Source organism: Microtus oregoni, unplaced genomic scaffold (genome assembly GCF_018167655.1).
Source record: "Microtus oregoni isolate MIOR12 unplaced genomic scaffold, Mior012 000020F_ref0000438, whole genome shotgun sequence".
Classification (NCBI taxonomy): Eukaryota; Metazoa; Chordata; class Mammalia; order Rodentia; family Cricetidae; genus Microtus; species Microtus oregoni.
The window spans coordinates 31,944,243-33,047,500 of NW_024543079.1; the positions used below are offsets into that span (position 1 = coordinate 31,944,243).

Below are 1,103,258 nucleotides of genomic sequence, written 5' to 3' on the forward strand. Positions count from 1 at the left end.
TTGTGATTCATGCTGACCAAGATGAAAACCAACTTATTTTTACAACTTTGCTTCTACTGTGGCTAGAGAAGTGGCTAGAGAGGACTCTATGATCCAATCATTCCAAGTCACAAGTCAAAATTGATCATTCAGTCTGGTCAACACTGGCCAGTTCAGAGAGGCTGTGCTACCTGCCCTGGCAGCCTGCCTAGCCAAGGCCTTTCGGGTCAGAAGTTATAAGCTTGGCTGTTCAACAAATTAAAAACAAACAAACAAAAAAAAAACAGAAGACAAGACCAATGGAATAGCAACACAATTCTATATAGCCTATAATATTTTCTTCTGTGTGTAGCCCGGGCTGTCCTGCTTATTCTGTAGACCAGAATGACCTAAAACTCACAGAAATTTGTCTGCCTCTGCCTCCTGAGTGCTGAGATTAAAAGCGGGTACCACCATACCCTGCTGGTCTATAATTTTTAAACTCATGATTTAAAAGAATCTTGCTTGTAGGTTATGCCTCCTTAAGTACACTTTCCTACTATTTTAAGATGGGTGGACACAATCTCTAACTTTTAACTAAGGAAGAAGCTACAGAGCTTCTGAGATTTACCCATGTGGTGATATTTTGTTTGTGTTCTAACAAAGTGAGCTTGGAGATCAGAGGGCACATCTAGCCACAAGTTAACCCTAGAGGTCTGGAGGACTATACAGACAGACAAGAAGTGATAGGACTGGGTGGAGAGAGGAATATAAGGCAGGAGGGGACAGAAGCTCAGCCCGTTTTTCAGCTGTGGAGTTAGCAAGTTCAGAGTTGACTGTGACTTGCTCACTTGTCGCTCTGATCTTTACCCTGTATCTGGCTCCACGTTTTGTCAGTTAGAATGCTTGCAACACACCTGAGGTTCTAAGACGCAGGATGCCATGTTAGTGGGACAAGTGTCTCACTGTACAAGAGACACCAAAGAAATGGAGCAAATGTTGTCTGAGATGCTTCCTTACTAAGCCTTGGGCCAAGCCAACTGCAAAGAAGGCTTACATCTTTCCAATTCTTAGAAAATCATAGAGGAAGGAACTTTGTAGAAACTGGGTACAGCCATCATTTTCCCCTCAGATATTTTCCCTTCTTTGAAGTCACTAGGTAGACAAGTAATAAGCAACAAGAGGCCTGTGCAATGTTTGTGCTTTCGCTCTTCTCTCTAATGTCAAGGGACTGGCAAGATGGCTGAGGGGTTAAGAGCACTGCCGCTCTTGCAGAGGATCTGGATTTTGTTTCCAGGATCCACACGGTAGCTTGTGACCAGTTTCAGGGGATCATTGCTCTCTTCTGGCCCCTGCAAGCCCCACACATGCTGGCATTGCACTTACATACATGCAGGCTCCGACACATAAAATAAATGTAAAAATAAATAGGTCTTTTAAAAATGCAGATGATAAAATCAGAAATGAGAGTCTCCATTGACTGCTTCATAAAGGGCCTCCTTTCTGCTGAACTTCTAACAACGGCAGAGATGCCAGAGACAGTACCAAAGGCAGAAGCCCATTCCCGCCTTGGCTTGCATGTACCTACACCATGTTTCCCAAAGAAAGTTGGTGATTTGGGTTCAGGGTTTAAGTGTAGGCCAAAGTAAAAATGATAGTATTTCATTTTATTAATTTTACATATATGATTTCCCATCATGAGTAGAAACTGATGAGATAAACCCTCTCTCTAGAACAGTCGGGATCATCATTGCCCTCTACCATACCACAGTATTAGAGTGTGTCTTCTCAAGGGCAGGGGACATTGCTTACGTACTTGGAATTTCCAAGTTCTGCATAGCACCGGGGGTAGAGTGAGGGCATAAGAAATGTTTACTGAACAAACGAAAGAAAGAAAGAGAGAGGAGAGAGAGAGAGAGAGAGAGAGAGAGAGAAAGAAAGAAAGAAAATACTGGTTTTGAAATCTTCTGAGTGGCTGGCTGAGAACCATCAAGGCTTTTTTTGTTTGTTTGCTTTTGTTTTTGTTTTTCAAGACAGGGTTTTTCTGTAGCTTTGGAGCCTGTCCTGGGACTAGCTCTTGTAGACCAGGCTGGCCTCGAACTCACAGAGATCCTCCTGCCTCCGCCTCCTGAGTGCTGGGATTAAAGGCGTGTGCCACCATCGCCCGGCCCAGCAAGTCACCTTTAACTTCTGCAGCCACACATTATACCCTGAGTCAGTCATTAAGTAGTATTGATTGCACTGTTTCTTAAATACCCCTTAATTCATCCTGGCCATTCAGAACATAGCTTCTCCAGCCCTTTAAGGTGGAAGTAAGCCTCTGATGTTTCCTTACAGCCCGAGCACATTCTTGCTTTATAGCACTTGCCTCATGGTTTAACAGGTACCCATTTGTCTGTCTCACCTCAAAAGAGTGTAAAACTTGGCCCTGCAAAATCGGGATCTTAGTTGTTGGGTTTTTTTTTTCTTTTTTGCAGCAAAAGAAAATAACAGCCTATATTTTAAAGTTGATAAGTTGTGGTAAAGATACAAATTTTAAAGGACTGTTCCCCACCAAGCATTCATATACTACAAGAAAATTAATATGTGCCGGTGTCTTAGTTAGCCTGCCTGTGAGTCTGTTCCAATGAATGCAGACAAACTCACACATTGATACTCTCTTTTCTTCCTTCCTTTTTCATTACACTTTGGCTATGAAATGCCCTCCACAGGCACATGTACTAAAGGTCCCCAACTGATGGCACTATTTCGGGATGTGGTGAAGCTTTTTGGAGATGAGGCCTCCCTGGAAGAAGTCGGTCTCCAGAGGAACACCTCTGATGGTTTTACTTGTTGCTGGTACCTTGTCCTTTCTGTCCTTCTGTTTGCCATGAGGTGAACTGCTATCTTCCATTCTCTCCGGTCACCATGATACTCCAATGATCACAGACAAAACCTTCTGAAACCAGGAAACAAAGTGAATTCTGTAGCCTTGAAGTTATTCTCTAAGAGACTCTGGTCACAGTTATGCAAAAGCAACGAATGCACCCCCTTTAAAGTTGATCTATTTTGGTCTTTTATTTTTCAAGACACTGTCTCTCCGTAGCTTTGGAGCCTGTCCTGGAACTCACTATGTAGATCAGGCTAGCTTCGAACTCACAGAGATCCGCCTGCCTCTGCCTCCCTAGTGCTGGGATTAAAGATGTGTGCCATCACTGCCAAGCGGAATCTGATCTATTTTCAAGCTATATCTATGCATATAGACCAGCCCTAATCCTTTCTACTGCATGAATGTGAAATTATTAATGACTTAATAATGGGGCTGGAAAGAAGGGTCTTTGGTACAGTGCTGGCTGTAGGATCATGAAGACCTAGTTCAACCTCAGGACTCAAGTAAAAAGAAAAAAAGGGAGGTGTGGCATTGTGTCAGTTCATACATGCAATGCCAGTGCCAGGGAGACAGAGACAGGGTCTTGTTGGCCAGCTGGGTGAATTAAAGCTATTTTTTAAAAAAAGTGAGGAGTAATCCACAAAAACATCCAGTATCAACCTGACACACACACACACACACACACACACACACACACAAATGTATACACGTATACATCCACAAAAATTGACTTTTAACATTTTTTGGATATATTTTATTTTATGTATATGGGTGTTTTGCCTGTATGCATATATGGATACCACATGCCTGCCTGGTGCCCTCAGAGGTCAGAAGAAAGCATGAGACCCCTTGGAACTGGAGTTGGTGGTGGTTGTGAACCACAGTATTCACAGAATGGGTATCAGGAAACAAGCCCAGATCCTTGCAAGAACAAGTGCTCTTAGCCACTGAGCCATCTCTCCAAGTCACAAAACGTATCTTTTGAGAGGACATTGCTGTGATGCCCAGCCTAGTCCTGCACTTGTGGGCTCAGATGAGTCTCTTTCCTTAGCCTCTTAAGTGGCTAGACCTAGGGACATAGAAAATTCTTCTGGATTTTAGATTCCTATCATTTCCTATGTTTATCTGAATATTCTTCATTAAATATGGTCATGATAATGTTACAAAGTGATTTCATTTCTTTCACACTTCCCTTCCTCTCCTTCACCATACAATATTCTAGTCACTCATATCATTATTTTCAGCATCAACCTTTGACATTTTAGATACCTCTCCAATTTTTTGACTTGCCCTCCTGGGTTTATAAATACTGTCTTTAACATTGCTCCGTGGCATAAAACCTACTGTGTATCTGTACTGTTTCCTGCAACCTCCTCTTTTCCCCAATGCTATTTCTATTATTCCTTCGTGTTGCAACTTTGATTGGCATTTGAATTAATCTAAGCCTTACAGTTAAATGGTTTCAGCAATGGCCCATTTATTGTATTTTCTCCATTCATATCTTGGTTTGTTGACATCTGCCTCTAGAATAATTTCTTTTTAAAGGGATGATGAGATCCATATCCCTTAAAGATTTTATGTCAAGAAGTCTGTATGTTTACTATATGTATAGATGATTGTTTAGCTTTCTGTAAGCTTGTTTTTACTTCCCTTTATTGCTTAGGGTCATTTTATGCATTGCTGCCAGCATGTCATACTGCTAGAAGAAGTCTGAAGTTGCTCTGATAGGTTTTACCTAAAAGACAATTTAATTTTTTAAATCAATATTTTCACAGGATTACCTTTGAGGTAACCTCTATAGAAATATTTAACAGCAAGGGTAATTTTGTTTGTTTGTTTTAAAAGATTTTATTTTTATTTTCTCTTTAATTGTGTATTTATATTTATTTGAGTGTTTGTATCTATGAATATAGTATCTGTAGGATTCAGGAGAAGTCAAATCTTCTAGAGCTGGATTTACAGGTGGTTGTAAGCCACCTCACCTGGCTGCTGGGAACCAAACTCTGGTGCTTTCTAAGAGCAGTACGTACTTTTAACAACCGAGCCATCTCTCCAGCCTCTGTCTTGCATTTTTAGTCAGAATCCCATTCTGTATTCCAGACTGGCTTTAAACTGATGGAAATTTACCTGCCTCGGATTCTGAAGTGCTAGGATTATGGTCATAATCCTCTACGCCTTGCTTCCAGGGTTTCTATTTTAAATTTCATATTTACAGTAGATCTAACAGTATTTACTATCAACCAGTATGCCTAGGAAATGTTTAACAAATATTTCCTGAAGGGATTCTGGCCAACTCAAGCATGGTGAGCATGACCCTAGGCAGGCCTTGCCCTTCTCTCCCATACTCTCTGCCATGCTAAAAACCGTTAGATTACATTCCTGTAGCTAGCCACCAAGGTCTATTCCCTTCCTGAGGCCACTTTTTCCCCCTGAGGCTGACTACCAAGGTCCAGCTATCCAAGTATTGAAATCCAGCAATTAAAAGCCTCCTTTGGGATCTGGAGAGATGGTTCAGTGGTTAAGAACATGTATTGTTCTTGAAGAGGACCAGAGTTCAGTTTCCAGCAGGAAGTTTATAACTGCTTATAACTCTACCTACAGAGAATATCCCTAACCTCAAGCACATGTATGCAACACACACATAAACAAACAAACGAACAAAAAGCATGCAAATAAGGCCCCTTTGACTCACCTAATTAACCTGTCCAATTAAAATTAAACACCTCATATTAACACAGGGTTTCTTCCTTTACCTTCATAAACTGCCATTTTCTTATGTGCTGATGTGGTATTCCCTTCTGTATGCTATGAATATGTTTTATTATCATTGGTTAATAAAGAAGCTGCTTTGGCCTATGGCAGGGCAGAATATAGCTAGGAGAGAAAACTAAACTGAATGCAAGGAGAAAGAAGGTAGAGTCCCTGTAGCTGCCCAAGAAGTAAAATGTAAAGTAATAAACCATGGGCCTCATGGTAAAATATGAAATAATAGAAATGGGTTCATTTAAGATGTAAGAGCTAGCTAGGAATATACCTAAGCCATTGGCCAAACAGTGATGTAATTAATATAGTTTCTGTGTGATTATTCTGGTCTGGCTGGAAAACAAAAGCAGTCTCCATTTACATAATGGTGCCCAATGTTTAATAATGTACATCCACATAAAACTTAAAACAGCTTTTTTAAAAAGGGGGCTTCTAGACACACAAAAACGGGAGTCATTGAAGCTTCTTGGTAGCTGCACTTTTTCAGATAGTGAAAAAGAGTGGCCACAAGCAGAGATGCGGCTTCTTTAAGAGACAGCATCCTGGTTCATACTTGTGGCACAAGCGGCTCTGAATCTTTCAAGAGATCCTGCTACAGAGCAATTAAATGGGGTTTGTGGGCATTATACTTTAGCGATATCTTAATTTTAAAATGGAATTCAGAAAATGTATATCATTGGAGAAGAGGTTATTGTGATGATTGTTCTGTCTCTTTAAGAGACAAGTCTTACCCACTCCCTCCCCCATCTGCTGAGACAGGCTGATCTTTAGCTTCCAGCCTGAATTCTCTCTCTTTTCTGGCTCCCTCTTGGAGATGCAGCTTCTGTCTCTCCCTTCTCTCTCCTCTCTCTCTTCTCTCCTTCTCTCTCCCCTTCTCCCCTCCCTTCCATAACCACCAAGTAAATATCCAACCTCACTCTGCATGGTGTGCCTATCCGTCTGTCTCTTGCTCGCCACCACATGGCTCACCACCAGGACCAGCCACCTTCAGAGACCTTCTGTGTGATCTCATGCGCAGTCCCTGCTCTTGGGACTGACTGCCTTCTGCCTGCCACCACATGACTTGCTGCCTGCCACCACTAGGGAGAACTGCAGCATTTCTGCCACTGCAGCTACTCAGGGATCCACAGCATTTTTTAAAAATCCATTACAGTTATGGTTTTGTTTCCACAGGAAATGAAAGGCTGTGGTTTTCTTCAAAATTAATAGAGACCAGATTTAATTAGAGGAGATCCCCTGAAAATCTTGGCTACAGACATAAAAAAAATAAGCCTAGGAAAACTACAAGACAAGTGATATATACTGATCCCTCTGATTGGGAACAGCTCTAAGACTATATAAATCTTGAGACATGATAAATCTTGTTAGTTACAGAATCTTCATGACTTATTATTCATGCCATCTTTTCATACAGCATGGATAAAGGTTTGGTCATACAGTGCAAACAAACTTATAAAGTTGGGGGATAACTTTTACCTGCTCAGACTTAAAATAAAAAAATCATCTTTGGTTGGCTTGTGTACAGTGCACAGTTCATATTTGTGCTAATGCAGGTATGCATTGTTACCTTTGAAAATTTGTGTGCTTTCAGCACAAGGGAACCAGACACTAATGAAAATGGGTGGCCCAGGTGATCCAGTCTTTCAGGGTGCTTCTGTTGCAGTTTCCTCAGAGTTCTACATTGAGAACAACTTCAGGATTGCTAGCTGAGATGGTACAGCCTCACAGACTATTCTATCCAGAACTTCAGATAAGTCTTATACTTTCCCATTATAGAGAGCCTGGAAACAAATATTACAGCTAGTTTTTTTAGGACTTGACCATTATCTCAATTTTCTAAGGGTTCCCTGGGCATGCCATTGCCCCAGACAATAAGAAACAGTCTAGAGGAATACAATGCCCATATTCTCAAGAGGATGGGCAGGTGGTTTTTAGTCATTTGGTGGGTTATGGGTGTTTGTTATCATTTAGTGGGGATATAAAAATGTAGGATATAAGACAACTATTCATCTCAAATATTTTACAATGATATAGATCTTTGTATTTTGATACAAATTTAAGATTATTTTTTTACCATATATTTGTTGCTATTCTTTTTTAAGGTATTGTACCTATGCTGATTATTTTAAATTGCAATGTATAATTAAAAAATAGAGGTTAGTATTTAGTTATCTATAATAAACAAACTTGTAGTTATGTTAGGTATATTTTCAATGTTAAACAGAGATATATTTTATATAGGTGATTTTCAAACCCTTCAGAGACCTAAGAATATCACATTTAAGATGGTTGATAACCTAAGGCTTTTCATATCACTGGGACATATCTTCTCCTGGAAGCACAATTATACTTCATAAAAGAAAAATGGGCATTGAGGAACCTCCATGTGGAATTTGCTTTCATTTTGGTAAACCTAGACTGTATACTGTAGCAGGACACAAAGGAAAAGGAATGCCAAATTTTGCCAAAAAAAGGCGGGATAGTCCTTCAAAATTTCTGCTTCACAGAAAAGTCTGTCAGATATTCTAGGCCCACAGCCCAAAGGTGCAGAGGAATCTTGAGTGACCTTCCTGGCAGTCAGTTGCTTTTGTCATTTCTATAGTTTTGAAAGTTGCTTGCTCTGCACTTCCTGTTTATTCAGGCAATATTATATCCTTCTTGTGTTTCTGATAAAGTTGAAGGCAAGAGAGTTATAGCTATAGTCTTCTTTATTACCAAATTCAGAAAAGAAACTTACAAAAGAGATATAAGATGTATAAGATTGAGAGACATAAAAGCTCAGTTGTGAATCTTAGAAAGTATTTTGAGGTCTAAAAAGATAATTTTGGGTTGGTAATACAAGTTAGGGTAGAAAGTAAATTAGGTACACAACTTTGAACTTTCAAAGATAGGATAGATAATGGCATATTTTTCTCTGATTTTGTCAAATTCAAGTGAACTGCATATTGTAAATGTAATTCTTACTTGATAATTGCTTTTATTGTATATAGTCTTACTATGTTAAAGCTAAACCTTTCTATTATTTAGACAAAATGGGGAAATGTTGGGAATCTTATTTAACAATGCAAAGATGTATTGCATTTGTTTGACTATGTAAAAATATGTTACTGTTTTACCTTGCCTGGCTAAGGCACATAATTAGTATAACAAAATGTTGAGCAGTCAATAGCAAGACAGAAGGTATAGGCGGAACTTCTAGGGCAGTGGGAGTAAGGAGGAGGAGGAATTTAGGTTCAAGGAAGAAAGAAAAGGAGATGCCAGGGAGACCTGAGGGGCTAGCCAGCCAGATTTAGAGGAAGCAGGAAAGTAGGACATTGAGAATAAAAGAAAAAATAAAATCCCCGAGGCAAAACATAGATGAATGGAAACAGGTTAAATTAAGTTAAAAGAGCAAGTGGAACAAGTCTAAGCTAAGGCCATGCATTCATAATTAATGATAAGTCTTCGTGTCTTTATTTTGTAGCTGGTTGGCAGCCCAAAGTAAATGCCAACTACACCATGTGCCTAAAACCCAGCACTGGGAATTGGAGAATCCCAGCCACTCTCTGACCAGTAGTCTAATAAGCTGGCGAAATTCAGGTTCAGTGAGAAGCTGTGTGTGAAAAAATAAGATGAGAGAAAGAAAGACACCGGGAGTCAACCTCTGGACACACCCACACCGAGAGAGAGAGACAGAGAGACAGAGAGACAGAGAGACAGAGAGAGAGAGACAGAACAGAAATAAAGTGATTGCAACTGGTACTGACCCTGCGACACCTTGAAGAGATGTGTTCATCATTTTTGAAGCAAGAAGCAACTGTGCAACTGTGGTTCTGGTCATTACCATGCAGACCACTGAGGATCTCAAGGCAAACTGTTTCTTTGCTGCTGCTAATAGTGTGCAGAAATGGTTTTCTTTTTAACTTCTCTTTAGTCTCATTCAGAATATAGTAGCCTCTGTGATGTTTCTTTATGGTGGTTGTAGGGGCCAGCCCGCAGCCCAGCAATAGAGCACTTCCCTGCTGTGTGAAAGGTACTGGGTTCCAACCAGGCACTGCAGAAGCTCAGCCATTTTCTTGTCCTGAGGCATCTCATGCAGATGCTATCATGGCAGCTAGTACCTGGGATCTCACTATCTTCTAACTCTGCCCTGGTGCTTTCCAAGGAAGCATGATGTTAGCTTCATCAGATTTCTGGCTTTGACCACGTTTTTCTTCTACCGACTTTAATGTCATTTTCATGAGGGCGCAGCAGTACTTTCTCAGTGATGCAGGCCCAGCTGATTATGGGCATTATGGCTGGTTGACTCAGCCTCCCGGCTAAATTTAGAAAACTAAATAGAAGCAGAAAGGAGGTAAGTGAAATTAGATGCAGGGGCAGATGAGGCCTCACTACTTCAACAGTGCTTTCCAGGTGCGGGTCTGGTAATCTAGGTGAGAACCCCCATGTGGTTTCTTTCGACTTCAGTTTCCTCATAGTTTGGTTAAGAAAAATTCAATCCTTTATTAGATACTTGTCCTTTTTTAGATGCTCAAAACAATGCTGAGCTCCACAGGAGCTGTAGGGAAGAGACCCCAACAAGATATTATCTTCAAGAGAAACTTTTAAAATATACATACATACATACATACATACATACATACATACATATATGTTTTCCTGGGTTTTTCTTCTTGTAATTCTAATGCAGAAGTGACTCTTCCACTCACACAAGTAAGCACCGTGATGAGGTTTGTAGGACCACAGGAACGGCATTAACCTAGAATTCTTGAATACTTCGGTTAGGATTCCACCTTTACACTGACCCCCTGGCAGCCACAGCTTTCAAGCTAACACCTACCAGGGTCCCTGCAACCATACCTTATGTCTAGTGTTGTGAGTAAGCTCTGCCTCCTTCTGGTCCCCATCTCCCGCCCCCCTTTCCCTTTTAAGTAAGTTCTGCCCCCTTGCTCTGAAGGGACAAGTGGGACTTTTCCTGCTTCTTCTCTTTTCTCTCTCTTTGTTTCTCTTTCTCTCTCTTATCCTCCCCTCTCTCCCTTCCTTTCCCCATTCCTTACCTTCCCCCAATACAACTCGTAACATAAGCTCTGCCCGCCTGTTCATCCTTTTTCCCCCATGTTCCTTTTGGTCAACCACACTTCCTTCCCTTTACCCCAGTCCTTTTTTCTTCCCTTTACCCCAACCCTTTCCTTCCCTTTACCCCAGTCCTTTCCTAATACATTCTTGCGTGGGTTTGTTGAGATCTGTGGTTCATTCCTCAACACCATTGCTCCTGCCCACCAACAACACCTTGGCCACGCCTTCCCATTCCTTTTAATAGTCTTTCAGGGGACTTCTCCCCACTTCACAGACTTCAAATCTTTCTTTTGTTTTTTATATAACAAGGGTCTACTGGGCAGGAAGTTCACTTGAGATCTTTCTATCCAAGTGACCTGAATCTCAAGATACTCACGTATAAATGTGAATAGACCAATCACTGTCTTAGCTGGTAGTTTGAGGATTAAGTGAGGGGAATGTTATATTTGTCAGGGGGCTCCAGGAAAACATGACAAGAGACAGAGGGGTAAATTACAAGGAATTCTCTCATGTGATTATGGAGGTGAGGAGCCCCGGGATCTGCAGTCAGCAACTGGAGGTGCAGATAAACAAAAGGAATTTTTCAGTCCAAACGAGACCCTGCGCACAAGAAGAGTGGCTGACGAAACTTCCAGTCTCAAAGTTGGTCTTTTAGAGATCCACCAAGAGTCATTGTTCTTGTTAAAGTTTGTCAGTCCCAATGTTAATTTCACCCAGAAACACCCACAATAATAAATGTTTGACTGACTCTCTGGACATCAATGGCCACATCAAATTGACATATAAAGTAAACAGTTACATCTTTGCCTCGGCCCCAGCTGTCCTAATGAATGCTTTTCCGACCACCTCCAGTTCTCATTAATTTTATTCTCTTTTGGACTTCTGTGGTGTTTTAGTGGTGGCACCAAAACAAAGTGAATTTTTATGACTCTGTGGCATCAAAACAAGTTTTATTGATTGTTTAGGACCACTTTATTTTCCCATAGGGTCATAAGAAGTCCAAAAGCAAGGAAACCACAGTCATCTTGCTGAATTAGTCAAGACAGCCATGGTTTTTTCTGCCTGCTTGTTAGAGAAAGGAGGTGACTGCTTGTCTCATCCCATAACCACGAAAGGAAGTTGCTCTGAGCAAAACTCTTCCTGGAGACAAGGGCTTGTTTGGCAGAGAAAGACTGGTGTCTCATTAGGCATCTAGTTTAGAGACAACTGGGTGCCATAACTTGTCAGTCTAATTTGTGCCGCTGCAGTGAACTGGTGGCCAAGGAGGACATTCTTGGGAAAGATTGAGAAGCAGCCCCAGTGTTAGGGAACATTAATGAATGTTCAGTGTGATCTGATTCTTATATGGAGATAGATACTGTTGACAAGAACTTGGGATGGAGGGTGAACAAATAGGCAACCACTCAGGGAAGGGTGTAATGGCACCATAGCCAGGTCAGGAGATGGTGTCAGCCTTCTCCATAGCCTGCTCTGTGAGACCTTGGAGTATCCCGGTCTCACAAATGGGGGTCCCTGATAAACCTGAAGGAGAGGAATGGAAGGGCAAGAGACACGAGAAATGACAGCATGACAGGATTTCTGATCAAGCCATGCTTTATTACTTCTCAGAAGCTGTTATATAGCAAACCGGGCAAGGGAGAGGGGAGAGTGTCAGGTCTGCTGGAATTCAGGTCTAGAGACAGGCCTAGCTGATATGGAAATACTGAGGGTCTATGATTGTTGACTAACAAATGAAATGGTAATTGTTTCTAAAAGCTTGGGGCCTGCAGGTCTCACTAGGAGATAAGATACCAGGTTGATTTCCTAGGCCTGGAATTTACCCTGCAGAGGGGATAGAGGTGAATATTTTACTTAACTTGTGAGCTTAAGATGGCTGTAAACAAAATACAGATTTTTTTTTTTTTGGTGCATTGGAGGGTACCAAAAAATGATGCAGCATTCACATGCTTGAGGAAGCATAAAGGGTACAGAAAGAAACAAACCAAATGACTTCTTCTGGCATTCAGTTGCCACCCCATAGAATGAACTAGAGACCAGAAGAGACTACAGCTTTCCAAAGCATCCTCTGGACCAGGATCTTAGAAACAACAAACCACCAACCAAATGAAGGATGACTGGAGGAGGTCTCACACCAGGGGACAGTGGGACCCATCCTACAGCTGCCAGGCAGACATTTGTATTTCCATTTCGTCCATTCTTCATCACCTCTGAAAGACAAAGGATTCAGAACCAGAAGGAGACAAAGAAAACATTCCTCACAAAGACCATAGACTTCTCTTCCTTTCCAGAAGAAACAACCAAAAAGCTTTTCTGTTGCCTTAACAAACACCTGATGAAAAGCCACCTGCAAGGAGGAATTATTCATTTTGGTTCATAGTTTAGAGATTTTACTCTGTAGTCTTTGGCTCTGTGTCTATGGAAAGACACAGCACTATGATTCTGGGAGCATGAATCAGATGCTACATGCTTTATGACAGCCAGAAAATACAAGGGGCGGGACTGGGGGCAAGATACAAGCCCAAGGACACACCCCCATTGACTTACTCCCTTTAGCTAGACCTATGTACTGAGCCTTCCAGATCCTACCAAACTAGTACCGCCAGTGACTCTCACTGTCAACACAGGAACCTGAGTAGACATCTCATATTTAAGCCATCGCAGTCTTTCCTCCAAGTCTCTAAGGCAGGAAGCAAGGCCTGTTCTAAGCTAGGTTTAAATTAGAACATACTGGAGCTGCAAACTGGATAGCTCTGAACTCTTTTAAATAATGATTTTAGAGATACTACTAGTAATACACATATCAAATTCTCTCTTTACTGTGCTAGGAAGCAAACGAAGAACCCTGGATCTTGTAGCTGAGCAGAGCTGTGTGTTCATTTGGGTTAGTGAACCCGGAACAAAAATTAGAAGTTTCATTTTTGTGCTAAGAAAGTAAAATCTTTGGAGACTCTCCAGTGTTTATCCCCCCTGTTGTGGCCCTGTAAAAGATGTATATTAGATTCAACAGTGTCATGAAATACAAGCAGATGGGGCTCTGAGTCATCTCTTGGAAGAGGGATGCCTTGGAATTCATTTTGGCCCATGTCAGGTTTTCCATGAGTAAGAAACCTCATCATTGAAATTCCTGATTATTTTATAACCAAAAGGGTAATCTAACTGATTTTGACTAATGTAGAAATTGATCTTGGAAGAGGGAGGTCACCTCAAATCCTAAACTGTTTTGCCAAAGTTTATTACTCATAGGATGGATGAACACATTCAAGTCTGGAAAGACAATAGTCCATACACAAAGGAGAAGCATGCCTGTTAAAACAGTTGTCTGAGAAAATACAGTATTTGCATGAAATGTCTGCTATCGCTGTAATGAAAAACCACAGGCCTGGGCAATGCAAATTTGATACTTTAAAGTTGTAGTGGGTAAAAGTCTGATTTGTGTTTTATCTCCTTAAAATTAAGCTACCTGCAGCCTGATTTTCCTTCAGCAAACTCCAGATATCTGGAGAGAATGCATTTTCTTGCTCATGGTTGAGTTGGAGGCAAAGCCTAGCTCCCAGCAGTTGTAGAACCGAAGTACCCATCTCTTTGCTGGTTGTTATCTGAGAACTGTCCTCAGCTTCAGAGGCCACCACTATCCAAAAGTATATAGATGGAGAAAGACAAGAAAAGAAGAGACAGGTAACTTCCTTGCTGCTTCTAAATGTGCCCAAGCATCCAGGAACCTTCCCACATTCAGCTAAATGAAAGTTCTCCAAACCATGCTCTCTTGAGATTTGTGGTCACTTCATTGTATAGGCATGATTGAAGGACACACAATCAAGTCAGAGTGTGGTCAGAGAGAAATGGGTTCTCTATTGCTAAGTGCTGAGTAGGGAAACCAACAAGGTCTGTGCCCTCAGCTGTTTCTTGACCTTTGAATGACACCCTTCTCTAGCATAAAAGACTAGGATAAAGAGGTTCTTTTGACCACTACAAGACAAAGGTAGGCTGGAGAATTTCTTTTAGCCCTATTCCAAGACAGAAAAATGGGAAGATTTGGTGTGGGAGAATGGTCTGTATTTTGTCAATTATATTTTAAATAAATGCTGATTGGCCAGTAGCCACGCAGGAAGTATAAGCGGGACAACCAAACAGGAAGTAGAGGCAGGTCAATGAGAACAGGAGAATTCTGGGAAGGAAGAAGCCTATTCCTCTGCAGTTCTGGCCCTGCCACAGAAGAAGCAAGATGTGACTGCCTCACTGAAAAAGGTTCTGAGCCACATGACTAACACAGACAAGAATAATGGCTAATAATGGGCTATATAAGTTATAAGAGTTAATAAGAAGCCTGAGCTAATGGGCCAATCAGTTTATAGTTAATGTAGGCCTCTGCACGATTTCTTTGGGACTTAACTATTGTGGGAACCAGGCAGAACAGAAACCTCAGTCAATAAGCCATCACTTCTGCTTTCTTTCCTGCTTTTAAATAACCCAGTGAGTCCAATTTATATTGCCTATGCATTAATGTTCAGGGGCGGGGGCATTCCCTGGAGCATAGTTGACTTTCCAAGGGCCACACCATTAAAGTAGAAGGTCCTCAGCTAGGGTTGTGGGTCTCATGAGTCCCTTCCCCCGTCATGTTAGAATGTTGATTGGCTTGATCTTGCTCAGGCCTTATGCAGGTAACCAGAGCTGCTGAAGGTCTTGAGTGTGATGGTACTGATATGTCTCTGAAGCAAGGTTTCACACCTAGAGCCCATTAACCTCCCTCCAGAGCTCAAAGTCTTTACACCTCCTCTTCCATGATGGTCACTAAACTTTAGAGGAAGAGAGTATTATTTGGAAGTCCCATTTGTGGCCACCGCATTCTTGAGTCGTCACTTGAACACATGCAGCCCCAGAGAGCTATTAGTCACTCCATAAACTTGGTGAAGCATACGCCTTTGATACACTTAGCCACTGAGGTGTTAATGCTTGGTACTTTAGACTAACTTAACCTATCCTGACTAACCTGGAAGTAGTTAATAAGCTTTAGAATCTATCTAGGATGACAGTAACAATAGGAGGAGCAAATGGGTTCAGAAATATAGAAATTGAGACTGGAAAAATGAAAATAATTTATTATTGATACTTCTACTTGAAAGGATCTAAAGACATGTTTTATTTATGTATGTACTTACATGATCTATAAATACATTCTTAGAATTACTTTAGAGCCTTAACTTAAGTCCATGTCAAAGCCAGAAGCACAGCAGCCATTTCCCATTTTCCTTCTTCCTCACATAAGTAACTTCCTCCATTGTTAACTTGCCTCAGCAGAGTCATGCACTGGATACAATTAACCTATACACCACATGATCACAAAGCATCAAGGGTCACTCTTGGTGTTGTATGTTCAAGGGGTTTAGAAAATGGTATGAACTACAACAGTATAGTGCTATAGCATATTTTAACTGCCTGTGAAATTCTTTATGCTCCTGCTGTGAAATATTACTTTAACTAGATAAGAATGCCTTACATTTGTTTATGCTGCATTTGTTTAATTATGTAAAGGTGTGTTACATTTGTTTATGCTACATTTAATTATGTAAAGGTGTGTTACATTTGTTTATGTTGTGTTTGTTTCATTATGTAAAGGTGTGTTACATTTGTTTATGTTGTGTTTGTTTCATTATGTAAAGGTGTGTTACATTTGTTTATGTTGTGTTTGTTTCATTATGTAAAGGTGTGTTACATTTGTTTGTCCTGCATTTGTTTAATTATGTAAAGGTGTGCTACATTTGTTTATGCTGCATTTAATTATGTAAAGGTGTGTTACATTTGTTTATGTTGTGTTTGTTTCATTATGTAAAGGTGTGTTACATTTGTTTATGTTGTGTTTGTTTAATTATGTAAAGGTGTGTTACATTTGTTTGTCCTGCATTTGTTTAACATGTAAAGGTGTGTTGCTTTACTTGCCTAAGGCAACTGATTGGCTTAATAAAAAGCTGAAAGGCCAATAGCGAGGCAGTAGAGGGATAGGTGAGGCTGGTGGGAAGAGAGAGTAAGTGGGAGGAGGAATGAGAGAGAGAGACAGACAGAAAGGGGGGGGCGAGAGAGAGGAGGGAGGGAGAGAGAGAGAGAGACAGAGAGACAGAGAGACAGAAAGAGAGGGGTGAGAGAGAGAGAGAGAGAGAGAGAGAGAGAGGAGAAGAGAGAACAAAGGGGAAAGAGGGGGAGATGCCCAGGGTCAGGCAGCTGCCAGACAGACAGACAAGGACTAGGGCATACAGAACGAAAGAAAGGTAAAAAGTCCTGAGGCAAAATACAGATGAAGAGAAGCAGGTTAAATTAAGTTATAAGAGCTAAGGGGACAAGCATAAGATAAGACCGGGCATTCATAACTAATAAGTCTTTATGTCCTGAATTGACAGCTGGTTAGTGGCCAAAAGAAAACCTGCTACAAGCCCCACCTACATAGTCCCATTCTGACTTCTGGGTATCAACCTCCGACTTTCGTACTCCATCATGCTCCATTTCCCAGACAGCTGGATACATGCATGTTATCGTAATTTAAGATTGACATTTTTGCTTAAGCTTTCTTCATATCCTTCAATGCCCCAAATAACTTGGACTAATTCTCCATTATTTTGGCATGCCACAGGCTTCTCTATTCATGCACCAAAGGGCATCTGGGTTACTTCCAAGGTTTGCTGATTATAAATAGAGCTGCTATAAGCATCAATATGAATACTTTTATGTAGACAGTTTTTAGACACCAAGAAGCCAAGGAATACTATTTGGGCTCATGTGCTAAGAGAATGCTAGTTTTATAGGAAACTGCCAAACTTCCAAAATGGCTAAACTGGACTCCTTTCTTGCAGTGAATGAGGGGTTCTGCTACTCAATGTCTATATTTTTTAAAAGACACAGAGGAATAACTTAATAAAAAGAATATTGGGACCTGTTATACAATGTTTAAAGAATACAACAACATAAGAAATACAAGGAAATAAGGATATGCAAATAGAAAATTTGGACCATGAGAATTCTAAAATATAGATTCCTTGTGCATACTTTGGTGAGGTAATGACAAATACAAGCTGCTTAGACATTAAATTTCCCGTCTTCCTTTCCCTCTCTCACAACATTCGTACGCTGATGTAACCCAGTATTACTTCATGGCGAGATGTTTGAGAAGCTAAGTGATGAAGGCTGATTTTCCGTTTCTCATTGCCTTTTCCTCTCTACGTAATTACCACTGGAGTCACTAATTAGCAGCGAAGTCTCAGGGTGAAGTTCACCCTTATCATCACCACAGAAGCCAAGTCTGCAGGTGCTTCTCATGTCATTCAGGGACGTCTTCCTGGAGCGGTATATGGAAGGCTGTCACTGTCACACCGAATTTATCCCAGTTTCATTCATACTTTAAACTCGTACGTTTCTTTGTCCCTACCTTTGTCTGCCAAGGAGTTCAGCATCTAAATGAGCTGTAAAAAAACTGTAGAAAGGTTTGTCTTCATTCATTATGTGGTAGGATCAACCACCTCTGCTGATTTTTTAAGTCCTTTTACTCATGATTTAGTTTTGAGTTGTATCCATTCAAGCTTTATTTGTTTATTCATTCATTCATTTTTTTATTAAAGATTTCTGCCTCCTCCCCGCCACCATCTCCCATTTCTCTCCCTCATCAGCCCAAAGAGCAGTCAGGGTTCCCTGCCCTGTGGGAAGTCCAAGGACCTCCCACCTCTTTCCAGGTCTAGTAAGGTGAGCATCCAAACTGCATAGGCTCCCACAAAGCCAGTACGTGCAGTAGGATCAAAACCCCGTGCCATTGTTCTTGATTTCTCAGCAGTCCTCATTGTCCGCTATGTTCAGCGAGTCCGGTTTTATCCCATGTTTTTTCAGACCCTGTCCAGCTGGCCTTGGTGAGTTCCCGATAGAACATCCCCATTGTCTCAGTGTGTGGGTACACCCCTCGCGGTCCTGAGTTCCTTGCTCGTGCTTGTCTCCCTCTGCTCCTGATTTGGACCTTGGGGTTGTAGTCTGGTGCTCCAATGTGGGACTCTGTCTCTGTCTCCTTTCTTTGGGTTCACCTTCTTATTTAGCTTCTCTAGGATAACGAATTTTAGGCTCAATGTCCTTTATTTATGGCTAGAAACCAATTATGAGTGAGTACATCCCATGTTCCTCTTTTTGGGTCTGGCTTACCTCACTCAGGATAGTGTTTTCTATTTCTGTCCATTTGCATGCAAAATTCAAGAAGTCATTGTTTTTTACTGCTGAGTAGTACTCTAATATGTATATATTCCATACTTTCTTCATCCATTCTACCATTGAAGGGCATCTAGGTTGTTTCCAGGTTCTGGCTATTACAAACAATGCTGCTATGAATATAGTTGAGCATATACTTTTGTTGTATGATAGGGCATCTCTTGAGTATATTCCCAAGAGTGGTATTGCTGGGTCCAGGGGTAGGTTGATCCCGAATTTCCTGAGAAACCGCCACACTGCTTTCCAAAGTGGTTGCACAAGTTTGCATTCCCACCAGCATCCATTCAAACTTTTTCAGAAGTTTTTAGGGCTCAGTAGAGCATATGTTTAGTATACTCAAATCTTAGCTTCTAAGTTTCCCAAAGAGTGAAATAAAATAAAGTAAAACTTTATTTCCTAGGATCCCCAATAAAAAACTTTATTGCTCCTAAACATATGAGCAGCAACCCTTGGAATTCCCCAAAGAGATCCTTTTTCAAAGGCTATGCGTTTGAATCTCTCTCTCTCTCTTTCTCTCTCTCTCTGTCGGTGTATGGGCACATACGTGTCCTCTTTCTACCTCTGTCAGAGCAGAAGGTTTATGGGCTTGTGCCACAATGCCAATCTTTGGGGCTGACTTCAATTGAACAAACATTTCTACCAGTTTGGAGCCTCTGAATTTCTGTAACCCAGGAGATCTCTGAATGTGGAGAAATACAGTCTCAAAATAGGAGATGACAGCAACTGATAGGAGCAAAAACAGAGACCCACAGCCAATCATTAGACAGAGCTCCAGGAATCCTGAAGAAGAGGGGAAGGAAGGACTGTAGGAGCCAGAGGACATGACCCACAGAACAACTATCCAGAGCTCATAATGGCGTGGCAATCACGGAGCCTGCATGGGACTGACCTAGGCCCTCTGCATATATGATTGTGTAGCCTGGTGTTCTTGTGGGACTTCTAACAGTGGGAGCGGGGAATGTCTCTGACTCTTGCCTGCTCTTTTGGGACCTTGTAACCTATGCCATGTTTGGTTGATATCCCTGGGAGACCTGCTCTTTGCTGGAATGAAGCAGAGGAGAGTAGGAGGAGTAGATCTGGGGGAGAGGGGAGGAAAGGGGAGAGACAGGGAGGAGAGGATGGGAGCTGTGGGGTGGGGAAACTGCAGCCAGAATTTAGTATATGATAGGAAGAATAAATAAATAAATAAATGTAAAACAAAACAAAAAAAAAAAAACAACAGGATATTCGACCCTAAACACACACGGACAAAAACAACAGACAATGAACTCAGGAAGTTGCATTTATAAATTCGTATGTATACATGTAACAAAAATAAAGAATAAGAGGCAAAGAATTTAAGGAGGGTTGGTATGGCAGGACGTGGAGGGAGGAGAGAAGAGAAATGATGTAAGTATAGTGCTCACATATAAAATTCTGAAAAATAAATATTAGAAAGCAAGAGAAGCAACCCTTTATACGGAGATGGGAATAGACAATCCAACTGAATAAATAAATGGAAAATACCTCTCAATCTTCTCACTTTTGGTATGGGGAATCAAATTAATAGTTATACATATGTCAGGAAAGTATTTATCAGTGTTCTACATTCTCAGGTCAGTTTTTAGTCTTTAAATCAGCCTAAATGTCCACACCAAAAGAAACAAAAGAGAGGGGCTGAAGCAATGACTCAGCGGTTAAGAGTACTGGCTGCTCTTCCAAAGGACCCAGGTTCAATTCCCAGCACCCACATGGCAGCTCACAACTGTCTATCACTCCAGTTCCAGGGGATCTTACTTCCTCACACAGACAAACATGCAGATGAGACACCAATGCAATTGAAAAAATAAATCTTTTTTACAAAGGAAAGGAGGAAGGAAGAAACAAAGGAGATACTCTCTAACCTGGTACTTGTGAACTCTGTCACTTGCACACCCATGCCACTTCATAATAGTCTCTTCAAAATACAACTTCCAGACAGTAATTTATATTCTAGAATATTCATTTCAATAAATAATAAGTCCTGGAAACCAAGAAATCAAATCAATAAAAATGCCCAAACAATAGAAACATTGTATTAGCTGTGTTAGCAACCAACCCAAATTATCAGAGAAAAATTGAGATTTCACTGTGCCTCACCTAGATTCACATTTCAGCTTAAAAACCAACCAACCAAACAACAAACAAACAAACAAACATCTTAGGGCAAAATACTTACTCTGAGTATAAGTGGTTCCATCCTCCAAATAGGCACAATTATATCTAAGGCTTCTGGTGGTTTATATAAAAGAACTGTTACAATGTCTCTCTCCACCTCCCTTGTTCTCTGATCAGAAATATCTTTTACTTCCTAGCATTCGATGCCCAACCGTTACTTTTAAAAGGCCAGGAATAACTGTTTAATTAGTCACACCAACGGTGCTGCAAGCACTCAGTGGCCAAATATGGATCCTCGCTGCTGTGGGAGACAGTATAGACAGCAAACTTCCATCACTTAAGAAAATTCTTTTTACTTTGTTCCTCCAGAACCATATTGTACTCACAGTAGACATGTCCTGGAAATAGCAAAACAAGTGAAATAATAAATAAATAACAAATGACAAGAATATTTTTTTAAGGATGCATTTATGTATATGAGTGTTCTGTCTTCATGCTTACCAGAAGAAGGAATCTGATCCCATTACAGAAGGTTGTGAGCCACCATGTGGTTACTGGGAATTGAACTTAGCACCTCTGGAAGAGCGGCAGTGCTCTTAACCACTGAGCCATCTCTCCAGCCCCAAATATTTCTACTATCATGAAAATGTCAGCTTTCAACACACATCTTATTTTAAGTTAATTTTTATTTTAATGAACAAAACATGTATTGTGACAACGTAGTCCAATTTCTCAGTGTTATCCTAATGTTTAGTTAAAGGAAAATAGATTTAATTACAAAAAAATGATCACATTAGAAACAGTCATACACATAACTGAAATGTTCATTTTCTTGGCTGGATTTCCTTGTTAGCCTTACATTTCATTGGACCTCGATCACCACTTGATTTTTGCCTACTTTACCTAATTCTTTGAGAAATAATTGACGAATTAAAGTACTAATGGTTTAAAATGTTATTATAAGTCCTTATTGGATGTATTATCCTGCCTGAAAAATACTATAAATTTATTTTCTCTTATTGGTATAGAACTTTTGCATCAGTGCAGTGTATAATATGGCATGATGGATGGCTTGGAAGCCTCTTTCTTGTGACTGACACATTCCATGATTTTCTTTTCTACTTGTGAAGAATCTTCTGACTTCTCCAGTCTCTAAACTATCTGGAGACAAAAAAAGAATACAATAATAGCTGGACGGTGGTGGCATACATCTTTAATCCTGGTACTTGGGAGGAAGAGGCAGGCAGATCTCTGTGAGTTTGAGGCCAGTCTGGTCCACAATGTGAGTTCCAGGGCAGGTGTAGCCGGAGCTACACCGAGAAACCCTGTATTTTAAAACCAAAAGCCAAATAAAAAACACATTAATAACTGAATTCTTGATTGATTATTCTATTTCACAAATTTTATACTTTTAAAAATCATACTTTACAAACTTCAACATAAAGTTTGTTTTACAATTTTCAGCATGACAATTTTTAATTTGATAAAAACCTCAACACTTTGAAGTCAGAGACTATAGAGTCATCTGTAGAGAGTCCTAAATTGTCCTCATTCTCAATTGTTTCAAGAATGTAAGGTGTGACCAGCACGGTATGGCACAGAAAACTGTTTCTCAGTCTACTAAGTCTGCACAATAAACTCAGCCCTAAGGTATGAACTGATTTCTTGACTGGGGTTTACTACTGATACACACAATGGGTTTTCCTCCCATCACTTTGTGGGCTCATATCTTACTCATTCTTCCACATCCAGATCTAACTCTGGCTCTTTTGTGTATAGAGATTAGCTAGTTTTATTGGCATGGAGTTGGAATGGGTCTCTTTCTAGCCCCATTGCCTGGAATAAAGCTTCCATTGTCTATAGTAGCTGCTCTTGCTAATTTGTAATGGAAGCGTTTGTTGATGAGTTGTTCTGAGCGTTAAATAAGAAATAATGTGTTCAGCATAGTTTCATGGCACCTAAAAGCTTAGTGGTAGCCCTGGGGATAAGCCTTTTCACTCGTTTCCAAAAGGCTGTCATCCTGATACTGCTGGGGACCCTCAGTGATCCCTTTACTAGCAGTCAGATGTGCCGCAGTAGAACTTACAATGTGCTGTTGTTATGTGGATGTGAAGTATCCTCCAGAGCTTCCAGTGATTGAACACTTGGTCTGTAGCTAGTAGTGATGTTCTGGAATGTTGTGGAGCCTTACTGGAAGGCATGGGTCATTGAGAGTGGGTCCTGAGGCTTCATAGCCAAGCCTTGTAATCTGTCCATTCTCTCCTTCCTGTCTATGTGATCGATTGCTTTACTATCCTGCTGCCATGAATGATCAACTTTATCCCTTCTTAAGCCATGACCCAAAATAAACACTTCCTTAAATTGCATTGGTTAGAGAATGGGAAAAATCAATGGACACTACCTTTATACTGTGGTGAGCTTGACAACTAAGCATCAGTCCTGTAAGGCTGATCTTTTTATAGACTACCAAAACTGAATTCTGAAATATACACTTAGGACTGACCCCAAATTTGAATAACAAAACATGACATTTGATAATCTATCACAACAGAAGGATAAACCTCTGTTGTAGATTATTATTTTAAGATGTGTTACATTTGTTTATGCTCTGGATATTTGTTTGACAATATAAAGATGTGTTGCTTTTGTTTATGCTGCATTTGTTTAACTCTATGAAGTTGTGATTCTTTGCCTGTTTAAAACACCTGATGGTCCAATAAAGAGCTGAACAGCCAATAGCAAGGCAGGAGAAAGGACAGGCGAGGCTGGCACGCAGAGAGAATAAACAGCAGGAGAACTCTGGAAAAGGGAATGAAGGAACAAGAAAGAACAAGGAGAGGAGGACATGAGGGGCCAGTCATCCAGCCACCCAGCCAGCCATGGATTAAGAGTGAACATAAGATAAACAGAAGAGAAGGAAAAAGCCCAGGGGCAAAAGTAGTTGGAATAATTTAAGTTTAGAAAAGCTGGTAAGAAATAAGCCAAGCTAAGTACGGCTGGGCATTTATAAATAAGAAAAGGCTTCTATGTGTAATTTATTTGAGAGCTGGGTGGGGGTGAGAGCTGGGTGGGGGTGAGAGCTGGGTGGGGACGAGAGCTAGGTGGGGGCGAGAGCTGGGTGGTAGCCCCCCCCAAAAGAACAGAGTAATAAGAGTAAGAAACAACCAACAACATTTGCCCCCCCCCCTGGAGAAGCCATCTCTTGAGTTGCTTTAGTTGTGGATGATATAGCAACCACACAGTTTGGTGACTCATGTATATCTCCCATCCCTCTGTTCAGTGTCTTCCATGTGCTAGTCGATATTCACTGTAAAGATGCATCCATATTTACCTTTGCTATTGTTTGAGTATGTAGCTTCTAAACCTTGTTGTGCAGTTCAATTGTCATAGTAACAGTGCTGAGACGCAGGACCTGTCAGAAGCAATTCAATCAGGAGGGCTCTGACCTCGTGAATGGAAATGGATGGCTGATGTTATGACAGAATTGAAAACCTGACAACAAGAATAATTTCTGCTCTCTTGCCTCCTCTATCCTCCCATTCCTCCACGTGACCACTTCCATCATGTTGGACACAGCAAGAAGGTCCGTGTTAGATGTCCCTGAATCTTGGACTTCCAGTCTCCAGAACTGTGAAACAAATAAGTTGTAGTCCGTAATTTACCCAGCTTGTATTCTGTTATAACAGCAGAAAATGAGTAAGTACTAGTAATCCTGTTGCTTTTTACAAGGCTTTATGGCACTACATTGCCGAAGTAACACAATTCAATTCCAAATCAACAAAAGCAAAATGTGTACCCTTTAAGGTTAAAAAAAAAATATGTAGACCCGTTATCCACAGTAAATATCTCACACAACGTCATGCATCAAAATTTCTTTTCTCATTCCCTTTTCCTGTCTTTATAACCACCTTCTTGACCCTCTTACATCACCGTCTGGCGATCACTCTTCTACCTTTCCCCTCCTACTACCAAGGATTGCTTTAAGCAGGGGAGGGATCCAATAACCTCATTCACATTAAAATGCAAATTAGTAACTCACTGCAAGGCTTAATAGGGTCTCTCCCATGGGGAATTTATATTTTAATGTGAACCAAAGGACCACATCTATAAAAGTCTAATTTCAAGGATCAGAAATTTAAGTAGAAAAGGTCACTCAAGGAGGCTGTAGGCCCTTCTTGGCCTTGTATGTGTCATAGCGTGGGCAATGGCATACATAAGGCCTGTGAAGGGGAAGCTAGGTACTAGGGGACAGAGTGGTACCATGGCTACTCCTAGCTGACTCCGGGGGACAGATGAGTTGGAACATGCATGGAGAGGGCCCTATGCAGGGGGAAGCCAGGGGTTCATCTCCTCCAGAAGTCAACAAAGGGAAAGACTAGCGAAGAGAAGCTAATAAGAATTTCTTCAGGCGTGAGATGGAACTGGCAGCAGGCAATTGTAGACATCCAAACAAAAAGAAAACAACTCTAGGAAATGTACATTCTCTTGGGGTGGAAGGGCATGTTTAATGCAGAAGGAGAAATTCTGAAGCTTTGTCTTGAAGTACAATGGTTGATGTTTACCCCAAACAGGAAATATCCCGGCCAAATGAAAAGGGGAGAACAAATTTGATCTTGTCAAACTTTGCCTGTCTATAGCCTATTCCTTATGACCAACTGTCACTTAATCGATTCTTTGCAGTGTGTCACTTGGAAACATCTTGATGGCCACTAGCATGGTCTGTGGGCTCTCAATCTTTGGCTCCTTTTCCTTCTTCCCCGTTTTTCATCAATTGGCTCTTCCTTCTGTTCTCCACACTTGACTCTAGTTCTAGCTTCAAAGATTCATCTCCCTTGGAGTGATTTGTATTTCAGGCAGAGTAGCAAATGCCTCTGACAGTGTCCAAGTCATTTCCTTCCTCTGAAGTCAACGTTAGCTAATGCTTCCTCAGGGGTTTTTATTGGGAGCCCTGAAGAAACTTGCTACAGAAAGAACCTGGTCATACATGTCAGTCACTGTGTGTGATAAGCTTTGTGCAAAATCCTGAGCTTTGTGCAAAATCCTCTCTTAGAAGGGCAGCATCTACAAACATTGGAACAGACATTTGACCGTCTACTCAGCTTCTGCTCATGCAGACAAACAGCTGCATGTAGGTTGCAGTAGCTCTGTACAGAGAACATTGATTTTGATCTCTTGATGGAACAGTGAACTCAGAGTGGAAGGAAGAGGACTACTTGGGACATATTGTTTCACATCAAATGACAGTAATATGAGAAAATGGTAAGAACTGTGTGAGCATATTCAAAACAGTTGGGCATACAGGTTGTAGGAGTGTGAACCACGACATAGCCCAGATCATTGAAGTATTTTTTAAAACATCAACACAACCTACCACATTGGCCTACATTTGTAATAAAGATAAAATAATCAGAGGGAAAAAGAGGTGAAGTTACACATTTTGGTTGGTTTCTTCAGGATCAGCAGGAGACTAGGCATCCTACACTCATTATCTCCAACATAGATTAACAACTCAGGCAAACAGTTTCTCTTACTCACTACTTCGTAGATGAAGACACATAGGAACAGTAAGCAGGTAACAAGAGTGACTAAATAGAGTTCATAGCTATTGAATATTATATCAACTTCAGGGCTTTTCTATTACAAATAATAGAAAATAGAGCTAAGGTTGTTTTAACAGCGGCATTGACTCTTTGATGTGCTAAAGGTCTTAGTGCAGGGGATTTGAGGTTTGGTTTCTGCTGAGTCATCATCATTCCTAAGATCCAAGTCTCCCTTGTTTCAATCCTACCATGCTCGGTCTTCTAATGCTACTACTTCACAGCACTAAAATGCACAGACTGCAACGACGGTCCTCTGCACACGCCCTCTATTGCATCCTTATCCAGCATTGCATTAGTAAAGTCTACACATAACACTAATCTTGAATTCTTATTGACTAGAATTACATCATACAGTTATGTCTAAACCAATCATTTGACAGGAGGAAAACCACTCAGACCGATTTAGACAAAATTCTGACTCATCCCCTACACCTTAGATGTCTGAAATTTCTGGTCTTCTAAACAAATAGGATTTCTGGAACAGTGAAATAAAACTGGTGTGGTGCTAATAAGGAAGAAAGAGACAAGTCTGGCTAGACAGTTGATGGCTTTGTCCACTTTTTTATTTGTGTTTGCGTTATATTGCATTTATCAATTTATCAAAGATGCCCATGATTTTGCAATATGAAAAATTAATACTAGACTTAAATTTTAGGTTTCATTCTGGAAATTGAAGTAAAATGTCTAATATCATTCAAATAATAAATTTGAACCCTTACTAAAAATTAGTTTTTCAAACCAGTGTTCTTACTAAAGCTTAAATATTATAGCTTCTATTGGCTTAAGATAGATAGATAGATAGATAGATAGATAGATAGATAGATGTGTGTGTGTGTTTGTGTGTATGTATCTCTGAAATCAGAATTCAATTAAACTAATAATCTTTTAAAGTCTTACCACCAACATTTCATTCCTAAATGTTACTAAAATAGTGTTATAATGTTTCTTACAATCAGAGGAATAACTGGGAAGAATATGAGCTCCAAGTTAAGATAAGGTTTTAACATGTGGTAGCAAATTGTCTAGTCTTATGTATTCAAAATACCAGTGTCCTGATTAATTACTACTGTGAATATTTGGCTTGTCTCTTGCTCCTGGTCAAAGAGTCATAGAAAGTCCACACAGCATGTCACAATTACTTACATACACTAGTCTTCCTCTTTTGAGATCAAACCCAGATTGACACCCACTCATGGAAGGTTGTGTCACTGCTTGAAATAAATCCACTTTCTTTAGTAAAATGAGTATGCAAATACCTAACTACAGTGACCAGAGATTACTATAAGGGTCAAAGCAGGGTGCTTTAGAAGCCTGGGTTGCTTGCAGACAGAGAGCGGGTGGGATGGCAATGAAACACATATTCCTAGCTACACACAGAATTTTGATTTATTGAATCTTAGCTGAGAATCGACATTTCCAACAGCTTTCTGCATGATGCAGATGCTGTTGTCCTGGGAAACAAATTCTGAGAACCATTGTCCCAGGGAATGGAAGCTGGAAAAGTCAGCCTGCCTGCGTGCTAGCAACTGCCCATAGCTTTTAGCAAGATGTTAGCTTTAGAAGGTCACAACAGGCTTAGAGAAAACTCAGCTGGTTTTAGAGTAAATATCACAGGAAATCAGAGGAATCTCAGTACAGGATTGGACCTTTACATAGCAATAGTTAAAACTGAAAACATTTTGATTGACAAGTTCCAGGAAGGCTCCATATTAGAACAGAATGATTTAGCCCAAGACAAAGGTCAGATAAACCTGATCCTGTTCTCATAGATGTTCTTAAAGGAACTGCCATCGTTCAACAGAAAGATGTGGAGACCAGGCATAAGCTAGCAACAACCAATCAAACAGAAAACCCCCAGGATCTGAGAGTTCTGTTTAGGATCAGAACTATGCAATGATGTAATCATATGAAATCTTCTAGCATGTGATTGCAACTGTGAGTCTGGGCTGAAGTTGTTTTCTACTTTAATTTTTTTTTTACTTCTATTTATTTATTTATTTATTAAAGATTTCTGTCTCTTCCCCACCACCGTCTCCCATTTCCCTTCCCCTCCCCCAATCAAGTCCCCCTCCCTCGTCAACAGTTCGTCAGCCCGAACTGTTGTGGGAGCCTAGGCAGTTTGGATGCTCACCTTACTAGACTTGGATGGAGGTGGGTGGTCCTTGGACTTCCCACGGGGCAGGGAACCCTGTTTTCTACTTTAAAACAAGCAGCAGTCAGTCTCCTTCGCTAAATAGAAGATACCCGAGAAAAAGGACTCTGTTCTCAACCACTAGACGCAACGACCAGTACAGATTCTTAGACAGAACACACGCTTGACAAATATGAGAAAAATGGAAAAGGACCCCACAAGACTCTTCAGAAATCTAGAATCTGCTGGGAAAACCTGACTGTGAAAGCTGAGTGACGTTCACGGAAGATATAGTTTCCTCTGTGCTCCCCAGACGTGGAGGTATATGGACACTAGCAAACTTCATTGAGGGCAGAAATAAGAAGGCGGGGTCAAAGGGCAAGGAAGTTTCCTCAGAGGGCAGAATCATGATCTATCAAGAAAGTCCTCTGCTTTCTGGGAGATATTAAAGATAAATACGCATAGTGTGCCCACTGGGATTTTGTAATCACGCGTCTCTCTCTCTCTCTCCTTCTAGAGTAGGAAGTTGGTTTGCTTTCTGCAAGATTAGTCTTCGTTATATGTTATAGGGGTTTTCTGTTCATTTACATTTTTGGATAGAGGTCAGATAGAGTTTGTTTGCCATCACCCGTGAGCTCAGGGTTGAGCTGGGTGTGTGGGCACATAAAGCTGGTTGTGGCTATGACATGCCAGTCTTCAAGGCTAGCATCTTCAAATCCCTCTGTTCTCTTCACAGTGTTTTCTCTGTGAGAGGGAATATCCCAGGGTTCCCTCCTGCAAGGATAACTCAGCAGAGTCACCCAGTCTCAAAATCTTAACATGTTTATATCGTGTATGTTGTCTATAACAAGCACTCTCCCTACTTAGTTTAAGGTTATAGAGGTTAAACATGCAGATAGTCACAAGTCCTTAGAACTGCATGAAACCTTTTCGGAAGGCAAGTTGCTTCTCACTAATGCTTTTTTCCCTCCTCCCAGCATGAGACTCCCAGGAAAACTCCCATTTCTTTTGGGGTCTATAATTCCAATAGTCTGATAGATTGAGAGACACAAGTATCTCTTTAGAAAAATCTTCATTTCTGCTAGGCCAGTTATATAATGACACCCGGGAAGACTAGCCCTCTCCAGTGGCTAAGCTAAGATGCAAGAATACATGTAAACCACTGTGCAAACCCTAGGTGTGTTTTCATCATAGAGTTTGGTGTATGGCATTAAAGAATCTTCCATATGAATTTCATCAGATTCTATTTCTATCATTCAGTAGAAATATTTTTAATATCCTGTATGATTTCTTGAGTGTATTATTTAGTAGAAAATTTTCAAATATTTTGATTATTTAGGATATATTATTAATCTATTTTCATCAAAGGTAAAGAACACCCTCTGTAGAATTTGAATCCCTTGAAATTTGTTGAGGATTTATCCATACCCTAACATTTAATCTATCTTTGGAAACCTACTGCTTGTACTTGAAAAGAATACATTTTGCAGTTATTGGGTAAGATGGTCTATAAATATCAATTGGGTCAAGGTGGTTGATACAGACTCTTCAGATTTAGAAAAAAATTAAATACCTAATCATTTGGGGAATAGAAATTAAGTATGGTAAATTTATATACAAAGCTATTTTATTACTGAATACTCTGACCAATTTTACTCTGTTGACTCTCTCTCATTAGCTTCCCACATTTCCCTTTTGGAAACATGTCCTAAGTGGATGAGAATGATTAGCCATCATTAGTGAGGCCTTATATTGTACAGATCACAAAGAAGCATCTGTCAGAACTCTTCAAGAATCATAGCCATTAAGTCCCGGCTTTCCAAGTGTTAGCTGAAGAGCTGTTCAAAACTTGAGCGACCTATGGATTTTAAAATATTTACCTTTGCTCATCTTAATTATTGAAAGGAGTTAATCCCCGTAAACAAACAATAGGTTCAAGTCCATCTTAGATTACTGGTGTTCACCTATGTGCTACATTTTTCTCATAAGTCAGAGTGATGATGGTCCAATAGTCAAAGATCAGTACAACAAATCACCAGAAAACTTCCATTCCAAACTAAAGGAGAGCAGAACAGGCTACCCAGTGCTGCTTTGGCATCCTGATTAATTTGAGAGCAATTAAGAAAGAGAAGATACAAGAAAGCTTCTTTACCTTCTTGATTTTTTAAAAAAGCAGGTAACAGTTTGGAAAGGTTTTCTCCTCCTGTCTTCTTGCAGGAGTATAGACTCTAACGCTAGATCCTTATGAGCCCAGACATGACATTAGAGGGACATACAAAACGAATCTGCCAAAACTAGCTCTTTTTATTCCATTTCAACTAAAAGTATTTTTATTTTTTTTTACAATTTTGTACATATGTAAAATGTATCTTAATCATATTTATCCCCAGCTCCTCCTTCTCAGTCCCTTCTCCCCAGTACACTTCCCCTCTTTCTTTGATGACCTTTCCCCCTTTTATCTATCTATCTATCTATCTATCTATCTATCTATCTATCTATCTAATCATCTAACCAATGAGTGCAATTAGTGCTTCCATTTGGGCGTGTGCACACCACCCAAAGATCATAACACTAAGAAAATGACTGCCTTTGGAACTGGTCTGCCTGGCAGGAATGAATGTATTTTGAATAGTCACTGCTTCATAAATTTTTGGCTCTAAGACTACTGAAACAATAGACTCCAAGAGTTAGAATTCTACCAGTTATCTCCTGCTGGAGAAAGAAAAGTTTGAATCCTGGTGGTATAGGGGGCAGCCAGAGTAGAAACTTGTGTCTAAAAGAAAAATATATGAGCTGTCTGCTGACCTTGCAGGAGAGATTGTAGCTCAGACAACAGTAGGTGGAGGACCACATCTTTGCTGAACCATTAGTTATTCAAATCTCTTAGGTTCTATTTGAACCTTACTCTCCTGTTCGAATGTAAAGATGAAGGTGGGAAATATCTTTCTGGATCTCTTTGCCCCTCTTCTTAATGTTGCTGTATTGAACAGATCTCCTCTTTCTGCTTTTAACTTTTAATTTGACTCTTTTAGTTAGTTGAGGATGGGGGCCAAGCTGGGCTGGTTGGAGGAACAGGTGGTGACCCTAAATACATACTGTAATCTCTCTCAGTAGTCTTCAATTGCCAATAAGCCCTCAGCTAGAGATGGACCCTCATGAGTCCCTTCCCAGTCCTTGCCAGAGCTACGGATTGGCATGTTCTTGTGCAGGTATTACACAGGTAACTCCTGTAAGCCCCTGTGTACTAAAGCCATTTACTGCCAGTGCTCCTTAGCCTGTGGTGTGGCATCCCAAGCCCATCCTCTTCCATTTTTTTTTAAATGTCTTCTGCATTCCAACTCAGCTCTCATGAGTTCATGAACATAACGGCCCTGTCATGTGCAGAGGACACCATTTTGCAGCATCCTTCTACAGCCTCTGCCTTTTATAGTCTTTCTGCATCTTTTTTTGCGATGAACCCTGAGCCACGTGGGAAAATGTGTAATACAAATGTTGCATTTGTGGCTGAGCACTTCAGGGTCACTTATTCTTTGCCCTTTAACCATTTGTGAGTCTTTGACTTAATTACTGACATTGAAGAAAAAAAAGCTTCACCTGGTGAGGACTACTACCTGCACAACTTTACATTGTGAGTGGCTGCAACACTCACAAGAGCACAAGAGCAAGCCCTCAGGGCAGGAAACATGCTTGGTTTTTGTTCGAATAAAGGAGATGACTATGCCTTTTCCCCAGTGACTGGGTTCCAACTTCATAGTTTTTCTTTATTGGCAAGGAGTATTTTTTTAAATGGAATAAAGAAAATGAGGAAAGAGAAAAGGGATCAATGCTCCAGGTCATCAAGTACTGGGAATACTCAAGTCTTTCTTATAAACAAAAGTTTGACCAGTTTAGGGTGGGGATTAAGACGTTTACATAAATGTTTTACAAGGTGGGGGAGATGGAGATTTGAATTTCTTATCATCAACAAAAGTTTTATAGTGTTTGACAGAAAAGACTGTTATTTAATGTTTCTTATAATACTTTTCCCAACAGGCACATGGATCAATAGAAAAGAGCAAAAGACCCAGATATGCTCCCATGAACGTGATATTTGACAAAAATACCTATTAAAGAAAAGATGGTATCTTCAATAAATGGTGCTGCAAAAACTGAATGGCAACATACAGAAAAATAAAGCTCATTCCTAATCTCTGACATCCCCATGCAAACCCTACACAAAATTCAACGTCAAAAGCATCAAGGACCTCAACATAAAACATGATACTCTGAATCTTCTAGAGGAAAATGCGTGTTTGCTTTAACTTATAGATGTAGTCAAGGACTTTCTGAGTAAGATTTCTAAAGAACAAAGAGAAAACAACCAACAATCAACAAATGGGAATTCATAAAACTAAAAAGCTTTGCAGCAAAGGAAACCATCAATCAAAAGAGCATACTACACAATGGAAAAAAAAAATTTCCCCAGCTATACACCGAACAGAGGATTGGTATGTAGAATATTTAAAAAGCTGGAAAACAAACAAACAAACAATCTGGACACAAAGAAAACAAACAACACAACTAAAAATTGGCTAAGAAACTGAATTTCTTAAAAGAGTAAGTACAAAGAGCTAAGACATATTTTTTAAAAACTATTCACCATCTTAGCCATTAGGGAAATGCAAATCAACACTCCTTTTCTATTACTCCAGCCAGAATGGTGAAGATCAAGAACACAGATGCTGGTGAGGATGTGGAGAAGGGAAAACATTTATTCCCTGTTGATGGAATAATAAACTGGTGTATTAATTATGGGAATCAGTGTGAGGTTTCTCTCGAATGCTAGAAATAGATCTGACACATGGTCAGGCTATACCACCCCTTGCCATATACCTGAAGGACTCTAGGTCCCCTACAGAGACACTTGTTCATCCAAGTTCATTGCTGCGCTGCATTTTCAAGAGAGAGGCAATGGAGCTAGAGTAAACATCATCAGCTGATGCAAGGAAGTGTAATGAAAATGTGGTACATACACACAATGGAATATTCTGTCAGCTCTAAAGAAAACTGAAATTGACCAATTTGTAGGTAAATGGGTAGAACTGGAAACAAAATTGTACTGAGTGAGGTGGTTCACCTCAAAAAGAAAAATGTCACATGTTTTCTCTCATATATAGATTTGTGTTTAAATTGGAAATGTGTAGAATCCAGAAGACTAGGTAGGAGAGTCTGGGGAATGATTTTAAAGGAGAGGAGATAATAGAACGGGGAGAGGCAGGCAGATCTCAGTGAGTTTGAGGCTAGGCTGGTCTACATAGTGAGTTCCAGGAAAGACTCCAAAACTACACAGAGAAAACCTGTCTCAGAAAACAAAACAAAACAAACAAAAAAATCAAATTTATCTTAATATGACTAGTACATTCATTCTATCAGGAAGGAATTTTCGTTGCAAGCAATTGAAATGAACTCTGGATTATTTGAATAGAAAAAAATAATCTAGGAATAGGAGTAGTCCATTCAGATGGTAAAGAAAGATGACTGAAATTTTAAAATGGTTACGAAGCTAAGCATAAGCTGGGCAGTGGTGGCACATGCCTTTAATCCCAGCACTTGGTAGGCAGGTGGATCTCTGTGAGTTTGAGGCCAGTCTGGTCTGCAAGAGCTAGTTCCAGGACAGGCACCAAAGCTACAGAGAAACCCTGTCAGAAGAAGAAGAAGAAGAAGAAGAAGAAGAAGAAGAAGAAGAAGAAGAAGAAGAAGAAGAAGAAGGAAGAGGAGGAGGAGGAGGAGGAAGAAGAAGAAGAAGAAGAAGAAGAAGAAGAAGAAGAAGAAAAGAAGGAAGAAGGAGGAGGAGGAGGAGGAGGAGGAGGAGGAGGAAGAAGAAGAAGAAGAAGAAGAAGAAGAAGAAGAAAGAAGGAAGGAAGAAGAAAGAAGAAGTTAAGCATAGTAGCGTATGCTCATAACATTGGTAGGGCAGGGACTCGTGGGAGGATTGGAATCCAGGGAATATCTAGTAGGACCCTGACTCCAAACAAACAAACAAGTAATGAAACAAAACAAAGTAGGAAACAAGGTGAGTCTCATTGCTGTCCCATTCTTGCTGGGGCTGTTCCACCCCCGGCTCTGTCTCTAAAGTTCCCATTGATGATTTATTGGATTAATCAAGGCTGCTCATAAACCCATGTCCCAGCTGCAAGATAAAGGAGGAAAGATAGTCATCTTATTTTTTTTCAGCTTCTAAGAAGGAATTAAGTTCCACATTTCACCAAACCTCACACAACAGGAAATAGGTGCCCAAAGGAAAAGAATTTCAGACAGAAGGCTGGAGAAAAAAAGATAGATACTTATCGCATTGGGGCTTCACGCTGTCTTTGTAATTGACTGTATTCACACAGGAATGTTTTGATGTTTTGGCTGCTTGTTTTCTATGCTGATCTGTTGTAAGGAAATTCATGTCATGTCCACATCCTGTTAATCCACAACAATCTGTGGAATCAGAGGAATTGGATTCAATACTGAATTTGTTATTGCCTAGCTGTGTGAACTTCAAGTCACTGTTAAGGGAAAGGTGAGCCCCAGTGTTCTCCGAAGGAAATAGGGGTAGATAAAGCCTACAGTAATTATCAGGGACAAAAATCTCTACCATTGGAATTAGCTTCGATGACGGAAACATCTCACTAGACAACCATAACCAGTGAGACCATTGTACACTTGCAATAGGACTGACAGCGTAGAAAAACAGATTCTAGCATTCTACTTAATTTAGTGAATTTTAATTGGAAAGGTATCTAGTGACTAGTGACAATTGTATTGGATAGTGTAACTCTGGATCCTAAAACCTGTAAAAATAGGATTCTTGTCTGTTGTGGAATATTATTTTAAGATGTGTTACATTTGTTTATGCTGTGGAACATTTGCTTTAATGATGCAAAGATGTGCTGCATTCTTTTATGTTGCATTTGTTTAACTCTGTGAAGCTTTGTTACTTTGCCTGTCTATAACTTCTGATTGGTCTAATAAAGAGCTGAACGGTCAATAGCTTGGCAGGAAAGAAAGGCAGAGTTGACAGGCTGTTGCGGGAGGTCCTCCCACTCCTCCAGCCTATCACCGCTGAGGTACCAGCCCACTGGGGCGTGGTTTCTCTCCCTTTAAAAAAGCGGCCACTTCCCTCTCCTCTCTCTCTTCACTTCCTGCTCCGCCTGCGACTAGACTCTTTTCCTGGTTGCATAGAGGGCTGTTGCCTGGGACAGTGATCTGTAAGTTTTTTCCCCTTTAAATAAATACCACCCTAATAATCATAACCCCGAATTGGTGTGGCATTGTTTGTGACTTACGCCTTCATTTTGGCGCCCAACGTTTGGTTTTAGAACCTCTCCTTTCCCCACTCGCAGCCGCGAGTTTGGCTTGGCGGCCCCAAGTTCGGCTTGGCGGCTGCGGGCTTGGCGGGCGCAAGTTCAGCTTGGCGGCCGCGGGCTTGGCGGGCTCTAGTTCGGCTTGGCGGGAGCCCCTCCTTCCTCAGCCACCAGAGGCCTTGGACTCCCCACGTGGATTTAAACTCCACAGGCCCGCGCAGTCTCTGGCCGCCTGGTTTGCTCTTTTCTGAGTCATTTTTAAATCTCCCTTGCAAGTACAGCTCTTAAGTGGCACAAACCAGAGCACGTGGTTGCTGAAAGCTGCAACCCCTCAGGGTGACTTGTTCCGTCTCAGGAATTGATTTAATTAGATTTATTTTGTTGAGAAACTTGCATTTTCCAGTTTTTGCCTACTTATAATAATTCTCAGCCTAATAGGAGATATCAGTGGACTGTCCTCCCACAGGATATGCTCAATAGTCCTACACTGTGCCAATATTTTGTAAGTAAGCCATTGGAAATAATTCGTAAACAATTCCCCAAGTCCATCATTTATCATTACATGGATGACATCTTATTATCTGATTCAAATAAAGATACTTTAGAAAGGATGTTTGAAGAAGTAAAGAAAGTCTTGCCTAGGTGGGGATTACAAATTGCCCCTGAAAAGATTCAAAGAGGAAATTCTATTAATTACCTAGGTTACAGAATAGGGTTAGAGAAAATTAAAACGCAAAAGACACAAATTAGGAGAGACCGGTTAAAGACTCTTAATGACTTCCAAAGATTGTTAGGAGACATTTCCAGTCTTCGACCAGCTGTTGGGATAACACCTGATCTAATAGTTCATTTAAACAAAACCTTAGATGGTGATAAAGATTTGAATAGTCCAAGAGAACTGACAGCTGAAGCAGAAAAGGAACTGACAATGATTGAGGAAAAATTACAGGAGGCACATGTGAATAGGGTGAACCCAAATCTTAGCTGCATCCTAGTCATATTGCCTTCCAGAATTTCTCCTACAGGGATTCTAATGCAGAGGGAAGATATTATTTTAGAATGGATATTTATACCTAATAAACCAAGTAAAAAATTAAAAACTTATGTGAAAAAGGTCTCTAAATTAATTATAAAAGGTAAGCTGAGACTTCGTCAACTAGCAGGTATAGACCCAGCAGAAATTATAGTGCCTTTTACTACTGAAGAAATAAAAAAGTTATGGGAAGACAATGAACCGTGGCAAAGAGCTTGTGCTAACTTTTTGGGAGAAATTAATAGCAACTATCCCAAAAATGATAGACTTAATCTCATAAAAAGAACTTCTTGGATTCTTCCTAGAATTGTACGTGATGCTCCAATAACTGGAGCCCGTACGTTCTATACTGATGCAAATAAATCAGGGAAAGCAGGTTACAAGTCAGATGAATTGAGTAAGGTGGAACAAAGCCCTTATAATTCTGTCCAGAAGGCAGAATTATATGCCATTCTTATGGTGCTAAGGGATTTTAAAGAACCTCTTAATATAGTTACAGATTCACAATATGCAAAAAGAGTTATCTTGCATATTGAAACCGCTGAATTTATACCAGATGACACAGAGTTGACTTCATTGTTTATCCAGGTACAAGACATAATCAGGAACAGGCTTTGTCCGATGTACATAACACACATCCGGTCCCATACAGGTCTGCCTGGTCCTCTAGCCCAAGGCAATGCTGAGATTGATCAATTATTGATTGGAAGTGTGTTGCAGGCCTCGGAATTTCATAAAAAGCATCATGTCAATAGTAAAGGCCTAAAGAAAGAATTTTCCATTACTTGACAACAAGCTAAGGACATTATAAAGAGATGCCCTACTTGTTCTTTCTATAATCAAACACCGTTGCCTGCAGGGAGTAACCCAAAGGGTACTAAGAGAAATAAAATCTGGCAGATGGATGTGTTCCACTTTATAGAATTTGGTAAATTAAAATATGTACACCACACCATAGACACGTATTCAGGTTTTCAATGGGCTACTGCCCTGAGCTCAGAAAGGGCTGATTCAGTAATCACACATTTATTGGAAGTTATGGCCATCATGGGTATACCTGCGCAAATAAAGACAGATAATGGTCCAGCATATGTATCTAAGAAAATGAAACGCTTTTTTGATTATTATAATATAAAACACATTACAGGTATACCAAATAATCCTACAGGTCAGACAGTTATAGAAAGATCAAATCGTACTATAAAGGATATGCTGAACAAACAGAAAGGGACTAAAAATACCCCCAGAAATAGATTACATAATGCTTTATTAACCTTGAATTTTCTTAACGCTAATGAAAAAGGAACGACAGCAGCAGAAAGACATTGGATAATGGAAAAGTCTGCTGAACTAAATCAACCGATTTATTTCAAAGATGTGCTGACCTCTCAATGGAAGCCAGGAGATGTGCTACGTTGGGGAAGGGGTTTTGCTCTTGTTTCCACAGGAGAAGAAAAATTGTGGATACCATCAAAATTAATAAAGTTTCGATTTAAAGAGGAGAAACCTCTTGGAAGGGAGAAATGACAACTCATCCACAACGATGATATTCATACAGGTGGTAAGAAAAACATATAGGATGGGGGCAGGGTTCTGTTCTTATCTCCACAGGAAAACACTCATCTTTGAGAAATTCAAGGGACCCTGGATGTTTGGATACTGACAGATGGAAAAATACCTGCCCAATAGAAAATATCAAGACAACTAAATGGGTTGTGTAAGTAATATTAAACCATATTTCTAAATTTATAAAGCTGGTTTTGAAATTGGACTCTGGCTCAGTCCCTCTCCAATTCCAAGCCTGTTAGTAAGAGAAAAACCCAGAGTTTCTGGAGTTTCTGTCTCATGTCAAGAGCCATGATATGGGACAAAAAGAAATATGAATTTAGAAAACATCTTTGCTTTTCTTCATATCTATCATACTTTTCATTAAATATATCTATCATGTCTTTCATTAAATATATATATATGTTTATATATGTCTATATGATTAATGTTTAAGTTTTTCATAATGAACAATGAGTTTTTCCTGAAGTGACATTTGAAGTTTCCAGGAAGAAGATGGGGCCCCATAACAGCAACTCCACCTGGTTGATATGACGTCATGATACTGATAGCGCTACTACAAGACCTGCTTTTGGTACCAGCTGCACAAGACAGTTCCAACTTGGTTAGCTGAAATGGTGCACATCTTATACAACATTTTGGCCAGACCTGCACAAAATACTCAGAGACTATTGGCAATTTTAAAAGACATTGATCTTAAAATTTAACCATCATTTCACTTTCACAGGATCCCCCAGAAAGAACGTCGCCCCCATGACAACTGAAAGTAATTCTAGAGGACGACGTCCCCTTTCCCAATAAAACTTGCCCTTGGGTTTAGGGACATCATTTAGTGGTCGATTATAATTAGTATACGATTGAGGGTTGGGGGAGGAATTTTATACGCTCAGGGATCATTTTGAAAAAAAAAAAAAAGAGGGATGATGGGATAATAGATTTGTAATTGTGAGTTACTGTTTTTAGACAAATACATTGGTATAGATTCTTGTATATTGATACAAAGTTAAATTATATTGACTATTGTACGCATGCATGTTTCTACCTCTGTTTAAAACATTTTTTTTATGTATTGACATATATTGTATTGATATATATATATATATTTACCATATTGCAGTGTACATTGCTACCTCTGATTAAGATACTTATATAATGATTGTGTATTGATATATATTTACCTACTGCAATGTATATTTGTACATTGTTTATATTTGGAGGTCATTGTCCTCATTTGTTTCACAGTCGTTTATTGTCTTAGTCTTTAAGTTAGATAGATATTGAGAATTATATAGACTAATAGTCATCTAAGTTTGTCATTTATAATAGACTAATCAGGTTCTTTAGATATATAGAGATTATACTCAGTATAGATAGATAATCTTCAACTTCTTCAAAGAGCTGTAGAAAATGGCCTTTAATCTAACTCAGAGTTTTGTGGTAGTGAGACACAATTGCTCCTGGCAACACCACTCTATTCCCGAGAGAATGTTGAGCACCAAAGACACTCCACCTGGAGCCTTTCTTTTTGGCAGAACTGGCGTTTGGGTAAAGAAATGCCCATACCTCAACAACTGACAAAGATACAGAGCATGCATCAATGGATAAAACAGGACTGTCATATCCTGCCAAGACAGGGTAAGATAGTTTTGAAAAGTTGCTTGCCTTAAAAAATGGTATGTCAGTTATGTTAGGCCTTAGCCAAAGTTGGTTGCTTCAACGCTGCTAATGTGACTTTGGGTGATTGCCCAGGTAGCTAGTTGTCTCTGTAATTTGTTGCATGTTTTGGAAGTTGTTTTACTGAACTTCCTAATTACCCAGGTAACATTATTTCCCTTCTCAGATCTTCGATGGAGTTGAAGACTATATAAATGTAGTTACTTTCTCTCATGACTTGGCCAAGTTATTTATTATACAAGACCTAAGCTAGTTAGAATAGGATATTTGTACTTATTGTATATAATTTCATAGTAGGTTTAGAACTCTCTTATTTAAACAAAAGGGGGAGGTGTTGCGGGAGGTCCTCCCACTCCTCCAGCCTATCACCGCTGAGGTACCAGCCCACTGGGGCGTGGTTTCTCTCCCTTTAAAAAAGCGGCCACTTCCCTCTCCTCTCTCTCTTCACTTCCTGCTCCGCCTGCGACTAGACTCTTTTCCTGGTTGCGTAGAGGGCTGTTGCCTGGGACAGTGATCTGTAAGTTTTTTCCCCTTTAAATAAATACCACCCTAATAATCATAACCCCGAATTGGTGTGGCATTGTTTGTGACTTATGCCTTCAACAGGCTGAGAGAATAAATAGAAGGAGAAAAAAAGGAAAAGAGAGGGAGCAAGAAAAGAAGAGAGGACATGAGGGGCCAGTCATTCAGCTACATAACAGCCATGGAGTAAGAAGTAAAGAAAGGTATATAGAATAGAAAAATATAAAATCCCAGAGGCAAAAGGTAAATGGGATAATTTAAGAAAAACTGGCTAGAAACAAGCCACGCTAAGGCCGGGCTTTTGTAAGAAAGAATAAGTTTCTGTGTGATTTATTTGGGAGCTGAGTGATGGCCCTTCTCAAAGAGCTAAAGAGTAAAAAGCAACAAAACAACACTTGTTTGCATTGCTAATTGTCTGTTCTTCCGGTTTCATGGACCAGTGTCAAGTTATCAGGTTGCAAGTTTCCTGTAAATCTAAGTCTGGTCACTAGTGAGTCAGACACTGTGCTGGGCACTGGGTACCACCCTGTGAACATACTGGGTACAAAACATTGTTCTTGTGGCACTCAGGTTCTTCAGGGAAAAACACCATAGACAAGTAATTTTTTAGTATGATAATTGAGGAGGACCAAGGCAGGGGCTTGATGCTCATATACAGAGACCACACAACAGGAAGGCAACTTAAATGAAGACTTATCTGAAGCATAGGTGGGAGTCAGTCCTGCTGTGAGGGAACAGAAAGTAAGACCATGCCTGCAGTTTCTAGAAACACTGAGTTGGGAGTGAGGGGATGGCCAGTAAGGCAAATAAAAGGGCAATGGAGTTTATGTGTGGGGGCCAGGGCGGTGTTTTATTAGCAACCTCTTTAGTTTCACTCTAAGTTAGGTGGAAGTCATTGAAGAGTTTCCACCAAAGGTCTGTGACACATCTCATTTGTAGATTTCGAGAGGATCACTCTTGCTGTACTGCTAAGAGTCCCGTGAACCAAGGACTGTGTACATGGAAGGACCTCTAAGGGAGACCTTCCAGCTCTCCAGGCAAGACATGGTGATGACTTGAACCACTGGTGCAGTGGACATGATATCATAGTCTATTTTCTTTATTTTAATTTTATTTTTGTAGTGCTGAGAATCTCCCCAAAGACTTCACATAATCTAAGCCAGCAATCACTGTACACTGAATCATATCTCCCAGCCCCTTTACTTCTGTTACTTTGACAGAATACAACAGATTGGATATTTAGGCCTCATGAAAGTTTATTTATTCACAGTTCTGGATGTAGAAATACTAAGGCATTAGAGGTTGCCAACTTTTAGTGAAGGCCTTCTTCATGGCATGACATGGTAGAGACTGTCACATGTTGAGACAGCAAATATTCCAGAAGGACACATTCATAACAAAGCCACCCCCCAAATCACTAAACACCCCCTTAATGGATTAAGTAAGCCACCCATGAACCACAAAGAAATACTTGCCTATCAATGGTCCAACCTCTAAATATTAGTAACACATTAGCCCGAGGTTGTCTTTAGCAAATGAGTTCTCAGGCACAGATGCTGAAACTGTGTTGATTACAGGAATGGTCAAGCTCAGGGTTTGAAGGTGACATTAGCAGCATTGGTTAACGGCCTGGCCATGGTCTGTGAGGAAGAGATGCGATGAAGTCAAAGGCAAAACCGGAAACATGGAGTTAGAATTGGCTAGGGTGAGCGGAACTGTGGGCGAGCCGTTTTGCAGGGCAGGCAAGGAGCTTTGGTTGACATCTGCTGAATCTGAATCCAAAAGCGAAGAACGGAATGCTCCCGGAACCTCTCAGTTGCAGTGATCCGGGGGCTGTTTGTAGCAGAGTGTACCAGCTATCTACCTAGAGGAGCAAGCAAGAGTGTTATGGAGCTTGCCCTTCTGCTCTCAGGAGCTGGGAAGTCCCCAGTCACCTCCTGTGCTCCCAGAGCTCCCAGCTCTCTATCACCGCCCATTGCTCAAAGGGCAAGCCATCCAGCTGTGCCAGTCACCACGTGTTCTGCCTGGAGGAAGCTGTCTAGACAGGGTCTTTCACTACCTTGCTAATACACTTTTGCTTTTAAAAAAAATCAGTTTAATTCAAAGTGATGAATAGAGTGTTTTGTGCGTGCTTCCATAGGTACTTGCCTTCTACAATTAAAAAGCATTGCACAATTTCAGTACAAAAGAGATTGCAGAATTCCCCCCTCCCCCCACCTGAGACAAATTATTAACTCTTAGTGAGAACCTTTGAAGATAACTTTATCTTTGCTTTATGGAAGTTTCTTTAGAACCAGAAAGTGATGATATGGGAAATAAATGTAATTAACTTTGAAGTGCTAAAGAGTGAGTGAAAACACCCACCTCCTCTTGAGCCTTGGCAAGGATTTTTCTAGGTTTTGGATTCGTTCATTTACGAAGTCTGGGAGTCTGGCATTTGCTTGTTGTTGAGTTGGTGCCAAGAAAATGAGATGTTTGTCATCTGATAGAACAGAAGGCCTCTTTGATTTCCTGGGAGAGTACAAACTTGGAGAATGTGCAGCCTGCAGAAAAGGGAAGGAAAACCCGTAGGATTAGCCCTGGACTGCCAAGCTTTCTCTTGAAGGTTTTGTAGGACAGAAACCATGTTGGAAGGCTATTTAGCTGTCTAGGTCTTCCACCTATTGCTCCTTGCTGAGTTCCTACCTGGAGCCTATTCAGGAGCTAGGGATTTGTGTCTGAGTTCTAACTATGTCCATGTTTCTCCTGCCTGACCTCAGGCCAGCAGTTGACTTCTCTGCCGGTGTTTCTACATGTGCGTACCTTTATTCTTTGTCCCTCTTAAGTAACCTGGATGGAGGAAGGGTTTGTGTGTCCACCAGGAAAAGATGTCTCCACTTCAAGCAACGCATGCACACTGATGTGTCTCTTCCCAGGAGGCAATAACGTTTTCCTGCTCATACCCCATTGACTAATCTCTATCCTCGTCCATTCAGTTGCAGTAAAATCTGTTGTTGATGGTATGCCTTTCCCTAGAACATTGCCCTTGGCTAAGTGAAGCCACCTGGCCCAGAGATGCCTGACATGCTTTCTGTACCTTAGACCTACAGTCACTGACTAATAAATGGGAGGCACAAGCGTATGCCTAATCTTTGCCCCAAGGTTAGACAAACTCATAGTGTGTTATTCCCAGTCAGTGGGGGCCCCAAAAGACCACCAGGGAAACTGACTCACCAAAATGCAAAAGTAAGGTTTATTGTGTGTGTACATTACAAGTTGGCAGGGACCTCGTTAGTACAGCAGCTCTAAGGTGAGGCACCCTGCCCTTCTACAGGGCATTATTCAAAGGCAAAACCCAGAAAAGTTACATTAGCAGAGTGTGGGGTGACTTTTCCCAAATTTTATTTTTGAACCTCACCTTTTGTTTGTTGACTGACCTTTGGATGGCGACATTCTGAGGTTATCTGTACTCTCCAGGTGGCTACCCTGTTACTTTTGCCCCTGGTCATTTCTGAGGACTGGAATAGCTTACACAAGACATAAAACACAAGATGGAGGAGGAGGACAAAATGGAGGAACTTTGGTTCTTCAAGTGCAACTGGTACTTCACAGCCCCAAGGACCAGGTTAAGGCTATGGGATTAAGGCATTGTCTTGAGACTATATCTTTGCCTGTCTCCCGCGTCTCTACCCAGCTTTACTCCTTCAGTCTTCTGTAGGTCTTCTGGCAGCATACCATAACTGTATGTGCATCCAACCTTAGTTTGTATATTGTTTGTAGACAACTTGATAGCAGGTTCCTACTTCCAGGACTGGGGGCATATCTTACCTTTGGAGCCAGAAAATACCTGACTAATTTGGGTTCAGGCAAATGGATTCACTCATAGCTACAACAGTGACATGCAGTGAGCCTGTAGAAGTTCCTTAGTGAGTGGCTGCTTTCCCTCAAAGAGATCCTTTTCGGATGTTTAACACTTACTCAAAGGTCACAGAGTGCTATGAGGTTGAATTTGTGGGTGAGTGGCACCTAATAACCACAACATAAAAAAATGTAAACTATGGTGTCATCACAAAGATTTCACAAAGAGGTCAGAGTCTAGGCTGACCTTACACTTATGGCCCTTACGCTTCAGCCTCCTGAATGCTGAGATTATAGGCATATACAAGCATATGAATAAAAAAAGATTTTAATCTACAAACTTTTTCAAAGTTTCTTAGGTGTTTTCATAGTGCCTAGTCAAGATTTTCCAAAGAGGGCATATTAACCTATTTTTTTTTTCTTCATAAAATGTGATCCATGGACCAGTTTTCATCAGAGAACTTTCATTTTGCAATGGTAGCAGTTAATGCAGAGACTCATAACTGGTCAAAGTATCAAGAATAAGCAAGTGTTGAGTGCCATGCCCTAAGCAGGACTTCTCTATCACCCCTGCCAGGGCTCAGGGAACACTGCAGAAAGAGTGTGAAAGGTAGTTAGAGATGTGGGACAATGCTACAACGTGATGTCTTTAAACGTGTCACGGCAATTGATCTCCCTAACTCACTGCAGCCATTTAATAAGTGCAAAATCTGCAGTGTTGGACCCATTAGCAACCCCTCGTGGATGAGAGGGGGCTTAGGAGATGCCGCCCCACCCCCAAGAGACTATTAATAGTTAATGATTTCTTGGAGTGTGTGCTGTTTTCTTTGGTGGTGCAGCCACCGATAAATTATCTATGCTCCATTAAATAATCCACACCCATGCTCATGTAAGCGACTTAATTAAACTCAGTGGGATACACACAGAGACATGAAATGAGAAAGGGGACTTGTTAGAAAGAAGTGATTCAGCAGGAGAGGGAACACAGGGGTTGAAAATGACAAAAATTCAATAAATACATGGATTAAGCTGTCAACTAAACAAAAAGACTGAATGACAAAACTAATAACGAAGATGGAAAGGAAGAAAAAGAAGGACAATGAGGAGCGGTAATTGCTTAGTCATCTAGACACCATTTATTCTATAACTTATAACCATTGACAACAGACCCAAGAATTGGCGAGAAACAAATTATTTCTGAGGAACCAAAACAAATGCTAAGGGATTCACAAATCAAAATTATCTTACAGTAAAAAGAAAACCCTCAGACCATCTCATCTGGTGCTTGTTTTCAGCTGTGTGTTCCAGGGTAATCAGACTATTTCCCTGGTTTTGAAGTCTTAGGGAATTCTGAGAGTCATCGCAAGGAGAAAGTGGCTTCCTGGCCTTGAAGTCACACCTATCCTTGGGTTTGTACTGTGTGTGCATGATGGCTGGCGGACTCTCAGTGGGCCTTGACTTGATAAAGGGAGAGAACAGGAATTATTTCAATGAGATGGACCAGTCTAAGTAAAGACTGGAGTGACAAAACACCTATTTGCTAGGCTGGGGCAAAGATCTTCAAGTTCAGCAGATAAGATGCTTAAAGACAAGGAGTCATTACAGACCTTTCAAAGAGCTCAGCTTTCGTTTTTCTCGGTGCTGCTGGGCCATTTAACTGCAAGTAGAGAAACATGGCAAAGAAAGAAAGAAAGAAAGAGAGAGAGAGAGAGAGAGAGAGAGAGAGAGAAAGAAAGAAAGAAAGGTGAAAGGGAGAGGATTCTGTTTTCTGAAGGTTTAATTTGCCCAGGGTGTTGAATAAAGAAGACACTGTTATAGTCAATTTGGTGGGGGAATAATGACAGGTAGATCTGCCCTGAAATCTCAGCTCCCAGCCACTGCTGTAACAGGATCCAGTCTAGTGAGATGTTATTTTGTGATGGGAATCTTTGTGGAAAATGAGAGCGGCTGAATTTACACTCCAGGGCCTGGTGCAGGGTTGAGTTTTGCCCTTCTCTGTCTTGAAAACCCTTTTAACTCTAACAATATTCAAGCATTATAAAATTCATTTTACCATTTTTTTTTACACTTCTGTGTCTCTTATATACTTTCAAGCCACAGTTGGCCTCTAATTGAGTGAGACTAAGTTTTAAGTAGATATTAATACTTACTCAAGAATACAAAACTGCAATCTTCACCTTCACTAAACTCCCGTGGAGTTTCCCCCTCTGGGATCCCTGGATGGCTGACTGACCATGATTTTTTCATACCATATTAGATGTGTCCTGTTTGTTTTGATGAATTTGATAGAGTGGCATTAAATTACATGTGTTATTCTCCTAGGCATGGAGCTGGGTACTGGTATTAGAATAAACTGTCAAAAATATCCTTTAGAGTAGGGGCCTGCAGGCATAATGCTGTGAGCATTTTTCAGTAGCTAGACTGCTTGGTCCTTTACATTTAAATTATTGAGGAGTTATAAAAAGAATGTCAGTTGATGTGGCTTCAGGGAGCGAATGTCTTTAACCACTGACATCAAAGGGAATAACATTCCTTTAAGGTGGCTGTGTTAATTTAGAGCAAAATTCTTCCCTGATAAAGGGACACTCGGCCTGCTCAGAGGTAGGGAGCCTGTGCTTCTGTACTTATGAAACACAGATCATTAGGTATCTGTGTTTCTGACCTAGCACAGGGGAAGATGTGAGCTCTAGCAATGACTACAGGCTAAGGGACACTCACTCTCACTGTTCAGATCTTCTTGCCACAGAAAAGGAAGACGCAGGTTGCATTTGAAGGGCCTTGCTAGTATTTCCACAATCATTCTTAAGCATTCAGAAGGGCTCTTTACAGTTTTACTATCAATGCTGGTCTTATATAACCGAAACAAACGAAGAGGGTATCACCAGAATGTTTTGTTTACTGGCTCTTATGTAATCTTTCAAAATTAAAGTGTGCTTTGTATACGCATTTACATGGACATGATGGATGTTCCCTTCAGAATGTACCAAGGCGATGCTTATCTGAGTGATGGCGCGCTGTCCGTGCTGTAATTTTTACATTAATAACATAATACAGTGACTAATAACATAATTGAAAATACTTCAACTGTTCAGTTCTGTAATATATACATTTGTTTTCTCGACTGCTCTCCCTAAACTGGGATGTGGAAATACAGACTGCCATGGCCAATCTTGATTGCCAACTCGCTTGGACAGAGAACTGTCTGGGAGTGTGCTCCAGAGAGGAGTACATCAGGAGGGTTCTGATCTAGTCAGTGGATTAACCCTTTCATGTCTCTTAAGATGACCGCATCATTGGGAGGTGAAGAACAATAAAAGGGGGGCCTATAGAGGAAGGAGGTCTTCCCAGTATGTCTTTAGTGGCTATGTCTTGTTCTGAATCTTTCAGTTTGCCTAGTCTCTGCTTCCTGGCTACGATAGTGGAGTTTCTCTGTTCTGTCATGGGCTGCCTGCCTGGTGGAATGATCTCTGACATAGTGAATTTAAGAAAATCATTTTCTTCTTTGTGTCCCCCAGGTATTTGGCCATAGCTACCCAAAAGTAACTAACATATAGGCTATAGATTACATTTATTGTTATGTATATATGTTCTGTCTTCTAAACCTATCTTTCCTTCATTTCCTTCAACCATAAAAGCTAGTCCCTCTTCTCCCATCCTCTTGGCATGGGCAAGGATCTTACAATGCCTGCTGCCATTTTCTTGGAACACTGGAGGCTTTTGTGGAAGAGGGCATCCTATGTATCAACTCCTCAAACCAAATGTGTTTGTGCTCTGAGTCCAATATGTTGAGGGCAAGGGCTGTCACTAAGCTGTTAGACAAAGGATGCAATGCAACAGTACGACTTGATGGGTACCATTGTTAGAAATGCTGCTTCTCTGTACACTTTTTGACTTGATATGCTCACAAAGAGGTCTGGGATGGTTCAGCAATGAAAAGTTTTTATTTAAAGAATGCCTCTGTATAGTCTTATCCTTAAACACTTAGAGACTGTGGGGTTGGGGGGATGCCCCAGTGGCTTTGAAAGAATGAGAACCTAAGTTTGAATTTCTAGAACCCACATAAAGCTGGCCAAGTGATATATATTTCAAACCTAGTGATTCTGCAATCAGGTGGGAGCTCAAAGCAGCTGAACCCCTGGAAGCTGGAAGATCAGTTAGATTGGTGTATGTACCACACAAACAAAAACAACAATAAAAAGCTGCCTCAAATGACCATCATCAAAGCCAGAGATTGTCCTGCTCTCAATGATCACACATTTGCACGTTCTCAGACACCAAAGCACAAACATCACATACCATGCTGTAATTGCCCCCCTCCGACCTTACTTAGTAGGCCCCCAGACATTAGCACAACTGATGCCATGACAGAAGTACCGGTGAGGCCGTGGAACTCAGCACACACCCGCCAAAATTAGAACAAAGACCTAATCCATCAAAATTCATAGATTTGGGGGCTGCGGAGATGGCTTGGTAGTTATGAGCAATGACTGCTCTTCCAAAGGACTGGGGTTCAATTCCCAGCACCCACAAGGCAGCTCACAACTGTCTGTAATTCCAGTTCCAAGGGATCTGACACCCTCACACAAACATATATGCAGGCAGAACACCAATGTACATAAAATAAAAATAAATCATTTTATAAAAGAGTTCATAAATCAGGGAAAGTCCCTAAATGTGCTAATCATGCTTTTTGGCTTCTGTGATTCTACTTCTTGCTGAATATTCTTTTTTTTTTTTTTTTTTTTTTTTTTTTGGTTTTTCGAGACAGGGTTTCTCTGTAGCTATGGTGCCTGTCCCGGAATTAGCTCTTGTAGACCAAGCTGGCCTCGAACTCCCAGAGATCCGCCTGCCTCTGCCTCCTGAGTGCTGGGATTAAAGGCATGTGTCACCACCACCGGGCCCTGGCTGACTCTTCTTGAAAACCACGTCAACAGAATGCATTTTGTGATTAAAAACTCACCCTGAGAAAGACTTGGGACTGCAGTTGGGTCCCATCACCCAGTGTATTTTCCAGCTGGCTAATAAAAACTTTCTATTAGCTTGAACCTGTGCTAGAGTGGTCTTCCCTGGTGCATATATCACAAAACACAAACCGTTAGAAACTGGTAACTTTGAATTTGGGCTTTTACTATGCCCACTTTCTCTATATCAACTCACGACAAACAGAAAAACAAAATAACTGCTCTCCTCCTATTTGCTATCACAGAAAAGACACAAATCCTATAGTAAGGAAGGTGGCACATGAACCACCACATGTACACAAAATGAGGGCAGAAACAGGTGCTTTCTAAAGCTTTCAGTCCAGGGTACCGCCACTTATCCATTCATGACAAGGCTCTATTCATATGTTAAGAAGGAAGGAGACAGGAAAACAGGAAGCAGGGGCTATGTTTTAAATTCACAAACACAGGAGGAAGCAGTCACTGGGAGTAAGTTCTGCATGGCTTCCTTTGCTAAGTAACCTCATTGTTGTCTATGCTACCATTTCTTAACGGCCTTTTTCAGTATAAGGAAAAGTCTTTGGCCAAAAATGAAAAGCAACCCTTTGACACTGAAAAAAAAAAATCATCTAAAGTCTGATCTCATAAAGGCATATGAAACACTTTCTGAAAAGTTTCTGCCCCCCCCCCCCCATAAGCCTCTCTGCCAACACAACGATTCAAATCAGATCAAATCAAACCGAATTAGAAAAAGCCTGGGTTTAATGGAGAGAAATGCTCCTGGAAGGAGACACGAAAGTCAGACTGGGAAACCACTGCTGTGTTCAGGTGGGCCAATTTAAATATCCTGTGGGAGTGGTCTTGAGCATCTCTCAAGGAGGGGTCATCATTTGTTTTCTGAGATGCAACAGGGTTTAGAGAGAGATGGGGGAGGGGCTTAGGGTGGAGCTTCCACCCAAACACTCCAGACTCTTTGGATATATGGATGCCAGAGGCTGGAGTAGAGCCTCCACCTGAACACTTTCAGCCTGGGGATTTTGGCAGTCTGTTTTGCAACCCCTGCATCATGGCCTCTGGAGGACTTAGTAGAATCTTGGGGATCATCCTGACCCTGCTTTGCTGGATCAGTGCTCTGGTGTTCTGTGCTTTGTCCATGTGAATGGTGACATCCTTCATCACCAACAGCATCGTTGTGGCCCAGATGGTGTGGGAAGGGTTGTGAATATTTTGTGTAGTCTGGAGCACTGGTTAGATGCAATACAAGGTGTATGACTTACTATTGGCACTGCCACAGGAACACAAACCACAAGAGCCCTCTTGTATCATCATCACCCTCCTCATTGGCCTGCTAGGCCTGCTGGTCTACCTCGCTGGTGCCAAGTGCACTACCTATGTGGAAGACAAGAATTCTAAATCTTCACTGGTGTTCATCTCTGGGATCATCTTTGTCATCTCTGGGGTCCTGACCCTAATTCCTGTCTGCTGGACTGTCCACTCCATCATTCAGGACTTTTATTAACCCTTTGGTGGTTGATGAACAAAAGTGGAATCTGGGGGGTCTCTCTGAGTTGGGCAGTTTCAGGCCTTTTGCTGCTATGCTGTGCCTGCACCTCTGGAGAGCCCCAGGGACCTGGTCATTACATGGCCTGCTCTTCCACATCTGCCCCATAATTAGGCTCTCAGGGACCCTCCTCGGGCCCCACCTAGAATTATGTCTGATGCTCACTGGGGAGTGAGGCTCTATTGGCCAAGGAACTTTAGGACCCTGAGCTGAATCATCAAGAAATGATGCCTAGTAGTTCTGGTGCTTCTCTTCTTGTTTTTCATTTCCAGTACTGGGTATTGAACCTGGGGCCCAACATGTTTGATAGGCAAGCACTCTACTAGAGATCTATATAATACCCTGCCCCAGGATTGGTTCTAATTGTTGAAACAGGGTATCATTATGGAGGTCTGACTGCCCTTCACCTCTAGTTTTCCTGCCTCAACCTAAGCACGGACTCTGCCCAGCTCTGCTGTTGTCATTTCCCATTTCTAGACAGTGCGTCAGGAGGGGTGACACTTTTAGTCTGCATCGTTATTCACTCTGGGCATCTTCTGTTTTGAGACCACTTGTGAATCCGGCCTTTATGGTCCTCAAGATGACCTGTCCGAAGGGTTCCTGCTGCTCTTGCTGGAGGAAACTCACAGGACAGACATTTCCCTGTCCACACAATATTTTATTAAATAAAACACGAATTCTAGAATGTGCACTAAAACAGACATGCAGAGAAAGACCTTATCTGAGTATAGATAGCCACAGGCTTAGAATATCTAGAATATCGCATCAGTGTTCAGGGTTTGCACCATTACTGCATCCTCTCTTTTCCTCCAACAGATAGGGGAATTAAGGAACATTACAATCAAGAGCCTATGAAATGCTATAACATCACTCAAGTAAACAGAGCTTGTTAAGTCTGTTTACAAGACAGGATCTTAAAAATGAATGTTCCCATGCTCTGAGTTCACTAATTCTTGTGAAGGAATTTCACTAGGGGCATGTATTTTGTTCCCAGAATAGGAAAATTTTGATATAGTTCTCAAAGAGGTTATGCAGCGCAGGAAGAAAATTTAATGCCAAAAGAAGGTGGCCGAAAGCAATTTCCAGCTTGAGCTACTGTGATTTTATCTAATAACATTTGTAATGAAAACATGCTATACACCATCAATTATTACCTCAGGATAATTCAGGCATCACTGGATAGCACTTTCGGCCTATTTTATCAAGCTTATACCTTATCTTTTGACTGCTGTCTCTGCCTCAGATGCAGCCCAACTCCAGGGGCTCCTTCATGTACACATCACCTGGCCTAGAAATTCATGGCTGTTTGGTTCTGTGGCCTGCATTTGCTTGGTGCAGATACCCAATACAACCACAGCACATACTCATCAGACACTGGTTTCACTGCAATGAACTAAATTCATGTGAACTCTCCCACTCTCAGGCTTACTGCAAATTAATTCTCAAAGCTCCCCCTGTTTTAAAAGACAGACCACTATAGTTGGCAAATATGTCCAAGGTTCTAGACTTAAAACCAACAATAGTCCCAAAAGCAAATGATCTGACTCAAAAACCAGCCTTAACCCCTGGACTGTATTGTTTTCACGTCTTAATGTAAATCAATATGTGTGCTATGAAGTCAATTCTGGTTCACTTAAAATAAGTAAGGCTAACAAACAGCATAAAGTATTTTGGAGTAACTCTTAGAAAACAAGTGAAAGACTTGTATGACAAGAACTTTAAACCTTTGAAAAAAAATTGAAGAAGACATCAGAAAGTGGAAAGATCTCCCATGCTCTTGGGTAGGTAAAATTAACATAACAAAAATGGCAATCTTACCAAAAGCAATCTACAGATTCAATGCAATGCCCATCAAAATCCCAGCAAAATTCTCCACAGACCTTGAAAGAATATAAAGCAAAGAAAATCAGCCTACAAATCACAATCCCAGAGAACCTAGACAACAATGAGGCTGCTCAGAGAGACATATATATATTATATATATATATATAATCTACAAGGGAAGTATAAAAAGACAAGAGTTCCTGAGTATATTGGGAGCATGGGGAACCTAGGAGAGGGTTGAAGGGGAGGAGAAAGAAAGGGAGGGGAGCAGAGAAGAATGTATAGATCAATAAAATCAATAAAAAAAATAAGTAAGGCTAATCACAAAATAAAGTTGATCCTAAAGTATTTTTTGCTTGTTTGTTGCATATCTAATTGATATAGTTATCTAAATTATTCTATTTTCAATAAAATGTTGGGAGTCAGATATTGGAGTAAATACCTGGTAGACCAAGAAAGTGCAGAGGAATGACCAGCTGACCCTCTCTCCACATTTCCCAGATCAAAAAGGCCTGAAAAATATTTCCAAGCTCCTCTCTACTCCTTCCTGAGCTTCTCTATCATATCCAGGGTCCTCCAAAAGTCTCTATGACTAATTCAGTTCAGTTAGTTACTGTCTCTGCTCCCTGATTCAAGGTTAACTTTATTAACAGTCTCAAAGTGTCACAGTGCAATCAAATATCCTGCAACATGTGGTGTGTGCTGTGTTATAACAGCGCAGTTGTGGTTTGCATCTGTTAGGATTTCCAGCAATTGATCCCCTACTATGAACGGTCAGTATTCTGATTATGAGGAAATTCGGAATCAAAACAGCTTGACCTTAATGTCAGAAAACAATAACCTCTGCTGGTCCTGAGGGTGATATGGGCCCACCCAGGTGGATCACTGGGAAGTGGAAAAAGGGAATCCATTGCCCCCTAGTTTATTGCTGTCTTCTACTCGAGTGTTTGGGTTTTTGTGGTGCTCTGTGAATACTCACCCAGTGAATGAAGGGATAGGTAGGTAAGTGAGTGAATGACTCAAGAGAGGAAAAAAAAAATAAAGATCCATATTGAAACATTGTAAGGCCTTATATTAAAATACAAAGCCTAGCCAAGCTGAGGAGTCAAGGAATATTTTCATTTTATGTGAAACATATGTTAATTTTTTAAACATATGTTAATTTTAAAAGTCATTCAGTGTTAACCCAAATACTGTATTTTCAATAAGTAGCCATTTAATACTGTTATAAATATTCAATCATGGCAGAACTTGTCATTTGTCTCTGTGAGAATAGATATAGCTCAGCTAATAAAACTAAATATTCCAAGGTCTTAAACTATGCATAATTTCCAAGCCGGTGTGGTTCACGGAGCCCTACCACTGACACACAGAACACAAAGTGATGGGAAAACTCAGAAGTAGTTAAAACGTGCCCTGCCCCTGTTCCTAGCTTCCATCAACAGAGGCTTCACGCCTGCAAAAGTTCATGAAACTTCTTTGCAAATCAAGCAACAACTTGAGTAAAATCTAAGATGACTCAGTAAAATCTAAGGGCCTCAGGACCAAAATATAAGCAGACTGGATATATGACTCTGTGAAGCCCCAGAAGCATAATTGAAAAATTACTGGGTTAATTTGCTTTTCTATAGCAAATGGGCCCTGAAAATGATGTTATAATTTATCACCCAGCCATGAGGATGAAAAGTTCTTGGTGGATAGTCAGGCCTTGTCTAATTAGTTAAACCCCAGTATCATGATTGTTTCATTTATCCTTGGTGAGCTTATAGATGCCCATGTTTTCGTCTTTCTTTTCCAGTTCTAGCAATCTATTTTTTTATTTAATAAAAGCAAACATTAGCATCAATAGCACCCAGCAATAAAATCTATCTAGACACAGAAAAGATTAGTATTTCTACTAGCTCACCGTTATAATCAGGACTATTTTTGTTTTTGTTTTTTTAAATCTTTTCCAGCCATCTTAGAAGATGACCATTGTCATGGTCTTTCCCACCCCAGCTTTGCCTCTTAGCAGGAAAATTCACAACAGCTTTCTGAATCTTTCTTCCCAAGACAGCTGCTGTGAGTCCTGATGGTAATATTGAGAATATATTTTGGGGTCCAGTGAATTTTTCCAGATACTTCTCTATGCACACATGCACACACACACACACACACACACACACACACACACACACCACACACACACACAGTTTCCCTCTCCTCCCTCTTCCTCTCTTTCTTTTTCTCTCCCTCTCCCTCTTCTGACAGAGTCTTACTATACAGCCCCAGTTGATTATATAGTGGAACTCACTTTATAAACCAGAACTCACTATATAGACCAGAATTTACAGAGGTCCTCCTGCCTCTGCTTTCCAAGTGTTGGGATCCAGGCTTGTGCCAGTATGCCTGGCTCCCACTCATATTTTCCAATACAATAGACTACATACCTGAGATCCGTTATCGTCTCTCTTTCTAGGGGAAGAAATGTTTAGTTATGTGACCACTTTATAATTAGTTTATTCCCCTGTAAAGTGAGAGTGATAATCCTTAGCTTGCAGGGCTGCTCTGAGGGAGAGTTGGTGGGTTAAGTTAATACAAACGGAGCTGTTGTTTATGTCAGTGTTGAGGATTGAGCACAGGGCACTGTGCCCAGCAGGCAAGTGCTCTACTACTGAAGCACACCACCCTCCCTCACATAGGGCTCTTAAACTTATACCTCATGCCTGTTGATAAATGGCCTAGACTCTTAACTATTTGTGACTGCTATGTACCACTGAGTCTGCTAAGTTACAAGCATACAAAGAAGAAAAGCATTTTGCCTGCATGTATGCCTGTGGACTACATGTGTACAGTGCCTCAGGATGCCAGAAGAGGGCATCAGATTTCCTGGAACTGGAGTTACAGACACATGTGGACTGCTCTGTGGGGTGCTGGGAATCAAGCCCAAGTTCCCTGGAAGAGCAGTACATGTACTTCACCATTGAGTCACTTCTCCAGTTACCTCCACCCTTCTGCAAACATATTTGAGGCAACAGTAAGCTCTCTGGGCTGGCCTTGAATTTGCAGCTCTCCTGTCTCTGCCTCCCAAGTGGGATAGAGCTGGTACCAGATAGACAGCATCGTGACCAGCTTGTTTGGATACTGACTCATCAAAGAAAGTTAGAAAGACTGTGGGAAAGTCAAAGCTGTCAGCATGTTGGGTGTGTTAACTATTGCCACGTTTAAATGTGATAGATTGGGGAATATTCTTCATATTCTAGAAATGCAGATGGATTTACTTATGAATAAAGTAATATAATAAAAATAATGTCTTATGCCTCCAGCATTGACTTCAAAATAATTTGCCAAGTTTCAGACAAGGACCACAAATGAAAGCAGATTTGTCATGAGTTGAACATTGTTGACGTGGAGGGAGGGGATGGTGCTCTATTGCCTATTTTCTTAGCGCATGTTTAGTATTTAACATTTTTAATAATAAAGAAGTTCTGGGCCGGGCGGTGGTGGCGCACGCCTTTAATCCCAGCACTTGGGAGGCAGAGGCAGGCAGATCTCTGTGAGTTCGAGACCAGCCTGGTCTACAAGAGCTAGTTCCAGGACAGGCTCCAAAACCACAGAGAAACCCTGTCTCGAAAAAAAAAAAAAAAAAAAAAAAGAAGTTCTGTGGGAAATGCACATAGATAAGATATTGGTTGGAGCTAGCAATCTCTAACATTTACTTTTTTTGTTCTTTGTGTGTGTTTGTTTGTTTTTGGCTAATTTTGGTCTTTCTGAAGACAGGGTTTCTTTGTGCAATAGCCCTGGCTATCCTGGGACTCACTTTGTAGACCAAGGTGGCCTTGAACTCATAGAGATCTGCCTACTTCTTCCTCCAGAGTGCGGGATTAAAGGCCTGTGCCACCGTGCCCTGCCTAACACTTTCAATGTAACCATTTGAATAGACGATGAAAAATATTTTGACTTGGAAAAGAGTAGTGGATGGGAGAACTCGACAGGAGACAGAATGGACTAGGTAGGGAAGGGGAGGAGGATGGCAAGAGAATGATGTTATGCTATTGAGATAGAAAGAGTTTGGAAAGGAAGACACTCAAAAAAGTATTTAAAAAAAATCAATGAGGCTTTTAGCTAGAGCTTACTTCTAAAGCTCATGACCACCAAGACTTACTTGATTGAGTCAAACAAAGTGAGGTCTACTTGGTTTGTTTCCACAAAGTATAGATTCCCCCTCCCAAGTTCTTCTTAAGGTTTTTTTTAGGGGCTTCCTATGGGATTTGGGTTATCTTGGGTAATGTCTGTTTAGGCTGTTATAACAAAATACGATAGACTGGATGGCTTACCAACAATAAAATGTATTGTTCCTATTGTGGAGATAGGGTAGTTCAAGACACATACCAAAAGACGTAATATCTGTTAGCAGCTATTCCTAATAGTCGGTTCCTTCTGGTTATGTGTTCACATGACAGCAAATAAACTTCCCAGAGCTGCTTTTTATAAAGAAATTAATTTCAGGATCCTCTCAGAAGACTCAGCTTCTTAATACTATCAGCTCAGAGGTTAGGATTCAGTATGTAAGCAGTGTTGGACACACAATTCTAAAGGCCAGCTCTGTGTTAGATGTTGACCAGCACCTGGATTATCGGAGATTAGTTCTTCCCTACGAGGCGGGCAGGTTAACTGCTGGTGAAGAATTGGCCGTGTCATTGCCCAGAAGAGGGCTGTGGTTGGTCAGCTGCTGCCAGGGCCGAGTGGTCTTGTGTGTCTCCTGTTTGGATACAGTGTGAGTTTTGCTTAGTGGAGGATGCCTTGGTCTGTTTGCCAAGAGATCCATTTTTTCACTTGCTGGGTACATACCTAGGGAGCAAAGACACTGGCTCCTAAAGACATTAGAGCTAGCTTGGGCTCTAATCATTGGCAATCAGATGACATTTTGGGAAGACTTCATACTTCAGGCAAACCTTAGTTTTAGTTGTGTTCTGTACAAAGAGCAAATGTATACACATCTGAAATGGCAAGGACTGGTGGGAAAAAATGGTTTCTGATTACCGTGAGCAAGTATCAGTCTCACAGTTGTGAGTGAGAATAGCATAACCAATTATATAGCAAGCTCTACATAGAACAGACATCTCATTAAAATAAAAAATGGAAAGGGGTCTCGCTAATGGGTCCAGCAGTCCTGCAGATTGTTTTAGACACTATGGACAGAAATCTGGGTTGTATTTCTCTAATGCACTTCACACTATTAACTTCACACAAAGAGCAACACCATCAAGAAATTAATGGGATCAGCTCAACTGGCAGCAAGAACAGGATTTCTCAGGGAAAATCACCACTTAAGAAGCGAAATCCTCGCTGCCTTTCCATTTCCCATTTGTGTTTCTTATTGGCCACAGCAAACAAGCCCAGCTAAAAGGAGAAGGACAATGTAATTAAAACATTGTTCACATTGTAGTGAACAGGTAAAACTGCTCGCCATTTTTATCTTTCTAGGCTGAAATGTTTTTCCAAATGACTTTTTGTTCTGTTCCACAACTGGAATTCTGCTTTCGCTCATGGATGTTGCTGTACTTGGAATCTTTAAGTGTCAGAGGCCCGTGTGGTACCAATTTGTGCTCCAGAATGGAATTATTGGAAAATGGTGGGCACAGGGGCTCCCGGGAGATCTTTTGGCTGCTACAGATACGGTTGGGAGGTTAGTTGGATTCTGACCTCTTCTTTCCCAGTCATGAGGTGAGGGGTTTAAGTCTTCCATGGTGTCGCTTCTTCACTACAGGTCTAAAAGCAATAGGCTACTAAATCACGAAGTAGATCTTCTGAAACCATGAGCCAACTCCTCTTTTCTCTTTAAAGTTGATTACTTTAGACATTTGCTAATAATTACAGAAAGCTGACAGACACAACTGAAAAACAGCTTATTCGACCCACATCCAGAAAACAGAGTGTGTTTCTTATATGGTCTAAATGGAAATTTAAGGGTTAAAACAAAACAAAGCAAACACTCTCAAGGACATGGTATTAATAAACATCGGGTACTTTGGAGGTGAGGATCTTCTCTCAGGGACAAGGCTAGTCCCCATATAAAAGAGAGCTCCCTGCCTCTTTTTATCTTGTGAGGTCAGTGCCAAAGCTCCACTGCAAACTAAAGCCCAGCTCTTACCAGCCACAGAATGTGCTGGTGCCATGATCTCAGACTTCCCAATTTTCCAAGACACAGGGAACTAATTTTTGTAGTTTATAAATTGTCCAGTTTAAGGCACTGTGAGGGATCCTCTCTCTCAAAGAGTCACAGTGGCTGAACACTATGGGGAATTCCAGGGCTGGGATAGGGAAGGTAGGAGCTTGTTCTAACTCATACAGAAACAATGCCTTTCCAGGGAGTAGGGATTGAGCTCAGAGGTCTTTGACGTGAGAGTCTCTGGAACAGAGACAGGAGAAAAAGGAGAAAGTTGGCGAGAATCTAAATGTTGGATACAGGAAGGGGAAAGAAGAAAATTGGCCAGAAGAAAAGCAAGAGGGACAGATATACAGAAAGAAACTTCTGTGGCTTTTGTGCACTGTAGACTTGGTAACCCCTTGATGTTCACAAAGTCCTCTGAATTACATGCTACTGGTCAGCATTTAGAGCAGTGGTTCTCAACCCGTGGGTCACGACCCCCATTGGGGGTTAAACAACCCTTTCACAAGGGTCACATATCAGATATCCTGCATATCAGATACTTATATTAGGATGTATCAATATTACAGTTATGAAGTAGCAGTAGAAACTTTAAGGTTGGGGGTCATCCCAACATGAGGAACTCTATTAAAGTGTGGCAGGAAGATTGAGAACCACTGGCTTAGAGGAAACAGAAAACTGGAAAATGTGGCTACTTCCTCGGGAATACTGTTGGGACTGTAGGAACACTGATCGGTGAGGAGAAATGTTTGAATCGATCTTAGTAACGGCCAGGGACACAAAATCATTGCTAAAACGAAACAAGCAGGTAATGCAAAAGAGATGTTTGTGCTGAAATTTGGCCAACAAAATTCATCCCACTAAAAAAAAAGCCATTACGTTTTGTGCTCAATTTGCAAAACCTTCATCGATGCCAGCAGGGAGAACTTCAGTTTAAACCCTAGGATTCACACCAATTGTGTCCATGGTGCTTTCTATTACATATTCTACTGCCTGTCCATCCCTAACCTGGCCTCCTGTGATGTCCCTTTTCCATCTTCTATTGTCTCTCTGTCCACAACCTGGCTGCCTGCGATGGCTTTCTCCTTTGCTCTCATCACCAAGTTTCTCTTTATTAGAAAAGTTTCCTTATTTCCTCTAATCCTTATTCTAACTCAGAATGACTGGGTCCTTGAAACACTGAGAAACATACTATTCTCATCAGTGGTCAGCACCAGATTCATGGCCAATACTTCTTTCATGACAGTCTCTCACACTGTTTCCTTTTCTCTTGTTTCCTCTAATGTTTCTGCTTTCTATTTTCATTTTTTCTCTGAAAATAACTGTTGTCTTTTCATTTATGGGGCAACTTGCAAAATGGAACTATTACTGATATGTTTATCACCCCAATCGCCTATCATCACTGACTATTTTTCTTTGTGATGTACATTCCCTTTAGATATATAGATTTCATTTGCCAGAGCTTTTGCCTTTTTCATCTTTTTTTCTTTTGAGACAGGATTTCTCTGTGTAATACCTGTGACTGTCCTGGAACTCACTCTGTAGACAAGGCTAGGCTTGAACTCACAGAAATCCACCTGTTTCTGTCTCCTGAGCGCTGGGATGACAGGTGTACGCCACCACACCCGGGTAGTATTCTTTATCCCAATTACCACAGAGTCCCTCAACACACAAGCCCCTTACGCCTGCATAATTTGATTGCAAGACCTAAAACGTAGCCAAAGAGGAAGGAATACAGTACTTTCACTGGGGTGCAAAACACATAATAAATTTGCTGCTTTTATTTGTTTTAATGCACTCTCTTATAGCAAAGGAAGCCTACAAGACCATTCCTAAATTATGATATAAAACAGACTTGTCCTTCACAACTTTTTGGAATAACTTGGACTTTCATGGAGAGAAAGTCTCAGCCTGGCTGATGTCTTCTTTTCTTTTTTTTCTGATGTGAGTGTCAGTACCATGCCTGGAAGCACAGCAGCCATCTTTTACCCATGATAATGCTGGTGATTAAAGGCTGCCAGTTATAAATGACAGACGCTGAATCCGTCAGACAGAAGAGCCAAAGTGCCTATCTATAATTCGCATTCAGCAAAGCCACCAATTGCCCACTTCCAGCTTCCTCCTGAAAGGTAGAAAATAAATCTGTATTTACGGAGGACCTGCTGGGCAAATGCTTTCCTAACATGCCACATGCAATGATGGATAAGACAGCATTCCTATTATGAAACCTCCCTCCGTCTGGAGTCCCATCGATTTAGTTGAAAAGCATTGAGATAAAAGAAAAGACGAGAAGGGTAAAAATAGTAAATGGGAGCACTAGCTTAGTTATATCGTTTTGCAGAAAAGTTAACTCCAAAAAAAAAAAAAAACCCTGAAAATAAAGACCTAAGTTCAGGATTAAAGGAACTGGCAGGGTGAGTTGGAAGTAGGAAAAGAGGATCATCAAACGAGGGTGCAGAGATAAATAAACAGGAGTCAAGTCAACCCTGTCCTGACCTGTGACACCAGCTCGGTAGTCTGGTACCCATCTTAGTTTCCTGCCCATCTTAGGCTGAGCAGCTCATTCAATGTCACCATGCATTATGGACAAAACACTAGGGTCAATTTATTATTAGCTCTTGCTGGTATCATTTTGTCAAGAAATACATCCCCTTAGACATATTGAAATTTGTTTGCCATGATTTAATATAAAAATCTCATAAAATCTTTTTAATACCTGAATGGGATTATCTAGGAAATAAACTTGGTTTCAGTTGCATAACATCAAACATGCTATTTAATAGTCCCCTCTGAGAAAAGCTGAAAATAGAAAGCAGATTGGGTATGTCTTTTCTGAAGGCCTCTAGTCTCATTATGAGCAGATGGTCTAGTTCTCTTATGACCTTTGGTGATGGTTGTGTGGATTACCAGATTCATGAAATATATTGACACCAGGGAATTGTGCCTAAAAGAAGAGTAGGTGGAGGTTCAATCAGAGTCACCTGTGAGTGATATGACCCATTATTGAGATGTGGGCCTAGAATGTCCTTGGCTTGATGATGATCTTCTAGGAGTCATCATTTCATTGACAGTAAGCCTTAAAAGCCTCCCCACAAATTGACTGGCTTGACACGGTCACCGTCTTAGTTCATTTTAAGCAAGTCAGTTCTTGATTCTTGTTTGGTTTATCTTGGCAGCCTGGGACTAGTTGCATTTTTTCACAAATTAATAAATTATTCAAATTTCACATATAGCCAGGCAGTGTTGGCCTACACCTTTAATCCCAGCACTTGGGAGGCAGAAACAGTCATACCTCTAAGAGTTCGAGGCCAGCCTGGTCTGCGGAGCTAGTACTAGGAAAGCCAGAGTTATACAGCGAGATGTTATCTCAAAAAAATCATATATATACACTGTATTTACATAATTTCTCCCTCTTCTACCTTTAATCCCTTCCACATGCCCCTCAAATTCATGGCATATATATACACCACTACATACATAAATACAACCTGATGGCTTTGTTTAGTGTTGCTTGTATGTATATGTTTTTATGATTGACCATTTGGTTTTGGATAAGCAGTTAGGGGGCTCTTCCCTGGAGAATGCTCTTTCTCCCTTTATCATTCACTGCCTGTAGCTCTTCTTCTAGGAGTGGCATTCTGAGATTTCCCCTATCTACACTGGCATGTCAACTGGTGGTGTGATTATTCAGATTTTGTTTGGGCAGCTACCTTGTTGAGATTTCACGAGTGTAGCATTCCCATCACATATAGAAAATACAACCTCATAGCAGACTTCCTGGTCCTCTGGTTCTTTCAATCTTTCCATTTCCTCTTCCCTGATATTCTCAGACCCCTAGGTGTAGGAAATGTAGTAGATGCATCAACTGGACAATCTATAATCAGTTCCTCTGAGTTTTGTTACCATTTGACTTATTGTGGTTTTCTGTAATGATTTGTGTGTGCTCCAAAAAGAAGCTCCATGGATGAGGAGTGAGAACTACATTTATCTGTGGGTATAAGGGTAAGAATTTAGAATGCAGATAGTAATTAGATAGGTTTAAAAAAGTGGCAGCTGTAGGTTCTCCTCTAGGAACTGTGACATCATTGGCTATGGGTAGCTGGCTGGGTTTGCAGTACCAGGGATGCTTTCCTTCCTGTTGAGAGAATCTTAAGTTCAATTAGACGGCTGTTGGTTACCCTCAAGATATTGCACCTTTAGGAATAATTTGCTGTGCTGGTCATTGTTTTTCATAGGCAGCCCAGCTGGCAAACAATGCTAATTGCCTTCTTCCCTTGGCAGCTTGCGTAGCACCTTCCAGTGCTCGGAAGGCTAGTCCTCCAGTAGGAGGTTTTTAGATCACATCCAATTCAGTGCATGATGTCATGAGCAATAGGGACTTACCTTCAGCTCCTGGAAGGCAACCAAGGGCAACAGCAATAGCCTATATTGTTTTGGGAGTTACTTAGACTCTCCTGACCGACAGCTTGAAAGGAAGTTCCTCATGCCTAGTACTCAGGGTTTTGCTAAACAGGCTATGGCCCTTGGAAGGAACATTATCACTCCAAATGATGTAACTTCATTTTATAGATGATCCCCCCAACCTCTTTCTCCCTTACATATACATTATATAAAAGGGAAAATACAAAATAACATGATACCCTATGTCCTTTTCAAATATCCTCAGTGTTATTTATTCTTCCTTCCTTCTCCTTTTGTATTGTTGTTCTTCCTCCCTCCTTAGCTGAAGCCCACCCTGTTCCCCATTTGTCCCTTCATGTCACCAGTATCCTGCTATTCCCTTCTCAAGAACAAACAGTGTCTTTCCCACTCCATGGTCCATTTTTACTACTTTTTCCACTATGGTAACTCCAAGTTACATACTTACATCTGAAAATTAGGGACTGGGAATCACAAATGAAATAAAAATATTTTTTGCCAGGGAGATTACAGAGAGGCCATCTGAGGCCTTATCCTCACGGTTTCTCCTCCTCTAGTCTAGTCTGTAGACATGCTCATTTCGAAAAGCAACAAATTAACAAATTCCAAAAATCTGTGCTTTCTAAGTCTCTACTTATGTCATGCTTGATACCACCCCATTAATGGAAACAAGTCACATGACCACCATCAACCTTGTATTCATGGAAGCAGAGAAACCAGCGATGGAGAGGTGGCTCTGCTGGCCAGGCGATTGCCCTGCAAGTGTGAGGGCCTCAGTTAGCATCCTCAGCACCTACATAAGAAGCTGGGCATGACAGAGGGCACCTGTAATCCCAGTGCCGAGGATGCAGAAGTGGGGGGGGGTCCCCAAGGTTTTACTGGCTAGCTAGTCTAGCTGAATGGGTAAGGTCTAGGCTCAGTAACAGTCTCTGTCTCCCCACCAAAATAAGGTGGTGAGTTATCAAGGAAGACACGTATCAAACTCTAGCCTACATCTGGACATGCAGCATATGCATGTGTACATGCTCACACACACGCCCATACACAGATAGATAGATAGAGACAGATAGAACAGATGCTGAGAAATAAACGTAGAGCCTTGCATGTGCTAAGCAAGCAGTTTACCACTGATCTATACACCTGGCCCCTAAGACTCTTCTTTTTTTTTTTAAATTTTATTTATTATGTATACAGTATTCTGTCTGTATGTATGCCTGCAGGTCAGAAGAGGGCACCAGGTCCCATCACAGATGGTTGTGAGCCACCATGTGGTTGCTGGGAATTGAACTCAGGACCTTTGGAAGAGCAGGCAATGCTCCTAACCACTGAGCCATCTCTCCAGCCCCCCTAAGACTCTTCTTAATAGATAAAATTATGAAAACATTACAAAAATTCTGCATAATTTGTGGCCATTTTTGGGAATCAGTCAAGCACAGATGCGTGTTGAAGTTCATGGGGATTATGCCTAATACTTAGGCAGCACACTAAACCAATTACATCCATTGCAGGAAAATGAATTTTCAGGGCTTTTTATCAGCATGTATAGATGCACACATCCATCTATGATGCATGCTAATGGCCCAGAAGATGAGAGTAAGGCCCTCTGAGGAATTCACTTTCCAGTTTCAAACTTTTGAACAATAGATCAAGGCTCGACGCAAACACTGTTTTAGTACAGCTAAACTTGCCAGTCAATTTAGAGGCGAGATGGATTGCTATTCAGAGTGCCCAGCAACACCTGGAGGATATATTTAAGCAGATTTCTAGACTTCACCCAGATATTCTGATGGGGTTGACCTAGGATGAGGCAGGAGAATTTCTGATAAGTTCTTAGAGGGGGCTTCTCATGTGATCGGATGTCAACACCACCTCCATTGAGTAGAGTAAATAACCAGCCCGGAGTCGTTGCTGTGTAGAAGAGCCTTGACCACTCCTAGCTCAAACTTAGCATTCATTCTCTATGATTTTATCCCTCAGGCATTTCAATAGAGCTAGGCGGTAAGTATCCCCCATTGCAGAGGATCCTCTACTGGGACACACAGTTGTTCCAGCTGCTCATTTCTGCAGGGTTTCCACTCAACTGAGTCCCTACCTCTTTCCCTTCAGTTTCCTATTAAATGAACAGAAAGGATGACAATATGGAGCAGCTGCAGGAACCAAACCGGAAGTCTTCAGTACCCGACAACAAAAGCGAGTTGTGATAGTGAGCTCACTTTTCAGTTAGTAGCCTCGATAGGAACACACAAAAGATTGACAATGAGTCCCAGGGAGTCTGAGCCTGACCTCTGCTAATCAGGAAGAATAGAGACGAATCACTTGCTTGCTCTTTAGTAAAAAGAGCAAATGCTTTTCAAGTGCCGTATTTGCAGTTCCTGCTTGGTCAGAAGAAAATGAGCACTCTACTGTGTCCTGATAATTGCAATTGAGACGGGGGCTCTTATCGGCACCAGGCAGAAAATCATTGTCTATTCTTTACTGTAATCAGTGGTCTATTTAGAAAATACACCCTCTATCTGGGCACTTCTACTTTCTAGGTAACAGGGTGCCATAGTTGTCTAGACAATTAGCTCTTTCTCTTTGGAGTTTCCAAAGAAGAGAAGAATGGTTTTTGCTACACGTGTGCCGCTGCCTGACACCACTCTTCTGCTAGTAGCGATATGGCAGAGCGCAGAGCTCTAGCCTTAGACTCCCCAGCCATCATGCAGTTGGACCTACTATCACAGCCCTCCAGGAAACCTTGGTTTTCCTTCTTCACATGTCCCTCAATATACAGTGTTTGCTTGTACTTGGCCAGTTAGCAAAGCTTTTCTCCCTGCTTGAGGGTAAAGGCCTACAGCTGTGATGTTTGGGCTGCGGTTAGTATAGTTATATCAGGGTTACCATATAGGATTGCTGTTCAGATTCACAAAGGGATGTCTCAGGGCACCTTGGGACATATCCCAAGGAGTGGCTATAGCCTCATTATATGGCAGACTGGCTTTTAGCTTCTGAGGAATTTGCCACCCTGATTTCCATAGTGGTTCCTCAGTTTTCTGTCCTACTCATAGTGAATGAGAGGTCTTCTTTCCCTACATCTTCACCAGCATTTGTGGGAATCATAGATCCAAGAGGAGAACATGCCACTACGGCCACTTTGTTTAATCAGGATAATTTCTAACAGCATTCAAAATACTATTCTTACACCCATAGATATGTATAGCTCTCATGCTTTATCAAAGAATCTCTTTGCAGCGGATAGTGACTATCACATAATCCATAACTTATCCAAGTGTGCATATCAAGTGACTGTGGATTCCAACCCAAACTGATACACCTACAATACAACCCCTATGCCTAAGGCTTAGGGAAGAACCATGACACTTGCTGTCTTAGTTATTGTTACATTGCTGTGAAGAGACATAACCAGGGCAAACTCTCATGAAAGAAAGTATTTAATTTAATTGAGGGCACTTGCTCACAGTTTTAAAGGAATAGCCCATAATCATCATAGCAGGAAATAGATGGCATAGCACAGGAACAATAGCTCAGAGCTTTACATACTGATCTGCAGGCAGAAAGAGAGAGAGAGAGAGAGAGAGAGAGAGAGAGAGAGAGTCTGTGTGGTGGTCTGAATAAGTCCACCCCCATAGATTCATGTGTTTGAATGCTTGTCCTATTGGGAGTTGTACTATTAGGAGGCAGAGGTAAAAATGGTGTAAAAACAGAAATCATGTATGAAATGATAAAAATTGAATTAAGACACTAAACAAATTTATTTCTTATTGCACATTTATTAATATAATGATTTACTGTTTTTATTTCTAATCATTATATATTCTGGAAGTTTCTCACCTTGTTTTAATTAATTAATTTTTTACAGTTATTTCTGTGTGTGTGTGTGTGTGTGTGTGTGTGTGTGTGTGTGTGTGTGTGCAGGGGGGCATGTGCCATGGCTGTTGTGTGGAAGTTTGAGGACAAATGACCAGAGTTCACAGTCATTTTACCATGATGGTTCCAGGGATTTTAATTCAGCTGGTTAGTCTTGATGGCCCGTGTCTTTGCCGGGTGAACCACAGTTGTTTTGTCCCTTGCTTGCTTGCTAAATCCAGCAGCATAGATTCTGCTCCCTTGCACTAAATCAAAGGCATGATTCCAAGATACTTATCTAGCTGATTAACCTTATCTGTCTCCATTACAGACAGTGGGAGTGTCTTTCCAGACAGAGCCTGTCAAACGTCCCTGCCATACAGACCCAGAAAGCACACGGCTGCCATAATTATGTTGAAGAGTGAAGATGTAGGTTGGCGCAGCGTGATTAGGTGGTTAACAAGAAAAATAGGGGGTGTTTCTGCTCCAGAAGCACAGTCACTTAGCCCAGCTGTGGAATAATGCCCATCAAAGGCGATTATTTCCTCCCCTGGACAAAGCATCTCTTTAGGGAGCAGCAAATGAGCACTGTGGGCAGCAGGAAAAACCCCGTCTGAAAGAAGTGTATGAGAAGCAGGGTTGCTTTCTGCACCCCAGTCCCTCACTGCCCTACCTCACCTGCAGCTTGATGGACAGCTTCCCTGATCTCTGCTCTGGCCTCCAACCACCATGGGAAGCTCTCTGTTATCTTCCAGATCTTTGCTATGTCCTTCCTTTGCAGCTCTGAGAGTCACCCTTTCAACCTTCTAGAGCAGAGATGGTTCTCAAGCTGTGGGGACCCGAAATCTAGTTGTGATCCTCCACCTTGTGTCTTTGGGTTTTTCTTTATGAACTTCTAATACGCCATAAAAATTGGTTGGTAGTTGAAGTGAGGAGAAGGCAATGTTCTTGAGTTAGCCACAGATTTTTGTTTAGTTTTTATTTAACATGGAAAAGTGTATTTTTTTGGCATTTATATTTTTGACAAGCCCATGGTAATTCTTCACAATCTGATGACATCACACAGGAACTTAGTTAGAAATGAGTGAGTATACTTAAAATCTATAGACATGATTATTTTCTCTAGATTGCTACAGCTTGTGGCTTACATTTTGTAAAACTGATTCTTCTGTCTTCACTGTATTCTTTGACATAAAAGTATATATATGCATATATATATATATATATATATATATATATATATATATATATATACAGCTCAATTAGAAGAGAATAAATGAACTCAGGGCTTTGAGACAGTCTGTAGTAATTGGGGTCAATCCTATGATGTGGTTGGCAATCAATGCTCTATTACAAAACACAGATCCCAGACTCCAATTGGCAGGCAATCACCACTCAATCTATCACTCCTAAGAAGAAACACACCTAGAAATAAAACTCAGGGCAAACTACAAAGTTAAAATTATATCAGCAAAGTGATTTTATCGTCTAAAAATTTTTTAAGGTGGTTGTACCCTTTGAGAATAAAATTGCTGATTCTATACAGTAACCTAATTTTTATGAGATTTCTCCTTAGAGCTAAAATCCCAGTTATAATGTAGAAAAAGGATATTACTTATTAAAAATGCTCCGATATCAAAAGCACAGAAAGTGAGCTCTGTTTATGTACAGCATGTCTGTATCTACAGCTGTAACTACATCTCCCTGCACCTTGCCACTGAGTATGCTCCTGTCGGACTGAAGTGCCTCTGCTCTCACATCACTGGAGTAAGGGTTTCCCCTTAATGATTTTGCTGTTGAAACAGAATCAAAGACAATCAAGAAAACAAGAGGGTCAGGAGCAAAGGCAGCTGTGGCAAATGCTCATCCTCGGGACTCCCACAGGTTAACAGAACTGGAAACAGAAACTGCAATGTTGAGAATTGAATGTAAGTTATCTTTATATTTTTATAGTATCACCATATTATACTATGAGCCTTGAGACGTAATTTTCTTATATGTATATAATGTAATTAGAACTGGGGAGCTATTCCTATCCCGACAGTATTGGATGGTGAAGGGTTTCCCATGTCTTCAGGTGTAGGTGCTATTGTGATGTTTTAAGCATTTCTACTTTCTTTAGCCCATTGTGCTATCTTAATGATGCTAATAAGTGGGTTATAGTTCTGTCCAGTTTCAGAAAGTTGCTGTCTGATGTGAGAGCAAACTGATTATAAGTAATCAGTACACCGTGTTGCTGCAGCTGCTGGTACTAATGCCAGAAACTCAATGATCAAAGTGTCTGTCAGATTAAGAGGACTGGAAGGTCTCTCAATAATTTGTGCAGAATCCCAGATCAAAAGAGCGGAGGGCATTGCCACCCACAGCCATCACCCAGAGAGCATTATGATTCATTTGGGACCCGGACTTCAAGGAGATGCTCCACACAGCACACGCTTGTAGAATGTGTAATTTAACAGGCTACAGTGAGATGAAAAGGAAATTACAGAGTTGTACTGTAGCCCCAGGTAATCTTATTAATCTTTTTGACCTTTCCTTTTGCTATTGAATTGGTTATTTCTAATATGAAGATAGCATTATCATTCTTTATTGAAGGAGGAAGTAGGGAAAACCCAGAGAGCAATGGAATGGCTTTTAACATGTGACATGTTCTTATGGAGACAGTATACTTGTACACAAGTAAATAATTCATTTGTTTACCTCATTCCTGCCCTTCGCTTTCTTATTGCAACAGAATTCTAGATCCTAACACAGGACTCTTATCTAGCAAATTTAGTGGTTTGGAGAAAAAATATTAAGTCATCAGTAATGTATTTTTAGTTTGTCTGAAAGGAAAAAACTAAAAATTCCCTTTTCCCTAACAGATTAGATGGGATGCAAAATCCTTGAAGGGCTTCAGATACTTTACAGAGGGGTCCATGACAGAAACCCCACATCTCCTTTAGGTTCCCCTCAGATGTTCTATCTTTTGGGCATCACTGGTCTTCCTGTCAGAGAAGTAGCATGTAACAGATTTCCCATCGTGTCTGACAACTGAAGCTTTATGAAGGTGTTCAAGGTAGCAAAGCTCCAAAAAGCTGCTTTCTGGGAAGGATGTGTGATTTATGGATTAGGAATAGGAAAAGGGACTAGAAGGAAACAACTGATTTTATTAAGTGTTTTTAAGTCTTTGTTAGGTTGGAAATTTCTTTGGTAATATTTTTAAATGTATCTTTTACCTTTATTCTTCTCATTCTTTTCTCTCTTCCCCACCTGCTACATGATGCCACACTGGGCACCAGCAGTGAGAGTGAGCTTAAGTCCACACATAGTTTACAGGGATGGGGCTGAAGGTCACTGTATGGTGCCTGCTGTGCCTGGGGCCAGCACAGGAAAATGACATGGGTGAATGAGATTAAGAACCTGTCTAATCACCTGTTGCCTATAGGTGAGGAGATGGCTCCATATAGATTTGGGTGGATTTTCCCCACAATAAATTATCAGAACATAGCCACGTCCATTTCTTTATATATTGCCTAGGGCTGCTTAGACTTCAAAGAGAAAGCTGAGCAGTGTGATAAATATTATATGGTTCCAGATGCCTAAAATTTCTTAATTTTTAGCTCATTTTTAATTGGCATAAAACTTTTAACAGGACATTTAAACTGCAAGGTGATGTAAATGCTTCATCAGTATTGTCCATAATTATAACATTGTATAGTAGACCATAATAAAAATATCCCTTTTCCTTATTATGGCATGACCAGCTAACATGTGATCTACTAGGCTTTTAAACAGAAAGACAGTGCCTCTTGCCTTCAATCCCAACACAGGCAAATGGATCTCTGTGCATTCAAGGACAGCCTCATGTATAAAGTGAGTTCCAGGAAAGCCAAGACTCCACAGAGAAACCCTGTCTTGAAAAACAAACAAATGAACTAAAATAAAAGACAAGAAAAGGTTTTTAAAGTGTATTTTTTTTTTATTGTTGACGTGAGTTCAATGCTGCATGGCTGGTCTTTAGACATCATTCATTCTGCTTAGCTGGCCCCTCCCTTCCTCCTGCAGCAAACATTCTACTTCTTGATTCTATGAACCTGACTACTTTATATATTTCATGTAAGTGGGATCATGTAGTACAGTTGATTTTCTGTGACTGGCATATTTCAAATTATCTACATTATTTCTAATTGCAGGGTTTTCTTTCCAAGGCTGAATGATATCTCATGTTCTGTCATACTGCATTTTCTCGATCTCCTGATGGAGACTTAAAGTCATTTTCACACCTTGTTTATGGTGAATAGTGCCACAATAGATGGAAAACACAATGTGATATTTCTTCATACCTGTCAGGAGGGCAATTATTAAAAAACAAAAGTCAACAAGTGTTGACAAAGATATAGAGCAGCTGGAGTGCCTGTCTTCTGTTGTGGCCATGCACAAATGGTACAGCTGCCATGGACAATAGTGTGACAATCCTTCAAAAAATAAAAACGTAGAACTACCATACAATCACTAACTCTCTAGTGTTTATCCAAAAGAATTTGAGAGTAATAGTTATTCAAAAGTAGACTCAACAATGCATCCTTTAACCTGTCATTTCTATACTATATCCCCCCTGTTTCTCTTCAGAAAGAGATCCCTGAATCTAATATCCTTTGTTTAGCTTTCTCCCTGACCATGACTAGTGACAGTTTGTAACCAATTCCCCAAATGATGACAAACACCCATGACTAGATCCCTAGCTGCTTTTTAGTTCAAAATAGATTAGTAATCTGCCCTTTTACCCCATCATTCCCAAATCCCCCCTTTTTCTTTTCAGAAAGAGATTCTTGAATCCAACCTTCCTTGCTTAGTTTACTTTCTTGCCATGACCAATAACAACTTGTAACCAAACCCCCTAAACAATGACAAGCATTCATAATTCACTGAATGACCAAAAACCACCCACTCCAACTCTTCGGAATGTGGGTGCTGTGTTCTCTAGGCTAGCTCATGTTGTCTGAGGGTAATGGCATCTTTGGGGGGATCATGAGAATACTAGGATAATGGTTAAGTCCTGGGAGAGGTAGTTATAACATTTGTTGTTCAATCTCTGTGCAATGGGAAAGTGCAAGGTTTATCTATAGTCATGGCTAGCATAGTCTGTGAGGCTGGACCATCCCAGCCAGCAGCCTTGATGCTCTTCTGGCTGCAGAAGTCTGAGGTAACTGTAACAGAGGCACTCAGAGGCTGGATCACTTGGACCACCCATTTTCATTGGTATTTATCTGGTTTCCTTGTTCTGAAAACACACAAACTTTCAAAGGCAACATACATATCTACATTAACACAAGTATGGACTGTGCTTTGTAGATAAGCCAGCCAAAAATGATTTTTTGCTTTATGTTTGAGCAGGTAAAATATACCTCACCTGTCTTGTAGTTTTTCTAGGTTTATTTCCTTAAGTCTCTGTTTAATGTCATTCAAAAAATTAAAAATTAACAAAGTACTATATAAGGTCCAAACTCCCGGTGATATAATACTTTCTATCCTTACACGGTTACTTTTTAAATATTACTTTAGTCTCTTTTTAAAGACTTTATTACTTTTAAACTATTTTTTCTATGCCTATTTACACCCATTTTTTTCTTTCCGAAGCATCTAAGGTCATTTTTTAAAGCATACTGTAACTTTTCAGAGGTTTTCTGTGTCTGGACCTGGCTTTACGAAGCATCTGCAGTGTTTTCTGACCTTGTGAGACAACTCTTAAACTGCCATGTCAGCCACTGTCTCATAGATCAACTTAGCATATGGCACTGGCATCTGGCTCCAATCTGCTGGCAGCAGCCAGTAGCCACACCTCTGTATGCCAAACACCAGCCCATATGAGAAACCGTAGGACTAGAAAGTCATATACAGCTCCTTGCTCAGAACATAGTTTTTTAGCTTTCTCAGGCCCTTTGTTTGGTCCCAGCATTGACTATCATATGTAGTCTGATTTTTCTTTGGGCTGCCCACTCACAAAAAAACAACAGGAAACTTGTTATTAATTATGAAAACGTGGCCTATAGATTAGGTTAGTTTCTAGCTAGTTCTTATAACTTTTATTAACCTATTTATATTAATCTACATGCTGCACATGGCTCATGGCTGCTACCTCTCCTCTTGCGTGTCTTGCTTGTTCCCCATTTCCTGGTGTCTTTCCTGCACCCAGATTCCTCTCCCCTTCTTCTCTCTCTGCCCAGAAGTTCCACCTAATCACTTCCTGCCTAGTTATTGGCCATGTAGCTCTTTACTAAAGCAACCAGAAGGCACCTTGTCTAAGACACACCTTCACAGAGTACAAAAAGATTGTGTTACAGCACATTCGCCCTCAGGTTGCATCATTTCTTGTTGAAGAGTGTTGTGGTCACTGTGATTGGTAGTTTTCTGGGTGTGTCATGTTGTGAGTGATGTGATTTTTTTAAACCCCAGCTATTTGAAAAATAGGAGAAGATGTGTTTCTGGATAGATGAATATAACTCTCTTTTCTGGACAACTGCTATTGGGATATCTTGGTTAAACATGTTATTGTTTGTGGATACAATTATCCCCAATCAAATTATTCTTCCTTAAGTGATATGTCAAAAATGTGCCAAGCTTTGAAATGGACTTTGGAGTCAGTAATTCTCTTTGTCTTAGACAGACAAACAGACGACAGACAGACAGATAGATGTCTATATCTTTGTCTTTGTATTTACTCATGTTTTCTCCAAAATGCAAAGAAAGATTTTCTGATGGAGTCTCTTTTGTGCTGCTGTGGAAAGAAGGAAGGTTGAGGTTGTGCAGTTTACTATTTATCCAAACATTTCATGGCATTTTCAATTTCACTCTTGCTTTTTCAGATACAAGTTAAGTCATTGATGGGATTCTATTATGATGCTCCTATGCAATTATGCTTGTTCCAGGCTATTACAGGAACTTGGGAACACTGTTTGAGAGGACTGAAGGACTGTAGAACACATTTATGCATTTTTAAAATGCTGGGGATGGGGGCATATCTCTGCTGGTAGAGTGCTTTATATGAAAGCTCAAGGACTTGGATTTGGTCCTTGGCAGCCATGTAAACAGCCAGGTATGGCGACGCTCATTTGTAATGCCAACACTAAGAAAGCAGACAGGGGAATCCTGGGGCTCATTTGCTAGCTAGCCTTGCCTAGAGAGTAAACTCTAGGTTTAGTGAGAGATCTTGTCTTAAAAAATAATGTGGAGGACAATAATGGAAGACACCTGAATTCAACTTCCAATCCATATATACATGCACACACATGTGCACAAGCACCTTTACACAGGTGTGCTCAGGTACACACATACGCACACACAAAGAATACAAAGAAGTTTTTAATCTTAAAGTCTGAGTTTACTAGATAGTACATATTGCACCGTACATACAGTTCTTAGCTAGATGGCTGTAGTATGCTTAATAGTTTACGTGTATCAGTATTGCCATTATAGCATAAAATACAATATCCAGCAGCTTTAGTATTTTTGTATGTGTATGAATAGATAAGCTATGTATGCTTATAGGTGCATGAAGTCTTGTGCATATTGCACAGTACGTGACAAAGCAATAAATCCACACTGAACTGTTAAGACCTTGAAGTGGGAAGTTGCTCGTCAAGGTTGTTTCCTGATCTGGGTGGAACAGACTGTGTTGTCTTTGAATGCAGCTTATGAAAGCTGATTGTCCAAAACAAAAAATTAGAGACAGATTTCTTTCTATTTTTGCCTTTCATTCTCAATTTTTCCTTTGTACTACCTCTTTAAAGTTCATTAATACAAATTCCTTCTAACTGTTTTTATTGGTGTCTCCTTCAAAGGTGGCCTTGGAGCAGTCTAACAAATGCTCATGGTTCAGGAGACAAGTAGCTGGGATTCCTCACAAATACAATGTCCTTTGGGGTTAAGTCTTTATTTCTACCTGAACATTTCTCAGTAAGTTACAGTCAGCCTGTCCTTAGCAACAGGGAAGGCAGAAAGCCAACAAGTGAAAGGAAAACAATAGCCAGCCGGTCCAAACCAGAGGCCTATAGAAGAGTAACTGGAACAGGAGCCAAATGGTGATGCCGTCTTTGTTTCTGATATTGTTACATCAACTTAGCCTCTTCCCCTTGTTTACCACGTTCCTCTCCCACTCCCACACTGTAAGGGAAACTATGCATTGATTATCTTTATATTCCTCAAGAGAGAATCTACAGATGCAGACATAATGAGTATTTGTTGAATGGAAAATAATTAAGATGGCTTTGAAACACGTTATCTGACAAAGAGAGCATAAACAATGGATTCGGCTCTGTTTCAGTTTAACCGATGCTATCATGGATGGAAAACCACCACACAGCTTCAATAGGACTCCAAACCCCCACATAGCTTGCTGCTTGTTATGTCTGTTTTGGAGAGCATACTTCCATCCCTTTGAGGGGCTAGAATCTCATTGGACCCAATATGTATGAATTGGGATTGAATTGCTCCTTAGACCCTCAGAAATGTTATATCAAACCTCATAAGATACCCAATAAGAGAGCTGCTTACTTTAGCTACTAGACTTCAGAAATATACCTGAACTTGAGTTTGCCTGACACTTGATGAGCTTGATCAGTGGCAGATGCTCCTGACAAGACCAGGAAAATATGGTATAATGTATTGCACTAGACACTTTTCTGAGTATTGAGAGTTCAGTTTGAGTCAGGGTACCACCCTCATGGCTGGAGGGACCTATGAGTCATCACAGATGTCCCCAAAAGCAGTGTTTTAAGTAGACATCAAACTTAGACTATTTTCTACAGAACTCTAACCAACTAGCTGGACTTGAATAAACTTAGGTTAACATGGTATATTCCTTGTGAGGTTTTTCACAGTATTCTTTCTCTAATCATTCTGAACCCAAGAACCAATCTGTTCGCATGACAATGGATGACATGATTCATGGAATCATATTTTGATCATCTTTTTATTTCTACCATATTCATATGTAAAGGACCAGAGGACCTTCAGATCTGAAGAGGAACTAGACATCCAGTCCACATCTCAGGGAAAGGGAGGACTGACACAGGCTTTTATAGGCTGTCAATCAATCATATGCCAGCACATGCTTCACACACATCTAATCTTCATGGTAGCTTAGCATTTTTTTCCTGTACACTTAGTATTTGCTTTGAGAATTAAAAGTATAGTGTGAGAAGTCGTGGCATAGCGGGTTTCAAGAGCTTCAGTCACCTTTCTCCCTCCCTCTCACCCTTCCCAGGAAGCTCCTGTCTTAGTCAGTTTGGGTTGCTAGCACACAATCACAGGCTTGGGGTCTTAGCAACACCAGCATTTATTTCTCACTGTTATAGAGTCTGGGATCCTGGGGTTAGGGTGCCAACGTCCTGGGGTACAGGTGACAGCACCCTTCTGTACTGTAGTCTTTAGACCTTTCCTTCTATCCTCACACAGTCGGTGGAGTGTGTCTCTCACAAGGCACTGCCTCACAATCCTGAGCATCTCTTAATGTTATATTGTCAGCTTTTCAACTTACTAATTTGAAAAGGTGATAAGAGATACAAACATTCGGTCAGCAATAACCCCACAGTACTAAAATCTTGCCAGATAGAAACATGAAATAATGCGATATCCTCCTACCCATTTACAGGTGACACAGAGAGAGTACAAGGCAAGCTATCACGAGGAAGCCATAGGCTGTACCTAGAATTGAGGAAATCCTGTACAGTAAATACTCCTGTTTGTGCAGCTCATAAATAACATGAAAATGAATGGGGGCTATTATGTAGGGAGACTTGAGAGACACATTAACCAGGTGCAGCCCACGGACCTTGGATCCTGACTCATGAGCCAACTGCAAAAGAGAGAAGGAAAGAGGAAAGTGAGAACACCGGAACCTGCGGAGAAAGTGCCATCAGGGGCTGCGCTGGGTCATTTCAGTGTGAAGCTGTGACTTTGGCTCTGTTTAAAATACTTAGGTGTCGGAAATATGTGCTTAGTCATGAGTTAAAGAAAACATGGGGCGCTTACACTAAAGGGATTTGTTTGCCTACTCTGTGTAATTGTGAGTTTTGTTTGTTTGTTGTTTTGTTTAAGAGTTTTAGTAGCCAGATTCCACTTCTCAGTTCTGTTCTGGAGCCTGACGTAGTAACAAAATTATCCATCTACATTTAATATGAGTCTATGTGAAAGCAACATCACATTCCTTTGAAAGCAAAGATATAATATACCCTTGAGCTCAGGTGTGCTTGAAGCATTTTCCTCCCTTCCTGAGACCTAACTGCTGTTAGCAGTCCCCTGCTCTGTGTCAAGTTCCAAGGTCACCTGACATGTCTCCTTCCGAGGCATCCCTTTAAAGCAAAGCAAGGGCCCCTCTGTTCTAAAGTGAGGTCAGGAGCTCAAGGGTGCAGAACCCATCACTAAACTGTTTTCAGAGTTTTGAAGGAGCTTCCTCTAGTATGTGCAGGATAAATGTAGGAATTCCTGGTTCATTTACCTAGAGGCTGCCTGCAGATCCTGGGGAACCTCATTTCCTTCTCAACACAGGGAACCTCATTTCCTTCTCAACACCGCTTTGGAAAAGAGCCTGGAGAGAGACAGGAAAGAAACGGCTCATATCCTGCTGTCTGTTTCTTAGGGAAGGCCTGCCGGCAGGCCAGCTCCTTTGTGAAATTCAAAGGGCAATCAGAGTCCAGGGCAGTTAGACAAAGCTTCCAAAGGCTGCCACATTTTAAGCAGAAAACATAACTTCTTTTTTCTTGTCAATGTGAAGAAAGGGAGCATCCAGTTCATATACTAAAGCAAACTTCAGGTTCTCATAAGGTTGCCGTTTCTCAGTCTTGAGTGTGCACACAAGTATTTTTAGAATGCTAATAATAATGCACAAATAATTTTAAAATGCATATGGCCGGACTGGAGAGAAGGCTCAACAGAGAAGAGGCACTTGCTGCCAAACCTGAGGGCTTGAGCTGGATCCCTGGGACCCACGTGACTGAAGGAGAGAAATGCACCATGACCTGTGAACACACACACACACACACACACACACACACACACACACTAAAAGATTAAAAATGTATATTATGACACAACGGGTCTGGGATGAGGCCAGGAATTCTGTTCTTCTAACAGACTTGTGGAAGGTACCCTGTGGCCAGCCCACAGTTCATACTTTGAGTTTAAGATCACATGGTTGGTCACATTTAGATGTGGAATCAAATTTCTCTTCCTGGTCCCCTCTTTAGGGCTAGGACGTTTGTATTTATATCATTTGCGGAAAACGCATCTCTTAATCTTCATGAGTGTAATATGAGAAGAAATCTAACGATGATACCTGATAAATGAATGACTACTGTTCAGAACCACATGGTGAGACAGCAGAGGGGACTGGAGGAGGAAGGGCAGCCAGGGATTGCAAAAGAACACTTACTAAACCCTGGGCTGTTTCTCATGTTTCCACGTGGAGCCTTTCAAGTGTTGGCAGGTGAGGGCTATTGTCTCTGTATAAGAAAGACCTAGAAGCACCAGCTTAGAGCCATCCAAAGAAAAATGGGAAACTGCAGAAAACATGACCCAGTTTCTTCAAAAATAAATGCCAGAGAGGAAATGAGGGAGGGGCAGGGACTCTCACAGATGAAGAGATCTAAGGGCCATAAGAAACAATGCTGTGTGGGCTAAACAGATATTCTGGGAAGCACTTGGTGGCCTGGAGCATTGGTATTAAATAACTGTTGCCAATTGTGCTCTCATGGTATTGCAGGCAGGTGACAGAGCCATTATCTGTAGAGATCAAACAGTAAAATTATGTCCTGTTTTCATTTACCTGAAAACACACACACATACACACACACACACACACACACACACACACACACTGATGAAAGGGGAGAAGGAGCAGAAGGCTAATACACATCATTCCTAAGCCTCCATGTTTTAAAGCTTAAATTTTAGAATTAAAAACTTCATATAATATTTTATTCTGGCATCAAAGGTCCCAATGCATGTTGCATAGTTTCTCCTAATGTAAGATTCTATGTCACTGAGACACAAAGATCAACACCTGGAAATTAGCAATAATATAACATGATTAAGTGAATCAGAAATTCTATTCTAATTACACCTACTCCCTCAACGAATGTCATTCCCCCCACCCCAGGAACCAAATAAGGGGCTCATCTTGAATTTGTTTTCATATCTTTGTATGCCCCTCTGGTCTATGATTATTACCAGGGGCCCCCACCCCATTTCTCATGCTCCTGACACATGCTCATTTGTTATAGTATAGAAAGTTCTTCAGTTTGGGTTTGTCCTTGGTTTGGTCACAATTTGAACTCAGGTGTGTTTATATTTTCAATATGCTGTTCCCTCTCTGGGTATGCTTGAAATTTTCCACAGTAGAAGTAAGAACAACTTTGAAGTTCAGGCATGAATGAGGTTACATGACTTTCTTAAATTGAATAATTCTTGAATGAGAAGAGTTGATATAAGAATTCAGACTCCTCCGAGTAAAGAGAAGTCAGTCAGCATCCTTTATATTACAAAAAGTGTGATGTAAAACAATCTTTAGATGGGAGACTGGTCACATGGAGAAGCAGAGCCCTGTAGACATTTCACTGCTCTGAACACAACTGATAATCTATTCCCAGTTTATGGGTGCTTTCCAGTAATGAGTATATTCAGTCAAAGCTGAATTTTGTCTTGCATGGTCCCTTAGTTAGGAATGATCTACTTTGAATACTCACACAAAATTCACACAGCTAAGCAAAAATAAATATTGAGTGTCTGGTGACAGAGAAGGTCACAGAATTTCGAGTTACAATGGCAGGCTTCTCTTGGGAAATAAATTGAGAAAAATAAAACCATTGGTATTCCTTCCTCTATACATTTATCCTTAGGTCTCTTTCTCTGGCTGGAGACACAAGAAACAGAGATTCTTCTCAAATTATTTTGGTGTGTGTGTGTGTGCTTCACCCTATGTGCCCTAAGGAACAATCATCAATATATATAGCAGGCTTTCTTTTGGACCACAAACCAGCTCTCAAATCATGACATAACTAATCATTATTATGCTTGGCCTTAACTTATAACCTAAATTAACCTGATTCTCTTCATTTACATTTTGCCTCAGGGCTTTTTACCTTTCTTTTATTCTGGATGTCTTACTCCATGTCTGACTATCTGGTGGCTGCCTGGCTGCCTGGCCCCGGGAGTCTCCCTCACTTTCTCCCTCATTCTCTCCTTTCTCTCTCCGCCTCCTACTTACTCTCTCTGCCAACCAGCCCAGCTTTTCCCTCCTCTGCCTAGCTATTGGCCATTTAACTTTCTATTAGACCAATCAGGTACCTTAGGCAGGCAAAGCAACACATCTTTAAATTGTTAAACAAATGCAGTATAAACAAATGTAACACATCTTTACATTGTTAACAAGTGCAGCATAAAAAATGTATACAAGTTGGTTGGTGGTGGTGCACACCTTTAATCCCAGCTCTCGGGAGGCAGAGGCAGGTGGATCTCTGTGAGTTCGAGGCCAGCCTGGTCTACAAGAGCTAGTTCCAGGACAGGCTCTAAAGCTACAGAGAAACCCTGTCTTGAAACAACAATAACAACAAAAATGTAACACAATTTTACATACTTAAAATAATATTCCACAACATAAACAAATGTATCACATTTTTAAATAGTTAAAGAAATATTCTATTCTACAATATATCTGCCTGACCTTTAGGGATATAACCTCAAGTATAGGAATAGCTAAGTAATTTCAACTTCTGGTCATCTTCTCCCACACTATGTATTATGCAAACTAATTTTGTGAATCTCGTGAGTGAAATAGTCATTCTAGTCAAATAAGCTACGGCTATGGGGAAGTAGAACATATTGTTTCCATAGTACTGGCTGTCTACTTCCGCAGTTGTAGCTCTGGGGAGGTGGTTGGCTCGGACTTAGCTGAAAAGCTGACAAGCAATCTCCTGCATCACTCATAATCAGCAGTTGTTGGCAGGTTCTATACCTACTTTGTTGATTATGAATCTCCAGGACCTGTCCTGATACATGATTCAAGGTTTTCACATACCAATGACAAGAACAGCAAAGTTAAAACAATTAGGCAAGTCTGGAGAAAAGAACGCAACATCAAAGTCTTCAAAAAAAAAAAAGGTCATATCTGGAACTTGAAGGTCATGTTTAAAGGTGCAACTCTTTGTAGGTCAGGTCCTACTGTGTAAGTGGAAGGCTCCATAGTTCATTTCCATCTGAGCTCTCTAGATGAAGTTGTGAGTCTTATGACTTGGTTAACCCATGATCAAAGTATTTCAAAATCAATCTCACTGGCTATGACTTTTTTTAACTTCATAAAAATACTAATTTTGTTCATTTACCAGATACTCTTGGATGATAACCCTGTATTGTCCAGTTTACAGGTGCTACATTGTAGGCTTTCGCCCTGAGGACCTGTCCCCTATCTTCTCTACACCTTCCATGGGCAGTGCCCTTTCCTACCCCATTGATGTCAGGCTTGCTCCTGTGACTTGCTTTGGTCATTGGAACATAAGCAGGTGTGGCGTTCTTACCATTGAGAACGAGTTTGCAAGATCACTGGGGAGATGGACAGCATCTTTACCCACCTATGTTTACACTGTGAGCTGTAAAAGTTCTTCTATAATCAAGTGTTTTGTTCTGTTTCTTAAATCAATCTTCCCGGTCCTAGAGAAGCAGAAACAGGGAAAGTCATGCAAAGGAAAAGAGAAAATGTGTCTGTGTTCGTCATTGTAGGAGTCAAGAGTGTTTGCTGTGATTCTTTCACTGTATTGCACAGAATTCAGTTTAACCACTAAGTTGTTGAATTTCTGGGTGGAGAGTCACTTGGTGGATTATCTGGAGGGCTGGGTGGAGGGGGATGTGTGTCTATAGACACTGAGTGCTCCCATTGCCAACCTAAGCACACCCGGGAGCCTCAGTGTTGAAATAAGCAACAGGAGAGAAGCACAGCTTGACGTATCCTAGAACAATGCAGTGACCACACCTTTCTTCCGATGCCATACACACAGGACACCAGCAAAGGCCTGAACAAGTGAGATCATAGTTTAAACTGGGCTTGCCTTTGTACTAGCCACTGGCCATCTGGAGCACACAATAAAGGGAAATCCACTAGAAGGAAACATCAGAGATGTCCAAACACTGTGACTTGGGGTTGGAAAGTTGAAAGGAGGACAGCAGAACCAGTTCCTACTTGGAGTGGACTTTGTTTACTCTGCTTGTTTGAAACCAGAGCCAATGACCCTAATGGTTTGGACTGGTACTAAGGGCTCTTTTGTTTTTGTCCTATGGGGCACTTGATCTTCTGCAAATGAGTTTTTACAGGTAGAGCAGGCAGGACTTTCTTCTTGAGTTTTAAGAACCTTCAGGATTAATGGGGAGTCATTTCTGAAATGATAGCTTCCCTCCACACTGCCTAGGGCAGAAGGGAGGAAAGACATTAATTTAAAGCTACTTCCAGAGTCCCGGAGGCTAGGAAGTTAGAATGATTATCATACCTTGGCATAGGGGAGAGGTGTGAGTTAAGGCATGTGGGTAAATAAACAATAAAAGCAATGACATATTTTAACATAAAGCTGTGCTTTACTCAGGGAGGAAGATACATACTCCAGTTGCAACAATTTTATTTCAATAACGACATTATCAGCAGGAGTGATGTCCTTGTACACCTCCCCCCAGACACAGAGTGGCACTGAGTGCCTTCCGCAGTCTGAGCGCTGTCCACCTCAGGTGGAGAGCCCTCTTCAAGATTTTATCCTTCATTGTGGTTGGCGCCTAGAGAGCCTGAGGACTCAGGATGCTGTCACTCTCCTACTTGTGATGAGAGGATGCTGACGATATCCTGAGTGTCTGTACTTGCAAATAGAGCTGGGATTAGGATCTCATCTTGGCATGGCTATGGAGCCCAAGCCCCAGTCCTTGTTCAGATTCTTCACGGGCAAACCAAGAGTGGAATCAGTGAGACAATGGAGCATTTCTTCAGATATTCCTCAAGCTTGAGGCAGAGAGCACTGCTGTGGTTGAAACCAGTGTGGGAGCCAGGGTTCTGAGCTCTTTGTCACCCCAAGGAGACCTGTACTGTCTTGTATTACAATCCTGCAAACGACCATCTTCCCTAACAATTCACACCCTCTCCAGGATGGAGGCAGCGTCTCAGCTCCTATAGCCAAGGACAGCAGCTTTTCAAAGAGTGAGCTCAGCAGTGAGGAAAGATGGTCGTATTTGTTCATTTAGAGGCAGCTTCACTTCAGCAAAGGTAGACATGGTTCAGCCAGGCTTCAATGCCAAAGGTTTCTGTTAGCCTCCCTCTGTGGACTAAATTTTCTACAGTGTGCTCTAGAAACTAGGCCCTGATTGACATCTGAACAGGCCAGGAAAAGATCTCTGTATTTTCTAGAACTATTTACTGAGTACCTTCTGGACAGAGTGCTTAGTTCCACAATATCTTCATGAATGCAACCAGCACCAGCAGGGCCGTAGCCAAGTGGACCAAAGATAGTTGAGCTTAAAATCTGCAGAATTAATTTTATAATGCGTTATCATCGAAACAACAGAGAGAGGCACAGTCAAAGATCCTCTGACCTCAGTGGTTCTATGTGGGTCACGATACTACACCCCTCACCTAGAGATGCCTCTTCTAACAGCCTCTTCAAACTTGTAGAAACATAGACACAGATAAAGGAGTAAGCGTAGCCTTTCCATTATCACTTGAATAAGGATGCTGCACTTAATATTCAAGCAGTGCTAGTGTGTGTTTCTCCACGAAATTAGTCTCTGGGCATACATTTGGCTTCTCGCGATTCCTTTGCTGACTTTTCCTGCCTCGAGCACGCTGCTCATCCTTGGAAACACTGTTCAGAGGAAACCCAGTTGGTCTAAGAGCCGCAGCAGCTCAGCACAGTAAACAGGCTGATTTTTTTTTATTTATTTTTTATTTTATTTTTTTAAATTTATTTATTTATTAAAGATTTCTGTCTCTTCCCCGCCACCGCCTCCCATTTCCCTCCCCCTCCCCCAATTAAGTCCCCCCCCCAGCCCGAAAAGCAATCAGGGTTCCCTGTCCTGTGGGAAGGCCAAGGAACCCCCACCTACATCCAGGTCTAGCAAGTTGAGCATCCAAACTGCCTAGGCTCCCACAAAGCCAGTGCGTGCATTAGGATCAGAAACCCATTGCCATTGTTCTTGAGTTCTCAGTAGTCCTCATTGTCCGCTGTGTTCAGGGAGTCCGGTTTTATCCCAGGCTTTTCCAGACCCAGGCCAGCTGGCCTTGGTGAGTTCCCGATAGAACATCCCCATTGTCTCAGTGTGTGGGTGCACCCCTTGCGGTCCTGAGTTCCTTGCTCGTGCTCTCTCTCCTTCTGCTCCTGATTTGGACCTTGAGATTTATGTCCGGTGCTCCAATGTGGGTCTCTGTCTCTGTCTCCTTTCATCGCCTGCTGAAGGTTAATATTCAGGAGGATGAACAGGCTGATTTTTTTATGAGGTCACCTGTAGCTGCCCACACACGTCTCACACCACAAACAAACCGCGCCCTTCTTTAGAAAAAGATCAGGCCACAGTGGACATGACAATCAGAAAAATTAATTGAACACTTACCTTAGGCGCATATAGCTCCAACAGTTTCACCCTGACTAATTACAACTTCCAGAATAATCCTTATCTAGTTTTGCAAACAAAGCATAAGAAATCAAGATGTCTGGCCAGACAGATTTCTGACTTCACAGAGTATGGCTTCCAACTCTAGCCCTTAATCTTGCCAGGGATTTCTCGCAAAGCATCCATCAGGGTTGTTTTGTTTTGGTAATATATATTTTTTTGTTTTGTGCATATAAACCACGATTCTTCCACAACATGGATTAAGCTCAAATATCACTTTAAAGGAAAGAACCGTGTCACAAAGGACCGTGATATTTATACCACTTTTTTGATGAAGCTTCCAGAACAAGCGAATCTATAGAAATTAGTGTCTGCCAATGCCTGGGAGAGGAGAAGTTTCCCTGTGGAGGAAGTGGGGATAGGGAGGATCCGGGCTGAAGACTATGTTCTCCAGCTGGATTCTCGTGGTCTAGTCTGCAGATGGACTAAAGACCTTCAAATTGTGCACTTTGGGTGAGACTGGTAACAATAAAGTTACCTAAAATACGGCTGTTCAAAGCAAGCACCACGATATTCTGGAGCAGTCAGAGCTTCACAGACACACAGAAGCCATACCTAGAGCTGTACCCAATAAATACCTGGAAAAGTTCTATTAAAAACTCTAAAAGCGCTTGGCTTGGGAATATATGCCTTTAATCACAACACAGAGGCAGGTGAATCTCTGAATTGGAGGCCAGTCTGGTCTACATAGAATCTAGGCCAGCCAGGGTTACACAGTAAGATCCTGTCTTATATATATATGTGTGTGTGTGTGTGTGTGTGTACATATATGTATATACATATGATACATATTAAGTAACTACTCTCGCCAGTTTAAGTGAAATTCTATCATGAATTAAGTGATACAATGAAACTGATAGAAAGGGAAATAAATAATAAGGAAAATTTCCTGAAATCCATCAAGAAAAAGAAACAACACAGCAATAGCCTGGACTCTGGTTCCTGCTCCTCATTCTGGCATAACAGTTCTTCTCACAGGTCCCATGAAGCTGCTGCTCCTTAGGATATTCAAGAGCAGCAAATAGGGACCAGCTTTCTGTTTAGGGCTCATCTAGACCACAAGATGCGTCAGTGCTGAGTCAGGGCAAGATAATCCTTCTCCATCTCCTTCTGGAACCTCCACCTTTGCCAGCAAAGAGGGTTTTTTGTTTTTTTTTTTTTGTGTGTGTGTGTGTGTGTGTGTGTTTGTTCTGTTTTTTTTTTTTTGTTTATTTGTTTGTCTTGTGGAAGGTTAGTGGTCCACCTTGAAAGAGAAAGATATTTTCTTGCTGGCTTTCTACCACATAAAAGCTCATGGGAAGTCCTCCCTGCCTTTCTCCATACCCTGCAACTCCAGAAAGACTTAATCCAAAGACAGACTCAGTCTTCCAGGAAATGAATGACAACGACAGCAGCCTGTCCTCCTGTAGCCCACCATGGCGCCCTTCAGGTCAGCTTTACTGGATACTTGGTGCCCAGACCATGGTGGTCATTGGCCACTTCGGGGAAGTTTCTATATATACTGACAGTTTCCTATCTCATGCACCTGCTACTGTATTGGGTAGAGGGCTTCCTGGTACAAAGGAGGGCAGCTGGCCCTTGATGAACGTGGGATTTAATGAGCCTGGGTACAATTTACGACCAGTAAATATTTGGACTTGGACTGGGAACCTGTTTTCCTCACCTGTGGACCATTTCGGCTGTGTTCCCAGGGGACTGAGCATCAAGCAGCCAGGCAGTAGTGTGCTCATTAACTGTCTGTCACCTTCCCTCCATGCCTTGACTCAGCACACGCCCCCTCACTTATGCTTGCTCAGATCACCTCCAAAACAAACGCTTTCAGATACAAATTCCTGTCTCTGGGCTTGAGCTAGAGAAACCTCAATTTAAGTAAGTATGCATGAGCCATGTGTACCTAGACCCAAGGAAAACAGATCTTTAAGTTTGGGGTATAACAGAGTTCCAATCAAGTAACAAGCTCCCATTACAACTGGGATGTAGGCTCCATAATCCATTAATTCTGCCACTCTCCAAACATTTGGGAGACACCTGTTTGTTAACTATGAATGTACATTGAGATCTCTAGAAACATCACAGTTTCAGTTGGTGAGCATTCAATACATAATTTTAAATTGCCAAACATTAGTTCAGGCCAAGTCTAAAACATGGGGCTGATAACAGGCAGGTAATAAAACTCTTCTTTTCTCTTGCAAATCAAAAGCAGCTCAAAGGGTAATAAATAGTTACCAAACCTTGGTCACACCACGGTCTGGTTGGTTATTGGCTTAGTCTTTGTTCTGTAAGGTAGCTCCAGAGAAGTTGTCCTCACTGCCAATACTGGCAAGGGCAGTTTAGTAGCCACAAGAGGGTTGTTGCTGCGTGGGTGCCTCACCCAGCGTGGCTCCAGAGACAGACCTATGTTATGCCCAGTCCATGAAGACCCCAAAGACAACCAAGGAGACCAACTCACTGAAATGTAAAAGCAAGGTTTATTGTGTACATGTTTTCAAGCCGGCAGGAACCTCGTCAGCACAGCAGCGAGAGGAGGTACCCACCCTTCTAGAGGGCATTATTTAAAGGCAAAAATCAGAAAAGTTACATTAGCAGAGTGTGGAGTGACAGGTTCAATCCTGATTGGCTCATGTCTAGGGATTTTTCACAAATTTTATTTTTTGAACCTCGCCTGTTGCTTGTCAAGTTTTCTTATCAGCTGACCTTCAGGTGGGGACGTTCTGCAGTTACCTGTACTTTCCAGATGGCTACCCCTAGCCATTTCTGAGGACTGGCATGTTTTACCGGAACTGTCTTACACAAGACACAAGATGGAGGCAGAGGACAAAATGGAGGAACTTTGGTTCTTCACTGAAAGGGGCAGGAGGTAATGAAGAAATGACACAGACACAGGAGCACAGACAGAAAATCTGGGATCCGGGGGACTGAGCTCTTTGATGGAGCAGCCACAGTATCGCAGACACTCGGTGTGTTTATTCTACAGAGTTGAACATGGAGGTGGGCTTATGATATATAACTGAATCAAGGAGTCAGCTTCACCTAGCCTCAGTAGGAGCAGTCTCTAGAAGAATGATCTTTAGGTCATAAACAGCCGGGAGGAGAAGGCTATGGTGGATATTCCTGTGAATACTGCTATCAAATGCTATTGACTCAGACCTCCAAGGAGAAAGGCTTTGTTATCCCTAGGAGCATCACCTGGGGAAGGTTTTGCCATTCAGGGGGCTGAGGCAGTGGAGTCCTTGACATTGCCATGCCCATGTCAACAGCACACCTTCACTAGGAACTTCATTCCCATTTGGGGTGGAGCGGGGGAAGGGCCTTCAGTTCTCCATGGTGGAGTAGTTGCTCCTACTTAGGAGGTTTTCTCAGCATCCAGTGGCCCGGCTCCCAGGCTGCACTGCTCCTATAAGGCAGGGTGACCACAGGTTTAGGACAAGAACTGGAGACTTCCAGGTGCCTCTCTGGGTATCTGAAACAGGATGTCGTAAAGCACCATACCCTAGTGAGCCTTAGCCTAGTGCCTTCCATCCTAAAGAGATGAGGTAGGCTAGCTGAACTTAAGGCTGGGCAGTTGTGTATCACCAGCTTTGAGACGGGCACTCCTTATGGGATTAACAGGCTTGCATGCAGAGTTATACAGGAATCAGCCTTAAAGTTTTTGGACAAAAAAAAAAAAAGATAGCCAAAAAATGAGGTCAAGGATGCCACGCTTCTGTTCTGCTTTTAGCTATTCAAGGGGAGTCTCCAGGTCCAAGTGAAGAGACAGTAGAAGCAGATTCTAAGTCTTTGTCACATAAATGTCTTAATGGGACAGGCTTCCTGAGAATACTGGCTGAAGATCACTTTTGCTCACAAGGGACTTCAGAGAACTGACCTTTGTGTTTGCTCAGCGGGGCCTTTTTTTTTGATGCACATTCTTCCTTTAGGCCCCCTTAGGACAGACACAGAGAGAGAGGTGGGACTGCACCAATGTCCCTGCCATCCACTCAACTGGAAGCTCCTAAGATTCAGTGCCAGAGGACAACTGCGCCTCCTTTTCTGAATCCAGTGTAAGAGGCTGAGAAAATCTGTATTTTGGAGACTGATGGGAGCTCAGGCAGGGAGTCCAACTCCACAGCTTTGCTCTTATGGGAGTAATCTGGGAATAGCAACTAGGATCTTCCTGGGAAGCTTGTTAGGAAAGCAGGAAATTGGATCTTGCCCAGCCCTGCTGAGTAGGGACTTGGACTTGGGAGGATGTCAAGGCTTCCTTTCAGAAGCTCTGCTTGGGAAGCGACCCCTTAGGGCCTCTGACTCCTCTGTTGCCACAGTGTGGGCTTGTGTCCCTCTCCCTTGCAGATCTTTTACTGCCAGGATTTGGAAAGAACACATCTTGGTTTTTTTTTGTTTGTGTGTGTGTGTGTGTGTGTGTGTGTGTGTGTGTGTGTATAACTCCAAGGCTATCCCCCCAAAGAACCCAAAGCAGTTCAGATAAAGCCCAGGACTTCTTCAGTCTTGTTTTATCTTAGCAGCTCATATAAATTTTATATTTAATTCCATAAGAGACTGACATTTACCTTAAACTGAAACTATTTGCTTTCACCTCTAAAACCTTTGAAACAAACGGACTCTTTAAGGAGATACAGCAGGTGTCCACCCTTCCTGCCCATGCCTTCCACTTTGGCTTGGATAAGGGTCCTCTGAAGCACATGTGTTTAAAGGCTTGATCACCAGCCTATCATGCGGTGGAACCTTTAAGAGATTTAGATCACTGGGATGTTTCCTTCAAGGAGGCATCGGGACCCCACCTTCTCCTGCTTCACTTCCTGGCAATGATTAGGTGAACAGCTTATTCCATAATACTCTCGCCACTGTTTTATCTTGTCAAGCTCTCAAGCAGCAAGGCCAGTAAACCATGGATTGAAACCACCAAAACACAGAGCTAAGGCAAACCTCTCCCTTTTAAAGTTAACTATCTCATGTATGTTGTTATAGTCCTAGAACCCTGATCCTGATAAGTGCCCATTTTCTAGCATTTCATGCACACACTACAGCAGATGTAAAATGAGTTGACCAGCTAATAATTTAACAGGGAAATGACTGGAAATTGCAGGCTCCAGTTATTAGGGAAAACACAGGTATTCACAAATTGGATTAGAATAGGAGAGCTTTCTTTGGATGTTTAATACTAGCTATCTGTCATAAATTAGAACAAAAACTTATGGGAGGTACTCTCCAGAAACAGGAGAGATTTACATTAGCTCCATAAATTTCTTTCTCTGAAGTCAGTAACACTCTTATATTTGTTTCCCTATAGGCAGAGCCCTGAAGCAAGTATTTGAGTATGTTTGTCTTATGATTTTTGGTGTTTTTTTTTGGGGGGGGGGTGTCTTGAAAGAAAGCACAATGGGGCCGTGAGTTGGGCAAGAATACATGGCTTCAGTAATGTCTGTCTGTAGCTTGAATCCCAGAGCATACTGAAGCATGACTCACACCACTGAGCTGCCTCACTTGAGGTAAGAGCCCAGGCTGTGTCTCTACACAGTCCAGTCCCTGACTGAGCTGCTTGCCGAGGGGAGGGTGAGGCCAGTCAAGGTCTGATTATGGGAGCAGCGGTCTAGGGGAAGGGATTTTTTTTCCTTGCTGTCATAGATCTCCACAGCAACTTAGCAAGGGAAACTTGTGGGAGAGGGGGTGGGGGAAGGAAATGGTAATAATAGTGTCCACCTGGACTTCCATGATGGCATGGAACTAACTTTACATTTCTGCTTTGCTCCTGTGTGGCTCACAGGTCGGTCATGTCCTTCTTGCTCCGTCCCTTCAGTTCACGTTACCCACTGTGGAGTGATTGCGCCATGTTTAAGAAAATGAGTGCTTGGCTGATTTTGCCATTGTGTTTCCATCCTAGAGTATACAGGGTATACTTATAGAAGCTAAGGTGGCTGCAGGAACACTGGGCACTAAAACCTCCTGGGTTCGCAGCAGCTCAAGCAACTGGTCCCTGAGACATCATTGTGTACCACATGGTGACATGTTAGCAGCAACATCTTTTTGTCTTTGTACTGTTGGTAATTGCCACCAAGCTAGATAACATCCAGGTGACATTCCTAAAGTGGCTCCCTTCCTTCCCATTTTGGCTTTCCATTGCGAACTTGCCCTGGACACACCCATCAGGTCAGGCTGCTTTTTCCTGAACACCAAGTCCCAAGAAAATAACGAGGGCAGCCCCAGCCTTACCGTTCTCCTTGATTACCGAAGCAGCTGCCAGAATGCTGAAGCTGCCTTGGCCGGCATCCATAGAGAGGAGGTGGGTACACCGAGCCCTCACCGTGAAACCACTGCCATTACCAGGCGGGGAGACATCCTTAAGCTTCAAGTGGCTTTCAGACGTGGAGATTATGATTCTTTTTGTAATCACCTTAAATGACCTGGTACTGGGAAGGTGGCCTGCTTTGAGTGAGTCTGCACAAAGCCTGGAAACGCTTTTACCACTGCACAAATTAATCAGGATGCTTAAGTCAGAGTGAACAGGAGGCAGCATGCTGTTTTTTTTTTTAACTCCTTTTTTCTTCTTCTTCAACTTTCCTATTGTCTGTTTTCTTCCCTTGCCAGGCTAGCATTGCAGAATGACTTTCCACCTTGTGTGAATAGAAGGCAGGGGCAAAATCCTTTGAGCGGGTTCTGAAACTAAGCCCGAGAATTTACAGCGCATGACTCTCCATGCAGCTCTTTTATGTTATCGTCTCAATTCATACTGCCGTCACTCTGGAGATCACACACGAAGAGCATCCTTTAAAAATAAGAGCCCCGACCACTCCCCATCCTCTGCAGTGTTGACTAGTACCATGAGCCTGCCGGAGTTCTGGGAAGTTTTTTTGACTTTTCATGGGCATCCCTGGGTCCCAAGTTGCTTCTCTGAGAGCAAATGATTGCTATGCTTGAGTTGTCTGTCAGGTTGTTCCTGAATGGAAAAACAGAAAGACAGGAAGAAGGTTTGCTGTAGAGATGAGGGAGGGCATGTCCAGAGATATAGATGGAGGAATCTAGGAAAGTTCGCAGTGGACGTGGCTAGACTCAGCTGGGCCATGAGAACAGACAGGGGGAGGAGGGAAGCAAGAGAACAGAGGCTGACTCAGAGAGGTGGCCTGGGCCAAAAGACTGACCAAGAGGCAAAATGGCCAAAATGACTAGATTATATATATATATAGAAAAGCAGCTGTGGGAAAGGCAGCCTAGGACCTGGGCAGGAGAGTTCAGGGTAGAGGGCTGGGTACGCCAGCCAGGAGGATCTTGTAACAGGTAAGGACTGAGGGATGCCAGCAGAACCTGGCAGCCAGAGTCTGCTTTGATATGTTAGTAGGCATCTCAGCCATTTGTCCTGGGTTTAAGCCCTATCAGTCCCATCGTAATTACAATATGCAGCAATAATGTGGTATGTGGAGTGTTGGTTGTTTTTTTACTTTTATTCTTTTTACTCTTTGGGGCTCTTTACTCTTTGTTCTTTTGTTCTTTGGAGGGCCCACCAACCAGATCCCAAATAAATCACAGGGAGGCTTAAATTTTCTTATAAATGCCCAGCTTTAGCTTGGCTTGTTTCTTGCTAGTTTTTCTTAAATTATCCTGACTACCCTTTTCCTCTGGGCTCTTTCCTTTTCTTCTGTAATCTTACTTTCACTCTTCCTCAGTGGCTTGCTGTGTAGCTGGGTGGCTGACCCCTCTCCCGACATCCTCCTCTCTTTGTTCTCTTGCTCCTTCTCTTTCAGATTTCTTCTATTTACACTCTCTGCCTGACATCTCTGCCTATCCTTTTCCCTGCCTCGCTATTGGCCATTCAGCTCTGTATTAGACGATCAGGTGTTTTAGACAAGCAAAGTAACACAGCTTCACAGAGTTAAACACATGCAGCATAAACAAAAGCAGAACACCTTAAAATAATATTCTGCAACAGGGGAGGGTTGTCTATGTTGCTGTCTTCAAAGGTGGTATTGTTTTTCCCTATCCTAACAGATGTCTATCCTTATTTACAGTAGTCTAAAGTACTCTTTTTATTGGTATCAAGATCCAGATGGACAAGTCAATTATTTAATTTCTCTAAAGGGAGTTGAGGGGTCTGGGGATTTAACTCAGAGTGGAGTCCTTGCCTAACATTCACAAAGCCCCTGGTTCCACCCCCAGCATCACAAAAACTGGCCATGAGAGCATACACTAATCCCAGCACCCAGAAGTAGAGGCCAGAGGAAGTTTGAAGAACATTCTTGGCTGCATAGTGAATTTGAGGCCAACCTGAGATCAACACACACACACACACAGAGACACACACACACACACAGAGACAGAAAGACAGAGACAGACACAGAGAGACATATGAAAGAGACAGAGAACACACTGAAGGAGATAAACAGTCCACTTTAACTCAGTGTTTTAGAAAGATCACCTCACTGTGTCCTCTGGCCTGAGGAAATATCACTTTCCCAAGTGTCCTCAGGGAAGCCCTTTTGTACCTCATTTCCTGAAGGGAACAGTGTGTCTAAGGGGGTTTCCTTCCCCCTTTGTTGGAGCAGTGATGACAGTAACCTCGGTAACCTGGGCACAGAGTCAGCAGGAACCTGCCCAAAGAGCCAGCTGGCCTGGGCCTGATGTGGCCAAGAAAAGCCCATGTCTATGTAGTAAGCTGTCCTCAGGTTTCACGGTGACACACGCCTTCTACAGAGATAAGGAGAGAGGGAGTTCCTGTGGTAGGTTGCAGACTTCACAGGATCCTGTTCTTCTGGCCCACCTGCCTCTTTGGCCTCTCTTTAACCCAGAGCGCTTTCCCTTCAGGCAGGATGATCCTGTCTACGTTGGAACCCGGCCTCTGACCCTGTTGCTGCTTGGCTGACTTTCTAGCCTCATGGAACACATTGTGCTTGACAATGAATCGTCACATCTAGATGCTCATTTCATGGGACAAGTACACAGGAAATGTGCCATGGGCGTGACTCAGCAGTATAGCCTGGACTAACCTAACCTTTATTTTCTTCCCGCCCCCACCCACTTCTTTTATCATTCCCATCCTCTTTTGTACACAGGATCCAGGAGAACTCCAGGAGGAATTTAAAAGTACAGTTGGCCTGTGTGAGACTCTCAGAATTCCCCTCACCTCACATTCTCGTGACCACTTAGTCACTTGTATCCCCTCGAGCTCTCAGAGGAGCCCCCTGTGCTGATTGTGTCACAATGAATTAGTTCTCCCCGTTTCTGAATTTCATAGAAGTGTCTGGCTTCTTTCACTTGATAAAGTATTTTGTTTTGTTGTGTTTTGTTTTTCGTTTGTGCTATTTTCAAGACAGGTTTTCTCTGTACGACAACCCTAGCTGTCCTGGAGCTAGCTCTGTAGACCATGCTGGCTTCCAACTCACAGAAATCCGCCTGCCTCTGCCATCCAAGTGAGTGCTGGGATTAAAAGCGTTTGTGACCACCTCTGGCTTGGTATAACAGTTTTGGAACTCAGAGGATACACTTGAAATGACTGACGTGAGCAGCCTTGACTTTCTGGACATTTCTTTATTGTTAGTTTTCTGGTGGATATCGGGAAAGAAAGGGAGGCCTAAGGGAAGGAGTCTGCTGGGGCCTCCCCTTGTTCTCACCAAAGTGGATACCTTGTCTGAGTGTGCACAATGATTGGAAGCTGAGATGTGGCTTCCCTACAATTCCTCGACAAAGGATCAGCCCAGGCCAGGGCCACAATGTTTGGAGAAAGCCTCCTAGGTGTCCTTGCAGCTGTCTCCTGGAAGTTCTGCCCCTCTTCCCCTCCAAAGGCTGGCCTTGGCTCATAGCAGGTCTTCACTTCCTGCCCGGCCAAGGGGAATCTCCTTCCTAGTTGGCTCCTTCCCATCACCCCCCCCCCCCCCCCCCAGCCACAGGAAGATCTCCGTTCCCTCCCTTCTCCTTATCAAAGTCTTAGAATGGGGTTGTTTTCTTCCAGCAGCTTCCTGTTGGCCTTGCCAGCCCTGGACCTGAGACAAAAGAACACAATGAGTAGCCTTCTCCACCGACCACTCCAATGCCCTTGTGGTTTGTGGAGCCTCTTAGAGGTGTCTCTTTTACCTTTTTAGTCTTATCTGCTTCCCTTCTGTTTTACTCCCTATATGCCAAGCCTAGTGGCCTTGTTGCTGGAGTTATTCGGGCAAGAGCCTGTGCCCTGATAGCCCTAATGTGACAGACTTGGCTGCCTGTCCGCAATAAGTCAATTAAACAAACAAGCAATAGTGAAAATTAGAAAAAGGAAATTTTGTCTTGGGAAGCATGACAAAGCCATCAAGTGACCCCCTCAAGATCTATCTTTTGAGGTCCCTGTTAGGTCTCAAACTCGGGACAAATGACTGAGATGCCCATTTAACATATCAAAACAGAAGCTGGCCGCAAAGCCCTCAAGCATCTATCAGTTCCTTTCAGAGTCATCCTGGCTGGCACACTTCACCCCCTACCCTACATGCTCCAGCCCAGGGTCTGGGCTTCCCTTCACTCAGCTACTCTGACTCTGACATAACCTCAGCCATCTTGGGCATGAGATGCTTTTTTGGTGTTCTTGACCTCTTGGCCACTTGGTCCACGACTCCTCCCTCTCTTCTCTTTGTCTCTCACCCTTCCCCACCCATGACCCAGTTCAGTCTGAATTCTTCCAGATGAATCTGCCTCCGTTTTGCTCTCCCTCATATATACAATAAACCTTGAGAACCATCCCTAGGAGCAATCATCTCCTCGTGGTTCTTTTTCTCAGTCCCCACACGAGGTTTAAGGGTGGACAGAGTTGTGCGTGCCTAAGCGGTGCTGGTCAAGGCATTTTTCTGTCTATTATTCACAAACTGTTGTCACAACTCTAGTTTCTCCAGAAATTTGTTCTGCCACTTTGTTAGAATTGTACAAAATTTTTATTTGACTAGCCTGGCAACCAAAAGGAAGGGTATGGGGATAAAACTACACCGCTTCCGTTCCGCACTCTACTGGCTACATGCTACAGGAACTAGGCTGAAAATTTAAAAACATACAAACACAGAGACAGAGATAGACAGACAGATAGGGACGAGGGGACATCCTTGAGACAAGAATGCCAAGAATGCCCACTTTATTGTGCTCGGGGCAGCTTCTATAGGGCTCTGGCCACACCCCAGCTCTTGGGATCTTTCAGTTGCAGACTCATCAGAACCCACTCCCTGCCATCAGGGTCTCGTGCTCAGAGCAGCTGCAGGCTACTCAGAGCAGAGGAAAACAAGTTGTTTACAAGGAATTCAGGGTCTGGTGGTTCGCAGTCCCCAACAGTATGGCTATCTATTCAACATATCTTCATTCCTGCCACATTAGCTACCATCTGTTGCCTGAACAGCCAAAATCCCGTCCTTTCTTTAGGGTCTTCCCTGTAGCTCCTATTGTGTATGTCACTCTTTTCCTGCATCCTTGCATTCATCATGACCAAAATGTCATCCCTCCATAGTATAAAAGAGCCATTGTTCACAAAGTCTTAAACCTACTTCCCCTTCAAATGTCAAAGATGGTTTTGCAATGTTTCACCCATAGCTGCTTTTTTCTAATTCATTTCTTTTGTTTGTTTATTTGCTTGTTTTTGAGGTAGAATTTCTCTGCGCAGTCCTGGCTGTCCTAGAACTTGATCTGTAGACCAGTCTGGTCTTGAACTCAAGAGTGCTGAAATCAAAGGGTTGTGCTATCACTACTGCTGAGCTAACATTTATTTCTTTGTTTGTTCATTCATCTAGTATCTTACTACCACCTTAGACTATGAGCCTGGGAGAATGGAAGCCTTGTTTGTCACACCTACCATGTTTGCTGGTTATCTATTGCCACAAGGATGCTGTGTAATAAGTGAAAAACAAATCAGACCTCAGTGCCACAAACAGACATGTTTTTATCATGCCATTTTATGTCAGCAGCTTAGACTGTACAGTGGTGCAGTTCTGGTGTGATTTAACTATTGCATCTGGTCTTGGGATGCTGGGAGGGTGTTATCAGGTGGTTTTTTTTTTTTTTTTTTTTTTACCTAGGTGAGGGATACACTAGTGAGAAGCCTCAGTGAATGAGTAATTTACAAGACCTTGTCACGGCGCAGCTGTGAATATCTACTGACCAAAGAAGTCACAAAGAATTCAAAGAAGTTTGCTCGAAGAATCCAGTGGAGAAAATAAACTTCCAAATGAATAGCAAGAGAATGCAAACATCTGAATGAAATATGGAAATCAATACAAGACATAAAAGAGGTGTTCGGCATAGACATAGGAGTACTTGAGAGAAACCAAGCTGAAATACTAGACGCGAAATCCACAACAAGTCAAATAAAGCATTGTAGAAAACTTCACCATAGATCCCAGACTAGCTCAACTAAAATAAATAAAGAAATAGATAGATAGATAGATAGATAGATAGATAGATAGATAGGCAAGAACCTACATGGTCACCTAGGAAATAATGAACCTGGTTTCACATGCTTAGGCTCCCTCACCTCTGAAATTCCTGCACCAGGAGCCCAGCCCACTCAGTTCCCAAAACCCTCCCTCCCTTGTTTAGGCCTTCCTTTACTTCCCAGGAATGTCTCTCTAGGATCCAACTACCAGCCTCCTGCCACAAGCTGGCCTACAATTACCAGGAATGTTGTTCCAGGAGCCAAGTCCCCACAGCCTTATGCAACAGCAGCAGCAGCAGCTACCTTATATTTGACAAAGATGTCATCAATGCTCTTTGTAGAAAAGATATGCTCTTTAGCAAGTGATGCTGGGAAAACTGGACCTCTTCATGTAGATCCTTATCACTTATCCTGTACAGAAACTAATGCCAAATAGATCAAACACCCCTATGAAAGTACTGAAACAGTTAGGGGATAAAGTAGGAAAAATACTTTGAGGTATAGGCTCAGGTAGAACTCTAGACACTCAGTAAACAAGGTCAAAAATTGATAAATGGAACTTTATGAAATTAAAAAGCTTCTGTGTAATAAAGTGACTAGTTCATTGAGAAAAGAGACTGCCTACAGACTCAGATTTGGAAAAAAAACTTGTCAGCTATTCATCTGCCAGAGGAATAATATCTAGAATATATGAAGAACTCAAATAGCCAAACAACAGGAAAACAAATGCCACAGTCTATAAATGATCTCTGGAACTGAGCAAAGAGCTCTCAAGAGAAGAAAAGTAAACAGCCAATAAATATTTTAAAATGTGTTCAGCATCCTCAGCCATTAGGGAAATATGAACTAAATCTACTGTGAGATTTTTATCTCATTCCAATCAGATGGGCATCATCAAGAAAACAAATGACAACAAATACCGGCACAGATGTGGGGAGAGAGGGACCTTTATTCACTCTGGGTGGGAGTGTAGCTGAGGCAACCACTATGGAAATCAGTATGGAGGTGTCCCCAACAGCTAAATACAGAACTACCTACCACATGACCCAGCTACACCACCCCCTGGCTGTGCACTCAAAGGACTCCTTCGTACCCTGAAGATACTTCATGTCCAGGCTGACTGCTATCATATTGACAAAAGCCTAGATGTCTACCAACTGGCAAAAAGATAAGGCAAACGTGGTGATGTGCACGGTGGAATTTTAATTCAGCTATAAGGAAGAGTGAAATTTGCAGGAAAATGTTTTGTGAAGTTATATAATCCAGGCTCAAAAAAGACAAGCAACACATAATCTCCCCCATTTTTGAATCCTACCTTCTAGTGTGTGTGTGTGTGTGTGTGTGTGTGTGTGTGTGTTTATGTGGGAGTGAGTGTGTGTGAGGCACAAGAAATTAGAAAGGAGCCCAGCAGAGAGGGAAAAGAGGCTTAAAGCAGAGGATTAGGGAGGGTGATGGAATGCCTGTCATACGAATGTGGGAAGTGGGTACTGCGGGTAGAAGGGTTTAAGCAGGTGCCGGGGACAGGGAAATAGGGGAACATGGGGGAGGGTCAGCAAAAGCTAAACATGCATGAAACTGACATAAGAAAATATGTAACCTTGCAAGCTAGTAATAAAAAAATGAGAAGGAAAAACAGAGATAACCCTAGAACACACACACACACACACACACACACACACACACACTCACTCACTCACTCCACCCTGCACACAATTTAGGGCTGCTGTGGGATAATCACTCTAAACCTTCTTAGATTACTGTAAGCATCTGATGGCCTAAAGTGTCTTATCTGTAATTCTAACATGGATTGCTGCACTCTGCTAGAGTATCGACTCAAAGAGTGATCTGGAATCAGGGAAGAAAGGACTGGATTTATCTTCTAAGTGTCCTTTTCGAGGGAGGAATAAACAGTACAGAAAACATTGACAGACAGTCCCGGGGAAAGGCCTCTTCTTTGTTCCTTTCTCCAGACTTACAGGTCATTACCAGCAGCAGTCCCCGGGACTGTCTTCAGTGGGAACGCTTTGTCTGATACTTTATGAGACAATTTTTCTAAGTGACAGAACGTAATTAAAAGATATCACAGAAAATCAATCTGCCCAGGTAATCTTGCCACTTCCAAACTCAGGAAGAACCTCCTGACGACTTGCTTCTAAGCCCCACCATCAGATATCAGAAACAGAGTTTTACATTTAGACACCAAGTGTGGGTAGAATTCCTTCTGGAAAGTAGTACAGTAAATATTTTTATCCTGCTGGGACAAGTATTCTCCAAGGCAGCTACTGAGCTCCATCTTTGCCGCCTAGAGCAGGGCTAGCTGAAATGCTAATTACTGGGCAAAGATGGACTTGGAAAAACTTCAGCAGCCTATGGCATTGGCTGTGGTTTCCAACCCTTATTTTCGAGTCCTCCGAGGAACAAGACATTCTTGGGGAAGTCTTTAGGGAAAGAGTTTCAGAACGACTCATTTGAGACATAAAAAAATCCCCATCAGAACAAAGAACAGTAAAAGTCTCTTTCACCCCTCCAAAAAAACAGCTTAACACATTCAGAAGACAAAACACTTTAACTTAACAAAGAGGAGTTTTTCAAACTTACTTTTTTATGTCAAGGGAACATACAGATTTCTCTCAAGAGAAGGTTGATTGGCTATCTCAGTGTGGAAAGGAGATTACAAAAGAGCTGCTGTATTTGGAAGGAAGAAATCTTCTCTTTCTCCCTCTCAATAGTTCCTCCGCATCTCTCAAAAATGACAAGGTCTTTTGAGCAATTTATGATGATCCACTGTTTCCGTATAATAAAAAATGCACCTTGCTCTCTGGGTATTTGATTTGGCAAGCGAAATTCATGATTCTCAGTAACATTTTAATTTGAGATCAATGAATATTAGTCAAAGTATGTCCTTTGCAATTCCTAGAGCATAAATATCAAAAAATTCCACTCTCCGTTATCTGGATTTTGTATGCAGATGGGCAGCCTGTGTTTCACTATCTACCTTACGTGGACCATTTTAGCATATCCATGCCTCAGTTTGTTCATCTGCAAAATGTGAGAAATGATACCTGTGTTATAGGAATGTGGTTAGCTATCATGAGATTAATATAACTGTAACTTAAAACACATTGATGAGACCCTAACACAACGAGTATGGAGGATGACCTTATTAACCATCGCCAGCTATTTTATTATCCGATTGGTATTAGCAGTACATATCAATGATGATGTAATTGTTAAGACTGGATTGTGTCGCCCTCCAACTTTGTAAGTTGAATTCTAATTTTCCAGTGTGACTCTGAAGGTGTAATTAAGGTGAAATAAAGTCGACATACTACTTATATCCTTACAGGAAGATTGCTAGGATCCTGGCATGCATAAGCAGAGGAAAGACACAATGCACACACTGTGAGTGAACACAGAGACCTCAAGGAAAACCTACCAAAGCCTATAGTGTAACTGTGAACAGCCACAACTCTGAGAACATAAACTTCTGTTGTTCAGGTCACTCTTAGGAATTTCCTTATGTCAGACTTAGCCCTTAATATGGTAATCAAACAGACAATTTATCATTACCTTTCATGGGCTAACCAGAAACTACAATGTTGTTTTAGGTATGGGTTAAAATGGTACCCTGATAATGTCTTGGTCTGATGATTCTTTGTTTTAGTTTTAGTTTTCTTCAATGTTTGCACCTCAGTGTAAACTTACTCTTTATTTTTATTTTGAAATCATAGGATTTTTCCACCTATGAAAGCAAAGAGCTTTGGCCCCAAGCAAAGTCTAACCCACAGGCGGAGCAACATTGGTTAGCATCTTAAGTTCTCTATGCTGGAAATTTCTTCTCTTTTTCTTCTTCCTCCTCTTCTTTCACCACTGAGACTAATGAATTAGAATAGGAGTGGGTGTTGAGTTCTATTATTTTGTGGCATTCATTACTCTAGCTAGACGGGAAGCTAAATAGCAACCTCTTCAATATTCAGAGTCAGTGTCTATGTGCAGCATGTGGAGTTGACTGACTCTGTGTGGATAAATATGTGCTGGTGTCCATTTCACATCGTGTTGATGTGCCTGGAAATAGTTTTTATTGTTTTGTAAACACTTTGAGTTCTTAACAATCTTCCATTTCCTGTAAAAGTATAGTTATTTTTAACTTTCCATAAAAGACCCTCATAAGACATGGGATCTGCTTCAAAATAATGTGGCTGTAGGAAGTAAGATTTATAGGGAGGTGATGGCTGCAGCTGTTTGATGGGCACATTGGGGCTTATTGTAACTTTCTGCTACTTTAAAGTATGTTTACAAACTTCTATGTTATGGTAGGTGACCAACTCTTCACTCCCCCTAAATAACAGAATTCACAGCACACAGAGGGGAATCCCACATCAAGAGCAGCCCTCATATTGGCAGTTTGCATGCAGGCACACTTTGCATATATAATTTGCATATTAATATTGAAAAATGAAACGTGTTTATTTATGGGATACACATAATGCTTAAAATATATACACATATGCCCATATACACCATGAAATGGTTAAATCTAGCCAGTCAAGACAGACATTTAAATTTGCATGCATGGTTATATTTAGATACTTGTTTTCTGTTTTCTACTATAAGAAGAACATTGGATAGCAATTGTTTCTTTATTCTCTTTCCTGGAACAAAAGACAAGAACCATATCCAAACTCAACTCACAATTTGAGGGCTGGCTCAGTCCAGGTCAGTTGGAAAATGGCCAAACCTCTGCCTACCTATAGGCTATGATAGTGCCATAAATGTTTGTGTTTTCAAACCATTGGGATCTTAGAATTGTTACAGACCATTATTTGGAGAATAGCTAACACAGAAGCATGAATTCTTCTTCTTCTTTTTTTTTTTTTTTTTTTTTTGGTTTTTCGAGACAGGATCCGCCTGCCTCTGCCTCCCGAGTGCTAGGATTAAAGGCGTGCGCCACCACCGCCCGGCTTAGAAGCATGAATTCTTATAGCATTTTTTTTAGACTGATTGATTGATTGATTGATTGATTGATTTAATGTGTTTGGAAGTTTTGCTTGACTATATCTGTGACCCATATTCATGGAATGCAGAAGGAGGCTAGAAGAGGGGATGAGACCCCCTTGAAGCTGGAGTTAAAGACAGTTGTGAGCCACCATGTAAGTACTGGGAATTGAACCCAGGTCCTTCAGAAGAGCAATCAGTGCTCTTAATCCATGAGCTATCACTCCAGTCCCAGAAATACAATGTCTTAAGTAAAAAAAAGTCCTTAAAAATTTGCTCAGCATTGACATTTTCATGCCACATAAAATTAACCTTAATCTAAACTTTAGATTAGACAAATGCCTTAGAATCTAAAGTCTTTAGATTCTTGTTGGAAGCCCAGCTATACCTAGTTAACAAATTTGAGAGCTGGCAATTGATTCCACCCCTGCTTCTTAGGGTCCTGCCCTATTCATTGTGATAAAGAAAGTGACTTGGGGTCTTTCTGATCTTTTAATGAAAGACTAAAGATCCATTAATGGTTGGTTTAGCAGGAGAAAGAATGGGATGTGGATTTTTGACAGAATCCAGAAGCAGAAACCATGGACCCCCAGATATTCAGGGAAACAGATGTTAGAACCGATGCCAGAGCACAAGCAAAGTTATCACTAACGGTTGTCACGTGCTGAGGACCCGAGGTCAGTCTTTCATAGTTTAGATACTTCAGCTTCTCTATTTGTAGTGACAAATGTCCGCGAATGACACAATATCTTATTGTCTTACAGCATGAAGTGTTTTTGTGACACGATTAATAAAAACCCAGAGACAGATATTGGGGTTCAACCTGAAGACCAGAAAAGCAAAGCAGCCAGCCACTGACTCTTACCTCTACCACAGTCCAAAACTGGCGATCCTGCCTCCAGGAATCTCAGAATGAGACTGTGACTGAGAGCTGTCTCCTCCTATTTTATATTCCTATCTAATGCTGGGATTAAAGGTGTGTACCACTACTGCCCGGTTTCAATGGCAAACTAGTGTGGCTATTGGGATTACAGATGCGTGCCACCACTGCCTGGGCTGTATGACGGTGCAGCTGTTTTACTCTCTGATCTTCAGGCAAGCTTTATTTATTAAAATACAAATGAAATATCATTACAAGTTTCAGAGCACAAGAAGCAAATGTCTAGAGGGGTGGGGCTTTTAGCTTTTGTTTATCTGCTCATGGCGTTGTCACACCAATTCCTCTCCTGTGCACATCTATCTGTCTTTCTCAAGACATTCAGAATGGTTTTCTCTCTCCTCAATTTCAATGTGGGCTTAGTGTCTTAGAACAAAGCTGATGAATTTGACAGGAAAATTCCATTTTTCCATTTAGCTTTTGCATCGTGAAAGGCAGATGGAGGAGAAGGCTTAGGCATGCGCAGCTTAGCTGGGAGATGATTCTTTTTTTTTTTTCCATTTTTTTATTGAGAAAAGGAGAAAAAAAAACAAGTTTCCACCTCCTCCCAGCCTCCCATTTCCCTCCCCCTCCTCCCACCTTTCTCCCCCTCCTCCCACCCTTCTCCCCCTCCCCCACTCCTCTCCCCCTCCTTCTCCAGTCCAAAGAGCAGTCAGGGTTCCCTGCCCTGTGGTAAGTCCTAGGTCCTCCCCTCTCCGTCCATTTCTAGGAAGGTGAACATCCAAACTGGCTAGGCTCCCACAAAGCCAGCACATTACGTAGGTTCAAAACCCCATGCCATTGTCCTTGGCTTCTCATCAGCCCTCATTGTTCGCCATGCTCAGAGAGTCCAGTTTTATCCCATGCTTTTTCAGTCACAGTCCAGCTGGCCTTGGTGAGCTCCCAATAGATCAGCTCCACTGTCTCACTATCCTGAGTGAGGTAACCCAGACTCAAAAAGATGAATATGGGATGTACTCACTCATAATTGGTTTCTAGCCATAAACAGGGTCACGGAGTCTACAATTGGGAGATGATTCTTAAGACGTGAGGGAAGAGAAGCCAGGCAAGGGTGAGCTAGCTCTTACTGGGGCACTGGGGTCACCTTACCAGAAACTCTCTGTTGTATATTACAGAAAACACATATTGTTTTCTATTTCCTCAGTTTTTGAATGAACTTTAGAGAGGGCCACAGAGGACTTTCCAAGCTGTCTCCTGTTTCTCAGTTCTTGGGGGTTGCTTCTCCTATGGAGATTATATCACCAGCTTCCCGGCTGCGTTGCAAGTGGGCTGAGCACATTCCCCCGGGCTCAGAGAAAGTCCCAGAGCTGTGACAAATGAGAAGCCACTTCTTTGGGTAGGGAGCTGACGGGGATATCAGGAAGAGTCCCTGCACAGGTGACTCAGGATTCCACCGAGGAAATATGAATGGCGCATCCAAGACAGCGGAGAATAGTTCTTTCACTCTTCACTCAGAATAGGGGTACAGAGTGCCTGTGCTCACAATATGTCTGTCTTCTCTCTGCTGAAATGTTGAAATCACCCCGACAAGTACATGGTATTGCACCAGACTTTTGAGAAGTGATTAAGTCATGATGACAGTCCTCATGAATGGGATGTGTCCTTAGCGCAGAGGTCACAGAGCATCCGTGGCCCTGATGCCAGGTGACACTGTTGTTCTTAATTTCTGTTTGTCCTATGGGGCAAAGACGATTACGCAGCAGACACGACAGCAAAAGGACAGTGTCTGTGAATCAGGGAGCAGATCTACCCTTCTAGCCCTCAAAACTGTGAAAAATAAATTTCTGTCCGGAAGTCATCCAGCTGACTGTCATTTTTTATAGCAGTCCAGATGGAAGAGGCCAGAACCTTGTAGCCAAGGAGTTCCTTCTTGCACTTAGCAGCTGATATTCCTCAAGCCCCAAACAAGGAAGAACTAAAGGCCACAGCACAAAGTGAGAGTGTTCCAACCACTCACCCTGTTCCTCTCCTTAGGGTCTCCTCCTCAGTGGGAGCAAAGAAAATCCCGCAGGTGGAGGCGGGAAGAATCGTGGCCGGGAGCATCTCCTACCTCCAGCCTGTACTCTCTCTTTTACAACATTTGGACTAAGTTTACATGATTTTACAATTAAGTCTCTGTCATTTTTATCGTCTTCTACTTCAGTTTTATTGCTCTTGGCATCTGTCAGGCTGCCCAGACTTCATCTGGAAACAAAGAGCATCCTGTATATGTTAATGTTCCCTAAAACAGCATTCAAAATCATTCCCACACAAGGTAATGTAGCTAAGTTGCCTGGGATATTTGGGGAGAAGATTGAAGGAAGGCAATTTTGATTGCATAAGTTTGTATATTTGTGTGTGTGTTTTTGTTTTTCTGTTTTCTTATAAACTTGATGCAAGCTAGAGTCACTTGGTAAAAGGGAACACCAATTGAGCAAACCTCCCTGCCAGATTGGCTCATGGGAAAGCCTGTGCGCATTTTCCTGATGAATTATTGATGCGCATGGGTCCAGTCTACTGTGCGTGGTGCCACCCATGAGCAGGTTTGCCGCAGTTACTCCAGGTTTTGAAGCTTGTAGCCTCTGATGGGAGAGCATATAGAGTTTGTCTTTCAGGTTCTAGATCGCCTCACTCAATATATATTTGAAAGAGAGCAAGGTAGGGGTACATGGATTTTGAAGGGGAAAGGGAATTATAATGATGGAAATGCTTTTAAAAATTTATTCAGAAAGAGGAAAAAAGAAAAGAGAAGGAGAGAGAGAGAGAGAGAGAGAGAGAGAGAGAGAGAGAGAGAGAGAGAAGAAAGTCCTGCAGAGCAAGCAAGTGATAAGCAATCCTCCATGGCTTCTGCTTTGGTTTATGCCTCAGGGTTCCTGCCTTGCTTGAGTTCCTGCCCTGACTTCCTCAGTGATAGAAGGTCACCTGAGGGTTGTAAGATTAAAAAAAGACCTTGTCCTCCCCAAACTGATTTTTGTGGTGGTTTATTTATTTATTTATTTATTTCTGAGACTGGGTTTCTTTGTAACTTTGGAGCCTGTCTTGGAACTAGCTCTTGTAGACCAGACTGGCCTTGAACTCACAAAGATCCGCCTGCCTCTGCCTCCTAAGTGCTGGGATTAAAGTTGTGCACCACATGGCCCGGCTTGCGGTGGTGTTTTATCACAGCAATAGGAAACCTAACTAAGACAGAAATTGGTACCAGGACAAAGGGTATCCTTGTGACAGACCTGAATGTGTGTGTTCGTGAGGACTGTGGCAGCATACGAACTTGGATTGAAAAAGACCACTGAGTGTGCAGAGTTCAGTGGGCTGTTCTGTGGGAACCTGGGAGGTAAGAATGTTGAGAGCAATGAGATGATGGGGTTTCAGAGAGAAGTTTGAGAGTCCTTTAAGACTCTGTTGGGGTCATCCAGTATTTGGAAATGAGAGTCAGTGGTTGTGGCAGCCAAAGACTGTTGTGGTAAATAAGAGATTAGAAAACACTACAGTGAAATCTTTACGGGGACCAAGCAGATCGGATGATCTGAAGAATCAGTGGTGATTAAGAAGACACCAGCATCACTGAAGAAGATCTTTGGGAGTATTTCCTCAGGGTCAGCACACAGAAGCTGTGGCAGCAGGAAAAGGATGCACCTTGTGCTAACAGCCAAACTCCATAACTGTAAGAATCACCCATGTGATGCTGGATGTGAAGGCATGAAGGGGGTCATGGAGAAAAGCCAAGACTTGGTGTCTTAGTTAGGGCTTCTATTGCTGTGAAGAGACACCATGACCATGATATCTCTTATAAAGGAAAACATTTAATTGTGGTGATTTGCTTACAGTTCAGAGGTTTAGTTCATTATCATCATGGTGGGGAGCAAGGCAACATGCAGGCAGGCATGGTGTTGGAGCTGAGAGTTCTTACAATGCGATACAAAGGCAACAGGAAGTGAACTTTCTCAATGGGTGTGACTTGCGTATATATGAGACCTCAAACCCTGCCTATTGGTGACACAACAAGACCACACCTACTCCAACAAGACCACGCCTACTCTGACAAAGCCAAACCTCCTAATTGTGCCACTCCCTTTGAGAACCATTTTCTTTCAAACCACCACACTAGGTACCATATGGTAGGGTCAGAGTCACTGAAGATATCCCTATGGGTGAAGATGTAGCCCAATTGTAGTACGTATATCCCAGCATTTTGGAGATTCTAGTACCATGGAATGACCACTAAGGTCAGCAGCAGCTGTGGAATGATGCTAGTCTGAATCTATTAGATGTACTATGTGTCCTGTGGATGGCAGAGAAGCGGAGCCATCTAGATCCTTTGGAGTCCAGGACCTAGGGTTGTGAGTGAATCCAGATGCCTAACACTGAGTCTTTGACACTGCTCGATTTCACTTTTGCTTTGATCTAATTATGACACTGTCCCGACTCTTCCTTTTTGAATAAAAACTAACTTTTTTTTTAAAAAAAAAAAGTTTCTAGGATCCTGTAGTTAAGAAATGTTGGAGATTTTAGAGAGACTTTTGATATTTTATGGAAGCTTTGAACTTCGAAAGAGGCTTTGGATGTTTTAAAGAGACTGAACTTTCAAAGTATTTGAATTGAATAATTAAATAAGTTAAAGACTGTGATACTTTTAAAAGTTGGAAAGTATTTCATATTGAGATATTGATATTGATATAGTATCTTGGGAGGGTGGCAAACAAGAAAGTAAAAGTTGGAGTTCAATAGTATTGTAGCAGCTATTGACAAATTGACAAGGAGTCAATTGTACTGATTTGTTGTTGTTGTTGTCAACTTGAGACAAGCTAGAGTGATTTGGAAGATGGACCCTCAACTGAGAAAATGTGCCCACCAGACTGGCCCATAAGCAAGCCTGTGGAATTTTTAATGATTGCTTTCGGGTGGCCCAGTTCAAGGATTGTGTAGCATCACTCCTAAGAAGGTGGTCCTGAGTTGTGTAAGAAAGCAGGCTGAGCAAGTCATGGGGAAACAATCCGGGAAGAAGTGCTCCTCTCAGAGAAACCCTGTCTCAAACAAAAAAACAAACAAGCAAAAACAAGACAAAAAAAATAAGAAGCACCCTTGCATGACTCCTGCTTCAGTTCCCATGTATAGGTTCTTGTTTGAGCCCTTGCCTTTACTTCCCCCAGTGATAGACCATGATGTGGAAGTGTAAGCCAAATAAACCCTTTCCTCCACCATTGAGAAAAATTGCCATAGCTGTATTCTAGTATCTGAGTCCATGTACCATTGAAATGTGAGTTTCAATCTCAGCATCTTCCTTGCTCCTCTGTATCCTTATCCCTGTGTTTACAGATTCAGATTCCCAAGAAGTGAGCCTCACTAGTCTACTCTACACTACAAGGTTGGCCACTGAGGCTGATTTTAGTAAAGATAGGCACAGTATGATGTGGAATTCCCCTGTGTATGCTGTGAATACCATTGGTTAATAAAGAAACTGGCTTGGCCTGATAGGGTAGAACAGAGTTAGGTGGGGAAAACTAAACTGAATGCTGGGAGGAAGAAGGTAGAGTCAGAGAGAAGTCATGGAATCTCCACTAGAGACAGACACTCTGAAACTTTGCTGGTAGGCCACAACCTTGTGGTGATACACAGATTAATGGGGTTGGGTTAAATTAATATGTAAGAGTTAGCCAATAAGAAATAGAGCTAATGGGCCAAGCAGTGATTTAAATAATATAGTTTCTGTGTGATTATTTTGGGGCTGAGCAGACAGGAACTAACAAGGGGCTTCCCTCCAACAACAGTAAGTTGCAATCTGTGGGGAACAGGATAACAGAGAGCTCTGCTTGCCAGTAAGGATGCGTCTCCAAAAAGTTAAATACTGTGAGCCTCATATAGGAAGTTGATTTTCCCCAAAAGATAGTCTAGAAAACTGATTTGTGAAGGCAGAATTCTATTGAGTGCTCCGACTTCTCTGAACTTCTCTTGGGAGATCAAAAAGCAGGATCTAAAACCTGTGGAGTAAGGAAAGGGATGGCATTGTGGCCAAGCTGTTTGTTTCTTGTCAACTCATGTTGTTTTTGAGCCTCCAGTCCTTCCTATGCTCATCCATCATTAAGAGATCAATTTCTTCAACTCCTGATTCTGGCATGATGTTTATTACTGGTGGTCAGGGTCTGGATCAGGTGTTTCTAGATTCTTGGCTTCTTATTCAAAGAACTGGAGATAATGGCTCATAAAGACTGGCAAAATGAAACAAGAAATCTGAATTCAGAGCAAAGTGATAGTGTAGATTATGAAGGCATACTCTCATAAGATTGACAGGTGGCCACAAGAGTGAGATCACTCAAGGGCCATGACTATTGTTTGGCACTTCATTTTTTGGGGTTCCAAAGAAAGAAGAGATTGGATACTATTTTGAAGGTCCTTGATTTTGATTGCTAGAGTATGCCATATGTTCTCTTTTCCTATTGTGCATACTCCTTCCCATAATGCACATGATTTTAACTATACATACACCCAATATACATAGATATAAGAAAATAAATAGGAGACTTTCCCTAAAAGTCAACCAGGGAACATAATTTTCCTGAGCTTCCCGAACTTGCATTCCAAACCAATTCAGTCCTTATATTCCTCATAAAAGGATAAGTTGAGAATATACTTAAATAGAAACCATCTATACTTGCTTATTATTAGAGCTGGGGAAATTTATACTATTGCTCAGAGATAGAAGTACCTGCAGCCTGATTCAGGTTAGAGGGCTGAGGGAGTTCTGAGGTTGCTTGCCCATTGTTTGGAGACAGGTGTCTGAGACATACATGGTGAAGGAAATGGGCTGCCAAGTGCATTGTTACAAGAGGGGTCTTGGTGTATGTGAGCCCCACACCAAGATACTAAACTATGTATGATAACCTTTCTCTCTTTCTGGTTTCTCTGGTCTTTTGGATGCAGTGGAAATTGCATGGTCATTCTGCAAAGGTTCAGCAATCTCAGATGCTCATTTTCTTGTATATTGTGCTACATGCAAAAAAAGAGAGGACATATTACTAGAAGATGAGAAACATCTCATATCTCACTATAGTGAGCCAACCATAAAATATATGACTGAGACCACCTTAGTCTAGCCTCATCCCCACAGATGGGACCTGCCAGCTGATCAGCCCCAAACTGTGGAAACCTAAGTCAATTTAGCAGAGATCAGTAGAATCACCCAGCTGAGCCAACAAAGTTGTTAAATTATAGATTGTGAGCCAACATAGCTGCCATTTTTTTAGCCCATTACATTTTGAGATGGTTTGTCCACCATAGTAGGTCGCATACAGATTAAATCAAGAAATAAATAAATAAGTTTTCAAGAAATAAAAGTTTTCAGAGCTGTGTTCTCTTCTTTTTATGGTGTTTTCATTGTGAAGACCACCACCCCTTGCCATCAGAAGAATTCTCTGAGAGCTTTCTTGTTCACTGGTAAAGAGAACAGTGGGATAAATCTGGGTTAGAATAGGGTGGAAAATTTTCCTTGGTATGCCATTGCTGGTTTTGGCTGGGCATTAGGGCAATGGGAAAGCAGGCACAGACAGAGAAAAATGGGAGTTGTAGTATTAGCAGTGGAAGTTATTTACCAGGCCAGGCCCAGCAAAAATGGAAGCCAGGTGCCATAGATCCAAACACAAGCCTAACAGCTGATGCTGCCCAAGCAAGTCTTTGTAGCACACTTGCACGCTGGCTCCTGCAGCTCTGCCACATTATTTCAAGAATCTATGTGTGCTTGGCAAGAATTCTTTGTAATTCTTTCTTCTGAGATCACTGATTTCTGCTTTGTGCATAGATTAAATGTTTTGAAAGTGAGGATGTATCCACCTGTGCTGCTGGGAACCTTCCAGGAAACTCCCCGATCAAAACGTTCAGTCAAGCCTGTCCATGAAGTCTGTCTACACAGTGGCACCATCAGCGGGTGGCACAAGTTGCGGTCTCCCACCGACAAGACCATGAACGCAGACATCTGCTGCCAACTTCCTGGGGGAAAGTTGCACTTGCAGCATTTCTGGGAGAGCACATGGACGCTGCCTCAGAGGGGTATTCTTAAGACCCCACACATACGGCAGGGTCTTGGCTCTGTTTTTAAATCTAAGAATAATTTGCTAAATTGCTCAGAATATACCATACACAGGGATGAAGTTATTTTTCCAGGGCTCTCTGGTAGATTCTACTTGCAACTTGCAACTCTTAACCTTAACTGAAGACACTGGGGCTTCCCCATTGTGCTCATTGTGCTCTTCTTTCTCTCTCTCTCTCTCTCTCTCTCTCTCTCTCTCTCCCTCTTTCTCTCCCTCTCTCTCTCCCTCTCTCCCTTCCCTTCAATTAGGAAAGAATTTCTTCTGTGAAATAAGCCTGTACTCTATGAGATGCATATCTTGGAATACCTTACCCAAGTTTCTAAAGAAGGTTTTCTTCAAGTCATGATGGCAAAGCCTTAGCTTCCTCACATGGAAAGACAATGGTTACCAGGAAAATCTTACCTAGATCCAGCAATCATTAGAGAATTAAGTAGGTCAAAGAATGAGAAAGCAGAAAAGGGTGAATGACTGTGTGGTAATGAGACTCTATGGGAATTGCTTCCCAGAGGATTTCTCTGGAGAATGTGACATTTTCCTGATGTTCCACTAAGATTTCCAGAGTCTGGAAACAGGACAGTCTGAGCAGTTCTGAAGATTGGGCCACATGTGATTTTAGAAATGTTTTGATTAACATATTTACTGAGCATGTAATGGGATTCATTATATGAATTTTGATACATTCATATAGGGTCAAGTGATCCAATTCAACCCCTCTTCCTCCAGGCTCCACCTCCTTCCCAATCTCTGTTAAGCACTATTCTGCATTTGGGCCAAAATTTATTTTTTGACTTCTTTATATGAGATATAACACATAGCACATGTCTTCTGTGTTTGGCTTTAGGGTTATTTCACTTAACATGGTACCCCCTACTTTGATTTGTCTTGGTTTAAATGGTAAGATTTCATTCTTCTTTATGGTTGAGTAATATCATATATATATATATATATATACACACATATATACATATATATATATATATCATATGTGTCTGTGTCCTTTTTTTATCTTTTTTTATTATTTGAGAATCTTATATCATGGGTCCCAATCGTACTCATCTCCCAAACTTCCTATGTCCACCTTCTTCCTCTGTGACCTCTCCCTGCCAAAAAACCAAGTTCATTTTATGTTGTCCATATACTCACTGGGGCCATATACTAATGGCCAGCCCCTCAAGGGAGGATGAGTCTTTCTCTGCCTGCATTTGCCCCAGAAGCCATCAGGTAAGGAGCTCCGTGCAGTGGTCAGAGCCCAGCAGGGTTAGTTCTTCTGCCCCTTGTCACCACCTGCACCACAGAGCTGTGGACTGGTGAGGGGTGTGAGGAGTGGGGCTACTACTCAAGTTCTCAAGACACAGCACTGCTGGGGTGGTGGGAAGAGGGCAGTTCCCCCGAGAGGGGTGGGACCAACTCTCCTGTGAGAGCCTGGGCTGACTCTCCCCCAAGGGCTGGGGCCAGCTCTCCTATAAAAGTGTGGTACCCCCTTTACTGTGCCCACAGCACCACTGGCACTATCAACCCCCCTGTGCTGGAGGGGCAGGAGAATATATATATATATATATATATATATATATATATATATATATACATTTTCTTTATTAACTCATTGGTTGACTCTTACGTTGGTTCTGTATCTTTTTTGACTATTGTTTATAAGCCATAATGAACCTAGCTGCAGGTCTCTCTTGGGTCGTCTCAGTGTACCTGCTCCACCTGTGCTTTCATTGTGTCTGGCCCCCTCTTGGCTTGGTTAACTCATGACAAGCCTTGTTTGTGCTGTTATGGTCTGTTCCACAAAAGTTGCAACTTAAGTTGAACAAGCATTTATTAAGCATACAATGGACTAGTTACTGCCTTAGAGATTTTTGGCCTTAGAAATTGGGGGTGTTTCTCAATTTCTCTTCTGTTTGGTGTCAATATAGGCTTCTACCAAGTCTATTGTAATAAAACATGCCAGTAAGGATGAAAAGAAAGAAAAAAGATGAAGGTGAAGTGGGTATAAGCATGAGCACGGTGTAAGAAGAGTCGTGTGTGTGTGTGTGTGTGTGTGTGTGTGTGTGTGTGTCTGTGTGTGTACACTGTTCTACCCCTGAACTCTATTGCTAGCCCCTGTCCTTGTCTGAGACCAGCCATTATTTCACTGTCCCCTTTACCAGTTCTTCAGAGTCTCTTTGTCATTAGCATGTCACAAACTTGGCTCACTGCTTCTGACAACTAGAGAAATAGGAATTGATTTTCTGAGGTTTTTCCTAAAATAGTTATTTCTCCAACAACCCACAGGAGTCCGTTCTCTTAATAGATACCCATTTATACTTATAGCTACCTAAGAAACATAAGGAAGTGCTTCTTGTCCATTCTCTTACTGGATGCCTTTTTATACTAATAGCTATAAAGTAGAAATGCAAGGAAGTATGCATTACCCTTTCACTGACACCTAGAAACCATGCTACCATAAACAAGGACCACCTAGCCATCCAGTCCCACACATCTTGGAAGGAATCAATCAGATGACCCTGATGGCATATCCTGGGCAAGGTGGCCCAGGGCAGGGGTGGCCAGGAGGCACTGGGTCAGGCCGAAAGCTTGGTCCCACCCCCTTTCTGTTTCATCACCTCGCATTCTTTCCCCATCAGACCCCTCACCACAAATGCAACCCCAGTTAGTTGCCATCCTTCTTCCCACTTGCTTTCATTGCTTCTGCTGCTATTTTTTTTTTAAATTGTTTTTGTTCTTGTTCTGTGGCAAAATGGGGCATGCAGAGGAGGGAAGCTACAGCAAGGGAATTACATAATTCAGAGGCTTCCGGAAGAGTTGATGGAGTTACATAGCTCTCTCTTAATTATTTCCCTCTTGGGCTCCAATTACATGTTAGAAACTTTTGGGCACTCCACCAATTCAGCATCTTCAAATTCCCATGGATTATGAAAATCAAAGGGCCTGAACCCAAAGCTTAACATTGTTCTAGTGCCAGCAGAAGGTTTAACGGATTAGATCCTGGGAGGCAGGAGGGGATAGTTTCTGTCTTAAGAAGGCAAACAACAGCCTCAAATTTGGCTGGTATGACCCTGCTGGGAAATCTCCCTTTGCTCATCACTGTCAAAGGACAAATAGAATTATTATTTCTTATGAGGGCATCAGGGGCTTGTCACATAAGGCAAAGGTCATTGCTGAACAAAATTATTATTTCTATTTGAATGACCACTTTGTGTTAAGTTTTTTATGGTGCTAATTTTCTTATTCTCTGTATTTCCTCCTCCACTCCACTCTCTGTACTGACAATTCTATTCAAGGTCTCATGCACTTTCAGCAAGGGCTCTATCACTGAGCTACATCCCCAGTATTTATCCTCTTTTGATGTGTTCCTAGAGGGCTTGAGAGAAGTTAGACTATCATCTCCTAAAATGAAGGTTATGGACACACTTTATATAATATAGAACAACTCCAGAACTGTACCTCACACAGGAATATCAGATTCTGGGTCCTGAGTTTTTGCCAAGGCGTTGCCTCACGTTCCAGTGCTCTGGTCAGAACCCTGATGGAAAATGCATGACACAGTCTAAGATAGTAGTTGATGGGTGTTTAGCAATACACCAGTGATATGGCTATGCCTCAAAATTCCAAGAGCTTTTCCCTTTCACTAATTGCCAGCCAGGAGAATGGGTGACTTTCAAAGTTAGTGGATGCTCAATGAGGCAGCCACCATGCAGAGAACTTTGCAGTTGTGGAGAAATGGTCTTCTAGTCTTCTTGATGTTTCCCCGCTGGACAAAGTCACATAGAAACCAGAAGGAAGTGAGCCATAGGGGAACTAGCCAGTAGAGATCAGTTTTCTGATCTCAGCTGAGGCTAGATCTCATATTTGCTTTAATGTGATGACTGTTTTGCAGAGAAACAGAGAGGTTTCATAATGGCCCAGGGTCACATGCATAGAGAACATGAGAAGTGGAATTTGAACCTGGCAAGACTCTAGTGCTGGGGCTCACAGTTCCTTGGTAGTCTATTGTTGGTGCCTCTAGGCATAGACTACGACAAGCATCTCCGAGTACCTCTACATAAGTGTTTACCTCATCAGTGGTGCGTTGGAACGTTCATGTGCCAAGAGGCTAAGATGGTTTTGCTTGCTTCATTCAGGATAAATTCCATCCTGCAGAGTGGAGTGGGCACCTCCTTTTTTTTTTTTAATGATGGATGAATCTACAGAGAAGCCACAGTGTATCAGCTTGTGCCTTGCCTCATTAGGGTGCATTTTCAGTAACCCACAGCTATTGTGATGGCCCAGCAATCGCCATTGCTTCAAGCTCGGGTTCTCATTTCTCGAGCCTGAAAGGAGTTTGGAGCTCCAGGCCTCAGTCATGAGTGGGTGGAATAAAGGGACCCAGGAGTCAGAGTCCTGATTTTCCCACTTCTACTGCCTTGCCTGTGCTCGCCAGATCCCCACGTTGCCTCTTTCTCTGGAGTCTGAACTCTTTCGGTGAAGTTCCTCCAGTTGCCTCTCCTAAGTAGGAAAGGCTAGGGGTTTCCATGGCCTTTGTTTTCTACCATCTTCTTTCTGGTTTCCAATCTGTGCTGCCTCGCTTTGTCCCCAGCTGAGGTCAGGGCAGACCAGACCTGCAGATGTCCTTATTTGTTGACCCAAGCTAGATAAAGCCCAGCCTACCCAGCAACAGGATCCAGTTAACAAAGGACCCACAAAGGGATGATTGGACATGTGGAAGGAGCCCAGTTAGGTGGCAGGATATTCAGAGGCTAACTTAATGACCACAGAAGGACATGGAGGTAGAAAATACCAAAGAGCACGTTGTCATTGGCATGCTGTTTGGAAAGTGAGGATTTGGAAAGTGAAAATGCTGAGGTAAGCAAGGAATTGGGGAATGGGGAGTGGGGAGTGGGGGTAGATTCTCAAACAGACAGCTTGAAGCTTTTAAACACAGTTGGCAAGCTCTCCTCAAACTGCTTGTCCCTGCTCCAATAAAAATGAACCAGAGGAACAGCTTGTGGCCTTAAACTGGTCACAAAGCTAAAGGGTAAAGTGATGACAACAAAAACAATTGTTGTGCCTTCCTGACTAAAGTTAACGAAGGCTAAAGGATAAACTGGTGTTGATAAAGATGTTTGGCTATCCCCTTCCTCAAACACCTCCAGCAGGCCGTTCATCTGCTGCAAAGTTGCACCAACAGAACAGGGTGCAGCTAATTATTTCTTCCTATGATTCCCAAGCGGGCAGAGGTGTGGTTCTTTGACCCAGGCGCATACTATCCTGGGCAAAACACACTCCAGTAAGAGCCTTAGTAGATGGGTTCTGTGCAACCCAGCCTTTGCTTCTTCCCAGTTTGCTCCTTTGACCTTTGGACAAGGCCACTCTCTTCCTCTGCATTCTGGTTTTGTTCCAATGTTAGTATATGTGCTGCCGAAGCAAGCATGTGTTCTTCATCAAAACTCTCTACTCACTCTCCCAGTTTCCCATGGCTCTTTGGGAAGATACTAGAGGAGAGGAACCTTTCACCTTGGGCTGTTTTACCTGAGGAACAAGGTGATTTTCCAACTCTCCAGTGCCAGGGCTATGCTCAGACTTTGCTCTCCATGTCTGTCCAACTAGGGCTAAGGAAATAATAATTATCTCAATTATTATGAACTATTTGTAGTTTTCCAAATATTTAATGAAGTCATACTTTATTTAGAGAGAATATCTTCAGTTTCCAGTACAGAACAACAAATCTGTATCTACTTTTCAGGGACAAGGAGTCTTAAAACATTACTTGGAGGACTGGTGGAGATGGTTCACTGGTTAAAGAGTGCTTGCTGCTCTTCCAGAAGACCCTGGGTCACTTGGTTCCTAGCACCCACATAGGGTGGCTCAGAACTTTACAGTCACCTGTAGCTTCAGCTCTAGTTACAGGACCAGGCACCCTCTTCTGCCTTTTGAGTGCACCTGCATACATGTGGCACCCCTACCTCACACACATACTACACACATACACATAACACACACATACTACATACCATGCATACATACACATACATACCACACACACATATACCATACACACATACACTACACGCACACACCCCACACACACCCCACACATATATGCTACATACACACAAACATACACTACACACACACACACACACACCCATACCACACCACACACACACACACACACACACACACACACCACACCTACACACACACACACAATCTTTAAAATATGGCATTTGGTTCATTTCTCTGTCTTTGGTACAGTCCACCATACAAAAGGGGCATCTCTTTTATTTCAAAAGAATAAAACATTCTAATGTTTTTGTTGAATGAGCATGATTTCCTAGCTTTATAGAACCTTTATCTAAATAAATTCATACATTTAAATCCAACTACTAAAAATAATCTTATTTTTTTCTTATGAAAATTTTAGCAAAAAGAGAAGTGCCATAAGCTCCCATCTAGCCATCACCCAGACTCAATAATTTACCAGAACACTGCCAAGCCTGACTTATCTATTTCTATCAGAATACATGTCCCCTTAGCATCTGTGTTACTAGGACTTGGTTATTTAAGTCTCCTGCCATGGTGACATCAGCGCCTTTGCAGGGGTGAGGTTTTCATATACTTCTTGAATCTACTTATTCCATGGTGCTCACTTATCTTATTTAAATCTCAGCATATTATTAACTTTATGGTGAGATTATGCTGAAGTAAATGCCAGGCATCGTGTCATAATAAGGCCACACACTGTGATATGTATCTATAAACATTTCAGTGTTGGTTTTGGCTTCCACAGTGTAACATCAATAAATATTTTTTTAACATAATAGCCATCACATGGTTAAATAATTACACCACAGGATCTTTGTATATTGTTTCAGTTGAGCATGTTTATGAGGAGAGAGAGAAGGTCTTTAGAGTTAGCTCTTGTGTGTGAAGATCTCTTTGAAGCATGGCTGAGAGATAGCCAGGTTATACCTTTAGAATACAACTGGGAAACAGTGCAACATCAGTGGTTTCCCCAGGCTGCCAGGTTGTTTCCCTGACAAATTTGACAGATTCGTAGAGAGGGTCATCTCAGGCCCAATCCCTGCACTCTTCTTACGCGGCCCTACCTACATGCTGTGTCTTCACTGTTGGGAGATGAGCCCAGATACCGGATGCATGCTCAAGGGATTGCTGTCAGTCTGAGGCAGATGCCCAGGATGGTTCTGGCAACAAAACACCTGTCACCCACCAGATGCTGACATCCCTAAACTTGGATTTTATGCAATGGGGACCAATCATCGCTGTGTGATGCTTTTCTTTTCCCTAGTCTGTTTCTCTGAAGCTAGAAGATTCCAAGTAAAGCGGCTGTGGCGTGGAGCAAATGCATAGAACAAATAGATGGAACTTTCACACCTTGTTTCTATTGCTGATCCTGAAGGGATGAGGATCCCTGGGGGACTGAAAAGTGTCAACAGCTGGGAGCCACTTCCAAAGTGAATTTGGATAATGGGCAACACTTATGACCTTAGACTGAACTGAAAACAGTGGCTGCTGTGCAGACCAGACTCATCAGGGAACCCATCTCAACAGAGGCTATTTATTATTCTTATATTAATGTCTCCTGGTGTCTTCATTCTGCTCTATCTGAAAACAAGTTTGTCTGTTTGGTTTTTCTCTTTGTTGTAATAGAAAGAAGAGTGTACATTCAGTGTACATATCTCAACTGGACCAACTAGAGCTTCTATTTCATGCTCAGATATCTCCTTTAATCCCAGCTCTTGGGAGGCAGAGGCAGGTGGATCTCTGTGAGTTCTAGGTCAGTTCCAGGAGTGAGTTCCAGGACAGGCTCCAAACCTACACAGAGAAACCCTGTCTCAAAAAAACAAAAACAAAAAGCAAAACAAAACAAAACAAAATTTCCAGGGTGAGACCCAGTTGCCCTGGGATAAGCTTTACACCAGTTGTCTATGCTTTGTCCAGTTAATTACAGACAGAGACAAGAAGGTAGGAAAGGACCCTAGAGAAAGTGATTGGAATTGGAGAATAGTTCTACCAACACCCATAGCAGATAACTTATATACCATTTTACTAAAAGATTAGTTGAGGCTCAGAGATCTATTTTGACTACATTGACACATCTGGATGTCAAAACCTGGGTTTTGTTGTTCCTGTTTTAAGGTGCAATATGTTCATGAGTTCTTTGAGAATTTCATGCATTCATAGATAACATTTTTATCATATCTACTCCAACTTCTCCTCTCGCTCCTCCCAGATCCACCCTCCCTCCTGTCCCACTGTGTGTACTCTCTTTGTTTGAAAAAAATGAACATACCAAGACCAAATTTATGCTGCCTGCATACTCACGGTTGCTGGGCCTTACACTGGAATGGCAACTTGCCAGGGAACACTCTTAAGGGAAAGTGACTCTCCCAGACAGTCCCCACCAACTGTCCTTAGCTCCTTGATATGGTGGGAGCCTTGCGGCCCCCTCAGCCCCACATGTTGGAATGTTGACTGGCTTGTTCTCGTGCAGGTCTTATGTGGCAATCTCAGCTGCTGTGAATTCCCGACTACAGTGGTCATGTGGTAACAAGAAGACACTGTTCAGGTCCTGTCCTCTTTGATCCCTAGATCTTACCATACATTAAACCTTACTACCACCATGGCCCCGGAGCCTGGGGAGAAAGAGGTGGTATATAGATGTCTGGTTCGCGGGAAATGGGCACTCCACCAGCACACTTCCTCTTGGAAGTTTGATGAGTTTGGGTCTCTACATTAACCAGGTCCAATGCACAAAGCAACCTCTGTGATAACAGACCCTAGATTTAAAGGCAGTGCTGTATAAATCCTAAGCTCACAGTCTTGCCAAGCTTAGCCTACATTCTTACCACCTTGATACTAACACATCCATTCAGTAGCTGCCTCATTATGGGGACCTGAAAAGTTTCTATTTTTATAGCATTTATCCTTATAGAAAACAGAGGATAGTGATTTTCATGTTTCCATGTGTAGAGAAACAAACCATTTCAACCACTGGGTTTCAGCCAAAAGTTTAGGAAAATGCTCTCTTAGAGTCTAAAGTTGATAGAGGCCATGTCGCCTATATCTGTGGCCAGCACACTGTTTCTGTAATTAATAATAATATGATAAATATAATAATATAAATATTTTAAGCTTTGTAACACACATGACCCTCTTCTCAACTGCATACTTAATGTTGTTGCTCTGGTCTGAAAGCAGGTGTCCCAATAAAATTTTCTATATGAAGACCAAAATTGCAGTTTTAGGGAATTTCCACTTTATGAACACCATTTTTGGTTTGAGACTTTTCAAACAAATAATGCCATCCTCAGGCCACAGGTCAAATTTGTGTATTGGACAATACACACATGCATATGCTGGAAACAGTGCCATCCCTTACTATCATGGAACTGGCCATCAGGAGTTAGAGACAACAAATTACATTGTTGCACCAGAATTTACAAGACCACAGCAGTGATAATGGCTAAGAAAGAGAAAAATCAAACAGCCCTGGGTATGTACTGCAAGGGGAGTGGATCAAGTCTGACAGTCAGATTAGAGAAATCCTCCTCTGGAATCTTTTAGTCCAGTGAGCTTCACCTCTTAAAATCGATATTACCGACTCCCAGCTGGCACAGGGTACCCACGGCTGTGTCAAGTCAGCCTGTCTCTAGAGCCAGGTGAGTTTACATAGACAAGAGCCATCTGACGTTTGTTGCCTGAGCTTTTATCACATTTCTAACAAGCTGTCTTTCTAATGTACACAGGATCTTATTGAGTTTCAGTCTGGTCCCTTGAAGCCCTCAACTCCATCTAGCTGCTTTAGCTTGCTGTTCTAATCCTTATTAATTCTTACTTAGTTCTTTCATCCAGACAACAGATAAAGATGATTGTCTCCAGAGTAAGATTTCCTTCCCTTACCCAGGAGCCCAGCTCTGTTTCAGTTCTAAAGATTGTTCTTTCTCTTTTCATTAATCAGAAGAGCAGTAAGTTGTTTTACATCAGCATGCACCAGGATTGGTTCCTAGACCCCTACGGATACTCAAATCTCTAGATAATCAAGTTCTTTACATAAAATGGTGTATTTGCAGAGAGTTTTCATATAGCCTCCGATGTATGTTAAATAATCTCTAGATTTTTTTACAATACCTAATAAAACATAGATGCTGTGTAAGTAGTTGCTCCAGTCCATTATTTAAGGAATAGTGATTTTTAAAAGTCTGAGTGTGCTCAGCACACACACACACACACACACACACACACACACACACACATTTTTTTCTGAACAATTTAAATTTTCAGATAACTGAACCTGAAGGCACAGAACCTTCACATATGGTCCCATTCTTTTGTTCCTGAAGTAATGCTCAGTCCAAACCTCTGGGTCAGAATATCCTAGGACAGTGGTAGGATGCCAGAGGTACTCTTCAAGCACCCAAAACATTTGTTACAGATGTCTCTGAAATGACTGGAACTCTTTGAAAGTCCAAACTCTCAGAGGTACGTTTGTAAATATTGGACATGGCACAGAAAAAATAAGCTCAAAATTTGTCCTGAAAGTTCAGAGATGGGGGCTTATGAATATTCTAGGATTCCATGACTTTCAGTATAGCAGGGGGATAACAAGGCCTCTGGTACATATGTAGAGGAACAAGGTCCATAAGAACTTTGACTATTAAATCGGAGCATCTGTGACTTTTTTGATAACAAACAAAGTGGTATAATTTGATTAGCTCATTTGTGTGTCCACCAACACACATAAGATTCTAGGTACAGACCCAGAAAATATAAGGAAGACCATCGATTAAATGTATTTGGATTATTGTAATTGTCTCACGGAGTGGCAATTTTTAAAAGGACCAGATGTTCTTTGAGAGCTTTCCCATCAAGAGGTGGGGTCCAATCCTTTCTCCTCCAGTTTTGCTTGTAACCAAAAGAATGTCACCAGAGCAATACCATGTTCCTTCTATGTCAAAGTCAGTTCCTCTCCTTGAGCTCTCATTGAATTGTCGACTTTGGGTAAGGTGGTGGGTAGGTACCACGTAAGAAATCCAACTACCTCTGCTCAATGTGCCGCACAGTCCCAGGCAGGGACTCCAGAAGTGAGCCCCAGCTAAGCTCATCCCATAGCCTTGACCACCTACTGTTAGCCATCAGTGTGAAGCACCCCAGATACTCAGCCCAAGCAAACCTTCAGATGATTACAGTCCAGCTAACATCTGATTGCAATCACACAGAGATCCTCAGAGATAACTTTTAGGTTCCAGTATTGGTAGACTCCCAAACCACAGAACCAAAGGCAAAATAAGATCATCAAATCTAAGTCTGGGGAACAATTAGTTGACACCACCTAAACACTGGGAACGTACGCAGACCTATACACATGACAGCCTATGGGTATGGTTCTAACCACACCAAGGTGGAGGAACCCATGGTAAAACAATAGTTTACAATGCTAAATGCACGCATGTTGATTGTGGCTTATTAGTGTCACCATAAGAAGAAGCACAATGGGAATAGTGAGCTGAGGTACAAGCGTTGAGATTGTGGTGTCAACTGTAAAGTACTATGCTTCCCTTTTGAGCATGTAATAGCCTCAACTGATTATTAGCATCAGGCAAGGCCTGTCTTACTCCTCTATGGATACATGAAAAACCCAAGTGAGTTTCCTAGCTGCCATTCTCACACAGTCCCTTCAGTATAGAATATTTACTTCTGGTTGCCACAGTATGTGGTAGTTTCTTCCCAGCAGAAACTGATTACCTCTGCTCTGGGAGCCCAATGGGGGTCATGAAACTCAGTTCAATTATTGTACTTTCTACCCAAAAGACTGTCCAGTTTCTTGGACTGAGAACTCAGTCCCACAAGGCTGCCTCTGGATCTGGACACAAATTACAACTGGACAGAAATAATATCCTTTACTGCAGATAAACGTTACAAGCCTAATCATCACTGCCCCTTCCTTACATTCGGTTAATTTGCTAGAGAACCCACAGAAACAGCTAGCATTTATCCATTTATTGCTAAAGAATATAACAAAAGACATAGATGATCTGCTCGAGAGAAGGCATGGTTGGTGCGAAGTATTTTGGAAGGAGCTCAGCATTCTCGTGTCTTCTCTAGCCACTACCCCTCTGGCACCCTAACTTGTTCAGCTGTCCAGAAGTTTCCCAAGCACAGTCCCTGGAGTTTTATGTAGGCCTCATCCCTTAGGCATGATTGACTAGGCGATTTGTCATTATTGGTGAGCTCCACTGTCAGCCCTTCCCCACACCCTAGAGGTTGGGTGCTCCTAAGCTTCTAATCATGTCCTGGTATTTCTGTGACAAGCCCTCATCCTGAAGCTACATAGAGATTCCCCAACTCCTGCTTATCTCATGAGCATACAAAAGAAGTCACTAGATTCCAGAATGTGCTTAGAACTGTATGCCAGAAAACAGGACGGAAGACTAAATAATATTCTACCCTCTCACCACTTCCAGATGTTATTTCCAGAGAGTGACTCAATCCTGAATGGTAGCAACCACTTTATAATGTAGAGTCTGCCATGATAACAAAAAACAGAAAGAGGTCAGCCAGGCAAAAGATACATCTTGTCACACATATACCCATTAAAATCCCATTTGTGCAAGAAGTGTTTTGACCTGATTGACTAATTAGCAACCCAGAAGTAAATCAAGATGGTTATTTTTCCAAAAAAATGTTTGAGATATAATTCATTAGTTGAGGTCCATGAACTCTGAGGGATCCATCACTGAGGAACATTTAATTTTATTAATGTATTGTATGCAATTATATTTTACCAAAATATATTACATATAGCATATTATAAAATATATGCTATATCTAAAATAAATGATGACTATACCGTATTTAATACATACACTGTGTTTAGTGAATTTCTTTGTAAACACTAAGAGAAGGGCAACCAAATTTAAAACATTCCAGTTCTCCTAGACTTTTAAAGATAACCATCATACTGATTTCCAACATAACAGGTCAATTTAACTTTTTAAGAGACAGGATCTTACTGCATAGTCCAGACTTACTGCATAGTCTTTCCTCATTGTAATCAACTTTGAATTTATGGTTAGGAAGAAACATAAAAGGGAAGGAGATAGAGCTCCTAGAATATTCTAGAAGTTCAGAAGGCCAGTATCTCACTATTCTATGAACAAAAAGTCAATCTCTGTTAGTAATTAACCAGAAATTGTTACTTGTTGATCATTAGTCAAATTCATGAGACGAATGTTCCCTGCTTATAAACTGGCCCTCTATGAGGACCACTGACAGTTTTAGTGCTAGGCCCAGTGGTTACTGGCCAGAAGATTTAGTGACTTGACGAAGGTCTTAACATGGTAGAAGAAAAGCCACCGCTGCATTTTAGGACCAACACTTTTTTCTTTTTTCAGAAAAAGTAGCTGCCAATCAACCAGATTCTCCACCATGAGAGGTCAGGATTACAGTGAACCCATATTCCAACCTAAAGCATAGCACAAGCTCAAGATTCCTAACAGAATGGGTTCTGGTCTATACTTCAATTCCTCGTTAAGTCGGATGATACACCGTCAAACAGTTCATGTTAATAGTAGAGAGAGCAGCGAGGTTTGGTTCGTTGGCATAATTGAATGCTATGTGGCAATGAAAATGTATAAACTTCAGTTAGATCTGGTGACATGTTTTAATTTCCCAGACATAGTAAATGGACAAATAAAACCATGCAATGTCTGTGTCTCTTTCTAAAAGGCTCTAGAACAGGCGGCATGATGGGTGTGCCTGTACTCCTCTTTGCGCAAAAGGAGAGTAGACTATGCCTGGCAGGGTTTTAAGACCAGCCTGAGCAACACAGAAAGACTCTGCCTCTTGCAAGAACAACAGAGCCAAGCAAGAGAGATGAAAATCATTTATAAACTTAGATGGTCAGATGGCTGCTTTCGAAGGTTAAGTCTGATCTGACGAACTGGGTGACTTGGATTCTGCTTCCTTCAGTGTTGATCTTGCATGAAAACCTCACCAAGCTTTACACTAATTTTTGGTGTGCATATACTATATATGTCATACTCATGTCACATATATGAGCATATATATGTATGTACATATGTCAGTGAAGTCTTCAGTTTTTTAAAAAAAATCAGTAAGCTTTTAAAAAGACTTCTTGAAAGACCCTCAGAATTTATAGATTTTTCAACACATGAATTATATATCTTTGAAAAAATCCATCTTGGGTATTGGCATACGTTGTCATTTCTATAACCAGTTTTTAATGGTTGGACACAGGCCCAAGGAGTCAAACTTTTCATTCAGACACTTGTCCTTTAGAAACATTAAACAGAGCTATCCTTTCGGTTTCTGTCTGGGCCACACCACCTACTTTTCATTTTCCTAAAGACACTTCCTCTCAATTCACATTTCAACAAGTTTAGGAGTCCTTGTGCAACTCATTCTTTCTAGAACTTAACATCGTAAAAGCTGTTCTGGCAGTAAAGATGTTAGGGAAAGTGAAATCCCATTCTCGAATTGGATTTGCTCCCTGAAATATGGATGTAATTTTTTTTTAAGGATGGCAAGACTCACAGATGCCTTTAAGAAGGCCACTGTTTGGAAGTGGAAGCCAAGGAGGCCCATAAAGAAACAGATACATGCAAGACAATGCTGCACAGAATAGGTTTTTGTTGTTTTTGAATGAGGGACAATAGTGGGGAAAGGCTATACTGACTCCAAGAGGCTGCCGGACAGTTCCTAGTGGTGGCAGTCCCTCATTGTTTCTCTACTGCAACACACATAACATGAATGAATCTTTCTAAAGTATTAGGATTGAATTTCAAGGTGGAAATTTATTTCTTCCTGGAGGATGTGGAAAAGGGACTGTGGTCCTGATCCCTCAGCCAAGGGAGAAAAGTTCCCCAGAACTAGTTCGTGGGGTGAAAAGCGGCCTCACTTTCTACCGTTTGCCATCACATAGATGGACCTTCTGAGGAGGTAAAGGCAACGGGGAAGGAGCAGCTTCCACCTCTGTCTTCCGTTTCTTAGATTCTGTATGAGTCAAGTTGATAATGGTGGCCATACTTCATCATTCCCCTCCTCCAACCAAAGTGGAGGCAAAGAGACTATAGAAGCAGGAGGCTCTGGAATACTCTTGAGAGCAGGGACAGGAGTTTAGATGAGTTCACATTAGAGTAGAGAGTGCCATGCTATGTCACCAAGCCCTTGCAAGAATCACTGTAGGAACTATAAGCACCTCACTGGGAAGTAAATGCATTGGCACAAACAGGAAAATAATACCACATCAGGAAAGACGGCCTCCCTATCAGACTTCGTTCCCTAAATGCCATCCCTGGGTGATCACTGGCTGTTTTCCTGTCATCCTAATGACCTTAGTGTATTTCTGCATCATGTTCAGTGTTGTGGATGGAGACATTGCTCTTCACAATGTAGATTATCCTAGAGTTTAGTTCCTGGGATGAGCTTGCTGGAAAGTAAGACTGGAGTCACATTCTGAGGTGTTTTCTTATCACTCATAACTCCCAGCAGCCCCAGGACCACGCTCTTTCACAACAGGGACCAAGAGTTCATCTTGTGCTTCTGGAAATATTTTTCTTTATTCTTGTAAGTGCTCTAAGAGCTTCTAAATGTGCTATCTGAAACTTTGCTTCATTTGTAAATTCATTGGAATCTCCTTGTAAAGATGGATTGAAATGTGTGTGTGTGTGTGTGTGTGTGTGTGTGTGTGCATGCATGCGTATGAGTTCCCCAACATAGCTTGTAACAGTAATATAGAAGTACTGTGGCCCTTAAACCTGGACAAAGGGGAATCTGTTGAAAAAAATAAGCAATTAGCATTTTTTTAAAAAAAATTAAAAATTGAAAAAAATTAAAATAGAAAAGTAGGCAATTAGCAATTAGCTTAAAACAGAAGGTAAGTATAACTCAGAGTGGTGGAATTGGCAAGCTAGTACTGTTCTTACTCTTTATCTTGCATGAATATAAAGTTCTGTGTGTTAAGATCTCACCCCTTCCTCCCTGTGTGGTAGTGTTGGGGGGCTAACCCTTAAAATTATGAAGTCCAGTGCAAGAGAAAGGTGCTGAGACCCCAGCATGGCCATAGTTCATGCTGGCCTCATCACATGAGGTAGCTCTTGAAGGAATGCTTTTTTAGGAAGCTAGTCCACCCTTTGTACACACGAGTACCTCTCCCCTTTCTCCAATAGCTTTCAATGCAACCAGAGGGCTCTCAAGAGGACACAAGTACCATGAGTCAAACAACACTCTTTATGGAATAGCCAGCCTCAGGAGCTCTGCCATAGCGTTGCCAAATAGACTAGGACAAGCTCACACATTTTCTTTTGTGGATGTCTCTGTAGTTAGGAAAAAAAAAGCAATAATGAATGCACTTGATCTTACTTTAACCAGGAAACTTCACCTGAAACAAATCAAGGAGCATTGGAAGACTTGCATTTATAAGATTTTTATAACTACTGGCAATTTTTTGTGACCATGACAAAGGGTATGCATGGTTTTCAAATTTTGTACAGGCACTGCTCACTTACAGACTTACTTGGTACCTTCTATGAGTTGTACACTGGGTATAGGAAGGGATGGCACAGAAACAGCTTTGTCCTCAGCATTCGCAGCCTGGTAGAGCCGTTTGCCTGCAGTTAAAATGGTTGTTCCCATTGGTGTTTCCTCATTGATCACAATAACCTTGGATTGCCTCAATGGTCCTGAAACACATTATCATAAAATGTATCAGTTTAGATAACCACTTATTTCTGCTCGCTGTTTTATGGGTCAGAATCTGAGGTGGGCCATCTTGTATTCGCTCATATGGCTAAAGTCCGACTTGGGCGGGGCCATAGTTGTGCAACTTTGGACATCCCAAATAGTTCCTGTAGTGGGGATACAATGCAGATTATCAACCTGGGCTCATGTGGCTGAGGGGTACACTTTCAAATGCCCTCTAGCACCATGCTTCTGATAGAAGTGGCTCCCCAAGAATAATCATTTTATGAGAAACAGTGGAAGTAGCTCAACCTTTCTGGAGCCACATTTGAGTCCCCAGCATGCCTTCTGCTGCATGCTCTGGATTGTATGTAAACCAGCAAGGTTGCGCTAGGTTCAAGTGGTAAGGGGAGCATCGAACTCCTCTGTTAATGGGAGCTGTATCCCAAAGATCGAGCACACAACATCTGGTATAACAAGATTTAGGGAACCCCCTGAGGACCTATGAGAGTTAAGCCAGAAGCTATGTTTGAATGTGACTGTGGGATTTGGGTCTCTACCAACAATGCTTCCTTCAGTGTATTTCTTGGGATACTTGTGGAAAACCTATCAGAATCTATCCTTCTCTGTGTAGCCCATTCCTTATCGGGCTTCTTCACAGGGGCTGTGAGGGCAAACCCTGCACTGTCCAGCCAGTACTCACTTTATTTAATCCTTGCGATCTATTGGAAAAAGGGAAATTTTGTTCTAAACAAAGATTTCTTTGTTCAGATCTACCAATGAAGAACCAAAAGTTAGTGTATTTTACAGTTTTAGTAGCAGGAGCTTTACGGTTATTAAAGGGTTACATATGTGTCACCCTCTAGGACCCAGTTCTCAAGCCTATTTGCCAAGTTCCCAATCCATGCCTATCTGTAGCTTTTTTCAGTTGATGCGTAGACTTCTCTGTCCTTGGCTACTTCCATTAGAAATACCCTCTGGCACAGGTTTCCTCAGTTAAGCCTGGAGGCCACCACTGACCTAGCTGGAGGCGGTGCTAGTATCATCTCACCTTTGCCCTGCTGAGCAGGCCACCTCCTCAGGATGCTTCCTCTGCCTTGTCCGCATTCTAGTGGGTTCTGCTCCCTAGCTCAGCTCAGAGGAGCCAGCTCTATTTCTTATCACCAGACAGAAAAGGACCCTCCAGAGTCCTTCCTCCACTGACAGCTTTTAATGCATATCAATCACTGACCACTGACAGTTTCCCATGGTCCCATGAAGACTAACTGGCTCCTGTATAGGAGTCTGGTCTGAATGTCTTTGGGTTGGCCCTATGGATGAGTGGCTTTCAATCTTGATCAAGACTCTCAGAAAAATACAGTTTATGGGATGATTCCCAGATAAATGTGCAACTAAAAACTTCATGAAATAATGTTTAGCTTTACTTTTTTTGCAAGGAGTTGGGATACTTTTAAATATTATTTGTGTGTGCATGTGTGTGTGTGTGTGTGTTTTGTGGTGATTATGAACTAACAAGTCAATATTTTCTTCTAGGCTGTTCCATTGGGACTCTAAAAACAACCTGTCTTAAAGCAGCAGGTCTATTATGTATCCAGCAACCTTAGGTCTCTTCCTTCTCTCCGTGAGGTCCAGAGGAGGATGTAGCCCCTTTCTATAGTCTGGTGTGTTTTGTAAGTTCCCAGGCCTGATTTCCTGATAGGATTTGAACACGTCCATGTGTCCATTTGATTCCAATAAACTATAATACATTTAAAGGGTAGCACTCTTTCTTCTTGTAGGAATAAGTTATTGATGGTGGTCTGGGGCAGGTGGTAGTGTTTATGAGTCCACAAAGGTGCACAGTCATCCTTCGTTTGCACTTATACTCAAAATTGAGTCAAAGGTGCTTATAAAACAGTTTCTTTGAGACAGGCAGAGCCTAGAAAAGCAATTGTTTTGAAGAATATCAAGTTACTTAGAGTAGGGCAGAGCCTGATCTTAATATCTAGAAATAATACTTCATAATCTTTAACAGAATATTATAGTACAGTCTGGATGAAGATCCTAGTTTAAAAATCAGTTGAAAATAAAAATCAAATAAGTAGAGTTTTATAAAGAGTAATGAAGTACTCAAGGGATCATAGGAATCATAAAGACACTTTCAAAAAAATGATGAGAAGGATGTTGAGAGAGGTGAAAAGACTAGAGGCCAGTGGGAAAGTAGACATGAGTAGAGGAGTGTCAACCAGCCGGTCACACCTAGGTGGGTTCAGAGAGCCAAGGGCAGAAAGCATCATCAGCCAGCTAAAGCATCCACCAACCACTTAGGAGAAGCTAGACCAGTGGAGGCTGCAGAGTCAGTGAGAGAGGAGAAGGCACAGAGAACTGAGAAGCTTACCTAGGGTCAGGAGAGAACAAGGGACAGGAAGGATTCTGGAATTGAAAGAGCTTTGCTGTAAAGATTGTAAAAACAATGTAAAGACAATGACACAGTGAGGAGGGTTCTAGGAAAGAAGGGATGGGAAGTAAAATCAACCCAGGGACAAAGGGTCCCAAAGAACTAAAGCGGGAACTCACCTTGGTCTTAAAAACAGGATGCATTTCACCTTTGGCCTCAAAAGAAGTGAAGGAAATCAGATACGAGGGACCACATATATCATATAAGTAGAATTCATACAAAGTCTTACAGCATAGGCAACTCCAAAGAGTGAGGAGGTAGGTTGATAATTGCCAGGGGCTCAGTGGGAGGGAAGAGCGGGAGTGACAGCTGTGGTTCAGGCTTGTGCTTATGCTTTTTGGAATCAGGTAGTGATGATGCTTAACTCTGTGACCATGCTACACCAAAAAATGGATAAAGTATATATACTACACAAAATAGTCTAACGGTTTCTAAAAGCTAGAAAGAAACAATTTGCCTTGAGAACAGTGAAAAGTCTTAATCTCTGGGGTAGGAATACCACATTTCTATGCTAAGAGGCTACTCTGGCTGTGTGATTTGCACAGACATTGCACAGCGTCAATATGAAGCCCTTGGTCACAATTATTAATAAGTTTAAGACAACATAAAACTGAACATGGGGATTTTCTAATTATGGGCTCCTTGCGGGAGGGAACCTCTTCTGAGCTTTGGGCTTCAATGAGGGTGATTCCTGGAAGGACTGCGCAGGCTCCGAGAGACACATCTCATCGAGGAGCATCTCACTGGATGGGTTCAATGCTAGAACCAGGAAGTACAGGGAGGGACTGAGATGAGAGAAGGAATAGAAATCTGGAATTATTCTTGGAGGGAATTGGAGATAGAACTTGACTCTGGCAAGCGAAAAGAATCAAAAGAGAACCAAGATGTTCAGTTATTGTTCGAAAGCATCAAGTTATAGTAATATGGTTATGATTTCTTTTCAACACTAGATCTCCAAAAACTAAATAGATGTGTAGAGATGTCTTAGTTAGTGTCCCGGTGCTGTGAAGAGACACCATGACCATGGCAACTCTTTACAAAGGAAAACATTTAACTGGGCCTTACTTACAGTTTTGCAGGTTTAGTCCATTTTCAGCCTGATGGGAAGTGTGGTGCTGGAGAAGGAGCTGAGAGTTCTACATCCGGATCCTCTGACAGCAGGAAGGCCAAGCCACTGTGCCTGGCTTAACTATTGAAACCTCAAAGCCCATCCACAGTTCTTCCAAGGCCCCAGCTCCTGATCCTTCTCAAGTAGTTCACTCCCTGATGACTAGGCATTAAATATATGCGCCGATGGGGCCATTCTTATTCAAACCACCACAAGAGATAAGCCCTTTCTGGGTAGATGTGGTTGAAGATCAAGCAAATAGAGTTCAAAGCTAACAATGAGGCTAATTGGAGTTACTATATTACTGCAGATGGGTTAGGGAGATCACCTCTCTAGCAGGTGTTTCTATGATATCAGAAAGTAGCAGAATTCAGGGGCTAAAGTCTGACTCCTCTTCCGGGCGAGAAGAGCCAGAGTGGAGCTGGTGGACTTTGATGGAGCTCTGTGTATCTGAGTTTTCAGGTGGCCAGCCATTCCTGGCTTTAAAAAGTCAAGGATCCAGCGCTGCCTCTATTGAGTCTACCAGATACAATGACCCAACTCGCAGAACGTCAAGGCTGAAGCAGCTGTCGTCTTAGGAGAAGTTCTTCTCCACCCGCAAAGAAATGTCCTCCACTGCATACAGCAAATGAGCGTTGATAGATGCTGCATATGGCATGGCAGATGGAGGAAGTCAGGGAACACACTTTCCTCTGTCACAGCCGTGCTTCCTCTCGAGGTTTTGCTCCTTTGTGTGGTAGCTGCTCTTCTTACAGTTCTCACCTCCTCTCCTGTCGCTAGCCAGAAAGGGCAAACCAGGCTGAGGGAGACCAGAAAGCTGGCCAGTGTGTGGTTATCCAAAGGATCTCAAATTCATGTCTTCTTCAATTTCTTTAAATATACTTTCTGTCGAAGCTCAATAAGCATATGTTTATAGACCCTTGGGTGCATAGAGAAAACTTGCACGCCTCCTTCCAGTAAAGACGCTCCCATGATGCGAGAATGAGCCCTGTTTCCTGCAGTGAAACTTAGTTTCTCCTCTTTTGTACTTTGTAACTGGGACTATAAAATGTGTTCTCATTAATTTGTTTGTGCGTGTGAACTTTTCTATGTTCGTTGCACCAGCGTTGCTGTATCTTTCTGATGGTTGTGCAATCCGTTATCCTTAGGGGACCAGTTCCAAGGTTTCCAGTGATACTGAGAATCACTTACTGATGCTCAAGTAATTTTTATAAGTAGGCTTAGGATCTGCAGCTAACCTGTGCTTGTATTCCCATGTGCTTTAAATCATCTCCCGAATGTTTATAATACCGAATGCAATGTAAACAGATACACCTTATTGTTTAGGGAAAATGACAAGGAGGAAATAACTGTGCAGCTCAGTACCAATGTCATAGCTTTTCAAATAATTTTGAACCATAGTGGTCAAATCTGTGGATATAGAGAGCCAACTTTATTGCACTGATATTCTATGTATCTACCTATCCTCTCAATTATTTCCTTTTTTGTTGGAAAATTGGGTTGTGTCTAGTTTGGGACTACTCATAATATTTTTATCACATCTCTCTTCTGTTGAAAATATATTGTATTCCTATTGTATATATGCCCATGAACTTCTGGGTCCTAGCGTATTAGTATATATTAAACTTTCCTAGATATAATGAAAGACATTCCCAAAATGACAGTGTTACTTTTTATTGTCATTTGCCCTGCAAGAGCATCTCAGTTGCTCTGTACTTTGCCAACATTGGTATTGCCTGTATTTAAAGAGTTTTTCCATCCTTTAAGGTTGTTTAGTATTACATTCTATTTGAATTTAACACACATTTTTGAGGTAACTCATTGTGGATTTAGCACTGTTCTAGATTCTGAAGAATATTCCTAAGTCATATGTTTGAGCTAGGCTGGCATGGAACAAAAGGGATTTATTATCTATGAAACTGAGCTGTAGGGAGGAAGCTGAAACAGAGACTTGGCACTAGCTGGACATTCTTTTTCTTTCACCTGTTCTCTATGGGTGCTGACTTTATTCCTTCCTGCCCTAGACAGTTTCTTCACATGGATGGGTCTAAGGTCAATAGCAAGGGTCTACATCTAAGAACAAAGAAGACAAGTTGTTCTCTGATGGGCTCAAATAGTAAATACTCTGAGACATATTTTTATTAGAATGGTAGGGGTTGCATGTTTATCTCTGAACTGGTTTTGCAGTTCATCAGAGGCCTTGGAAGGGAAGATGGCAGATAAGTCAGCACCGCTGACACAGTTTACAGAGATGCTCAATAAAGAGTTCATTACTTTGTCACAGGAGATACCAATAATGGAAGAGGGTTCAAATTCTGTTCCACTGATGTGGCTCAGATAGGAAAAAAAAAATAATGCCTCAGGATAAGAAGGGCGAAGACACGCAGTTACTTGAAAAATTCTGAGGAGTCAGGCTAATGTTTTGTTGTTGTTGTTTTGAATTTTAGTGGATTATTTGTAAAAATAGCTGAAGCATTCTTCTTTTGGTATTCTTTCAAGAGCTTGAGCAGCCCAGTCTCCCCAGCTCTGCCATCTGCAGCTTATATACCTCTCTTTTTGGCCAGCCATGTTCTCCATCTGAAGCAAATGTCCATGATCTGGCATCTGCAATATCCTGGGATCTCCATTGCAACTGAGGCTGTTCTTTCACAAGTGACCTATCTGTCATCTGCGGGGACTCCAATCTTAGCATATGGGACCTGGCCTCAGCTGTTCTTCATGATCCCTGAAATCCTGTATCGTTCATGCTTCTTAAGAAACCAACCCAGCCTTATAACCTCAGACTAAAGTCTGCCCTGCCTATGGGATGTGCTGGGTTGTGCCTAGCCCAGTTGTCATGAGAGAGGCTTCATCCAGCAACTGATGGAAACAGGTGCAGACCCACAGCCGAACATTAGACAAAGTTCAGGAAATCCTATAGAAGAGGAGAAGAAAGGATTGTAGGATCCAGAGGGGTCAAGGACAGCACAAGAAAACTCACAGAATCTACTAATATGGGATAATAGGGGCTCACAGAAGCTGCACTGACAACCATGCAGCCTGCACGGGACTGACCTAGGCACTCTGCCTATATGTTACAGTTGTGTAGCTTGGTCTTCTTGTGGGACTTTTAACAGTGGGAATAGAGGCTGTCTCAATTATTTTAATGGCTTCTGAGATCCTGCTCCTCATACCGGATCGCCTTGCCCAGCCTTTTTTTTTTTAATTGATTGATTTTTATTGAGATCTACATTTTTCTCTGTTCTCCTCCTTGTCCCTCCCCTCCCCTTCAGCCCTCTCCCAAGGTCCCTCTGCTTCCAATTTACTCAGGAGATCTTGTCTTTTTCTATTTCCCATGTAGATTAGATCTATGTATGTCTCTCTTAGGGTCTTCATGGTTGTCTAGGTTCTCTGGGATTGCGATTTGTCTTAATACATGGGGAGGTACTTAGTCTTACAGCCACTTGCTATGCCATGTTTTGTTGATACTTATGGGAGACCGGCCCTATTCTAAGCAGAAACAGAGTGTCTTGGGGGTGGGAGCAGGGGTGGGAGATGGAGAGGTGGGGAGAGAGACTGGGAAAAAAAAAGAAAGAGACCGTGACTGGGATGTAAAACAAACAAACAAGTAAAATTAAAAAGTGGAATTGCAGCTAATAACAGAGGGAAAACGAAACAAAACCCAATACCCATGCATGACCCTTACATACAAATTCCAAGTTCTGCTGCCAGCTTAAGATGTAGCCGAGCTGTCCTGGACCACAGCGGCTATGCGCTAATCCTGAGAAACATACTGCCATTGTCCCAGTGAAGGTCTCAGCTTCCACAGTAGTGGTGCTGACTTCTTATTAACCACCGTTGCGTTTTCAACCACAGACTAATCAGCGCCCAATGTCCCTCCCAATCAAGCACCAAAGGCTTCACTTCCGTGATGTGGCTCTCCTGGCAGCTATCGCGATTTTTCTGCCCGTTCTGGCCAGCACACACAGAGTCTAAGCCAGAATGCCACACAAGCAGCCTGTATCTGATTTCCACCCAAGTCTTCCTGTCCTGAATATAATCTTTCACTGCGTGGGTTAGTCTCAGCATTCCTGTCTTCAGAGGTCCCATAAGAGAGGCCCATGAAGCTCTGCTCACAGGACTCAGCCTCTTTTCCAGCCCAGAATTCCAAAGTCCTTCAGATTCTTTCCCAAAGCAACATGGTCATGTTTATCAGAGGAGGTGACCCCACTTTGCACGTACCAATTTCTATTCTAGGTTCGTTTCTGTTATGTGATAAACAAGAGAAACTCTTACAAAAAGCAACATGGGGGAAGAAAGGGTTTATTTGTCTTAAAATTCTGGGTCACAATCTATTATTTGGGGGAAGTCATAGCATCAGGAGCTTGAGACAGCTTCTTTTTTTTTCACATTATAATGCACAACTTTAATGAACTAAGAGCAATAATCCATCTACTTGGATGGAAATATGCCTGCTACAGAAAACACCGCACTTGATAGCAGTGACATGGCTCTGACCTCGCCTCCTCTCTCTGTCCTCCAGCACAGCTGACTTAGAGAAAGGCCTTCACCCTGGATGACTCTGCTTCGGCGGTCAGTTGAAAATATTGTCTTACTATTGCGAGGTACCCCAGTAAAGCCACATGTGTAAAGTTCTCAAGCATCACATCCTTGTACACGGCCTTTTGGTCAAGTGTCAAGCTGGCCAGTTCCTGCTCTGTGAAATACACAGCCATGTCTTCAAAAATCTTAGGCTCTGGTTGTACAGAGATATTTTCCATCCTAAATTCTTTTAGTCCTGTAGTTAATACAGGCTCAAAAATTTCAGGACTGAGGTTCAAGCCGAGGTTCAGGCCACCAACCCGGAGCACGTGGACGACACCACACAGACTGACCCTCCCCAGCCGCACCCTCAGGTTTTAAAGATCATGCCCTTGAGACAGCTTCTTACTACACCCACAATCAAGCACAGAAAAGAGCACACAAGCCATCTGCTGCTTGCTTGCAGTAAGCCGGTTTCTTCTTCCCTTCTTACCCAATCCAGGGCCCCCTACCCATTTAAAGATGCCCTTGAGCAAAGGAGAGTGTGGGGTACAGAAGAGATAACAAAAGCTGTTCTTAATGGTTGGAGAAACAATTCACGATCAGGTGCAGAGATGAGCAGAAGAGATGGGAATGTCTGCACGGAGCCGGTGAATTAGCAGTAAGCCAAGGATTGTAAAAGAAAAGTCAGCCGGGTGAGCCAAGGTGGAAGAAGAAAATACAAGTGATCAAATTAGGAACACAGTTCTGATCCTCTTTTTAGGTGAATATTTTTACTTTTTGAGAAAAACTGTCCTCAAACTTGATATGCAGCTGTGGTTGCCCTTGAACTTGTGACATGTATGCCCAAGGGCAAGGATTACAGGTTCTGCCAATATATCTGACTTAGATGAACAGTTGGACTTTTTTTTTTTAAATGACAGAATATAAAAATGGTTTTATTCTTTTTATGTTTACATCTACAATACAATGTTTTGCTACCTCCTATCTATAAATGTGATTTCCTCACTGCATGAAACCATCTTGCGGTTTATTTTGGAGAATAGAATCAAAAGGAAATAATAGTGTGTCAATTTGAAGCTAGGCTTCAAAAAAATCTTGTATGTCTCCATTGATTCTTGGAAGGCTTCCTTCACCATGTAAACAAGTCCAGACTAGCCTCCTGGTGGATAAGAGATAATATAAAGCAAGCATGAATCCTTAGAGCTGTCTCTTTCTTAGAGCAACTGCCTCTCCCTGGTCCATCCAATAAAATGACAAACTGCAGGTCCAACTAGAAGCTAAGCCAAAATTAAAAAAAAAAATACCCAGTCATGGGTATTTGGCTAGGTTTACATTAACAGATATAAATTGCCTCCTAACTAGTAGGCCTTAGACCTAATTAGGTAACTGTCGGTTACTCACAAAACCTAAGGGCCACTATTGCACCACCCAGGGTATACTGATGAGTCGGTCGTTGTTGGGGTTCATCGGCTTTACAGATAGGTAGGACTGTTGATTGCTCTTCTACCTTGGCAGCTAGCATCATACCTTTTGGTAATATGAGAGCTAGTCTTCGAGAAAGAGGCTTCCCTGCCAGTTCCAGCTCCACGCCTCCCAGTCCTGTGTCCAATGTGTGTGGTGTATTCAGCAATAGGTGTGAGTGTGTGTGTGTAGTGTCTATATGTATATTTTAAGTAACATCAAATAATGTTTCCATTTGGAGTTTTCAAACATTCCTGGTGTTATTTATTTCTTCTTTCTCCCCCTCTCTCTCTGTATTGCCCTCTCCCTCCCCTCAAGAGTTCAAGCCCTCTCCCATTCTCCCGGTTTCCTCCTAAATAGCACCGTGCCTACTATCTATCCCCAACTTTAGAGCTCCCATTCATTTTCCCCACAGTCTTTTTCTACTTTTCTGGTTTCTGCTGGTCATTAAGATCATGGACTTGCATCTAAAGTTCTGGACCTAAGATACACGAATAGGAGAAAACCTGTGTTGTTTTTTTCTTCCTGGGTCTGGGTTACTTTACTCAGCATAGCATGCTCCAGTTCCATTAATTTGCGTTTGAATTTCATTTGTTTTTACGTATAAATTCCACTGTGTTAATTTTAAAAAGTATCCCAATGTGAATAAGTATCATATATTCATTATCCATTCATTAACAGAAGGACATATGGTTGTTCCCATTTTCTAGCTGTTGGGAAGGAAGTAGTAAGGAACATGGCTGAGTAGGTATCTCTGGAGTAGAGACCTTTGGGCATATGCCAAGGAGCGGTAGAGTTGGGTCATATGGTAGATTTGCTTTTATCTCTTTGAGAGTTCTTCACATGGGTTTCCATAGTGGCTGCATCTGTTTGCAATGCCACCAACAGGGAATGAGTGCTCCTTTGTCCTTGCATCCTCAACAGCATTGTTGAAGTCATAGTCATTTTCCCAAGCCCAATAGGTAGGGACTCTATGAGCAGGTAAGGAAACTAAAATCATATTAGAAAAACTAGAGAACTCACTGGACAAACTAGACTTGGGAGAAGGGGACAGCTCTTATAAAGAGGAAGGGACAGTTCTTAAAAAGAGGAACCCTGAGATGGTGTCCATGCCTAGCCGTCTGTCATCTTACCTATATTCAGTAGATAAACAACTCCCAACTCTCCAGTGAACTTCAACTCAGCTTAGTCCCCGTTATTTATGGGGCCTGTTTGAATTGTCACCTGTTCATAGCTTGCTTATATGTCTGGACTTGCTTCTACACTCTTCCCCTATATATTTCATTGTCCTGTACCTCACCTTGACTAGCAATTTGACTCAATATTGAGACGAGGCTCGAACCTGTGGCCCTGCAGCTTGGCTCTGTGGTGGCCTTCAGTGGAGTTATTTATTTAACTCCTCTACATGCTGCTCAGACTTTTTTTCCATCCCTCATCCTCCTGCTTCTGCCTTCAATAGGCCTCATGGAGTACCTTGAATTCTCCTATGGCCTCCTTCTCTTTTTTATAGCTATTCTGTGGCATAGACGGACAGACAGATAGGTGGTAGACAGACAAAGATGTTATAGATATAATTACTGAGTGGTGTGTATGGTGTGAAATGTACCATGTGATCTGAGTTAATATTAGTAGTTAAGACTGGAATAAAACAATACGTGTTTGCTAACTGAAACCTAACAACAAAAATTGAAAACACTTGGAGAATTGCAGCCAATACAGTGACTTAGCTTGTGAATTCATTATGAAACACATTGGGGCATCGAGGAAAAATACATGTGTGCCCATCTATGTTTCTGACATAACACACTCACGACAAATGACACAGCAAATACAATTTTAAAGAAGGTTATTCTAATAGCAGATCTTAAGACTAGAAATGTGGAGGAAGAAGGAAAAGAAGCTAACAGTTACTAGAGAAATCCTGACCCAGGGAATTCAGAAGGCACTGTAAATACGGAGTTTTAGAAGATCTAAATGAAGATTATCTCAAAGTGGTTAGAAAATTGATGTCACATGCAACATCGGGGAAGTTGGACAGAGGAACTAATTTTTTTGGGTAGAATAATGTCTGGCTTATGAGCTAACTCCAACAGCCCTCTTAAGTGGAAGCTATTACTTCATGGCATAAAACCAACAGCATCAATTCAAATGGTAAGTCAGTAGTTCAAGGAAGAATATTTAGTTAGCTTTTCAGAACCACAGGCCTTCTGCCCTAGTTAACACTAGGCATTAGGTATTTTTATCTGCTGATGGAAGTTTTAAAATAATCAAAAGCATTTTCTGATTGCTTTTCAGAGTTCTGAGGCTTAACTGCGTCTGTGTGGTAGGGTGTTTTATGGCTTGACGGACTTCAAGACATGCTGACATCATGTGGAGTACATAGACACATGGAGCTCTTTACCTTTGTTTGTTTTGTTTTGTTTTTCAAAACAGGGTTTCTCTGTGTAACAGCCCTAACTGTCTTGGAACTAGCTCTTGTAGACCAGGCTGGCCTTGAACTCACAGAGATCTGCTTGCCTCTGCCTCCTGAATACTGGGATTAAAGACATACACCACTACCGCTGGCTGGAGCTTTTAAATTAAACAAAAGCAATTTTGAGAAAATCATGTACAGGAAGATCAGTCTGAGCTTCCTCCATCCTATTCCCTTAAGGTATGTTGTAAGACCCTGATGCAAGAGTCTTATTAACTGGAGGAAAAGAGTATCTTTGTCTTTCAGACAAGGATGCTGAGAGGCACCTGAACACATTTTGATAAAGTTTCTCCAGGCTACCCTTGGCTCAGAATGCTGTATGGTGTTATTTCATTCTTTATCAGATCTTAAGCTAGTCTGAATGAGAAATGTTCTCCATAGGTTCATGTGTCTTAATACTTGGTTCCTGGTTAGCAGTTCCTTTTTGAGATGATTATGAAGGAAGTACATTACTGAGGGCAGGATTTAGAGTTTATATCCTGGTCCCACTTCCTGTTTACTTTCTCTGCTTCCTGCATACATAGGAAATTGACATGTGTTCAGCCAGCTTCCCACTTCTGCCATGCAGTCTCTGTCATTACAGACTCTTAGCCCTTAGAAGCCTCAAGCCAATATAACCAACATAAGCCTACTTCTTTAAATTGCCTCTGGTCACAGTGTTTGATTACAGCAACAGAAACACAACTAAAATAAACCCACTGTTAAAGAACACAAATAGCCAGGTGGCAGTGGTGATGCTTTTAATCCTAGCACTTGGGAGGCAGAGGCGGGCAGGTTTCAGTGAGTTCTAGGCCAGCCTGGTCCACAAAGAGAGTTCTAGGCCAGCCTGGTCCACAAAGAGAGTTCTAGGACAGTCAGGACTGGTAAAAACACGGAGAAACCCCAAAACATAAAGTAGCTACTTTATGAGCGTTGTTTCCTAATGAAAGGCCCAGTGTTGGTGGTCATATTTACACTCAATACGTTTAGACCCTTTATTCATCTTTATCTTTGTTATAGGGATCTCAGACAATGAGCCTAAAAATTACAAAAGGAATGGTATTTCTTCCCCATGGCCTACAGTTGACTATGGCTGAGGCATGAAAGCTTGCTGAAGTGGTGCTCACTGGCTATTGGCCAGGAATTTAGTTGGTGTTGTTGGCTGGAACACCTGTGTCTCTCCACATACCTTAGACATCCTCATAGTATGGTGGTTAAGTCTAAAGCCAGTGTCCCAAGAAACCAAAGCAAGAGTGTCATTTTTATGATCCAATCTTAAAAAATCTTATCGTATCACTTTGTCTTCATTTACCTGTAAAGGCAATCACAGAGATCTGCCTAGATTCAAGGGCATAGTTCACAGGACCCACTGTTTGGTGGGAGAAGTGTCACCAGCGCGTTATTAGAAGACAATTCAGAATGGTGGTTCTTTGTTTAGCTTTAGGAAACCTGCCACACGCATATTTGAGTGAATATAAATCCTGATACCTTTTTTATTTTGAAGAGTTTCTAAGGACTTGTAAGACCACAAGCCTCAGTGTGGCAAAGGAAATTGAAAGTAGAAGGCTGGACATCTGGGTTTGATATCATCGCGACTGAACTTGCCAGGTTTGTAATTCCGAACTGAAATAAATTCCCACCCAGGAATGAAAATGTAAACTCAAATTTGTAGAATTGCTGAAATGGAATTCTTCACTAGAAAGCATCTAGCACATTACTTCAACTCCAGACAATCCGACTTTAACACATTCCAGCGAGATTTTTTTTTTTTTTAACCACCCTTTCTAGAATGTGGCCATACAAGGAGATTCTTCTATGGTCTTTCTTAATTGTGTACTCCAGCTTCTTCAAATAATTCCGGATCTGCAATTTGTAAGTGCTATCAGTAGGGACATTCTCATTGTCATAACATTTTAGGTATTTCCAAAGCCTAGGTCTGAATCTGAAACATGCAAAGAATTTGTACCGGCCTCCAAGAACCTAAAACAGGCTGCAAGCCAATCTTATCAATCTCTTCAATACTGCTCTTAAGAAACTTAATCCTAGCTATTCCAGGATTCTTAATTATAGGCTCACATTAATCTATACCGTTGAAACATGAAAATATTATATTGAAAAAAACTGTTAAAAATTTTGTCTTTCCTATGTAAAAGCAGGTCAAAGTAAGAGTGCTCAGACTTCTGCTGGGTATCCCAAATTTTGTATCATCTTCCACTCCACTCAGCTGCCTCCCCCATGTGCCTCTGTGTTAAGTCAGGGCTGGGCTGGGATCTGTCACACCGCTCTCCCTACCTCTGTGCTAAGTCAGACCTGTGCTCTGATCTGACACTTCACACGACTGCCTTCCCCATGCGAGTCTGTGTTAAGTCAGGGCTGGGCTCTGCAGTTCCTGGCTTGCAAACACAGTTGCTTAGAATTCTGTGCGGATTGATGAGAATTATTCTGAGGAGACATTTAAAGCTCTCTCGGCATATCATTACCACCCTGTCATCATCATTATGCCTATCATCTTCATAAAATACTAAAACCAAGTACTTATAAGCACTCCGTGCATGGTCGGGCTGAGAGCCACTTCGTTACAACAAGGGGAACCCAGGTAGGCAAGACACAGAAAACAAAACACAAAAGCCCAAGGAGATGGCTCAAGGGAGAGAGAGTTTGCTATGCAAACATGAGGACCTGAGATCAAATCCCCAGCACCCAAGAGAAAGTCAGGCATGGCTGCACATGTCTATTATTCTAATGTTGAAGAGCAGAGGCTTTTTCTCTGCTCCCGGGCCCTCACTGGCTGGACAGCCCAGTTAATATCTTGTCTCTTAGATTCAATTAGCATCAAGGGAATAAGTGGAGAGCAATAGAGAAAGAACGCTGACATCCTTCTCTAACCTCTGCTTGTGTGTACAAGGGCACACATACACACACTAAGACAGAAAGAAAACACAAGGCAACATCATATTACAATTCATAAAAGGCTAATATTTTTTTGAACTCTTTTTTTTGTCATTTTTAATGTGCTATACATTTTTCTCCACTCTCCTTTCTTCCTCCCCTCTCCTGTGATCCCCACACTCACAATTTACTCAGATGATCTTGTCTTTTTCTCCTTCTAAATAAAAAGGCTTTTATTCTTAAGGAGCTCTTCTACCCAAATTACTTAGTGCCTCAGACAACCTTTTTTTTTTTTTTTTTTTTTTTTTTTAGAAAGGAATAGACGTAGGGACATCTGGCCTCTAACCTATAACCTATTATGAATCCACAGAGGAAGACGAACCTGAGAAGGGCTATTGGAGACTTGGGTGTCTTGGGCATTGGCTGCTTTTTCAGGTAGAGTTGAGTAGTGCCTCACAGAAGCCTGTGAACTTGGGTCTGACTGTGGTCTTCCTTTGTTCAAAACTGAAGACTCTGATTCTGAAGGTTCCAAACAAGCCCGAAAATGGAGTTCCTGGCCACACTTTAAGAGAAGTGTCTAGGGAAGTATTCATGCTGCATTAGGAAGGACACAGTGATGACCAAATGAACAGGAAAAATACTTGGAAACACTTGATATTCAATGAGTAGCAGTACATTCTATCTCCTTATCTATTCCTAGCAAGGGATAGATATAGCTATTTATTATTTATAAACACACTGACTATATTATATCTTATTATACATGATAATTTTGCCTTAAAGAAATTTATATTTAAGACATAAATTTCACAGAGGTTTGGAAAGAAAAACAGTTTATTGGTATGACTTTATTTTATTCATTTACCAAGCTAATAAGAATTTATTGAGGATACACTCTATTTCAGGCATTGGGGGAAAGAAAATCAAGTACTCCGCACACTCTGAGCACGGGATGAGAAGTCAGGGTCAAGTACAAGAGACACAGCTCTTTCTAACACACATGGCAAGTTTTATAAGCTATTGCTGCTGAATTCCTTTCCATATGGAAGGAAGACAGATGACTCACTTTTAAGGATGAGAAGACATCACGGTTTACAAACACATTATTGAAACTGTCAACAGTATAGGTCCGAAGTGTGAAAGAATTCTTGTCCTGGTGAGCACATGACTCTAACAGATGGCTGTTGTCTAATAATGGAGAATGTCTAATAGTGGGGGGGGGGGAACAGAACTTCTTTTTAAATAGCTCAACTGAGTAAATGAAATTACCAAATCTTTACAAACTATCTTCTCTTCCATTAACAGTAACGATTTTCACTGGTTTTCAAGAATGCATCATTCTTTCTCTTTCCAAGGCCCTTTAATCATGTGTACATTGGCCATGTGAACAATAACAAGCATTTTTCCCCCTTGGGTGGTAGAGGCTTCTGTGAAAAGTCTTCAAGACAGTTGTGGATACTGGCCACATGGTAGCATCTTTAAACTAAAATGCTTAGCAGAATAAGTTTTCTCAGTTCCACAAGTAGCAGGTTATGAAACTCCCCAGAACTCCAGACAGTACATATAGAACTTCTGGAACTCTCCTGATAGGCTGTGCGATGCCTGCACTGTTCAATCCTAGACAATTCAATCCTGGACAGTTTGATTCTAAAGAGTTCAGTGAACTTTAGAAAGAAGGTGGCTGCCAACATGTAGCCTGGGATTATGGCTCAGGCCTCATTTCATCCTCCACTGCTCCCTCTGTGAATGCTGCTGACTGCCCCAGCTCTGCAGGGTCCTGAAGACCCCTTCTTGTGTTTGGCACCCTGTTAGAGAATGATGATTTAATAGGCAATTCAGACAGCTTGGTGAACGCATCAGGGGACCAGACATTTAGGGCCCTGTTTAGACAGTTAATGAAAGTAGACAGGAACAAGTTGAAGTTCAATTAAGTTCGCAAAGATCATCGATAGGGAAAACCTATGAAACAAGCTATGAGGTGGATTGTGTGGACCAGAGAGCAGGCACCTAGCTGTTTTCCATTTTGCCTGGGAGCAGATGATTGGAGGTATTCTATCTTGTCTTCCAGCTTTTAAATTGCTTGTTCTCACTGGAAAGAAATCTCTAACGCTCAATGTCCAGCCTATAGAAATTATATTTTTCAAGGACACCTTAGTGGATTAGCACTCTGTGCTCAGGTTTCTGGGATGAAAAGACCAGGGAAGGATGACTTAAGAGCAGACAAAGTTCCCACCAGGCCTCAGAGCAAGGTGCCAGCTGATTTGCTGGATGATAATAGCCATCTTCTTAGCATGCAGATGGATGCTTTAATATTTAGTGTATATTCATTTTTCACAGTAGTTTTCATTATGACATTTTCATGTATGTATACACACATATTATGTGTTTTGTTCATATTTGTTTCCATGACCTATTCTCAAATATCTTCCTTTTCTGGTAGTCCTTTTGTACCAAAAATAGGGTAATTTCTTCTACTTTTTACATAAAAACATACATATATACATACAGTTAGATTCTGTTTATGAGAGACTGTTGTAGGAGGTTGCCTGTTTGTTTCCAGATGCTCAACCTTGAAATAACCACACAGAAACGGTATTAATTAAATCGCTGTTTGGCTTGTTAGCTCTAGCTTCTTAATAGCTAGCTCTTACATCTTAATTTAACCCATTTCTATTAATCTGTTTATCACCAAGTGGGTGTGGCTTACTGGCAAGATTCTGTCCCGCATCTGTCTCTGGAGGGGCTACATAGTTTCTCACTGACTCTTAGTCTAGCACTGAAGGTTTGAAATGCTTCTTTTTCCCAGCATTCAGCTTAGTTTTCCATGCATAGCTCTATTCTGCCCTGTGTAGGCTCCAAACAGTTTCTTTATTAACCAATGGAATTTACAGCATACAGAGGGGAATCCCACACCAATTGACAATGTGATTTTTGCATGAGTCTGCTTATTACAGTTGACATCACAGTCTTCAGGTCTACCCTTTCCACCAAATACTATATAATTTCCTTTTTCACTATGAATGAGAAGCAGCACCATTGCTTATACATGTTTACATATGCATATTTTTGTTCATTCTTCTGTTTATGGGCATCTAGGCTGGTTCCATATCTTATCTATTATGAACAGTGCAGCAATAAGCATAGATATTTAAATATCTCTGTGGTATACTGGCTTGATTTCCATTGGGCATATATCCATTGTTTTGAGGAATCCCTATACTGATTTGTGTAGTGGCTGTTCTAATTTGCATGCCCACCAGCAGTGCATAAAGGTTCCCTTTTCCATGCACCTCTACCAGAATTGGTTGATGTCTGTCTTTCTCTTTCTTTCTTTCTTTCTTTCTTTCTTTCTTTCTTTCTCTTTCCTTCCTCCTTCCTTCCTTCCTTCCTTCCTTCCTTCCTTCCTTCTTTCCTTTCTTCTTTGGTTTTTTAAGGCAGAGTTTGTCTGTAGCTTCGGAACCTGTCCTGCAACTAGCTCAAGTAGACCAGGCTGGCCTCAAACTCACAGAGATCTGCTTATCTCTGCTTCCCGAGTGCTGTCTATTTTCTTAATGATAGCTGAGATGCTTGTCTTGCTCATTCACACAGCCAATCAAGCTTCACTCTTGCCTTCTCTTAAAAGGGCATCTGTTAATCTTATCATGAGTGCTGTACCCTCATAACCCAGTTACCTCCCATGTTAGTCAGGGCTTGCTAGAGGAACAGATAGTATACAATAAAAGACTTGTTGCATTCGCTTACATAATAGGGGGACTAAGTAGTTCAACAACAGGTGGCTGGCTGTGCTGCTGGAGAGGGGACCAGGTAATTGCTCGATTCAAGAAGCTGGTTGCCTCAGCAGTCTTGGTCTAGCACTGAAGGTTTGAAAGACTCCTGAAAAGTCATTTGTAGGAGTTCACTTGGAAGAGTCAAGGAAGAGAGCACCTTATGCTAGCAGATGATGGTAGGGCTGACCAAAACACTCATTCAAAAGGAAAACAATGTCTTCCAGGGTCCATATGTCCAAGCCTCTGGAGGTTGTCATGCAGATTTCGTGCAGATCTTTCTCTCAAGTCACTGTCCTATAAGCCAATGTCCCCACGAACTCACAGGTATGTTTTACCTGCCCTAGACAGTGAAGTGAGAAACCAAGATAATCAATCATACCCCCCAAAGGTCCCACATCTAAATTCCATCCCATGAGGAGCAGGGCTTTTGCATTTGGCTTTAGAAGAGAAGGGATGCAATATTTAGCCCACAGTAGCCAAGAAGCCTTTATATCTTCTTATGGGACAGAATAGAAACGAAGAAATGTGTTTTGAAAAGTGGCTTACATAGGAAACTTTGGCCTTTCTAACTCAACTCTCTTTAAGAATTGACACAGGCTTGAGTGGTACTCAAATTTTCAATTTCAACATGGTAATAATATTTTAAAGTAGGGTTCATTATCCATAAACATTTCATGGAAAATGCTTCCATAAACACAAAGTTGCTCATCCAAATTTAAAAAGGTAATTAAATAATGGGACTGTAATCTGAACCAAGCTTCATCCTCATTTTTTTTTCTTAAGCTCAGAACATTGATTTCACAGGATGCACGACAAGAGGAACTCTGGACCCAGAGAATGAGTAAAAGATGCCAATGAGGACATTATTTAGAAGCATCAACACAGCACACATTCTCCTGGTGCATACTTACATTCTAATCCACAGAGAGTCTTCTGCCTGTTTGACCAGATTCCAGATATTTTAAATACATCTTTGAAAAACAGATGGGAAACACCGGAATGAATCAGTTTGCTTAAATAACCCCCATAGTTGAGAAGATAAGTAAGTGGTTATGATTTTTGGTGATGATGATAATAATAGTAATAATTCCTACCTTTGATATTTTTTTGAGTCTTATGTAGTTTGACAAGGAACTTGTGTTCCCTTGGAATGTGATCGTGTACCAAGATTGAGCTGATGTAATCAATTGTCTATCAGTTAGGCAGTTAACAGGGACTCTTAGAGTCCATACTGTCTGCCAGTGCACTTCTGGCTGACACAAATATAAGGAAACTTGAATCTACTACAAAATGTCGGGTCATATCCATGTGCTTGTTCCCTCTTTCCCCCAGATTCAGTCTTGAATTCTAAATAAGATTATCCTGTTCCACGTTTCATTTTTTAAAAAATTAACAGGAGTCTGAGAACAGAGAACCCAATAGACACCTTCTCTCTTTGAGGACCTTAATAAAATACTGTGACAAAGGTTGACATTTCTCTCCTTTGGAGGACGCAAAGAGCAAACAAAGGGATGTTCACAGAAAGAAGCACTCAGAGGCACCATCGACTTGCAGATTTCTCATTTTCGGCTGCCGTTTGTCTCCGTGCCTGACTTGTTTGGCTAGACATGTTCCCCCTGCAGCTCCGGCTTTCACAGAGCCGTCTTCCCAGAAGCAGAGCAGTGAGCTGGGATGGAAAACATCATGGCCACGGCTGCTGGCTAACCTAATTACTTCAACGTCTTAAATGAGGCATTTCAAATGTCTTCAGCAAGGCCATCAGCCATGGATGGAGCAAAGGCTTATTTTTAATGTTGTGACGTGGGCCATGGAATTCTGTTACTAATTTAGAATGCTTGTCCTGTGAGTTCAAATCTTCGGCATCTGCTGCCACCCACCATGAGCTTTGTTCAAGCCAAAATCTACTTGGGGCGAAATCTAAAAGCTGAGCAGCTCCACAGGGAGCCAGCAAGGCCTGGGAGAGAGGTTGTTGTTCAGGGGTTTGTTTAGATAGGGCTCCAGCTTTGAAAATCACATGTCTCGGATATGAGAATTGGAAATCATTTCAGTGAATATTCACCCAGTTTCCTTCCTGTTGAGGGTACAATGGGCTTTCTAGCCTTTTGAATTTGGGATTGACTGTGAACTGTTAGCACGTAAATAACTTGGCCTGTTAGGCTTTGCTCTTGCACACTGTGATCAGAAAAACGAAATGGTTTTTGGTCTCATGCTATTCCTCCTTGAATTTCAGTCAAAATATAAAAGGAGAAGAAACAGACTTAACACTGATCACCAGAGCCATTAGTTGACATCCAGATCTGTGGCCATAATATTAACACTTATTGCAATGTTATTTGGATATTTGATATATAGCATAACCTCAACAACCGACTTACATATGAATAAATTGAATGAGCTATGTTTTTTATCAGTTGGTTGTATATGTATGTAAACTAACCTGATAATCTGATAATTTAAACTCCTTCATACAAGAGAGATTTAGTTAACATCAATCTGAAAAAAATGAGTGGCTTAGGACACAGTAGATACCAGCTTTCTTCCAAACAGAGCAAAGGTAAGAACAAGGGTTAGTAGACATCCAAGGGTGGTTGGTAGTGAGGTGTTTAAATTAATTACTTGCTTCCTCTGCATCTGACTGGTCACTGTGTCTCTGCCTTTCCTCTTCCCAGAATTCTCTTAGTCTGTTCACCCAGCAGGGAAGTGGTCTTCAATCCTAGTTCTAGTGACCAGTGTAAATGGTGTCTTCAGCAACTGAGTCTTGTGATCTAGGTCTGGTAGGCAAAAGCTTGTAGTGTCTGGGGGAGGGGGTCTTCCAAGCTACGTGACTTACTTCAGGGTGGCAGCCTATAACTGGTACTTAGATTTAAAACATGATTGTTTTCTGGGAACAGTTTTATGCATCCATGCATTTAAACTGTTGATTTTTTTTCTTATCCATTATCAGGTTTCTCTCTGTTTTTTTCATAAATCCTTATTTTTAGTTGATACTTTCTTCGCCCTCATCTCCTTGTCCCTACCCCTGTCTTAAGCTTTTCCCTTCCCCCAGGATTCTTTCTTCCATTTTCACATCAAATATGTTCTACTATCACACGGCCACCTAGTTTTCTCCCCTCTCGTGGACTTTATTCTGGTTTCCAGGCTTCTATAAACATTCTCATCTAAACACACATGTGTGAAAATTAGAAGCCAGGATCCACGTATGAGTGAGAACATGCACTGTTTCTCACTTTGGCCTGGGGTTATATTACATTGAACTATTTTCCAGGTACAGTTATTTTGTGCAAAGTTTGTAATTTCTTTTTTCCTTACAGCTGAATGAAATTCCATTGTATATACACACTATATTTTGATGATCCATCCCTACCGATCTCTAATAGTTCTTGGTTGCTTTGCTTGTTTGTTTTGTTTTCTTTGAGTCCTTCTGGAAATACATTTTCACTAGGAAGCGAATTTCCCTCCCTGTTTAGTGGGAGGATGAAGTTGTCTCCCTCTCTCACGTAATTATCCGCAGTCCTGGTCTAGCCTTTGACACTACACTTGCCAGGTGAGGCTCAGAGACTGGTACAGGGCTCTGGTTGGAGAAAGTACGGTTTCGAGATTATTTAGAGTAAAGTGTGTCAGAGCTGAAGTTTGCAACGGAAGCAAGGGGAGAGGGAGAGAAGAGTAGCTGAGGTGTGGAGATCATGGCGTATGAGCTGCAGGTGTGAGCATGGTAGGAAGACTATCAGAGATGCAGAAGAAAGGGTTTCTGTTACTTTAGAAAAGGAAGGGACAGTCATGAGGGTCTGTTATGATGTGACAGGAACTCAAACACTGAGGCTTAATACTTAATGTACAAAGTTATAAGTAATTATATATGTTGTAAGTAATTATATAAACAATGCCAAGCAGTGGTGGCACATGCCTTTAATGCCACCACTTTGGAGGCAGAGGCAGATTTCTGAGTTCAAGGCCAGCCTGGTCTACAGAGTGAGTTTAAGAACAGCTAGAGCTACACAGAGAAACCCTGTCTAGAAAAACAAAAGCAAACAAACAGGCAAATCAAAACAAAACAAAAAACAATAAGGAGAAATTAAACAACTAAAACACTAGGGAAAAAAAACAATGAAACAAGAGAAAAGGAACAAAAACAACAAAAAAAGCATACAACTGAAATAAGTTTGCAACCCAGCTAACAACACATGCTAACAACACACACACACACACACACACACACACACACACACACACACGGGTGGGGGTGGGGAGCAGAGATGGAGACAGGCAAACTTAGAGCAGTAGTAACCTAAGATGGAAGATACTGGTCCAGTTATTTCTCTCTCAGCGGGATGCCGTGATTCCTCCCACTCCTAAGCCTGTCCTTTGCAGCAGTTCAGGCACAGAGGGCAAGGAGTCATCTTAAGCTTTTGTGCTTTCATAGGGCATAGGTTTCTTCCTACTAGACTTCTCTGAGCTGCACGCCGGTATCCTGTTCACCAGACAGGAACGCGCCATCTGTGAACGAGAGAGGGAACCTCCCATAGCAGGACTCTGAAGGATGTGGCCAGTGTGCCCACCCGAGCACGGAAGCCACATCCCTGTACTCCCTCGTGTGTGGCTTTCCCTGGTTGGCAGACTCAGGGGTCTCTTAGTCAGTTCTGTAGCTCTGTTTTTGGTGCTTACCTTGTTTGTTCTTTCAATGGTGGAGGCTTCACTGTGTGGCTCCGAGAGCTGAAACCATGAGGTTCACATGGGAGACAATTGATGGCGATGCTTGGGGAGGGGCGCAAGTCCTAGGCATTGTTGCTAGGCATTGTTGCCCATGAGAACACCGTTGAGATAGAAACAGACCTGTGGTATTCTTGTTTACTTCCACTATACCAGGGATTTGAGCTCAGGGCCTCACACACGCTAGGGAAGCATTGTACCACCGAGCTAAAGTCCCAGCGCTGATGCACTTTTAGTAGGCCTTCGAGGAAGCCTCAGAGTGCCCGTGGCCATTAGGGCACGACCCAGGCAGCAGCTGTGTGAATGCTGAGTCCCGTTCTGGAGGAAAATTTCTGGTGGGCAAGTGTTTGCCCGTGTGCTGTATCAACAGTGACTGGATGCATGGGCAGCAGCTGTGGTCCTTCTGCTTGGCGTACTGCCAATGTATATCAGCACCTGCTCGGATGCGGCTTCTGCTCTGCCCCCTTACCTGGTCGTCCAGGATGCTGATTCTGTAGATTGTGTTTGTCTGACTTGCGCTTTCAGTCAAAAATTGCAAAACTATCTAAAAATACACCTTCAGAGACTCTTAACAGTTGTATTTCATTTGTTTGTTTATTTTTTACAGGAAAATCCCAGTTCTTCCTCCCTCCTCTCCTCCCACTCCCCCACTTTCCCCCTACCACAGCCCCCATCCCCTCCTCAGAATGGGTAAGGCCTCCCCTGCAAAGTCAACTAAGTCTGGCCCACCACCTTGTTGAGACAGGACCTAGTCCCCCGTCCCCCTGCCTGCCCCTACTGCCCACTGCCCGTGCCTAGGCTGGAACAAAGTTTCTCTCCATTGAGAATGGGCAGAGTGGAGAAATAGCACATCAACTCAACTTTTTAGAATATTTCCATACTTGATATACAAACATGTATCTTAGAAAAATCAGCAAATGTTCAATTATGCAAAAGAATCAACCTTTCTTTATCATCGGAGGTTTTAGAAATGTATGTATAGATGCTAGAATAGAATACAACCCACAAGAGCAAAACTTAGAAGACTCTCACATCTAAGGTGCCGTGAGGGGACAGTCGGCTCAGGACCGACAAGCTCATGGCAGAGGGTTAGTTTGAAATGAGGGCGTCTAATTTCCCACATGGAGTCCCCATTTCTAAACCCCTTTCAGGTAGCTTATAATAAAAAAAAAAATTCCTACCAGTTAGTGCCTTCTGTATTACAAATCACCCCAGAGCTTAGTGGCTACAACCCACAGTCCTTTGCAAATACTGACACGGTTAGAGCAACTGTTCTGGTGTTTTGAGCCAGCCTGGCTGCCATAGCTGAGGGCAGTGACCTCTAGGGGTCAGCTGCTGGTCAGTTAGCTAGATGATTTAGCTAATCTTCGTCGGTTTTATTCCGCATTTGATGTTTTTAGCTTGGAGAATGAGGTCAGCTCAGCTTGAAAGTATTTGTCAGCCATCCGCAGGTTAAGGCTAGGCTATCTCCATGGCAGTGCCATGGTTTCCTTGTGGGCCAATGAGAATGGAATTATCTCATTGATTAGCCAAAGCCCAACTTAAGGCCAGCCCGGGTACAAGGGCAGGAAAAAAACAGGAAGAGTCATTTCCTCTTGATTACACAATCTATCAATCAAAGCATACCACGGAGGCCATTTTTGCAATCAATCAACTACAGGTTAATTAATTTAACCTTTCTTGCCATCCGTTGTGCCTGGCCTAGTGCCACTGGAGTCCCTGTAGATGAAGAATAATTGATCTTGGACCTCTTAGTGAAAATTATGTGATGAAAACACTTGTTTCTTTAGGACATTTTGTGTGTGTGTGTGTGGGGGGGGAATGAATCAGGGTCAGAGTTTTCTATCGCTGTTGTCCAGAAAAGCATTCTCCTTAAAGGAGATATTCCATCTTCTATTAAAAAGTCACACAGAAATTCAGAGGCAATGTAGGGTGCATAAATTAAAATTGACTTTGGTGAGAATAATTGACTTCTCAGAGGCACGGCCAACAGGGAACTGTCAGGATAGATGAGTTTTTACACGTCTCTGAGAGAAACTGGGGCTCTCTGTGCTAAATATAACCTACAAGGATATCATATATACATTTGACAACTTGAAGGTCTTCAGCGTATAGGAATTTTTGCCGTCTCTGTCTGATATTTTTCCTAATTGCTACTTCAGCTGAGGTTTGTGAGCGGGGCTGCGGAATATCCCCTAATAACACACCAGGCCACTTCATTTTTAGACTTTGATTAGCTACTTTCCCCAGGAGGTTGCCAGCACAGACAGTAAGTTATCCAGCTGCTGTGTTTGGCGTGGATAGCCACAAAGGTGTTCTTGGGGGAAAATGGTTTAAATGTTTCAAATAAAAACTGAGTAACCTAGAGACAACTGCTAATTTGCTCCATAAAAGAGAAAGGGAAGAAACAACACAATACTGAGTGGCCTAAGGTGGAGTGTTGGCAAGGATGTAAGCAAAGAACAGAGTCCGATTTGTTCTGTGATTATTTACCTGTACGGGTATTCCATAACATTGATTTTGAAGGATTCACAAGATAAATAAAAACGAAAGTCTAAGAGACCACTTACATTGGAGATTCTAACAACCACTAAGCTCTCTCCCGCTCCACAGGTTCAAAGTTAGGACACAGGAAAGCAGAAGTAATTCCAGCTAGCATCACTAGCTATACGGACTATCTTTGTTATAGGCTATATAGAGAGCTTTCCTAGTCTGGGGCCTTACGCATGCTAAGCGAGCAATACATCACTGAACTGTGCCCCGGTCCTTATTTTAGTTTTCAGTTTTGAGACATTGTCTCCCGAAGTTGCCCAGGCAGGCCTTGACCTTATGATTGCCTTATCTCACCCTCCTGATTTTTTTCAATTATAGGTTTACATTACCAGGTTGAGTGGGGAAAAGGGCGTATACATTTGAGAATCAAGTAAGGCATTATGACCAACATTTTAAAGAGGAAAGTCAGTGGTCAGTAAAGAGACATTAGGGAGTTTTTTCTTCATGATATATTCTCCCTGGAAAACACCTTTTATTTGGAATGTCTTAGAAGTGTTAAGGATAACACTGTAATACTTGATTTTTTAAAGCTATAAAGTTTCTTACACTGGAAGAACTCCTGTTCTGGTTTTCGGTGTGGGCCCTTAGGTTAGGCAGTGGGAATTTAGGCCCATTCTCTGAAGATCTCAGTCCTTCTTTTTCTGGCTGTGTTTCCATCCCTCACAGAGAAGTATCTTCTCAGCACGTAGGAAGATAAATGATTATATCCAATAGTTTGGAAGTCTTTGACAGGATGGAAATTAATTTTATAAAAATAAACTTGCTTCATTTTTGAATGTTAATCTACTAAAAGAAAAAAAAAGAAAAAAAAACAGAACCCCTCAGTAGATCATTTTCAGTTCTAGGAGGCTTAAGTAGTGTGAAGATACAGTACTAAGAGGGCATTCTGATATTTTTTTTTTTAGGATGTACTTATTCATGCATTTTATGTATACGAGTGCTCTATATGCATGTGTGCCTGCCTGATAGAAGAAGGCATCAGAGAGATGAGGACATCAAACACCATCATAGATGGTTGTGAGCCACCATGTGGTTGCAGGGAACTGAATTCAGAACCTCTGGAAGAGCAGTCAGTGCTCTTAACTGCTGAACCACGTCTCCATTCCTGCATTCTGGTCTTCAATGTCATTTTTTCATGCAGGTCTCCATTGCCCTGGCTCATCACTGCCTTGGTCCATTTAGTGCAGTAGTTCCTTCTGCTTTTTTTGTCTTAGTCTTAGGAACACTTTTTTTTCTGTTGTTTTCAGGCCACCCCGAGACATGGAAATTTTGTGACCCTATCTCAATTTGCTGATGTTGAGCGTACCCTCCCTGGGGTTATGCTATTTTTTTGATACTTTACAGTAATAGAGGTAAAATTCCTTTCTGACCCTTGCAATTTTAATATTCTTTACATACTAAATTTAAACAATCCTCTCAGAAAGTGGCTAGTGTCACTTCACTTCATTTAAACCTTGTGCCCATTGTTTGAGTCCTTTGCATCCCTCTGAGCATACATCCTTGTTGTTGAAAAAGCTTGGGAAGCAGCCTCCATATCTCTAGCCCTCCACCTTGCTGCTTCAATCCCCGAGGAGTGAACACAGAAAGGCACAGCATTTTAAATTAATAAAAGTTCAGGTAGATAAAATATTTGGGGGAAAAGCAGTTTGAGATTTTAAAGCTGTCAAGCTTCTTATATGTTGTTAAGTATTGTCCTGGATTTAGGTGTGGGGGTGCTTACCTTGGGTCCATGTTTTGAAGACCCCATTCTAAAATTCCTCAACAGAGAAGTGTCTTCTAAACCTAAGATATGTGCTGAACAGGAGGCCATGGACCCTTCTTCCATCAGCTTACTGGTTTAGAAAGGTTTTTACAAATATTCCAAGTCCCAGTCCAGGTACCCTTGGCTCAGGGTCTATCCCCTGAAAGTGAACCAAGCTGAATTCATCCTCAGTGAGAGTCTCATAACTGGGCAAAGGTCAGCTGTTGGTTTAACAGTTGATGATTTATTATGCCGACTTCCCTACTGTCTAGGTAGTTTTAGAAACCATGAGACCTGCTACATATAGACGTATTGGAGCTTTTATTGATATGTTGAACGTTAGGGTGAAAAAACTCCCTGATAAAATGTTCCCTCAATTTATGAGGGACCTCCCTTCTCTGGGGAAGTTGGCCAAGGTATACAATAGATCGGAAGTGCTGGAGCAAACACGCTGGCAGATACCCACAACCAGTGACCAGATTCTCCAAGTCTTGGGAGTTAAGAGTGAGAGATGCTCTGTAAGTCGTTTAAAGGAGGAGTGGAGCCAAGCCCTGTTGCCCATCAAGATAACTTGCTTAAAAGAATATCTTCCTTCAGTTTTCCTCACATTAAGAAACTAGAACAAAGGAAAAAAGCAGAATCAGTAGACTGGGAATTGGGAAAGAGTTTAAGGTCATATGTTTTCAATTTCATAAAGTAAGGGGGAAAGAAAGGAAGAGTAGTTTTAAGATACTTGATAGTGAGTCAATACAGCTTGTCTTTATTTGACAGAGTTTGTAAAATCTTGCCTCTTCAATCAGCAGCTTGGACTCATAAACCATGTTTTGGTGGGACCTGGTGCCCATTCTAAGTTAAAAAGCTTGAGGGATGCCCTTTGCTGTATGCAAGGAGGGAGCAACCAGGGAAGCAACTCTAGCAAGATAGAGAGATAAGCTATGTGTAAGTGGGTGCTGCAGAACCTTGTCCAATGGTGCTGGAGATGGGGTTTTCTGTTGGTTTTCAATAAATACATTTACAGTCTCAGGGTGTCACAAGCAGGTGATTCAGAAAAGGAGAAGGAAATTATGTTGTTTGCCTGAATCTTAAAAAACATGTATATATCTTTTCTGAAGCAGGATGCTCTCTCATATTTGACAAGGAATCATAGTTTAATCGTCAAGATTCTTTTTCTTTGCTATTAGGATATTTCTTATTGCCAGCTTGGATTTCTTGACAGTATAAATTGGATGATGTGTTATGTAATGCACTTTAACTTTTAAAGGCCATTCGATCAATATTTCCATTCACTCGTCTGTGAAAAACTTCCTCCCATAGGAAACATGAAATCATAGCGAATTTAACAAGTGGTACACACCTTGTTCTGACAAGAAAAAGGAAGATCTTGGCAACAAACTTTTGATGTTTATTTTAAAAATACACCCACGATGACTTTGTAAATCCACAGCCTTACACTGTTTTCAACTTCTCAGCCTGATCAGAGAAATTCCATTTTGCAGTGGGCAGAGTTTAATGCAGAGACTGCCCAGTTTGCTAGGAGAAAGGGGTTGGAAGTGCTCAACCATAGATGGGGCGTCTGTATCCAGCAAAGCCCTTTAAGGCTCGGGAGCATCATGGAAGGGGAGGAGCATTGTTAAATGCTGCCCTTTGATATGACAGGGCTGCTGCACACACCAGCTCACAGCAGCCATGTTTACCTGCACAGGACCGTCACATGATCAAGTCGGTTGAAAATCAAAGCACAGAGTAGGAGCCTGAGCCCCCACTCTTTCCTGAGGAGCTGTTGGCATTTGATGGCGGCTAGGAGATGGAGAGTCACTTTTCTTTGGGAGGGTGGCCCCTGGTAATCAGCCTATGCCTTAGTAGCTTAGTCCACATCATGGGCAGCACTAATTGGAATCAGTGGGTTATTTTTTTTAAGGGTATGTTTGCTACATGCTCTGGGAGGTGATACAAGTCAGGGGCAGAGAGAGTTGGAAGGAGGGAGTAAGAGTAGATATAATTAAGATACATTGTATTAATGTATGACTTTCAAAGAATAGAAAAAAGGAAAATTATCAGAACTATTTCTTTAAGAATCTACATCTTTTTTTTTTTTCAACCCAAAGAAGGATGTCTACTGGGAGAGCTTTTTCCCAGATAAGATTTTGGGATGGGCAAACACAACTGAGACTTGGGTTAAATATCAAGAAAGGGGACCCAGATTTTAAAATAAATATCAACACGATTACAAATGACAGAAGACTTCACTAGATATTTCTCCAAAAAAAGATGTTTAAGCAATCATAATTTACTATGTCAGTCACTTTGGTGCAAATCAAAGCCACTGTGAGATAGTTCTTGTCAAGCTCATACTCTCCCAAAGACAGAAAACAAGAAGGGAAAGCAAGCATGGCCTCATCCTCTTTGGAAGAGAGTTTGGTAGATCCTAAAATGTGAAAAAAGAGTTATTACATTGACTTGGCATTTCCACTACTCGGTAAACACACAAGACAACAGGAAATGCATTTCTTTCCAGCAGCAAAATTCATGGTAACTCAAAGGTAAATCAGAACACCTATCGGCCAAGTGTGAATGAAGAAAATGTAAACCCAAGGAGTGGAGCGATGGCTCTGTAGATAAGAGCACTTCGTGATCTTCCTGAGGGCTAGGGTTAGGTTCTTAGCACCCGTACCTCTGATGGAGGCTAACTACCTCCTGGAACTCCAGCTCCATGGGATCTGATGCACCTGCACTCATGTGGCGAACGTTCACACATGCACACAAGTAGGAAAAAACCCAAAAAACTTTAATATGCATTCCTTATAAAATATTATTCAACTGTTAAAGTAATGAAGCCTTAGATACCTTAAATGGAGAGAAACTCAAAGCAATTCCACTAAAATCAGAGATAAGATAAGGCTGTCCACTCTCTATTATTCAATATAGTACTTGACATCTTAGCCATAGCAATATGAGAACTGAAGGAAATCTGGGGGATACAAATTGGAAACGCAAATGACCAAGGAACACTTAAAGAAATGTTCAACATCGTTATTCAATAGGGAAATGCAAATCAAAACTTCTTTGAGATTTCATATTACACCCATCAGAATTGGTCTGATCAATTAAACAAGCTACAATTCATTCAGGTGAGGATGGAGAGTAGGGGCAACACTCATCCATTGCTGGTGCAAGTGCAAACTTTTACAGCCACTATGAAAATCAGTGTGACAGTTCCTCAGGAAGATGGGAACTGATCTACCACAAGATTCAGCTATACCACTTTTGGGCATATACCCAAATGATGTTTTACCCTACAACAAAGACACTTACTTGCTCAATGATATTCATTACTGCTGTATTCAGAACAGCCAGAAATTGGTAACAACTTGGATGTTCCTCAACAGAAGAATGGATGGAGAGAGTGGTACATTTCCACAATTCAATATTAGTCAGCAGAGCTCAGAAAAGGGACATCATGAAATTTGCAGGCAAATGATTAAAACTAGAAAAAATTACCCTCAGTGAGATATCTCAGGCCCAAAAAGACAAATATGGTTTCTATTTGGTTATATGTGGTTATTAGTTGTTAGGTTAATGAAACTAAGTTCCAATCCACAGAAGCACAGAGGGTAAGTATAGAGTAAGGGACTTCAGGGTGCAGACAGACCTTACTAGGAGAGGGAAATAGAATAGACAATTATGGGTGGATGGTGTGGATAAGACTGGGAGAGGAAGAAGGAGTGGGGAGAAGTGTGGGGGAGGGGGTTGAGGGAGGGAACACAGGGAGACATAACTAAAATTAAGGGTCATTTGAGGGATCATATGGAAACCTAATAGTGTAGAAACTTCCTAAAGTATATGCATTTATGAAGACAATCTAAATAAAATTACCAAATAATAGGGTGAACAAAGTCCCAACTGGCCATCTCTTGTCACCAAATGAAGCTTCTACTACCGGGGTTGGGTTATATCTAATTGAGTTGTTTGCCAATGGGGTACCTAAACAATTCAGGCTGTTGCAAAGACAACAGATTGCTCTCTACAAACTGACAGCAAGAATTCATTGCTGAAGATAACATGTATGCAACTCCTTGAAAATGAAGGTGTGTAGCTGGTGATGGCATCGAGCCTTAACCCCTAAGTTCTAGTGCGTTTGGTACAGGAAGCTACACACAAGCTACCAAAAGTGAACTGTAAACACCAAGACAGCCACAGACACTGATCTACAGTGGTGTCCTGCTTGCAAGATTTGCTAAGGTAATCGTGGCACAAAGCTTGTGAGAGTAACCAACCAATATCTGATTTGACTTCAGGCTCACTCCGTGAGATAGAACCCATTCCAGTGCTGTTTGGGTGACCAAAAATCAGAGACTAGATATCCCAGGGCCTAGAGAAAAATGGAATACCACTGGCTTTTTAAAGAAAAGAAATCAGAGATAAAAATGACTCTTCACCAGAGAGACTTCCTCCTGCAACAGATGGAACAAATACAGAGACCCACAGCCAGGCATTGTGCAGGGAGAGAGAGAGAAATAGAAATAGAGATACACACAGAGGGACAGACAGACAGACAGACACACACACACACACACACACACACACACATACACACACACACAGAGAGAGAGAGAGAGAGAGAGAGAGAGAGAGAGAGAGAGAGAGAGAGAGATTGGAACACTCAGCCCTAAACGGAATATATCCATCAAATCTCTTCTCTCACAGCTTGCCTGCAGAAGGGTGTTGAGTATAGGAGACAGAGGGACAGAGGGAATGGGGGACGCCAAGAAAACACGGCCCTCTAAATCAAATTGAACAAAGTTGATATGGACTCACAGAGACTGAAGCAGCATTCACAGAACACGCACAGATCAGCACCGGGTCCTCTTCATATCTATTATGGCTTCCATCTTAGTGGTTTTTTTAATGGGATTTTTGAGTGTGTGAACAAGTGAGTCCCTAATTCTTGTGCCTTATCTTGGGCTTTTTTCTTTCTGTTCCTTTGGTTGATCTTGCCCAACTTTGATGTGATAGTTTTTTTTATTTTATTATGCTTTATTTTGTTACATTTTATTATTATCATCTCTTAGAAGTTTGTTCTTTTATAGTAAGAGACAGAATGGCAGTGGATATGGGTGGAAAGGTAGTTGGAGAAGAACTGGGAGGATGACAGGAAGGAAAAACCATAGTCAGGATATATGAAGTGGGAAAATTATTTTCTTTTTGTGTGTGTGTCTTTTATTTTATTTTATTGATATTTATTGAGCTTTACATTTTTCTCTGCTCCCCTCTTTGCCTTTCTCCTCCCCCCTTCAACCCTCCCCCAAGGTCCCCATGCTCCCAATTTACTCAGGAGATCTTGTCTTTTTCTACTTTCTACTTCCCATGTAGATTATATCTACATACGTCTCTCTTAGTGTCCACATTATTGTCTAAGTTCTCTGGGATTGTGGTTTGTAGGCTGGCTTTCTTTGCTTTATGTTTAAAACCCACCTATGAGTGAGTACATGTGATAATTGTCTTTCTGTGCCTGGGTTTCCTCACTCAAAAATGATATTTTTTAGGTCATCCATTTTCCTGCAAAATTCAAGCTGTCGTTATTTTTTTCTGCTGTGTAGTGAAAACTCTATTTTCAATAACAAAGAGAAAAGGTGGTAGTAGGGATCCTGAGATTTTTTTCTTGAGACAAAGAGGCTGATCATCACCCTTGAAATCCAAAATGAGCATCATGTTATTCCACCAGCGTCTCAGAACCTAACAATCAGAGACTGACCTCCTTTCATATTCTGTGTTTGGGGATTGCTTTTTTTGACTCAAAGACACCAAGGCGTTGACAGTGGTTTTGCTCTCTGACAAGAAACTAAAGCAGGGACACAACTGTGACACAAACCTCAGTCTCTGTTGTTGGCTGTATTTTCATACGTTGCTAATCAGGAAGTGCCTAACCGCTGAGGTTTGAGGGGATGGCACTTCTTATTTAGAGTTGCATTAGCGTTGCTTGCTTTTCTTCCATCTTTTAGATAAAGGTAGAAAAACTAATGAATTTACTCACCACAAATAAAATATCCATCCGCTGAGCACTTTGTAGTGAGTGGAGGGATTGACTTGCGAGGCATGGCACTTGCTTGGAAGAGGCATTTAAGGGAAAAAGAATGGAGTAGTCTAGAATCAAGGGAAGAACATTGGGAGCCCACGGAGTGAGGTAGTGAATGAGGTGAGAGAGAGCGGCATAGGGCATTGCACTAACTAGGGATAACAGGTGGGATCAACTTGTGTAAGATCTCAGACACTTACTGAGGGACTAGTCTTTACGCTGGGGACAGCTAGGATCATTTAAAAGATTTCCATCTTTTATGGACTTTGACATTGCTAGTCTAGCTACAGCATACGGAGAGGGTTACATGACTGATGAGGAACTATGAGAATTTGGGCAGGTGGAAGGTGATGGTGGCTCCACCCAAGTACGGACACAATGATAGAAAGCAAACAAATGCGAGTTATCGTGGGGTCAAAACTGACTGACCTGAGTTGGAAATTTATTGAAGAAAGGGATAAGGGAGAAGGTACTATCAAAAATAATGTTGTGATGTGGAAATGTAGCTCAGTTGGTAGTGCTTGCTTAGCACACACAAACCCTTGGGCTTGATCCCTTGCACTACGTATACATGATATGGCGACAGGCTCCTATAATCCTAGTATTTGGGAGGAGGCAGGCTGATGAGACAGTCAAGGCTATCTTCCCTTACATGGTGAGCTTGAGACCATCCTGGAATACTTGAGATCTTCTCCCCCAAAACAAAACAACAACAACAACAACAACACAACAACAGCAAAAACAAACCATCAATGTCAATGTTCTATCTTAGGCAACTGGAGTAATGTTTTTTTTTCCCCCCCACTGAGGAAGAAAACAAAGGAGTTAGAATGACCATAAGGGTGGTAGGAATTCTGCTGGGTGCACACTGCACATGCAGACTGTGATGGTTAAAGACAGTTGTATATTTATAGTTATTTTTTTTTTAAAAATAACTCTTAATGTTCTTCAATAACTAAAACTCTGCCACCCAGTGAGATATGTCTGCATTGGTTACTCACTATGAGTCTGAGAAAGAGCTTGTGCCAGTACCAGTGAACACTGTATGCACAAATACATGTGACTTTAATGTTTGACCATAATAATATTTACTATTCCTTCTGCTGATGTCTCAGAAGGCTTGCCTTTGGGAGTCCAGCTACCTCATTGTGAGAAATTCCCGGCTACAGTAAGGGCACTATGGTGTTCTAGCCCAGAGCTCCAGAGAGTCTTCCAGCTGCTGAATTCATACATGGGTGTCTAGAGTAAAGTCCCAAAGCATCCATTCTTCCCCAGGCACTGCAGAGAGACAGAGGCGGGCCATTCTCAACTCTGCCCTATTTGAGTTCCTGACTCAGCCCCCTAAATCTATGACAGACAAGAGATCATTTGGAGTCACTCACAACACATCCATGGATAACTGGTATGCTACATTTGGGGGGCCTTTGTGACATGGACAGAGAAGTCACATGTACATTTTTCTTCTCACCATGGCTACAAATTACATGTTTCGTCAAAAAACATGCAAGGGCAATGTCTGTTTTCCTCATTTCTGCTATTGGTCAGGAACATTTGCTTTGCCTTTCTTAGGTTATGAAGAAAGGAAGAAAGAAAGGGATAGTCAGAGGGAGGCTGAAGGAACTCCATCATGGGGGGAGCGGCAAGGACAGTGCTACTCCTGGAAGGTGGTGGTGGGACAACCACAGTGACAGCTGTGTCCTCTGCACAGCACCACAGATCTAGGCTACCTGGGCACAGGTGTGCCGTGCAGGGTGGGCATTATACTCGAATGACTGGCATTATGTCTGTTCTCTCTGTCCTCCCTATAAAGTGGGCTCGGACTCTAAGAAGGCCCAGCTGGACTGTGTTAAGAAAGTTTTATTGTTTCCTTTGGAGTTGGGATGAAAGCACATAAAATTACAAGTGGAAGGAACACCATGCCACAAAATTGCATAGAATGATTACAAAAAGTTAATTACGCATTTTAAATAATTTGAGATAGAAGAACCCAAAATATGTACATTTGAAGAGCATCGAATACTTTGCCCCCTCTCTCGTTTTCTTCTCAAAAGGCAAAGGTCACAACGATCAGTCCATCACAACAGTATTAACACAGTGTACAAGGGCAGCATTAAAGTCAAAGGAGAGCAAGCAATGACCCTTTCTTTCAGAACTTAATTAATGACTGCTTATCTATTACAGGAGTATTAATTAATGCATGGTGGCACTGAAATGTTAAAAACCAATGGCATGTCATTAGAACTTTGAACACTGATTTATACGACCCAACCACGTTATTCTCAGTAGTTTAAAGGTGTCAGGGACAGACACTGTCTAATTTAATGCATGACTCTACCCTCTATTATAGGAAAAACCACAGTACAGAATTTCACACATTAGACAAAGAACAAGGCAAATACATAAAGGCACAAAACTGCACATCATAGAGACCCCTTTTCTTTACCTTTGACTATGTTCAAGTAATATTAATATTATTAATGGATAGTATCACGGTAGTAGTTTCAGTGATGCAAGATGCACAGTGTTACACACTATCCCACAACTGCAAAAAAGTGTCACTGTACAGATAGAAAAATGTGGTTACAGTAAATGACCGAATACAAAACAATGTAAAATGACCAGAATCACCAAGATCATCAAGTCCGACTACCAAAACAGGGTTTGAAAGTCAAGGTTATCCAACCTTAGTCACTATATGGACAATGATGAAATCCAATGTTCTGCAATAATCACCCCTGTTTGGTTATGGATGCTGTTACGGATTCATTCTTCTCCAATTTTGACAGTCTAGAATTGTGTTTGTAAAATGCAGCATTCCATCTGGACCACTCCCGCTTCTTTCTGAGTCATGCCTTTCCTTCAAAGTGCAAAAGGAGGACGGTTTACAAAAGCTGTCTCTTCGGTGGAAGGTGACTTTTAGCAAGTGTCTAATTAACACTCTTCATTCTTCAGATAAAATATAATCATCTCTAAAGGAGATGTGATTTTCCCCTTGTGTCTCACTAGATGCTTTTTTTTATTATCAAACACTGTCACGGTGTTCGAAGCAAGCCTTCATTTTTGATTAAAACTTAATTATGATCCTAGTTATTGCTTAAAGTTAAATAAAATCATTTCCATAAAAATATTAAATTCTTGAAACACAAATTTCAGGACACAACTGTTTTTTTTTTGCACTGTAAAATGCTTTGCTAAATTATAACCAGAGAGATTCTCTTTAAAATAAAATGAAGCCAGGAACATATCATTATTGGGTTTTAATGTTCTTTGTCTCACTCTCTAAACCATATTTTTCTACATAATGATTATTTCTTAAGCCCTCTTAATAATGTTTTTATTAACTTTAACATGATATAATTTGTTCCTCTCATTCCCCTTAAAATAAAATAAGAACTCAAAAAGACATGACTAAGTGCAGTAAGTATACAAACTAAAATATAACCAAAGCTTTATTACTATCAGAATAAAATGGAAATTAGTCAGTTTAAATTTATTGAAGATCAGAGTAATACATTTGTACTCTTATTTCCTAAGTATTTTGCATATTCTGACCATTAAAACAACCTCAAAATCTGATACTTAAAATCCAATTTGATCCTACAAAATTTTTTAGCAAATTTACATTCTAAATTCTAAGTCTACCTCAAGTTGCATCAAGGACTCCATAAACTGACTCTTAGCATTTCCATATAATTTAATATCCATGTAACATATATATTTGACCCATTTCTTCTGTCCATGTATCCCTGAACTTGCTTTTAAATCTTATGGAAGAGATTTGGGTCACTGCCAATTAATAAACACACATGTACACTCATGCGTATGTATGTGTGTGTGTGTGCACTTATACAGCTGGGTGCATACATGTAATATATACATGGAGATAATGTGTATCATTATACATGTGCATTTAGATAAGTATTCTATCTTCCTTTCTACAGTAAAAATAAATGAACCACAAAAAAAATATCTGACAACAAAACAACCCACTGAAACCTGTTCAGTCTAGCTGAAATTCTGATTATTACACATCAGTTCAACTCTTCCTCAACGGAACAGACCCATTGTAGCTTTTTCATCATTTTGGGACAACAACCAATAGATACCCAAAGGTGTACAGCAAAATATACAATTCATATTGATAATAGTGAAATGGCTTCACTGGACAATGATATAGTCAAGTGATTTTTTTTTATAAAAGAAACTATAGAAGAGTCACTATGGTATCTAATAAAGCCATGTCAATAGCAACTACAGATGCTTTTGTGATAAATAAATTAGCAAACTGCAAGCCACCAGTGCTTGCAAAGCAAAAGATGAAACAATTTAATATACATGTTAACTTGAAAACATGGAACAAAACAAGGAATTGCGGGGCCATTAGGGAAACAATGGTCAAAATTGGATGTTCCATAGTGTTAAATGGTGCTATGCACTTCTCAAACTATGTCTATTACTTTGAAATACTTTACACTGGGACTTGAAATGAAGACATGACCTCAAGTTTTCTTCAAAGAAGACATTGTTCTTCATTACATGTTTCATGGAGTCTGGGAGCTGCCTGGTTTTAATTTACTATTGGAAAGAAAAGAAAAATCCTGCATACATGCACCCTTCTCTCTAGACTGCAATAGTTTCCACATGACACATGGAACGGGGGTATGGGACCTCCACACAGATCCTTCTGGAACTCTCACTTTGGTGTGGATTTCAGGCTAAGGGATGCTTCTCAGGAAGATGGCCCTGGGCAGTGATCTTTGTCATTAGAGTCCGATGGAGTTCAAGCAGTCGTGCATATCTGGAAGGCCTGGCAGGAACATCACAGAGGAGTATCAAACTCTTTTCCTGGGTTCTCAACCTCCACTTCCTCACTGGAGGGAGACCTGTGGTTCACCTTTCCAGGGTCTGAGGCCAGGGAGGGAGGGGCGGACCCGTGATTGCTGTCTTCGCTGATCTTCCCTTTCATGGCCTCCTGTACAAACTCCAGAATCTCCAGGGGCAGTCTTTTGAACTTGTCTTGGTATTCTTGCTCCAGCTCCATCTGCAGCTGAGAGACATCAAGAGAAAACACGGTTTGAGGTCGTGTACGTTTCTCACCTCATGCATACAGAAACTCTTTCACGTGTGGCAGACAAAGAGAATACAAGGACTTAGAATGCTATTCACTGGTCCTCTGAAGTGAAGGTGAAAACAGTTTAATAGGACATGCCGTTTGTTCCCAGCTGAAAGTCAAGTCCTGGTCACGTATGGTGTAATAAGCCCGAGGACTTGGACTAAGACAAACACAACTGTGAACACACATACATTTGGGAGAGTTTACAGAAGCAGTGTATAAGGATTACAGTCCTTACACATAGGGATTGAGTAATGTCAACAACAGGAATTGTCCGGGTCATCTGTGAACGGAACTAAGGGGCTGAGGTGACCACTGTGGAAAGATGGAAAGAGATCAAGTGAATTTCAAGGGTGGGGCTTCAGTTTAAGCCTGGGAAGCTAAGACTAAGTTGTTTTTAGTCTTTTTCTCTTCCTTCCTTCCTTCCTGCCTTCCTTCCTTCCTTCCTTTTTTTTTTTTCCGCAGGACCTCATACATGCTAAGCAAACCCTCTCCCACTGATCTATAACTCAAGCCCATTAGAGTCTTTAAAGAGAAGCCTGGTGAAGATTTTTCAAATGAACACCACCCATATACAACATTAACATTTGCTATGATGTCCTTTTTTATCGCTTCCTTATTTCCTCTTTCACTGCAATTTTTATTTGTCTTTTAAATGGTTACAGTTGCCTTTTAAATGTCTTCTGTCTTATCTGTTTTATGCCTTGGAAAACTGGAAGACCTTTTTAATGTCAAGGAAGTCTTTCTGCACATACAGACTCATGGAGCTGCCTTTGTGGGAAAGAGGTTGTAAAAGCTTGTTACTTATACAGAAGTGAAGTGAGGTTGCTTATAGCAGGGAAGGCTGCTTGCTAGGAAGTTTCTGCTGTCTGTGTCCAAAAAAACTTCAGATTTAAAACATCGTGCAATCTCCTGAAGGCAATGCCCCTTTCCAGCCCTTATTAGCCTTGAGGTAATGCTTTTTAATGGCACCTGGGGGGGATGAGGCAGGAGAATCACCACAGGTACGAGACTAGTGTGAGCTACATGGTTAGTTTAAAAAAGCAAAAAAATTCAAATAAAACCCAGAAGGCCCTTAAAACTCTGAAACCGATTCTGGTGCTTTTCAGCCTTTTAATGTGCACAGATCACGTGGGGGCCTGACCTTGGTTCTCATTTTGGAGCGATGGGTGGGCCTAGTTTCTGCACGCTTTGCTGTTCTGTATGATGCTGATACAGCTGTCTCACATTGGTTAACTGATTATTATCTCTCCCAAGCCCCCATTCTACGTTTGCCACATTCTGGCTGTGTATCGTCCATCGGCAGCAACCAGTGAAGCCGCGTGAGCTTGGCCTTGACTCTTAGACCTTCCACGGTGAAGTCAGTCCTCAGCACAGCTGTCCTTGTGGGTTTCTATCTCTTTTATGGACATTGCCAGCCACTTTACAGCATCCACTGTCTCAGCTCTTTCATTATTGCTTTTAGGCCCAAGATATTTTGTCACGCCTTAGCCATTTAATCTATGTCTCTGTGTGCAACCATCTCTGCAACGCTACACTTCCCCAAATGCTGAAATACAGAAAATTTTGGTAAATTTGTGATAGTCATCAAGATTGACAGCTCCAGGGCTATCTGTGGTCTTTTTGTGGTCTCCTTCTTGTGCTAGGCCCTATGTAGTTCATTGAAGAAATGTTAACTTGTGTGATTAAAGTACGGAACAGGCCTTTCTGGAGTGCAACACCCATGGTCTACACTGCATTGCCTTTCCAAATGAAAACCGTTATGATTTCTAGAAAGCAATGATCTGGAAGGATGGCAGATAATGGATTCTGGATCTTCGTTGATGACCCACTCCAACACATACATGAAATAGAATCTGAAAAAGAGATGGCTTAGACTGAGTATTCAAAATCAACTTTCTCCTCGCTCAAAGAAAATATAAGATAATTATGCATGTATATATACATATATGTGTATATATGTATGTATGAGGAGAGAGAGACAGAAAGGGAGAATGCCATTTGACCAGTGAAGAGGAATGCTCACAGCCCACAAATGTACAGGATTATGGTGAAGTAAGGATACCATAAACACAGATCCACATTCTTTGTCTGGTTCACAGAAACCACTGCAGGATTGGAGACAAGAAGACAACTGTCTTTTTGTCCCCCACTCTTCCAACAATTCGGGAGGGTTTGGGTAGCAGATCCGTTGTTGGCAGGAATGGTGCCCCACCCTGAAGACTGGACCAGTGGACCAGTCATCTCCATCAGTTCACAACCTTCAACTCAACACACGTGGGATTTGTTTCATTTCCTAGCAAACTAAGGAAAGGAAGAACAGCAGAGGATCCTGTTTTGTGGGCATGGAAAATGGTAGTTTTTATTTAGGGTTGATGGGTGGGTCTTCAATTACAGGTGTGTTGGACCTGACCTAGCAGACAGTCTCTCTGAAGATGTTGGTATAAGACAACATGATATTTCAGAAATCACACATCATCATAATCGTCGTTAGCATCATTTAAAAGAAAAAAAAATATGAGGAAATGTCAAACAATCAGTCAACACTCTTTAAAAGATGTTGGTAATTTGATTCCTGTCAAGACTTAATTTTGTTAATTTAATTTTAATAATGATGGTGATCATTTGTAATTGTTGACCCAACTGTGGCTAAGTCATAACCATCCTGGACTTTTCCTCTCATCACAAGGTAGAAGCAGATTTTTTTTTTTTTGCACTGTAAACTAGGTTACTGCCTCACAGTTTTGATGAAATGTCATATAAGCTATTCTTTAGGAAAGTCATTCAATTATTAATAAGCTAATTTCAAAATAGTATTTACTATTAGATGTGAAGTAAGACACTTTCCCTTTTCTTTTCTTATAAACTAATGATTTGTTCATTGGGAAAAAAGCATAAAAAGTATACAGGCGAATTTCTGGAGGCATTCCTAGAAGGCCCCATCCAATGGGAGCTAGTGCAACTCAAGGACCATTGGTTACAGGGGCCAAGAAAATCAAGGGAGTGAGGGGAAGCAGGCTGTGTAAGAGAAAGTAGGAGGGGTGGGATTGGAGCTAGAGACTGGAGTCAACTAAAGGTCGTGCCAGTAACTTGGTTCTAGTGGAGGTTTCTCAGATTCTGGTTTTTCAGGAGAAAACAGAAATTGAAAATTTCCTGCAAGCGTTTCTGAATTTTTTATTGTCAGTAATCAAATAATATAATATTTGTCAGTGCAACGACATTTTTCAATTCTGTAATGTAGTAATCTGGTGTTATTCGTAGGAAGGAAAACAGATCTGTCCACCCCGGGTTGAGTGTGCTACTCTTAGGATCCCCCTTCACAGGCTGGCCTCCTGGCTGCAGGGGCCTGGTCTTCATAGGTAGGGTCCAAGCACAGTGATGGGTTTTGAAGACAGCTAGCTACTCGTGTGTCACATCTGAAGACAGAGTGAGCTCTGAAGCCCTCACCAGGGCAGTTTCCCTTCAGATCCTGCATTAACCTGAGGACTAAATGCCTGGGATCAGGGCTTTCCTCAAATATGACAGAGATGGGAGGCAAGCCTAGGTGACAGTTCTACCATCATCTTCATCTTCATTCCACATCAAGTGAAGAACAAGCCCTTTCTCCTGCTTCCTGTGGTTGCTGTGCAACAAATGACCTCTAAGTGAAGCAGATCCTAAGAAAACGGCTTTTCCTGTATTCTGCGTGAGAAGCTGTTGACTTATTAGGCTCCAAGTGGTCTGAATCCAGCATGTTTATGTGCCGGGCAGACAGCAGAAACTGTGTGTGGAGGCAGAAGCTGATGCCGGAGTCTCAGCTGCTCTCAGACATGAGCCAGAGGCTCACCAGCAGAAGTTCAAGATCAGTCTGGATAAAGTACTAATAAGGCCCCATTGTCCAAGGTTGTCCATGTTTCCCCAGGAGACAACATTTACTTAGGCTTTCTTTATGTTACGAGTACCCATTTGTACTTATAAAAAGATTCCAAGAAGTATTTTAAGACAAAAACAAGCTGACAAAAACAAAACAAAACAAAGTAAAGAAAGAAAAGGACAACATACATTGCCTTGGATTGGGTAAATCTACCTTTTGGGAACGGGGCTCCCAGGACCCAGAGTAGGGGTTTAAAGCATTATGATGTTGATTGCTTATACAGGAAAAATAAATGAACAATGGTGACAACAAAAATACACCCCAATGTCAACCTTTGGTGATAATATTAACTTTATCTTTCTTAATAAATATGCATTTTCTACTATCTTTGTCTATAATATCTGCGGAATCATTTGAAATTGTTCTAGACATCATGACCACTGTATCACACATCACCTGACAATAGGACATTTTCTTACCTAATGACAGTATCTTAACCACTTTCAGGAAAATAATAATTATTGTTATTCAATTTTTTCAAATGTTATCTCTTCCCAAACCTTTCTAGTTTCCTTTTAGACCAGACTCTAGAATTCATGTGTCACATCTGTCTGTTACATCCTTCTCCTTTCCCTCACTTCAGGTATTTATTACTGTCTCAGGTTTTAGGAGTCTCGTCTAATTTTCTTACCAAACACCCAAATTCCGAATTTGTGTGGTTAGTTGCTTGTGTCGCCACTAAAGTTGGTTCTTCGAAACTAGGAGTTAATGAGATTCCATTAAATGGAATCTATAAATATTTGATTTGGCAAGAATATTCTACAGGTATTTATTTCTATTTCCTATTACTGCCTGTTTGTGGGTACCGAGGTCAGCTGGCTCTATTATCAATGTTGTTACTTAATATCTAGATAACTTGGTAATTGCTATGCCTTGATTTTCCCAAGACCTGTTTTTGTCTTTTTGGATTGCAGTTTGGCTGTGAGGTCAAATTCTAGATCTATTTTAGACGTATCCTCCATATATATGGTAATTCTTTGCTATTCATTAGATGGCAATTTCTAACTGTGTCATCTTTAGTTGGTATTCCTCTGTAACAAACATCTAGACCCTGTCTCAAAAAGCAAAATAATCACCAGTGTGAACCAATGACTTTCCACCTGTGCTAAAGTTCTCCTCCAAAGGCAAGACAATGGTTAAAGATTTCATTTTTGTTTTTCCTTTAATTACACATTTTTCTGAAAATGGGAAGTTGGGAGTATAATAATTTTTTAAAGTTAAGCAATTTTTATTCATTTTCTTATTATCCCCATCTCTGTTTCTCTTTTCTCTTGTTGGAGGAGGCCACTTTTTTGTTTCCTGACTGCCCAGAAACTGAAATAATTACATAGAAATCATATCAATTAAATCACTGCTTGGCTCATTAACACTAGCTTCTTATTGGCTGACTCTTACATATTAGTTTAACTCATTTCTTTTTAACCTTGTATTGCCACGTGGCAGTGGCTCACCGGCAAAGTTTCAGCATGTCTGTCTCCACAGGACTACATGGCTTCTCTCTTGACTCTGCCTTCTTCCTCCTAGCATTCAGTTTAGTTTTCTTCCCCTACCTCTATTTTCCTATAGCTCTGCTATAGGCTGAAAGCAGTTTCTTTATTAACCAATGATATTCACAGCATACAGAAAGGAATCCCCCCCCCTCTTTTCCTTGCATTTAAATTACTCTTTTAGTCTTAACAATTTTATGCTCCCTTTTGGTTTATATCAAAGCTAAGATGTAAGATGTCTGGTCTGTGACAGTTGGAGGAGGGTAGCTTTCAGGATGGCTCTGAGATTTGTTAGAATGTCCCTTTTGATTTTTGTATATTTAATTGATGTGTGTGTGTGTGTGTGTGTGTGTATGTGTGTGTGTTAGATTCCCAGACACTTTTGCATGTTCCCTGCACCAAAATTGGAAGCAGTGGCTTTCAAAGGAAACTGTAGTTCTCCCTCTGAAAGCTTTGCTAAAGCCAGCCCTGGATCCTACAAGTACAGGCACCCTTTACTAGTTGGTTAAGAAATGCATTGTGAAAAATCATTGGTGCATACTGGTATTTCAAATGTCTTTGCTTGCTTTTGTTTTTGAGATAGAGCCATGCTATGCAGTCCAGGCAAGCTTAGAGCTCACTGTGTCTACCTAACTGGATTTGAACCCATGTCCTTTCTGCTGTTTCAGCTTCCTAAGTGCTGACATTGCAAGTGTACACCACCATGTCTAGCTTCAGTTTTAAAATAAGATTATAGCTTCTTCCTAATGTATTTATTTTTTTTTTACTTATAGTAAAAATTTTGCCTTCTGGTAGTATTATTGTGTTTACCTCTATGCTTTATGTCAGCTCTGCAGAAAGTTTCAATATTGTGATTTATTAAAATAACAAAAAATAACAAAGTAACATTCAAATTTTTTTTGATCAGTGTTTAATTTATTGTTATTTCCTCAGTATTTCTTTTTTTTATTTTTTATTTTTTTTTAACATTCAAATTTTTTGAGATTCTTTTTATTTCCAGAATATAGTCAACTAAGAATAGTTCCCCGTTAAAATGTGCTTAAAATAATCATATTCCTCCTGTGTTTGTATTGCCTTTGACAGATACAGGTGGTTTGTTCTCATTAGATCTTTTAAGCTATTTTATTCTTTTTTCTACCAGTAGTAGCTACCATAGATATTTAAAGTGCAATTCTTGATAATCTTTTAATCCTCTTAAATTATATCTTTTTGCCTTTGAGAGATCTGAATATATATTACTTTAATTATCTTATACAAAATATTTTGAAATTTATTGCTAAAGATAAGGAAAAATAGTAAAACAAATTTGTAAAGAAACTAAAAATCAACAAAACAGAAGTGTTTCCGGGAAAAGGTTCTACTTAACAAAATATGATATAGCCAATAAGTTTAAATTTGATAAGTAGATCTGAAAACAGAGATATATGAACGCTGCTATTTGACAACTGCAAAATCCACCTAGATTTGTATACACCGACTGTGAATATGAAAGAAATTAACAAATATAGAACTAATTTTTGGAAAGAAACACAAGAACATAAACTATGTGGGGATCATGAATATTTTTATTTTTTTTCTATTTTCTACATACAGGGTAATGCAATTATTTTATTTTTGGCATCAAATGTTTTTCAAAAATGAAAACCAAATCTACTATCTGTTTTAAAAGATACACAGGAGAAAGAGGCAGAACTCTGGACATGTGGAACACTCAGAGATTGCTGCAGGGACGAGAATGCTCTAGCTTCAACTTCACCAACTGGATAAATGGATACTTAAAACAACATGAAGAACCTTCCCAAAATACATTAATAGAATGCATAGTTTCAGATCTAGCCTGAGCAGCCTTGAAAGGCTGTGTCTTATTTTTAGAAGAAGCTCATGAATTTTTAGAAAAGTACAGAGCGAGGAAGTCAGGGTACCTGAGGATCATTCAAGAGGACCAAGTCGGAACAGCAGACTTTATCATGCATCCTAACCACTCTAGATTTCCGTTTGTTTTCCTAGAATATGTTTCTATGAGACTTGGACTCAATATGGCTGAGTCCATGAGAAATTCCTTTTGTATCTAACCACTGAGAAACACTAAATAAAATACAACAATGGCCAGGTGGGATGTGTCTTTAATCCCAGTACTCAGGAGGAAAAGGTAGGAGGATCCCTGTGAGTTCAAGGCCAACCTGGTCTGCAGAGCAGGTTCCAAGACAGGCCCCAAAAGGTACAGAGAAAACCTGTCTAGAAACACACACACACACAAAAAACAAAACAAAACAAAAAAAAAAAACAAAAAACTCCTCCACAGTAAGCACAGTAAGATGCTCCTTGGGTAGCAGAGTCATAGGATGGGTAACAAGCCCTGTGGAAAATCAGAGGTCTCTACTCTTGAGACAAGAATTAATAAAAGGGGCATAGACAAAGAAATGAAAATGATTTGGGGGCCTATGGGGGAAGGATATTTGTCAAGGGAATTGCAAGTCAGAATGAACAATCAAAAATGAGTACAGCTTTCAAATTCAAATTACTGATGTGAACCCAGTGCCAGTAAATTTAGACAGAAACTAACTGTTCAGCAACTGTTGTATCCTGTGAAGTTTCAACAGAAAACCCTTATCATCATCAAATTTGGACACTCTGGATTCCCTCACAACCCAGGAGGAAGCCACCTACACAAGCAGGTGCCAGTGACTACGGGATGAGGTTCAGGGTCATAGACATCCCTAGTGCAATTCAGCTAATGTTGGACCTTGTAATTCAAGGTTGCCATTGGCAACAGAAATCTAAAGAAGGAACAATATGATGTTCGGTACATTCTAGGTCAAAGTGGGAAATACTTAAGACATGACATAAATAAATTAGAAGAAGAAAAGACGTTTGGGCTTAAAAAGAAAGGAAGAGAAACAAAATTGGGCATCTCCTGCCAAGGTGGAAGAAAGCAGTGAATTCAAAAGATACATTTAAGCTTATCAGGGGCATGAGCACAGGATACATTTTTGCCAAAATTTTCCAAATAACTACATTCTGTGCAAGCAGTAAAGTTAATTAACTTTCATCTTATAAGCAAACATCAATTAGCAATAGGGCTTATTGTAGAGGGCCTACAAGGAAACCAAACATTACATTGTTGACAAAGAATCATACAAAGAAGATAACTCACCAGCTAGATAAGATTCTTCCTCCAAACTGACATCAAATGTGTACATTAAACAAAATTGACCTTGGGAAGCTCATTTTATCTACTGGAGTTTCAATTGTCTTATACATAAATTTAATCTTATTGTGTGTGTGTGTGTGTGTGTGTGTGTGTGTGTTTGTGTGTGATAGTATATGTGGGTTCAGACTTTCAGGAGTCTGTTATCTCTTCCTCTCTGGGTTCTGGGGATTGAACTGAGGTCATCAAGTTTGTTCAACGAATGCTTTTACCCACATAGCTATCTCACTGGCCCTTCAATTATCTCAAATATAAAAGTAAGATTTACTGTACTGATAGCCTCTGGCTACTGTTAAAAGGTTTAAACAAGACCATGTTTTGCATATTGTGATTGCTTAGTAATGGATAGTGCTAAATCTTATTTTTAAAAGAAGATGAAGAACAGGATTTGTACACAAACACACCTGGCACCTTCCTGCTAAGTGGCCCCATCCCTTCTAGTTATATTCTTTGAGTGGCTTACCTGGCCAATGCAACGTGGTCATGATTTTTCTTGGATCTCTTTATGAACTGGATTCTGGTTTATGTTGAATTTGATACATTTATCAGTAAGTAATGTTTTTGAGTGATTTGATGACATAGGCGAGGAAGAACAAAGAAATATTTTTAAGATAAGAAAGGATTTGTGGGGAGAAAAGATGTTAGCTGAGGGGATACCACAGACCAGGATACAGTGTATGGATTCGCAATGAAGCCTGCATTGTGACCTTAAAGTGATACTAGAAGTATTCTTTTGAAGAGTTTAGAGCTAAAAGTTGGGTCTCATTGGATCTATAAATACCCTTATCATCATCACATCTGGGAGCGGAAGCCCTCGGTGTGCTCCCTTTTCTGTAGAACAGATGATAAATGACATTCCCCATGCAGACAGTTCTTTAGCCTAAATTCCCTTTTTGGTGCTCTAACTAAAGGTGTGCTGTGTATATAAATAGTTGATTCTTAGGCCTTGAATCTGCTCTGATATCTATAAAAGTACAACCCTTGGTCTATTTCTTTCATACAGGACCAGCTATAGATCACAAGTGAGCCCCACATACTCTGTAGTTGAGACACATTTTTAAAAAATGTTGCTGTATAAAAAGAGGCACCGTCAGCGAGCTTTAGTGAGTCTCTAAAGTTAATGTACAAACAAAGGAACTAGGGTTTGTTAAGGTTCGGGCTCAGAGCCCAGCATTAGATCTGGGACAGGCGGTGAATTGCTGTGTTTCTGGCAGCTGCCAGAACATGCAGATGTTGTTCTGATCATATTTTGAAGAACACCAGCTTAGCCAATGGTCTTCAGATGGTATTATTCTGTTGAACATCCTCTCCCTCCTCCACATTACTTCAGGAATACACACACACACACACACACACACACACACACACACACACGCGCACATACACATGCACACGCACGTACACACACACACACACATACACACGCACATACACATGCACACGCACGTACACACACACACACGCACATACACATACACACACACATACACATGCACACGCACGTACACACACACGCACATACACATGCACACGCACGTACACACACACACACACGCACATACACATACACACACACATACACATGCACACGCACGTACACACACACGCACATACACATGCACACGCACGTACACACACACACACACCTCTGAAGCCTTCTTTCTGGTACCTCTCTCATTATAGACCTCTGGAGTTTGGAATACTTAGGGTTAGGGTTGGTTTCAGAGTGCTCACTGGAGCACCGAGGGGAGGGGCAGCATGACAGATGCTAAAGGCACAGGGAGGAGAGGGAAAGAGCCAAGGACAAGATAGGCAAAACCATAAGTTGATTCAGATCTTGAGTCAATAAAAAGAGAGAAAACAGTAATTAGATACCATGAGATTTTTCCAGCACAGCCCCTAACACACCTTTGCAATCTGACATAGCTCTTATATGCACACTCCTCTTTACATCACAGAAGAAATTTGGGGCTGGAGAGATGGCTCAGTGGTCAAGAGCACTGCTTCCTTTTCCAAAGGTCCTGAATTCAATTCCCAGCAACTACATGGTGGTTCACAATCATCTGTAATGAGATCTGGTGTCTCTTGAGGAAGAGACCTGATCAGTCATCCTCATCAACTTAGACCATGAAGCCCAATATGGACAAGTTCAACAGAACCATCATATGCGGGCTGTCCATGCATGCTTTAGCACTGCCAGGGCATACATTTCAAGTTTCATTTCTGATGAATAGCACCAGGAACTTCTGATGTCTTTCCACATAGCTCCACCTCCATCCCATCTTCCCTCTCGCTTTCTGGATGCACCCCTCCTCAGACATTATGATTTCTTAACACAGCCCATACTTTAGACTTCTGAGCTTTGAGATGCCTTCCAAATTTTCTTTTGCAATTACCTCCCAGGCACCTAGAGATTACGGCGGAGACCTTGGAGAGGAATGTTAGCAATTATATAGTCAAATCCTACAAGATTTCAAAGTCTTGGAAAGGGACTTTTGCAATTATATAGTCAAACCCTTTCCTTTCACTAAGTGCAAACCTGTGGCCTGAAGTAGTTAGTGGTTTCTAAGAATATCGGGCTCACTGGTGGCAAGGCTAGCACCTGATCTCGTCAGCTCTCTTCTGGGGCAGCCTGGCTGGATGACTGGCTATGATATTTCACTCGTCTCTGCATTTATAACCTTGGCTTAGAAGGAAGTTCCTCTCTTTAAAAGTGTAGTATGTATTGTGTGTGCGTGTGTGCGTGTGTGTGCGTGTGTGCGTGTGTGTGTGCGTGTGTGCGTGTGTGTGTGTGCATGTGTGCGTGTGTGTGTGTGTGTGCGTGTGTGTGTGCGTGTGTGCATGTGTGTGTGTGTCTTTCAATGTGTAGAGGTTATGTCATTTGTCTTAACCAGTCGTATGTTATCAGTTATGGCCTAAGCAGAAGCATCTGGAAAGAATCAGTTAGCTTTTCTTACAGCTTTTCTGCCTTACCCTGGGGTGTTTTATAGCATTTCCCAATGACTTCCATGACTTTTCACAAAAGTTCTATAGTCGTGGTGTAGAAAGGGTTATTTACCATGAATGTGTGTGTGTGTGCACGTGTGCATGTGTGCACACATGTATAAAGTTATATATGTAATCATATCCTTGTCATTCAACATCTAAGAAGCAGCTCATATTACAAGTTAAGGCAGTGATGGCTTCCTTAGCAAACCACTTGGGTCAGCTGTGGGCCTCTTCCAGGCCTCCAGAGTTTCCTTCTGGCTCTAGGACACCATTCTCATACAGGACCCTGCTTTTGAGGCCCAGGAGTTTTCTTTTTTCAGTGGGTACTGTCTTTCGACTCAGCTCACCTATTAGAGCTAAGAATCAACATGACTATGAATGTGGAAAACAATTTTGATTTTGCTAAACACTCCAGAGGTACCTTATCAATGGGATAGTGTGATTGTTCTCAGAATGCCTAAGTGCAAGTCCACATCTTTGAAGGCTCGTGCTTTGGTCGAAGGCAGGTTAAGGGAATGATTTTGTAATCAGGAGAGAATACATTTTCAGCACATTATTCAAGAACTCCCATCATTCATCAAATGAAGGAACAGAAGCTTACCACCAAAGTGACTTCGAAAAGAATCACAATTTGAACCTAAATTCTTGCCTCCTAATGTTTTATTCCAAACAAAGCCCTTTCTGTGGAAAGACAAAATGTTCAAGACCCTGGTGATGGTATGTGCCAAGGAAAGACTAGCAAACTCTTCCAATTTGTTTTCCTCAATTTCAAAGTTGTTTTCCTAGGATAAGTGGGGAGTCTTTCACTGAATCATGACCCCAGAGAAGGACCCCATGGAACAGTCTTCCCGATGCACTGTCCTTGTAACAAGAGTAGGATTTTGTGGAAAATTATAGGGATTCCCAAGCATTGCCATTAGCCCAGTCTATTTCTAACCCTTCGCCGGGAGTTTCTCTCTCTCTATGATCTGTTTGGAAGATGCTGGCTTTCCACTCTCCCTGCCTAATTCTTCAGTTTGTAGCGCCTGTTTATTTGCTCAGCTGGTTGTTCCTCTGTTTGCCATTAGGAGTCTAATTTAATTTAACTATTCTTGTAAAAAGCCAGAGGCTAAAAAAAAAAACGACAAGCAAATGGAAAAGCGGAATAAGTGCAAAAAAAGTCATAGTTGAAAAAAGAAAAGTTATTTCAAATTGTAAACAATCTGGCAAATTGCTAAAAAACAAGGAAACACCCGGAAAAAAAGTTAGAGTAACATAATGGCAGCAATAATTGCAAGGGCTTGTTGCTCTTAGATGAACTTTTCATGCAGAATGATACTAACTTTAGAGTGTCTGAACTGAGGGATTTCTGGAGTTTGAGAAATAACATGAACTCGTGGATTAGACTTGGGATGAAGCCACAGAGATAGAAGCATCATTGTCTGTGGAGACAGGGTGTTGTGTTTCCTGCGTAAGACATTAAACTTGCAAATTTTGACATATATCAAAGTCACATAAAAGACTCAGCTGACTTTGCCAGTTGTCACTAGTTTATAACACCTTAATGACCTTAGCGTGAAGAGCAAGGACATATCTGTCAATGGTGATTGATGCCCTCTAGAGAGACAGGAAAAAATAAAACAGAGGAATCCCACTCTTCAGCCACATAAACCCGAAGATGATTAGTAGGAAGTCTTAAGGACTAAAGGATTATTCAAAGGCCAATTCTAGATTCAGCAGCTATTTCGTTAGAAATATTTCCCGAGAGCAAGGGTTACATTCACTCTCTGGATTTATCTCTTGCAGGAATCGACATCTAAAGCGAGTCCATGCTGCAGTGGTGAAGGCGGCTAGCTCGGGTAAAGCTCTTCTCAGTGGAACACCATCTCTAAGTCTTGGGTTCTCTGAAGGCTTTTCACAAAGAAAGGAGCTGTCTTTGTGTGGATCTCAGCTCAAGTAAGTCTCATGGTCTGCGCATGCTGGCTCCTTCTAAGACCTAGGAAGTATGGGAGGAGCCCAGCCTCAGACCTAGCACGGACCACTGTCTTGACTCAGCCTGTGCATTGCCTTTAGAAAACACCCAGCAGCCTCTGTCACATGTCCTAGAATGAACTCAGACATGTCCCTGGAGAGTGCCCTTCTCTCGATCACCTAAAATTAGTTTAGGTTTTTCTTTTTTTTTTTTTAAGTGTGTATTTCAAGAGTGGTAAGCCGTCCTAGGGTTTTATCAGGGTGCTTAGGGAGTGAGTGTGTCCTAATTACATACTCACTCCTAAACACATGCTTCTGTCTCCTGTTTAAATTGCTGTGGTTTAGGGTTGACCATTTGCAGCTCAATTGGAAATGGAATTGGATACTCTTTCCCTGGTTTCATGGGCATCAAAAGGATTCTGATTGCCAGGGGCCTAAATTCTCCACCCAAGGTGAAATTTAAATGAGCATAGGATTTCTTAAGGACAGCAGACTGAAACTGAGCCAAGTAGGAGGTATATGAATGAGGCAGACTGAGTGGTAATTGTGGTGAACACAGAAACCATGCTTGGGTTGCAAATGGCGGTCACCCACTCTTCCTGATTAGATTGCTAATCTACATGCCCAAGTATGTCTTATCTGACTTTTCTTTAAAAAAAAAGACAGAAATATGGATTTTGCATTAAATTTGATTTTTCAGCCTTGGCCTCTAAAATCAGAAATCCACAAAACGTGAGACAGGTCAATATACAACGTCTAGAGAATCTGGGTAATATACTACTGTATTGCTGCCTTTGAAGCTGAAAGATTGCTACCTCACTTAGCCAGGTTCTCTCCATGCAGGGACTGGTCTCCATCAAAATCCCCACCACTCTCCTTTAGCATCTGCTACACCTAACTGGAGGTGCCTAGCATGTTGACAGTTCTAACTAGCAGGTTCGTTGAGATGTACAGAGTTGGGTGGGATCTGGCTAATCTCACGGCTTAATGTTTTTCTTAAATTCATTTGCAAATTCTTTATAATGAAGTTTACTGACTGTAGCAACTCAGACCCAGAAAGATAAATACTCTAGGTTCACTCTTATTTGTGGTTCCTCTCCCAGATCTTCAGATGAGTGCATAACTTGAAGTAGCTGTAGAAATTAGAAAAATAGAAAGGGATGGTGGGAGGTGGAGGGAGACAGAAAGAGCTCAGGAGAGGAATAGCAGGTTAGGGGGCCTATGAAGTGGAGTGGAAACAATGGGAGGGTTCAGCTTAAGAAAAAGAAAGGATAACAGTACAGTGAAAGGTGGAGGAATAAGGAATAAACATCACTGAGAATGTTTGAAAAGGCCTTAAGGAAACATTTTATGTTTACTTAAAGTTACACACCATATGTTTTTGTGTGTGTGAATATGCTAATAATGTTATGTTACTAGGGTGTTAATCCACACCTTTCGATCACAAGCATCAGGGTCTTTGTACTAAAAATTCCAGTACCAGACAAGAGAAATATCCTCTTGAGATTTGGTCAGGGAAGCCTAAGACAGTCCCTCACCAACCAATATAGACAACTATTGCCATTGTTTCTTGGTTACTTCTCAGACGTTGAAGTTAAATCCCTATTGCTGAAGACACCATACACATTGAATATAGGACTTACAGAATATGAGCTGGATCTGACTGAAAAGCCTCCTTGCTATAGTCTGGATCTCATAGTACAAGAAGGTGCCTTGTAAGCTGCCAAGGAAGAAAAAACAGCCAACATCTATACCCAGCTGTGATGTCTACAAAACACAAACAATAGCCAGTATGGCAAGATACTCCTAAAGGTGCAGTAGGGGCACTTATATCTTGGGAATAACCAATTACTCTCTGATGGAATTAAAACCTGTTCACCAGGAGAGAATTCATACCTGGTAATGTAAATTTAGCCGTCTACCTATGACTGATGATGCCGAGGAGTCTAGAGGAGAACCTCCGGCTTATCACGTTCTTAAGCTAACTACACCCTAAATGCTTATCCTTATACAGCAGAGATTCAGCGGAGCTCTCACCCCGCATCAAAGAGATAGAGACCGACACAGAAAGCCACAAATGGTCAACATGTGGAGAATAACTGGTTCTGGGCTGCCAAGCCTGATTACTACATCTACAACACAAGCCCTGCACCTAGGGCTCGGGAAACACTGTAAAAGAGGAGGTGGAAGAACAGGGCATGGGCTGAGAGGCTGTGTCTTCAATAGAAGACAGGGAAGCTGTATCTATGAAGATGTCAATATTAGTTGACATGCCCAAACGGTGAAGGATAGTCTCACAGAGCCCTGCCTTTAAATGAAGAGTAATGTTATAGACAATTAATTATTGCTGAGAGAGGGAGAGTCAGTTTTCTCTGGGGGTGAGACTCGGTTACCCAATACCGAGTAGCCTACCCTAAATATATATGAGAAACACTAAATGGACTCAGCAGGTTTTTTATACATTTATATGTATGTATACATATAACTATAATAACTAAAGTAAAATGAAATCAAGAGAGAATATACATGAAGGCAGAAGGAAGGCTTGCAGGCAGAGGAAGGGGAGCAGAGAAAGTAGGAAGCCAGATATGGGGATGGGTGACTTAAGATGATCAAAGTATATTATAAAGAAAAAACTTTAACAAAAATAATATGCACACAGGGGCACCACTGTGTTCAATCCCTTTGACAATGTGGCTGCAGTGTGACGCATGTTAAGGAAGGAACCTGATATTCTGAATTATAATGTGGAGATAAGCTGGAAACACTCTTGCATGATTGCTCTATTTTCTGAAGTCATTTCTGACTCTGTTTGTCACAACAGCTAGTATTATACAGATAAATTCCGACAAACATAATTTATGTTATATAATTTACATTGACATTCATGAAATGATGAATATACACTATTATAATATACACTAATATATTACTATAGATATTGTAAGTTTGATTACTATAGATATTGTAAGATATTGAATTTCTCCTATTTGTGATTCACCTTTATTAGCCAGTTTTTGTACTATAAGGATGGACTCTTAAAGTTGCTATAAGCTTTTTTGCTTATTCTGTATTTAAAGTAAAAACTAGAGAATAATGCCAACTATAAATCTTGAATATTTTAAAGCTATTCCATGGTTATAAGAAAGAGGTGGTGTTATGAAACCCAGAGGCATTATTACTTCTCATCAATCATTATCATTTTTTTCTTTTAAAGGAAACTATAGAAATGTCTTCCAACAGGGTTAAAATATACAGTATCTATGGTTTATGACTGTGAAACTAATTTCACAACCCCAGGGTCAGGTGACTTCAGTTCTATCGTAAATCATTTTAAGACACTACTCCCTTTTTCTTTGCTTGGGTAAGAAGGTAGAGATAACAAGCAAAAGCTGACCTTTTGCACTTCCCTTAGTAGGTGTTCATATGCTGGCAGGGCTTTAAAAAATTGGAAGTGGGAGACGTGCCTCTAAATTGCTCAATGCAGAGGATTAAAATCCTTTCTGATAACTCCTGGATTGATGCATGGTAAACAGCACAAGAAAGCTGTGATCCACCTTATTGGTGACAGGAAAGTCAACTGGGTTCCACTAACCCTGTCCTGTTCCCAGATAGCCACACCAGTGAGGGAGCCAACCTAGACTCACATTACATATGAGGTGTGCTTGGAAGTGGACAGTGGGCCCTGACCTGTGACTCAGTTTCTGCTTACACCTAGGTCTTCTCTGCCTTCACTACTTAATACATTTCCTCATGACCTCATATAGCCAGATTTGAAAGGCGCATTTCTCTGTACCTGGCACTGTGACACAAGATAGTCATAGAGACAGGAATAAGACACAAACTATTTTTACAGTCTCCAGATTCATGGGAAAATATCATATCTAAAACCATGTGTGAGAAGCTGGCAAGTACCATGTTAAGATTCCACCCAACAGGCAAGGAGGAAACAGTCACCCGTCCTTGACATCAAAGGGCAGGAATTACTGAAGACTAGAGGTGTCAGACATCATCAAGTGCTGGTTTTATTTAATATACTTCCAGATGACAGCCACTGAAGTTCAATAAGAACTCAATGTGTCACTTCCATTTTCATCTAGTCACATTCTAAGGTGACTATAAGAGGAAAAGTGGAAGAGTTGGGTGAAGCATAGTAATGCATTCCTGTAATCCCAGGAACTTAGGAAGGGGAGGCAGGAGGGTCATCAAGAGGATGAGGCCAGTCCAGACCAGCAAGGGATATGCACTTAGACCTCTTGTCTCAAGTAAACAAACAACAAAAATTAAAGAATACTAGACAGGTTTTTAAAAACCTGAATATGTTGTCTAGTTTCATGACCACTAATATAAAACACCCTAGCAAATATCTCATGATAAAGCATAGACTAATAGCCTAATCAATCATAAAATCATAAAATTATTATGTGTAATTTGTTATGTGATATATAAATGCCACTCTGAAGATGTAACAACATAATTCCTATAAATGTACTCCTCCTTATGAATTACTGTTTCAACACATGCTAATGAAAAATGAGCATAAATATGAGACATTTTATTGGTGGCACAGGCCTGCCGTGTCAGTTACTCAAGAGGCTGAGACCAGAGAATCAAAAGTTCACAAGCCTGTCTCAAAATAAAAAAGTAAAAAAGGGTTGAGCATGTACTTGTAGGAGAAAACTTATCTAGTATGCACGAAGCCCTGGTTTCAATCCCTTGTGTGGCTGAAAAGAAGATAAATATGACAGACTCAGTTGCCATTAAAAGATTTCAATCTTGAGTTGTCTACCTTCTTGAGATATGAGAAAGCTCCGCTGTTTAATTTTTCTAGTAAGAAGTGGTTTGAAAATGTGTCAGGGCCTCTCCAGTTTCACAAATCCACAAGACAATGTGCTTCTGGTAACACAATAATGACTCAGCAAAGAAGTGCCCAGCACAGGTCAGGCAAAGCATGTTGGTCCCACAGACTCAGAGTCTCCAGAACTATCAATGCCACCAGGAATCTTGTTAGAAATGCAAATTCTCATGTTGACCCTAAACTTAGGAAAGCCTAAAGATGGGATCCCACTTATCTGAATCTTATTAGTTGGTATTGATGATGCCAAAGTCTAAGAAGTCTGGTTAGGGCTTGGAGAGAACCTGCACAAGATCCTCAGTTAGATGAAGCAATGGCAGTCACTCATGTATTTAGTGATGGTGTCTTCAAAAATGTAATTCTAGATGTCAATGTGTTTTCTTGCCCCTGTACACCTGGTAATTGTCAAATATAAAGATGCTATGCCTAATACTCCCAAAATTTGCATGGCTGTAGTGGTAGCATTATTATTAATTTCTTTGGTGGCCTTATCAGCCACTTGTCAATGCATAGCTCGTAACACTTTGGCCCAGCTACTGCAGCAAAGTCTATCTCTTTCCAGCTGCATGCATCTCTAGTAGAGTTGTAACTGTCTCAAATTGCTATGAAACCATTAACTTCGGGCAAGAAATACTCATAGGTACATATTCTGTAGAATCTCCCAAAATGCTTAGGGGACTGAAAACAAGTTGTTCATAGTTGTAATTTGCTGGCCCAAACCACGCCTTTGAATAACTTCCTTCCTCACCAGATTGTTTTCATGGTTTTACTATAGTGATGCCAGAAACACTAATCTAATTTAAAACAATGTTTATATCGGGGTCTATTTCCAGAGAACCCAAATTAAGTCACTTACTGAGCTTTTAGTTTGAACATGTATTGGCTAGCACATACACGTTCAAACTAAAAGCTCAGTTAGTGGAAATTAGCAGATTTCCTTTCTTTTGGGTCTGGTGAATGCTATCTCCTAATGCATGTTGCGATTATCTGACTTTCTTAAAAATACAATCAAGAGATCTTTTATTCATTGTCCAATGTCTTCATCTAATTTGACAAAAAATACTCCACCAAAACTCATAATACACAGATCCATATATGTTTGAAATGGGTTAAGTCAAACAGCACCCAAATAAATTTGAGTTTGTGTATATCTTGTCTCTAACCTTCTGCAGAGACCCTAAGCTCAAAGTCACACATAAAACATAACAGAGCTCTAAGCTGGTGAGAACTAATTTCCATCGAGAAGAGAAGTGAATACACAAGAGAACTGACGAGCTGTGGCCAGAACATGGCAGTACCTGGCAGCACAAACCTTTTCCTTTCCCTCTAGCAATACATGGAATAGACATAGAGAGGAAAATTTCAATTGGTCCAAGTGCTGTTATTACATAACATTTCAAGTAAAAGCAAAGAAACTTCCAAGAAAGGTTATGTTCCACTTTTAAATAAATAAAGCATGTGTGATGTGTGAGCATGTTCAAGGTCAGTGTATCCCACCACAACAAGACACAAAGTATTTAACAGGTAATCTGTTATTGCACTATGTTTAATAGCTTAGGCTATTCACAAAAATAGACTTTATACTCAACAACAGTCAAACACTAATGTTGGAGATACAATGTATATAAAGAAGCATCTTTCAGTGTTTTCCATCTCCAACAAATTAAACATTCATTGGATTTTTCTTCTTAGCAAATATTTTGTCTCAGACACAAGGACCTAATTCACAGACAAATGATTTAGACTTTGTTCCTTATTTTTAAAAGCTTAAGCATATTATTCTCTGCTAGCATCTTCTCTTCCTTTTTCACAAGCCATTCACACAAATGCATGCGTTACGCTTGTTTGCCTCCTATACGTATGTTTTCATTTCATTCTTATGAGCAAATATTACTAACATTTTAAGTCAAAATGCTACTAAGAAAAATATAAGGCCCAAGTTAAAATATAGACCTTTGATTTAAATGTAGTCATAAAAAGAACCAATTTGCTGATCTCTCCCCTTTACTAGTGAAATCTACTTTATGTAGTTAAGAGTGCCATGAAAGCAAGATGGATATAGATTACGTTGTAGGAAAGGCATTAGAAAGGGGTCCATCTGCATGTCCTTCCTTCTCTTGTTCCCAGTCTTCCCAGTGTTACACATTCTAGCAGGCAATTACTCAGTTGCATTACCTGCCACCCATGAAGATGATTAACTTGCTCTAAGGGATTCTGATAGAGGCTACACTGGGAAAAAAGAAATGTCTTCACCAAGAAATCCCCAAACAGCATCTCACAGTTGGGAAGATAGGTTTTTAAATATCCCATACTAAACCATCAGGAAATTCACATACATATGAAAAATTCAGATACATGACTTTGAACAGAATTGTTACTGCTTTATTAACATGGACATGAAGGGTTAAATAGAGAGAATACTTTTGTTACTCCTTTCTGTTTGTGAACACAGTTATTTGTGCAGGTTTTCAGGCATCTGTCTCTGTCTCTCTCTTTCTATGAATTAGAACTCAACAACAAGCAAGTTCACTCTCCTAAGTACTGGCCTTAGTGTTAGGTGAACTGACTAAAACATACCTGTGGTTGTTTGAAAGAAAACTGCCCCCAAAGAGAGTGGCACTATTAGAAGCTGTGGCATGTCACCGTGGTGGTAGGCTTTCAGGTCTCATATATGCTCAAGATACCATCCAGTATCTCAGACTACTTCCTGTTGCCCATGAGTCAAGATGTAAGAACTCTCAGCTCCTTCTCTAGGACTATGTCTGTCTGCATGCCGTTTTGCTTCCTGCCACGACAGTAATGAACTAAACCTCTGAACTGTAGGTGAATTACCACAATGGAATGATTTCCTTTTTAAGAGTTACCATGGTCATGGTGTCTCTTCATAGCAATAGAAACCCTAATACAATGCTCTTCCTTTCCAGTAGAAACTGGGGGCAAGGTGAACTAATAAATAAGGAGCAGGATGCCATCTTTCACTATTTAGGTGCAAGTGCTTTATCTAGTTGTCTCACCTGGGCAACAATTGGAGACACTTTTTTTTTTTGTTTTTGTCTCAGAAAGGAAGCATAACAGCCTAATAAAGAGGAACTATTAACCATGTTTCTGCTGCCTTTTTTTTTTTTTTTGGACACCCCTGTTGTCAAACCATATTACCTTGAAACCAGGAATTGGGAAAAAGTGAGTGGGCTTTTTTGCTTACTGAAGTCCCCTTTAAAATAAAGTCTTATTTTAAAAAACCTACTATCCATTAGGGTATGTTTATTTATTACTTGTTAGGTAAATCCACCCCCCTAAACACACTGAAAGATACACAAGCTGCTTTTACTACTGAAATAGTTAAGCTATGCTATTATAAGAAACCCCACAAAGTCCACCCTAAAAGCCCATAGCACTTCATTGGGAAGGTATTATAGTGGACCACATGACCCTAGACATCTCTGCCACAGACAGCCTAAATTATTCAAAGGAACTAGGGCTCTCAGTGGGACTAGTACAGCCTTCTACCATCCAGCCTAGTGTGGTCTGTGTTGTTCTACCAAGGACCATCTGTGACCTCTCACTTTCATTTAAAAGATTCCATTTCTATACAACATCACAGTTTGATGCCAAAGATAAACATTCTTTCCAATTATTCCTGTGACTTATCAGATCAATTAGACCCTGAGTCTTAAATAATTAGACACTATTACCAAGTACAAGTGCATACAAAAATATTTCATAATGAACACAGGAAAACATTGCTAGGATTACTTGTATACAAGAGCAGGCCATGAGTATGTGCATATGTTTATTGGTGAGATTATGAAGTGAAATATGACTACACTGAATTTATAAAAGGGCTCAAAATACTGTTCAATAATAGGAAGTATAAAAATGATGCCTTAAAAACACTTTTGAGAAAGCATGTTACTAAGGACTTAAGACTTTTCTTACAGGGAAGAAAAAACTAAAAAAATTCCTATGAATAAAGAGCCAAAATTTCTCTTGAAAGAGCTGTGTTAAGGACTGGTCCCTACCATGATGCCACTGGGAAGCTCTGGAAACCTTAAGAGGTCATTGGAGGCCTCAGGTCACTGGGGAGATACTCTGGAAAATCCTAGGTTACAGTGGGTCCCCACTTCTCTCTTGTAGGTCACAGTGAGAACCCACTTCTTCCTTACATTCTCTTAGGTCAGAGTGGGACTACGCTCTTTCCTTATTCTCTCTTTCTTCCACAAGGCTACCATGAGGTAAAGAGATACCCTTGTCCGACATTTTGACTGTCATATACTGTGCCATCACAAGTTCGGAGCAATTATGTCAATGGGTCATTGCCAAAAAAATGTAAAACTATGAGCCAACATAATCTTTAAGAAGCAATGTCTCAGGTATTTGATGAAGTAACAGAAAGCCAAGTAGCAATAGTCAAGGCAATGCCAAAGAAGAACAGTGGAACCTGCCTGCTGGGTTGTGTTGTTGAGTTAAGATAGTCAAGAGATGGATAGAAATAGAAATACAGATGACTTAACCAAAGGATCACAGAGGTCTACACATGATTGGTGAAACTCTCTCATATGATCATGATGCCATGGCTATAAAAATAGACTGTACTTTAGAGACACTTTCAAAGGTGATTATCTTGGGGATAAATCAGACATCGTGTCCTCATTATGCACCACGCATATCTTTAGACACTTTAAAGCCTTAAAAGTGAGAACCAAAATTTGGATATTTTAAGTGATATAAATTAGTACATTCAGTCGCTGAATAGTTAAAGATTTCATTGAGATGCCTCAAGTACAATTAAACTAGAGAAGTCTTTCAATTAAATGCAAATCTAATCTTCAATAAAGTGAGAAACTGTGTAAACAGGACGAAGATGTTAGCAAAGAACATGTGTGACAGAAATGGCTTTGAGCTCTATAAAGAATTATCATAAACAACAAGGCTTTAGAAGGCAAGCAAAGCAAACACATGCATTTGCATAAGAAGGAATACATTTTGCTAGAACCAAAACAACAATAAATAGAAAAAGGATCATTGTCTTCATTGATCAGAAAAAGGTGAATCAAGACCACAAAGAGATCCATCTTCGTGGGAGAAATAGGAAGCCTCATTTAAAAATCAATCATGGAAAGTGCCTAGATCAGCAGGCTTCCCCACACACTTGTCAGGGAAACAGCATGTGTTACAGGTATTTTGGAAGATTGTTTAGCTTCATCTTTCAACCTGGAGACCCACACCCTAGAAGGTACTTGTTGTGGGATATTTGTATACTGTGTGAAGATGTATTGCTATGATTGGTGCAAAAAAAGCTGAACAGCTAGAAGATAGGCAGGAGATTTAGGCTAGACTTCTGGGCAGAGAGAGAACTCTGGGAAGAAGAAAGGTGGAGTAGCCAGCCAGATATTGAGAGCTAAGAGGAGGTGCAAGAGAGGTAATGCCATGTGGCAGAACGTAGGTTAATATAGATGGGCTAATTTAAGTTAGAAGAGCTAGTTGAGACAAGCCTAAGCTATAGGCCAAGCTTTCATAATCAATAAAGAGTTTCCATGTTATTATTTGGGAGTTGGCTGCTGGGACAGAGAAAGACTCATTACAGGCACTGCAATGATGTCCTTGAAAACCAAGTACAACTCAAACAGAACATACATCTTAGGAGGCAATGTACATGGATATTAATGCCAGGTCTGTTCATGACAGCAATCTCTCAGAAATCATTCAAATCACCCACCTGCAGAAGAAAGGATAAATAACTCTATATGTCCATGGCACAGAAGGCTGTACAGATATCAAAGCAACTACAACACTCAATGGGTATAGATAGACTGACTCTGCATAGATAATAATTCATCTTATTAAAACTTTTGTACTAATATACATAAAAAGGTGTGTTTATCCTGAGTAGGATAGATTGATGTTTAAAACACCACCGGTCATCACTCCTTACTTGTGATGGTTTGGGTAGGACGTGAGTGTCATTGCTCAGTCTGAGGACTACTGTTCAAAAGGCCTCATGTTCTCCCCCATTCTCTTGGCTCTATGACATCAGCAAGTGACTAAGCCTAGGCTTGCTTAACATTGGTAAAAAAAACTATTCAAACAAATTAACCTGTTGTGAAGAAGGCCGTTTTGTACCCCTGCACAGTCTGCTTACCCCTAACCATGAAGGAGGGGACAGCCAATATCATCAGGAAAGCTATGCTTCTGACTCTCAACTGACTGTGAATGCACCAACAAGAATCCCCAAGACCAGATTTCCTTGTATCTCCAACCCATGAACAATAGTGCACATTTCTTATTTTACAGCCTTGTTTGAATTGGTATTTGTTATTCAGCAAGAACTAAATGATGCATCAACTTCATGGATTCATGATTGTTTTTTGACATCGGAGCATATCCATTTAACCAGCACCCAGAACATTCCCAGAAATCCAGAGGTCTTCTCCTTTTCCTGTCCAGTCACTAAGCATCCTGTGCCCCACACCTAAGATGGCTGCTAACATCATATAAACAGCACAATGCTGTGACTGGATCCCTTCCCTCAGCATTTCATCTGTAGAACTTCCCCTTTTGCGTGGGCCACAATGGCTTGCTCATTCTTATTAAAGGGCTAGACTCAGCCTTGTGAACAGGTCTCACTGCTTATCAGCATGGACCAGTGGATGGCCATCAGGCTGGCTCTAGTTTGGGGCTATTGTGCCTGGTGCAGCTGTGCAAGTTTTAAAATGTCTTCGAAGAATATATGTGCATATACCTGATGATTTAGCAATACATTTTAAGGTGAAAATTTTATAATATGTATATATTATATTACATACAATATACATCAACATACTTTACAATACTTTATCATACTTTAGTAATACAGTACTTCTAATGTCACAGGATGCCATTTTATTCATCCACAACACACACATACACACAAGCACACAAAACCTAAATTGCAAAACTGTAAACTATCATGTCATACAAAGACATAAGCACATGATACACAAAATCTGTGTGAATATAAAAAGTGTAGGAATTGTACGAACAAGATTCGAATTCTTGGTTACCTTGGAGGGTTGAAAGTGGAAAAAGAGAGGAGTTGGAGAAGGAGAGAAAGAAGGAGAGGGGGAAAGAGATAGAGAAAAAAGTGAGGAGCAAGGAGAGATTTGTGCTGTAAAGTTTTACATGAATGCAATATATTAGACATATACTAAGATCTTGCGTGGGACAAGAAGAAGGGAATCTTGTGAATTAAGTTTTTTTTTTCTTTTTCAATTCTGAAGATGTAGCATAGGGCTATCTACTACAGGAAGGAGGAAGTTGGAACTAGGTGTGGTGGCACAGGCCTGTCAAAGAAGGACAAGGTCACCCTAAGTTACAGTGAGAGTTTGAAATCAGTCTGAGGTACATGTGGGTGACAGGAGACCATCTCCAAAAACAAAAACAAAGAAGTACAAAGTTGAACTGTTGAGTTCTGAAAAGCTACTGGTCCATATGGCAGACTTTTACACTTGAAAGGACAAAAGACTTAGAAGTTTAGGTGATTTGTAGTACAAACTTGGTATATATTTTCTTTAAAGATCCAGCCTGTTGGCACACCTTTAATTCCAGCTACTTGGGAGGGTAGGCACAGAGGGTTCCAAGTTGGAGAAGATAGTGAGAGCTTGTATCAAAAGTGAAGCAAAAAGATAAATTTTATGTAGAAAAAATAAAGACGTTTCAGAAGTATTTTTCCCTCTGTGGTTTGTGCTCGGCACAAGATGCTGGTGGTTAAAGCATCGTCTTTATGTAACATGACAGCCTCAAGCAGACGATTAAAGCATTGTCTTCGTGTCACAACACAGTGTCAACAGTTTCTTAAAATGTGTCTGCTTCTTCACTCCCAAAGTGTCCTGAGCTCTCTTACTAAACTCTCTGGAAGGCGAAATGGGAAATGTTTTCTTTTTTTGTCAGCAACGTAATTAATGGCACTACACTTCTCAGAGCGTTGAGGCCTGGAGCTGGTGGCAATTTGAAGTAGGGTCTGCTGCAGCTGGGGGAACTGGACTCCCACTTCCAGCTGGTGCCAAGAGTGAGCAAAGAATGAGGATGGAAATGCTGGCTTCTTTTTTTCTTATCTCCTCTTTCTTACTAACAGTATCATTGAAATCACAGCCTTGACTTCATTTTTCCGGTGAGATGACGCCTTAGAACTGGCGGGGCTGAGTGGGAGAGGATCTGCTCCCCAACATCCTAGCCCCATTTTGGATTCTTTGAGCCTCCTCTCCAACCGTATGCCTCCAAACACTAAAGGGGGATGCCCAGATTAATTCTCCATTTGGTCACATCCCCTTGTTAATCGGGGGTTTTTGCTGCCTTTCCACAACAGATAGGAATTCTAAATTCACTGAGCACACATCGTTTCAAATTTCCCTGTTATGTTATTTAAACTTTTCCTACATATCAATTAGTTGGAAATAATAAGTCTTTAGGCTATCCATTAATTGCTGCGCTGTAGACACGATCTGTATTTAAAATTACGCAAGGCAAATTAAGGTGAAGCACGAAGGAGTCTTGGCTAATGGAGACGGCTTCCTAGTCCTGCAGAGCAGCCAGCGTGATAACAGGATCCTCTAGGGACTCCTTTCCTGGTTTGACATCCCCTAGTGTGAGATGTGAAAACAGCCTGCTCCAGCTCCAGGCTCCTCTTCCTGGCTTTTTCAGCGTTCATTTGGAATAGTTACTGTATTTGGTCATGCTGCAGCAGACGAAAGTGATTGTCTGCCAAAGGCCCTTTTCTAGTGGAAATTTATTATAAATAGTTTAAAGGCAACAAGCCTTCATAATGAATTTCGCTTTCTCTCTTCCCTCTCCCAAACACAACACATCTTTGGTCTGGAATCTTTCTGTAATCTTGGTTAGGTAGGGGTGGCAGGGTGAAAGGGATTGGGGGGTGCTGGAAGGGGCTGAGCCATGGGAGAGGGGAAGAGGTGTCTCCACCAGTCACCTCACCCACCAGTGCTTTGATTTCAGTAAAATGCTGCAGTTTTACTGGAAGATTTCTTGTGAGGAAGAAGTCAGGGAGCTCCCACTGCTGGCCCTGGGCCACCGGAGCTGTGAATTGCCTTTCTGATCACTGAGTCCCTTGCTGTGTTAAGTGGCCCCCCTCAGACCCTAAATCTATCTGTCTGATGTAGTCCCACCACTGGGAATCTGGAGACAATTCCAAAAGGGATTCAGAAGATCTGGAAAGGGAAGGGAAGGGGAAGGAGTGTTTGGGAATGGCTGTCTCTTCACAACTCTCCCCGGCCTGGGAAGTTCATGCTTGTTGATCTTGCATTTGCCTGCTCTTCTGTGTTTGTTTGCTTGCTTTTCCTCTCCAGCTTCTTGTCTTGGCCTCCCCATGGTTAATCATTTTGACTATGGATCCTGAAAAGCCAGGCATTGTGGGGCCATTCTTGCCCTCTAGTGGTGAAATAAAGCATTAAAATATTACTTTATACTGGCCAATACTTGTTTAGAGATCAGTCAGATAAATACTGTTTATCTGTTCTCCTGCACAAGCTATTCTTGAAAAGATTTAACAGACATATGTGTTTTCATATTTTCTTAAGTGGGAGTTGTTATTGGGCCCTTTCTGTCTCTTCTTTTTAGAGATAGGGTCTCACTGTTTTGGCTAGGCTGCTCTTGAACTCCAGGTTTGAGAGGTCTTTTTTTGCCTCAGCCTCTCCAGTCTCAGAGTTGCATGCAATTTCCTGGAGAGTTGTTGACAAATGTCTGATCCCCCCGCAGACAGGACGCTGACACACCAAAGGAACAATTCTACCCAAATCCCGGTTGGCAAGCCAATGAGTTCATTGTGGTTAGGAGCACGGGCTGTGCCCATGTGGGGCACTCACCAGCTGCTGTGGCACTGCAGAGCCCCACCCCAGCAGAGGTGTCAAAGAAGTGCATCATGGAGTACCCTTTTCAATACAGTCTATCTCCTGTGCACTTTAGCTCCTGCTCAAGACTACACATGGCTGGGGCAGGAGGAGGTAAGGGTCTTACGGGAGACCTCTCCAACTCTTTCTGCTAGGGAGTATTAACAACGTCATTACCGTTATGGCGGATGGAGCTATCCTGCACTGTTCTGCTTATTCTGTTGCCCTGACTAGGGTCACACATTCTGTCAGTGACCACAGCAACTTCTGTTCCATTATGGCTGGCAGAAAACCACTCACTAAATAGCATTTAATCCAGGTAATGACAGGTGGACACTTATTCTGTCTGTAACTAATTCGTGTTCAGTGGATTGCTAGATTCTCATCACTGCCTGGGTGAGTGTGTGCGTGCATGCATGTGTGAAGACTTCTGGCACTTCTCACACCCAACTAATCTATTCTAAAAGGTGCACTTGGCTGTTTGTCCTCGGGTCACGTATTCCCTGTCTGTAACTGACCTTCTACAGATGATAAGGGAGCAGTGAGGCCACATTTCCCAGGACTGCAAGCTTATTCTGAGAACACCAGCATATAGCCAGCTCTACATTACTTTTAGGGATGGGCTCCGAAAGTCAGACTCAGGAATAATGCCACTGAACAAGGCCAGTTTTAGACTTACACTGCATTATAGTTAACTGGGCTTCTTCCACAGTGTCTTGGAGGATTGCTTTGTTATTGATTAAGAGGATCATTCTGTAATAGTGATAATTTTTTAAATTGATTACCTAGTTCTTTTCGAGACATGGTCTCAAGTAGCTCAAGTTGGCTTCAAATAGCTATGTAGCCGAGGCTAGACTTGAAGCCCTGATCCCCCTGCCTTTATCTTCCAACAGCTGGGATTACAGGTGACAGACACTATATCTGCTTGAACAGGGAGATTTTTCTCAAGGTCTATAATTGGGGGCTCAAAGATGATTGATCTTTCTTTTGGGAGCCCTAATGAGAAGATATACACTAATACCACTGGCCAGAATTTAGTAGTGACTCTTCATAACCTCAATATGGATAAGATGACACAATAATTAAGAGGCAGTAAAGATGCATAAAACAGAGAGAATGGGAGATGAGGATGAATGCCCGCAGCTGTAACTGCAGATGTGATGACTAAGGCAGATGATCATGGCATGAACTTAGACAGCCTTCGGGCTCCCATCAACTTAAAATCTGAGGCACTGTGGACTGGAGTCACAGGATGAACTTGGTAAGTAAAAAGCCACTGCCCGCTGCCATCCAGAATGAGGCTCTTAGGGACTGAAGTCAGCATGTTAACTCAGGGTTGTTCTGCAGCCAATTACAGATCCTGAAGAAATGACTTGTTGTAGGTTAGTGTGGCCTACTGGAAAAAAAGGTTTAGCTAAGCAAAGGCAAAAATCATACCTATAAGGGGCCTTAAACTGCAGGCAAATAAGAGTTATTAAAATCTGCAGAAAGGAAAGAGGTGGAGAATGTGTAAAATGACAGTGGACTATGTGGCCGGAGTATGCAAGTAGGGTAACTGTGGCCAAAGGGAGGGCATGCATGAGCCCTGCTAGAGGAAGTGGTACTATCTGTCCCAGTTCACTGGAATATGGACTTAGTGTGTCTTAGAAATACTGTTTCTTGAAAGAAAGGAGAGGTGAAGTAAAACTCGTAATACTGATACGTGAGTTAAGCAGACTGTGCTGGGGGTTATTTCAACTAGGCCACCAGTTCAAAACCTGTGCCTTACAAACGTTGGTTGGAATAGTATTGTCAGTGTCAGGTTCCTGCAATCTGTGGTGTCTCATGCCTCTTCCTGCAGCTACAACACGCGCCTTACAATGGGTGACTGATCAATGACACATTCATTCCCTTAGCTCCAGAGGCTGGAACCTTCAGGGTAAGGATGGCAGTAGAGTCGGCATCTGTCTCCAGGATGACACCTTTCAGCTGTGACCTCCATGGTGGAAGGGTGGCAAGGACAGCGTCCCTGCAGCTCTTCCAGGGGCACTGATCTGCTCCTCGAGAGTTGACCCTGCCGCACTGTGGACCGCATTTCAACATGGCCCTCATTTCAACATGGCCCTCAGAGGCACAGAGATACTCAGAGCACAGAAGGAGGGGATTTCTGTTCCTAACTCTTGGATACTGAGGTTAAGAATCATCTGATGGAGGTGGGTCTTGTATCTTATCTGTTGCTTTCATTTGTTAACTAATAAAGAAAACTGCTTGGCCCTAATAGGACAGAAAATTAGGTAGGTGGAGTAGACAGAACAGAATTCTGGGAGAAAGAAGCCGAGTCAGTGAGTCGCCATGATTCTCTCACTCCAGACAGACACAGGTTAAGATCTTCCCTGGTAAGCCAGCTCGTGGTGCTACACAGAATATTAGAAATGGGTTAGATCAATATGTAAGAGCTAGCCAATAAGAGGCTGGAACTAATGGGCCAAGCAGTGTTTAAAAAAATACAGTTTCTATGTAATTATTTTGGGTAAAGCTAGCCTTGCGGGCGGCCGGGTGCCAGGAACGTAGCCCGCTGCTCCTATCACAACAATCACCAATGCTTTTCCGGTCTTTTCCTGACCAGGCAATACCTAGCCTGCATTCACAAAGGTGTTGGCCTCCAGTTGTTCCTGTACACCCATAATTCATGAGCAATACTGGCACAACTGTACACGTGCATACAGCCCCCCCCCCCACCTAATTTCTGAACATTTCTGAACATACTTCCTGGCTCCAAATGAACAACGGGCCTATGGATATCTTTTAGTATCTTGGTTTACACCAAAGTCAAGGGGGTCTGCTTTGGCCACAACAGAGAGTTAGTGTTCCATGGTGTTATTTATCCCCTTTGCTCAAGGGAAGGAAAATCTTCTCAGAGTCACAGAGCTCCAGATTGACATCTGGGGCCTATTTACAGGTGCATGCTTTAAAGAGACAGTTTCCAGTGGGGGCTCAGAGAACAGAGCTGTGGGGCCAGCCTGCCTGCCTGCCTGTCAACTCTGGCAATGAGCAGCTACACGAGTCTGCCCAGTGTGGCCAACTCTTCTCTGTTGGACCTCTCACATAAAATGAAGATGGCACGGTCAGTCTCCCAGATGCTTTCCAGGGTAAACCCAGAGAGAGGCGGGGCCCACTGGAGTGTTCGGCTTCTTTATTTGTAAGAATATGACAAAAGGTACTCACAGAAAGAACTGAGAGGAGCAGAGAGGGCAGTCAGCGAGTCTCCCTCCGATTTGTCTTGGGGCCTGCAGTCATTTTCTCCTGGGATAAACTGTTTGCAGACTAAGTATTTGGCTACCAAGCCCCCAAACATGACCCATCTGGAGAAGTGTAGCAAATTCCTCATTTGACTTCACTTGTAGCTGTCAGGCTCTGTTGGGAACTGGGAAGTGCAGGCAGAAAGGAGAAGACAGGGAGCTATTCATTAGTTCGGCTTCCCATGCAGTATGTGTTTGTCCAAGTATAGCCCACGGGTGGTCTACAGGAGAAGAACAAGGAGAGACAGTAGCACAAGGCTCATAGGCCCATCCAGACTGCCACTGTGGACTAGGAAGGTGCCTCTGTGGGCTCTTATTGGCTCCTATGGCCATCCTCCATAAACACATCCCATGTGGTCAGAATGGCCTAGGTCCCAAGTCTGAGTTATACATTTTAGAGTTTCCAGGCATGCTATAATATAAAACATATTTAGTCTTGGCCCTGAGTTCCCAGCATTCAGCTCCTACAATACTCGGGACCTTCTGAGTAAGAGGATCATCTTCCATTGATCACGATGTGTACTTTCAATCATGACTTGATGCTAATCGGGTACATAGGGATGTGGCCTCTGGACAGTCCCTGGATGGGGCTAAATCACGAGAAAGACAGAGTGTTTGGGGTGGAAACTTTTAACCTTTCATTGGTAGGGGAACTGGAGATTGCAAAACCTGTCAGTAGAGGCTGAAGAGCTCCCATGCTGCTGTAGCTTCTGTGTTCAGGGCTCTCTCTGACTTTGCCCTCTACGAATATTAAAGTGTTGAGACCTAACAGCCAATGGGATGGTATTGAGGAGGAGGGCTGGGCTGTGGATGCAGGTCAAGTTGCAGAGGACCTGACCAGCCTGCACAAGACCCTCCCTGAATTTGATCCCAAACACTACATAAACAACAGCAAAGGTAGGGCCTTTGCAAGAGGAAAAGCCCAAGGGTGACTCCTTCGTGTAAGGAGATTAAGAACCTCAGAAAGGAGACTTTTAAAAACCTTTATAAACTTTTACTGAAAACTTACAAATAAAAATATCACACACCAAAATGAAAATAGCTTTTCTAGTTCTAATTATGCCACCGATTTTGTTTTGGTTTGGTTTTACTGATAGATAAGTATATAAAATAAATCTGTTACCCAAAGTGTAAATTTTCAGGATGCTCCACAGCTTCCATACTGAATGCATGGTCTTAATGTACAGATGATCACTGAATCATATAGACTTTGGTCCGGTTAAGTTTGGTGTGCAAAAATAGGTCTCATGCATCATTCAGTTCTGTTAATGTTCTGCCTTCAATCATGAGGTGTCCTTCTCTGACAGAAGTGGACACTTCTAAATGACCAAATTTGCCAGTGCCTTGATCTTAGGCTTCCTAGGCTACAAGATTCTAGGAAAATGACTTTTAAACATGAATTAACCAGTCTCAAATATCTTGTCATAGCAATACAAACACAAAGACATTCTATATTTTTACAGACTGGTAGATATACTTGAGTTCTATGAACTTCTAATTTATAGCCAGCTGGTCAGGACCACAGGTAGTCCAGGATGGAACTTGTAACTGAATTGGAGGCAGTATTGTGAGACTGGACCCCTAGGAATTGATTCCAAATCAATTGTGCCAAAGTCAATTGCACTGGGCATCAAGCTAGTGATGGAAAATTAACCAGTATTAAAAAAAAATGTTCCACACAGTCACCAAAAATCCCTTGCTTATTTCAAAGTCTCTTTCTGGGCCTACTTCCCTAGACGTCCTGATGGCAGAGCATATACTCACTGTGCCTATATCTAACTCAAAGGGTGCCCAGAAAATAGGGTGGAGTGGATCATTAAGAGAGAAGGACTTGGGGCCAAGGTTTTCTTATCCTAAATTCTGCACACACCCTAGATCCCTTTATCCACAGTTTGTCTTTATATGATTTAACTTATCTATAGGCGACTACAGTCTGAAGATACTAAATTAAAAACTAAAGATGTAAAAAGCTCACAAAATTTATAAGAAGTCTCACAAATTTTATTATAAATATTGCTATAATTATTTTGTTTAATGTTGTTGTCTTAAGTATGTTACTTTATCATATGTATATATAGGATCTGGTACTGTCTGAAGTTTTTGAGGTTTTGTAAGGTATCCCTCTGGATATGAAAGAGGCTAATATAGTAGAAAGTGGGTGTCACTGACCTACACTGGAATCTCTGAAGATGCTGGCTTTGGAGTCTTGTGAATGTGGTCCCTAGACTAATTTAATTGGAAGTCCTCAACTTGGCTGTTAATAAAAATTGCCCATGGAAATTTAGGATGGCCAGTCTTCTTGCTAAGCTAATTACATGAGGATTTGGGGGTTGGGGATCAGGAATTAGTGTTTTTCAAATCTGTTTAGATCTCAATAGTTAGCTAAGGTTGGCAGCCCTGGCCTTGGGGATGAAGATGGCAGTAAACAAAGAGATAATATGTGCAGGCCAATGGAGGGGAAGCCTGGGACTCAGGATGAATCACTTGCTTCTTAAAATGGGTCCCTTTGTGCTACTGCCCTGCATGTTCGGCCCTATCTTCAACTTTGAGGTGAAGCTTCAGATCCTCACATGAGAATCTGCACTTTGAAATTGCTAGCAAGATAGTGTATGGCCAGGTTCCAAGCCCGATAGGACAGCAACTTTAGTGACTTGGTGTTTAGGGTGCCAGTTGGGGCTTTTGACTTAAAATATTCCTATTCAAAATCTGGACCATGGACCAACAGCTTTGCAAGCATCTGGGAGCTTGTTATAAAGCTGGACTACAGAAGTGGACTTTGGGTGTGAGGCTTTGGATGCTTCATATATCAATTCTGCTGGAGTTGCGTTATTATGGAATTACATAGCCACCATGCTACCCCAAGGAGACTGAGCTCCTGTTATGTAAGAAAATGGCATTGCGGTCATGTTTTCTTGTCTCTTTAGAGGCAAAACAGAGTTCACTTTTACTTTAAAAATATGACAAGATATTCTTTCCTTCTCAGTGTTTTTGAGGACCTAAGGAAGCCTCGTGTTAAATGTCGCACTGTGCTCCACATGGTCGCAGGCTCACTTCCCTCAGCATCCTTTCCTCCCTGGGCTCTTCTGTTACCCTAATTATCCTCTTACCATCTAATGCAACTTAACTGATGAAAAAAACTCTTGCATAATAAAAAGAAAATTAGCTTGTATAGAAGTTCAGCAGATTGGAGCTTCAGAGTAAATGCTTTGGATCTGAGCAACAGACAGAGTGAACAACATTGAAATTAATCTTGCAGAGGGGGAGTTATCGGTTTTATTAATCTTTTTAGACACATACAGCAAACTTCTAACTTTATGGATTTACTTGGTAATTGTTTCTTTTCCATTTTGCCCTTTTATGCTTTCTTTCTCAGCTTCCCCTGCTCTCTACCCTCTTTGGCTCTAAGATATGGCTTCCTTTCTATTTCTTGAGCTAGAATTGTAGAGTGCCATCCTTTCTCCTTCCACATGAGCTAAAGCCCCACCTTTCCTATAGGCACTTCAGACGTCTCATTCTGTATGCTTTAGCAAGTTGTATTTTTATTTCAGTTCAGTGTAAGTTCCAATTCTATTTGCTTTCTTTTTCTGACCCATGTAGTTATTGAGAATGCCTGTTTTCGAATACTTAAGAATTTTCCAATATTCTGCTGGTTTTGATCAGCTTTGGTCCAAGAACATATTCTGCCTTACTTCAGTTACTTAAAGCTTTGAACCTTGCCTTATGACTTCATCTATAAGGCCATGTCGGCAGAATCAATATGTAGTTGAGTATGTATTGTTTACTAGTTGAATCTGGTGCGTTAAATGTGTGATTGTTTTACAGTGATTAGTTGTTTTGCTTAAATTCTCTGTTTTTCTATTTTGTTGCCTTTCTGCTTTCATCAGTAATAGAAAATATGTTACAGTCTCCATCTGCAATTTGAGGGGTGGACGACAGTAGCCTTGTTTATTCAATAGTTTCCAGCTACAATACTCTCAGTCCACATGTACTGAGAGAATTTACAGGCTACCTTATCTATTTTAAACAAATAAATGCTACTAAGAGGAGCAGACCTCTGCAAAGCAACAGAGAAGGACCGTGTTAGCAACAATGGGAGTGGTAAACAAAAGGAAAGGACAGACTTGCCATTTCTCTCTTTCCTGCATTCTTTTTTTTTTTTTTTTTTTTTGATTTTTCGAGACAGGGTTTCTCTGTAGCTTTTGGTTCCTGTCCTGGAACTAGCTCTTGTAGACCAGGCTGGCCTCGAACTCATAGAGATCCGCCTGCCTCTGCCTCCCGAGTGCTGGGATTAAAGGCGTGCGCCACCACCGCCCGGCTCTTTCCTGCATTCTAATCTCACAGACAAATCAGTTTCCAAGTACTGAGTATCTGAAATAAAGATTTGCTTCCTCTATGGCTGATGACCTTTATCTCAAGTGTACTGGATGTTAATGAAAACTTAAGGTCATCAGAATGAGCAGGATATTTAAAAAAAATCTAATCTCAATTAATCAATTATACAGGAGAACTTTTGCAATTGGTGCCTACGGTTAAATAAAAGGTGTGTGGTATAGTTACCACAAGGAGAAATACTTCTTCCATTTAGATTTTCAAATCTCTAAGAAGAAATTCTAGGGGACAGCAACAGTCATTAAAATTAGTAATTAAAAAAGTCAAATTCTAGAATCTGATTATGAATTTCTATATTACAGTGTCAAACCAAGTGTTTTGAAAATTACGAAGGCTGTCCAAACATACATGTTCATTATGGAGGCTGTCCAAACACGTGTTCATTTGGGAGGCTTTCTGAACACATGTGTACATCATGGAGGATATCCAAACACATGTGTTCATTAGGGAAGTTGTCCAAACACACGTGTTCATCATGGAGGATGTCCAAACACATGTGTTCTTACCTAAAGCAGTGAGTTATTTTGAAGCACCATCAAAAAAGACTGTGACTTTTCCAATTTCCATTTTTATTTTATCACAATTAAAGTATATTTATATATTACATCTTCATTTTTATGACTATAGGTGTCAGTCTAATAATTCCATAAATGAAAAAAAAGCTTTGAGTGGGGAAGAAAGCATTTAATTTTTAGGGGCATAAAGTGGAAAACTTTGAGTGCCACTGCTCTAAATTACCGGCTTACTATTTGATTCGCCTCAGCATGAAAATACAGGCCGTTGGGTTGCTAATGCATTTTTCGCTTTTCAGAAAATGAAAGTTTCCAAAGCCAGAAAATGCCAACTTTGAAAGACTTCCTTCGAGATGTTGTATGTATTCGTGATGTAGAAGATCTTCACCATTTCTGTCTAGATGATGCCAGGAAGTCATGTTTCACACATTGGTGAAACACAGATGGCTGGAATGTGCCCGTTCTCTAAGCTCAACTAGTCATAGTACATCTCTGAGCTCTTGATTTTTTAAAGACTAACATGTAGGCTAACATCAATCATAGGATACATATCTACAATATATAGTTTCTTCTCTTTCATATTTTTGGTACTTTGCTTTACCCTAGTTATTTCCTCCTAAAGTCTATAACTGAAGCTTTTAATGTGGGGCTGGAACAATGACTCAGCATTAAGAGCTGCTCTTCCAGAAGGCCCCAGTTCACTTCCCAGCTCACTGTTCTCTGTAACTCCCATTCCTTATGGACATGACACCTTCTGGCCTCTGTCACTGCATACAAGAGGTGCACAGATATACATGCATGCAAAACACTCATACACATAAAATATAATACATATATACTATATTTGAAAAGCGCTGGCTGTTCTTCCAGAGGACCTAGGTTTGGTTCCCAACATCCATATGGTAGTGAGCTGAGAACCATCTTAAATTCCAGTTCCCAGGGAATCTTATGTCCTCTCTGGCCTCCTTAGACACTAGGCATGTACTTAGTGCATATACAGTGTTTAACATGTAGGTTAAACACCCATAACCATAAAAAAGTTTTTAAAATCAAAAAAATATTTAAAATGAAACTCTTACGTTCTGAATTCATCCAGCCTCAACAATTCAAAACAAGGTAATATAAGACATTTCAACATAAAATTTTGTGTTGACATAAAACCAGACTTCTAGCTGCATTATAAGATTAGACTAAACTAATCAAATACAGGAGTCATTATAAAGAAACAACAATAATGTTTAGCTGTGCTTATTTGATATAAAGATGACAAACACTATCCCAAATGATCAAATATTAAAACTTTGCATTAAAACATGATCATGAAATGTCTATATAGGATTCTTGCTGATTGCTTGCTTATCCCTGAGATAAAATAATCCTGCAATTCTCACCAGCTTTTTTTTTCACTGCTGAAAAATATTGGGGTGCTGAATATTGGAGGGCTTTACACAGGGTAAGCAAATACTACCCCTGAATTTTACATTGGCTTTCCTCCTATATTCTGCCTTTCAGAATATTAGACAGCCTGGCACATGCAGGTTTTGATCTCATTCTATTTTACACTGATGCCCTCATTTCCTTGTTTTATCCTAATTTTATTAGTTTGCAACATCACTACCAACCATAGTAGAGACTGCACAATGTCAAATGTTTTACTTACATTTATTCTCTTACGTGCCTCAAGCAAAACACACATCAAACAACTAGTGTTTTCACACTAAGCTGAAGAAATAACTCAAGGCCCTCCAAATAAGCTCATTTATATAAACGGACTTCAAGATGTCACCACAAGTGTGAATCACACAGCAAGGTCGAGCTCCGGGTCACTGGAAAACTTGACCTCCGGAGTCCGACACCCTGTCAACACCGTCCACAGGTCTGTAGAGTTCAAGCAGTTCAACCTTTTAAGTCTTTCAGTGGCACTCTAGAATTCTAAATTTAATGTCAGTTAGCAGAGTATAAGATCATGCACAAACCAGCACACTGACTTATATAATACACTCTCTGATGAGGCCCCTACCAGGGAAGGCAGAAGCAATGCTAACTGAACACAGAATTAAGAACACTGTTGCTCTCAATTACTATGACTGTCCTGAGGTCCTTTTAATGAAGGTCTGTTTTAGAAGGAAAAAGACAAACAAATTAGGCTCAGCATTCCCACGAGGGAAAATCATTTGTATTTGCAGCAGGCCCGATAAATGGTGCTGTTCTTTAAAATACAGCCACAGCTAAAGGCAATTAAGGTAACAGGAATACAATGTAATGCTTGAGAAATGACTCAACAAAATGATTGGATAGCCACCTTAACGTGGTTTAAGGCAACTGCCTCATAAGATAACATGTCTACTCCTACACACCGATGTCACAGAAAATGACGATGGAACGTATTTTTATTAATGTTTGAATCTAGAATTGTTGTGAGCTGCCATGTCTGTATATACCATCAAGCTGATTTCAAATTTTAAAATGTGCTAGGTTCCTCAGATCAATTATCCTTGATGAAATTCAGTCTGAAGAAGTCTCTTCCGAATTAATAAGGAAAGTCACAAAATCAAGGGTCCTGGGTTGAACTTATTTTTATAGAATTTTTTTATGCTGCTATTGCATTCAATAATTACATGCTAGCCAGCCCAAACCTTTGTAAAGTTTATCATGAAACAGACCAAAACTGGGCACAGAACCTATGCACCTAGAACTCTAGGACTTGGGCAAAGAACCTACACACCTAGAACCCTAGTACTTGGGGTCTTGGTTCTAAAAATTGTGTTTTGAAGGCCAGTTCATGATACATAGTCAAACATGGCAGCAAGTGAGAGAAAGAGAGAAGGAGACAGAAGAAGAGACCTGGATAGAGGTGGGCAGTCCTTGGGCTTCCCACAGGTCAGGGAACCCTGATTGCTCTTCGAGCAGATGAGGGAGGGGGACTTGATCGGGGGAGGGGGAGGGAAATGGGAAGCGGTTGTGGGGACGAGGCAGAAATCCTTAATAAATAAATAAATTTAAAAAATAAAAAAAAAGAAGAAGAGAGACTAGGCACTTCACTCTGTTGAAGCCATACTTTACAGACTTTGACTGTCACAAGATTCCCCACCTCCAAGAGGTTTAGCACATCTCAGAGAAGACACCCTTATCTTCAAGCTTCTCTATGTCCACTGTCAAGTTTTCATTTATTTCTATTTTTTTTCAAACAGGGCCTTAATGTATGTTAAACTCATCTCAAACTCACTAGGTAGCCAAGGGTGACCCTGAATTTCTGGTCTTCCTATTCTTCCCAAAGAGCTGGGAGTCTATAGCTCAGGTACATTTTAAAAGAAAATACATGTGTGTGGAATGTGTGTGTGTGTGTGTGTGTATGTGTGTGTGTGTGTGTGTGTGTGTGTGTGCGCGCGCATGCACATTGGGGCTGGTGATGATATCTATCTTCCAGGTATATTGAGACAAAGCATACGACATGATATCAAATCCAGAATTCCCTCGCTTTACTGCTCACGTGGTTCACATGACCATATCCTGAGGCAAAACACATCTGGTTTAAAGTCAAAAATCCCTGAAGTTGTCACCACCTCAACTCTGTTTCAGAAGTTCTAAGTTCAGCTTCCTGAGACTCAAGGCAAACCCTGAACTGTTAGTGCCTATAACATCTGAAAGCAAGTCATGCCCATCCAATACACAGTGACACAGGGCAAATGTTTCTATTCTAAGAGGGAAGTATGCGAGGGTACCAAGGAAAGATTAAACAAAAGTAAGACCGAAACCTAGTAGTGCAAACATGATTTCCTGTAGACACGTGCCCGCCATCGTGGGCACAAGGTGATGTGATATGAGCTCCCACTAGCTCAGGCAATGCATCACCTAGGGTCCTGTTACCTACAGCACAGATGTCCTCCTTTTTGGGTAGACTCTATTCAGCAACAGCAGCTCTCCTCAGTAGTTATGCCACGCTCCCCACTTCTTTAACATCTGGGGGTCCCTTCTGAAGCTCAGGATTCACCCTCACAACTTTATGAGTCTACCCTAGCAGAGTTTCTATACCCATCGGATGCATGATGAACTTGGGTTTCACTATGTGCATTTCAATTAGCATTCTGGGCGTCAGAATTATCATAAGAATCACTCATTAAATTCTGCTTACAACACTAAAGGATTCCTCTGACCATGATTCTAAAAGGTCTAAGAACCACACCATCAGGTTAGTTGTAGCTATGACCCCACTTCTCCACTCTTCAGTTTCTGTATTACTTTCATGTTGGGATCAGCTAATGAGATGTATTACAGGAAACTGGCTTATGGGGTGATGGAAGCTAGGAAGTCTCATGATCTGTGATTAACAAGCTAGAGATTTCAGTGAGCCAATGCGCAGTTCCAAAAAGAGTCTGATGGCCTGCATGCCAGAGGGATCAAAGCAAAAAGGTCTAGGCCAAAAGTCAGCAAGCTTGGGACTCAGGATGAGCCCGTGTTCCAGAGAGAGCCAGAGGCTGGTCTCTAACTAGAGATCAATTGCTCAGCTTCAACAGTCAGGACAGAGGAGTTCCTTCACCTCATCCTTTCCGTTCTTGCCAAATCTTCAGCTTCTTCATGGGAAGACAAACTGGTTCTCTCAACTTACAGATTCAGATATTAATATCATCTAGGCAGAGACCAACTAAGACACCCGAATAGTATCTGATCGTATGTCTAGACACCCTGTGGGACAGTTAAGTGAGCAAACAAAATCAAGTATCACACATGTCTTACTTAGATTTCTATACTGTGGTAAAAACACCATTACCAAAGCAATATAGAGAGGAAAGGGAGGAAAGGGTTTGTTTTAGCTTACAGTTTTACATTACAGCCCATCTCTGAGAAAAGTCAAGGCAGAAACTCAAACAGCTCAGAAACCTGGAGGTAGGCGTTGATGCAGCGACCATGGAGGAGTTCTGTTGACTGGCTTGGTCCTCATGGCTTGCTCAGTTTGCATGCTTATAAAACCCAGGATGCCCAGCCCAAGAGTGATGCTACCCACAACTGGCTGGGCCCTCGCACATGAGTTGCTAAGAAAAGATGGGGCTTGTCTACAGCTCAGTTTTATGGAGGCATTTTCTCAGCTGATGCTCTCATCCTCTCAGATAGATGACTCTAGCTTGTGTCAAGTTGACATGAAAATTGCCAGAAAACATGTGTATAGATAAGAAGAGGCCTCAATCCCTTTGCAGCTCTTCCCATCAAGATTTAGAATCTGTTCTGTCATCTCTTGAATGTGGGGTAGTATTCTGATTTGTTTGGATTATAGGGTGTGACAGAAGTGACCATTTGCTACCTTTGAGCACAGGCCATAAGAGGTCTGTAGATATCAGTTTCTGAAAATCTGGGCTAGACTGTTAGAGGTTGAGAGACATAGGGCATGATCAATCCCACTGTCTCAGCTTCCAAACAGATAATGAAGCTATTCCTCAACCAGTCACCATGGTTATTGATGTAACAATACCTGGTTATTGACTTAAAGCATGAAGACTTGAGGTAGCCTATGACTCAGCTAAAACTCACGGACCCAATTATTTTAAAAATGATGCCCGTGTTTCAGACTCTTTTCATACCATTTGAGGAGAGATAATCAAGTCTATTATTTAGTTTACAAAACTAAAACAGAAGTTTTTCCCCAGCCAATCGGCAATGAGTGGTCTTGAGAGACAGGGATCCGCAAGGGGACTTGACTCATTAGTGCCACCCGAGGGCAGGCTAAGAGTTACAGAGATGTGCATGTAACCTTGTGTTGTGTGGTAAATCTCTGCACATGCATCACGGTAGAACCTGATGAGGGGCTGCAAACAGCATAGGGCTTCAAAGGCTGCAGTCCACTGCTTCAAACACTAGGAGAAGGAGAGGGATATCACAGGGATGGAGAGTCTCACAGAATAACCAAGTAGACAAGTCATTGCCCTCATGGCCAAGATGGCTGAGCTCAATCCTGGAAACCTACATAAGGGTTATAGGAGAAAGTACACTTGCAAAAGTTGTTCTCTGACCGCCACATACATGCCATGCTGTGCATACCATGTGTACTACCCCACATTTCCATGTGAGGTAATATTCACAGGCTATGGGAAAGCAGGATGTGGGAATATCTTTGTGGGGGACCACCAGTGAACCCCTTGCTATTTAATGATCCTTGATAGTGTGTCCAGCTGTGAGACACGTTGTAAAGAAGTGAATCTTTATCATCAAGGCAACTAACCCTCCTGGCCTTTTCAGTAGGCAGATTCATCCACCTGGCAAAATGAGAGGCCGTTATTATCATAATAAAGATCTTTACTTTGAGACCATGCACTGAACACGAGATCAAACAGGGAGTCATCTGTGGGTCAGGCTTTTGATTTTTAGTCTTATGATGGGGATTCTTATGATCTGCCCAGAGCTGGATCTGGGCATGTGCTCACATCTACGAAAAGAGAACACTTTGTATTTGAGCGTTTACCATTTAGTGGCTGTCAAGTTCACCATTCAATCCCACAACCATGCCAAAGGGTCTTCATCCAGGGCTGCCACCTGCTTTCCTTGGTTTTAGTCTTTGCAGCCTTGGCAATGTGATATACTTCAAAGTACAAGGATATGTAACTTCTCTAATGTATTACACTAGGCAACTTTCAGAATCAAGCATTACAGAATTTACTAAATACACTGGATTGTTCCCCATTTGCCCGAGTGAGGGTAAACAACTGTTCTGCTGGAATTTTAAGATGACTGAGTTTTATTACAGACAGTGATTATTTCTTTTCTGTAGATGTGGATCAACTTTAGTGCATCTGTATCATATCTGATCAGTATCTGATCAATAAAGTGTCTGATAAAAAGCCACACGCAAGGAAGACTTAGTGGGTTAGTTCAAAAGCTGGTGCTCATTTTTAGACACCTTGAAAATCACATTCAACTAAAATAATGGGAAAGCATTTATGAAGTTTATCTTTAAAAATTCATTAATCAACTGAGTGGGGGCTGGAGAGATGATTCAACATTTGCTGCACTTGCAGATAACCCAAGTTCAATTCCCAGCACCCTCATGGCCCAGCACCCTCATGTCCCAGCACCCTCATGGCCCAGCACCCTCATGGCCCAGCACCCTCATGGCCCAGCACCCTCATGTCCCAGCACCCTCATGGCCCAGCACCCTCATGTCCCAGCACCCTCATGGTAGCTTACCACCATTTGTAACACATATTATGGGCCCAGGCATGCATGCATACATATACATACATACATACACACACACAGAGGCAAAAATGCCCATACACATAAACTAAAATCAAATCTTTAAAATAAATGATTAGTTAATCACTTTTTAAAAATTAGACAGATTTCAAGAAAAAAAGAGTAATAAAAAATAAAAACAATTGGTGGTGTTTCATCAAGTTTGTCTGAGGTTATGTCTTGAGGTCTTAAGGCCTCATTCTTTTATGATAATCTGACTTTATATTTCTAATACTGAGACATTGTAAACTCAGGCAGAATAATCCAATAAGAAATAAAACTATCAGTTGGGAGTAGTGGTGCACACTTTTGATCCCAGTGCTTGGGAGGCAGCGGCAGGCAGATCTCTGCGAGTTTGAGGCCAGCCTGGTCTACAGAATAGTCCCAGGACAGCCAGTGCTCTGTTATACAGAGAAAATCTGGCATGAAAATAACCAAAACAAAACAAAAAACCAAAAAATAAACTAACTAACTAAATAGCTAAATAAAAGTGTGGTCACAGAGAGAGGTTTAAATAAGAATTTGGCAAAAGAAAGATCACTACTGAAATCTGATGTAGTTATCCATCACGTAGCAGGGAGATGCGTGAGACCACAGTGGCATGATGTCCCTTGTATGTGACGATGCACATGAACAGCTGGGAGAGACTGACTCTGCCGAGGCCTCCATCTGTGAAGAACAGCCTTGCTTCCTAAGGCTGTGCTTGAAGCTTACAGAATTCTGGGACTCCCCGTGTTACCCAAGGGAAATCAGTGCTAAAAATATAAACCCTGCCAAGATATTCTGCTGCCTTCTGCACATGTTCCCTAAGTTTGTGAGTCAGAAGGTCATTACTACTGTGGCAAGATTGAGGGGTGGAGCCTAACACTAAGTGATTGATTTACCAAGGTGGGGACCTTCGGCACTGCAGGAATTTGTTAGTTACAAGGATGGGCTTTTGGATTGACAGTCTACTCAGACTTTTCTTTCTATTTGCTTATTTGTCTTCACCTTCTGCCAAGTTGTCAGCCAGCACCAGCACAAAGACCTTTAGATGTTGCCCCCCTATGCTCAAGGACTTCCAAGGCACATTCAAAATTGTCCTAATCTGTATTCTTCTGTGAAGGCAAGAGAAAGTGAACGATGGTATATAACGATAGCAGCCTCTGTATAAATACAGCTTTTTTGCTATATTTAACACACGGAGACATATTCAGTGTTTCTCACAAGACTTTAAATGTGCTTCAAGCTATGCAGTTTAGCTTTGTTGAGCAAAGGAATCTCCTCACTTCCAGAGGATGCACACAGTGAACCTAGGCCTCTTTTCTTATTAGCCTTTGTTTGTAAGTCTCAGACAACTGAGACTATCTATAACCATAAAAAAAAAAAAAACGTAGACGGATATACGCAAAACAATACAACAACAACAAAAACTTAACCACTTATCAAGGTCAGTCTGGCTTCATGATACTTTCTGGTAAAAGCACCCAGTGGCACTGGATACTGTGAGAAGGGGAATCAGTGACATCCCAAGGTGGGATGTGGGAGACCCTGGGCTTCTACTCACCAGCAGCAATGTTTTCTAAGCCACACCAAGATGCTCCTGAACCCAACAGCACAGAAAGACAGACGGTGCATAGTAAAAACAGGTGAGGAAGGACCAGGCTAGAGGAAACTTTAAAGTCTCAAAGTCTAAGCCCTTAGCTGTCTTCTTTGCACTAGGATGTTTACACAAATTACCACCTAGTGGCCAATGCACAGAACAGCGACGGTGACATCAATAGTCACACAGACTGAGCTGAGATTTATTTGCATTTGGGTCTGAATTTGATCCATGCCCAAGAAATCTTGGGCAGTAATCCCTGCATCTCAGGTTTTCCTTTAAAGTCAGTCATGCTTCAGGAAAATGCTGAGGAATTTGAGGATTAAATGAAATGTATTTCAGGAGACTTTCTCCAATATTTTATTAGAAAATTCCTTAAACACTTGCAACAGCTGAAGGAATTATAAATCAGACTTCAGCAGACTCACCGTGATATTCTACCATTGATAACTACTATGTCTTTGCATGGTGGCACATGTCTGCTTCATTCAAGTTTTGGGTACATTTCCAAAGGATTTTCAGACAACAAAACTAATATCATAGCACATGGGTGATTGGTTGAGGTTTCTGATGATTAAAAAAGGCATTCTGCAAGTGCAGCATGATTCTGTGTCTCAAATTGAAATTCTCCTAGGTCTGGGTGAGACTACAGTGAGAATCAGCACAGGACAAAGCCATGTGTTGGATCTTAAACAACTACTTCTTTTTTATTGATTTTATTGAGCTATACATTTTTCTCTGCTCCCTTCCCTTCCTCTCCCCTCCTCTTCAGCACTCTCCCAAGTTCCCATGCTCCCAATTTACTCAGGAAATCTTGTCTTTTTCTACTTCCCATGTAGATTAGATCTATGTATGTCTCTCTTAGGGTCCTCATTGTTGTCTAGGTTCTCTGGGTTGTGATTTGTAGGCTGGTTTTCTTTGCTTTATTTCTAAAAACGACTTATGAGTGAGTACATATGATATTTGTTTTTCTGGGTATGGATTAGTGGTGCAGGAGATTTGTCTGTATTCTGTCAATCATGTTTTAAATAAACGCTGATTGGCCAGGCAGGAAGTACAGGTGGGAAAACAAGACAGGAAGTAGAAATGATGCAATGAGAACAGGAGAAGTCTGGGAAGGAAGAAGTTGATTCCTCCCAGTCCTGCTCAGATTACCAAGGAAGCAGGATGTGATCTGCTAGCTGAAAAAAGTACTGAGCCATATGGCTAAAATAGATCAAAATAATAGGTTAATATAAGCTACAAGAGCTAATAAGTAGCCTGAGTTAATGGGCCAATAAGCTTTATAACTTATAGAGATCTCTGTGTGGTTTTCTTTGGTGTTTTCCGGCTGTGGGGTACTGGGTGGGACAGAAACCCCAAGCAAGCCTGCCCTCATGTTACAGAATGGCAAAAGATCTTCACCGACCCTATATCAGACAGAGGTCTGATCTCCAAAATATACAAGGAACTCAAGAAATTGGTCATCAAAAGAACAAATAATCCAATAAAAAAAAATGGAGTACAGACCTAAACAGAGAACTCTCGACAGAGGAATCTAAAATGGCTGAAAGACACTTAAGGAATTGTTCACCATCCTTAGCCATGAGAGAAATGCAAATCAAAACAACTCTGAGATTCCATCTTATACTCGTAAGAATGGCCAAGATCAAAAAACACTGATGACAACTTAATGCTGGAGAGGTTGTGGGGTGAAGGGAATACTCCTGCATTGTTGGTGGGAGTGCATGCTGGTACAACTACTTCTAAATATAGGGAAAAATACTTGTAAGAGAGGGGGAAAGAGAAGTGTTTCTTCTCTTTCTCTTTCATTTGTTGATATTATTAAATCAGCTGGGTTGAATCCCCTAGGGCCCTTTATCATGGCATCATGATATTCATGAGCATAGAAGTTGGAACTCTAGGTCTGTTGAAATTCTCTAAAATAGCTCTATAACATTTTTGATCAAATGAGTTGATGAATTTCTGGCTTGTATTTAAGTTTGGCCCAATAAAAGATGGCACATTCCTTAGTGGGGTCATCCTCATGAAATGGCAATAATGAGAGCTCCCACCGTAAAATAATCGTTCTTGTCTCCACCATTTTCTAAGAGAAAGTTAAAAAGACAATTGGCATTGCTGGCTAGAGGGCCCACTTATTTCCTTGTTTCAATATGCCAAATTCTGAGAGAATTTAATTTGACTTTGGACACTAGAGAAGATAGTGGCCTATACATAGAAATGAGCTATGGAGAATATCTAAAGGAATTGCAGAAAGACCGAGAAAGCAGACTCCATGATGCCCTGGGTATGCATGATCAAGGCTACTTCCAACACTGCCTGGGACTCCATCTCAATCCATTACGAAAGTGTAAAATGCAAGTCTCTCGCAGAAAGCAAATCAGTATAACTGGAAACGTTCTCCTTTCATTTCATTCCCCTGCGTTGCACCGAATATTCTCTATTAAAGCAATTTGTCACACTGCTACTTCCTTCCTTCAGCTCAAGGGTTGGCAAACTATCCTCGAGGGAGCCACACAGAAAATATTTTGACTGTGTAGGATGTATAGTCTCCGAGGCAACTGTTCAATTTGGTGTGGCAGATGCAAACACAGACAACACAGAAGGAAATGGGCATGCTTATGCTTAGTACAACTTATTTAAGGACCTTGAATTTTGTGTTTCAAGTTATTACATGTGTTCTAAAATATGCTTCTTTTGATCAGTTTCCAGTCATTTCAAAAGCCAAAACTCATTCTTTGTTCATATGGTTGTATAAAAACAGGAAGTAATCTGGGTTTGACTCTCTAGTATACTTTCTATGATGACGGAGATGATGTACATTGGCACAATCCAGTACCGTAGGCAGGAGTTACAGGGCTGTGGGGCATGGGAACAGAGATCACATGAAGGCAGAGGTGAATTTTAAACACTGTTTCATTGTTATTGAATCAAGTTTTAATACTGTCCATGGTTTATGTTGTATAATTTAACTGCATAATCTTTTACTTTGACTTGAGAAAACTCTGGCCTACAAACAAAAATCCTTTTTGCTGAGTAAAGAGCAAAGGCAGTGCTCCCACTGCAAAGAGCACATCTGTATGTACCCTTGCATGCACACTGTGGGTGAGATCCCAGGCATGGATTGCATACTGTGTGTGTTCCAGTCCACATCTGGGGCAAAGTGTTCCTGCTTGAGTACACACATTGTAGATGTTTATATTTCATCTATGAGGCCCAGTGAAAAATATAATTATGAGAGGAAAAAAGTCCCTTGATAGGTGCTTTCTCTTCCTCTTTATTATCTATGCAAACACAATATAGGATAATGGAAACTATTGTAAGGTATGAGGTTCTTTTGGTTAATCTCTGCAATGACATACTTTGTAACTAAATGAAAATATACAACCCTAGATCATTTCAGATGAAATCTCCATCCAGAGGCAGTACTTCATGATGAACTCACAAGTAAAGGCCAAGGCCAGAGAAGCTGCCTAGGCACACCAAAATCACAACATCAGGACCAATTTAATTTCTTTTGGAACAGGTATTTCCAGCAAAATGAATCATGACTCAAAAATATATCCAGCATGCTATGTCCAACAGTGCTCACATGTATTCCTGTCCGGTGTCTAAACTTAGTTGTCTTTGGCAGTTCTGTAGTCTGCTGATAGAGGCCAACACCCTCTCAACCGCACATCCGGAAAGTCAGACAATTCTTTCACTCCTTCCTTCCTTGACACCTTGCAGGTAACTCGGCATGTGGTCCTGCCTCATGTGCCCCTCTCTGTTGTCACAATCCAGATTCAAATGGCTAATGGCTCTTGTTGTACCAAGAGAAGGGGTAAATCAATAGCTTGAAGGATGAACATGTGTGAATGGTTAAACGAATACAAAGATTTTGAGAAAGCTTGAATAGCTTTCTGGTGGCACCTAAGAGTAGGAGGGCATAATGCCAATGGCACATGCAAGCTCAAGCAGTTACCAGGAGGCTTCTCCTGCTCATACTGTCAGCTAATGCACAGGCTTTGTTGTCACCTTATCTCACATTGTCCATATGCCCTTAGATATGCTCATCCTTCTGTGTGGCATTCATTAATGTTCTCTCTATTCTCCTTGGGAACAAAACTGTCATGAAATCAATATTTGCAGCTATAATTTAGGGCCCCAATTATTATTTTAATGAGGACCAGTTCTTCTAATCTATCTATCTATCTATCTTCTATCTATCTATCTATCTATCTATCTATCTATCTATCTACATACCTACTTATTTATTTATAGTGCTGTCACCTGAACTCAGTATCTTGTGCAAATTAGGCAAGCCATCTCCAGTCTTGAAACCAGGTCTGACGGCTGTATGAAAACCCAGTGTCAACCTGACACACATCTCATTGTGTACTATTCTTTTTGTGTCCCCGAGACCAGATTTGGTTTCTATCACACACTCTTCCACATCCACTTCGCATAACCTCACTTGCCCTGGATTTGTGAGCATGCAATAAAATGTATATTTAAAAAAACAGAGACTGGGTCCATTCAGATCATGGCATCCAAAGAAAACACAGGACAAAGAAATTATAGGCAGCATTTAAATCTGTGCTGTGATGTCTTTGGTTTGATTTTGAAAGAGTTATTTTGGAACTGGGTACTATCCTGAGATCTTTGCTTGTGAAGAGTCAGGAAAAGAAACAGGATATTACAAATTGATTGGTGGGTGTTTTATGACCACAGCATTCTGTAGGTCTCAGAATTTTTATTTCCTTCATATCTACTCGACATTTAGGAATCAAGATTTTCCACTGAAAAGGCGGACGACAGTAGGCATGGCGTGCTAATGTACTGCAAGCACCATCTGCAGATGGAGCATTTTTTGACACCCTCTTTAGCATTTTTCTTTATGTTGAAATGACTCATTATAACTGTACATAGACAGTGCAAAGTAAACTCCCTCAGCCTGAGCTGCTATCTCGTTAAAGTCCCTCTGAGCTCTTCAGAAGGTACAGAAGACGTCGACTTCTTTGGTGGGCATCTCCAGCCTGCCACCTTCTGCCTGAGCTGTACGGAGACTGTACCTGCTCTCTGCCCCAAGATGACCTAAGATTTTCTCGTTTTATGGATGGAACTCAATTCTGCCAAATTTAGAGATTCTTTCAAATAATGGAAGGGACTTGGTATTTTCCTGCTTTCTTTCGTTTAGGGTGTACAACGGTATGAAAACACCATATCTGTGTCTGTTCCATCTAATCTCCACAAAGGATCATATCCCTTTATTCTTTTTTCCATGCACCTGGCCTATAATAGGCTCCCAAACAATTACATGGGATGCATTGATATTGTTTTCGCCCAAATACTTGATCAGTAGAGAGTTAGCAATGTCAGTGACATGCTCTTTAAGTGCTTAAGGGTGCATTCCTGGTCCTCAGTGGCTTTGTAAGGTTGACAGTGATACCCATCACTTACTTGCTAGCCCAAACTTGACGAATGGGTTTAGCATCTTATTGTCTTCCTAGTTGGAACTGTATCTATCCAGCAACCAGATTTCCCATACCATGTAACACAAACAACACATTTTAATTTTTTTTTTTTAAAAAAACCCAGGTGCTGAATACTTTCATTAAGTATTAAACCACAGGCTGTTTGGCCTGTAAATAGGTCACACATTGTGTTCAATGATCCTGACCTGTCATTTGCCCTCTGCCTACATACATCAATCTCAGATGGATACAAATATACCTCTAGAAAGAGACCCTGTGTCAATGCGTTGATACATCGAGCACAGACTCAGTATCTGTTCCCAGAGTAACGTTTTCAAAATCAAATCAAAGATATCACAGCACAGATTTAAAAACTGGTTATAATTTCTGTGTCTAATATTTTCTTTGTCTGTTATTTGTGATTCTTCATATTAGAAACATTATTTGAGTTTTGTACGTTTTTCTATGATCTCTGGATTTATAGGAATTATCCCCATACGAATACTAAATATATTTGCAGAATGCATAGTTTATATCATAATATGATACTAATTATGTTTTATGTGTAACAAGAAAATGTAAATAGATCCATGCCCAACACAACCACATATGTGTGGTTTTTCTCATGTTGTGTTGGGCATGAATCCATTTACAGTTTCTTCATATTGATGCCCCACAGTCCTGGGACTGTGGATTGGAAGGACCATTTCTTTGCTGATCTCCAGTATTGATTCTGTCAAAAAGAGCTTACACTGTGTGCAATTCTCTATGTGTAACTTATTTGTGTCAGTGTTTAGCTTGTCAAGATCCCATAGGTAACTCTAATGTTACATAATAATTTATGATGCGCTGTAATATTTTGTTTTTTTTCTTATTTATTTATTTATTTATTTAAGATTTCTGCCTCCTCCCCGCCACCGCTTCCCATTTCCCTCCCCCGATCAAGTCCCCCTCCCTCATCAGCTAGAAGAGCAATCAGGGTTCCCTGACGTGTGGGAAGTCCAAGGACCACCCACCTCCATCCAGGTCTAGTAAGGTGAGCAGAGAGCACGAGCAAGGAACTCAGGACCGCGTTGTAACATTTTGAAAGCTTCAAGTTACCTTAAAGTTCAGGACTGCCTCGGTAACTTTTAGACCTTTGCTTTCCCCCTTACATTTGGGAACCAACTTAGCACATGTTACAAGTGTTGAGATATTTTTCTTGGCATAGTATTTCATTTATAGATCAATTTAGATGAACTCCTTTTATGCTGTTGACTCTTTGTGTTCATAAAAATGTTACAATTGGCTTTGTTCAATGTTTGTTAGCTGTGCTACTTTTTTTTTCAAAAAAATTTTTTTCAGTATTTTCTGCTACAATTATTACTGGACATAGCACATTTGCTAAGGCATTATAAAAATTAAAAGCTATTCTAATTGTTTGCTATTTATTTATGCAAATCTTACTGATTTGTGTATCCTTTCTAACATTCAGGATAGTTTTTATGTGCTTATTAAAATAATTTTGAACTCACATGCACATCATTTACAAAGTCAATCTTAGTTCACCTAAAATCTAAATGCATTCTTCTCGCTTCTGATTCATTCCTTGCTGCACAGACAGGAGTGTCTGAGAGTAGAGACATTTGAGTCTATTGGGAGGGCTTTCATGAGGATTTGTCTGAATTAGTGGAGGTTTTCTTTTTTTATACACATGCATGAACAAATTCATAAAATTTCAAATTGTGGATAATTGCTCAGGAGCTATCATGTGATATCTTTTTCCCCCAGTTTTCTTCATGTGTCAGTCACCAAGTGAAGCGTGTTAAACATTTTTTTTTTTTTTGGTTTTTCGAGACAGGGTTTCTCTGTGGTTTTGGAGCCTGTCCTGAAACTAGCTCTTGTAGACCAGGCTGGTCTCGAACTCACAGAGATCCGCCTGCCTCTGCCTCCCGAGTGCTGGGATTAAAGGCGTGCGCCACCACCGCCCGGCCTGAGATGAATGCATTAATGCCAGTGTTGGTATTTCAATTCTTATATGCTCTTGGACAACTGGACATTTTGCCATTCTGTAGCCCTCTGCATTTATTTTGCCCTAAATCTATTTTACTTGACACAAGCAGAGTTGAAGAGGCTTTCAGTTCATTTTTTTGACTGATAATTTTTTTCTCTCATTTTGATATAGAACTTTCCTAAACCTTCATACTCGAAACACATCCTTTTTGAGCAGCACAATGCTAAATTAAAAAAAAAAAAAGTTCAGCCGACAGTCTTTATTACTTGTAAGCGGAACCTTGTGTGCGTGCTGTCATCGCTAATGTGATGAGATTTGACTTCATCATCTCACTTCAAGTGTTTATTCTTCCCCATCTCTGCTTATCCCTTCCTTTCTCCTCTGGTTTCTATTGTCTTGTGCTTTTTAATCTCATATTTTTCTGCTCTGCAATTTACAACATTATAACTTTTTATTCTTTCAGTGGCATTGAACATTTCAATACTCAGTAGGTTATAGGCCAGTAGATATCTTTACACTCTTTATGAACAACACAGGGACTTAAGTTTTAATATCAATTTCTTTGGAATAAAGCATTGCTTCACATTTAATTTCTTTTTTTTTAAATTTATTTATTTATTAAGGATTTCTGCCTCGTCCCCACAACCGCTTCCCATTTCCCTCCCCCTCCCCCGATCAAGTCCCCCCCCCCCCATCTGCTCGAAGAGCAATCAGGGTTCCCTGACCTGTGGGAAGCCCAAGGACTGCCCACCTCTATCCAGGTCTCCTAAGGTGAGCATTCAAACTGCCTAGGCTCCCACAAAGCCAGTACGTGCAGTAGGATCAAAAACCCACTGCAATTGTTCTTGAATTCTCAGTATTCCTCATTGTCCGCTATGTTCAGCTAGTTCGGATTTATCCTTTCTATTAGACAACCAGACAAAACCTCATTATTTTCTTACACAGTCACAACTTGTTCAGGTTTTGGCTGCTAATTTACTTCTGGGGCATTGCTGTTCAGTTTTCTCTTTGCAGTTAGGTTATTTTTCCTATGAATGTTTCCTTATTTAAGGTCTGTTGGAGGTAACCTCAGACTCCCTATTGTTCCTATGGTCCATCGCCTGTTTTTACTTGATGGGAGGGGGGACTAGGCTTAAAAGTTTTCATTGCTTTCAGTTCTTAAGTGATATTTTGGGTTTCTGAAGTTTCAATAAGTTGTATTTGGGCATGGAATTTTTTAGAGAATGTATCTTGTATACAATTCTGATTCTATGGATTTGTGTCTTTCATGAATTCTAAAGACTAAGCATTCAAACTGTCTCCTTTTTTCCTGCTTCTCTCACCTCCTCTCAGTCAATCTGTTCTAACCCCTAACATCTCTCCTGTGCTTCCGCATGTCTTTGACATTCTTTTATATTATGATAATTTTACAGATCTCTGGAAGTCTACTAATTGTCACTCTGTGACTATAACGATACATCGAATTTTAAATAGAACTGCATTTGCAGGAAATCAATTTGTTTCCAGTCTGCTTCACCCTCATTCGAGTTCGTGACTCACGATGTCAATCTCCCACACACCTGTTTAGCTGTCTCTTAAAATTCCTACCTCTCGTCTTGGGGCGCTCAGTCTGCTGTCTGCTGTTTCGGTGGTTCTTGCTCAGGGACTGCCTTTTTACGGAGTGTGGTCACTTGGGTGAGATGATGGATCTTGGAAGTTTACTCACCCCAAGCAGTCGTCTAAGGTGTGGCTTGAAGACGGGTTCCTTTATAAACGAATGGATTAATTGCACCAGCAGTTCTAAACGAGATACATGCAGACCAAGTACTGGAATGCAAAGTAGGATGAGTTCAGGCTTCCAGGTTCTGCGAGGAGCAGCTAGAATTCAGGACCTCTCAGGGAAAACCATCTTTCTCTTTGCAGTACATCATGCCTTGAAAGCAATATTTTCCTTAAATTCCTTATAATACAGTTGTTTTGTTTTTTAATTGATGCATGGTTAGAGGCTATTGGCTCCTCAGGGTCCCAGTTTTAGGTGATGTGTCTTTTAATAGACACATCATGCTGGCTACATTTCCTATTCTTTCACCTCAACAAATACCATCAAGAGGGAGGCCAGATAACCCTTCTCCCACGTTGTGGCTGCTGCTCTCAGTCAAGAGACACCTCCTTCGGACATCCCCTGCTTCTTTCCCTCTGTTGATGTGTTCAGACACATTTTAAGATGCACTCTGAGCTTTATCTGTCTCTCTATATGTTTTCATAACCAAAATCATTTCCTGAAATGGTCCTTTAAGCACCACACAAAGTTAACATTAGCTAGCATTCAGGCAGTTATGATTTTTATATGAAAAAATGTACAGACATTAGTTCAAAACCCATGCTTAGATCACATCAGCAACAGATGTGGAACTTTATGCGGTGGGAAAGGTGATGTTAGGAGTACTGCAGTGTTACTGTGACTCTCCTAAGAACCAATCAAGCTTGAAGGGCTCATTAGCAGAAACATGATGCCATCAAGGAATCATAACGGTGCCTTTTAGGCTGAATTGGAGTTCTGCAAAGCTAGAAATAGAAAGAGGCCACTTAAGAAGAAATGGATGCAGATGAACACCCAGAGAAAAGTTTAGGATTGCCAGCAGTCTCCCATTTTAAAGTAACTTGTACTAGTAATAGAATCTTTACATTAAATTAAGAGCATTTTAAACCATTCAGAAAATGAGTAAACGTATTATTTTTGGAAAAACAAGTCAACAATGAATACAGACAGAGAGCTGTACAGTACCAACGACCCCCTACCCCAATCTCAGCTCTCTTCCCTTGCTAACCATGTCTTCAGTTGGTGAGTAAACACCTCTGACTTCCCGATTTATTCATTCTTCTCTGTGTCGATGCATCCACACACAGACATCCTTTGTCTTGCATTTTGGTAACATGTATAAGTTGTTCGGCATTTCTCGTGTCTGGACGTGTTTTTAATCAACTCTTCTGCTTGTCTGGCCACAGAACTCTCCAGTCAATCATTTCAGAAATTTGGAGATGGGTTTTGCTCCTCATAACTCCATATTAACTACAGAGAAGCTGACCCCATCCCAGCTTTCAACATATCATCCACGAACGGCTGTCTTTCTGGAAATGTTTGGACTATTCCTTGCTTGTGATATTGTAGATTCTCTTGTTTGGGGCTTTAACATGGATCTTTGTTGTTGGTGGTGTTGTTGCTGCTGCTGTTATTTTATACTCACTTTGGATCTTGATAATTATTATGTACCTGGAGTTGTAAAAGCAATTTCTCTCATATCTCAGTAATATTTGCAACCTTTGGGGTCCATCTTTGGACACCCTTCCCCCTAGTCTCCTGGGCATGTAGCTACATACTGTCATGTATCCATTTGTTTTTAATCATAATTATTTAGTAATCTCCTATACATAGTTGTCTCTCTTTTATCCTTTAACGATTTGCATTTCACTATCATTTTTGGAGAATCACTAAATATCACTTCTCAAAATCTATCCTATAGAAACACACAAGTTTCTCTAAGAATATGTATAAAGGCTATATAATATGATCCTATATTTTATGGTTTGCTTTATAATATAAATATATATACACATATAAAACCTTTTCTATTAAACAGATCTACAGATATTGTTGCTGCTGTAGACAGAATTTTTATTTTTATTTAAATTATATCTAGCAAGTAAGTGAATTACTTTGTATTATATATTTTCAGTGTTTTGTGATGAACAGATAAAACTTAAGTTGTCAGATATTTCTAGATCTTATTTACCTCAGGTCACACACTGAAACTCACAAGACGGGAACATATTTGGGAAAAGAGAATGGTTGGGAGTGGGGATACAGTTTAGACAAGAGGGCTGGAAGATAGACAGCATGCCTGGCTCCACCACCTCACAAGTGGATCACTCTGGCCTCTTTCCATTTCTGCTAAATCAAAGGACAAGCTCTGCTTAGGTCAAAGTCTGAATCTTTTATTGTAGTTTTCTATTTTAGGATTGAAGGCCTAGTAATACCTCCTTCATCTCTCCTTTAGATGACCATAAACAAAAATTACCCCAGGCCATCAGCAAACTTTTATGTCAATGAGAACACAGCAATAGTTCCAATACCAGACATGACCAAAAGTCCAATGGGGAAATTCTCTCTTAAGGAAAAGAGGTGAAGCTGAAGAAAGGCCACCTTTGCACCTGGGGAGAAAGGAGAGTTCAGCCCTCAGAGACACACAATCAAGTATTGAATGAATACGCTGCCCTTCCTCTCTGTGACTCTAAACTTGCCGCAGATAAAAACGAATAAAGGAAGGCACAGTGAAGAGCCACCGGAACAAACAACGCTGGATGCGGAAATCATTCTCTGTGCAACAGGGAAGCAAAGGAAGATCTAAAGTAAAAGAGACAGAATTTGTAAAAGCTGGGCTTTATACTCAGATAACTAGATTGGGGGCAGCTAGGCAGAAAGGCCCAGTGAGATGTGCCCAGTTGGTAATCTGCTTGCTAGTGTCATCTAGATGAAATGACAAATGTAAAAGTTACTGCATGTGGTACAGCATTCAAGGAGAGCAAGCGCTGACTACAATGGGATTTTGTTAATTATGTGTTCTGAGTACTAAAAGAGATGCTTTTTTTAAATTTATTTATTTATTAAGGATTTCTGCCTCGTCCCCACAACCACTTCCCATTTCCCTCCCCCTCCCCCGATCAAGTCCCCCTCCCTCATCTGCTCGAAGAGCAATCAGGGTTCCCTGACCTGTGGGAAGCCCAAGGACTGCCCACCTCTATCCAGGTCTCCTAAGGTGAGCATTCAAACTGCCTAGGCTCCCACAAAGCCAGTACGTGCAGTAGGATCAAAAACCCACTGCAATTGTTCTTGAATTCTCAGTATTCCTCATTGTCCGCTATGTTCAGCTAGTCCGGATAAACTAAATAAGGTGAATCCAAAGACAAACACATAGGCATCCTCAGGAATATTAACCTTCATCAGGCGATGAAAGGAGACAGAGACAGAGACCCACACGGGAGCACCGGACAGAAATCTCAAGGTCCAAATCAGGAGCAGAAGGAGATGGAGCACGAGCAAGGAACTCAGGACCACGAGGGGTGCACCCACACACTAAGACAATGGGGATGTTCTATTGGGATCTCACCAAGGCCAGCTGGCCTAGGTCTGAAAAAGCATGGGATAAAAGAGATGCTTTTATCAGAGTTTGAGCAAAGCAATGAGCTGTCGTGCCTTTATGTCTACACACACACACACACACACACACACACACACACAAATCAAACTTCTGTATTAAAGGGATCTGCATTTACGGACTCAACCAAGCATGGAATCATGGATCAGAAATGTTTGAAAGTGGGCTGGAGAGATGGCTCAGCAGTTGAGAGCACTGGCTGCTCTTTCAGAGGTCTTGAGTTCAATCCCAGTCACCACATGGTGGCTTACAACCATCACTAGTGGGATCTGATGCCTTCTCCTGGCAGAAAGGCATAAAAATAGAGTACTTGTACATAAAACAAATAAATCTTTTTTAAAAGAAAAGTTTGAAAGAAAAATTGGACGTATCCTGACAATTGTTTAAATGTTTGCTCTAGTTGTTAGTCTGTGAACAATGACAAGAACACCATCATAGCATGCCCATTGCAGTGGCGATTAAAAAGGAATCAGAAGGGACTCAAAGTACATGGAAGTATGGAAGACTATGCGCAGTTCTAACACCACATCCCTGTATATAAGATACACGGGAATCCACAGGCTTCGGTACCTGTGGGTGATCCTACCATCAGTTTCTCATGAATACTAATACTGAAACATCACTACATATTCAAGTGCAACCCTGTAGATGCATGGAGAGATGGATTGCTGCATGGATGGAGAGCTACTTATAAATTAACTGCCATTTATTATGAGTAATAAGAAAAAACCAGTTTCTTCTACTTGTTCATAAGTAAGAATTTTAATTAGAAGATTAGATATCTAGGTGTTGGAAGTTTTAGTACACAGCCTTTAGGGTTTCAATTCTCTAAACTCTAATGCTTATGCAGAATGCCCTCAAGGCCAAAATCCAGGCAAGGACCAAAGTACAACACAGTTGAGGACACCATATGTTATTTTCCTTCCTGGAGTCTTGTAAAGTCTTACATAGCAGCTTTTGATCATGTTTCGGTGTCCACAGCAAGATTTAAATGCTACTTACAGATTCTAAATATGGCAAAGCTGTGGGGTAAGCTGTGAGCATCTAGGCACAGAGTTTAAAGGGAAAAAACATGTCTATAATTTCTAGTTGAGCTTAAGAGTAAGCCAAACCAGGGAAGAGGGAGTATGAATGGGCCGTGTGCAATGCTCTGCTGTTGACTGGACCCTGCTAGCGGCCATGCACTGTGTATATTCATCTCTTTCTAGAAGATATCTGCAGGAATATGACCACAAAATAGCCATCAAGAGTTAGTCCATTTTTTCTAATAGAAATCTCTTACTTATTAATTTTTAAGATCTATCATCTACCTCCTAATGTTTTCTTTCTGACTGATGAGGGGGCTGGTGTTTGTGTGTGCGGCATTTTATTTTAGAGCTGATACCATTAGGACAGTCTGAGTTTTTAAGTATGAAATAGTTTTTAACGATGCACGGGGTGGGGTGTATGTCAGCAATATATAGTATTTGCCTAGCATGCTCCTAGGTTCAGTACCGAGAATCACAAAACTAGAAGAAAAAAAAAATTCTGACTTCAACTTAGCAAACGCAAGCCTTTTTAGCAATGGAAGAGACTGGTTTTCTACAAAGATGATATTTTAAGCCTCTTCTTAAAATGCTGCCAAACCTTTCTATGAAAGTACAAACAAATTAAAAGAGAGAACAAAAAAAGGCTGATGCCACCTCAGCCATATGCCTCTTGTTCCCAAGGGACCCAGCGTTCATGAAGCTGGTTGCTAGTCACCTCATTATAAACATCTATCTGTCACAGAGGTGTTGGGGCACGAGAGGACACGGTGTCTGGGAGATCTGAAATTAGGTTAGAAATCTCCCAGGTGACCAATTCCCTTTCAATCGACTCAAGTAGCTGGCTCCACCTGGCCTAGCCTCTGAGCTGCCTGCCTGTGAAATGGCTGTGAGTTCAGTCTCAGCAGAGAGGTCCCTACAGCATACTCCCTGAAGATGTGAGGGCCACACATCCAGCGAAGGGACAGAGGTGTCCACCTACTTTCTATCTGCCAGAGGAAACAGACAATTTCGTGAGTTGCTTTGAAATTCTGCTCCCCACAGAACTGGTTTCCCCCGTTTCTTGTGTGAATCGGTGTCTTGAGCTAAAAACTGTCCCTTTCTTTTATTTTCTACCCCACATGGAGGGCAAGCCTATTAGAGAACTCAGGGTACCTACAAGGAAAAGCCATGCTATATATACTCTGACCTGCAAAACTTCTTTCTCTGTCCTCCCAGGGCCCAGCATCTCACTACTGGCCTAGGCTTCCCCATGGCCTGACGTCAAGAAAGTGTCAGAATGCACTGTGTGAGTGAGTCTGTGGTCTGGCAGAACTGACATGGGCCACCAAGCTGTCACCATGTCCCTTTTGGCTTTTGCTAGGTTTCACGTAGAATGCTCAGAATGTCATTTTCTGTTACTGTGGCATACAAAACTTCCCTGCCCTCCTGAGAAACAGGATAAGGCGAGCTATGAGCCAGTCCAGATTTTTCCAGATTGTGGGCCAGAGAGGCATACACAAAACCATACCTCCTACTCTGTTTTCTCCTCCCCTTCTTCTTCCAAGTCTGCAGCTGGAAGGCCCAGGCTTTCCTCATTCTCTCTCCCTTGTCCTTAGCTTCACTGTCTTTGAAATGGTAGTAAGATTAGTCTCTCAGGCCTGGCTTCTGGGCTGGAAGGCTCAAAAAGAATTCAGAGAAATCTCTTGCAGTCCTGTTTTTCAGAATGTAGATGCCATGACTGAAATCTTCTCCTTCGGAGCCCCATCCTTCCCTAGAAGAACTCCTCTTCAGGGGTAAAGCTACAGCGTAAGGTGGGAAGAAAACCTGAGCCTATTATGTCAAAATGCTTTCCCTCTACCTGGAGATGGAGTGGATTCTAGACGGACTGAAACCAGAACTGGCAGCCTATTGGGTAGTGGGTGCCTTAGTAGGGCAGCCAGGCAGGTCCCGTAGTCATGTTGTAGGAGATCATGTCGTAAAGATGGCACTAAAGAGCACTAGAAGGCACTAAAGGGCATAAGAAAACAACCTAGTGTTCAAGTGGTGTCTTCAGGGGTGCCTATCCTACTTCACTAGAGTTTTGCGGTATATTCACTAAAATATTGCTCATGGTGGTGGCGGGGGAGAAAATCATGCTACAGTCAGGAAAATAGGTAAAAAATATTCTGTGGTCTTTTCTATGGCTATCATCTCCTTTAGTTCCTCATGTCAAAGTACACTCAACTATAAATTGCAAGTACTTCCTCACTTCTTGGAACTGGGTGTCCCTCAATTTCCTTTGCTTTCCCATTGTTTGTCTAAAACTTGGCTTCCTTCAGTTTAAAAGTTCAGAGCATGTTAGACAAGCTATCTTTCATTTCTTGCCTCCTCCTGATCCAACAAGTATTATATAGACCCCATTTCTACTTTCTACTGATTGCTCAGAAGCTATCAGTTACTGACAATCTCATAGTTACTGACACCAAGGGACAGTCTTCGGTGACTATAGTTTGAGTGAGTCACTCACTTTTCCAGAGCAGGAAATTTGGTCCCAGTGAGAGATGGGATACTTGGCAGTGACAGATTGATGGATTCGTGGGTTATCCCTGGGATGGCTTTTTTTATACAAGCCACCTCTCTGCCAACCTGACTCCATCTTGTTACGTGAAGACTGCCTCAAGAGAGGTTCAGTGGGTGCTCAGCAGAAGCTAGTGGTGCATTCTGGAACTTCTTAGCCTTCAGGAGTGTCAGCCAAATAGACTATTTTCTGCATAAATGACCCACTCTTGGAGAGCACGTGGTAGCCACAGAAAGCACACAATGGCTTCAGGCACGGTGGGCAGTTCCCATCATGCTGATGCACTGATTTTTACTATTGTTTCCCTATCTACTCTAGATTTTCCTCCTACCTTCTAGATCCTCCCTTTTGGTCTTTTCCTTCCTATTTTTCTTTTTTTTAAACTAGATTTTTAATGTTATCTCTCTTTTGCAAAACACATGAAGGATTTTATATAAATTCAGGTAGATTTAGGGTTCTCCATCTCCCCTATCTCCACCAATGTTTTATATATGCAAATGTCACATGGAGATAGGGTGAAAATTTTACATCATTTAATGATTTCTGCTTGAACCCCTCCTCCTGTAACCTTACAATGTGCTGTCAAGACCCAAAAAAGACATCAACAGGTTTCCACTTGGGACACAGAGTAGATCCAAAGAGCAGGGCAAAGATGAGGAAGCCAGCACCGTCAATCATTCTTATGGAACTTTGAACAAGTCACTTTAACTTCCTGTTCCTTACACTGTAGAGCCCATACAAGTGACTTCGCCTTCGCTTCTGTAAGAGGCTGAAGATGAACTCTTTCAAATTGAAACTCATTTTTTAAAGTCGGAACAGCTCCTGACTTGCTTGAAGATGATGTAGCAGGATGGTATTAGAGAGATATGCTTCCCACAAGAAAGTCGTATTTTATCCCTGAACTGCTTCTTCCTCCAGCACCCATTCAGCTTCACTTATTGCCACTTAAGATTTTTAGAAAGATTGAACACATGCACACACTCTGTGAAATGAACCAGGAACGTGTTGGTTTAGCATCAGCCACGATTGAGTTGAGCCTCAGTGGTGGGAGGATTGTTAATGTGGCAGCTGGCCCAATTTTCAGGTAGAGCCATTGCTGACTGATTACAGAACTGTTATCAAGGCTGGACTTATATTTTACGGGGCTCTTTTGTTTTCCCCCAAATAGTGCCTTCTGCTTATCTAGGAGATAGCTATTCAAAATGACACTACTATCCCTCTCCCTGCTGTGGGATGAGAAGAGTATGAAAGGTAATATAATTCAATAGGAAATCTTGTTTTGTTGATAATGACTGGGTGCTATGGTTTGAATGTGATTTGTACCCTGTGAAACTCATGGTGCGATTTAATCTCCATTATGAGACAGTAAGAAGTAGAACAAGGTGAGGCATTTAGTAGGTGATTAGAATAGCTTAATGCACTCATGTGATTAATGGATTAATGAGTTAACCTAAGTGGGGGGAGGGGGGAGGATTGCTCTAAAAGCTTGTTCTTGTCTCTCACCATGTGAAGCATTTTGCTACCTTGGAACTCTGCCAACAAGAAAGTCATCATCAAATGTGGCCTCTGGACCTCCGATCAGAACCATAAGTGCCAATAAACCTTTTAACAACTCATGTAGCCCATGTATTGTATTATGAGCAACAGACATAGATTACAAGGGATAATCATTTTCTTACAGTGGCATGCTCCAACAGGAACTCTATTTAATTACAAGAGAAACCCTGGGCCAGAAAGCCATAGTCTGAGCCAGTGCTGAGCTGGCCTGTGTTTAACAAGGGGCTCTTTCAGAAAGAAGTGCCCTATTCAAAGAATTTGGTATTTGTCATGGTTATAAGTTCTTATACTATGTCCAATTTTTAACAATCCAATAGATGACTTTGAATGATGGGTTGAGAGAAAAACAGTTATAACCAGCATACAAATCCTACAAACACAAAACCTTAGGAAGATGATGCTGAGAGCTATTAAATAATAAAGTGATAACTTTGGGGTTATTAGTTAGTTTTTCTTTTATTTATAATGTTATGAAATTAAAAATTTAACAATAGCCATATTTAACAACCAACATAAAAATCCTTGAAAAAAACTGAGAACTGATTTCCATAAACCAGTGGGTTGTCCTCAAAGAATAAAAGGAAAATAACGTTAGCTTAAACAATACGTAATGCACCTGATGTGTGTGAATGTATTGGTTAAGTGTTTTTAACACCTGTCGATGTTCTAGAATGTTAGTTATGGATGCACAGCTCTAAAACAGTGACTGAAGTCATCAGAAGCTAGAGGTGTGACTTGGATGTGAACAATACATTTTCTTTTCTTTCTTTTTTTTTTTTATTTTGTTTTTCGAGACAGGGTTTCTCTGTGGTTTTGGACCTTGTCCTAAAACTAGCTCTTGTAGACCAGGCTGGTCTCGAACTCACAAAGATCCGCCTGCCTCTGCCTCCCAAGTGCTGGGATTAAAGACATGCGCCACCACCGCCCGGATTTACATTTGCTTTAAGCAAATCACTGGGAAGACATTTGCTTGCTGTCTTGTCATCTACATTGTGTGGTCTTGAATTTGCATACTGAAGCCCCAGTGCCCAGTGGGACTGTATCTGGGATGAAGAGAAACCAGACAACAGGGGCTATGCCCCATGTTTGCACCAAAGCAATGCTACGTGAAGACATAGTGGGCAGGCTCTCTCTGTAAGCCTGGAAAAGAAGTAGCACCAGAAACCTTCCTACAGGTTGACTGTGGACTTACAGACCCTCTGATATGGAGAAAATAGATTTCTTTTCTTGGAGTTCTGGTCTGTCTTTTATGCCTGAGCAGACACATAAAGCAAATGTTCATCACCGGACTTAGCTGTATGACATGAACACGATGCTCATATCTAAGGCTTTTTATAAAGCTGTGGGTATCACTTTCTGTTTGCTCCTCTTTCTCAAGCTTCAACTCAGACCTCTGGGTCTCAGTTCAAGCCTTGCCACCTTGGTGACACCACCTGCAGTTTTGGTTTTCCCAAGTAGCTGCTTGCTCTTTCCCGTTACAAACAGCTTTTGCTTGTTTTGGCTTCTCTTGAACTTAAGGTGATTCTCCTGCCTCAGTCTTCTAAGCACTGGGATTATACATAGAGCCACCATGACTTCTAGTTTACAAACAGCTTTTTATAATGATAATCTTAGTGGGTTTTACCAATGCAAATCCCTTGTAGGCAAGTGGCCCACCCACTGGAAATCAGGCATGTAACCATTAAATTAAAAACTTAATTGAATAAAAATTTTTTCACATAGTGAGGAGCCTCCTGTGGGCAGTGGCTTCTACACTGACCACTCAGACATTAATAGCTTCTGTCCCTGCAGAAAGTCCTATTGGATTCTGCACAGTGGTAGACAACCAACAATGGACACAAGGTAACCAGGCATCTTTCTATTTTCCCAGTTCAAAACTTAATGCCTGCTATGTAATAGGCCTCTATCAGCTGAATTAACAAAGGAAAACAGTGGTCATTGTTCACTCTACTGTATCACTGTAAAAGAACCACAGTTCCCACTAGCCAGACGACCAAGCACAGACACCCGAATTTTTATTATCGATGAGCACAAAACTAAAAGCAAGCTATTTATTTTCATTTTCTCCAAGATGAGAACACCAATACGCATCGTTAAGGTATAATTATAGACTCCATCTCTCAGCGGTTAGTCTGGAAGAACACTATCGATTCTAATTTACTTTTTCTAGGCCATCGAGGCTTGATTGCTCTATCAGTGACCCTATGGACTCATTAAATCTTTCAGCATGATATTTATGCAACTGTCTAATGAGTCCTCCAACACCTTCGGCTCTCTGAATCTCATGCTTGTTATTTTAGTGGTAAATGTCTGTCTTTAATTAATCATCTCTGTCACAGACTCCAAGGAGACCATACAAAGGTCACAGAACTTTCTGTTGGTGAAAGGATTCTTTGTTTACACATTTAAAGGCCTTCAAAGACACACACTGCAGACCTTAGAGGTCCCTTTAAGGGCTTAGACATCCTTACTCTCAAGAGAAATTCCTTTATTTCTTGTCTAAATCTTCCTAAATGTTACCTGAAGCAGTTATATTGCCTCTGCTGCCAAAAATAAATAAATAAATAAATAAATAAATAAATAAATAAATAAATAAAAGAGCAGGGTGACGGGTCACACTCTCCAGAGAAGCCCCTTCCTGTTGTGTGAGTGATACTTAAATACAATCTAGAAGGAGATGGTTCTCTTTCATGATAGTCTGTAGAATTTTTTTTAAATATCCTCCAGTGTAAACTAGGGCATAATAAGGAGAGCATCAAAGATATATGAAAGCCAACTGCTTAACAAATAAAACTATGCCCATAGCACAACCTACACACTAGCCTCTCATATACACTAGCCCCTAGTATACTTTAACCCCTGGTCCACAGTAGCACCTTATAGACACTAGCTCCTAGTACATACTGGCCCCTTTCTGGGATATTTTAGAAGAAAGCTTAATTAACAAGAATGCTTATAGAGCGCTGGGGATATGGAAGACTTCACCAAGGAGAGATTAGGGACAGAAGAAAGAGTAAGATGCCAAAGGAACCACATCCATTTAGCCTCTGGATTGAAGTCAACACCTATATGCATATGCTAAATGGTGAGAAGAGGTTGTGGGGGGTCACTAACCTCTCAAATCTCCGCTTTTTCAAGGGTACAAAACTGAGAACAAGAAGCCAGTACAAGCGACGTGGTCAGAAGGTGTAGACAACAGAGAACGTGGGATAAAACCTACTTTAAAATTACTTTAATTAGGATAACTTTTAATACCTTTCTACTGCCATTAGTTGGCTCTTAATATGCCAAAGCATGGGGGAGCTGTGTGTTCTATTCTTTTGTGTTCCCTGTTGGCAAAGTCTAGAACACATCAGGTGCTTAATACATGTTTGTCATTATGTTGTATTTTTTCCAAGGTAATGCCGCTAGTATTTTTAGAAGTGGGTCATTCTATGGATCCTTAATTTTTTCAAAGACTCACTTTATTTTAATAATGTTTATGTAAGTGTCTGTGTATATGTGAACGCAGGTGCCCTTGGGGTCCAGAAGAAAATGTCAAACCCCTTGGAGCTGGAGTTCAAGGCAATTGTGAGCTGTTTGGCATCATGGGTGCTGGGAATGGAACGTGGGTCCTCTGCAAGAGTTTAATAACCTCCTAAAACTGCGGAGCCATCTCTCCTGGTCCCGCCAGGTTTCTTATCTAGTGATTCACATCTATACAACAGGAGCAGACACTTCCTTGAAAGTTTGCTAGACAGTGATTTGTCACTATTCAAAACAGAAGCTGTAAGGATCAGAAGTCTGGTCTACCCGTTCAGGGCCACCCATTGAGCTCAGCTAATATCAAGGAGTGTACTTTTTCATCAGTGAAGGAAGTATGCACTCACCGTTCTAAAAACATGGACCTCAGCTATCACATACCTGTACACTAGGGACCCACCTTTTTCATATCATAAGCATGAGAGTTGTATGTCCTACTAGCTCTAATTAATTTGCTCATTTTCAATTGCTGTATATAAGTAGAAATGTTTAGTAAAAAATAAGAAACATTTTGGGAAAATTAAAATTGGAACAAAAATGACTATATACTCTTACATAAGAATAATTTATATTTTTTAAACTATAAAATACTATAATTAGCTTTTTTTCTGGTTTAGCAGTGAGACCTATTTTCCATGAAAAGCGTGAGGTTGGTTTATTTTTACATCACCCCTGCCTCTGAGCAGCTAAGGGGAGCGAAGTACCAATGTGATTAAAGATAGCTTTTTGGAAGTCCAGGTACTATGGGAATACTCTTTTCAAAGATACATCATTTTGGCTTTTTTGTGTGTTTACTTTGGTTGTTTGTTTTGTTGTTCTGCACCAAGCAGGAAGCGCAGTTGTTAATCTGAAGGGAATAAAGTTGTTAATGGGGTGGCAATAAGCCCAACAGAACACTAGGACAAAAGGTAACATGTATAGTTTCTGCATTTGCTTTGAAAACAATCCTGTGTTTTTTGGGCCACTGTCATTTGTATCTTTCAAGAGAATCCAGAGTTCTAGTCATTGCACAGAATGCCTCACAATGGCTCTCAAAACAAAGCCAGTGAGATGCTCAGCTTTAAGCACTGGATGCCAAGGCTTGATCCAAGTTTGAAACCCGGGACCCACAGGGTGGAAGCAAAGAACCAACTCCTGCAAGCTGTCCTCTGACCTCCACTTGTGTGCTGTGGCACCTTCTTTCCACAAAAAGAAATAAACCACCAGGCAGCAGCAAACTAACGAAAAAGATGACTTAACATTCAGATCCAAATGAGGAGGGTGCTTCCAAACCTCCCCTGTGGCTCAAGGTACAAGATGGAAATCAGTATAAGCCAACCCTCCTCCTCCTCTCCAGGAATGAGCTTTATCATAGGTCCCAGAGTTGTCACTGATGAGAGGAGGTCAGAAATCATGACGAGTCTGTAACTTCGCTCTCAAATGCTCTTTTTTCTCCTCCTCCTCCTCCTCCTCCTCCTCCTCCTCCTCCTCCTCCTCTTCCTCCTTCTCCTCCTTCTCCTTTTCCTCCTCCTCCTCCTCCTTCTACCTTTCCCCCCTTTCACTAACTAAGAGAAAAATAATGATATCAATGGGCCAAGCGTATGGTTAGATAAAAAACATAATCCAAGTATGGAGGCAGCTTACAGGCTTTTCCATATGCTTAAGACAGGATGTAGGAATGTTCTAGAACCCTGACAGTCACATCATGGTCACAGGGAATGTGAATGTCTAGTCATTAAATGGGAGAGCTGGCTAGAAGAAGAGATTCTTCTATCCAACTAGACCTCTTGGATCAGGATATGTACTTAATAAGATGCCCAAGTAAATCCACAGACCCCTGAAGATTTAGCTGGCACTGAGCAACTGGTGAAGAGGGCCTGCTTGCAGGAAGGAGTTGTTTGCAGCCATATTTGGACATGCTTCTATACTATGTTACATCACAGGCCAACAAATATTTCAAGAAAAATATTTTCAGTTTCACTGTAAAACTCGATTTTTGTTACATCAGAAAAGCATCTTGCTATTAAAACAACATTGTTCTATTTTAAAAAACAATTTACTTTTTAATATTTTAATTCCTTACCACAGTATCTTCATGGAATATAGTATAATATTTCAGTACAGGCATATGGCATGTGTGGATCAGGTTAAGGTGATAGGTGCACCCATCACCTCAAACATATAGCACAGTGTGTGTGTGTGAAGGGGGAGGGAGAGCAAGAGTGTGTGTGCACATGTGTATTGAACACATTCAAAATCCTCCCTACTAATTATTTTCCAGTGCACAATAAGATGTTGTCAGCCATAATTAGCCGGGCTATTGTACAGTTAGAAACTTGACCTTTTTTTTTTTTCTCTAATCACAAGGATGTCTCATGTCTCCTTCCAAACACACAAGCTCTGGAATGGCACAGACCAGTTTTCGGATTAGTGTAAAGAATGCAATGAATTGTCGCAACACAGCTGCAAGCGCAAGTCTCCGGTCAAAGTTCAGATTTGCAGTCTGCTCCCGTCGCCAGCTGATAACCCAGTATTCCTACTGCAAGGGTGTGATCTAGTGTTCTTGCTTCCACAGGACCAGGTTCATGACCTGTCCTCTTAACTCCAAATGTTGTGGGATAGTAAAATCAACTTTGCTGAATTTTTAGAAGGAACACTATGGTGCTGAGTAGAATGGACTAAGATGATTCCCGGAGAGACTCCCCTTTAATTTGGGGCTGTGAGGAAAGGGGGACAGTGAGAGTCACCCGAAAATACACTTCCAAAGTGGGAAGAACAGATGAAGAACAAGAAAAGAAAAAGTAAGATTAAAAAGGGAAGCCAATTTTGTAAACCAGAAGCAGAAGGAAGAAAGAGGAAGATGAATGAAGAAAAGGGAGTTTATGTGCACGGGAAAGAACGCAAAGATGCAGAAATCAACACCAGAGGAGTACAGGAAAGGCCAAGAAAGCCATCCCAGGTGTGCCGGAAATTCCACAGGAACTAGATGAGACTGTGGAGGAGGGAGGGCGAGGACTAGCTAGGCAAGCCCACACTGCCTGCACAGGGGATGGCCACACACCACCCTTCTCTCAAAGGGGCCCTCCCATCCAGTCCTACCTGGCTAGAAGGACGGCGCTCACCACTTGAGAGCTTGAGGGTTGGGGGGAGTAATGTTGGGGGGAACAGAGGGATCCTCATGGCAAGTTTCCGACAACACTGAGGAGGAGCCTTCCCCCTGTGTGGAGAAAAAGGGAGGCTGTCATTTCTATGGCAAGGAAATGGCTTTCTGAGTCACCTGGAGTTTCAAATGTAGGTATGGATGGTCCCTTGATGTGCCATCTTGAGTAGCAGTGTAACACCCTCTACCACCCCTCAACACCTGCAGGGCAGCACAGGACCCAGCTGGCTACCAATGCACTGGCACTGCTAATTGACTTCCTGACTCTTCCCCATCCTCTCCAGGGATGAGATGCTGGATATGATGGCAACTTTGTGTGTCCCACTCCGCCAAGAGATCTGAGAAAAGATGATGTTGATTGACAGCTGTTCAGTGGGACGAGGCAGCCCAGCGGGTGGAGTTTTAATGCTCTACTTGCATCCCCAAAGAGAGACTGTTTTAAAACCAAGTCAATTTAATTATCCTTCCACGTACATAAAATAATTCAAAACTCTTTCCTGGAACTCCCTTCAGCAGCATTTATATGTGAAGACCATGGTGGCCCCGAGTCAAGCAGCATGCAAATTTATGTGTTGTTCTATATCAAACAAGTGAAAATATTTACTGAGCAGCAAGAATTGGGCAAGCATTATTCCTGGGTTTCTGGAGTGCAGTGCATGGGCATCATCAAATAGAAGTGGAGAAAACAAACAGAAGGATTGCTTGTCCCCTGGCAGCTAATACCCTACTGGGGAAAGACAACCAGACTTAGAAAAAGAAATCTGACTGAATAGTAGGCTAGGAGAAAATAAGATCAGAAATGGAAGTTGGTGGTAGTGTGCAAATTTAAGATTTTTTTCTTAACCTTCTTATGTATGGGTGTTTTACCTTTATGTATGACTGTGCATCACATATGCACCAAGTGACCACAGAGACCAGCAGAATGTGCTGGGTTTGTAACTAGAGTTACAAACAGCTCTGAACTACCATGTGGCTGCTGGGATTTGAACCTGGGTCCTCTGGAAGAGCAGCAAATATTCTTAACAACCTCTCCAGTTTTGCCAGGTCCCAAATTTAAACAGAGTGATCATGTAACACCTCCTCAAGATCTCTGATTTGACTTGAAATACAGGCGAGAGTTGCTCAATAAACACTTGGAGTATGAGGTCCAATCTAACCAGGGCCCAAGGTGGGACTGGCTGGCTTGTTGGGGCTCAGTAAAAAAGCCAGAATGGCCGAACAGTGGTAGATCCATATGGAAATGAAAAATGGATATAGAATGAAAGGGTTGGATCTTGCGAGCATTTATTGTGAGAGAGACAGAGGCCATCACAAAACCTTGAAGAGAGAAGTGACTTCATTTAAAGGCTGACTCTGGCTGCCAGGCTAGGGATAGGCTGTAACTGGACACCCAGCAAGATAATGTGTATAATGGGAAACCATTATAAGCCCAGGTGAGATGGTCGTCATGACTTTGGCTAGGGTGGGTGCAGTGAATAAGTACTTGACGTCTTAATACGATAGATTTCAAATTCTAGGGTTTTCTGATTCTGTCAAAGGGAAAGAGCAATAAGTAAAGATGCTGTGTGAACCTTTCAGATGGAAACGTCAAAACTTCCTTATCAGAATCAAGGATTCAACTAATGATTGAATAAATTCAGGAGGCTTGTGCCTACTGATCTTTGCTGCTCATGTAAGATGTATGAATGCGACTCCCACTGCTGACTACACTGACACCCCAGAGGCATAACCCAAGAAACAGAGAAAGGAACTCTCACGGTTAGCCGCTCTGCTCCTGTGTCGGGCAGAAGTTTGTACAATTTTCTTAGCACAGGGCCCTGCACTGGTCCTTTAATGACAGCCTTTCCTTTGGTCAAAAACTCACCGTTTGAGTTACCAAGGATTTCAAGAGTTTTAAGATAGACTCTTGGGATACATGGTTAAATATGTATCTCGATTTGAGTTTCACCATTTTCTTCTTAAAATGCTAAAGGCTTGAGTTTTCAGATATCAACTATACTTTTATATATTTTGCTATAAATGTGTTTAATATGTATGTATTGGTAATTTTCATTATCCCTTTTACCCCAAAAAGGGACTAAAAAATTAGAGATATATTGAGATTTTAAAATCCAATTAATAGTAGAAAAATGCAGGCAAAGATTCATGGTGGCATGAACACAGGACAGGAAGCTGAAAGGGGCCCCAAAGCTCCTGTCCCTGAGTGTGCAGGTTTTCGTGTATGTGTATGTGGAAAGATGGAACACCTCTCAGTCAATGCCCGACGCTAAACTGGGACTTAGTGAGAAGACTTAGAACAATAACTCAAGACCATCTCCTTAGCAGGTAGAAAGGATTCCACTGGAGTCTCTGACATAATTCATTATAACTAATTGCATATTCCCACATCATCTCATTACCAGGAAGGGAAAATCCAAAAAAAAAAAAAAAAGAAAGAAAGGAAGTTACCTGGGGAGAGAAAGGGAGGAAGCATCAACTGCCCCGAGTGAATCTATGCTACAGCTTTGTTTAAACTTCAAATCCATCATGTTTTAGAAGTCAGCTGGTAACAGGAATCTGTGAAGCAGCCCAGCGCACACCATCTTAAGGGGTAGCTGCTTCACAGGCAGAGATTGGTCAGTATGTTTCTGTCATAATCACATAGTCCAATTTTCCTAGAGACATTGAAAATTTATAAACACGAAAGTTTCTGACTTGTGCTCAGCATGGGCAGCTATGCACATTACCTCCAAAGAGAGTGAGGGGAACGGCTAAAGCAGTTTATACTTTCAGTTCCAGAGAGCCGAAGGGTCGCTGGGGCTCGGCAGTGGTTTTAAAACATAGGCATCTGTGACAGCAACCGCAGGCTCTTTGGTGACTTGGCTTTAGACAAATATCTGCCTAGACTCAAGCCTACTTGCGTGTCTTTTCTACTTTCTGCCTGCATTAGCTGGGGAAAACAGCTTTGTAAGACTGCATGGAGCTCAACTCTATACTGAGCGAGTCAGTTCCCCATCATGCACAAGCAGTTTCCCGCAGACGTTGCATCTCTGTGGAAATGGGACTAACCCAGACATTAAAGAATTAAACACTGCTATGATGGACCATTTTGTCTCAAGAATTGGCTAGTTGGGTTGCTTAGGCTGTCTCTCCCACTGAAAACAGAAACAATTAGGATTTGATTTTAAAACTATCTATTCTTTAGAAAACACTTAATCTTAAGGAATGACCAGGCCCAACTGAAAGGAACGAGGTACCCAAGCAACTGAAATCCAAATGCATTGCATTGCCCCTGTGGGCTCTTGTTCAAATTGGAGCATTTGGATTCCTCTCTGGAAACTTTGAAGGGTGAAGAGCCTGTACCCCAAGTCTGAGTCCTCTCCAGAGGAAAGTCACAGGGAATTCTCCCTGCAGATAGCCCTGGCCCCCAGACCATTGACTCAACAATAACCCAAATAGAACTTCTAGAAAGAAAGGAAAGCACACAGCTAAGAGTTAAAACTAGTGGATGAGCAGGTAGAGCCAGTGCATCAGAAAGACGGTCAGGGAAAAGCAAGGGCAAAAACAAAACTGTCCACAGGGAAGTACAGAATAAAAAAGATGAAAAATAATCCTAAGTTAAGAGGGGGGTAAAAATAGAGTCTATTTTGTCCATGTGTGTGTACACTAGTATGAGTGCACGCACATGCATGCAGACATATGTACAAACATGCACACAGAATGAAATCCTAGAAGTGAAGGAAAACATTAACTAGAAGCCACTGTTTGCTGACGTGACAGCTGATAGTTCTGATTGAACAGATGAAGCTCTGTGTCTGGCCATTGCAAACACACAGATACATTTTACAGTTATCTGTCTGGCCACTTCAAATACACAGATACATTTATAAAGTTATCTATATGATCATTTCAAACACAGAGATACATTAGCGTTATCTGTCTGGCCATTTCAAACACAGAGATACATTATAGAGTTAGCTGTCTGGTCATTTCAAACACACAGATGCATTATGGAGTTATCTGTCTGACCACTTCAAACACAGAGATACATTATAGAGTTATCTGTCTGGCCATTTCAAACACACAGATACATTATGGAGTTATTTGTCTGGCTACTTCAAACACACAGATACATTATAGAGTTATCTGTCTGGCCATTTCAAACACACAGATACATTATGAAATTATCTGTTTGGCCACTTAAAACATACAGATACATTATAAAGTTGTCTATCTGGCCATTTCAAACACCGAGATATGTTAAAGTTATCTGTCTGGATACTTCAAACACAGACACTTTTTAGGCTTATCTGTCTGTCTGGCCATTTCAAACACATAGATACATTACGGAAACACGTATAAGATAAAAGGGAAAAGTATAAGTCAAAAATGAAGTCAAAAGGGAGAAATACAAACCATGTCTAAAGAACTACACTAACAATTACACGGCAGGAAGGTAGCAGAACTTTATCTCCAATGAGCTTCCAGAAAGTAACTTCCAACACAAATTTCTATACCCAGTGAAAATGTCACTGCAGAAGGAAGGCAATATGGATTCTTGTGCACACATTTTGAACTAAAGAATGTTTGACAAAGAAGGCTGTGAGCCTGTAGATGAAAATGACTGAGCATTGATGGCAAGGCATACACTAGTCTCATCTCTTGTGAGTTTAGCATCTTTATGATCATCTCATGCCGTTATCATTGTCAGTGCCTTCCTCCTTCAAACTTCTGTAGAGCCTTTTCTCTCACTGAAGGAACCACTCCTTACGTATCAGTGAGGTGTATAACTAACACTTTTTGCTAGTTTTACTGTATTTTAGTGACCAGAGACATTGATGCTTTTTTTATTAAAATTTATTCTAATTTTAAGAAGTCTTTATGATCACAATAGATTTCAAAAGTAAATTGAGATGGGACAAAGAGAGTCAAAAATGGTCCTGATAGCCTAGTATCTTCCTTAAGGAAAATAAACACATCTCAGTTTTATATTTAAGAAAATAAAGGATAATCATATTTGTTTTCTAAGAACACAATGCTGTGCATAAATAAAAAAATGAAAAATAATTTCATATAGAACAGATAAAACCAAACTACTGTGTGGATTAATCAAAATTTGACAATGAGGAAGGCATGACCCAAAGGCAGCTGGCTCCCACTAAGGAGTTTGCGTTCCCAAAAGGGGTTTTAATTGATGCTGGCAGGGAAAATTCATGCTTATCCATCAAATGACAAAGATGAAAGGAGGTATACATGAATTCATTGAGGAAAGGTTTAACTTTAGATCCCCAGGTTAAGCCTTTCCCCTGTGAATACCAGGTTAAATGTCAGCTGCATTGAGGGCTCCATCTCAGAGATATCATGCCCTAATTGAGCCACTCACAGAGATGTCAGAGGAGAAACGAAGAAAATCCGTCTATTTTCCCCTCATTGAGAAAAGAGAGAGGCAGTGGCTTCACGATGAGATGCTCTTCGGGAATAAAGGAAAATGCCCTAAAGCTTCTTGGAATTCTCTCTTGATGAAGAGCTAAATTAAAGCAGAAAACCTATGGCCTAAGAAATACCGAAGACAAATTAATGTCAGAGAAAGAAGAAATTACGAATTTATCGACTGTTTTATGAGGTCAGGCAGACAGTTCATTAAAAAGTCTTGCCAAAAGATGATTCCTTTTACGAAAGCCAGTAGCCGCAGAGTGATCAATACACACTGGGATATCTGCAACAGATTGAGGGCAACGTGCTGGAATAAACCTCTTTCAAACGCTCAGGAATAAGAGCAGAAGGGTCCTCTGTATCAACATAGGTTAAGTCGACACGGGCAGTGGCTGCCCGGTAGTTGAAGATGAGCTCTTGACTCACTTCCAACATGTTTTGTATGCACTAATTCTTTCTTATTGGCTTGGCAAACCCAGGTACAGAAATCCCAAGGAAACCAATTATGTCACTGAGTTGGAAGCCTGAGCAATGTTCTTGCAAGCATCTGATGGATGCTGTGGTTGAATTTTGCAATAATTCATATCTTAGACACAATCGAAGACATACATTTAATGGGTCAGTGAAGCAGTTGACCGCCAGAAAAGACATCTGAATATTTCTCGGGAACTGAGAACTCCATAGAAAAAGAGCAGAACATCACCTTTTAAAATGTCTACTGTCTGTAACTTAATAAGTCTCAGTGGGACTCAGGTACAGCAAAGGACAACTTGATCTTCTGTCAAATCGAGGGTCAAAATATTTGTTTGTTGTATAAATTGCCTTTAAGGATCAAACAGCTCTTTTTTTTTTCAGTGCCCTCAAAAGTTGCACACCAACGGAACAGATGCACTGTACTTCTTTATAATGGGAATAAAAATGAATTCTGCCTACCAAAGGTGTCTGCTACTAGTCACACGTGGGGCATTCCAAACTAAGCTTTTCCACGGGGGCCATCATATGCCTCCTGGCAAATAGGAATGGGAAATTGAAGATGTTGTTTCTGATTAACTGTACTCTACTTCGATTACTCTGGTGCAGATTAGTAAGAACATGGGAACTTGGATTCATTGGGTGCCTGAGTTTGCTGCTGAGTGAAGGCTCCACAAAGCTCCACTTTGCACGAACCTTCAAGGCAGCTTGCTCTCTTCTGGGCCAGGGAAATGCCTTGCCATTGAAGGACTGTTGGCTTTCATCCATCGGGTAAATTTCTTGTCTTAACTTTCCTTGGACTTTTAAAAGACAAGAATGTGTTTATCAGCAAGGAAGAACATTATGCAGATAAGTCTAGAGTTCAGAACATCTCAAAATCGTAGATTAGGATAAAAGAGGGCCAATCGAAGAGCTTTCTCTATGTTTGGGCCATGAGTGTGGACACTGACATGTGACGTTATTACATAAATGAAGGGGGTGAATTTGTATATTCAGTAGATGCTGAAAGACATTGAAGATGAGGAGAGATGTCATCTAGTGATATTTTTGCTATAAGCAAATGACTATGCCTTAGCAGGTTCTATTAGAAATGTTTTCTGTCCCTGTTTTGAGAGGACTGCTGGTTTCCAGAACTAAGAGTGAACTCTGGGCGTGTTTTCATGGGAAGAATGCCAGCTCTCCAGTTCTTTGTCATTGACTCAGGACAGTTCATAAATTTCTTGATGTCATAAAGCCACTCTGCCTTGTCATTAGGTTCACTGAATGGAACCTGACTCCGTGGACCTGCTTTATAGGAACTATTGATCGTTTTCATTTCCTTCAGTTTTTCCTCTTCTGTCACTGCTCTTATTAATTTTGTCCACATCGATGTCAAGCTCCAAAGCCCTCCCAGGATTGCATTCAAGAGGGATGATTTCAAAGGCAGTACTCTTCTATTTCTGGTCCACACCCCACAATCACAGAGCATCGAGTTCTGCTCAGGAACCCTGGTCTCTCCTAACCTACCCTTGCTCTTCTGGGCTTCAGTTCCCAGCTCACATTTGATCTTGCCATTTCCCTCTATTGCTCATTACTGCTGTTTGCAAGTCTGGATCAGGAGTGTCTCCAGATGCGCACAAATAAAAGCTCGTTCTATGGCTCAAGTGCTCCAAGAAGTTGGTAGAACCTTTAAAAAGGGACACAGGACTGAGCATGGTACCTTATACACCTATAGTCAGTAATGAGGAAGCTGAGGCAGGAGGACTGCTGTCACTAGGCTGTATAATGAGCTTGTCTCAATTTTTTTTTTTTAAAAAAAAAAGTGTATCTATGGGGAAGAAATGAGCTCACTGGGAATTTGCCTTGAAAAGTACATTGAGATTTTGGTCTATTCTCTATGTTTCAGCTTTTGTTGCTAAGCATAAACACAATTCCTCTACCATGTTCTATCTCCATGACCTGGTGTACTACTATAGGCCCAATGCAACAGGGTCAGACAATGTGAATCTAAAACCTCTGAGCTCGTGAGCCAACATAAACCTCCTCCCCCATTGAGCTGATGATTTCAGGCATTGGGTGGCAGAGGTGAACACTGACTAATGTTCCTCCCTCCTTTATTATCATTTTCTTTCATTTGCTTTGTATCTTATGAGTTCACGTGACTTTTTGTATTGTTTTGATGGAGACAGTGTCTTACATAGATGGCTTGTAGCCAAGGGTGACCTATAAAAGCTCCTGATCCTCCTGCCTCCTCCTGCCAAGTGCTAGGATTATAGATGTGAGCTACCACGGCTGACTTCACATGCGATTTCTCATTTTATTATCGAAGTAATGGCTCTGAAAACACATTCTTAAGCTTCAAAGGACACCCTTAAGTATATAACATGGAACCAACAACCTTCAAAGGCTACCTTCAAATCCACTCACAACACGATGACCCTATGAAGAGCGTCACAGACAAAAGAGCAAGTTTATCTTGGCTCCTAGTCACACTAAGCAAGAAAGACAAAAGAATGACTAAGAATTCCTAGGAACACTTTAGATCTTTCTGAAGAAGCCAAGGAAGGAGAAATGAAAGCCTCTAAGTACACAGCTGTAACACAAAGCCCTGATTACTGGGTATTCAGTATTTGATGAGAAAGCTTCAATTGTGTGTAGGCTTCTGGTGACCATAGCACCAAGAAGCTGAACTCCCTCTGTTAGTATCCAGGCACACCTTGGCCCTGCCCCTTCGGCAAAATCACCCCTCGGCTTATAGCAATAAGTTTTCCTGTACACAGTGCAAAGGTCCCTTTAAGAGACAAGTTCCAGCTGGGTAGTGGTGGGGCATGCCTTTAATCCCAACACTCAGGAGGCAGAGGCAGAGGCAGGCAGACCTCTGTGAGTTTGGGGCCAGACGGATCTACAAGAGCTAGTTCCAGGACAAGCTCCAAAGCTACAGAGAAACCTAGTCTTGAAAAAACAAAAAAACAAAAACAGGAGACAAACTCTGCCCATTCCTGATTTCTCTCTTCCAGCCTAGGCAAGTTGGTCTCAGCCTCTGTTCTCCCCTCTGCTCTTCTTTTCTCTTCTCCTCACCCTCTGTCCCTCTCTCATTCTCTCTTCCCTCCCTTTTAATGAAGCTCCATACTTAAGCTCTCTCTTTTGAATGGTTCTACATAAGATGATGATGCAGGAGCTTTAGCATCCAGCTTGTCGTTGACTTTATAACCTGAGGACAGCAAGCATCAACGCTGAAATTCTAAAACTGCTGGTTCTCAGAGAGGTTGCTGAGCCACTAAACTAGCTGCCTGTCTCTAGAACTGGCTACCCATCCCTAGAAGCAGTCAGCTCTCCCTAGAAATGCCTACCCATCCCCAGAACCACTTATTGCAGTTTGAATGAGGAGTGTCCCCCACAGATTCATGCATCTGAACACTTGTTCCCCAACTAGTAACACTGTTTGGGTAGATTATGGAACTTTTAGGACAAAGAACCTTTCTGGTGGAAGGACATCACTGGGAGTAACCTCTGAGGGCTTAAAGCCTCAGCCTACTTCCTGTTATCTCTTCTCTGCTTCCTGCCTGTGGATGAAGATAGACTCGGTCAGCTTCCTGCTTCAGCTACATGCTGCCCTGTCTCTTTTGCCATTATGTGTGCTCTCTTTCTGTCTCTCTGAAATGGTAAGCCAAAATAAATTTTTCTGTAAATTGCTTTTGTGGATGGTGTTTTATCACATTAGAAAAATAGCTAATATAGTATCTACAGTATTCCTAGAACTGTCCCTCCATCCTTAGAATTGTGACACCACTCAAATAGTAATAGAGTCAGTTATTAAGCTGTTACTGTTTACATTCATTATTTATTTATTTACTTAGCTAAAAATGTGGTCTCACTATATCACCTAGGTGAGTCATGATCTCCCCGTCTTCCTGCCTCCATCCCCCAAGTTAATGGGATTATATATGCATGTGAGCATGCCCAGCAGGTTTAATTTGCTTTTCTGCAAAATTGTACTTGGGCAGCTAAATTGACAAAGGTTATTAGTCGTTTTAATGCTTGGTTATATCCAGTGAAGAAGATTTAAGGTGCTTTAATAGCCACTTACTTAATTTGATTTTAATCATGATGACTAGAACAGCCACATGTGTGGTGCTATATGTCCACACTCCCAGTACTGCAACACACACACACACACACACACACACACACACACACACACACAATGAGGGCTATGGAGAGAGCTCAGTCAGTAATGTGGTTGCCTTATAAACATGAGGACACAAGTTGAATATGCACAACTTACACACATAAAACAAATCTGTGTGTGCTACCATGTCCTTGAAATCTCAGCACCGGAGAGGCAAATGGACCCCTGGGTCCCTAGCCAGCCAGCCTAACCTGCATGGCAAGTTTCAGGCTAGTGTGAGACCCTGTCTCAAACAATAAACATGGATAGCACCTAAGGAATTATCCTCTGGCCTCCACATGCACATGGGCACCTACACACATATAAATGGACATACATATAATATCTATGAAATACATAAATTGTATAATTTTAACATACATGCATTGCGTTTTATCTCTGACTGAAATATTTTACCATGTTGAACCAACACCCACACTCAAAAGCAAAACAAAACTGAAAGGAAGAGTAGCTGTCAGAAGGACTCTTAGAGGTCTAAAACTGGCTGGAAACTCACTCTAAACACATTTCATTAAACCAGGATACAAAGAGATGACAAATCCATCATTAGATGCTGACCTGGACAATGTATGTGTCTGACTAATTCATATTTTTCTTAAATTTTAGTCAAATCTGGATCTGCTATTTGAATACTTGAGCACTTAAGTAAGATAGATTCTGCATGGAAAATACAGTGCCCCCTCCCCCAATACACCCTGAAGTGCCAAAATGCCAACCTTAATCTGAAACTTAATGTCTTCAGCTCAGGGGAACATCAGCATCCTTACTCTTGTGCCTTGGGGCCATTTTTTAAGCAAAAAAGGGTCACAAACACTGTGACAGCAGATAGCAGATAGAATCTGACATCAGAGAGGACTGCTGTGTGGCCTTGTGGACAGAGGGACAGTGCTCCACCGGAGTGGCTGAGACAGTGCTTTGAGGGGTCATCAGCTGCGCAGAAAGTTGTGCAATTTCAAGTCGTCATGCTCTGTTCACTCCATAAATTTCCCACTTAATATTTTTAGCCCATGAATGACTGTGGACAGCTCAAGGAAAAGGAGACTAGAAATCCAAAGGAAGACTTCCATGTGGCAATTGCTAAAGCTATGTAAACCGTATCCCACTGTATTAGCATAAACAGCCCGAGAAGCTGGCTAAGCTTTTCTGAATTGTATATTTGCAGGAGAAACCTAAGAATTAACAATGTACAAAGTAGCTCTCAATTCTTGCTTGAGGATTTATATGGCTAAGCCTGAAATCTTTAGAAATAACAAGTATCAAGTGACTATCATATTCAATAAACATGAAGGCTACAGAACATAAATAACTCTGAGAATATATTTAGATTTAGCCATGAGTAATTGCTCTGAAGCCAACCAGGGAACAATACACACAAATAAATAAACCCAACACTTGAGCTTTGCAGACTCAATAAGCACTTAGGTGCAATGATAGTACTTTCGAGAAGCTGTGTTTTTAACTCTAGCTTAAAAGGAGGGGAAACCTAAAAAGCACATTCTTTTTTTTTTTAACAGAGAAAAACATTCACCAAGAAATGAAAATGGACAGTATATACTAGACCTGAATACTGCTGGCTAACCCACAAAAACTTGATTTACAGATAGTTCATTCAACTTGATGTCCATAGACAACTAATTTCAACAAGCCGCAAGCACAACCCACTTTGATTTATTGTTTTGGATTGAACCCAGGACCTCATGCATGCCGAGCACTCTCAGTACCACTGAGCTACATTCTAAGCTACAGTAAAAATTTAAAGGACCACACTGATGAGTTGTTGCTATGCGGGGGGGGGGGGGGGGGGAGGAAATTTCTTTCTTTCTTTCTTTCTTTCTTTCTGTTTTGTTTGTTTGTTTGTTTCCTGGTTTATGGAAGATTTTGTTGGGTCAAGATCAGGGTGATGTTAGTGAAGGGTGTCCTCTGCTGGGCAAAGTCTGACGTTACAGCATCACAAGATGAAGTTGCTTGGTCAGAGGAAAGATACCTTTGCCGGGGCCACATATCAGACTACCTGAAACCAAACTCCATGGAGAGAGTTCTGCACACTCATATTTTTTAGACAGTGCCAGTTGGTGGCAAACACTTGCAGAATATTGTTGTACTTTTACTACCACGAGAAATGAGGAGTTTCTCACATAAGGAAGACCTGAGAAGCTGTGTGAGGTACTTACATAAACCAGGAGATTTTATTTTTCCTGAATAGAAAACAAACAAACCAGGTGTGTATAGACAGTCAGGGTTATTTAGCTCCATTTACCTTGGGCTTCTCCTCTAGGATCTGCTGGCGGATCTCCTTGTGTTTCTCCACAAGCTTTTCTTGTCTTTTACTTTGTGCTTCCTCTAACTATAAGAAAGTTACCAGAAGAAAATAGTCATATTAGAAAACTAGCAAAAAACAAAACAAAGAAAAAACCAATAAAGCCTTCACGCATGCTACAAGAAACAAACAAAACAACAACAATTAAAAAAAAAAACCAAAGTTTTCCAAGTCTATGGTATCAATTATTTGGTCTTTTGGTAAAGACTTGCCCTCTGAAGCTAGGTAAGGGGAACCCAGGGCAGAGTAGTTTGGTGACAGACAGACAGATGTTGTTGTAAATGTCTGAAAATTACCACAACACAAAATTTCTAAAAGCTTAAGGACAGATCTAGACATGGATGTCACCTTTATCACAGGTAACAATGAAAGACCTTTTGGGAATGCCCTTTCGTGTCACTTTTTCTGGGGTTCCCATTGGGTAGTGACTCCTCCCCATCCGTTTTTATAGTCCTTTTACATGTATGGGTCTCAAAAGCCAGAGCATTGCGCTTTTAGGGGCTACCACAAAACAGCTGGATGCTGGTGACATGTAGACAAGGAGGCACAGCTCTCCTCTCCAGAGTTCACAACGAGCCTGGCGACTGTTCTTGCGGCATTTGCAAAGGAGACAGGGTGAACAGACATACCCTCTTGATGTACTGCACCACCTCCTGGATGTACGACCGGATCATCTCTGTCTTCTCCCTAAATTGAAATGAGCCAGAGATCATTAAAGCAACCCTCCTGGAACTTCTATGATTTTCCTGTCATTGTATAGCTGTTGAAAGAAAGTTGTAAGTGGGGATGGGTGGTGCTGTGTTTCCCCAGGCATAGGCCCTGTTTTCTTAGGTGCTCCCAAGGTTGTCTAACAAATTGAGAAATGAGAATTTAGCCATTTCCCAATTTCCCAAAAGAGATCACTTTCCTTTTTTTTTTTTTGAATGTCCTGGAGTGCCCCTGTTTGAGAGCTCACTGTAAAAACCTTACAATGGAAATTGTAGCGGTTTTAATGATAATGGCCCCCATAGGTTCATCCATAGGTTTAGTCACCAGAGAATGAAAATCTTTCATAAGATTAGGAGGATTAGGAGATGTGGCTTTGTTGGAGGAAGTGTGTCACTGGGAGTGGGCTTTGAGGTTTCAAAAGCTCAAGCTTGGGGGTCTTCCTCTCTGACACCCTCTCCCTCTCCATCTTCCTCCCCCATCACTCCCCTCTCTCTTGCCAACTTGCCAATCAAGATATAGCTCTCAGCTGCTGCTCCATCACCTTGAGTGAAGCCTTGCTCCTGTTATGATGATAATGGACTAACCCTCTGAAACTGTAAGCAAGCCCCCAATTCTTCCTCTTATAAAAGAGTTGCCTTGGCCTTGGTGTCTCTTCACAGCAGTAGAACAGTTACTAAGGCAGGGATCATGTGGAAGATTAATTAGCAAAGAAGCTTTACGAAGGGGCCTTTGGTTAAGACATTTGTTCTCTGCCAGAGAAGAATAGCAGGTTCACCATCCCAGTTAGGGAGGGGGGACTTTTCCACTCACTCTTCCATCTGGCTTTTGTCTTTGGACTTGGCTTCCGTTATCTTCTCCTGCCTCTTTTTATCCATTTTCTTCTTTAATTCCTTCTTCTCTCTGAAGTTACAAATAGGGGAAAAAAATCAGACAAACCGAATAGCAATCTGTAGTTCACGCATTCAGGTCTATTCAGGCCAAGTGAGAGGGGATGAAGGCTTACTTCTCGCAGATCTCCTTGAGCTTCTTGAGCTGGTTGTTCTGACACTCCTCGGCAACATCTGTCAACTTCTGAATAAGCTGGGGAGAGAAAAAAACAGTTTGATGTTTTCTAGGATCCCAGATCCAGGCGCCAGTCCCTGTTCTTCCCACCCCAAACACTAGCATGCGGAGTTAGACGGTTTGCAGTGGACACTGACCTGCTGTGAGAGTAACCAGAGTCTAACTCTGGCAACGAGGGCGTGGTTTTAAAGGATCACATTATCTGTTTGAGGTTTTGTTTGCTTGTTTGTTTGCTAATAAGAAATCCTTCTGATTTTCTCCTTTAATTGAATTGCATTCACTAGATTTTCATTCCAGTTCCTGTAGCATGGCTCAGTGCAAACTCAGCTAACACTGTTGACCTAGGCTCCTACCTATACTCTGTATATACAGGCTGGGGACATAAAGTAGAGGTAATAAGCTTGAAAGGTATGATTTGGGCCAAAGGTCTACACCTTTTCTGAACCAATGTTTTCTTGGTTATAAACCAGGTCATTGCTATGTTTATCTCTCGTAGGTAGTGTGTCTATATGACATTAATGGAAGTTATAATCAGCAGTGTAGAATTCTGTGTTTCTGGCTGTATTTTTTGTTCTTGTTGACTTGCTTTGAGGATGACATCTGTTACCCATCTCAGAAACTGATGTAGTGTCCTTGGCGGGGTGAAGGGAGTAACTTCAGTAGACACAAAGAAGACCAGGAATGCTTTTCTGTGCTCTTGTTGAAGCTTGGGTTGTGTCAGTGCAATAACTGCATTGTTTTACATCCATTTCTTTATCAAACCAAGATTCGAGACTGAAGCAATTATATCTTTGTATTCTTAATTCTCCAATTGGCTCTCAACATTTAGTACATGCTCAATGAACACTTGTCAATTACAGCGAAGTAAATTTTTATATCAGTCAACCCTCATCCTTTATTCCACATCAAGAGTCTGTGGAACCTGAGGTGGCTTTAGCAACAGACCTAAACCTTTTCACTTTAGCATAAAGTATATGGCATGGACTTTCTTCCAGAGGCCCTACTGTTATTTCCAAGGTGAAGATTTTCTTCCCCAAAATATACAGAGCAAGATGAACTGACTAGCATTACATATGTAATATCTATCAAGTAACAAGTCAGTCATCCCTCAAGATCCATGGAGGATTGGTCTTGAAGTCTCTGGCATTTATCCAAATCCATGGATGCCTTATGCTAAATGCTGTAACACTTGTTGTAATATTCCTATACCTTTCTGTGTACTTTAAATCATTCTTAATGTTTATCATATCTAGAACACTCTAAATGTTGTAAAATAAATTCAGATAGCCTCCACCACCTGGGGAATTCACCTCCGTCAGGTATTGTTCTCGATTGTGGTTTCAGAAGTTGTTTTTAAAAGTCTCTTGAGCTGGGGAATGATGGCACATTCTTTAATCCCAGCACTTGGGAGACAGAGGCAGGCAAATCTCTGTGAGTTCAAGGCCAGCCTGGTCTACAGAGTGAGTTCCAAGACATCCAGGGCTACAAAGAGAAACTTTGCCTTGAATAAACACACACACACACACACCACATCCCACACTCCCCCAGAGGACTCAGTAGGTGGAACTCTTGCTCTGTTAGCATTAGGATCTGTGTTCTAATATCCAGCACCATACTAAAAGGCAGGCATGGTCATTCCCATCTGTAACCCCAGCATTGATTTCAGAGGCTTAGAGTGATCCATGTTCATTATGATAAACATGAAAGTTGGAACATTTATTGTGAGGTCAGTTAGATCTGAAGAGCTATGAAGGAGAATATGGCCCACAGAATGCCTATTTCATCATTCAGAAGAGACTGCCTCAGCATGGCTGCCACAGTTGAGGAAATCGTGCTTCAATTGGTGCCATTTATCAAATTGTTCAGATGTAAAATACTGTTTTTCCCCCTAGGGACTCATGCAAAGTATCTGCATTGTAGTATGTAATCTCATGTGATATGTATATGTAATCTCACGATTACATCTCAAACTTATGGGCACATATATCCATGGATGGTCAGGAAGATGACTTCTCAATAAGCTGTATAATTTTGATATATAGGAAATATACTAGAATATGCTTCATAACTAAGTCTACTGTCCCATGAGGACTTTAAATTACTTAAAAGCCTGCATTGTTCCTTTTACTCAGACTAACGCAGGCAAACAATTTCTCCTCTGTCTGAGACAAGCTACACACAATTAGCTCATTTTCACCTCAGAGCAAGTTCAAACTAGACTGAATGTTTCTGTAATGTATCATAAGTTAAAAACTTCACAATGATGTACAAAGTCAGAGTTGAAAATGTCTAACCAAGGTTATTAAGACAAAGCAATCTAAAAAAAAATCATGTCAATCCTTTGTTTATTAAGTCTGGCTGATAAAAACCTGTGTCTCACAGCTTGTCTCACCTGGCTCTGTGCCCCCAACCTTTGATCACAGCCTCACACCAGAAACCTTGAAAGCTTTCATTGTCATGGTAAATGGCTCAGCTCCTCATCATTTGGACAAGGATTATACTATAACCAATGAGATGCAGTTCTTGCAACTTTTTCCCCCATTGCCCCAAACCCCCTGTTAAAAAAAAATGCATTTAAGCTAGGTAAACAGAGAAGCAAGGAAGAATTGAAACAAGGGAGAACTAGAAAGGATTTGAACTTAAAAGAAAATTAGAGGACAAAACAATCAGGACCAGAACAACACATATGAGAATTTATTCCATACCCCTTAGATAAAAATCCCTCAAGCTCAGTTTCGCTTTGCTGTGGACTTCTTCCTCAAACCCTGCAGGTGGCCTTGAAAAGCTGGACTTTCAGGCTACATTATGTCAACATCTGCTTACATTTTCTGTTTCTTCCTACCTATTATCCTCACTCTTAGCACTTTAGCAATCAGCCAACAAAGTCACAGAACTAGAGATGCCTGCGCTTTCCATCTACTCAGTTCTAACATTTACTTTAATTTGGGTAAAGTTCTTAAACATGGCTATACCAAAGTCCCCCAAGATTCCCCCGACTTTTTGTCCTCAGATCCTGTGAACTTGGTTTTTGTTGTTCCCAATTCTTATTCCCACTTCATCCGCTTCCACTGTGTGGGAAACTATTCATTTCAGTCCAAACTCAACAAGTATTGATCAAGCATCTACTTATAGTCCTGGCACTGCTCTAGAAGTCTGGCTCATGACTCATCTGAATTGATCTTGCTATCATGTGTCCTATGATCAGCAGCTACAGCAGGGCAAGGACACACATTAGAAATGAAAACTTACAGGCCCTCCCCTAGACCAATAATTCAGGCTCTGCACTTCCTCAAGATTCTCAGGACAAAATGTGCACCTTGGAATTTGAGAAGCCTTGTCTAGATTATTGAGGAAGATGGTGACACCATTAAAGAAGTCATTTCAGTTTGTCTGGCCTCTATCTCAAGGTCTTTGGAACTTTGTGTTCTCTTCTTTATCCCAAATTCAATGTCCTCATCTCTGTTAACCAGGGCGGTTTGGAAAGCACTGGGAAAATACACACAATTCCTGACAGACCATATACCATATCATAGGTCCTTAATTTGGTTTGTCTTTTTTGCCCAAATTACATCTTTTTTTACTTCCCCTCATGTCTTCTCTACCTGTGGGGAGATTTGAGATTCACCCCATGTTCATCTGTGAAATGTCCTGTCTGCAAGGGATAAACTCCCTCTGTGTAAAAACACATTTCTATCTACCCTCCCTGAACCATGAACTCTTGCTCTTTTACTCACCTTTTGTTCTATTTCTAAATTGGATAAGAGCATCCATATGATGCTTCATACCTTTAATCCCAGCAATTTGAAGACAGAGAATCAGTCATTCAAGGCCAGCCTGGCTTTGTGAGGCTTTGGCTCACCAAACAAAACACAAGGCAAACAAATAAACAAAACAAATCAAGAAAGACAAGTGATTCCCACACTGCAGTGGCTCCCTTCTCACCTCCTTCAACCTTAACACCGCTTGTGGTTTTTTTTTTTGTTTTGTTTTGTTTGTTTGTTTTGTCAACTTGACATCAGCTGGAGTCACCTGGGAAAAAGGAATCCCAATTGAGGAAATGCCATGATCAGATTGGTCTGTAGGCAAGTGTGTAGGGTATTTTCTTGATTAATGATTGATGTGAGAGGGTCCAGCCCACTGTGGGAAGTGCTGCCCCTGCTCAGTGAAAACTGAGCAAGCAAGTAAAGAGCATTCTTCCAGGTATCTCCTTCAGTTCCTGCTTCCAGGTTCCTGCTCTGAGTTCTTGCCCTGGCTTCCCTCAATGGACCATGACTTGGGACATGGAAGTCAAAGAAATAAGTCCTTTCTTTCTCCAGTTTCCTTTTTTTTTTTTTAAATCACAGCAATAGAAAGCAAGTTAAAACACTGCCTTAATTCTGCTTCAAATACTGGAATTTATCTCATCTTTCATTAAGATTTTAGGAACCTTCTTTGTTGCTGAACTTATGGCTCATTTCTCAGAATTTTAATTATTTCACAGATTCCTAAATTTTCCTGGTTCACAGAACCTTTAGAAACTCAGTGATGTTTTGTTCCAATGATACCTTTAGGGAAAAGAAACCAAAAAACAAACAAACAAAAACAAAAAAGAACAATTGCTATAAGGTCCAAACAACTTAATGCTAGTAATTTGCATAAGATTCCTAGCAGATGTTCCTGTTTTTATAAAAAATAAAAAAGCTATCTCAAAATGTCTCTGTGAGTTTGGTATTGGGCCTGGGATACATTTTGGGAATAATTACTTTAAACTTCATTGAACTGGCAACTCCTCTCACACAGAAATCTTACCTTCATTTTCAACAGGAATTACCACAGCAATTCCTCTTTCAGCTTTCTTAGGGGCTTCAGTTCAATGAACTGATCAACCTTAGCTGTGAGTGCTTCTGCCTCCCCACCTCAGCATCTGCAGAAGCAAGCTGCGACTTCCTCTTCTTGGAGACAAGGCTTCCCCTTTGGATCAGGCACTGTTATTCAGCTCAGAAGCGCACAAGGCCTTTCCTATCCTCTTGGGTACTTTCAACACCCACCAAATCATAGACATCTGGGAATCCCTCTGCATCACACAGCTTTCTGCTAACAAGAATCCTTTTTACCCACGTCTGCAAACTTCACTCTCTACCTTGCAAGCACTTCTTCCATAACTGTAGTCCCTCTTTGACTTTTCTACTCCAGCCCAGATATTTTTCCTTTTTAAATGTCTCCAAGACTTGACTGGACCTGTCCCCAGATATATTTTTCGACTCGTAGTTTGTCCCCAGACCTGTCTGCATAGACTTTTGTGCACACCTTTTTTTCATATTATTTTACCCTTTCAGTGATATTCCCATGTGAACAAGACAGCACAAATAAGGATCACTCCCGGGATTGTAGAGCTGCCTTGGATTATATTGCTCTGCCTCAACCATTCTTTTTTCTATTTGCAGTTTGTCTAATTAAGTTCCAGGTAGCAGCATGAGCACTGTCTGCCACAACTTTGTTAGCAGTGCCTGGAAATGGGATGATATATATGCATACATAGTGGGTCTCTTTCTCACCTCATTGAGTAGGCTTGGGCCCATCTGTGCCTTCTCATCCAGCACCGTTTCTCTCAGAAGCACTTACTTTGCTTTCTGACTCATGTTTGGCTCCCGTGGGAACTGGTCTATACTTCAGCGTCCATCCTTTGGCCAAAGTAATTAATCCAGAAGATCATGGATCTAATCATAACATATGGGACTTCACTAAGGTAGCAAGGCTGGCCGATCATATGACCCTAGCAGACCTCTTTCCTAAGATTTGTCTACAGGTCTATGGAGAAATAAATGAAAACCATGTCTTGTCCACCATTTTGTATAAGAATGATACTAAGACTAGCCGGAAACAACAGAGAAAGGGGGTGGCAGAAGTGGGAACGATCGCATGAGAACTACAGGCAGTACAATAGGTTGTTTCTGGATGGATCTCTGTCAACTCCCTTCTTATATATGCACAATACATTTACATGATTTATCCTCTTCATTTTTTCTACTATATATTATTACTCAAGTTAGTCTGCTGTAACTTTCTATTTCTTGCAATCTGGAGAAACCTGACAAAAACAAACGACAGCAAAAAGCCCTACCAATGTATACACTGCTACCAATATAAGGTGAAGGAACTTGAGTTTTGGTGCAAAGTTTTCATTGCGTAAGATGTGGACACATGACCTTGAGAAGTGGTTTTCATAGTAACAGAAGCACATTTTAAAAGCTCACTTTTGAAGCACTAACCTAGGGGCAGAGGACATTAACTTTTTGAGTTAAGTGCGTATTAGCTACAAGCCTCACCAGGAATGGACAATTATAGGTAGCAATGGAACAAAGATTTAGAGTTCTACAGAATGAACCTAGAGTGCAGAGGGTAATCTGGAATTCTGCAAATAATATTTAATTTTAACTTTTGATTAATGTTTTTCCTTAAAGTAATACACATCCTTTTTAGTTAGTTTGTTTACTATTCATGAAAGTCTCCTGGATAAACATCTAAACCATTTAAAGAATCAAAAAACAAAAACCAAACCACACAAAAATAAAGCCCTAGAGAATAGAATTTCACGCTTATTTTCAGCTCTGAACTAAATTTGAATTTGTTTAGTCACTGGAGGAAGAGAAAATTTTTTCCACAGAAGAAAATAATTCCCTGGTGCTAAATCAAAGAGGATAAAAGATGTGTGGACAGAAATGATAATATTTATAGTCTCTCTGAGAGAAATGGCTTTGGGAAATAGAAAAACATCCAGCGCCAACATTAAGCATGTTCCCTTCCTCTTTCACTAACTCCCTGAGAAGTATTGTCTCTTTCATCAGTTCCTCCTGAGTGTCAAATCCCTTCAAGTCAAAGCCCTCTAATCAAATCCCCTCTAGTCAAAGCCCCACTAGTCAAGGCCCCTCTAGTGAGTTTTCACTGTGAACTGGTCAACTTCTACAAAGAAGAAATTTACAATGTGTGTTAATTATTTAGTGATCCAATGACCAAACACAACATGACAATATAAAGACATGGTAGATATTTACTCTGGGGAGTCGTGTCCCGTGAAGTTGAGAAATCTTCATTTCTGCATTCAGCAGTTCCTTGTTGAACATCTATAGCATCACATACAGTCTGACTTTGAGCAAAGCCCTGTCCACAGAGAGCTGACTTTCTCTATAATTTTGTTCTCTTCTCAGAGAAGGAAAATTTAGATGAAAAGGTAGCCATCTTGATTATTCTTTAACATAGTCTTTCATACCTACGCAATCACTTATTTTTATTTTCCATAACTAAAGTCAATTTATACCTACTTACTTGGGTATAAATGTTTTGGTGTTGTTTATTGCAGTTCTTAGAAGCAAAACCAGGTACTCACACATGACAAGCAAGTGATCTACCACCGAACCAGACCTAGACACTCAGTTTGAACTTTAAAATATCTACATGATCCTTAGATTAAGTTTCTGTTATTCAGAAAGAAATAAAATTGAAAATTTGGCCAACACTTACATTCACTGTAAAGAATTTCCTTCGACAAACTCCCAGCATTTTAAATTATTCTTTGCTCTGAAATTATGCCATAGTAAGAGCCTTCTTCAGCTTCTGTTACCCTTCTGTGAGGCTTTAAGTTACAACCCTTGGAAACTATTTACAAACCAGTAAGTTGGATGCAAAGAGCTGTGGTATTTTACAGCCTAAGTGACACATGATGGATTGTATCACTGCAGCTCTTTGGGCTTTATGATTTGAAAGCCTCAGTGGCCACTTACTTCAGAATAAATTAAATAAATACTAGTTGCTTAAATAGCCATCATTGCACCTAGAGGTTTTCCGATAATTAGCAATGTGAGTCTGACGAGAGGAGATGACATTTGTCTTGTTTGTAACTTGCTCATGAATCATGGGCTCTATGGTCCATTTGGATGGCAGGCCCAGAAGAGTTGCCCCATGGAGATAAACATCACGTCCATCATTCCTTTTCTAAATGCGAAACATATCATTTCAGCCTTCTTCATTTGCCAGATGAAATGCAATAATTCCTGCAATTCTAGGCTGCTTGCATTCCATGGAATTTTCCTGACACCAGAATGTCTTCCTCCTCAAGCTGCTTTATGTCGACACAAACAAAGTTATTCCCTGATTTGCCTTTGGGTTTTGTTGTTCATTGTCATTTTCTTTAATGTTTCCTAAATAGTCATTAGCATCATTTAAAATACATTAAGACGAGACAATATACAGTGTGCATGAAGAAGAAAAGCCAAGGTTGAAAAATCTGTTGCTTTAAACTAAACATTGTAATTATTATTTTAATATCTCTGGGAGGTGAGTCATTCCTACATTCTATGATATAAGAGAAACTAGAGAAACTAACATCCTAGTCAAAGGAGACTTTCTAAGAATTCTTCTATAATCCTCTTGTTTTCAAAGCAATGATACAGACATCAAGAGATAAAACAGTTTTATCAAAGGGTACATATGTGAAATCATAAGCCATTTCTCCTTTCCTCGATCCTGCACAAATTATCTTTGGTAAAGAACTATCACCATATTCTAGACACTTGGTTAAATTTCCATGGATTGTTCTATTAAATCTAACACACCAACTCTGAGAGATGTGCCCACATTGTGCAAATCTAAAATTATCTCTGATTCTATGCCTTTTTGATGTGGGATTTCCCTCTGCATGCTGTGAATACCACTGGTTAATAAAGAAACTGCTTTGAGCCTATAGCAGAGCAGGGCAGAACAGAGCTAGGCAGGGAAAAACTAAACTGAATGCTGGGAAAAAGAAGGCAGAGTCAGAGAGAAGCCATGTAGCCCCACCAGAGACAGATGCTGGAAGTTTACCCAGTGAGTCACAGCCATGCACAATACACAGATTAATAAAAATGGGTTAAATTAATATTTAAGAATTAGCCAATAAGAAGCTAGAGCTAATGGGCCAAGCAGTGATTTAATTTATATATTTTCTGTGCGGTTATTTTGGGAACCTGTGCAGCTAGGGAAACGAACAAGTGGCCGTTCCTACAACAGCTTTTCCTGCATTCACGCTTTGCATTGTGATTTACACCTGCTCAAAACATAATCAATTCCATTTCTCTAACTTTTGTCAAGTTATATGGCTTGACTTAACCAATGCAACAAAAAAGAAGTTAATAACACTTGAGAGACTTTCCATAGAGGTTAAGTAGCTAGTAAAGACCCAGAGGGATGGGGAGCCCTTTGAAAGAAGGGTAAATAGTGAATATAAAGAGATAAAGAGGAAACTAAAATAGAAGGATTAAATGAGGAGGGAAATGGAAGAGCAGGGTAGAAGAGGGAATATGGGGAGAGACAACTAACATTAAAAGCCATATGGACACCTATTACTCTAGAAGCTTCTTAAAATACAAACACACACACACACACACACACACACACACACACACACACGGAATTTAAATGGAGATACCATATAATGAGGGAAACAATACCCTAACTAGACAACTATACATCTTATACCACCAAGTCAAACCCCCTGTACCAGAAATGAGTTACATCTTGTTGAGTCATTGGCTGATGGAGGAAGGTCATTGGCTAATAAAGGAACTGCCTTGGCCCATTTTATTGGTTAGAAGATAGGTGGGAGGAGTAAACAGAACAGAACGCTGGGAGGAAGAGGAAGTGAGCTCAGACTCCACAGCTCTCCTCTTGGGGGCAGATGCCTCAGAGAGACGCCATGCCCCGCTCCCGGGCAGACACACACCATGAAGCTCCGACCCAGGATGGACTAGGCTAGAATCTCCCCGGTAAGCGCACCTAGGGGCGCAACACAGATGATTAGAAATGGGCTAAATTAATATTTGAGAATTAGCCTAGAAGAGGCTAGATAGAAATGGGCCAAGCAGTGATTAAAAGAATACAGTTTCCGTGTAATTATTTTGGGTAAAGCTAGCCGTGGGGGTGACCGGGTGCTGGGGAATGCAGCCCCACAGCTCGTATTACTACAATTTGCCAAAGGGATCTCATAAACCCTACTCCCAAACATCACAGGCTATATAAAGGCTGTTGGTTACTCTCCATAACCTGATAGTAAGGCTCCATTACTGAAGACACAACTTACTTACGTCATTGACCATGGAGAAACTGAGATGCTGCCAAATTAGAAGCTTTATTCTTACTGATTAGGATTCATAGTACTGGAAGGTACTTGCATGGTGTCAGAGGAGAAAACTAAGCATTCATATCACCCAGCTACAAACCACAGGGTTTGTAGATATACTAGTGGGTTGGTGGTACTAATGTTATGGGAGTAATCAAACACTTTTGATTAGATTAAGGCCTCTCATGATATGGACCTGACACATAAAGTGCTCAAGCTCCTTAGACATGATAGATTATACACCCTAGATGAAAAGCTACTAGTATCCTGCTAAAAGAATATAGCAAAAATAAAAAAATGACTACTAACACTATATGCCTATGGATCAGAACATCAACCGAGAAGCTTTTTCTTGTAGGAAATAGTCATTAATACAGAGACCCATAACTAAAAATGTGAAAAGAGTGAAAGCCTTTGGACCACCCAGCCCTAAATAAGATGTCTTTGTCAAATCCCTCTCTTTAAGGCTCATGGATCCATGCAAAAGACGAGGTGGCAAGAGTGTGGGAGCCAGAGTGGTGGATGTCCTCAAGAAACAGTGTCTTCTTGATATAACAGGACTGATACACATATGACATCACGGTCCATGAAGACTATGACAACATGCACAAGATCTACACAAGTTCAAACAAACAAACAAACAAAAAATCCCAGCACTGAGAAGGGGAACTGGCTACAAATCCCACCTCTAGCCAAGAAGCTATTTGCAGTTGCTGCCTGCTGGGAAAGGGAAAGGAATAGTTCTATGCCCAGAAGTAGTTGGACAAGACAAAATAGACTCCATTTTCTTGTGTGTGTACTTTTTGTTTTGTCTTGGTCTGTTTTTGACTTCCTGGGTGTTTTGTTTGCTTTGATTTTGCTGTTTGGGAGCTTGGGACATTTTTGAGAGAAAGTTGTGTGAGAAGGGTAGTGGGTAGGATCTTGAAGGAGTTGGGGGAGGGAAAGAATATGATCAAAATATGTTTATAAATAAATATATATTCTAGTTTCTAAACAGAGGGAAAAAGGGGGAGCTAATTCAAGTAGTACCTCAAGAACCTGGCTAAGAAAGCACCCTGAGGGACATATGGATTTCCCTGGGCTAGAAGAGATTTCCTTGGTATACTGGGTGACAGTGAGAACATGAGGGGTTGGCTCACAACCATCTGTAATGAGATATGGTTCCCTCTTCTGACTTGCAGCATACATGCAGACAGAACACTATATAAGTAATTAATAAATGAAGCAAAAAACATTAAAAATTCTATGCCACAGACTCCTTAAGTGTATTTCATTTATTTTTGTCTTTGGCATGTATCAAAATGTTGTGCTAATGTTATTATTTTTAGTGAACATTTGGTTAGGAGTTTATTGATGTCATGGCTTCTTAATCTCTGAACTATAAAACCTTTAACCCAAGAAATTCTAACCCCAAAGCCATTTTAAGAGATGAAATAACTTCTCTTTAAATTTCCTTATGACACTTTCCCCCAGGGCCTGTTGACTTTTTAATTACACTTGAGTTTGTCCGTTTTAGCCTGGGTAACCCACTCATCAGTCAGATGCACCCCCAAAGATAAAACGGTCACTCTGGTCATCTTTTAGCCAGAGGTTCTATGGCAGGCAGATCAATCTCCAGTCATTACATATGGAACTGAAAAGTCTGGTATTCATGTTGGAAGCAGGGGGATGGAGTGTAAGCTGTGGAAGCCAAATGGCCGTGAACTAAGCTGTGAGCTTCCAAATCTACAGAGTCTTAGCCTTCTTAAGAGAAATCTTCATAAGTGGTTTACTCAGATTTCACCCAAGCTCACAAACACTCTGGTGAGGAGCGGTGAGCATTTTGAGAGGGTTGCTTAACCTATCTAGTACTAACACACAAGAAATGGAGTCACCAAAATCCCAGATCTGTGTTCCCTCCCGAGATACCATCTGTCTTACTCAATACCATATAACCTTCCTTAGATGGAGCCACTCTGCTATTTTTCCAAGACTAGACCAGATACTTTGCATGTCATGTTTTCTATCTAGAAAAACTCTCTTCCATGCGTGTGCCTGGACTTGCCCTTCAGCTCCTGACTCAAATGCTGCCTTATCAGTCAGTCTGCTAGTCTCTTCCTGGCAAGTCTATTTAAAATTTCCAGGTACATTTTTCATGCTTCTCCAACCTTGAACATCTTTTTCCCCAATACTAATATTAGCTTTCTCATCATCTCTTCTTGCTACTTAATATACTAAACATTTTGCTAATTTATTGTGTTTATGGTCTGTGCCCCCTTGTAGAAGGTTAGCTCCAGAAGGGCTAGGATTGTTGCCATTTTTTTCCAGCATTTGTTTGAATTGCTTACTTAGCAAATAGAAATACTAATAACTATTTGCTGAATGAATCCACAAATGGATGAAGTAGATTGTTCCTTTTGAGGAGATAAAAATTATGGCATCGATTATGGTGATGGTTGTTCTTATCTGTGAACGTACAGAAATTGTGAACCTTATGGGTATGTGAGAAAACATTTTTGAAGAACAGAATTCCAGCCATCAATACTAAATATGGGGGTGTCCATACTCCGCATGAGCAATAAGCACAAAGCAATCCCCTCATCATGACATTGGCCTGGAACGTGAAGTAGGAGAGGCATCTACGCAATGATTAGGGAGCAGGGACTCTACAGGCAGATGGCCAATGATCAAATCACTCATGTACCACCCTCTAGTCAGAACACCTCAGAAAAGTCACCACATAGAATATCTAATGAGTTCTTTTTGGGAACCAAACAAAATAATGATTCTTATAAATGGCTTAGCATAGTATATGGCCCAATAATGAGTGTTCAATACACAGCTGTTGTCTTCATTGCTATATTCTAGAGTTTTAGCCATAGTTTATTAGAGAAGATCAGATGGTAGTATAGTAGCTGGAGCTGAAAGAAAGTCATCATTTAGTATTAAAATTAATTTAGACTCTCTTGGGTCTTTTGAGGCAAAATCTCCTTTTTTTCCCCGCAATACCTTCTCAAGCATTCTTTTACTGTTTTCAATCTTTAAAAAATAATAATTTAAATTTTTATGTGTATTTTTATATATATGTATGTGTCTCATACTGTGTTCATGCAGTGTTAGTGGGTTTCAGAGAAGGCATTGCATCCCCTGGAACTGGAGTTACAAGCAGTTGTATGATGTGGGTGCAGGGAACAGAATCCAGATCCTCTGGAAGGGCAATCAATCCTCTGAACTGCAGAGGCATCTGACTAGCCTGCCACAGCATCTGTCTTACTTCAGCAACTCGCCTCAAACTGTGGAGCTTGTTAAAAAACACCTCTTTGAACTTCACATTTAAGTTCCAGGTCCTCAAAGAAAGGTTCTCAGAACAGAACTCTCATTAACAGCCTATTCTATGGAAGACTGTTGAATAAGGATTTAGAACAAGGCCTTTGTCTGGGTTTTAAACCAGCCCTCCAGAGGATCCTGATTTACGCTTTCAGTTGAGAATAATTGGCCAAGAAGAATATGATTTTGAATAGGTAAGTCATGTGATTATGACTTTTTAATTTTATATTGTCATGGAGGATCCAGGATGCAGACAAAGGCATGACATTGAATCACCTATTACACAGCACATGTTCTTTTCTCTTTTATAGTTTAGGTTAGCATATAAAATAAGGGGTTTCATTGTTACATTTTCAAACACATGTATCATTGGGTCTTGTTTATATTTAATCTTCCTCCCTTCCTCCATCCTTCTCCCCCAGCCCTAGCTGGTCCTTTCCTTCCTCCCCAACAGCACCCCTTCTGCTTTCGTGCACATATATGTGTGTGGCTTCTTCACAACAAATGTAGCTCCTGTCTATGACAGAAACAAGGTATTTTGCCTCTTTCTCTGTTAACCTTCCTTGTTCTCCCTTTCCCTTTCCCGTTTAGAGTCCATAGACTGCTTTCATGCACCATTTTTATATTTAAATCTAGATTGGACACATGAGATAGAACATGTGGTATGTCTTTCCGAGTATGGCTGATTTAATCTAACATGATTGCCTCCACCACTTTCCTGCATGTGAAATAACTTAATTCTTCTCTATGGCATAGTACCACTGTATGTATTTACCACATTTTTCTATCTGTTCATTTTCTGATGGATACCTTGGCTACTTCCCATCAAGTGTTGTAAATGTGAAAATTGATGTGGGATGTCCTTCTGTATAAATGCTGCTTTTATTGGTTGATGAATAAAGATGCTTTGGACAATGACTTAGCAGAGTAAAGCCAGGTGGGAAATCTGAACACACACACACACACACACACACACACGTGGGGGGCAGAGTCAAGGAGACTCATGTAGCTGCAAAAGGAGAAAGATTGGGGGCTGGAGAGATGGCCCAGCGGTTAAGAGCACTGACTGCTCTTCCAGAGGACCCGGGTTCGATTCCCAGCACCCACATGGCAGCTCACAACTGTCTGAAAATGCAGTTCCATGAGATCTGACACCTTCACACCAACAAACATAATAAAGTTAAGTAAATAAATAAAAAAAAGTTAAAAAAAAAGGAGAAAGATTCCAGAACATTACCCATAAACCACAGCCTCGTGGCAATAATAGATTAATAGAAATGGGCTAATTTAAGATGTAAGAACTAGCTAGTAGTACACCTAATACATTGGCCAAACAATGTAGTAACTAATATAGTTTCTGTGTGATTATTTGGTCTGGGCGGCCAGGAAACAAACGCAAGTCTCAGTTTACAGGCAATGATAAATACGAATGTAAAGTATCTCTGAGATACGTTGACCTAAGATTCCTTTGGGCATCTGAGTCTAATCCTAATTTTAGTGTGCTGAGAGTGTCTATGTTCATAGTGGCTGTACTGGTTTACCTTCCCAGCAACGGTGCATGCACACTTGTCTTTCCCCATATCCTTACTGGCTTTTGTCTCCATGACGCTAGCCATTCTGACCTGGGGGAAATGGAATCTCAAAGTAGTTTTAATTAGCCTTTCCCTGACTGCTAAAGATGCTGACCATTTTAAAAAAATTATTGGTCATTTATATTTCCTTTTTTGAAAACTGTCCATTCAATTCATTTGCCCATTCATTGATTAGATGGCTTGTTTTTATAGTGTTTAAGCTGTACAGTTCTTTATAGATTGTAATTTGCTGTTCGACATATAATTGGCAAAGATTTTCTTCCTTCCACAGGCCGTCTCTTCATATATGGTGAATTTTCTTATGCATACAGACCCATAACACAGAGATGGTAATTCTATGAAGCCATTTCCTCAATAAACTACTCATTTCAGCCAAGGTTATTTATTTCTTTTGTTTTTGGCATTCGCTTGTTTCCAAGACTAGTATTTTATTACTAAATTAACTTCGTGTGTCTGTGTGTGACTAAATGTTAAATGTCCCTATTATTTATTAAAGCATCAAGAATTTCACAATCCACGAGAAAATATTTTGGCAGACACACGGTATCACTAAAGAAGAGGGTGTCTTTTGCTTTCACAGGTAGCCTGAGGCTTTGATGGGAGAACAGGACATTGGGCAGCGTACGGTACAGTTTTGTTGGGTTTGTTCTTGACAAGCTCAGGGATAGAGAAGCAGAAGTGAAAATTTTCTTGCAGCACATGCTTCATTTTTGAAAGAATTTTTCTTTTACTTCCTTGTGCTATCCCAAATATCCCCTTCTTATTTCCCTGTGTTACCCCAAAGATGCCCTGGAACTAAGATAACCTGACATCCCAAAATAAGCCATGAAAGGGCAAAAGCAAACAGAACTCCATGGATGGAACAGCGGAACGTATCAAGCCTGCATGGGGGCGCTAGTGTGGCAGGCACTGGGCAGACTCTGCTCTCTCCATGCTGGCGTGAATTCACTTTTGCACGGTGCCCTTTGAGTCATCTGAGAGCCGCCAACACTTGCTCCTCCAAAGAGCTTTGCAGCTGCACACGCGCAACCCGTGCTCCTCAGCTTACCAGCTTAATGTGCTCTCGCTTCTGGTACTTCTCGCTGTAATACTGTTCTTGCCGGAGGTTGAGCAGCTGCTGTTGCTGCTTGTCCTTCAAGTCTATTAACTTCTGGGTCATTTCTGCATCCAGGGCAGCGAGGTCTTGCTCAATGGCTGATGAGCCATGGTCAGGGCTGCTGGGTTCAGATCTGCAAAGACACAGAGTGTGGCTCAGGAACAAAGTAGGTGGTAAGAGGTGCTTGGTTGTGAATTGGAGTGCCATTTTAGCTAGACAGTAAGCCTTGGATTCAAAATATTTATTGTGTGTGCATATGTTAATTTAACCAATTAAAACTCAACAGATGTAAGAGTTGTTTCAGTTTTCTTTGTTAAAGTCCGAGAAATCTGTTGCATAACACACAGTTTGAGCACATCATAGAACTGATAAAATGCACTTTTTGCTTGCCCAGATTAAATGTGGATTTTTCAATTGAGCCACACCCCAGTTCAAATGACCTCTATTTCAGGGACCTACTAACCACATGTGTCTCATGGCTCCTCTCTCTCTCTCTCTCTCTCTCTCTCTCTCTCTCTCTCTCTCTTTCTCTTCTACCTCCCCCGCCTCTTTGTGTGTGTGTGTGTGTGTGTGTGTGTGTGTGTACAGGAGGCATGGAGGTTCCTGTGCTCACAGGTCAGCACTAGGGGGAACCTGGAACATTAAATATGTATGCTTGTTCCTTCAAAGAAACATTTTCCCAGAAGGCTGGATGCAGATGTGGTTAATAGCCTGGTGACCTTTGTGCTATTTGTGTGGCTGAGACCACACCAGATCCTCCCCCAGACCCCTATCGTAAGTTTGTTTTGCTCGGCCAATCTCTAAATTCATCTTTATGGAATTTGCCACATGTACTTTACAGAGTTTTGGCGAAATCACATTCAATCTTTAGTTAGTTTATTTTGTGCTTTATTGTGCACACAGGGCTGGGTCAATTATCAACAGAAACGTTTTCACCAAATTGTGCTTTGCTTAAATATGCCTTAAATAAACTATTTGTGGTCATGAAGATTGAACCAATGCTGCTACTCAGTCATGTTGAACTGAACTACTTTCTTGCCTCCTGTGGATCATTACTCTGTTGGCCATGGTGGTCATACAGACCCTGCTTTTGTGTGTGTGTGTGTGTGTGTGTGTGTGTGTGTGTGTGATTCAAGCAGAGTAGAAGGTTGTGGAAGCCCTGTCTGGATTCCTCTATATGCCGGCATCTTCAGACACCATGGGCTGCAGAGGTGGATCCGTATACATGTAATGTTATTTTGATACGCTATTGGGAATTTGCAGAATATGATGTAAAAGCAAATAAACAAATGAATATGTGCATCATTCAGTTGGAGTTTTCGGGAGATATTTTAGGGCAAACTTCACCTTCATTGGCTGTGTGGTTACAGGTAAATGCTACTGATTTAGCCTTTAGGTTCCCCTTCAAAGAGTGTCAAATTTCATTTGCAAAGAGCGTCAAATTTCTCCTGATTTTTTTTTCTACATCTGTTCTACCTCTTAGGAAAGGTGATTTTGTTACTTTTTAAAAATCAAGTATTACATTTTGATTGTGTTTTCAAGGTGAGCACATGTTACATTATATGTCACAATATGGCATGGAAGCCGCAGCTTGCCTTTCTTGACAGTCTGGTGGCAAAGATGTCGTCCTCAGACGACTGTATGAGGAAGGATGCAGCCCAGTCCATGGTGCTCTCAGCCCAGGGACAGGAGGCTTACACACTCAAAGCACAGCCCACCGTGTTCTCAGCCTATAGACAGTCAGCTTACACACTCATAATACAATCCATTGTGTTCTCAGTCCATGGACAGGCAGCTCACACTCACGGTACAGCCCACTGTGTTCTCAGTCCATGAACAGGTGGCTTACACACTCACAGTACAGCCCACTGTGTTCTCAGCCTATAGACAGGCAGCTTACACACTCACAGTACAGCCCACTGTGTTCTCAGTCCATGAACAGGTGGCTTACACACTCACAGTACAGCCCACTGTGTTCTCAGTCCATGGACAGGCAGCTTACACACTCACACGGCCCACTGTGTTCTCAGATCATGGATAGGTGTCTTACACACTCACCCAGCCCACTCCACTGTGTTCTCAGTCCATAGACAGGCAGTTTACACACTCGCACAGCCCCGCCCACGGTGTTTTCAGCCCATGGACAGGTGGCTAGAGAGGAAGGCTATATTTCCCAGCGGCAAATGTTTGCTCTAAGACAAACTCTTGAAAGACATTAAATGAGAGATGATGACATGTTTCCAGGAAAGCTCAGACTGAATTCTACATCAGGTCCACATCCTGGATCAGTATGTTGATGTTGATGGTGGTTACCCTCACCATCTCCACCCATTTATCGGCTATCGGGAAAAATCAGGACATCTCATAAGAGCTATTTGTAAAACGAGTGTCTTGGCTCACCCCTGTAACCCCAGCACTCAGGAGGTTAAAATAAAATACTGCAAAACCTAGGCTAGTCTCTGCTAGTTCAGGGACAGTCTGAGCTCTGCAAAGACTATCTCAAAAACCGAACCAACTAACCAAATAAATGAAGGAATATATTTTAATCCAAACTACAGAAAATCAAGTAAATAAAAAAAACAATGTCTTAAAATGCCTTTTTCACCATGATGATATTTATTTAAACTCAAGTGCACATTGAAATAGAACTCAAGGGTACTTTTGCTTTAAAAAAGTAAAGATCTTCTAAACTATGTATTTTAACAACATAAACAACATTTTACTTTAAAATAGTATGGACTATTTAAATAATAGAATAATGTCTCACACAGTGCTATTAGTTCTCATTAAAAAACTTAAGTTAAAAATGAAAAATTGTTTTGACATTTAGCTAAACAAACCCAAGGGAGACAAAAATTGTTCCTTAAAATGACAATAAAAAAACTGAAGTTATGTTCACTTTATTTCTAATTCCCTACTTATTAAACATTGAAGAAAATATTTTCACAACAAAAATGAACCCCACTGATCAGAGAGTGAAATATTAATTAACGCCAAGAAGCCTGCAAAGGATGCTCCAAGAAAACACAAGATCACAACTTAGGAAAGTGGGTTCAAACATTTAGAACAGTGGTAAGCCATCTTATTTGGCTTTTGCTGTTTCATAAATGTATTCATAGTATGGACAAATATGCTAGAGCAGTAATCAGTTTCTAAATCCTTTGTGGGACAATGGGCCTCTCTTCTGGAAACATCCACACGTCAAACTCCAATGTCCCCACATCACAGAACACAGCTGGTAGGTAGGCACCATACTTTGGCATGCAGTACCATCCTGTGCTCTGTGTTTCTGACCAGGCCATGGTGTAAGTGGGCGTCAGGTCCTTGCTGTTGTACTGTAGAAAATGTCGGTGTATACTCTGTGGGCTGCTGTGGGATACACTGGGAAGATGTCTGGATATACTATGTGGGCTGCTGTAGGATGCATAGGGAAGTGCATGTGAGTACTTAGTTCTTTTATGAAGTGATATTTCATTTGTATTTTAATAAGTAAAGCTTGCCTGAAGATCAGAGAGTCAAACTGGTCCACTGGTCAGCTTTACAGACCGGGTAGTGGTGACACAAACCTTTAATCCCAGTTACCACACTAGTTTGCCATAGAAACCTGGCAGTGCATACCTTTAATCTCAGTGGTGCATAATTTTAACCCCAGCCCTAGAGGAATATAAGTGGCAGGAGACAATTCTCAGTCTCATTCTGAGATTCCTGGAAGCAGGATCTCCATTTCAGACTGAGGGAGAGTTAAGAGTCAGTGGCTAGCTCTTTTTGCTTTTCTGATTTTCAGGTAAGCTTTATTTATTAAAATACAAATAAAATGTAGGTACACCTTTATGCTGTATTCTTCCTAGAACCTCAGTTTATCTGTAAACCTTTGAAAATTTTCCTGTTTTTCTGTTGCAAATGTAACAGTTATGATAGGCTCAAATTGGATAAGGATAGACCCTAATGTAGAGCCTAATGTCTTTAGAAGATAGAGGGAATTTGGGCACGTGTCCCTACACAGAGAGAAAGTCATGTGATAGTGTGGGTAAGAGTCTGATGTGATAGTCTACATGCTAAGGTAAGCCAAGGATAGTTCCTGTAACCACAAAAACCTGGAAGAGACCAAAATAATGTTTCCCAACCCCTCTTAGAGCCAATGCTCAGCTCACAAGTTAATTTTGGATTCCTAAGCTCTGGAACTGTAACGCAGTGTTTTAAACACTCAGTTCATGGTACCTGGCTCTATGATCCTAGGAAACCAATCTAGCACATCGGCCTAACACCTTCTTTATGTGATCAAAAGAGATTACCCAGGGCTGAAAGATCCCCACACCAAAAGGCAAAAGGCCCCAGTGTGATCAGCTAGAACCTATGTCACAAAGCTCAGGGCCATCTATCTACATGGAATTTGAAAACACACACCAAGCTGAGATCCACATGGAAATCAGGAAGCAGAATGCTGAGACTGACCTTGGGCAGCAGGTATCTGCTATAGCTTAAGAGGTAAAGCCCTCCATCTTGATGGATCTGACAAGAGGAGCCATGAGCCCTGCCATCCTCACTTCCCCTTCTCCTTACAGCACAGTGTAAGCGGGGAGCGATGGCTTTTATGTGGCTGGAAAAGCAGACTGGAGAGGCAGGCAGGGTTTAACCAAGGCCTCTGTGATGTCTTTCAATTTCTGGACACCACTGAAGAGTTCTAAACCAAACCATTTTTTTTGAGACCTAAATAATATGAACTTTTATTAAAACATTGAAGTTGAGAGAGATGACAGGGAGTGCCTTAGTGAGAGTTGGTGGGGGGCGGGTGTTCAGTGAGATGTCTCTGAAAACTAATCCTATCAATAGCAAGTCTTTGAACCCACAGGTTCAGCAAACCCTGTAGCCTGTTCGAACTGCAGAGGTCCCACCGCAGGTCTGGGTCAGATACTGAAATGGAGGCCCAGACTTCTGAGTCTGAGCAGCATTCCCATAGCTGTTCCCGCAAGGTAAACTCTGCTGTAGCCAGAGAGGAGTGCCTTGAACAGATGTGGCCACAGTGATCACATATATTTCAGTATCTCCAAAGGAGTTACAGAGCCCGCAAAGCTACAGAGCTATGCAGACCATGTCTTCACTCCTCCAGACTCCTCCCCCTAAACTCCCTTAGGAAAAAAAACAACACAAGAATCCAGCCCTTCTGTCTCTGCCAGCCTCTGTCTAGGAGAAACATTTGTCATCACTCAGCTGGACTCCTGACAATGTGTCCCCTTCCAGTCTCTCTGCTCCTGCTCTGAGTCCCCAGTCCTAGCGGAGTACCGTCTGGGTACCACAACTTCAGCATCACCCGTTCCAAGGGTGAACCTGCCAGGAGCTCATGGACCTCTGAAAAGCCCATGTTCTCCCCGTGGTGTGACTGTCCTCCCTGTGGTGTGACTATCCTCCCTGCGGTGTGACTGTCCTCTTTGCGGTGTGACTGTCCTCCGTGTATTGTGACTCTCCTCCCTGTGGTGTGACTCTCCTCCCTGTGGTGTGACTGTCCTCCCTGCGGTGTGACTATCCTCTCTGCGGTGTGACTGTCCTCCCTGTGTTGTGACTCTCCTCCCTGTGGTGTGACTATCCTCCCTGTGTTGTGACTCTCCTCCCTGTGGTGTGACTATCCTCCCTGCGGTGTGACTGTCCTCCCTGTGTTGTGACTCTCCTCCCTGCAGTGTGACTGTCCTCCCTGTGGTGTGACTCTCCTCCCTGTGGTGTGACTGTCCTCCCTGTGTTGTGACTCTCCTCCCTGTGGTGTGACTGTCCTCTCTGTGATGTGACTGTTCTCTCTGTGGTTGACTGTCCTCCCCATGGTGTGACTGTCCTCCCCACGGTGTGACTGTCCTCCCCACGGTGTGACTGTCCTCTTGGTGGTGTGACTATCCTCCCTGAGGTGGCACAAGTTAAAAAATGAGACACAACACATAAAATATTCACTCACGGGGGCAGCATCTCTTCCAACATGGTATAAAATTAGCAGGTACCTATTGACTTACTTTTTCTTGCTGTCCTTCTTGGCGGACTTTTCCAAGGCTGCTCTCCTCCTCAGGTAGTCATTCTGAATCTCATTGTACTTGGTGGTATGCTCCTTGAGGAGCTCGGCGGTTTTCTTGTGGTGTCTCTTGACCAGGTCTTTCATTTCTTTGTAGTGCTTCTTTTGAAGCTTCACGAACGATTTCTGTTGCTTGAGCTCTTCGATGGTCTGCGCCTCCACTTCTGCAACAGACAAGGGCATGGGAGCTGAGTGTCAGGGAGGACAGAATCCAGAGGAAGGAGACGGGCATCCTGCTCAGAGAGGAGCAGCCCACCCTTGCCAGAGTAGCTGAAAGGCACAGCTGGATGTCAGATCATGGGTCAACTGCTCTGTCTCACTGGTTTAGCAAGGCGCAACCAAACTTGCAGAGACCCAGTTCCTTCTTCATCTGTAGCTTTTAAGTTTGGTTTCCCTAGATATAGAGTCTAGGATGGGGATTCTGGCGCCTGTGACTAGCTGAGGGAGGGGACGGGATGGGGGCGGGGGCAGAAGGAGAGAAGTGAAGCAGCAGTGGAAAAAACTGAGCAAGGCACAGCAACTCCGGTGTGCTTCTGAATAATCCCCCGGGGGAACCCCAAGTGTGCACTGGCATACCAGGGCTGGTCTCCTCATGAATAAAGGCCAGCTTCTTGAGAATTTGGGACACTCAGAAGGGGGGCACAACTTTCTAGGGGTGACCTCCCTTTGGAGAGAGGGTAAATTTGCAGAGAAGTACAAACTTTCTAGGGGTGACCTCCCTTTGGAGAGAGGGCAAACTTGCAGAGAAATACAAGCTGGACTTTATCAGCCTAGCTTCACTACAGCTGGGAAGAGAGGAAGAGAGAGCAGGCCACCTGCTTCATCCGTTTTACGGATGATGACACTGCTATTAGTTCACAAGGCTGGTCTGGTGGTGAAATACAAAAAAATCACGGAAAGTGTTGAGAAGTTTTTGGTACCATGACTGTGGAGGCTTAGCAAATAATCACCCAGGTTCAGCATCTCTCAGGGAACACACTGACAGGAGACACACCATAGGTTTCTCCCTATATCTCAGTGGGTATGCTAGTCGAGTGTGTCAGGAAGGTATCCTTTAATTTTCACCAAGGCTCCAGTAGGGCTAGTGGTCACCTGTACGCCTGCAGTGTTTTATTCAGTGTTGAGATAAAAGGTCAACGTGGCGAAGCCTGGCTATAAACCATTCTGTATTTCATATGCACACTTCATCTCCTCTATAACATGCATTTTAAAAATGCATGATCACTTCTGAAATCAAGATTCCACACTAGTTTCCCTATTGCTTTTCCTAGTAGTATAAGAACGGGGGGAGGGGAGGCCTTTCAATGTATGGTGTCTGAATTTCAATGAATTATTATCTATTTGGAGCCAGATTAATTCAGAATGCATATATTTCCATTTCTTGATAGGAAGTTCCTGTTTGGGGAACAACAATGGCAAAGATACAATAAATATTTAGAACCATCAAGCCGTTCAAAAATGATGTATGCCACCAATTACAACAAACCTGAATAAAAAACTAAACGGATTGCACATAAACAGGAGAACTGGAACGGTAATATCTGTTGCTAAATACCAGGGCTTTTAAACAGCCGAAGGAGCATTTCCTGCTCTTACCATGCATCTGCCCTGACAGCTCATTTTTCTTCCTTTTAAAGAAAGAAGCTGAGGAGAGAAGTAGGTGCATTTATTTAAAGGTTTCCCTCAGGCTCAAACCGAGTCCTGGTGGTCACAAAATAAGCGCCAGCATTAAGAATTTATAGTCCTGAGGAATTGCCACATTTCCTGGTAACCAACTCCACTTCACTTTTGAAAAGAAATGGTTTCTGGACATGAACCGAGGACAGTTTAGAAATGGGACTCCCGTGCTCTAGAAAAAAAAAAAGGCACCCTAAATTGCCTTTGAAAAAGGCTATCCCTTGGAATATCCCCAGACCTAAGAGCAATGTCCATTTGCATAAAGACACAGTATCACAAATAGGTGAGCTGCCCAGAGCTGGCCATAGTTAGGGTGGGGGTACAGCTCCACCGCCTCTGTGTATCCCTTTATATGTCTTTAGATAACACCCCAGCGTCTTATTTCTTTCATCGGTGTTGTCTAATACATCAGTGTTGCTTCCCATGGAACTCTTCTGAAATATGCTCTGTGGTCTTCTAAGTTTCTTACAATTTTGCCAGGCATGCTTTATATATGTTGATGAAATATAACTGTGTGCATGAAGTGCATATATCCAAAATCCCCAGTCCTTTTTTTTTTCTTTTTTTAAAGTTCACATGCCTTAGTGACTGACCATCACTAGGTAAAAACCAGAGTACTGCCAGGACCCTAGACATCTTCTGGAAACTGCCTCCCTGCCCTTCCCCAAGCATAATCTAAGCCTAGGTTTCCAATAGCGTGAGTAATTTTGCCTGTCTGTCTTTGATCTTCAGGCAGCTGAGATCAAGCTCTCTCTCACATCTTCGTCTTTTTCACAGCACTACACCTTGGCTGTCTGCCTTTAGGTGACTGCGACCTGTTGGCAGAGTTACCTGCCCCCATTCCACTCTGCGACTGCATCGCAATGCACTTACCTGCCTCACTGTCGGCCAACATCCGGTTCATAGAAGAGGTTTTATCTTTGATGCACGGTTGCATACCTTCTTGTTCTATTTTGTGCCAGATACTCGAAATGGTTTTAAGACTCCACTACATAGTAAGTGCTAATTGTACTCAAGAAAGCTTAGGTCAATTTGAGTCCCTTTGCTTGATGATACGAACTAACCCAAGTTTCATATCAAAGATCACACACAGTGTGGGTTTCATGATTACAAACAGGCTGTATTCTGCATATGTGAAATATAACTTACTGTCAGAACTGTAGGGAGACACACATTCCTGTTAACTGGCTCTTGTAGCCAGGAGGAAACTATTATTTATTTTCTGAAACAGGAATCTTTAGAAATTATTATTTGTAGCCAATACCGTCTTGTCTGCCAACTCTGGCTACTTCTCTGGGACTTTACATTAGACAATGTAACCAAACTCAGGCCAAAAGTTACATTAGACCATGTGACCAAACTCAGGCCAGATGTTACATTAGACAATGTGACCAAACTCAGGCCAGATGTTACATTAGACAATGTAACCAAACTCAGGCAAGATGTCTACAAACTTAAACAATGCAATGATGCTGTTTTCAGAGGTGAATGGCAATCTCCTCCCCTCTAAATACCCACTGTGCAATGTTCGGTTGCTACCTTCTGTGCAGAGGAAAGGCTAGCACTCACCTGTTAAGACACTCTGGACCAGGTCTTCTGTTTTGGCGGGCGCCTTAACAGAACCTGTAACCAAAAAGATCAAAGAAATGGCTTTCTTTGATTTTCAAACTTATATCCCAATTTTAAAAGGAAATATTTGGACTTGGGGTGGTAGTTCAGTGGTAGAGCACTTGGCCCATCTGGGTTTCATCTCCAGTATGGGGGAACTGTGTCCTCTAATTCTATGTCTCTTTAGAGACAATGACTAATTGTAGGAGAAAGCTATTTACAAAAAATTACTCTGAAACCTCATTAATTTGCAACTTGGACTCAACCCTACGTTGATGAACAATTGTATGGATTCCTCACATATTCCCTGGCAAATGGAGACATCCCTCCACTTGCATTTGAAATGTCAAAACCAGGAATTCAATCTCCGAAGAGCTACTGCCATCTTCTGGCAACATCAGGAATGACGTGATTAAGGACAATGGGGACCAAAGAACCGAATTTTGCAGACAAGAACCATTATCAAACATCCAAACCACTGAGCAAAGTGTAAGGGAAAATTGGTTATATATGCACCCCCAGGATGCCTCTTCCTACCCACCTGGGAGTGTGAACCAAAACTTTCAGAGGGAAGTACTCTGATTTAGGGCCCCCATTTCACCAGGACATGTCAACATCAGAACCTCAGTCTGATCACAGGAAAACATAGAGGCAGCTTGGAGTGAGGGACATTTAAAAAATAATTGACCAGAATTCCTCAAAACTATAAAGGTATGAGAAAGAAGAGTTAGGAGCTATTATGGAGAGAAGGCAATCTAGGAGACACACTGAGCAAGAGCAGCATGGGACCCCAAGTGTGAATCCACTGTTTACCTGGAGCTGGCTGGCTGTGTGGAGCCTGAGAAGGTGGTTTGGGGGCAAGGGATGTTGTGTGATTCACCCCATTTTCTGCGGGCGTTGTCCTGGCTTCACTTGGCGCCTCTGATGACGTTTCCCCAGGCTCAGCCTAAAATCACAAACACCTTTCAATTTTGTTTCAAATCATTTTTATTGTCTTCCTATACCAATAAGGCTACCCATTACGACATTCTCACAATTCCTTTGGAGTCTGAAACATCAAATTGGAAACTGCCTGGAAAGCAAGATTAACTCAGCATAGTGTGAAATCACAAAGTAGCAGGTTAATTGCCCAAAAAGGCTCTGGTTTTCACTCCAACTTGCCCATGCTCTTGGAGAGAGCCTTCCCACAAGGCCTCTGGGTCTGATCAGGTGGTGTGTTTCCATCAAACAAGAGAGTAGCAAACATAACGCACACAAGGGACCACAGAGACACGAATCTGACCAGTCCTTAGCAGACCCCCGCTATAGCAGGGAGATGAGAGTTGCTGCCAAAGGACAACTAAGCGCTTCTGGCTGGGATGTCCTGGGATAGACAGCCCTAGCTGAATTGATGTAAGCCTGGTTCAGGGTAGGGGAGCTGGGATGCTGAATAAGTCACATGGGAGGAGACAGCAAGCATTTCATTTCATGTCATCAGCTTCCATGCCACAGCAAGAACTGATGTAGTGGGTGTGAGTATGGATTTTGGAGCCAGATATTGTTGGATTCGAATCCAGTACGCCATTAACATGTCACCTAGCTCTCTGTGCTCTTTCCCCATCTTTATCCACGATGAATTTGAGGTCACAGTATTGTCTATCTTATAAGATTTCTTCCAGAACCAAAACAGCCAATGTTTTTTTTTTTAAAGTACCTAGAACACTTTCTGGTACAAGCTAAATAAACACGTGAAACAGTTAAGACCATGCAACATTACCAATGCGTGATGATAAATATCAAGACTCATGAGCCCTTCATTCTATTCACTCCAGCAGCTATGTCTGATTCAAAGCAAACGGTCGATAAATGTCTGCTGAATCAATGCCAATTCTTATAAAATAATTGTCTATATAATTTCGCAGTATTTCAGCCACGCTTTCCAACATTCCAAGTGCTTGCCAGCTATTTTAGACTCGCTCTCCACGTCCGCCACAAGTTTTATCTGTGATGATTTTATAGCATTTTGCTATGTAGTGCATTTCCCAGGTACAGCAGGAAATTTTTCTTCCATGGGTCATCTGGACCCCAACACTGTGGCATTTGGGCATGTAATTACAAATAGCAGACTGGCAATTTTACCAAAGGAAGACAGAAATATAGATGGCAGCACTGATTCATATTCTCTTCTCCCCCCAAATCACTGCTTTTCATTTCTGAAACAAAGCCTAACTCTGGAGTTGTGGATGGTCTTGAACTCACGGTCCTCTTCCTACAGCCTCAGAGCTGGCTTTGAATCAGTCCCCCAATGCATCCTTAACTTAACAAGCAGCCTTGTTCATTGGTTAGGCCTCTTCAGTGTAGCTGGTCTCCCTGGGATGGGTGAAAGAAAAATAAGTCCTGGTACCAGGCCAGGCATTATATAGGAGAGATGGGAGCCTAGCCACATAACCTAGAAGCATTAGGTCTCACTATTGTAAAATTATGTCTTTTGATGGATGGATATCTCTGACTGGTAAGCTCTGGTATGATCACATTTAGTTAGCATCCATCAAGAAAATTCTCCCTAGAATAATATGCCAAGAGGAATGATGGTATGTTCTTTGTTCAACCCAACACTGCAAATGAGAGCCTCTTGAATGCAGTATATGGGTAGGGTTTTGTCCTGTCATTTCAATTGTATTTTAATAAATAAAGCTAGCCTGGGGATCTGGAGAGCAAAACAGCCACTGGCTCTTCCCTCAACCTCAGTCCAAAAATGGCGATCCTGCCTCCAGGAATCTCAGAATGAGACTAAGAGCTATCTCCTCCCGTTTTATAATCCTCTCTGGTTCTGAGATTAAGGGTGTGCACCACTACCACCTGGTTTCTATGGCAAACCAGTGTGGCTACTGGGATTGAAGGTGTGTATTACTGTGGCTACTGCAGTTAAAGGTGTGTGACATCACTGGCTAGTGTGTAAGGCTGTTACCGTGTGTAAAGCTGTTATACTGGTGTGGCCGTTTTATTTTTCTGATCTTCAGGCAAGCTTTATTTATGAGACTACAAATGGAATGCCACTGGAGGGTTTCTTTTTGTTTGCTTTGCTTTTGTTTTGGCTTGTTCAATGTCACCAGATTTTTCCATGTAGGACACATTATACACAGAGAATGGTTTTCGTGATTTTCTTGAAAAACAAAAACAAAACAACAACAACAAAAACCCCACCCCCACCCTAGAGTTAATGACCTGGAGTCTTGGGAAGGAAAAGGGAAGCCATACCTGAAGCCCCCCCAGAAAGCTCTTATAGATAGGACAGACCCTGCTCAGTTTCCACCTGTAGCTGCCAGGTTTTGAGGAAGGATGGAAAATAAAATATTCATGTGAGCTCCCACATTCTCAAATGACCAAAAGGTCAAGGTGCACCTTCAGGCTGCATTAGCCCCGGAGCAGACTTCTGCACCCCATAACTGGAGGAGCAGAGTTTGCCTGGAACCCCGAAGCCAGAAAGCTGAAGGGATGCTGTGTGCTGGAAAGGCCCTGAGCCAGGGTCCGAAAAACATGCAGCTTGCACTTCTTCCTGCCAAACACATGCCAGGAGACGAGGGAGAGTGAGGACCTGGTTACGGCTCCTTGTGCAGTCGGACTGGCCAGGGCCTCTTAGCATTTTTTTTGGAGACGGATGTCACGCATTAGTGTGCAGCCACGATGGCAAACGAGACTGCTGTTGACCGGTTGCCAAGGGTGTGTAAAGGAGCCCAGCTGATAGTTTTCCTAAGGGAAACTGGTGACAGAAGTAGCTGAAGGCTCAGTAGCCTGGACACTGCTGTCTACTGGCTTCCTCTCAGCCGCCCAGGTGGGCCTTGCTTTCAGCCCCATGACAAAGCAATCAAAGAAGGTTCTGAAAGTCTGCACTGAAATCTATTCACAGGAAGCCAGAGATCAGACAGGTTCCCTTAGAACTTGTGATAGTTCAAAGTCTAAATATTTTAAATAGCAGGCTATTTAAATTATATAAGTCTATTCTGTGGTCTATAATAATGGCAACTCCAGGAAGCATTAATATACTAGCAAGTTATAGCTATATAGAGACACATAAGCCAGCGAACGTTGTTGCCAAGGAACTCACCCTGTTGCACTAAATCAGCATTGACATAGAAAAGCAAAGAAATAAAATGGTTAAATAACTACAGTTGTGAAATACTAAATTTAAACTTTTTGATATGATTGGAACGTCAAGTCATTCCCACCAGAATGGCATGAGAGATTAAATTCAAAAGCCAAATTCTGTGTCCAACTCAAAAGAAATCAATGCTTTTGATTGCATTTTTCCCCAGGCCATGCCATAATGGTTTCAACAAAACAAGCACAGAATCCTTTCCCAAGGCGCTGGACATAATAACAGAAATAAAGGCACCCCAAATATGTTTTTGTAATCGTAATTGAAAGACCACTGGAATCCAATTACATGAATTTCAATGAAGGAAGGTTCATTAAAAAGGGACTTCAGTTGCATTTCCTAGATTTTTGCTTTTAGCCTCTGCCCTCTAGTGGTCATATGGGTTATTGCTCTATGTTTTTCTTCAAAATGAGGCCAAAAAATGATTTTTATAAACCAAGATCTCATATTTAAAAATTACATCTTTCCAAGAATTAAAATGAACACAAGTCCATTGAATATATACCATATGTGAACCAGCGAGTGGATAACTTAACAACCATTCTTGCAGATCTTGGTAAAGGGAACTTGTATGGCACACTGTACAAATGCAAAAGATTTCCATCCTGGATGTGTTAATTTTGGCTTTGATAATCAAACAGCAGAGAATACAGATCTTAAGAATTCTGTTGCGTGTTTAACATGAAAGCAAAATGCCTTTCAACTATCAGATATGGCTGAGTTCCTCGGGGTATCAGAGGACCCCAGTTTTCCTGAGTCCTGGGCTAGTGAGATAGCTTGGTGCTCCCCAGCAAGCTTGATGACCTAAGATGGATTCCTGGGACCCTCATGGTGGAGTAGAGAACAAAATCCCAGAAGTTCTCTGAATTTACACCTATGTGTGGTGTCACACTCATGTACGCAAACCCACCCCACTAATAAAGAAAAAACAAATGTAAAATTAATTGCAATATGCTGTTCCTTCAACGTGCCTGTTTCATAGGACAGACAGTACATTGACTTGGATTCTGGTGGATAAGGGGTGAGGTTAGCCACTTTCCCAGAATTACATGGAGATTTGTAATTTCGGGGTATAGAATCCAGTCTGCTGAGGACAAATATGGGCGTGTGTGCAGCTTTGTTAGAGACAGCATTTCATCCAAAACAGCTTTTCAAAACACATAAGGTAATTTGTGCCTAAATTTTCTATTAGCCCAATTACATTAGCTATTGTCCTGTTCCTAAGAAGGTCAGACTCGGTCCTGAGAGCCACACCCTGACCGCGCATTACCGCGTGCTTAGGAGTGATGCACACTGCCTTTGCAGCCTGAATTGGATATGCACTGGAAATAAGACAGAGTGACCTCTCCGTAAGAAAATGAAAATCGGGGCTCAAATGACAAGGAGCATTAACTTTATGATTCTTTCAACTTTTATGTGTGTTTGAAAATTTTTGAATAGCCGAGCAGGACTAGCGAGAGCTGAAGTCTTTAAGTAGCAGAATGAATTTATCTTCCGTCTTCTGGATTTCTTTAAACAAGATTTATTCATTTGTTTGCTTACTTAGCAAGCGTGAATATTTTTCCATCAGGTAGGGATATGTACCATATGTGTTCCCAGTGCCCTTCGAGGGCAGATGAGGACATTGGATCCCATGGAACTGGAGATTCAAATGGTTTTGAGTCTCCGTATGGGTGCTGGGAACTGAACCTGGGTCCTCTGCAAGAGCAGCAAGTGTTTTTAAGCACGGAGCTCATCTCCAGCCCCATTTTTCAAATGTCTTAAGGAATGAACACCTAATATGCAAAATTAGTTTGGTGTCTTCTGCAACCAACATCCAGCAAGTTCTTTCAGTAGTAACTGGAATGCAATCTAAATGATCCTTTCATACATCATCGGGGCTGCACCATCGTTTAAATAAATGCAGCATTCCCACCAAGTATTGAACCACAGGTAAGGGCTAAAAATTTAATGTGTGAGCTATTACTAGTGTTACTTTCTTCCCTCAGAAATGAGAAAGAGAGAATATGATTTTTCTCAGGGTACCTATATGTAAATAAATATCCATACACATAAATATGTATACGTGATTTGATATAAAATCATTCCAGCATAGTAACTACATATAATATTAAAATAACATTTAATTGCAGGGCAGTGGTGGTGCATGCCTTTAGTCCCAGCACTCGGAAGGCAAAGGTAGGTAGATCTCTGTGAGTTCGAGGCCAGCTGATCTACAAGAGCTAGTTTCAGGACAGCTAGGGCTGTTATACAGAGAAACCCTGTCTCAAAAAACCAAAAATAAATAAATAACAAAATTAATTAATTAATAAAAATAACATTTAACTAATTAATTAATTAATAAGTGGAGGAATAAGTCCACATTCAGTTGGTACGTAGGCAGTAGGTACACTTCATGGGCCAAGTCCTGAAACTACAATACCACCTAACTCTTAGGCTGAAATGAGAAAAATGTGTTTGAAAGAAGGAATGGATAAATCCACGGATGAAAGGAATGATGCAGATTCTCTTTGTGCATTAGAAGTGCAAAATGTTATGGCCTGCACAAGATTTAATGAATTGGCATTAAGTCGTGATTTTTATGCACATTAAAATTTGAGAGTTCTACCCTAGATGCAGGTAAAAGCCTTCACTAATTGACAGCCATGCTTTTTTTTTTTTTTTTTTTTTTTGGTTTTTCGAGACAAGGTTTCTCTGTGGTTTTGGAGCCTGTCCTGGAACTAGCTCTGTAGAACAGGCTGGTCTCGAACTCACAGAGATCCGCCTGCCTCTGTCTCCCAAGTGCTGGGATTAAAGGCGTGCGCCACCACCGCCCGGTTCTAGCCATGCTTTTTCAATCCCTCAGCTGTTGTGAATGGCATGGGTGATGATTCCAGCATTGTAGGAGGATGAATGCAAAGCCCTGAATTATAACCCACTGAAAAATTTCAATACCAGTGTAGAGATTTGTGAAAACCCCTTGGACAAACCAATGATTGTTTTGCTTTAGTTCCCTTGGCTATGTGGACGTCTCATGAGGTCTTATTTAAAAGACCACAGTTCTTTCATGAAGCAAGTCACTCAACAATTTCAAGCAATCGTTTCCTCCTCTAAAAACAGGAGGCTACTATGATTGCTCTGGGGCATCCGAAGAAAGTGGCCTGCAACTGTTAAAGCTAAGAAGCACAGAGATGAAGAGGAAGGTGTCATTTTTTTTTCAAGAAAATCTTTTTTTGACTCTTTGAAAATTTCCTCACAATGCATTTTCACCACATTCATCCTCACCCCAATCACATCGTCCCCTTCCTAAGCACCCAACTTTCTGTCTTGGTGTTTCTAAAACCCAGGAAGTCCAGTTTGTGTGTCCATGTACTTATGAGTGTGGCACCATTTAATGGAGCTGGGCGGATCCACCAGGGACCAAACCCTTAGAGATAACTGAGTGCCCCTTCCCTAGTAATCACTTGCTAATGGCTCCTCAGCTAAGGATGCCCACCTCCCACCTCTATGCTGGGGTTTTGCCTGCCTTGAGCTTTCAAAAGTCTTGTTCATGCTATCCTAACAGCTATGCTGGCTCTTGTCCAGGTGCCAGGCTGTCTAGGAGACTACGAAGAACCCTTTCTTGCTAACGGTTTCTAGAACATTACAGTTTTGTTATGGGATGGGTGTGGTATAAATGTGTCTTACTCAAAGTAGGCTCCACGGGCCAGAAGATCCTGTCAGTGAAGCATATTAAAGAGGCCAAGCCTCCTGGCCCGCACCCAAATCCACCGGACCAGGTTCAGCATGTTATCGTCATATCCCAATCTGGACGCAAATTTTGGAAGCATCCTGGCATAGATGAGCTGTTGTGAGGTCGGATTACCTGTGTTTCGATCCCAATTTGTTTGCTTACAAGTTCTGTGGCCCTGGGCAAGAAATTTACCCCCCCCCCCCCCCGAGTACTTACATCTCCTCATTTGCTAAAAGGGGGCACTATGAACATTATGGATATTTTAAGGCATAAGTGGGTCTGGTAGCTCATGTCTGCAGTCTTAGTTACTTAGGAGCTGAGCTGAGCTCATGACCTGTCCAGGGTACGCAATGAGTCCAAGGCCATCCCAAGCGATTAAAACAGCTTAGGATATAGCTCAATGGTAGAATATTTGTTCAATCAAAACGCCACATATGTTAATACATTAAAAGGCCCAATACCCTGCCAGCTCCATTGAAATCATGGTGCTTATTGCATTCCCATTTTCCTCTGGTCCTCTGCTAGGCTGATATGATCACTGTAGAGACAGGAAAAATCCAAAAGAAGCAGCAGTCCTGCCTGCCACCCCACCCCTACCTGTCCGATCCTACCTTCTTGGTGTCTGGCCTAGGGCCCGAGATACTGAGTACAGTTAGAGCCTACCTTCTAACGGCTCCTGGCAGCTCATCCCCAATGGCCAGTCTCAGGGAGAACTCTAACCTGTTCCTTTATATGGGTGTGGTTCTTTCTCTCTCTGGGAATTTGCCTGTTGTGATTTTTGTCTATAATGTATAACACTTATTAAATTTTCCATCAGACTCAGTGGGTAAAGACAGCTGTCACAATGCATAAGACCTCAGTTTAAATCCTAGACTCCATCCACATGGTAGAAAGAGAAACGACTCCCACAAATTGAACTGAGTCTGCCAGCATTCTGTAGGTCATGAATGTGCTCACAATTAAGATGTAAATAGTAATAATAATAAACATTTCTATGTCAGTGCTGGTCCTTTACCTAATTCGATCTCCCCCCAACTCCTCATGCTACACAGTGATTTTTAAAGTGATAAAGATACTCAGGGACACACCAGCCGTCCCAGGCAGGGAGATGGAGAGTTTGAGACCAACCTGGACTATTCAGTGATGTCCTGCCCCCCCCTCCCCACACACAAAATGGAAAGGAAAACCAAAACCAAAGAGAAGAAAGAGAAGGAAGACATGAAAGCAAATGCAGCCAATCTCGATGTGATCTCCTAATATCCTATCATAATCCACCTATTACATAAATATAATAAACATTACAGTCTGAACTTACAATAGTAAGAATATAAGCTGCATAATGCTTTTCTCATATGAATTACTGTTAACTGAACCCAGGGGAAAATTTTGGATTTAAAAACATTCTAAGAAGGTAATTGATTAGCATATTAGAAACCTGGTAATGCTTTATAGTTCAATGAAGATTTTATGTTCGATAAGAAAGGACTTTTAGAAGCATCATGTTAGAAGCGTCAAACAGAAGATGTCTTTGCTACTACATTGGTATCTCCAATGGCTAACAGGTCCCAGATAGAATTTTCTTTTTGAAAACTATGGCTGCCTATTTTGAGTGGCCTCATTAAATAAAATAAGAGTACATCACTGTGATGGGAAAAGACACACCAGCATTCAGAGGCTGAATCACTTTCTCTTCCTAGCTATTCATGGTCAATACCAAAAAATAAAACTGTTTTTCTAATTCTCCATTTTCAAAAATGAGGCCAGGGAGGATTTAGGCAACTCCACAGGGCAAAGGTAGGATGGTCTTTTATTTTCTCTGAGGCCAATGTGGAGTCTCTGTAATTTCAGATTTCTTTTTTTTTTAATTTTATTGATTTTTATTGAGCTCTAGATTTTTCTGTGCTTTTCTCCCTGCCTCTCCACCCCTTCAACCCTCTCCCAAGGTCTCCATGCTCCCAATTTACTCAGGAGATCTTGTCTTTTTCTACGTCCCATGCCGATTAGATCTATATATATATCTCCCTTAGGGTCCTTATTGTTGTCTAGGTTCTCTGGAGTTGTGATTTGTGAGCTGGCTTTCTTTGCTTTATGTTTAAAAACCACTCATATATGAGTGAGTATATGTGATAACTGTCTTTTTGGGTCTGAGTTACCTCACCCAATATGATATTTTCTAGCTCCATCCATTTGTCTGCAAAATTCAAGATGTAGTCATTTTTTTTCTGCTGTGTAGTACTCCATTGTGTAAATGTACTACATTTTCCTTATCCATTCTTCGGTCAAGGGGTATTTAGGTTGTTTCCAGGTTCTGGCTATGACAAACAAAGCTGCTATGAACATAGTTGAGCACATGCCCTTGTGGCACGACTGAGCGTCCTTTGGATATATACCCAAAAGTGGTATTGCTGGGTATTGAGGAAGGTCAGTTCCTAATTTTCTGAGAAATCGCCACACTGACATCCAAAGGGACTGTACCAGCTTGCATTCCCACCAGAAATGCAGAAGTGCCTCCCCCCTCCGGCCCTGCAACCTCTCCAGCATAAATTGTCATCAGTGTTTTTGATCTTGGCCATTCTTACAGATATAAGATGAAATCTCAGAGTTGTTTTGATTTGCATTTCTCTGATGGCTAAGGATGTTGAGCATTTCCTTAAGTGTCTTTCAGCCATTTTAGATTCCTCTGTTGAGAGTTCTCTGTTTAGGTCTGTACTCATTTTTTTAATTGGATTATTTGTTCTTTTAATGACCAATTTCTTGTGTTCTTTGTATATTTTGGAGATCAGACCTCTGTCTGATATGGGGTTGGTGAAGATCTTTTTTTAAGAAAACAAAAAACAAAACTTTATTTCATGCACATTGGTATAATGATGTCAGATTCTCTGGAACTGGAGTTACAGACAGCTGCGAGCTGCCATATGGGTGCTGGGAATTGAACCTGGGTCCTCTGGAGGAGCAGTCAGTGCTCTTAACCACTGAGCCATCTCACCAACCCCTGGTTGATGAAGATCTTTTCCTATGCTATAGGCTGTCGTATTGTCTTGTTGACCATGTCCTTTGCTTTACAGAAGCTTTTCAGTTTCAGGAGGTCCCATTTACTGTTTCTCTCAGTGTCTGTGCTGCTGGGGTTATATTTAGGAAGGGGTTCCCTGTGCCAGTGATTTCAGGTTTAATGAATGACACTGGACATGTCCAAATTAATCTAGATTTTATCAGCAATATAAAAATCATTTCGAGTAAGTTTATTAAAAAGAAGAAACAAAAACATATTGACCTAAGTCTCAATTTCTGTGGCACTTATACCCTTTACTGTTTTTATTTATCATAAATAGGCCCTTAATATGTGGCACAGATCTTGGTATGTAGTGCCGGGTGTAGGGTGAAGCTTTTGAAGGACACCAGTGGCGTCAGAGATCTCTGCAGTCTCAAGGTCTCTCTTCACTCTCCTTAAAGTGACAGTTCGCTCTGTGATAGGGACATAATCTGGGAGGCACCATCACCAAAACGCTCCATCAAGACTTTCACCAGCTGAACAGCTGAAGAAAGGTGTCAATGGACCTTTGATATGAGTAAGTGCTCTCTGGAAACAGCAGCTAACAGACAGTATCAGCGGGTACCTACAGGCCCTTTGCATAATATGTTGTCTTCTAGTTTAGTGTGATTATGGGGTTCCATGCAAATGAGTGTGTCTCTGATTCCTGTGTCTTCTCTTGGGCTCTTTTCCCTTTGTTTGTTTGTTTTTGTTCAATTCCGATGGGCTAGTTTTCATTTTATTTCATTATATTTTATTATTATCCCCTTGAATCCTATTTATTTTCCAATGAAAAACAGAAAGGGGGTGGATCCACATGGGAGGGTGAGGGAGGAATTGGAGAAGTAGAGGAAGGGGAAACCATAATCAGGATATGTTATGTGAGAAAAACATCTATTTTTCAACAAAAGGAACAAAATGTATAAACAAACAGATAAATTCTTCTTAGCATCCTATGGAGCCTTCTCTAAAATATTCTAGGCACAAACCTAGCCTTATCAAATAAAAAAAAGCAAAATAGTGTTTAATTTCTGATCAGATCATAGAGCAATAAAACTAGAAATAAATTGTAAGAGAAATACACAGAGACTAAACCGTACACTCGAAAATAAGGGAAGAAGTTAAAAATGTTTTAGCATCAAATAAAAATGAAAACACAGTTTATGAGAACCTTCATGGTACTACCAAGACAGTCCGAAGAGGAAACTGTATAGCTTTAAGTGCTCACCCAGCTGTGACCCCTGCAATGTGTAACAACAACCAAGGTCTGGCATGTGTGTGAGCACACACATCATAATGCCCACGTGGAATTCAATCTGTGGCAATTGGTTCTCTCCTTCCACCATATATATGTGTCTCAGGGATTGAACACAGGTCATCAGGCTTTGTGGCAGGTACCCTTACCCATCGAGCCTCTCACCAGCCCTTCCTAAGTATTTTGTGTAGTATAAGAAATCACAAATCACTTGGAAAACCATACATTTTAAATTAAATCAAAAGAAGATACTAAATGATGTAGTGACTATTGCTTTTCAGTGATTTGATGGCTAAATCATCAAAGAATCGCCTAGAAACACCCAAAGCAGCAAGATGTGTACAATTTACTACAACCACGGGATAAGGCACAGGTGTTATCTAAGGAATACCAAAAGGGAAAGAAATGTGGAAATTTTGCTGACTCATCCACAATTTTGTGACTTACGGCTGAATTCCATGTGTGCCATGTCTTTGAGGTGCGATGTTACATAGCCCATGCCAGCCAGGAGATGTGGAACACAAGCTAAAAATCATGCGTTACTATTGGAGCTCTTCTCTCTCACCTCTTTCTTTACTTCCTCTTCATCCTCCAGTGTCAACGCGGCCAGCTGCTTCGCTCTCTGCTCCATCAGGTTGACATACCGGATTGGGTTTGACAGAGCTTCGATCACATCTAAATGGGGAAGAGACACTCTAGGTCAAGGTTTTGGCAGGAGTGGACTTTATGTCATCCATCCAAGGAACTATTCACACACACAACCCACCATCCATTCATGCATTCATTCATCACCGGCCTACCCACTCACTGATGCAGCATCATTTATTCCTCCACCTACCCCTGGAACTCCCCACTCAGATATGCCCCAGTTTGAAAATACACAAGGGTCAGGACTTTTCTGAAACTTCAGGAGAAATCAGAATCACTCGGTTTTGAGAGTCAAATGATTTGCATTTCAAGTGACAATCCCCACAACGTGGCGCTCTCTCTAGCTTCCTTTTGAAGGGTTGGTCTACTCCAGCAATGGCTTCCGCACTTATTTGGTTAAAAATGTATCATGAGTGGAGACATCATGTAAAGCCTGCCTTCCATCTATAGGAATAACCGATTTGGCAATTTGGGTCTCATCTGCATGGCAGTGGCAAGGCAGAGGGAATTACAGCCCCCACCCTTGGGCCAGAAACATGTGTTCCAAGTTTGTCAGTCTCCACCAATGGCCAGTGTCTCACTCCTAGGAGCCTCGATAATACAAAACAAAAACAAAATAAAAACAACAAAACATTTGAAAATGTGACTTTGGATTAAGTTAGTGCCTGCGAATTTGGGACTCACATCTATAAACTGAATTAGAGATCTGTAACTCGCTGGAGGCAAATTCACTATATAGACATAGAGAAACAACAGCAGAAGTGGGCAGCATGGGTTGGGGAGTATTGGTCCTGTGGGGACTGGGGAGTGTTGGTTCCACAGGCATAAGACTACCCTTGTGTAGACTAAGCATTGGAATACTAGGATTTCAGTCAAGAAATCTTTAACGTACACACAAAAGCTCAAACAACCGACTGCTAAGCATATTGCACAAAAGAAGCTGTGCTTATGAGGTCATAGTGTCATACCCCTAGCCCAGTTAGCCTTCCACCAGGTGGCGCTGTTTACCTGCATATGTGTCTGGCACATAGTCTTTGACTTCTATGTAGACAAAGACAGCTGGCAGCATCAGGGGCTGGTTTCTCTCATTCCGCAGGGAGACATAGTGATAGCCTGCAGGGTGACAATGACACTGAGTGTCACCTGTTTGCTTTACAGTGCTAGCGACATCCATTCCCACCTGTGGTGCAGGAAAAACAGTCCACTTCTTTCTCATGTCAATCACACCGTTCCGAGTGATAAGAAAGTACTTTCCTCAACAGGCTGGAAAGCATCACTAATTATATACTATCATCATCATCATCATCATCATCATCATCATCATCATCATCATCATCATTTCTGTTCTAACCACATTTTTACCTGCAAATAGTGTATCCCACTCCGAATTACTGGTCCAAATGTGCCCTCTACAATAAGTCATACTTGATGTGATTTTGTGACTGGAGATCTGCTTTGTCCATGGGACATTAGTGTTTTGGGACCAGCATTGTGTCAACATGCACATGATGCAGAGGTTTTTAAAACATACTTTTAACACACCAGTGGGTTCTCTAAAAGAGCCCCTAGGTTGGAAGCCACCACCACTTCAGCCTGCACCCCAAAATGAACACACATGGGACAGAATCAAATTCAAATGGCATCCTGAAGTATAACTTTACCACTGAGCTCAGGCTAACTCAGCCAATCCTTATGCTGTAGCTTTTTCTCCCATGAGCACAGGCTAGTCCAACCAATGCTTAGGCTATGACTGTTTTTGCTTTGACCCCCAGGTTCTCTTGTTGGAGGCTGAGCAATCATCCAGACTGAGCTTGGCCTTCCCATTTCTCTAGTTTCCTATCTGGTGAGGTGATCCTCACCCCCCAATTCCTCTCAGAAGCCTCCACTATTAGGTCTTTACCAGAAGAAAACTGATAAAAATGATCTCATCTTGACCTGTAGCCTCCAAAACTGTGAGCGAAATGAACTTCTTTGCTTTATAAAGCATCCCAACTCGGGAATTTTCATTATAGCAATAAAAAAGACACTATTATACAGTCCTAACCCACAAGACTCATGATCAGGAATACAAATATTTGGAAGTGAGTTTTCAAACAGCTTGTTATGCATAAGAATTGTGGCCAAAGTTGATTTTTGCAACACTACCCCATGAAAAAATGAAAAACTACCAGATTTATTTGAATAATTTCAAAGCCTCTGTTATGCAGCAACATCACAAAGGAGCAATGCTGTTTAAGCAATATCAATTTGAGATGTGTTACATTCACTTATGCTGTGGAATGTTTGTTTAATGATGCAAAGATGTGTTGCAATCTTTTAGTATGCATTTGCTTAACTCTGTAAAGCTGTGCTACTCTGCCTACCTGAAACACCTGACGGTCTAATAAAGAGCTGAACTACCGATAACTAGGCAGGAGAGAGAAATAGGCAGGGCTGCCAGGCAGAGAGAATAAATAGGAGGAGAAATCTAGGGAAGAGAGTGAGGAGTGAGAATAAGGAGGAAAAGAGGATGCTAGGGGCCAGCGACCCAGCCACACAGCCAGCCACAGAGTAAGAAAGAAATAAAGATACAGAGAGTAAAGAAAGATAAAGTAAAAAAGTACAGAGGCAAAATGTGGAACAGGAAAATGTAAGTTAGAAAAGCTGGCTAGAATCAAGTCAACCTAAGACTAGGCATTGATAAGTAAGAATAAATCTCCAGGTATTTATTTGGGAACTGAGTGGCAGGCCCCCAAAGAGTAAAACAAAAAACCAACCACAGAGCAACAGATCCTAAGTCATTCTTTAATGACAAAGTCTCTCACCACATACCTGGCCGAATAGCCTGCACAGGCAAGATCCGATGGCCAATAAATTTACCTCCTTCTTCATATGCTGCTATCCTCAAACAGGCCAGAGAAGGCAGAACTACCTGTGGGGACATGAATGAGGGTGGTTATAAGAGTAAGCAAATCGCAGAAAGAACTACAAAAGTATTGAAGAACCTGACTCTGCCTTTCCCAAACCAGGTATCGACTCATCTAATCTCAGTAAAAAGTTAAACTGCCTCTTTGTGAGGTAAGGAAAGCCATGACCAGAATAGGAGAATTCTGGGAAGAGGAAAGGCTCAGTCTTCAGTCGTCACCCAGACACAGAGGAAGCAAGATGAGAATGCCTCACTGATAAAAGGTACCAAGCCATGTGGCTAACACAGACAAGAATTAAGGGTTAATTTAAGATGTAATATTTAGCTAAAATTATGCCTAAGCTATTGGTCAAACAGTGTTCTAATTAATATAGTTTCTGTGTTATTATTCGGGTCTCGGTGGCCAGGAAACAAAGGAACAAACAGTCTCTGCCTACACAAAGCCAAATAATTGCTTGTTTAAGACACCCAGAAACCACCTGCCTCTTGCAGCAGACACCCACCTTTTTAAACACAATGGGTTCTTCCTCCCAGACAGGATTCACAGCATTTCCCTGGGATGTCTTGGTTTTAAAAGCCTTTCTCCTTGTGTCCACTGGCAAACCAAACATATCCACCTCCACATAAGTCCCAACCTTCTTATCAGAAAGAAACTGGCCTGAAATAATCTAGAAAAGAGCAGAAAGTCTTGACAAATGAGTAACAAAGAGTTAGGAGACAGCTTGAAGGAGCCTACAAGTGTGAAATCCTATGCAAAATGAAATAAAAGCAAGGGTAAAACCACCATTCCTCTCCCACTTAACAAGTAGACAAAGGAGATGGAGAAGGGGAGGTTGGGAGCCAATCAGATGGAGTCATTGGGAACAATGAATGAACAAGCATCCTTGGATGTCACCAAGTTATCATGACCTCTGTCCTCACCCAGATAACCACCTGTAGAATTGTGGGCCTCCTTTGTCTAGATACAGAATTAATCAGTGTCCTGTAGCTATACAAGATTTAAGACTACATATTCACATAACATTTCCTAAGGCTTCCTCTATCTATATTCAAGTGGTCAACATCTGAGGGACCCATCACCTGTCATAAAGATTAATGAATACATTAACCCAGAACTAATTCAGAGAGCTTTCCAGGTTATTGGCTCCCTGACTCTTCAGGATTTCGGACCACATCAGCAGAGTCTTTGGCATTGCTCAGCTCCTGATGCTTATGTTCATGTCACCATTGTGCCAGATTTCTAGCCTAGTCACCATCTTGGAAACCCTGCCCCTGTTGTGGGTAACCTCAGAAAGCTGCTGAGTAGCTGATGACTTTGTTCCAAACACAACCTGGATCCCCAGGTTTGCTCCATCACTCCCTGCTCCTTCTGCCCTTTCTGGAAGGACAGGAACATTCTATTTGCTTCCATTCACCACTATGGCAGGTAGTAGATCCGTTGGATGTTGGCAACTTGGGCTACACAGAGAGGAACATGTGGGAGATGTTTTCTGAATACGTAAGTCTTAAAATCTCATTCAATTACACAATATTGAATAGCTAGGCAAAGTAGGCTCACAATTGTACAGACGACAAGCTCAGCAAGAGCAAAGGCAAGGATAAGCTTGGTGGACACACACTTGGCATCAACCACTGCTTTTTGAACTTGGGTTCTACTTGCCAGCAGGCTTTGTATAACATATTTGAAACTTTCAAGTGACATGAATCCCATTAAGGATTCAGATGCTAAGAAGTTTGGGTGCTGATGTTGTTTGGTGAAAATCAGGGTCCTAAAGTAGCCCTGACCCTAAGTCTCAGGGTTCTTGTCAGTCAGATGGAATGGCAGATCACGGTGTTATCTGGTCTGGGCTGTGGAAGTCTCTGCCAGAAGACCCACATAGAGCTATGATAGGACCAATGGGATCCCCATCCAGGTTTGGCAATGACAACAGAGGCAGGTGGGACTCTACTCAGTGACCTGCATTTTGGATGGAAGCTAAAGGGTAAATTTTTGGTGGGGCTCTCAAATATTTTCCCATTCATTCCATCTTCCCCGTATCTCTGTCATGGTTTTAGAACTGTTTCCACTGTCAGAGTAGAATTTTTAGGACAAAAATCAATAAACCAAAAGACACATGAGAATGAGGTGGAGCTAAACAAGTCAAACTACTACCAGTTTGCCTCAGCTAGGACAAGTAACAGAAATGCTAAAACACAGTCTTCCATCAATATGTGCTGCTTGTGGTGTCTTACCCATTCTTGACAGGAATTAAACCTCATTTGCTAAAATCCATTTCTTACAAGAAATACATTTATGCAGCGTCATTTTTGCCTAGTTCACTCTATAATCCATGGTTTGAAATAACTTCAAAAGACAAAATTATAAAACATTTTTGAGACTTTAGCATAAAGTGGCTCACTCTGGGGAGAACCAAGGGCTGGAGCAATGTCAGGTATGGAGGCAGAGGCCTGTCATCCCAGCATTAGGTTGAGTTGGGGGAACAGAGAACTCAAGGCAAGCCTGAGCTACATAGTGATGCTGTCTCAGAAAACCAAGGGCTTGGGAGGGAGATCAGAGGCAGAGCACTCGCTTAGTAGGTCCAAGGCCCTGGTGTTTCATCACTAGCGGTACAAAGCATGCGCGAGGGGGCTGGTGGTGTTTGGGTTAGAAATTAAACTCCCAAAGGGCTGTGTGACAAGTGTTTCACTTGGCTTTTTTAAGGTCAGTCTGAAAAATGCATTTATGCTGAGTTTTGAATGTTCATTATCCACACAATTATTCATGAAAACACAAATGAATGAGACTTTAAAAAGAAAACTTGGGGGTTTTATAACATTCTAGTTTCAACAGCGACACACTTTCAGAGTCCATGGGGGAAGCTCTTTATAAGAATAGAGCCCTCTTATGGTATTAAAATACTTCTTGACAGCTAAAAATCTGTGGTCACATCTATTTAAAAAACTGAATAAAAGGAACTGGAATTCATTTTTAGGATAAAATGCATAGTTAATAAAGCAATCCTTTAGATTATTAAAATGAGTTTTACATCCCTGAATATTTGGGTAGATTAAAAAATATGCTGTGGTAACATGGAAGCTTTTGCCCAATATTTAATAATTAGAATTGGTGAGAACGAGGGGAGGGAAGATGGGAAGGTCTCTGTATGGGTGCCGGGCTTCCCTGTGCATTTTCCAATGTGGTGTTTGCCTCCAAAGAGATGACTGGGGATGGCCAATGGGAAGGCTCTGCTCATCTATTTCTTTAGCTCCATCTATTCTCATCCTAAGAATGAGACTCAGCTCCTTTATTTCTTTTTAGTCTGGGGAAATCGCTAATGAGTATTTTATCCTTAAAAGGAAAAGAAAATGTATGAAGGATCCTTCCTAACTCCTAAGTTTTTGATGACAAAGATATTTCTTTATGCAATATATATGATCTTTAAGTCTCTTCTCAGGGACAGGTTTGTGACCTGCATATCCAGGGTAGGGGTGGGGGTTGGGGATGGTTAGGATGGGAGTGTACATACCTTAACGGATAGAGTGTTGGCCACTATCCCATCTACGATTCCTTCAGTAAATGGATCAAAATGCTTGTCCGGCCTCCTCATGAACTCTGGCTTTAGCCTGTAGCCGCTCTTCCCATTGTACTCATACATGCCCATGTTGATCTGCATAGCTAGGTCTAATTAAAAAAAAGCAGCTCAGGGTGAGTGCATCTATGTTTGGAAATTGCAGAGTAAGACTATATAAGATTACAGTCCACTTCCCCAACTGTTCACACCTTTACAAGGAAATAATTACACACCATAAAAATTTAGAGACACAAATTTTTAAAAAAAAATGAGCTGTAATCCCCATGCCTGCAGGCTGGCTTATAGTGTTAACCTTTTTCATTTTAAACACATTTTTACAAATGTTACACCCATTTTAGCAAGTATTTTTCGGCCTTAATTTTAACAACTGTCTAAAATTCCTGTGAATACATATATTTGAGTTGATGGTTTTATCCAGTCTCTTCTTTAGATATATTTGTTTCTAGTAAATTTTTAGCATTTTACATATGTCTTTCAGTGAACATCATAATGAAAGTTTTGAAAATTTAAAAGTGGGTTTGCTATGAGCAAGGGGAATTTTGGGAGTCAAAAGGTAGGCACATTAGAAAATGCTGTTTTTGTTTTGGTAAGTCTTATTAAAATGCCCTCTCCAGAAAATTTAAACTCACTTACACTCAGGCAAACCATTTTAGAGGATGTTTGAGGACTGATTTATATGTAATCCATTTCAAGGGATGCTCTAATTATTTGTTTATCAGTTTACAAGAAGGCATTTAAATGTGCATTTCTGTGATTAATTACAGCCAATATGAATTGTTCACAGACTCTTTTCCAAAGGACCTAGGTTACTGGTCAAAGTTTCCACAGTCAGTACATTTACTATAATTGCTGGGGTTAAAACAGAACAAAACAAAACACATTTTAGGGTCTAAGAGCATAGTGGTGAAGTATTTACCTAGCAAGTGCCAAATCCAGGATCAAATAAAATCTGTGGATTTGATTCATAGTATATATAGTGTGCATATAGTGTGCATGTATACATATATGTATAGAGTATACGTACATATATTTATATAATAAATAAAAAGTAGAAAGATTTTAAATCTCCAAGGCACCTAGGAAATAACTAGATGTTCCATATCATCCATGAAGTGATATATTTGTACTATTAGGGGCAACAAGGAGGTAATAAGAGGGTTGTTTCAGAGTTCTATGCATGATGTTTTAGAGCAAGGGGAAAAAAACAAAAATTTCTTTATTGCTTTATCAAACTATTATAATTACAACACTAAAATTGGACAAGGCAACTCAAAAGGAAACAATAGACCTCTCCTACTGGAAACAGTTAATATTACTCAAGAAATTGCATTATTCAACAGAACTAATATTAAGATGAGTAAAATGGCTTGGCAAAGAAAATCAATTGCCATAGAGCCAGACAATCTGAATTTGATTCCCAGGACTCACATGAGAGGAGAGAACTGTCTCATAAAAGTTGTCCTCTGACCTCCATGTGGGTGCCCACACAAAGGCAGACAGATGACAGACAGATAGACAGATACACACAGCGCACACACACACACACACACACACACTACCGAGCAAGGTGTGAACCTCTTAATGGCAGCATTTCTGGAAGATTTCTTTTATTTCTGTTTCGTGTGTGTGTGTGTACACATCACATGGACGTGTGTGCAGGTACATCTTTATGTGTGTGTGTGCAGGTTTATGTATCAGTGCACGTGTGACTGGAGGGAACAACTACCACGTGTACACAGGTGTAGAGGAGAGAGCACAACCTCAGGTGCTCCTTACGAACTGGTCACCTGTGTTTTAGAAACAGGCTCTTCCAGTGGGACCTGAAAAGGCCAGTCTGGTTGCCAGCAAACCCGAGGGTCTGTGTCTCTGCCTCTCCAGAGCAGACATGACAAGCGCTTATCAACACATCAAGCTTTTTTATGCGGCTCTAAAGGACCCCAGGTCCCTATGCTGCGAGGTAAGGGCTTTACCCACTGAGCATTCTCCCAACCCAGGATTTCCTTTTTTTTTCTTTATGCTTTCGAATTTCTAGTTTTTCTAAAATAATTTTATACCACTTTTTAAAATGCTTGAAAAAACAGCATGAAATCCAGATATAAAACCCCTTTCAAAAATTATTAAAGACATCTCAATTTTCAAAATTTAGTGCTCTTCCTTTGCTTTGATTTTCCTTCATTGGAATTTAGTTATCCAATCAAATGTGCACCACCCTCACTCCTAAGTTCCCACGGTAATGGCTTCTGAACACTTGGAAATGTGACTTTGCAGCAACGGAAGTGAGCTGCTGTTACTCACCCACGGTCTGGAAGTTGAGTGCCACCATCTGGCAGCCAGCATTCCAGAAGAGCTGGGGCATGTAGTTGGAGGAGTCCACGCGTGTTCCTTTGGGATAGATCCTGCTAAGTTGCATCTTGTTGTATCTGGACCATCATGTTAAGTAGTGGATACAATTTCAAAACTATCAGTCTACTCTATTGACTGTGAGCCTACTCTCTTACTGGGGGAACGGAGTAAATATTAATGATCACATTGCATTGGTAGGCAAAATAGGCACAGAATGAGTTTATAGAACAAACGTGTTCTTAGAAACAAAGTATTACTATTGGGAAACTTGTGGGTGCTGAGTACTGGGACAGAAAGTGCAACTGAGTCGAAGTCTATGCAATTAGGAAGCATTAACCACAGTCGTGAAGAAGAAGCGCACTACAAGAGGCTGGAATATAAGTCACAAGGGGAGGACGGTATAGAGTATGGGAGAAGCAGAAAGTATGAACCATAAAACTGTTTCTGAAATGCTCTGTCCTCATTTTCTTAACATTCTCTGGGAATGCTATTTGCCAAGACCACAGTAGTTTTTTAAGATTAATAAAGAGAGTAAATATAGCGCAGGAATTTCTGATCTTGTTTCAGATTTTCATTCAGTTTCCATCCTAAGAACATTGCAACAACTTAGCACTGCTCTGTCTTTGTGACGTGACAGACTGGCTCCTACCACCACTTCCGGCAGAGGTTAGTTAAGATCTAAGGCAGGCAAGACAGACTAGAGTCTGGAACTTGTACACTATATGATCTTGGATAAGTTAATTCATCTTTTGTTCTCGGTGTCCTCATCAATATAATACAATTCCTCCATCATAGGATTCCTTTGAGAATTAAATGGGATAACTTATTTTAGAAAAGAATATCACAAAGCTAGTACTCAATACTGATGACAACGATTGTATGTGACTTTAATTATAGAGTTCACATGTGTTCCCTCTTCTCTCACTGTTCTCTCTCTCTCTCTCTCTCTGTGTGTGTGTGTGTGTGTGTGTGTGTGTGTGTGTGTGTGTGTGTTTGAAAAGTGTCATAGCTTAGGGTATCCTGGTACTGGTAATCCTCCTGCCTCAGCCTTCTGAGTGCTGAAATTATATGCACATGCTTTCATGCTTACCCTCTATTAACAAAGCTTTTGAGTTGTGTGTGTGCACATGTGTGTGGTGTGTGTATGCAAATGTAAGCATGTGTGAATGTGTTTACAAGGTTATAGCAGAGGCCAATCTTGGATGTTACCTGTCAGGAGCTATCTCTCTTGGTTTTATGATCCAGGGTCTCTCACAGGCATACAGTTAGCACAAGCAGGCTAGACTGGTTGCCCAGCAAGCCAGAACCATCCTTCTGTACCTACCTCACTGTAATTATCGGTACATTGCTCCATATCCAACTTTCTATACACATGGGTCCTCATGTGTGACTGAGCCATATTTTTAGTCCCACTGATGAGGTCTAAAGATGAATTTTATTCTAGAAATTGCTTCACAAATTTTAACTCTTTAGGATAGTCGCATTGACTTATGAAAAAATAACCTGAAGGCCTCTTTGATTTTTGATCCATGGGGAATAACATAAGACTAGAAATCACCATTGACATACATGTACATTCATATCCTTTTGGTCATTCTTCCCACTACTTTTCAATTGAACATACACCATGTGTGTGAGGTGCTAAGCCAGATTTATAGCTATGTGCACATACCATTGATCTATAGATTCATATATATATAAATCTGGAGAACATATGTCGACTAGTACATAAAGTATATACACTTGTGTTACATATATTGTACCCATCAAACAGCCAATCACAAAGCTAGTAGCATTACTTCTGTTTGAAGATGAGGAAAATCAGAATTAAGCAAATTGCCAGGGAACTTAGAGGTTGATGGTTTGAGGCAGCCTTGCCGCCAGAGCCTCCACTAACCTAAGCTTAGTTGGTTTCTCTATAGACCAGGCTACCCACATTGCACACTACACTTGGGACTTGGGCTACAGATGGAGACCCATTCTGTGCATCTTTCTCCTTATTGAATAAACAGTCCATGATTTCCACTGGTGAGCTCAGCAGTCATTCATCAAATCAAGGATACTCTACAAATTCCACTGGAGACTTTGTAAGTTGCTCGAGTCCTTTGGTTTCCACGAAGGAAGACATTTCAAAGCTTTTATTTCTCTCTGAGTTCAACAACAACAACAAAAAGGGCAAGAAATAAAATTCAGTATTATAAATGATAGTGTTATAAAAGAAATAAATGTTAAGCAAATTGGAGAGTAACTGATTTAACTTTCAGTGTGTATACGTAGACTTCTATCCATGAAGTATTTACCAGTAATAAAAGTTGAGTCTTGCAAGTTACCTCTTCATATTTTGGGTGAGATATTTTCATGTATCTGAACTTTAGGGCATGAATGAATTAAGTAACAGGTGTATAGTAGTATAATAAGGAAAATGGTTTTGTTCTAAATCCCTCCAGACTTCCTGAGGGATCTGCAAAAGATGTGGGGGGGATATCGGTGCTGACATTGCAGGCTATTCAGACCCACACTGCAAACCCTTAAAGTCACAGCTAATGTGGCATCAGAATTAGAATGTATCAAAGGACAGGAATCCTGGGAGACATTTGAATCTGCAGACCTCATTTCCATTATTAGATTACAACAGCCAAAGAGGTGAATGTGTTAAAGAACTCAATATTCCTGAATATCAGAGCGTTAGGAAAACATGCTGAATGTGGAATTCAAGCCTCTAGAGGGGACAGGGGACAAAACAGTGTTAACTCAGACACTTTCATGTGTCTGATTTCAGGCAATTTCCTGGTCTTCCCAGCTTGGCTCAGCGGCTACGCTTTACACTCAGAAATGTGCTATACACAGCAGGCAAACAGCTCTGGGGTTAGAAAACAGGCGATCTTTGGGAAATTTTTCCCTCTTTGGCTCCCTTACTTTCAAAATGAGGCCCCTATTCTATCTCTCGATCACCTAAGACTCAATCCATCTCCTACTTCCTAATTTGCTCTCAGGGAACCCCATTTCCTTTATCTTGGTTCATCATTAATTTACTTTCATGCAACTAATTATTTTAAGCACAGCTGTTAATTAAAATGAAGTCTTCACGATGGGCAAAATACAACCAATGAGAGGTCTGGCATGATCACATGACAGAATCACAAGGAGGAGGTGTTCGAACGTCCACGGGCATCATTGGGCCCCAGAGAATGTCCACTTCCTGCTCCTCCACCTTGCAGCACCCCTAGGAGCTTTGCTATGGAGACACAGAAAGTGAAGCCAAAGGGCAGGAAACCCCATGGCTTTAGGTTGCTTTACACTGAACAATTTCAGGTAAAAAGAATCAGTAATTACGGCACCAGAAAATGCTGAATTCTTTATATATGAGCTGTAATGAAGTATAAATTCCTTAGGCTCATCAATGCACCAAGTGCCATTAAGTTGAGACTCAGAGCAGAAGGTCACAAACAGAAATGCTCATGCCACACAGAAGCTTGAAGTTGGCTATATCTACATTTTTTTTCTTAATGAGGCTATTGCATTTAAGCAAAGTTTCAGTTAAGCAACTGGGAAGTCCCCAAGGATCCTCTTCTCTGATCTTAACTTGCACCTTATGTTAGTATAAGGGACACTTCCACAAAAGGGTTTCCCCCACCAGGTAATGGAAAGATGGCTTTTGTATTTACTATGAGTGTATAGTTGGGTGAGGAGCAAAGAAAAAGTGATGCCCAGGGAATGACATAGTCTCCTCTGGACTTGAAATGAGCTAGAGCAATGGAACCTGGGTGGGTTGGTTCTAGTTTGTGTCACCAAGCTGAACAGATGCTCAGCACAGTCACTATATTACTAGGGGCCCCACAGGGGTCGTAGCAAAACAAATGAAATGTGAAATTCTCCACCACTTGGACACTGTCTTGATATCTTTCAGGGAACCCTTAAGTATGTGGAGAAGCATCATGAAACGGTATCCTATGGTTTTCGGATATAGCAAACATAATTACGAAGTGTTAAAAGGAGTTCTATTTCTGCAATGATGCCAAGACAGTACATTCCATGGAAATATTCAAGATGTCCAGAATAGAACACGTCTTTCCAGTTCTGAGTGCCCCTTAGCTAGGCGACAGTAGGGATTTCTCCTGCAGAAAAGCTTACTTTTTGAAATTTCAAAGGACTCAAACTTGACAGGTTGAATATAGTTCACGAGGTTAGACATCTCTTCTGTGGCCATGGCCTCGCTGCCGGCAGTCCCCTAGAAGCAGAACAAAAAAAAAAAAAATTCAGAGACAGCATTATACTACCCAGGGCTAGCTTCTCAGGAAAGTGGTCACGTGCCACCAGGGAGCAGAAAGTCCTTCTGTTCTGAAAAGAACTGCTGCAGGTCGATCCACCGCAGGAGAGGAACGAAAGGCAGGCCGGGTCCTCATCACAAATACTTGGTGGCACGTGTGTTTAGAGTTTGGATCTGGAGTATTTGTTTACACATCACGGATATTTTATGGATGAGTCCTAAGTCCAACAAAACAAATTCTCATTTAAAACTCAAACGCATGTTCTACCCACAACCCATTCTTTCAATGCTGAGTATAAAAACCAGCACATGACGGCTTTAAACATGCTATAAAAATTTCACGGTATACAATCTTCCAATGTGTGGTTTCAGGTCAGCTTTCCAAAGTTTTGGGGGTTTAGACATTTTAGATTCTATATTTTCAGATTCTGTATGCTCGGTGTATGGCTATTTTATGAATGGGAGAGCTGGCAGGGTGGTCTGGAGCCAACAGCCTCAGTACCATCATATATATATATATATATATATATATATATATATATATATATATATATATGTGCAGGTTCTTAGCCTCCCCTCAGGCATCGGGACTGAAAATCTGCATTCATGCAGTGATGCCCACAGGAACTGTTGATCTCTACAACAGAGAGCATGGATGAAGTCTACAGTGAGGAAATCAAGAACTCTCTTGACAGTAACAACAACTTCCATGTAGGTAAAGAACATATTAATGGAAAAAAATTAACCAAAGGTTGCCTTATGGAGGTAAGTGGGGACTATGCAAATAATTTCTATATTCCTTTATAAGCACTCCCCTCCCTCATGGGCTCCTCTGTGACCAAGTTTGCCGTCTGGCAACAGGAGAGCTGCTTAGGTCCTAGAGCAAGGCCATCTGATATTAAATCCAAAGGCCACAAGTCAGAAGCTAATGTGCTACTCATCTGCAAAATAAAAAGAAGCAGTACGGTTTTATAATTATTAAAAGCAAGTTAAAAAGCCGGGTGTGGTGGTGCTTGCCTTTAATCCCAGCACTCAGGAGGCAGAGGCAGGCAAGTCTCTGAGTTTGAGGCCAGCCTGGTCTACAGAGTGAGTTGCAGGACAGCCAGGGCTACACAGAGAAATCCTGTTTCAACAAATAAAGGATGTGAGCTTGAACCGTGCCTGGAAAATGGTAAGATCTTAGGTTATTTTAGATGCTATCTTCAATAACATATTCTTTAATACACGTTTCAGTGAAGAAAATCCTTATTATTACTTGCACAAGACAGGCCTCTCCAGACAGGTCCAACATTTTCACATCTTTTATTTTAGCAGAGAAAACACAAAGAGATGAGGGTTCTTTGTGAAAATAGCGGGCAGAAATCCCCTGGTTAATTGCCAGCTGGGAAACAGCCATTTGAAAACAGACCAAATGATCCAAGTGGACCCTGAAGCCACTCTCAAGCGCAAGCAGCATCCTCGTTAGTACTGCAGCTTCCTTTTGGAAGTCAAGATGAAATTTAGCAGGGACGTAACGAAGCACATTTCAAACTAGGCTGGACACCATGGCTCCTGTGTGTTTCCTTAGCTACGTGGAGGCAGACATGGGCTTGAGCCCAGGCTTTGGAGGATATCCTAGAATACACAGTGGGACTCATTCAAAGACAAACAAACAAAATATATAAAAATTCAGACCACATCAAAGCATGTCATTATAAGGAAAAGAATGCCAAGGAAGAATAGCGTATTGATCCATGTGTAGTGATACACACCCATGATCCCAGCATTTTAGAGGCTGGGTGAGACAGGAGGATCTGATGCAAAGCCGAAACACGGACTCCCTGTCGCATTCCGAACATTCCTGCAAACCTGCATTTTCTCTGCACTTTCAGACCACTCCACAAATCACGGAATTGCCTCAAAAAAACCTGAAGCTGGTGACCAAATGTCCTGTGCTTACTCTTTTTGCCACTAGATGGCAGAAGGGGATCATAAGAGAGCCATAAGATGGCTACCCGGGGACCAGAGCTCTAGAGCGAACTCACCTCATCCATGGAAGACTTTTTACAGTCATCATCGTCGTCGTCATCATCGCTCTCCGTATCTGCTTCCCCTGTCAAATTTTAATCATAGACATGATTTCAGAATTCGAAAGTTTGAAGAATTTGCAAAAGCACGCTACCGACTAGGTCAGGAGCACCCTGGAAAGCTGACAGTTGGCTTCTTTTAAAGTCATTTGCCCATGCTCCCCAACAAGGATTTATGTTCTCTTAGTAACAGAATTAAACTGACATTTTGACAAATTTGATTTGTGATAACATTGCAATTTTCAAGTTCAATTTAAAAAATGCCCATCGTATAGTTTCCTCTTCCATTTGTTTTTTTCAATTTTTAATTTTTTTTAAAAACTTTCATTTTATATTCCAACCACAGTTCTCCCTCCTACCTCTCCTCCTGCCCCTTCTTGCCTCCCCTCCAGATTCCCCCCCCCCACACACACACCATCTACTCCTCCCAAAAGGTAAGGCCTCCCATGGGGAGTCACCAAAGTCAGACACTTTAAGTTGAGGCAGGACCAAGCCCCTCCCCCCCCGCATTCAGACCGAGCATGGCATCCCACCATAGGGAATGGGCTAAAACAAGCTGGCTCATGCATCGGCGATAGATCCTGGTACCGCTGAACTGTAAACATATATGACTGAATATAATTTTATTTCTGTGCATGCTATTGTAATGTGCATGTTCTCCCGCAGGGATGTTAAACCTGCTCTAACAGGATGTGGCTCTAACAGGGACAAACCCTGCTTTCCTTTTTCTGTCCTCTCCTAAGTCAGGCCTGTTTGATGCAACCCTGGTCAGCACGCAGCTCAGTGACCAACCTTCTCCAAAGAAAGGCCCTCCCAGAAATGAAAGACGTTTATGAGCGAGATCAGGAACTGTGGGGAAAAAGGCAGCACAAATAACGACAGGAAAGTGCATACGTCATCAAAATGATGGCATCCTTCAGCTCGAAGAGTGCAAGAGCCAGAGACAGGATAAGTACAAGGAAGAAGTGTCTTGGGAACTCACAGTGGACGTGACAGTACGCACAGACCAAATCCTGACCGAGGAGAGAGGAGAGGGGAGGTGGGGGGGGGGGGGTGTGAAGTCTCACCTTTAGAGGAGAAACTGCTGGCAACTAATAGCTTCTGGAAGAGGGAGAGGTTGGCCCCTAAGTTGATCATGTTTGAGGGGAAGGCTGCACATCTAAGGGTATGCAGGCCGCCCAAATTAGTATAAAAGAATTGAAATTAGTGTTAAAGAATTTAAAACTAAAAAAAAAAAAGTATACAAAGTTGCAAAGGTTGGGAAAGGGGAGTAGATCTTGGAAGAGCTGGGGGTGAATATCATCAAAACGTATTGCATGAAATCCTCAAAGAACTAACAAAGATACTTTTAACAATGACATTCCTTTTAAAAGGGGTTGATAAAAGAATCTAATGTAAAAAGGAATAAAAGCAATGAAAATCAATAAAAACTGAAAACGACCTAATACTTTAACATCCCTATGCTTGAAAATCCAGTCTGACCTGGTTCATCATCGTATTTACCATTAGCCACTATGCTGTCGTTCAATTGGTTGGATATTTTCCAGGTAAAATACCTACATTAGTATATTAAGTATTAAATTCTTCTATAGTTCTAGGCTTCATTCAAACACAATGGAGATTGTAAAAATACTTACACGGAAAAAGTAACCAAGGTACAGTCAGTAGGCAGGCCCCCTCACCCCGTTCAGTTTCTCCCACTGCAATAGCACGAACATCCCAATAGATGGCGGTATGAGCTCATCACAGAGGCAGCCAGCAGCTCCTGGGAGCCTTCTGGTAAGTTGGCCACACACTTCAATCAGTGGAGTTGACATGGTGCCCATAGTCCTGCCTTCCAAGACGCTCCTAAGTGTTTTCATGTGAGTGACCAAGCTCAGTTACTGGATGGGAATGGGGAAACATCCGTAGAGGGGGAAGACTTTTGTGCCAGTAAAAACCGCTCTGTTACAAAGAGCCACATTAGGTCCTTGATGATGCTGATGGAAAAATAATGTGAATTCCTCATCTTTGGTGAAGAGATACATCCTGTTATATTACAGATACACTTTTTAGGAGGCTGCTTCTTGATATTTTATATACGTCCTGAAGTTCTTTTATGTATTATTTTTAATCACAATTAAAATGATCCTTTTTTTTTTTTTGTTTTTGTTTTTGTTTTTCGAGACAGGGTTTCTCTGTGGTTTTGGAGCCTGTCCTGGAACTAGCTCTGTAGACCAGGCTGGTCTCGAACTCACAGAGATCCGCCTGCCTCTGCCTCCCGAGTGCTGGGATTAAAGGCGTGCGCCACCACCGCCCGGCGATCCTTTTAATCAAGCAATCTGAAAACAGGATTGCCAGAACCTTCTACAAAATGTTTCATGAAACATAAGAATTGTCCAATCACCATTCTAGATACCCCGTCGGGTCATAGATTGGATTCTGTGAGGAAGAAAGACTTTATCTTCCTCTACAGTGAAATAAAGACCCAGCTTTTCCTTTGCAAGTTTAAGAAAGAAAGCCCGAACAGATGTGTATTTATATGTCACATCAGCAGAGTCCACACATACTCAGGGGCTTTTCTCATAAGACGTTGAAAGGGCCCTAGAAAAATCTATTTGAAATATAAAAATAATACCAGTTTAAAAAGCAGCGAAAACAACACCCCAAGCAGTATCTTACTTGATCCTCATTCTTTCTGGAAAGTCTTTTCTGGCTAAAGAATTAGCTCCCAGAAGAGGAATCGAGACAACAGATTAAATCCACTTTGAAATAAGATCCATGCCATGGTTTTTTGGTTGCTTCAGTTTCTGGTACTGGGAGCATCCACAAAATCAATGGTAAATTATCAGGACTCTTTATTCAGGGGCCTACCTACATACTAAAACCTCCAAAAATTTGCATAGCAATAAATACTGATTGCACAACAGACTCCTGGCTGGCTTAGGAAACCTAGAGAATTGGTAGCAGATTGCTGCTGTGTTTCTCTATTAAGCAATCACGCTCACTGCCTGTAGAAATCACTATTAGAGTTAAGCATCCAGTTAATGGGAGGGAGAACTGGAATTAGATAAAGGCAGATGGCACAAAACCCACGGAGCGACTACGTGCAAAGGAAGGCACATGGGGACAGGGTGGGAAGAAGTGGCCTCCAATGATAATCATTTCACACTTCAGATGCGTTCTCATTGAGAACGGAAGTTATTTTTCAAAAATGAGTCAGAATTGTGTCATGATATTTGACAAAACACATTCGTGAACCACGGGGTGGGAGGAATCTTTTGAAAGAATTGTATAATGTTTGTTCGTTACATTGTCCATTTCAATAACAAGAGCAGTTGCCAGGTGAAACAGAAAACAGAAGAAAAGGTTAAATCCAGCTCAGTCAGGGCTTAAGGGGGTGGTGTAACATGCTCAGAGGCAGAGCTATTGCCTAGCATGGGAGAGGTTCCTAGGACCAAACTAAACCAACCCAAATAACCAGCCAAAGGAACAACAAACCAAGTTGGCCATGCTTACGTTCCGCTCGCCCTAGATTTTACAATTTAACATTCCAATGGTTTAAAAATCTTTGAATTTATGTGTGATAGGCGTAGGAACATACATATATGAACATATATACAAATATGAGCAGTGCATGTATTTTCCTCAAATAAAGACATATCTACATTAAGACAGAAAATATGACCAGATTCCTGAAGATACTATGGCCCCCTTCTAGTTTTCTAAGGGCAGTGGTTACCCTGACTTCACACAGCCTCTCTTACTTTTGCTTACATTCGCAGCTACATAGCAATTATAGTTTTTTTGCATTTGGCTTCTTTTGCAGGTTATTGCATTGACAGCCACTTACCCTTCATGTATAGCTGTTAATTGTCCGCATTACACACATGATTCTTTTGTATGACTATACCATGGTTTATAATCAGCAGACAGATGTTTGGCCTCCCATTTTAAATAACGCTGCTTATAGAAATTTTTCTAGTCTCTTGATAAATACCACTACCCATTTCTCATTAGCTCTCTCCTGAGGAATGGAACTGGGGCGGGGCTAGGGGTAGGTACACGTGCTTAGCTTTTGTCAATATATTAAACATCATCCTTCCTTCCTCTTTTTCTTTCTTGCCTTCCTTCCTCTTTCCTCCCCTCTCTGTTCCTTTTTTTTTTTTTTCTGTGCTGAGGACAGGACCTGGAGCCTCATCCCTGCTAGGCACAAACCACTGAGAACCCTGTCAGCACCTCATCTTAAACGCCCTGAGGCCCTGAAGTCAAGCTTAGCATTCTTTTAACATCATCACGCCCCCAATAAGGAGGTCTTTGCAATCGTCAGGATTCTCCTGGAAAAGGGGAAAAAATAGGCTCAATGACAAATAACCTAAAGAAAACTAGTGGTCCTTCGAATTTTTTTTTCATAACCACAAAAAGTAAGTTTCAAACTAATGTGAAGAAACTCTAAGCATTGCCTAGGTGCTTTCACAAACAATGCAAGTCATTTTGTTATTGCACATTTTTAAAGGGCCCTATACAGCATGGGAGAACTGCACAGCCCAGAACCCTTCGGGGACTGCATCAAAAGGCTGGCCCATCTCCTGTCTTCCTTCCCCCTGCTGATGCTGGCCCATCTCCTGTCCTCCTTCCCCCTGCTGATGCTGGCCCATCTCCTGTCCTCCTTCCCCCTGCTGATGCTGGCCCATCTCCTGTCCTCCTTCCCCCTGCTGATGCTGGCCCATCTCCTGTCCTCCTTCCCCCTGCTGATGCTGGCCCATCTCCTGTCCTCCTTCCCCCTGCTGATGCTGCCCGTGAGGAAGCTTAGAATCAACTGACTACTGGAAAGCTGCTCTGCCTCAAGTGCAAGCCAGAGGAGCAGCTTCCCAGCGGTGTGCTGACACTGCGGGGGGGGGGGGGGGCAGGCTGCGGCGGGTGGGGGACCTCGGACTTGTCCCGTGGGTCTAAGTGATAAGTGGGTCTAGTCTAAGAACTGACATTCCCCAGTGGCAGTCAGAGGGTGGAAGTGACCAACAGGAGAAGGGCTACAGAGACGCAACAGCTTTGAAGCTGGAGGAAGGGACCTATGAGCCAGTATACATGAGTAGCTCTAGGACTTGGGAAAACAGATAAATCCTTCTGTGGAGCTTCCAGAAAGGAACTCAGGCTGCCTGACACCTTTGGTTGATTCCATAAGCTTTCTCGGATATCTCTGGACCTACAGAGCTTGAGGCTAAGCCATACTCGTTAACTTTGTGGTAGCCACAGAAAAGTAATGCAGCTTAAAGCATCCAAAAAAAAAAAAAAAAAAAAGCCAAAGCTAGAAGCCCTCCTAGGCCGATTTCAGAGCAGCAGATGTGAAAATCCACCCACTGTGAGCCCAGGAGTTCCTCACCAGCTCCTGGAGACGAGGGCTCGAAGACACTGGAGGAATCGCTGTACGTGTTAGAGGCTTGCTCTGAGAGCTTCTTTTTACCACTTCCCTCCGATGATTTGTGCGATTTTTTCTTGTTTTTCACCAAGATTTTATACCTTAAATCCATAGGGCTCGGAAGAGGTACCCCAGATTCCAGCTGTTTAAAAGAAAGCATGGTGTTTAGAAATACTGTTCCCCAAATATTAGTTATTGATCACGAATGCTATCACACTTCGTTAACTGACTTCTTTATCTTAGCCAACTAGCACATATGCATAGTTGCAACATTTTCCCATGAATGTTGCTTTCAAGTTATTTCATATGTTTTAATTATGCCAGTATTTATGCTGAAAATTGACAAAGTCCTACTTGTTTATATTTTTCCCATCAAGAAGAAGATGAAGAAACAATAGTTAACTGCTCTTAAAAAAAAAAAGAAGTCAACAACAACAAGAAAAGGGTCCCCTCCTTTCAGAGATCTCTCCAAACCCACCACATAGCTTTGGATCCCACAGCCTCTAGACTATCATTTACTGTGTTCAATACAGCTCATGAAAATGTTGTAATTGCGCCCTACATTTGTTTGTTGTTGTTTTTTAAATAAGAGATGTGTTAAAGCACTGAACTCATTTCCCACAATAAAACTACAAAAGTCAGACCATAGAAATGTACTGGTAGATGTGAGGGAGTGAACCTGGACTTTTAGGCAATTTCTGATGGACTGTGGAAGTCCAACCGGTTTACTGCAGAACGTGTAAGTCATCTCTGACCCGAATCTTCTGCGAACGGCCCGACATTTGACAGGAAGAATCAATGACGTTGTGTAACAGTTTCCGAATAAGTCACCTTGTCAGACAACGCTTTATGGACAGCAGACTCTCATGTTGATTTTAGTTGGGTTTTGTCAAGATGGATGACAGGATTTTAGGTCTCCTCCTAGCCCTGAGATTCAAGCTGTCTTATTACAGAGGGTTATTTCACTGTTGCAAGTTTGCTCATAAAATGGGAAATCAATTTCCCATGAGAAGGTTAGGAGCTACTGTATCAGGGAGCGTGTGCAAGACACGAGATAGGTTTATTTTTAGAAAATCTTTTGAAGTCCCATAAGCTCACCCTCTAGTCTTTGATTGTCATGAGTCTGGGGACTGGCGTGAACTCACTTAACAGCATGCAGACTCTGGGACAAAGTATCCAGGAGGAAGTGGCTACTTTAGGTTATGGCTGCTCTTTTCCTTTCTGAACAGGGTTGTGGCTCCTCCTAGTCCCCTGGGTGGTGTCCCCTTAGTATACTCAGAGGTCATAAGGAGATGAAGTTCTTCTGGTGTTACAAGCTACAGACACTTAAAGACTGAGCTCAGGGGCCTGAAGCAGGATGCCCAGTGACTTACAGCTCCAAGCCAGGAGAGCCAGGGTTCTAATGATCTGGTTTAAGAAGCTAACGATCTACGGCTGGAGATCATAGTGTTGGGCTTTAACCATCAGCAGCCCGGACCTGGGCAGCTGTATTCACTTTCAGCTTTTTGCATCAGTGATCGGCAGCAGGGTGTAGTGTCTACTTGCATTCTAACTCCCCAAAAAGTTTAGGGTGTCAGGACCCTGAGCACATAGAAATTCAAACATTACATGTTGGGACACTGGGAACTTAAGGCTTAGCTTCTTTTGTAATTACTTCTATCAGCTGGGTCTCAGTTTCCCTTTTTCAGTTCTTTCCAGTTCATTGTGCCTCTAGCCCCTTTGTTCCTGCCCCACTGTCATCCCTGTGATGTTGTTCTGCTGCCACTCCCATCAGTTCCTCTTCCAGTGCCCAGTTCAGTCACCTGCTGAGTAAGAGCAATGCAGGCTGGAGGAAAGTCTTAGGAACCCTCATACCGCAACGCCAGGGGGCAGCACAGGAGGATGTCTCCCGACAAAGCTTGTTTCTACAGTGGCAAAGGGGGCGTGGCAGGAGTGTCTGCACCCATCCCAGCACAGAACCCCACAGCAGTTAAAGACTGGGCTTACATGAATCACAAGCCTATGCTGAACCACCAGGAAGCAGGTTCCTCTCTGGTCTGGGTGCCTAGTGACAGCAAGAAACTGTTGTTAAACAGAGAGGCGGCTTCATGGAACTGGAGTTGTGATCTGGCAACAAGAAGCTTCCTCAAGGAGGGCATATAATGTTCAGGGCTGTCAGGCTGCCGAAAGGGCAGTCCAGCTGGCTGACAGTCCTCTGTTCAAGCAACGGGACACACGGACAGGGCTAATAACTGTTCATTTAAGGGAATCAAATCTACTCAGCTTCCCGGTATCTTGTTTAAAGGGGTAAAAAAAGCAATAAGGGAGGTGCTTACAAACAACGTTTAACAAAGTTTTAGCTGAACACACGTGGGGAGACTTGGGCATCTAATCCGCTCATGCCTGCAACAGAAGCCTGAGCGTGGCTTCCAAGGTGGATGCAAGTGGACAGCAGGTGGCAGAGGCAGGCTGAGAAGTCAGTGCTGCCACCTTTTGCATTTATGTCAAAAGGGTGTGACAGAGATCCATGGGTGGGGGTTAGAGTCTCTTGGACTGTCCCTGTGAGCTGTCATTGAAGAGGACCTTGCTTTCCTGACTGTAACATTCTCTCTCAAAGGGAAGATGGAGACTGATGAGATTCAGAAAGTAAACAGATCTCACACCCTGAGAAAGCTCTTGAAATCGACAAGATTCTCAAGGCCCCTTTCTATGGTTACATAAGCAGTATGGACAGCTCAGGAGGAGAGATGGGTCATTCAGCCTGTCTAGCTGCCTGCCTATCGGTCAGGGAGCACCAGAGATGGATCTTTCATGAGCTGCTACCCACACTGGAGTAGGCTTTTGGAGTCTGCAGCTGCCTTCGAGTCAGCCACACTGCTGCAAGTTAACCCCGATAAACTCATGGTGCACCATGTTAGATTTTTGTGGGACTGCTACTTTGGCCTGTCCCCAGTAACTTATGTCGGGTAAACAGACATTTGTTCACAAAAACAAAGCAAAACAAAAAACTTGCTGTGTCTCTCTAAGCAGAGACGGAGGGACGAGACTGGAAAAGAGAAGGAAACAGACACATACATTCTGACTTCAGCTGGGCACTGTGCTTGAGTCCCATGGATCAAACCATACGGCTCATCTGCCTACACAGAGCAGTAGCTGCCCACCTGTGACTAATAAGTGCTCTCCTTCAAGGGCATCACTGCTACTTACTGGGTATTTTTCCAGTGGCTCCATAAGGAGGGCATCACCAAAGATTAATCGGCAATACTCGGCCATCTTGGCTTGCTGCTTTGGGCTAAGAGCAAGAAGAAAAGAATTATGGGGATTGTTTTTCATAGAAGTTACTTTTCATTGCGATCACAGAAGGAGGTCAGCCAGGATGAATTTCCATCATTCTGAAACGCTATCCTGAATATCACACGCATGCCCGCACACATGCACACACACACACATCACACACGTGCAGCTCGTAGGCTGGTTGTGGGGCTATTTTCAACAACCCAGATGAGGGCACAGTACAGCCTTTCCTGTCTCTGGAGCCAAGAGATTCCAGAGTTAGAATCTTTGTTCCTTTGGTTAGACTCCCTGGTTTTATGTCAACTGTAAGGCACCTGGGATAGGAATGTTTTCACGATTCCATGCGAACTCTTGGGGGAAAGGCATCAGCACAACAGAAGGTAGAAAAGGAGTACCTCTGAGGAGAACAGAGGGGAAGGAAGAGTCAGAACAAGAGGAAAGTAGTTGGAGAGAGAACCACACATGCAGAAGAAAACTAAGCAGACGTGTGTGTGCATGAGAGGGTTGCTGGAGGAAGGACAAAGCAGCCTTGGCAAAAGCTATCTGCAAGTCTTCTCTTTCCTGAGTTTTTGAGACATGGCCTCATTGTGTAGTCTGGGCTGGCATGATGTTTGAGATCCTCCTGCCTCAAAGGCCAGGGTGCTGAGAAGACAGGCAGATAGACACCTCTGGGCCAGGATTTGCATGTCAGCAACCTTTCTGTGTGGAAAGAGTGGAGTAGAGGGAGGAGGCAGCCCATGCTGGCTGCGGGGAGGAGCCTGTTCTGACAGGGCTGGAGACCAGGCTTTGCCTAGTTGAACTCCTCGCTCTGAACTGGTCTGAATCTGTACCAGGAGAAGGATTTTAACTGCTCCTGGAACTGAACAAAGGATTCTGAGAAAGTGCAATGAAGCAATGGGTACAAACACCTTAGAAGAACAGCCAGACCAAGATGCATATACAAGGATCCTACGGGGCTGGGATGCCCTGTCTGTGGCTAGCCGAGACAGCCTGTGCCTCCATCCCTAGCAATGACGCTGGGAGAGGGAACATCCACATCCTTGCAGCACTCCTGTTTCCCTTGACCTTTTCAGATGCAATTAAAACACAGTTTTCTCATCCTGTGCAGTGATAAACATCATTACTTAGTACCCAGTACTACTGGGTTGGGGTTTATGGGCTTTGATTGTGAACTACAGACTGTGGGTCTTGACTTCCCCTGGTTATCCTGCAAAGACACTTCATTCTAGTTAAAAAACATACTGAAGAGAGGACTAGTAACTGTGATGAAAATGATGGTGCTTTACCGTAAATCATAAAGATTATGAGATATAATTCGTATTTTCACTCCTTCCCTGAAGGGAAAGCCTAGAATACACTGTGTTTTCTGGGAAGGGGTTACCTAGACTGGCACTTTGCTGTGGTGCAGAAGGAAAGTGCTCATTATAACTGTTTCTAACAAAAACGAAGCAGGGCTCCATGGTCAGGTGAGCTTTGGGGGTTCATATGTCAACTCTCAAAGTTATTATCTTCCTGGAAATGCAGGGAGAGTTAAACAAAAGATTCCAAGAACTTAAAAAGCCCCACATGACAAGTTTACATCTTTCCTTTGAGACAAAGTCTTCTTATGTAACTGAAGTTGGCTTCAAACTGTGTATCCCAGTCTGGCTTCAAACATGCAATCCCCCTGCTTCAGCTGAAATCATGTCCACAGCAAAGCCTGACACTTCTCTACTGTTCCTGTCTTGCTTAAACAGGATTTTACTGTGTGGTCTCTGGAGCCCTAAGGATAGAGATGATAGGTCTCACAAAGTGTGAGAAGGGACTGGCCTGAAATATACTGGAGATGGTGGTTTAAGGACAACCCACTAGCTATGTGGATGGTACCTTTTGAACAGGCAGGGAAGTGGTTGGTGAGGTAGATGATTTTTGCCCCATGGTAATTTACACAAGAAGTCGGCAAGGCCCATGTGGTCTCTGACTTCAGCTGGGAGAAGGGCACCTGTGCCAGGCTTCACTGAAGAACCTGGGAACAATGCAGCGAACCTGCATTTTGGGCAAGGCTGTGGGTAATTCTGATGTGAATAGCTGATGAGCCACACACATCATTCAAACCACGTGGAGTGTCATTAAAATGAAGCTTCACACTTAGAAACTCGTATAGGGCCAACATCTAGATCTAATTTCCAAGAAGTTCCCTGATGGAGGAAGGTCATTGGTTAATTAATAAAGAAACTGCTTGGCCCTGATAGGTTAGAACATAGGTGGGTGGAGTAAACAGAACAGAATGCTGGGAGGAAGAGGAAGTGAGCTCAGACTCAATAGCTCTCCTCTCTGGGGCAGACGCGATGAAGCTCCGACCCAAGATGGACGTAGGCTAGAATCTTCCTGGTAAGCGCACCTTGGTGCTACACACATTAATAGAAATGGGCCAGGCAGTGTTTAAATGAATACAGTTTGTGTGTTGTTATTTCGGGGTATAATCTAGCCAGATGGCCAGGAGCCGGGCTGTGGGAAGAGGCCCACAGCTCTTACTACAGTTCCCAGGGAACATATGCTGCTACCTTGGGGACTGCAGTGGGAAAGACGTCTGAGGGGAGACAGGGGAGGAAGATGCAGGTATCCAAGGTAGCAAAGTGTGCTATTCAACAGTCAGGCCCTTTGTGTTCTCAATAAAGACAAATGCCTTCCTAAGAGAGCAGAGAGCAAACTGAACACACACATATGTGCGCACACATGCATGCACACACATCAGTGGAAAACAGAGAGAGCTTAACTGCAGGTCATACACACAGAAATAAATGGCATTAACTACAATTAGCAAAGAAATTCTGTGGCTTTTAGAGAATCAACATCAACTGCCATGGTAATATAAAGAAAGAAAAATTCACACACTTATTATGAGCTTCATGTCATGGCACATATTCCTAAACACATTAAAATATCCTCATAGCATCTGCCAAAGAAGGCAGTCTTCTGACAAAGAACATACCCTATGGCATGGGGGTAAAACCCTACAAAATAAACTAAAGCAATGCCCTTTTCCAGACCTTGTCAAAATCACAGTTTGTGGTAAAGCCGAGCTTGGAAGTCACTTCGACCCAATTCAATATAAGAATCTTTCTTTGAAAATGCTAAATCACACATAAAGTGGGACCTTATAAAACTAACATTCTCTGTCTCCCTCCCTCCTTCTCTCCCTCCCTCTTCTCCCCCGTCTTCTTGTTTGTAGTGGTGGTGGTGGTGGAGGGTAAGTGTACAGCAAGGAGCCTGTGTGCTACACAGTGGCTATGCGGAGATTGGAAGTCAATTCTGCACAGCTGGTTCTCTCCCAGCACCTCTGTAGGTTGTGAGACTGAGCTCCGGTTGCCAGGCTTCCAGAGCCCACACCTTCACTCACTGAGCCATCTTGCTGGCAGAAAGTGGGGGTCCTTTTTAAACAGGGGTTTAAAAAGTGGGGAGCAGCTCTCTGGAGATCCTCGGTAGCAGGCAAGTGAGGGTAGAGAGTAGCAAAGAGTAGCATCCCCCGTTATCTATGGGTAGGTGATTTCGAATGTTTGAAGAGAAAAATAGTAAAATCTGTGAACTTCTTCCCGCCACACATAAGCATATTTTTGATAGTGTGGACCAAATTAGCAGGGAGAAGTTCTGAGCCCCGGCCTTGCAGACATGGGACAGAGGACCCTGAGATGGTTTACCAGAGATGGAAAGCAGGCCCGTGATGTGTGTGGGGTGTGGTGTTAGGTCACTGTGTTCAAGATTCTGAGGGTTGCTTTACTTTGGGTAACAAAGAAAGAGCTAGGACATGAGGAGCAAGGCAGAATTAGGTGAGATGACCCACCCATCAAATATAGGGGTCCATTCACTAAGGAAGTCCACTGCCTTTCAATGGGTGCATGGTATTCCTCCCGGGAAAGCCTAGGCTTGAGCTACTTGGCTACGTTGAGGTGGAGTAGGACCTGTCAAACAACTCCATTCATATCAGAAGTCAGCACTTCTGTCCTGTGCTGCCATTAACATTGTCACACTTGTGTGTCCCGGGAAGGTCATTTCCCGGTTTTCTTTCCTCATGTGTGAATTACACATAACTTGCAACAGCTACATTCATTTACCCAGAAAATGCAGCATCCTGGTGCTACAGCCTCTTTGTTTTTGTGCACAGTGTAGGAATTAGGTTTGGTGCACAGTTTGGGATCTCCAAACTGTGGAAGATCACAAGCCACATCAGAGCGAACATTGACTGACAGATGAGCTCTGGTTGTCTTGATTTCATGTCTTAGGGGTTTCTGATATGGGGTGTGTGTGTGTGTGTGTGTGTGTGTGTGTGTGTGTGTGCATGCCCACATATGCACGCATGTGCACGTGCATGAGCATGTATGTATTGTTGATCCAGAGCCTACATTCTGAAGCCCGGCTAGCTTGGTTGGAATCTCACCTCAGTTGCACAGCCTTGGGCAAGCTAAATACTCACTTGGGATTCAGTTTCTTTACCTGTGAGATAAGGGTCACTCTACTGTTCCTTTGGTCAACACTAGGGTTTATAGTACGGGTTGCAAGAGCATGTAACATATTAGGAACAGTGTTTGCTGCTGTTTTCCTATGTCAGTGGTGGTCGTACATGTGGTCTCTCTGTCTACCCCAAGGGAGAGTTTACTGGGTAGCGGGTGAGACTGCAAATTGAACTGCATTTCTCGATTTTGTCTCCTTTAAGTAGACACACTTCTTGAAGAAAATAACACTGCTGAAGGTCCATTATTAAAGAAAACAAAAGCCAGGCACTGCCAGCAAGTCTGAAAACTGTTATGCCTGAACAAAAAGTGGCTAGGCGTTGTTGGAATTCAAGGAAAAATGATAAAGTCCCTTGCAAATCTGAGCTGTTTCTGCAAACCAGGTGTTAAATGCAGTCACTGCAGGGGTGAGGAGAAATAGCAAGAAATGGAATAAATTCTGTTCTCATCCATGCCTCCTCGGGAGTGTGAGGAAAATCATGTATAGAGATTTTATCATTCACAGGATGAGATGCTTGCAATCAAACAACATAGGGCCGTAAATGGTGCACTGTCCTCAGAACAAACTAGAAACAGATACTGAGGAAACTGGCCACTTCAAACTAAGGTTTAAAGAAGAAAGAGTGTATGGTGTTCCACCACCAGACACAGGCAGAGGGAACTGGACTTGTGAGGCAATAAAATTAACGAGATTTGTAGCAGGAGGAGTTGCTGAAAGAAGGCTTTAAGAATCTCCCTGAGGTGGTGGTGCACGCCTTTAATCCCAGCACTCGGGAGGCAGAGGCAGGTAGATCTTTGGATCTTTGTGAGTTCAAGGCCAGCCTGGTTTACCAAAAAAAAAAAAAAAAAAAAAGGAATGGCCCACTGCATTCCAAGTCAGTAATAGACCATCAGTACAAAGACAATGAACTCTACCACACTGTAAAGCAAAGTCCTCAAAATCGTGCTACGACATGAAGATAGACCCCACAAGCCCAGAGGCTAGCTCAGAGCTACTAGGATTTAAATGAACAGTTCTTCCTTGACAGATGAGAGCTTGCCACTCACTGCACAACACGATTGAAGGACACCACCAATGAGAGCAAAGCATTAGAACTCAGGTGGGAAATTGCTAAAGAGGCCTCGCTAGGGAAGACTGCTCACTGAAAGTTCCTGATACTTACGAATCCACGTGGTTCTCAAAGGACAGGAGGATGGGGAAAGGTGAAGTCTTGAACGCACACTCTGCGATGGCTTCTATGACTTCCTAAGAGAAGAACACACGTATATATTCAACACTGAGCAATGTGTGTGCATTTTTTTCTTGGAGTTAAATTGGTGGGGAGGGTGTTTGTTTCAGTCTTTGTGTGTGTCTGTTTTGTTTCCATTGCTGTTTGTTTATAGCAGTTCTGGGGTTAAAACCAGGCCCTCATGAATGCTAGGCAAGTGCTTTACTACTGACCCACATGCCCAGCTCAAATAGCTGTCTTTTTTTAAAAAAAAAAATTTAGAATTATATCAAATGGCTTGGAATGGCTGGAATGCTCTGTGTAGTTCTGAATTTTGGTTCTGTATGATTAAAAAAGAAAGAAGTGTGGGCTTTGGTGGAGGGGAAGGTGGGGAATGTATTTCTATTTGCTGATTGTAGCTTCCACTTTTTTGTAATGAAACCATTTTAGTCTTGTCAGGAAAAATTTTACAATACGATAAGGCAAAAATTTTTACTCATAAATTTACTTTCTGAACCAAACTGCTATTAGCACTTGGTTATATTTGCTTCTGGTCTATCTTTTCATGCATTTGTGTGACTTTGTTTTGATAATCATATTTTTATAAATATGGTTATTAAGAGATAAATAAAAGGATAGGAATGTAGCCTGGTGGCAGGGTATCTGCCTGGAGTTGGCAAGATCCTGGTTTTGATAGTCTGCATCAAAGTCAAACAAAGAGCAAACAAATGGAGATAGGCCTTGTGTTCATGACAACAGTGTCTAAAGCATCCCAAATGCATAAATACCAGCAGAGTCTACCTTTATTTTTCATCCTCTCCAACTACCTCCATTAGCAGTTGCCTGCTTTCCCCAAGCCCTACCTCACGCTCACACTCTCAGCAATCGGCTCTACAACCTGAATCCTTATGTCTTCTTCGTTCTGCTCTCCCAAACTTTTCAAATACATGCAACTGTGGAATACATGGCTTTGGGGGTTGGTGTGTTTTCAAAGGTCATATGTGTTCTAACATGTAGCAGTACTTCACTTTTCCTTTTATACTTGTTTTAAATGTTTACGTCAGGGCTGGAGTTGGAGCCCAGTGGTAGGATACTCGGTACCCTAGGTTTTACACCCAACAATGGAAATAGATTATATGTCATAAGCTTCAGTAAATGCCCAAAATTCTAGAAAGATGGAAGTTCCACGATTGAATTAACTAGTCATCAGTTGTTGGATGGGTGCATTCTTCTAGGAATAGACTCTTGAAAAAAGAAAACCTGAGCTGAATAATAGGGACTCGTTCATAGTCTCTCACAGGTTTCCAAATTATTTTTCATTATAAACTGTCTACAGTGATGATCAAAGGATCAGATTGCAAAGTATATTCACCACTGGGCATTTGAGCACTATTTTTCCAAAGTGCTTTTTTTTACTTAACTGATATTGACATACAATCTCATTTACTTATTTATATATAAGATTTTTTTTTCAATTTTATGTGTGTGAAAATTTTTGTCTGCGTGTATGCCTGCGTACCATGTGCATGCAGTGCCCATAGAGAACAGAAGAGGGCAGCCGACCCCCCCTGGAGGAGTTTCAGACCCTTGTAATCTGTCGTGTGGGTTCTGGGAATCAAACCCACATCCTCTGGAGGAACAATCAATGCTTGTAACCACTGAGCCATCTCCCCAGCCCCTTCTTTATTAAGTGTTCCACCATCCATACTATTCAAACGTCACACTCCCACACACTGCGTTTATTTACATAGACTCTTTGCACCTTCTCCTGTCCAGTTGTAGCTTCTGCTCCCATTCTGCACACTAAAGCCTTTCCCTTGGACTCCTCTCCCTTTCCTGTGTGGTGCAAAGCTTTCTTTATAAACACATCATTAAGCCACTTCCCTTGCCCCGGAGTATAAATGAGGCCTTCTAATTCTGGGCTGCATTTGCATATCTCTTCTAAGAAGGATGTGCTTGCACAGAGCAAGAACCACGCTTACTGTTTCTTGGAAGTGAACTCACAGATTGCCTTTCATACATAATCAATTGAACTTTTTATCACAGCCGAGTCCATCAAAATAAGTGCACTATAAAAAGCAAGTGATGTCAGGAGGTAACATTTTTTATATCATACATTCGCACACAGGTTGTGGATGCAAACAGGCTCCCAACCAAGTCAGGATGGTGCTGGCTAACACACAGGCATGGGCTTCTGGCACCTTCTTAGTGGGCATGGGCCAAGCAGACAGGACACTGAAACTCCCCTCACCAGTCTTACAGGGGATTTAATTCTACTCTCAGCCCTCAGTCTGGATGAATAAGGATCCCCATGGATTCTTTTGCATACACTACAGTCTGGATGAATAAGAATCCCTATGGATTCTTATTCCATACACTACAGTCTGGGTGAATAAGAATCCCTATGGATTCTTATTCCATACACGACAACCTTTATCTTCGCAAAGAGAAGATGCAAGTTTGGCTTTCTGCATTCTAGTTAAGATGCCAGTGACTCACATCTGCAGGGTTCTTCCCGCGTGCTGGGCAAATCATGACCTGCATTTCTGTTTACAGTGAGCCCAGGAGGAGTGTATTCCTTCCACCTGTTTGCTGATAAGGCTTGAACTGATGGGAAGATTTTCCAAGATCTTGCGGTGGCAGAGCCAGAGCTGGTCCTGGAGCCTATCATCGTTGGCCCGACAGTCAGCTGACGAGCAGCACCCTAACATCTGTATTCTCCTTCTCACCCATCTTCCTATCTCCTCTTTCTGCCCAGTTCTCCTCCAACTCTACAATACTTTTAACTACTGCTTAAAACACTCTTTCAAATGTTCATATCAAACACGACTTTACTGAATTTTGTCTAATATTTTAAGTTGGTCACAACTGAAAATTCTCTAAGTCCTCTTAAGGGGAATTTTGTTCTTTTTTTTTTAATGTTTCAAAATATTTTGTAAGGGTCAGAAAACTAGCAATGGCTTTTAAGCTTCGCTCTTTCATACATGCTACATTAGTGGCATGGGCGTTAAAGACCTTTCCTGTACCTTTGCTTCCTATTCCTCCAAGACTATGCAGGCAACAAGAAGTAGAGTGAATCACTGGGTGTGGCTTGAGCATAGGTGAGAGCTCAGAGCCCACCTCCACAGTGACACAGTTCCTTCAAGACCACACCTACTCCAACAAAGCCACATGGCCCCAATAGTGTGCCATTCCTTTTGGGGGTCATTTTCTTTGAAACCACCACACCTACTGAACACAGAGGTCAATGACTAACTTCCACTGGGAAAACTTCCCTTGGATGCCTTTGCCCTTGACAGACAGGAGCAGTGGGAATTTAGATAGGTGGACGTTGGTGGAGCCATATAAAATTATACCCTAAATTATTTCCGAAAAATGAAGCCTTATTTTTAGAAGTGCTTGGGTTGACCATTTCATCCATTTCCATCACGTGCCTTTCTCCATTCTGTTCCATTTAATGGCTGGTCAAATGTAGCTGCCTGAGGGGAGAAAAGTCCTGGGATGGAGTGGGAAGTGTGGTGGTCATCCTAGGTAAAGAGGACAGAGGCCGAGTGTGAATGGGGAGAGGGAGACAGAAAGGTGAATTTCGAGGACAGCCGTCAGAAAGACCAGGGCAGGTGGCATAAAAACAGGAACAAAGCAGTGGGGGACAAGGAGTAGAGCCAGGGCCACAACTCCAAGGCTGGCAGAAAGAGGCTGACTTACAGCATCCTCCCTCTCCCTAGGGTGTAACATGTTGTTTTTGTCCACACAATAAGCAGGTATCATATATCAACGGGAACACTTGCTTTGTGAGTTCCATCATGTGGCAGTGCTCAGGAACACATAAACTCAGGGCAGATAAACGCTGTGACACCCAAGTGGCAAGCTTTGCATGGAGGCTGCTGCGTTCATTGTGCACTGAACTGTCAGGTGCAGTCCAGTCACACTGGGGAAGTCAGTTCCAAAGGCACAGGAAACAGTGGAAGGGATGTTCGCTGCCCACCAACATGCTGCTACCCGTGGAATTTCACACGAGACAGTGGAGAGGCAGATTTTTCTTACATAATGGACAGAGGAAAGGTGATGGACATGAAAGGGAGGCTGCCCTTTGATTGTTCTAGGATGGCAGAACTCCAGATCTCTATTGATCACCATCTCTGAGTCAAGTTTAATTCAATGCACTGTAGCAAGATGGGCTCGGCTCACAGAATGAAGGACCCTGCCTTTGTGGGGATTACGTAAATGCAGTGATGAAGTTAAGCAGACTGTCGCAAGGTGACTGGATACCACATGGAAATTTAAAAATACAGAGTGAGGGGGTAATGAGAATTTCATTCTGAATGGTATGGGGTCACCCCTAGTAGTAGTATGAAATAGAGATGCCCTCGAAGTCATTTACTGGAGTGACGTTTGAGAGCACTTCAAAGAAGTAAGCCAAGAACTTCAGTACAACCTGTGCGGTGACACAGCCTGCCTGGTAGGGTCAGGGAACAGCAAGAGGCTCATAAAGTCCTTGTTATAGCGTGAGTTGAGTGAATGACACAGTTAAGTGGCAAGGATCAATTTGAGGAGGAGACAATGGCGAGTGGAAGGCCCCATCCCTTGTTCCATTACAAAGTTGTCTTACTCATGGGCTCTGGGAATGCACACTACAATTGCGTAGAGCAGGGACTGGATTTGTCTGAGGGAAGAGGGGTCTCTAAGCACCAGGCTTAGGAGCCCTTCACATGGGTCCTGCACTGCACTTGAGGGGCTCTTAGTGAAGAGCCCAAATCTGACATCCTCAGCAACTTCCTCACCTGGCGCCTGGAGAAAAAAAAAAAAATTCTGCTATTGAACTTTTCTACAATTCAGGTCAGCATTTCCACTACCCATCCTAGCCCCCATGTCCATGTCTTTCCAACTTGCATGAGCAAGAGCGTAGGGGTAGGGGTCTGGAGGATCTACCTGGGCCCTCTCTGGCCACCCTGGTTACCCACCCTATCCACCAGCAGGCCAAGGGATATAGTCTTAAGCCTCTAACGCTGACAATATTTGGACATGGTCGAGAAGCTGGCTGCAGGGGTTCAGACAGGGACACTCAACAAGCAGGGACCAGGAGCTCACAGGTGTGACTGAAGAACCACTTGTAGGTCAAATGCACAGGAAGAGTCAGTCACTTCACGTGACCTGGCAGCTAAGGCTGGGAAGCCAAGGCTCTGGTCAAAAGAAATAAGCCATAGAATGGACTAGATGTTTATTCTGTTCCCAGGATCTCAAAACATTTTGTAGACTAAACCCTAAGAAAACAGTATTGCAACTCTCAAGGGACTCTAAGGGATAGAAGTGGGCATAGATAGGGTGGTAGGTGAGTCTTCTATCAACTCAAGGGTAGTGCCAAGTCATCCCCACTCCTGCCAAGGCTAGGACCCTCTCCACCTTCACTACTCGGAGGAAGCTATGGCATAGTGGCTATTCCCAGCCTCTTCTCTCTGGCTCTGGGCCCCACTTTTTCTTTCCGAGCCCAATTACGTGAGACTGGAACTAAACAGGGGCTAACTTATTGGGTGTGCAGGCACGTGTCTGGAATGCTACATTCTAGAGACACAAGCAGAGGCACGAGCTGGGGTTCAAGACCAGTTTAGGGTGCACAGATCCTGTCTTAAAAACAACACCACCATATTCCACAGAGAGCGCATCCTACACACATTGGTAATGACATTGATGGCATAGAACACACTGTTGGAGCCCAGCACAGCAGCTTAGATCAGAAAAATTCATTTCTCTGACTAGAATTTGGCCTGAAAACCCGGTGTCTTATTTGCTGTTCCACATGTTTTATTTAGCTGTATCCAAAGTGCTCAGGGTTAAGACTAATTTCCCTACATTTCAATCTAAAAAATCCCACTTTCCCCAAGATAGCTGAACCCCTTTCTACCTTTCCTCGAGTCTTCCATGGCACAGAAAAGACTGAGAAAGTGTGGTTCACTGTCTTTTTGATCCAAGGCTTTGCTTCCATTTCCAGTGATACTGATGTTTCACTAACTCCATATGTGACATTCCCCTCTCATTTTCAGTGACCTTGCCCCCATCATCTCAGTGACTCACACACTGATGCTGCATACTTTCGTCTAACTAGGGCAAGAGTTTATGCTTGAGCTACTTCTGACCAGAGACATAGGTAACCCAGTTCACAGGGCCATGCCTAGAAACACAGGTAACCCAGGTCCCAGAGCCATGCCTAGAGATACAGGTAAGCCAGGTCCCAGGGATAATCCTAAAGACATAGGTAACCCATGTCCCAGGGCCATGTCTAGAAACACAGGTAACTCAGGTCCCAGGGCCTTGCCTAGAAACTCCGGTAATGCAGGTCACACACCTCGCCTAGAAACACAACTCTTACTTTCCAGTTCCTCTTGCCTGATTTTCCTCCGAAGTGGTGAGAACCCCATGTCAGCACAGACAACATGACTTACAAAGACACAACCATAGGATTATTTCTGCTTCCAACAACAGCCAGCTTACCACAGGGCAACCCAACTTTTTCAAAGCCTGTTCCAAATAACCCAATCAAAATCTGTACTGTCAGCTCTCCATAACAAATATTCACCAAGACACTACAGTTTCCCATGACATAAACCTGCTCCATTCATGAGCAAAAAAAAAATATACACTTATTAGCCAGGCGGTGGTAGTGCATGCCTTTAATTCCAGCACTTGGGAGGCAGAGGTAGGTGGATCTATGAGTTCGAGGCCAGCCTGGTCTACAAGAGCTAGTTCCAGGACAGGCTCCAAAGCTACAGAGAAACCCTCTCTCAAAAGACCATAAATAAATAAATAGTTAGATAAATAAATAAATATACTTATTACTAGTCACTCACCATCAGAGGTTTCTAGTTTTAATCGTAGCATCATAGATTAGGACGCTTATATGCTTCTCATTTTGCCTCTAAAACTCTGAAATCCCAAATGTTTTGAAACCGGAAAGTTTATCACAAATATTATGTACAAAAAGTTTGGATTTGGGGATATTTTGGATATTTATTTGATATTTCCTTTCCTAAGTCAGTAACTTTATAATTTGGTTAGTAGGATAGACTGTTGCATTTTGGCTTCTGAATTAAACATGGAGATCATTCCCAACCTGTGAACTTCATTGGAATACCCAGACATTATCTGAGAAAGCTTTCCCCCCCTCCCCCATAGGGCCAGGTCGCCAAGCTTTTGGAAACTGGGTTCACTCTACCTTGAAGGATATTTCTGTTGTCATGGTGAATCCATGGGTGATGACAGGCTCTTCCTCTGCAGTCCTTCCCTTCCAGCAGTCCAGCTCCACGCAGCGACATCCAGACAGAAGCACCTGGCGATACATCTCTACAGAGGAGTTCCCAGCCAACTGGCCAGCTGCAAAATAAACCCCAGAATCCTTTGAGTCAAGGAAAATATGGGATGCAGGCTTCATCAAAAGCTCTTTTGGCGAACAAAGCACCGGAGTTGCCCAGGTGGCATCAGGGCTCCCTAGTGTGGGTTGGGAGGAGAAGAGAGGACAGGAGAGGAGAGGGAAAGGTGTTGTAATAGTAACAATGACACATACTGAGTATCTGCTTACTGGAAGCCAACTACAGACCTTTATAGTCAACAGTTAGTCTTGAAAGAAATCAACTGTCTGGTATAACTATTTTATAAGAAACAGAATCCACTCCAGATAATGAAAGAGGCACAGAACAGTTGAGTTACCCAAGTTTCCATGGGGAATACATAGATACACAGTTTTGTTCATAGAAGATACTTAGTAAGCAAAGATGGCAGCACTCCCTAAACTGGTGTACAGTATTAATTCATATTAAGTCCAACAGAAATATGGCTACAGAAATTGATATTCTGACCCAAGCATCATATGGCAATATTGGTGGTGGTGGTGGGATTAATTAGCCAACGGAATCTTGAAAAATATAAACGAAGTTGGAAAAAATCACACTTTCCAATTTTAGAACTTACTACCAAGTTATAGTAATCAAGACAGCATGGCAACACTATAGGAAGAGTACACGGGTAAATACAAAAGAAATGAAAGCTTAGAAATAAACCTTCAGTTCATCGCTCGCTCCCTGACTTTCAACAATGTAGCCAGTAAAACTCAGTACAGAAAAATTAGTGTGTTCAATGAGTTGACCTGAGGCAATAGGACAGTCACATGCCAAAACAAACATCCCTATTTCACACCACATAGACTAAATTAATGCAAAATTGATCAAGTCCTAAGTGTTGAGAGCTAAAAATACGAAGGTCGTAGAAGAAACAAAGGAAGCACCAACGATTGTGTTTTGTGTAGCCAACACCAACAGTGCAAGCAACAAAAAGAATACTAGGGAAACTTGATAAAATTGGTATTTGTGAGCAGAGCCAAAGGAACCTAGGGAAGCTGCTGCATAGCTAGGTAGGAGTGAGCAGTCTCCACCAGCGTTCTCGTACTTAGTTTTGAACGCGACCTTCCATGTCCTTGTTAAACGCAATTGATTCTGAGGGAGGGGAAGTATGACAACAAATCCCTTCTGGATTTGGAATACCATGTGGAAGAAGGAGAAAACGTCACAACTGCCCCTCGACACTTTAAAATACCACAATAAATAATAACTACAGGTCGGACAAAAGGAAAAAGGAGGGGGTAGCAGGCTTTGTGAAGGCACTTTGAGGCGGGGCTATTTCCTCCTAGTAAAATATGGCTATTATTTGTATAGGTGTACTTTTTGTTTTTTCTTTCTTTAGTTTTGTTTTTTTTAAGTCTGCTCTAGTATGTGATCCCACCCCCCACTTTGTTTTGGTCGAAAGAATTAATTATTAGTCAAATATTTGACCCTGGGTGGAGATAAAACTTTCTGAACCACCCAAATTATCATAGGATTACTATGTGGTCAGAGGCTTTCCAGAAGAAAGACATAACTAGTCTCTCCCTTCAGAATGAACTCAAGTGGCCATGTCAATCACCTGAACAGAAAACACCCCCAAGGCAAGCTGTTTCTTCCAGAGATTTTAGAAAGCAATACAAAATATACTTAAAAATGGAGATTAGTACCTGGGTCGGTCTGATTAACTACTCCTTCCCTGCAGGAAAGTGCTTCCTTTGGCCCTTTCTTCTTCACTTTGTAATAAGCTCCACCCATCTTCCATATTGTTTTCTGAGTGTCTTTCTTGTCTGAATTCTTTTGACAAAGGTCACCTGGTTTGAGGACCTGAGGGGAACTGGTGAGATCAGAGTGTACTCCGTTCTATGCTTACTGCATACTGTCTAAAACGTTGGCTTCAGGTTGTCTTGTTCTGAAAGACTCCAATTACAAACAGCCTTTGACTCCAGTTTGAGTACAGATGCAGAGGAAGAATGTCTCTGTATCTTGACTGGCACGTGGCTACTACCATGTGTCCAACTTCATGAAGCAGAGCATAATATACAAGTTATTCTTGACTGTGAAAAGGGTGCTGCCCTATGAGTTTATTACCATGAATCGGGACCCATAAGCAGATGTGTGTATCAAATCTATAAGAGTAAAACCAGATACCAGGATCAATTGGACACACAAGACTGAGAAAAGAATACAAGGCTTGGGCTTCATCAAAAGGTGGACACCTAACACCACGATGACAGTAATCTTTGATGTGGAACAATCTTTTTGAAGACTGTGAAAATATGTTGCTCTCATTGGTTTAATAAAGAGCTCAATGGCCAATACCTAGGCAGGAAGAGGTTAGGCAATACTTGAGGGACAGGGAGAGAGCACTGGGATGAAGAAGGGCAAAATCAGAGGAATCAGGATGCATACAACATGAGGTAATCAGCCATGAGTCACATGGCAGCACACAAATAGGAATGGGTTAATTTAAGTTATAAAAGCTAGATAGAAACAAGTCTAATCTATCAGCCACGCTTTTATAACTAATAAGAAGTCTCTGTGTGGTTATTTGGGAGCTGGCTGGTGGGACAGAATATTTTGCCTATAGACCCTTCGAACCTAACTTGGTGTATGCTCCAGGAAGAGACTGGCAGAGAACACTCAACTCTCTCAGGGGCTTCAGCTTGGCTCAGTCTCCATGACTGAGACAGCCTATCTGACTTGCCATGTGCCCATTCATATGGACTGGGTCCTGTGCTTTATCTCTATGGCCTCCATGGCCCTGCATCTCACCTGTGCAGCTTGACTAACCTGGGTTCCCTCTGACTCTGTGCTTGACTCTACATCAGCACCCCCGGCACACCTTCAACAGGGTTTGCTACCTAACTCCCATATAGACTCTCTTTGCATTTCTATCAGCCTCTTGCTTCTGCCTCTTAATAAGGTCCTCTGAATGCCTTGAACTCTACTGAAGGCTCTTCACGCCCATGTGGCCATTCTGTAACCTCCATATGCACATGTGCACAGATAGATTTACTGTGGAAAGGGTAGTGTGTGACAGGAGAGCCAGTATCAGTAGTGAAGGCTGGACTAAGGCGTGCTGATGGTCAGTGTCCAGCCATCGCCAGCAAATTCAGACTACTTGCCAGACTAGCTGCAGCCAACAAAACTGATGTAGCTTGCGAACTGATTGTGATTTAAGAGTTTTGGGTCCTGTGCGAGACACAAACATGATTGTCTATGTTTCTGTGGAAAGAGACTCATGACAGGAAGCCTGAGTAAGATCTCTGTCACGAAGTTATGAAATTGTGATAAAGCCATGGCACTGATGGACAATAGACAGAACTTCTTTTTTCCCTTAAGAAGTTAAAGAAAGTCACTAATCTAAAAGATAGTTATTCATTCATTTAATGGCGATGTGTATGCACTGTACAAGTGGTGACTTTGCAGAGGGTAGAAGGTGGTATCAACCCCCCCAAACTAGTTATGGCGGTGGAGTATGAGTTGCCATGCATGTACTGGGACCTGAACCCAGTCCTCTAGAAGACAAGTGTTCTTAACCTTGGAACCATCTCTCTAGTCCTGGAAGCTACCAAGTACTAGACAGAATTGTTTTTAAAAGATTAATAATGGATACATTTTGGAACAAGTCTTTTATCAAACAGACAAATTGAAGTTTCTTTGATCAATACGTCACAAACTTACATGTTTTATTTAGTTATTTACTTGTTTTTATTTATTTAGAGTCACAGTCTCACCCTGTAGTCTAGGCTAGCCTCAAATTAAAATCCCTCCTGCCTCTCCCTCTTTAGCAGTGGGCTAAACAGACAGGTTTTCTCTCCTTTGCTCTTTTGGATCTTCTTTTTATAGCCAATTGAAGGATGACTTGTGGATAAAAACTGCCAAAATGACTTTGAAATGGACAACATCTGCCCTGTGGAGACACACAGGGGAAAGAAAATGGGATTAGGCCAACTGGCTTAATTTTATTTTATATGCATGGCACAATACCCAGCCATCAGCATAACAAAAGACGGTGCTCCTCAGCGCTATACAGCTCTAGCAAAGGCGCTGAAAGGCTGGTTAAGTACATTTGCATAATCACTTTTCTTTCCTAGAAAAATTAGGGCATTTAAACACACAAATGTCTTTTTGCAAAGACAAAAAAAAAATGCTGATAATAGAACCTGGAAAACTCCTGATGTTGGATAATCAATTTGCCATTTATGATTGCCTCAAAGTTTATTGTCACTGCAAAACTGTCCCCAAGACGGCTGCATAAAGGAGAAGGGTGGGAGGAGTGAAAATTAACACTGTTGTTCTTCCTAAACTTCTGAACTATGGGAAGCGAAGAACTGAAATAATCGTAAGATTCATTCATCCAAAGGTTTGTTCCTGCACAAAACAGCATTCATATAAAAGAAAAGAACAGATCTGTACATGTACTGGTACTGTGATGGCTAGGGTTCACTGCCAAGTTTATAGACTATAGGCTCACCTGGGGGATGGAGCCCTGGGCACGGCTGTGGGAGATTATCTTCATTCTGTTAACTGAGGTGAGAAGACCCACCTACTGTCCTACTGTGCATAGCATCTGCGATGGACATTTTTGGTTGTCAACCTGATGACATCTGGAATTAATTAAAACCCCAAAGTGGCTGGGTACACCTGTGCTTAACTGAATCATTTGGAGTGGGAAGACTCACTTCTAATCTGGATCTCTGAGGCGGAAGATACATCTTTAATCCAGATTTTTTGAGGTAGGAAGACCCACCTCTAATCTGAGCCACACCTTTTGCTGAAGCCTATATAAGGTCATGGAAGAGGGAAGCTGTCTCTCTTTGCCAGCCACTCCCTGCCCTTTTTAGAGTCCATTCCTTCATTGGCAATAGAGCCTATTTCGTTGGCATTCTGGTGTATATTGAAGATCAGCTGACAAATCCAGACACATGAACAACTGTTGGATTCTTGGACCTTCTGTCATAGGCAGTCATTTGGTTGGCTGGACCACAGCCTATAAGTATATATATTTGAATGTTTAGACAGTCTCCCATAGACATGCCCACAGGCTGAGCGGCTCTAGAAGTCCTCTATAGACACACACACACACACACACACACACACACACACACACACACACATTTTTCCACTATAAGTTCTGTTACTTTAGAGAATCCTGAATAATACAACATCATCTCCAGGCTGGGATCCCAGAATAAAGGGAGCTGAGCGGCACTCTGAATTCTGTCCCTCTTGTCCTGATTGTGGTTGCCATGGGACCAACTGCTTCAAGTTTCTATCACCCAATTTCCCTACCATGATTAACTGTGCCCTTGATCTGCGACTCAGAATAAACCCTTTCTCCTTTAAGCTGTTCGTGCCAGAGCAACTCACCACAGCCACAGGAAACTGAAGATGGCTGTCTGGGGGTTGTGGGTGATGTGTCAGTAGGGCACCAACACCATGACACAGTGTGCAATTTCTATCTACGTGGTCAGGACTTTGTTAAGCCTGCCTACTTTTCTGAAGTGTAACTTTCCTGTTTTCTTCTTTTGATCTCAGTTGGCAAACCTGGGCATGTTCTCTAGGGCACTCTGAGCTTGCTCTCTCCTTTGTTATAGAAGTTAACTCACCTGCTTCCTTCACCCCAATGTGGTTCCCTGCGAGTATTTTTCTCTCTTCTTCCTCTTCTTCACCTCCCTCTTTGAGGGCAGCTGATGAAATTGACAGCTTGCTTGTTCTTACTGCTGGGTTGTTGTTGACTTAAACTCTAATAAATCTGTCCTTACATGCTTTCTTCTGAGTCCATTCTTAAATTCCATTATTAACATGACCAAGAACCCCGAGAACTAACCCTGATGACCCTGGGAACACCACCCTAGGTAAAGTACCCCAACATTTTTGATACAACAAGATGCTGCAGAGAGCTTGTTCTTGGCTGACCATACATGCCATGACCTGGCAAGATGGACCATTATAAGATGAAAGTTAAAATTATCATGGGCTATTTTAGGCCCTTTGGTAGCCAGTTACCTTTACTGTGACTGCATGTGTATGTGTGTATGTGTGTGTGTGTGGACGTGTATGTGTGCATGTGTTAGAGGGATCATACTATGTAGCTCTGATTCCAGTCTTCCTGCCTCTGTTTCCCAAGGGTCCTAGGACTGGTTTCAGTTCCCTTCCCTTCCCTATCAGACCTCACAAGCTATAACTAGTTGATAGCAGTATCTCCAGACCTCCAGCCTTCACCAACCTGAATGCAAAGAATTCCATGAGATGATCTCTGGACCCTTACTGCACCCTGCCCCATTAGGTTCCCATCAATGTCCTTGAAATCGGTACATGTGCTTATTAATACTTTCCTTTGCTTTGGTGACAACTACCAAACTTCACACAGCCTCTTCTGTAGTGGAACATATCATCCAGGGTAACCTGGATCTCTATTCCTCGGTTACTCATACCTGGTTCATGATAAACTGTTTTCTCGTCTCCTTCAAAAGCAGAGAAGCTATTTTATGTTGATAGTAACTAAGCAAAACTGGAGTGCTCTGTCATAATTGATTCAAAGGACGTTTAGAGACATTTCTGTGAACTGGCTTACAAATGCATTCGTCATTTAAAGAGCAGTTAGAAGGAATTGAATACTTTATGAAAAGTGTGGGTTTTGCAAGATGAAAAAATCTGAAAACATTAAAGACCGTGTTTGCCATCCAGCACCTACAGCCTGCAAATGCCCTCTTGCTCCTTCATGAAATGAACAATTTTTATAAGAAATAAAGTGTCCCAAAGAATATTTTTTATTGATTTTATTGAGCTATACATTTTTCTTTGCTTCCCTCCCTACCTCTCCTCTCCCTTTCAACCCTCTCCCATGGTTCCCATGCTCCCAATTTACTCAGGAGATTTTGTCTTTTACTACTTCCCATGTAGATTAGATCCATACATGTCTCTCTTAGGGCCCTCACTGTTGTCTAGGTTTTCTGGGATTGTGATTTGTGGGCTGGTTTTCTTTGCTTTATGTCTAAAAACCACTCATGAGTGAGTACATGTGATAATTGTCTTGCTGCGTTTGGATTACCTCACTCAATATGATGTTTTCTAGATCCATCCATTTGCCCGCAAATTTCAAGATGCCATTATTTTTCTCTGTTGTTTAGTACTCCAATGTGTAAATGTACCACATTTTCCTTATCCATTTTTCTGTTGAGTGGCATTTAGGTTGTTTGCAGGTTCTGGCTATGACAAACAATGCTGCTATGAACATAGTTGGGCACACATGTCCTTGTGGTATGATTGAGCATCCTTCAGGTATATACCCAAAAGTGGTATTGCTGGGTCTTGAGGAAGGTTGTTTCATAATTTTCTGAGAAATCACCATACAGATATGCAAAGGGGCTGTACCAGCTTGCACTCCTACCAGCAATGCAGGAGTGTTCCCTTTACCCCACAACCTCTCCCGCATAAGTGGCCATCAGTGTTTTTGATCTTGGCCATTCTTACAGATGTAAGATGGGATCTCAGAGTTGTTTTGATTTGCATTTCTCTGATGACTAAGGATGTTGAAAATTTCCTTTCAGCCATTTTAGATTCCTTTGTTCAGAGTTCTCTGTTTAGGTCTGTACTCCATTATTTTTTTTTATTTTATTTTTTTTTTATTGAGAAAAAAAAATTTCCGCCTCCTCCCAGCCTCCCACTCCTCTCCCCGTCCCCCCACTCCTCTTCCCGTCCCCCCACTCCTCTCCCCCTCCCTCTCAAGTCTGAAGAGCAGTCAGGGTTCCCTGCCCTGTGGAAAGTCCAAAGTCCTCCCCGCTCCGTCCTGGTCTAGGAAGGTGAACATCCAAACTGGCTAGGCTCCCACAAAGCCAGAACATGAAGTAGGATCAAAACCCAGTGCCATTGTCCTTGTTGGGTTATTTGTTCTTTTGATGACCAATTTTTTGAATTCTTTGTATATTTTGGAAATCAACCCTCTGTCTGATGTGGGGTTAGTGAAGATCTTTTCCCATTCCATAGGCTGTCGTTTTGTCTTGTTGCCCATGTCCTTTGCTTTACAGAAGCTTTTCAGTTTCAGGTGGTCCCATTTATTAATTGTTTCTCTCAGTTTCAGTACTGCTGGGGTTATATTTACGAAGTAATCTCCTGTGCCGATGTGTTCAAGGGTACTTCCCACTTTCTCTTCTATGAGGTTCAGTGTGCCTGGCTTTATGTTGAGGTCTTTGATCCACATGAACTTGAGTTTTGTGCATGGCGATAGATATGGATCTATTTTCATTCTTCTACATGTTGATATCCAATTTTGCCAGCACCATTTGTTAAATATGCTTTTTTTCCATTTTATATTTTTTTGCTTCTTTGTCAAAAATCAGGTGTTCATAGGTGTGTGGATTAATATCAGAGTCTTTGATTGGGTTCCATCGGTCCTCCTGTCTATTTTTATGCCAAGAAAGCATATTTTGGAGAAAATCCATATCCCCACTGTCCCTTGTCTTGGAATTCCTATTATGTTTCTTAGTTGTGTTATAATTTCCATTCTTCTCCATTTCTCCCTAAAGTCTTAAGTTTACTTTCGTCCCTGAAATTCCTTACTTCTCTTTCAAATACTGCACTCTCCCACTATATTTGCATACGACTGGGGCTAAGGACTGGGGCTCTGTCCTACATCACTTGAGCCTTGGCATTTCTAAAGCTGCTCCTTGATATCATCTCTGCCTGATCAAGAACCCTCTTTCCAATTCAGACTGAACTCCAAGCTGCAGCTCTATTCCAGACAGTTGGATAATGGTGCCTCGAGTCAGCCCGCAGTGCTCCCCTGCTCCCTGTCATTGGTGGCAATGCTGGTTACAATCACTGGAGCCTTGACTCTGATTACTGAGGCACCCAGGGAGAGAAAAGACCAGTAACTGGGAATTAACAGCTTCACTACTAATCCAACCTTCTGAAGAATTTCTCACGCTTTAAAGCCCGGCAGGTAGCCATCTACCTTCACATTTATCAATGTTTTGATGTCTCCCTTCAAAGTGCTATGCTCTCAAAATGTGATGTCCCTGTCAACTTGGGGTTTTCCTTCTGTGAACATTGTCACCTTCAATAAATGGAGATGGGCACTATTTTTTGCCAACTTTCAATTCTGTGATGCTCTTTCAGGGTCTATGATCTCACAGCTGCACCTAGGAGAGCAATCTAGGTTACCAAGAATGCATTGAATTCACTGTTGTCCCACTGAAAACACAACACCCTCTTGATTATAGATTCCAGTGATCTTAAATGCCTAACTGAGAAAGTATTGAAGGTACAAAGGCAAAGCCATTCCCTCTCCTAAGAAAATCAGTTTCACCTCTAAGCCTTATTATTGACAGAAGTATCAGCAGCAAGTCTGTGTATATATATATTTTATATATATATTTTTCCCAAACATGCTCTCTGTGGAAAGTAATGGTTACCGGGAATACAAATATAAGGCACATCCATAACTTTATCACCCGACAGGGGAGTGAAATATGAATAATAACGGTTCCTGTTTAGCAGGCAGTTTAAACTATCATCATAATCCTATACTTTCTTTCTCCTCTTTCTATTTCCGCTTTCCAAGAGAACATTATATTAGGTTTCAATAGGCTTAAGGGTCTCCTCCCAGCCCTGGAAAATAAATCTAGAATCTTCTCATGCTGTCATGGCAACTCCATGCCCATGGAGGTAGTCAGCGTGGTCTCTGCTGACTATACATGATAAGAATAATGGAAAGAATACTGAATGGGGCTGGAGGAGTGGCTTAGGCAACCTCTAGAAACGTGACTCTTATAAAAAGGAATCCATCTGGGGCTTTCACACAGAAGTAGGTATGGATAATGGTTATAGAAAGCCATGCTTAGGTTGCACAATCAACCTGAATTCCTTAGTCCCAAAAGACAGGGAGCGTACCTGAGAACCTGATGTCGTTCATGGATTCCTGATTGAGGCAAGCCTCAGCAGCTGATGTTTTGCTGCACGAGGTCTAAATTCCTCACTCTTTGGGTCATGTAGATGGCATCCAATCATGTTCAGCCACAAGGACCTTTGCTGTTTGAATTTATCTTCATTTTATAAAGGAATTAATGTAAGAGTGCCATTTAAAGGTAAATTCAAGCAGGGCTTATTTATTTTCTAAGTTTATGCTACTACTCAATTTTCTTAGGACTGTATATAATTTAAATTGAACAAAAATGATGAAAGCTTGTACACGCCCCAGTCTAGTAAAGGGGAGAGAGATAAACGACGGGAACGGGTGACACTCAGCTTGAGCTGAATAGTGGTTGGTTCATAAGGGAACGGCTAGGCTTTTTCTGCAGCCAAGGAAGTATATAGGAGAAGAGAATAATGATCTGAGATCTTCAAGGAGATAATTCAATTAATCAGATTATTGGGACAAGTAATTTATAATATTTTTCAACATTAAATCTCAAATCTTGCATTTTGTTCTACGTGAGACAAGGGTATTAATCAGGCAATGATACAGAACATAGCTGCCTTTATATAGAACCAGTATCTTCCAGATTTTTGGAGCTCAGAAAATTTTATGAGCCAGCTATGTTGCCAGTTGAAACGATTATATAGTGTTCCTCCTGGAGAGAGGCTTTCCTCCCTCCCCCTCTTTGAGCCACTTGGATAGATTCCTCAGAGAGAGAGAGACAGTAACTTAAACATAATTACTAAAGGTACACTGCCAAGACTGCCCAAAATTCTCAAAAGTAACTGTTGTCATTAATAACAAGCTCATCCTATGTATGTATTTTTCCTTTTGGGTCCATCTTCATGTTTAATGAGGGGGCAGTAACAGGGATAGAGAAGACACAAATAAGAGAATACCAAACAGATTCATTCCTCAGGCTGTATATATTTAATTTTTGTATTCCCTGTAAAGGGAATAAAAAAAATCAGGTTTTTTTGTGTGTGTTTCTCTTATTTTTTTAATTAATTAATTTATTTATTAAAGATTTCTGCCTGCTCTCCGCCACCGCCTCCCATTTCCCTCCCCCTCCCCCAATCAAGTCCCCCTCCCTCATCAGCCCGAAGAGCAATCAGGGTTCCCTGCCCTGTGGGAAGTCCAAGGACTACCCACCTCCATCCAGGTCTAGTAAGGTGAGCATCCAAACTGCCTAGGCTCCCAACAGCCAGGTTTTGAAGTTCTTCTTGTTTGGGTTGAGAGTGAAGCGCCTCAGAAATACAAGTTCTTACAATTCTCCAAGAAGAGCAGAGTGGTGACAGGGTGGCCAAGATTTGTGTCACCTGGGTGACTCCTCTAACCAGAACACAGCCCCCCTGGTGCCGCCCTCTGCTTGAGCCCAGCATTGCTTAGGCTCATGTGAATGAGTAGAACCCTCCTTAGGCTACTGCATACTCCTATGAAATAAGATTTCTGGAGTTTCCGTTTGTTCTAGAAATGGATCTAAAGCATGGTTATGCACCTGAAAAGAATCCAAGATAGCAGACAGGCAAGGGGCTGCAATCCATGTTTACAATCTCATTTATTTCTTAGCCATTGATTTTTAAATTTAATTGGATTCTGCATTAGGCTTTGATTATATATATTTTCTATTTTAGTGCACATTTAAATGATTTGCGAGAGTTTGAATTTTTATTACCGAGACAGTCATATTTATTTAAAGGTCTCTGGGAAATAGGAGTATTATATTCACTTTGTGTGTAAATAAAGCAGCAGCCTTATGAAGTAAAGGCATGTTTTGACCCATAAGTCAAAAAAGGACTTTTCAAACAAAACCTTGAAAGCCTATAGAAATCTATCCTTCCTTCCTTCCTTCCTTCCTTCCTTCGTTCCTTCCTTCCTTCCCTCTCTCCTTTCCCTCCCTTCCCTCCTTTCCCCTCTCCTACTGATTATGTCGAGTTCTTCTCTATTTCCCCATAGGAAAGCGAATACTTTGAACTAGGAAAGTGTAATATGGTGAGAATTGATTTGATCTAATTCAAATCTGTGTAATGCAGACCACAGCACAATAGCAGCTCAAAAGACAGAGCAAGAAAACCAAGTCGACTACTCAGGACCACGACAGCAGTTAGCGGCTCTCGCGGTTTAGAATCTGCATTTCTGGAAACGTGTCCACCGATGTTACTAGAACCCAAATAGCGAGACGCAATAATCACACATCACGTTATGCAAATTAGATGCAGAAATGTGAAGATGCCGGCTTGAACTCTTTTTCCAGTAAACAGTCAGCAGGCTGGGCATGTCACTTACTACTAGAACATTTGCCTACCTTGAGATGCCCTGGGTTGCATGCCTAGTAGAACAGGTGGAAAACGTGAGTCCTTCTATTTCCTAGCATCTAAGCATTGCAAATATGCATTAGTATGCAAGTATCCTAGCTAGTTTTTATTAGTGAACAACCACTGTACAAAAACAATGGGCTTCCTTATGAAAGTTTCACACGCGTTTGTGATGTACTTTGATCTTATTTGTCCCACTCACCCCCTATTGTCCTCTTTCTCCTTCTCCTCCCACTGGTCCCCTTTCAGTTCCCAGAACAGTGCCTCATCCGTCTCCAGGCACACATTTTTAGAGTGTGGATTTTGCTTAGGGTTCCTGGTGATCTCTAGTTCTTTTCATTTTCCTGAAGAATGGCACACACTCTGTTCTTCTTCACAGTCACTGTACTCCATTGTGTTTAGACACTGTTTGTTTTAGTGAGGCTGGGTCCACATCCTGGCTACGGGAAAGTGCCCCAACACACATGGATGTCCAGGAACTTCTCTTGAAAGCTAAATTGGATTTCTTCAGGTACACACCCACGAATGATGTAGCTACACAAATAAGAAGCTCTGTTTTCTGATTTTTTTTCTTGAAACCTGTGCACCAGCCTTAGCATAAAGGAACTTGATTCCTCTATGATCAGGGAACAGAGTTATACTGAGGGAGGAGGATATTAATGACTGCCAAGAAATTAATCTGCATGAAAAATCATTGCTGAAGTGCAATTTATAAAAAGAAACCATCAAGGGAATTTTAAACTATATTCTTTGTATTCAGTGCTGTTTGTGTTTCAAAACACAATTCTATTGTATTTCAAGACAATAATTTTCCCATAACTGTTATTGTGATGTTACAATGTAACACAATATATTACAATAATAACTGCATATTATTTGGGTTGTTAGTAATTATATGTAATTTGTTACATACTAAAATTACTAATAGACACAGCTGTAGAGTTAAAAATTTAAGTTGGAAGATAGAAGTAGAAATACCTTTGTGAACCAAGTCCTAAGAAGCAAAAATAAAAAGTTTCTTTTGTAGACTTTCCTAGAACTTGTCACTGAAATAGTTTGGAAAAAATGCCTTATCGCACAGGGTCTACACTGTTATTAAAGTACCTTGTTTCCAACAGAAAGGGACCAGGGCTCATTGTCCGGATTGGGCGGGGTGAGGGGCAGGATGGAGGGATGAGGTCTGACTCTCTGGACAGAGAACAGGGTGAGCCTGCAGGAATTCAAGGATCTGTCATCCATAAAAGGCGACCTAGCACTGGAGGGAGAAAGCAGGATGGCTGTAGGTAAAGAACAGGGTTTTAAAGGAAAACCACACATTCGTAGAATACGTGGACAGATAAAAAGTGAACTATTTCAGCGTGGTGAAAAGGAGAGCCCAGACACGTGGGGGAGTAATGGATATACACACAAATGCTAGACGGTTTTCTGCACTGAGGGATTGCCATTTGGCACTAAAACAACTTCCAGGCCAGAAAGATAATCCACATGTACAAAATTCAGACACATATTTCTTTTTTAATCTTGTCCTTAGTATGTGATAAAAACAAGACTCACTGTAAGTGGTGTCTTGGATTAAGTTCTTTTTTTTTTAAGTAGTTTTTTTTCTCCTCCTCCTCCTCTTTTTATTTTTATTTATTTATTTATTTATTTTTATTGTGGTGTCGGGTATGGAGCAAGCCTCCCTCATACTAAGAAAGCACTGTGGGCCTTATTCCTTCTGGAAATGCCTGAAAATTCACTGCACTCTCAATCTTATTATACAAAATCCCATGGGTCAGAAAACATCAGGTGCCGGCCAGTACAGTCTAGCTGGGAGATTTGAAAACAACACAAACTGTGGAGAGGCGAGGAAACAGCTTCACAAATACACACAGGATGGCTTCGAGCTGGGGAAGTCAGTATGGCAACCCAAGTCCCCAGAGACATTGCCTAGGGCAAAGGAAACGTTTGCTTCCCATCAACAGTCACTAGAGAGTAAAATCTGGTAGGGCTAGCCGTCTAACTGTTAGAAGCCGACCGCATCGTACCTGTGAGGTAGGTGTTGTGTGAGGAATTGATGAAATAGTGAGACAGGGGCTGAGACATGTCTTCGTTCAAATCCAGTTTCTCAGGTGAAACGACTCCGTTTTCTTCTCCGCTCAAGTAGCGCATGAATCCATCCACTGACATCTGCCCTGGAGAAAACGGATCGAGAGGCACGTGAGTGGCTCAGCATCCTGATACTGGCGGGGTCAACCCACTCCGATCTCCTGGTCCACGCTAAACAAGCTCTGCAGCATCCAAGGAGAAGACTGCAGACACAGTTTTGTCGTAATACAGACACACACTTGTCTAGGATCACGCTGTACCATCAACCCCATATACATAAAGGAAAGATGCAGCTATTCTGATGCCTCCTCAGCTTTTCAGAGGATTTAAACACAAGTTCTCTCTTTTTAATGTAATAGTGAACATACAGTTCATGAATTTAAAAAGAAAGGTTTGCCAGGCAGTGGTGGTACAAGACTTTAATCCCAGCATTCGGGAGGCAGAGGCAGGCGAATCTCTGAGTTTAAGGCCAAGGTTAAGTTCAAGGTCTACAGAGCCAGTTCTCGGACAGGCAGGACTACACACAGAAACTCTGCCTCAAAACAAAAGAAAAAACAAACACAAAAAAGAAAGGTTAACTCTGGGTAAATCACCTTGAGATGGTTTTCCAAATTTCCCATTAAGAACATATATTGCTTTTATTTTTATAATAAAAATTATGAACAAATATTTCTACTTTAAGGGTTCAAATCATTTTATCTCTTACACAATATAAGAAACAACAACAAATGACCTTTGCTTTCTGTAGCAAACTGAGATCACTCAGAGAGGAGGGGCTCTGAATTTTCTTTACAAGTTTACTTCGGATAGAAAAATATGTATTTCACTTAGTGATTCCACTCAGAATTTTTTTTCTTCCAACTTTCTGAGGTAGCTCTAACTAAGTATTGAGACCGTCCTTTTCTTTCAGCATTACTGAGGTGTCGCTGGCAGGCAGAAATTACACATATTTAGTGCCGTTTGAAGCTGCCTTACAAGGACTGAGATAATCCTTCATTTCCAGCTCAGCAGCCTGATAGGCCCACAGAGAGCCTTCACCACAGTGCGTTTGTCCACTTTGATAGTTGAAGCTTCAAGATAACAGCAAATAAATGGGAAATGAAGGTGGTGTCAGTAAAGGTTGGGGGTGGCGTATCTTAGCTCCTTGTTGGAAGGGTCTTGTGTTAATTTCAACGTGCTAATCTTCACTGAAGAAGTTTTGGCTCTGGGGTAAGCAGAAAGGAAAAAAAAAAAGCTTGTCCAAATGCATGCAAGCATTCCTTCAGAAGAACATACTTTGGGACCTTTGCCATGTGTCATCAAAAAGTTGTGTGTGTGTATTTTAACAGTGTGCAAATGTATATACACATATATAATATAGGACAGTAATTTGTTCTGAATTAAATAAACAATACATTATAAATATTTTCATCACAAAGTAAATTCTCTAAGATCAGTGCTTAACTTGAACTCATGAAACATCTGCTACTTTATAAATTATAAAACATAAACATGCCGGGCTGTGGTGGCACACGCCTTTAATCCCAGCACTTGGGAGGCAGAAGCAGGCGGATCTCTGTGAGTTCGAGACCAGACTGGTCTACAAGAGCTAGTTCCAGGACAGGCTCCAAAACCACAGAGAAACCCTGTCTCAGAAAAAAAAAAACCCCAAAAAACAAAAAACATATAATAAAGATTAAGCAAATCTGTTATTATTGGTTATTAAATTTGTTTTAAATATTTCCAAGTATAAATGACACTGGACTAAATGCTACAGCAGGTATATCTTTATACATATATGTAATTCCTTCTGCAGACTGCACTGGCAGGAACAGAGCTGTCAAATCAGAGTATACATGTCATGAAGGCTTTTAATGCAGACCACTAAACTTCTTTAGGTGTACCATGAAGAAATGGCAGAATTAACCATGGCATATTACCACACTAAATTTGTTTCACATAGAGTGTATTTTTCAAGATAACTGATACCAAAGTCCTGGGAATAGCACAGCTAAATCATTGTTAACATCATTCAGGAATGAATGAATGACTAAAGAAACAGAAGCTTGACTATTGGCTCTCTAAAAGAGAGTGGCTATTGCATAGAAGAAACATTTTCTTTATATTTTTATTCATCACCATCATTCTCATTGCTGTCTGTGTGCATCCATGAAGTGGGTGGATGGGGGCATATGCCTTGGAACATGGGGGTGTGAGGGCACAATTTCTTTTTTGCTATCTTTACTTGAGTTCCAGGGGATAGACACAGGCCACCAGGCTTCATCAGCAAGGACCAGCTAAACCGTTTTGCCAGACGGAAAGAAACATCTTCCTAAGCAAACATTCAAATAGAAACAAATATTTGAAGCAACAACTGCTAAAAGTACACTCCAATACGAGATTGATAGTTTCCATAATGATAAAAGGAAGAAGTTCCAAGAAAGTCTCTTAATTAGAGATGAAAAATATTGATATAAAGGCTTTAGTTGGCATTCCTGAGACCTACAGCAGCTACCCACCTGCAGGCTATACTTGTGTGTGATCAGTCTCAACAGAGACCATCATCTATACATCCAAATAGCCATCACTTAATATAGCAACCATCCTGGTCACACGGTCATCAGAAAGACCATCTGCCACTGGAGCCTTCTGTTAAACATTCCTTGGTAGATAGAATGCATACATCCCTCTGGACTGATCATGAATCTCATTAATGAACCAGTCAGCTTAGTGACAAAGCTACTTCTACAGATGGTTGAAAAAATATTTTGAAGTATAAAACTCTTGAGGCAAAATTTAGTAAGAGAATCAATTTTTTCCCCATTTTCTAGGTTTTTGTGATTATTCCAACTTGTTAAATATTACTCCACCTAGACTCCATCCTTCCTTCCTCTTTCTCTTTCTTTTTTCTCTCTTCACCTTCTACCAGTTCAACAATTTATCTAACACCAGTCATAACTAAATACACAGATAAACAAATATGCGTCTTTACTTTTTTTAAAAAATAAGTTTTCATGCTGAGAACTGAATATAGCACCTCACACATGCTAAGCAAGCATTCTAGCTTTGTCAACAAAAACAAATCAAAGACCAAAATTAAATAGAGACATGGACAAAACTGCTGAACTAAATACAAACCTAGTTAAGGATCTGCATGTCAACCTTTTAGATCATCTCTTCTCCCTTTAATATTTCACAGAAATCAAATATTTTAATTTGGTTTTTTTCCTCTTTTGGTGCTTAACATTGAATCAAGAGCCTGACCGGTTTTAAACAGGCACTGAACCAATGAGCTTTGACTCCAGACCCTTAACTTAATATTTAAAACAGACCACAGGCAGAAAACAATTTAGGAGTTTAGATAAGTTAGTACTTTTGAAGATTATTGATAGTAAACAACAACAACAACAACAAAACCCAGGGAAGAAAGTTATGTAACTTTATTTTATAATTTTACTCGTGATTATTAGTGAATATGCACGTGTATGAATGTAGGCATGGGCACAAGCGTGCCGCAGGATTTGGTTCTCTTCTTCCATCGAGGGTGCTAGGAATCAAGCTGAAGAAGGCGGGCTTGCAGTAGGGGAGTGATTTTTCCTGCTGAGCCATCTTGCTGGATGACATGAATCTAAATTTGAATAAGAACGCCGTGGAGGTTTGCAGAGTGGTCAGACAAAACATGGCGAAGATGCAGGTGATCAGACACTTGTCCCTTCAGAGCTCTATCTGCTAACTACAGGAGCAAGTGTTCAACACTTTTGATGCCCCAAGTGAATGGGGAGAGGTACGGCAAAGTCAAGAGATGTCACTGTGAAAATTAGGGTCAGTCCGCGCGCACTATAGAAGGTGAGTCAGTTAAAGGTCAGGAGTTCAATTTCAAAATATATTTCACAGTCTGTACAGTGTGTGAAAGGTGCTTTTGACTGGTCAAAGTGTGGGGGCAGAGAAAGGGCCTTAGATTTTCATTGCTCCCATGTAAACCACAGTGGAGGATGCCGTTGCCATTGACTGGAAAGTATAAGCATTTTTTTTTTAAAAAAAAAAAGTCTTTCACTATGAAAAACTTCCGTTTATTTTCCTAGTCCATGGAGGAGCGCAGACGATGGAAAATCTTGGGAACTGACATAGGTTGGAGCTCGACATTGTAATTCAGTGGGAGAGCATTGATCTAACATGTCCAAGGCTGTGAGGCTGTGAGTTCAGTCCCCAGCACTGCAAAAGCAGAGCAAAACATGAAACAACAAACAAAATGAAACAGGAGCCTGTGAGATCAGCCAGTGGGGAAAGGTTTGCTAGGTGCCTGAAATGAGTTTGAGCCCTAGGATACGCATGGCAACAGAGTTGCCCTCTGACTTCTAATGTTCCTACACACATACACATGCACACACATAAATGTAATAAAACAAAAGAAAGGCAAAGCAGAACCCAAACCATCCAAATAACCAACCAAATGGAAATACACTGTTTTTCTAAACAAGGTCATAACAGAGAAGAGTCCAGCTTCCACATTCCTGCCAGCCGCAAGGCAAGGGCAAGCCAGTCACAGGCCCCTTTAAGACTTTTCTTCAAGCTTTTAAGTTCTGTGAATTCAAGCGGGCCAATAAATTATGGATCGCTAGCCAATTTTTTTTTTTTTAAAGTCCCACATCAGAAGGATTACAAAACACCAGTCTACAATGGGGAACAATGGACCATAAAGTTTTCTGGAATAAGAATCAAATGGGGTTTAAAGGGTAAGACCAGATGGCAAAGGCTAAAAATAAATTCCCTGACATATTCTCTGAATAGAGAGACCGGTTTGCTTTCCATTGTCCATGCTGGTCACATGATACACCTTAAGGTCTTTATGAGAACACATACTAACTATTATACCATTTGGAGCCAACACTGGGAAACACAAGTCCTTGGGAAAATGCAGTAACATTGTCCTGTGAAGCTCTGCAGAAGAAACTCCAGGTTCAAAGAAAAACAAAACAAAACAGGGTCTTACAGAAAGGAAGAGCAGGGCTGACTTCACTAGAGCGGAAGCATCTTTGAAGAGACCCCAGAGGAAAGCGACTTGACCAGATGATGGTACCCAATAGGCCACTTAAAGGTCAGTAAAATATTGTCATAAACTCTCAAATGTCACGTGGTTTTGCAGTGATGTCATGGTTATGTATCATCCACTCATTCTTCCTGACCCTCTCTCGTCCTTGGGATAGACAGTGGCTGTCATTTTGCTGATATCTTCGTGTCTAATAGGGAAGACACAAACTCAAAACTCATCTGTGACACTTTGAAGACTTTCAGAGGTGTTTGAAACCCCTGCAGTGAGCCTGCGGCACTCGGCAGCCTGTACTTCATCTGTATAATGCATGGAAGCCCCTGGAAGAGCCACAGGGTAAAGGCATCATCTGAGGCTATTCCACTGGTCTTGAGGGACAAGGGCAAAGGAGGATGCTTGTGAAAAGAAACTCTGGAAAATGGAAAATTGTAACATAGAAGAGCTTTTTGACTCGTTCTCCAATATCAGGTTCTTATTAGCACACACAGACTATCTCTAATAAAATGTTCTGGAATGTTTCTTCTGTTCCAGGCATCTAGAAAAAGGTATTTGCACCTCAAGTCTATCCATAAAGAGTAAGATGTCTAGAATCCACATGGAAACTAGGGCCCTCTTTGCTTACGGCTATCAACAAACATTTTTATCAAGGGCCCACCTCTATGTGCCCTGCAGTGGGAGAAATCAGGATATGTCCATCAATTCTTGGCCCTTCAAAACTTAAAACCACATTTTGGGCAGGAAGAGATGTTCAGTGTTTAAGAACACTATCTGCTCTTGCAAGAGGACCCGGGTTCCATTTCCAGCACCCACAGGGCAGCTCTCAGCCATCTGTAACACCAGTTCTGGGGAAATCTAATACTCTCTTCTAGCCTCCGTGGGCACCAGGCAAGGATGTGGTGTACAGATATACATGTAGGCAAAAGTACACACATATATAAAACAATTCCGAAAAACATGGCCACTATTCTGCTGCATAGGTCTAGCATGAGATGGGGAAAAACTGGTCAATTTTGATTACCAGTATACTGAGCTAGGAGAAAAGACATGAGGGGAGACTGAGTGTAGATGTAAACAGACTCTCCAAGGAGTACCAAGAAGTCACCTGTGTATTTTGCTCCTGATGCATACACAGAGTTGCAAGAAGATGTGGGGCAAATACCAGAATGGCCTAGAAGCCAAGAGTACATTTCTAAATTCATAGCACTTCTAAAGCTGCTTTTCACAATGACTTGTCTTCAGGTGAGTAGAAACAGGCTCCCCAATTTCTCCTTGATTAGGATAAAAAACTTTCCAATCTTTCAGTGATGCTTCTATGTCTATTCATTTCTGGTTCTTGTTGTTCACTGTTTTATTTTTTACTTCCCATCATGAAAGAAGAGAGTGTCATTCCATCTTATATCTACTCTCTCACCACATATGAGGTTACTATATTCAAAGGTAATATTATCATGGCTATGCATCCTATTTAGAACCAAGTCATATAGTGAACCAACAATTACCTTGCTCAACTCGTAACTTCCCTTGAGTTTAATACATGACATATCATTTGCTAATTTCTTTGCAAATGTATCTAAGCCAACATCAACTCTCTATCCTTTACCTAAACCTCATTGTAATGCGTTCAAATGTAAGTGCGTTGTCAGGAACATTGTCTTTTTTTTAATGAATAATTATTTTTTTAAATTTATTTATTTATTAAAGATTTCTGTCTCTTCCCCGCCACTGCCTCCCATTTCCCTCCCCCTCCCCCAATTAAGTCCCCCACCTCAGCCCGAAAAGCAATCAGGGTTCCCTGTCCTGTGGGAAGTCCAAGGAACCCCCACCTCCATCCAGGTCTAGTAAGTTGAGCATCCAAACTGCCTAGGCTCCCACAAAGCCAGTGCGTGCAGTGGGATCAGAAACCCATTGCCATTGTTCTTGAGTTCTCAGTAGTCCTCATTGTCCGCTATGTTCAGAGAGTCCAGTTTTATCCCAGGCTTTTGCCAGAACCTGGAAACAACCTTGATGCCCTTCAGTGGAAGAACGGATGAAGAAAGTATGGAATATATACATATTAGAGTACTACTCAGCAATAAAAAACAAGGACTTCTTGAATTTTGCATGCAAATGGATGGAAATAGAAAACACTATCCTGAGTGAGGTAAGCCAGACCCAAAAAGAGGAACATGGGATTTACTCACTCATATTTGGTTTCTAGCCATAAATCAAGGACATTGAGCCTATAATTAGGGATCCTAGAGAAGCTAAATAAGGAGAACCCAAAGAAAAACATATAGGCATCCTCCTGAATATTAACCTTCAGCAAGCGATGAAAGGAGGAACATTGTCTTGAAGTCTTTCTTGGAGCCTTCTGACATACCCAATTGAAACTGATGAATTCCTATTCCTTTTACTTTTATTCTTTTGTTTTGTTTTTCTGAGACAGGTTTTCTCTGTGTAGCTTTGGAACCTATCCGGGAACTAGCTCTTGTAGCCCAGGCTGGCCTCGCTAGCTCTTGTTAGCCTCAAACTCACAGAGACCTGGCCACCTCTGCTTCTCCAGTGCTGGGATTAAAGGCCTGCACCACCACTGCCAGCTTCCTTTTACTTCGTTTCTTAATCTCTCTTATTTTTCACATACTATGCCTTGCTATTTCATGAATATATATTTCATTTTAGTTGTAGCACATTTGTCAGTAGCTTCCTGATGAAAGATTTCAGGGTATTGAATTTCCTGTACTTTGCATGTCGGAAAATAATTTATATTCAATTGTACATGTAGTTCCTAGTTTAGTTGGGTATAGCATTCTTGGTAGATTTTTTCTTTTTCTTTATAAAGTTTTTGCAGTGTCTTTTGATTTCCAGCATGTATGTTGGAAATACTTGAGTCTTTCTAATTCACCATCTTAAAAACAGCTATACGGTCTATTTTTCTTTTGTTTCTCTAGACGTTTTTAGTATCTTTGACCAAAATTTATTAAAATCTTACCATGATTTGTCTTTACTCTTTGTTTTGGTCTGAAAGTTATTAGCCTGTTTGAGATAAACTTTATAAATTTATTTTTATGATGCCGTCTTCTTTCTAGAATATTATTTTCTAAGCTTTAATACTTTAAGGCATCTTAAACATATATATTTATATAATTTTCACGTTTGTTTTACTCAGCTATTTCTTCAATTCTATTTCCATCTCTTCAGTGTTTTGCTTCTTTTATGCTCTTTTTTTAATATCCAAGAGTCAATTTTTGGTATCTGATTTTCCTATGGGAAATGACATCTGTTCTTATTGCAAAGATAAATGTATTTGTTACTTTTCTAAGGGTAAAATGGTATCTATACATGTAATTATTTCTTGCCATATAGTTATCTTTTTCTGCTGTTACTGTCTCCCTGATCCATACTTTAAAAGAAGTTCTCCTCCTATACTTAGTAAATACAGTTTATTTATATTTTCTAATTGACAGAATGAAAAACTCTGGATTATTTGTGAGCTTTGATGAGTCCCTTTGAGAACTGCGAGACAGATGAGGCATCATGGCAGAAGGATCTGCTTTTGTCTTCTCTCTAGAAGTGAACACTCATATTTGGGTTCCCTGTCTAATCTGTTGCATGAAGATTTAAAGTTCAGTGCCAGTGTTCTAGGCCAATGTGGAGAAACCACACACGGGCACACTCTAGGACCTTATTTTCAACATGGTTACTTGGCCTTCACCTATTCTGAGTCATCTTCCCTTAGTCTGCTCCTTTCTCAGGTAGGAATTCTGACTACATTCCAACAGCTGCCAAACTCCATTCTAGTCTCTATTGGTACTCCTCCTTCTGGATAAACGCAGCATCTTCAATTCCTGAGATTTTAAAAGTTCCTATGGAGTAACTCAGAATGGTTCCTAGCATGTCACTTGATTGATTTAGGATCTATTACAGCTGTAAGCATACAGCTAACTTTCTAAGGGAATTGCTTATCTTCTTAGTTCAAACCTTTTCTAGATCACATCTGCAAAATTGTCTCAATGCAGTTTTAGTGTAGACTCAAGGTAACTTAATTAGATAAATATGTTCATGCCATTATGTTTACCTTGAAGTTCTAAGAGGTTTCTATTATGATACATATATTCTAGTAGTTTAGATAAAGTTGATTACATAAGATAACATTTTTAGTAATTATAGAAGAAAGTGATTCATACAGTAAGGGATTTTTTTTTTTTTTTTTTTAGGTCTTCTATTTTGCCAGGTACTTAGTGTGGCCTTTGCTTTTTCTTTTTGCAGTGGAACATACGCAGTGACTAACATCTCACGATAGGTGGCACTATACGGATAATTTGTCTGTGGTTTTTCTTGCTGTTTCTCCCAGTAGCATGCAGTCAAGAGTGACAGACACTGTCTAAACTGGCAACTGGGAAGTTGTTTGGGCCTCATGACTTCTCTTGCCAACCTCACAGGGGCGTTTGTGTACAGCAGGTGTGGTTGGGGGCGAAAGGTACTCTCAACTCTCTCAGTTTCTAACGAAATGATTACTGAAGCAAGCTGGTCCTTGATGTCCACCTTCCTTCAGGACAGCATAGGAGGAACCCTTGAGATGTCAATCAGGAAATCATATACACATTTATAATTGAATTTCTTTTACCTCTCATGTCAGGTCACAACTTGAGTTCAAAATAGAGCTGAAGAATTTATCCAATTATCTAAAAAATCATAAGGAAATTCCAGTGACAAATTGTAAGGCTTTGAACTCATTTGTACGCTAAGTCCTATTGTAGCTGGATATTCTCTCTTAACTTCCAAAAGTCTGACCCTCTAAGCTTCTTCCAAAATAGGAAACAACAAAACATGCTACCTTTTGCCCTTGGAAAGGGAGGGATGGTACATTTTCTAATTGTTTTGGGGCACTATTATACCAAATCTGGCTTCTCCTTCATAATACAACAAGTCCTAGACATGTTGGTATCAAAGGCCATCAAAACAATAGAAAAGGGAATACAATTGAGAAAATGGTAAGCCAGTCCTTAAAAGGTAAAAGGGTTCAGTGCACTCCATTACACTGCTCATGGCAAGCTAGGGATCCATCAATGCATATTCTTCTTAATGACCTTTGCTCTGGGAGAATTTCCTATTAATGTCAGAAGTAAAAAGCATATCTGAAAGAAATCCATAGACTATAATTTCATACTTAAAAGCTTATGCATATGGCTTTCAGTATGACCATATAGCACAAGTGGATGCTTCTCATTTATAATGAAATTTATGAGCACAGCAATGGGTCCAATACCATACCTCCATTATCCTCTGCATGAATGAGATGACCCAGTGATGGAGAAAATATATACTGCGTGACGAAACGCTAATCTCTGAATAGAATTCATTACATATTAGTCAGATGCCCACAGAGTCCTTCAGTCATCTCTTTGTCACTCAATATGCATTTTTTAAATTTACATGCTTAATTTTATTTTTTTAAGACACTGTCTCTCTATGTAGCCCAGGCTGTCTTGGAACTTGCTGTGTAGATGCGACTGGCCTTGAACTCACAAAGATCTGCTTGCTTCTGCCTAAGTGCTAAGATTGAAGGCATGTGCCACCACACCTAGCTTCTGATTGTTAAATTTCACTGTTAACAACCCAGGACTTAGAGTCACCTAGAACACCTCTGAGTGTGACTGTGAAGATGTTTCCATGGAAGTTTAACTGAGGAAGGAAGAGCCACCTGAATCTGTGGCATCTTTCCATGGGTCCAGATTGAAAGGAAAAGAGAGGTAAGCACCAGCATCATCTCATCTTGCTTCCTGACTATCTTCTGTATGATTAGCTACTTCATGCTCCCGATACCACAGCTAGGGCTGGTAGGGCCACCAATATGATAAACTAGACAATTAAATCATGCGCCAAAATAAACCCTTCCTTATGTTGTCCTTGTCAGGCACTTCATCACAAAAATGAGAAAAGTCACCAATACAGAAAATAAGTACCAGGACCAGGGTGATGGCCATGATACATCTGGTCATGTGATTCATAGGAGGAATACAGAATTTGGACTGTAGAGCGGACAATGTTGTCAACAGAGCTTAGGGGCTATTCTGGAGCAAGTGTGGAAGCTCAGAATATGCTGAGAGTGGCGGAGTGGAGACTGTGCTCACCACTTTTCCAAGTAGAATTAGGAATACAGTGGAGAGTGGACTAGAGGCCATATTTGCTTTATTCTGGCAAAGAGCCTACATACAGGCTGCCATGCCCTGAAAACTTAACTTGAATGAAGCCAGATTCAATGGGCACGGACTAAATTTTTTCAGAAAGGAAAATTTAAGTCAATGTAACATTCAAGTTGTACATGGTACATGTCACTCACTGTTCTTAGCTCAGAGGGAGAGGGAACAGAAAGATATGAAAAATGAGCAATTTAGGTAGGAAAGGAGCATTAGCAAGCTTAAAGTTGGACAAGGTAGGTGGGGAGAAGGTAACTATAATTCTTAAAGGGATCATCACCATGAAAGAGAACCTGGGGGTTCTGTCCTGACCTCTAGGCGAGGTGCTCTGAGATCAAGACTTGGAAACACACACATTCATTTGAGAAAGAAGAGATAGAAGAAAGAACATCACAGACCATGTTCTCTACTCAGAATCAACCACTTAAGGATGTGGTTTCTTTTTCGTCTATATTTGGCTGCCAAAATGTACAGAGGGCATGATAGCGGTGGCAGAGCCACATAGTGCTTCAAGTGGGCAATGGGCCTTGGCAGAGTGGTCCACAGGGTGCTGACTTTGAAGGCATGTGAGAGACACAAGAAGGAAAGAGCCATGGAGACTTGACCAAGATTCCAGAAGGCCACTGAGGTCAAGAAATAATGTGGTAGGATTGGATTTCCTGCAAGAAGGCTGTGAGATGCCATTGTAGGAGCCAGCGAAAATGAGACTTATGTGACAATAGAGATTCCAGGATATTGGGGGTGACAGAAGTATTGATGTCTGCCTAGGATCCAGAGGAGGTACAATTCAAGAGAGAACAGATGAGCTGTAGGCAGCAGCATTCGAAGGACAGATCCAGCTAAGGCTGTTGGAGCCCGTATAATGCCACCACGATCTCAGATATCGAATAGGAAGCTGACGAATTTGGTGTTTTCCCTATTGGGTTTCAGTCTTTCTTTGGTCTCTTCCGTCCTTTTGGATGAGAATTTTTATTCTGTACTATTATATTTTGGAAGCACGTGACTTTAAAAAAATGTTACAAGGGTTTATAATTAAGAGAATGTCATGAGTCTTAGGAGAGGCTTTGGTGTGTGTGTGTGTGTGTGTGTGTGTGTGTGTGTGTGCTTGTTTGAGACAAGGTCTCTCTATGTAGCCTTGGCTGTCCTAGAACTCACTATGTACACCAGGGTGGCCTCAACTCAAAGATCCACTTGCCTCTGCCTCCCAAGTGCTGGAATTAAAGGTGTGAACCACCATGCCTGGCTGACTTTAAAACAGTGTTGAAACTGGGAAAGACCACGGGGGACTTGCGAAGTTGGGGTGAATTCCTTTTTGCTTTGTCAGCTGGACATGAGTCTTTGAGGTCCAGGAGTGGAATATTAGGATTTAAAGGTGATGAAGCTGGTTGTCAAGTTGACAAGGGATAAACTCACGAACCTTCACTGTCGGATCTACTGGTTTTAAAAATCACTTAGGAAAGTCACACCCAGCTGGATATGTGGGAGTCTTGACATAGAAGTTTAACTAAAGAAGACTGACCCACACTTGATGGGGGTGGCATCATTGCATGGGATGCAGTTCCGTAGGGAACAAAAGGGGAAAGGGGAAAGGGAGCTGAGCCTAGCATGTGTCTTTCTGATTTGTGACTTTGGGTGCACAGTGGGCAGCTGCTTCATGCTCGAGCCATTCCAGCCAGAACCACCGAAACTGTTCTCACTGCCAGGCCTGCCTCACCATGATGGAGAGTGTCCTCAAGCTGGGAGCCAGAATAAACGCTTCCTTCTAAGTCGCTTCTGCCAAATATTTTGTCACAACAATGGAGTAAGTAACTAATGCAGATGCTTATCCAGGAAATCTTCCCTTTGTGGCATTACCAACAGATGTGGAGTTGCTCGTGAACCAGGAGTTTTCAGCATAGAAAATATGGCCGGCATGTTTCTATGCACAGATTTTCTTTTTCGATAATGGATTGTGACTTGAAAGAAAATCTAATATGTAGTAAGCACAGGCAGGGTCGAGAAGGAGGAAAAATAGCCTTTGAATTGGTCCGACAGTTTGATTGGTTTCCCGTATGCTGCTTAACAAATCATTCATGGCCCTTACCATATGCAGAATGAACTCAGCCCAGCCTCACTGCCACCGTGCATGGTGAAAACTCACATGCCTGCTTTATAGACATGAAATCTGAAGGAAGGGACTTGCTCAAGACAGGATAGAACACAGAGGATTTATGCCTTAGGTGGACTGGCTATGTCGTAATACTGTAAAAGACAAGGCCCATGGTCTAGTAACAGAAAGTAAACAGTAATAACACTGGTAATAATATGAGCTACTTACCACTCTGAGAATGGACCACATGCCAGGCCCAGGCATTTTTTTGAGAGAGTGGCTCATTTTGAGCTTGGTAAACTGAGGCTGAGTCGGAAACAACTGGTCTGGCAAGTGTGGAAACTGACCTGGTAGCTCGTGCTGGGGCAATGAAAAGACAGACGGAGCCGATGAGACCGATCGTATCTATCCACCCATCTATCTCTCCTAACATTGTCCTGAGTAAGGGCCATGGGACCACAGAGAAGGGGACATTTTGCCAACTGAAGACGGTTGGCTTCAATCTTGCTACACTGCACCAGTCCTAAAAATAGCCCCGAATGTGATCAGGAAGAGCCTTTCCAATGATTCACTTATCTCTCTAAAATGTGTTACTTTAATCTCTTTGTTCAAAGAAGCCCGGGCTTTGGCAGATAAATGACCCATCTGGCAGAGGTGTGAGGATTAGCCTCTCTGATTTGAATTTGTCTATCAAGCTCCAAAATTCTTTTCCAGACTTAAATTAGGCTCTAATCTCTGCATGCAATTTAGAGGTGTCCTCCAGCATTTTCTTCCTGCAGCCCATGTTTCTTACATTTAGGAAAAGAAAAATAAAATACAATAGAAAATGTGTTATGTCAACAACGGACAATGGACATGCTAAGCAGGAGGTGACATGGTTTGTGGGATTTGCAGAGGCTATTCAGGTTAGCTTGAAAAGGGTAAGAAAAGCCAAATACATGCAAATATCTTCAAAGCTGTTCCACACCGGGACATTTTGCTTTGGGAGACAGATGGTCCACATGTGTCGTCGAACAGTTGAGATGGGCAAACTGGACAATGTGTCTGCCAGTTAGCATGGGCACCAACCACATTCTGCTGTGCCAAATGCCAATTAGGTAGCCTCTGGCACCCATTTGTCTGGATGTCACTGGGATTAGGTGGCTGAGAAACCATTCATCATCATTCAATCCTCACTCTCTGTGTAATGATAGCAAAGGTCATTGGAACACTTCCTGCCCAAGGGCTTAACACCTCCTTAAATCACTTTCAAGCCCAGCAGTGAGATGCTATTTCTTGGCTTAGGTTGATTCCCGGTGCTATGACCCTTGAGGATTCTGCTAGCTCCTCTCAGGGAAAGTGCAGATGGTGCTGACATCTCATGGCTCACCCACATCTATTTGTCTGCTTCCAGAAATAATCATTTAATGTTTCTCCTGTTTTCTACTTGGCCGTGGATTTTCCTATAGCATATGCTAACCACCTCAGATTCTGTATAGTAAGGTGAGCTTTTCTGACTTCTTAATGTCTATCCAGATTTTTCCAATCCTGTATTTAGTATGTTCTACCCATGTTCTCATCCATTCTTACTTTATCTTAAATTGAAAAGGATCATCTATTCTCTTCCTTGTGGACTGAAAAGCCTGCCTTTTTACCATAACTGTGGATGGATGCCCAAAGCTAAGACGTGGTGTGACGATGCTCAGGAGGGGCTTGCGTGCTCTTCTCCGGGGTCTCCCTAGGTCAGCCCCTGGCCCTGCTGCACAGCTCTCTACGGCTCTGCAGTTTTCCCACTAGTGTCAAGTTGTACCCGTGGAGGTGGTTGGTGTGAAAGTTCTTAATAATGACATCTAACTTTGATTTAGCACCTTCCCTTGTTCAAAACATTCTCACATTCGTGAATTTATTTACTCCTCACCACTCTGAGAAGTTGAAGAAGCTTTCGCGATTTAACTCCACAGATAAACTTTGGCTTAAAGAAGACCTAACTGTCCCTTTAAATTGACATGGAGAGATAAAGACAGGGTCTAGATTAGATCTTTTGTTTAAAAGCTAGTAGTGGTGGCTCATACTTGTGATATCGGTAGCCAGGAGGTGGAGGCAGGAGGATTGCTCTGAATCTAAGTCCAGCTGTGCTCCACAGCAGGCTCCAGACCAGCTTGGGCGATTTAGTAAATATGTGTCCCCAAACAAATACCTTCTAAAAATAATATAAACAAGGAAGGACCACTTTCTGATTCTCTGTTTTCTCCTCTAGGACCAGGGCCCCCAAATGCTTGGCATGCACCCTGACCTGCAGTATCATCCGCAGTCCCCTTTCTTTTATAAATGTATCCTTAGACTTCCATGTGGAGCCTAGGGTTGCCCCAGTGCAGATCTGTCCTTTGAGCAGAGGTCTTCAGAGGGCAGGGAGCACGCTCTACTGTGGTCCGTGAATGCACTCTTTGTGGCGCTGCTCTGTGATTCTGACCATAATGCCCAGCAGGCAGTCTTCTGGATCCTAGACCATGATGTCTGGGTCAAGATGGATGCTGCCTTTGCAGGGGAAAAGGCTTTATTTTCCTTAATTCAGTCTTTGTCTACTCTGCAGCACAAAGGTGGGCCCCACCGTGTGTTCTTCCAAGCTTTCTGATGTGGGGCTTAGAACCTTCCTAGTGTCATAAGACTCTGTCTGTCCCTCTTGGGAACCCTGCTCTGTAGGGTTCTTGAAGCTGAGCAGGAAATGCCACTTTCCTCCTACAAAGCTTTCAGATCATTTTGGGTTTATAGGTTTTTGCTATTGCAACCAATTCCAGCAATTCTTAAGTTAGATGTAAAGGGCAGGTTTTTATCAGGTATCTGGTGAAGGAAACAGGTATCCAGCTATCCTGGACCATGGAGGGTGTCTTCTTTCGCAGACTGGAGGCTGGTTGGGTTATTCTCTTCTGCATTTAGGGTGCCAGCTTTTTAGATAAGTAAGTGCTTTACTACTGAGCTGCCCCCCACCGCCAGTCACCTTTTTACTTTTGAGACAATGCCTCACAAGCTGCCCAGGTATGCCTTAAAGTTGAGATTCCTCTGTCAGCCTCAAAGTAGCCAGGGTGGATAATATTTTTTGTACACCTATAATCAGGGGAACATCTGTTTTGCTGGCGAGGGGGTTGTAGTAGTCTATGTCACTGTCTCAAGGGATATGACTGGACTTCCATTTGCATCTCTCTACCGGAGAGCTTACTTGGGAGCCCCAGGGAGTTAGGTCTTCCTTAGAGCAGCTTAAGACACAGTGAAGGATGGATACTCCGCATACCTACATAGTATTTGCCGTAGTACTGAGCTCTCCTCCTGACTTCCTGACTGCCTGACTTCTCCTCCCTGTTCTCCATCCTATGACCTTGCCTCTGCTTCCAAGGATTGTATCTCAAACGTTTCTGGACCCCAATTTTTCTTTCAGCGCTAGTTCCTAAAGAAATGTAGAACAATGGCATATAGCAACATTGCAACATCTTTGACTCATATTTTATGTCAGTTGTAGTATTAGCTAACATGACTGCTTTTGTCTATTGTCCCAATTAAGGGCTGTCTTAAGTAATATCCTATCCATAAGCCTGGAGATAATTGCTTTGTAACTGAAATTCTAGAGACTGCAAGGCTTCTGGGTTAAGACGGAGCTCCCGGAAATGCCTACATCCATCAGAGAACTGCTCAGTATCTTCGGCTTTCCTGCTGAGTGGTCTCCCAGCTCCTCAGTTGTGTGTTAACATGGACCGTCCAGTCTGGTTTCCTCGTGGTCATGACTCATTTGCTCCCCCCATTCAATGTGTCTTCCTCTTGTGTGGTGTGAATGCCACTCTGGGGACGGCAGTGCTGGGCAATCAGAGGCCTGTGGCTTACTGTGACTTAGCACAGGTCGACCTGCCCAGCTGTTTCTCTTACTGAATGAGTTCCATCTACCTACCGGTGAGAGGGGAAAGGGGTAACAGCAGTGGCTGTCGTTCCCATAGTCTGATGGCAGGCTACATGGCTATTTGTTTTGGTTTAAGACATCACAAAATGGCAAGGCATCTTGGGAAGATCTCATGTGATGAGGGAAGAGGCCTGAGGAAGACACAGCACACTGAAGGTGTCTTAGCCTGCCAGGCTCCCTTCCCTTCCCCGGGGACTGGCATTCCTCTTTGCCTTTTACTATTTTTACATTTCCTGAGTGGCTATTTTCTGAACAAAGGGAATTTTAGTTGTGACAAGATAAGGCTCTAAGCTTCTGGCTAAAGGAGAACTGCTAAGCAGACACTGAGGTCACCAAAGGGAAGGCCGGAGGAGGAAAAAACAGGCTTCCTGGGCCAGGCCTTTGCTTCCCTTAGGCTTAATCCCTGCCTTCTGGGGATGAAGGAAAAGCTTAGAGAAAAAAGGTGCTGGGAGTTCCGAGTCTGCCAAGCAACAGCAAGCACGTAATCACTGTTCTCGGGAAAGGTGGGGTTTAGTCTGTTAATTTGTTTTTGTTTTTCCCTTTTCTGAGCCCATTTCACATCCTTCAAAGAGGTAGGTCTGTAAATATAAGAAATCAGAGTAAGGAGGAGCTTGAAATGCACTAGGAATGACAGAGTTATCTTCCTCAACCTTCCACTGGGTGTGTTAGGAACTGTGGACCACCAGACCCTGAATTGCTTGAAAACAAATTGTTTTCTTCTGCTCTGAGTAGCCTGCAGCTGCTCTGAGCACAAGACCCTGATGCCAGGGGGATGGGCTCTGATGAGGCCTGCAGCTGAAAGATCCAGAGAGCTGGGGGTATGGCTATCAGTTAAGGATCCCTATGTAAGCCGCCCCTGGGCATAATAAAGGGGGCATTTTTGGCACTCTTGTATCAAGGATGATCTGAATCCCTGTGTCTCTGTCTGTTTGTGTGTGCGTATGTTTTTAAGTCTCCAGCCCAGTTCCTGGCTTGTGGACCAGTCAGTAGTGCAGACACTACAGGGGTTTGTGTGTGTGTGTGGGGGGGGGGGGGGGGAGCATGGAGGAAGAAAGTCAATAGGTGGAGTTTAAATAGGATCCTAATCAATAAAACACCAGAGCAGGCTTTCAGCAGTTTTCTCAGCACAGTAAATTCAGGCATGAAAGAATTAGCAGAGTCATACAGGTTCATCCGTCTCTGTCTTTAAGAAGTGGAGTTTGCTCTTCCGTTTCAGTTCCTTCATTCCCTCAGTTGCCCCATGAGTAATCTATGCAACACCCCTCGAACTGTGAGGCAGATCTTTAAACTCGTCAATATTTCTTCCAGATGAGCAGTTTTAAAACCGCACATCGTGCATCTCCTGGGGCTTGAGCCACAGCGCTGCAGAGCCAGGGACTGGCCTGCAGAAGACACAAGGAAAGGGAGGGCAGTCACCGCCCACCCCCCTCTCCCCAAGTACACACCAGCTTCTTTTCTTGTTATTCTTAACAGCACTTTGGCAGTTTTATTTCCTCTACATACCGGCTCTCTTGTAACACTTTGTTAGGAGAAACCTGGACAAGCTAGTGCCTCATCAAGGGCAAATGTGAGAACCATGGCTACAGGTGCCAAAAGTTGACCCACGACATCAGCACCGCCCCATCTCTTTTCTAAGAGATGCTGTGCCAAGGCCCACGTGGGACTCCAGAGCAGCTGCGGACAGGAGGGAAACTGGGAGCCCCAGGCACAGCACAGCTCCCTCCTTACCTGTTCCTTCTGTGATCTCAGTGTTAGAGCTAAAGGGCTATGTCCCTCGCTGACAAGAGTCCCTAGTGAAAACTTCATGAATGGTATCAAGGGGAAACTCTAGGGAAGGTGGGGAGCACCTTCAGAAACAGGTTGCATTTCCCAGGGATTTTCAGGATGGCTATGGCTGGACTGAGAGGAATTCCTGGAGGGTTACAGAGGATGCTGCTGGCTAGCTTCGGACAGTATGTACCAAGGGAAAAGAGGAGAATGCCCACTTCACCCCAGCCTCACCTAACTAGTTCCACAGCGTTGCTTTTTAGATTCTATATGTATAAGTGAAACCATGTGGTCCTCGAGGAATAATTCTCAATCCCATCATTAGAGCTCTTGCATTTGCATGCTAGAAGCGACTGAAACCCAGCCCAGACCCTCTGCTTGTCAGACAAGTACAGCCCTTTCTGTGTTTCAGTCCAATTTACATTTCCGTTGTTTTCCAATGAAGGAGCACTTCCTCATAATAATACAGCTTGCGGGACTAGAAAGCTCAGAACCCTGTCACACTCGGTCTGCTTCCTGGTATTAATAATGTTTCAACATATTTGAACTGTGTCAGGATTTAACAAAACTGGAAACACAACAGAGTTATTCCTCCTGATACAAACAATGTTATCGTGTTTCTGCTTCGAGGTAGAATACCTGCTGGACCCAAACTTGTAATGCTTTGCTTAAAACCAAATTGTGTCATCCTAATTCTGAGTTTATTTAAACTCTCAAATCATTAACTCTCTAGGTTCTGATTAGATACTAATGGGTGTCACATAGCTTCATTTTTTACTGATTTAACTGTGACAAAACAGGGAGGAGTTTATATAGTGTACTCTATAAGTAATTTTCGAGGATGGAGTCAATGGTAAAGAGAAGAAGAGCTTGAAACACCCGCTAATACTGTTGTATCAGTTCAGATATTCAACAAACACGCACGCTGAGCAGAAACAAACTCAACTGTTTTTTGTTCATTTTTTTGATTTTGTAGTTTAACCAAAAAATGTCTTTCACTCATGTATATCCATTGAATCTGGAGATCTGTATTCTGTTATCAAAAGCACCAATATAACAGTCTTACTTTTCCTGCTAATTTTAACTCACTGATTTTTCTAAAGTGGGTAAGGGATTAAAACGATATTAGTCTTTCACACTGAAATATCCACAAGCATATAGTTTGGGAGAGGCAGGGGTCACTCTGCATTCCCATGTCATGCATAGTTAGGTTTACATTCAGACAACTAAGCAAGGAAAAGGCATTTGGTGACGGGTCAGGACATTTATAAATATAGGACATTACATGAAAAAATAAGACAACACTCCCTTGAGAATGGTATCTTAAAACAAAACAAAACAAACAAAAACCAAAACAAAACAAAACAAAAAAAGCTCCTCAGAAACTAAACATTAACATATATCATGTGTGTGTATTATTTAACCATCCAAAAAAAAAATCTTCCTTAAACATATTTTTTGAAGCCCTGGGAACCCGCAGGCCTCCCCAGCCAGAGAAACAAGTAGGTTCTAACCGTGTATCTTTACTTCTCCCTACTTACTTCCAAATCTAATCCCCAATCTCATTACTAGGTCTGTAGCAGACCCCCCCCCCACCTCCCGCAGCCTCCCCTTCCTCTCTGCCCTCATCTCTAGTGGATTATACAGATCTCCTCCCTCCTTACTCATCCCTTTATCTCAGTCCCCAACTCCAGCATGTCTTCCCTAAAAGCCCACCAGCCAGGCATACCAGAGAAGTAAGTAGATGAGGTAGGTGATCTTCCAGTCTTCACTCACCCTCTTTGCTCTGGAACAATTCTTTTCTGCACTAGGAATATGCAATACTCTCATTGGTTAATAAAAAGCTGACAGGCCTGTCGCTAGGCAGGAAGTTAGGCGGGAAAGCCAAACTGAGAATGCTGGGAAGGAGAAGGGCAGAGTCTGGCTGGACATGCGAGCCAGCTGCCCAGGAAGAAAGACATGTTAGGGGACAGGTAAAACTATGAGCATGTGGCAAGATATAAATGAACAGAAATGGGGTAATATCAACTGGTTAATAAAAAACATGAGCTATCAATTAAACATTTATAATTAATACAAGCATCCATGTGGTAATTTGAAAACTGACTTCCAGGTATTTGGGAACAAGTGGTTGGGACTAAAAACTCCACTTACATCTCCTCTCCTCTCTTCCAAATCCAATCACGCAATCTCACCCCCAGCTCCACAGCCGACTACTAGCCGTGGTCTCCCCTCCCTCTCTGCTCCTATTCCCAGGGAACAAAGCAGATATTTGTTCTGAGATATGATTACATTGTATAAAGATATGTCACTGTGGTTGGTTTCTTAAAAAGCTAAATGGCCAATAGCTAGGCAGGAGGGACATCTGGACAGAAAGAGCTCTGGGAAGAAGAAAGGCAGAGTCACCAGAGAGATGGAAAGGAAACTCAGAGCAAGCAGGATTGGCAATATGGAAATGAGGGAATAAAGCCAGGAGTCAGAAAGTAAATGTATAGAAACGGGCTAATCTAAGTTATAAGTGCTAGTTAGAAACAAGCCTAAGCTATTGGCCAAGCATGCATGATTAATAAGTCTTCTTCTCATTACTGGGGAGCCGACAGTCCTGACAAAAATCCTGCTTTCAGATATTTGTGGAACACCCTGTTTTCCTCCCTTTTGTGGATCCTTGCTCCCCTCCTCCCTTCATGGCCCATCTCCATTCCAATGTGGCAGCTCCCACTACCTAGAAACATTGTATCTGGAATCCCTAGTAGCCACATCTGGCAGGATTTCAGAAGCATTCCCTACCAGGCAAGCCACAGCCAGGACACTCTCCCAAGAACCAGAGAGGGCAACAGAAATCAAGGAACAAAGCATATCAGAAATTAGAATTACAATAATCGCAATCCTAGATGCCTAGATGCCAGCCTAAAAGCACACTCAGTAACAGGGCAATATGTCTCCACTAGAGCTCAGCAAGGCTTCTACATCAGGCCCTGAAAAATGCAACATAGCTGAAACACAAGACAAGGACCTCAAAATAGCCTTCATGAATACGTTAAAAGTCCTTAAATGAAAAAAGAAAATGAAGAAATCTATAGAAGAAATCTATAAAAACACAAAGAAACAGTGGCCGGAAATGAATAATGCTGTTCAAGACCTGAAAATGAAATGGAATTAATAAAGAAAACCCAAACTGAGGAAAATCTGGAAATGAAAAATTTAGAAACCTCAGAAGCAAGTCTCACCAACAGAATACAGGACAGGACAGAGAGACTATCATGCACTAAGGACATAATAGAGGAAATGGATACTTTGGTCAAAAAAATGTTAAAAATGTAAAAATCTAGATAGAAAATATGGGGCACTATGAAAGACCAAATCTAAAAGCAGTAGGGATAGAGGAAGTAGGCAAAAAAACCCAGGTCAAAGGTGCCAAAATATTTTCGACAAAATCACAGAAGAAAATTTCCCTAACCCAGAGAAGTAAGTGCCTATCAAGGTAGAAGAAGTGTACAGAGCATCAGATAGACTGGACCAGAAAGGAATAATAATAATATTCATTATTTCAGCACATAATAACAAAACACTAAACATATAGAGCAAAGAAAACTATTAAAAGCTGCTATGGAAAAAGACCAAGTAACATATAAAGGTAGACCTATCTGAATAACACCTTACTTCTGAATGGAGACTCTAAATGTCTTGCAGACTCAAAAAGACTACAGATGCCAGCCTAGATTACTATACCCAGCAAAGCTTTCAATCACAATAAATGGAGAAAAAAAAAGATGTTACGATATAAAACTAAATTAAAATATTATCTATCTATAAATTCAACCCCTAATGAAGGTGCTACAAGGAAAATGTCAATCCGAAGAGGTTAACCACACCAAGTAAACACAATAAATAAAAAATTCCAGGCCAGAGAACCAAAAGAGGAGGGGGAAAAAGAGGAGGGGGAAAAAGTCCATCACAGCAACGAACAGAAATAAAAAAAAAACACTACTCATTGATAACTCTCAACATCAGTGAACTCAATTTCCCAATAAAAAGACACAAACTAACAGAATGCATAGGAAAACAGGGTCCATCATCCTGCTGTATACAAGAAATACCTTTAACATCAAGGTTATCTCAGCATAAAAGAATAGAAAAGAATATTCCAAGCAAATGGATCTAAGAAGCAAGCTGGAGTAGCCATTTTAATTTCTGCTAAAATAACCTTCAAAGAAAAATTATTAGAAGTGGTATGAAAAGATACTACATACACATCAAAGGAACAATCCACCACGAGGACATTTCAATTTTTAACATTTATGCCCCAAACACAAGGGCACCCAAGTTTATAAAAGAAACTCTAGTAGAGCTTGAAACACATATTGGCCCTCACACAGTGTTAGTGGGAGATCTCAGTACTCCATTCTCATCGCTACAGAGGCCATCCAGACAAAACTAAACAGAGAAATGTTAGAGCTAATTGATATCTTAAGCCAAATGGATAAACAGATATTTATATTTGTAGAACAATTTACCCAAACACAAAAGAATGTGCCTTCTTTTACAGCAGCTCATGGAACTTTCTCCACAATTGAGCACATACTTAGATACAAAGCAAGTCTAGGCATTTCTAAGAGAACTGAAATTGCACCGTGATACGATCTGATCACAACAGATGGAAAGTGGAAAACACCAGCAATAGAAAATTTACAAAATTGTACAACTCACTTCCTGACACTGCTTGGGTGATCAAGAACCTGAGACTAGATAGTTCAGGAACATAGAGTCAAAACAAATACCACTGTCCTAAAAACAAAAAACAAACCAAAACCAAATGAAACAAACAAACAAAATACAAAAAGTAGCAATAAAATGACTCTTAAGACATTCTGCTATACTATCAGCCATCATCAGAGAAGCTTCCTCCTGTAACAGAAGGAAACAAATACAGAGACCCACAACCAGACATTATGCAGAGAATGAGAGATCTTGGACATTGAGCCCTAAACAGGACATCTCCACCAAACTCCTCCCCTTAGAGCTCAGCGAACCCCTTGAAAGAGGAGACAGTAGTAGATTTCAGAGGGGATAAGTAAACAAAGCTCTCTAAATCAACAAGATAAAGATAAAGAGACTCGCAGAGATGGAGGCAACATGCAGAGGGCGTGTGTAGATTTGCACAGATGGGATTCCAGAGCAGAGAGAAGTGGGCACATTTCCCCACCTCGACACCAGAAGCTATCTCCAATTGATAAGCACTTGCAGATGAATATTTGATTTTCTCCAAGGGAGTCTCACTGGGGAAACAAACTACTCATAAGAGTTGGTCTCATGCCTTGCAGTAGGTGGCCAACAGAAAATGAACTCAGTGGCATCTTCAGAGGTTCCTTGTCTCATAATGTCCTGCCGTTTCTCTCTCTCCTTTTTTTAAAACATTAATTTTTGTTTTTTTTATTTTAGTTTTTTCTCTTGATTTTAATGGATAGAAGCAATACAGACATTTCCTTCTAAGATATATCAGACTGAGTTTGTCAGTCAATATTGAGATTAAAACCAACTTATCTGATTCTGGGGCACACCCGAGGAAACAGTCAAAATGATAGCAGCAGGAGAAAACAAACTACGACATCAAATTGAATTTTGGTATCTGTTTCTCACACTGTCATCAATGAAGGTACAAGAACCATCTGGCTTAAAGGTAAAACTAGAGCATGCCTGTATTATGTCTGGAGGAAGCAATCTGACTACAAAGTCTTGATATGGCTCTTTGAAAATGCGCATACACACACACACACACACACACACACACACACACACATATATATTTTCTTTACTCGTTGTCTTTGGTAGTGCATGGGATGGGACTCAGGGTTTCCTTCCTGTTAGGAAAGTACTCTATCACTAAACTTCATGCCTAGCCCTCATATGCATCTTTAAAGTCACCTCATTCTGGATAAAGCTTTCTGAAACTGTACTTTGTTAATATTTACTCATCCCTACCTACTAAAAGAGAGATGAAACTTTTTTTTAAAGAAAAGAAATCCTAAGTCAAACACAATAGGTCATGAACTACAAACTCAAATTAAAAACACCGATTTTCATCGTTTGAGAAAATATTTCAGTCTCTTAGTTTCTTTCTTATTCTTTTTTAGAGACAGTCTTTCTATGCAGTCCTGGCTCTCCTGGATCTTGTTATGTAGACCAGGCTGGCCCTGAACTCAAAGAGATCTATCTGCCTGACTCTTCCTTCCCAGTGCTGGGATTAAGGGTGTTCACCAACACACTTGACCTCAAATCTTTAGTTACTAGAGCATTGCAATTTCTCTGCCCTAGAGATAAATCTCAAAATCCTTATCCTTTTGACTATGAAATCAGAGTGTTACCGTGAGCAGTGAGAACAGCACACAGAATGTTCAGGAAGAAAACAGCTGAAGTTTAACAGTGCTTTCTCACTGAAGTAGCTGGGTTAAAAAATAGATACTGTCATTGAAAAAGATTTATTCTGTATAGCTATGGGAAATTCAGCAAAACAGCTGTCCAGGCCATTGGCCCAGATGTTCTTGCCTGTCCTGTGATGTCTGCAGACTCAGCCTGCAAGACTGTGTAAGTCTTGTCTTAATTTTTCTGGGTGATAATTACATAAGAACGTTCAAAACAGCTTTGTTGAAGACATGCACGAAAAGACAAAAGAATGGTACCCTTGATCCCTGGAAAATCTTCCGTGCACTCCTGTCGAAGCTAATTAAGCCTGGACAATTCCTGGACCTTCCTTATAGACTCCATCTTCTAGCTTTCTACCCATCCTCAGTATCTCTCAAAGCCCGGCCGCTCAGCCTGGCTCCTGTAGGCTGGGCTAGCACTGCTCACTACCTTGTTAGAATTATAGAACCAAGAATCTTAGTTTGACAAGGCCTCAGACGACGTAAAGCCATGTTAGCATTTGAAAAATGGGAGTTATCCATATTTATATCCTACTTTCCTTGAAAAGAGTAGACACCTTCAAACCCTTCTTTGATTTTTGTTGAGAAAGTGCTTTGCTGTGTAGCTCAGACTGGCCTTGAATTTGAGATCCTCCTACCTCAGCCTCCCAAATGTAGGGATTACAGGTTTGTGCTATTATGATGTACTCTGAGTACAAGTCTTCAGAAATGGAAATTTTATCTTTTGATCTGTCATCTCTTGCTTTTTCATCAATAGTTTTTTTTTGCTTGTTTTATTTATTTTTTTTTAATGCTAAAGTCTTGAAGAATACATGCTTGTGCTTGCTTACAGATTTCCTCCTGGGCCTTCACGGTGAAGAATGGAATCTGTGTCTATGTGGAGACATGGCATCATCTCTTAAACAGTTCAGTTGAGGAACTCAACCCTCTGGCCAATGGACCACCCCTCAGGAAGGCGGGTCTACTTTAAGCCATGTTAACAAGGCAAGAGGAATAATTAGTTTTCTAGGTGTGTCAAGAGATATTCACCTGCCTTTCTGAATTTGGATCAAAATGCATTGCTTTTCCTAATAATTTTTTCCTCTTTTGTTTTTTCTTTTGGATGCTGGCCAAAACCTAATACGCATTTTCTGGTTCTTGAGTTTCCTTCCACCCATTGAGACAGTGGGGCTGATCTATTGGGAGCTCACCAAGGCCAGCTGGACTATGACTGAAACAGCATGGGATAAAACCAGACTCTCTGAACATGGCGAAAAATGAGGGATGATGAGAAGCCAAGGACAATGGCACTGGGTTTTGATCCTACTTCATGTTCTGGCTTTGTGGGAGCCTAGCCAGTTTGGATGTTCACCTTCCTAGACATGGACAGAGGGGGGAGGACCTTGGACTTTCCACAGGGCAGGGAACCCTTACTGCTCTTTGGACTGGAGAGGGAGCCAGAGAGGAGTGGGGGGAGGGGGAGAAGGGTGGAAGGAGGGGGAGGGAAATGGGAGGCTTGGAGGAGGGGGAAACTTTTTTTTCTTCCTTTTCTCAATTAAAAAAAAAATTGAAACTTAAAAAGTTAAGTTCTTAGCAAAATTCATGCCGTTCATTAAAAACCCAATATACCATGACTCCTCTTACAAATTAAAAAAAAAAAAAAATCTAGAGAGCAGCTAGATGAAACCCATCAGAAGAACTGAAACCAACCTCCTGCACATCAGTATACCAGGTAGAATGAGTATTGGTCATCAGATCACCTGGGCCGGACACTTTTTAGTGGATAGTATTTATTTCAAACTCACAAACAGGTAGTGAAAAACGTTTCCCTCTTCACCTTGTGAGCAAAGAGGCTAACTGTCAAGATGATGCTCTGGGCTGCCTCTGGCTACTTCAGTTAAGGGGCCTGTGAGCACAGTCAATAGGCCGCAGGGAGCCCTGCTGGTTTCAAACATTTCTTGTTGCACCATTATCAGCTAATCATGTTTAGAAGTCCTTCTGGAATTGTTCCACTACTGAGTAGAAGTCGTTCTTGGGAAAGTCTAGCTCTCCTAATGGGAATGCCAGCCTTCATCATGAAGGAGCAGGCATCAGAGACAAAGAGGACATATTTGCATATGCTTGCTGGCCAGGCCTGTCAATGACAAGGCACACATTTGGACTTTTACTTTTACTGACATCACCTAAATGGCAGTAATAAGAGTAATGCCAGTAACAACGTCAAAATGCTCGGGGAAGAAAATAGACAGGATGAAAAAAAAGTTGTCTAAAAATTCCCAATTAACAGACTGAAGAAAAAAATCTATACTTAATACACACTTCCCTTTTCTTTTGAGAGACCTGATTCCAGAACAAGTATAATGTATGGAAAAAATTTATGCTATGCATTCTCATCTGTGGCTTGTGATTATTTTTTCTGTCACTACATGAAGCGCCTGTATGTTAACATGCAATTCCTTTCTTCTCAGTAACTGGTTCACTGTGCCCTATGGACTCTATAGACATTTGCAGTAAGTTTAGTCATGACAGGTCAGGCTTCTGCTGGGGGTCTTTCCATCCAGAAGATATTCAGTATGAAGGTAGAAGTTTTGAAGACTATGCTATCATTACAGTTAGAACATCCAGCAACTAATTCTTCATGATCATATTTTGTTAATTCATTTTTTCAGAATAAAAAATATATATGTTTAAAAGAAATTTCCAGGTAACTTAGAGTTGCCATTCTCATGATATTTTTGTTCTATTTTTTTCTATTAAGATTTTGATTTATATCTACCCAAAATTTTAATTGAAAAAACTATAAGGCCACATTTCAGAATATTCTCCCACGTTACAAAAGTTATCAGTTGCTGTAAACTGGAATAAGACATAATTATAGAAGACTGAATATTCTCTTTTGTTTTGGAGAATTGGAGAAAAACAAACAGTAAAAAAACAAAAAAACAAACTCATGGGACACTTTAGAGAACTTAAAAGATTTTTTTTTTAAAAGGGCAACCTTTGAGATAATAAATTTCCTCCATGAGAAAAATGCATTAAATTACTAAGCAAATTTAGAAAAATGAATGGTGAGAAATTTAAAAATATGTGACATGCACACATAGATATAACTAGAAAAAGAAATCACCAAAATTAAAAAAAAAGTTTATCAGGCTAAAATAAAACCCCAAAACAAACAAACAAACAAAACAAAAACAAACAAAAAAACCACAGGACAGTCCAGACGCAAAGAAGCTTCTACCTTTCTTGGCGAGGCTGCTGTTGGGCTCATACTTCTCAATCAACACTTGGACCTGCTCTTGCTTCAGAGGTGGGTAAAGTATTTCATTGAGCCGGGGATCTCTCTGCTTAAAGTTGATGAAGTCCATCATCTGCTCGACAGTAAGGTACGGTTTGCTTTTGGCACCACTGGAAGCAATGGAAACACAAGAAATCATACCACTTCCCTCATCTTCTTTATGCAATTAGCTACAGAGAAATAAAATTGCGTCATACCGGGACAGTCTACAACAGAATTCATACTGGGCCCTCAAAACCTGGAGCTTCCACCCCACACTTCTCAAATGCCTGGAGAAGCATCAGATGACTAATGTCCCCTGTTATACTTATCCCTTAAATATTACTGATTTATAATTAAAAATGTGCTTAAATACATTTTTCATTTCATTGAAGTTCCAGGCTTATAAGAGTCTATACCTCTTTCATTTGCTTGTGTTTGTTTTTGGAGATGGGGACTCACTCTGTACCCGATTATCTTGGTGCTCACTACAGTCCAGGCTAGCTTCAAATTCATAGTGGGACTCCCAAGTCATCTCCTTTCAGATAATGATAACAATGATTTATACTAGTTTGTGGATGTAGCACTAAACACACAATCACATTTTATCCTCAAAATAGTGGTGCTTATTGAAAAGTGTTATTCAAATGCCAGTTTTATTGGCAACTCACAACAATTCAATGCTGTAAGTATTGGGGAGACTCGATAAATGCTTAATGGCGATGAAATCACAAAGCAAAAGCATTCAGTGTACAGTACCACACTCAGCAGCACGATTTATCTGCCTGCCATTTTACTCTCTTTACCAAATTTGGATCAACTTTTTTCCGTTATGTAGATTTTGGTATATCAAGAGAGAGAAACTGGTACTTCCATTTAACTGTTTCTTTTCTCCTTTCATGTCTGAATCTCTTTAAGAAGCAATAACTGTGCTGGAAAAAGATGACTCTGTGGTTAAGAGCACAGACTTTTTTTCTAGAGGTCCTGGTTTCAATTCCCAGCACCCACATGGCAGCTCACAACTGTTCGTAACTCTAGTTGCAGAACTTCTGACACCCTCGCACAGTGATACATGCAAGTAAAACACCAATGAGCACAAAATAAAAAAGATCATATATATACTATATATAATATATATTAAAAGAAACAATACCTATGGGCTGAAGATGTGGCTCAGCAGTTAAGGGCACTTAATCTTTCAACAGACCCAGAGGCAGTTCCCAGCACCCACATGGTGGCTCACATCTATCTGTAACTCAGTTTCAGGGTTTCCAGCTCCCTCTTCTGGCCTCTGAGAGAACTAAGCATACACATGGTACATAGACATCCACGCAGAAAAAACACCCATGCTTATTAAATAAAAATAAACCTAAAAAGGCCCAATGCCTATAGAAAATGGCATTGAAAATGCCTATAGAAAATATGCTGCCTGTGGGTTCTTATAACCCATGCTTCTTTATACTGACGTGATTCAGAGGGATACAAGTAGCGTTCACTCAAGAATCTTTCTGCTACATGAATCGTTCTTCTCTGTATCAGGACACTTCCTGCTGTATCTATACTAATCAATCTAAACCAAGCCAGCTGAGCACACTAAAATTACACCCTGCTATACATGTGTTATAGCCAATATCTGCTCATTATAACAAGTTGCTTGTCAGATCAGCATCTCCATTGCATGACTCAGAAGCACGGCATTTGGACATCGTCTTTCTAGTCATGACAAAATCCTGCCCTAGCCACGCTATCAACAGAAGCTAGAAAACGTAGAGTAAAATGCATCTTCTTACAATTCCGAAAAGATGTTATCAATTTCAGGTCGGGGACAAAGGTTGTTCAGGAAAACTCTGTATACATCTGGAGTGAAATCCTCTTGAGGTATGGAATCATTCTGGGGAGTGAAAAACAGGGTAAGAAGGAGGTCTCAGTTTCTTTAGTTTCCTTTCTGATTGTTCTTTGTCTTGTTCCTCATTACCTCCCTCCCTCCCTCCCTCCCTCCCTCCCTCCCTCCCTCCCTCCTTCTCTCTCTCTGGGTTTTTTTCCCAAAGGTTTATTTCATTTCACACTTCCAGGTAAAGGTCTATCAATGAAGAAAGTCAGGGCAGGAACTCAGGCAGGGCAGGAATTGATGCCGAGGCCATGAGGAGTACTGGCTTACGCTATTTGATCGTAAGACGCTTTTCATAGGCAGGACAACACCCGTCATCGTCTGCTACTGATTGCTCATTGTCCTATTGTTTGGGAAGCAAGTCATTGATATAAAAGGCCACTTCTACAGCGTATGTTTTCTGTTTGGCTGGGCTGCCATGGAAACCGGAAGCATGTCTTTGAGCCTTTGTTAACAGGAAGGAATTTTTCATGTGGCTCCCTATTTCAGGTATGTGCTTCAATGATTATTTTTATTTTCAAGCCCCTAAAACAAAGAAACACCCTTCCTTTTAAACGTATTCATGTATTTTAGCTGTATTTTAATAGAAAACTTAAAAAAAATCATTGTCTGAAATTGTATACTGCTTGCTAACAGACCAGAAAATTTACCTCACCACTTGGCAGACAGTAGAGGGCCCATGTTTGTGGAATGAAAAAAAAATGAAGTAATATTTTTTTGGTTAAGTCCATTTATAGGAGTGAAAATAATATTTTGCAAAAATGAATTTTAGAAAACAAAAGACGATGTAAGAACACACAAAAGATCTTTATACTAACAGACTTGGTCTCCTTAGACAGAGCTTTGAAATCATGAGCTCAAGGACTCAAATCCAACAGCAGTGGAAAATTTTGCTGAAGGGCTTTATTGGTGCTTTGCCACTCATAAACTGGAGAGATGAGCAACCCGGTTGCAGAATCCCAGAATTCCATTTTGTTTATGAAAAGAAATACCTTTGCCTGGAGGATGCCAATTTTGGACTGAGTTAGGCACACACATCTTTTCTAGATAGTCAGAATGACTCTATTTACCCAACTATTTGACTGGGAGAAGACTATTAGGGCAGAAAACCCTGACTGCTCTTTGGACTGGATAGGGAGGGGGAAAGGAGTGGGGGGAGGGGGAGAAGGGTGGGAGGAGGGGGCGTAGGGTGGGAGGGAAATGGGAGGCTGGGAGGAGGTGGAAACTTGTTTTTTTTTTTCTCCTTTTCTCAATAAAAAAAAAGAAATGAAAAAAAATATTTAATGGTACAGTTGGCCAACTCAAGTATTCTCCAAGGGGGACACTCCACTCTTCTATTAAATCTAGCTCTCTAACCAGAGCTGGCAGGCACAGAAATCGATCTTAGCTAAGGATATCAATAGTGGTCTTCCTTGACTTTCCTGATCCCTCTTTCCTTGCATCTCCCTGAATAGCCATCCCTTCCATATGGACTGTGTTTTCTCCTGACCCTGTCTCACTCTGCCCATCTCCTGTTTCAACACTCCTGACTGTATCCTGTCCTCAGCTGCAGAATTAGCTCTGCTTCTTGGGCCCAGGCAAGAACTTTGCATGCTAACTGCTTAGTTTCCAGCATGTGGAATACAGCAGCTACAGAATATTTACTAAATTGAACAGCGCTATCATGGGCTGAATATTGTACTTCCTTTGGAAAAGCAGGCTTAACCACACTTGTGGGCAGACATATACTTTCATAGACATATTTTTACTAAAATATAGCCATTGTTTTTTAGCTGTGAACTAGGACTTTCACTTACAATGGACAAATAGTGAGATAACCTGAATAAGTGCAATACTATTTTCATTGCATGGTGAAACTTAGCACATGGAACGCTTTTCCGTGAAGCTGGTTTTCTTCATCTCGTTGCTCTCCTGCCCAACTGACCCAAGGTCTTCAGAGTCAGTGGGTGAAAACAGGAGAAAAAAGTATTCCATATAATAATTGAAATAAATTATTATCATTGAAAGTAAGGCACAAGCATCTTGGAGATATTTACTGCCCGCTCCAGGAAAGTCTCAGATTTTTCCATGTGAAATGAGTCTGTATTTCACCGACCTCATTCACACACCTTCTCTTTCTCTCCCTGGATTTGGTGAAGAGGTAAGCACAGGTTCATTTTACCTGTTTGACCAAAGCCCAGTGCACTAAAGCAAGGTCCTATCCCACGTCTCTGTGTTACTCTGTGCCACTTCTGCAGATTTGCTATAGACGGTGCTTTTTATCTTTGTCACACATTTGAGTAGTTAAAGAATCATTTTACTATGAACTTGTATTTAATATTCCAAGAGTATTAGACTACATTTTATTGAAGCAGTCTCCAGTAAAGCCCATAGATTTATCATCATGATTACCATTGCCTTTTAAATCATTTTATTCTATGTGTATGGGTGTTTTGCCTGTATGTATGTCTGCGTACCATGTGTGTATCTAGTGCCCACAGACCAGAAGAAGGTGTCAGATCCCTTGGGAGTGGAGTTACAGTTGTAAGCCACCATTGTGGGTGCTGGGAATCAAAATAGGGTCCTCTAGAAGAGCAGTAAGTGCTCTTAACTGTTTAGTCACCTCTCCAGTTCCATGTGTGTACATATATATTACGTTATTATCCAGTAAATTTTAGACCTTCAGCACTCTGTAATATTTTTGTCATAGAACCATGAAACAAAAGTTGAATTAGCCAGAGTCCATGGAATCACTACAAATAAATTGCTCATTATATACTGAGTTCTTGTGTAGTTTGAAATATAATTTTGATACAGTGATTTTAAGAACCACAACTGTAAAATGGCCATAATTCTGATTTATCTTCAGGAAATAAGGCAATTAACTACAGTTACACAGAGATGTTCCTTTATAAACCCCAAAACATTCCTTAGTAAGATATGTGCAAATCTTTAACTAGAAGATAACTGTCTCCCTGTGTATTTAATACACACCTACCTATTCACTGTGGTAAAATTTATATCTAAAACAAATATATGGGTTTATTTCTTATTTTTTTCATTAAAATGCAGTCCCACAGGCCACTGTCATGCCAAGACTACAAAGTAATTCAAATGTCACCAAGCCCTTTTAAGTTAATAACCCTTAAATCAAGGGAATTTAGTGCTGATAAATTATTTTCAGTTCTCAGAGAGCTTGTGGGTAGAATAGTAATTTTCTGAATATGGAAAGGTTTTCACAGGTCTCACCGGAAAATATGTTTGAGTTATTAATAGAAGGACAGTAATTGCTTTGTCTCATTTTAGGTACCGAATCACTTTTCACCAATTAGGGTAACTTGAGGCTAGTGACTGTACTCTCTGAAGGAAAACCTTCTACAGTACTGTACTGTGCCATTCCGGCAGAACCTGTCAGCCGGGGTACAAGTTCAAGTGCATTAATTATTCCTAACAATGTGCGCAAAGATAATGTTTAAAAAATCTCAACAGGATATCCACAGCATTTCTGGTAATGTGTCTATTTACAGAACACAATTAAGTCCAGTTTGAATGACGGCTGGCTAGGAAGCCGACTCCCATTTATGCAGACTTATCAACCATTTACATAACCCCTTGCCTCTGTGGAATGTGTAAAATACCCCTAGGCAACACCGTCAGAATCTGTTAGCTAACAAGTGACTAGTTCTTATACCTACTTTTTTGTACATAGGAAATTACCATAAGGGTTTTTGAAAATTCATTTTGATGTGCTGTAGACAGCTCATAGAACTATTTATTTCCTGGCTCTGAAATGGCCTTGGGTCTTTGGACCTTGAAAAAAAAAGCATTTGAATTCTACAAGTCCTTCAAATAATTTATAGTTTACAATGAATAATGACCTTTCAAAACTATAATGGAGGTTGATTATATCTTAAAATATCTTCAGTTTGTTTTCAGAAAATTGCCATTACATTTAATTTGCTAAAGAGAAGTATTTTTTTTCCCAATTTAAACATCACTCCTTCTGTTTGAATCTCATTTTCCTTCTAAAATGTCTCCAGTTGCTATTGGACTGAAAATTTAAGCCTATAATAAACATAGTGAATTATAAAGACTCAATTTATGCTTATTGACTGGACTGTCAGAATCCAATTGTTCAGAAAATTGCAATTTACAGAGAATTGATTGATGGATTTGATTTTTTTCTATTCAGCTTCATTCTATGTTTCTTCTCTCACTTAACTAGATGTAGAAGACGAAGTTAAACGTTTTGATCATTGTATTTCACAAGATTGTATCAAGGAAAGATAAGCTTAGAAGTGCTCACAAAGGGGAAAAATATATTCTCATGTCTTGTAAGTCCATCTTGCTGCTTCCTCTTTACACCGAGTGTATGAGACAGTCATTCCTTAGCTGGTCATACTCTTCCCTAGGCCCAGGCCTCTGGGTACTGTCTGTTTTCTAGAACAGACTTTTCTTCTCCTCAGAGGCAGCACCTATTGTATTTTGAACAGTGACTCTTTCCATTTTCAAGTGCATTTGCTGGCATATTTATCTACTAATTCTCTTACAATACTGTGTTTCGAACCCAGGCTTGCAGCATTCACTCCGTGCTGGTGGGTGTGCAACAGGAACTCATGGGATACCAGTGAAGCCAGTGACAGGAACTGCATGGTTCTGTCCTTCCTATTCCAAAGCTTTTGCCAGACAAGCGACAGTGAACATGTCTGAGCATTTCAGTTTGTTCAGCACAACGAAGGGCAAGGTGTGAAGATGGAGTGCACAGCAAAGCATGCCCAAGGTGTGAAGATGGAGTGCACAGCAAAGCACACTCAAGGTGTGAAGATGGAGTGCACAGCAAAGCATGCCCAAGGTGTGAAGATGGAGTGCACAGCAAAGCACACTCAAGGTGTGAAGATGGAGTGCACAGCAAAGCATGCCCAAGGTGTGAAGATGGAGTGCACAGCAAAGCACACTCAAGGTGTGAAGATGGAGTGCACGGCAAAGCACACTCAAGGTGTGAAGATGGAGTGCACAGCAAAGCACACTCAAGGTGTGAAGATGGAGTGCACAGCAAAGCACACTCAAGGTGTGAAGATGGAGTGCACAGCAAAGCACACTCAAGGTGTGAAGATGGAGTGCACAGCAAAGCACACTCAAGGTGTGAAGATGGAGTGCACAGCAAAGCACACTCAAGGTACAGCAGAAGTTATCCTTGGCCACGTGAACTTAAGCGAGCCAAATTGGCATTGGAACAGCTTTCCTGTGACCTAGCAAAACCTTTCCCGTCTTTTATTTTAATTTTTTTAAAGAACTTTCACTTGTTTGTTTATTTATTTATTTGTCTGTTTTTGGAGATATTACTTCATTCTGCAGTCCAGGGCTGGCCTGGAACCTGCAGTGATCCCAGTCTGCTCCTGAATGCTGGAATTGCAGGCATGCAGCACCATGCCCGGCTAGCAATCTTTTCTCACTTACTTAGTTTTCTAACGCTGGCAACAAAAATTGGGTGACAAGAGATGTTAAGTAGTGCTCTGTCCTTTATTAAAATGTCATCACATGCTGAGCTGAAGAGTAGCTTTCTAGTCTTACTCAGTGTAACTTGAACATGGCTAGTGAGGCTCTGAGTCCCCTACCATAGCCAGCGATTCAGATGAGGGTTTGCTCGTTGCCTAGTTACTAGGTGAATGCAGTTTAGAAGAGAAATGAAGTTCTCCAGAAGCACGAGATACAGAGTTCATGCAATAGACTCTGCTCTCCCAGAAGCAATGGCAACACATCCTTTTAGAACTATCTGGAGATGACACAAAGAGGGGTTCCTCTCAATGGCTAACATACACTGAACGTCTTGTGAGTCAGGAACAAAAATAAAAGAGGGCTTTGTGTTCTGGCTTTCTTCCTGGGAGCAGTGAGAAATCTCCAAACTGAATCTGCATCCCTTTCAGTAGAACCTGCGAACACAGCCTTAAAGATTATTTGTGCTAAATTTGTTTAACAGTATTTCTACTATGTACCAACTATGCCTGTAACTGACATATCTTAAAACTAGAGGTTTAAAAATAGAAGTTGAAGTTTGAAATGCTTCTAGAGCAGTGGTTCTCAACCTTCCTAGTGCTGCGACCCTTTACTATAGTTCCTCATGTTGTGGTGACCCCAGCCATAAAATTATTTCATTGCTACTTCATAACTCTACTTCTACTATTGTCATGAATCGTAATGCAATTATCTGATATGCAGGTTATCTGATATATGACCCCTGTGAAAGGGTTGTTTGACCCCCAAAGGGGTCTCAACCTACATGCTGGCATAAAGAAATATGGGTGAGGGGTCACTTGCAGGAACAGGTTGAGAACCATGGCTCTAAAGCATAATAGTTTAACATTATTAATAGATATTATCTCAAGAGGCATCAAGAATGGGTTTACTGTGAATGATGTATTCAAATCACATTGAGAATTGACAATGTAAAAGAAGTATATCATTGAGTGGACTTCCCTCCCTCCTTTCTATCTGTCTTCAGCCTTCGCCCAACCCTGCCTCTCCCTGTCTTTGGCTCTCTGTGCATCTCTCTAGACCCCTCCCTAAACAAAGCCTCACATAGCCTAGGCTAGTTTTGAACTCTCTCTGTGGCTGACACTGGTCTTGAAATAGTGTTCTTCTTGCTTCTACATCCCAGCTTTTGAGATATTGGGCATTTTGTTACCATGATTATATGTCATATAAATTATATGCTCAGATATTTTTTTCTAATAACAACAAAGGGTCATTCTGAACTGAAATACCAGAGATAGGAGAATTTAACAATGGTCTGACACAGTGTACATATTAACAAATCAATGATGCTTCTTTTCATTTGTCTTCTTTTTTGGTTGGTCTTAGTTGCTTGGTTTTTGAGACATGTTTGGGATACATAACCCCAGATGGCTTGTAAGTGGTTGTGTATCCTAGGCTAGCCTCAAACTTGCAGTAATCCTCCTGCCTCTGCCTCTTGATTTCTGGGGCTATAGACATGTAACACCATGCCTATCTCACTTACATTTTTGTTTTAAATTGTGCCAATCTATGTCTAGGAAATACTAGGCAGTATACGTTTAGTATGGACTTTAAGAACTGTTATGTGGGGGGTCAGTAGAAAGACAGCATGCTCACCCTTGAAGATGGAAGACTACAAGCCTCTAGTGCAGTTTCAACTCGCTTCCGGTCTGCTGAAAACAATCGGTAGATGCTGCGGAGTGAGAACACACACAGGAGAGCTGGTTAAAGGTGATGTGGTTCACTACACACACACAGATGACCCCAACGTAAACTATTACACAGAATGAAAGTTAAGGATCATTGAATAGTAAAAAATTAACTGTTTCTCCATGTGTCTACATCTGTTCTCAAGGTCTATGTATATCTTGTAAAACTTATAGCGTCTGATATAAAATAAATATTCCAAGATAGTGGAGATGACCCACTGAAAACTATTGCACTAACTAATTTTTCATGTTAATTCATAAAATAAATGATTCTCCCAGTCTTCCCAATCTTGTCCCTTGTTATACACATTGACTCCAATGGTATACTGTACAGAAGAAGCTCATTGCTGGCTTCCATGGCAACGCTTAAGGACTTCCAGCTAACATACTTTTACCATGTACTTTCTTTTGTCACATTTTTTAAAAAATAAGTACTAGGAATTGAATACAGTGATTTGGATTTGTATGCTCTATTGATTGATACATTAGAAAACTCAGTCTGGTGCTCACCACTTCTGCAGGGTAAAGGGATCTCCCGTCTTGTTTACACTGACTTCTCATTGTGTCTCTCTTCCCCTTCTTGCTCTGCTTTGTTACCTGAGCTCCCTCTCTGCCTGGCTTGGGTGTCTACTTGACATTGAGAGCTCTGCCTTATAGTGGCCAAAGGGGTACCAAAGTTAGACAGTTTTCACTCCTATAACAGATCTGAACCTCAGGTGATTTCTGGGATTGACACAGTGTGATTTCTTCCCTAGTCCCTCTACCACTTCCTGCATTCTTTCAAAAAAGACGCCTCAAGAGATGCCAAGGAAGCATCATGAGGAAGTCAGTTGTTCTTGTGTGGGACTAGCATGACGCAGGACGGGGTTACCACGCCATTTCCGTGCTCCCACTCAACCTGGTGAAGACATAAGTCAAACCCATAGGGACAGAGCAGGTGAACATGGCCAGAGCTTACTTTTTGAGAGGAATGCGTCCTTCTGGAGTGACCTGAAGCTTGAGCTTAGTATATCTGTTGGGAGAGAAAAAAGTTAGTCATCATTTTAAAAGGTACTGGAAAGAGAATGCGTGTGTAGTGTGCTGAATTTGCCAAACTATCAAAATCTCCAGGTTGGTGCCTGGCTGGTATGATGGGACAATGTCTTTTTAGACACTTCCCAGAATTCCCTTCATGCCTTCTTCTGGAGTCCATCTCCACATGTCATTGGCATCTTTCAACAGCAGAGATTATTTTCACTTGTTTTTATCCCACATAAAATGTGGTTGTGTTTCAGGTCTGGCTTCTTTCCCTTAGTGTTAAGTTCCTGAGATCCATCTACATCCTGCTTAGTTACCATGATGTGTTCATAAGAAATTCACAAAAGATATAAGGACTGGATTTATCTCTCATCAGCCCACAGACACAAAGGTAGAGAGTTAGAGCAACACAACTCTCAACCACTGCTAGCGGAGTGTCAACAGGAAGTGCTGCTTTGGGACACTGCATAGACTGTGACCCAGAGACCCCACATCCAGATTTGTGTACAGCACATTCATCAAAATGCACGTGCTACAATTCCCACAGCAGCCCTCACAGGGTTCATGCGTCTGGAATAGACATTTGCCGTAGATTATGATTAGTTGACCAGTTACACCATGATGTGTCTCAGCTTGCATATCCTATTTCTCTCTCTATCTCATTCATTAACGCTGTGTAGAGAAAGACATGTTCTAGAAATGTTTGTTGGATGAAGGATGGCATGCAAGATAAACAGGATAAAAAGAAAAGAGGAAGGAAAGCAAAAGGAAGATTGGGAGGATCCTGAAGGTAAGAAAATTAGGAGAAGGGATTATTCCACAATGAAGCCTTTAAGTAAAGGCCTGTGACTAAAATTGACAGAAGAACAAAATCGAAAGTGCCTGGAATGAGATCTAAAGCAGTGGGTATGGCTCTGGAACAAGAGGGAAGAGAGAAATCTACTCAGTGAATTAGAAACAAGTCTACTAATATTTCTGCTTGTGGTTTTGAGTTAAAGGTCCTCTAAGCTCCTGAACCACCCAGAGGAACACACCCATCTCCCTGCTGCTCCTCTGGCCTGCATCACTGTTTTCCTGGGTCAAATCATTTTCTGAAAGGCTGTTGCAATTCCAGGGTGATTTTCTAATCTTATTTTCTCTCTTTCTCCTCTTATTTTCTTTCTGCTTGCTCCTCTGTTCTCTCTCTCTCCTTTGTTGCTTGGTGCAATAGTCTCTCAGGTCAGGAATTCTGTTACCAACCCCTTGAATGAAAGAGGCAGGAAGTTCTTGTGGTACCCATCAAGATCTCTGAATCTAGAATAACAAGGGCATATGCTGTTCAGTCTCTTCAAGAGGTTCTAAAAGAGAGAACACAAGAAGACACAACAGAGGGTGCTTTGAAAAGAGCAACTCTGTGTTCCGAGTACAGCTGCCAGAGTTTGGAGGTATCTCTCTTGTGTGCCAAAAGCCCTGATGTTCAGGCCACCTCAGCCTGATGTACACTTGAGAGAAAGAGCCATCTCTCCTGGAAGTCTTCCAAGCCTGCACAGTTGAGGAATCTGTCCTCCAACCTATCCCAAAGGGAAATATATGTTTATGAATGTGAGAAGCTAAAGGCAGCATAAACAAAGACTCACAGAGGAGGAAGGAAACGGATTCAGAAGAAGCAACACCCTTAGCAATACAATCAGAATGACTTACGCTTTCTCCAGAAATGCGTCTCTGGACATGTTCTGAGCCAGTAGGTTTGTTGCCAAGCTGAAAACTTCACTTGTCCATTCCTGAAAGATATAAGTCACACTTAAGTTAGTTTAAATATTATTCAGGTATAAAATATGCTTTTAGTTTGTTTTTGAGGAGGACAGACAAATTAATTCAAGTTGGGTGTGAACAACTTCCTACCATGTCCCTCTTCTTTTTCAAAGGTTATAACTAAATTCAAATCTGGGTGATTATCTTTTAATAAAGAAATGTATCAGTGAAGTTATGCTTTTCTGTCTTTTAAGTTCCTCATTGATAAAACTGCTGTGCTTCAACAACTCTACAGGCTTTACTTTTTTATAGAATTATAAACAAATACAGAATAACAGAAAGTTTAAAATGCGGCAAATTTATTTTCAATAGAACTGAAAAAAACTTATAACTTTACTACTCATATCGTGGAGTTTTCTCAGTGTTAACTCATTCTTGGCCAGACGCATATAGAAAGTGAGACTGTAATAGCATCAAAAGCCCATTTCCAGGATGGGCAGTGAGGGGAGCCAGGATGAGGCTGAGCACTAGGGGGGTTGCCTGACAACAAAGAAAGGGGAAATCTGAGGCTGAGCATGCAAAGATCTCAGCCAGGAGGCTGCAGCAGTTAGGGGAGGAATGATGATGCTTTGATCTTTGTAGATTATGTGGTGAGGACCTAAAAGGAACAGCACAGGAGAGGTATGGGAGATAAAATCACCCCCTACCAAACTTGAAGTGTGCACGGGACAGCATCAAGACAATGTTATTAACGGCACAGAAAGCCATTGTACTAAGATTAGATGATTTCAGCAAGCAATAAATATTGCCACTGGTTTTAAAACTTTGTTTCCTTTATATTGTTTTCTGGAATAAAAGCTCAAACTTCGGATTTCTCTATGGCAACTTTATGTAGCAGCGACAGTATTAGCGTGGTTTAGTGGGTTTGTTTACAGCAGCTGTTATCAACCTGTGTGTGGTGAACCCTTTGGGGGGGGGTCTCATATAGGATGTCCTACATATCAGATATTTACATTATGATTCATAGCAGTAGCAAAGTTACAGTTAGGAAGTAGCAACAGGATAATTTTATGGTTGGGGAAATCACCACAATATGAGGAACTGTATTAAAGGGTCGCCCAATGGGAAGGTTGAGAATCACTGGCTTAGAGATAATTTCATACCAAATACAAAAAGAATTAAAAACATTTCTGGAAATTTAATTTTAATTTGATGCTTTCGGCTAAAAACCTAAGTCTTCCATTATGTCCAATAAAAATATAATGTGAGTCAAATGGAAATTAGATTTTTCTAGTAGCCAAATATAACAAAAGGAAAAAGTACATAAAATTAATTTTACTAAGATATTTGACTCATTTCACTATTTTACCTGTTTAAGCACCTGTGGGAAATTACAGTAAGAAAATTCACACAACTTCATGTAATTGGTCAGTCTAAATATAGATGTAAAAATAAAAATATATAAAAATTACCTTCATATTATATATAGAAGATAATTGTGAAACATAAATTGGTTTCATGTTTAGACTTGAATTCTATCCTCAAGATTTCTCATTAGATTGTAAAAAAAAAATGGAAAAAATTTCAGAATCTGAGGCATTTCTGGCAGCTGTGGCTGCTGATTGGTCAGCACCAGTCTTCTAGATCTATTGGTCGCTCTATGGCCCCTTTGCAGAAGAAACTAGCACATCTTACTTTGGGTTGCCCAGAAGCAGATCCTGAGATGGGGTTTTATAAGGATGGGGCTTATTACAGTGTTCCATGATAACATTAGAGTAGGAAACAGGGGCAGTCAGAGAGGAGCTAGACGGGTGGAACCAAGCAAGGTCCCAGCAAGACCGACAATGGTTGGATCTCACCCTGTGCAGAGGGCAGCTCAGAGCTGAATATGCTGAGAGGTGAGGAGTGTAGGTGTGGAATAATGATTGTTCTTAGTTTTGGTGATGGCTACAAGAAGAAAAAGAGAAAGCCTCAGGCACTCTGGTCTCCTTTTATCAAAGTGCGTTGTAGCATTCAAGGGAGCAGTCAGCAAAGACCTCTTGTTGACAGTGTTAAGTAGAATAAGAAAGAACACGGTCAGTGCCTCGCTAGAATCTTTCCCCATGTAGTAACTAGTGTTTTAGGATTTTTGAGTAACATCAGTAGCCACCTTGTACAAGAAAGAAATATATAACTAAGCTCTGGGGTAGCTGGTCCATATATGGACAACATTTCTCAAGTTTCACATGCATTTGCATCAGGGTTTTGCTGAAGAGCATCTGCTCCTTCAGTAGAGCTGAGGAGTAGAAAGAGATTCTGCATCACTTAGAAGTTTCTGGGCAAGGTCTTTGCTGTACCACGACATGAGTGGCCATGTCCTAGGGTGGACATGTCGCACCCTAGAAAGCTTGTTAAAAATGTCGATTTCAGGTTCCACACTGCATCAGAATCTAAACATATCCAGGAAATCTTTATGTGTTTTATGCATATCAACATCTAAACATACAGCTGGGTCAAAAGCAGCGAGATGAATGGCAAGGCAGTTGAGGATCTGGTCCAGGAAGCTTTAGCCCAGTCTTTGTTTATTCTCTTCTCGAGCAAATAAATAGATGATTTGGGGCTGTTGAGTTTTGAATAGCCCCCAAAGACCTCGCAGCTGTGTCAGGAACAGTATGGCTGGAGAGAAGGGGGACAGAGTATTATGAAGTAGAAGAAAATAAGAATCACCGCTTGGGGTCAGATTACTGGTTTCTTGGACTTCAAACCGAAACTCATCATGAGAATTTGGAACATGCTTCGCTGTGGGATCAATGGATTTTACTGGAAGCTTGTTTCATAAATCCAGTGCTGAGCCTTGGCTACTATGGCCTGAGGAGGGTAGCGTCTTTGGTACTGAGGACCTGCTCTTTTCCTATCAGAAACCAAGTATTGACAGTCATTCAACTTGGCTTAGCCCCAGCTATGTAAATTCTGAAAATTCTCAAAGGGCGTTTCCTGTTTTGGGTTTAAACTTTCCCTTGGAACAAAGACTTAACCTCTAAAGATCAACGGCAGTGGAAGTGTGCTGAAGTTTCAAGGCTCCTGCTTCTATTCCTTCTCCATTCCCTTCCATCTCAGATGGCAATTTAGACAGATTCAAAGATAGTTTGCCTACTACTTCAGAAAGCTATTGAAGTTCTGAAATTTGTGACATGATTTCATGTGTTTGCTTACTACTCTGAATACTCATCAGTCACGAGTATCTATTACACTGCTGACGACTGGATATTTACCATGTTCTGAGGGGGGTCCCTTGTATCCAGCAACAGGCTCACACAGTACTTTTCTAGGAGATGGGTAGCTATTATCTTCATTTTACAGAAAGGACTCATGGATCCGCAGCACTTATAATTTGCCCTGGGGCTAATAGAGTCACTTGGGAACAGATCACTGGTTTCTTGGACTTTAAGCCTGAACTCTTAGATGTTGGCCTCACCATTGTCCTGTTCTAGACAATTCCAGGATAGCTAATCTACACAATTAAACAGATACATAAACCCACTGAACTACATTTAATTCATACATTCAATTTATAACTTCCTACAGCCAGGCTATCTTGTAAACGTTTTATGAATATCTAACTCATAGATCTCATAATGAACTCAGAAAGGACAGCCTATTGGTAACAGCACATTTAGCAGATGAAAAAGTTGATGCATAAGGCAGGCCCAGAGAGCTAGGGACACTTGGATTTTGAACCTAGGTTTGCCTCTGGAGCCAAGCACTTTACCACTAACTACCTTACAAGGATGAAGTGAATGAAGTAGAGGAGAAACAAGAAATGATCTAATGGGGAGAGTAGGAGGCCAGCCACAAAATGCAGGGCTGACGTCTGGCAGCCCTGATGGAGATGGGCACCAACTCAACTCAAATTTCCTTTAGTTCATGTACAGAGAATAAAGAGAAAGATTCAGCCCTGACATGATTTATCTCTGTCCTTCATCCAAAAACCATCCATGCAGTAGTTCAGTTAAATGCTCCCAGTTCTGAGAACAGAAAGGCATTCTCCAGGGCTAATTCAGCTTCTGGCTAAGAAGAGTAAACATACAAAGACTGTCTTTGGAAAGAAATGGCATTCTTGCCAATGTTTCTGCTTTCTACTCTTCTGATTCATGTTATTTTAAATGCTCTGATGTATTTACCTTTCATTTTTCAGTAGTTCATTTTTTATACATATAAAATACATGGACTGATGTAACTAGTACATATATCTACCAATCCAAATTTGACAAACATTAACATTTTGTTTCAGTTCTTTAATTATATTTCTTAATACTTAAAACATTGCAAACTGTTGCAACACAATTATAATCGATTCTTCCCTATGTTCTCCCTACTTCTCTTTCAGCAGTAAGCTCCAGTTTGAAAGGTAAATATCAACACTGCGTCTATTTTTATATGGCATTCAGATAAGGGTGGTGTAGTTCGGGCTCAGTAGACTGGGACCTGAAGGCTTAATCTAGCCTTTTGTCTATTTTTGTTTTTTGGTTTTTTGCTATGTTTTTTGTGGGGTTTTTGTGTGTTTGTTTGTTTGGTTTGGTTTGTTTTTTCCAAGACAGGGTTCCTCTGTGTAGCCTTAGGTGTCCTAGAATTCACTTTGTAGATGAGGCTGGCCTCGAACTCTCAGAGATCTCCCTGTCTTTGTCTCCCAAGTGTTAGGATAAAGGTGTTGTCGGCATGTCCTCTGTTTTATTCACTAAGTGTTACTGGAACAGAGACAGACTTCTCATTTCTTCACTGTTTGTGGCTGTGCTCATGCAATGATGGAATAGTGGCTATTTGTAACAGCCCCTCCCCTATGAAATGTCAATACCATTCAGCCCCTCCTAGACAAGGTTTGTTACCTCTTACTATGGCCCCTTCTATGTTTGAAATTCAGTGTATGAGCTTCTGTTTGCAATCAATATTATTTCTTTAAAATAAGACTGTTGCACATAGATCTAGTTCATTTTAACTCCCATATTCCTCTACTACAAGAATATATAATTTGAAGGCCGGGCGGTGGTGGCGCACGCCTTTAATCCCAGCACTCGGGAGGCAGAGGCAGGCGGATCTCTGTGAGTTCGAGACCAGCCTGGTCTACAGAGCGAGTTCCAGGACAGGCTCCAAAGCCACAGAGAAACCCTGTCTCGAAAAACCAAAAAAAAAAAAAAAAAAAAAAAGAATATATAATTTGAGAATCTCTATTTTTATGATGGATAGTTATGCTTATTTCTTTTAAACTGTTTGTTTAGTGCTTAATTTTATTTTAGGAGATAGCTGAATCTTTACTGTGAAGTACCTACAGAATTCTAGGAATCTGGCATTTTCATCAGTATTATTTGGTCAGTGAAGTGGTCCTGTGCATTATTTCTGGCAGTGCATGGAAACTTGCATTGCTTGCATTAAAACAAAGCCATCTGCTGTTATGAGACATTCAGGAAAGTTGTTCAAATCTAACTGACACAATATGAAATCCTGCAGTAGTTTTCATTGACGTCCTGACTTACCAATGTAGTTGACCATTTCTTTATATATTTGGTAGATTTTAAAAGTTTTTTTTAAAGCTTTTCAAATTTCGTATATATATATATTGAAAGCTTTTCAAATTTCGTATATATATATAATATATATATATATATATATATATTTTTTTTTTTTTTTTTTTGGCCTCTGCAATGAAGCCAGTGCCCGAACTGCACCAAGCTGTCATAGGTGGTGGCTCTTGTCACCACAGAGAATCTACCTGATTTCTTTACCTTTCCTAGAACAGTCCTGACTCTGGTCTAGTAGACCTACCTTTGAGGACAATAATTTCAAGTCAGAATATTTTTTTTTCAAGACAGTGTTTCTCTGTAGTTTTGGAGCCTGTCCTGGAACTAGCTCTTGCAGACCAGGCTGGCCTCAAGTTCACAGAGATCCGCCTGCCTCTGCCTCCTGATTACTGGGATTAAAGGCGTGCACCACCACTCAAGTCAGAATCTTATAATGAATCAGAGGCCAAATCCTGAGCTAGGTGAAGCAATATGTAGAAGGAGGGGGTGTAGAAAACTTTGAATTTTGTTCAAGAGCCCTGAGACAAGGCTGTGTGTCATCCCTTACATGGTTCTCATCATTCATGTCTGATTGTTTTTACAAACTGAGTGATAAATTCTTAGTTGTTGAGTTAGACTGTGCAATGCAAAGTGTAAAAGAAAAACACTTCCATGCCTTCGAGGTCCTGTCTTTGGAAGTTAATCCCCATGTCTCCCCTATAGTTTTAAGTTTTGAGCATCACTTTTGGCTACAGGGTTGGTGAGTTGGTTTTGTGTGTTTCTTAATGTAATGCAAACCATGTTGGAATGGGATTTTAGAAAGTTAGGAGAGCTGAGTGTAACATCCAAGTATAAGCAGTTTCATGTTGGTTTGGAGCCTCTGTCCTGGCAGCAATGGCCTGCTCCATGCCTTGCTTTATGCTTTGGCTATATCATAAAGAACTCCTGTCCAACCACTTTTCTGCAGTCAAGTACAGCAGCGCTGTGCTAAATAATACTCAGAAGGTCTAGGAAATCACTGTGCATGTCGGCCAGTGCACTACATATGCAAAGTTCCACACTTAGGTCTGTTAGGGTGTTAGGTCTAGTACAATGCTAGACTTCTTAGAAACGTTTGTCTGACATACAGGGAAAGTTCAATGCAGTGACGTCAGACTCAAGTTTATCTTGAAGAGGATAGTGTAAAAAAAAAAAACCCTTTTCTATGGATTGAATATGTTTTGTCCCCTCTGAAACTTATGCTGAACTTTAATTGCCCTTGTGAAATTGGGTGATGGGGCCATCAAGATGTGAGTAGGCCAGAAGGTTAATGGTATTCTCAGGGTTTATGTTAAATCTTGGGAGTGTGAGGGTGTCCTCATTCTCTTGGGGTTGAATTAGTGACATGGGACACAGAGTGAGATATTAAAAAGCGTGGCACCTCTCATGTTCTGTCTCTTCCACATGAACCTGCTTGTCTTTTATGTCACAGCCTAGGGTCCTGGTCAGATATGTGTCTTCAGTCTTGAACTTCAAACTTCAGAACATGTTCAGTTAAATAAACATTTGTCTTTTACAATTATCAACTCTCAATTATTTGGCTACAAAGCCAAAAATGGACTAAGATATTCCCCCCAAAAAGAGGTAGAAGCAAAATACAGGTACATGTACTTGTTGAAGGAAGACAAGGAGAGGTCTGTGCTGTCACTGTGAGCTTCTAGGGTATTTTTTGAATCAGCTGGGTGGTGGTGGCAGTGGTGGTGGCGGCGGCAGTGGTGGTGGCGGCGGCAGTGGTGCCGGCACAAGTCGCAGTGTTGTTATTTCTCTCTAGCTAGCTTCCCGACTCATTCCCGGTGTGTAAAACCCCTCAAGAGTCACACCTACGGCTCCAAGGCAACCTGGTATATTCTAGGGATAGTGCCCCTCCCACAGACTACTGTCACTTTTATGAAGATGTTTGCTATTAGTCTAATCCTGACAGTCTGATGCTAATCATTTTGCCTGCGGCTGACTCAGTACTGTGCTCTGTAGATGGTAAATGTGTATTAAGAAGGTTCTGCTATTCTAGTAGCTATTTAGTCCTGCTTATTTTTTTTTAAAAAATTTCTATTTGAAGGTATTAAAACAGAAAGATTAAAAAAACAAAAACTGCAGCTAATTTCATAGTGGGAGGAACGCCAAGAAGGAAACAGGGAGCAATCGCTGCTTCTTGGGAGTTAAGTGGCACTGCTTATTCGCTAACCTGAAGCGTGTGACAGAATTAAACCTGCATTCCTTGAAAATTGAGTTGTAAATACGCACAGGTAGTTCCTCATTAACTTACAACATAATGACGGGATTCTGCTAAAATGTAATTCTCTCATTTGGAAATCAATTTGTTTTAAATACCTTAATTATACCTCCCAACTTTATTTTAAACCCACTAGCAAATTGGTTTCTTTTCCTTGAAATGAGGAGGGGCTTGGCCTTTGGTAGATGTCTAGATCCTTGTGGTCCTCCTCTATAGGAATCTGCATCCTTGTGGTCCTCCTCTGTAGGAATCTGCATCCTTGTGGTCCTCCTCTATAGGAATCTGCATCCTTGTGGTCCTCCTCTGTAGGAATCTGCACCCTGGTGGTCCTCCTCTGTAGGAATCTGCACCCTGGTGGTCCTCCTCTGTAGGAATCTGTATCCTGGTGGTCCTTCTCCTCCATGAGAGCCACTCTCTGCCTTTGACTTTGGACACTTCATTTATTTTCATGTTGAACTCTCTTCTAGATGATTTTGAAGGTTTTTGCACTGGGTTTTAGAGTTTCTGTTTGCCACACTTGAGCTGTGGAGTTTGCTACTAAGAGTTCTCCTTCTACACTCTGGCCTAACTCTCACCTATACTAGCTGTACATCCAACTTATAAACCAATGCCGCAACTTACTTAGCTCTAATGTCTCCCATCGCACATGGGCAGTCGTAGGGAAGTAGAAGTTGGGGTTTCTGGGGAAAATGTGACTTCCTGATGTGGGTGTTCCTGAAAACACATGGACGGCTAGGGATGAGGAAATATCTTGATGTGAGGAGACCACCAGGAGCATTGATCTTATTAGCTTGGATCTATCAATTCCAGAGACTATTTACCTTCATGCATCCTGATATTATGATAAAACATAAGAAAAAATATATACAGATAGAAACTGTTACCTTTACAGGCTACTTTTTGTTTTCAAGTACCTTGGCTCCCTAACTCCTGTGCTACAAACTACAGTTCTTTCTAAAGACTTTGCTCACTTTCTGAAAAGATAAACTCTAAGATTTGCGTCACTAGAAGTAACTGGCTATAAATTACTCTTCACAAGAAGGAGGAAGGAATGAAGTGGTTAGAAATTTGTCTGTTTTTATTCGGTTATTCATCTCGTGTGTGTACGGTGTGTGTGTGTGTGTGTGTGTGTGTGTGTGTCCTCGCTACATTTCACTTGTCCTGATGTGTTTTGCTACCCATCTACTCCCTATTCTAATGCTTCGTTATTTCTCTAACTTTAGCCCTCAAAACAGTATCTGACCAACAGTGGGCAAGTAAACATTTGTTAAATCAGTGGATATTAGTGTAAACTATAGGAAAAACTACTAGTATGTTATTTTCAAACACTTATTTTTATCTTTAGTGATGAATAGATTACTCATAGGGAGCACTTGGCTAGCTCCTCAAGCCAGTGACTGATATCAAGGTAGAACCATCAGCCTCTCTCAAAGGGGGCCAAACAATTGTTTTTCTCCAGAACTTTACATGTGGAGGTAAACATAAGAAAAAGTCAGATTGTCTTTGAGTCCTTCTTCCTCCAAAACAAAACAGTGAGTCTTTCTTTTCTCTTCTTTCCTCCCTCCTTTTTCTTCTTCTTTCTCTTCTTCTGCTCCCCTCCTGTCCTTTCTATTATTATTATTATTAATTTTAAATTCTTTTTTCATATTTTTTAATTGATTTTCATTGAGCTCTACATTTTTCTCTGCTCCCGTCCTTGCCTCTCGTGCCCTTCAACTCTCACCCAAGGTCCCTATGCTCCCAATTTACTCAGGAGGTCTTGTCTTTTTTACTACCGATGTAGATTACCATTTCTCTTTGTTTTAAATATGTTCTTTTTTCTGTATCAGCATGTCTGCTTTAAGTCCTGGGTCCAAGAGAACACATTCAAGGCATCCTCAGCTACCAAGCCTCCGAAGCCAGAGATGCCAAGGGGTGGGGAAGAAATCGCTTGACTCTGCACCCAGTGGTGCAGGAGAGATGCCACCACTGAGCTAGCTTTCTGTCCTGCATGTCTGCAGCTGGCAGGATTTGCACACATGATAACTCACAACCAAACAGCATAATCATTTATGGAACCAGGTTTATATTTTCCCTTCACTCTTGCTCATGTGCCTCTATGTGGAATCTTGGCTGGCTCTAAGCAGCTCATGTTTAACACATCCGGAAAAGAGACTTTCAGGACAGAAGGCAATAAGTGCTTTTCTCCATAGTCCTGGAATGACAGCTGCTGAGACTTTTCTGTAGATAAGAAAGAGACGGAGTCCAAGTTGCCCTTTCTCCTCTTATTATGAATCTCTCTCTTCTGACTTCTGAGTCTTTAAACTTTTGTAAGAGTGTTCTATGTGGGTAACATTTTTACAATGTAAAAATTCAGGATTTATCTGATTATTAATGTCCTACAAATCTTAGGCAAAGACTGTGGGGAAAATTGTGTTTTCTAGGGACTATCAAAGAGTGCAGGGGACTGAGCCTGGCCTGTGTTATGGTTGGTAAGAGAGAGCTGAAGACAGTGTAGGCACGGGCAGTTTAAACAAGGGGATCAGGAGTGACAAAGACTGAAAATCTCATAACCTACAATAAATAGTTTTTATGTCATCTTTCCCAGCAGTCATATGTGCCACCTGTAACAAAGTCACATACAGAGTCCCTCATATCCCTAAACAGATTGTGGAATATCACTTATGGCATGTTTTCTTTTTTCTTTATTGTTTTTTATTTAAAGAAAATTCAAAGTTTGAGTTATTGACTATTTATCACAAATTGGCCCTGAAATGAAAACAATCTTTATATTTTGAAGAGAATATATATTAGTGTTTGCAAATCTTTACCTCAGTGTAAATGTCCCCACAACAAAAATATGACTTTTGTCTTTGGGGATTAGTTTAAAACATATAATACTATTAATTTTGAAGAATGTCAATGAAAATTTTCAAAACATTTTATGTATCAAGTATTAAAGTAAGAATGGCCCAGAACTGGCTTGACAGGTCTCTTTAATTGTTCCTCCTCAATTTCCAGCTTCACTTCATTGGTTGCAATTGTCCTTCTCTTTCTCCTTCTTCTTGTATTTACTTGTTTGTTATTGGAGTTCAGGTCTTGAACTTATGTCTACTCTCTATCTTAGTTTACCAAGTGCTAGGATTTTAGGTGTGTACCTCTATGCCTGGCTAATTTTTCTTCTTAACTAAAACAATCAAAAGTCCCTTCCCTGTGTACTTCTCTCATTTCTTCAAATTGAAGGTGTCAATTGCTCGGAAGCAGAAGCTGACTTTCATATTTTAAAAAGTGCATAGTGATTGATGGGTATACAGGCAGCAGGAACAAGGGTTCTTAGTAGGAACAGGTTGAGTTTGGGGACAATTAGAAAAACGGAAAGTCATTGTCAACAATACTGATTATGTCCTCCTACTCAGAATATTTGCAAGTTATGGACAGAAAATCATAGGAACATTCAATGGGAGGAAGCTGGAAACAACCATCCAATAGAGGAACTTCAGCTTCATCTACTCTGAAGGATGAGACAACTGGAGTCCATGATGCTCAAAGCCTCCAGGGCCTTGGCATCTTATGTGATCTACCCGTTGTTCTCAACAGTTCAAATGCCTTCTTTCCTTTATCCCCACCTCCCTCTTTCTTTCATTTTTTTCTCCAACCCTGAACGACACTCCTTTGCCATCTATCTATGACATGCCAATACTGAACTAGATTCTTATAACCCAAGAGTGACCTAGCTGTGCTGTTTTCTTCTCCCCGGCTCACATATCTAGGGCACTGCATTAAACACACCAGCAGGCAACTCCAGAATAATAAATGCAGCCAAAGGCATGATGGTGTTTTCGGCAAGACTGAGAGAATAGTATGAGATTTCCTTGAGATCTCTGGCTGGAAAAGGAGACGGGCAATCTCAAGTGAGTCCGAGACCTTATGCAGGAAGACAGGAAGAACTGGACAGGAAAGAGAAGTTTCTAGAAAAGCAGGTAGTTGACAGTCACCAAGTTCTGTCAAGGGCTTGGATGAAACATCGTGGAGAAAGAAGGTGAGGGAGAGGCATGGGAACTAATGAACTTCTAATGAGAAGGGGCAGAAAGCTTGGATGCTGCCAGAGTGGTGGGCAAACAGCTGATGTGGATGAAGTTAGGCAAGTTTCCAGGAAATCTTACATCATAATCTTCAAATAAGTGAGTTAAATTCTCCACAACAGAGTGGCAGAGGTTCTACTTTGAAAGTGGAGATAATTAAGACTGATGGTCAGTGCACAGACTGTGTTTCGGAGAGCACATTCTCTCTCTCTCCTCTCTCTCTCTCTCTCTCTCTCTCTCTCTCTGTAATAACGTTTAAAAATGCAGCTAGAAATTGACCATATCTATTAAGGCAGAACATAAAACAATCTATGTAATTATACCTTGCAGTGTATGCCCCCAGACAAGGCAGCTGTATGGCTTCACTATTATAATAGCCCTAAATTTAGGAACTGTCTGTCAACTATAGCAGAAAGTACAGACTCCTAAGTAACAAAGAGAATTAATGAAGTCTACTCATAAAACAGAAAAAAAAAACTTAACTAGTAAATCTGGAGAGATAGAAGACAGACAAAATTGACTACTTTTTGTTGTTGTTGTTGTTGTTGTTCGTTTTTGTATTTCGAGGCAGGATTTCTCTGTAGCTTTGGAGCCTGTCCTGGAACTAGCTCTTGTAGACCAGGATGGCCTTGTACTCACAGAGATCTGCCTGCTTCTGCCTCCCACGTGCTGGGATTAAAGGAGTGTACCACCACCACTCGGCCAAAATGGCTACATTCTATGAAGCCATTTACAAATTTTTGAATACAGGTAAAACAGATAAATGTAAAAAGCCCAAATCTGGACTGTTAGAAGGTAGATGCTGGGGATCCTGATGATGCTGGATTTTCTCTGTTGGTTTTAAGTCTGGGTGATAGGTATATGGGCGTGCTTCCTTTTCAAAGGTCTACCAAGGCAGAGTTAGGACTCGAGCACTCTTCCAGGTGCTTCATGACCATTAGTATGGCTACATGGAATGAATGTGCTTTGTTTTGTGTCTTTATAATGCCTAAAAGAATTTAGTGCTCACTACAGATTAGAACCAGCGGTATCTGCCAATACTGTGCCTATGCAGTTAAGCAACTGTACAATTTCCCTCTCATGGTAATTATTGAACATCTCAGTCTCAACCCATTGGGCTCTAAAGCAGGAGACCACATGGCTTCGCAACAGAATAGTGCAACTACATTGAGGCTAAAGTCTGCCAAAATAGGTGGTGATTAACAGTTTACCCACACTGGTAATGGCCAACCATTTAGTATTTTGTATCAGAGCCTGGACCTCAAGTCCTGCCTCTCAGGTGACAGATGATGTCACTAATTTCATGGCACAGGAAGCAGAGGCAGGGCAAGGAGATGAGTGAGTCTCCTATTACACAGCCACTCAGGCACCACAGTTAAGACCCATTTCTCCTTAGGCCACAAGCACCAGGCTTCCTAGACGGCTGACACTAGCAGTTTGACCATGAATGATTAGGGAAGGAGCTCACTAGACCCAAAGGTAAACAGGCTGGGAAACATTTGGCTTTCTGTATGCAAAACAGTGAGGCTGTGTCTTTGCTTCCTTTACATATTGGGATTCCTCTGGGCGAAATTCCAGGACACATTTTTATATCTGGCTGAGCTTCTCTGGGAAATGAGTGTTCTCTGAACAGTTGTAACTCAGGTCCCTGAGACCTGAAGGTGGACACAGCATAGGGCAGTCTGAGACGGGCTGCCTCTGGCATACAACGCTTCCGAGTCTGCAGCTCACAGGATGCTGCTCACAGTGCATGGGCTCGGGACATCATAGCAGACACACCTAGAAGTCAGTTTCTCTGCCCCACCCTGAGAGAAAAACAGGATATAGGATAAAGAATGGAAGTGGGCAGGCAGAAGAGAACTATTTTCTCTTTGGACATACTGGCCTCTCGAAGAAAATTTGATCTGGTGAGTCAGTTAGATTACTCGAAATGACAGGAATTTTGTGGGTAGATGCAAATGACCTTCCTTTTACAGTACACAGTAACCTAACCAGTTGGGTCTTTAAAGTAATTCACTCACTAGTGAAGAAAAATGCTTGAGAAATCAAATACTGACTTTTCTTACTGAGTGACTGCTGATTAAAATTTGGCACCCGTGGTAAGAAAATCGAGGTAATCAGAAAAAAATTTCTTCTACACTCAACTGCTACTAGGACCACCAGGGCGCTTTCCTTATTCACCCGAGCAAAGCGCCCATTGCTCCCACCTAAGCTCAGCCTCTTGGGGCAGTGGAATAGGAGCAGTCCCTCCCCTACATGGTGTGTATGTATGTATGTACATGTTGCGGTATGCACGTATGTGTTGTGCATGTATATGTGTGCACATATGTGCTGTATGTGTGGTATATGTGTATGTGTATGTATGTGCTTTATGTGTATATTTATGTGTTATATGTATATTTGTGTGTATATGCATGTTTTATGTGTATATGTATGTGTGCATGTGTGTATATGCATGTGTTTTATTTATGTATGTGTGTATATGTGTTATATGTGTATATATGTGCTTTCATGCAAGTATGTGTGTATATGTATGTGTATGCATGTACTGTGTGTGTGTGTACATGTATATGCCATAACACATATGTGGAAGTTTGAGGACAACTTGTGGGAACTGGTTTTTTTCTCTCACAGTGTGGGCTCTGGGAATCAAACACAGGTTGTCAGGGTCAATGGAAAGCACCTTTATCTACTGAGCCATTTTATCAGTCTAGGGATGGACAGTTTGGAGTTGTGGGTCAAACAGTAGCAGTTTTGAGCTTTGGCTATTTCTATGGTTTATATCCTAAGAACTCACCTTCTGTCGTGTGCAGGCAGCCCTAGACAACACGGAAGCAAATGGGAGTTTCTGTGTTCCAATAAAACCTCACTTAAGAAGGAGAGTGCTCAGTTTGGCCCCAAGCTTAACTTTCTCAAGTCTTACACTAAATCTTATTTCTATTGTCTAGTAAAAGATATATCCCAGCAGCTTTACTCGCCTGCATGAGCTCTTGGGTTTCCTGTACAGGAGCAGCCTCACTACTATGTACGCTGCTTTCATTTCTCATATTTTAAAGCACCTGTCCTCACTTCCCTGCCCTTCCTAGGAGCTTTTCCCATCTCCCTGCTGCTAATTACATCATGACATCTCAAAAAGGAAACTGATTTTGTTTTCTTAACCTGCCTCCTCCTTCTGAATCCTCAAGGCCATTCCGCTCAGAATTTGAACCTGAGACTCAATTGAGGTAGTCTTAACAAGGCTACGATGACCTTCATGTTATTAGACCCGGTCACCAATTTTTAGCCTTCGTCTTGGCACTGCGAGCAGCAATGGCACAGTTGATCTCACTCAGCCTTGGAGTATTTTTTCACCTGAGTTCCAAAGAAACACATTCACTGCTTGTTGCTTTGCTGCCTGTTCCTTCTCAGCTTCCTTTATTTCTGAGGCTTACATGACGTTGGAGTGTTCCCGACTCCGAGGCTGACTAGCCTCTTCATCTAGGTCCACTCATCAGCTGATCTTTCATCTGGCTTCATTAAGTTCCAGGATAATTTTAAATGCTATCAATTAACTAACGCCTTTGAGAAGTTTATATGTCACTTTGTTGTTCAATCCCAGGCCCACAAAGTGAACCCCCACTCAACATCTCCATCTGGATTTCTCATAATCTCAAAATGAACACGAAAAAAAAAATGAGCCTCTGACATAGTGAGGGATACTTCTTTCTTTCCTGACACTCAAGAAAAAATGTTAACATCATCTTTTGTTTCTTTCTCAGGTTCATATGTATCTGCTGTTGGCTCTTGCTTTAAACTATGGGGATTTCGACCCCCTTCCATTTCCTGTAAAATTTCTCCTTCACTCAAATAACTGGCTGTTCACACAGAATATTCTAGAGTCTGTTAAGTGATCTGCCTTTTCCCATTGTTGTCTTCTTCCCGTGCCCCACCCTTCACCCCAGTCCATTACCGAACAGACACTAAGTCAGGTCACATCTGTCCTCGGTTCACACTCCCTGATGGCTTCTCATTCACTCATAGGAAAAGTCAGAATCTTTCTGCCACTATGTTCTCTCAGCATTGCTGTCTCTGTCCCTGCTATCGGTACCCTGTGACATCTCAAGACACACCAGACACTACCTGGCTGGAGAATTTTATCCTTCATGTTTGTCTATCTGGAATATTCTGTCTCCAAATATATTTCTGGCCTATTCCTTCAGATGCTTCAGATTTTGCTGAGGCATCACCTACTCATAGATATTACAGGGATTAACAGCCTTGGAGGCTGCTGAGTACCAGTGATTTCTTTAGGTTGACTTTGGACCCCAACCCACATTTCCCTGGTAACACTAGAAAGAGAATCCCTTCCTCAGGTTTTAAATTACTCTATGAGAAGGTGGAGGTGCTGAGACTTCCTTGAGGTCCATTAAGACAAGGAACTTCTCCCTAGTCAAAATAGAATACAAGTTCAATCTCTTGACTTAAATGGAGAGCTGATATTCTTTCTATACTGCCCCAAATAGTCTATACTATGCTCTCCTCCCTGTAAGGTTTAGTGCGTCTGGGTCTGTCAATCACCTGGCCAGGAGGCCAGAAGTCCACACCCTATGAAGAGAGGATTATCTCCCTAATGAGGTAAAGGGCTTTTCTTTCCCACAATCCTCTGCGCTGGTGCAGACCCTTGCAGTGCATCCGTCAGTCTTCCCACTTTTCTGAGACCTAACCTCTCAAATATAGAACTTTTTCTTTCTCGCTTAAAAACATTTTACTTTATGTGAATGGGTGTTTGCATGTGTATCTGTGTTCCACCTATGTGCCTGGCGCCTGAGGAGTCCAGATAGGGCGTTGGACCCCTTGAAACTAGAGTTACAGGTCATTGTGAACCACCGTGTGCATACTGGGAAATGAACCCAGGTTTGCTGCAAGAACAGTCAGTGCTCATATCCACTGAGCTATCTTCCAAGTCCCATCCTTTTCCTGTCTCCTCTTCTTCTGCATATTGGTCAGAGACACCCAAGCATGCTTTCCCTGGCACGCTAGGAGATTTTCACTCTTTCCCTGAAGCCACAACGTTACCAAACCCACCATGGGAATGTTTTCTTGCTCTGCGCCAAATGGAATGACTATCTCTCCTCCTCTTTTCTATCTCCCTCCTTCAGGATTTCAGCTTGTCTACAATGTGAAGTTTCTCTCAAACACTATAAAATCCTCCTCAAGCCTCCTTCTGAGTCGGTTTTTATTTATTTATTTTATTAAGAAGCTCAAGAACCTAAAAAGAAAACTCATTTCCTAGGTAATAGAGATGTCTGGTGGGACCAATTTACATAATGTCTACTTTCCAACACTCCCAACGTCTACTTGGTTTGTGTTGATCTCACTTTTCACTTCCTTAATGTTTTGTTTTGTTTTGTTTTGTTGATTGTCTCTCCCTCACTGGAATTCATGTTCCACATAGCAGAGAGTCTTTGTTTTGTTTACTGTTCTATCCTCAGTAACACAAACAGAGCTTGGGACATTGTGGAGAGCTTAATACAATTGTTGAAGAAGTCACTGGGTGAAGGATCCCAACACCTTCTTCCCTTTACAGATAAAAACTCTGACCAATTGTCAACGGGCTTCAGGGTTCATATCCATTTGTTGGGAGACTGTGGCTGAGATTTTGGATCTGTAGATGCCTTAAGTGTTTTCTTCTCTTTTCCGCATTCCTTCCTGTATCCGTAACTTCAGGACTTATTAATATGAAATCTTTCCCCTCTTTATTTCTTTCCTGCAGTAAGCAAAAATGGCCTCCATGCTGGAGAAATAATCCATTTACAATGGTTTTGTTTTCCCTAGCAGCACAACAGCCTGCATTTGTCTTCTCAGCAACAGTTCTATTGCTTGTATTGTGTTTGTTTAATTAATGGGTTGAATTTTAAAATGTGACCTTGCAGAACACTGAGGGGTGTTTCTTCTTGAATTTTCCGCTTGCCCTACTTACATCATATTCTGTGCCCCCTCATCTTTCATTTTCCTGACTTGCTCAGAAATAGAGACTAGAGGCATCCACAAGATTTTCCTTCATGTTACTCTCTCCCTTCTCCCACAGCTCATGGAGATACCCGCTTAGGAATGTTATCTGACTTGAGGTACACGTAAGTTATTATTAAAGAAATGTTTGCAAAGTTCCCACAATGTCATTAAGGAGGCTAGATGACTCAGTTTCTTGAAAAGTGTCATGCAAAGAGGCCATATTTCTTAGGTATCCCAAAGACTCTGGGAAATGTTTGCAAGTTAGAGAGTGTACACATGTGCTTAAGAATGTCGATTTGGCTCTGTTAAGTAAGATGATAGCCTCTCCCCATTGTGTTCAGAGGTCAAGACCTGAGATTCTATTCAGTGCAATGTTTTTCTTCCTTAATGTGAATCTAGACTGAGAAGCTGCCAACAGAAGTCCCCAAAGCACATCCAGCTCGTAGTTGTATTTGTTTGTCTAACATGATATGTGAAAACAACTGCCGTCTATATTTAACATCCTATCTGGATTCTCCAACTCCTTTAGGAACTAAACTCAGAGGTCAGACAGCACTAGAATGCAATGCCCAGATCTTCAGGATGCAAATCTCCTGGGAACTTGTTAGACATGCAAATACTCAGAATTTATCCCAGATCTGCCAAGCGAGGGCTGTGCACCCAGACCCGCTGGGTAGGACTGTGCACCCAGACCCATAGCCAGTCTTTTAATAAGCTTCTCTGGTAATCCTGGCTACAGTCACGTTTTATGCCTACTGGTTCACAACTGGTAGAAGCTAAAGAACAACTGCACCAATGAAAATGCCTCATGGAGATTGTCAGGAGGCTCCCATCCCCCCAGTCTTCTCTACACCACTTCTGTGCAGTGTAGTTATTAACACACCTCAGAAGGTCTTGCAGATTTAGGTCTACAACCTGTATGTAGCCTATGCAGTCTCTGATAATGAGCGACTGTCCTTGTGGCTGGGGCAGTTATAGTAGTCAACCGAGATGTGTACGGGGATGCTGAGTATTACAGCACCTTTTCATGGTAGGGAATTCCAAGGCAGGCTGGATCAAAATTTAGATAACTAAAGGCATTTCCAGATGACTAGAAAAAGTCAGAGGGCAAGAGTGTGTGCAGAGGGGATACTGAAGATAGATCAGGGAGGTGCAGCAGTTGTGTTTGAGTGAGCTTCAAGTCCAAGGTCTACATTAGAATAGAAGAGATGGGAGTCAAAATGATAGTACTGATGGTCAAAGGACATTTGCCTCTGAATGAGGCTGGCAATTGGCACTATGGCGGGGGGCGGTTCAAGGAAGATGTAGTCATGGTGATGTGTCTAAAAACTATAGTGTGTTCCCTAAAGATATCTTGTCCAGGCTTTTACTTAGATGATGAAGCAGCCATATTTATTAGAGAGTTTATTTATTCTTTTCATCCTGTGTTTTCATTTACTTAGTGGATACGGATACCCCCAACCTTGCAGTAGATTGTGAATGCAGGTCCATTGGGAGTCAAAGTAAGAGAGTAAAGAAACATGACATTCACTATCTCTCCTGAAGCTCCTCAGAGTGGTCAGACATTTCCGGGAGGTGAGATGAAGTCCTGGAGGGCCACATGATAGCAAACACTATGTGACCATTGGCCTTCTGGACAGCAGGGATGTGTGGAGAACAGGATGGCTTACATTCCTATTTCTTAGACACACTGTACTCCCAGAGGAGAGTTGATTGTTAGGGCGCAGGAAGGCTGCTGAGTCAGGCTGTGTGAGGAAGATGTGATTGTCGTTTCACTGTAAGAGACGCTATGTGCTATGTTCTTAGTCCAACCACAGAGGGAAGGTGGGAGAGTTTCCTCTGCACATCTGTCTCTCAAAGGATCCAACTTTCTTAAGGACTAAATTAGAAATTCAATTTCAGCCAGGCACAATTTTAGTTCCAGCACTTCTGTGGCTGCGAAGGGTAACTACAAGTTTGAGGGCAGTCTGGGTTCAACTAAAACTAGAGAAAATTCAAGCTTTGAGGTCAGATTGGCCTATAGGGAATAAGCCCTTTTCAAAAACAAACAAACAAAAACAAGAAAATTTCAGCACGTCTGGAATTATATCTTTGCTAGTAGTTCAAGTGAGCAGCTTCCTTCAGAGCCTGACCTTCCCTGATTGGCTCATTAAGAGACCAGACCCTCCTCTTCCCCTTACTTTCTCAGGCCTCCTGCTTTATACGTCTGCACTCAGACATGCCATGCTTACAACTTCATTGTGAATTAGCTGGTGATTTTTTTCCTAGATTCTTTGAGGAAATGTCTTTGTTCATAGCTGAAGCCCTAACATTGGAAGTGTGTCTGGTACAGAAAAACTTCCATCCTGCAGATACATGCTGGAGGTAGCATGAGCTGATATCTACTTAAATAGTCTGACAGCATTCAGCTTTCAGAGGAGTCCAGGTTTGGTGTAGGACGTCATTCTGTATTTGTGTTGCTTTCATTGGTTGAATAAAGAAACTGCCTTGGCCTTTTTTTTTTTTTTTAATTTATTTATTTATTAAGGATTTCTGCCTCGTCCCCACAAACCGCTTCCCATTTCCCTCCCCCTCCCCGTGCCTTGGCCTTTTGATAGGGCAGCAATTAGGTAGGCAGAGTAGACAGAACTGGATGCTGGGAAGAAGGGCAGACAGAGAGCTGCCATGGATCCAGCCGCCAGGTCAGACATGCTGAATCTTTCTTGGTAAGCCACGACCTCGTGATAAAATACAGATTATTAGAAAGGAGTTAAATAAAGATGTGAGAGTTAGCCAATAAGAGGCTAGAGCTAATGGCCAGGCAGTGATTTGAAAGAATATAGTTTCTGTATGATTATTTCAGGGGGTTAAGCTAGCCGGGTGGTAGGACGGAGCCTGCTCCTCTTACCACAAAGGTTCTACTGTGCATCTTACATCGTGACTGTTAGGTCTCAAACCCTGGGACAAATGGCTGAAGTGCCTTTTTAACATATCAGCGTAGACCTGGTAACCAGGTTCTCCCAGCATCCCTCAGTCCTTACCTATTACAGGGTATGGCTTGCATATCCGTATTCAACTTTCTACCCCAACTCTCTAGCCCAGGGGTTGTGCTGCCCTTCCCTATGTAATCCAGACATTTTGGTTACCTGCCCTGCTTTTACTTTTTGCCCTTTTGACTGCTGCACCTGGTTCCCCTCTCTCCTCTCTTTCCTTTACCCTTGCCCCTCTTCTCATATGGCCCATGGCCATGTCCACTTTGGACTCTCCCACATGGCTCTGCATCTGGGATATGCTCTCCTTTTTTTTTTCTGCAATAAACTTTCTCTTTCACTGTACATAGAAACAGTCATATACTTTCCTTTTTCTTTTCTTGTTTTCATGCAATGACACACTCTTTCCTTCAGAGTGAGCGTTATGCAAGACACCTGAGATTAGGTACAAGGTGCGATGGACTCAGAAAATATTAACAGCCAGAAATATGGAAAATATGCTTTAGAAGGAAAACAGTGTCTGCAAATTTTAAATTTCTGGCTGTTGCATTTTCATGGGGGGAGTAATTCGAAAGAAATTTGTAACTAGATGATGTAAAATATACTATATGACTTCATTAATGATGCCAGGAGCTTCACGTAGCTGCTGAAAAACAGAACGAAGTAACTTTTGCAGATCCCATACTGCTGGCGACCATGACGGACTTAGAAATTTAAATCTATGGGAAATTAGCATGTGGGAACCACAGAGAGGGGGAACTCAGACATTGTGAAAATATAGCTGCACAAAGGCCCTAAGCAACAGAAGGTTTACAGATCAGTGTGCAATGGAAGTAGGTCTGCATTCAATCTCAGAAAAGACCTGTCTGATAGAACACTTATTAATGTCTTTATTTGAAATACAATGAATACCCAGTCTGGTCATTTTAGAAAGTGGAATGTGGGTGTGTTGGAGGAGAGAAAGTTTTATGCTGTTTTGCAAATGCAAATGTTTTGTTTACCTGCAATCACCCACTGTCCATTCAATACTGAGAAATGGCGTTATGCAACCCAGTGAGTTAACGACAGGGCTCTAAAATGGGGAGGAAGGCAGAGCCAGGATGATGGCAGCAGGAACAGAGTTCCCTGCTTCTGTATTCTCTCCAAGTGTACATTATACACTGTTGTTACAGAGAGAAAACAGGTTAGTTTTAACACACTTGAAAAACATAACTTTCCACACCCCAGAGTAGTATATCTGGTTGGTATTTTATCCATTCTGTTGTAAGAACTGAAGTTGATGTTACAGAAATGATCAGAAATAAACTCCTGCCAAAAATCATTAAGAGATGTCAAAGCAGGCCAGCACATTAATTGTAACTCATACAGCTGTCAGGGCACAAGACATCAGACAATTATAGACCACAAGGCCCTGACAGCACACGCTGACGAGGAGCGACTGTGGAGCTGTGATCTGTGCTTTGTGTGCTCTGTAAGGACACACCAATGGTATGCAGACCCCTAAGTATCCGTAGATCCATGTTCTTAACCCCTGATGGAGATGGAAAGTCACTACTGTTCTGTACTACAAAGTATAAACACGGATGGAGGTGGGGCCCTTCTGTTTGATGTGTTCATTTCAGTGCTTTCCAAATCATCACTTTAGAAAGCAGTTCTCAATCTGTGTGCTGTGGTCTCTTTGGGGGTAGCACACAGATGTTCTGAATATCAGATACTTACAATTCATAATAGTGACAAAATTACAATTATGAAGTAGAAGTGAAATAATTTTATGGTTGGGGATCACCACAACATGAGAAACTGTACTAAGGGGTCGCAGCATTAGGAAGGCTGAGAACGTCTAGAGGAAGTATCCCACTTGAGTTCAGGAAGCCTTAGAATTTACAGCTTCTTGTTTGTTGTGTATCCTTGCTCTTTCTGTGTACATCTGGAAACATCTGAAGGCCCCTTTCTTTTTTTTTTCCTTTTCTTTCTTTTTTTTTTTTTTTTTTTTTTTTTTGAGACAGGTTTTCTCTGTAGCTTTGCAGTCTGTCCTGAACTAGCTCTTGTAGACCAGGCTGGCCTTGAACTCACAGACGTCTGCCTGCCTCTGCCTCCAAAATGCTGGGATTAAGGGTGTGTTCCACCACCACCCGGCAGTCCTTTTTAAAGTAGAATCATCATAAGTTACTAAAGGAAAACCTGTTTTTAAATCACCATTCCAGTCTATAGCTGAATAAATATTGACTATTCAAATTTTTGTTAAAAATGTATTTCTTATTTCACATACTAATCAAATAACTACTATACAACCACTGGTAATCTGTGTGGTGTATGTGAGGGAAACCAGTTTAAAAATGTGTTAAGTTGAGCATCCTCAGGGGAAGAGTTAAAAATGGAACCGGAGTTAGAAATGGTGGGAGACAGGATCCAAGTTAAGACAGAAGGAAACATGTTCACCCGGTGAAACGAAATGTAGCTTTATCTACACTTTGTTTCGCAGAGGAATTTTATCCAATGCCCTGTCCCTAATGAAAACAATCTGTTACTGAATCCCAGTGCTATTATTGAAAACTGTTTTAAACACATGGATACTTGGCAGCTGGATTATTAATGCATCAAACTATTAAACAAATCAAAAGTCTTCCATATGGGTTAAACAATATCATTAAAAATCAGATGGGGCCAACAGTGTTCGTTGTCTCCACCTACCATACCTTGACCACCTCCTCTTGGAAAGCCACGAGATTCAAGTGAGAGATGTTCACCAGGTCAGGCCCATACACCACCGTTATCATGCGCTGCTCCAGGTGCCCAATGTTCCCAACATCCAGGAGTTCACGTAACTTGGGGTCCTGGATAAGAAATGTTAAAAAGAGTGGAATATAAGGAAAGATTCTAACATGGTAGCACACCTTTCAATGAACGAGAAGTAGAGCTGCCTTTTCTTAAGAGGAGCTTGTATGAATGGAAGCATTCTTCTCTACAGTGGCGAGGAGGTTGGTCACTTGCTGAAGAGCTGTGGGGGAAGCCTTCCCAGTTTAAGACCCGTGGTTTTCAGCAAAGTGGTCTTTATATCATACAGCCATCCTGCAATGCATGTGTACGTGTTAGAATTCTCCCCTCTTTCCCCCAATCATCTGATCAGTTGTACATTGAAATGAAATGTCATATTCTTCTCCTCCATTCACAGACACGTTAAAACAGAAAAAGAAATTCTTACAGAATAAAAATGTTCATGCCTACTAAAGTCTAAACAACTCAGTAGGTTCTGGAAGCATTTGACTCAAGTTGGTACTATCGGAAAGTAGTGCAAGGTTAGGGGGTGAAGGTGGGGTGCTTAGCTGGAGTCTTTTGATCATTGAGACTATCCCTTTGGAGGTGACATTGAGTCCAGGAGCAATAGGTCCTCTCAGTCATAGACTGGAACCCTAAAACATGCGCTGAATGAAATAAGCCTTTTGTCCATATAAACTGATTATCTCCAATATTTGTGACAAGCTTCTAGCCATGGGCCTTCCTCTGCACTGAGTACAGATATAAAGAGAAAGGATGTCAGCGGAGCTTTGCACAGGATATTTTAAGTCCCTCACCGGGTGTGTTCTGGGCTGGGGACATAGGGGATGTCTGCCATCTCTTTCTGAGCAAGCCTCATTCTTTGGGAACACTCTGAGTAAGTATCCCTTGGAGATACCGTTTTTGTTTTTGCCTCCCCCTTTTTTTCTGGGAAAGGGACATTTCCAAACTCACAGAACTCAAAATAAAATTGAAAATAGGACTTAGTCAACTTGGCTGCATTTATTTTCCTCCCATAGGACAGGCCCTGTAGGACATTTCAGTCCATGCAGAAAATTAGCATCAAATCAATCACTTAGCAAATTTGCTGCCGGCTTCTGAGCAAGGACCATGCTTGCATTTCTATTTATTTAGCAAAACACTATGCCAACAGGGCCTGATTACTGAGGCTGGGTTATTCTGGCCTCCTTCTGTGGGGGGTTATAAGCCCGTACAAAGAAATAATGAATTAAAAAAAAAAAACAGAACGAAAACAAGCAAAACCTTTCCAGTTAAGTTACTCACTTGGTATCATTAATTCTTTCTTCATTAATAAAACTTTCTCCTGTGTGGATGCACAAAAAGGCACACTTTCAAGTAAGCAATGGAGAAAGGAACTTCATTTCCAAGGTTGCCCAGTAGAGTCGAAGATTTAATTCCCTGACACAGTGAGAGCTTAACAAGTCAAGGGAGCCTCCTGGAAAGATGAGCTGCTTCCCTCAAAGCTATCAATTCCATAACCCACAAAAGGAGAGGTATAGAGTCAACTAATTCCCAAATGAAAACCACAAAGTGGGGGGTTTCAGCACTATCGAATCAATAGATTGGAAACACATGCTTAAGCAAATTAAACAATTACTCCAGCTGTTCTGGAAATGATTAATTACATTATAGTTTTCAGAAACCATAGAGGCAAGTTTAGGGAGTTAAGTGTATTTGATCAATACTTGTTATATACATGGAAGAGAATAAGAATTCTCAGAAACCAACTAAAGCTTGCATAATTCTCATGTACGGTCAAAACACTTTTGCTTACTCACTAAACGGCTCTCGGTTAAGGGTTTCTACTTCCCAGGATTGCAGGGAAGAGGTGTGGGGGTCAGGAGTTCGTGTGACTTATCACTGAAACAGAGGATCTGGAGATATGTAAAGTCTCTCCAAAGGAGGTGCCTAAATAGAAAATATGGTCAAGAACTTCCAAAATCCTGTGAAGAACAGCATTACTACCGGCTATCGTCAGCAAGAATCTAGAAGAAACATGTCGTCTCTGTAAGTTTTTCTTCTAATGGCTATTGCTATTTCTTTGAAAGTCCCTTGGTCGTTTTGTAACTAGAGGTGGTGTCTGGATTTGGGTGGATGAAGGAGGTTGTGAAAAGGGAAGCTGAATATTGGTGAGTCTATCTGAAATGGTTCACATTTCTAACATAGAATTTTAAATGAGTTTTGGTAATGAGCTAGGAGAGCAATTGGATTTGAGATATATTTTATCAATAGAAATTCTAATCCTTTAAAATCATATTGTTCAGGATATAAAATAAGAAACGATTGAAAATATGTAACAAGTACGTTGTGTCTAATGTTGATTTTTTTTTTTACTTTCTCTTAGACCATTCCTCATTTTAGTCCCCTCAACTAACACTACAACATCTTATTGTGGAACACTTCTATTTTCTCAGCAGATCTACACGTGGGGCATTTGCTGATGAAGACACCCATCTCTTCAAGTACCACAGGCTATCCCCAGCAGCTTTAGACTGTCAGACTGTGAAGATCAATAACCTGAAAACACATCAGCACTGACTTCACAGATGAGGACCTCACAGATGAAATTAATTCAATGAACTCAGATGTCTAAAATTGTGATACTTCTGGATTCCAGTACTGTAGGTCTGGGAAAATGAACGGTTGTATTTGAAAAACAAACATGCACAATCAAAACTGTGCTAAGGACAAAGTCCTGTTGATAGTTTGTCTGAACTACTTTGTCCCCTGTCCTTTCTCCCAAGCAACTTTAAGTGAATCTCAAAATCCTTGATAAGTTCCCAGAGACTATTCGACTCCCCAGGTTCTAGAGCACTTAAACACACTGACGTGTTGACTGTAGGTGCTTTTAAGGAGAGTAAGCCATTCCTCCGCGCTGCAAAGTTGTTTAACTTTTCCAAGAGTACTAAAGGATATAGGGAAAACGAAGAGATGGGGTAAGCTTGGAATTTTACATTTTCAGCTATTATTCCAGGCTTACTTTCTACAGAGAATATTTTTTTCTGTGCCTCTACAGTTGGGGCTAAGAGCAACTGAGAACCCTGGCAGTTTTCACTTAGCCTCTAGGTTTTCTCTACTCCTATAAGAATCATGAAACAAAGATGATTTGGCTATGCAAGTCCACTTTTTCTTTTTTATTTATTTTCTGAACAATCTTGTTTTACATACCAATCCCAGTTCCCTCTCCCATCCATCCTCCCACTTTTCCTACCTTCTCCCCCTCTTCTCTCCCCATCCAGAGTGTTGACTCCCATGGGAAGTCAACAAAGTCTGCTACATCACTTGAGGCAGGACCAAGGTCCTCCCCTGTGTATCTAGGCTGAACAAGGTATCCCTCCATAGGGAATAGACTCCAAAGAGCCAGATCATGCACTAGGGACAAATACTGCTAAGAATCTAAGCAATAGTGGAGAGAATACCTAAACTACCCTTCCCCTGTAATCAGATTGATGACTACCTTAATTGTTATCATAGAACCTTCATCCAGTAACTGATGTAAGCAGGTGCAGAAATCCACAGCTAAGTACTGGGCCGAACTCCTGGAGTCCAGTCATAGAGAGGGAGGAGCGCTATTATGAGTAAAGGCCAAGACCATGATGGGGAAAGCCACAGCTGACTCAAGCTAGTGCGAGCTCACAGATCCTGGATTGACAGCTGGGAAACCAGCGTAAGACCACACTAGACCCTCTGAATGTGGGTGACAGTAGTGTGGCATGGGCAGTTTGAGGGGTCACTAGCAGAGGAACCAGTATTTATCTCAAATCCACTTTTTCTTCATCACCATGACTTGTGATTAAATTACTTCACGTTCATTCTAAAGAAAGAGTTTTGCTCTTGGTGATATCTGTTAGCGATTACCATTACCTGGCAATTGGCTTCTGGAGAAATAAGACTGTTCTACACCTAAGGAAGGGGGACTTAAGTATGACACAATTATGGAATTATGTAATTTAGAATGTCAGAGACAGATGGGAAATTATGCATAGGGTTTTTAAAAGGAAAACTAAATGCCAATTTAGATCTTCACTACTTAATTTGACTTCTAAAGAAAAGATATTTATTTGTACGCCAGGCTTTCCCAACACAATGCATCTCCTCGGGATACTTAGGTACCAGAAACCTTTTGTTTGGTGCAGAAAGATCTACCATACTCATTTGTTTTTCATAGGCATGAAAGACATTTTTATCAGATTTCAGGCTTATTTGACACTTCTTTATATGAAGAAAATTCTGTTCTTAGCACTTAAGGCAATGTTCTCAACTGAATTATGGTTATCTATCAATCACGAGAAAGTCTGATATTTGAAAGCCTTTTGATCAATACTAAGAGTAATAATTGTAAACAGAGCTCTCTCTTCTGTTTTCTCCCAGTGTACACACGGGGCTTTGCCTCTCTCCTCCTCCTCCTCCTCCTCCTCCTCCTCCTCCTCCTCCTCCTTCTTCTCTCTCTCTCTCTCTCTCCCCCTTTCTCTCTCTCTCTCTCCCTTAATAAATACTTATGCCTAAAAAATTGTAAACAGAAAGACATAATCCTTGATACAACTGAATGATACTAATATAAAAATCATGTGCATGTTTCAATTGGCAGAAAAATAAAACAGCACCTATTAGTGACCATCCAAAAGTGATTTTTAGGTCAGTTTATTAAAAGTATAGTAAATCAAAATAGGAGAGAAAATGTGAAATAATGACACCAGTTTTCTTTCTAGCATAAATGGAAGCTAAAGAGTGACATTCAATGGCCTTTGGATAGTCACCTTACTGAAAGTGTAAGTACGCAAAGTATATGGTAGATTCTCAAAAGTCAATGAGAGAAGTAGTTAGCTCCCTCCTTTTCTTTTTAGTATTTATTTATAGGTAGTATGTCACTCATGTTACCAACTGCCTCAATCCTTCCTGCCTTCTTGACATCTGCAAACTACCAACTTCCAGCAAAATTCTTCCTTTTTAATTTTGATTTTTAGAACATACACTCACACACAACACACACACACACACACACACCACACACACACACACACACACACACACACACACACACACACACGTATTTTTCCTGCATGCATTAATGTACATTGCATGCATGCCCGGTGCCCTCAAAATCAGAAGAGGGCACCAGATCCCTTAGAACTAGAGTTATAGATGGTTATATAGAGTTATAGATAGCATATGGGTGCTGGGAATTAAATCTGTTCTTTGAAAAAGCAACAAGTGTTCTTAGCCTCTGAGCCATCTCTCCACCCCTTCCAGAAAGACTGCTGCAGAACGTGAAAATCCCTAGGCTGGAAGGACAGAGGTGTACACACAGTAGGCAGATAGGAATTCTGTGCTCCTTTGTGTTTGAGCCCCCTCAGAGGCAGTGAAACACATCACTCTCAATATATCTCTCTCAACCTGTAGGGAAGCCAGTCTCTTGATAATTTTCATATCCACATGGTTTGGTTAAAGCATAACTAATATTTATGCAACTTTGTCTCATCTCCCTGACAGGTAAGGTTTTTGTTTGTTTGACTGTTTATCGTTTGTTTGGTTTTGTCTTATTGGTCAGTGTTTTTCCTTTTCCATCTCCATTTTATTGATCTATTTCATAGAAGCATCTGTTCTCTTTCATGTACTCTACGACAGTTGTATATTGCCAAGGGAGCTCTTAGAACTTGAGAACACACTCAAAAGCTAAGCATATTTCAAAAGGAGGTCTGAAAAGTTTTTAATAATAATTTTTTTTTGTTTGGAAATCAACCTGCCCATACATATACACTAATGGCTGTACTGACCCATTGTAACTGGCCTGAGTTTATTGAATCTACAGTGGTAAGCAGGGTCCAGACTCAGAAGAGTTCAGGGAGAGGTTTCCTATGAAGGCACCTGTGTCAGCTCAATGAGATCTACAGCTTTAACCAACAAGCCAGACTGTGGATGCCCAAAAGAGAAAGTGGAGTTTATACTGAAAGAGCACCCACAGTTTCTGCCAACTCCTTCATGCAAATGAGGGATTTCAACTGCAACAGAATGTTCCTTCTTGACTGACCAATGTCAACAGGGGCCTGGTGACTAATCCTGTAATCCTATCTGCTATAGCAGCAGAGGCAGGAGGATCACAAGTTCAAAACTGTCTGGGCAAGTTAGTGAGCTCTGTTTTTGGAAAAAAAAAAACGAACAAAAAAGACTGGGCATATGGGCATGTGTCTTCATGACACACCTATTCTCGAGTATCCAGAAAGTTTTAGGTTGGAATCCTAGCTGATGTGGGAGGCAGGTTGACAAAAGTGAGTAGGAGCAATTGGTGACTCAAGTTTGCAAGCTGGTACAGTGTATGGTCCTGCTGGTCAGTGTCTGATGTCAACTGTAGTCAGCTCATCATCACTTTTGACTCATAGGGTCAGGAGGGTGACCTTTCTTTAGATTAGTTTAGGATGTGTTCACAGTCATGTTTTTATCTCCAGGGCAGCATGAATGCTCTGAGTCTCTGATTATGTCCTTGTATGGATTTTCTGTGAAAGTAGCAATTGGGTATGATTCCCTTGGGGTCTTCTCTGGAACCTTCGATGGTTTTTGCCTATCACCCAATGAGGGAGGCAGCAGATTCTGCACTAACTCTGGTGGGTATTTGTCTCTACTATTTACAGCAATGTGGTCGTGTGGAGCTTTGTTTCCCATCCCATGCCTCAGTTTTCTCATCTGTGAATTGAAGCTGACAGCAATATTCCATTTAAAATTCTGTCAGAGTAAATAAATGAGCCTTCATGAGAGCAGCTGAGAAGTAAATCACAGCTGGAAAGTCAAAGCCAGGATGACGTACCCACTGAACAACTTAACCTCATGAAAACCAGAACCTATTTCTGTGTGAGTTACCAGTCAAAGTATTATATGGTTCATGTATAATGGACTGACTATATTTTCAAACCGTGTATTTGAATGTAGTATCTCTCTTAATTCGCTCTTCAATCGGAAACATCTCACAGAATGCTAAAGGACAAACCATTCCTAGAAGGTCTCAGTTTCCAGCTCCTTCATTCAACTGATTTTCAAAATAAGGCAACATGATTCCTGAGCTTCAGTTTAGCTTCCTCACGAGGTAGGTACGAAGCACAATGCCTGCTATGTACAACATTTGCACAGGGAGTCAACTGAAGCTGTAGAGGCTAAAGGATCCCATGTTCTTAAGGAATTAAAGTGTGTGTGCGTGTGCGCGTGCTTGCGTATGTATGTGCATGCACTCACGCATGTCCTGATATGATTGCTGCCATGAAAAATAGTGAAATAAATGCTGGCTGCTACTTACCTTCTTTCCCCTTTAAAACTGTAAATGCTTTTAGGAGCTAAGAAAGAAGCTCTCCTACCAATTGACTACAAGTACTTGAAGGAGAATGGATTAAATGGGTCTGTAAATGTCTGAGAAGTTGTACATACTTGCTGAAGTTTCTAGAAATGTATCTCAAAATTAAATGCATTTTGACTTTCAGGGATTTTTCCCTTTAATTTTATTTACATCTGTTTTCCATTAATCCAGATATACAGACATTAACCATTTCCACTAATACATAAAGATCGATACAATGTTATTTCTTTATAATCCCAGGGACATAAAACCCTCCACAATTCAAAGTCTTGGGGAGATCTGATACCTACTTTCCAAGGAGTAACTACTAACACCTAAGTAAGTCCTGGCTTAACTCTGCCTTTCTATGTGTGTGCTTCTCATTGGCTGTAAGAACCTATCTTCAAAAATCCATTATAGCTATTCATCAAAGCACATTATGCACGAAGACTAAAGTTGTAATCTCTAAGACCTTCAATTTCAGTGAGGAAAAAAACCATCTTGAGAGTTCTGTGATTGGGTCTATTCAACGAGACCTGAGGGTTAATGATATCTCCAAGCTGTAAAACCATCCCCGGCATTCTCGGCACAGCTCTGCACAGGCAGGGCACGAGGCACTCTTCATTTCACAGAAAGAGATGCTCCCAAACAGTACAGGTCCCAGGACCTGATTAGCCAGGTCTTTCCATTTTACCATTTGCTGTAACTGATGAGCTTTTTGTTCATTTGTCCTCACGTCACTGCTGTGTTTACAGTTTTTTTTTCCTTTCTACCTCCTCAGCCATTTTTTTCCTCTCTCTTTTTCAAAATTTGCCATGATATTTTGTTATTTTGTTGCAAATCAGGAAGCCAAATGTTCTTATGCCATCCCAGGAAGGTGACATTCAGTGCCTGCTATATTTTGAAATCGGACATAATGTTGCCTGCTTTCATAGCCAGAGAAGTCTAACCACCCAATTTGTTAACGGCTTACTGAAAAAATTTCCATTTCTTGACTTAGTTATTGGTTTTAAACAAATATATACTATATGGTTAAGGCAGGACAAATACTACTGTGGGTCGTCCAGAAATCGGTCTACCTGAGACTATGTGTGCTTCTCTTTAACTCCTTCAGGTCAGTACCCTTATGTGGAACACAGTTGAGGACAAATATGCTTTACAAGACTGAGAGACTGGTTCATAGCTTGACTCCAGTCTGATGATGGTGTAGTGTTGCTGGGTAATTTCAACAATTAAGTACAAAAATTGGATTGCACTGGGCCGGGAATGAATGCCTTCCTGTGGTTGGCCGGCAAGCGCTTAACAATAGTCTTTCAGAAACCAAAAGAAAGCAAATCATCAAACATTCAAAACACGAAATTCAAACATGTCAGCAAGTTAAAGCCCCATGCTCTATAGTGTAATATTTATCGATGCCTGTGAGATAAACAGCCAGTTTCAAGCTACCCAATGACACAGCTGAACTTGGAGCCAAAAAGCCATTAGAAGAAGTCCATTATTATATGCTATTTAATTTTACATCTGTTAGAGGGACAACAAACCTCAAGATCACAGATAGCCATAATATTTAATAAAATAATTACAAAGTGATACATTTTGAGATATTTTAAATATAACTCATCTGGCTGCAAGTTTATATTATTTAATTTATAATAATGCCTGAGTTTAACAAAGAATATTGCAAATATTTAACAATTGCCTATTGTGAACTAATACAAACTGGCTCCAACCCTTCACCACTTGTACCCAGAGGCAGCCTACAAAAGCTATAGAAGAGAAACTTCATGTTACTGGGAGCATGGACTGACCTCAATTTGAACACACACTACCTAGAATCTCTAGGTACCCATTCTTCTGCCTTTGCCTGAAGAAGGCTGCTTGAGATTGGCTTTGTTTGAGATCCCTGTTGCATTCTCTGTACTATATAAGAGGGCCCCACTGAGCACTCCCCAGAATAGTTCCACTGGGTAGATCCAGCTCTTTAGGCTTCATCCCAGTAGAGTTAGGACTGATACAATATAAAGGAAACATAATTAGCGCATCTCACTCCAAAGCAGAACTGCTGCTTTCTCCCCATGCAGGGGTGTATTTCTCTAGGGACCTTCTCTGGTCCAGTGCAGCACCGGCACCGGCACCACCGCTCATTCACGGAACAACTGTTTATCAAGACCCGACTGTTTACCTGGTCTTGTGCTAGTTGACGGAGCTATCGTAATGAATAAAACCAGATAGCCTCATCTTAGTGACACTTACAACCTAGTGAGGAAATGGGTATTAAAAAGCAAAACAATAAGAAACCTAAGGGATCTAAGCTCTTAAAGACAAAGGCAGGAAGATTACTAGTTTGAGCCCAGTCTGTGGTATGTAGTGAGACCCAGTCCTCAACATCCACAAAATAACTTAAAAGATAAAACAAAAATCAAAGAGTCTCATAACTAAATATAAGAGAGTATAGTTCAGGAATCTAACAATGTTAATTTTGAAATAGGGTGGGGGAGGAAACTCCCTAAAGACATTGCTTATTTTTCTTTGTTTTGGACACAGGGCTGCACATGTGGCCTGGACTAGTCTGGAACTCACTATATAGACCAGGATGGCCTGGAACTCACAGAGATCTTTCTGCCTCTGCCTCATGAGCTCTGGAATTAATGATATATGCCACCAAGCCTTAGGCTCCATAGAGGCATTTTAAGTAACTGAATTGTGTTTGTTATCGTCAGACATTGCAGACAAGGCCTGGGCATCATATGCAAATGCAACCTAGCCCTCCCTGTGACTGAAGAGAGGAGAGCAAGCATGAAAAGACTCAAAGATAGGGGAGAAGGTTGGGTGACATAAAGCAGGAGAGATAAACAGGTGGCACTCTGTGCAAGAAGGTATGACCTGTCCTTAGGAAGGCACTCCACGAAAGTCTCCCTTGAACAATTTCAAGCTGGGGAGACCTGGAATAGCATTTGATAGAATGTTGAGAGAGTCTGGAAGAAGGAGATTGTATATAATACTTATCTTTCGATTTCTTTATTTTGGTGTTCTCAGACTGTCACTATGTATCTCAGGTTGGTCGATAAGTTTTTATGCAGCCTAGATTGGCCTTGAGCCCCCAACCTCTGCCTTCTGAATTTTGGAAGTACAGTCAGATATATATCTCACATGTGTGTTGTAATAGGAGAACCTAGTATCTTAGATAGGGGTACAGTGGTCGAGATGGTTGGACCTGAGCACTAGGTAGGACAGAACAGCATGACTTGATATTGGCATTGGTACTGGGGCTCAAGAGATGGTGATGCCTGTAGTATTCTGAGATTCTGAACTGCTGAACCAACATGTTGATGCTGTTGGGAATAACAGGGATGCCAGGGGGAAGTCCAGGCTTGTGGAAGTAAAGGTTATAATTCCCTGTTTAAATTTTGAGCCTCTAAGCTTGAAAGAGGTACTGAGGCTACATCTACATTCAGAACATAAGCCCCATTGGGGAAGCCTTTTTTTTTTCCACCAATGATAGCTACAGAAAACAGAGCCCCTAATTTCAGTTTGATAAACAGGATTCTAAACACAGTCAAAGAAGCCTATAGCACAAAAACATTAAGGAGATTTTGTTACATCTTTTTCTTTTCATGGGTTTCAGGACATTATTTCATCTCACATTTTCCTCCCTTGATTCTCAGGCTAAAACCATTTTCTATTTATCAAAATGTGACTACATAGGAAGGCCTAATGAATTCAAAGAGAGGTGACACATTTTGGATAAGTCTCCACAGAAGATAGATGGTAAAGATTTCTGTGCTTTGTTATATCTGGTAGCAAACAGGGACATTTCAGAAACAAGGCACTTTATTAAAAACATTGATTTCTAAGGCTATTGTGTTTCATGTAGGTGGTTTTGAATAGTGATGTAGAACTATAATAGCACCTTCAAAATATGATACATTGGCTGCTTCTATGCCTATAACAAAAGAACTATAAATTACTAAATTGTGTATTAGATATTCTCAAATACAAGTGGTTTGCAAATTAGTTAAATATTCAAAGTACCATGCACACATATGAAACAAATAATTTAAGTGCATATGATGGTACTGTCGGTAGCTTTAAAAAGTTATGCTTATAAAGAAGTTAAAATTATAATATGCATGATGCAAGCAAAATGAATAATGTTTTGTTGGATAAGAAAGCCTTGAGCCCTCGAGAGCACAAAGCAGGTAGGGCATCTAAAAAGGTGATATGTGTTGGCCAGCCCATAATTAGGACAGAAGAATCTGGTAAGCTCCATAGTACCCAGTACACCTATAAAGCCTGTGACATCTATTGCCTCTGGGATATATACGTTCATGGTTAACGAGATCTTCTGGTCAGAAACCCTGGATATCCACCGGGTCCATAGAGAGAAGAGGACTTTAGGATCTAGCAACACAGGTCAGGGGAAGGTAAAACCTTGGACGCCTTAAAGGACTTGAGAAGAGGAAAGAATTGACTGTCAGTGAAGAGCCAAGACAAGGCCTTGGGAATCACATATTGCAAACCCACTTTTGTGGTTTCTAAGTATTATTATTATTATTATTTGTGTGTATATATGCACATAAGTGCATTGCTCGGTGTGTGGGTGGAATTCAGTGGGTGGAATTCAGAAAACAGCTCTGTAGAGCAGGCTTTCTATATCCACCTGTATCTGGGTTCCAAGTCTTGCTCAAACTCGGGTTGCAGCCTAGCGACTTTCCTTGAAGGGCCATCTTGCCAGTCTACTTTTCTGTTTTATATCACAGAATTTCAAGAAAATTTTGAATGTTCATTGAAGAACCATTCAGGATAAGAACCGAGTCCCAAGTGAATGTTCTGGAGCTCTACAGATTCCATAAGCAGACTCCTTTCACCTTCTCCCGTTGTACTTGTCTTCATTCATTCATTCATTCATTCATTCAACAAACCATTCCTTCACTACATGGCAGGTTCTAGGGATCTGGCAATGTTTTTGGAACACATGGCAGCTGCCTCATTGTGTTGATGGGAGGCGAGAAGGTGAAGGAATAAAGCTGATGGGATCTCAACAGAAGCAGCTTGCGGTGAATGCATTACATAGGAATCCTTGAACAGTACCAAAAGGGTGGCCTTGAGATGTCCCTGCAGAGTACTCAGTCACCGACCTTCCTGTCCACTGAGGTGATGGAACTCCATAAACTATATTTGGCTGAATAAGTCTTTTCCAGTCACTATGACTCGCTCTCCTGGCTTCCTGAAGAATTTGCTTTTATGAGTTTAAAAAGTAAAAACAAGTGTGACTCATGTGTTTGGAGTTAAGAAACTCGAATTTTTTTTTTTTTTTTTTTTTTTGTGATGGGGGTCTTACATAACCCCAAGTTGTTGTCAAACTCAAGCTGTAGTCAAGGCTGGCCTTAACCTTCAAAATCATTTTGTTTCCATTTCCCCAATGGTACAGTCACAAACATGCACTGGCATTCCTGGCTTTACACCTCCTTTTTTTTAAAAAAAAAAAAATTAAAGGTGAAATAGAGGGTTTTTTTTTAACATTTTAAAATAATTCTCCACTCTTACTAGTCAACTCCATGCATCTAAATGCACTGGTTAGAGTACTTGAAATCTAGAATGCACCCCAATGGTCCATGTGTCTAAGGTGTGGTGTTTAGTAGAGTATGGCGTTTTTTGAAGTGTTGGAATCTTTAAGGGGTAGAGCCTAAAAGAAGAAAGTCAGGTCACTAGGGATATGCCTTTGAAGGGGATTTGGAACTCTGTCCCTGTCTGAGAGCATCATCAGATGTAACGGCGTAAATGAATGCAGACAGATTGTAAAAATATATACAGCTTTAATGGGGAAATAGACTTACAGAACCACCATTCCCTTGGAGACCAGGAAAGCAGAAGCAAGCACTGAGAGCACACTCGCCAGATTTATAGGTAAACATTAGCCCGAGGCGAACATGCCCCCTAAGGGGCTGGACTTATCCCTAAAGTCAGATATTCATCACCCCCACTCTTTTTCCCCCTTACCACAACCCCAAGCATTAGAGATGATGGACCATGTCAGCCTTGTAAACCCAGAGTGACAGTAACCCTGTACCTTCTTAAGCTGTGTAAACTATGTTCCTCACGTATTCCTCAGTGATTTCCATCTAATATTGCACCAGGAAAGTTTCTAAGTGGTAGCTTTGTTGAAGGTGTTAATTTATTTTAATTCTTAACTTTCAGTCCTACCCATGTTTAATCTTACCAAAACCATAGCATTTATTTCCTGTATTTGATAAATAGGAATTAAATCAAATGATACCCAATGCTATCATTTTAGTTTCTCAGTGCTTGCTTTATAGCTTCTAGGTTAAAATAGAATCTTAAATTTAGATTGAGCTTGCAAATGTATACATATGTGTAAATGTATATAGGTGCCAATATATCTCCTAGTCTTGTTTTGCTCTTGCCTTCTATAGATAATAATAATTAATAAGAGTACAAGTCAAGGAAGCAATTTCTTCAGGAGTGTGGGATACTGGGATGATTTACCAGAAAGTTTGGAAAGAAATCATGACACAGTTCTTCGATGTTTAACTTACTATTGATTTCAGTATTTTCTTTAAACTAGAAAAATTAAAATTAAAATCTACTTACTTAAATAAGCTTACCCTCATACTAAAGTTGGATTCCTACCTCACAATACATACAAAAATTACCTCATAATGTATAGTGTACCTAAATATAGGAGCTAAAACTGCAAAGACATTAGACAACTGTGTAAATATAAACCTTTAAAACCTTGAACTAAGTAACCATTTTTCACAATCTGAGAGTTGATGCAACAAGATAGAAAATTCGATTTCATTAACAGTAAAAGCACTGGGTTGGGAAGATAGCCTAGAAGTAGAACATCTGTCTAGTATGTGAGAATCTTTGGGTTTTAAAAAACAAACAAACAAAACAACAAGAATCAATAAATCAAGTAGTAATGAACAAAGCATTGTGGAGCAACAACTCTGTCAAAAAAAAAAAAACAACAACAACAAAATGGGACCAAGAACTTGTCCATTCTATCTAAGAAGAGACCTGTTAAACACACTGCTGGTGGGAAAGTTAGGTAGTGTGGCCCTTGGGAGACTGTGAAAGTCCCTGAGATGGCAAACATTGTCATCCACATGACCTAGCAATGTCATTCCAAAGACACACACCCAGAAGAAGTAGACATGGGCCACATGTCCACAACTTTACAAACTCCAGCAGCAGGATTCCTTCTAGTAGTCAAAGGTTGAAATAGTCAGACATGATGGCTTAAACTTTCCATCCTAGTGGATCTTCCAGAACTGGAAGCCAATTTTGACTATACTGTGTATAGTGAAACATCTGGTCTCCAAAGGAAATAAAGAAATAAAAGTTGAAATAATACAAGTGTCTATACATTGATAAATAGATAAACAAAATTGCAGCATAAATAAGAAATACAAAATTATTTGACAATCAAAGCAATGTAACACTGATACATGCTACCATGGAGAAAATCTGACCACACTGTGCTCCGTGAAGGAGTCCAAACATGAAAGGCCATGTGTGGTATGGTCCCATTTATATGAAATGTCTAGGATAGTCTAGTATTTTTCCTTCTTTTAAGAGTGGCTCATATAGACTGACCTCAAACTTACCATGCAGCCAAGAATAGTCTTAAATTTCTGATCCTCCCATTTCTACCCCCTAAGTGCTTGGATCACCAGAATGTACTCTCATTTCTAGTTTAGGATTGTATATTTTATAGATACAGAAATCTAAGTAGTTGATAGGGAGAAAGGAAGGTTATTCTCACATATGGGGTTTTATTTTAGAGTAATAAAAATATTCTAAAATCAGTGATGGTTGTATAAATGTGTATACCAAAATAATAAATGTGCCAAAAACCATTGCATCACACACTTTTCACAGGCAAATTTGCTGATCTTTTGGTAAATGTCCACCTTTAGCAATCTGAGTGCCCTGATGACCGTTGTTTCAGAATATGTTCATGAACCACAGGATCCAGAAGTGATGGGATTTTCTTGGCCTAGTGACCGTAGCGAATTGGAGGAAAAGGAAAGGCAGCAAACGTGGAGGCTGTCAGAGGTGACAATCATAGCTGGCATGGTGCCTTTTAATTCTCAGCTCTCTGTGTCTGTAAGCTACTGTTTCTATTCCATCCCAACAGTGAGAGAGTCTCCACATTTTCAATCCCATTCTGATGTTCTACTTTACAAAGGACAATTCTGGAGCCAAGTCTATGTCACGTTTGGGACATGAATTGCTGTAATATAAATCGATCAGAGATCAAGCTCAAGTCCAGCCAACAGCCCTGGTTTTCTCTGCTTAGCTCCTTGCTAAGGGAGTAAATGTAAGGGAGCAGAGGCAGAAAGTTGGAAGAGAACTATACTTTCATTTTGTTCAGTAGGAAATTTGTAAAAGGGCATTGAACTTCTCCTTAGCTAAAAAAAAGAAAAATCAGGAGGTTTATTTCAAAAGCAGGATTAAAAATTGAGGAATCTATAGTGATATATCTCAAAACATTTCAGGACTAATAATACCAAATTAAACAGGCCGCCACTGCTGGGCAAGTGATAATTATTACAGTCCTCTGATAATGGTAACATAAATATTGGAGCCATTCAAATACTAGAAGCTGCAATTAAAATAAAGCTTTGTTTGGAATCCACATAATTACTTCTAATATTTTTATTTTTCACTCTTGTGTGTCTGTTTATTTATTCAGAAAATATTTCAGTTGCTGCCCGGGGAACATGGCTATGTCAGTGGACTGTGGTGCTCTGTTTTATAAAATGCATTTGTGAAAATGTTTATGAAAAGCATTAGTATCAGGGAGGGAGAAACTACTACTCTACAAATCCAATTGTAATTACTTTTGGAAATATTTTCTCATTTATAGTTACAGAAGTCACATGACAATAATGTCAAATTCATGGGAACAGTGGAAGTTTCCACGATAAAGGGATTTTTTTGAGCACGAACAAGTTCACTTTTTGGCCATACCCTACTCCGCATGAGCGGATTACTACCTTATTTCCAAATGGATTTGTTACCTGAAGAGCACAATTTTATCTCACAAAGTGGAGCTTAATGCCTTTGTAGAATCTCCAATGTCTTTCCAAAATTTCTTTTTTAAGTTTATATGTGATATTAGGTCCCAAACGAGGAGGATTGATAACCTGGTGTTAAGCATATGTTTAAGACTTCATTGGGTCTCTGTGTACATTAAATATATATCTATAGCTATATTTTAAGGGATAATAGGTGCATTAAAAAGCGCTGAGTGGCTGGGCAGTGGTGGTGCACACCTTTAATCCCAGCACTTGGGAAGCAGAGGCAGGCAGATCTCTGTGAGTTCGAGTCCAGCCTAGTCTACAAGAGCTAGTTCCAGGATAGGCTCTAAAGCCACAGAGAAACCCTGTCTGGAAAAAACCAAAATAAATAAATAAATACATATTTAAAAAAGAATTTAAAAAAAGCACTGACTGAATTCATCTGACACAAATCATAATTACCCATGGCAGGATACACATACCCATTTGAGAAGTAACAGTTCAACATTTGTGTGCTGTACAATGTGTTACATGTGTATATGATGTATAATGGCTGGATCATGCTACTTCACGTATGCACTGCCTCACATACTCCCAGTGTTTTGTATCAATTTTATGTATAAACATGACATTTGACTAAAACCTCAGAGACTGCGAGCCAAAAAATAAAGCCATTGCTCCTTCCAAGATGACAGTCTCAGACTTTTTGTTTAATGTTGTTTGTTTTGTTTTGAGTTTTTGTTCACGTTTATGACCATTCCGCTACATTTCTGTGGCCAAAAGCTGACTAACACTGGTAAGACTGTGGAATTACTGTTCCAGAAGCTGCTGCTATTGATGATGGAGAGACCATGCTGAGAATCACTGAAGTTTAAATGTAGACACAGCTGGGTTGGCAAGCGGCTGACTGTCTTTGGCTCTGCTGTCTGCATGGAAAGTGCAGCGGCCTGAGGAGTCAGCTGGTCATGCTAAACCTCACCAGCTGGAGATTACCTACAAAGCTGTTTGAATTTTACCTCAGAGTCTCCCTTCAGGGAGAGGGCAAATGTTAACTTGATTTTGGAATGGAGCCACTCTGAAAGCCTTAAACACCAGGCTTAGCCATAGATTTAAAGGGAAGCGCTTGGTTCCTGAGGTGTGTTTGCAATGCCTGGATCTGCTTTTGGTGACCAACGGAAGTCAGTGAGATAAAAAGAAGGATAAAAAAGAGGAGAAACTCTGGAATATTGCTAAGTTGACAGATGCAATAATGTACCACACATCGAGTTGGCTTGCTGGGCACCAGGTGTAAGCCTTGTCTTTTACAGAGCAGGGCCTCTCTCATCTTATGTCCTTTTAGGGACCCTTAATAGCGTGTACAAGCTGTTGCAGAAGAAACAGCATAGCATCTAAACACTGAATATACAGACTTGGGACTCTTTCAAAGTAGAAAGAAGAGTAGCTTCCTCTGCAGCAGGTCCGGAGACCTCAGCTCAGCTTGGGAAATTCCACTGCCCCAGGAATCTCTGGAACCTTCTCAGCTAAGACAGCAGCTTTGAACCACACACTAATGTCAAGAGCTTCAAAAATGAAAGCTAGGAAGTTAAATTAACTTCCAGCACACAAGTTCTCTACACTACCATCAATAAGAGACCAAGAAGAGAACAATTAAAAGCAAAATTGTCATACTCTTTACCCACTCTACTTGTGACCTTTAAGTGAAGGGAATTTTTCTGTTAATATTCTCTGACCTGTGAACACTCCCCTGTTAGCATTCTCAGGAACTGACTGGGTTTCAGCTTGAATCTCTAACCTCTGGTTAATCAGCAAGTATTATAGAGTTTGTGGATGAAATATATTTGGACAGGGATAGATAAGTCTATTCCTGATAATTCAACGCTGACATTCAGGGCTTAATTCAATTTTCAAAAGTGATGATCTCCATGGCATTTCGACAAGCCCACTTTAATTAATATCGTGACACCTCTTTAAATACCATTTTGCGTTCTATGCACCTGCTTTTAAATTTAGGCAGCTGAAGGTCTATGGCAAGAGCCTCTTTTCTGGGAATGCCAAGAGCCAACCTTTGTTTTGTTTGATTTTGACAAAAAAAACTTAGGGTCAAATATTCTCCATTATCTCCACATTTTTATGGGTATTTGACAATTATGCCTTCTTTTCAAACTTGCTTTTCAAACTTGCCTCAAAAAGAGCTGCTCATTTGAAGCGGACAAGGTGGTGGCCCATGTCCAGCTGGCAAAGTGACTCTTGATGAGCCTCAGGAATTCTGAGCTATGGAAGTCACACAGGCCTATGGCATGATGTGTTCATGGTAAAGGAGGCGGGGCAGCAATGGGATGCATGGGCCTACAGAAGGAAGCTTTGTCTCAAGAGCAGGAAGTGATTCCTTGCAGGGGAGGAATTTGAATTTCCATCAGAGCCTAAGGTCTCTTCCACAAGCATCAGTCCCTCCCCTGGACTTGGGTAGAAAGAAAACTTGTTCAGAGGCCTTCTAGTCAGGGGATGAAGCACCAAGGGAAGTCCCTCTTGGCTACACAGCAGCCATGAACCTGCCATTGTGGTTCCGCTTCTCTAGTCTCCATTTACATGAGGGGTAAGGCATACTCACTCACTTCAGGCTTACGGCTTCAGGCAGTCATCACTTTAGACAGAGAACACAGGGCATTGGCAGCCAGCATGAGGCGTTAACATGGATGGTACTTGAGCATGAACCCAGGGTCTAGCACAGGTGAGGCAAGGGCTTCTCGACTGAACTACATCACTCTTATTTCGCATTTGTTGTGCACACTTCCATACTGGACACCACAGTGATTAAAAATATGGAAAAGTTACCTGTCCTTTTCTTTTGTTCATTCGGTGTGCTTTCAGATTAATTTTGGTCTCCCTGAGTCTTTTTCTTTTCTCTTGCATTTGGCACAGGAATTTTAATTTCCCTTAAAAAAATCTTAATCTCTAGGTTACATCTAAAAGGTTTATATTAGTCTTGAAGGAAAATTCACAGACACATCTTTATTCTTGAATAAAAATTCACAGATGCCTCTTTTAAAAAGTTCTCCCGTGCTATTACATGCATTATAAAATGTAAGAGCAACCTTTAAAACAATTCAAAGGTTAATACAATAATGTGTTCCTTTACTGAATGCCCTTTTAAGCACCTAATTTGGGAGAGTAACTGTCATCTCAGAATGAATCAGATACGTGCTTAATGTCTGATGGAGGCAAGATGCACTTAGTGGAATGGTTTGTTTCTAAAGGCGGCCGTTTATCTGCCGTGCTATTTATACAGCGTATTTAAGGCGCTGAGCTCATACTGATATGCTGTCTAAAGAGTGCCATTGTTTGATTTCCTAAAAGAGATACTGAAGTATTCCTGCAACTCACTTCTGCAAAGGGCTCTACAAGGATTGGACGATCCACAGTGCATTCAGAATGCTGCTCTTAGACAGCTGGAGCTGAGCCAGACACGCAGAAGCACATCCCCCAGAGTTCAGAAAGGACTTCTATCTCACCCTGGATGACTCAGGGCCATGAAGAGCTCCAGGGGGCTTGTTCACCCATGGCTATGCCGGAAGCCCTGAACTAGGCTGTCATCTGGAGGGTGGTAGAGCGGCTTGGGGGACATCAGAGACCATGTTAGGAAGTAGATTCCGGAGTTCAGGATGGTTTTCAGGGCCATCTCCAGCATTTTCTCCAAGCAAATCAGTTGCTCCTTGAAGCTGCATTTTCTCTCAGTCAGGGCTGGCAAACATCCAACAGAGAAAGTCTGCTGAGTCTCTTACACATCGTGGACTGCGCTTGAACGCCTGGTCTTGCTCTGAGGGAAGTATACCTCAGTTTATTCAGAGTCAAAGAACTTTCCCACAAGGCAGTGGTGGCACACACACTTTTAATCCTAGCACTTGGGAGCAGAGGCAGGTGCATCTCTGAGTTTGAGGCCAATCTGGTTTCCAGAGGAAGTTCCAGGACACCCAGAACTACACAGAGAAACCCTGTCTTGAAAAACCAAAAAGCAGGGATAGGAGAAAGAAAGAAATTTTCCCCAGAAGACTGTCAGGAAGCCACATGAAATCTCAAAATTCTTTGATGCAAAAATAACTCCATGTATTTAGTCTTCCTAATTCTACCCCACGTATTGATTAGCGAGTTGGCTTGGATTCAGCCTGGGGTTCCAGATTTTTACAAGTGACTCAAGTGGTTCAGCAGCTCCAGAGTTTAAAACCTGTGTAAAGACATGGGTGTGGCAGCACACACCTAGAACCCTACACTCAAGAGGTGGAGGTAGGAGCTTCGTGAGATTCAGCTAGTCTGAGCTACACAGTGAGTTCCAGGCCTGCCTGGGGTACTGGGTGAGACCCTATCTCTACCCATGCCATGTCAAAAATTTCCTGTGTATCAAATGAAAGTTCAAGCTGCATTACCTACATTGCTGGTGTTATGAGTGAGATTGTGCACCTTCCCATAGCTCCAACCCACCTGTAGGAGCTCTAACTCCCAATGTGATTGTATTTGGAGATGAGATGCTTACACAATAAAAGTTAAATGAGGTCATAAAGATCTAGCCCTGGTCCAGTAATGGTGGAATCATTATCAGGAGGGGGAAGGGAGGCTGGGAAGGAGTGTGCACCATGGTGAAAAGGTAAGAAGGGTACCATCTTCCAGAAATAGGAGAGACTTCAGGGGAAAGCAAACCTGCTGACACCTTGACTTTGCACTTCCCACCTCTATAACCATTAAGAAAGACATTTCATTTCCTTAAGCACTGAAGAGGGGATGCCCTTAACCTGAGGGTATAAGTGCAGCTGATAGGAACTATTATGTTGGCTGTCTCTTGGCTTTCCAAGGTGTTTATAATCCTCTCCAGTCAGGAAAATGGAAAGTATTAATGTATTTATCCCCCAAACTCCAGCAAAAAAAGAAAAAAAAATCCTCCACACCAGTATCTTTCAGAAGATCCACATTCAGTCTCTTGTGAGTGGGGTCAGAATTCATGATGGAGAAAATGCTGCCCTTTGAGAGTTCCCAGGACTGGTTTCAAGGAGCAGGCAACTGGGCAGGACCAGGGGAACATCCACCTGTTTTTGCTTTTAGGCCTAACTACTATCATCAGGACACGGAGGAAAAGTACTTGTTACAGAAGTTTGCCATCCGGAATTCAATCCCTGAAACCCCACAGAAGAGGGTAAAGATTGATTCCCAAAAAGTTGTCCTTTGGCCTCAACATGTGTATACCTACACACACACACACACACACACACACACACACACACACACACACATCACACATACACAATGTAATAAAAAGGATTTTTTAAGTCACAAGAATTAAGTTGTTGTTTTTTTTTTTTTTATGCTTAGAGGATCCGTGAGGCATAAGACAGACACCAGGTCATGCTGACCTAGCATGGCAGATGCAGATTTCCTGGTGCCCGAAAGACACAAAACAAAGCATTGTAAAAATGTGTTTCCTGAGGAATCTGGTGACATTTATGGGTAGAACATTGCCTAGAATGTACAAGATGTGGCTTTGAACCCCAGCACTACAAAAAAATAAAATTACAGTCTAAACCTTTCCCTGGTTGTTGCCCTTCATCCTGAGAAGTTATAGCACAAGTCAACGACCAATCAAGATCCTCAGCAGCTTTGTGGGTCAACACAACTGTAAAGAGTGGATTTCTATAACCTTCCTGTTCTTGCTTCTCCTTCTTCCTCTTTAACTTACAAAAGCCCTGCTGTTTATCATCTTGGAAGCACTGGTGCTGGACAGCTAAAATTTGTGTTTCCTCCCTGGGGCCGGGCAGTCTTCATTTTGGCTTTAACCAACTTTCTGATCTCTAGGTCAGTGTGCCTCATCTTGCCTTTTAGGTCGACATTCTTGGGGACCATGTCAGGTTTCTCTGACCCTCCCTGCTTCCCTCACAGGTCTCCCCAGACAGATCTTGACCAGAACTTGTTACCACTGTGTTTTCTGACCCCATGAGCTTAGCCTCTCTGGGCCCGAGTCTCTCTTATCTTTGGTTAAGCCTGGGTTCTATTCTCAGCTGTTTCCAACCCTTCTCTGAGCAAACGAGGAGCAGTTTGGCATCTGCATGGCATGAACACTGCTTCCTACCTCCTTTTGTGGGAGAATAAAAGTATGTTTTCTCATAAGGGTTCCAGACTTAGGACATAGTCCCCTCACTGCCATGACCTTGCTTCAATTTGTAATATACATAATTTCAGTGCTGTGTAAAGCATGGATGCTTTTGTTTGTTTTTGCTTTGTGACTGATTTATCTTTGACTGCGACTGACCCTTTTGATCTGACCTCTGGGGTAGGAAATGATGCTCTCAATAATGCAAACATTAGTGGAAGTGCTCAGACATTGCTCCATATCCTTTGGCAGTCTCATGGGACTTCCCACAAGAGACTGTTTGAGGGAACTTTCAGCTCAGCCAAGAGGAGGAGATCAAGGCACCTGGGTCAGCTGACTTCTTATGGTAAGGCAATTAGGTTTCTGAGACACATAAATAAGCTAAATGGACTCAAGAGCAAAGGTACAGAGGGCTAACTCCCCAAGTGGATGCTTGGCTTCCCACACAGCCCAGACCTGGTCATAAGGCTGAAGAATCTAAATGGTGGCAAATTGCTCCTTATAGCTGACTCCCTCCTGGATAGAAAGCCTCACGTAGTGTGGGAAGAGTCCTTTTGTATATATGTTGCTTTTATTGGTTAATGAATAAAGAAGCTGCTTTTGGCCAATGGCTTAGCAAAGTGGAGCTAGGAGGGGAAAACTAAACTGAATGCTGGGAGAAAGAAGGCAGAGTCAGAGAGATACCATGTAGACGCAAGAGGGGAAAGACACAAGTTGTTAGTAGGAACCATGCCGGTAGGCTGCAAGCCTTGTGGTAAAATATAAAATAATGGAAATGGGTTAATTCTAGATTTAAGAGCTAGCTAGTACTTGTGATTGGTTAAGCAGTGCTTTAATTAATACAGTTTCTGTGTAATTTATTTCGGGAGTCCCTGCAAATAGTAAATGAAAAAAACATCAAGAGAGATGATTTGAGAACTAAGTCTTCCAGAATGACGTTTTCCTGCCTGCCTTCTCCTACCACTAGCATAGTTCAAGGCAGCCCCCTTGACGGGCACTCTCTTGTGTAAGGACTCCTTCAAACTGTCCTTTCCTTTGTTTTTAAGTGAAACTTCATTCTGAGCATGCCCAGAGACATTATTGGCGAACACTTGAGCCTTTTAAACATTTGCTTCATGACTTTAAATTAAGCATGCTTCCTCACAAATATGTCTACTATATTTTCTTCATAAACTGTGACAACAGGCCCACCCCTTCATGTACATATATGGGTCTCCTGAGTAAATCGCAAGAGTTCCTTGGTATAAGAAGGGAGCTTTTTTTTTTAAATTACTGACAAGCTTTTCTTGCCCACTACAGATATGAAATTTATTTCTACCATGTCTTCATCATTTTATTTTGGTTTTTGCACTCCAAAATGAGAACCTGCTATGCTCTGTGACAGTTAGGATTGAGCCCTTTCACTGCTGTGATCTGGGTTCAATTTTCCTAGAAAAAGCCATGAAATTCAGGCAACCTTGATAGAATGCTGGGGTTCCTCCCAAAACAACTCACTTGACTTCCACAGGGTTGCTCCGAGATTCCCAGGAGGCTTATTGTTCCTTACCAACACCTTAAGAGAAACTGAAAGATCTATTGATGCGACATAGTCCTTGGCTCTGTTCCATACTGGCTGTATCATTCTCAACTCCATCACTTTCAATCACTCTTTCAGGCCAGGAGCTCAGACCAGTGCTACAGCACTTGCCCGGTGTGTGCCAAGATATATGTTCAACCTCAATACTACAGATAGCAGATTACCCACTTCCATTGGACGCAAACCCCACCCAAATCATAAAGGTTTCTGAAACCCCCTGACTGTTCACAAGTGTTGAGTCATCATTTTCCCCACAAGACCTGGGGAGCAGTGATTCTTAACCTTGCTCATTCTGCAACCCTTTAATTCAGTTCTTCATGCTCCAGTGAGCCCAGCCATAAAATTATTTTTATTGCTACTTCATAACTGTAATTTTGCTACTGTTATGAACCTTGGTTTAAATCTCTGTGTTTTCCTCTGTTCTTAGGCAAGTCCTTTGAAAGTGTCATTCTACCCTCAAAGGAATCACAACCCACAGGTAGAGACCATTGTCTTGTAGTCTCTCACTTTCTCAGCTTCTCCCATCTACAGTATATATTCATTCAAACTTCCCCCTCCTTCTTCTATATGTCCGCTGTGTTGCCTGGGATTATCTTGAAGTAGGGCTCAGGAGCACCTCCAGCCCCCATCTCACAGATAGCTATGACTATAGGTGTGCACCACATGACTTGGCCCTGTAAAAATCTCTTTAAGATGAACTCCCTTCTTTTAAAGCCGAGAGTATTTTAGGACAACAAAAAAGAACAAGAATACCCAGATTTAGCCTTCTGTGAAGATCTACAGGCTGTAAGTCTTCCCACAGGACTCTCTTTCTATAACATCTGAAATTTCTAATAAACTAAAACTAAAGCTTGAGAAAGCATCGAGCAGGCCCTTTCAAATAACTCTGTCGGGTCAAGCCCTCACAGAGAGCTTTCTTTGCCTTTTTCCTTACAGGGCGATGTCTTAAGGTCCATAACCTAATTACTAAAGTACAAGATCAAGTAAATTAAAAGGACTTAACCAATCAACCAAATTAATATCCAAAGTCAGGCTTGATGGCATTTCAGTGGACTATTTTAATACTCTTTATAAAAGAAATTTAAGTAAACAAAGGGTGATATCTTCCCCCTCCTTTTCTTTACGTTTTTTGGGGGGTTTCAGGCATTGAACTCAGGTCCTCATGCTTGTATGGCAGGCACGAGGCCCACTGAACTACCTCCTCGGCTCCCTGTGCATGTGTTTGAAACATGTAATACATCGCAGTACGTGTACTCTCTTAGCAAATACTAGCTGTGCACCTATTATCGCCGAATTCCTTTGAGCTTGCTGCCATGGCATCTGTGCACTTTGCTTAACTGCAGTTTACATCTATAGGTTAGTAATTCCCTATTTCCTTCTCCCCCTCAGTTCCCAGCAACCACCATGTGAATCCAACTCTGAATTTCAGTCTGCTAAATGCCTCCTGCAGGTTTCATCATCACAATGACCAACTGTCTAACAGGAACAGTTTAAGTTAAGAAAGGTTATTTTGCTCATGGTTTCTTTCGACCCCACACCATGGCAGACAGGAGCTGAGCAGAGTGATGACAAGAAGATGGTAGGACAGGATGTCATACTCAGTGACACCCCATTAGTGTTCTACATCCTTCACGTCGTCCCTACTTCCCATAGTTTAACTATCCCTCAATAGCAGAGTCATTACATTTTTGACAGTTTTATATTATATAAAATATATTGTGATTATATTTGCCCACCATTGACATCTATTATCCTTTCCTTCCCAATCAGTTCTCCAATGTGGCTACATCACTTGAAGAAAAATATGTTCCCTCCTCCAGCATCCATTAATAGTCAATAGCTCCTCACTAGGGATGGGGCCTTGTGCAAACCTCCTTTATCCTTGATGGAATGGTGAAGGGTCCAGTCTTGTGCAGATGTTTATTGCCAGTGTGTGTTGATGACAGCGATGGCTTGCCATATGTGGCCCTGTGTCATAGCACGTCTCCCCGTCTTCCTACTCTGACATTCTTCCTGCCTCTTCATCTGAAGTGTTCCTGAACCTTGGCCAGGGTCAGGTGTTATTGTGGCTGCTAATGGTACTCCCGAATTTCCCCTAAAGCTCAAGTACTCAACAGATTATATTCTCAGCATTTTGACCAGATTTTAGTCTCTGGATTATCCACACCCTCTGCAAAAAGGACTTCTTTTTCCTGAGCTGAGAGAAGGACTACGGGTACAAAGATAACAATTTTCTCTTTCTAGGAAAACACCTTTACTGAACTTTGAATGCAAGACCGTATCAGGGCCCCCTTTCCACACTGCGCCTTTGCCTATGACCTTGGCCTCAGTTCTATTTTTTTAGTGGTAAATTTGGTTCCTTATTTTACTAGACTTATATCTTTAAAAATGCCAGTTTTGGGCTGCCTAGATACTGAGATGACTTGAAGCTAAGAAGTAATAAAAAAGATTGATAGTCTAAAGGGGAAAACTACTCAAAAGGCAACACAGAGGCCAGGTGATAGCTGGGAGAGCTCTTTTGTGTGGGAGGCACATTATGTCTATATGCTCACCTTCTCATACATTTGGAAACTGTCTCTGTGGTACCAATATGACTTAGAAATAAAGTGAACTAATGTTAAATAAAATGCGTCTTGGGGTCACCTGAAGTGGCTTCCCTTCACACATGAAAGTCCTTGGGAGATGAGAGAAGTTCAAACTGGACCCAACTTTACCTCAATTCTTTTCCACTTTCCTCATTCATACCCTCCGCCAAATGCTTACCAAGAAAGAACACCGTGAGCTCCCAGACTGGGATAAAGAAGTCCGTTGTTTATCATCAGGAACTAAGTGCTTCTAAGATCAGGGTTTCACACTTCGCTTTACCTGAATATTGTTCTGTTACAGCTGGAACTTCGTCAACTATCTGTTGTGTAACTTAGCGTTCCCGAACTAGAAACCTTCTCTGCTTTAGGAACTCACTGCCCTACTTGAACTGCAGCCTTAGGTACCCCTGAGGTAGGGTAGGTGTTGTACCCAGTTTGGCCCTAGCCCCACCACTTAAGCCTCTCATTCTCAGCCGAGTGGAAACATGGCCACCTAGGAAGGAACCTCACCACCCATGTCACTTTCAACTTTGAGCTCTTGACCCACGAGCGAGCCACCAATGGATATTCCCAGAGCAATACTGGTGAGATAGAGTTTGATAAAGAACTTGAAATACCCTAGCAATGACAATGGTTTTTAGCCCTAGGAGTACATACGGCATGAGACATTCTTAGTTTGACCGACAGTGATAGACTTTTGTAATACCCTAGTGCCAAGAATGTAACAAAGACCTTCATATTTAATAACAGTTCTTAACTGGATTGTATAAGGCACTGATAACCAATTAAAGTATTGTGCTACTCTTGTTAATCAATACAATTGTGACAACCTCTTTGTAGTGATCTCCTTGTTTTATTATTATAATTTAAAAATTCTTTAACGATTCAGATGCCTCAGACACTGAGTTCTTATTCTCTATCACTAGAATTCGTGCTTTCTCTCCATTTTGACTAAAATAAAGGTTTTGTTCTCACAGTCTCTATGCCTCAACTTGCCTTTCAACTTGACAGAGGAGCTCAGCATTTAACAGGAGGTAGAACTAATTGCCGATAAGCAATGCATTTTTCTATGCTCTGAGGGCTAGACAGTCCGACATCTAAATAGACTTTGTGACTAGTTCAGTCTAGTTTCTGGATCCACAGATCACATGGTGCAAAGTGTGAAGGGGAGTCTGTGCTGTCCTTCATAAGGTAATCTCATTCATTAGTGCTCTCCGGTGAATCATTTCCCAAACGCTATTACTTTGGGGCTTAGGGTTAGAACAGATAAAATTCGATGGGACCTAAATGCTCTTCATTGCATTATCACAAAAATGGATGATTTCAGAAAAGTAATAACTGTATAGAAAAGAAAGCCCAAATAGAATACCTAAGACCCACTTGGAATTGAATTGAGACATTTCTGAAAACTTCCATTTTTGTCTTTACAAAGTACCAAGGATTACCCTCTCTATTATGAATTCTGAAACAGCACCTTTGAAACTAATTCTGCTTATTTACAACTCTTTATTTAAATATAAAATATGCAAGCATTATTAGCTGAGTTTTGCCTCCTTTTGTCTTTATACAACAAATTTATCTCAGTAGGAGATAAAATTGATATAGAACTTTTATTTGTTCTATTTCCTTTTAAATTTATTTTTTTTTACTATTTCTATTGCTGTGTGACAAATTACTATACTTAGACACTTAAAAAACACATACTTAATGTTTTCCAATTTTATGGGTCAGAGGTCTGACTTAGATGCTTTCTGGAGACCTCGAGGGATGGGAGAATCTGTGATCTTTCATTGTCCCGTTTCTAAAGACACCCAGCATTAGTTGGATGAGGTTTCTCCTTTCTTCCATCTTGAAAGGCAGAAACACTCGGTCTAGTCCTTTTCTGTCCTATATCCCTCTGCCTCCTGATCTGTCTTCTTCTTTAATAACCCATGACATTCTATTTGCCCAACCTGTAAAATCCAGTGTGTTAGGATTTGGTTCATGTTATGGTGGTTTCACCCTATGGTTATTTGGTCAAATTGCTTGTGGCTGGTGATAAAACAGTAGATTAATGGAGGGAGTCTATGGATAACCAAACTGCTTACTTCATGGGAAGGAGAGGGAGAAAGCCTGTAGCAGGCTTTCTATTGGGTCACCTCCCAACTCCCAAATCATGACATGGAGAATTCTTACTAGTTATGACTGAGCGGTCTTATCTTATGCTTGTCCCTCTAGCTCTTATAACTTAATTTAACCTGTTTCTCTCCATCTATGTTTTGTCTCAGGGCTTTTTACCTTTCTTTTATTCTTTGTGAATCCAAACCATGTCCTCCAACTTATTAACCCAATTTTAAAGCCGCCTGATCACTATCCCAATTTCATCTGCAACCGTCAAACTCATTCACCACACAACCTAACACATCTCCAGGCTCCTAAAGTCAAGACATAGAAACTGCTGGGAAGCTGTTATTTACCCAGTAGCACACCAGTTTAGTCTAATGCAAAGTAATAACACCGATAAATTAACAAAAATGGACTAATCTCCTACAATATGAGAAAACAAAGAACCAAAGAGCTTTAATTACCGTGCTCATCATTTTGTCATTAGACCAATTTAGAGCATAAGGTAGAGGAAATAGACTTTTAAAGGTACAATTAAAATTTGGCTTTACCGTAAGTACAGACCCATGCTGTATGGCTGTGATAACCCCCCGGGCATTAATGAGACATTATCTTCTGAATGCTTATACATGTAATACATGTATGTGTGTATCACAGAAAGTACTTGAGAACGCTCACTGGAAGGACTTTTTTTTTTCTTGTTCATCTTTAACCTAGGAGGCGAAATCTCCATGGGCAGAAATCTTTATTATGTACAGTCCAAACAGTCTGCTTTGATGGAGTGGGTGAAAAACAGTTTATTATATGCAACCTTTTGGTCACTCAAAAATATGATAATAATATCTGCTGTTTTTTTTTTCATTGAGTAGTTATTAAGGGCCAAGATTCTACCCTAAAAGCCTGTGATATGCTATCTCATTTAGATATCACAAATGACAAGGAAATTTATAACCACCATTTGGTGCATGGCAGACCACTACAGAGAGACCACCGGATTATACCAAGATATTTGAAATGTCTTTTGGAATCCCCCTTGATCGCACTATCATGATGTTATATAAGAAAGCAAAGAGTCAAACTGCCACCCTATCTTCCTAAGATGGTCCCTAGGCAGGCTACATTAAGAACAGTGTTGTACATGATTTGATAATTGTCTTAATTCCTACTAATTAATAATAACCCAACTCATTTAGCATAAATCCTGGGAGAATTCCCTGTTGGTACTGTTCAAAGCTGAGAAGATTCAAGATCCTCCCTTTGTGAGTTTTTACTTAGCTGTTACATTTGATAGCTCTGGCATCAGTCTTAGCAACAGCTAAAAGAGATCATTTTCTGATCTTAAGATTTTGGGAACAGTTTTACTGATTCAATAAAAATTCTATTAGGTAAAGCACTTATATCTACAAAAGATATTTTGAAGCATGAAAATTTTATAAAAATATTATTGCTGTGTAACTTGAATCCAAGTCATAGACTCTATACAGAGAAATAAAAATATATCTGAGGCTAGGAATTGGTATCTCAGTGAATTTCCCCAGGGAACCCCAGGTAGGAGCTGAAGCAGAGACCACGGAGGAACTCTGCTTATGTGCTTATTCTCCATGGCTTGCTCAGTTTGCTTTCTTACACCACCCAGGACCACCTGCCTGGGGTGGCACTGTGCACAGTGGGCTGGGCCCTCCCACGTCAATCATTAATCAAGAGAATGCTCTACAGACAAATCTGATGGAGGCAGGTCCACAACCAAGATCCCCTCTTCCCAGGTGACTTTAACTGTGCCAATCTGCCAGAAAACTAACCAGCACAAGGCTTCAGCTTTTGAAACAGGATCAAAAGTAGGACTTGAGGCCCACTCAGTAGGTGAGAAATCCTGCTTAGTACTGGAAACCTAGTCAATAGTCTACTACTATCACTTTGCCAGGCCAGCATAATTCCTCGTTACATTCTAAATCTTAACCCTATACCCACAGATACATGTGGCAACCACCTCTCATCAAAGAGACATCTCCTTAGAGCAAACAAAAACTATCACAGAGACCCACAAATGGATACAATGCAGAGATCACTTGGTGATAGGAGTCTACCCCCAGTGGGTACATCAACATCATACCTTCTACATCTATCTTCTCAGGCAAATGTACTATTTTCTGCTTCTTGTGTTGATGTCAACTCTGCTACCATCCGTAAACAATATTATTTAAGTTGATAAACTGACACATAACAATGATGAGGAAATAGCAAAATAAAGAGATTTCAGGCAAACTACGGTAGCAGTTCTCAACCTGTGAGTCATGACCCCCTTGAGGGTTCAATGACCTTTTCACAGGGGTTGCATATAAGATATCCTGCATAACAGATATTTATATTACAATTCATAACAGTAGCAACATTACAGCTATAAAGTAGCAATGAATTACAGCTGGGGGTCACCACAACAGGAGGAACTGTATTAAAGGGGGGCAGCATGAGGAAGATTGAGAACCATTGAATTAGAGAAAAAACCTCAAAGGGACAGTGATTTTTTTCCATGTAGGATAAAACAGCCATGTGCCTGAAGCATAAACTTGAAATGTTACCTGGATATTAGAAATAAGAGACAGTCTTTGTCATTCAAAGAGTATGTCAATTTTTCAAGCTGCCTGCCTTTTAACTGACGTGCTTCAAGAAGCCTTGACATGCTTCAAGAAACCTTCCACGTCCCCCGAGGACCACATGTGGTCATTCAGTGCGCACTTAATGACTATGGGGTTTTAATTTTGAATGAGACAAAATTCTCTTCAAGGAGTTTTCACAGCCCTACTGGGAAGGTGGAAACGTGAACCTGATTTGGAGGATTAAGAAACTGTCGATTTCCTGTTGAGTTCTTCTAGAGAGAAGCCAGGAAGATCTCACGGATGCAGTGTCTATATCTGAATTCGGAATAGCTTTGGTAGTTGGATTACGAGGTGGCAAAGAGTAGGGACCGTCTCCAATTAAGGAAACACAGGGAGGAACGCTGAAGAAACACATTGGGGCTAGAAGGTGGAATTCACCAGAAAGAACATAGCATGTGCAAGACCCTAGGTACAATTCCTACATCTGAAATGAAACAACCAAACCAAGCAGGCTGAAATAAGCTAAAGTATAGCAGCTGGGTGAATTTAGGATACTGGACGACAATAACTTTGACCAAGATTTGAGAGAGAAAGAGAAGCAATCAAAGCGGGGTGCGGTGGGTATACACAGATTAAGAAAGGTAAAAATTTTGATAGTGCCTGTGTGTTTGTGCATGTGTGCATACACGTGCATTTGTGTGTGTGTGTTTCTTGCACCTACGTGCTTGTGTGTGTGGAGTCAAGAGGTTAATGGGCTACAGCTGGGAACTTTCCTCTATCACCCTGCACCTTACTTTCTGAGACAGGGTTTCTCACTGATCCCAGAGCTCACTGATCTGGAAAGGCTCGTTAGCCAGTAAGTTTTGGAAACCCTCTGCTCTCCAGTGGTGAGATCGCAGGAACATGGAGCAAACTCTGTTTTTCATTTTGCTTTTGTTTGTTTGCAGGTATCAGGGATCCGAACTCGGTTCTTTATACTTTGGAAAGAAGCACTTTACTGATGGCGTTGTTTCTCCTGCCGCAAACTTTAGTAGCTAAAAAAAAAGATGTTAACGTCACCAAATGCAGGGAAACATGCCAATGAGTGACCTATAAGTTTATTCTTGGAGAAAACAAAGTATAGCCTCTTGCAGGGAGCACACATCATCTCAAACAACCAGGCAGAGACAGAGCTAGGAGAAGCCTCACTGTGGGATCTAATAAGCCGTGAGTGGTTACAGGAAAGGTGTGTGGTGGGCATGAGGGTGGCCCCAGTGCTAGAATGTACACGGAGAGAGTCGAGCCTCCGGAAGCTAAGAGATACCTGAAAAGAGTTGGCACCTTAGAATATGCATGCAGACATGCGCCCCGAACATCACTGAGCCTTGAGAGCATCACTTCCAGAAAGTGAGCAAAGCGCAAAGCATCTTGCTGAGACTCTTGGCCTCAGTATGAGCAAGTACCTGACAGTAACAGTAAAAAGCAAGGTCTTAAGGAGACAGACTTGGGTTAATGGTGACTTATGGGTCAGAAAAGAGAACAGTGTGACGAGATTAATCTTGCTGTTACTTAGGGAACTAGTTCTTCCAAGACAACATGCAGTAGTCGGTACTGTCCATGACTGGAGGTCAGTGGTGGTTACAGAGCTCAGGTAATCAATCAAGAAAGCCTGCTTGCTGGAGGACTAGAAATTCTGTTTCAGTATGGGTGGCAACTCTGGTCTGTGCACATGGGTATCTTAGTGAAGATACAGTTATAGGGCATGTACACTGTTCTCTGTGTGAGTTATGCTTGAACAGGAAGCAAAAAGAAACCAAAGAGGATCATTTACGGACATGTCCCAGTCTGAATCCTACGCTTGCAGTGAGTTAGGATGCCACCCACCGTGGGATGCAAGGTGCTTTATCAGTTCTGTTCTTTTAATTTTATCTTCTGCCACTTGACTATGACCCTTCTTAAATCATCTTCCCTCGTTTAAGAATGAGAAGTAAGAAGGTGTTCAAAATCATAGCTATTAATAATTAAACTAACTGAAAGCATTCTTTCTGCAGTTCATTTACAAATGCAGATGCAAACCAATATTGTTTTCTGCTGCTAAAGTGCTTCATTTCATTTCTCCTAGGTCCTTCTTTCTGCCCCCGGAAATACTCATTTAAATGCAGGTGTGAGGACGCATAAGCTTCTTAGCGGTGACTCAGAGTGCTGACGGGCCCCTTTTTATGATTTTTCCAGACAGAGAAGAATGGTTCGGCATGTTAAGTAGCTACAGTGGTATAATTCAGCCATAAATGGCTGCTCCACATGACTGCCTACTGCTCCTAAGTTTCGGAGCGTTAAATGCCATGCTAATATACTGGAATTTCATTTCGTCTTCCTTTACTTAGCTAGATAAAGGCAGATCCAAAGTTCACAATGCAAAATGGAAAGCTTTCCTTGAAAGCATTCTCAAGGCATGCAGAAGGAACGGAGATAGTCACATGAAGATATTCCAGTAAGCAGAGGGATCAAGGAGAGAGTCTTTGTTCCAAGTAAGCATGCAGATCACAAAGTTCTCAGAACAGTTTGCTATTTCATATGGGAGATGCATGCTGGAGACTACATTCCGTAACTATTCTCCTGGGTTAGAAATATTGGGTCAGCTTGTTAGAAGCCAAGCCTCAAATGAAGATCCTTAAAACACTCATTTCTTGAATCGGGCTCTCAGGGGAAACATATACGGTAATAAAGGATGACTGTGTGAAAAGAGGAAGAGCTAAGGATTCAGTTTCAGCTGGAAATAAGTCTTGACCGCTTTCAAAGAAGAGTCTAGAATTTGCGGCTATTGTGAAGGGTCATTCACGTAGGAAGGGGAAATAGACAGGATCTCCTGAAACCTTCATCATATAACTGATGGAAGCAGATGCAGAGATCCACAACTAACCACTGGACAGAGCTACAGGAGTCCAGTCGAAGAGAAAAAGGAGTTATAATATGAGCAAAGGGGTCAAGACCATGATGGGGAAACCCAAAGAAACAGTTGAGCCAAACTAATGAGAGCTCACTGACTCCAGACAGGCAGCAGGGGAAATTGTATAGGACTGATCTAGGCCCCCTGAATGCCGGTGACAGTGAGTGACTCGGGCAGTTTGTGGGCCCACTGGAGGTGCAACCAGGACCTATCCCTAATGAATGATCTGGCTTTTGGGAGCCCATTCCCTATGAAGAGCTATCTTGCTCAGCCTAGACATAGGGTGGGAGGGCCTTGGTCCTGCCTCAACATGATGTGACAGAATTTGTTGACTCACCATGAGAGACCTTACCCTCACTGAGGAGCAAATGGCAGGGGGTTGAGATGAGGGGAAGGTTGAAGAACTGGGAAGAGGGGAGGGAGGGGGAATTGGGAATAGTATATAAAAATATATACATGCCTACATACACAGACACACATATATGTATACACACACATACACCACACACACATATATTCTAGAATTTGAATGTGCCAAAATATAGTCTCAAACTGGGGTTGCTTGGTTCATTGATATGAAAAAACCTTAAGAGATAATGGCTAAAATATCCTCAGGATTTTACAGCAAATAAATCCTTTGATTTTTTTTAAATTTAATTTGAAATTACATCCTAAGAATAAAATTATGTGCATATTCAAGAACTTGTCACTCATGAGCACTGAGCTTCTAGATTCATGATGCACGGGTAACAGTCTCCCTCTTTAGAAGTCAAGGTCTACCAGTCAGGTGTCAGCTCATTAATGCCACATAACAAACTGTCTCAACTCATGTTATCTGACAACGATAAGCAACTGCTAGCTTACACTTTTGTGGATTGGCTTCATGGTCCTGCTAGCATTGACAGAGCCTGCTCACATAGATGGGAATGAATTTGCCACTGCCTCATTGAGAGTAGCCTGGGCCATGGCAAATATGCTTAGTTCTGTCCCACACTTCCTTTTCCCTTTTAGCCTGAACATATTACCTGTGTGACAGTGTCATCTAGTTGCAAGTCCAACCACACGAGCACTTTCATATCATTGTGGGCGCTACCTCTCCCAATGTCTCATTTGTGGTATTAGTCACATTGCTGGCTTGAGTGGAAGGCAGATATTTAGCTCCATGTCTAAGGGCACAGATACCAGAAGTGGAAGTGATGAAGAATTGGGGTCCAGAATGTAATCAATCTCCCAACAAAGGAAATGCCAACAAGTATGCTTCAAGGAAGAGAAATGCTCCAAAAACAAATAATATCAACATCCTATCATCTGTCATTATGCTTGAGAATCAAAACACTTATTAAGCAATTTCTGCTGACCCAGTATATATTTCTATCCAAATGAACTGCTATAAGAAACTTCCTCAGTCTGTGGATGACTCTCCCTCTTATTGATCTACTAAGTTGTGATACACTGTAGGCTTAAAACAGACACTGAATCATTCATACAAGTTATAACGGAAGTGCTGATAAACTGTGATTTATTTGCAGTGATCCAGCTTGTGATAGATTACTGTTCTCATCACCTTGAGTGGTAATGAACAAAGAGGAAATCTACCGTGTATAAAAGGCGAGAGAAACCACTAGGGGGAAAGCAAGGCTTTTCTATGGAATAATTTAATCTAATTTTTATTCTCTGTGTAGTGTTTTAAACAGTATTCTTGGAATTCTTACACAGAACGTTCTGTCTTTAGTGCATTCTATGTACTAATTTTTGAATAAAAAATTTGGTGGGTTCTCTATATAACTTTTTGCTACTGGTTTTACAACAAACCACACTGATTCTTGGTATTTCACTCTTCTCCAGGAGAGGTTATTTTTTCATTTTACTTTTATGGATCAACAGTTTTGTTTGTTTACTCATTGTGCTTCATCTGATAAAAGGTCATTCAGCTCTGAAATCCTACAGTCTTCATACACTGGCATGCGGCTGTAACTCCCCTGTGGGGAGGAATTACACAGAAGTGACTGTCTCATGAACATCCAAAGAAAGCCAGTTCATTCAGCAAACATATTAATGGCAAATATAGCATATGCTAAACACTGGGTTGGTGTTTGTGAAGGGTATACAAGTTTGTCTGGTCTGTGCCCCTATCTGAGCTATTATTAATGAGTGAAGACAGAATGAGCACACCAAAAATAAATTATAAAGGCAAACAAAGGTTAGGATTATGACTTAGTAAGTGCTTTTAGAAGAGAGATGGAGGAGGTCCCTGTGGACCTAAGGGGTCAATTTTATTAGCTACTGGGGAAGACATTAAAGACATGTTCACAAGAGTGGGAATTTTGGAGCCAACATTCACACACAGGTTTCTAATGAGAACCCGGTGCATACATACAGACAAATAACTCTAGAAATAACCAAATACCAGAAGCAGTATAAGCCCGGGAATTTTGACATCACCAACTAAATAAAACATGGTAGACTGAGGGGGAAAATACCTAAGAAGGAATTGATAATCTAATAATTAGCTAAAAGAAATCACATGAGTTGCGGATTACGTTTGCTTTTAGACTTTTATGCTTACCATTCTTCATTTAAAAATGTGATCTCCACAAGGCTACTGAGATGTGAGGCTCATGACTGAAATGTACGACATATGTCACAGGAGAATATTTAAAGGGTTTCTTTTGTCAGCTAAGTTTAAAAAGTCATTGGAGAAAATGCGAACTGAACTGATTGCTTATGTTCAAGACTCTTTGAAAAGAATGTATTTTATGTCCACAAATCATAGGTCATTTGATTAGGTATTTTGCTAGTATTATTTATCATGAAATTGTCATGTTTGTTCATCTCCAGCTCCTCCTCTCGGGTTCTCTGTCATGCCTCCTGCGACATGCACCACTCCTAACATGCATGTCGAAGGAGGCATGGCAGCCAGGCAGCATTCTTTGCTTCCCCCTTGGTGTCATACTCACTGCTCTCTAGTTTGTTCATTACAGAGTGGCGGAGTCTCCTCAATGACAAGGAAGGGCTCTTCACAATGTGCACAGCAGGATACAGTCCCTGAACTCTTTGGAGCATTGCTCTGGTCAAATGTGAAAACAGGCCAAGAGATTCTGGAGGGCAGGCTACCTGACCAAACATCAGCCAGAAGCACTCACCAGCTGTCTAAGGATTACTTCTGATGATTAATTTGGGCAACCAAGAAATCATTTACAAAATTAAAGAAGAAATTATAATTTTAAAAGTGCTTATCACTTTTTAAACACATGTGAATGCGTGTCCACCAATTTGCCATTCATTTTAACTGTCAGGTTGTTATTGTATCTGACAGTCTATGGAAATCATGATGAGATGCAAGTTTCTAAAGACCACATGCCCTTCACCATGCAGGAGCTTTTGTTTCTGACTGACCCATCCACGGTGTCTCTGAGTTCTATGTCTAAGCTTACTCTTGGTAGGACATAAAGAGACCTAAGAAGCAGCAGACTACTGTCGTTGGAGAGAGGTGGATATCAACTCTCAGAAGAAATAAAATCAAAAGTCATCAGGTTGGAGTTTCACTTCAACATCAGTCCACACAGGCAACTCACGTCAAAAAGAAGCCCTCTGTAGCACTCTAGAGTGAAGTCAGAAACAGGAAGTTTTCTGCATGCCGTGAATGAAACCTGTCCATCAAAAGGGGATTCATCTCCAGATAATGGCTACAAGGGGCTTCTGCTTCTTCTGGACCTAGGTCAAAGGACTTCCATCACTCCTATTGCTCAGTTTGTGACTAAGCCAAGAAAGCAAGCACGGGAGTCAAATGGACTCCATGCATACACACATTCTCTGTATGAGCAATTACCTCCCATGGCAAGAGAAAGGCTGCCGGGATCTTGGTAATGTCAGCCTAGTTCCATTTTCGAAGTCTACACTCCAGTGCCAAGAGAGCTATTTTCTTCCTCTCTGTCTAAACATCTAAACCATTTCACTAATGTTCTCAAAATGTGTATTGGCAATAAGAGGTCTAATTTCCCTACTGCACCTGCATATCCTTGAATTGGTCACTTACTGTTACTGTGGCTCCCTAACCTGGGATCCCAATTAATGAATTACACTAGGTTGGTATCTCCAAAGGGCAGTATGAGAAGTTGTTGTGTGTGTTAGTAGTAGAAAAAAGTTCAGGTGGAGTTTATATAACCTCTACTGTGCGCTTTACCCCCTGACACCCTCTTCCCAGTGTCCAACTCTCTGGTCATCTTTTTCATTCTCTTTATTATTGTCTTGTATTTGGCTTCTAACTCTATGTCCTTTTATCTTTCTGGATGGAATCATTTTTCTGTGGCCAGTGTCTGCTTAATGTCTCTTCTGTCGAAAGTGCCACAGATCTGATGTGTCCAGCAGACTGTTCTTAGTCGATCCACTGTAGAAAAGTTGTTAGATTCAATAGCCTATCCCTCTTTCACTTCAGACAGGGACACTGGCCACGCTTTACAGTTTCCAGTGGAATTGCTTCTAACTGCCCAGGAAACAAATATCTTGATAATACACTCTTTGTTGGCTACATCCCTACCTTGTCCTGCTCCCTCCTCCTCTGGAGATATGTTCTGCTAACTCCAATAGGAAACTATTCTGACTCAGGTCTTCAACTTGGGACCAACATCTGAACAACCTGAACTAAAGTAACTCCTGCTACTGATTCCTGTTAGGAAAAAAATATTAACAATCATATACCTACCATAGCTGCTTTTGTTTCTGATCAATTTAAAAAAAAATCTTTGTTCTTAGGGCATTGTAATATTAATTACAATCTTAATCTTGACATTTATAAATGATCTGGTCTTGATATTTTCTCTTTTCTTGAATACAGTGGTTACTGGGACCTTTTAATATCTGACTATAAGCATCAAGCATGAATCAGACTTTTAAGCAGAGCCTTAGAGAAAACCCTTAAGAGATCTGCATTCATCTTTTTACATTCTTCTTTTGTCCAAGGGACAAGTCCATTAGCCACTAACTGCAGAAATATAAATGTTCAATTACCCTGAAATAACAAGTTTAGAGAGGCATGGAATTTCTGGCTTTTTGTTTTGTTCTCGCTGGATCTTAGCCTGAAAGCCATGGAAGGAACAACTACTGTAATCACGCATCCATACTCTGGAGCCCTGGTCCGAGAAAGACCGTAAATTAAATGGGAAAGGATTTTATGCCTCTGAAAGCTTAGAGTAAAATTTGATGAGCTGAGATCAAAGTGAATCATGGCCATTTAGAACTTGGACTTTTTGCAGAGAGGTCAGAGAGATGTGTAGGTAGAATCCTGACCCCCCTCAACACACATACAAACATATAAACACACACATACACAACACCCCAGTGTGAATAACTAGGGATTTGTCGCTCTGCTGATGAGAGAAAAAGTTGGCAGAACACTGGGGAAGATAGACACATATCCAAAAATTGGAAAGTATCTGAAATGGAACAAAAGTCAGAATCTTGTACAGCACAGGGATGAACTAGTGTCCCACTCATCACTGACAGCCCTTGACAGAACGCCCCTCTACAGACGCTGTCCCAAGGACTGGCACTTTCCTCAGCAATGGATCTTTAAAGAGTGTCATCCTTCCTCTGCTCAAGAGAAGGCCTGTGTCTACTCTTTCCAGAGACTGCGTTCATGAAGGACAACAATGACCTCCACGGGACCAAATCCACCTCTCTCCTGACCCTCTTCCTCTTTCCCTGCCTCTCTCCCTCCTTCCCTCACTCTTGCCTTTCTTTACCTCCCTTCCTTTCTTTCATTCAACCCTAGTTGCTGAACCTAGGGCCTGTCATGTGACAGATGAGTGTTCAATTAGAGTTACATTTCCATCCAACTCTTTTTGTTCCCACCATATTACTCAGCCCATGTCCTGTTTTGTCTTTTCATCATTTAGAATTTGTGTGATATTGAGGATTATATAAAGGCCTTGCAAGAGGCTCTGTCTTAAATATTCTCTTTGGATGCTGTCCTTCTATGTGACTGCCCATTCCTCCTCAATATGCCTCACTGGTCTACCCCATTTATGTTATCAGTGCCTAGTTTGCCTAGTGTTCTTTACATTATCTATCTACTCAATTCCCCTAAGTGTTCCTACTTTGTCTATAGCCTTAAATATTTCATCCATGAGTACTGATAATTCTCGAGTCTGTCTCCACCAGTGAGTGCTCTCCAGACCTCATATCTACTTCTTATACATTTTCTTGCAAAAGCAGGGTTAGCTTCATGACAGGAGACTTGTGCAAATGTAGACAGAACCACACCTTGTTGAAGGTTCTGTATACTGTCCTAAAATTCCCAGTGATTTGATGTTTGCATTAGTATTTTACTCCTGAAGTCTGGTGCTGAAGTGGTTTGAAAGAAAATGCCCCCCCCCAAAGGGATTGGCAATATTAAAAGTTGTTGGAGTAGGTCCACTCTTGTTGGAGAAAGTGTGTCTATGGATGCAGGCTTTGAGATCTCATATATGTTACAGCCACACCCAGTGAGTCAGTTCACTTCCTGTTGCCTTTGGATCAAGATGTAAGGACTCTCAGCTCAAGCACCACGTCTTCCTGAATGCTGCCTTAATTTTCAACCATGATGATAATGGACTAAACCTCTGAAATGAGAGCAAGACACCCCAATCAAATATCTTCCTTTGTAAGAATTGTTGTGGTCATGGTGTCTCTTCACAGCAATAGAAAACCTGACTAAGACAAAGGAGAAGGACTGTGTGCTCTGTGCATACCCGTCCTTTGTCCATGACCAAAGGTTCATGTGCAGATTTATGGATGAGAAGTACTTAGGAGAGCTGGAAGAGATCTGGAAGCTGAAAGCAGCGCTTCCTTTTGGATCAGAGCCTGATACAAAAGCAGAAAGACAATAGCCATCCATCATCAAAAAGCCTGATCTTACTTGCTCCTGTATGTCAGCCAATTTTCTGTGCCAAAAGGGTGACGGGGAAGTGGGAGAACCAGGACACTAACAGTTTCTTCTCTTTTCTTTCCCTCCTCACTCATCTGAGCCATCTCCTCAGGTCTTCATGCTCTTATTTTATTTCCTGTTTCCCTCCACAGGGATGCTGGCTCCATGCATCATGTAACACTGGGCCTGAAACAAGTTATGTCCTCAGTAAATACAGGCCCATGGAGCAAATAAACAAAAATAAAAAGAGTGAGGTCAGTGGGCATGATGGTTAATCTTGGTTGTCAGCTTGACTGCACCTGGAATTAACTAAAATCCAAGCAATTTAGAACCTGTGACAGATTTTTCTTGATTGCATCATCTGAGGTAGGAAGACCCACTCCAAATCTGGGCTAAACCTTTTGGTGACTGTCACAGAAAAGGACATGAAAAATGGCAGTTTTTGCTTTTTGTCTGCTCGTCTTCACTCTGTCTGGCAATTTCATCTACCCTGCCCTTGTGGCATTCCTTCACTGGTGTTAGAACCTACTTCTTAAGGATTCCAACATAGACGGAAGACCAGCTGAGATGTCCAGCCTCTTGGGTTCAGCAACTACCAGATTCATAGCCATTCCATCTGGAGAGAGACACTGTTGGATTAGGGAGACCATAGCCTTTAAGCCTCTCTAATAAATATCCTTTTATTATTCATTCTATCAGTTCTGCTCTTCTAGACGTTAGACTCTAGACCAGTGGTTCTTAACCTGTGGGGTTGAAAAACCATTTCACAGGTGTCGCTATTTAGATATCCTGAATATCAGTTATTTACAATTCATAGCATAACCAAATTAGAATTATGAAGTAGCAACAAAAGAATCTTACTTTCTTTTCACTGTAACAGGCAGAGGTCAACATGGAATTGGCTTCAGCGCTGTGGCACAGTGGTGGGAGTGCAAGCTGCTACAGCCCCTTTGAATGTTAGTATGGCGATTTCTCAGAAAATTAGGAAACAACCTTCCTCAAGACCCAGCAATACCACTTTTGGGTATATATCCAAAGGATGCTCAATTGTGCCACAAGAACATGTGCTCAACTATGTTCATAGCAGCATTGTTTGTCATAGCCAGAACCTGGAAACAACCTAAAGGCCCTTCGACCAAAGAATGGATAAAGAAAATGTGGCACATTTACACAGTGGAATACCACACAGCAGAAAAAAAATAAAGACATCTTCAATTTTGCAGGAAAATGGATGGAGCTAGAAAACATCTTTTAAGTGAGGTAACCCAGACACCGAAAGACAATTGTCACATGTACTCACTCATAAGTGGTTTTTAAACATAAAGCCAAGAAAACTATCTCACAAATCACAATCCCAGAGAACCTAGACAACAACGAGGACTCTGAGAGACACACATAGATTTAATCTACATGGGAAGTATAAAAAGACAAGATCTCCTGAGTAAATTGGGAGTATGGGGACCTTGGGTTGAGGGTTGAAGAGGAGAGGAGAGGCAGGGAGGGGAGCAGAGAAAAATGTAGAGCTCAATAAAAATCAATAAAAGATGGAAACAAAGGGAAAAAAAAGATAAACTCTTATGTTCCAAACCTTTTGCCAAGCTCTGTCTCTAGAGAATACTACCTAAGATACCAATAAAATGAGACCTACTGAAGGCTAACACCTAAGGTTCCTAAAAACATTTACAAAACCATTTACTGAACATTTGAAATGTTCCCTACTCTATGTTTAAAACACTTCTAAATAAAGTAATTTGGTTTACTTTAGAAAACACACACAGAGAGAGAGAGAGAGAGAGAGAGAGAGAGAGAGAGAGATATCTATGTGACCACACTGGCCTTTAAAAACACTTTAAAGAAAATTAGCACAAATAACTAATGCTTCATGATTTATAAGCAGAAAGGAGTGTTTATGCATTATAAAAGGACCTCTAGAACTTTGCTTTGTTCACCTCATCCCCACCCTACAGGGTTCTTAGAACTTCTGAAAAGTATAAATTTCTCTCTCTGTATGCTTTAATCATCACATTTTTAAAGAAGTGTTTGAACAGAAGCAGCATATATTATAATAATTGGGTTCTCTCATCAAATGCCTTTTTAAGAAAAGCCTGTATTGTTAACTGTTGTTGTTGGATCTCGTGTGTGTGTGTGTGTGTGTGTGTGTGTGTGTGTATTATTTTTTCCTTAGTTCAAAGAAAACATTTGCTAGGAAATCTCACAGATAAATACAAGGAGTAACAAGAAATGTTTATATATTAAAGTTTTTCTAAAACCATAGTCTACCCTCCCCAGCATATATTTGGCATGGCTATGTGATGGACAAGCAACTCACTTCCCAGGAGTTAGAAAGCAATGAGAGATACTCAAAAAAGTTGGCATCCCAGTGTCCTTCCAAGGGCATGCTTGCAATAACCCATCTCCCAGGATCCTCCCACCGTCGAACAGCACCGCCACCTCTGCGCCACCCGTTTAGAAGCATGCTTTTAACGCGGAGGCTTTCAGGGGACATTTCAGATCCAAATGATTACAATAGAGGCTCCTATTTTAAAAATTAATAGTATAAGAATAAGTTGTTTTCAAAGAAAGCTTTTTGCTGAAACAATAGTGTCATTATGCATGCACACAGTCGCAGAGAACTGCACCTCAGAACTCCTGACTTCTTCAGGCTTCCAATTGTGTGTGTGTGTGTGTGTGTGTGTGTGTGTATGTGTGTATGTGTGTGTATGTGTGATCTAGAAACTCAACAAATCATAAATTCCCTTTAAAGTATAAGTTTACTTCCAAGATGCAGTTTTGGTTGCTAAGTTACAGCTTCTAAATAGTGTCTCTAAATTTTAACAACTTCAAATAGACATTTCAACACTGGCTGGTTTTTTTATGAGCAGAACGGGAACATGCCACATACTATAATGATTATTATTAACCTATTTTAAAGTGCAGTAGCATTGCGAAGTTTCTTAGCTATGCTAGCGAAAGCTAGTTTTAAAGGCATTGTGCGATGTTCACTAAAACACTTGCAATTTGAAAGGGAGTTTTTTTTTTTTTTTCTTAACACTTTAGGGCCTCCATAGAGATGGTGAAGTTACCGGGAACTCTAAATCGGGAACAGTCTGTCCTCAAAAAGGAAAAATGAAGTTGGATCTGAGGGTCTTCATATTCCAGGCTGCAGGGTGGCAATCACGAGAAGAGTTGAAGGTAGAGGAGGAGGAGGAGAAAGTGAGTCACCATGGCTGTGACACTTCATTTTTTATTTGATCTCTGATGCCCTTTCCAAACTATCATACTTGTTCCCAGATTTAGTCCATCTTCCCTAGAGTTCCAGGTTAGTGTATCAGTCAGGGTTCTCGAGAGGAACAGAACCAACAGAATGAATGCATACATACATGCGTATGTGTGTGTGCATGCATGTATGTAAAATATATATAATATATATATACATATATATACATACATATATATATATAACCTGAAAGAATATCTTAAATTGGCTTAAGCAGCACCACAGAAACCATTTAAGAATAGCTGGCTATTTCACAACAGAGAGGTCAACCAGTAGTCAATCAGTCTGTGACGTTGGCTGTCTCCAAAGTACTAACCAGACACCGAAGGCCTGCCGGACTCCTGGAGAGCCATGGGTCCTCAGTCCATGCTGAAAGCCCAGAGAAGCTGTTTCTAATGTCAGGAAAGGAATCATCATCCGCAACAGGATAAATGGACTCATTACTGAGGAACAGGTCAAGCAAGGGGTCTGGGCTGTTAGCAGAAGCTGCTGTAAGCATTCAGGGTAGGTTTCCCCATCACGACAATACCCCACAGGCAAATACCCACAGGCAAACCTCATGTAGACAATTCCTCAAGCCAGAATCCCTGTTCAAGTGACCCAAAGTTGAGCATTTGAAACCAACTCTCTGAGTGAGGGTCACAGCAATTCCACCATTGCCGCGGGAGATCTGAGCATTGTAGCTGGCTGAGTGTGTGAGCATTTCTCCAGGTTTAAGAGCCTAGTGCTCAGGTCAGTAGCACATAACGGTCTAAAATTCCCACAACACCCTCATGAGGAAAAGCTCAGTGTGGTCTGATCCAATGCAGGGTAAGACTTAGAAGTGCTGGGATCTTTGCTTTAGTTTTAGACATTCTAAACTTCCTATTACAAACTGAGCCGAGGAACACCAAGTACAAACACCACTAGCAAATCCTGAATATGCAGTCTTATGCTGCAGAATCACTAGAAATATTCTTGTCTATTAGTATTGTACTTCATGAATGCACAGGTTAAACAATCAGAAATGAATTACAGTCCCAAGATAGCTAGAGGTAAGTAGCTGAGGTCCAGAAAATCGAAAACAACCTTTGCCCCCTATAGGGAGTAGAGACACCTGGCCCTGTACTGCAGCCAGTTGTAAACTACATTTGTGTCACATGACCAGGAACATTTCTAGCAAATTCATTAGTGCCTACTCTTGGAATTTGGTGCTCTGATTACAGACTTAACAAAGTGGAGCTGAAATTCATTCCACCGACAGTCTACCTGATTCCAAGATACCAACAGGAATGTTATGTTTATTTGGCAACACTTAAATGATGCTCATTGTCGCATTCATATTCATGTGCTCTCGAGTTGTGTCTCCCTCCTTCCCGAGGATGAGAAGCATCATTTCCCAGCTCCGTGTAAAAGTGTTGTGTCTGCTGTTCATTAGGAACAGCTCTGGGAGGAGTTGTGCTCCCCCATCACTGGCTGGAGACAACTTCTAGGGATGTCTCAGCCATGGGCTCACTTGGCACACAAAGCAGGTTTTCCTGATGTTTAAAGACTGTTCTTATCCACTCAGGAGGACCACTGAGTGGGAAGTAGTAGAATGGAAGGAAGTTAGAACACTCTGAAGTTACCAGTAGCTGGGGGCATAAAATCTATTTAGAAAAATCAGAAGGACCAGTTTCAAAATATTCATTTCATTCTTTCATTATATAGCTTGTAGGAACGAAGAATGGGGTAAAAAATTTTGAGATGTTGATTTAGTTTAAAATTTTAAGATATTATTTTTAATTTATGTATATTGTGTGTGTACGTGCACGTGTGTGTGTGTGTGTGTGTGTGTGTGTGTGTGTGTGTGCGCTCATGAATGCCTGCGTAAGGTGTTGGATACCCCTAAAACTATAACTATAGGTATTTGTGAGCCACACGGTATGGCTGATAGGAAGTGAACTTGTGTTCTCTGGAAGAGCAGCAAGCTTTCTTATCCACTGACACCTCTCTCCAACTCAAAGACTGATTTTTTTTTTTAATACACGGGAATTAACTCTACTGCTCTATGATAAGATTTTCCTAACACAGACACTTTTTAAAAAAAGTAATAGCTTTCAGTTTTATAAACTTCCAAATTTTGAGTCTCCTAGCTTTATACCCTACAAGAGCCAAGAAGGACAATCTTCATGTAAATGGTGGAAGTGATGACATGGGAGCCCATTGGACTATTCAGTAATATATTTTTCGTAGATGATGGGCTGAAAGGCAGTCCTTGAATATGTAATTTTTTCTGAATTAAAATTTGCTGTGGTGATAGGACTAGGAAATCACCCAAATGCTAACCAAGCTAGTAATCTGAAGTTTTAGAAATTCTTCAGAAAGGTACTCTAATGATAAGACTTTGGCCCAGGTGAACTCATGTCATTACGTGACTTGAAATTCCAGTTGACTGTGCTGAGCTGGGGTTATGCTTATGTCAAATGACACCCATCCCTCAGAAGTGTAAGGTAAGTCGCTACCGTTGAAGACCCCAATGCACTTCAGACACAGGGCCCAGAGGTCCTAGAGTTGGAACTGACAGAAATGTCTCCTCCGTGAAGACCAACTTTCATGATACCTGAAGATGCCATGCAAGCCTTTAAAAGAGGGAAGCAACCAGTCATCCCCCCAGCTATGACACCTATGAACTACAATATGCCAAGCATGGCATGATAACCCTAAGGGTGTAATAGTAGCATGCTTGTCTTGATAGTAACCAACAGCTCTCTACTTGGACGAAAAGCTCACTCAATCAGAGGAAAACTATTCTGGGTATGGAAAACAGAGCCAACTACACTGAATTCATGCTGTCATGGATCTTGGTGGAGGACCTACAACTGCTACATTATTAAACCAGCATAAGTCCTAATTACATTATAAACATTTGTCCTTGTATCCACAAAGTATAGTTCTCACCCCTCATTGATCAAAATTCCCTTTGCAGCAGATGAAGAGCATTACAGAAAACCACAACCAATCAAAATGCAGAGTTGGTGAGCCCAGTCCCAACTGGTACATCTATAACACAACTCCAGCATCTAAGGCTCAGGAAACATTGAGTAGGAGGAGGTAAAAATACTAGAAGAGTCAGAGGATCAGGGAGTTTGCTGTTTCTAAGGAATGCCAGAAGCACCATCCATAATGTCTTACTAACACAACTGCCTAAATATGAACTGAACAATGACAACACCAATAGATATGCTAATGCGGATTGTGAAAGCCTCAACTCTACACAAAGAACTACAGTCAATGGAGAAGAGCTGAGTACAGGACTGCTATGGAATAATCTTCTTGTACATTATAAAGATTTGTCACTCAAATCGGTTTAATAGCATGCTGATTGGCCTGTAGCCAGGCAGAAAGTATAGGCGGGACAACCAAACTAAAGATGATAGGAAGGAGAAGGGCAGAGTCAGGAGTCGCCAGTCAGATGTAGAGGGAGCAGGAGATGAATGTATTATGCTAATAAAGGTACCACCATGGGTGGCAGAGCATACATAAAGAATGTGGGTTAACATAGAAGTAAGAGCTGGCTAGTAATAAGCCTGAGTTATTGGCTGAGCATTTACACTTAATATAAGTCTCAGATTGGTTATTTATGACCAGGTGGTTGGGACAGGAGACTTCTGCCTACGTAGGACAATTAGTCTTCCTCAGGGAACAGCACACCAATTGGTTTTCCAATTCCAAAGGGTCATCTCTGAAAATACACATATAAGTAACAATATACAAACTGAACAGATTGCATTATTACACATACACACATTAGTTATATATTCATAACAATTAATAAAAAGGAGGCCATGGATTTGAACTATGGCAAGGATGAACATATGGGAGTGTTTCAAGGTAGGAAAAGGAAGGGGAAATGATAAAATTATATCATCATTAAGAAACGCCAAATAGAATTCTTAAAAATACCACTCTGTAACAAAAAGAAAACAATATTAAGTTCATAAGTGTGGGGTGTAGTGGAAGGACTGTCAGAATGTTCTGGTAGGCTGGGATCATATAAATATTAGCCATAAGCGTGTATCCAGAGCAAATGAGATTGCTCCATCCAGTTACTATTTACTAGGCAACAAGGAACACTTAACCTGCTGCTTTTCAGAATCGTGCTCCCATTGAGAGCACTTTCTTCCCCTTCCCAGAGTCCCTCAGCACACCGCTGCTTCTCCTCCCTAAGGGTGAAGTACTCCTTAAAGGTGAAGTAGTAGCTCTCAGAAACACAGCAGCAGTTAAAGACCACGGGGCAGTTTCCCAGACTCTTGGGGCTTACACTGTATTCTGACACAGCTTATCAGCATCCTGGAGAGGAACACTTTGTGGCCAGGGTTGAGATCTACTTTTGCAAAGGCATAAGATATGAGGAGGATGCATGGGGACAGGTCTTCAAGGCGGCTTCTTGTTCAAGAAGATCTTCCTTCATTCAGAAGGCTGCAGATGAACGTGGCAAGGACTCTTCACCCCCTCTAAGTTCCTTCACGTAAGAGTTGATGAGAGAAAAGGGCAAGCAGACTTGACTAGACATTGTTCCATGGCATGCCCAGGAAGATTTCTTGCTGTAGAGGTATGTTTGTCTCCGCAAGTAGAGGCACTTTCTGCCAAGTCTAATTAAGGATTTATTTAGGTCTCTAGGACTCACGTGCTGCAAAGAGAGAACTCACTCCTACAAGTTGCCTTCTTGCCTCCAAATGCAAGCCAACCTATGCATATCTTCTCCCAGTAAATAAAAAACAATGTAATCAAGACTATCAACTTGACCTGGCCTCATAAATGAAGGGATAGAGAAGCCTTATCATTCCATATAATAAGTGTTCTTAATCTTTCCTGAAAGACCACTTTTTAAAACATAACCTTTAAAATATGTATGTATGCATGTATAATATGTGTGTATGCATATATACATGCGTGAAGGCATATGGGTATTTTGCCTATACAAATGGGCACCACATCCATGCAGTTCTCACAGAGAGCAGAAGAGGGTGCTGTATTCCCTGAAACTGGAGTTTACACAATTCTGAGCTGCCATAGGGGTGCTGGGAAACAAACTCCTATATGAGAAGTCAGTGCCCTTAATGGAAGGATTCTCTTTTCATTTCAATAGCGCTATAAGCCACAGTTTGCTTTCTGGTTTTTGTTTTGAGGCAAGGGCTCACTGTGCAACCATGGCTGGCCTGGACGTCGCATAGATCTGCCTGCCTTTGCCCCTCAGTCAGAATCAAAGGAGGGCACCACCACGCCTGGCACAGGTCACTATTAGTTGTAGGCTTAAATTTCTTTAAAGTCAATTATTCCGATGATCTTTACTTCTAATAGCTTAGAGAGCAAAGCAGATTTAGACTGCACACTGCACTTTCTAATTGTTTCTGGTAATAAGATTTAATCCTCATGCAAATTGAGCCATCTCAGCAAATTCTTGAATACTAGGAGGAAAGGTAACCAGGAGGGCAAAGCAGTCTAAAGCCCTTTTGTTTAGAAGTGACCACAGCAGCTTCTCCCAGGTGATTCTTGAAGTTTTGCTCGAATTTACAACAAAGTGTATTTCAGAATGCCACTGCTGAAAACTGTGCCTACTGTAGGGAACTAAAAAGCTCCTTAGAGGCAGAGATCACAGAAGAAGTCCCTATTGTTTGATATCATACCCACTCCAATTGAAAAGGCATCTAGAGAATTGTAATCATATTCTAAGTTAAAGATCTCAGACTTCAGGACAGAAAATATCAATGTGGTTTCATTCCTTTAGGATTGGGGATATTAGGTCACATAGGCATTGTGAAGCTATGTCGCTGAACCATGACTAGAAACCTATGTGCCTGCAGAGCTCATACAGCAGGACATATGTGACCACTTACACAGGGGAAACAGAAGACCGCTTTGGAGGAGCTGGGACCAATATCACTAACTGAGAGGGGACCGATGGCTGCCTTCTGCTTCATCATAATGGCATCTTCTATCATGAGCCTTACAAGACTGTCTCAGTGTGTGTCTCCAGAAAACCACACACAACTACCCTATTCTGGGAGGATACTGACCCATTTCTGGAATTTTCCACCACTTCCCCGCTTTAATTCACAACTCTCACTTCCACTGAGGTTTCCTTACAGGATGCTACCCAGGGACTCAAGTGGGGTATCTTTTGTGAGGAGCCCAAACTCATTCCTCCAACACATACTTGTCTCTCTCTGAAATATGCTTCCTCCAATTCTTTTTATTGTCTCGTCTCTGGACTCTATCTGATGGTGACAGGAATCTGGAGATAATGATTAGACATCTTGAGCTCATCTCCATCCCTGGGGCTTCCTCATCCTTTTTCAATAGTGATATAGTCACAAGAAAATGACAAAGGAGGCATAGGAGACCCCGTATCAAAGTTATATGAGCAGGTAAACCCTACCGGCAGGTCCCTTCAATATTCTCTCTGAGCCAGTCGAGTCTTATGGGCATCTCTTCACCCACTGGCATTTAATTGCTTACTGCTTCTATTTCCCTTCATGGCTGGGGACTCAACCTGGACCATCATGTGTGCTAGGCAAGTGCCCTACCCAAGAGCTACACAGCCTGCTTACTCCTTCCATACTCTGATATGTTACCACATTATCGCTGAGCTAGTTAAAGTCCCACGGATCAAGACAACATTATTTTTCCAATTCCCTTTTTCCTATTGCCCATGGGCTCCCTTATCTATGGGAGAGTTCCTGATAATTCCCTCCTCCCACAGATTAGTTGTATTTTTCTTGCTTCATTTCATGCCTTACTTCACTGTCGTTGAAAACGGGGCCTCTTGAATATAAGGTGGTAATTCTAGACTCACCGTCATTCCACCCCTTGGGCTTGCTATTTCTGTCTGTTGTGGGGTGGAGTTTGTTTAGTGACTTTTCCAAACATGTTTTATTAACCTACATATCATAAAGCTTTCATTGTAGGAGTACAGTTGAGTGACATCAAATCAAATTACAGTGTTGCATTTTGCAAGCATCACCGTTACCTAGATATTGAACTTACTCATCCTGCCCCATTAAACACTAATACCTCATTCTTCTCTAACTGCTGCCTAATAACTGCCATTCTTTGGACTCTATGGATGAGCTTACTCTACATATTTTATATAATTGGAATCTATAAGTATGCATTAGGGGAACCCACAGAAGTGTGTCTGCCCCACTTTGACTAAAAGTCAGAGTTTAAGCTTATCTTGCTCTTTCAAAGTTATGGACAAGAGGTCTGACTTAAGGTGTGGCTACAAACAAGATATCTTGACGTAGGGTGTGGTTGCTTGATGTTTTGGGTACTGAGATGGCCCACAGAAGTGGATTCATTTCATCTTGACTAAAAGTCAGAGAATTCAACCCTGCCTATTGCTGTTCTTCAAGGATATGACAGGAGGTTGCTGCATGTCCTGCATAAACAACAGAATGGTTAACTCAGGATATAGTAGCTTGATGCTTCAAATATTGAAACAAGTAATTGCTCTATTTGTTCTTTGTGTCATGAAAAAAAGTAGTCTTTTGCCTTCTTTCCCCCTTTTCGGATTGGGGTATATAAGCATATGAAAAATAAACACGGGCATATTCGGTATTCACAGGGTTGCCTTCCAGGTTCTATCCTATGTCTCTGTATTTCTTTTACATCTCTGTTCCTCATATCTAATATTTCTAATCCACACACCCCTACTCTGGAATGTGTGAACCCCGTCAATACTGGGCCCCGACAGATGTCACCCCAACATGTGGCTATGACATGCCATATAATTTGCTATATGGGTATCGATCCTTTTTGTAAGGCTAATTTAAAAAATAAAAAGTCTTCAAATTCTAACCATTTTCTAGCATGTGTCCAATTTTCTTTATTTTTTAATGGCCGAATAATATTCCATTTGGTGTACATACTACATTCTGTTCATATGTGGGTCCATTGATAGATACAAATTTTGATTATTTTCACCTCTTGACTATTGTGAATCATGATTTAGAAACAGTGAAAGTGAAAATATGTCTTAGCCTCTGCTTTCAATTGTTTGAGGGTAAATTCCCAGAAGTAGACTTGCTGGATTAAACTTCGAAAACCCACAATACAATTTTCCATGGCAGCTGTACCATTTCACATTCCTGCCAGAAACGAACAAAGATTCTCATCGTTTACAATTGTAAGTCTTGTTTTTTTCTGTTATTTTTATTATTATTTTTCAGTGATAGCCACACTGTTCTACACGCAGTGATATTTCAACCTGACTTTGACTGGCATTTCCTCCAGGGCCACTAATAACCTAAATCTTCTTTCCTCCGTTTACTGCTAATCTGTGAATCTTCACTAGGGAAAATGTATTTACATCTTCACTTATTCTTGTCCACTATTTTTCAGTTATATTTTATGTTGTGTGCCCTCAACGCTACTGTCCGGTTAGTAAATTAGGTAGTTACTTACAATAAACTTCCCTAATTCCCTTTGCTGCCTTTTTAGATTGTCTCGTGTTGGACACTTTGTTGCTTAACACAGCTATCTAAACCCTATCTGAGCTTTCATTTCCTAACATTATGTAGCTGTGAGTTTGGAAGGCAAAGCTTAGAGTTTTAAGTATCAGTACTACCCGAGACATCTGCATATCCGTAGACTCCTCATTACATGGGAGTGTCTTCAGAGCCATTGTCCCTAAAGTGAGCCTCATCTAAGCCTCTCCTCCTAGGATTTATGTGTGCCTATTATTTCTACCAACTGCCATCTTTTACTCTAGGTAGCTTGTTTATTTCACTCTCAAAGTTTTTCAGGAATATTATATGCAACAATTTGCTTCGTTGGGAGTAAACAAACTTCTGTAACTCCTTCTAGAAAGTCCAAATAGAAGGACAAATTGTTCCTTGGTAATAAAGCCTGTTCTGTGAGGGTGCCAGGGGTAAGAACCCTCACCAGGGAGACTGCTCCCATGTTTAATAATGCTGCCACCCTGAGGAGGTATGTGGTTAGGCTAATGTCACTGTGCTTAAATTTGTCAGGTAAGTTGGAGTAAGACATCTTTGGTGTGTCTACTTGAGTCTTTCCAGAGAGAATCAACTGAGGGAGATGACCTGTTCTGAATGTATGTGGCACCATCCCGTGTTCTGGGGTCCCAGTCTAAATAGGATGGGAAAGGGAAAAGGCCATCTGGGTAATAGCAGCACACACTCTCTGCCTCATGGTTTCCTGTGATGTGAGGAATCAGCATCCATGGTCATCAAGCTGAAGCTGGTCCCGCTGACACAGCTCTGGTGGGCTGGGCAGTATTCCTTGAACAGTGCATCAGAACAACCCTGCTTGATGGACATTTGGTCACAGTAATAAGAAAAGTAGTAGCCACAGTCACGAAGCTTGCTCACCATATTCAAATGACCTTCTCTTGAGTTAGCATATGCTTGGCTGCCCGAACCTTCATATCTACTGCAAAGGATTCACGTAACTTTACAGTTAGAGTTCTGTTGTTTGCTATATCAGTGTTTTTATGGAGGAACGGGCCTTTGGACCTTCTTTCCTCACTATTTTTTTAATGAGTTGTTCACAATCTCTCACAACATTGGGACATGCAGATCCACATCCTTAAGAGGACTGAAATGACTTAAGGTGGGTCAGGCAAAGGGCCAGCTGGGTCAAGTTCATAATCTGAGCTTTGACGTGAAAATGGCATGTCTGGCGCTATCCACTCACACACTCTCTCATTCCCTACTTTCATCCGCCAATTTAATAGAATCAGGAACAACACACCAAACCCCCAGGCCAAGGTCACTGTGCTTGTTTAAATGAGAATGACCTCCAGAGGCATCTGTTTGAATACTTGATCCCCAACTGGTGAAACTGTTTGGGAAGGACCAGGAATTGTGGTATTATTGGAAGAGGTATGTCACTGGGTGGGGGGGGGGGGACTTTGAAGTTTCAAAAGCCCAGCCATTCTTAGTTAGCTCTCTCTGTCTTCTGCTTGAAGATCAAGATGTGAGCTGTCAGGTCTTCTTGCCTCCATGCCTTTGCTCTGCCATCAGGCACCCTCAAAATCATAAGTTCAATTAAATCCTTCCTTTTATAAGTTACCTTTGTCCTGGTATAGTCTCACAGCATTAGACAAGTAACTAATATAGCAAATCTCAGGGCAAAACTATTCTCATAAACTCAAAGATTAAGGCTACTGCACCAACACCTGAAACAAGGTTATCCATAAAGACTAGCAGTCTTCAAATCAATCAATGTGGAACAGCGCTTGGGCGTTCCTGATTTCAGCATCACAACTCTAAAAATATGTTTTCTAGCCTGTAGCTGACCCTAAGTCTTTTTTGGAAAGGTCACGCCTCTCCATGTATTTCTTATAAATCTCCATTTCTCCCTAATGCCCGTTAAGTGTTTCATATAAACGTGCAAGTCAGACATTCAACTTAATGACAAGGTGCTGCCTGTGTGTGTGTCGGGACAATATGGCATGTGCTCTTGTCATAAATGTTACAGCAGTGATTTGGGTGTCACGGCTTCATCAAAAGCATCTAAAAAGGTTTGAGTTGGAGAATAGGCTATAATTTCCACGTCTGCCCCAAACAATCAGTCACTGACAGGCTAGAAATTCTTATCAGTAGAGATTGAGCCATTTTTCTCTATTTCATAAAAGCACATTATTTCACAAAGAAACTTTTAAATAATGCTAGGCCCGACTGAAATTGCAGGAAAGAGACACTGAGTCACAGGAATGATTTTTAAACGAAGTTTAATAAGTGACTGTGCCTATCGGTGGGCTGGACAGCCTACGATTAAAGCATGTAGGTTAGTTTCAGGATTAGAAAGTTCTTGCCACGTTAATGGATTTTATCCCTGGTGTCCTCAGCTTTCCTGGCATGTTTTGAGGTTCACACCGTCCACATATCTGTTTCCTGCCACACTCTGACCAGTTTGCCTTTCTCAAGCTCGAACAAGGTAGTTGATACTAAGCACAAGAGTCAGAGATACAGGCAAAGAGAACTCTGAGAATGTCCACTTGGGAAAACATAGCTTTGAAAACGACTTCTCCAGCCAACAGCAAAAAGTAGTTAATGTCCGGTGCTCCAATGTGGGTCTCTGTCTCTGTCTCCTTTCATCGCCTGCTGAAGGTTAATATTCAGGAGGATGCCTATATGTTTTTCTTTGGGTTCTCCTTATTTAGCTTCTCTAGGATCCCTAATTATAGGCTCAATGTCCTTAGTTTATGGCTAGAAACCAAATATGAGTGAGTACATCCCATGTTCCTCTTTTTGGGTCTGGCTTACCTCACTCAGGATAGTGTTTTCTATTTCCATCCATTTGTATGCAAAATTCAAGAAGCCCTTGTTTTTTACTGCTGAGTAGTACTCTAATATGTATATATTCCATACTTTCTTCATCCATTCTTCTATTGAAGGGCATCTAGGTTTATTCCAGGTTCTGGCTTTCACAAACGCACGGGACATAAACCTCAAGGTCCAAATCAGGAGCAGAAGGAGAGAGAGTACGAGCAAGGAACTCAGGACCGCAAGGGGTGCACCCACACACTGAGACAATGGGGATGTTCTACTGGGAACTCACCAAGGCCAGCTGGTCTGGGTCTGGAAAAGCCTGGGATAAAACCGGACTCTCTGAACATAGCGGACAATGAGGACTACTGAGAACTCAAGAACAATGGCAATGGGTTTCTGATCCTACTGCACGCACTGGCTTTGTGGGAGCCTAGGCAGTTTGGATGCTCAACTTACTAGACATGGATGGAGGTGGGGGTTCCTTGGACTCCCCACAGGACAGGGAACCCTGATTGCTTTTTGGGCTGAGGAGAGGGGGGACTTAATTGGGGTGGGAATGGGAGGCGGTGGCGGGGAAGAGACAGAAATCTTTAATAAATAAATAAATTTTTAAAAAAAGTAGTAAATGACAAACATTCTCAAGTGCAACATCAGGTGATTCAGAGAAATGGAGCAAGTTTTGTTTCATATGTGGTGCTAGGAATGAAACCCAGCATTATGCATGAAAAATGACTGCTGGATCCCAACCTAATCCACAGTCTTAATCCTGGAGAATGTTTTTAAAGGTTTGACACTTGCAGGAAAGAGCTTTAAGCCCCCAGACACGTCATACAATAGGAACGGACATAGTCCACTGGTTTCATATGGTTAAGATCATGTCAAATTTGATTTCGGAACTAATGGAGAAAAATCAAGATAATATTAATATTGTCAAGTAGGAAATCAGCAAGAGCTGTTGCTCATACCAATGGCAATTTCCTGACATATAGCTAAGATAAAGGCAATGCAAATCTTTGGAGGGGAGCTTCAACCTGAGTTCAGGGTCTTAGTGCATGCCTGGCGAGTGCCCTGCCACCAATTTCTATCCCCAAACCCTAGATCACACAAATATTAAGCATATCCTTCCTTGTATTTCTTCAATCATATGTGACCCCATGATCAGCACTCAGACTATGGCATGAGCACCTCGTCTGTCCAGAAAGATACCTCTTGTGTTCTTCTTCTATCCATCCTCTTGCAGTTTGCATCCAACTGCCAATCTGTTTCCAACCACCAGCGCATATTTTGCCTTTACTTAAGCTTAATGTAAGAGGGATTACAGGTTATAATTTCTTTGTGTCTCTTTCTTCAAACTATTGGTTCTTAACCTGTGGGTTGTAGCTTCCTTTGGGGCCAAATGACCCTGTCACAGGGATCACCTAACACCATTGGAAAACATGGGTATTTACATTACAATTCATAAGAGCAGCAAAATTATAGTTATGAAGTAGCAATGAAATAATTTTATGGTTGAGGGTACCACAACATGAGGAAGTGTATTAAGGGGTGGCAATGTTAGCAGGGTTGAGAACCACTGCTTTAAACATTATGACATTAAGAATCATTCATGGGCTTGACTATCAGCATCTCCTTCCTACATGCAGCAAGTAGAATTCCACTATCTGAATATGCTATAACTTACTTATTCCTTTATCAGTTTGTGGAGATTTCAGTTGTTTCCAGTTTGAAGTTAATGTGAAAAGAAAGGTATTAGAGACATTCTTTTATAAGTCATTAAATGGATATATTTCATCTCTTTTAAGCAAAAACTAGGAGTGGAATTGTTTGGTCATAGCAAGTAGTAAGTACACATTTAACTTTATTAGATTGCGCCACTAGGCAGAGTGCCACAGACCTGCTATCTCTGCTACTCAAGAGGCCGAGGAAAGAGGATCAAAAGGTCAAGGCCTGTCTAAACTGAATTGAAGACCAACTTCAGACCTCGTGGAAGTAAAACCAACTTGGCATGGAGTTCAGGGAGAGAGTGCTTGCCTCCTACACAGCACACATATAGCAATCCTCAGTGCCCTGGTTTATTAGTCACTGTGCTATTGCTATGGGAGAGACACAATGACTACGGCGGCATATAGAAAAAAATCATTTATTTGGGGGCTTGCTCACAGTTTCAGAGGGTTAGTTTACAGCTATCACAGCAGAGGGCCATGAGGTAGGCAGGCGTGGTGCTGGGCAGTAGCTAAGGGCTTACATCCTTGTCTGTTGACAACAAGAAAAGAAAGCAAGACTGGCCTTGTGTAGGCTGATAAAATCATTCCCAGTAACACACCTCCTCCAACAGAGCCAAGCCTATTCCTATGGGGCCACACCTCCTAATCTGTTTCCTACTTCGAATTTCACTTCCTGGGATCAAACATTCAAATACATGAGCCTGTGGGGGACATTCTCATTTAAACCACCACATTCCATTCCCTGTCCCCCACAAGCCATTGGCATTCAAACCACCAACACTCAGAAAAAGAAAAGCAGATAACCCCCTCCAAAGAGCTTTCCAAGCAGGTACAGCAATTCATATTACCACTACATGAGGGTCTCAACTGATGAAGAACTTTGTCAATACTTGGTGTTGTTCGCATTTTTACTGTGCTGTTTTAAGAATTTCAACAGTATTCTGTGGTGACCTGTTTCTTGGAGGCTACAGATGATTTTAGTATGGCCCCTGATATTAAGGTTGTTTTGGATTCATTTACTTGACTATTTCTTGATTTCATTGTTGATTTTATTTTTATATTGCAAATACTGTCAGTAGTCATATCAGTAAGAACAAAGACTTAGAAAATTAAAATCTCCTATGTGGTACATGTGTAGAAATAGCTGAACTGCAAGAAAAGTAACTCTCATAAGAATCTGTCCTTAGAAGATAAAGGGCCTTTAAGATTTGTGAAGTTAGGAGATCTCAAAACCAAATATGGGATGCCACATGCTTGTGGCATCTTAGGAAATGATTCCATCCTGTTCTTGGAGCTGTGCTTACATTATTTATTCCACTAAAGCTTCAACAGCAAATGTAGACAGTGAGAAACTCTATCTAAAGCCTGAATTATAACAGCAGAAATCAAAACACTACTGTGAAATTGCCTTTTTCATACTTGTAAGAGTGTGTCTTTTGAATTTGGTCCTAAGAAAGTATAAAGCACATTACATCACTACTGTGACTGACAACTGATTTGCCTGTGGAACTCAGTTCATGATTTGTAACAAAATGCAACTGATAAAAAATTCAGTTCAGTTCTTCATGGAGCTATGGCTATACAATATATAGTTTTCAGTTACTGTCGGATAAATCAAGGACACAAGCCAGCAACAGATATCATGTGGACATGTGGTCCATGTGTATCGCCCAATCTTCTCCTGGGTTCCTAATAGTGCTTAGAGGTGATTAATATGTAGTAACTAAAAAATCCACTATGAAGCTTACAATTAAAGACTGACTCAAGGGGGTATAAGTTTAAGATAAGCTTAGGCACAGTAATTAAAAGAAGATGCGTTAATGCAGCTATATAATATTTTAGAATGATAATTTAGCAAAACAGAAGTTATGAGCGACTTGTTGCAGAATACAGTCCCTAACGTTTTGTGAAGTCCCATTGAATTAAACTGTTTCCATTAATAAGTGGAAAGAACAAAAGCAATAATGGAAAACTAACTTTGAACTTTAATGGATGCAGTGTCTTGGACTGTTTCTTGTCTATTTCACTTCTTATATCCTGTTACAAAAACTAAATTACTAAACAGATAGGTAGACCTTCTAAACTGGGAGAGAGAGAGGTAGGAGTACAGGAAGGAGGGAGGGAGAGAGAGGGACAGGGTGAAGGAGGGGGAAGGAGGAAGGGATAGAGGGCAAGGGGTCGTCAGGGAGGCTGTTTTGTTGAATTAGTTCTTTAATTGTGAAGTAAGAGATAAGAATTGGAACAGAATAGAAGTAGGTTTGATGGACAGTTCATCTGTCAGCCAGAGAAGGTCAGGAGAAGTAATGGGGTTGGAACACACAGGGTTTTGAGAGATATATTAAGGCTTTTGGTATTTTAATAAAAATAATGAAAGCTATTGTATAGTGTAAGTCCAGAGTTTACTTGATGTGCAAGCCAATTAGGAAGTTGCAATCATTAGAGAAGAAAGATGGGTGTTAGTGAGGTTACTGGAAAATGTCCTGAAAAAGACAAAAATGGATGCATTCAGGAATAAAGTCAGGAGGAATAAATCCAGAAATAATATCTGTGGACATGCACAGGATTGGATACGGGCCACAAGGAAGAGGGAGATGTAAAGTATGACCAGCTTACATAGCAGGAGAGACAGAGGTGACTCCTCAGAACGAGAAGGCCATTCTCTCTACTAAAATGAATTTGACATAAGCCTCCACGCAGGACTAATTTCCCCAGTCTCAACCTGAAGTTATGAGGGGTCAACACTGCTCCAAATGTGTGATGGAAAATTAGATCATTGCTTTGATGATACCCATACCTGGAGGAGCCATAATTGCTTATTTTAAAAAATGACGCTGGAGTCATTTGTAGGGCTTCGTTGAGCACAAGAGCGAGCCACGCGAAGACAGAATGAGCATGAGAAATAAATTGCTTGGTGCTCAGTAGCCCAAAGAAACAATGAGCTGGCTTTATTACAAGTTTGGGGAAATGAAAAAGTTCTGTGAAGTGACAGTCTGCGACTTTGGATTCCTCAGAGAAGGATCCAAGTTATTATTCTGGAAATGCATGCGTTCGCTTTATCACTGGGCCATTTGAACCGGTAACTGTTCATTAAAGCCAACTATGAAGGGCAATTATAATTTCCAGATGCATATAGCAAACTTTGCTATCTGGAGACAGCAGGGTAGAGATAGAGACAGGCCATGGCTGGAGATAACATTCTGAAAGAGCTCAACTGAATTCAAAAGAGAAGCCTAAGAAAACTTACTCAGAAATAGAGATGAGATTTTTTTTCCCAATGAGATTCATGGTGCTAACTATTTCTGAAAATTATATGACTTAAATAAGGCATGGCTAAGACACATGGATGCTAATTTTAGTCTCAAATCTAAGGCTTATCAGCTATATGAAAAATATCCTCTTTTCTTCCCAGCAAGATCTATTGAACGGGTTTTTTGTCTTTCGCCCATAGAATACCTGTAGTTTTCAAATCTTCTTCTGATTGTAAAAGTATGGTCTGGGTTTCTTTAATGGCTAACCTCAACTGTCAAAAATCTGGATTGAGAATCTCCTAGGAGAGTAAGAAGCAGATCTCTGTACGTGTCTGTGAAGGACTGTGCGTGGAGATGAAAGCATGAACTCTGACTTAATGAATGACCTGATGGCTCCAGAGCTCAGAATGTAGAGATGGGCTCCCCAGAGCATGATACCTTGGGAGACTAGCCTTCATGGTGAGCATCAATTGATGGACCCTGACTTAGAGAGTAAGGTGAAGAGCAATCAAGAAAAACCCTTGACTCCAGTGTCATACTGACACAAGCATAGGTGCCTACATGTGCCCTGCTGTGTGTCACTATTTCTGTGGAGGCTCGGACAAACATCCGCTTAGTCCAGATACTGAACCAAAGACAGACCTGAGTAATGAAACCACTAAAGCCCTGTTTAGTAAACCAGTGAGTCATCTTGCATAGGACCTGAAATTGGTTTCCAGCACACATAAGGCTTCTCACAACAGTTCCATGAAATCTGCCTTCTGCAGGCACTAGGCACACAGGTGGTGCAAGACATATGCAGGCAAATGTTCATACACATAAAATAAATAAGTCTCCAAAAAAAACCCCTAAAATAACCAAACAAAGTAAAACAAGACATCCAGCATACTAATGTATTGTGCACATTGATGTACATGTAAGACTCATGTACATTAAATTAGTAGTTTGCCATCTGACATGGAGGGGTGGGTCTAACGTGTCCGCACTGAATGCAATATGCTTCTCATAAGAAAAGGAAGCCTCCAGCAGCGACTGGAACTTTCCATAAATCTTCACCTTGAGTCATCCAGTGTTTGCTTATTTGAGATCTAATTATTTTTTTCTTTCTATCCTTTCCTCCCTCTCTGTCCCTTATCTTCTTTATATTAGTTTTATAGCACCTGGAATCTGAACAGTCTACCTTCTCTTTAAATATTAATTTCTGTACATATTCTAACATGTACAGACATCCCAGAGAATTTTGCTTTAAAAATCAAAGATATTTTGATTTAACAGATCTAGGGTAGGGTCTAAGATTCTGCACTTCCAACAAACTGCTGGACTACAGCAAGGTGTTTTGATTGGTGAATGAGTAGATAAATTTATGTACAAGAGAGCAGAACCTTGATTTTTTTTTTTAAACCACTGTACTCTGAGAGCCTGGATCATGTCTGCTATGTAGTAGTTGCTCAATTAGCAACCAAAGATAAATGAATGCATCCATTTTATTTAAATAGAGGGAAATACAACTTGGTTTGCTTGGCAATTATGGTTTTAAGCAGCTGACTTTGCAGTGATAACCTGGAAAAGTCAATGAACCATGAACCCTAGTTTCCTGGTCTGCACAAAGAGTTCTACGCATCACCTCTGAGATCCATTGTGCTTTAAGGCATATGATTCAGTGAATTCACAGGAATCAGAAAAAAGTAAGTGTTTCCCATCCAGTTGAAAAGCAAATGCAATGGTGTAAACACAACTGAGGCTCTTGCCTTTGTCTTAAAAGCCACTCCCCTTACTCTTCCAGCACAGAGACCTGGCTGCTATAGATGCAACTCAGAGGAGACCTTAGCAGTCCTCACAGGGGCACGGTGACTCCTCACTTTCAAAGCAAGTTCTTGTTTCTTAATTTGGACTTGACCCTTCCCTTGCCATGTGGGCTCCTCCCTGGTTTCCATGATCTCTAGTTAAAAGTCATGGATATGTGTTTTTAGAGCAGTTGGGTGATGAGAGGAAAAAAGAAAGGAAAGGGAAGGGAAGGGAAGGGAAGGGAAGGGAAGGGAAGGGAAGGGAAGCTGCATGGCTGTATTCAAAGCCTTGAAGCATCACAATCAAGTCTACAGAACAGCCAGTGAGATTTCTGACAAGAGTGGGCAGTTACTGGAGAGAACATGGGGGCAAGATAGTTACTGCTTAAAATGATCCAGAGAGCTGTTCACGTTGCCAGCCAACTACCAAGCTTCCTGTTGACCTCTGCTTTTACATCTTGCTGGCTGGAGCTCAGAGTTCTGCCCTTTCTCCATAGGCAAAGGATACCAGGTGCCTGAGGCACTAGGAACCTGTATTGTCTCCAACTTCAAATCTTTGAAAAAACAGGTCATGGAAACACAGGGGTTCAGAGACCTATTCATATCTGGGTCATTTACTTAGCTATTTGGAGAGAGTACAGCTTGGCAGAGGGAGGGGAAGAACTCCATTCGAGGCTGCTATGTGAGCGAAATAAATGGCCCTGTGAATTGAGGGAGCATTCTCGAATCCTGCCCACATCGTGGTCTCAGTCTATTCACGGTCTTACCTCTGATTGAGAGGAAAATTACTCACAGCTGGGAAAGGAAGTCACATCTGTGTCCTGTATGAGCCGAAGCCACCTCATTCCTTTTTGCTTGCTCCAAATTATCCTACTATTCCAAAGCATATGCAAATGCGAAAGGGAGGAGTTAGAAAGGGAAGACATGGGCTGGGAGCTCTTTGCAGCATCTGGGTTGGGGCACTGAAGGCAAGGACTGACACATCCATCCTTCCCTTCTTGTGCCATTCACTAAAGCATGGAATGAGCTAGCCATTTTACCTGGCGAATCCTCAAAAATAAACACATTTTTCCAAAGAAAAGTAAATTACGCACACCCTGAGTTGGCCACATCCACCAATCCACGTGTCACCATTCATTCCATCTCCTCCTGTGTGTACTGACTCCCATGCTCAGTCATCCCCTGCTCCTTTACAGAGTGACAGACAGAATGGACAAGATGCTTCTTGTGTGAACACAATGAGAAAGTGGCAAGTGACTCTTTCCCACCTGCATGCTATCTTGAAACAGTTCCCCGTGTTTAACCCTGCAATGCCTGAATAATAACCCTGCATCTAGAAGGGGCAGTAGCAGACACGACAGTGGCTTCCCCTCCCCTCCTTTAAAGGAAGGCTCTGTGTACATTTCCATCCCTGTGTTTGCCTATATGCCACACACCAATGTTCTAATAATAAAAATAATATGCCTCATTGGGAGCGGTGGAAGAATTATTAAAATAAATAAACACAGGGCACCAGAGCTCTAAGTCATGGGCTTTGAAGAGTTTGGTAAAAGGTTGTAATTTCTTGAGTCAATACCAAGTCTTAAGTTCACCAGATCAATCGTAGGAGCAACAACACTGTCTTTATTCACTGTCTGTCAACAATTGGAGCAGGTGGGAACGATCCTAATCATTGATTATAGCTGACAGAACCTCAGCCCCGCCTTGCGTCCATGGGCGGCTATGAAGAGGCTCTCCAGTGGTTTTGAAACATTTGAAAGGAGCTTCAAGACATCAGGTAACGTGAAAGGCAGGAGGGCGTGAGCTGTGGTGTGGTTGGGAAGATTTGTGTGAAGAGGCATGTGGAGGAGGACAGGGACAAGGGGCAGGCTTTTCGGCCAGAATGAGCCTCTGATTGCTGGCTGACAAGGTGTTTGCTTTTCAGTTTTCTAAATGACGCAGGAAACCGTCCACATTGTGATTTATGGTGGAATTGGCTTTCAGCTACCCATGGGCCTCGGAAAACTCTGGAGAAGCAGGATGTTTTCAGAAAAGTCTCTCCACATCAAAAGCAAGAGAGGTGGGGTGTCTCTCCATCTTCCAGACAGCATGGCCATGGAGAAAGTGAGGGAATGCCCAGTTATAGACCACTCTCCAAGACCAGAGCTAAATAAGTGAAGACCTTCACAAGGGAGGCTTTTCAGGCTGAGCCTCAAGCCTTGTTTTCTTGACTAATAGGTGAACGAGGATTATTTTCTTAAAAATCAAACCCAGCTCATAAGTTATGTGACTACTGTCCTGAGTAGAAAACTAAAATGGACTTCATTTACTCTTTCAATTTACTTTTAACTTGCTACATACAAACGTAAAACTCTTTCACCTGTTTGGGATACTATGGGATGTCTCAGTGATACCCATGGTGTGCCCCTGTTGTGATGGTCCAAACACTTGCCATTTCCTTTTGGGCAACTGAATCAGTTGTTGTTGTTGTTTAATCTTTTATTCATTGATTACCCTTTTTTGTCAACCATTAGGTTAATGTAAAAGATTTATGGGAGATAAAGATTGACTGATGCTATCTCCGACCTCAGGAGTGCTGCTGTAATATAGAAGTATATTTGCTCCAAGTCCAGTGAACTAAGCATTGAATATTCTTACTTCTATTGAATTCCAATAGCATTTATGTTCTCTTATCAGTTAAATAAGAAAAATGAAAAGAACCATGGATAGAAGGGAGTGGAGAGGGGAGGAAGGAGCAAGGAGGGAAGACCTTTCTTGTGACAAACATTGTCCTAAGTGCTACTGCATACAATATTCTAAGAGAAACACATTTCTTATTTTTGTCCTCTAAGGGAGGGATGTTGGCTCCTTAGTCCTTCTAAATTCTAAATTTTATCAGCACTGCATGCAAAATAGTCACTAAATACATGTGGGTGTGATGATCAAAGAATGATCATGTCTAGCCTTGAAAATGTATTTGCAAGCTTGTTTGAACTGTTTCCAAAAATAAGAGACAAATAATTTTAAATTACTTTCTCCAGAGCCTTCCCATTATCAGGAGCCCGTACTCTTATAAATGGTCCCATTTACCATGTAAATCCAAGAATATGGGGACTTTTGGTAATCCTAAATTCCATTTCTGCCATGGCTGCAATGAAAGACAAGGGTATGATGAAAATATTTGATGACTTTTTAGAGATGCATTAGTTAAAATATTGTAAAATTAAGAACAAGAATGGAAAGATTAGCAGAGTCTCCATTCATTATCTCTGTTGCTGGTCACAAACAGGGACCATCACAGTTTGATATCCAAAGTCACAATGGTTTGACATCATTGACATTATAGACTCATATATCAACTATAATTGGACAATCTACTCTCCTATAAAACGGTTAGCAATAAATTCTGGATGGATGCACTCCTTTTCTAACAATAATATAGTTTTCATGGTTTCACCGTGGAGAAGAAATGCTCCATGGTACACAACAGGAGAAGAAAGGTGAAGATATGAGAGAAAGAAAGGGAGGATATGCTGGGAGACTCTGACCCCACTGCCTGCATGGCTTAGCTCTTCACGGGGAAGATCTCTATTTGAATGTAGAAATTCAATCTAGAAACTGTGTTGAGGGAGCTGTGGATTCTTGTCTTTGGCACTCCATAGACACCAGAGCAGACTCACTAGGCTTTGGACCCGTCTGCACCTACCAAATGGGCAATTCGTTGTGACCTTCTTTTTCCTTTACTTTTGCCTGAACGCCCTACAAATACCTCTTTTTTTCCACAGAGAAGCAAAGATATAGCTGCTTTGATCAGCAGTAAAACCAAGAAAATTGCCCTCTTGCTGTTTCAAATCCCTGCTGTCCCCCTCTCTTGGAAAGAAAGCTCAGGGGCCCTCCTCTGATGGAAACATGGCCTCTTCCTGGGGTTCAACTCTAATTCTATAAAGTTGAATGTGCATTGTGCAAGACTCCTCTAGGCTCTGATGCAACTTTGGAAGTCTACCAGTTCCTCTGAGGAGACAGCCTCATGCTCATCAGAGGAGGCAGCCTCATGCACATCAGACCTGCTCTAGGTACAGGTGATCTCTCTAAAGCACCAGAAGGGCAAGATTTGTAGTTCTCAAGGAACTCCCCAAACACAGAGATTTTATAAGCCTGTTCCACAGGGGCTGTGCCATGACCATTGACCATGACCATTCACATCCACAAACAACATCTCTCAAAGATGAACTTTCAAGTTTACTCCCTTCTGTATCTTGTCCTCCCGGCTCTCCTAACCAGCTATCTTTTTATCTCCTTTTCTTCCCCCTTCTTTCTCTCATCTCTTCACCTTCCAGAGTGTTTTGAACAATTCATGGAAACTGAAGTGAAACACAGGTTTTTGTTTTGTTTCTCATGTTAATTTATTCCAATTCATATTTTCAAATTTCACAACTGGCTTTATGATTTGATCTATGTCTGCTTAATAAGATGCTTTGAAGTCACTTAATATAAATTTACCACATTTAGCATCCAGAAATACCCCTGATAAAAGCTGACAAAGAATGTAACATTTATAGCTGACATAATAAACAAGGAAGCAAACAAGAAGAGCTCTAGCAAGCCCCTGGGAAGTTCAGAGGGATTAGCATGGAATGCAGGTGGCATAAGACATAGGTCTGGAAGGAACTACACCCCCCTATAGCTGCCTAGCAACCGGAATGTGTAGCTGACTTGGCTTTTAACAGGTAAGACCAGGCAGTGCCCTGGATACCTAGTAACTGATAAGGCAGCTGTCTAGGTGAGGATCTGATAGACACAGTAGCTAAAAAGAATTCAATACATCTTTTTTTTTTTCCCTTTAAATGTTCAATTTGCTTTATTTAGAGAGAAATACTCTAAAATGCAGACTCCATGACACTGGTTCATAAAACATAGCATTTGTGAATATGACTCTAATTTCAGACCACTGCAGAAAATAAAATTTCAATGCCCCAAATAGTTACTAGGCTTTTTCACAATTTGTCTTTCGTATCATGCTGTGGGTATCATAAATCACAGCCAGTCAATCAGAATTCTGAACTCACTATTGTTTTTAACATATCATTGTATGTTATTTTCCATTTCTAGTTTTTATACTTTCAAGGGGATATAGAATAAAAGTTATATACCAAAATTATTTATCCTTTTAGAAATTTACAGATCTAGTGGCCAGAGAGAAGGCTCAATGGTTAAGAATAAATACTGCTCTTTCACAGGACCCAAGTTCAGTCCCCACTGCCAGCATAGGGTGATTTATAAACCACCTGTAACTCTAGCTTCCATGGAGGATCAGACACCTTCTTCTGCCTCTATGGGCACTTGCACACCTGTGATATACATACATGCATGCATACACAGAGAGATACATAGAATAAAATGTTAAAGATAAGTCTTTAATGAAAAACAGAAAAACATAAAAATCACAGGTCTTGAAAACTTAGATGAGTAGAAATAATTTTGTGTCTGATATACTATCAGATACTGAACACAAATATAAAAATATAGGATGCACATATACATATACACACACATGCAGAAGACACTATAGGGTTTCATAAATTGCTTATGCTATCATGCTTCCTCCTTTATTTCTGAGATAGACAGGATTAATTTCTTAATGCACAGGGAGGAAAGGTATTGGGGTAGGAAAAACCACTAAAATTTCATAAGTGAGTATCGATTTGCATGTTGTACACATACTTTTGTGGAATGGACACATGCAGAAAGTTGGCCTACCATGGATGCTTTAAGCACAAGGAACTCCCATGCACACGCACCTGCACACACTTGGCTAACATATTCCAATTTAAATCATTATATCTTGCTATTTTTGCTCAAAAGAATAAATTCTGTTAATCTAGTAGGTTCAACCTACAATCAAAGCACAGGCAATTCAGCATATTTGCCCTTCACTCTGAAGGGACAAGGGCAAGATAAATTGCTATGCCATACAGCTTCCTCTTAGGATGCCTTCCCAGAGCCATGAATTAGGGTCCTCCCTTGCAGGGCTTAAGGAGCTGCTAAAATGTGTCCCCTTCTTTGCTGACATTGGCACCGGCATTCATTATTTGCATACTCTTCTTTTTCTCTAATCTTTCTTTCTAGTCCTTCAGTTTTCTGATGTGGGCCCACGATAATTTTGTTATAGCAGAATCTGCTTTGAATTTTCATGCTGTCAGCTAATCAAAAGTCCCAATACTGCACAGAAAGATCAATGGAGTAAGATCAATAAAAGCTAGTGTGGAACTCGGAGCTGGATCACAGGAAGCATCCAGGGAAGTGTCACACTCACATCTGAATCTGAACATTGAGCATTCATTACCTTAGCACACAGATCAGATTTTTAAGAACTAATGGGTCGAACATGCAAGATATATGATAGGTGAATTCATAATTTTGTAATTATCAATTTTACAAGTTTGAATTAACGGACAATGTAGATTATGTTAGAATACTTGCAAGCATTGGGGAAAACCTCGCCATATAAAATGAATAAAGCAAAGCCAGTCAAATTGGAAAATTCTGACTGATATCATGCTGAACATATTTTTGATAACACTGAAATTTAAATTAATCATTAAAAAAGTTATGGGCTGGGTGGTGGTGGCACATGCCTTTAATCTCAGCACACTGGAGGCAGAGGCAAGTGGATCTCTGTGAGTTCGAGGCCAGTGGATAGACAAGAGCTAGTTCCAGGATAGGCTCCAAAAACGAGAGAGAAACCTTGTTAAAAAAAAAAAGTTACAAGACATCTTCCTCCTTTTAATAAACGCAAAACCCTTCTAGGAAGTAATGGAAACCAGGGCACATTTTTAAGTCAAACTGGAGAGCACATATTGTGTGAAATGGAGCTTTGAAGCATTTAAAATAAGGATAAACTAGAATTTGAGAAAAAGTGGCTTCAAATATTTATATTAGTAAGCAAGGGAGGTATAGTTAGGGACTGCTGACATATGATTTCAAAGTTTGAAATATACCACTCAATCCAAAGCAACAAATAATGAATAACAAGTAAATCATTAATGAAGTAAATAAAATAAAAACTAATGGAAGACCCAGGAACAATAAAGGCAAGTGCTTGAAGAGATAACCCAAATAAGTAAAAAACCTGAAAGAACCAGTCCAAAGATGCTTAATTTCATTAGACCTTAGACCATGGACATTTTAACATGCTTAGATAAGAGTTTACATTCACTTGGTTGAAATGCTGGACACCATTAGCTGCTAGCCAGGGTTTAACCAGCAAGTCTCATGCTTTCTGGGTGGAAATGTAAACTGCTAGCATCTCCTGGGAAAAGAATTTCACAGCTAGGCTGGAAATAGGGCCCCAGCAGGAAATGCAGAAATTCTATTTGTGATCACTTAACTTGATTGCCAGCTTGATTGGATTAAGAAGCACCCAGGAGATCAGTGAAGCAGTGTGAGAGCGCCTGAGAGAGAGCTCCAAGAGATGGTTAGATTTAAGAGGGCCTGACCTAAAGTGGATTGGTCCTCTGATGTATTCACAGTAAGAGAGATTATTGGGAGATAGAAACAGGAGGCAGAGCACAGCTAGAGAAGATAGGTCACTAAGGCACGGACTTGGGGGCGGGGTGATACATTTTACCCTGGCTTCTTCCTGTAAGAACTTTTCTAAGCTTTCTGTCCTCCCTAAGTGGGAATTTTTCTCTACCACACAATCCACTACCATTATGCTCTGTCTCACCATAGATCAAGAAACACCAAACCACCAGTGTCCACGGACTGCACCCTTAGAAACCATGGGCCCAAATAAATATTCCCTCTAGTACATTATTTCTGCCAGGTATTTAGTCACTAAAGTCACTAAAGTACTCCGAAATGCAAGATCTCAGTCCAAAGAACACTGGGGAATACTGACGGGAATGGTCATCAAAAACATTGAGATCTGAAAAGGTAATTGGCCCCAAATGTCTATAATTAGAATGGATTACAACAAATTAAAGTGTATTTTTGTGATTTACATTGTACAAGTAAAATAAGAACAAAAATATCCCTTACTGTTCTGGGTTCAATAAACAAATTAAAGAAGAATTTATATATAGTGGCTCTACTTACATATGTCCAAAAGTTCTATGCCATTTAAGATTATGCACAAACATAATTTTGTGGTATGCTTATATTTGGAGGAATCATGAACAGAGGAGATATTACAAATAAAAATTCGTTATAGCACTTCTGTCTTTTAGAGATGCATAAGCGTGCTAAGGTGAGTATTTAGAGAGGTGTTCAGTAAGTATCAAGAGCTCTGGCAATACTCTTTGTTAGCATAGAATTGCTCTAAAGAAATGTGATAGCATGAAGAAAGATTTCCTAAGTATATTTGTAAAATTCTCAAATCATATATCCTGATAAGAATGAATACTGTAACCGGATGGTGGTAGCACACGCCTTTAATCCCAGCACTTGGGAGGCAGAGGCAGGTGGATCTCTGTGAGTTTGAGGACAGCCTGGTCTACACAGAGTGAGTTCCAAAAGAGACTCCAAAGCTAACACAGAGAAACCATGTCTTGGAAAATCAATCAATCAATCAATAAATGCTGTAAAATAGTTCAAAACATGTTTAGTAGTATGACTATGAAGTTATTGCATGTAGCCTATACTGAGATCATTCTAAATAGCATCATGAATGGATAAAAATAGCTGAAAGCACTATGGCCAATATGCCATAATTTATAGAAAATACGATAGGAGATGTACACTCATATAAATATATAAGCTCAATACAATACTTTTTGAACTGAAAAACAAGGAGCATTGCTTGAAGGGAAGTAAACAGACCCAGGGAGGGGTGGATAAGGAGGATTTCCTCTCTATCTAGAATCTCAAATACTTTATTCCTTACCAGGACCCTTGATACTTACAAAGAAACACAAACAAAATGAACATAGTATTACAAGGCATCATGGAGGTTACAAGGAAAGTGTTTCTGTTCAAACCTTTCTTTAGGAAGAAGAGTAAAATATATACACACAAATATACAAATATAAGAATAACAGGAGAAAATTAAAATAGTTATTGCCCTGCACAAAGCTCAATTCCAGATGAATTAACCTCAACACTCACCCAGATACACTGAACCTAACAGAAGAGAAAGTTGGAAACAGCCTTAATTAATTAGCACAAAAGACTTTCTGAAAAGTTTCTGAAATAATGGCAAAGGACATTATTGTTTGGACAAAGTGGTAGGCTACAAAATGGGAAGATTTTTACCAATTACACATCTGAGAGAGGACTAAAATATGAAAATAAAACAAAAACAAAAAACCAAAAAAATCCCTAAATATCAAAAAAACAAAGAACTAAATTATAAAATAAGGTACAGATTCAAACAGAGAATTCTTGGAAGAGGAATCCCAAATATATTTAACATCATTAGTTAGCAAGGAAATATACATCAAAGCTACTTTGAGGTCTCATCTTACACCCCTCAGAATAGTTGTGATCAATAAAATAAAATAGAGAAAGGGGAACACTCATTCCTTGCTGGTGGGAGTGCAAATTTGTACAGCCACTATAGAAATCAGTGAGGCAGCTCCTGAGGAAGATGGGAAAAATCTACCTCTGGATCCAACTATCTCAGTCTTGGGTGTATACCCCAAGGATCTTTCATCCCACCACAAAGGCACTTTCTTAGTCATGGTCATTGTTGTGCTATTCTTAACAGACAGAAACCAGAATAACCTAGAAGTCCCTTGACAGATGAATGAACAAAGAGTGTACATTTACATATGTGGTATATTTACATAATAGAGCATTATTCAGCTGTTAAAGAATTTAATCATAAAATTTTCAGGTAAATGGATAGAACTGGAAGAAAAAAATCATCCAGAGATCAGACCCAGAAAAAAACAAATATGGTATGTTTTCCCTTATATCTGGATATTAGCTGTTAAGTTGATGATAATCAATATATAGAACCACAGAGGTTAGGTATAGAGTAAGGGAATAGGGTGGTGGGGGTCAGGGGACATAATGAGCGATCTCATTAGGATAGGGAGGAAAGGGGAATAGAATATATAATTATAGATGGATGGAGAGCCTGGAACAGGAGGATCAAATGATGGGTGGGAGAAAAGAGGGGGATGAAGAAGGAAATACTGAAGTGACTGCTAAAATTAGGGTCCATGTGGAAGATGGTATGGAAGCCTAATAACAGTAGAGATTCCTAATATATAGTCTCGATATATACATGGGAGGTATAACCAGGATTGGGTTATACCTCATTGAGTTTCTGGCCAAAGGGAACCCTAAAACAATCCAGGCAGTTGCCACGGTTTCAGGTTACTCTCCACAAACTGACGGGAAGGAGCCACAGCTGAAGACAACACCTATACAACTCTCTGAAGGCAGAGAAGTTGAGGGGTTGGCTACACTGATGCTCCACCCCTATGGTCAAGGATAAGTAGATACAGGAATGGAATTTTGATGGGCATTGCATTGAATCTATAGATTGCTTTTGGTAAGATTGCCATTTTTACTATGTTAATTCTACCTGTGCAAGAGCATGGGAGATCTTTCCACTTTCCGGTGTCTTCTTCAATTTCATTCTTCAAAGATTTAAAGTTCTTGTCACACAAGTCTTCCACTTGTTTGGCGGGCTAGTGGCACAATGGAGAACAAGCTACTCTTAGAGGTAGGCTGCATGCCCAGCAGTAGATGGCCAACAGGAAAGGGAGTCAACAACATCTTTGAAGGTTCCTGTCTCATTATGTCAAGTCAGGACTTTTGCTTTTTTATTTTATCTTATTTTTTAATTTTTAACTTATTTAACATATGCTCTTTTTTATTTTCTCATTTATCTATTTTTTTTATTTCCCAGCAGATAACTTTGCATACATATTATGGCTTCCAGTTTAATGTTTTTATGGGATTCCTGAGTGTGTGAAAGAATGGGTGTCTGTGTCTATATCTGTTTCTTGTGCCTTTTCTTGGGCTCTTTTCCTTCAGTTTGTTTGTTTTGTCTTATTCTGATGTGTTAATTTTCATTTTATCTTATTATATTGATATCATTATTATCCCTTAGAAGCCCATATTTTATCTAATGAGAGACAGAAAGGGTGTGGGTATGGATGGGAAGGGAGGTGGGGAGGAGCTGGTTGGAGTGGAGGGAGGGGAAGCTATGATCGAGATATATTATGTGAATAAAGAATCTATTTTCAATAAAAGGAAAAAAAATCTATTCCTCACAATTAATGAAACTGCTCAGAATGCTGTAAAGAATTAGAGAAAAACGTTAGTATGTGATTTTAACTGTTTGGAAAATGATAAATGTATATAATTAAATGTAATCATGAATTTTTTTATCGTTTCATAATTTCCTTTTGCCTTTTCTCCCTCCCTGCCTCTCTTCTTTCTTGCCTGGGATGAAGTTCCCTGGGATGCCAGACTCTCAGTGGGCTCCAGTGATCCTCTTTGGTGAGTCACAAGGTTTGGGACAACAGGTTCATGCCACCACACCAGCTGCTACATAATTCTCTTAACACAATACACAATGTATTCTTGGCACTTTTTATTTATTTATTTATTTATTTATTTATTTATTTTTTATTTTCGAGACAGGGTTTCTCCGTAGCTTTTTGGTTCCTGTCCTGGAACTAGCTCTTGTAGACCAGGCTGGCCTCGAACTCACAGAGATCCGCCTGTCTCTGCCTCCCGAGCGCTGGGATTAAAGGCGCGCGCCACCACCGCCCGGCTTATTTATTTATTTTTTAATATTTATTTATTTATTATATATACAATATTCTGTCTGTATGCCTGAAGGCCAGAAGAGGGTGCCAGACCTCTTTACAGATGGTTGTGAGCCACCATGTGGTTGCTGGGAATTGAACTCAGGACCTTTGGAAGAGCAGGCAATGCTCTTAACCACTGAGCCATCTCTCCAGCCCCTCTTGGCACTTTTTAACACAGAACAAGTAAGCTAAAATTTTCTGAAACAGGTAAGGCATCCAGTATGTGGCTTCGGAAGGTGCAGACATTTGATTTTAAGGTGCCTGTCTGTCCACTGTGAGGCTTTTATATAAACCTGTTTTGCCATTGTCTGAGCATTGTGCTAGTGGTTTCTCAGTACAGTTTCTTTTCTCAAATTTATGACTTTTAGCATTAAATAGGAAATAATGGTTTTTCATCTCTCTAGGAAGGGTCACAACTCTCTTAGTCCCTTACGTAGCTTACAAAGAAACAGAACATTGGATGTGGACGATCTAGTTTCACATGTATCAATCTTTTGGTTGGAAATGTGAACTCTGCACACAGTATCATGTTTTATAAATGCTAATGATCTTCAAGGGCTGTCACCCTAGAATGCCCAGGAAAAGGTTAGAGTTTTCTGAAATCTCTGTCACTCTCTTTAGTAACTCCTCCCTCTTTATTTTTCACTAGAAGAAATTTCACTCCTACTTTGATTCCTTTTCTGAAATGTCCCAGCTATTGGAGTTGAAATGGTAGTCTCTGTTCATTTTCATGAGAAATAGAGAAGTGGGTGGTTTCTGACCCCTGTTCTACAACACCACCATTTTCAGACAGACATTTTACAGCTCTGGTTAAGTCCTTAAGAACACAAGATGGTTGCCTGTTATATGAGGAGCGGTGAGGAATGGCAGGCCGCTTCCCGCTGCCCGGCTCCTGCACTGGCGAGCTTTGCCCAAAATAATTACATGGAAACCGTATTCTTTTAACACTGCCTGGCCCATTAGTTCCAGCCTCTTATTGGCTAGCTCTTACATATTGATCTAACCCATTTCTAATAATCTGTGTAGCCCACGAGGTGGCTTACCAGGGAAGATCTTAACCTGCGTCTTTGTTGGGTGGGAGAATCACGGCGACTGCCTGACTCGGCTTCTTTCTCCTAGCATTCTGTTTTGTCTACTCTGCCTACCTAGTTTTCTGTCCTATCAGGCCAAGCAGTTTTCTTTATTAGTTAACCAATAGAAGCAACAGATAAGATACAAGACCTACCTCCATCATTTGCCCCAAATGCTGCCTAGCTCCAAAGACAATGTGCATAAGCAAGCAATACCTCACCTTCTCCCTAAAGGTTTCGAGTGGTCTAATGCCTACTCCTATAGACTCATTTGCCTCTGCCTCTTTTCCACCGGTGGGAACCTCACAAAACCACAACGCACTGTTATAGTCTTTAATCCCCATGTTTCTGCACAGACACCATTATAACGTCTTCAGTGCCCCATTTCCTTCACAAATGTGAAAATATTATTGTTTAAGGCCTATCTTTCTTTGTATAGAATTACAACAAAAAGATGATAATATGCATATATCTTAAGGTGATAGGTAAAAGAAAATATACATATAAAGTGCAACAGTTATGACCCAGATCAAGATGTGGGACGTTTCAACATCACAGAAGCTCTATTTCTCTTCTAGATTAGATGGTGATTCACAGGTAAAATCTTCACCTTGACCCTATAAAAGTCTTTGTATTTGTCCTTAAGCTTAATGTAAATGCCACCATACAGTTTTGAAACTTAGAAAAGGAAAATAAAACTTTTATTATAAATCAAATTTTAGTGTTAGGAAGAGAATAATCCATACTATATTTAATGGAGAACAATGGTCACCACAAGTCCATACCAGGTGCTACCTGGGCTTTTAAATTCATGATATTTAATCTTGCAACAATCCAATGAACAAGGTAATTGTATTAATTTTTCTTGACTGCTTCCACACTCGGGAACAATAGCCCAACCGCTTACCACAGGCGTGCGCACCTCATCTAGGTGAGCTGGGCCTGAGGGCCTGAAGCAGGAGCGCTAACCTTGACCCCTCCCCGTCTTTCATGTGGTAGTACCAGTAAGGGAAAGATACCCCCCACAACCCATTACCACGTGCAATAGGTGAGAGAGTTGACCCCGGGGTCACAGGAGAGGGAAAGCTAGTCCTGCCCCATACCAGCTGCAGCACACAAGAGAGTGTGCCCTGCATCTCACCTAGACAGCATCCTAGAGCTGACCCTCTAGGTGAGCCAGCTCTGGAAGCTTAAGAGCAACAGCTTGAGGGGAGACCCTGCCTCCCCTCGTCTGCCATGCAGTGGTATGGGTGAGGGAAAGATGCCCTCACCCACTCTACACCTTGCTGCCTGTGGCAGGCTAGTGTGCTGGCCCTGGGGGTTGCAAGAGTGAGAGAACTAGCCCTGCCCTATACAGCTGCTGCACACAGAAGAGCAGGCCCTGCATCCTGCCTGGGAAGCACACTAGGGATGACCCCGTGTTCCCAGGTGCCCATGAACCAGCCCTGAGGGCATGAAAACAGGAGGGCTGACCTGGTCCCCCTCTCAAATTCTTCTGATAGCAATCAGGAGAGAGGGCCCTGTACTATGCCTGGGCAAAACAGTAGAGATGGAACTAATGATGTGAGTGTGGGGGGCCCAGATGCAAGGGTCTGAGAGCAGTAAAACTGGCCCACTCCTTGCCGTTCACTGCATTGGATGAGCTAGCTGAGGCAGTGTTGGAGAGCTCACCAGGGTAGTGACAATGAGGGAAACCTAGCGAGCTGACCAACCCAGCTACCACCCAGGCCTGGAACCAGGGCTACGAGTTGGCCCACCCCAACATCCACCAAGTCTATTAACTGTTGGAACAGGTAAAGGGGACAAACCTACAGATACAAAACAGCAAGATCTCCATGACACAGGACAACAGGCTATCCACGCGGAGCCCCAGTGAGAGCACATTATCAGTGGCATAGCAGAAACCAGTGGCCTGGAGCCAGGAGCCTGATGAGCGATTTGTGGGAATGAACACTTGCAAGTAAGACCAATGGACTAAAGGATAAACTGTGTGACCCAATAGTCCACACTATAGCTTCAACAACATTCTTCTTGTCTGTTTTCTGGTTTTTCTTTTAAATTTGGTTTTGAATTGGGGGGAGGTTTCAAGGGCAGACGGTGGATGCAAGGGGATAGGAAGATGAGTGGAATAAGAACGCATGATGTGAAATCCACAAAGAATTAATAAATTTTTTTTTTTAAGAATCTCAGACCAAACAAGATGAAAATACATTGCCCATCTTGAAAGGCTAGTATGGCTTATTAGAACGTACACCTGAGTCTACCATCAACCAGCTGTTACCTAACATGAAACAGCTGTGTGTAATTATCCCGCTGAGCCTGACATCAGCCATCTGTCTGAAATTATCCTCTTGAGCTTGGTATCATTTTCCTGAGCCTGTTACTATACTGTTGGGCCTGACATCATTCAGCTGGGCCTGACAGCATCCATCTGTGTCTGACATCATCTAGCTGTGCCCCAAGTCATCCATGAGTGCCTGATATCATCCATCCAGCTGTGCTCAAAATCATCCATAAGTGTCTGATACCATCCAGCTGTGCTGGTAATATCTTCCCGTACCTGACATCATTTTCCTGAGCCTGATATTATACTGTTGAGCCTGATGTCATCCAGCTGTGCCCAACATCATTCTGCTCTGTTTGGCAACATTTAGTTGGGTCTGCCATCATTCTGCTGTCCCTGACATCACCCATCTGTGACTGACACCATCTATTTGTCCTTGACATCATCCTTCTGTGTATGACATCACCCATCTGTGACTGACACCATCTATTTGTCCTTGACATCATCCTTCTGTGTATGACATCACCCATCTGTGACTGACACCATCTATTTGTGCAGGATAGCATGCTGTTGTGTCTGGCATCACTTTGATATGCATGAGATCCTCCAGCTGTTCTTGGCATCGTTCTTCTTCAACTGGTATCAGCTAGCATGTTTGATATTACAGACTAACTTATCGTGTGTACTGGGGACAAGTTCTCAAAATTGCAAATGCTTAATAACCAAATATATGTCTCAGTGAGCAGAAGAAGACACTTGTACCAGTTTTGTCTTCCCCCTTTTAACATAAAGTATGAAAAAAAGTGGCTAGAGATGAGGGTCACGATTTGACTAGATGACAATATGTAACTGCCAGAAAGTTTTGGAATCACTTATACTCTCCTGACATTTTCTGTTTCCTCCTACAAATTGAAGCAGTGAGTGTATCTGAACATCGCAGCCTACAGCTGGCCTTATTACATCGTATGGGGTCCATTTTTCATTAAAATGCAATTAATGCCTCAAGATGTAAGACTATAAAATTGTCAGTAATGCAATAAGCAAACTACCAGAGCTGGATGCCCTGCACGGGTTCATGAAGCAGCTTGTCAGTGATGACAATGCTTCTGCTCTCAGCGCAGTACCCTCCTGGAGGACAATAAAGATGCTTTAGTTCAGTGAAGGGTGATGGAAAGGCAAGCCAATGCCAGGATTCAGCACTGAAGGTAGCTGGACGTGCCACGGCCATTTAAACCAAGTGGTTTTCTAATAATAAAGGGAAGAAGGTTGTCAAATGGTATAAAAATAGAAAAATATCATGGTCAAGAAGGTAGAATATCTGGTCTGGGTGGAGTGCTCAGGTTCAATTGGGCCAGGTTATTCACTTACATCAGGGACCACCCCTAGAAAAGTGAGCTCCCCACTAGCCATGCTAAATAGACAGGTGAAGGAACTAGTCCTTTAGTGAGATATTACGCCTTGTCTTTCCAGAATTCCCACTTCTAGTATAGCACCTTATCATAAGTCTGCCCATTTTTCTGAACTCTTCAGAAAGACATGATTTCTCCTTTCTTCTTTTCATTTCTTTCTAAGCACGCCTTCAAAAAAAAAAAAACACTTTGCATTTGCCCAACCTTTTGGACTTTCTTACTCTTTCCCTGAAGCTTCCCTCCCCACTGTGTGGCTAGCTGTCATGTGCTGGTTTGACCTTCATGCCAGATTAAATCCCCCCCACCCCACTCCATTTACTACTTTCTCCAGGCAGCTGTTAAGAGTCACATATTGCTTGCCTAGGAATTTTTTACTTTGGAATGCTAATAAAATTGTCCTTGAGCTTCCCTTCCAGAACATTTTAAATTTATTTCATAAAAGAGACTAAGATCGCCGAGAGGGGACCCTAATGTCCTCCCCCCCCCCATATCACCAGGCAACTAAAAAAGAGTCCAGTAACATAGGAAAATATGTTGGATGTTGCAAATAGGTTTTAAAACACAAAAATAAGGGCCTGGAAAGAAGGTGTCCTAGAATGTATTAAAGGAATATCAAATTTGATTCACTTGATAGAAGCGCATGAATTAAAGAAATGTTCTCAGGGAAATTAAATGATGAAGGCAGTGCTAGAATAAAGTTTCATGCAGGTGCAAGACCGTAAAATATAGTAATGGATATGCAATGTTGAAAAGTAAATTCCTTCCATACTTTAAAAAATTAAGAGGATAATAGAATTAGATCTATATGTTTAATGAGTTATCGCAGAATCACAGACCTGAGTTTCTTCACCCAGATCACACCACAGAACAGCCACTGTCTCCACATCACCCACGTACTCTTCCTTGGGTATTACTCTACTACAAAAGGAAGGATTACTTGAATTTCACTTTGGTTAGGGTAACATGGAGCTTTAAGTAAACACACAGACTCTTTAGGGAAAAAATACTGAAAAATTGTTATAAGTATTCTCAATTTGATTTGAGTTGAACAAGTATGACCCTAAGAAGATAAAGTCACACAAAGAAAAGTTTGTGTACTCCTGCAATATCCAGGCAAAAAGACAAATCCCTTGTTCCTTGTTCTTAAAGACATTTTTCTGAGGTTCACCTCATTCAATTAGGTCTTAATCGTGGACAGCAAGGGACTGATCTTCCTTTAAAGTTCTACTGGGCACTGACAGCAACAAAATGGATTCTTAGGAGGGAATGGAAATTAGTTTGTTTTCCAGTGTCTGGAAAGAGTGGCTTCCCTGAGATTGGCTTTTCAATGTTTTTCTGTATCTGTGGTAGTTTGAAAGAAAATGACCTTTAAAGGTAGTGGGGCTATTAGGAGGTGTGGCCTTGTTGGAGAAAGTGTCTAACTGAGGGGGCAGGTTTTGAGATGTATTTTGTTCAAGCTTCCCTCAGTGTGACAGTCAGTCAACCTCTTGCTGCCTTGGGCAAAGATGTAGCCAGCACACATCTGTTTGCATACCACCATGCTCCTTATCATGATGATAATGGACTCAATCTCTGAAACTGTAAGTGAGACCCCTCAATTAAATGTTTTTCTTTATAAGAATTGCCATGGTCATGGTGTCTTTTCATAGCAATAAAAACCAAATCTAAGCCAGTGATAAGAGAACAAGCTGGTCAACGGGACGGGAGAAAGTTTTGCCTCCTTGTCACAGTTTCTTAGTGTGAAACTAACCAGTCTAATTGAGACTGATTATCTACATGTGCCCTATAAACACCAAAATCAAATTAACAATAATGTAACTGTGTAGACAAATATTTGTGCCACTTCAATGCTAAAATAGACACAAGATTTACTCAACACCAGTTATAATTGGATAGCAAGACTTTCTGCCAAGGCGAAGTTTTCTACATGACTGGTCTGCCATGGATTCCTTCTCTCCTTTGTATATCTGGGCTAAGAAGATGCTTTATAATGAATTTGTTCCCCACTACAGTCTCCATCCTTCAATCTGAGATAGAAAAGTTACCCTCTCCGCCTTTGCAACAATGTCATTATCAACCACATCTTTCTTGGACATTGGCTTTACAATGGTCAATGAAATGATACAGATGACTCATGGCTACTTTTAATACTGTTTCTTCTGAAAGGATGTTATTGGAGCCTGTCTACCATCTACCTAAGTGTTGCCTTGATGGCCATTTGGAATCACAAACTGTTCCCATTCAGAGCTGGGCAATGAACATCTCACAGCCCTGGGCCATGTCTTGTATCACAAATACACAAGGAATGAATTACATACAATGTTTTTAGACAACTGTGACATCAATTACTAGATCTTAGAAGGTAGCATTTACTGAGCCTTGTAAACAAACCAACTGAGTCTTATCAATAGTGTCAAATATAAGATTTAAGTGTTCAATACCAGTCAAGTGTGATGGTGCACTCAGGAAGCAGAGGCAGGCAGATCTTGTGAGTTTGAGGCCAGCCTGGTCTACAAAGCAAGTTCCAGGGCAGCCAGAGTTGTTACCCGGAGAAGCCTTTTTTAAACCAGAAAACAGCAGCAGCAGCAGCAAATCCACCTTCTAGCACAACCTTTTGGGTTGACACTTGGTTTTATCTTTATCCAACTGGACTTATTAATATTTAATCAGCTCATTGCTGCTTGTCTAACATAAGAAAGAAGAAACCTGACTAATGATACTCAGTCAAATTGACCTTGAAAGGAGAAGACACATTTAAATGTTACTCTTGTCCTGGTACGCATTTCAAGAGGGAAGCAAATGCCAGAAGAGTTTAGCTATATGAACTTATTAAAAGAAATATCCCAGACATAGGTTACAAAACAAAAATATCCATCAGTCTCCACGCTAAAAACCTCAGACACACTGACTTCTCTCATTTGTTAAGTTTCAGAACTGCTAAAGCTATTTAAATATTTATATTTTATTAACTGTATTCTTTAATCTTATTTGATAGATCATTATATTATCGTGGGTAAGTCCATATGAATAAAACATTATTTCCACTTTTTGATATGAAGTGTTTTTAAAATTATGAAATGGAAAGGAATGGAGGGATTTTCTTATGTTTTTCCCTTGCTGCTGCTACTCTCATTATTTATATATGTACATGTGTTTGCATGTGAATATCTACACATGGATGCAGATGCTGGTGTAGGTCAGAAGAGGATGTTAGAGCCTCTGGCGCTGCAGTTACTGGAAGTAGAGAGCCCAATGTGGTACTGGAAACCAAACTTGGGTCTTTTGTAGGAACAGCAAGTGCTCTTAATTCCTCCTCAACAATGAAACCTAAATTAACAGGAGATGGCAATCACTGGTAATTGATATCCTTTAATGTAAATGGACTCAGCTCACTTATAAAAAAGCACAGGCTAACAGACTGGATACGTATACAGAATCCATCCTTCTTCTGCATACAAGAAACACACCTCAACCTCAAAGACAGACAATACCTCAGAGTAAAGGGTTGGGAAAAAATATTCCAATAAAATGGACCTAAGAAACAAGCTGGTGTAGCTATCCTAATATCTAACAAAATAGACTTCAAACTAAAATCAGTCAAAAGAGACAAAGACATTTCACATTAGTTACAGGAAAAAATCCATTAAGAGGAAATCTCAATACTGAACATCTATGCCCTCATATAGAAAAGAAACACTTCTAAAGCTTAAATCATACATTAAACCCCACACACTAATAGTGGGAGACTTTAGCACCCCACAGTCACCACTGGACAGGTCAGTCAGACAAAAAATTCCTGAGCTACGATGCCCAGTTGTTGTTGTTATTCTTATTTTTCAAATTCTTTACTAGACATGAACATCTATGTGGAAAGTTTTTGCTATTTTAAAATTAAATTGTTAGTTAACCTATTGTATTGTATCGAATGAGGATTCAAAAGCAACTTCATGGAGCAAAAATTAGGTTAAAGGTAAAGTTCTGTAAGTACAAACCTGCTATTGTAAATCTTGAGGAATGACCCTGTCTATGCTGCTTCCACTTGCTATAACACCTCACACGATCACTGGGGCCCAAATTTCAGGGGCCCCTGTTTCTACTGAAAATTCATCTCTTAGGTGCTGAGACTCCCCACATCACTAAATCCTCTCACCGAGTGCCAGCATTTCTTTCGCTGTACATTGATGTAAAAACCATCTCGATACACCACACTCTTACAAAACTCTGTCCTCTTTCGGCAGGCAGAGAAGTGTAATTTATAACACAGAGCTTGCTCAACTGACACCGTCTTGGTCGCTGATCATTTCCTGAATCTCAAGCTCTCCTGAAACTGGCATTCAAATCTTCATAGAGCCCATTTGCTCATCATGAGGTGCAATCTACAATGGCCTTGTTTTCTTTCTTCTTTGGATCCATTTCTCCATCTCTTGATTCTCTCCATTCCCACGGACACACACTTCTGTTTGATCAGAATCATTTAGAAAACTTTACTTTGAGTCTGATTTTTGCTCCACAGTGTACTTTTCCTTACGAATCCTCACTGAAATACACACTTATTGAGTTGTTTCTCTCCTCTTCCTTGTCATATCCTTACTGTCCCGATCAGTGCTTGCTCCAGAGTAGTTACCTTGGAACCACTGAATGGAAGACCACGTGATAGATACTCAAGCACAAGAAAAAAAAAATCAAACCTCCACCACTGCCCTATGATCACAGGAGCCTTGCAAAGCTCTTGACATTAAATCCTTAGCTGCCTGGTCCACATTTTTGGGGGAAGATGGATGTAAGCATCTCTGGAAACATTGTCTTTTAGCTGTCTGTTCCCCTGAAAATAATGCCCATGTGACTAGCATTCCATTTGACAGCTTTGTCTGCACATTTCAGTCAGTTTGATGTAAATGCCAGCATGAAGGACCTTGATTGGAAATTTCATCATGAGAGAAGCAGATGCACTCTACGTCCAGACTCAGAAAGCAAGTCTGGAATAAGGATATTCCTTCACTTCATATTCGGACTTAGTCACCTTCCTATGTCTGAAATCCCTTATAAGTAAAGACTTCTACATTTTCTGTGGCTTAGAACATATTTAAAACAAAGCCATTCTGACTATATTATCATGGTTACGAATCCCAAAGGCATGCTTTTTTGATTTCTGGTATTTAAAAGAGCACCATTTTCTCTTGGTCAATGGGCTCTGTTCATTACAACAAAGTCATTTTCTTTAAGCTGACTTTTACGCATCCCAAGAAAAGGGCATTGCATTCTGCTCTGACCATGTGTGTTTGCTGGAGGAAGGAAAGTAGGGCACGGAATAATAACCAGGGACAGACTTTGGATTCTATTGGTCCGTGTTGAGGCATTTGTCTTTCCAGGTGGGTGAGTTTCTGGGAGAGGGAAGCTGGTGTCTACCGCAGTCTTGTAAGACAAGAATAGAAAAAATTAATCAAATGAGTATTTTAAGTGAGGCTCCCCTTAAAAAAAAATGGGCCTGAGATGGAAATTCTTACAATGATATATTGAGGAAGTCCCCAGAACATAGCAAGATAAATGAGATGTGGACTCAGCTGTCTCATGTCCTCCACTTGATCCTTCAAATTCCTCTGGACTCTATATTACATCCCCCAGTCTCTGATGAAGGAAGAGGGTTAGGTTAATACATCGCATGTGCAAAGCAACCTACCCAGTAACTAGGGTGTATAGAGGTAATGTGGGACTCCAACAGAAACAGGAGAAAGTGGCAGTCATTCAAGGATACTCTCATCGACTCCGTGTCCATTTGTCAGTACTGGTCCAAGGCTGCTGAGCCTTTGGACATCTTCTGTCCCGCAAATCTGCAAACAGCTTTGAATGAATACCTTAGTCATTTGAGGCATTGTGTCTTTTCCTCCCCATAGGGATTACTTTGCTATTACATTTCTGGAAGCTACAGTTCCTCTATTTTGTTCACTTGGATACATTTTCCATTCTTGAACATCTCAGAAACTAGAAATTCATATTCGAAAACAGTTGGTGGGATTTCTCCAAGTTACCCTTGGTTACATAACAGAAATGCCTCTTATGATTGCTATCTCTTGAAATTTAATGATATATAACACACCACATATGCAACAGGTTCATAAGGAAGGATTGTTCTATAAAAGGACATAACCTTTGGTTCAGTATCTGTGTTCACTGATACAATAATAGAATTAGAGGTGACCTTTGAGAAGGCAGCTCATGCTTAAATACCAATGCATTTGAACTAGTAGTCCACGGGGTGCAGTGGATCCACATATAATAATTCCTGAAAAGAGCAGAGCTAGGGAATGTAAGGGGATTTGCCCTGGAAACCTCAGTTCACAGGACTGCATTTTTCTCTCTCTTCTGTTTACCTTACTAATTTATACAAATGAGGAGGGCCTGGCTGAATTAGTGAAAATTAAGGGAAAAAGCGAATCTTTTTTTTTCTTAAATTCAAGAACAAGCAGCTGATACAAGGTTAATGAGGCATCACCTAGCATTAGCCCTTCAGGGAGCAGCCTTAATAAATGGATAAGAATAATTTATAATTAGGCTTTTCTTTTTGTACTTGAAAAGTGCTTAAGATGTGCGTATTTATAAGAAGGTTATACATATCTTCCCCTGCTTCGCAATTTTAATTTCTATTTTTAATTTGTCCTAGGATAGTTTTCGTAATTTTTGTGCAGCTAATTTAACACAGTTCCCTCCTGGAATAACACCTTGTTGGCATAACAAACATTCAGGTTAGCGAGTGCAACCTTTATTTTATCAGTGTTTAGACAGATGAAATTGTATATGCATATAATATTTGCAGAAGTCCTAGGCCATACTTAGTGTACAGACTTCTGAGGAGAGAATCCGGACCTAGAAGCTTGCCTAGAGTATAATTCTACAGTAGGAAGCATGAGAAGATGCATAGTTATTTAGGTCATAGCAACTGTGCAGTCATGGCCTTTGTGGGCGGAGTGTTTGATTGGAGCACAGAGGGAGGAGGCTCGTGTGACATTCCACATCTTGATGAGGATAAGTGGTAAGCAACTTTGTATATTTGCTGCAGTTCTTTGGAATATACACTTTTACCAGTGTATATTGCATTAGGTTGATTTTACCTTAACAAAGAGCTACGAGGGAAAGATGTATTGCTGTTTCTATGATCTATGGTTAGTGCAAAAAACCAGCAACAAATAAACCAGCAAAACGAGCTGGACAGAAGTAATGGGAAGAATAGCCAATTAAATGTTTATTATGTATAATTTATATGATTTATCCAAACTGTATTTTTCCTAATTTCTCTCAACAAACTGTAGATGTTGATCCATATTGAAATAGTAATAATGCAATACCAATAGGGTATCCTGAAATAAAATTCTAGAATGATCCTCCTGTCTGAGTTTTAGCCTCATCAGGACCTTTTCCTCCCTCTAGACTCAAAAGCTTTCACAGAGGAAATGTTTAGTGGCTCTGAAGGGGACTTTCCTCACCACTCTGTCACCTGTGTGATTGCTAAGTAGCTTTGGGTTGTAGAAAAAGCAACCCCTTCTTGTCTAAAACCCAATCCAACAGCACTTATGATTTCAAAAGGAAACTGAAAAGACCTGGTGCTGCAAACCTAATAGCCGGAGCAACATCAGGGATGGGGAAAGAAGGATTTCAAGTTTAAGATTAGCCTGAGCTATAGAGTGAGTTTAAAGCCAGGCTGGACAGATTAGTAAAATCATGTCTCAAAATTAAAAACATAAAATAAAATAAAAAGAAGGTCTGGGATATGGCTCAGTGTTGGAGCATTTGTCTGGCATGTGTGAAGCCCAAAGTTCAATTCCCAGTCCCTCACACACACAACTAAATACTAAATAAATAAATTGTAAACATAGTAAGCCAGCCAAATGAGTTCTCATTTAGGCAGGCTATGATAAACAATGATTCTGGCCAAACACTATGTCTCTGCACATTATCTACCAGGAAACATCTGACAGTGTATCTATTAAAATTTATTTAAAACAAGAAGTAAATGCGAAGGCAAAACGTTCTTCAGGGCTTAATAAATGATATCATAATGTTGCCCAATAATATTCTATAAATACAACTATTCAGCTAATAAGCATACAGGCACACAAATTACATTCTTATGAAGATTTGAAGGCAAAGGAAGAGATAAATATAGAAATATTTGCATGTCACTTTTGGTGGCTTTTTTTCCAGAGGGTCGTGGTGTAGACTTCTCTATCTAGCTATTAGTGTTAGTAGGCAGTTACAAATGGAAGTAATTAAGAAAAAAAAATCAGATCCTGAGGAAGAACTGCCTATCACCTAAAGTAAGATGCTCAGATACCCCTCTCCTGCTGTGGCAGGGGGGGCACTTTGCCTCCTCCTCCTCCGTGGCGCTTACTTGTTCATCCAGTTGGCTTTTACTTCTCTTTCAGGTTTGAGATCAAGGTCTCAGACAGTTTTCCTGCCTCTTTGCTTCCACACACCTCTCTTTCCCCACACTAATTAGACCCACACTTTAGCTCCTCCCCTTTGCAGCCTTCAGGGCTGCCCTTTCTTCCTCAGCCCTCACACAATAGGTACCATGTAGTAATTAGGGGGCAGCGGCGGGGCTGCGTTCCCAGCACCCCGGCCGCCTGCTCTGCTAGCTTATGCCCCAAAATAATTACACAAACACTGTATTCTTTTAAGCACTGCTTGGCCCTTCTGCCCTAGCCCTTACTGGCTAATTCTGATATCCCGATCAACCCATCTCTAATAATCGGTGAGCACCGGTCTTACTGGGAAGATTCTAGCCTAGTCCATCCTGGGTCAAGCTTCATGGCGTGTGTCTGCCTGGGAGCTGGGAGTATGGCGTCTCCCTGAGGCGTCTGCTCCCGAGAGCAGAGCGGTGGAGTCTCTGAGCTCACTTCCTCTTCCTCCCAGCATTTTGTTCTGTTTACTCCTCCCACCTATCCTCTAACCAATAAAATGGGCCAGGGCAGTGCCTTTATTAGCCAATGACCTTCCTCCATCAGTACCAGAAGACCAGAGGTGTGTTTACTTTGACTTATAGACTTCTATCAGCAGGTGTGAGGTTTATCACACTGCAGCAGGTGTCCGGTAGGTACCTAATAAGTGTCTGTCTGGATAAGTAAATGAATGGCAAGCACCAGTGGAAAGTAGAGATGCAGCCTCGTGATATGCCATCTCCAAGGCCACTGTCTCCACTTGGATTTTCTTGTTAGTTCTATCCTATGTCTCACATTCTTGTAAACCCCCCTGGGAAGAAGTGAGAAATTTCTTTAAACATAAACATGTAACATTGGGAAAGAGAAGCTGGCAACCTTGGTATTTCTGGTTTTACTATTTAGTGTAGACTAACAATACTAAAGAACAATTCCCAAACCTAACTGGTAAGAGTAATTAGAAAAGTATGAAGTGTAAAATAAAAAAAAAATAATTCTTTGCATTCAAAACAAATTAATTAATTAACTATTGTCATCCAAAACCAAAACAAAAACAAAAAGCAAAACAAAGAAACCAAAACAATTTAATGCCCGGGACTGGGTTTCATTCTGAGTTGAGAAGTGGGTAGTTTTCTTCAAAAAGTCACCCAAGAATACGGACTCCAATGGAGCTTCCCCTCTGCTCCACTCTTGGTCTTTTGTCCCTTCCATGTCACAGGGTCAGTGCTTAGTCTGGGATTATCACAAGGTGAATTCTCTCACCTCAGGATCAACAGGTAAGGAGTTAGATGCATGGCCCCCTTACTACAAATAAGGATGGGAAATGTGCTAAGCAAAAGACAGAGCTGGGCAGAGCTACTCCTCCCATTTCTGCTAAACTGGGACGGCTGGATTCTTTTTATTTTCTTCTGTCTGGAACCAGGCTGGGATTGCTCATAGCAGGCTCTCTGGTTGTCAGCCTGGCATGGCTCTGACACAGAACCTTCCTGTTTCATCACTCTGACATAGATTCAGTTTCAAATGTACAACATGCCTTTCCATTATTCCTTAGGTTGGTATCGTTCCACGGCCCGGTATATCCCTTCTTGTTCTCCCGTTTTAAGTAGGCTCCAGGCTCACCTCACAGTCCCCCTAAGGCTCAAGGATTCTAACATATGTGACTGGAGACAGAAGGTGCTAGACATAAACAACACTTTGTACCATTACTTAGAGTTCTTTGAATACAGCATGCTGCCAGCCCTCTATGTGTTTGATGTTTTTCTCCTCTTTCAGAATTTAACTGGAGGATTCTTTCAGTTGCCCAGTGGTTGAATTTGCTTCCTGGGGAAGCTGGCATACATCTAGCAAAAATATAGGGCCCACTACCTACTATTAAATGTCTTATCAACTCATCTGTAAGCACTGTCAGGATTACAAAGTTTGGGACAGTGTTGTATTTTTCTGTATGATCATAATAAAGAACACAGAGAAACCTTTGATCGTATTTCTTATGATGAAGCGAATACACTCATCACCTTGACCATGACTCAACTATGTGGTGCCTAAGGATTAACTTCCAGGCACTCTGAACTTAAAACACATAACCAGAAGAGTATAATATCAAAATAAAAATGGAGTAACTGTGAGCATATTGGGGCCATGATTTATCATTTTCTATCAAGCTCTGTGATTATAAAGGAAAACAAACAAACCAGTACTCCTAATGTAACTAAATGTAGCTATAACTATCTAGCACTCAATAGGAAGAACCAGCTCAGACTTTAGCGATAACTCCCACATTTAGCAGTAAAAAATGTTGGTAGATCTGTTTGTCTTTCTGAAGCGGTCATCAACTCCCTTTCACTGCCATGGCAGGTGACTCCTCTACGTGTTAATGTATTGGAATCGGCCACATGTCTGGATTCTAACCTTGTCAGGAATAGAACACACAGAGGTCTGTCTCAAGCTCATGACTGGCTTTTGACCAAGGTAACCTAGTGGAGTCCGTGTAGGAGAGGCTTGAAACAGGTAGACATTGCTGAATGTGCTGTCGTGTGTATGCTCAGGCTGTGGCCAGGGAAGGGGCATGGCTTTACAGGAGGTGCGGGAGATTATGTAGGCAGAGCTGCCTCAGTTGCCCTGTCCAGCTAAGCACCTGTGCTTGCTCTAACCTGAGAAGAAGCCTTTTCAGCTGAGCTACTATACTTTCATATGTTTGTTACATACCCAATGTTTGTGCATATTTCTTATATGAATTTTTCCTTATACTGTGCCTCCCTCAAGGCTATGCACAACTAGACCGTAAGTGGTTTCTGAATGGCGCCACATACCTTGAACCAATTCTGACTATAGAGAGTGGATACCAGGAAGGAAGTTCAAATGAGCTATTGGTGCAAGTAGTTGACGGAAAGACCAAACCTCAGTTTGGATAACTGCATAAGGAAAAAGTTCACACACAGTACCAAAAGTTCACAGAACCTCAGCGATGGGAGGGAAACTGCAGGAGAGGAAGATGAGGTAAATGATCAGGGTAGAAATTTCCAATAATTGTATGCAACCTGAGTATATTTAGTGCCACAATTATAAATGCAATTTACAGTAATGGTGTCTTCATGCTAACAGTTATTAGTTTAATAAAACTGCTGGTATAATAACGTCGATGCTATTACTGAAACAGCTCCCTAATTGAAGGACCATTATTACAGTCACTTTAGAACAGAAGCAGTAAATAACTTGCAGACTGTTGAAAGTACACAGAGGCTCCTTTAGGGCTGAACCTATGAAAAATTCCGCTGCTCCTTACCCTAAATACTCAAGACCTTGACTTCAACAGTTACCCCTTTCCCCCCTGACTTTCAGAACTCCTTAACACAAAATCTAAATGCCATTTTACTTTGTATTTTGTTTTGGAAGTGGGGTCTGCTGAACAGCACTTGGGTCCTTAATGGAAACTCAGTTCAATCATGAAAGAGAATGTCAGTCTTAACAGGGTCTGAGGGTGATCTGCATCAAAGTTTGAGAAGCACTGCGTTTCCATTAAGATGAATTTGTTAACATGTGAGGTAAAAATGAGTACTTACTCATATGAATTATACAATGGAATTTACAAAATACAGCTTTAAATTTTAGTTATGGTTTTGTTAGGGTGAAAATGATACCATAAGAGTAGATACCCCCGGGACACATTATTTTTTTAGGAACAGAGTGTTCTGCTTTATCATCATGCCCTTTCTTTTTTTTTTTTAAATGGTTTTTGGTTCTTTAATGATGAATGGTTTACTGTTTTGATTCTTCAGCTCTGCAAGCCTTTGATAACTTTTATAAATCAAACATTTCCATTGACAATATCTTGGTGCGATCCTCATTTGATTGATTTTAGGGGTAACCACCGCATCTGAGGTGGGGGTTCATGATAGCAGCTGGCAGAAAGGAAACAAAACTTGCAATGCTTAGTGCTAGTAGAACATTCTGAATTTTAACACCTGAGGTATACGGCTTCACTCTGAACTGCCCAGTCTCTGCCAGCATACCTGGAACATAGAAGGTATGAAAACTATTTGCACTGTGAGAAAAATGCATTTTGTTCTATTCCGACTGACTAAGAAAATAGTGCTCATCCTGTATACTGTTGACATTCACAGATTACACGGCTTTGTTTCGCTTTTGAGTGAGAAACCGGACACGAGGCCCTGCACCTGCTGAGCAAACCTTCGTCCATAGATTATTTTTCCTGCATATGAATGAGTGTTTGTGCCGCATTCTATACGAGGAATACAGGGATAGCTGGGGCTCTACTGCTGAATATGATGCTCATCCACTCTATCCCTCAGATGATCTCTATCCAGCTAAAACAAGCCTAACGCCACTAAGGAGCTCTCTTGTTTCCTCTGTCATTAATTTTGCTTGCTCTTGAATTCCAGACAATTAGAATCACACATCAGGTACTTGTAAGGTGTACATTTACAAACTGAGGACTTTAAACACTTAACAATGACATCATTACGCTAAGGGGAAATATTGGTTTAGTAAGACAAATATTGTATGATTGCACTTCTATGTGGAATCTACAACCTCAAACTCAGAAACACAGTACAATGATGGGTTCTGTGGGAAACAGAGGGGATGGAGGGTGAGAAAAACAAAGGGTCAAAGGCCACCAAGCTTCAAGTAGGAAGCAGGAAGTTTACAGATGACCTATTGCAGAGCAAAGCAATAGCAATTAGTATTAATGGACATTTTCCCAAATTGCTCAAAGAGTGGATTTGAAATGCCATTACCACAAAAGTTTATGAGATTATGATTGTACTAATTAGTCTGATTTGTTCATTTCAAAGTTTGTATATAAATAGACACAGTTTCTATCTGTCAACAAAAATAAAACGGAGCCACAGCAAATGGCTGGAGAACTGGATGTGGCTGGCCCGGCATGTTTGTCTCACACATACAAGGCCCAGGGATAGATCTTTAGCAACAAATACACACAACGGCTGTCCAGAGACAGCTTGCAATTTGCATATTTCTGTGCTGAAGGAACAATCCAGTAAGTGGGGAATAATATTTGAAAACTTGAAAAGGGGTTATTATTCAAAATTTACAAGGAACTCAAGAAATTCTCTAACAGAGAGCAATGTGGCTTTAAAACAAGCAAAGAACTTTTATAGCCATTTTTCCCCCAGAAGAAGACATACAAATGGTCAACAGATCTATTAAAACCAATCACTAAATCAGTCCCCAGTTGTTTAAGAAATGCAAATTTAAACTGCAATGAGATTATCACTTCAGAACTACTCGAATAGCTTTTGTCATCAAACAGATGGAAGATGAGAGACGGACAGCTCAGTAGGGAGGCAACTGCTGCCAGACCTGATGACCTGGGTTCAGTCCCATGACTGCAGGATTCAGGGAAAGAATTGATCTTCAAAGATTGTTCTGTGACCTCTATGTGTCAAGCATATGAACACACACACACACACACACACACACACACACACACACATGCATAGAAAATAAGTAAGTCCCGGGCGGTGGTGGCGCATGCCTTTAATTTCAGCACTCAGGAGGCAGAGGCAGGCGGATCTCTGTGAGTTCGAGGCCAGCCTGGTCTACAAGAGCTAGTTCCAGGACAGGAACCAAAAACTACGGAGAAACCCTGTCTCGAAAAATCCAAAAAAAAAAAAAAAAAAAAAAAAAGAAAAGAAGTAAGTAAATAAGCAAAACTATAATTAAAAGAGACAAAGGATAATAAGAACTTATGAGGGCATGGACAAAAGAAAACTTTTGTACATTGTTGGTGGGAACTTAAATTTGAATCTACTTTATAGAATACACTACGGAAATGTTTTAGAAGACTAAAGACGGAATTATCCCCTCCCATTTCTGAGAAGATATCCAAAAGAAGTAAAATCAGTATGCTGGGTAGAGAGTTCATACCTCCAAGTTCAACCATAGCACTATTCACAAAAGCAGAAGTACAGAATCAAATAACAGTCTATTAATAGGAAAAATGGATAAGGAAATGAGACACACATTCACATACACACTATTATTTGTCAGTTAAAAATGAAAAATTAAGTTACAGACAGTAGTGAATCTATCGGAAGAAGTTCAGGGACATATATACATGGCTAAAGTTTCTCTTGCTGGGCTGGGGATGTACCTTGGTGGTGCAATGTGTGCCTAGCATGCCCACGGTCCTGGTCTTATCATTTTAAAAACTACCCTACATCATGGCTCACATAGGAGATTTACTGGAAGAGGAGAGAGAAGGGGCCGAAAAGTGGACAGAGAAGGGGGCAGAGATTGGTCCCTGGGTTCAAGAATGGTGGGGGAGAGAGGGAGAGAAGGAGAGATGGAGAGAGGGAGAGAAGGAGAGGGAGGGAGGGAGAGGGAGGGGAGCAAGGCCCATCCTTTAAAAGGGAACACAGTGAATGAGCACAGGAGATGCTCTTTGTGGCTGCAGCTGAGGCCATATCCTGTCAGGACCCCAAGGGCAGGCCAGTACAGATGCCTGAATACTAACACCTGGGTTCTGTCTCCACTGTTTAAACAAACAAGCAACCCAGAAACTACAGGAAACAAAACAAATCAAAATTATTAAAACCCTCTTTCCTGTAGAAGTAACCCAACTGGAATTTAATTTAATTCTTTATTATATTTACAAAAATCAACTCAGAGAGAATATGAGAGAGTAAAATTTTTAAAAGTTAAGTTTGAAAAATATGTCAATGTTCTTCCCCAACAAAGCATGGGCCATCCATTTGTCACGACTGGCCTTGGCTCCATGAACGAAGGGGGAAATAATCTGTCCCCAGAACCGAAATCATTTGATAAAAGAAACAGTATGTCACCCAATTCATTCTTGAATGGCTGGCTCAATGATTCTGTCACCAATGACACAGTAGACAATATGTTGCTTTTATAGGCACATAACACCACAGGATAAGTAATGATTTGAAGGAGAAATACCCCACAGGCTCATGTGTTTGAACACTTGATCCCAGCATGTGGCACTACTCTCAGAGGCAGTGGATCGTTGGGACTGTGGCTTGTCTACGGGAAGTGAGTTACTGCAGGCAGGCCTAGAGGGTGATGCAATGTCTTCTCATTCCAGCACACACTCTGCTTCCTGATCTAAGAAGCCAAACTGTAAGTTCTGGCAACCATAGACAGAGTTGCCCCCTCCCACTCCACATGCCTTTCCTGCTCTGATGGGCTGGAACTCCTCAACTGTGCCTGAATAACTTCTGCCAGACATATGGCCAAGGTGGAGCAAAGTAACTGCTATCTACCAAACCTGCCATAGTTAACTCAATCAGGAAATTAAACATTGGTTATAGGTTGTAATTGTCATAAATGATAGTGAGTCCAATTCTAATGAGTTAGCCAGGAAGAAAGGCAAAATGGCAAAGCCACAACAGAGCAGATGGCAACGTGGACTCATCGGTCTTAAAGGCCATAGTGGGGCAGTACCTTGTACAATCACTTGGAAAATGGACCGTTATCTCCAAGTCCGTGGAAGAAAGCCCACAGTCATATCAACAGCTTCAATATCGACCAAATAAGATTTTCATCTGGTCTCTCATTAATGGCTTTCCATGTGCCATTGTTTTCAGCAGAGGTGTTAACCATCTAAACACTGAGGCAGCCCTGGATTCACTCCAGCGCACACGGACTCTTTACTTTCCCTCCACTGTATTGCAGAAGCACCAACCAAAACACAGTTTGATGAATACTGGTAACTAGCTTTCTTTCCGAACACAAACTAAATGGCAGTCATCGCCTGCCTTTTCTTTCTGGTTCCAGCTTGACGAGCTCTCATTTGGGGATGTTTCGTGTAAATTTGCATATGCTTCAAAGCATGTGGAGAAAACGTTCAGCAGCCTGTCCTGCCTCAGTTCCTAACTATGCCCTCTTTCCCAGCGGCTTGGGGACTGAGTGTTTCTCTGCGACTCTCTGAAGTGGAGTCAATTCTGGGCGCACACAAAGGGTGGCATTTTTATTGCCCAGTGATACAGGTCGCCATTTTTATTGTCCAGTGGGACAGAGGCAATGGATTTGGGGTGATTTTTCTGGGTGACACGGAAAAAAACAAAACCAGAAAGTGATGAGACACCAGTGTAGCACCGCCAGCACTTCAAAACTACCAGGCATTGGGGGCCAGAGATGACAGAGTTGAACAGTGGTTCCGGCTGATGATGTGTTCCAGGGTGGTCTTCCCAGGAGCTGGTGTTAAGAACACACCATCGATGAGAGCTGCCTCCAGTTAAGAATAAAGTTTGGTTGTGTTTTATTATCACTTTCCCCTGGTATGTCCCAATAAATCAGTAGTAACATTGCCCTCCCTATACATCAAATACCTTCCTGCTTTTAATTACTCTTAAGTTTCTTTTTGCTTTTATAGAGAAGCATGGTTTTGTATCAGAAGGTTAATTTTCATCACACACACACATACGCAGGCACACAGGCTAGCACACGCACACACATACCTTACAGCTATACATACTTCCAATTGACACACTGTTATTTATTTATTTGTTAGAAGAGCCACTGCATCTCCACGAACATTCTTTATCTAAGAGGACTACTTACAGTGCTGACCCTTGACATGCGTCCATTGTCTACAGCCTCAGCCACGGGCTTATTTCTCCAACTAGTAAGCAAAGGTTTGATTTGAATTTTTCTTGGTCGAGGATCTTATGTCCCCCCTTTTTTGTCACTACCCTTATCAGTGTTGAAACAGAAGCTTAGAGACAAGCAAAGACCTTGAGAAGATGCCATTCGGCGAAGTCACTTGTCTGTGTCTATAATCTGATATGGCGAAAAAGCATGAACTTCATGGTATTTTATTTTGTTAAGGAAGCCTACCTTTTAGCTCATATGTGAATATACTTGCGTCTTAGTTGATATCCAGATTTATCTTAATGTACTTTTACCTGAAACGCCTCAAAACTAGCATGTGAGTCTTCGTAGCTCTGTGCTAGCCCACTGGTTGACGGGAATATTTGAAAATGGGTTTTGGATGCAAATACACAATTATTGTTGTGTCTGTAAGTCATGTAAATCGGTCTTTATTTATTCATTCTGAAGCTTATCAAATGGATAAGTGAAAACTAATCCAATCACCTTAAAATGGTCTAGAATGACACAGAATCTAGTTATCAAAGAAAATATCTGGAATTATGGAAATCACCTACCCTTTGAAATTATGTATTAAAATAATATAGGGTTTATACAAAGAGAGAGGGTGGCAGGTGTTAGAGGATACAGAAACATATTCTGGGGGGGGACCTCAAAATTAGGAGAAGAATGACCTGCATCATCCTAGCAGAATTATAAAGGGTGACATATAAAATTATAGTACTCAGTAAAGAATATTTGATAATGTAACCTCTTATTCTATTCTTACTGTATTATATATAACAATGCAGCTCATTAAAATAATAATTTTCAAATACTAAATCCTTAAACTGTTTTTCGTTGCTGAATAAACTTTATCCAATTTCCTGGCACAGATCTCTCCAATTTCCTTTATAAAAAATATAAAGGGTTTGTAACTAACTACTCCTTTTTATCTTGGGCAATTATTGTGTCTTAGTTATCCTCAGACTCTGTCAGCCATATAGTGACCTCTAATCTATTAAAAGTAATAAATTTATTCCCCATGTGACTGATGTGTCCTTGTAAATTATTTAAAAATATGGAGACTTGTGAGGGTAAAAGCATTTGATGAAAATTTCATACAATTGCATTAAGAAACCTATACAATACATCAGTTAAAGGTATTTCAAATATTAAGGACCACGAAGATAGCCCAGCAGAGAAAAATACTTGTGGAAGAATGAGAACCGGAGCTTAAAGCCCCAACACCTATTCACAAATCTCAGATAAGATTTTCACTTAGAACCTCAGCATTGTGTGGGCCAGAGATGGCAGTGGCGGTGTCACTGAGGCTCGCCCACCCACCGTGTAGCTCAGGGTTCAGTGAGAGACTGTTCAAGGGAATAAGGTAGGGAGGGTTTATAGCAGGACACTGGCTGTCCTCTTCTGGACTCTGTACATGCGTGGGTGCATCTGGACAGCTACATGCACATACATGACACCTATATGCAGCACACAAACTCATACATTCAAGAAAATATAATAAAAATGAAAATGTTGTTCGACTGTGTGAGGAAGCAGAGAGACTCTCCATCTAAACGTGAGGTGACCAGTGCTTTGATTTTGGTCACCTCAGCCTCCAGAAACAATTTGTTCACCTGACTAAAAATGAGTTTTGACTCATGCCATGAGGGATCCTGTGCACAAGAGAAAAAGCACATGGACTAAAACAATAAATACTGCATGAAGAAGTATCTGTAAACACTATGAATATAATATATTTTGTCGTGGAATATGTACAATGTATATTACCTTACAAACATCTATGCAAATGCATCTATGCACTCATATTATATCTCTGGCTACTGTTCGGTTGATTGTTAAGATCTAAAAATAAATTTGAATACTGACATTCTGTTAATCACAAAATCTTAGTGAAATGAAAAAGTGTATAACAGAGAGATACAGAGGTAAACTGAGGAAGGGTAAGCTTTTTTCATAAGCATCTGGGCTTCCAGAAAGTAGTTTTAGGTTAGATGTGGTAGACTCGACGGCTTCATTATTCATACTGTGCATTTTTGGCAGCCCCCTCCCATAAATAACCAGTCAACACAGAGAAACCTCTGTATAGTAGACCTCGTATAACTGAAAGCACATCCCCAACTGTGGCTTCTTTAAACCCTTGGGTGTTGTTGAGATGTACTCTGACTTATTGAAAATCTGTAAAATCACTAAAAGGCAAAATTATTAAATCAGTGTCTGACAAATCATTAAGGAGACTGATGTAGATGATTTCCTGTTGAGAAAGAATGCATTTCTGGTGAGACCTACAATTGCAGATAGCCTTATGTTGGTGACATTTATAATTAGATAAGGGAGCTCACTTGCATTGCGTTGAAGTCCACAGAGAAAATACTAGGTTGCTATTACTGGCCAGGTCCTGATTAAATAATTTTTATCCTTTTTTTCAGAAAGAAAAGTTGATTGTTTCTAAAATATTTGTAAGCCAAGGAAAACAACCCTTTACCAACTAACCCTGTGCTGGTTCCAGTGTTGTGCTAAAACGTGCTATAACTGGCCAACACCGGGAAGGAAGAAGAAAGAGAAGCAGGTGCCACAGAGACTCCAGGCAATGATCTGAATTCCACACACTAGGGGAAAACAAAGCTAGAAGCCCATTCTCCAGCTATGCTGAACGCCATTCCCCCAAGGAACATGGAGAACGGAGCTTTCCCAGTTGTCCATTTTGACAGATCCCTCCAATAAGAATAGCAAGTAATTTGTATGTAATCCAACCTGCCTTTAATTAAATTGTTACCCCATTTACTCTCTTAAAAGGCAACTTATTTCTCCAAACAGATGGGGACATAATTACTAACTCGATGAGATCGCACCTCAACTGAGCCAACTGTATTTTCCCTCATCTTCCAAATGCTGAAATTTCCAGGGGGTTCTTGAAGAAAAAGGGATATTATTGACTCACTAAACAATTTCAAAAAAACCTGTACAATGGAGTTAATGCAATATTCCACTCGGATGTATAGAACGAATAAAGCGCTTGTTACTTTAGAGATTTTTAAAAATAAATTTCAAAATGATTAGTAGTCTGTATGGCTCTCTTCCTTCTACTTCTTCCCTTCCCTGTAGGGAGGAAAACATAAACCCTCAATTATCGCTTTATTCACCAGTTGACAATTGCACTGATTCAATGTCTCTGGCAGGGCAATGAAAACCAATATCCATTACCCACTCCCTCCTTCCCTGCCCATGTTTCCCCATTAGTCACAGTAGGTTGGGATGGAAGATGCTCCTCTGTCTCAAGAGGGCCCCCTGCTCAACCAGAGAAAGGGGACCAGACTGAGAGAATGGAAATGGCCCTGCTACATCCACTGTTGGCAGCATAGGGCATGTCTCTGTGTGGGCTTTCATGATAAAAGACATATGGCTTCTTTATCACAGTAAGACCTCTCCAACTTCCACGTCAGGAGGCAAGCACAAGAGAACACAGCGGCCCATTTGTCAACGCCTCCACACATTTTAGACAACTTGGCGCACCATACATTTTTATGCTTTTTAGGAATCGGATATTTCAGGAAACACATGGCTGTTCTTGCATTTTGTTGTTTGATTTGGTTTTCTTGTGACAGATGAAAATCTCCTCTGGGTCTTATAAGAAGAAAACAAAGAGGAAGCTATGAGGGAGGGGCTTATGCCATTCCTACCCATTGTTCTTAATGAAGTGAGTTTCACATGTAACCCAAAGATCTTGTGGTCTAGAGGCCAACTGAATGAAGAATTAATACATTCTCTACTTGGATTTTCATGGAAGTGTTTTTGTGTTGTTGCTTCTGCCACTGCTGTTAGGTGTGTAGGATTGAGTTCAGGGCCTCATGACTACTAAGGACCTGCTGATATTTCTGGTGGCATGGGGACACTGTCTATCTCCATCTACTATGAAGTTGAGTGTGACCCTGTGTTTGATTTGACCAAGCATATGCCAGCTGACAGAGCCTACAATATGTCTGGGCAAACATTTTTAGAGCCTGTGAATGATTTGCCACTTGCTCTTTCCTTTTGCATGAGAACTTGCAGTGTACCAGTGAGACTGCACCATGATAGGGTGACAGATGGGGTGACACAAGACAAGCCCCCTGCCACCCTGGGATGAAACTGTAGCTAGTCTGAGAAATACATCTTTTAAAAAACTGTAACACTCATCTGACAAAAATTGTATTTCAAGGAAAACCTATATGACCCTTGGCTTTCTCACCATCCGAGCTTCAATTCCAGAGATACCACATGAGCCAAACTGAGAAATGAAGACAGTGTCAGCACAAGCCACGTTTTCTCTTCTTCACTACAAGTTACCAGTCAAATAATTTGGATATGACATGGGTGAATGGAAGTTTTGCATTCAACTTTCCTAGAACCACAAATCTTTATATTAAATGCCCCAAATATTTAGTACCTAAGTGAGAAATATATTCTCAGGATTCAAAATTCAAAAGTGGGTGGGAGGGGGGAGAAAGCATATAATGAAATATGTCCCTTGCACCCTGACCCTATCTGCCAAGGTCCTAATTCACAGTTCCTAAGTTCTATTTAGACGTATGTACAGAAAATATAAACACAAGCCATGGGGTGGTACCTGCTTTTAATCCCAGTACTCAAGAGTCTGGGTGTTGTGGGATATATAATCATACTGAGAACTCTGAGTTTGTGTTCATGTTAATTAAATAGTATCAACCTTGGGTCATGATGGAAACCAACAACTAGCTGACAGAAAGTAATCATAGAGAGTCTGAGGGAGTCCAGAAAGAGGATACAGTGACTGATAGAAAGTAGTAGAGAGGGACCATGAATGTGGCAGTCCTTTTTGGTTTGGAATGACTGAAGGGAGGCTCTCTTTTCTGGGATGCTGATGAAGAGGGAAGGTCAGCTAGATGTTCCCCAGCTTCTCTGAGTTAGCAGCTTTTCACCCCAGCCTCTGACTCCTGAGTCTTATTATATAGTTAAAAACTACATTTGGTAGCAGTGGCAAGAGGCAGATCCAACTAAATGTCAAAGTCATACCCAGACACTGCCTGAGAAGTGGGTCAGTAACTATGGAGCCTTAATAACCTAACCCTAAACCACCTTACTCTAACTGAGGAGCTGCAGATACTTAGTGCAAAAGCAGTAGGTTCAGGTGCAGTCATTCTGCCTGTGAGAAAGCAACATCTGGGCAGAGAGGAAGTGCTATGGACATCAGCCCGCTATGCTATACAGTGGTGCCATGTCTCAAAAGCAAGCAAGCAAACAAACACAATAAAACATAAAATCCAAATACTCATCTTTGTAAAACATAAAAAGTCAAACTTTTAAATGTTTTCTGTAAACAAGGCTTTTATAAATAGTGATAATAATTGGAATCACTGGGTTTACCAGGTAAACAGGAAATCTAATCAATAGAATTCAATTAGAAGTTTATGAGACAGGAAATAAATGACTTCCAATTCTCAACAAACTCATGCAGTTACACAGGGTTTGTTCAATGGCTAAGGAAGAGACTAAGCTGGCAATTTTTTGAGGATGACTCCTGTGGAGCTGGAGTCATTCACAGAAGGCAGAAGGGATCCTCAGCACTTAAGAAAAGGCCATAGGGTAGAGTTGGAGGGGACAGGCAGTGGCAAGGAAGGATTTATGTTAAACTGTGTGTAGAAAGAGAACAGGAGTTCTAAAGAAATCAAAGACTATGTACAGTCAGGAGACAATAGAAGTGGCAGGTCCAAGTAGACACTAGTTATTGTAATATAGGTGGAGACTTCTTGTTCATTCTCGGCCACCCAGACCAAAAAAAAAAAAAAAACCACACAGAAAACTGTATTAAACAATACTTCTTGACCTATTAGCTTATGCATATTTCTAGCTAACTCTTACATCTTAAATCAACCCATCTCTATTAATCTGTGCATCACGTAAGGTTGTGGCCTACTAGCAAGTTTTCAACTATAGAATGGCGCCCAAATGTTTGAGGCTGATGCCTGCCACCCACTTCCGGCCCACATGCTTGTGTGTCCACTCGGGGTTGGGAGGAAAGTAACTGAGATCATGCACGTGGCTTAGTACCCCCCCCCACCTCGCCTGGGCAAACAACAGGATCAAGTCTGCTAGAAGAGCACAGGCAAGAGAGCATGGCAGATTCCCACCACCATACACAGAGACATTTCCAGGCTGTGAAGTGTACTGCATGGTAGATTTAGCTTTTACTCAGATAAAAAGGGTTTATGTGCTGCATGCTCCTTTTCAGAGTTAAAGTGGTAAGCACATCTCCTACCCAGTGGTCCCAGAGCTGGTGGAAATGCTACCTCCACCATATTGAAAGGTGAGAGGCAGAGCCAGCATCCAGGGCTGCTGCAACCACACTGCTTACCATCATGGCAGCATCAATCTAGTTCAAAAGGATGATGGGCATTGGAGAGACTCCTTATGGAGTTTGTTAGCCATTTGGGAAAGAAACTGCTGTTGCCTGAACTGCTTTATGAACTGGACATGCAGGAACTACAGGAAAATGGCTGTTGAAGTTGTCTAAAGAAGGTGAGAAAGTCCTTCAGGGTTCCTGCTTCATTCAAGAGTCTGACAAGATACAGAAGAAAGTGACTGACAAATGGCCAATTTATGCGAAACTGTCTTTGAAATTTCCTGCTTTATGGAAAAGTCTGTCAGATACTATGGGCCTGTAGGCTGAAGATTGGATGCCCCCATGTCACAGAAGAACTATGAGTGACTGTCCAGGCAGCAAGATATCTTTGTCAATTCTAGAGTTTTGAAAGTTGTTTGCAATGCACTTCCTGTTAACTTAGGTAATACGATATCCTTCTGGTGTCTTTGATGGAGTTGAAGAATAGGTAGTTGTAATTATAGTTTTCCTTAGTCATGATAAAGGATAAAGTAAATAATAGTATTATAGCTGTAATTCTTGCTTAATACCTATTTTGTATATTTAATTTTTCTATGTTAAAGTTGAAACCTTCCTTTTTATTGAGACAGAAAAGGGGAGGTGATGTGGGATTCCCTTCTATATATGTGTTGCTTTTTATTGGTTAATAAAAAAAGAAACTGCTTTGGCATGTGATAGGGCAGAATAGAGCTATGTGGGAAAACTAAACTGAATGCTGTGAGAAAGGAGGCAGAGTCAGGGAGACGCTATGTAGCTGCAGGAAGAGACAAATGCCAGAATCTTGCCCGTAGGCCATGACCTCGTGGTAATGCACAGATTAATAGAGACGGGTTGATTTAAGATGTAAGAGTTATTTAGAAATATGCATAAGCTAATAGGCCAAGAAGTGTTGTAATTAATATGATTTCTGAGTTATTATTTTGTGTCTGGGTAGCCGGGAAATAAATAAGCAGCCTCTGACTACATGGTAAGGGACATGAATATCACTTACTAGTTTGGACTGTATGCCCATAGAAGGGTGTGGGAAAGTGATCAGACTGGTCACTGGCAATTTCTTAGTATTCTGGGTCCTCTGTGGTTTACTTTTCAACGTCTTGTCCTTTAGTAATCAATTTGATCTGATAATAAATCTCTATGGTGCATCTAATATTTCATTCCTTTCTAGATAACTGGCCTAAGGTGCCCACTATCACAGCACAGAGATGCAGTGAGAGGACCATGTGCTCCTCCCTCCCCTTTGTCAAGGTCATGACAGATGGAGAGACTGGCCAGAATAGAGCAACAAAGAGCTTTGATCCAACCCAAGCTTTAGAATTCTCCGTAACTCCAGGAAACAAAAGCAGGAAGCATGAATCAGAAATAAAATAATATTCAATGTTTTGTTTTTGCAAATTTATCTCTCTAGAGATTTAAAAAAAAAACAAACATTATCTGGGATTGAGCTCTACCCAACTATTCTACCAGCAAATTTTCTCAGAACTCTGAAAAGAACAAAGTATTTTCAGTAAATGTTAGAAAGCAGTAATTGGGCAACCACGAAGGACCCTACTTAATTACCAATCCACCAATCAGAAAACCCTAAAAGCTTTCTAATCAATAAGAACTCAGTAGTTCAAACATGAAACTGTTCCACAAAGAAGTACTCTTTAGAGAAAGAAGCTATAGCTAACAAAATGAGGAACATGCCAAAAAGTATAGATCTTTTATACCTCTAAACAAAGTGTGTATATAGATATCTTTACGAATGTAACAAATGATTTCCATTCAAGCCTTCCCATCTGCCTCATCAATTGAGAGATGTTAAAAGTGTGTCCTTACAATGCTACCTTTATCATGAGCTGTGACGGTGTTGACAAGAGAGAGATTTCCAGGTTAGAGGGATTCATATCAATTATCTCCTCCCTAAGATGATGTAGGAACTTGGAATTTAATAGCTATGCTATCTTTAGAACCAATGTACAAAAATTATTAATTTTAGTTTTAGCTTCATGTGCTGATATACTTAAAATTAAATATTACTTAGTTGTGATTAGTAACTATATACATGAAAAATGGCAAATAACCTTAGCAACAAATATGTATATTAGCAATTTTAAATGAACATGTGGACCATAAGTTGTAGTTGTTCTTTAATTTTTTTAAAATTATATTTATAAGAAGTAGCAATGTTAGAAAAAAAAGACATGGGAATAATATAACCATGATAATTTATATTTAATAAAGTAAGTATTTTATAAATACATACATTCACAAAATATTTTAATAAAATAACATGCATGCTCAAATAGATATAATTTTTGTATATATCTTTTAACAAAAATAACCTATGATATATGACGTTCTACAATCTTATTTTAAATACATGTTAGGATTTTAGAAATCATACTCAGAATCCATAGGCACTAATTGACGAGGATTTTTACTGCACAAAAGAGATGTACAATCCTGAGGACTGAGGAATGGAATGTTTCTTCCATCTCATCTCATGGAATTTATCATAGATTGGCATTATTCCTATCCAGTCTGAAAACCCAGGAGGACCAGGGGCTGTGGTCCAGGAGCTCATGGCGTCTTCTACAACAAGCATATAAAGGTTCGTTCAAGAACCTTCAAGAGACAACATAATACAGGTTGCCTAGATATAGCTGATTGCCCTTGGCCATTACTTCTAAAACAGGGCTATATTTGTATCTCATTTCTTCAGTCTGTACACATTGAGCTCCCTCACTCAGGGCATCAGCCACTCTGCTGGGCACCTGAGGTCTATTCTTCTATGTGGGTAGCAGTTTCCTTGCCTGGCTGATGCCTAATGTTGGAAGAGTAACTAAGCACACAAGAGAAGAGATGAATTTAGAGTGTAAAACTGCTAAGAGAGAGGCATTCACATGCATACACAGATTTCATAAGTATTATAAATTTAAATTATAACCAAAATGTCCTGTCTCCTATGGGCAGAGCACCCACACCTGATTCTATACATGACCTCTTTGCCTTTGCTTCCTGAATTTCTGATGCAAATGGATATCATTAAGCTCATGTATGCTGGCAGAAAAAATCTTGCTGACAAGATAAGCACATAGTTGTATGAGCCCCCTTAATATTAACTTCTGCATAATGTTGTTTTATTTAACATTGCATTGATGTTCAACAATACCAGTTCATATGTGAGAAAGCATCTCTCCATAAGGGAGAAAAGGAAAGAAGTACCAAATATGAAAAAGCAATTCTTGATTTTTTTTTGTTGGTGTGGAAAGTCCTTATGTATATGTGTTGCTTTTATTGGTTACTGAATGAAGAAACTGCTCGGGCCTATGACAAAGCAGAACAGAGCCAGACCGGGGGTCGGTGGAACTAAACTGTAGGTGAGAGAAAGATGGCAGAGTCAGGAGCCGCCAGAGGAGAAAGAGGCAAACTGCCAGTCAGAACCTTGCCAGCAGGCCACAAGCCTCATGCTAAAATATAAAATAATAGAAATGGGTTAATTTAAGAGATAGGGGTGAGCTAGAAATATGCATAAGCTAATAGGCCAAGCAGTGTTGTAATTAATACAGTTTCTGTGTGATTATTTCAGTTCTGGGCAGCCGGGAACAAACAATTGGTCTCCCTACAACATTTTGTTTTTTTGTTTTTTTCAAGGCATGGTTTCTCTGTGAAACCAGCTGTCGTGGAACTTGTTATGTACCCCAGATTGGTCTTGAACTAACAGAGATCCGCCTAACCCTGCCTCACAATACTTGAATTATTTTAGAGAATAGTTTTTCACTCTTACTTTTAAGGTCTTCTGAGCATATCAGCTTTATAGTTCTTGCCCAATGGGGAGCCCATAACAAGATAGTTATTTTTCAAATGAAAAACGTGAAGCAGTTCAAAGTGAGACATACATGCATCTTGCAGATTCTGCAAGCTCAGCCACACCACTCCATCTGCAGGGTAAGTTTTATTCATTCTGTGGGTTTTTTGACCACGGAAAGTGATTCAGTGAGTGGTCTCAGAATATGGTATATACTCAGAAGAATGAAAGAATGGCTAGAATGCTAGCTTTCCCAATGACCCTGCTTCATCCTGGAACCCTGCCAATGCTTCCATGAAAAGCCTGGGCTAATGTGTCAGAATGTGAGCTAAGTGAAAGAGGAACTCACCACCTCAGGAGAGTTCCTGCTCAACCAGCACCCAGCTGATCTGGAAGATGACAGCCTGCCCTGTCTTCTCATCAGCAGAATAGCTCCCCAATGCAGACTCAAATTACAAGGGACCAGATGGGAAGCTACAATGGAATTTATTTTAGGTCATGAAGTATTAGGCTAGTTTGTTGTTTGTCAAAGCAACCACCCCTCCCCTGTGCATAGGTTAGTCACTACTATATATCAAGTGTCCCTGATTATTGGCCAGAAATTCTTATATATCTTTTTTATTTCTTGTTCAATTTCTTGAAAATGGAGCCTCTATAAAGAGAGAGACCTCGGACAGCCTTATTTTACCCCTGTATTTCATTTCTTTGGTGGTCAATGATTTTTGGTAAAATCAACATATGAATCTATTATATAAGCCATTCTAAAGTTAAACAATATAATGTGAAAGAAAACCTCAATCCTTGACTGTGTAGTTGATGATTGGAACAGACTGGTTTTTGTCTTTTTAACTTTATTACTGTCTTAATACATAAGCAATGTTATTACCATATACAAAAAGAGGAAAGAAACTTGGATACTTGTGAAAAAAATATTATCTACTACATTAGCAAATGAATGCAGTGTTTTTAATAATAAACACCCTTTAACAAGCAAGGCTAAATTTATGTTGCTAATGAGCTTCTTGCATGGCTATTTATTAAATGATTTTAAAAATAATGAGCTCAAAAGAAGTCAGGACCACAAGGGGTGCACCCACCCACGGAGACAGTGGGGCTGATCTATTGGAGCTCACCAAGGCCAGCTGGACTGGGACTGAAAAAGCATGGGATAAAACCGGACTCTCTGAATATGGCGGACAATGAGGGCTGCTGAGAAGCCAAGGACAATGGCACTGGGTTTTGATCCTACTTCATGTCCTGGCTTTGTGGGAGCCTAGCCAGTTTGGATGTTCTCCTTCCTAGACCAGGATGGAGGGGGGAGGACTTTGGACTTTCCACAGGGCAGGGAACCCTGACTGCTCTTCAGACTGGAGAGGGAGGGGGAGAGGAGTGGGGGGAGGGGGAGAGGAGTGGGGGGAAGGGGGAGGAGTGGGAGGCTGGGAGGAGGCAGAAATTTTTTTCTCAATTAAAAAAATAATGAGCTCAGATATTTTTCTATATTTGTCTTATTTAATCAAAACATATTTCGTACCTTTACCAACAAAAATATTTCTTAAACTTTCTGGGTTTTTGTTTTGTTTTTTGTCATTCACACAGAGGATTCTTGTAACCACTGTTGACTCAGAATGTGCTTTGATCTGTGTAAAATCATCTAAAGCTCTGGTCCAGCAGCCATATCCAGTTCATCTTATGGTTAGATGCACGGTTAAGTTTTCTATGATTAACTGTCTTGTTACTGTTGTGAACAGTCTTCACAAACTAAAATGTATTTGTTTTGTTTCCTTATAAAAGGACAAAGATGAAATGGGTAGGTTGGATAGCAATTTTCTCCTCAAAACGTATTTAATAATTGCTGGCAGAACTGTAACCAAAATATTATCTTCTGAATTACTTTCCAAAATTAATTTCAGACAGATTGTATTTACTTAACTTCTCATATATTATTTTATAGTTCAATAACAAATATCAGATGGATATTTCAAATGTTCAACCATGCATTTAATGATTTTTAAAATTTTAAACATTTTGCTGTTGCTGTGTATGGGTTGCAGTTAAATCCCAAATGAAATGTGGATTTATTTTTTTATTCTGAATTTTAATGTGTTTCTGTACATAAAATTCATGAGCCTAAGCAAAAATGTTGTAGATATTTTTCTTTCTAAGCAATTAAATTCATTAGCATGTCTATGGTATGGTTATATTTTAGCTTCCTTAGCCACATATATACTGGATATGTGGCATTTGCTGTAATTACAGGAGTCATTTAAAACTGAATGTCAATTAAACTTCTAAGATCATCAGTCAGTAGCTGAGGCTCAGCACACATACTTAAGATAGACTAGTTTTTATTTATGTGAGTCCCTGTATCTCTGCATCATTTTTACTGTTGCAAATAACCACACTGCCTCATGGTTAACCCTCAACTTTATTATAAAAGTGAACATGGTGTTTCACAAGTATATACAGTTAAAGTAATAAATATACTACTGGGGTAAAAGGTAGGGCTGTGTGTGTGTGTGTGTGTGAACAAATCATCTTGCTATGTGTATACCCTGTGTTGTCACACTCCCTTCCTGGCCTGATTTTTCAATCATGCCATTAGAAGGTGGCATCAAGACTATCCTACAGGCTGGGAGTGTAGTTCTGTGAGAGAGTGTATGCTAATCACATTTGAGGCTCTGAGTTCTGTCTCTAGCACAAGAAAAGCAAACAAGGAAGCAGAAAAACACAGAGACAAGAAAATACCCTCAGCAAAGCGCTTACCAGAAGTATCTGAAGGAGAAATCCACCTCAATAAGTGGCCTATTGACTGTTGCTAGTTTACCTGGATGGCTGTATCTTCCTTGAGAGCTCTAGGAAATGGAGATGAGAATACTACTCATGTTGTAGAGAGAGGGCCCCTTGTTCGTCCCAGCTTCCCAGCTAGTTTACACCCAAATTAACCACACAAAATTTGTATTAATTAAAACCCTGCTTGGCCCATTTGCTCTAGCCTCTTATTGGCTAACTCTCACATCTTGATTTAACCCATTTCTATTAATCTGTATATAACCACGTGGCAGTGGCTTACCAGGAAAGATTCAGCATGTCTGACTCTGGCAGCTCCATGACGGCTCTCTGACTCTTTCTTCCACCCAGCTTTCCATTCTGTCTTCTCCACCTACCTAAGTTCTGCCCTATCAGGGCAAAGCAGTTTCTTTATTCATTAACCAATGAAAGCAACACATAAACAGAAGGACCTCTTACACCATACTCAGCTCACTGTTGTTGCTTCAGGAAAAAGAGAGAAAGGGATCACCCCCATTTTTTTAGTGAATAAATTTTCTTTGAATGTGTAAGATCTGGGATACACTTTTGCCACCCTCTGAAAAAACAAGCACCTCATTTAGCTTTCTCCAGGTTGCATTGAGCATTTATTGTGTGAAGTGACAACAGCAAGCCCTAAGGGTTAAAAACACAATAGTGGCACATCCACACTGCTCCTGATTTTATCCTTTAGGGCCAGACAGGAGAAGGGAAGGAAGTCTAACAAACTGAAAAGATACTACTATCATTTTTGTGATAAGAATGTGGAGTGAAGCAAACCTGGGCAATGTAAAAGAAGCTATGGGAGAGGGACCTGCAGAAGCTGAAATACAGAGTTATGGGTGATGTGTGGTGTCTCTTTCCCTGTGGTAGGAAGATGTGGAAACACTAGAGAAAGAACACAAATGCAGAAGATACTGAAGCAGAAAACAAGTTGAAGCAGGAAGAAGGTTGGCTAATAAGGTCTAAACCAGGAAGGTTGGATATGGAAGTCAGCATAAGCCCATGGCATGATTTGGTGATAAGAACAAAATCCAATAGAGGCAGACCTGTTGTAGAATATTCTGTTATGCTGTGTGAAGTTATGTAACTGTGATTGGTTTAATAAAAAGCTAAATGGTCAATATCTAGGCAGGAGATATAGCTGGGATTTCTATAGAAGGTAGAGAGATAGAGAGAGAGAGAGTTCTGGAATAAAGAAAGGCAGGCTCACCAGCCTATGGCAGAGAGAGAGAGAGAGAGAGAGAGAGAGAGAGAGAGAGAGAGAGAAAGAGAGACAGAGACAGATGCAGAGAAAGACAGAGAGCAAGACATATAGGAGGAAAAGTAAAAGTCACAAGTCACATGGCAATATGCAGATGAACAGAAATGGGTTAAGTTAGAAGTGCCAGTGGGACAAGCCTAAGCTGTAGGCTGAGCTTTCATAATTAACAAGTCTCTGTGTCATTTTTTTTGTGTGCTAATAGCCCAAAGAAAAATCTTTCTCCACAGACCCGTAGTTTGTGGACATCAGTCCTGTCCCCAACACCAGTCAGAATACAAAACTTAGCAGATATCCTCAAACATTCAGTGGTAGAGCTACTACACAAGAACAAGGAAAGACTGAAGGAATGGGGAAGGAAATGCAGCCTCAGGGACCTGAATAGCTCCAGCCTCCTGTAGTTTTCATTACTCACTCCCATCACCAACTTGGCAGTCCATAACGCAGCTGACACCACAGCGCTAGCAGTGGCTTGAGTTGATTCTCAGGACCTAGGAGCTGCTTTTGTAAGAAACCATACATCCTTTGGGGCCTGTCCAGGTGTTCGTGAGGTAACCTTTTAACATCAGAGGGCCCCAAACAACTCCCTCAGAGCATACTGAGGCTGCCATTCTGAGTGTGGGTCCTCTGAAGAGCCATGGTTAACTATGTAGAGCAGATCACAGAGTGTTCCCTTCTCCTCTAACTGCCTCTTGCCCCACACCAAAGAATACCCTGTTTGCTGATGCCATAACTACTACACAATTCAGTGCTTGCAGAGGTAGATTTGAGATTTGGTGATCCTAATACATCCCCTTCCCAGTGACTGACACAGGTAGAAAAGGCAAAAGAGGCCTCATGTGAATAACAGAAAGGGATGGGGGAGTAGGAGAGCATAATTATGATGGAAAGGAATTAGAAAACTTTTTGAGTCACAAAGAAAGAATAGAACTTACAGAGAAAGTTGAAAGGGGGAACACTCTGGCACACTTTGGAAGAACACCTGGAATCATAGGCTGTGTAAAGCTCACCTTCTCTTTTTTTAGGGAACTTCCTACTCACTCTGGCAACTTTAGAGCAAGCTTTCTCTGATTTAAGAGCAAGCATTCTGACTTCAGAGCAAGCTTTCTGACTTTAGAGCATGCTTGCTTCTACAATAAAAAACAGCCCTTAAAAACACTTAAAAATACATCACTAATGTGAATACACTGCACCAGGATCTGGGCATTTCTTCCTGCTGCAATATCAGCTGTCTGTCCTCTTTACAAAGGGAATGGCATTACTTCTCCACTGACACCACTGAAAGCAACTTAAGGAAGAGACAGAGAAAATGAACAGAGGTAAAGATAAATGTTTTACATAGTTCTTAAAATTTTATTATTAAAACTGTACATTATCACAACCAATAAAATGTTATTGTTATAAACAGTAAATTTTTCTTTATGGAAAGCAAGACAGCAAATATGAAACTAAGCCAATGTAAGAAAAATCTGTCTGGGTTTAGGTCTAATCGTAACATATATTCCAAGGCAGATATTTTTAGGTCCTGGCTTATGCTTGCGTTCTCATGTGGGCCAAGGGAAATGCATCATTTCCTCTTTCTTCTTCAATCTAAAACTGCAACCCACTACATTACTCCTCATCATGGGTATAGGAGGAAGCCTAATCAACAAAGGCAAGCATTTCCTGCTTAAATTGTTTACCATTATACGAAGTTTTTTTTTAACCACATGACTCTGAAAGACAATTGTGTCAAGCATTTCCATAAAACATTCTTTTACCCAAACTTCCAAATGACTTCTTTGAAGAGTTTTGTTGTGAGAATTGCATTTGGAAGATGTAGCCAGCAAGGCAAATTGCCTGAAAGGCATGACTCACCCACAGTCAAACAAGCTCTGCACAAATCAGGACTATTTCAAAGGCCTAAATGCTGGAAAACCAAGCAAGTCAATGGAAAGTAAATGAACTTTCTTTCTTTTCATTATCAAACAGAAAAGAACTGGTTGGTGAAAAATGTATGATTGACAAAAGTAATCAGCCACTAAAAATGAGATTTGCTACTAAAAGAAGATGCCAATACACAGAAAACAGTTTTAGGGAGCATCTTCGACCCAATCATACTTTGAAAGATGAATGTGTACTCATTTTGAAGTCAACTTAATAATTTCCATTTCCAGTCAAAATGGAGCAAAGGAAACCTTCTAGAAGTTCCTTCCCCCAATCTTCAAGATACAACACAAAAACAAAACCATTAAAATAGTCTATTACATTTTCTTTGTGAGTATATGCATGTAGGGTCTGTACATGCCATGGAGCATATATGCTTTGTGGTCAAAGAACACCTTACAGGAATTGTTTCTGTCTACCTGTTGGGTCAAGTTCAGGCTTGGTAGCAAGCACCTTCACTTTCTAGGCCATTTCACCAGTTTAAAAATCCATCCCTGCTGTTATGACACAGAACATAAGTGAACAAAGGACAGTAACCCTTTGGTGAAGGTATATCAACAGAAAGAGTTTCCTACTTATTCTCTGGAGACAGCCAGAATTCCACTGTTCAGAGACAACCCTTAAAGATGCTAGGGTGTCCTTGTGCTAGGGAGGTGCTGTGAGAACCAAGGAACACTGAGACAGGGAGAGTTCACAAAACAGAATACTAAAGGGAAAAAAGTAACAGAGAGAAAGAACCTCTGACATTGGTACTGAGCCCTTCTACCAATAGAGATCAGACTATATGTATGAGTGAAAAAGGTAAGCTGAGAAAAACCACAGGACAGAACAAGCCACCCTCTTCTACTAGCCAAGTCTCAGGCAAAGCACCTATGAGTTGAGAAAGGGTACAAATACCAGAGAAATGATATTGAAAAGGTTTTAAATTTGATGAGAAGCTACTGTGGAAATGCTCTTGTACACTATAAAGATTTGTCACTCATATTGGTTAAATAAAATGCTGATTGGCCAGTTGCCATGCAGGAAGTATAGGTGGGCAACCAGACTAAGAAAATTCTGGGAAGAGGAAAGGCTGAGATGCAGTCATCAGCCAGACACAGTGGAGGCAAGATGAGAATGCCTCACTGATAAAAGGTACCCAGCCACATGGCTACTATAAACAAGAATTATGGGTTAAATTAAGTTGTAAGAGCTATTTAATAATAAGCCTGAGCTAATAGGCCAACAGTTTATAATTGTTATGAGCCTCTGTGTGTTTCTTTGGGACTGAATGGCTGTGGGACCAGGCAGGACAAAAACTCTGTCTAAAAGAAGAATAAATCTTTAGATTTGAAGAGCACAATGAGTTTCAAGTATAGGAAATATGAAGAAACCTATAAACTAAGGGCTAATGCTAAAAAATCAGTCAAAACCTGTGAGAAAATAAAAAAAGAATTAGAAGGCCGATAAACAACCAAAAACTGGAAAGATTAAAACTGAACAAATTTCTTTAAGGATGTGACCCCCCTCCCAAAGCCACTTGAAAAGAAACTGGTAACTTGAACATCTTGGTATATACTAAAGAATTTAAATTAGAGAAAAACAATACAAAAAATGCTTTGGATCAGACTGTAGCACTGATGAATCCCTGCCTGATATTCAAAGAAGAAGCAAGACTAACAAATTCCTCTGATAAACTTCACAGAGGGGCTTTCACCCATATCACTTTATACATCTCCAAAACTCAAAGCACACAGAAAAAAAAAAGCTCAACATGCTTCAACATAGATATATACTGGAAAAAAGGACCAACTAAACCCACTCATACATGACAACAGCAACATAGTGTGACTAATATAGGGCTTAGCCTTAGGAATATAAAGGGTACCATATCATTTAAAACTTAATCGATTCACAATAACAAACAAAAATAAAAATTTCTCTAAATGGGTACAGAAAAAAGAATTTAATATAATCTAAAATTTACCTAAAATTAGCTAACAGGAAAATATAAACTTCCTCAAGTCTAAGAAGGAATATCCAGGATGGTCTGTGGCTATTCTAATTGGTGATAAAAGATTAGGCAATCATGTCTCAGCCAAATTGTGTCTGATATGTCATACTGCTATTCACAGCACAGGACCCTACAAATAGATTAAAGGGAGAATGTCATGATCATTGTGTAGAAACACCGTGCAATCTGCAAAAAAAAAAAGCCATCATATAAAATATGCAGATCTAGAAAGATTGTTGGATCCAAAGCAATATACAAAAATCAACTTTATTTCTATACAGTGACAACAATAATGTGGGTTGAAAACAAAAAAAATGGCATAAAATATATAATACTTAGAGATAAATGTGTGTCTGTACATGTTTTTTATGCTGTAAACTACAAAACAATCCTGAAAACAAATTATCAAAGCTCTTTCTGGGTTTGACTCAGTGGTAGAGCATTTGCCTAACATGTAGGAGGTACCAATTTGATCTCCAGCATAAGAAGAAAGAGATAAAATCAAGAGGGGAAGAAGGTGGACGTAGGGAAGATAGAAGAAGGGAAGGAAGGAGAGAAGGGAAATAAAAGGGAAGAGGAGAAGAGAAGGAGGAAGAATAAGAGCTATATAAATAGATATATTAATTTCCAGTTTTAGGTGGCCCAATATTTTACAGAATCATTCCCCAAATTCATTTATATACTTAATGCAATCACAACCACAAATTTCTTGTAGGAGTTAATGGCTGATTCTAAAAATTTTTATGCAAATGAAAGAATCTAAAACCAATTTAACTCTGCAAAGGGAAATAAATGTGCATGACTAAAATGGTCTGATTTTGATAATTTGTATAAATTCATGATAATTAAGACAGTGCAACACTGGCATTTAGAAAATCAATGGAACAGAAAAACGAAAATTCAGAAGGTGACACACTTAGAGATACCGATTTTCAACTATGGCCCACAGACAACTCAGTAACAAAACTAGTTTTAACAACTGGCTCAGCAAGGCCTTGACTACTATATTTTACAAAGAACTCCCAACTGTTACCCACCTCACACCACACAAACACTAACATCAATAACAGAGCCCAGCACTTAATTCAAACTAAAACACAAATTATTTCTAGAAAGAACATATTTCTCCATCATATTAAAAAGTGAACATATCCTACTATTTTCAGCTGCACTCCTGTTGGTACCGATGTACAAGAAAGGAAAGCATATACGTATATATCAAAACTTCCATAAACATGTTCATATCAGTCTTTTAAAGAATAATTTTTAAACAGGAAGTTGATACATTCTCACGAAAAGAATTTTCGTGGCAACCAATAACTCTCCCAAACAGTAGCTTCTTTCTTCATTTTTACCTGTGATGGCAGTTGACCTCAGAATTTCACAGATGCCAGGAAATACTTGACCACTCAGCTCGCCAAATGCTTGCTTCTTGCTTTTACAAGCCCTGCTGTGAGGGGCTCTTCACTTTAGGCTCCCACCGAAGAAGGTAGGAAGTTTCCTGGAAGACGCACTCTGCTCTTAGTGGGCTTTGGTAAAAACTGAATCAAATCACACTTCTGCCTTTATGCTTTACTGTTCAAACCCTGCCACATTTGAACCTCATAACAACGACATGGAAGGGTCTTCTGAGGGGAGGGGCTAACGATGGAAGGCTGAAAAGTTGCCGGAAAGGGCAGCAGATATTTTGACAACAGTAAAATGTGCCACAGTACTAGAGTCCTGCCTGACTTGAGTTATTTTAATGGATAATTTCCTGTCTTTGCCCCCCAAATGCAGGGATGGTATCAAAGATGCCAACAGACACCAAGAATGAAACACTATGAAACACACTGAAGATCTAACGCAAGGAGTCACCAGAGCCACAGAAACTCTTAGAAGACTCTAATTTGCAGAAGGAATAGGGCTCCCCTTCAGACTCAGCTGCACGCTGCTACAGCGAGAACATGCCCATGTTGAAAAGCCAGCTTTTAAGACACCACCTGGAAAATGCAGGAACCTTCTAGAACCACCATGCTACTGTGGCTAGCAGCACTGTATGAAGCCTGGGAAGGCATGGTCGGAGGAGTGGTAGTGGCCCATTACTTTGTGTCCATAGTCAGGAAACAGAGTCTTGGATGGGAGTGCTCAACTGGCTTTTTCCCGTTTTCATTGGAGGGCCAGTCCATGAGATAGCATCCTTTACATTTAAAGTGGATTTTCTTTCTCGGTTAAACCTATCTGGAAATGCCCTCATAGGGAAGGTATGTTTCCATGGTGATTCGAAATCCAGGCATAGTCACAATGAAAATTAACCATCACAGTGCCAAAATGTCATCAACCATTTTTTAAAAAAGATTTTGGGATGCAAACAATGTTGAGAAGCAAAACACAAACAAACACAGGGCTGATAATAATTTTTAGTATCAGGAATATTGTCAACCTGAAAGTCTAAAGTGGGACAAAAAACCATCATTTGAAAAAGTATACTTTAATGACTTACATGCAAAGATACTGAAGACACTCATTTGATGAAGCTTGTCTTTTTTAAAAATCTAATTTTATCTGTCTTCAACAGATTCCAATTCTTAATACTCTTTGGTCCAAGAATATTAGTACCCTGATCTTGCCACCATGCTTAGTGGCTTTGGTTTAGATTCCATGAACCACAAAAACAAAGATTCTGTTTTTATGTGGTGAGTAGCACAGAAGTAATCTTTTTCAAAGCATGTTATAATGTTTATTTAATTTCATAACAGTCTTTCTGTGTTCTTAGAAAAAAACTAGGAGCCTCAAAATAATATTTATATAGACCAGGAGGCTACTACCTCTCTTTTGCTCTAAATGGTAATCAGAAGTTTCACTTTTATTACTCATCTAAAGAAAAACCCCTCAAAATATGCCACCAGGACAAACTTTGGGACTGAAAGTCTGTTGCCCTTTGAAGATTTCAGAGGGAAGGTCTTTGAATAGATTTAATAAACATAATCTGTCAGCCTGGCAAGTGCCCAATGCATGGGGTTTGTTTAGTCAAGGAAGTCTATAATCCCAGTCCGCTGCCATTTTCTTAGAAGCAAAAGGCATATCCATCCAGCAAGAACAGTGTTGGTTTACCTGCTAAGAGGTACTTGGTTATTATGGTACAGTAGCTGATGGACAAATAGTGCTATCAAACATCTAAAAAAAAAAAAGTTAGATATGGACTTGTTACAGAGATGAGCAATGACCCAAGTGTGAACAATGACACTCTTACTGCAGATGGCACCTATTCTCTCGAACGTCACTTCACACGGATAACTCCTCTTTGTTTTCAGTACGGCCCTGAGGACTGGACTCAGGACTATGTAGAGGAGAAGTTGACACCACTGAGATTTATCTCCAGATTCTCTTTTTATCAAACTATCATATGTTAATATGTATCCAATATATACATATAAATAAATACTCACTTGAGACAGAAATTTATTTATGGCTACAACATGATGTCTTTAATATATTTATTATAAAGTGTACTGATCAAAGCAGGGGAGTTGGTATCCCAGACTTAAACCAATATAGCAGCTTTATAAGTTCACACCATTTGAAAATTCTCTGTATTAGCTTTTTTGAATGTTAAGTTAATTGTCAATCATAATTACCTATGGTGCTTTTGTGTGCTTCTGAAATTGCCAAATGTCAGCACTTCCTCATTGAGAAATCTGTCTGTTGCACAAAATAGCTCAATGTCATTTTAACCTGGCTGGCAGATATCTGGAAATAGCACTTACAATTTCCACTTCTAAGAAGTAAGTAACACAGACAAGATTTTTTTTTTTTTATGGTCGTCTACAACTAATTGCATTTCAAGTGGAAACAATGGCTGTTTTGGGTCTGCTCTCCTCCTCGTTTCCTATCTGGCTTTTATCTGACAACCACATGGTGAGTGGCTGCCAATTATAAAACCATTATTATCCAACATAAAGCCAAACAATGCACCACCCAAGTCACCTCAAGTTTAGGGCCCCAGTGGTATAAGTGGTGAGTCAGGCAGTTAACTGGAATTCAAGAGTGCTTTGAATTACATTACAGTCTTCACAAGAATAGCTTGAACTCTCAAAAGCACAGTCAAAAATCGAAACCTCCCCATTGTTTTTGACCAATCTGATAAGTCTGAGAAAAGTGGACAGATTTTCAATTAGCTAGAATAAAAGAGGCATAAAGAAAAGCACTTTTGGCTTGATGCTTTGTTCAGTTAGAAGTATTGTGAAAACTCACCCCAGCAGGTGGTTATTTAAGCAGGCACAGAATGTGATGGCAAAGGTAGCATTATTGACCTGAGTTGTACAGAAGACAAATGCTGCCTCAGTAGCATCCCCCGTACCCTCGGAATGCTTCAGGTAGCTTATTTGCAGCACAAAAGGCTTCAGATTTTTACGCCCATAGTGAAATTCATTTTCCCAACTCCTCTCCATTCATTTCCTCACCCAACACCTATAAGTAAGAAGTAAAGGCCCACTTTTAAATTTTTTTTTCCCTAACAGTGTGAGGGCTCTAAGAACAATAAAACCCAAGCTAGCTGCTTTAGTGAAGCTATAATCCAGAGGAGTCAAAAGTGCATCACAAGTTGGTAGCCACACTTGTTCATGTGTTTAAGAGTTGTCCACTTAGGACTGGTTCCCATGCCATGAGAGTTTTAGGCTTGAAGAAGTCATAGGGAACAGCTTAGCCTTGGCACTAGGAGAGGCTGAGAAACCATTCGAGAATGTGGAGGCTCAGATGCAATGAGACTCAGCATGCTGGAGATCTCAAGACAATGGGATGACCACCAGGAGCAGCAGTGGAAGGGGAGTGGAGCCCACCTGTGCCTACCAGACAAGGTGCCTGTGCTGTGGATGGCGGAGCTCAGAGGCGGGGCTGCTTAAGCCCTTTGGAGCCCAGAGATCATGAGTGAGTTGTCAGACACTGCAGGAATTCACACTTCTGACCTTGGACTTAGCTTTGGTTTGTTTGTGACTGCGCCCTGGTTCTTCCTTCCTGAAGGAAGAAAGTACTTATCTTGCTTTTGGTTTTATAGGAAGCCACAATTGTGTTTTTGTCTTATAAACCCAGAGTTTTGGAATTTTTTTTTTTAAAAAAATAGATATTGGACTTCTAAAATGTTAAAATTTTTAAAGATTGTGGGACTTTAAGAGTTCCATTAAGTATTATACTGTGATATTAACATAAGATTGTGGAAAGAAACAAGAAAAGTTATGGATTGATCGTGAAATATTCGTGGTCAAGTTGACAAAGGATCATTTGTGCTTGTTAAGGTTTTGTCAACTTGACACAAGTTGTACTAATTTGAGAAGAGAGACCTCTAACTGAGAAAAAGCCTCCTCCATGAGACTGTCCAGGAAGTAAGCCTGTGCAGGAGGGCCCAGCCCACTGTGCGTGGTAACACCCCAGGCAGGTGGTTCCTGGCTTGTATAATAAAGCAAGCAGAGCGAACCACAGAGTAAGATGGTAAGGAACATTCACTCTTCCATGGTCCTGCTCGGTTTTCTGCCTCCAGGTTCCTCTTTGAATTCTGCCATGACAAGACTTTGGGGTACACTAGAATCTGGAAGATTAATACCAGCCCACAACTTGCTGTTAGTCAGTGCTCTACTACAATAGCAAGCAAACTAGGACTCTGCATGCCAGTGTGTCACTCTCAAATGTAGGAGGGTTGCAGCTGAAACTCTGTTAACCTCTCTCTGAGTCTGGACCGGAGTACAGGAATCCATGTTTAACACCTTCCCTGTGTAGGTAGCTCACGGTTTCTCTTACATGTGTATGGAAAACTGACCGTAGGCTAACAGGCCCAGATTCATCCACTAATTTGTTGGATTCACTCAGGTCCAGGCTCAGAGATGAAGCTCTTTGGCTCTGACATCTTCCCCTCCAGCTAATACTGTTTCTCAGAACTTCCTTGTAAAGGACCAAAAGAATACAGTTTATTTATAGACACAATGAACTACTGTGTGACAATGGAATTCATATAATAGCATCATTGCCACTAAACCTCAATTATTAGTGAGCATGTACTATGTATGGGAACATCTGATGCCCTAAAAATCAAAAGAATATATTTCAGCGTACCATAGCTTCTGCCTTTATACGGCTTGCAACATTCTCAAGAAGTTCAAACTCCCAGCACAAGTACAGATGAAACGCTAAGAAAGCTAGGGTAGCGCATAAGTGGCTCATTCCCCTCCTTCCCTGCCCTGGCTCTTATTTTTAAAAGGAAAAAAGAAGGAAACTTAGCAGAGAGAAATTAGACCTGTGGAAGACTGACCGGAATACACAGTCCTGAATCTTCAGTCTAGGTCTCATTGGATGAATCCTCACTGATAGAGCTTTCCAGATTTGAGTCCCATAAACTTGTTTACTTACACAAAGTCCTGTTATATAAGGGTGCCTTTTGCTTTGTTTTTTAATTAAAGAAAATACTAGAAAACAGCTGTGTGTTTTCCGTTCCCGGTTTTTCTGCGGTGTTGTTCCCTGTACCAATCAGTTCCCAGTAGCAGAGTCCCTGGCAATGGAATTCTACCATCATTAAGTGCAGGTTTTCTCTCCACCCCCTCTCGAGACAGGGTCTCTACATAGCTCTGACTGTCCTGAAAGTCACTACATAAACCAGGCTGGCATCAAGTTAGCTCCACCTGCCTCTGCCTCCTGAGTGCTGGGATTAAAGGCGTGCACCACCATGCCTGGCAAGTACAGGCTTTCAGTTTCCTTCCTCGTGAAGCACTTAACCTGTAAACAAACTTGCTCTTCCCTTCGATGGCCAGCGAGCTTATGGCCACAGAAGAGACTCACAAGAACATTCATTCACGTCCATCTGCTTACACAGACTGATCCTGCACTGGAGAATATAATGCATTGTGTAAACTAACCTGAAGCTATTGCTCAGACTCCTTCAAAGCTGTGTCAGACTCCACAAGTAAGTGGACAAGAGTGAACAAGTGAGACAGTGTTCTAAACACAACAAAGCGAGGTGACAGATGGCGACCAGAAGGCCAGAAGATGCTCAGAGAAGGCATGGATGAAATGAAGACCTCTTAAAAAAGGCATGATACAAAGCACCTATCTTTAGCATATCTCTGAGGTGAGGGGAGGGTAAGTGAGACACCACCCACTTGGTGTCAGGTCCCGGTGAGTGTGTGCAGTTTGCTCTTGATTTATTTACTTATTTCTACTATATCCTAACTTCTGTCTGTTTCAGGGCCCCACTCTCATGCTATCACTGTTAACATTTGTATCTCTGCTGTCTTTATCTATTAAAGAATGAAGTCAGGCAAACATAAATACATAGTTTATAAACTGTTCTTTGAATTCAGGACTATGGCATTCTATAACATTGGTTATCTGAGCAATGAAAACGATAGAACTTTAGAGTTTAATACTGTCTGTAACAAAGGCATGACTAGGGACTTTAAAATCTGCCTCTCAGCTTGGGAAAAATGAGTCTGAATTTGCACGGTTACATATTTTTCAATTTTAAAATTAAACTGTACATTAGGCTTTAGAACTGAGACAGTTTTGTGGTATTTTTAAAAAGATGAATTCTAACTATAACTGATTTGGAAATCTTTTTCTAGGCCAGACGGGGCTGAAACTTACTATCACCCTGCCTTCCAGTTACGAGAATGCAGGCCTGCATCTCCACGTCTGGTTGGGGAACAAGTATGTGGTTACCAGGTAGAAATGGGAAGTGGCTGAGATCTTGTTTCTGCTGAGAAGCACTGTTCTAACAGAAAATCCATTGTTTGTAAATCTAAGGGATTATCTCCATAGTTCTCACAAGGTCTCAAAAAAAGAACTCTGTTCAATTCTTACTCTTTGTAATAAAGAAGAACTCAACTGATCACAGGGTATTCTATACCTTCACTTTGAGGATCAGCTTCTTTTCAGGAATGCTAACTGTAATAATTGTGTGTGTGTGTGTGTGTGTGTGTGTGTGTAATTCTATGTGGGTATACACATGCACATGGGCTGATGCATATGGCCATGTTAGTACATATCTGTGGAGGTCAAAGGACAACCTTGGACACTCTTAGGCACTCTATGCCCTTTATGCTCCTGATTTTGGAAGGAGAGAGGGTTTCCAGTTGTGCCAGATCGTGGTAACTAGGATATGATGGCTCACTGGGAGCCCCAGGCTTCTACCTGCTCCTGTATTGCTAGTGTTTGGATTATAAGTACAAACTACCACATAAGCATTTGTGGAGATTTTGAGCATCAATTAAGGTCCTTGTGTTGCAAGGTCAGTGTTTTATTGACCATGTCATGTCCTTAGCCCTAACTGGAAAAATTTAACAAAATCAATTGAAAGCTGATATGTCCGCACATGACATAATTTCATTATGGAAACCCGGGTGCATGTGATGCATTCACGCCATGCCACATTCAAGGTGAAGCAGGTCAGAAAATTCAACAGGTATGTCAGTACATCTGGGGTAGCATATTGTAGCAGTCATTATAAAAGAAAAGACTCAGATATTACTGGAGGTTGCTTACAACGGAACTGGGGAAAGAGTCAATATGTTTTCATTTACTTTAGCTGAATATTTGCTAAACAGGAAAACAAAAGCTCTTTGTAGAGACTTGTGCTCTCAAGTAATATGAGCCTGATGAATCAAACCATGCTTTGGACTATTCCATTCTTATTGTTTCCATAAATAACAGGCAAGATAAAGGTTTCAAAATACGTGGAGAGAAAAATCTCCCCCTTAATACTCCAGACCTCTTCTCGCTTCTCAAGGAACTATCTTTGATTGAGTTAAGCAGATGTAGGTGGGTCTGCCAAATAGCTCTGTAATCACTACCAGCCTTGTATTCCGTCTTTCTGACATGTTTTGAACATGCTTTAAAAACCCACTCTATTGTAAACAATTCTACTTGGCAGGCAGTCTGCATTAAAATACATATTTTTAACAAAATGTAAAATTGTATTCTTTGTAATTAAATTGCCTTTTATTTTTTTTTCTCTGCGAAAATGAGAAGCACTGCTGTGTTTTCAAAAAAATGCTCCAACAGCCTTTTCCTACCACTGGGATTACACATCAGTGGCTGGACTGACTGCTAAGCAATTTTGAAAATATTGTTACAATCATTTTTCAGTGAGGGGGAGATTAGTGGATGTTATACAAATATTTTTTAGCAAAATATTCTTTGTATTCATTACTATAAGTTAATGGACATGCCAATTTGAGAAGTTGGACAAAATAAACCAATTTTATCCTGGAATTGCAGAACCACAGCTCTAATATAATCTCCTTCAAGTACAGAATAAATTGAGCTATAGAGAAATGAGTTTTATTAAACTAGGAACACACGGCATACTAAAATAATTTCTAAATCTGTGGGTGTTCTTGAAGACTCACATCAATAGTAAATGACTTTTTTTTTACTTAGAAGCTATCTTGATATTTATTTTCTCATTTTTCATAGGAGTATATTCAAACTTGGTAAAAAAAAACAATAATATAAAGAAGCTATAGTCAGAGAAAACACCAGCCTACATTTGATTTCATTACCCATGCATTTCAGATTGAAAACACATTCAAATCATTTATTTGTTGAACGCTAACTCCATGACATTCTATTTTTTGTAATTCAGGTGAAGGGTGAAGATAAATACAGAAGGCCGTAGAAAATAGCTAACATCTAAAGAAATGCCCTATGGTGGTAAAGAAACTGTGGGTAAGGTACCCTGTAAAAGGAGTCTTGGTGAACTTAACTGAAATGAAACACTGCTAAGGAATACTCCTTTACACTTGTGTGAAAATGAGTCACTGTGATTGGTTTAATAAAGAGCTGAATGGCCATTAGCTAAGCAGGAAGAGATTAGGTGGGACTTTTGGGGACAGAGAGCTCTGGGAAAAGGAAAGGAAGAGTCACCAGCCAGATGGAGAGGAAGAAGGATGGGCAGTACAGAGTAACGGTAACTGAGCCATGTTAAAGAATGTAGATGAAAAGATAAAGGTTAATGTAAGTTATAAGAACAAGTTAGGAGCAAGACTAACCTAAGATTGAGCTTTCATAATTAATATTAAAGCTCAGTGTCATATTTGTAAGCTGGCAGCCCAAGGAAAAAACCATCTACAAAATACATCAAATACACAGCCACGATAAAAGATGTACTTCCTAAGCATTCAGCTAATAACATCAGATTAAATATTATCCACTAGAAGACACATGGAGTCCAATAGACCTGACATAACTACAAGACAATGAACATATTTAATGTTTGATAAAAGAAAAGTACACTATATATTGAATTCAGATATTCCTAGAGAAAAGTATTTTCAAAATAAAAATATATGCATCAAAGTTGTTCAAAAAATCAGAATAGTCAGGGGTGATGGCACATACCTTTAAACACAGCACTCAGGATGCAGAGGCAGGGGGATTTCTGAATTCAAAGCCAGCATGCTCTATAGAGTGAGTTTCAGGACAGCCAGAGCTACAGAGAAACCCTTTCTCAAGAAAACAACCGAACAAAAAAAATCAAACCTATTTGTATTATTTAGTGCTATTTAGCACTAAACTTCAATAATAATAATTGTAAGACAAATCAGCTAAAGATACTTTGATGACAAATATCTTAAGGTTTTGATGTCTGCCTTCTAATACCATATAATAAGAACTTTATTACTAAATATTAATACATCGCAGTTTAACTTTTAAAATTCAACATGAGTCTGAATTCTTTCTGGTCAAGATGTAGAGGGGGTTTTATATTCTCCCACTGATGAAGACCACCATCAGACATGTCTCCACACTGGTTCTCAAACCATGTATTCTTCTCTTCTCAAGGGTCTTCTTCTTAGCCTGGAGTGTCTAACTAGGGCTTGGAGGACCTGCTAGGAAATCATTGTTCCTAGGATACTACTAAGTGATCTAGAACTCTTCCCACTGATATCACAGACCACACCCTAAATATTTAATCAGTCTACTCTACGAACATTCTAAAAATTGCAGGCATATTAGGGAATGCGTCAAAGATAAACATGCCTTTCTCATGATGTCTCTTGAAATATCTCCCTCTCACCCCTCCCACTCTCAGATGCAGGCCTTTTGAAACAGTTTGGGAAGGCTTCAAGCTTGTCTTCTACCCTCTTTTTTGAGTTCTCATTTTCCCGTTCACTTTGTGGTGTTATATATAAAAGACAGAGCATATCCCTGATTTTACGCCCTGCCTAGCTGGTACATTGTCATCCACTCAGGCACAAGGATTGTTTCATATCACTTTATTTGTTTATTTTAGTCTTCTTTTCACATTGTAGTACCATATATGAACTTGAATATGTCCCTGACTTTTAATTCTTTGTCCATCTTGCCATCTACTTAGGCCATGAGTTAGATTAGTGAAACCTTTTAGTAACTACTTTGCCCTAATGGCCTGGCCAAGTCTTAAACCTGTATCTTGAATGTCCGAATGACACAGAGTTAGTATGGGGACTCCAGAAATGAGGAAGGCTACAGACCCTCATTTCTCTATTGCTGTCATAGAGCAAAGCTCTAGAGATCACTATCCAGGGGCTCACCCAATCTATAGCTGGTGTATTTTACAAGCACCATAAAAGTATGGAGCTCAGCTCAGGGTAATCTCTATTGCTGGTAATACTAGAACTAAGAAACAACTATATGGAGGCACTTTGTGCATATAGGTTTCTCTCTTTGGAACAAGCAATTATTTGTAATACATTTTCCCTCATGGTGGAATGCAAGTGTCAGAATATCTGTACCAGAAAGCACATTCAAAGTTGCTGTGACATTACATTGTTAACATCTGTTGAACTGAAGCACACCATAGGATAAGAAATGGAATAGAATATTAAGTTCATCCACCTTCATCTATGGCCCAGACAGAGGGTAAAAGAGAAATTATGAATGAATGACAGCTCTAAACCAAGTTCTAGTGATATAAAATTGATTAATAAAGCATATCATTAATGAGTCTATAGTCTGTTAAGAATGTCATATTCCATAATAATTTTTATTAGAAGCAAAGCTAAAGCTTGAACCCATTTTTCTCATACAACTTCACAGCATTAGTGAACAGTCGATTATTTCACAATAGCAGTGTTTACAAAGCTCACAGGCTAATACATTATAAGTTCTTGTAAACTTCAGAAATAGTGTACCTTCCAAAATACATCTCAGTACTATCTTAATGTTTGCAATGCATTGCACTCACATGGAGGCTACTCTATCTACAGGATAAATAAAAATTTTTATTCACAACTGCACAATTTGCTATCTTTATATGTATTCTATAGTGATATAATTCATTCCCAGTTAGCATTCTAAAACCAGTAAGGTAACATAAGTAAGGTTGATAATAAACTTAGAGATGTGGAAAGTAGAAACATGTCAGTCATACCATTCTGTAACATATTGACTCTACACATTTCTGGTGAAGAGGCTATGCCTCCAAAAGAGATGACACTTGTCATGATTACAGCTACAAGTCCTATTTTCTAAACTAAATAATTAATAAGAGCAGACATTCCAAAATAATAATTAGATAATGAACTAGGCATGATTGCCAAACTATAAAATTGGCTCATGCAGCAATATGTTTTTTGCAAGTATAAAAGAATGAAATTTACAAAAAAACAATATATAACATCCAAGTAAATTTGGCCATTTTTAATTTTTCAAAAAGTCTACTCAAGGTAGCAAATTTTAGACCTGGAAGTTGGGAGCATTTTTCAAAATTAATATTTCATTAAACAGTCATGCTTCTACTTGGAAATCGGTGAAACTACAAGAAAATATCACAACCATGTCCTTCTTTCCTTCCTTTTATTTAAAAAAATGTTATTATATGCTTTTAAAATTGTATCCATAAAGATGGAGGATGTGTGTCATGGCACAAGTGTGAGGATCAGAAGGTAACTCATGAGAAAAGGTTCTTTCCTTCCACCATGTGGGTCCCAGGGATCAAACTCAGGTCTTCAGGCTTGGCAACATGTGGCCTTACCCACTATGAAAGCTCACAGCCCCCACAATCTATACTCTTAAGGAAAAAAAAATAATTATAATGAAGATATGTTTATCTTATAACTAGTTCTCATTAAAAATAAGAATTAGATGAATTTCTACAAATTTCCCCAACATACATAAAATTCTACATTCAAGAATTAACAATGCAAACTGAAATGGCCCTTCATTTTAAGGGGTAGAGCTGCTGCTGCCGTAGTTTGTTCCTGTCATTGTTGTTTTGCCCTCTTCAAGCTATTGCCTCTAAATTGAACAAACTGGAAGTTCATTCCATCATTTTTGTCCCTTTTCTATTCCTGGACCATCCCCTGATTTTCTTGGGTTTCACCATGAAGCTACTATTGGATGGTTATTATTATTTTCTCAGTTTCCACATAGTATTGATAAGTTAAACCCTTGAATCATCCACCAGTGCCTGATGTGGGATTCCTCTCTGTATGCAGTGAATACCATTGATGAATAAAGAAACTGCCTTGGCCTGTTGATAAGGCAGAACTTAGGTAGGTAGGGAAAACTAAACTGAATGATGGAAGAAAGGAGGCAGAGTCAGAGAGAAGCCATGGAACCCTGCCGGAAGTTTAGTGGGTAAGCCACAGCCTCGTGGTGATACACAGATTAATAGAAATGTGTTAAATTACTATGTAAGAGTTAGCCAATAAGAACCTAGAGCTAATGGGCCAAATAGTGTCTTTAATAATAAAGTCTCTGTGTGATTATTTTGGAGCTGAGCAGCCAGAAACCAAAAAGTAGCCTCCTTCAATGAATTGGTGCCCATGTGGCTAACTAAAACCCACTTAAAACCTGAGAGGGCTTGGAAAGGAATTTTAGACACCAAAAGATAAATATTTAGCTGCATTTTGTTTCCCTGAATGGGATTTGCTTGCTGGTTGCACACTGTGGCTCCTGCTAGCACTAAGCTACTTCAAGAGGAAGATGGGCACCAAAGAGCCTCCTTATGGTGTTGGTTAGCCATTTGGGCAAGAAACTGCTCTTTCATGGACTGCTTGATGAACTGGGCATGCAGGAACCACAGAGAAATAACTGCTGAATTGACTAAAGGTGAGACTGTCTTTCAGGGTTCCTGCATCATGAAAGAGTCTTCTAGACATTCTGCAGGACACAGAAAAATGTGACTGACAAACTGCCAATATAGGTGGAATTATCTTTGGAATTCCCTGCTTCATGAAAAAGTCTGTTGGATACTGTGGGCCTGTAGGCTGAAGATGGATGCCCCAATGGTACAGAAGAACAACCAGAGGAACTCTGCCACCTCAACTGTCCATTCTGAATGAATATCACTGATTCATCTTCTTTCACACCAATGTTTATTTGACAGAATAAACACAGAACAAAACAATGAGAATTATGGAGATGAAAGTTGGGCAAACCTGTGACAGGGATGAGGCAAATATGGTTGAAACCAGTGATAACTAGTTATATAAAATGCTTACGTTTCTGAACTCATTATTTTCCACCATCCCAGGTATCTTAGGGTCAGTAAAAACAAGTTCTGAATATCTGAATGTATGTGTTGTGTGTGAGAGTTTAGTGTCAAAGATCCAACCTGGGGCCCTGTTCACATAAGATAAGGGCTTGACTCTGCAGCAGTCCTGCCCTACCTCTTCATTTTCTTCTAATATCAGGTTAAGATCCACACAAATAATCAAGAAAGGTCATTTCTAATACCTTACAATTAAATCACAGTGGCCCACACCCACTTACAGGGGTCTCTCATAATTAATTATATCATGGCTTTGCCTCGCCTGGAGATCAGAAATTGTAGATTCTGGCTCAACTATCTAGAGGAAGTAGGAGAGATTATTTGTTTGTCTCATAAGTCTGCAGGGTTTGCTAATGTTTCTGGTCTGCAGAAGACTCATCAGGCCATGCCCAAAGATGCTGATTGAGTTGGTCTGGGTGATCTTGAACATCTGTTCTCTTTAAAACCTGCTGAATAAGCTAAAGTAATTTTCAGAAAGACTGGAGTGTGCCACCATCTTTCAGACAGAATCTTCTTTCTCCAGCTGGTGTTTGAATAGTCTTTCGTGATAAGGGAATAATGTGACTGCTGAATCTTTGATTACTGCCCTATATAGGGGGTGTGCACCTCCTTCCACAAGTTTTCAGTGGTGTTTAAGTACATAACATCTTTATCCCTTTGGACATCACACATGGTTATTGCCATCTCAACTTCAAGGCAGTAACAAACACTGAGACCACTCTAGCGAGTAGTCCAAAACGTCACTGTGTTGGTCTCACCTAGGAACTTTTAACGAAAATGAAGCATTTTAGCTCCCCCCAGAATCACTGAGTTAAAATTTATATTTTAATAAGATTCTAAGATGATTTGGGGCTCGTTAAAATCGGAAAAGCACAGCTTTAATGACATTCTCTTGTGTTTTCCCTAGGTCTCAAATTCAAGCACTTGATCAAAGCGATGTGTTAGTATAGCATCCAAAGCACTTAAGGAAATTAACATTAGCATCTGGCCAGAATGAGTTAGCAGAATGCAGGGGAACACTGCATCCTTTCCTGTTTGGTTTTGGCAAGGTAAAGTGAGGCTGCCTTATGGAGCAGTATTGATTCTACAAGGTGACCGGCAGCTTCCTCTGCATCATGGTGGTACAGATGCTCCCTTATGACATACCTCTGCACCTTGGCCCTGCTTACGCTCACACATCATTCTCATTCTCCTTTGCACCTGCTGCTGATCTTTATTTTTGTAATATTTATTTTCATTTTATACGCACACGTGTTTTGTCTGCATGTATGTCTATGCGTCAAACATGTTGGAGTGCCAGAGCAGGCCAGAAGAGGATGTCAGATCCTTTGCAACTGTAGTTACAGAGGGCTGTGAGCCACTAGGTAAGTTCTAAGAACCAAACTGGATCCTCTGAAAAAGAAACAAGTGCTGAATCATCTCTTCAGGCCCTTGATCTTTATATTTTTTTAACTAATAGTCTCAAAGAATAAGCTATTTCATACAACCTCTGGAGAATTTCTCGCTAGCTAAGAGTAATTGACTATAGACTGATAACCTTTCTCCATGCATTCCTCACCACACCACGTTCTACTTCAACTCCTGGAAGGTAAACTTTTCAAATCCCACTTAGGGATGAACCCAGTTTATTCTCTTTCATTGCTTGTCTACTTTCCCTTAACTTAACAATCTCCAGTTCCATTCACAGCGCAAAGGACCGCCTCCTTTTCGTGGCTGAGTACCGCTCTGTTGTGTACCTGCAGCACATTTTCTCCACCCAAGAATGGACTGTACACCATAGTTGTTTCCATTTCTCAGCCTTTGTAAATAGTGCTGCAGTGCGCATGGGAGAATAGATGGCCTGTCCACGTCAGATGTCCTTCTTTTGACATAAGCCCTAAAAGTGTTGGACCAGCATTTGTCTGAGGAAACTCTATACTACTTTCCTTAATGGCTACACTATTTTACATTTCTGCCAACAGGGTGCAAATACTGCTCTTCCAACTTGTCAGCACACTCTTGACCCATGGTCTATCTTTGTGTTTCTCCCCATCTATATTCCTTTCCTGCCAGACAGCTCCAGCACTTTCTTGATGTGGGAGTGTCATATATCAATCTGTTGATTTCATTGGTTAAGCAATAAACTGCTTGGCCCTCATAGGTTAAAACATAGGTGGGAGGAGTAAACAGAACAGAATGCTGGGAGGAAGAGGAAGTGAGCTCAGACTCTACAGCTCTGCTCTGGAGCAGAGACGACATGCTCCCATCTCCAGGGTGGACGCGAGAGCTCTGCTCTCTGAGGCACACGCGATGAAGCTCCAACCCAGGACGGACGTAGGCTAGAATCTTCCCGGTAAGACCGGTTCTCACAGATTATTAGAGATGGGTTGATCGGGATATCAGAATTAGCCAGTAAGGGCTAGAGCTAAAGGGCCAAGCAGTGTTTAAATGAATACAATTTGTGTGTTGTTATTTCGGGGCATAAGCTAGCAGGTGGCCGGGGTGCTGGGGACGCAGTCCCGCCGCTCTTATTACTACATTTTCTCCTCCAATACATATAGGTTTCTGCTGCTATGTGGTAGTTTCACAGCATCCTCTCCATGACATGCTTTCTCCTTGCTCTCTAGCATTTTAGGCCAATATATCTTCCTCCGAGGTATCTGTGCTTGACTTTAGGTTTCATTTTACTTATAAGAATTCTGTTTTTATTCATAGTTAAACCCAGCATCTAGAGCATGACTATACATACACAGGGCAGTCATTACTTGTTAAATAAATAGATAAAACCCCTTTTTGCTATTGGGGACAGAGAATGAGCTTAAGGCTGTCATAATGTTCGAGTCAAATCTATCATAGTATGTAAGCAGCTGACAGGAATCAAGGACATTGACAATAAGGAATTAATTCTCTAAAGGAGGTCTCTTAGAGGCCTTAGTAGCATTCTAGAGGCTGTGATCAATTCTTGCATCTAAAGTTAGCCTTCCATGTTTCCATTTAAGAAGAAAATCCATACATTGTACAGATGAGAGTGAACTTGGTACTAGGTTTTATACATTAGAACTGGCACCAATAACCGACAGCTGATGGCCTAGTCTGTGTGAGAATTCACTTCAAGAATAATGACATCATGCCTTAATCCTCGTGAATCACATTTTCACCCACTGAGAAGTTCAGACAAAGCCAATTACATGATGTCATTTTCTATTTCACAAAACAACCATGCACATGGCTGGATATTTCCTCCCCATTAGCGCCCTAGCGTGGTGGCAAGTAGTTCAGTCTCGTTCTTGCTAATGGTACCTAGTGAAAGGAAAACTAACAAGGCTAGGCTGCCAAAACCTATTTTTAAGCTATATATGAAATTTAGATACTCAGTTTGACATTCAAGAGACTTTGAGAGATACAAATGATTATTTGTTTTATAAAGTGAGACTAGATGTATTACTCAATAAAATTTGCCTTCCAGTAATGCAAAAACATCTGTGTGCTAATTTGATGAAAACTTATTAGCAAAATTGCTTAACATGGAGATATATTAATTATTAGGCCGAGATCTAAATGTATAATAAATATGTTGTAACTTTGGAGATAACTCTACCTCAAGATTCTGATTAATTTCAAGATGATCATAAACATGAATGAGTAACGACTCAGCCATGTGTGTAAGACATACATGACCTCTCTAAAATCCACATTCTATTCCTAAGCATGTGTTACATTTCCCAGTGTACCCTGTGATAACGGTGTTCACATGCTTGACTTTAGGTCAGCAAATATGAACTAATGTGTCTGTGTATTCAAATATACCTTCAGTCAGAAATTCTTTATGCTCTTGCCTCTTCAACCTTAATGCAATCTTGCTGGGTAAACTAAAGTCCCAAGTCCAGCCCTCAGCACCCCCATAATATTATAAAATATAAAATGCATATACACAATTCACTAGTATTTTGACACTAATATCAGGGGCTAATCTTTCAAAACATCTAGTACCAGACAGAACCATAATCTCCCTCCTGGGCCCTGTCTTATTTCCTGGTCTCATGATCTTATAGCTACGATTCTTCAGTTCTCCTAAATGCTTGAGAAGACTACAAGATCTCATTGAAAAGGAGATGATTTTTTTTCTTCTAGACAGGCATTCTATAGTGATGGTATGTCAGGGGATTGACTAGCTGAGGCAGCCTGTCTTACACATCCATCTTTTATTTGACAACAAAGAATCTCACCCTTGGCATTTTGGTCAAAATAATAAAGTGGGTAAAAGAAATGATAAAATATATAAATCAAAATGAACAAAATACAATAACAAACACCAAAAGACAGAGGCCAGTCTTTTGAGTTACTTGAGTAAGCTGATCCAAAATTGAATGCACAAAGTCTGCAAACCATGATGTCAAACATGATGTCAACCATGACCTCCACAGAATCAAATTAACTGAGCTCGTTTCGCGTGAAACAAAAGTTATGCTAATTTTCCAAGAAAACCTTAAGTGTTTCTAATGGACACATCTCTAGTCTCCTTAGGGAAAGATTAAAATGACGGTCATGAGCACAGAATAGTTTGAGAATATTTTATGTTTTCAACTGAAGACACAGAAACTGACAGAAGCTCGTGTGTGTGTGTGTGTGTGTGTGTGTGTGTGTTTAGGAGTAGTGAGGGAGCCAGCCACAGCTAAATTCTTAATTCCTAGTACCAAAAACAGCATCTTTCGCCTAAACTTAAGAGAAAATAGAAGACTCATGAAAATCCATCAAAAATATCACCCAAATATGATCTGAATGAAACTGGCTGTGGCAAAATTAATGAGAAAACACCATTTCTATAGAAACATAGCCCCTAGACAGGGCTCTTCTAAACACACATCTTGAGAAGCATCGTGTGTTGCATTTTGCTCTCTTTGAAATATACAACCAAAACTGCCTGTAGCGTGCAGCACACCGAGTGGGGGGGTCAGTTATGAGCTCTGATGACGGATAACATGTCAGTCAGCAGGACCCATAACCCACTGCTTCGACCTCCCTGCTTCTTCCTTTCCCCTTTTTTCCTTTTAATTACTGTAGTCTTCATTGAGTGAATACCCAAAGCTCTCCATGGTAATCCTGACTTTGTGGCTGGCAGCTTACTCATCACTGCTTCTTCATGTGGCCTTCATCCCTGACCTCTTGCCACAGCCACCGCTCTCTCCAGCAGCAAGCTTCCAAGCTTCCATTTGGAGAAACTAACATCTGGGAAGGGATTTTTCTAATTGCCTTCTCTACAGCACAAGTACATACATACATACATACATACATACATACATACATACAAAGAGAGAGAGGGGGGGGGATACGGAAAGGAAAGGGAAAGGCTTCCTAAATCCTTTCCTAGACAAAAGCCCCAAGGAAGCTCTTTACTGCAGTCACCGCACTAGATGTATTGAACCTAAGCTTCCTCGGCTGTACCAAGCTCCTCTTGATATTAAACCAATTAATATTCCACAGACTGACTTGAGAAATGTGTAATTAAATATGACATACAAAGTAGGAGTCAGATACCCTGTTAGAATTCAGATGTGGGTGGTAATTTGTAACCCGTAAATGAAAGATTAACCTGTTAGTAACTGGTGAGCAGTAGCTACAGTGGCAAGCAGTCAATGTTACCGCATTCTCTCTCTCTGCCCTCCCCTCACCCGTTTTACCATTATCACTTCAGTGACTACTGCAAGCCATAGATGAATCTTGGCATATACATGGAGACTCTGGATTTGTCAGCCCCTCTTGGAGGGCACGTAAACAGTCTTTCAGTTAGTTAAGGTTTAAACCTAGAAGTATCATGTGACCCAGGACTTCCACTACTGAAGATATTCTGAAGGCAGATGAAAATGAATTTTAACTGGAGTGTTAGGGTCTAGCAGCTTCAACAGGCTGTTTGGCCACTCCTCCCCAAGCACCAATTAAAGATCTCCATAATGCCAAAAACATTGAGAAAAAATGCTTAAATGTGCTCTGGGAAGAAGAATGGATAAAGGGGTCCAGTGATTCCAGTCTCTTCCACATGGTACTGACGTGAGCTTAAGTTAGAAAGAGGAAAAAGTGTGGTTGGAAGCAGGAGAAAATCATAATCTGATCACTGTCTCTGTTCTGATTCTGCAGGTTGGTACACAGAAGCCCTGCTGCTTAGGAGACAGGCTGGTCATACTTCAGAGTAAGACCTTTCTATCACAAATAATTGTCCTGGGTGGTGGTCTGTCCCGTGAAGCTTTTCTTTTCCTGGGATAAGGTGACTGAATGTCTAGGAAAACAGCTAGGGGACTTTAGATGTCCTTTGAGGGTCTCGAACATGGCATTATAAAAAGCTGACAGTAGAAACCTCCCTTATTATCTTTGTGCCTCTTGACTTGAAAATAATGGGATAAGTAGGTATCAAGGGTTTCTAGAGAGACTTCCTTGAGTGATTACAAGTCTATGTGAAAGACAGATGCATGATCCAAGGGAAAGGAGACAGCTACAGAATGGACAGACTCCAGGTTCTCACCCTGCTTTCCGTGGCCTTGTGAACCAGCCAGGAATTATTGACGTTAGCAAAAGCAGTTTTTATAAGCCTAGGACAGAGAATCTACATAAAAATCACACATCATTGTATTCTTACCAAAAAAGCTCAAAAGTCCATCAACTAAGTATGTGAATAAAATGTGGTAGTCTCAAACATTAAAATATTATCTGGCTATCAAACATAGTGGACTTAACACCAGTAAATGGAGTCATTCATTAGACTTTGTGACCAAATTAATCAAATGATAAGAACAGAAAATTCTGGAGGAGAAAGGTGAACAGTTACCCCAAGTTGTGAAGACCTGAAGACAAATGAGTGGCTTAGCATACAATGTCCTTTGGAGGTGTCAGAATTATTTTTAAGTTCATTGGAATAATGGCTACTAACTCCAGACACAGCAATCACTCAATTATTCACCTTGTTAGCAGTGAAAGACAGTGTCTGAACTGTTACATTACAAAACTGTTGTATTTGTTTTGTTCCCAATGTGACCCTTGCACCTAGTTTAATGCTGTAAAGACTGGCCTGAGATAAAAATGGTAGGAGAAAATAAAATGCTTAATTTTTTTCCTTAATGAGAATTATGGTCATTGTGTTTCCTCTCTTTTCCTCATGCACTCTTAGCCAACAACAATGCTCCAAGTTACATGCATGTACTTAAAAAACAAAAGCAGGAATTAGCCGCATTATAGTTATAGAAAACTGGGGTTTAGCATAAAGATGTATTTCCACACTGAAGACCTAAACAATGGTGATTTAAACACTTAAAAATATGATTCAAGGGATCAACCTACCCCAGGATCCAGCAATATCACTCTTGGGAATATACCCAAGAGATGCTCTATCATACTACAAAAGTATTTGTTCAACTATGTTCATAGCAGCATTATTTGTAATAGCCAGAACCTGGAAACAACCTAGATGCCCCTCAGTCTTCAGAAGAATAAAGAAAATGAAAACACTCAATGTTCTACCAAACATGGCCCATGTGAGTTCCACAGAATGAATTTACATAATTTTTAAAGAAAGCAGAGATAATTCCATAAGGATGTGATTTGATTTTTGGATAGGCATCAAGAGAAGGATTCTTAGTCACCATCTGCAAGTGGTACCATTGAGGATTAAAATGATAGTACATGACCTAATGTGGTTGTATAGAGAGTTCACAGTTCAGTTCAGAGTTGGAATTAATGTCCAAAATTGTATTAAGTGCTTTCATTTTTATGACTAGTAGAATCAGAAATATAATATGTGTTGAGTACAGGAACATATTTGGCAGAATATGCTCTGGAAGCTATCATGAAGCAATGTGAGATAGATGACATCATCGGGAGTATTAATGGCTTTGGAATGATTGAAAGCAGCAGACATATGAGTGCCACACATGGCAAGTTTCTCACTGTCCATGCCTCTCTACCTAGGGACACAGAAGACTCTATCTTTAATAGGACTCCACTTAACAATTTTATAATGTCGTGGATTAAAAAAAAAAAACAAGTGTAGGGCCAGTAGATGGTTTAGAAGATAATGATGCTGACTTCCAAATCTGACCATCTGAGTTCTATATCTGAAACCCATATGATAAAAGACAGAATTGCATCCTGTGGCTTCTTATTTGAGTGCTACATGCATGCTATTTTTATGTAGACATCCAAGTGCATGAATGCACACACATGTGAACACAGACACACACACATGTTCCTGAATACAAATAATGTGTTGTGTAGAAGTTTCCTAGGAAGTAAAAAAATCGTTAATTTTGGAGGGAAGCTCTGTAAGACATAGAATGTTAAAGGGGAGGTAAAAAAACAGGATATTTTTAAGAGAAGATATTAAAAGGGAGTGCAAAACAGAATATTCTATGAGGAAAGTTCATTAAGGAACAGAATGCTTACAGTGACTTGAAACAATGGGGTATTGTAAGGAGAGGTGATGTACTCTACACTGCAGAGAAGTTGGTTAAATTCACAAATTAAACAACTCAGTGGCTTCAGGAAGTCCCTGAAACTGAGTAGATTCACTGGAGTCCTCAGTCTCATAGAAGATATAAGCAGTAAGGACTTCTGAGAACCTCTCTCATACAATCTGAGGTGCCTAGAAGAGGCTTGGGTCAGCCTAACAGCATGCAAGAAGCTAAGACCAACCAAACTGAACTACCTGGAAGAGACATACATCAACCTGTCAAGGTGTCTACAGGCTGTGCAGTGTGCTCTGGGCTTAGGCCTTTGGTGATGCATCTGTCATTGAATCATTTTTGCACCTGTAAGTAACCCCTCACCCATATTTCTTTAAGTCATCAGTTCTCAACCTGTAGGTTGTGACCCCTTTGGGGATCAAATAACCCTTTCATAGGGATCACACATCAGGTAGCCTATATCCTATATATCATATATATATATATATATAACACTCTTGATTCAGCTTATCTGTATCTAATAACAAAACTCTGCCTCCTTGTTTATCTGTATCTAATAACCCCACTTCCTTCTTCAGCTACATACCATAAACCCCCACTTTCTTAATTCAGATATATATATATATATACATATATATATATTAATAGGACTCCACTTAACAATTTTATATATATATATATATATATATATATATATATATATATATATATAACTTATGTTCCCCTGTTCAGTTGTCTAAAATATACGCACTAAGCTTCTACATTTCTGTGTCGTCTTCTCCATCAGAAACCCTATTCCACCTGATGTTAGCTTTTATATGTATACAAGCATTTGTCTTTTCTTCATTCCCTTGCCACCAGAGTCAGGTCAATCCCTGGAGCTTGTTGGATACAGCACTTTATCCCATCTGCAGTCTTGTTGACCTTGAAGTTTTATTTCCCTGATTTTTAGGTAAATAACTGGAACAGTGCAGAGCTTGAGTTTGGGAGTTTAATGGGGTGTGTAATTCAATTGCAGATCTCTTATGCAGTTGGAAGAGCTAAGATAGAGAAAAATCTTTTTAGTAGATATCAAGGAATTGTTGTGTTTTCCTTGAACATTTAATGAAAGGAAAGTCTTTCCTCTGAGATGGTATCAATACATACTGATTTTTACTTGATTTATGGCTTGCAGTGTGTGTGTGTGTGTGTGTGTGTGTGTGTGTGTTGGGTGCTCAAAACTGTTTATTGATCATTGATTGACTATCTATATCAATCCCCTTCACAATCTAGCTCAAACTAACAAATCTTTATTGGAGTGCCCATATAAGAGAGATAATACTTACCCTAGAAAAGAAAATAAATATATAAGATGACAAAGTTACTTCAGCAAGAATCGGAACTATATAATAATTTTAGAACATAAAAACTCTAGAATCAAGAATTATCTGGGAACGACTAACACTTCCTAGAATAAAGAATGAAAACATAACTCATAAAAAATAAACAAACACGAATAAGATCTGTTATGCTTAAGAGAACACGATGAACCTAGCAAATGATAATGCATTGTGTATCTCAAAATAGATGTAATTATTATGACTGGACTCTCCAAAAGGAAATGACAAATTTAAGGTGATATATTTGCTAATTACCCTGATTTTATCATTACCCAATGTGTGTGGAAATCAAAACATCACATTGAATCTCAAGGATATGTACAAATATTATGTGCTAGTCAATTAAAATCAAATAATTAACAAGAAAGAAGCTCAGAAAAAAAGACCAATGCAGAGTTGTGGAGTCCAGCACCAAGGTATACATCAACAAAGCAACTCCCTAACCAAAGGCTTAAGATGTAGAATTATCAGCTCTTTCTCCAGCTCCATGTCTGCCTGCATGTCTTCATGCTTCTCACCATACTGTTAATGGACTAAATCTGTGGAGCTGAAACGAAGCCCCAAATAAGTGTTTTTCTTTATAAGAGTTGCCATTTTCATGCATTTCTTAGCAGCTATAGAACATTGACAAAGACAAGGGGAAATGGCAGAAGATAAAAGACTAAACGAAAATATTAACAATGACCAGAGAGAACGATAGCTTCAAAGGAGTAACAAGAAGATTGTCTTATCAGCCACAGTAGCTGACATCAGTTTGTGGAATATAGTTGCTATGTGCTAATAAGGAACTAGCATCAACTTGAAACCAAAACCCCAGAAAATAAACCTTCAGAAATGAAAGAGAAAAGAACCCCATTTTCATTCAAATAAAATATAACCTCTTTAACAATATGTCATTAGAAGACTTCCCATGAAACAAAAACTCCAACTGACAAGTGAAACATGCAGAGAGTTGAACCTCAAAAGCAAGTGGACACAAGAGCAAATTCATACAATCACTTAGTATGTTAAAAATGTCAAATTTCTGTGCCTTGAGAAACCTAGATACAAGATGACCACTGTTGAACTTCAAATGCTTAATGCATTATCATACAAGAGGAAGGATATTTTTATAAAACAGAGCTCATTATATGCTTTCAGATTAATTGAAATCATTGCATAAAATATCAAAATTGAAACAATGAAGATAAGAACAGCAAAAATAATCATGGCTAGCTAATCACATCAACATGAACGAAAATTGAAGCAGCATTAATTCAATTCAAAATCAAGACTGATAAGGCTATAGACAACTGAGTCCATCTGCATTCACCACAAAATTCTTTCCAAGTACAGATGCTTAGATATGTAAACATTACTCAACACGGTTTTGAAATCATTTGATATGAGATAAAGAGAATATGCAGAAAATAAGCAAAAATTCACAAGAATGATTACACAGGTGAGGATGACACGGAGGGAAAAGGGGCCATCCAGAGGCTTCCTAAGATAAGGAACCAGTGGTAGCTGTACAAATGTTTATTGTTATTGATTCTACAAATAGAAGTAACATAATAAATTCTTCATTTATTCAAGGTTGAAGGGACATGGAAGGGCATTCTTTCCAGCGTTACGCATTTTTGTTCCTGATAAAAGATTCTTTCCAGAAGTGTTCTGACTAGTAAGCAGTCAACATACTTGGTCTTTTACACCTGCAAATTGTTAGGAGAAATCAAGTATTTTGCACAAAGTTCTTATTTTGTAAGGAGGCAAGAGAACCATGGGGTTTTTAGGACAGTGTTCCCAATCCTGCTCTCCTTCCTCCCAAAGATACCAGCAAAAATTCACTCAATCTTGTGTGACTGTTGGCTTTTACGGTTAGTTGGACTGATCGGCTTACTTTAGAAAGCAATCTAGAACAAAGGCTACATATCAATAAACACTGATGGATGCAAATAGGAGTTGGGTTGACTTCAACACCACGGTTTAAACAAAACATTTAAACTCATAACAGGAAATTACTTAATAAGGTCTATGGAGCTTGTTTAAGAATATATAAAAGAGATGGCTGCATTTATAAAGTATAAGCCCATTAAGAAATGCAAAATCAATCTGTTTTTTTTTCAGAAATGCCTCAATATGTCTTACTCAACCACCCTTAAATGGTGAAGCTCCCAGTTTCACCCATACATAAATCATGACTGTACAAAGGTCACTAGGTGACTGTTTCATGCCATTATAAGGAATTAGAGGACTATCGATATTTCCAGAACTCAACACAATAGCAGAAAGTAAAAAACATTAATGTTTCTCTCAGTCTCAATGGTGATTCCATGAGTTTTTGTGTGTGAAGTGTTTAGAATAACTTTTCATACTCACAAAATTCTAGCTGTGGTAGTTTCCTATTTTCACTAGGAAACCAAAGGTTTAAATAAAAAGCATTTGTGTGTGTGTGTGTGTGTGTGTGTGTGTGTGTGAGAGAGAGAGAGAGAGAGAGAGAGAGAGAGAGAGAGGGAATTGGGAACTGGGAATGCCCATGTATGTTTCTGCATATGAGTGCTCTGTGTGTGTGTGTGTGTCTATGTGTTCTTTACAAGGGTCATACGAACCAAAATGATGTCCCAAAGGAAAGTTATTCAAGTGGAAAAAAAGAAAACATTTTTATCACTGCCAAAGGAAGAAAGTATATGCTTCATAACTGGAATGGGTATTTTCTGGACATGATGGACTTCTAGAATCCCAATCACATCACCATTCATTTATGACAACTTTTTTAAAGGATAAAATTAAATTTAAGAAAAAAACCCGGACCAAAAATACTATCCTTTTTTCACATAAAATAAAATAGAAATAAAGCACTGCCCCAGGACCCTCAGACTGCTTTCAACACACAGGAATCTGTATACAGCTGTTGTTGCTATTATTGTTGTTGTTGTTATATTAGCAGTGCTGGGAACAAACCTGGTGCAATGCTCTAAGTCTGGAGTACATCCTACACCTTTTATGCTATTATTTAATCTAGCAATTAGATATAGTTATGTCTAAGCAACTTTCTGTATGATCTCACCAGAAATATAACTGAAGATGAAAGAGCTCATATTGACAAGGCCAAGGATTTCCAGAGTAAATTCCTCTGTGAAAACGATGTGCCAAATACCCCATGGGAACACTGCAGCAAGTCTGTGAGCTAAGTATTACATCTCCATAATCATGATTGCTATTTTGAGATGAGGAAATTGATGCTTAGAGGATAAAATCTCTTGTCAGAAACGTTACCATAATTGGTGGAGGCAAATCTATCCACCTACTGTGTCTCATACCTTCAAAGTCAAGTCTTTTTAACATCTGACAGTACTATAAATCTTCTCTATAACCATAGACTAGGGCTGTTAACAAGAAGGCCATTTACAAGATGCGTAAATTGTTCTTGATCCAATGCCAGGTTCTGGAGATGCCCTAAAACAAGTCAATCTTCTAGAAGCTGGGAGGAGAATGGTGGTATCTAAAGGCCTGAAGAGAGGAGAAGGCACATGGTTTGGCCCACTGGGACACAATAAGAATTAGTTCGGTGTTCTGTTGCATAGAAGGGTGACTCCAGATAAAGATTACAACAGCTCACATTTAAACATAGCTACAGCACGAAATTTGCAGTTTTATCACAAAGAACTACTAAGTGGTAGCAGATACTTATGCTTATCCTAAGTGAAACACTGTACAATGTTTATAGGTATGAAAAGAAATTACATAAAACCTCATAATAATGTAAATCTCTGTGTGTCAGTTTAAAAGATTTAAAGAGTTCAAAAAAGTAAGAGGCACCATTTGACTCAGTCCTCAAGACTAGGAAAAGGAAAAGCTAGCAAGTTGTAAATGTCTTTGTTAAGTCCTCCAGGAGAATCAAGTATGGTAGGCAGCTACTTAAATTTAATCTCATTAAACGGAATTCCTTCAATTAAATTTATGTTCCTCAGTTGCAGTGGCTCTGTTTCTAATACTAAGCAGCTCCTTATGGGAAAGAGTCACTGGCTGAGAAAGGGCCGATAATGAGTGTGTTCATGTCCCCTGCAGCAGAAATCTTACCGGAGCTGGCCAGTTTCACCTGCAGTCCCACACAAGCTCCTCCCCGCAAGAACAGCTCAGACAGCAGAGTCCCTGGTGATCCGTGCAACACTCAATACCTCAAAAGTCATAGTGTCGAGGAAAGGGTCAAGGATTTTTTTTAAAGCTTTCACTTCCTTGTAAAATTGTGGGACAGATGAAGAAGATAGTGCAAGGCACTGAGCAGAACGCAGCAGATTTGAACAACAAACCATAGTCACCACACAGACATGGCCACATGACATCTTCACACAGAAAGTCAGAGTACACCCAATAAAACTTCCCTGTGCAGAAAGCTTCCTTTGTTGTCTGTGAAAATCAGTTACACGGAATAAAGGATTTTCAATGTGGCATGTTCTTGATGCATGCAGCACACACGCTCTCATTATATCCATCTGTCACTGCCTTTCTCTTCCTCCTTCCTCTTCTCCTGGCCTCCTCCTCCCAAAAAATTCCACGCCACCCATTTTCTTTCTTCTTCTAAATTCCATGCATGAAAAAAACTATTATGCTTTTTTTTCAGAGTATAATTTATTGCACTTAACATACAGATTCTTAGTTTAATCCATGTTTCTGAGCCATCTCTGTCCTGCATGGACTTAACTTTGATTGATATTTGGAAGGAAAGCCTATTTCCAGTGGTGTTGGGATAGGCAGAGAAATGTATGAGAATTAGTCCATTCAGCTCCAGGAGGTATTCATTTGGGACAGGATGCTTCATGTGAATAGAGAGTCACTATTCTGGAGAACATGAATGCTCTGAGGTAATGTGGGAAAGTTGACCTTGCATTCTCTTAGCAAAACCCTGGATGACGTCAATCTGTAACTGCAGCTATGGCATCTAGCACATGCTACACATTATGAAAGATGCAGGAAAACAGATACGCTGTGTGCTATATCTGTCTCCACCTCATTCCATTCTGAAGGATAGAGGTAAAATTTCTACCATTTTTTTAGTTCATGTAAAACAAGTTTTGAAATATGTGAAAATAATTCTTTTTCATCCACAGAACACGAACTGACTCGGGAAAATAAAACATTAGTTCATAATTTCTCAGCTAGACATTGGCATCAGAGGAGCGAGCCCACCCTGAATGCTCTCATATTGACATTCATCATTTGGGGGGAACATCACAGAGTGATTTCATTATGTTTCTTCCACAAGTTATGGGAAACCCTATGGAGAAAAATACTCTTATTCATCATCTCCAGGCAATTAATATTTAGAAATCATCTTGGTAATGACATGTAAAGCAGTGTTTGTAAAATGATTTCAAACCCACTGGGCAAAGGGGGAATATCGTGGCTTCTATAGATGATCCTACATGCAGGGCCTGAATGACCTGAGGTCACTTGTGATTTCTGAAACAAGTCTATTAGATATTTTAAATGACAGAGCTTTCTGTTAGCCTTACAATCCTCACAGTAGAAACTGGCTTAAATATCATATCTGTCTTCTATATCAGGGTGTTAGTTAATTATAATTACATATTACATATAGCTATACATGAGTGTGTATAATTATATTATCTAATAATGTTCATTACAAGATACAAGATCATTCTTTTGTACTCAAAACTAAGTTTATATATAAAATTCAAGTGAACATTGTCCAAAAACAATAAAGAGAGAGAGGGTCATCAAATGGTCAAGCACGGTGATATAAGAGACCCAAACTTGAGAAAACAATTAGCATTAAGTATCAATAATTTGATATTTAATAATGAACCAAGAACTGCATTAATTTCTATCCAAAGAATACAGTTGAGAGAAAAAGAATGGTTCCCATATAATGCATATTCATACCCAATACAATTACTATGCAAATGCCCAAAGATGAAATTAAACTGCTTTGCCAATAGTTGCTAATGAGACCAGCAGGCAGAGTATTGTAAAATTTTCTGCACAATTGATCTTCTGGTCCAAGTTGTAGCTCACTGGTTTTCTAAACACAAAAATAAATGTCATGAACACGTACCCCATCCTTGCCTATCCTTCAAACCCACCTGACTCATTAGCAATGTTGTAAGAACCCAGCTTTTAAATTGTCTAGTGGCATCAATACACTCCGTGCCTCCATGTAAAAGTGTGACAAGCAATTCACATTTTATTCTACATTGGCTTTTAATTCTATTGAAATAAAATCTGAACATTTCAAAGAGTAGGCACCGTGTTATTAGAATATTTTGTGGAATGTCAAATGCTGTACAAACATTATTTCACTCATCTGCATGATTTCTGTTCTGGAGTGGGTGGTATGTTATTATTACCGTTAAGTGAGAAAAGTTTGCTTTGAAGGTCAGCTTCCCTGACTGTAGGAGAACTTTTCATCGAAGAGTTGGAAGTGGCAACCTCAAATGCCTTTCATTCCATGTAGGTACTGTTAGTCAAACAGGCAGAAGTGGATATGCGAAATAGATAGGCAAAAGGAATAGTCTGACTCAAAAATAGAAACATGTACAAATTTAGCTCAACTAAGGCTGGTGATATAGAGATAGAGTTAAAGGTAAGGTTTGAGCGAGGTCCCAGGTCCAGAAAAGCTGCTTACCCTGGAAATTGCATGGATGTATATGGAAGCTCCTTGTTGTATGCATGAAGTGGAAGGGTGCAGCTCAAGAGTATACAGACGGTATACATTGTACTTGATAGGTTTGTGCTAAACAAAAGAAAGGACACAAAGTTGGCTATGTAGGAAATGGGGTTAGATCGGGAAGACTTTTGGAGGAGTGAATGCTTGTCAAAATACATTGCAAAAAAATTTCAGGGAAATAATAAAAAAAATGAAGAAAATAACAAAGGGAAGCATAGTGTTTTGAGAGATAAAGATGCTTAGGTCTAAGAATATTATTACAGTTAGGGAAAGGAAAGCTCTGTGAGTTCAAGGCCAGCTTGGTTTACATAATGGGAAATCCAATAAAGCGATGGAGAAGGAGGTTTCAGAAAGACCAGAAATAACCATTTCTATACAAAATAACACTCAAAAAAATAGTGTAGTGGCCTGGCCTGGATGTGTCTTGAAGGCACTGTGCATGGTGTGTGTGTGTGTGTGTGTGTGTGTGTGTGTGTGCGCGCGCGCGCATGTGCGTGCATGAGCAAATGTAACAAGTGCCTAAGGATGCAATGTTGGAAAAAGAAAGCAGTAAGATCACGAAGGCTCATGAGCAATAAATGTGCTAATTTATAAACATCATAGTTTGCTTTCTAGTAAAAAGTAACAGTGAAAAACTTCAAATGGGGACTGATGGGATTAGGCTTGAAATTTTTGAAAGATAACATTCATAGCATGGTGAAAGAAGGGGGGGAGAGTGAGGTGATTCCCAAACTGTCTATGAGGGCATCGGGCTACGAGGAGATGAAAGGCGCTGCCGATCTGGAAGATGGCAGTAGAAAAGCAAACAAGGGAACAATAAGAGGGATGACAGACACTAAGGACACATACTCTGCACAATGTGAGCCGAAAACAACAGAATAAGGAGTGTTCTGGATTTCTGAGTGGCATTGTCCACAGAGAAAAATGAAAACGGTAAGAAGCAATGGCAATGGCAACAGGCCAGAGGCTCACCCTCCAGAACTGTGGGCTTCTGTGTTTAGAAAACTATCCAGTTTACAGGATTTTGTTGGAGCAGCTAGGTAGAATGAGAAGAACAAACAGTTTTTGTCTGATACATGGTGAGTCTAATCATGCTCACTTCATATGAAAAATTTCCTAATGAAATATGTGTGTTTAATAAAAGCAAAAACACACACGTTAAAAGGCCAGCATTCTTGGCAGTTTTTAAGGATGGAAAAGCATTCTTACCAAACAAAACAAATGAGCTCTACTAATGTAAACCAACAGTTATTTCACTTTTTTTGGGGGGGGGCGGGAATCACCGCCACAAACTCATTAGCCTCACAATTGCCGGCAGCTGAGACAAAATTCCACACAACACTATGGATACAAGAACATTAGGTTTTAGTCATGTCAGCATCGTTTTACTTCTAAAGAACTTTCTAGAAAGCCAGTCATTCTTTGAAGTACTCTATTAAGACAAATGCCAAGCAGGATGTTCTTTCGTTGTTTTGTTTTGAGGAGCATTGTTATGTGTAAAAGAAAAGCATGGTAAGAACACACAATGAAGTTTTGCTATTAAAAATAGATATTAGCATGCCACATTATATGAGAGAAATTCGTATGTTCTCCTTTTAAACCAAATCTTTGATATTTTTTCTCTGCCACAAGCAACTGGGAGAGATGAGTCATTGATTAAACCATAACATAGATTCCTATAATTTACCACGTGCTTTTGATTATGATATAAAAAGCTTTGATCCCGCCGTACACATTATTGTGATTACTGTCCCTGCTTGATTGCAACCTTTGAGCACAGATTGGAATTTATACTCGGCACAGAGATGAGTGCCTACAAAGGGACCAGGAAACGGCTGTAAGCATCCCGTGGGTGACACGACAAATGAGGGCTACAAAGGGGCCCGGCTGGCTTACAATCTCAGGCCCGCACAGCCACCCGGCTGAGGATTTCTGGTCTCAGCTTGTGAGTGTGACAAGAACAGAGCTAGAAAAATACTGCTGCTAAGAAAATTATCGCAGTAAAGCAAGAAGTAGCCAGAACACCTGAAGCACCATGTTTTGTGAGCTGTCCAACCCAAAATAAGACATAAATAAGACAGGCAAGTAAAACAGATACCAGCGTCGATGGTGATAACTGCTATAGAGAGAGGGAAATGGGACAAAAGGGAAGGTTGAGACACAAAGGTGACATCTGAGTCATGACATGCAGGAGGGGACAGAAAGAGCCTTGCTGGTGTCTGGAAAACAGCATCTAGACACAAGCAAAGCCATCTCCACAAACACCATCATTTGCTCGGCTGCTCAGTCCAATAACCTATGAGTCATCCTGACTCGCTGATTCTCATTTCACATCCGATCCATCACCAAACTCTGACAGCTCTACCTCCCAGACCTATGCTTCCGTCTTCGTCTTCCCACTTCTCTGGAGGAGGCTTGAGTCCCCAGCCCAGCCAACTGCTGCTCCCCAGGCCATTTTTTCTGGCCCAGAGTAAATTCTTCACAGAAGGAGCTTCTCTAAAAGATACATAGTAACATTTAATCCTCAGCACATCCTCAAAAAAAAAAAAAAAAAAAAAAAAACCCAACCCTTGACATGAAACCTCCACTCCTGGTCAAGGCTAAGATTTTGGAGTGCTCCCTGTTGGCTTTATCTTCCTCTCCTGTCACTAACACGTCTCTGGCCATCTGCTACTGTTATTTCAGATGAAGAGCCTGTATTCATTGGTGAGGCTGCCATTAATAAACTGCCACAAACTGGCCGAATCAAACAATAGGAACCTATTTTCTCACAGCTCTGGAGGCTGGAAGATGCCTTCGGGGATGGCTTCTGGTAAGGATTTTCTTTCTGGCTTGTTGGTGGCTGCGTTGTCCCTGTGTCCTCATGGGGCCTTTCATCTGTACAAGTAGGGAAAATTCACTCTGCGTGCCTTACTTTTCTTATAAGAATATCAAACATGGATTTACCTAGGACGGGGAAATAGACATGATCTCCTGAAACCTTCATCCAGTTAGTGATAGAAGCAGATGCAGGGATCCACAACTAACCACTGGACAGAGCTTCGGGTGTCCAGTCCAAGAGAGCGAAGAATGATAATATGAGCAAAGGGGTCAAGACCATGATGGGGAAACACCAAGAAACACCTGACCTGAAATGATGAGAGTTCACTGGCTACAACTGGGGAACCTGCATATGACTGATCTAGGTCCCCTGAATGCAGATGACAGTGGATAGCTTGGGCAGTTCGTGGGAGTACTGGCAGTGGGATCAGGAGCTATTCCTATTAAATGGTCTGGCTTTTTAGAGCCCATTTCCTATGAAGAGATAACTTGTTCAGCTTAGACACGGAGGGGAGGGCCTTGGCCTTGCCTCAACATGGTTATATGATAGAATTCATTTATTCCTCCCCCATGGGAGGCCTTACCCTCACTGAGGAGCAGATGGGGGAGGTGGGATGAAGGGAAAGTGGTGGGAGTTGGAAGAGGCAATGGAGGAGGAACTGGGATTAGTATGTAAAAAAAAAATAAAATAAATTCTCTCTCAATTGATTTCTTAAAGTCCTTGCTCCCAACCACAGTCACACTTGGGTTAGAACTTCTACACACAACATCTTTTGGGAAGAGGATGCCACCTACTCTCCAAAAGTCATTTCCGGCTGTTTCGTCTGCCTGACATAACCAGGTTTTCAGGGTTTTGCTCCACAGCACCGCTGTCCCTGCTACATCCTCTTTTTCTACTCTCCTGTTACCCTTTCTTATTCTTCCATACCTGACAATATATTCAGTAGTTCATAGCTTGTTTCCTGCCTGGATCCCAGAAGGTAAGGAGTTCCCCCACACTCTAGGGTGGTAAACTGTACACAGGTGCTCAGTCCGCATTGTTAAATAAAATCTCCCAGCCATCTACCAAGGAGGAGGCACTATTAAACCCATCATACATATAAAGACATTGAGGGTAAGAGAAGATGAACACTGCTAGGCTTTCTCAGTCGAAGGCAAGATTTAAGTCCAAGTGAAGTCACATTTCATCAATTATCATCTTCATCTTCCACAAGAGTCCTAGGTGGTAACTACGGAGGCTCTTGTTATTGGTTGGCTTTCCCTGGAAGCCAAGGGCACTGCACATCCAATGAAGGCAATGCTGGGAAGCAGGGGCAGCAGCTTCCCTTACAAGGGCTGGACCTAAAGGGTAGCTTTACAAAGGTCCACCTTCGAAAGAATGCTCACACAGTAACAGACATTGTCTGGAGTTTAGCTATCCTGCTCAGAAAGTGATAAAAAAAATCACAAGGTAAGGTTGGCAGGGTCCAAAGAAGGTTGATTTTTTTTTTAACCTAGGTTTAAACCGAATGGAAGAGAAATTCGTGTAGCTGTAAGGATGGTGCCCATGAAACCTGGGGTACCCAGGGACAACTAACCAATCAGGCAGACAAGGCATGGCTATTTACGGGTATCATTTTGCCAACATACTTTCCATCTTCAGTCATCCTTCCTTCTCTTTGCTAAGTCCTCCAGTTATCTAACTCATCACGTTCCTATCGGGACACGTTTCCCTAGGGTATTCATCTGGTAAAAATCTTATTGGGTCTTTTAAAGTCCAAGTCAAATATCCTCCCCTGTTTGGCTCCTTTTAGACAGAAACAAATGTTTCTTTTCCAGGGTTTACTGAGCTTCATTAGCAGAACCAGCCACTGTGGAAGCCAACTCTATTCTGGTAAACGGACTGTCATTTGTTTCAGCTCACGCTCTCTGAAAATTCTCTGCGAGGACACCGCCTATCTGCTCTCTGTTTTATGTCTTCGGGACATCAGCGCATGCCTAACCCCCAGAAGGAAGATCACGAAGGCTTGGGAAGTAAACGTTCACATTCACAGAAGGCCCTTGATGTCTGCCCAAGGGCGAGAACGAACTGTCTAGCTCAGAAATGAGTCTGAGTCTCATCCCTCACACCTCAGGGCCTTTGCAGTGGACCAGGGTACATCTGTTTAACTCATTTGATTGTCTGTTTTCATAAAGTCCCCAATGTTCTCAGAACTGACTTCGCCACCTGCCTTTTGAGCTTTTGGTTTTGGCTAAAAATGCTTCAGGCTAAACTAAATATTTATATAGAAAGAAAGGGAGGCAAAGAGAAGGAACTCTTTCTCCTGGGGTGGGGGAATGTTTATTTTCTAACATTTACTGGATCAGACTAAAGAAAAAAAACTAAAACAAATAAATAACTAAAGCTTTAAAATTGAGAAGCATTTGAAATCTAGTGTTATAAGACCACTGCCTACCTACGACGATATTCACAATGAAATTTACTTTGAATTTTGCTAGGTCTTTTTTAATAGTTGGTTTCATTTCTTTTTTAAGGGCAGGAATCTAGGCTTGAATTTCAGCTAACTTTTTAGAGACTATCAAATTTAAATCCTTAAACATCTTTGAAGGTTTGTTTGTTTGGTTTTGGGTTTACTTGTTTATTTTTGGGGGGAGGTGGTAAATGAGAAAAAAAAAAAGAAGGAAAAAGGGTATTGCTAATAAAAAGTAATTCCGTGCCTGTTTTTAAAAGACAGTCTGAAAGAAGTTAAGGAGAGGAGTCAAAAAGAAACTCATCCCATTAACCTTTCCGCCCAAATGTAAATGGTCTGCTGCTTTCCTTTAAGCGATTTCTTTTGATTCTTACCCTCAAGGAGAATGGAGTTTCAATAAGTCGTTCTGTGGTGTGGTCACATAAAGGCACACATGGCAGCGGAACTGGTGAACGAACAAATGCTGTGCTGTTAAAGGCATGTTACAGGAGACAGAAACAAGCGTGCAGTTGCTGTTATTACTGTGAAGATGTCATGTTCAATCCATGGCTACTATAGCCTTTGTATAAGGCAGCAATTAAAATCTTAGTTTAACATTGGGTGCATACCTCCCAATGACATACAGATTCGCACGCTATTTTCTTGACACAAACCTCCCGTCTACAACTGGGCAATGAGAAGATGTGGTCCCATGTGTCATATCATGACGGTTTGAATGAAGCTAACCCTACAGTTCTTCATAATTTTGGATAACTGCTTAGAGTAGCTTGAACATCTAAGAAACACTGTTTTCTTGTTACTTTTGTGGGTCCCCGCCCCCATGTCTATGGAGTTGTCTATGTGTCATGAATGGGATACGGTAGAATGAACCAAATAAAATTTACAAATATGAGCATGGAATTTGTAGTGGTTCCACCCCGAAATAAGAAATCCTTAATTTAAAAAAAATGTGATTTCCTTTTAAGGCAGTAGGGAGAAAGTATATATTCCTAAACATCTTCGCTACCAGTAACAAAAATCAAACCACAGAACTATACCCAACTTCCAGTAATCTAAATTTCTCTGGAGGAATATCCTTTCACTTTGTAGATGTATTGAGAAGTGTCATATAACCTGTCATTTCTATGGTCAGGGAATCCCAGAACTCAGTCGTTGTAGAAGGAACTGCCAAGCCATCCTATTCAAGACCTGGTGCCATGGCTCTCGGTAGAGGCAATTTCCTTTCTTACCTTAAAAGTTGCTTGTCCGACCTGAAACAATTGAGACTGATTTGTGTGGAGTTCATTGCTTTGCTGTCTGCTGTCACTGCTCATACTAACAACAAAAATCTGGACAAAGAAGGAAAACTTTTCTTTTTTGAAAAAAAAATAACAACAAAAAAGTCCCTTCACTGAGGCACGATGGCAGAAAGGAGTCTCATTTTTCAAAAACAAAATTATCACCGAGATAGTATATTGAAATTCTCTCCAAATGTGCTCAGAAATGGAAGGCATTGTTATTTCTGTCCCAGTCAGAGCACTGATGCCGAAACAAGCTTTTGTAAGACTGGATTTTCACAACCTTGGGCATACAATTTGTCTTCGATGGTGCTCCAGCACAGCAATTATTCTGCCAACGCAGGCTTCTGCTGCTGCCTTTGGAACAGAACACATCCACAGATTTAGTTAGAAGTGGATCAGCCACTTCGCCACACAAACGCTCTGCTCCCATGAAAACATGGCGTCTGCTGTGTGTCTTTGAAAAGCTGTAATTATCAACTCCTAACTCCTAGCGGTAGAAACAGTAAAAGGCACGGGACTAGTGTGCACTTAAGCTTTCTAGAGCCTGTTTGATTAGGTTAAAAATCCCTGGCAGGGTCAACAGGAAAACAGACCCTTTGAGGTTTCTTTGTCTTGCAATATACTTTTGCACTGCTTCAGAAAAGAGAAAGAGTCGCTTTGCAAGGGGACTTATTCCTGGCGCCATTTCTTAAAGAAATCTGCTGGCCTGCATCACAGAAGTCACTGTAAGCCACAGAATACATCTTTGGCATAGAAAGCCATCACAACAGGAAGATACATGTGGCATTATCAATAGTCAATTGAGACAGCCTACGTTAGGATTGCTGCCTGTGTTGGAATTGTACAATACCAATGCAACAGGGGTCGGAGACATTTTCTTGATGAGAGTCTGAAATCACAGAACCCAGGGGAAGTAAAAGGTCATCTTGTCACTCTCTGTCCTTCCCCTTCCTCCTTCAGCATTTGTTGAAAATGCTCTTCCTGCTACACCCATATTCTATAGAGTACGTGTCCAGATTTCGTTGAGTCCTTCAAAGGGACATTTTGTTCATTAGCTTGTTTCCTTGTTTGACAGTTCTGGAACTTGGGAAAGTCCTCTCACCTCCGCTGAGTGCTTGGTTCTGACTTCCTTAGGAAACCCCTTCACAGTTCGATAGCAGAAAACCCTGCCCATCATTGCACATTCTTTCCTACAGCTGAACCGGCCCCATTACCTAGGCTGTTACTCACGCTGATATTGTGGTTTCTTCCCAAGCCACAACCTAATGATAATAATTAGCATTCATTCTGTCTAGTGTTGTGAATAATTTGCAATGTACCAGACATCACTATAGGTTATTCTCTTACTGAATCATCTATGAGTCTTAGGAACTCTATTTTAGGGACAATAGCCAGAAACCATACTTCTTACTTAAGTCTCACAGCTAGTCAGAAACGGACATAAAGATAAAACTCAAGCTTCTGATACCCAACACCTGAAACTCTGAGCCCTTAAAATCTGTCACAGCTCCCCTGATAGTATGCCTCCAGATGGAGGCAAGGCCCCAGAAAATGTCTCACTGGTACAGGAATGTTGGTATTTGACTTTTTATTTACTATTATTATTATTTCAATTTATTACTTTAAAAAATACTAGTCCAAATTCCCACTCCCTCCCCTCCTCCCACTCCCCTCCCATTCCCTCCACACTCCCTCCCACCCCACCCCCTCCAGTCCTAAGAAAGGGCAAGACACCCTGCCCTGTGGAAAGTCTAAGGCCCTCCCCACTACATCTAGGTTGAGCAAGGTATACATCCAAAGAGAATAGGATGCCAATAAGCATGTACATGCAGTAGGGACAAATCCCAGTGCCACTGTCAGTGGCCCCTCAGTCTGCCCCAACTGTCAACCACATTCAGAAGGACTAGTTTGATCCCATGCTCATTCACTCCCAGTCCAGTTGGAGTTGGTGAGCTCCCATTAGCTCAGGCAAACTGTCTCAATGGGTGAGCCCCTCATGGTCCTGACTTCCTTGCTCATACTCTCACTCCTTCCACTCTTCAACTGGACCTTGCGAGATCAGTCCTGTGCTCTGATGTGGGTCTCTACCTCTATTTCCATCTGTTGGTGAACGAAGGTTCTATGGTGATATTTAAGATAATCATCATACTGACTACAGGGCAAGGCCAGTTCAGGCACTCTCTCCTCTACTGCTTAGGGTCTTTGCTGGGGTCATCCATGTGGATTCCTGGGAATTTTTCTAGAGCCAGGTTTCTTGCTAACTGGTATTTGACTTTTGAAATGATACCTAGAGTGTTATTACTATTTCTAAAAATTCACTGTTTCATTAAGGTTTCCACATCTATCCATCCAAGCATCCTCCCACTCTCACGTAAGACCTCTGTGCAGCTTCAGAATACCAATTCTACTTTTCTAAAACTAGACATCAATGAGACCTCACCATTCCCTGATGATATTATCTAATGCACTGATAATTAGATCATGCACAAAAGACAAATTAAAACAAGCTTTCAAGATGACTTTAGAGAATTTAATAGTAGAACTAACTGGTCATAAGAAGAGGTATAGGACATAACCTAAGCTATGACCCAAGATAAACACTGATTCATGGGGGTGAGAGAGCAAAAAGTGCCTAATTCACTTGACCAAATAGTCTAGTCCAGCTGGCTGGTCTCGTTCACAGTGCTTGTTCTCAGTGTCCCTATTAGGCACTTAACTATCTACACAAATCAAAACCCTAGAACCTAAGCAAAACAAACAAAGCTAAACCTAAGTCATTCAAACTAAGTGAAAAGACTTTAATTAAAAGAGAACTCTGGAGTATGAGCAGGTTGGGAGCATCCATCGGATGTCATGTGCCTGTACCTCAGAATCAGCCACTGCTGGGAGTGCTGCTATCCTAGAACTGGAAAGACCAGTAGAGGGAGCAGGTAGTGCGAGAGAGATGGAAGCTGGAGACACAGAATGATCATCAGCTAAAGCTGATGGCGGGAAAATATAAGCAGGCATTGGCAGACATGCTGCTAAATAGAGGGGCCAAGGGAAAGCACCTCACACCTCTTGCTTTGTACTCCAGCCCTCTGGCCATGCCCAAAGCTAACTCAGCTGGCCATGGAACCCTAATAAAGCATCCCACCAGAGCCCTCATTTCTAGAACAAGAAAAAGGAGGATGATGGAGCAGAGACTAGATATCTAGACTGTGTAGGGTGAGAGGGAAACAGAGGAAAGCTCAGCACACACTGCACCTTTGACTTTGGCAATTGGTCCACAGACCACACTGCAACTTTACTTTTCATATTAGCAAAGATTATTTTTATTTATTTGCTATTTCTTTCTTAATGATTTTATTGAGCTATACATTTTTCTCTGTCCCCCTCCATTCCTCTCTCCTCCCCTTCTACCCTCTCCCATGGTTCCCATGCTCCCAATTTACTCAGGAGATCTTGTCTTTTTCTACTTCCCATGTAGATTAGACCTATGTAAGTCTCTCTTAGTGTCCTCATTGCTGTGTAGGTTCTCTGGGTTTGTGATTTGTGGGCTGGTTTTTTTTTTTTTTTTGCATTATGTCTAAAAGCCACTTATGAGTGAGTACACATGATAATTGTCTTTATGGGTTACCTCACTCAATATGATGTTTTCTAGATCCATCCATTTGCCTGTAAATTTCAAGGAGTCATTATTTTTTGTGCTGTGTAGTACTCCACTGTGTAAATTTACCACATTTTCCTTATCCATTCTTTGGCTGAGGTGCATTTAGGTTGTTTGCAGGTTCTGGCTATGACAAACAATGCTGCTATGAACATAGTTGAGAACATGTCCTTGTGGTTACGATTGAGCATCCTTTGGGTATTTATTCAAAAGTGGTTTTGCTTGGTCTTGAGGAAGGCTATTTTCTCATTTTCTGAGATATCGACATAGTGACATCCAAAGGGGCTGTACTAGCTTGCACTGCCACCAGAAATGCAGGATTTTTCCCTTTACCCCACAACAACCTCTTCAGCATAAGTTGTCATCAGTGTTTTTGATCTTGGCCATTCTTACAGGTGTAAGATGGAACCTCAGAGTTGTTTTCATTTACATTTCTCTGATGACTAAGGATGCTGAACATTTCCTTAAGTGTCTTTCAGTCTTTAGATTCCTCTGTTGAGAGTTCTCTGTTTAGGTCTGTACTCCATTTTTAATTGGATTATTTGTTCTTTTGATGACTAATTTCTTGAGTTCTTTTTATATATTGGACATCAATCCTCAGTCTGATGTGGAGTTGGTAAAAATCTTTTCACATTCTGTAGGCTCTCGTTTTGTCTTGTTTACTGTGTCCTTTGCTTTACAGAAGCTTTTCAGTTTCAAGAGGTCCCATTTATTAATTGTTTCTCTCAGTGTCTGCACTACTGGGGTTATATTTTGGAAGTGGTCTCGGCAAAGGTTATTTTTAAATAGATATTGAACTCTACCTTCTTCCTTAGTCTTATGAAAATTACTGGTTTCCACCTAACTGGATGGTTTGTTTGCATCTACATCAGATAATAATTTTACTACATTTGATAATAATAAACTGCAAGATCAGGGCTCATACTCTGGTGCAATTTGAATTAAATATCATAGATGTCCATACACTGATTTTGCTTTTGTTACTATTGTTTAATTTTATTGAAGATGATAATGGTGTGGCAAAGGTAACTTGATCTCCTGGACCTTATCAAGAAAAACATTCAAATATTTAAGTAGCTAAGTCCTGTTGCTGAGTTTATGATTTGGGAAAGTCTCTCAGTGCACATTTATGCTTATATTAATGTTTATAATTGATTTAAATAATAGTGAAAATACTGGCCATTTTTGAAAAGATAGGTCCACCTTAGTTACATTTTTAAAAGGGTAGTCTTAATTTGCTATTTCACTGAACTTTTGGTGTACATATTCATTGACTTGGGTTTTAATTATTAAATTAAATTGCTACAATTCATTAAATTGGAGTTCAGTTAATAAAACTTATACTATTTCTGTAGAAGTTAAACGGGTTATAAAATTATAAGTACTTAAAACAGATAAAAAATTTTCTAGAAAATACGCAAAACAAAATTAGGAAATATATTACAGAATCACCAAATCATATCTTTGTTCTGTGTACCTGTACATAAACAAAATGCTATGCATCTGTACATAAACAAATGGAATACATTCCATTATTTCATGTCTAGCAGTGCTGTCAGTTCAGTTATGTAAGTGTGTCTTCTCCTGTTCACGTCTGTCTAAAACCAGAGCTAAAACAAAGCCTAGTGCTTAAGAACAGAGTCCTTGTTTTCTGTCCATATTTCTCCACAATGCCTCTTTATATTAATTATGTAACACTTCCATGGTCAGAGGCCCCATTGTTTCTGCTTAATCTTCCTCAGTTGATATAAATACAAGGAGCTAAATGAAAAATTTCAGATACAAAGAGCTTCACAGTTGGACAAGCCAAGTCAGAAAGTCAGCTCTTAACTGCTCAGCAAAAGCTTACAAGCTAACAAGTTTGGTGGCCAACATAGTTCATCTTAGAGAAGTGATGGAATTTGTAATAGGTAGGGCCTAGTTGAAGGAAGCTGGACCACAAGAATGCCCTTGAAGGTTGTCTTAGGGCTATAGCTGCAGCCTCTTTGCTCCCACCCCACTGGATCAGCAGCTTTATTCTATTACACATTTCCTGCCATAATACTCTGCCTCAGCACAGGCACAAAAATAACAGAAACAACCAATCATTAACTAAAAGCTCTGAGGAGGCTTTTAAAATCAGATATCATGTCACAGTAACAGTACAAAAATTACTAAGGATATTCTACTCCAAACAGAAGAACCACCACCCTGGGCACAGGGACAATTCTCTTGCAAAAGAGAGTAATGCCAAGGCAGCCCCTGCTATGATCAGGGATCAGTCACTGCGCATGTATCATATGTGCTCAGCTCATTTGTAAGCAAATTGTGTTTCATTCAGTCCTGGGATTCCTGCAAAGCCCATCTGTATTTGAATAAATATTATGTGTAAGCCTCCAGAATAAGGAGTATTTATTATCTGCTGTTGACATGAGTTGGATTACAATCATCAAATTTCTTATTTTGTGATCAGATTAGTTTATAAGTAGTAAATTAACAGTCATTAAACGTCTTGGCTGGATAATGTACTCAAAGCAATTCTCTCTTTAATCATAGAATGATAATTCCATGTTGTAGATATTCCATTCTGACCCAGGAAGTCTGTAACTGATGATCTTTGTTACCAGGCTCTTTGATATTCTTTATTTATTTTCTTTCGTTGTTTCTGTTTTGTTGTTTATTTGTTTGTTTTGGTCAGACTTTCGCTGCTATGGCAAGCACTTGACATAAGTTGAAGTGAAGAGGATTTATTAGGCTCTCAATTACAGGGGTTGCAGTCCATCAGGAGGGTAGGGCATGGCAGAGTGTAGCAGCTCACATCAATACTGAAGAAAGTAGATTTAAGACGCCTGCATCAACTGATCCTCTCCTTATGCCCATATATTCAGTCCTTCCCCCAGTCTATGGGATGCTGAATCTCACATTCAGGCTATATCTTGTTCCCTTAGTCAATGAGTCTGGAAATGCCCTTCCAGAAATACACAGGGGGCATGTTTTATTAATCACCTATGAATTTCTCAATTCAATTGGGTTGACATTTAAAAATAATCCTCACAATATCCCATTATGTTTTTCCCTCTTATTGAAAATTGATTCTTTTCTCACACAATATATCCTAATTATAGTTTCCTCTCCCTCTATTCCTCCCAGTTCCTCCCCACCTCCCTTCCTCTTGGGATCCATTCCTTTTCTGTACCTCATTAGAAAAGAACAGGCCTCTAAGAGATAACAACCAAACACACCAAAATAAAATAAGATGAAGCAAAACTATCATGTTGGAGCTGGGTACAACAACGCAACAGAAGGAAACGAGCCCCGAAAAGCAAGCGCAAGAATCTGATATGGTTTGTCTGCTTGTTAGTTTATGCTTTCAAAAGATTTGAGCCACAAACCATATCATTTTTCAAGAAATACCCTAAGCGAAAGCCTCACTAGAGCTAAGCAAACAAGGCCAAGTGAAAGGAATAAAAGCCAGTACCACTTTAACTAGAATGTCACCAGTTACAAAGAACAGCTTAAATGTAATTGCATACAACCAAGGTTAGTTATTCATAGGTAAATGATGAGTTTTTGCAATGGCACCTTTTAGAACAGATTACATTATTGTCAGATAATGGCATAGTCTACCGATTTTATTCTTCAAGTTTCTTCAGTGTGAAATTATGTCTTGCACACTTTCTTGTTAGACTATAATATGCAAACTCTCCAGATAAAGAAAAAAAAAGTGGATAAACCCGAAGTGTCCAAGGTGTTAGGTACAAAGACAAGTATTTTACTGTTGGAGAGATATGCTGCAGGATAAAATGTAACCGGCAGTTCTTGTAAAAAGTCCAGGTACCACATTAAATTACCGTGATGCAACTGATCTGAATTTTCCGTCCCCTACCCATGATCCAGCTGGAAGAGTTAAGTGGTTTCCTTAGACACTGAAAACAAACAAAGCCCAGTTTTTAAAGAATAAAATCAGAACGTTAGACTCAACAACAGTTTCCCACCAGCCATATCTTATTCATTATGGAATTAACAAATGCTTAAATCATTTTTTTATCAGAATACCATCATTAAGAGGATCTTATATAGCCTTAGCAATGTATTTTCCAGTCACTGATCGATTGCTGGCTTTCAAGTCATCCACAAACACATCTTTTAGGTTATCCTACCTTAAGGCTACCTTGACCCTGATGCTATTAGCTTAGATTACAGCTGCCCTCTTGGGAAAAAACAAAAAAAAACAAACCTTCATGCATGTGAAATTCCTTACAGAAATAGCAACAAAGACCTTATTATCTCTTCAGTTGAACACTGTCTAAAATCATATAGTTCTGTATGATCTGTTTTTGTAAACTTTAGAAGTAAACCCACATAGGCATCTTTAAAGAAGACAATGAATGCTGACATTGTTAAATCAAATACAAGTGAAAGTAGAGGGCAGAATGGCATCAAGTGACGGCATACATAGTTAAAGAAAGCTTTTAGAAAGGGGCATTTCCTCTGTGCCTAAAGAAACAGAGAAAAATCAAACCAAATAAAAAGAAGCCTCTGAAAATACAGCAGAAGAATACCAGAAATGTAAAAAGTTTATAAACCTGCTAACACGTGTCATCTAAATTGTCAAATATCATCTGCTCAAATATCTAAATATCACACAACTTTTAAGAAGGGAAAAACTCCAGTTTACCTGTAGTATGAATATATGGGCCATAAAGTTCTTTAAAAAGAGTTGGCATGTACTCCAACCTCTTTGATTGAATGTCTGAATAGTTTTGCACCTCTGCTTTTCCTATGAAATAGTCACAGTTTATTCTACTTGTTTTTATAGGTCTTAGGAAAAAACGCAGCCTGTCATCCTTTGAAGGATCTTAAAGCAGAGGTTTCTCTTTAAGGCATTGTTTGAACCAGCTAATAAAATACAGTCCTTAGTCTCTGTAAAGGCTACCGTGAGCTGAAACCACCACCAGAGACTCAAAGCTTAGCATTTTATTTTATTTTATTTTTCCATGAATACTTTAGTCACAGATCCTGAACTCTGCAGATGGAAAAGGTACAGCAGACTAGTGATTTGCATTGCATCAAGTGTTAAATCATTTGCTTGCTGAGGATTTTCTGAGTGCATACTCCACATACGGCACTGGGCATAGAAAGGTAGATTAAAGAAAGATTACAGCAGAGAAGACTCTAATGAAGGGCTAAGCTGGCTAGAGAGGGGATATTCTGAGAAATTGCCCTAGTGATGATGTATCTCTGACTCCCCCCTCCTCCTAATTCCCTTTCTGGAGTAAGATCCACAGCAAAAGAGAAAATGGTTTCAGCATGCCAAGCACAAGCCACGTGTGTTCCTTAACTCCACAGGGAGGCAGAGCCGGTGGCTTTCCTCCAGTCTGCAGTGACCAGTTAGTTACTAAGGGATACATTTCTTTGCAGCTGAGAATTCTGAAGTCAGCTCAGTGAGGAAGTGAGGAAATGAGCGGTTCATTCTTCACCTCATCTAGTGCAGCCCAGAGCACTTTGCCAGGGCCTTGTGGCCACTTGACACCTGAAGGAACCCCCTGTGATTGAGCCAGGTGGCTCGCATCTACTGAGGCCTGAGAAGCTTTTATGCTTATTGATTTGCACGAGACACCTCTGTATAAGAGGGATGTTGAAATAACCAGGCTAGCTAAGGATGAAAACAATTATAGTTTATCTATTATAAGGGGGAAACCCACAAAACAGGAAATGAGAAATCCAAGCCCAGCAATGTCCCGCAGGAAAAGGCTCAGAAAGAGAACACACCGGGAGATGTACACGTTTTACCCTGGGTGCCAGCCAAGCCACGCCTTAACTAAAACCCACCTCTTAAAGATGATTGGCTGACAAGTTCCCCATCAGAGGGATGAGACATACTTTTTTTATAACATACCTTGTTCTCTTCCAACCTGCAACTCTTTGTCTCCCTTTCCTACCATTTCTTTTATTAATTAGAAAATTTCAGTATTCAGACAATGGGCCAATGTTTTCTGTTATGGTTTCCGGGTTTGGTGTCATTTCTAACAAATCTCTTCTCATATTGTACAGTTATAAAATGTATTTTTTTCATATTCTATTGGTTTGTAATTCTATCAGTGTTTACATCCTTATTTCACCTCAAGTTTATATGAATATAAAATGCTTACATTATAAATGAATATCCATTATCCCAACACTTAGAGAATACATTGTTTATTATTTGTAAATGTCACTTTTTATTTATTCAAAGGGGGGTGCAATATTAAATTATCTATTTTTAGATAAATACATAAAATAGATATATAAAATATAATATAAAATATTATATTTATTCAAGCATAAAATATGTCTAAGATATAGCCATGCATTTTTAACTAAGAGAATTTTTGCCTCACACTGTTATGCTCTGAATGAAGATGTACCCAGTATCATTTATTGATACTTTATTTTTCTTTACTTATCAGTCTTTCAAGCTTCGGTGATGTATAGATAGCCTATTAAGTCTACTAAGATTTCTTCAAAGTACTTTTTTGATCGCTCTCTTGGAAGTTGTCGCCAAGTTACGCCAATATCAATATTTTTCCATTCTTAGGAGTACTACAATAGCTAACATTTGATAGTCAATAATTTTTCAGAAAAATACAAAGGACTTAAGTAAAGAAGGACCCACATAGATGGTAAAAACATAATGTGATCCTTTACTATACCAAATGAATGGCTATTTAAGAGATATAGTTTAACTTCACTTTTCAGTACCATAACGTATTAGCCTGTATTTATCTGGCATAGTTTGATTAAAGCAGTCCTGATGCATTAGCACCACTATAAAAATAAATTACATGCTTCTATTCTTGATAACTTACGCCTGCTTGGACAGTTGCTAATCTCTTCCACAACATGGCTAGAGGCTGTATATACTAGGAATTAAAGTTTTAGTAAACAGTAGATTTCAAATGTCCTCTCTTTTTGCCAAATCTCACTAATCTTGTGAAATTCTGTTTGTTTCCTGGCCTCCACACCCTACTGTGCAAATTTTCTCCGTCTTTGAAATTGTCTCTGCATCTCCCTGTTTGATAGCTGTTTGATAACGAAATATCAACGCATGATGTCTGGGGGCAGCTTTGCTCTTGGTTCTGGAGAAGGCTGTAGCCCAAGCCTGGTCTGCTAGATCATCAATGTCTCTGGCCAGAAGTGGTAAGTCACAGGCTGCCTCATTATTTGAGCTACAGGCCCCCCCTAACAACACCCCAAAAAGCCAGGAGTTTTTATGAAAACACACGGAAGCTGGGATAGTTCTTGCTTTTGGAGGTGGAGGAAATAAAAGCCTAGGAAAAATGTAGGTGAAAAAATGCAGCTAGAAACGCAGGAAATGATGGAACAGAAAAAGGAGGAAAGACTAAAGAAGAGAGGGTGAAAGGAAAGTTTCTTGATAAGATTGTAAAGGAGGATTGCCTCAATGTAGATACAGCATACATGAATAAATGCAAAGTCTTAATTTGCTCGTATTTCTAAGCACAAATGAGAATTCCACAGTCAGTGAAGCAAAATCATTATGTCATAAAACCAACCAATTTATACTGACATGCATTCAAAATTCTTTATGGTGAGACTTCCATCAGAAACAGTGACTACATCCCTGTTTTCATTGTGTGAAGTGTGTCATGGCGGGGTCACCCAACACAATTCTACTCTGGACACCTCGCTGTACTTCATCTTCCCTTCTTGAGTTTGTCAATCACTGTGAAGGCTGGTGCCTCAAAAGCTGCTTCGGCTAATAAAGCATATTCTCTCTCTCTCTCTCTCTCTCTCTCTCTCTCTCTCTCCCTTTTTTTTGTTTTTTAATAAAAGAAGAATTTTGTTACATATGAGTGGGTGATAGAGCATTATCTTTAAAAGAATCTCAACGTTTAACTCTTATAATTGGAGACTTGTCAGTAAGGCCAGCTAACCCCTGAGGATTACAACTGGGGTGTCACCTTAAGTACACATAGTAGATTTTAATGATTGTGCCATAAACTGTCACAGATTTTACAGCTTACAACAGTTCACATGACCTCACTGTTTCCAGGGGCCAGATGTCCAGGCATAGCCACGCTAAGAATCTGTTAGGATGTCACAAGGCTGTGATTAAGGTGTCAGCCAGGTTGTGTTAACATCTCCAGGCTTCACTAAAGAACAATCTGCTTTGAAACTAAACCTGGATGTTGGCAGAATTCAATTTCTTAAGCTCTGTGGCTATATGCCTTAGCTTTTTTTGAGAGCAGCCTTAGATGCTGAAGACTCTATGCAATTCCCAATGGCTCCTTATATTCTTGGAAGCTGCCATATTTCTTCACTACGTTTTCTCTGACAAGGTCGCTGACTGACATGCGCATATAAAGATAACCTGCCACTTCAGAATGACCTAGTCTCTTTAGAAAAACCTCATTAAGTTGGAACCATCTAGAACGACCTACCTTTTGATTAACTCTAAATTAACTGGCTTGGGACTTGAATTTTACATGTGAACTTTCTTTACCTCAGTCAAATTCTACTATCTGGGAGCAAGCCTCAGATTCTGTCTACGTGTAGAGGACAAGGCTCATTGAAGGAATGAATGGCAGGAATAGGAATCGTGGTGGCAGCTCAGTAGTTTGTCTACAGTGGTTCCACAAAAGAATTAAGCAGGACAGGAAAGAGCTCCAAACTCCAGCCACTGGGTAGATGTGTCACCTGATTCCATTCCCAGCTGACTGACCCTGTAGCTCAATGTATTTAAACAGGCATTCTACTGCCATCGTATTTTGTGCAATAAACCTAAGAGCCACAACCGTGTGGCATGTCCCAATAGGATATGAACTTTTGCTGGCGTTTAAGAGCATGAGATAATTCTCTAAGCTTGCAAGCAGCTATGTGACACAGCATGGAACCATGGTATTCGGGATTACCTCACTCCCACTAACTGTGTCCTGCTTTTAAACATGTGTTTCATTATTTAAGGAAGTACAAAAACAATTCCCTGATTCCGGTCATATTAGGACCAGACGGTATCACCACAGATGGGGTAATGGTAACATATATGGCTATTTGCTGGGAGAGGCTGTTTGCTCATTTCCGGCTGCCCAGAACCAAAATAATCACACAAAATATTATTTAAATCACGGCTTGACCGATGACTCTAGTGTATTCCTAGAAAGCTCTTACAACTTAAATTAACCCATTCCTATTATTTCATATTTTACTATGAGGTTCGTGGCCTACCAGCAAGGTTTTGACTGGCAGCTCATGTCTGTCTCTGGCGGAGGCTACAGGCTTCTCACTCTCTATATATATCTTTTCCAGCCTGGCTATATTCTGTTAAGCCACTGGCCAAAGGCAGCTTCTTTATTAACCAATAAAAGCAGCACGTATACAGAAGGACTTTCCACACCAGGTATTGGGGCTCAGCAGACCTCTGTATGGCCCATATGTTTTGTGTGTGGACCACTGGAAAGTTATCCGACTCTTCAGACTTCTGTGTTCACATACAATATTATTAAAAGTTTAATAACTATCTTTATTATCTGGTGCTGAAATGCTTAGCACAGCCCTTGATGAGTATAAGGTTATTTTTGTTAAATATCATTGCTAACATTTTAATATATGTATCTGCCCAGTTCAAAAGTTCATTGGCAGAATATCACATGTGCACCAAATCTTTTCCTAGCACAGCTGTATATAGCAGTGAACAAGACAGGAGAAACTTCCTGCCCTCCTGATCTCACACACTTGGGCACCTGGAACCTCCTGGTATTATTTTTAAGTTACGCCATTGGAATATCGAACAGCACTAAGATAAAGACCAAGTCTAAGTTATTTGTGAACCTCTGGTGTCTGGTGTGTTGGACACAGGTAGATAGATATCCAGTAAAGTTTTACATGAGTGAGGAAAAAAATAAACAGGAAAATCATATGCTAAACACTGGGCCTCCAAAAAGCCTTAAAATCCAGGAGGAGCATAATAGACAATTAGAATAAGTACATATATTAAGAAATTAATGAACTTCCTGCCTCTTTAAAAATCGGTTATGTTCAATCATGTTGCTTTATGCTCTTTAGCTTAATAATAGAAAATTAAATGCTAAAGAATGGGCAATAAATAAATAGCACAGACATTAATAGTCACTGTGACTGAGAATCACCTTGTAATTTGCTGGTAACCAGAGCACAAACAAAAAATATGACTGGCTGAGTAATGCACCGTTTTTAACAGGAGAGAGCACCATTCTTCCAGAGGAAGATTTCGTCACCCCCAGGCTACCCATGCCCACTCTAGATGTCACACTGACAAAACTAATCATGATGGAGAACCTTCTCATAAACAGATTTTCTTTACGCCATTCTTGTGCATTATTTACAGAGGCTCATCACCAGAAGGCTAAGGACATTATGAGCCACATAAAACCAGTTGATCATAATGATGATGGCCAAGACATCTATCCTTTCCACTTGGTCTGTGCCAGCTCCAATTTTCTGGCCTCTGTGTATGTTCTAATATAATTCTTGGAACAGCACCGTGCGACAGTTACTTTTAGCATTCATTTACAGTTGAAGAGAGAGGCACAAGACACTAGATCTTTCTAAAGGTCAAACAGAGAACAGGATTCCAGCAATTTCACTCTGTGACACATGTTTTACTTTGTAATTCATAATTCTTCTCTTTATAGAACATCTTCAGAAAGTACGGGAGAAAAAAAATCATCATCCACATTGTGTATTAAAATAATCATCCTCTTCCCCAAACTTAAACTCCCTAGCACACCATTAACAATTTCTCAGGAATTTTCTTCCTAGTATTTTCTTTGCTCTATCATTATTAGAAAATCACATTTTGCTTTTCAATCATTAGAAAGCTAAATCCCAGATGTTTGCAATTATACCCCTGACCATCAAGTCTGATGGCTCTTTTGCAATTGGATCTAGGTAGGGACCGGAAGTTGTAAAGAATTTGTCCTCCCTAATGATAACTATATTACTAGACCTTGCGGGGTCTAATTAGAACTTTGTTTAACCTCAGCTGGTTGTGCAAATGATGGTGAGTCCATTTGCTCTGGTAATGGGTTCCAGCCAGGACTGATGAATGCACACCACATGTGGTGGGAAGACCTACAAATAGCAAAGTCATCGAGGTCTTGTTACCCTGCCCCTGTGGGTGCCACTAGGAGAAACCGCGCTGGATAGGTGAGTTCGGTCATTAATTGAACTCCAGAGAGGAAACGTTTTCCAAGCCAGCTAGGTTTCTACAGCTCTGAGCTATTCATTTTGAGTAGCACTGATACCTCTCCTCCTTGCTCAGATGACAAATACGCTGGATCAGTCAAAAGGTTTAACGTTGGCAATTTCAAACACCACCTCTGGCTTCTGGTCACTTTGATCACCGGAAAAGTATTTCTCAAAAAAAGAAACAAACAAGGGATTGTTTGGAAGGAAGTGGGTGAAGAAAAGAAAAACTACCCACAAGCCACATGGCAGGAGGCATAGATTCATTTGAGAAAGCACTAAAATTTAGTTTACATTTACAGCTTTTAATTGTCTGCACTGTAGCACCCAAATTTATGCTAAAGCTTAACCTTTAATGTGACCTTAGTTGGAGACAGGGTATTGGGTAGGTAATTAAAATTAAGTGAGGTCACAAGGGCAGGTCTCTAATAAAATAGGATCTCTGTCCTTACGAGTAGAGCTGCACACAAGGAAAAAGTGAAACCCACATCTGGGGAAAAGAGTCTCAGACTTGCTCTGTTTTCTTGGAATGACTTGGTTCCCTTCCCTCCGCCTCAGTTTCTGTTTCTGGATCTTTTCTCTAAAGTCCAAAAAGGTGATGCTCTTTCAAGGCACCACTTTGCAGAGCAGCATGAATTGAAGATGTTATTAAGTTTATGAGTATAAATGAATAGTACACTATATTAATTAAATATTAATATAAGATATGTAACACTATAAGGCCAGTTCTATGCCAAATCAATTAAGAGGACTAGCAGGAAAGGATTTACTTCGATTTATACACGTAGTTGCTCTTTTTGGATGGAAAATAACATGAGTATGTATATATCAACATGAAAATTCCTTCATCATGAGAATGCAGAAGATAATATTGGCTTAATCATGGAAAGATTTGGATCATAGGCAGTCTGAAGGCTAATATCATCCAGCTACATGCCTGACACATGCATCTGAAGAACTGATTCTCATACAGTGCAATGACTGTACCTCCAGGTCTCTTCCTCTGACCTTCCAGTTGGTCCCTGACTGACAGGCATGTTTACTTACTTTGTCTAAATCTGGTTCATGCTCAAATCCAGGCTGTCTGCCACTTAACAAACTGCTGGGTGATTTCAAGGTAGTTTATCTTTTAAACACTCTCACAGTTAACTCATCATGGAAAAATCTACGGGTTCATCCACTAACCTGGTGAAACCTAATGTCTGTCTCACTTGGCAGCTAATGGTTGAAAGGCCTGGGCAGGGCTTGGGGTACAGACCAATGGCAGAGTGTTTACCTAGCGTAAAAGTAAATGAGATTCAGTCCCAAGCATTGAAAACAAAGTAACAGCAAAATGCCTGGGCACACTTCATTCCCAGGTATTTTAATGTTCTTCCTTTCATTTTAACGATACAAATTTCCCCTGTAAATGCTCCTGATGGAAACATGTGAATGTAGGTCGGTGGTTTAACATTTTTTTCCACCAGACAGGAATGCATTTCTTCTGTTACTCAGGACACATGTAAACAGAAGCTGTGAACTGCTTGACTAGAAGGAGGAGACTCTTAGGTAACACAGTTGCCTATAAAATGCCCATGTCCCAGTAAATAATCCCAATAAAGTCACTGATTTCAGCAAGATGGAATATTTTTTTGATCCTTTATTAGACTCTCAATCTGGAGTGAAAAGAAATAAACTACCTACGAGAAAACACATAACAACCATGATATCTTAAGCGACAGTTAAGGAACTAAGGTACTTATGGTAGCCCAGCCACATTCATCTAAGCGGCCTAAGGCTAGGAGAAAGTACTTGGAGTATACTCTAGGGAAAAAGAGAATAAGACACAAATAAGAAAAAGAGAATAAAAAATCCAGGATCTACAAACATTACCTCCTCTCTTCCCTAAGCAATTGTTTTCCTGGAGGTTTGAAGAAGCCCCTTTCTTTCAGGAACCCCCAATGGTACAACACCTCATCCATAACCCACAAGTTCCCTATTAACTGCCAAGGGATAGAAATTTAGCTGTTTTTTTATTCCATAAAAATTCATGTTTCTGATCAAAGATGTCAGAGATGCTCAGCACAGTTTGGTGGAATTTACAGAACTGGCTCCCATACCATCATCCTGAGAAAACCCAGACTTCAGACTTTCATAGTCACCCTCTAAGACCACTGTAGACAGCTGACTTGCTTTTTGATTTGCCACAGTTGGTTGCTCATTATACTTGAGAGATTTTTGCAGTTTAAAGGTGATTTCCCAGGAATAGGGAATACAGACCAAGAATAATAATTATGTCTGTTGATGGACACAACACAGGTTTTAATCTGTTTGATTTGTTGTTTAAGACATGGTGCTATTAAGTAACACAGGCTAGTCTTGAACTCATAATTCACCTGCCTCAGGTCCATTACAAATGTGCCAACAAAAAGCCTTTTATCCATTCAAGTCATGGGTTTTGTTTACTACAGATCTTCTAAACCAAGAGTTCTCAACCTGTGGGTCAAGACCTCTTTGGCAAACCACTATCTCCAGCAAAATGTATGTCTCAATTTATAACAGTTGCAAAATTATAATTATGAAGTAGAAATGAAAATAATCTTGTGGTCGGGGTCACCACAGCCTGAGGAACTGAATTAAAGGTTTGCAGCATTAGGAAGGTTGAGAGCCATTGCTAGAGACTTGATCCTTATTCCTTCATTTTGTTATTATGCTCTCTTGCCCTCTTTGTGTATATTCCTCAAGAGACAGCCCCTGTATGGCCACAGCTCCCATTTAAACCCCATCTGATTGCTTTTAAAAAACCCACTGTAACCACATTTGATTAGATATTCAGAATTCAGGCTTTAAACCTTCAAATCTCCAGAAGCCAGTTTTTCTTTTAAGCTTTCAGCTGAGAGAAACTGAACTTTTTGTCTTCCTTGGCTTTAGGCTACAGATGTGAGACGTCTATTTTCTTCTGCATTAAAAAAATACATTTATTTATTTAATGTCCCAACCACAGTTTTACCTCCCTCTTCTCCTCCCAGTCCTTCCCCCACCCTGTTCCCACAACCACCAGTCCATTCTCCTCCAATTCTGTTTAGGAAAAGGCAGGTATCCCATGAGTACTAACAAAACATTCCTTATCAAGTTGCAGTAGGACTAAGAACCTCCACATGTATTAAGACTGGACAAGGAGGCATAATATGAGGACCAGGGTTCCAAAAGTAAATAAAAGAGGCAGAGACAGTCCCTGTTCCCACTGTTAGGAGTCCCAAAAGGGGACCAAGATAAACAACTGTAACATATATGCAGAGGGCCTAGGTCAGTCCCATGGAGGCTCCCCAGGTTAGTTGATTCTGTCTGTTTTCTTGTGCTGTCCTTGACCCCTCTAGCTAAATGATCATCTTACCAAAAACAATCTACAGATTTGATGCAATTCCCACTAAAATCCCAACACAATTCTTCACAGACTTTGAAATAACAATAGTCAACTTCATATGGAAAAACAGAACAAAACAAAAAACCCAGGATAGCTTGCTGTATGAGGTTTCCATCCTGCCAAGGCTGCTTGATCATTTCCTGGACACCCAGATTCTTGAGATAATCACACAGAAACTATATTATTTAAATCATTGCGTGGCCAGCCACTTAAGTATATTGCTAGCTAGCTCTTGCATATAGAATTAACACATTTCCATTATTTTTTATTTTATCATGAGGCTTGTGGCCTACCAGCAAGGTTCCAGCTGGCAGCTTCTGTCTTTCTCCTCTGGCAGCTCCATGGCATCTCTAAATTCTGCCTTCCTTCTCCCAGCATTCAGTTTGGTTTTCCCTACCTAGTTCTACTCTTTTGTTCTATAAAATGCCAAGACAGTTTCTTTATTAACCAATGGTATTCACAGCATACAGAAAGAAATCCCATATCAATAGCTAAACCAATCCTGTTAAATAAAAGAACTTCCAAATGTATCACCATCCCTAATTTCAAGTTCTGCTACAGAGCTATGGTAATAAATACCAAATAGTATTGCCTTAAAAACACTACACGATCTTGTTCATCTCAGTCATCTATTTGCTCATCTTCCGTACACTCAGACCTACATCTCTGCATTTTTAGAAAAAAAAATACTACATAAAAAATGCTACCAAACAAAAAAAAAAAAGAAGTAAAACTCACTTTTTCTGATCAATTCCATCTTATGATCTCTGTGTGCATAGAGAACCAGGGTGCTTGGATAGAGTTCAGAAAAGAGGGAACAATCAAATCGTAACAGAGCTCCCATTTTCCCACAGTGCTGGAAAGCATGGAATGTTTCTTCCCTTAGAATTCTGATTTATTTTCAGCCTTGTCCAGGAACTACTGGGAGCTAAAGTAGCACATTGCTCATGGACTTGGCCCTCAGTGAAGAGCAATCACTGGCCTGTTTCATTTCTCACCAATCACCCTTCCATGTCTCAGGGAAAGAAATCACAATTCATCCTGTCCCTGGCTCTTCCAGGCAGAAATGAAGCAGTGCTTCCTATGTTTCTTCCAGCTCGGCACGAAATCAGCAGCTGCCAGAAAAGTGTCACGGCGCGTACAGTTGAAAGTGGAAGTAGGGTGAGCTTAGGCAGGTCTCCCTGCTGCCTCTGCAAGATAGGAGAAAACGACGACTTTGAAAAGCAGCACAGAAGTCCACTCTCATGGACGTGGTTCTTGAAACCCCCACCCCTGCTGCGGCTGCCAGAAAATTGAACGCAACATGTATAGGGCACTCTAGCTCAATGCAGAAGCAGGGAGAAAACGAAGCTGTGGTGACGGCAGACACTGCTGCTAACTGTGCCCTTGCTTCTACACCTAGACCAGCTTAGTTGGGAACTGATCCTCGTTGTTTTGGAAATTTATATTCACCCACTGCAGAGGCTAAAGAGATGCAATTATGTTTTAAGGATGAGGGCATGGTTGTGTGCATGCGTGTGTGTGTGTGTGTGTGTGTGTGTGTGTGTGTGTGTGTGTATGAGAGAAAGGGAGGGAGGGAAGAAAGGAGGGAGGGAGCTAGGGAGGGAGGGAGCCAAAGAGAGAGGGAGGGATGGAGGGAGGGAAGGAGAGAGGGAGGGAAGGAGGGAGGGAGGGAAGGAGGGAGGGAGGGAAGGAGGGAGGGAGGGAGGGAGGGAGAATGGTCGAAGAGAGAGAGAGAGAGATTAAGGGGGTAAAGCAGAAAAGAAAAAAGTAATTCCAGTAATCAGGAAGCAGAGACAAGAGGCTCTCAGAGTTACTCTAAGCTGAGAAAAGAGTATGAGGCCAGCTTAAGCTACATGAGCCTCTGATATGGGGTGGGGGGAGAATGAACGGCAGAGAAGCAATAGTGTGCTGAGAAGAGCTACATGTACTTCCATAGAGCTTCATGGGTTAGGACTGTAGACTCCTTTATCACAGGTGCATTACCTGCCATTTTAGAGGCTCAGGACCAGTCTTTATAGAAAAATTAAAATTAAAAATTAAAAAAATTAAAAAGAAAAATATCTGAAATAAGCATGTGTACGTTTTACAATTTATTTAACTTTCAGTGGTATGATGGCCTCTCACCCAACTTGCAGAAGGGCTAAGCATCCTTTCGTCCAGTTCATCCATGCTGTGCACACTACTGCATACTGCCCTCTCATTAAGACACTTAGTAGACAACTGTCACAACAACCCAATGTGGTGTTCATATACCGGTAATTTTACTTAATAATGGATTCAAGGTATTGATGCTGGCAGCTTGAACAGACCGAGAGAAGCCAAAGTTGTTTCCTTTGAATGAATGGGTTAATATCTCTCTCTCTCTCTCTCTCTCTCTCTCTCTCTCTCTCTCTCTCTCTCTCCTTTGTGTGTGTGTGTATTTGTTGTATTGCATACCTATATATGTGGTTCTGTCCTGTACATAGTTCTTGGTAGCTGAATTTATCCCTAGAGAAGAGCCAACCACTGAACCGAAGTGAAACCATTGCAAAGTACTTCATACTTTGATGGTTAAATTCTAATACTTGAACAACTTTGCCCAACTCGACTTATGAGATAATGTTGGCTAAGGCAGAGGCAGCCAGAATACATCAGAAAATTAGGACAATTTCAGAAATTAGAGTTGTCATATACAGGTGTCACAAAAATTACTTAGTTTTTTTTTTTTTAGTAACAAACTTAGTGGATGTTGAAATGAGCGCCTTCACACTAAAACAGTGTTGCCTGAGAGAAATCCCCCAAAGTAAACTAGTTTCAAGAAGACGATAAACACCACGTATAGTTACACAAATACTCTGTTGGCTCCGAATCCAGTGACCTGTCACTGGAGCGTGTAAAAATCAAACATGCGCATTAGTGTTGATGACTCAAAGGGAATCTTCACCACAGCATCGTTTGTGGTGTGGTCCACACTTGCCCTCGGTCACTTACAACTCAGAGTGGCTGAGTCAGATTCAACACTCCTTATTTCTGTATAAACATTTACATATTCACACATGTATTGTGTGTGTGTGTGTGTGTGTGTGTGTGTGTGTGCAGCATGTGCGTGTGATGTGATGTGGGGGATCATCTTGAGGCACAGGCATTAAATGGTGAATTGAGCCCAACCTCCAGACCCCTTCATCATTCAAGCAAGCTGAGCCAAGCTTTTCTTTCGGTCCTGTTTTCTATGCTCTCTTAATGTGTTCTTCACTTTCCAGCCCTTGATTAAGCACTTACCGTGCATATTAAGAACCCACCCAGAGCTACTCTAGGAAGCTCTGAGAGACACACAAATGAGTAAGATCAGGCCCCTGACTCGTGCAGTCTGACGGCAGGTGCAGAGATTAATAGAAACACACTGCTTGCCAGATTTGAAGGTCAAATCTTTTCTGTTATTAATCTGGCTTGCATCCCAACTAAGTATGAATTGATTTATCTTAGCTGATCTACTCTCCTAGAAGGAAAAACACTGAATCTAGCACTACTGAGAGGTATAATAAATACTATACATGTCTTAGGTAAGCTTTTATGTTTTGGTTTTGTTGTTGATCTTTTAAGACATGGCCTCCTCATAAGAATTTGAACTTACTATGTCGCCCAGTTCCAGACTAGCCTCAAACTCCTGATCCTCCTACTTCTGCACTTAAGTACTCCTGTTATAGTCTTGAACCATTATTCCTGGCTCTGGAATATTACTTTAAAATTTTAAGTAGATTGATAGGTATGCCTTTATCTAGTTAGTGTCTGTATGTGGTGCTGGGAACTGAACACACAACCCTGGCGATGTCAGGAAAATGCTCTACCACTGAGCTATACTGTGGACTCTCTCTAAAGTATCCCTACAGCAGATACTGTTGTGGTGTAAAGGCTGATGTGTGAGCCTTCCGATTCTGGAACACAACCCACTCGTGTTAGTCATAGGCCTGTGCACTGACAGTTCCTGCCACAGGGAACACCGGTGCTTTCGGTTTTCTAATTGTTGGTTTCTTCTCAAGCTTCAAAACCCTTCTCTGATGCTATCAAAGTAGAAACCCCAGTGACAATAAGATGTCCGTCTACCAGTCAGTATACCTAACAGGCACACAGTAATCTAATCAACATTAACAGGAAAATGCAAACCAAAACTACTCTAAGACTCCATCTCACCCCAGTAGGCGTGACCTCTAGCAAGAAAACCAATTACATCACATATTGGCGAGGTTGTGAGGAGAGGGAAATTCATGCATGGTTAGTGAGATGATGAATGTGTACACTGTGGAAATCTGTGGAGTTTGTTCCAAAACTAAAAATAGATCCGCCATATGACCCAGCTGTATTTACCTAAAGGCCTCTATATTCTATGACCAAGTTATGTGCATATATATGCTCGCTGTTCTTCTCTTCACTTTAGCTATGAAATGCAAGCATCTTAGGTATCTAACTGATGAATGGATAGTGAAAATGTGGTAGGTATGTTTACACAATAGAATTATACTTCGTACTAAAGAAAAATGAAACTATGAAATTCACAGGAAAATGAACAGAACTGAAAAAGTCATACTGAATGATGCAACATGGGCCCACATATTCTGACTTTATGTGGGTCGCTCTTTCCAGTTCATTATGCTTTTAACTTGGTACATCTGTAGGTATCAGGAAGCCATAAAGAACACACAGGGTTAGAGGAAGAGGTCTGAGTGGAGTGAGAGAGAAGTCATTCAAAATTAAGTCAGAGGGCAAAAATTCTGAGGCGGTACAGTTTAAACAGAAAAGGGGATACAAGATGGTGGGGGGAGAAATCTGGAAGGGGTATTAGCCAAAAATAGGACTGGAAGGAGACATATGGAAATCCATCACTTTATAAACTTGGTTTTTAAAGTTTGGAAAGAGGTACCCTACACAGTGAATAAGGCCAATCCAAGAAGCCAGGGGAAATCAAAAGAAATTGAAGTACCTCCTTCTGCTTCATTTGTTAATCAGGAAGGCCGCTAAACAACACAGGCTTTTGCCACTGTTCTTAGTTGCCTACCAGAACTAAATGGTTAAGATCTTTTGCTGATGACATTACAGCTTGGTCACAGGACATAGGGAAGTGAAGCCGGATCTGAGCGGGATGCTCTCTCTGTGGGATAATATACATGCTGTCTTAAGGTGCTCTGCAGGAGATGGGGGAAGCAAACTCATCAGCGCTTTGAGCCAACTGTGGACCTTGCATGCTACAATATCAACCTGCCAGGCAAAATGTGCCTACTGGAGTATGATTGGTTGACTCTAATGGGTCTAAGCAACTGATCTCTGGTGGGATCTAAGGACCATTAATTCCATACATGAGAATTCATGTCAATTACTATGTACAAAGTTAGTCAGAAGTCCATGGCTAGGGATGGGGAAGTTAAGGCACTGAGGGCTGGGGGAGTATACTACTGCTATTTCAAAAAATTCAGATGGTATGAAAATGCCTTCTATTTATGTTTATATTCCTTGACAAATGCTATTCTCAGCCCCTATCAGATTCTCTTCTTTACAGTAAAGGGCAGTGAAAGCAGTAACTCGTGGCTGCTTAAAATGCTGAGAACAAAGACTGTTGGGTGCTCAGCCCTAAAAGAGGATTTAGACTCTGGCCTCTAAGGTTCCAGGAGCATCACACAAGAAGGGATAGGAAGAATATAGGCACTTATAACGTGGAGGAGGGCTGCAAAATGCTGTCTTCTGGACATGTCAGGAACATTGCAATAAGAACATCACAGCAGTTTTGTCTACATTGGGGCTGGAACAAGACTGAGACTGTCAGCAGTCAGCCATGGATGGGGAGGGATTCCCTGGGTGCTATTGTCTCTCAGGAACTACTGGCTATTGGTGGAAGCCTAGGAGGGGGGAATCATTGTCTTCAATGTGCACCTACTGGACTCTAACGGATAGTTCCATATCTGCTGTCACAAGGATGGCCTTCGTTAAGCTCACAAATCAACACGAAAAGACATGAAAGTGTGAAGGGACTTGTAGGGAATGGGGGCACTGGTGGGTGTTATCAAGAAGTAAGGTAAGGGTGACAGTAATCAGAACACATTATATACATGTTGGAAACAGTCAAAGAATAATTTGCAAAAATTTAGACGATACTCGTGGGGATAACTTCAGGAATATGTTCTATGTATTCCTTTATTTTTCTTTATTTTATTGATTACATTTTTTTCATACCAGGAAGTCTGATTTTCGTTTGCTCCCTTCCAACACCTCCTAGATTTATCAAAATATGGGTAACTGTCAAAAACATTGAGAAGAAGTAATTCAATAATTCAGTAACAGGTCCATCTAGTAATGATTCATCTTAAATCATGATTCCTCATGTCGAAGAAATAAAACTGTTGGAAAAGACAATAATGGCACTAGTCACTTTATTTGTCTAAAAAACACGCTTGAAGAGTTTTATATGTTCTTCGTGTGTTTTAAATTATCCAGTCTTTTCAAACATGCTGTAAAAGACATGTTTCATCTGTTATCCCTTTACAGGTAAGAAAACGATAGCACAAAAAGGTCATGCCTTAGATTGATGGTAAATAAGGCCAGACTGAGCCTGGCTGGTTCATACCCAGAGTTTATGCCACCACACCCTTTGCCTTACTTTCACCTAGCAACCTGTGAGAGCTGGCATTACTAATCAGGATGCTCATGAGATCAGTATACCTAGGCTTGCTGCATAAGCCTTGACAGCAGAAGCCTCCGTGTCACCAGCAGGGTGAACGTGCCAGCCTATTTTGCTGTGTCTGGTGTCAGCTGCAGCTAGATTTCATAAGACAAATGTTTTCGTTTCACTGCGGTATCGTTAGTATTCAGTGAGATATTCCGATCTTAAGTTAATAATTCACTGAGTTTCATGAATGCATACATTCATGGACAGCCCATATCAAGACAGAGATCATTGCTAATACTCAAAGCCAGGTGTCCCTTTTTATCTGTTTTTGGTCCATTGCACCTATTTTCCTTGTTCTGATACATATTTCTGCTCCAGTTTAAGTAACGAGTGATGCTTTTGATTTCCCATAAATGTCTCACTTGTCAGGGCTAACAAACAATCACTTTTGAAAGTAGTATCAATCCCATTTTCAACAGCAGGCTGCAATTGCGGACTTCTCTGCCCTCTTTTTATCTATGCAATCCATCTCAAGGTGTCAGTCTTGCTCTGTCTCTGCTAAATACACCTGGCTCTACAACCGTCGCCAGTTATCACAGTGCCCGGGAAGAGGAAGCAGCGCATTTGCCTGTCTGTGATTTGTAATGTCAAGTATCACTGCTCACAACCCACCAAACCAATGCAGCAGGTCTATTTGTCTAATCACCAAAATCCATGGCCCATCAGCGCTGATGCTAAGCATGTAAATAAGCCTTGCTATTTCCATACTGATTTCCTTAGAGGTCCCTAACTTGATGGACACAAAGGTGATAAATCAGAATGCACACTACACCCCTGTTTTTCTACGAATACAAATCCTCTGAGCATCTGCCTAAAATACAGATTCTTATTTCTTAGGTTTCAGCTGAGTCTGACACATTTTAAGGATCCTTGGAGGTGCTGCTAATGCTGCTCAAGAAAGAACCAAAGCTGATGCAGGGGCATAGGAGGAAAAACTCAAATTTGGATTAAATAAACATGTATAAGTACTTTTTTTCTCATGACCAAATGTCTTACAAGGAGTAATTGAAAGGAGAAAGGGATTATTTTGACAGACAGTTCTAAAGTACAACCCACCACGAGGACACAAATGGTACGGTACGAGGACACAAATGGTACGGTAGAGAGAAAATGGGGTTGCTCGCTCAAATCAGTGAAGATCAAGAACCAGACAGAGGGAACTGAAGGTACTCATCCAGATTTCTTTTTCCTTTTAGCCACTCCAGTGTTTAGGCCCATAGGTTGGTGCCATCCACCTCAAGTCTCGTTGGAACCATGCTTAAAGAAACATCCAAAGCCCAACGCATGCCTCACTAAGACCCAAGGCATTTCTTAAGAGTCTAGTTGACAACATAAATTAACCTTCACAAGCCCCACCCCCAAGGAATTAGATAGTAAGTGGGATATCAAGTCAGAAACTCTGAGTTACTGATAAATAGATGATATGTTTCACACAGGTCTGAGCGGAGTGCCGATAAGAACCGTCACAGTCCAAGTGCACATTATGAGGTTTCCTAGATGGATTGGCTCTTGGCAACTCTTCTTCGTGGAACATCCGGTGGATGCACCTCTAGCCAGTGATAAGTACTCAAAAGTCAATTCCATCCTAAACTTCTGTAGCTGCAAGGGCGCTTCCTCCTTGACCTGATTATCTTTCAAAGCAAGGCAAAGCAAAACAAACAAGCAAGCAAAAAAGCAAGAGTGGGGGGGGGGGGGTAGCTCAATGATGAACGCTTGTCTAGCATAAGAAAACAAAACTTTCCTTTTTTGTTTTTCTTCGCTTTGCTTCACCTCTGTCCTCCTGAAACAAGTTACACACAACACACTTTTAGATCAAGAGCTGAGCTTGAAAAGATGCTTGCCAGTGTGTTGACTGTGACAGGTAGCTCTAGGTAGAAAGAAAAACTTGGAAGGTTGTACATACATATTCATTACTTCTCTGTGTGTGAGAAGGGACTGTTCATCCTTCCAGGTCTACCTGGGAACGCTTCCTTGTGTCTAACTTCTCTCAGTTTTGCCCTTCCCCCACTTCATCTTTTGCTCGAGATACAATATCTGACAGCTCAGACTTACAGAATTTTTTCTTCCAAACTGTCAAACTTCTCTATTCCACCAAGGTATTTAAAACAGAAGCAGACTTTAAAACTCGACACTTCTAGGAAGCCTGAGTCACTGTGAGCAGCACAGGCAATCGATTTTTTTTTCCTGATGTGGACTGTCCTCCCCCAGGTAACTTGGCCTTGCATCATGTTATGACATTGTGCTTTAGCTGTTCAAACAGAGACAAAGCTTTTCTAAGTCTCGTTCACTGAAAATATATAATGATAAGAAAACACTGCGATAATTATTCAGTAAATCCACATTATATGTAATGTTTATGGTTCTCTGTGATCACGAATAATCCTTGCGGTAGTTCATAGACAGTAAAATTACAACCTCACATCCTGTCCCTTGTGAGTGTCCAACCGGGAGGAGATGCTGTGGACTAGCCAAGGGGCCTTTTCAGCATATGCTTCTCTTCTTAGCTCTTTGCAGGGGCACTTAGAGCTGATGGGGCACTTCTACCATTTCATTTGGTCCTTTGAGCAGGAAAGAGTACCCACATATTACAGGGAAGGAAGAAAATCAAGAGCCGGCTCTGCTATAAAGATGTATATGTCTTAGAGGCATCATCGAGCTGGCAAGTACCAGGAGTCAGATTTGCTACTGTGACCTTTTTTAATAATGCAGCATTGACTGGCACCTTTCTAGCATACAGATGTATTTTATATTAATTGCATATAAAATGGCTGTGGCTACAGCTTTCCACAGCCTACAAAGCAAGGGCAATGACACTCTAACTGCCACATTGATATATCAAAGCTAGCATTCTGACAGTCTGGATCCATATACATTTAATTAAGGAACAAACTACACTTTGGAAGAGCAGGCCCCACTCTATACCATTGCCTTCTGAAGATATCATAATAATCAGTAACATTCTGAGACACTTTGTTTTATCAGGCACTGTGTTAGGGCCAAGACTCCAGGCATTTTTGCAAAGCTCATTTGGTTTTTCTCAGCACACTCTTCAAGCAGATAGTATAGCAAAGCATTGTGTATAGCGTTAAAGCAGCCAAACACTAATTTTATAGACCAAAACAGCTTAACTTCATTTTTAAAAAGACTAAAGGCTATTTTAACATCTTCAATTTTCCACATGAGCAAGGATGCTTACATAATCATTAGCTGCAATAATCAAGTAGAAATCATATTAATGAATTTTGGTGGAAAATTACAAACTATTTTGTATGCAGCGAGTTTTAAAAGAAATGGGTCTCTTGGAGCTCTAAGAAGTGTCCGTTGTTCCTCATGTCTTTGCTGCAGGGAGATAATGAAACAGGGCCTCAGGTGAACTAAGGAAGCATGGGAGGGACCTGTCCCTCTCCAGGACAGTGGGTTGAAACAAAGCCATCAGTATATCAGAAAATCAAAATATAATTAGATAAGAAATCATACACAAAACAACTGTTCTGTAATGAAAACAAGATTTTTTTTCTCATTATAACGGGACTTTAAAAAAAAAACCCAATGACCACCTTCCAAAACATACTGGGCAATACAAATGCTTTATATTAAATAAATTATTTTACAGAGAAAAGAAATCCAGGGAAGTTTAGAGAGGACCCATGAGTAGGTAGCTGTGGTAGTTAAAGTCCAGGAGGAATTCCTATGCTATTGTGCTATGGCATGAATGTGTGCCATAAAGCTTATGCACTGACAACATTACTTCCCAACACATGTTCATATAGTGCAAGTGGAGCCTCTGAGAGCTAATTAGGATTAGAAGAAGTCTTAAAAGGACAGTCTCACGGTGGTATTACAAGAAGAGGGGAGAGGCCCATAGTGCAGGCTCCTCCGTCTTGCCATATGATAGCCTATGTTCCATTACTGAGCACAGAAAGAAGGCTGCCTTTCAGGGCTAGTGTCATGCCGTTTGGCATTCCTGCTTCTACCAAATAAACCAAAGTGAGGAAGCCAAACAAACCCCCATTCTTTGAAGCCCACCTGTATTTCATTCGACAAACCAGAAAGGGGGACTAAAACAATTCAGTGTTTGCTTCTGGGGTCTACTAAAGAAGATCCAGTCCTCTGAGGATGCACAGACATGGACAGGCATTGTCCATGGGGGCCTCTTGCTGGGCTCTGATGAGCACGTATTGGGGAATCAGAGTCACTCTGAGTGGCACGGAATCATGATTAGTACATCTTACAAAGACAGGGGAGCTGAAGAGAAGATATGGCATCGATATTAAACATCTGTTGCTGGGAATCTGTTAACTATAGGTCAGGGACAGCAGACGTAAACCATGTGAACTGAGAAGAGGACCCTCCTTAGCTTCAACTTCAGCAATTCACCTGACCTGTAGAAAATGAAGTGACTTCACCAGGGACCTGCCTGCAATCCAGGCAGCCGCAGGTGATCCACTCAGAGCTGGTGGACTAAGGAAACTTCAGATCCATATCCTCCATGGAGTGCTCTAGAGGGCCTGGTTTTCTGAGATACATGGTTTCATGGAGCCACCCCGTCTTCACTAAGGTACCCTGCTACAGACATTATCATTCACCAATAAAAAATGGGCTTCTAGAATTTGGCATATTGATATCTTTTCCCCAAGATTTTCTGCTCAGACATCCTGTCTCCTTGCAAAGTATATATGACCCCTTTGAGAACAAAGGAGGGAATTCAATTGAAAGTCAATTAAAGAATCTAATTACAATTAGACTGCCCATGAGTTCAGGGGCATTTTTATTATGACTTATTAAACTGAACTGAATCCATTTGTGCTAAACCGGGATGGTGGTAGAGTTTTCACACAACCCACCATCCTGTCAAGGCACTTTCCAGTGCCAGCTTTCATGACATTTCCTTCCTTTCAAAATGTATAGTTTTTAAAATCTTGGTTTCAAGAATGAACCAAGAGCCCCATTCCAACCCTCTTTATCATTCGCCACAGAAAAACCCAGGCCATTCACAAATTCATCTGGAGATATTCCACAAACCCAGACAACAGTATCTACCATGGAAGAAGCTGTATTTGCTCCTCATGAAGGAATCAACAGGTCAACAAACAACAGGGTCAGCTGTGCCCTCATTTTGGGAGAGATTTAGAGACAGCCATGAAAATACTATATGACTCACTCTTGCTGCAAATACTTTCCAGTAGGAAACAATGAGTGCAATGCTAACATTCACTCACCCATGATAAAAACAGAATCGCCAGTGTTTCTGAATGGGTGATTAAATAGCCAACGAAAATGTCTAGAAGGCAGGGTTCCCCCAGCTTTCAGGGGCACATCAGCTGCCAAAGGACCTCATATTTTAAGGTCAGTACATTTGGGTAAGAGTCAAAACTCTGCATCGCCAATGAACTCCCCAAGGATGCAGAGGACACCCGTACAGGGCCACACTCTAAGTGGTAAAACAGGGCACATGTTCCACAGTGGCCACTAGAAGCTCATGTCGTTGATCACAGCGTCAGGTTTCAGATCCTCTATAGTCATATGTGAGCAGTGGCTGCCAGGCTGAACTATATGGACAAAGATTTCTAGCAGTATAAAAGGTTTGTCCGATAGAACTGTTTGGAATGTTGGAACAATGGTCTCACATAACACTGCAATTCTCTTTGATTTTGGTTTCTTTATATTTTTACCTTGCTAATTTCTCTCCATTTCCCTCACTATATTATGTCCATGGGCCATCAAAACAGTATTCCTTTCTTTCTTTTCTTTTTTCCTTCCTTCCTTCCTTCCTTCCTTCCTTTCTTCTTTCCTTCCTTCCTTCCTCCCCTCCTTCTTTCCTTCTTTCCTCCCTTCCTTCCTTCCTTTCTTGCACCATCAAGAGACTTCAATTGCCTCACTACAGCCACATCTGCTAAGTTTCACCTCTTACCTTTGCCCAAAGTCTGTTCTGCAGATCATTTGAACACCCTAAGTCAGAGTCAGAAAAGACTAAACTGCCCTTTAGGATTAACAGTATGCTTCTATTACTTATTCCTAGTTGGTTTATGCAGATTTGGCAAATTATAGATATGAATTCATAGAAGGCAGGAAGAAAATACATTGGATTTGCTGCAGCTTTAAATATCCTTTGCAACTCTGTATACAAGATACAGCAATAATCCTTGATTTTAGTAACTAAAATAATAAATGTCAACATTAGTTCTCAATATAAAGACTGAGGAGTAAAGTCACGTCTGTCAGGGAACCAGATTGCTTTTTGTTTCTTACCCCTGTTCTCTCAGGCTAGTTTTACATGAAAATGATTCTTTTCCAGTTTATGTAGCCAGTCATCATCACAGTAGTTGAAAATGCTACTCCTTGCTTAGCACTGGTTAAAGGGTAATAATCTTTCTGGACAAGAAAGATACGGCCAAGTAGCAAGCACATTACAATGAAGGAAACTCAATGAAATCCAGTTTAGAAAAAGACAGCTTGGCGAAAGTCTATATCAGATGCAACCCTTTTCTGGAAGGTCACATGACGTCTTCAGTTCAATCGTTCTACATTTTGGGTTTTTAAATCTAACTGAAGACAGGGAAAGTTTTTAAAAACTTGAAGATTCAAAATATGTAAATGCCACACATAAAGGTTCTAGAATCGCATTGTATTGGGTGAAATCTTTGCAGAGAGGCATTGGTGACAGTAACCTTCCATACTCGGCTAGAGCTACCTTGAAGCACCTTTGAAATGAACAACCCCAGAATATTGTTGACTAGTTTCAAATGTTTGATAAACCATGTGTCTATGAGTTGAGATATTCAGATTAAAAACACCTTGCTCAATATGAATGGTAACTTGAAAATGAACAAGCAAAAAAAAAAAAAAAAAAACCCACAATGGCTCAGACTGTTCACTCTTATATCTTTATGTTGCTAAGTACAAGTTTTAACAATTAAAATAAATCTGGAAGACACTCTGTGGACTGTAGGTTTATTGAGGAAATAAACACTATGTCTGTAGAAGGAAATAAAGTAAGACTTGATAATTTTGAATAATAGGGTAAAACAAGGAAAATAGAAAAATGGATATCTTCATTGTTCTTATAATTTAAGCACACATGATATAAAAATAAAAACTTTGCCAGGTACGAAAGAAAATTTACAAATATGCGCTAACAATAAGACTATCTTGAACATCCTTGCTGTGGTCTGATTACTTCAGAGTTTGTCTTAATGACTCCAGAAAAATAAACACAAGCTGGACTTTCCCAACTTGATGGGGAAAGTAACTTGTAAAATGTATTGTAGTCATTTTTTTTAGTTTTATAAATAAAAATGTATTCAAAGGTATAGAAGCCCCTGCTGGATGGGTTAATGATACCAGATGTGCTTGCTCTAGACCATGGTCCTCCGCCATATCCTTTGGAGTCCTGTTTGTACCAATATTGGAAGAGGTTACTTTCAGAATTTTGAATTGATGGCAATTTTGAGTTGATAGCCACCTCCTGATCTGCCACTCACCCAAACTTCATCCCAGCATTCAGTTCTAAAAACTTGGGGGATTGGACAAGACACACCTACAGCTCATGGAAGGCCAAAGCTGCTGATTCCCCTCCACTCTTAGTTTCCAGTCTCACGGTTGATCCTCTTCCGCTTTCCATCAATCCCAGGAGCTACTGGAGATTCTTTTGTAATGAATTATTACTGGAGAAATTTTAGAAGACAATGAATTCATGATAAGAAAAACAAAATCCTTTTTGTGACAAAATCCAAATATAGGCCAAAGTGTTCCTCCTTGTTGTTTTTGTTTACACACACTGAGTTTTAAAATATTTAGGTCAAGCTGTTGTCTTCATGATCACAGTCTTCATGGATCACCTTTCATGTGTGCAGGCTCTGTCATGATAAACACATAAAACAGGCAATGCTATTATCTCTGCTTATCAGTGGAGGAAGCACAGAAGAAGAAATAATGGAACTGTGTATCTCTTATGTTGTAAAATCCCAGAATACAGGGCCTATTTGTTTACTCATCTCTCGACCTCCTGCTCTCCTATTGCAGAATCTGATCACATATTAGATAGTATAAGAATACAGACCTGTTTTTGAAATGCAAGGTAGTTGTAAGAGGAAAACCATGTTTCTTTCATAGAAGATGGAATTATTGGTCTCTTCCCTCACTATGGAACAAGTCATATTAGAGTCAAGCAGACAGTGTGAAATACTGGCCCTACTGACAGTGTCAGATCATGTGACTGATTTGACCAAAACAATGTGTACACAATCAGTGTGATGCAGGGCTTAGCTGGCACAGAGAATTCTGTACAACTTTCTGATTTCTTGACATTAGTGTATAATATAAAGCCTCAGATCCATGCTCGTTCAAAGACATGGGAAGCCTGAACTGAAAAATTCAAACCCAACTTAAAACTTGAGCTCACCTCAACCAGTACCCAGAATAATTCAGCATTATATGGCTACTATACCAAAGTGTAATATCTAAGAAAATGCTTACTATTATAAATTATTGACTATGGGGGACTTTGTTACATAGTTTTATCACAGCCGTGGCTGACTCATATGTCTTAGGGAAGCTGATTCATAGTTTTCTTTGATATGGGATGTCCTTCTCTATATGTGTTGCCTTTATTGGTTGATGAATAAAGTTGTTTCAGCCCATTGCTTAGTAGTGTAAAGCTAGGTGGGAAATCTGAAGAGAGAGAGAGAGAAAGCAGGCAGAATTGAGGAGACACCATGTAGCTGCCTAAGGAGAAAGATGTAATAACAAATCCAGTAAGCCACAGCATTATGGCGATACATTGATTAATAGAATGTATTAATTTAATTAAATTAATTAATGGGTTAATTTAAGATATAAAAGCTAGCTAGGAATACTCCTGAGCCATTGGCCAAATAGTATTGTAATTAATATAGTATCTATGTGATTATTCGGGTCTGGGCGGCTGGGAAATGAAAGCACAGTCTTCATTTACATTTCTTATTTAAACTTGTCAATTTCTTTACTAAGGAAACAGTGTTTTTGTTGACAGGGTCAGAAGAGGAAAAGAAATATAGCTGAAAGGTGAAATAAATTCACTGTTCTTTTGGTAAGAGGTTCTTCAGGATAATTTTAGATTAAAAATCTTATTTTTGTTTTACATGAATGGTGTTTTGCCTACATTTATGCAAGTGCACGATGTGTGTGCAATGCCTTCAGAAGCAAGAAGACAGTCAGATGCCCTGGAACTGGAATTAGAGGTGGTGTTGAACTGCCATGTTTGTGCTGGGAGCTGAACCCTGGTCTTCTGTAAAAATATAAAATGTTCATAACCATCGAGCCATATCCCCAGCAACAAGTTTTAGACAATTTAACTACAGAAATGGAAAACAGAATCTATGTTTATACTTCAAATGGTGTCAGGGTTTGTGTGCAAAGTCATATAGGCAGTGTCTTTATTCTTTACTACTCATGAAGACTGAACAGGTGGCTTCATTGTGAGCCAACAGCAGTCTGAAGAGACAGATGTGCAGCCTCTCACTGCTGCTCATAGAGACGTTACATCTCGGACATGTAAGTTAAGCCATGTGCATGCTTTATGTTGTTCTTAGTAGCTACATATTTAAATGTAGAAAGACAAAGGTGAATTAATTTTAATAGTACATTTTATTTAACCCAGTATTTCCAAAATATTAATTAAACCTATCATTAGCACCCAAAGCTATTAATTACATATTGTTATTTTTTTTGTCAAATAAGCACTAAAAATTCAGAGTACAGTTTACATTTATACAATTCAATCTGATGTGATCAAGTTTCATGGTTGGCTGTGATGAGTGTGATAGTCCAGTTTTAAGTTGAAACAATGTGGAAAACTGTCTATCTCACATTGTTCCTTTCCTATGATGGCTGTGCTAAAATAATAACAATTGCCATTTAGATAAAATTCTGGAGGTCAAAAATCTAAATCTAAAGTGTCCATAGGGTCAGTCTTTCTCTCTGAAGGCTCCTCCCATCTTCAGCTTCTGGCTCTTCCATTGGCTTGTGGCAATGCCACTCTAAGCTGTCTCCATACAACATTGACCACTCCTGTTGTGTTCAGCCTGAGCCAGGTGGTCTACAAGGCATTTCCCATTGCATTTTATTCTTCACTGGACAACACAGGATGTTTTGCTTTGTTTTCTTCTCAATATTTTGTTATATTTGAAAAGAATCACATTTTCCAGACAAGAAATCATCCACAGGTTCTGGGATTTAGGACGTGGGCATTTTATTTAGGGTATAGTTTGTCATCACATCTTCTACACATGTAGAACCAGATAGACCAAATTCCATCACCAAGTTAGGTGGCTCACAACTACCTATCACTCCAGCTCCAGGAGAGCTAACATTTCTGGTTTCGTTGGGCATGTATATTCATATGAGCATTCATGTCTGTGCACATATACAAAGACACTAAAAATAATCTTAAACAATCAGTAACTCAATAAAAGTAGACTGTTCCCAAATTGATACATAATTGGCTAAACAATACAGAACACATTCAATAAAAAATTAAATACATGCTGAAAGAATAAACAGGCTACTCTATGCTATTACAGCACACTCACCAGAAAGTTACAAACTGCAAATTTTGAGTAAGGATGTTTAAAACAAGGTTGATTTTATACTGTTACTGACATACTAGCTAAGGGGATCGTCTTAGGAAAGTACTTGTCCTCGAGGATCCCAGGATTCACTGACTCAGCAATCACACCCTGTATGTGTGTGCTCACCAGGAAGTACGGGTGCGATGCTGAAAGCAACAGCAAAATAACCTCTTCCTCTGGCTGCTGTGAGAATGTGGTGCTCTCAGTAGCTCAAAGGAACAGCAGTTCGTCATCATAACTCTGGGGGCTACAGGTGAGAGCACAAAACTAAAACCTGAGCACATGACTGAAGATAGTTTGACACAGAAAAATACATGCAGTAAGAGTTTATATCAAATTAGTTGTTTATTAATTCTGATCTGTAGCTATCAAGTGAGTAGATCTATCATCTGCCTTTGACACAGATACAAATACAAATCCATTAGATCCGACGCGTCTCCCATCACCCTCTCTCCTATTCCTCAGCTTTATTATTCTCCTAGCTCCCAACACTCTCTTAAATGATTGTTCGTGCCTACATTTGCTCAGAGCCGACCTCATCCTTAACAGTATAGACGAGTCATATGAACAAGGTCTTGCCTACCCTGAAAGATAGGGAATTGGGTTTTTGAATATAATATTCACACCACATAGTGTTTGCTAATGTCTGTCTGTCTGGACTGGGACGTAATCAATATAAGGCCTGAAGCATGGAAAGCTCCCAGTGGCTTGTTCAGTTCTCTGAGGAAAGAGTGCTACATGCAGTCAGCTGAATGTTATCATAGAAAAAACTTCCTGGATTGGCAAGAGCCCAATACATATATACATGTACATATACATACACACACACACACACACACACACACACACACACACACACACATGCCTTGCCTCACAGCCCAGCCATCATGCCTTTGGGTTCTTATGGCATCTACTGATTTTACTGGGACTACATGACAGTGATCTCTCTCAGTCAGTCTATGTCTCCTTAAATTGCTACTTGATTCTTAAGAACATTCAGAACCATTTCAGCGCTCAACACTGTAGAAAATCCTAAAAATAAATTAAAATTTATTTTTTTGATAGTGAATCAACTATATTTTATAATCAGAATCTTTATTAAAGTAGAACATGAATCATGAAAATGACATGACTATTAACCATGGAGAAAACAGTAAATACCACTGCTACTGGAGAAACCCCAGGCTCTCCAGTGTCTTGACCAGGCAGCAATGTGTGTGGCACCTGCAGAGAGAGTGATGAATGTAAGGTAATTTGTCTCACATGCCACAGCTGGGGAGTGGCGCGGCTGAAAATAGACCCCTAACAGTTGACTTTTAGCAGTGCCATTTCAGCGACTTTGACAAAAATGCTAATAAGCCTAGAGGTGTGACATTCCACAAAGCAAAGAAGCTTCCTTCTAAGAATGCTCTCTGCATTTACCCACCTCCAGATTCACACACCCAGGGTCTTCACTTTAAAACAGTGCCTGGAAACCAAGCATCTAATTGCAAACCTAAGAAAACGGGCTGGAAGAAGCCAAGCATTTGTGTCCTTCATTTATAATTTCCAGTGGCTTAGAACAGCCATTTCAGAGTTCCGTAAACATGCTCACTCAAGCCGGTTACGGCCATAGCTGGGAACTTTTCACAACGATTGAGCCAGAGCTGACTTACTGTCTTTCTACTATAGTCCATGCTCACTGGCATTGCCTCAGTTCGGATCCAATGTCTCTTATCTGATTTGGAGTTCCATTCAGGAAGCTGTCACTTAGCCATGACATCTCCCTAGGCACCTCTATACTATGTTTTTAGACAGGGATTGGAGTTTGTGGGACTGACCTTGAGGGAAGAACAATTCTAAGCATCCATGGCCCACCTCGAGAGAGGGAAGGGAGCAGAAGAAAGGACAGGAGGTCAGAAAGAACTAACTTTCTGAAGCCTCCCAGGGGTTTTTTGTTCCATGTATGCAGCAGGACAAAACACGACATTTCAAGGTATTGCTTTTTGAGGTGGGAATATAAGTGGTCCACCATGGTAAAAAAAAGTCCAACATTTAGGTAAGAATGTTGCCCATAACACTGAAATCATAGAAGAAGAAGAAGAAGAAGGAGGAGGAGGAGGAGGAGGAGGAGGAGGAGGAGGAGGAGGAGGAGGAGGAGGAAGAAGAAAAGAAGAAGAAGAAGAAAAGAAGAAGAAGACGCAGCAGCAGCAGCAGCAGCAAGCAGGGAGTACTTGTACTACCTAAGTTGATCTCTGTGATCCACATGGCAGAAAAACAGAACAGACTTCTGCAAGCTGTCTTCTGATTCCTGCATGCCATCTGTGGTACATGCATGCAAGAGCATGTGCATGCATGAACACACATACTCAAATAGATAAATAAATAAATGGAAGTTATAATATTGGAAAAAATAAGCAGGTGGCTGTGGGTTTTATTTATATGATTTTAAATTATAAAATTAAATAACTGTTTTTGAAAATTTGGCTTTGTGAACTGGTACTATCAATAGCAGATATACATACAGAAAATTTTTCTGGCTACTGATCATCCACCTTCCAAGGGGCTCTAATTTTGGGGGAAGCAATCATGTTCTGGAAGAAAAAGATTAACTGCAAAAATGGCCCCAATTTTCCACTTTTCATATCATCCAGCAGTTTCCTCATTATAAATATCTGATTCATTATATTAAGGGGTAGGCTATTTTTCTGCTCAAGTATATGATGAACTAGATAGAGTCTTATACTGGCATAGAGAATATGGTATAATTGATGGGGTACCTTTGGGGACGGAGTCTGCGCTTCAAGTGGCCTTGGTGTTTCTTCTGTTTTCTCCATTAGAGCATGACCAGGCTGGGGCAATTTTAAAGGGATGTGGGGTGCTTGAGGAAGAGTGGAAGCAATGTTTGACCTACTTAAAGTGAACAGACCTCAAAATGTTCCCCCAAGAGATCCCAGTTAAAAATCAGAAGAGCCATCTCCTCAACCCACAATGGAGTAGACACATGTGCGAGCCTGGCCTGATGCAGAGGCACTCAGCAGCAGGACAAAATGTTGTGACTTATGTCCAGGAGTCTTGGGACAACTGCTGCTGCAGCTCGTGAAGAACACCAAGCTCTACCCCTAATATGAGAACTAAACACTGAGGACGCGGGATCTGAGAATTCACTGGCAGCAAAGAGGCTCATTTCCAGGGTCAGAGAATAAATGAAGGACTTGCAGGAATCAGAACCTGAGAAAAATATACAGCCTTTCAAACATTTCTAACCTGACCACAGAATCTTCAAGAAAAATATCTTGGTATATTATTTGAACTAAAAATAGTCATAATTAATAGGAACTGTCATTTTAAATGTCTGATTCATGTTTCTAAAATACTATGGATTCTGTATTAAACTTATTTTGAAAAGAATTAAGATTTGATTTGAAAAAACTGTCCACAAAATATTTCTGAAAAGGCAATGTTTGAAGAATTTTAATATTTTAGTCATAGAAACCTGATATTATAGAACACTATCCTAGACCTTGTCATTTTGAGAGAACCAGGCCTTCAATTTTATACTTCAGTAGAAAACTGGTATTTCCCCCATATATTAGCTACTCACAAAGCATGATCAATTATGTTTCTCAAGGAAAGAAAAGGAAGAAAAGTGAAATAAACTGGGATTTTTCCTCTCCCCTCCAACTTGCTTCCTTCAAAGTTCATATTTTCACGTCAACACCAGAGATGTGCTTCCCACAGCCTACTGCCAAATATTTGGCATGCAAGAGAAAAGTGTGGAAAATGGCAGAATGAATGTAATATAGTTTGTACGTCATAGAAAACAGGAGGGAATTCCATGTTTTGATATAGACAGTCAAATAGTTTGCCCAAACTCTAAAATAAAAATTTTGCACAGAGGAGTCATGCCACAAAACTACAACACCCATTGCTTTTCCTGTCAGTCTTCCGGATACTTAAACTTGCTGAGACAGAAATAAAAAAAAAATGCCACATTTTTACTGTTAAATACATAAAACTGATAAGTTATATAAACACAAACACATGAGATCTTTAAAAAAAACTTTTAAAAAGCTACATTAACTTAAAACCTAGGCAATGTTGTATGGCACAAAAGAAGTTGCCTGCAACCTGTCTTTCTCAATGAAACGGCAACAACTGTCCTGGTGTCCAGTAGAATGGGCACTCATATTTCACGTAAGACTTGCATGAGTAAACCAACAATCAACTGCTTTCCTGATGGGTAATCTGCAAAGGGTGTCAGATGTTGGCAGGCACAGCCATTCTGGGTGTTGAACATAATTGATCTCCCCTTTGTGTCTGCAGCACCTCCATGCCACACTGGCTATCACTGAAGTTCACAGTCAGGGTCTTCTGAACAACAGCCACAATATTCAAAGGCTGCCTCTTGGCGAAGGCTTGATCATCTTCTCCCAATTTAATCAATCCAATGCATATCCAAATGGGCAAAGTTAATATCTTATTACCATAAAATATTCTTTTCCATTTATGGCCTTTGCTATGCTTTGTCTTACATTGGTTTTTCTAATTCCAGTTGTTGTTCTGTTTCGTGTGCAAGGGCCACTAACACCAGAACTTCACTTTATTTCATCTTCAATATCATTTGATACTTAATGCAGGATTTTCTAATGGGAGATGTTCTCTCTGCTTTTAACTGAATCATAAAGTTCCAAATTTGGCATCTAATAAAATAATATTACATATGATACTGATTAGTTTTTAAGAAAATACATGTGAATGAGAATTTTACCAAGTTGTCAAAGTACATAAAATTAAGTTCCAAAATAAAGAAAATACAAAGTCTGGTCATGGTAGTTTATACTTGTAATATCAGAACTTTGGAGGCTGAGACAAGATAAATATAATTTTGTCCAGCGTGGGCTACACAGTGAACTACAAGGCAGCCTGGGCTAATGAGTAAGGCCCTGTCTCAAAATACGCAGAACCAGGAAACAAATAAAAATAGCAAAGTCTTAATTGCAGCTATCACATTTAAAAATAGGGAGACAGGCTCTCAGAGAGCATTTTATTGTATTTCTATTAGAAAGAAGTATAAAATATTCCTAAGACTCAATAAAGTGCACTGAAATATACATCAAAATAACTTCAGTTAAAGGGCATTTGAAATATGAATAAAAGCTCTAACTAGAACACTATCTATCTACAACACTAGACCAAATCTAAGTAGTATAATACCTGGAATATACTCCATGTATAGGACAAATTCTTTAAGGCACATATAAAGATATAAGGACAATATGGAGGAAAATAAAGAATACTATCCATTTGAACAAACATAATCAGTATGCTGTTAACATAACTGATAATTATTGTGTGCTAAACTTAAATACCAATAAAATTCCAAGTCTTTAGAATAATATAAACTGAAACCGAAATTCAGATGGAAATCTTAAGAAGGATAAGTACAAGTGACTATTGACAAAGGCTGTAATGTGGGAGGCTGAGGGGATGAGATCATAAGTGTGAAGCTCCTCTGGGCCACATGAGTTCAAGGCCAGGCTGCGAAACTTGGTGAAGCCGACACCCCTGAATATGGAAAGACCTGAAGACATTGTTTAGCGAAGAAAGGGAGCTCGACATGTAAAGACCTCAATCTAATCCTTAATGCTACACAATGACAAATATTAAATACTTTAAATGACACTTCTACTCCAGAAATCTAATATATTTAAATGTATACTTCAATATTTGTATCCCCAGTGTAATAAATAATAAGAAGGGTTATGTTTGGTGCTCACTGTCATCAAGTACTGTGGCATAAAAGACATACAGACAACTGCTCCTCCAGATACTAAGGTGAAGAGAATATCACTCAGTCTGGAATTTTTCCCACCAATTAGGAAAACAACAGTTCTCACCTACCCCTCCTCTCAGATTAGAATTCAGTCAGGAACTGGAACATTTTAACCCACATAACACAGCCAAGGCTCATGCCTCTGCCACCACCAGCATCATAATGTAAGGAAACATCTGCAATTATGTAAGATTTCCATCTCCTCGAATTGACAAACTTAAAAGGCACAGGGCCTATGCAACATTAATTTGCTCCTACTTGCTTTATGGCTACTTAAAGGGACTGCCACATGAATAATGTACACAAGTCATTTTTATATAAAACACACTCCAAATTATACAATGAACAACTCAGTGACAGCACAGATTTTCTGAAAATGAATTTAGAAAACAAATTTTATTTTGTGGGTTTTGTGGTTAAATTTATAAGATTATGTTACTTGCTTAAGTAGTATTGGTTTTGTTTTATATTTCCTAAGAATTTGAAAACAGTAAAATGAGATAAATTAAATTTTTGCAAGTATAAAATGGAATTTGTAGCTCTAAAACACACACATTATATATAATATACAATATGCATCATATGACATATACCATATAATATATACATTATATAACATATATCTGATATATTATATATATGCATGTCTTGAGGAAAATGTTTTGCTCTGAGGCCAAATATTAAAAGAGAATAATACTATTGAGACTAAAATTTAATAGAATGGGCTATTTTTTGTCATTCCTAAATAATAATCCTCATTTGCACTGAAGAACATGAATATACCTTAAGGCACCATAATAAATATTCAATGACAGACTGAGCAATGAAACAGAACAGCACAGAAACAGACCCAAGCAGAGGCCAAAACTGGTCACAAGGCATTAACTCCTAACTCATGGGGGAAAGATGAGGTTTTTATTATAAGGAGTCCAAAACAGACTTCTCAGTAGATAGCAACAGAATAAAACAATAGCAAATTTAAAAGGATCCAATTGTATTTCAAAACACAGAAAAGGAAGAAGTGTGGGGAGCTGTCATGGTCCAGTGGGTAGAGGCCCTTGCTTTGTAAGCCTGAATCCCAAGTTCAGTCCCATGTAACAGAAGAAAGAAGGAGAAAATCAATTCCCTAAGTTTGTACTGTGACCCATGCAACATACACACACACACAAATAAATTTTAAAAAACATAGTGTTGGAACAAAGAAATAAAAATTAGGAAAATGAAATTGAAAAGTAAGATTCACATCTCATAACAAACAGTGGAGAAAAAACTGATCAAAGATGCAAAGAGAGTATGTTACTGGAGGCTAAGCTTGATGCTACAGCTCTATTATCCTGAAATTCTGAAGATGAAGAAGAGGCCTGGGTGAAGAGTGTCAGCTCACCCCGGCTGGAGAGTGAGTTTGTCTCAAAACATAAAACCAAAGCAAAAAGAAACAACAATTCAAGAACAACAATGAAAAAATGTATGAAGTATGGAATTGTAAGAAAGCACAAAAAAGTATTCTTCATAAACAAAAGAAAATATGATAGATTCAAATGAAAACTAAAAACCGCACAGCAGAAAACGCCATAAACAAGATCGAAAGGCAAATAAAAATACATAAAGGGAAAATTTCCCTGCATCTGTAGAAGAAATGAGGAAGAGGCAGAATTCCACAGCCTGCCTGAGGAGGGCAGTGCATGCTCCAGACCATAGCACAAAGCAGTTCACTAGGATGAGGGTATCTGTCAGGGTGAGGTAAAAATGCTGGATGTCAACCTTGACAGTTAACCTTCCTGAAGAAGCCTTAATAAACTTCCAGTAAGATCCGACAGGAGCTTGAGAAATACAGAAGCAGCTCCTCTGGAGATTATTATAAAAACCGGTGTCTCAGGAAGTTACCATGGGCTCTACCAGAGAGGGATGACTAGAAGTCTAGAGGACTCTGACTAATCCCGTGCTTCTTTCCCTTTTCTTTTCTTCGGCCCAAGAGTGTTGTCTTTTGTCAAAATGTCTTCAGAGTGTCAACCATAACTGTTGGCCTCAATACCTCCTCCCCTTCACAAAACTGAGACTGAGTTTCCAGAGGCTACTACTACCTCAGATTGATAAAACTCTGGATGAAACCCAAGAACTCTGTAGAGCTTCCAAAACTTCAAAATTGAGACATACCCCTCTTGCCTTTAGAATGGCTTGTATATGTGTGATTGTATATGAAACCTCATTTTTAAAAAAAAGTCCTTAGCCGGGCGATGGTGGCGCACGCCTTTAATCCCAGCACTTGGGAGGCAGAGGCAGGCGGATCTCTGTGAGTTCGAGACCAACCTGGTCTACAAGAGCTAGTTCCAGGACAGGCTCCAAAACCACAGAGAAACCCTGTCTCGAAAAACCAAAAAAAAAAAAAATTAAAAAAAAAAAAAAAGTCCTTATTGCACTTGAGGATTAGGATAATCACATTGGGTACCTTGAGCACCAGTGACTAGGCCAGAATTGGAAAAGTACCCGTGTTCATATATCTATTCCTAAATCTACATCTATATCTACATTTATCTATCATCTATCTTTCTATCATCTATCTATCTATCTATCTATCTATCTATCTATCATCTATCTATCAATCATCTATCTATCTGTCTATCTTTCCATCATCTACCTATCTTTCTTTCTATTATCTATCTTTCTATCTATCTATTTATCCATCTATCTATATTTCTCTTGCTCTATAACCCAGAGTGGCCTTGAACTCTCTGCTTCCCAAGGGCTGAGGTCTTGGTAAGCCTATGCCACATAACCCAGCACATCGACTTGTCAGGAATGTGCTATGGGACTATATATATTTTTCCTATGAAACCCATTCCCCACTTCAAGTGTGAAAGTGTAAATATATTTTGCTGTCACATTTCTATATCTGTTAGGTTTTATAAAACCAAGAGTCCCTTAATGAAAACTATGACCAAACTCCCGCTGATAACCAGAAAAGCATCCTCTCTCTTCCACATGCATGCCGACATTTCAAGATTCTGTGATGATTCAGTAACAAAACCTCTTCAGGTTTTGCACTTTGCAGGCTAAAGCACATTTGGTCTCATCATCACAGTCAGTGGTCCTTCACTACTGTAGGGAATAGATGGGGCTGTTCTCCAGAGTGTGTGACCAGATGAATACAGTATGCCAAGCTAAACCTGAACTTCTAATAAACAACATATTTGTAGAATGTCACTTCATCTTCTTAGCATGTCTCATACTTGTGTATGTCCATTAGACATAAATCACTTGCTTAAGCCCATTAATTCCTTTAAGACCAGTGAATAAACAGCTTTTCAAGTCACAAGATCACAAACTTGAATGAGTTTTAGAGTCTTTGATTCGATGTGCTACACACATAAGCTACAGAGCTCTAAACAACTATATTAACAGTATCAGGGCACAGAGATGTACCATTCAAAACTGAGACAGAGCAACATCATCATTACCACAAATAATCTATTGGTACTAATGTTGGAGAGAAGATAACTAGGTTGACACTGAGAAAATCTTTATGCAAACTTTTCTCTCTGTTTTTTTTCATTGTGCTTGGGAAGATAAAAGTAAGTTATAGAAAAACTTGCACTCCTGGACTGGGTAGGAATTAATATTTTGTGAAAAGGTGAGAGTAAAATGGAAGTAGAGTTCTTAAAATTTTTTTTAAAGAAATGAGGAAAAGAAACAATAAAATTCTATGAAGGAAATGTTAGCAAAACAACCCATTCCAGGAATTTATCCTGGAGCTGGACCACTGCCTATGTGAAGGAAAACATTTCTTTTGCAGTTGTATCCTTACACATCATAAAAGACATGAGCAGCAGCCAGATGGGCTGGTGCATACCTCTCACCCCAGCATTTATAAGTTGCAGCAGGTGGATCTCTGGAAGTTTGAATTCAGCCTGGTCTACAGAGTGAGTTCCAGGACAGCCAGGGATACACGGAGAAACACTGTCTGGAAGAAAAATAAAAACCAAACCAAGCAAACAAAATAGTAGAGGAGTCTGGGAGATGGCTCAGCATTCAAGACCTGGGCTCAATTTCCAGCACCCACATGACAGTTGACCACATCTGTATTTCCAACACCTGAGGACCTAATGCCCTCTCTGGCCTCAGTGGATCCAATATGATGCATATGCACACACACATGGGCAAAACACAAGGCATGTAAAATAATCTTAAAAAATAAAACAGAAACTGTTATGGCATAAAGTAAATAACATAATCTTATATGACAATGACAAAGATACATTTTATTTATTTTGAAAGAAACTGTTATCTAAGAACACTGGGAAGAGGTGGGCATTGTGTTACCTGTCCCCAAAGAATAAGATCACCACTACCTGTGTGTTTATGTATGTGCATTTCCTCTTGTTTCTGCACAGACAAATGTAATGAGATAAAGCCAGAAGGTGAACCAGAAGTGAATAATAGGAATGGGTGTCCATTCTCGTTCATATCATTTTAAATTTTGAGTCAAGTGCATAGTTTACCTTTTCAAAATGTAAAGTTAATACAAAGCATAATTTACGCCCTATTGAGTGTAAATATAACTAAAAGGACCCAAATGAATAGCTAATTAATAGTATACCTCCTCGGGAAATAGATTAATTTTAATGACCTTGCCACAAACCTGCCTTGTAAAACTTCCTAATAGCTAAACATATTCACAAAGAAATATGGAGTTTTCTCTAGTTGATTATGTTATGTATGGAAGTATTTCATATAGAATATAATTAACAAGTAACTATTCTAAGGTAGAAAAGAGTTCTATCACTACAAATGAATTATATGCATTCAAGGAAAAATATGGAGAAAGATCTCTAAGACAACAAGTTAAACGCAACCAATTTCAACTGATGAGCCCACAGCTCACAGTATAATTTATGGAAAAATATCAAGGGAGATTAAATACAGATATTAGGTTCAAAATTTCTAGTCACATGAAAGATAACAAACACTGTTTTCTAACTGTTAAAATGTAAATAAATGATAGGAGATCAATAGATTGTAATTTGGGAAAAAAACCTGATGGAAATGTAAAAATATTTAAGACCACAACCACACCCAGGTAGGTGAAAGACTCACACAATTAATCAGTGTTTGGTCTTTTAAGAAGCAAACACATGATGGTGTATCTGGAATTAGTCAGCATCTAAAGCAACTGATTCACCTTTTCTTTCTTTCTCTCTCTCTTTCTTTCTTTCCTTTCTTTTTTTTGTAAAAGATTCGTTTTCTTTTTTGTAGCAGTCATAGCTTGGAACATCGATAGAATAAAAGGCAGATTCCCTGTCTTTTTCCCAGACTTGTATTTAACTGTCCTTTGGACAAGTTCCCACCTTTGAGACTAAGGCAATAACTCAGGAATGGCCACTGGAATAATTAATTTTCATCTTCTTAAGTCATACAGCCAGGAGCTGTTCAGTGCCAAGCATGTGTAATCTTAGCACTGTTCCAAAGTAGGGCTGGATTAATAATGCATGAATTATTTGCCACACGCAACTAATACCAAGTAATGCTACTCAAGTAATTATTTTGGTAGGATAAAATGAACTATTTTGAAATGACTTGGATCTCTCATAGGTGAGTTTCTGCTTTAGAATCAATCTAAATTTAATTCGATCTCACCTTTATTAACTGGGGCAAGGTGCCTCCCAATGCCCAAGGAGCACACCCCTGAACTTCAGACTTCCCATTTCCTCTAAAGCTTTACGATAACTACATAATTCATTGTCTAACATCCTATTGCCTAAGAAACATGCTCGGTCTACAAAGCAAGGCATGGTTCAGCTCAATATATTGCTTTCTCATATGGCTTCATAATTTTTCATTTTTTAATCTTGACTTGAGCATGAGCACTGTTAAACTAAATGCAGATCAATGAAGAGACTTGATTAAAAGAAACTTGATGAGTTGCTAGATATTGAAACATTTCTAAAAATTCACATGAAAGAATTAACCTCTAATGTGGCAGTTGCATATCAGTAAAACATGACAGAGCACAGATTAAATCTCTCATGACTTTCTGTATTTTTAAAACTAGAACACCAATTCTCTTTTAAAAATGGAAAACAATAAGGGCTCTTGTCACATTTCCACAGTATTTCAAATGCTCTACAGTATTCTTCAAATAAATTATTTGACTGAAGCACAATCATCTCAAATCATGAAATTTTGTGCAACTAACCTTGAACATTAACCATTATGTCTAGTTGGTTGTGATATAATTTATTCTTTAACGAAATTTCCCAACGGTCTATGAAACACTAACTCACGTGAAAGATACTCACTCTTATTTTGATATTGGAAGCACTATTCCCTTTTAAGTCTTTCTGACGAGTTTATTTCAAGCACCATTACTTTAAAAGAGTATAAACACAAAATTGTGTTTTCCTTCTTCACCCATTTCACACCCTCGTGTGTGTTTGTGCATATGTGTGTGCGTGTGTGTGTGTGTGTGTGTGAGAGAGAGATAGAGAGAGAGAGAGAGAGAGAGAGAGAGGAAGGATATTAAATAATCTTCATTTAGATTTTCATATAGTATCCATATTTTCAAGGAAGTTGTAGATAACGGTTTCTAAACAACTTTTAATTTTCAAGTTAAATTAAAAGGAAATGATTCATACAGAACAGTGTTTCAGATGCCCTAAGAATAACGTGCTCACTCATTAACTCCTGCTTTAGATGGTGTGACAGTCCAGAAACAAACAACCGTTGTTTAATTTCCCAGACCACTTGTATGTGTCCTAACCGATGGCACATTAAAAAGCCTTGCGACATTCACGAAAAGGTACTAAAGGATGAAAACAATATACTTCATACAATATGCAAAATGACTAACATACTTAATTTCAGCTAAAGATAATGAAAGCCAATTTCAATTAACATTTGTAAAAGAAAATTTACTTTTGGCAAACACTTCTTTGAACAGAAATAACAAATCCTGAATCATCTTTAATTGAGAAAATGCCTTATTATGATGACAAACACGTTTTATCACTATGGCTAATACCAAAGAAAAACAACTTAAAGGGAAGAAATATTTAATCAGGCTATAGCTTTATTGTTTTTAGTCTACAGTATACTGGACCCATTCCTTTAGGTCTGAGGTAAGGCAAACTTCATGGTGGCCAGAATACATGTGGCAATGTCACTTATCTCATGACCTCCTAAAATGGAAAATTGATAGAAATAGATTCAGGACAAAGATACTGCCTCAAAGGAAACGTCCTCTGTGATGCCTTTACCGTGTTTGTATCACCTTGCAGAATCCTCTAAATATGAATCTGTCAGTGGACTAATTCATTGAAGAAGATAAAGTCTTCATTGTCCAATTGTTTTCCAAAGCCCAACCTCTGAACACATTACCTGGGCCAAGTTATCTATCTATAAGCCTTTGAGGGGAATCCTTCCTAAACGAAACAGGATGATGAGAAATAGGAGGAATGGTTGGCTCTTCAGAATGACTCTGCGCCACCCTGCCATTCCTCCCATGCTACCATAGTGTCTCACGGGTACTATTGCCACGTCACATAACTGCAAAACAACTTCTGTTTGTATACCATTGAATTGTGGAAGTCTGTAGCAGATATCAATATCCTCTCTCTAAATATTATCCTGTATATTCATATTGCAATGTGGAAATGAGGCCCTTAAATGATGACAGGCCTCCTCTAACACCATTCCATCATTGGAACACTAAAAATTAGAATCCAGTGTCTTTGATCAGCTATGCTATGTCAGCGAAATCCTGAGATTGGAAGTTTTATAAGGAGTAGACACTTGATTCTCACTACACTTGAGAGGGATACCTGACAAAAGATTTGGTGTCTCATAAAGTCTACTCTCTGCTTTAAGAGGACACTATGAATGTTGTTTCCTTGCATGATAGAAGTGGGGAAAGGTGGAACCCTTTGTGGAGGCAATTTTAAAAGGGGCCATAAGACATTCACAAGAAAGGAACCCTCCTGACCTTATCCTTTCTTAACACCACTGCATAGAAAGTTACGAGTCAACAGAAAGCTCTGAGAAGACACAACATCCCAAACACAGCACCAGGGCACTTGTGAACCAGCAAGTGTCTCACCATGAGTTCTAACACCAGTCAGGGAGTGTGGCGATAGGTTCTGGGTTTTCATGGAACATTCCCATTATGAACTCTTTCATCTGTGAAATATCACCTGTCAATTAGTATTCCAGAATTTCTGCATCACATTTAGAGTCCAATCTCCCACTTGGAGACATCACAAGGAATATATGTGTGTGTTTACCCATTAGCTTACACAGGTAGAAAACTGAGTAGCAATGAGCAACTCCCTAAAGCCCAACACAATGTGAGTCTTGTTACTCACCACTGCTGAACTCATCAGACAGCTCCATCCAGCTGCTATTCTCATTTCAGACAAACCAAGGAAAACTCTTAAAATCTCTCAAACAATATGCACACTGAGGATTGAATCAGAGGCTTTCTGACCGCGCCCCTTGTTACTTTATTTCAAAATAGTGCTCTGGATTTTGCTTCAGTGATTTCAGAATGCAGGGAAAAAAAATGCCAACATACTCTTGACTGGAAGCAAATTGCTTTAAAATTATTTTGATTGTTGAGAAAAATTTATTAAATTGTTGGCAAATCAGAACAATTTTCTAAATAAGATGTGTGAGTCTTAGGATAATAGGATTGCAACAATGGTTCTCTAGAGGTAGGTGGCTGGCTACAGAGATAACCAGACTTCTTGTTCATTTTTTTTATAGTCAATATATTACAAATAGTCTTTTTCCCCAGTCACATTAACATGCTTTGCCTACATATTTTATTGACTTAATATATGTTAATAATGATAGACAAAGTATATTTTACACACACAATGAAGTCACAGTTGCGTTGAGTCCTTTCCATGAATTTGATTCTTGGGTTTTTACAGCAACCAGATGAGGTAAACACAGAGATTAAACTTGGATTCCAAATAAGGGAACTGAGTCTCATAAATAGAAAATGACGTGCTGGGCTTTATAGTTCGCAAATGTCTTTGGCACACTGCTGTCTTGCCAAAAAGTTTTTGCCCCAGAAGCTCCTTTCCATTACGCATTTCCAGTGCACAAAGGCAAACGTTGGTTTCTCTAGGTAAAAGACTCTGTCCCAAAAGTAAAACAATATGTTCTCCAATAAAGCTACTCAGGAAAGCAATAGCATAGGTCTTCAAATGTTTTCATCTGTAAGGTGTTATCCAATTTGACAATCCCATTGGTTATGAGGAAAAGAGTACACTTATCTTTATTCGGTCAGGTTTACTCTGTATAGAAGCAAGTCATAAACTTTATCTTAAGAATACTGAGGGAAAATATTTCTTTTAGCTGTGTTATGCCCCCCTCAAAATCCATGTGTTGACCTTTTAACCGATAGATCTTACAGCAAAGTCAGAGAAAATGAAGCCATCGGACACACTTATTTTTCTTAGTTGCGAACAGTGGTCAAGTTTAAGGAGGCCTATCCTGAAAGGTTCTAGGAAAATACCCAGTGCACTTCTGTATAATTCTGAAATCCCTATCTTCAAAAGGGGAACAGTGCATGTAATCTGGTACCTCTCACAGAAATGCTTCTCTGCCTTGACTGAAGAACACCAGAGTGCCTCCAGGGGCCTTTGGCAGGAATGTGGTGCCTGGGCCCCACACCACACATTGTAATTTCATCTGGGCGTGGACTAGGTGTCAAGATTTTAATAGCTTCCCAAGTACTTCTCATGCCTTTCAATTAGAACCCTGGATTGGAAGCCCTGCTTTAGAGTGTAGGACAGTGGGTAGAATTAAGTTTTAAAAAAATTATTAACAGTGAAAACCACAAGATGGCATAATTTTTCATTTGAAAGGAATAAAATTGAAAAAAATGTCTTCCGAATTCCACCCTGCACCTCTACAGGTTGAACTCGCTGGATATGGATTGAGATCTCATAAATCAGAAGCACAATTATTAAGATTTACAGGCTTCAACTAATTTCTACTAACACTGGCTTCAGTGCAGGGAACCAGGAGACACAGGTTTACTGTTGCCATGTCCTTTAATTCCTGAGATTCCCTCCCTCCATTCCGCTGTCACTAAGAAAACTGGGGACTATGAGACAGGAAGACACACTTAAGATATTTATTATCATAAAAAAATCAGAACATTAATTAAACTACCTACATTTTCAGTTCATTGTATTTTGAAATGGATACACACACACACACACACACACACACACACACACACTAAGTAATGTTGGCATTGCTCAAACACTCAAATTTGACTTTTGATAAGAGTCTTACTAACATCTCTTCGAATAAGGGGATTTAGTCTAAGATCCCAGGAGAGACAGCACATTTGAAAAAAAGCTTTAGAGAAAGTAAAAGCTTCCAGCCATTAGAGAGGATACACTGTGCCTTAATGGTCACTTTCAGTGTTTTTCCTTGCCCACTATTGACTGTCCTTGAGGGTAAGGAACAGGTAAAGAATTTCAAGTACAAATAGGCACCCACTCTGCCCAATCCCAGCATCCTAATGTTTCTGTTACCAAAGGTATATAAAGGTTTCTGTTTCCAAGGAAACTACTGACATATATGGAATTTAATGAACATAAAAAGGAACTGTGCCATATAATTTACATTTAAAGATAAATGTGAATAGCTGTCAAACACACACACACACACAGAGAAACACACTCACACAAGTTCTGAGAAATTTTAGCTCTATTTTGCTTCCATTTAGTCAAAAACATAAACACATTTATGGAAACAGAATGGCAAAAGCGATTCCGAAACAGCTCTGGCAACATGTGAGGTGAATTAAGAAGCAGCTGAAGCCAAGAATAAGGACCAGAGGTTGATCTCATTAGCAGTCAGGAGAAAATGTGGAAACCTTTGATTTTGTTGCATGAAGCATTCTTTTCTTTCTTTCTAGCCTGCAAGTATCTATATCAGATTTTTCTGTCTGCAGCTTCATGCAATGATAAATCTGGACCAAGTCAGGAAACGCGCTGATCATCACCAAAAGGGGCAATGAATAAAGTTCTCATTTCAACTCCAGGCCTCATGGATGATTCATTGAAACCGCTGTTGTAGAATAACAACAAATAACCCAAATAACAGCTCATTATGAGCTTTTTGCGTTGGCATCCAAATCCTATGATGAGCTATTTGGGATCTGACAACTCTTAAACAAACAGTCCCTTAGGAAAACGAGCAAGGCATGTTTATGATATAGGGAAATTTTGAAAGAATGTGCAGTGGAATCCTCAATACAAAGTTTCAGTAGGAAAACAGAAGGTTAGGAAGAAATACTGCTTGGCCCACCTCCATTCCCCTCTGCCTTCTCTTTCCTAAATGCATTTTAAGGGACGTGGGTATTCTTTTCTGTTATTTCCTTTGTCCTTACTAATGGTCTCTTTTATTCTGGTGAAATACACAAAGCATGATTCACAAAAGTTCAGTAGCATTAAAAACATACTGTGGTACCGCCATCATCACCATATACCCACGACACCCTTTCATCTTCTCTAACTGCGCTCTGAACTATGTAACAATGCCTTCACTTCCCCTCCCTCACATGTACTTTGGATACCTGGCATCTGAATGGAATCACACCTCCTTTGTCCTTTTATATATTTATATATTGCTTACAATTACATTATTTATATTATATTTATATTATTCGTATATTAATTTTCTTAGAAAGGTATCTTCAAGGTCTGCTTGTATTGTAGCGTATGCTATAATTTCAGTCTCTTCAAGACTAACTAAACCTCAATACTTAAGCCCATGCTACGCTTTCATATATCAATTCATCGCAGAGACACTGGGCAGTAAGTGGCTGCTTGCTTGAGGTTCTGCTTTCCTCTCTTTGGTGAAGTACTATTTGCAGGCTCTTAGCTGGCTCTTCACAAAGTCATCAAATCTACAGCCCATGGACATCAGGATGCAGTTGAGATCTTCTATCTCTCTCCCACCAGTCTCTCTAGGTGTATCTGTGAATTCTGTGTCATGTGTGTGTGTGTTTGTGCATTGTATGTCGTATGTGGACATAGCACATGCCCGTGTGCAGGAACATGTGCCCAGGTGTGAACATGTGGATGTTGCAACAGAATTTCAGGATCTGTTTCTCTGTTCCCTGCCTTAGTGCCTTGAGATAAGGCCCGGGAGCTTGTCATTTCGGCTAGGGTAGTTAGCAGATGGGTTCTCAGGCTCTACATTTCTCTGCTCCCCAATTCTGTGATTTCAGACACACCCAACTATGCCTGGGACTTTTCACAGTGATGTGGGCATCCAACCTAGAATCCCAAGCTCAGAGATCAAGCACTTACTGAGCCATCTCCCCAGCCTTAGTGTCCTTGTTCTATACAAACTCACCCCACCCAAGCTTTAAACACCTGAAGCTCCATTTCCAGGGTCAACACCTCCTCTGACTGTTTGAGTCTTCTTCACATTAGACGTTTGACAGACAACACAACTGTTTAATTATTCAAATCCAAACTCTGATTTTTTTCCATTTTAAGATGTATTTTTTCTTTTTTGCCTATCTCACAACATAGCAAATCAGTTATTCCAGTTTCCCAGGTCAAAATACTTATAGCTGCTTTTTTTAAAAAAAAAAATTATTTCCTCAAGCTTCTCATCCAGTACATCAATAAATCCTGTGTTCCCATTGTCAATGCATGTTTAGATATTAGCATGTTTTTCACTCCTTCAGAAGCTACCGCCCAGACCACAAGTCACCAACATCATGGTCCAGGCTATCTGCGGCTGCCAGTCACTCTCCATTGCTTCTTTCTTCACATTCTGAAGTCCATTCTCAACACAGCACGGCTTTCAGAGACTCCGATTCTACCCTGCTCAGAAGTCTCTGGGTCTCTTTACTGTACTAGGAAAACATCTCGAGTCACTGGCATGGCCTCAGGCTTGAAACCCACTGTAGTTCAACTGCCCTCCTTGTAGTTGTTCAAACAGAGCATGTACACACCCCACTTGGAGCCTTTGCTTTTGTGGGACCCTCTACCTGGATGCTCTCTCTGCCTGTGGTCATTCACCCAATTCAGGCCCTCCTTAAATTCCCGTTTCATCAAGATAGCTTACCCTTAACAGCTGCATATAACAGAAAGGCTCCCCATAGCTCATGGCCTATGGATTCCTCCCCTAGCTTATTCTTCTCATGGGGACTTACGAATCATCTCCCATGCTCTATGACATGTTGGAAGGTTTCTATAGCGCTGAGGCCATGGCAAGCTGTAGGCAGGCTTTATACCACCACTCTCCACTCATTGATATCAGGCTGGTGCCATGAAATCCACCAGGGTAGAGAGACTCCCCTACGGGACGTCAGTCAACACAGAACTCTGGGGCTGCAGGTAGGTCTCTTCTGGAAGACCCCGTTTTTGAGCACCATCAGCTGCAGGTGTCTTCTGGGAGACCCCGTTTTCGAGCACCATCCTCCCCAAACAGAAGTTCCGTGGGCCTAAGCATCTGCCCTGTTTGTTCACCGCTGTTCTTCTCCAGAAACTAGGTATGTGCCTGCCGCAAATCACCAAATCTTTGCCAAACCTTACAGTTTGAAATTATTGAAGTTAAAAAATAATACTGATATTACAAACATCATTTACTATACAAAGATTAAAAAAGCAAAGGATAATCAATTTTTAAAATTTAATTTTACTCTAATAAGCCTTGTGGGATTTGAGTGATACTATATGCAATTTAGAACTTACTTATTGACCCAAAAAAGCATCTATGTTCAAATCATCATTACAGATCTGACATAAATTGCTCTCTACCAACCAAAGGATCTGGCTACCTGGCTAGAATGTAAAACAGTTGCCTTTACTGATGGAAAAGCTCAGAAAAAAAGGTCTTGCACTGTTTCTCACAGATATTGCTGCATGTGTCACTGAAAACTGACTATACACAGCCTAGAGACCGCACGGAGTATAAAGTTGGGAGGTCTTTGTAACTGCGACATTGCTTCCTGCCGAGTCTAAACTCAGTTTAGAATTATTTTCCAGAAGCCATGTGTAAAAACTTAACATAAATATTATTTTCCTCTATTTTGCATCCTGTAACTGCCATGAGCTTAGGACTTGATGTTTTTTTCTCTTTACTTTTACCTGATTAGTCATATCCAAGGCAAGTTAGGTTGTGTCAATTTTCTGGACACCAGTTCCAGGGTTGACACTACGGGACATCTGACTATGATTAATCACCTCATTTAAAATTTGGAATCAAAGCTATCAGAAATACTCCCCAGACAAGACCTCCACCACATACCCATTTGCAGATGAAAAAAAGTGAGGCCCAGAGGAAGGAAGACACTCCTGCTGTAAGCACATCAGGGGCAGAGTTGGCACAAGAGCTGATAGTGGCTCTTCCCTAGGTGATCTCCATGGCTCCTCACGTGCTACATCCTAAAGAACGTGACAGCGGTGATATCATCTGTTTGCATTAGCATCTTTTAATATTCCTCACATGACCTTCTAGAAAAAAATATATACTTGGTTGCATGAAAAGGTACACAAAAACATTGCGTGAAAGAAGCCACCCTGTACTAGACGTTTTTAATTCTAGTCGAGCCCATTTCAATTAATGCAGGACACAAGGCACTGAATTAATCTGCTGGGTCAAGAACTGCTAATAGATCCGACTCCACAGCAGCACTGTCTGAGAACAGAGATCCTTTTGAAATCAGCCCACGGAGTGGATATAAACAGCGTAAACCAGAAGTAGCTGCCGCAGCGCCTTGCTTGTAAGTGAACTTCATAAATGGGTGGTGGGGCAGAGGAAAAGGGCAAAGGGAGGAGAGAGCAATGCCTTTCCGAGCTAAAGATGTAAGTAAGGTGCCTTCTGCTTCTTCGCATTTCGATTACAAAGTCTCCCAAAGTCACTCCAATGAGAAATCCCCAAACCAGTGACTTGTACAAAAGCGGTACACAGAAGAACAGCCGTCGCCCTATGTGCTGTGTGGGGAGTCTACACTTAAGTTCATTAGCAGGGCATCACATTCTCCATTTCCCACAAATGTCATTTCAAATCACAGCAGGGACAGAAGCAGTTCATTCTCAGCCCAGTGTTGAATTTTTATGTGACAAGATGCTGGGAAGAACAAAAGCAATACAAACACGTAGATAAACATCTGCGGGGCGCCTCAGGGTCTGATAAGCATCCACTCCACAGGTGCTTTGATTCTGATCTAGAAATTTCTACTGAAAGTCTTAAGCTCAATCTGTTCCCCTTTTACTCTGCTGTCTTTCCTGAGTTGGCAGCTTTAGCTGTCTCTGTGCCTTTATGGCTTTTATGCCCACACCCCTTGGTGGCTTTTTGTTTTTGTTTATAACACAGGGTCATGTTGCTGTGCAGCCCAGTCTAGATTCAGGCTTATGACCCCCCCCCCCCAACCTCAGTCTTCCAAGTTCTGGGCTTATTGCATAAGTCACTATTTCAATGCTGTTCTACTTTTTAAACCTGTCACTACACTTTTTCCTACTTTTTATTTTGAATTTCTTGTTTTAAGTTCTGAAAACTTTATCCCAGCATTCATATTCTTCCTCTTCTTCCTCCTCCTTTTTTTTCTTCTCCTTATTCTTCATTTTCTTAATATTATTTTGAGAAAGTGTCTCACTAAGTAGCTCTGGCTGTCCTGGAACTCATTCTGTAAACCAGGCTGGCCTGGAACTCAGAGATCTGATCCACCTGCCTCTCCTGATGAGTGTTGGGATTAAAGGTATCTGCCACCACATCTGGCCTTTATCCCAGCATTCTTAGTGGTCCCTAACCAATAAAACAGCCATCCACCTCGAGCCACACACCTTATTCAACAAGGTGTCCTACTGAACTCACTCTGGAAGGCTCCAAAGAACAATTCTTCTCCATCAATACTTCTTTGCCCTGCTGTCAGCCAAAAGCTGTTGAGGGCGTCACTGGGTTGGAGACCTGAGGAAGGAGCCGGAACTAGAAGCCAGGCTCAGTAGGTTGGTGAGAAAAACGGGTACCTGGCCCTTGATGCCATAAACTGAGTGGCAGAATCAGACAGACTAAGACTCCTCACATTTTAAATAAGTTATATTTGTATTTATCTAGGTTGAGCTGAGGTCATCTTTGTCAAATTCAGGAATCTTCTCATTGACACATTCGCCCACTCACCCAAGGACCCACGAAGCTCTTTTGAGAAGACTCCTACTCCAATCTCTCTTGACATTCAAACTTTTCCAATTTAAGAAAATGAGATGAAAATTAGCTTCCTGGAAATCAGATCTGAAATTTTAAAATAATATTTTTTAAAAAGTTGGGAGGAACGGTTGGGGAATAACTCAACATAGAACTTGACAAGCACGTATGCGGTCCTTGGTTCTGTCTTCAATGCCACCAAATTGTTTTTTAAAGATGGCAGTGTCGTCAGTGCATTAGAGTGATACCCATATCCGGCTGCAACTTTGTGTTTCGACACCCTGAAGCCACACATCATCCATAGCCATTAGATTCGCAGGGAACCAGACTTTGTGGGGAGCAAGAAACAGGCAGCAACATGTTTTTTAGATAAATTTCCCAGATAATTTCATGAGGAGTTAAAGTCGAGATCTCCTGTGCAAATGGGTTGTTAATGAATTATCTCATAGCCTCCCTACAGTACTCCTACTAAGCACCTATTAAGAGCCTATGAGGAGTCAGTAGGTCTCAGCAAGGTCATCCAGGTAAACAGAACCAAAACGGCTTTGTAAATGTGAGTGTAGAGTAAGGCTCAGAGAAACAGCAAGGAACAAGAAAGGCCCACAGAGAAAGCAGCCCTTCTCTCCAGGAAAGTGTTAGGGGAAACAAACAAGCTGAGTATTCTGTCTCTCAAAAGCACTTCCTCAAGGGAGGCACTTGGAGATCTAATCATAGTTTACCAGCAGAGCACAGTGCAGATGCCACTTGCATCATTTATCACCATTCAATAGACATTTATCAAACCGCATCCATAAACTGAGCACTCGCTGATAAGCTAGTGAAAGAGACCAGGTCCCTCTTGCTGCTTTCCAAGAGGCAGTGGGCTTGACTTTGGTTCCAATGCTGAAGAACCAGTGGGGGGCTGGTGAGAACCAGTGGGGGGCTGGTGAGAACCAGTGGGGGGCTGGTGAGAAGCAGTCGGGTGGGGTACAGTGTGCAACTGTTCTCAGCTAGTATTGAAACCAGGTGAGGCCAATAACCCTGGGATAAAGGCATGTTTCACTGCCTTTTATGATGCACGCAGCTAATAGGCTTACGTGAAACCTGACTGAAACAATGTTTGAAGAAGAGGAAAAAATTCTTTGCCAACCTCAAACTGGGGATAATTCTGTATAATCAACAAATGGTTAATTCCAAGATGCTTGCCATGAAGTGCAAAGACCAAGCCACTGACATCCCTGCGCAAGAACAGATATCTAAATGGTTAGCTGATTCCACATGAAATATGTTTAGACGCCTTCTTGCAGACATTCCTGATTGTTTTCTTTCTAAACACGATTTTTCACATTTTCTAGTCAACCATTTTAACCCATTCAGCTAACCCCAGCAGCTGGTATTTGCTCCATGCCAGAATTTGTTAGCACCAACCTACGGCTGCAGGATGTCTGTGAGGGAAAACGATCATGGCTGACTTTTTCTCTGCACCTCCAAAGTAACAGATCGTTCCGAAAGTTAACGACACTATTCTGACTTTCAGAGGCAAAAGCAACAGTGGTGGGAAGACACTAAAAAAAAGAAAATTGCTAGTGTAAGCTCCTCATGGCACCATCCCTTCTCTTGTTGCTTTGCTGATACTGTCTCTGCCAGAAACAAAGTATGTAATACATTAAATATTAAATCGAATAACAATGAGCTTTCAGTGTTGATAAAATACACTCTACCAACCTAGATATGCTAAAGAACACATTTTCTTCATCCAGCATTTCAATATAATCTTCAGAAAACATGCTGCAAAGACAAACCAATGACATCCCGCTAGACATATCCCAAAGAGTCCGCCATACTAATGTGCAGAATTAACGTTTGCCTTTATGGATGTGATTGTTTTGATTGCACAGCGTTTTAGCTTCATATCCTATCTGTTTACTAGGATGAATGTGAATTATGATAAATACAAGTGAAGAAATACATGTTTACTAATGCGTCCAAGGCCAGTGATATTTTGCAAGTGGCCTCAAAAATATCTTGGGCATTTCAAATTAACCGACAGAGGTTCAGTATACCTTACTCGACATACTTGAGATAAGAGCGTACCAGCTTTAAAACTTTGAAACATTGGTGTATATGTACTCATCTTGTTAATGTGACCCAGGTTTAAGCACAAAATTTATACACAGTTCATATACATTACTGACAGTAACTTTGTACAATATTTTTAGTGACCAAGGGATAGCATTGATCAGAATAGAATTTCCCACTCAGAATTTATAGTATATTCAAATTTCCCATTATAGACGCTCAATCTGTAACCTCTTTGGCATTCCCTCTATCTACTTTTTTTTTTCTTCAGACAAAAGTAAAATAACAGAGCAATAAGCAAACGCCTGCATTACACGCCCCATCTGCTCACCCATTGCTTCCTTCTTGTAATGAAAGTTCAAGTGAGCCGGGCCCACTGGCTCTTGGGCTTTACAACATCTACAGCACAGAAACTTTTAACTGGGGCAATTAATTGATATCTTGACACAGATAAAGAATCAAAGTAGCAGCTGGTACAGGCAAAGGCTCCGCGCTTCCTACCTTGGGAGCTTTGGCATGTTTCCCACACCTGGCATCCTTGACAAGGCTGAGGTCTAACAGCTCCGTCTCCTGGAAGGCAAAATGGGAAACTGTTAAGCCACCACACAGATCATTTCTCTTTGTTTGATGCCATTGAAATCACTTCAAAGGATACTATCATCTGGAGATTTGCCTGAGAAGGCATCTGCAATAGGCCACCCCTCCATATTACATCTAATTGAATCAGAACAAAAAGATCATCAACTGCTATCCGCTCAATTTAATACATATTCCAATATATTTGCTAAGGCATCTTACTAAACAAATGAAGCACATAGTTCGCATCCTGAAATCTGCATCTAATATGCCAGCGTTCTCAACCTTTCTAATGCTGTGACTCTTTAACACAGTTCCACATGTTACGGTGACTTTCAAACAAAAGCTTCACATTGTTGCTTACGTCATAACTGTAATTTTGCAGTGGTTATGAATCATAATGTAAATATATGATGCGCAAGCTATCTGATATGTGATCCCTATGGGGGTCACAACCCACAGGTTGAGAACTACGACTCTAAGCCATTCCTAAATCAAGAGAAACCCAGTCTCTTTGTTCTGCTGTTGAAAGTAATTCTGGAGTCACTGAGTTTAGTTGGAGTGTGGGAGACATCAAGAAGATAAGATTAGAGAGGCCAGAAGGAGGAGTTGCCCCCATCAGCTCACTCAGCCACCAATCCATCTATATGGATATACACGCACCCCAAATTCCGTTGCCAGCCTTTTGACACAAATCTCACACCAATATCGTTTTACATGTTCATTAACAAACTTATTTATTATTCAAACAACTATAATATGTAGGTACTCTGGGACACAAGAAACATGCATGCATGATTGCTTTTCTAGAGCACCATCAAGCATGTGTATAAGACAAGGAAGAGTATGTTAATGCCAGTTTTAAAATTAACTGCTGTGAGAAGTGAGGAAAGAGAATTTTTTCCCCTAACTACACATGGAGGAATCATTTACCTCGGGGAAGTGGAAAATAGGTTCCTCACAGTTGGAGAGTGCAGGGGGAGAAATATTCCAGATAAGAATGGTCCCAGGGGTTTAAGAGGCATCTAAGATATTCATTGTCTTCAGATACTTAGAGACACAGTCCATGCACATAGAGAGAAGTAGGAGGGAGGAAGATAAAGAAAAATCCAGGAGCAATGAATAGCAAAGATGTATGTGTGGTGGCAGTGGAACCAGAGACCTGCATAGGATTAAGTGTTGAATATGTGAAGATAAGCCATAGAAGACAACACCAGAGGGTTGGAAACCTTGAGAGTCTACTGATCGATAGTGCTTATAAGTGCTTATAAGGCTTATAGCATTTATGCACCAGCCAAAGAGTGTAGAATTATAATGAATAGTCCTCCCTTACAGGGGCTGCAAAGAGCCAACAAATGTCTACTGGTCAAGAGTCAACAGGATGCAGGCATCTAGACCCTCCTTCCAGAAAAGGCACTGTACCACGATTCATCTGACAACACACTCTGTAGATAATTGGTATAAGATACTCAAGAATACTAATAATCTCAAGGAAATTTTTCTGACAGATACTTTCCTATTCCAAATGTCTGGTCCAAAACAGTTTGGTCACTTTCTTACAGAATCTATTTGGATATTGAATCTCTCCACCACACACACATCTTTATCAAGTTGAAGCGAACACTCTGCGTTGACCACCTCTCTGAGAGATGGAATGAACACTGGATGGAAGAGTTTCTTCTCACACTCATTCCATCTTGGAGGTTTTCCTTTCCCCATCTTGGATTTCTTGACCTATTCTTCACAGGGACTGATCTATGAAAATCTTCTCATACTGCATAGAGTGACACGTGAAACCAGGCAAAAGGAACTTGCAGGATATGATAACATAGATTTTTTTTTCTCCAAAGTCCCCTTCAATGTGTGTACAAAGATTTCACAGCATTGAAAGCGCATCATGAGCACCAGGAAAGTGAGCTATCAACCTGACATTCAATGTGCAGCGTAAACACCTGCATCATGGATCTGTCCCAGAAATAACGCACAACCAAATGAGACAGAAGTGAGCCCAAGCCCAGTTTATTCGCTTCCGCAGTAACAATCACTTTGCAGAAGAGAGCACTGGGCTTCCAATAGAGCCTGGAGAAGTTTACTCTCAGGATGCAAACAGTGTGGAGATCTGAGAGATAGGCTACCGAGCATAGGTTTATCCTGGGAGGATTCAGAACCAGACTGCAACATCAGGAGAAAGAGAAAGCAGGAGCAGTGCTGGGGGGGGGGGGGGGGGTCTGAGTCCCTCCCTGGGACTCAAACCTCAGGCACACTGCTTTCATATTTGAGAGTTGTTGACTGGGGAAATCTGTCCAAGAGCAAATGCCATGCGTCTATTCATCTGAACACTCTTCATTGAATGCCTGCAGAGCATAGACAATTAGCGAGGATTAAATCACAAAATGCAAAAGGAGATTGTCCATTCTGAGACACTCCCAAATAAGCCAATCACTCTCCTTTAAAGGAGACACTTCAGAGGCTATGGAAGGCTAATTCCCAAGACTGAGGTGGAATTTCTGGCTGTATAGAGAGGAGGAACAAGCCAAAGGGAATGCATGCAAGCAGGTATGATGGAGCACAAAACAGTCATTCAACAGATATGGAGAGGGACATATATGCCAGTCCAGGGTTGAATGACGGTCCCACACATGTCCATTAAAAACGTCCTACACACATTTTATACTTACCAAATTTGATAGTAACTTTTTCTATTCAAAGGTTTTCGTCTCAGTTGGTTAAATGGACTGGAAACATTGCTGGTTGGTTTACACACAAAGAACCCAAACTGAGTTCACAAAGAACTTAGTAAGCTCCATTACTTTTCTACTGATGATAATGAAGATTGTTCTTTACTGCCAGCTCCGGAGGAAGCCTTCATTACCCAAGTCGTGGAGCAAGAGTTAATGCCATCTACCCTAGGGATTCATTCTGACACCCCAGGGCTAAGAAGCCTCTACTGGTGTGTAAAATTGTGTGTTCAGGAAAAGCATCCAGGGTGCCATGGGGTGGGTAATGTGGCATGGGAAGGACCCAGGTGGAAGTGCTGCTCAGGGACCCTCCCAGCTGGAAAGGCATGATGAAAATAGCATACCCCACTTCCATTAGCATGCAAAAGCCATTCCTCTGGGGTTTCATTGTCTGCTTTTCTCTCCTCCATGATGAAAAAAGGGAGGAGTCAAAGGTAGGGGACCACGGAAGTGTTGCTTCTATCATTAAAACATTTTCTAGGTTAATTTTTCTATGTTAATAGTTTTAACAACACAGTCCATTAGAAAGCACTGAAGGGGGCCTTTCTTAGCTCACTAAAGAGGTAGCGCCTTCTAGCTTTGCGGAACTGGCTGAATATAAACCGTATCACCTATTAAATAGTGGCAATGCCTCAAATGCCGGTGCCTCTCAAAAGGGAGCCGTAATCCGAATAATTTGGAAGGCTTTAAGACATAAAGCTTAAGAATCTGATCTCTAATAACTTCTAACTGGTGCTGATGATGCTGGTCAAAGGCCCGACACTTTGAGAAGTGCTAATAAACACACACTCACAGATGCTGCTGTTGTGGAACATTTGTCTAACTGTGCAAAGATGTGCTACCTTTGTTTATGTTGTGGAACATTTGTTTAACTGTGTAAAGGTGTGTTGCCCTTTTACCTTGCCTGCCTAAGGCACTTACCTGATAGGTCTAATACAAAATTGAATGGCCAATAGTGAGGGAGGTGAAATTTCTGAGCAGGGAGAAAAAAGTAGGAGGAGGAATTTTGTTTCCAGGAAGAAAGAAAAAGAGATGCCAAGGAGACACCAGGAGCCAGCCAGATAGACACAGAAGAAACAGGGAAGTAGGAGATACAGAATGAAAGAAAGGTAAAAGGCCCCAAACTAAAACATAGATGGATAGAAACAGGCTAAATTAAGCTAAAAGTGATATTGGAGCAAACATAAGCTAAGTCCAAGCATTCATATTTAATAATACGTCTCTGTGTCTTTATTTGGGAGCTAGTTGGTGGTCTAAAGAAAATGCCAACTACAAGCTAATGTAAGGCTTCCTTGTGAGCAAGATGGATGAGAGCTACATAATAGTTATAAATTACATGAAGAACCTCTGACTCACCCTTCTATAGGGAGCTGTCAATAATACCTAGTGAATATAAAATTGAAGCTAATACTGAATAATCTAAGCTTGGATTTGATGTAACTGAGAAAAACACCATAAACTCCTAGTTTTGAAAGTTCTTTTATAATAAATTGTATCCTTTACTAGTTCAGAAATTTAAGCATTATTAAAAACATTTGCAGCAGTGAAATAGATTTTTTTTTTAAGTTCTAAGGCCATTGAGCTTGCCTAGGTACGTAAACCGAGAATGCAGCAACAGACGTCTGTTTTAGGCCCACAATGACACCTTTAAAGACTGAACCACATCCCTAAGAATCCCAGCAAATGCACTAAAATGCTGTGTTTTCCCCCTTTATAAGTATGGATAAAAGTGAATCAGCAGCAATCAAATGTTTGGGGGAATACTGCTGCAGATTTTTGTTTTGAATGCATGATGAGGAAAGTAATACCTGCCAGCTAAAGGAAGACTGGATGGTCTCAGATGTTTATATTCAGCAGAAAGATTTCAGCCCATCAGCCACAAACCTACTGTGAGGGAGATGAGCCATGAAATCCACTGCAAATTCAGGAAAGACGACAATTTAAAATGCAACTCTTTGCAGAATACCAATGTCTATGCATTGTTGCTAAGTGCCATTAGTCACCCAATATAATAGCATGCTTCAAGTTCACACAATCCATAATCAGAACAGCAATTACAGCCATAAACATATCAGAGAGAAGATACTAATGGTTGGGTGTGCCGTGTGATTATGTGTACCTCCACATGGGGTATATTCATAAAGCTCTTCAACCTTGATTTACCAAAACTAGCATAAGTTAATACATTGGCTGTCAAAGACATCTTTACAATTCATAACTGGAGAATATTTGGGGGATCTTACAAAGAGGGGTTTGAACTATGGAGGAGCATGAACATAGACCTGACTCTTTGTTCTTTAACTCAATTCTGTGTATAAGAGGGTGTCCTGATCATGTTAGTATAGGTCTCAAAAATCACCTTACTATCTCCCCCATCTGGGATCTTGTTTGATTCACTCTGTAGGCATAATTTTTCTCTTGTTTTATAATCAGAGATGTAAGAAAGACCAATGGGAATGAGATGCACCATTCCTGAACAAACGTGACTACTACCTCATCTTCTTTATTTAGATACACTGGGTTGAATACAATGCAAGATTCATAAACCTTGTAGACAGAAGATGGAAGCCATCTCTTAGAACTCTCACTTGTAAACCAACACGAAGTTAGGCAGATTATTGCAGATGTTTGTGTGTACTGGGTAACCCATGTGGCAAACAGAGATGCAGGCACTAGCAACATCTTACTTGGGCTGCAGCTAAAGCAACTGAGATATTAAACTGAGATCTCTACTAAGCAAACAAGGGTAACCGCAAACATATAAGGCTGTCAACACTTCCCATTGAAACAAAAAGGACAATGTTCCAGTAGAAGCACTGGAAGTTGACGTTTTCGTCACTTTTCTGTGGCCGTGAAGGGAGAATGGATTTATTTTGACAGATGGTTTCGGAGAGATGAGTCCATCACAGCAAGGGGCACAGCAAAACGTGGCAGGCACTGGCAGCAAAAGGAAACTTAGAGAGAACATTTCTAGCAACAAGCATGAAGCAGATCAGGAATTAGAAGTGGGGAAGGCTATAAAATTTTTGAGAGTCCACCCCAGTGATGCACTTCTTCCCTCAAAGCTTTACCTCCACACAGCCTCTCAAAACAGTACCTCTAACTCGGGCCCAAGAGCTCATGGAGGACATTGCCAATTCAAACGCTATAGATAATAAAGCATATAAAAAAACCGGGACTATGTAAGAATAATAAACAATTTCTGAAGAATAAAGTTACTTCATGAAAACCTAAAACAGCAAGAGAAGCTATTTCTAAAAAAAACTGGTTTCACCTTCATGCACCAAAATTAAATGTAAAATAAGTGAGAAAAAATATAATATTATTCCTGTGTTACAGGTTATATTATAACTGTATATTAACATGGAGCGTCTGGGTTTTGTTGTGAATATCTTGACAAAGACACTATGTCATTTCTTCTCCATATATATATATATATATATATATATATATATATATATATATTCCTAGCCTTACTTCCAAATCCCATCTCAATGATACAGTCAGATATAGCCAATATGACAGAAAAATGTCCAATTTAATGTTATGTGCATTTTCTTCTCTCTTTTATTTCCTTGGCTATTACTTCTCCTTTAGAGATAGGGCATCTAACAAAGACTGGAGCACATATATTCTTTCAAATGCTAAGATAGGTAAAGAAAAGATACCATCTCAACAAGCCAGGCAGTATCTTTAATGCAATGTTTAATGCTAAGAGGGCTTCTAAACAAGGTACAGATTTTATAGACTTCTTGTTTCACTTGCAATTGGAGACATTGCAAGTATAAAATAGAAGCTAATAAGCAAAGAAAGTAGAGTCCAGAGAAATGGAGGAAAACTTTACTGACTAACTATATAACATCCAGGCTAAGATGGAATTTTTAGAAAATGTATTACCTCATTCTTTGTTTAATGCATTTTCACTTAGTACATGCAGTTTAGCAAATATTCAATACTGAAGATGCATTTTTGAGCAAAAGAAACACAATGTCACTCTTTGAGCACATAGATTTCAGTCTGTATGTGTCTTCAACAAGCATTCATTCACAACAAGAATGAATTCACAGAGTCGAGAAACAAAAGCATACAGCATTCTCCCTGACATAGATGTCTCCCTGAGAGAAGAAAGACATGGTAAATTCATGAAGGAGACAAAGGGAGCTTGTAGGTATGAACACCCAGAGGAATGATAGAAAAACCAGCCATGCAAGCACACTGGAGAAGGAAGGGGTCACAGAGTTTAGCAGGCTGCAGCAGGTAGCGTGGTTATCTGCCAGCCTCATAAGACAGTGTGGCAAGAATAAAGGCCCGTGCCAGCATTCTAAATGCATTGAAAGCCTCTGTCCAGTTTTGAGCAAGGGGTTCAGGTCATCATTTGGAGATATAACTTCTGTCTCAAAATACACAGTTTTTCACTATTTGTGGCAGATTGGTGACAGAACCTCCATGGACACCACTATCCACAGATGTTCATATCCTTTACATATAAAACTCTAAAGTGATAGGCATGTAGCCTAAGCACGCCCTCTCTGATACTTTCTTCTCTGGATTATTTACAATGCCCGAGGAAATGTAAATACTGGGTAAATCATTGTTAAACTTCACTTTGGTAGGACTAATTACAAGAAGTAGTCTATACTGTTTTAGTAAACACGTAACTACTTTCTTCTGGAGTGGTTGTGATCCACAGTTGCTTGTGCCTTATCCACTGACACACGACCCAGGGACAGAAAGAGGAGACTCTACTTTGGAGTTCTAAAACGGCTTGGTTTTCAAGTTGATTAGTCATCTGAAGTGGGCAGAAAGGGATGAACTGCGTGGAGTCAGATGATACACCAGACCACCCTCGTAAAACCAGTGTTAAGGAAAAGTCCATCTGCCAGGAGGAAGTTATCAGTGCTAAATGTTGTTGAAAGATCGAATCAATGAGACAGAAATGGAAGTTTATTGTGATGGGATTAAGGTTTCCCCGTCACTCAAGGGGGTGAAAATGAACAGAACGAATGTAATTAGCACCACCAATAGTAATAGTAATTAGAACTATTAAGAACAGAGACCAACGATCTGCCAAGCAATGTGGGAGATGATCTGCAGATGTCACCTCATTAAGGAGTGTGACAGCACAGACACCTGTATCTAATTCTCCCTGCGGCAGACGAGAGAGCTAACAAATACGCCACTCCTATTGACCATCCGGGCAATTTCATCACCGACTCCAACACTTTTCCTACCTGTGGTAGCGAGGAAATGCTAAGGCGGCCCTGTGGCACCTGTGCTTTTCTATAATCTGTTCAAGCACAGACAGAAGCATTCTGGCTTCTTAGCAGGAGAATATGGCAGAGGTGGTAGGCTGGCAGGCTTGTGATTATGCACGGGAGAGACGACGGAAGTAAGATGATTTTGCAGCTTTTATGAAAACTTTCCATCTGATGATATAACCAAAAGTGATATTGAGGTGACTTTTCAGGAGACCTAGAAGTGAGAGCCGGATAGGAACAAAGGTTCTGTCTGGCTTGAAGCCTAGGTTGTATACTATTTAAGTAAAAGATTCTGAACTTGTGGGTCCAACTCCCATAGGGGTCACAGATCAGATGTCCTGTATTTACATATTCACATTACAATTCATAACAGTAACAAAATTAAAATTAGGAAGTAGCAAAGAGATAACTTTATGGTTGGGGGTCACTCCAACATGAGAAAATGTATAGAAGGGTTGCACATTAGGAAGGTTGAGAACCACTGCTCTAGAACACAGGGAACTCAGCAGAAAAATGTTGGCAACTACCTGTCCAGGAGAGCAAAACTCGAGCTAAATACGTGGCAACCACCCTGAAGAAAGTTTCCTCACACCCTGGCAAGTCCCTAAATAGGCCTAATTTTGGTTGACTGACGCTGTAAGAGAAACGTTTGTCACTGAGTGTGTGATGATTTGCTATGAAGCACGAAAGAGCTAACACACTACTTCCAGGTAACATTTCAAATGAGAGCAATGACTTTATTTTTACCTAATTTATCTGACATTATTTAAAAAAAAAACGGAAGAAAAGGTGTATAATCAATGTGATATAGCTTTATCTATCTTAAAGATGACGCATTTTAGAAACATGTGAGGTCTTATGAACAACATGTTTGAGATTATTAGTTCTTATTACTACGTAGCTCATAGAAGAACATGCCATATTTGATTTGGTGCAGGAAGAAGGGGTGAATGGTGCCACATTTGTTAAGGACTCAAATAATAATAATATCAACGTCAATAAAGATTACACCCACACAATCTTCTGTTATTTCCTGTACTGAGACAATTTACTCATTTCAAGCTAATCAGATTCAGGGATAATGGCATCCATCATTTTGCAAATGGTTTCTTGAGTGCTAGAAACTATTTCCATGAATATTTTGAGTAAGCACAGAATCCAATGTCCATAAAAGGTCTTTTTGAAAGAAATATGAGATGCTGTAGATTTATCCTGGAAACAAGCAGTTTCCACTTGTAAAGTTGAGATCATTTCAGCGGTAGCTAAATTGTCCTTTTGAGTCATCTAAAATGCAATCTCTGGTCTACACCTATTTCATGATGGTCAGCAACATTTATCTTGTCATGGAAGCTGATTCTATTGTTCATCTTACCTTAATAGAACTGAGCATACAACTTGCCACAGGCCACTTGTACTATTTAAGTTTCTTCTTATCTCAAGATCAGGGTACTGAGAATGTGGTCCCTCAAATCCAAGACACCAATACCACTTGAGAACATGTACAAAATACAAAGTCTTTGTCCTCCACTAGATCTATTGTATTAGAAGCTGCGGGGTGGAACCAACAATCTTTTTAAACAGGCCTTGGGGTAATTCAAATACCCAAGGTTTAAGAACTTCTGCCCTAGATCTTGAATGGAGACAACGGCTGCCCACAGAGAAGCCTAATCAAGCCGGGCTAGGTAGGGCATCCAGCCACTTGGATGGGCTACCTTTATCCATTTATGACAGATTTGCCCCAGAGTCCTCCCAGCACTGAGGTGACTGAGCATCAATAGTCTGAAAAAGTGGGCTTTGGATGTCTCCGTGCATCAGCAGCACACATAGCCTTGGAGATTAAAGCAACCATTTCTACGCTGAGCCCTGGAGGCCAGGCAGCACCAGAACCCCATTCTGAGTATGGCTGGCTTAGTTCCAGAAATTCTGATTCAACCCGTGTGCATGATACTTCTGGGCTGCAAAGCAAACACACTTCCCTTTCTCTCTAGTTAGAGAATCAGGGCAGGGCCGGTGATCTATGAATACATGAAGGGCTTTTGGCCTTGCCTTACCTTTTCAGCCACTTGCTGAAATCTACCCCAACTGTCTAATTTTCACCTTCAGCTACCTGTTTAAAAATAGACACTACACATATTTCAGCACTAAGGGTTTTATTTCATCTGACCGAATCTGAGTTTCAGCCATGGCAGGATTCTGAGGCACTTTTTATCTTATATGACATTTTGACTATGTGAGGAGTTAATCTATTTAAGTTGACATATATATGTGCTTATACAATGCACCTATTATATGTATATATATACAAACACATATGTATATATACACATACATAAAATGTTTCTTTTTCCTGTGACATGCCTGGCTTCTTAAGATCATTTCGAGTTTTCTGGCAAGGCAGAGGAATCAAACTGAGTCTTTTCCAAATGCTAATTTGTGCCATATGGAGCAGGGAATCTAATGGGGACGACGAAACTTAATGAATTTTCCTGAGGAGAACACTCAGAGTCAATCAATATACCAGCCCGAAGGTTCTCCTGAAGTAAGTAGAGTAAGTAAATATAAGCTTTCCTTTTGATTCAGCGGTGGCTCAGCCTCAGCACTAAGGCAAGCACAAAGCACGCTGGGAAAACTCAAGTAGTCCCACGTTGCTTTCATCTCTTCAGGACATTTTGCTTCTGTCGCTGCTCAGCTGGCACGCTGCCCAGCCCCTTTTCGGGCTCGACACCACCGACCACTGTCCATTCTGCTCTCCAAGCAGGCATTTGTGATCTTTGACTACCTTTGGCCCATTAGACACACTTCACTAAAGAGGAGAGACAGGAGGAAGTGCTGGAAGGCTGAGTACCCTCAAGCAACCTCTGAGCTCTTGACTGACAGCTGCAGAAGCAGGACGCCTGGCAACCCGGCCTTAGGGCAGAACAAAGTTCCTGGTACAGTTTTGTTCCAGAGCTCTCAGTGGAGCATAAATTAAGACTCGAAATCTAGCAGCAAGTTCAGCCTTGCTGGCCCCTACTCCCACCCCCTTGCCCAGCTTTGGCAGCTCTTACCCCTGGTTTTACTTCCTTACTATGCCTTTTAGATACAGCTTCTTGCATGGTTTGGATGGGTTGGGAGCTATCAGTCTGGAGGAACAGATCTGCTATCATTTATAACTAGTTGAGAAAAGAATGTTAAACTTGAAGCCAATCAGCCAGCATCATACATATTTACTGCTATTAATTACTTTTCTTGGTCTTACTCTATTTTTGCGTGTTTTAAACCATCATTATTACATGCCCACCCAATGAGCATCCCTTGAGCCCGAATGCTCTCAGTATTCTGCCGTTCGTCTTGTACCATTCTTACGTTGTAAACTATTTCGACCATTCCTGAGAAATAGGAACATGGAAACAAATTATCCACTCTAATGTGCAAACACTTTTATCGAAAGCATGGCCACATCATTATCAAAGAGAAGGAGCTTGATTTTTAGGGGAGGAATATTTCCTACTAAGAACATCAAAGCTATAAAAAGCATTCATTTACCTAATCCCCGAGTCAGACTTAATTTTGTCTTATTCAGAGCTAAAAGGAAACATATTCATAGCCACTGTGTGACTCCTGCTTGCTAAGGATGGATTTCAGTTTTACCACCCACTCCGACTTTATTCCGAAGCTGAATAAAAATGATTCATGGGTAGCACTAACTGGACTGGGTGGATGATCAAAAGCAAAAAGACATGAAGTTGAGAAGGGAGGATGTTGGGGGACCATGGAGAACCTGTAGGGGGAGATGAAGAGGAGATAAACATGATTGGGCACATGTCCAAATTCTCAAAAATAAAGAAAAACATTTTTAAACTTCAGAAAAAACATGATGATATTTTTTAAAAATACACAAATAATATTTCTCTAGGTGTTTTAGAAGCACTATTAATTTTATATCATCACTTATGAGGAAGGGAGTGGATAGTGATGACTGATTCTAAATGAGATGATGGAAGATGAGCAAGGCAGCTCCAAAAAAAAAATGGAAGTAAAGAGTTTAGATTTCAAAACTGAGAAAATACAAGCTTAAAATGTTCCAATTAAGGGGAGCTGGAATGGACGGGAGGCCATGGATCCATTCGTTAGCTTGATAAAAATATGTACACACGCCATGACAACACGTTGTAGTCAATCAATACAGTTACTTCTTTGTCAATTAGAGGTATAGTAGATACAAATATATACATAGACGCAATAACAATTAGTGAAAAAAGAGTCCATGAATTTGAAGGAAAGTGAAGATGGGTATATGAGAGAATTTGGAGGAAGAAAAGAGAAGGGAGAAATAACATCATTGTAGTATCAAAAACTGTTGTTAGGTTTTTGTTTTTAAGAGAGAACTCTGCATTACAAACAGAAAGAACCTCGTAATCATGAAATGCTCAAACTCAACACTTATTGAATAAAATTCAAGCCAATGCAAGTGTTTACTGAAAAGCACTAAGGGTGGTAGGATCAGCTGGCATGACCCAGAGAAATGAGGATCACAGCTCTTCAAGAAATAAGATTCTAGTAGCCAATGTGGAACAGGGAATGGAGTGTTCAAGGCCTTAGCTAATTGCGAAGCAGAAATTTCCACCTTCAGAATCAGGTGCAGACAATTCAGAAGGTGGGTAGTGGGTTAGCACCAGTGAGGGGAAAGTGAATAGTCTCCTCAAACTGTCCTTGAACTTCTGCACAGGGAACCCGGAGCTGCTTTCGACTGAGCTTCTGACTAAGAGACAGGAAGTAGTAAGTTGTGAAAACTCTTTTACAAGACCTAATGTTTGCCCCAATTACTGCCCAGAACAGGAAGGCCAAAGAAAACAAACAGGGGCAACTAATAGAAGACATTTGTCTTCCTTAGCACGCCCTTGACTTGACCTTTAGGAGAAGGCTGGTGAATTCTCCCAGTCACTCCCTTTATTTGAATGTGCTGAAAAATGAGGACACCAGGTACTTTATTTTAGTCAACTGGGGTGGGGAGTTTGGGAGGGGGGAGCATAGAGTCATTCAAATGTTAAAGAACGGGAAGTTGGAAAAGAGTAAAAAAACTTTTAGGAAAAAAGTTTTTGAAACAAGTGGCAGAGACCAGAGGACTCTTGAGTAAAACTGCACCCTGAGAAAAAAAAACATACCACTGGGGAGTGCGTGCGGGGAGGGGAAGGACAAAAAAAAAAATTACAAAAACACAACCAAAGATTTAAAAGGGTTTCCCTTTATTACTTTCTGTGCTTTTCAATAGTATGTATTAATTTCTTTTGGAAAGAAAGAATGTGAGGAGGGAGGAGGAACTATGGAGCACAGGTGCTAGCTGTGTAAACTCCTAGCACAAGCGCAACATGCTGAGGTCAGCCATTGGCTTGTGCCCTTGCATGGAGGCAGGGGTTATGGGAAACATGAGTGGTGTAAGCGAGAAGAGGAAGCCAGCTTTCAGGACTGCATAGGTGCCCATCTGCGCTCCTGCAGGCTGCCTAATGGTGGGAGCAGTTGCTACAACAGGGTCCCCTGAAAATCTGCTCGGAAAGAACCCTTCAGTGCGCCTCACATCAGGTTTCTGCACACGTGCAGACCTGACCGTCCCCTTGTCACAGCAAAGGAGCACTTTGAGAACAGAGAGTTCGTTGAATGGTGCCACAAAGTCAGGCATAACACATAAACAAAGTCCTTGGATGACTTTTCTCAAATTCAAAACTGGGTGATGAACTAAGAAACATTTGACCGTGGAACTGTTCCAAGAAAAAAAAAAAAAAAGATGGCATAAGGTACAGTGCCAGAGAGAATTTCTTTGTATCTCACCTTCTTTTTAATTAAATATATTATCAATTTTTTAACAACATTCCTGTATAAAGATAGCTAAGGGAAAATAATTACGATCTTAGTTCTTTCACCAAAGACACAACAGTGGGAAGAAAGAGTCACTTAGTATGTCCAGTTGCTATGAGATGGTTTTTCCAGATCACAGCCTTTAAGCAGAACTCCACTAAGCAACATCGGTGATCAGCTCTGGATATGAGTCCTATCTGCTGATTCCTTGCAGCCTCGAACTCTCAAAAGAGTATGCATTTTGATTTTGTTATCTATTCACTTCACAACTTATGTCGTGATAAAAGTACTTTATCCTCTAGCGTTCTGAACAACTGAATCTTATCATCTCTCTTGCAGCCTAAATACCGACCAGCTTCGTTGTCATCCCTGCGTCTATAATTTTTCAAAAGAAAAAAAAATCCATGATTTTTTTAACATAGGCTTCAAGTTCCCAAGAGGACAGATCACCATTTTCAATCTTGAAAAATGTATTTCTTACTGTGCAGATAAAAATAAAGCAAACTAATAAATCTTCCTCAGAATTATTTTTAAAAAGTAAATACAAGGACTGGCTATGTAACTCTAGAGATGTATTTCCGTGAGGGAGCGCTTGTCTGGCCTGCACAGGTCCTGGTTCATCCCCTACATTGCGAGATGAGGGAGAGAACATCAAGCTCCTCTCCCAGCAAAAAATCAAACCAAAACAAACAAACAAAAAAACTCCCCAGAACCCTATTTAGTTCAAACATAGGACTACTCTTTAGGGAAACTATTCTGTCTTGCCTTTTTTTAAAATTTCTGTCATTTTCTTTGCCTTAACATGTAGGCAGATGACTGCTTGCCTCCCTCTGACCTAATCCTTCTTACTTCTCTGTGAGTCCATTTCTTTCATTTAGGCCGCATTGCAAATATATATGTCATTTTTCACGTCCTAGGTTATTGGGATTTTCAGTCACAAGTCAGATGAATCACATTTGCTCTATGTGGGTCAGTCAAAATTAAGTACAGAAATCTCTTAAGTACCAAAATTGGTCCTATTCTATCTTATGATTATGGAATTAAATTAACCTGAGTCTTAAGCACTGTATGTCTTTCGGCGTTATTATTTTTTTTATTATGAAAGCTAGGCCACAGGAAATAGTCCAACCTCAAAAAAGTGCATAGATTTCATAACTTTCCCCTTCACTCTCTTGTTATTATTTAACAGGAACATTTCAGAGTGTAGCCTTCACCCCCTTTAGTGAATCATCTGAAAGCTTGTTAGAAACAAATTTCTTGGTACCATGAAAATCCCCTAGCTCGGAGCTCTAGGGGGCTAGAACCGACAGTCTGGATCTTAACGAAATTCTACAAATGATTCAAGTGTTTCTTCAGTTTGAGAACTTTGGTGGGCAATTATGATTGCTGACAAACATGAGCCATACCTGGGTTTCGTGTTCTGAATAATCAATTGCCTTATTGAAAAGTACTTAGAAAAACATCCTCATGATGACCAGATGCTGTTCTTAAATAAAATGTATAGCTGAAAATCGATATGACAGAAAATATCTATGCAAATATAAAGAAAACTAATTCCAAATACAGCAGAGTCTGACTTTATATTTTGTCCATTTTGCAAGTCTATTTTTTTTTTTTTTTGGTTTTTCGAGACAGGGTTTCTCTGTGGCTTTGGAGCCTGTCCTGGAACTAGCTCTGTAGACCAGGCTGGTCTCGAACTCACAGAGATCCGCCTGCCTCTGCCTCCCGAGTGCTGGGATTAAAGGCGTGCGCCACCACCGCCCGGCTTGCAAGTCTATTTTTAAAGAACAAGGACGCAGCTTGAAGAGACTCATTGTCTCATTAAAAGCTATTTAATGATGGGACCCCAGTGATTCCTTTAACATCAGCTCAACAATATATCAGCATTGCTGGATGCTTTATAAAGCATGTTCTGATGAAATTATTACTAACCCACTTACAGGACACGGAAAACTGAGGGGTAAACTGTCACCATTTGAACGGTGATGCTGCATGCGCTTCATCGTGATGGCTATGCTCTTTACCCCACAGAGGGATGTGGATTTTCACTGTAAATTCTTCTTCCTTTTTGGATGGGGGATTTGAGACACAGTTTCTCTGTAGCTTTGGAGCCTGTCCTGGAACTAGCTCTTCTAGACCAGGCTGGCCTCAAACTCACAGAGATCTGCCTGCCTCTGCCTCTGCCTCCCGAGTCCTAGGATTAAAGGCATGTGCCACCACCACCCAGCCTCACAATAAATTCTTGATGAACCTGTGCATATCTTAAGGCAGAGGTAACCCACTGACCACCACTATTGGCACTTTCCCCCACACACTGTAGAGAACTGTGAGGAAATCCTTTCTGCATGATGAGTTGGGTCTCCCAGCAACCCTGGCATTTGTGGGCATGTGAGTAGTGCTCAGAACTGAAACAGGAATCAAAGAAAGGTAAGGGCCATATCTGCTCTTATCCTGTCCTCTTCTTTCTTCTGAAGAAAGACGAGGAGACCCTAGAGGATGCTAATAGATTAGGGTCTACCTGACTCATCAGTAGACGAAAGCTACCTTTTAGGAGAACCACCTATCCTGGACTACTTAGTAGACAAGAAATACTTTTGTCTATGCTAATCTGTTTAAACCCTGACTTTTATTTTTTACAGGAGACATGATACTCAAATAATTACAGGGCACAAATAATAAACATATTCTTCTAAAATGACAGACATCATAATCTCAGTCCTAAGGGAATCCGTATACATATAGAACACCGGGAAATGAAAGACCACTTTAGAGGAGAAGAAACAATTTTATCTCCACATTTTAGAGATGAAATTGAGACCACTCACTCTGTGAAGCGTTTTGAGATCCATACTCAGTTACCAGCATAACTCACGCTTTGCTGTGTAACAGAGTCTCCAGCCTCTGGAAGCCTCAATACCTGGGCCAGCTGACTGCACCGACTGGATAAAGACCTGTGAAATATACAGTCAGTGTCCCTTCTCAGCATCTATGCTTATTATGTTCATAAGTCAGCCACCAGCTTTTCCAGTGCAGACTCTTTTTGCAGTGGGCAGTTTGTTTTGGTGGTTTGAAAGAAAATAGCCTCCAAAAATGGCAGTATGAAGAAGTGTAGCTTTGTTGGAGTAGATGTGGCCTTATTGGAGGAAGTATGTCACTGTGGAGGTAGGCTTTTAGGTATCATATATGCTAAAGCTACCCCCAATGTTCAGATCACTTCCTGTTGCCTGTGAGTCAAGATGTAGGTCTATCCTTTAGCATCATGTCTGCCTGTACACCACCATGTTTCACTATGATGACAATGGATTAGTCCTCTGAAACTGTAAGTCACCCACTAAATGTTTTCCTTTATAAGAGTTGCTGGGGTCATGGTGTCTCTTCACAGAAATAGAGACCCTAATTAAGACACTGATATATGCTAATAAATCATTTAAAAATATAGCAAATATTCGCTAACATATATAAGATTTACCAGGTTTGCTTAAATATTATGGTCTCTCTAAAAATTGCTGCTATATTTTCATATTTATAGACATTTTCATGTTCCTAATTAATCTGAGCCAGTGACTGGAAGCAATGATCTTGAGCCAGCTCATGGTGGGAAGGAAGAATATTGGTGTCCAATCATGTTGAAATGATTAATAATAATGGATAAGGTAGACACAGTGCAGTATCAAGCTTCCTTCTCCCAGTAGACCCAAGTATATAGGGCTCTAACTTTTGTTCTGTCTTTCCATACAGAATACCCACTTTAATTTTCTAAAACAACTTTGCTTGTTTCTTTAATGGTGTTTTGTGGGGTAGGTTTTTAATATTTACAAGTGAAGAAACAGAGTCTAAACACCGTGCACTCCTGTATGCTTAGCAGAAACCTGGTAAAGTGGTTGAGTCTCGCCTGCCAATCTTTTCAGTTACCTTACATTCTTAGTATTTTTTTCAAATGTCATTTTCAGTCTGTCTGTGGTTTCTTTTTCACTCGTTTCTCTATTTTAGGGATTTTTTGAAAGTTTTTATTATGATAAAAAACACTTAACTCTCAAATTACCATTTTAATCATTTTAAGTACATAAATTAGTAATATTAAGGGCATCCAGACCAGTGGGAAGCCATCACTGTCATCCTTCACAGAGTCTTTTATCTTCTCAAAATTAAAATTATGCCCACATCAAAAAGTAATTCTTCATTATCTGCTCTGCACCCCAGTTTTGACAAACTACATCCTACTTTCAACCTTGGCCCATTAAAAAACCAAAAGAAAATCTCATTTTTTAATGGTTTGGAATTTATAGAAAATACAGCAATATAAATATATGTACACAGAACTTCTGTATATCAGATTCAATGGCCCCTATGGTTAATATCTTATATTAGTATGGTACTTAGGTATAATTACAAAAGTGACATTGACATTTTAACCAAAGTTCATCTTTAATTCCTATGTCCTTACCCTGACCCATTATCTTTTTTTCTGTGACATAATCCCATTCAAGAGGACACTACATTCAGGTCTCCTATCTTCCTGTACTGTTAGTGTTTCCCAGGTTTTCCTTGTGTTTGATAACCATTACAGTTTGCATCTACCTCTGTCTTTACCTTTCTCTCTCTCCACACCAGGGCCAGCCAGTGCTACGCAATTCTCTAACACTGAACTGCACCCAAGTCCTTCAAGAGCCATTCCACTGCATCCTATCCAAGGTACTTGTCATTGATATGACTTAACAATGACAATTGGCCCTATTTCTGCCGGAGGCTGCTTTCCAGGCTCTCAAGTCTAAAGCAATTTTTTTTTTGTATCTTCATTTAGCACACACTGCCTGAAAGGAAAAGACTCTGAGATGCTTCCTTTAAGAGCTAAGAAGTTAGTTGTCTTGAGTGGCATTTTGTAAATCAATTATATGGGGTTATTCTGTTTGGGGAAATTATCATTTTTCTAAATCATCTTTTACTTTTTTCATTGAAAATAATAGCATGATCTCACCAATTTTCACCTTATACTTTGAATACAACTCTATGTTAGATTATTATTTTTGTTGCTTTAAAGTGCTCCCAGCTCTGGGTATTAAGTCTCCTTCATTGACTCCTGCGTTCCTTTGTTATAGCTCCCTTGCTGTGTTTTGCATACTTTCTTCCCGACATTGGTAGGTACTCCAGGATCATCTCCAAACGACTGTTTCCAGCTTCAGTCATTTATTTCTCCTTGGAAACTGGCATTTGAAACTTATGGCTAAACTCACTCATTTCTACGAAGATGCCATAGCTTCTAGGTCTGCTCAGTGTACAGAGGTTGAAAATATCTTAATTAACTCCCCCACAATCACCCACACCTACAGCTGCTCCCATATTTATCCATCTGCACAGATGTAAACTAAACATGGGTTAACACCACTGTCTACACCTAGAGTCCATGAACACATGCATCATTCTAGGCCTATTTCTCTTAAGTGACAACTATGTATCTCCATGGTGACAAACCTTGATCCCACAGCTCACCCCCTATATACTCAATTCTAGTACATAGTACATTGGTCTTGGAGTTGTCAACTCCTATCCTTATGGTAAACAATGTTTTGGTTTTGGTTGTTTGTTCGTTTGGTTGGTTTTTGTTGCTCTTGTTTTGCTTTGCAAGACAGGGTTTCTCTGTAGATCAGGCTGGCCTGGAACTCAGAGATCTGCCTGCCTCTACCTCCCCAGTTCCCGGACTGAAGGTTTGCACCACCACTGCCCAGCGGGAAACAACTTTATTGACTTGGTATTTTGTTCTTAGTGTTATAGATTCCGTTTATTCCCAAAGCTACCTACGTCAGATTATTTTTTTCCCTAACTCCCTTAAGCAAAGTTGTCTCATATTTCTGTGGTACAGTTTAAAAACTTATTACAATCTGCATTCTCTCCTAAGATGCCTTTAGTCTCCGAATTGATGTTTAAAAATCTGAATGTACTAAGGTTCCTTCTTGGGGCTAAAAAGTGCCACGGACTTTTATAAATGCACAGAATTGCACATGCCTATAATTCTGGTATTACTACACATTGACTCCTACCCTAAGAACATCCACTGTGTTTCCTCTTTACAGTGCCTTCTACACCTTGGAGCAACTAACCATCACTTTCCCATCTCTATGCCTCTGTCTGTTCTAGACAGTCACACAAATGAACACATCAAAACCACAGCCTTTTCAGACTGGCTGACTTTACGTAAGGTTCATGTAGGTGCCTGCCTGGTTTGATACTCACTTGGCATTTCTCACTTAATAGCATTCTATTCTATCCCTCATAGTTTATCCATGCATTCATTGAAAAGATTGCTCCTTCCAGTTTGGAGCTACAAAGAATAAAGCTGCTATAAAAATTTCCACAGAGATTGCTGTGTGGACACACGTTTTCACTTTTAACTCCAAACAGAATTGTTAGATCAGGTGCTAAGAGGGTAATTAGTTTCATAATAAACTGCCAAATTGTCTTCAAAAGAGAGTAACCACTGCATCCTCACAGGATTCGGCACTGTCTCCCTTTGCCTTTTTGAAAGTGCAGTGATATTTCACAGGGATATTAATTTATAGTTCATATTAACAAAGGATGCCTAGCATTGTTCATATATATAGCTACCCTGTAGTGTCTCCTTCCTGCATTTTTTTTTAAAAAAAAGACTACGTTCTTACTGTCAGTTACTTAATCTTTGTATATTCTGTAAAGAATTCCTTTCTCAGAAAAGCTTCCATGTATCTTCCCACAGCTCATGCTGTTCCCCTTCATTCTTGCAAGCATAACTCACATGACACAAACTCTTCACTGTTAGTCTATTTTATCAAAATTTTCTTCCAGAAATCATATTTTTGATGTTACAGCTAGAATGCAAACTCACTCAAAATTTCTCTGTGTGTGAATGTGGCGGGGAGGAGGGGGAACAATTATGGGAGCATTCCACATCGTTTGCTGAGACAGGGACTCTCTCTTGGCCTGGAGCTTACCCAGTAGACTAGGCTGGTAGACCAGAGACTCCCTGGCTTCCACCTGTGACTGCCTCCCCAGTGCTGGGTTGAAAAGCACGCACCAACTCATCCAGCTTTTCCACATGGGTCCTGGAGGTCAAACTCAGATTTGCTTGAGTAGCAAGGACTTTTGTGACAGAGCCATTTCCCTGGCACTAATTTTGTTTTTGTAACCCAGGTTTTATTGGTTTGCATTTTACATTCATGCCTGTCACTCATTTTTAGCTAATGGCAACTCACTTGCATTAACAGTTTGTATAAGGCATAAGCTCCTTGTTCGAGTTTCATTTATGTATGCACATGGACATGCATTTGCTCCAAGACCATTTGCTGTATGGACTTTACTTCCCCATTGGGTTGTTCTTGTGTTTTCATAAAAACCTGCTTGCTGTATTTATTCCCAGTGACCCAGATGTGCAATTCCATTTCCCAAAAACATTCCTTCTTCATTATTGCAGTTTTATAGTAACTTCAAAGTCAGGTAAGGGAGCTTCTTCAGCTTCAGTTTTTCATTTTGACTAGGGTCAGGTCTTTGAATTATCATACACATCCTTAAGCATGCAAAAAAGTGTCCTGGAACTTTGATTGGGATTACATTGAATGTATAATTTAATAGGGAAGAAATATCTTGACAATATGGAATCTTCCAACCCATAAACACGAATAGCTCCAAAATCCTCTAGCTCTTCTTTGATTTCTTTTAGTAGCATTTCACACACATCTGACTAAGATATCCCACTAAATTTATCAACAAGAAATTTCTTTTTGTGTGTATGTGTGCTATTTCAAATTCTAGTGCCTCACCTTGGTACACAGCAAAATAACTGATTTTTACCCATAGATCTCAACCCTAAAATCCCAATGAACTCACTGTCTGCTCTGGAAAAATTGTTAAAAACAGACTTTTTGGGTTTTCTAACACAGAAATTCCTGCCATGAATATAAAGGCATTTTTATTTCTGCCTTCCATTTGGGTCACTTCATGCTCTGATTCCTCTGCTTTTCAACTGGATCAAATTCAAGTCTTTCACCGCAGTCCATCTGATGCCCATGTTTCTCCTTCTCAGCGTCTGGACTGTCCACCCAGTCCTATATAAACAGCTTGCCACATTTCCCTGTATGACACAGCTCCTTTTAAAACACGCCCAGGTTCAGTCACTGTGAAGTGCCCTTAGTATCCCACCGTCACTAGCAATGCTACCCACAAGTAAACAAGCTACCTGCCTCTCCACTCATGTCGTTTGAAAACAGAACTGCAAGTAGAAGAAAGACTGTAAAGACTCATAGAACATCCAGCCATGAGCAATGTTCCTGAAAATGCAGCCAGTAGAACAGCAGAACTCTCTCGGTAACCTTTGCATTTCGTCACAACCAGAGAAAGAGGGTTGTCCACCTGCCAAAGGTCCTTGGGTATTGACTGTGACGATGGTGACAGCTACCTTACTTTCCTTCTCTTTCAAGCCACAGTCTCTCTTGCTGCCACCTGTCTAATCTTTCCTCTTAATCTTTAGGATTAAAGATTTAAAATTAAAAGTTTAGGGTTCTCTGCCTAAGTTCTTGTGTCTTTCAGCTGCTCCTTTAAACTATTAAGGGTCTTATATCTTTGTCTTTTGATTCCTGTACTAAATTGATTTTATTTGATTGGATTGTTTCAATCAAGTGTTCTATAGTTTGTATGCACATATGCATTTGTATATGGATGGATGAATAGTGCGTATGTGCATATACTTGAATGTTCTATTTCTTCACATCAACGAAAGTTGTTTAGGAGACAAAATTCCATCTCATATTTATTGGCAGTTCATACACAGTCAGTTACACTGGGTGACTGGTATCTGTTTTAAATAAAGATTCTGCCTCGTTTAAACATAAACCGAGAAAATAACTATTAAATATGAATTAAAAGAATTGGACTCAGTTTCTAATCATACTGCATGTGTTCTAACTTGGTTTAAGGTTACCACTAAGTGAGTAAAAAGGACAAAAGAAAGGTGGTTTAGACAGCGTCAGACCTTTTCTCTCCCACATAGAAGTGGGGAGGGAGGAGTCCAAGTACAGGGAGGACACATAACAAAGTTAGCTGACTCTGACTTTCTCTGCCCAGCAGTATCTTCTACTTCAGGTAGAAATGGGTACCCAAATATCATTTACACTCCCATCATTCTGGGCTGCAGCAGACCAAGGTAAGGGACACGCATACCTATTTCTCTAAGGAAAGGTCCTGAAATCCCCACCTACTTCTCTTAGGTACACCTAGCTGCTTAGTGTAGATGCAGAAATAAAGGGAAGAATGGACGCCAAAGCTGCTGTATGCAGGCTTCGTCTATTTCTCCAGTGCTTGGATTGCATATGTGGCATGTATAATCCCCACACTCCTCAGGCATCAGAGAGAGTGGAGTCATTGTGTACAGCTGCCCCTCTGTAGGGTGATCCTACAGAGAAACCTGCTTCCCAGGCTGCTCATCCCCAGAATAGCATCTCTCAGGAACACCTACAAACACCTCTTCCCCAGAGAAAGATGCTGGAAACATCAATAATCCACATCTTCCCTTCGGGTCCTCCCAGTCATTTTCCCTGACAGGTGATTCCCCTTCCTAGGGAGCCAGCTTTTTTTCTGACCCAACAACACGAAATTAAGCCAATCCTGAGATTTCAACACAGAACTGAAGGTTATCTTAGAAATCCATCCTCCACGAGCTTCATTTTGTTTTTAAGATTTAAGTTATATTGTGACACAGTAAGAATACAATTTAATTGGGCCTAAATCTTTGGGAGTAAGAGTTGATGATCCAAGTTCCCGATTTACCAACAAATAAACTCCACACATGTATGTGTTTCTGACCCAGTGTCACCCAACTAATGGACATTTCCATAAAACCTGGTCCAAAGAAACACAGAAGAATAATACATATGACATTTACTTTAGAGACAACATTTAAATCTGATTAGTCTCTGTCCATTCTTTCCTCTGCCTTCTGGATTGGTTTTCACCCAGGTCATTGAGTTTATGGCCATGGATTCTTTGCTAGCTAGCAACTATTAGGAGAAAACATCTATTGTCCAATGGATTGGTTGTTCATTAAACAGGGTATCACTATGTGCCCAGGCTAGCTTTGAACCTGACTTTTTCCTGCCTCAGCCTCCTGAGTGTTGGGATTATAGGCATCAGATACCATGGCCAACTGGTAGCTAGCTTTCTAAAATTTCCTTCTAAAGAATTCTGAATTAGACACAGCAAGACAAAGAACTACATTTTTCTATTTCTGAGCTACAAAATTCTATAATTTTAACTATACAAAATGTTTTCTCTGACATGTTTATCATTTTTTCCATAAACAGCAAACTCCAGAGGTAAAACACATTTGTCTTTTAATTGGCATATTCTTAATCCTTTCCTATTTATAGCTTTACACAGGAACCGTTCGAGCTACTTTGCTGCTTAACATCAAAACTAAACCTGCCCTGGGCGTCTGGACTATTTATTTGCATATTTCCTATATTTAGCCGTTGGCTTTGTTCATGGCCCTGTCTCTTCCAGCCCACAAATGCTTTAAAAGACTCAAATTTTGAATCCTCCTCAATCTCTGGGACCAGCCATCCTCACACAGACTGTATGCTCACGGCAATCCATGTCACACTGTCACACGTCACAGAGGAACATGTTACAGACTGCTGTATCAGCACCACCGAATGCTAAGTCACCAGAGTTCATGCTAAAGAATCCCAAGTCACAGCTGTCCACTTTACAGAACTCCACATCATAAAGCCCCAAGTCGCTGAACCCCATGTCACAGCACTCCATGTCAGAAGACTTCATGTCATAGAACTCCACTCTACTTGTGAGGCAGAATCCCCCACCACAGAGTCCTATGTGGCGGGACTCCAAGACACAGAGCTGTGTACTGAGTTCTTTTCAGACGATGCTTGCATTAGATACCTTTCTGGAAGGGAAAGTAATTGCAGGAAGTAGATAATGTCCCCTAGGGACAGAACTGCGATTTCTCCTTGGGATTCCAAAAGCAACTGCTGAATGAAATATGATTAAATGGAGGCCTTTTTTTCCACTGTCAGTGAAATCCCAAGACTGTCAGTGGGTTTATTTCATAGCTTGTTACAAAATAAATCTTACTTCTTTTTAAAGGCAGATTAAGTGTTCCGGGACAGAATCTTGCCTGTTTCTCCTTTGATTTAATGCAACAACAAAATACGGGATTAAAGGGGTGTGTGTTTAAAGAGTTCGGATAGCAACTATTAATAATTATAAGAAAAGATTCAATATCTTTATCAACTGAAAACGAAGAAAATGCTACGAAATGGTACAAATGAATCTTGACTAAGCTGGTGAGTTGCTCTGGCACACTTCTCGGTACTTAATTCTCATGACAGAATAAGAACAAGGTCAACATAGCATTCTCAAAATGTCAGAATCCTTGTGATTAACTACTCAAGCCTTGAAAAAGCAGGCCTGTCTAATTATCTTTACCGTGGCCATGTCTTCCAGTCGTGAGCAGAGATGAAGCAGAGAATCACACAGACAAGGAGAAAATGAGGGGACATGTCGAGAGGTACAGCTCTCTAGCAAGAGAAGGGTTGCATTCATTTGGTTGGAGCAGTAGTCTTTGAGTGATAAGGTTTTACTACTTCTACCTTTATAGTTGTTAGGAAGTAATATTTAATAAGTTTTCTTTAAGATGTATTATGAGCCAAATAGAAGTGTCTGTTAGGGGGTGGAAGCAGGAGGGTTATGAATTTGAGGCAAGCTTGTACTTAACTATATCGAGAGTTCGAGGGCAGCTTGTGTTACAAAACAAGACCCTGTCTCAAGTCAAATAAAGATAAATAAAATGTAAACAGGGCTAGGCTGTAGCTCGGAGGCAGTGCACTTGACTCTAATGTATGAGGTCCGAGATTTGACCCCAGATGTGAAAACATGATAGGGGAAGTAAGGGACATTATTAACTTTGCTTTATAATTTTGTTTGCCACCACAACAGAGGTAAAAACAGGACTGGTTTTATTCTACGCCTTAATTATGGAATTATGGTTCCCACCTCCCTCTTCTATTTTGAAATCATGGCATCTTCACTCCTCAGCCATTTCAGATTACTGAAGAAGGCGCCATTGAGAGGAAATGGCAGAAATGAAGCAGCGGAGAAATGGTGTTGACATCTTGAAAAGAAAGCCACCTTGACTCTGCACAGTAGTCTTTTTGTTATTAGATAGCTCAGGGAGTCACGTGGGTTTTGCCTAGATACTTTTAGGTTCCATATAGGTCGATAGATAAGAGTACGGCAAGGGAAAGCTTCAGACCCCACTGCTTCCCTCTTCCTCCTCAGCACCACACATTGGGTAAGTTCTGGAGGCAGCTGCGTATCAGCGGAGTGCTCACTAGGCCTCTAGTGGGTAGAGGACAGCAGCTTCTGTCAGACAATATTTAATAGAAGCATGTTGTTGTATTACTGACCCACTCCCTGCCCTGGATGATGTTCAGTATCAGTCAGGGGCACTTATTGGTGAAACTGCAAAGGGAAACAAAGAGCACAAAAAGCTCGACTTTCTAGCTGCAATCCATTTCATGTCCTCCAAACACACCCATTTCAACACGAAGAAGAACCAGAGTAAGAAGGGCAACTTTTCATTTTTCCTAGTTAGGCACTGGTGGTGCTAATGAAGAGCACACATTGGCGGTTTTGACAAAGAGTTTGTACTTTTTGTACTTTTCTTTGATGAGTACATAGTGTACCAAGTATACTAAAAAAAAATTGTTAATTTGTATACTAAAAGTAATTGTCGGTTTGGCTAAAGCACTTTTCTGTTTTTAATTGCCTAAAGCTATACTTGTTCAAAGAAAGCAGAGATCATTAAGGGGTATAAATTCTTCTCAGAAAGCCAAATCTGAACCAACTATGCCTATTTTTAGTGTGTATTTTGTTTCTCCATTCTTTTACTAGATCTTGACCGTCCAAACATTTGTCTGCAGTAAATACCCCCATCCCCCTTCCCAAGCACACACATACATGCTTACAAACACTAGCTGAGAGGAAAACAGAGGCATGACAATAGATTTGGAGGATAACACATGATATAACTTCCCCTGAACTTTCCAAGAGTTAGTTCAAAATGTGGGTAGGTTTGAAGGTGTGGCCTGAAGGCAAATGAGGATGTGAGGAGAGGACACACTGTGAAGGGCCTTTTGGCAGAGGTGTGATGACTAATCATGGCTGTCAACATGACTGGATTAAGACGGCCTTTATAAAGCTGGTAAAACACACTGCTGGGTGTAGTACTAAGGCATTTCAAGAAATATTGGCATTTGTCTCAGTGAACTGAATAAGGTAGGGCTCTTCTGACTGTGGGTGGCGCCATCCATTAGAGGCCTGGATAGAATAAAAACCAAAAAGCTTGCACACAGAGGTAACCTGACATTTTTTTGAAGCAGTGATGTATTTTCATTTTTCTTATCACTTGCGGACAGCAAAGAGCAGCTCTTCCAGTTTGTGATAGCAGCCTTGCACCTGTGACTCTCAATGGGCTCCCAGGATTTCAGGCTCAGATTAGGACCACACAACTGATTGGCCTCATTCGGGAATTTTCCATCTCATGAACGAAGCAGCTACTGGGCACCCTGGCTCCCCAAGCTACAGATGGTCATTGAAGGGCTATTCTACCTCTGATTAGATGAACCAGTCTAATGAATCCATTCTTGTAATTATGCAGGTACACTGAGGTGGTTTGAAAGAAAATGGTCACCTAGGCTCACAGGAAGTGAGGTATGGACTTGCAAGAGTAGGCGTGGCTTGGTTGGAGGAAGTGTGTGACTAGGGTGGGCTCTGAGGTGTCAGAAGTCAAGCCAGGCCTAGCGTGTCTCGGTTTCTTCCTGCTGCCTGCAGATCCACAGGTGGAAACCCTCAGCCCCTCTCCAGCACCACTTCTGCCTAGATGCCACGGTGCTTTCTGCCTTGATGATAATGGACTAGATCTCTAAATTATAAGCCCCAACTAAATGTTTTCCTTTCTAAGAGTTGCCCGTGATCATGGTATCTGGTCACAACCAGAGAAACACTAATAGTTACCCTATTGGTTCTGTTGCTCTGGAGACCCCCAAAACTAAGAAAGATGGGAGCTAAAAGAGTTTATGGCTTCACTGGGGCGCAGCTCTAAAGAAGATGTGACAGGGTGGGAGGGAGTGAAATTGGAAAGGAAGGCAAACGCTGCAAGAACTCAAGTGCCACAGAAGCCTAAATGGACTTGAGTGAGCAAGAAAATAATAAAGAATGCAGATGCACACAGATAAGGCAATCTATCATGAAACGCAAAAATCAAATTTTAGCACAGGCTCTATAAGTAGAGTAATTGTTTCCACCTAAGGAAGAAAAATAAAATGCCCCCTTTGTACTGTGTTCAGAGAGAAAGGTGGATTGAGGACATGGTGCCCAGTTGTCATAGGCTGTGAGGCCAAACAAGCCCACAAAACCCATCTCTTGGGTTGGTTAGTAAAGCCGGAGACAAGAATCTGGCAGGGCTTTCTGGAGGCAAGTCAAGCCTCTTTATGAGCTGCACTGCAGTATCTCCAGACTGAATGAAAACGCACTGGGATCCAGAGCCCCAAACAAAACACACATCAGCAAGGACTAGGCCTTGCATTGAGCAGCCTAGAAAAGAAACGGCACGAGGTCTCAGAGAAGTCCAGGAAACTAGGGCAGAGCAAAGCATAGGTCAGAGCAGCACGATGCAGCTCCTCCTCTATGTATGTCAGAGAAGCACAGTGCAGGGAGCGGCTCCTGTGTGGTCAAGGCCAGTGTCTCAAGATGCTCGACAGCACTGTCCTGCCATGTAGTATGATGGTTCCAGCGTTGGTATTGTGTTTAGTTACAGTTCGCTAAAACATTGTAAATGTTACTGCATGTGTATGCGCTCACAATGCTCTTGAAGCCCACGGAAGTCTCCGAAATAGGTTATTTAAGGTACTCAGAAGCTGGATGTAGGCACTGGGGAGCTGTATCTCCCAGCTGTAGCACGATAACTAGAAAGTCAGCCCTGGCAAAATTCTGCCTGTGGGGTACTTGTTCCTACCTGTGCATCATCATGTGCCAAAGACCACGGATGGGTATGAATTGGTGCACAGAGAAGTATCAGCAGTCTCATCAACGAGCCAAACGGAAAGGGTATGGAATAGTTTGCAGTGGCTAATTCTGGCCGTATCCAAATAGTAAGTGGATATGCTGAAAGATGGGGCAGATGTCACTGCAGTCACACAGGAGGGTGGCTCTCAAAGCACAGGACCCAGACAAGTGTCAGGGACGTTAGCAGAAACAGGTAAGAGTTAGTGAAACCAAATATCTTACCACAGGGATTGGCAACTATAGGAAGAGTGTCAGTTTCTGGAACCAGGGACTGAACTCAGGATCTTATGCATAGTAGGTTCTAAATCCTTTTGGAGCTACATTCCAAACTGGAAATCTATGTTTTCACAAGATTTGGGTGCATGCTGTGGACAGAAACCCCCCCACCCCATCTAAGCAATGCATGATCTGATGGAGCAGCATGGGCATGCTCTAAGAACCGCTTAGAAATTCAAGATCTCTGGCTTTTTCCCACACCTGCTGAGTCAGACATGGTATATATTTCAGAGTCCCTCCCCTGGTGCTGGAGGAAAATTAAGTCTAAAAGGCTGACCAGGAGATGAATAATAAAACCCTGAAAGAAGGAGGTGCTATGGGAGTAGAGAGGAGAGGCCCACTAGAGGAGCATTTGAAACAATTAGCCAGCAACTCCTCCCTCTATGACTTGGTTTACAGCCAAGGATACTCACCTGGCATGAATGCCATGCTCTGTTGGGACGTGAGAGTCCCCGAGGCCCAATATATAGGATAATAAAGATTTTTCATCCACTAAAGCTACATATCAGCCTTGCTAATTGTCCTCCTTCAAGAGATGCAGACATTTCAGAGCTTGGCTACACACGAAGTCACATGTATTTTTTGTAAAGGAGAGTGGGGGGGGGGGCAGTGTCCCTTGCGGAGAGATTGAGACAGGATAATTTTAGCGCTGGTCAGATTCAAGGTGAGAGTCTCTGGGGTTTAGCTTTCGCTCAAGGCTATGAAGCCCTGCCAGCTACAGGTCAGCAGGTAGTAGGGATGCTAATGAAATGGGAGAGTGAGCTTTGAACTTGGGGAAAGAAGGTAAAAGTCAACTGAGAAAGAGACCATAGGGGGCTGGAAGCATCTGTTCCCTTTGGCCATAAATGGCTGTCATGGCTGAGGCTTTAATGACACAGTGGACTGCAAACGGAAGCAAATAGGGACCAGTTCACCTTCCCTACTTGATGTCATTTAGAAACTGATTTGTTAATGAATGAACTCTCCTACCTTACAACTATGGCTTTTGGAATACACACTCATACTTCTAAGACCTGCAGTAGCCCCTTCATGTACTTCTGTCATCGTACACTGCCTTCCACACTCAACGCAAGTGAGCTGAGCACTTGCTTAAGCTGAAATCCACCAGCTATGGCAACACTCTGGGGAACACACAGCCTCAGCTGCTCTGCTCAGGCCAGTTTCACTCAAGTTCCTCTGTCTCCCCACATCTCTCTGTGTTCCTAGGACACACAGAGAAGCAGCTTTACTCAGCAGTTTTCACTACAGCCATTTGGGAAACCTCCGTAGTGAAGCCCATTCCATGATCTTCAGGAACGACTGTCAGAAAAGAGTTTCATCAAAACAGCAGCAAGTCTAAAGCTTCAGGTCAAGGAATAGAGCTTGTTTCAGTGAAGAGACCAGCTGTCAGCTTGGGCAAGGAAGGTAAGGGATCTAGCGGCATGGACCAGACTTTGGACACTGACCAACCCTCCCAGCAGAATGGTGCAGCCGACAGTCATCACAATCTCTTGGGCTGAGAAAGGGGGCCGAGAGCGGCTAGACGGTGTGAATGAAGACCCTGCTCTAAAGAAGTTTGCTCTGATGAAAAACAGCACTGGACGAGTTTGCATAGTCAAACATAGTTTCAAGCAGGCGAAGAGTTAGTACTGCCCAGAGAAGAGGACATCATGAGTCAAGGTGATGGAGGAAGGTCATTGGCTAATAAAGGCACTGCCCTGGCCCATTTTATTGGTTAGAGGATAGGTGGGAGGAGAAAACAGGACAGAACACTGGGAGGAAGAGGAAGTGAGATCAGAGACTCCACCGCTCTGCTCTCGGGAGCAGACGCCTCAGAGAGACGCCATGCCCCGCTCCCAGGATGAAGCTCCGAACCAGGATGGACTAGGCTAGAATCTCCCTGGTAAGCACACCTTGGGGTGCTACACACAGATGATTATAAATAGGCTAAATTAATATGTGAGAATTAGCCTAGAAGAGAATGGGCCAGGCAGTGTTTAAATGAATACAGTTTGTGTGTTGTTATTTCGGGGCATAAGCTAGCTGAGCAGGCAGCCGGGGTGCTGGGGACGCAGCCCCGCTGCCCCTATTACTTCATATGGCGCCCACGTGGACAACTGCTTCCACATAAAGCCTGAGACAGCTTGGGAAGTAATTCTAGAACAAAATGAAAGCATTGTGCCTGGTTTCTTGGTAGCAGCAATTTCTCGGTTCTACTCTGCTTGCTAGAGGCAAGCAAGCGCCTCATCTAAGAGAGGCTTCCTGACTCAGCTTTAGCTGCAAAGCCTGCAGCTCATTAAGAGGTCCTGCCACGAAACACTTAAACAGTGTTGACGAAAAGCTGAACGCATGCTTTTCGGTTTTCAGCCTTAGCAGGAAAAAAGCTGCGCTGTTTAAAAATGCCGGCTTTCTGGGCCATCCTGCCTGGGCAAACTCTGACTGTTTGAGGCAGGAGGGCCGGCTACCAAGAGAGGACTTGTGTGTTGTCTGTTGTAGCTCACTTGCTGGTAGGGACCTTGAAATGCCATACAGTTGTTGCAGTAAACATAGCTACAGCCTGTATATCCGCCATGAGGCTGGAAAGCTAAGAAATGGACTGGATCTAGCTGGCAAAGCCACGCCTTTAGTCCTACTGAGATTGCTTGGTAAATTAAAGATTCATGTGGTCAGAAAAAGAGAGATATACAGTAAAGAGAGATTCAAAGACAAAGAAAATTTCTAAATGGTTTTAAATGTGTTAAAATATATGCAGACTAGACGCACGGAGGCGCAGCGGCGGCGGCGCGAGACGCACGGAGGCGCAGCGGCGGCGGCGCCAGACGCACGGAGGCGCAGCGGCGGCGGCGCCAGACGCACGGAGGCGCAGCGGCGGCGGCGCCAGACGCACGGAGGCGCAGCGGCGGCGGCGCCAGACGCACGGAGGCGCAGCGGCGGCGGCGCCAGACGCACGGAGGCGCAGCGGCGGCGGCGCCAGACGCAGCGCGGCGGCGGCGGCAGCACGGCGGCGGCGCCAGACGCGGCGGCAGCACGGCGGCGGCGCCAGACGCGGCGGCAGCACGGCGGCGGCGCCAGACGCGGCTGAGCGGTGGCCAGACCCAAGCAGCTGGGACAGGCTGCAATAAGGAGAGCAGATCGCCCTACTACAATTGAATCAAAGAGGTAGGCCTTTGGTTGGCCAGGTCACTGGCACAAGGGGAGCCTGGTCCTGTCCTGAAGATCCTTCGGAGGGGTGAGAGGGTTCTTGGCCTGCAGCAGGAACCACAAAAGAGAGTGAGGGCATTTTGTAAGCGGAGCCCTTGGCCAGCAGGGAAACCTGATCCGGTTTCTAAAGGATCCATTGGATAGGATCAATAGGAGGAGATGGGCAGGCGCCAAGGCAAGAACTCACCCAATAATCCGAAAAACAACATGAAAACATCTGAACCCAATGATCTTACAACAGAAGTATTTGAACAACCTAACACAGAAGAAGTGGAAAAAATCGACTTTATGAAGATAATAGAGTCCCTTAAACAACATGTAAAAAATGCCCTTATAGAAATGGATGAGAAGTACAACAAAAAGTTTGAAGAAATGAGTAAATACGTACATGATACCCTGGGAAACCAAGAAAAAACCATCAAACAGGTAATGGAAACAGTTCAAGAATTGAAAACTGAAATGAAGGCAAAGAAGAAAATACAAACTGAGGACCAGCTGGATATGGAAAATCTGGGCCAACGAGCTGAGTCTACAGAAACAAGCATAATCAATAGAATCCAAGAGCTAGAAGAAAGACTCTCAGATGCTGAGGACACCATAGAGAAAATAAACGAACAGATCAAAGAAAACAGCAAAGCCAACAAATTCTCAACACAAAACATTCAGGAACTATGGGACACAATAAAAAAACCAAACCTAAGAATAATAGGAATAGAAGAAGGAGAAGAGTCACAGCTCAAAGGCTCAGAAAATATTTTCAACAAAATTATGGAAGAAAACTTTCCCAACTTAAAGAAAGATATTCATTTAAATATTCAAGAAGCATACAGAACACCAAACAGACTGGATCAAAGAAAAACATCTCCTCGCCATATAATAATCAAAACACAAAATATACAGGTTAAAGAAAGAATATTAAGAGCTGCAAAAGAAAAAGGGCAAGTAACTTATAAAGGTAAACCGATCAGACTTACACCTGACTTCTCGATGGAAACTATGAAAGCCAGAAGGTCCTGGATAGAGGTTCTGCAGAAGCTAAGAGACCATGGATGCAAACCCAAACTACTATACCCAGCCAAGCTATCGTTCACTATCAACGGAGAAAACAAGACATTCCAGGATAAGAACAAATTTAAACAATACGTAGCCACAAATCCAGCCCTACAGAAAGTAATAGAAGGAAAATCGCAACCCAAGGAATCCACCACTGCCAACACTGCCTACAATAACCCAGGCATCTAATGGCCCTTCACGAGCACATCTCAAAGAAAGGAGACACACAATCTCTACTACCAAAAGCAATAAGAATAACCGGAGTAAACAACCACTGGTCATTAATATCACTTAATATTAATGGGCTCAATTCACCTATAAAAAGGCACAGGCTAAAAGATTGGATACGAAAACAGGATCCAACATTCTGCTGTTTGCAAGAAACACATCTCAACCACAAAGACAGGCACCTACTCAGAGTAAAGGGTTGGGAAAAGGTGTTTCAAGCAAATGGTCCTAAGAAAAAAGCAGGTGTGGCCATACTAATTTCTAACAAAACTGACTTCAAACTAAAATCAATCAGAAGAGACCGAGACGGTCACTTTATACTCATAACAGGAACAATTCATCAGGAGGACGTCTCAATCCTGAATATATACGCCCCCAATATAAAAGCACCTACTTATGTAAAAGAAATATTACTAGAACTCAAGGCAGACATCAAACCACACACACTAGTAGTAGGAGACTTCAACACACCTCTCTCTCCAAGGGACAGGTCAATCAGACAGAAACCTAATAGAGAATTAAGAGAATTATTGGAGGTAATGAAGCAAATGGACTTAACAGACATCTATAGAACATTCCACCCAAATAGGAAAGAATATACCTTCTTCTCTGCAGCTCATGGAACCTTCTCAAAAATTGACCACATACTCGGAAACAAAGGAAACCTCCACAGATACAAAAAAATCTCAGTGTCCACCTGTGTCTTATCAGATCATCACGGATTAAAGTTAGAAGGCAACAACCACGCTGCCCCCAAAAAACCGACAAACTCATGGAAACTGAACAGTCAACTACTGAACCACGCCTGGGTCAAGGAAGAAATCAAGAAAGAAATTAAAGTCTTCCTTGAATTTAATGAAAATAAAGGGACAACATACTCAAACCTATGGGACACAATGAAAGCAGTGCTAAGAGGAAAGTTCATAGCACTAAGTGCCCACTTAAAGAAAACGGAGAATGCATACATTGGGGACTTAAAAACACACCTGAAAGCTCTAGAAAAAAAAGAAGCAGACGCGCCCAGGAGAAGTAGAAGACTGGAAATAATAAAACTGAGGGCTGAAATCAACAAAATAGAAACACAGAAAACAGTCCAAAGAATCAATGAAACAAAAAGCTGGTTCTTGGAGAAAATCAACAAGATCGACAAACCCCTATCCAAACTAATTAAACGACAGAGAGAGAACACGCAAATAAATAAGATCAGAAATGAAAAGGGGGACATAACCACAGACACAGAGGAAATTCAGAGAATCATTAGATCTTACTACAAAAGCCTGTATGCCACAAAACTGGAAAATACAAAAGAAATGGACATTTTTTTAAATAAGTATCATATACCAAAGCTAAACCAAGACCAGGTGAATGATCTAAATAGACCGGTTTCTCGCGAAGAATTAGAAATGGTTATCAAAAATCTCCCTTCGAAAAAAAGCCCAGGACCAGATGGTTTCAATGCAGAATTCTACCAGAACTTCCAAGAAGAATTAATACCTATACTCCTTAAGGTATTTCACAATATAGAATCAGAAGAGTCATTGCCAAATTCCTTTTATGAAGCTACAGTTACCCTGATACCAAAACCACAAAAAGACCCAAGGAAGAAAGAGAATTACAGACCGATCTCACTCATGAACATCGACGCAAAAATCTTCAATAAAATAATGGCAAACCGAATCCAAGAACACATAAGAAAAATTATCCATTATGATCAAGTAGGCTTCATCCCAGAGATGCAGGGCTGGTTCAACATACGCAAATCTATCAATGTAATCCACCATATAAATAAACTGAAAGAAAAAAACCATATGATCATTTCACTAGATGCGGAAAAAGCATTCGACAAAATTCAACACCCCTTTATGATAAAGGTCTTGGAGAGAATAGGGATACAAGGGTCCTACCTAAATATAATAAAAGCTATTTACAGCAAGCCAACAGCTAACATTAAATTGAACGGAGAAAAACTCAAAGCCATCCCACTAAAATCAGGAACACGACAAGGATGTCCACTCTCGCCATACCTCTTCAATATAGTGCTTGAAATTCTAGCAATAGCAATAAGACAACATAAGGAAATCAAGGGGATTCGTATTGGAAAGGAAGAAGTTAAGCTTTCGTTATTTGCAGATGATATGATAGTGTACATAAGCGACCCCAAAAATTCTACCAAAGAACTCCTACAGCTGATAAACAGCTTTAGTAACGTGGCAGGATACAAGATCAACTCCAAAAAATCAGTTGCCTTCCTATACACCAAGGATAAGGAAGCAGAGAGGGAAATCAGAGAAGCATCACCTTTCACGATAGCCACAAATAGCATAAAATACCTTGGGGTAACCCTGACCAAGGAAGTGAAAGATCTACTTGACAAGAACTATAAGTCTTTGAAGAAAGAAATTGAAGAAGACACCAGAAAATGGAAAGACCTCCCTTGCTCTTGGATTGGGAGGACCAACATAGTAAAAATGGCAATTCTACCAAAAGCAATCTATAGATTCAATGCAATCCCCATCAAAATCCCATCAAAATTCTTCACAGATCTGGAGAAGACAATAATCAACTTTATATGGAAAAACAAAAAACCCAGGATAGCCAAAACAATCTTATACAATAAAGGATTGTCTGGAGGCATTACCATCCCTGACTTCAAACTCTATTACAGAGCTACAGTATTGAAAACAGCTTGGTATTGGCATAAAAACAGAGAAGTCGACCAATGGAATCGAATAGAAGACCCTGACATTAACCCACAAACCTATGAACACCTGATCTTCGATAAAGGAGCTAAAAGTATACAATGGAAAAAAGAGAGCATCTTCAACAAATGGTGCTGGCAAAACTGGATGTCAATCTGTAGAAGAATGAAAATAGATCCATATCTATCACCATGCACAAAACTCAAATCCAAATGGATTAAAGACCTCAATATCAGTCCGAACACACTGAACCTGATAGAAGAGAAAGTGGGAAGTACTCTACAGCACATGGGCACAGGAGACCACTTCCTATGTATAACCCCAGCAGCACAGACACTAAGGGCATCATTGAATAAATGGGACTTCCTGAGGCTGAGAAGCTTCTGTAAAGCAAAGGACACTGTCACTAAGACAAAAAGACAACCCACTGACTGGGAGAAGATCTTCACCAACCCTGCAACTGACAAAGGTTTGATCTCCAAAATATATAAAGAACTCAAGAAACTAGACCGTAAAAGGCTAATCAACCCAATTATAAAATGGGGCACTGATCTGAACAGAGAATTCTCAACAGAAGAACTTCAAATGGCCAAAAGACACTTAAGGTCATGCTCAACTTCCTTAGCGATCAGGGAAATGCAAATCAAGACAACTTTAAGATACCACCTTACACCTGTCAGAATGGCTAAAATCAAAAACACCAATGATAGCCTTTGCTGGAGAGGTTGTGGAGAAAGGGGTACACTCACCCATTGCTGGTGGGAATGCAAACTTGTGCAACCACTCTGGAAAGCAGTGTTTCGGTTTCTCAGGAAATTCGGGATCAACCTACCCCTGGATCCAGCAATACCACTCTTGGGAATATACCCAAGAGAGGCCCTATCATACAACAAAAGTATATGCTCAACTATGTTCATGGCAGCATTGTTTGTAATAGCCAGAACCTGGAAACAACCTAGATGCCCTTCAACGGAAGAATGGATGAAGAAAGTATGGAATATATACATATTAGAGTATTACTCAGCAGTAAAAAACAAGGACTTCTTGAATTTTGCATACAAATGGATGGAAATAGAAAACACTATCCTGAGTGAGGTAAGCCAGACCCAAAAAGAGGAACATGGGATGTACTCACTCATATTTGGTTTCTAGCCATAAATAAAGGACATTGAGCCTATAATTCATGTTCCTAGAGAAGCTAAATAAGGTGAATCCAAAGACAAACACATAGGCATCCTCAGGAATATTAACCTTCATCAGGCGATGAAAGGAGACAGAGACAGAGACCCACACGGGAGCACCGGACAGAAATCTCAAGGTCCAAATCAGGAGCAGAAGGAGACGGAGCACGAGCAAGGAACTCAGGACCACGAGGGGTGCACCCACACACTAAGACAATGGGGATGTTCTATTGGGATCTCACCAAGGCCAGCTGGCCTAGGTCTGAAAAAGCATGGGATAAATCCAGACTAGCTGAATATAGCGGACAATGAGGAATACTGAGAACTCAAGAACAATTGCAGTGGGTTTTTGATCCTACTGCACGTACTGGCTTTGTGGGAGCCTAGGCAGTTTGAATGCTCACCTTAGGAGACCTGGATAGAGGTGGGCAGTCCTTGGGCTTCCCACAGGTCAGGGAACCCTGATTGCTCTTCGAGCAGATGAGGGGGGGGGGGGACTTGATCGGGGGAGGGGGAGGGAAACGGGAAGCGGTTGTGGGGACGAGGCAGAAATTCTTAATAAACAAATAAATAAAAAAAAAAAAATATATGCAGACTAAAAGTTGAAGTTCTTAACGTAAAAAAAAAAAAGGAAGAGAGTTGTTGTGTGTGGTAGCACACGCCTTTAATCCCAGTGCCTAGAAGGCAGAGGCAGGCAGATCTCTGTGAGTTCAAGGTGTAGTAGTGTACACCTTTAATCCCAAATGCCTGGGAGGCAGAGACAGGCGGATCTCTGAGAGTTCAAAGACAGCCTGGTCTACAGAGTTACTTCAGGTCAAAGATACAGAGAGCCTGTCTCAAAAAGCAAAGAGTTAAAAGTAAAAATAAACAAAATAGAGGTTAAAACAAAGCTGCACAAAGATGGAAAATACACAGAGAATTTTGATACTGTATGCTATTACGCTCTCTTTAAATTATTTAAATGCTGAGGAAGGAGCAACAGATGCTAAAAGATATTTATTTATAAATGCTGCTGAACTAATCCAACATAGATATTTTGAAAATGCCTTGAATTTGAAATTTGGATCTAAGGACATGATACTTTGGAAAGGAGTTTCTTATTTTGTTTTCACAGAGGATGAGACGCTGTTCATTTCTTCTATTCCGATTTGGTATGATGGACCACGCCCTCCTGAAGGGTTGCAGTGAACATCTTCAGAAAATTGCTTCGCTCAACTGCCAACTGAGATGAAACTAGCACACAGGTTATACCATGAAAGACCTAATTAACGACGCCCCCATTCAGCAGGAAGCAGTTTGGAGAGAAAAAACTGCGCCCATGTTCCCAAATATGGTTTATAAACGTCCTTTTACATTTAAAGGGGGATATGATAGAGATATGAATAATTTACATTAGTATAGATTTTGCTTTATTGATAGAAATTTAAGGTCAATTTTGTTATATGTATAAGTGTTTCTGATTTTGATTAAGGTATTGTGATTGTGTAGTTCATTTAAATATGTACTGTATAATTGAGAAATATAGGTTGTTAATGGATAATCATCAATAATAGTAAAGCTTGTAGTCATGTTAGTTAGATTTTCTAGATATATAGAGATATATTTTAGATAGACATTCTTCGTGTCTTTCAAAGATTACAGAATAGGACATTTAATGTTTTAATAACTGAGGACTTTTCATGACAATGAGACACTCTGCTCCTGGCAGCACCAATCTACTTCAAGAGGAAGATGGGCATCGAAGAGGCACCTTATGGGGTTTGATAGCCATTTGGGCAAGAAACTGCTCTTGCCTGGACTATTGCATAAACTGGAAACAGAGAACCCGCAGAGAGAGGACTACTGAACTTGCCTAAGGTGAGATGATCTTTCGGGGTTCCTGATTCATGAAAGAGTCTGCGAGACATTCTGCAGGACACAACAGATAGTGACTGAACTGACTTTGAATTTTCCTGCTTTATGGAAATGTCTGCTGGATACCATGGGCCTGAAGGCTGAAGATGGATGCCCCAACGGTACAGAGGAACTTTGGGTGACTGTCCAGGCAGCGAGATGTCTCTGTCATTTCTAGAGTTTTAAAAGTTTCTTAGTTCTTGTTTACTTAGGTAATATTATATCTTTCTGGAGTCTTTGATGGAGTTAAGAATAGTTAGTTATAGTTATAGTTTTCCTTAGTTATGATAAAGATTATTGTAACTTTTACTTGATAACTGTTTTGTTATATGTAATTTTGCTATGTTAAATCCTTTTTTTTTTGTTTAAACCGAAAAAGGGGAAATGATGGAGGAAGGTCATTGGCTAATAAAGGCACTGCCCTGGCCCATTTTATTGGTTAGAGGATAGGTGGGAGGAGAAAACAGGACAGAACACTGGGAGGAAGAGGAAGTGAGATCAGAGACTCCACCGCTCTGCTCTCGGGAGCAGACGCCTCAGAGAGACGCCATGCCCCGCTCCCAGGATGAAGCTCCGAACCAGGATGGACTAGGCTAGAATCTCCCTGGTAAGCACACCTTGGGGTGCTACACACAGATGATTATAAATAGGCTAAATTAATATGTGAGAATTAGCCTAGAAGAGAATGGGCCAGGCAGTGTTTAAATGAATACAGTTTGTGTGTTGTTATTTCGGGGCATAAGCTAGCTGAGCAGGCAGCCAGGGTGCTGGGGACGCAGCCCCGCCGCCCCTATTACTTCATCAAGGTAAAAGAATAGAAGCTGTGAGATACGCGTGCCCGCTGGCCACGTGCAAACCGAGGGACCCACCGACAGCCATAGTTTACTCAAGTGTGTGCCATTGCAAGAGGCAGCAGGGGAGGGTGCCAACAGCTCACAGCTCATGGGCATCTGTGAGAAAACTACAAGACAAAGGGCATGGAAGAAAGAGAACAGTTTAAGACCAAAATGTGCCTTTGTGCTGTCAGGCAAAAAAGTCCTCGGTGTTCTGAGATAGACACTGCGGACATCTGTGAAGTCACAGGAACATTAGAAACAGAAAGTAGCATGGCCGGTTCCTCAGTGTGCCGTAACAATACATTTTGAAAGTTGAGTCTAAAAATACAGTCTACCAATACATTCAAGTTTTAGAAAATGTACACTGGAAATCTATTTTAAGGATATTATCTTCAATATTTAATCTCATGAAGAATGGAAGAGGAAGTCCAGAGAGTCCCAGGTTAAGCTTATAGGAATGTTAAGGTCTGTCATGGTCCACTGTCGCGTCTCTACCTCAACCCTCAAGGAATACGCAAAACCCGGAGCTCTTCTTGCAGCAGTTTTATTCAGGACTTTATTCACAGCAATCTTTCTCCTTCTCCCTCTCCCTCTCCCTCTCCCTCTCCCTCTCCCTCTCCCTCTCCCTCTCCCTCTTCCTCTCCCTCTCTCTCAGGGCAAACCTCTCCCAGCCCTTAAAAAGGCATGGGCTATCAACCCTGGATTGCCAGGTGGGTCCTGCCCATAGGTCCACGCATATGCAAGCAGCTGACAATCATTGCGTGATAATAGCATAAATCAGGTCTTAGCCATAATTAGGAGCTGATTATCAGATGTGGCTCCACGCAGCTCGCTAAAGTCCACCATGACTGTGTCCTGCAGAAGATGCCCACAGGGACTCCTTAGTCTGTTACTGAGGAAGCCTTTGCAGAAATCTGAAAATAGCATAAATGCATTGCTCACCGGCATGGAGGCTAGAGAGGTAGAGAGCATGCTGCCAGCACAGCCATTGCTGGGTGAAGGTTTTGTCCCTGCTTCCAAAATGGTGCTTTTCATGCTGCATTCTCTGAGGAATACATACTGTACCCTCACATGGGAATAGAGTAGAAGGGGCCTAGTTAGCTCTCCCCAGGCCCTTCCAAAATCACTAATTCCAAGAGATTTGTTTTACTAGGATTATGCACTAAGAGGCTCAGGGTCAGGCCAGAGGTTCACTCATGTATAGGAAGAAAGGCAAAGTAGTCTATGCCGGGGAGAAGAACACTCTGTTTTTGCTCAGTTCTTGTTATGTGTCAGATCTGAGAAGAGCCCTGTGTAGACATTAAATCACTCATGGCCTTGTTACAGACAAGGAAACAGAAACCTGGAGATGCCAATACACACTTATTAAAAGAGAGAAGTTGGGGCCACAGAATTTCAGTGATGTATAGGTCATCCAAGAAAATGACCAAGCTGGGCGGTGGTGGCACACGACTTTAATCCCAGCACTTGTGAGGCAGAGGCAGGCGGATCTCTGTGAGTTTGAAACCAGCCTTGTCTACAAGAGCTAGTTCCAGGATAGGGCTCCAAAGCTACAGAGAAACCCTGCCTCGAAAAACCAAAATTAAAAAATTACCAAATGCAGAAGAGAGTTTGTGAGGCAGCAAAAGTCTACAGTGTGGGGGTGCAGAGAAAGGCAAACAAGAGGTCAAGGTGCAGGAGGGCTGAAAGCCAGTTCCGGAATTCATTTTGTAACACGGCCAGTGGGGATGGTGTAACTCTTAATGGAAGGTTGGCAGACGTTGCTGGCAGAGGAGTTCAAGGAGTAAATATGCCTAGCCTACTGTCAGTGGAAGGATCCATTACCTTTCTAGGACACTGACTGCACCCCATCACCACCAGTCCCACCCTGTGCTCTCTCCCATCACTGCCAGCATCTTGATACGAGACGGTAGAAGCGGTCAGCACAACCATCCTTGTTCTCTCACAAATACCTTGTGACACAAACCCTCCAGAAAACTAAGAGATTCTGATAAAGTTAAACAGGCACCTACCCTCTGATTCAACAACCCCATGCCTATGGAATCGCCTGAGGAAGAAGAAAACACATCCACATTGGACCAGTGAAAGACGGGAAGGATGACGGCCACTTTAGTCATATTAGCTCAAAACTGGGAACAACTCAGGCGTACGTCACTGAGAAAAAGAGATAAGTGACATAATAAAATCATACAAGAAATGCTATATGGCAATAAAAAACAGCAATGCAAACTCCACTAACCAGGATGAAATTCAAGACCTTTATGCTGAGTGACAGACAAGTATGCTGAGTCAGACGCACAGCAGCACACCAGATGATTCAGCTCAGTTGGTGAGCAAGAGCACCCCAAAGTAAGCTGGGTCATGCTGTCCTCACTCTGTCTACATTATCTTCTTTGTGTGCAGGGTGATAGGTACTGAATGGAAGACAAGAATGTTCTGGAACACTGAAAATGTTCCATGTTGAACTACATTATGGCTGCACAGCTGGATGCCACTGTCCACATTCTCTGACGGATACATTTGAAAGTCACACATTTTAATTTATATAAATTATACCACACAGGACAACCATTAGCATCCAGGAAGAGACAACTCTCTTTGCTGACAGCTGGATGCAAACATCAAAATGCCAGCTCTCTTCACCAGCAACATCTAAGTTTGTTACCCCTGTCCCAGCCAGTAACATCCTCTTAGGCATGCACTCACGACATGTAAAATTATTCAAGGAAACATGACCCTCACAGGTGCTGCATTCTCTGCCCTAGACTAAGCCCAGGATCAGACCTCTGTAATGCTTTCTTCCTGTAACACTGTGTTAGTAAATAAAAGGCCTATACTCCACTAACTTAGCAAAATAATTAGGATGATATAGTACCGCTGGCTGAGTACAGTCCCATCGAGAAAAGGAACAATATTTGAAATTTCTTTGAGTGAACTCATGAAAATTTAACATACCTTTTATGTTTAAAAATGTGTTCCTACTATTTTAGAATCACAAGAATATATCATCTAGTTTTAGGTTGTGACAGATTTAAGCATTTGGAAAAGTGAAGTAATTCCTCGTAATTGTTAAAGCTGTGAGCCCCTGGCAAGGTTGGCCGTGGTCTTCATATCCTCGACTCAGAAGTGTCTATAGACATCTACTCAGAAAACGCAGTTGATGGTGGGTACCTTCTTGGCACCAGGCACCCTTCATTGCTCACTGCCCCTCCTCAAATTACAGCAAGAGATACAGTCTATGGGAATGGACAGATCTTGCTGTGAGAAAATACAATGGACTCAATTTTACTCACTGAATTTGCCCATCTTCGTTTTCCTATAGCAAAAAGTTTCAAAGACTTACTTCCAATCGTTCTTGTAAAGGAAATTACGTATCTCAATAACTCCCCTTCCAATCATTGGGGTAAAAGGCCCTGAGCATCAGGTGGACCTGACAAGCGAACTTCACTCAAGTCAGTATTGAAACTCAGCAACTGAGAACATGTGAAACATCTTAATTTATACATGTGCCCTGTGCATCATACAGGGACCATTTCCTAAGTGTCCTACCAGTATATCCATATCGGTTGTTTCGACAGATCCTGTTTGTTAAAGGTGATTTTGTAAATAACTTAAAGACCACAAAATACAGTCTGGATTTAACATAGATGCTTTCAAAGGTTGAGAAGTTTATATTTTTTTTAATGTTGTTACAATTCATTGTTCAAAACAATACAATGAAAACCCATTTTATATCAATTTAAAAAAATCTGACTTTGCATCTATGAGTTCCAACAAATTGTTCCAAACGGGTTAGAATAGTTGGGCCCACTCTAAAGTGGGTTCAGGTTTGGGAGATAGCTCAGTCAGTGCTTGCCTTGCAAAGCTAAGGGCCTGAGTTTGACTCTCAGAACTATCCTTTAAAAAACAAAACAAAGCCGGGCGGTCGTGGCACACACCTTTAATCCCAGCACTCGGGAGGCAGAGGCAGGCAGATCTCTGTGAGTTCGAGGTCAGCCTGGTCTACAAGAGCTAGTTCCAGGATAGGCTCCAAAGCTACAGAGAAACCCTGTCTTGAAAAAACCAAATAAAAACCAAAAAACCAAAAACCAAAACAAAACAAAAAACAAAAGCAGGGGTTTGAGCAGAGAGATGAGGGCTCAGAAGGCCAAGCACCAACAGGGCCACTCATAACCCAGGTGATCCAGGACCCTCTTCTGGCCTCCGCGCACAACATGCATGCACATGGTACACAGACATACATGTAGGTAAAACGCCTCTAGACACAAAAACAACAATAAAAACTTCTTTCTATAACTTCCAGGCATAGTGGCATGCTCTTGTAACCCCAGTGCTGGGAGAGGAGCCAGGTAGACCTTGGATTCATTAACCAGCCAGTCTAGCATACTTCAGTGAGCAAGTGAAGAGACCTATCTTAAAAGTATGATACAGAGCACCCGAGGAACAGCATCAGTGGTTGTGATCTTGCTTCCATGTGCATACACACAGACACACACACACACACAACACACACAAATAAAGCTGGGTTCAAATCCTAATTTTAACATATAGTAGCTGAGTGACTTTGGATCAGTTACTTAATATCATTGGTGCCTATTATATCTTAAGTCTTTATTTACCATAAATAACGAGACCTTAAAGCAGTGCCTAGCATGCAAATTGGGCTTAGTTATTTTTAGCTATTATTTTTGAGCAATATTTTTATTCTAGTTACTCCTGTTAGAATTATTAGAGACATCACCTACATATAGTCCTTATGTTACTATGGAAACTAACATATCCACAGATGTCATGTTAAAATACATATAATTTTTTCCCAAACAAAGATATATGCAAATGGCATAAATGATTACAGTATTTTCTCTGGAAGTTAAAATATAAAACATTGACATCATAATGTTGTAAGCTGTACTTGGAACATTAGAGTAAGGAAAAAAACAAACAATGGTGAGACAAAAATGAAAAACAGTAAGGCCGGTGGTGGTGGTAAATACCTCTAATTCTAGTACTTGGGAGGCAGAGGCAGGCCAGATTTCTGTGAGTTCAAGGCCAGCCTGGTCTACAATAACTAGTTCCAGGACAGGAACCAAAACTACACAGAGAAACCCTGTCTCGAAAAACAAAAACAAAACAGCAAAAAAAAAAAGTGACGTATAACTAACATTCTTTCCCACAGATGTTGTGCAATCAAGATAACAAAGCCTACATCTTATAAGGAAACTTAAAGGAATTTCATTCCAGCCCAACGGGAGTTCGGCGTGTTCTGTTCTTCTGAGAGTTCCCTGCCCTAGATCCCACACACAGACCTGAATGAGAACACACTTTTAACAAGATCTACAGTAGACATGCACGAGCATCCAATCTACATTATTCTAGTTATGTGAACTCAGGGAAAGCTCATGGACACCATAGTCTACCCTTTCACAAAACGTTATTAATTCCTTATTTTCATCATATGGAATATCAACATTCCTACCATTTTAAGAAAATCATAAGCCATGATTTCAGTTTTGTAAACGTGCAAAAATGCATGCATGATTCAAATTATTAATGTATGGATGAGCAAATAGGTTTAGGTTTACATAGAAAACAGTTTGGCAAATGACACACAACTATTTACATGAGCAGTCAATTTACAATTGGGTTGAGTGGACTTTCTTTAGTTTTTCTACCCTTTAGTTATAGTAATAGGAGCGGCGGGGCTGCGTCCCCAGCACCCCGGGTGCCTGGCTAGCTTATGCCCGAAATAACAACACACAAACTGTATTCATTTAATCACTGCTTGGCCCATTTCTATCTAGCCTCTTCTAGGCTAATTCTCACATATTAATTTAGTCCATTTCTAATCATCTGTGTAGCGCCCCTAGGTGCGCTTATCGGGAAGATTCTAGCCTATGTTCATCCTGGGTTGGAGCTTCATCGCGTGCATCTGCCTGGGAGCTGGGAGCATGGCGTCTCTCTGAGGCGTCTGCTCCCAAAAGGAGAGCTGTGGAGTCTGAGCTCACTTCCTCTTCCTCCCAGCGTTCTGTTCTGTTTACTCCTCCCACCTATCTTCTAACCAATGAAGGCCAAGCAGTTCCTTTTTATTTAACCAATGACCTTCCTCCATCATTTAGTCTTAGTCCTGTGCACAGAAGAATTCAAGATCAGTTTTATTAATTCTTCTTAGAGAGCTGAAAATAGCTTCTTGTCTCCCCTGGACTTCTTTTCTCTAGGCCAAAGAACCCAACTGTTCTCCCTGGCTCCTGCTGTTCTGCCACATTTCCCTTGTCCCTCAGGGCGCCACCCCCCATCTTATCAACAGACCAGTGAGACAGAGTGCCAGATCCCAGCTCTCCCTGACCAGCATTATTAAGAGTAATCAACTGTTCTCCAGGAGTTCTTTCTTCTTGGTTAATAACTTCTTCCCTTGAAAATGCCATTTTAAAAGTCATAAGAGGAATTGGTTCCTAAGTCACAGGAATTACTGCAATTTCCCAAACATACTGGTGATGCCAGGAAGAGGCCTGTGTCTGCCCTGTAATAGCATTACTTGCACAGAACTCAATATTCATTCCTACTGCAGAAGAGAATAATTATAACATGTGCTTGAAGGAAGACAAGGCAGGGGCACTGAGAGTTTTCTGAGATAAGCAAGAAGGGGACAGAGTTGCTCTTGCACTGGCATCAACACTCAAGTGCAGCCAAAGAGAGTGTTCACCGACATGCAACACGGATCGAGCTCTAGAATACATGGTAAAACTGTTATGACAAACCAGAAAATAAGGACAAAGGACAAGGTTTAGGGGTCAAGGGTTATAAAGAAATGGATATGTAATTCTTTGATCTTATTTAGTGCCAAGACAGTTTAGAACAAAACTTCCCAACAGGTCAGTGTATCGTGAATTATTTGGGACAATTTGGCAGAGACACTGACCCTTTGGTGTGATTGAGAGGCCTGGTCATTTCCAAGATCCAGAGTGGTCATTCAGCACCAGGAGAGCATTAACTTTTAACTTTTTCTTACATATGATATGCTGCCAAATACTGAGAAGGTTTTGTAGGAAAGGGTGTCTTCTGTCAGCTTCTACAGCAGACACTTAGAACACTGTTTAGCATAGAACAGGATAAGACATTTGCAATTCAAGTATCAAGGGGAAGATCCTGATCACTGTCCCTACATGACTCTGGAGACTCCATTCGGTACATAAAGAGCTACAGTTATGAGAAAGCTGACAAAGACACTAAACTCAGTGTCTGAACTTGGTGCCATTGGAAAGAGCACTCAAGAAAATAGCACATCAGGCTTGAACAGAAAATAAGAAGCCAAACCTTGGAAAACAGGGAGTGAAAATATATGTTGGATATTGACACGCCATAGGCATGAAGGTGACATGCAAACAACACAAAACAGGTCTATACAGAGAGCCAGAATAAAACCATGGGTCTCTATTAAGAAAATAATAGTTGTCTAAACCAAGTTGTAAAACGGTGGCTTACCAATTTTTTGTCAAGAAAGGGATGTTGGTATGACATAGAGAAACAAGCTAGATTAGAATGAACAGTTTCCTCCGTGCTGAGGAGTACCTGGAGGTAATACATAGGCACTAAGATATTCAAGTTACCTGTGGTCTTACCAAGTCATGGACCTGTATACTACAATATTAACTAGTCAGACGAAATGTAATGACTCAACAGTGGCATGCCTGTTTTGGGAGATTTGAGTCCTTCTCTAGAGGAGGAAATTAACACCAGAAACCAGAAACCTAGTCAAAAGCCATGGCTAGGGACATCATAAGGCCTAGAGGGCAGCTTATTACTGTCATTTTCATTTAAAAAATGGACATGGTGGCAAACTGCCTTCTAAATATTTGAATTTATAACCACAAGCAAGTGTTTTTATAAAGCTTTGATCAGAAAAGCTTCTTTATGCAATGACTGGTGAATGCTCACACCTAACCATGGCATCAGTATTACCCCATCAAAATCTTGGGAAGCATGGCAAAAAAAAAAAAAAAATAGAGAGGCGATAAAGGAGAGGAAGGCCATGAAGTACTCTCTTCTGAATATAACACGACTATTGTAGTCACAAACATAAGCTAGGTTCATCTGCTTTAGGCCTGTACAAGACTAGGTCTATAAACAGTGTCATGAGTTAAGGAGCTCACAGGGTCCTTCCGATCCCTGAGGAATCAGTACCTCTTGACAGACAGTAGGAGAGAGGAAATTGCTGTCTTCAGTGGTATAGCCAACAGAGGGTCCCATACTAGAGTTGACAGCGCTGTATGATGGCTCTCACCATCGTCCTTGTTAAACTCAGTGAGTCACAAAACAAAACTTAAAGATATGGAAATGGGAAGGGGACTTGAGAAATGAGAAGCAGTTGCCAAGGATGGAAGAAGAATAAGAGAGGGAATGGTAGCAAGCGTGAGTGTAATGCGTTATAAACATGCATGAATTTCTCAAACAATACATTTTGTAAAAAGGAGAGAATAGAATACTGAACTATATTAAGTTAGAGCTGAATATTATTTTAGTTTTGTATTGTGGTTCCTTTTGCTTCGGGGAAACTAGTTATTTCTTCAAACAGTATGTGAAAAACATACAAGTATATGTGGGCCAGCACATAATGCCACTCCATAAATTACTTCCTATTTATTCAACTGCACAGTTTCAGATCTTATTAGTAAGTGATTTTGCCACATTTATGACAATTCTGGGAAAGAAAAGAATATTTACAGTGAGTACCTTTTTATATGCCATGGCTATCATAATGTTTTATGTCTATCATTCTATTTAAGGCCCATAAACCAAAAAATAATGGTAATATTCCAATTTATGCATTAAGATAGTGACACTTATACATTTATTAACTGGTCACAAATTATACAGGTATTAATATAAACATATAGCATAAAAAGCCACGTTTTCTCTTCCCACCACCGTGTGTGTATGCTCGTGTGTATGAGTGTGTATGTGTTCGTGCATTGTGCATGTGCATATGCATGTGTTCATGTGTGTGTGTGTGTGTTCATGTGTGTGTAGGTGCGTGTTTGTATGGTGTGCTCTAAATACACCTGTGGAGACAGAAGGTCAATGTCAGGCTTCTTTCTGTCTCACCATCAAATATGTCTCCCTGAACCTGTGGTTCACTGATTGACTAGGCTGGCTATTCAGCAAGCCCCTGGGATGCTCCTGTCTCCACCTCCTAGCACTAGGGTATAAAAGGGCAGCACCACCCCTGACTTTTTATGTACTTGTAGGAGATCTGAACTCAAGCACTCCAGCCACTAAGCAATCTCTTCAGCTCCTAAAACCAACGTTTATACTCTATTGTAATGTTCATTCCATTGCAACATGCCACCTGAGCGCCAAAAGGAGCCTGACTTTCAAGAGCCTGTAGCCTGAATAACCCATCTAATAAACCAGATGGAAAACAGAGCAGGGCCCAGGCAGAGTCTCTCTGAGTTCAAGTAAGCTACTTGTGATGAGGACCTAGTTGTGACTCCAATCCTGTGGCCTCTCAGCCTCACAACTGTCGGCATTGTAGGTCAGATGTCTTTCTTGAAGGGGCCAGCATAGTCACCATAGGATGCTGATAGTACCCTGGCTTCTGCCCACGAGATGTAATACCTTCCTTCATGTATGAGCATCACACATCTCCAGATATTGTCAGACACTCTCTGGAGATGAAAGGCAAAATTGCTCTCTGTTGGGAATCATCGCTCTGAGGCTATATGATAATATTCTTTATTGAAAAGTAGCATGGCATTGCTAAATTTAACTACTCAGTAATCCAAGCCCCGGCAGTAAGAGAATCCCTGTTTCTTTGCTTTGAACCAAGATTAAAGCAACAACAGCTTTCCACAGTGCTTTTAGCCATCTTTAGACCAAGTAATGTTAGCTGCTCCATACCAGATAAGCCTCAAACTCTCCAGGGTCTTAGTTACTACAAGATTATCCCCACCCGTGTCCAATTCTGGTTGCATAGCTTCTCTTAAAGTGATCCCTCTGGAACTGAGATTCAATGGTTTGGGCTCTGTCATCTTCAACACATGTATGAAGTTTCCTCCATTTAGACAGGTGGAGAAAAAAAACACGCAGACAGTAGTTGCTCTTGATTGTGGTTTAAATGTGTTCGCCAAAGTCTCTATGTTGGAAATTCAGAGTTCAGAGAAGAGGGTTGAGAGCTTGTGAGCCCATTAAGGGCTGATTAGAATTAATGGCATGATTGTGATATCATTACCAGGACAGCAGTTTCTCAATAAAGGCAAATCTGTGCCTCCTCCTTCCCCTACCCACTTACTCACACGATGCTCCCCACCATCTGCCACTGGAGGACACAGCAAAAAAGCCCTCATTGCATGCAGGTACCACAACCTGTACATCCCAGACTCCAGAACAACTAGAAATAGGTTTCTTTATAAACTTCCCCAGTCTCTTGTATTTTGTTATGCCAATATGAAAGAAGCTAAAAGAGGAAGGTATGTCCTTTCTGCAACTGGATGAGTCTACAGGGAACAGGCTTTACTTACATTTCTTTGAAGTGAGGTGGTCCTATAATCCTTTACCAAGAAGACATCTGCTGGCGAATTCTAACCCAATTGGGAGGCATGTGTATTTTAGTGACTTTATGCCCACCTCTGCATCAAAATGGTATTTTTCAAAGCAATACTTCAGATGACTAATTCTATAAACTCAGTAAATGCAATTCCAATCATATATGTGATTTTTCCCAATTCTACACATGATAGAGTTTGCATACAAGTTGCTTCTGTGATTTAAAGTTAGTATTGATGTCTATAGTCTCTTGTTTTGACTAAGAATTGAAGGTACCCACCTCAGAAGACAGATAAAGTATATTCAAATGAGGAATGGAAAGTCATCATCCAAAGACTAGGTTAGTGTAGTTACAAGCACTGAGCATTTTCAACCTTGGTTCTGCCACTAGGCAGTTGCGTGTGACCTTAGGCAAGTGATTCAGTTTGTCAGTCCTTTTACAGGCTCAACTAGTGTGATGATTCAAATAAGAAATGTTTCCTACATTCTTGGACATTTGAATACTTGGTCCTCAACTGATGATACAGTTTGGAAAATTTAGGAGATCGGGCCTTATGAAGAAAGTTTGTCACTAGGTCCAACTTGCTTTCTCTTTCATGCTTGTGGTTCAGGATGTGAGCTCTTGGCTTCCTGATCCTGCCTCCATGCCTTCCTTCTCCACTCCAACTCTCTGGGACTAAAAAGGCAAATAAACTCAGTTTTCTTTAAATTGCCTTGGTCATGGTGTTTTATCGCAGCAACAGAAAGTAACTAAGACACCTGCAGATGATGACAGCTACAACCCTGTAGGGCTGACAAGAGTTAAATGATACTTGAGCAGCACTTAAAATAAGTACCCGCAGTAAATTTTGGCTACTGGCACTATACCATAATAGACATCTACCACAAGCCCTTCAAACAGTCAGATTTCCTGACATAGGTGGGACTCTTTAGCAGGTCCCTTTAGGTTTTCCCACTTTAGCTGGTTGATGGAGATCAAATAAACTCTCTCTTAAACGTTGACCGACTTGCTCAGTTCTACAGTAGAAACCGGAAAAGACAGCATCTGGGAAAGCAAGTGTCGATGAATCAGCATAAATCCATCTCTTCGGCTGGAAAGCAGCCCGGAGTGCAAGCCCCATTGACATTGAGCCAGTGGCGTCATGTTCACTTAAATATCAAGGGCAGCAGCACAGAGCATGATGAAAGATGGAAGCAAGGTCAAATGCTTTGTGTGGTCTCATGCCAGGTCAGCAGCCAGCGACTTTAGGACCGAGACCAGAAACCAAGGGCCCAGCCTCTCGCCCGATTCATAGTCCCAGATCGCCTCATTTCGTAAATGAGAAGATAAAGATTCAGGAAAGCTACTGTTCAGATGGACGATGTAAGTCCAAACCCAGATTTATTGATGCTGGCACCAACTGCCTCCACGGGTGCTAGTCTGTGTGTGCTGCTGGATGTTTCCGAATTCTACTGAGAAAGGGAAATCTAAAGCACATGAGACCAACAAAAATCCCCAAAGGATGTCTTTTAGTATGATGCCAGGCTTTTCCATGTACAAATACATTTTTAAACATCACAGTCATTTCCCCCAATAGATGATGAGTTCCCACTGTCTACGAGTATCCAATAGCTTTTCTAATAATAAAACAGAACAAGCTGATGGCCCCTGACTCCAACTCCTGCTTTGGTTTAGGAGCAAAAGATCCCAAGGCCACTCTTCAGATGAGCTGCCTGATAACTAAGAAGTAACAGGTTCCTGGATCCTGACCTTGCTTCAGCTGCTTCTGCCAAAAGAGGAGTGGATCGAGACCATTCACATCACTGTGACATCAGCAAAACCAGGAACAAAACCCTGTAAAAAGGTTTCATTCCGCCAAGTGAAAGGGTTCTGCCCCAGTTGGGCAGCATAAAAAAAATCCATATCTCAATGTCAACTTTGAATAACATTTTTCTCTTGGTTTTAACATAGGCGAAAATTCACATGTTGAGTCTCATTCTTTCAAGATAAAATCTGAGAATATGGTAGTAGTGTGGGAAGTCCTTTTGTGTATGTGTTTGTTTTATTGGTTAATAAAGAAGTTGTTTTTAGCCAATGACTCAACATATATATATATAGAGAGAGAGAGAGAGAGAGACAGAGACAGAGACAGAGACAGAAGAGACAGAGAGAGACAGACAGACAGACAGAGAGACAGACAGAGACAGAGACAGACAGAGACAGAGAGAGAGTAGGTGGAGTCAGGGAGAAGCCATGTAGCCACCGCCAGGGGCAGGGGACAGATGTGCCAGAACATTGCTGGTAAGTCACAGCCATATGGCAATACACAGATTAAAAGAAATGGGTTAACCAAAGATATAAGAGCTAACTAGCAACATGCCTAAGGGACTTGCCAAGCAGTGATTTAAATAATATAGTTTTTGAGTGATTATTTCATGGTCTAGGCAGCCGGAAAGAACAAGCAGCCTCCAGCAACATGGTAGGAAGCATAATATTTTAAATCATGTACCTTCCTGCAAAACATATTTATTGGCTGGAGGAGTGGGAGGACCTTCCGCAACACCATTTCAACAGATGGCGCACAGACGTGATGGACTAAATCCACTTAAAAACCTGAGAAGGCTTAAAAATAAGGGAGAGAGAGTTTAACACGGATTTTTGCTGTTTGTTGGTGGCGTGCTATAGAGAGATTTCCTGATTCGGCAACAGCAGCAGAAAAAAGCGGCGTCATTTTAAAGCGCAGCTTCCTGGGACTGTGTGGTCAGTGCAAACTCTGGCTTTAAAGCATTTCAACGGCTTTTATGGGACTGGATTTTGCTCTGAGACCATGCCAATTGCTCAGCACTCCCAGCCTACACCTGGGCAGACAGCAGAATCAGGCTCAGGCAGGCGGCTCTGCATGTCAGATTTGGCTGTAACTTGGATAAAAAGAATTTCTGTGCTGGCCACTCAGTCTCAGAATTAAAGTGCTGAGTGCCGCTCCTACTTGGCGGCCCCAGAGCTAGCACAAAATGGTACGTCCTCCATTTTGAAATTTTCCTGACTCAGTAGCAGGAAAAAACTGGCTGTTTTAAAATGCTGGCTTTCTGGGCTGTGCCGCCATTGCGATCTGTCTGGCTGCTGCGGGAGACAGAGCTTTTGAATGGAGCATTTGGAGTAAGCTATGGCTTGGTTGATGGCAATGTGGACTGCTGTGTGCCTGGAACTGTGTGTGGCTCAGGGGCACCAAATGGCTCTGAGGCAGGAGCTGCTTGGCTCCACCATGATGAACTGTGCTGGTCTCCAGCAGGAACTACCGTAATTACCATAAAAACAGCGCAGTTAAGGTTTAGACTGGGCAGGAAACAGGCTGTACCTTATTACCGTATTACCTGTACATGGTGCAACTTAAGTTTTTAAGAACTGCTTAACATTTTAAGAAATGCTCCTGGATAGTAAAAAAATGTTACAGATTCACAATAAAACAGATTCAGACATAAAAGACCACACAGTTGGATGAATGTACGTAGGCTTGAGAGAGAGAAGAAAAAGAATATAGAGAATAAAGTTAATGGTTTTTTTTTTAAAAAAAAGGTAAAGTCTTTAAAGAGACAGAGTACAGATAGTTAAGAGATTAAAAGAAATAAAGAAAAATAAGCCATGTAAAAACGGAAAATTCACAGAGAGTCTGGATTATGTACATTGTGTTTTTTTTTTAAATTTTTGACTGTGAAGGAGCTAAGTACAGAGAGACATTACATTACATGGGCTGCCAAGCTAAACCAGAATGGATATAAGGGTATTAACGATTTCAAAATTTGGGTCTAAGGATATGATGCTTTGGAGAGGGTCTTCTTTTGTTTTCACAGAGGACCAGACCCTGTGGATTGCATCTATCCCGATATGGTATGATAGACCACGACCTCCCGAAAAGTTCCTGTGAACACCCTCAAAAAATTACTTCACTCAACTGCCAACTGAGATAAATCTGGCACACAGGTTACACACTAAATGATCTGATTAACAGCGCCCCCATTCAGCAGGAAGCAGTTTGGAGAGAAAAAACTGCGCCCATATTCCCAAAATATTGTTTATAAATGTTCTTTTACATTTAAAGGGGGAAATGATATAAGTATGAATAATTTGTATTGGTATAGATTTTAAGGTCAATTTTGTTATATGTATATGTATTTCTTGATCTTGATTAAGGTATTGTGATTGTGTAGTTCATTTAAAAATGTAATGTATAATTAGGAAATGTAGGTTGTTGATGGATAATCATAAATAATAGTCAAGTTTGTAGTCATGTTACTTAGATTTTCTAGATATATAGAGATATATTTCAGATAGGTATTCTTCATATCTCTCAAAGGCTACAGAATATGGCATTTAAAATATTTTAATAACTTAGGACTTTTCATGACAATGAGACACCTGGTGGCACCAATCTACTTCAAGAGGAAGATGGGCATCGAAGAGGATCCTTATGGAGTTTGATAGCCATTTGGGCAAGAAACTGTTCTTGCCTGTACTATTGCATAAACTGGACACAGAGAACCCGCAGAGAGAGGACTGCTAAACTTGCCTAAAGGTGAGATGGTCTTTCGGGGTTCCTGATTCATGAAAGAGTCTGCAAGACATTCTTCAGGACAAGCAGATAGTGACTGCCTTTGAAATTTCCTGCTTTGTGGAAATGTCTGCTGGAATCTATGGGCCTGTAGGCCGAAGATGGATGCCCCAACGGTACAGAGGAACTTTGGGTGACTGTACAGGCAGCGAGATGTCTCTGTCATTTCTAGAGTTTTAAAAGTTGCTTTTTTCTTGTTTGCTTAGGTAATATTGTATCTTTCTGGAGTCTTTGATGGAGTTAAGAATAGTTAGTTATAGTTATAGTTTTCCTTAGTTATGATAAAGATTATTGTAATTTTTACTTGATAACTGTTTTGTTATATGTAATTTTGGTATGCTAAAGTTAAAGCCTTCCTTTCTTTTTGTTTAAACAGAAAAAGGGGAAATGATGGAGGAAGGTCATTGGTTAAAAAAATAAAGAAACTGCTTGGCTGGCCCTCATAGGTTAAAACATAGGTGGGAGGAGTAAACAGAACAGAATGCTGGGAGGAAGAGGAAGTGAGTTCAGACTCCACAGCTCTCCTCTCGGGGGCAGACGCCTCAGAGAGATGCCATGCTCCCAGCTCCTGGGCAGACGCACGCGATGAAGCTCCAACCCAGGATGGACGTAGGCTAGAATCTTCCCCGGTAAGACCGGTGCTCACAGATTATTAGAGATGGGTTGATCGGGATATCAGAATTAGCCAGTAAGGGCTAGAGCTAAAGGGCCAAGCAGTGTTTAAAAGAATACAGTGTCCGTGTAATTATTTCGGGTAAAGCTCGCCGTGGGGGCGGCCGGGTGTCGGGACGCAGCCCTGCTGCCCTTATTTCAACACATATTCTCTGAGATAATCCTAAAGATAGGTCCTAATAATTGCCTCATAATTTTGATTCCCTTTCACTACACTCTGAAAGTCAAGTACAGTTCCACTTGGCATTACCTGCTTTGAGACAGTAGCATAAATATCTTCATACATGAATGCATACATGAATCTATAGAAATGTGGTCATGTGTGCACATGGGGTTTTCTGTAGTCCATGTTTTTCTGACTTACCAAAAAATGGTATTTCACAGTTTATCCTTCAAGGTATCAGAAGCACCAATCTCCATTAAGTATTTAATATTCACTGAAAGGCTACTGAGCAAAATGGTATCATGCTCTTTGCTTCTCTCCTTTACATTTCATTGTATTTTTCATGCCAACTTTGAGCACAGCAAAACCAAGATGCTGTTTGCACAGGTATCAGTAATAGTTCTTCAAGACGACTAGTAGCAAACACTACCAAAATATTAAGAAGCCTTCTTTCAGGTCTGGTGCACGTGAGTGTGTGAGTCCTCAAAGTCGATTTGCCAACATTCACCTGACTCTGCAGGGCTCAGTGAATGAAATCAAGAAAACGGGAGTTCTAAACAACCTCTTCTACAGCAAAGGAAAGCTCCACAGAGTGCTGCCCATTCAGCAGGGCTTCATAACCAAGAGCTAAATCTGCATGTGAGCAGGGAATGCTGTTGCTGCTATGCAACCCAAGCAATGGAAAATGGGCAGGAAGCCCATCAATGACGGATGGCAGCTTGTAAGGACCCACTGAACATCCATATCAACACAGCATGTGTCTTCCGTGACTCGAGGATGCTGCTTTCTGAGCACTAATAGCCAACAGCTGGTAAAACCACGTCTTTTTGAAGATGGCTAAGAATACAGGCTCTGTAACCAGACCATCAGGGTTTGGTGTCAGCTCTACAGTGAAAGCTGTGAGTCTTGATTCACCTTATTAACTTCTGTGTGTTTCATCCTTTCACTTAAAAAAAAAAAGCCTTCTCCTTATGTTTACTATAACAATCAATTGAGTTACTATATTAGGATGCACTGAGAATAAGGCTGTAGGCATGAGAAGAAATTAATGAAAGAGATATTATCAGTACATTCAAGGTCACTGTATACCTTCCTCTAAAGACTACATGGTTTTTGTCTTCCTTGTGTGCAGTGGCATAGCTCTGAATACTGTGTAGGGGACTCTGACAAAAACAAAAACGAAAACAAAACAAACAAAAAACCCTAAAGGCAGCCTGCAGCCACAATCAAATGATGACATTCAAGACAGAACAAAGCTAGGAAGCCCCAGGCAGCTGAAATACAGAGCTCCTTCAGTTCTCGGTGCAGGTGAGCAGAAAGCAAGGGTGGAAAATGTGCTGGATGAAATCTTCAGGTTTGCTGGAAGGACAAAGTACTGTCCACTCACAGACTGAACATCTACCTCCAACCTCCAGGAACATCTGGTGGAGACCAGATGGAAGATTTGAAAGGTATTAGTAAAAGAGCCTGGAGTTTGCTTCTTATTAATTCATTTTACTAAACTGCCTCCTTCATAGACTATGTATAAACACAGAGAAGTTCAGAATTAGGGTTTTGCGACTTGAGACACTTGATATTAACCACCTGAGTAATGAATGGGCTCCTCACTTGAACTTGACATTCTCATTGGAGCCTGGAGGAGACCGGCATGAGCTGGTGTTTGTATCTGGCCTGCTGGAGAGTGATACATTTTCATGATCCTGCATCCCATTCCGTGTCCTACGCAACTGGCCCCTAATCTCAATTTCAGTCATTAGTTATCTATAACATATTCAGCCCTTCACTCATTTTCCTGTCTGAGCCATCTTCTACCCCATTAAAAATTTTAGGAACCCCAGACCAATAACGACTCAATATTTTATTCTGAGGCATTGTCCTCAGAGTACGTGAAAATTTTAAACATGACCAAGGATGATATGTAAAATATTATGGCAACTTTAAGTTATGGTTCTGTATGCATATACCCTGAAATAATTCACAAAGCTGACGTGGCATACATAATACATATCATGTCTAATTATTACTTATCCTGGAACAAATAACAATTAAAACATACCAGTAGAACTGATGCGTGATGAGTATAATTAACATGTCATGATTAAGTTCAACGTGCACACACAAAAGTCATATGCTAAAAAATTAAAACCATCCAACAGAGTAACAGGAAAAGCTGACCACAGACACTAACATTACTCACATCTGCCCCCTATTTATATTATAAGTACCGTATAGAAACAGCAGAATTCAAATTTAAGCTATGATCAGGGAGCAGCAGGATGGAAGGGGAGGAAAAATGAGATTTAATGAGAGACAAAAAAAATCAGTCACATTTTTATGTATTTGTGTATATTCTTCTATAGAGACATATATAATCATACATCACAGATATGAACAAAGATAAAATACCATATATTTGTACATATAGAGCTGGGTGCATGCACCTGAGTTCACGAAATAAACTAAGACAATCAGTGCTCATTGTCACAAGCACAAGACAATACAGTTATTCAACGGTGTGTGAAAGGAATGTCTGGCTAGGAAAGCAGCAGAAACACCTGGGGGCAGAAATGGAGCACAAGTTAATTAAAAATGTGGCATACAAGATTGCCATGCGCTGGAACTGGAAGGATCCTGGTATCTTCTGTGGCATACAAGATTGCCATGCACTGGAACTGGAAGGATCCTGGTGTCTTCTGCACTGAACTGTGCCAGGCAGCCTTCCAAGCAACAGCCATTGTTCCCCAGCAGCCAAATTCCTTTTATCCTTTTAGTAACAGCCCCTCTGAGATGGTGGAACGGTGGACTATTAAATCACATTTCCCATCTTCCCTTGCAGACAAGCACAGGTATTTAACTTAATTCTAGCCAATAGAAGATAAGCCCTCTCAATGTATAAAATTCTGTGTCACGTTCTTAATAAGAAGTGAGCGCCCTCCATCCGTCTCTATATGTTTGCAATGAGGATGGGGCATATTGGGGGATGTGATCCCTACTCAGCCACATTAATAATCCGGCAACTGGTTGAACAATGCTAAGAAAAAAAATCCTGGATCACCAGACAATTATATGGAATAGGGTCTCTTGAAATTGCCCACTGGTTCAGACCATGTGAAAGAAAGAATCCTCACAGATTGTTTAGGCTGCTTCAGTCTGTGTGGAGTGGAAAAGCAAGTCTTATTCGGCAAACACTCAGATTCGTGCCGCTGCTCTGTCTCAGGATTGTAAGCGCATGTCTGAAAACCTGTCAGAAACTCACAGAAAGAAATAAAGATTAAGCTGTAATCTGGGCTTAATTGAAAAGAGGGTTTCTATAGCTTTTCGCTTTAAAAATAAGAGGAAAAGCATTATAGATCACCCAGTGAGAAGGCATGGTCAGGTGAGAATTTTGTTGCTTTATATTCCATAGGTTAATAATTAAAGGAAGTCACCTGCAAAACTTCCTGAAGAAGCAGATAACTTACATCAAGAACATATAAGTCATAAGGAAAAAACTAACAATTTTTAAGACTGTGTTGACTAAGGGTAAAGGAAAATGCTGTGTTTTGTTCCTAGACAGCATAAGAACAATTGGAGACACTGACCCATTGGTCACTCCCTTGAGCAGTAGGTGCAGGGCTGGAAAGCAAACTGGAGAATGCCAGGATCTTTTCCCCAGGGCAGGGGTCAGCATTTATGAGCAAGGCGAAGGAGCCACACCCCAGAAGTAAAACCAGAGAAGTAACTTTATCTGATTTTTGTAAGGAAGTTGGTATATACTACATAATTTTCCAGATAATTTAGCTGAATAGGAAAACTTGGAAAGAGGAATCCTCTTGAAGTCGGAGCCACCCGTGAGAATCCAAGAGCAGATAGTTACACTTCCAAGAAGAAACACTTACCAGAAAGTCAAATATTTACTTAGACAACTGTGAAGGGCAAGTCTTTTGTGAAAGAATAAACATTAATGACTCTTACGTGGACTGGGGGAGTGGGTGGAAGTGCTTGTAGCTTTTTATGTTTAAAGTGTTTAAAGAGTTTCTTTTTTGGAAGCAAATTTGTTAATGGGCACTGTCCTTTCCAGTAAGGTCAAGGGTGCTATCCTCCAGGGAGTTCCAAATCCCCCAGGCCAAATGAAACCTTTCGACCCTTGAGCTTTCTGGCACTTCCTGAACATTCGACCAAATTCCTAACACATCGTTGCTTCTCCTTTACCAAAAAACTGCTTCAGGAGAGCTGGAGATGGGAGTCTTACCTGTATTCAAAAGCACAGACTGTGGTTCTCAACCTTCCTAAGGCTGTGACCCTTTAACACAGCTACTCATGTTGTGGTGACCCCCGACCACAAAATTATTTTTGTTACTACTTCATAACTGTAAGCTTGCTACTGTTATGAGTCATAATGCAAATAGCTATGTTTTCTGATATATTTAGGTGACCCTTTTTAAAAACCCTTTCAACTTCCACAGGGGTGGTGACCCACAGGCTGAGAACTTCTGTTTTAACAATAGCAACTGTTTAAGTCCAAAGTCCTCCAAATCATATATATCTGGCCTTAGGCACGGTGCTTTACGTTCTCAAGTCATATCCCTAAAATTGGCAAGACCATTAAATGGATAGTTCTAAGGATTGTATGAGTTAATACACAAACATTTCTCAGGCTAGTGTCTGGAACAAAGTAACAATCACATTAATATAGAGTCAGTGTCTGGCTCCAGAATTTACTGATAAAATCATCTATGAATAAAATGTCTATTGATGAAAATGCTGTCCTATATACAGAAAATTTCAATTTTTAAATATGTACTTACTTCTAAAATATTCTAGTGAAAACGTAAGTCCAATGACATACCGGAATGATTGCAACCCCAATCACCTCTTAAGGTTACTAAAGATTCTAAAATGCAGAGGAATGACAGTGTCCTCTTTGATGGTATGGGACTTGAAACCCCAAACACTGTTTTTCAGAATGTACCCTGGCTTATCTAACTTACAAAACTGATTTGAACTTTGAAGTCATTTATTTCAGAGACTCTGACTTGTCTGTTCATATCAGTCTCACCTTCCAGCCCTCACTGGGGTTCATCCAGGTACTGACATGCCTGTCAGGATGTCTACAAATCCCAAAGTCAACCAGCACGGCACAGTAACCCCAAGGCTGTAGTATGGCATGCGTAACTGGATGAAAATCCATTCTTATTCTCTTTCAACCTTAACTCTAACATCGCTGCTAAAAAAAATTCAGGGATTTCTTATTCTCTGATCCCTACTATTGTAGGCACCACAACAATGAAGGCTAGGTTATGGCACATTTTCCCAGTGACACTTCATAGTCTCTCTTTCATTCGTAATGGCCCTTTCATTCAATGAACATTTTCATGGCATTGTGACATGAAATCCCCAGAACACAATATCATCCATGTGAATTTTCTCAAATGCAATAAACTCCTGTGGCCATCTATATATTCAAGCTATTGTCGATTGTTTTTGTTGAAGCTAGGCATTCTGCAGAGAATCACAAGTGACTGCTGTTTTTTTTCATTAGTGTGACTTTTATGATGGTATGTGGGAGTAATCCTTATTAATGAATTACACACACACACAGAGAGAGACAGAAAGAGAGTGAGAGTGAGAGAGAGAGAGAGAGAGAGACTGTTTCTATAGAGACTGACACAGAACTGAGTTCTAACCTTAATTTTAATTCTTCTAGCACTTACCTGTATCCATCACAGTAGCACTGAACACTGTTATGCTTAGGGAAGTCATTTTGTAAGTAACAGGTAAATTCAAAGAAAAAATGATGCAAATATTACTTTGAAATTAACATCTTCTCAATTTTTAGTTTGTTCATTTCATTCTTATACCACATAAACACATATTTTAAGGAATAGCTAACCAGGACAACAAAATTAGAGAAAGTATTATAATCTTTGATACATAAAATTAGCCAATTTTTTTCAGTAATAACCAAACACGGTATTTAGTAGGCTATGTATAGTTGGGTTTATAAGCAATAGTAAGACTCTGAGAAAATGAAAAAGAATTACTATTAAATGTAGTGTTTCAAAACAACGACTTTACATATGGACACATTTTGTGACTTGCACCTTACTTATAGAAGTTCTGGTCATACAGGGGAACATCACTGTTGTCACCTTCTGCCTTTTAGAGTATCAATCTTTGGAACACTGAACAGTCAGCTGAGAAGTTCTGCTACTCTGGATTCATTCTACTGAAGAGACCACAGGAAGAATGGATAACGGGGTAGAGGCAGACTAGACAGTTGCTCCTGACCCCAACTTCTTGAGTCTTTACAACCAAGAAAGCTGGTACCTGAGTTGGGAGGAATCGTGGCAGTGTCAGGTGCACTATCCAGAAAATTCCTGAGAACTCAGATGAGATCCTTTCCTAACTGAGTGTAGCTGAGCAGAAGATCCACAAAAATAAAAACAACTGCAAATGGCTGTCTTTGTTTTACACCAACAAGTTAGAGTCTGTTCCATTGCAACTCACATTATATGCATCATAGAACACATATAATTGTTGGGCAAGGACCTTTTATGGGCCTTAAAGTACCCTTGATGAAATAGTGTAGAAAGGACAACAGCAAACAGGAGGGCCTAATTTTACAAGTATATATTCACCAAAGTTCATGGTTCAAATCCTTGGTGGAATTTATTTCTAAAACATTGTGCTAACTGGCTTTGACTGGAAACTCTTCCACTGTGGCAGCATTCCGAAAGGACATGCCTTTGGAACGAACATAGGCACTCTCTCAACGCGAACACATTGTGAGGTATATTGATTATGTCAGTCCTATAGACTCTTGACTTGCTACACACCCTGCACAGTTCGACAGATCTGGTCAGTAGCAGCTGTTCCCTATCCTCTGACCAAGCAACGCTGCTGCCCACTTCACCAAGTAAAGGAGACTTGTGGGTAACTTGACAAATATATACATCTGTCATTTATAATTTAGAAAGCTGGAAATGAAATCTGAGGGTTCTTCTACTTTCTGTGAAATACATTTTGTTGATTTCGGTATTTTCCTGCTTTCTTTCTGCTGGTATAAAGCCCTTAAGCTAGTTCTTCAAAATATTTCTGTACTGTCTCCCATATGTTTATTATGTTATTGTAATTATTTCCTACCTTCGAATTCAATGCATAAACCTGTTTTATTTTGTTATTCATTTACAGTTACTATTATGATTCTAGTGCTGTATCCTTCCAAGAGGTTCTTTTTTTCTTTTAGACATTATTCCTTAGCTAGTATACAAAGAAGCTGGCCTTATTAAAAGGGGGTTTTATGACCTTGGAATGCTGTGGCAGTAGAGTAGGTGGAGGATTGACAGAACAAAGATCGCAATGAAGGGAAACACAAAACAGTAACAAGGCTGGCCTTGGAATTTCGTTCTGAGAACGTTATAGCACACGGCTCCTATTGGGTCTTCCAAGCAAGGAAGAAGGGCTGGAAGTAAGTCCATCTGAGAAATGCTATCCCCGGAAAAGTGATAGGTGAGTGGGAAGACAAGAAAAAGATGGAAAGGAAGCTGAAACAGGGTGTATCACGGATGAGTAATAATCCACATAGGCACTGGATCTTATTGGGAAATTTGGGGAAATTGAGAGAAGTATGTCTCAGGTCTCCCCTAAATAAATGCTGAGAGGCTTAAGGAGCCTTTGCAGCAGATGCCATCTGTAACTGGTGAAGGGCTGCTCCAGGGCATTCATTCCTGACAAGCTCAGCTTGCCAGTGCCTGACTGTAAGCATTCCAGAGGGGACAGCATTGTAACCAGAAGCAAGGGGCACATCCTGGCTATCTGGGGAGATTCTGAGGACAAGACACATCTGCCGCAGGGCACAGATTCCTCCTGCACACCTTCCCAGGAAGGGGACAAATTGTGGCAAGTCCTTCATTTGGGATTCACATTTAAATTGCTTAGCTTCCCTTTTGGGAACATTCTGAGCACACAGTTTCAGACCAGGTACTGTTATCAAAGCCCATCTTGGTTGGTGACAGTACACCCAGAAGTTGTTCGTGAGACTTTGGAAACGACACCATCCCGATAAAATACTTAAAGAACTCAGCTCTATTGGCTTGCAATCAGAAGGTGCCTTTTCCAATCCCTTGACCCTTATCTGCCCTGCAGTTTCTTTGATATCTCTTCTACTCTCTAGGGAAGAAATGATACTCTTTAAAAAGCTGACTTCCTTTGGCATATAACAAACATGAAGGAAGCAGAACACAAATGTATATATGGGAGAGCAATACCTGCAAGTTTACATGTTAGAACACGAACAGGAGGGATTCAGTGAGGAACAAGAAGGTGGATGCAATTGGCCCCCCTGGATTCAAACCCGTGGTCAAGTCAGTAATTTACTCACATGTGTTTACATTTTGCTACAAAAACAGAACACATCCATTCTCTCAAATAAAAGCCTCCTCAGGGAAAAGCTCTGTTCATTGTTAGCAATGTGTACCATTGTTTTTGAATAGCACAGTAGAAGCTTGTAGCTACACAAATTCTTTCAATTTTATTTTCACAGAGTCACGACAAGTGGACAAGCTTAACTCTGAGGACAACAGAAAACCCTGGGAGCCATTATGCTTTTCAAGTCACCTCTTCTCCCATTATTCTTCCCTCTTTTCTTCTTTTTAATTTTTCTCCTGATTTTTTCTTTTTTGTTTAATGCTAAGTATAAGCTTGTATTAAAATGTAATATGTTTTAAATAATATTTAAAAATAATACATTCTGTATTATTGTATATAAATAATATATATATAATCAAAAACATTGAAATATATATATATATAGTTAAAGTTTTGGATCATGGTTTCATAAGAAACTACTTTGTACCCCCTAATATGTGAGTAGACACAAAGGGGAGTCCCCAGATGCTGACTGGGTTTCACGACAAGTTAGAGCTGGATTAAACACAGCCACAGAATGATATGCAGGTTGTGGTTTGGTTTCCGGAGAAATAGCATGCGGGGAGAAGCCAGAATAATTCTTAACAGTGGCTTCTGCTCTGAGTCTGGAGCCGTCAAGTTCTTCAAAAATCATGCGACTGTCATGTATTAGTGGGTGATTTTGAGACGGATGGTCACGAAGATCTGTGAGCTAACACAGTTCTATGCATCTATCATTGCTTACCTACAAAATTTTCAATGCCTAGTCCCTCCTTGCAAAATGGATTTCTGGCAGAAGGGAAACCCCAAGTCAGTCTGCTTGGCAACAAACACTCAGACGTCCGAACAGCTGTCAGATGCCTGCTCAGAGGTATCGTCGTCAACAACCACAGTGGTATGCGCATGTGTTCTTGCTGTTCCGATAGCTCCTGACGTGACAGACATACTGACTTTAATAATAACATAATGTGACATATGGAGCAGCGTGTTTCTTCACCCTTCATGTACAGACTGCAATGATCTCGCATGTGGGCATCAAGAGAAGCCAACATGTCATTTTCCAGACCCCACGTTACCCTACAGCATCCACCAAAATACTGGTGCCAATACTTTCAAGCCAGCCTGACTCATCTCTATTGTAGCAGCACGTTGACAGTATGTGCTAGTCCACACCCACTCTTTGACTTGAATGAAGAGAACAATGATTTGCCAGACTTATGTGTTCTTCATTGGGTCACAAAAAGAATAAACAAAATATGCATTCTTCCATCCATATTTGGGAATGGAAAAAAACGGCTCAGAGACAGTTTAGAAACTTGCTCTGTGCACTGAAGGAACTGCAACTAACCCCCCTCTGTCTGCCAAAAGGAGACTCTAACCCAGTGTAAGGGTACATGTGTGAGACCCCAGCTCTTGGAGGTTGGAACAAAGAATTGCTAGTTTGAGACAAGTCTAGGCTACAGATGGTGAGAATCTGTCTCAAAAAAAAAAAAAAAAAAAACGGACAAAAATAACTGGAGTCTAGTTTTCTTCCTCTTGAGTCCGTCAGGCTTTGAGAAAAGGGTACCGGAAGTAACAGTATTGACGTCATGATGAGCCTAAAATTCTCATAGGCCTATTTTCTTCCTCCCTTTCTTTGGTTGCCATTCTCAGCCATCATATGAACAAGCTGGGGATAATCGCCTAGAAGATGAATGACACATGACCCAGTTCCTCTATCATCACAACCACTTGACTGCTTGTCATATGAGGTAACTGGACCAGAAAAACTGCTCAGAGAGCCCCTGACCCAACCTCCAACATGCAGATATGGGAGCTAAACAAGGGCTTAGTGTCTTAAACCCCTGGGACTGGGATGATGTGTTAAGCAACATTCACCTGGCAATAGAGAACAGACGTAACAATGGAGGTAAGAAGGTTTCGACACAAGCTGAACTCACGACGCCAGGACTCTATGACTGGTTTTCTTTTAGGAGAAAAGGAATCATCAATCTTATCCAAGCTATGAATCCTGTGAGCTACACTAGTGACTGTGCTAAACGGATGAGCTCACTGGGTCTCATAGTGAAATCAGTGCCACAGAGTAACCGGCCACTTTCCGAGTCATTTGAAGCCCACTTCATGAGTAAACCCATACTTGGTACTGTTCACAGGACCAGGCACCCATGGCTGGATAGTAATGGGCCCTATGGATAGCCCTAATACTCTTATTCTGCTAAATGGCCACAATATTAAAATTACTCTCCATAGTTTAGTGCTATACCCATTGGTCAGCACATCTCTAAACTGTCACTGGAGAAGCTCCTTTTTTTTTCCACTGTAGATGATAATTAACATAGATACTCTCAGCTGGCCAACTTACAGAGAATTAGAAACTGGAGTGTTCAGCCCTAAATGCAGCATGTCAACTATACCTTTCTCCCAAATGCTCAGGAATCCTCACAGAAGAGGAGGTTGAAACATTGTAAGAGCCAAAGGTGGTAAATGCTTCAAAAACGAAATCAGTGTTTTTCAGACACAATAGGTCAGCTGTGCATAGGAAGGCACAGGGAGTGACATCACGCTACAAAATCAGTACAAACTCAAACCAGACAAAATCCTAGTGTGAAAGGGAAGCTGGGAAGTGCACAGGAAACTCTACCACCAGCTGCGGTGCTCCTGGCACTTGATCATTCCTGGAAAGGTAGAGTGAAAGCCTCCTTTAATGGTGGGAGCCCTGATCGGAAACCATGCTCCAGGGCAAGCCTCTCTCAAGAGTAGTTACACATAATGGACTCAATGGGTTCAAATTTTGTTTGAGAACAGAATTGCCTTATATACTAGGATATCCTTGTAGAGAAAGCTAGAGAGAAGTAAAATCTTGTTATCATTACCATTTTGTTTGTGAATCCCAAAGTCACTATTGGTCTATGGAAACTGGGGTGCTTAATAACTTTCAAAGCAAGACATAAAGTAAAGAAAGTGCTCCTAACAGAGTCGAAATGGAAAGAAAGCATCCCTGAAACGGCCCAAGAGGCAACAATAAGAAATAACAAGGTAAGTCTGAAACCAAAAGCGCAAAGGAATGGGCTCTTTCGTGACTGTACAGCTGTGAGTTTTAACAAGGGGAATGCTTAGATTTTATTCTGCATTTTCACAAGGAACCAAGTAACAGAAAACCTTATTAAACTGAAGCAAGATGAACAGATGATGATTCGGGAAAAGCACATGCCAGACGAGATCACAGGCCCACTCACACCGACAACAGTACTGACGAGCTGGCCCACAGGAGGAGCTCATCCCTTTCACAGGAAGTCACCTCGCAAGCAGGGAACAAAAGCCCTGGAGGTTATCCTTTCATTTCCTAACACTAAAGCTCCACATGTTCTTCAGCTTCATGGCTGCATGGTGTGTGGGGGAATAAGGCTATTTGTCCAGCATGCATTTGCCTTGCTGAGAACTAACTTGGACCAACTACTTGCTAGGAGATCACCCGTGTACGTGTGATAAGAGCCACCCAGCATCGCCAACCATGGAGCCTGATGAAACCTCCTGGAAAACTAATAACTTCTCAAAGAACCTGCAGAATCAGACACTCTGAGAGTGAAGTCCAGAGATTTGCTTAACGAGCTCTCTAAGAGAATCTGGTACAGCCTCACATGACAATTGTGTTGTCAAAGCATTTCGGTGTATTTGATTTTCTCTGAATCCCTAATGTCTATCCAGTCTTAACTCTCCTACTTTGAAATCATCCACTTGCTAAGGGGCTCCCATGTTAGAGGTACCAAGTATCTCTGCCTGCCCTTTCACTAACTCATTTGCTTATTTAATACTCACTAATATCTACTATACACTAAACACGTTTTTGAAAAGAAGCAAGGATCTTCTTTCTGGGTTTACATTCGTTTCTTTGTATAAATGGGAGAAGCAGAGAGTGTAGACAGAGAGCAAGCAAGAACACTATGACACAAAACATGCTAGCAAATCACATGGCATAGAAGATGAGACACGGAAAAGGAGGCTAAAAAGGGAGCCCATACATCCCCAGCAGAGCCTGGGGATTCAGGGCTGTTTTCATCCTTCCAACAAGACCCAGGTGGGGAGGAACACAGAAACTCGACCTTATTAGTTCTGAGTTAGTCTGCAGCTTCCAACCTTGTCTGCTCTTCCCCTCAACCCTTGCTGTCTTCATGCAATCACAGCTACAACCTTTCTTCCTGGGGTAGAGCTCCACATAAGACACTGTCAGGAACAGACCGGGCATCTGGTTGAAGGGAAGAGAAGGAAAATAAAGGCAAGGGAAGGGGAAAGGAATAGTGGGAAAGAGGGAAGGTAGAAAGGGGAAGGCAGAGAAAGAGAAGGGATCAGAAGGAGATGGGAAGGGAGAGACAAGCTATGAGGGGGTGTGAGAGAGATGAAGAGAAAGGGACATGAGAGAAGGGGAAAGAAAGGAGCCAAAGTGGAGGTGAGACTAGAATACAGTTGCTGAAAATGAGCCTGCCAACCTCTTGGGAGCTCTGAGCTGAGATCGTCTTCTAGAACCATCCTGGAAAACGATGAGCCCCTAAATTTACATACTGGAGCCAAAACACATTTGGTCAATAGCTACAGAGTGGTATTCAATATGAGCTGGTATACCTGTACCTAGCACCTCACAAAACAAATTATGTTTAAAAAAAAAAGGTCATTCAAAAAAATGTGGGAAGGAACACAAAACCCAAATTTCTTTAGTTCTCTTGGAATCTCTTCTTCCATTTGTGACCATTCAGCAATAAAACCTTGCCCCAAATGTCATCATTGTTGGTCTCCAGCTCAAGTGCTTTGAAGAATTAGCAGTATTGAAACTATAAGTAAGTCTTTGCGGGAGAGTATTCGTTCTGCCAGATATCAATAAAGTCCACAAGTGCTTATTCAAGGCAGGTGAAACTGCCAAGTTTATAATTGCTTGTAACTGGAAGGAGGCAAAGAAATTAATGTTGCTGAATAGTGTTCAACTCCCTGAGAGCTGGCAAATTTACTCAAGACTGCATAACATTAGGAAAGCAGGAGGAAAAACTCCATGCAATCTGGCCAGCTTCCTCTGCAACCCATGAGTGGTCACAGTTTACACGGTAAATATTTAATTCCATCACTTGTGGGTGCCCTTTGCCCTTAGCATTTTACTTCAATAGCTCTGAGCGTTTAGGCAAACACTCAGACTCCTATCGCCGCCTGCCTGGTGTTCTCGACAGCTTAGCTGGCTGCCATGTGCCAGAATCATGGGGGAAATGGTAAGCTAGACTGGGAGACAAGACATTTAGCAGGAAAGGAAGAGGATGGAACAAGAGCTGCATGTGACCTTCAAAGGGTGAGAAGGACTGCACACACCCCTTCTTGTTACATGAGAGACTATGGTCTCAAGCAGAGAGGGTGAGCTTCTGTTTAATGACTGGGAGAAGAAGGGGGAGTGCTTTCTCTTTGGAAAATAATCCAGTGCCCTGGCAAGTGTTCTTAGCCTGCCAACAGCCTGAGTTTCCTAATTAGACCTCTTGGTTTCAAGGCCATTTCTCTCCCGTTGAACAACACGTTCAGAAGAGGCATTGTGATTCCTTAGTGCTTAAGCTAAATGAGTTCCAAGAGTTTCTCATGGGGATGGGTCAGAAGAGACCTACAGGAGCATTAGAGAAAGCGAAGCAGCAGCTACCCTGATTTGCCAGAAGAGCACGCTGGAGCCCAACACACACTGTGAGCTATCCATCCCGGAGCTAGTTCATGCAACTTGGGGCTACTATTACTTGGCACATTTACATTTTGCATTATCTGATTTTTAAAAAAATGTTGTTGCTTTTTGTCTTAAAGAAAGACTATGCTGTAGGAAGGCTAAGCAACTCCTTGAGTGCACCCAAATACTTCAAGAAGCATCTCTTACAAAGCATTGTACCTCCCTGTGTGAAGACTCCAACTAACTAGAAACTAGCAGCGCAGGTGGAGATCAGGGGCTCGTTTTCCTCCCAAGGACATACAATTTAGGGTCTTCTCCATTTTTAGAAACCAAATTCCTCATCTGTCATTATGTGTTTCTGCCAAGTTTGTGATATGAATCAATCAGAGTTAAGGCATCATTTAGGGATTATCAATTAGTTTCCCTAGGATGTGACTGCCTTGGAGATCACCTCTTTATCTTCCTAACCAAGTTTAAGTATCAACTGAGAAAAGTCAAGGCACTACTAAGAACAAATGGTGACTCCAGAGTTGTGGAAATACTTCCTTATTAGCTCAAGGTCCTTTAAAATCATCAAACCAGCCAGCATCTGAGAAGCGAGGCACGCATTTAATAGAGATTAAATCTCGCCTCACACTGAGAGACAAGATCTATCAAATGCCACTCAATCAAACACAGTCACATATGCCTCTCCTCTGATTTCTAAAATGGAAAATGGATCACAGTGAAGTCCAAATGGTGCACTTTCCAACTCAATCAAACTCCCACTGATCACAGAAAACTATATGTGAAGGCAATTCTCTCCAGACAGACATGGTCTCAGGGATCCAGATACCTCACCAATATGCGCTGTAATAGAATAGATAGATCTGCTCATCATCTAACATTGCCGATGGAACTTCCAAAAGACCAAGTAAGCCCAATTTCCGTTTCTAGGTTATTAGGTTCTTTGTTTGTTTTTTAAATAATTGACTTCATAGTAAAGAATTTTACATTTACAAGTAAAATTTATATGTGATAAAATACACATATTTTTGTATACATTTGTGAATTTTTGGTGAAAGCACTCACATAATACAAATCCTATTAAAAAGTGGGTTATTTGAATAACCTGGAGGGCCCCCATGCCCTTCCTTGTCAATCACTGTCCTGAACCCCAAGAGGTAACCGGGACTTTTTTTGGCAGCATAGATTTATGCTGCTAGTTTCCACGTTCGTGCAAATATAAGACGCATATGCTTCTTTACTCGGTGTCATATTTTAGATGAATACCCAGGGCTGTAAATATCAGCCTTCACTCTTTCATGTTGCTACATAGGACTCCTTGGAGAACTGTAAAAACGACAAATGTCAAGCTTTCGTTCTGATAGTTGAAGATGATTAAATGTTAATTTAGATAATGTGGATAATTTCTTTCAAAATAACATTATTTTATAAAGACACTATTCCTAAATGAATGGGGTTTCTTTTCACCACTGGAGAGATGTACGATAACAAAAAGAAATACAGTCTACAAAGGTAAACGCTCAGAATCCACCTTTGCTTGCCAACAGACCTCCAGACAAATAGTAAGTAAACAGATCTATTTTAATAATTGGAGGCTATTTAAAATATAGGAAGAAAAAAAAAGAAAAAGAAAACAATATGCTAGAAACCCACTGAAAACATCTTATCTTCAAGACCTATTGCTGGCCTAAGAAAAGTGCATCACCCTGCTGTCCGATCTTAGGCACAGTGGCAGCAATACAACCTGAAGAAGAATTTCCTGGGAGCTGCATTTCTGGCAATCTCCCTCAACTGGCTAGCATGCTAATCCCTTTCTTAGAAGAACACTTAGCACTGGAAATGTGTGAGGCAAACACAAAAAAGCAAGCCCCAGTTTCCAGTTTCCTATGCAAATCAGCACCATGGAAACCAGGGCGGCACTGCTGTGCTCAGGGCAATTGGTGGGGAACAGATGCGCTATGAATCAAAAGCTGAAGAAAACTGCTGTCAACAGGATTATGGACACAGCCTGCTACTCACCCTGTGGCTTCCTTTAATTTGGAACTAAGAAACTGCAACTTCACACTTCAATAGACTAGATCATTATGGGGCTTCTAATTCTCACTTGTGACCCCAACTAACAAAACCCTTGCTTATTTACAATATAGGCAACCAAGGGTGACATGAGTGAGTCTTTCGGTTATAGTAAATATAATTTTAGAAGTCTTAAAGGTGTATTAATTCCTACCCCCAAAAAAGAAATAAATGTGTTTCTGTGTCATGGTGTAGGAATTCTTCCATCCCCAGTTCTCCTTTGTATGACCATAATCACTCCTGAATGAAGTTCAATGCTGCATCTGATGGTAGAAATCAATGTTATTGTCTTGTGGGGTACAATGGCAGGGAACAATGGCTCTACCAGAAAGGTGTGCATAAACTTCTAGGGTGATAAAAATGTTCTTTTTTTTTTTTTTTTTTTGGTCTGAATGATGGTGTCACTGAAATATGTCATTATTGAGCCACACAAAAATATTTTAACATGATCAAATTTAGTTGCTATAACATGTCAGAAACAATGCATTATTAATACAGAGTCCCATAGGCTTCACTAAATTAAAAGGTCCGCAATTCCAAAGAACCCTTAAGAGCTGCACTGAGGCCAAGCAGGTCCAGTGGGCCCCGGTGAGTGAGTACCAATCATCCAGTTAGCCTCCTGCCCACAGAGAGTCCAGTCTAATAGATCCTGCCTACACTGAACATCTCCCATATTCATTCAATCCGTGCGGACACTTCACAACCATAACCCAATAGATGCGTCAAACTCCCTCTGCCACCAATCTCCTTTCTAAGACAGCTGGAAAGCATTTGGACTCTGCAAAGTCATAATGTCTGGAGAGATGCCTCCCACCAGCCAAGGCAAGGTGACATGTCACCCTGAGTAACACTTGCAGTGAAGTCCCTAAACTTACCTGAGCCCTTCCCCCTCACCTCCTCTCTGAAGAGCTGGGAAGGAGACTTTGCTGTGCTCCATCCCACCATTTCCTTAGTCTATATTGTTAAGATCCTTTTGTTACTTAATTCTTGTTTTTTAAGCTCAGGTATGCCAGGCTTATCCTAGAAGATAATTCAACTTGATTTTGTATAGATAAGGAAACTCTGTATTGATCCTTTTAAATTAACTAGTCATTAGTTGCACAATAAAGACCTGGGTGATACCTATCAACCATTCACCATTTAAAAATACTAATAGCTTCCTTCCAAAGAAGCCAATAGACAATGGATTCACCTTGATGTAGCGCCCGTGAACCAACTCTTAATCTTCCCAAGGAAGAGAGAAAGTCAAAGACATCCTTAGGCTTACTTTACATTCTTGGCCTATCTTCTAGGTTGTGACTTCTAAAGCTGATTCAGGAAAATGGTCCATTGAAGAGGCTGGATTCGCACCAGGGAAACTTGTGTTCATGAGCACAGTCACCTGAGAGGTCTGGGACACTGAGGCAGACATATTTCTTCCCCTACCTCAGATCCTTCATCTCCAAAAATAAAGGGATAAGAAAGTACCATCTCCCCCCCAGGATAGTCAGTGACCCCATGGAAACTACTTCTAATGCTCTGTCCCAATAGTACTTGGATTCAGACCCAACATGGTGTGTGTGTGTGTAACTCTATCTGGACTTTAATTTTAAAGGGGATCGGTGGAAAACAGAGTGTCAGAAATGGGGTGGAGGACAAATCCCCAGGTACGAGAATATAATAATGCAACATATTATTTGGTATACTAAGTGAAAAGTTAATGAGCATATTTGATACTTTTCACCAATAGTAGAAAGGGAGAGTCCATTAGCTCATATCTAGCTAATATAAAGGAAGATAAAGCTATGGTATTGAGTGTTGGCAAGTTTCACTGTTATTAATCATTATTCATAATTACTCAACAAATAAAAATTCTGGTAGAGCTCATTTGAAGTTCACAGGCCCATGTGGATTAAAATTCTAGCTCTTTCACTTTTAATTATATGGTCTTTGGCAAACAGAGCCTCCTGCACTTTACTGATTTTTATCTGTAACATGGGACTATTCACAGTTCTTCCCTCGTTGTCACTCAGAGGATTAAGTTAGCTATTTTTCGCAAAAAAAATATATATATATATACATATATATATATATATATATATAAATTCTCTGGCTGATGCTAAGTGTTATATATGTGTTTATTAAATGATAAATTACAAGTAAATGTTTTGCTCACAAAATAATTTGAAGGAGACTGTTCATCCTCTGAAATATTTTATGAATATTCATAAAAATATCCTTTTTATGAATCAGTACTGGATTTTGCTTGTTTGAGACAAGGACAATGTTTTGGGGATTAACTATTCCAACATTTAAAGTCTCCTCTCAAGCAAAGATCAAAACAGTCCTGGAAAAGAAACTATCAAGCATCAAGCACACCTGTTCTTAAATAACAAAATAATCAATGGTTAACAATGGGAAACCAGTGGACTAAAAATAACAACTCAAAGCACTCATAAATACTGAAATATTGTCTCCACTATGAAGAGCAGTAGCTAGGTTTGGGCAGATGGTTCCAGTTGATAACTTGGGGCGATCAACCAACTGCTGAGTTCATCAGTCATTTGTTCCTCTGCAGAGTCCAAGCCCCACCAGGATTAATTGGATGCTGACAGCAGAAATAAAAGGCTATTTCTGATTAATTTTTGAGGAACCAATTAACAATGAATCCAGAGATGGGGAGAGGTTTAACTGACCCTCAGAATGTTCCTTCCTGCACCCACTAAGTGTCCCTAGCTCCCAGTCCCACCCATAGGTCCTGGGCATATTTCCTTTAAAATCAACACTATTTTTAGTCATTGAAATGTGGACGCTTTTGTTAATTCTATTTAGAGAGCATGCAGGATGCAAGCTAAATGTCCCACTTTACCTCATCCCTCAGCAGACGGACAGTTGGAAACACTTAGTTCTGCTATGCTTCCATTGTGTCTCTGAAGCCATTGGAGTGATTTAAATCACAGATAAGTATTTGCAAATGAGCTGAAGAAATAGAGATGGGTCTGAACACTCCAAACTGCCTTGTTAGAATGTGCATGTTCTAGGTTAATTCTTGGGGATTTGGTTAATGCTTTGCAAATTGCAACAGAGTTCTTTCCCGGCTGTAAGGTTTTATGGTTAGATTTGTGCTTCCAGATCAAGAATTTGTTTAACTCTATTAAAAGAGTTTTTTTTTTTAAGCTCTCCACCTACAGAACTGCAGAGGGAATTTTGCCCAAAAAAGCTCTTGTGCACTTTGCATATGAACTCTCACCTGCTGAGAAAACAGCAGTAAATTCAGAATTGCCATAGTTCATTGAACACTGACTGTGGCTAGCTTTAGATGAATAATGGTAGAGACAGCAAGATAATCCACAAAAACTGATATTAACCCCACTTTACAGATGGGAAGACTAAGGAGTGCATACATCAAGGAGTTTGGTCAGAGTGAAGAACAGGACTACAATTAATCTGAAACTTGAGTGAATTTAGCAAAAGCACCAAGTTTCTAACACAGGATATGTGCAGGAGGCTTAACATACTGACATGTCCAGTGTCCTGGATGTGACGTTTCTATAGCAGTTCTCCTACAGGGCTCCAGTGGTGGAACTGGGGCCTTTAGTCATTAGGAATTCATTGCAAACAGAGGGGAAAGGGTTGAAGGTTTATGGAAACACTGAGACTTTTCATCCTTTGCTCCCTCTCACACCCCCTCCGCTAAGAGACCACTGTCCCCTGGATCCAATCTCAGGAAAGTGATAACCAATAGAGCAATATATCCTGTAGCAGAAATGTCTCATGGGCTTAGCATCCTCTTGCAATTCTTAAACTGTGACCAAGAAAGGCATTAAACCAACACTTTAAATTCTCATCAGTTAGGTTCAAAAGAACAGGCCTAGGGTGTGATAGCGCAAGCCTACTGCCTAAGCTTTTTAGGGGGTTTGGACCAAATCACTGGAAACTAAGAGCTGGAGACCCAGGTCTAAAGACTGCAACAAAAGCCCCAAACAGGCCTTCAGGTCCTCACTGATTCCTTTGGAACTCATATCTGAAGCTCCATTCCCACTCTCCACTGCTGTTCATAATCATGAGAGTGATGATGTTCATTGACTTAATTTATTTTAACAGACTGAAAATAGACCCTCTAATCTCCATCGTTTGCCTGGTATGCCTGTCTATAAAAACAAAAGCTGTATGCTACCCAGGCAGGGAAACGAGCCTTTGTATTTGCAAGTGGAATTCTAACAGCTACTGAAGGCAGGGTTGACACAGCACCTGATACAGGGGCCAGGGCCCCAGGCATGAGGAAGACATATACACACCACTTTGTAGATTGTTGACTTCTGAGGACAAGTCAAACCATAAACTACAAATCACTTCACTTTTCCCTCATACCACTAGAGGGTGATAGCTATAGACAACAAGGTCGATGTAACAACAGGATTGTGGCATCTCCTTCATTCATTCATTCACCCTAGGTAGCTGGCACCTCCAGAAGCTTCACTTGGTATCAGCTCTCAGGACGAACTGAAGAATGAAAATTCCCATGATTTTTATCTGGAAGCACCTGTATTCAAGGCCCAATACAGCTGCTTACTGGTGTCTTTTGTCACTTTTAGCTGACTTTTCTGCAGGGAAACATGGCTGCTAATGTTTGCTGAGTGTGGAGAGAGTCAATCAGCACAGCACCTTGAGAGATCCAGTGCATATCCTGTGTAGAGCACATGACAGAAATAGCAGCTTCCTACAGAAAACCAGCAATGGGTGATGTCTTCAGAAAGGATGAGGGAAGTGTTGAAGCATCACAGAAGACTGTGGATTCTGGATTCAGAATCTAATAAGGGACCACTTCCTGTTTTCTCCTTTGTAAAATGCCTCATCCACAGATCGAGACAAACCAAGTACTCAATTTATGTTTTATGAGGATTATATGATCATTGTTAACTTTGTGTACCCCACTATAAGCACTTTGTAATGACTATTTATTTATTATTATAATTATCATTAGTCACACAAGAATAAGTAGAAACACACACACACACAGTAACAAGCAAATAATTTTGAAAGGCTCTGGGATGTTCTGCCCATAAAGGAGGCTCCACATAAGGAACTTGAGACCTGCCATCTCATTTATAAAAGAGATATCATATCATGCACAAGGAGACTTGATTCGTTTTGTTTGGCCCTAGGGATAAACCAGCCTCAAAGGACCAAAACAACAGGGGACTCTCTCTTTGCTTAATATATAAAAAAAAGAAAAAAGAAAACTGAAAACCAACCAATATGACAGAGAGGACACAGGGATACGGAAAGCTTTTTGAAAGAGGGAATTTTGGGGTGACTAGAAAAATCAAGGCAGCATTCACAAATCTTTTAGAGAGGTGGCCCCAATTCACCACAAACACTGACTCAAGGGAGTCCAGGTGACCCCTGAGGTCCTTCCAACACTAAATAATTAATCCCGATAAACAGGTAGATGCTTCAGAACGACAACCACGCGATGAGAACATTGCCAAAGTGCCTTTGAGTCCATCAGGCTGCGTACCCTGTTTCTACTCGGCCAGGATTTTGGGCTGTCACTTGTCCATATAGCTTACTCTTTCCAAATAGAGAGCTGGCAGAGGAGCATGCTCCCTCTCTCAGTCTGTGATATTTTAAGGAAACAGCAAAGAATGCTACACGTTTGAGATGAGAACCTGGCCTTTGGTGACTGGTCCATTTTCATTCATGGCTTATTGGCAATCGCTCATCTCCTGCTGGAAATTAATTAAGGTTTGTGTTCAGCAGGAGCTGGTATTTGCTGTGAATCCCAGACCCTAAACTCTAAAGTGACACAAACGCATCTCCAATTTGGGGCTGGATGAGACAAATTTGAAGAGCCCCCTGGAGCTCCCAGCTATTCTATTCTGAACAATGCACTATAAATGTACCCAGCAACAATACAATGGGTAGATGTCAGCCTCTTGAAAGTTCCTGCTGATTTTACTGAGGGGGGAAAATGCATACCTAGATGGGACAGAAAGGAACAACTTGAACAGGCAAAAATGAACATTTTCAGTATTCAAATATGTTACCATCATCTTTGTCATGATACTTCTCTAGTCCATTTCTGAAAGCAACAGTTCATCATGTGTATTAAAAAATTCTAACAAATACCTCAAGTAGACTAAATTATTTCAGCTAATAAGCTTTCTGCTTAACAGAGGGCAAATCACCCATGGATTTCTCCTATTTCTCATACATAGACCTTTGAAACCCTCTCTGCATCTCTGTGGCATTCTTGCAGCTTCCGTCGGCTCAGAAGGGTAAGTATAGACACTTTGGAGAATGTCAAGAGTTTGAAGCAACCCTGGCCAGGAAGGCAAATGGGGAAAGAAAATCACGACCTTTCCTTTGAAACCCCAGGTCTCTATAAAGGATAACATAACAAAGAGGGAACAGGAAGCCTTCTTTTGTCCCAGATTTTTTTTTTTCTTATGGTTTCAAGAGCTGCTCCTGAGAGCAGACCATCTATTTCAGGGACACACACAGGACATCTCCGATGGAATCATTTCTGCCTTTACCAGGACAGGCTACTCCTGGCAGCTACCATCCTCCCATTAAACACTGCCCTTCTTGGCCAAGTGTGGTGAACTTTCTAATTGATCTCTATCTCACAGCAGATCAGCGGGTGCAGCCAATATAGGCTGTTGTAATTTTATTTCTCTACATTATCTTGGATCTCCTTATGCCAAGGACTTCTACCAGCAGCCACTAAGCTCTACCCCAATGCCCAAATAATAGATCAATTATGGCACAATATTTGATACATGAAATTATTTCTTAGAAGATAAGAAGGGCCCCAGCTTTTACTTGAACCTTGTGCATGATTAAATAAAAGTCATGTTAATAAAACAACCCTAAAAATTAAAAACTGCACTGGAACATGTGCCTCATTATTTCTCAAGCTGCAGTGGTCAGAACACTCTTTAATCAGAAACACAAACTAGACGTGTCCATTCTAACATGGGTTGAGAAGGTTTTGGTACCTTTGTGTTACACTTCTAACTGAAAGTCAAAGATTTAAGTAGCCAAAATACAACATTAGATAACATATAATTAAAAGGCTGATTTGGATGCGATCATGTCTACTTAAACTGGAATTGTAGTTGACTTCAATTGCCCACATCGTTGGTCCTAATTATTGAGGGCCATAATGCTGAATAACTGTCATGTGATCAGCAGATGCTATCATAAAAATGAAATAGTTTCCCAAATTAGAGAGTCGGCTTGTGCTTCTATAAGAAAAAATCAGTTTAAGAATCTTCATTATTTTTCTTGACAAGTCACCAATTGTTCATTTTGCATTAAACCGACCTGAAATACTAAACTAAAGATTTCAGAGAAGATAAATGAAGGGTTTAACCACTCTTCTACAAGCAATGGAAGCAAGAGAAAGAAAAAGAAGTTATAGATAATGGAATCAGACTTGAAGGCCGAGCAGGTGCATACATGAATACTGAGTTCCTATCAGGCATTAAGCACTGCAGAAAGTGCATCACCTTTACTGACATTTTGAATCTTGCTAATACCTGGAGGAGGCAGTAGCTATTATTATCTCTATTTTGGTATGAAGCCATCAAGGCCAAAGGGAAGGTGATGTGCCAAGCGCAGCCAGTCAGGAAATGATGAAGCCATTATTGGAATCTAGGTAGTCTCACACCAAGCCCACGTTCGTACCAAATCCTAACTCCTGGAAATCATACAAATTCTGCTAACCTCTGGGCAACCTCAAGCATCGATTCCATTTCTTTCCTTAGGGTACATCCTTCAGTACAGATTAACTAAGTCAAGATGAAGCACATTTCAAATTGATGCCCGGTGCCCAGATGGTAACAGACCTGGTCTATCAGGAAAGGCAGGTGAGAGGACCCCAGATGGTGGGCTCAGCATGAGCAGAAGGGCACTGGGGACTTTGCTCCAGAAGCAGCACCAGGAGGAGGAGTTTCATTTGTCTACTGAGTGAAAAACAGAATCATACAAGAGAGAGATAGAAAGAGAGAGAGCGGTCATCCATCCCAGGAGTCTGGCAACTTTTTATCTCATAAAATTAATATTCTCCTTGAATCCAGGCAATGCATACACCTGCACAAATAAATATGGCATTTGTTATTTTGAAACAAAAGGAAGCCTGATGGATTCATTAGTGTTTCCTACTTCTTAATAAATTACAGAAAACCCCTTTACAAAGTTTTTACAATAGAGAGAAATGATCTGACTATAATTTGGGGGCATTGTACTCAGTTCTTTGGGAGGGACCTGTTTTCTTTGAGCCAAAGGAAAGTTTTACAAACAATATTGCTGTGTTTTGCAGGGAAAATATTATTGAAGAACACAACAGTAGTAGACTTTAGGTTTTCTTAACTTACATTCCTGAAGAAAAGTTGGATTTCCAGAAAGGGAGCAGGGTTCCTTCAGCTCTCATGACTAGGTCCTGTAATTTCATGAGTCTAACTAACAGGAACAGGCAGAGAAGATTCCTCTAAGTAATTGGTATTTAGTATATGGTAGTGTAGACGTTTGCACCCAATTCTGGCCCAGGATACCACTGGTATACAACTCTTGCCTAAGAATCCAGGATGCAGAGAGTCCCTTAAATGAAATAGATGGTAGTGTTATTTACCAAAGTCCTTATTTGTACAGTAAGCATTGCCATTTCCTGAGGCTATGGTGAAGACTTGTGTCTTTAAGTCATTCCTGCAAGTTCTTCCTCACAGACAGTCCACATTTAGTGAATACTTACAATAAACCAAGCACTGTGCTACCCTTTGCCATTAGGACAGAATGAGAGTACCTTTCCCAAGTGCCTATAGATGTCTCCCAAAGAGAGAGCTGTGAAGCTGTAGAGACAGAAGGTCTGTGAAGCAAGAAAAATGGGAAGGTGAGACTGTGATTTTTGACCTAGTGTGTATGATCCCAATGCATCGTCTTTCCTCTATCCAATTCTCTCTCCATGGAATCAGCAGATTACCTCCCTTTGAAAGCAGATTAAGGGATATGATCTATTCCAGCCAATGGAATCTTAGAAGCAGTGTGACAGAGCACCGAAAAGCACCTGGTGTCTCTACCTCTGTGCTCTTCCCTGCTGTGAAAATATCTGCAGCAGGAATGCTGCGGGATGAGACAGCAGGGATGGAACAAAGTCACCCACTCTTCCCAGCTGAAGGCATCTCAGACCAGCCCCTAGAGATGAATTCCCAAGCACTGTAAGTGAGCTGAGCCAATAAAGACCAAAGTGAACCCAACCTCTTAAATGTGTGAGCAGCAGATGCCTACAGTTGCCATGGAGGCCAGCATGACTGTGGTAAAAGCAAGATGATACATAAGGTGGCGTCCAAGCTGAGTGCTGAGAAACTGTAAGCAAAGTAAATCAAAGGGAAACCCTTCAACTTTGAAATAAAGTAAAAAATGCAGTTAAATTGATGAAATATAGGGCTCTTTGGGATATATAAGCAACTAAACGTGATGATCAGACAGAAGACAAAAGTTAAGAAGCACTCAGGGATGACACTTAGGCATCCAGTTTGGGCAAAGAAATAGATTTGTCATAAAACTTACTGGAATAGGAGCAGTTGGGAATTGTTTAAGATTAGGATGAGGGTGTGAGATCAACATGTAAGCGTAGAAGTCAAATAGCCTCAAAGGAGGCATATGGAGGGTAGGGTGGCATGAACTTGGAAGTGGAAAGCAGAATATTTCTATTCAGGGTCTGAATGCCATGCCTTACAGTAAGGCTAATGATTGAGAATAAAAGGGGACCTGGGCCTAAGGATAGCATGTGTACGTTTATATGTGCAAAGTAAGGCACATGATAAAACTGCACTGTGACTTTATTAAAAACAAAAGAGAAAGCCTAGATGCTATCTTAAAGTCTAATTATTAGGGGGTTTAGCTTATAACCCTTTATGTATTACTCACAGTACGGGGCAGAAATAATAGTCTCAGAGCCTAAGTTAATGTCTGTCCGAAAAGATAAGATGTTCCTGGAAGAAGGAAGGTTCACAAACAGGGGCTCCAGGATAGAACTTGAGAGCAGTGGCTGTGGGAATGGAGGATGAAGGGTGCCAGCATCCTCAGGAACCTCTGATACCCCCCATTGACTCTGTTCAAGATAATCTATTGTGTCTACTGTTATCTCTCCATTCGTGAACTATCTACTGTCTAACTAGCATCTATCTAGTAGCTTGTATTTCTGATAAAGACACCAAAGCTAGCATTTCCCATGTATAATTCACCCACAGTTATATTTTGTATGCTCTCCTTCAGTCATTGAAGTTCCTGTGCTCTATAACAACATCAGGGCTTTCAAGGAGGAAATGCTCAACAAATACTTCTAAAATTAAAGAATAGATGGTGTTTACATACAACCCTTTTGTTTCTAATTTGAGGAACAAAAATGCAAAATATGTCGTTGTTCTAGATGCCCTTCAATGGAAGAATGGATGAAGAAAGTATGGAATATATACATATTAGAGTACTACTCAGCGGTAAAAAACAAGGACTTCTTGAATTTTGCATGCAAATGGATGGAAATAGAAAACACTATCCTGTGTGAGGTAAGCCAGACCCAAAAAGAGGAACATGGGATGTACTCACTCATATTTGGTTTCTAGCCATAAATAAAGGACATTGAGCCTATAATTCATGATCCTAGAGAAGCTAAATAAGGAGAACCCAAAGACAAACATATAGGCATCCTCCTGAATATTAACCTTCATCAGGCGATGAAAGGAGACAGAGACAGAGACCTACATTGGAGCACCAGACAGAAATCTCAAGGTCCAAATCAGGAGCAGAAGGAGAGAGAACACGAGCAAGGAACTCAGGACAAGGAGGGGTGCACCCACACACTAAGAGAATGGGGATGTTCTATCGGGAACTCACCAAGGCTAGCTGGCCTGGGTCTGAAAAAGACTGGGATAAAACCGGACTTGCTGAACATAGCAGACAATGAGGACTACTGAGAACTCAAGATCAATGGCAATGGGTTTTTGATCCTACTGCAGGTAATGGCTTTGTGGGAGCCTATGCAGTTTGGATGTCCACCTTACTAGACCTGGATGGAGATGGGTGGTCCTTGGACTTCCCACAGGGCAGGGAACTCTGATTGTTCTTTGGGCTGACAAGGGAGGGGGACTTGATTGGGGGAGGGGGAGGGAAATGGGAAGCGGTGGAGGGGAAGAGACAGAAATCTTTAATAAATAAATAAATTTAAAAAAATATGTCGTTTTTTTTTCTCTCAGCACCTGAACTCACAGGGAGTCTTAAAAGGATAGTATAAACTCCACTTATGACTCTTTGAAGATTTAGCAATTTGATTCAAGTTCTTGCTTCATCTTATGAGAACAGGCATTCTGTGAGACCAGGATCCCACACATCAGACAAGCTGCATGAGAGCCTATAAAGTCAATGGGAACCCTGCAATGCAAAACTTGTCAGCATCGAGCTAAGGACAGGAGATGCACAGAATGTACTTCAAGATGCATGGAAAGTAACCTGTTAATGGACAGTCTACCAGAAATCTTCCTGCAAAATGTCTGGTTTTAATTCCTACTGGAGTGTGCACGCCTCGCCTTTAAAATACCTCAGAGCTGCTGGGCATGTGTGATTCCAACAGCCCAGAGTCTCAAGAAAGCTGTCTTTTCCCAATCAATACTCTTACTCTCAGGTATCCCTCAGTGGATATGATTATTATTACTTGGCATTCAATTGCCTTTCCCCATTTTCTCCAGTTCCCTTTCAAGAATTTTATCAATAAACAATTAAGGAGTCCACGGCATTTAGTGGCTTTCCCCCATACCATTTTCGTACTTTTTACATCAATGTCCAGCCATTCTCCGACTACTGAACAGTTTTACTGTGAACATGGCAAAGCACACATTAGCATATAAGTTTATCTCAATTCCTACACTCACATACTGGGGCAATTTTACCCTCGGTTTTATACATCAGTGCATAGGCACAAAGTCACACATATACACATATAAGTATATGTCTGTATAGTATGCATACTGTTGACATATGTACTATGTGTGTATGTAGATAATGATGGATAGACAGACAGGTCTATACATTTATTCTTACTCAAGTTCTTTCCATGTCAGGCAAAAACTATGCATTCAAATAGCATACGATGCTTAGTAGGAACTATTTTGTATTGAAAAATTATCTTTTAACTTCCCTCATCTTCCATATCAGCGGTAACACAAACACATAATCACCTCATCATGCATACAAGTATAAATGAAACAACAACATGGTTAAGCTTCATGCATTCTCCTAAGCATACTACCTCAGCACTCACTGTGCCTGGAATAGAAGCAGAGAGAGAGACACACAGAGAGAGCGGCAGAGAAACAAACACAAAGACACACACACAGAGACAGACAGAAAGAGAGCCACAGAGAGAGACAGAGGGAAAGAGTAAGAGACTGCCCTCACACCACCATGCTGCTAGAGACAACCGCAGTCTACTTTGTTAAAATCCATCAAAAGGAGGACAAGAAAAGCAACTCTGGCTTGAGGGCGAAGCCTGTTTACAGCTCCCTTCCTTTGCTCCGTCCTCTGATGCAGACCACCATTTCCTCCAGCCTGAAAACAACCACCAACACCTCAACACTAAGGAGGAAAGTCACCTACAGGGCGTTTCCCACCTCAGCTAGCAAGGCATAGACAGCTGCCAGTTCTCAGGGATACACTTGCTCCAATTTCCCCCAATCTGGATTGCACTTAGCAATAAGAGACGTCAGGCACAATATGGAAAGGAAATTTTGGATCATCTTGGATTCTCTAAAGCACCAATATACTATGAGGAAGAACTCCAAAGGATTTCAGAGAACTGCTGGATATACCAAAACACACAAACTCACACACAAACATACGCATACGCACGTTTTACTTAAAACAAAACATTGGATGCTCTCAGGAACTCCATGACTTGGGGAGGCCATGGGTTATCTCAGAGGCATTCAGCGAGAAACCAGTGATGATGATGTACCAGAAACCAGAGGCCTTGAACCAGATCAATGACCCGTTGTAATGAACATTCACTAGTAAAGCTGATTGGACCAAAGGGCATACTGTGTGACACATTCCTCCCACGGCCACCAGGACAAATGAAGAGGTGATGGGGAGTGGGAAACAGAGAAGTGAAGAGGGTTTTTGTTTTGTTTTGTTCTTCTTCTTGCTTTAGTTTGTTTGCTTGCTTGCCTTGATTTGTTTTGGCTTGATTACATTTTTAAATTTTCTTTTGGGGGGGCTGAAAAGATAAGGGGAGGATATGGGGGGACTGGGAAGTGAGCAGAATTAAGGTACATGATATGAAATTCTCAAAGATTCAAAAAGGAAATTATGTTTTCTAAAAAAATGACCAAACATTGACCTAAACATATTATGTAAGCCTGCAGCAAGAGATAATGAATGGCACAATTGAGTTGAAATAGTCAACGGCTAGTTAGTAACAGAACACCATACATCTATTTTTATTATTTAATAGTATTATGACCTCAGGTTTTTACCTGGAAATAACTGCAGTGGCTATCTTAACACAAATATTAATCCTCTGCATTGCTTGGTTGAGGTACATTTGTTTAATAAACTCAATCAAAATTGCCCTAGTAGTATTTCTCCTATATAAAAATATAGCTTATTAACTGTCACTGTAGCTTAAATAACATAGTAAATGGAATATACACAACATTCTGCCATTTTGTGTGTGTATATATATAAAATAATATCTTCACAATAGTAACGATGGGCCATCATATGAGAATGAATTAATGCTTGTATATGTAGTAGTATACCTAGGAGTTACATCATGACTAAAGGCTAACTGATGATTATGGCCTGGAGCTAAAAATGTAAGCATTTTTTAGTAAATTATTTTGGTGATGGATTGATTCACAAAGCAGAATCTATTTGATCATTTTGATGATCTTCAGTTGCAAACATACATTTGTTGCATACTATATTCTAGATACCCTTTTAAGGCAGATATAAAATGACCAAATGTTTTCTTGGCCCAGCGGTTCTCATAACGTTGCAAGAAATATGCAAATAAGATCAAATTTGCAAAACATGAGAATAAGATAAACTTTACTAAGTCTTCAGGTCAAGATGTGACAAGAACACTTTTCCTTCTATCATATTTTATGTTATTTTTGTTATAGAATAATAATACACATAGGATTTATCATATATGTGTGCACATACTAAGTCTTTATAATAAAATAAGCTTATTTATCAATTTGAAACATTTGTTAGGAATAGCACTTAGTTTCTCTCCTAAATTATACTGTTTTTACACTCTCCAGGAAAAAATACTTTATTAAAATTCTGGGTCAATGGTACTCTTGATTTAAGCAATAGTTCTATGTTGAAGGGGACACGTGACAATGAACAAAGTCTGGGGAGATGGCTCAGCAGTTAAGTATGCTTGCTGCACTTTCCGAGATCTTTCTGCTTCCTTTATTAACCATTAGGTTACACTTCCGTGAAAACTTCCCTGTTACACAGCTTCAAGGCAATAAATAAACCAGGAATTAATATTGAAGAAGTTTTGTGTGAAAATGCCCAGGATTGACAGGGCAGGCGAGTTAAACCTTTTCAATTCATGTGCCAGTCCTCACCCAGCCCTAAGGATTCCATGCTTATCCTATAAGCCAGCTGATTGGAAAGTTCCTTTCTTCAGTCAATCTGTTCTAGAACATTTGCATCCTTTGACTCACCATAGAAGATTATACACATGAAAACACAGAGCAGAGCTCAGGAGGTGTCTGAAAGCATTTCCAATGCTATTTTTTGCTCGGTAGCATTTTCTCCCTTTTGCAGTCGCTTAATCCTCCCAGAATGCAAATCAACCCTTTACTATGTATTTTAAGACATTCCTAAAGCCTTCTGGAAGAGATACATGAAGGGAGAAAAGCTTAACCTAAAAATCCCATCATTTAGTCTTTATATTTCCTCCACCTTAATATTATTTTCTTTATTATCACCATGATAACTTCCATTTCCACATCTGTAAAACGAAGGTAAGAAACAGAGAACTCATTCATGGAATAATTATAACAGCTGCACGGGACTGACTTACTGAGTGCTCAAGACGATGTAGGACACATGAGCACCATGCAATGTGAGCTAAATAATTCCAACACTGAGTTGCAAGGACCACAACAAAGAATGCAGAGTTGGACACAATTCAGATCGTGTTTCCCCAAGCACCAGTGTGTCTTCAGTGAATAAAATGTCAGTGCCAAAAGTGAAAGATGCACCTTGGGAGCTTCCCTAAGTGACTTGAAATACACATCCCAAGTGACTTCTCCCATTCCCCTCTCACCACCCCTCTAATGCACAAAAAAGTTCTCTGAAACTGTCTTTCCAAAAGTAACTGCACTGAAATTCTTGCCTCAAAGTCTCCTCCTAGAATGTGGTAGTTTGTAAGAAAATTACCCCCTACAAAAGTGGCACTATTAGAAGGTGTGGCCTTGTTGGAAGAAGTGTGTCATTGTGGGGGCAGGCTTTGAGGTCTCTTTTGCTCAAGCTTCCCTCAGTGGGAAAGTCAGTCAATTTCCTGGTGCTTGCAAAATGTAGCACTCTCAGTTCCAGCACCATGTCTGCCTGCAGGCTGCCATGCTGACAAGATGATAAGGGACTGAACCTCTAGAACTGTACGCAAGTCACACCAATTAAATGTTTTCTTTATAAGAGTTGACCTGGTCATGGTGTCTCTTCACACCACTAAAAGCCTAAGATAGAAGTTGGTACCAAAAACTTGGGTATGGCTATGATAGGGGCCTGAAGGAGGAATCTGGATCAATGGGGACTGCCGCCTTGGAGAAGAGTCTCAGCTGCCTCCCGTCGTCATAAACATACACTGAAAGTACCAGGCTAAGTGGGATACAGATCCTGAAACTGTCTTCCTGATCTGGCAAGTCTACAGATGCATGTGACCTCTACGGAAAATGTTAAGACAACAGGGTAATAAGTAGTTGATCCTCTATGAGAACCACAAAGTAAGAACTCCAGGAGACCTCAAAACTTGCTTGAACCCTGATCCTTGGTGAACACAATGATGTCATTCTACTTTCCTTCCCATGAGAAGAAACAAGGAAAGCACAGCAGTGGGACCAGGAAAACCACAGAAATGTTTGAGTTGTGCCATTTGGGCAGGTAAGTGCTGACATTTTATAGGCACTGGATTGGAAGGAGCCAACTTACTGTTGGCTCAAAACATACTTTCTTATTCCTCTTTTACTCCTAAAATGAAAAACACAAATGTGGCATTCGGAAAATTAAAATTTAAGTTCATTAAAAATTACTGGCACATATAAGCTTCTATTCAATTTTCAGTTTGGCTGGGCATCTTTTACTCTCACCCCCCACCCCAAATTGCTACTGACAGGTAAATAATTGTGAAGGACACTCTGAATAAATTAGTGAATGAAAGTCCCAAATACTTTTTGTCTGCCTAAACTTGCCAGCAGTTATAATTTATAATTGTAATCTAGACATTTGATACCTATGATGTACGCCAACATTTTAAAACCTAAATAGGGTTAAAGTAGACAATTGCCTTGGTTTCTCTGGATCAGTTGCAAAGATCTTCTAGATTTTGGTGTTCTATTAAGGGTAAGGAGCAGCATTTGAAATGGATGAGAGGGAAGGGGATCACTGGTGCACAAAAGGTCAAAGCAACACAGTTTACTTTCAGACAATGTAAAGGAAACTCATCTGGGATGTCCAGAGCCCATCATCATTTCCCATTTCCACATGGACTTCTTCAGTGCCAACTGTAAGCACTGCTACCTTTGTCTGACAAGTGTATGGATTAATTGCCCAAAAATGGGGTGTCGGACCCCTCAAGCCACTGACCAATGACTGATGGAACTGGAGAATGAGCACCCAGTTGACTTGTTCTTTGGTTGAATGTACAAGAAACAGACTATCTACTAGAAAATTCCCAAGAGAGTTTAGCTTGCCAGGATGCAAGCTTACTTGAAATACACATCCCTAGTGGCTTCTTCCATTCTCTCTCTCTCTCTCTCTCTCTCTCTCTCTCTCTCTCTCTCTCCCCTAATGCACAAAAGAGTTTTCTGGAACTGTCTTTCCAAAAGTAACTGCACTGAAATTCTTGCCTCAAAGTCTCCTCCTAGGGTGTGGTGGCTTGCAAGAAAATGATTCCCAAAGAGAGAGGCACTAATATGAAGTGTGACTTTGTTGGAGGAAGAGTGGGACTGTGGGGGTGGGCTTTGAGGTCTCTTTTGCTCAAGCTTTCCTCAGTGAGACAGTCAACTTCCTGTTGCCTACAAGATGAGCACTCTCAGTCCCATCACCATGTCTTCTTGCAGGCTACCATGCTTCCTGTCATAATGATAATGGACTGAACCTCCAGAACAGCAATCAAATCACCCAAATAAAATGCTTTCTTTATAAGAGTTGTCCTGGTCATGGCAATAAATGCCGAACTAAGATAGAAGTTGGTACCAAGGACTGAGGTATTACTGTGATAGGCCTGACCATGTGTTTGTTTGGAAGAATTTGGACTTTGGGTTATGAAAGCAGTAGAATGTTTAAGCAGTGCTTAATGCATCATACTAGTAAGAACATGGAAGACAGTCGTGCTGGGTGTGATTTGATGAACTGTGGGGAGCTAACTCAAGAGGTTTCAAAGGAGAAGAATTTTAGTATGTTGCCTAGAGATCATTTTTATGATATACTGGTGAAGAAATTGGGTGCCTTTTGCCCTTGTCCAAAGAGTGTGCTTAAGGCTAAAGTGAAGAGTTTGGGATTAATTCCATCGGCAGAAAAAAATCTCAAAATAGCCTAGTAGACTCTGTTATGTGGATATTAATAGCAACTCTAACAAAGATTTATAATGAAAAGGAGCAAATAAGAATCTAAAATGTAGGGCTGGAGAGTTGGCTCAGTGATTAAGAGCACTGGCTACTCTGGCACAGATCCTGAGTTCAATTCCCAGCAACCACATGATGGCTCACAATCATCTGTAATGACATCTGGTGCCCTCTTTGGAACACTGTATATGTAATAAATAAATAAAATATTTAAAAATAAATAAATAAATAAAATCTTTTTAAAAATACAAAATGTACAGAGTGAACAAAGGGGCATATGAAAGTAGAATGGAGCTGAACCCTGTGTTCAAGGAGATAAACGAATTAAGAAATGGAATAAAGAGAATGGTGACCTCAGATCAAGCTCCCTTCCAGCTAAATTTCAAATTTGTGGAAATAAACTGAAGAAACATTTAGAGCCAGGTGTGGTGGGACACACCTTTAATCCCAGCACTGGGAAGACAGAGAGTGGTGGGTCTCTGAGTTTAAGGCCAACCTGATCTATAGAGAAAGTTTCAGGATAGCCAAGCTCCTTGTCATGATGAAAATGGAGTGAACCTCTGAAACTTAAGCAAGTCACCCCAATTAAATGTTTTCTTTATAAGAGTTATCAACGTCATAGGTTTTTTTCTCAGCAATAGAAAATGCTGACTGCTAACTGAGACATGGGAGAGCTGAAATATAAACAGTGAGACATCTATGGTCTTCTGTTGTATTCTGCAGCCAATTTCCCTCTTTTCTGTCTGCATCTCAATACCAAATATATTTCTATTTACCTACCAACTTTCAGAAGTTCATGAACAGAAATGCAGCTGTGTGATCTGCACCTTTAGGATCCTACTGTACCATTCTAGGGCACAGAGAAGAAACTAATTAGACCCACGGAAGCCAAGAAATCAATTAGAATGAATCTAGTTATCCCCAGTTGCCCGCTACTTTACACTACATGTTGGAAAAATCAGAAAAGACAAATAAAATGATATTTGAGAATTTATATCTGCTTCCATTCATCTATCAGAAGCACTGGCACTCACTCATTAACTACTTTTTTTAAAATATTTATTTATTTATTATGTATACAACATTCTGCCTCCAGAGGAGGGTGCCAGATCTCATTACAGATGGTTGTAAGCCACCATGTGGTTGCTGGGAATTGAACTCAGGGCCTCTGGAAGAGCAGACGGTGCTCTAAACCACTGAGCCATCTCTCCAGCCCCCTCATTAACTACTTTTAAGCCACTCAGAAACACTATCATGCTGTAGAGAAATAGATTTGGAGTCCTGCAAAGCTGGAAGAGAAACCAAGAAAGGAACATTCTAGGCTCTCTGAGTCACACATGATCACAGTTTTCAGTCATTGTCTGGCCAATGACTTGGTCTCACTAGCCTTGGCTTTCACCACTAGGATATTTGTCTTTCATTTGTGGGCTGGGTCCATTCTCTGAAAGCTTCACCATTAGAGCACTCCAGAGGAGACACAGAGGAGCCAGGCTAGCCAGACACAAATCCTGGATCCAACCGTTTCGAGCTTTAGAATCTAAACTAAACTACTTAGCTTTGCTCTGCCCCCATGCTCTTCATCTGCAAAATGGTAATAATACTAGAATCTACCTTGAAGAGATGGAAACTCTCAACTACATGCAATGGCCTAGTGAGAAGCCCATCAGCTTTTCAGGTATCTGAGTAGAAACGCCTCTATCAAACCTGAAATGAGACTACATTTCCACAAGGTGCAGGGGGAGGTCTGTACACAGTACAGCTTCAGAAACACTGTTGAAGAACGTGCCAAGTGTTCAAGCAGAGCCGCATAAGCTCAGCCTTCCCCATCAACGTTTGCTATTATGATCTCAGCTAATGTACTTCCTCAGGACCACATTTCAGTGATCACCAAGAAACAGCTAAGCATATCCATTATAAACTGCAGGTGATTTCATGACATTGATTCAGTTGTACTTTCTCCTTTCATATAACTCTTTGACCCCAGCCTATCTCACAGGCATTTTACATATTATCCACAACCTGATTTTTCAGAATCAGATGCTGAGATTCATGATCATAATCACTTTATTAATACACAGAGCATACAGAGAAGATGGAGAAAGGGAGGGCAAGTGCAGGAAAAGGAAAGGATCTGAACAAGCCACAACCACAGGTAAATCCACAAGTCCCATCTTGATTTTATAGGAAACTCAGGAGCAGAAATCAACTCTCAGTGTCTCTAGTCTTGAAGCAAAGGAGATGGACTTCAGAATTATGCCCTCTATGAGAGAATTCCAACTTCAAGAAAGAGCTGTCTTATAAATGAGAAACACAATGACCAAAACCGGAGAATGGGAACCCAAAGCAAACATCCAGGGTCAGAGATGATTTAATGGCATGGTCATAATGTGTGCCGCAGAAAGGCACATGGAAGATACATATCTGTAGTCCTACCTCAGCCAACCCGCACTCATAACCACATGCACTGTATGATTTGAGTTCTAAATATCGTATATGACAGGCGCTGTTAAAGACAATGGAGATGCAGCACAGATGAGCGATAAAGTTTACAGAATGCCATAGAGCAGACACAAAAAAAAATCACATAAAAATCTGCTTCTAAATACAATACAAGCTCTGACTACAAAAAAAAAAAGTATGAGACAAAGAAAGAGAGATGGAGGTAGAAAATTCTTCTGGCAAGAGGATGAAGTCCATAATAATAGCTGTCACATCGATGTTCCTTCCTGATCTTTTTGTCACACCCGTCCTATAGCTGATGTAAGCAGTTTATACCTGTGCTCCACTTTAAAGGACTGTTTCTAGCTGAAGTGCCACCTTGTCTAGGGATGCCTAAAAGGTTGTGCTCACATCCTTGCAGTGGGGAATTGCTGGTAGGCAGGGATCACAGTATAGTCATCTTGTTTTCCTACATGGTGACTTTGAATTGTAGTTTCCAAACCAGAGCAACATGCAGGATCAAGCTGAGCTGATTAGTTAGTTCCGGTCTCTTTCCTGAGAAAGCAGCTCCCTTGGATGAGATCTTAATCTCACACTCTTCCTCTTCTTTTCCTCCTCCTTCTCTTCTCCTTCTCCTTCTTCTCTTGAGATTTTCTTTTCCTACCAACATCCCAGAAAAAGAGTTTCAGATCTTGAGACAAACAACCACTTCTCATCTCTTTGTAGCCTTCCTCAAGAAGAGGAAGTTGGTGCTGGGATGTGACTCACTGGGAAGGTGTCTGGCTAGCATACACAATAGTCTGGTTCAATGTCTAACATTTCAAAAATTAAAAAAAAAAGAAGAAGAGCAATCCGGGTAATAAAAGACCAAATTCCAGCTTACATTTGCCAAATGATGGGGAGAAAAGAGCAGAAAGGGCAGCATTGAGGCACAAGTTTCAAGATTTGCCAAGCATTCCAAATATATTGGTTATGAGAGCCATTCTGTTGCCATCTCTGATCCTACTCCGAATCAATGGGAGACAAAGACTAGACAGTTATATTCCCAACAGAAAAGTCCTCTTGTTTAGAGAGCATTTAATAAGGTAGCACTGATGACAGGCAGCATGGCGGATCACTCTAGCACGTATCTTCATCTTCTTCCCTGCACTGTAAAATCTTCCATAAGGATGGTATCGAGAAAAACTGTCCAAAGCCTCAATGCGTAAGTTCCGCTGGTTATAAACTAGATTTCTATTGCCCACAGGCCCTTAAAGGTACTACACAAAGACTATTGTCACATGTAAATGCCATAAACCCCGTGAGTAATTACTAGTCTGTGGAGGTAATGTGGCGGTGATGAACAAGCCAAGAGGGTCCCTGCTGATTCTTTGTACACCCATCAGGCAGACACTATGATTCTGTTGGCTTAATTATTACACCTTGTATAGATGAATGCAGGGAACATGCTTGCCTTGTCATCTGCTGCCCAGGGGACTGGTACTGAGTAATTGCTTTCCATAGCAGCAGGAACCATCGACTGCCAGCCACAGGCACCATCTGGTTCTCCATCCCTCCCCCACTTGCCTCAGAAAGCCTCCTGGGGACAAGATGAGATATCAGGGCTGTAGTCATCATCAATATGCCCATGGCCTTTCACCTCCTTTACTCCAATCATAGATTTTATGTTACTAAATACCCCTGAAATACTAAGCTAACTATATTTACAAATATATAAATTCGTATATTATATTGTCATGCAGTATGAAATATTCTTCAATATTAAAGAGTTATATAATTATATATGTATGAAAACAAACATAAAGCATATATATTAATCATTGCACTATCATATTTTGAGAAATAGGCTAAAGAAAGACGTTCATGAACAGATAGGATTTATTTGATAAATGATATTATAAAAATTAACTTGATTTCTAAAGAAATTATACTCATTTAAATGTAATTTATCACAAAAATCACAGTAAGTTACTCTTGAATTAAAAGTGAAAAGTTAAAATCTTAAAAGATGAAAATTATGTAACTGAATACCAATATTAAGGTTCTATGACTAAATATATATGTATATATATGTGTGTGTGTATGTGTATATGTGTGTGTGTGTGTATGTGTGTGTGTGTATGTGGTACTATAGGAGACTTTCACTTCTCTAAGCCACTTTGTTACACACTTAGAAGAAAAACAGGCAACCTGGAAGGGCTGCAAATAGGACAGATAGGAGAATAAAAACCCTAGATCCTTTGCTTAATGTAAAAAAATGACAAATAATGAATAACAAATTGAGCTGAGCAATCTCAGAGTTCTAACATGAAACAAACAACCACTAAGGGTTGAATTCATTAGCAACTAATCAACAAAATGAGAAATAGACAAAAAAGAAAACTCACATAGTTCACATGTTAGGATCCATGCACTGCGGGTGTCCTATCCCCTGAACTGTTAGCGGTTCTCAATTCTGAGGAACCTACCAAAAAATCAGCCGCATCCGAGGCCAAACTCAGTAAATCACCAGCTCTCCTGGGAGGTGGAGGTGCACACAGATATATGATGTCAGGAATCAGCAAAGTCACTTTTGCTATTAAATCACAAAGCAGTCTGATGAGGATCAAACAGCACATGCCACCTATGGACTGACACTGACCCAAACTGGGCTTTATGCCCTACAATGTCATGGAAGAACATGCGTCTCATTTTCAAACACTTCCTGAACCACTCTGTGAAGACTGTCCATTGAGAACTCAGCTGTTATTCTTGACAGGCTCCCCTTTAACATGACTTTGGGGCCGTTCTCATGCTGCTTTCAGTATCTCCTCTGTTCTAACTACCATATGCCATTGGGGATTTTATTTTTCGGCCCTATTTGGTATTCTGTGTTTCTTAATCTGCATAATCATTTAATAATAGTCAATCTGAACAATTCCCTTGATTTGGGGAAGTTTTCTTCTATGATCTTACCAACATCCAAAGGTTTATTATATTGACTTAAGATTCTTCTCCTTCATCTATATCAACATGTAGGCTTGGTTTTTTTCATGATGTACTACAGTCCATGTACATTACTTTCATGAATTTATTTAATACATTTATTTTCTTTGTTTGAGTGGCTCAATTCCTATACTTTATCTTCAAGTTCTGATAGCCTATCTTTAGCCTATCTTCTGTCTACTGAAAAGGATTTCCCTTGAGTTTTCTAATTGAGTTACTGGGGTTTTCAATTTCACCTTCATTTTACCTTGAGTTGTCATCAGTATTTCTTTTTTAGAAATTAGATTTATTTATTCTACTTTATATGCAGGTGTTTTGCCTTCACATACATATGCATACCACATAAATGAATGGCGTCCATAGAAGTCAGAAGTGGGTATTGAATCCCCAGGGCCTGGACTTACAGATGACTGTGAACCACCATGAGGATGCTAGGAATCTAATCCAGGTCCTCTACAAGAACAACAAGTACTCGTCACCACTGAGCCATCTTTATTCTTCAGCCCTTCTCTTTCATCAATATTTCCATCTCTTTAATAATTTTGATTTCAAATCCTCACTTGCTTTCACCATCACCTTCAGCCTCATGTCTGTGTGTTTTGCAGCATCATTTGGCCATCTACTGTCATTCTCTTTATGCTCATTGAGCTGATTACAACTGTTTTCTTGAAAGTCCTAATTATTTGATAAATTCCATGCTGCTTCTCTTCTCTTCTCTTCTCTTCTCTTCTCTTCTCTTCTCTTCTCTCTCTCTCTCTCTCTCTCTCTCTCTCTCTCTCTCTCTCTCTCTCTCTCTGAAATTCTGTGTCCTGGGATTCATCTGGATAATTCTCATTAGAGAAAATTTCTAGAGGACTAACGAGTTTGAGGGAGATATACTGTTCTGATTCTTCTTTGTGATATGTGACCTGGGTGTGGACTTCCTCTTATACTTGCATGTCATATGTGATATTCTAATCTGTCTTAGGTTGGGTTGGTGCAGAAGCTGAGGCAGAGATAGCAGGTGCATCTACTCATCCACTGCAGTTAGGACTGCAGCTTTGAAGACAGTGTTGGGGTGGGCGAGTTTCAGAGGAACTCAGCAGGCAAAGGTTGGATGCAGGTTGTATACATGGAGCCAGGCCTGTTAGACCAATAGACCACAACGCAAAAGTAATAATACCTTAGTGACCCAGAAACAATATCAACAATACCTTTTAATCACACAGTTTCAGCTAAATATTAATAAGTGTAGAAACAAGAAGCATCATGAAGTATTTCTTGAGTCCCTCTCATTATGTTTAAAGTAACCCTTGCAGCATGCAGCATCCTAGGTCCCCCACAGAAGATGGGAGTGGGCAGTGGGCCTTGGAAGCAGCTTGCTCATCTGGAGTGGTCCAGTTTCATGAAATATGTATTTGGGACCAACTTCCTGATTTGCAGTTTCATTTCAATGAAGTCACACATGGCTCCCCTACTGCCAGCAGAGAGGCCAATCTAAACAGATAGTTAAGTTAGACAGTTGTTCCTGTAGTCACTAGCCATATGAACACACTGACTTACCAACTATTCCGGGTTAAAGTGAGAACAGCTTCTTTAAAGAGAAAACAAAAACACTGGTTGACATGTAAGAGGTTCAAATTTTCAGTCATTATTATTTTACATATGTGGTCAAATATCAAGCCTACTTCATCAATGTCCCCTTGCTCAAGGATAAATATGTTTTATTACAAAGGAATAAAAAAAGTCTAAGTTTAATCCCTAATGATACTTGTTGACCTGCCTGCCTATATTTATAAGAACAAAAGAAAGATCATACGTTTAAGAGAAATATTTACTGTGACAAACACAAGCAGCATATCTGGTTTATAGAATCAATAAATTCCTGAAGTAAGAGCTCTGTAAATGATGAGAAGATAAAACCATAGAGAGAGAAAAAGGGGCCAGGATATCAATAGAAACTAGACAAGGGTTGGGCAGGTTAGGACAACAGAGGAGAGAAAGAAAATGCCACAGCCAAACTAACACATTTATTAGAAAGTGCACACATAACTATCCAAACACAAAAAGCAAAAGCAAGCCAGCATGTGTGGGAACAAACCTTTTACACTGACCCAGAACAAACAGGCAGAAAAGACTGCAGCCCTGACCTGCAGCCCAGAGCAAAAGGTGGAAAACCACAGAAACAAGAGTCAAGGGCAGAGTGGAAGGAAATATGGCAAGTCTGTGGGATGAATATGCTTCCCCAGATTCCAGAATCTTTTTGTTAGTATCTGTTCATCATATACTGAGTCAAGCTTTTTTATATTTCAAGAGGAAAAAAAAAAACATCTTTTGGCATGATTAAAAAAAAAACTCACCACAACAATTTCTTACAAAGACATCTAATTCCAGTGTCATAATGCCTCATACCCCAAACAGAAGGCTGGGGGTGGGGGGGTTAGATGGGCAATAACAGTCATATAGAATCCTGTGTAGCCAAGTCAGAATGCACTCTTCACGCATGAGCTATGAAGTATAGCATACATGATCGCGCTCATACTTACCACAGAACAACATGTGCTGTTCAGTCAAGAAACAACTGAGACCAAAACGAGAAGGATCTGTTTCAAACAAGCCGAGGCCAGTAGAGAGCAGTGGACCAGTAACGACTGATAATGACCAAATTGCTCAGTTTTCAAATGTCCACTCGGACAAGCAGTTATTGATTCCTCGCTAGGGACAAACAAGTATTTGTTCCACACATATTAACAGGTATTATTTCTAGGGATAGAAATGCTTATTGAAACAGAAGGCTCCCCCTAAGTTAGGAAAGAAAAGATATTCAAAGAGGAAATGTCTCTTCCTTGTAGAAATTTCACAAATTCATTATTGAAATAGACTAATGTGATATAAAGAAATTTTAAGCAAGATGAACAAAATACCAAGAACTTCTTTTAAAGGCTCTATGGTGATCAAAATGAAACAGAATGGAAACAATAATACAAAATTACTGTTAACTTTCAAATAACAATTCATATTAAAATGTTATCTAGTCAGCTGGGAGATAGTGGCACACATCTTTAATCCCAGCAATTGGGAGGCAGAGGCAGGTGGACCTCTGTGAGTTCAAGGCCTGTCTGGTCTACAGAGGGAGTTCCAGGACATTCAAGGCTGGGCTACACAGAGAAACCCTGCCTTGAGAAATCAACCAACCAACCAACCAACCAACCAACCTTAGAAACAAGTGTTATCTAAGTATGGGGAGAGTGTTGTGTAAGCTGTATGTTTTTAGACACAAATATGAAGTTTTTAAGTATAACTTGGTAATCAGTATATACTTTTCTTTCTTCCTTTTTTTTCAAGACAAGGATTTTGATGTAGCCTAGCCTGCCCTGGAGTGCAGGCCACCAATGCCCATTTAGCATATACTTTTCTGATGCCTCAATTTGGAAAATATAATAAAAGCTTGCAATATTTGTTTTATCTCCAATTAAGCATCTTAGAAATTCATTAAAATAATTATGTTTTTAAAATCAACATAGCGAAAAGTATGAACTTGGTGAAATGTGATACATGCATATACATATAGTATACAGTATCATGCAGATATTAAAGTAGTATTTTGATGGACCTTAAATAATGAAGAAATGTTTGGGGTAGCTGGCCAAATTAAAGAAAAATAGTAAAAAAAAAAAAAAAAAAAAAAAAAAAAACTCTCTACAGTGTAATTCAATTCTACATTAAGCAATGGAAGGAAGTATGCCAAAACCCAAAAGTGGCTATTTTAAGTGGAGACTTTATAGACGCATTTATCTTCTTCTTTACGGTTTTATGAATTGTGTCAGGCTGTCAGAGGACCTCCAAACCCAAGTCTTCCTTTCTTCCTGCACTAACTGAACTTCCAATTTTAGTTCGCTCCATGACTATAAAAATGAGATGAAATGTCCCAGTACCCTTCGTGTGACTGAGCACGGGCTAATGAAATTGCAGTGGGGGTGATATGCGTGACCTTTGGCAACACGGAGACTGTCTTCTCTTTCCATTACATGCTCTTAAGTGACGACGGAGCTGAAGCAGAATCGACCATCGTGGGTCATGACGGAGAAGCTAAGTTGGAGAACAGCAGCATAGCACAGAGAGTCCAGACCACATACCATGGGGTCCATAGCTCCTCTCACTTGTGTGCCTAGGAACAGCATAGGATGCCAAGAGCCGCGAATCACAGCATGCGTGCCCCATGCTGCAGGAGACAGAGTCATACCTAACATGCTCTCTTCCAAAAATGTCCTATCTTGTTAACTTCAGAGGAGAAAATACATTAAAGGAAGAATAAGAGATTTGACTGAAAATTCCTGGGACAAACCCCAACTGTGAGGCTCACAGTAAAAATAATTAACGAAAATGTTAAAACCCATAACCACTACCACCATGACCACAACTACAAACCTTTTAGCTGACGTTCCCCCTTTCCATGTGTGCTTATTTCTTTTAAAAACAAAATAGAGCTGGGCAATAAAATATGTCTGTATTCTTCCTCCATGTGTTTCCCTCATTTTTGATTGCTGATACAGCAATAAAAAGATCACACTATCGACCGAAAATTGGACATAAGGGTGACAAAGCAACTTCTTTTTAAAGAGCTTAAGGAATGGACAAAACTGGCCTTATCCTTTCAGTTCCTCCCAAATAAAGTTTTAAATGCAAAAGAACAAACCTGAGCGCCAAGGAGCTGTCTTTGTTCAACACAGTCAGCTGACCTAACCCAAGTTTAACCATGCGGCTGTACAACCTCAAACCCGACAGGACAATAAATGTCAGAATCAGGAACAGAAGAGGAAGAAGTAAGAATTGTACTCTGGGTTGCTTCTGCTTTGTTTTTGTGCGCTTTTCTTTGTATTAGAGCTAAGACCAGTGACATCAAACTTCAAAGCTCCAGATGCAGCTGACTCCCAAGATTTACTTGCTTTGCTTGTGAAAGTGCATTATCTGCAAATAGACACTACATTCTGACAAAACATTGCTGTCACTTTAGTTGCTAAAAAGCCACTGGAATATAGTAATCACAAAACATGAAATTTGAAATGCTAATGCAAGAATTCCAATAATATATATATAGAGAGATTTGAACATATGTTTACCTATACATGCTTCTTTATTTATATTATAAAAATTTATAGTAATCCAAAAGGCTGATTTTTCCCAGATGCTATCATTTATGAGTATCTTCTTGTCTGAGGTGTGACTTTGTGCCCATTTCCCCCTCCTCTCCGTCAGGGTTTTGCCTGACTTGAGCTTGTGTAAGTCTTGTGCATGTGGTCACAGACTCTGAGTTCATATGTGCACCGACCCCGTTGTATCAGGACAATGCTATTTCCTTAAAGCCATCCATAACCTCTGGCTCCCCTGTTCTGCACAGATCGCTGAACCTTGAGAGGAGGGCTGCGGTAAAGACATCCCATTCAGGGCTGAGCACTCTAAAAACTGCATTCATATTTTAAATGGCTAAGAAGAAATTAGTCAAACAATAGAACAAACGGGAGAAGAGGATACAAGGGCTCTAAAGGTTATTGAGGCTTACCTGCATGACACCATCCTTTTGTAGACATGTTACAGATCCAATGATCATGATAAAGAATGGTGTCCAACAACTGACCATGAGCCCGCCCCCCAAAAGACCACCATGCCCAAGAGGAAAATCCCTAATGAGCAGAGGCATAGACTCCCCAACATGACACTTCTTCAGGTGATAAATGTAAGTTTTAACATTGTCTCTTCGAACTCCCACACGATTTGAAATTCCACATTACTCCCACAGGAGCTTTCGAAATTGAGAGTAAAAGGACCATGAACTTTCCTGTCTTTTTGAAGTCGGATAGCTAAACAAGGCAGGGGCACTGCAGAGAACAAGCTACGCAAGGGGCCAGGGCCAGGGGTACCTTCAGCAGCTTAACCTTGCACAGCGATTCCTGCTTTCTGATCTGATCCCTGAGCCACATTTTCAATCTGGAAATTTAACATACGATTTGAACAAGGAAGTTAATTTGAGTGGTAGGCAGCTCCTCTATCGGATTGCCTGCTGCTCTGCTTTCACCTACACTTTGGCCAAACAGATTCCACTCTCAAAAAGAATTTCTTCCCCCTTTTTTCCTTTGTTTCTTTTTCTTGCTGTTGTTGCTTGCTTTTGTTTGCTTGCTTGTTTGTTTTTGAGATAGGTTTCTCCGTGTAACAGCCCTGGCTGTCCTGGATCTTGCTTTGTAGACCAGGCTGGCCTCAAACTCATAGAGATCACCTGGCTCTGCCTCCTGAATGCTGGAAGTAAAGGTGGGCATGACTACCATCTGGCTTCCTTTTTATTTCTAATAATTAAATATTTTGTACTTAATGCTCTCAGCCAAAAGGCAGAGTACCAAACTGCAACTTAATAAAGAATTATGGATTCTGGGGAAAAAAAACAAATTTGATTCTGGTATTTGTTAACACAATTGTGCAAAGCAAACATTTATATTTTCTGGAATCTATACATAAACTGAATACATATAAATCAAAATTTGTTACTGTAATCTAGTTCCAATCATTTGACAGTTTCCTGGTATGGCAATTTTATTTGAAAATGTAAACACAATGAACTTACGGTTTCAACAAATGAGGCAATGGCTTAAGGTTAAAGGACACAGCTCTGCTACACCCCCTTCTCCCTTTACCGTCCTCATGAAATCACTGTCTCTACTAGAAGTGCTGTGATATATAATGCACACACATATTTCCAAAACCATCACAGGGTAAGTACCTAGATCAAGAGAGAGAATTCTGTCAGATTCCCCAAAGCACCTTCTTGTTCACTCTCGAGGCTCATTTGACAGGAATAAATGAAAGCCGCACACCTACTGCTATGCTGGATACGCTGCTGGAGGCCTGCTTGCCTGTATGGCAGGATGGAGGGGTAGAACCTGGACAAAGTATGAGGTAATTATATTACTGGAGCCATCACCATTAGGAGAGATTAACATAATTGCTTTAGAGTGTGTTAATTCTCAGCAGAGTACATCAAAGGGAGTCCACACTATACATTCAGCCTTGACTGCATGTGGTTGGTTCCTTTTCCATCTCTCCATGTCCAGCACCATGCAATCAAGATTTTGCAGTTACCAGTATAGTAAGTTAAAGTGTGTCCTGCCTCAAGTACTTTTGTTTTAGCAACAGAACAGGAACTAATACACCTATTTATTACTATAAGTCTTCTTTGTTTTTATGTTTGCTTTAATCAGTTTCTTTTATTTTTCATTTTTTTTTTAATTTGGGTATTTTGTTGTTGTTGTTTTTAATTTTTTTATTTATTTTTTTCAATTTATTATTCTCATTTTGTATATATACATTTACATTTTATCACAGTTCTCCCTCCTTCTCCTTTTCCCATTCCCAGCCCACCTTCCTTTCACTTCACCCTCCCCCATCTAGTCCTCAGAAAGAGTAAGGACTCCCATGGGGGGAGAACAAAGTTTGACACATCAACTTGAGGTAGGATCAAGCCCCTGTCCACCTTATCTAGGCTGAGCAAGGTATCCCTTCAAAGGGAATGGGCTCCAAAAACCAGGTCATGCATTAGGGATAAATCCTGGTCCCGCTGCCAGGGGCACCAAGACTACCCAATCCACATTAAGAAGGCCTAGTTCCGTCCTATGCAGGACCTGAGTCAGTGGGCTCCCACTAGCTCGGGTCTGCTGTCTCTGTGGGTTTGCACATCATGGTCTTGACCCCTGTGCTCATTTAATCCCTCCTCCCACTCTTTGACTGACACAGGGAGCTCAGTGCAGTGCTTAGCAATGTATCTCTGCATCTGCTTCCATCAGCTACTGGATGAAGGTTCTATGATGACAATTGGGGTGGTCATTAGTCATGTAGTTTCCTCATGTCTTTACTCAGTTTCATTGCATTTCTTATATACCTGTTTGGCTTGTGCTTTGCTGTCTTTTATCTAAATGAGCTGCCTACATTTAACTCTGTGTATTATTTTGTATATGACCCTCTCCAGGTAACACCTTGGAGAAATGTATCATGATTATATGTGGTATATTTGCTGATGTAACTATGTAATGATACTCTGTGTGGACATACTATGTTTTTATATGGAAAAATCACATAAAATGCTATCTTTAGTATTTACAGTATATAACTCAGTGGCACTGAATCATTTACAATTGTTGTATAACCATGAACATGATGTGGTCATCCCAAATAAGAATTCTGGAATCATCAAACAATAGTCCCTAATTTCCTTTCTATAATTAAAAAAAATTTTTAGGATTTCATATATGTAGAATCATACTTTTGTCCCTTACCCTAATGTTTTCAAGTTCATCTACATCCTAGAAATTATCAGAATTCCATTCCTGCATTAGGTTTTCATTACTGTGGCAAAGATATGAATCAACTTATAAGAGAAAAGATGTGTTTGGATCCGAGTTTCCAGCTGACTTCTGACTCCCATGAGAGTCAACAGTGTGCAGTGCTTTGGGCTAGAAATGAGCCATAATATCGTGACTGTGGGATGTGATGGGGAGGTTGTTGCACTCATGGCAGCGAGGAGACACGAAGAACAAGAAGAAAGGTCTGGCAATCAGACACACGCCATGTAAGTATGCTCCCTTGACTACTTCCTCCCACCAAGTCCCACTTACTGGTTTTCCTCACTTCCCAATAACTTCACCAAATTAAGAAGCCATCAGTGTGGCTCTCCTCTGTGGAACTGAGAGGTTCCCAGAGTCACTCATAAGTCTACTGACTCATGCCCAAACCCTAAGTACACTACTCCGTGAGGGGATGCCATATCAAAACGTAAAAATTCCTTTGTAAAGTTTGATAGTATCCCCTGCATATACATCCTAAGTCTTTTATGGATTCATCTGTGGGTGGACACTTGGAATTATTTCCACTTTGGGTCTATTTTGATTTAGCCTGCTAGGCACAAGTGATATAAGTGTCTGTTAGATCCAGGATTTCAACTCTGCAGAGATTATTCTCACCCTAACCTAAATCCTAACTCCTACTAATTCCAGTATTTATTTCGTAGCCACACACAGCATCGAGATAGTCATCTCCCCATATTTTTAACAACCCATTTGCTAAATAAAATAAAATAAAAACAGGTACTTGGTTTTTTTGAATGATCTTTCTTATCACTGTATTTTGACACTGTGTTTTTACTCTGTAGCTCAAAATGCCTTAGAATTCTTTGGTAGCCCAGGCTGACCTTAAAGCAGTGGTTCTCCTATCTCAGCCTCCTGAGGGCTGTGATTCCAGGCGTATGCTACCAGACTCCCAGCACTACAAAATTTCCATCTGAGTTGGGAGCATCATCTTAATGCATTTAGAGACTATTTATATCCGCATTTCTCTTTCAGATTATGGCTTTCTCCATGAAGAAAGTCCCACCCACACCAGCACCCCAACAGCAAGTATTGACGTTCATGAATATATGTGAAACCTTGTAAAATGCAAGTTGTGACTCAGGGGGTTTGAGTTGAGGTCTGAGACTCTTGATCAGGGATGGATGCTCAGGGTCAGAGGCACAGGCCATGAGTATAATAAGTAGTACGGATGCTGCAAAACAGTGCATTAACATAAACTCAAAGCAAACGTCAAGCACAGTAACCTTTGGTTTAAAGCAACCTACACTGTGGAAGCCACAATTCCAAATGTCTTCTCTTTTGTGTGTGCCTCGTCATCCTATGTACTTCATAAGAAATGACTCACACTCCATTTCCAAGTACAAGGAGGAAGCAAACTCTCTGGAAAACACAATGCAACGAGTGGTAACCTGCACAGGGTATGGTCAACATCGACATGTGTAGTTACACACCCACACTGTGCCGCCCGCAGTGTGTCACATACACTCTGTAGTTCACAGAGCGTCCTTACTGCCATGCGCCTGGTGACAGGTTAAGAAGACCACTGGTAGAAATGTATGAAAGATGAACCTGAGGGAACTCTGTCCTTGGACCTTATTCAAATCACTAACCAGCAAAATCACAATAATCTATACGTTCAGCAGTACGCAAATTTTTCTTATAAGGCACTTATGATATTAAGAAGACTACTAATAAGAAAACTTCACTCGTGAAACTTTCCCCTTGATGACATAATAACATCATCAGGAAGAGAAAATATTTACTAGAGGCTCTCTGTGCCTTTCCATGCATTTCCTCATGTTGTTTTTACAACCACATGAAGATAGATACTTCAAACAACACTCCATGGGCAGCCGAGTATACAACAGGAAAATTCATTGCTGTCCTTAATTGTTTCTACCTGGAAATACTGTTTCTTCACAGAAAAAGTCACCTTGACCAATTAGTAGCATTTGGGAGTAAAGTAGGATGTTGACCTGCCATGGGCCTACCTCCTTTGAGAGTGGAAAACACTAATGTGTCATGAGCATTCTATTTTAGTTACTCTTTTGTTAGGTTTTGCTTTCAAAACATTGAAGATGCTGGCGTTATGTTTTGTTTTTAAACAATCTCGATAGCCCATCTTATCTGAATGTTCTCACTCTCTCTTTGGTTTTATAAACATCCAGGCATGGAAAAAATAAGTCAAGAGAAAAAGAAAGAATTTCCCAATAAAAAAGAAAGTCAGTGAGTTGTGAATGTTCATTTTTATTCAGCATGTAAATGAGGAATGAAAAGGAAAAGGGTGGTCTCTCTACACTAACAGGAACTGAAAGCTTATAAAAGAAGAAGAAGAAAATGAAAGAACAGAAACAGAAGCCAGTGGGTGTTTAGCTAAACACCCTCTTAACAAGATTAGCTGAGCTAAGAAGTGCACTCTTCTAGGTGACAGCTGAGCAGACACAAGCAACAACAGCTTCCAGGGCAGCAGAAATGACCTCCTGACCTTGGGTCAGTCACTGCCAGGATTTTCAGGGTAGAAAGTAAAGGAAGCCTTAAAAACTGCCCTGAAGAGTACATATAAAAATGAGAAAAATCACTATAATAAAGACAGGACTTATGGACTTTGACCAGATATAGTAAGTCTGATAGCTAAGAAAATAACAGATTTTTCTGGATTTTTTTTTCTAAGATTTCTTTTTAGCTGGGAGTCACTGACTGTAGCTCTCTCTCTCTCTCTCTCTCTCTCTCTCTCTCTCTCACACACACACACACACACACACACACACATGCACAAGCACACAAAAACACACACAAGCATACACATGGGCATGCATACATATTACATATTGCACACGATTATGTAAATCCAATACATTTGAGATGTTACAAAGAAAACACATACACACACAGACCTCCTCCCAAAACCTGTATGGCATTGGTAGCCCCTCCAGTCTCCCTCCAGAAGACAAGCAAAATGAAGACACCCAACTCTCAAACCATAGCCTATAGATGTAAACATTCTGGTCTCAGACAAAGAAAAGAAGCTTCTTGACCAATATTTTTTCTTTCAAGACAGCATTTCTCTGTAGCCTTGGAGCCTGTCCTGGCACTAGCTAGTTCAAGGTTGGCCTTAAACTAGCAGAGATCCCCCTGCCTCTGCCTCCCAAGTGCTGGGATTAAAGGTGTGCACCACTACCGCTCAGCTTCAACAATATTTTATTGAAGAAGGCACACGTTTCAAAAGCACTGTCCAAGTAAGATGAAAAGGCAGTAAACCACCATATAAAACATCCTAGGAAAATAAGAAGATAGTTTTTTGAGTTTTTCACTTTTTGGTGGGGGAGGGAATTTTTTTGTTTTGTTTTATTTTGTTTTCATCCAAGCATGAAGAGCAAATAATTTATCCAAGGGAAAGAACAAATCCTTCTCAAAGCTGTGCCTGACCCTTAGCTAGAAGGCCATGAAGTAATGGCTGTAAAGTGATCCAAGAATAGTATATCAAGCTGCACTACCTACCATGACAGGGACCACATATGGTCCACTCACTGGGGCTCTTTCCACAGTCTCATAGTTAGTGACTTTGAGAGTGGAACCAAGGCAAGGTAGAAAATAACCGAGACAAAGAATTTAAGAGTACAAGGCCAGGGTGTATGGTGGGAAAAGAGCACAAACTGCGTTTGGATGTGGTATTGGCAAAAATCCAATGCCAGAGACACAATTCTAGGACAACATGAAGCCTTTAAGCATGCACGATGTACCAAAACAAGACACAGGTCACAAGACCAAGACATGGGATCAGATGGAACAAAAGAGATGCCATAGAGGCTTTATGTACCTTAGGATGGAAATCAGTCATAAAACTAGCATTTTAAGACTTCAGAAAGAACAATCTCACTCTTATAAAACTATCTATGCTTCCTCTATGTATGCAACTGTATGTGTGCTCAAAAACACAATGTGAGAACTGCGTTAATGAAGGTTACTGCTGGTGGGAAGGACAAAGGGGTTTTCTTTAGCCGATGTTTCTATTGTTGTTTTATTCATTACATGATATGTGCATGTCTGTGTGTGCATGTGCACATGTGTTTATAAACAAATGCTTTAAAATGCCATGCTTCAAAAGACAAAGACTGACAAACAGCGGCTCCTCACCATTAAAATAAGTTCCTGCATCCGTCCACCATAGGTGCCCATCCCATTTCCTTATGCTTGTTAAGCAGGCCATAATGATTTCTTCCTTGTGCCTCCCTTTTGATCACTTTCACCAGCGTTAGTGATGGACACATATTTGATGGTCTACACACTGGGGTCTTCTCTGCTCTTTCCTCTACAACCCGTTGTTGTCTGAGTACGGCTCAGATAACAGTTTGTCCAAGTCTTACACACAGCTGATATGTAACCCGAATTCATCTTGGGCCACAGCACACATGATCTGTACCATCATTTTTGGAACAGTTTATCTTCTCACCTTCTCTTTAAACAGGAATTCACACAGCCTTTGAAATCCTCCAGAAAGCAACTTCTTCCATGTAACCTGTCACTGTTCCTAAAAGTCGATGTTCTAAAAGAGCTTTGAACAAAGTTTCACTGAAGGAAACTCAGGAAAGCCAGGTCTTTCCATGAGCCCATGAGATTGGGTCTCTTGCAGAGGAAAGCTCCCAGCATGGATGCTTTGCAACAGTCAAGACGGACTTTTCATGATCAAAGACCTGTCTAGATGGCCAGGGACCTCACCACTGATTTCAGCATAAACATTTACTGGTGAATAACTGTTACCAAAGGAGGTATATATAAAATCTAGTCCCTGTTTTAACAAACAAAATTAATAATCAGAAAGGTGTTTTTTAAAAATCTATTTTGGTCAATTTTACCTCTAACCTTTAAATTTAAATTCAAAGTAAGCCAATGCTATTCCTATCAGCCAAATGAAGGCTGACACAAAAATAGCCAGCAATACTGTGAAATGACTAAATTATCCCAAAAGTCTTTAAGAATGAATTCAATTATTATCCAATTCACTTTGTTAAATTTTAATTTATCTAACAATCATGTCAGGCTACTTCCAAATTTGACATTTTCCCCATTCCTGGCAATCTCCATAGCCCATGTCCAGCTACGTCACTGATTGGGATCAGTCAGGAGCCAGGCTCGTAGGAGGTGCTCCATGATCACTGTCCCTGGTTTGCTTTGACTTGTTCTTTTTCATCTAGATTCTATCATGAGTATGAACTTCCATGAGGAATGAGGATGCGGGCCCTGCTGCTCATCCCCAGCTGTCAGGCACCCAGGCAGCACAAATGCAGAGATGGCAGAACAGCCACACACTGTCTGCAGCTTTGACGGTGGCATTTCATTTAGCAGGCACTTTAAATTTGTTTCCTTCAGCAAAATTTGTCACCGCAACTCTGAGACAATCCAAAGGTGCTAAGGAGTCAGTATCTGGTAGATTTGGTAAGGGGATGTTTCCCTGGATATCTCAACAATCTAATGTGGTTAAAATCGTAGGGAACAAACAAGAAAGTTGGCTGGGAGTTTAATTTTCCAATTGGTGTGTACTCAAGTCGTTAGAAAAGCACACCCTTTCAACAAGAGTTACTGTTGTACCAGATTCGATGCTAAAGAAATCACAAACATCACATGGAGTTTCCCAATGAAGAAACAGAACAGAAATCACCCAAGGGTGGTTTGTTAGGATGAAGCCGCTCTGTTTATCGTCCTTCTCGTAAGCACTGGTCAGGTGACAGAGCTCCCAGTTACTATACTGCCTTCACTTTCTCTCCTCTACACTGACCCACAATGCTGTTGCACAAGCAAAACACACAGTGTTGTCTGTGACAGTGACATCATTACGTTAACCCAAGCCCCTGTGCATACATCTCTCAAGACACAAACAACATCCTCTCTATACACCCAAGAATGCTTCTCCAATGTGCAGGATTTTTCCACATACACATACTCTTATTTAGCGCCTCTTCCTTCGCTCCTTATATGACTGCTTTGTTTAACCGAGCTTTAAAACTGTTCGTTTCCAATCACTGAACTCTCTACCCCAAGACTAATGCAATCAAGGCCTTTGAAAGATGCTAGGGATGCTGCATTGAAGTTTGCCAGGATGGCAACACTGTACGCTTCACAGTGTTCTTCATTCTTAGTCCTTAGAAATCCTCCCTCCTCCCCACTTCTTCCACCTTCCTTCAGAGCCGTGTAGGTGGAATGTGCTACTTGATAAATGCAGTCTAGTTATGTAACCTGGCTGCTTCTTTACAAGATGTTATAACCAGGGTTACCTTATTTTGTCTCTGTTATGTAATTGGGTTGTAGAAGCCTTTAAATCCCTTCATCTACATAAATATTAATCTTATTTCTGGCTTGTTTGATTCCCAGCACTCGTGTCGTGTACTTTATACTTTTATGGGTAACTTTATCTTATCTTCTCTCTTTACTGTACTAACCAAACATTTCATAGTCAAACTGTCTTATTCCAAATTATGACATGGACCATACTTCTCCGATGCGCTATGTAAAAATTTCTCTCCTTGAGAGCAAAAGGCACTCATAAAGAAATCATAGCATGAGGGATGAAGAATAAGACTTTGAAGTGATATAAACTGTTTGCTACAGGTACATTTAAAACTAGTTTTAAAGTTTTCATTAATTTGAAACTGTAGGTCCTTAATTCAGACGGAAGTAAAACTGAAACCGTGAAATGTGGATTACACTAGGATGGGGTGGAGATTACACAAAAGCAGAAAAGGCAAACCAGTCTTTGGTGGAGGAGTTATAAAGTCAACAAGGCAGCAATGAGACTGGCCACAAGAAAACTCAATGAAGCCAGAGTGCAACCTGCCCCATCTCTTCCATTTTCACATTTCTCCTAGGCTCACCGACAGGGTCTACAGAATGCTGCCTACCACTTTCAAAAAAACCTTCCTGTAAAGAAAAGTTTATAAACAGAGAAAAACAAGAGCCCACAGTAGCATGGCAGGGAACACGTGGCTCTGTCTTAAGAATGTTCAGCATTCTCAGCCTGCCCCGTGCACAATGCACTCCTCTGAGTGAGTAGCACGGGGGTTGGGAAGCACTGTGGCTAATTTCTTCCATATTTGCGTAGGTTTGTTTGCTCTCTCAGCAAAAGGGTACAAGATGGGATTGAGGCCAGTTACGTAACAGCAGCTCTATAATTCTCTTATGTTTCCCTATGACTCAGTCAATAAAAAATATTAGATCAATCATTTCCTATACTATTGAAAGAAATAAACAAGAATCTGAAAACAGTTTTCACTTCCAGAAAAGTGGAGGATCAGAAGTTACATTTAGCTTTGCTTTGCTTTGTTAAGTTCTATTTCGTGACCCTGGGACTAAATCTAAGGACTGGGTACATTATTCATTTTGAGACATATTAGAAAGTTCCCATCTCAGTTGGGGTTACTATTGCTATGATGAAACACCATGACTAACAGCAACTTGTGTACAAAAGGGTTTAGTTTACTCACAGTTCCTTATAACAAACAGTTCATCATCAAAAGCACTGAGGGTAGGAACTGAAGCTGGGCAGGAACCTGGAGGCAGGAGATGAGGCAGAGACCATGGAGGAGTGCTGCTTACTGGCTTGCTAATCATGGCATGCTTGGCCTGCTTTCTAATAGAACCCAGGGTCATCAGATCAGGGATGGCACCACCTACAATGGGCTGGGCCCTCCTCCATCAGTCATTAATTAAGAAAACACTTTACAACAGATCTCATGGAGGCATTTTCTCAGTTGTGATTCCCTCCATTCAGGTAACTCTGGTTTGTGTCAAGGTGACATAAACGTAGCCAGCACAGCTGCCCAAGCTGAAACCAAAGATCCTCCTGCCTCAGCCTGCCTAGTGCTGGAAGTAGATGATGCTCTATCATGCTCAACTGAAATTGTTCGTTGCTTGAAACTTACTCCTTTTAAAGCTGATTTTGCCATATGCCTGATTTGACATTCAGATGAGGAAATCAGAGTATCCGGCTTCCATGACATGAACACCCCTGCATCTCTCCATGCTGATGTGACAGAAGCCAAAATTCTGTCTTCGCCCTTCCCTTACCCCTACCACCAGAGAGAGATACATAACTTACATTTTGGTTTTGACTAAGTAATAAAACCAGCAAGCAACAAAATCTTAGCCTTAAGGGAAAGTAAGCAAGAGAAGTAATTTGTGAAAAGGTGTTGGGCACGACAATGAGGGCATTCTCCAGCTCATGGCATCATTTCAATGCCACTTGCTTTTACTTCTCATCTGTAAAAGTTCTAAATTATAAAAAGCACAATGTACATGGGCTGGAGAGATGGCTCGGAGGTAAAGAGCTCTGGCTGCTCTTTCAGAGATTCTGAGTTCAATTCCTAGCACCCACACATGGTGGCTCACAACCATCTGTAATGAGATCTGGTGCCCTGTTCTGGTCTGCAAAGATAGATGCAAGGAGAACGCTGAACATAATAATAAAAAAACACCATATACACAATAACTAAATAAAATAAAAATTTTAAAGTACAAATGTAACAAATCTATGACCAATTTTCTCTAAAACTCATGCCCGATATCATCTAAACTGATGTCAATATTATTTATTCCCTTGTAATTGTTACTGATAATTCTACTTTGCTCATAACTTAAGATAAATGATCCAAAGGAAAAGTCACTGGTAGGGTCAGGCAGAGTAAAAAGTCTTTTCTGAAATAAAGTTGACACTCTTCTTCCAAGATGGACCAAAGGCACATGTATGCACATATTTGAAATAAGACATTCACATAGACACACTTGCATGCACACATGCATGGGTATACATAATATATATATATATATATATATATATATATATATATATTAAAAATCATTTCATTTTGTATTGCCCAGGTCTTCTATACCTTCTCAATTCAGTGGGGGAAATATTTAGAGAAAAAGAAAAGAACATCAGGAAGTGTGTTAAGTTGGGTTGCCTCAAACCAGAGAGGCTGATACTGACGACTGGGTACATATGATTAACATAAGTGACTGTTGGGCATATAGAAAAAGGAAAGAGGTCAGTGGTACAGGGAATTGAGTTGAACCAGACAGTGGTCTCAGATGAAGTCTGCCCTGCTCCCGCTCCTCAAGGAGCCTTACTCCACACTGGTTACTGTCCTGCGAATTATACACATACCGACCTACACAGATCTCAAAACCACTTTACATTGCAAGTGGCACTATTATCTTTGCTCTATGCGTGTAAAAACATTAGTGTGTGATAGAGGTAACCCAAGACAGAGCTTACATTCACACTCAAACCGATTGCCTTTACGTCAGCTCTCCCAGCAACTTCACAATGTTACCTCAATAATCACATTCAAATAAAATATTCACAGGACAGAGCACTATCCCAGTTTCTTTATGAAACCATCACTCTATGAATAGATAGCAAGCACTTTGCTCACTAATAGCCTCTACTTTGCTTTTTAATTTGTTCAACATGAGACAAATGACTTTATAAAACTCACTCTAGGATTTAGTTATTTCTAAAGTTACTGGATAAATCTATTCTCGGCAGATTATGTTCATTTTATTAGCAAGATTGAAATATGAGTTCTGAGCTAAATATAGCAATTATGTCCTACCAATGAAGGATGCACTGAATAACATCTGTGTAAAAACTAGGCGTTTTACAGACATCTATGGAAAGAAAACATACAAAAGAGGTGTTTTCTAATGAAGGTACAATATCCAAAGCTTAGTTTGACTGATCATTGTCTTTATCCACACTTTTAAGAAAACGTGTACGCTCAAAAAATCCTTTGATTAATAAAACTATACTCTTAAAACTATTTATTATAATCAAACCAAGAGAAGTAATGGCAGTTTAAGGAAATGTTATGCTTCCTAATACATAGATTATATTAACTTTCACACTAATTTTCATTTTAGTATCAAGAATCAGGAAAGAGAGAAGGTAGGAAGATTTGTCTATAGGATTTCTTGGCATTGATCCAGTGAACATTATAAAGAAAGAAAGAGTAACTGTTGACTGATTACATAGCCTGTGACTCCCTACTTGTGTGTCTGCTCTTTCCCTAGTGACTTTGCCATTCCTTCCTGCAGGAAGTGCATTTCCTCCTCACCTTAAATCTGGGCTAGACTTACAAATAGTACAGAATGCGGAAGAGTGCTACCACGGCAGCTCCAATCTAGGCCTCTCAATGTGTTTCCCTTACTCCTACTGTCTCCAGTCCTATCTTTTCTCTGCAAAGAGATTTCATCTAGTCTAACGAGATATGATTAGAGTCATGGAAACTAGAGTGCCCCAGGCAACAACCTAACCCTCAGAACCAGACTGCCTCACCAGATCATGGCTGATCAGACGTGTAAGGAGCCAGTGGAGACCAGAAAAATGTAACCTTGAGTCTACTTACCCCAATAAGTCATTTGGCCACCCATACCAGAGAAGCCAATTCAAACAGACAAATAATAGAAAAGTCAGAAAAGGTAGATTTATTCACTGTGGCTACACTGGGGAGATAGACAAAGAGAGCAAGTGACCCTCTAGACCATTTCAGGATCCTAAAGTGACCTTAAAGTTTAAATATTAGGTGCACTGCAATGTTCTTCATCAAGGTATGGCTGTGTCCATCACTGACTTATCCTTGTCTGGGTTTCTGTTTGTCTTATCCTGTGAAAACTCCTAACAAGTTATATGTAAGCAGAGACCGCTCATTTGTTTTCTGGCGAAATATTCACACAAAAACTATATTACAAAGCTGTTTGGTCTATTATCTCAGCTTTCTTAGTAACTAACTCTTACATCTAAAATTAACCCATTTCTAATAATCTGTCTATCACCATTGGGCTGTGACCTACTGGTAAGGTTCTAGCATCTTTCTCATTTGACAACTAGATGGTGTCAAGCTGACTCGGCCTTCTTTCTCCCAGCATTCAGTTTAGTTGTTCTCCCCTAGCTCTATTCTGCCCTGACATAGGCCAAAATAGCTTCTTCATTTAACCAATTGTAATAAAAATATATTCATAGCATACAGAGGGGAATACTACATCAGTTATGAATCTTTGTTCCAGAAGAAAATCTCCCCCTCTTTCTGGAGCTTCTGCTTTGTAGGCAGAGGTTGCTTGTTCATTCCTAGTCACTCAGTCCCAAAACAATCACACAGAAACTGTATTAATTAAAACAGTGCTTGTAGTAGAAGGCCACTTGTTTGTTCCTGGCTGCCCAAACAACAAAATAATCACATAGAAACTAATTATTTAAATTATTGCTTGGCAAATCACTTAATTGTATTGTTAGCTGGCTCTTATATCTTTGGTTAACCCATTTCTATTCATCTGTGTATCGCCACATGGCTGTGGCTTACTGGCAAGGTTCTGGCACATATGTTTCCAGTGACAGCTACATGACTTCTCACTGACTCTGCCTTCTTCCTCCCAGAATTCAATTCAGTCTTCCCCAACTAGCTCTTTTCTGCCCTATCATAGACCAAAGTGGCTTCTTTATTAACCAATAAAAGATAAACAGAAGAACTTCCCACATAATTTCCCCTTTTCTGTTTATATAAAAAAGAAGGTTTTAACTTTAACAGAGTAAAATTACATATAATAAAACAGGTATCAACAAGAATTACAGTTACAATATTTATATCTACTTTTTCATTTATCATAATTAAGAAAACCTATAATTATAACTATTTATTCTTTAACTCCATTAAAAGCTCCAGAAGGATATATGGATATATTACCTAAGTAAACAGGAAGTGCATTCTAAGCAACTTCCAAAACTCTAGAATTGACAGAGACATCTTGCTGCTTGGACAGTCACCCAAAGTTCTTCTCTAATGCTGCAGCCACCCATCTCATATAAATCTTATATATCTCATATAAAACTTAATATTTTATACAGAAAACTAAGCTGTTACTTAACTTAAAGTATGATATATGAATTATAATTCACCTTATTTGTTATTATTTGCACCTATATATTCATTTCCTCAAAAATCTACACAATTGAAGTAGATTTCTGTTTTATTAGAAGAATATAAACAGCTGAATGTTTGTTTTATATGGAATCAGGAATGAGAAACATGACATGCAGTGCTTTATTTTATTAGTGAAAAATATTTTTAGATTTATGTATTTTAATTTTGTATGTATGCACCTTCTATCCATGGAGGTGCACCATTTACCTGCCTGCAGAGGTCAGGAGAGGGCATCAGATCCCCTGGAACCAGATTCAAAGATGGTTGCGAGTCACCAAGAGTATAGTGGGTACTGAACCTGGATCCTCTGCAAGAAGTGTTCAGTGCTCTTAACCACTGAGCCACCTCTCTAGTGTCTGTGTAAGACTTTAAATTCAGTGTAATAACTGCCAAGTCTAAGGACAACAACAAAAGATGCACACTTGAATAGAGACTAGAGAAAAGTAATTTAATTAGGTTTGCTTATTTTATCATACCAATTTAAAATTAGAGTAGTGGATATTTCTATCCATTGTATTCATATGTATACTTGTAACTATATATACATGCAAACCTAGAAATATTCTCAAACCAACATCCTTTCTTCTTACTTCTGGGAGCTTCTAGTATATTCTTTCATATTTTATTCGACTATTCTTTTTTTTTTTTAAATCGGTCTCCAAGAAACAAGCCTATTTCACAGTTTGCTCGCGGGTGGAGACATCTAGTTTGAAGAATGCTCACATTAGAGTTCATCTGCTATGAATCAAAGTCATTAGAAAGGCTTTGATGAGAGCACTTGCCTAAGGGGTGAGCTGTTCTCGGCTCACTGTTGAGACGTTTTCCACCACTGTGAGTGGCCACAGGTAGTCTTCTTTTTCCTTTTCTAATAATAACAGCAATAATTAACAACGGCCTAGTGTTTCCCAGATTACAGAGTACTTTTCCAATATATTACCTCCAGCCTCCTCTGAGTTAACTGGCAAAGGCAATATAATATCGTGCAATTAAGTTCAATTCTAGGTAGTTTGGTAATTTTATTATTGAAGATAAAGTGAACCTCCAGTAACTGAGATGCATCACCCCCCCACTTTCCCATGGCCTGGTAATTGGGTTAGTTTGGGATGCATGACATGCTGGATCTCCTGCAGAGAGGCACACGCCATGCAAGCTGAACAGCTAGCTTCTCTTGGGGAAAGAAAATAATAAGCCATATTAGATTGGATGCTTCAAATTCCTCATAATGCAAAACTTTGAGTGATGGTATAAAAGATAAAAAGGTGAACACAGCATGCAGAAAACAATGACATACATAAGCTCTTCCCGTCAAGCATCCCTAAGGAAAGCAGCCTGACTTGCCACCAAGCCATAACAAAGTTATCAGTGTTTCCAGTGGTTTTTGTTGTTGTTGTTTTTTGTTTTTTTGTTTCAGTATTTTTAAAACTGTTTGAACAACAGTATAATGCTTGAGGAAAATACATTGACATGCAATCCCAAGTTCTAATTTGGGATCTTTTAGAGGTTTACTTAAATAGAAGTAGTAAGTCAGATATATTTTTAATTAACATATTTATTTTTCCTTAGGTGGCTATAACCTGAGAATCATAAGTATTGAATATAATTTAAAGAGAATTTTTAAAGATCACTTCAAAATCAATAAAGTAATTTTAGAGATCTTTTTACATATGCTCCCCCAACTACTCTAATTTACTCAAGTCATAGTGTGGTTTGAGTTCAAATTTCCAGGTTTTATATCAGATTGTGACTCTCAAATTTCTGAATCTCAAACAAAAAAAAAATAAAAGTTTGGAATATTCTGGAAGACATGCTAGGTAGCTGTCAAAACTACAGTGGTAATAAATATAGTTGCCCTGCAAGGTGAAGACTTTGGAGAACAGAGAAGTTCTCCCAGATGATTATAGAGTCACACACTATTCATAGCAAACATTCTCATACTGTGATAAGCTATTAACATGTGTGTACAGAGACACGACTGGCTTACAATGCAATACTTTCACTTTTCTTTGTGAATAAAATTCCAAATTCATTTGGACCATGCTTTAAATTATGGTTTAAACTGGCAATTCTTGGATTTAGGGCAAATTTGAGACACCCACGGTAATTGCATCAACCTCACATGGGTATAAAAACAGTTCAATAGTTCAGAAGAAAGTCCAAAAACAGATACACACATACAAAAGCACTTAAGTATGACAGGCTGTCAGGGGAATGTAATAAGAAAAAGAAACTTTCTAATGAATAGTGATTGATCATTTGGGTATCCACTGGAAACAGTGAAAAAAATTCTAGTCACCAATTATGAACCATCAATTGCTGGTTGAAAGATACTTTGGAAGAGATAACACTTAAGAATTGTAGCCTACTAGCTGAGTGGGTCCAGAGTGCCTGTGGCATAATGGAAGTGTTCTGTCTACGGTGAAAACAGGATAATGTGAGAAATAATGTTCAAGAATGGTTAGGTCCAAAGGATAAGAAGAGAACACCCACAGCATTCATGGTAGGGTGACATATAACCACATCACATACTAATGTCAACAACTTTATCTCTGCTCTAAGAAACGGATACTAATAAATTACACCTGTGAGAAAAGCGCATGCATGAAGCTGATCCTTTGCTAAACATCGCTCACCAGGGATTTATACGGCAGGGTTAAAAGAATGGTAGAGTTTATCAAGCAAAAATCGGATTGGCCTTAGTGTGCTAATGAGAGAAGAAAAACCAACTGGACAAAGAATATGGCCCAATGGTACTTACTGCTTATGCATGGAAGTGCTATTGAATAATAATAGTAAAAACATCAAAAGGAACTTCACTTTAATGTTTTATAGGATCACTAGATACGGTTAGCCATTTTGTCCATGAATACTCTGCAGGGATAAATGAAAGGATGCTGTGTATCACGGATGCTGTTAACATCCTTAATCACTTTGTTAATGATTGTGTGCAGCTGCAACACTGGATCTACATTATTCAATCATAGGTTTTTCTTTTTTTCTTTTCACAAGAGCAATCAGCAGTTCCACACCATTTGAAAGTCCTAGGTGGGAGCACATTATAGAATCCAAGTGTCACTTTTATATGGGACATTGAAATCAGCAGGTAAGGGTGTCCACAGGCAGCCGCGTTTGCTGAGGCAACTGAATACGGAGTCTCCAGAGAGCCTCCCTGTAAGTTTCTTTCTTTCTTTTCTTTTTTAACTTTATGAGAAAAAAAATTGGAAATTATAGTATAGTCAAGACAATTCTACTTTCTATTTCCTCCGTTCAAACTCCCATAGCCTACCCCTTGTTCACTTTCCAATTCATGGCCTCTTTTTCATGAATTTTTATTGCATGCCTATATGTATATTATGAATATATGTTCATAAAGATAGCCATTTGGTCTTTATAGGTACTTGTATTTATGTGTTCTGGATTGACCATTTGGAACTGGGTGAGCAGTTGGTGTGCTCTTCGCTGGAGAAGACTGTATCTCCAGCTCTCAGTGTTCCTTAGTTGTCCTTAGTTGTTTGTGTAGGATTGAAACTTCTTTCCTGTCAACTTTCATGGATGGATCACTAAAATCTCTCTCTTTCATTACCCATATTTACTTACTACCTAGGGTTTACTTCATCATCTGAAGATCTTCTTGAATGTGCAGGCCATCCTAGCAAAATGACCATTTACAGAAAAATGAAGAGCAGTTGCCACTAAGAAAATAATATCCATATTCCTAAATCCATTGTGATAAATATTTTCTCAATTTTGGGTACCCTTGATTCTTCACAGTGGTCTTCACTGTAGCAAATAAACTATGTTACCAGAAACCTTAACGAAATTAAAAGTTTTAATCAAGGCCAAATTCAGCTTCACTGAAAACCTTTTATGGCATCATTACATACCGCTGGTCCCTGGCAATCTCCTTCTTCCCTTCACTTTCCCTCTGTTGCTCTTGATCCCTCTTCACTCTTCTCTCTTTCTCTTCCTCCTCTGAGAAATAATCTCTTTCTGAAGACCAATCTGGACTACAACCCAGTATGTAGACCAAATTCATCCTGACTATGTAATCCTCCTGCCCCAACACCGGCATTGCTAGGATGACAGGCACCGCAAGGCTGCAATCACCACAAACTTAAACCTCCTGCCTCAATGACCCCATTGCTGGGATGACAGGCACCACAAGCCTGCAATCACCATGAACTTATCACACAATGAATTCCAAGGTTGAAAATTTTGAGGAAAAGCAGATCAAGGTTTGTGTATCACGACATAATCTGGGAAATTCCATTTCGTGTTCTCTTAACTGCAACAGGTCTTTTTCCTTAAGAGCGGATTTATTTCTAATAAGCAATTTTATAATAAAATACAGGAATCACTTTGAATAACATACGCAGACCATTACGCAGGTATACCTCTAGGCTGCAGCTACCTACTCTTTGCCTATGGCAAACTTCTATACACCAACCCTCAACTTCAAGGTCTCCCTCCCTTTATTCTCCTTGCATAGATAAAAGTTCTTACTTTGAGAATTTAATTTTATTTAGTCTAGCTTTCCATTTGTACTGTATTGTGAGTACTGGATTTCTCTCCAAATTTATATCCCCAATATGATAATACCAAGAAGTAAGGGAAGTAAATGGAGACTTGAGGAAGTCTATCCACTTGACTCTCTGCCACAAGAAGAGGCAGTTCAAAGGCACAAGTGTGAGGAATGGGCCCTCATCACTGGTTGTGCTGGTCTTTGGTTGTGCATTTCCTAGCCTTCAGAACTGCACAGAGAAATGACTGTTTAGAAATGACACAGGTTTGAACAAATTTGTTCTCACAGCCTGAAGACAGAGACTTATGTCTACTGCAGTGGTTTCATGTGTAACATTTCTGGGAAGAAAAGAAACTGGGTCTTCCATCACTGAATTCATAGAAGCTAGCAATGTCCCTGGCATATTGTTTGGATTTGTTAAATATTTATTGGTTGTCAGTCTCAAAGTAAGATGGACCGCATCATGGTGCATGTCCTCAGACACAGCTGATAGCCATGTCCCAGATATATTGCTGAACTCAAATAACTATCCCTTGACTCCCAGGTAGAGATGATGACTGAATGCACCAGCTGACTAATGAGTATTTTTCTATTTAATGTGCATTGATATTATACAAAAGAGAGACTGAAACAGCAATTCCAAATGGCTAAAGATGTGATAAAAGTAAATACTGGCCTCTTTACAAATGCAAATTCAATAGACCAATAGACCCAATTCAAACCCAATAGACCACTAATAAAGTAAATTAAGGGTCTTATGGTAATACAAAAGTCATGCTCTCACTAGCAATAAGTTAGTATGTTGTTATTAAGTGCTAATTTTCTTTATTAGCTGAAACTTATAAAATACAAGATGAGAATCAGGCAAAGCATGAGTCTGCCTTTGATATGCACTTTGGAAGAATGCGTCACAGCCCATATTTCACATCCTGTAGGTCAGATTTTCCCAGATACAGATATGCCCATCAAACGTGGAAAGATAGGCTTATGCTTAAGTCCCAGTTTCCAGAAACTCCTTTTGTGGCTGATTTTCCAGTTGTGATGTGAAAAATGTACTCATTCTCAGAAAATCCCCCACTAAACATGGGAATCCAGGGATTGGAGACACATGCCTGGCCTGTTAATATTTTGCACCTAAAACAATGACAGCAATCTCTGGCAGCAGATTAAGTGTCTTATCTCTAGGTTTCTAATCCTCTGTCTTTATGGGCATAAATTCCACAGGGCTAAGATGGAAGCCTGGATAAGTAGAGGAGGACACAGTTAATTTGCTCTAACATTCACATCAGAGAAAAGGCATAGACAGCAATGTGCAGTAATCAAAAGCAATGAATTCAAGCTTGGGACCTTCTTGTTCTAGGACCCAGTGGAGTCACAAAACAGGCAGGCTGTCTCATCTTATTGCCTTAGACTGACCTATGTGAAGACAAGACTTTGATAAAGCCTCAAATTTCAGAGTGAACAGGGCCCCAAATCACTGGAAAGTACAAAGGAAAGTGAGCTCTCTACTGATGATGGTTCTGTTTATCAAAAATGGGCTACCGCATTTCAGGAGGCTTCTTAATTCAGTCTGGAATTTCACCCCTATTCACCATTTAAGATTCTGGTTCCAGATCTCACATAGCTTTGAGCAAAGCTTTCTTTTTAATGACTTCCAGTAATGCATAGGTCCATAACTGAGATGAGAATAATGTAAGAATGACAATAAGGTCAACATGTTTTATTAACTTTTCTCCAAAATATTCAAAATTGCTTATCATCAATTTCTGATTTCTTAAGAGATCCTAAAAAGAGGTACATTAGAAATAATGATACTTTAAAATAGATATATTTTTACAAATAGAAATGAATTTTGAAATACAATGGAGACCATTAAAAATCTTTTGGAAATTTGCAATGTATCTTTCCCTCTGAATTTTAAAATTTTCTAAAAACTTTCCTTAAGCTGTACTTTCCTAAAATCTCTAAATAATATACAAAGACCAGATTCCTTCAGAAGTAAATCTGATAGCTGAAATACTTTGTGGTGGAAGAATAGTCCTACATAGCCTGGAAAAATAATCTTCATTTCCTCCCTTAAAGGAGCATATGAAAGTCAGCCACTACCCTCCTTATCCAGCAATGTTCTAATTAAATGATCATGGCTGCATTCAGATATCATCTGGCCGATGACCCAGGCAGGCTGAAACCGTGTGCCACATTTCTACAGACTGGCATTACTTTAAGAGCTGCTCATGGATATGATGGGTATGAGGTGCTATGACCTAAGTGGTAGACTTGCCATTGTCTATCAGAAGGTGTCCATTTAAACACGAGATATGTTGACTGGCCCCTATAAATTCTCAACGTGTTGAGGAATCATTGAGTTGCCACAAGATCTGATGTCACCATTCTTCTACTGGTTCTGTGTCCCATCTCCAGCTCCTACATGCCGTGTTTGCAACCACACACAACTGCAATCTTCTTTAGAGGCTCTGCTTGAGCTATGTACGGCTATCCTAACAGTGCGAGGAACTGGGGAGGACTGGGAAGATACAGTCTATCCCTGCCAGCACTGGCTTACTGTGTTTTGCGGGAGCCCTGTCTACATTCCCTGGCCTGTGCCTACACTCCCTTGCTCCTGTCTCTTATGATCCTTCCATCATAGGTCATCTGAGCACACCCTCCTCTCCAGAGGTCTGCATCTGAGGATTTTTATATTTGTGGAAGACAACAGGCTAATGTAAGGGCTGCTTGGTCCCCAGAGGAGGAGGAGTGGAAGAAGAAAGCTAATATTTGCAGAGCACTTCTCTCTCCATAGCTAAACCAAGCACTGTACATGTATTATCTCACTGGCTCTCACCCAACAGGCACACAGGTACCATTCTTACACTTAAAACCCTGAAGCGAAAGAGAAGAAACACAAGTTCATGTACTTAAGCGGCCCTTTGTCACACAGTGTCCCCTTCTGATCTTTCTGAACAGGGCCATTTCCTATCCTGCCCTTTGTTTCTAAGGAGAGTAATCAACGTGCATTTACCATCTGCTACTATCATTCAAATATTGGTCGTGTGTGTGTGTGTGTGTGATTGTGTGTGATGAAATTAATTAAACTGTCTGAGTTCATTAATCATATAAATGCAGCAAGTAGGGTTTAAGTCCCTGTCTAGATAATTCCTGAATCCACGCCATTTCATTTTACTCACATGCCATGTGACACAAAACAAATAAATAATGCTCACTAAACTTCTAATTTGATGTGGCTTGCTATATGAGATCATCATTTCTATGAGAATGGTCCCTCTAGAGAACTGCAGTATATAATGGACATGTTAGCAAACATCCCAGCTTAAGATTCCTAAAAGAAACAATGGTGCTCCTTAGAAAATATGGAACATTCTGAAAGTCAAAAGAACATTGATGTAGCTACTGTTGCATGTCCTGCATTAGAAGGATGTATTCCCGGGCCTTGATGTAGTGACCTGAAAAAATCTGTGTCCCTTAGCATAATGGAGCATGCCCTGTAGGAACTCAGAGCAGAAAGAGGGGATGCTGGAGCTGTGCAAAGCATCCTGTCTAGGGAAGAAAGCATGCCAGTCACCATGGGCAACAAACAGCTTATTCATACTGCACAGCATCTGAGTTAGAAGCTGTAGGATACTTTGCTCTGAAGCTTTGAAAAGCCAAAGTATAACAAACACCATGTCCTTTGGCTGCCTGAGAGATGGAGAGTCAAATCACAGCAGCGGGACTTCAAGAAGATAAGGGCAGCTCTAGAGAAATCTGCTTTAGCTTAGACCTTCAGTGCAAGGGAAACGGCAGCTCAGAAAGGGACTCCCTGAGAAAGGGAAGTAACTCTTTACAAACGAACCAGTAACTACACTGGAGCCATTCTGAGAAAAACTGCCCATGTATGCATGCTCATCATACAGGGTAATATCGCTGTTCAAACCTTACCAGGTAAACTAAATAAAGAAGTGGGAGATTTTTTTGTCTTTGCTTGCCATTCGGAGCAAAATGACAGCAATAGTGCCCCCACCTCCGCCCCCATCTCCTTTGCTTTTAGACAAGTGACTTGACAGTGGATTCCTTCAAGTGGTTAAATCCAGGCCAATTTTGTGGGGTTTTTTTTTTTGGTTTTATTTTTTGTTGTTGTTGTTGTTGTTGTTGTTTTGTTTTTTACTTAAAAGGAATATGGCAGAAGCCACGTTAGCTGTTGTAATTACGGCCCTCGATAACCGTTTGCATCTACTCTTGCTTGAAACCACTCCGCAAACTCGTGGATAAGAGAACCGAGGGGGAACAGAACCTGCGGACGCTCTTCCATCCCCGCAAACAACAGTCAGTCTGCGCATGGGCACTGCCCCGCTGACTCAGCAGTCAGTCACAAATGCGGGCCTGGTACGTGAGCAGACAGAAGAAGCGGCAGCTGAGCACAGATTAGAATGCTGATCCGCAGAATCGCTGCCTAAATGCAGGACGGCCATTTAAAGCTTCTGTAATTTAAGATGATTTCTCATACCCACAAAAATAGTTATCTGATACCCATCTCATTTCGTTTTCAATATTTACTATTGCTAATGATTGACAATGCAAGTACTTCATTTTCTTGGGGACTACTGGCATTCATATTACCAACGGATACTCACATAAAAGAAAAAGCAGAAAGAACACCACAGTCAAGAGGTAATAGTACACGGTGTGTAAAATGGCGCACAACCCACCCTTGGAAAAGAGAGTTATCAGTTTGACCTGTCTTGGCTTTCACATAAGAAGTGAACTTACAGATTGGGTCTGACTTCTTTCATTTAATACAGTACTTTGGGATTTCATCCATATGACATCGTGAATGACTAGTCAGTTCTCTTTTGCAGCTGAGTGGTGCTTGCATTGTGAATGCACTGCTGTTTGTGTCTCCACTCTCATTTGATGAACAGCTGCGTTGCTGTGGGGACTATTACTATGATGCTCGGATATCATCTTGCAAATGTCTTTGGTTGGTCATAGACACACGTTTCTATTAGGCTTATACGATATTACATGGTAAGATATGATGTGGTATGGTACAATATGGCATGGAATGGTATGCTATGATATATGTTATGGTATGGTATAGTATGGCATGGCACGGTACGGTATGATGCAATATGATGCAATATACACAGGTGCAGCTTTAACAGCTTTCCAAAGCACCCCCCACCCCCAGAAACCCATGGGAGTTCCAGTTATCTACATCTTTTCTCAAACCTGGTACTGCCAGATTTTTCTGCAATGCCGTACATCTTCAAAGGGACATAAAGAGTATGAAACATGTTGATTTTTACTATAAAATAGTGATACAAAAATATAGTCCCTTTAATTAGTAATTATAATTTGATTAATAAAAACCAGTTCTTTTAATTATTCAGAAGTAGAAAATTACATTTCTTCGTCTTCAATCAATCCAGTCGAGAGAATAGATAAAGATGATAAACCCTCTGAAATGTTGCTATGTAAATACATTAGTAATGGCATGCTATATTCTGAGTGTCACCTGGGATTTATTTTTAACTCTAAGAGACCAGCTAAGATAAATCAGTATTAGCCGTTAGCCAGCATTTAAACCTATCACAAGCCTTGGAGAATAAATATTATTAGTTTCTACTCAGTAGCTAAATTCCAAATCATTCCTGTGTTCAATGCATGTCCTAAAGGAATAAATTAGAGGCATTTTCACAAATTCAAAAATTTGCAAATAAGATCTGAAATTAAGTAAAGTAACCACTGGGAAACACATGGCTTGTTGCTTCAAAGGTTCTATTTATACCCACTATATGACTACCATTAGGAGAGACATAACTCCTTTAGCCAGAATTGTAGAAGCCTAAAAACGTATTTCCTGGCTTCCACCAGTAAATGGCAGGGACTCAAAATGCCCCTGGTTGGGCCAAAACACAACCATTGCTTCAGATCCATGTGGCCTGTGTGAGAAGGTAGCTAGCTAGGCCCTGTGAGTTAGCACAACAGGAAGGACTATTCTACTGTGTCTGGAATCATCCCTTCCCCTGTTTACACTAGTCATCACCCTTGGGCATCCCTGGCCACCAGCTGAACACAGACTTCAGAGCACGGTCTGGCATCAGTTTTCCTTATCTACAAACATGTCTTTCTTCTGGAGTTTTCTTCCAGAACATACTGACCTGTTATCACTATGCTTAGAAAACCCAAACTCCCTGTAGATCACATCAGTTTCCAGGACTTTGCTCATTTATCCCTGGATCACCTGCCTTAACCATCTCTTGTAAGGTCAGTGCTTTTGTTTTTGTTTGTTTGTTTTCTGTTTTGTTTTTCAAATCACTTTACTTTACACCAAACTTCTTGACCTTGTCAACTTTCTCCATTCAACGTGAGGATCAAGGGTAAGTGTTTCCCCCGACCTTCAACACAGTCTCTTTCCACACTAACCTCTCACTCATCCTCTGGGGCTCCCATGCCAAGGAAGTCTTTCTTCAAGAAGCTGCCTGTGCCACCCTATCAGTGAGCTGCTCTGTGGCAATGGTAAGGTGCTCTAGGAACCCATTTCTTCACTGCTGATAACTGGGTGAGGGATGAACACATGACGATGGAATCTAGAGTTGAGGTCAATGAGCTAGGGTACCTCTGCTGTGGTTGGCTTAGCCACGCCCTAGACTCTTCTGTCAGGGTGTAAAACACACAGATGGGGAAGATGAAAAGAATGTGAGAGGAGTTGCTGAGTTCCCCAGAGAGACACAGGAGTCATCTGAGTTCCTGACTCTCCATTTCTGGCTGTGATTCTTTATGATGTTATTTTGAATTTCTTGCTAAATCCTTTATCTGCTCAAGTTATATCATCCAAAGCCAGTTCAACATGGTTAGAAATAAGGCTACCTTATTGTTCCTTATAGGTAAATCTATTAACTCACACTTGACCACTATGGCTGTCTTCATCTGAATGACTTTACAAAGACTCTTCCCTTCTGTAACTTTAAGCCCCTTTTCTCTCTTCATCTAAATCATATCTTTTTAAGGCTTAACCCAAACTCTGTTCTTCCAAGAAGTGTTGCTTGCTACAGCCCTTTACTTCCTCTTCCAAGGTTAGAGACAGAAGTTACAAGAAGGTAGTGAAAACACTGCATGTAATACCTCACTCTGCTTCCGTCTACTGATACAGAAATCAAAATGAATAAAAGTTACCCCATATATTTGCCAAGAACTTTTAAGTAACATATTAAAAGTCCCATTCCAGTTCCTTGCCTTCATGGAGGCCCAGTGATATGCCATAGCATTTCTTGTCCTTTTATTCCTATAGAACTTTGCTTCACTATCAGACTGAATTGGGTAGCAGCGAAGATTTCCTACTCATCTAAAACACGCATGTGATTGAATCTCGTTCTCCTCAAATCAGGCAGCCTAAGTGACGTATTCTTCCAGGTCAAGAGCTCTCAATGACCCCTGCACCAAGCTAGCAAAAGAGTTAGCTCTACGTGAACCAGATCATCAGCTGGGAAATAGCCTGCCTCCAGGACATAGGACTATGGCAAGGAAACAAATGTAAATAGAGCTATTTTTTTTTTAGAAAGATAAGGCTTAAGTTTTCAACTGCATTGCTTTTTTTGTTTTAATAAACCCACTGTGCATATTTTCTTACATGTGGAAAAACATCAAATGAGGGAATAAAGATGCTGTTGATAAGCTTATTAAAATGAAATTTCTCAAGCAGGAGAATGTCAATTTTATCAAGAAACACACAGCCATGAAAACTTTAGCAGATGTGAGAAAAGAGCATCACACGACACAGAAAGATAACTTGAACCAGACAATCGGGTATTCCCAACAGTTTCCTCTCACTCCCAACTTGACAACTACATTTTGCTCTCTACAAATCATTGATATAAATGGTCAAATAGAACTTGTTTTCAAAACTAGTTTTTTTTTTTTTTAAAAAATGCTCCATAGACCTCTCAGACACAAATAAACTTTTTTTGGTCTGGGTTTGGGAATTTTTTTTCCTATGATTCTGTTGATGATATTCTCTATGCATCCAATGCTATTTGTTTCCTCAGTCATAATCCAAAAGTTGTGTCTTTCCATGGTGTCCCAAAGCTCTTCGACATCTGTCCATATTTCTTTTTAAATTTATCATTTGCCTTTACTGTATGATCCAATTTCTCTATATTGTCTTCTATTCTTCATTGTGGTTTCTACACAGTCTATTTTATTGGTGAGAATTTTCACTGTTTTTTTTTTAATTTTGCTTACTTAGCTTTTTATTTTTTAGTATTATTTATGATTGGGGTTTTCTTCAGCCATTCTATCTCGAATTTTCTATTGGGCTGACATCCCTAAATAGCCCATTTCTAGTACGTATCACCTTTTAGCCAGTTTTGGTCACGGAGCTCCATAAATCCCTCTAGACATTGTTCTTTGTTACTCTCCAGCCTTGAGAGTGAGACCCCATTGCTGAAGACATCACATACCTGAGTCACAACACTAATGGAAACATTAAGCTGGTACCCACCTGGAATTTTCATCCTATGGGCTATAGTTCATAGTTCTAGAAGGTAATTTATACACTACCAGAGGTAGGGGAGGGGTCATCAGCAGTGTTATCCAGCTGTGAAATCTGCAGGCTATAATAACATCTGACCTGGAAGGTTATGCCCACTAGTGCTATAGTGGCACAAACATTATGGGAGTAACCACCTTATAACAATTCTAAATAGAATTGTGAACCACATGACAGGATCCATCACTGATACCTTAATTGTTCTAAACACCCATAGCTAGCTAAGTCATGGGCCCTCAGGAAGAATCTATTATTCTGCTAATTATGCACAATAAACGGATCCCTACATTCTTATTTCCATACCCACAGGTCAGTCTGTCTCTCAGTCCTCATCAGAGTAGCTTCTTTTGGCAGTAGATGGTGATTAATATGGAGATCCACATCCAGTCAACATGCAAAGAATAAGAAACTATGATAAGTAGCCAGCTCTCAATGTGCTATCACGTCTTCCCCTTCATAATGGAGACACCATTGCCAAAGAGGGCACAGGAGGATTATAGATGATAGGGGGAATAGATATCTACAATGAAGCAATATTTGGTAGAAAGAACAGCACAGTTGTACACCTGGACTCACTGAAGTTCAGAAAGTATACATAGGGCTTGCACAAGGTCAAGCCAGCAAAAATCCCAGCACAGATCAGGGAGTGAGGATTCATGAAGTTCTACCTGATCCAGGGAGCTCTATGAGCAACTCGAGACTAGTTGGGATGTCAGTCTTCTTCAGGGATGTAGGCCTGGGAGACTACTCGTACTCCAGCAGATGCTTCCATACCTATTGCAAATGCAGAATCCACCACTAAATGGAATCTGTGGGTGTTGTTTTTAAAAGAGAAAGGAAGTTGGGTAGGGGAAAGTGGTAGAGAAGACGGAAGAAGATTTGCAGGGCAGAGAAGGGGTGGTGGATTGGACTCAAACATATTATATGAGCGTCTGATTATTAAATAAAATATTTTCTAAAACATCAAAAATAAAAAGCAAGTTTATGTAGTGCCCCGGATGGTTTATCTTTCATTTTCTTTTACATTCTTTAGATAATAACGTAGAATTCGGACATATAGAAAGGAGACAGAAACATGGAATTTTTATGAGTTTTAACAAGGTACCTGTCTTTGTTCACTCTCCTTATTCCTAAAATTAAATTAAGATGAGAGATGGTCGGCACAGTCATGCTCGAGAAAATTAGACAATGGCAGTTAAAATGTGGACATTCTGGTATTTTCTATATTAGTTCCTTTTCTCGGGTGATGCTTCGGTAAGGCTTTCAACCCTTACTCTTAGAAGCTTCATTTCCATTGAGAACACTGGACCACGTGATGCTGACCTTCTCTACAAAACCACCTTAAATGTAGTATGCTTTTTATGGTACTGCACAGAACCTCAGCCAGGGCAATAAACGGAGACTGGTTGTCGTTAAAGGAGGGATGTGGGGAACATCAAGAAAAGGGCACAACTGAGAAAAGAGAGAATGGATGCTTAACAGGGAATTCCTCAATGTAGCCTCTGCCAGAAGCATCCCGCAACAGGCCAAACTGCAAGTGCACAGAACATTAACATTAGCCACAACCCTGTACTTTCCTATATGCTTGGTCCCTGCCCACAAACAACTGCAGACCAATTAGTGTTTGCATAATGAGAACTGAATGATAGGAAATCTTTAGTTGTTCCCCTTAACCAAATCAGGTCTGCTACACAATGGACATCCACAGCCCATACCATACATAGGCTTTCTGTTATGACAATAGCTATTGATCTTGACAAAGTACTTAATTCTAAACTTTGTTTCTTTCAAAGCTTCTTTTTATTTCTGCAGCCTAAGTCTTTCCTTAGGACATTAGACAAACCTTTTGCAACATTTCAGGAATTTTTTAAAAAATATTTTATTGTTTTATAAATCAAAATTTATTTTTTAAAAGGTATTGTGGTGGAAACTGAGATCTGATTTACATAATTGGTTAGCTAATTAATGTCATGGTTGGTGTCTGATTATATTACTGATTCTATTTGTGTCTCCATCAGATCAAGGGCAGAACTTGATTATCTAATTTACTAGCAATAAAGAAACCACTAAACAGAGATGCCTCCGTGGAACTCTGAGTTACCAAAGAGTCCTGATATCCCATTTCTGTTTTTACAGTACAAAGCATGCCTTGTGTAAAACAAGATAAAATGTGGTGTATGATAATAAGTGACGAAAGTTATTTATTCTCATTTTTGAAGAGGTGCAACTGTGAATAATTACAAAGGCATACACTAAAATGTCTATCATCGCCCACTCGGAGGAAGTCACGATCATTTGGATTCCCATCCATATGGTGTCTAGGCCTTTCATTTCTAACAGAAGATCTAGTTCATTTTCCTTTCCAATCTGAACAGTTACCTTAACAACATGAATGTACACATTTTATGTATTATTTAATTAGGGAACATTTACTTAATGCCAGAAAAATATCATCACATTTTAGCTAATGTCCTGTTTTTGAGAAATGTATAGCTATACTGCTATTACTATTTAATATTTTATTGCATTTTCTTAACTGTGTGTGTTTGTATGTATATTAATGTACATGTGTGCAACACAGGCCATATGCGAAGGTCAGAGGACAAGTTGCAAGACTCAGTTCTCTCCTTCTGTCATTTGCATCTCATGGATCCAACTTAGACAGTCAGAGTTGGTAGCAGAAACATTTGATCTCTGAGCCATTTCATTGGCTTACAATTTGTTATACTATTGATCAGCATTACACTGAATTTTATTGAAATAGTTGATGGATTTTCCAGTAATTTTCTTATAATAAAATATTAATAGTAAAATTGCTGAGATGAAGAGATTGAAGGCTTTTCTATTTTGATAAATTTCTCAAAGACTATCAAAAAAATGGAACGAGTCTAAACAACAGGCAAAATAGCAAATACAGAGAGCAATCACCATCCATTGCATAGAGAGGAATCACCAACTACTGGCTTTCAGTTTTCAAAAGAAGTGAATTTTGAGGGGGCTGGAAAGATGGCTCAGCAGTTAAGCGCATTGCCTGCTCTTCCAAAGGTCCTGAGTTCAATTCCCAGCAACCACATGGTGGCTCACAACCATTTGTAACGAAGTGAATTTTGTGAGTGAAGGACTATTTTTGTATACATTTTGCTTAGGTATGCACATCTTCGGTTAATTTTAAAGCTAATAAGGCTCACTCCTATTTCCTTTCATCTTCATTGACTGCTCACTGTACCATTTTATCCACTTTCTTATTCTTCATGTAAATTTACCTCATCACAAATACTTTAGAAGGAGGATTTAAATCTTTTAAGTGTCATCGAGTTTGGTTTGCTGAAAAAAAAATTAAAAACCCTAATTTGTTCTACTTCCCATTTTATTTATTTATTTTGTTATTTATTTATTTATTAAAGATTTCTGCCTCCTCCCCGCCACCGCCTCCCATTTCCCTCCCCCGCCCCCAGTCAAGTCCCCCTCCCTCGTCAGCCCAAAGAGCAATCAGGGTTCCCTGCCCTATGGGAAGTCCACGGACTACCCACCTCCATCCAGGTCTAGTAAGGTGAGCATCCAAACTGCATAGGCTCCCACAAAGCCAGTACATGCAGTAGGATCAAAAACCCCAGTGCCATTGTTCTTGAGTTCTCAGTAGTCCTCATTGTCCGCTATGTACAGCGAGTCTGGTTTTATTCCAGGCTTTTTCAGACCCAGGCCAGCTGGCCTTGGTGAGTTCCCGATAGAACATCCCCATTATCTCAGTGTCTGGGTGCACCCCTCGCGGTCCTGAGTTCCTTGCTCATGCTCTCTCTCCTTCTGCTCCTGATTTGGACCTTGAGATTTCTGTCTGGTGCTCCAATGTGGGTCTCTGTCTCTGTCTCCTTTCATCGCCTGATGAAGGTTAATATTCAGGAGGATGCCTATATGTTTGTCTTGGGGTTCTCCTTATTTAGCTTCTCTAGGATCACGAATTATAGGCTCAATGTCCTTTATTTATGGCTAGAAACCAAATATGAGTGAGTACATCCCATGTTCCTCTTTTTGGGTCTGGCTTACCTCACACAGGATAGTGTTTTCTATTTCCATCCATTTGCATGCAAAATTCAAGAAGTCATTGTTTTTTACTGCTAAATAGTACTCTGATATGTATATATTCCATACTTTCTTCATCCATTCTTCCATTGAAGGGCATCTAGGTTGTTTCCAGGTTCTGGCTATTACAAACAATGCTGCTATGAACATAGTTGAGCATATACTTTTGTTGTATGATAGGGCATCTCTTGGGTATATTCCCAAGAGTGGTATTGTTGGGTCCAAATATATAAAGAACTCAAGAAACTAGACCGTAAAAGGCTAATCAACCCAATTATAAAATGGGGCACTGAGCTGAACAGAGAATTGTCAACAGAAGAAGTTCAAATGGCCAAAAGACACTTAAGGTCGTGCTCAACTTCCTTAGCGATCAGGGAAATGCAAATCAAGACAACTTTAAGATACCATCTTACACCTGTCAGAATGGCTAAAATAAAAACACCAATGATAGTCTTTGCTGGAGAGGTTGTGGAGAAAGGGGTACACTCATCCATTGCTGGTGGGAATGCAAACTTGCGCAACCACTTTGGAAAGCAGTGTGGCGGTTTCTCAGGAAATTCGGGATCAATCTACTTTCCATTTTAAATTAAGAATTATTCTTTGTAGAAGCATTTTTTAGTGATGCTGTAATCCTGCCTCTTATTGAATAATCTATTGTCCATGTGACTTAACACTATTTTGATGACCTTGAAAATACTTAGAATTTTATATTTAAAGCTTATATATTTGGTTATATTTTAAAGTGCCCTTTAGCCGGGTGGTGGTGGCGCACACCTTTAATCCCAGCACTCAGGAGGCAGAGGCAGGCAGATCTCTGTGAGTTCGAGGCCAGCCTGGTTTACAAGAGCTAGTTCCAGGACAGGAACCAAAAGCTACGGAGAAACCCTGTCTCGAAAATCCCCCCCCCCAAAAAAAAGTGCATTTTTATATTAGGAGTTGAGTGAGGTTGGAATGCATTCTTACTTTTCAGGTTTGTATTAATTATTGCAGTTGTGTTCATGACACGTGTTAATGGGGTACTGTGTGGGGACTGAGACAGGAATACGATGTGATTGAATCACAGAAGACATTCAATAAATTGTTTGGTCATAGTCCCCACCCCTTACTGAAGCCCTCATGAGAATCTTTAATTGATATGTTTTCCCAAAGCAGAAAATTTTGCCCCAGCAAATGTTAACAGGGCTTCCCCTCACCCCCGACTTTTATGGTGTTTATCACAATGGTCTGGTTCTGCCGCGGACTTGTCAGAGGACACTCTGGGTCCTGCTCCATTTATCAGGAACAACCTGAGTGCAGCCACCACACAGGACCCAGACTTTGGCTTTGAGATCACCTGCAATATTCAAACTTTATGAGATCTTTTTAAAAATCATTAATAGAGCATTATCATCTCTGTCACTTTATGAGAATGATCATGTGATTTCCCTCCTTTCACCTGCTGAAATAATAGCCATAAAGATATGTTTTCTAATATTGAAATACATTTAAGGATCGCCTCTGTTATGTTGGACATTTAATATAGCAGATTTTATCTGTAGTTGAGTTTAATATTGACCACCCAGCAGAGAAATTCTGAAGCACAGAACACATTATGCAAAGTAGTTACAGTAGCACACACTGTAATGTTGTCTGATTGCCACAATTGCTTCTATGTGGTTAGAACCAACCCACATGATTTTAACACATGTTCTTTCCAACAAAACCACACAGGCAGTACATTCAAAAATCTCCAATAAGCTGGGTGGTGATAGTGCATACCTTTAATCCCAGCATTCTGGTGGCAGAGGCAGAGGGATCTCTGTGAATCTGAGGCCAGCCTGGTGTACAGAGCCAGTTCCAAAATAGTCAGACTTCACAGAGAAACCCTGTGTCAAAGAATGAAAAACAAACAAACAAAAAAAATCTTAAGTAAATAATAGCCTAAACCCAAACAGGAAAGTATGTAAATTAGTTAAAGCAGAATGTTGTTTCATTTTACCTTTCAGGGGAAATGGCAATTTTTAAAGAATTATATCACTATTCACCAGACACATTTATTAGATGATTTTGAGCACATTCCCCCCAAATTAGCTTCTCCCATGGGGAAAACAGAGTCTCAGCATAAAAGCATAAACAAGGGGTGCCGCTAGTGCTCTGTGTTCTGTGTGAGGTTTAACATCCTATCTAAAATACCCAAGAGCCATGGAGCAGACTTTCCCTCACATTGTCTCTTCAGCACTGATAAGCAAGCCAGAGGTCTATTTTTAGTAGCATGCTGTTTTGAATCTAGTAAGCTTCTACTCCAAAACAATTTATCAACCACTGCCAGTTCTACAAAGTCAAGACAAAGGAGGAAACAAGTCTGGATCCAGACAATTCCACGAATACTCGATCCCTCTGCGACAACTCTCAGGCCCATGATTGCACCTTTAAGAATTCCATACGGCTTTAGGACTGGTACTTAACAGAACATGGAATTTTACAGTGAACTTTAATGTGGTACTGTGTCAAGGGGAAAAAAAAAAGAGTTCAAAAAGGGTAGAGTGCTACATTCCACCAGTGGCTGGAAAATTCAGATGGGAACGAGCAAAGCAAATACACGACAGGCTTTCAGATCCCCGCCCCACCCATAACAACCAATTCTGATCGTTATCCAGCTCACATTTCTGGAACATCTTTTTCTGCTCCTCACCACCATCATCATTGCTATCATTAGAAGTGTCATTATTATTATCTCAACCTTCTAGAGAATTCTTGCATCGTTCGCAAAATTCAGGACTGGATACAACCACTTTGAAAAACGACTTCATCTTTACAGGCTGAACACTGAACACACACACACACACACTCACACACACACACACACGCCTTAACCAGAAGTGTGCTGAGTCAGCTCTCCCTGGATGGGAAGCTGACTGTGCAGAACCCTTCCTACTCTGCATTCACAGGCACAGTGCCTGCTCTCAGCACTTCCACTCCAAGGCAGATGTGTTTGCAGATGCACAAGCAAGCGAGTGCATGGGGTAAGCATGATGGTCTTAATTGAGAAGCTGTCTCAGTGCCCACTATAATGCCATAGATAAATAAATATGGGACACACACTTTGGAATATCATATAGCGACAAGGATTACAAACTTGCAGCATTGTGAATAGATCTTACAAATGCCATGGTGAGCAAGTGACAGGAAAAACAACAACAGACACACCCAAACAGATTAAGCTGTGAGTTTCCACTGACTTCGAGTGCCCAACTGGCAGCTAATCTGTGTGGTTAGAATCATAACGTTAACCTCAGAAAGAGCAGCAGCAACTGCAAGGAAGGAGGAGGGTGTGGATGGAAAGCTGGGAATGCTCCGTTTCTTAGTCTGTGTGGGCTGGTTACACGGCTGTGCTTCCATGTTTTTAAAACGAAAATCATGAATTAATATTATTTGTAATCTCCCACTTTCTAGCTGTTATTTTATTACTCTATAAAAAGTTTTTAAAAGAAAGAAAAAAAATGAGTCAGCTTCGCTAAGCACTGATTAGGAAAGGCTGTGTGCCTTTCTCACAGTTATCTACCTTCATCACCTAAGCACTGCAAGACAAAATTGTAAACCACATGCAATGATCTGTATTTTACTTAGCATGAAGACCCAACAGATATGAAATAGTGACTCTCCTTGCTATTCTGACTCCCATCTCTCCTGTGTGTGTGACCCTGTCACTCTGCACCTACTCCTGCAGTGCACTGGGTGACGGTTCTCCTCACTATTCTGACTCCAGTCTCCCCTGTGTGTGTGCCCCCCTGTCACTCTGTGAATCCTTCTGCAGTGCACTGGGTTATGGTTCTGCTTCATCATTTCTTCTTTTAAATGGTCCAGGACAGCCAGGCTATACACAGAGAGCTCATGATAAGAGACTATAGTTGCATCATCCATAGGTGCCATAATGACCCCCTAAACACAAACCTCAGTGATCTCAGAAAATGTAGCTTTAGTTAGTATCGGCGTTCAAGAAGTTCAATGATTGGCCAGAGACCAGTACAAGAACAAGATGGCAAATCCACCATGCACCAGGAGTCACTTTGTAAAGACAGGGATGGAAAGAAAAACACTAGCGCAGGCGACAGGTGAAGAAACACCTAAACATTAAGCTTAAAAAGCCTAAGGGATCCCATGCTTTTTCAGTCACAGTCCAGCTGGCCTTGGTGAGCTCCCAATAGATCAGCTCCACTGTCTCAGTGGGTGGGTGCATCCCTTGTGGTCCCGACTTCTTTGCTCATGTTCTCCCTCCTTCTGCTCCTCATTGGGACCTTGGGAGCTCAGTCCAGTGCTCCAGTGTGGGTCTCCGTCTCTATCTCCATCCATCACCAGATGAAGGTTCTATGATGATATGCAAGATATTCGTCAGTATTGCTCTAGGATAGGGTCATTTCAGGTTCCCTATCCTCAACTGCCCAAGGAACTGTGACTGAAAAAGCATGGGATAAAACTGGACTCTCTGAACATGGCGAACAATGAGGGCTGATGAGACGCAAAGGACAATGGCACGGGGTTTTGATCCTACGTAATGTGATGGCTTTGTGGGAGCCTAGCCAGTTTGGATGTTCACCTTCCTAGATATGGACAGAGGGGGGAGGTCCTAGCTCTTACCACAGGGCAGAAAACCCTGACTGCTCTTTGGACTGGAGAGGGAGGGGGAAAGGAGTGGGGGGAGGGGGAGAAGGGTGGGAGGAGGGGGCGTAGGGTGGGAGGAGGGGGAGGGAAATGGGAGACTGGGAGGAGGTGGAAACTTGTTTTTTTTTTTTCTCCTTTTCTCAATAAAAAAAAAAAAGCCTAAGGGATGATTCTACTGGAAAACTCTAAAACTCTGTGTTATCGGCAATGAAACCACTTGAAAGCAAAGAAAAGTGTAAGAGAAAAACTCATATAAGCAGGCACCCAAAGGTCAGTCTGGCAAGCATACCCTTAAAGATGCCCCCCCTCCCCCACCCCAAGTTGCACAAGCAGCAGTGAGGCCGGAGGATGAGAACACTCCTTTCTCAATACAGCTTCCTTCAAGGAACTTTCTCCAGTCTCAGTGGTGACTGTGTTCAGTCAAGCTAAGCTAGGGCAACCCACTGTGCTTATCACTTTACACACAAATCAAAGGAGCCAAGTAGCAAAATGTGGATTCTGCAATACCCACAGCAAACAGTAAAATGAAATAAAGTAGAGCAAGCTACAAGTCGACCCCTGGGGCAAAGAAAGGATTTGAAGTATGCAAGATACAAGATATGAAGTAATTAAAAGCTATCAAAAATTTTAATATCTGAAGATATCATGAGCCCCAATAGCACATGGAATCTGAAAACAATGCAAATCCGTTCTCTTCATAAGAGTCATAAGGAACATGTAATCTCATATTCAGTTCATATAAGTAGAGCAAAGAACCCAACTTTACAAATGAGAGTTTAAAAGAAAGCATCCAAGCCAGGCATGGTATTGTATGCCTGTGATCCAGCTTTCATAAGGTTGGGGCAGGAAGATCATGAATTCATGGCCACCCTAGAAATTCTAAGCATGCTGGGTCACACAACAAGACCCTCCCTCAAAAAAATTCCCTGTCCATAGTATATGCATACTTTTCTCAAAGCCTCTTGGGGACAATAACAGAACATAAAGCAGAAGCCAGACCTCCCCTAGAAAAGAGTCTGTCACTTATGATTTCCAGTATATAAAGTTCAAATCCAGACAGAACAAACCCAATGCATGAAAATCAGAAGATGGTCTACCATGGCAAGGCTGGGCAGTAATCTAAGGTGGTATATTTCTTAATCTCAAAAATGTGTAAGTCTTGTTTAGAATTTGAAGAATATTTTAATTGTACAGTAGTAAAACATTTACTTATAAATATGTACATTAGAAACAAATAACCAGACTGTGTCACAGGTATCAAGGTGTCTGTTACTATTAAATTCATGAAATAACACATTTATGGTGTCAGTATGAAGGGCAAGATGTAAGTTTCACAGCACAAGCATTTCAAAATAGACTCTTGATCTCAACAGCAGCAAGAAAATCACAGTGTAGAAGTCATGAACACAAACAAAACACTTCCTTTTCTTGGTCAGATCTTGTCTCAAGATCAAAGTGTTTGTTGAAGACACAGGGAGCAGACTGCATTTGCTAAGTTGAACATAGCTCCTAGCCTTTCTAACTCATAGAAAATGACACTGTGGCTCAGAGGAGTGATGCCATTTACCAAATGGCACCATGCTGATCAGAAAGGGTTAGATCTACACCCAGGTGGCTCAAAAGCCTATGTAGCGATTTCCATTTCACCACAATGACTTCCAAAGCAAGCATCCAACAAATGTGCAAATTAAGTTACAAGTTTATTGTACATAAAGCAGACTGTTTTGTTTAAATTTTGGTGTTTGCTTCTAACCAAAATAGCTCAAAATGAAAACAATCTGAAACTGTAAGCAATGATCTACTTTTAAAAAAATCCATTAGCTTCCCATGTGCCGATTCTCACTGTAATTCATTTACTGAAGCCATCCTTGTGTTTTCTAGAACACAACTACTTTCCCTAAAGCAAGGACTTAAAGGGTCATGCTGAGTCCCCAACTAGAGGAAAAGCATACTTCATGATGGAAGGAGAGTTCATTGCAGCAAGATGGGAATACCCAATCCATTTAAAATCTATTTGCCCAACATACCTTCCTGAAGAATAGGTTTGATCTACATGCATGCATCTGAATTGAGTCACTGTTAAGAATGCATGCACTTTCTGAATCCTACAAGGATTTGGCTAGATGTTTATACACTCAGAACACAAGCCTTTCCCATGGAATTTAACCAAGATTTTGTGCCCTGGGAAATAAGAGACCTGGACTTCATTCAACAAAAGCAAATGTGCACATTAAAACAAGTTTAATGCTCAATTGCCAAATTTCAAAAGTTTATAAACCTCACAATCAATAACAAAGACATTCTTCTGTTTTCTGAAAGGAAAAAGGGAAAGGAGAAAATGGAAAAGAAAGACCAAGAGGTCAGTGCTGGGCCTGTACCAAGGCTTCAGGCAGGACTGCTCATGGGTGTTCCTCCAGATGGCAGACTTCCAGAGAGCTTGCCAACTTGCTGGCCTTACTTGGGACATAGAGGTCTTACAACTTGTTCTAATGGAACTGTGAGACAATACAAACGTTTGAAGGAAACCTAGGGTTTGGAATCTTATTGGGTGAGACACTTTAGAAGCACTGTATTATAATCTCTGCCATTGAAATGCTACCAAGTCCTAACATAGAACACGGGCAGGTAAATAGCATGATGGCAGGGCTGAGCTGGAATTCCATTTAACAGAGGTACTGCCAGGTGCTCCAGGAAGGGTGCAATGTTTACCAATCATGGGAACTGGACCAAGCTGTTTGATTTAGAATAGCTAGTGTATAAATGGGGGCATGTATGTCACTCATGAGTACAATGGCAATTTAACTACTCTAATACTATGGTCGCAGCATGCTTACATAAAGATTACACACATATATTTGTTGTCTAGTTGAACAGTACTCATTACCAAAATGAGGCATAGAATACAGAGACGGTCTGGAATTATCTCAGAGACCGATAAAGTGGAGAGTACAAATCTACTTGTAGCCGGGCGGTGGTGGCGCACGCCTTTAATCCCAGCACTCGGGAGGCAGAGGCAGGCGGATCTCTGGGAGTTCGAGGCCAGCCTGGTCTACAAGAGCTAGTTCCGGAACGGGCACCAAAGCTAGATTTGTAACTTGTTGCAACATCACTGTACTGAATAAAATTAGTTTTAGAAATTTAAATTAAGACACATAAAATCTTCTGTGTAAAACTGCAATGTCAATAAAAGACCAGAGACAGAGTGTCAGAGGACACTTGAAGAAATGGCCACAATTTTGTCAAATCATTGAACAACATCAATTTTCACAAAGAATCTTGGCAAGCTTGAGCAGAATAAACTCTTTAAAATCATGTGTTAACTTATCACGGTATATGTAGAGAACACCAAAGACTAAGAGAAAAATCTGGAAAGTTAATTGGAATAAGTGAGAGAATTCCTATAGATGAATAACAAGCATGCAAATGTTCATTGACATGGGGGCATGGAGGAGACAGATTTCCTTTAAAGAGTTGGAAGGAAGGAACCATGTTAGCCAAGATTTCTAAATTCAAGAAAAGATAAAACGCAGGAGTGAAGACAGGACAGAGCCGGGTAATGAAAACAAACTCCCATTATGGACCAGGGCAACAGCAGAAGTCTCAGGAAGTTATTCTCGCTGAAGAAAACTGAAACTGATATTCCAGATGAGTCATCAGTGGAGGTGTAGTATGTTCTGAAAACATGGTTTCTTTACTAGTTTCCTTATAACACACAGTACTATCTGAAGCAAAATTAGAATAAATATCTTGTTCGGCTGAGATGTACTGAGCAAGAGTCTGGCAAATGATTTTGCTATGACCTGGTTTGGTGTCAATGCTGTTCAGGAAACCTAAAGTAACTGAGGGGAGATTATGAAAACCTAAATGTAAATTTTCACAATTTTAATCACCTCTGTTTTAAGGTAGCCTAAGAAACTATACAAAATGACCCCTGAGACATCTCAGGGTAGATGTCTATGGACTGGGGCATTTTCAGATTTCTTTAAGTACTGAAACTCCTGGGTTTCACCCCTGGCCAGAGCTTCTCTTGTAATGCCATTTTCATAAATACATTTCGGATGTTGTTTGCCATTTTAATCCCAATGGAGAACCATTCAGTGATGTGCAGCAGAAGAGCCCAGCCCATGATCACAGGGCCAGTGACAGACCAGCAAGAGAGTGTGACTTACTGTCCTTTCCTTTCAAAGACCCAGGATGGAGTCTTCCCATGATGACAGACAGCTAAAAGCTTGCCTTTATTTTGAAGCACCCAGGGTTATAAGCCAAGGATCACAGGTTTTTTTCAAGTTTCTCCTAACTTTCCTTTTTTTTTTTTTTTGTATTCTTTCTAAAAACTAGCAAGTGGCAATTAAGGGAAAGGAAGAGGAAGAAAAAGATGAAAAGGTGAAGGGAAAAGAGCAGGGGAAGGAGGAGGAAGGGATGGTGATAATGTACTATGAAAATATCAGTAAACCAAGAAAGCTTCCCTCAATAGCCTGGCTACCATCCTCATGACAGGTGCAAATTGCTATGCTCTTACAGAAATGATCAAGAGTCCTGAATCAAAATGGAAAACAGGACCTTTCCCTAGTCTCATATAACTGAACTGTCTTGAATCAGACAGGGGTCCCAAGTGACTCAGTTTATAGTAATTCTCACAGACTGCTGGAAGGCATCATCTTAAGCTATTTGTGCAAACATACTCAAGCTATGCATATTAACTCAGTTAATTTTCATAGCAATGAGTAAGCTACAAGCAGCCTATTTTACTAGAGTTTGCAGATGGGAAGTGCAGTGTGGACGATGGTGGAAAGACATCCTATCTATGTCAGCCGCAAAGCTGGTGGTGCCCTTAAACTTCGAGATAGCTGTTTCTCTACAGAAAGCCAAGCATGGAGTCGTGAGGTCAGGACACCAGACGTCATTCCACCTCAGCTTGTCTATTTTCACAAGAGACAAAAGAAGGCACGGTGTGATGATTCCCAGAGCTAATGGACACAGGGCTACAAACAAAAGGATGCAATAACACTACTGCACTTGCTCTCAATGCTGGAGGAGAGAAGTCTTAGCTGAAAGACACAGAAAAGCCTCATTCGCCCTTCTAGAATCTAGGGGCAAAGTCTGGCTTGCTTCTTCTTCAAAATTCTTCATTTTCTATGGCAGATCGTCACACCACAGAAACCTCCAAGACCATTTTCTTAAGCCATATTCTGTGCCTCCCAATATGTCCCTTTCTGTTCTTGTCAAGATACCAGCCATGATGTTTAAAGCCCAAAGAAATCTAGTAATGTTGCATCTTAACTAACAGCATCCACAAAATCTTTATTTCTAAAGTTTACATAATGAGTTCTAGGCAGATATAAATTTGGGAGATAAAAGTTTTCAACCATTATACCCTAATGGATACCTCATTCTTTTTTTTTTTTTTTTTTTGGTTTTTCGAGACAGGGTTTCTCTGTGGTTTTGGAGCCTATCCTGGAACTAGCTCTTGTAGACCAGGCTGGTCTCGAACTCACAGAGATCCGCCTGCCTCTGCCTCCCAAGTGCTGGGATTAAAAGCGTGCGCCACCACCGCCTGGCTGGATACCTCATTCTTACTTGTATGTGTCCAAATCTTATTTTACGCTTTTTATAAAACTATTAATCTTGTATTTGGGTAGCATTTGTGGATTTCAAATCCCAATTCTGCCTTTTGAGCAAGGTTACACATAATTTAGGCATGAATTATTAATTTCAGTTTGCAGTGATAAAAACCAAGACTTTATAAAAATCACTTATCAAAGTCTAAATCTCAGTGCTATAGCACATCTGAAGTCAGAGACCAAAATACGTGACTTTAGCTCATGCCTGTATCCACCACCCTTGAACACAAGGGCCTTGCATTCATCAAGGGTACACTGTACTCTTATTCTGCATTAGGTATTATTGTAGATAACAAAGGCATAAAGATCTTAAAAATACCAGGGCCTTTGCTGGTACCAGAGGTTCCCCTATGTATGAGCCACAATTCTAACGACTAACACTTCTTATAAACTAACATTCATTGACTGACTACCTCTAAGTAACTTAGAAATAGATAACTTATGAATGCCTCAAATTGTTTGAATGTATGTGTAATGCATATGCTACTTTAAGACATGAACAAGTGTGTTCGCAGTAGTATGAGCCATATATAGCATATATTGCTCAAGTAACAGTGTACTACATGATATATGTGTGACTTATAATAACATAATTTTACATGTATTATAATTATTAAATGATAACTCAGATTCCTGTCCATCCACTTAATAATGCCATTGTCACGTGAGGAGTCAATGAACCATCATCTTGTATCAGAGCTCACTCTAAGATTGTGTGAGAACGGAGAATGGGTATGGATGTAAATCTGAGCTACTGTCTGAGGGTAGAGAATGCTCTTCTAGACATTAACCTCTGCCTGGCTTATAATGGTTTAAACATATATGTCAACATTGTCACTCAATAAAGCGGAGATTAGCGAGTTAAGATGTGCTATTTAAGGACTACTTTTCTGATTAAGAGCAGCCAAAGAACAAATCTAGATATCAAAGCTCCTCACCTCTGATGGACACATGCTCCAGGGCCTTTGCTGGTACCAGAGGTTCCGCTATGTATGAGCCACAATTATAATGACTAACACTTCTTATAAACTAACATTCATTGATAAAGTAACCTGTCCAGTCACTCATATAATCTCAAAACCTAACAAAACATCATTCTTGTAAAGAAACAAAATGGAAGTAAATTATTCCCACAACATATGCATCTCAATATATTTGTTTGGCCTTAATTTATCTAGAATAAATGGAAGTCTTGAGATGTTCGCATCCAGAAAGAAAAGCTGAATGACAGCGGTAACTGAAAACCCTAGAGATTGTCACCAATGTTCTAGCATGGTAACTAGTTTTCAGAAACTTTCTGAGCAAAGCTAAGGAGACATTGTCCTTCACTAACAAGGTACCTACCCTCTTACAAAGTACAGCACATAATAAAACTCAGACACCTAATTATATGGAAGATAGAGTGGGAGTGATGTGTAACCTTGGATCGTTTTAAATGTCTCCTTTGCTACATGTGCCATGGATGTGAATATGATTCTCCAACTAATGGGACAAATCCAAGCCCTGCGAAACCTATAATACTCTTTGGCTTAGAATGGACTCCACCTAAAACTGGCCTTTCATCATCTCTGTTTCCTGTGACAGTCTGAATTGGGTCTATCTGACTGATTATTTCCATTATCAATACTTAGAGACTACTTGCCCTCTACCAAGACAGTCTACAAATATTTAACCTTAAAAATAACTCTGTGAAGTGAGTGTCATTATTTTTATTCCCAGTTCAGCTAAGAGGAAATTGAAATAATAAAGAATTGTTCCAAAGCAACAGAGCTAAGTGATAGGGACTGGAAAATGCAGTCTGGCTGCAGAACCAACACTCAACTATGCATCCTTAACGCACACAGACAAGTCCATCCATGGCATGCTCCCTTTGTGCTCTAGACTTGCCATAGCAAAGGCTTATTTATGCTCTGCTCCTCGTAAATGAAAACAGAGCTGTGGATCTGTCTGCATGCACCATTAACACACGCTAGAGTATTTAGGGATTACAAATGCACTTTGGTAGAGCGTGCATCCACTTCTACCTCTCCTCGAGATCCTTAACTCTGAATTAGACTATTGACAGAGCTCTTCATTTCTTTGGTAAGAAGTTTCATGTCACGAGCACAAATCCCAGCAATTTCTTCCTATTCTTCCCACCATCTGGCTGTACCATGTCTCTTACTCTTCACCTGGAAAGCCCACAGTGGGGCTCTCCCTCTTCTCACAATACAAGCAGGATATTCCACTTCTCCCTCTTAGATCAAATTCCTTCATTTTCTCTTGCGCTTTCTTTTTGGTCAATTGATCAGGTTATTTTTCCTCCAACTCTGGAATCTCCTGTGACACAAACTGGACTTTGCACACACTTATTGGAAGATGATACCCTGAAATAATGTTAGACCCTACATGCACAGACTTCACGCAGAATTGTTACACACTATGGCTTATGTGGAAATGGTACAGTTGTTTTAAAAAGGAGATGCTAGAACTAGGGAAATGGCTTAGTCAGTAAAGTTCTTGCTATATAAGCATGAGGACCCAAGTTAACAACGCCCATTAAACCAGGCATACGGTGTATTCCTGCAGTTCTAGCCCTTGGAGAGGGAGAGATGAATGGGTCTTAGGTGTTTTCTGGCTAATTAGTCTTGGCGAACTGATGAGGTACAGCTTTGGCGAGAGACCCAATAAGATCAATTAAGTAAGAAGGACAGTAATAGAGGAAGGACACCCGATGTCAATCTTGGTCTCCAGTCACAAACTTGCACATTCACCCACACACATAAACAAACACATATGCAGATGTGCATAAAGGATATGTTCTATGAATGACTTGCAATGTCACCTTTAGAAAGGAGTGATCACAGTATTTGAAGGTTCTTCGTTTTTGCTTTTGAGCAGATGCAGGGTATTAAACCCAGGACAGTGCATATTATAGACAAGTGATCTACCCCCCACTGTACCCACAGTTTGGGTACAGGATTTCCACATAGCCACCACAGGCAGAAAACACTTTTTATATTCACACGCAGTGAAGGAAGTACTCCGTAGTTTTATATGCCCTGGTCTGTGTGGTTCTGTAATTTATTTTTAACAGGTGTGAGGCCCTTTCTTTGACCTCCTGGAAAATGAAGATCTGTTACTTACCAGGAAATGACCTTTCTCTGAGTGATGCTATGAATTATGATCCACATTCAACAGCTACACAAATATCACCCATTTCCTAGTTGTACTTAGAACTGCATGTTTAAAGACAAATCCAACAGTGAAATCTTGTCTATTTTGGAAGCCCCTCCCAGTGGGCATCGAAACAGAACACAACCAGGATCATTTTGGAATCCTAGAACATTCTCTTCAGCTTCAGGAGTGACCCCGAGAGCCTGAGACTCCGTCTGAGACCCACGATGACTTTTGATCCAATTTTAGCTCTCATTTTTTTTTCTTCAACCTAAAACTCCATATTGTTCAAAGACTTTTCTTAATTTATCCTGTAAACACAAGTCATGTGCAAATGGTGGATATTCATAATTTTGTTATAAAGATTTCTTAAGCACAAAACCTACAGTTTACATTCAACTTTGCCAAAGACTCCCAAATATGGCATCTCTTCAACTGTGAGAGCCTTCCAGCTTTCCTGAACTTATGTCCCCATGTCCTGCAATCATGTAAAATGTCAAAAGGAACTTAAAATATCTAATTTTAACAAACTCCTCAAAAATCACATAAATAGCCCTTCTAAGTGAAAGGAATAAGAAGAAGAGGGATGATTGCGAACGCACCCTTGTCAAGTCTGTCCATTACTCATGCTGTGCACCCTGCACCCTCCTGCGGATTTCAGAGGCCTGTAAACAGAGGCACACGTAAAATTCAAAGATAGTGGACTGTCTGATATTCTTCCTATCTGAGCATTTCCCAAAGCTGTTCAGCCAGAGTTCTGAAGCTGATCCACTCATGCAGGATTTGAATGGAAGCTCAACTCCTGGTCTATACAACCCAACAATGTCGACAGCCTTGAGTCTCTACTAAGTTCAAGGCAGTCAAAGAGACCCAAAGCTCTAAGTGTGCTCATTTACCTCTCCCTCAAAGTAAGACTGTGGATGGAGAATTCCTAATGAACTGAATAACACCTGGCAGTCTTATTCAAGAGGGGCCAGGACAGTAAATGCCAAGCTTTCTCAAGGGAAAATTCCTGCCCCTTCCCACCCTCCCCAAGCTTACAATGGCTCCAGGCTGGCTCCCTGTTGGCAACTCTGTACAACAAAAAACAAGAGTGCTCCCCCTCCCAAGGATCTTCACATATAAGTCATTCAGATTTTATCACAACCTTTCTTCCCGAACTTCTACAATTCACAGACAGATTCAGAAGAGACGATTTACAGTGGGAGTCTGTGACATACCTCTTCGCTATAGAATAGAGGAAAGGAGGGAAACAGAGAATGGGGATCTCAGAAAGTCAAGGGATCAAAAACAGAAGACGTAATTTTCCAAGTGTCCTCCAATTCAGAGAGTAAACACAGCACTTGGGTACTGCCCCCTTGAGACACCGCTGTGGTGCTGAGAAGGCAAAAGAGTTTTCAGGCAGGAGCATCCGCAGGAATCAGGTGGTAGGCAGCATATTTTCAGCAGCATCTACACCATTTTCAAGGTAGTTGGTCCCATCTGTATCCTTGGTCACCCTACAGACAGCCTCCCTTGAGCAGAAAAGCACAGTCTCCCAAATAACAAGCAAGCAAGCCCACATCCTTTCTCTACCAGAGAGGGAAGAAGAGGTAAATAGCACAGCAGCCCAAACCACCTTCCTAATCACAGGACTGTTTAAAGGGTAACTCAAGGGCCATGCCAGAGAGCATTATCACACACACACAAAAGGAATGAACTCCCAGGAGTCTCTGGCATGAAAGACAGCATCCTACATGGGAAGGAGGCAAAGGGGAGATGCAGCATGAAGACACTGTAGCAGCTCTGGGAAGAATGAAGACAGCCGGAGCAAACAGATAATGAAGCCATTTTTAAGGTGGAGTTCTTTATTATTCATATACACCAAAACTTCTCTTTGACAGCTCCCTCCCCGCATTATTGGCCTTCAGCATTCTCAGCTCCTTTATCAGGGAATTTGAAAATCTATTTATGTTCAAAGAGTAAACATAAGTATGCTTACTATTGCCCTTGTTTTGGTAGAGCAGCTAAGAATACATTGTATGGAAATTGTTAGTTGTGGATGCTAAATTGCCTGGGGACTCTCTGCCCGATAGGAAATGGTACTGTTAGTGTTTCCTTGTTTAGCACTAGAAGATGCCTTCGTTATTAAAGAGAATTGCCTGCAAAAGAATTATAAACTATCATCTGTCTCTATGCATAACAGGTGTTAATAAGCAAGATCAGAGCTTTCTAAAATTAAAGGGATTTTTTCATATTTTTCTTAATGCGTGCTAATGAAAATCCGGTCACCATGGGACAGACACACATACACACGACTTTCCCTACTGCTACCTCTGCTTAAATTCTTCGCCAGCTTCTACAGCATCTCAGACATAATCAGATTTGCCCCACAGGGCAAGCTGCTGTTAGTTTTGCCCAAGGTTAATTCTGTGCTCCAGATTTGGTCTCCTGGCCTTTCTTTAGCAGTTTGTTTTGCTGCCTCCTGCCTTGGAGCCTTGCTCAGTGTCTTTAGAGTCCTCTGATTACAAAGGTTGATGTGTCACCAATGATCATGTGTTTGGTGTCCTTTCATGAAGCCCCTGTCCCATCACCCTCCGGGCACTTGGTTCCTTCTCTGTACACAGGCAGGAGTCTCTTGGGCTCAGTTCAGGGACGACAATGCTTTCTGGCCATCGTCAAATGAGCACTTTTGCCCCTGACCAACTAAACCTTAAGATCCATGAGATATTACCTTTGTGTACCACTGGCGCCCCAGGCTCGGTGCAATAGCAGACTCCAAAACAAGTCCTGCATGAATAAGTAATATATAAATGCACTTCTAAGACAATGGAACAGTGAATTCCAGCAGGAAACAGGGTGTGCAATCTCAAATGTACTTGGAGAAGCCTTAGTGAAGTTTCAGTTCACAACATAGTTGGAATTAGTAACCCAAGAAGATGAAGATTTTGTTCTTCAACACCAAATATACAAAGATAAAAGCATCTACATTATAATACAGCTTTTTATTATATCAAAGGAATGTTAAAGCTCATACATTTTGATGAAACACATTGAGTTGTGAATCCCAAAGAATATCCATAGATGTTATTTCGTTGCCTCCACATGCAGAAGCAATGTGAAATGTCAAAGTGCACATAACCTGTCTTTCAAAGGATACACAGACAAACGTACACCACTGCACAGGTGATCTTTGGTCACTGGTAAATAGTGAGCCGGGCTTTTGGCAGTGGTTTGAAACTGTATGTGTGAGTTTTGCTTATAAAAGAAAGTATACAGAATCCTTATGGTGGGATTCCCCTCTGTATGTTGTGAACACCATTGGTTAATAAACTGTCTTAGGCCTGAGCAGGGACGAATAGAGGACTGTAAGGAAAACCTAACTGAATGCTAGGAGAAAGAAGGTGGAGTTGAAGAGATGCCATGGAGCTGCCAGAGGGGGAAAGACATGAGTTGCCAGCTGGAATCTTGCCGACAGACACTTGATTCTGCGGACTGCTAAGCTAAACCAACATACATGTTTTAAAGGTTTTTTGATTTCAAAATTTGAGACTAAGGATATGTTGCTCTGGAAAAGAGGTTCTGCGATTGTTTCCACAGAAGATGAGAACCTTTGGATTTCTTCCAGACTAATGTGGTTTAATGAAACAAGATCCCCCCCCAAAAGGTCGCCTGGAACACCCCCAAAAATTACTTCATCCAACAAAAAAGCAGGAAGCAGTTTGGAGAGAACTATGTCCAAATTCCCTAAATGATTGTTTATAAATTTTTGTTTATATTTAAAGGGGGATATGCTATAGAAATCTGCATTGGTATGGATCTTGGTCTATTGATACAAATTTTAGGTCAATCTTATAATATATATATATATATATATATATATATATATATATACCATTGTTTAATAAACTGTCTTAGACCTGCACAGGGCAGAATAGAGGTAGACAGGGAAAACTAAACTGAATACTGGGCAGAAGAAGACAGAGTCAGAAGAGACGCCATGTAGCCGCCAACAGGAAAAGATTAGTCAGAATCTTGCCAGTAAGTCATAACTGCATGGCAATACACAGATGAATAGAGATGGGTTAATATATATAATATATATATATATGCTCTTGATTAAGGTATTGTGTTTATGAAGCTCATTTAAAATTATTATGAATAATTAAGAAATAGAGGTTAATAAATAGTCATTTATAATAGTCAAGCTTGTAGTCATGTTAGTTAGGTTTTCTAGATGTACAGAGATATATTTCAGTTAGATAGGTATTCTTCAAATCTTTCAGAGACCTTTAGAATATGGCATTCAAATTGTTTTAAGAAGTTAGGAGTTTTCATGACAATGAGACACATCTGTTTCTGGCAGCACCAATCTACTTCAAGAGGCTCCTTATGGAGTTTGTTGGCCATTTGGGCAAGAGACTGCTCTTGCCTGGAATGCTTGATATTATGCTATGTGAGCTGGACATGAAGTACCCATGGAGAGATGACTGTTAAAGCTGCCTAGAAAAGGTGAGATGATCCTTCAAGGTTACTTCTTCATGAAATAGTCTGTTAGATATTTTTGCAGGACACAGAAAAAGTGACTAACAAACTGTCAATATATACAGACCTGTCTTCGAAATTCCCTGCTTCGTGGAAAAGCCTGCTAGATACTATGGGCCTGTGGGCTGAAGATGGATGCCCCAATGATACAGAAGAACTTTGTGACTGTCCAAACAGCAAGATGTCTCTGTCAATTCTAGAGTTTTGAAAGTTGCTTACAATGCATTTTCTGTTTACTTAGGTAATATTATGTCCTTCTGGAGTCTTTGATAGAGTTGAAGAATATATAATTATAATTATAGTTTTCCCTAATTATGATAAAAGATAAAGTACATATAAATGTTATAACTGTAATTCTTGTTTGATACCTGTTTTGTTAAATGTAATTTTACTATGCTAAAGTTAAAACCTTCTTTTTTATTTAAAAAGAAAAGGAGAGGTGATGTGGAATTCCCCTTTGTATGCCATGGATACCATTGTTTAATAAACTGTCTTAGACCTGCACAGGGCAGAATAGAGGTAGACAGGGAAAACTAAACTGAATACTGGGCGGAAGAAGACAGAGTCAGAAGAGATGCCATGTAGCCGCCAACAGGAAAAGATTAGTCAGAATCTTGCCAGTAAGTCATAACTGCATGGCGATACACAGATGAATAGAGATGGGTTAATTCTAGACATAAGAGCTAGCTAGTAATATGCTTAAGTGATTTAAATGATATAGTTTCTGTGTGATTCTTTTGGGAGTCTGGGTGGCTGGGAAACAAACAAGCGGCTTTCCTACAACAAATCCATACACACTATTTATAAATATGAAAAATTAAGTATAAAATAATTGTATCACTTAAAAAGCATATCTGCCTGCTAATGAAGTGTGTGTTGATATTTTATGTAAATATTTATTTATTTATGAAGTTTTTACTAACTTACAAAGAATTGAATTTCACTACAACATTTTTCAAACAAACTTTGTTCTTAGTTTTTCTCTCCTTCCCTTCTCTCCCTACCCCACTCTAGCGGCCTTCCTTCTACTTCCAAATCACATTTGACCATCACTTTCTCAATATCCTTGCTCCCCTCTCTCAGCCTCACATCTCATTTCACAGTTGGACACTCTCTCATAACCCCTTAGTTATAAGCATATGAACATGAAAATCGGGGTCCCATAAGAAGAATATCTGATTTCAGTCTTTCTGAGATGGGATCACCTCACCTAATAGAACCCTTTCCAATTCTGTTCACTTTCCTCTGTTCTCATAATTCATTTTTCTCGACAGCTGAGTAAAATCCCATGGCTTACATGTCATTTTTGAAAGAACTATATAGTTTATCAATTAATACAATGAATCAAAAGTTCAGATGCTGCCTTAAGCTTTATAAATCACATTATGGCCTATCAATGCCCAAGAGGTTTCTGCTTTCTTAAAATAATAATAAGAAGAACCAAGCAGTTCTGAGTGTCCCTGTGAGACATCTTTAATGCTCCTGCAATTGAAAAAAAAATAATCATAGAAAACAGATAAGTCCAACCCCAGACCCAAAGTAAAAATCTAAGCATGGCTCAGTGGACACAGATATGTGCAGAATTCCCTGTGTCAACATGTGCTGGGACAAAGTCTGCTAACACTGGAATTCAAGCACCAGCGCTTCAAACAAGGGAATTCACATACTTCTGCAACCTGCGACTGCCGATAAAGGAAAGAAAACGTCCTACAGTGTGAACAGATATTAATAGCTTAATGAAGATTGACCTAGAAAGCAGATTTTTATTTTTACCAAGGATGGCGTGATAGGTAATGAACTGCTTTGAATGGAGTACTTTAGGAAAATTGATAACTCACAAAGTGTGGGGATCTGTTCTAACCTTAAGTTACTGAAGACTTGTTTCAGATTTCCTTAGCAAACAGAATGAACACAACTTCCACCCTGAAACTCAAAATTTCTTGTACATCTTAGCAATTCCAAATGGTATAGAAAATCTCTCCCTACGTGATTCCATTACTGATGCCCATTGTTATCCACCTTTAGCTTTTTTCAAGCCATTTAGAGGCTGAACTACATTCACTACCATTTCCATTGAATACAGATGGCCATGTAATGGTTCTACTTGGAATTATTTTAATAGTGATAGCGAGGACGTGCTATGCATTCAGCACAAGCAGAGCTTCAGATGCTGATCTTTTCCTGGTCTACCAGTATGTGATAGTACCTTCTTATTTTTCTCAGTTCTGGGGAGAGAAAATAGCCCACACTGCACAGTGCGCAGTGTTGCCAAGTCAGGGCATGCATTACGGTGAGTATATCTAATGTTCTACCAACTTGTGGGGAACTGTATGTAAGTCATAGAGTGTCCTCACTGAATGATAACACATAAGGAGCCCAAAGGTTCAAATTTGCAAGTGTGTACATGTTCACCACTGACATTTCTCCCTCCATTTAAATCATCTACAACAATGCTAATAGTAGAAAGAGCATGCATTCCAATATTTTCCAGGAGAAATAGTGATACGAAGAGTTTAAAGGAATGCAGTTTAAGCTTTCCTATTTGATGAACATTAAAGGTTCATTTTAAAAAGCTAGCAATAAAACTACTAGCTGTGTTTCATTTCACGGGTGCCAACTTCACTATTACAGAGAAAACAATGCCCCTGTCCCAGCAGTATCTTCCTAAGGGTTTTCATAGGAAGCAGAAACTTTCTAAGCATGAAATGAAGAACACGCAAAGCCCCCTTCATGCCAGACACCGTGAGCTTTCATGGAGGTAGTGAGCTTCCCTGCATCACACACATGCTCTGAAGCTAGGTGCCCTGCAATGAAAGCTAATAATGTTCACTGAGCAAATGTCCTCTTTCATCCCTCACTTTCAAAAGTGAATGCATCCCTCCAGAGTAACAGTCCCGTGAGATCAAACGGAGTAAACCGTAAGACATATAACAGCACAGCCAAGCACAACTTCATAGACACCAAATCACAGGGTGAGCCTTGAAGCTCTCCCATCTACATAGGCTTTAAAACTGGGATGGGAATCACGGCAGTTTATATTAACATTTTTCTAATAAGAAAAAATGACGTTGGACATTTTCTGACTGTGAGGAGAATGCTTTGTTTTCCCAATTAGATTACATCCAGATCATTTCTCCTAAATTAAATGACTTAAAATCACAGTGCCAGATTTGGACAGACATCAGCTTATGATAAAAATCATATTATCTGGTCACAGTGAGGACCTCTAGGTGAGTCAGGCAAAGGGGACCTCATTTTCATTTTGCATATTCTTGCACTGTTTAGTTCTTCTTTCCCAAACTAGATGACAGCATTAAAATTGGAAGTCGTCAAATACTTTCAGCAAGCAGGTGCCACTTTTGTAATTTAAAAACACAGAAGGGAGAAAATGTAAGAGTAGCAGAATAAAATAACCTTTTAAAACAATCTAATACACCACAGTAAAATTATCGGAAGATTACACCCTCCTTTGCTCTACCTTAATTGCATTATACATGTGCCCATTGTTTGAAAACAACAGCGAACTCCTTGGAGAACAGATTCTCCATTTGCCAAGAAAGGCTGTTTCTGACTTTCACTAATAATGGAAAAGTCACTTAGGTACTGAGCTAAAAACCGCACAGTGGTCTGTTCCTAACTGTTGACAAATCCCAAGGTTAAACACATTTGTAACCTCAATACTTCCCTTGAAAGGGGTGAGGGGAGTACCCTTTTCTTTCCCTCCAAGTTTAATTTGAGGAGCAACCAGAGTGCCTGTGGTCCCGGCAGCTAACCCTCACAGCTCACAGCTTTTCTTTAGTGTGATCTAGCACAATTAATCATCCTCTCCAAAGAGAACTGCTTGCGAAGCAAATCTAGAAACAAATGCATTAATACCATCTCCACTGCCTGATCAGAATCTCCACTGTGACGACCCAGAAAAAAGCTGAGAAAAAAATGAGTATCACTCAGAACAAAAGCCTCCCCCATTCTCTAATTCACTTACCTAACGAGCCTAGAGTTTTGGATATGAAAACTAAGTCCACTAGTAAAAATGTATATTCTGTATAACAATCTTAAAGAGTTGAATTGTTTTTATTAAATGACTTTTGACCATTTTCATACAGTAAATGAAAATATGAATTTTGTCTTGATTTAATAATCTATGTGAGTAGATTAAAAAGTATACATAAGCTCCTTGGGGCTCAAAGTCTATTGCCATAGTTGGGAGCTTGAACCAGATGCAATGATGTTAAACAGATTACCTTTTATTAGACTTCCGTGTGTTTAGTGTGCTGGTGCTTGCTAAACGTTTTAATTATCTTGGGAAAGTATGTTACATAAACAAAGAATTTCCTTTCTAAGGACAACATCCTAGTGATGGTATGAAGTATGCCCCCCCTCTGGCTTGTTGCTATAGAGAAAAATGACTGTCCCCTCCCTTCTTATCAATGTTTGCATCCACTATCTCCTTCTTCAAGAAGTTTTTTATGGAACATAATTCTATCTTATTTATAAAGAAAAGGGTAAAGAAATACTCTATTAGAAGAAAAATAATAAGTCTAATGGAATATCCCACCTACTAGCCAAGTGTGATAGCACATGCCTCTAATTCTAGAACTTGGGAGGCAAAGGCAGGAGGATCGAGACTAAGAACATAGATAGCCTGGGTTGTACTACAAAGCTCTCAGGAAACGGACAGATTCTCTTGTCACGTGCTTCTAGCCCCACATTCCAAAAGATGTTTCTTCAAGTCTGTATCCTAGGAGATCTAGAGCAAGGTCTCATGTCTCTGATAAAAAAAGAAGGGGCAAGGAGCAAGACAAGGTAACATCTAACTGTTAATGGTGCAGTCCATATACTGTTGTCCTCTCTGCAATTGCTCTCCTCCTTCTGCCACCATGCAAACATGCCCATGAGATAGTAAGGAGAGGTAACACTCCATGTCCTGCTTGGAAGCATTTCTATTAACAAGCTGTAATACAGGAGAAGAACGAAGAAAGCCATTGAAAAAGGATTTGACACTATATAGAAATAAAATGTGTGACTAAAACCCATTTTTGAGCCAACAGTACATATACAATAGAGGGTTGACTCAAGGGTTTGACTCATGGGTTTTCTTCATGTTCCTCCAAGGTTTGCGGAAGTGCAGACCTGGTATTGGCACTGTACTGCGCAGGGGATGACACCTTTATTCTCAATGATTCTACAGAGAAGAGCAAAGCTGACGTCGCCACAGACCTTCTGAATTTAAGGAGGATGGACCCATGACATACGCTGCATTATCTCTCATGACAGACGCTAGACAGGCAGCTGCAACATGCCCACTGCACTTATGAGACTCAATATAGCACTAATCTCCCGATTATAGCTACATTTTCAATGTGAAGTTTTTCAGGGAAGGATCAATTTTGTCTTTTCTGTGCTTTTGAAGAGGTTGTATAAATATCATTCTATCAGCAGAAGGGAACTTAAAATCAATGGTAATGAAACAGCTGGTTTCATGTCTGAATGCCCCCTTTCAGTTCCATATAAACTAACACTTGCATTTTACATGTTTATGATCAGAGCGGACGTGTCCTGTTTTATTTCTCATAATTTAATATGTAAACATTTACATATTGCTCCAGTTTCCGACTTTATTCGTCGCGGCACTCCACCACTTCATGGTGTCGAGACATCAGGACTTAACTTTCCTTTCTGTTTCTTTTTAAACCATCCACGTCTCAATGCTTTCACCTAAAACGCAGTCATCACGTATTTCCTAAATAGAACTCTAAAGATTAGTTTTGTTTTATCCAGACTTGTGATGCTTTCCCCTTTGCCTTGAGAATGTTTCTCTCACAAAGGTTGCAATAAGGATGCTGTCATACTCCTCTGTCTCCCCATAGATGTCTCACTGTGCCGCTCTGACACTAAGAACAGGACTGAGGGCACCAGCCGCAGTACACACACCTTACCATAATGCGTGCACACTAATGGCTCCAATTTAAGCAGCGAGATGAGTGAAGGATGCTTACTGACAGAAGACGCCTCACCTGAGACAATAAGAACAGCAGAAACACGTGTGCACACAAACACAAGCCACAATAAGGGTAAAGAAAACATGCAGGTGCATGCCTCTTTCACAACCTCTTTGTGGAGCAAATGTTCAAATTGGATTTGCAATGGAGTGTATTCTAAAATGATTTCAAAGTGAAATGATTTCAATTTCTTTTTTCTTTCTTTCCTTTTTTTTTGCTGTTGTTGTTTTGCTTTTTTGATACAAGGTTCTTCTGTGTAATTGCTCTGACTATCCTGGAACTTGCTTTGTAAACTAGGTTGGTCTTGAACTCACAGAGATCCACCTGCCTCTGTATCCCAAGTACTGGGATTAAAAGCACGCGCCACCACTCCCTGCAAGTTTTAATTTCTTACCAACTTATTTAACATTATTTCTGTAAAATATATGAGTGCATATAGTTTTCCTCTCTAACAAAAACTGTTAGTGGAGAATGCAACCCAAGCTCTGTCCTCACATGGATGCAATTTCAGACACATGGACTTTAACTTTCTTGTTTTTATCATATGCACAGGAACAAATATAACAGAACAGCAAGTGCCTAGACCGTGACTCATCCACCTCTAACTGGCCCAACCCTACACAATTCTGATCTTTCCATTGCACCTTAAATAAGTCCCATATACACTGAAAATAAGTCTCAATAATTTAGAGTGGATCGCTAATGGTGTCTTCTTCACAACATTTCCAAAATACCTAGATAATTACCAGTAATTCCTCAGCAGGATTAAATGCCCAGCATCCAAGTCTGTTGATTAAGTGTCATGATTAACCTCTAAAATATGGGCCTTTATGAAAGCAGTATAGAATGTTGCGCTCCGTTCATACATTCTAAATTGTAGCTCCCCTTTGATTTCTTTCAGCTTATGTGTTAACCAAATGAGGTGTGTTTCCTGAAGGCTTCTGATTATCTTCTACCACAGGCTCTCATCTCAGTCTTCCTAATGAGTCGGCAGTATGATCTTGTAGTCTGATAAATTTTAAGACTTTCTTGGGGTAAGACTCCTTCATATATTGAATATATATAAGTTAATATATGCATGGTCACAAAGTTAGAAGCCAAAGAGCAAGATGAAAGTAAATCAAAGAAAAAAAAAACACCACGTCTTGCTCTGTTTCATCAGGTTTAAAAGATGAAGGACTCCATTAAGAATTCTGCCAAATTTCAGAGCAACATTATCAAACTGACGATTTTTTAAGACGGATTTTTGTTCTTCACTGTTCCTTATTATTACCCTAAATGTATTTTTATCACATAGAATTTAAAGAAGCTGAAAACATAGATCTGAGTTTAATTCAAAACTTATTTCCAGTATGTCCTCTATTTTTCACAGATGGTAAGCAAACTCAAAGTAATATTAACAAACTTTAATGTCAGAGAAGTCAATGCAACCAGTTCCGGCCAGCTGCCAGTTTTGCAGTAAGGGCGGATAATGACAGAAGGGAACTGTTATTCAGGGCATAGCATACACTGCATAGGGGTAGGAGGACTGGGTTACAGGGAGGAGCATATGAAAGAGGCAAATACTCAGCAAAAAAAAAAAATCCCTTCTCCGTGAGAAATGAAAAAGTGTTTACAATGACACCATGTACGTGGTCATCAGTTCCACTCTCCCCATTCAGGCAACAAAAAGTCCCCAATACCCCAGTTCCAGTCTCTATGGTTCTCCTCCCTGTTTACTCTTTATTCAATCATTTCTACATCGTGTCCATTTTAAGTTCTTTCCCACATGTCAGCTCTTCTCTAATCCACTGTGCTTTGATTTTTAGGAAGAGGAAGGCAAACCTCCATTTTGCCTTCACATTTTTCTCTGACTCGCGGTGTTTCTGGTTTTGTTGTATCTTGTTTCTCAAGGTTTTGACTGTGTGTATTGTTCTGAGATGACCCCAGGAAGAACTCAGTAGCATGTTGAGACACAACAGAAAGGAAGCCAGGTGGTGAGAGACACTAGAATGAAGAGGTTCCTGCTCACCATGAGCAACTGGGGCTGAAGGTCCCCAGGGACACAGGTAAAACTTTGTGCACTCTGAGTCTAGGTTGCGCTGACTGAATGATGTGGAAGTTAAGATTATTTATTAAACAATTCCCATCAGAATTTCAGTGTTTATTTTCCCATGAGAATACATGCCCCTTAGTTTCTAAACAAATACTGCCCATGCATTCTCATGGCATCTCACTAATCACTCTTCTGCAAGAGGCGGGACCTTTCCTTCAAAGCTTCTCTTTCCTACGTACATCCTCCTCTAGACACGCTTACTCTTTCCTGCCTTTGCCATCACACTGTCCTAGCCACACCTGCTGATGTGCATGTCTCGCCCCATCATAGTGGCAAACCCATTTCTCCATATGGCCCTGCACCTCCACCTAAACAGCTCTGTGAGTTTTACAAACATGGTATATTCAAAACCAAACTCACTGCCATTTCCCCTCCTTACAACAGCCGAAATAATTTTTCCATCAAACAAATGATGAAACCATCCTTGCTTTCCATCTACTCGTGAGTTGCCTTCCATCTGCTTAGCCACAGGGAACTATTCCCCATGAGTTTCGTCTCTTCTTCCTTCTTCAATGTGGTGACTCGTCACTGATCCCATTTCGTTCTCCTGTTTCTCTCATGTTCCTCCTACTGCTACTTCGTTCAGCTCCTGAACTCAACTCGAAACCTTGTAGAGATGCCAGGAGAATTTGTATAGAAATGAACCATGTGAGCCCTTCTAGGACCCCCCTTTCTGTTTTGTAATCATCCCCTGCTCACTTTGCGTTCTGCATTGTCTACCACTCCTCAAAGGAACAATGGCCTCACATGGTTTGGTGCCTTTGGTTCTGTCTACCTAAAACATATCTCCCTTTAAAACAAAATTCTATTTTCTCTCTCTTTTCTTACTTCTCCCACAGCTCTCTATTTCTCTACAACCCCTCAAAATAGTTTTATGCTCCCAAATGCCAATCATTACATTGTCTGATATGATTGGGGCATTCAAACCGTCTTCCTCTCTCCCTTAGAAGTTCTCTATTCCTGTGTGAGCCACAGGGACACAGATCCACTACCTAACATACACACAGTTCTCACTCTGTGTTATTAAGTTGAATACAAAATAAGTTAGTGTGATCCTGGCCTTATCTCCTCTGGCAAACTCTGGTAATCTGTATTTGAATATCAACATGTATGTGTATCATAAAAATTCAGGGGCAAAACCACCGCAGAACCCTGAGTGGGGGATGAAGAAAGAACTCTATGAGCCTCAAATGATTTTCCCGTGCCTTTCTTTCTCTCCTGCCTTCTTGGCCCTGTCTGCCACGCTCTAGATTCTGCTTTCACTGATTTTACACCTTAAGCCTGCTCAGAGGAAGCTCCCTGACATAGCAAAACGTAAGGATTTACATACTTAAGACTCAGTGTGCTCCCCATCTGTATTCACACAGATCCTACTGACTCTGGCTTCTCTGCCCACGGCCTGGACAGGCTTCCTTTGAAGTGCAGTCTCCCAGGGTAGTCTACCTCCTCTCCACTCCAAAGCACCGCTCTCAATGTTTCTCAAAGATTCATTTATTGTAAGCCCCACCTACAGGGTTCGATGTCACTGGGGACCAACCGGATCTGCAGTTGCATGGCTCTAGCACAAAGTAAATGATCAGCGAACTACTACCGAATAATGTATGTATCAATGAATAGATGGCTTAACATATGTCCCATAGAAAAAGCAGATCAAATGTTGTGCTATAATCACTGCAGTGAAATATATGGCAAGAAGAAGGAGCCTTTCTCACCCCTTTCGTGCTATTGAAGCAAAACCATAGTAGGCAGAATGGCTTATAAAAAGAAATAAAACTTTGATTTCTCTCATTTCTGAACATGGTTACATATAAGTACCTGGCAAATTTGGTGCCAGTTGGAGACCACTCTCTTCACAGAGGTCATGTTTTGCTGTATCTAGAGTGGCAGAGGGGGTAGAAGGGTCCTGTGAACTCTTTTCTGAAGGTGCTAATTAGATCTTTTAGGGGGCACTGAGAACACCATTCCTCACCACCTCCAAGGGCCCCATACATGCCAAAACAGTGGGGATTCGTTCCAAGGAAGTAATTTGGAGGACACAGAAACACTTGACTATGACAGAACTTTACTCTCAACAACATGATGATAAATTACTGCTTTATCTGCTAAGTCTCCTTTATTTGTTACTCCTTCGAAATGCATTCTTCTTTATTTTCCTAAAAGATTTTCTACTAATAGCATGTGGGAAGATCTTGTCTTCATAATGTCGAATAATTATGCAAAATTTTGCTGTGGAATATTATTTCTGCTTAAAGCAGAGAAAAGGTGCTAAATTGGGCATGCAAATTGGAGTTAGTATAGGGGGCCCAAAAGAAGTCATCCCAGGTTGCAGAGAAATTAGATGTTATAAAACATGAGTCAACTTTGTCTCCTGGCTGTTATTGCATTGTTCCTCAGACCAGAGCACATCTGGTCTAGGCCAGCATGGACAGTAAGACAGGCAACGGTATGATCACAGATAGAATGTCCTTTTGCTTCTACTACTAAAAGTGTGAGTCTTTTAGTAAAGAGAAAATGAAGCTCTTTATTACTAAGTCTTTTTGAGGAAATTATTAACATTTGTTCACTACAGTCTATTATAGCCAAATTAATAGATGTCAAATAAATCCCAACAATGTTGCCATCTTCTTTTCCCTATACTCACCACTCTATTTTTGCCTAAATAATAAGTGTAGTAATAGTACTGACATATGCCCATCCTGAAATCAGTGTAATTCTGTGTCTTTAAATCCATAATTGAGACCTATGATGGAGGAAGGTCATTGGCCAATAAAGAAACTGCTTGGCCCTGTGGGTGGAGTAAACAGAACAAAATGCTGGGAGGAAGAGGAAGTGAGGTCAGAGTCTCGACAGCTTTGCTCTCCGGAGCAGACGCCTCAGCAGAGACGCCACAGCTCTCCTCTCTGGAGCAGACGCCTGAGAGAGACGCCATGCCCCTCTCCCGGGATGAAGCTCTGACCCAGGATGGACTAGGCTAGAATCTCCCCGGTAAGCGCACCTTGGGGTGCTACACACAGATGATTAGAAATGGACTAAATTAATATGTGAGAATTAGCCTAGAAGAGAATGGGCCAAGCAGTGTTTAAAAGAATACAGTGTCCGAGTAATTATTTCGGGGCATAAGCTAGCCAGGCAGGCGGCTGGGGTGTTGGGGATGCAGCCCCGCCGCTGCCCCCTAATTACTACAGACCTAGAACACTTACTCTGACACGTGAATGTGGTTACATTAAGTGCTAAGGAATATGAAACATGTAGTTGTTTACATGTAAAAGAAAAAATGGCATGATATGTTAATAAGAATGCTTCCAACTTTGGCACTTTGAAAGATAACACTCACGATATAGCACAGGCTCTAACAGCTACAACCCAAAGATTTGAAGAAATAACATAGAAATCTAAGTCCCAACAAAGTCCACACACAGAAAAAAAAATCACGAAAGAAAACAAAACTCAAACTGAGGACCAATACTGGATCAGATTCTAATATCTAATCAATGTTATAAATCACATCAAAATCAGAGTGCTCCATCAGAATTGACCAGAACTGTTTTCCTTTGATGTAAGAGAAAGCAGAAATCAGATAGTGTGGTGGCAACCTGGTAGCACTGAAGCTCATGCTTCTTGCTTTCTGCTCTGCTCTGTAAGCCCCTTGCCTCCTCACGGCCCCCAGCATCTGCTCAGGCTCTCATCAACAAATCCGTATTTAGGAAGAAGAAAGCAAAGCAAAAAAAAAAAAAACACTGTGGTTAATCAGATCTATGAAAAGATAACAAGGGGTACCACATGCCACTTAGTCTCACTGGTCTTGGAGCTGAATATAACTAGCTGCAAGGGAAGCTGGAAAATATAATTTTCATGTCTAAAGAAAAATGTTCTCATTTAAATGAAAAAGAAACCAGGAAAATACATTTGGGGTAGGAAAATAGCTGTCCTTGCCATGCCTATGAGAACATAACAGTCCTTTTTTCCACATTTTTCATTAACTAGTACATGAACACACTTTAAAAATATAAAGGAAAAAAAGGTTTATTTAGCCAGTGAAGATTTTCACACCCACCCATCTCCATCTGCCAGTTTCCACCCACCACAAAACACTTTTACTCATTTTTTTTATAACTCCTTCTAGTTTCTTTAAGGCAAAAAAATAAAAAATAAATGTCCAAAAGATTATTCTTTCCGCTTCTCCCTCCCCCAGGAGCTATTTCCAAACCAGTACATAGAGCCACCGTCCTTCTCTTCCGCTTTGAATTGCCTGTTACAGCTGCATAGTACTCCATGGCTGTGTCTATCGGGGCTTATCTAATTAGTTCCTCTGTCAAATATTTTATTCACGTTCCAGTCTTCTGTTTCCTCCCACTGTGTGTAGGTGAGTCTGTGGGATAAACTGCAGAAGTTTCACTTCCAGAGCCAAGGGCATATTTAGGATTTGGATAGGCATCACCAACATTTCCTCCATGTATGAGACAGTCATTTAAACTCCTGTCAGCAGCACAGGAATGTACCTGTGTCCCACAAGCCCACCTATAGAACAAGGACCAAAGTACCAGCTATCTGTACTTTGAGTACTGCCTGTCAGCTTCTCATTATATGAGGAATATCATAAATACTACATGCATGCAAAAGCAGAATTTCTGGGCCAGACTTGAGCAGCATAAAATTACACAACCAATGTCTGAGCAATGCTGTAGGTATATGGTCAGTCATTGTACAGTTATTTTCCCATTAGGGCTTGCTGTTTCTAAGTGGATATTAGACCATTGGCTCAAAACAAGCCCATTTTCATTGGAACTTCCAACAAACTAGTCATCTTGGACACATTCCCTCACCATCTGCCTCTCACCGTACTGACCAGTGCTGGGCAGTCACCTTCTGCCCTGAACACACACACGCACACTTTCTTACACAGTTTCTCTGATCACTCTTCCTGTCTCTTCTACATTTCCAATTCCCGCTGTCACTCAGGTGGCATTTGTCCCCTGTAGCTGACACAGGGTAATACTGTCTCCACAGCTGGATTAGGAGTGAGGCAGACACCCAGCCTGTCTCTGACCTGAGGATACAGGCAATGATGCATTCTTTTTCATGGGTCAAAAGGTTCAGGAGAAATGGTGGATGGAAGACTCTTCCTACACCTCAATCTTCCCAGGGGGTGATGTCCCTGGTCACCTGCGCTTTATGCTGTTTTCAGTCATTTCAGCTCCCCATTCAATAGTGCACAATTCCTTGTTTTGGTCTTAAATGTTTTTCTCTTAGGTTTGAAATTCCATTAAAATAAAAAGTATCCCCGAAATCCACAAGTGTATTGGCTGAAAGTTCGTATGCATATGCTCTTACCTCATTAATTTGTTTCATCCAAAGTACTACCTTAAACTTCCATCACATCTGTTGGCGTACTTTCCCTGCCAGAACATAACCACTATGAATTGACTGAGTATGCAAGACACTGGGCAACTACAACCAACAACCTAGCCAGCCTCCTCACTGGCCTAGGGCCACTCTCTTAGGAAAGGACATTAAATATTTGAAACCACTGAGTGACCTTTGGTGAACTGCACCTTTTAAAAAAGCACATTTATTTATTTAGAAAAGCACAGATCACCTCCAGGTCTCTAGTTACTTATTAATTGACTCCCAGTGACCTAAAGAGTTAATGTTAACCTGTGATCGGTCAGCTTGAAGTTGGGAAGTAATTTGGGCGCTATGAATAGAAAACAGTCAGGACCATTATGTCCCTACTGGATGTCCTAGTCTAGAAATCCTGTAGCTGGCCAACCTGGAGGACCAGCCATCAAGACAACAGTTTGAACCCCCCCGCTTCACTCTCCCATCATAAATACAAAGTTCTATGTGGGTATCAAGGTCACTAACCACAAAGCATACCTTGTCGCTGATGGGGAAGATGAAACTATTACACGTTTCAAAATGGCAGTGTTGGCATTTGGGAATGAATAATCAGAAGTTTTGTAAGTGTAGAACTAAACAGTTCCACATAATCAAACAAAAATAGCACTAATCTACGTTTTTAAAGCATGTGTATAAAGGGGATATCAAGAGACGGCTTATCTGAGAATTTCAGGTGGTTCGTACTCTATCTTGCTTAATGATTAACCAGGTTTCGTGGAAAAGGCACGGGGGTACATAACTGGGAAAATCGGGGAGTGGGCAGAGCATGTTGCAGCAACACAGGGGAATGGCATCACCTGTGATCTCAATCTAGCTGGAAGACCTCTGATTCTAGAAGTTGGTACAGAATCTTTAGTTCTATGTTTCTGTGTCTTAATGTATCAGTCTGTGGGAAAAGGAAAGGAGTGGGGTGCTGTGTTCACTACCAATTCTGGATACCCTAGCAACAAGCCAGCTAGTCTTGTCACAACCTTGAATCCCAAACATTCGGTTAAAATTCCCCTCTCTGCTCTTCCTTCTCTTAGCCACTTACTCCACTTGTTTTTAGTGCAAAGCATCCCCAAAGTGTTCAGGTTCCTCAGTGGCTCTGCAGGTGGCAAACAGCAAAGAGCTGGGAAGTTGTCAGCTCTTATGTTCTCCCAACCTGAAACATAGCTAAACTCTTGAAGAAATCTTACCATAAATAATACAATGTTCAAGATGCGAGTGATAGAAAATCAAATACATAGCCATAACCCCGTTTCTTAAGAATAATGGATGATAAATTCTGACAAACTTTACAATGTAATTGAAAATTCATTCAAGCATTAGTTCGTTGTATTTCCTATGACTTTGCCGGATGTCTTCAAGCATCATTGTTACAAATAGAAAGGGATCCGTTTCACTTCTGTAGTATCTCTACTTCCAATAAAATTAAAATTAAATTTTCTATGTTTACATGTATGAGTAGAGTATCTCCTAATAGGAATAAACTAAATATAGCACATATTTTCAATAAATTATATGCATTTAAAAATATAAAAAAATATATGTATCTACCTATACACGATGTTCATTCATACCTTTATTATAAAATGATTACTAAAATAAAACAAACCACTACATTCATCCTCTCACGGTATTCATTGTCCCCTTTGACAAGAGATATAATTTACCTATTTTAACAAATAAAATTTAAAATATGATGATTTCTGAGTCTAAAACTGATTGGTTCAAAAATCAACTCTGAAATTCCTCATTATATCTAGCTTCAATGTGAATAAAATGTATAGGCAAACCACCACCGTCACTAGCCCAATACACACTAGACAGTAGCCATATTTGTGTATTGCTTAGCTACCTACTTTAATGCTCTCTCTGTTACTATACATACACTAGGCATCATTGGAGTCTGGGACTTGAACTTGATAATATATTAAAACTATCATTCAAAGTAGTTATGTAACAAGCAAAGGGGGGCAGGGAACTGCTGGCATCACCACACTCAGTCTCCACTGTGGCATCTGATTTTGATTTCAGAAGGCATAAATGCCAAGGAATGATAGAGAAAAATAAATTATGAGAACTCAATGAAGAAAACAGAGGCAGGATAGCTGTTGCCATCAGTAAAAATGAATGGAGTGAGAAGGTCTTGCTCCACTATAAAATATGTGAGTCTCGCTCTGCCCATTTTATAATGACTTTCTTCACACAAGCACTTCCACTAATAAAGTCTTGGCATACTTAATCCCATCTTTGTTTCCACTTCTTAAAGGTTCTGGACAATCAGAGGCACACAGAGAAACTGGTGACATGCCTCACTTGATGACAATCATCCGATTATATCAGCACTGTGGGTAGCAGCAAACTAACAGATTTGCAAAATGTGGAAACACCTCTGGCACCCAGAAAATATTCAATATAAAGCTTATATCAAAATCAATGTAAAATAAAGACACTAAATATCCTACCTCACTAGTAAACAAGAATCATAATCCAAATAACAAAACTATGATAAAGAGTTAATAAAATTGACACCAAGTGCATGTGCCGTGTATGAGACTAAAATAAGTTTAAAATGTTCAATCATCCTTACACATACTTCATTTACTTATGCAAAGGAATCATCTCCATCTTCAATAATTTTGTGAAGTAAATTTTAAATCAAATATTTTCCTCTGGGTATATTCCATAATGAGAAGTTGGAGATAGAGCTAACACCAGGAAAATAATGTCAAGTTAAAAGACACCTGAAAAAGCAATCCAACTCTTCCACTAAAATCTACGGACAAAATATAAAAACAACATTAAAGCATTTTAAAGTTTTTCAAGTGAGAATCATGGATAAAGTTACGATTTAATCATTCATGCAGAAGCTTAGGAAACAAAACATTCATAAATCATTCAAAATGAACTAGATGATAAAATGTGGCCAACTAAAAAGGAAATCAAATTTAAATAGTTATGAGGGAAATTACATAACTAAATTCATAGATGTTTGACCCCATTTCTTGTAAGAAGTGACCACTGGTAATTGATTGAAATGGTTTAGAGGTACAGCGGGCACTTTACTAGTACCCCTTCCTCCCCTGTTCCTGTCCATACAAGGTCAGAAGTCAAGTCAAGAAGGTCACACATGTCTTTTATGCAAACCCATGAACTATTCTTACTACCTCATCTTATTACCCACTTTCTGGACAAGAGCTAGCTAGTGACTGGTGTATGCATCGGTCTCTGTTCACTGGTACAGAGAGATCTCTTTTCACCTCTTCCTTCAGCTCTGGGTAACCATCAAAATCCTGTATTGTAAGAACAGCCTACAGCTTAGTCAACCGATCATCTACCGACGGGCATTTACATCATTTCTAAGATAGGATATTACAGCAGCCCTGAAACTCTCTGATATATCCAGCATTTTGTATATGTGCAAACACCCAGAAGAGATAACATTCCAAAGAAAGGCTATCGAGTGAACCTACACATATTTATAGCTCTGGTAGATATACTAAATTACCCTCAATAATAAAGCACTAATAGCACTTTCCCCAGAAATACAGGCATGATAAGGTCTGTTTACTTGGCCTTACCAGTAGAAGGTGTGGTCAAACTGATAGATTACTGATACTAGTGTATTAGAAACGAAAGCTCAGTCTAGTTATAATTTGTACTCAACTGCTATGAATGGCTCTGGGTTTCTTTATTTTTACAGCTAAGAGCTTTCTGCAGTTTCCACTCTAATTGGATTGCTGGAATTCTGACAATTAATTTTAATCCACTTCAAGAATTATTACAGAGCGCACCACGGCGTGGTAGAAACTTTACAAATGTAAAACTATTAAAGCTAATACCTTCAGGGAAAGGGAGGGTGACGTGAGTAAGAAAGAAGCCCCTCTGATGTAGCTTCTCCATCTTTCATAGCCTAGATTAGATATGGATGCAAGCTAAATTTTAGTTACATTAATAGCAATGTAAACTCCAAATTTTTCAGAGCCATTCTAGCTTTCTGTGGAGCAGTGGTTCTCAATGTGTGAGCCACAATCCCTTTGGGGGTTGAATGGCCCATTCACAGGAGTTGCATATCAGAGATCCTGAATATAAGATATTTACATTAAGATTCATAACAGTAGCAAAATTACAGTTATGAAGTAGCAATGAAATAATTTTATGGCTTGGGGTCACCACAACATAAACTGCATTAAAGGGTAGCAGTATTAAAAAGGTTGAGATCCACTGCTCTAGAAAGATCTTTTGAAAAATACGTACCATGAAATTGTCACCTAGAATTTGGTCATTTAGGTTAAGTGCAAGCCTTTTTTATGCTTATTCCAGGGTATCTCATAATGTTGGTCAGATGACTTCCTGGCACACGTTCCAACCATTCTAAAAGCATTCCTGCTTCCAGACTGTCTTCCCCCATGCAGATAAGAGGGACAGGTCTCTGAAACCAGAATCTGTACAACTTTCAGTGTGCATTCCTGAGAAAAAAATATCTTAATCACTTGTAAGGTCTTTATTAAAACATCATGATTCAACATCACTGTTACAAAAGTAGCCATTATTTAAAAAGTAGGAACATTCATAATTTCCGACAATCTACATAAAGAATGGAAATTACAGCCACACCAAGAAAACCACTGTTCCTTTAAAATATCTAAGGCTAAAAATTGTATTTCAGTTGTTCTAACAAAATAAAACTTGGAATCAGAAACCAAATTTTATCTTCATGGCCACTACCATGGTAATCCCAAACGCAGGTAAGATTTAACTCATGAAACTTCTGTTTCAGAACCATACAGATACCTGCACACTGACACATTAAGGCACAGATCAGGGAGTAGAGCTGACTCGTAATTCGTTACCTTCTTGCTTAAGTCCTTTCCCAATCACAGCTGGCAAGTTTTACTCGCAGAGTCCCTTTGGCTCACACACTGATAAGCTTACAGACTGACATTTATATTTGGCATTCTTGAACTTATCAAGGGAAACTAGCTAATTGCAAACTGGTTCTGCTTTATTTTTCAATCTTTTCCTTTTTATCGAGACCATCACACAGGTGTATATGCTGTGATGAAGTTTAACTTCCGTTGCCTCTACTGGCTTCTCTTTTGCTCCCTTTACCACTATCCCATCTTGGTTTCATCTGTTTGTTTTTCTATTTAAACTCACTGGGTGCACTTAGCCCTGACAGTATGTACAAGGGTGTAGGGCCATCTGCCAGAGCAGGGGTAGCCTCTCAGGGGCCGTATCCTTGAAAAAAAAAAAAACAGAATGCCCTCTCCCAGAAGCCATAAGTTGCCAGTAGCTCCTAGGCTGGGTGGAACTTCATGTCTCTCCAACTACTCCATGCTGGGATTTTGTCTGGCTTGATCCTGTATGAGGCTTGTTCTGGCTGTCACAAGTGATGTAAGTTCATATGTGCAACTGTCCTGTTGTGTTCAGAAAGCAGTTTTGTTGCTGTGCTTGTGGGTGTGTTGTTGCTGCTTTATTTTGTAGCCATTCAATACCACTGGTTCTTACAATCCTTCTATCCCCTCTTCCACGGCAATACCTGTGTCTTTAAAGGAGGGATATTTTATAGATGCCCCATTTAAGGCTGACAACTTGTGGATCTCTGTGTTACTTGGCAACTAGTGCCAGAAGAAACTTCTCTGGTGAAGGCTGAACTGTGCACTAATCTATGGGTATAGTGATAAACTATTAGGAGTCATTTTACCACTGTGTCCATTTAGGAAAATAGTCGCAATAGGTTTCCCCCAGGAACTATGACCTTCCTGGACAAAAGTTCTTAGTCCTATTATCAGTAACAGGCATGAGTTTTATCTTGTGGAATAGGCTTTAAGCCATTTAGAAAGTAGTTGGTATTGGTCCCTACTATAATATCTGTATCACTACTATATGAGTGGGCATATCTGGCCAGGCCAGTTTTTATTACAGCACATAAGTTGTTATTGCAGCACAGCTAGGTAAGACTGAGAATTAACTTTCTTCCCCAGCCAGTAGAGAACACAGGACCTTCCAGCACTACAATAGCCAGACAGTAGCAATGAAGCCTCTTAGTCAGTACCAGCTTGATTTTTCCATGTCCTGTGAGTTAAGGATGTGATGTCCTCAGGGAAATGGTACTGCATCAAGTTCCAGAGGGTAAATAATATCAATACCTTGTAATGTTTGGGGTCCTAGGGTATACTACTGACCAGTAACCCAGTGACCACTATCTTAGCAGTATGTGGGAGGTAATGAGGTGTCATAGCTGAGTCTAGACTTCATGTACTCTTTTGTGCTGTTACATTCTGTAGAACCTTATCTCTGTCCAGAGAACAAATTCAGGCTTCCCAAGAGCAGCACCCTATGCCTTCCAGCCCCTGTTCCAAAAGAAGTAACCCATTCCTGGCACTGGACTTTTAATTTGAGAACATATGGTATCTAGGCGAGGCCTTGTCCTCCACCCCCATTTCATTACAGATAACTCCTATTAAAATCTGCTCACATGTGCATGTATTTTAAGACGCTTCTATGGTACCAAAAAAAAAAAAAGATAGTTAATTTCAATACACTACAAACCTATCAGGAGTTCCAAACCATGCCTCAGTTATTTTAATATCCTGAATAGTGTGACATTAAAATCCCCTTCAGGTATTTGCTTCATTCGTTATTACATGAAAAAAAAAACCCGAATTGCAAAGCCACACACATGGAATTTTATTATAAGTTGGGTGGAGGTGACATTAGCCAAATTTGCATTGTACTTAACAGCCGAGAAATACATTTGCAAATATTTCATTTCACTCAAACAATTTGGTGATTTAGATAATAATGTCTCTTCTGTTTTGCAAATAGTGCTCTGAGAATGTTAAATGAAAGTCACAGAGTTGAATGAAAAATGAGGCCTGAAACCCAGAAGAACATAGGGATGACCACTTGCTCCGCAATCAATGAAACAGAAAGCTGTTTTCATGATTGTAACAGCAATGAACAGAAGTTCAAAGCAGGGGTGTTAAATGATAAAGCCAAATCTTTCCTCATGTCCATGGGCCAAGATAATGGTCCTGTGCTCTGGGCCAAACACAGATTAATGAACCATCCATACCATGAGGTTTTAGCCCTATAAGGTTTAGGCAAATGATTAGTTCACTCAGTTCCATATCTTGTGAATTGTACATGTGTATACGCACGCATGTGTGCATGTGCTTGTATGTATTTTTTTCAGGTGCGTGACCATGCCCCTCAAGGGGTTAAGGGGTCGAGTCTATCTGTCATTTTCACATTAGCGTGGAATTACAACAACACAACATGTATTGCTGTAGCATGAGATGGATTCCTATAAATATAATATTACTGATACTGAGAAGAGCAACTTTGAGTTTCCTTTATCATGTGCAGATTTGGGTATTCCCGATAAGACTCAAACATGGAACACCATCTTCACTACAGGGTCCCTCATATTGCTGTCTTATTGCCACTTCTTTACCCTTCCTTACCTACACCTGTGACAAATTCCTGACAGCCACACAGAGGTTGCCCATGCCTAAAGATTTTCTTTATTTTAAAACTCTTACATAAATGGAATAAAAAAAAAAAGAACACAACCTTTGGGCGTGGAATATTTTACTCCACATGCTCAGTATGTCTGCAGGTTGTGTGTATGTATGTATGTGTGTGTGTGTGTGTGTGTGTGTGCATAACAATAGCCCATTGCTAATTTGTACTTTATACACCAGTTTTAGTGCAACTGTTCACTATGAAAGACATCGGGGTGAGGCTGTTGAGGAAAAAAAAACTACTATAACCATATTGATGTAAAGATACTTTTCACTTTCTCTGCTGTATAATACAGCAATACACGACTGTTTTCATAGGAAATACAGCCAGCTGCTTCCCAGTCTTCTTCGCTATCGCCCATTCCTGCCAGCAGTGTACCAGCGATCTGATCTCTCCACTTCCCGGTTAGTCACTCCCTCAAGTGGGGCTCTCAATAGGTGTCTAGTGGATCTCACTGGGCTCTAGTCTGCATGTCCTTAGCATATTTCATGATACCATACATCCCGTCTGTTTAGGCATATCATATAAAGAGGTGAACTGTCTTTGTGTACCTCTGATCGATTTTCTTGGTGATTCCTTGTTTTAGTATTCTGCCCTTATCTCTTTAAAGTTTTATTTTCTTTTTGAGACAGGGTACTATAAAGAATCTCAAGTGGACCTTGAACTCATTATCCTCCCGTTGCAGTTTCTTGGCTGCTGAGATTGCCCTATGTTTAGCTATAGGCCTTAACATACTATCTTTACATATTTTTGAGTGTGAATAATTTTAAGTTTATTAAAATGTGGTTATAAAGAACTTGCAATGAAGACATAGCGAGCAGTGAAATTAATTAGACACAGTCTTTACTTCTCAGTGAAGCTCCACGCAGTTAAAACAGCCTTTCTGGAGTGGTGGAGCTTCACAGTGGATTTTATACATTCACTATCAAATGTATTTTTATTCACTTATCCATCACCAAAAACCAAAATGTTCACAACAGTGTTAAAACTAGAAGGAAAATAAAACAGAAACAAATAACTTGATATCATTTCTCAAGACTCAAATCTTTACTGCACTCAGACCTCTTTCCCCACCACCAAACATTTACTCTTTCTTGTTCTTTCTACATGTCAGACTGTGCCCACATGAACATTTGTTTACCTGAGTGTGCACATGCACACATACACATAAGCACACACGCACATAAAGACACATGTGTGTGCACATTACAGGGTAGAATCTTCTTATGAGAGCAGTGCATGGTTTTATTTAGCTGAGACTGTGCAACTTCACATAATATTAAATAATTTTATTTCATTCACTTTCCTCAGACTGTCGTGATTTCATATCTTTAGCGTTGGATAGTGTTTTATTATGTTGGCTCTAGATCATCCACCCATCAGCTGGTGGACAACTAGGTTGGTTCCAGACTTTTGCCACGGTGAATTAAGCAATAAATTGCCAAGAAAACGAGTAAATGGCCTTAATACAGCTGTCTTTATACATTTTTGTAGCAGCCATTCTGGCTGTACACTGGCCATACAATAATAACATATGTGACTTACCATCATCTATAAATATCAATGTTTTGCTGCTTTACTTGAAATATGGAGATGATTTCACAGCTACTTGGGTTTCCTAACTCTCACTTGCCTTACACAGAATTTTCTTAACTATCACACAGGAACATAATTTAGTTTCAACTAAAAAGTATGACTTATAAAATTTACAAGATTCTATTTCTCTCCTTCCCAGTGCTTATTTCTTTCTCCTGGCCCTTTTCTTTCAGCCTGAATGGTATGTTCCTGCCTCCCATCTTCCCGCTCTGACAGGAGTTCAATCGTCAGATGCTGTTCCTTTAGTGCCACTGTTCATTCTCTGGGTGCTCCAGGGCCCCTCACATTTGGCTCAGCTTACAGCAGCTGAAGTATGATGTACTTTGATGGAGGGCTCTCTCATTTGATTCTGATTGAGGTCAGCTCAGATTCTTGGATCTTTAGATTCTTGTCTTTCACCAAATTTGAGAAGTTTTTCACAATTATTACCTGAAATACATTTCTGTCTCTTTCTCTTGTGACCTTTTGGGACTCTGGTGAAAGAAAGCATAGCTATTTTGTTAACTGTACCACTTAGACCCCATTTTCAAAGAATTTCATTTCTATTGTGCAGCTTGGGTGTCTCCTATAAATGTGCCCTCAATTCCCTGGCACTATCTGTCATCTCCACTCTATTACTGATCTCATTCAGTGGGTGCTTTTGTTTTGACTACTGTTTTTTGTTTGTTTCTTTCTTTGTTTCATTATCTGTATTTGTTCTTTTTCAAGGCTTCTATTTTTTCCTGGGACTTCTACTTTTGCATTAAGTTCAAACAATTTGTAGCTATCAATGTGTTATTAGGATAGCTGCTTTAAAGTTCTCGTTAGATAAGTCCAGTATGTGTGTTGCTGTGGACATCAGTCTTTTCTCTCTCAAACTGTAACGTTTCTGGCTCTGGGTCTGACGGGCTATCTCTAGAGCCACAGGAGAGGAGGGTTTTTCTGTGCCTCCTGCTGCAGCAGCCAGGGAGTGTAGGATACTGGAAGACTTGAGCAGGGTAGGGGATACTCTTCACTACTCACTGGGGACATATGAGATGACGCTATGCTGTTCCTCTAGTCCTAACGTTACAAACCAATGTGTTTTCTTCTCAGTATCATACAGGCATCCCCCTGCCACATTTCTTTTCATTCTTTTTAATTTTTTTTTAAAGAAAGGGTTTCTTTGTAGCTTTGGAGCAAGTCCTGGAACTAGCTCTTGAAGACCAGGCTGACCTCGAACTCACAGAGGTCCGCCTGCCTCTGCCTACCAATTTTTATACTATTTTAAAGTTATTTTTTATTTTTTGTTAGCATATAAAACTTGGGTACCACTACATATTTTCAAAGTTTATTTTAATGCTCTTCTTTTCCCTGTCTCCTCTTCACCATCCATTACCACGTTGCATGCTCCCATCCCCATCCCTTCTCCACAGTCATGCCATCTGTGTCTGTCTGCCTAGACCCCTTCCTGGACACCTCATTTTACCTTCCGTTGTCCTCCTTTCTAGCTTTTACAAGTGTTACACACATTCATACACACACATATGCACGCACTCATGCACATACTTTAGGATTCATACATGAGAAAGAATTATCTAGCTTTTGTCTTAGCCTTCAGATTTCCTCATTTCATTTTTCTTTGACACTGAGTAAAATTCCATTCCATTATGGAAATTACAGTACATTTCCATTATCCATTCTCATTTCGAAGTGATGGAGGAGGGTCATCTGTCTATGTGTTACTTTCATTGGTTAATAAAGAAACTGCCTTGGCCCTTTGATAGGACAGAAAATTAAGTAGGTGGAGTAAACAGAACAGGATGCTGGGTAGAAGGCAGTGAGGCAGATGCCATGGAGGCAGCTGCCAGGTCAGACATGCTGAATCTTTCCCGGTAAGCCACCACCTCATGGTGCTACACAAATTACTAGATATGGGTTAAACGAATGCGTAAAAGTTAGCCAAGAAGAGGCTAGATATAATGGGCCAGGCAGTGTTTAAAAGAATACAGTTTGTGTGTTCTTTTTTCGGGTGTAAAGCTAACCATGCAGGAGCCGGGTGGGATGAAAAGCAGGCCTGCCCGCAGCTCCTACTACAACGATGGACATCTAGGTTGATTCCATTTCTTTACTACTGCAAATAGAGCAGCAATGGCATCGACATGCAAGTATCTGTGGGAGGATATGGAATCTTTTGAGTATATGCCTAGGACCACAGTTACCTCGTGCATTACTTCCAGAATGGCCATTGAACTCAGCAATGAGTTGGATCTATGCCATCCCTATGGATGATCCCATTTTTAAAATACAAGCCCATTCTGCCACACCTTTGTCTAAAACTTTATAATGGCCTCCAATTTTATTCAATGAAAAGCCAGCCCTTGAGCCAGGTGTGGTGGCTCATGCCTTTAATCCCAGAACTCCAGAGGCAGAGGTAAGTGTATCTCTATGAGTTCAAAGCCATCCTGGTTCACTAAATGAGTTCCAGGATAGTCAGGAAACCCACCTACCCACACCTCTCAAAAAAGAAAAACAGAAAAGCTAATCCTTAAACTGGTTAATAATCCCAATGTAATTTTTCCTTGCTTTCCAGTGTGCTCTCTGACCTTGCCTTCTACAAAGGTTTCCAGTTCAATTTGCCCCAGGCAACTGGGTTCTTCTGTACATCAAACCCTCTCAGATATTGGAGTTAGGGTATGATAGTGGCACATCCTTGCCTAGGACAGGCACAAGAGAGACTGGGTTCTATCCCTGGTACTTGAGAACAACAATAGACGAAGAAACCCAGCTTCATACTTACTATTTCTCTGTTTCATACCACACATCCTCTCCCCCTCTGCTCAGAGGTCAGCTTATCAGAAATGCCTTCTCCAGCCATACATATAATAGCCCTTCTCAAACTCTCATCATGCTCTGTAGTGGGCTGTCCCTCTCATGATCCCTGCAGGTGGCTGCTTGTTACCTGGAATGGCACTGACACACAAGAGTGCCGACGTTCAGTAGATGCTCAGAAACTCTAAGTGACCCACAGACCCAGCCCTAGCTTAGTGTGGTCAGAATGGCTGTACCAAACTGCTTCTTGGGAAAGAACACACCTGAAAAGAAACTGCCCTAGAACATTAAAAGGGCAATGACAGGTGTGATGGTTCCCAGCCAAATAAATGTTCAAGGGCAATTTGTCCTCCTTAACCAGTCCTTACACAATATATCAGGACGAAGAAAGGCCCACCTTGCAGTTCACTACGGGTTGCTACTGTCAATGGGTCCTGTCCACAGAAGAACATCTATAGTACAGAACATCAGCACAGTTTCTCACATTTTAAAAAGCGAGAGTTATTCTCCAGATGGCCCATATCTTCAAGTTTCAATCAACAGTGCAAAAGAACGTGAAGAAGCCCATAGTGTGTCCAGTGTGGTAAACGCTAATCCCATACACCTATATGTATGAGTCAGGCAGCCTCAACCGCAGCCTTTCAGACCCCACTATCATTATCTTCTTGCTATATATGTGAACTATGGGGCAAAGAGAGGTTGAGCCACTTGCTTCAACGGACACAGTTCAGAAGGGGAGAGGTCCAGGTTACTGCCCTAGGCTTTGAAATCTTCACCACATTATGCTAGGCACTGCTTCAAATGCCGCCACACATCTAAATCAGCTTCTCTCCTAAAGGAGAACTCGGGAGCAAATACAAGAAGTTAACTTCAAGTACCTTGCCCTAAACCGTCGGTGTAAAGCCGACCTTCAGCAGCTAGCTGCTCTCACTAATGAGTTCAAACTGCCCCCACTTGGGAGGAAAGAGTTAAGCACAAGAAGCCAGGACTGATTCTTGGTAACTGCATGTCCTCTGTTGTCTATGAACTCTTACAGTACACACAGATGTTTCGGAGTGCAACCTCTGCCATTAACAACAGGAAGTGAACTCCCCTTTCCCACACCTGTGTGTACCAGATCCTCCTCTGTGGTCAACCTAGCGAAAGTAACAATGCTGATCTTTCAGAACGACGGTATGCTGCATCCCACAAAACAGCCTGGGTTTGATCATTTGTGACCTGTAAATAAGGTCATTCCCTGGATCTTAACCTAACAAATTCAGAACTTCTCTATTAACTTCCTCTAGCCAGTCTTTTTGAATCAGTTTTTATGTTTAAAGGAAATTAAAGGTCACCTGGATTGTCTGTGCAGGGTGTGTTTTTAATATAATATTCTCCTCCAGGTCAGAAAGGCACAAATAAATAAGGGCTACTCCACAGTCTATTGCCTTTGAACTTCTAAAATTTATTTTCCTGAGAAGTTATAGAAAATGATACAATTTTCCCACCCTGGCCATATAAATTTAAAACTTTAAATTTGATTTTAAATAGATCTTTAAATAGATCTTCCTATCCCAGTGTACCTACCTAGACCTTGAAAGAAATGGATTTATGGCAAATCAAACATTCAATTTTCCCCTTTTCCCCTGCTTTTTAAATTTTATATGTGTTTCATAAGATCCAAATATAACTACCATTGACTTGCAATCTTCTATGTAAAACACACAACCACCAAAATTGTCTATTTGTCCTGACAACACGTAAGGTTCTTGATTAAGTTAAGCAGACAGAGCTATCTACATATCTTATATACAACACTAAGAAGAGCAAGGTAGGTGCAAAAAAGAAAGAAAAAAAAAGATCAGCACATGGGTATTCCACGGAATCCAGGTGGAACACCGACAAGCCCACTAGGGGGACTAAGTGAGTGTTTCTCAAAATTCCACGGCAGTGTTAGAGCATGGTGGTAAGTCATTAATAATAGGGAAGTTGTTTCCTGTTTGCTACACCAGCATCAGTACAGAGGATGCACAGAACCCAAGTTGAATGGTGACCCGGCCAGGAGAGGGTCAGGTCAGTTTCCCTCAGTGCTCCACAGGATCAGTGCAGAGATATCCACAGGACGTAGGAGGAACATGGAAACTGGCCAGCAGAGAGACAGAGTCGTTATTCTTAAATCAACTGCCTCAAGCCATCTTGATTGATATCCTAATGCCATTATTTCAATATGAAATTTAATTATAATATGAAAGATTGGTGCCAGATATCCAAAGAGAAACCAGAAGTGATGCCTGTTTTTAAAAGGTAGACATTTAATCTCACCCTGAGGGGTCACCTTGCCTGGGGGCTTCTTTTAGCTCAAACTACGTTCTCCTTCTCAGCCTTCCATTCCAGAGTCTCAGTGAGTAAAGACCAACTTTTGTCTTCATTCAGTCACAGGCACAGAGTGGACTCTACAATGAGTATTCTGGAGTTCCTAGAGTCTGAGAAGACATAGGAACCCTTATGAACCATGTCTGAGAGCAGATAATACATCCACTGATATTCCTTCAAAGTTTGCAGGAAAATGGATGGAGCTTGAAAACATTATTTTGCGTGAGGTAACCCAGACACAAAAAGACAATTATCACGTGTACTCACTCATAGGTGGTTTATAAACATAAAGCAGAAGAAAAAAAAAACAGTCTAGAAACTACCATCCTAGGGAACTTAGACAACAATGAGGACCCTAAGAAAGACATAGATTTAATCATACATAAATTTAATCTACACGGGAAGTAAAAAAAGATAAGCTCGCCTGAATAAATTAGGAGCATGGGGACCTGGGGGGGGAGGGCTGAAGAGGAAGGGAGAGGCAGGGAGGGCAACAGAGAAAAATGTAGAGCTCAATAAAAATCAATAAAAAACACAGTTCCAATTTCTCAATCAGATTTGGCAGACTATGGACCAAAAATACCTGATTGCATGTTAGAACTCAATTTCACGCTTACTAAAAATTCTACTGAAATTGGCTAGCAGTTAGCTGAAGGAGAACTTACTGTGTGGGCCAGGCCAAGCATTTCACAAGATTCCTGGGAAGCACATGTATTATTCCCATTTTACAGCACAGGGAACCAAAGCCCAGACTGGCTAAGAATCTTCTGCAGAGACACAGTGCTCAAGCCAGGGTCTGACCCAGAGTGTTGAGTCCACAACCTCACATGGGACACCACACAAAAGATCAGTTATGGAGGCCATGACCTGATTCTATAGACACAAAGTAAAGAGATGGAGATAAAGTGAGCTCTTCATGCTCGGCAGCTCACTACTCAATATACATCCACTAGATAAGGGCCTTCCGTCCCTTTCACTGCATGCCCTGTTGGCTCAGTTAGATATAAATACGCTGATGCCCGCATCTTCACCGAGCACACTCAGCTTAAAAAAGGATGAGCTCAGAGCAAGGACTGATCTTTCGCACGCTTCACTGACAGACTACCACCCTCGCCCTCAGCCAAACGCGTATGGTTCCCATCTAAGAAAAAGGCCTCTGTGGCCCAGGCTACGAGAGGTTTGGAATGATTTCTACCTCTACTGTGGAAAATTTCCCATGATCATTTTCCAGCAGTGGAGAGTCCTGAGGTTTAATTCCTATTTTCCCCATCTATTTTAACAATTTTGAGTTACTTCCACGTTCTTCAAACAGACTTTTAAGAAAAGAAGACTACGGGGCACTGAAAGAAAATCACCTGAAAATTTTCAGAGGAGAGGACCATGAAGGTAAAAAGTTGAACACAGTACAAGATTGGTAACAATTACAGTAGTTAGTTTTGTTTATTTAATCATCTGCATTTAAGCCCTGACGAAATAGACAAGGCAAACCTCAAACTCACAATCCCCCTGCCTCCACCTTCTGAGAGCTGGGATTATACCCCTGGATTAGTTTGGTTATTCAACTATGCCCAAAGCTTCATGTTTTAAGGCTCCATCCCCAGCTTGACATTATATTGAGAGGTGGTGGGACCTTAAAGGGGCATGACCCAGTGAGAGGCTTTTTAATTCTTACAGTGTGTTTTGAGGGGGACTATAACACCACTGCCCCTTGCCCTTCTCTACCCTCCCATGACATGAATGGAGTTTCATACTGTGCCTGCCCACGGTCATCCAGCTCTCCACCAGAGGCCGAAAAGCAATGCATTTACTCGATGGCAGACTGAATTTCCAAACCCCAGAGCTGCCCCAGATCTTTCCCCTCGGAAAGATGATTGCCTCTGGGATTTGGCATAGTGATGGAAACCTGACTAAAACAGCAAGCTGTGAGTCTTACAAGTGACGACTGTTCCTCTGACCTGTTACCAAGGCCTTACTCACCCCCTCCCCGCCCCGCCACTCCTCAGCAGGTCCAGACCAGTGCTTGGTTTCCACAGCTGTCACTGGGAAGAGGGTGGGTTCAAATGGAGCTTGTTTCTCTACTATCCGCCAGGGATCTTTCTGCTCCTTCCAGAGCATCAGCCAAGTATCTGAAGTATCCAGGGTGTAGAGAGAGGGGGTCTACCTTCCAGTCGTGGAAGAACATTAAAGGGATATACACAACTGGCACAGGCCGGAGGTTCATAGCGCTTCAGTGATTCCAAATGAGGAAGGAAGCAATGGTTCTCTCCCACCGAAACAGTCCGTTATCATACAGAAGATAATCGGCTGAGTTGAGGTGGCTTTTTAAAGGGCCTTTCTGAATGTGGTTACATAACCATTTTTTGACTAGATTTCTTGGTAGAATAAAACACTGCATTTCCTCCAAATAATAGTCACTGGGTACCAGCAATGCGCTAAGCGGGGCCTTGACCCATGGGAACAGTAGTGAAGAGGATAGACACACATCTGTGGTGTGGTGTGCGAGCATATGTACAGCAGCTTAGCCAACTGTACAATGACCTCTCAAGTCCACTTTTAGTCACAAGGCACTATGTCATGAAATCCCTCATAACGAGAATCAACAGCAGTTGATAAAGGAAGTGAACACTGATTCAACTTTGTAAAATTATTGTAACTGAAAAGCAAGGCAAAACAAGATGGAGGTCATTCACATAGGCAACAACACACTGCCCAAGCACACGGACACTATTGAAACAATGTCAAGGGAAAAATAATGTCCTCCATCCTGACAAATGGAACAAAGCACAGTTAGTGTTGCTAAAGGACAAAAGGCAAGAAGCCAAAGACCTGAGGAAGGTGAAAAAGGCTGTGTTTAAAAAAAGAAAGACTTTTCCCATTCTGTAGGCTGCCATTTTGTCTTGTTGACTGTGTCCTTTGTTTTACAGAAGCTTTTAAGTTTCAGGAGGTCCCATTTATTGTTTCTCTCAGTGTCTGTGCTGCTGGAGTTATATTTAGGAAGTGGTCTCCTGTGCCAATGCGTTCAAGTGTACTTCTCACTTTCTCGTCTATAAGGTTCGGTGTGGCTGGCTTTATGTTAAGGTCTTTGATCCATTTGGACTTGAGTTTTGTGCATGGTGATAGATATGAATCTACTTTCATTCTTTTACATGTTGATATCTAGTTATTCCATCACCATGTGTTAAATATGCTTTCTTTTTTTCCATTTGATATTTTTTGCTTCTTTGTCAAAAATCAGGTGTTCAAAGGTATGTGGATTAATATCTGGGTCTTCTATTTGGTTCCATTGGTCCTCCAAGGTCCCAATGAGGAGCAGAAGGAGGGAGAACATGAGCAAGGAAGTCAGGACCACGAGGGATGCACCCACCCACTGAGACAGTGGGGCTGATCTAATGGGAGCTCACCAAGGCCAGCTGGACTGTGACTGAAAAAGCATGGGATAAAACTGGACTCTCTGAACATAGCGGATAATTAGGGCTGATGAGAAGCCAAGGACAATGGCACTGGGTGTTGATCCTACTTCATGTTCTGGCTTTGTGGGAGCCTAGCCAGTTTGGATGCTCACCTTCCTAGACCTGGATGGAGGGAGGAGGACCTTGGACTTTCCACAGGGCAGGGAACCCTGACTGCTCTTTGGACTGGAGAGGGAGGGGGAGAGGAGTGGGGGAAGGGGGAAAAGAGTGGGAGGAGGGGGAGGGAAATGGGAGGCTAGGAGGAGGCGGAAATATCTTTGCAATAAAAAAAATACTAAAAAAAAAAAAAGAATGGCCAAGATCAAAAACACTGATGACAACTTATGCTGGAGACGTTATGGGGAAAAGGAAACACTTCTGCATTGCTGGTGTGAATGCAAGCTGGTACAGCACCTTTGGATGTCAGTGTGATGATTTCTCAGAAAATTAGGAAACAACCTTCCTCAAGACTCAGTAATACCACTTTTGGGTATATATCCAAAGGATGGTCAATCGTGCCACAAGGACATGTGCTCTACTATGTTCATAGCAGCTTTGTCATAACCAGAACCTGGAAACAACCTAATTGCCCCTCGACCAAAGAATGGATAAGGAAAATGTGGTACATTTACACAGTGGAGTACTACACAGCAGAAAAGCATTATTTTTGAATGAGATAACCCATACACAGAAAGACGATTATCACATGTGCTCACTCATAAGTGGTTTTTAAACACAAAGTAGAGAAAACCAGCCTACAAAAACAACTCCAAAGAACTTAGACAACAATGAAGACACTAAGAGACACTTACATAGATATAATCTACATGGGAAGTAGAAAAAAACAAGATCTGAGTAAATTGGGAGCATGGGGACTTTAGGGGAGGATTGAAGGGTAGAGGGGAGAGCCAGGGAGGAGAGCAGAGAAAAATGTAGAGCTCAATAAAAATCAATTTAAAAAAGGAAGACGTTAGCCTAGGAAAAGGATGCTGAAAACGCAGCAGGAGCAGAGCAGGCAGCAAGCAAGGGAGAGTGTGGTGTGATTAAGAAATGCTTGACTTCAAGTATCTCAGGTGCAGGGTACTGTAAGAGGAAATAAAATGAAGATTCATGGGCCTGGGTTGAGAATGAAGGACAGATATGGAAACATGACCAGAGAAGGGTTACTATTCAGCCCCAGGAAAGCTGACTGAGATGAACAGCTAGGGAGGAAGAGAAACATTACAGGAAAGGAGGCAAAACAGGAGCTAAAGAATTCCAGGAAGATGGTCATTTCAGTAGTGTAAGACACTGAATTACAAAAGAGCACCCCAAATGCTAAGGACAGTAACTGGAGGAAGGACGTGGACAGAGTACAGGTGAACGTCAATTAAGGAGCAGATTAACTCAGAGAATCATTGAGAGTGTTTAGATTTCTACTAACTGAAGTTTGATGATAATGAACAGACAGAAAAGATACAACTGCGATGGGCCAAGGTAAGAAGAGCTGTCTGTTATTATAGAAAAGGCATGCCATGGTTAATAGAAGTGTACAGATCCAGTTATAGAGGAAATGCTGATAAAATAAAGACATGAAATAAGCATTAGTGTAAATTCATTGAGAAACTAGGTTCCTGGACCACACGGGTAGAGTCCACCTGAGCAATGGGATAAAGAAGAGGAGGAGGAGATGAAAGGCGGGGGTCTCTGGAACTTCTGCAAGCAGGTGAGGATTTGCTACTACATTTTCACATTTTTTTCTCTTCTACAGAAGGTTGGAGGTCATATAAGATGCTGAGCGAGGCAGCCGGCAGCTGAAACGTGAAGACTAATGAATGAGCAATAGAAAGAGCAAGCCTTGGCTTAGGACACTGACAGATGGTCCTTTTACTGCTCAGTAACCTTTACCCTAGACAAGCTACTGTACGACCTCCCTGGGTCTCAGTCATTTTCTATACACGAGTTGGACAATTACTGTAGACTAGCAGCATACTAGAAATAGGTCATGGTAATTGGGTAATATCCTTGAACTCAAAGGCGCCGTCATCTAATGGGCAAGCAAAAGGGAATTAGACAAAACTAACACATCACTGAAAGGGCAAAGGTGAAGAAAATTATGAGGTGTTCTATAGGACCAAAGAGAAATTCCACTCCAAAACACAAGTGTTAGAAACAGCCTTCCAAGGAAAGAACTGCCACAATTAGCTTGTATAAACTGAGTTAATTATCACACAAGCTAATTGGTGTAAATCAAGGCCACCCCAAGCACATAGTCATGCTCTTTGGACCCACTATCTTTCAAAACTGAGCCTTGAATATGTGCTTTATAGTAACACAGAACTGACTAAGATAATGTTTTTCTGCAGGATTAGCTTCCTTCTTTGACTCCCAATATCCTCTCCCATGGGAACGAAATAACAAAGTCTGGTCCCACTATCAGTACCTATACCTCCATGATCTGGCAAAAAAACATAAAAATAAGCTTTATTCTCTGTAAGATCTTAGAAACACATTACCACAAGGCAACAGTGTACTGGCTCAGAAAAACCACTCCAAATCCACAGTCCATTCAGCAATGTCCATCGAAATTTCCGCCATAAAGGAAATGCTACAAAATGACACTAGCCCCAAGATTTTTACAAAGCATTCAACTATGGGTACTGTGCTGAAGGAAAGGAATTTTAATTTAAATTAAACATAAATTTTAATTTGAAAGCCCCTATATGCCTACAGAATATTGTCTCAGATGACACAAACCCGTCAATGTTCACTAAGATGAGCAGGAGGTGAAGTTAAGCCTCAGGGTCCAAAAAAGAAAGTCATTCTGCCTGGTGTCCCGAGCGCACCACTCTTACTTCCATTAGATTGCTAGACCAATTCAGCTTGAGCCCCTTTGCCAAAGAGTCGTAGGTATAAATCTCACCTAGCACACGGCCATGTGAAAGTCACTTTGGAGTAACAACAGCCTTCTAAAGTGGAGCAGGACCCCGGGGCACATACACTTCAGATCCATATTTCAGAGACGGGGGCAGGTTTTAAAAAATAACTGTTTTGTTGAAAACACTCAGGGGCAGGACTGATAGATGCTGTTCTTCAGCCATGTTTTCCACTGCAAAACTCAATCTTTGTGCCACATATTCTCATGGCTCACTGAGATGAAATCAGCCGCATTCCACATGAAGCTTCATAGTCACTAACCTACTGAAGATTCCAGATAGGTGGTGACCAGAGCAGCCTGAGGTGTATGCCTAGTGACCTGATGAGCAGACATGTTCTTGTAAATTAAGTAGGCTGGGCTGCTGGGGACTGGCAGACTGGATGTCACATGCCCTGACCATGGCAGGCATCTGCTGTCCTGCTCTGGCCAATCTGGCTGTAGGGGCCTCCTAGACCTTATTACTCTGTGATATTTGTTGGAGAAATTTAGAATTACGTATAATCTCCCTAGCTTTTGAAATGCAAGAAATTCGTGTCTATGCGTTAAAAGCGTTGTACAGACGAAGCGAAATCTGCTTATGAATGGGTGCAACTCCCAGTCTGTAGTTTATATAATACAGATACACAAAGTCAGAGCGCCTGTAAATGAAAGCTTCGCTAGCAGGCACTAACGAGTGTGCCAGTACATACACCATACACACCAACAGACAAGTCTCAGCTGCAGCTGTGTCTGTGGGCTTCCTCGGAGCCTGAAATTTGCTTGACTTGTGGCCCTGGATCAAGGGGATAAGTAGACAAATGAGTGGGGACAACACCTCTGGAAGAGCTGTCACTTACTCTGGGATTCGTCTGTGCTGTCTCCAGAGTTCCCCAGGGGAATGGAATCCCTCGTCTACCATGTTAACGTACTTCATCACTTGCACACATTAACGGCCTTTGCCTGCCTACCTCACGTGCCCGCTGCATGTCCATATTGCAAACGGTCAACTGAATAACTCAAGCCTACAAGGACGTTGAAATACATCTAAGGTTGTGCTTACCCTGGTATTCTAATATCTCAACATTCAAAACATAATGCCGAGGCTGCTGTCCTCTTGCGTAATGAAGCTATGCAAGAGGAACAAATGTTCACCTAAAAATAGAATCCATTATGTATAGCAGCACAGTCATTAGCTTCTTAGTATAGCAACTAGTTCTGCCTCATAAAACTTCTCATTGAAGCCTTCATCTCACCCAGGTGCACTGCTTGTCACGGCGCAATACCATCTCCAGACCACGGACCCGAAGCAGAGTTCTGCACAGTGCTGGACGGAAATCTCATGCCAAATCATCCTCATCCGGGCAGCAACCCTTGCAGAAGGCACAGTGAAAACGAAGCACCATAATGAGAGAATTGTGAATTCGCTTTGCCCAGTTCCACCATCTAAAGATGACTCAAAAGGCAGACTTCCGATCACGTGTAAAGATGACCTGACTTTCCATGGTCTTTCTGGTTGGGAATATTTGGAAATAAAGGAAAGTTCTCATAAACTGAGAAGAAATGATACAATGTTGCAACTTAATAAGATAGAGGCTGGCTTCGTAAAGGAAAGTTTAGTTGTAAAATTAAATAATTATACAGGATTTACTTTGTCTTTTCTTTTAGCTCTTTTGTTTTGTTTTGGTTGTTTTGGTCTGGATTATGAGTGCTAAATTCTGATGAGGATTTTGTACACAGTAACACATACTCTGTCACCGTGTTGCCTCAGATCTTTGAGGTCATTCTTAATATCACATTCTCATATTCAAAGGGGCAGCTAATTTAATTATGTCTCTTTATCTAGTGGGGAATCCAACAGATCATCACAAGGGGGCATAACAAGGCTTGTATGGGGAATGTGGTAAGCACAGGACCAAGGGATAACACCTGAGTGTTTGGGGGAGCGGAAAGCTAATGAATTTTAAATAATTAAAAAGATATAACCTCCAAATCCTATTCTGGTCCACTCTTGGATATTAGGAGACATTCTAAAAATGCTAGGAATTTCCTGCCTTACTAAACACAATATAAGAGATATCATCCAATCATATTCAAATAATTCAGAATCTTGTCAGACCTATGGGTCAATGTTCATGCTGAGTGTTATTGCTGGTGATAAGTAGGCCACGGCACAGACGGCTAAAGCAATGTGTGCACAGCCCCTACATTTGCTGAATTCGTTGGTGATGCTCACCTGGGCTGTGTAATACAAACAAATGAAGAGCTCTTTAGAAAAAAATTCAGTGCACACCACACACCAGCCCAGCAAATCAGAATCCTCGGGGGTAAAGGGCAAACAGAAGTGCTCTTTGTAGCTCTCCAGTGAGTTTTAATGTGCAGCCCAAGTTGAGAATCTTTCTTCATAGTCTCTGTCTCTCTTGGCAAATGCACCATGCCTAGTAAGGTTCTTTATAAAACAAATCTGAGGAGGAAAGTCCTGCATATAAACAACCTAACTTTTTAATCACCCTCTTTAAAATATAAAGTGTGAAAAGCAAATCCATATGGCCAGACTGACCAGCCTTGATGCTATTTTTGACACCAGTCAACCACATAGCCAAAGGTCAGTACATTACCTCTTCATGCACTTAAATTTATTTTCTTATAAATGGGGATAATTATAGCTCTGACCTTCATAAGCTTATGGAAAGGATTAAACACTATGTACATTATCATAACACAGTTAAATAGTTGCTATATAGTTTTAAATATATAATAGAATATATTGTAGACTAGTATATGTACAATATATAATAGAATATATAATGATATATTGAATAATAGAATATTTATATTAAAGTACATAGTATGTGTATGCACATAAACATACCATAAAAGTTCACTGGAGAATTATGTACACACTGTCTATGCCATAAATATATACTATAGAACTATATATTTATCTATTTAAAATACAATAATATAAACAATAAATCTACATACTATATATATGTATATATATTCCCTTCTCTCTTTTTCTCTATTTCATGAGGACAATATCACAGGTGTATTTGCTGTCACTTGTGCTAATGCCAATAATAACACTCTTGAAAATATACAAGCAAACACACATACTAAGAACAACATTTCCCCAGACTTGAATTTATATGCGGATAACGACTTTTCAATGAACTGTTTGTTCCAAGGTTACATTTTTCTCCTTTCTATATTATTTAAATAAAATAAATAATAATGAAACCCAAGAAAATGCAACAAAATAGATATGTTGCCTGTTTCAGTCTTGTGTAGGAAAAAATTCTTTCAAAATGCAGATCTAAATTCAGTTTTACCAAAATAGACAGAGAAGTTTGTTCTGCTGATTAACTATAGAAAGTGCTTGATGGGATCCCATGAGTAGGAACCAACAATCTTGCCTTGGCCAGAAAAGGAACCACTAAAGAACCAAAAACAGTGACTGTTTAAGACATCTGCAGCTCAGATAAGGTAGCACAATTTTATGTTGGTACTGTGTATCTGAAGTTCTGTTTCCTACAATGGTTAATGATTGGCCCCGTAAAAAAGAAATAAAATTGTAAACAACATACAATTGTATTTTCTCCACATATTTTTTCAATTCAATACCTCAAATCATGCTTCTATCAAAAAGAATTGAGCCCCCCCATAATAGCTTCAGAGTATGGAAAATATCCCATTTAATTTCTAAGATTGAGAAGAGCTAAATATAAGCAACTCATAAAACCAAGCATAATTTTGTAATTAAGTTATATTGAGAATATTGAATTTAGAATTAAAGCCAGAGTGCCACCATATTTCTAGATTCTTTGGATCACTTACATGTGTGTTGCTATTGTTGTTCCCATAAGGACACACGGTGATTATGACATAGCAATCCTATTATACTGGAAAATGATTGCAAAGAAACTGTCATGGTGCCATTTTATCATAACTACAGTGATTTTAAAATATACTTCACGAAACAGTACTTCATCCAAAATTCTATAGAAATGTCATGAATTGCCACCCACCAAGGATTTGCAAAAAATTCCAATCTAATAACATGAACGCTTAAGTTGTATCTACAAACATTAGGCCTGAGTAAAACCTGGCTTTCCTGGGCTAGCCAGTGTTTTTGGAAGTGAAAAATTGAGGGGAGGTCTTCCGATGAAGATAGTGTTGATAGCAATGGAACTTAAAGAGAAACTGAACTGAGTAGGAAGATTGCCTGTTCCTAGCAATCTGACTCGTGGCTGTTTTCTTATGCTCAGAATCCTAATGTCTAAGAATCAAGTCAGTGTGGATGAGAAACAGTGCCTGGTACCAGTACAACTGTGATAATCCTAAATCATCTTTTTCCTAGGAAAAAGACAGAGGCAACTGTGCAGCATCTGACTCTCCTAGAGGATATTAGTACCATTTTCTCTTATCAAAGGCCTCTAAATCATCTTAAAGTTTATTTCATGAGATGCTTCAAATCCCCTACGGTCTAAAAAACTTTCACCTATGATGAAGGATTTATTAGCAAATATCCTCAGAGGAAACATCTTCCTTGCAATAAATCCGTTCTTTCGACTTCCATGGCTCAGTTCCCACAACATTATGAAATGCAAACATAAACAAACATCTCGTTTGCCCAACAAGCCTCAAGCTTCAATGCTCCAGATCAAAAAACCACAATAAGACTGAATATGAAGCAGGTCACTGTTACCAAGAAGATAAAAGGGAATAAGAATGCAAACATGGTGTCTTGGTTTTCAAAGGAGCACATTTATGGTCCCTAACAATGCATGAGGAGCAACTGTAACCGGAGATTGTGTATATTAATAGCAAACGTCACCACGAAGAACTAGGTGTTCATGAAGTAGTGGGCATGATGTTACTGTTCACAGTGCACCTTCATACCCATCCTAACTCAGCAATACTTTTCTTCTAGATGAACAAAGCAAGGTCTAGGCAGTTACTGAGTTGACTCGAACATACATCAGACTCAGAACTCAATGGCACATGTTCCACGACAATTTAAATTGCTTCTGTTGAGGAAAACCAGCCATGGCTTAAAATAACGGATCTTACATAAGGAATACCTTTGCCACTCTCAATCAGGAGGCATCTACATTAACCTGAACAGTATTACATACCCGTAAAAAGACAACCCCAGACAAGGATTACTGAGAAAACAGTTTACTTTTGAAGTCATTCTAGGATACAGTGGGAATGAGACAGAAAGAGGAGAAAGCCTTAAAGGGTGCTGTCAAACCAGTTAACGATGAAGTGGGTGGTCTTTATTCTACAGGAATGCTTTAACATTATTCTGGATGCACCTCTGGGTGGACTTGCCCAAGAGGAGGTCCAGGTGTGTGTGATATGTACCCATGAGAACTCATTGATTAGGGTGTGTGTGACTCACCAGACCCTGACAAGTTACGGAGGATGCAAAGTGACTTCTAACAGCTTGGGGGGGGGGGGAGCAAAAGGATACAGATGCTGACTGGACACGGGAACACAGCAGGGGTCCTGTGGAAGGGCGAGGATGAGGTAGTACACTTAGAACTGTTTATCTATCTTCATTGACAGTACACATGGAAAGACAGAAAAGAGAGAGGAAAGCACTGACCACCGGAGCTGTCACTGCAGCAGCTAGGGCTCTGCTCTGGGCCAGGAAATAACGGCAGTGCCCAACGGCAGTGCCTACAAAGTTGCATCGTGTCAATTGTTCTCCTTGCTAAGATGATTTCATTTATTGTTTGAGCCTCTAGGAGAAGTCAACGGATAAATGAATAGACTTCATTCCCTAATTTATAATCAGATCTTTATGTCCAAGCACACCGTCAGTTTTGGAGTACCACATGAAAGGCCAGAAGTGATGTCCCTGGAATGCACTTGACAAGTGTCTACCAAAGAGAAAGTCCACTGCCAAGTGGTCCATCCTGAAGCAGGTGCCCACCATTTTTTATGGAGGCCAGATTGTTTTTTCATAGGAAATCACATGATTATTTTGGTGAGGTTTATGATTCATCATCTAAAATATTTCTTAGCTCTGAACTCCTGTTTTAAAAATATCACCGCGGCTTATGTAAATATTTAACTTCCAAACTTTTCATTTGAACTCTGTATAGAAATCTCGAATTACCAGAGAAGGGTATCTACATTTGACATTTATAGAAATGTCAGTCATTGGCACTCTTTCCATGGGGCCCCCAGACTGTTTCAAGTCCTAGAGGAAGAAAGAGTAGCAGAGGGAGCAGGTAGCATAGACAATCCCTCCTTTGCTGCTTCCCAGAAATGACTGAATATATGGGAATAGATGTATGCCACACTCTAGATCATGGGTAAACAGAAAGGGTGGTTATTGCTCAACCAGAAAATGCAAAAGACAGAAGGTACCTAAGAATGAAGTAGGAAATGACAACGAAGAAGTTCATGCCTGCTACCATCTCAAGCTATTCAAGTCAGGAATGGCAACAGGGCATCAGCTCAGTCCTGCCATGCTAAGGCAGGGAGAAGGCCCCAAGACAGATGGTGCCATGGGGTGTGACCTTCACTAGCTGCAACTAGAAAGTGCAGAGAGAGCCACCAACCCATAGGATGACCTATTTGAAAAAATCAAATGAAGAACTCCAAATCACGCCATTCCTCAGTATCCATTACATGTGGATTCCAAACCTTAATTAATAGTAATGATAGCAATAAGGATGAAGAGTCAGAAGAAAAGGAAACAAAGAGAAGTTGAAATGGGACTCCCATCAAACTTTAAGACTTTGAGCCATCTTTTGTCACGCATGAATTAGTTGCCGGGGAATTCAAGACAAGCCACAGACAGAAGAATGTGTTTGCAAAATTCACAACAGCTAGAACACAAGAAGTATCAACACAAGTGCAGGGCATGTAGCAAATAACCCAGAACAGAAATGGCCAGCCGTGACTGAAAATACGCTCCGTTTCCTGGCAAATCCAGTTAGGGCAGATTAAAACTTAGATACAACTGTTGCATCAATCAGGCTAAAGTTGAAATGTTTCTTAACAGTGTTGATTGGGGCAGGAGAAAACAGCTTCTCTCACATATGATTTCATAGGTGTAAACGTTTAAAGCCAAAGACTAAAATGCAAGATAGTAAACCTTCCAGGCAGCATTGATACCTGTTTCCCTTGGGGAATCCCTGGCCCACATACTCACAGAGACAGAGCATCAAGCTAGCCACTACTTTGTATCAAAGGAGGTTTGTTGTTGCCCCAAATTAGAAGCAAATACCAAAAATCCATCACTGCGAACTTTCTTACCATTAAATATGTTTGCAATCCAATATTAGAACACATTAGAGCAAGTTAAAAGAAGGGGAGGGACTCATCATGAACATCTCGAAGGTATTCTGTGAAGTCAAAAGTTAAGTTTTCAAATAGCAAATTAACGTAACAGAATAAAATGAATTTTAATAAAACAAACTGCAATTATTTACACATATCGCAAACAAAATGTATATTCAAATTCATGAGAAAAACATGGGAATAAACCAGAAAGATGATACTCATTCTTGACTGAAAAAAAAAAAAAGAAAAAACTAGGATTGGGATTATCAGATTATCAGACAATGTTGAAAACATTTATACTGCTTTACTCTCTTACTAAAAGAAAATTATTTGCATATTATCTGCATCTAAAGAAATCTGTATCACAATAAAATAGAAGGGTTTTTCCTCTCATTCCTTTTTAAATGTTAGTAATTGTCTTCCCTTCCCCAAAACTCCTCTAGGGAAAGAAGGAAGGATTTATTGAACCTCCTTAAGCTTCTTAGATTTGAACTAAACTGGTTTTATTTTTATATCAAAATTGGCACAGAATCAGGGCATTAAATTGCAAGACAACATTCTCCTGTGTCTCAGTCTAGATAGAAGTTTGTGGGTTCTTCTATGTTGACCCTTTTCTCAGATTCGCGAAGCGACGTGGATTTTGTGGCTAGCACTCCCTGTGTGTCTGCCAGTGTCCATGTGGCATATTCTAATGCAGACAACCTCTTTGGTACTCGGCATGCATAGAAACTTCTTCTCACTCATAACTTATAAATAAATGCACCCTTCTTACATACTCTACACTGAGACCAGAAAAAACCACTGTGCTAAAAATAAAATAACCATATTCAGTAACTCGCTTTTGCTAATTGTATTCAATAAACTTTATAGAACCAACAGTAAGTGGAAAAACTGTCAAAAATAAGTCCAGCAATGGAACAAAGTATGAACATTTATCTCTAAAGGTGATAATCCCAGTCATCTGCTTACACTAACCCAAATATCTTGTCAGTGTCGAACTAAACACATTTCCGCTCTCTAAAAATGACTGCCCATTCTGGCTTTCAATCCTGAAGTCTATCATCTGTGCTGTCTGTCTTCTTCGTCACCTATCACTTCTGTGGTTACTAGTCGAAGAAGCGGCTGGGTATGGCAGCACTGCATTTTCTGCAGGGGAAAGCCGCAGCTTGAAAACAATGGTTCTGCTACAGGGGGCTGTGTAGTCTTGACAAGAAGCGGACGCCCATGAGACTCCGTGACTATGAGGGGCTGCTTTCAGAGCTACACAAGGCAAGCTCTTATACCAAGGCTCCAGTGAGGTGCTCTTTTTTGGTTTGTTTGTTTTTGTTTTTCGAGACAGGGTTTTGCTGGAGCTATCGAGCTTGTCCTGGACCTAGCTCTTGTCCTCAAACTCAAGAGAGATCCGCCTGCCTCTGCTTCCCGAGTGCCTGTATTAAAGGCGTGCACCACCACCACCTGGCTCTTATACTACTCATTTTTCCTGTGAGCACAGGAGGCTTCCGATGATGGCTAATCACGGCATTTCCACATAAGCTGCACGGAGCAAAGGCAGGGTATGTTGGCAGAGGACTTAGAGAGATGAGAAGCATCTTATAGTAAATACAGTGGAAGCTTCCCAATCATGGGAAACAAATGTGTAAATGTAAACGCTGACCTTAAAAGTATTGTTTGTTTTCTCTGAAATCTCTGTAACACAGAGGACAGATTCTTAAGACTAAAACTGCCAAAAGAAAAAGAAACATACTTTAAACAAGTAGTCCTCTAAGGAGCATCATAACAGTGCCTCTCAGTCCAGTTGTTCCTTCAAAGGATCTTATACACAACCTCAACTCTAAAAGCCTGGCGTGCTGCCCTCTGTTTGTGTGCACAGTTTGTCCGGCCTGCAGAGACTCTAATGCATTGTTTACAGTCGTCCAAGACCAAAACGTGGATACATCACTTGATCTGGTTCCAAGACTGGGCTGAAAGCCAGAAAGAAAATGACAAACTTGAAAATGTGGTGAGTTTCTTTTATTATTATTTTCTTAAATCCTCTCATCTTTTAGAGGCTAAGGTATGTGATCACTGACCAAAAAATAAACCTTCAAACTGATAAATGAGGAATTATTAAAGATCTAAAAATCAAAAAGTAAAATTTACCATGTCTTGACGAAGATTAATATCTATAAGAGGAAATGCAATAAAGAGACAGAAGAAGTCCCTCCCCCCTTCACCCATTATTTGTTCCCATTGGTTATAAACAGCATTGTGACCAAGAGTGAAATGCTGGTATAAAACATGTAAAGATCTTGTCTATCCTGAAAAATATGCCTGGATAAAATATTAGGCTTCTAGAACAATAGAGATGCATCAAAAGCCTTTGTCCCTACCTGCTTCTCTTCCTCAAGCAAAGAAATGTTTATGATTGGTCTTCTGGTGGAGCTTAACTGAGTTGCCATGAATTATTTAAAAACCCTAAAATATCTTCTGTTGCTTTTATGGAAATTTGATTTACAAGTTGAAAAAAATCAAACTGACAGTTTGGTCCCTTGTACAAGCACCCAACCTTTAGAAATGCTCTAGGCATTATAAATAAATCTTTCACAAATATAGCTGTGACTGTTCTAAAAATAGTCTTTAGGAGGAAAAAAAACTCTTTCAAGCCATTGTTTTATACATAACAGCAGGAAACCAAACAGAATGTCTTAGCCAATGTGATTAACACACCCAGTAACAAACATGAACATTAAGTATGAAATCTTACCCACACATAATTTGACACTGGCCTAAGTTCTATGGTTTGTTCCCACATTTATGACCATAGAAGTTTGCAGAACACACAGATAGTAGTTAGATTACTCTAGGACCATCAGGGTAGAATTTGCTTCTTGAGAGATTGGGAGATGGGCCTAGAGACCAGGTGCTAACTTTTCTGCATGGAAAATTTTCTGGAATAACCCACACTCGCACAATGAATCCGCCCAGGTGAGATAGAACCTGTGCTCACAAGTGTAAAAAGCTGCCCAAGGCAGCCTTAAACAAATTATCCAAGAACTTTGGATACCTGGGACATAACACAGTGTTTCAAAAGCTAGCATTTGTAACCCATCACACAGTAATTGAGGAACCTGTAGCTGTTCTGACACCAATTTGTTAGTATTGCTAGCCTATTGGTTTTTAAATGCATTTAGTACTCTCAAAAACAACAACAACAAACTACCTCTTCAGATTTCAAAACTTAGAGGACCCAAATATTCTATATACTAAGTTTCTTTGGTGCCAGTGATTTTTGAAATAATAGCCACTTCCTATGAATATTCTTGTCTAACTGCCCATTAAACCTCAGATAGATTTTATGATCTGCAGACAGTTTTTAATAATTCAGTGTGGAACTATCAACTGGCTTTATCAAAACTGAACTACTGAATTCTTAGTACTGTGGACAGAAAGCTAATGTAGGAAGTTTTTTGAAAACTCAATAAAAAGGTTAAAGGAATCTACCTTTAATTTAACACTATTCTAGTTTCCTCTGTGTTGCTATGAGAAACTCGATGACCAAAAGTAACTTGAAGGGATGGTTTCTTTGGTTTACGGATTAGAGTATATAACCAAGGAAAACCAAGGAAGGACCTCAAGGAAAGAGTCTGGAATCAGGAACGGAAGCAGAGTCCACAGAACACTGTTTGTTGGCTTGATTCTAGGCTCATAGGTTCGTCTACCTTTCTTACAGAGGCAGGCTCACCTATAGGGTGCCTGACTCTACTACACAAATTGTAAGTAGTAAATATCCCATAAATATGTCCACAGGACAAAGAAGGAGGCAATTCCTCAACTGAGATTCCCTCTCTTAAGAAGTGTCAAGTTGACAACCACAATTAGCTATCACAAACATGAATAAATTATCAAGGCCAAATCAGGCTACTACTGGGAGAACTGTTAATTGTAGCACAGAGAGAAGAGAGAAAAAAGATTGACTGTTGAACCTTTGGCCATTAAGGTCAAAAGGAATTTTCTCATCGTCTTTCTTCATTTTGCATTGAAAGGGACTTAAATCAATGAACACCCAGGATCATGTTCACCAAATGCAATCCACAAAGCCTGAGTTCTTGTCTTAAAGGGAGGGAAAACAATTTTTCTAGGATCTAGTGAAGTCGCCATTTCATACAAGCACCCATGAAAGATCGTAAGACCTTTTGCCTGAGTTTCTGAAAATAGAATCAATAAATACACTGCAAAGGTTCATCCATTAAATCGGTCAAGTTATATAGAAAGTAAATAAATACTTTGCAAATAACCAACAGAATAATATAAGGAAGACATCTTATCTCTTACCTTGTTTTGATCTGTCCAGTAAAAGAAAAATCCCTGAGGATCAGTCCTCAAAATAATTGGAGAAACAATAGTGGAGTCCTAGAAAAATGGAAGAAGAAAGCATGCATATCAATTCATGTCCCTGTGGGAAGTTATTGAAGAAGTAATAATTCATAAGTGATTTTTTCCAAGGTTATTAATTATTAAGAAAAGTTTCAAGCAAAGTAGACATGGTAATTTTTAACTTCATAAGATTATTATTCAGAAGACTGACATAATGACGCATGGGGAAAATGATTGCTGTACAAACATGAGGACCTGAGTTCAAATCCCTAGAACCTACGTAAAGGCAATTATGGTAATAGATGAGTGAGTGCACCTGAGACAATATGGGAGGTGGGTATATGAAAATCCTCAGAAGTCCCCGGGCCAGCCAACCAGTTGTAAACAGCAGTGAACAATAAAAAGACTTATTCCAAAGATGGCAGAGAGTGAGAACTGACACCCAGTGCTGTCCTCTGACCCCCACACCAACATCATGGTACATGTAAACACTTGCGAACAAACAATCATATGCGCACTTGTGAACCAAAAAATTATCAGACACAGAACTGACAGAGTTAAACAATAATTAGAGCATCTCCACCTCACTGGGTAAGGAGGATAGTAATGCATGCATTTATTAAGACAAAATTTTAAAGACATTGGCATACTATGTGTTAGAAAACTATATTAAGATTTCCAAATAATGTTAACACTAACCATCATTATGTATTTCATCTAATTAAGGTTAATTAAAATCCATGCTTGAGGATAATATTTTAAATTACATTTGCTCCATAAAATGATTTTTAATTGTACCAAAGAGAGTAAGCATAGCATTTGGGCATTGCTGTTTCCAAGGTAACAGTAAATAAAGCCATCTTTTGCATATTTGGAAAGGTGCATACAAAATTGTTGCAGATTTAAATTCCATATACGAATCTAAAACATCATAGGCACATAATGCTCTGATTTAGTCTACGAGGGTAAGAAGCTAGGTTGCAAGCATTGTGCTATAACAGTCAACATTTCTGAGATGTGTTCTGTTCTCCGCACAATATTTAACAAGACTTACTTCCTGCACACACATGTACAAATACATCAAACATGGATCTTATGGATTTTTAAAATTTAAACAAAACTACATCATTCCTCTTCCTTTTCCTCCATACACCCTAATTCCAACCTGTCCCAATTCGAATTGATGGTTTCTTTTTCTTTATTTATTGCACATATGTAATATGTGTGTGTGTTTACACACACACAACCTATTGAGTCCATTTAGCATTACTGGTATATATATGGTTTCAGGACTGACCACTGGTATTGGATAATCAATTAGGAGGTTTCATCATTGGGGAAGACTAATTCTCAGTAGTAATTAGTTGCCTGTAGTTCTTTGTCTGGGATCCCATGAGATTTTCCCCTCCTACTCAGGTCTTTGCAGAAAATGCATTTTTGCATTTTTCTTTGTCTTTGAGATCATAATTACATCATTTCCCCCTTCCTCTCTTCCCACCAAGCCCCCCCATATATCCCACTCTGTTCTATTTCATGGCGTCTTTTTTATTGTTACATGCATACATTTTTATGCATGTATGTATATACATATATATACATTTTTATGCTTGTATGTATATACATATATCCCGAAATATAAACTGCTCAGTCTACATAATGTTCCTCAAATGCATATTTTCAGGACTGATAATTAGGTATTAGATGGCCAACTGTTGTGCTCTTCCCTGAAAAAGACAATACTTTCCACTTTCGACATTCCTTAGTTGTTCACAGTTTTTTGTGTAGGGTTGAAGGGACTTATCTGCCACTTTGTTACTGTTGTTGTTTTGTGTGTTTCTTTCTAAGACTGTATTATAATAGCAATATCTCGTCCTTTCCTTTCTTTCTTCCAAATTCTCCCATATACTCCTCCCTACTTTTCAAATTTCATACCCCTTTTTTAAAAATCAATTGTCATTGCATGCATGTTGTAGAATAACCTTTTTGTGCACTGTGAATATTTGGTCTCATTGGTTTTATAAAGAGCTAAATGGCAGTAGTTAGGAAGAAAGAGGCTAGGTAGAACTTGCACACAGGGAGAAAATACTGGGATGATGAAGGGTGGAGTTGCCAGGAGACAAAGGGAGAAGCAAGATGAACATGCCTTGCTAAAAAAAGCACTAAGCCATGTGGTAGTACACCGATTAAAAAAAAAATGGGTTAACTGAAGTTGTAAGAGCTAGTTATAACAAGCCTAAAATATCAGTTAAATATTTATAATTAAACAGTTTCTGTGTGATTATTTGGGAGTTGGCTGGTGGGAAAGAAAATAACATTTACACATGCATATATATATAATATACACATTTATATACATAATAAATAATATATACTATATATGTATACACATAGATGCAATTATATATAGAAGTATATACTACTAAATATACTCTGTTGAGTTCACATAATGTTACTTCTATGTATGTTTTGAGGTTGACTTTTGCACTAGACAATAAATTGTTGTGCTCTTCCCTAGGGAAGACAACCTCTCCCACTTCCTGCTTTCCTCTGTTGCCTGCTGTTTTTTGTATAGGGTTTGAGACCTCATGGGCTTTTCCCCACCCAGATTGAAATATCTGTTATTGTCATCCTTGTCCAGCTCACATTTAGGTGGTCTTGTGAAAACATAGTTATTGCAAGAGACTCTACAAGCACTGATTTACTAAACCAGCAAAATCCCTAACAATCTATAAACATTGTCCTTATATCCATAGATAAGAGCAGTCTTCACACCTTTTAGTGAAACTTCATTTGCCACAGATAGAGACCGTTACAGAAAGTCACACACACACACACACACACACACACACACACACACACACACAAAATCAACAAACAACAAAAAAGTCAAGCCCTCTCCCTCTGGATACTTATACAAAAGACTCCTGCATGTAGGACTCAGGAAACATTGCAGAGGAGGGGTGGAAAAACTGTGCTGTGATGTTGTGTCTCCCAGGGCAGGGGGGGGGGGTCAGTCATCTAAAAGCAGAGTTCACAACCAAACCAACAAGAGTTTATGCATCACTAACCACCTTTGTTTTCCTTTCATTGATAATAGATTTTTCCCCTCACATAATATATCCTGATCACAGTTTACACATCATTTTACTCCTCCTAGCTCCCCCCTCCCATCTGGATCCACTCCTCTTCTGGCCCTCATTAGAAAATAAAGTAGGTTTTTAAGAAATAATTGTGAAATTCAATAAAATAAAATATAATAGAGAAAAAGCTAACACGTTGCAGTTGGACAAAACAATCAAACAGAAGGAAAAGAGCCCAAGAGAAGGCACAGAAACAGATCTACTCTAAGCACTAAGAAATCGCATAAAAACATTCAACTAGAAGCCATAATATATAAACAGAGGACATGGTGTAGACCCATACAGGCTGCCTTTGATTTAGAGGACCTCATTTTTTTTTTTTTTTTGGTGTCCTCCATCCTCTCTGGCTCTTTCTGCCTACTCTGCCTTAGGGTTCCTTAACTCCGAGGGAAGAGATTTGATGACGACGACCTGTCTAGGGCTGAGTGTTTGAAAGTCTCTCACTCTCTGCATATTGTCTGGCTATGAGTATCAGTATTTGTTCCCATTTGCTGCAGGAGGAAACTTCTCTGATTATGGCTGAGCAAGGCAATAATCTGTCAGTAAAGCAGAATGTCATTAGGAGTAATTTTATTATTACAGCTTTTTTTTTAAGAACAAGAGTATTCAGTTTTACCCTAGGTCTATGGGCTATCTAATCTCAGGTTCTTTGTCATTCAAACTTTGCCGGGTATGGGATCCATCTCCTGGAGTGGAGCTTCACTCAAATCAGATATTGAAAGGTTACTCCCATAACTTTGTGCCAACATTACACTAGCATATCTTGTAGGTACGACACCAATGACATGCCAATCCAAGCTTTGTAGATGGACTGCTATTTATGTTTCTCTTTAGGTAGTACGCAGAGTATCTTCATGTACTAAAGATGCTAGAACATGGTATGAAGGCTCTATGTAAGCAAAAGTTTAACTTCTCAGCATTCAATGAGTTGTGTAGGTGTTGCTTTCAGCAATGTGCCTTGCCATTAGTTTGTGGAGTGCTGTCTTGGCAACAGCGTGGATTGTATGGGAATTCACATGAATTCCCTTTCGCCAACAACATTGTGTTTCATCTGAGTTTGGCAACTTTAATTAAATCATCATCACATATGTATGTTATTTTAGAAAGTCACTTCTGTATTAGGTTTCCATACTATCCCTCAGATGGCCCTTAAAGTTAGCTGCTTCTCCTTGTATTTCCTCCCTCATCACCCTCTTCCCTTGCCCTCCCTATTTGGTCATCCCATTCCAGATCCCTATTCATCCATAACTATCTAATCTAATTCTATTTTCTAATGAGCTATAAATGTCCCCCCTAGACCTTTATTTTAGACCTAATGTCTGTGGTTCTGTGGATTATAGGTTGGTTATCATTGACTAAAAAGCTTACATCGACATATAACCAAATAACATATTTCTCTTTCTGGTTCTGGGATAACCCACTCAGCATGATTTTTTTTCTAGTTCAATCCATTTACCTAAGAATTTCATAGTTTCATTCTTTTTAACAGCTGAGTAATATTCTATTGTATAGATGTACCACATTTCCTCATCATGCTGGATATTATGAATAGAACAGCAATGAATATGGTTGAATGAATGTCTTTGTGAGAGAATGAAGTATCATTTGGAAATATGCCCAAGGGTGATATAGTTGGATCTTGAGGTAAATTGATTCCCATTTCCTGAGGAACTGCCACACTCATTTCCAGAGAAGCTGTACAGCTTTGCAGTCCAACCAGCAATGGATGTGTGTTGCCCCTACTCTCCGTCATCACCAGCATGAACTGTCACTTTTTTAATTGATCAGACCAATTCTGGTGGGTGTAAGATGAAATCTCAAAGTAGTTTTGATTTTCATTTCCCTGATGAAGATATATAATACTTTAAGTATTCCTTGGCAATTTGAGTGTCATCATTTGAGAATTTTCAGCCTGAATCTGTACCTCATTTCTTTTTTAATTTGGTTGTTTGTTTCCCTGTTACCTACCCTTTGAGTTCTTTATATATTTTGGCTAGTAGTACTCTAATAGATGAAGAATTGTTATAAAAAAAAAAAAACTTCTCCCATACTGTAGACAGCTGATTTATCTGAACTTGAGTGTCCTTTGCCCTACAGAAGCTTTTCAGGTTCATGAGGTCACATTTATTAATTGTTGATCTTAGTGCCCATGCTAACAGTGTTCTGTTCAGGAAGTTATTCCCATGCCAGTGAGTTCGAGGCTATTCCCCTCTTTCTCATCTGTCAGGTTCAATATATCTAGATTTATGTTAAAGTCTTTGATCCAATGGGGTTGAGTTTTGTGCAGGGTGATGAATATGATTCTATTTTTCTTCTTCTACATGCAGTGCTCCAGTTTGACCAACATCATTTATTAAAAAGTGCTGTCTTTTTCCAGTGTGTATTTCTGGGTTCTTTACCAAAAACCAAAAGTTCATGGGTGTTTGGATGTGTTTCTGGGGCTTCAATTCTATTCCATTATTGGATGTGTATCTTTCTGTGTCAATACCATAAATTTTCATTACTATAGCTTTGGAGTAGACCTTGAAATTGAGAATGGTGATACCTAAAGTACGTTTAAAAAACCAATTTGGAATTGTTTTAGCTATCTGGGTTTGTGTGGGTGTTTCCATATGAAGCTGAGAATTATTTTTTGAATATCTATTATGAATTGTGTTGTAATTTTGATGGGGAATGCATTGAATCTGTAGATTGCTTTTGGTAGAATGGCAATTTTTACCATACCAATTCTACCAATCCATTTTTCATCTTCTAATACTACTTTTTTCAATATCTTAAAGTTCTTATCATACAAGTCTTTCACTTGAATGGACAGAATTACTCCAAAATATTTCATATTATTTGTGGCTGTCAAGAAAGGTGTGGCTACCTTGATTTCTATCTCAATTCATTTGCTATCTATATGTAGGAGATTTACTGATTTTTAAAATTAATTTTCTATACAGCTGCTTTGCTCAAAGTGTCTATCAGCTATAGGAGTTTCTCAGTAGAACTTTTAGGGTCATGTATATCTTGTATGTATACTATCATATCATCTACAAATAAACTCTTGGACTTCTTCCATTTCAACCTGTATCCCCTCGATCTCCTTCAGTTGTCTCGTTGTTCTAGGTAAATCTTCAAATACTATATTGAATATATATGGAGAGAGTGAACAACCTTGTTTTGTTCCAGATTTTAGTGGAATTGCTTTGAATTTCTCTCCATTTAAATTGATGTTGGCTATGGGCTTTCTGTAAACTGTCTTTATTGTATTGAGGTATTTCCCTTGTATTCCTAATCTCTTTACACTTTTATCATGAAGGACTGATGGATTTTGTCAAGGTGTTTTCTGCATTTAATGAGATCATCATATGGCTTGTCCCTTTCAATTTGTTTACATAATGGAATATATATATTCATATGCTATGCTATCCCTGCATCTCTGGCATGAGACTGACTTGATCATGGTGGATATCTTTTTGATGCGTTCTTGAATTAAGTTTGCAAGTATTTTATTGTGAATTTTTGTATCTATGTTCCCAAGTGAAATTGATCTATAGTTCATTTGGGGGAGGCCTTTATTATGTTTGGGTATCAGAATAACTGTGGGCTCATAAAACATATTAGGCAATGTGATCTTCTGGTTTCCATTTTGTGGAATAATTTGAGGAGTATTGGCATTAATTATTTTTTGAAAGTATAATAGAATTATGTATTAAAGCCATCTGCCCTTGAGCTGTTGTTGGGGCCGTTGTTGAAAATGTTTCATTCACTGCTTCTATTTCACTAGGGTTTATACGTTTGTTTAAATTGATTATAAGATCTTGATTTAATTTTGGTAAATGGTATATAGCTAGAAAATTATGTTTTCTTTTACATTTTCCAATTTGGTGGGGTGAAGGGTTTTAAAGTATGTCCTTATGAGTCTCTCGATTTTCTCAGTGTCTGTTTTATGTCCCACTTTTCTTTTCTGATTTTGTTATTTTTTATATTCTCTCTGACTTTTAGTTTATTTGTATAAGATTTTTTCAATATTATTGATTTTTCTCCCAAAAAAACCTTTGTTTCATTGATTCTCTGCCCTATTTTTATTGTTTCTATTTTATTGATTCAGTCCTGAGTTTGATTATTTCTTGACCTCTACTTCTTTTGTATTTACTGTGATTTGTTCCTTTTGTTCTAGAGCTTTCAGGTGTTCTGTTCAGCTACTAGTATGAGATCTCTCTCACTTTTCTATGTAGGGACTTAGTGTTATGAACTTGCCGCTTAGAACCACTTTCATTATGTCCCATACATATAGGTATGTTGTGTATTCATTTTCATTCAATTCTAGGAAGCCTTTACATCTTTTTCTTTATATCTGCCATGACCCATTTTTCATTGAGTAGTGAGACATTCAGTTCCCAAGAGTATGTAAGTATCCTTTTGTTTCTGTTGTTATTGATATCTACCTTTAATCCATGGTGGTCAGATAAAATGCAGGGTGTTATTTCAAATCCCTTGTGCTTGTTAAGAACTGCTTTGTATCCATGTATGTGGTCAATTTGGGAGAAAGTTCTATGAGCTACTGAGAAGAAGGGATATTGTTTTGTGGTTGAGTGAAAGGTTCTATAAATATCGGTTAGGTTCATTTAGTTTTTAACATCAGTTAGCTCCAGCATTTCTCTGCTTAGTTTTTTGTTTGTTTGTTTGTTTGGTTGGTTGGTTTTTTTCGAGACAGGGTTTCTCTGTGTGTTTTTTTTTTTTTTTTTTTTTTTGGAGCCTGTCCTGGAACTAGTTTTTGTAGACCAGGCTGGTCTCGAACTCAGAGATCTGACTGCCTCTGCCTCCCAAGTGCTGGGATTAAAGGCATGTGCCACCACCGCCCGGCTCTCTGCTTAGTTTTTGTCTGAATGATCTGTCTATTGGCAAAAGCGGGTTACTGAAACCACTACCAGTTTGCAAGGGTCAATATGTGATTTAAGCTGTAGTAGTAATTCTATTATGAATGTGTATGCGTTTCTGTTTGTTCTATAAATATTAAGAATTGTAATGCCATCTTATTTGATTTTTCCTTTATTGAGTATGTAGTGTCCTTCCCTATTTCTTAGGATTAGTTTTGGTTTAAAGCCCGTTTTATTAGATATTGCATCATGTCTTTTTATTAGATATTAAAATGGCCACAACAGTTTGCCTCTTAGGACCATTTGCTTGGAATATCTTTTTCTATCCCTTTACGCTGAGGTGATGTCTATCATGATGTTAAGATGTGTTTCTGCAATGAAGCAGAAGAATATACCCTGTTTTCTCATTTATTGCTAGTCTGTTTCTTTTTATTGGATAATTGAGACCACTGGTGTTGAGAGAAATTACTGAGCAGTTTGTTGATTCCTGTTACTTGGGTTATTTATTTATTTATTTTGGTGTTCTGGTGGTGGTGGTAGTGGTGGTGGTGGTGGCAGCGGCATGTTTACCCTCTTTTGAATTGCTGGTCTGTGATTATTATGTGTAGTTAACTTCTTCAGGTTGGAGTTTTCCTTCTAGTGCATTCTATTGGGCCAGGTTTGTAGACAGATATTGCTTAATTTTTGTTTTATCATGGAATATCTTATTTTCTCTCTCTATAGTGATTAAAGGTTTTGCTGAGCATAGCAGTCTGTCTGTCTGTCATGTGTGTTCTCTTAGAGTCTGTAGAGTATGTATCCTGGCACCTGGCTTTTAAAGACTCCATTGAAAAGTAAGGTGTTACTCTAATAGGTCTGCCATTTTACCTTACTTGGTCTTTCTCCCTTGAAGCTTTTAGTGGTCTCTCTTTGCACTGGGTGTTTTAATTATTCTGTGCCAAGAGGACTGTCTTTTCGACTTTCTTTTCTGAGCCAGTCTATCTGATGTTCTGTGTGCTTCTCATCTCTTTCTTTAAATTGGAGAATTTTTCTTCTATGATTTTATTGAGAATATTTCCTGTGCCTTTGACTTGGGTGTTTTCTCCTTCCTCTGCTCCTACTATTCACAGATTTAGTATTTTCATAGTGTCCCACATTTCCTTGGATGTTTCATGATTTTCTTTAATTCAGTATTTTCTTTGACCAAGGTATCCATTTCTCATGTTTCCAGTGCCCAAGATTCTCCCTTCCATTTTGTATATTCTGTTGGTGAGGCTGATTTCTAGTTTCTAAATTTTTCTTTTCCATATTTCCCTCAGTTTGGGTTTTCTTTAATGACTCTATTTCCATTTTAAGATCTTCAACTGTTTTATTCATTTCCTTCTACTGTTTGTCTTTTCATAGATTTGATGAATTTATTTGTTTCCTCTTCAAGTACCCCTATCATATTATAAAGGGTATTTTAAGGTATTTCTCTTGTTCTTCAGCTATGTTGCAACACTCATCGCATGCCACAGTAGGGTTGCAGGGCTCTAGTGGAAACATTGCCCTAGCTGTTATTGATTGTCCTTTCATGCTGGTGTCTAGACATCTCGCTTTGGGAAGATTATAATTTTGGATGCTGATATCTGGTCTTGTCTTTGTTGGGTGGATGTTTTGCTCTTGGTTTCAGTTTCCTCTTTGGTTCATAGTGGAGTGTGGTGGCTGCATTGACTGGCAGGAAATTCTTCTGGGATCCTGAGATGTGTGGCCACTAGAGGTTCCAGGTAAAAGGTCTTTCTAGGTTGGGAGCTGACACTTAGGAATAGGGATGGAGGGATGCAGAGGAGCCTTGGGAGGGAGGAAAAGAAGGTGTTCTAAGAAAATTTCTTAATCCCCTGAGAACAGAAACACAAAGTGAGGAGACGCCTTAGCAAGTGGTCTGCTACAGAGCTAGGGAAGAGACCTGGGGACTGGATTGGATTGGAATAGGTGAAAATCTGCAGTTAGCCTATCTGCTTCCTTGGCTGAAGTTCACATTTTTTTCTGCAATTTCATATATACCCTAAGCGTAGCAAATCCTTACCTCTGAGTAATCAAAAGATGTTGTCACAAAAGCGTACAGAGAACTTAGGGAGAACTTTGGAAAGTTTTATTGTTTGTTCAGGGTAGGCAGAGCAGCAGTAATAGATTTTCATTCCCTGTGAGTTTCATTTTAAGAGCTCAGCACTGGAGGCTGTCCACCTGATTTCCAATGCTTCTCTATTCCCTTTCTCAGTTCTTTACTGTGCAGGGATAGAAAGGCATGGGTGATGTATCTTCCAAAGCTGCAAGCATCAAAGAGGATGATTTTCGTAAAGCACCTTCACAAATACATGCATGCCACATAACAATGTTTTCTATAAATATCAGCATATTTAAAAAAAACAAATGTTGGCCTAGGACGTGAGGTGAAAGCACCTCTTGCTCAATCCCAGGAAACTGAATGTGACCCCAAGAACCCAAATCTCTAGTCTTGCATGCCTACGATGAGGCTGAAGACAGAGTTAGAATTGATCAGAAGCTTACAGGCCAGTTACCCGGAAGTCCTCGTCAAGTGAGACACTGAACTTCAGCAAGATCAAAAGCTGAGAATCAGCTCCTGAATGTTATTCTCTGACCTCTACAAATTCACCTTGGCAAACAAGTGTGTGCACAAACACAAAAATAATAATAAATAAAAATGTGCTGAAGTATTAAATGGAGGTTTATTTTAATATGCATTTTACTGAGCAAAACAGTTGAAACATAAAATTTATCATAGCTAAAATCACAGTCGAGTAGCACTTCATTTACACACACTTATATTACCATGTCGTCCCACCATCCCCTGGCAGAACCACTTCATCTTCCCAAACAGAAGTGCTACAACCATTGAACACTACATGCTATTTCCTCCTTCTATAGCCTTGGAACATCATTCCACTTTTTGTCTCAAGAAATTTGATCACTCTATGTAATTCCTATAAACGGAGGCATGCAATGGCATCCTTTTCTGCCTGGCTTATTTCACTTAGCAAAATATCCTCCATAGCCTAGGCAGTTTGGATGCTCAACTTACTAGACCTGGATGGAGGTGGGGGGTTCCTTGGACTTCCCACAGGACAGGGAACCCTGATTGCTTTTCGGGCTGAGGGGGGGGGACTTAATGAGGGGAGGGGGAGGGAAATGGGAGGCGGTGGCTGGGAAGAGACAGAAATCTTTAATAAATAAATAAATTAAAAAAAATATCCTCCATGTTCATTCATGTTATAACATTGTACAACAGTCTTCCTAATTAAGGCTCCATATTATAACTGCACCATGTTTTATTATCTACTCATCTTTCAGTGGGCCTTGAGTAACTGGCTTTGGTAACTACAAACAATGCTGCCGTGGATAACGAAGTGTGGACATTCCTTTAAGTCTTTACTTTCAACTACTTTCAGCAGATACCCAAAAACTGCTGGAACTGCCGGCTCATGTGTTAGGTCTATCATTATTATCTTGAGGCAATCAGCATCCTGTCTTATGAATATGTAATATTCATTACATATTCTTCTTTTACATTTTGGATTCTTTTGTAATTTTTTAAAAGAGAAAACAAATTATCTTTTTTTCATTTTACATATCAATCCCAGTTCCTACTCCTTCCCCTCCTCCCATTCTCTCCCCTTTCCCTCTCACCCCACTCCCCAACCACTTCTCCCTACTATATCTAGATTCTCTCGATTATATCTAAGCTAAGCAAGGTATTCATCCAAAGAGAATGGGGTCTTTAAAAAATTATTTATATTATGTGTACAGGTGTTTTGTCTTCATGTATGTCTGTGAACCTCTTGCATTTCTGTTGTCCATAGAACTCAGAAAGCAAAGGTGGATGTTCTAAGACAGGTGTTGCCAACAACTGTGAGCATCCGTGTAGGTGCTGAAAACCAAACTGGAAGATGCCCTCAACTGATTAGCCACTTCCCCAGCCCCTTTTCACACATTCTTAACATATAGCTTGGAAAATTATCTTTTAAAAGAATTGCACTGGCGCATGGAATTTCAGAAAAAGTTGAAAATTTCAAAATTCCTTAAAACTTAAATGTCAAAAAAAGAAGACATTTGGAAATAAAATTTGTTCTTAAAATGCAGAAATAATTCAACACTGTTTTAGGCGTCTGTGAGATTACAAGTATGACAGTTCCCAAATACATTTGCAGACATGTTCCATCACCTGCTCTTCTCGAGGTGAGAAAAACAAAAGCCTTGGTGAGCTGCACAAAGCACATCGTCTAACTTCCGGACCAATTGGCATTAGCCTGCAGGCCATTTTCGGGTCACCTTCTCTTCTTTTCAGAGTAATGGACAAGAGTCCAATAAAAAATCGTGGTGACAATTCACTGCAAGAATCTTAAAAATTAAATGTTAACGTTAAAAGACCAAAATCTACCAAATTTTGATGTTGGGTCTCTGTCTTAGGCCTCTTTGCTTTGTTCAGATACTACTGATTCCAGTTTATCGGTTCTCCTTCCTGACCTCAGTAACCATCTGTCTCAGCTTCATGCCCACATCCTCCATAATCAAACTCACACATTCCAGGACCAATTGAACTTCAGCACTTAAGGCTTTATCTGCCTCAGAAAACCCCAAGTCTTCATTTTCAGTTCCACTTACTACATAGATGCAAAAAAATCTGTGTTTTCCTCATATCTCCGGCAAGATGCTACATATTAAATGTCAGAATATGTGCCTGGGAGTGACATCTGAAACACGTGGTCATATCTGCACTCCCAGAGGATATGATTCTTATGTCAGTTGGCTACTCTAGAATTGGGCCAACCCTCAGAAGGTATCATCGTTTGTTTGCTGATTTCTGTTCCAGTTTGCTTTCTGTGGCTATGGCAAAGACCATGACTAATGCTACTTGGGCAGGAAAGAATTTATTTAGTTCACAGGTTACCATCCATCCTTGAAGGAATCCAAAGTGATGGAGGAAGGTCATTTTCTAATAAAAGAACTGCCTTGGTCCATTTTATTGGTTAGAAGATAGGTGGGAGGAGTAAACAGAACAGAACGCTGGGAGGAAGAGGAAGTGAGGTCAGACTCCACAGCTCTCCTCTTGGGAGCAGACGCCTGAGAGAGACGCCATGCCCTGCTCCCAGGCAGACACCCGCCGTGAAGCAAGCCGCCAGGTTAGACATGCTGAACCTTTCCCGGTAAGACCGGTGCTCACCGATTATTAGAGATGGGTTGATCGGGATAACAGAATTAGCCAGTAAGGGCTAGGGCTTAGGGGCCAAGCGGTGTTTAAAAGAATACAGTGTCTGTGTAATTATTTCGGGGCATAAGCTAGCCGTGTAGGCGGCTGGGGTGCTGGGGACGTAGCCCCGCCGCCCCTTATTACTACACCAAAGCAGGAACTCAAGGCAGGAACTGAAGTAGAGAAAATGGAGGAATGCTGTGTATTGGCTTTCTCCTCATAACTTACTCAGCTTGCTTTCTTATACAACCCAAGGCTAAGTGCCACAACCCAAGATGACCTGCCCAGAAGTGGCACCACTCACAATGGGCTATGCTCTTCCACAACAATCATTAATTTTAAACAAATATCCCACAGGTCTGCCTACAGTCCAATTAAATGGAACCATTTTCTCAATCGAGGTTCCCTCTTTCCAGATGACTCTAGCGTCTATCCAGTGGACAAATATCTAACCAGCACAGGTATTTTTTTTATTATTCTTTCTCCATCAATATCTATAGCTTGCATATTCCATAATGACAGTTTTGAAATTCTAAGGTACACCAGATGTACCAAACTATTAAAATGGATTACTAGGCCCTTTCCACAAAATCACTAATAAGTGACTTTTCACTATGTGTGGGATGTTATCTGGGAATCCACACTTCTAATAAGTTCACAGAGATGCATGTGGTCCAGAGTCGATACTTGGAAAATCACAGTGGTGGGGCTTTGGGTCAGGAAGACAATGACAACCTAGGTGCTACCCACTATTTGGGTGACAACTCTCCAGCCTTGTACTCACAAAGCAGGTCATGCCGGATGGTTAGTGAGCCCATGGACCTACTTGTATCTGTTACACACATATGCACATATTCCCCCATACACACACATAAGAAATCTCATATGGGTCACAATATATTTCTATGAGCCAGTACAGCTACAAACCCTGATGGCAACACCATGAAAACTTGTTTTTTTTTTAATCTGATAATCTTTTCTAGAGATTTTCCATGTTTGCTTTATGTCTAAGTACTGAAAAATAAAACCTACTTTTTACCAGGCTGAGGTAGGCTACAAGTTGACCTGTGTCTCCTTCCCTGAAATCTGCCTGAAGGACTCAAAGCATGGCCTTATTTAGAGATAGGGTCTTTAAGGATCTGATGACGTTAGAAAGTCTTCAGGGTGGGTGTTAGTCCAAGATGATGAGTATCCTTGCAGGAAGAGGAATCTGGGGCACAAACACAAACTGAAGGAGACAGAAAGAGAAACCAGCTACCTGTAAGCCAAGAAGAGAGGCCAGGAAAAACCCCTTCCCTCTGGCTCTTAGAAGAAAATAAGCTTGCAAAACGTCTGCACTTTCAGTTTCCAGAAGCAGGAGGGAAGTTCCTGCTGCAAATCTGTGCTCCTTCCTTAGTGCAGCCCACATACACTGATAAGAAAATCAGCAGAAGCCTCAAGACTAACTTCAGCCACCAGTCCCCTGACATCCCTCGTTCCTTAGCCCCTCTCTGAGGTCTTGGCCAAGGCTGAGCACAGTTCTGGCTTCATGGTGATTCTCATGCTTTCATGCCTCTGCAAGAGGCACATGTGACTAGACTCATGCAATTCTAAAGGTACCAATACTGTAAAATCAACCCAGGCACAAAAGCCCTGCAATGCTCTACAGATATTGCCCAAGATGCATATTAGGAAGTGGTAGAGAGAAATATGATGATAATGTACACTGGGATGAAAACGCTATGCCAAGGAAGGAGAATTCTGAGACAGAATTACAAACATCAACAATACAATTGTGAATATGAAATAAGAACATTATAAATTTAACCTAGGATGTCATATGCATTGCCTTTTCTCCTTGCCATAATGAAATACCCAATGAAAAGCAGCTTGAAGAAAAAGGTTCATTTGGACTGATGGTTTGAGGTAATACAATTTATCACAGTGGGATGGCATGTGACTAGCAGCTCTGTGGTGGTCAGAGAATATGGTACCCACACGCTCACATCTCAGAGAGTCAGAGATAGGGAGTCAGAAGAAGAGCAAATCTATAGCCCTCCCAGGTATCCCATGATAATCCAGTTCCTCTAGTGAGACTCCTTCCCTAAGGCCTCCCAACCTTCATAGTCAGCACCACCAGTAGGGTACCAAGTGCTCAAACATATAAGCTTGTAGGAGACACATGACATCAAACTATAACAGATGTGAAGGTAGAATGCTGAATTAGGATAACTGAGGCAGAATTGCCATGAAAATCATCACTGATGGGTGTTTTCCTCCAGGGCTACAAGAAGACTGGAATTCCTCCCCCCCCCCAAAAAAAAAGGCAAGTAGAGAGCTATGTAGCTTCATTCAGAACAGAGAAGGGAACCAGTGAAGAAACTTACTCTTAACTGAGAGGAAATAAGGAATAAAAATTCCTTTTGACAGACCATGTAGAAAAACCAAAAGCATGATTCTTTAAATACCATACAATGTGTGTCAGACACTGAACTGGGGAACAAAAGAGAAGCCTAGGCCCCCTGTGTTCCACCTAGACTTTAATTATGTAGCATGTTATCAGACAGGAAAACTGATCTTTTCAACACAGCTCTGGTGGGTATCAAGTAACCATCCTATTTGGCTTTAATTTGCAATGATTTATCACCAATGATGTTGAATATCTTTTTATGTACTTACAAACTAGCATGCTTGTGGTGGGCAGGGACAAAGAGAGGGAGCGAGGCAGGAGAGGGGCCTGATACATTTTAAATCAGTGAAGAACAGAGCATGTTATTTTAATCAGTGGTTCTCAACTGGGGGTGGTTTTATAACTCCGGGGACTGCTAGAAATATCTAGAAACAATTTTAACATCACAACTCTGGCCTCTATTGGGTAAACGTCAGATAGGCCACTAGGCATCATATAATACAGGCCAGAAGCTCACAACAGTATTCCCTGGCCCCAAATGTCAGGAATGTGTACACAAGAACCTTGTATTTAATAGCTTCCTATTGACTCTATGTGTAAAAACTTCCCAGGCCAAAGCACTACACAGGCAGGCTCCTGCTACCACACATCACTATCTGAGCCACCCTCCCCATTTGCTTGTCCTGCTTCTCTCCATCAAAGTCCTATGGTCTTTGACTCCTTGCCGTATCTCCACATCCTCTTTCATGGGTGACACAAATCCTGTCTCTCATGTCAAGTCCTACATAGTACGCAGGTCTTCTCATTAATAAAACGTCTCAAAAAGAAACTCCTTCCATATTTTTTATAAATATGTGTACCTTTTTTTTCTGTAACAACCCAATTAGAATAAAATGATTCCTTTGATTGACAAGTATCTATCTCCTCCACTTGCAAGTAAATTCCATGTGGATAAGAGCAAAAACATTTATCATTATAAATTCATAATACTGTGATACCTTTTAAAATGTATCATCATAATTAAAACTTGAATATTATCTATGTGAAAGGATTTTTAAATTGTACAGTAGAAAAAGATGCTACATAGACTCCAACCAATATCACTAGGAGGTAGGGCCTGAACTTGCCAGAAGCCACGGCAAGAAAACTTTCAAAGCAGTGATTAAAAATTTCACACCAAGCCAGGCGATGGTGGCGCACGCCTTTAATGGAGGCAGAGGCAGGTGGATCACTGTGAGTTCCAGGCCAGTCTGGTCTACAAGAGCTAGTGCCAGGACAGGCCCCAAAGCTACAGAGAAACCCTGTCTCGAAAAACTAAAAAAAATTTAAAAAAAATAAAAATAATAAAAAAAAATTCACACCAATGATAAAGGTCAAACAAGGCTTTGGAGTGCTGAGAAAGAGTGAATGGTAAGAGATGGGAATAGAGGTTACATCCTCAGCACTGGGGGTACAACTCAGTTGGTAGACAGCTTGCACAGCAAGCCTGGTCACCTCAACTCAGTGTGGTGCTACCCAACTCTACTCCTAGCTCTGACATGTTAGAGGCAAGAGGATCAGCGTTCAAGGGCAAATTCTGCTACACAGCAAATGTGAGAACATTAGATGAGAGAGAGAGAGAGAGAGAGAGAGAGAGAGAGAGAAAACATCTTTGTTGTGGGGGGTGGAGAAGTGAAGGAGGAAAGAGAACTGGGAACACTGTGACGTTTTTAGGTTCAGTATGTGAGGGCTAAAGGTTTTGCTTCGGTTTGGACAGTCAATGTCACCTAAAAGCCCATGTGTTAAAATCCCCATGCCCTGAGTGAGGCTACCAGGAGCTGGTGGAGCCTTCAGAAGGTAGGGACCTATTGGAAGGTGTCCAAAACTGTGGGGCCCTTCTCTTTTACTTGTTGATAATGGGAAGATCTGTTTTTTGAGGGGGTTTGGTTTTTTTTTTCTTTTGACATTACCCTTATGATATGTGAGCTGCCTTGCCCCCAGGACCAAAAGATTGAAAGCTCTAAAATTATGAGGAGAAATAAATTTCTCCTGATGAGTTGATTATCACAGATACTTGGTATTGTAATGGAAAGCTAGCTAATTAAGCATATCAATTGGTATGTTCTTAGAAGAGATTGAACAGGAGAGAAGCAGATATTGTCAAACGACAGGTGGGCCGGGGACAATGACAATGCCTAGAGTCTCAGAAAGGTAGGGAAGGAGGCGGGCTGTGAAAGGAGGATGGTGAACTTGCTTCTAGGGTTAAGAGCATAGAAGAAGAGGGTGCAGGCCCAGGTCCACACTGAAGTTGGAGTAGGAAGAAATTTAGTTGTCTGATAACTTTATTGCTTCTGTGAAGAATAACTGATGCCACTGGAGATTTTATTTTAAATAGAAATTTAGATCTGTAGGTTTGTATTATTATTTCCCTCATTTTAGCAATGAAAGTAATATAACTCTCTCCCTGTGAATCATTCTCGCGGCAGAATGCTTTCAGACACATCAATCTTTTATTTCCCTGTAATTCTCTATATTTAGGAATTCCGTGAAGGGTGATTTTCATTGGTTATATGGATGAGCATCTCTAATAAAATGTTTTTTTAAAAAAAACAAGAAACTGTGGTGATAGTCACAGCACAAGCTAGATCAGGTGGCAAGCGCCTATAAGTAAGATAGGGGAAGGCGGGAAGACAGTAAGTTCAAGTCTAGTATCTGCTACATAGTGAGTTAAATGCAAGTCTGAACTTGAGCCAAAGACAGCAGGACTTTGTCAGGCAGAGTTTAATGGGACAGAAAACCTCTTTGGGATTCTGATCACAGAGGGATGAATACAGGTGAGTAATCACTGGACAGAGCTGGAAAGGCCAACGCAGCAAGCTGTAGATGAGTCTCCATGAATTACTCCAGCCCCTTTCAAAGTCAAAAAAGGCTGCTGAGACCCAACACACCAATTCAGTTAAAGGCTTAACTAGCTGATAACGGCCTCTTTGCGGCATAATGAACTCTGACCCAATGTGCCAACTTTTCAGCATCTCACAGAACTGCAGAAACAATACAATGTAGGAAGTTGGCCTCTTCCATACCCTTGACTTCCAGGATTCACTCCTATCTATCAATTTAATATGCAGTCAGAATCTCAGCCCCAAGACATTCTGGCACGTGGAGTTTAGATGCCCATTTTGTTACAGGAAGTCCTACCAAGTGTGTGTGGGATGGATGCAAAGGCTCAACCACATTCAACTGTACAAATGCACTGTTTACACCAATCACTTTTCTTGAATCAGCTGGACCACTTGCTGACTTGCTCTGTGTACTTATTGCTCCTTTTTAAACTTATATAGCCTCTTCTATTACATGAATAAAAATTGATTTTCTGACATTCATTTTGTAGGTAAGTCTAAAAACTTGGTTTATTTTTTTTTTTTTAAATTAGCAAAACCGTCTCTTTGAGTCCTCCAGGCCCCAGTGCTGTCCCGTGATACACCCCATGTCCAGTCCAGGTGAGAAAGTTTCCTTTGCTCACTGATCCCTTTTCCCCTGGACTTGCTCATAAAACTTCGAGGCAATAAAATGAAACAAAACACTGTGAACTGAGAAAGCCCTGGAAATGGAAAACAGATGTAGGATGTTTTTAATTCTCATTTAATAACAACTACTTATTGTTCTCATTTTATAATAGTCTATTTCCCAATCTATGACATTTTAGCTTCTTGGTAGATGTATACATTTAGTCAATGTCAATTAATATGTAAACTCAAACATTTTTCAAAAACACAAAAATTTTCAAACTAAAACATGAAAAGAAAAAAATGAAATATTAGACCTTCTAAAAGATCAAAAGGGGCTGGGGAAAGCTCTTGAATAGCCAGCATTCTTTGTATCCTATTTCAGCTCTTTTTCTTTTTTCTTTCCTTAAGAATTGAATGTGTCCTTAGGATCCTATGAGTAAATAAATGACTTCAGCAATGTGTCTCCAGGTCCTTTGCTCCAGAGACAGAGGCCATCCGGCTCTGATCAAGGAGTCAAATGTTGTAAATCTGCAGTGCATATGGGATTTGTGATATGAGCTGAAAGGCTCCAGGAACCTAACGCTAGCTCAGGTAACAGGAAAACTGGTGTTTTCACCTAGCAAGGGTTTGCAATTAAGTGCAGCCCCACAGCGCCAGGCAACAACTAGCAGTCGATCCCCTTGCAGTTCTTCACAACTTTACAACTCACAGTTACACCAGACACTTTGGAAAAAGACACGTTTAACTACAAGTTACCACGTTTACCATAAAAAAAAAAGCAAACTGTTCCTATTCCAATTATGCATTGCCACAGGTAAGTACGATCTGAAGCAATTTATTGATAGGCTACTTTCAAGGGAAAGAGTCAAGAGATTCTAATAGCCAGCAAAAATTAAGTTAAGGCCCTGGGAGTAAACAATATCCGCATCTGGGGTTGGGAACGGGGAATGGACTGCAGCTAGTGCAGTTCTATTGGTACCTGGGGTGCCAGTGAACTGTTCCCTTTAAAAATGGTTAGTTTGTACTATGTGAATTCTTCCTTAACTTTTACATGCTATAGTAATAAAAATAAAATACTAAATTACAAAAATGAAGGCTGGGTACAGCCAACTTCACGGTGTCTGATTAGCATATTATAGTGACCCCGAATTCAATCTCCAGCACAGAAACAGAAATGAAGGGAGGGAAAAAAGGAAGGAAGAGAAATGCATCCTGGCAGCAGTGCTCTATGAACCTGCTGAGCTGTGCCAGCAGCTGCCTGTATGCATTACTCTCTCGGCTAAATTCCTAGAGCTGTGTTTCCTCCTGTGGGGCATTCTCCACACCTGCTACACTTTCCAGGCTCAGCCTCGGGACAGATAAGGACCTAATCAGGGGCCATCAACGCGAAGGATTCGCCACTTTTGTTGTTGCTGTTGGAGATAGGGACAATTTCGGCAACAATAAAAATGCTGTAGGCTGGAGAGGTTTGGTTTAGTTTCCATTCAAAATAAAAATAGCTGTCGTAGATTAAAAACAGGCGTAGCCATCGGTGGACTTACCAGTCATAAAAAGCTACCCAGAGGGTAGGGATGGTGTTAAGAATGGACTCTGTCTTCTCAGGCTTGCCAGTGATGATGTCCCTAGAGACTATGTTAGTGACAAGTGACAGCTCTGTGGACAATGATGCATCAGAACATATGACTTGTATTTTTTCTTATATGCATGCTACACTATGATGCCAACCTTAGCTTACCTTCTTCATCTCTCACTTAGAGAAAAGGATAGTTTTGTATTTATTTAGATCATTGTCATTACTGGTTGTCAACAGAAAAATCAGAGTTTCTTGACCGGCAATGAAAGACATTGGAAGGTATTTTTTAAATTTTTATTCATTTAACATGTGTGTGTATGTGTATGCGCGTGCGTGAGCATATTATGTACATCGTGTGCATGAAGACGTAAGCCTGTGAAGGTCAGAAGAGAGTATCAGAGCCCCTGGAACTGAGTTACAAACAGCTATTAACAAACATATGGAGGCTAGAAACTGAACCCAGGTCCTCTGCAAGAGCAGCTAGTGCTCTTAGCTGCTGAGCCATACTTCCAGCCCCTGTGGAGAGGTTTAAGTGGCTCTGTAGAGAGGACTTGATGCCTTCCAGTCAAAACCTTGCCTCTGTAGCTGACCCAACCTGGATCCACCTGCTGTCAACTCAGCTGCTTCATCCATTCCCCATACCCCTTCCAAGGAGAACCTGCTGACTTCCCATTTCATGATACCTTCCACTCTGCTCCCTTCACTAATCTTGTCAGTATTATCTCAGCATTATAGAAACCAGAACTAATGCTACAGAATACAGAAGTTCTAGTTCTGATTTTGTTTAGGATGCTTCCTTAGCCATGGGGTGGTTTTTGTTTGTTTGTTTGTTTACCTGTTTGGCCTATTATTTAGTTTTCTTTTTATTGGGTGGGCATTGAATAAAGGAGGATTTAACCTTTTCAAATCCAGGGGGCATCATGAATATAAAACTAGACCTCTAAGCTTCCATAACCATTCCCAGCAACTCAGCCCAGCACTCTTGGCTTCTGGATCATAGGCTGCCCTTACAAAAACAGGATGTACCATGTGGAATCATTTGTATGTGCATGTGTGCTCATGTGTGCACAAGTGTGTGTGTCTGCATGGGTGTAGAAACAAACTTCTAGATGGTTGTAAACGGACTTGCTTGTAGAGACTTGATTCTGTTTTGAGTTATATAGACTCATTTTATCTGGAACATCTGAAAATTTTAAAAAGGGTAAAAGTAGATGTTTTTCCTTCTTGAATTACAAAATACAAAGCTGAAACACATATTAAATGGAATGCAAGGAAGGTATAGAAATTATACCTATAGAATCAGAGTGGGATCTTACTGAATACCTTCCCAAAATCTGTATCTCCTTTCTATTTCAATTTCCATTTGCATAGCTTGGTTGCTTTTTAAACCTCCCTTCTATTGGGGTTCCCATGTGCCAGAAATGATAAAAGGAAATACATATGAAGTTCGGTAGCTCTTCTGTGATATAACAAATGCAACAGGCATGTTATAGTAAAGAAGCATGAGGTTGAGATATGCTAGGCAACTTGCCCACAATGTGAGATGAATTTGGGGAGCGAGGCTGAAAAAAAAAGATAAAAGAAAAGAAAAATCCCACTGCTGCCCTGGTGGTACATGCCTTTAATGTCAGCTCTTGGGAGACACAGGCTAGAGGGTCTTTGTGAGTTCGAAGCCAGCCTGGTCTACAAGGAGAGTTCTAGGACAGCCAGGGCTGTTACACAGAGAAATCCTGTCTTGGAAAAAAAACAAATAGAAGAAAGAATAGAAGGAATAGCAAAGAGGAAGGGATGGAGGGAGGGCAAGAGATAAGGGGGAAAACTCCCCAGAGACCGGAAGATAAAAAAAATAAGGTCCTATGTTTGAGAAACCGGCAGCCCAGAGGCTGGGGAGGGGGCTTTTAACACAGTTTTGGATGATTCCTTTCCTGTTTCATGTCCAATTGTTGAGTAGCAATTTTCTCAGAGATTGAAACATTTCATCCTACAGGGAAGCTTATTAAGCCATAAGATAAACAACTTGAAATAGCTTCAGGAAGTCCCTGAAACTGATCAGATTCACTGGGCCTCTTCTTCCCTAGAGCAAACAATAAAGATTACTAAGAGTCTTTCTCATACAAGCCAAGCTTCCAAGTCGACTCTAAGACAAGACAAGCTACCTCGAAGAAGCAGAAACCAGCCTAGCTGCATGGAAGAGGTTTGGCCCAACTGAGTCACTTGGAAAGAACTCTCTCCATCCTGTTGGGCTGCCTGCGGGCTGTGCAGTGTACTCCAGGTTCACCCAGGCTGAGGTAGGCTTTAGTGAATGCAGATGTCAGTCATTTCGGCTTCTGCAAGTAACCTCTCACCCACATTCTTGTAAGTATTCCCAAATGAAGCTTACTGTTCACCGAAGTGGACTCTGGTGGCATCTGTACATTGGTCGGTCATGGGCTTCCTATCTGAGGTGGGTAGATATGTGTGTAGCATCTTCTCAGGAAAAATTTTGTCCCACAAAACCAATCCACACAGAAGTCAAACTCAAAGGAGACAAGCATCAAATTCATAATAATCTCTGTTTCCCTATCTAAGATGAAGAAAGAAATTGCTGTCCACTGTCTACCTCGCCTCAGCTCTCCTGTTACACCATAGTACAAAGGGTTAGCCATGTCCCACCTTTAATCTGGTCATATGCAAATACAAAATAAAAAAACTGTAATTTGCTTTATTGACTGTTATTAGTAAACAAGCAGTCACAATGGGTCAGCTTTCTCGTTTCACCAAGTTTAGGAACACAGGCTCAGCTTTGATGTGACATTAAGTCCACAGCTACTAGTTTTAAAATATTACAAGATTCAAAACCTTCCCTCACATGTAAGGACTCCAGGCTCTTCCATAATAAGACAGCAAGTGTCTGGCTGAGTATTACAGAGTCTCTGCAGACCCCAGCTCCTGTTCTTAGCCACTTGATACCTATTGTCATCTGTTCGCGCCTTTGTCAGTGACAATCATCCTTAGAACATCCACAACCTCACCAAGACAAGTTGGTGCATGGCACAGCGCTGTGTAGGCGACACCTCCTATTCCATATGGTGGTCAGCAAAACATGACTAGTGGGTATGTTATGTAGCAGTACTTCACCATCATAAATAGCCCCAACACATCCCTTTCAATTCTCCATATGCACTGTGCTGTCTAATAGGAGAGCAGAAATCTATGAAAGCTGACCACACTCCCTCTTTACCACGGGACTCTACTGCTTTCACAGCACAGCAGGTGTACAAAGGGCTGCTAAGTTGTTTGAAGCATTTATGTTTCTTCTAGACAAGGAAATGGGATGTTCCTTTGGGTTAGAAATGGGGAGCATTTCCCCCAAGACAGTGTCAAAAGTTAAAAGACAGAAACTCCCATAAGTTTATGGCACAAAAATCAAACCAGAAACTCTCTCAAACCTAGGGAACATGAGAGGAAGAAAGGAAGAAGGGAGGGAAAGAAGGAAAGAAAGAAGGAAGGAGGAAGGAAGGAACGTAGGAAGGAAGAAAGGAAAGAAGGAAGATAGAATTCTTCACTCATTACCTATCAACAGTTCAAAAGAAATGTAATTCTGTGCGTTAGTCCTTCCAGTCTGAGTACTGATGATGCTTCAGTCAATAACCCTGTCTGGGGTTATTTATCTAACAATACTGCCACTGGAGTGTTCCCAATTTCTAGATGACAAATCTCTCAAAATGTAAGCATAGAGATCAAATGAGACTCACAAGCCAGTGAGCATTTACGTAAGCCAAGAAGTCCCAGCAACAGTTCATTCACAGACTTTCCCTGATCATATACAGAGTATTATTTCTCAGACTGGCAGCGGCAGCCACCGCCATATCACCTACCTGCCGCACTGTGGGAAAGGAACACTCTCAAGCCCTTCCTCAGAGCTCATTCAGAAACTGGATGGACCCAGCAATTCCAGGACCACCAGGCCTTCTGGATGCTTCTGAGGGGGGAGTGAGGAGAGTGTGGATCACCGAGGCTTCCCACAAACTCTTCCACCAAATGCATAGGAGATGCAGCACTACCAGTTTTGTATAAAAGACAACAGAAGTTCACTGTGATTATTGGTGTAAAGTCACACTGCTAACAGACGACAGAACCCAGACCCTGGCTGGATTCAAAATTGGCTATTCTTTGTCTGGAAAGCACCGCTTCACAAAGATGCATGAGAAACAGCCAGCCGGATCAAACTGACTTGGTTCTAAAAGAAGAAATACAACCGAGGAAGACGAGAGAGGGGATACACAGGGTCTACAAATGATAACTAGAAAGTCTGGATGTCTCCTAGGGCACAGATCACAGAGAGCAAGAGAGCGAGCGTGCCTGCGGGGCACTTCTCTGAAGTCCAGTTAACTCATCCTCTGGGTGCAATCTGTTTTCTCTTTAAAACTCACTCTCTCCAAAGTGCCTGCCTCCTTCGCACAAGCCTCCCCAGAAACTCACTGTTGCAGTGATGGGAGGATGCTTCTCACCTCTCCCTTCTCCTAGGGCTGACTAGTGGCTTCTCCATCACTCCCAGGGCATCACTCAATCTCTCCCATCTGCGTTTTGATGATTTTGGTCTCTTCTATTTAGTACGTCCAGTCTATAACAGGAGAGGTGTTATCTACTTTCTCCATCACCCCACAAGGTAGTTAAAGACAGGCACTGATAAATGAGCATGAAATGTTTGTTACATAAACACATGCAATACAAATCACCCACCTGGTTATCTATATCCTTCCTTCTCAATATGTTATTATCTCACAAACCAGAATTCATGGAGGATTAAGATATAGTTTTAAAACCATGAGTTTTGTAAGGAATTCCAGAGCTTATAGCTGAAACCACCCCTTTTTCACTCTGGGACTCTGCTCTCCTCTCCCCCCTTCTTCTCTCTGCTTTACCATTCCCTCTCTTTTCCTGAGCCACCATTTTATTAGCTCTTCACTTAAGTACGTCTAGATGGGCAAGAACATTCTACTTGTTGATCTGCGCTTTCCTTTTGTTTTCTTGACATAAAACAATTCATCTGTGTCTGAATTTGTTGTCGAGAGTCTATTCCATTTATAACAGCATCCGGTCCAATTAGACTGGGGCAGAAAAGAGAAGAGTGCAAAGCTCCCGGCAAAGAGAGTGTGTTTACATCCCTGCCTACATCCTTTAATAATTGGCATGAGATTTTAAGGAGGCTATGGCTCATCCCGCAACTGGACAAAATATAGGCACAGATGCACTCAGCTAAGTAATTGGATTCACTACCTGGAATATTTAAATTGTTTTCAGACACTAGAAATTGGCTTAAGAAGATTAAAGTAAAATACCCGGGAGGATAACAGGCTGTAATTTACGAGGTGGGAAATCTCAGTCAGAAGACCGGCTCATTCTCCTACAGCTGCTTCTGATGAGCGATGTATTCATCATTAGGACTTAATTTCTTTACAGCCTGACAGCTCGGGTGTATTCAGGTGAGTTGTTCCTACCAAACCTTTTTGGACGACACCCAGGAAGCTAAACTGATAGCGTAATGTGTACCCCATTCGCGTTTTCAGTAAGAATTCTTTAAGTGTTCTGCAGAAAACAGGGTAGAGGAAAGGGGGAGGTCATGAGAAGTCCTGGGATCTGGACTGTAGGTGAAGCAGTGGAGTCCCAGGGCTGGACAGGATCTGTCCTATACAGCAGAGGGTGCAAGTAGATCAGAGGGTGAAGTTGGGAGTCTATTTCCACGTAAAGACTTAAGCAAGCTCATTTCTCAAAACCTGGCCCTCTCTGCAGGCCCATTCTGGGCTCCTCGGTCCTAATAGCTTCTCATTTGCTCACTAACCTGCCTCTAGTCTGCCCTCTCCAGCCTTTTCCAAGGCCCCTCACTCTGGAACCAGGCGCTAAAGTTTGGCATCAACGACCACCTGTCGGCTGTACTGCTGTGTCTTCTGCCGAGTGGCCAGCATAAAAATGCTCAAGGGCTATCGGTAACTGCAAGGTGTTGGAATTGGGTGGTAGGTATTCCTTCTTGAAAGAGGGCAAAGGAGGTAACAGAGCTCCTTAGCCAGCCGAGAGGAGTGCGTCTAGTTCTTTCCAGCGTTATCCAGCTGGTCCTAACTTCATGCTCTTTCCAAACTCTCAGGACCCGACACCGGGGAAAGCCTGTCCCTCCAGTTCCACTGGCCCCAAAGACTTAAATCCCTCAGGAGGCAGGCGCTGGCCAGATCCAGCAAGGATGTCAACTCCAGATCCCCTAGGAGGAAGAGAGCGCGCGCGAAGCTGTCACCCTCTGTCACCCAGCGGACAGCTGGCAACCTGTGCGCCCCGGGCTGCCCGCGCCCGCTCAAGCGCCCCATTGCATAACGCGCCCCTCGCCCCACCCCCACGCAGCCCGCCCTCGGGTGCCCGGCCCGCGCCCCACCGCGCCGCCCCTCACTTACATCATCCCACTTGACGAATTTGGTGCCCTTCTTGAGGCTGTCGGACACGCACACTGGCTTGAGTTGCAAGGCGTGCACTCCAGGCTGTGCCCCAGCCATCTGGGCTCATCGGGGTTCCGGCTGCCCGGGCGAGCGCGGCGGGGATGAGGAACGGAGCTCCGGGCACGGGCGGGCTCGGCTTTCGGCTCAGCAGGCTCTGGGCTCCGCTGCCCGCCGGCCTCCTGGCCTCTTGGCCTCCGCACCTCTGGCCGGCACCGCTCAACAAGCGGGACGCGCGAGGGCGCAGCAACCGGCCATGCCCCGGGCGGGACGCAGGGTCGAGAGCCCGCGGGGTCTGTGCTGCCTCAAAAGACGCGACGGAACAGAGCCCGGCAGTGCGAGCCGCCCGCCGCCGGATCCTGCTTGGCCGCCGCCTCGAAGCGCACCATTCAGCACATCCTCTGTGCCCAGAGGGAGCGCGCGAGTGACACGCTCCGGTCCCCTCCTCCCTCCGCTCCTCCCGCCCCTGCTCCGCCACCCTCGCTCGCGGTCCTCCTCCCCCAGCTCCCTGCCCAACTTTGAGCGCTGGGTCAATGGCGGGAAGCGGGGACGCAGCGGCACCTCCCGGCTCCCGGGCCCCACTGCAGCCGACGCCTGCGCCACGCGCCCTCTGAGCATGCCCCGTGCTGGTGGCCGGGTTGATGTTCCCGGGGCTTTTCTGATAACCAGGGTGAGAGCCTGGATGTTACCTTAGCGGATCCTAACCTCTAAGAAAAGAAAAGAAGGACGTTGGCGAGGAATGGGGAAGAGAGCCTTTGTCTTTCCTTATCGCTAATGCTCACCAGTCTTTTCAAAAAGAGGGCTATTATTTATATAGAGAAGCACTTGAGAGATTAAAAGCGAAAACTCCATAGAAATCTCACCCCACCAGAAAGTGGGTAGTGTGCTAGTCTGGATGGAAAGTTCATCTGGGGGAAACAAAGCTTTAATTTCCCAAGGAAGATGAAAGGTGTGGGGAGCGGGAAGGGGTGGGGATCATATAGAAACATAGGTGACAAGATGTCTGTCTTCACTCCCAAAGTTGATAAAGGCAAGGGTTTGAGAGGGTGGGGAACAACTGGAACCTTCATCCATCACAGGGATGGAGGGTGCGGCCTAACGTGGTAAATCCACTTTAGAAAGTAATTTCTATGTAGTGTTAAACATTTACTTATCACACAATCCAGAAATTCTACTTGTAAGTTTTTGCTCAAGAACATGCACGCACGCGCGCGCGCGCGCGCACACACACACACACACACACACACACACACATACACTTGACCAGCAATGTTAAAGGCAACTAACTAGAGAGACAGCCTTAGTGTGTTCGTGTGTTCCCCAAATTAGAATTCTATTCTATGATGAGAAGGGACAGACACTCAAGAACAGAGCCTTGAGTGTACAAAGTTTAAGCTTGGTGAGACAAGCCAGACAAGACTGTGCATCAAGATGCTGTTTTGGGGTCTAGAGGATAGGCAAGGTGTTCTGTGGTGACAGAAAGTAGATCAGCTAGGTGCCTGTGGCCAGGGGTGGGCAATGATTGGCACAAGAGGCAAACGAGGGCTTTTGAAAATGATGGAAGAAGCTTCTGTAGCTCTGTGTTTACAATTGGCAAACCTCTCGAGACCAGACACATAAAATGAGTGAATTTTGTTGTGATAAAGATTACCTTAAAGGCCGATTTTAGAAAAAAAGAAACTATATGAACAAGAGGTTCTGGTAAAGTGGTCTAGGCAGTCTCAGCACTTGCCAGCAAGCCTGAGAGTCTCAGTTCCATCCCCAAACTCCGCATGGCAGAAGGAGAGAACTGACTCCCCAAAACTGCACTCCGATCTGCACACCTATACCATGGCACACTAGGGTAAATGTGTGTGCTCGTGTGCATGTAAAAAGAAAAACAGGGGAAGCATTACTTTCTTTCTTCCTTCTCCGTGTGCTTAGTTCCCGCGTCTCTGTGGATCATAGTTTATAAACCCCATCAAAAGACTATCAAATATACCTGAAAGGAGGGTGTGTCCCAGGCTAGATAGCTTGCCTTATATGCAGAGACTACTGGTGTGAACCCCAAGTACCACTTAAATATACATAGGTAGACAGACAGACAGATGACAGATTGATTATCAATAGATAAGATGGATAACCAGCAATATTCTTGGAGCTATCATAATTAAAACCACTAAATCCTGTCATCATTGGAGGCCTTGTCTTGTTCTTGGAACAACTTGCCATAAAAAAAATAAAGAGCATTACACGACTTATCTTATTTCATTCTGATGCTGCATTACCAAAATAGAACAGGAACCTGATAGCCATAGTCCTTCAAAAATAGTGGCCTTGACCCACTAGTTACCTTCCAGGGGACAAGGCTCTCATCTTCACTTCAGTCTTTATTGTCTCTTTTTTTTTTCTTTTTTGATTTTTCGAGACAGGGTTTCTCCGTAGCTTTTGTTTCCTGTCCTGGAACTAGCTCTTGTAGACCAGGCTGGCCTCAAACTCACAGAGATCCGCCTGCCTCTGCCTCCCGAGAGCTGGGATTAAAGGCGTGCGCCACCACTGCCCGGCTTCAGTCTTTATTGTCAAAGACTGCAATAAGTCTCGGCTTCCAAGGCTCCTTCGCAATTATCCTTACAACACGCCCTACCAGGTTATTCTTCTCCAGTCCGCACTTTCCTTTCTTGTTTCTCCATCAATTATTTCATCATTCATTGGAGTAATTATTGATCAGGGAGCTTTACCTCTTGGAATGCCGTGGGAAGTCAGGATGGACCTTGGCCGTTCCCTGAATGGAACTCTAGAGGAACTTCAGGCGAACGCACTGAGTTGAACACTTCCCAGACACTCCATAGTGGAATCCTTGCTATCTGTCAGCTTCTCCACTCTTCTCATCTTAAAAGGAAACCCTAAATTGTTTAGCTGGCAACCATACTTAGTGAATAAATTATGAAACTAACTATAATTATTCTATTTTTCTCCCTTTATCTTTATCTGTAACTGGTTGAGAGAGTGCTTAAGGGACCCAAATTTAACTAATAAGGTGAAGATGGGGAGCTTCTGGGGGAAATTTCTCATATTTGCATCACTTTTCCCCTCTCTCTCTTCCCCCTCCTCCTACTTTCTCACCACTGAATAGAAAGATGCAAAAAAGGGAAAACTAGTGTTCCTTCCTAGACTCTTTAATCCTCTAAACTGTCTCTAGACTTTCTGATATGTATCATAATACATATCTTTATTGGTCAATTACTCTCAGCTGACCTGCCATATAAAATAATTGACCCCTTGTAATGGTTAGTTTTCATGGTCAACAAAACCTAGAATCCCTTGGTTAGACAGTCCCCACTGAGTGCTTATCTCTCCCAGGTTGGCCTGGAGGCATTTCTGTAGGAGACTGTCTCCATTGTCAACTGATGCAGGGCCCAGCCCACTGTGGGCAGTGCCATTCCCTAGACTGTATCCTGAGCTGTAGAAGGGAAGAAAGGCAGTTAAATGCAAGCAAGCAAGCGAAAGTCCGTCTATTCTCTTTTATCAATTGTGGATGTGATTTGATTAACTGCTTGTGCTCTGCCTCAACTTCCCAAAAATGCTGTACTATGTTCTAGGTCACAGAGCTAGGAACTGATATTGACCCCCAGGAAGTCAGTCTAATGTTAGAATCCTGACTTACTACACAGATCTGGGTATGATTTTTTTTCTTTTTTTTAATATGCACATACAATTATTCCACATTCTGTAGAAGGTGTATTGTGGTACTGAGGCTTGATACACTGGAAATGACAGGGGTTTGATTAAGCAATGTCTCTTAATAACCAGTTATACCAATTACTAGCTGTGTGAACATGGGAAAATGGTCACTCCTTCAGAAATGAAATATGCTAATATGGCTCTATTTTTAAAAAAAAAAACAGAACCTAGAAATAACATCCCTCAACCAAGGAAAGGATAAAGAAAATGTGGTACATTTACATAATGGAGTATTACTCAGCTGTTAAAAAATGACATTATGAAATTTGAAGGCAAATGAGTGGACCTAGAATAAAATCATCCTCAGTGAGGTAACCCAGACCTAGAAAGAAAAACATGGTGTGTACTCACTCATAAGTGGATATAAGCTATAAAATAAAGGATAGCCATGCTATAATCCACAGACCCAGAGAGACTAGGTGACAAGGAGGGCTCAAAGAGGGACCCCCAGATCTCCCTGAGAAGGGTAAAAAGGAAGAAGAGAGTTCTGAGTGGACTGAAGATAGGGATGGGAACATGAGCCATCAGGTTGGGATGAGTGACAGAGGAGGAGAGTGCTAAAAGAGACTACTGGAAATTCGGGGCATTTCAGGATCAGGTAAGAACCTGGCACAAGGGATGTCCCAGGAATCTAAAAGGATTACCCCCAACTAAGACTGTTAACAATCATGGATACTGAAAAATAGCCTAAACTAGCCATCTCCTGTGACCAGGCAAGACTTCAAGTGGAAGAAATGGGAAACCAACCCAGACACATAACCTTCAACCTACAGTCAGTCCTGCCTATAGGATGTGTTGCATAAGGGTGCCCTAGAGATTGAGCGAGTGGCCAACCAATGACTGGTCTAGCCTAAAACCCAGGCCAGAGTATAAGCCCACCCCTGATACTACACTATGGCCAAAAGACTGGACGACCCAGAGATGGAGGATAGAACCAAGCATGACTGAAGGAAAAAAGAAGGAAAAAAAAAAGTCAAGGTAATGATGCCTAACGATATTCTTCTATACTCATAGACTGATACCTAGCCCAATTGTCATCAGACAGGCGTCATCCAGCAGCTGATCAAAACAGATGCAGACGTATAGCCAAACATTAGTTGGAACTAGGGGAATCCTGTTGAAGAGGAGGCAAAAGGATTGTAGGTGTCAAGGACAGCATAAGAAAACCTGGTCTCATAGGGGCTCACAGAGACTTATCTGATGAGGGACCCTGCATGGGACTGACCGAGGCCCTCTGCATGTGTGTTATAGTTGAGTAGCTTGGTCCTCTTGTGGGACTCCTAACAGTGGGAGCAGGGGCTGTTCCCAACTCTTTTACAGGTTTTTGGTTCCCTACTCTCTTGTTCAGCCTTAATGCATGAGGTGGTGCTTAGTCTTACTGAGCCTTGAAATGCCATGTTGAGACTCATGGGAGACCTGTCTTTTTAGTGACAGAAACAGAGAAAGAGTGGATTGGGGTGGGGGGTGGAACAGTAGGGTGTTGGGGGAAAGGACCAGGAGGAAAGGAGGGAGGAAATATTGCAGTGGGATGAAAAGAAGAAAAGAAAGGAAGGAATAATGAAACAAGAAAAATGTTAATAAAAATAATGATGGTGAATGCTAAATATGCTCCTGGTACTTTTGAAAATGTTTTATACCTTCAATAATTTAATTCTCATATTAACCCTAAAAACTGTATTTCTTTAGTTTCTTTATTTTATACTTGAGGAAAAATAGTCAGAGAAAGAGAAAATGGTTGCCTGAAATTTTCAATCAAGTAAATGAGAGAGCCAAAGACCAAACCTGGAGATTTTGGCCCCCTAGTCTACAGATGCAATCACCACAATAATCTATCTTCAAAAGTAATTAGAAAGACCAAATACAATCATGGATGTTAAGTCTCTGCTACATACCATAAATCAATAGTAGTTAACATACTTAAAATTATTCTAAATTTATAATAAATTGCCTTTATGAGCCCTAAAATAACTGAGTCTTTAAAATAGTACCCTAATTCTGTGGTCTGTGATTCAGTCAGCTCCGTTTTTACATTGATTCTATAAACTCTAATCAGATCCATTTTCATCACTAACCTTCTAGAATTGAAAAGCTCTCTTTCCTCGTGAATAAATGAGTTCTAATTGCAACTAAGCGTCAGGGTTCCTCTGACCTTGTCTATTTGAAAGAATGGAGAAACAGGAAGAAAACCACATGGGTTCTGCTTTGTAATGAGCTCATCTTAGTCATAGTAAAAGCCCCAATTTATGCTGCTTCTCTCTCCTCTCCTCTCCTCTCCTCTCCTCCCCTCTCCTCTCCTCTCCCTCCCTCCCTCCTTCCCTACCTCCCTCCCTCCCTCCTTCTCTGTACCTGCCTGACAGGGATTGATATGATCCACACAGCAACTTTGGGGATCATCTATTGAAGAAGGTAGAGCTACTGTTTGCCAGAGTCCCTTAATAGCTTTGTGGAAGGTCACTCTGATGACTTACTCATTTGTCCAGATCAGCGATGTAAATAAGAAATATATTTAGAGTGTTTGAGCCAAGAATTAAATGTCATTGGCATCATGGTAATAATTATACTCTATATTAATAGAAGAAATAATGCTTACGTATCTTAGATGGTAAATAAGAAAATACGCCCCTGATGGCCTTGCTTGCCAAGTTCTGACTCAGTGAGCACTGTTATCCAGTGAAATATGGAGATGGGCAGAGCCCCAAAGAAGACAACATGAAATTATCACCAGCACGTGGAAGGGATCCATAATTTTTGCTTTCCTGCAGGCGCTTATTTGCACCCCTTCTTTAAAGCAAAATACACTTCCCTAAATTATATTACACAAAAGAAAAAAAAATACTGTTAGTGGCGTTACAAAAACAATGGTAATTTTTTTTCTTCTTGAAAAAATGACCATAAGTTTATTTAAGTGCTGCTTTACCCTTCACTTAAAGCAAAGGCTTTCATTGAAGTTGGCTGACTGCCTTAAACACAATTCAAAAAAAAGGAATCTTGACGCTCACATCCAAAAATGTTTAAGGAGAGACACTCAGCAGAATCTGGATTTCACAGAAAATATCAGTGTTAGGGGAGGAAGGCTGCAGAAGGAATGCCTTGCACTCAAAGGGAGTGTCCCCACCTCCTTCTCTCCCTGCTATCTCTGACCCATGGATGGAGTGACATAAGGACCAAGGCACAATTTCCATGAGTCAGTGTCTGTCCCAGACATGGATCATCCCCGTCTTTAAAGATAAACATCACACTTGCTTCTTGCTTCAAATGCAACCACCAAGTTTTGGTTCTCCAGTGATGCCTACGTCATAAGAGACAGAATCTAACGATTTCTTTCTGTTTTCATGCTTTTGGATGCTCTGAATGGATTCAATTTTTTTTTTCAAAAGGTTTGCCTTATGTTTGATTTGTAATAAATTCCAAGTTAAGCTAAAATTAAATTCTGTATTTCTCTATATTCTTTTCCATCATGTACAGAGATTTCAGTTGCAATTGCTGAAGTAGTAGCAGCTGAAAGACACAGGAACCATTCCATAGTATTTTTTTAAGAGCTTGGCAATCATCAGCACGGCCACCAGGACTCCTTTCTCTAACATTGCCTCACTCAACCACAACTATCCCACCTCAAGAACTAAAACAAACTTTGCTAGCACCCTTGGTTGTAAACATTAATTGTATTACTTAATCTTATAGGGTGGTCAGGAGAGTAGCTGATCAAAGGGTTCCTACTGAAAATCACTACCTGCTTCCCAGTGCTAATTCTTAGTGTCTAAAAGTAGTAGGACTCCAGTTTAATTCAGAGTTGCTTGCCTTCCCACATCTTCCTGTTGCCTGGAACGTAGGCTTGACGGAGCATACATTGCTCATGAAACACTTTGAGAACTAAAGCTAGGGATTTGACAATAGGTGAGTCTTCTAATCACTCTAGGATCTTGGAACACTTAGATTTAAATATGAAAGTAGTAAGCTTTGGTCACACTTAAGCCCTCTGATTTAAAAGCTTTTGTTGTTGCTTTGCTTGTGGATCGAGAATGAATCCTTGCTTATACAGCTACAAGCAAGAAGCCCCAGTAACCTCTGGTGCTGGTGCTGTCTCTACAAGTGGGGATTTCAATGAGAATGGGCCATAGGCTCATAAATTAGAATATTTGGTCAGTTGGTGGAACTATTTGGGAAGGATTAGGTGTGGTCTTGTTGGAGGAAGTGTGTTACTGGGGTGAGATTTGAGGTTTTAAAAGACTTGCACCATTCCCAGTGTGCTCTCTGCCTCATACTTGCAGAACAAGATGTGTGTTCTCAGCTGTTTCTGACACATGCCTTTGTTCAGCTGTGTGTGGTGAAATCTAACCCTCTGAAACCATGAGCTGTTGGAGGAGCGCCCACAGCTCATCCTGGCCACCTAGCTAGCTTACCCCTGATATAATCACACAGAAACTGTATTATTTAAATCACTGGTTGGCCCATTAGCTCTAGTTTCTTACTGGCTAACTTTTACATTTTAATTTAACCCATCTCCATTAATCTGTGTATTGCCATGTGGCAGTGGCTTACCTGCAAAGTTTCAGCATGTCTGACTCTGGTGGCTCCATGGCATCTCTTCAATCCACCCTTCTTTATCCCAGCATTTAGTTCCATCTTTCCTGCCTACCTAAGTTCTGCCCTATCAACAGGCCAAGACAGATTCTTTATTCATTAATCAATAAAAGCAACACAGAGACAGAAGGACCTCCCACAACAATAAGCCCAATTAAATGCTTTCCTTTATAAGTTGCCTTAGTCATGGTATTTTGCTATAGCAATAGGAAAGTAATTTAAATACTACAAGTTCTCTAATTACCTTTCAATGTTTTCGTCAACAGATTGGGGAGGATCTTTTGTTTTATTATCATGTATTTTACAGGGTTCTGGTCCTAATGAAATTGCTGGTTTTGAGTCATTCTACTTTGAAATTTCTTTGCATGGCTTTCCTAAAGATCAGGACAGAATTGCTGGTTTTTATAGCGAAGAACTGTACTTAAAACATATATGAGTATGGATCACAAGGGAGCTAGCATAGTGATGTACTTTATTTAAAATGAGTCCCAATGCTACAGCAGGAGCTACATAACTCCAGTGCATTTCACCAGTTATGTCAATCTGCCACAATTATAGAAATGTGAAGTCTCACCTTTTCTCACTTGAATATCTTTTTTAGATGAATGTTGATATCATGGATGCTAGGGAATTAGCAGACAAGGCTTTGGCCAATTTTATTTTCCATTTTACTAAATTGTGCAACTCAAATTGTTTTCTAGTATTCCTCTGATTTGAAAGACCAAAATAGATGAAGAATCTGTCATTGTTCATCAGGTTTTGTGATGCCAATCCACATAGGAAGAATATTTGCAATCCCAAAAAGATGTACTGGGTTTACTGTTTAAAACACTGAGCTTTTGAAACAGTTGTCTTAGGATTATTATTGCTGTGAAGAAAGACCATGACCAGAAGCAAGTTGTGGAGGAAACAGTTTATTTTCCTCACACTTCCATGCCACTGTTTATTATCCTGGGCAGTAAGGGCAGGAACTCAAGCAGGTAGGACCTCATGTAGAAGCCACGGAGAGATACTTCTTCCTGGCTTGCTCCTTCTGGCTTGCTCAGCCTTCTTTCTTATAAAACCCAGAACCAAAAGTCCAAGGGTGGTACCACCAACAATGGGTTGGGAGAACCCCTATCAGTCACAAATTAGAAAAATATCCTACATGGTTTCCTACCATCCCATCTTATGGAAGCGTTTTTTTATTGAGGTTCTTTCCTCTCAGATGGCTTGAGCTCATGGCAGGTTGATATAAAACAACTCGGCAAAACAACTGAATATAATTCACTATGTCTATATGCACTTCGAGTAAATGTAAATATTTTATGAAAGTGTGTGCATTTCCCTACCAAATATTATCCATATTATAGTAAGACAAGTGTCAGGTAAATATGGGCCAATATTCACAAAGAACATGAAAGGACAGTTAGATGGGGGCAGGTGACCGTGATTATGCTGCAAATACAAAAATAATTTGGAAACTAGTTTCCTTAAAATTACAGGAAAAATAAAACAAACAAAAAACCCAAACATAAATATGAAGATACACAAAATATATAGGCCAAAAAGACAAAAAGAAAGATAACTGATTTAAAAGAAATTAATTGCTTTTTTGCATTTATCATTAAAAGAAATAAGTTGCCAGACAGTAGAGGAAACCCTTGTATTCAGTTCTACTCCTCTGTTTGAGGTATTTGACACCGAACCAGAGTGAAACAGATGAGACCTCGGATCATCTCATGCTTTATTTCTAATCTTGCCTGTGAATGGTTTGATACTAACTCCTGGTTCCTTTTCACAATAGCTTATTAGATAGTGTACAATTAGTAGCTCTAATGGCAAACATTTTCTGTCAAGGGTTAGAGCATAAATCCTTCAGACTCTGTGACCTTTCTGGCGGTTTCTGTCACTGGTACTTCACCATTGCAGACTGAAAACACCCCAGTGAGAAGTATGTGTCTGTGGTCCAATGAGGCTTCATTTAAAAAAAATAATTAAAACTGTATTGTAAAGAATGTTCAAATAAAAAAAGTTACATGGTAACATTAACCAGACCCAAGCTTGACACATGTCAATGAACTTCATCCAGTCAGAGTAGCCATTCTGCGGCTGAAATTTCTTATTTGTCACCATCGATATTATTTTTATGAACTTACACACACACACACACACACACACACACACACGAGAAAGACTAGAAAACAATTAACTTCATATCTTCTTTAATGACTCACATGTCCATTATCTGCATCCCAACTTTCTCTACACCTAATATTAATCTTTCTCCTTCTCCTTTCTAAATCTTATACCACACCCATATGTGGACACATGTGCAAGGGCTCGTGCACACGCTCATTATTAGCATATGTGAGAGAACAGGCCATTTTTTTCCTTCTGAGATTGCCTGACCTCTCTTAGTGTTGTTCATTATAAGCCCATTCTTTAAATTTTGTGATTTACTTTTATTTTAATTTAGAGCTGAATAATAGTCTGTTCTACATATGTATGAGGTTTTCTTTGTCCATTTTTCTATGAATGGACAACTAGGTTAGTTCCTTTTCATTGATATAATGAACACAGCAGTGATAGACACAGGAGTATAAATATCTAGACGGTGGGATATGGAGTTCTCAAGATATATATTTAAGACTGAAATAGTTGGGTCATGCACTCACATGTTCTACTTTTATTTTATGAAGAAATTTCAAAAGTGATTTCCATAATTGCTATATTATTTTTGCACCCCCATCAACAGTGACTAAGTCTCTCTCTCTCTCTCTCTCTCTCTCTCTCTCTCCCTCTCTCTCTCTCTCCCCCCCCTCTTTCTCCACATGACTCCAACATTAATTTTAATTTGCATTAATGCCTAATGGCTAGGTATATTGAGCATTTTTAAAATAATTCTTTGTCATCTGTGTTCCCTTTCAGAAAAGCTCTGTATTCGGTTCATCTGCCCATTTGTTGGTTGGCAGTTTTGTTCCCCTGGAATTTAACTTCTTCAGTTCTTTATAAATTCTGGATATTAGACCTCTGCCTGAAGTGTAGCTGGTAAAATTTTTCTCTCATTCTGTGGACTGTTTGCTCTGTTGGTAATATCCCCTGCTATGCAGAAACTTTCCTATTTTCATGTAGCTCCATTTGTTGACTCTTGGTTTTGTTCCTGTTCTGTTGGTGTTCTAATCAGAGAGTTTAGCCTACTCCAGTGATTTAAAGAGTATCCTTTTTCTTATAGAGTATTTTGGTTTTACATTGAGGTCTTTGATCCATTTTGAATTGATTTTTGTACAAAGTGAAAGAAATAAATCCAATTTCTTTTTTCTTTAGGTAGATATCCAGTTTCATTTGCACTGTTTGTTGAATATGCTATCTTTTCCCTCCAATATATGCATTGGCCTACTTTGTCAAAATAAATGGGAGCAACTTTATTTTATTTCTAGGTCTTCTATTTTAATCCCTCAGTCTACCTGTTTATTTAATGCCAGTAACAAGCTTTCTTAACAGCTAGTTCTATAGTATAATTTGAAATCTACAATTATAATACTTCTAAAAGTATTCTTGCAACTTAGAAATACTATGGTTATTTGTGTGCTTTATGAGTCCATGTGAATAGTTGAATTTTTTTCTAAATTTTTGGAACCTAACATCAGAATTTTAAAAGATATTATATTAAATGTGTAGATTAATGGTCATTTTCACAATAGTCTCCCGTCTAGAGAAATCTTTCATGATCTAGTGTCTTCTTTAATTTCCTTTTCCAATATACCGATTTCTTCATTATAGAGATCTTTCTCTTACTTGGTTAGGTATACTTAGTTTTTGGTAGTTCCTTTGCAATACTTAGTTTTTGGTAGTTCCTTTGCAATGGAAATTTCTCTTAATCTCTTTTTTTTCTGAGAGTACATTGTTGGTATGTGTAAATACTACTGTTTTGCTTTCTTTTTGTTTATTCTGTATACAGCAATATTACTGTTTTATTATTATTATTTTGGTTTTTTGAGACAGGGTTTCTCTGTGGTTTTGGAGCCTGTCCTGGAACTAGCTCTTGTAGACCAGGCTGGTCTCGAACTCACAGAGATCCGCCTGCTTCTGCCTCCCGAGTGCTGGGATTAAAGGCATGTGCCACCACTGCCCGACTACTGTTTATTATTTATTATTACTGTTTATTAGTGTTTTAGGAGTATAGCACTTTTATATAGATTTGGGGATCAAACTCAGGTCACTAGGCCTGTGTGGCAAGAGCCTTTTGTCATCGTCTTCTAGTTGGCCCAAAATTCTTAATTTCTATGATGTTTGCTTTTTACTGTTAACTTGATTGGATTTAAACTTAGCTCAGAGATGGCTAAGACATAGCTTGGTGTATAGTATGTCTCAATAGGAATATCTAAATAAGATTAACTGAGGGGTATGAAGCCACACTGATTACTGGTCTTGTGTGGGTCCAAATGGATAAAAATGGGGAGACAGAGAAAGCCAGGCAAGCACTAGCATTCTCTGGTCACTCATTAAATCATAAACTCTCCATATATTTCAGCCACATTTATTCTTTGTCCAAGAACAGAAGCCATGTGATGCCATAAAACCATGAGCCAAAATAAATTATGCTTCATCTGAATTATTCTCAGGTGTGTGAGAAAAGCAACTAATAATTTCCATATTAGGAAAATTAATCTATCCCAATGCTTTCCCTCTTTGCCATCCTTATATGCTGAGAGAACTGATTATATTCAAGGTACAATGACCAGTTCTATCTAGAGAAAGGATACTCTGCATGATTATAAGTTACTAACATTTGAGGTTTTACATTTTTAAATATGATGACTAATTTTACACATTTAATTTTGATCTGTCACTTTACCAAAGACGTTTACAAATTTTAATGAGACCAATTAAAATAGTCAATTTCTAGAAACACATTTCATTGAGGTCCCAGAAAATTTTTTTTACTGGTGCTCCAGTGTTTGTTGCAGAAGAACAAAAGAAGCTACAAGCTTAGTCACTGCTTTCTTCTTGACTAGCCTTCACTAAGAAGTTGTTTAATGGGTTTGGGTCCTCAAGAATATACAATGGAGTCAATAGATGAAAACTAGATAAACAACTGCAGTGATTCACAGATGAAGCGTTGCTTGTGATTGTCTGATGTCAGCATCTGTGCAATCACAAGTATATGCACGCTCATATCTTAAAGCTCTCACTGATCTGTTTAGGTGGGAAAACCCTCACTTTCAGTTTTCACAACTGAACCAGTAAACAAGACCATGTGTACATTTTTTTTAACTTTCCTGTTTTTTTCATCAAATTATATACAAACTTAATTTTATTTTTTTTAATTATTTTCCATTTACTTTTTATTGAAGTTATAATTACATTATTTCCCCCTTTCCTTTACTCGTTCAAACTCTCCCGTACCTCCTTCCTCTCTTTCAGATTTATGGCCTCTTATTTTTATTAATTGTTATATGCACATATATATCTATATCTGTATTTATATTCTATTTATTTATTTATTTATTAAAGATTTCTTTCTCTTCGGTGGGGGGAAGAGACAAACTTAATTTTAAAAGATCAAACAAATCACCAAAGCTGTTTAGCAAAAGAAGTAGCCTCCTGTCCTACCTTCAACTAACTTTCTTCTCTTCAGATAAACTTTAAGTTATTTTTGCTTTATACTGAATATTATATATTGTTTTTTTGTTGACCTGGAGGCTGAGCTTTAATCTACTGCTGTTTTCATCAGCAAATGCAGCTCCACAATTACTGGCCTGCTTCTCTGGCAGTGGGCTGACCACTCAGGCCATGGTCTTTAGGGAATTCTGTTCCCCACAGGCACTGGCTATGTTTTAGCCATCAAATATCACTTTTAATTAAATCTCTATCATTGTATTTATCAATAAGACTAGGGAGTCAAAGGTTGGGGTAAAAAACCTGCTACCTCAGAGAGGTTGAGAAGCAACTAGCTGACTTTCTGGTTTTCCCAGTGTCTCAGAAAGAAAAAGACACTATCAAAACACAAGAAACCATGTTACACTAAATTTCTCCCCACTCCTTCCTGTTTATCTCTCTATCATCTTATAGACACCCTATGATCTCCATGATTACTTTTCTGTCAACTAGTTGCTAACTTGGCCTCCTGACCCAAGGTTGATTTTACTTCATTAATACACATATAAATTTGGGGTTCACAGTGTGATTAAATATCTTACAACATTTCCCCCTTTTGTCTAAATAAAAAGTGAAGCTTTTAACTCTAACACAGTAAAACTATATACAATATACAATAAGTACAATTATCAGGTAAGGAGTATACTCATAATGTCCAGTCCACTTGTATTTGACAAATTTGGAGAAAGTAATGTGCTTGCCTATCTTAGTGAATCCTAAGTTTTATACCTAAACCATTTTTATCATAACTTGTATTAGCACACAAAATATACCTTTTTAGACCTTAAACATGTTTGTAGATAAACAACTTAAGCTTTTTATGTTTCTCAACCTTATAGACTTTGCATCTCTTTTGTAAGTTTCTGAATTTTGTAACAAGGAAAACTGGAACTATAACTATCTAGTCTTCAACCTCATCTATGACATGAGAAGATATGATATAATATTCCTGAGTAAATAGGAAGAGCAGAGCATGCAACTTCCAAAACTCTAGAAATGACAGAAGGAGCTGAGTGCCTAGACCATCACCCAAGTTTTCTCTGCAACACTGGAGCATCCAGATTTGGGCTATAAGCTTTGAATATTTGACAGACTTTTCTGGAAAGGAGGAGATGTGTGAAGAATATCTGACAGATTTTTCTGTGAAGGAGTTAAAGAATTGCCCAGACCTTTTCTTGGTAAAGTTTGACGGTCACTTTCTTTTCTGTCCAGCTTGTTCAGTTTGAACAGCATACTGTCAGAAGTCGAAGCAAGGAAAATTTCCTACCCAGAAGCTAACTTTACCACAAGTAAAAGCAAACTCCACATGGAGGTTCATCAATGGCTATATTGGTTTTTTAAGTAAATTACTGTTACCAGGAACAGATATGTTTCACAGTCATGAAAAACAACAATGCAATATATTTTCTGACTCCCACTCTGAAGACATTCTTAAAATATGTAGGTTGGTTTAACTTAGCAGTTTCCATAATCCAATGTTTCTCAACAGCTATTGCGTTTGTTCACTAGCATACAAAAATTCAAAGTCAACCAAACACCATACAGGATCTAGGCATCCTGTGTATTTCCCATCCATGTGTGGCATTTTCTTAAAAATATTACTTTACTCTTTCTTTAAAGACTTTATTTTTTAACTATTTTTTTACGATTATTTATACCTATTTTATTTTCTTTCTTTAGCATCTAAGCACATTCTATATCTGTTTAGAGATTTTTCCCACTCTGGAACTGATTTTTTGTGTGTCTATAGTGTTCTTTTGACAGTGTGATCCAAACCTTAACCTGTTAGACGTGCACAGCTGGCTTAGCATATGGCATGCTAGTGGCTTGCTCTGCCCCCAACTTGCCCAACCATCCCAGCTGTGGGAAGCTGCAGTGTCCATGATAAGGCAGGAGTTTTTAACTAGCAGGCAGATGCTCAAGGGCTCTGCAGCACAGCAGGGCCTTTTAAAGGAGCCGAGCCTCTATTGCCATGAGCAGCGAGCCCCCCAATAGACCTAGGTGACCAGGAGGCCAAACTGCATCTGACTTCATGTCAGAACTTTTTTTTTCTTCCAATTGACTTCCAAAACAATAAAGGCTATAGCTATTTGTCATTGGTTGCTGAAGCTAATTCCTGTATCTGAAGACCCCCACATACTTAGGACACGAGAATCAGATGACTGGAACAGATCTGATCTGAACGTGTTCTATTTGTGCTCCAGCTTTTATAGTACTAGAAAGTACTATTAGAGCTAGTGAGGGAGGGAAGCAATCAATATTCCTATCCAACTGTGTTCTGAGTGAATGTGTTATACAAATGCCTTCCGTCTGAGGACTCACACTCCTAGACTGAGCCATACAGATAACTGTCCTTAAACACAAGATGTGAGATGGAAGTTATCAGAAAATAACACCTTTAAATTAAATATAATACATAAAAATGCGTGGAGGCTAAAAATTATTTGGTTCAAAGGATGCTTAAGAAAGGTGTCATAGCCCAGTTACGATACCGCATTTGATTATTCAATTAGCACAAATGGGATGTTTCAAATACTATAAAGTCCATTTTAGCCAAACTCACACATTCATAAAAATAGTTGGCGTGTATCAGAGATCCCTCTAAGTACAAATTTGGCTGTCCTATTGTAGTAGCATGCTACTGTTGCAACGGCCAAATCTCTGAAGCTTAGCAGATGTTTTTAAGTCTTTGACTGTTGTTTACAAGGAAATTAGAGTAGTAAGTTAAACTGAATGTAAAATGGCATTGATTTTCTCCCTCTTCCTATACCCAAAGCCGTTTTTGCAGCTTCTCTTATCCAGGGATCAGTTGGTCTTAGGATCAGAATGATGTCACAGTGAATGTGTCTGTCTGAGCTTTAGGTTCTGGCTGACCTGCAGAAGACAGGTAAAGTCACCAGGCACTCTGAGCACATGAGACAGTCTAGCCAAGGTCAACAGAACTACCTTCCAATCCACGGCTAAGGTGGCATCTGAGTAGACAGCAACAACCAGAAGACTCGCCCAGCTGGCCTGCCTACTGGGGAGCAATTGTAGATGCCATTGTTTTCATTGGAATTTTGATCAGGTTTACATCACAATACTCATAAGCTATTAGATAATAATAAGAGTATTCATAGCCATAACTATTGAACAAATAGCTGACTATACTTATATTGTTTTTTTATTAGTTCTTCTGTATTCTTCTTTCTCTCTGCCACCCTGATGTACTTACAGTTAATCAAAGCCATTCCAGATTTGAGTTTCATTTGTTTGCGTTAGAAATACCCATAAATTCTGTTTTCTCAGATTAGGAGTCTGACTCTAATATTAGTCAAGAGTAACAAAATACCATTTGTGCAAGAAGAGAATAAATTGACGTAGGAGATTTTATGACTCATCAGCTGCACTAACCTCAAGAGGAACTTTCATTTAATAGGAGAGGATTTAAATTCCTTTTTTCTTCCTTCCTTTCTTCATTCATTCCTGCCTGCCTGCCTCTTGCTCCTTCCTGTCTCTGTGTCTCTGTTATTCTATCTGTCTCTGTCTCTCTGTCTCTTTCTGTGTGTCTTTCTCTGTCCCTGTCTCTCTGTCTCTGTCTCTGTTTCTCTCTCTGTCTCTCTGTCTCTCTCTCTCTCTCTCTCTCTGTGTGTGTGTGTGTGTGTGTGTGTGTGTGTGTGTGTGTGTGTTGCCAGGACTCAAACATAGAAACTCATATATGATAACCATGCAGGTTCCTGTCAAGCTGTATACCCAGCCCATGTTACCCTTTTTACTAGGTAAAACAACAGTATTTTGGAGCAATATTTTGGAGATGTAATTGAGATCAACGATGGAACCAGCTGTGGTTCATCTGGTTTTAGACATTAATACCAAAAGCCTGAGTCTTTTGCTTGAGAGAGGTTTATTTGGGTCATTTCCTTAATATTATGGGTGTCCATGCCACACACTAACAAAGCTGAGATCACCATAGCCCAAGAGGCAAAGTGAGGCCAACTAAATTCATGGGAAGACTATTGCTGGGGTAGTGAGAGGGAGCAGTTGGGGAGACTTTGCAAATCAGGGCTCCCCATGACACTCCACACAGAAGAATCTATTCATGAAGAAATAGAGCCGGCTGACCCTGTGGCTTCTGTTGTGTGTGCTGTTTGGGGTTCAGAGACAGAATACTCTTTGAATCGGTATTTTGTTCCCAAAAGGGAGGAGTAAGTGCACTGTCACGTTCAATTAGTGAGGACTGTGCTTTGCTAGTTACAGTGTGGAAAGACTGTGCCTGTGCTTCCTCTGCAGGAGATGCCAGTCGTTCTCTGGAAGATCTCAGTACAAATTACAGCTTGTAACGCTCTGGAGCCCGGGACTCTAGGCAGAGCTGTCTGTTGCACCCAGTGTGTACAGTGAGTGAAGCTGTGACTCCATTTGTTTGTGCTTTGAGACAAGAACAAGCTACTTTCCCAAAGATCTCAAGATCAGCTAGCATACCCGCTCCATCTGATCACCCCAGTTTACTAAGTCTCTAACTAAACTCAGGCTAAGTATATACATGGATTTCCTCTTCTATTACCCAAGATTTGGAGTGGAACTCTCCAGGTGGGATCCCTTTTGTTAACTCCTCCAGACCTCTCCCCATCTTTCTCCATCTTGCTCTCTCTCTCTGGCCTCTGGGATACTGACAAGGATGGATATGTCAGCTAAGGTATCATGCTGTGTGGCTCCTGTAGGCCTTAGTCTCAAGGAGCATCTTGGAGGCAGAAGACTAGGGAACAAGGTAGAGGAGAAATTCCATAGATTAACATGGAAGACTAAAAGGCCTTAGCCTACCAGGGCTTCATTCAGTCAAGGGAACAATCTCAGAACGAGACTCAAGGGAGAGAGTTACTACACAATCCTAACCCCTCCCTTTTTAGTCCCTTGGCATTAGACCACAGGCCACTTCTGGCACACCTCCAAGCTCCTTTGTATTTCCCCTTTAATAACCTCTCTTTTCCCAAAGCTAGCCACATGTTCTGGTTAAGAGTCTCAAAATGGTGGTTGTCTTTCCAGACTCAAATACACTCCTGTAATGGCAGGAAGGAAACGAGAAATAAAGACTTCTTCAAGTGGTTCCTGCCTGTTGCATCTCAGCTATTTAGTTCATAGCATCCAAATATGGCCAACTTCTACTAAGCCTACTTAATTCTACTTTCCTCTGAGAATATTTGTCACTAGGACTGCTGGAACTCCCTGCTGTCACTACTCGGCCCAGCGTCCTCCACTGTGTATGTTTTCCTCCGTAGCTTTTAATACCTCCTTTATTAACCTTCTTCAGTCATCTTGCTTGAGTCTGTCGCTGTTGAGATTCCTGGCTTAAACTTTGTTAAAAAGAATCTCACTGTTTCTACTCACTGAAAATACAAATTTATTAAGATGTTTTTCGTGAAATATATTTTGATCTTATTCTGCCCTTCTCCAACTTCTCAGACCTCTCCACAGCCCTACTTACCTACTTTATATTCTCTGTCTCTCTCACCCTCTCTCAAAATAAACAACAAAAAGAAAATCAAAACAAACAAAGAAAGGCAAAAAACTAGTAAGACAAAACAAATAATGAAACAAAAAGCACACAAAAACCATAGAGTCTGTTTTGTGTTTCCCAGTCTGGGAAAGGGTCCTGTGATGATTTGTATGTAAGATTTTCTATAAACTGCCTTGGTCACAATGTCTCCTCATAACGATAGGAAAGAAACCAAGACATGGGTTGGTATCAGGAGTAAGAAATGGTTGTGAAAGGCCTGACCATGCTTGTTTTTGTAGAGATGCTGAAGACTTTGGGACTTTGAGCTGGGAAAGCAGTTGAATGCTGTAAGTTTTAAAGGACCATTCTAGGAGTAACTTGGAAGAAAGTAATTCTAACAGTAATTTAGATAATGAGGTCCTCAAGAGGCTTCAAAGGGGAACAATATTAGCAACTGGGATAGGGACCATTCTGATGGTATTTTGGCAAACAATGTAGATGGCTTTGTTTGTTTGTTTTTGGTTGTTTTGTTTACTCTTACCCTAAATCTACTAAATTGAAGTGTTTTGAACTAATTTTGTTAGCAGAGAAGCTTTCAAGGCAACCTTGTGTAAGTCCTTATCTCGGGCGTCCATCTTTGGAGGCCCTGCCCCTGTGCTCACCAAACCTTGACCCCTCCCTTGGAGGAGGGTCAAGACAGTAGGCCAAATCTTTAAACTGCTCCCCAGAGAGTCCCTTCCTGACACCTCCCCACCCCCCTACCCCCACCCCCAGAGTTGCCTTCATGGCTTCCCAGTTCCCCTCAGGACCACCCTAGAGTGCCAGAATCCCACTATTGTTAATTTGGCTTGATTGGAATTTTTTGCATCAGCAGAGAGCTTGCATTAAAAATATTCCTAACACCTAGTACTGACTGTGTACCATGGTTATTGATAATCACTAGTATGGCAGGTCTACAATGAAAAAGATCAAGCAAAGCAAAAAGATACATGAAAAGTAGAGTTTGAAGACGTAAAAAGACCAACAGGAATTGTAAACTTGGAGCCAAGGTTTTTGGCTGACAGAGATAAGGAGAGGCCTGAAGCAAAATGGAATAAAAGGAGTGGTACCCCCGGGCAAACCCACACCAGCAGATCGTGCAACGTGGGAAAGGAGAAACCCTGAGAGATTTTCTGGACCTCAAAAGTATCAAGACATCAACTTACCCAAATGAGGTTTCAAAATCTCATTTGAAGCCCAGAATCTTCAGTACCTGCATGTGTGACACCATGTTCCCCGCCATGATGATAATAAACTCTGAAACTGTAAGCAAGCCACCAGTTAAATGCTTTTTTTAAGAGTCGCCTTGGTCTTGGTGTCTGTTCACTATAATGTACCAGTGACTAAGACAAGTAGCAACAGTCATTCCTGAAAACATGCGTGCAAGTAACATTATACAGATTAAGTGGTACTTATGTCTTTAGGAACATACACACACACACCACACACACACACACACACACACACACACACACACACACACCATGTAATAGCAATGTAAAAAGAGGCCATGAATAAGGTCATGAGTTTGAAAAAGAGCAGGGGGTATATGGGAGAACTCAAAGCAAGAAAAAGGAAAGAAGAAAAGATGTGATTATATTACAATCTCAAAAGATAAGAAAATTAGTAAAATTGCTATTTTGTTGTATTCCCATGGATATCCCTTTTATATGTTCCTGGATATTATACCTAAGGATATTTAATCAAAAAATAAAATGAAAAGTTTGCCTCAAAATGTACAGAGACTGTGTCTGATTTTTTTACATCAGAAGAATTTTATTATTGTTTATTTTTTGAAGAAAGCAGCCCAGGTTTCTTTGGGGAGGTAGTTGTTCTCTCTTTACTCTTTGGAAACATGAGGGCCGAGTCTTCAGTCACAGACAATCTTAAACATCTGACCATAAAGTTTGCTTTAATATTAGTCACTTGGCATAAGCCACTGCAGCTCTTCCCTGAAATTCCCTGCAGCATCTACCTGTCTGCTCTCGGAGGTGGTGAAATGACAAAATGACAGCTTGGGTTATTGCGAGCCTTTGGCAAGTCATTAGCTTTGCATTGTCCTTGGTACATGAAATTTTAGGGAGACCCATGTTGTGTACATTATATTACTGGGAAAATTGGGGTTCCCTCTCTTAGGCTTTTAGGCTCATGATGGAATTTACCAAATTACTTTGAAGGAAGTTTAGTGGCAACTCTGTTTGAGTTTGAGACTAAAACAGTAGGGAAGGCAAGGACACTTTGGCCTCTGCCCAGGGAAGACTTAGATGAGAAAGAGAGAAAACAGAATCATTTATAAGCAGCTCCTAGGCAAGTGTGGGGGTGGCTTCAGAGAAAGCCTGAGAAAGCCCAGAACATCAGGGGAAAAAGATGCCCCAGCTTTGGAAAAGAAGAAAAACAAATAAAAGTTCCAACTTGCTAAGTAACTAGAAAAATCGCTAGGTCATTGCCGGACTTAATGGCCGCTCTACACGCGACTATACAATGACAGTTCCTGGGGAGGGTGGTACATTGTCTCATTTACAGGGTAGTTATCCCTCCCATGTCTGTAGCATGACAGGCTAGGCGAAATCAGCCTTCCTGAAGGGTGGTTTCCTGTCAAGGTGACAGGCTCGGCAGGATTCACTTTTAAGAGAGGAGACAGTAGTATATAATGATACAATCTTTGGAAAAGATCTGAATCATACTTCTTCACCCAGAGTCAGAAATGGATTCCACTTTTCTGACCAGAAGGAAATAGCTTTTTCTTAATGGTCCGTGGCAGATCTGCAGCTTTAATGGCTTCTGAGGCTATTGTAACATCAACCAATCTATTAAAACCCTAAAATCATTGAAGAGATGGGCCGAAAATGAAGAATAGAAATTACTTATTTTTACCCTGAAAATCTGGAAACACAATTCCAAAGCTGTTCTCCACAGGGATCTGTTTTTTGTTCACACCATCACATACAGCCTTCAGGCGGAGGTGTTCATTTAGAAGTTAGTGATCCCTTCTGGAATTCCAGGCCAGAGAGCTGACGACATACCTACTGCTTCAGGACAAGAAGAACAGAACTGTTCACTTTTTCAGATCCCTGACTCTGAATTGGCCTAACTGGTTTCTATCTCCTTTTTTCCTTTCGTCATTTTTGGGATTTAATGCCGCATTAAAACAAGGACGAGATGTGTTAGGATTTAGTTTTTCTTTTTCCTCTTCGTGGTATCAGAGGAAGCATCACGGTGTGAAAGACATGGCTGCTGGAGTGGCTTCGTTCTGTAGACGCAGGAGTACGTGGCTGGTATTTCTCACACTGTACCCAAACAGGCAGAGAATCTCCCCTGTAATGATAAATGGCAGGCCGGCTCAGGGTAGAGGCTGAGATCATCACGTGATGCTCAACTGATGGAATGCAAGAGGTTCCCTGGGAGAAGAAGTCGAGAGCAAAAGGCTGCTGGGAGTGGGGAGTTGAGACAAACAGACCGACAAACAGACATACAGACCAGGAGACAGAGAAGGAACAAAACGGAGAGAGCATCCTGGGATGGCCTGACCTTTAAAGGGGCCCTTGTCGCTAAGCAGCACTGTGTAATGCCACAGACTGTAGCATCAACCTTGAACATGTTACACCCGAATTCTGGAACCCCAATCACCACCAAAAGACTGACTCCAATGTAAAAACAAAGAATCTTAATTTACGAGTTAAAAATCGGGGTTTGGGGAATGCCAAGCCTCAGGCAGGGCTTGTGATTGGCTGCCCCCTAGTGACGTGTGGGGGAAATTCCAGACTTCCAGGTTTGGGATTGGCTGCGATCAGATGAGATAAGGGAGCTTTCCAGACCTGAGAGGAATTCCCAACTGTCAGTAACTGCCTGAGGTTCTGATTGGTCTATTTTCCCTGCTCAGGGATTGGTTGGTTTCAGATCAGGGGCAGAAATGGCTCCATTTCTGAGGCTAAAAGGTGTTTCTTTTTCTGGTTCTTTTTAACCCTAATTTTAAGGCCAAGGCAAATATCTTTGGTATGCCCTGAATCTATGGACTTGGGCATTCTTTTGGTCTTAGTTTCTGGGTTCGAGGTCTTGTCTTGGGCTCCAGGATTGAGGATGAAGTGTTACCTCCCGAGGTACCTGTCCTGTCCCATTTTCAGGTTGTGTTTCTTTCCTGGATGGGGGTTGGGATCCTAGGCGTTCAGGGTCTGTGTGGGACTATGGATCAGGAATTTTCAGGGCCTGGGTCTCTCAAGCAGAGAGTCTGTCTAAACCATGGCAGGAGAGATGTGTGGTTCAGCCATAGAGACTGACAAGCCATCAGACATTTCAGTTCTATGAGCAGGTTCAAAACAATTTTTTTCTTTGCTAAAGCTAATTTGATTTAAGCATCTGGAACTGGCAATTAAGACTTGATTACAGCCTATTGTCATATAACTTAAAGGTAAAAATGACTCAACAAGTTAGAAACTAGGATTTAGGAGTTCTCTGAGATTAGTTTGCACCTTTAAAAATATGATGCAATTAAGGAACAAGTCAAGAAAAAGGTAAAAGTTCAAGTGCACTTGAAAAAGAAACACTGCGTAAAATGCTTAGTTGAAGAAATAAAACAAAAATAACCATTGATTTTTAACACATTAGCCTATCCATTTATTCAACTAATTTGATCCTGTTACAATATACTAAGTGCTTGAATTATAATAAGTAGATGCAAAATTTTATTCTTAACTAGATGGTCTGTTAGAAATAAATACGCAACAACAGTAGCACAAACAATACATAATGACGATCATAGGTTGCTAGGTAATAGAAGAATAGTGTTGTTCTTGGACTACAAGAAGAAAGCAACTTGCTTAACCCCATTGTGAAGTTAAGATGTGCAAAGGTTTGCAAAGAGTGTGCTCAAGGGAGTGAGGAGAAGGGGGGACGAGATCTGGGAAGTAGGATCTGGGATGTGGAGAAAGGAGAGAAGCTGTGTAGTCAAATAGGAAGAGAAAGATCCTGAAGATGAAAGCACAGCGCCTCCAGGAACAGCTCCTGATGGGTTTTCCAGTTATTCCCAGTTGTATTCCAGCAAACAGGAAGTAAGGGAGAGGGGTGTGAAGCTGTGATCTGACATGTTAAACCCTGTTCACCCTGGCAAGTGGACTGGTTAAGAGATCAGGAAATAAGTTTAAAAACAAAGCCATGAAGACAGAGAAAAACTAAATTAAAGAATAATTTAAATCATCAATGGTCATTTGAGGAGGTCTTATTAACCACACAACCAAAGTTCCAGAAAGAGAAATCAGAAATTGGGCATGGGGCTTAAGGGGGCAGGGGAGTTGGTGAAAAAAAGTTACAGAAATCCCATAGGTAAGCTTCTCGTTGAGAAATAAGACGTAAATCTTCTTCCCCAAAGTCTCACTGAGAAGTGAAGAAAAAAATCATACGGAAAATCAGTTGAAAATAATAAGTGCCTAGATGCTTTTAAAGAGGAAAGCAACCAATACGGTGATTGCTCAAAAAATTTGATCAGAGGGGTTTTTAGTATTTTTTTTTTACCGTCAACAACAGAGTTAGAATATGTTATGGAAAAGCCTCCTAAAATTAGAGATCAAATTATTTTGAACCAAGAATTCCATACTCTAGTCAATTTTTTAAAAGTCAGGAGAAAATAAAGATATTGTCTTATATGGGAAGGCTCAGCTAAATATTCTGAAGGCTCTATTTCCATTGTAATTAAAACAAATGCAAAGACACGTCAAGAAGGTTGAAAACATTGGGAACAATTAAATAATAAGAACCAATAATAAATGTATTGTTACATTATAAAGATAACCAAAGAAGTAAATAGAATAACAAAATCAGTAAAAGTGTGTTTCAATTAAATGTCAGTTCAATATCCATTTATAATTTACAAATTAAGCTTTTTAAGATAACTGTAGTCTTACACCAAATTTTAAGAAATAATAGTAGAAATTACTATGTATTTTCTACTTAGTTGAAAGATGTGAAAATTAGAAGTATAATTTCTTAAGAAACAACTAAACATTTTTGATCACTGTATCATTTATATCCCATTCAGCAATATACGAACGAGATAACTTGGCACACTATTGCTTATATTTGACATTATCAAACTGTGGTTTTTTTAACTATTAGATGGAATGCAATGGTATCTCACTGAAGTTATCATGTTGAGTATCTTATTTCTTCTTTGGTGAAATAATTCTTTTATTTTGATCAGGCTTTGATTGTTAGATTTTTTAAAAAAGGGAATTCGGGGGAAGACATTGAATTGAACATCCTTCTGGTAAAAGATTAAGCACTTCAACAGTAGTTTGGGAGGGACCCTAAGCCATAAGCTTCAGTCTCACCGGACAGTACGAGACATCAGCTCTCAGATTGTCCCAAGAGTGGGGTCGTCCTGCCCTTCATGGAATCTGGCCCAACTAGTATGTGATCTAGGGTAAGTGCCTACAGTCGGGTTACCCCCAGTTCCAGAGGAGGGTACTGGGAAAAGAAAAGATTTGGCTGTGGGGTCTGTTTAGCTCCTCATAGCAACTAGGTTTGAACCATACCAGGTTTTTTCTTTTGGGCCACTAACCAGCTCCCAAATCATGACACAGAGATTTATTGTTAGTTTCGAATGCTCAGCCTAGGTTAGGCACGTTTCTGGCTAGTTCTTTTAACTTATTATTATATTTCTCTTTATCTATCTTTTGCCCCAGGGCTTATTACCTTTCTTCTATAGATCTTACTTTCGCTGCTTCTCTATGTTTGGCATCTGTTTGGCTTCTAGCCTGGGCACCTCCCTTGCTCTCCTCCTCCTTCCTCTCGCCTTCTCGTTCTTCTTTCGAGTCTAGATTTCTTTTCCTATATATTCTCTCTGCCCACCAGCCATGCCGATCCTTTCTCCTGCCTAGCTATGGGCCATTCGGCTCTTTGTTAGACCAATCAGGTGCCTTAAGCAGGTGGGGCAAAGCAGCTGCAACACAGCTTTACATAATTAGCACACATCCTTATATTACTAAGCAAATGCAGCGTAAACAAAAGTAACACACCTTTACACAGTTAAAATAATGTTCTGCAGTATAAACAAAAGTAGCACATCTTTGTCCGATTATTTTAATATTTAATATTCTACAGCTTTGGACAGTCAGGGTTTCGTGCTGTTGTGACAGGAGACTGAGGGGAACGGCACGTGCAGGCTCCTGCAAGTACCTGGCGAGTCTGGGTTCTGATGACAGTGTTCCTAGGGCTTTTATTGCTGAGTTCTGTGATCCAACAAGTAATTACGTTAGATATCATTAGAGTTGAAAGGTTTTACTCTGTGAAAATTTCCTTAGAAAATGAAATGGTGCAGTGGAAAATAACATATTTGTGTTTCACTTATCCAAAAGGGGACCAATACCTAGACTATAACACACACAAGTCACCATTCCATGTACCAATTGATAGAATTTTTGCTATTCCTCCTTGTCTCCATGCCATTCATTTAGCTTTTCTGCTTTTGCAAGTGCTGAGACCTTGCAGTGTTATGCTCAGAAAGAGTAGCAGGAACAGGGCACTTGTTCCATTCCTGTCTCTGTGGAAAATCTTCCCTTAAGTAAGATGCAATCTTTGGAATTTGTAAATAAAACTGACAACTTCAAACGATTTGCCTTCAGCCACTCTCTTAATAATTCTCCCCCCCCCCCATGAAGTGGATCTTGAACGTCATGAACTTCCTTTTCTTCTTTACTGACATGGTCATGTGACTGTCCTTCAGTGTTAGTACAGCGTTGTTATTTATGTTTGGATGTTCAGTGACTCTTCTAGCCCAGGAATCAATCCCACTTGACCATTTTTACTATTTTTTTGTAAATATTGTTGAATTTCTTTAATATTGTGTTAGATACTTTGTATTTATTTTTTTAAAAAAACAGTCTCAATGGACACAGAGGGTATCCCTCACCAGGCTCTCAGGTCTAGGGGGCTCCATTTCAAGTAACAGCCACCGGGTCAACCTGGCCTGGATCGGCAATGGACACACACCTCTCAAAGACCTTTGGGTCTGGGGTTGAGGGATGGGAAGGCATTCAAACAGGAGCCGCAGACCCTTCCTTGGGAGTCTGAATTGGCTACAGTCACAACACAGCCAAGTGGTGGGACACTTTAAAAATCTCCTTGTGAAGAGGATACACAGCTCAGCCTTGCACCACAGTGACTGGAATGAGAAGGGAAACACACTCCAGGCTCAGAAGAGAAAACAGGGGCCCACCTGGTCCCTTACAGTACCAGCCAGAAGGCCATTATTAAAGTCAGGTAAGATAAAGTATTGTGTCTTATAGGAGACAGGGAGAGGGATAGGGAGAGAGAGGTAAAGAAAGAGAGAGGGAGAGAGGGGAAGAATGGGAAGGAATGGTTCAGATCCCTTGAACAGAGACAAATCTGAAGAGAGAAAGGGAACAGATTGAGATGGTGAGGGAGCTGACCCCTTGACCAGGAACAATACACATGAAAGCAAACCCTGCACTTTGTCTGGGCAGCAAAGCAGAGATGACCCTGTTGATGAGAGATCTGTAGACCAGGCTGACCTCAAACTCACAGAGATTCACCAGCCTCTGCCTCCCAAGTGCTGGGATTACAGACATGGACCACCACTACCCAACTCAGAAGTTGGTTTTACAAATTTAGTTTTCTTTATGGTTATAAGGAATTGCTTGTATTGGGTGTTTTGTAGTGTGTGTCATTTGAGGAATTGGTCCATTTCACGTAAGGTGCCACATCTATGTGCTAGAGTTGTTTACAGCAGCCTCTTTGCAACTGTAAGGCCCATAACAACGACCTCTCTTTCTATTCATGACTTTGACAGCTGCTATCTACTTTCCCAGTGTTATTAGACTTTCACCAATTTTGTCAATCCTTTCAGAGTCAACTCTTGCTTCATTAAAATTCCTTTTTCTAATCTTGTCTTTATTATTTTCTCCCTTTGACTTGCTTTGGAATGGATAGAATCGAATGTGTGTGTAGATAGATAGATAGATAGATAGATAGATAGATAGATAGACAGACAGACAATATATAGACAGGTAGACATATAGAGAAAAAATGGAATTTATTAGAATAGCTCACAGGTAATGGTCTGGGTAGTCCAACAATAGCAGCAGTCTCCCAACAGAAAGGCCAAGAACAACTAACTACCAGTTGTTTAGTCCGTGAGATGTCTTGGCAGTTTCAGTCTGATGCTGTGGTCTGGGAGGATCCCTATGTAGATGATGCTCTTCGGTCTACACTGGAGTCCTGAAGAAGTAGTTTCTAACACCAGTGTAAGGCTGCCTCAGCAGAAGGGTAGATTAACTTTCGAGCTGGAGTGGGGGCAAACAAGCAAAATGTAAAACTTCCTTCTTTCATGTCATTTCCCATGGGTTTACACCAGAAGATGTGGCCCAGATTTAGAATAGGTCTTCCTGCCTCAAATAAAAAAATCAAGAAATTTCTCATAGGCATACCCAACTGCTTGGATTTTTGTTGATTCTATATGTGTTCAAATTAACAGCAAAGATCATCATCATAGTCATTTACATTCTTAGAGTAGAAACTTTATTATTGATTTGAGATTATTTCACTTTTTTGTGAATGAACACAATACTCAGATTCTAAGTACATTGACTGCTCATAACTTTTGATATATTTTTATTTTCATTCTTCACAGAGTGTTTTAAAAATTATCTTGTCATATATTTTGCTAATTGTATTTAATTTGTGTCTTATGTGGCTAGAGAACATACTGTATCACAACTATTTTAAACTTTTGAGTTTTTATTATATACAATCTGACAATTCTCTCCTGCCTAACTATTCCCAAATATCCGGCAGTTGTTTCCCAAATAATAGACTTGGAGGCTTAATATTACTTATAAATGCTCAGCCAATAGCTCAGGCTTATTACTAGTTAACTCTTATATTTAAATTATCCCATTTCTATTTAAGCTATGCTATGTGGCAGTACTTTTATTAGCATGGCAAGCTCATCTCCATTCCCGTTGCTTCTGGCTGGAGAGTCTTTTTTTGGGGGGGGGAGATTTTTTTTTAATTTATTTATTTATTAAGGATTTCTGCCTCCTCCCCGCAACTGCTTCCCATTTCCCTCCCCCTCCCCCGATCAAGTCCCCCTCCCTCATCTGCTGGAAGAGCAATCAGGGTTCCCTGACCTGTGGGAAGCCCAAGGACCGCCCACCTCTATCCAGGTCTCCTAAGGTGAGCATCCAAACTGCCTAGGCTCCCCCAAAGCCAGTACGTGCAGTAGGATCAAAAACCCATTGCCATTGTTCTTGAGTTCTCAGTATTCCTCATTGTCCGCTATGTTCAGCAAGTCCAGATTTATCCCATGCTTTTTCAGACCTAGGCCAGCTGGCCTAGGTCTGGCTGGAGGTTCTTGATTCTGCCCTTCTCCTTCCCATCATCCTGAGTTTGATCACCACACCTATACTTCCTACCTGGCTATTTGTCAATAAACATTTTATTAAACCAATTCAAGTGACACATATTTATAGTGTACAAGAGAATTATTCCACAGGAATTGTAGGTCAGGATATGGTATACATTTCTTTGGTGCATGAAAAGATTATACTCTGCCTTTCAAGAGACTGTTGGCTAACAGTGTGGTAAATTTTAATATGTGTTTTATAAACTGCCACCTATTTGGTCTATCAGTTGTTGCAACATGAATTTGATGTCTCTAATAATAGCTATGGCTCTGATCTCTTTTCGGTTCCATTGGTTTTATTTTCATCGGTTTAGCAGCTCTGCAGAATTTCTAAATGTTCATGGAAGACTGACAATTTTATCAATATGCAATATATTTATTTTTAGTAGCCTTCTTTGCTACTTTGTCATTATTATTAAGCATTATACTATATTTTATATTATGCTATATATTTATATAATATTATTTATCACTTCATTGTTCAATCTATTTTATTGAATATGATCTATATCCATTTCTTACTTGAAAATAATCTTTTTAGTATTTATGCCTCTGTTCTATTGCAATGTTAAATATAAAGTTGGTTTTTGAAGATAGAATATGTCTGGGGAATGATTTTGTCGTTTTTTAGAGTGTAGTCCAGACTGGGCTTGAACTCATGATCCTCCTGTCTCTGCTTCTTCAACTTATCCTACCATTGTGCAGTACCACAGTCACTTGAGTGGATGTTTTTTGTCAGTATGTATAGACCATGTACAGTTGATATAGTTGTATCATATAGTTTCCATTTTATGTTTTCTTTACATTTATTAAATTTTGTTCACTAATGTGCTGTTTAGAAGCTTTTGTAGCTTCCTTTTAGAGGTTATTATAGGTATTTTATCTCTTATCAAATGTAATGAACCTGTACTAGTGAAATGGCTTCACCATTTTGAGTGATGAATCAAAACATTACCTCTTTTGATTTCCCTTTGCCTCTCCTTAAAATGTCCTCTTCATTTTATTTTTGCTTTACACCTAATAGGAGAGTGTTATCATTTTATTATTCTGCAAAATGCATGTGTGTGGGGGATAAAATAAGGTGCAGCATAACCAATAAGCTCCTTAGAAGATGGCCACTATTGTTAGTCACTTGAAACAATTCATACCACAGTGGGATACTACTTGGCAACAACCTTCAAGACAGATATATTTAAAAAGATAATAAATAGTACAAACCCTGGGAAAAAATCAAGGCCATCACATTTTTCTGACAATAAGATAATTTTACTTTTTTGAAAACAGGAAATTCTTCTGCATTAAATATGCAGTTACCATATAATCCAGTGATGCCTCAGATTATAGAAAATAGGCTTATAGAGACGCACAGAGGCGCAGCGGCGGCGGCGCCAGACGCACAGAGGCGCAGCGGCGGCGGCGCCAGACGCGGCGCAGCGGCGGCCAGACCCAAGCTGCTGAGACAGGCGTGCAATAAGGAGAGCAGATCGCCCTACTACAATTGAATCAAAGAGGTAGGCCTTTGGTTGGCCAGGTCACTGGCACAAGGGGAGCCTGGTCCTGTCCTGAAGATCCTCCGGAGGGGTGAGAGGGTTCTTGGCCTGCAGCAGGAACCACAAAAGAGAGTGAGGGCATTTTGTAAGCGGAGCCCTTGGCCAGCAGGGAAACCTGATCCGGTTTCTAAAGGATCCATTGGATAGGATCAATAGGAGGAGATGGGCAGGCGCCAAGGCAAGAACTCACCCAATAATCCGAAAAACAACATGAAAACATCAGAACCCAATGATCTTACAACAGAAGTATTTGAACAACCTAACACAGAAGAAGTGGAAAAAATCGACTTTATGAAGATAATAGAGTCCCTTAAACAACATGTAAAAAGTGCCCTTATAGAAATGGATGAGAAGTATAATAAAAAGTTTGAAGAAATGAGTAAATACGTACATGATACCCTGGGAAACCAAGAAAAAACCATCAAACAGGTAATGGAAACAGTTCAAGAATTGAAAACTGAAATGAAGGCAAAGAAGAAAATACAAACTGAGGACCAGCTGGATATGGAAAATCTAGGCCAACGAGCAGAGTCTACAGAAACAAGCATAATCAATAGAATACAAGAGCTAGAAGAAAGACTCTCAGATGCTGAGGACACCATAGAGAAAATAAACGAACAGATCAAAGAAAACAGCAAAGCCAACAAATTCTCAACACAAAACATTCAGGAACTATGGGACACAATAAAAAAACCAAACCTAAGAATAATAGGAATAGAAGAAGGAGAAGAGTCACAGCTCAAAGGCCCAGAAAATATTTTCAACAAAATTATGGAAGAAAACTTTCCCAACTTAAAGAAAGATATTCATTTAAATATTCAAGAAGCATACAGAACACCAAACAGACTGGATCAAAGAAAAACATCTCCTCGCCATATAATAATCAAAACACAAAATATACAGGTTAAAGAAAGAATATTAAGAGCTGCAAAAGAAAAAGGGCAAGTAACTTATAAAGGTAAACCGATCAGACTTACACCTGACTTCTCGATGGAAACTATGAAAGCCAGAAGGTCCTGGATAGAGGTTCTGCAGAAGCTAAGAGACCATGGATGCAAACCCAAACTACTATACCCACCCAAGCTATCGTTCACTATCAACGGAGAAAACAAGACATTCCAGGATAAGAACAAATTTAAACAATACGTAGCCACAAATCCAGCCCTACAGAAAGTAATAGAAGGAAAATCGCAACCCAAGGAATCCAACACTGCCAACACTGCCTACAATAACCCAGGCATCTAATGACCCTTCACGAGCACATCTCAAAGAAAGGAGACACACAATCTCTACTACCAAAAGCAATAAGAATAACCGGAGTAAACAACCACTGGTCATTAATATCACTTAATATTAATGGGCTCAATTCACCTATAAAAAGGCACAGGCTAAAAGATTGGATACGAAAACAGGATCCAACATTCTGCTGTTTGCAAGAAACACATCTCAACCACAAAGACAGGCACCTACTCAGAGTAAAGGGTTGGGAAAAGGTGTTTCAAGCAAATGGTCCTAAGAAAAAAGCAGGTGTGGCCATACTAATTTCTAACAAAACTGACTTCAAACTAAAATCAATCAGAAGAGACCGAGATGGTCACTTTATACTCATAACAGGAACAATTCATCAGGAGGACGTCTCAATCCTGAATATATACGCCCCCAATATAAAAGCACCTACTTATGTAAAAGAAATATTACTAGAACTCAAGGCAGACATCAAACCACACACACTAGTAGTAGGAGACTTCAACACACCTCTCTCTCCAAGGGACAGGTCAATCAGACAGAAACCTAATAGAGAATTAAGAGAATTATTGGAGGTAATGAAGCAAATGGACTTAACAGACATCTATAGAACATTCCACCCAAATAGGAAAGAATATACCTTCTTCTCTGCAGCTCATGGAACCTTCTCAAAAATTGACCACATACTCGGAAACAAAGGAAACCTCCACAGATACAAAAAAATATCAGTGTCCACCTGTGTCTTATCAGATCATCACGGATTAAAGTTAGAAGGCAACAACCACGCTGCCCCCAAAAAACCGACAAACTCATGGAAACTGAACAGTCAACTACTGAACCACACCTGGGTCAAGGAAGAAATCAAGAAAGAAATTAAAGTCTTCCTTGAATTTAATGAAAATAAAGGGACAACATACTCAAACCTATGGGACACAATGAAAGCAGTGCTAAGAGGAAAGTTCATAGCACTAAGTGCCCACTTAAAGAAAACGGAGAATGCATACATTGGGGACTTAAAAACACACCTGAAAGCTCTAGAAAAAAAAGAAGCAGACGCGCCCAGGAGAAGTAGAAGACAGGAAATAATAAAACTGAGGGCTGAAATCAACAAAATAGAAACACAGAAAACAGTCCAAAGAATCAATGAAACAAAAAGCTGGTTCTTGGAGAAAATCAACAAGATCGACAAACCCCTATCCAAACTAATTAAACGACAGAGAGAGAACACGCAAATAAATAAGATCAGAAATGAAAAGGGGGACATAACCACAGACACAGAGGAAATTCAGAGAATCATTAGATCTTACTACAAAAGCCTGTATGCCACAAAACTGGAAAATACAAAAGAAATGGACATTTTTTTAAATAAGTATCATATACCAAAGCTAAACCAAGACCAGGTGAATGATCTAAATAGACCGGTTTCTCGCGAAGAATTAGAAATGGTTATCAAAAATCTCCCTTCGAAAAAAAGCCCAGGACCAGATGGTTTCAATGCAGAATTCTACCAGAACTTCCAAGAAGAATTAATACCTATACTCCTTAAGGTATTTCACAATATAGAATCAGAAGAGTCATTGCCAAATTCCTTTTATGAAGCTACAGTTACCCTGATACCAAAACCACAAAAAGACCCAACCAAGAAAGAGAATTACAGACCGATCTCACTCATGAACATTGACGCAAAAATCTTCAATAAAATACTGGCAAACCGAATCCAAGAACACATAAGAAAAATTATCCATTATGATCAAGTAGGCTTCATCCCAGAGATGCAGGGCTGGTTCAACATACGCAAATCTATCAATGTAATCCACCATATAAATAAACTGATAGAAAAAAACCATATGATCATTTCACTAGATGCGGAAAAAGCATTCGACAAAATTCAACACCCCTTTATGATAAAGGTCTTGGAGAGAATAGGGATACAAGGGTCCTACCTAAATATAATAAAAGCTATTGACAGCAAGCCAACAGCTAACATTAAATTAAACGGAGAAAAACTCAAAGCCATCCCACTAAAATCAGGAACACGACAAGGATGTCCACTCTCGCCATACCTCTTCAATATAGTGCTTGAAATTCTAGCAATAGCAATAAGACAACATAAGGAGATCAAGGGGATTCGTATTGGAAAGGAAGAAGTTAAGCTCTCGCTATTTGCAGATGATATGATAGTGTACATAAGCGACCCCAAAAATTCTACCAAAGAACTCCTACAGCTGATAAACAGCTTTAGTAACGTGGCAGGATACAAGATCAACTCCAAAAAATCAGTTGCCTTCCTATACACCAAGGATAAGGAAGCAGAGAGGGAAATCAGAGAAGCATCACCTTTCACGATAGCCACAAATAGCATAAAATACCTTGGGGTAACCCTGACCAAGGAAGTGAAAGATCTACTTGACAAGAACTATAAGTCTTTGAAGAAAGAAATTGAAGAAGACACCAGAAAATGGAAAGACCTCCCTTGCTCTTGGATTGGGAGGACCAACATAGTAAAAATGGCAATTCTACCAAAAGCAATCTATAGATTCAATGCAATCCCCATCAAAATCCCATCAAAATTCTTCACAGATCTGGAGAAGACAATAATCAACTTTATATGGAAAAACAAAAAACCCAGGATAGCCAAAACAATCTTATACAATAAAGGTTTGTCTGGAGGCATTATCATCCCTGACTTCAAACTCTATTACAGAGCTACAGTATTGAAAACAGCTTGGTATTGGCATAAAAACAGAGAAGTCGACCAATGGAATCGAATAGAAGACCCTGACATTAACCCACAAACCTATGAACACCTGATTTTCGATAAAGGAGCTAAAAGTATACAATGGAAAAAAGAGAGCATCTTCAACAAATGGTGCTGGCAAAACTGGATGTCAATCTGTAGAAGAATGAAAATAGATCCATATCTATCACCATGCACAAAACTCAAATCCAAATGGATTAAAGACCTCAATATCAGTCCGAACACACTGAACCTGATAGAAGAGAAAGTGGGAAGTACTCTACAGCACATGGGCACAGGAGACCACTTCCTATGTATAACCCCAGCAGCACAGACACTAAGGGCATCATTGAATAAATGGGACTTCCTGAGGCTGAGAAGCTTCTGTAAAGCAAAGGACACTGTCACTAAGACAAAAAGACAACCCACTGACTGGGAGAAGATCTTTACCAACCCTGCAACTGACAAAGGTTTGATCTCCAAAATATATAAAGAACTCAAGAAACTAGACCGTAAAAGGCTAATCAACCCAATTATAAAATGGGGCACTGATCTGAACAGAGAATTCTCAACAGAAGAACTTCAAATGGCCAAAAGACACTTAAGGTCATGCTCAACTTCCTTAGCGATCAGGGAAATGCAAATCAAGACAACTTTAAGATACCACCTTACACCTGTCAGAATGGCTAAAATAAAAAACACCAATGATAGCCTTTGCTGGAGAGGTTGTGGAGAAAGGGGTACACTCACCCATTGCTGGTGGGAATGCAAACTTGTGCAACCACTCTGGAAAGCAGTGTTTCGGTTTCTCAGGAAATTCGGGATCAACCTACCCCTGGATCCAGCAATACCACTCTTGGGAATATACCCAAGAGAGGCCCTATTATACAACAAAAGTATATGCTCAACTATGTTCATAGCAGCATTGTTTGTAATAGCCAGAACCTGGAAACAACCTAGATGCCCTTCAACGGAAGAATGGATGAAGAAAGTATGGAATATATACATATTAGAGTATTACTCAGCAGTAAAAAACAAGGACTTCTTGAATTTTGCATACAAATGGATGGAAATAGAAAACACTATCCTGAGTGAGGTAAGCCAGACCCAAAAAGAGGAACATGGGATGTACTCACTCATATTTGGTTTCTAGCCATAAATAAAGGACATTGAGCCTATAATTCATGTTCCTAGAGAAGCTAAATAAGGTGAATCCAAAGACAAACACATAGGCATCCTCAGGAATATTAACCTTCATCAGGCGATGAAAGGAGACAGAGACAGAGACCCACACGGGAGCACCGGACAGAAATCTCAAGGTCCAAATCAGGAGCAGAAGGAGACGGAGCACGAGCAAGGAACTCAGGACCACGAGGGGTGCACCCACACACTAAGACAATGGGGATGTTCTATTGGGATCTCACCAATGCCAGCTGGCCTAGGTCTGAAAAAGCATGGGATAAATCCGGACTAGCTGAACATAGCGGACAATGAGGAATACTGAGAATTCAAGAACAATTGCAGTGGGTTTTTGATCCTACTGCACGTACTGGCTTTGTGGGAGCCTAGGCAGTTTGAATGCTCACCTTACGAGACCTGGATAGAGGTGGGCAGTCCTTGGGCTTCCCACAGGTCAGGGAACCCTGATTGCTCTTCGAGCAGATGAGGGGGGGGACTTGGTCGGGGGAGGGGGAGGGAAATGGGAAGCGGTTGTGGGGACGAGGCAGAAATCCTTAATAAATAAATAAATTAAAAAAAAATTAAGCAGCCCCCCCCCAAAAAAAAAGAAAATAGGCTTATAAAATGTGTATACTGTGTTCATTACAGAATGACTCAAAATAGCTTCTAGTTAGATACACTACAAATGTCCATCAACTAGTAAGTAGATAAAAAAGTATAGCATGTACAAACAATGAAATATTTAACCATAAAATTTTATTTAACCATAAAAATGAATAATGTTATCATAAGAATAAACCCTGAAAACTTTGTACTACATGTTAAAAGCCGAAGATGAAAGACAGTGTATTGTATAATTCTATTTATATGGAATTTCCAGATCAGAGAAACCCTTAGAGAATTTCGCTTGGGGACTTCCAACAACTAGTAGGCAAAAGGAATGGAGTGAAAAGTTACTGCTAATGCTTACAGAGTTCTGTGGAGGATTGTGGAATGTTCTGGACTAAATAGTGGTAGCAGTTGTGTAAGTTCAAGATGGTATTTCAAAATACTGAATTGTGTGCCTTTTGTTCTATGGGCAAGTTCTATGGGGTTTAATTGTATCTCTTTCCTGTAAAGGAAGCAGAAGGTTTCTGTTAGACAAGGAATTCCTCAGTGCTGCCTCCCCAGTCATTTAAAAAAGTTATTTATTTATTTTTAATTAATTCTTTCAAAAATTCATTCAATATATTTCTATCATATTTACCCTTTCTTCAACTCTTTTAAGACTGACCGTCTTCCATAGCTACACAACTTTGTTGTCTTTTTTTTTTTTGGTCATTGTTGTTTTGCTTTTTTACACCAATCAATTCAATCTGTGCTGCTCATATCTTTTTGGATTTATGGACTTTCACTGGAGCAGGATCCACTTACCAGAGGCTATGCTTTTAAAGAAAATTGACTCTCCCTTTTCCAGCAACAATGTATTGCCAAAATCTCCTTGGCCAGAGGTGGGACTTTCTGCCCACTTCCCCTATCCATGTTGGGATTTGGTCTTGCTTGTTTTTGCCAAATATTATACATATTGTCATAACCACTGTGTGTTCATATATGCGGTTTTCCTGCTGTGACAAAAAATTCTGTATTTCCTTGTAATCTACATCCTTGTCATTGACCCTCTTTCTTAATGATCCCTGAGCCATGGGAGAATGGGATGTAATATAAATTTACCCTTAGTGCTGATTATTCCACACCCTCTTATTCTCTGTAGTTTGACCAATTACTATTTTATGTGCTAATCACCATTTTCTACAAAGAGAAATTTCTCTGGTGAGGGATGAGAGGTGCATTCATCTCTGGGTATACCAGTAAGTTCTTAAGATTTAGTTTGACACTATGTCTGTCCATTTATCAAAATAACAGTAGTATGTTCTCTTCTAGTGCCTATAACTTATTTAACCACCAGTTTATGACCCCGTGGATGTCAGGTGTAAGGTTCATCTTGTGGAGCAGCCCTTAAGTCTAATTAAAAAGTGGTTGGTTACTACCTTAATTTCCATGCCACTATTGCCCCAGTGGGCAGCATGTCGTGCCAGGTCAGTCATTATTGTACTACACAGGACTCATAACTGGGCATAACTCTGGTGGTGGGTACAGCACCTTCCAGGACTATGAAACCTACTCAGTAGGAATAAAACTTGGCTTATACCAGCTGGATTTTTATCTTGTTCTGTACCTCAAGGATGTAATGTCTGCATCATAGGGCCTTCTTTTCTAGATCTAGAGGGTAAACAATAACCGTAATCTTTGTGGGTCTATGAGATCTCACTGGTCAACCACTCCGAAAAAAGAACGCAGTCCTGGCACCAGACTTTTTATTTGTTACCCTATAATATCTAAGTAGGGACATTGTACTACCCCATTCTCATTATAGGGTAAGTTCACTTAAATACACACACGTGTGTGTGTGTGTGTGTGTGTGTGTGTGTGTGTGTGTGTGTGTTTTAGGGGGCTTCTACAATTGTAGATAGGTTTTTATACAACTTTTGTAAAAAGACTTTAGTCTTAGGTATTCTCCACTATAGTCTTTCCTCTACCCTGCATTCCTATACACCACACCAATTTAGCCCTTCCTGATTTTGTTCCTTTTAAGTCTTTATACTATTGCATTTTATCTCTCTTCCACTCAGCATTCCCCCATGACCCCTTATTAATTTCCTGACATCTATGGGTATCCCAAATAAAACAAAAGGTTACTATGCACAAATGAGAGAAAACATGGGAAAGTTTTCTTTCTGGGATTGGCTCATCTCACTCAGAATGATTGCTTCTAGTTCCCTTTACGTGTCAATTTCATTTTTCTTAATGGCAGAATAATACTCCACTGTGTTAATGTGCCATGGTTTCATTATTTATTCATCATTTGATGAACAGCTAGGCTGTTTCCACTTCTTAATTCTTCATAATAAAACAGCAATAAACATGAATTAGCAGGTACCTCTATAGTCAGATATAAGTCCTTTGGGTATATGCTCAATAGTGGTATAATTGGAACATGTGGTGGATCTGTTTTTACATTTATAAGCTTCTCAGCTTCTTTATAAAGAGTTCTAGCTTCCACAGATCTCCATAGTCGCTGTACCAGTTTTCATTTCCACCAGCAGTATATACAGATAAGGTGAAGGTTTAACATTCAGCCAGCATTTACCACAGTAGACCAACAAGTCGAAGAATGAACTAAGCTTAGAGAAACCAACTATTCTAATTCTTCTAGCTGTCACATGCCAGGTCATGTGGCTTCAGTGGATTGAAGAATACCAAGATGATTTATAAAATTTTCTTGGAAAAATATCCCAAGAAAAGACAATTTTACTTTTATTTGTAAACTGGTCCACATGTCACAAACCTGGGCAGGTAAATATTGCTTTTGTGGGTTCATAAAATTCAAACTCAATGTACAGCACTTGTCATGAGCAAAGGAGGCATTGGTATTTGTGGTGGTTTGAATAGGAATCACCCCATAGACTCATATATCTGAACGCTTGACTATAGGGTGTGGCCTTGTTGGAGGAAGTCTGTCACTATGGAGGCATATGAGGTCTCCTATGCTCCAGATAAGCCAAGTGATACACATTGTCTCCTGCTGCCTCCAGATCATGATATAGAGCTCCCAGCTTCCTCTTCAGCACCATGTCTGCCTGCACACCCCCATGTCCTGCCATGATGGCAATGAACTAAAACCTCTGGAACTGTAGGCCACACCCAATTAAATGGTTTCCTTTATAAAAATTGCCATAGTCATGGTGTCTCTTCATAGCAATAGAAACTCTAAGACAGTATTAATACCAGTTTTGGTGTATATGCTATTTGATCCTCATTCTAGTTCTATAATATAATGATCATTACTCCCATTTTATAAAATAGAAACAGAGACTGTGCAGTTTGCCTAATGCTTGGAGCACAAGTGTTTACATTTAGTCCAGTTCTCTCTTGTCCCTCAGTGCCTTGGTTGCAGGTTGGTATATTTCTTCCTAGCTCGATAAAGAAGAGGTTCTTTCCAGCCCTCAGGGTTTTGAAAATATTTCCTTTGTTTTCCTTGCCTGTTGGAGTAAAGGAAGAGCAATGACCATGCCCTTATATTTGGAAATGGAAAGAATCACAGTAAGCGAATGTTGAAATTCATTTTAAAAGGAGAAAGTGAGGTCATTTAAGCTCCCCTCCCGCTGTTTAATTACTGACCCTTGAAGAATGTGTGGAGTTCCCCTTGACGCTCAGTTCCTGAATGTTGAGTTTGAGAAATGATAATTGGGAAATGATGATTGTTGTCTTCATCTCATTAACCAATTTGGTGAGACAATTTGAGAGAAAATGGGGCTGCAATTTCCACGCATTGTTTATTTGCTAAGTCCCTCAGACTTGGATATCATTTATTTTTCAATTCACAGCTACATACATACATTATTTTTAAAAAATACAAACCTGGGCCTGGAGGGATGGCTCAGCCGTTAAAGGCTAGGCTCACAACCAAAAATATAAAAAATACAAACCTGGGTCTAGAGAAAAGATTAGTATGCATTTGATGAAAAGGTTCTTAGTGGCAATATGATTTGGGAGAGAGCCTATCTCTCCGGAAGGTGGATGCACTTCAAAGCCAGCTATTAAATGATAAGGAGGGGAAAAGAAGTAATTTCCCCAGAATAAATTTTACAACAGCAGAAAAATCCTACAGAAGTGGATACTCAGGTCTCTCTAAGATGCATGTTTCTATGGCCTATGATGAAATATTTAAAACACCCAAGGACTAGTATCCCCTGGGAGTTGCAGGTAATACTTCTCACCTGAAGGTTCATGTTTCTACTGTCTGGAAAGGTGAATGTGGAACCCTGGAGAACAGACGTAAGTGACTCAGTGTACGAGGCCTGGAAACAAAACTGTTAATCCAGTTGCAAAAGACAAGAGAAAATGCCAGTTCAAGTTTTTTTTTCATAGAGGTGATTATGTGAGGGATTTAAAGGGGGCTTTAAAGGGGGAAGTAATGTGACGGTTATATTTACTCTTTAGATTTTTCTGATGGTATATATGGCTATTATATTAAATATAGGTAACATTTTATGCTACCATTACATTTTAGTGGTTTTGAACAGACAGAATATACTGTTTTAATTTGGAACACTTATAAACAAATTATAATAGGCATTGCAGTTATTGGAATCAGCAAAATTGGGAAAGATTACAGCAACAGTGAAGAAGCAAGTATTCTCCACTCACCCTGAACACCTTTAAAATAAAGTCACCCTCTCTTTCTCTTTCCAGTCATTTTCCAAGCAGTTCTGTGTTTTAATTCCTATTATAGTAACCTAAAATAATCCCTTGAGAATAAAGACTATCCAAAGCATCACTTGACATGATGTCCAATTCTGCTTGTCGACTTACAGTAATGGTTCTCAATCTTTGTGTTGCGACCCTTTAGGGGCCAAATGACCCTTGCAAAGGGGCCGCCTAAGATCATAGGGAAACACTGATATTTATATTATGATTCATAGCTGTACCAAAATTTCAGTTAGGAAGTAGCAGTGAAAATAGTTTTATGCTTGTTGTCAGCGTAACCCTGTGTTATATGCTTGCAGCAGTAGACAGACTGAGAACCACTTAACTACAGGGTATTTCATCAGTTTGAAGGCCTTTAACTACATTGACTTTATTCATTTTGTCATTTTATTTTTAAAATATTTTTACTCTATTCTTTGCAAATTTCATACATGCATACAATGTTTTGTTACCTTATCTGTCCTGCCCAACCTTCCTCAACTCCCTAATCAGTTTGTCTCCCTGTCAAAGTTATTATTATTACTATTATTACTATTATTGGATTCCAGATCCTATAAGTGCTGATCATATGCACATAGATGTGTGGTTGTCCGCTAGAGCCTGGGTAAACTACCAACAGCCGCACCCTAAAGAAAAGTGACTCTCTCTCTCCCTCAGTGTCAGCAAGTGCCAGCAGCCCTCAGAAGGGGGAAAGTCTCATGAGCTTCTCACCAGACCATGTTGGATCTTTCACTGGCTTGAATTCAATCAAGCCAAAACAAAAACAAGCAAACAACCTCCCCTCCCCAGTCATTTGTATTGTGTATTAATTCACCTATAGCCTGGATTTCTGTTTCTGCGTGGATGCAGTTTAGGCCATTGCTGTGCTGCTATTTTTTTATTTCCTCTTCTCCTTCCCTTTCATTCTCTATCTCTCTGTGGCATTTATATCCTCCCAAGGTTTGATTCAGAGAAACCTAAAATGTCAGTCATTAGGCGCCTACTCTGTATTACGCTATTAGTTTTGCACAAATTAATTTAACGTCTAGACATAAAGCGAGAAGAAAAAAGAGAAACTTCCAGTAGTTTTTTATTACTTGAGGTTTGCAATAAGCACCGCTTTCTCAGCTGCCACACGGAGAGTGCTTGGCAGCTACTGGAGTCAACAGGAAACGGTGTTAATTAGACAGGATCGTGGTTGGGAAGGGACTGTGAAATGTCAAGGTGGGTTGCCAGTGAGAGCATATGGACACATGCGGTCTAATACTTAGACTTTGAGCATGTTTGTCAGACCTAAAATGGCATGCTGCTTCGTTTGCAGAATAGAACACCTGAAGCTGAATATGGCAGTGAATGCTAGGCAATGTTTCCCCCGTTTTGTCTTCTTGCTCTCAGCAGTGTTCCACAGAATCGCCCAAGCTTGCCATTCACACTGTTCCAACAGAGAGAGCTGACGGCGTTTCTGTTAATCTTAATAAACTGTTGACAAGGAAGAACCGCAGTCTTCAAGCACAGACATTACAAAAGTTTCAAATAGCTAAGGCTGACCAAGATAGAATGAATTTAAGCCATAACGTGGGGCACGCAGAGTAGGTATAGGACATTCATATTCTCAGACATTCTAGCACATTTTACTTCACAACTCTGGACTCTCATGACTCCGTGTGATCTACATACAGTTCCCTGCCTGTGTATGCATAATTTTATCATAAAAATATTTTGGTCACATACCTCTTTTTATTTTTAGTACTGTTTCATTAGTTAATAATTTAAACATAAGCACTACTTTCAAGTGACAACTTTAAAAAACTGTATAGACTAGTGCTCAAGAATGAATTTGAATATCTCAGTTTTTAAATTTTAATATCTGAGGTTTAAACTGTGACTTCAGCACCTCAGGGTATGAGATACTCGTGTGTTTCAGTTTACTCTTCAAAGTGTAATGAGGTGTGGTATGGCACATCTGATTTGGACACTTCTGATTCTAGCAATGATGAAATAATAAAGATTATATTTACCTTATCACTGGAAGCATAAAAGATTGAAAAAAATATATGTACCATAATTTTTAAGACACCAAACACCAAGGATCCAGGAATGGAAATCTCTGAAGTTTCTAGACCCAAGAATGTTTCCATATCCTTGTAGTACAGGCATCAGTCCAGGGCTATATTAAAACTACACACACACACACACACACACACACACACACACATATATATATATATATATTAGCAGCAGAGAACTTGCCTAGAGTAAACTCAGCCTTGGATTCTAACTTCAGCATCAGAAAAGCAAATGAGTAAGGTCAAAAGAAATTAAAAATATTTTAATTAAATACAAATTAAAATAAATCATTTCAAAATGTTTATGCCACTGTGCTCTGTAATTAGCAGTAATATTTCACCATGCAAATCATATTTTACAGTGCAAGAGATACCTTGTGTTGGAGGAGGCTGCTTGTTGGTTCCCGGCTGCTCAGCAGCTCAACCCCAAAGTAACCACACAGAAACTATATTAATTAAATCACTGCTTGGCCCATTAGCTCTAGCTTCTTATTGGCTAACTCTTAAATATTAATTTAACCAATTTCTATTAATCTGTGCATTCCCATGAGGATGTGACTTACTGGGAAAAGTTTTGGCATCTATGTGGGAGGGGCTGCATGGTTTTTTCTAGCTCTTCCTTCTTTCTCCCAGCATACAGTTTAGTTTTCCCCACCTACCTCTGATGGAGGAAGGACATTGGTTAAAAAAATAAAGAAACTGCTTGGCTGGCCCTCAGAGGTTAGGACACAGGTGGGTGGAGAAAACAGAACAGAATGCTGGGAGGAAGAGGAAGTGAGCTCAGACTCGACAGCTCTGCTCTCGGGAGCAGACACCTCAGAAGAGAGATCATGCTCTGCTCTCCAGGGCAGACGCTATTCAGCTCCAACCCAGGATGGACGTAGGCTAGAATCTTCCCGGTAAGCGCACCTTGGGGTGCAACACAGATGATTAGAAATGGGCTAAATTAATATGTGAGAATTAGCCTAGAAGAGTCTAGATAGAAATGGGCCAAGCAGTGTTTAAATGAATACAGTTTGTGTGTTGTTATTTCGGGCATAAGCTAGCAGGTGGCTGGGGTGTTGGGGACACGGCCCCACTGCTCTTATTACTACATACCTCTATTCCCTGTGCAGGCCCAAGAGAGTTTCTTTATCAACCAATGGTATTCACAGCGTGTAGAGGGGAATTCCACGTCAGCCTTGGGTCTGTCACCTTAAGAAACTAGAAAACAGAAGAAAGTTGATAATGAAAATTCTGGAAGTGAGTGGGATAAAACACTAGCTGACTTAAATAAACAACTGCCAAACAAGTTGTCTGCAGGGAATCTGAGCTGTGTATTTGAGACCAAATATATTACTGAGTCATCTCAAAGACACTGACAATTGTGAGAAAATATTGGGAGTGGAGAGAAGCAAGCAGGATAAGTCAGCTAATATTCAAGAAGTTTACCACTTTGGAAGGCTGCAGTTTTTGTGACACAGGCGCTCTTGGAGCCAATGTGGAGTATGTCCTAAAATTTGCCAACAGAGCTATGAGAAAGATGGTTTCCAATCCAATATTTCCCTCCAGAATTTCTTATTATTTCCCTGACTATAGCAGGTCAATATTAACTCTCATAGGAAGAGAACATCGGAGGTTTGCAATAAGCAGCATCACCATGCAGGGATGAGCCCCAAAGGGAGTAAGAGTGAAGTATCAAGAGCCTCAGCTATGCTGGAGTCATGCAGGAAGGTAGTAATTTTTCAATTGTTCTTGCCAGTTAAATTATCTTTAGAGTGTCCAATCTTTCCCAGCTGCTACTCAATAGATTGCTTCATCACATTTTGGTGTAGGACCTCAAATGTTGATAATGTGCTTAGGATACAGTGGATTCTATGATGCACTACGGCCGCCACATGCATGTAACAGACAGAGAACAGTTCCTGGAGCAATCGCATGAGCTGGATTACCACCTTGGAAGGGTCTTTCCTTAAGAAGTCAAATGCCGAGGAGTCCCTGTAGCTCCTTGGATGTGTTTTGTCTTTTTCAACTAATTTTTGTGGGTATTTATTAGCACAGTCAATTCTTCCTTCTTCATCATGATCTCTGAGCACAATCATGATGACATTTTGCATTTTTATTTTATGAGGAAACATTTACCATAGGAAATCTGAGCATGGAGTCCTTAGGCCAGCAGGATGATCTTCTCTGACATAACATATCATTTCATTCCCATTAGTCTTAAGAGCTAATATAATTCTCCTTATCCCGGCTGAGAAACCAACCTTAAGGAGAGGCAAATACTGAAACACCAAAACAATACCTTAACAGGAACTAATTAATAGTGGGCAATCATCCCAAACCCAGATGAAAAATAACTGTGTAGCTATTTTCAGAAGATGATGGAGATTCAAATGTGGTTTGACAATCATTACAAAGGGTATCCTGAGGGTCTTTCCGTGTATGAATGTAGGGTATGAATGTAGGTGATTTAAAAGTCTGCTCTGAGTTCTACAATGCCCATAGCATTTTTAGTATGGAATGGTCTATGTTAGCTATATATTTTAAACAAAAAATCACCCAAAATATATTGGCTGAAAACAATGAATTATTATTACCTAATAGATTCTGTGGGTTGTGCATTTGGGTGTACTCATCTGTGTCTCCTATCAGAAGGATTTTCCACGGGTCTACAATCAATAGTGTCAAGGTTAGCAAATGGCTCCAGTGGCAAAGAATTCATTGACACTGATGTGAATGGGCTTGACTTTTTCATTGGCTGGTGGGCTGAGAACTTAGGTTTCTTTTCATTTAGGCTCCTGTAGTGCAGTTTACAATATGACAGCTGGCTCACATTAATTCTGATCAACACAAGGAGTTGGGAAAATTTGGCAAACAGAAGTCAGTCTTTGGAAACTACAGACCATCAGTTTTGCCACACTCTCTACTTTGACATGGCTAGAAATGCATCCTTAAGGAAAGAAGATTTTATAAACAAATAAAAAGCCAGTGGTGGGGATCTTTAAGAGCTATTTAAAAGGCTACTCCCACCCCACCACCACAGGCAAAAACACAACTCCTCTCAAAATACCCTGGAAAACAGAATTCTCACATTCTTCTGAGGAAGGGGCTTTCTATTTCCTAACTCCTTCAAATAAATTAGGCAGAAATGTGTTTGACAGTAGAAATGTATTTCACAATCTTGCTCTGCTATGATGATTCAGAGTACATTGGATCATCTTTAGATTTGTTTTACAAATGTAGAGACAACTCAACAGTTCCCCCTGGGGGTTGGTTGAGAAGATTTAGCAATTGTGCAGTGTTCTAGGTGACTGGTCTATTACCAAGCTATACTCCAGCCATTGCAATATGCTAAATATCAAAAATCAACAGAGAGAAAGTCAACTCAAAGACCATGACCACTCTGGGGAGATGAGAAAACTGCAAAAACAGGATCGAGGTCAAGAAGACGGACTTTTGTACAAGGAAGTCTTGTCTTCAAGGTTCTAGGGAAAAGGATTGATTGAAACCAAACATTGATCACGTGTGTCCTCCGCACTGTGAGTTTTCTCTTGATTTCCCTTAATACACATAGCATGAAATTAAACATCTCAATTATTTAAAGCCTCTCAAAGTTTAGTCTACATTGCTTTTCCAGACAGTTCTCTGGTTTCAGTCAAAAACAAACATCATAAGGAAATGAGAATCTCTCCCGATGGCATCCTTTCATGTCTACTTACACACAGCTCCATGGCTACATTTCAAATCTAGCTGGAACTTCCTACATCACGAGGAACCTCAACTCGGTTTTAGTGGTTTATCCCATTTGCTTAAAGGTCAATGTTGGCTGGGCAGTGGTGGTACATGCCTTTAATCCCAGCACTGAGGAGGCAGAGGCAGATAGCTCTCTGAGTTTGAGGCAACTTGGTCTACAAAGTGAGTTCTAAGACAGCCAGAACTGTTACATAGAGAAACTCTGTCTTGGAAAACCAAAAAACAAACAAACAAAAAACATACAAAGAGAGAGAGAGAGAGAGAGAGAGAGAGAGAGAGAGAGAAAGGAAGAAATCTTTGTCTGCTTATACCATATTTTTATGATTGTATATTTCATTTTCCCAGATGAATTTTAAATCTTTTAGCTAAGCAAACGAACCAGATACTTTCTGCATAACTTTTAAGTTTTACATGCTGTGATGGTAAGCATTGATTGTCAACTTAACCCCTGTGTGGATTATCTATATTAGTTAGCCTAGGTTAATTGATATGGGAAAACATACCCTGAATATGAATAGTACCATCCCATAGACTGGAATCCTATATTATTATAAAGAGAAATATACCTGGCATGAGTATTCCTCACCTTTGCAGATGTAATGTGACCACTGCCTCAGGCTCTTGCTACCCTGACTTTCCTGCTATGACTGCACCCTCCGACTGTGAGCTAAATAAGTCCCACCCTCCTTAAGTCTCTTTGGTCAGGTGTTTTAGCATAGCAATGACTGATAATGACTAACAACAACTAATAATGACACAGGTAATCAATACAGATGTTGATTATCTCGGATGAGAAGTTTAGAAATAAATCAGTAAAAGCAAGATGAACCCAAACCAAATTACTCTACATGGACTTGTGAGAGCTAAAATGGACCAGTGTTTCTGAGCACTCCATAAGAGGGTAACAGAGATATTTAAATTTAGCATTTTATTGATGAGCTGTGTTTCCGCCATTGGCTGTGTGTTTGGTGATCTCTGCTCTCATTCTATACAAGACCATAAGAGCCATGATGGCAGACCTGGCTTATTTTGTTTGCTGCTCTTTGACAGGGTCTATAAAAGTAATACATAAAAGACACTCAAAGACAGACATTGATAGTAAACAAGGAGCATAACTGTTGCTAGTAAGAGTTAAATACCTGCTATTTCAGGGATGGAGAGCTGACTCAGTGACTAATGATGATACTGCTCTTACAGAAGATGTGGGTTCAATTCGCAGAACCCATGTTGGACAATTCATAACTCCCTCTAACTCCAGTTCTGACTGGCCTCCATAGGCAACTGTACTCATGTGTACACTTGTTCATACATGTGTGCATGCATGCATGCACGCGCGCACACACACACACAAAACATTAAAAATAGAAATATGTAAAAAGAAAAAAGAAATAAATCCTTCAATAGTGGAGAGGGTGCCAGAACTTCCCTTGTCCTGTAGTCAGATTGATGACTATCTTAAATGTCACCATAGAACCTTCATCCAGCAACTGATAGAAGCAGAAGCAGAGAACCACAGCAAAGCACTGGGCTGAGATCTCAAAGTCCAGTTGAAGAGTGGGAGGAGTGAGAATACAAGTAAAGAGGTCAAGACCATGATGGGAACACCCACTGAAACAGCTTACCTGAGCTAATTGGAGCTCACTAACTCCAACCACAAAGGGAAGGAACCAGCATAGGATGAAACTAGGCCCTCTGAATGTGGGTGACAGTTGTATGGTTGGAACAGACTGCAGGCCACTGGCAATGGCACCAAGATTTATTCCTACTGATTGTACTGGCTTTTTGGAACCTATTTTCTTTGGATGGATACCTTGCTCAGCCTGGATATAGTGTGGAGAGACTTGGTCCTTCCTCAGAGAAATATGCCTTGCCCTCTCTGAGGAGTGGATGGGGGGTAGGGTGTGGGGTAGATAGATGTTGAAATAAGGGCAGCAGGGCTGCTTCCCCGGCACCCAGCCGCCCCCATGGCTAGCTTTACCCGAAATAATTTCACGGACACTGTATTCTTTTAATCACTGCTTGGCCCATTTTTATCTAGCCTCTTTTAGGCTAACTCTCACACCTGGACTAGCCCATTTCTAATATTCTATGTAGCACAGCTAGGTGCACTTACCCAGAAGATTCTAGCCTATGTCCATCCTGGGTCAGAGCTTCATCGCGTGTGTCTGCCCAGGAGAGGAGAGGATGGCGTCTCTGAGCTCACTTCCTCTTCCTCCCAGCATTCTGTTCTGTCTACTCCACCCACCTATGTTCTAAGCTATGAGCCCGAGCAGTTTGTTTATTACTTAGCCAATGAAATCAACAAATTGATATATGACACTCCCCCATCACTTCCCCTTTTTCTGTTTAAACAAAAAAAGGAAGGCTTTAACTTAAATTCTCTCTCTCTCCTTTTTAAGCCCTCTCAGGTTTTATGTGGCGTTCATTAGCACGTTGGGTGCCACTCTGTTGAAATACGGAGCAGCGGGCTGTGTCCCGCCACCCGGCGAGCTTTACCCGAAATAATTACAGGGAAACTATATTCTTTTAAACACTGCCTGACCCATTAGTTTCAGTTTCTTATTGGCTAGCTCTTACATATTGATCTAACCCATTTCTATTAATCTGTGTAGCCCACGAGCTGGCTTACCAGGAATGATATTAACCTGCATCTGTCTGGAGTGGGAGAACCATGGCGACTCCCTGACTCAGCTTCTTTCTCCCAGCATTCCGTTCTGTTTACTCCGCCTACCTAAGGGTTGGCCTATCAAATGGGTCTAGGCAGTTTCTTTATTAATAAGAAATCACTCCCACATCAGATAGAGAGAATAGGAGGAGGGGAGGGAGTGGGAACTGGGGCTGGCATGTAAAATGAAAAAAAGATAATTTCTTTTTTAAAATAAAATAAAGAAATTCTTGATATTTAAAAGTTGTATACTTTTTTGATTGGGGCAAAGTTATTTATTTTAAATTTTTATAAAATATGTCTTTATTCTTTGATAACTTCATACATGTACACTCCTCCTAGACAGCCCCACAATGCCTCCCTCCCAACTTAATGTTTTGTCTCTCTTGAATTTGTTTTATTCTTCTCTCATACAATATATCCAATCACAGTTTCCCATTCTTCCACTTTTCCAATCCAAACACACCTCCCTGTAACCAAAGACTGCTCATTCATTCCTGGCCACCCAAACCCAAATAATCACATAGGAACTATATTAGTTGCAACACTGGTCTATTAGCTCAGGCTTCTTATTAATTAACGCTTACATCTTACATTAACCCATTTCTATTGACCCAAGGCTATAGTCTACCTATAAGATTCCAGGCTTCTTTATCCTTTGGCAGCTACATAGAATCTCCCTGACTCTGCCTACTCTCTCTATATATCTCTTCCAGTTTGGCTATATTCTGCTAAACCATTGGCCAAAACAGCTTTATTCATTAGCCAATAAAAGAAACACATATACAGAAGGACATCTCACATCACCTCCCCTCTCCACAGATCCACTCATCCTCTTTAGAAAGAAACAGGCCTCCTAGAGACATGAAATGAACACAGCACAAACCCTCATATCAAGGTTGGATGAGGCAATCCAATAGGAGGAAAGAGATCCCAAGACCAAGAGAAAGAATCAGAGACACTTCTACTCCTACTCTTAGGAATCCCACAAAAACACCAAGCTAACAACCATGACATAATTGCAGAGGACCTAGTGCAGGCTCATGCAAGCTCTGTGATTGCTACTCGAGTCTCTATGAGTCTGAAAAAATTCAAACCCAGTTTCCCATCTATCCAAATGTATAAAGAAAAGATTACCAGAAAGAGAGATAACATGTTTGTGACCTTGAAATAGGTCTGAGAATGCTCTGAGGAAAAGATCCTATTAATCATATATACTGAAGTTTTATAAACTTTACCTTTATCAAAGTTAAAAGACAAGTCATAAAATGGAGAAAACCATTTGTAATTTATATAGATACTTGAGATGCATAAAAAACTTTATCAACAAAAGAAGAAAATATTTTCACAAAATATTGCTTAAAGATTGGTAAAGTTAAAACTATCTGACACACTTCTTAATAATTTTATTTTAAATTTGAATTTCATAGATACAAACCTAAGGTAGAAAATTCATCTGGCTTATAGCTACATGGGAAATATATTCAACTGCACTTGTTACCCAGAGAACTGAAAGTTCAAACACTTTGGCAAGAAATAAACAACTTGTTAAACTTTGATGTTGGCAAGAGTTGAGAATGCATTCACTTTCCTGCATGACTGGTGGAAATAATTTGGCACAACCATTTTGAAAGAGTTTGGCAGAATTCCTGTAAAAAATGAAATATGAATCCCCTTTTGGTGAATAGTTCTACTTCTGATTATGCTAGGAAAATCAGATAGATGTAAGGAAGCACAAAGGAGAATAGGTAAACAAAATCTGTTTAATCTCCTCAACGGAATACATATCCAACTGCTAAAAAAGACACTGGTGGTTCTTAGTTTTTCCTCATGAAAGACTGATGAGGGTTTCTAAGTGACCAGTAAGTGCAGTGATACAACCACAAGAAGCGGCCGTTTGTTAAAAAATTCTTTCACACGCACATGCGCAAGTGAGTGCTCACGCACGCACGCATGCGCACACACACACACACACACACTTGTCTGTCTGATCTTCCTTTAGATTCCATTGATAGTAAGTTTTTGGATTGTGGAAAACATGGAGATTTGGCTCGAGGGCACACATTTTTAGTCCCAGCACTTGGGAAGCAGGGCATGACCAAGACCATTACCATAGACTTTGTTTGACTATACAGCATCAAGGGCCTTAAATGTGAGAAGTGAGAAAATCAGGCTTGAACATTCATATCATGCAAGGCCAGTCTGGTCTGTGTAGTGAATTCTAGGTCAGCCAGGGTTAAATAGGGAGACTCTGTCCTAAACAGAAAAATGAACGTGGTCAAAATATAAAAATGTTTGATCTACATTTCAGTAAATATAAGAATATATCCACAAAGGTTTGCCTTATGCATACATGCACATAACAAGTGAATTTAAAGAAACAAAAGCAAATGCACAGCATCAAAAGACTGGAGTTAGAGGTCCTCAATAAGTACTTTAATTCTATTTGCTGTGTTTGCAACAAAATTGGTAACAGAAGCCACATACAAATCCAGGAAATCAATCAAAATGAGTGAAATAAAATTAATTTAAAACTATAAATGATTATTTGAGTGGAATTACTTCTACCAAATGTATTCGAACGCCTCCATTGCTTCTGTACAGTTGCTCCCAGATCAAGCAGGCATTTCCAGGTAACAAAAAAGAGAGACAAGCTCATGACTGATTTTTCCCACTAGAATTTCAGGTCCATGAGGGTTTGAAGTCAGCAAAGTTTATTACCATTGTCGCACAACAGTAGGTTAGGAACCCTGTTCAAATGTCTGAAATGTATTATTTGAAACTGTGTGCACTACAGAACACCTGGTTTTCCTTAGTGATGAAAGGTCATTGTTAGGAATGACTGCATCGCCAATATTCCCATTCTTTGTCAGAATAAACGCACAGGAACAATTTTTTATAGAGTCAATGTTTAGCTTTGTTTTCTTCCTGGAGATAATTCATAGTAGTTTTTAGAGTTTCATGTGACATACGTGAACACGTGTTCTAAGCCACAACTGTAGTTCAATGTGATTACTTAGCATCCTTAAGGCAGCCATCTTAAGTTGCCCATGCTTGACTATGTTCAGCTGTTTTCAGTGTTATATCACTTTTGGCAAGTGTGCTGTTAGTTATTGGGCACTGGTTTATGACATTGTTGAAATCCACAAGTGTGTAAAAATCAATTGCTTAAAGATTGGGAAATTATTAAGCTTCTGTTGCATTCCTTTATATCTTGTGATTTTAGAAAGCATTGGCGTATGTGTTGAACACATATACCGTGTGACTCAGGCCTTCATCCTAACCACAGAAGGTGGGTTCCTTCTGTAGTTGTAGGGTGGTCACTCTCCTGAAGTAAATTTTCCCAATATCATCACAGAACTAAGTCCCTTCCCACCTCTGGACAATAAATGGGAATCTTACTCCTCCTTTCCCTTCCTTCTTTCCTCCCTCCCTTTTCTGTTCTTTCTTTCCTTGGGTCTAAGTATGACTCAGAGGAGTTAAACTCACCCAATGCTTCAGCTATTCTAGCTGAAATAGCAGGCTAATGCTAGCTAATTGCCCTTGTAGTTAGCAAGCTTCAGGGAAAAGTCACTAAGAGGATATGAAGGGAAAAATAATAATAATTCTTTTAATCCTGAATGTACACATCAGTTGAGAAAAAATTTCATCAGTTAATTGTTCTTCTGGAGAATTTTCAAATATACAATTTAGAAAAGGATCAAGCAATGAGGATTAAAAGAAACAAGCACCATTCCTTCCCACTTTTGCTCCCAAAAAAAGTCTGCATTTTTGTCAATATTTTAAAAATTACCACAGTGGAAGCTATAAAAACTTAGTATTTCCAGATTAAAAAAAAATATGTTAGCCAATGTCCTTTTGGGCATTTGTAACTGGCAAAATCTTCGTTATCTCTTTCAAAGATGTACTGGCCCATGTCTGATCAAGTCTGACCTGCAAGTTTAATCTGAAGAATCTCAGCCAAGTTTGGGAAAGGCTTTAGCTCTGAAAATTGCATACCAATTATCCACTTTCCTACTCTGACCTCTGACAGTCAACAATATATATTTATATCTGTGCAAAATTACAAGTAAAACAAGGTTGACCTAAGGCTCATTTACCCTACATCTCTTCCTGCCTGAAAATCAGAAGCTCAAGACCAGCCTTCTCTCCATTTCCTTTTTCTAGCATTTGACAGCTGGCTCTGTTTTTGACATAGGGCAGATGCTTAGGAAAGGAATTTGGAGTGGATTGCTGCCTAATGGGTATGATTCCTGGGTGTCCATAGATGTGTTGCTCTCTATTTTATGTATATTTCAGGGAATACCAGATATGGTCTGAGGTGTAGGTATGTCAGTGTAGGGTCATATCTGCAATAAGACTACCTCTGGATCCCGAACCAAGCCCTTTCAGTCCACTGGTGTGATGCCTTCAGTCTAAAAAAAATCCCTGCCACTTGCTTTTATTTCTGCTTATACCGTGACTAGAACGGTAAAAGTTGGTTTTTTTTCAGTGGAGGAGGTAGAGTTTATTACAGTAAATCAGAGCACACCAACAGATCAGAGAAGATAATGACTTAAGTGGAACCACATAAAGGGAAATATTCTTCAGAAGACAGTGGACAATGTTTAGTGTGTGTGTGTGTGTGTGTGTGTGTGTGTGTGTGTGTGTGTGTAGATGGTACATGATCCATGATTCTGTCCACATTTATTTGGGTTCTGGGAATTGAACCCAGATCTCCAGGTCTGCCTGGCAAGCATCTTTACTTGCTGATCACTTGCCAGCCCATGTACCAGCCTGATGGAGGAAGGTCATTGGTTAAATAATAAAGAAACTGCTTGGCCCTGATAGGTTAAAACATAGGTGAGTGGGGTAAACAGAACAGAATGCTGGGAGGAAGAGGAAAGGAGCTCATATTTGTTTTTGTTTTAGTTTTGTTTTTTTTTTTATTTTTTATTTTTTTTGTTCTGCAAATGAATATTCTGTTTGAATTTTATTGCACAGTGAAGACCAGAGAGCAAACCGTTCAGTATTTAAGTTTGTTTTCATATAATAACTCATCAGTGTAACATTGACCTCCAAACGTGATATTGTACATTTTTCATTTATAACAATGCAATAATGACAGAAAATTATGTTTTTTTCTTATTTGGAATATACTTATAATTACATCTTGATTAGTTAAGTATAAATTCCTTGAATCCACATGAATGACTTTCTCCAAGTACATACAGAATGAAAAGTAAATGTGGATCAATATTAAATGAAACAGCTGAATCCAAATATTAGAATATTAATGAAAACTTGTATAGATAACTAACCTCAGTTATTGTTCTATGTGAATATGCTAGCTAGTATGTGAATGTCTATAGTATACATGTATGAAGCAGGAGACATGTTGTGAATATGTGTGTGTCTGTGTGTGGGAGTGTGTGTACAGAAACTTATTGAGTAAATGGGATTAAATCAAGTTCAGCAATTGTTTTTGGTAACATTTATGTACTTAACATTTCACTGGGTTCTGATCTTCACTTATTTTTTACTGAAACTTGCAAACTAGAAATCATCTGAAGAGTCTAAGTTCACACATATGTAATCAGTGTAAGACTGACCTACAAAGCTGCTTTGGTATGCTTTGGAATCTTAATCAGTTCTTGATTATATTTTGCTTAACCAAGGTACTCTATGATAATCATTTCTTTTTTTATTTTTTTAAATTTATTTATTTATTAAGGATTTCTGCCCCCTCCCCGCCACCGCCTCCCATTTCCCTCCCCCTCCTCCAACCAAGTCCCCTTCCCTCATCAGCCTAAAGAGCAGTCCAGGTTCCCTGCCTTGTGGGAAGTCCAAGGACCGCCCACCTCTATCCAGGTCTAGTAAGGTGAGCATCCAAACTGCCTAGGCTCCCCCAAAGCCAGTACGTGCAGTAGGATCAAAAACCCACTGCGATTGTTCTTGAGTTCTCAGTATTCCTCATTGTCCGCTATGTTCAGCTAGTCCGGATTTATCCCATGCTTTTTCAGACCCAGGCCAACTGGCCTTGGTGAGTTCCCGATAGAACATCCCCATTGTCTCAGTGTGTGGGTGCACCCCTCACGGTCCTGAGTTCCTTGCTCGTGCTCCCTCTCCTTCTGCTCCTGATTTGGACCTTGAGATTTCTGTCCGGTGCTCCTATGTGGGTCTCTGTCTCTGTCTCCTTTCATCACCTGATGAAGGTTAATATTCAGGAGGATGCCTATATGTTTTTCTTTGGGTTCTCCTTATTTAGTTACTCTAGGATCACGAATTATCGTCTCAATGTCCTTTATTTATGGCTAGAAACCATATATGAGTGAGTACATCCCATGTTCCTCTTTTTGGGTCTGGCTTACCTCACTCAGGATAGTGTTTTCTATTTCCATCCATTTGCATGCAAAATTCAAGAAGTCCTTGTTTTTTTACTGCTGAATAGTACTCTGATATGTATATATTCCATACTTTCTTCATCCATTCTTCCATTGAAGGGCATCTAGGTTGTTTCCAGGTTCTGGCTATTACAATCAATGCTGCTACGAACATAGTTGAGCATATACTTTTGTTGTATGATAGGGCATCTCTTGGGTATAGGTGGGTGGAGTAAACAGAACAGAATACTGGGAGGAAGAGGAAGTGAGCTCATATTTGTTTTTGTTTTAGTTTTTTAAACATTAAAATACGTATTTTAAATGATCTTTAATGGTTGTTCATTTAAAGCAAGAAAAAAAAATTGATAATTTAGCTCAGTTTACACTACTTAACAGGCCATTGCCCAAATTTAGCGACCAATACCCCCCCACACACACCCCTCTACACAACACACACACACAGAGACACACATTTTTTAGATGTTTATCATCCAGGAAAATTTGTAATGTTCAGAGGAAGACAGGAAAAAAAGAAATTACTTAGTTATCAAAGTTGGTCTCGGAAAGAGGAGATAAGGTGGTTTGTATTTTTTAAAAAGTCCTGTTATTCAAGGAAGAAGGAATTTCAACTTCTCCTACTTAAACAAAATTGAAGATTCCCCAGGCTAAACTTTAGTAGCAGCCCCCAAGGTCATGGAACAAGAAAAATTTCCAGAGAAGTTGAGGGAAGCATGTGCTTTGGGAGCGCAATCATCTCCAGGGTTAGAATAGAACAGAGAATTCACGTTGAATTGTTTAAACAGAACCAGCTCTCCTTCAAGTCAGAGAAGTTAGCAGTGTGAACTGACAGCGCTGGGCACAGGGGACTCCACAGCCAGAAGAGCCTCCCACCCGCTGCAGGACATCCTTTTGCAGAAGTAGATCAAGGCAAGGTATGGCGGCCCTGGAAACCCTTCCACTGCAGTCTGAATTTCCATCAAAGAGCAAAGAGAGCAAACTGTCTCTGGATCACTGCTGTGTCTGAATAAGCACATTAAACAACAGCAGCCCTCCCGCCATGAGGTCAGTTTAACGGCGAGGAAACCCAGCAGCAAGCATGGTGTTTCAATGGCATCAAAATGAGGTGATAGTGACTTGTATGACAGCTGGCACCCCTACAGAGCTGCAAGGCCAAAATGGTCTGGATGGTTCTGAGCACCCATTGATTTCTGTTCTCTAGCGGAGTGTTCAAGAATTACAGTGGGGGAAGTGGAGAAACTGGACTTAAATGCTTCTCCTATCAAGTGAGAAATAAAACTTCCATATAGAGCCTCACTGGAGGAATTTCTATATATGTGTGTGTATGTATGTATATATACATACATATAAATATATTAGTTTTATGTTTTTCTGGGATTCCAGGGTGTGAGAATAAATGGATCTCTGTGTTTATATCTGTTTCTTGTGCCTTTTCTTGGATTCCTTTCCTCCTGTTTGTTTTTTTCTAATTCCAATATCTTTGCTTTTATTTTATCTTATCATACTTTGTTTTAGTTTATTATTATCCCTTAGAGGCCTGTTTTCTAGGAGAGACAGAAAGTGGGTGAATGAGGATAGGAGGAGAGGTGGGGAGGAACTGGGAGGAGCAGAGGAAGGGGAAACTTATCAGGATATATTGCATGAAAAAACTATTTCAATAAAATAAAAAACCAAATTTTAAATAATTTAGACAATATTATTTTGCATAACTTATTACATAAATGACAGAATGCCATCTGTCATGAATTTTTCTTTGCTTCTTACCTCTATGTACATAATAGTATAGAACTCACCACCCATTCTTTCTACTCTGTGTAATGTCCAAGGATAGCTCTACCTTTCTTGTGCTGAATGAAGTCAGGGGCACTTCTTTTTAACTACTGGAAGAGTGAATGCCCTCATTTATATCTTCCAAGGCATATATCTCAACAAAAAAAAATGCTGGGTCACAAGCATGCATCCCTTAATTTTTATAAAATGCTTTTCAGAATGCTTGTAATTATTTGCGTTTTTCTCAGCTGGGTATGTATGTATATATACTCAGGCCATACTTGACATATAGAAGCATTTAAAGTTCTGTCAAGTGGTCAGTATGAAATATGATTTGATTTCTAAATTCTGTGCTTTGAAGGATAAAAACAGCTGTTTTCTTCATATGCCTGTTGTCAATACAAGCTTCTGTATTGTGAACTGCCCTATCTTTCCATTGGTCTTTTTCAATCAAATCACCATTTTCTGTAGGAATTTTTATGTAATCCTGGTAACAAAGCTTTGACTGCAACTCGTATTGTAACGACTTCTTCACCTCTGACTCACATCAACTTGGTCATGACGTCTGCACTAGCTATCTGTTGCCGGGAAGCAAGTCACCACAAACACAACAGTTGAGAGCACTGCACACTTATTGTCTCACTGTTTCTACGGTTTAGAGTTGGTCCTGGTGCAGCGAACCCTCTGCTTCAGTGCCCCTCACAAGGCTACAATTAGGCTGTCACCCAGAATGCCAGCCCCTGTGAAGAATCAACAGAGGATTTAGTCGGCTTTTCATTTACCTACATGGCATTCTTTTGTGTTGATCTTCAGGGCATTGCATTTGGGCCAGCTAATGGCATAGCAACATGCCACTTGCTTCCCTGAGTCAAAGCAGTGTATGTACCTGAGACATGGTACTCAGAATCTTTTGTTGTTAACACAGGAATGACATGCTTTCCATGTTGACACTTTCCGTTGGTGAGACATAAGTTACTCCTGAGGAAGTAATTATCCAAAGCCATGAGTAGCAAGGGAAAAAATCAAAGGAGAGCATATTGCCCTGTTTCTTAATTAATTCAATATTTCTGTTTTTACTTATGACAAGAATCTGCTAGTTGAAACTTTCCTTTATGGTTTTGCTCACATATCATTCTGTCCTCAGGAAGTAGCCTACATTTTGCCTATTAAGTTTTCAAAGCCACCTTTATTTAGTTTTACTTTATGGTGTGAACAACTGATCATTTTTCTATATATAAAATTAAATATCCCAGTAAAACCATGTCCCCTCAAATTTGAAGTCACATTACACTCTTGCCCCACTCATGATTTTGTTTCTGCTTTATTCCTTTTGGTCTATTTCTCTCCTGGGGTAGCAGTAGCACCTCACTATATAGAAGATGTTCCCTTAACTTTATACTGACTCAATAACTAGAGTGCATATCTCGTTCTTTTCCAAACAGTCCTGGTAATTATTCTGCATTTTACTCTATGCTTTCTTCTTAATATGTAGAAGATATTACAAAGCCTGTACTGAAGTTTCAAGTGTTTACACAATCCTGAATTTTATTTATTAAATTCCTATATTAAATATTATATATGGGAAATAAATATATATTCATTCATATATATGATGAAGCTTAATCTGTGCATTATCATAGCAAGAGATTAATAACAGTAACTAATACTAAAGAAGAATAGTTATAGTAATATGCTGTAATAAAAAAATCTTTAAAGGCTGGAGAGGAAGATGGTTTAGTAGTTAAAAATAGATGCTGTTCAATCATGAGGACCCCCATCACCCACACAAATCAGCTCATAACCACCTGTGACTCCAGCTTTGATTGATCCAGTGCCCTCTTTCAGTTTACACACACACACACACACACACACACACACACACACACACACACACACCGTGAAACTAGTTATTTTGTTTTGAGTTTGAAAGCCTCCTGCCCCAAGACTCATTAAGCAGAGGGTTGGCTGCCAGTTGATGAACCAAGGGGAAGTTGGTTATAGAGGGTTCTGACTTATTCAAAAGATTCAACACTGAATGAATTCATAATCAGATGACATTATTGAAAGATGGGGAAAGGAGGAGGTGCAGTATCAAATTAATTAATGTGTACTTTGTCAATATTAGTCATTCACAGACAAATTCAGCAAAGTAAGCCCTTGTCAACATTTTTTCCTATGCAGTAAAGGTGATGCAGTTGTCAGTTCAAGACAACTTTGGGGTTATATCTAACACACACTTGATGTGCAATGTTCTACAGAACAACTGTGTTTATAATTCTACTTTCCTTTCCAGTGTGACTTCAAAAAAGTTTCTTTCTCTTATGAAGTGTCCTGTTCAAAGTCCTAGACACTGGGCACCATGTCTCTTACCGGTAATTTCAGCACTTTGGAGGCAGGATGATTGTAAGTTCAAGGCCAACTAGGTAGCTACGTGGCAAGACTGTCTAAAACTAACCCTTGCTCCAGTGGGTTGGGAAATGCTGAGTCAATGGGAACAGACAATTTGCAAAGAATTGCTCTGAACTTTTTGACCTGAATTTCTAATTTTGATGCTACCAGCAACATTCTGGCAATGAAGTAAAATAGATTTTCCAAGTTCTTAGGCAGCAAACCCAGAAGTTCTTGTTAACAGTGGGGCCATTGTGTAGGCAGTTTAGCCCTTAGTCCTAAACAGGACTCTGCAAGATTGGAACAAGGGTAAAACCCACATTTTCTACAGTAAGGCAGTCACAGAGCGACTCTTATTTGAATGAGACAGCTGGCTAATGAATTGTAAATGACCCCAGAGATAGTATAGTGGCAAGTACCAAGTCTCCTTGCAAATGCTATTCCTGCTTTTACCTCCTGATGCCCTCAGATACCCTTTTGGCCTCTTCCTACTGTTTTTACGTGCATTATTCCTAGCAACTGTAAACAGATAATGGCAACCTTTACATGGCCCTCATCTAGTCTCAAGTTGCAGCCAATAAATGCCCATAACGATAGTAAATATCCACTACCTTTTCCTGAGGTAAGACAAGTCCAATGGGGGAACCTATGCTCCAGATCTCCTCTCAGGGTTGGGACAATGTCTGGACATCACTTAACCTCACACCATTGCTCCTCTCCTGTAGCAGAAGACCACTTGTTCATTACCAGGTGCCCAGACTCGAAATAACCACACAGAAACTGTATTAATTAGATCACTGCTTGTCCAATAGCTTGAGCATATTGTTAGCTAGCTCTTACATCTAGAATTAACCCATTTCCATTATTTTATATTCTACCACGAGGCTTGTGGCCTACTGGCAAGGTTCCAACTGGCAGCTTGCATTTTTCCTCTCTCATGGCTACATGGTGTCTCCTGACTCCGCCTACTGTCTATATATTTCTTTTCCAGATTGGCTATGTTCTGTTGAACCACTGGCCGAGAGCATCTTCTTTATTCTTTTTTTTTTTTTTTTTTTTTTTTTGGTTTTTCGAGACAGGGTTTCTCTGTGGCTTTGGAGCCTGTCCTGGAACTCGCTCTTGTAGACCAGGCTGGTCTCGAACTCACAGAGATCCGCCTGCATCTGCCTCCCGAGTGCAGGGATTAAAGGCGTGTGCCACCATCGCCCGGCCTCTTCTTTATTCTTTAACCAATAAAAGCAACACATATACAGAAGGACTTCCCACACCACTCCCCTTTATCAATTCTGCCTCTTCCTTGCTGGTTTCTTCTGGGAACACCCACTTGACAAATTATCTACATTTCTTCCTCAGCTTTAGGTTTTGCTTTGGAAGACATCACCCATAGACCAATGTTATATGTCAAGTGCCACACCACTGATTCATTTCCCAACTCTCACACAATCTCTTTATCTTTGTGAATGCTACTGTCATCAAGGGAAAGAATATGGTACTAGACAAATGTTGTACAAAACTATTCCCACTTAAAAGATATTGGCGTTTTTCAATCTATGTTGTCTCTGCTGGACAAATCATGAGAGTTCATGAAACTTCTCATACTGTTTAATTAGAGTTGGAACAACACAGCTTTAGTACTTTGTTCTTTGTAAGAAGCAAATAACATCATCAAAGGGTTTAAAATATGTTTATGGGTTATGTTTGTTTTACAGTTATTTTTCTTTGGAAAAACTCATCAAATAAACAGTGGAAACAGCAATGGTAAGCCTACATTTAATATGATCTGTCATCCTTTTGATAATCAGTTAGATATTATCACAGTCATGTCATCAGCATGGAAACTCCCATATGGTCTGGTAATAATTTCTGTTCAAGACTGACCTTAAGCAAGGAAGGACTGAAGAGTACTAAGGCGTAACTGCACTGAGTTATTTCACTTTTGTGTCCCCCTAAATGCATAAAATTGGACATAGAGCAAAGATGAAGTGAAAACTAAAATTTCAAAAGCAATGTCTACTTTGGATCCTCATTTTTTGATAGATTGGAGAATGGACTGTCATAATTGTGATTGCTATTTCTGTTATAAAATACCTGAAGCAAAAGTGAATTGTGGATGGAAGGGTTTATATTTCTTACAATTCCACATTGCCAGGCATCACTGAAGGGACTGAGGGCAGGCTCTCAAGCAGCACGGAAAACTGAAGGTAGAGCTAGGGCAGAAGACATTGAAGGGTGCTGCTTACTGACTTGCTCCTCATGGCTTACTCAACCTGCATTGTTAGAGAATCCAGGACCACCAGCCCAGGGGTGGCTCTACCCACAGTGGACTTGATCCTCTGCCATAAATCACCAAATAAGAAAATGCTCTATAGTCTCACCTAAAGCCCCATCTTATGAAGGCATTTTCTCAATTGAGGTTCCCTCCTCTCTGATGACTTTAGCTTGTGTCAAGTTGGCTTAAAACTAGCCAACACATAAACTATAAACTGTATAATTGAAACTAATCTAATGAAGTTAAGACGGTTTCTTCTCTTTTTAAAAGAATTGCTGTAGTCCCTAGAGGTGATTCCTCAGGTTCCCATCTCTGCCTCTTTTTCACACTAACTGTTCAGATGTTCTGTCTCCTGTGTCCTATTTCTATGGACACAAATTATGGGGCAAAGTAGAAAAGACACAACCTCTGTCCAGACTCACCATATCAGTTTCTTAACTCTGTTTCATTATCTGTGAAATGGAGCTGGCAAGAGCACTTGGGAAGAATCAAGTTGCTGACCATGATTGCTCATTCCTAAAACTAACTCCTGTAATTAGGTGATACAACATGACACTGCTTCCTCACTGCTTGATTCAATGTAGAAATAACATTTTAAAACCAAGGAGGACAGCAATCCAAGTTTTAACAGGAGTGCTCTTGGTGGCACAGGGCTAGGAAGGAAGACTTTTTTAAAATCATCTTCCTACTGCTACATTTTATATATTTGTTTTTGTTGATGATAATTTTATCATGCTGGACAGTCTGTAGGCTGATTTTATTAGCCATTTTTCTTCATGCGCCTATGGTAAGAGAGATGCACATATTGGTAATAAGGTAGCTTTGGAAAATATGGGATGTCTATTCTTTAAGTAAATCGACCTTTGAAATGTAACTGCAAAGGGTCAAAGCAGAAGAGCTTAGGGTAGCAAGCAGGCACACACGTGTGTGTATGTACGTGCCTGTGAAGGCCAGAGGACAATCTGATTTCCTTCAGGCACACTGACCTGGAGCTTGCCAAGTTATCTAGGCTGCCTGAAAACAAATTCATAGCATCCATCTCTGCCTCTCCAACTCTGGCTTTCTAAGTGTGTACCATCACATGCAGCTTTTTGTCAGTTTTATTTGTTTGTTTGTTTGCTTGTTTTGAGACAGGGTTTCCCTCTGAAGCTCCAGCTGTTCTGGAACTCACTGTGAAGACCAGACTGGCCTCAAACTCAGAAATCCTTATATCTTTGTCTCCCGAGTACTAGGATTTAAAGAATGTGCCAGTACGGTGAGAGGGCTCAAATTCGGGCCCTTATGCTTGCAATGCAACCTCTTTAACCAAGTGAGGTATCTCCCTAGCTCCCAAAGCTGGAGAACAGTTGAAGTCATTGCATTTCTTCCTTAAAACATCATTTATTTTAGAAAACCATTAACAAAATTGTAATCCTGAGATTAATAAGCTATTTTCTATCAGTTACACAATCTGGAATCCATGAGTTATAAGTAACTTTCACAAGTGAATATGCTCATGAAGGAATTAGCATCCTTTCTCACTAAAAACATTTTTAATTATAAATTTGTTGGTGACAATAGAGTGGAACCCTAAACACCTTAGGAGAAACCTGATAGATTTTTGACTCAGGAAAGTGTTTACATTTTAGTGGGCTCAAGTCATAGCCTGCCTGGTAGCCAAGCATTTTCTTGGCTAATTATCAATAAACTACAAGTATCCCATCTGTCTGTATTAGTCACCAAGGAGAAACGCATTTGCAGTGTTGATTGGGAAAGATGTATCAGGGGTGTGGAAAGTGAGATGAGGATGACAAGGAAGCTCCTCTCTGGGATGTTCTCCAGAAGTCGGCATTGCAAATTTAATGAAACTAAGTCTGGGGAATTCTGGGAAAATATGGAAAGCACAGACAGAGCTACTTCAATAGGAAACCAAAGGATCAATCATTGGATACTGTATGCTAATAAAGGGTGATAATTTTTAGAAAATCATTAGCCTACAGTTTCCAAAGTAGAGAAGTAGAAGGGCCATCTGCAGTGGGAGAAAGTGCACCAACCAAGAGACACAGATCTGATCTCTTGAAAGTGGGCCAACAGATGCAGAAGTTCCAGGGTTGAGGGCTACAGTCAGGATGGTAAACATCCACCCCATAAGTCAAAGAGTCACATCCTACAGTGTCCTCACCCAAACACAAATGAGATTATAACATGGTTCATTGAAATGTAATCACCCAAGCCAAGCCTGTTTATTAGTGATCTCAAAATTATGTATATCTTTCATAAAGTCATCTCAAAACTCAAAATTGTATATATACATATATGTGTGTGTGAAATATATATTTATCACTACAATGTAATTTTAATAATTGGGTTCTTGCTAGTTCCCTCACATTAAATTATCTATTCCTTAAGAATACATCTTATTTGAAAAGCCCTTTACATTTATTTCAGGTTTTGCTTTTTATCAATCAATCACACTTTGTGTTTATTTAGAATAATTTTACTGTTCTTACTTATCTTTACTAAAATTCTAAGACTTTAAAAAGCCAATATCTAAAACCAGAATAAACCAGCATTTACTTTAGGAGTCATCTTCAGAATTATGCATGTTAATTTCCACTAGTACCATACTCTACTTCAGCTCACATCATTAAAAGAATCTAATGGAATAGGAATGTGCTAGCTTCTGTTACTGCTACAAGATGACTTTAAATAATAATGTAAAGGAGGGGGGAGCTATCTGAATCCTAGTTTCAGCCTGGTGCCATTTGGTTACCATGGTTCTGGGCTGAACATCACATAAGGAGCATGTGGTGAAGCAGAATGCTCACCTCATGGTAGCTAGGAATCAGGAGAAAGAGGAGGAAGGATGAGGCAAAAATGTACCTTCAAGGGAACACCCTCCCCCTAACTCACTTACTTTTTCCACAGAGGCCGCATTTCCTACTTTTCATGTTCCCCTAATATGCATTCTTCTATGAACACATATATAAACAAATTAATATCCATGAAGTTAAAACCTCATGGTTCAGAAGCCCTACCTACATGACTGCTTGGGAGACCAAGCTTTCAACACATGAGGCTTTGGGAATATTTCAGAATCAAACTATCTTACACAGGTTAGAAGATCTAATAGACAATTTGTGTACATGTAGTAGCAAATCTATAGAGAAGGACACACGATCCTCTCTAGATATGAGCCATCCTAAGAAAAACATGCCTAAAATATTCTGTAAGATCCTACTCAAACTACGTACTTCCAAACAAAGCCAATAAAGCATAACTTGAAGTTATCCTGGTCTGCTCTTCAGTACTGAAAGTATGTACTTTTTCGTATGTCCTCAATCTTATATAGTCATCACTCAGTATCCAAATGGATTGGCTAATTGAGTATGAGAGTATGAGAGTATGAGAGTACAATCTCTCATACTCAAATCCATACCAATATGATCAATTCTCTAATAAAAAAACTGTATATATGCATTTAGCCTTACACAACCACCTATCTTCTGTACAATCTCTAGGTACAGTACAATCCTAATAAAGTGTACATACCACATAAATGACTATTATCCTGTACTGTTCAGGGAATAGTCACCAGAAAATATAATCTATATGTGTTCAGTATAGGTATAGCCCTAATGCTTTTATTTGCAGTTGATTCCAAGGATGTGAAAAAAATTGTACAGAGAATTGATTGTAATTATTTTATTTATTTTAGCTTAGTGGTTGCATAAATAGCTCCATAACTATAGCATTAGGGTCTTGTTTAACTCTTCTTTTAGGTCTCTGGGCTTGATCATGCAACTTATTTTCGTCAGTAGAAGGATAGAGCACATAACCAGAAAATCTTTTGTGTAATTTGGTTCCTTTTCACCCTTGTTTCTCCCAAGGCCACAATGGCATAACATCAGGTAAGGCCATCAGCTACCAGATTACCAACACCATTCACAGGAGTGAGCCAACATGTATATACGTCTAAAGAAGGTTGTGTAGCTTTCATGTTTCTACATGTTCCATTGTTTAAAGTTTGTTTATATTTACTTAGCAAGGAGAGAAAACAAAGGGACTACCCAGGTTCTGAATTTCACATCTGAGGACTGTGTATAAGTAGAAAAGTATTCAGTACTGATACGCAGTATGTGTGTTTATATATGTAAATATGGTTCAGAGCTCTGCACTGAATTGCTTATAACCATGTTATGTGCTATAAATAATGCCATGTGATAGACAAACACTTGTCTATGTTCAGAGAACAGGTATTCATTCATATGTACTACTGGGATAAAAAATAAAATCTGTAAATGCAAGAAAGATAACATCAAGATCAATATTTGCAAAGCAGCCTCACCAGCCCATAGCTAGCCCAGATCAAGGAAGAAACCACGAGGGGAAGAGTTGAGTTTAGCTCTGATCATCTGAAACCACAAACTCTAGAACTAAGTCAATGTCGATATCCACTGGGCCTCTGTAATTATTGTTACTACTTATGTGACAACAGCTGACTGATAGGCGCGCAAGTTTCCGAGGTCTCTGCACCCAACCTTTCCTGTTTACTCTTACTCCTATCACACTCAGTGGATTGCTTTACATACATCAGGTATTTGCAAAAGGTTTGCTGATCCAAGGACTGTCCCCATTTCACCCCTATGGAATGCTGGCATCCCGTAAAAGATGCCTCAGTATATGACTTCTAGAGGTCTTCACTTGGAATCGGCATAGTACTTATCAATTTACCAGCCACTTATGATATTTTTACTAAAACATGATTTCAAGATTTATAACAGTATTTCCAACTTAACAAAGAGATTTAATACAGGATTCTGCCGTGAAGTTCTCAGCAGTTAGCAGTATGTTACAGGAAAAAAAAAAAAAGAGATGAGAATTTAGGTAATTCCTAAAATTTAGCATTAGAAAATCACAAATTCACCTATAACCAATCTTTATAAAAAATTAGTTGGAATCCTCAGAAAGTACACTATAACTCAATGTAAGATGAACATCAGGTAGCTTAGAAATAGTATGAAAAGAATCACATTTTCAAAGATTCAGAACACACAATTACATTTTGGAGCTGCACATTATGTACTTAAGGCTTCAAAATGAAGGCATCTGCAATTTATTGTTGGAATTGTATTATGTGTGTATCCAGTGAAAATTGGAAAATATCTCAGAAAATTGAATAAGAATTTAAGGGGGAAAACATCCCAAAGAAGTCCCATAATGGTAGGAATAATTCAGCCTCAAACAATATTCTCAACCAGCTTCTTAGAAGAAATAAAGTCTGTCTTAGCACCACAGCCTTAACACCAACTCAGGCAAGAGCCAAAGGGAAACAGCCGATATAGGAAGAGAGATGCTTGCTTTTTATTGATCATAAAAATTTTGTTTTCAAATAAATGCTATTGGAAAATGCCTTGACACTTAAATCTAACAATTTGTTCTAAGATTTTACAGCCCACGAGAAGAAAAGTTCCTCCTTCTTAAGTCGTTCTGACTAGTCAGCCAGTCTGGAGGACTTGGCCTCACAGGAGCGTTGTTGCGGCTTCACAGAAGGTTCTATGGGACAACACAACTGTGACATCATTAGGATGATTTGGATTCACTCTCTCAATCCAAAGAAGTGATCAACACATATGTGCTGCCAAACATTTCTGATATTTTAAATAATACTTGCCATCAGCCTGTTAGAGATTGGGAAAACCCCGGGACTGACTGACTTTTGCTAGAGGAAAGGCAGGTGTTGCTTAGATCTAGTGAATGTTGTGTAGGCTATTTTAAAGAGGATTGTTTATACAGTTCAGTGTTCAGTTAAGTGAGGAATAAATTTAGAACTTCAGCCAAACAAAAAAATAAACTTTGAGCTATGCGAGAGGGAGAAATAAACTTTGACCTTCAGGAGTTATCATAAAGCTAGTAAATACAGATGTTGACTATAGCCTGTAGAGTGTAGAGTCTGAAATATATATCCAGGCCATCTTAAATATATATATTTAAGAAGAATATATTAATAAGAAGAATATATATATATATATGAAGGCTACTGTGAATAAAATCTTAGAGGAATCAAGTATAAAAAGATCTGAGATCTCATCTGATGGCTGAGGAATACACACATAATGGAGCAGATTATGTAGTGAATGTATGACTAACATCATATAGATACAAATTCATTTCATCTGGAACACAATTTGGAGGAAGTTTTCATGCATAATAATTTCAGCAAGCTACCATATTTATAATTCTATTTTATGCTTTTCTCTACTGGAATCTTTTCAACAGAAAATAGCTGGTGTTGAGGAAGATTAAAATCTATTCATTCCTTCTCTTTTATTCTCTTCACACAGATAGCTTTGTTTAAAGCATGCCATCTCAGGAATTCTTCAGGAATATTTAGCTTCTTCCGGACTCTCTCTGGGGAAAAAACATATTTCAAGATATCTATAAAGTCTATAAATAAAAAAGAACAGAGCCTTATTACACAGAAATTATGCCCATTAAAGGTGAGAATACCTAAATTTTGTATTTCCTTTAGAAGGTTATTTTGGAATATTTTTCTGTAAGTGAAATTTACTATTTCAGGCAAATTACACATTTAGACATCCTGATATTCTGATAGAAATTTATCTCACTGAGGTGAAGAATTACATTATCCAGAACAGTAAAATATAAATGATAGTATTAGTGAATTTTCCTAACAAAGTTTACAATCTTTGGGAAACAATACCAAGACATGTCCAAATGTGAGCTTTCTTCAAATATGCATTTACTAATGTATTCACTGGTAATGTCTTGGATTTTAATGACTGAAGGCGTAAGTCACAAACAATGCCACACCAGTTTGGAATTATGATTAATAGGGTGGTATTTATTTAAAGGGGAAAAAACTTACAGATCACCGTCAGCCCTCTACGCAACCAGGAAGGGAGTTTAGTCGCCCGGTGGAGCAGGAAGTGAAGAGAGAGAGGAGAAGGAAGTGGCCGCTTTTTTAAAGGGAGAGAGACCACGCCCCAATGGGCTGGTATCTCAGCAGCTATAGGCTGGAGGAGTGGGAGGACCTCCTGCAACAAATGACCAGTTGAAAACAAGCAAATATTAACAGAGGAACTTTCTGTAATTAAGATAAAATATCTGCCCGTTTTAACCACAGAAGCCAACACTATAGAATTCTCCACAATGAGTACCCTCAATTTCTACTACTCTGTGACTTAACTACATGACATTCTAGAGTCAAAATTTAAGGAGAAGTAACAGTTAAAAGCTTCCGAATAATTTATTTCGAATATGCCTTTTATCTTTTCAGTGTAGGCCACTGAGAACAAGATCTATCCTTAAAAGATGGAAATAAGGCAGGAGAAATGTGCCAGAACCTATTAATGCAATGAGTGCATCCAAATGTTAGCCGTGACAGCAAGGCTAGTTCACTCGAAGGTTAGCTGAATAATTACTTTAAGGACTCACTGTCCTTCCTGGGAAAATGGACTGCAATGTCAAGAGTTCTCATGATGTGAAACATTCGAACAGTCATGGTGTGGATTAATAACTGTTGATAAACCATGAAATTTGCTTCATGAATTGCACGATATACATTAAATGTTGGTTTCAATTTTTACAGCTGTGTTTGTACTGAAATCATTATGCCACTTCTCTCTATTAGGCAGGTGTCTCCTAGCCTACCACAACTGCCAAGTGTAGTCCGATGTTCCTATTGCCACCATGGGAATGGAGCTATGGTTGAGGAACCCAAGTGCATAGAGAAATCACTATGAGGTGGAGGCTTATTATGACTTCATGAACAATCATTAAACATTATCTTGGAGGAGTGAGATCTGGGGCCCTTATGCTATCCTACAAGCTAATTGTTTAGCATAGTTCCCAAAACACAGCAAAAGTTTTAAAGCCATGTTTTTCATGAACGACTTACAGTAATGCAAAGAGTTTTCCAAAGAGTACACTGATAGGAAGAAGATTTAGAAGCTTTCTGTCAGTATTAAAATATGAATATGTGTTAGTTATTATTATTTTTCTGAGTTGCTCTGATGATGATTCAGATCTTGATTTGTATCAAGCCAGGATTAGGAAGCTTAGAAGCAGAGTGTGTGAGCATAAGGAAACCTGTGCAATGAATTGTCTGGGTCATTTATCGCGAGCTGCGCCATACATACAGAATCTCAATTTGCTATTCACCTGATTGTCGCACCTTGTTTGTCTCCTGCAATCACCCACTGATATTATTATTTCCTTTAATTTACCTTTTTCTCTATAGGTGCTTTCATCCAGGCTCGGTCAGTATTGTTTCCACTTTTGGCTTTCTTTCCTTTTTTTTTTTTTTGTCTGATTTTATCTGCATAATGCTAACTAATGTGAAAGAATTGAACAATCAGTATATAAATGACCCAAACTAAACTCACCTTTTCCTTCTAAACATGGCTGCTGTTGAAGTATTCTTAGAATGAGGAAATACAGGTGGTAGCCTAAGACTCACACTGACATCCCTCACTGTTCTGTAATTCTTGGCCACTAGTTTCTTAAATTTTATCAACACTGTTTCCTAATATATTTAAAATTAATAATCATTTCCTCCCTTTTGACATCTTTATTGTATTACTTCTTTATATACTAATTCCCTTGTAAAATGTTTCTGGCTTTGTCACCTTCAACCCTAATGTCATTTCATCTGTAAATGAATGTCAGATTTAAGAAGCTATATCCTCCAAACAAAAATAGACATGCTATTTCTCATTTCTCAATTCAGAATAATTTCATAAGTCCCTACAAGCCACCAGACTGAATTCAGAATAATAATCAAATCCATTATAATTGAGACTCAGATCTTTGGTGTCTTCCTCTCTTATTACACATCTGTATCTTCACAATGGATGTTTACTGTACATTACATGTGCCACACTTGCTAACACTTGTTTTTGTTAGTTTCTTGTCTTGGTAAATCCTTGTCTTCTATCCCAGAGATCCTAGTAACCTTCAGAGGTTGAGATCAGATGCAAGGTTCGTGTATTGTTCTACCACATAGATTTCTTTCCTACTATTTGTATTCATTGGTCTCAATTAACATCACTACATTACTTAACTAATACTAGATGGTGAAAATTTACCTTTGATGAAGCCGGATGACAATAACTAAGCGCATTTTATGTATTTTCAATGAACATAACTTCACAGGCAAAAATGAAATCGATGAGATAGATATATCAATAATAAAAATAAAGTACAGAGAAGCTGCTAAAAGTGAAAATTTTTCGTCATGGTTTTGACCCTCACTTGGATGTTTAAGACTGCACTTGTAAGTTTTAAACAAAAGCAACACAGTCTTTCAGGTTATTTTGATCGATTGATTTCTGCCCCTTTGCCCTTTTTCTTCTGTTGGGTTAACTGCCATAGGTTCATATTTTCTGTATTTCTATCCAGCAAAGCCTCTGTCTGTGTTTCTGCTTCAAGTGGAATATTCAGTAGCAAAGGTTAACACCATGCTTTCAGGGTATTCTTATAAAATTAGGATAATATTGTAATATTAATTGAGCTTCTATCCTCTATCAACATCATGCTGTGCTTTAATATGTATAAATATTTAATTGTCTGCAAAAATCAAGTGTAATATTTCACATATCATCAAGGGGTTTTACATTAATACTACAGCCTTAATACCTCTGCAAAGAATGGCAAAATGAATATGGAAGGCAATACTAGTTGTCCGAGAGTAGTCAAGAGAAATTCTCAAAGAGAAGTGATAAATTACTTTAAGAAACTGTTCAACAGAATCTATTAAGCCTAAAGATATTAAAGAATATCCATCAGGTCAACTCCTTCTTAAGCATCCACAAGAAAACACAGAAAAATAGACAAGGAGTCATTTGAGTCATAGCAAAGCTGCATAGTACCTTTATCAGAATGGATAAATCACATCATCATGTCACGGATCAGAAGGAATGAAAAAATTACAAGTTCACCCAACAGCAGAGGCTTTTATCAGAGATGTCACCTGTAGGATAATATACGCTTACTTCCACTTATCTAGAACTGAATAGAAAGTAAATGCAATGCAGAGTTTTAGAAGAAGAGCGGTGACCACTGTTCCTCTGAGAAGTAGAATGATTCCCTTCATTGATTTAGATCTTAAGTGCGTGGGTGTGTTCAGCCTGTCGGAGCCTATCAAGCTGCACACTTAAAGTTTTCACACTTACAATTATACTTATGTGTCTTTAGTAAAGCTACTGATAATCTTCAGGAAGTCTATGCATCTCTTTTTGTGATTAATGGATATTATTGCCAAGTAAGTGTAATGTAGGACTTCTGGCCCCCTGAGCCATCTTTGTTGGTCCCTACAATTTTCTTACTATCATCCTCATAATACTAAGGATAAAACAACTTCTTTTCTCTGAGAAAACTCCATTCAGGAATCAAATCCTCAGTGTTTACACACAGTTTAAATACCAATTCCAAATGTCCAAGTCCCCACATAGTTTTATTTTTTTTTTAAAGAATCCTCTGTGTGCTTCTGTGTTTTCCCTCATATTTTGGCTCAAAGGTGGGCAAGTCTTAAAGTAAACATAAATATTGTGATGGATCAGGAATAAAATCTCCTAGGATATCCAAGATCTATCTTCCACAAACGTATACAAATACACACACACACAGAGGGTGAGAGAGAGTGTGTGTGAGAGAGAGTGTGTGTGTGAAAGAGAGTATGTGTCACTTACTCAGCATGCATCTGGGGCTGGATTGAATAGTGATGAAGATCTCAGATGTTCCCTGCTTTTATAGGCATTCGCCTTCCGAGGGAGTTTCAGGCTGAACACTTTCACATACGGATCTTAAAATAAGCCTGAAGGCACAGATATTTTGACAGGGGTGGGCAGGAAAGGGGAGGAAGAAATGAAGGAGGGAGGGAGGGAGGGAGGGAAGAAAGAAGGAGGAAGGAAGGGAGGGAGGGAGGGAAGGAGGAAAGGGAGGGAGGAAGGAAAGCAGTATTGAAGACCTGTGCAGAAAGGGAAATTAAAGCCCACCACCGCATTTAATCTTTGAAATACTCAAAAAGAACACCTCAGAGTTCTTCCTCTCAAGGGCCCATCACCTTCAGGCCCTCACTGGTTCTGGACTGCTGGTAGCTAAACTCACTCTGGCCTGCTTCCCTCTACAGGCTGAGTGTGAATTTGTGGAAGCCTGAGAGAGAGAGATGCTAGACAGGGAAGCTCAGGCTCCTAGAATGGTGCCTCAGGCCGGAGAGGGAAATAGAGACCGAAGAAGTGACTTTAGAGTTTCACAGTTCTGCTGCAGGGAAACAGATTGGAAGTGAGCTATTAACAAAGTAGAAAGCAGGAAAAGCATAAGACAGTGGGAATACCCAGAGAGCCTTGACAAACCGGCCAACAAAAGCTACTCCAAGGTGTGTGTTATTAAGACAAGAGAGAGTTGCTCCTATCAGAGGAAACATTCTCGGGCTAAGGAGACGTGTGCCAATTTCTTTTCAAAGTGAAATTTAATTTTTAACACTATGTGTTTAGTGTGTGTGTGTGTGTGTGAGAGAGAGAGAGAGAGAGAGAGAGAGAGAGAGATGGTGTGTGCAGGGTGTAGGGCGTAGGGGGCAGGGATAGTCACATGTGGGTGCAGTTACGTGCAGAGACAAGATGAGTGTGATGGATCCAGCTAGAGACACAGGCAGTGGTGAGTCTCCTGGTGTGGATGCTGTGAGCTGAACTCAGGTTCTCTGCAAGACTGTTATGTGATCTTAACCACTGAACCATCTATCCAGCCCCATAGATGGACTTTTTATAAGTTACATCATACTTAACTATAAATATATAATTATAAGTGAATGTATTTATATTCTATCTTACCAAGGAATGGAAAATGAAATATATTTTCCTTTCCAGCCATGGTGCACAAATGAACAATGTAGACAACCAAATGTGTACACTACACTTGAGGATCAAGTAGCTATGAACATGTTTAGTTTCTTGTTTCCCCACTAACCAGGAGGCTGCTGGTGAGCACTGGGAACATTCCTTAGAGAGAGGGGATATGAGTGGCAGAGGGTAAAGGCAAATGGGATGTTAATTTGAATCCTAAATTGAACGTAAGGGCTGGGAGTGTAGCTCCCTTGTCGAGTAGCTGCCTTATAAATGCAAGGCTTGAGATTCAACCCCCAGAATGAAAAATTTTGACTAAGCTAAATTTATTTTTCAATTACAGTTAGAATTCCATTATGGAAAGGGCTATTATGAGATGAAAGGGACTGGAAATAAGTAAGTAAATAAAACATGTATCAGGGCCTCTGACATGATGGAGAATTTATTTTTTAAAACCCTTTCCTATTATTAATCTTCTTTTAGGAAATATTTCCTGTCACGAAACCAGAGAAATTTATTATCCAGTGACTCACAGTGAGATTCATCTCTGATTGGTTTTGTTGTTGCTCTTGCTTTAAAATGGAAAAGTAGTTAGAAAGACAAACATGCTATTTGTCTTAAATTTGGTTTGCATTTTGACAACTCTCACAGAGAGCCTTTTAATGGCAGAGACTCATTGGTTCAACTGGTGAGGAGATGTTTATGGCTCATCTGCTTTACTGGTTCAAAAGGATGAGGGAATCTGTGTGAGGCGGCATCCTTCTCAGTTGTTTGAAAGGAGAAGGCAAAGGCTCATGTTTAATGGATTTAAAATTAGTTTTAGCCTGTTGAGATCACATGCAGAAGACTCAGGGAGTCATTATAAGATATTACAGAGAGAAAGAGAGAGAGAGAGAGAGAGAGAGAGAGAGAGAGAGAGAGAAGAAGAAGAAGAAGAAGAAGAAGAAGAAGAAGAAGAAGAAGAAGAAGAAGAAGAAGAATTAGGGGGATGGGAGGGGAGGGGAGGGGAGGGAAGGGGAGGGAAGGGAGGGGAGGGGAGGGGAATAAAGAGAAAGAGACAGTCTATCATCTGACCCACCTTTTGGCCTAGTTTCTAACATTTATTGGCAATTCTTTAGTCATGTAATGTTTTTTCAGGGGTCCACCTGTCATTCATTGGACCACAATCCTCTTTAAATACACCTCAGAAGCACACTGATAGAGAAACAAACAAAAAACAAATATTGCATCAAGTCAGAAGAAAAATCATGGATCAAAAACAGACCTGAATTGTCATTCACCACCCCCACCCCTGACATGCAAAGTCTCATTGGGTTGTCTTGTAAATTTGACTTATAAATCCAGAACTACCTAAAATAAAGATGATATGAAAATATTCATTTTTACTTTTTCAGTTAAACATTCATTTCTTTGTGCATGCAAGCTTGTGTGTGTGTATGTGTGTGTATCTGTGTGTGTGCATCCATGTATGTGTGTATGTGTGTGTGTGTGTGCATGCACACGCCATAGTGCATGTGTTGAGTCAGAAGACAGCCTGTAGGGGTCAACTTTGTCTTTCTAAGATGCAGATTCTGGGAATGGAAAAGTGAACCTTCTCATTGGCCTTTTTCTGATGCTTTAGAAAGCATTTTATGTTAAAATCAGCAGGAACCGAGAATGAACTGTGAACAAACCTGATGGCATGAATGAACTCCAGTTCATCACGATGAACAAAAGCTGCTAAACACATGGCTTTTGAAAAATTCAAGATTGTAAAGGAAATTGATATCAGTAATGGCCACAGGCTGTGGGTGGATGAAGGGAATTAACTCTAAAGGTACAGGAAGTAATTGCTGGAGCAAACAGAATTCCTTACCTTCATGGTAGCTGTGGAGGCTATGTGGCTACGGCTATGTATTATATTTTATTAAAATGCATAGAATGTCGCACCTGAAAAAGGATGACTTTGACCACCTACAAACAATCTAGTAATAACTTTGCTTTAAAATTTTGTTCTTAAGAGCTAGACTTTCCCCATTTTTTTACGAAGTAATGGCCCCAGTCTTGTTTGTCTTTCTGCGATATGCTGCGGTGTGTACTTCTCAGATGCACAGCTCGCCAGCATTTCTGCCGAGGTGCAGGCACCTGGGCACTTCCATGTGGTGACAGGACCAGACAGAATGGTTCATTTTCTTTAGAGAGGACGGGGAATTGCTGGTGACGAACAGCCCGACTGTTACCAACATTCTTACAAGTTCAAAATAGTTCATTTTTTTGAAAGATTGTTTTCACTGATCCAAGTCCTTTAATTTTTAACTGACAACGAGTACCTACTAGAGCTTGAAAAGGAAAATTGTAAAATTACCCGGACTCTCGTACAATGTTAAAAAATGTCATAGATTAAATACTTACCGGATTGGGTTGTTTTCTTCACAGAAAGCATGAATGTTAAATGGTTGAAAAACATGACTGTAATTATTGGACAACTGTTTAAAAGGATGCAGGTAACGAAGGTCCATGCCTCTGCTCTTCTCTGATCAGTGTAGTGGAGACTCGACCGCTAAAGGCTTCTACAGCCGGGCGGTGGTGGCGCACGCCTTTAATCCCAGCACTCAGGAGGCAGAGGCAGGCGGATCTCTGTGAGTTCGAGACCAGCCTGGTCTACAAGAGCTAGTTCCAGGACAAGCTCAAAAACCACAGAGAAACCCTGTCTCGAAAAACCACTATATATATATATATATATATATATATATATATATATATATATTAAAGGCTTCTACAGCAGAGGGGGAATGCTCGGTGACAGAGATGAGATGAGAGTCACAGTGAACCACAGCCTCTTCCTAAAGACCCCAGGGCATACAGCATAAAGCTGGAAAGGATGGCAAAAGCTCTCACTAGGGAATGAAGTTCCGAGTGTTGCCTAAGCTCTTGGGCTAAAATGAGAATGTGTTTTCATTTCCTTTTCTTTACTTTTATTTCTTTATCTTTTGAGACGGAATCTCACTATATAGCCAAGGCTACCCTCTAAATCACAATCTTCCTGAAAGTGAATGACTCAGCAAAAATGCGGGACAGAGCCTTCCTGGGACCCATTGAGGCTTGTGTTTAAGAACATTTTAGGATGTTCCTGAGAAATCAAAAATAATTATATTTTCTTTCAGCTCATGTATCACACATTGGCAAAAACAAATTGTCTATACTTTCGTTTACAATCTATCTTTGGCTTTTGTTATATAATAGTGTATTTATATATTTTCTCTACTTTTTAAGGTGGCCAATAATCTATCACATGAGATACCTTCTTATTCTAAGATTATATATATATATGTATCCTACCTTTTAAAAATTATATCCCATAATTTAGTTTCCTACCACTGCTTTTAGATGCATCTGCCATTCGTTTCTGGTTGCTGTGTCTGGTTTCAGGAGCAGCCTTGCCCAAATTCACATTCTGTTTACAGGAGTAGCTCACATCGAGGACTTAATCCTTCGACTCTTCTAGGCTTCCAGGCTGGACATTTCTAAGGCGCAGCCCATCCTCACTTAAGGCTGACTGAGTTCCCAGTTTAGAACATAACTCAACTCCACTCTTTGACACTGGCTGCTTTCTCTGCGTGCCCCTCAGAGGGTGACCCCCAGGGTCACTTAAAAGGCAACCTATCTCTGTCTCAAAAAAAAGACATTTTGAGGGAGCTTCCAATTTGAAATGAACTTGAAGTAGCTAATTAAATGTGGTTTTTTTTCCCCCAAGGAACAGATTAGATATCTCGCTACACTGTACTGAGCAGTTTGGCTTTGTACTTCCATTAATTTTTTTAAAGAAGTTTTATTGGGATGGGCACGCACATGGCAGATGCTCATAGAGGTCAGAGGACAGTCTTTATGAGCTGGATTTTTCCTTCTGCCATGTGGATGCTGGGAATTGAATCCACTTCTTCAGATTTGACATCCCTTCTCTATACTTGCTGAGTCATCCCTCACTGCTCCAGAACTTCCAGTTTTAAATATCACCTTCATTATATTGTGAGTTTCCCTTTGGACATAGGTTTGTTTTCGGCCTCTTTAGAATATCTGAATCTTCTGTTTATATTTTTAAATTATTAGTATATTTTTATGTGCATGCATGTTCTACGTGTGTGTGTGTGTGTGTGTGTGTGTGTGTGTGTGTGTGTATGCCTGTGTGTCGGCAAGGAGCATGCAGTGCCCTCAGAGGCCAGAAGAGGACATTGGCTTCTCTCAAACTGGAGTTATAGATGGCTGCTAGCCATCAAGTGGGTGCTCTGAACCAAATCCAGTTCTTCTGCAGGAGCAGCAAGTCCTCTTAACTACTGAATGTTCTTTCCAACCCTTTCACAAAAGGTTTTGTTGATGGTAGACTTAAGATAAGTTCTGACTCTCAGCCAGACAAGTTCCTCTATACTGTACTCTTTGTTCTGTTTGCTTATATTTTCTCTTACAGGTAAAATTTACTTTGTTTCTCAAGAACATTAAAAACACAAAGTGGGTTTTACTTGCCATGTACTAGGTGTATAATGTATGAAGAATTAAAGCATTTAAAATAGATTTTTCTACATGTATATGATTTTTTTAAATTCCAGAATTAATATAAAATTCAAGAAAACAATGCAGTCATTGCCCTTTGTTAGGCTTGTAGACTCTTGTCTGAGGTTTCTGTCCTACCCTGTTCCTGCAGTTGTTAAGTTACAAAAAATATTACACAGAGGTCTGCATTAGTTATAAACTGATTGGCCCATTAGCTCAGGCTTCTTATTAACTATTATAACTTACATTAACCCATTATTCTTGCCTATGTTAGCCACGTGGCTTGGTACCTTATTCAGTCTCATCTTGCTTCTTCTGTGGTTGGGTCACAACTGCGGACTGAACTTCCCTATTCCCAGAATTCTTGCTGCCCTGCTTCTACTTCCTGCCTGGCTACTGGCCAATCAGCATTATTTAAAATATAAGTGAGAGGGTATATACTATTGTCCCACAGCAGACTCTCATAGTTTTTTTTTCTTATATATCGTAAACTTATTTCTTGATAGGTTTATTTCTAGAAGTTTTGAGATAGTCATTTCTGTTATTGATGGCTACCTGAGATTTGAAGGCTAATTTTATAACTGATAATCATTGAACAAAAATGTATAGTTCTAAAGAAACTTTGATGTATATATACACTTTCACATTTTTTTATTTATAGGACATTATTTGTAAACAGTGCCAACTTTTTATTTTCCTTTCTAACTAACACAACTAATTTCTTTCTTGTCTTATTCTATTGGCTATGCTCACCAACACAATGACTATGACAGAGCTTTCCTTGGCTTGTTCCTGACTTTAATAAGAATTCCTGTGACATCAGTAAACGTACTTTTTTGTTTCCAGGGTAAAGTTGGAAGATATGAAGTATCTATCTAAGACAATGACTTGGGGATGAGCCATTCCAAAGTAGTCTGGGAAAAAAAATCAATAAAATTTTTGAAATGAGCCAGAATTAAGAAAGAGGTGCTGAGTCTGGGCAGTTGGTTTCTAGCAAAAACCTGCTGGTCCAAAAGACACAGAGAAACTATCTCACTGACAGAATACATAAAATAGATGGTGGAGGGAAATTCAATTATCTAGTACAAGGTCTTTTATAACCAAAAAGTGAGGTTGAAATTTTATAACTCAGAAGATATGTTTAAAGGGACAGCAGATCCGACTCATCAGGCAGGAAGACCCTGTCAAATAAATATCTTTAAGTGCAAAACAAATTCCAAAGATTTGGAAGTCATAAAGTAAGTAAAAGCGATTTGAAGTACAGTTCTAAGAAGTTGAAGACAGAAATAATAAGAACTCGAAGTAGACAGAGGAGCAGATGGAGCGAGGCAATGATTAAGCAATGGAAGACATTTACCCCAATTGAAGAAAAGCAGATTCTTCGTAGAGGAAAAAATGGAATGAGTTCCTGATCAGGTTGAGAAAATAAGTTTGGCATATATCGCTAAAATCTATGAATCTTAAGGGAAAAAATTGAGAGGCTGGAGCAAGGGCTCACTAATTAAGAGCACTTGCTGCTCTAGCAGAGGGCCGGGATTCTGTTTTCAGGACCCACACAGTGGCTTACAACCTCTGTAACTCCAATTTCAGGGGATCTGATGCCCTCTTATGATTTCTTTGAGCACCAGACACACATGTGTTATACAAACATACATGCAGGTAAAACGTTTGCACACATGTGGTGAAATAGTAAATCAAAAAGACATTTAAAGAAACATGAGATTTAGGAAAGAAATATGTATATATCGTCCAGAAAAAAAGAAAACATCCATATGCCCACAATAGCTTCGAGGATAATACAAGGCAGATCTCAATGCTAATAGAAAATGGAAGAGTTTAAGGTTGAAAACAATAAAAACATTAAGCAGCATTTCATAGTGAGTTATTTGGTTCAAGAATTAAGATAAAACTATTATGAACTAATGATGATGGTGACTCAATATGTACAATGTAACAAAATGGAAGTTCAAGAAGAATATAACAAGATTAGGATAAGATACTGTAATAAGTTGCTTTAAAAAGCAATAAGAAATTTAACAATAAGTGAATAACAGAAAAAATGATTTGATGAAATAAAAAATAGTTATTTATAAATAACATGAGCTATATCACATATATGGGGTATTTTAAAAAAAAAAAACCATGTCCCCCAAAGTGAAAAAAAGATGTTGTTAGTCATATCATATGATCATAATCAAAATAATATTTTTAAATTATCAAGCTAAAAATATGAGTATTTTGAATCATGAAACAAAGCCCTTTTTTTTGTCAAGAAAACGAAAGTGGTAGCCTAGGGAATTGGAAAAAAATTAACAATTGTCCATCTGATAGAGGCTTAACATCTAGACTATACAAATAACTAAAAAAACTAAACATCAAGAAAGCCAAATCACATAATTAAACATGGGGTATATAGTTCTCAAAGAATAAATACAAATGGCTGAAAAGAACATCTAGAAAATATTCAACATCATTAGTCAACTGAGAAACACAAATTAAAACTACTTTGATATTTCATTTAACACCAATCAGGATAGCCAAGAGTAATAAAACAAATAAGAGTTAACATTAGTGAGGCTGTGGGGGCGGGGGGGCACTCATCCATTGCTGGTGGGAGTGTGAACTTGCCTAGTGACTATGTAAATCAATGTGGTGGTTTTTCGAGAATCTGGGAATGTATCTACCTCAAGACCCAGGTATACCACTTCTCGGAATATACCCCAAAGATACTTCTTCCTCTCACAAGGGCACTTGTTTAACCATGTTATTGCTATTGTATTCATAAAAGCTAAAAATTAGAAATAACTTAGATGTCCCTCAACAGAAGAATGGAAAAAGAATATGTGGTACATTTGTAAATTGTCATATTATTCAGCTGTTTAAAAAAAATTACATTGTGAAATTTGCAGGTACATGGACAGAACTAGAAACAATCATCCTGAGTGAAGTAACCCAGACCCAAAGAGACAAATATTGCAGATTTTTTCTTATATGTCGGTGTGAGTTTTAAACTTTAGATATATGTGTTTTATTCCAAATATCCATAAAAGATATGTACCTAGTAAGAGACGAGAAGGATGGGACCTTCCAAGAAAGGGGAAACAGAATATATCATTATAAAGAGATAGAGGACAAACTAGAATAAAAAGATTAAATAGGAAGGCACCGTGAAGGATGAATTATGGGGAGAGACAACTAACACGAAAGACCTTTTGAAGAGCCAGGTAAAATACTAAAATACTATAGAAGTTTCCTAAAACATGTATATATGGAAGGAGTTTAAATGGAATCATCATATTATAAGAGAGACAACGTCCTAACTAAACATCATATACAACCCAGTAAAACCTCCAGAGTCAGGAATATAGCCACGGTGTAGAATCTTCATCCCCAAACATCACGATCTATTGCCAAGGCTGTTGATTCCCTTCACAACATAAGGCCCCACTGCTGAAGACTTCACTTACTTATATCATGGATCATGGAGAAAATATGAGGATTTTGAATCTTCATAAAATGGAGACTTTTGTGTTTATTAAGGGAACAATTTTAACATGAGAAAGAAAGGATTTTAAAAATCTTCACATTAATTGTATAAAGCTAATGTGAAAACTGAATAAAATCATAAAGCTCAAAATGTCTTCATTAATTAATTAGAATGGAAATAATATCCTAAAGCAAAGAATCATTGCCTGCCAGATAGTATTCTGTATCCTTTATGTATTCTAAATTATTCAATACTCATGTAATTCCTGCAGTATGGTAGTTAAAATGGGAATGCCCCTCATAGGCTTATATGCTTGAATGCTTGGTCCTGGATAGGGGAATTGCTAGAGAAGCCTTAGGAGGTGTGTCCTTACTGGGGTCCATGCAGCCTTGTTGGAGAAGGTGAGGCTCTGGAGGGGAGTTTGGAGGTTTTAAAAGCCCATGACTGGTCCAGTCTCTCTCTCTCTCTCTCTCTCTCTCTCTCTCTCTCTCTCTCTCGTCCAGTCTCTCTCTCTCTCTCTCTCTCTCTCTCTCTCTCTCTCTCTCTCTCTCTCTCCTTAGAATTTGCAGATCATGTGACTTCTCAGCGCTTGCTCCTGTACCAGGTCTGCCTGCCTGCCTCTATGCCCCCTGCTGTGATTTCCATAGACTAACTCATGAAACTGTAAGCAAGTCTCTAACCAAATGCTATCCTTTCAAGTCTGCCTTGGTAATAGTATTTCATCACATCAATAAAACAAACAGTCACTGGTAGTTATTTTTTTAGCTTCTATTACATACAAAAAAGAAACTGAGGCCCAAGGAAGTTAAGCAGTTTGAGAAATAAGACACAGCTGGGAAAAACTACAGAAAAATCATGGCAGTAAGAATTAGAAAGGAGACCTTAAGAGAAGAAAAGCAGTTTGTAAGGAAAGGTGTGGAAGGGAAAATAAAATACACAGATAAAGCAGAAGGGTGTTCTACAAGTGAGAGTAGTGTAGAAAGCAATGAGGTAGAGGAAGGGAGTGGAGAATCAGCTTTAACAAAATGTGTGTAAAAATAAGATAATGAAACTATTGTATATTAATCAAAAACAATCTCTGACTTCAAGCAAATGTAGGCTTCTCCGCACATCCGATTTTGTGCTCTGGCCACATAAGAACCCTATTGCCCTTTTGCTCCTTCCCTTCCTGTCTGCACACATATGCAAACTCTGACAGAGCTGGCATTGCTTGCCCCACATGAAAGCCCCTTAGTGGCTGTGGTGCAAGGCCAGCTATGTTAGGTAGAAGTTGGTTATTAGCAGGTGATGAAATATTTGTGCAGTTTTGTCTAAACGCCATCATCCCCAAAAGAGTATTTTTCCCGATTTTTAATGTTTTACTGATGCATGATGTACCTGTAGTAAAAAGGCATGTTTAAAATGTACACTTTTATCAATTTTGATGTAAGGGTGCCATTGTAAAACCATAACCATGATCAAGATAATGAACATCTCCTCTGGGTTGGTGGGATGACTGAGTTGGTAAAGGAGCTTGCTGCTAAGCCTGCCCATTCAAGTTTGATCCCTGGGATCTGCACTGTGGGAGGAAAAACCACCTCCTACTTGTTATCATCTGGCCACAAGCCTGTGTGTGTGAGAGAGGGGGAGGGGGGGGAGATAGAGAGAGATACACACTAAGTTAAAAAAATTAATTCACTGTTTAAAAATACTAAACTATTAAAAGTAAAAATACATTTTACTTTGCCAGTCTCTCTTTCATGCCCTTCCAAGTACCTCTAACCCTACCAACTACTGACCTATTTTCTGTCTTTGTAGAATCTAGTAGTATGCATTTTCTGGATAGAACCTTACCTAGTATATTAGTCAATATTTATCTATTTTTGTGTTTAAGAGTTCACTCTTTTTTACTGCTCAGTTTTATTTCATTGTATGTGTCACAAACTGTTTACCCATTCATCTGTGGGAAGGCATTTGGATTGCTTTTACTTTATTTATTACAACTAAAACATAATTATACTAGTGAAATTAAAAACAAAAATGAAAGAGTTGACAAACGATGCCAACAGGCTTCAAAAGTAGAGAAGTCTTGTCTCATACTCTACACCACAAATCTCTTAAAAAATCAAAACTGAAATCATTGCTTCTTTTTCACAGATATTTGTGAATTATTACATAATGATGATTACCTCTGAGTTAATTTCTTCACAGATCCACCACCAGCAATCGTGTTGTCAGCCTCCCAGTGTTGGGTAGCCTCTATGTCAGAGTGCATTTGAATGGGAACCAGGGAGAATGCAAATATAAATGCAAACGTAAAGAAGAGTTGAATAAAGCAAAGCTGAAATCCTGAATTTAGAAATTTTTAAAGTGTAGCACAATAGATAAACTCTAGACCTAAAAGAGACAAACACTATCCATGGTTAATGAAGAAAAATTAAAGAATATTCAGTAAAAATGAAAATAAACCATTCAGGTAAAGAGATACAACAAACCAAAATAAGTAATTCTATGATAGTGCATACAACATTTGAAAATCTCGAGAACGTGAATATTTTCCTAGAAAATGAAAATTAGCAAAATTGATCCCAGAATTCATTTTTAAAAACTGGGGAGACTGAAAACTAAACAAGAGATTGAAAACTGTTCAGGAATATTAGTTAAAAATGTGCTACGTTCTTTTATGCTGTGGAACACTTGTTTAATGATGCAAAGATGTGTTGCATTCTTTTACGTTGTATTTGTTTAACTCTGTGAAGCTGTGTTACTTTGCCTGTCTAAAACACCCGTTTAGTCTAATAAAGAGCTGAATGGCCAATAGATAGGCAGTAGAAAGGTCTGGTGGGGGTGGCAGACAGAAAGAATAATCCCAGAGAAGAAATCTGGGAAGAGAAGATTGAGGAGGGAGAAACGGAGGAAGAGGACATGAAGGACCAGCCACGCAGCTACACAGCCAGCCATGGAGTAAGAAGTGAAGAAAGGTATACAGGATACAGAAAGAAAAAGCCCAGAGGCAAAAGGTGGATGAGATATTTAGTTAAGAAACACAGGCCAAGCTAAGGCTGGACATTCACAAGAAAGAATATTTGGGAGCTGGGTGGCAGCCCCACAAAGAACAAAAGAGTGAAAACCGACTACAGAAAACCTCATTACTTTTTATTAGATGTTAAAATTAACACTGAAACAAATGCATGATTGTAGTGCTTGACTGACCAGTCCTTTCTGTTTTAACTTTGTAATAGAATGTGTGGAATGTTTCATTTCTCATTTCAGGAAGTCAACAGGGAGCAAAGACACAGCAGGAGGGCAGGCTTCACATACAGGAACAGAAGTCTCCCAAGTTATCAAGTCAACAAATTAAAGAGAAAACAAAAATATCACATAGATAGAGCCAAGGGAATAATAGTCTAAAACAAGAGTAAGAAAAATAGCAATACTTTTTAGCTTCAAGAAACTAATAGCCAATGTTAGATTAGTGAAGAGCCTATACCCTTTACTACTGAACAGTAAAAGAAAGATGTCTATTACCGTCACTGTTGCTCACTGTTATATTAGAGACTCCAATGAATTCAAGAACTCAGCAGATAAAATTTTATTCTTTAAAAATTGCTTATAATGTAATTGTTTCTTCTCACCTACATGGCAAAAGGAGTCATAGTAATAGTAAAGAAATTTTAAATAGAATGTTAGCTAATTAGAAGACATATATTCAATTTTCAATGGAAATAACTAGCTAGAAACAAATAGCAGAAATTAATCTATTTACATTATGAGCAAAGTCTGCAGAATAGTAGGGAATAAGTCTAAACAATGACAGAAACATTTATGTGAAGAAAGTGTGTAAATCTCACTACAAAAGCATAAAACAAGCTCACATTATGAAAGAGGTGAGTAAAATAATTAGTCAAAGTTGCTCAAATACTAAAGTCTAATCTAAAAGTACCATTGTCTAATATATATACTGTGTGTGTGTGTGTTTGTGTGTTACAAAGCATAGAAAGTTGATGGACGCAAACATTGAAAATTGTGGGATAGCAGGTGCATTAAAATTGTAATACTAATACACACACCCAAAAGCTTCCAACCTCATACACAACCAGGTCAATTCTTTTTAGTCAGTGCAGAAATCAGAAGGAAAACAAGAGACTGTAAGCATCACACAAGGAATTTTAGGGAATGATTTGGAAAAAGGAAACTGCAATGGGAGTGTTACAGGTGTGTTTTAGTTAGTTTGTTTTGGGATTGTGAGCCAGTGTCACTTGTTGCCCACAGCCCACATTTGTCTTGACTTTGCTACGCAGTCAAGGCAGGCTTTGAATGGCTGATACTCCTGACTCAGTTTCCCATGTTCAGGGATTATAGATGTGAATCAGCACACTAGTTTTAGAAATGTTAAAAAGCTATAAATATTGATAAACACACTTGACTTTACAAAATTAATTTAAATACATTAATGTAATGGTAGTTTAAATGAGAAATGTACCCATGGGCTCACATATTTAAACACTTGGTCGCCAATTGGCGGTGCTTTTAAGGAAATTATAGAACCTTTAGGGGTGGCCTTGCTGGAGAAAGTATATCACTGAAAGCAGTGTAATGGTTTAAATAAAATGTTGCAGGTCCTGAGTGGCTGTAGTGAGCAGTGGGTCATGAGACCATGCCACAGGTCCCTGAAGTGGCAACAGGCAGCAGGCTGCGCATCCTAAGAGCAGCCAGTCCCAGGCAGGAATGGCATGTTCCCCGAGTGGCTACAGTGAGCCACAAGGGGCCACGAGTCCCAGGCAGGGAGCCGCATGGTGGGTGTGAGACCTCAGTGGGGCAGCCAGTCCCACAAGGAAAGAAAGGCAGATGGGCATGCCACAAGACCATGCTGCAGGTCTCAGAAAGGCAGCTGGTCCTGGGCAGGGAGCCATGCTACAGGCGAGAGACAGAGACATGGATAGGCACACCATGCAGAGTGAGGTTGGATATTTATTTAGTGGGCTATGGAGGGGAGAAGGGGAAAAGAGCAGAGAGAGAGAGGCAGAAAGAGAGAAGAGAGACAGAGAGAAGGGGAAGGGGAGAAGTGAAGAGAAGGTAGAGAAAGAAGCTGCCTTAGAGAGAGAGAGAGAGAGAGAGAGAGAGAGAAGGGGCTCGGGCTGGAAGCTGAAGATCATCTTGCCTCAGAGGATGGGGGAGGGAGTGGGCATGGCTTATCTCTTAAAGGGACAGAATAGATCATTACAGGCAGGTTTTGTGGATTTGTAGCCTTGTGCCATTTTCAGTTGACTCTCTCTCCTTCCTGTGTGCAAAGACGTAATTTCTCTCAGCTCCTGCCACCATGACTATGGCTTGTTGTCATGCCTCCCTGCCAGGATGAGCTCTTAGCCCATGGCACTGTAAGTAAAAATCAATTTTCATCCTTAAGTTGCTTCTGGTCACGGTATTTCATCCAGCAATAGGATAGTAATGCATATAGTTATGCCACCCAAAATTTAAAGAGTTCTCATAATTTAAAAATTTTAATAGGAAAAAAATAGTCTTATGTGTTGTAATAGGAACGGTGGGCTTCGTCCCCGGCCCCCGGCCCCCCACATGGCTAGCTTTAACCAAAATAATTACATGGAAACTGTATTCTTTTAAACACTGCCTGACCCATTAGTTCCAGTTTCTTATTGGCTAGCTCTTACATATCGATCTAACCCATTTCTAATAATCTGTGTAGCTCCACGAGCTGGCTTACGAGGAAAGATCTTAACCTGCATCTGTCTGGAGTGGGAGAATCATGGTGACTCCTTGACTCAGCTTCTTTCTCAAGCATTCTGTTCTGTTTATTCCGCCTACCTAAGGGTTGTCCTATCAAATGGGTCTAGGCAGTTTCTTTATTAATAAGAAATCACTCCCACATCATTTCCCCTTTTTCTGTTTAAACAAAAAAGAAAGGCTTTAATTTTAACATAGTAAAATTACATATAACAAAACAGTTATCAAGTAAGAATTACAATATTTATATCTATTTTATCTTTTATCATAACTAAGGAAAACTATAACCATAACTAACTATTCTTAACTCCATCAAAGACTCCAGAAAGATACAATATTACCTAAGCAAACAAGAAATAAGCAAACTCTAGAAATGACAGAGACATCTCGCTGCCTGGACAGTCACCCAAAGTTCTTTTGTACTGTTGGGGCATCCATCTTCAGCCTTCAGGCCCATAGTATCCAGCAGATATTTTCATCAAGCAGGAAATTCCAAAGACAGTTCAGTCATTTTCTGCTGTGTCCTGCAGAATGTCTTGCAGACTCTTTTATGAGTCAGGAACCCTGAAAGACCATCTCACCTTTAGGCAAGTTCAGCAGTCCTCTCTCTGCGGGTTCTTTGTGTCCAGTTTATGCAACAGTCCAGGCAAGAGCAGTTTCTTGCACAAATGGCTATCAAACTCCATAAGGATCCTCTTCGATGCCCATCTTCCTCTTGAAGTAGATTGGTGCCGCCAGGAGCAGACATGTCTCATTGTCATGAAAAGTCCTAAGTTATTAAAATATTTTGAATGCCATATTCTGAAGCCTTTGAGAGATATGAAGAATGCCTATCTGAAATATATCTCTATATATCTAGAAAATCTTAACTAACATGACTACAAACTTGACTATTATGATTATCTATTAACAATCTATATTTCTAATTATACATCGCATTTTTAAATGAACTACACAATCACAGTACCTTAATCAAGATCAGAAATACATATACATATAACAAAATTGACCTTAAATCTCTATCAATAAAGCAAAATCTATACTAATGCAAATTATTCATATCTATATCATATCCCCCTTTAAATGTAAAAGAACGTTTATAAACCATATTTGGGAACATGGGCCCAGTTTTTTCTCTCCAAACTGCTTCCTGCTTAATGGGGGCGTCGTTAATTAGGTCTTTCATGGTATAACCTGTGTGCTAGTTTCATCTCAGTTGGCAGTTGAGCGAAGCAATTTTCTGACGATGTTCACAGCAACCCTTCAGGAGGGCCTGGTCCATCATACCATATCGAAATAGAAGAAATGAACAGGGTCTCATCCTCTGTGAAAACAAAATGAGAAACCCCTTTCCAAAGCATCATGTCCTTAGATCCAAATTTCAAAGTCAAGGCATTTTCAAAATATCTATGCTGGATTAGTTCAGCAGCATTTATAAACAAATATCTTTTAGCAGCTGTTGCTCCTTCCTCAGCATTCAAACAATTCAAACAGAGCATAATTGCAAACAGTATCAAGATTCTCTGTGTATTTTCCATCTTCATGCGTTTTATTTTAACCTCTATTTTGTTTATTTTTATTTTTTGCTTTTTTGAGACAGGTTCTCTGTATCTTTGACCTGGAATAACTCTGTAGACCAGGCTGTGGGAGTGATTTCTTATTAATAAAGAAACTGCCTAGACCCATTAAGATAGGACAACCCTTATGTAGGCGGAGTAAACAGAACAGAATGCTGGGAGAAAGAGGCTGAGTCAATGAGTCGCCATGATTCTTCCACTCCAGACAGACGCAGGTTAAGATCTTTCCTGGTAAGCCAGCTCATGGAGCTACACAGATTATTAGAAATGGGTTAGATCGATATGTAAGAGCTAGCCAATAAGAAACTGGAACTAACGGGTCAGGCAGTGTTTAAAAGAATACAGTGTCCGTGTAATTATTTCGGGGTATAAGCTAGCCAGGCGGCTGGGGTGCTGGGGACGCAGCCCCGCCGCTCTTATTACTATACTTATGGTATAAAATGGCAATCTATGGATGTGCAGATACTAATGAAGAATAAATAGAAAATGTTCAAATTCTCCTGTAGTAAGAGACCAGAAATGTAAGTGAAAGCAACATCACTTCATAGGACTCAGACTATAAATCAGTGTGAGTACACCTGCTCCTGGAAGGAATATAGAAGAAAGGCCTTTTTTAGTTCTGAGTGTATGTGGCCATTCATTTTAGGGTCTTTTAGAATGCAATATCCCAATCAATACTTTATTGAAATTCAAAGTACAAGCCAGGTGAGGTAATGTGTACAGACATACAAGGTCTGTCTGTAATTGCAGAACTGGGGAGTGTAAGGCAGGAAGATTGTAAGGCCCGCTTCAATGAGGGGTATATTTTGAGTTCTTGTCTTCCAAGTGCCAAGCAAACCCAATAAAGAAATGAATAAATACGTAAGCACACTTGTCGCTCTGGAATCCTCATATCCAAAGCCAGTAGCATGGAGGCATAAGATGCATAAGAATGAGTGTGCAAGTGTGCTTCCACAGTTTTGGAGTACAGAAAGATTTGGACAATTAGGACAATCAGTGGGAAAACTAGCCATTGAAAACATCATTGATCCCATGGTTATTCATATGATGAGCTAGAACTCTAGTAGTGAACATGGATGTACTTCCACACTACCTTGTTAGGAAACAAATTAACCAGAACTGTATGCATGAAATGGTTTTAGAAACAGTAGTAAACTTTCTTATTCCTGTGGAATTAGGTGAGTTGGGCAAAGGTAAATGCTCCATTCTCCCCTTCGATACATATAGCAGATGTGCTGTGGACTTATGAACTCAAGAGAACTTTCCAAAACTGGTACCTATGAAACATAAAGAGGAGGAATCCCGACAGGCTAGAGTATGCCTGGAAGCATAATTGTAGTGGTCACAGTCTCAGCCAATTTTATGGCAATCACCAGAGCAAAGGCTATCCTCTGGAGCAGCCTGACATAGAGTATAAATGGCTGCATAACCTTCTGGCCTGCATACGCTCAGTTATTGTCTGGGTTGCACACTCCTAAGACTATAGCATCAACCCTGAGGCTAACGTGTCAACTGATGTGCCAGGACTGGAGGCTGTCAGTCAAATTCAATTTCTGCAGCAGATTGGAGACTTAATGGAGATTGAGCCATGCATCTCCATGAAAGGGCATGCAGGACTTTTTTTTTTTTTTTTCCGAGAGAGGGTTTCTTTATGAAGCCCTGGCTCTCCTGGAGCTCACTCTGTAGACCAGGCTGGTCTTGAACTTGCAGAGTTCTCCCTGCCACTACCTCCCAAGTGCTGGGATTAAATGTACACACAATTAAGAATGAAAGTGGAGGCTATGAGAAAGAGGAAGTACAAACAGAAAAAAATATACAATGCCCTCTGGTTCACTTTCTCTTATTTAGAGGTTTAACCACATATGCATGGGGAAAAAAAGAACAAGAACAAAAAGATTTTCTAGTCCATATGCCCTAGAAATAAACAACAACACACAGGTTCATCTTTGCAAAATATTACAAACAATTTCATAAAATGATATTAAAAGAGGTGATATTATAAATTTTACAAAAAAAATCACATAGGTTCATGTTTGTGTGTGTGTACAATGAGACATGGTTGTGATATATTAGGACGTTTTACTTTTCTTCCATGTAATTTGATGTGTCTCTTGAAACGTTCCTTTAAAAAAATCAAGTATTATTTATATACTAGGGAAAAAAATCTAGTTAAGATAGGTCCATCCTAAAAAATAAATTCTCAGAACTCTGGTAGTCATGGTAACTTATATGCTATAATAAGAAAAGCTAGCTAGGACATCTCATTAAACAAAACAAACTGAAACTGAGGTGTCTGCTGAGATCCATTGCGTAGTCTGAGAAAATGGAAAACATGGAAGCTACCAAAATGGACAAGTCACAATTCCAGCTAATGGGTGCCTTTTCAGAAAAATGGTGGCTGCTCTCGGAAAAGTGCAAGATACTGAGCCAAGAGAGTGATGGCCACACGGTTTCCTTCTACTTCAAGGAGGAAAACTTTGCACAGGATTCAATGAGTTCCTGCTGACTTCGTGGAAAATATAAAAGTCACAAATCTGTAGGAGACTGAGGCTCTAACCTTCTAGGTCAAAGCATCTTTTATTTTTTGAAGTTCTTAAATGATGTCTTTCTATTAAGTCGGTAACATTCTCAGAAATATGTCTTTGTGGAACAATCAGGGCTATGCAAAGACAGCCGAAACATTTGTCTCAGCCCTTTTATGGTCTCCTAGTCAGTTAGGAGGCTCTTTCATAGATTTGCTTTTTGTCATCTTGGATGAGAAATAACTCTCCATGACTTAAAGAAGATTCTAGAAGCACAATCGGGGATTATTAGTCAGTGTGTTCTCAGGCGATTGAAGGCATACCAGACTCTACGGACAGGAATTCTTAATATAAAAAAGTGCCCACCTATCTCTGAGGAGGTAACATGCCAAAATCAATCCCTGAAGTAGGAGCCACAGGAAACAACCGCCGCCTAAGAACTGAGCAACAACGGTGAGGGACTGGACTAATAAATAGACTAGATAGGAAAGGGACATTAACAGAGGGTCACTAGCCTACGGGGCTTAGAGAAGGCTCCTCCAGGTGCTGGAACCCAGAGCTCTTGAGGAATTGACAGTTGGTACTGGCATGGCGGAGTCTAGAGGAGGCCTCAGAGGGTGCAAAGTTAGCTCCAGGATTTAGCACAGGGTTGAAAAAGGTCTGTTCCTAGTAGGTAAAAGAAATACAGTGGACACATAGTTACTAAACGAACACATTCTGTAGACCTCTCCCATGATTCAGCGGTTTCTTTAGTTGGCTGAGTGATGTTAGGTGATTTTTCCAAGCAACACAAAAAAAAAAACAAGTGCCAAGCAGATGTGGGTTTGTCCTGTGCCTGTTTTAGCAATTACATGATCCATTTCAGCTTATTTTGATTTGGAGCTCTTGAAGAGGCAGAGATTTTTCTATTCCCTGTGTATCTGATTACTACAAAAGGGGAACTTTGAGTACATAAATGAATAAATATTATCTCAGAAGGTCCAAAGACACTTCAATTCAGTGTAATGATGACATTAGCTAGCCTGTTTGCACTGACAGATTTAATAGTTACTTCATTGTGATTTTAAAGAGATAGAATATTTTTAAAATGATTCCTTTAAGAAAAGTGGAGCAGAGAAGAAAGTCACCCGGATGCATCCATTCTTTTGATAAGAGTTGACTGAGCTATCTATACTTACTGAGCTCTCTACTGAGTGGATAACCAAAATCTGCTGCACATGCAAAGGGATTCCCCTTTATAAGGCAGCGGACAGAGGTGTAAGTGTTGCTAAGCCTAACATTCGCCTTTCTATTGCTTCACTGTGGTTATGTTCTATAGTGTATCGCTTATATATGCAATAACAGTGTAAATAAACACCATTAAGTGGGCTGCACCTAATGTGAGCAAAGACTGCACAGAAAAAAATAATTTCTGTTTTTTAGGAATCCATAGCTATTTGCTGTTATCGGAGTTATAATTATATTTGGAAAATAAAGAATAATTTTAAATCGATACATCAAATGCTTGAATAACAGAGCTCTGAAAAATTCCAGTCAGCCTCCTTATGGTTGTAGTTATGAACTCTATTGCCACCTAGTGGCAGAAATCTTAAGAGACTCAAGGGGAAGAGCTAGCCTCACCTCTGCTTTAGAGCACGCAGAGGTATGTGAAGGAACCAGGTACCACTGAGCTTGAGTCTCTCTTTGTTCTTAGTGTGCAGTGCACAGTTGTGCTTCACAATCAGCCTGCTAGCTCCCAGCTTCTTTGTTTTTTTTTTTTTTTTTGATTTTTCGAGACAGGGTTTCTCCGTAGCTTTTGGTTCCTGTAGACCAGGCTGGCCTCGAACTCACAGAGATCCGCCTGCCTCTGCCTCCCGAGTGCTGGGATTAAAGGCGTGCGCCACCACCGCCCGGCTACTCCCAGCTTCTTTATTTTTTCTCTACGAAGAAGAATGAGGAAGGAAATCATGCCAATAGACTAGAACACTGTTGACATCGGTCTCCACCTCCTTTTGTTTGAAACGGGGGCGGGGGAGATCTATCAAACCGTTTTTTACCTCAGAAACAAGCGCTGTCTACAAACTGAACAGTTTCTAAAACTAAAAATCTATGAGTCATAAAAATTGGAAACGTTGGTAATCTCACAAATTTCATGTTATCCTAGAGCAAGCAAGGGATTGTAATATGAAGTGTCCAAGCACGTGTGAGCTCGGACTCAAATGGCTTTGTTCCAAATCATCTGAATGTTTGACTTTGCGAAGTTTTTGTTATGTAGCCCAGGGCAGCCGTAAACTTGCTATGTAACCCAAGATATCCTTAAACATAAAGTTCTTAATCAGTTTCCTGAGTGCTGGGATTTGTGGAGGCCCAGAAATGTGAGCCTATTTCCACTTTGTCTCAATGTCACAGAGTTTTAGTTGTTCAGAGTTGTTGACAAGAAGCGTGGCTACACCTCCTGATCTAGGCTGTGGTTACTTGGTCTTTTGGACGTTAAGATGGCCCGTACAAGTCGATCCACTCCACCCTGATCAATGGTCAGGATATCCAAGCATTCTGCTCCTTCTTTTGAAATAGGAGGTTTGACTATGAGAATGGCTGCTTTCAGGATACTTGGTCTAGCGTGGGTTCACCACCTAAACCACAGTATGCTTTTCTCATGGATTAATGGCTTGATGGCTCAAAGTATTTGAAACAAGTAACTGTTCCAGTGGCCCTTTGCCATATGTTAAAGCAGTCTTTTGTTGTCTTCCCTTTGTTGTATTGGGGTATTAAAGTGTTTGGAACATTAAACACAGGGGTATTGCAGTGTTCATTAGAACTCCTTCCCGGTACTATCTCTGTTTTCTGTTTTATTATTTTCACTCGTGTCTTCGTTCTCTTTACTATTTTTCTATGCCCCTACCCTGATAAGTAAATGGTATTTTTGTTAAGCATGGTTCCCGACAGAGATTACCAGGTCTCACTATGACCATGCTTACTTCTAGTTCTTTCTTTCCTTTCTTTCTCTTATTCCCCCTCCTTTCTTCTCCCACTCCCCTTTTATCTTTGTCTTTGACAGGGTTATAATGCTATTTACATTAAGTCTTTTCTCCTCAGTTTTTGATTTTTTTCTTTTCTCAAACTACCTATTTTGGGTGATATATATACTCAAGACAGGCTTTCTCTGTGTAGTTCTGACTCTCTAAAACTCAATTTGTAGATGAGGCTGGTCTCAAACTCAGAGATTCACCTGTTTATGCCTCTTGAGTGCAAGGATTAAAGGAATCTGTCACCTCGGTTGACCATTATACATATACTTTTAAAGATTTATTTATTGATTGGTTTATGTGTGCGTGTGTGTGTGTGCATGCACACACATGTATACACATGTATAGGAGGTGTGCGCATATGCGTGTGTGTATGTGTGTGTGTGCATACGCAGATACCAAAAGAGAATGTCAGGTCTTTGTAGCTAGTGTTATAGGTGTTTGACATATTCGGGACTTGTTACACGGGTGTGTTATCTGAACTCCAGTCCTCATGGTCGGGAAACAAACACTCCTCAGGGTCAAACCATCTACCCAGCCTCTTTTTATTGTTTTAATCCTGAACCTACCTTCTTTCTTCAGAGATTAAATCTTTCTTTTGAAACAATTACTTGGCTTCTGTAAATGCTGGTCCTCTTATTAACTACATAAAAATTCTTTTATTCTGCATTTTTAAATCAAGACGTGATTACATTTAAAAATAACACACAGTGGAACCACAGTGTTTTCATAATACCCACCTGTGAAGAGATGTTAGAAAAGGGTGTAGGAAGGTCTAAAGACCCAGCTCCTGGCTTGAAAAGGCCTCCCCCTGCCAAAGCTGGACACTTTGAGTAATTAGGTAAGTAATAGCAGTATTGACTTCTGGCCCAGGGAACAAGAGAAATATCCATGGTCTCAGGCTGAGAGAACAAAGAGTTGACGAAATAAATCAATGAGAGAAGAATGGAAACCCCACCTGGACAGGATTCTGGTTAAAAAGTGCAGAAGGAAGAGGACAGAAAATCCTTCAGACAAGAAGCATAGGATCTGCTGATAGGGACTGAACTTGCTAGTCAGAGGTTTCGGAATCAGGATGTGTTCATGATCTTAAAGGGAATTACTTAAGGCCTAGGACACAGGCAGGGATTTGATAGTACCAAAAGCTGGCAGACAAGGGAGCAAGAGCTGACATTCGTTGATCTGATGACTTGTTTTACTTCTAACCTGTTGGTAGAATGGAGACCAGCATCGCATTTGTGGTGATCAACACGAAAGATCTCTCATTAGCCTGAATGCAGAGATAGACTTCCTGCCAAGGTCAAGAAAAATGAGGGGCCAGGCGGTGGTGGCGCACGCCTTTAATCCCAGCACTCGGGAGGCAGAGGCAGGCAGATTTCTGTGAGTTTGAGACCAGCCTGGTCTACAGAGCTAGTTCCAGGACAGGCTCCAAAGCCACAGAGAAACCCTGTCTCGAAAAACGAAAGAGAGAGAGAGAGAGAGAGAGAGAGAGAGAGAGAGAGAAAGAGAAAAGACTTGAGCATTGGGAGCAGAACACAAAAATCAATATTTGTTTAAAATTCTGATGAAAAATACTGCCCACCTCTTTGGAAAAAGGGTGAAGTCCACCCTTTTCCTTGGGAATGATGCTTTACAATGGTGCTGGTATTGTAGGAGGCTATACTGGGAGAATACAATGGTGCTGATATTGAAGGAGGCTATAGTGGGAGAATACAATGTTGCTGATATTGTAGGAGGCTGTAGCGGAAGAATACAATGGTGCTGATGAGTAGGAGGCTGTAGTGGGGGAATACAATGGTGCTGACTGATGTGTAGGATGCTGCAGTGGGAGAATATAATAGTGCTGGTGTGTAGGAGGCTGTAGTGGGAAAATACAATGGTACTGATGTGTAAGAGGCTGTAGTGGGAGACGACAATGTTGCTGATGTGTAGGAGACTGTGGTGGGAAAATACAATGGTGCTGATGAGTAGGAGGCTGTAATGGGAGAATACAATGTTGCTGATATTGCAGGAGGCTGTAGTGGGAGAATACAATGGTGCTGATATTGTAGGAAGCTATATTGGAGAACTAGAGGGTTAAGAACTTGTAAATGGAGACTCCTCATTTGTTTTCTGGCAACCCAGACCCGAATAATCACACAGAAACTGTATCAATTACAGTAATGTTTGATCCATTAGTGCAGGCTTTTTATTAATTAACTCTTATATCTTAAATTAACTCATTTTTTATTATTTTATCACAAGGCTATGGCTTACCGGTAAGGTTCAGGTGAGTGTTCTTTGGCAGCTACATGGCATCTCCTTGACTCCACCTATTCTCTCTATATGTCTCTGTTCAGATTTTCCACCTATCTTTATTCTGCCCTTCCTTAGGCCCAGGCAGCTTCTTTATTTTTTACAGCATACAGAAAGGAATACCATATCAAAAACTCAAAAATAGATGCTGAGAGATTAGAGGTCTCCATGGGGCAAGAAACTCTGAACCTTATTTTTGGTGTTTTTTGTTTTGTCTTGTTTATTTGTAATTCTGTTTGCCTCTGCCCTTTGTCCTTTGTGTTGTTAGATCTCCTGCTAGCCATTACTATACTTGAAATAACTCTCTTGTTGTCCAGTAAGTAAGTGCTCCCCACTCCCCTTAGCATCCCTGGAGAGCCATTGTCCCATTGGGTACAATGAGAACATGGCTTCTGAGTACCGTTTACATCTGCTATGAAAGGATTAACCTATAAATACCTATTCAGAGGATTTCATCTAGGGAAATTTTAACACTCAGGAAACGTTTGCCAGAGTTTTCAGATACCTTTGATTATCATATGAATAATAATAAAACAGCAAATACGATTTATTTAGAGTATAAAACTATTTCAAAGTTTTCCTAAGCCTTGGCTTAGAATGCTCTCACAGTGAGGTCACCCCACTTAGGACACATGTCCATCTGCCCTGGAGAGTCTCAAAATTCAAAAATCTAGGGATCCTAGTAATAATTCTCATTTCCAGAGAGGGCACCAGGGTACATCAGCAAGGTGAATCTCAGAACTAGCCCTTAAATGTCCATTGTTCCTGAAGTAAATAGATTGAATGAAAAAGTAAATGTGACTGCTTCTAAGGGGTGGAGGTTTTATTATAGATATAAGAGAGAGCACAGGCAGAGACAGAGGCATTTGGAAGAGTCCAGAGTTAGCATGTCCACAGACTGAACCTGGCCATGTGAGGAGAAGAGGAAAGGAGAAGGGAGATCCAGAGGTCAAGGAGTAAGCCAGGAAACTAGAAGCCCAAGAAAGCAAAAAGAGAAGTACCCAAAATGGCTTGGGTTATATAGGCAAGAACAGCTGGGGGAAGGGCAGTCCAGCCCCTGGCTTGAAGAGCCTAGAGTAGGGGGCGGGGTACACCAGCCAGGATGACCCTGTAATAAGAACTGGCAATTCTGAGAGAGACTAGCAGGCAGTTACTCTGATATGTTAATAGGCACCTCAGTTAGCATCTTGTCCAGGGTTTAAGACTGGAGATAAACAACTTACTGTTGGCCCTGGATTACATTCATCATCATCATCATCATCATCATCATCATCATCATCATCATCACTTTACAATAAACAAAAGAAAATTTGCAACTGCTGTAAAGCAACGCAATGCTTGCTCTGGCTTATTCATTTTGAAAATAGCCAAGAAAAGATTTACGATTGTTGTTAAGAAATAAGCAATTTTCTGACTAATTTTTTGAAAACAATGCCATCAAAGGTATTAGTGGGGGAACTTAAACTTACCTACACTCAGCTCAACTTTAATTCTTCTGTCAATTTTAGTTATGCCTGGATGCTGATGCTCTGCAAGCCTACATAGTTACCATGTGCGGTCACATGATCAATAGCCAGTACCCACTGCAAATTCAGTGTCATTACCTCTCCCTTTCATTCTGAAGGTCTTCATCTTCCAATGTGTTCTGTCTTGATTGTGCCAAAATCCTACAGTTCATGTCACCTCAGAGTGATCATTAATCTTTCCACCTGTTTGCTTCCTGCTCTCAGTATTTTGTGGTTTGGTGTTAAAACTCGGGTCCTCACCCAGCCAGGCAAGTGCACCACATTCACTGGACCACAAGCTTCCTTTGGAAGTGTGCAATTGTGACATAATTGTATCTGCAGCATATGCGACCATGAAAATTATCAGACAAGATCTGACACGTTCAGAATGTTAAAAACCGACATCATCATATCTAATTCTAAATACTTTGTTTACTCCCCCACCACAACAGAAATCCCATCCATCAAATGACAATCTTTAATTTTTCTCGCTTGGTCACAGAAACTTCTGATCGTTATGCTTTATATTTCCTACAGTAGCTATTTCATAATAATGGAGCCCCACATTAATTGCTTCTTTTCATTCAGCCTACTGGTGTTACGATTTATCATGGTGTACCATACATTAGAACTTCATTCTTTCAGGCTTGGATAGCTGTGAACGGTTAGCATGCAAAAACAATTCCACTACTGACTGAATCTAGATCTAGAACACCCCTGATTCATGCATGTGGCTCACAGATGTGTAAAATGGCACTGTGATGGGAAAAAGAGTTTGTCAGTTTCTTAAGAACTTAAGTATGCTTCCACCATTTGGCTCTGAAATCTCATTAAATTTGAAGGTAAACATAACTGCACACAAAGTCTATATGCAGATGCACACAGTAGCCCCAAACTGGATACAATAGTATCACATTGTTACAATCCACATTCACAGCAATGGAAAATGCTCAGTAGCAGAAAAAGTAACCCTAACCCTAACTCCTAACCCTAACCCGTACTGTTCTGTTAAGAGGTCACATACGATGACTTTATGAACATGGCATCTGAAAAAACTATATGGACTTGGAACAGATCACTAGTTGCCAGGGTTAAGAATGGGATGGATTTGATTATGCCATAATAATTAAAAGTATTGTTCTTTGCTAAGGGCTGAACCAAGTTTCTTCTAAACATAGTGTACAATGCTCATTGTTTATAACTTACAATGATCTGACGTACAAATTTTCCTTTGATTGATATGGGAATCCAACATACATTAAGTAGATGTGGTTAAGAACCTGGTGACCTTTGAGCTATCTGTGTGGCTGAGACCACACCAGCTTCTCCCCACAACTGTTACTGTGAGCTTGCCAATCTATAGAACCCATCTTTATGGAAGATGTTACATGTAGTCAATTTAGAGAATCTAACTTTATAGAATGGCACATGAACTTTATAAAGAGTTTCTATGTCGTCAAGTTTTGTGCTTTCTTGTGCACAGGATTGAGCTAATTATCACCAGGAAATTTTTTTGCCAAATGTGCTATGTTTAAATATGCTGAAAATAAGCTACTCAACCCAGAGTTTGAATCAACACTGGTTGTTGCATCTTGTTGATCTGAACTACCTTCTTGTCGCCCATAGATTGTTTACTCTACTGGCCTTGGTACCCCAGCCCCACCCCGCTAGACGTCACCTTGAAATCTGAGTTTTGCTCTTTGCCTTCATCCCCTGATGATGAGCGGGTTTTCACTCAAGAACTTTATTACAAGGTTAACAGCCCAGCATGTTCTGTGTTGCTAGGCTGGGATGCTCAGAAAGGGTCGTGGCTTCTCTCAGGTCACATAGACCACAACTCGGCAGAAATAATTGAGTGGAGGAAAGATTTATTTTGGTTCACAGTTCAGACAGATTCTGTTTCTCATAGTGAATGCTCTGCGGGTCAGCTCAATTCCTGGTAGCAGGACTGTGGAGGTGGTGGCTGTTTACATGACCGTGGGCCAACCAGGAAGGAGCCTGAGGTAAGATCCTTCCCTAGTGACCTGCTTTGCTAAGTAGGCCTCATTTTCTCAGTGTTCCATAACTTCCTAAAATAGAGCTAACAGTTGGGGAACACACATTCAAAGCGTGAGCCTTTGGGAAGCATTTCATATTCGAATCCATGCTAGTCGATGTGACAGCCTGACTAGACAGAGAGAAGCCTATGGGAATAGTAAAACTCACGTCTGTATGTTTTTCCAAAGGTATTTTTAAGCAATATGGAATCAAAGGGGAGAGATCATACTTAGATCAAGTTGCATCATTCAGCAGAGTGGGGTAAGGGTAGGATTGAAAAAGAAAAAAGAAAAAATCTGTCAAGGATGTGAGCTTCATTATTCCTGAGTGAGTCTATTGTTGCTACCATCACCACAGACTCTAAGAATCTCTCTTCTTTAGCCTTCCATTATAGGCTCACAGAAGTGGTTCTCTGGGAATCCCGTGCTCAGTCTGAGACTTGGAATGCATTCTTGAGTTTCCTTATCCTGAGACTTCAGCTTCTTGGACTAAGAATATGTGTGCATATGTCCCTGTTTCTCTAAAAGAACTTTGATTAACACGTATTTCAGTATCAAAAATGGGGTCCTTTCTATGAATAAATGTGATCATATATTTCTTAAGAATTCAAAACTGGGTTGTGTAAGAGATTTGGGAAGAGATGGAGATTTGGGCTAGAGAAGCCATATAATGCTATAGGTAAATAATGCAGGATTTCTCAGGCTGTCAGTCCCCAAACCATGACACAGAGATTTATTATTAGTTATGAAAGCTTGACCTTAATTTAGGCTCGTCCCACTAGCTCTTATAACTTATTTTAACCTGTGTCTATACATCTATGTTTTCCCTCGGACACTTTACCTTCTTTTCACTCTGTACATTCTACTTTGCTGCTTCTTCCACATCTGGCTGGCTGGCCTCAGGAATCTCCCTTTACTTCTTCCTCGTTCTTTCTTGGGTCTAGATTCCTCTTCCTACTTATTTCTTCTGCTCACCAGCAAAGTATCTTTATATCATTAAACAAATGCAGCCTAAACAAAAGCAACACAAATATTCCACAACAGGTAGAACTTAAGGGGAAATTCTTCTGGGATCTCAGAAAAGCAAAATCCTGACCCCATGACACAGATGGCAGATATCTGAAGTTACAGAGTTTAATGTTTGCCCTGATGAGTTGGTTCTCAGTTTGAGTAATCCCTCACTTCTGTGCCTCTATCCCTTCCATTTTAGGACTGGAATTTTTAACTCTGTATCATTGTAGTTTGGATGCATACAGCATTACTTTGGTTTCCTGGGAACTGACAGCTAAGAGCGTGTCTTAAGCCTCAGAAAACACTTTGGATTTAGGCATTTGAACAATGTAGGAATCCTGAAGACTTTGGGAACTCTTGGAGATGGAATAAATGAATATTGAGGTATGTGATAGCCATGAGCTTTGGGGGACGAGGTTGTAGTATTACAGTCTGAGTATGAAATGGACTCCACCAGCACATGCGTTTGGTAGTTGTCTCCTTACTGATGGTGGTATTTGGGTGGGTAGTAAAATGCTTAGGTAGTGGGAATAGAGGAAATGGTCACTGGTGGTTGGATATTTTGCAACAACAACACAAAGACTTACTAATACATTAGGTTAGGTCTGCTAAAAATGTTTGAATTAAAATATCTTCAAATTAGATTTAATTTCTTTGTAATCTAAGGGGCATATGTAATAGGGCTCTGGGGAGTAACCTATTGCTTTGAAACTTTGAGAAATTATTATTAGCCCAATGCAATGTGTTTCCTTTTCCCATCTGGACATTTGGCTCCTTCAGCAACTTGAAGATGGCAATGAACATTCACGCCAAAGAGTTGGATATGGGATTCCACAGGGCAGCTGGAGGGCAAGAGACACATCTGTGCCATGTACAGAATTAAGTTCTGATTAATCAAACCCTTGAGAAAGCAGACTATGCAAAACTCAGACAGTATGTTCCTCCTTTTCTTTTGGAAGCATGTTGGTTAAAAATACACTTATTTGTGCGTGTGTGTGTGTGTGTGTGTGTTGCACATATGAAGATCAAAAGATCCAACAAGGGACAGCTTGTGGAAGTTGGTTCTCTCCTTCCCACTGTGGTGCTGAAATCAGGTCCTACGACAGGAGAGCAATTGCTGTTACCTGCCTAGCAATTTCATCAGTCCTTTCTTTCCTTGACCAACTGATCCCACATCTGGGTTCCACGAAATCTTTTTCCAGGAGGGCTTGTGACACATTTGTACTGTGTCTCCTCACTCTTTGCTTCTTTTGGTGCCAGATTGTATTCTCCTTATCTCCAAAATCAATAATTTCAGTGCGGCCTTAGGCTTTCTTTGTTTTCTAGAGAGTCTGGCCTCAAATAGTTCTCACGGGTTCTCCCGTTTCATAGATGAATACACTAGGGGAACTCCAAAGAAGCTGATAAAATCTGAAGCTGCATGGATAGGAAATGGCCACGGCCACCCCAGATCATAATTCTATGGGGTTTTTACCACTTAGTCCTGTGCCTGATCCAAAGGAGCAACGTGTCTTGTTTGAGCAGAAAAATGACACAATACTAGTGAGCCAATGTACTAAACTTGACCATTGTTTCTGAAAGAATGTGAAAAATAATGGTTAAACATGGAAAACAGCTAAGGACCACTAAAATGTGGTAGGGGAAATAGAGGTCTTATATTAGGCAGGACTCCAAAATTAAGCACAAAGGTCTATCTGTACTGTTCTTAGCTAAAGAGCTTAAACTTGTCACAGTCTCTAACTTGGTCCCAAGTTTCCCCATGCCAAATATTCCATTATTAAAATTAAATTGGCAAAGCTTTTGCAGAGCGAAGAAGCACTTGCCATGAATATAAAATGTGACTCCAGAAATATCATATTCTTTTGGTTTAAAACTGCAAAATGCTTCCTCTTCACTTTTGCTAATTGTGTATTTAAATTATTTTAAATTAGATAACAGCTTCACAGAGAACACAAAGATACTCAATTAAAAACCCCAATTGTATGCTACTCTTTCCTATCTGTCAAGCTTCCTAACATGCTGTTTTGTTGCCTTCTGGGAGGAAGGGGAACCATTGACTGCCTGAGATCTTCTTGTTGTTTGCAAAGAGTATGTTGTCTTTGGAAAGACAGAACATCAAGTGTCTGCTCAAGAGCCTGCTGTCACCAGAGCCTTGTAAATGGACTCCCTGGTATATGTTCAGAGAAACAAGCATTGTCTTTAATTATTTTTATTGACAGGTGATATGATAGTATACATAAGAGTTCCTAAAAATTCCAGTAGGGAACTCCTACAGCTGATAAAAACTTTCAGTAAAATGGCTGAACACAAAATCAACTAAAAACTAAAAAAAAATAGTAGCTATCCCTCCCATATACAAATGATAAAGAGAGTGAGAAAGAAAAGGGGGGGAAACACCATTGAAATAAAATACTTGGGGGTAACACTCAGCAAACAAGTAAAAGACTTGTATAATCAAAACTAAAAGTCTTTGAAGAAAGAAATTGAAAAAGCTATCAGAAGATGGATTCCATGCTCAGAAATCTGTGGGATTAATAAAGAAAAAACGGCAATCCTGCTGAAACTAATCTATAGATTCAACAACCCCTTCAAACTTTCAACACAGCTCAATATAGCTGGAGGTTTTATGTATCCTACCCAGTCCCAACGCCACTTAAAAAATAATTATGTATCCTACCCAGTCCCAACGCCACTTAAAAAATAATTACTTAGAAACTCATTACTAATTGTTTGGCCAAGCTTAGGCTTATTTCTGGCTAACTCTTACATTTAAATTAACCCATTTCTATTAATATGTATACTGACATATGGTCAAGGCATTACCTCATTTTCTACATGTCTTCCTTTCTTGGCAGCTGCTAATGTCTTCTCTTGACTGTGCTTTCTTTCTCCCTGAATCTCTGCTATATTCTGTTCAGCCATAGGCCAAATCAGGTTTATTCATCAACCAATAAGAGTAACACATATTTACAATATATAGAAAGACATCCCAAAGTAGAATAATACTCAACTTCATATGTAAAAACAAAAATCTAGGATAACTAAAACAACCCTGAGCAATTAAAAAAAAAAAGCAAAAAACTTCTGACCGTATCACCATTCACCATCCCAGATTTCAAGTAGTAGTACATACAGAACTCTAAAAGTAAAAACTTCTGATATTGGCAGTAAAACAGACACACTGATCAATGGAATAGAATTAAAGACCTAGACATAAATTCAAACACGTAAGGACATCTGAGTTTTGATAAAGAATCCAGAAATACACACTGGAAAAAGAAATGAATCTTCAACAAATGGTGCTGGTCAAACTGGATTTCTGCATGTAAAAAAGTATAAATAGACCCATATTTATCACCCAGTACCAAACTCGAGTCCAAGTGAATTAAATACCTCAACATAAGACCAGATACACTGAACGTGATAAAACAGGAAGTAGGGAATAGCCTTAAACACATCGGCACAGTAGACAACTTTATGAACAGAACAATGGTAGTGCAGGCACTAAGATCAACAATAAATAGGACCTCATAAAACTGAGAAACTTCTGCTGCCAAAGAACACCATCTTTCAGACAAAGAAGCAGCCTACAGAATGGTAAAATGTTTTACCAACTCCATATCCGATAGAGGGCTAATATCCAAAATATATAAAGAACTCAATAAATTAGATATCAAAAATCCAAATAATTCATTAAAAATGGACATAGAGCTCAACAGATAATTCTTATTAGAGGAATTTGAAATGACTGAGGAACTCTTAAGGAAATGTTCAATATCTTTAGCCATCATGGAAATGCAAATCAAAACTACTTTGAGATTCCATCTTACGCTTGTTAGAATGGCTAAGATCAATAACATAAGTAACAATAGCTCATACTAGTTAGGATGTGGAGCAAGGGGAACACCTCCATTGCTGGTGGGAGTGAAAACTTGTTGGAGGGGGCTGCTTGTTTGTCCCTGATGCCCAGAACTGAAATAATCACATAGAAAACATATTTATTTAAATCACTGCTTGGCCCATTAGCTCTAACTTCTTATTGGCTAACACTTACATATTAATTTAATGAGATTTCTATTAATCTGTGTATCTCCACATAACTGTGGCTTACCAGATAAAGTTTCTTCTGACTCCAGCGGGGCTACATGGCTTCTCTCTGACTCTGACTCTGCCTCCTTTCTCCCAGCATTCAGTTTAGTTTTCCCCACCTAGCACTGTTCTACCCTATCAGGCCAAGCCAGTTTCTTTATTCATTAACCAATAAAAGCAACACATAGACAAAAGGACCTCACACACCATAAACTTGTATAGCTACTATGAAAGTTATCATGGTAGTTTTTTAGATAACTGGAAATTGATCTCTCTCAAGAACGAGCTATATCACTTCTTGGCATACATGCAAAGGACACTTCATCCTACCACAAAGGCACTTGCTCAACTATGTTCATTGTGGCCCTATTCATAATAGCTAGAAACTTGAAAAAAAAAACTAGATATCCCTCTACTGAGGAGTGGATAAAGAAAACATGGTACATTTACACAACTGAGTATTAGTGTATGTCAAAAAAAAAAAACAGCCAGGTGGTGGTGGCACATGCCTTTAATTCCAGCACTCAGGAGGCAGAGGCAGGTGGATCTCTGTGACTTTTGAGGCCAGCTTGGTCTACAAGAGCAGGTTCTGGGACAGGCACCAAAGCTACAAAGAAACCTTGTCTCAGAAAACAAAAACAAACAAAAAAAAGCAGCCAAACATGACATCATTAAATTTGCAGGCAAATGGAAGCAACTAGAAAAACTTATCCTGAAAGAAGCAACCCAGCCCCAGAAAGACAAATATAGTATGTATTCACTTAATCTTTACTTATAAGTGGATATTAACTATTAATTAAATGATAATCAAGCTACAATCTACAGAAAATTTGAGCATAAAGGAGAGTTCTAGGGGGGATATGAGGATCTCCAAGAGAAAAGGAAAAATAAAAGAAATTTTGTAAGTGGACTCAGGTGGAGGCGATGGGAGCAAGAAGGTCAGGTGGTAGGAAAGGGATGAAGGGAGAGAGTGCAAGAAGAGACAGCTAAGATTGGGGGAGCATTGTGGGAGGGTGGTGTAGAAAATTTATTCTGTTAAAACTTTCTGGGATCTATGAAGGAAACACTGGTGAGGACTTATAGTAACAGAGGAGGATACAGGGTCTGAACTGGCCATCTTTTGCAGCCAAACAAGGCTTTCAGTGGTAAGACTGGGTTGCATTTAGTTAGGTGTCTGGCCAAGGGATTCTCTAAACAACTCAGGATGATGCCAGGAGAGAAGGTCACTCTGATAAAACTGACAATTTGGCCCCATTGCTGAGGATAACATTCAAACAGCTCGTTGAATGTAGAGAGATCTAGTGGGTGATTGCATGGAGCCATTACCCCTTTGTTCTAGTCTCTTTGGCATTAGAAGGTACTCTCCAGGCTGCAGAAAGAGAAAACTGGACAACAACCCAGGCACAAAACCCTTGAAATAGAATCTGTCATGTCTGCAAGAGGTGCAGAGGCAATGGTGGTGCAGAACTTGTGGGAGTAGCCAACTAATGTTGGGTTTAACTTGAGGCCCAAGCCACAAGGTGGAGCCCATGCCCTACATTGCCTAGATAACCAAGAACCAGAAGCAGAATAACCCAGAGACCTAGGGTAGAAGCAAACAGGACTGGTAAAAATAAAAAATCAATGAAAAGATTCTCAGTGATATTCTGCAATACTCATAAAATTGTGCCCTGTCCAACAGTCATCAGATAGATTTCCTCTGGGAGCAGACAGGAATGGGTACAGAGACCCACACCAGACTTTATGCAGAGAGAGGGTTTAAATTGGAGGACTCCATTTGGTTCCTAGGAGATTGGGGAAACCCACTAAAGAGGAGGAGAAAAGGTTGTAGATTGGACTCAGGGGTAATGGAGGACATCAGAATAACCTGACCCACTGAATCCACTAAGCAGGGCTCACCTGGGCTGACAGAGACCAAAACAGCATGCATGGGGCCTGCATGGGTTTGCATCAGGTCCTCTGCATTTATGTTATGGTTGTTAGCCTGGTGTTTTTGTGGGATTCCTAATAATGGGAGTGGATATAGTCCTGCCCTTGGGACTCTCTTCTGCTTATTGGGTTGCCTTGCTCAGACTTAATAGAAGAGATTTTGCCTTTGCTTAGTCTTATTGTATCTTATTTTGTTCTGTTTGACTGCCATCTCTTGGAGGTCTGCTCTTTTCTGAGTAGGAAATGGGAGTGGATCTGGGGTGAGAGGAGGGGGAGCTAGTTGAGAGGAATGGAAGGATGGGAAACTGTGATCAGGATATATTGTATGAAGGAAGAATTTATTTTCAATAAAAAAAGGAAAAGTGAAAAATTATTTTATGTTTTGGGGCATTTTGTCAGTATGTATGTCTGCGCATCATATGCATGCAGTGCCCATGGATGCCAGAAGAGGGCGTGTGATCCTCAGGAACTGGACTTAGATGATTGTTAGCTGCCATGTGGGTGTTAGGAGCTGAAACTGAGTCCTCTCCAAGAGCAGCAAGTACTTGCAGCTGTTAAACCAGCTCTCTGGCCCAAAAGTACTGTTTTGAAAAGACTCTAGGAACACAGTCTCTGGACTAAACTAGTCCAAAGTCGGTAGAACCAGAATAACTGAAGTGTGAGTCTTTGGAGAACACCAAATAGGCCTATCCCTTAGCACACACCAAAAGGGCCTCCTGGGTCCATCACACAGCGAGTGTGGCTCTTGGTAATGGCACCTGTCCCTAAGTGGGGTCGCATTGGTCTCCCTCTGCTTCACATGAAAACCTTAAAAAACTAGCTATAGAAAACTGTCTCGGCTTTGTGGTGTTCTCAACGGTATCTCAGACCCTGAAAAACTCATGTATTTTCTAACACTTTTTTTGCAACAATGACTTGATTATTTCCCAATTAATTTTAAAACCTTACAGCAAAAAGAAATGGGAAGTATATTCAAAGCATCAGCAAAACGTCTCAGCAGGCTTCGTGAGGGTAGGATGGGAACAAATACAAACTTTGCTGAGGGAGTGTGACAATGGCTACCTTCATACACTGTTTCTGGAAGAATGTATTGGGAAAAGTCCCTGTGGAGGCCATGGTTACAGAGCAGCACAATAGTGCAAGCTGCAAGTGCCCGTTTCCTTCACGCCGGAAAATCTGTTTCTAGAAAGCTGTTGAACGCATAGAGATAGGGCCAGATGAACTCATAGATAAGTAATACAGCTTGTAATCAGGATTGTTCTCTGAATCATTATATTAAGAGTATGCCTTTCTACATGACTAAATGCCATTGCTAGAAATCTCTTTCTGTTTATCATTGTGTAGTTTAGCATGCCTGGATACCTCAAAGCTGGTGAATACGGACATGCAGGGAGCACTAACACAGCTTCAGTTAGACACGGTAACACTTTATTAACCACTAGGAAGTTACTGGTGCACAGCTTTCAAATGTTCCCTTCCTTTGCCATCTGATTATGTATTTTTATTTTCATTTTATTCTGGTGTATTTTATTAGTTCTCTAAGATTTCATACACTGCAATCGATCATGTTAAATATGTTATTTTATTATACTTGCTAATACAGCAAGCCTGGCATATGTTACTAATCTCAACAAGATGAAATGTTGAAATGACCCAATTAAAGTAACAAGCTTTCTTGAGAAACGTGAAGAAGCCACAGTGTGTAGCTCAATGAATCATTGAAAAGTAAACAGACTCATTTCTGAATACCTAAGCAACCCTGCCTTCTCCCTCTGACTTGCTAGTGAATTCATCATAGGTCATCTCTGAAATAAAATCCCATTAATATTTCATGTTTTAAGACCACAATGTATTTTTCCTTTTTTTAAAAAGAATGAGTTATAACAAACCTGAGCTTGGGGAGTGTCTATGAAATTATCTAAGTGGAACTGAAACTATCCATATAAACTTATATGTCTAGAGTCTTATAGACTACTAACCAATTAGAAGTACAATTTCTGGGGCTGAAGAGACAGATTAGCAGTTCAGACACTTGCTACCCTTGTGAAGGATGTTCTGCAGTTCCCAGGACCGATACAGGGTAGTTCACAGCCATCAGTAACCCCAACTCAAGGGAAACCAATGCCTCTGGCCTGTATGGGTACCTGCCCTCTGATCCACATACCCACACATAAACACACACACACACACACACACACACACACACTCATAATTAAAATAGATCTCAAAATATTAAAGTCACAATCTTGAATAATTTTTATATTATTAACATTGGGACAAATACTATGCTTACAAATGTTCAAATTTGTTATTTATCATTTATCATTTAGTACACTTTCATACTTTTAACAATATGAGTCACCATAGAGGCATCAACTTGAAAAAAGTGGTGAGGAAAGATGGTTAATCAGAGAGTGCTAACATACACCTTTAATCCCAACATTTGGGAGACAGAATTAGGCAGATCTCTGAATTTGATCCTAGCCTGGTCTACAAAGCTATTTCCAGGGACAGTCTAGGTTACAAAGAAAAACTTTGTCTTGGAAAATAAAAAAAGGAGAGAAGAAGAGGAGGAAAAAGAAAGAAAGGAAGAAAGGAAGAAAAGAAGGAAGGAAAAAGAAAGGCAATTAAATACCAAGCAATGTCAAAAAGAGAGAATGTCTTGATACTTGTCTTGAAATGTCTTGAAAACTTAATGTCAGCCGGGCGGTGGTGGCCACGCCTTTAATCCCAGCACTCGGGAGGCAGAGGCAGGTGGATCTCTGGGAGTTCGAGGCCAGCCTGGTCTACAAGAACTAGTTCCAGGACAGGCTCCAAAACCACAGAGAAACCCTGTCTTGAAAAACCAAAAAACAAACAAACAAACAAAAAAACTTAATGTCAAGAAACATAAAAATTCCACAGAAATTGATAAGCATATGTCTTAGAGTCTCTGTTGCTGCAAGAAACACTATGACCAAAAAGCAACCTGCAGGAGGAAAGGGTTTTCTTTAATCTAACACTTCCAGGTAACAGTCAATCATGAGTAAAAATAGGACAGGAACTTGAGAAGGGAAGGCACTATAGCAGAAACCATGAATGAATGTTGCTGACTGCCTTGCTCATCATAGCTTGCTCAGCCTGGTTTCTTATTGCACTGAACACCAGCAGCCCAGGGGTGACACCTCCCACATTAATCAATCAAGGAAATTAGTGCAATAAGGACCTGCTCACAGGCCAGTTTGATGGAAGCATTTTCTCAATTGAGGTCCTTCTTTCCAAATGACTCTAGAGGTGTCAAGTTGATATAAAAGTAGCCAACATAGCATAATATTGAAGGGAAAGAACCAATCACGGGACAAGCTCTTCTTAAAAATGGACAAATATGTACAAACACATGTTCCTGTTGGCATGTTACAATTTGCCTTTTTAAAGGATGTAATCTAGCAACATGTATCAATGCCCAGACCTGTAGAGGAGACTTCTTGCTTTGCTGAGGAAAAGTTAATTTTCCCCTCCTACTCTTGAGTGAGTTTCTAGATTTGAGAACTCTTGGCGAAAAAAAAAATAGAGGTGCAGGATGCTGGATTTGGGAAAAGAGGAAATGAGTTTACGTTCTACAGGTGTATGCATGTGAGGGATAGGGTTGAGTTTGAGAGTGCACACATATATGTGCACACGCACACATACATGTGAGGGGGAGACAGAAAGCTATTCTCAAGAACTCTCTCTCTCTCTCTAAAAGTCCATCATGATACAAGAGATACAAGTTTGGTTACTAAACTTTACTTTGGAGGGTGGTGTCCATAGTAGAACCATATGGTTGTACTTCCCTGTGAATCGTGAACACAAAAATCTGAGCTTTAATACCTAAGTAGCTAGCACTCATTCACAAACCATATATGATGTAATGGAAAAATTAAAAATTGCTGCTGAATCCCTGCAACAGAAATGCTGCAGGTCCCCAAGTGGTGGCAGGCAGCGAGTCATGGGGTGGCAGGCAGGGAGCCGGGAGACCCGAGAGCAGCCAGTCCCAGACCAGGCAGCAGGTCTCCGAAGGTGGCTGGTCCCCAGAAGCGAGCCATGTGGCGGAGGCAGGTGAGAGACAGACCTATAGGCACTGCCACACCATGCAGAGAAGTTGCTTTATACAATGAACATATTCTTGATGTTAAAACAGAAAGAAAGAAAAAGTTACAGACAGGTGCATTGTCTTTAGAAATTAGCACAGATGAAAAACATCTTCGGCCCATATTGTCAAAGAACATTAAAACTCATAAGGATACAATACTATGACTAGCTTGCTTATCCCACCCTTGCCTCCAAAATAAACAGTTTCTTCAATGTTAGAATATAAGTATCTCTAACTTAACATATTGTGCATTTCAAAGAAAAAAATCACTTTATTTTAAAAGGTACAAAAAAGTGTTTGATTAAACAAACAAACAAACAAACCAAACAAACAAAAAAACCACATCCATTCCTGGCAAAAAGTTCTCTGGAAACTAGAAATAAAGAAACATTTCTGTTTTTTTTTAAATGTTTTTTATAAATAACAAGTATTTATAAAAAAAAATCCCACATTTTACAACAAACACAGAACCAACGCTACCACAAAAGATAACAACAAAAGCCTATAATATAACACCACTTCTACTCTTTCTAGTTAATTTTGCAATTATCTGTCTTAAAGCGTAGAATAAAAATTAAGTCGTATTAAAAAAAGGAAAAGAAGATATAAGTTCCTCATTATTTCATTTGAATAAATTATTTTAGAAAGCATGTACAAAATGTGTGTGGCAAATCAGCACAAGCCTAGTGTGTTAAAAAATTATGCATTTAATTAGCTCAGTTTCTTTGGCTGCAAGCCACAAAGTGGCAGGAAGGATTCTCTGCTAACATTCATGAGGTACAAGGTTTCTCATGGCCCTTTCCTCAGCTTTAAGGTTGCTATAGTGGCCAGATTGCTGCGGCTGAGGACTGAAGCCCTCAACTGCTAGAGGTTAGGCCATTCAGTGTGTGCTTGTTTGCTCTCCCCCTTCAAATTGTGCAAAACCTTAACTGCACAAGCTGAATTTTCATTCATTGGTTCGTGTGTGTGTGTGTGTGTGTGTGTGTATGTGTTAGGGATTGTACCAGGGCATTGCATATGCTAGGCAACCACTCTACCATGAATCTGCATTCCCAACCAATAAATTACATTTTGATAAATTAAAAATCAAATTGGAATCCATAGCAACTGAATACCTTCACCATTGCCATATGCAGGATGCTACCTCATTAAGCTTATAGCCCTGCCCACACCTAGGGAGGGGCTAATGTGCAATACGAAGTCCAGGGACCATCCTAGAGCTCTTTCAGCCACCGAGGCTCAGCTGTTAGAAGGAAAGGAAACAGTAATCATCTATCCATGTATGTATATACAAAATTTACATTCCAAAAAATCGTATTTTTAAGTACTAGAAAGTAAATTAGAAAAAAACATTAAAGGAATTATTTAAAGTAGTAGTTTAGAATAGAATGATTGCTAGTAAATATGACAGAAATTGAGTAATATTAACAGTACCAACAGGAATAGTCTAGAAACGCACACAAAGATAGATAATAAGACATCTCCAAAATCTATAAGAATGTGTAATAAAAATAGCTGGGTGTGGTTAACCCAGACTCAAAAAGTAGAATCAGGAGGATTACTACAAATTCAAAACCAACCAGGACTGCAGAGTGAGTTCCAGACCCGTCAGGGCTACAAAGCAAGATACTGTTTCACAAATGTAAAGTAACTAGTTAAATAAATAACAGAACAGTGCTAATGCATGGAAGAAAAACGCAGCAAACCAGTAGAAACTCAGAAAGCATATTCTATCTGCACAAATACACTAGTTCAATAAAGGAAAAGCTGACCATTCTAGGCTAGGGAAAGTTGACATCATTCATCAAGTGTTCCAGGGACAACTGAGCACATATATAAAGCCATATAGCATATTTTCAAAAAAGAAACACTTAAAGTGAATAAATGTAAAAATATTAAAGGCATCAATGTAAAGCTTTTAGATGATAATCCAGAAAAATATATTTGTGACCTAATGCTAGGAGAAATAATTCTTAGTAATATGCTAATGACACTGATGAGAAGGAAAATGAAGATGACTTTATTAAAGGCTTTACAAACTTTACTAATCACAGTGATGCCATAAATAATCTGTGTCGCTCAAAGAACTAAGTTTAAGAATATTTAAAAAACCCTTATAAGTCCCTGAAAAAGTATTCAGTGGGGTAGTTTGAATGAGAATGGCCCTGTAGACTCACACGTTAGAATGGTTGGTCCCCAGTTGGTGGACTGATGGGAAGGATTAGAAGGTGTAACCTTGTTGGAGGGACTGGGTCACTTAGCGTGGGCTTTTAGTTTTCACAATCCATATGAGGTGCTGTGATTTTCTAGCTGCCTGATACGCGAGGATCAGGATGTAGCGTTCTCACCTATTACTTCAGCACCATGTCTGCCTGTGTGTGGCCATGCTCCCCACCATAATGATAGTAGACTAAACCTCTGAAATTGTAGCAAGCCCCCAACTAAATGCTTTCCTTGCGTTTCCTTGACCATAACATCTATTGATAACAATAGAACACTAAGACAGAAGTTGGTACCAGGAGTGGGGTATTGCTGTGAAGGATCTAACCATGCTGCTTATTGGCAGAATGTGGACTTGGGGACTTTGAACTTGAAAAGTGGCTGAGGGCTTTCAGTGGGGCTTGATGGGCAGCAGTAGTAGCTTGGAGAGTGGTGCGGATGGTGATGTGAACTGTGGGAACCCAGGTCCAGAGTTTTCAGAAGTGAAAACTATTAGTAAGTGGGCTCGAAGCCATTCTTATGATATTTTGGCAAAGACTGTGGCTGCTTTTGGCCCTTGTCCTAAAAATTTGCTAGAGGCTAAATTGAAGAGGTTTGGGTTAATGATGCTGGCCGAGGATTTCCAGACAGCTTAGTATTTACTCTCATGTGGTTATTAGTGATCACTCTTATGTAGATCTGCAATGAAAAAGAGCAAACAGGACAAAAAGAAATACAAAATGCACAGGAAATAAAATGTAGGAAGTCTTAAGTTGGGAGCGTAACCCTAGCCTCTGGCATCCATCCCAGGTACCTGGCCTGGGAGTTGCACTGGTCTGGAAGACCACTCCCACGGGGTATTTAAGTGGGCTCTCAGAGGAGGAACATGGGGTTCCCGCTTTGCAAGTGCTCCCTGTTTTCCTGTCTCCCTGTCATGCGCTCAGTGCTGTATTTAGTGAAGCAATGGGCATTTTAATTTGGTTTAATCCGAACTAATTGGATTTCTTTGTGCTGGTGGAACAACTTGTTTTTAGGATTTTTTCCAAACAAGAAGCAAGTCCAGTTCTCAAGGAGATAAAAAGTTAAAAGAAAGGCCTGTTTCAAAATAGAATAAAGGGAGTGGTAACCTTAGGGCAAGATCCCACCTAGCTAATCTTCCAATTTGTGAAAAGGAACTAAAGAAAATCTTAAACCGTGAAAGAAACCGGCAACAACAGAAAGCTGATACAAATGTAATTAAAGGATGGGGCCAAGTTCCAGTTTCAGAAAGCATCAGAACTTTGTATGGTTGTTTATTTTCTTTTGTTTGTTTGTTTTCAAAAGAGAGAGAAAAAAAAGTGTGGAGTTAGGTAGGTGGGGAGACAGGGAGGGTCTGGGAGGAAAAGGGAAAAGGGAGACCATGATCAAAATATATTGTATACATTTTCAATTAAAATAAAAGGGATCTGTGACTGGCTAGGTGATAAGCTGTAGGAGAGAACCTACTACCATTTGTCTGCTAAATGGACATACTGTTAAACTGACTACTAATGGCCTATGGCTATACTCATAGATTAGTGTCTCATGCAAACCTCACCAGAGATGCTTCTTTTTACAGCAGATGGCGATTAATATAGAGATCCACAATTGGTCAAGAGGCAGACATTATGATGTTAGTCCCTAAGTGGAACATCTAGGGATCACTGCAAAAGAGTGAGCAGATTGTAAGAGTCAGGTACAATGGATAACTACAGTGAAACCGTGTTTCCTGGACATAACAGGGAAGTTGCACATATGAACAGACAGCAACCGTGACTGCATACATAAGACCTGCAGAAGCTCAAGCCAGAAAAAATTCCAATATGGAGGGGTGACCTGGACCAGTAGGTCATTCTTTCCTGCTAGGGTCCCGAGGAGGGATGGACCAGGAGATCAGAGATAAACATGACAGAATGGGTAGGATCAGGGAAGCTTGCACAAGCTGTGTGTTATACCAAGCCAATTTATTAAGAAGTACAGCTTCATATATACTGTTTTACACAGTGAGGCTTGGGTGGGGGTTGTAAAGGGACAAATTCAGTGGAAAACTATCAAACAATGGAATGAAGTTAGCAAGAGGCTAATCAACAGAGGAACAAGAGGAACTTAGAATGGGGAACTGGAGCACACAAAGGCCTTGGGGCTGATAAGGCCAGTTTCTTCAGGGGGAAAGCCAAGTTCACAGGAAATAAAACCTTAAGTTCACTGAGGTCACGGTCCCAGCCCCTAGGCGCATCTTGCCAAGTCTGCCCTGGGCAAGGACACAGAACTAGATTCCTTTTGTGTTTTCACCAGGGCTGCTGAGAAAGCCTTGGGTTGGCTTGGCTCTCAATAGCAGGGATATGGTGTAAAAAGTCCTCCTTCTGATCTAAGAGCTACTATTATTAGGGAGAGGGACACTCAGTGTTCTTTAAGGATATAGTGCCTAGTAGGTGCATTAAATTCCAGTGCATAATCCTACACCCAACCATAGAGAAGATGACTCAAAGTTGATTGGTTAAGGAAGGGGAGTAGATCTTGGAGGATGGGTGAACATGGTCAAAATACTTTTAATAGAGTCTCAAAGAGTTAATAAAAATATTTTTTAAAGCTTAAAAAGACCTCTTCTTTTTGCCTTCTGATCAAGATGTAGCCCAAATTGTATCTGCCTGCATGCTGTCTGCCTGCATGCACCATGCTCCTTGCCATGCTAACAAAGGACTAAAACTCTGAACTGTAACTGAGTCACCCCAATTAAATGTTTTCCTTTATAAAATAGTTAAAAGAATATCTAACAAAAGTATTATATTTATCTAATTCGATCTGTAGAAAATTTAAGACAAGCAGAACACTTAGGAAGTACTTATAAGTTCTACAAATTGCAAAGGCAGGCACATAAATAATTGTGATGTAAGTAGAGTCAAAGACCTCTCCCAGATGGATGAAGAGCCTGGTGATTAGGAGAACCAGGTGGGGGGCTTCAGTGGTTCTAGTGACATTCCATTTATTCAACTGTATGTTCTATGTGTGTAGAAGTGCTTGTGTATGGTACAAAGGTTCTTCTGACCTTTTGACTTTGTATTGATTGGTTGATAGTGTTCTGTCATCATGGGATATTCAGCAGCATCTTTGGCTTCTGCACACCAAATATCAATAACATTTTCTGCTCCTAGATTCTTTCCAGAATATCCCTGACATTGCCAAATGCTTCCCCCACTCTGGGGAAGATAAAGTTGCCTCCTTTTCAGTTGAGAACCCTTGGTCCCATAATTGTTTGACGAATGATTCTTATTCTTATACAATGTGAACCTATAATCTTCTTACATAGGTAATTAATGGTGTGTTCCTTCTCTCAGGAGGAGTTTCTGCCTTTTGTCCAAATCTCAGCTGTGATGTCACCTCTATTTCCTAGCTCTTTTATCCACCCAGAATCTTAGAAACCACTTGTTCACAAGAGAGTACTTTTTAATCATCTATTAAGCAATTTGGTAATTTAGATTTTCTCTTTAAGTATGAAAGCTTGGCCTTAGCTTAGACTTGTTCTCAACTAGCTCTGAAAACTTTAATTAACCTGTTTGTGTTAATCTATGTTCTGCCGTGTGGCTCATTACCTTTTCTCGGTATCATATGCCCGACTTCTCTGTGGCTAGCTGGTGAATCCCACACACCCAATTCTTCCCTGAGTTCTTACCTCTTCCCAGAAGTCCCACCTATCCTCTTCTGTCTAGCTATTGATCATCCAGCTCTGTATTAAATCAGTCAGAAGGTACCTCAGGCAGGTTAGGTTCAACACAGATACATCTTCACACTTTGATCAAATGTCCTGCAACACTAGTGACTTTCATATCTTAGAATTTACTTGATCTATGAATTCTTTGGTTATGTTCTAAATGGCACTTGACAAGAAATACGTTTAGTGAGTATCGAAAGGCAGAGCTTTGAATCAAGTAGAGGATTGTGTGCTCATTCATATGCATCATGTAGACACCTCTATCTCATGTTTCGTGAGTCACGATAGGATTGCAGGTCTGTACATAGGTAACATGTCTGTACCTCTGTCAGGTCACATGTTTCGTGAGTCAGGATAGGATGGAATGAAATCCAGAAGACTATGGAGAGAGAGTAAAACCTTTTTCTCTGGGACCTAGTGTGCCTTCCCTGATGATAGTCAAGAAAACTTGAAGAGCACTAGGAAATCAAAAGTGCCTATGGAAACAAGGCAAATTTCCCCCAAACACACTGCCAACGAGGAAGTTAAAAACGACAGATGACTCTGATCACTCGGGGCACGAATGTTTGTAACCTTGGGTTATAGCTTGTTAGCAATGCGTACTCATGCCTAAATCTCAATAACACACCTCATAATGCCACCCCACAATTTCAGGTAAAAGCAAATATCTTTTAAATAAGAGAAATGAGGATACTAGCTAATGTCACTCTACTCAACTTTTAAACATTACTTTTGAAAATTATACGCATTAAACTGTAACTTAGAAAGTCATAGGTGTGTATACATAGCATATTAGAGACCTGACTCTCCCTTGAGAAGTCAAACCCACACTTCCATATGTGGTATTCTTTCCCTGAGCGCCCCTTTCTATTAACCCCTGTGCTTAAGACCTATGTTAAACATTCAGTGAACTCTGACTGCTCCACATTGGCTCATCCTGAAATTCTTTGCTGCAATGGGGCCATGAGTTCATGTTTGCCGAGAAGAGGTCTTAGAAAATGAACTCCTCGGGCTACAGCAGGAGATAGCTGAAGCCGGTCTCTGCCCTTGCGGCTTTCTCAGTTTTTATGTGCCGCTAGCATTTAGAGTGACCGCAGGGTAAGCATATGGTTAAGTGCTTAGTATGCTGTTTATTCTGAGTGTTTGCAATGAATTTGCAGCAAAGCAACCCAAACACTAACTGCTGGGCTTCAGCGGGTAACAGTACTTGTTCTGCAAGCCTGAGTACCTCAGTTCACATCCCTAGCACCCACGGAAAACACCAGGCTGTAAGTGCCTATGTGCCCAGTGTTAAGGGTGGAGCTGGGCAGCCTCGTCAAAACCCCAAAACCTGGAGCCTCCAATTCAGAGAGAGTCTTTGTCTCACGGCAGTAGGGTAGACAGTGCTGGATCAAAACATTGGAACTGCTGCGCTGGGCTCCACATGTGATCACAGGGGGCACACACACTCACGTTCACGCATGTAATTAACACACACGCGTGCACACACACACACACACACACACACATGGGCAAATTTCAGACATTTTACTAACTAGTACATATACTGAGTTGATGCTTGAGATAGATATGATGTGAATGATTAAATCATAAAAATTGGCAAACTCGAGAAATCATGACTCCTCCCCCTCAGGAATGAGAGGTAAATATTTATCGTTGGTTAGCCTAAATGGTGTGACATATACTCTATCCTACTATATTTTAAAATGCACAGTACTGTGTGTATTGATCAACATAGCACAACTGGCAGTATAAATTAATAGCAGATGCTTCTGGGCACAGAGACTTGGTATCATTGCTGTCTAGCAGAGCCTTGCACAGGCCTGTGCACAGTTTATGGTCCATGAAATTTGTGGAATAAAAACAGCAGATAGGATCCTCTGCTATCAATCAATACCTGGTGGTTATTGGAGTGTATCAACCAATATAACATGAGAAATGAGTCCTGGGATGATCAGCTAGGGAGCAATAGCTTACTTACATAGATTGTTGTTATTAAAATCTTTATCTTGCCTATGTGAAACCTACAGAGATCCCAGGAAGCTGACTGTGTAGCTCTTCTCCAGAAGGCAGCTCAGCCATTCAAACTACCCTTCACTTGTAGGCTCTCAGATCACTAACATTCCTCTTAGTCCCTGTAGTGGGACGAAGGGGACAGTGGGGCATCCTACACGTGTAGCTGAGCACTTCAATCTGACAGCAATATGTTCATACTCTTGATCATAAAACTTTGTACTTTGAACTATTCACCATGGCTTTCCTGACTTTAAAGGGATGCAAAAGCATAAGCCAAAGCAAATACTTCCTTGAACTGGTAGAAAGAGAATATATATATACAAATATATGTATTCCCCTCCCCCACTTTCTTATAAAAATTCATATTTTTTGTGTAAATAGAGATGTCCCCATAGCCCCATGATCACAAATATTCTGCACTTTAGTACCAGGTTCTGTTTAGGGACTTGGAGATCACACCCTGTACTCCAGGTCATGCCTGGCCCCTCTCCTCAAAAGGACAATTGAAAGCACCAAATCAAAAGTGGAAAGCAGAAAAAGGAGATTAATTCAAGGTGGCCATGTTGGGCAGAAGGACAGAGAGATCCCATGAATCCCTTAAGTCTGTCTGTCTTTGGGGTCCTGAAGTGAGATCCAAGTTTAGATAAAAGACCAAGGATATACACTTCGAAGCAGTCCTGGTCATGATGTCAACATCACTGTCCGGGCTTCAGGCTCATCCTCTAAGGTGGGTTGATGAGTTGTTAGCACTGTGAAACTTCCTGGAAGAGTTCAGGATGACAAAACAAGGACCCCTCCAGCTGGTGCTTCTCTTGCCATGAGATTCCTGGGGAAATATCCCTCTCTTTGGTGGTCTAGTGTTTCAGTAATCTGATAGTCAGATTGAGAGACACAGAGGCCCTATAGAATGTCTTCCTTTCTGCCAGGCATGTTACAACACCAATCTTGTCAAACAGGGTCAGCATGCTTATGTTAAAAAAAAATGTGTGCTACAACTTATTACAAATCTGGGTAGCATCAAAATTTCTTGAATGTTCAGTGTCTGTTCATACAAGATCTTCACCTTGAGGTTCTGGATCACTCATCAGGCTGAGTCTCACAGAAACTGGGGAATTATCCACATCTTGATCACTCACAGGACTGACCCTGAGGTTGAATTCCCAGCAGGCAATTGTATAGAGGCCTCAGTTCCTTATGGGCTGTTGACTTGAGGCCTCACTCCATTGTTTCCCTAATTAGGGTATCAAAGTGAGAAAGCAAGAGCAATAGGGAGCTCCAGCAGGATGGGAGTCCCAGGGTTTTTGTGGTCTTAAGTGGGAAGATTTAACTCATTGCTTCTGTTGTATTTTGTTAGAAGTGAGTCAGTGGAGAGAAAAAGAAAAGATTCTGAAAATTAGGAACTGGGTGACCTTCAGAGTCTTGCCAGAAGCTGCCTCTGCCAAGTACTCCTGTAAGGCTGGAGTCCAGGACTGAGGAGACACAGTAACTCCACAACCTTGGATGCTTCTTAGTGGGCTTCAGGGGGGGGGGGGAAGAGGGGACAATAGGGTGATAAAAAAGTGTCATTGTTGCCTAGGACAGAGGTAGGGTAGAGATATGGTTTGGAAATTAGCACCTCGTTGGTCCAGGTCTGTCAGAGGTGGGGTGTGAGCTGCATTAGGCAATGGTGGCAGAGTAGTGATTATAGGGAGAATGGAGACCCAAGCATACAAGATGCACAGTGTGCTTCAGGAACCGGACATAGCTTTTGGTTACTGGAGTACTGGGGCTTATGGGAATGGCGGACAGAAACAAAGTTGCCTTATGAAGGAGACTGTGTGACAGCTAAGTGATTTTGAATTTAAGCAAAAACAGACAGCCCTATAAAGATCATAGTGTGCTGCTGCCTACAGATATTAGCCAGTTTTCCTGAATCATACCATGTAAACTATACTTCTAGCATCTGCACAGCTACCTTTTGGAACAGGTTTTAATATCATCTGTATTTAAACAGAAGCTAGCTTTAGGCCTAATTTTTGTGAGTAGGAAGTCTCGGCCTCAGATATCATCACGGGTGAAGGCAGCTGTTCCCTTTTCCTAGTCTGTGGCTCCTAGAGGCAAAACCCCTCCCACATGGCCTTGCTGAGTTGTGTCATCCTCTTCAAATCCACCTGAAATTCAATAGACATGATTTTTTTTTTTTTTTTTTGGTTTTTCGAGACAGGGTTTCTCTGTGGTTTTGGAGCCTGTCCTGGAACTAGCTCTTGTAGACCAGGCTGGTCTCGAACTCACAGAGATCCGCCTGCCTCTGCCTCCCGATAGACATGATTTTTTAAAAAACAATTTGAGCTAGAAATAAGAAATGTATTAGTAATGGATTTCTTTGGTACCTCTAATGCTTCTCTTTAATATCTCATTATTAACAGTTTCACACCCTTGGCCCCAAAATACTCCAATGCCAATTAATTTTAAGCATAATTTGTCTCTCTTTCTCTCTCCTTGTGTGTGTGTGTGTGTGTGTGTGTGTGCCTGCGCAGTGTTTATGTGCTTCCTAGGAGGAAACTCAAGGCCTCCCGCCTGCTGCGAAAATGCTCTATGAAATGGCTACATCCTCACCCTCCTTCTAACTGTTCTGAAACAATATCTCAGTTGCCCAGGTTGTGATACTCCCACAGAAGCATCTCAGGTAGCTGTGCTGAAAGACCTCTGGAGTGTGGAGACTCTTACTCAAGTCTTGGAATAACAGGACCCCCCAGGAACTCACAAGAGACCGTCCTTGCTGCAATCACATGAGGTTTATTGACAGGATAGGAATCAGTGCACTGGGGCTGAAACTCATTTCCCACGCAGGGGTAGAGAGTTCGACCCCAAGTAGCTGGGAGAAGGGGTATTTAAGGGAAGAAACCATAACCCAGTAATCCAAAGGAGGTAGGGAGGGCATCATTGGAAAATTCTGAAAATACCAGTGATCACTGAAAAATCCTGAAAATACCAGTGATAACCACAAGGAGGTAACTCCTTGTTTCTCAAGATTATTCTCAAGATTATAATCTAACTTTATCTTCAGCTAGTTCCTGAAACAGAGTCACTGAACCAGCTAATCTAGATTTTCGATTCTTCTCTCCCTGCTTAGATATTTTAGCACTATTTTTTCTTCTAGATGTTTGGCTCTATTTTTTCTGCTAGAAAGGTCTGGATATATCTGGGTCTTTCAGTGCCACCAGACCCAGTGCATCATATTATTTCATGGCATAAATATGTTGCTGTCTATATCTAGGAATGACTTAAAAACACAGTTGCAGCATCTTTATTGCACTCAGCAAGTCAATGGCAATTGTTATCAGATACTAACATAAGAATTTGAGAATCAGTTGTATATTCTGCATTTAAAAGAAAACGATAGACTTCCTGTTTATGAATCAATCTCCTCTCTCTCTCTCTCTCTCTCTCTCTCTCTCTCTCTCTCTCTCTCTCTCTCTAAGACAGGGTTTCTCTGTAGCTCTGGAGCCTGTCCTGGAACTAGCTCTTGTAGACCAGGCTGGCCTCGAACTCACAGAGATCCGCCTGCCTCTGCCTCCTTAAAGGCATGTGTCATCTCTGACCGGCCTGATTATGAATCTTTAATAAGCACAGTAAAATGCTTTCTACTGACATTGTAGGCTTGATGTGTAACGTCAAGACATCTCTATATGCAAAATTGATCTTTTCTATATTACTGACTAGAGGCTGACATTAAGTACTATTAAGTACTCTTGAGTTGTGTAGCCGTGTTTTAGCCTAGGAACGTAAACCATATTTTTTTATGCTGTACTAAGCACACTACTGAATCTTAGAACTTAGACCTCTAGAGAAGTTCAAGGGTCCTCTACTTGTAATACGTCTTATATCTTCAGGATCGTAATTGCCTAGCGTGTATCTGTAAAGATATGTAAATATCTTTCCGTACCACTATTCTGTTTCTAGGTTTGGCAAAATTGTAGCTGGGAGAAAAAGAGAAAAATCTCATTTTGTAAGTACGCAGATTCTAAACAGCTAGAAAATTTAAAAAAGGTTTACCTTTTAAAAGATCGCATAATCTAGTTTTATCATTAATCTAGTTTTATCTCTTTGGGCGGTGCTGCCCCCAGTGTGTGAGTTCAGAGGGCTCTTAAACTGTCCCTCCCTCCAGTCGCCATGGTTCGCTCCGCAGGTCTTCGACGTTTGTGTTATCATGAAAAGGGGAATGGGTTTGTTTAGCCACCGGCCACGCTTCCCGTTAAGGAAACAGCCAGCGAAGGGGGTGCTACGGTCGCTTAAACAGCATCGGGTCGGTCATCTGAGTCTTTTCAGCGAGACAGTCAGCAGGAAGAGCAGGTCGTTGCCTTGGCAAACAGCAGGCGGTTGTCTTGGCAACCGTCCTCCAGCAGCGGGAAACGGAGGCGTGGCCATGGTGGCTGGGCGTGGCCTTGCAGGGCGGGCAGATAAGAGGCTGCGGGAGGCGGCGCGGCAGGCGTGGCTGGGAGCGCGTCGCCTAGGCGGGTTGGGCTCTCAGACCTCTGGGAGGGCGCCCGCTTGGCTTGAGGTACCCGGTCCCTGCTCCCTGCCCTCAGTGAGCTACCTCACGGGCGCCACCATGACAGGCAGCCTCTGTGTCCCTGTGCTCCTGGCCGCCTGGCTCGCGGCGGCAGCGGCCGAGGGCCTCGAGCAGGCCGCGCTGCCGGCGGCGGAGAGCCGGGTGCAGCCCATGACCGCCTCCAACTGGACGCTGGTGATGGAAGGCGAGTGGATGCTGAAATTGTGAGTGTGCCTACCCGCCCCGCACGTCGTTTCAACCTCGCGGTGCCCGCCGTCCTCACCGGGTCCGAGCCGGGGCCGCGACGCCCCTGCAGGCACCTGCGGTGGCAGGCTGCGGCCTTAGCAGTGAGCATGCGCACACTGCCCCGTGCCGTCAGGCTGCGGGTGAGGAAGATGAGCCAGCGTCCTTCCTCATCCCCTTTCACCATTGCTGTAGCCAAAAGTGTCTTAGAAACGGAGGAGGCAACTTATCCAAGGGAGGAGTCGGGAAGGGAGGAAGAGAACGATGTGCTCTTAGGGGTGTACCTATACTAAAAAAGCGCTCAGTGATAGCGTACACCTAGGTGGGTGTGTGTTGAAATAAGCCATTGCAGTGTGGGAAGGAAGAGCAGTTTGGGTGAAATACCAGTTTCCCCTTTGAAGACCTTGAGATGGCATCGTGAAGTAAAAAGAAAAAACAAAAAACAAAAAAAACAACAAACAAACAAAACATAAACACGAGTGGCTGAGTTTTAAGTAAGATGTTTAAATCCTGATGCCATTATTTGTAGAGATAGGACTTTGAGGCCGTGTCATATTTGGATTGCGCCAATGACATAAAGAAAAGGCCATTAACAAATAGCCTCCCTTTGAACAACAGGAAGTCCATGAGTGGCCGTGGGTAGTGTCTTGCTCGAAGGTTATGGGAAACTCTCAGGACAAGGGAAGGGATTTATGTTGATAGTAGCATAAAATTAACGCCAGGTAAGGGATCACTTGAGAGATGACGTTGACGAGGTACAATCATCTGAATAGACTTCATAGACTCCGTGGGCATCAAAGGAAAATGAAAAATGTCCAGAAACATAATTTATGAGACCACATTGCCATAGCCCATGGTCTCAGATAATAAAGATTTACCACTACTGTTTGGTAATTAGTTTTACATTGAAGATCTAGAATATTCTAAAATAGTATTTTTTTGTTTATTCAAGGCCATATTTTGATTTATTCAATTTAGATTGCAAGCAGATGAATATGGTGTGGATACCTTGTGAGATCAGGGAAAATATGTAAATTAAAGAACACAATGTGTATTTATTCCCTCAAACTATGGAGATATTTAGACCTCAAAATGGAATGCTTTTGTTAAATCATCAAACCTGTGAAACTGTTATGGCTATGGATATGAATAACCTATTTGGATGGAAGTTAAGTCATATTATTTTTGAGAGAAACTTTTTTTTTCTGTTTTAGATAGGGTCTCAGTATGTATTTCTGCCTGGACTGGAACTGGCTTTGTAGACCAGAAATCATAGAGATCATCCTGCCACTGCCTCTGACATGCTGGGGTTAAAGGTGTGAGCTTTATGTTAGCAATGTTAGGCTTGCAGTATTTAAGAACTTTGAGAAACTGCTTTTCAGAAGACATACTGTGGCTCCTATCATTTTTTAAAATCTATTTTCCTGTGTTACTGGATGACATTCCTGATTATTCTTTGAAAAAGTCCAACACTTAAATATAAAATATATTCATATTCTATGAACCAGTATAGACCTATTATAAATACATTTTGGAGTCTTCTTTCAAAATAGCACCTCCCCCATGCTTATAAGAGAGATGCCACACAAACATGAGGACCTGAGTTCATATCCCTGACACTCATGTAAAACCAGCGTACAACTGTACGTGTCTGTAATCCTGGAACTGGGTAGGTGGAGGTGGGAGAATCCCTGGTGCTGTGGTCAGCTGTCTCGTGCATAGGTGAGCTCCAGGTTCAGTGAGAGACCCTGTCTCAAAAATAAGGTGGAGAGCAATTGAGAAAGATACACAATGTTGACCTTTAGCCTATAAACATATTCACAGACATGCACATATAAGTACAATCACATGCAAACATTGCACATACATAGTAACATCCATACAGTACACATGTTTATATGGCCTCCCAAGTTAGTGCTTTATCAGATGGGCTGGTCTTATAACTGGAGATTATTAGGAGTCTGCAGAAAAAAAATTTATTTAGTTTCTGTGAAGAAGTGTGTTAGAAAGCTTTGTGACCGTATTGATAAAATTTTGACATCATTTTAAGTTATAGTTCATATACTACCTTTCTTTGTAACTCTGCTTTTGTAGCTCCAGTCATATAGTGTCTTATAACACAATTCATGCATATATTGGTATTAATCATTTGCTCTTAAACACTAGTATATATTTGCCTTTTAAGGAGTCAATATTTGTGGTCTTTGGAATTGAATTTAAATTTTAGAAGTTATTCTGTTTGAGAAATACCAATTAAAATGAATTTGTGATAATTCACTATTTTTATTTTGAAATGTTTTTACAAAGCTTCAAAATGACTCCATTACTGCTTACATTTCTTTAATGTCATACATTAGTTGTGCACTCTTGCTTTCCTCTCATTTATTTTCATGTGTTCTTTTACAGTGTCTACTCCACTGTTCTGCTCTCTCACTATAAATGCTTGTCATCTTTAAACACTTTTTGGTCTCTCTTCTTTATTTCTTTTGGTTTATATTACCTTTCATTTAATTACTTTCTTTTTTTGTGGTTTTTAACACTTGCTTTGCTCCTGGTATATTATTTTTTTAACAGTCTTTTTTCATTATAATTTATATTTTTTATTTAAGAAATTTTTATTATTTTTCACATAGTATATCTTAATTATATTCTTTCTTTCCTTCCATATCTTTTCTGATTTTTCCTATTTCCTACCCAACAACCTCATGTTCTCTCTCTCTCTCTCTCTCTCTAAAATAGACCCAAACAAGAAAATCAACAAAAAGTAAAAATCGAAACAAACTAACAAGAAAAAATCAACAACAGCAACAAAAATAACTGAATAAAACAAAAGCGGCCAAAATCCATGGAATCTGTTTTGTATGGGGCCTGCCCTGGAGTGTGGTTCATACACTCAGTGGCGCTTCACTGAAGAACATGATTTTCCCTTTCCCAGCAGGTGTTGAGTGCAAGTGGCTTCTTGGGTAGGGCTGAGACTTTTTATCTACTTCTCCATGATAGGATTTGTTTAGTTTCAACTGTGCAAGTCATGTGCATTTTCTCAGAACCTTTGTAAGTTTCAGTGTCTTATCAGTCTGCTTCCCAGTAGACACTGCTTCCTTGAGTCGTCTACCAGTCATCTACTGCCTCTAGCTCTTTCAGTTCCCCATTGGCCCTCAGCCTTGAGGGGAGGGATTTGATAAAGACATCCCATTTAGGGCGGAGTTTTTCAAGTCTCTTCCTGTGATGTCCAGCTGTGGGTCTCTGTTAATTACCACCTACTGCAAGAAGAAGCTTCTGTGCTGAGTTACAAGCAGTGCTCTGATTTACAGGTATTGTAATATATCATTAGGAGTCATTTTATTGCTGTGTTCTTTTAGCAGAGTAATAATAGTAGGTTTTCCCATAAGCCCATGACGTATATAGTCTTAGATTCTTGGCCACTTTAGCAATGTCAGGAACGGGTTCTGTTTCATGGAGTGGGTCTTAGATCCAATTAAAAAGTGGTTGGTTGCTTCTATAACATTTGTTCCGCTATTGCACCAGTATCTTTTCGGCAGGTTGTTGTTGTAGGTCTCAGGGTTTGTAGCCAGGTATTATTGATGATGACAGTTCTCCAGTAGTAAGAAAAGTCCCTTCCGACACCATGTACACTAGCCAGTGGGGTTGAAGCTTCTAACTGGACACCAGCTCAATTTCTCCATGTTTGATTTTATAAATAAGTGGTGTCTTCAGAAGCAGGTTGTGCCTTGATAATAGTCTGTGATGTTTGTGAGGGTCTCTGAGACCCCTGTGACTCAACAAGATGTGCCCATTTCTGGCATTGGTGTTTTTCTTTATGGTATGTTTAGTTGGGACATTGTTTCCTCATTATAAGGTGACTTCTTTAAAATTGATGTACATTCCACAGCAGATTTCTGTATGGCTTTCAAAAGGCATTTAGTGTTATCTGTCTCTCCCCATAGTTTCTCCTCTAGCCTGTCCTGCCACCCTCCGCCCTGACAATATTCCTGTCCTAATACTGTTGTCAAATATATCCATTCTCTGTACTGTTTTGCCGTGTCCTCCCCACATCCAAAGAAATGTCTAAGCTGTCTAGACATCCATGTAGCATAATTTTTATTTGCTTACCTATAATATCTCCTGATAAAATATATTTTGAGTGAAATTGACTTACCTTTGTAAAGGAGATTAATTCTTATAAAGCCTAACTTCTGACGTTATTCTTGGACTGCTTATGTTTCAAAGCTGAGATTAGCTACCTATATGCCTTTTATTTTTGTAGGACCTCAAAATGTTACTATTGTATTTCCAGTGTTGTTCTTATACCTGTAGGGAAGATGTTGACTTGCTCATGTCAAACAGAATTTCCTCTAGTTTGATAGCTTGCTGTGTTTAATCTTTTTAATGTTTAAGAGGTAATTACTAAATGATTGTCATTTTTCAGGTTCAGGGGTGTGGATTTGGGAAAAATGAAGGTGAATGAGGTGCAGCCTTGATTTCAAGGGACCTGGCAGTCTGTTTGCTCTGAAAGAGGTAGTGTGAATAGCATTTGACTTTTGAGTAGCTACTTACAGAATACTTCATCTATGGTTAGACATTTATCAGTGGTCTTAAATAAGACACTTGTCACTTTGGACTAGGCAGCTCTTTGGTATAAGGGGAATGCTTGATTGACTGGCTTTGGTTTAGGCTCTGCTCATCTGCATCCATTAAAGGATGGTCCTGTTCCTCAGGAAACAGGGGTCCATCCAAGTTTTCGCCTCTGGTTTCTGCAGATGACAGGCCATGTTGTAGGCTCATTTTTGAGCCTTCTTACCATTTGAATAAATGAATAAATGTCCTACCTTCCTTATAGGAAACCTCCCTTTTTTAGTACCTTGTTTATCTAGCATGGCTCTGACCACAACTGCTAACTATAAATTTGACTATTGTATTAGATAGTTTGTTTTACTTTTCCACTGCACTGTAAACTTTATATAAGGGAATAAAAAATTTTCTTTTTTCCTGATTAACTCTAGAGCCTTACTATTAAGTAGCAAGTGGTCAATAGTTTTTGACTAAATGAATGAATAAGTAAAAGTAATGCAGCTTAATTATTTCTTTATTGAGCCTTTTGAAGAATATCATTCAAAGAATGTCTTGTGCCATCTCCCATTTGTGTATTGCTTTTTTTTTTTTTTTTTTTTTTTTTTTTTTTTTTGTGGCTTGATCCTGTTAGTCCCTGTTCTAGGTACAAGGGATGAAACAGTCATTGCCTGCAGGGAGCTCATTATGCCTTTGTGCCTGGGAACATCCCGTTCCCTCAGTCAAGCTAAGGTTTTTCATTCAACTGAAGTTTTTATTCTTTACATGCATGATTAAAATGTTAGGCAATGGTTTTTGGTCTTGGTTGTCTCCCACAATGTTAAGGTAAGACTAGGTTGCTGAAGGCACCAAATAATTTAGAATTAGGATTGGGGAGAATAGAGCTGGAAGTGACAAGTTTCCTTCCTGAGCAGTAGTCTCATAGTATCTGAAGGTGCTATGCCAGCTGCCAGAAGCATTAGTCCTATCCAGCTGTAAAGCTAAGACTGTAACAATGACAGCATGTCAAGGTGCCCTAAGCATACAGTAGTTAACACTAATATCCTGGGAGTAACTAGCAGCTATCTAATTAAATTTAAGGCCCACTCTGCCTTGGGAGGGGATTTATGCCTACTACTGTCAACCTAGCCAATTAGCCAGAGGAAAGTCTGCAGTAGCCACTTTCCTAAGCCAGTATAATTTCTTTTTTTCTTCTGAATAATGCCAAACTTTATTTTTTTATTACTTTACAAATAATACCATTCAAAATTTCCACTTCCTCCCCTCCTCCCACATTCCTCCTGTTCCCCCTCCCCCTCCCCCTCCAGTCCTAAGAGAGTGCAGGGAACCCTGCCCTGTGGGAAGTTCAAGGCCCTCCCCCTCCATCCAGGCTTAGGAAGGTATGAATCCAAATAGACTAGGATCCCAAAAAGCCAGTACATGCAGTAGAGACAAATCCCAGTGCCATTCTCATTGGCTTCGCAGTCTTCCCCAATTGTCAACCACATTCAGGGGTTCCGGTTTGATCCTGTAGTCGTTCAGTCCCAGTCCAGCTGGATTTGGTGAGCTCCCATTAGATCAGGCACACTGTCTCAGTGGGTGGACCAACCCCTCATGGTGCTGACTTCCTTGCTCATATTCTCCCTCCTGCTCTTCAACTGGATCTTGGGAGCTCAGTCCAGTGCTCCAATGTGGGTCTCTGTCTCTATTTCCATCTGTAGCTGGACGAAGTTTCTTTGGTGATATTCAAGAGAGTCATCAGTCTGACTACTGGACAAGGCCAATTCAGGCACCCTCTCCTCTGCCCAGGGTCCTAGCTGGGGACATCCCCATGGACACTGGGAACCGCTCTAGAGCCAAGCCTCTTGTCACCCCCAAAATGGCTCCCTTAATTAAGATTTCTTCTTTCTAACCATATCCTAAACCCTCATCCTTATGTCCACAGGTAAGTGTAGCTCTCACCCCTTATCAAAGAGGCTTCGTTTTGCAGCAGTGGAGACCATTACAGAAATCCACAACTGTTGTTAATGCAAAGAGCAACAGATTGTGGGGGGGCCTAACCCCAACTGATACTTCTGTAACATAATCCCTATACCTGAGGCTCAGGGATCATCACAGATGAGGAGGAAGAAGGATTTTAAGAGCCGGAGGATCAGGACGTCTGCTGTGACATAATGTCTTCTATCTATTGTGAGGAAACCAACCACACTTGTTTGGTGTAGTTAAGGTATTGTTTGTTGACACTGTAATTTAATTCATTTTGTTGTAGAACAGTAAGCCTAGTATATCTTTTTTCTTCTTTGTCACAGGTTCTGCTGAGTGTTTGTTAAAGTAATTCCTAAATAAATTGTCTATATCTGTTATCCAATGAATTTCTGTGACAACAACAACAACAAAAAACTCAGAAGAGTGCTCTATAAAATACTAATGAAATTAGAACCAAGACAGAAAGAAATTGCCTATTTTTTAGTGAATAAAAACATTTTTAGTAAAATTTCTGCTCTGGATATGGCCTAATTATTAGTATTTTTTCTAAAATAAGTACTTTTGACTAGTCTTGGATAACATCCCTATTTATTTTTAAATAATGTAAATTATCAACATGTCTCCCAATTTCATATTTAAAATTTTCTGTTATTTGGCATACTTAATTAGTGCTTTCTTTTTTTTTTTTTTTTTTTTTTTTTTTTTTTGGTTTTTCGAGACAGGGTTTCTCTGTGGTTTTGGAGCCTGTCCTGGAACTAGCTCTTGTAGACCAGGCTGGTCTCGAACTCACAGAGATCCGCCTGCCTCTGCCTCCCGAGTGCTGGGATTAAAGGCGTGCGCCACCACCGCCCGGCTTAATTAGTGCTTTCTTAAAGTAGTAGTTAATGTTTATACAATGAGATTCTAAAAGGGCTTGCAGCTGGGGACGGTACATGCCTGTAACCCTAACATTCTACCAGCTTTGAGGCAGGATGGCTGCTAATTCCAAGCCATCCTAGATTACAAGTGAGTTCAAGGCCATTGTGGGCTCTCATGAACGGTATATAGAAAGAGGCTGTGTATCGAGAACTAAGAAAGTATAACTCAATGACTGTGCGTATTGCCCCTAGGCTTTATCATAAGTACCTAAAACAAGGACAAAAACAAAACTTTAGTATTTGATTAGTTTATCACTTTCCCCCCTTGCTTTCTATTTTTAAAGGCATGACATTTTGTAGGAACAGTGATATCAAGTCTTTTTAAATGTTTCATTTATTTCCTCAATATTTTGACTTTATTTTGTCTTAGACATTCAACTTAAGCCAACTTACTGAATTATGTTTAATTGATATTGCCCTAAAATATTTTTCGAAGTGTTTCCAGTGACTTTTTTCCTTTGAATATCCTGTTCCAGTTTTTGAAGATGATCATTTTATTTTAGTGTTTTTATCTTTTAATTATCATTAAACCAAACAAAATGTTTCTTCATTTGCAGCAGTGTACTTTAGTGACATTATAAAAATGTTAATTTTTCTTTAAATTATATCATGTTATTATTTTCAAGTGGAATTCTACCATATGCTGTTTTTTTGTTGTTGTTTTCACATATTTTATATTAAGTACTGTTCTGGTTATTCCTCTAAGATGGTGTTTCTCAATCTGTAGATTACCACCCCTCTTTCAAACCTCTAGCTCCAAAAAATGTTTACATTATGATTCATAATAGTAGCAAAATTACAGTTATGAAGTAGTGAAGAAAATAATTTTACAGTTGGAGGTCACCACAACATGAGGAACTGTATTAAAGGGTCACAGCATTAAGAAGATTGAGAACTACTGCTTTAAGACCTGTAAGGCTTATTTAATTGAAGTCCTTGCTTTCTGCATTAGTTACCTCAGGTTGCTGTAACAGCATACAGGAGCATATAGATATGTAAGACCACATAGGAGGCTTGAAAGAACTGAAAGTTAGTCTTTTATAGTCCTGGAGATCAAAGGCCTTCAGGGGTCAAGGTGTATCATGGTTAGTTTTCTTTGGATTATCTATTGGACTGTCCCTTCTGTACTGTTCTTAATTTCTTGTGGCTGCTGGTGTGTGCTTGTGTGCTTCTTATGTCTCTTTAGCTATAGCCCTTGCATCCGAGGTTGTATGACATCCTTCCTATTCTCTGTGTCAGAGCTCCTTCTTCCTCTCATAAGAATTTTACTAGATGTAGGCTCCATCTTAAATAAGATGATCTATTCCTAAGATCTGTAATTCAATTATCTGTGTAAAGACCCTATTCCAAATAAAGTCACATTTGCAGGCACCAGAGCTAGAATTTGAACATACTGTTTTGGAAAAATAATTTAGTTCACACACTTTACAAGCAGATTCAACACTAAGAGAAAAAAAAAACTCAGCCATTTGTGTGTTTTGCCTTGGTTTTCTTTAAGGCTGTTGTAGGTGCATTCACTTCTCTTACTCTGTGCCAGACTCTTTACATATACCATTTCCCTGGTACATTGGAACATTTGTTGACCCTTTCTTGGCTGTTTGTTCCCTAAGGTCTTTCCATAGATGTTCCTTTCTCTGCAGACCTATATGAGATATCATTGCGTGTTTCTAGTTGAAAAGTTCTTGTAAAATGCAGATATGGCTTGAAGGCCCAGATATTTTTAACTTTTTCTTTAGAAAAAAATGTTGGGTAGCTTTTCTCTTTTTGGAAAAGGTAAGAACTTTCACAGGTCTTTACAAACTTGGAAACATGCTAGGAGACCCAGTAGTGACAGGTCTCTGGTCTCTGCCTATTGCATTTGTAGCTTTGAGAGATCCGGAATTAGCTTGGCTAGTACTGGTGCATCCTTGAAAGTTATTTTACTTTGAGTACTCATAACATACTTGCCTCAGAGATCAAAGCTACATTGAAAGGGATAAAACTTGATTCATTTATAAAAATCACATGGAGGAAATGTTGTATATGTTAAGATAATTCTTGAAAAAAAATTCTCACTTTTTGATAGAATTAATATTTGTATATAGAATCATAAGAAGGAAATACAGTCTTGTTTTTATATGTCAAATGACTTTGGACACCTTGCTTTTATTCTCCTCTTTTGTTAGGAATTTATTTTTGAATAGTCTATTAATTTTGTTTATAGATTTTGCTCCACGTATTTTGTGTTGATTAGTTCTTCTGATTTTACAGTTATGCCCCCTGGTGTCCATCTTGCCAGCAGACTGATTCTGAATGGGAGACTTTTGCAAAGAATGGAGAAACACTTCAGATCAGTGTGGGAAAGGTGGATGTCATTCAAGAACCAGGTACTGTAATGTGATCTTTAGATGGGAAAGTTTAGCAACTGCTTTCTCAGAAATTTTCATGCTTGTAGAAAATTTGCCAAGTAGGATGTTGAATTTAACACCTTTAAGCAACAGACCACATTTTAGCTTCTCTGTATCTATGTATGTGGGTGTTTGCCCATATACATACATATATATGCATGCATACACACATATATATATATATACACAGATATGCATATTTGTCATTTATTATTATTATTGTTTGTTGATACATTGACAGTAAGCTGTAGATACCATGATAGTTCAGGCCTCATTTTCTTTAGCCTGTTAAATCTAGTTTCCCATTGTGTTTTGTATAGTTTTTTTGAGCCATGATCCAATCAAGGTTAATAATTTGGATTTTGTTGTTACATGTTTTTAGTTTCTCTCAATCTGGAATTTTCCCGTTTTTAATGATATCAATATGCTTCAGAGAATACACCATGGTTTACAGACATTTTCTTAAGACATTATCTTCTTCTGTTTCTTATAAAGTAGGAGTAGAGATGTGATATTGCTGAGGTACAGAACAGAATAGGTAGTGCTGTGACTTCATGCTGCATTGCATCAGAAGGCTCTTACTGTCACCATTTGTGAAGTTGTGTGTGGACACCTAGCTAAACCAGAAATACTAAATATATTAAAAATGAAGAAACAACTCCTCCCTTTTCTTTAGTGAATAATCTGAGAGGTGATACTTTGGGGTGTTAAGCTTTGTGATGTTTTTGCTTAAATCGGATACTTCATTTTGGGTTTTAGATTGGTAAACTCCTGAGTCATTGCATGTGTCTGTGTTAGCTATAATCGATAAACAGAAAGAATCACCTTTTTCCTCAATGTAAGATAGGAGACAATTTTAAATTCCGAAAAGGTAAACACATTAAATTCATATTTATAGTTTAAAAATAATTATCATACATAAGCACAAAAGTTAGGCTTCATAATAGAAATCTTTAAAATATAGGTGTTCCCGATTTTTAGTAGTATTTTTTTTTGTACTAGAATTCTTTTTCTAGCTACTGCATCTCTTTAGAAGAGGAACAAAGTACCCACAATTTGTTTTAACTTCTTAGTAGATTAAGTCAGTATAAACTTGTGTAAGATCCAGTAGGTGTAATCTATGATAAATTTATTAAAAATGCAACTATTTTCTTTATATTTCAGTCCCTTGGTCTCTCCTTGTGAATTCAGTGTGATTTAAATTACAAGATATAGTCTTTCTACATTAAACTCATTTTAATGAATCTCAAAATTCTGTGGTAGATTTTTGGTCAAGTTGTTTCCATTAGAAGTGTCTTGAAGTTGGGTGGTGGTGGCGCATGCCTTTAATCCAAGCATTCAAGGAGGCAGAAGCAGGAGGGTTTCTGTGAGTTTGAGGCCAGCTTGGTCTACAAGAGCTAGTTCCAGGACAGGCTCCAAAGCTACTGAGAAACCCTGCCTCAAAAAAGAAAAAAAAATAAATAAATGAAAAAGAGTCTTGAAAATTAATAATTCAAAACTGCTGAGAAACCCTGTCTCAAAAACCTAAATAAATAAATAAATAAATAAATGAAAAAGAGTATTGAAAACTATTATTTTGAAACTACCACATATTGTAACTGGAGGTTTCTCATCCTGCCTGGTTCCGCAGCTGCTTTTAAAATAACCACCAGAGGCTTAATATTAATTACAAACTGCTTGACCTATTAGCTCAGGCTTCTTACTGGTGGCTCTACATATAAATTAACCGTTTTCTAATAATCTGTATATCACCATGTGCCCCGAGGCTTACTGGTAAAACTCTGACATCGTGCTCAGCTCTGGTGGCTGTTAATGTTTTTATGGACTCTGCTTTCTCCTCCCTTCAGTTCGGCTTTCCTTCCTGCCATAGGCCAAAATAGCTTTTTTATTAATTAATGGTAATAAAACATATTTGCAGCATAAAAAGGGTTCTGGCATCAGCACACAAAATGATTTATGTCTTTTTTTGTATTGTTCTACAGTTATATTTTAAAATGAAAGTTCAATTGAGAAGTCATGTAGGAATTTTGGAAGACTATAGTCAAACTTTGTGTTTTCTTTTTGCAGTTTTAGGAGTGTACCTCCTTTTGTAATTTTTTTCTGTTTTGGGGGGTGGTGATGGCAGAAAAGTGTGATATTGGAGGCTAAAGCCAGAGCCTTAAACATGCTAGTAAGCACTGCCATGAGTTGTATCTCCAGCCCTCTTGTTAAACTTCACCTTTTAATTCTGAGAACTGGTTTGTGTTGCCTAGGATGACCTAGAACCTTCATGCCAAGAGAATTTTTGCCCTAACCCTAACTCCAACCCTAACCAGGATTTGGGTTGGGGTCGGGGTTAGGGAAACAGTCCTTGACCTCCAGTTTAGCTCTGGGGCATGCACCCTGAGAGGGAAACAGGAGAAACAATAGTAAGACCTCCAGGTACTTCTTGAGGAAAGATTCAAGGAAGCAGAAAGCTGTCTGTAGGGTTAGGGCTAGGGCTGGAGTTAGTGTTAGAGTTGAGGTTAGAGTTAGGGTTGGCATTACAGTTAGGGTTGGAATAAGTGTTCTGGTCATTAGACCTAGCATTGGAATTAGTGTTGGGGTTAGAGCTGGGATTAGAGTTAGGGTTGGCATTAGGTTAGGGTTAGTGTTGGTTCAGGTTAGTGTTAGTGATGTGGGAGTGTCATATATCAATCTGTTGATTTCATTGGTTAAGCAATAAAGAAACTGCTTGGCCCTGATAGGTTAAAACATAGGTGGGAGGAGTAAACAGAACAGAATGCTGGGAGGAAGAGGAAGTGAGCTCAGAGAGGCCATGCTCCGCTCTCCCAGGCAGACGCACACGATGAAGCAAGCCGCCAGGTCAGACATGCTGAATCTTTCCCGGTAAGACTGGGACTACACAGATTATTAGAGATGGGTTGATCGGGATATCAGAATTAGCCAGTAAGGGCTAGAGCTCAAGGGTCAAGCAGTGTTTAAATGAATACAATTTGTGTGTTGTTATTTCGGGGCATAAGCTAGCCAGGTGGCTGGGGTGCTTGCCATGCAGCCCCGCCGCTCCTATTACAACATGTTAGGGTTTGAGTTAGTTTTAGGGTTAGGATTGGTTTGCTCTTAGAATTTAGTTGTAGGGTTGGATTTAGTGTTAGGGTTATGTTTTGTTTTGGTATTAGGTATATAGCTAGGGTTTGCATTGGTCTTAGATTTAGGGTTTTTGATACGGTTTGTGTTAAGGTTGGCATTAAAATTAGGCTTGTGGTTGTAGTTAGGGTTATGGTTGGCATGAGGATTAGTGTTAGGTTTGTAGTTGGGATTTTTGCTTGGATTAGTGTTAGGGTTGGTGTTGGACTAGGGTTGAGGTTAGGGATAGAATTGGTATTAGGGTTAGGGTTAGCACTAGTGTTAGAATAAGGGTTGGGATTAGTGTTAGGGTTTGTGTTGTATTTAGGGTTAAGGTTATGATTGTGGTGAATCAGGTTTATGTTAATGTTAGTGTGTGATTATGATTAGGGTTAGTCTTGGGGTTAGGGTTGTTATTAGAATTAGGGTTTGGAGTTACGTACTGAGTCAGGTAAATATTCTGTGACCTCAAACATAGCTCTGTGGCATGCCTCCTGAAAAGAAAGCCGACGAAACAACTGTAATACCCTTCTGTATTTCCTCTTGTAGGAATAATTCTCATAAGCAGGAAAGTTGACTATTTGGGTTATGGTCTGGGTTAGGATTGGATTTAGGGTTATGGTTAGGGGTATTATTGGGGTTAGAGTGTTACAGTTAAGGGTTAGTGTCAGTGTCAGTGTTAGAGTCAGCATTATGGTTAGGGTTCTGGGGAGGCTTGGGGTTAATATTCGTGTTAGGGAAACAGTCTATTTCCTCCATTTTAGTTTTGGGGCATGTACCATGAGAGCAAAACTGAAGAAACAATTGAAATTCTTAGCGACACTTTCTCTGGAGGAAAGATTTAATGTTGGGGTTAAGGTTGAATTTAAGGTTAAAGTTGGGGTTAGGGTTAGGATAGCAGTCCAGGACCTCCTATTACACTCTTGTTCTGTAAGAAAGTCTATAAACTTGGTAGTTCCTCTGGTAGTCAGTCTTTTGGAAGGAATGAGTGGACAGAGGTAGCCTAATCTCCCCCTAGGGCAGGAGATCTGAGTCCCTGGGAGTTGCAACTGGCACAGAAACCATAGATAGGTTCTACTTGCTTACATGCCTTATTCTGCCTACTTTCTTAAAGCATCCTGAACCATCTGTCCAAGGCCCATCACTGCTCACAATGAACTTGGCTCACCCTCCCATATTAATCATCAGGTAAAAAAACAAAAACACCTCAGGTTTGCCCACAGGCCTGGCATTTTCTCAGTTGAGGTTCCTTCTTTCAAAATTACTCTGACTTGTCAAGTTGATACAAAACTATCTAGCACAGTGAGTGAAGACAGGCACATGGGTGACTTTGAAGCACTCTGCATGGGCGATACCGTTTTTATGGCTGTGTAGATGGAGCCTGCTTCCCTAGTCCTCTTCTTACATACTCTTCCTTCCCCAAGGCCACATTCAAGTAGGACAGAATTGCCTACAACTGATTGGGTGGAGTGGCTGCATCATGATCCTCTCAGTCCTTCCTTCCGTGAGGGAACATCAACAATCAAACATGTGCAGCAGGAAGGGCCTTTGCAAGTAGACATAGCTGGATTCATGAAGATGGTGGCAGTTTGGCTTGGAGAATAGTCTTGTATCACACTCTGGCTTTTCTTTGCTTCTTTTATTTCCTGTCCCTCTCTTCCACAAGGGTCTGTGAGCCTCGAATGAGGTGACATAGATGTCTGACTGTTCTCTCCAACATTAGCGCGGCACTGATACCCTGTGCCCTCTCTCAATTCCTCCATCTTTGCAACATGAGTGTTGGCAAGTCTTTGTGGGTATTCCTCCTATGAAAACATGTGAGGAAAAGGACTAAAAATGGGAAATGGATACAGCATTTAGATACCAAGTGAGTAATAACCTGATTACAGACACTACAGAAATGTTGGGCAGTGAATATTTAACAAAACAGTAGCAGCTGCTTCTTCATTAGTGCCTAGGACATCACTGGGCCATAGGTTTTTGTCTGAGTTTCAATTATCAGATGTGAATTTCTCCCTGTAGATCAGGCCTTAAGTCCAATCAGAAAGTTTGATCTGTCCATAGCTACTTCTGTCACTATTTTATTGTCTGGCCTGTATTATCTCCTACTGCTGAGAAAGACTACCTTAGCAGCACCTTCCAGCACTATAAAAACAACTTTGCAGGGAAGTCACATTTCCAATTCTAGTCTTATGTCTCCCAAGTCCTCAATCCAAACTATGTGATGTCTTCAGCATTAGCATCTTACCATCCAGTTCTGGAACGAAACCAACAGCAATGGCAATAGTCTTTATTGGTGTTTAGAAGCCTCTGAGGCCTGTATGACTGCAGCTTTTCCGTTAGATACCTCACCCTAGTATTAAGATTCCTAATTAGGCTGTTATGGTTTCTAGAGACTTTCACCCCATGTTTTCATACTCTGAAGACCCCGTTTACCATGCAGGCATGCCACTCCATAACACCTACAGGAAGTATGCCATCCTGGGATATCCCATCATGGATATCTCTTGCTCAGCTGACCTCAACCTTAGTGACATATCCTTCACCCTTCATACTGCCTACGTCACTACTCCACCCCTAAAAGGCACACCAACCACATGCCACCTGGGGACAGAAAACTTGGTTAAAATAGCCCCTGCAAACGCTCCAGCCCTGAGCAGTGTAGGTTCAGCTGCCCGTCTTACTCCCTTAGCAGGAACAATGGCGTTCTTCCCAAATGCAGCTCTGATTTGGTTATAGTTTCCTGTCAGTGTGGCAAGAGAATTTTCACCCTAAGTGGGAGTAGGAAACTTCTACCCCTCACACTGCTTTCTAAGATCCCAATGACTAATCAAAGTTCGATTCTATCAAAGTTTACCTTTGGGCACTAATTTAATATAAGGCTTACTAACAGAGCAGTGGGTAAAGGGTTCCAGGCAGGAATGTAGATGACCCTAAAGCAGCCACACTAGAAGGTCTACCCACTGCAAGGATGGTGACTCCCTCATGGCTGCATAGATGGAGCCTATTTCCTTAGTCCTTTCCTGTCTGTATGCTGTAGCCCTTCCCTAAAGCAATTAGGACAGAATTCTGTACAACTGATTGGGAGGATTGGCTGGATGTCCCACCCCACATTCTGTGAGGGAGTATGACTAGTCAGCAAGTCCAGCCAGGATAATCATAAATATTATGTAAATATAGATTTGTTCTATAGAAATGATGAAAACAGATTGTTCATGTTATTAAAAGCAAAGCTTCAGTGCATCAAATTTTAGGAGACCTAGGAGATTTAAAATTTGAACAGCTCTATTTGCATAGATACTTGATTTTTTCCATATACAGCAAGAGAGGTAGGTAGAAATAATAAGGGTTAAAAGGATGTGTTTTATTATTCCATGCTATAAGGTGCCCTGGTAAATATAATTGGTTTGCAAAGCAGGGCAGGGAGCTATTTTACAGTCATTATGAGTCAGGTTTGCTGCTTGCTGTTTTTCATATAATGTCTCTCTGAGGCCATGGTTATGACCAGTTGAACTCTCTCCTTTTGTGAGAACACTGCCTGGGTTCTTCATCCAGTTATCTCCATTAACTACCACAGTTCCTCACACAAGGCCATGGACGCAGATATGATCCTAGGCTATAGCTTGTGATCAGATGTCACCATGTCCCCAGGTAGTAGCACAGACCACTAAGTTCAGTAGGGTAGCCCTCAGACGTCAGTGTGGCCCCAGCTGGCTGTCCAAATCCCTGGCACTGGCTTGCCCTTCAATGGCATCAGGAGCCAAAGACATTAACTCAGACACTGAATGCTGTAGGGCCACGGACCCACACATGGCCCTCAGCAGCAGCTCAAACCAGGATGTCATCATTTCCCCAGGTGGCAGTGTAGGCCAGTAAGTTGGCATGACCCCAGGCAGCAGGCTCTAGGTGGCGGTCCAGACTACAGACTTCTGTATGCCCTTAGTGGCAACAGGAGCCACAGACATCACCTCATGCTCCCTCAGCTGCTTCAGTGCCTCTGATCAAGGTAATGGCTTTTAGACAAAAAGCAAAGAAAAATCAGCCTACAATCCATAACCCCAGAGAACATAGACAACAAAGAGAACACTAGAGAGATACATACATAGATCTAGATAGGAAGGAGAAAAAGATAAGATCTCCTAAGTAATTTGGAAGCATGGGGATCACAGGACAGGGTAGAAGGGGAAAGAAGAGGAAGAGAGGGGAGTGGAGAAAAATGTATAGTGCAATAAAAACAATAAAGAAAAAAAAGATTGCCTCTGAACAGTATCCCAGGTCTGGAAATGACCCTGGACTGAGGTGGCTAGCAGGCCATTCACATTAGCCTCTTCCTCACCACTCTCACCTCTTCAGAACTTGCCTCTCTCTGCAACCCTTACTGACTCCACCTCTCTTTCGTCCACTTCTGCACCCAGTGCCTGCTCACCACAGTGGTGTCTGACTGCCTGGCACCATAGGTACCGGGAAGTACTTAGTTGAGGCATACCCCTGCCAGCCTCATGGCATGGTGCAGAGCTGTTACTGTGTCACTGCCTGGGTCTAGAATAGCTGGGCAGTTCCGAATTGACTCCTGCCCCTGCTAGCACATGGCACGGCAGGCTCTTTCTTTCATAGTAGCTTACTAAGTCTACGTAATGCTGCCCATATGTGCAAGAGTGTGAGACCATCTACTGTAGTATGGACAACCTACCAGCAGACAACAACCTGTAATGAAGTTTGTGTTGTTCATTTTAAGTTGACAGTTGAGGTAATTAGTTAATACCTATAATTTGTTGAGTCCTTCACTATATGTAGAAACTGTATTATGTTCTTAATTTAATCCCAGAATTATAAACAAATATTAATATACCCATTTTTTTACAGATGAATCAGCTGAAACTCAAAAAGTTTAAAGATTACCTAAACCCATAAGCTAGTAGGGAAAGGTAGTATTAAAGTTAGATCTTTACTGTCGGACAATGGTCTTATACCCTGTAAAGATTTGTCACTTGTGTTGATTTATTAAAATGCTGATTGGCCAATAGTCAGGCAGGAAGTATAGGCAGGGTGACCAGAATAGGAGAATTCCAGGAAGAGGAAAGGCTCAGTCTGCAGTTGTTACCCAGATGCAGAGAAAGCAAGATGAGAATGCCTCATTGATAAAGGTACCAAGTCATGTGGCTAACACAGATGTGAGAGTAGTTAATAAGAAGCCTGAGCTAATAGGCCAACCAGTTTATAATTAATGTAGATCTCTGTGCATTTCTTTGGGACTGAACAGCTGTGGGACCAGGCAGAACAGAATCTTCTGACAGATCTTTTTTTTTTTTGTAAAATTAATTTAATTTATTTACTTTACATCCCATCCCAACATTTCCTCTCCCCCTGTTCCCTTTCCCCATTTCTCCCTCACCATGCTCTTGTTCCCCCTGTTGTTCCTGTTCAGAAAGGGACCAGCCTCCCATGGCTATCAACAAGGCATGGCATGTCAAGTTGCATTAGGACTAAGCTCTTCCCCTTGTATTAAGGCTGGGCAAAGCAATCCAGTATGAGGAGTGAGCTCCTAAAACCCAGCCAAAGCCTTAAAGGTGGTCCCTGCTCCCACTGCTAATAGTCCCACAAGTAGACCATGCTACACAGCTATTATGCATATGTCACACACACTTAGGTTGGTCCTATGCAAACTCCTTGGTTGTTGGTCCAGACCCTGGAAGCCCCTAGTTGTTTCTGTAGGTTTCCCTGTGATGTCCTTAGCCCCTCTGGATTGTACAATCCTTCCTCCCTCTATTCAGTAGGCTTCTCCAATCTCAGCCAAATATTTGGCTGTAGGTCTCTGCATCTGTTCCCATCAGTTACTAGATGAAAGCTCTCAGATGACAATTGGGGTAGACACCAATCTGTGAGCATAACAGAATATCATTAGGCATCGTTATGTTGGCATTTTTTTCTCTAATCGTGTTTGGTTCTATCCTAGGTCTCTGGGCCATTAAGTCTCTGGGTCCTGGCGCTCCAGGCATAAACTTAGTTAGATCTTGCTGCTCTATACTATATTCTTTTAACTTGCATACAATACCAAGTATCTTAGTTTGGGTTTTATTGCTGCAAAAAGACACTATGACCACAGCAACTCTTCTAAACTCTTCTAAAGAAAACATTTAATTGAGGTGGCTTGCTTATAGCTTCAGAGGTCAGTTCACTGTCATCATGATGGGGAGCATGGTGACATGCAGGCCAATAGGGTGCTGGAGCTGAGAGTCCTACATCAGACTCAGAGGCAACAGCAAGTTGACTGACTATCACACTGAGTGAAGCTTGAGAAAAGAGACCTCAAAGCCCACCCCCACGGGGACACTCCCTCCAACAAAGCCACACCTCCTAATAGTGTCACTCCCTTTAGGGGCCATTTTCTTTCAAACCACCACACCAAGTAATACATAAACCAGAAAATTCTAGGGTGACACCTGGAACATAACCATATGTGTGTACTAACTGGAAAGTATTAGGAAATACGTGACTAAAGTTTTTTCCCTTAACTCAAAAGATAATAATTTTAACTCAATAATTCCAGAGGTGTTTGTTCATGTGATCACAATAGCAGTCTGAGGATGCTTTTTTCAGCACTTGGGTACTTGAGTTACTTTGAGTTTAACTTTAACTGTTTTGTTTATGCTTTTTCTAGGTTTGAGCGGCCGCTTCTTTGTCACCACTCTCCCAGCCTTTTTTCAGTAAGCATTATTAATTTATGATCTTCAAAGATTAGAATTCAGCACTATAGGAGAACAGGTCAAGTAGGTGGTGGTGAACCATGCTAATAAGAGGTGAAGGGAAAATGGCAGAACAAAGTTCCATTGTCATAATGCTTGGGGGTCATTCAGGATACAGGCCAGGCAGGTTCCATGGAGTCATGGGAACAGGACTCCCAGTTTCACTCAGTAGTATGAGGAGAACAAAAGGGAATGCGTAGACTCTTCCTGTGGCTCCTGTCTGGGACGGGAAGCTGAGAAAGGGAAGGCTTAGAGGTGAATGTGAGATGCATGCTTTGATCTTGATCGTGAGCTTAGAGACTTGGAGGACATAAATTTGGAAATGTGGGTATATTATTTGTTAATATTAAAACAGTGGCTATTTTGCTAGAAGAAATAAAAACAATTGGTTGTAAATGTGCTAGCAAATGAGTTGACTGATTAACTATTTCTGGAGATTTAGCTTATAGTTGCAGATCACATAGTAATGAAAGAGAACATTCAATGGCTTGAGTTTTAGAATTTCTCATTTGTGTTAGATTAGAACTAACACATGACCTCTGGTTTATGTCTGGCTATAGGTTTTTTGGTTTTTTTTTCATTTGAGCTAATTTAAAATTCAAGAAGAGTATGTGTGTGATCAATAATTATTTTGATTATTATTATAGAATACCTATTTTGATTTTTTTAATTTCTGCTTGATTTTATAATCTATAGTGCAAAAGATGGGATATTCCGCCGTTACCGTGGCCCAGGAATCTATGAAGACTTACAGAATTACATCTTAGAGAAAAAATGGCAATCAGTTGAGCCTCTTACTGGCTGGAAATCACCAGCTTCTCTAACGTAAGTTATAAATAAAGTGCTATTTGTAAAATAATAAGTCCCATGTTAATGTGTAGACCTTACAAGTCTAGACTTTTCTTCATATTCTTTTCTCTGATTTAGTCTGAATATGCTTATGCTTGGTCCACCTAGTGTTTCTGGTTTTGTGACCCACAAATACTGCAAATTGTTTTGGTGCAGTGGGTATTGATTGAGTAGCTGGATTGAAGGGACGTGTTAACAGAGAACCTTTCCTCCAACTTTCACTGCATGCCATGCCAACTGTTTCCTCTTTACAAATGTGGTCTTTAGTGCTGGTTGGCATTAATTGGAAGGGCAAATGTTTCTTGAATTATAGTACCCTTGAGGATTCTTGTGTTCTGGTGATGCTTTTGACTATCTGGTACTATGTTTCTGGGGATAGTTTTTTATAATATTTAGTAAGGTAAATAAGACTGAACTGTAATAACTCATTCCACATTTGGCTTTAATTTTGAGTGGGCATATTAGTAAATAGTTTCATTTTGCATATACAGATGTAAGGAATATCCTTAATATCATAGAAGCAATGCAATGTAATGTTTCATCTATCACATGCACCTGTGTTAGTGCCCAGGTAATATGGAGCTTATCCTAAAAGTAGCTCACCTCTGGCATTTCATTCTTCAAATAACTGAATACTGAATTTTATGCTAGATACTGTTCTAGGAGCCAGGTATTTATGACTTCATTAGACTGACTTGCATTTTCCACTCCCTTTTTTAGATAACATAAAGTTAGTAAGACAAATTGCAAAATAAGCTAGACAGATCATTTGGATGGAGCTGTTTTAAACAATAGTGTGTTTTCTTATACTAGCCTGGAAAATTTTGGGTCTTGGGGCCTACCTTGAAGAAGTGTTAAGAGAGGTTGCTCTGAAAGGAGCACTGGTGTGGGATTCTCAGGATACAGGAAGCTGTGGCCCAGATAGGAGGACTAGCGTAGTCCTAGAGTGACTGACTACCCAGAAGTCTCCATTAGGGAAAAAGCTTTATTGAGTGCTTAAGGAGCAGCACAGTGGCCGAGTGCAGCACTCTGAACGAAAGGAAGAGAGCCTGAGTTGAGTAAAAGGGAGGCTGAAAGTGGATTGTACAGGACCTGGGGCCACAGTCAGGAAGAGGTTTTTCTTTTCTTTTGTATGTATGTACAAAAATAAATTAACTCTTAAGAGGAGATATTGGAGAGGACAAGACTACGTGAGGAGAGAGCAATTAGGAAGTTTTCACAGTGTCCAACTTAAAAGGAGCAACTTATACCAGGGTGTTGTGGTGGAGATGGAAAATGAGTAGGTTTAAAGTTGGAATTGAAGATAGAATTGGTCAACATGAGAGGGAACATTTACAAGAAAAAGATCTCTGGGAGTCCTGTTGAATTTTTTGTGGACCTTGCTATTTCCCACATCAAGATTCTGCTATACAATTAACTCTCCCCTCTCAAAAAACAACCCCCCCCCAAATACCAACAACGACAAAAAAAGAAAAAGAGGCTATATATTTCAGAGGAAATAAGGGTGGCGTTGTGTAAGCAGAGTCTGTTCTTTTATTTTCCAGCCTCCCAGACCTGAATAATCACATCAAAACCATATTAATTACAACACTGGCCAGTGGCTTAGGCATATTCTTAATTAATTGTTATATCTTAAATTAACCCATTTCTATTAATCTGTGTAACACCACGAGGCTGTGACCTACCGATAAGGTTCAGGCATCTTTCTCCTTCAGTAGCTACATGGTGTCTCCTTGACTTGCCCACTCTATGTATCTAAGTTCGGATTTCCCGCCTGACTTTATTCTGCTAAGCCATTGAGCAAAGCAGCTTTATTCTTTAACCAATAAAAGTAAAAAATATATAGAGGAACATCCCACATCAGCATTGTATGGATTGTAGAAAAGGAAAGGAAAGGGGGAAGTGATACAAATAGATTTTAATTAAAATATTATAAAGAAGAAACTGCAAGATATCTTAGGGCTATTAAAACCAAGATCATGGTTTTCACTCAACATTCTTCTAGGATGGAGGGGAAGGGATTCCTGAGCCCCCACCCCTACTGAGCTATGATGCGCTGGACTCTTTTGCTGAAAGAGTCAGTTTTCCTTCCTTAAGGGTGTGACTCCTGGTGTGTCAAACATACTCCAGTGGATGGCCCCACACCCAGCAGTGTATGACTGGCACAAATTGTAGTAGATGGGTCATAAAAAAAAAGAAAAAACCTGAAGCAAGGGGCAGTAGGGAGGTGGGGATGTATCTAGTAAGAGTTGTGGGCGAATATGATCAAAATTTATTGTGTGAAATTCTCAAAGAATTAATAAAAATATTCAAAAGGAAGAAGAAAAAGATTTTTAGCCTTGCTAGAGGTCTAGACTTTGTAAAGCTATTCAGCTGAGTGCATGTGATAGTTCCCTGTGAAGAATTAATGAACACAATTGTAGAAGACTTTGACAGACTTTAAAACCTTAGAATTTTACTTAGGAAGTAAAATAGAAGTGTGTTTGTCATAAATCTAGGACTCACTCAAAGTTAACAAATTAAGTACTAAGCAAGTCATCAAAAGAAAAATTGAGGACCCATGAAATAACACAGGAGATAAAGATACATGGCCCCAAAGTTTGATGACCTGAGTTTGATCTCTGGGTCCCCCGTAGTGGAAGGGGAACATCAACTCCAGCAAGTTTGCCTATGACTACTACATGAAGCCCATCTGTGTATTTACACAATACACAATAAATGCATGTAATTAAAATTAAAAAAGGAAAATGAAAAATTAGTGCCAGTAAGGCAGAAGGAAAATCAAGGGTAAAACATTTTTTAGAAACCAAATAAAAGATGCCAAAGAAAGAAATAATAGTTATTTATGTCCCATGATGCCAGGAGGCAAAGAAAGATGATCTCTGACTGGGACATAGAATGCAGCAGGGTGACATTGTTATGACCTTTGCAAATGGTGGTTAGCCAGATCTAAATGGTTTCAAGACATACTACTGAAGAAATTATAAGAGAGGACTGCTCTTTACAGAATTTTTTTCTGAAGCTTGAGGGTCATGTGAGGATAGGGTTGCTCAGTTCAGAAGATGGACGTGACATCATGCTGAAGAGACCGATTGGGTAGAGGTAGAGTGATTGCTAATGCAGGAAGAAGGGATGGCAGAAAGAGTCATGCCATCAACAGGACACAGGATTAAGATCCAAGTCACAGATTGAAAAATTGGCCTGTGTTAGGTCAGGTAGAGTTCGCTGTTGATACGGATGGAATGGATCAGTCTCAAATTTGGTGGTAGGAAGATGAGAGTGATCACACAATGGCTTCTGATTTCACTGTGATGTGCAAGGAGTGCTTGTTAGCTGTCAGTGCTTGTTGAGAGAGGATGTGTGGGATTGGAAGGGAGGAAAAAGCAGATGAGCAATTTCGGCATTTCCATCTGGAAAGATATATTGGACAGTATTGAGTGTTCACTTTTCAAACTCACCAGGATATGTTGTCTTTTTACAGATATAATTTGTTCATGGTTGTGGATTTTTGTACTGTAAAGGGATAAGGGGCCAAGGATTTGGAATGTGTTTGCAGTTTACAGCAGAATAGTTCAGAAAATGACCATGAAATCTAACCTTTTTGAGAATTGAAATTTTGATGAGTACTGGCTCAGTGAAGGTATATTGCTTGGCCTGAACTTTGCTTGGTTTTGACTATCTGTGACCAGAGTTCTTCTCTTTCTTAGGATGTCTGGAATGGCTGGTCTTTTCAGCATCTCTGGCAAGATTTGGGTGAGTACTTTTAAACTATATTATATTTGAAGGTAGATTTGTAAAATAATGTAAAACATAGTTTTTAAATATAGGAAAGTGAAAATTTATAAGTACTTTTTATAATTCTATTTTTAAGCCATAATACTACTCTCATTTTTGGTTCATCATAATAAAATGTGTTTATAGGAAGGCATAATTTGAAGTGGTTACCATAGCAGCCATGTCAGAGTCATAATTTTATTAGATTGGTGATTAAGTCCTTATAAAAGGAAAAAAGATTATGAGATGTGGTTTTATGTTATCTCATTGTTCCCTTGGAAAATCTCTTTATAGATCAAAGATTGTCTAGGCAGGCATGAAAGTCATTCTGTGTGTCTGAAACAGCATAGTATGGTCTGAGAGAAGCTTGGTTTTGTAAACAAAGCTTTCTTTGAGCAGCCATGCTTATAGTGTCTGCTGTGTTTTGATTAGGTTGCACTGCAGTGACAGAGTTGTGTGGCTGTCACAGAAACTAGGGGTTGTGCCCACTCCCTGTTGTGTGTGTTTGTAGAGTGACACATAGTCACTTCAGCGTTAGAACACTTACTTAGACCAAATGTTTAATTATTTATTAGTTTTTAATATGTCTATTTCTGTCACTTCTCTGTAGGAGCTTAATACCATAGATTGATCTTGTATTGTGTTTGAATTGCTTGCTTCCTGGTTCTAAATAACACAATGCTTTAAACTTACTGTTTATTTTTGAACTAATGCTAATAATAGAAGAATTAAAATAAAATTCTGTAGCAGTTTGTGTGTGTGTGTGTGTGTGTGTGTGTGTGTGTGCTATTTGTGTATATGATCTCTTGTGATCTAGATTGGGACATCTCTCATCTTTTCTTACGTATTCAGAAATGTTCATAGTGAGTTATAGTGAGATGAAGTACAACCATAAGGCACAAGGTCCCTTTTTTTGAAGCCTAGAGGAGCCTGTTAGATTAAGTCTTGTAGATATTCAGAGACAGACTAAAAAAGGGGACAAGGAGCCTTGGCTACCACTGAAGAAGCCTTGCTGACTGCTCCCATGCAAGAAAGATATTAAGGGGATTCTGGAATGGTTGTGAAAGGGATCATGGGCTTGTTCCTGAACTCCTAAAGAGTATACCTCCTCTGATAAAGGTGAGCTCCAAACATGGTCTGTCCTTTAGAGCTACTGCAGCTTTGACTGAGACCGTGTAGTGCTGGCTGCAGCAGTTCAGATGTCTAGAGTTCATGGAGGACTTGATCTGACTACTTATAGAAAACCTTATTTCTTTTTTTTTTTTTTTTTTTGGTTTTTCGAGACAGGGTTTCTCTGTGGTTTTTGGAGCCTGTCCTGGAACTAGCTCTTGTAGACCAGGCTGGTCTCGAACTCACAGAGATCCGCCTGCCTCTGCCTCCCGAGTGCTGGGATTAAAGGCGTGCGCCACCACCGCCCGGCGAAAACCTTATTTCTTTAATGATCATTTCATTTAGTCCCTTCATGCAAATCTATATGTAGCAAAAAATGGCTCTAACTGAATCATCTGGCAAAGTACTTAATAGTATATAAAGTTTAGGATAATCAGCTGATATTTTAAAATACTTTCAGTAAAATAGAGTAGGATACTTTTATGTAATGAATGCAGATAACATTGAGCAAGTATCAGTATTTTGGCCTAAGGAAACATGATTAAGGAGACAGAAACATAAAAATGTAAAGTTAAATTTTATTTTTTATAATTGACTACATATATAACTTCATAATACCACAATTACAATCATTCATAAAGGTCTCTAAAGCCATTGTGAACTCAAAGTAAGCAGATGGAATTTTATATCTGTGATTGTAAAAATAATTTTAGTCCTTAGTAATAATTATTAGTCATTAGTCTTCAGTAATAATTAATTACCTAAGAAAACCATAGTGTTGTAGAATTTCTTTTCAAATAGATCCCTTGAAGGATAAGCTGATATAAGAAACTTGAAGTGAAACTTACTAAAATAAGATAATGCTTTCAACTACTAAACAGTATTGAACCAGAAAGCAATGATTCAGAGGCAAATAACTTTTTTGTACTTTAATAACTCACTTAGAAATTTAGTGTTTTAATTATTTGTTTTGGAGAAAAGGTGTATGACGCTGTGCAGAAGAGCTTAAAGCTCACATTATTCATCCACAGTTTGTTCATTCCAGCCTCATGAGTAAAGTAAAGCAGCAGGTATTCATAAAGCAAGTTCAAAAATACTTCCATGAGTCAGCCTAGAGACTGAGTGACCTTTAGTGTTCTCTGTCTTTTTGGCATATTTCAAGGCGTAAACCCAGTAATGACAATGAGTCATCAAGCAAAGCATAACCTGTTCCATACACATTTTTCACCTAAAACCAGAGCTGAATAATACCTTTTAAAACTTTAGAGTTGGGAGCCACCTTCCAAAACAACTTCAGGAAGAAAGGATTTACTTCAATTTACAGTTCCACTGCAGGGTAGGCTGGCATCTCAGACTCTAGCTGTGATTGTGGGGCTTTCCATTGTAGAGGGGAAGACAGAGACTGATATAACAAGCTAGGAGATGGTAGGAGCCACTGTGGGAGAGGAATAACTAACATTAAAGACCTTTAGAAAAAAGCCTTATGAAAACCTAATATGGATGCATTCTAAAATATATGCTTTTTTTAAAAAAAATAGGGAGTGGTTTTTTTTTTAAAACTTTATTTAACTTTATTTTATGCCAATGTCAGATTCTCTGGAACTGGAGTTACAGACAGAAGAGCTGCCATGTGGGTACTGGGAATTGAACCTGGGTCCCCTGGAGGAGCAGTCAGTGCTCTTAACCACTGAGCCATCTCACCAGCCCTAAAATATAGGCTTATACATATGAAAAAGGAGTTTAAATGGAGTTAGTTATCCTAGAAGAGGGATACAGTAATTCCCTAATAAATTTGTGAACAAAGAAAAACCCCAGTTACCTCCTTTTGAGTTGTTAGCCAGTGGGATCCCATAGACCTGCAACATATACGCTATTGCCATTGCTCTTGGTTACTCTTGAGAACTTGGTGATAGCATTCTACTGCTGAAGAAACCACAGACTTGAGTCACAAAGCATGGAGAATTCAAATGGCTACAAACCTAGAAGCCTCATCTGTCATAATGCTGAAAGGAAATATATACATGCCTCTGGAGGAGAAAATTCATCATCAGTCTTACCCAGCTGTATACTTTGTGAGGTACAATAGTGACTGTCCTGGTAATATATATCCTCTGGTGGAATAGTGGCACCAGTGTTAAGGGAGTAACCAACCACTTACTGATTTGATTTAAGGCCTACTCCTTGAGATGGACCCCATACTTAGAAGTGTTAATGGGGCCAGGAACCTGTGAATAGGCCAGTCATTGGCCCTAAGAGAAAACCTATTGCTTTTGTTCTACTAAATGGACACAGTATTAAAATGACTCCTAATGATTTATTGCTATACCCAATATTAGTACATCTCTCAGCACTTAAGAGATAAGCTCCTTGCAGTGGATGACAACACAAAGACCCACAACTGACAGTCAATGTGCAAAGAATAGAAGGTTACAGAGTACTCAGCCCTAAACGGGACATTTCTGACATATCCCTCTCTGGGATCATTGAGGATGAGGGGCCCAAAAGATTTGAGAGGTAACAGTGATATATGACTATAAGAAAACAATGTTTTCCAGACATAATGAGGAAATTACACATATAAACCGACAGTCCTGTGACTACATGCATAGGACTTGGGCAAGCTTCAGCCAGACAAAATTCCAGCATACAGGGTGACAGGCTACATATCAAGGCAAGTACCACACCCAAAATTATTTGGGTAACAAATTTTATCTTTTGTTTTTTTTTTTTTAAAGAAAAATTGGTAAAAGAAACCAGGTTGGGTAGGTGGATAGGCGAGGGGTAGCGTTAAAAGGGTTTTGGGGAGAGATGTTGAATATGCTCAAAATATATTGTATGAAATTTGCAAAGAATTATTAAAAATATTAGAGGAGGGAGTGTCAGAACTGAGGTCAGGCTCAAACTTTGAAGACCACCCTTTTGTAACCTACTTTCACCAACCGTGCTTCTTCCCTTGAAGTTCTACAGCCACTGAAAACAGTGCAGTCAAGTGTGTACCCTTCATGCATGCATGTGCCTGTGGGGGACATTTCTTATCCAAGCTATAACACTCTGCCTCTGGTGCCCATATGGCAAGAAGCGTACAACCCCTACTTTAATGTCTTCATAGTTATAGTTCAATGATGTTCAGAATTATGTAGTCTCTTCTAAGACTCAGGACAGCCTCTTCACCATGAGCTGTAAAGTAAAAGAACATTTTTAGCACATGGCAAGACATTCCGTAAGTGGTAAAATAGTGGCATAGCAAGGAAAGGTTTGATTGAAGTGAGACAAATTCAGCAGAACAACCAACACACCTTGCAACTCTAGTTCCTGCATCTGGAACTCATGCTGACATTATCTGGGCTCCAGTACTCTGAACTGAGAGCTCACATAATCTCTCTCTTGGGTTGTTCACTAGATGCCCACAATTTCCTAATTGTGAAAAAAATAAAACCCTATATTTCTTATATCGTCAGCAATCCAGGATCTCTCTGACCACTTAAATTTTACCTTCATGGCTTTGCATAATAGCCTGTTAGGGCTTCCTTTGCAGAGAGTTCGTACTATTTGGCCTGAGCAGCTTTCTGGGTCTTTGTGATCCTTTCATGCTTTGATATGCATGCCCATAAAACCAGTACTATGTGGATTCTGCTGCTAGGCTCCATCAGCGAGAGATGGAGCCTAAGTGGTGAGGCTTTGATTGTTGGATTGTTCTGGTCAGTAACAATTTTTGTTTGTTTACATGTTCCTCATTCAGAACATGTCAGGTTAAAACATTTAATTTCTTAGCATAAACTAAAAATCTAATAGGAATAACTTCGATTTTGGAAAATATGAAATTAAAGTAGAAACTTGACCTTATGTGTGTGTTGTGTGTGTGAGAGAAAGAGAGAGAGAGAGAGAGAGAGAGAGAGAGAGAGGAGAGAGAATGTGTTTTTGGGAAGATCATTCAGTAATTGTTTCTGTGGGCTCTAATGTCTAACTTGTAGCCTTTTAATCTTGTGCCTAGTAATTGATTGGATTGTAGTTTATAGTCTAAAACAATATGACTTACCATGAAGAAGTATAGGCCCAACAAGTCTACCTCTAAATAGGCTTTAATTTGAAATGAACATTTCATATCTGTAATTCACATATTGTTTAACATTAGGAAAAGTAAATATGGAGACATTTTAAATAGTTCATATTCTAAGGCATAACTTGGCTTTACATAAAAATTGATAATGGCCCAAGGGTTTCATATTTTAATAAGTCATGTTGGGATTAAATATGGAGGAATAGGTAATGATTTGGCAAAGATAATTAGAAAATTTTCTATAATGGGAGAAAGAATTGACAAGGCAATTTGATCAGACCTCTATCAAGATCTTGAGCTCTAAAGAATAATTCTTACTGAATATGTGAATATGATTTTGATAATTATTCTGTTTGTAATGCTACAAACATTGACTTCTTAATTAGTAATTTTTTTTTTCGAGACAGGGTTTCTCTGTGGTTTTGGAGCCTGTCCTGGAACTAGCTCTTGTTGACCAGGCTGGTCTCGAACTCACAGAGATCCGCCTGCCTCTGCCTCTCGAGTGCTGGGATTAAAGGTGTGCGCCACCACCGCCTGGCTTAATTAGTAATTATTAAATATAAACTTTGGGTACATATGTGGAGAGATATTTTGTAGACTGGAGTTACAGCTAGAAAATCCTGCACTTCAAGTAAGCGTTTTGTTTCCATTTTGATTACAGCACCTTCACAACTATTTCACAGTGACTCTTGGAATTCCTGCATGGTGTTCTTATGTCTTTTTCGTCATTGCTACTTTGGTGTTTGGCCTGTTCATGGGTCTGGTAAGATAATGTCAGTCTTTTATTCTTTTCCATTAAACAAAGGATATCATATAAATTAAAAGGTGACCATGAAAGGAAAAGCACATAAATAATCATTTTGTGTCATTTAAGCAGTGAATTTGCTTATTGGTTGCAATGGTAATGTGTAATATAGTGGGAGATGCATTATCACCCTCTGGTCTTTTCTCTAAAATATTCTGAAGATTAATGCTGTCGAGAATATGAACAGTGATCAATGAAAACTAAATACCATACTTGAATGGGCAGTCATTTTCCATCCAAGACAGCCAAGCTAGCTGTGATTTCACACAAAGATCCTTGCTTTGAGCATTGTGGTAAAGGCAAAGAATGGACCTAATGAGTTAAATAAAAGACAATTTTTCTTGTTTGTATCCTTCAGTTGAATATCTAATCCTGACCAGATTCTTACGTGTACCCTCTTGTTTCCTGGGGTTGTTTTTTGTTAGATATTATAAATAATATAAATAAGAAAAAAATTCAAAGTAAATCATTATGTCCTCTTTGGGCATGAAACTTTGTATCCATATATCTTCTTTTTAGGTATTAGTGAAAGCTGCAAAAATACATTGACTTAACTTAAATACAGAAGTTGCCATAAATACTTTGTGATTTTTTATGTAAATATTTTACATGTTGACTGCATATTACACTCTAATTAGGATAATACACCTTTTGGAAAGTTTTGTTGGTTATTGATTATATAGTTTCTAATTGTGAAACATCTAGATAAAAGTGTAGAGTTTTGATAAGTGTAGCTACATTTTTTAATGAAATTTGGCTTTCTAGGAAGGTCTTAAAAATCTAAAATGGCTGGTGATTGATCTCATAGTTAAGTCACAACTTTGTGCAGACAGTAACTCTAGAAAACTGAAGAGGCTTTATCTCTTTCATGGTTGTTCTTTATCCACACTGTAGCTCATTTTTTGAGTTTGGCTTCTGATGTTAACTTGAGAAGTGGGTTGGAACATGGCTACCTATATGAATCATTATTTAGGCCCCATCTATGTTTTGTTTTATTAATGCTCTTGCTAACGAACATGGCACACTTGCCCTGGTTTAACGGAATTTGACTCTACAGAAATAGAATGTTAGTTCTGTGCATCCCCTGCCTTTTCTTTAGTACTAGTTTTTCTTTCTTTTCTTTTTCTTTCTTTTGTTGTTCTTTTTTCTTTTTTAATCAGAGTGTTTGGAAACTACATGAGTATGGGTTCTTTCAGGGTAAACAGTATGAGAAAGATCCTAGGTGAATCAAAGGTGGAGACATTGGCAGTGTAGGTGGGTATGGCAAAACCAGTGAATACTGCTTAGCTGAGGTTTAGAATTTCATGCCTCTACATAGAGTTTGTTTGGAAAGTTAGATTAAAATAATATTTAGGAGGGTTATGAGATGCTTGTAGTAACTTAGAAACTGACAATGGCCCTTGAAACAGAAAGCAATCTTGAACCGAGAGCATCTATTAAGTATAGACTCTCCTCCTTGTTTCTGAGGAAGAAGACATAATGGATTGTGTACAACATAAACAGATCTTGATGATGGACTAGCACATGAACAACTTTGTGAGTGTTGGTGTGGGAACGTAGTTAAATGACCTGTCCAAGGCCACATAGCCAATGCTAGAAAAAGGCAAGACTGAGCTGTGATTCTCTTCTAGGCTGTGGTACCCAGTTAGCTTTCCATAGAGCCCAATACTGTTGTTGTACATGTCACTTGCTCTCTCTGGAAGTTGTTGGAAATTCCAGAAACATTGGATTATTAAAATGTTCTACCTCCTTGTGAAATTAAATAAAAATAAAGTCCCCAAAGTTAGTAAACACATGACATTCACTTTAAAAATTTGATTTGCAAACTTGGTCTTTCAGATGGAAATGTTTGTTTATTTATTTATTTATTTATTTATTTGTAAGCATTGATTTTAATTTCCACTTCCCCAGCACGGGTTTTTGACATAGTGATTCTCTTTTATTACATCTTTTTATTATTTTTCTATCGGACTCCTGTGTTTTACTATCCATTTGCCAGAATTCTATGTGTATCTTAGATGTTAATCCTTTTAATAGTAACATTGTAAGTAAATTTTCTTGCTTTTGTAAAGATTGCACTCAACACAAAGAACACAGTGACAAGTCTGTCCCTCACATCCATTCTCCCTCTGCCCCATTCAGTTTCTCTTCTTGGAGAAAAAATAAAAAGAGCCCATGCTCCAGCGTATGCTCCAAAAGTCCTCCGTGCATATAAGAGTAGTCTCCGTGTTCCTCTATAGTCCCTCTTTGTAAGTGTAAAAGACAGCACACTGGGTATTCGCTCTTCATTGTGCTTCCTGGACTTGAATATACCCAAAACGTAATTCCTTATCAGTTTATAGACAGCCATGTTTGTGTGTGCACATGTGTGCGAGCATTCATGTATGGGGTGCGTGTACACACTGCATAGACATGTAGAGAATTTATTGACCCTCAGGACCCAGGGTTCACAGGTGTGACTGGACTGGCTGGCCAGCAAGTCCCAGCCGTTTTAATCTTTACTGTCTAAACCAGTTAAACAGCTTGAGACTTACTTCTCAACCCACAAGTCTTTCCTTTCCTTCACCCCATTGTCTTCTCTTATGGGTGCCATTGCCTGCAATTCCTGGTCCTCTATATATCCATAAATATTAGTAACTCCACTTGGAGAAACTAGAGGAGCTGGACAGCCATTTCCCATCATCTGCTGTGCCTAGGACCTTAGATCCTCCTCTGTCAAATGGAAGTCTGAACCCTACATTGAATGTAATCTCTATCTCTAAAGTATCAGAGTGCTTTATTTATGGCTCATATGAAACACTTCATCCATATTTCTTTATAGTTAAACTGCTGCCCTCTTCAATATTTCTACCTTAGCTGTTAACATGGATCTTGAACCTAAGTTAAAGAAATGAATATATGCATAGTTATAGTCCTAAATACAAAGTAGGATGCATTTGTTTTTTAATGCAGTCCAAAGGAGTATGACTTCAACAGTTAAAATTTCAAAGCACCTATAAAATACTAGTATAATAAAGTGCTATTCCTGTTTTTGAAATCTGGTCGCTTATTCAAAAAGAAGCCTTCCTCTGTAGGTTGACTAACAAAAAGAGGAAATATGCATGCAAACTATGCATGTGTGCCATGCCTCTAATAGCAGTGCCTATATTCCTGTAGCCAGGAGGCTGGGAGAGAATTGCAAAGTCCAAGGCCAGTCAGGTAGAATGCCTAATGGACATCTACAAGAAGAACAAGAGTTGGGTGGTATTTACATGGGCGGCTTCTTCCAGGTGTGATCTTTCTTCTGTTTGGTAACACAGAGCAGTGAAATGTTGCAGTTGGAGAGTCTGGTTCCATGTAACTCTACACTTCTGGCATAAGCCAGCAGTTTCGTTAATATGACCCATGCTTGTCTCTGGGTATGGAATGAGGACAGAGGTGATCATTCCCTTAAGAAATTTGTAGTTTTTCAAGGAAAGAAAAGACTTGTTTAATATAGTATAAAATTACACATACAGTAAAGATAAGAGGTGAAGCCAGCCAGTCTCTGCTTAAAATAGAATTTAATTCTCAATTGCAGAATTTTCTTTTATATGGGCAGTTTTTTTTTTTAAATACTCAAGACTATTCCATATCCTTGGAGTACCCTTTAGCTCATCTGTATCTTTCTGAAGGCTGTGACTAGCTGCTAAGTATCTGTCTAAGGACGTCTGTGTATGGGACACAAATCTGATGTTGAGTCTGGATGGCAGTTTGTCTTCTTTACTCAGAGTGGAGTCATTTTGTTCTCTCCAGGTCCTGGTGGTAATCTCAGAATGCTTCTATGTGCCACTTCCAAGAGTTTCATCTGAACGCTCTGGTGAGTCGGAGAAGTTCACATGGGTGGAGTTTTTAGAGTTTTGTGGTATTTTGTCTGTGGCTCTGCATTTGATTCTAGCATTTAATCAATGAGCATTCAATTACCTCTATTGAGTTCCTTAAAAATGTTTTCGCCATATAAATTTGAATAAAATTTACTTTTTAAAAAAAAATTAGAAAATACTCCCTATTGAAGATTGCATTTTCCTCTCGTGCTTACTCCCCTCATTTTTCAGTGGACAACTTTTATTCTTGAATTGGAGTGAAGGTTTCTATGAGGAACTCACATTTATTGAGTCTCTAAGATAGCTTGTCACTATCTCAAGTTCTTTAAAAGCAGTTTGCTCAAATCTGCATGTATTCACTTTACTTCTGAGCCTAATTGACTCTGAAGTTTATGGCCTTTATTCATAGTGTTGCATTTTCTCAGGAGCTTAAATAAGGCCATGTCTTTAGTCCTTGAAAATGTTAAGACTTCATAGATGGCTAAGTAACATGTCTGACCTTCAGCATTGTGGAGTGTGAAAGGGAGCCAGTGTATAAACTGCTGTGGGGTTCTCTGGGTGCAAGTCCAGCCCAAATGATGTTATAGTGCTAAAGTTCATTCAGTAGCTATCACTATTCCTAACTCCTATTTTATCAGTTTAACTTTGTGGTAAGAGGAGGCCTTTTCTTCCTGACTTTGGCCTCAAACTCTTAGGGAACAGGACTCTGCTTGGTTCAGCTTGTCTGAAATAGTTGCTGTGACCAATGATTCGCTGAGATTTTTACACGGAATGTAATACATAGCACAAACAAAACTTTGCACTCTATTCCCATCTACTCTGCCATCAAGTCAGTGATGCTCCCGTAGGGAGATAGTAAATCTCTAGATGGGGCTAAGCTACAACCAGAAAACCTGATCACATGATGTCAACACTTCGGAGGAGAAACCTCCTCAATTTATCCACCTCATGGTTAAACTGTGTATTAATTACTTAATTGCCATGATTTATCCAGAGTGAATTTTTCCCCCTCTGTTTCTCTTCTGTCCATAGAGCAGGATCAGAGGCCGGAGGATGTTCATGGAGCTGAGCAGCTGCAGGATGCAGAAGAAGAAAAGGATGACTCAAATGAAGAAGAAAATAAAGACAGTCTTGTGGATGATGAGGAAGAGAAAGAGGACCTTGTAGATGAGGATGAAGTAGAGGAATATGAGGAAGAGGACAACCTGGCAGGCATCATGGATGAGGAAAAAAGTGATGCCAATGACCAAGAAGTACTACAGGAAGGCAGTGTGTCCCAGAAGGAACGTGAACCTGATGAAGCTCATTCAGTGGATACACAGGAGGTGGTGGAAGACTCACTGAGGCAGCGCAAGAATCAGCATGCAAACAAGGGACCATAGATTTCATGATGCCATTTCTAAAAATATAGGCAAGAAAAATAAGTCCACTTCCCTCTGGTCTGCAGTTTAAGCCAAATCCTTAGTTTGTATTTAGTTTTTAATTTTTTTTTCGTGAATGAACAGTGTTTACTCTTAAAAGATGATCTCTGGTCCTGTGGTCACATGGTAGTAAGCCTCTGTGTCCTAAAGAGAGTCAGGGACAGCACTCAGCCACCATGATGTAAGGATCTTTGCAGGGATTTAGGTGAAGAACAAGTTGATATACTTGGGGGCCAAAAAATCAACCAGAGGACTCCTCTCCAGTTCTCTATAGCACTTTTAGAAACAAGGCTGCTGGCCTAAATAAAATGAGAGCAAAACCACATTGGTCCTGAACACCCTGGAAGTACAGGAAGAATCTCAATGGTTAAGCATTGTTTTTGTCATGTAAGAAACATTAGGTACTATGGCCTACAAACACTCTCTTGGGGCCAGAAATTCTAGAGACCTGGGTATAGATACAACTTGAGAAAGATGCTGGTGAATCATCTGAGCTCTCTTGGTCTCTGTTTTATTTTCTCCATTTAATTCCTGTGGCTTCTTCACTGTGGGACTGAAGATTACCACATGTTTCATAACCGCTCTGTAGTGAAAGCAGCAGATAGCAGGATCCATTACTCTCATTTGACTTAAAGCTGTAGGTAATCAGTAACCACTGCTGATGAGGCTTGGACTGCCAAGTATCTCAAAAGCATGCAGTCTTTGGAAATTCAAAAGGTAGTAGGGGTTTTATAGGGCCGGTACAGACAAACAGCTGGTTTTGGTCAGCCTGTAATACTTCCAAGGATAACTTCTTCAAGAGTTCCTTTAGCCACATTCTTTGTTTTTCTGAACCCCAAAGTGTGCCGGCTTCAGGTCTGTGTAAACAACACAGTTTCCACCTCAAGGGGTTCCTGCCTCAAGAACCACTTTAATAATAACTGAGAAACATGTCTACTTTTCTTTCAGTGATGTGCTTTTGGTAAAAAAAATTTACGAAAGTCAATTTCAAGAGATGAAAGATTTGATTTTGTTTTTGTCTTCCTTAATCCTCTAGAGAATTGTATCATTATCTCTATCTACTCAATCTGGTATCAGTATCAAGCAATCCCAGCATCTTAAAAAAAAAAAATCTCTCCAACTCCTCTCTTACCCTTTCAGGCGTTATAATAAATTCATAAAATCAACTAGGTATATGAAATATGCCTAAAGTCAATCTTCTATGTAACCCTTGGATTGCGTCAGAATAATGAGTCTGTCTTGTTTTAAAAAGGTTATGCAGTTTTCTCTGTATTAGCTGCCAACAGGAGGTTCACTGGTGATGGGATTCAGAATCTGCTCCCCTGTACTGCATGATGCTGCTGCAAACCTTGCACAAAGGAAGATTTTCTTGTGACAATCCATTCTTTATAAATGTTTTTATTTCATCTTTGTAATGTAGTTAACTGTTAACTCAAGGCTGAGGCCATCATAGAACAAAGGAAAAGGTGACCTTCCTGCCCTTCCATGTTCCTGTCCTCAGACACATCTTTACTCAAAAGACCCATGGTTCTGTGGTGGCCTTTGTCTTCCTGCTAGAGCTAAGATGTTCCTTCTCTCCTGCCAGTGGATTTCTTCTCTTGTTATAGTAACCGAGGTCAGGCTAGTGGGAAAGGAAAGACTCCGTGTCTCTGTTCTGAGTAGTACCCCTCCTGCAAACTGAAGTACTAGATTTTAATGGGATGTTTAACTAGAGGGAAGGCTTGAAAATTAGTCTGCCTTGGCTTTTAGAAATGTTTCAAAGCCAGTTTCCAATTAGATCAAACAGTACTTAATAATAAGTGAGATTATACATTTCCTTTCTTAAAAATACTTAAAATAAGTAGGAAGGTAGGAGAAAAAAAGTCATAAAGAAGAAGGTCCAGTCCAGTAAAATTATATTTATCTGTAGGAATTATTTTTCCTAGCCTTTCCTTTTGTTAACATCCTGGCAAAAAATTGGGTTTCTAGTAAATAGTCCAGTAAGTACTTACTAATTTAATTTCTTTCCATTTGAAGCCTTTAGGTTTATTTTCAATACTTATTTGATATAAAATTAAAGGAGAAAAGTCAACTTAAAATTAGATTATCATTTAATATGCTTTATTTTTGTGTACATAATAAATTTAATCCAGAAGTTAAGTGCATGGAAAAATGATTATATATATATATATATATATATATATATATATATATATATAAACTATGCTTCTCCTCCACTGCCATATCTGCTATTTAACTATAGAATACTATTTTCTGTATGTTAAAATTGGGTAAATGAGTTAGTAACTGTGGAATAAGGGTGTGCAGTGCTTTATGTACAGATAGTTAGGATAAGGTGCCTTGTTCTTTATTGGAATGTCTGAAAACTCTAGTTACCTCTCTCTTTTTAAATTTCTTTTACTGTTCATTTCTTTATCTGTGCTGAACCATGCCAGCTTGCTTAGAATCTCATGGAAGCAGTGCACAGGAAGTTTCACTTTTTTGTTGTTTTTATTGTTTTGTTTTGAAGGATAATCATGGAACAGATAAGGGGTGGCTCATTCACTTTACAGCCATTGAACTGCGTGGTAGTCACTACAGTCTCATCTTGTAGTAGAATCTGTACCTGTTATCTAATAACTAGTGCAATAGAAGGGAAAGAAGCTTGAGACAGATCAGCTTTGACATTTGAGAAAGCCACACGTTTACTTTTTAGGTGCAAACCCGTGACTTATAATTAAGACATCGTCACATGGTTTGAGTGTGTGTAAGCTTAAATAAGTATATCTTGTAACATCTTTTGGGGAGGTAATTAAAATGCTAGTTAAAGGCATATCTACTGTGTGACATTTTGCAAGATGGGAAACAATAGAGTCTAAAGGAAAATTTTAAAGGATTAAAAAGGGTGAATGTTATTTCAGCATAAAATCCTAAGCCTCAAGTGAGAGAAAGAAGGGGAGATGAGTACTTTTGCTGGTGTTTGCAGGTTTTCTGTGTTCTTCCTTTTAGTGTCCTGCTGTGATTTCTGCCAGTATTGTATTTGTGCAATTGACTAGCTGTCAGATCTGTCAACTGTTTGGAAAGTATTTGTGTAAATATTTGTGCCAACAGAGACTTTCGCAGTATTGTGTCTCATTACCTCATTCTTGGATTTGATCCTCTTGAGATTGTAGCTTGTCTGATAGAAGCCAAGGTTGAGTCTGATGAAACCTGCTGGATTAGTTCTTTGAGCAGCTACTCAAAGCGGGAGGTTCAACTTAGAAAATCCTTGGTCACCTTCAGCCTAGCACGTGGACCTTACAGACATATTCTCTAGAGTTGTGTGTAGACTGTGATTCTGTTTACATGTGGCTATGACTTGTTTCTAATGTGGTTGAATTTTGTTTATAGACAGCTTTGTATAAATGCAGTTTTTATATTAAAACTGTTCATTTGTGTGTACATTATAAAATGTCTATGTTTATTCTTTGTATTAATTTTGATTATTTATCCCACTGTATTTATTTTACTTTATCTATGTATTCTGTGCTCTCTCAAATAGATGTGTAGCAACTGAAATAAGGAATCAGTGTATTGTTTCAAGTACTGCATTGCCTACATTACAAAGTCTCTGATCAGGGGATTGTACATAACCTTGAGCCTACATACTGCCATTTTATTGTGTCAAAATTTAATTAATGGTAGTGATGACCAATGAAACAGAATGGTGTATTGATTTTTCATATAAATATTTTCACACAAAAGTATTTGTGGTGGCAGTTGAAAATATTACTTTGTTAAGAAAATAATTTTCTTCTGTGTTTATTCTCTGACTTCATTTTCCACCTCTTTTACCTGAATTTGATGAAATCTCTGCCATGTGCTCAAGGTTAATGCCAAAGATATGAGGGCTTCTCAACACATCACAGTCTTTGTAATGTCTGGAAAGTCTCAGGGTACTTGCTATGGCCAGGGCTGGCATTTAGTAAGTGACTGCTGTTTTTCCAAGATGCTGGCCTTCCTGGTCTCCTAGGATGTATAGAAGACTCTTCTTTCAACTTACCTGTTCCCAGCACTGCAGCAATCAGAAGTACAGAGGCGGAAAGGTGAGTGGCTTCTTTGAACGTCTCACACACTGATGATGGATGGAGATTTGATTTGTCCCTTTTGGAAGACAGCAGGGAGCTGTTCCTGCGGATGATGGGCGTGGGGGGCAGTTACTTAAGTTTATATTTTCTCAGTCTCTATCAAAGTAAAGTTCAGAAATCTGTCCCTGTGTGGATGAACCTTAGTGAAAGTTCTTCACTAGTTTACTCCTCAGGTAGGATTTGGCCCTGCTTCTCTTTTGCCATGACTAAGTGATGGCTAAGCAGTTTCTTGCTCATCTTTCCAAAAATATTTTCTCCCATTTCAGTGACTTTGATGTCGGTGTCCAGCCTCGATGGGTTTGTCCATTCCAGAGTAGGGGTGTGTGGACTAGAGATGTTAGGCAGAATAGACAGAGATACAAAAGAGATACAGAGACATAGAGTACTGGGAAGTTAACTCAGTGACTCCTGAAGGTTGAATACTTTTGCTTTATTTTCCATATGCTTATATACCCCAATGCAAAAAGGAGGGAAGAAGGCAAAAGACTGCTTTAACATGATACGAAGGACAAACAGAGCAGTTACTGCTTCAATACTTGAGACATAAAGCAAATATATCCAGAGTTAAGTATTCTGATATTTTAGGCAGGACATGCAGTGACAACATCTTAGACCAAGAATCCTGTAGGCAGCCACTCCCTGGGTCAAGCCTCTTGTCTTGAAAATGAAGGAGCAGAACTAGACTTGAATTCTCTGACCTTTGGTCAAGGTGGAGCAGATCCACCACTACAGGCCATCTTCATATCCAAAACACCAAGTAACCACACCGTAGCTCAGGATACCTTGTTTGTAGCCTCTCCTGAAGCCAGACTTGTTGTCAATAACTTTGAAAGAGCAAGAGTAGGTTTAAGTTCTCTGACCTTCACAAGGTGGAGCAGACCCACTGCGGGGCTCCCACACTTTGATACTTGGGAATTTATAGATTCCATGTGTACAGTAAGTGGGATTCTGCTTAATCTTGTGAATTGAAAAGTCTTTTACCATCAGAAAGTAGAGTGTTTTTGATACAAATAATTTGGGAAGAGTTTAATAGAAATAATTTTTAGATGTGAGTCTCTATGGTAATGTGTAGTAAGCAATGTGGTAGAACAGGAAATTGGAAGATACTACAAAGACTAGAACTTTTGGCTACAGTATGACTACTATGACTGCTAATTTTAAGGGCTGAGTTGAGCTTAGAAAAACAAGTAAAGGAACTCTTAGGTCTGTCATGGTGGTGGTGGTGAGGAGCCCACTTCCTCTGGAAGCTACTGACTACATGGTTTATTGGTTCTTGGCTGTCACAGGTGGGAATGAACGGAAGTAACTGAAAGTTCTCATCTCCATCCTTGATAAAATAAAACTCATCAGTACATGAAGGCCAAGAAATCTTCTCTCTTGGACAGGCCTCTGTGCAGACAAAAGAGTCCCCTAAAATCATAGACATGAACCTGGCTTTAAATAAGTCGGTGTTTGATTTCACATTAGCTTCTTACACATAAAAACCGAAAAAACCAAGCCAAACATTTCTCATATTAAGTGTTGTAATCTGCTGGCCTGGTCTGTCACCTGGGTACCTATCCCTTTAAGAGACAGCCCTGCCCACTCCAACATTCCCTCCCCCTCCACTTGAATCCTTGGATCTCCAGCCTCCTCTCCAACCTGCTCTTTCTGTGTTCCTCTTCTGAAGAGGTAACTACTGCCTCTCCCCCACTTTCATCTATCCCCCAACGACCCTTCTTCTGGAGAGGCAGCTTCTGCCTCTCTCTTCTCTTCCTTCCCCTTCTCCCCTTTCCCATCCATAACCCACTAAGTAAACTCTATACTCAATCTCTCTCTGCATGGCATGTCTGTCTCCCACCGAGGCCTCAGGTGGCCTGCCACTGCCTTTTGTATGACCACCGCCCTTTATGTTTATAAATAATAACACGAAGGCTAATGGGGCAGGAGGAGGGTGTACTGGCAGAAACAATTTAAGAAAATTGCTCTTGAAAATATCTTCAACATGGCTTAAAAAATCATTGAACTCAGTCTGAATTACAGTCAGATAAGGAAGCTGTTCAAGAGACAACGAGTCTGAAGTCCAGGATCTGAAGCCAGGAGAGTAGGAGGGACATTGCAGGGTGGGGTTTGAAGAAGATGGGGGGAGATGTAGGCAGAGGAGATATACTGTGGACACAGATTGCTAGTCAGGCAGGTTTTGGCAGGCACACACTTGTACATGTGACCTCACACTTGGCATGGGCACATGTGTAGTCCAGCACATAGATTGTGGGTGGTCTCACAGCCTCCCCAGACTAGCTGGAAAAGGCAAGTGGTGAGGGCACTCGACCCTGCTCTCAAGGGCATATTTCTACAAAACACAGAGTGGCCTTCTGCCAGGAATATAACATGACATCTTTGCTGCATGTTGTTGAATGCCCAATGTCAAATATCATTTGCTTATAGTACCCTGAATGTCTGGGGTCAGCCATGTTTTAACTGACTCAAACCAGATACCCACATTAACACCATATTATCCAAATCCTAATTACTCCAGACTGCCTTCTCTTCCCTACAGTAGGCTTAGATCACCTCAATCCTTGAGATAATAAAATTCTTAAAACATTTTAAAAAGTTTAAAAGCAAAAGGAATTGTTATAAAACAATATAATACTATATTTAAGGTTCACCTCTGTCAAAATGATTGAGGTTCAGTATGGCATTATACTAATGCATCACACACAATACATTCTACACTTGTGGGGCAATACAGAGGGTTTCAACTTAGATGTTCCTTTAACCGTTTTTTCTCCGGAATATTTTGCAATAACATTTGGGGTTATGTAACCTAGTCCTATGTTAGTAATGAGTGAATATTAACAATCTACCCCTTAGGACTTCCAAGTGCTGATTTTGAAACAGTGGAAAGCAACGTTATTCCACACCAGCCACTGAGCAGCCTCTTGCTCCTGGCTCCTGGTACCACCCCATTCCAGAGATGCAAACCTTCAGCAAATGACCCACATTCCATGGGTCTCGCTTCACTATGGGGATAACAGGTGAGAACTTTAAGCAGTGAATACAATTCAAGGAGCTGTCTAAATGTAGCATGCATGTAATGGATGTTTTATGGCAAGGGTTTCTAAGGTATCACTTCAAGATCTAGGAGTGATCCTGGGGATGGATCAGGGCATATTGAGAAACAGCAATGTTTTTAGAGCTGTCTTTGTGAAGTCAGGTTGGCAAAAGGTGGAAGGGCTTGTGAAATCCCAACCTGTCTCAGAAACACCTCACTTTAGACAGGAGGATAAGCATTAGCAGACACAGAGATAGAACTAAACCTTTGTCTACCTTCTGAAATCTGAAATGATGCTAGAAGCAGGTATAAATGCTGGAGGAAGTTTCCTAGCCACACTTGGACTCCTAGGTTGAATGTTGGTTCTTTCTAAAATTCTGTTGAGAGATAGTCTGCCATGGTTTATTAAAATCCTGAAGACCCTTTAATAATCCCCCTTACTGAGGGGATTACTGCTTTCAAAGCATTGGAGTCTAGCAATCATTTATGTCTTTTTTAGTTCCCAAAGCTACCACTTCCATAAAGCAGTGTGCGCCCTCCTTCATCTCTGATCCTGTCCCTGGGAACTCTCTTCAGATGCCTTTTCCCATATCACTTTTACTTCTACTCACCTTTTCTCCTTTTGGAAAGACTTTATTCCTGCCTCTAGGGTTTTCAGTGTGCAACTGAGCCTTGGAGCTTTAGGCAAGTGGAAAATTGCAACCAGTACAACCAGAGTTCTTAATCAGGAGAGGAGGTAGATGGGAGGCTGTGCATGTCACCATGGATGGAAATTGTGCAGGCGCATGGCTACATTTTCCATTTTCTGCCTGCCAACTTCTCAATCCAGGTACTGGACTCGGCCACCATCATCAAAACTCATCATTCTCTTCACAGACAATGGAGGGAGAGAATGGGAAAGCTCCCAGAAGGCCAAGCTCTCCTGCCCCTTTCTGCTTCCCCACAATACACACTCCTCCAGCCTCAAGAGTCTCTTCCCCAGAAGAAGCAGTTCAGTACTCACTAGGTACTTTCATACTCCCAAGTTTAGCCAGGCAGCTGGTGTTTCCCATATGAACCCACCTGTGCTGAGTTCTAGGTCTGAGAGACTAAAACCAAAACTGTTGGATACTCTGCCGTGTGTGTGTGCATGTGCTCACGAATGTACATCCCTGTACAGCATCTTTCTCTGATGCCCCGCACCGTATTTTTTGAGACAATCTCACTGAACTTAGAGTTCACCAGTGTCTCTATACTAGCTGGCCAGTGAGTCTCGTCTTCCTGTCTTCACCTCCCCACTGCTGGAATTCCAGGCACCTGCCACCTCCTGATCTTTTTCTCATCAGATCATCATGCTTATGTGGCAAAGACTTTATTCACAGAACCATTTCCTTGGCTCTCGATCTGGATTCTTTTAAAATTTTATTTAATTATTTATATTTCTTTATTTATGTGCTCTTGGATAGGTATGCCAACTGGTTTATGTGTGGAGGCCAAGGGACAACTTGCAGGTGTCAGTTGCCTTTTTACCATGCAGATTCCAGGGATTGAATTCAGTTGAGCAGCTTTGGTGGCAAGCCAGCTTAATCACACATAGGTACCTTTAGTGAGGGAAATATTCATTAGGGATCCATGCAATCAGTGTAGGAGATTTCTTTGGAACTTGCTGCCATCCCGTAAGAGTGTTACTGAAAGGAAATGGGAAAAAGCAACAGAGATTATGCCTCTTATCATTAGAACTCGCAATGCAGGTGCTGTTCTACTTCTATGTGTCCAAACATTTAGGGAAACCAGATTCTTCAACAAGAATTACTTAATATTATTAAATGTTGGGTTTTTTTTCATCAGAATGCCAACTTCTGAATGGAAGAATTATAAAAATACATTTTCTTTCTGCTTGTAAATACTGATTAAAATAAATAACTTCCCACAGGACTATGATTTTTAACTCGACCATTTTACATTTCTTGTGCTTTTGAGCATGTCTCTCCACTGAGAAATTGCTTCCTGCCTATGGAAAATGATGCCATCTTTCTGGAAAATGTGGGTATTTTTCAATACCGAAATCACATTAACAGACACTTTCCTGTTTCTAAAAGCCAAAGGACCAAACTACTTTGTTTGATCCTTATCCACATGACTGCTGGAAAATCCTATTAAGATAAAAGTGCTGAGAGTTTGGAGCTGGCTAGTTTCCCAATGATGTCTAACTCCTGCTCTCTGAGCAGATGAATGTGGCGCCTAGGAGGGTAGCAAAAGGTAGATGTGGGCATGCTGAGCACTTGGGAGGAACAAGAGGCCATGCATTGTTACTTTGTTTACAGAGTGACATAAGATGAAAAGAACATTTGCTGTACATAATGACTTGAAAACCTCTTGAAGTTGATGATAATTTTTCTCCCAGTTGTTTTCCTGTAGGAGATTTATTATTTTCTCCAACCTGATCTTTTTTTGTGTGTGTGGACAAGAAGTAAAACAGTATTTTTGAGACACTATGGATCTTAATTTCAGGAGTTATTCCTTGGTGAGGAAGTCCATCTTAGAAAAGAGCACAGTTATATTGGAATATTGTCTCGTATAAACCTGGAAAGAGAGCCACAAAATCTGTTTGTCTTTTCACAGAAAAGGCTTGCCCATCTCTGAAGTTTTAGAGGAAGAAAAAAACAAAAACAAACAAAACCAAAACCTTTGTAGCTCACTGAACTGATGGACAGACTTCACTTGTGGAAATGAAGCCTTCCTTTTTTCTGAGTACAGTGAGGCCATCGCCATGAGATGCCTGTAGAATGACCACGAGAACCTGGGAAGGTTCTGTTGATTTTCTGTTTCCCAGAAGAGAGTGCTGATAGTGATGATCTAATTAGCAGAGTAAACTGAGTCTTTCTTGAGTTATTGGGTAAAATCACATTAGCATTCGTCTGTCACATCTTGAGGATTAATGCCTGGCAGGAAAGCTGGTGCTTGGGTTATAGTGTCTATCTTGTATCTAGATACTTGAACAAAACAAAAACTTTTTCTATTAGGAATTCAAAAATGCCAAGTGACCTTGATTAATGGTTAGCTATATGTTTTATTTATTCCCAATCATAGAAACTAGGTAGGATGAGGTCTTCCTTTCTAATTGATTTTTTTTTTATTTTAGTTTTTTGTGTGTAGTAGACAGTTTTAAATACAGGGCCTCAAGCATGAGCTAGTGACACATGTAGCTCTTGAAATGTAATTTATAAATTTACAATATAATTTGAGAGGAATTGGATATTCTTCTCCCATGACTTTATTAACTTTGGTTAAGTTCTTATCTGTCCTCACTCATCTGTCTTTAGTGATACTTATATTCCAGCTTTCAGTTGTTAACTGAAGTCAACTCATAATTCTCAATTGTTAATTTCTTTTTACTGTTGAGTGACAAGTCACTGAATAAACACACATAACTTTCATGAGCATGCCAAATATGGATACAAACACATGCACACATACATATACGCACATGAACATTACTCATCCCAATATAGCTTGTGAAGAGTATAAAACATGAATCACTATTTTAAGGAGTTCTTGGAATTTTACTTAGACTTCCTGTTACCATCTAGGAGTCTAGATAGGGTTTATAGTGATATTTATGTTTTAATAAATAAAGCTTGCCTGAAGATCAGAAGGTAAATAAGCCATTAGAGGTCAGGCAGTAGTGTTACACACCATTAATCCCAGGATCTTGGAGACAGAGGTAGATGGATCTTTGTGAATTCAAGACTACTGTGGGATACACAAGACCAGTGCAGAAACAGATCCAGGTGGTGGTGGCTCACACCTTTAATCCCAGTACTAGGGAGTTCACACCTTTAATGACATAATTTGTTATAGCAATGGATTACTCAGATTAATATTCCCCCAGTCAAACCACAAATTAACATATGCTTTTGGGAAACATACTAGTTTTTAAAAAAAAAAAAAAAACAGTCACTGACCATTCAGATTGTACAAGAGCAGGGTACAACAGCTGCTGATATTTCAAAGGCACCAACAACCCTACCTTTGAAATAGTCGGTAGACAAACCTGTATGGGTTAAGCAATGGCCTTTAACAATAGAGAATCTGCAACTTTAGAACAGCTGGTACAGCAGCAATAGATGCTCAGCATACTGAAGAATCAACCAGCTCTTGGAATTCTACTGTATTTTTGTAAAAAAGAAATTTGGAAGACGGAGAATGGTAACAGATCTAAGAGTTGTTAATAAGGTGATTCAGCCAATTGGCTCTCTACAGTCTGGCATTCCTTTGCCTGTTGGTGGAGGCTGCTTGTTCATTCACAGCTGCACAGACCTGAAATAATCATACAGAAACTATATTATTTGCAATATTGTTTGGCCAATAGCTTAAGCATAGTTCTAGATTACTCTTACACCTTGAATCAATCCATTTCTGTTGTTTTATATATTCCCACAAGGCTTGTAGTCTACCAACAAGGCTCTGGGCCTCTGGTAGCTACATGGCTTCTCCCTGACTCTGCCTTCTCTCTCCTCCTCTATCTGCTTGGAATTCCCGCCTTGCCCTATTCTGCGCTGCAATAGGCCCAAAGAAGCTTCTTTATTAACCAATGGCATTCACAGTATACAAAGGGGAATCCCACATTATTTGCCTTCTCTATTATCTAAAGGATGGCCTCTTTGATTTAAAGTCCTTTACAAGAAAAGGACATAAAGATTTGCCTTCACAGTGCCTACTTATAGTGATTCTGCTAAAAGATATCAAAGGAAGGTTTTCCCACATGGAGTGTTAAATAGCTTCACTCTTTGCCAATATTTAAGTCAGTCATTGGAAATGATACATAAGCAATTTCCTGAATCTATAGTTTACCATTACATGGACAATATTTTGCTATCTGATTCAAATGTAGATACATTAGAAAGAATGTTCAAAGAAGTAAATAAAATTTTGCCTTGTTGGGGATTACAAATTGTTCTTGAAAAAAAATACAAAGAATGTGGAATTCTGAAGCCATTTCTGACAACTCTCAGTCTCAGCAGTAATGCTTCCCTCCTTTCCCTCTGGGAACCAAGCACCTAACAATTGCCCACACACGTACTGAAATGTTGGGAATTTCCCATCATCTCTCCGAGTCCTTGTAAATGTTCTCCAAATAGAACTCAGTTATTGAATAGGGGCAAGATAACCCTTAGGTACTGACTGACTGATGTTTTGACTTAGGCCCTGTGAAAGGGGCAAAGTAACCCTCAGATGTTTTCCCTTACCTCATCTGATCTGGAAACTACTCTCCAGCCAATTATTGGTAATAGCCCTTTTAAATAAGCCAATCATAATAGTTAAAAAACAACCCCTAGATACCCCTTCCTTTTGTGTTTTTTTTTCCTTTAAAAATAGCCTGTACCAGCCATTCAAGGTCTTTCCTAGCCTCCCGAATGCTGGAAGACCCTGTCATGACAGAATTAATAAAATCCTCATGCTTTTACATCAGCTGTAGAAGTGAGAGATGGTCTTTGGGGGGCTGACTCCTCCTCCTCGGTGATTGGACTTTAGGGTCCATCAAGAGGACATTCTGTTGATCATTTAAGCTATAAAATACCTTTACAAAAAATTAGACCCCAAAAGGTCCTAATTAGGATATATTGAATGCAGACTTTTAATGACTTTCAAAGATTGCTAGGAGACATTTCCCATCTATGGCACACTATTGGGATATTTCCTGATGACCTGATTAATTTAAAGAAAACCTTAGTTGGTGTTAAGAATCTAAATAGTGCCAGGCATTTGTCAGCTGAAGCTAAGAGAGAATTGACTTTGACTGAAGAGAACTTACAGAAGGGACAAGTGGATCATGTGGATCCGAATCGTATCTTTGTTCTGGTCATATTACCCTCAAAACATTCCCCTACAATGGAAAAATATTATCTTAGAATGAATCTTTTTACCACATAAACCGAGTAAAAAATAAAAAACTTATGTGGAAAAGGTCTCTGAGTTAATTCTAAAAGGAAAATTGAAACTTTGTCAATTAACAGGAATAGAGCCTTTTAATAATGATGAAATTGACAAATTATGAAAAGAAAATGAACCAGGGCAAAGACCTTGTAGTAATTTTTTGGGAGATATTAGCAACAACTATCCCAAAAGCAAGAGAATTAAACTTATAAAAAAAAATAACAAGCTGGATTCTTCATTGTGTTGTACAGGACACACCAATAACTGGAGCCTTACATTCTTTAACCATGCAAACAAATCAGTGAAGGCAGGTTACAAGTCAGAAAATTTAAGTAAAGTGAAACAAAACCCTTATGATTCTGTCTAAAAGTCAGAATTATCTGCTGTTCTCATGGTTGTAGCGGCGTAAACGAATGCAGACAGATTGTAAAGATATATATAGTTTTAATGTAGAAATAGACTTACAGAACCACTGTTCCCGTGGAGACCAGGAAAGCAGAAGAGGCGGCTGGGAGCATGCTCACCAAATTTATAGGCAGACATTAGCCCGAGGCGAACACGCCCCCCAAGGGGCGGGACTTATCCCTACATCTCCCCTTTTTGTCCAAATAAGACAGAACCAAACCAAATACAACTATATACAATAACAACAAATAATAAATATAACAAACAATATTGAGAACAAAAGCTTTGCTAAACATTCTATCTCAAGGAATCCAAATAATGTAGAGAGTAACTACAATTATATAATCTTCAACTCCGTCAAAGATCTGAGAAGGGAATAAACACTACTCAACAAACGAGATATATCCAAAATGTGCAACAATTGACAGAGACAACTGACTACCTGGGCAATCACCCAAAGTCTTGTTTGCAACGTTGAGTCAACCAATTTTGGCTAAGGCCTAACATAACTGACATACCATTATTAAAGGCAAGGAACTTTTCAAAACTATCTTACCCTGTCTTGGCAGGATATGACAGTCCTGTTTTATCCATTGATGCATGCTCTGTATCTCTGTCAGTGGTTGAGGTATGGGCATTTCTTTGTCCAAAGGCCAGTTCTGCCAAATAGAAAGGCTCCAGATGGAGTGTCTTTGGTGCTCAACATTCTCTCGGGAATAGAGCGGTGTTGCCAGGAGCAATTGTGTCTCACTATCACGAAACTCTGAGTTAGATTAAAGGCCATTTTCTACAGCTCTTTGAAGAGGTTGAAGATTATCTATCTATACTGAGTATAATCTCCATATATCTAAAGAACCTGATTAGTCTAATTATAAATGACAAACTTAGATGACTATTTATCTATATAATTCTCAATATCTATCTAACTTAAAGACTAAGACAATAAACAACTGTGTAACAAATGAGGATAATGACCTCCAAATATAAACACTGTACAAATATACATTGCAATATGGCAAATATATATCAATACACAAACATTAAATAAGTATCTTAATCAGAGGGAGAAATGTACATTGCAATATGGTAAATATATACAATATATATATCAATACAATATATGTCAATACATAAAAATGTTTTAAACAGACATAGAAACATGCATGAATACAATAGTCAATATAATTTAACTTTGTATCAATATACAAGAATCTATACCAATATATTTGTCTAAAAGCAGTAACTCAATTATAAATCTATTATCCCATCATTCCCTCTTTTTTTTTTCAAAATGATCCCTGAGCTTATAAAATTCCTCCCCCAACCTCCCAACCCCTAAATGATGTCCCTAAACCCATTGGTAAATTTTACTGGGAGAGGGGACGTCGTCCTCTAGAATTACTTCCAGCTGTCATGGGGGCGATGTTCTTTCTGGGGATCCTGTGAAAGTAAAATGATGGTTAAATTTCAAGATCAATGTCTTTTAAAATTGCAAATAGTCTCTGAGTATTTTGTGGAGGTCTGGCCAGAATGTTGTACAAGATGTGCACCATTTCAGCTAACCAAGTTGGGATCATCTTGTGCAGCTGGTATCCAAAACAGGTCTTTTAGTAGAGCTATCAGTATCATGACGTCATATCAACCAGGTAGAGTTGTTGTTGTGGGGCCCCATCTTCTTCCTGGAAACTTCAAATGTCACTTCAGGAAAAACTCATTGTTCATTGTGAAAAACTTAAACATTAATCATATAGACATATATAGACATATATATATATATATATATTCTATGAAAGGCATGATAGATATTTTCAATGAAATGTATGATAGATATGAAGAAAAGCAAAGATGTTTTCTAAACTCATATTTCTTTCTGTCCCATATCATGGCTCTTGACATGAGACAGAAACTCCAGAAACTTTGGGTTTTTCTCTTACTAACAGGCTTGGAATTGGAGAGGGACTGAGCCAGAGTCCAACTTCCAAACCAGCTCTATATATTTATAAAGAAATGTTTAATAAGACATATAAATAAAAATTAATACTTACAAAATGTGTCCATCCATCAGTAATTAAATATTCAGGGTCCCTCAATTTCTTTGAAGATGAGTATTTTCCTCTGGAGATAAGAAAAGAACCCTGCCTCCAACCTATCTGTATTTCTTACCATCAGTATGTTCGCCATCCTTATGCAAGAATTGTTATTTATCTTTTCCAAGTGGCTTCTCTTCTTCAAACCGAACCTTTATTAATTTTGATGGTATCCACAATTTTTCCTCACCTGTGGAGATAAGAGCAAAACCCCTTCCCCAACGTAGCACATATCCTGGCTTCCATTGTGAGGTCAGCACATCCTTGAAATAAACTGGTTGATTTAGTTCAGTAGACTTTTCCATTATCCAATGTCTTTCTGCAGCCGTTGTTCCCTTCTCATTAGCGTTGAGAAAATTCAAGGTTAACAAAGCATTATGTAGCCTATTTCTGGGAGTGTTTTCCACCCCTTTCTGTTTGTTCAACATATCCTTTATAGTTCGATTTGATCTTTCTATGATTGCTTGACCTGTAGGATTGTATGGTATACCTGTAACATGCTTGATATTGTAATAATCAAAAAACCGTTTCATTTTCCTAGAGACATAAGCAGGACCATTATCCGTCTTTATTTGTGTAGGTATACCCATGATAGCCATGACATCTAATAAATGAGTGATTACTGAATCAGCTTTTTCTGAACTTAAAGCAGTTGCCCACTGAAAGCCTGAATAAGTGTCAATGGTGTGATGCACATACTACAATTTGCCAAATTCTGCAAAGTGGAACACATCCATCTGCCAGATTTCATTCCTATGGGTGCCCTTTGAATTAGCCCCTGCAGGCAGTGGTGTTTGGTTATAGAAAGAGCAAGTAGGGCATTTCTTTACAATCTCCTTAGCTTGTTGCCATGTAATTGAAAATTCTTTCTTCAAACCTTTGCTATTAACATGATGTTTTTTATGAAATTCAGAGGCTTTAGCACACTGCCAATCAATAATTGATCAATTTCTGCATTACCTTGTGCTAGAGGACCTGGCAGACCCGTATGGGATCGGATGTGTGTTATGTACATAGGGCAAAGCCTGTTCCTGATCAAATCTTGAACCTGGAGAAACAATGAGGTTAGTTCTGTATCATCAGGTATAAATTCAGCAGTTTCAATATGTAAAATAACTCTTTCTGCATATTGTGAATCAGTGACTATATTAATAGGTTCTTTAAAATCACTTAGCACCATAAGAATGGCATATAATTCTGCCTTCTGGACAGAATCATAAGGACTTTGTTCCACCTTACCCAAGTCTTCTGATTTGTAACCTGCCTTCCCTGATTTATTGGCATCAGTATAGAATGTACGGGCTCCAGTTATTGGAGCATCACGGACGATTCGAGGAAGAATCCAAGAAGTTCTCTTTATGAAGTTAAGCCGCTTGCTTTTTGGATAGTTGTTATTAATGTCTCCCAAAAAATTAGCACAAACTCTTTGCCATGGTTCATTATCTTCCCATAATTTCTTTAGTTCATCAGCAGTGAAAGGCACTATAATTTCTGCTGGGTCTATGCCTGCTAGTTGACGAAGTCTCAGCTTGCCTTTTATAATTAACTCAGAGACTTTCTCCACATAAGTTTTCAGTTTCTTACTTGGTTTATGTGGTAAAAAGATCCATTCCAAAATAATATCATCTCTCTGCATTAAAATTCCTGTAGGAGAAATTTTTGATGGTAGTATGACGAGAATACAATCGAGCTCTGGATTCACCCTGTCCACATGTGCCTGTTGTAATTTTTCCTCAATCATTGTCAGTTCCTTTTCTATTTCAGCTGTTAATTCTCTGGGACTGTTTAAATCTTTATCACGATCCAAGGTTTTGTTCAAATGAATTATTAGATCAGGTGTTATTCCAATAGCTGGTTGTAGACTGGAAATATCTCCTAACAGTCTTTGAAAGTCATTAAGAGTCCGTAGGCGATCTCTCCTAATTTGTGCTTTTTGTGTCTTAATTTTTTGCAAACCATTTTATAACCTATATAATTAACAGAATCTCCCTTCTGAATCTTTTCAGGAGCGATTTGCTATCCCCATTTAGGTAAAAGTATCTTTATTTCTTGAAAAAGTCTGCTCAAGGTATCCATGTTTGAATCGGATAACAAAATGTCGTCCATGTAATGGTATACTATAGATTTGGGAAATTTCTTGCGTATTATTTGCAATGGTTGGTTCACAAAATATTGGCACAGGGAGGGGCTATTTAACATACCCTGGGGGAGGACGGTCCAGTGGAACCTCCTCGAAGGTTGAGCATTGTTATAAGTAGGCACTGTGAAGGCAAATTTTTCTCTATCTTCTTTTTGCAAAGGTATAGTGAAAAAACAATCCTTTAAATCAATAATTATGAGAGGCCATCCTTTTGGTAATAAAGAGGGCAAAGGAATTCCAGATTGCAGAGGGCCCATAGGTTGAATAACCTTGTTGATGGCCCTGAGATCTGTCACCATTCTCCATTTACCTGATTTTTTCTTAACCACAAATACAGGAGAATTCCAAGGGCTGGTAGATTCTTCTATATGTCCAGCATCTAATTGTTCTTGTACCAGCTGTTCTAAAGCCTGTAACTTTTCCTCAGCTAAAGGCCATTGCTTTGTCCATATTGGTTTCTCAGTCAACCATTTTAGAGGCAAGGCTGTTGGTATCTCTGAAGGGACATCAATTGCTTGTTCTTGTACAGCCCGAATGGCCGGTTTTCTCCGTTTGTAATTTCTTCTAATATTATTCTCAGAAATATAGGCTCTAGATTTAGCAGGAATGTTAATTTCGGTATTCCATTGTTGTAATAGGTCACGACCCCATAAATTCATTGCAATATTGGCTACATATGGCTTTACTTTTCCTATTTGTCCCTCTGGCCCTATACATTCAACCCATCTCGTGCTCTGCCTTACTCGAGATAGGGTTCCAATTCCTAGGAGCTGAACATTTACATTCTGAAGAGGCCAATATGGATGCCAAGATTCTGGGGTAATGATACTTACATCAGCACCTGTGTCCAGCAGGCCAGTAATAAAAATGCCATTTACATACACTCTCAGTTTAGGTCTTTGATCATTTATAGAAGTTTGCCAAAACACACGTAACTTGTCTTTCTGATCATTATTGCTTGTAACAGTAGGCATGTGGCTTCCTAATTGTCCTGATGAGGCACGTTCTCTGCAGAAACTGGAAATGACTGAACCATGTTTGCCATGGGGGCCTGTGAGGCCCCCCCCCCTCATGTTTCCCGGCTGTATCAGGTTGCCTTGTCTATCTCTTGTAGACCTGCATTTATTCGTCCAATGTCTGCCCTTTCCACATCTTCTACATAAACCTGAAGGCTGAGTTCTCCTATTTCTGTTATTTCTAGAAGATGCATTATTATTATTATTATTTCTGAAAGATGCATTATTATTATTATTTCTGAAAATTCGTTGTCTACAATTCCTTTTCATATGAACCATTTTGCCACAATTAAAACATTTGGTATTCTGGTGTCTCCTTTTACCATTGGAAATTGCTTCTTCTACCCATGCTTCAGTGCCATAATCAAATGTATCAACATTGAGTGTATGCAAGACCCATTCTTCCAAGGTCGCTGATCTGAGCTTTAAAGGCCCCAAAATCCTTTTGCATTCCACATTTGCATTTTCATAAGCCAAAGATTCAATCATTATACGTCTTGCTTCTGGGTCGGATATCCCTATTTGTACAGCCTTTGTTAATCTTTGTAAAAAGTCACTAAAGGGTTCTCTCTGACCCTGTTTAACTCTGAAAAATGATTCCATTCTCTGTCCTGGGTCTTGTACCCTGTCCCAAGCCCTTAAGGCTGCTGTAGTACACATGGAGAGTGTGTTTTCATCCAAATTAGCTTGTTCCTGAGGGTCGGAAAAGAGCCCTTCTCCTAGAATTTTATCTAGGGAAATGTCAATTCCCTTTGCTTTTTCCTGCTGTTCTAAGAGTTTAGCCTCTTGCCTGAATAAGCATTGCCATTTCAATTGTGGTCCACTCTCAAGTACTACAGAGTTCAGCTGGAGCCAGTCCGAGGGGGTTGCTCTGCTTGTCGTGGCCCAAGATCTTAGCATCTCTTTAACAAAAGAGGCTTGCATCCCAAAAGTCATGACAGCCTGTTTTATTTCCTTGAGATAATTCATACGGACAGGCTCCCATGTATCCTCCTTGATGACCCTAGGGTTTTTGGAACCAATCACCTTCTCTGTTGTTATTACTGGAAAGGCAGGTAGAGCTGTAGGTAGAGCTTTGTGGAAATTGTCCCGGAGAGACTTACCCACAGATGTAGTTAAAATTTGCCTTTCTACCCTTCTTCTTCATCAGAATTTAGAAATTCCTCATTCTTTTCAATTCTATTCACCATTGCCTTCTGCAATGTCTGAATTTCCTGTCCAGAATTATGTTCCAAAGCCTTCATTGAGGATTCTAAAGTATGAAGTTTGTCCGTTAGAGATAACATCTCATCTTTGGACATAATTTTTATGGCATAAACTGTGCCTTCTTGTATTGACAATCTTTCCGTCAATCTGTCATAAGCTTTAGACAAAATCCGATTGTCACATTCAGCAGTTTTGATTCTCTCAGTTAATGTTTCATTTCCTACAGAAAGGGACTGAATCTTATGGTCCAGATCAGCTGTTCCCTCTTCCATAGTAATGAATTTCTCCTTAATATCAGCCACTAATGTTTCAGTTCCTACAGAAAGGGACTGAACCTTACGATCCAGATCAGCTGTTCCCTCTTCCATAGTAATGAATTTCTCCTTAACATCAGCCCGGAGAACTTCAAACTGATTCTTGAGAAGATTGTTATCAGCCTGGAGAACTTCAAACTGATTCTTGAGAAGATTGTTATCATTCTCAATTGTTTTTAAGCGTTCAATCTCTGCCTTAAGAATCCTGGATTCATTTCGTAAAGACTTTATCATATTTCTATTATCAAACCATTTTGTGCCAATGAAAACTTCGAATCTCAGAAGGATCCATAGATGTGGGGTGATAGACACCTCTTGTAAAATCTCCCACATGGTACAATTAAAAAAACTGTTAAATTCTTGAACAGTAATGTGTTCAGACATTCTATTTATAAAAGAAAAAATTTTTACCTGCAATGATCGGTTCCTGCCAGTGGTGGTTTCTGTGTTTTTGGAGCCTGTCCTAGAACTAGCTCTTGTAGACCAGGCTGGCCTCGAACTCACAGAGATCCGCCTGTCTCTGCCTCCCAAGTGCTGGGATTAAAGGCGTGCACTACCACGGCCTGGCAGGCCTGAAACTCACAGAGATCCGCCTGCCTCTGCTTCCCAAGTGCTGGGATTAAAGGCGTGCGCTACCACTGCCTGGCTGGCCTCAAACTCACAGAGATCCGCCTGCCCTTGCCTCCCAAGTGCTGGTATCAAAAGTGTGCGCCACCACTACCTGGCCAAGTCACTTTGTATCAGACCAAATCTGATGCTGTGGCAGCTTTTGTTGCAAAACCGCAGGTACTTGAGCTTCTGCTTATTCAGGCAGTGGGGTTCTGCTGCAAAACTTAGCCAAGGCAGGCAGAATGGGCCTGTGTCGCCGAGTATGTCTTGGACTTGGCACTGGGGCCGGAGTCACGAACTGAAAAACAGCACCGGGGAGGGTGCTGTGTTAGCTAGCGGGCTACCCGCTTGAGTCGGGGGCAAAATAGCCCGACGTTGGACGCCAAAATGTAGCGGCGTAAACGAATGCACACAGATTGTAAAAATATATATAGTTTTAATGTAGAAATAGACTTACAGAACCACCGTTCCCGAGGAGACCAGGAAAGCAGAAGAGGCGGCTGGGAGCATGCTCGCCAAATTTATAGGCAGACATTAGCCTTAGGCGAACACGCCCCCCAAGGGGCGGGACTTATCCCTACACATGGTACTAAAGAATTTTAAAGAACCTTTCAACAGATTACGTATTTACAATATGCAGAAAGAGATGTTTTGAATATTGAAACCACTGAATTTATACCAGATGGTACAGAATTGACTTCATTATTTATTCAGTTACAAGATATAGTAAGGAATAGACACCATCCCATCTACATAATACACATCTGATCCCATATGGGTCTTCTAGGTCCTCAAGAACAAGGTAATGGAGAAATCAATCAATTTTTGGTTAGAAATGTGATGAAGGCCTCAAAATTTCATAAAAAACATCATTCCAATAGCAAAAGTTTATAAAAAGACTTTTCTATCATGTGACAACAAGCCAAGGAATTTATAATAAAGTGTCTTACCTGTTCTTCATACAACCAAACACCACTACCTGCAGAAAGTAACCCAAAGGGTTCTTTTCAAAGGAATAAAATCTGGCAGATGGATGTGTTCCATTTTGTAGAATTTGGAAAAGTAAATATGTACACCACACCATTGATACCCATTCAGGTCTTCAATAGGCAACTGCTTTGAGTTTGGAAAAGGTTGATTCAGTAATCACGCATTTGCAAGAAGTTATGGTCATTGTGAGTATACCCCTTCAAATAAAGACAGACAATACTCTTTCTTAGAGCATTTGTCTCTAAGAAAATAAAACAGTTTTTTGGTTATTATAATATAAAGCATATCACAGGTATACCACAAAATCCTACAGTAAAGACAATTATAAAAGATAAAATTGAACTCTAGAGAATACATTAAATAAACAGAAAGGACTGATAAATACTCCCAGAAATACATTGCATATTGTTTTATTAACTTCAAATTTTCCAAATGCTAACTAGTAAGGAACAATAGTAGCAGATAGACTTTGGATAGTAGAAAAAAACCTATGGAATTAAATCAGCTGATATACTTTAAAGATGTAGTGACCTCAGAATGGAAACCAGGACATGTGTTATGTTGGGGAAGGGGTGTTGCTTTTGTTTCCACAGAAGAAAAACTATGGATATCATCAAAACTGATAAAGATTCGCCTTGGACAAGAAACACCTTTTGATTAGAAGAAATGATAGCTCATTAAACAACATGGTCATTTAATCTAACATAATCTATAAAACTATTTCATTTGATCTGATATAACTTGCCAAAGGAGAGTCTTCCCAAGCATTGTGAAAGGATTTTTTTTTCTGTCTTTTTAGGAGAATAAAGAAATCTGAAGACTACTGGACAAATGAGACATCTGAAGAAAAGGGACAAATCATTTAGAAAAAAAGTCTCAGGAAAAAGAATAAATTGGCCTATTGGTATATCACATTTCCAACAGGGCAAAATTTCACAAATCTTCCCAAATGTTTATTTATGATGTTCTCTACAGAAAAATAACACAAATAGTCTTTTTGTAGTCCTAGTCTAATTAAAGATTAAAGATGACTTTGGAATTGAAGTGTGACTCTCTTTTTCTATAAAGCCAAGCAAGCTTATGAAAGTGAAATTCAAAATCTCTGTCTCATGTAAGAAGAGTCACCTGCTATAAGACAGAAGAAAAACAAATATTTAAGGACTATTATATTTCTGCTGATCTCATAATTCTTTGGTTTTATGTTGACTCCTTAACAGCTTTTCTTAAGTATAAGATATATATATATATATATATATATATATATATGACACACATGTAAGACATATATAAGATAAATATATATATATAATTTATATGTATATATAAATTTTAAACTTTTTGTCATTATATTAATGATCATATAGAGTACTAACTAATTATAGAAAATGTTTCATCTGCCTTCCTCTACATAATTTTTGCTTTGAGTCTCTATCAGTTTTCTGCAGTGAACCATGAACATGCCTAACAGTGATCTTTGAAGTCTCCAAAGGACAATGGGGCCCCACAACAATAATTCATCCAGGACTATGATAACACCACTAATCTGAAAAATACCACCTAAAAATTAGCTTTAAACTTCAAACTGCTTAGAACAATTTTGAGGTGGCTAGCTGAGATGATCCAGCCTAATCGTCTACTCTAGCCAGGACCTGAGATAAGCCCTGCACTTTTCCATTACACATAGAATGGACAACAATTGATATAACTACCTCTCCCAGGACTTGACAATTAACCCCAATTTTTCTTTTCAGAATCCCCTAAAGTCACATTCACCTCCAGACACCAGGAAGTAAATTTAAGAACACGATGCCCACATTCCCAAGAGTGTTAGCAGAAACTGCTCGTTCATTTCCTGGTCACCCAGACCTGAAATAATCACACAGAAAACAAAATACTGTTTGGCCAATAGCTTAAGTGTATTTCTAGCTATCTCTTACATCTTAAATTAACCCATTTTTATTAATTTATATTTTACCATGAGGTTCGTGGTTTATCAGTACTGGTGTGTAGGCCTCTTTCTCCTCCAGTGGCTACATGGTGTCTCTTAGACTCTGTCTACTCTCTCTTCCTCTATCTGCTGGAAATTCCTTCCTTGCCCTATTCTGCACTGCAATAGGCCCAAACTAGCTTCTTTATTAACCATAGTATTCACTGCATATAGAGGGAAATCTTACATCACCTCCCCTTTTCTTTCTAAATAAATTACTATGTTAAGGTTAAAAGCTTCCTTTGTAGTTGTATTCTGCTATACTCTCAAAGCATCCACTCCATCAATGGCCTATTCCTAGTTTCCTAGATTCCCAGACATCTGTGTATGCCATATTAAACAACAAAACACGAAACCTGAAGCTAAAGCACTCATATGAGAGAACTTGTGACATTTGTCTTTTGGGGCTGAGATGACCTCACTCGTTTTAATTCTATTTCAGTTCTATCTGCTTCTCTCCAAATTTCATATTTTCATTTTTCTTATAGTTCAGTACATCCTATTTTGTATATATCCACATTTTCATTAGCCACTAGTCAGTTGATTGACTTCAAGTTTGATTCCATTTCCTAGTTATATGTAGAGTGGTAATTAACATAGATGTACAAACATTTCTTTAATAAAATTTAAGGCTATCTGGGTACATGTCTGGGGTGGTATAGTTGGGTTTTATAGTTTATCTACTTCTAGGTGTTTATTTTTATAGACTTTCATGCTGATTTCCAGAGAAAGTCCACTAGTTTTATACTTCCAACAACAATATATACAAATTTCCCTTTCCCAATATTCTACATTTGTTGTCAGTTGTAGTCTTAATGGTGGCCATTCTTGCTCGGTTGTGATGGATTCTTAAAGCAGTTTTCATGTGAATTTCTGTAGTGACTCAGGAGGACATTGAATACTTTTAAAACCTACCAGCCATTTATAGTTCTTATTTTGAGTATTTTCTATTTAGTCTTGTTTTTTTAACTTTGTTTGTTTTTTTACTTTGGCCATTTTGACTGGTAAAGGATGAAATCTCAGAGTAGTTCAGTTTGCATTTAGTTTGCATTTTCCTAATGGCAAAGGATGTATTTTTCAGTCATTTGTGTTTATCATATGAGAACCCTCTTCTGCTTAACTCTACTCCATTTTTGTTTGGACATCTTGATAGTCAGGTGGGTATTTTGTTTCTAGTTCTTTATATATTTTGGATACTAACCCTATATTATATATATAACTAGTAAATAATTTTTTCATTCTGTAGTTCTTTGCTTTGCCACACAGAAGCTTTTCAGTTTCATGAGTTCCCATTTACTAATTGTTGCTCCTAATGCCTGTGCTGTGTTTCATTCAGAAAGTCTTTGCCTGTGACAATGAGTTTGAGACTATTTCTATTTTCTTTTCTAGAATCAGGATATCTGGCCTTACCTTGAGGTCTTTAATCTATTTGAAATTGAATTCAGATAAATACGGATTTTTGCTTTGGAATATTAGTTGAAGATATGTTACATTTATTTATGCTATGAAATATTTGTTCAGTGATGCAAAGATGTGTTGCGTTTGTTTAACTCTGTAAAGCTGTGCTACTTTGCCTGCCTAAAACATGTGATTGGTATATAAAGAGCTGAATAGCCAATCGCTAGGCAGGAGAAAGGATAAGCAGGGCTGGCATAAAGAGAGAATAAATAGGAGGAGAAATCTAGGCTGAGAAAAGAAGAAGAGGAGGACATCAGAGACCAGCTACCCAGTTACACAACCCAGCCGCATAGTAAGACGGGATGAAGGACATATAGAATAGAGAAAGGTAAAAAGCCCAAAGGCAAAACATAGAAGAAGAGAGACAGGTTAGTTTAAGTTAGAAAAACTGGCTAGAAACAAGCCTAGCTAAGGCTAGGCATTCATAAGTAAGAATAAAACTCTGTATTTATTTTGGAGCTGGGTGTCAGGCCTCCAAAGAGTAAAGATTTTTTTTAAAAAAAAAACTGTAGATTTATTATCATTTTTCTACATGCAGCCATCCAGTTTGACCTGAACCATTCACTGCATTTCTTAGGGCCCACTGTAGTATGATTACTGAATTCTAGTGCAAACATATTGTCGTGGCTATTTGTAGTAGTCTGGATGTAATTGGCCCCATAATCTAATTGGTGGTGCTACTGTTAGAAGGTGTGGCTTTGCTGGAGCGGTTATTGTTTTTTTAATGAGTATTAAATGAGCTTCTTTATCTCTTCTGACTAATTTTAAATTGGCCTTTGACCTCTATTTTGTCAGATGTTAGAATGTTTATTTAGAGTCATATGTGTGAAATAACCTTCACATTCCTTTATCCCAAGGTGGTGTCCATTGTTATAAGAGGTATATTTCTTGGAGGAAATAAATGGATCTTGATTTCTAATCCAATTTGCTGCTCAGTGCTTTTCTGTTGGTAGAATGGAGTCTGTGCTGGATAGTTTTATGTCACCTCGACACAAGCTAAAGCCATTTGAGAGGAGGAAAACTCAAGAAAATGCCTTCGTGAGATCGGACTGTTGGCAGGCCTATAGAGTATTCTCTTAATGAGCAATTGATGTGGGTAGACCTGCCCATTGTGGGTGGTTGATCTGCCTCTCAGTTCCTTCCCTGTTTCAGTTCCTGTCCTCACTTCCCTCAGAGTGAACAATGCTATAGGAGTGTAAGCCAAAATTTTCCTCTGCAAGTTGCTTGGTCATAGTGTTTTGTTGCAGCAAATTAAGACAGAGACCATAGTTATTAAGAATTATTAATTGAAAGATGTGTGCCAATTCCTGTTTACTTCCTGGTTTTATTGTATTTTCTTGGGCATCTTTTGATTAACTATCCTTGTTGTGTTTATTTATTTCCTATGTTCTCTTGGGTGTGGATTTTCTTCTCTTCAGACTGTAATATTTCTTCCATGATTCTCTGTAGATCTAGATTAGAAGTCATCAATTCCACTAATATGTTTTTATCATGGAAAATTTTATTGCCTTTTAATTATAATAGCTAGTTTGGTTGGGTGTAGTAACATGAGTTGATAGTTGTGGTCATTCAGAACTTGGAATACATCTCTCCAAGCTATTTTGGCTTTAAAATTTTTCTATCAAATAATCAGATATTATAAGAGAGTTAGTCTTCCTCTACTGACGCTTTGAAGATCTGTTCTAGTCTGTGTTTTTAATGTTTTAACTATAATATATTGTGGGATGTTTCTTGTTTTCATCTGGTCTATTTAGTGTTTTGTAGGCCTCTTGTACTTGGATGTACATCTATTTTTCTAGGTTTGCTAAACTTTTTTTCTATGATTTTTGTGGAAAATATTTTCTGTGCCTTTGATTTGATATTTTTCTGCTCATTCTATGCGTATACTCCAAAAGGTTAGATATTTTCATTGTGTTCCACAGCTCTCCAATATATATCTTCATATATTCTCAATACATTTATATGCTTAAAAAATTTGTCTTGGCCTTTCCTGGGTAATCTATTTTCTCTACTTTGTCTTCCATTCTTGATTCTCTGTTTTCTACATCATCTATTTTATTGTTGAGGCTTTCCACTGAAGTTTTTGCTCAGGTTATCATTATTATTGCCTGAATCATTTCGGTGTGTTTTTCTTAAGCAATCCTATCTCCTTATTGAAGCTGGTTTTTCACATTATATTTCATTTGATTCTTTACTTTTATTTTCTTGGAGTATAATTTTGTCTTTCCTGTGTTGTCTGAACATGGTTATGATCATTTTTCAAAATTCTTTATCTGGAGAGTCAGTCTTTCAGAGTTTTCATTAGGACTGTCATGATGAAATCAGTGATTTGTGGACAAGGCTTGTCTTGATTCTTTTTGTGTCATTTCCTTTTTCTGTTGGGACTTGCACATGTTGAGTAGTTAGTTGAGTTTCGTTGTCTCTCTCTTTCTCTCTCTCTTTGAAAATTGATTTTCTTTTATTAAGTAGAGTTGTTTCTAATGTTCAGGAGAGAAATAATCTTAGTAGGGTTGAGATGTGTTTTTTTTTCAGTTGGGTTGGTGTAGGAAGTTTCAGGTGGCATACATGGGCCTAACGGGAATCTTGAGTATTTTACATGGTGCAGGAGGCTGTTTGGGCTTTTTTTCCCTGTATTAAAATTCCCATGAGCTGTGTGAGGGTCTGCTATCAGAGTCCACGTGGAATGGTGCTTGAGTCAAGGTTCCTGGGCAGTGTGAGCAGGCCTAAGCAAGGAAAAGCAGTGTTCAGTACTTGGTTTAGGGGCCATTAAAAGTTTTTAGCAAGGTCTTTTAGCTGCTACTGACTGGAAATAATTCATAATTGATACACCAGTAAGAGTCAAATCTAATGTTCCGAAGAATAGCGTTACTAGTTAATACCTACTGGATGACTGTCAGCACCTACACCTCTCCCTGTAACAGGAGAAACTTGTAGGAGATGGCTGCTTTGTGAGGCAGATTTATGTGAGGTAATTTCCTTTTAGAGTCTCCTTTGGTGGAGCTCTCTTTGCTGTCTCAATCCAGATGATCTGCCTGAAGAAATGAAGTACTGATTGACATGCATAGAGCCTTTCCTGCTCTCAGAAGACTGTAGTTTACACAAAACCTTGTAGCTTAAGGTCTTTGAGTTTGTACTACTAATTGCTAAAGTCTGTGAGAATGACATCTTCACTGTTAGTTTACCTCTGGCCTCAAGAGCAACTCCGCTCTAAGAGTAGTGTCCCTTAGAAGTTGCTCTTTGATGTGCTCTATGCTGTTTACAGAGGGCATTCCATCTGCCGTCTGCTGTCCATCTTTTTTCATTGGCACCTGGGTAATATCTTTTCCTACAAATAGGAAATATTGCCTCTTAAAGTTAGAGGGTTCTAGTGACTAAAATGAGAGGATTATATGCATAAGAGACAATGTTCTGTATAAAGTGTTATTTAATGTGGGAGGAAAGATGAGTGTGATGGTGAGACAACTGGTTATTTATTTGTGAAAATAAGCAAACTCTTTTTCTATGCCTTATGTCAGGAAGACTGCAGTCACTGTGTGACCAGGAATGGCAGCACTATAGCTGTAGTCACGCTATGTCCCAGGCCTCTCTGCTGGGGTTGGTAACCTCAGGCTGGCACAGCCACCACCATTAAGACAAACCATGGGCTCTGTCAAGGGAGGGGGGTTGTCTTGGCAGTTTTGTGCTCTAGCCCCAGTTTAATAGTCATAGACACCGACTGTTTATCGCCCAGAATGGTTTACATGACCCAGAAACAGCTTGGTCCCAAATACAAGAGAACCAGAATATATTATTTCCTTCTGACTTGAAGGAAGAAGCTGAGCAGATTTGTTGAATCAAGTATTTGTACCACTTTGTTTACTGAAGCAAAATCATGTCCAGTGAAGTGCATGTAAGACTTCTGGTGAGTGTTACAGAGGTTTTGATTTTATTGATGTATCTATGGATATGGAGGACATGTGAAGATATATATGCAGGTGCCATGAAGCTGAGACAGAGGCTTCAGAGTCCTAGAGCTGGAGTTGCAAGGCAGTTGTGAGCTGCCCAATTTGGGTACTAGAAACCAAACTCATGTCTCTGTAAGAACAAGTGCTCTTCACTGCTGAGCCATCTCTCTAGTCCCATGTCTGGGGGATTACTAAAAATAAGACTTAAAAGACCAAGCCATTAGTAATGGCATAGATTTATTTCACTGTATTAAAAGTTTGAATTTCTGTAAAATAAAAGGCCAGTTCTTAAAGGCTCTTAATTAACAGTACATGGACTAGCCTGACTTTCAGCAAACCACCTAGAGTTGTGAAATACAATATTGTAAGCATATTTTTTTACCATGTTTTTGAAGATGGTTATTATTTACTAGTTAATGTCCTGCCCAGTTCCATAGCCATTCAGTTCCAACAAAACACACAGAGGCTTATATTAATTATAAGATGGCTTATTAGCCCAGGCTTATTATTAACTTGAATTTACCCATGGCTCTTACAACTTGAATTTACCCATGATCCTTATCTGTATTTAGTGACTTGGCTTGGTACTTTACTCAGTGAGGTATTTTTATCTTGCTTCCTCTACATCTGGCTGTTGATTGCAGACTGAGTCCACTTCCCAGAATTCTCCTATTCTGGTCACCCTGTCTATACTTCCTGCCTGGCTAATAAAATCAGCATTTTATTAAGCCAATACAAGTGACAAGTCTTTACAGAGTACAAGAGCCTTTTCCCACAGCATGTTTTGATGAATAGCTGAGAAAATATTGGCTATTCTTAATAAGCCAAAGCAAGACAACAAATGTAACAGATCAAGGGAAACCTTCCAGGCAGGTAAATGGCTGAAGATTCTCACATGTGTCTGCTGAGCCCCAAGAAGAAAGCATGTTGGTGATTGCTGCTGTACTAGTAGGGAGACAGCACGGAAAATGCCATATGAAGACTGAAGGCCAAAAGGATGTAACCCTCAGTGAAAGTACAGTGTGTCTTGGGAAACTGTTCGTCTCACATACTGTGTGATGGATGGAGAGCAGGAAAGAAAACAAAATAAACTACTAAGATCTTGGGACAAAGGAAGAGGAACTTATCCAATTAGGCAACTAAGGAATGCTGAGAGCTGGAGAAATAGTCTTCGCCAGGGAAGAGCACACCAACTGGTTATCCAGTACCAAATGGTCAGCCCTGAAAACATGCATATGAGTAGCACTATCCAGACTGAGCAGGGCATATTTATGTATTTAGGAATGCTTGATGTAGAGCAAACTCAAGTCAACTGCACCTGTATACCTTCCCGAGGAAACTGTCTGCCAAGCCCTCTTGTTTCAGAGGACAAGAGGAAACTGTCCACAGAAGCCTGTGGACATTTACATACCCTTTAACCTCAGCTAAGAGTCGAGACCTCAGAGGAAAGCAAAGGCCTCTTGTTATAGTGTTACCCTACCTCGTTTTAGTTGCAGAAAATGTGCTACATAGCTACAGGCAAATGGCCTGTCTAGCACTTGTGATGGAAGATGGGTGCAGAGGGAAGGGAAAATTAAAAGGAAGAAAATTAAAAGAAGGAGGAGAGGGGAGGGGGGAAAGAATAAGAATAGAAAATGAACGGAAAGCCTAAAACTGAAAGTAAAGAAATGGACAAAAATAAAGGATGGGAGAGGGGAGAAGGAGTTAGTGGAGAGGAGGGTTCAAGACAAAGGGAGGGAATGGAAAGAAAGACTCATTAAGAAGGGAAAACATGGAGGCTGAGCATCACAGGTTCTCTATTATGAATATTTGAAGCCGACCAGCAAAATTCGGGTGTGAAAGTAAGTCAAAAATTTTGTGAAGAGTTGGTAATTCCTACACAAGACTGAAGCTCAATTGCTAACATCCATGTCAAGTGACTCCTCACAACAGTAAACCCTGCTCTAGGAGATCTGACACTCTCTTCTTTTCTCTGTGAACTCTACATTTACACTTACACACAGAGTTAAAAATAATAATTCTTAAGAAGTTAAAAAAAAGGAATTTAGAGAAAACATACAGAAAATGTTCTGAACTCCAAGTGTGTAACAAAGTCTTCCAATCAAATACAAAAGATTCTGTTATGGAAAATGGCAAGAGAGTTCTCTGAGATAGAGAATAAAAGGCCCAAAATATGTAAAAAAAGATATACTAAAGTCATAAATAGTCATGGAAATGTATTTTGTACCTGTAGATGGCACTGTCTTCTGCCAACCATGGTGACTGTGGTTCTTGAGGTAGAAATAATGGAATGCTTAGTCTCTTTTGATGCCAAAGATGGAGGAAATGACTGATCTGTCCCCAAAATCGCATCTCTTATTTCAATAAAAAGTCTCTTAGAAGGACAAAAAAAGGAAATTAGACATTCTCCAAGCAAGAGTCTAAATTACATACTGGATAAAAGCACCACTTGGTTTCTTTGAGTTCAGGCTTGAGTTTTACTATATCAGGAGATTTAAGAGCAGGTTCCTAAAGACCATCTTGTGGCTTCAGAACTATCCAAAGGGACTGGGGGTTGTTGGGGGCAATATCATCGAAGGTTTTATTGGGACACTAGGGAGGATGAGAAGTAAATTAAGATTTATTAAGCCCAGTTTTAAAAACGAAAACTCAAAGCTCTAGTTGTTTTGGCCACCGTGAATAAAGAAGACACGGATATTTGCACTGACATCATCCCAATTCTCAGATGTGAGATCAGGGTCACAGTGGCTGCATACATGCATCCTCTAAGCCACTTGAGAAAACCTAAACCTGTCTTGCCTGTACTCTTCTTAAGCATCCTGTTGCACAGGGCCTCCGGGGAAATTTGGCAGACTGTAATGTCTCTAAAACAATGTGTGATATTTAGACAGTGTGGTTATCATGAATTAGTAAAGGATGTTTTAAGCTCCAGCCCCCTATTTTATTCCTACCTGCCAAGAGATTGATGAAATGATGTGAGGGCCAAGCATTTCACAGTTTAGTTTCTAAGACAGCACTCAAAATCCTCCAATGGCCTGCAACAGTACTGAAGAACGGGTGGTTGCTTGGTCAGTTGGTTTTAAAACTCAAACCTCCTCCCTTTTTCCCCTTTCTTGCAGAAACCCTGGCTCTCAAATAGAATTATGAGTTCAGTTACCAGTATGGCTTGGTACATCCCACTTGGCTAGCATGTCTCATCGGGGCAGAACCCGAGGATGCACATGCACATTTAGCTCCCAGTTCCAAGGGATATTCTATTGATCCAGGATCATACTTTGAAAATCTCTGGCCGTTATTTTCCTTCTTTAGTGTCACTAGGATTTGACCTGCTTAAAATGTATGAAACTTCTCTAAACTCCCTCACCATCCTAATTGCATAAGTTGTAAGATACACTAATAGTTTTTAGCAGCCATTGCAAAGGATGGGCTGTGTATGAAAAGGGTAATTTGCAAGTCAGTTTTGAATCTATACTGAGCAGCATCTAAGACTTTGATAACCTTTCATAACGATTCTGTTAACTGTCAAACTGGGGCATTAAAGGCGCCTTTGATCAACTTTCATCACCATCCTGCTCTCAAACCGTGATGCTTGCTCATCAAAGCAGCAAAGTTGGTACATTCTCATAGCATTTTTAAATTGAACAATTTAAAGTTTTTTTCATGCTTTTAAAAAAATTCTTTGGTGGGGGTTGCTGGAGGTTGACCCTTGCAATTGCAGTTTTCATATGTTACCTACCTATTATACTGTTGTCTGAACCATTGGTAACATTGAAATATGCCTATGTACAATTCAGTATCCAGCCAGACAAGAAATCACTGATAAACCAAACAAATCTCTTTTGACTCAATCAAAATTCTTTGCCTAAAAGAGTTTCATTATATTCATTACTGGTTTATTTCCATTTTCTTCAAGGTGTTACCATGGAGCCATTCTTTTCATCTACGAGTTGTTTTATCGAGAGTGGAAATGGATATACCCTCACTCTGTCTTCTGCTCCTCTTGGTCACCAACATTGTGCTCCTCTTGGTCACCAACATTGTGGAGATTTTACATGACAGTTCACTAGGCTCTGGGTGTCTCTGGCACTTTCAGGTCCTAATTAAGGCATAGCTTACATATGGAGTCCTAGTAACACATTTTTCTCCCTGGATACTTTACTGTCTACCAAATATATTTTGAGGTTCTTTACCCAGTGTAAGATGCTTTGATTCTACCCTATATGCCGTTCACTCAGTGGAGCTTTGTAAAACACAAACTAAGACAGTTGTCCAAAGAATCTGGCTGTATGAAGGTTATTGTTGGATGGTAATCCTCATGGCAGTGTAGAAAATGACTGAAACTAAGCAAAGAACTACTCAAAAGGATTTACATGAGTCAAGAACAACAATGACCTTCTAGAAGCCAGGGAAACTCATCTACTTTCTTGCTGGTTAGAGATTCATGTTTATGTAATTGGAATTATTTAGTGGCATTTCATTTGTATTTTAATAAATGAAGATTGCCTAAAAACAAGAAAAGTAAAACAACCACACTGGCCAGGCTTACAGACCAGGCAGCAATGACACACACCTTTAATACTAGTAGCCACAATGACACATTTTTAATCCCAGTAGCCAAACTATCTTGACATAGAAACCAGGTGGTAGTGGTGTGAGCCATTAATCCCAGGACTACCAAAGATTATAAAATGGGAAGAGATGACTCTCAGTCACAGTCTCACTCTGAGATTCCTGGAGGCAGGACATTTTTGGACTAAAGTCGAGGTAAGGCCAGTGTCTGGTTGCTTTGCTTTTCTGATCTTCAGGTTGAACCCCAATATCTGTTCTGAGTTTTTATTAATCATGCTTCATTTGGCACCCAACATTTGGGGTATGAATTCATGAAAAATCTGTTTGCCTGAGTGATTTTGTCCACTGGCACAGGCCAGAGCTGGACCCAAACCTAGCCACCTGGGTTTGGGAGAAAAACTAGCTTAGTTTCCATGTAAAGATGGAAAATACAGCTGGGCGGTGGTGGCGCACACCTTTAATCCCAGCACTTGGGAGGCAGAGGCAGGCGGATCTCTGTGAGTTTGAGGCCAGCCTGGTCTACAAGAGCTAGTTCCAGGACAGGAACCAAAAAGCTACGGAGAAACCCTGTCTCAAAAACCAAAAAAAAAAAAAAAAAAAAAAAAAGATGGAAAATACCCAGAGAATCTGGGAAGTGCATGTTATTGTGTTGTCTTTGAATTGTTTGAATGCTGATAAAGAAGTAACAGCTACTAAAAGACATCTGAGTATAAATGCCCTGAATTAATCTAACCTATATATTTTGAAAATGCCTTGACTTAAAAATTTAAGTCGAAAGATGCATTACTTTGGAGAAGAGGTTTTGCTCTTATTTTCACATTTTTTTGCTCTTAATTATTTGCTCTTAATTTCCAAATTAAATAAGTTTAATTAAAAGTAATGCAAACTTTTAGTCCTTGAAAATTATTATTACTAACTGTTTAGGATAATAAGAAAATACATAGGTTAGTAGTTAATCACCGAGTATAATCAATCTTGTAGTCACATTAGGTATGCTATCAAAGTCAAACAAAGATACATTAAAATGTATCATTGTAAAATATAAAGATAGATAGGTCATCTTAAAACAGTTAAGAGATCTATAGACTATGGCATTGCATTTAAGATGTTCTAAGAAATTTTTTAACCTAGGTTCTTCTTTTTTAAGCCAATAAGACATGTCTTCTCCTGGCAGCACCAATATACTTCAGAGAAGATAATGGGCATCGAAGAAACTCAATATGGAATTTACTTTCTTTGTGACAAAATTAAGCCACTGGGCAAGAAAATGCCCCTGCCTCAACTGCTGACTGACTGTGTCCTGTTCTAATTAGACAAGCAGGACACAAAAGCAAGTGACTGCCAAACATTGTCAAGAAAAGGAAGGATGGACCTTCAGAATATCCTGCTTCACAGAAAACTCTGTTAGATATGCTAGGCCTGTAGGTTGAAGATGGATTTGATTATGACTGTCTACACTTTCACTTTAGATTTCAATGTGTCTTTATAGTATTTACCTTCCACCCTTGCTGTCCATGCAACTTACCCCCTGAAGACATTAAGTAAAGAGAAAGGAAGAGATGCAAGATGCCACCAAGAACCTTCCCTCCATGATTTAATTTTTCCAAATTTTAGATCCCACCTCCTAAAATTTCCAGAGCCTCACATATGATCAGCTGGGGATTAAGACTTCAATGCATGAATCTGTGCTGTGTGTTTCACATAAAACACCCCTGTGAGCTTTGTTTTCACTGCTCATGCATCCTTTACATCTCACTATAAATTTGTATTAATTTTTCTTAGTTTGGGTTTTGTTAAAAGAGCACTGATAGACAGCTGCCAAGGAGATCAGGAAGTGAGGCCAAAATAGAGCCCATTAACCTGTCAGTCAACATGTGTTGTGGTCACCTGGAACCTGGAACAGAGGACACTCCTTTTACCTTCTTCACTCAGGCCTTTCATAGAGCACTGATTCCAAGACAGTTCTTGCACCACTTGGATTGGAAAATAAAGGCCCCAAGTTCAAGAGAGAAAGTACTCACAGCTTTAGGCATTTGGAATTCAACTGTTGAACTTTTGCTCATAGTGTAGCCTACTAGGTTGGAATTCAGGTCTGCCTAAGGTCAACCCCATTGCTTTCCCAGCCATGTATTTACTCTTCTGTCAGGTCCCATGGGTGTGGATCTGTACCACCTTGACCAAAAGTCAGAGAGTTGAGGCTATTCCTGCTCCTTAAAGGTTATGACCGGAGGTTTGATCTAGGGAGTGACTGCCTGCAGAATGCTCGGTCACTGCATGTCCTACCTAAATTTCAGAATACTTAACTCAGGGTATAGTTACTTTATGTTTCATGTATTGAAGAGGCGATTGCTCTGTTTGGTCTTTGTATCATGGTAAATCAGTCTTTTACTTCTTTCCCCCCTTTTGGATTGGGGTATATAAGCATATGAAAAATAAATGTGGGCAAATTCAGTATTCATTGGTTTGCCATCCTAACTCTATTCTGTGTCTCTATTTCTTTTGTATCTCTGTTTTGTCTCCTGACATTTCTAATCCACAAGTCCCTACCCTGGAACATACAAACCCATTGAGGCTGGACCCTGACACTCATTCGAATATTCCCCAGATATCCCATGGCAGGGAAGCATTTTAGATTGAGACTACAGCCTTTTAGAATGGCATTGCCCTCAATCACTCCCAGAGCAATACAAACCTGAAAATAAGATTCTCAGAATTATTGAGAAGAATAATTCAATATAAAGCTATAGTGCTTTGTATTGAAGCAAATTACTTCTGATCTGATCATATTTATATTGTACAGAAGTTATGTACTCAATGAATAATTAATTTGCTCTATAACCTTTTTGTGTTATTTTTATATGGCAGGTGCATTGTACAAGTGTGTCAGGAAAACAAGAAAGAAGTTTGCTGTGGGTGCCAAAATAAAGAGCAAAATATAAATTGTTGGAAGACCTAGCTGGAGGTAGACTGAACCAAGGATGGTTTCACGTCAGTCCCTTAACTTTTGATTTATTTCCTTATTCTGTCAATATGACAGATCCTACTTATCCCTGCTTTCTTCTCAGCTCTAACTCCGTTGATTTAGGTTGTTTAGTGGCTAGTCAACAAATGAAATGTCAAAGTCTAGGCGTACAATGTTTGCTCATTTGATGTAAGCAAGAGAGAATTAAATATGAACTTTGGCAAAAGTCTATTAATAATTGACAAATAACAGAATTGTCTGAGCATAGAAAACAGTCCATGAAAAACCTCCAGAATATCTAAGGTTGCTGTACCCTGCTGCAATGTTGCCCCGGCTGGTCTGCATCAGTGATTATGAAGAGCACGCCAGATCAGTGCTTCAAAAGTCAGTATATGATTATTATAAATCTGGGGCAAACGATCAGGAGACCTTGGCTGATAATATTAGAGCATTTTCTAGGTAAGAAACTTGGTTATTTAAAATTGCATTTTAATATTACACAAAGAGATTGCATCAGAATGAGATGTAGTTTTATGTTACAGTGGTGTGAAGTTACCTGCATTTGTAATTAATAAAGAGTAGAATATTTCTGTCATGTGAGAGACATTGACGTTTAAAATGTTGAAGTATTATCAGCCCAGGGATCGATAGCAAAAGTGAGTCCTACCTTTACTTGAACAAGGACAGTAATCAATTTATCTCTGTATACCAATTGTCATAAATGCTGATGACTCCATTTCCTTTTTATCAGAGTGTGACAGGGAATGCTTGTGTGGATGGACTGGGAAGATGGCTTTATGCACAGGATAGCCACCCTAACCAGTTGAACCAGATAATATCACTGCCTCGGATGTCCCCATCCTGCTGGCTTCTCTGTGATCGTCCACTTTGATTATGGCTGTCTACACTCTCGCTTTAGATTCCAGGGTGTATGCATAGCATCCATTGCTCATCTTTGCCGTCCCATGCCTCCTTTAACATGCTTCATCTTTCTCCCCAAATTAATCTGCCCAGGCTTTCATATTTCAGATAAAAGATGGTAGGTGTCATGGCTTATGCTTTCTTTTTTTATTGTAAAGAGAAAGGTTAAGTGGATGTTATTTTTGTTGTTTTGTTTTGCTTTCTCCACTGAGTAGCTGAGGGATTCTTTACCACACCTCACTCTTTCCTAGGCCTTCACCTTCCACTGTAGTCCTTAGTGATGGCAGTAGGTATTAGCGCTCCCCGTTTATGATGACACATTAATTGGGAAGGGACATAAAATATCCAGAGATAGAACATTTGCCTTCTTTCTTATTTCTTCTTTGATCTGGAGTGAAATCATTCCAAATCACCTTCATGTTTTTGAATTATGAGAAATTAAATCCTTTCGATGAAGGTGGTAACTTGATGTCAGCAGCTGCTTTACACACAGGTTGATGATGACAGTGAAGGATGGGACGTCTCTAAAGTCCTTGGTCAAGCTGTCGCTGGAACCTTTTTGAACTATAAACACCAGGGAAGCTATGGCTGGAGAGGTAGTTGACAGTGCAGGAGCTTATAGTTCTGCAGTTTCCCCAATCATTTTTCAGTAGTCAACATTTGCTGCTCTTCTCGAACATTCCTTCTTGGGACTATGCCACTGTATTCTTTGGGTAAATGGCTTGCCTGAGTGTTCCTTAAACAACACTTTAGCCCTACTGGATTTTCATAACCAAAAGACTTTTCAGGCCCTTGGATATACAGGGCTGGTGTCTCAGCATTGCTGCTGGTAATCACCTGGTTCATCTCTAGCAGCCTTCCCTACCCCTTGAGATACCCTATATCATGTGGTCCAACTTATTAACTTACTTATCATCCCACAATATAGCCCTGTGTGATGTCAAACTGGCTATGCACACCCAGCTGGCCTGGGACTTGAAGCCATCCTGCCAGCTCTGCTTCCTGAGTGCTGCAGGAATGTGTCAACATGCAGGGACAATTGATTGACTTACACTGTGAGCTGTTTTTCAGACAAGGCTGTTGCAGAGCTGAGGATATAGCAATGATCTGGATAGAAAGTACCTACCAACAGGACCTTGTATTTAGGTGGCTGCACATGACCTTAGCTTCCATAACCTAGTGGGTGGAAATGATGTAGAGTGACCCCAAACAGCAACCCAAGAGAAGGAGCAAAGGATTACAGCAAGACAGACTACCTTAGCAACCTGAGAAATTCTGGGAACTTTCTGCGGCATAGAGGACGTGGCGACTTCCAAGTTGTAAGCACCCAGAAGAGCCTGCTTTGCTTCTGTGAATTCTATAGCACTCCTATTAGAAATAGCACCCTATGTGTTTACTAATTTATCCCTAGAATACAGAAAATGCAACTGGGTTCACAGTGCCATGTCATTTATGAAGCTTGATAATTCTTTTGTTCTTTAAAAAACATTTAAAAAGGTATTAAGCAAATTTCTTCAGAGGCAGCTCATTCTTTGTGTTTGTACTACAAGAAATATGAGGCATGATCACCAATCTAACATCTCAGTTCCTCCTTTGCTGTGTGACTCCCTGCCTGACTCATAATCCTTTGCTTTATGCCCTTGAGTCGGTGGTCATGTGGGAATAAAAATAGAATTTCTGCTGACTTTGATGACATTGGGTTGGCGGCAGGAAGAGAGTCACCCTGAGGCTTCTCATTCTGTTTCAAATAAAGGCTACAAACAAGCAACCTCAGATAACATTGTGACCTAAGGTCAGGGTGTTTCAAAGGTTTGTGAAATTCAACCCCTTTACCTCAAGCTTGAAGAGGGAGCATCCACCCAAACTCCCCTCTTTCCTCACCGACACTTTCCATCAATGCTCACATCTGACAACCACATTTTGGATTTCTGGAAACTTGGGTTGACTTATGACCAGAAAACAAAACAAAACAAACAAAACAACCCAGTAAAGGATGAATACAAAGAACCACCTAGAAGAATGTAATTTCCTCTTGACCAAGGCAAATGTCAGAATGCCGGCCACTTTATTTTGATTGGCCTGACCCGAGATTGGGGCAAATTTGAAAAAGTATACTATACTATTTCTTTTACACACTGATCTAAAGGAGCTTCCTTGCCCAGTCACAGGCTCTGTGGCTTTTCCTGAAGGTGCTACTGATGGAGACTAACTCCATAGATCCATAGGCAGGATTGTGACATTGGAAGTAGAAGCTGCTTCCTTCCTGCTACATCCTAACTGACCCTGACAAATGGGAGGTCTCACTTCATTGAGAACCAGCACAAACTCACTAGTGGCGTTTTCAGTACTACCTAAGTAGAACTGTCCTAACATCTCTCCGCTGATACAGTATATAAGTGAGGAGGGAGCGTTTTCAGTCATTTGCTTTAAATTTGTAGAAAGCAAAGTTAAGATGAAGAAATTGGAAAGCCACCTCCTGGTATCTTAGAATTCTGGAAAAGTCAATTCCAGGTGCTTAGTTGGTGTGATAACTTGGTGGGAGGTTTCTGAGCTGCACGATTTGTAAATCTTATCAGGGAGCAGTTATTTCCGAGGAAGTGTGAGTATCTCCTGAGGTTTTGATTGATTAGAAGCCTTTGTTTTGTGTGTCGTGTAGGCTAAAGTCCTGTTGCAAATCCTTCGTTCTTTTGAAAGGTTTATTACTCAGTGGTCCATCTGCTCTCCCCATTTTCACATCCTCTTTCTAAAGTGGATGCCATGTGGAAGCAGCATAAGGCTATGGAGACAATTGTTAGAAGTACAGTTGAGGTGTTAGCCATTTAAGTTTGGGGTAGTTTTGGGAGGGGGCTCAAAAATCCACTGAAACTCTCTGGCAAAGTTATTGTTATTTGGAAAATACCAAAGCCTGGAGGAGGCATTAGAAGATGTACACTTTCTTGTTCCTCTGGTTTTATTTAATTTTGCCGAGAAATGTGGGGGTTGAAGCGTCTCTGTAATATCTCGAAACAGAAAATGTATTTATGGAAAGTGGGAGCAAGCTGTTAGTAAGGTGACTGCGCCACCAAGTGGATGTGTGTAAAACTGCCACGTCTGGGTAGAATAAGCTTTGGTTTGTAAATGGGTGACATTAAAAAAAGGACACCTTTCCCGGTAGAACATCCCCATTTTCTCAGTGTGTGGGTGCACCCACCGCGGTCCTGAGTTCCTTGCTGGTGCTCTCTCTCCTTCTGCTCCTGATTTGGACCTTGAGATTTCAGTCCGGTGCTCCAATATGGGTCTCTGTCTCTGTCTCCTTTCATTGCCTGATGAAGGTTAATATTAAGGAGGATGCCTATATGTTTTTCTTTGGGTTCACCTTCTTGTTTAGCTTCTCTAGGATCACCAAGGCCAGCTGGCCTGGGTCTGAAAAAACATGGGATAAAACCAGACTCGCTGAACATAGCGGACAATGAGGACTACTGAGAACTCAAGAACAATGGCAATGGGTTTTTGATCCTACTGCACGTACTGGCTTTGTGAGAGCCTGGGCAGTTTGGATGCTCACCTTAGTAGACCTGGATGGAGGTGGGTGGTCCTTGGACTTCCCACCGGGCAGGGAACCCTGATTGCTCTTTGGGCTGATGAGGGAGGGGGACTTGATGGGGAAATGGGAGGCGGTGGCGGGGAGGAGGCAGAAATCTTTAATAAATAAATAAAAATAAATAAATAAAAATATAAAAAAGGACACCTTTTCCACATGTACGCGCACAGGTGCACACACACAACACACACACACAGAGCCGATGCCCCACAGTTTTCTGTGTATTCATGAGCAAATATTAATATTAATATCAATGCTTTTCACTATTAAAAATCTCTTTCATACTAAAAACACACTTAGACATGATTGGTAATTAAGAACTCTTTCATAATTTCTTCCTCTCCCCCTTCAAAATGGAGATTAAAGCATCATGCTGGAAGTGTCCATGAAGAGAAAAAGATTGCCGGGAACAGGGCTTGTGGTTTGACAGAAAATAGTGACAATTACGTCCAAAGAAACAGCACAGGAACCACACACTAAACTTGCTTTGTTATGCTGTTCATGGATGGTGTGTCTTTAGTTCTGCTGTGTGAGGAAGGTTAGGTTAACGATCTCGAGGAAGTCTTCAAGGCAGAGAACTGCTGCCACTGCCGCCGCTGCTAGAGAAAACCCTCTTCCCCCAATGAAGGGCTTTCCCCTCATTTCTCCTAGATGAAGTCACACCTCACTATGTTTGCAAGAGCAACGTCAATCTCATTACAAGTAGAGTTCAGGCCAGAAAATTAACTGGGACTGTTGGTTAGACCTGTACATGTGTATAAATAAGACATTTGCTATAATCATGATCTGTCTTTGTTTGCCTTGGGAGGAGAATAATCAACACAAACAAGTAGGAGATACACATTCTGCTGATAGGAGAGATAATTGATTCTATGGTAAGATTTATGGATTTTTTTAAAATTGCTGGCTTAATGGTAACTTCTGTTTTAACATAGAGGGATCGAGGGAAAAATAATCCCCCAAATTTAAAAACCTTAGTTTCTATTAACTATTCAAAGGAAAGGACTTAACTAATGAAATAAATCATGAAAAGAGTCAACTCCTATTTTACAATCATTCTTCAGGGAATACAGCATTTAGTTCAAGAACTTTGAAGAAAATAGTCTTAATTTTAAAAGCAGTTGTTTTGAGCTATTCTCTCTTACAGAAGGAACATTCATACCTTCTCAATTCCACTGTAGCCTCTTGGGTATCATCTTCAAAATGGTCTGGGGAAAGTAAAATTAAAATTACACTCACCCAAAAGCCTGTAAGTGGATGTTCATAGTGGCTTTGCTTAGCATCAATACAAAGTGGAAATATTCTAAATGTCCCCTAGGAATGGTACCCTCCATGAGGTGAAATAGGATTCATCTTACCCATGGTACAAACTGGTGACAACACAGGGCAGCACAGACAGATAGTAAACACATCATGTTAGACTCAAAAGCTTGCCTGCTATGTGAATCCGTGCATATGGTCTTCTTTAAAAGCAGAAGGATGAGGATGGAAATACACACCAATGTTGTCAGGGGGCTAAGGTGGGGAGAAAGTTTCACTACAAAAGGAAATAAGGGAATTTGAAGGATGACTGACCGGCCTAGATGTGGCTGTCTTGGCTGTTACATGACAATGTGGTTTTACATTGCTCTTAGAGCTGTGTGCTAAAATACAAGAGTCCTGCTGTGTCAGTCAGACTTTAGTAAAAATGACATGGGAATCCACTGCTATTTTCATTTTTATTGTAAAATTACAGCATTCACACACACATGATAAAACATGCTGCACACATAATGCCTGCACATCCCATGTGATTGTATCTTGTTTGCTTTCTATGATAGCAAACATTAAAACTGTCTATTTTCTTTAGCTTTATAAAAAGGATTTGGCTTAATAAAAATATAATTTTCTTACTTAAACATATGTTAAAGTTTTGGTTACACTTTTGAAAGTCTAGATTATATATATATGTGTGTGTGTGTGTGTGTGTGTGTTAATGTTCATATTATTTAAATTCTAGGTGGAAGCTGTATCCACGGATGCTCCGGAATGTTGCTGATATCGACCTGTCGACTTCTGTTTTAGGACAGAGGGTCAGCATGCCAATATGTGTCGGGGCGACGGCCATGCAGTGCATGGCTCATGTGGATGGGGAGCTGGCCACTGTCAGAGGTAGGAAAAGAGACCTCAGCACACAGACAGAAAGAGACCAGAAGCAGGTCCCTCCTCTGACACCCTTCCGAGGATGCTTTTATAAAATAAAATAAAACAACCAAACAACAACAACAAAAACAAAAACACCCTTGGTTTACCATCAGCTTTCTAGTTTGTGGCTATCTCTATTCTCGTTTTTTTATCAGTGCGAAACAGAGATCAAACTAGTTGTTGTGGCATTGGGTTGCCGTGAGTGTCACAAACATTATACATTTAAATGTCTGACACAGAGTAGTATGCCGCTCTGCACCACTCCCCCGTGTCTGCGCTCTGTGTGCTGGCACCCAGTTACCGAGCTTCGGGCAAGACATAGACATACATAGACACAGACACACACAGACATAGAGACAGCGACACGGGTCATCCTTGAATTCCCCAAGAATGCCCCCTTTATTGTGTTCAGGGGCAGATTATATAGAGATAGCCACGCTCCAGCCAAACCCACCAGAAACCACTCTCCTGCCATCAGGAACTCCTGAAGGTCTCGTGCTCAGAGCAGCTGTAGGCACTCAGATCAGGGAATTACAAGAAATTCAGGATCTTGGGTCTCACTGCTCCCAACAGTAGTACTGAGATAATGATAGTTGTTTTATGAGCAGTAATACCAAGCTCTCCAAAAATGGAGATCTAAGAAGGAGCTTGCCCAAGGTGGGGCTATTCCAAACCGAAAGGATTTGCATAGAACAAATACAGCAAAGTGGTTGGTTCTGTTTTCTTCCATGGTATTGGGACTTGATTTTATTTTATGGGTGGGTTCTATTCCTAGTAGAGCATATCCCACTGCCACGGGAAGGTGCAAACAGGCTGCAAAGTCACCACTGCCAATAGATGAACTCCCTCGTTCCCTAGCAACACTGAACACGTGAAAGGCTGTACATAGAGCTCCTCACATTCTGCTCTGGAAACTCAGAAGCATCGGTGAAGAATCGCTGTTGACATCTCTTGATGCCAAGCAGGGCAAGAGACAAAGGCCAAAAATGTGCGAACCCAAAGCCAGTGTAAAGTTACAATTCTGAGAAGTAAGAATCCTTGGATCTACCTCTTCCTTAAAATGACACCCCCCCCCCCAGAATTCTGCCGAGAACATTAAAATTTTGCTTTGACACAAAAAGATAGTACTAGGGAAGCATAGGCCAGAAGCTGGCAGCATCCTTAAGGCTAGAGCCACAAGCAGATGAGTAGCTTCAGAGTGTTACTAGGAGTTTACCAGAAACACACAGCCCCGGGCATGGGATTGGGTAGGGGAGATGCAGACTGGACCCAAAGACTGTAGTAGTGCAGGTCTATTTAGAGGTGGGATAAGAAGCTTCAAGCAATAGAATTAAAAAAAAAAGTGGAGATGGGCATACTAGATTAAAACTTGAGTGCACCAAAATTTCTATAAATATAAAAAGGAAATATTCTGTGGATCCTGTGAAGATTTTTTGAGGAACTGGAACATAGATGAGAAAGTAAGAAACTGCAAAGGGCTCATGTCCATTTGGTGCAGATTGTCATTGAGGAAGAAAATGATACCAAGGCAAAAGTAAGAAAATAACATGAAGTAAATGGAGACGAAATAGTCGGCGAGTGTAAAGATTCCATTCAGTAACATGCGAAGGAGTGCAAGTCATTAGCCTGTATTTTATTTTCTAGATGTAAGGGTATTATTTTAAGATGTCTACTGGGATCCTGGAGAAATGTGCAGTTTCTAATATGGATGGGAAGCCATGAAACAAAGTGACCTTAAAAATAATCTAGCACTTTGTATCAAATATTTAAGATGTGAAGTCCATAGGATGCTGCAATTTTTTTTTTTGAGACAAAAGACTTGTATGAGGATTTTCCTGATTTCAGTTTTGATTTGGCAGGGTGTTGGAGAAAACCCTGCATGACAAAACAAAAAAACAAAACAAACCCCTAAACTTTGAAAATGATACAGTCTTCTTTTCTTTCTTTTTTCTTTTTCTCCCCCTCCTCTTCCTTCTTCTCCTTCTTTCTTCTTCTTTATTGATAAGAATTCATTGTGAAACTTGACCTGATCCTACTGCCTCAGCCTCCTGAGCGCAGGGATTATAGACATGCTAGTTGCTACGCTTTAACAACTTTAAGAAGCCATTACAGATGATAATAAGGCATGCATTTCATGCTTTTGTTAGTAGCCAGAACTAATGTTAAATAGACTGTGTTTGAAATGACTATGCCTGTTATAACTTACTATTGCTGTTTAAAGTGGCTGAGTGGGGGTTTACTTTATATTCTATGACTTTTGGTCCGTCCTTATAAACTATTCTTTGGATTATTATTTAAGAAGGAAACAATAAAAATAGATTTAAAAGAGGAGATAAAACCAGAAAATGACTGAGAGGACAGAGACAGAGGGAAGTAAACAGACAAGTGGGCAGAGCTCTCCTGGTGAGTCACTGTGGGGCCAGGCAACTGCTGCACATATGTCCCTTTATTGGTATTACTGTTGCATTTGGTGGACAACTAGCTAGAGTTTAATAGAACTGCTTCCATAGCTTGTAATGACAGGCTGGTCCTCTTCACTTGCTCCCTGGGGTTCTGAAACCCATCATTCTGGTAAGGAAGGGCTGGAATAAATTGAAAATGCTTCTTTAGAAACTGCAAGGTTATAGCCCAGGTAGGACTAGTTGTTGGACTGTTATGTCCCCTGACACTCACCATGAACTGATATTAAGTGCCCATTAGACTCTTGCCCTTTTAGAAATATTTAACAAGGAATTACTACCTTTCAGGCACTTGTCTGAGTATACCACAGCTGTCAAATTACTGTCTCCTCAAAAAGCCCAGGGAAACAGTTCTATTATTAAGCCTATTGTACATATGAGAAACTGAGGCACATAGAAAATGAGTCACTTGCCCACGGCCACATTATTCATCAGTGGCAGGAACTGTCCAGATCCCAGCAGGTTGTCTCTTGAACAGTGACTCCTCACTACCCTGTGCTTCTTTGAAGATGTTCTAAAGGACTTAGAGCATCAGAAACCTTTGATTGACAGCTCCAGGCATGTGCAAAGCAGGGCTCTGGGACAGGGAATCACACAATACACAATGAAGTGGAAAAGACAGGAGAAAAAGATTAACACACTCTCTTGAGGAATCCAAGATCTTCGATGAAGGTCCCATCAGGTTATAAGGCAGCTGCATGCCTGGGAGCTCCTACAAGGACTTCTGTATTCTTCAGGCTTCCATCTGTGTTCTCATGGGCATCTATGACGCTCTGTTCTAGGTAATATTAGAAGTAATCCTGTAAGTCAATGGTCATCAACTCAGAGCAAAGGCTGTTGCTTGGTTTGTGCGTGTGGGCATGGCCTGTGAATTGGGCCGTGGTTTGTGCATGTGGCTATGGGATAATGAGTTTCTTTGGCAGGAGAAGGAGAGGCCCTCGAGCTGATGCTGTAGGTGACTCAGTTATCTGGATTCCTTATTTCTTTCTTTCATAACCTTAAGCTTGGTATTTTGTGTTTGCGTACAGAAGTCCACTGTGGGGGTGGGTTGGCTCCCTCAGCCTATGAGCACGGCCACTGATGAACAGAAACTGGCTCTCAGTGATCCAGAACTCAGCATTTTCTCCTACTGTCATTCACTGAGACTGAGTCACAGGAATCCGTAGAAGTTGCTGCTCATTAACACGCTCTTCTTTATCTATCTTCCCCAGTCTCTCATTCCCTCCTTCCATGAACTCATTTCGGGACTTATCTCAGCTGCTTCTGGAGGAATGTAAACCAAGAGCCACGGGAAAGTTTAAGTAAGAATGGAGCAATATTCATGTTTAGTAGATTATTGTCTGAAATCTAGGGAATCACAATATCAACCTTGAGAAATTTGTGAAATCTTTTTAAGTTATGGAAGATTTTTGTCACCTTCCTAATTATCTGGCCCTTAAATTTTATATTTCCAAGGTTATCGCCTATTTGCAAAGAAAGGAAGTTGGGGCCAAGTTCAAAGGACAGTGGTTAATTTGTAATCTGAGGACAAAGTGTCCCCATCAGTCTGGCTAATGACAATAAAAAAGGGTTATCCATGTCTGTAGAAAATGGTCTGACCTCTGAAATGAGGACATCCTCTCGACAGTTCTGGATACTGCCATGGCACTATAGCATCGCTTTCCCTGTGTATTTCCAGATTTCTTCACAGAATCTGACTCAAAGGCCTTTTTTGCCTTGTCCTGTCATTTCTGTGGGCACAAGCTGACATGAGCTAGACGCATGGATAAGATCCCGTGTCTTCCCACTGCTCGATGGCTGTAGAATGAGCTGTACATTTTATTTTTAACTTTGAAACACAATGACAATGCGTACAGGGTTTCCCTTTCCGTGTTAGTGAACAGCCAGGTGATTGATATAAGTGAGAGCTTTTCCAAGGGTTGTAGTGTGGCGTCAAGAACTAAAAGCTGGAAAAATTTACAGTGCTGGCCAGTGCCACTCAGTTCACTGTCTCATCAGGGCCCCAGAGTCCCCAAATTTTCCTCTTGCACACTTGCTCTGCCTTTTCAGGAAGGCACACTCTAGTTTTATCATAATGAAAACTACCTTTTTTTTTTTTGCACTAAATACCTTTGTCTTACACTTTATGAAGGGACCTCGAAAATTACCTTTAATGCTTAATCTCCAAACTAACTAAACCACAGTCTGTGCTCAATGGTGAGGGCAGTGTGATTGCCTGTTGTATCCCAAAGGGGGCAGCCACGTCCTTGCTTTAGCAGACTGTTCCTCAGGGAGCCAGGAGAGAGGGCCAGATCTTCAAATATCTTAAAAGAAGCAAGAAATCTCATCTTAAAAAAAATGTACAATTCCTTGTTTTTATACGTTGGCAAATAAATCAAAACTTTCTAAAACACTATTTAGTGCAACAGCGCAGTGGGCCAAAGCAAATACTTTTGTGGGTTACAACTGTCCCTGGGTTGTTCAGCAGCGACATCTGATTTATGTGGAAATTCACCACTAACTGGTTTTGCTTCTTGTGGCAGGTCATTTTCACTCTCTAGGATTACTGGTTGCTCACTGATAAAGCGAGCTGCTTAAGGAAGGAGAGTGGTTTGTATGCTATGTGCCAAGGGCCTGGGGCTGTTCTGAAGGACCTTGGCAACATTGCCATCATCGAGCATGCCTGCTAGGTTGTGAGTTCAGTATTCAAAATGAAAGTTCTTTAAGGAAAGATTTCTACTGCTAAACAAAACATGAAGGAAAATATGTCATTGAGAAAACTGCAAAACAAAGCCATCTCAGCATGGTGGCACTCATACTCAGAAGGTCCAAGGAGGAGGGTTTGCAGTGAGTTGATAGCCAATTGGGGTAGATGGTCAGTATCAGCTAGGGCTACATCACTGAAAAAAATAATAACAACCATGACTATCAGACCCAGGAAACAAAACCAATGCAACCAGAACACAAAAATCCAGAAAATTCCCAAGAAGAATAAATAATCTTTACACATTACTACCAAAGATATATAGTTCAAAGTATAGAGCCACCCTTCTACATTTTCTTGGGATTCCATCGTCTCTAGTGTGTTTTCTGGCAAGTGGTTGAAGAGCTTGGGTAGGGAGTGAGCTCTCATGTGCATTTTCTTTCTTTTCTTACACTACTCTCCTGAGATACAGGACAGGAAGTGGAGGCACATTTCTCTTTGAATCTTGCTGAAGACAAATATTTGGTAAATATTTATGAGATTTACAAAGTGGTACTTCAGTGTCTCGTGAAAAGATAACCAACACTTATTGAGCAATTAATGTGTCTCAGATTTTTAAATCTATTATCTCATCTAGTCTTTAACGTTATCATAAAATACATTGATCCAGATCCCTAAGGATTGATCTTTAACCCTGTTAATCTGGAAACAGGTTGGGTGGCATCAAATATTTTGCTCAATGTTGTTATTCAATTAGTCAATGCTGGCTATAGTATCCTGGTCAACCACTGATATTTTCCAAATATTATTAATTGCAGCAAGAGACCTAAAGCAAGCCCAAAGTGATAGTCTAAAAATATTTATTAAAATTGTAGCACATTTTATCCTTTTGATTTTGAGAAGAAGAACTAAACCAAAGAAAATGAAAGCCATTAGGAAAGCTTGGGTGCATGAGTAAGGAACCTTGAATTATACACCAACAGAAACTACAGTTTCTAAAACTGTTATGAAGTGGAGGGGTGTAGCTGGGATTCTTTTTGTTTTGATAATTTGTTTTGTTTTTCTAGACAAGGTTTCTCTGTGTAGTTTTCGCTATCTTGGAACTTGCTCTGTAAGAGGCTGGCCTTGAACTCATGGAGATCTGACTGCCTCTGCCTCTGGAGTGCTAGGATTCCAGGCGTGTACCGCCCAACTTTTTTTAGCCGCCACAGCCAGGCCATCTGTGGTGACTGAAAGATTTACTGCAAAACATTATTTCATTAACACCTTAACAACTGAAAATTATTCTACTATTTAGTGAGCTGTAAATGTCTATAAATAAGAGATTTTTTTGCCCTCACTTCCATTTTTAAGGTTTTGTCCTTCTTATTCTTCAGGGAAAAAATAGATCACCTCTATATTTCTCATGTTGAAGGCATTAGCGAACCATGGTCATAAATCTTACTAGTTGCTAACATAGGTGCCACAGTCAGATTTGGTTTCTGCCTTGCAAGATGGGTAGATCACTCTGATTTCTCTAGTCTTTTATTGTTGTGAGCCCAGCTGTAAATAGCTGAGCCATCGCTTCAGTCCCAAGTCTGAGTTCCCAAAGGCTTGCTGTTATGTTATGGTTACTACCATGGAAGCTGTCTCATTATATGCATAGTGATAGCCTAAAACTTTACCCCATCTTCCATGGAGCTGCCTGAGCCTATTTATTTATTGGCTTTAAACCGAGGAATAATAAAGGGAAAAAATTCATTTGTTCTGATAGTTCTAGCTTGTTATGTGGACAAAGGCCACATGAGGGAGTGCTGGGACCTCATGTGTGGAGAAAATCACCCCAGTCTAATGCGTTTCAGGAATGCTCAGCATATTAGCAAATTCTTATTAAACTGTCAAAATAAAAAAGTTTTAAAAGAAATCCCTGCCGCTGGATGCAATTAGAGGCTACCACACAGGATTTGATGGGCCATAAAACCATTAATTCTGAACACTTTCTTTTTGAGCCTAAAACATTCCAAAGTGAAGTTTGGGGATTTAGCTGTGATTGGCCACCTATGAAGGCGCAGGTGTAAGAGAGTAGCACAAAGAGCCACACACTCCAGAGAACTGATCACGGTGGAGGAGAGCATTCTAGTTGGCGAATTTTCTGGATTTTCTGAGATTAAGTAATCAGCCTTAACACTGACTGAAGGAGCACTCAACAGGAAAACACTGTCATTTCCTTTGCTTCCAACTCAAACGATGTAGTTTTGAAAGTTTTATTGATTTATATATTTATGTGTTATTCTAGGTGACCAGGGAGATATACATTTCAGCATTCCTACCAAGAAAAGAAGCTTATTGTTCTCATTTCTACCCAATCCAGGCAAAGCAGTGGGCTTATTCTAAAAACACGTTTTTGATTTTTCTTGAAGTGGAGGGTGTTTGCTATATTAGGTGTAATATTTGGATTTTTATCTCCCTGCCATCAGTCCACAAAATGGCCTTGCAGGATTGTTGCCATTGTCATTTGCCAGTGGAGGAGAAGGGGACACATGGGCAAGGGCTAGTCAGTGATGGGCATAAGCGCTTAAGCTGTTTTTTTTTTTTTTTTTTTTTTTTTTGGTTTTTCGAGACAGGGTTTCTCTGTGGCTTTGGAGCCTGTCCTGGAACTATATCTGTAGACCAGGCTGGTCTCGAACTCACAGGGATCCGCCTGCCTCTGCCTCCCGAGTGCTGGGATTAAAGGCGTGCGCCACCATCGCCCGGCAAGCTGTTTTACTAAGAAGAAACAAAATGAGGACCAAAAGAGAGAAGATCACTTCACACTGTCCAAATTATGTTAGCTAATCCTTTGGAAGGGAGTATCTTAGTTTGGTAATAAGTGAGCATGCCAATAAGAAAATTAGAAATAAAAAATAACTACTCCATGCTTTTTTCAAGTAATTTTAGCTTGATTTTTATGGTTTGAATTTGCATTTTCAACACTCAAAAGTAGTGAATGAGACATATTACATACACATGTACACACATAACACACATTACTCACATGCAAACACAAACAGTATGTGAACACCATTGCATGCAGATGTTCCCAACTTCACAATGGATTGTGCCCTGATAAACCTATTCTAAACCTATTCTTAACAATAGATAAATACCGGTAACATCAAATACCCTGAATTCGCTGAGCCCCATGGCTTAGCAGCCCGGTTCACACTGGCTGTTTGCCCTGTGCTCCTCTGGGTGACTGGAAGTCATAGTGCACAGATACTTCCCAACATGGCAAGCAAGAGAGCACCATTGGGGCTATTGCTGGGCTGGGAAAATGATAAGGTTCAAAATTTAAGGTATGGTTTCTACTGAAGGCAGATTATTTTATTCCAACCATAAACTAAAAAACCTTAAGTTGAACTGTTGTAAATTAAGGAGAATCTGTAACAAAATAACCAATTCCATATCTTAAAATTTCATTTTTTTCTGAAAATTAAATTCAGGATTAAAATCATTTATAGGAAATAAAATTTGTCCATCAAAAATGGCTATTAAAAATTAGAACCTAGCTGTGTTAGAGAACAGTGTCAAGTGGTAATGATATCAAGGGTTGTGCACTGAAATTAGGTTAATGAATAGCTTTGTGGAGAGCATGCGATTGGTTTTGTGACTTTTTAGTGGACATTGGGTTATGTCAGTGAGCAGTTGGGGTGTGGTGTGTCCTGACACTGAGGGGGTTAAGCTGTGGGAGTTGATTGAAGTCGCCAGGTACAACCTGGATGCTCATCAAAGTCATTCATCATTAGGAAGTGTCTGACTGCAGGGCCATTTCTTTCTAGTCTAATAACGACACCAGGACTGGACCACTCAGTCAGAGCCCGGGAAAACAACCAACAAGTGAGGTGATGTTTTCCTGTGTCTCAGTGTCGTGCCCTAGAGATGGGCCGAAGCAAGTCAGGGAGCTCTAAGGTGTCACTAGGACTGATGGCTCTTTACAAGCTCCTCTGTACGGTGACAAAGAAATCTGCATCGGCAGGCTAGTGTGATCCTTGAAGATATTCTGCTGCAATTCAGAGAACAACTTGTGTTAAAAGAGTTATAGGGAGGAGGGACACTATGAGCAAAGGGGCCAAGACTCTGATGGGGAAACCCACAGGAACAGTTGACATGAGCTAGTGGGACCTCACTGACTCCAGACGTACAGTGAGAAAACCTGCATAGGACCAAACTAGGCCCCCTGAATGTGGGTGACAGTTGTGTGACGGGGGCAGACTGAGGGGCCACTGGCAGTGGGATCAGTATTTATCCCCAGTGCTTGATAGTGCTTGAACTGGCTTTTAGGAGCTCATTCTCGTTGGAAGGATACCTTTCTCAGTCTAGATGTAGGGGGAGGGCTTTGAATGGGAGGTGGGGGGTGGAAGGTGGGGGAGCGGGAGGAGAAGGAAAGGGGATTGGTATGTACAATGAGAAAAGATTCTTTCAAAACACAAATTTAAAAAGTGTTAAAAAATTTGTAAAATTAGGGCTGGTTACCTTCCTTTTCTTGAAGGTACTTAAATTAGTTAAAGTCCTTAACTGGTAAGTTAAGGTTTGTTTGACTGTTTGTTTGACACTTCCCTTAGCTAAATTCCCCAGAACTTTTTCTTTTCTAGAGAAGCCTAATAATACTTTCAGACACTCTTGCAACAGCATTGGTTGTGCTGTTAGTCCCTGTGTGATGAAAGGCAGACACACGCAATGGACGTTGAGGTGTTCATTTGTGCAAGTACTTCAGCATGTCAGACCTTGAGTTTAGAACGAGCACACAGTGGCTTGGTTGTCTGTCACCGCATATTTTCCCCATTACACAAGGACTTCCTGTGCAGATGACAAAATTCGTTTTTCCAACAAAATTGTTTTTAGCACAGATGTTTTGGTGACTAAGATTTGTAGGAGCGTTTTAATCAAATGCATCTTAAAAGTTGAGACTTTTGAACAAATTCACCATTTCTCTTTCCTTCTCTCCTTTTTCTTTTAAAAACATAACTTAGGAAGCTCAAGTATCTTTTTGCATAGGAGAGAGATAATGTTCAAATAAATCATTTGAAATCTAAGTATTTCAGATTGCTCAGTTGTTGTGCTCCACTCAGAGTACATGATGATCTATCAGAAGTTCATGTTTCAAAGAATAGTCCCTACTTCTCCGGTGTGGCTGTGGATGGACATCTTCAGTTCTCTCTTAGTTTCTTCCATGTTCCACACTGCACGATGAGTTTTTGTTCTATCTGCTCACTTAACATCCTGTTCATTAGACTCCTGGACTTGACATTGACATTTGGAAGCTATTTTATAATTGCTAAGTTGCAATTTCCTGGCCTTGGGTAACTACTCTTTCTCCTTTCCCATCTTTGGATGTTCAAATTTGGATTCAGTCACTAATTTATCCTTCTAATCTGAAATCTAGGAAGCTGAGAAAACTATGCATGAGCCAGCATATGGAGCACATCTGGCGATGGCTAAATGCACTGGGGATAGTTACTGCAAAGCAGTTCAACTCCTCAATGTAAAGCTAGTCAGAGGTGAATCTGGGAAAAATAGAGCATATGACCTGTGCCCTTCCCAAGTAGGCACCAACAGAGAGCAGAAGCATCACCAGGGTGATGTCAGCAACTGGCAAGTCATAAGAGAACAAATGCCCACTCTCACCCTTGGTCAGTTTTCCTCTCATTTTCTGGGAGTGCTTTCCAAATTCATCCCATGAGCTTGGATGAGCACATCAGAAGGAAAATATCCACTACATTGCTCTCAAAAGAATGGTTGGTGGTCACCAGCCTTAAAAACACTCAGCAGCTTTGAGGAAATATGCATCTCAGGTCTCACTCCAGGTCAACTAGTCAGAATCTGAAGTCAATCAACATCTATATAGCTTCTATTAGACATCGAGCCTTAGGAGGATAGACAAATCCTGGCATGAAAGCTCTGTACGGTTTCCGAAGGAATGGGTTAAGTCCTCTCTTGTGGATCTGTTAGAGGCAGCATGGAAACCATTCCCTTCTGAAGATCTGCCAGGACGTCCGAGAGGCTGCTGATGTCAGGGTGAACATATAAAATGCCATAACAACTCTAGTACAGGAGAGAGATGCATCCACAGACCCTTTCCATCAAGACCTGGCATGAGTGGGCTTGGGATCCAAATTTTTATAATATACACAACACAAAAGGGTCCAATCTTCATTTTTCTATATCTGCATTACGTAGATTAGAATGAAACATTTTCAATAAGGTTTGAAATAAAGAAGCCTGCTTCCATTGCAGGGACACAATGGCACTGCCCAGCCACAATGTAGGTCTGGCCAGGCATGCTGTTTTGTTGAGTATTAGCTTATGCCAGCTTATGTAAGTCACTGTATACTGGACTTTAGGCTTTGTGTCAGCCCCAGGCATCGCTCAGTTCTTATGTAGTCAATTACAGATGCTATAGGGTAAAGATGTAGTTAAGCCTTTGCTGGACGGTGCCTTCCTGGGACAGAGCCATACTACTTACTTCCGTGTAGCCCTACCCTAATGTACATGATTTAACTTTAATAAGCCACTTCATTTGGGGGGATTCTGCAGAAGTAAACACTGTTGTCATTATCAAACAGCCTGATTTGTGGGCTGTATTCTTGCTATTGAACTGAATTTTTTTAATACACCTTGAATATCAACCCTTTTTCAGGTATATGCTTTGCCCATGTTTTCTTCAAGCCCACTGATAGTTCTTTCTCTTAGTAACTATTTTCTTTGCTATTCTGAGACATTGTAGGTCAGTGAATGAAAATGAAAAAAGTAAAATTACAATGTGATCCAAAAATCCTACTTTTGAGTAAATATTCACAGGGATTGAAATTGGTATGCTAAAATTATATTTGTATTCTCACATTCATTTCAGCATTATTCACAAATGGAAGAACCTAAGCTTCCACTAATGGGTGAACAAATAAAGAAAATGTGGTGGGTGTGGTTACATAATGGAATGTTATGGAATTAGAGAGAAAACTAATAGAAGCTGGAAGCTAGAGTTAGGGGATGAGGGTGTAGCAAAGAGACTGTCAATCAAAGTGTAAGGTGATGTAATGGAAAGGAGAAGCTAGGACTCAGGGATGAGAATGGGGAAAGGAAGGTGTTGGCCAAAGTCTAGTGTAGGTTAGAGGAATAACTACTGGGGATCTGTTGTGCTTCTTGAAGCCACACTGAATAGGGATGTGTTATATAGGTCAAATTGCTGAGGAATAGGATTTTTAACCATTTTTTTTTTTTTTTGTGCTATGGGTTGAACTCAAAGCCTTGGACACTCTATTCAAGTGCTCTACTATGCTACACACTCAACCTTGAAGAACAGGCTCTTGATATTTTTATCAAGTATTTGTTGCATCTTATTTAGCATAATTGACTATGTTTTGCAATGAGCCTATAATCCATATCATCTCATCATACCACCATCATACACAATTAGCACTTGTCAATTAAAATGCATTGATAAAACAAGAAATATTGTTGCCTATGGTACATATTTACTCAAAGTGATGTTAAAAAATTTCTCTGACAAAAAAAAATCATAAACAGTTTAATAGTGCCCTTAGACCTCTTTTTTTTCATATTGTGCTAGAACTATTGCTCCTAGCCCTCCCCAGTCACACGGCCTCAACATACACAGAGGTAAACAGTCACAGACCTTGTCTTAACTTAACTACTTGCCCTTAATTTAAACTGATAATTTAAGCAGGGAGAACAACTGTTTAGAGTTACTTTGCAGAAGGAAATGTGTCTCATGGGTGGTAAAGCTGGGGTTGTTGCCAGGCCTTGGATGCTCAACCTGTTATCACCTATTGTTCTGAGACATCAGCAATATTTTCTGGCCCATATATATCTTTGTTTTCAATGCCTATGTATATGTGACCCCACTTCTGTCTCTTTTGTGGATGTATGAGTGTCTGACTTTGCCTCAGAACAATGGCATAACGTATGACTGCTACAGCCCAATAAAGAGAAAAAAAGGAACACAAAGTATATCAACAAACTCTGACTTAACCTAAACTATCAAAAGCTTAGCTGGGGAGCTAGAGATCTTTCTCAGGGATTCAAAGCAGTTGTTTTTCTTGTGGGTTCAATTCTTTTTTTTTTTTATTGAGAAAAGGAAAAAAAAAAGTTTCAGCCTTCTCCCAGCCTCCCATTTCCCTCCCCCTCCTCCCACCCTTCTCTCCCTCCCCCCACTCCTCTCCCCCTCCCTCTCCAGTCCAAAGAGCAGTCAGGGTTCTCTGCCCTGTGGAAAGTCCAAGGTCCTCCCCCCTCCGTCCATTTCTAGGAAGGTGAACATCCAAACTGGCTAGGCTCCCACAAAGCCAGCACATGAAGTAGGATCAAAACCCCGTGCCATTGTCCTTGGCTTCTTAGCAGCCCTCATTGTTCGCCATGTTCAGAGAGTCCGGTTTTATCCCATGCTTTTTCAGTCACAGTCCAGCTGGCCTTGGTGAGCTCCCAATAGATCAGCTCCACTGTCTCAGTGGGTGGGTGCACCCCTCGTGGTCCTGACTTCCTTGCTCATCTTCTCCCTCCTTCCGCTCCTCATTGGGACCTTGGGAGCTCAGTCCAGTGCTCCAGTGTGGGTCTCTGTCTCTATCTCCATCCATCACCAGATGAAGGTTCTATGGTGATATGCAAGATATTCATCAGTATTGCTATAGGATAGGGTCATTTCAGGTTCCCTATCCTCAGCTGCCCAAGGAACTAACTGGGGAGGAGAAAATTGGGATCTTGGGGGTAGGGTGGAATGGGGGTAAGGGGAGATGGGGAGAGAAAAGTGAGAAGGGGAGGATGGGGGGAACTTGGGGAAACAGGGTGATTGGAAAAAAGGAAGGTTGGATAGGGGAGCATGGAAGCACAATTCTTAGTTAAGGGAGCCACCTAAGGGTTGGCAAGAGACTTGAACCTAGAGTGGCTCCCAGGAGCCCAAGGCGTTGTGGGTTCAATTCTTAAGCAACCATATGGCAACTCACAACTATCTGCAACTTCAGTTCCAGGGATCTGATACCCTCTTCTGGCTTCTGTGGGCACCAGGCACACTTGTGATATACATACATACATATGCAAAAAATAGTCATGGAATAAAGTAAGAATAATGAATAAACCTTTAAAATGAAAGTTTAGCTGGGCATGGTGCCACATATCTGAAAACCCAGCATTTAGGAGGTAGTGACAAGTGGGTCTCTTGTTCAAGGTCAGCCCGAAACACATACCAAATTTCAGGTCAGGCTGGGCTGTTCAGTGAGACCAAAGAAACAAATAACTTTCTCCCAGCAGAGGGCTGTTCTTTAAGTTATATCTTCAGGGTGATAAGAGGCAGTAAAAGTAAGAAAACCAAGTTCTAAGAAGTCATGTGAGATTCATGCTTACTTGGCAGTGTGTTTTGGACATATTGTCTTAAATTTATTATTATTATATTATTATTATCATCATCATTATCATCATCATCAGTGTGTTTGTGTGTGTGTGATATGTGTGTGCACCCATGCCAACTTGTATGTGTGTGCGTAAGTCAGAGGATGACTTCATGGAGTTGGTTCTTTCCTTCTACCTTTATGTGGGTTCTGGAGATGGAACTCAGGACATGAGGCTTTCCTGGCTAGTGTTTTGCCCACTAAACCATCTCACTTGCTCTGGTTATGTTATCTTTAGGATGTGCTGACTACCATGAATCTTCTTCACCCCTGGAAAGAGCCGTGCTGGGCTTTCTTACCAACAGTGCCTTGGCTGAGAGCCCTTTTCTGCAGGCTGTGTGAAAATACAGTCACCTTGCAGCTGTGTGGGGAGCAGCCACAAATCTGGGAATAGAGAGGAAAGCCGAAGCCCATCCTTTGTAGACTGAAATCTGACCGTTCCTACCTTTGTGAGTGGGAGGTAATGGATTTTAACTGCACAGGGAGATTCAAAACCGGTTGGGAATGAAAAGATGAGCATAGCTTTGCTTGCAAGTTATCAGAGGATTTCTCTGACTAAAACTTTGAACCACGTTCAGGTCCTCATGAAACTTTTAAAACCTGTAATATTTATTTCCAATGTGCATGGTGAGCTGGAAGGGTTTCTCTTTATCTCTCAGGTGCAGGTGATGTATGAAATCCTTAGCATCCGGCACAGCAATGGGCTTTAACCCATTCAAAGTGATGCTTAGAACACTGGTCTCTTTTGCTGTAACAGGTGTGGATCCTGCAAGGAACCCTTAGTTAAGGGAGGAACTGATGGCATGATAAAATATTCTAGTAAATTTGAAGGAAAGTAAGGGAAGAACGATAATTACTTGTCTATTAGAATGGAAGTTTTTGTTTTCATTTTTGAGATTGGGGCATACTGTGCAGCTGAGGCTGCCCTTCAACTTCCTCTGTTGTAACAGAAAATCCAGACTAGTCTTAAACCTGAAATGCCCCTGCCTCAGCTTCCCAAGTGCTGAATAACAGGCATGTGCAATGATGTTTGGTCTGTAATATAAACCAGTACATTGTTGTATAAATATCAAACTGGCATGGACTGGTCCTTCTTAGATCTGCTCTTACTTGGATAGACACATTTTCAGTTCTATTTCTAAATGGGCCTTGTAAAATTTTGCATGCCTTTAGTTTAAGATGAGAACAGATGGCAAAAAAAGAAAAAAATCCAACAGGTATAATGCATTAGTAATTTCCCCTGGACACAGCGAGCAATCACAGGTGACTAAGAATCAGCATGATAAATCATATTTGTTCAGGAAACAGGGAACTTCTTATGATTTCTCCATGCTTTCTCCTGGCTGTGAAAGCTTCACCTCAGCAGATGCTTCACTGATGTCCAGATTCTGATACTCCCTCGGCTCCCAGGCGACTCTCATTAAATCACAGATATTTATCAAACTCTTGCCACCAGAAACGATGGTGACATAGGATGTACAGTCCTCAATTCCAAATTTAAGCCCCTATGATTTTAGTTGATGAAAAATAAACATGGTGGTTGGCGCCATTGCTCAGTAGCAGCTTCGTGAATAGCATGCCCTGGGTTGGAGCCCCCATGTTGGAGGAAAAAGGAAGTTAGAAGACATGAGTTCCAGAACAGGTGGGAGTAATGGAGGCATGGGCTGCCCAAGGTCTCTCTGAACATCTGGACTCAAGTGATTGTGGGAAAGGGTTTAAGAATGCTGACATTCTGAGCAAATTAGTTTTCGTGTTCATATGGTTTGTGAATGGTTTGAACATTGTCACAATCTCTGTAGAATGCCTGTTGATACTTACATCCTAAGGAAAGTCTTTGAAGATTTCTGTGTTACAATTAGCAGAGCTGTGGCTGTGTGCACTGCTAAGTTCACGAAAGTTCCAGATTATCTGAATGTCCTCTTTGCTCATCCCTTTGTCAGGAGTTACCTTTATCTGTGCTTGGTTTCCAGAGACTCTCATGGATACCAGTCCTATACAAACAAACCAACTGGGTTTTTGTCTTACCTTGCTGCTCAGCCCTTTATGATGTTAGTCAGGCCACATCTTCTTCAGGACATCGTCTCTTTGTGGTGAGGTGATGGTTAGAATATTCTGACCCAAGTGCTCACTGTCCCCTGGTGCTGTTTCCACATTTCTAAATTAATGAAAATCAGACAAGGATCCAGATGTATTATTACCTAGTAACATGTGTTTCTTATGGACAGTGATTTGCAGCCCCAAGAACCCATTATAGAAATGCTCAACTGAACTCCTGGGGTGAGCACTGTACCAAAAAAATGATGCTCTTCAGCTCATGTTTCTTGTTCAGAATGAAGACACCATCAAGGATGTTGGAGAAGTGATTTGAAGGGCTTCAAATGAAATGCATTTAAAAGCATTTGAGCTTAGACTTTTACTATCAGCCGCTGATGCTAGTATTTCAGTGTCTAAGTGTGGTCCAGCATAGGTGGTAGCAGCGTTGTATTGTATGGACTAGTTTAATCCTTGGGGTGCAAAAGGAGACCCACATAATAAGACATAGTAGGTGGGACCACGAGGCCCACTTTTATAAGCTTTCCAGGAGATTTGGTTGTTGGCTAAAATTTGAGCATAGAAACTCTTGAAACCCTCAGAGAAACTTCATAATCACCATCTTACTTGATTCCCGTCATCATCCTACGAGTGTCACCTGGGCAAGTGCATTCACTGTCATTTGACACAAGGTGACCACTCAGATGTTATGAGTGATTTGGGATTCTGTAACCCGCATTGGGTATTTATGCTTTATTTCTTGGAACTTCCCGTATAGCATGCAAACAGCAAATCAGCCTCCCCTCCACTGAACTCACTTACCGTATTTCCTATTAGGGAGGAAATCCCATCATCAATGTCCTTTAACATCTTCTAAGACAATTTTCTCATTCACTGTTACTGTGATCAAAGGGATGACTTTGCTCTTGATATCTAGATCACACATTTATACAAGGGGAGAATGTGTCTTAGTAAATGCTTTTAAAAAGAAATTTAGAAATATAGAAAGGAAGGAAAACATGAACTCACCCATGGTTTTATTGCTCCTTAATGTTTAGTTTGCTTGGATGAGCTATAATTTCAAGAAGTGTGGAATCATAGCATACATGTTATTTTTTGAACTTTTCACTTTAATATACCTATTTATCTTCATTGTATTTGTATGTCAGTAAATATTTTATAATTAAAACAGCTGGAGTTCTCCAGAGAGATGGGATCAATAAGATCTATCCTGCAGTATAGAAATCTAGATATCTGATATCACTATCCTATCTATCTATCTATCTATCTATCTATCTATCTATCTATCTCCATCTGTGTTTATGAGAGTCTCATTTTTAACACTTGGGTTACATAATTATGGAGACACTAAAACCCCAGATCTCCAGACTAGTCAGTAGTCTGGAGACCCGGTGAAAGGTGATATTAATGTCAAGTTTAAAGGCAGTCAGCTGGGATTATTTCCTTTGCTTTCTTGGGAGAGATCGGTCATATTTTAAGACGTCAATAGATCAGATGAAGCCATACAACAGTAGGCAATCTGCTTTACTCAGTTCTACTACTACTTCAAATGCTAATTTCATCGAAAAGTACCTTCATGGTAACATCCAGATTTGTTTGACCAAGTATCTGGGCACCAAGGCCTAGATAGCTGACACATAAAATGAACCTTCACAGCAGTGCTATGCCCAATGGTTTCATTTCATATACTAACTGCATGCAGTATAACCAGTTCCTCAAGATGGTCATTCAGGTTGATCTCATTACTTCCACCTGCAGTTGCAGCAATTCTTTGTTATCTACTTATCCTTCTTCACAATATACGATAACACAGAGTGAAAATCAATGCATGCTTTATTTATTTATTTATTTTTAAGGATTTGCGTTCACGCTGACAGGTTGCATTTGCAGAGGTCTTTCCCTTTTGAACGAAACCCTGGTCTAGGAGAAGGAATGGTGCCATGTCTACATTGATTTTTCTCCTTTCTATTCCAGCCTGTCAGACCATGGGAACAGGCATGATGCTGAGTTCCTGGGCCACCTCCTCAATAGAAGAAGTGGCAGAGGCTGGCCCCGAGGCACTTCGTTGGATGCAGCTATACATCTACAAAGACCGTGAGGTCAGCAGCCAGCTAGTGAAGCGAGCTGAGCAGATGGGTTACAAGGCAATATTTGTGACTGTGGACACCCCTTACCTGGGCAACCGCTTCGATGATGTGCGTAACAGATTCAAGCTGCCGCCACAACTCAGGTAAGTCTGATCTCACAGTCTCAGAGTGGGGTTTCTTTTTCCCTTTCATGGACCACCTCCAAAAGCTGCTTTTTCTTTTTGTAGTTTACAAGTAGATACCAGAGATGTGAATCGCTATAGAGGCATTAGCTTTAGAACATTGTTAAAAGGATCTCTGTTCTGGAGCTAGTCATTACCACAGATGTATAGTCTCTCCCAAGTGACACTGCCTGGGGATGTGACACATTTGAGCTGTTACAATGGGAGGGATTACTGTATATTTGTAAAATTAAAAATATTTTATTACTAGGATGCATTAGGGCTGTGGGCTGTATGAGAGGACATCCAGGTGAGTTTTGTATAGGCTACAGTTTTTTATTGTGATCCTGGTACCCTGTTTCTTCATGGAAATCAAAGACCCACATTCATATTTTAATTTCAGTTGTATTAGGAGGAAAGTGATCTAGGAATATATAAAAATAAGGCACAAAAACATGGAGAAAAAGGAAGCCATGTATTTGATCCATCATCTTCTACTTCCTTTTGTGTGCATGTGGTTCATCCATGGATCAAGATTTGTTCCTCACTCACTCATCAAGCCAGCAAAGACTGTGTATCACATGATCCAAAGCTGAACTATAATGATTTCATTGAGACACTCAACCTATGAGTAATATTTAATCATCCCTTCCCTTATAGCATTTTTAGGAGTAGGAGCAGCTTGAGTAAAAGCCAGGACCTCAGTGAGAAAGGACTCCAGGTTTGTTCAGCAATCCGTGTCTTCCCTCACTGCTTTCTCCTTCCATATTTCATGCTAACAGGGCCTCTTATACTTTTCATATCCATTGTGACAGGTGTGTGACATCTCTTGGGATTATACATATCTGAGCAGACATCAAACTCTTGTCTTAATGGGTGACATTTAATGTTGGATGTCTACGGATGCCTTATAAGAAGTCTAGGGCTTGTTCTACAGCAGCCCCTGCTCATTCTGTCTACATTTTGTTTGTCTTTGAAACAACTAAGGTTTTAAAGATGGAAAAGGTAAAGGAATAAAGATAAAGCATCCCATGCCTACCTTCTGAAAGGATTAAAAATGAACAGATGCAAAGCTCATGTCAGGTTTCCTCATAGGGAGAAACAGATGATCAGAAGTGCAACTTTGTACGCATTATAGACAGTTTTGTGGAAGATTATCAAATTGTCATTTCACACAGCCACCAATACACCCGAGACTTCACAATGAGACTTTACAGACTGTTGTGTATCAACCGGTGATATAATTAATGGGAATGCTCGTCACTCCCAGACAGGTTTGGGGATATTATTTCTGCATGTGGACTCAGTCGGCAGGCTACCCAGGTACCACATAAGGTGAAGAGAATAAAAACCGCAGCAGTTGACCTAACCCTAACGCTGCCAGATTCACCAGAAAGCAAACCTCGAACCTCTCTAAAATGCAATCTCCATTCACTTTCTTTATTTGACTGCCTACTTACTTTTGTTTTTTTTTTTTTAGACATTCTCAAATAATTAGTTTCACACTGTTACAGTTTCCTAAAGGAAACACTCTTTATTTCCATTGGTTGTTTGTGAAGGAATGGCCTTTTTCCTTTTTCCCTAATGGCATTCTCTTAACAACAGCGCCGGTAATAGAATCACGGAGTTAACATTGTGCTTCTTGCTCTGGGTAGCAAATGTGTGGATATCTAGTCTTGTGGGCAGGACACTTTTGTGTATCCCGGCTGGGACCCCTCGCTTCTCAGCACGGAGGTGGCTGCATGATGAGCCACAGGCCCTTCCCCTCCCCCCTTTTCCTTTGCCCCTGGACGTCTGCCCAGATGATGTGGTAGCCGTGAAACAAAGACCTCTTTCAGCTGCTGGTGTTCACAGGAGTGGCCTTGGGTTTCCAGCTTGTCACAGCTCTGTTCTGAAGATGATCAAATCACGAGCAACACATCCAGGTTACAGGGAACCCGGAAACATCCTGCAGCTGGGCACACTCCACCTGAGGCTGTACACTGGTGGGGCTTGTCCTGGGGGCAGCGGGGCAGCATGGGGGCTTCTGCTAAGCGCCTCAGGGGCGCATACTGTTTGAAAGACAGAACACACAAACCGGAGGTCAAGCCTTCTGCTGGAGGCTTCATTCACCACCCTCCACCCCAAAACTCATCGGTTAACAGTCCGATATGAAATCAGTTTCTTTTTGCACTGACCTGACTCAGAGAAGGTGAAGCCTGCTTTTCAGAAGTGAGGTTTGGCAAGGGAAGGAGACAGGAAATCCAGGGGAGAATGAGTCGCTAAGCCTGGCTCCTTCCAGCCTTTGCTACTTCCTCTGCCCGGGGTGGAGGGGAGGGCCCTGACTCTTGGCACCCGGGAGCAGAGAGAGTTCAGAGGGTTGGTAATGGCCACTTGCTCTATATGCAAAACATACGCGTGTGCGCACTTTACAACTGGCAAGAAAGTGAGAGGGAAAAGGGAAATCCTCCACTCTGGAAGAAGCAGGCTCAAAGCCAGTTGATTACGCAGATTCCAGAGCCTGTGAGGCAGGGGCCTTCTGTCTTGTCTGAGCTCCACGGAGATGATTAATTTACCTGAGTTAAGACTTGTGGTCCCCCTTCCCCCACAGTTCCAGAAAGTTTAAAGAAAAGTGACAAAAGCCAGTCCTTGTTAGAAATGTATACAGAGGCCGAAGGTATCTGCTCCTGAACCCTCAAACCAGACGGGATTGAGTTAAGGATCTTGAGACAGGCGATGACCTGGTTTTATCACAGTAGACGTTATATGCAACGAAGAGTTTTTATTAGGAAAAGGCATAAATGTCGGCCAGAAGAGGAGCCGAAGTGATAAAAGGAGAGTTTGGAATCATGTGTCCAAGTGGGCTGCCCACCGAGAGAACAAGTGAGGTTGTCTATTCTGCTTTAGGTAGTCAGAGGGACTGGACGCCCTGAGCTGACCTCAGTGAGAACCCCATTTTGTAACCTCATGTAACCAAATGTAATACATGGTGTGCCAATGAGGTCAGAAGAGGCCTTCGGGTCCCTTGATACTAGGTGGTTGTGAACTGGGAGGTAGGTGCCAAGAATAGAAACTCAGTCTTGCAAGAGCAGCCAGTGCTTTTCACAGCTAAGCCGTATCTCTAGCCCACAAATCTGTGACGTTGTGCAGCTCTGCATTTGTGGTCATTTGTTATAACAACAATGACAAGTCAAACTTATCCCTATTGAGTTCATCTTTACAGTAGCTTTGCAATGAAATCTGCCCTTGTTGCCACACTTCAGATGTCAACTCGAGCCTCCACCAGCTGGTTTGCTTCCCACTCTGTCCCATTGTGCCCCTTCGTTTTGCATTGTACCTACATTCTAAAACACGTGCCAGTTTACATGTCGATCGTCTCTGTGATGGATGGAGATAGTTTGCTCTCTTATTTACTGGTGTTCACTAAATGTCAAATGTCTAAAACAGGGGTAGATAGTAGGTGCTTAGCATGCAACTGTTTAATCAGTGTCTAAAAATTTATCGATGCATTGGGGTTTCCCCAATATAAGACAACTAGGAAAGAGTTGAACTGGATTAGAGCTCCAAGTTTGTGGCCTCAGTCTGTCTTTAGACCACCTGGCCACACTGAGGAGTAAGTGACTAGGGTGTGTTCTGAGCACCGTGCTTTCCTAACCACAGAAGAAAGGCTGGCTGCCTGTCCCCAGCTCAGGCAAATTGTGAATTTCTCCTTCTCTCCATCCATACTCTTATTGTTTTGTGAACTTAGCTGATTTTTATCTTGTTTTACTTTATTTTGAAAGTTTTCAGTGTAGAGATGTGGCTTTATCCTTAGTGTTACATTAGTAATATTTATAAAATCATATATTACCATCAATGCTCACTCTTATTAGTTATATTATTGGTTATTTAAGCCTATTTACTTTAGTAGTTATTACTGCTGCTTGATACTAACTTACTAAAATCAAAGTCAATTCCTATGTCAGATTAAAAACTATATTAAAGGTCACCCCAGGAATAACAATTCCCTTACAAGGAAGAAGTTTGGTCTCTTTGTGACATTCATCAGCCTGGGGTTGGGAAAATTAAGCTTTAAATAGTTGCATTACTATTTCTGTGTTGTCTTTTTCATCCTTTACAAAATGAATATCAGAAGCTACTTTAAGGATCTCACCCCCCCCCACACACACACGTCATAATGTGAATAAAAATAGCATTCATGGCAGTTTCTTTGAGAGCCATCGGTAAAACACTCCATCGTGGATCTCTGTCAAGATATCTGAAAACTTTTTCTTGGCTTCTGGCTTTGAACAAAGTTTACAGTAACAACAACAAGGCTTCATTGTGCCCTGAGATGTCTGTAAGGCAGCATTCATTCAAGTGTTGATCTGCATTGCGCGGTCCAAGAATAACAACAGTCATTTATATAATTTTATCCATGTTTCTGTTTTTTCCTATCCATTTCACCCTTTCACCCACCCTTGCTGAAACACGGCGGCCTGTTTGGTGTGGGGGCAGGGATACGTGTAGATGGTTTCCCTTTCTCTCCTGGTCTTAGGCTGGAACAGATAGATTGCACCTTTTCCTTTAACAACATTATTTATGTTTGAAACTTAGTATCATTGAAGTAATGGACTGAGTTTCCCTCCCAAGAACACATTTATTGAACAGAAAGCTTAATTCAATTTGAATTAAGAAGACCACAGAAGACCCAGGGCTGTGACATACTGTATAACCCTAAGAATTTTGACAAATGGAAAGCTCGGGTATTTCATCAAAAGCCAACGACTAGATGGGCATCGTGTGTTTGTGATGTTTTATGCCTTTATATCCATAAAATTTCAGAAGGATGTTCAGTCCTACTGAGAAAATTTCCTTGGATACAGTGGCTTGAGTAGTATTGTTTGGAATTGAAAGTCCATGTCCAGGGCATGGTCTGTGCACACTAACTACTCCAGCAGAAATTTCAGCTGAAACACTCTAAAGTGTGAACTAATTATCAACCAGATGAATATGAAAAGAAGGTCTAGAATAAATTTAAAAAAAAGAACTCCTAGATACTGCTATCTGTCGACATGCAGTTTTAGTTATAGCTTCAGGATCTCTTCCGTGTTCATTGGCAGAGCTGGTGGAGGGCAAATCAGCTGGGACTAATCTACAGAAGACACACAGCTGGGCTGTCACCCATACGAAGAACGGCTAGCTGGTCTGTTAGTGTGTAGGAGAGCAAGCTGAGTTCCAGCTAGTCCAGAAAAGACGTTTACCTGGTTATTTTGTAAGTGACTTTGCAGGCTGTGGGCTGCTCAGCAACATGGTAGATGCCATTGCGTATCCATATTGCCAACGATCCATATGGCATGATCAGAACCACAAGCAGAATGAACTTGGTCTGTAGCTTAGGAGACTGTCCAAATACTGCCAAGATGCCACGTTAGGTCAAGATAAAGGATACCAAGTATAGGGTGATCTAGCAGTAGAGTGGGTCATGAGTTAGAGAACTACTTGGTCAAACTAGACCAATGTGTTAGACTAGGAAAAGGCAACAGATCAAGGTTGGCATGTCTAGGCTGTGGCTCCCTGGGAATAAAATGGAGTCACTGACCAAGTCTAAGTTGCTCTTTCTGAAGGTAAAGACTGTTGGCATCTAAGGAAGTGAGTGGAGGAGAGGAAGCCAGCAAACGGGGAGTTTTGTGAAGACAGATAAAACAGTGGGCAATTGATCCTGTGCCTGATCCTGGATCCTGTGGGGACATTCTGGGAACACAAATTCTGGGAACACAGAAACACTACATCTCAGAGTGAGTCTACCCACACTTCCAGTTTGCTGGGTGTAATGAAAGCCCAGCAGCCAGAAAAAAAAAAAAAAAAGAAAGATGGTGCTTGGTGAGCATCTGAAAGCCCAGGCTCTTGTCAAGATTCTCTGGAAGATCAGAGGTTGAGCCAGTAACCAGGCAACAGCTGAGTGTAGGAGGGAAGGACAAGACTCCTGTGCTGAGAAACACTTCCTGGTTCCCATCAATTCCCTACAGTACCACATATCTTATAAATATGATCCCAAATAATGCCCCTAGCTAGTTTTATTCTCGGCCATCTCATTCTGCACTTGGGTTACTATGTCTGCATAAAAGGGAACTCAAAGTGAATCAGTGTTACCTTCTAAAAGATCTTAAGGAAAGAAATGTACAAACATGAGTATATAAAAGGCCTTTGTAAACAATAAAGCACCATGCAAATGGTTTCTATTATGATGAATTTGTACAGCTGCTTGAAAATAGCATCCAGTCCATTGTCTGTAGCTGTAAACTGGCCTAAACAGGAAATGTTTGAACATGGCCGCACATTGATCCTTCAGACTGATTTGTCTGAATGAACACACACACACACGTAAATAAAGCTTTAGGTGGCCAGTTGGAATCACATGGCCACAGTTAGAACACACTCCCACATCAAGCCCTAGAGAATTTGCAGACAATCAATCCCTAAGTGATCGAGCAACTTATCAGAAAAGGAGCACCTTACCCCTACTTATTTTCCCCAAGTCAGACAGAAGCTGTCTCCAATACCCATTTTATGTATCTATTCTAGGATGAAGAACTTTGAAACCAATGATTTGGCATTTTCTCCTAAAAGGAATTATGGAGACAACAGTGGACTTGCTGAATATGTGGCACAAGCCATAGACCCATCTCTCAGCTGGGATGACATCAAATGGCTCAGACGATTGACATCGCTGCCTATTGTTGTAAAGGGCATCTTGAGAGGTTTGTCATTTCTCTCCTTTGCTGTACACTGATTTCATGCTCATTTTTGGATATGGTTATGGTAGCATTTTAGAGAGTGTAATTGACAGGAAAATGTGGTATTACAAATTGAAAGATGTTTCAGCTCCCAGTAATTTTTTTCAAAAGATTTCTTATTATTCATGTATGTATATACATCTTCATGTCTGTCTGCTGTTTGCAATCACTTTCCCTAAGACTGTCCCTTCTACCCCCAGCATCACTCCCTTCCTTTATACACATGTGGATCATCTGGCCCATTTCTCCAGGCGTTCACACTATTGCATAGAATAAATAAAGTGTTTTCTAGGTAAAATGCTCATTGCTTTCAGTGAGGCTACCTAATGAGACAGCTCAAAAAGCAAGACCAGGAGAGCAATGTTTGAAAGGAAGCTATTCATACATGTAAAGTTTATCCTGTCTAGTTTTTCTTTAACTGTTTATTTCACTTATTTATCAAACAAAAATCATCTCTATGACTACAACAGTATCAAATAACACCTATGCTCAGGCTGGATTGGAGGAAGAACTGAAGAAGATCTGGGAAAACAAGTTCTCATCGATTCACAGGCTTTCACCCAAAAGTCAGATGGACGGACTGACAACATTTCCTTTCTTTTCTTTTTTACTAAAGAGCAGAGACTATGTTTTCAGAAATGTGAAACCATGGCTAGCTGGGAAGCTCTAGAAGAGGCATCCACCCTTACAACCATTTTAAAAATTGCATCTTAATGAATGCAATTTGGAATGCAAGATGTAATCGGTTACTGTGGTTAAACTCTGCCCTGGGAGAACATTAACAAAGCCCCACACGTGTGCTACAGACAGGATTTGGTCTTCTCTGGGACTCACGCTAACGAACAAATAATATGTATGAGCAAAGGCACAAAACTTCACAGAGTTTTTTTCTTTTCTTTTCTTTTCTCTTTCTTCATGAGTTTTTGTTTTGAAGAAACCCTTTTCTCATTAGCTCTTTTTACAAATACTAGGTTAAGAAGTCCTTAAGGTATATTATTTCATTATCCTTGGGTTACTTTCCAAGTGTTGACATGTATCTAAAATACTTTATTTCTTAAACCAATGCAAGTCACTGTAGCCCCAAGTGCTTGAGGTTAACTCTCATGGATTTGACTTTGGCTTTGGTAATATTATGAGGAATATAAGATAGGATCATGACAGCAGCCCTCGGTGATATTACCTACTCACCATTGTCTTAAACACTCAACTCATGTAAGGGCAAAAGCACAACTATGGAATGACACATTGTGTTCCCTGAGGATTAGTGAAAATGTCAAAGATTTGTAAATATTTTGCCAAACAGGAACATTTTGACCCTTTAAATAGCTTTTGGTCTTGGTTCATAAAATAAATAATTAAGTTAAAAAGTAAAATGCAGAATCATGAGCAGATTTCACAAGCCATTAACAAATAGGAAACCCTTTATCTGATTATGTTTCTTCCTGTCTTACACACCCGTAAACCAGTCAGAGCAAACTATTTGGTCATTTGCCCAATAGCCCCACAATCTCTAGAGAATGTGGAGGCTTGCTCTGAAGGATCAAGATGACAGACTTTCTTAAAGTCAAATTTCTTCAAATGGAAGACCCTCTCTAATCTTATTATGGCGAGGGTATGATCTTATTGTTTCAATGCATTCAACAAATGACATGGCTCTTGTCCAACCTTCACTCCCCGCTCACCTCTGTAGCACCTATTCCTTGTCACTGTATAGAAAAAAAAATAGCAGTTTATGTTTATCTGAGGGTTCAACACAAGTCTCAACATTCGACTCCTAAATAGTAGTTCATGTTATCTGAGGGTTCAACATGAGTCTCAAATGATTCCTTTCCTCCGCAAGCTTATGTCATGTGGATCACTGTCTTCACTGGGTGCTTTAGGACATTGAGACACAGAAGGGAAATGACTCCTAACATGGCAGGTGAGATACTTGAAGACAATGGGAGTCTGCACATATGCTCAGCTCTGGACTAATAAAATATGACTTTTTTTTAAAACACATTTTGGTTTGATAGCTAGATAACCAGAAACAGCTATAGCATGTCAAATACATTTTTTGGCTACATTTAGACTTTTAACACAATAACATATTATATCTCCTTATTTGAAAGAAAAGAAAAAATAAGCGCTGTTACTGCAGTGTGAAGTGTGGTGGCATCTGTCAGTCACAGGTGACTATATGTTACTACAAAATTCCAGTTGCTCAGCCAGAAGACCACATTTCAATCTTTTTTTCCCTAATTTTTTAGCATGCAAGATATTGGGTTCCATTATGGCATTTTTTTGGTTGGTCTTCTTCCCTAATTCTCTCCCCCATCCCCTTAGTCTCCTTCCTACCCTTCTATGCCCATCTCCCTCCTTTCTGGTTATATAGTATAAGTTCTATTTCTTTCCTTCTCTTCTTCAACACCTCCTTGCCATGTTCCCATGCTTTCCTTTTATTTGTGGTCTATACCCATATGCATAATATATATGAACACTGAAGCCAGCCTCTGTATTTGAGAGAGAACACACTTGTCTGTCTTTTTGAGTCTAGGTCACCTTGCTTAATTAATACTTATTTTAAGATGCAGCCATTTTCCTGAAAATTTAATTTTTCTCAACAGTTGAGTAAAATTCCATTGTGTGTATATAAATAAATATATATTATGTATGTATATATGATATGTACATATATGTGTATGAAATTTTCATTATCCATTTATGAACTGATGGACAGCTAGACTGGTCCCATTTCTCCACTATCATGAATACAGCAGAAATCAACATGGGTATGCAAGTATCTGTGTGCTAGGATATAGAACCCTTTGGGAATGTGCCCATGAGTGGCTTAACTGCATCACTTGGTGCTTCCATTGGCTGTGTTTTTATTTTTTGAGAACTCTCCACACTTTCTCTCCATGGGTCTGCATTAGTTTCCACTGCCCCATCAGAGAATAAGTGTTTCTTTTTCTTTACATCCTCTCCATACCTGTTGTCCTCGGTTTTCTTGATGACAGTCATTTTGACTGGAGTGGGTTGGACTTGTCAAATAGTTCTAATTTGCATTCCCCTGTTGGCTAGAGGATTAGAACAATTTAAAATACTTATTAGCCGTTCATGTCTTTTGTTTGAGAAAGGTTTCTTTCATTCATTAGCCTATCTTAATTGGGAGTTTTGTTTTTGTGGTACTTTAAAAATTATTATTTATTTTTAACTAAAATTTTATTTTATGTGTATGGGTGTTTTGAGTTCATGTGCACTCGTGTACTACATGCATGTAGTTCCTGCAGAGGTCAGAAGAGGGGTCAGATAGGGTGGAGTTATAGACAGATGTCAGTGGGTGATGAGAATCCAACCCAGGTCCTCTGGAGGCTCAACAAATGCTCTCAACTGCTGAGAAATCCATCCAGCTCATGGTACTTTAACTTTACAATTTTTTGAAAAATATATTCTAGATACTAACATGCTATTTAAAGTATAGGTGATAAATATTTTTTCCCTTTCTATGGGTTGTCTTCCTAATTTGTGGTATAGAAACTTATACTTTCATGGAGTTTCATTTGTTAATTCTAATCGCTTGGGTTTTCCCTGTGCAGTTGAAGTTCTGTTCCCCAAATCATTGTATGCACACATATATATGCACATATATTTTATTTATATCTATAGAAACTATAGATATTATAGTCACAGAACAGAGTGTAATTGTAAACTGTCCTAATGCACAGAGATTCATACTGGGAACAATAGAAGGCAATATTGAATAATATTGGACAAGTTATGTTTCTTTGATCTAGTAAGTGGGGCTTATTCTCGCTGCAAAAGAGTAGGAAGTATTAAAATCATGTGTTAATTTTGAGGAGTAGTCATTGTGAGTCTGAGTCCATGGCCCTTCTAGAAGCCATGTAGAGTAGTAGTTCTTGTCTGGAAAGTTCTATTTCAGGGTAACATACTAAAATACTAAAATTGCTCTGGGTTATCTAGAATCTTTCTGGCTTAATCTGTTTTGTTGTTGTTGTTTTTTTTGTTTTTGATAAACAACATTTGTCATCTCAATAACCATAGTCAAACAAATAACCATTTGTTTTCCCAAATTACGTCATTTTTACCATCTCTGCTTCAGAAATGTCTTATTGTTCATTATAGTAAGTCTCGGAACTGAGATCGAAAATAAAAATAATAATAAGGAAAGTAAATATTTCCTAATAATTTTAATAAAAAACTAATTTTATTCAGAAGAGAGTATTTTTTATATATTTATTTTACGTCCTGGCTGCTGCCTCCCAGCCTCCCTGCTCCATCCCCCCTCCTAAACTCCAATCTTTTCTTTTTCTGTCTCCATCCAAGAAAGGGCAGGTCTCTCATGAGTATCAATAAAACATGGCATATCAACTGGGCTGTGGTGTGCATGCATTTAATCCCAGAACTCGGGAGGCAGAGGCATGTGGATCTCTGTGAGTTCAAGGCCAGTCTGGTCTACAGAATGAGTTCCAGGACAGGCTCCAAAGCTACAGAGAAACCCTGTCTCGAAGCCTGCTGCTCCTCCCCCGCCAAAAACAAAAACAAAAACCAAACAAATATCAAGTTGCAGTAAGGCTAAGCACCTCCCCATCTATTAAGGTTGGGCAAGGTGACCCAGTATAAGTAAGGTCCCAAAAGCCAGTAAAAGAGTTGGAGACAACCCCTACTCCCGCTATTAGGAGTCCCACAAGAGGACCAAGCTACACAACTATAACATACATTCAGGGTACATAGGTCAGTCCCATGCAGACTCCCTGGTTGTTGGTTCAGTCTCTGTGAGCTCCTATGGGATCAGGCTAGTTGCTTGTGTGAGCCTTCCGGTGGTGGTGTCCTTGACCCTCTGGCTCCCACGCTCCTTTCCCCTCCTTCTCTGCAGGATTCCCAAACTCTGCCTAATGTTTGGCTGTGGGTCTCTGCATCTGCCTCCATCAGTTGTTGGGTGATACTTCTCTGATAACAATTGGGCTAGCCACCAATCTCGTCACAGGAGATGGCCAGTTCAGGCTATTTATCCACCATTGCTGGGAGTCTAACCTGGGATCCTTCCCATAGACGCCTGGAAGATTCCCCTGTGTCACTGTACCTTTATTTTGAAATGGTTTTTCTATTTTTGCTTGTAGCAGTTTAGTGTTTCTGGTTTTAAATTAAGGTCTTTCATTCTCTTTGAATTATTTTCTGTGTGAGGGCAGGGCATATGGATTTAATTTTATTCTTCTGAGGGTAAATATCCAGTATTACCAGTACCCTTTTCTGGATTGGCTGTACTTCCTGTAGAGTTAATGGCCTTATCTGTGTGAGCATTTCCTTCATCACAGAAAGTTCTATTGAACCATACATATAGACATTTAGCGCCACCTAGTCCAGGCAGCTTACTGGGAAGGCCTTGTGTCTACTCCCTTCCTGGAATTCAGGGTGGGTCACTATGCCCAGCTGGCATTTACATGAGTCCTGGGGATTTGAACTCTGATTCTCAGTCTTACAAGACAAAGTGCTTCATATGTTGAGCTATTTGCCCAGCCTCACTTCTGAGTTGCTTAAGAGGAAAAGTAGCACATAAAAGAGAGGCATGGAATACTAAAAATGTGATACCTAAAAGTAAAAATGAAATAACTGAGTGATTGAACGTAAACACAGTAACACATCCTCAAGTATAAAAGAACAATGAATAACAGGACCAAAAGAAGATTATAGTCAAGTAGATGAGTGATTTATGGATGATTTTAAAATGACAAATATCTAACTGACATATATACATTTTGTTTTGAAAACACACAAAGAAAGGAAATGAAGAAAGGGTTAGAACAGCTATGAATTTTGGTGACATAATCACTAGACTAAGACAACAAATCACACCTTATCGTAGATGAAATGTCAGAAAAATAAAATGTATATAACGAGAGAAAAATCCAGGCAAGAATTCATTTCGAAGGACTACAGGCCAGGCCAGACTCTCAGCTGTCTTCAGATCAACAATGGATTCCAGCAAATTAGGAAAACGTCTGTAAGGTTCTGTGGGGGAAACAATTGCTCAATTTAGTGTATTACAGCTCATCCAGTGATTACGCAAACAAAGGGATCAGTCAAGGGCTGCCAGTTTGCTTCTCACTGATCTGTCTTTGGGCAGCTATGCATGAGTGTACTACAAACAAAACCATAAACCAAATGAGAGCTTATATCCATCTGTTTGTAAGAGATTCAAAGCAGAGAAAACAAGACAATGGAGGCAGGCATTGAGGCCAGAGAGTAACTACTGCAGAACAAGAAGACAGAGGTCTCTGGGCAACAGACTCAAGAGAGGAGATAGGGGACTCAAAAGAGTTAGCTAGAATAAATGGAAAGATTTGAGGCTATAACAAAGTCTCATAGTAACTGAGACAAAAGAAAGACAATTAAAATTCTAGGAAAGTCAAATAATGTACCAAAGCACGGACGTCCAAGTAGGAAGCAACAACAGAATGCAAAGGAAGAATGGCGGGTGATGGAATGGGAAATGACCAACGTGTTGGGAAGCCATCTTGAAATCCTTCTCCCTCCACAATTTCTTTAAAGAAAAAAACAATTAAATTATGAACAGATGCAGTGCTGTCATTTTTCTATCCAGAAGATTGACAGTTTTCATTGCTGCCAATAATCTGTCATAGTAAGTAATACTCCAGTAATATTGAGATGACTCACCAGTAATGTCAAACTTAAATTCACCGAAAGAATAAGTTTAAACCAGTCACTCATTTGAAAAGAAAATAAACAATTTCTCTTTTTAAAATGTATTTGGGGCCGTCAATCAAAGCTTAGGCATGTTAATTTTGTTTTATTGTTTAAAAAATATAGACAAGTAATTCTTCTATTTTTACTTCATATGTATATACTGTTTTTGTGTCATTTCTCCCTTTACTCGCCTCCCTCAAACACCCTGTGATGCTCTTTTCAAACTCATAACCTCTTTTTGTTTAATTAATAAGTCTACACACACACACACACACACACACACACACACACACACACACACATTAGAGTTTCTACCACTGTGGTAAAATATTAAAAGTACCGTAGGGAGGAAAGTGTTCATTTCAGCTTCCAACTCCACGTCACAGTCCATCATGAAGGGAAGACAAGGCAGGAACCTGGAGGCAGGAGCTGAAGCAGGGTCATGGAGGAAGGCTTCTTAGTGGCTCGTTCCCCATGGCTTTCTTATCCTGCTTTCTTATATACCCCAGGACCACCTGTCCACGGGTAGCATCACCCACAAAAGGACTGGAACTCCAACATCGATCATCATTCAAAAAAATGTTTGACAGGCTTGCCCACAGTCCTAGCTGGAGGAGTTATTTTCTCAGCTGAGGCTTCTTATTTTCAAACAAAGCTAGCTCATCTGCATAGCTTTTAGGGCTCCCACTTGTTATTTGGACATGATTGTTTTCCTTGATTTCAGGCTTGGAAAAGATGGATTCTCATAGCAGTTTCTAAGTCAGAGTCTCAGATACCCACTGGTAGTAATGACAGTTACAATGGTAATACTGTTACGTTCAACAAAATACTATATGCAGTAGAATTTTTTCTTACAGGTCCACAGGAGAGAGTCAGGGTTCAGCATAGATGGTTTCTGGTCAGAGCTCACCTCATCTCTTTCTGCAAAGAGACAAGAAGTCAGAGTTTCATGACACTTCTTCTTATAAGGGAAAATAATCTCCTTTTTGAACCTCACTTTCATGAATGTATCCAGTCTTAATTACCTGTCAGAGATTCTGTCTCCAAATATTATCACATCAGGTAATAAGGTTTCAAAAGAACTTGGCAAGGAAAGAGGTACCGAGACCATTAGACATAGGTATAACATCAATATATACCCATATTTTAAAAGAATAGTATTATTATCATTATTAAAATATTTGATTTTAGTATTACATGGCATGTAGTGGAAATCTGTGTAGCAAACAAAAATTAAAACAATCAGAATTACAAATGATTGTGCATCTTTTATAATTTTTCTTAATCAAGACATCCTTTTAACCCCATTGCTGAATTGGTACATATGTTCATTTTCTGAATTTACTTGCTTAACTCTCAAAAGTCAGATATTCAGGACAAAACCAAGCAAATTGGTTTTACTTACTATTACATTTAAGAACTAACAAAATGGGAGCATCCTATAAGTAATAGTTTAGAAAATAAAATTTAAAATTATGTTTGCTGCTTAAAAATATTATTCTCTTTTAAGCCGGGTTTTCAGAAATCAATATCATTGAAGCACAATTAATAAGTTATAGTTTTAACATCATATTTATAATGCATTCCATTGCACAAAATTCAATTATATAACAAACAGCAAAACAGTTACTGAATTTTCAGTTGTGTATTAAATTGTATTAAATACTGTTTGGAATAGATTTGTTGATTGGTGGCTGCTATGATAATGCTTGTCACATACATGCTATTTTATTTTCCATATTGTAAGGTGATACTTTTGCTAAGTGGTAAAACTGATATGATTTTATTAATTAAAAATAGCTAATATGGACTGTAGAGACGGCTCAGAGCTTACTGCTATTACAAAGGACTTGAGTTCAGACCTGTAACCTCAGTACCAGTTCCAGGAGAGTAAACGACACTCTCTTCTGACCTCCCTGGGCACCCAAATTCATGTGCTGCATATAAGCCCATGCAAGCACACACATATAACAACAAACAAACAAATAAGTCTTAAAAAATATAAGTAGCAGAGAAAGTCAGTTTTCTTTAATGATGTGATACCTGATATATTGACCACACTCCAGGGCAGGTCCCATGCTCAGTAAATGGTCAGCTAACACAGACTGAACTGGATTAGAGAGGGGGTGAGGAGGGAGAGAGAAATGAAGAGGTCGGCAGGTAGGGAAGTGAGGAAGAATCTAGGAGGAGTTAGTGGAAGGGGGTTAATATAACCAAATACATTGTATGAAATTCCCAAATGACTAATAAAACATTATAGAATACATAATGTTAGCAAGTCTTCACAAAGATAAACTCTTTATGACAATTTACTATGTCCTCATAGTTTTATCACATATTAAATTAATTGTTTCACCTGTTAATTTTAGAAGGAGATGCTACCCCTAATATTTTAAATGTAATGACTGGTGTGTTTTAATGAAAGCACTAAGGAAGACGGGAAGGAGTGAGGCCCTCCTCCCTCTACAGGGATGCTGGAGTTTGGAAGTCCAAGCCTTTGGTCCAGTTTCCATGGGATGATGCTTTGTTCTTTCCAGGCGACGATGCTAGAGAAGCTGTGAAGCATGGTGTGGACGGGATCTTGGTGTCCAATCACGGGGCGAGACAACTGGATGGCGTGCCAGCTACTGTGAGTTTCCACTGGGATTTCTTCATTTATCTTTGGAAAATCAGGGCTCTATATGCCTACCGTGTGTGTGTGTGTGCGTGTGTGTGTATGTGTGTGTGTGTGCATCACTTACAGTAAACTGCAAAATGTTATGTGAGATCTCAGATTTTCAGTGGTACAAGAATTATCTAAATTAGCAGACATAATTATTTTTAACTAGTCCAAGATGTCTGTTTATAAACTCATGAAGAAAAGCCCTTCTAATTAGTAAGGCAGGGATTGTTCTTGTGGTTATTGTAGGCAATGTATGAGCTGGAGAAGAAGAGAGGCGATGCAGACATGGCAGTTCAAGGGAAATGAAGGCATACACACTTGTAGGGATCATAGAAGCCTCTGGAGAGGAAAAATTCAACTTAGTAGTAGTGAATTGTTGTTTCCTTGAACCAGCAGGATGATTTGGTGAAGTCTGCAGACAACGTGGGTTCATTTTACAACAAAGTACAAGCTAGCAGAGAGCACACAGGGCTCTCCCACAGTGTGTCCCAAAGCACTGGAGGGTGTGGGCAGTCAAGTCTGCACACAGTGGGATTAGCAGCCTAAGATTTGAAGTCATAAAGCTGGAGGTTGTAAGCTCCTGCTGATGTAGACCTAGTCCCACAGACACAGAATTCTGGGTGATATTAAGTGTGGCCTGCAGGTTAAAAGGAGTGGAAGGGAGAGAGAAGTGACTCAGAGCTCAGAGCGTCTGACCAGATTTATGCCTCACTTGTGCATGAAGACACAGACTTAGTGTGCGGGCCAAATTAAGTTTGTTTTCAAAAAACAAAATATAAATTTTCTGAAATCAAATCTAACTAGATTTTAAGGGGAAAATATCTAAATGGTGTGGTTTCTTTCCTTCTGGCCAAGGGCATATGGAAACTTATCTAAAAGGGCTTTTTGAGTTGTGGTCTCAGAGACTGTTTGAAAAAAAACAATGCCCCCTCCTTTGGCCGGCTGTGTGGATGAGAGGATAAGCTTGCTTCAGCTTTGCCTCACGCTTAGAGCCAATTTAAGGCCCATGATGATGAGAGCAAGGTATGAATGCTCCCAGTCTTTGGCAAATGGTGTTTTCTTTCCCTTGGTATATGGGTTTTGAGGTGAGCAGTCAACGACTTAAAAGAAGGCTATGGCATAAGCCTTTACACGAGACGCATAGACTGCCTTACCATTCTGTGACCTTCATGACGTCAGAAGGCAGGGGACGCACCCAGGATGACATCATGTGAGGAGTTTTGAAACTGAAGGCTTGAGTTTGAGTTATTTCTTATTTTCTTGCCTTCTGTAATGTGTGAGAGACAGAAGGGCCAGTCTCTCAAACTCTTATGCCCAAACTTCTTCTGGTATTATGTTGGTTCTCTAAAGAATTTGTCTGGATTGTACAGTTCTATATTTTTCTACTTCCCAGCATTCCCTTGTATAGAGAAATATTGGCCCCTTGAATTTCTGGACCAGGAATTTAACTTCAGTTTATCTTCACACTCTGTTCTCTGGCCTGTGTGAGTCCTTCGAACATTCTCTTTTATAATTTTTTTTCAGATTTGCATTGCATTTTGATGTCAACTAAACCCCAACAACTTCCGACTTACAGATATAATGTTCTTTTTTTTTTAAGGAAGCCATAAGCATTTATTAAGAAAGAGGGAAAGAGAAAGGGGGGGGGGGGAGAGAGAGAGAGGAGGGAGAGAGAGGAGGAGAGAGGCAAAGCCCCGTGTGTATACCGGGAGAGGAAGCAGGAAGACCAGATATAATGTTCTTTCCACAGTCAGTTTCTCACCTGCCAAACCCTTTCAGTAAATAAGCATTTGAGCCATTAAGTTGCTGACTCTCAAATTGAGTCCTTAGGCATGTTCTGTACCATCTAAGAAGTGTTGTTTTTTTTAAGGGGAGTGCTTGGAGCTAGAGGGGCGCTCAGTGGTAGAGTTCTTGCCTAGCATAGAGGAGACCCTAAGTTCAAACTCTAGCACCGGTATGACGGAAACACAAGATGAATTGTAAAGGCATGTCTCATCCTTAAGAGGTACTTGGCACATGAACTGGCTTTTGTGGCATAACAAACAAAACTGAACTTTCTGGCTGAAACATTATTTATGTCCCAGTTTTATTCAGTTGACACTTTGAGTTGAGAACTGTGAGATGGTGGGATCTGGGCTTGGCTGGGCTTAGTCCCAATGGTATGGGGTCAGCTGCTTGTGCAGCAGACCAGCCTGGTAGAGGATAATCTCACCATCTTACATCTCCCAGTGGGTCAGGTTGGTTTGTTTTCATGTAGGGGCAAATTTCTTAAAGGGTCATGCCAGGTCTTACGATCTAAGCTCAGAGGTAATGCCTTCTTAGAATCTCTCCTGTTCCATTGGTGAATGCTAGCCACCATTCAGATCCCTACCCCATCGCCCCCTTCCCTAAGGATGCCCCAGGAAGCATAATCCCACTACGAATCGAAGAGTGGGTGGAACAATTATTGGAGCCATTTGGAGGCTTGCTGAATCTCTGGAGGGTGGTTTTCTGATTGCACTGGGTAGCAGCCCTGGAGGGGTGTGAGTTGTGATCTAAGAGAGATTCTGAAAACTGAAGAAGTTACCTCTGCTTTAGCTGCAGCACCTTGTTAACGTCCAGCTTCTTTGGTTGGAACATTTGAGTGTCCTTCTTCAAGAGAGTAACGATGGATGCAATACTGATGCGTAGGAAAGGAAAATTGGAGGCCTAAATAGGGCCGTACCTATTGGGCTTGTCTGCTCTATTTTATCCATTCTTCCCAGATCACTCTGCTTTATGTGGTGTGTGCCTAGTGAAAGTGCAGCTCTGGGAAGAGAGGAAAGTTAGAATCGCTCAGTGCTGGATGGGACCTACCTGTCCACAGTCACCGAGGCACAAGTGCGGCCTCTGTTCTATATTCCAGGATTCATATCTTAAGTGTCCTTATTAGGGTACTTTTAGGCCAAGTTAGGCACTGGAAATAACCTAAACAGACTTGATTTGTGTGACTTTGAAAATGTGTATTGAACCCAAGCTAGCTAATATTTTTCTTTGGTTCTGGTTTCAAATGGGGAAATATGCTTAATTATGGCTTGCATCATGGCTTGGAAATTGTAGCATTTATATGTTGATGTAACTCGCCTGAATGTAAAAGGGGACTATGTATAGGTAAGCGAACGTATGTAAATGGATCCGAAGCATGTTTGGCAAGGGATGGAAGCCAGAAGGGAAAGGGGAAAATTGCGCTACCTGCCAAACATTTAGGGACCACTGGCCAAGGATTGCCTCCACTTCCTCCAAATTGTAGCTATGTTTGGTTTTCAGCCTTTTACATAAAACTCTATTTAAGTTCAGCCACTAAACTTCGAGGAGAGAAGTAGGAAAGCCTTTGAGTGATTTCAGCACAATTATTTCTGGAAAAAGAGCAGCTTAAATGTGTGGCGGCTTTCACAGCCTACAGGAGTGGACTCAGAACTTCATTTCAGACCGAAACGCTGTAGGGCAAAGGTGAAATATTTCCATATTTTCACCTATATCTAATGAGCTAGTTGTATTGCATACTACTGTGACTTTGGGGGCAGGGAGAGGGGAGCCAGTTATTTAAACTGACAGTTGTTCCCTTAAAACATCCTGCTACTAGGATCTTCTGGTTCAGGCTTGGAACTAGCTTTGCTGGCTGGGTTATAAGTTTCAGGTTCAGCTAGGCGAGGTTTAGACATCTCTGCCTCTTAAATAGTCTCCCTGGGGTCCAAACTCTGTGGGAACAAGACTGGGGATCCCTATCTCATGACAAATGACAGAAAGGCAAACCTAAGGGGAAATAGTTGACATAGCTATTCAGGCTGGTGCCCACAGATGGCCCTCAACCTCCTCTGCTCACATGTGACTACCAAAGTGGGTCATAGAACTAAAGTCAGCATCAAGGCGGATGTTAATATGCTCTATTTGAATGGGGGAAACTATATAGATGTCTTAGAAAGGAAATGCATTCAGAGAAGTATGGGGGTTACTGAACAATACTGTAAGCCACCACCTCACCTTTGAGAGGTTCCTGTGTTCTCTATGGTATCTTAGCCCACTGACAATGGCCAATTTAGACAGGGCTCTTCTAGGGTCACATGGTCATTTTTCCTGTAACTGTGGGTAAACTGCTTTCATCATTGCCTAACGCTTATCTGGATATAAAGTTTGTTAGAAGAGGAACTCAGAGAGGGGTCACGCTTGCACACGTTATACACTACTGCTTTCAACACCTACCAAGTGTTTTAACCATCAAACTCTGGTAAATAATGCCAAGAATACTGTATACCAGTAAGACACTTCACATACTCTTTTAAAAGAAGGAGCTATGGAAGATTGAGTGATTCAGAATTATGTTTATTATTTTTAGACATAATATTTGCATATAAATATCAGGAATAGAAAAATGAATGCCAGACTTTGAAGACATAGAGGCTGCTCAATTCTGAATTCACATGAGTTCCCAGTTCCTAGCATTGCATTGTTTTCTTCTTGGAGAAATGATTCCATCATTGACCTTAACCTCTTTTCTCTCTGAGCCTGAGTTGGATGGAGGTGAAATTGAGCAGATACTTTTTTTTTTCCACACAAACAACATCACATTGTCTTCCTTCTCCCACTAGATTGATGCCCTGCCAGAAATCGTCGAGGCTGTGGATGGGAAGGTGGAAGTCTTCCTGGACGGAGGTGTAAGGAAGGGCACTGATGTTCTCAAAGCTCTGGCCCTGGGAGCCAAGGCTGTGTTTGTGGGGAGACCCATCATATGGGGCTTGGCTTTCCAGGTAATTGGAGGAGGAAACAAGCAAATACAATAAAATCCTTTAATAGTGAAATAGAACTGAACTAGCTTACTCAATACTTTAATATCTTATACTTACATAGGGAGAAAAAGGTGTTCAGGATGTCCTTGAGATCCTGAAGGAAGAATTCCGGCTGGCCATGGGTCTCAGTGGTAAGTCTCAGCACTCCATGATGTTATGTCACCACAACACAACCACTGACAGACAAAACTTAATTGAAGAAAACAATTATTTGAGCTCGTGGTCTCAGAGACTTTCAGCCCATCACCATGGGGAAAGTATTGTGGGCTCATGGCAGAGACTGAACTAGGGGCTAAGTTTTAACCTTGAGGGGCTTTGCCTTAGTGACTACTTCCACCATCTTGTTCCCACCCACCTCTGAAAGGCTCCACAGTGTCCAGCATGGCTCCTCTCCTGGGAAAATATGACAGCAGGTTTTTATCCTCATTTACTGCTGTTGTGTTTTCTGTGGGATTTAAGCCAGGCTCCTTGGAAAACAAAACATATCAGGGGAACTCAACTTTATATTTATGGCTCCGAGGCCCAGCACTCCTGGACTGGTGGATTTACAGTGAGCCTAGTTACTTAGCCTTCAGCTTTGACAAACCCATCAGTGATGTCTTTGTGAGCAAGAGGCCTCTAATTATAGGAAGAACATCATTCTTTTGCTCACTTCTTGATACATGACTGCATAGATCCAACTGGCCAGTCAGTTCTACCTCTTGACCAAGCACCAGGTCAAACTCTACCTGTTTAAAACCACATCCCTAACTCTCTGTTAGACCTGTGCCACCTGCAGCCCCTCACTCCCAGTTTGCCCTCATGCCAAAGTTTCATTTGCTCTGGCTTGAACTCTCAACATTTGCCTCTTCTTTCACATCGTGGTATTCATAAGAGTTGCTCATTACAGTGTAATTTGAATCTGACCCCCTTCATCACACCCACTGCCCCCAAGTGGCTGTCCCATTACTTTTGCAGTGGATATTGGGTCTGCTTCTCTAACCTTGTCTCCCTGCCTTCTCCTGTTCTCCTTTGATCACAGAAACCAGGGTAGTCATTTAAAACATTAATTTAACTCATGTTCCTCTTGGATCAGAACCCTCCAATGACTCTGGACTTAACTCAGCATAGATGTCAAAGTCCTTACAATAGTTTTCAAGGGCCTTGTTATCCTTCCAGGAGCAGCTTTTACTCATGCTGTCTCTGTTACTGCACCAAAGCTTCATTTGCCTCTTAAAGGTTCCTTGATTATTAGACAAGTTCCAGCCTCGTGGACTCTGTGCTGGATCTTCCCTCTCCCTTGATGCTCCCCAGATGTGTGCATGAAGAGTTCTTCCATCCTTTAATCTTTCATGTACATTTTTATTCACAAAGGGACCACCTTGACTGCTTACCTATCTCTGAGTTCCAGCTTTCTTCCCTGTTCTTGCATTCTTTTTCCTTAGAATCTCTCACTGTTCATAAGTCATCTGTCACACAACTTAATTTTTTAAACAACACATATTATGTATTTTATGTTTCCCCTCTAGAATACAAAACGTGTGACTGGGGATCTTTCCATCTTTTATCTCTGCTGGGTTTGCAGTGTTTAGAGTAGTGCCTGGCACACAAACAATAAATGTTTGTGAAAAGAATTAGTAAGTGCTGCGTTTACTGTGGATTGCTTAGAGTTTGACTCAAAATGGACCTTTAGCTGATGAGGAAGAAAAGCTTCTAGTGAGTTAGCAGCTTCCCCATTTGACACTGAAGTGAGGTTCATTTTCTGTGAGCCACAGGGTCCAAATAACCTTGCTAGCTACAACTCCCGAGATTTTCTCCCTGCTACCATGCAACCCGAGGTTGCCGGAACCTTCAGGAGAAGAATGTCATTCTGTGAATCCTCACTACACATTTTAATTTGCTGCAGACATATCCTAAACGAGAGCTTTCAGACGCTGGCTGTCTATTAAATGTGGCAGAAAGAATACAGTCTTTGTGCTAATAAAAATATGTGCCAGTCATTTTGTATTAAGGACTGTTTAGGTAATAAAAATGGTCTCATGCCACATAAGATTTGGCAAGCCTACCTTGAATCATAAACCTTACATTTGTCAAGTTTTACATTCCTTGGGAAAAACGATTACCTGCCTGATTATTATTGCATTCATTTCATATTAAATGTATGCATTATTTTTTTCAGGGTGCCAGAATGTGAAAGTCATCGACAAGACATTGGTGAGGAAAAATCCTTTGGCCGTTTCCAAGATCTGACAGTGCACAATATTTTCCCATCTGTATTATTTTTTTTCCAGCATGTATTACTTGACAAAGAGACACTGTGCAGAGGGTGACCACAGACTGTAACTCTCCACTTCAATACAAAGGGTGTCGTTCTTCTCCAACAAAACAGCGATCCCTTTTCGTTCATTGCTTTTGACTTTTCAATGGGTGTCCTAGGAACCTTTTAGAAAGAAATGGACTTGCATCCTGGAAATATATTAACTGTTAAAAAGAAAACATTGAAAATGTGTTTAGACAACGTCATCCCCTGGCAGGCTTAAGTGCTGGGAAACAAAAGATATCCTCTGGTAAAATTGGAGGTAGTGGGCTGAAGGAAAAGATAATGACCTCCCTGTTTATTAACCTGTCTTATGTTTAGATTTCCTTAAGACAGTGCTTTTTACAGTATGCGCTGGGCTGTGAAATGCTGGAAATGCCCAAAGAAACATGACGCTTGGATCTGCCGTGTTGAGAAAACAGCACTAGGTAGAATTGAAATGAATGGTGGTAATTTGTGATTTTTCTAGAGACTTTTTGACTTTTAGCACCTAGGTCTCTGAAGGTGTATTTCTAGCCATGTATTGAGTACCTGAATATATCTGAATGCTGTGTGGCAGTCACCCCGTTTGAAAAGGATATGTCTTGTCTACTTGGGCCATCATGAAATAATTTTCATTTTTGAACTCTGTATACTCATTCCCTTTTTTGAGGCATTGATTTCCTAGCCCCCCTGAATCTTTTTCAATCCTCCTCACTTATAACCACATTCAGGGTCAAGTATGTATTTTGTGGGGTTCATGGTGAATAAAGATAGGGAACTTTTGCTCAGAGGGATGCCCCCCAAAAGCCATTTCCTTTTACCACAATAATTTCCATAATTGTCAATGTTGCCTTCTTGGCTTTTTCTGTTTAATGCCATTCTTCCTTGGACATGGGGCAGTGGAGACACTCTACCATGCCAACTGAAGACCCTATGAAATGCCTATGGTTCTCACTTGCACCTTGCCCTTCTTAGACCCATGCCCCAGGACTTGCACAGCGTGGCACAACTTGACTCAGTATACACTCCGCTTGTGTCATTGTATGTCACTTAAAAGACACAGTTTTTGAAGGGAAAATTGTTAGTGTTTTAAATACAACAACCAAGTAGCATCAAACCCTGCACATGGAAACCCTTCTGGACACTGTGAAGGTAATGACACAGGGCTGTTAGTTTTAGTCCCAAAGAGAGATTTCTGCAACAGGAGGCACACTTGGCTTCTGCAGTAATTCTGTTCAAACGTCATGGAGTGTTGAATGAAGTCACTGAGAAAGAGACTTGCCGTCTGAAAAGATGACTGTGATTTTACTTTAGGATTTTGCTTATTGTCTTGTGATTTTTCTCCATTCGACTTCTGAATCCCAGGTCACTGCTAAATGATAGCAGTGTGGACACAGGTTTTCCTTTTGAAATTATGTCTATGTTTGATTAAAACAAGAAATCACTTATTCTGATAAAAATGGGAAGAATTAGCTTTCACCTTTTCTCCAGATGTGGAGGAAACGTTATCTTCATATTGTACCATGCTGTCCTTTCTAGTTAGTCAGTGAAGAAGTATTCCCGACTGATTAGCAAATATTTTTTTTTTTGCTGTTAGTGTATAATATGCATTGTGGCTGCATTGCTGGGGACACCATCCAAAAATGCTGATAGTAGTTCAGGAAGTGAAGTTCTAGAAGAAAAATTTATTCAAGTTACAACAAGAATGGATGTAGATGTGTGAATTTCCTGTAACTTTTTGTAAGCTCAGAACTACGCTATGTAGATTTCTCTTCATGTCTTCAGAGATAGACTATGTCCCCAAACCCCAGGCTGGGTAAATTTTCTATAACCACAAAGATACAGTTGTTTGGATCCGTTGGAAACAAATAAGGGTACAGGAATGATTGAGGCAGGAATGGAGAGGTTTGATTACACATTACATTCCGGGAGTTCTGCCATTGAACTTTGTGATTGTCTTTTCTGTTTCTGATTTCTTTTTTTTTAATTTAAGTTTAATATTTAGTACACAAAACACAAATGTCATACACGATCATGATATACTTTGGAGGTTTTGACATGCACATACGTATACTGTTTAATATTCATCTCTTCTCTGAGTCTTTGAAAAATCTTTTTGGAGAAAGCAATAAAGAAAAGAGCTCCAAGCCGGGCGGTGGTGGCGCACGCCTTTAATCCCAGCACTTGGGAGGCAGAGGCAGGCGGATCTCTGTGAGTTCGAGACCAGCCTGGTCTACAAGAGCTAGTTCCAGGACAGGCTCCAAAACCACAGAGAAACCCTGTCTCGAAAAACAAAAAAAAAAAAAAAAAAAAAAAAAACAAAACAAAAAAAAAACCTACAAAACAAAAAACAAAACACACACACACACACACAAAAAAAAAAACAGAAAAAAAGAAAATTGCTCCAAGAGGCTGTGTACTTTTCTGTTGTGCTACCTGGGGTTCAGTGCAGTAGGGCAGTGTCCCTTAAACCACAGCCTGTATCCGAACTATTTACAAGATTGTTAAAACAGATTGTAAGACATCTGTAACAGTGTCTCATCCAGCCAGCACAATGAGCCAGTTGTTAGGTGTGAACTGTAGGGAGAGACCACGTGCCACCTAGAAATACTAGGCACTCTTTGACAATCGATTCTTACTCTTTTATTTCTTACTGAGGCATAAGATGCCTATTCAGAGCGTCTAAGGTTGCTAGGAGCAGAAGTGTGTGTGGGTACATTTCATACAACTGTAGGTTCCCTGTAGATCATGATGTAGAAAATTCCCATCGCTTCTCACAGTAGCCTCTCCTGAAGTAAGCATTCCTGGTGTCCAGGGCCACTGATCACTGTTGACTGCTGCTGAACTGTATACGATACAAACCTTATGGTATGTGCTTGGGTATTTGGGGTGTTCTGTACATTACATGTGGAAGGCATTACTGTTGGATCTATGAGTAGTTGGTTTTCTTTATTGGTCTGCAGCAGGTTGTGATCCACTGTGGAGCCTTGCCATAGGATACTGATCTCTTCTCCCATTGCTGTATGTCCGGGGTGTTCCCATGCTGTGCTTTGTTCTGGAAGTAGCGTCTCCTTCTCATGAATGCAAACGCAGTATGATTTTATGCCTTCTCCAGAAAAAGCTATCCAGTTTGAACATGGAGAAAGTCATCTTCCATGGAGATACGGCTGACATCTGGTTCAAGAGCCCTCAGTTCCCACTCTCTGTAACATCTTGTCCTCACAGTTGTTTGTTTCTCTCATGGCTGGAAGAGTTCTCCCACCCTGCTACAGACTTATGCCTGGGGCCTCTATCGTTTGGGATGGCTGCCAACAAAAATCTCCAGAATTTCCTTTGCTTAAGCTTGCTTATATTCTGCTACCTGGAAGAGTGTGGGTGTGAAATAAACTTCCTTCTGACGACTGGGTTTGGGCACCCAGCTCTCAGGCCTGTAAGGGTGAATCCAGTGGGCCCGATGCTCCTAGCGTGCCGTTTGCACGCCACATCTGTATCCTAGCTGTGTTATTCATTTGATTGTTTATCTGGCCCAAACCTTGATGTTTGGGAAACAGCTTGAAAGGGCTGCGGTCCATTAGGATAGCATGAAAGGAAGTTGTGGCTTGTTCTCAAAGAAGAAGGGAAGAGTTTTTCCCTTCTCTGTAAAATTCATAATTTATTTATGTGTACTGTGTTGCATGTAAGTCGCATAGCAACAAAATAAAGTCTGGGTATGGAAGTCTGAGGGTTTCACATTGCATAAAGATAGAGGGCAAACTCTGACTTTGTACTCGTGTATAGTGTGCACCACGTCACTTGCCGATTATAGAAAGACGGCAGTGTGGCAATTTATTTTAGGTATTATGTTAACCCAAGTGATACAAGGACATTGTTATATGTTTATATGATGGGAAACTTTCATCCATTCTAAAGAATACAGTTTCCTGGCCTTATCCAAATCTAACTTGTGCAATAGGGCTCTTCTCTTTAATTGGATTGTCCATAGACAGCTGAGGGAAAAGAAAAAGATGCTTCTCCGGACAAGTCATTTCCTGTTTGCTTCACTAAGGATAATTGTCCCAAACTAGATAATGACCAGGTTCCACTGAAAAGTTCCCAGATTCTTTTAAAAATCAGGAATTGGGGAAACCTAGATACAGAAATGAGAGTTTGGGTTTCTGAAAGCCACATTGCCTGATTTCCCTTTCTCCTTTGATGCAGTCTTTAGCCCAGTGTCCTACCTGTTTTCCCTCATAGAATCATTTATCTTTGGCTGATTTGTTTTCCTCTGCAGCTAAGCTTGCGTTTGTCCCCAACAGTGGTATTGACGGAGTAATGGGCAGGAAGAGCTTTTGCATCACATGCTACAGTTTCCTTAACACAATCATGGCATGAAAGCCAAGGTTAGCTTGTCAGGAAGCCCTGGATTAGGATAGTGAGGACCTAAGTGCCTGGCCCATGAACCATAATTCAGCCTAAGACCCCCTCTAATCTCAGCTGTGAAATGAGAACCAGTGTCTGCACAGCACATCAGGTTATTATGAACATAAGAGGAAGAAATAGAAGAAAATGTGGATTGTAAAACAATCTTAAAAGGGAAATCTTATTAACAATCACTAGTAATATGGGAGGTGGTTTAACAAATGCCAATGTGCATTTTATGTTCATTGAGAATTGACTTTGCTGTATGAATAATTATCTAAAAATTTAAACAAATCAACAGAAAAGAATAAAAATTATCAAATATTTTATTGCAGGAAAATAACCTATTTGTGTTAGGGCTACCGTCTCAGAATGGGTAGATAATAGGCAGGGATGTCTTTCCTAAAGCAGGGCTTTATGTTGTGTTATATTTAAATAAAATGTTCATTTGATTTTAGTGTGAATTTAGTAGAAGAGAACATGAAATGTAAGAGGAGATTCTTAAAATTAAACTGCTTCCCTTCTAAAAAGAGATGCTATAGCTTTCAATTCACTCCGTGTATATTTTACAATTATAAAAACTTAAGAGTCTGGGGTAGTTTTTGGCTTACGGCACACACATTTCAATTTCAGACAGTATTGGTTGACCTATGGCAGTAAATAGGTAATGAGACTCTCACACCTGTTCCTCTGTTTTCTTCCAGTTTTGTGAGCAAGTTTTTACATTGTCATATACTACCAAACACATGGCTTTGTAGCAGTAAGGCCAGTCCCCCACAGCAGCTCTTTCCCATCTTCCCTAGGCTCTGGTCCTTCTCTGATACACGTGGTTTTTGGATTCACTGACTAACTGTTGACTGGAAGAATGACAACATCCAATGTGCTTCTGTATGTTTAAAAATCTAGAGCCATAGATTTGTTTGTCTATGTGTCTGGCGATATTACTGACCAGCAGGATGTGAGGACAGACTGTAAGGCGTGATGTATGTGTGAGTTGTTACCAAAGCAGGAGTAAGGAGAACATGTGACATGTGGTGTGATAACAGCTTTGGGAAGCCAAGAAGGAATGAAAACGTATGTGACACAGAATGAAGAACGTTTAGCAAAGAGAACAAAGCCCCGTGAGCCAAATAGCAAAGTAGGATCTGGTATGAAATCACTCTCTAAGGAGTTCTGGCGCCTATGTGGCATCTATAGATTGCTTTATCATTTGGACAAGTAGCATTACCCAAGTTAAGGACATTGTTTTGGTCCTAATATCCACTTATTTGTGAATACTATGTCAGCAGTCTTAGTATAAACAAGCAGGCATCTCAATTAAGAATTAAACCCTAGTAACAGACCATAGGCCTCCCCAAATCAAGAAGGCAGTTTTTAGTTTTCCTTTGGCATTTCTACTCCAATGTAGTTTTATATCCTAACTCTACCATGGAGTTAGTTACTTATTACTCTACGGAAATACCCGAGATAATAAATTTAGAGGAAGGGAAAAAAGGGTGGCTCCTGGCTTCAGAGATTGCAGCCCATAGACATCTATTCCTTTGTTTTGGGTCTTGGTGAGGCAGCGTGTCCCAGGAGAAACACAATGAAAAAGCTCGAATCCCAACAGCCCCTTCTAAGAAGTCACAACCTCAAGTAGATTCATCTCTTAAATTCTGCATTTCCTGATGGTGCCACAAAATAACAATGGAGCCTTTTACCACATGTGACTTCATGGAACATCTAGATCCAAAGCTTAACATATGCAATGAAGTTTAAACATTAAAGAGTAATACGTGACAGTCTTTTGAAAATTTCAAAATGTGTGTTTAAATATGATCTGTGTCACGGTGTGAATACTCCTGTTTTAAGTAGTATTTTTTAAAGCAGCAAGGAAGAAGAAAGCTTTTGAAAAAAACTCCTTATTCATTTGACTGAACATTGTTAAAATTCACTGTTTTCAACATTCCCAAATACATACTCGCAACAAGAGCGATGACTATGGTGCAGTAATACGCAAGACTCAGGCATAAGTAAAACCTCAATCTATCAAAGAAAAGGGGATAAAATGATTTATTTCATGCAACTCTTAAATAGTCATGATTAAGCCAGGACAGTGTATACAAAAGCCAGAATTAATACATTTGAAAGGCAGTCTTTGGATCAGCTGGTGGATTTGTCCACAGACCTGCAAAAACAACTGCCCGCTCTCCAGTAAATATACCACATGCAAATATACCACATGCTTGTTGTCAAGTAAACATACTTTAAATGAAATCTCCAGATTTCTCCCCAAACCTCATTTAAGATAAATGTTTCTTGGCTGATCTTGGTCTAGGTCTGTTAACAATTTCTTCAGGATTATTCGATTGATTTTTCAACTTTTTTGCCATCCCCTGTCTATCTTGCATCAGACAGGCAAAAGATGGAGAAAATGATGCATGTATAAACAGAAAAATAAATAAAGAAAGACCTGTGGGAAAGCCAGAATCTGCCCAGGGTTGTCTGGCTCTTAGGAAGGCAACAGTTAGAGGGCATAGGGCTTACATGCCTCAATTGGCTCTGCTTTGAAATGGCCTCTCCAGGAACTCTGGAAGGAGAATATCGTCCCTCTACTAAATATCCTTTTAGCACATTTACACCTAAAGATCTTCTCTGTTATGGGTAAATGAAGGAAACAACAGACATTTGAAAACATTTGACTAAAGGTGGTATATGATGAATTAATCTCAATTACTTGTTCCCTAATAATTTCCCCAACACCTTCTTGATGCTTGAGGTTCATAAGCTTCCTGTGATTTTCATCTTGTCCAATAAAAGGAAAATGAAAAGAGTACCAGCTACAATGAGACATGAATAAGACTCACATCATTTAAGAATTTAACCTCTTATTGTTTTCAACACATCTTATGTTCTTGTGACCCTTGAAGGTTTTGACTGCTGGTCAGAAATCAAACATAAACCGAGGGTCCCTCGTAGTCTTCCTTCCCCAATGTAAAAGTCAGTATGGTTTCCTACTCTACATCCATTACACTTGTGTTTTCTTCAGTCTATCATTTGGAAACAAAAGTTTCAGACGTTAGAATCTGAGAAATGTTTATATTCAGGTTGCACCACTGAAGCAGTTCAGTAAAATAAATAATTATGTTGGGCATTAGATATCTCACAATGACAGTTACTAAAACTATATCCAATTAATAAGGGCATTTTAGCAGTTTCACATGGAGGATGCCAGGAAGCCTTGGAGGGGAGTTGCATGAATGATCATTGATTTTTCTAGAGGTTGCTTTGAGGCTGTTAGAGCTCTCTCTGAGCATCAGGGTAAGGTGTTGGTGAATAGGGGAGTAGGAGTGGTCACCTGGACTTTGGGGCCTTTGCTAGTGCCCTGTTAGGATGAACTGTTCTTTGCACTGTTATTTGTTGTTCTACTATTTAACTTAGGAATGGGAGTTTATAGTCTTATTAACTTACTAACTTTAGAACATTATCATAAATAGAGTACACAGGTAGATAGTATGTTCTGTTCACTCATCCACCATCGCTTCAAGCTCACACCACATAAAATGCATCTTCTGTAGGAAATCCCATGTGAAGGGGCCTGGAAATCAAGTCTTGTTTCTATAATGCTCCTTAGTTAAACTTGGGGTTGATATGTGATGGTATTTCCTTTCTTACCTATTTTTAAGTAGACTTATGAGTATACTTACTTGATGTTCTAAGTAGAAGTGAAAAGAATACTGAGAAGCAGTGTTTGGAGACAGATTGCCGTGTACACAAAGAAAAAGAATGTGCCATTTTATTTTTGAAGCATTTCCCACCAGCCCCTAGCATAAAAAGTCATTTGTTGCTTAGTAAATGTTTATTAAATGGATTGCTGAATTGTCTTGGTAATAAAGGAACTTTTTTGTTTAGAAGCAACTCTGACATACAATCTTTACATTTGGAGATATATATATTTTCAGTAATATATATATATGTATATTATATATATACTGAGAAAATTTAAACTCAAAATATTTGAAGAAAACTTCTAAGAACATCTGTTGACAGAGGTTTCTGTCCTGCCCAATCCCGCAGCTGTTAATCCCCAAAGAAACACACATAGGTCTACATTAATTATAAACTGGTTGGACTATTAGCTCAGGCTTCTTATTAACTCTTACATCCTAAATTAACCCAAAACTCTTGTCTGTGTTAGTCACATGGCTTGGTACCTTTTATCAGTGAGGCATTCTCATCTTGCTCCTCTGTGTCTGGGTGACAACTGCAGCCTGAGCCTTTCATCTTCCTAGAATTCTCCTATTCTTGTCCTCCACCTATACTTCCTGCCTGGTCATCCCTCCTATACTTCCTGCATAACTACTGGCCAAACAGCATTTTATTAAATTAATACAAGTGTCAAATCTTTACAGGGTACAAGACCGTTGTCCCACAGCAAACATCGATTTTGTACACGAGTCTAAAAGTACAAATGAGCATTTATGATTACAAACTATCATTGCAAAAATTGTTTGATGTACAAAAAAAGAGAAAAGATAACACAGTGGTATTAAAGAGTATGCTTTTTTGTAAATTTTAAAAGTCCTTTGATTCTTTAGTAAGCATCGAATTGAGATTTTTAAACAACAGAAATTCAACAAAGTGGCAGAATTTTGCCATTGCTTGGAGCATGGCACTTGTGTCACATGCATTCTTCACACATCCTGACCTAGAATTCTGCAGCCAGATAGACAGGGCAAGGGGATGAGCTGCATGCTAATCATGCTCGAGTCATCTAAAGCAGGACGCAAAGTTAACATTTTCCAGTGCTTCTGAGAAAATTAATTGTAGTTAAGCATGATAAAGGATGCCCTGCTGAGATGCTATAGCTCATGGCGACTTGTTAAAGATAAGTAAGATACAAAATAAGCCCAAAGAAAGGGTTTAGTAATTTAGAACATCACAAGGAATGGGGACATCCCCAAGCCATAGGAATAGCATGGTTCCCCAATAGCAGCAATGACTCTCTCAGTTTTCTGGTCTTGTTCTTCCAGAGTGTTACCTTGGTACTTTTGTGTCCCAGGCAGCAGCCTCCTCTTACTGGGACAGTTAGCTGCCTGTAGTTTCCCAGGTTTATGTCTCCTGCATTTGTTGCCAAGAAAGCTTGGCTTTTTTTTTCTTTTTTTTTTTATCTCCTGCTCAAGATAATGAGGAAACTGAACTCACACTGGTCACCTATTCATTTCTTGACCTGTCATAATGTGGTCAGGAAGAGAAGCTGTTAAATGAATATGGGACATGTTAGGTCCTCAGCATTGTGAAGGCGGAAGAGAAGAGTGGATGCTGCTCCCAACTTTATTGGCAACAAAACAGATACTCTATAGAAACAATGAAATTTGCAGTAAAAATATATCCCATGCAATGTTTTGGACATGACTTCAAAATATCACTTGTTATATGAAATTCAAGTTTAACTTGGCACTCTGCACTGGTATATGTGTGTGGGAAACCTGGCAACCCTATCTTTGTACCATTTTGCAAACCAACTCCTGTTTTCTGACTATATTTTCATTAAAAAAAAAGAAGTTTTGGAAACATACAATCAGCCATCTGTATCTGTGGGTTCCATAGCCATGGTTCCAACCAACTATAGGCAAACAAACTTCTGCCTGCGTTGAGTGTGTGCAGATGTGCTTCTCTTGCCTTCATGCACAGTGCTGCGTCTAAAGACTGTAAAGCATTTGTATTTAATCATGTATTTAGTAATCTAGCGATGGTTTTAAATATACTGGAGGGTAATATAGTTTATAGGCTAATCTTATGCCTTTTTATAAAAAGGGACTTGAATCCACCTGTGCAACATAGTTTCTGTGAAGGTTCTAGAATGAATTCCCATGGATACCAAAGGAGGACATATTTCTTCTTTGGCTTTAATCCTTGCAGTGCCTTAGGAAGGCAGCATCCTGGGACAACTGTGAGATGATGACATGTAGGGGTTAGTCTGAATCTAAGTAGTGTTTTTCTTTGTTTGCTCCACCTCCCCCGAGTGACCCAGAGTGAGGTTGTCAATGTGAGATCATGAGATGATGGGAAGTTAATGAAGCGAATTTGCTCATTCTTTCAAATTTACCTTCTTGTTTGCTTTCTTCTTGGCATGACTAAATTATTCCCATACACTTAAAATGGAGCCCTGGGCTTTGATGAGACTCACCTACTACTAAAGAAGTTTATTACTTTCCCTAGCTCAGGTATTTATTATGAAAACTTTGGATACAGATACAATGTAAGGAATGGCTGGGGTTCTGGGGACATGGTGAGTGAACTCTAAACTCTTCCCCATTCATCTGACATTAAAAAAAAAACTGAGTCAGAAAGTGTATGACTTACCCGAGGTCAGACAACCAACAATAACAGAACTACACGACTAACTATAGCAGAACTAGTACTAACTGATAAGCTTTACTATGTTAAAAACAACATTAAGTTAAAAGAAACACAAAATTTATTTATGCAAATCCCTGGTATAACTCTCCCAAATGGCCTAAGTAGAAGTCTACATTTCAGGTAAGTAGGACTTTAAAAATTGCCAATTTTAAGAAGGAATAGTTGTGTTTTCTATTTTACGATACTGAAGGCACCATGCAAAGCAAGGAGGGTACAGGGGCTCTCAAGATCAAGTAAAAGGAATTCACTCATACAAGAGTTGGGAATAGCTGGCACTATGGAGCCCTCAGTTTCAAAGCCACCCTGATATGGTGAACAGCAGTTGGAAACTGCCTCTTCTGATCTGAAACCCTCTTACTATGTCGAGTTCGATAATAAGGCATAAGGTAGAGAAATGGAATCATTTATAAAAAGATTTTGTAGGTCAATCTAAAAGGTTATTTTCTTCCTTGACACCATGAAAGTAACAAGTATTTAAATGAAATATTTTGACATTGGGATCTTATGTGACATGAGAAAAGTTTCATAAGAAGATCAACAACTAACTCTGTTGTCTGCTACTCTAGGTCAGAATGCTCAGTATCAAGCTAGAGGGAGAGGAAATGTATTTTTTTCTGCCTTTGCTAACTCATCTGGCTTCCCAGCTGTCTCTGGGTATGCATGACAATCCATCATTGCTGTCTCCTGGGTAGTTTTCTTACAGGTCATTGCCTGTGACTCCCTCCAAGGTCTCTTCATCAGTCTTGTTCTGGTAAGGACTGGAGCCATGAAGAATACAGTTGAATACTTTCCTCTGGCTCCCGTTCTGGTCTTGGCAAGGCCAGACACCAGGATGGAGACAGAGACAGGAATCTGGCTATGAGTGTCTGTTCCAGTTAGGTTCCTTGCCAGCTTAAGATCTGGTCCTGATTTGAACACCTGAGACCTCATGCTCCATCTCTATGGTTCTGTGGCTTAGACAATTATTTCCACTCTAAGATATGGTGAATGGTGAAACGTAGACAAAACACAGGCCCCGACAGTGAGAGACACTACCCAGCACACACGGTTCAAAGCTCATAACACAAAGCACAGAATGGTTCCAGGAAGCCTTTTCTTGTAGGGTATGTAGGGTACTTACAGTGATACTTCCTCTTAATGCCCCTCACGTTCTAGATCTATCCAGTGAGCGTGTAACATAGGCATCATCTCTCCAGAGACAAGGAAAGAACAGATGTTGAATTGTAGTAAACCACCGTAACAAACAAAGTTGAGAGCAGAATGTTGTATGTTGATAAACTTAACCATCGCTATGGAAGCATGCTTGATTCTCATTTACACGAGATCCTGGATGGTGGGTTCCTAACATCGACACAACCTCCTGGTTTCAAAATTTATACCCAACTTCCCACTAAAATTTCTTTGAGCTAGGAACTAGAAAATCAAAAGGCCATATTAAAAAGCAGTAATTTGTGGGAGATATTCATTAAAGAAAGACTAATTACATTGCAAGCCTCAGTCAGGCAGTCCCGTTCCCTCTCCCCCTATTTTGTCTCCACACGGAGGACCTGTTTGAAGTGCTGTTATTCAAGAACTTACAACATCCTTTCTAAACACCTGTCTGGGTAATTAGCCAAGCAGGAGACAGAGATCAAAGCTCTGGCTATTTTCTCTGCTCTTTGAACAATAAGTGCCCCAGGTATCTGTCTGGAATTTGATATAAAAAAAAAGACCCTGCCACAGTGGCATGAAAAAAAAAAAGCTGCCACAATGGCATCTGTCCATAGACCTGCTGATGCTGAGCTATGGACATATTCACCCGTTATGTCAAGGCATCTGAAAGTTTAAAGCTTAGCAAAGCAGTGTTTTTCTTTTTCTTCTCCTCTAACCCCAGAGTAAACGTTAAGCAGACAGTGCTTCTGCTTAGAGCATTAAAAGGAAAGGGGCTGAAACCGAAAAACCTTCGTGTATGGTGGGGGGAGTTTGGAAAGTGTCCTTTGGCCGGGAGCTGCACGGAGAAGGTGCCATATTGTGGACGGGTTCGGAACGAAGCCGCATGGTTTCATTCATAACTTCGCAGTTGCTAATATCAGCTGACGAATATTTCTGCTGCTCCCGGCTTAGACCACAAAGACAAATAAGGGGGGGGGGGGCGGTGAGGAAAAGGTTGGCTGAACTCTGTGGGATTTTTTAACCAACACTTTCCATGCGTGAGCAGTAGCCCTGAATGAAGTCATTCTGTGCAGGGGCCCAGCCTGGGAGAGCCTGTTCATTAGCGCTCTGCTGTGATTGAACTTTGTACATTCATGAGGTCCTAGAAAGGAAAGTCTTTCCCTTAAATCAAACACATGGGGTACACAGCTTCCCTGGTATTATTATTATTTTTGGGGGGTAAATTATTGAAAATGACTCCTTGCTGTATAATCACTGTAATGGTTCAAAGAAAGAGTGAGTGAAGGAGATTCTTCAAAATATCTTTTAAAGTAGCAATTCTAGTCCAGAGTAATATTTTACCGAGTGACAGTTTCAGAAAAAGCATTTTAACATGTGTGCAAGCAATTAAATAGCTCTAGTAATTATCATAGTTAAGCAAATTATTTTCTTAAACTGTTCTGGAGTTTTTATTTCAGGAGAATTGCCCCTGATCCCACTGTTGAAGAACTAATCACACTTGATCACCTGGACAATTTCCCTGTCCCTCTGGTGTCCCCTTTGTGTTTCTCCTTCCCCCCTGTCACAACTGTCACCTTCAGGTGAACCTGAGGCTGTAGAAACAAGAAAAGTAAACTCACTGAGAAGGGAAAACGTGTTCAGATAGCTTATATTTCTGTTACTGTTTTGGTTGAGGAGAAGGCTAATATGTTCAGCCACAGTGACACTGTGACAACCATGTGTGTTCCCGTCCTTTTTTGGTTCGTACGTTTTTTTTTTTTTTTCAGTGTTGCTGTCTAACATACGCGAAGAGGCAAGTGTCCCCAGTGGGGTCCTGGGAAACACTTCATTCAGATGAGGATAGAGCCCATCTAATCTACCAAGGAACCACTTCTAAGAGACATCAGACAGTGAGGTAATAGTGAGGAATGAATCTAATCTAAGTAGGATACTGCAAAGCACCCTTGAGCTAGAGTTCTACCTGGGAGTTTGTCTCTATTTGAGGTAAGTGAGCAAAGGTATTGCTTACATTTTGTGTGTGTGTGTGGGGGGGGGCAGTGGTTTGAATCAAACTAGTCCCCAATAGGCTCATAAATTTCAGTTTTGTTCCTTGGTTCCTGCGGGGTGGGACAACTCTGGGAAGCATCAAGAGGTCAAAGTGGGGTCTGAGATGTTAAAACGTGCACATCAGGCCTAGTCCCTTTTTTTCTGCCTCCAGCTTGCAGGTGAGGACGTAAGCTCTTAGCTACTACTCCAGAGCAGCGCTCCCTGCACGATCGTCATGGACCAACCCTCAAAAATTGTACCCAAGTCCTGAACTAAAGTCTTTCTTTGATAAGTTGCCTTAGTCACAGTGTCTTTTCACAGCAATAGAAAAGTAGCTCAGACAGACTGTTCATACCAGGAGTTCCTGCGCATGATGCTATTTGAGACTTTGGCTGAGAGAATGGTTGAATATTGGAAATGGGGTTTAAGCGGTCATCCTTTACGGATCTTGGAAGACAGCCATGCTGAGAACAATACAGACCGTGGAGGCCCATCTTAAGAGGCTTCTGAGGGGAATATTACTACCAGGTGAACTAGAGACCATTCTTGTAATATTTTGGCAGAGCCTGGCTGCTTTCTGCCTTTGTCCTAAGAATCCACTTGAGGTTGACTTAGAGAGTTTTGAACTAATATCATTGGCAAAGGAAATTTCAAGACAGCCCAGTATTAACTGTGCCACGTGGTTATTAGCAAGAAGTCTTATGAACATCTACAAATGGAAAAGAGCAAGCAGGGCAAGAAGAGATAGAAGATGTATAGTTTGAGGAGTCAAGGAGCTCTAGGATATGCAGGGTTGGAGCCAAGGTCTTCTGGTGCAGAGAGTACGGAGAAGAAGAAAGAAGAACCCAGGCATGAAGGAAAGAAAGTAAGAGCAATGAGCACACAGCAGCAAGAGTTCCTGTTCTGGGTGCCAGTGGGTGGCTCAGTGTGTAAAGGAGTGTGCCACCAAGTCTGGTGACTGCAGTCCCATCCCTGGAAGCCAAGTGATAGCAAGAGAAGACCAGCTCCCACAATACACACATACACACCACCACCACCTCCACCATCACCTCCATCTCCACCACCACCTCCACCACCACCTCCATCACCACCACCTCCACCACCACCTCCATCACCACCACCTCCACCACCACCTCCACCACCACCTCCACCACCACACCTGGGCCAGACTCTTTCTTTTTGCCTCCAAATTGCAGATCAGGCTGGAAGCTCTAATCTACTGCTCCAGCACCGTGCCTGATCATCTAAAAAATAATTATTTGCAGAAACTCTATGTTTAAAATGTAACAGATTAAAACTCTGGCTTGGTTTGTGACAAACTTTAGCCCTCATTTTATTATAGGTTCTAGGACTGAAGAAGCATTTACTTACCTAAGCATTTAAGTTAGTGGCCGTGTAGTTATACGTGCATCTTCAGACTCCTGTGATTGATGAGAGCAATTGCTAAGGTGCGTAATACAGATAATGGCCCTGAGTCATAGTGATCAGTGTATTCTGTGAGTAGTAAAGATTCATGGGAAGGAATCACCAGGTAGAAGCTTCAAGTACTTCTTTGAGGACATTCCAAGTAAGGACACACTATAGCATCTAAAATGACATCTATCTGAAGTCAGAATAGTCGGATCTCATCTCAAAGTGCATTGAACTTCAGAGCTGGAGATGATGATGGGGACTAACATACTTGGCTCTCGGTGCATTTTAGAACATTCCAGCAGAATCTAGCTGTTGGCCCAGCTGATGCTGTAGCTAGGAACACACTAACCACGTCATTTAAGCATGGAAGTCTCAAGGCTTTCTTTGCTGTTTGTGCTTAGGACTATCTGGGTTAATATTGTGGAATATTCAAAGACCAATCAAGACTGGAATTCTAAAACCATCTTAGCAGAGTTTTCATATTTTGTAAGCCTTAAGTAGTAAAGCTAGAACCCTGAGGTCCTATGAAGCTGGAGAGCTTTTGGTTTCACATATTAAGGCACTGAAGCTTCCCGTGCCAGGCCTAGGGAGCGGGTCCGTGGCTAACGTGCTTATATCCTAAGCAGGAGGAGGTAGCTCAGATGCCCAGAATCCTTACACATGCTGTCTGGGCATGGCGATCCACCGGAAACTCCAGCCTTGGGAAGCAGAGACAGGATTCTCGAACAAACTGGCCCACAAGACCATCATGCATATATTACATCCTTTCCTCCTAGGAGACCTGCTCTCTAGGAGGGTCCTCGGTCTTCCTTGTCTCTACAACATAATGAACGTAATGAGACATAGAAGAAATTATTGTTAAGAGGTGAAAATCTTGCTGTCCAAGAAGCATTTTAGTGGATTCCAGAATAAAAATAGCAATGTTAGTAGGGGTGTAACAAAATTGAGAGTAGCGCACGACCTTTAGCGCTGTGGAGGCTTCAGTGATTTTTTTCTCCTCCTTTTTGCCTTAGTTGACCCGTGTTCCAGGCTTGGTAACTCCAGACTAGTTCATGTTCTGCCTGTAGGTGGCGCGATCGGACCTCTTTTCCCCTCGTCCTG

The 1,103,258-nt window shown here is 40.5% G+C and overlaps 3 protein-coding genes and 1 pseudogene across 4 annotated transcripts; 3 read left to right on the forward strand and 1 right to left on the reverse strand.

The window, feature by feature from the left end:
• The first annotated feature begins 50,710 nt into the window (after nt 1-50,710).
• LOC121459983 lies at nt 50,711-51,363 on the forward strand (annotated as a pseudogene).
• A 112,363-nt stretch (nt 51,364-163,726) lies between these two features.
• Plcb1 (phospholipase C beta 1) lies at nt 163,727-840,328 on the reverse strand. 2 transcript variants are annotated; one of them, XM_041670152.1, is made up of 33 exons: nt 840,198-840,328; nt 813,058-813,135; nt 616,207-616,275; nt 404,267-404,404; nt 380,699-380,778; nt 378,960-379,013; nt 377,910-377,985; nt 370,705-370,805; nt 368,879-369,045; nt 340,199-340,345; nt 325,775-325,932; nt 318,523-318,605; nt 312,786-312,870; nt 309,564-309,741; nt 304,163-304,230; nt 302,003-302,099; nt 299,935-300,019; nt 297,824-297,948; nt 295,463-295,617; nt 292,460-292,624; nt 291,863-291,962; nt 290,060-290,164; nt 288,969-289,078; nt 277,087-277,219; nt 276,235-276,288; nt 272,933-273,152; nt 266,892-267,072; nt 250,758-250,834; nt 250,565-250,654; nt 249,676-249,733; nt 248,987-249,073; nt 236,618-236,735; nt 166,803-166,931 (listed from the first exon to the last, which is right to left on the reverse strand). In XM_041670152.1, the coding sequence occupies exons 1-32, from the start codon at nt 840,294-840,296 to the stop codon at nt 236,637-236,639; spliced, it is 3,522 nt and encodes a 1,173-aa protein (XP_041526086.1). In that variant the 5' UTR covers nt 840,297-840,328; the 3' UTR covers nt 166,803-166,931; nt 236,618-236,636. The 2 variants fall into 2 exon arrangements, with proteins under 2 accessions (XP_041526085.1, XP_041526086.1); XM_041670151.1 differs by lacking the exon at nt 236,618-236,735 and having other exon boundaries at nt 163,727-166,931.
• Nucleotides 840,329-965,402: 125,074 nt separating this feature from the next.
• On the forward strand, nt 965,403-1,004,701 carry Tmx4 (thioredoxin related transmembrane protein 4). Its single transcript, XM_041670329.1, has 8 exons — nt 965,403-965,719; nt 975,437-975,552; nt 985,337-985,382; nt 986,118-986,246; nt 989,978-990,023; nt 995,873-995,974; nt 999,791-999,854; nt 1,000,891-1,004,701. Exons 1-8 carry the CDS (start codon nt 965,556-965,558, stop codon nt 1,001,238-1,001,240), a joined length of 1,017 nt encoding a protein of 338 aa, XP_041526263.1. The 5' UTR covers nt 965,403-965,555; the 3' UTR covers nt 1,001,241-1,004,701.
• Nucleotides 1,004,702-1,038,333: 33,632 nt separating this feature from the next.
• Hao1 (hydroxyacid oxidase 1) lies at nt 1,038,334-1,087,415 on the forward strand. The gene is made up of 8 exons (XM_041670654.1): nt 1,038,334-1,038,484; nt 1,044,526-1,044,677; nt 1,063,292-1,063,547; nt 1,070,109-1,070,284; nt 1,079,563-1,079,654; nt 1,084,292-1,084,450; nt 1,084,551-1,084,620; nt 1,086,648-1,087,415. Exons 1-8 carry the CDS (start codon nt 1,038,348-1,038,350, stop codon nt 1,086,716-1,086,718), a joined length of 1,113 nt encoding a protein of 370 aa, XP_041526588.1. The 5' UTR covers nt 1,038,334-1,038,347; the 3' UTR covers nt 1,086,719-1,087,415.
• The last annotated feature ends 15,843 nt before the right edge of the window (nt 1,087,416-1,103,258 follow it).

What these genes read in the sequence shown, in the direction of transcription:
- Tmx4 (XM_041670329.1), top strand. Translation starts at nt 965,556, where the DNA reads ATGACAGGCAGCCTCTGTGTCCCTGTGCTCCTGGCCGCCTGGCTCGCG. An exon ending in GGCGAGTGGATGCTGAAATT is followed by an intron (nt 965,720 to 975,436) that starts GTGAGTGTGCCT and finishes CTGATTTTACAG; the next exon opens with TTATGCCCCCTGGTGTCCAT. An exon ending in TTGGCCTGTTCATGGGTCTG is followed by an intron (nt 995,975 to 999,790) that starts GTAAGATAATGT and finishes TGTTCTCTCCAG; the next exon opens with GTCCTGGTGGTAATCTCAGA.
- Hao1 (XM_041670654.1), top strand. Translation starts at nt 1,038,348, where the DNA reads ATGTTGCCCCGGCTGGTCTGCATCAGTGATTATGAAGAGCACGCCAGA. An exon ending in TGGATGGCGTGCCAGCTACT is followed by an intron (nt 1,079,655 to 1,084,291) that starts GTGAGTTTCCAC and finishes TTCTCCCACTAG; the next exon opens with ATTGATGCCCTGCCAGAAAT. An exon ending in GCTGGCCATGGGTCTCAGTG is followed by an intron (nt 1,084,621 to 1,086,647) that starts GTAAGTCTCAGC and finishes TATTTTTTTCAG; the next exon opens with GGTGCCAGAATGTGAAAGTC.
- Plcb1 (XM_041670151.1), bottom strand. Translation starts at nt 840,296, where the DNA reads ATGGCTGGGGCACAGCCTGGAGTGCACGCCTTGCAACTCAAGCCAGTG. An exon ending in TTTGAGAACCACGTGGATTC is followed by an intron (nt 312,871 to 318,522) that starts GTAAGTATCAGG and finishes TCTTGCTCTTAG; the next exon opens with CCCAAAGCAGCAAGCCAAGA. An exon ending in ACACAGCCAGCCAGCTCCAG is followed by an intron (nt 276,289 to 277,086) that starts GTAAACAGTGGA and finishes TTTTGGTTACAG; the next exon opens with GTTCTGTTAAGGCGCCCGCC.